Source organism: Eumetopias jubatus, unplaced genomic scaffold (genome assembly GCF_037043125.1).
Source record: "Eumetopias jubatus isolate StellerSeaLion01/CBP00866 unplaced genomic scaffold, mEumJub1_p1.0 scaffold_6, whole genome shotgun sequence".
NCBI classification, from domain to species: Eukaryota; Metazoa; Chordata; class Mammalia; order Carnivora; family Otariidae; genus Eumetopias; species Eumetopias jubatus.
Genome location: NW_028274812.1, coordinates 126,540,232 through 127,693,664, shown reverse-complemented (window position 1 = coordinate 127,693,664; position 1,153,433 = coordinate 126,540,232). Strand labels below are relative to the sequence as shown.

Sequence of the window (1,153,433 nt, the reverse complement as noted above, 5' to 3'; positions counted from 1 at the left end):
GTGGCTGGGTGATAGACATTGGGGAGGGTATGTGCTACAGTGAGTGCTGTGAATTGTGCAAGACTGTTGAATCACAGTTCTGTACTTCTGAAACAAATAACGCAACATATTTTAAGAAAAAAGAAAAAGAAGAAGATAACAGGAGAGGAAGAAAAGGGGAGTATGTCAGAGGGAGAGACGAACCATGAGAGATGATGGACTCTGAAAAACAAACTGAGGGTTCTAGAGGGGAGGGGGGTAGGGGGATGGGTTAGCCTGGTGATGGGTATTGAGGAGGGCACATTCTGCATGGAGCACTGGGTGTTATGAACAAACAATGAATCATGGAACACTGCACCAAAAACTAATGATGTAATATATGGTGATTAACATAACAATAAAAAAATTAAAAAAAAAATAGGCATAGAGATTATTAGAGAAAAAGAAAAGTAAAAATATCTTTATTCACATAAAAATATTGAGCAACCTAGAAGAAATGGATAGGGAAAAAGAAAGAAGTAAAAATATCTTTATTATTAGAGAAAAAGAAAGAAGTAAAAATATCTTTATTCATGACTTCTACCTACAAAATCCCAAGGTCGCTGCATAAAAACTACTAGATCTAATAAGTAAATATAACAAGGTCATGGGATACAAGGTCACCCCTAGATACTAGAAGCAAAAATTTGGAAAGTCAAATATTTTAAAATTCTATTTATAATCACATTTAAACATAAAGTAAATATAGATTTAATAAAATAGTGCAAGACTTCTACACTGAAAACTGAGAAAATTTTTAAAGACTCAAGGGAGAGATATACAGTGTTCATGTTTTAGAAGTCTCAACGTTAGCTTTGCGCAGTGGCAGTATCGTAGCCAATGAGGTTTATCCGAGGCACGATTATTGCTAATTAGAAGTCTCAACGTTGTGAAATATCAATTATCTTCAAATTGATCTATAGATTCAATCCAATTATAATAAAAATACCAGCAGTCATCATTGTATAAATTGAAAAGCTGATTCTAAAATTTATATGATAATGTGAAGAACCTAAAATATCCAAAACAACTTTGAAAGAGGAGAATAAAGTTGGAATATACATCTATGTACCTGAATTTTAAAGATTACAATGTAATTATAGTAAGTTATCGGTGTAAAGATAATAATATGGATAAATGGAATGAAATAAGAGAATCCGGAAATAGACTCACATTTACACGATAAATTGATTTTTGACCAAGGCACCAAAGCAATTCAATGAAGAAAGAAAATCTTTTCAACAAATGATGCTGGAATGACTGGATATCCACATGGGGGAAAAATGAACCTTGACTCATACCTCACAGCATATACAAAATTCATTTGGAATGCATCATTGACCTAAATGTGAAAGCTAAAACTGTAAAAGCTTCTAGGGGAAAAAACAGACTATCTGGAAATTCCTCTTAATGTTAAGCACATGTATATCCAGCGAACCAGCAATTCTATTTCTAGGTATTTATCCAAGAGAAATTTTAAAAATATGACCATAAAAAGAGTTGTACACAAATGTCAACACCAAAACTTATGGGTTGCAGCAAAAGCAGTTCTAAGAGGGAAGTTTATAGTGATAAATCCCTATGTTAAGGAAAAAGAAAGATTTCCAGTAAACAATCTAACTTTATACCTCAGAGAACTAGAAAAAGAACAAACTAAGCCTAAAGATAACAGAAGGAAGGAGGTAACAAAAGTCAGAACAGAAATGAATGAAGTAGAGAATAGAAAAGCAACAGAAAAGATCAACAAAACTAAGAATTGTTTTTGAAAAAAAATGGACAAACCTTTAGCTAGACTTACTAAGGAAAAAAGAGAAAGGACTCAAATAAATAAATTGTACATGAAAAAAATGTTATAACTGATACCACAGAAATAAAGGATCATAAAAGACTACTATAAGTAATTATATGCCAAAAATATTGAGCAACCTAGAAGAAATGGATAAATTCCTAGAAACATATAACCTACCAAGACTGAATCATGGAGTAATAGAAAATATCAATAGACCAATAACCAATAAAGATTGAATCAGTAATCAACCCCCCCCCAAAAAAAATTCCAGAACCAGATGGCTTCACTGGTGAGTTGTACAAAACATTTAAAAAATAACTGATACCAATTCTTTCCAAACTATTCTAAAAAATTGAAGAGGAGCACTCCCAAACTCATTTGACAAGACTAGCGTTACCCTAATACCAGAGTCAAATAAGGATACTATAAAAAAAGAGAACTACAGGTCAATATCCCCGATGAAGATAGATGCAAAAATCCTTAACAAAATGCTAGCAAATTTAACTCAACATCACATTAAAAGGATTATATACCACAAGCAAGTGGGATTTATGCCCAGGATGCAAAGGTAGTTCAGCATACACAAATCAATAAATGTGATACATCACATTAATACAATGAAAGATAAAAATCATATGGTTATCTCAGATGCAGAAAAAGCATTTGACAAAATTCAATGTCATTTCATGATGAAACTCTCAACAAAGTGTGTGTAGAAGGAGCATACCTCAACATAATAACAAAGGCCATGTATGACAAGCCCACAGCTAACATCATACTTAATGGTGAAAGGTTGAAAGCTATTCCTCTAAGATCAGGAACAATACAAAGGCACCTATTATCACCACTTGTATTCAACATAGTACTGGAACTCATAGCCAGAGCAATTAGGCAAGAAAAAGATATAAAATTTACTCAAATTAGAAAAGAAGTAAAATTGTTTCTGTTTGCATATGACATGATCTTGCATATAGTAAATCTTAAAGACTACACACACACACACACACACACACACACACCTTTTAATAATAAGTGAATTTGGTAAAGTTTCAGGTTACAAATCAACACACAGGGCGCCTGGGTGGCTCAGTTGGTTAAGCGACTGCCTTCGGCTCAGGTCATGATCCTGGAGTCCCGGGATCAAGTCCCACATTGGGCTCCCTGCTGAGCAGGAAGTCTGCTTCTCCCTTTGACCCTCCCCCCTCTCATGCTCTCTCTATCTCATTCTCTCTCTCAAATAAATAAATAAATAAAATATTAAAAAAAAAACCAAATCAACACACAAAAATCAGTTACATTTCTACATAATAACAATGAGCCATCTGAAAAGGAAGAAAATCCCATTTACAATAGCATCAAAAACAATAAAATGCTTAGGAATAAATTTAACCAAGAAAGTGAAAGATTTATACATTGAAAACTATAAAAGCTTTATGAAAGAAACTGAGGAAGACATAAATAAATAGAAAGACATTTCATGATATTCTGATTATGCATCAGAAGAGTTAATATTGTCAAAATGTCCATTTGACCCCAAACCATCTATAAATTCAGTGTAATCCCTATCAAAATTCCAATCGTCTTTTTCAAGAAAGAGAAAATACAATCTTAAAATTAATTTGGAACCACAAAAGACCCCAAGTACTAGTTCTTTTGAGAAAGAACAAAGCTAGAGGAATCAGGCTTCCTGATTTCAAACTTTATTATAAATCTACAGTAATCAAAACAAAATGGTACTGGAATTAAAAATAGACACATAGACCAATGGAACAAAATCAAGAACCCAGAAATAAAACCATGCATATGTGGTCAACTAATATTTGACAAGAAGGCCAAGAATACTTAATGGGAAAAGGATAGTCTCCTCAATAAATGGTACTGGGAAGACTGGATATTCACATGCAAAAGAATGAAATTGAACCCCTATCTTACACAATTCACAAAAATAATTTTTAAATAGAATAAGGACTTAAATGTAAGACCTAAAACCATAAAACACCTGGAAGAAAACATAGGGGAAAATTTCTTCAATATTAATCTTGACAATGACTTTGTGTATATGACACCAAAAGCACAAGCAATAATAGCAAAAATCATAAATGGGACTTCACCAAACTAAAAGGATTCTGAACAATAAGAGAAACCATCAACAAAATGAAAAAGATAAAGGAGAGAAGGGGAAGAGAAAGGGCCAGAGGGTAGGGTGAGTATTATGATTTTAGGTGGAATAGCTCAGTAAAGAGGTAACATTTGAGTAAATACATGAAGAAGTGTGTGAGCCAAGCACATCTCTTGGGTAAATGCTTTCCATGCAAAGGGAACAGCAAGAGCAAAGTTTTGAGGGAGGAGAGTACCTACCACAAAGAGCACTAAGGGAACCAGGTGGCTGGAGCAGAGTGAGTGAGCAGGAGAGTCTGGTACCTGAGGTCAAAAAGGGTGACTCTGGGCCTGATCACATAGGCCCTTAGCACCATACCAAGGACTTTTCTTTTACTCTGAAGTCAGAAGCTTGTCTGAGTGTGTTTGGGCTGCTGTAAGAAAATACCATAAACCACGTAGCTTATAAACAACAAATATTTATTTCTTACAGTCCTAGGGGCTGGAAGTCCAAGATCAGCATGATCCAGTGAAGGCTCTCTTCTAAGTCACAGACTTTTTGTTGCATCCTCACATGGCAAAGGGGGCACTAATCCCATCCATAAGCATTCTGCCTTATGACATAATCACCTCCCAAAGGCCTCACCTCCTAAAACCATCCACTGGGTATTAGGATTTCAACATCAGCATTTTGGGGGACACAAACATTCAGCCTACAGCAAAATGGTTGCAGGGTTTTGAGTAGAGAAGTCATATGGCCTGACTTCCAACTTTAACAGAGCAACATGCATGTTGCTCTGTTGCAAATGACTGAAGGAAGTCAAGGACAGAAGCAAGAAGACCAGTGGAGTCCACATCAAATGCAGTGAGGTAACGTGGTTTGACTAGAGATTTCTTTGCCTCACCTCTGACCCTTAAGTGTATACATGTAAAAAGTTGAGAAATTGTCAGAGAAAGGGAGCAACTAAAGAAAATTAAAGTAAGTCTATCTTGTTTCTTGGAAGCAAGTCATGCAAAAGTTGGGAGAAAAACTAGAGAAAGAAAGTATTAATTATTTCACCTTTCTTTCTCTTTTTAGCGAAGCACTGCACATTCACCTAAACTGGCGGCTCTTTTTTCTTTAGAAATGACTAATGTTTAAAAAAAAAAAAAGAGAGAGATGACTAATGTTTGAGGTGAAGGAATAATTCAGTGACTTGGAACTCCTGCTGCCTTCTATGAATCCATGAATTAAAAAAGAAAGAAAATTTTCCTAAAAAGAATCAAAGGGAGTCAAGAAAGGTGAGTTATAAATTGGGAGAGATGGTCCCAGAAAGGTGTAGGAGGGTGAAAGAAAATCTGATGGCTTGCTTCCATTGGGAAGCTGACCCTGGAATGATGGGCTTTGTGAGAAGCATTGACCCATTAGTTACAAGGGAGGGAAAATATAAAAATAATACATATTTTTATAAAAAAGTGGAAAGCATTCAATCTCACCATGTGACTATGAAGGTTCTTTAGGATTGGATGGAATCTTGGACCTTGGGGGATCAAAGCACAGAGGATACCCTCCTAGTTCCATCACTGTGATTCTATACAAAATTAATAAGGAGAAATGTGGGCAGAAGTCTCTAGGAGAGAAACAGTTCAATTATTGCAGATTACTTCAACTGCACAGGAGAAAGTGTCTTTACAGCGGTAAGATCATCACAATATTTCCTGCAACTGGTGTGGTGACTGCTCATTAAAAGAGCTCCTAAGAAGGTAGTCCCAGCTTTTATTACCTGTGGAGCACAAGTTTGTCACTGCTGGTGCTTGAGGCGGTTCAAAAATCTATCATGAGTGGATTATAAGAGCTGGCCAGAAATATAAAGTAGCATTAAGTGTGTTAGATACTGGTATAAGGCCATGAAGAAAATGCAGAAACACTCTCATCCCGCTTCATTGTTTCACACAGTGTGATCAGAGTTCAAGGGGGGAAAATACTCAAATTGGAAATAAAGAGGTTTCTTCTCTTTTCCTGGATTCCATCCAACTGCAGTGTCTTAGTGGTCATTTTAAGTGCCCCCCATGGACTGAATCTTGCAAAGTTGGTGTCTACCATCCAAGTTCCTCACACACACACTGGGGTGCTCATTGAACACTGCACATTGTTGGGAATTGTTTTAGGCATTTTTATGTTGAACAAAAGTCCTTTGACTCACAAATTGGCTCCAAATGTTATCAGACTCTCCAAGTCCTCCCTGTACTTCAATAAATCTAGAATCATTAACATTAATTTTGAAAAGTCACTGTTTCTCTGAAATACTCTAGGTTTATGTCTTTGGAAGATAGCATGATTTTATGGCAAAAAAAAAAAACAGACAGATATATTTTGAGGCTCTTTTCTTCCATGTGTCAACTTCTCTCATTTTTCTTTCAAAGTATTCATTGGTGTGCTTGAGGGTAATGACCCATATGCCCTAATGCAGTAAGGTAGTTCCTGTCCTGCTGTGGCCCCTCAAGAGGTCTCTCTATTCTGCCTCTCTTTGATTTTCTCTTGCCAAGAAAGGATGCTAAGGAATTAACCCTCAATTTTACTCTGGTTTTACTCCAATTCTCTCCCCTCCAAACACTGTAAGTTGACTTTTCCTCTTATAGATTTGCTATCTTAACCGCCTAAACATGAACGTTATTATCTGCAACCAAAAAGACACATTACAAAGAGCAAACTCATCACTCAAGGGTCTAGCCTGTGATGGTCTTGGTAGGTTGGCAGATCTTGTCCACACCACCTTCCTACCACAGTTGCACTGTTGTTGAGGGAAATCAGAGAATCATATTCTGATGGTGAATGGGCATACTGAGTTCTGTTAACTTCTCTCAAAAAACTCTAATAATTTATTTGATTGGGCCAGTTTTATAGTTTCTACAAATGTGGGGTCACTCAAAATGACCCATAGCCACTTACTTACTCACTGGATAGTCCAGGCAGGAGACACAATTTCTCCTCTTCTGACCAGCAAACTAGAAGGTCGTGAGAAGATAAACTATTTTTAGTTAGCCCAGAAATCTCCATAGAGGTTAGTGCTCTTCCCATGTTGACTAGTGTCGTAGCTACTGGAGGTAGATAGAAGTCTTATCACCATATCATTCAAAGGTTGAGAGGGTCTAGAGCAGCACTGTCCAATAGAAGTATACTGTAAGCCACATATGTAATTGTATATTTTCTAGTAGCTACATTAAAAACAAGTAAAAAGAGACAGGTGAAAATAACTTTATTAACATATCTTATTCAATCCAATCCAAAGGAATATATAAGTCAATAGATTTTTTTTCTATTGCAGCTATAACAAATTACCACAAATTTTGTGGACCAAAACAAGACAGATTTATTATCTGGAGATCAGAAATCTGAAATGGGTCTCACTGGGCAAAAATGTTGTGTTGACAAGGCTGTGTTTCTTTCTGGAGTCTCTAGAGAGGGATCTGTTTCCTTGCCTTTTGGATCTTACAGAGGTTGCTCACATTACTTGGCTAGTTGCTCCTCTTCCATTTTCAAAGCAAAGGCTGGTCAAGTCTTTCTGACACTGACTCTTCAGCTTCCCTCTTTCACATTTAAGGACCCTTGTAATTACTTTGTGATCACCTAGATGATTCAGGATAATCTATTTAAGGTTAGATCATTAGCAAGCTTAATTCCATCAGCAATCTTAATCCCCTTGCAGGTAACATAACATATTCTCAGGTTCTGGGGATTAGGACTCGGACACCTTGGGGGAGGGGTGCAAGTGAGGGAACATTATTCTGCTTGCCACAGTCAATATAAAAATTATTGATAGTATTTTACAGTCTTATTTTCATACCATCTTCAAAATCTTCATTGGTGTACTTGAGGATAATGACCCGTATGCCCTAATGCAGTAAGATAGCAAATCTCAATTCCAATTGGCCACATATCGAATACCACATGCAACTGGTGGCTACCGAACCGGACAGCAGAGGCATAAGCAATGGTTCTCAACTTGAGCTGCACATTAGAATCCCCTAAGGAGCTTTTAAAAATCCCAATTCTCCATGCAGACTTTGTTCCAAACAAATCAGAACCTAGGCTTCAGTACTTTTTAAAGCTCCTGAGGTAATTCCAACGTGTATCCAAGATGGAAATTCTCTCATGTGAGCAACAGTAACCTCATTCTTTCTATGTTGTTGAAATATTTCCTCAACCTCTCTCTCAAGAACCAGAGCTAGAGCATTCAAAATGGCAGACACCAAATCATTGTGTGTGTGTGTCTCTGATTGTGTGTGTGTGTGCGTGTGTGTGTCTCTGCATGTGTGTATATGTGCATACAAATACAATATGCGTGCACTTAGTTTTCAGCATTTAAAAATATAACACTCAGGGGCGCCTGGGTGGCTCAGATGGTTAAGCATCTGCCTTCGGCTCAGGTCATGATCCCAGGATCCTGGGATCGAGCCCCACATCGGGCTCCTGGCTCAGCGAGGAGTCTGCTTCTCCCTCTCCCTCTGCCTCTCTCCGGGCTCATGCTCTCTCTCTCTCTCTCTCTCTCTCTCTCTCTGTATCTCTGTGTCTCAGATGAATAAATAAAATCTTAAAAAAAAAGAAAATATAACACTCAGTTTAACTTCTGAATCCTCTGATCAGCTCTGAGAGCCATTCATACATGTTTCTTTGTTCACCAGATACTTACTAGATGTTTACTGCACACCAGGACTATGCCTTCATGCTGGCAACTTCTACTTATGCTTGGTAGGAGAAACTGCTATGGAAAAACTGTAAGGTCAAAATTTCCATCCCACAGTGCCTGTTGGCTCTTCTGAGGACACAGAACATACACATACACACAAATCCATAGTTTTGTTAACACAGCATCAGCAGTATTGCTGAGTTAGATCTGGGCAGTTAGATTCTATTCCTGGAAAAAATCTGCTCAGGATAAACTCATCAGAGAGAAACTATGAAACCTGGATGAAATGGTCCCTGACCCCTGAAACACAAAACTTCCTCAAAGTCTACTGTAAGCCTTCTCTCTCAACCTGTGTGCCTTCCTTTGTGCCTTTCGTTTCTCTCTCCTTTGTGTATTTCTGGGTTTCCCCTCTTTCTCAGGAAGATGGTCCACACAATCTGGGCTTCTTGACTTCTCTTCTGCATTCTTAGCTAACTAGATTATGTCTGTTCCCTCAGTTTCTAATTCTTCAATTGTCCTCTCCTACCATTTAGTATACATCACACCAAATGGTACTGGAATGCTCTTCCCAGATAGAAAGCTGTCCTTTCTCTCTTTCTCCTTTTCATACTTATAACATACAGAATAAAATCTAAACTCCTTCTCATCCTCCACTATTTGTCTCAATTACATTTGCACTTGCATCTCCCACTGCCCTCCTTCATGGACAGTCCTCCAGGCAACAACTCTGCTATTCCCTGAAGAGATCTTCCTCTTTGCTCAGATGTCTCTCTCCATTCACATCATGGTGGACCTCCCACCCACAGTTCATGGCTCTTCTCAACAAATCCCACATAACTATCCCTACGCTGTATTCCCAATGATGCAATCTACTTGGTGTGTTTTTGCAAATCTGTGTCTTAACCTCTGTATTAGTAAGGGTTTTCCAGAGAAACAGAACAGATAGGATGAATATATACAGAAAAGATATTTATTTTAAAGAATTGGCTCACGAGGTAATGGGGGCTAGCAAGTCCAAAATCTGCAGGATAGGTCAGCATGCTGGAGACACAGGGAAGAGCCAATGCCACAGGTAAAGTCCAAAGGCCATCTGCTCTAGAATTCCTTCTTGTTGGGGGGAAGTCAGTCTTTGGAACTATCTAGAACCTCAAATGATTGAATGATGCCCACCCACATTATGGAAGGCAGTTTGCTTTACCTAAGAGTCCACCAAGTTAAATGTTAATCTCCTCCAAAATACACCTTCACAGAACCATGACAGATAATGTTTGACTGTGTATCTAAACACCATGGCCCAGCAAAATTTATACACATAAAATTACCCACCAACAACCTCCTCGAGCACCTAGAAGGCAAAGATTGTGATATTTTCATCATGAAATCCACATCTCTCAGCCCCATCAAGGCATGCCATTAATGGCTTACCCTCGGCAAGCCATCAGTAAGCATGGGCTGAATTGAGTTCAACCAAAGCACACCTACAGGCCTTGATTCTGTCCAGTGGTGCATCAGCACCTGAAAACCTAGTCTGTCAGTCAGACTAGGTTTGTGAGGCTTTGTCCTTCCTTTGTTGTTTTCTTCTCTCTCCTCATGACACTTGCCTACCAGTAGTAAAAAATGGAGGAGAGTGCCCTCAAATCAAAGTAGTTAACATATATTATAAACCTCTCTGATACTAATGAAAATGTCAAAATCACAACTTGGGGGCACTAGAATAAGCAAATGAACCCTTGGCCAAGTCAGCCCAAAGATATTAAATAAAGAGTCACTTCAGTGAGATATGAGTGGCCAACCTGAGAATTTCTACAGGTTTGTAGAAATCATAGCCCTCTGAACTTTCCAACACAACAGGCCAAGGCCCAGGATGGTACACAAATGTATATTTGCACAGACTCACAGGACAGAGGTCGCATTAGTAAAGAATGGAATAAGAAAGTAGGGAACCCCTGCACTTACCACATTCCAGCATGCTGGGTCTGCAGGGCAATGCTGAATAAGCAGCTGGCCTGACAACTAGAAAGCTCTGGGGGATTGTAGCCAGTGAGAATCAGAAAAGCAAGCACTGCTAGATTTCCCCATCCATGGAATGTCTTACTGGAAGAGATGGAGCTCTGAGAAGTTCATTTCCTTTTTTCTCTTCCACTAAGACCCATATGGTTTTATAATGGCATTTTAAGCTAGCTGTTAATGTGGGTAATGTAGTTTGGGAAAAGCAAGAAGGCCCAATTATAAGAATCAATATATTGTGTGAAGGGAGAACAAAAGCCTCTATTAAATATGAAGCAGGGCTTCAATTCCAACTAGAAGTAGGCCAAACAAGGAAACCAAAACCATCATGTGAGATTGATGTGAAAGAGGAATGTTTCTCTGATCTCAGCTTGTTCATTCCTCCTGCCTGGTGGAAATGCCACAGCTTCACAGGGCAAATTCATGGTCCCAGGCCCAACCAGCACCTGCACAAAGCACACAATAGGTCCTTATATTTCATGAACAAGTGAATGAATAAAGTAGGTAATGAATAGCCCTGCCCTCCTTTGACCATTTATTTTAGGCCAATGCTTTCAAGTGTGGTCCTCTGACCAGCAGCATGGGTATCAGCTGGGAACTCATCCATGACAAGGCTACCTCCCCCAAACCTCAGCAGACCTGCAGAATCAGCAACTTGCTATGGGACCCAGCAATCTGTGTTTTACCAAGTCTTGCAGGCAGTTCTGATGTGTACTCCACAAGTGTGAGAACTTTGTTTCTTTAGGCAAAGCCCCAGGTTTCAATGAGGAGATCTATACCGTTCAAGAATCATACATTCTTAGCACTACAGGGGTAAAGATGAATTTGACAGGTTCCCTGTCCTCAAGGACCCTTTTGAAGCCATTTCTTGAGCAAGTGGCAATTCCAGGGTTCATTCATAAAACTTTTTTCCTCCTTCCCACTATTCCTTCAATGACAGCTCCAATCCAGCTGTGGGCTGGTGTTGTCCTGGGCCCTGGGTGAAATCACCTGCAGGACTCATCATTTCTCCAGGCCCTCTCAGACAACAGAAGGATTTTGTCTCATTTCAGTAATTCAAATACCTAGTTCAGTGTGAAATCACACAACACCATACTCTATTCTCTCCTTCCCTCCAACTCAGTCTTGCTTCACAGAGGAAGTGGGTAAGAAGCAGCAGGAATAGTCACCTCCTTTATTTGCCAGCCAGTTCTTCTGTCCCTCCCCCACTCACCAAATTGTCTGTGGTTCCTCCAGGTCAGGGATGTAGAGAGAGATGGGGAGGGAGGAGAAGCGAGGAATAAGAGAGATTTTACTTGACTCTGATAGAAGGAAGAGGCGCCCCCAGGGGAATCCTCCAACTTCAACCTCCTGTATATGGGCACTGCCTGGCAACTTGTGATTGTTCACCCAGCCTCAGGATCTGCTAACCCTAACCTTCTTTTGGGGTCATCCTCACCCCTACAGGTAGTTCTTGGGTGGAATGACAGAACTACCCCTAGACGGGCACCAGGCACTATTACTTTCCAAGCAAAGCAGTCACCTTTGGCCCAGCATCTCTGTGAATGATGTTCATATCCAAATGAGTCATCTTTCTTCATTCCCTAACCAGACAGGTGGAGTCCAGGACACATTTCACCTTCAGTGTCTGGGTCCTACATACTCCAGGAAACAAAGATCAGCTACTCTTGCCTTCTCCTGATGCCTCTCTTGTGTAGCTTCAGGGAAGGAAAATACTGCTTCCTTATTTATAACCTCTTTTCCTAAATTCTTAGCTTCCAGCTACATAACCTAGAAGGTGAGTGATGGGTGAACAGTGACAAATTGATTTTCAGAAATCTCCTTGGCCAAGTCCACATGGGTTTTTCTCATGTCTCACTTCTGAAATGTGTGCTTGATTGGCATCTAGGTCTTTGGAATCTCAGCAATTGAGACTCTATTTTGACATCCTTTTATACTACACATATAAATAACTAGTGTTTATCTGGTGTTTCCCGGTTAATAAAGTGCCCCCTGATGTGATAAGATATGTAATGGCTTTAGTGGAAACCCATAAGATCCATATGAAACAGAGATAGGATTAATTTAGAATCTTAAAAGGGAGAAAGATCACTTTCACTTAGGGGGTGGGAGGGGGAATCAGGTAGCCATTAACAGCTACTCATAACAATACAGGATTTGTTTGTGTTTATCAGGAAACAAGCTTCCCAAAACTACAACAAATAAGCCTTCAGGATGACTCACTCAGACAGCTCTGTGCCTGACACAGCATCCCAGCCTGACCCCCTGCCTCTCCCAGCTACTCTGATAACCCTGCTTCCACCACTTTACCTCCTTTTAATACTTCTCAAAACTTAGAATTTACCCAAGGTCCTGTGTGAGGCCCTCTTAAAACAGACACCAACTGCCAAACTATCCATTTGGTGGAGGGCTGTACTGATCGTTAAGCAGTAGTCTCTTCTGACTACATTTTAATGCTGCTATAGGCTGAGTTTTTACTGCAGAAAGTGGAGGAATTTGTTCCCAACTGGGAGCTGACCATACCCATTTAGGATGAATGCTCTCTGCCACACTCTGGCCTTCATGGCCTGATGGAACCTCAACCCAGCCAAATCCTACACATCTGCGCAACAGAAAACCCCTAGGTATTTAAATCTGGTCACCTCCTTTCTGGCCCATTCCAGAGAGCACAACTAATTGCCTCCTGTTGACTAAATTCAAAAGAAATCTCTGACTCACCTAGAATTCAAGAGAACTAGTTTCTTGACCTGGTTCTGGGGGCACTGAAAAAGTTCATCTGCCCATCCACATGTCAGGTGTCTCACCTGTAAACCAATCTCTAATGTGCCATGATTTTGATCTACTGTCAAGCAGACATCAGCAGAAACTAATGCAGAACTTCTATACTTAACCAGAGATTTCAAATATTGATAAAGCTTGCCCCTCGCTGCCCAGGCCCTGGCCAAAAACCATTAAGTATTTAGGAAAATGCATAAAGCTAATTGCGAAACAACACTCTAGAGCTGGGCTCTCCATAAGGGACCAGTAATGGAGCATGTAAATAATTTTACAGCACAAATCACACTGCCTGCAATTGTATAGTGTATGTTCTCTATAATGCTTATAAATGATCTAACCACACCTCCTTCCTTCCTTCTTCACCACTAGCTTGCTACTTCTCTGGAACTGTTCGAATGCCTGGGATAGCCAATGCTGAACTCTTAAGTCCAAAGATATTGATATTTTCCCAGGGCTTATGACCCTTTCTCACACTTACACCATGCCACTCCGCAGACACACTCTCTCTTGCCTAACTTGTCCCATCCCCCTTCTCTCACTCTCCCAGTCACCTAAATACCATTTTCTCCAAATTTCGGTTCTCAGCCATGATCTCTCCCCATCATGCCCCAGAACCCCTATTTTGGGAAACATCCCTTTTCAGAGCTACAATGCCAACCCAGCCTCTGCCCTGAACTCCAATCCAAACTTTCTAAGCCCCTGATCAGGACTTGTGCTTGAATGCTCTTTGGGCTGCCTAGCATATGACCCCTTTTCTACTTTGGAAGACTTCCAACAGCTAATGAGCTTTGGTGGGGGACAGAGGCTACATCCCACTAGAAAGCCAGACACTACTCTTCCAGCCAACCTTGCAGGCAGCCATGGCGTGAGGTCTGTGCCAATCTGCTGCACCTGTCCTGTACATCAGGAGCTTGTGATATAGGGAAGCAGGGACTGAATAGCCTAGCAGCACTGCTGACTGATTCAGTAGCCCAGAGGCTAAGGGAAGCAGAACCCAGTGTCAGGCAATCTGCAGTGCACGTTGCAGTGTCCAAGGCTCAGAGGCAGTGCTGGGGGGTGACTCGGTATGGGGTATTGTTCCTGGGTGGGTAGCTTTGAGCCCGATTCTACAGAGTCCCTGAAGATTCTGCAAACTACCCAAGTTCCTTTACAGAGTTCCTTTGCTGCTTAAATCAGAGTGGGTTTTGGTTGCTTCCAACTAGAATCCTAACTGATACAGTTTCTTATCCATCATCTTGAATCCAATAGGTCTAAAATTGAATTCCTTTTTTTCCCCTAAAATCTGTTATTTACTGTAACTTTCCCTTTCTTTCCAATGACATCATTCTCTCAGTCACCCAAACTGAAACTTCAGTTATCTTTAATGTTCCCATCCATTCAGTCATCAGGTGTTACTGATTTCTCTGTGACAATGTGTTTCTCATCCATCTCCTCTGGTTTTTGTATGGCCACAAACCTATACTTCTAATTTAATCTAACTTTATCTAGTGGTTGTACTAACGCAGAGAGCAGGGTTCTAACTGGTCTCCCAGCCTTTGAGCTTTCCCATGTTACATTTCTGGTACACATTCACTTGAAATGCCCATAAGGTTGTTTTCCTTGCATTGGCCCCTGCTCAAAAATTCACAGAAGCCTCCCTAATGGTAGAGTATGTTCTTAAGGTGTTCAGCATAACCCAGAAGCCAGCTGGCCCTTTCCCCCAGGTTCTTCCTTCCACACATGTGGTCCCTATTTTTGCTCTGTATCACAGATTACAGATTAAGAGCGTAGCCCTTCCTTGGGTTTCCCCAAACATTCCAAAGTGTTAGTGAACCATTCAGACCCTGGAGATTTCATAGGAAATATGGGACAGGAGTTCACCTTGCACACCTCTAAGCAAACATGCTAGAAATCTGTATATTAGGCATTTCTGTTTGCAAAGTGCTTTCTTAACCATGAACACAAAGACAGAAGTTGCTTCTCTTGTGCTCTGTTTACTTCCCTGCATGTTTGCTCATCTGCAAGGGGAGACTAGTAACAGAACCCATGTCACTAGGGTGGTTGTGAGGAATAAATGGGTGGATGGATAACATGAAGCCCTTAGCCTGCTGCCTGGCACTGCACATGTTTTTTATCATTGTCCCTGGATTTCCCTTGAGCCAAGCCTCCTACTTCACTGAGGCAAATTTGAGTTGGGTTCCTGTTCCCTTGCCATGAAAGATCATAAAAGACATAAAAGGCACAACCATACAAAGTAGGTTTTATTTTCCTCATTTTTATAAGGAGTTAGTGAAGCCAAGCAATATTCTTTAGCGCCTAGTATATTGGTGTTTGGCCTTTGGTGCCATTTTAACCATGGGAAATTGGAAAATGCCTATTTTATGGTTATCACAAATAGTTTGCAACTTAGATTTTCTGAAACCCCCAACCCCAAAAATAGCATAATTCCCTGAACATCTGGTTCACTTATTTTTCTCTTCAATAATTTTTAACTATAAAATATGCTAAGCATATAGGAAAGTACTAAAAATAACAGACATCTTGGGTTTACTTCTAAAATGCTTATAGTTTGTTTTTCATGATAGGTCTTTAACCCACGAGGAATTTGTTTTCTTGTATAGTAAAAGGTAGGGATTTAACTGCATCTTTTTTCCATATAAATAGTCCATTGTAGCTGCATCACTTACCAAAGAATCCATCCTTTCACCCATAATTTATAATACTATCTTTATCATTTAAGTCACCAGATATTTGTGAGCCAGTTTCTAGATTCTTTATTCGTCACGTTATTTGTCAGTCCTATGCCACTCCTTACATCGCCATTCATTGTAGTTATTAGAGCTGTGGATTGTCTTTATACCTCTTGTACCTCCCTTCTCCTTGCTCAGCTCCCATTGCTTCTGCTTGCATTTTTATCACTAACACTACTGCTCTTCAAAACATTTTTTACTGTTCTTAGCCCTTTACTGTTTCATATAAATTTTATGATAAGCATATTGAGTTCCATGAAAAATTTTATAAGAATGTTATTGTTGATGAGTGAGACTTTATTGGAATTGCATTGAGTTTATAAATTGTTTCGGGAGAATTAAAACCATTGGAATAGTGTCTTCTCATCCAGGAATGTGGTATGTTTCAACATTTATTTACATCTTCTGCTATGTCTTAGAGAAAGGTTTTTAGTTTTTTCCATGAAGGTGTCATATTTTTTTGTAGCTGTAGTACTGATAACCTTACAGCTTAGGATAATATTGTAAATGTTATCTTTTTTAAAATCACTTGGTCAGTCATTCAGTACTGCTGTTTGAGAATGCATTTGGTTTCTGTATATTGATCTGTATCTAACAACTTGGCTGATTGTTCTTATTAGTTCCCACAGTTTACCTGTAGAATTTCTTGAATTTTCCATATGGACATTCATGTCATTTGCAAAAAAAAAATAAGAGTTACTTCTTCTTTTCTAGCCTTTATATGTTGTGCTCTTGTATCTGGCCTTATTGCTCTGGTAAGGAATTTCAGCCAATATTCAGCTGACACAGTGATGACAGACATCCATATCCTGTCACCAGCTGATTCTAAGGAATCCTTTGAAGGAAACTGCCTTCTATGCTTAATCTACTAACGGTTTTTATCATGGATGGCTGTTGAATTTTAACAAATTTTTTCCTACATTTTTTGAGCTAACCATATAATTTCTTCTTTAATCTGTTCATGTGGTAAACTAAAATGACAGATTTATCGTGTTAGATCACTAATATTAGATGATTTGTCCATTCCTCAATTTGGAGTACTAATATTTTACTTAGAATTTTTCCTTTTATGTTGATGAGTGAGAATTGCATATAACATTCCTTGTTCATAGTTGGTCATTGCCCTTGACCAATTTTTGCAACAAGATAATACCAGCCTCACAAAAGGAATTAGAGAACTTTGCCCTTTCTTTTTTTTTAATTCTCTGGAACACATTGTGTAAAACAAGTATTATCAGTTCCTTGATATTTGTTAGAAATAACTGATGAAATAGTTTGGGCTGGTGTTTTTAGGGAAGTATATTTATTTTTACTATTCATTAAATTTTTTAAAAGTCCTAGGATGATTTAGATTTTCTCTGTCTCCTTGAATAAGTTTTGCAGAATTATATTTTCCTAGGAAATTGTCTATTTCCACTAAGTTTTCAATTCATTGGCATAGAACATCCTATGATTTTTTTAAAAGTCTATACAGTCATTATAGTTAAAGGTCCTTTTTATAAGATTTTCAAGATGGCACCAGAGTAGGAGAACCCTAGGTTCATCTTGTCCCATGAAGTAGATAACTATCAAATCATCCTAAATACCACAGAAATCAACCTGAAGGCTGACAGAACAAACTCCACAACTAAAGGAAGAGAATAGGCCACATAGAAGAAGGTAGGAAGTTCGTAGACATGGTTTAGAGGAGAAATGAATCATGGGTGCTGCATGGAGGGGAGGGAGCCATAGTCACAGAGAAGGATAAGAGAGAGAGAGGAGCACACAGAGGAATGCACAAGGAGAACATTTCCACAAAGCCACTGGCTTGGAAAATGAAGGGCTGAATTTGGTGAGTTCTTGCAAACAGCAGGATTTAAAGCCTAGAGTTTTAAAGGTCAGTGGACTTGGCTGGCATAGAGCCCAGGGGGCACTGTGCTGCTCCTGGAGAAAAGGCAGACAAACAACCCAGGGGCAGACAGCATGGAAACAGCAATCTGAAGAGCTCCTGGGCACATAGTGGGGAGATTATTTGTTCTTCTCAGAGCACATCTTTGAGAGGTAGTGTCCATGGAGATGCCTCTCCAGGAACAAAGAATTTAGCCAGTGCCATTTTCCTCCCCCACCCCTCAGCATAAACACAGAGCCACATGTGGGAAACAGCTCAGCAGGGACACTGGCTGCCTAACTTGCTTACACCAAATCCTACCTGCCCCCTGCACTCTGCTGGTACTGACCTTCTTAGGTCCTTCCCCCAGAAGACCGGCACAATCCTCTGCCTACATCACATCTCCCAATCGGAGAATTCTGCAGGGCCTTAGTTCTGGTGGATTCGGTGTCCAGTCTTATTTCACAAGCAGACCAGACAACAGCTAGTTAAAACTCAACACATTCAGGACAGGGACCAAACACTGCCCACAGCAGGCAAGCAGAGCCTCTGCAGATGACAGGCCTGAAGGATAAAACAGCCAAAACACAATAGCAAAGCACACACAACACACACCAGAGACACTCCCTAAAGCACCAGGCTTTGGATACTACATGGCTTCTCCTTCATAAGGCCATTACTTGCAGGAGCAGGAGACATAACTGGCCTTACGAACACAGAGAAGGCAGAGACTTAGACAAAATCCAAAGATGGAGGAATTTATCCCAAATAAAAGAACAAGATAAGGCCATGGCCAGAGTTCTAAGCAAACAGATATAAGTAGCATACCTGATAGAAAAGTTAAAGCAACAATCACAAAGATACTCACTGGGCTTGAAAAAAGAAGACATCAGTGAGGTCCTTAGCACAAAAATAAAGTTAAAAAAAAAGATTCAGATGAAGAATGCAATAAATGAGATTAGAAACAGGCTTGATGCAATGAACGGCAAGCTGGAAGGAGAATAAGAATGAATTAGTGACCTAAAAGACAAAATAATGGAAAATTTTGAAAATGAAAGAGAGAAAGAAGAATTACGCTACATGAGAACAGACTTAGGAAACTCAATGACTCCGTCAAATGTAATAACATTTGCATTATTGGAGTCCCAGAGGAAGAAGGGAGAGAAAAGGAGACAGAAAATTTATTTCAAGAAATAATAGCAGAAAAATTCCCTTATCTGGGAAGGACACACATCCAGATCCAGGAGGCACAGGGAACTCCCATCAAAATCAACAAAAGCAGGCCAACACCAAGATATTGTAATTTAATTTGCAAAATATAGTGATAAAGAAAAAAACCTTAAAAGCAGGAAGACAAAAGAAGTCCTTAACCTAAAATGAAGACCCATAAGTGTAGCTGGAGATTTCTCCACAGAAACTTGGCAAGCCAGAAGAGAGTGGCATGATATATTCAAAGTGCTAAATGGGAAAAGGCTGCAGCCAAGAATACTCTATCCAGCAAAGCTATCATTCAGAATAGAAGGAGAGATAGTTTCCCAGACAAACAACAACCAAAGGAGTTCATGATCTCCAAACCCTGCAAGAAATATTAAAGGGAACTCTTTTAGTGCCAAGGAGACACCAAAAGTGACAAAGACAGAAAGGATCAGGGAAAATATCCAGAAACAACAAAAAAGCAAGTAATAAAATGGCAATAAATACATATCCATCAAAATTAATTTGAATGCCAAATGGACAAAATGCTCCAATCAAAAGATACAGGGTGACAGAATAGATAAAAAATAATCTAGAAGCTGCCTACAAGAGACTTATTTTAGACCTAAAGACACCTGTAGATTGAAAGTAAGAGGGTGGAGAAACATTTATCATGCAAATAGATGTGAAAAGAAAGGTGGAGTAGCAATACTTATATTGGACAAACTAGACTTTAAAATAAAGACTGTAAAAAGAGACAAAGAAGGGCATTATATAACCATAAAGGGGAAAATCCAACAAGAAGATATAACAATTGTAAATATTTATGCACCCAACACGGGAACACCTAAGTATAAAAAACAAACAAACATAAAGGAACTAATTGATAATAACACAACAATAGGAGGGACCTTTAACACCCCACTTACATCAATGGACAGATCATTTCTACATAGAAAATAAACAAGGAAACAATGGCATTGAATACACTGGACGAGATGAACTTAACAAGTGTATTCAGAGCATTCCATCATAAAATAGCAGAATACACATTATTTTCAAGTTCACATGGAACATTCTCCAGAATAGATCACATACTAGGTCACAAAACAGGCCTCAACAAATACAAAAAGATTGAAATCATACCATTCAACTTTTCTGATCACAAAGCTCTGCAGTCAACCACAAGAAAACATTTGGATAGACCACAAATACACGGAAGCTAAACAACATGCTACTGAAAAATGAATGGATTAACCAGGAAATCAAGAAAGACATAAAAAAAATACATGGAGGTGGGGAGGAGCAAGGTGGCAGAGGAGGAGGAGACCTAAATTTCGTCTGGTCCCAGGAGTTCAGCTACAAAAGGATCAAACCATTCTGAACCCCTACGAACTCAACAGGAAATCGAAGAAAAGAGTAGCAGCAACTCTCTGAACAGAAAAGTGACCACTTTCTGGAAGGTTTTATCTGATTTGTTTAGTGTATATTTTTCTGGGGTCGTTGTTACCCTGTTAGCATTTTCTTCTCTCATTCATCTATTGTCCTCTGGACAAAATGACAAGACGGAAAAAATCACCTCAAAAAAAAAAGAACAGCAGGCAGTACCAACTGCCAGGGACCTAATCAATACGGATATTAGTAAGATGTCAGAACTAGAGTTCAGAATGACGATTTTAAAGATACTAGCTGGGCTTGAAAAAAGCATGGATGATATTAGAGAACCCTTTTCTAGAAAAATAAGAGAACTAAAATCTAACCAAGTCGAAATCAAAAAGGCTATTAATGAGGTGCAATCAAAAATGGAGGCTTTAACTGCTAGGATAAATGAGGCAGAAGAGAGAATTAGTGATATAGAAGACCAAATGGTGGGGAAAAAAAGAAGCTGAGAAAAAGAGAGATAAACAACTACTGGATCATGAAAGCAGAATTTGAGACATAAGTGATACCATAAAGTGAAACAACATTAAAATAATTGGGATCCCAGAAGAAGAAGAAAGAGAGAGAAGGGCAGAGGGTATATTGGAGCAAATTATAGCAGAGAACTTCCCTAATTTGGGGAAGGAAACAGGCATCAAAATCCAGGAGGCCCAGAGAACCCTCAAAATCAATAAAATAGGTGAACACCCCGACATCTAATAGTAAAACGTACAAGTCTCAGAGACAAAGAGAAAATCCTGAAAGCAGCTTGGGAGAAGAGATCTGTAACCTAAAATGGTAGAAATATTAGATTGGCAACAGACCCAACCACAGAGACCTGGCAGGCCAGAAAAGATTGGCATGATATATTTAGAGCACTAAATGAGAAAAATATGTGGTGAAGAATACTATATCCAGCTAGGCTGTCATTGAAAATAGAAGGAGAGATAAAAAGCTTCCAGGACAAACAAAAACTAAAGGACTTTGCAAACACAAAATCAGCCCTACAAAAAATATTGAAAGGGGTCCTCTAAGCAAAGAGAGCTTAAAAATAACATAGACCAGAAAGAAACACAGACAATACAGTAACAGTCACCTCAGACAATTAAATGGCACTAAATTCATATCTTTCAGTAGTTTCCCTGAATGTAAATGGGCTAAATGCCCCAATCAAAAGACACAGGCTATCAGATTGCATAAAAAACAAGACCCATGAATATGCTGTCTGCAAGAGACTCATTTTAGACCCAAAGACACCCCCAGATTGAAAGTGAGGAGGTGGAAAACAATTTACCATGCTAATGGACACCAAAAGAAAGCTGGGGTGGCAATCCTTATATCAAACAAATTAGATTTTAAACCAAAGACTATACTAAGAGATGAGGAAGGACACTATATCCTACTTAAGGGGTCTATCCAACAAGAAGATCTAACAATTGTAAATATCTATGCCCCGAACATGGGAGCAGCCAATTATATAGGCAATTCATAACAAAAGCAAAGAAACACATCAACAACAATACAATAATAGTGGGGGACTTTCACACCCCCCTGACTGAAATGGACAGATCATCCAAGTAAAAGATCAGCAAGGAAATAAAGACTTTAAATGACACACTGGACCAAATGGACTTCAAAAATATATTCAGAACATTCCATCCCAAAGCAACAGAATACACATTCTTTTCTAGTGCCCATGGAACATTCTCTGGAATAGATCACATCCTAGGTCACAAATCAGGTCTCAACCAGTACCAAAAGATTGGGATCACTCCCTGCATATTGTCAAACCACAATGTTTTGAAATTAGAACACAATCACAAGAGGAAAGTCGGAAAGAACTCAAATACATGGAGGCTAAAGAGCATCCTACTAAAGAATGAATGGGTCAACCAGGAAATTAAAGAAGAATTAAAAAAATTCATGGAAACCAATGAAAATGAAAACACAACTGTTCAAAATCTTTGGGATACAGCAAAGGCAGTCCTGAGAGGAAGTATATAGCAATAGAAGCCTTTCTCAAGAAACAAGAAAGGTCTCAAATACACAACCTAACCCTACACCTAAAGGAGCTGGAGAAAGAACAGCAAATAAAGCCTAAACCCAGCAGGAGAAGAGAAATCATAAAGATCAGAGCAGAAATCAATGAACTAGAAACCAAAAGAACAGTAGAACAGATCAACGAAACTAGGAGCTGGTTCTTTGAAAGAATTAACAAGATTGATAAACCCCTGGCCAGACTGATCAAAAAGAAAAGAGAAAGGACCCAAATAAATAAAATCATGAATGAAAGAGGAGAGATCACAACCATCACCAAAGAAATACAAACAATCATAAGAACATATTATGAGCAACTCTATGCCAGCAAATTAGATAACCTGGAAGAGATGGATGCATTCCTAGAGATGTATTAACTACCAAAACTGAACCAGGAAGAAATAGAAAACCTGAACAGAGCTATAACCACTAAGGAAATTAAAGCAGAAATCAAAAGTCTCCCAACATACAAGATCCCAGGGGCAGATGGCTTCCCAGTGGAATTCTAACAAACATTTCAAGAAGAATTAATATCTATTCTTCTGAAACTGTTCCAAAAAATACAAATGGAAGGAAAACTTCCAAACTCGTTTTATAAGGCCACCATTACCTTTATCCCCAAACCATACAAAGACCCCATCAAAAAGGAGAATTACAGACCAATATCCCTGATGAACATGGATGCATAAATTCTCACCAAAATATTAGCCAATTGGGTCCAACAGTACATTAAAAGGATTAGTCACCACGACCAAGTAGGATTTAAGGTTCAACATCCACAGATCAATCAGTGTGCTACAGTACCTTACTAAAAGGAAGAACAAAGCCATATGATCCTCTCAATAGATGCAGAAAAAGCATTTGACAAAGTAGAGCATCCTTTCTTGATTAAAACTCTTCACAGTGTAGGGTTGGAGGGTACATACCTCATTATCATAAAAGCCATCTATGAAAAACCCACAGCGAATATCATTCTCAGTGGGGAAATACTGAGAGCTTTCCCCCTAAGGTCAGGAACACGGCAGAGATGTCCACTATCACCACTGCTATGCAACATAGTATTAGAAGATCTAGCCACAGCAATCAGACAACAAAAGAAATAAAAGGCATCCAAAACAGCAAAGAAGAAGTTAAACTCTTACTCTTTGCAGATGATATGATATTTTATGTGGAAAACCCAATAGACTCTACCCCAAAACTGCTAGAACTCATACAGGAATTCAGTAAAGTGGCAAGATATAAAATTAATGCACAGAAATCAGTGGCATTCCTATACACAAACAACAACACAGAAGAAAGAGAAACTAAAGAGTCGATCCCATTTACAATTGCACCCAAAACCGTAAGATACCTAGGAATAAATCTAACCAAAGAGGCAAAGAATCTGTACTCAGAAAACTATAAAATACTCATGAAAGAAATTGAGGAAGACACAAAGAAATGGAAAAAAGGTTCCATGCTCATGGATTGGAAGAACAAATATTGTAAAGATGTCAATGCCACCTAGAACAATCTACACATTCAAAGCAATCCCTATCAAAATACTACCCACTTTTTTCAAAGAAATGGAACAAATAATCCTAAAATTTGTATGGAACCAGAAGAGACCCCGAATAGCCACAGGAATGATGAAAAAGAAAAGCAAAGTTGGTGGCAGCACAATTCCAGACTTCAAGCTCTACTACAAATCTGTAATCATCAAGACAGTATGGTATTGGCATAAAAACGGACACATAGATCAATGGAACAGAATAGAGAGCCCAGAAATGGACCCTCAACTCTATGGTCAACTAACCTTCAACAAAGCAGGAAAGAAAGTCCAATGGAAAAAAGACAGTCTTCTCAACAAATGGTGTTGGGAATATTGGACAGCCACATGCAGAAGAATGAAACTGGACCATTTCCTTACACCACACACAAATATAGACTTAAAATGGTTGAAAGACCTAAACGTGAGACAGGAGTCCATCAAAATCCTAAAGGAGAACACAGGCAACAACTTCTTCGACCTCAGTTGCAGCAACTTGTCCCTAGAAACATCGCCAAAGGCAAGGGAAGCCAGGGCAAAAATGAACTATTGGGATTTCAACAAGATAAAAAGCTTTTGCACAGCAAAAGAAACAGTCCACAAAACCAAAAGACAACTGACAGAATGGAAAAAGATATTTGCAAATGACATATCAGAGAAAGGGCTAGTATCCAAAATCAATAAAGAACTTATTAAACTCAACACCCAAAGAACAAATAATCCAATCAAGAAATGGGCAGAAGACATGAACAGACATTTTTCCAAAGAAGACATCCAAATGGCCAACAGACACATGAAAAAGTGCTCAACATCGCTCGGCATCAGGGAAATCCAGATCAAAACCTCAATGAGATACCACCTCACACCAGTCAGAATGGCTAAAAGTAACAAGTCAGGAAATGACAGATGTTGGCAGGGATGCAGAGAAAGGGGAACCCTCCTACACTGTTGGTGAAATGCAAGCTGGTGCATTCACTCTGGAAAACAGATGTAGGTTCCTCAAATAGTTGCAAATAGAGCTACCATACGATCCAGCAATTGCACTACTGGGTATTTACCCCAAAGATTCAAATGTAGGGATCCAAAGGGGTACGTGCACCCCGATGTTTATAGCAGCAATATCCACAATAGCCAAACTGTGGAAAGAGCCAAGATGTCCATCGACAGATGAATGGATAAAGAAGATGAGGTATATATAAATACAATGGAATATTACGCAGCCATTAAAACGAATGAAATCTTGCCATTTGCAGCAATGTGGGTGGAACTAGAGGGTGTTATGCTGAGTGAAATAAGTCAATCAGAGACAGACATGTATTATATGACCTCACTGATATGAGGAATTCTTAATCTCAGGAAACAAACTGAGTGTTGCTGGAGTGGTAGGGGGTGGGAGGGAAGGGGTGGCTGGGTGGTAGACATTGGGGAGGGTATGTGCTATGGTGAGCGCTGTGAATTGTGCAAGACTGTTGAATCACACATCTGTACCTCTGAAACAAATAATACATTATATGTTAAAATAAAAAGAAGAAGAAGAAGATAGCAGGAAGGGAAAAATGAAGGGGGGGGACTGGAGGGGGAGATGAACCATGAGAGAGGATGGACTCTGAGAAACAAACTGAGGGTTCTAGAGGGGAGGGGGGTGGGGGGATGGGTTAGCCTGGTGATGGGTATTAAAGAGGGCACGTGCTGAATGGAGCACTGGGTGTTGTTGTTTTTTTTAAGATTTTATTTGTTTCTTTGAGAGAGAGAGAATGAGAGACAGAGAACACGAGAGGGAAGAGGGTCAGAGGGAGAAGCAGACTCCCCGCTGAGCAGGGAGCCTGACGTGGGACTCGATCCTGGGACTCCAGGACCATGACCTGAGCCGAAGGCAGTCGCCCAACCAACTGAGCCACCCAGGCACCCCAGCACGGGGTGTTATATGCAAACAATGAATCATGGAACACTACATCAAAACTAATGACATAATGTATGGTGATTAACATTATATAATTAAAAAAACATAAAAAAAATACATGGAAACAAACGAAAATGAAAACACAACAGTCCAAAACTTTGGGATGCAGCAAAAGCAGACCTAAGAGGGAAGTATAGAGTAATACAGGCCTACTTCAAGAAGCAAGAAAAATCTCAAATATACAACCCAAACTTACACCTAAAGGAGCTAGAAAAGAACAACAAATAAAGCCTAAAGCCAGCAGAAAATGGGAAATGATAAAGATTAGAGCAGAAATGAATGATATAGAAACAAAAAAATGATAGAAGAGATCAACGAAACCAGGAACTGTTTCTTTAAAAAATTAATAAAATTGGTAAACCTCAAACCAGACTTATCAAAAAGAAAAGAAAAAGGGCCCAAATAAATAAAATCACAAATGAGAGAGGAGAAAAAACAACCAACACCACAGAAATACAAATCAATTATAAGAGAATATTATGAAAAAATATATGCCAACAAATTGGACAACCTGGAAGAAATGGATAAATTTCTAGAAACATATAAACTACCAAAACTGAAACAGGAAGAAGTAGAAAACTTGAATAGACTGATAACCAGCAAAGAAATTGAAGCAGTAATCAAAAAACTCCCAAGAAACTTTCAGGTCCAGATGACTTCACAGGAGAATTCTACCAAACATTTAAAGAAGAGTTAGTACCTATTCTTCTGAAACAATTCCAAAAAATAGAAAAGGAAGGAAAACTTCCAAATTCATTCTATGAGGCCAGCATTACCCTGATACCAAAACCAGATAAAGAATCCACTAAAAAAGAGAACAACAGGCCAATATCCCTGATGAACATGAATGCAAAAATTCTCAGTAAAATACTAGCTAACTGGACCCAACAATACATTTTAAAAAATCATTCACCATGATCAAGTGGGACTTATTCCTGGATTGCAAGCGTGGTTCAATATTCACAAATCAATCAAACCACATTAATAAAATAAAGGATAAGAATAATATGATCATTAGATGCAGAAAAAGCATTTGACAAAGTACAGCATCCATTCTTGATAAAAACCCTCAACAAAGTAGTTTTAAAGGGAACATACCTCAACATCATAAAGAAAAACCCACAGCTAATATCATCCTCAATGCAGAAAAATTGAGAGTTTTTCCTCTACGGTCAGGTGCAAGACAGGAATGTCCACTCTCACCAATATTATTTGACACGGTACTGGAGGTCCTATGCACATAATAATCAGACAACAAAAATAAATAAAAAGCATCCAAATTGACAAGAAAGAATTAAAACTGTCACTATTTGCAGATGACATGATACTCTATATAGAAAACCCAAAAGATTCCACCAAAAAACTGCTACAACTGATAAATAAATTCAGTAAAGTCATGGGATACAATACCAAAGTACAGAAATGTTGCATTCCTGTACAACAATAATGAAACAGCAGAAATTAAGGAATCAGTTCCTTGTACAATTGCAGCCAAAATAATAAGATACCTAAGAATAAACCTAACCAAAGCGGTCAAGGACCTGTACTTTGAAAACCGTAAAACACTTAAGAAAGAAGTTGAAGATGACACAACAAAATGGAAAAACATTCCATGCTCATGGATTGAAAGAGCAAATGTTGTAAAATGTCTATACAACCCAATGCTGTCTACACATTTAATGCAGTCCCTGTCAAAATACCAAAAGCATTTTTCATAGAGAGAGAACAAACAATCCTAAAATTTGTATGGAACTACAAAAGACCCCAAATAGCCATAGCAACCTTGAAAAAGAAAAGCAAAGCTGGAGGCATCAGAATTCTGGACTTCAAGTTATATTACAAAAATGTAGTGATCAAAACAGTATGGTACTGACACAGAAATAGATACATAGATCAATAGAACAGATTAGAAAACCCAGAAAAGAACTCACAACTGTATGGTCAATTAATCTTTGACAAAACAGGAAAGAATATCCAATGGGAAAGACAGTCTCTTCAACAAATGGTGTTGAGAAAACTGGACAACATGCAACAGAATGAAACTGGACCACCTTCTTACACCAAACAGAAAAATAAATTCAAATGGATTAAAGACCTAAGTGTGAGATATGAAATCCTAGAGAACACAGGCAGTAACCTCTTTGACATTGGCCATAGGAACTTCCTCCTAGATATGTCTCCTGAAGCAAGGGAAATAAATGCAAAAATAAACCATTAGGACTTCATCAAAATAAAAAGCTTCTGCACACTGAAGGAAACAATCAATAAAACTAGAAGGCAACTTATGGAATGGGAGAAGATATTTTCAATGGCATATCTGATAAAGGATTAGTATCCAAAATATATAAAGAACTTACACAACTCAATATCCAAAAGCTGAATAATCCAATTAAAAAATGGGCAGAAGACATGAACATTTTCCCAAAGATGACATACAGATGGCCAGCAGATACATGAAAAGATGCTCAACATCACCAATCATCAGGAAAATACAAATCGAAACTACAATGAGATGTCACCTCACACCTGTCAGAATGGCTAAAATCAACAACACAAGAAACAACAGGTGTTGATGAGAATGTGGAGAAAAGGGAACCCTCTTGCACTGTTGGTGGGAATGCAAGCTGGTGCAGCAACTCTGGAAAACAGTATGGAGGTTCCCTCCTAAAAAGTTAAAAATAGAACTACCTTACCATCCAGCAATTGCACTATTAGGTATTTACCCAAAGAATACAAAAACACTAACTCAGAGGAATACATGCACCCTGATATTTATAGCAGCATTATCTACAGTAGCCAAATTATGGAAATAGCCCAAGTGTCCTTCGACTGATGAATGGATGAAGAAGTGGTATATCTATACAATGGAATATTACTTTACCATAAAAAGGAACAAAATATTGCCATTCACAATGACGTGTATAGAGCTAGAGAGTATTATGCTAGTACTGTTATGTTTTTATTGTGGTGGTAGGGATGGTTTATATTTAACCCCATGTTTTCCAATTTCTTTATTCATCATTGCTCTTGTATACCACTCCTAATTTTTGAATGCAGTTTCCTCTCCCAAAATTAGTTCATTTTATTAATATCTGTGGGTTATAAATCTCCCAGTTTTTGTCTGAAAGCTATATATATTTTATTCACATGCTAAAGTGGTTGTTTCTCTGGGCATAAAATTTTAGTTTAACCCTTATTTTCCTTTGAGTCTTTGAATTTATTATTCAATTGACTTCAGACTTATATTTTTCCTCTTGAAAAATCAGTTGACAGCCTGCTATTGTTTTTTCGCAGATAACTTTTTCTGGTTGCTTTAAGATTTTTCTTTAGATTTTAGTACTATGGTATTTCACTCCAGTGTTTCTATATATGAGTTCATTTTTAGTTAGCCTGCATGAGACTGAATTTCTTAAATCTGAGGTTTATTGTTCCTCAATTCTGGTAAAATTTCTATCATTATTACATTGTATGTTTCATTCTAGTTATTCTTTTTTTCTTGAAATCCTATTAGACACACCATACCTCCTTATTTTATTCTCCATGTCGTCAACTTTTCCATCATGCCTTCCATCTTTTTGTCTCTTTTTTTGTATTCTGAGTAATTTTGTTTATTTTTTAAAATTTTATTTATTTAAAATCAATTAATTAACATAGAGTATATTATTAGTTTCAGAGGTAGAGTTTAGTGATTCATCATTGCATATAACACCCAATGCTCATTACTTCAAGTGCCCTCTATAATGCCCATCACCCAGTTACCCCATCCCCCCACCCACCTCTCCTCCAGCAACCCTCAGTTTGTTTCCTATAGTTAAGAGTCTCTTATGGTTTGTCTCCCTCTCTGATTTTGTCTTATTTTATTTTTCCTTCCCTTCCCCTATGTTCATTTGTTTTGTTTCTTAAATTCTACATATGAGTGAAATCATCTGCCATTTGTCTTTTTCTGATTGACTTATTTTGGTTACTATAATATCCTCTAGTTCCAGCCACATCATTGCAAATGATATTCTGAGTAATTTTTAAAATATTGTACATTTCATTAATTCTCCCCTCATAATTTTCATAATTGTTGTTAATCACATACAAAGAGTTCTATATTAAATGGCTATATCTTTCAATTCTAGAACTTGAATTGGTACATTTTCAAATCTGCCTGTTCTTTTCTCATTCTTATTCTTTTTTTAGGGCGCCAGTTGCTTTTTCATGTCTGTTATTTTAAACATATTTAATTTATATTTTCTCTCAGGTGATCTATTATCTTAAGTTCTTGAGAATTCTAAATCTGCTGTCTATGTCTACTGACTCTTGCCCATGGTGAATTATTTCATCAATTTTGTAATTTTTATGTGGATTCATTTTAATTTAGACTTCTTTTTCCTGTGGAATACCTTGCAGTCTGGGCTATGGATGCACCCTTCCAGAATGATTTGGGGTTTGGCTCTGACACAACCCTAGGGGTATCAGCATCCCAGGATAAATTTCATATTAATATTCCTTGGTTTGGCCCAAGGTTCTGACCACAGGAATAGTGAAATTGGAATCCCAAACTTGTGTGATGCTCAAGCTTGGGTTTTAGAAATCTCAGAGGAGACCTATTTTTTCCACTCAGAACCCATTAGATGCAAACAAGTTTTACTTCCTGTTCTGATTCACTTTTAATGGAAGATGCCGCCCTTCAGAAGTTTTAGCATTATATCGGGGCTCCTCAATTCCAAATGTCTGCCTTATACAGACCCAAAGCTTCGTCTTTTGTACCCAGACAATGACACCCAAGCACCTAGGTTAACAAAACCAATATACACTCCCCACCCTACCCCTAGGACATCACAGCGTCTATTCATACCATATCACTCTTAATTTTTAGTTTCCTCTCTTTTCTGGAACTGAGGCTTTCTTTTTCCTTTTTGAGATATTTAGAAGATTTTTTATTATATTTTTATCCACTTTTTGTAGGTGTTTATAGCAGAAACGCTTCAGGTTGCCTTAGTTTATCATATTACCAGAGACAGAAGTCCCTCATATGAATATCTTTTTAGTTGCAACCATCTATAATAACAATATTACAGAATAATTGAAATTAACCCAGAGAAGAGCTATGTTCCAAAACAAATTTTCTAAGGAATAAGTTAAATGAGCAAAAATCCCTTTGAGAAAAATAATTTTCTCATTACCAGATGTGAATTAGTGGTAGAGTAAACATCTAGGAGTCTGTTGCAATAATTTTAGTAATTGAAAGATACAGAAATCAGAGAGCATGGCATGTCACCATCATGAGAGATATTAGAGGTGACACCTAGTGATTTGGACAGAGAATTCTTGACTTTTCATGTTAAAATACATTCAGCAGGACCACATCTTTCTTTGCAATTCCCTAGGCATATACCAAAATAACAAGTTTTTCATAAGAAAAATCAAACAAGCAAAAGACTATTTCATCCCTCCTGTCAGACCATCTAAACTTTATTTCAGTGTTGAGAGAACCTCAAGGTGATGAGGGGCCTCTTAGGTCAGACCTGCATAAAGCCTCTTAACAGCACTGTCAATAGCAATCTAATTTGAGCTACACATGCAAGTTTGAGTTTTCTAGTACCCACATTAAAGGAACCAAGTGAAATTAATTTTAATGATGTATTTTATTTAATGTAATATGTCCAAAATATTAGCATTTCAACATCTAATCAATGTAAGAAGTATTAATGAGAAATTACACATTTATTTTCTGTATTAAGTCCTTGAATTACAGTCAATATTTTATACTAACAGCACATCTCAGTTTGCACAAGCCACATTTCAAGTGCTCACTAGTCTCATATGACTGATGGCTACCATATTGGACAGCACAACTCTAACCATCCATTTATAGATATACTTTTTTTCTACAAATATATTTTTTGCAAGTGCTCTGTTATTTTATTAGAATAACCTTTAGAAGTGAAATTTCTGGGCAAGGAGTATACCAATATCACATTTTAGCTTATTGCCAAATTGACCTCCAGAAATGTATGTTAATTTAAACTCCCACAGCAATGCCATTTCTCCGTGATAGTGTCATTTAATTGGGAAACAGAACAATATGCAACTGAAGTTACCATGGAAAACAAAGTTGGATAGTCAAGATATCTTACCTATATTTAAAAATTATGTTTTCCCTAATTAAAAAAATGAATGCTTTCTGTATTGAAAATATTAATAAAAAATAAATCATTTATAATCCAATAACCCAGGGGTACCTGCTACGAATGTTTAGGTTTCTCTTTACAGATTTATGTCTCATCCTTTACCTATATTTAAATAAAAATGTTGTCATACTGTAAAAAACACAAATTATAAAGAAGTAAAAACAAAACACAAGTATGAAAGAGATTTTTAAGCTATAATAGTACACAATATACAATTCTACATTTAAAAAATTGAATCATATCATAACAAAATAGACCATTTTATGCAAAAATAAAAGCTGCCAAAATGACTCATGAAGAAGGTGAAACCAAGAAGATTAATGACTTTGGAAATACTGGGAAAAAGAAATATCTCCCCAAAGGCTTCAGGTTTAGAATGTTTTATAAATAAGTTTCTCAAACTTCTAAGAAATGGTATTTCCAATCTTTATAAGCAGTTTTTTAGAGCCTAGAAAGGAAGGAGAGGAGAATCCAAATGGTTTCAAAAGCAAGAAACTATTGAAAACGTAAACTTTGAATGTAGACTGCTTCCTGATATATGTCCCCATGCTATTATTCTATACAAATTACTCATAAAAACATCATAGATTTATTATCTCATAATTCTATTTTGTCTATTAGGCTTGGAAATTTTTAACTCTTTTTAATAACCTGGCTCTCACTCTTTAGGACTGAGTACTCTCAGATATAAACTTTTCAACACGATTTTACTCTTTGCAGGCACATGACACACTGAAGAAAGAGATTGTTGAAATATGGCTTTCATTGAAGAACAAATTAGTTCAAATTTATACTCATTCCAAAAAAATTCTACGGCTTCTTTCTCATAATAGTAGAAATCCAGAAAGGTTTTTTTTTTTCTTTCTTATTTTCAGAAGTTCTGAGTATCTAGCTAAGGTATCCAGTTTTGTCTATTCAATATGATTAATCAAGTTTATTGAGTCTTTTCCCATTTCTTTCTCTTCTCTAAATCAGACTGTTTCATAAAATTCCCTATGCACTATGTAATAATTCACTTAGTTATATGACAGTTGCTTAGAGAACATAGATTGTGTCCTTCTACAATGTCATTCATCCAACTCAAAAATATTTACACCCAGCTGGTAAAATATGGCATCAAGACATCATAATACTAATAATCTTGAAATGCCCAGCTAAAGAAATAACCCTATTCCATTGCTGTAAAGTTGTTTGGGATGCCAGGCAAAATTAAAATCTTTTGTAAAAGGTACATTATCTCTGAGTATTATAAGGGAAAATATTGTAATGGATGAAATTAACTACCCTTGAAAAAATCCTAAAAGATTAGATTGCTTTTACTTCAAAAAGCATTTTATAAAGTTAATATTCTATTTTGAAATTTTAAAATAATCTTATCTTTTATACATATAATAAATATTTAGTCTATTAATGCTTCAATTTTGTGATAATATATGCTCTTTGAAATCTAGAGATGAAAGGCATCCAGTGGAGCAATTTATATTTTTTATTATTTTTTGGCATATACTGTTCCTGTTACTACTTCTGCTAAGAATGCTTTGAGACACCAAAAATAAAATTCAAAAATAAGAAGAGATAAAAAGCTCATTCTTCTTTGCTCCTTTCCACTTACCTATAAATCTTGGAGATCATCCTATGCAAATAGATACAGGTCTACATATATATATATATATATTTTAATTACTCAGTGTTCCTCCATAGCATGGAATGGTCATTAAAGAACACTTCCAATTTTTCACTATTACAAATCATACTACACTGAACAAAAGAATATGCATATGTTTTTACAAATGTAAGTATTTCTGACAAAGAAATTTCTAGAGGTAGAATTGCTGGTTCAAGGGACATATTGAAATTTTGTTTTGATACTGAAAAATGGGTTATAATAAGGACATATACTGCTAAAGAATATGAAAGCTCAGTAAAATATAAGAAACAGTAAATTCAATGCTGAGCTAGCCCACGCATGCACACACATGCAAGCAAAAGGTAAAGAATCTACAAAGGAAAAAAGTCAATGTGAAAGTGAGACTCTTAGATTAAAAGAACATTCAAACTGGCTTTTGTCCTAAAGTTGACCTTCAAATCCTGGTGATCTTGTGCTTTCATTGTGAGGGCTGTATGAATCATGGAAAATAGGCAATAAAACCCAGGATCCAATCAAAATAGGAATCAAATAGAAAAATCCCCACAAAAGCTAGGACTCCCAAAAGCCTAGAGCTTCACTGAATGGTGAAGAACCCTTTAAATCGTCAGACAGAAATTTCTCTTGACTCTGTACCAAATAGAAGGCAAAATAAATTGCCTTAAGAATTTGTAACAAGTTGGTCCTCACATACTTTGGGGGACCAAGTTCATACCACCTGCACAATCTAAAAAAGCTCCAAAAGATAATTTAATTTACTGTAATCTAGGATAATTAGTGCTTCAGGAACTAGGAGAAATAAATGCAAGTCCTCTATGAAGAAATGTGACTTCAGTGTAGACCTCAAAGAATTTTTAAAGATAAAATTCCAAGGAAATGAATTCATAGCTCAAAACCATTTCTCAAAAGTATACGTAAAGACTAAGCACTATCAGTGAGAGCCAGCAGAAAGAAAAGTAAATAGCAAACTCGGAGCCACTAATATTTCTGAATAGAAAATTAGTTTGATATGTATTATATTTTTAATATATAATAAGTAAAATTGAGGCTCAAAAATACAAGCTAAGAATATAAGATCTTAAAACAACCAAAGACTTAAAAAAGAATGCAGTAGAAAAATTTGAAATATAAAACTGAGGGATGACAACAAAAATATACACACAATTGAAAATAGAACTACAGAACTAGACAGGTCCAAAAAACCACTTCTAGAATGCACTCTAGGAAGACTGAGATTAAAAATATAATACAGGGGGGCGGAGCAAGATGGCGGAGGAGTAGGAGACCTAGATTTCGTCTGCTCTCAGGAATTCAGCTGAATAGGGATCAAACCATTCTGAACACCTACGAACTCAACAGGAGATCGAAGAGGAGAGTAGCAACAACTCTCTGAACAGAGAAGCGACCACTTTCTGGAAGGTAGGACGTGCGGAGAAGTGAATCCGAGGCGATATTCGGGAGGATAGACGGCGGGGGAGGGGACCTCCGTCGGCCGCTTCCGGCAAGTCATAGAGCCGCGGAGCACAAAATCGGAACTTTGAGAAGTCGGCTCTGCTAAGGGACGTCACTCCAGTGGCTAAGCGGGGGGTGGAACCCTCGCGGGACAGTGTGGTCTCAGGACCCTCGGGGTCACAGAAAGACTGGGGGTGCCTGAGTGCAGCAGAGCTCTGAGGTATCGGAGCGAGGAAGCCGGCTGCACAGACGGAGCCAAGGCGCGGGCTCTCAGCTTGGGGTGGCCATAAACTGTGATCCGCGGCCCAGTCGGGCCACTGCTCCTCCAGCAGGGACCCAACAAGCGGCAGATCCGGGGAGACTCCCCTGCCTCCCCCGGGAGGAGCGGCACGGGAATGCACCGCAGGGATCTGCTGGGTTTGGAGACTCCACACGGGGTCAGGTGCCACAGATAGCAACGCTCGGTCACAGGCCGGTGAGCACGGAGTGTGGCCGGAGACCGGGGAGACGGGAGTGACTGCTTTTCTCTGGGGGCGCACTGAGGAGCGGGGCCCCGAGTTCTCAGCTCCTCTGGGTGGAGATTGGGAGGCCACCATTTTCGCCCTGGTCCTCCAAAGCTGTACCGAGAGCTTGCAGGGAACAAAAGCTCCTGAGAGCAAACCCGAGCAGGTCCTTAGCCCAGACCAACAAGGGCGGGGCAATTCCGCCACCGGCAAAGACATTTAGGAACCATGGCAACAGGCCCCTCCCCCAGAAGATCAGCATGAACAGCCAGCAAGCCAAGACCAAGTTTACCGATCAAGGAGAATGGGAGAACTCCAGCGCTAGGGGAATACTGCACATAGAATTCATGGCTTTTTTTTACCATGATTCATTAGTTCATCAAAGTTAATTTTTTTTACCTGTTTTTTTTTAATTTTTATTTTTCCCTTTTTCAACCAACATCTTATCAATCCCATTTTTAAAAAAAACATTTTTATTTTTCATTTTCAGAGTCATATTTTATCCCTTCATAGTAGTTACCCTTATTTTTGGCATATATATCTAAGTTGTTCTCTCTTTAAAATTTTGAGATACAGTTTCTTCTAACAGATTAAAATATACCCTAAATCACTAGTGTATGGCTTTGTTCTAGTCTCCTGCCTGATCACATTCTCTCCCTTTTTTCTTTTTTTTTTTTAATCTTCTTTCTTTTTTCAAACAACTTATCAATTCCTTTTATAAAATCTTTTATACTTTTCATCTTTACAGTAATCTTCCATCCCTTCATTATACCAACCCTTATTTTGTACATATATGTCTTTCTTCCTTTAAAATTTTAGGAGGCACTTTTTTCTAACAGACCAAAATACACCCAAAATCTAGTGTGTGGCACTGATCTAGGCACTAGCCTGATCATATTTGATCATATTCTGCTTTTATTGTATTGTTCTGTTTTTGTTTTTATCTTGTTTTTTTCCTTTTTTTTCTCTCTCTTTCTTTTTTCTTTCTTTCCCTTTCTTTTCCCCTGGTTTCAGGTCTTTTCTGATTTGTATAATGTATATTTGCTGGGGACGTTGTTAACCTGTTAGCATTTTGTTCTCTCATTCATCTATTCTCCTCTGGAAAAAATGACAAGATGAAAAAATCACCTCAGCAAAAAGAACAAGAGATAGTACCGTCAGCCAGGGACATACTCAATACGGACATTAGTACGATGTCAGACCTAGAGTTCACAATCATGACTTTAAAGATAGTAGCTGGGCTTGAAAAAAGTGTGGAAGTTATTAGAGAAATGCTTTCTGGAGAAATAAAAGAACTAAAATCTAACCAAGTCGAAATCAAAAAGGCTATTGATGAGGTAAAATCAAAAATGGAGGCACTAACTGCTAGGATAAATGAGGCAGAAGAGAGAATCAGTGATATAGAAGTCCAGACGATGGAAAATAAAGAGGCTGAGAAAAAGAGAGAGAAACAACTACTGGATCACGAGGGCAGAATTCGAGAGATAAGTGATACGATAAGACAAAACAACATTAGAATAATTGGGATCCCAGAAGAAGAAGAAAGAGAGAGAGGGGCAGAAGGTATATTGGAGCAAATTATAGCAGAGAACTTCCCTAATGTGGGAAAGGAAACAGGCATCAAAATCCAGGAGGCACAGAGAACCCCTCTCAAAATCAATAAAAATAGGTCAACACCCCGACATCTAATAGTAAAACTTACGAGTCTCAGAGACAAAGAGAAAATCCTGAAAGCAGCTTGGGAGAAGAGATATGTAACCTAAAATGGTAGAAATATTAGATTGGCAACAGACCTATCCACAGAGACCTGGCAGGCCGGAAAGGACTGGCATGATATCTTCAGAGCACTAAACGAGAAAAATATGCAGCCAAGAATACTATATCCAGCTAGGCTGTCATTGAAAATAGAAGGAGAGATGAAAAGCTTCCAGGACAAACAAAAACTAAAGGAATTTGCAAATACGAAACCAGCCCTACAAGAAATATTGAAAGGGCTCCTCTAAGCAAAGAGAGAGCCTAAAAGCAGCATAGATCAGAAAGGAACACAGACAATATACAGTCACAGTCACCTTACAGGCAATACAATGGCACTAAATTCATATCTTTCAATAGTTACCCTGAATGTAAATGGGCTAAATGCCCCAATCAAAAGACACAGGCTATCAGATTGGATTAAAAAACAAGACCCATCAATATGCTGTCTGCAAGAGACTCATTTTAGACCCAAAGACACCCCCACATTGAAAGTGAGGGGGTGGAAAACCATTTACCATGCTAATGGACACCAAAAGAAAGCTGGGGTGGCAATCCTTATATCAGACAAATGAGATTTTAAAACAAAGATTGTAATAACAGATGAGGAAGGACACTATAGTCTACTTAAAGGGTCTATCCAACAAGAAGATCTAACAATTGTAAATATCTATGCCCCTAACATGGGAGCAGCCAATTATATAAGGCAATTAATAACAAAGGCAAAGAAACACATTGACAACAATACAATAATAGTGGGCGACTTTAACACCCCCCTCACTGAAATGGACAGATCATCTAAGCAAAAGATCAACAAGGAAATAAAGACTTTAAATGAAACACTGGACCAAAAGGACTTCACAGACATATTTAAAACATTCCATCCCAAAGCAATGGAATACACATTCTTCTCTAGTGTCCATGGAACATTCTCCAGAATTGATCACATCCTAGGTCACAAATCAGGTCTCCACCAGTACCAAAAGATTGGGATTATTCCCTGCATAATTTCAGACCACAATGCTTTGAAACTAGAACTCAATCACAAGAGGAAAGTCAGAAAGAACTCAAATACATGGAGGCTAAAGAGCATCCTACTAAAGAATGAATGGGTCAACCAGGAAATTAAAGAACAATTAAAAAAATTCATGGAAACCAATGGAAATGAAAACACAACTGTTCAAAATCTTTGGGATACAGCAAAGGCAGTCCTGAGAGGAAGTATATAGCAATAGAAGCCTTTCTCAAGAAACAAGAGAGGTCTCAAATACACAACCTAACCCTACACCTAAAGGAGCTGGAGAAAGAACAGCAAATAAAGCCTAAACCCAGCAGGAGAAGAGAAATCATAAAGATCAGAGCAGAAATCAATGAACTAGAAACCAAAAGAACAGAAGAACAGATCAACGAAACTAGGAGCTGGTTCTTTGAAAGAATTAACAAGATTGATAAACCCCTGGCCAGATTTATCCAAAAGAAAAGAGAAATGATCCAAATCAACAAAATCATGAATGAAAGAGGAGAGATCACAACCATCACCAAAGAAATACAAACAATCATAAGAACATATTATGAGCAACTCTATGCCAGCAAATTAGATAGCCTGGAAGAAATGGGTGCATTCCTAGAGATGTATCAACTACCAAAACTGAACCAGGAAGAAATAGAAAACCTGAACAGACCTATAGCCACTAAGGAAATTGAAGCAGTCATCCAAAATCTCCCAAGAAACAAAAGCCCAGGGCCAGATGGCTTCCCAGGGGAATTCCACCAAACATTTAAAGAAGAATTAATACCTATTCTCCTGAAACTGTTCCAAAAAATAGAAATGGAAGGAAAACTTCCAAACTCGTTTTATGAGGCCACCATTACCTTGATCCCAAAACCAGACAAAGACCCCATCAAAAAGGAGAATTACAGACCAATATCCTTGATGAACATGGATGCAATAATTCTCACCAGAATACTAGCCAATAGGATTCAACAGTACATTAAAAGGATTATTCACCATGACCAAGTGGGATTTATCCCTGGGCTGCAAGGATGGTTCAACATCTGCAAATCAATCAACGTGATACAATACATTAACAAAAGAAAGAACAAGAATCATATGATCCTCTCAATAGATGCAGAAAAAGCATTTGACAAAGTAGAGCATCCTTTCTTGATCAAAACTCTTCAGAGTATAGGGATAGAGGGTACATACCTCAATATCATAAAAGCCATCTATGAAAAACCTACAGCGAATATCATCCTCAATGGAATCAGCTTTTCCCCTAAGGTCAGGAACGCGGCAGGGATGTCCACTATCACCACTGCTATTCAACATAGTATTAGAAGTCCTAGCCACAGCAATCAGACAACAAAAAGAAATCAAAGGCCTCCAAATCGGCAAAGAGGAAGTCAAACTCTCACTCTTTGCAGATGATATGATACTGTTTTGGAAAACCCAAAAGACTCCACCCCAAAACTGCTAGAACTCATACAGGAATTCAGTCAAGTAGCAGGATATAAAATCAATGCACAGAAATCAGTGGCATTCCTATACACCAACAACAAGACAGAAGAGAGACAAATCAAGGAGTCGATCCCATTTACAATTGCACCCAAAACCATAAGATACCTAGGAATAAATTTAACCAAAGAGGCAAAGGATCTGTACTCAGAAAACTATAAAACACTCATGAAGGAAATTGAAGAAGACACAAAGAAATGGAAAAACGTTCCATGCTCATCGATTGGGAGAACCAACATTGTGAAGATGTCAATGCTACCTAGAGCAATCTACACATTCAATGCAATCCCCATCAAAATACCATCCACTTTTTTCAAAGAAATGGAACAAATAATCCTAAAATTTTATGGAACCAGAAGAGACCCCGAATAGCCACAGGTATATTGAAAAAGAAAAGCAATGCTGGCGGCATCACAATTCCTGACTTCCAGCTCTATTACAAAGCTGTCATCATCAAGACAGTATGGTACTGGCACAAAAACAGACACATCATTCAATGGAACAGAATACAGAGCCCAGAAATGGACCCTCAACTCTATGGTCAACTCATCTTTGACAAAGCAGGAAAGAATGTCCAATGGCAAAAAGACAGTCTCTTCAACAAATGGTGTTGGGAAAATTGGACAGCCACATGCAGAAGAATGAAACTGGACCATTTCCTTACACCACACACAAAAATAGACTCCAAATGGTTGAAAGGCCTAAACGTGAGACAGGAGTCCATCAAAATCCTAAAGGAGAACATAGGTAGCAACCTCTTCGACCTCAGCCACAGCAACTTCTTCCTAGAAACATCGCCAAAGGCAAGGGAGGCAAGGGCAAAAATGAACTATTGGGATTTCATCAAGATAAAAAGCTTTTGCACAGCAAAAGAAACAGTCCACAAAACCAAAAGACAACCAACAGAATGGGAGAAAATATTTGCAAATGACATATCAGATAAAGGGCTAGTATCCAAAATCTATAAAGAACTTCTCCAACTCAACATCCAAAGGACAAATAATCCAATCAAGAAATGGGCAGAAGACATGAACAGACATTTTTCCAAAGAAGACATCCAAATGGCCAACAGACACATGAAAAAGTGCTCAACATCGCTCGGCATCAGGGAAATCCAAATTAAAACCTCAATGTGATACCACCTCACACCAGTCAGAATGGCTAAAATTAACAAGTCAGGAAACGACAGATGTTGGCGGGGATGTGGAGAAAGGGGAACCCTCCTACACTGTTGGTGGGAATGCAAGCTGGTGCAACCACTCTGGAAAACAGTATGGAGTTTCCTCAAACAGTTGAAAATAGAGCTACCATACGATCCAGCAAATGCACTACTGGGTATTTACCATAAAGATACAAATGTAGGGATCCGAAAGGGTACATGCACTCCAATGTTTATAGCAGCAATGTCCACAATATGCAAACTGTGGAAAGAGCCAAGATGTCCATCGACAGATGAATGGATAAAGAAGAAGTGGTATATATACACAATGGAATATTATGCAGCCATCAAAAGGAATGAGATCTTGCCATTTGCAACAACGTGGATGGAACTGGAGGGTGTTATGCTGAGTGAAATAAGTCAATCAGAGAAAGACATGTATCATATGACCTCACTGATATGAGGAATTCTTAATCTCAGGAAATAAACTGAGTGTTGCTGGAGTGGTGGGGCATGGTAGGGATGGGGTGGCTGGGTGATAGACATTGGGGAAGGTATGTGCTATGGTGAGTGCTGTGAAATGTGCAAGACTGTTGAATCACACATCTATACTTCTGAAACAAAGAATGCAACATATTTTAAGGAAAAAGAAAAAGAAGAAGATAGTAGGAGGGGAAGAATGAAGGGGAGTATGTCAGAGGGGGAGATGAACCATGAGAGATGATGGACTCTGAAAAACAAACTGAGGGTTCTAGAGGGGAGGAGGGTAGGGGGATGGGTTAGCCTGGTGATGGGTATTAAAGAGGGCACGTTCCGCGTGGAGCACTGGGTGTTATGCACAAACAATGAATCATGGAACACTACATCAAAAACTAATGATGTAATATATGGTAATTAACATAACAATAAAAAATTCAAAAAAATATATAATACAGAGAATAGGAAACATGTAGGATAAAATGATAAGTTCTATCTTACATCTATTTGAGATTCCAGAAAGACAATAGAATGTTATCATTTGGAAAACTGATACATACAAAGATTATGACAGAATTTTCAGAACTGTTGAAAGATTCCAAGCCTCAGACCTATAATAATTAAATAATACCAAACATGATAAATAAAAAGGAATGGACACTTTAATCACATTTTCATGAATGTACAGGACACCAAAGACAACGGGAACACCTTTGAAGCAGCCAGAAAGACATTTTACCCAAAACGAAAGATGGTTAGATTAATGGATGATAGAATACTTTGGAAAAATATCTCCGATGAGTTAAAACCAAAATACAGAGTGCAAGCCTGGAAATATATTTGCAGTGAAACTATCTTCAAGAAGTGATATAAAGACATTTTTCAAATAAACAAAACTGAGAGAGTTTGCCACCGAGAGACCCTCACCAAAGGAAATCATATTTTTAAGAAAACCATGTTTTAAAAGAAAAGAACTATTGTCTAAGATACCATTTTAAACTAGTATTTTAAACTACTAAATAGAATGGATTATTCCTGAACTAGCACAAATAAGTTTACAAATGATTTAAGAATATTATTCAGCCATCAGAAAGGATGAATACCCACCATTTGCATTGACATGGATGGAACTGGAGGAGATTATGCTAAGTGAAGTAAGTAGAGAAAGACAATTATCATATGATTTCACTCATATGTGGAACATAAGGAATAATGTGGAGGACCACAGAGGAAGGGAGGGAAAACTGAATGGGAAGAAATCAGAGAGGAAGACAAACCATGAGAGACTCTGGACACTGGGAAACAAACTGAGGGTTACAGAAGGAAGGGGTGTGGGGAGATGGGGTAACTGGTGATGGGCATTAAGGAGGGCACATGTGGTGATGAGCACTGGGTGTTATATGCAACTAATGAATCATTGAACACTACATCGAAAACTAATGATGTACTATATGTTGGATAATTGAACATAATAAAAAATAAATAAATAAAATATGGGAAAAAGATAGATATTAAATTAAAAAAAGAATACTCAGACTTTAATCCACAAACTGAAATATTTCAGAAATATTTTTGTGATTTGGTTCATTTAAAGCTATAGAATGGAATCTCAATTTTAAATTTAAATTTATACTTTACTGAGTTAAAATTTGCTTGGTGCAGAAAAACTTTAGGTGTGTATGATCTACATTAAGTGTATATACGATTTTCAACATTTTATAAGTATTGGCTGCCCCATTTAACAATGGGATGGAAAGTCTAAGGTTTATCAAGATGCAACATGCCTAAGGAGCCTTTTTGTGTTACTCCAAAAAAAAAAAAAAAGTCTTTTATCCTGACAGTTTCATAAACCTGGCATTAAAATCCCTATCTTAAAGAGAATTCTGAAGCCTAAGTCCTTTCTCAGTATCCCTGTGTCCTTAGGCACATAGACAAATTAGACACATAGCTATATCCATTCTGTTATTTTTTTCTATTCACTATTCTTGTCTCCTAAACTTTAAGCCCACTGAAGACAAGAATCAGTCCTGATTGCTTTTTATATCCCAATTTAACATTTGTTCAATATTTGTTGAAGATAATGATAATTTTCAACTCTTTCTGTCCAAACCTTCTCAATACCCATAATAAGCCCATCTTTGTCCATGGAATTGTCCATGATGATCTATAAAAATAGCCCATATTTTGCTTCCATGGATCCTAACTGTCAAATCCCTTCTGCCATGTCAAATCCACTGGCCTTGCTGGTCCAACATAGAAGAAGTTTGGAAGTCATCATTCCTACCCTCACAACAACAACAAAAGCTGAACAAAATGAAAATCAACTATTTTTCTTAAATCCATCATACAGCTGAGGTCACAGAGCAAACTACTGCCCCCGTAACTGGAGAAACAGGTGAATACCAAGAATCACAACTTACTGGGAGCAGAAGCCACTGCTGGAGCCTGGTGGGAACACTTTAAAAAATAACTGACTATGATATATATATATATATATATATATGAAGCAAAAACAGAATATCAAAAGATACCTGCACTCCCATGTTCACTGCAGCATTGTTCATGATAGCCAAGATATGGAAACAACCAAAGTGTTCATCAATGGATGAATGGATAAAGAAGATGTGGGGTGTGTGTGTATATATCTCTCACACACACAGTGGAAAATTATTCAGCCATGAGACAGAATCCACTTGCTACCATGGATGGACCTTGAGGGCATTATGCTCAATGAAATAAGCCAGAGAGATAAAGACAAATACCATATGATTTCACTTATATGTGGAATCTAAAAAAAAGTCAAACTCAGAAATAGAATAGAAAAGTAGTTGCCAGAGTCTGGGTGGTAGGGGAAATAGGGAGAGGTTGGTTAAAGGGTATAAACTTTCAGCTATCAGATGAATAAGTTCTGAGGATCTAATGTATAATATGGTGACTATAATTAACACTGTACAGTTGACCCATGGGTTTGAACTGCGTGGGTCCACTTACATGAGGATTTTTTTCAATAAGTACTGTATTATACATGTATTTCCTCTTCCTTATAATTGTATTAATAACATTTTCTTTTCTCTAGCTTACTTTATTGTAAGAATACAGTCTATAATACATAGAACGTACAAAATATGTGTTAACTGTTTGGTGAGACTTCCAGTCAACAATAGGCTCTTAGTAGTTAAATTTGGGGGGGAGTCAAAAGTTATACATGGCTTTTGACTGCACAGGGAGTCAGCACCTCTAACCCCCACAGTGTTCAAGGATCAACTGTATTGTATAATTTTGCTGAGACAAAAAAGAAATTTGCCAAGGCAGTAAAATTTAAATGTTCTCACACATACACATAGATCACTGTGTATAGATATAGAGATGCATGTGTTAATTAACTAAAAAAAAAAAAATGACTGAATCCTGGAGAAGGAGCATAAACTCCCTTGAGAGTTAAAAACTCCTGGGTATGAAACCTAGAGAGACCCCCCACCCTTTTGTGAGGAGCTACCCAGCTTCTCCAGTTGAAAATCAGAGAAAAATCCCCTCATGCTTCAGGTAGGGGAGTGGAAAGATAAGCATTTTTAAACATTCCCAAAGCACTCTTTTCTCTTTAACAAAGGCCTCAAGGGAAACTATTTTACTAAAGCTTGAGTTTTACCAGAGTCTGATCAACCTGGAGGAAGGCAAATATCCAACCCCATCTCCCTCTAGCCTTCCTGTCTCACCTGAGGTGGGAAGAAAGCTGAGAAGTACTTGTGAAGGTCATAGCTAGAGGCACAGGCTTGCTAAAAATCTGGAGACCTAATCATAGGATTATAGTACACTTCCCCTCCCTCCACACCTTACCACCACATCAGTAAAGCTTTGTATATAACAGGGTATTCAGCTGAAAGAACTGTATTTGTCTTTGTTAACTCTACTTAAGAGGAAGTCTCTAGGGAAATTCAAAGACACCAGGGGATGCATGAAGGACAGTATCTCTGTAATATACAGGTAATCCACGTATCCATACATACCTGAGCTGAAATCAAGAATTGGACACTTAACCACCTGAGCCATCCAGGCACCCCTAGGAAATGCTAGAAATTTTAAAACTCCCTAACAGAAATGAAGACTGCCTTACTGGGCTCATGTGTGGATAGCATAAGCAAGAAAAGAGTCAGTGAGCTTGAAAATATGTCAATAGAACTTCCAAAACTGAAATGCAAAGAAGAAAAAAAACAGAGAGAACAGAATATCCAAGAGCTGTGGGACAATTACAAAAGGTGTAACATACATGTAATGGAAACACAAGGAGAAGAAAGAGAGAAAGGGACAGAAGAAATATTTGAAGTAATAATGCCTGCAATTTTCTAAAATTAATGAGATCAAACCACAGAAAACCAGAGACAGCGAAAATCTTCAAAGAAGCCAGAGGAAGAAACACCTTCCCTAGGGAGGAACGAGGATAAGCATTAAATCAGACTTTTCTTCAGAAACCAAGCAAACTAGAGAGTGGAATGAAACATTTAAAGGGTTGAAAGAAAAATAATAAAAAAAAAACTACCAACCTAGAATTTTATGTCTAATTGAAATTACCCTTCCAAAGTGAAGAACAATAAAGATGTTCTCAAACAGACCCACTGGCCTCGCCTGCTTCCTGGGCTCTGCCCTCTCTAAGCTTTGCCATGCCACCAGTTTTGACCGCCCCACCTGAGTCTCCACCATACTCTCTCCAGGGACAGTCTGGGTCTTGTTGATGCCACAACTTCATAGTTTTCTGTGAACTAAGCCACAAAAAAAAAAAAAAAAAAAAAAAAAAAACCTCTCCTTCTCAGCTGCTGAAGTTCCAGATTGGTACAGAGTAAGCAAGCAAGCATTTTGCATCATAGTGGCAGACTCATCCATCCCCGTGACAACACACACCACAGGTGCTTCTCTCTCAGTGGCTTCAATCTTTCCCTTCAACCTCATTTCCTCTGCTCTCAACCCACCTTGTTTAGCTGAAAAGTTTGTATATGCCTGAACCCCAAATGAAAATACCTTTAAAACTTCCATCCGCAAATAACCAAATGTAACGGATGGACCTTGTTTGGATCCTGACCTCTCCCTCCCAAATAATTCTTTTTTCCATTAAGAACAGTACTAAATGGTACCAAGAAAATACTAATTTTGTTAAGGGTGACAGTGACATTGTGAATATAAGATAGCATTTTTTAGAGATGCATACTGAAGTATGTAGGGATGAAGGGCATGATAAATGGGATTTTCCTGCAGATATTTCAGCAAAGAAAATGAAGCGATAGAAGCAAATGAAAAATGTTGATACTTTTGAATCTGGGGAATAGGTATATGGAAGTTTATTCTATTACCCTATTTTTGTGTGTATTTGAAGTTTTTCATAATTTTCCTTAATTCCATTTCCATTGCTCCTTCAGAAAATGTCTGTTTCCATTTAATCAGATGTTAACAGGTGCCAGTACAGGGCTTACTTATCTAGCTCAAGCTCTGTTCATTAACTAGACTAGATCTACCCCAGCCAAGACCCATTATAAAAATAACACTTCAAAACACTCCCTGGTACTTAAATCTTTGCCCGTGTTGCTTATTATGGTAAGTTTTATGAAGGGTAAGTTCCTGGGTCATACTGATTGTTTTGTTTTGTTTTGTTTTGTTTTGTTTTTTAAAGATTTTATTTATTTGTTTGAGAGAGAGAGCACATGAGAGGGGGGAGTGTCCGAGGGAGAAGCAGACTCCCCGCTGAGCAGGGAGCCCGATGCGGGACCCGATCCTGGGACTCCAGGATCATGACCCGAGCCGAAAGCAGTCGCCCAACCAACTGAGCCACCCAGGCGCCCCATACTGATTGTTTTGAGAGAAGTAAACCAGGTATATTCTGTTCAGTAGTGGACAGAGTGCCCTTCTCACCACACTTTTGCCAACACTGGGTTGTTTTTTAAAAAACCTTTTAAAAGTGCAGTGCAGAAAGACAGAATTTAACTTCCCCTAATCAAGAGGGAAGGACATTCAAGGCAGCAGAAACAGTTTCAACAAGGCAAAGTGGTGAGAAACGACCTGCTTCCTTTAGTTCTGTATTACCAGAATTCACTCATTTAGTAAATAATTATTTGCACAGAGCCTCTGTATTTAAATGAATATTAATGATGTCAGCTGTTAAAAATAGATTAGTAGCTAATTAAAGCTTTAGTCCTGATAAAGTAAGAAGAAATGAAGAAGAATCACTTCTTTTTAAAAGGTAGCAGCTTTTGGAGGTGTGGAAATTACCCTTGTGCAGACTTTCTGGAATATCTAGAATCTCATGGAGGTCAGCCTGCATCTTTCCTCTTTCTTTCCAGCCTTCCCCACACAGCAGTCTGGTAAAATAATGTATTTCTAAATATATTATCGAGACCAATGACATCGAACATTTTCTTTTATCGTTTACACTTTCAGGAAGTGTCATGGTTTAAAGCCCTTTCTGCCCCAGTAGCTTCCCTAATAGGAATTAGCGAAGTCTTCCAGAAAAATTAAGAGGCAAGCTCTCCTTTAATAAAGACAGACAAAGACACATTCGCTTTGCAATTGGGCCAAAATTCAGAAGACTTCAACAATGAAATCCCATTCTCTAGAAGTCCTAATGTTTACCATGAGGAGAGCAATGCCTGTTCAGGTTAATTGGAGAGAAAAGATGTTTCCCCTGGGTAGTCACTGCAGCTAAATTAGCCCTGCGCTGCAAAGCCTCATTGCTCTGTTTTACGTTTCAAAGCCGAAGTTCTCAGCTCTAACGAACTGCTTCTCTGTTTAATACTCTGGTTGCTTCAACTCCTCCTCAGCCAGCGCATTTGAACATGAATGATTGGAAACCAGGCACCGGGAGCGAGAATCACCGAGACAATGAGCGTGAGCAAGGGTGAGAAGTGTTCTTCCCGCTGCAATGCCTTATTATGATGTTTTCCAGGGGGCCCTTTGAAATAAATGGGTTACGTGGGGAAACTTAAGCAGGACCTCCTGGAGCAGGTTTCACCGCACTGCGCACAGACAGGCTCCCCGGGAGAAAAGCTGCAGCTTCGCGTCGCCCAGGAACCTCCCGCCCTTGAGCGGCAAGCTGACCTTCCTGGTCCACTCCAGATCGGGTCTTCTTAGTCAGGCACAACTGGGGAAAGAAAAAAAAAAAAAAAAAACTTAAAATCTACATTCTTTATTCTGGCGTTTTAGCTATCAAAGTCAAGTTCAAGAAATTAACACGCAACTCCCTGCAGAGGAAAAAAAATGCAGCAAACAAGAACAATGTTGCTAAATAGAAAGCCAGAATAAAGAACAATGTTGCTAAAAAGAAGGAAAGGAAAAGAAAAACCCCTATTTTTCTTACTCCACAAGTGCACTGGTATGGACTGGTAAATTACAATATAGTACGTGTTTTACATTTAAATGCTTTATATGTATGCTTCATCTACAAGCCATGTTTTCATATGTAAGTGATCTCTCATGCTTTAGAAAGCGAAGAAAAGATAAATTCTTAAAGAAGTGTTAAATATACATATATGCTCCATACTGTCTTATATTAGTATATTTTGTTGTAATATAGGGCATATTTAATAGTATATAATATACACATAAATATATACATAAGGACAGAGATACAGTGCCCTCTACTGGATCAAATTCAACTTGATTAACCTCTCCCTTGAAATAGTTAATTTAATTCTCCTTCAAGTGACTATCAACACCAGAATATAAACTTTCATGTTAAGTGATTCTTCATGTCTGGTGATTCCTCTCTGGCTTATATCAGCAAAAAGCAGAACCCCGTTGCACATGCTATATGTTTTAGTGATGCTTGCTTACTATGCCTTGTGTTGCAATCCTTCGTGTTCAAAGGATTATTCACGTTCACAGGTACACTTGTGTTACTTATCTGTGCTCTTTGGAAGGCAGTGGACAAAGCAAAGTAAAGGGAAATTTGACTGATTAATTTCTTTGAGCTATCTAAGCAATTAATCCAGACTCTGTAATTCCCAAACCAAAAATAAGCTTATTGATTGTGAGCTATTTGAACTAATCAGATTTAATTTTAAGAACCAGAAAGATATGGATTCAGGCACAGCGTCCATGTTCCAAAAGCTGGGAAATTCAAGACCTTGAGCAGATTGAAAAGTATTGGTTTAAAAGTAACCTGATATAGACAAATAATACAGAAATCATCATTGTGAATAATTTATTCTGGAGTAGTATGGAGATCCGGTGGAAAAGACACATCCGTTCTCAAATGAACTGGTGATAAAATCTTTGTTGTGGATTCTTGAAAATTGCGAAAAATAATGGATTTCGGGAATTCCCAAGAAATGAGTACAAATAATAGGAAAGGTTATTTTAAAATAAGAATAGTTTCAAAAACGCCCCACATACAATTTAACATGTACGCAACCCTGAGGGAGCTCTGGGAAGCAGACACTGAGGATACCATTGTGCCGCACGGTATTCTCTGCCGTGACACTGAAAATGTCGATGTTTCCTTTTCCTGAGGAGACCCCATCTTCCCTTTGTCCTGACCTGGATTTGTCTCCTGGCTACCAAGTGCAAAGACCCACAGAGTTTTAACCTTCCACAGATTTTCAGAAGCCTGGCAGAGCTAGTTATGGAAATTCATCACCTAGCCAAAGTAAGCCAGCTGGAAAATCAGATGCCTGTCTCCTTGATGCGGGAAATGTAGAGATGTCAGGCTGATTGCAGTCCCATCCCAACCTCTGCTGCAAAGAAACACAGGAGAGGAATTTTCTAGAGCCCTGCAGCCGTCCCTACCAGTAACATGGAGGAGAGCCTTTTGAGACCAGTCCCCCCCCAGAAAAGAACCATGCTTGGAGGTGTTTCCCAGGTAGGCTTGGGCAGCCATGTGGGGTAGTTTAGCTCTACAAGTCCACCATGACGTGAAAGTGTTGACTCCCCAAAGAAGCTTGCTCCTGTCCAAGGTCAAAGATGATGAGGAAAAGCCACAAACCCCATCTTGGGCAGTGGTTCTCACTCTGTAATGAATATGAAGACCCCTCTGGTGGGCCTGTGGCAAGTCTAGAGTCCATGGCTCCTTCTAGATAGAGACTCTGGTTCGTTGGGTCTGGAGAAAGGTCCAGAAATTCGCTTTTTAGCAAGTGCAGGGGACTCTTGTACAGTGGTCCTTGGACCATATGTTAGAAAGGCTGCCTGAGGAAGTGAAGAAACATATTTAGCCAAATGCATTGACATCTTCAGACCTTCTCTTCATGAGTATCCACCTTTTTTTTAAAAACACTTATTTATTTATTTGAAAGAGAGTGAGTGAGTGAAAGAGAGAGAAGGAGCAGGAGGGGGGCAGAGGGAGAGGGAGAAGCAGACTCCCTGCCAAGCAGGGAGCCCCATGTGGGACTCGATCCCAGGACTCCGGGATCATGATCGGAGCTGAAGGCAGACGCTTAACTGACTAAGCCACCCAGGCACCTGAGTATTCACCTGTTAATGAGATCTTCGTGGAATAAGTCCCTTGTACTCATTTTTGTCCTTATGGAAATTGCCTTATCATAAATGTGACTATTTCCTTGAGGTGGCACCACACGGCAGGATACATGACAGTGTAGACACCCCTGAGACACTTCATAGTCCTGAAGCTAGCACCCTGCCATGTTTTTCACTTCATGTACCAGCTGCAGCACTTGGGTTTTCTTCTCCCTTCTTAAACATGTCTTCACCTATTCTTCTGCCCTGTATTCTCCCCGCAGCGCCGTAGAATAAGCAATCTCATTGCTTTCCTCCCCTCTCATCCTGTCTCTGAAAGGCTGCACAAGACACTTTGGGTTTTTCTTGAAGGTTTGTTACAAGCAGCAAAGAGGAAAAGATAAGGGTAAAATAAACGTGGGCATAACATTAAAGAGAAATCTCACGGTTTCATATAAAAGTCACTCCCAAAATTCAGTTTTTCTTTTTAGCAGCTCTTGACTCTACAACAAAATACCTGTTTTCTCCCTTCCTTCCTCCCTTCCTCCTTGCCCCATTCCTTACTTTCTTCCCTTCTTTTTTCTCCCTCCTTCCTTCTCGCCCTTGCATGAACTTCGTCTGAGTGCCCACCATGTGTTAGGCACTCTGGGCTTAATGGCACAATCCTCACATACTCCACAAGTGCTCCAAAGTGCAATGAAAGCACCAAATAATGGCAGTTTGGGAGTAAGACTTCACTAAAGGCCAATATGAGAAGAGCCTGGAAGAAAAGAGAACTGACCTAGCAGATTGCAGAGAAAATTAATTCCCTTCAGCAGAGAGAACAGCCCCATACAAAGCCAAAGAAAATATAATATGTCATATTCTGAGAACTCTGTAGTTCAGTAGAGCTGGAACACAGGGCGAGTGTTGGAAATTGGACAGGAGTGGTAGGTGGGGTCAGCTCATGAAGATCACAATAGTGAAAAGGCAGTTTATCTTATAAATCATGTGTAAATGACCGTATCATGACTTTTGCAACCTACAAAGTTGGCAATTTTATAAATCTGATGATTTAAAGTCCAAACCAAGCGGGGGTAGAGGGAGGAAGAAAAGTCAGGTCTAGTAATTATTATACCAGGATAGCAGACATACACCTGTCCGGGGCAACCCCGATGGTCACTCTAACCATAGGGTGTCTTGGCTCAAGTGACAAAGTCCATTGACTCCTGTCTTCCTCCCCTTGATGAGAATGTCTTCATCTTAAGGGTTTTAGTATCTAAACACCATTAGTAGAACTACTTGGCGGCAAAACCCAGATGCACTCCTGCCTTCAAATTCTTCTCTCTTCACAAAGAAAATCTCCCCTAGGCATTTCCTCCATTTAAAAAACAGTGGCTTTTTTTTTTTTTTTCTTAAAAGAAGAAGATAGCAGGAGGGGAAGAATGAAGGGGGGGAAATCGGAGGAGGAGATGAACCATGAGTGACGATGGACTCTAAACAAACTGAGGTTCTAGAGGGGAGGGGGGTGGGGGAATGGGTTAGCCTCGTGATGGGTATTAAAGAGGGCACATTCTGCGTGGACCACAGGGTGTTATGCACAAACAATGAATCATGGAACACTACATCAAAAACTAATGATGTAATGTATGGTGATTAACATAACAATAAAAAATTAAAAATTAAAATAAATAAAAAACAGTGGCTTCTTAAAAGGAAGGATAGAATCTTTCAGTATATCGTTAGTGATGCTGACCACAATATGACTTACTGAATCAATCCTTCTTTTCCAATTCTTCAATAATAAACTATAAGGATTGAGTTACTACATGATCTAAGAGATACAAGGTATGTGATTTCCTAAGAACAATGAATTCCTTCTATGTTTTTTTAAAGGTTCTGCATTTTATATTAAATCAAAGGTTCTACCATATATTATCTTGGAGCTCTAATAGTTCTTACTGAATGTTATCAATGTCATCGTGAGAGCTAATGGGAAAGTCAGTTCTTAGATCTGCTGGTGGGTGAAGCTGCAGGGGCTGTGAGTCGTTCTTGGGCTGGAATGGCTCACGGGACCTTCCCGGTACCACGTGGGCTCAGTCGTTTTTTCTACTTATGAACAACAACAAAATAACAAATTCATCAAGTATTTGGTATCGCTCCGGGTTTCAGAGTAAAATATCTTTATCCAAGGACTAAAGAGTCTCAGTAGCAGACATATTGTGATGTTTCCCTTTTCAAGCTCTTAATCCTTTTTGCCAGCGAGGCCAGATGTATACTAAACGAACGACATTAGCCAGATTCCACTCAGGGTCATGTCAGGGAGGAGTTCAGCTCTGGTAATGAGAAAATACGACCTCCTCCAGCTCTCTCTACAAAGGTCACTTGGTCCTGCTTTGACAAATACTTTTTGTAAGGCTAATTATAAGAGGCACTCTAGAACAGTGATTCACAAACTGAGGATTGTGTTCATTTGCATTCATTAGGTCTGGGGTGGGACCTGAGAGTCTCTGTTGCTAGCAAGCTTCCAGGTGATGCCCATGCTGCCCGTCCACAGACCACACTGTCAGTACCAAGGTCTAGAACATATTCAGAAACTAAAATAGCAGTGTTTCTGAGATATTTCAATGGTGACAGAGATATCAAGCCAGAAAAATTAAGATGTTGAATCATTCCAGAATATCTGAGATGTGTGGTTATCTCCTTTGTGCCCAAGAGATCTTAGAACCATATGTGGATTACAATCATCAAAATTTCTTGCACAGTTGTTCAGGTGAATCTGATTTTGGATCCTCACCCATGCAAATGGATAACAAAAGGGGTTTATTTATGGTGTTGTACTTGCTCATGTTTGGTATGCTTTTTCCATTTCATGGTGCACATTCTCCTCCTTCATCATCTCTTCTCCCTGATCCCACCTCCCGAGTGGTAGTTGGGGTCAGCTCATGAAGGGTCACATAGATCGCAATAGTGAAAGGGGAGTTTATCTTATAAATCATGTGTAAATGACCATATCATGACTTTTGCAACCTACAAAGTTGGCAATTTTATAAATCCGATGATTTAAGTTCCAAAACAAACGGGGGTAGAGGGGGGAAAAAGAGGCAGGTCTAGTAATTATTATACCAGGATAGTAGACATACACCTGAATTAAGTACTCAATCCTGTTTCCTGATCCTCCGCCTGATGAAAACATTCATTCAGGAGGAAAATCTGACTCCCTCATCCACGCGTAAATAATGATAGCTTATTGAGGTGTTAACCTAAGCTAAAAGGGATGACTGTCCAGTATTAGAATTCCAAACACCACCCAGAGGGGAGGAGCATGAAGGCCTTTCCAGCAGTGGTCTGGGGCTGACCTGCAAGTCCATCCTGCATGCCTGAGTCCTCTTCTAGACCCTCCTGTAGCTTAGGATCCCTCACATCTACCCCAGGAGAAGCTTCCATCCCCAGAGTGGTCCTAGAAGCTGTCCTTGGGCAACCATAGTTTAAGCAGGTCCCTGGACAACACCTCAGAATTGGTTTTATGAAGGCATTTGATACACTGTTGGGTATTATATTCCTGTTCTTTAAGTCAGATTATCTAAAGGGGAGTTTTATCTCACCTTTAGTGACTTGTGTTTCCAGAGGCAATGGACGGAGTTAAAAAACCCCTCTAGGCAAAATCTAACTGCTCAACAATATCAGATTTTGCTATGACTAAAAGGTGAGCCCTCTATTTATTCTTCCTCTTTAGGTGCATTATGTTTGTCAGATGCCTTCAAATGGGGGGAAACAGGAATAAATGGCAAACCTCTGTTCCCTCACTTTCCTTCTCTCTGTGTGTCCTGAAGAACACCCTCAGTCTCAGCTCAGTGGAAAAGGACAATGATCCTTGTAGTGCGTGGGCTGGATTTTTCCTGGGTTAAATCACTGGGGCTGAGCCTCTGGGGGCCAAACTAAAGATGCTTGTTGCCATAGGTTGCCCAATCTGTCCACCATGTCATTTATGAAGTACAGAAAATATTGAATTAGGGGAGAAGAGGACTATGAATCCAGATGTCCAGCCGGTGGAAAGATGGGTAATGAGAAAACAGAGCTGACCTCTTTCAGCAAAGCTGGGAAATGGCAGGGGATTGTAAGAAGCAGCTGCTCACTTTTGGCAGCCGCCGTGAAGGGCAATGTTATGGAATGTCAGAAAACAGCATATTTCATTCTGGCTTCTCTGTTGCCCTTTAATGATTCAGGAGCAGAGCCATCTTTAATGACACTTGGCATGCTGTCTGCTTTAAAGGCAAATAAAATGTCCTCATTTCAGCCACCTTTCCGGAGAAGGAGAATTTGAAACTCCAACTGGAGAGAAAGAGAGAATGGTCAAAATGTGTCCTTCTCATGTACCACTTGGATATCAGTTTGTTACCTAGAAGGACCACTTTGCCTGTGAAATAATGTCCTCATTTGCTTTGAGAACATCGGTTAAGATATTTTTAGACCCCCATTCTACCATGGCATCTAAATACTCTAAATGACATGGATCCTAATTTGAGGATTTACTACCAAGTTAAAGCTGAGAGAATTGTCCTAGCCAATAGTCCTAACCAGGGCTTTCCTATTTGAACAATGAACAAACGTCGTTACTTTACCATCAGTTGTAATGGATTCATTTAAAATGAGCTCTATCCTTAATAGTTCCTCACCACAAAAGTCATTAGATGAGGCATATGAAGATGTTTCTTCATAGTTCAGCTCTGTGCACATAGCACAAATAAAGAAGGGGCCCTACGGGAGCCTGGGTGGCTCAGTCAGTTAAGCGGCTGCCTTCAGCTCAGGTCATGATCCCAGGGTCCTGGGATCGAGTCCCACATCAGGCTCTCTGCTCAGTGGGAATCTGCTTCTCGCTCTCCCTCTGCCCTTCCCCATGCTCACTCTCTGTCTCTCTCAAATAAATAAAATCTTTAAAAAAAAGAAGAAGAAGAAGAAGAGATCCTAGTGATTATCCAATTGGATCAAATTCAAAGAAAACCAACTAATGAGTTTTGTTATACAAGTTACAACTTTTGGTTACTGTTGACTGGACCCAGGTTCAACAGCAAAATATCAAAGGTTATTTCAACTGATGGCATTTATGTCATTATGACACAAAATATAAAACGTGTTGTGTGAAGTGCATTGTGATATATGAAATCATTGATTTCCACCCAAGATGCTGTGATTTTGAGACACCTGGCTTGTCAATATCAATTCTGAGGTGCATCACACATATTTGTGGTATTTAATTATGAAAGTACTTGGGCTTTCAAATAATTTGTATTTTATAGTGGCCACATTTGTAAATTGGTGTGTGTGTGTGTGTGTGTGTGTGTGTGTGTGTTGGAGCAGATTCAAGATGACCCCTAATATGCCATTATTCACATTCATATTCCTTCTGAATTGTTGGGGAGAGAGAGAAAGAAAAGGGTGATGTTAGAGAAATAACTGTTGAGAATCAAAACCAAGCGATTGTAAGCAACAATTGTAAATGCCATCAATAATGATGTTTTTAAATGGGTCCCTCTAATTGCCCATTTCATTCATGAGGGACTCTCCCGCCAGTCTGTTGCCAGCTGGTTCATCCCAAAGGAAAGCCAGCTGTGGAGTTGCTCTCACAGCCACCACATCTGAGGGAGAGTCAGACAGCAGGTTCCAGAAGCTTCCTGGGCACTGCTGAGCAGGTCGAGGGGAAAGAAGCCCATCAGGAAGCCAGACGGTCATTCATGTAATTATTGATGGGGACCACGCCATCTTCCAAAACTCACCAACCTAGATTTTAATTTTAAAAGCACAAACATAAAATATCTGAGTCATCAAAAACACTTGGCTCCCACCAATACTGAATTAAAGCAAAAAAAGACCGAACTTCTAAAATATTCCAGATTGGACCCTCAGTGAGATTTGATAAGTTTGGGAAGACAAAACAAGATCATCAGAGGAACAATATGAAAACAAGAAAAAACTCTTGGGACTACAAAATAAAAAAACAGATGGTATGCTTTTTCCACCTAGAAAAATCCATGAAGGCCAAAAGACCTTTTGAAGTCATACATTTTGGCAAGTTGTTAAATATAATTATAGCATTTTTTTAATCTCCCTGAATCCTCCTGCCACCATTAAAAATGGAAAAGAGAATTGCAAAACTAAAAAGCCACAGATAACATCTAGATCGAAACTAGACTATATGATATTCCCAGGAACCTCAAACAGGAGCGGGTGTGGACAAATAGAGCCACAAGATCAGTGTGGTGTTAGCAAGTGGGCAGGAAAGCAGAGGGAGACCGGAGGGTGTCTGTCAGCCTCAGAATAGAAGAGCCCCACAACCGCTGAGAGTTTTACATCAACCATACCGACCTACAAACATAAGCTGTTCTGAACAGGCAAGGAGAACTCAAAGAATGTTTTCTCAGGAGCCCTTCCTGGAATTCCACAGGCGAATGAGCTGCAATCCTTCAAGTGACTAGAGATACCCCAACGATGACAGCACTGGAAAGAATACAGGCAACAGAGGAACATAGTAAATGACACCACTGGATTCAAACAGAAAAAAAAAATCAGAACATGGTATTTCTATGCTATAGAAAAAAAACTTGAGGGGCGCCTGGGTGGCTCAGTCAGTGAAACATCTGCCTTCCGCTCAGGTCATGATCTCAGGGTCCTGGGATCAAGTCCCACATCCAGGTCCCTGTTCCCTGGGAAGCCTGCTTCTCCCTCTCCCTCTGCCCCTCCCCCTGCTCGTGCTCTCTTTCTCTCTCTGTCAAATAAAATAAATAAAATCTTTAAAAGGGAAAAAGAAAAAAGACTTGAATTTGTCAAAAACAACAACAACCTAAAAAAGGGATGGGGTAAACCTATAGGCTCAAAGACACTTATATGACATATCAAATAATTACAATGTGTTGGAACTGAGTTGTATCCTAATTTAAACAAACTTTTAAAATAATTTAAAGACAATAGGGAAAGGTAAACACTAAATATTTAATGATATTAAGGGATTGTTGTTCATCTTATCTTTAGAGCTATATTTCTCTGTAAAAAAGAGTCCATATCTTTGAGCAATGTATAATGAGATGTGATGTTTGGTAGCCACTTCCAAATAACCTGGAGTTGATGGGGAGTGTGCAGGTGCTTTAGAGGGAATGAGATTGGCTGGGTGACCACGACCACTGGGTCTGGGTGGGGGGAGCACAAGGATGTGTTGTATGTTGCCTTTAGTTCTGTGTATGTTTGGAATTTTCTATAAAAAAAGCCAAAGTAAATAAAAATAAATAAATTTATAAAAATCAGTGGCAAACTCTAAGCCACAAATCACCAGTTAGGTAATATAATGAGAGAGGGAGGCACCCTTCTCAATAGCAACACAAAATGCATAAAATACCTAGAAATTAGCTTATGAAATATAAAGACCTATAGAGAGAAAAGAGCAATTACAAAACTTGACTGAAAGACATAGAAGAGCTTAATCAGTAGACAGTTTATGCTCCAAATGGAAAGCCAACATTTAAAGATGTCTTTTTCCCACAAATTTATCTATAAATGTAATGCAACTCCAATCTTTCAACAAGATTTTTTTAACTTGACTAATTAGTTATAAAGTTCACCCAAATAACAAAACATAAGAAAGCAATGAGGACATCTTGGAGAAGAATTCAGAAGAGAGGATATTTGTCTTACCAGTTAACAAAACACACGGCAGTACTGGAGAAATTAAAACACTGCAATACTGTTGTGGCCCAGACAAATCAATCAGTGAAATGGAATAGAGATATTGGAAACAGACACAGGCATTTATAAGAATTTATTATAGGGTAAGATGGTATTTCAAATCAGTGGGGAAAGGATGGATTATTCAATAAACACCTGTTGATGGCAATTGACTCTTTCGGAAAAAAGAAATAAAGTTAAATTCAGAGCTCATGAAAATAATTTTTAGACTTTAAATATATAACTGTAAAAATTAAAACTATCAAAACATAAGCAATACGAGAAATTATTTTTCTAATTTTAAAAGATCGAAAGCCTTCCTTAATCAAGACATGACAGCTTTAAGAGAATGCTAAAGCGCTCTGTGTACAGATAAGGAAAGAGCTCCCAAAATGAACTGTTAAAAAAAAAAAAAGATACAGAATGGTGCATATACTTTTCTACCTTTTATACAGAAAAGGAGGAAAAATCGACATCTATATTGTATTTGCTTCTATACTCAAAAATAAACTCTGGAGAAATACACATGGCACTAATGATAGTACTGACTCTCACAGCCTCAGAGAAGGGGGACCCAATGGGGAGGAGGAGCCCACAAATGGGAAGAAGATTACTCACTTTACAACTTCGCTGTCTTTATTTTTAATTTTTGGATTATGTAAATGTCTCTATCACATATTTCAAAAGTGACAGAAATAAACATAATGAAAAACTAAGATGTTTTTCACAACAGACATTCTAAACAAATTAGATGGACAAATACAGAGGAGGAAATGTTTGTCCTCTGGATGACAAAGTATTAAAACTCCTTAATAGACATAAAGCTCTTTAAACTAAAGAAAGGGAAAAAAGAAACACCTGGAGGAAAAAAAACAAACAAACACACAAAAAAATAAACAATTGACTCCCCAAAAAGGCAACCCCCCAAAAATGCTCAAAGCCTTAAGAGAAATGCTGAGGAGAGGTATTTCTGCCTTTCAAATCAACTGGATTGGTGACACATAATGTTGGTGAGGATGTGAGTAAAACAATACTTGGCAACACTGGTGGTGATAGAATCCACTCCCCCCACAACCCCCCAGGAGTTGTGGTGATCCCTAGAGATAAAAAGGGGAGCAAAACCAAACCTGGTCCACAACCACAGGGAGCTTACCGTCTCCATATTTTCTCATGCCCTGGCTTCTCAGCAGCTGTCAGCTGCCTCCACCAGCCTTTAAACCCTAGAGTTTCTCTGAGACTAAGCCTTCTCTGTCTAGTGTCTCTGCTAGGGGGTCCACTTCCTCAGCCTCTAGCACCAGTTCAACCTCATACAGAAGCCTCCCACCGCTCTGCCCCATTCACAGGATTTGCTTTCTACAGTTTTAGTTACCCTAGGCAACTGCAGTCTGGAGGCAGATGATTTCCAAGTCATTGTGATATGCCAGAAGGTCAATACTAGCCTGACAACTATATCACAATGCCTACATCACTCCCACCACTTGACGTCATCACGTAGGCCTTTTATTATCTCATATCATCACAAGAAGGGTGAAAGCAGTACAATAAGATTTTTTGAGAGAGAGAGATCCCGTTCACATAACTTTTATCACGGTCTATTATAATTATTCTATTTTATTATTAGTTATTGTTGTTAATCTCTCTTGTGCCTAATAAATAATTTAAATTTTATCTTATGTATGTATATATGTATGTATAGGAGAAAAACATAGTATATATAAACTTCAGTTCTATCTGTGGTTCAGGCACCCACTGTTGGTCTTGGAAGATATGCCCCGTGGATAACAGGGGAATACTGTGTTCAAACCACTTCTCTGTATCCTGGATTCATAAATTTTCACTCGGATATTCCACAGGCATTGCAAATTTGACAATCAAAATGAACTCGTGATTTTACTGCCTCCTCCAATGTGATCTGCCAATATTCCCTCACTCAGCAAACAGAACTGCCTAAATTTAGCCCACCACACTTGCCAGAAACCTCCAAGACATTCTCCGTGGCTGCCTCTTCCTCAAACCCATGATTAGTCAAGAGTCGGGTGGTTCTACTCCACCTTGGGAATTGATCTTGAATCCATCCACCTCCTCCTCCACCATTGCCCTGGTCTAAGACACCTCATCTCCACGGTGGAAGGAGCAGTACCCTCGCTCCTTCCGAGATCTGTTCTTGTCTCCTTTCCACCCATTCTTCACACTGCAACCACAGTGGTCTTTTGGAAGGCAGATTTGATCACTTCACTCCTCCCATCACATTCCTCCAATGGTTTCTCATTGCTCTTAGGGTAAAATCCAGACTTAATACCAGGCTCTGCAGTAGCGGGCCCCTGCCTACCTCAGTGGCCTCCGCTCAACCTACTCTGCTCCGCAGGGATTGAAAGGATGTGGTAGCTCTGTTTGTATTGACAGGGAGACTTATCCTTTGTTGTTAATTAATTATGTCCACCATGGTGGGCATTGTATAATGTACAGAATTGTCAAATCACTATGGTGTACACCTGAAACTAATATAACACCCTGTCAACTATATTTCAATAATAAACACGTTTTTAAAAGTAGGTTACAAGCTGGGGCGCCTGGGTGGCTCTGTCAGTTGCTTAACTGCGGCTGCCTTTGGCTCCGGTCATGATCCCAGGGTCCTGGGATCAAGCCCCGCTTTGGACTCCTTGCTCGGTGGGAAGTCTGCTTCTTCTCCCTCTCCCTCTGCTGCTCCCCCTGCTTGTACTCTCTTGCTCGTCCCCTGTCTCTCAAATAAATAAATAAAACCTTTAAAAAAATAAAAAATAAAAATAAACAAATAAAAGTAGGTTACAGGCTGATCCTATTTTAGAAAATGTATATACAGGGGCACCTGGGTGGCTCAGTCGGTTAAGTGTCTGCCTTCGGCCCACATCATGATCCCAGAGTCCTGGGATCGAGGCCCACATTTTTGGGCTCCTTGCTCAGTGGGGAGCCTGCTTCTCCCTCTGCCTGCCACTCCCCCTGCTTGTGCTCTTGCTCTCACTCTGACAAATAAATAAATAAAATCTTTAAAAAATGAAAAAATAAAAAATGTGTACATATATAAATATATCTAAATATTATACACATCTATGTAAATATGTATCTATATAAAAATAAGTACTTAGAGACATATATACACACATATAAATCTAAAATGAGCATCTCCGAACTCTTAATAGTGTTTTATTTGTAGGGTGTGCTTATCTAGAGAAGTCAACTTTCTTCATTACACACTTTGTCTTTAGATTATGCAATATACATGTACTACTACATTTTATAATACAGACAAAACACGTAATTCCATTTAACAATTTCACAACATCAAAAACTAATGATGTACTGTATGGTGACTAACATAACATAATAAAATAAAATTTAAAAAAAATTTACTTTGGCACTCTACATTTTTGTAGCGCTTCTGAGTTGTGATTTTACAGTCAAATTGTTTGATTTTTCCGTTGACCTAACAAAGAATGCAGCAATGGGTAAAGAAACACGATGACACATACATACATCTAAATCTTCAGGGCACATGAGTGAGAGGGATGCCGTGACCATGTTGGGTCATCACATGCCAACAGTTTCTTTCTTTCTTTCTTTTTCTTTCTTTCTTTCTTTCTTTCTTTCTTTCTTTCTTTCTTTCTTTCTTTCTTTCTTTCTTTCTTTCTTTCTTTCTTTCTATTTGAGAGAGAGAGAGAGAGCGCAGCAGCAGGAGAGAGGCAGAGGGAGAGAGAGAAGCAGACTCCCCACTGAGCAGGGATCCCAATGCGGGGCTCAGTCCCAGGACCCCGAGATCATGACCTGAGCTAAAGGCAGACACTCGACTGACTGAGCCATCCAGGCGCCCGTGCCATCAATTATTTCAAAGTCAAAGATGGACAAAATGACTATACAGATGAAATTAGCAATAATATTATTCATAATAATAAGTAGGTTGAAAACTGATAAATCTGCATATTGTAGTTTTTGCGTGAAATAATTTTGTTCCTATTCCTTAACAGCGTGTACTTTCTAGCTTGTTAATATTACTTGCAGGGTGACAACCTAGAAGCATCAAGCCTCTTTTAAGAAGTTCAACTGCTTTTTCAAAATTAAGTAAGGCGTATTTTCTTTGTAAAAGCACAAGTTTTGAGATCTCAAAAAGGCTGATTCATTATTCACATGCTTATACAATATATTTTATGAATGCCATAAAAATTGTAACGTTATTTGCTTTACTTCTCTGCAACTTTTCCTGGGGATACATCAAAATCCAGAAATATGCGTGGCAATGCGTGGTGCCCATGAACCCCAGCAGTCACGTGAGCACAGCCTTACTAGCCATTCCATTGCTGACTTCTGGAAAGCCAAAATCTTACAGCTCCCTTAGCTCTATCAAAATATGGTTGTAATGCCAACATGGCTACATCAAAGCACTCACTTCAAAGATCCTCAAAAAGAAGACACGTCAGATAATTGCCTACAGAGAAGTAGGAGGCTTGTGCCCAGAGAGAGGGGGACCCTTAATCCAACCTTAGTTAGGAACCTGGTGGTGGAGCAGCTCCTTCTAGACAGAGGGGGAAAAGGCACGATAGACCACTCGTGCCGCAGATCCTGAGACCACTCACCCCCCTGTCGGAACACCTACAGTGATGACAGTGATTGTGCTGATGGCTGATTACCATAACTCTTTTTTTTTTTTTTAGATTTTATTTATTTATTTGACAGAGAAAGATACAACGAGAGAGGGAACACAAGCAGGGGGAGTGGGAGAGGGAGAAGCAGACTCCCCGCTGAGCTGGGAGCCCAATGTGGGGCTCGATCCCAGGACACTGGGATCATGACCTGAGCTGAAGGCAGACGCTTAGCCGACTGAGCCACCCAGGCACCCCTGATTACCATAAATCTTAAGTAATGTGACTTCAGAGCTTAGGAAGGGCACAGAGTCCTTTTTAAAAATCCCTGCCTACTAGTATTAAAAATAAGTTTATGAAATAAATATAAACATTAAGCATGTGTTTTCTCACAGCTGTCTGTGTCACTTCTCAGCTAATACTCCATCCCTCCTGAAAATGTCATGGGCAATTGTTTTGTTACCAACACAATCTATTTCCTACCTCTCCTCCAGCTGCTTGTAACTCCTGAGAGAGAACAGCACAGGGAGAATATATTTTGTTTACTTCTGTGTGTGTGGTTTTCAAAAATGAGGCCATTTCGAGCAGTAATGGTGGGAGATTTTGTTTGTTTTCTTGGCCGTTATTCATTTATTGGTTACTCTTGTGCCCTTTCTCTCTGCTCCCCTTCAACACATGTGAGGTGTACAAACAGCTCCCTGTGGCTTTCTCAAATCTAGTAAGATAGGGACTCCACTCAGCAGCACCCGGATAGCAAATAAGGGATCCCCAAAGTTAGGATTCAGTCTACACACAGATCCATTCTAGACTGCATTTTTATCTTCCTCAGTTTTCACCCTTTGCCTGGCTCAGCTCTCTTTTAATGATCTCTGAACACTCCAAAATATTTTGGTCATTGGGGTGGGCTGGGCACAAGCAGGTCCAAGGCAACATTGTGTGGTCTGTGGCACGTGCTGCGACACTCTAGACTCCGGGTTCTGCTCAGCAACCACCCACAGGGGCCTGTGATTCCCATCCAGTACCAGTTCCCCGCATCTTCAAGACAGTCTCTTCTCCATAAGGAGCCAACTCCAGATACTCAGTCTCCTTGCACGTAGACCCTTAAAAATCCAAATTTTGAACCTTTCCTGATCTCTGAAATATGTTAAGTTCCCCTGAGACAGAAAGGAGGGAAAATTCTACAATCAATATGCCTTTCCAGGGGTGTTCATGGCAACACCCCAAACACAAATCTCAGCCTTGTATGAGCTGTAATGGACTACGGTAAACCCCAGGATTGCCACAGTGATCGGGGTGTATCTAAAGCCAGCCTGAGTCACAGTTCACTTCCCCTCTTGTGTCTTTGGCCATGGCAACACAGAACAAGCTGTTCCCTTAAACTGCAGAAGATGGAAGGAAACATTCCCTCCACATCCCTCTTGCTGGTGCTGCCCACCCATTCATAGCCTCACTGGTGCAGGAGCACTTGGCAAGAGCTCCTTGCAACATTTCCATATCAAGGATATAGTGAAAGGAAATATTGTCTGGTTTAAAAAAGAAAAAAGTTTTGGCCACTCCATTTCCCAGTCTTCAGTTTCTTCATCTGCAAAATAAAATAGGTGAATTTGAATGAATGCTTTAATATTATTTCCAGCACCAACCATACAGGAAGTTCCTGGGTGGAGATACTGTGTGTGGTGACAGGACACATTTTGGGGAACTTGCTGGCCATCATTCAACCTGATCAAGTCAACTCAGTTTCTGCATTGACTCCAAGCTCTCTGTTGCTTTTTATTTTATTTTATTTATTGATTTGTCAGACACATAGAGAGAGAGAGAGCACCAGCAGGGGTAGTGGCAGGCAGAGGGGGAAGTAGGCTCCCTGCTGAGCAAGAAGCCCAATGCAGGGCCAATCCCAGGACCCTGGGATCATGACCTGAGTCAAAGGCAGATGCTTAACTGACTGAGCCACCCAGGCATCCCCAAGCTTTCTGTTTTAACACTTTGTAATAAGTAAACAACCTCTATTGTTAGATTTTTTTTTTTTGCTGCATGTCTTTAATGCTACCAGATGTTCATAATTTCCACCTTGAAGTTCTACAAAATCTTGATATCATCAGAGGGAAAATACACTCAGTATGGTTTTGATAAACTTGAATATAATCTTTGGAAAATCAGTTCTGTCATCTCTCCCTATCCCACCAGATTATCATATTCCAAGCATTCTGGAAAACAGATCATTTATGGCAAATAAGTTAAACCTAGACTTCTGTCAGTGATACAGTTAGAACATTCTGGCACTCTGGACTTAACAAAAAGTAGTTAATATTCTTTTCCTTTGCCAAATGTCAGGAATGATTAAACATTCATGAGAAACTCATTTTGATCCTTTCCTATAAACTGTTAAGTCTTGATAAGTCTAATAACCTTCAAATCTAAAATACTAAAATATGACCTGTCTTTTCCAAATATGAACAAAGTACAAAAAGCCGGGAGAGAAGACCTGCCAAAGGTTATAATGGGTCTGAAGACTCAAGTTGGATGGGGTCCTTATATGAAGAATCCTGCAGAGAAGCCTTTACTTTGTCCCATATGTGGGCATTGATTGAAGGCTGAGACAAACAACCCCACCACTGACAGCCTCATAATTGACCAGATCCACAATACTATCAATCTGATTTGGTTTTAGTATAGGTCTGGTTCCAAAGGGGCCAGGCTTTTTTATACCTGTATCTGTCTGTCATCAACTGCAGAAGTTATCTTGCAGGGAGGGCAAGTATAACCTCCCAACATATGTGGACAAGGGGTTTCTGTTAATGGAGGGGAAAGCTGCAGCTGTGTGCTGTTAGTAGACAACACAGGTTGGAGGCATCAACCCAAGGAAAGATGATGTGGGTAGAGCACCAAGAGTAACCACTCCGCAGATGTAGCCAACAACTACCTCTGGTGCTCAGGGAATAGAGGGACAGTTATTCCCAAAGCCAAATCAAACCTTGTATGCGGAGTCATCAGAGAGCCTGAATACTTCATTGTTTGGAATTTTTCGAGGGAATTTTCTGAATGTAGGGAGAGTCAGTAACAATAAATTGCCACTCTTGGAAACTGCCAAATTCTTCCATTGGTTTATTGATTTGGAAAATGTGTATTGAATGCTTAATATTTGCTAAGCTAGACTTCGGAGTTATATAGATGAATAAACCTTGCCTCTGCTCTTAAGTTGTTCACCATCTAGTGATGAGGACAGGCATTTGAACAGATGATGACAACTGACTTATGGGATGCATAATGGTAGAAATAGGGGATCGCCCACAAAGAAGAATTGCTGACTTATTTTGTGTGTTACTCTGTTTCAGGTGCTAGATATTATTGCCACAGCAACCCAGCAGATGAGCTTTTTTATTCCCTGAACCATAATGAGACAAATGAGGCCCAGAGAAAATTAGGTAACTTGCCCAAGTTCACACAGCTAGTAAGTGATAGGTCTGATTTTTCTGACTCGGGCTGGATTCCCAAGCCCCAGCTTCTGACTACACAAGTGCATTGCATATTAAGCTAGAAGGTAGAGAGAAGAAGTAGGAAAAGAATCTCCTAAATATTTAACCTATAAATCCTAAATTTGGAGAGTCAACTGGGAAGAGAAAATGGGATGATTTCTGGGACTGAGTACAGTGAACATCTTTTTTTTTTTTTTTTTTTTTACATTTTAAGCAATTGGTATATTTTACAAATAATCTTGAGAACTACTACACTATGGTTTTGAAGAAAAAGAAAAATAAGGTCATGTGCCAACCTGGTATTTCTTATCTGCTGAAGCAAGGTAAAACTCTTATGTATATTTTTTTTCTCTAAAATAAGAGAGATATATTACCACTGTGGCTATCAAAGTGTCTGAGAATACAGAAATGCTCATTATTTATATAGCAACATAAATGCGTACAGCAATTTACTATACATAGCACCCGCTGAACAAACAACTCCCTCCCCGAAAATGCTGAGAAGAGTACAATATAGAATAATACAATGCAGGAAAAACATAATCTAGACAAAAGAAAGTAGTTTGTGGTCTTTATGGCTAGAAAGCATCATAGAACAGATACTGTTCTCTGTTTAAATATTCAGTGATGAGATCCTATACATTGTACTTGTAAAATATGGATTTGCCTGATCAGATCTATCATTTCTATGTACCTCAGGAAACCAGTGAAACTGTATTTCAAAATAAGCTCATTGAGAATCAAAATTGAAGACAGGGCAGTGGTTTAGGAGATGTAGTTGAGGAGTGGATAGAAAAGACAAAATGTGCAAAAGCTAAAATAAACTAGTGGGACTACATCAAACCAAAGAGCTTCTGGATAGCAAAGGAAACCATCAACAAAACAAAAAGGCAACTTGCTGGTATTTGCCAAGTGTACATCTGATAAGGAGTTAGTATTCAAAATACATAAAGAACTGACACTTAACATCAAAAAAAAAATACAGATGGCCAACAGGTACAAGAAAAAGATGCTCCACATCACTCATCATCAGGAAAATGCAAATCAAAACCACAATGAGGTATCACCTCACCCCTGGCAGATTGGCTAGTATCAAAAAAAAATAATAATAATAAACAAATGTTGGCAAGGATGTAGCAAAAGGGGCACCCTCGTATACTATTGGTGGAAATGTAAATTGGTGCAGCCTCTCTGGAAAACAGTATGGAGGTTCCTCAAAAAGTTAAAAATAGAACTACTGTATCGTTCAGCTATTCCATTCCTGGGTGTTTATCTGAAGAAAACAAAAACACCAATTCAAAGAGATATCTGCACCCCTATGTTCATTGTATTATTTACAAGAGCCAGGACATGGAAGCAACCTAAGTGTCCATCAATAGATGAATGGATAATATATAAAATGGAATATTACTCATCCATTAAAAAGAATGAAATCTTGCCATTTGTGACAATATAGATGGAACTAGAAAGACAGAAAAAGACAAATACTGTATGATTTCACTTACACATGGAATCTAAAAAACAAAGCAAACAAACAGACTAATAATTACAGGAAACAAACTATTGGTTACCAAAGGGGGTATGGGGGTCAAAGAAATGGGTGAAGGGGATTAAGAGGTACAAACTTCCAATTTTAAAATAAATAAGCCATGGGGATATCATGTGCAGCATAGGGAATACAGTCAATAATATCATAATAATCTTGTATAATGACATGGTAACTAGACATCGTGGAAATCATTTCATAATGTATAAAAATATAGAATCACCATGATGTATACCTGAAACTAATAGGACATTGTGTATCAGTTATACTTCAGAAAAAGAATAATGTATCACTACTGCCTTAGTAATTGTGACAACTGAACCATACTGCTGAAAGATGTTAATAATAGGGAAAACTGGCCAAGAGTATGTAGCAACTTTCTGTACCATCTTCACAATTTTTCTGTAAATCTAAAACTATTCTAAAGTCAAAAGTTTATATTTAAAAAGAGAAAAGACAAAATGGGATGTAAAAGTTAATATCATGATTAATAGATGTGATTTAGAAACATTTTTCATAAAAGGTTAGAGAGGGTCTATTTGTCTCATAGCCATGTGTCTGTGGGTTGGGCAATGGATCAGAGTAAGGTTGATCTGGCTCGATGCAAGTTAGTTTTATCTGAGGCCACAGACTGAATCTCCATGTTCTACAAAAGCAAGTCACAAATGTGGGTTGTGGATCATAAGAGCAGGTGGCCCAAATTGTGGCTTGAGGGACAGAGGTCATTACTATTTTGGACAAGTTATTCAAATTAGCTATGGCAATGATGGTTATGAATTAAATCACCTATTATTGGAGAGTTATTTTAAACCTATAGCACTAAAGGTAGGTAATACATGTTATTTAAAATGGTGCAAATGTACCATCAAAATACCCATTGGCCAATTAATAACAGGGTGGTCATACAATTTATTGTCTAAGTCATTTTCGATGTGAAAAAGAGATACTACTAATAATCACCCCAGTACAAATGGGCAAACCATGATCGTTTCAGGCAAATCTGGACCCATGTACAAAATGAGGAAATGGCCAGGTTACCATGAAAAATCTGCTAATTTGAATCCTCTTTATTCATCTGCAGCCTTCAAGGAAATCAGTTACCCTCCAGGAAGTATGACAAATACAAGACTACATTCCGGAGAGCCTCCTGAATAGCAGCCAGAATTAGGTTGCAAACAAGTTCAAACAGTGAGTTTGTCCTTATCACCTACTGCATTTCTTAACCAGTTTTACCGACTTCAAAGGAGCTTTGAAGAAAAAAGAAGACATCTTCAAAATGTGTGTGAAAACCACAACATAAAGGGCACATTCAGCAGTATTTCTAGCTCATAGCTCAGGAAAATACTACCCAGTGAATGTGAGTCAACATTTACCCACCTAGCAACTCTCTCCACTCTTCAATAAAAGAAGTCGTTATTGGCCTTGTGAAATTATAGACCAAGATTTCTCAACCTTGCCACTATTAACATTTTGAGCCAGATAATTCTCTGTTGTTGGGGGGCTGACCTGTGCATTATAGGATGTTTAACAGCATTCTTGGCCTCTATTCTCTTGATGCCAATATCACTCTCCCTATAGTTTTGACAACTAAAATGCCTCCAGACATTGACATGTGTTCCCTAGGGGACAAAATCACCCATATTTGAGAACCACTGGTATAGGCCATGACCGTTTTTCTTTGCCATTACACCTGCTACCAAGTTGGCCCATGCTCTGAAGGTCTACAAATCCTCACAACTTTCAGGTGAAAAGGACCTCAGAGGAAATAATCCTCTCTTGCACATGTTTGTTAAAGCATCAGTAACATCCCTGACCCGTAATCACCCAGATTCTGCTTGGCTCACTTCCTCATGAGATAATCTATTTAATGCTTAGGCATTTTGAATATGAGGAAGTTTATTAATGCTGAGCCAAAATCAGCTTGCCTGTGATTACCTCTCTCACCCTAACTTTACCCAAAGGAGCTCCATAAAATGTGTCTCCTCCCTCTTCTACCACGCAGCCCTTCCTTTCTTCACAGACAAGTTTTTCTATTTCTTTCCACAATACTTCCCTTAAACAAGCCACCAGTTTATCTCTCTGCCTCAAGACTTTGCAAATAATCAAAACGATTTGAGGGTGAGGATGGAGGATGATAATGATGGTGTTGATGATGAGGATGATGATGGCAGCTAAGATGAGGTTGATGATGGTTGCAGTTATAGTGAAGATGATGATGGTAATGGTAATGTTGATGGTGGTAGTAGTGGCAGTGAGGGTGATGATGGTGATGGTGATGATGATGATGGGGATGGTGATGATGATGATGGGAATGATGATGATGGTAGTGATGAGGATGATGGGAATGATGATGATGATGATGATAGCAGTGATGAGGATGATGGGAATGATGGGGATGGTGATGATGAAGATGGTGATGATGTTGACAGATGAATGGATAAAGAAGATGTGGTATATATACACAATGGAATATTATGCAGCCATCAAAAGGAATGAGATCTTGCCATTTGCAACGACGTGGATGGAACTGGAGGGTGTTACGCTGAGTGAAATAAGTCAATCAGAGAAAGACATGTATCATATGACCTCACTGATATGAGGAATTCTTAATCTCAGGAAACAAACTGAGTGTTGCTGGAGTGGTGGGGGGTGGGAGGGATGGGGTGGCTGGGTGATAGACATTGGGTAGGGTATGTGCTATGGTGAGCGCTGTGAATTGTGCAAGACTGTTGAATCACAGATCTGTACTTCTGAAACAAATAATGCAACATATGTGAAGAAAAAAGAAAAAGAAGAAGCTAGCAGGAGGGGAAGAATGAAGGGGAGTAAGTCGGACGGGGAGATGAACCATGAGAAACGATGGACTCTGAAAAACAAACTGAGGGTTCTAGAGGGGAGGAGGGTAGGGGGATGGGTTAGCCTGGTGATGGGTATTAAAGAAGGCACGTTCCGCATGGAGCACTGGGTGTTATGCACAAACAATGAATCATGGATCACTACATCAAAAACTAATGATGTAATATATGGTGATTAACATAACAATAAAAAAGATGGTGATGATGATGATGGCAGTGAGGAGGATGATGGGGATGGTGATGATGATGATGATGGCAGTGATGAGGATGATGGGAATGATGATGATGATGATGGGGATGGTGATGATGAAGATGGTGATGATGATGATGGCAGTGAGGAGGATGATGGGAATGATGATAATGGGGATGATGATGGTGATGATGATGGGGATGGTGATGATGATGATGGCAGTAATGAAGATAATGATAGAGATGACAGTGACAATGGTGGTGCTAGTGGGAATTGTGGTGGTCATGATGGTGGTAACAGTGAGGATGATGGTGATAGTGGTGGTGATAATGATGATGGTGGTAATGGTGATGTTAGCCATAATTTATTGAGCTCCTTCTATGTACTATATGCTCTTTATCCATCACAATGCAACCAAAGGTACCAAACATACTAACTACCCAAAATGAAGTTAGCAGATTAATCTAAAATATAACTTCTACCAGGTGACTCCCTACTTCATGAACTTACCTTGGCTTTCTACTGCATAATCCTCTCCCAGACTTCCAGAGCTCTTCTTAAGCTGTCTCTACTTTTGGAAGCCTATAAAATTCTTCTCTTTTCTCCACTGAGAGGCTCCAATACCATCTCTCTAGTCTTTTCACATCCCACCACACATATATAAATCCACAACTACCCACACCTTGATTCCTATTTCTGTAGAATTTCCTCCTACCAGCTCTATACCTACTCAAATACTGTTCTTCCTTCAAGGCCAGGTAAAAATCCTCTTTAATTCACTTCCATTCATGCACATTTTTGAATACCTCTTGGTGCCAAGCACTGTGCTGCCCACTAAGATGCAGAACTCACAGCCTGACTCTCAGATACCCCATGACAGAGACAAGATTGAGCCATCAATGAGATTTTCCAGGCTTCCCTCCTCCCACTTCCCGCCCACTCGAGATAATTTTGTCTGGCCAGTTCAAATTCTTTCCCTCCATCACCCTCTGGAGAGAGTTCTATCTTCACCAGACTGGCATCAGCAGCCTTGTGAAGCAGAATTAAGGGATGGATAGACACCCCACCCCAAAAAAAATTTTTTAAAAAGCTAAGAGAAGCAAGAAGACAAAAATAAAAGGTGTGGGCTGGGTGTCAGGAAAGTTAAAAGTATTTTGTTTGAAAGGATTTAGAGCAGCTGATGCTATCAGGAGCACTTAGGAAAGAGAGGATATAGGCTTCTGAAGCGTGTCACTGAAGGTTATAACTTAGATCACCTTTCATGTTCTTCCTGAGATACAAGAAATATTTTTAATTATTTTGAGTTATGAGATTGTGCTTATTTGAATGCAAAAGCATAAAAAAGCCTGGGCTATGTGGTTCTTGATTTATATTTGAGTTATATTTATAATCTAAACTGTGACTTTGGGGAGTAAAAAGGGGAACTATTAATAATTATTCCAGAACAACAGACATAAATCAGGACCAAGCTGGGCAAACCAGGATCTCCAGTCACCCTAGTTAGAATCATTATAAAATGTGGCAAGTGAAGGGATGAGATGTACCCAGGACATCCCTTGAGCCCAGAGGATGAGTATCTTATGCACTTAGTGGAAAGAGAGAGGAGAAAAAAATCTTTCCAACGACCTGGGCCTATAGTGAAATTTTTCTTTTCTGAATTAAACCCATCCTTTGTCGCCTGAATTACATCCTGTCTCTTGTTATTTGCTAATTTTTTCTGTTCACAAGGAGTAAAAAAAAAATGGGAAACATCAATCTTTTATATCATCAAAGGGAGAAAAGAAAAGAACCTCATTCTTCTATATCTCTCACAATGCTGGGCAGTGTAGGAGATCCAAAGAAAAAAGAAGGGTCACGATAAATGCATGTTATTTGAACAACCTTATTCCCCTAGACTGGAGGCTGTGCACCCACTTTCTAATTATTTTGTAATGGCCTCTGAGCAAAATCAGTAGTGGGGCAGAAAGGATAATGTCAATATTTACAGCCAAGCAGGCAAACATTTCTATCTCTGATTAACAGAGAAGAAAGTGAACCAGAGTTTCATTTACCAAGCTTCCCCAACATCCCAAAACGTCACTTAAGAGTCCATCACATTTATACACCTACATTGCCAAGCAGAGGTAAACTTTATTTGTCTTAAGCTCTGAAAAAGAAAAATGTCATTACACTCACCACCACTTTCCTCCCTCCACCCCCATCTGCTGCTCCAACATTACACTAGTTGGCTTGAGTAAAAAATTTCAAATGCTCTTCTGCAACCAGTAGGCAGGGTTTAAGAAACAAATGGCTGATATCTCTTGTTCACTTAAATTCAGTCTGATGCAGAACACAAGACAGCAGGAAATCCACTGCCTTAGCAGCTCACTTGGAATATAAGCAACTTTCTGGCAGTGCAAGAGCATTTTGCTGCAAAGTCATCTCTTGGGACCCTCCCCAGTGCAGATGGCATGGAGGAAGTTGAAAAAAACTGATGAAGTGTGCTGTCATGAAGGCCTGGACTCAGACAGGAATGCCACAATCAGGGAAGGGAACCTATATTGACCAAAGTGTGTCTTTTGATTTAAATGCCAAGAGAACATGGACGTTTTGCTGATGAGTATAAATATGTTCTCACCTGCCTGACCCGAGGTGGGACCTTTACTGACTGGTCAGCTCCACTATAAAATTGTTTCTTGGACCCAATTTCATGACATATTACCTAAGACCATATTTCTAAGACACAACCAGTTTTCCTTGTGGCTAATACTTACTTACTCATTTATGCATAAAATAAAACTAAAACATCATAGGAAGGGAGGGAGGGTGGGAGGAAGGTTCGGGGGGAGGGATGGAAGGAAGATGTTTCCTCACCACCAAGGTCAGGCTGAAAGAGCATCGTCAACAATTCATTGGATGCCACAGAATGACAGAAACTTGTATAAACTACTGGTCAAATCATGTCATCCCCTTCTCTCTACTTTATTCCTTGAGAAACATAAGGCACTCCAATAGGACAGACCTATTTTCCAACACCAATATTATTAAGGAGATCTACTTTAAACCAATAAAATACATACATTAATAAAACCACCTTCCTAATTTTCCATTAAAATGCCATCACTACCATTATTTAACAGGGACTATAAATGTCCCTTCAACTTCAGGTTCAGTTCGAGGCAGATTGTAACTAGGCACAATCTGTCACAAGTTTTTGGTACATTTTATCCTGTTTTGTGACAAAACACCAAACAATTAGGCCACAAGGTACAGGGAGTAAAGCTCAAAAAAGTTCTAGGAGTCTAAAGAGTAGTCTGTCCTTTTATTTTGCTGTTAATAAATATTTTATTGTTGTTTGGAGAACACATAAGTGGAATTAGCAATTTCCTTTCTGTGACTATCCTAGAAATGGTAGTTACTTCTTGATGAGCAGAAACAAGACTTTCCTTTTAGGTGCTTGCTTATGAATAAAACTTCACTTAACTATGCAGCCAGTAAGCTCCTAGAAGACTGGGTAAGAGATTATTTCACTTTAGCTTTAGTCATACATCTAAAGAAATAAATATTAGACTGGGCAGCCTTTGTTAAGAAAACATTTGTTCCCATGGCTGAAGTTTTCTGCAATGTACAGTTCCTCATGATTTTGTAATTTAGAGATCAGTTCATGGGGAAAACATCCAAATCAATTTTCTAAGGCACTTATAATTACTGAAATGCCTTGTCCTTCCAACAATATGAGAAAATATAGTATTCTACAAAGATTAATTTCCCTGAAAATGGGGGTTGAACACAAGCTTTATTTTTTAGGATTTCATCATGTTTGTGAAAGTCCCTTTAAAAACTTATTATACATTTGCCTGCTATCTTAAGCAAAATATGATGTGCATAAACTACAGTCCTTGGTTTGAAATGTTGCCATGACTGACTTCAGATAACTCCAGGGGGAATGACTAAAATCAGAAGAAGAAGCAAGAGACCTATTGAAGTCGATACTTGAATCGTCATGTGTGCCTCACTCAGACCAACTTTTGAATTTGCCATAATCCTTCTGGCTCAAGTTTATAAGTCTTTGGAGAAGAAAACATCAAGCCTGAATCCCAAATACTCAAGGACCCACCCACCGCCACACAAGCTCACAAGGGAAATATGCAGAGGGGTCACTCATACTGGAATGACTCTGTTTATTATCATTAGGCAGAGGAAAAACTCAAGCCCCGTAAGGGCCAGGTAGATATTGTTAAATAAGAGAAGTACATTGGATGTAGAACTAAACACAGTTGTGGACCGAGAGAGTTGGAGAGCACACTGTCTAGAGCAGGATCTATTACTCAACTCCAATTCATTGAGCCAAACAAGATTATAGGCCCCACTGTTGCCAACTTTCTGGACTTCAAGAGCTGTTAGGGATCTAGATTTTTATGTGACTATGTAGCATGCACAAAAGCTGTATCATGTCAGATGTAACCTGAGAGTCATCTTTTGTCAACACCTAGTAAAAGGCATTGAATTAAAGCTTTATGTGAATACTACTTAATTCATATAAATTAAACTGCTGAGCTGAGTTAAACAATGTACAAAGGCCCTAGAAATTCACTTTGTGCCACTGGTCCAAGACCTATATTAGAAATCGGTCAATCCAAATCAGTCCTGTTGGTTCAGCCTCTTACTGTCTCAAGAATCCATCTACTTCTTTCCATATCCACAGCTACCACTGTCCTTTCTCATCTGCCACCTCAATAGCTTCCTGCATGGCCTCTTCGCCTCCTTTCTGGCCCCACTCAGTCCATGCCACATGGAGATTCTTTGCTGCATCCAGAGCAGATCAGATCATGTCTCTACCCTCCCATAGCACCACCTTCCTTTGGGACCCTTAAGTGGCATACAATTACCCTTAGAATAAAATCCAAACTCCTTAAGATGACCTGCAAAGCCCTGCCTGATCTGGCCCCTGCCACTGTCCAAACTCACCTTATACCACTGTCCCCTTCACTATAGTCCACCTTCACTGGCTGGGCTCTTTAAGACTCTTACACATGGCGGTGCCTGGGTGGCTCAGTCGATTAAGCGTCTGCCTTCAGCTCAGGTAATGATCCCAGGGTCCTGGGATAGAGCCCCACATTGGGCTCCTTGTTCAACGGGGAGTCTGCTTCTCCCTCTCCCTCTGCCCCTCCACCTGCTGGTGCTCCCTCTCTCTCTCTCCCCTAAATAAGTAAATAAAATCTTTAAGAAAAAAAAAAAAGACTCTCACACATGCAAGGTCCTTCCCTCAAGTAATAGAGACCTTAAGTTTACAGGTTTACTTTTTTCTTGAAATGGTCTTCCCTTGGTCTTGGCCCAGCTGTCTCATTTTTTTCTTTTAAGTTCCAACTTAAGTATCAACTCCTTGGAGAAAACATCCATGATCATCAGAGTGGGTTGAATTGTGTCCCCCAAAAGGGTATGTTGAACTCTTAACCCCAGATACCTGTGAATGGGAACTTATTTGGAAGTAGGGCCTTTCTAAACTTCTCAAACTCAACACCCAAAAAACAAATAATCAAGTCAAAAAATGGACAGAAGACATGAATAGATACTTCTCAAAAGAAACATACAAATGGCTAACAGACACATGAAAAAATGTTCATCATCATTAGCCATCAGGGAAATTCAAATCAAAACCACACTGAGATACCACCTTACACCAGTTAGAATGGAAAAAATTGACAAGGCAAGAAACAACAAATGCTGGAGTGGTTGTGGAGAAAGGGGAACTCTCTTACACTGTTGGTGGGAATGCAAGTTGGTATAGCCACTTTGGAAAGCAGTGTGGAGATTCCTCAAAAACTTAAAAATAGAACTACCTTATGACCCAGCAATTGCACTACTGGGTATTTACCCCAAAGACACAGGAGTAGTGAAAAGAAGGGCCATATGCACCCCAATGTTCATAGCAGCAATGTCCGCAAGAGCCAAACTGTGGAAAGAGCTGAGATGCCCTTCGACAGATGAATGCAATGGAATATTACTCAGCCATCAGAAAGGATGAATACCCAACTTTTACATCAACATGGATGGGACTGGAGGACATTATGCTAAGTGAAATAAGTCAAGCAGAGAAAGTCAATTATCATATGGTTTCACTTATTTGTGGAACATAAGGAACAGCATGGAGGACATTAGGAGAAGGAAGGGAAAAATGAAGGGGGGGAAATTGGAGGGCGAGATGGACCATGAGAGACTATGGGTTCTGAGAAACAAACTGAGGGTTTTAGAGGGGAGGGGGTTGGGGTAATGTGTTAGCCCAGTGATGGGTATTAAGGAGGGCACGTACTGCATGGAGTACTGAGTGTTGTACGAAAACAATGAATCATGGATCACCGCATCAAAAACTGGTTTGTATGGTGACTAACATAACATAATAAAATTAAATTTAAAAAAAGGAAGAACATGCATCATAAAAAAAAGAAAGAAAGAAAGAAAAAGAAATAGGGCCTTTCCAGATGTGATCAAGTGAAGATGAGGTCCTGGGGGTTAGGGTGGGCCCTAAATCCAATGCCTGGTACCATAAGGAGAGAGAGACTTGAAGACACAGACATACATGCAGAGGGAAGATGGCCATGTGAAGACAGGCTGGAACTGAAGACAACTACAAGCCCAAGAAGGCCAAGGATAGCCTGCAGTGACCAGCAGCTGGGAGACAGGCAAGGAAGGAGATTTCTCTAAAGCCATCAGAAGGAGCATGGCTTTATGACACCTTGATTTTAGGCTTCCAGCCTCCAGAACAGAGACAATATGTTTCTGTTTTTCTAAGCCACCAAGTTTGTGGTAATCTGTTACAGAAGCCCTAGGACACTAATATCATCACCCAATGTCACATAGGTTCCAGGTTCTTACACTTTGAGAAAGTGACAGCCCCTTTCACAGATCAGAACCATTCTTTGGTGTGTTTACCTGTGTCTCTCCAACTAGACCATAAGAGGCATGGGGTCAGAATCCAGGTGCATTTTGTTCATCTCCGTATACTGAGATCACACCTGTCTTATAGAAGATGCTCAATAAAGGCTTCTTTAGTTCTACGCTTGGCCCTTTAATACTTCACACTCTTTTGGGCTCTTGAGATGTGTGCAGTTGATTGTTGTAAAACTAAATAGTCCCACATTGCCAGGCCAATGCCTACTAGTCCCTCTGGTCTCCAGAATCATGGATTTGTAGTACTGGAAGGAATCTTCGGAATCAACCAACTCCCACCACCAGCAGCCTTCACTGACTTTTCAGATGTGGAAACTGCATTCTGTGGATGCCAACAGCTGTCACCTCTTGTAGCTGTCAGTCCATCAGCAGTCTATCTGTCAGCAGGCTTCTGAGCAGCAGCAGTAAATTGCCTATGACGGTCTCTCCTGATGGTCCAAAGGTGGTTTTCCCTCACCTGCAGAAGGAAGAATGTGGCTCGTGACAACCAGCCACTGCTCAGTGACATTTTTGTTTAGTTAGAATAATAGAAATTTAAGCCTGGAAGCATCCTCTTTACACATCATCTGAGCAACGCCATCCCCTCCTTTAATTGACTATGTCTCAGTTATATACACCTTAATGTAGCAAGGTTTATTGCTGTGAATTATCCAATTAACCACTCCCAAAGAGTTCTCCTAGCTATTTCTGAGCATCTCAAAGGGCTACCTCAAATGGGCCAGGACCATGGCCCTCAGATTTCCCTACTCACACACAGCTCAGGGGCTGGCTGAGCCTGCAGGGGCATCAGGACAGCCCTTGTGCCTCTTCTCTTGCCTTCTCTTGAGCCCCTGTCTCTTTCATCTTGAATATGGGGCATCATTTCTCACAATAGAGCAGATATGGCACTATAAAGCTTTAGTGAGATGTTTTTAAGGAAATAATGGGGTAGTGGAAGGGAAATGAAATATATAACCCATAAAACAATATGAAACCACAGCCCCAGCCCACAACTATAGAGGCTCTGCCTTGCTCCAGCCTGCCTTCCCATGGTAGGAGGAATGTGTGAGTTTCCAATACAAGTGGAAGCATTCAGGTTTCCCCATGCCTCAGAGCCTCGGTCCAGTGTCCCTCTGGCCACGAGGAAGGCAAGAAGCCCTTCCTTCAGCTCAGTTCACTGGCAGCCTCACTTCCTGATCAAAGACTGATTCCCTTTGGTGAAGCACCCCTCAGCAGTTGTCATCTGCCCCCTCGGACTGGTTCCGAAGGCTGCCATAACAAAGTGCCACAGACTGGGTGGCTTCAAAGACAGAAATTTGTTGTCTCAAGGTTCTGAAGGCTGTAAGTCTTAGATCAAGGTCTTAGCAGGATTGGTTCCTTCTGAGCGCTATGGGGGAGAATCTGTTCTAGGCGTCTGTCCTAGCTTCTGGTGGTTTGCTGGCAACCTTTTGTAACAGGGAGAAACTGAGCATGTCTGATTCCATCTTGCTTCTATTTCCCTTGATGCTGTGGGAAAAGTAGCTTAGAAATTTCTGCTTAGCCCTGCACATAGGCATGTTAATCATCAAAAGAATTTTGCTTACAGCTGAGACTTGCCCAAAACTGCTTTTTCACACAAAACTTACCTCACTCAAGGAGATAAGGAAGGAGATAAGGTTCTGAGCAGCATACACACATGCATACAAAACTGATGGAAAACAGGGAAAAGTTTCATTAATCTAGGCAAATACTTGGCAACTCATAGCAAACCTCTAATAAAAACTAGAGTAGCAAAGATGGCTGAATTTGAGGGCTAACTGGGCTTCCCTCTTCCCACTCCAAATTTAGACCTGGGGGCAATGTACCACACCCACCTGTCTCTAGAAGGAGGGATAAGCAGGCTACAGAACAGATTCCAAGTTCACATACACAGTCCAGAGGTGGACTACAGGCCAACACACCAGAGGGTCCTGGAAACAAAACAAAACAAAACAAAACAAAACAAAAAAGGACCATCACCCAGCATACGAACTGACCCAACAGCACAGTGGCTTGACCCGTACCGGAGAGGTGACTTGAAAAAATAAGGCTCTGAGGAACCAGGAATCAAGGCAGAGAGACCAAAGGTGTTGTACTAACGCTCCCCTGAGTGAGGAGGGTAAGAACACTCCATGGTCCAAAACTGAAGCCTGGAACACAGAGAAGGCTACCACCTTCCCTATTCCATGCTTTGTAGGGAGCTTTTAAAATATAACACCATGCTTGCCCTTCTTGACAACTCCCACATGGAAAATATCGTCATGCCCATTTTAGAGACGAGGAAACTGAAGTCAAGAGAAGTAAGTAACCGGACCGTGTTTTCACAGCAAATAACTTTAGGAAGGAAGCCAAAACTAAAATCTCACGTCAGTCTGTCTGACTCCAGGCTGTGACCTGGAATGTGCCCATTTCCATTCTGTGTTAATAAATGATTTATGATGATCAGGAATTTACTGGTTGTAATTGGTGAGGCTGGATTTACTGTTTGGCCAGGGCTTGATGGAGTGACTCCCCGAAGTGTATTACCAAGAGCCTTCTTATACCCACAAACAGAAAAGAAGTCTATGCAGAACATTTTCATAAAGATAGTCCTGGAGCCCACCCTCACACCAGGACAGAGATGGGAGAGAGGACACGGGTGTGGTAGCTGCTGAGCTGCTGGCCGGGCTCACGTCCCAGCATCCTCACAAAATAATTGGCAGCATTTGTGACTAGCCTGGCCTCCATATCGGGACTGGCTCAGCATCAGATCACCACATGTTCTTGAAGATATAATCACATTATTTCAAAATTATAGTTGGAAAAATATATATCTGACAAAACGACACTTCGAACAGATGCATCAGTTGAACTATTAAAACATGACAGAATATTTTAAGAGCAGGGAGACAACACCCCATGTCTTTGTTGGAAGAAGTAACTGCTCTTTCCTGTGTGGCCACAGGCGCCTGATGGGTAGGTGAAGTTTTCACTCTCCAGTGAAAACCACTTCACAAGTGTCACTTTTAACCCTTCTAGGTGTAAAAGAAAATGGTGGGATCAAACCATATTCCACTGAAATAAATAAGGAAGAGCTTCCAAAATGAATAAGTTCTCCCAAAACAGCGAGTCTGGTCCTGCAGCAGGTAAAGGAACTAGGGGAGGTGAAAGTTGACACCTCAGCCTCTCATCTCCACAAACGAGGGGGCTGCAGCATGGTGTGGGCTCAGGAACCCACAGTAGGATGGCCTGATGTGCTGAGCAGAGTAAGCCACAGTTACGGTTTATGAAGTTAAAGACTAACTACCCACCTGAAAAACAGCATATTTCAGTGGTCCCATAACAATGAAGCAAAAATAAAAAAACTTTAGTATCAGCATAACGTTTCATAATTTAACATTGGCCAAAAATTTAAGAAATCTTTGTACAGCCAGTTGAAAGTGAAAAGCCTCTAATTCTAAAGGCATCTAAAAGTAATCTGGAATACTTTCAACCCTCCAGAGGTAGTGCTGGGGAGTAGATGTCTAAGAAGTTAGATCTGAGTTTAAGAAGAGTCCACTCATTTGTCTTGTTATTTTTCTTTAAGTCTTATTCTAAATGCTATTTAAGTCGTATTCCAAAAAATAAAAGTAGATAATTCTCATTTAATGAATATTTACTTTATTAGTGCAATGCTTTGTTCTTAAAAAAAAAATCCTAGTTAAAAGATTGCACTGTGAGCTCAACCATATTTTAAATCTTCATGTTAGAAAGCTTGATTGCAGAGGCCAGGCCCCACCAGCAGATTGTATTGTGTGGATGGAGGCTTCTGTGATTTGTCCTATGTCACCAACCACCCCAAGCTGCCCAGATGCAGGCAGGCCAAAGAATGTTGTTTGTGAGACTCGTGCTGCATGAGTGACCTTGGGAGCCTGATTAGTTGACATTAGCCGGCATCCAGGTCAGAACTGGGCCTTCTGATCTGGACACCAAGAGCTACAAATCTTGCCTTATAACCCCTGTGGCTCCAGGCTGGGCTGGTCCCCCAGAATGGAATCCGGGAGGGGAAGCAAGCACACCTAGCCCAGGCTCCTTGAATATGTAAAGACATGACAACACAGGAATGCAGCTTGATCCAACTGCATATAGGCAAACATGTTTAACTTCAGATCCCCGTCATCTGTGCAATAGATACGGCCCTGATGGGGATGGTCAGTTGGAAGTCTCAGCTGAGCAGAGAACGCTTGCCCAGGCCTCTCAATCAGGACTCCAACCTGGCTGTCTCTACCTGGCTTCTCCAGCTAATGAGGTTGTATGTTGTAAACACCCGATTTGACGTAACTCGGTCTTATTCTCCTTTACTGCTTACTATTGCCCTCATCTATGTACTAATTTCCCTTGTCTTCTTTCTGTTTCTATTAGGCTTTTAAATATCAATAAAGTGTTTTTCCCCTTTGACCCTGAGAGTATGACTGCCATGAATCTTCTTCAGAACGCAGATCCATGATGCACTGAGGAGAAACTGTACAGTCCACGGTGAATGTGTCCTGTGAATCCATGATTATATCAGTGACATAAATGTCACATCTCCCTTTGGTCACTGAAATAAGCTGCTTATAATTTTCTTACAACATAAGCATATACTTATTTCTTCAAATGCAAAGAAGGTTGGATGGAAGAGAAAATGATATGCCCAGAGAATTTGAGATCTCAAGCCAGAGCTGACACAAGCTTACAGTCAGAACTCATGTTCCTGTGATGTCCAGAAACCCTCTAATACACAATTTACTTAAAAGTTGGGGCACCTAGAGTGCCTGGGTGGCTCAGTCGAGTAAGAATCTGCATCGGCTCAGGTCATGATCCCTGGGATCGAGCCCCATGTCAGGCTCCCTGCTCAGCGGGGAAGCCCCTTGTGATCTCTCTTTCTCTATCTCACTCTCTCTGTCTCAAATAAATAAATAAAATATTTAAAGAAAAAATTAAATAAAAGTTGGGGCACCTGACTGGCTCAGTTGGTGGAGCATGTAACTCTTGATCTCAGGGTTATGAGTTTGAACCCCATGTTGGGTGTGGAGCCTCCTTAAAATTAAAAAAAAAAAAGTGGTCCCAGATTGGTTGTGCCCCAACAGGATGGAAGAAATAAGACAAGTACATTCTGGATGAAGTCACCTTCCACACAGTGTTAAAGATTCTAAGCATACAAAAATTTAAGTATTAGAATATTAAACTATGCTCAAACAGTGTCATTTTTAGGTAAAATGTGTTTCTGGAGTGATTCATAAAACAAAAACCTGCCTCTATGAAGACTGTATGTGGACCAAACATGCTGTTATCTTCATTGTTCAGACATGATCAGAATCACTGGGGGAGACCATCAGATGATCAAGCTAAGATGGAGAGAAGTATAATATAGCCCACACTACATTGTGTGTCTTTATTAGTACATACATTAGTACATTAGTGTCTTTATTAGGACATACCGAAGGTATAGATCAGCAAAATGCAAAGCAGCAAAAAGGGAGAGATGCCTGTGCCTTCCATGGAATCAGGTCAACCTTGGAAAAGACAACCAAGATGAGAGTTTTGAATAAGTGGATAGAAGGATAAAAAGCTCCTGTGTGAGCATAGCTGTTATTAGTTATCATATAAGATACAAATCAATTTCCAATGCTAAAAAATTAATAGTTTCATAAGCTGTAGGTGGGGAGGTTATTTATAAGCGATACGAAATCCAAAAGCCAAACGTGAAGATATGGACAAATCTGAACACTTGAAAATTGTACACTTCCCCATAGCAGAAGACATCACAAAGTTAAGAAGAAAAGAAAAGAAAAGATATGGGGAAATATTTGAAACATGAACAGAAAAGACAAAATTTATATCTAAAGTGCATTTGCCTTAGTGAAGACCAGGTCTACTGGGCTCTCCTGGAGAATACAGTGAGGTGGTAGGGACTTTGGTCTCCTGTAATAAATCCCTTCTAATACACATACCTCCTTGAGCTTTCTGATTCTTTTTTTGCTGCTCTGCCAAGGCAGTTCTGGCATCTCCAACCAATCAATTAGACTAGCATTATGTGCAAGTTTCACAAAGCCACCCCCGTGCCTGTCAGCACTGGCTCTGGGACTCCTTGCTAAGATCTTAAATCCCTAGTTGCAGGAGTCCAATGGCAATAAAGTCACCCTCATCGACTTTATATTCCACCTCCCCCCCCCCGCCAATCCATCACTTTCCATATCCACTTCCACTTGTGTATTGTCAGTTCACACTGTTATATATTTGCCAAGTCTCGTAATTCCTTGGGTGTGTTTTGTTATTGCTTTTGGTTTTTGTTCTGAAGTAAACTGTATTCCCTACTGAGGTTGTACTGTACCTTGACCCTCGTTGATTGTTCCAAAGGCAGTGAAGTGAAGCAGGTCTATAGATTGAGAATAATACACCTGACTTGGATGAGGTTTTTGCAAAGTCTCTAAGGTTTTCAAAGGGAAGCTGCTCTCTTCCTGCATGGGGAAGGGAAATGCTTCTGCTGGCCTGGAGAGTTCAGGGTAATTTCAGATTAAATATTGGGCTCATCTACCCAAATGTCTCATCTCAGGTGTCAAGGCACCCTCTTTCCCTATCAAGGTCCTAACTTTCATAAAGGAGATTGTTCAAGCCTATGCATTCACTCTGGTAGCTCTGATACCCCTAAAATTAAATTCTGGGCTTCATTTTCAGCACATTCTGAAATAATGCTGCTGAATATAAAGTTCTATTTAGATATTCAACTGTTCAGTACAGTAGCCACTAGCCAGAAGTACCTAATGAGGACTTGAAATGTGTCTGTTCCAAACTGAGATAGGCTAGCAGTGTAAAATACATACTTGATTTTGAAACCTTAGTACAAAAAATGTAAAGTGGCTTATTTTATATTTATTACATGTTGAAATTACAATATTTTAGACATATTGGTTTAAATAAAATATATTATTGAAATTAATTTCACCTGTTTCTATTTTTTAATTTGTGGCTACTAAAAGATGTAAAATTACATATGTGGTTCACATTATGTTACTGTGGGACAGCACCGCCTTAAATGCTTCCATGGAGGCTCTCAGGATTTCACAGTGAGCTTTGAGTTGAGAATTAGCTAACTGAGCTTGTTTTCACAATAATTCTAAAGCTGCACAAAAGTCATTTGATTTCAATTTTTATTTGTCAAAATGCATAGAATCTTATAGCACAAAATGTGAGCCTGAATGTGTACAGATTTTTAAAAAATCATTTAGGAAGTTGAGGAATCCAAGATGGAATGCAGAATATGACAAAAAAGTCTAGTTGCATTACAAATCTATGAAATAACCTCACTGAAGGGAATGTTGCAAAAAGATGTTGACCTCAGTAACTGAACTGAATGGAGTCTGTAAGACTAAAAGCAACAGGAACTGTACATAAGCACTGTACTCAGGGTGATAAAGTTGCTTCCCATGGGAGTACAGATTGACAATTCTGAGACCACTGTACATGTATACTAGAACTGAACAATTAAGTAAATGGATTACAGATGGTGGGAGCCATCTTTCTCACTGTTGGAGTGGGAGGTTACAGAAAAGCAAAGGGAGGAGTTCAAAATGATCTATATGATAATGGGTTAGAGTTGGATACATTAGTATGAATTCACATTTGACTTAATATAGACACAGATGGTTACATAGCAAAATATTTATAGATCTGTGCATATATACATGTATTTTAGATGTATTTCCTTGCTAAATCAGATGAAAGAGCCCAGAAGCATTAACACCTCAATAGCAACAAGCACCCCTAGTGCTCAGATCTTGGTTTCTAATACCATTCTCCAATAAAAGGAACCAGAGCTCTTTGAAGAAATAGCTGATCCTAGGACTAGGGTGGAAAACAGATAAGACAAGCCCGGAGCAAATTATGTGCCAGAAAGCAAAGAAGTGCTCCAATAAAAGAAAAAGGTCAATAATTATGGGGTATGGTAAAGGAACACAGGACCCACTGAAAGAGTTCATAGTAGGCAAAGCTGGAACAATTTGAGCAATAAAATAAATAAAGTAGTATTTAACACTGTGAAATCATAAATGAAATTGAGCCCACACTGTTGTAAAAAAAAAAAAGAGTTTGAATAAGTAAATAAATGGAGAAGAAACAAATATCCCATGCAGAAGAATTCCAAAGAATTTATGTAGATACCCTCAAGGAAGTCAAGCATAATCCACACTCCTCAAGCGTGGTCTGTGTGTAATGGCTTCTTGCCAAAGAGGACAGTAGGGAAAGGGGGACAAAAGGAGTCACTTTATAGTGGAGAAACCTAAAAAGCACTACCACAGCCAGGTGACCAAGGTTAACACGAGCAGTGATAAGTCATTGTTTTAGTCAGTTCAGGCTGCCATAACAAAATACCATAGTCCAGTGGCTTAAACAACAGAAATTTGTTTCTCAAAGTTCTGGATGTTGGGAAGTCCAAGGTCAAGATTCCAGAAAGGTAGATTTCATTCTGAAGCCTTTTCTCTTACCATATAGGTGGCTACCTTCTTACTGAGTGCTCACGTGACCTCTTGTTTGTGCACATTTGAGGAAAAAGAAAGAGTAAGATCTCTGGTGTCTATTTTTATTAAGACAATAATCCTATCATGAAAGCCTCTCCCTCTTGACCTAATTATTTTCCAAAGGTCCCATCTCCAAATACTATCACACTGGGATCTTTGACATATAAATTTAAGGGGGACACAAACATTCAGTTCATTTCAGCCATGTTGATAGTATACGTTTGATATGATGTAATAAGAATGGCACTCTACCTCCCATGGTCTTATCCTCAAAACCTCTTAACTACAGACTAGTCATGAGGAAAACATAAGACAAATCTCAGTTGAAGAATACCTGAGCAGTACTCCTCAAAACGAAATACCTGAGCAGTACTCCTCAAAACTGTCAAGGTCATCAAAAACAAAGAGGAGCACCTGGGTGGCTCAGTTGTTTGAGTTTCAGCTCTTGAGTTCAGCTCAGGTCATGGTCTCAGGGTCGTGGTCTTGGGGTTGTGGGATTGAGCCCCGCATTGGGCTCTGCACTCAGCACAGAGTCTGCTTCTCCCTCTCTCTCTACTCCTCCCCCACTTGTTCTCTCTCTCAAATAAATAAAATCTTAAAAAAAAAAGAAAGTCTGAGAAACAGCCATAGCCATGAGGATCCAAAGAGACATAACAATTAAATGTAATGTGGTATGCTGGATGGATTCTGGAACAGCAAAAGAACATGAGGTAAAAACAAAGGAAATCTGAATAAAGTATGAATTTTTGTAATTATAACAAATACACCATATTTATATAAGATGTTAACAATAGGAGAAACTGGGTGTAGGTTATATGGGAACTCTCTGTATTACCTTCACAATTTTTCTATAAATCTGTTCAAAATTAAAGCTTTCTAAAAATAAAAGTTTATTAAAGGGAAGACTCTTCTAGAAATTCTTCTACAATTATCTTCAAGAACAATGATTGAAATGAAAAACTTACTGGATCAGCTTAAAACAGTATAGATACAGATACAGAGAGAATTTATGAAATGGAAAATAGAAGAAAATATAAAATGACACAAAATGGTAAAACAAAAGGAAGGAAAATATGAAAGGAGGAAAGACATATAGAAGACATAGGGAGGTCTAATACATGCATACTTGCGGGAAAAAAGCAATAATTGAAGAGATATTGGCATTGAAACAGATTCAAGAAGTCTTAAGGAGCCCAAGCAGAACAAACTATCTAAAAATTCACACTGAAATGCATCATGATAAAAAGCCAAAAAACAAAGACAAAGAAATGGCTAAAGCACCTGGAAAATAAAGACTAATTGTGTTCAAAAGAATAGCGATTGGGGGGGCGCCTGGGTGGCTCAGTTGGTTAGGCAACTGCCTTCGGCTCAGGTCATGATCCCAGGATCGAGTCCCGCATCGGGCTCCCTGCTCAGTGGGGAGTCTGCTTCTCCCTCTGACCATTCCCCCTCTCATGTGCTCTTTCTCGCTCTCTCAAATAAATAAATAAAATCTTTAAAAAAAAAAAAGAATAGCGATTAGGAATGATGACTTCCCAACAGAAACAACAAAAGTCAGCAGATAATGAGATATTTATAAAATTCTGAAAGAAACTGACAAGCCAGAATTGTATACCAGAGGAAAATATCTTTCAAGAATAAGAGTAAAATAAAGCCACTTTCAGACAAACAAAAGCTGAAGGAATTTTCATTTGAAGACTTGCACTAAACAAAAATTATCCCAGCTGGAAGGTCTGAAGTGCAGGAAAGAATGAAAAGTAATGAAAATGGTAAATATGTGGATAAATATGTAGACAAATATGAACAAATGCTGGATGTAAAAAACAACAATAGTGTCTCATTAAGTTTTGAACATAATGAGAATTAAAATGTACAAAAATGATGCTACATAAGTTGAGATAAGCAGCAACTGAGTTGAAGTTTCAAAATTTTTGTATTGTCAAAGAACAGCATAATTTATGAGAGACGGATAAATTTAACATGCATGTGGTCATTCCTAAGGGATTTAGAACCATAATAAATAGTATATAACCTTCAAGATAATAAAGGGAGGAGATGAAATAATGAAACATAATCAATCCAAAAGAAGACAATAGAGGAGATAAAAAGCAACATAGCACATATGAGATAAATAGAAAGTATGTAAGGAGATAGCAGATTTAAAACCAAATATATTGGTAGTTAGACTAAATGTAAATTAACTAAATGCTCCAATTCAATGGTAAAGATTGTCAGACTGGACCTCTTTAAAGAATGTGTTGTTTATAAGAGAAGTCTGAAATAGAAGGATACAAGTAATTTGAAAATACAAGGATAGAAAATGATATACGTGCAAACATTCTCCTAAAAAAAAAAAAAGATTACTATATCAGTATTATGAAAAGTAGGCTTTAGAGCAAAAAAAAATTAATAAAGATAGAAACTTAACTTAAAGAAATTTAAACTTAAACTTAAAAATGTTCAAATTACTAGTAAGATATTTAAAAAATCAAATTTGTAGGCATCTTATAGCATAGTCTTCTATAAAGCAAAAGTTGACTGAATTAAAAGGAAAATAAACTGAAAATCATCACTATTTATTTTCAACACACCTCTCTTGGTAACTCTTAAAATGAACACATAAAAAGTCAGTATGGATATGAAATATTTGAGTAACAAATCAGAAAACTTGGCCTAATGGACATTTATAAAATATTGAAACCAAAAATTATAGAATATATATATATACACATAGAGAAAATTTCTCAAAAAAACTATTGAAATTGTGCAACATAGTCTCTATATTGCAGTTCAGCTGTAAATCAATACTCAAAAGGTAACCAGAATATCCCAGGCCTGAGATGTTCAACAAGCAAGGCTGTTGGCCCCCAGGCCCAAGGTCAACCTTGAGGCAATTAGAGAAAAAACTCCAAGAAAACTTGAGGTGACAGGGGTTGTTCTGAACATGTGGTGATTGAGTGGTGGCTGTGACCAGGGAACCAGGAATCCGGACAAGGCTGAGGAAGAATGAAATTGGAAAGAAACTATTGGCATTCTAGTCTTGCTTCTCCCTTGTTCTTCCTAAAGGAACAAACATATCTTTCTTCTCACCTGTTGTGACTCAGACTTCTGGGCCAGGTGTTCACTGGAGCAAAGTAAAGGCAGTACAGAACCCTATACTAGTGAGGAGCTGGAAAAAGAGATTGGGACTAACTAACCAGGATATTCATTTTCCCATCCTTCCACCTCCAAATCCCCAAGGTTGGTAAGTTCAAATCTAAAAACAATCTCTTTAATATCCAGATAGTAAGAGTTCTAAAAAGAGAGAAATAGTTTAAAGGAGAGAAGAAAATGGAGATAAATTTTCTGGAATTAAAAAATTAGGAAAGAAAGACTTTGGACTGAAAAGGCCACAGGGTGCCAGAGAAGAAAAATAAGGAAAGTGCCCAACTAAACATATTTTAGTGAAATTTGAGAATATCAAGGACAAAGAAAAAAAATCTTAAAGTGTATACAGATTACAGCAGTTTATCTACAAAGGAACATGAGGTAGATAGACACTAGATTTTCCAACAGCAAAACTAGATACCAGCAGACAGTGGATTTACATTTTTAAAGTTTTGAAGGAAAAGCCACATTTTCATTCAAATACAAAAAAAATACTGAAATATATAAAGTATCAAAAGGTGTCACCAAGTTGCATAATGAAAACAGTCGTGGATGAATAATTTAAATAAAGAAAAAATAACTTAAATAATGCTCAAAACATAGGTAAGTTAAAGGTGATTAAATACCTTACTTGAGTTATTTTCAAGATTTTATTTATTTATTTCAGAGACAGAGAGTGCAAGCAGGGGGAGGGGCAGAGGGAGCGGGAGAGACCGAGGATCTCAAGCAGACTCCTCATGGAGCACACATGGATTCAATCTCACAACCTTGAGATCATGACCTGAGCTGAAACCGGGAGTCAGAAGTTCAAGCGACTGAGCCACCCAGGTGCCCCTTAATTGTGTTATTTTAAAACAAACTAACAAAAACAAATGCTAAGACTAAAGTAAAAAAAAATACATCCGTTATAATCAAAAATTAAAATTCTGTATTTTAAAAGCCTATATAATATCTAAACTGTAAAATTCTCGGAAAGAGCATAACGGAAATTCTTTGTGACCTAGAGTTCAGTGAAGAGTTCTTGGACATAATCCTTTTTTTTTCTTGGACATAATCCTTAAAACGTTATCCATAAAAGAAAAAAAAATGGATAAGTTGTATTTTATGAACATTAAAAACTTTCGTTTTGCAAAAGACTGTTCAGAGGATAAAAATCAAAGCCACCAACTGGGAAAAAAAAATGTTTGCAAATCACAAATTCAACAAAGGATTCATATCCAAAGAAATTCATATGCAAAGAAATCTCTAAAGTCAACAGTAAGAAAACAAACCATCCAATGAGTAATGGGAAAATGACTTGAACAGAAACTTCATCAAATAAGAAATAGGGATGGCAAAGAAACACATGACAGACATATTCACCATCACTAGACATTAGAATAATGCAAATGAAAACCTGATGACATATCACTACACATCTAGTAGAACAGCTAAATTAAAAGTACTGATGACACCAAATGTTGGTGAGGTTGCAAAAAAAACAGGATCTCTCACACATGCCAATGAGAATGTAAAATACTCTGGCCATTTGAAATCAGTCTATTTCTTTTAAAATCAGACACAGAGGGGCCCCTGGGTGGCTCAGTCGGTTGAGCATCCCACTCTTGATTTTGACTCAGGTCATGATCTCGGGGTCTTGGAATTGAGCCCCACGTGGGCCTCTGAGCTGTGTGGGGAGTCTGCTAGAGATTCTTTCTCTCCCTCTCCCTTTGCCCCTCCCCCCACTCACACTCTAAATAAATAAATAAATAAATAAATAAATAAATAAATAAATAAAATCATTATTAAAAAAATTCAGACACAGACTTGCCATATAGTCCAGCAATCACATGCCTGGGCATTTATCCTAGGGAAATGAGAGTTTATGCTTACATGAAAATCTGTACACAAATGTTCATACCAGCTTTATTTGTAAAAAAATTCCAAAAACTGGAAACAACCCAAATGTCCTTCAATATGTAACTAGTTAAACAAATTTTGGTGTCTCCGTAGCATGGAATACTATTCAGCAATTAAAAAAGAAAAATGAGCTATTAGTACAACCACTTGGTTGGCTCTTAAGAGGATTATACTGAATGAAAAAAGCCAATCCATTTATATAACATTCTGGAAATAAGAAAATTATAGAAATGGAAAACAGATAAGTGATTGCCAAAAGTTAGGGAAGAGGGTGGGGGTGTGACTATTTAAAAAAAAAAAAAAGGCAGCCCAAGTTTCCTTTGTGGTGATAGAACTCTGTCTGAATTTTGGTGGTGGTGATATACAAATCTGTACATGTCATAAAATGTCATAGATTATATACACATATACCTACAAAAAATGAGTGCATATAAAAACTGAAATCTGAGTAAGATATTTAGCTAGTTTTATCACATCAATTAATGTTCTGGTTTCGATAATGTGCTATATTATATAAGATGTCACCTCAGGGGAAACTGGGTGAGGTTGTATGAGAACTCTCTGTACTATTTCTGCAACTTCTTGTGAGTCTAAAATTATTTCAAAAATAAAATGTTGTTTAAAAATCTATATAATATCAATATAATAGTGTTAGGAGTAAGAAGAAACCAAGGGATAGGAGAATGGACTAAATGCCTTGCTTTATTGGGAGAATATGTCTCTGTTAGTTCAAAATATTAAAGAAATAATTAAAAAGAAATGTAACTTGAAAATGAGATAAACTGAAATATTAAAATAGTAGAAATAAGTCTAAAGATATCACTAATTACAATTAATGTAAATGGATTAAGCAAATCAGTTAAAAGATAAATATTGTCAAATTGGGCTTTAAAAAAAATCTATTTACATGGTACTTACAAGAGATACACCTAATGACCAGGAGGGAGGGGAGCGGAGGGATGGGTGAAATAGGTGATGGGAATTGAAGAGTGTACTTGTGATGAGCGCCAGGTGTTGTAGGGAAGTGTTGAATCACTATATTGTACACCTGAACCAAATATAACACTGTATGTTAACTAACTTGAATTCAAATAAAAACTTAAAAAGCCAAAAGAAGAGAGAGGGGGGAGAGAGATACACCTCAAGTATGAGGACAAGCCAAGATTAAAAGTAAAACATGAAGAAAACAAGACATATCAGGTGTCTAAAAACAAAATCTGGCCTAATTATATTGATATCATATAAAATAGGCTTCAAGCAGAAGGATTATCAGATATGGAGGGACTGTTATATAATAATAAAAACATTCAATTCATCAAAGGGAAATAATAATTCTAAATAAGTATCCACTTAATAAAATAAAATGGCCACGAAAAATCAAGATTCTTCAGGAAAAGAATGGCAGAAAGGAATGCTTGCCTATCCAATATCAGGACTTATTATGAAGGAATAGGAATTAAATAGTGTGGTGCAGACCTTGGAATAAACATATTGACCAATGAAAGAGTGCAGAACCAGATCCTCCCATGTGCAGAACTCAGGTGTGTGCAGAGACCATTTGTGATAGCACGGGGAGGGAATGGACTGGTCAAGAAGTGAGGCTGGTGGGAAATATAACTCACAATACGGAAAAAGATGAAATTGGATCCCTTCCTCAAGGCACATATAAAATCAACCCAGCCCATCTTCCTTTTGCTTTCCTTCCCAGCATGGAGAAATTATACAGTGGCGGAGAACATGGGGCAACAGAAGGACCTGAGGAGCCACATGGGCCCAGAGGATGAACACGTGGACCTATGCGCAGGTGGGGAAGCAAGGGGGGCTGAGGCATGCACCGACAGGGCTCGCAGCTGAGAACGTGGGCCAGTGAAGAGCAGTGGGGAACCACCCAGGACATGGGGCAACGGGAGACAACCAGTGTGGGTAAAGACTGGGTTAGGCTGAACAAATAAGTGAATTGTTTGAGCAACTAAATAATATGCTGAGGATAATGGGAGCCAGGATTCTCAGTACATTTATGCATATGTGAAACTGTGCCCCCATTGGATTAATGAGATTAAAACTCACCAGCAACACTGTCCTGATCTCCCTTCTTCATAGGAACGTTAATCTTATCTTTTAGAGGAAAACAACAGGAAGTGTTCCAGTGAGCCTAGACCAGTATGAGCTTGACCACCGTCTTTGCCTACACGGACGGACCATGGCGTGTCTGACAGTTATACCTCATTATAACATTAAGATCTCTGCCCAAGGAAGACAAACCTTGTTAACATAACATACAATGCATGGATAGGCACGTTTCCTAGTACACAGGCGCAACCTTATGCCCACTTCTACATGCAATGACAAAACTCCCTTTTCTGAATTTTCATCCTAGCCCTAAATAAAAGAAACCCACTCGTGCCCCCGCCCCCGACCAGGGAGTCATAGCTTTGGAAGTTATCCCCTGTGATCTCCTTACTTATTGTAAAGTTTCTTTTGTATGACAATTCTGCATGGTGTCATCTCTTTTGTAGTTCCCCAAGGAGTGAACTCACATTAGTTCAGTTACATATGGAAAGGGGGAAGGATAGAAAGACCCCTATATTATTAGACTGATATTGGAACTATCAATATAAACTCATAGTTTTATAATATGTTTATACAGACTATACAGATAAAGAAATAGAGATGTGTGTGCATGGACATGTATGTGTATCTATACGTACATACACACGCATTCATTTACCACTTCTATCTTCTGAGGAACTTAGAAGCAACTACACACTAGCAGCAATGAGCACTACCAGGGCCTAGATCTCCGTTTTGAAACTTAAAAAAGCAGAGCTTTTGGAAAAATGCCTGATTCCAGGGCTGGGTCAGGACACAGTGAGCCCAGAATATCTTTTTGTGTCAGAAAGTAAGAATTCTCGATGAATGATTAGGATACACTGAAAAGACACAAAAATCAGCTTGAAATGGTTCCCACCAGCTAAGTTTGGGCATTTAAAATAAGAAGAAGGGATTCTAGCACTATAAATAAAATAGGAATCCATGAGTTTATACTGATTTGAATGAATGAAGAAAGAAAAAGAAAGAAAGAAAGAAAGAAAGAAAGAAAGAAAGAAAGAAAGAAAGAAAGAAAGAAAGAAAGAAAGAAAGAAAGTTAGTAATTCCTTAGAGTAAAATGCCAAATAAATTTAGAAGAAATGAGAAAGAGAATCACCATTTGGCAACAACCATAGAGGTGAATGATTCAGACAGGAGGGCCGATGGATGCTAAGGCTGTTGTATGGAGATATGATGAGGACTAGGAAATCAACAGAATCTCAGAATACTTCCCTACAAAATACTAATCAGTTACAAAGGGGAACATGGAAATGGTAAATTTCAGGAACTGAAACCTGGCAGACACCAACATGACTAGGTAATCCAGATTAACATCAGCAGTGGTGGAACGGGTCAATGTAGTGTTACTCCTAATGAGGGGCATTGAGAAGAACCCAACTTGTTTCTGAGGTAGTTCTATGGTGATTGTACAGTGTGCATGTCATCATCAGAAACATGAGATTGACCACAGTGAGATCAGCCTATAATCTTTAAAACCCTCAGGACGTGAAAGACGTGGAGACACTGAGACTCTTAATGTTAAGCCAGTTTGCTTGCATTCCTGGAATAAATCACATATGCTTTCTCATCTATGAAACACCTCTTCATGTATTTTGCCCATTTTTATTTTAGGGAGAGAGAGAGAGAGAGTGTGTGTGTGTGTGTGTGTGTGTGTGTGTGTACACATAACACACTTTTAAAAATTTGGTGTGAGGGGCACCGGGGTGTCTCAGGTGGTTAAGCACCGACACTTGGTTTCAGCTCAGGTGATGATCTCAGGGTCATGGGATGGAGCCCTGGGTGGGGATCCATGCTCAGCGGAGAGTCTGCTTGAGATTCTCTCCCTCTCCCTCTGCCCCTCTCCCCTCTCCCCTCCCTAAAAGTAAATAAATAAATAAATAACACTAAAAATTGGTCTGAGTTCTTTAGCTCTTGATACTCATCTTTTGTGAGTTTCTAATTTACTCTTTTGTTTTATTTAAGGTGTTACTTTATGAATTAATTTTTTCATTTATTATGGTCAAATTCACCAATCTTTTCCAGTTCATGCTTTTTTGCTTATTTAAGGTTTAAAAATATCTACATATTTCACTCAGTATTTTAAAGCTTTGTTTTCAACATTTAAGTCCTCAACCCACCTAGAGTAGATTTTTTGTAAATAATTATTTTGAAATAACTGCAAACTTAAAGAAAAACTGTCAAAACAGTACAAAGAAATCCTGTACCCCTTCACCCAAAGATTCTCCAGTCATTAACATTTTACTGTGTTTGCTCCATTGATATTTATTTACCCCCACTATTGCCATTCCTTTTCTGAGGCTTTTGGAAACAAGCTGCAGATATGATGTCTCAACACCCCTAAACGTTTACTGCATGTATGCTCTCCCCTCTCAAAACAAAACAAAACAACAACAACAACAACAAAAAACAAGGACATCCTTCTCTATAATCAGCATACGAGTTTACAATCAGGTAATTAACATTAGTACAAACTAATGTCTAATTCACAGACCATACTGAAATTTTGCTAACTGTCCAACAATTCTCTGGCCTTTTCAATTTAGGATCTTATCTAGCAATAAAGGTTTCTTTTAGTTGGCATGTCTGTTCTGACTGTTTCAATGTGAGTGTGAACCATATAAATGTTCACTGTGTGATAAATCAATGGCCTGGGCACCTTAGTTTTGTGCATTGTTCTGTGTGTATATTTCTCAATAAAAACGTTAATTTTTAACGAAATGCTTAGTTTTTAAATAGAAAACTAATCACATCGATATACTGCAAACATAGTATTTGCTTCCAGAATCCAAATTTCTGCATAAATCCTTTCTTAGCCAGCCATATATGTAAAGCCCAGAAGTTTAAACTAATTTTGAAGCAGTGATTAAAAGAGTGAAAAATCACCTTACCAAGTAGCAGATGCCAAGAGAGAGCCAAACCTCCCAAAATGGATTTTTATTGGGACCCCTACCAACATATCCCTACAAAAAAATTCATTCCCCTCTTAATTTATATGGTCACTTAAATATGGAATAGTTGTTCTCATTCTAAATAAAGGAGCTATATACATTCATATTTTGATCAAAGGTTTTAGTTGAAGGTGTTAAAAAACAAAATTCAACTCAATAAATTTGAACATCTAATTGGCTTTAATTAAGCAATTCATGAACCAGGTAGCATCCCATCTAGCAAACTGAGAGATGCTCTAAGGAGTTGTATAAAATTGAAGATTTTTATAGGAAGGAGGTTGGGGCAAGAAGTTATTAGCAAAAGAAAAGAAAGAATTGTTTCTGGAAAAGTCTCTTTCCCTTCAGGGGGAAAGATAGAAGGTCTTAACCTGCAGATTATCTCATCTGCCTTTGGTGGTGTAGTTCCGGGAAAGGATGGAGAGGGCCCAAGTAACAGGTTACCTAATTGGGGCTGCCCAGAAAATTCCAGATTGATTTGCTTAAAATTCCACTCCTAGAAAGGTTGAAATTGTAATGAAGTCTTGGTTTGCTGTCCTGGGGGTTAGTGACTCCACCTTAGGTCTGTGGTTTTCTTTTTAACAAAGGTATAAAAAAATGACAGACTAAATTTATGAGATATATTGCTAGACTAATCCATTTTAATATAGCAGTGGATTTTTTTCTGACCAAAAAGACAGAGGTAGAATTTTTTAGTGGCCCTGACAGCTGCTTTTGCAGATCATTTCCAAGGGATGTTTTTTGAAATGCAGCTTCTGGAAAATCCACTTATGATGGACTGGCTCAATGATTTGCCTTGTTGCCAATGCCAGAACACGGAGCTAGGGTCTGGCCCATACCAGGTGCTCACGGGTGTGTGTGTTGGGGTGGGGGGAACATATGCATGCCCACTTGCTGAGACTGGGGCGGCAGCAAACCTGAACTGAGGAAGGAAGTTGATGCCAACCAGGCTTAAAATTAGACATGGTCTCTTTCTGGCAGTTTTAGGGATAAAAAGTTTTGTATCTTTATGCCTTAATTATGCAGACCTATTTTCACGGGTACCTTCGGCTCAATTTGATATGCAGACCCAGACAGCACCAAGGGCTTTTTCCCCCCTATCCTTAACTGTATGTTTCTTTAGCTTTAAGCGAAATTGCTTATCCAAAGGAAATATGCCCTTTGCAGAAAGTTGGCCTACAACAAGCACTCTTGCATGGACTTTATTCTTTGGGCTTCACATCCCCACTCCCAACCCCATCGACGGTATTCTAGAAAACCTCCAGTTCACAAAATGTCAAAGGTGAAAACCGTCTTGGAGATCACGTCATAGTCCCATCTCCGTTTTTTCAAGTCAGGAAACTGACCCCAGAGAAGCGTGGGTACCAATCACGGTAATGCCAATACTGACAACACGAGGCCCAGGACCTGGGGTTCCCCGCTCTCGTTCACTGCTCTCTCACCTCCAATATGCGGCGTGGACTTTTCGAATTAAAGAAAAAAAGGAGGAAATATTGTCCAATGCCACTTTCAACCATAGATATTGCCCCCAACGTTCCCAAATAGCGTGCGTTGGCAACCATGGATTTCATTACCCTTTAATTAAGGAACTAGAAAGAACCAAACTCGCAGGGAGCCCTAACTGCAGAACTACCTGTAATTTTTAAAGAATTTTAAAAGCAAAACAAAACAAAACAAAACGCCGTTAGCATCTGCCTTCAACCTTGTGTGTAGTACTAACTCCGCTCTCTCACTTCTTCACTTTCAAAACGACCCACGCCAACGAGGGAGGCTGGGACGCCAGGGGAGGAAAGTGAAGAGGGAAAGGCCAGTGGGGGTTCCTGGGGTGGCGCCCACCGAGGACTGGCCCGGGAGCCCCAACGCGGGCGGCTGTGCGCACGCGCGCGGGTCGGCGGGCGGCAGCTCCCCTGCACCCCGCTTCACTCTGCTTTATTTAGCCCTTTAGCTCAGCCTCCTCCCACACCCGCAACGCCCCAAGTTCAGGATGACAGCGGATGGGACGGGGGAAACCCCAAGGCATCCTCAGAAAACGAGGTTTTGGAAGATCCGGGGTTCGTAGTGAGCAGGAGGAAGGCAAGGAAGTTAAGGGCAAAAATCTTAAACCGCCCCCAGCTGGGTTTCCGCAAAAGTCTGAGACGCCGACGCAGCAGCTCTGGGCAGGCGGGAGGGCAGGAGACCGGGCAAGCTGAACTCGCGGGACTCCGAGAGGAGGGGCGGAGCTGGGGGCGGGGCCTGCTGCCCCTCCCTTGAGACCCCGCCCCTCGGACCAACCTTCCGCCTTGCCATTGGAGGGCTTCGGGGGCGGGTCCAAGGGACACCCCCCTCTCGCCACCGGCCCCCGCCCCGCCCCCTGCCCGCCTACGCCTTCGGCCCTTCCAGGAGCCTCCGAGCACCAGGAAAGGAAACACCCGGGCTGCCACAGAGCCCCTGGACGCTGGAAAGGCGGGCCCCCCAGCCATCCAACCCCGCCGGCCTGGTGTCGTCACCAGGGGTGGAGCTACGTGGCTCCGCCCCGGGGCCTGGACCAGTGCCCCCACCTCGGAGTCTGCGGCTCCCGCGGGACGCGGGGAAGCGGCCGCCCTGTGCAGAGGCTCCACGTCACAAAGTGCTGCAGTCAGTACCCCGCACTCCCCTTCAGCCCCTCACTCTCCACAGCATGTCCCACCCCTCTTTTTTTGCCCCTTTCTCTGACTTTGAATCTCCAAATGTCTGAGAGAGTGTGGGGACCCGGAGATGGGAGCGCAGATGGCACGCTGCCTGAAGAAGTAAATCCGATTCGATTATCTCCTTAATCCGTTTGCATTTCTACTGCCTATTTAATATCTCGATATTTTCTCGTTTGTTTTTGGAAGATTTGGGGGGGTTGTTTTTTTTTTTTTTTTTTTTGGTTTTTGTTTTTTGTTTTCTCTCTTCAGGGACTTAAAGTTGGCCGATGCCTTCTGTAGCTTTTGATTTTAAAAACTGGGATTTAGTCATCTTTTCGTGCAGAAGAGAAAGAAACCAAAGCCTAGCGGCCTTTAGAAAGGAAATAACCCTGTTTGTGTTTCATTCTTAACTCAAGCTGTCGTCGTTAGCACCTTGCACAGAGCACAGACGCAGCTGCAGAAGCACTCCGTTGCAGAGTAGGCTGCGTCTACGCCGGGTTTATGCCTGAGCATCAAAAGACAGTGCAGGTGTATGTGGATGTGGGTGTGCGTGTGCGTACGTGATGTACGTGTGTGCGTGTGTGTACGTGTGTGTGGCTCAACAAATAACCCCAAGAGGCGCATCAGGATCAGAAAGAGCCCCGCATACTATCAATGGCCTAGGAAATTTCCTAAAGCTTTGAGAGTTAGTAAATCTCTACTATCCGAAAATCATCTTTGCAGGGGCTCGTTTCTCCGTGCTCTCCTGTCCCCCCAAACAGGTGTCTCTGTGTCTCGTGAATCGGCCTCACGCCGGCTGGGGCGTCCAAAGTGGTGAAATTCACAGAGGGCACACGGTGTATATTTCAAGGGCCCCACGTGTGCGGACCAAACCCCTGGGGCCTGGGCGTGTGCGCGCGCTCCTGTGCAGTGTGAGCGAGAGGGCACGGGGGCGCTCGGCTTGCGGGCGTGCGCGAGTGTGTGCGTGAGTGTGTGCTCACGCGCTCTAGGCTGCGCCCAGAGCTCAGCTGCTGGGTTGGAGAGAAAGAGGGTAGGCAAGTGCAGAGGGCAGGAGGCTGAGGGGGGATGTCGAATTAATAGAGCTGCTTTTGCTGTTTTCCCTCTCGCGTTCTTGCTCGTTTAAACCCCACAGCAACGTAGGGATAGGGGGCTGGATTCTCTGTTGAGCTGATGGAGGAGGGGGGAGCAAGTTGAAACAACCGAGTGGGCGCGCCAGGACTCCCCGGCTCCAGGCGGGGAGGGCAGAGGGAGCCCCTGCTCCGCGCAGGGAGGAGGCGGGGTTCGGGGACCCCGGGAACAGAGAGGAGGCGGGGGTGGCCGCGGGGACGGGGAAGTGGTCACCTCCGGGAGGCGAGAATTCGTTTGAATAGCACATTAATTGGAGATATCTGATTAATTCCAGCTTCTGATGACTATAAATGGCGATTCTCTACCAAGGTGTCTTTATTTAAAAAAAAAAAAATCATTCCGTGTCATCCCCCACGTCAGGCCTGCTCGTGGGCGTGAGGCTGTACTTCCTCCGCCCCCTCCTAATGGAGTGAACCATTCCCAGCTCTTCCCCCCTCTCTCTCTCAGCCTCTCTCTCTCTCTCTCTTTCTCTCTCTCTCTTCCTCGCTCCCTCTCTTTCTCTCCTCCCTCTGCCTTCCCCGTGCATAAAGTCTCCGTCGCTCTTGGAACTTGTTGGCAATGCCTATTTTTCAGCTTTCCCCCGCGTTCTCTAAACTAACTATTTAAAGGTCTGCGGTCGCAAATGGTTTGACTAAACGTAGGATGGGACTTAAGTTGAACGGCAGATATATTTCACTGATCCTCGCGGTGCAAATAGGTAAGTGGCCGCCGGGCCGGGCTTGCGGATGGTGGCTGGCGGTAGCCGGCCAGGTCCGAGGCGCCGAGGGGGACCGGCTGGCCCGCGGCTGCCGGGGGGTGCGGAGAAGCCGGCAAACCCCCAAGGGTGGGGGCATCGGCTCCTAGGGACTCGCGCGTCCCGAGTTGGTTTTTCTTAAAAAAGAGAGAGAGAGAGACTCCAAACGTTCGCCAGGAAATGTATGCAGCTGGACGTTTCCAGGAGGGGGCTTTCCCCCCCTTTTTTCCCCCAAAGCGCACGTCCATTTTTGCTTCCCTTTCTCGGGTTAGACCAGGTTTTCTGCGCTCTGGGGCAATGCATTGGCCCCTGCGATACAGCAAGGTATTATTTTGAAGGGTCGAAAGGTGAATGCAGGAACAAGATGGCTAGGCAGCTAGAATGGAAAGTTTATGTGCAGAAAGCAAAGATATTTCGGGGCTCAGACTGCTGCATTTAGAACTTTGTCATTCTCCCGCCCCCTACCCCCCCATATCCTAGCTGCAGCGTTTGCACTGGGCACCGCAGACCCGGCTGGGGTGCAAATTGGGAATGATAGGGAACCCCAGAGTACATATTTAAATATGCTTATCATTGAGGAGGTTGAATTCAGCCAACTATACGTGGATATAATTTTCTATGAATATATGCCTGTTCCTTTCCACATAGGCATCCGAATTATTTATATAGAAGAGGGTTAAGAAGTGTTTGCAATATGTCACGTCCGGGGTTTGTTATTTTTGTTTGTTTGGGGTTAATTATGACGGATTTATTTAGTCCCCATTTTATGTTAAGGAATGTTGAGTCCTAGTTACACTGTTTTGGGGCTTTTAAAAGTTCACGTTTTTCCATACAGAATGAGGAAGACGTGATGAAAGGCAGCACTAGAAACCCCACTTCTTCGATGCAGGTTGGAGCATTAATTAACCTGACCTAAAAGTGAAAGTGAAGTAGATTATTAATAGAATGGACAAGAGAAAAAATAGAAACTCTTCAAAGGGGTTTTCTGGAGACCGGATGGAATTGTTGCCTCCTATCATTTCAGGTTGTAGCATTCTTTACAGACAAACCCTTGCAGTATTTGGATAGGAGGATGCTTTAGGGAATGGGGCAGCAGAAAATGCATAATATTTTTCTCCATGAGAAATGTGGAGGAAATAGGGTTTGGAGTTATCTGTACATTAAAATGGATTCTATGCAGTGTTGTTGGTGTTTTTTTTTTAATGCATTTGACATGATTTTGTGTATGTGATTTTTTTGCATGAACATTACGGGGATTTTAGACTGTGTGCAGGATGTTGGCGTTTTCCTTTAATTCTAAGAAATGACTTGATATTTTGAGTTTGGTTCTTTTGAATCTTTGACATTAGTGAAAAGAGATTCAATAAAATTAAAAAATTATAATTGCAGCAAATCCCTTAAATGTGGGAAGTAAGTGAATGTGGCATTTTGTAATTAGCCTGCAAATTTTTAGAGAGCAAGAGACAGCAGTTATTTTTGATATAGGGATTTTAAGTGGAGCAGGTCTGGGGTTCTGTTTTCCTGGAGGGAAATAACCTTACTTTGGAGGGGTTTTAAAAACCAGAGAAAGAGAGAGATTGTGCATGCCGGATAGCTTGGAACACATTAACCTCGACTGGAAAATGACCATTTGTTGGTTGTGGAATTGAAATTGAGCATGTTTGTTCCCGAATGTCTGCCCTTTCCCGCACGAGAGCCTCAATCTTTAATTCATAGCTGGGAGCTGTCCCAAATCATTGACATTTGGCAACAAAAGTGGGGGTTGGGAAGGGACGAGGATGGAGAGGGTGGTGAACGCAAATGAAGACACGCGGGAGGAAGTTTGAAATGAATGAGAGGTCGAACGAATGAATGAACGGATGGAAAAGGCACAAGACGCGGACACCGGAGAGGAGAGGGAAGGAGCCCAGGTCGCCCGCCCGAGCCTCGCTGAAGCCGGGTTCAGGAAGGACAGCGAGGGTCGCACGGGCTGTGACCTGCTCGGATGCATGAGCTTCAAAACACGTCCCGCGCGCAAGCTCCGGTCCTCCCACAGCGAACTAGAGACGAAGCAGTTATAGTTGCAAAAACAAAACAAAACAAAAACCTCAGAAATTTTCACGACTTCTTATTTTACACACGCATTCACTCACACATGCGCGGTGTGGAGGGTCTTCTCCTCCAGCAGCGCCAGCAAAGATAACGTGACAGGAGCGCTTCCCGCCCCCGGCAAGCCCCAATTCCTCCTTTTCCCCCTTTAAAATATTGTCAGTGAGTCTTAGGGACTACTTTTTCGCCACTGAGTTTTGGGGGTGGGGGTAAAGGGTAAGGAGAGACGCGGAGCTGGGTGGGGGAGGGGAAGAGGGACTGTATTTTATTACTTCGTTTTGGCGCTGCAAAGCTGCATTTGTGGCATGCATTATGGAGGAGGGTGTGTAGGGTTCATTTCATTGTGACCGCATTGTAGTATAACAAAGATTCGTTTATTCTACCTCAGTGTTCTATTTGATACTGTAGTCGCAAGGGCTTTTAATATTTCTCGGGGATGGGGGGGAGGGAGATTCATGAAGGTTTACGTATCTGCCCGAGCGGAGGTCGAAGTTAACCTTAGTCCCATCCCCGGCGCTTCCCGTTCCGGATTAGAAAGCGCAAGGCCCGCCTCGCTCTTCCTGCAGCAATTTGCAAACGGGGAGCTCTCTGAGGCTGCTGCAGGTTCGGTCACCTTCCCTCTTGTCTGCGTCTGGCCCGGCTCTCGGGGACCAGCGGCTGGGGGTGGTGGGGGCAGCGAGGTGTATGGTCCTCTTCGGAGACATTCACATACAAGCCCTGGAGGCCAGAACACGGCCCAGGAAGGAGCCAGCGCTCTGGGTCGCGGGTACTGGAGGCCGATTTCCATTCTGAGAAGATTCGCCCCTTCCCTCTGCTCCCCTAGCCCCAACCGCGCGGATCAAAGGTTCTTGCGCCCTTCCTGGCCCCACGGCGTGCTTTTGGCCGAGCGCCAGGGAACGTTTAGCCTGTTTCGTTGGCCTTGGGGTGGAGAGAAATGGCCTTGGCAACGGCAGTCCGGCGCCGTGGGGTTTGACCGCCCGAGGCCAGGAGAGAGGACTTCGGTGCAGCTTGGGTTACCTCCCTCCTCCCTTTCCGCTCCTCCCCTGGTCCCGGCGGCTATCCCGCCCCGCCTCGCCCCCTGGAGGGAACGCGGAGCTAGAGGCCTAGAGCCCAGGGCGACGGCCACCTGGGCCCTTCAGGGTTGGGGCCTGTAGAGAAAAGGTCCCACCCGCCGCAGGCGGATTGGTGGCTGGCTTTTCGGGGTGTGTGGGGAGCTGAGCCGCTGACAGAGTTTCACGGATTTGGCCCCCGCGGAGGTAACCCGGGGTCACCCGTGCCAACACAGCCGTGACTCTGCCCGGCCCTGAGTGCCCCGACCACCCGTCACCCCCGCCCAGTCTCGGACACCAAGGCTGCTCTTTCGCCAGTGGGGTGGGGAGGCTGCGTGCGAGGCTCGCGCTCGGAACACATACTCCACGGTAGGCAATCAGTTTCATAATGAAACAATCCATTTCGATGGCTGCTGCTGGCTTCCGGAGACTTTATTAATTTAGTCGTTCAGCAGTGTTTGCTGAGCACCCCGCCAAGCACCGGGAGCCGGCCCGAGGCTTTCTCGCACGACATGGCCTGAGGTTCAGCTGCGTGGCCCCTCGCTTTCCCGCCTCCTCACCCCTTCCTGGCCCCCGCACTCTGCTGTAGTTACTCCCTCTATCACCTCAGAAATGCAAGATCGCACTTCGAGAGCCAGCACGGACTTGCTGGGGAAGTGTTGGGAAACGAAGGAGGGAGTGAGGAGAAAGAGAGAAATAAAAGAGACGGGGGAGGTGAGAAGAGGGGGCGATGGAAACAGAAAAAGATGCAGAGCGAGATGCGGGAGGGGGCTGCAGGAAAGGAATGGACTCGCCTCCCCCTCCCGCACCGGCTCACACGCAGACGGTCGGCACAAGTCTGTAGTTGGGGGCGGGTCGGTCCCTCTTGGGCCACATCTTGCCTTCACCTTTAACACTGGGGGCCCGCGAGGCTGGGCGTCGCGTCCGGGGCTGGCGGGCTGCGGGGCTGCAGGGCAGGGTCGCGACGCTGCTGACCGGTGTCCCCTCCTCCCCGCAGCGTACCTGGTGCAGGCCGTGAGAGCAGCGGGCAAGTGCGATGCGGTCTTTAAGGGCTTTTCGGACTGTTTGCTCAAGCTGGGCGACAGCATGGCCAACTACCCGCAGGGCCTGGACGACAAGACGAACATCAAGACCGTGTGCACGTAAGTGTCCTCTTTGGCCTGCTGGGTTTCTGTTCTGGGGGGCGCTGCTGAGGTCGGTGAGGGCTTGCCTGCGGGCCTACACTCTGAATTCCTCGCCAGCGCGAATCAGTGCGTGCTGGGCTTTGTACCCTCGCCCTCAGGCCTCGGCCAGGGTCTGCACTGCCCAAGGGGATCCTGTGGCCTGAGATGGGCAGAGGAGGATCCTCCCACGCGGGAGCCAGGTCCAGTCCTGCGCATCCTCACCCGCACCCACGGAGGCGCGGGCACTCAGCGCGCTGGAACCAGGAGTGAGGGGCAGAGAGAACTGCTAGCAGTTCCTCGCTCTACTTTGAGGCAGTCTTCATCATTCTTTCTTCTTTTTTTTTTTTTTTCTGCGTGAATAAGTGGACTGCTGTGTACTCTCGGAAGAACAGTTGATTTTGGTTTGAGGAGCGTTTTAGGAAATATTAGGTTTGCATAAAGGAAAAGTCGAAGTCACTGGCTTGTTTTGTCCATTTACCCTGATAAAATCCCCTTGCACTACACACCAAGAACATTCAGGGGTAGGCAAGGGAACGCGGGTCCCTCTTTCTCTTTCTAAGAGAGAGGTTGAAAGAATATTTTGTTTTGTGCCAATGATTTTGCCCAAGAAAAATATGTCCTGGGCATCCACTGACCATCTCTGCTGAGTTTGTGTCAGATTAGAGGCTTGGGATAGCCACCCCCCTTCCCCCCCCTTCCTCTCTGCATTCTGGTTGGTATCCCTAGGCCATGGCAGCTAAGGGCTAGGAAGGAGTTCCTGGCCAGGTAGAGTGGCTTTTCCCAGAGCTTGGCTGAAAAGCACTGCTCCCACTAGCAAAGGAGGTAACTAGCAGAGAGCCCTACTGTAGTAGATCAGCGACATTTTAGCTGCTGCGGACCTTAGAAGTACCTCCATCCTCTGCAACACACACACACACACACACACACACACACACACACACACACACAGACTTCTTTTATTTTACTTCATTTTATTTTTCACAAAGAGCTGCAACTCCCACCACTCACCCAGTAATGGCCCTTACCAAAAAGCCAAGGCCAGAGGTGTTCCTTGTTCCCCATAGGTTGATGAAACCATATTCTGCACCATCCTTTGTATACAGTGGAGTCCTTGTTCTCTCCCTGATTCCTGGGGAGGGGGCGTTTATTTGTTTAAATAATGAGTAATTAAATGGGGGTCAATTTTGCCACACACTTTCCTAAATACCCCGGTGTCCACCAAAAGCCACAGCAGTAGGTAGCTGGTACCTTCCTATCAGAAAAGGGACAAAAGGCTAGATCTGGGTTGCATATCCACCTACTTTAATTCCAAATGTCTGATGATAGGTAAGAATGTATCTATATGAAGCTTGACAAAAGGTTAGATATTGATCGGCTCCCAAATCTTCTATTATTTGCCAGAATTCAGTTATTCCAAGTTTTTAAAATTTTTTTAGCAGGACTTGGTCCTGGAGGATAGAAGTGAGGAGGACCCCGTGCCGCCCCCCCCCCCCAGAGGCTGCAGGCCCCTGCTGGGTCTGGGCTCCCACTTCATTAATGGTACTGCTGCTCAACATCCTGCTGAAGCCCATCGCCTCTCAGTTCCATGTGGATATCTGTCCTTTTTCACCATATTCCTCTTCCGGGAGGGTCCTGTCCCCATCTGGGCATGCATAAAGAAGGAAGAGATTTAGATATCCTTTGGGAGGTGCAGGGACAGCAGAGAGCTGTCCCTCCACCTCTTAGTTTCTCTAAATCTTGCTATTTATTATGAAATGAGGAACCGGGAAGCCCTGTGCTGCAGGCTTCCCAGTCCTCATAAGTTAGAGACTCACAAAGGTCGTTAGAAAAAAGCCAGAACTCAAGGCAATCCAACAAGCATTTATATCTTTGCTATTAGCCAGAGGATGGGGTGGGAGTGGAAACAGGGATAAATCAAACATGGTGCTTGCCTTCAACGTACTTACAGTCCCGGCTAGCGAGCAGAAGGGAGAGGTAGGAGAAAATACAACCAGATTGCGTGGAGGGCGGTCGCTAGTGACCTGGAGCTAAAGGCCTGGGGGAAGTCGGAGCCAGCCCGGAGTTACCGAGACGCACAGATCGACCCAGCACCGAAAGGAGACAGCGCCCCAGGAATCGATCACGGGTTGGAATTATATTTAGTCTCGGGATCTATTTCGGGTTTTCGGAAGAAAGGGGGACAATAAAAAAGGACAGGTTGGTTGAAGGTTGTGGGGGCGGGGCTAGGAGCTGAGCCCAGGGGGAGGGAGTGGCTGAGGAAGAAGGCGCGGGGCTCCGGGAAGAGGCGAGGGAGCGAGGACTAGGAGCGGAGTCCCTGGAAGGCTGGCAGCGGTGGGCGCCGCGGTGGCACCGGAGTCCCGGCCTGGGGGGCTGCACACTACACCTGGAAGGCCGTGGGGAGGAGGCTTCATGGGTTCCAAGTCCACGAAGGACTCTGGAGGGAGAGAAGAGAAGGGACCGAGCGCGCAGGGCCGGGAGCACTGAGATTTGCAAAGCAGAAGGTGGCTACAGAGCTGGCCCCAGGGCACCGACACTCACCGACTCGGGGAGGAGAGAGGCAGGCAGGAGTCTCCGGACCGAATCTGAGCCGGGGGGGGGGGGGGGAGCTGTGAAGAGCGAGGCCAGGGGCCACGGAGGGCCGAAGAGGAGGGGGAGAGGAGGAGGAAGAGGAAGTGAGGAACCGAACAGAGGAAAACCGAGGGGAGGGAAAAGGAGGAAGACAAAGAAGGGAAGAGGAAAGGATGGGAAAATTGGAGGACGGGAAACAAAAGGAAGGGAGGAGGGAGAGTGCGGGCAAAGGCGAGAGAGTACCGCAGCGAGGAGGGGGGTGGGACACGGAAGGGACCAGGGGGAGGAGAAAGTGAGAAGCCAAGAGGGGAGGGCCGTGCTCTGAGCAAGTAACCCATCTTGCAAGCTAAGAGGCATTAATGGGCGGCAGCTTGCAAGGCTTAGCACTGTTTTCCTAGCTTTCCCCGAGGAGGACGAGCAATCTGTTTGCGCAGACCGAGGTGCCAGCGCCGCGCAGCGGGTGCGGCCCGGCTCCCGACTGCCGGGCCCCCGCCCTGGAGCGGGAAAGAGAAACCAGACGCCGCCGGGGGCGGCCTCTGCCCTCGGACGACGGCTTCCAGGGAGGGCCGAGGTCTGGCGAGGGCCAACCTAGCTGGACCCCCGCGCCAGGCGGGTGGAGAGGAGGTGGGGGTGGCTACCGGAGAGGTTTGCGAAGGCCGCGAGGGGGCGGGGGGAGGCGCAGGGGTGCAGGCCCGGATCCTCCCCGCGCTCAAAGTCAACCTGCTTCTTCCGTTTTGTTCTGTTCCTCGCCAGATACTGGGAGGATTTCCACAGCTGCACGGTCACAGCCCTTACGGATTGCCAGGAAGGGGCGAAAGATATGTGGGATAAACTGAGAAAAGAATCCAAAAACCTCAACATCCAAGGCAGCTTATTCGAACTCTGCGGCAGCGGCAACGGGGCGGCGGGGTCCCTGCTCCCGGCGCTCCCCGTGCTCCTGGTGTCTCTCTCGGCAGCTTTAGCGACTTGGCTTTCCTTCTGAGCGCGGGGCCGGCTCCCCCCGCGCGCCCACCCACACTCACTCCATGCTCCCGGAAATCGAGAGGAAGATCCATTCGTTCTTTGGGGACGTTGTGATTCTCTGTGATGCTGAAAACACTCATATAGGATTGTGGGAAATCCTGATTCTCCTTTTGATTTCGTTTGATTTCTTGTGTTTTATTTGCCAAATGTTACCAGTCAGTGAGCAAGCAAGCACAGCCAAAATCGGACCTCAGCTTTAGTCCGTCTTCACACAAAAATAAGAAAACGGCAAACCCACCCCATTTTTTTTATTTTTTATTTTTACTTTTGGCACAAGAATCTCAGGAACGGCCCTGGGCCACCTACTATATTAATCATGTTAATACATGACAAATGATGGGCTCCTCCTAATAAGAAAGAGAGGAGAAGGCCAGGGGAATGAATTCAAGAGAGATGTCCACGAGGAAAGCATATGGTGAATAACTCACGCTCACGTCTTTCTTCCACAGTATCTTGTTTTGATCATTTCCACTGCACATTTCTCCTCGAGGAAAGTGAAAGGACAGATTGTTGGCTTTGTGGTTTAAGGATAGGAGGGAGAGAGGGAAGGGATTGAGGAAATCTCGGGTGTCTAGGTAAAGGTTTCCAGAAGAATCGCTGCTAAAGTCACTGAGAGGTTAAGCTTTACCTGCTGTTGTCGATGCATCTTTCCAAGTCCACTGCCTTTATTTTCCCTCTTGTTTTAGCTGTTACACATACAGTAATACCTGAATATCCAACGGTATAGATCACAAGGGGGGGGTGTTAAATGTTAATCTAAAATATAGTTAAAAAAGATTTTGACATAAAAGAGCCTTGATTTTAAAAAAAAAAAGAGAGATGTAATTTAAAAAGTTTATTATAAATTAAATCAGCAAAAAAAGATTTGCTACAAAGTATAGAGAAGTATAAAATAAAAGTTATTGTTTGAAATGGGGGTGTCGTTTGTTTCCTGCCCCAAGCCTGCTTTCTTGGCCCAGTGCCCGGGTTACCCGTAGGGACATGTGATGCCAGAGGATACATGCACCTGTTCGCAAGCCAGTTGATAACCTACCAACTTCAAGCAGACCCTCTTCAACTAGGTCATTTTGCCACTTTTCCGAAATTCTGTTTACTTAAAGAAAGAGGAAGTTGTATTTTTAATAAATAAAAAGCAGAGATCTTTTCTAGGTGAGGTTTCCGGGAATTGGGGTTTCGCGAGAAAACACACGCAGACCCAAGGCCAGTGCCCAGCCTGAGGCCCCCGCCCCAGGCGGGTCGGAGCCCTAACCACGATCCGTGCAGGCCGACTCCTAACCACGATTCGCCTCTTCCTCTGCGGTGGCGGGAGGCAGCTTGCGAACGAACCGCCATTAAGGGCTCTAGCAGAGGGGCCAAGGAGAGGCTGTGGTCCCTGGCAGGGATCAGGTGAATCCTTTCATAATTAATAAGACAGCTCAGCTGAAATGGCTAGGAGACGGGGCCCCATTGATCTGGCAGTCAGCTGCTTCCACCTCTCCTATTTATAGGCTCCGCATGGTCTTACGGAGAAGTAAACATTCGAGAGCAAACACAAGCAGAGGAGACCGGGGTCCAAGGCCACAGGAATTGGAGCAGGCTTGGGGAGGGAGAACCGAGCGTCAGTCTCTGGGTTCAAGGAAATCGAAATCTGATTTCTAGGAGAAGGTGAGGGTGGGAGGGAGCTGCCGGAGGCGGGCGGTGTGGAGGACTGGTGGAGGGAAGCCCTGGAGGCTGCGGCGGGTTCCCGCGCCGGGGAGCGAGTGGGCCGCAGCCCGGAGGGTACGCTGGGGCTCTGAAATGCAATGTGTAAACAATCGCTAGAGTAACAGTTCATAAATCAAACCCAGTAGGTCGCAGCCCAATCTGCATTCCCCCCACGGATTGAATTCTAGCAACACATGAGTCCCTGCGCCCCGAGCGCTAGAAGCTGCCGGGATTCTTAATGGCAGCATATATTACTGCGGCCAGTTCACGCACGCGCCGCGCCTGGTCACTCCTGGGAATAGTTTCACCCGCCACCCCCCTACCCCGCCCCTCCTCCGTCGATCCCCTATTCTCAGCCAAAAGCAAAGGAGATCCTCCCTGCCTGCGCGGAGTGGTCACCCACAGGGAACGTTGGTTGTTTTAGAAAATAGCGTTTGGTTTTGATCATTTCGTTTCAGTGGTTATTTTCGGATCAAGTATAAGTAGGATGATTCTAACCCGAGCTCAATCCCTGGAATTCAAATTAAAATGTCTGAGCCTATTTTAAATACGAATCTATTTAATGAGGGGGAGGAGAACAGGGGAAAGAGGGAGGGTCTTCTATCATTTTTGCCCGGAGAGCTCGCCGCCTCCTGTTGGTATCTTTCCCAAGGAAACCTGGGGGCGAACCGGTGCACACAACTGGGCCCCTTGCTAGCCAAAGGAAAACGCACGCATCGCTCTCCCCAGGCTTTGGGGGAGGGAGACATCCGCGACAACGGAGGATGCCCCTCCCCTAGCAGCGCCGGTTTCCCACCTGGAAATCTGTCTCCTTCGAGATCTGGGAGGAGGCGAGGCTCAGGGAGGAGACCGAGGCGACGGGGCGGGGAGGATTGGGAACGCGGGCTCCTTTGCTCTCCCAACAAGGTTCTTCTCAAGGAACCCCGTCCTCCTGCGGCTCCAGCTGCCTCCCCAGAGGGAGGGCGCTCCACCGCCACGTCCCTCCACGGCCCCACTCCGCCCCGTCCCAGGTCGACCTGGGGGTGCCTCGAGAAAGCTTGGTACCCACCGTGTTGGGGGCTCCTTTGCCCTGTCCTAAGCCGGCACCACCAGCACGTGCGCTCGGGAGGAGCCCCAGGATTGGGAACGCGAGTCTCAGAAACACAGGCTGCGGCATCTGGCTCGTCAGAGAACATTTCTTCTTGTTGTGGTGATTGTTTAGATTATTATCCCGCCGTCTTCGACTATAATTTGCTGTTTAATCATGATGACATCTCCATATGTTGTTGTTTTTAAGCAGCAACGCAGTAAGCCCTGTTCCCAGCTCAGGGAGATATTAACCAGGGAGCGCACACCCCTCACCCAGATAGGGGTGGGGAACCGACTGGGTTTCGGGCGCCAAGGAAATGGTCATACCAACATCCACCTCTCCCAGCAGCATCCCTTGCTCTTGCACGGCCCATTGCCACGTGGCCCGCCAGCGCTGGCTCTGAGCCTCTGAGAACTTGTTGGGATTGCAGCCCTCCTTCACTCTACTCCCTGCCCAAGTAGATACAAGACACAGAAGTTCACTTGAGTGCAATATTTGGTTATCCTCGTGAAAATCTCAGAGAGGTCAGCTCCAGAGCCCTTGGGAAGGGGAAGTACAGGGAACAAGGAGGCGGCAAGAGAAGGAGGACCTGGAAAATGGGGATGCAGAAGAAGATGGGGAAAACATCCAGAAATAGAGTCAGCGGAGGGGAGAGAGGTGAGGCAAGCCTCTTAAACACAGAGATGATGGAAAGACTTCGAGCTGGAGATGGTAGAGTTGCGGAGGCATGAAGGATAGAATAGAAATTGGGACTGATTTTCGTTCAGGACTCTCAGAGAAGCAAATGCACACAAGGACCACCATGCAGATTCTCTTTATGTGGATCCAGAGATGGCTTCACTCCAGCTAGAGCTTCAAGGGTAGTGCCACAGTCATCACAGAGTCTCGAGCCTCTGGGCTAGGCAGGCCTGAGTGAGATGCGTGGCAGGCGAGAGCACCAGCCCCCTCCACACACCAGAGCGTGTCCCTGGAGAAATCAGATGGCTGAGAGGAGACGAAGCCTTTCCTCCTTTCCTCCTTTCCCCCTCTCCCCCTTCCCCACTTCCTGAAACTCCTTCAGATCCAGGCAGAGCTGCTTCTGGGAAGGTCTCCAAACGTTCTCTCCCTCTCCCACTCCCCTGCACACACAAGGCTCTGTGCACGACAGCTCCAGGCTGGGCGCCAGCGGTCCTGGAAGCATCCACTCTCTGGAACAGTCTACTGCCGGGTCCATGGGACCAGAGAAAAGGTCCACTTGTCTCACTGCTCCAAAGCATTGCTTCCCTCCTCCCTTGCCCCTCCTGGGAAAATAAAGTGGGGACGGCGTCCTGAGGATGCCGGTTGTATGGCTGGAGCAAGAACCATGGTTCTCCGCCTGGCATGCCCTGCCCCCCAAGTCACTGCTGGTGGGGCATCGGGGAACTTTGTAAGGCTATAGTTTATTCCCTCCTCCCCCAAGGAGAAGAACAGTGTCTCCCAGTGACCCTTCCTTGATGTTGGGGCCCCGAACCTCAGCCACAAACCCCAAAGCGGGAATGAAGAAACCCTGCCCAGCCCTGCCCACTTGAGCCCCATGGAGTGAAGAGGAAGGGTAACATTCCCATCCAGATTCTCACCCTGGAAGGACATGACCTTTAGAGTGAGGACTTCAGAGCCAAAAGACCTGTTACCAGCTGCATAATCTTGGGTGGGTTACTCAACCCCCATTTCCTCCTCTCTAAAATGGGGATAATCATACCTACCTCGTTGCTTGCATTTTGTTTCCGATGAGATAACATAGGTAAAGTGTTTTCCCACTACATGCCTCTTACCTAACGTTAGGTATTATTTTTGCTTTCTCCTGCCTCTATACCAGCTTAATCCGATAAGTCTTGCTGAATTCTTCAAAATAACCCCTAGTAGAAAGCCTCATTATGATCCGTAATACTTTGGGGAAGTTTTTCTTCATAGTTCTAGCAGCTTAAATTCCTCTTGCTTCAGGCTACTTAGCGCTCCACCCCACTCTGGCCTTCTCAGAGGATGCTCTAGTTAAGCTCCTTGAATTAAGTCAGCTGCTCCACACCCACTATGCCCTCAGACCCTCCAGCCACACCCCTCCAGCACTGGCTCTCACTGCCTGCCAACCCCCACCATGGAATCCGTACGTTCTCTGAGAACTGACCAAATTTACCATGGAGCTTCCTCGACAGTTTCCCTTCTTCCTCTTCTCTCTGCTATTTATATTATAATCACTTATTATAAATTAGTATTTATATTAAATTACTCTTCCCAAATGAAAACATAAAGTATTTATGTCACCATCAAAGCAATACATTGTTACATAGAATGAAAACAAAGTAACCCATCCTGCCCTGTTAATAGACAGATACATATCCTTCGATACTTTTCCCCATGCTCTGAAAACATTGACATGAACCCATTCACAGGGTGGAGAGGTTTCTTTCTTTTCCTTTCTTTTCCTTCTTTTTCTCTCTCTTTCTTTCTTTCTTTCTTTCTTCCTTCCTTCCTTCCTTCCTTCCTTCCTTCCTTCCTTCCTTCCTTCCTTTGAGAGAGAGCGAGCATGCACAAGTGCCAGTGAGGAGGAGCAGATAATCTTTTTTTTTTAAAGATTTTATTTATTTGAGAGAGAGAGCATGAGAGTGGGGTGAGGGGCAGAGGGAGAAGCAGACACGCCATTGAGCAGGGAGCCTGATGCGGGGCATGATCCTGGATGGGGATCATGACCCCAGTCATAGGCAGACAGCAGATGCTTAACTGACTGAGCCACCCAGGTGCCCCAGGGAAAGAGAATCTTCAGCAGGCTCTGTGCTCAGCACAGAGCCTGATGTGGGGCTCAATCTCAGGACCCTGAGATCATGACCTGAGCCAAAATCAAGAGTCAGACGCTTAATCAACTGAACCACCCAGGTGCCCCAAGTTTTTTTATCTTAACAAAATTATGATATATGTTTCTTTTGTACCAAATCCTTTCAGATCAATAACTAAACAAATAACTCCTTTTAAATAGTTACACAATATTTCTCAGATGGCCATACTACAATTTATTTAATTCTCTACCCATTGATGGACATTTAGGTTTCCCAGTTTTTTGTTGCCCTACAAATATTGTTATAATAATTATTCTTGTTCAAACAACCATATGTATCAGTATTTTTGTTTCTTCAATAGAATAGATTCTGCCAAAGTTGGATTGCTAGCCAGAAATATATGTATGTGTGTTTATTTTTTATTTTTAAAATGTATATATGCTTTTAATTGGAAAAAAATGCTGTTGGATTATTTTCCCAAAGTGTATAGAGTGCCCATTTCCCCGCATCATCATTAACACTGTATGTTAAGACTTTCGGTTTTGTCAGCCCAGTAGGTAACCTGGTAGCTTTCTGGAAGGCCAGCCTTTCTGAGCATTCACGTTGGGTTGTCTGGCCCCCTTTAGGGCCCTGATAGCCACCAGAGCTCTGTCCAGGAAGATAGCTAGACTTTGAGTCCTCCTCCCCTAGGCAGCCACATAACTCTGGAAGTAGGGACTTTCATGCAAAGTCAGGTGTAATTAGTCCTGAAAAATTCTGATTCTCTCAGGCTAATCTAATCCACAAGCCTTGGGAGCTAAGGACATAGGTACTACAGGGGCAGGTTCAGTGAGTGATTGTGGGCAGGTAGAGGTGGGGCTCATCTGTTGGTCCCCCCCCACACACACCTCCCACCCTGCTCCTGCTATTTCCATTAGGAGCTATTCTCACAGCCAAACCAGCTCTGTGGGTCAGTATCAAGTCTTTGACCCCCTGGCCTGTCTGCAGTGGAAGGTGAGAGAAGGAAAAAAGTAGCAAAGGAAAAGAAAATTGTAGCCCCCAGGCGGGGCAGCAAAGATGACAGCTGAACTTTTCCTTGCCCAGCGAGATGGTGAGGGTTCTACAGATGGGACCAACTCAGAGCAAGCAGGGAGGAGGACTGAACCATCAGTAGGGATTCGGCGTACAGACACCTACTTATATGCTGTCACTTCTCTGCCTGCATCCTGGCCTAAATTAAAAAAAAATTAATTTACTTTTATGGAGCACTTAGCACATGCTAGGCATTATGCTAAAGCTTTGCAAACAGTATCCCATTTCCTGCATTCATTTCTATAGGAGATCATGTTATGCCCATTTTACAGAGGAGAAACAGAGGCTTAGAAAAGAGGTTAGAAACTTGCCCAAATCAGCAGGTAATAAGAGGTCGCCTGAAAATTTGAGTAGTAATCTGTTTCAGAAACCTATTTTAAGATTTCACTTTTCTTTTTTTTTTAAGATTTATTTATTTATTTATTTATTTATTTATTTATTTGAGAGAGAGAATGAGACAGAGAGAGAGCATGAGAGGGGAGAGGGTCAGAGGGAGAAGCAGACTCCCTGCTGAGCAGGGAGCCTGATGTGGGACTTGATCCCGGGACTCCAGGATCATGACCTGAGCCGAAGGCAGTCGCTTAACCAACTGAGCCACCCAGGCGCCCCAAGACTTCACTTTTCTTATCTGTTACTATTTTGAGCCAAAAGAGAAATATCACCAGTTAAAAAAACAACCACCACAAAACTCAAGTCCTGTGATAGAATAATCTCCTGAAGATGCTGTGCCCTAATCCCTAGAACCTATGCATATGTTACTTAATGGCAAAGGGGAAGTAAGGCTGTAGGTGTAAGTAGGTGGCTAATGGGCTAACTTTAATAACATAGGGAGATTATCCCGGATCCGTCTGGGGGCCCAATGTAATCACAGGGGTCCTTAAAAGTGGAAGAGAGAAGCAGAAGAGGTCAGAGTAAGGGGATGTGAGGAGGACTGGACTCACCATTGTTGGCGTTGATGGAAGAAGGGGCCCAAAAGCTGAGGAATTTGGGCAGTCTCTAGAAGTTGGAAGAGGCAGGGAAAGGATTCTTGCCTACGGTCTCCAGAAAGGAATGCAGCCCAGTGATTTTAGCCCAGTGAAACCGTGTCAGACTTCTGACCTAAAGAACTAACTGTGAGAAAATAAATTTGCATTGTTGAAGCCACCAAGTTTGTGCTAATTTGTTTCAGTTGCAAATAGAGAAATAATACAAGTCCTAATTTGCATTGTGCTGATTTAGCTGATACATTTACACATATCCAGAGACCCTGGGTGTTCAGGTTGTATGTCTGTTGGGGTCTGCTCAGGGCCCTTCTTTGTCTGGGTGGAGTTTTTCAGTGTGGGGGTGGGGGAGGGGGAATGGCAGCTTCAATTCAGCCTAAGGCAACAATATGTGAGAGAAAGAAGATGTTAGGAAATAAACTTCAAAGGACAAACAAAAAATGATATTGATGTTTTCTAATGCGTTGGCATAAAATATTTTTCATTATTTTCTCCCCCTTTTTGTGCCCTCTTTTAGCTGCCAGAGCCCCCTATTTGCTTCCTTGTCTTCCAGTAATTTAATAGATGTGCAGGTGAGTTTCTTGATTCTGTACCAGTCACAGGCCTGCTCAGCTATGAAAAGTTCATTGTCACATTGATAGATGGTCTGGTGGTACATTCATGAAATGTATCACCAGGTAGTTATTCTCCTGATAAATCACAGCAGCTAATATTAACTGCAAACCTTATCACCTGGACAAATTGTGTGTTAGATTGATTTTTAATGGTGGTGGCATTTCTGATTTTGTTCATTATGCAAACAGAGAGAGCCCAGAAGGAAGTGGGTCCAGTATCCATGGAATGCCTGAAACGAATCCCTTGCTATAGGTGTTAGAGGAAGGGAGGTGGTAAGAGAAAAAGCAAAGCCAGATCTACTGCAGGTGGGCACTGCTTTCCACAAGGAGAGAAACTCCTTTCATCATCCAAACTCAGTAAAGAGGAGATGGGAGAAAGGACACACTTGTCCATCTGGATTAATCAAGTCACAAATTGCTTTGTTTACATTAAGACACCACGGTAGGAGTCTCTTCCTGATTAAGACAGAAGCAAGACCAAGCAAGCAAGCTAGCAGGTGGGGGCAGGCAGGGATAGTTAGCTTCAGCCTGACTCAGGGACTGAGCTGCGCTGATTCCTGAGCCTGGTTCAGAGCCCATCTTTTCATCGGCTCAGAGGGGTCTGCTGATCATTGGCGAGTCGCTGTGAAAAATGGCTCTGGGACCCTCAAAGTTCTCTGGTCACCTCCTCAGGCTTTTGCCTGAAACATATGGAGTGGTGCTATCCCTTAGGGAGAAAACTCCCAAGCAAAGTGGTTCATTTAACTCTGGCCAAACACAAATTCTTCAAAAGAGGCAACTTTGAAGGGGATAAAGAACATCAGGGCGTGTGGGAGGCACATCCATCAAAACCAAAACCAAAAACTTTTGTCTGGCACTGTTTCCTCCTCTTCTGAAAGGATTGGGAAGGTCAGGGGATGGGAAGGCAAACAGCATTTCCTCAATTGCTTTGTTTATAGGATGTGTTGTATATTTTTTCCTCTTTCTGAATAGCCCTTGATACTTTTATAGTTAGCAGGGGAAAATGGCTTTGCCCAAATCCTTTTCAGGAGTTGCTATATATTCAAATGCAAAATGTATTCATGCATACCCACTTACATAGATACTCATCATTACATACTCTCTATTTCATATATTTTCTATCTCATAGATATTCTCCCTTAGATACACACACACACACACACACACACACACACACACACATGCACGCGCGCGCACATGTGAGCACAGCACTTGGGACCTTGACCTTATTCCCTCTGATTTACTCTTAGATCTTGCCTCTTACCTACTAAATTGTCTTTGCTATCTTGTGTTTCATCATCCAAGTGTTCCATCCCCTCAGCTCACAAATACACTCAGAGCTCTTGTAGCCTGAAAGATAACCCCTTCCCTACTCCATTCTATTTGTCCCTGACCCATTTCTCCATCAAGCTCTTGCGGTAGTGCCCAGACCAAGGCAGAAACTCAGCAAATTTGGAAGAACATGTGAATGAAGTTTTCTCCTTCTCTTCTCTGCCAGCTTTGCCCACACTGCCCCAGCCCTGGCCTCCAGAGCCCCTGGAGACCCAGGCTCTTTCCTATCCACTGCAGACACTCCCTCTCATTGGCTTCCTCCATTCTCTCCACTTATAATTTCTATATTACCATACAAAAATTATTTTATGTATTTTATTTTAAAATTCACCAATAATCCACACTCTCTGTAGGAAAATTAGCAACTGCAGGTGACCTCAAAAGAGAAAAATTTGAATAGCCGTAATTTCTTCAGCCAGCAGTACACATTTTGGTCTTGTGTCTCTTGTATTAATCCTCTCCTTTCTACATGGGTGTGTGATAATATCATTTCCCTCTTCAAGAAGCTTCCCTTCCTTCCCATGGCTGAATCACGGCTGAGTGATTCAGGCTCCCTGAATGACACTGAAGTCTCACCAGGATCCGGGCCCTCTCATCTTACCAGATTCCCCATCCCCGGGTCCCCAGCCCTCCAGGCCCCACATACACTGCAGTCACACGTAATTCTGTGCCCCTCCTTGCACGGTCACATTCTCTCCCCTATTTTATATCTTTGCTCACTTAGCTCTTCTGGTCTAAAATATACTCTACTTCTTTCTATTCACTTCTGTCCACCTGGGGATACCCTACTCCCTCTTCAAGACTCAGGTTCAACCTTTCATGAATCCTTCTCTGAACCCCAAGTCAGAATTATTGGGTTGCCCCTTGTTGTTGTTAATTTTGTATTATAATTAGCTGTTTACTGGTCTGTTTTGTCTTAAAACTATAAGTTCCTTGAGGTCAGGGAATACATCTCATTAATCTCTGAATCTCCCACAATGCTTAGCACCGTGCCTGGCACAGATGTTTATGGAATAGAGAATGTTTCCAGCCCCTCTTGCTTCACACATGTGTCGTTGTTCATTCTAATTTTGAAAGGAAAGAGAGAAATATTGCTGATTTTAACCCTTCCCTGGGCTGCTTCTTGTTAATCCCTTTTCTCCCTCAGAAATTTCTCCCTGGCAACCTGCATGTTTATCCCTGGGAGACGGGTGGCATAAAATTGTTGGATGCATGCCATGGAGTATTGTACCTTCCAGTGGTTAGAAGCAAAAAAGAGATGTGCCCATAGCACTGTGGATAAAGGGAATTAATGAATAACGACCACAACAAGAGGGTGGAAAGAGAAAAGAAGCGACTCCTCCTTGGTACACCCTTTCCATGCCTCTCAGAACAAGATACTCAACATTTGATAGCTTGTTACATTTTTCATAGGCTACAGGGAAACATAGAAGACCCTTCATCCCCTCCTCTTATCTAAAGAACTCTTGAAATTGATAACTTTCCTGCTGTCTTGTTTGAAGATGAGAACTTTCCATGATTCATCTTCACTTGAATTATACACTCAGCCCCTCACATGTACCCAATGATTATGCATGCAGTAGTCAGCCTCCAAGGTGGCCTCCTGTCTATGTGCCTGTGTGTAGTTGCTTTACACAAAAAACCAGGATTGGCCCTGTGTGACCAACAGAATACAAATGAAGTAAGGATATGTGATTTTCAAAGCTAGGTTATAAAAGGTATTGCAGCTTCCCCTTTAATCTCTTAGAATACTTTTTTGGGGGGAAGCCAGTTTCCCAGCCATGAGGATGCTTTAGCAGCCCTGTGGAGAAGACCACATAGAAAGGGTCTGCATCCACATGCCAGTAGCTTGCACTGACTTGCCAGCCACATGAGCGAGCCACCTTGAAAAGTAGATCCTCTAGCTATAGCTGAAACTTTGGTTGACGGCAGCCCCAGTATCTGACTGTAACCACATGGAGACCCCATGCCAGGACCATGCAGTCAAGCTGCTCTAAATTCCTTGCACACAGAAAGCAGGAGAGATAACAGATGAGTATTGTTGTCAAGCCACTGTTTGAGGATGTACGATATGGCCAATAAAATGTATCTGGTACTTCCTTTTATTTTATTCCTCACTGTTTGCTCATTTGTCCATATGTCCAAATGAATTTTGAAAGATTTTTTTTTTTTGGTGGGACCCAAAAAAGAAAGGACTTTATTGAACTGTTGTATAGTGAATAGCAATATAGATTGAGGGAGGTTTTGAGTATCTAAATACTTAAAACAGTGATTCTTGTCACAGTGAATCTGGTACCATAAAGTGGTTTGGAAATGTATCGTAAGTGTCCAAACAGGAAAACAGAAAACAATCTAGGTATCTCAGAGGTAACTTAATAAAAGAGATTGCTTAAAAATGCATTAGAAAGGCTGAAAGAGTAAAAAGAAGTAATGTTACCCAAAGATTTAGTAGTAGGAAACTACCACAATACTTAGGTCTGAAGGAACAGAAGGGAAGATGGCATCACCCAGAGCCCATGGCCACTTCATCACTGAGGCTGCTGTTGCATAGCTGGAAACACTGCCCCAGAAGTTGGAAGGGAAAAGCTTGTTTCAATTTTCCTTACCACCCCCCCAATCTCCTACCAAAACCTCCCATTGGCGAAACAAAGAGGAAGCAGTAGGCAAAGGAGTCTGGGAAATGTAGTTTGCAAGCTTCCTGCACGGGCACTAGAGAAAAGATACAGATAGGGCAACTGAAGAGCAGGGAACCAATAGACATTACTTGTCACTGGGAACAATAACAGAGTTAATGGAAATAAAGGTGTGCATAGTTGATGAGGTTCTACTCAAAAATAGAATATCCAACATATGGTAGTCATTTGTGATTAGAGAAAGTCAGAGGAATTCAAATGTTCCCACATTCATCTTTTAAGACACATTTCAGTAGCAATAGGTTCAAAACTAAATTCTTCAAAAGAGCTGCCACACCAAAGCCCTTTTATTAATTGCAGAAAAACATAGCAAATAAGAAGAGCTAACACACTGAGCATACAATATGGACCAAGCACTACCGTAACTGCTTTTCAATTATTAACTCATTTATCTCTCACACATCTCCATGAAGTCAATCCTACTGGGATCCATTTTACAGGGCAGCAAACTCAATCCCAGAGTAATTAAGTCATATAGATGGTGACTAGCAGAGTCAGAGGCCCAATGTAGCAGCCTGGCTTCAGAGGCCATAGCCTCGACCACTCCGTTGTACTGCCCCTTGTGTTTTCCTCACCTCGCCTGAACTGGGGGAGCTAATCACTGGTTACACCTCTGCCCAAAATATTCCAAAGGATTAATAATATCCAAAGGAACAAAAGGTAAAGCATGAAGACACCCAATCCCTGAGCTATGAGGCTAACTTTTGACTCAGTTTGTCCAAATGTTGACTCTATTAGAATGTGACCTATGAATTCTTTTAGAATTAGAAAGGCCATGGTTATTGAATTATCTGGGGCTCTCTGAAAGAGACTTCTTAGTCTGGAAATATCAGACCCAAATATGGAAGAGGATTGATAACCAGCATCCAGGGAAGGCCTGTGAAAGGAAGAGCTGTGTTCTTGGGCAGTAATGAAACTCCACGCAGAACACTGCAAGTGGGTTGCTGCTTCCTGCCACCTGTACCCATGCAAAAAACCCAAAGATTGTCAGGCCAACAAGCTTGCCTCAACTCTTTCCTTTGACAGAGATAGAGAGGAGGAAGAGATTGGTTCTCCCAGCATCTATGATTTATCTTGTTTTTAAAGAGCTGGTAATTTGTATCATTTTGAAATAATCAGTGACATCCTCATCATGCCTTGAGAGAGACTAGGCTAAAGTGAAAGGAGATGGAGAAGGGGGCTAGGGGTATGGAACTCATTATGTAATAGCACCAACCCCCCTGCCAGCCGCCCTTATTTTCTGAAGATGCCATTTCTTTCTTAGAGACCACAGATGGGTCCTGCCTGTTAGGTTTTAAAAGGAGCAGAAGCACAGTATTGGAATAATTCCCAAATAATTTTAGATAGCAGACCCACAGTACCTAGTGCCAGTGAGTCTAATCCGGAAGTATTAATGCTTCTTCTGAAGTAATATGAATGACCTGTGGAGGGCAGAAGGGCAGGTTCCATGTGTCTCCAGGCCCTTTAGAGCATCCCTGTATGTTGGGCTGCATCATACAAGTTTAGCCAATGTGAACCCAATTCCTCACCTCCAGGTGGGGCTTCTAAAACAGAGAACATTGACATGGAAACTTACAAAGGATTCCACAGCTGTGACTATAATGCAAGAGATTGGTTTCCGTGCAATTTATGGAAAACAATGTTCATTGTTTTATAGTCATCCCATGTACAGACTCATATAATAAACCAATCAGGTTTCCCTTTGCCTTGCTCTTGGCCAGAGGAGAAAAACTGGATACCTCAAGTAAAAAGAAAAATGACCTGTTATCTTGATGGCCGTGTGACTGTGTGTGGTTATGAATGGAGTCATGAGAAAAGAATTAATACACAAAAGTTTTTCTCAAGATGAATGGCTTGTTTTAAAGAATGTGTGTTCCATGGAGTGCCTGGGGTGGCTCAGTCGGTTGAACTTCTGCCTTTGGCTCAGGTCATGATCCCAGAGTCCTGGGATTGAGCCCCGCATCAGGCTCCCTGCTCAGTGGGGAGTCTGCTTCTCCCTCTCCCCTGCCCTTCCCCCTGCTCATGCTCTCTCTCAAATAAATAAATACAATCTTTAAAAAAAGAATATGCATTTCTTTCTTTTCAAGGAAAGAGCTACCATAAAACCACCATCTCGGTCACTGCTTTGCACCCCAGTGGGGATGAGCCATCTTCCCTTGCTCAAAGTACATGCAAGATGTAAACTCTTCCCTCCAAGCATCCAACTCAAGGAGGTGGTAACTCCAAAGCTCACACTTACATACCCCAGAGTATCCTTTTTGGTTTTGTCCTTCTCTCTTTAGGGTCTTTTTATAACACAACTGTGAACATGAAAAAAAGAAAGTTGGCACTGAGCCAGGTAGCGCTTTGAGCTCACTGGTACAGATGATGGTTTCTGAGCAGGTGCCGCAACACTATGAAGAGGGGTGAAAAATATCAAGTCACAGATGTTTGTCTGCTACAGAGAAGGAAAGCAAAGAGATGGGGGGACCCATCAGGGTCTGGATCTTAATTTCTTGTTTCTATAGCATGCATGCCCCTACTTGACTCTATACCTGCCTTATTCTCTGACCTCACAACCTCCCAGCTCTTTCTCTGCCCTGGATGCCACAAACTTATCAGGCTTAATGCCTTTGTACTTGATATTTCCTCAGCCTCTCCCCAAAATCTTTGCATGGAAAGTTCCTTCTTGTCATTTAGTTTCAACCTCAGTATCACCTCTTCAGAGATACCTTCTCTGACCTTACACTGCAAGTGAGAACCACCCTCCCTTGAAACTTCTCTAGCAAACAGGCATGATCACATGGCTGGTTGTTTTACTTATAGCCACTATCACTTGTACCATTTAATAAATTCTTGCCTAACGTTGTAACATCTCCTAAGTTTTGATGCCCTGGGCAAAGCTGTGCCCTAGACTCAGGCAGATAGATACTCTGTGTAGGTCTCTCCCTCTTATAGATCCTGAGCTTCACCTCTGGGCCTCCCCTCTGCTCCCTTCCCTGCATTTGCATCTCTACAGTTCAACATCCAGATTTTATCTCCACTACTCAGCTCACAGTTTGGCTGTCTTAGTTTTAACTGCAAGCAAGTCTCAATATAACATGGATTAACACATGCTAGCCACTCTCCAGAGAGTCAGGTGTGGCCTCCCTGGGACCAGCACAGGTAGTAATTGGCAATGACAGGCTGGCCTGGTGTCTCCTGGGTGAGCTTGGTGGTGGGGGCAAAGGTGGGTGGGGGTCAACCAACTACACTCCAGCCGCAGTCAACACCCCTGGAAATCAATGTCTGATTATAGTAGAATTGTCCAGATGGTTCATGGCCCAAAGCCCCTGTCCAGCTGTCATCTGCATGAACACAGAGTGTGGAGGATAGGTGGTATTTATATATTAATATGCACTTTGTGGGAAACCATACTATCTTAAAAATAGCTCAAATGATTATGTTTTAACAAATGTCATTCCTCTGAGACATCTCTCTTTCTTTGTAGTATAAGATATTATATGTAACAAACTGCCACTTTCCTAAGTAAAACCAAACCCTGGCCCTTCAGAGTTGGCCATGGAGGGAGAATTTCCACATGAGGGAGACCTCATCCACCTGACTTCTGTTCCAGGAGATTCACTACTCCCTTGAGGATCTCTATGAAACTGCTTCTGCTACCACCAGGCTGGCCTCAGGGGGGCGCCACCACCTCCCCTTTGAGAATTTACCCTTTCCCTTCCTGGGTGGGGGGGGGGGTCTCAATCTTGGCTTGTACCTCCCAATCTCCTAGGGAATGTTTGGTTTGATTTTTCAAAATACAGATCATCCTGACCTGGGCCCTATCCCAGTCCTACAGCATACAAAGGCCAAATGGGAAACAGTGATGGTCATAGACTTAGCAAGTGATTCTGGCCAGAGCCAGGGGTGACATGCCCTAAATGTGGATGTACAGCCCTTAAACTCATCCTTTAATTTCCATTAAACAGCATGGACAAAACAAGATCATTTTTAAAAGATGTTAGGAAAGACTTGGGGAGAGAAAAATGAGCAGAGAGTAACATCCAAATAGATAAGCAGGATTACAGTTTTCCTTTCTGGAGTTCCCTAGAGCACCGGTTTCAAAGGAACAGTATTCTAGAAAGAAGCTACGTCAAAACTAAAACATGTGAGAAGTTTGCATAGTCAAATGAGTTTGTGACATGCTGCTTATTTGCTCCTAGTCTTGACAGTCACAATGTTACATTGCATTTTGAAATCTAAAAGTCCTACAGTAAAGAAACCCATTGGGTTCGTTCAACCCATAATTTCCTAAATGTATATTACTGCTGAAACCCAATAACCAAAGACATTGTGAAGCACTTCTAGATTCTTCCAAAGCCCATGACAAGCATCAAGGAGAATCTCAGATGGCTCCCACTTCTCCACTTGGCCCAGCTAGAGTTCCTGTTGCTTAAGGAGCCTCCTTCTGTTTGGGCTGATCATTCTCTTCTGAGAAAAACCAACCCCTAAACCCAGGTCCACTCCATATGTCACCATATCAGAATTCAATACAATAAAACCCTCTCTTCAAGAGATATGCACAGTAGAGTACCAAAGAGGTCTTTGTCTTAAAATATGGGATCAATGCAGCTAATTGTCCATCCAGAAGTGTAGAAAGTAAGCCCTCTTCATGGTCTGCTGTCAGCTCATCAACCCATGATTGCAGAGTAAATTCAGGGTTCTGTTTGGACTGTGGCTGATGGTCATCCAGATTCGTGGCAAAATGGAGCAGGAAGCAAAGTTTGTCTCTGAGCCAGCACCTCCCAGATCTCTCCTTCTCCTAAGACAGGACCTGCCCCATTGGAAAACACGTTCTCCTAAGTCCTCTTCTTGCTCTCTCCTCCAGAGAGCTGAGGGGAAGAAGAAAATGAAATCCCTGTTGCAGGACGAGATTAGAAAAAAAGAGAAAGTGAGAACAGACAGAAAAAGAAGCCCCCTGAGACTATTGGGTGAGGACACTGGGGAGATATGTGTGTCCACACAGAAGATATGTGTGTCCAGAGTCCCTTCTTGAAATTTGGAACACTTTTCCCCATTGATCAGCGGTTCTTAACGAGTGACAATTTAACTTCCAGATGACCTTTGGCAATGTCTGGAGACAGTTCTGATTGTCACATCTGGGTAAGGGGTGCTCCTGGGAGCTAGTGGGTAAAGGCCAGGGGTGCTGCTAAACATCCTACAATGCACAGAACAGCCCCCACAACAAAGAATTTTCTAGCCTCAAATTCCTAGAAAATAGTGACAAGGTTGGGACACTGCCATAGATCCATGATGTATTTGGTAATCTGGTTTAATAACTCAGGCATGGTGACTTAAATAGGTTTCCTTCACTGTCGAATATCTTGCTAAAAGTGTCTCCACGAGAAAATGTATGTTAAGCTCTACCTAGTCAAATAACATGATTACATGACTTACACACAGTAGGTTCATTTCCTTCATGAAGTGGAACAACATTTTGAACTTGCTTAATTGCTGACTATCCATCCCAACTGGGATATAAGCTTCTAGAACATTGCCTGGTCTAGAGTAGACATTCAATCAATATTTGCTGAATGAATGAATGAAGAATGAATTCAGACAGTTGAAAACTCCCATCTTGTGTATATGTTTTCACACCTACAGCACCTGACTCAGATCTTCGCATACAGAAGAGACTCAATCCTGACTGCTGAACGCATGAATCAATGAATATGAATAAATGAATGGGCAAACAGTATCAATATCTCTGTGTCACGCTGTGAAAAGTGAATAAGCATGTATGCTACTTTCAAGGATAGTTAGATACATGGTGATGGTAAGGGCTTTGCTGCTCTGTGCTCCAGGTTCTCATCGGAACATTCTCTCAGGGAGTCAGGTGAAAAGTGTAGACTTCTCATTAGAGACCGTTAGTTCTTAGAACTCCAAGTCCAAACCGAGAGAGTGATGATTCCTCTCCCTTCCGAACCACTTTCTAAGAATGTTTTGGCATTCTGCCATCAAAGGATGAATGCCTCATGTGCTATAAGTTAGTAATACAGGGAATCTAATGATTCAAATGTCTTAGAGTAGGAAAAAAAAGGAAAGAAAGGTGAAAAAAAGGCTTTGTGACCGTCTTCTCTTTCCTGTTCTTTTCTATGGATAGCATGTTGATTGTTAAGAGTTGTGAAGACTTTATAAACTTCTTTTCCTGGGTGCTATATGATGTCAAGCACTGTCATCATCCCGTGGTTCCCAATTTCCTCTCCTATGGGCACTACTTTAGCTTCATTTTTTTTCCTCTGATAAATCTTTGCATGATTAGCAAGTCTCTCATTGGGGATTATAGTCACCTTGGAGGTGCCAGCAAAGAAGAAGGCAACAACTTTAGATGAAGAGAGTAAAAACAAGAGAGAAGCCAGTTTGCAAATTGCCCCAATAATGTCCAAGCAGTGTTTCCCCAGAGCCAAATCCAATATGCGACCATGCATTGCATTTAGTTGTCATGTCTCCTTCCACTCCTCTAATCTCTAGACACGTGCACTCTCAAGGCACATGCTCTTGGTTAATTGGAAAACTTTTCATAATCATTTTTGTACATAAAATGAAGTTTCCAAAGTGGTCATTAGCAACCCAGTATTTTACTCTTGAAATAATGCTTATTTACACAGCACGTGACAATGGAATTTCAACATGCAAAGCACCATAAGAAGACTGGTTGCCCTAAGTTACATCCAGAATGCTTACCTCTATTTGACTATTCAGATACTAACACTATAACCCAATGGCGTTTAATCCATCTTATTTGTGTTGTGATGCTGATTACATGTGATAACCTAGGCACTCACATGCTTGCTGATGCACAAGGACAGGGATACCAGAAATGACATTCAACTTTGGCCTTCGAAAGGCCAACATGAAAGGCAAAGAACAGATTTTGGTAAAGAATGAAGTGGTAGCCAATTTTGTGCATCTACAAGATGCCTGTCAGAGGTGGATTTACTCTGAAGCTAAGAAAGTTTAAGCTGGGACCCTAGTGGGTGCTGCTTGGGAGCTACGTGGGAGAGCCTCTGGTAACTAACATGTTCTTATGTCCCCCTACCTCACATTCTCTCAGCCTATATTTTAGTCCAGCAATGCTGTAGCAATCACCTTCATGAAGGTGGAACTGGGTAGCACCATACACCTCTTTCTGCCTCAGGGCTTCTCTAACTCTAAAGTGAGGGATGTTTGGGAGGGTCCCACCTAGCACTCACACATATACAGTAAGAAAGTGTGAGAACGTTAACTTTCTATGAGTAGTTCTTGACCAGTAGAAGATGGAAAGCTGGTGAGTTAAATATTCCCCTCTTCCTTCCTTGGCTGAACAATTCTGATACACATTCTACACAGTTTCTCAAAACCTCCCAAAAACATTGAATACATCTACCCCAAAGGTGACCAAATTAGGAACACATCCTTGCAAGGATCCAGGAAGGGAGAACCCAGGAAGGGAGAACCAAAAAATCAGTCAAAAGAAAAATATGATAGAAAATTTAAAAGACATGGAGTCTTCACCCAGAAGCTCACATATTCATCTAATGAGCGTTGCAGAAAGAACAGAGAAAACAAAAATCATAAAAGAGAATTTCCCAAGCCAAAGAAAAGCATGAGTTGTAGATTGCAAGTCTTTCCAGTGACTTCTCCAAAGAGAAGAAAGCCACTTGCCTACAATGAAAAGAGAAACAAATTAGCACCACTCTTTACTTGGCCATGCCACACTTTAAATGGAAACACCAAGGCAACAAGAGAAGGTGGCAATATTTTCATTGTGTTGGAGGTGAAACCCTTTGGTAGTTCTCCCTCCTGGATAGAGCTGTCTTTCCCAACTTCCCTCCCTGATTGTTGTGGAGGTCTGGAGCTCTGCCAAGCTCTGCTTTCCTAACTTCTCAGGACTCTACAGAAAGAATCTTCTCCAGGACACTCTCCACTGAAGGCATTTTACTTTCTTCAGAGTGTGGTTCTGTTTTCAACCTAGAATCAAACACATGTTGGCTGCATAACCCAGGGGAGGTTTGGTTGCTAGACTGTTCTCTCCTTTCTGTTGTGGTGATTTATCAGTTGCTATAAAGACTGCCCCATGGCTCCTTCCTTCTCCTTCCATTTGTTCTTTCTAATCTTGGAATTTCTCTGGATTAGTTCTTCTCTTTATGGGTGCTGTGGACTGACTGCAGTTTTCTGTTCACACCTGTCAGCAACACAATTGCATCTATTTTCTATCTTCTTTCCAGAAATGTCTCAGCATTTCTGGTCTTTTCTTTTTTTAAGATTTTATTTATTTATTTGGCAGAGAGAGACAGCGAGAGAAGGAACACAAGCAGGGGGAGTGGGAGAAGGAGAAGCAGGTTTCCCGCTGAGCAGGGAGCCCAATGTGGGGCTCGATCCCAGGACCCTGGAATCACAACCTGAGCCAAGGCAGATGCTTAACAACTGAGCCACCCAGGCACCCTGCATTTCTGGCCTTTTGATGATGACTTCATTTTGTGTTTTCCCCAGTTGTTGTAAATTTATGCTTTTTAAAATATAGATTTTTTATTTTAATACATGCAGGATTGGAGGGAAAGTGAAAAGTTGTGTTCAGTTGCTCCACTATCATTTCTGTGTGAGTATTCTAATTCTTATAGATTATAGAAAAATTGTGTCATGAAATATATATATATATATATACTAAAAATCACATTATATGAGTTAACTTTGTGTTCTCTTTTTCACTTGGCATTATACTTTAAACATTTCCCTACAGAAAAACTCCAATGCATTTTTTTCTCATATGTAAATGAGAGACAACTCCATGGGTAAATTTAGTACATCACCAGAAATAGGAACTAATATTCAAGGTCTATTAATTAAAGAAATTGATAACTGTGAGATATATTATTTTTCTTCCTCAATGTCAGATCTTAAAACACCTGGATATTACACAACCAAAAATTGGTCAGCTTACCAATGTATTTGTTAATTTAGCTGTTTTGAAGCTCAGTTATTTCAGTTTCTTAATGGCTAAATTGTATCAACTATGCAAGGATTCAGTGACTGGAATGGGAAACATGTATTCTTGTTGGATATATTTTTTAAAAATCTATGGTTATACTCATAACCTGAAGTAAAGATATGAGGAAATTGCACAAGAGTTCTTTTTTAAAAATGTCCTTATGGAAAAATAAGGATGCAAGGACTGTATAAATATTTGAAAGCCAAGGGAAAGAAAGTAGGCGAATAAGAAAACTCTTCCCCCTCTCCTGGAGACTTCTTTTTTTTTCTGAAAAACATAGGGAAAATTTATGATGTGGGCCCTCTCCAAAAGACCCAACAGAAAGAAAATAAACGTATGCAACAAGGAAGCAAGTCACATTATAGTTGATGATGCTAAGAAGAAAAAGAATATGGAGAATAAAATCATGATATTGAGCCTCTGCATAAAGCTCAGTGGGGAGGGTAATAATGTTCTGTAAGAATTTACTAAAATATAAAGGAGTTTGCCAAAAAACAGCAATAGGGGAAGCTCTTAAATATCAGAAGTATGAGATTAGAGGCTTTACAATGTATCTTTTTATTTCACAGAGGATCTCACTCAAAGTTCCAAAGAAAATCTTTTAGGCACCCATCACACCTGCATCAAGTGAATATTTTTGAAGTAGGCAAAATAATGGCCCTCCCACACCCAAAGATGTCTACCTCCTATACCAGTATATGATACCTGGATTTTGCAGGTGGCCCCAATCTAATCCCACCCATCCTTAAAAGTGAATAACATTTCTCAGCAGCTGTCAAGGACACAAGAGGGAAGGAAAAGAGATTCAGAGCATAAGAGGGACTCGATATCATTGCAGATTTTGAAGATGAAAGAAGGGTGCCACAAGCCAAGGACTACTGTAGCTTCTAAAAGCTGGGAACAACCCTCAGCTGACAGCAAGGAAATGGGGACCTTTTTTTAAAACCATAAGGAACTGAATTCTGCTAACAACCTGAATGAGGAGGAAGTGGATTTCCCTTGGAGCCTTCAGAAAGGAATGCAGTCTGCCAACACCTTGGTTTGAGCCCAGTAAATTCTGCGCTATTCTTCTGACCTCCACAGAGCTGTGAGATAATACATTTGCAATCTGTGAGATACTAAATTTGCTGATGTCACTACGTTTGTGGTAATTTGTTGTGGGAGCAATAGAAAATGAATAAAACTTTTATCTCTACCAAGTAGGTCCAGATAAAATCATTCAAACTTGAAGTTTCCACATACACATATGGATGTCTTAAAAGAAAAGGCTCATTTAAAACTGGAGAAATTTAATTGTGGGTCAACCAACTCTATGCACCTTTCTAAGAGTCAAGACTCAAAGGCAGAATTTGAGGGTGATGGTGACCCCATGTTTGCCTCTGATGGGGCCATGAGCAAGGACTTCTCTGTGGGGCCCTGAACAATCTTGTGTCTGAATGTTCCTGCTTCAGACATCTCCACATCATCTGCCCACACAGAGGTTATATTCCACTTCTTTTTTTTGTGGGAAGACTAAATTTTTAAATGGAAGCTCTGCTGAAAATAGAATCCATTTGCTCAGAAGCTTGGATCTATGGCACTGCCTGAGTGCTACTCAACATTCTCCTGGGCTAAAATGTGTAACCACTTCATGCCTTGGTTGGATGAAAGGAAGAACACAGAGTCTAGAAAACATGTTTTTTTTTTTTTTTTTAGATTTTATTTATTTATTTGACAGAGAGATACACAGCAAGAGAGGGAACACAAGCAGGGGGAGTAGAAAAGGGAGAAGCAAGCTTCCCTCTGAGCAGGAAGCCCGATGTGGGGCTCGATCCCAGGACTCCGGGATCATGACCTGAGCTGAAAGCAGACGCTTAACAACTGAGCCACCCAGGCGCCCCTAGAAAACATGATTTTATTTGTTTTTCTCAACTTTTGATGTTTTTCTTTTGCCCTTGAGTGTTTAGCCTGGCCCAAACTGGGAGATATTAAGTTATTTAAGTTTACTGGTTGGTAGCTGTATTTGTAAATATTTTTATTAGCAAATCTGTTAGACATTGTCTGGATAAACTCAATCTCTAGATTATATGTTTCAATTTAAAAAACAAAAAACAAATCTATGCCTAAATTATACCCATGCTCTTTGTTAAAATTACATTCTGTAGACATTGGTGAATTGTGCATTGTGGCAACTCTAACTTAGACCATAGTTAAGGACACAAAGAAAAGTTTGGTATAACAAAACATTTCCATGTCCCACAAAGCTTAGTGGAGTAGGTGGACTTGGTTGAGAGAGTTACTTCTTCCCTCTTCCTTTTTTCTTTCCTTTATTCATAAAAAAATTTATTGAGTCCCCACTATGTTATATAGTATGTTAGTGCTAGAAATTAAATGACTAGCAAAACATGTATGTTGTTGTCCTAATGGGACTTAAAATTAAGAGGTCCTCCATGCATAAAATAACTGTGTCAATATACAGAAAGGCACTGATATAAAAGTGTTTAAGTAGAGTGTATAGTAGGAAGCTATTATGGATACATAAATGTGTCCCCTCAAAGTTCATATGTTAAAATCCCCACTGGGGATGGTATTGGGAGGCAGGGCCTTTGGGAGGGAATTAGGTCATGAGAGTAGAACCCTGATGAATGAGACTAGTGCCCTTTTAAAAAGAAACATGGGAGGGCACCTGGGTGGCTCAGTTGGTTAAGCGACTGCCTTTGGCTCAGGTCATCATCCTGGAGTCCTGGGATCGAGTCCCACATCGGGGTCCCTGCTCAGCGGGGCGTCTGCTTCTCCCTCTGACCCTCCCCCCTCTCATGTGCTCTCTCTCTCAAATGGATAAATAAAATCTTAAAAAAAAAAAAGAAACACGGGAGATGATTTCTTCTTCTCAACCATGTGAGGAGATGATGAGAAGACAGCCATCTGCAAACCAAGAAGAGGAGTCTCACCAGACACCAGATCTGTCAACACCTTGATCTTGGACTTCCAACCTCCAGACTATGAGAAATAACATTTTGTTATTTAAGCCCCCCAGTCTGTGGTGCTTTTTTACAGCAAACACCGACCCAGATGGGAGCCTAAAACTGCTCTGGGGGTCAGAGATAGCGCTCTAAGGAAGTAATGCTTAAGCTGCACTGTGAAGAATGGGTGGGAGCCAGCTAGGAAAGAACAGCTTGTGCTGGTCCCAGAGGGGGGTTAGCGGGGAGTGTAGAGTGCTCAGGACTAAGAGAATCCTGGTTAGCAGGGAGGGAGGGAAGGAGTGGCTGGAGGAAAGGCAAGGAGGTGAGTGGGCAGAACCCAAGTCTACATGCTCCGCAGGCCATCAAAGATTTCAGTCTTTACTTAAAAAGCACAGGGAAGGCATTGAGGGTTTTAAAGAGAGAAAAAAATAGTTATATTTTTGAATTTTAAAAGATCTTTGTGGCTACAGGAGATAGATTATGGAAGGACGGGGGAGACAAAAATGGATTTGGGGCAGAATGGTGGCCTGTTGCCATAGGATGAAGGGGAACATCAGGGCAGAATGAGTGTCAAGACCACTCCCAGCTCTGGAGGGCATTGGATGGTTTGTTGGACCATTCACCCTAGAGGACCAGATGTGAGAGAGACTACGAGAGGCCAAGTTGGACATAGTGACTTTGAGACCCCAGTGGAAATGTTGATGGGTCACTTAGATATGAGTCCCAAACTCAGAGATATGCTTGAGACCATAGCAAAGAATGTCAATTAAAGCTATGGATGCAGAGTAAGTCAACTGAAAAGCATAAAGTGCTTCAAGTCATCTTTGAAGAAAATCATAATTTAAAGGCTGGATGGAGGAGGATGCACTCTGACAGAGGAGGCTGAGGAGAAGCAGCCTGAGGAGGTAGGAGGACACCCAGGAGAGTGTGGAAGCCAAGGGCAAGAGTGTTTCCATGAGAAAGTAGTCCTTGATGGAAACACTGTTAAAGAGATCTAGTACTTCTAAGTATGAAATTGAACATTTAGTCAAAAATTGCTAAAGCTTCTAATTAGGATGATGACCTGAAAGTGCTTATTAGGACTAGCAACCTGAAGGTCCCTGGTGACCTTGCTAAGAGCCATTTTGTCTGGAGAAGTGAGATTGGAATGGCTCAGGACATGTGTTGCAAGTAAGGAAATGGGGATAGTGAATAGAATGTATCCTTGATTGTATCCCCACAATGCCAAACATGCAGTAGGTGCTGAGTAACTATCCTATAAAACCTTTATGTCAATAATATATATAATCCTATCAAATAATACTTATAGGATTCATGAATTTAGTTCACAAATATTTATTCAGTACCTACTATGTGCCTCACACTCTTCCATGTGGTTGAGATACATCACTGAACAAAAGAGATACAGATATTCTGACCTTTGTGGAGTTTACATTCTAGAAGGACTGGCAGGCAGTGGGGAAGAAAGATAATAAACAATAAATACATTGTATAGTGTATTAAAAGATAGCAGATTCTGTGCAGAGAAATGGAAACAGAGTGGGAAGAGTAGGAGGGGGCGTGCTAGAGCACAGGGTTGTAATTTTTGATAGGCTGAGCTGGATAGACCTTCTTAAAAAGATGATACTTGAGTAAATACTTGAAGGAGGTAAGGAAGTTAGTCTGGGGAGAGTTTCAGGCAGGGGGACATCCAGGCAAAGCCCACGGTGGGTGAGTGCCTGCTGTGTTTGGGAACCTGAAGGCCAGTATGGCCAGAGTGGTGGGATAAGGAGTGTGGAGCGACAGAGGGTGGGGATAAACTCCCAGTAGCCCACATAGAGACCCCTGTGGGTCATTGGCAGCAGGACCCTGGCGTTTACTGGGGGTGGAGGGTGGGAATGGGGAGCATTGGAAAGGAAGCACTTGGGACTGACTTAGGACTTAGGACTTATGTTCTAAAAGGCTCACTCTGACTGCTGTACTGAAATTAGGGTAGAAGCAGATAGACCAGTCTGCATCAAACTAGTAGGATGTCTTTTTGGCCAGGCCTAAAGGTGGCACATCTCTCTTCCCATCACCTTCCATTGGCTAGAACTCAGTCAAGTGGCCACACCTAACTGCAAGGATGGCTGAGGAATGCAGCCCAGATGTGTGCCTTGGAAGAAGAGGAAACAGATTCTGTGAACACCTGGCCCATCTATGCCACAAATGACTTACAATGACCTAGGCATGGGCTCCTGATGGCAAGAAGCAGAGTGTTAATAGTGGAAGTATTAGGAACTTGTCAAATTCTGGATATATTTTGATGGTAGAGCCAGACAGAATTTGTTGGAAGACTGGATGTGGATTGTGAAAGAAAGGAGTCCAGACTATGGAGCCTGAGCAACTGTACAGATGGAATAAGGATAAGGAATATGGATAAGAGAGTTTTATTAGACACTCAAGGGAGACAGTGAGTACGCAATACACAGTCTGGGGTTCAAGAGATCCAGGCTGGAGATGTGAAGTTGGGAGGATCAGTACATGAGTGGCTTAAAGTCAAGAAAACGTCTAGTCAGAGAAGATTGAGCCCCAGGGCACCCTGATATTAGATAGTTGGGGAGAGAGGAGGAACCAGCAGAGGAGGCTGGGAAAGAGCAACGAGGAAAGAATATATGGAGTCTTGGAAGCCAAGAGAAAAAGGTACTTCAAAGACGAGGGAATGGAGACAGGCAGTACACGTTGCTGGCAGGCCAGGTAGGTTGGGGCTGGGATTGTCCTTGGACAGGGAAGAAGGGAGCAGCAAAAATGGGATGGGAGCAGAATATGTTTAAGAAGTGGGAGGAAAACGAGCTATAGCAAGTGTAAGTAAGTCTTTCAGGGAGTATTTTTTATAAAAGAAAGCTAAGAAATTTGGTGGTTGTTGGTGAAAAAAATGGGTTCAAGGATAGGTGGGTCTTTTTTATTTTGAAGATAAGACTTTATTGCCCAGCAATTAAAAGTATTCAAACATATGTTTTTCTACATAACTTGTTGTGAGGTGATCAGTGTTAAATAAAATAATAATCTTCATCATCTGCTTCAGTTCATGTCTTCTTGACCAATCTTCATTTTTTCCTTCTAATTGCATGCTTTTGAGGAAAAGAAGACTTTATTTTTTTGAGAGAGAGGGAGGGAGGGGACAGGCAGAGGGAGAGGGAGAATCTCAAGCAGATTGTATGCTCAGCGTAAAGCCGACATGGGGCTCGATCTCACCACCCTGAGATCATGACCTGAGCCAAAATCAAGAGTTGGACGCTTAACCGACTGAGCCACCCAGGTGCTCCAACAATGAAGAATTTTTAACCACTATAGGTATAGACTTGAACTTTCCTCTTTAGTTCCCTATATGCTTGTTACATGAGCTGTGCTCTTAGTGATTCTATCACAGCCGTCCTCAGTGAGACATTTTTGGAAAACAGCAGGACGACCTTCATTCACCTTCACTTCACAGACTCTGTTGCACCTTGAAGAGCCCGGCGACTTGCCCACATAGCCAATGGTGGCAGCATCTGTCTTCCTCCTTCAGCAGCCACCCGGAAAGAAAAAGGGATAGGGGTTTTTAACGAGAGAAGTCACAAACACATTTTATGTTGATGTTAATGACCCCATAGAGAAGGGAAAATAATGATGTAGCGAAAGAATTTCTGGAGTAATGTCCTTGGGTTAGCCAGAGAGGATATCATTTGGTATGAAGTCATGGGATTAGCTTTAATAAGAGCTTGGTTAGGTAGTCCAAAGTCATGAATGTGAAGGCAGAGCTACACTCTGAGGTAGGACAGAGAAGAAAAAGAGTCAGAAGGCAGGAATTGGCGTTATTATTTCCCCAGCTGGGTAGCCTTCCAAAAGTAGTTAACCAATGAGTGGTATTTTCTTTTCTTTTCTTTTTTTTTTTTTTGGCTATTCTTTTATTCAAGATATATGAAATATGTATTTTATATCTTTATAATTTTATCAATAAGATTATTAACATTTCTCTTTTCCAGGTTTACTGAGATTGTCATATAGCACCGGGTAAGCTTAAGGTGTACAACACCATGATCTCTCTTGCACATACTGTGAAATGGTTACCATAATAAGTTTAGTCAACATCCAGCATTTCGTATTGATACTGAAGGAAAAAAAGAAAGGGAAAAATTTCTTTTCCTTGTGATGAGAGCTCTTAGGATCTACTCTCTTAACTTGCAAATATACCATCAGCGGTGTTAACTACAGTCATCATGTTGTATGTTACATTCCCAGTATGAGATGTCTTTTCTGGATTTTTTGTTTCGGTTTCTGTTTGCATGTATGTGTGAGGGCTATTGTTATGCACTCATGGATTTTTATGTTACTTGATGTGTTTCAATCCATGCCCAACTCTTACTCCTTTTTATTCATATTGTCCTGCCTTTAGGCACTGGGAGCCCTTCAAGTTCATGTCTGTGTCCTTGTGATATGACATCAGTCACCTGGTCTTTGTTTCTTTTCTTTCTGCCTTAATTTCCTGCCCTGGAAATGGCCACTTTTCTAAGGAGCCTGGTTGGTTTTGGTGGTAGAGGGTATATAGAGACCACACCCCCCACGCACTTGTAGTCTTGCAACCTATTTTCTAGGTCTGTTTGCCCCTTTGTGGGCCCACTGCAGGCCACCTTTCCAGATGCATCTCTCTGAAACCTCCTCCCTGTGTTAAATTCCCTTCAATGAACTTTGCCCCTGGGACACAGGCCATTCACTTGAGTCTGGAACTCAAGGCCTCTTGCATCATTTCCCCTCCTCTCATCTTTCCCCTTCTTTCCACAAACACTGGAACAGAGCTGAGCAGCCTGCTGGCTCCTGGAAAAGTTTGTGCCCATCCCCACGTCCGTGTCAGTGGTGGGCTGAGCCATGAGCAGTCAGAGGGGGCAATGGGAGGAGCCTGCTCTCAGGTGGATGCCGCATGGCTCCCACCATCTTCCAGGCACAGTCATTGGCTCCATCTCTGCATTTGCTAGCTGAATGATTCCAGCATGTCATCCTTCCTCACCGGCTGCTCATTCACAAAAAAGAGGCAACACCAGCCTCACGAGGTCCTTGTAAAGATGTAGTGAGAAGACCCACCTTAAGCACCTGGCTCAGGACACTTAACAGACAATAAATCACCATTACCTACCCTTCCCTGGATCACCTACCCTCTATTATATAATCAGATGGCTCAGAATTTAAAAATACTGAGTCTCTCTGAAAGTGCTACTGCTATTTTTACCTGTCCCTTCACAAAAGGTCACAGGTGTGTCCTGTTGTCGGGGAGAGGGCAGCCCTGAGTCACTTCCTCCTCCACTGCTGGGCCTGCTGGGGCACATTGGATGGGACCAGGCTGTTCACGGAGATTTGCCCAGGCCCCGAGGACTGCTGCTCATTGACATTCAGGAGGGTTTTCATCAAATCACGGTCCTTGCGGGAGACTGGGCTGACTTCCCACTTCCTGAATTGCTCATGCTTCTTTACCTTCCAGGCATCCTCTCCCTGAAATTGACCACTGCTATGGTCAAAGTTAGCAATGATTAGCAGAGAGTTGATATTAAAATTTGAGGCTGACGTTTTTGGACTTGAAGCAAGTGATAAGACTCCTTCCTTTAAAAGATGAGAATGAGCATACAGCTGTGGTCCACAACCATGACTGCAAATTGGAAGAGCCAGAGGAGCTTAAAAATACTGGCACCTTGGTCCCATACCAGAGACTCTAGATCATTGGTCTGAGGCATGGCCTGGGCATTGGACTATATTATAAACTCCCCAGGTGACTCTGCTATGCAGCAAAAGGTGAGAACTGACAGAAGGTAAATGCAGTTTCTCTGCCCCCATGCAGTTGTCTCTTTGGCTTGCCTTTCTCTGGCTTCCAGAACTCTCCAGTGTACTGTGACTCTAGATGAGGCAAGAATGAGGCACACACCAGATCATGGAAGGCTGGTGGGCCATGCTCAGGAGTCTGGGCTGGATCTTGCTAACCCCCTTGTTGAAACATTTTCAGCAGATTGGCAGCTAGGTCAGCTTTGCCTTGTAGAAAATATTGTCTGGAAGCATGGGGAGAGTGGATGAGTGTGGGGATGCCTGGAGGAGGCCAGGGCACCACTGAAGCCCCCGTGTGAGGTAACAAGAGCCTAAAACAAGGCAAGAATCATGGCAGATGGCAAAGGCATGGGAGGCAAGAAAGAGAGGCTTCACCTTCTCTTGTAGGTGCTGGCCCGGACACCTGCCCTCTCTGTGCCAAACCCACCCTACACATTGCCTCTTGGCTTGTTTGAACTTTTGTGTGGGCCTCAATGTCTTCACTGGGTTATTTCTTAATCAGCATGATGAGCCACATTTATTATGCTTTTGTTTGGAGGCCAGACATGTGGCTAAGAACTTCTCACTTTGCCATTAAGAAAACTGAGGCTTAGCAAGGTTAAATGACCTGCCCAAGGTCACACAGCCAGTAAGGAGTAGAGCTGGATGCATGCAGGTTTCTGACTTCACCCTTATACAGCTCCTGTCTCCCCTTCCTACCTGTGATGCTCAAGTGCTCCTCCCCCTGGCCACGGCCGTCTCGGTTTAAGTTAAGTCTCAGAACTGACCATTCCTACAGGCTTCATCTGATTTTCCATGCTGGTCATTCTCGGCCAGTCCAGTTTTGGAGTCTGGATGCCCATACCAAATGGACGATCCAATCTGTATTTACATTAGGTAAATTGGCCAACCTTTTAAAATAGTTCTAATTTAGGGGTGCCTGGGTGTCTTAGTCGCTTAAGCGTCTGCCTTTGGGTCAGGTCACGATCCCAGGGTCCTAGGATCGAGTCCCACATCAGGCTCCCCGCTGCAGGCTCCCTGCTCAGCGGGGAGCCTGCTTCTCCCTCTCCCTCTGCCTGCCTCCCTGCCTACTTGTGTGCACACTCTCTGTCAAATAAATAAATAAAATATTTTTAAAAAAATAGTTCTAATTTATAGGATTTCAACTTGTGCTACCTCATAACTGAAAATACCCCCTAATCTCTTAAGTTTTCCACATGCTAAAGCACTGAAGCCTCATAATTGCCTTTTCAGGAGGAAAAAATTAAAAATAGTATTGGTAATGAATTTAACCTTTGTGAACGGGCAAAAGTTTCTATATAAGATAGCACAGGTTCCCAGCACACCTGGAGAAATCTGGAAGGCAGGGGATTTACACTTTAAGAACTTTTATGTCAACACTGTTGGAAATGCCACCTGGAATGATGGCCACAATAATTGGAACTACCTTCTTAAGGCTCTGCCAGTGTCCAATAGAGATCATGTTTTTTTCTTTTAAAGATTTTATTTATTTATTTATTTATTTATTTATTTATTTATTATTTATTCATTTATTTTGAAAGAGATTGAGAGAGCAGGAGCACAAGCTGGGGGAGGGGTAGAAGAGGAGGGAGAGAATCTCCAGCGGACCCAGCGCTGAGCGTGGAACCAGAGGTGGGGCTCGATCCCACAACCCTGAGACCAGGAACAGAGCCGAAAACAAGAGCCAGGCGCCCAACTGACTGAGCCACCTAGGCACCCCAAATAGTCATTGTTTACTTCATCTTCTTTACATATTATGTGGTTGTGATTAGCATTTAGTGAGTACATAGTATATGGCAATGCTGGGCTAAGTATTTACATAAATTAGCTCTCATTCTGATATCCCTATTTTACAGATAAGGAAATTGAGGCTCAGAGAGGCTAACTTGTACAAGTTTCCAAGGTGGCGTGCAACAGAAACTACATTTGAAATTAAGTCTGTGTAACCTGAACACATGTTCATAACCATTAACTATATTGTTAGGATTCTTGATAATAACAATTATCGCCTAATATGTGTATTAATGCCTGCCACTTTACACACTGCACCTATTAGCAACATTTTCTCTGAACTTTGTTTTAAAAACTTGTATATTGCAGTGGTTTTCCCTATAGCAAGGATTGTACTATTTCTGTTGTGTGTAAAATGATATCAGTGGTGTGTTTCAAATACATTTGCAGTCAATCATGGTTAATATTCAAAGGGGTAATGATTGGGAAATCATTTCTTGTCAAGATCTTTGCACACCAGGTATGTCTCTGCTTGCTGTATGGTACCGTAGGGATGTCGGGATGTCAGTCACCTGGGCAGCCTGTGACAGGAGTCCACTTAGCCTTCAACTCGGTACTGGACACCAGGTAAGTGCTTTCCTTCTCTGGGTCTTGGTTCCTAAAATATAAGCTGTCTTACAGCTCCAACCTTCTGTGATTCTCTCTGGACAGCTGCTGCCAGACTATCTTTAGTGACTTTAGTGTCTTTAGTGACAATAATTGTCAGACTTACATTAAGGACTCTCTGAAGAGTCCTCTGGCTCTGTGATTTGACAGCATTATTGTTGGATATAATATTGTCCTTTTTAAAAAACAGGAACCTGTCTCTATTTTGCAGAACCTGTATCTCCCAGACTATGACACTAACTAATATCAACCTCTTGTTAAACAGTTGATTCAATAAGATGTTTCTTATAAAAGTAAAATCATCAGAACCCAGACATTTGCATCCTCTGAAGAGTAGGTTATCCAGTCACCTGACCACTGATCCCCCTGAAAAGCCAGGCAGTGTGCCACGAGGAATGGGGAGGGGGACACCCAAGAGCTTTTAGTCATGACCAAATGCATTTACAAATCTGTTCATCGTATGGCCTTGCCAGAGCCACCTGCTGACAGTATTGTTTTCTCTGTGTAGCTGAGTGTTGCGGAAATTATAACTTCAGCACCAGTTTAAAAAAGCTCTTTGGTGATTTTTGGGGGTGCCTGGGTGGCTCAGTCAATTAAGCTTCTGACTCTTGGTTTCAGCTCAGGTCATGATCTCAGGCTCCAGAGCATCAGGCTCCATGCTCAGCACAGACTCTGCTTGAGATTCTCTCCCTCTCCCCCACCCTCTGCTTCTCCCCATCTCATCTGCTCTCTCTCTAAAAGGAAAAAAAGGTGGGGGAGAAAGATTTATTAGGTGATTCTTTTGGGAAAGCTAAGAATTATTTGGTTATATGGATAATTTTCTCCAGCTCAATTCTGGGAGAGAAATTTTTGTGTGCTAGATGTTATTTAAGTATGGCCGTTCTGAGATTTTGGTACTGCAACTTGAGCTCCTCTACCAGACTGGGACCTCATGCTTAGGACCCGTACACAATCTCACCTGGCCCAGTGTAAATTCTCAAGGAGTGCTTGTTGAGTAAATGAGTACACGAAAGAATAGTTAAATTCCAGCATCTAAGAGGGCTCTAAATTCAAACTTCTTGACTGTTACTTTTTAAGAATCACCGAGTTTCCGTGAGGGCTATATCTAATTATCTGCTTTACATTACACACACTCTCTATATGTTATAGATTCTTCTAATATTGAAGAGGATGGGATAAGAGTAATGGTTTATGGTTCTTAAGCTTTCCAGTAGGCTTTACGATTAGAGCATATGGCTTTCTTTAGTATAAAATAATATGTGAACAGAGGCAAGAAACCACATAAGAGGAAAATAAATGCCAGAAGAATTTTCCTTCTTTATTTAGGTAGAACCGAATGAAGAATTTGCTCAGGTTTTACTATAAAGGGGAGTCTTGTAAAAACTTCAGTTTGGTATTCTATTGGGTTTAGTCGAAATAACATAATAAACCCAGTATATTTTTTAAAAAAAATACAGTATTCAACTAAAACAACATCTTAACTATATATATGATTCTTCAGTTTGGATAAATGGACCAACTGGTGTATCAAGTTCGAGAACTAACATTATCTGGATGATTTTCTTAAAAGTCACCTTCTATGGGGCACCTGGCTGGCTCATTTGGTGGAGCGTGCAACTCTTGATCTCAGGGTTGTGGGTTTGAGCCCCACTTTGGATATAAAGATTACTCAAAAATAAAAATCTTTATAAAATAAATAAATAGAAGTCACCCTCTGAAGGAAATTCTGACACAGGCTACATCATGGATGAACCTTGAGGAAATCATTCTCAGGGAAATAAGCCAGTCACAAAAAGGACAAATACTGTGTTATTCCATGTATATGGGGTACACCCTCTCGGGAGCCACCTGCTTTGGGGCTGCAGGCTGCTGGAGTCTGGGTAGCAGCCTCCGTGTGATTCCTGCTCTTTCAGATTCCCCAAAAGCAGACTTCCCCAGCCCAACTCAATAGTCATGAACTTCTTTGGATTAAATCTCTTTCTACTTGAAATACTTAGTGTCTCCTTTTCTCCTGAATGAATCCTGACTGTTAGACCACTTTTGCCTTAATGGACATGTTAGGGAAAAGGGAGATTTTCAGGTCTGTGTTGTCTGACCTCACTCCCGGGTGACCATGAGTTTCAGGGTTCTGGTAGTCTTGGACCAGAAGAGGGAGGAGCTGTCCAGCTGTTGGGGGTAAAGGAAAGTCCCACCTGGGCAAGCCCAAAGCATGGGGTCCCAGGGAGTGAGGGGAGTGCAGGAGGGGTAGTGTGTGTAGGTGGAACCCTGGCAGTTCATCAGGAATAGTGGTTAGTAGAAGGATCTTTTCAGACGGTCTGGGTGAGGAGGCTGGCTTGTGTGGCTGCTGAGTCAGGTTCCACAGATGCATTGCTCTGGCCATTAGAGGGCATGTATGAGGAAAGAGACCCAAAAGCTGAGTAAATATATTGTCTTTATAGGGGAATGATATCATGCACAGATTTAACTTGCGTTGACTGAACTGGAACCATGTCTTTTATATAAAATTTAAAATACTATAAGGACGCCTGGATGGCTCAGTCAGTTAAGTGTTCCACTCTCGGTTTCAGCTTAGGTCATGATCTCGAGTTCATGGGATCAAGCCCCGAGTCAGACTCCACACTCAGCGTGGAGTCTGCTTCAGATTCTCCCTCCCTCTCCCTCCCGCTCACTCTCAATCTCTCTCTCTCTCTCAAATAAATATATTAATTAATTAATTAATTAAATCTTAAAAAAACACTATACCTTAAGGATTTGTGGTAAAATTGGATTATTTATCCTATTTCTTCACTCCTCAGTTGTTGTGCTAGACAGCCACATTTGGCCATGGCCTCATGGCTGTGAGAAATATACTTCCCTGCTCCTTGATTTTGGGCTTGGGCATGTGATTTGCTTTGGCCAGTGGGATGTTAACAAATGTTGATGCAAGGAGAATAAACACACTTATGTGGTCAGGCTCATTCTCTCGTGCATCTGCCATCCCATGGGAAGAATGTACCCTAGCTGGCCAGTGTCACTCCAGCTGGAGCCCCAGAGTGAGGCAGGTGGGTTAGAGAGGCTACAGCCAACCCAGAGGCTGATGAGTGATACATATAATGCTTATTGTTGTTTTCCAGGGAGAGTTTGGGGTTGTTTGTCACCCAGCGAACTTGTGGCAATATCTACCTGTTGCATATATCACATCATGGATACTATTCTTTATGGAATCATCGACTTTTCAAAGATAGCTTTGAACACATTCCATTTTCACAATCAGTGCGCTGACTTTAGACTCAAACTCATGCCAAAAGGAGATTCCATCGCACCTTCAATGACAACTTTATTTCTCTTGTTTGATGAATAAAAATTGTTGCCGTTTGTCGTAGTTGACATCCTAGCTGGCCTCTATACCCTCTAGGTAGTGAAGAATAGGCCTAAAATTTATGTGGACCAAAAAAAAATCTGCATTTATAGGTCCACAGAAGCCTCTTTCTTCTTCTTGTCAGCATTTAAAAATGGTACTTTCAGATAATTTTATAATTATTTTCATTTTCCATTTTGCTTAGTGAAATTTACACAGCAGAGAAGTGTCTTTAAGAATGAACAAACTAAAAAAAAAAAGGCAGGAACAAACTGAGAAATATACACGATCATTCATTTGGCACTATCTTCTAAAATTTCACACTTTGGGGATAAGCAAAATTAGTATAATTTCCTTCTTAAATTGCTTACTAACACTGTAAGTGAGCCAGTGGAAGAGAAAGGAAATTATAGCTTTCAACGGGATATGACAAAGCAAGCCTTTGAGGGTTTTATTGAACAGAGTGATGCTGACAGATGCCAAACCTATTGACCTCAGCACTGATGGCTCCTGGAAGGAGCCCTGAACTGTCTGACCCCCGAGTCCCTCTTTGCTTATAACTCCAGACTCTGGGTGGTCAACGGGTCATATTTCAGTCACCAAATTTCTACACTGGCTTTTGCTACCTAAGTTGAAAGTCTGTGGTAAATTATTCTGGCAGTTATTTTTTAAGATAAAAATGTCATCTTTCTGGGGCACCTGGGTGGCTCAGTCAGGTAAGCATCTGCCTTCGGCTCAGGCAGGTCGTGATCCTAGGGTCTTGGGATTGAACCCCGCATTGAGCTCTTAGCTCAATGGGGAGTCTGCTTCTCCCTCTCCCTCTGCCCCTGCTCCTTCTCTCTCTCTCTCTCTCTCTCTCATGAACTCTAATAAATAAATTTTAAAAACCTTTTAAAAAATGTCTTCTTTTTAATAAGTAGAGATTAGGGTATATCATGGTTGCTATGGTTACTCAAACCTTGAGTTTGGAGAGTGCCACCTGGTAGCCAAGAGAACCAGGTTTACATGAGCCCCATACTCCAAACACTTGATCTGGGGAAGAAGCTGGGTTGAGAAGTTTCCCAGTCTTTTTCTTACTGTCTGGGTCAAGGACGAACAAGAGGTACCTCTGAAGTGGCTTGCTTAGGTACGCCTGCATTACCTGGCCCAGCTCAACCCCGCTCAGCTCTGCTTCCGGTTTTCTCTCCAAATCTCAGGTGGACAAAGGATAGTGTGGTGAAAATCACGGAACAGCCTGGGTCCGAGTCCCTGCCTCAACACTTCATTAGTTGAGTGAACATGGGCAGGTTAGTTAACTAATTTAGGCCTTACCATTTTGTCTGTAAAATGGAGGCAGGAATAGCACCCACCCTATAAGCCTATTGTGTGTGAATTAAATCACACAATCCTGAGGGCCTGGCCATACCTGGTATGCAGTGTTTTCTCAGTTAATGTTAGCTGCTGTAAGAGAAATAACAATTGCTCTTAGGAAGGCATCTTCTGCCATAAAGTAGGGCCCCTCCCAGGTGCGGGGGGCTTTAAACACAGTGACGGCGCAGCGATAGTCACGTGTCCACCACCTTACCCTTCTATCAGCTCCCAGAGGCTCCAGACAAGATGGCCCGACCTGGTATTTAAGGATGTGGCATTGGCATCACCAGGCTCCAGGGGACCCTTTCCACACTCGTTCGGGCTAGGGGGTCACAAGCCCCAGAGGTCTCTCCAGGCATCTCTGTGGTGGATGGAGGGGACTGCCGCAGGGATTCACATAGTACCAGCCATGACTGATTTCTGAGGGAGAGAATGGTGAGGTGGGACTACATCCCCAGCCTGCAGGGGCTGGTTTTGATGTCTTATTTCCGATCTGTTGAAGCTGCCCCAAGCTCCTCCAGGCTGCTCTCTGTCATGGTTTGACACACTCGTCTGTCACTGGGTACATGCTGTTTGGGGCTGCTGTGTGACAGGCAAGGCCATGTCATTCGTGAGCCACATGGTGACACTTACTCTGGAAAGCACCACATGGAAAAGCATGTGCACAGCCCGCCTTTCATTTCTTTGCTGTGTTCAGCACCTGCTGCCCCTTTCTTAGCTCCTGACATTGGAGTTTGGAAGAGACACATCTGTCCTTTCACTCTGCTCCAAAAGGCACTGTCTTCAGAGAGGTTTCTCAGCTCCTTTCAAAAACCCCCGAAAGAACCCCGGGTTATGTGGTAAGTGGAAAAATCTCTTTGAGCGCGGTGTGGGGGATCTCCCCCCACGAGTCCTGTTACACTTGGGAAGATGGGCTTCTACCTTCCCTGATTCTTACCTTCACTTTCTCAAACTGCATTGTAAGTTGTGTTCACTTGCCCCTTATTTGGCTCGGCTAGATATTGTGTGAAATGCTGGGGTACAAAGCCCTCCCCTGGAGAGCCTGACAATCTGCTGAAGGAGCCACCAGGAAATGACCAGCTGTAACGTGGCATGATAAACATCATGATACTTCCACCTTAGGGAGTCCCGTTTTATAGAAGAGGAGAGGGACTTAACAAGGAAGTGCCTGATTCTTCCTAGTGCACCTAATGCAGGTGGGTGTGGGGAGAGAGGGAGGTCAAGAAAAGACTACCCAGGAAACGACAAGTGAGAAGGTTCTTGAAAGAATTCCCCAGGTGGGGGGGGGGGGGAAGAGCAAGGTGGGGACAGGAGAAAAGATACTTCAACCTAAAAAAAAGGCATGAGAAAGCCTGGGGCAGGAAAGTCGGAGAATGGCAGACTCCAGCACATTCTCTGGAGTGCCTGAGATCTGAGATGTGAAGAAGGAATGATATTTTTAAAGGCTGGTAGGGCCAGCACAGTGAAGAAAAATACGTTTGTGGAACTTCTGTGAATTATTCTTCTGTATAGTATCCTCAGGACACACCTGTAAAACCAGTGAGTTGCCCCAATTTCATATGGTATTAGAAAGAAAAAAGAACAGGAGAAAAATAATGGAAATAATGGATATTTCTGCCTCTTATTCCATTTGTTCCATAATGTTATTCATGCCTGAAATGATGATTCACATTAACAGATGTAAAATAAATGGTTCAGTAATTGGTATATTCCACAGAATGTTATGTTTTACTTTTATCTCATGCCAAAATAAATTTCATTTAAAAATAATGGAAATACCCCTTTCTTTAAGATTAACCTTTTTTTTTTTCAGTAGATGAAGGTCAAAGTTAAATCAACCCAGAAATGATCTTTTTTTTTTTTTATTAAAAGCTCAACTGCTTCTTTTTATGGGAAGAAAAAGTGAACGAAGTCAGAAAAGTGAAATGTCTTGCTTAAGATATGAATATAAGATATCTAATTTCCAGCCCAACCCAACAAATTCATTTGTAAAATGTAGGAATAGACGATAAGTCACCTTAGGGAGTCCCATTTTAGAGCTGACGAAATTGAGGATCCTTCAAGAGGTGAAATGAGGGCATAGGGTCTTAAAGTTGCCAACAGGCAAAACTTAAATTGAGAACTCCAACTGCCTCAGCCGCTCCGTGTTGTCTGACTAAGGACACAAACTCCCTTACTCTTTATCACAGCAGGAGAAGCAGCTCACGTGCTCCTCGAAGGGGTTGGTGGCACCATTTTTGTTTGCAAAGGGTGGTGTCAGTCTACAGAAGCTCAGAGACAACCCCTCCCAAGCATTTATCGGAGACCTTGGCTAGAGAATTACGACCCTACAGGACTTTTCCAGCCTTCTGCCCAGTACATGGCAGTTCCATATTTATCGAGCACCTGTGTGCCACGTTCTCAGCCAGCCGAGGGTTAAGGACCCCCTACCAGCGGACCACCCCTCCTAAGGAGTAAGACAAACTCACGGAGTCATCTTCTGGATCCCAAGCTATCCACCTGGGATGTGTGAGTGGTTTGGAGGATGGAGACTTGAATCTTCCGAGCCAGGCACGGGCAGACGTTGTCACCTGCCTTACGTGACCCAGATTTCTTTTTTTTCCCTGCAACTGAATTTTTATCTCTATTTCCTCTTGTTCCTGTATGGGTTTGGCTCTCTGCTTTGGTCTCTCAGCTCCTTAGAAATGTGGCCTTAGTAACCGAGGGGGAACATTTGCTTTCACAGTGTGTATAAATGACACAATGGGGCAACGTAGCCTGATCACCAGCCCTGCAGAGGCATTTAACTCGCAAGCCCGCCACAAAAGGCCCCTTTGCAGTCCACAGTGGGATTACTAAGAACTGATGCTGGCCAAGCTCTCAAAGAGAAAATAATGACAGGGAAGAAAGCTTGAGAATAGCAAGGCAAAGAGAATTGAGAGATGTATATACAGAGGAGTAACAAATAGCACATATTGAATATCACTCTAGGAAAAATCAATCAAAGCATATATTCTATAAATGTGTATTGATAACCTACTACACGCCAACACTGTGCCCACTCACATGACTGACTGAACTAGGATTGCTGCCCCTTATCTGACTCATTCAAACTGAAATCCTATAATTGAGGGGAAAGACGATCTAAAAAGCCAAATTCCCCAAAAATGCCAAACCTGAGCTAATCTGACTGGCTGTCCACCTCAATCAATCTCTGCTCAGAGACGGGTCTTGTCACTTCGCTTTGGCTATGGGTATCCCAAGGTGCCTCACTTCCATCCCTATCAAGAGTAGATCATTTCACTGCACACTTCAAATGGAGAAGCAACCTCCAGAATTATTTTTTTTCAGGTTTTCAGAAAATTGCAAAGATAGCCCCTGTAGTTTCCATATACCTCTCATCCAGTTTCCCTGATGTTATTGTCTTAGATTACTGTCACTATTAACTAACTCCAGCCTTGAGGTCCTTGTTTTCCCACTACCCAGACCTTCTGTTTGTTCCAGAACCCTCTCCAGGATACCATACTGCATTTAGCAGAATTTTGTTTTGAGGCCCATGTGTTCATAGGGGAAATTACTGAAAGTAAAGGAGACCGTTGCTAAGTGTTTAGAATTAGGACTAATAATTCCAAAGGACTAGCTCACATATCCCCCATCTTATGTTTGTATGCACAGCCTAAAGAATTAACTGAGCAAACAGTCGTTTCTAAAAGAAGGTTTTAAGATTTTTGTTATTGTTGTAATTGCAAAATGCATTCTCTACTTCTGGATCCCCTTTGCCCAGAAAGAACAGCAACTTACTCTTCCCAGTGGACAACAGAGATTTCCCTTCAGGGTCAGAATTCCTGCTCCCTTGGAGTTCCATTAGTTTGGAGGAAGAGAGGGTTGTGTGCATGTTCCCTGAAGGACATGGTGGAAGTTTCTGTTCTCTAACTAAAGTGTAAGAAATGCGGCCTCCTAAAAACTCACACCATGGTTGTGGGCTAAAGATAAGCCAGATTCCCAGTTAAGACCCAGTCTGCACTTCAAAAAAAGTGTTGTTAGCATTTGTGTGGCAACTTTTCATGAAAAGATTCTGGAACTGGGGTTGGCCAGAGGCGAAGACCCACGTGCAAATTCAGAGATGGGCATATATACCCAGGGACTCCCATGCTGGGGTATTGAGTGTTCTGGAGTGCCTACCAGACCCCTCCTTGGAGCAGACTGGAGTGGAAATGGTCACACAGCTGTCATTTCTGATGAAATCTGCTAATCACCAAAGGATCGTGTTTCAGATGACTCATTTTTGCCAAATTCTGCTTTCCCCTCATTAACCAACATATTGGCTTATTTACCTCTTTAGCAGAGAGGACGATTTTGAGGGTGATGGCAGTGACAGTTGTCATTCATATTATTGCTCAAGTATTCAGTGTTTTGACAGACTGCATGCTTAGTAAAATGCTATTTAATCAAGAAAGGTAAATGAAACTTAAAAGATCACCAAATATAAGAGCTACTTTCGAGAATGGTTTGTGTCTTGTTGGCTGTGGGCAGGGTGTGGGAAAGGAAGCCAGTGGAGAGAAGGGGTGGAGAAGGAGAGCATTCATTTTGCAGGGATGTGTCTGGACACCTAGAATCTGGGCACATCTTTCTCTTTGCTTTGTGAAGCATTTTCCCCTGTACACTTTTATTTCTGATTTACAAATTATTTTCAGAGAAAAATTTAACCTCAAGAAATCTTCCCTTAGGGCCTCATTTTGTCTTTTTCCCCCTATAGGATAAGAAAAAAAAAAGTGATTTTAAACTAAAAAATCTTTTTCTAAATAACTAAGAGTGAATCATGTGATTTTAAATACAATCTTCAAAAAATTGTTTTTCCTCATTTAATAAACGATATTCTGTGCTTCATTCTTTAAATGAATTATGCAAATAACTACAAAATCATCTGCATTTTTTGATTGCATGTATATTAACATACATTGAAATTTAGCTATGGGTTATAACATTAAAATAGACAAAATGGGTTTATTTATGTAATTTTGTAACTTTGTTCCTTAATGATAAAAAGGGGAAAAAATTATAGATTACTATTTATAAGCTCCGCACCACAAATATTGCATTGCAGGGCACATAGTAGACATTTATATAAATGAAGATTGTGGTTCTTGGCTCATCGACTATTACATCATATAAAAACAACTGGATAGATTTTTGCCAAGTGTAGAGAATATGCTTGGGATAACATGACTTAAAAGAGAAGCTGTGTGACATAGACGAAATTCCATTTGGACACCTAAGATAGACTGACAGAGGGAGGCAGATATTCTCCTAAGTAGCAGAAACAGGTCAAATTAGACGAACTCTTGACCACCAGTCAGAAGTGACATCTATATGTTAAGATGAACTGAACTGGAAACATAGATAAGCAGTGATTTCATCTATGAGCCCCAAATTAAAAATCAATGGAACAGATGCACCCAGTTGCCAAAAGTTAATTTGCAACAGAGCTACTTCTCACCCTTGGGAACCCAGAACTGCTTTTGGGTGATCAGTGGCAGAGATTTATTTATTTCACAAATAATTCTTCTACACATTCTTGTAGAATATAATTCTTAGATAGACTCTTCTTTACAGTATGAGGAAGCCCAGCACCAGACCTCAATAAAAGAAAAACCAGATTGGAAAAGTTCATTGTTTAGATATTTTGTTTAATATTGGTATTTGAGGTCCTTAGAGACATCTTGATATGTTGTGAAGAATTTTGATCAAATGAATACCCAGTTTCTGACCCAGTGTAGGTTCTCTAGAGGCAAATTTTTGAAATATCATCTTTATACTCCTCGTTAAGTTGTTGAATTTCTCCATTAGTTTCCAATGCTTTCTGTCTAACCAGTGGTCCACTGTGATGAATAATTCAACAATATTTGACTAAAATTACAAAAAAGTGAAATCACACAATAGTCAAAAATTTCAAGGCTGCTACATGTTTGAGCTGAGCAACAAACCAAGTGCCAGAGTCACGAGCAGACGTCTCCTTACTGGCTACCACCTAGGATCAGTTGGTATGGCTTAGGCTCTCACATTGTTCACTAAAAATGTATTTATTTATTTGTGAATAAGGAGCACATTTTACATGTTCCAAATTGAAAAGTAAAAAGGGGGGCGGAGCAAGATGGCAGAGGAGTAGGAGACCTGGATTTCCTCTGGTCTCAAGAATTCAGCTGAATAGGGATCAAACCATTCTGAACGCCTATGAACTCAACAGGAGATGGAAGAAGAGAGTAGCAACAACTCTCTGAAGAGAGAAGCGACCACTTACTGGAAGGTAGGATGTGCGGAGAAGTGAATCCGAGGCGATATTTGGGAGGATAGATGGCGGGGGAGGGGGCCTCCGTTGGCCGCTTCCGGCAAGTGATAGAGCCTCGGAGCACAAAATTGGAACTTTTAGAAGTCGGCTCCGCTGAGGGACGTTGCTCCAGTGGCCAAGTGGGGGGTGGAACCCTCGCGGGACAGTGTGGTCTCAGGACCCTCGGGGTCACAGAAAGACCAGGGATGCCTGAGTGCAGCAGAGCTCCCAGGTATTGGAGCAGGGAAGCTGGCTGCAGAGACAGAGTGGCTCTCAGCTCGGGATTGCCATAAACTGTGATCCGCGGCCCAGTTGGGCCACTGCTCCTCCAGCAGGGACCCAACAAGCAGCAGAGCCGGGGAGACTCCCCTTCCTCCCCGGGGGAGGAGCGGCATGGGAGCGCACCGCAGGGATCTGCTGGGTTTAGAGACTCCACATGGGGTCGGGTGCCAGAGAGAGAAACTCTTGGTCACAGGCCGGGTGAGCACGAAGTGCGGCCAGAGACCGGGGAGACGGGAGTGACTGTTTTTCTCTGGGGGAACACTGAGGAGCGGGACCACAAGCTCTCAGCTCCTCCAGGCAGAGATTGGGAGGCCACCATTTTCATCCTGGTCCTCCAAAGCTGTGCCAGAGCTTGCAGGGAACAAAAGCTCCTGAGAGCAAACCGGAGCAGCTTGCTTAGCACGGACAGACAAGGGCGGGGCAATTCCGCCTCCGGCAAAGACATTTGGGAACCACGGCAACAGGCCCCTCCCCCAGAAGATCAGCATGAACAGCCAGCCAAGACCAAGTTTACCCATCAAGGAGAATTGGAGAACTCCAGTGCTAGGGGAATACTGCACATAGAATTCATGGCTTTTTTACGATGATTCATTAGTTTTTCAAAGTTATTTTTTTAACTGTTTTTTTTTTAATTTTTCTTTTTCCCTTTTTCAACCAACATCTTATCAATCCCTTTTTTAAAAAAACATTTTTTATTTTTCATTTTTAGAGTCATATTTTATCCCTTCATAGTAGTTACCCTTATTTTTGGCATATATATATAAGTTGTTCTCTCTTTAAAATTTTGAGATACAGTTTCTTCTAACACATCAAAATATACCCTATGGCTTTGTTCTAGTCTCCTGCCTGATCACATTCTCTCCCTTTTTTTTCCCTTTCTTTCTTTTTTTTAAAAAAATCTTTCTTTTTTCAAACAACTTCTTATCTATCAATTCCTTTTATAAAAACTTTTATAATTTCCATCTTTACAGTCATCTTCCATCCCTTCATTGTATCAACTCTTATTTTGAACATATATAAGTCTTTCTTCCTTTAAAATTTTAGGAGGCACTTTCTTCTAACAGACCAAAACACGCCCAAAATCTAGTGTGTGGCACTGATCTATGCACTAGCCTGATCATATTTAATCACATTCGGGTTTTTTTTTGTTTTATTCTGTTTTTGTTTGTTTTTATCTTTTTTTCTTTTTTTTTCTCTTTCTTTTTTCTTTCTTTCCCTTTCTTTTCCCCTGGTTTCAGGTCTTTTCTGATTTGCATAGAGTATATTTGCTGGGGACGTTGTTAACCTGTTAGCATTTTGTTCTCTCATTCATCTATTCTCCTCTGGACAAAATGACAAGACGAAAAAAATCACCTCAGAAAAAGAACAAGAGGTAGTACCATCTGACAGGGACCTACTCAATACAGACATTAGTACGATGTTGGACCTAGAGTTCAGAATCATGACTTTAAAGATAGTAGCTGGGCTTGAAAAAAGCATGAAAGTTATTAGAGAAATACTTTCTGGAGAAATAAAAGAACTAAAATCTAACCAAGTCGAAATCAAAAAGGCTATTAATGAGGTGCAATCAAAAATGGGGGCACTCACTGCTAGGATAAATGAGGCATAAGAGAATCATTGAAGACCAAATGATGGAAAATAAAGAGGCTGAGAAAAAGAGAAATAAACAACTACAGGATCACGAGGGCAGAATTTGAGAGATAAGCGATAGGATAAGATGAAACAACATTAGAATAATTGGGATCCCAGAAGAAGAAGAAAGAGAGAGAGGGGCAGAAGGTATATTGGAGCAAATTATAGCAGAGAACTTCCCTAATGTGGGAAAGGAAACAGGCATCAAAATCCAGGAGGCACAGAGAACCCTTCTCAAATTCAATAAAAATAGGTCAACACCCCGACATCTAATAGTAAAACTTACGGGTCTCAGAGACAAAGAGAAAGTCCTGAAAGCAGCTCGGGACAAGAGGTCTGTAACCTACAATGGTAGAAACATTAGATTAGCAACAGACCTATCCACAGAGATCTGGCAGGCCAGAAAGGACTGGCATGATATCTTCAGAGCAGTAAACGAGAAAAATATGCAGCCAGGAATACTATATCCAGCTAGGCTGTCATTGAAAATAAGAGAGATAAAAAGCTTCCAGGACAAACAAAAACTAAAGGAATTTGCAAACATGAAACCAGCCCTACAAGAAATATTGAAAGGGCTCCTCTAAGCAAAAAGGAGCCTAAAAGCAGCATAGATCAGAAAGGAACACAGACAATATACAGTCACAGTCACCTTACAGGCAATACAATGGCACTAAATTCATACCTTTCAATAGGTACCCTGAATGTAAATGGGCTAAATGCCTCAATCAAAAGACACAGGCTATCAGATTGGATTAAAAAATAAGACCCATCCATATGCTGTCTGCAAGAGACTCATTTTAGACCCAAAGACACCCCCAGATTGAAAGTGAGGGGGTGGGAAACCATTTACCATGCTAATGGACACCAAAAGAAAGCTGGGGTGGCAATTCTTATATCAGACAAATGAGATTTTAAAACAAAGACTGTAATAAGAGCTGAAGAAGGACACTATATCTTATTTAAGAGTCTATCCAACAAGAAGATCTAACAATTGTAAATATCTATGCCCCTAACATGGGAGCAGCCAATTATATAAGGCAATTAATAACAAAAGCAAAGAAACACATTGACAAAAATACAATAATAGTGGGGGACTTTAACACCCCCTTGACTGAAATGGACAGATCATCTAAGCAAAAGATCAACAAGGAAATAAAGACTTTAAATGACACACTGGACCCAATGGACTTCACAGACATATTCAGAACATTCCATCCCAAAGCAACGGAATACACATTCTTCTCTAGTGCCCATGGAACATTCTCCAGAACTGATCACATCCTAGGTCACAAATCAGGTCTCAACCGGTACCAAAAGATTGGGATTATTCCCTGCATATATTCAGACCACAGTGCTTTGAAACTAGAACTCAATCACAAGAGGAAAGTCGGAAAGAACTCAGATACATGGAGGCTAAAGAGCATCCACCTAAAGAATGAATGGGTCAACCAGGAAATTAAAGAAGAATTAAAAAAATTCATGGAAACCAATGAAAATGAAAATACAACTGTTCAAAATCTTTGGGATACAGCAAAGGCAGTCCTAAGAGGAAACTATATAGCAATACAAGCCTTTCTCAAGAAACAAGAAAGGTCTCAAATACACAACCTAACTCTACACCTAAAGGAGCTAGAGAAAAAACAGCAAATAAAGCCTAAACCCAGCAGAAGAAGAGAAATCATAAAGATCAGAGCAGAAATCAATGAAATAGAAACCAAAAGAACAGTAGAACAGATCAACGAAACTAGGAGCTGGTTCTTTGAAAGAATTAACAAGATTGATAAACCCCTGGCCAGACTGATCAAAAAGAAAAGAGAAATGACCCAAATCAACAAAATCATGAATGAAAGAGGAGAGATCACAACCAACACCAAAGAAATACAAACAATTCTAAGAACATATTATGAGCAACTCTATGCCAGCAAATTAGATAGCCTGGAAGAAATGCACGCATTCCTAGAGATGTATCAACTACCAAAATTGAACCAGGAAGAAACAGAAAACCTGAACAGACCTATAACCACTAAGGAAATTGAAGCAGTCATCAAAAATCTCCCAAGAAACAAAAGCCCAGGGCCAGATGGCTTCCCAGGGGAATTCTATCAAACATTTAAAGAAGAATTAATACCTATTCTCCCGAAACTGTTCCAAAAAATAGAAATGGAAGGAAAACTTCCAAACTCGTTTTATGAGGCCAGCATTACCTTGATCCCAAAACCAGACAAAGATCCCATCAAAAAGGAGAATTACAGACCAATATCCTTGATGAACATGGACGCAAAAATTCTCACCAAAATACTAGCCAACAGGATCCAACAGTACATTAAAAGGATTATTCACCACGACCAAGTGGGATTTATCCCTGGGTTGCAAGGATGGTTCAACATCCACAAATCAATCAACGTGATATAATACATTAACAAAAGAAAGAACAAGAACCATATGATCCTCTCAATAGATGCAGAAAAAGCATTTGACAAAGTACAGCGTCCTTTCTTGATCAAAACTCTTCAGAGTATAGGGATAGAGGGTACATACCTCAATATCATAAAAGCCATCTATGAAAAACCTACAGTGAATATCATCCTCAATGGAAATGGAAAAGCTCTCAGCTTTTCCCCTAAGGTCAGGAATGCGGCAGGGATGTCCACTATCACCACTGCTATTCAACATAGTATTAGAAGTCTTAGCCACAGCAATCAGACAACAAAAAGAAATCAAAGGCATCCAAATCGGCAAAGAGGAAGTCAAACTCTCACTCTTTGCAGATGATATGATACTGTATGTGGAAAACCCAAAAGATTCCACCCCAAAACTCCTGGAACTCATACAGGAATTAAGTAAAGTAGCAGGATATAAAATCAATGCACAGAAATCAGTGGCATTCCTATACACCAACAGCAAGACAGAAGACAGACAAATCAAGGAGTTGATCCCATTTACAATTGCACCCAAAACCATAAGATACCTAGGAATAAATTTAACCAAAGAGGCAAAGGATCTGTACTCCGAAAACTACAAAATACTCATGAAAGAAATTGAAGAAGACACAAAGAAATGGAAATATGTTCCATGCTCATGGATTGGAAGAACAAACATTGTGAAGATGTCAATGCTACCTAGAGCAATCTACACATTCAGTGCAAACCCCATCAAAAGACCATCCACTTTTTTCAAAGAAATGGAGCAAATAATCCTAAAATTTGTATGGAACCAGAAAAGACCCTGAATAGCCAGAGGAATCTTAAAAAAGAAAAGCAAAGCTGGCGGCATCACAATTCCGGACTTCCAGCTCTATTACAAAGCTGTCATCATCAAGACAGTATGGTACTGGCACAAAAACAGACACATAGATCAATGGAACAGAATAGAGAGCCCAGAAATGGACCCTCAACTCTATGGTCAACTCATCTTTGACAAAGCAGGAAAGAATGTCCAATGGAAAAAAGACAGTCTCTTCAACAAATGGTGTTGGGAAAATTGGACAGCCACATGCAGAAGAATGAAACTGGACCATTTCCTTACACCACACACAAAAATAGACTCCAAATGGTTGAAAGGCCTAAACGTGAGACAGGAGTCCATCAAAATCCTAAAGGAGAACACAGGTAGCAACTTCTTCGACCTCAGCCTCAGCAACTTCTTCCTAGAAACATCGCCAAAGGCAATGGAAGCAAAGGCAAAAATGAACTATTGGGATTTCATCAAGATAAAAAGCTTTTGCACAGCAAAAGAAACAGTCCACAAAACCAAAAGACAACCGACAGAATGGGAGAAAATATTTGCAAATGACATATCAGATAAAGGGCTAGTATCCAAAATCTATAAAGAACTTATCCAACTCAACACCCAAAGAACAAATAATCCAATCAAGAAATGGGCAGAAGACATGAACAGACATTTTTCCAAGGAAGACATCCAAATGGCCAACAGACACATGAAAAAGTGCTCAACATCGCTCGGCATCAGGGAAATCCAAATTAAAACCTCAATGAGATACCACCTCACACCAGTCAGAATGGCTAGAATTAACAAGTCAGGAAAGGACAGATGTTGGCGGGGATGTGGAGAAAGGGGAACCCTCCTACACTGTTGGTGGGAATGCAAGCTGGTGCAACCACTCTGGAAAACAGTATGGAAGTTCCTCAAACAGTTGAAAATAGAGCTACCATACAATCCAGCAATTGCACTACTGGGTATTTACCCCAAAGATACAAATGTAGGGATCCGAAGGGGTATGTGCACCCCAATGTTTATAGCAGCAATGTCCACAATAGCCAAACTGTGGAAAGAGCCAAGATGTCCATCGACAGATGAATGGATAAAGAAGTGGTATATATACACAATGGAATATTATGCAGCCATCAAAAGGAATGAGATCTTGCCATTTGCAACGACGTGGATGGAACTGGAGGGTGTTATGCTGAGTGAAATAAGTCAATCAGAGAAAGACAGGTATCATATGACCTCACTGATATGAGGAATTCTTAATCTCAGGAAACAAACTGAGGGTTGCTGGAGTGGTGGGGGGTGGGAGGGATGGGGTGCTGGGTGATAGACATTGGGGAGGGTATGTGCTATGGTGAGCGCTGTGAATTGTGCAAGACTGTTGAATCACAAATCTGTACTTCTGAAACAAATAATGCAATATATGTTAAGGGGGAAAAAAAGAAGAAGCTAGCAGGAGGGGAAGAATGAAGGGGAGTAAGTCAGAGGGGGAGACGAACCATGAGAGACGATAGGCCTTGAAAAACAAACTGAGGGTTCTAGAAGGGAGGGGAGTGGGGGGATGGGTTAGCCAGGTGATGGGTATTAAAGAGGGCATGTTCTGCGTGGAGCACTGGGTGTTATGCACAAACAATGAATCATGGAACACTACATCAAAAACTAATGAGGTAATGTATGGTGATTAACACAACAATAAAAAAATTTTTAAAAAAAGAAAGAAAAGTAAAAAAAAATGCTATAAAAACTTTCTTTCTGACCTATAGCTCAGTTCTTCTTCGCATAGATGACTCACAATTACTTGGTCTCTGCCAGAGATATATTATGACATGTAAGCAAATGTATATTATATATTTATTTAATTTAGCAATACATCTTGAAGTTCAGCCTATATCAGTACAAGAGATTGCCTCATTTCTCCTTAATGTTTGCAATTCAATTGTTTATATAAATGTAATTTATTTAAATTCTTTCCTCTTGAAGGACATGTAGTTTGTTTCCAATCTGTTGCCATCAAAAGCAATGCTCTAATAATGAATAACTTTGTACATTGATCACTTCTTACATTTCCAAGTATATACGTAGGATAAATTCCTAGAACTGGGAATTGCTGCTTCAAAGAGCTCACACACTGGACTTTTCATCAATATTGCCTTCGTTTTGAGATTGTACAAGTTTTAACACCAACCAGTTGTGCATAGTTTAGTTTTAAAGGCAAGATATATTTAAATAATTTAATTAGTTTATTTTCTAAAAATGAAAGGGTAACAGATGCCATGACCACTTTGGATATTATAAATCCGATTGAGGCAGCTCTGCTGAGTGCTCAACAGAGGTCCTTACAAGCCGACCTCAGCTCTACCACCAACTGCAATGTAACTTTGCAAGTCTCAGTTTCATCTGGGAATGGACACATCAGTGAGTTTCTGTGCCTTCTGGCTTCTAGTGATGATTAACCAGGAGGAGGCTTATCTGACACTCAGGTGTCAGACCTAGACTGGTAGTCAGGAGCTAAGAGAAAACAGATCAGGGCCAAGCATGGAAAGTAACTAAGTCCAGGGAGGCACCAACAATAATAATTGCTAACATGTATGTGATGCATTCTGTGAGCCAAGCCCTGATCCAAATGCATTTCTGGTGTCAATTCACTTAATCCCTACAATAACACTAAGAGATGGGTACTATTATTGTTGTCTTTTACAGATGAGGAAACTGAGGCTCAATGAGATTTCTCAAGCAGTGAGTGGCAGAGCTAGGATTTGAAGCTGAGAACTCTGACTCTAGGGTCTAACTCTCTGAGAAGATCAAAGAGACCAAAGGATAATGACAAAATATCCCAGGTCTGGAAAACATTTGATGTGCTATCTGCTTGCACAGGGACCGATCTCAGCATGTAGGCAGCTAGGAGGTGGGTGTCTCTGGCAGGATGAAGAAAAGAAGAGGCGGGTTGGTGGACAGATGAATTCAGATGCACGATTCCTTGGAGGCTTACATAAACCTGATCTTCAACCTGGACTCATGGTCTGGCAATTTGTAGTGGTATCATTCCTCTAGTGTGTGGAACCAAACACCAGAAAGTTGCTGTATCTTGTTTCATCTGCCAGCTTCTGAGAGAGGAAGAGCCAGAAGAGCCAGATGTTATTTCCCCAGCCAGGGATCTTGTTACTTAGGTGACTACTCATTTGTAGGGCTGTTTGAACACACTGTCCTAAATTCAGAGCCTTGGAGATTAGAAAGACTGCTAGACTTAGGACCCACCTACTCCAGGCCTTCTACAGAATGTTTGCAAACAGAGTAAACAATCCAAAATACTCATCCCTCTTAACTGAAATCAGGAAAACTTAAATCTGTGGGCAGGGAAGAAATAACCAATTTATTCTACAATTGCTCCTTCTTTTTAAATATTATCAGGGCAAATGTCTTACTAATCATTTGATTAGCAAGAGTTATATTACTATTATAAGCCAGTTTAGACAGGAGAGAAAATTTACTAGCAAACCATTTTTTCTTACCAGAATTTATCCCTCAATTTTTTTTTAAAAAAGATACTGTCTAGTTTTCTTTTATGCACAACTTCAGTAAAGTGGCTTAAATATTTGGATAAAATTATGGGTGCCCATCCAGGAAGGCAGCCCACTAGTGAGAAAGCCCCATCATCTACCCCCAGAAGCAATGGGGGGTTGTGAATTGAGGGACTTAGAAGAGGGGTCTAAAGGTGGACCTCATCAAGGAACTACATGGTAGGTATATTCCCTACAGGAGCCTCCAATAAATTCACACCATGGACCCCCCCAAATAATCAGCATTTGGTGTCAGGTATACTAAGGGCATTGGTTGTAATGTCATTTAAGTAAAAGACATTTGTCCCTTTCCTCTGGGAAAACCCAGAGACCCAGAGGAGAGGGGTAGGAAAGACATCTGAGTCAGACAACCTCCCTCACCCCCTCCATTCCAAAGTTACTGTAGGCTTCCCCATACTCCAAGATCTTTATTTCACAAACCCATTGTGAGTGTGAGAATTGCAGTGACAATAAAAGAGGAGGGAGTCATGAGAGCAGATATGTGAAGTCCCAGAGAGATGGTAGCATCTTTATGAAACTCCGCAGGGCTGAGGCTCAGAGGTCAGGATGTGAGGGTTGGGGTATATCCGGGAGCAGCTGGGGAGAGATATTAGCGAGGTAAGCAGGAACCAGATCTAAAAGGGCTTGGAAGCCATAATCAGGAAGCTGGTGTTATCCTAAAGAAAATGGGAAGCCTGGAAGTGCTTTAAAGCTGGTGGGGAGGCAGGAAACAAGATGAGACACAGATTGGGAGAAGGCAAAGTAGAGGCTGTTGTGCTAATCTACGTAAGAGATGATAATCAACTGGCCCAAGATTGCTGGCAATGAGAATGAAGAGCACTGCAGAAACTTGAGATATATGTAAGAAGTAGAATAAACAGAATATGTAGTGAATGGTTGGATGGTGGATAGTAGGATAGACGGAATTCAGGGTTAAGAAGAAGATGATAACCCAGATTGTACTTTACCCGATCTTTAATTGATGGTGGCAGGTGGAAATTCAGTATTCTTCCTGAAAATAGGCCCATTTCTTAACTGAATACTCTCCAGTTGTCCCAGTCCTTAAAATATCTACTACCCACATCCTGAATGGAATGCTTACATACCAGCTAGGCAAACCAACTGTAGGGGCCAACTAAAAGGCAAAAAGCCTAATGCAGTGTGAGAAGGATTGTATCAATTAGCTAGTGCTAGAATAATGCTGAATAACCTCCCCAAATTCATTTATTCTCCTGGAACTGTGAGTTGGCCAGCGCAGGTCATCTAGGCTGGACTACACTGTGTGTATTGTTTCAACTATCCATCTAGCTGCGTCTGGCTGGGGTGGCTCTGCTCCACGTGTTCATTCTGGACTAAAGAAGCAGTAGGTACCTAGAGAAAGCATGTCTCACAAAGATGGCAGGAACAAGAGAACAAGTCCAATCACACAAACGCTTTTCAAGCCTTTGATTACCTCATGTCTCTTCACACTGTATTGATTCTGACTAAAGCAAATCCCAAGGCCAAGCCAAAAGCCAAAGGTCAGGGAACTGTACTGTACTTTGCCCATGAAGGTGAAGGTGGGGCAGGAATGACTATTACTGGATGATATATATGATCCACTGTAAGGATAGAGTAGAAGTGTTTTCTTCTATTTAACTCTACAGGATACATGATTATAGGTTGTAAAAGCTAGATGGGGGAAATAAACGTACTACCTCAAGCAAGATTGCTGCACAATGAAACAATATCCAAACTCAGTAGGGGGTGGAAAAAAATTCCAATCCCACTAGGATTTCCCACCATTTTATGTTAGGGGTTGCAAGGCTTTCCCTAAAAGGACTTGTTATTCCTTTCTAGATGTTAGCCCCAAATTCTATTGAGTTGCCACCAGGTGAGCAGTGGTACCTGACTTATGTTCACATGGACCTGAGGGTTAAGCATTCAGATCACATAGAGACCAAACAGAAAACACAAAATTCAGCCATTCATGAATTTTCTACTGGAGTCTAACTTCTGATTCAAGTAACAGCATAAATATTAAACCTCTTGTTCAGCTTCGACTGTTATTAACCACTATTTAATATAACTGATTTTAACTTCCAGACCTGAGGTCAGAAATCTTCTGAGGTATATGCATTATTTTCAGTGCTTGGCTCCAACGTTGAGGCTTTTGAGTTTTCTCATAAAAACCCTTGCCAGTGACTTGCAATTTGCAATTTCCTCTGTCTTCTGTGTTAAAAACACTCTTCCCTCTTCTGCCTTAATGAAAGTTTCTTATATGTGACTGCCAAGTGTCAAATCTCACGGAAGCCCTCGGGACAATGTTTTAAAAAAGTTTTAAGCCTGTTGCCCACCTTTTAAAATAAGTGAGATTTCAAATCAAAACCCAGTTTTCTGGCTTTTCTCAAAATATTGGAAGATCTGGCTACTCCAGGTGCTGTGGTTGTAGGCTGTGAGAACTGGCCGGGGCTGGGCAGCGCTGCCCCCTGCAGGCTGGGCTTGCACCCTGCAGTTGGGCCCCTCCGCCTCTGTTTCCACAGCTGGTGTGGCCCCTGGAGGCCAGCATCCTCGCGCGGTCTTTGCATGAATGATGGCCTCTCTCTAATCCATGTGATTTTTTTCCCTCTGTGCACCACCTCCTCTCGGCGAAGAGAAGTGAAATTGATCTGTCTCTCCCACCTCCATCTTTTCTGCAATTCACCCCATATATCCTTCCTAGGTGAGAAGGCTGCTCTCCTCCATCAGCATAAAAGTTTGTGGTGGCTGCTTTTCAACCAGGAAAATATCTCCCTGGCCATCATCCAATCATCGCTCCCCACCCTGCTTTGTGGCCTATAAATCTCAGTGTGTTCTGAATTATTTTGCATAGAACACCCAAGTCTCCAAAGATTATCCTCTATCTTAGTGCCTCCAATTTACATCAAATGATTTCAAAAAGTGTCATGTTTTCTTTAGAAGACATTTGGAAAACCACAATTTTTAAGCAAAATTATATAATGATTTTTTCACACTGACTTCACAAGTTTTTTCCCCCTCTGAAAATGTCTAAAGTGTTCCCTACTGAATAAGGAAGGGCCTACGATCCCCCTTGGTGACACTTCGTGGTTTCTTCAAGCTATAAAAACCTTTACGTATTCTTTTAATTAATTTTCCAAAATGTTCCAACTCTCTACCCAAGGATCTCAAGGTGAATTCAAGAACGATGATAAATGTAAGCACAGCACATCTTAGCTACTAACTAAATTCTTTTTTAATCACAAAGTGAAAGACCAAATCAATATAATTTTAAGGAAGAGTAAAACAGATAGTGAAAGGTTAGCATCCTGTCTTGCTTAGAAATGGAGGCAGCTATTTTTCTTTTCTGCACTGCCTGTGAAGAAATGTGTATGTGACCTCAGTTTGCTCATTCCCGTGCCACGCATGGGAGCCCCGTGAGCAAACCAAAGGCAATTCCAGAAACCCACTGAATCACACTGACATGGAAACCCCCAGACTCCTCCCAGGCAGACGCACAGTTGAAGCAGAATAGGCTTAATCTAGCTGTTTAGACACATCCATGCTCCCGAAGAATCTATTTCTGGCTCTGGGCTTCATTATAAATGTCAGGACACCATATAGTTATGGTTAAAAAGCCACTTTCATTAGAAGTCCCTCTTCCCAGACATTCGCAGCTTTTTGAATAAATTACCCTTTGGGATGAAATTTCTTCTCAGCATAAAGGTAAATTAGTACGGAAAGCTTAACAAAACCCAGGTTCTCATCTCCTTTTGGTGGATGCAATACCAGTGGAAATGAACAATGGCTTCCATTAGAATCTGGAGGGCGTTCATTGCCAGAGTCCAGGGAGCATCACCTGTTTGGCCATTCTTAGTATTTGCAGACTCATTGTGGATTTTATTATCAGTCTAGCAGTGAGTTAAAAGCAGGGAGACTGTCAAAGATAGAGAAGGGAGAAGGGAAGAGAGGGACTGCCTCTGTTACCCTGGTATATACATAGTCATTGACCTTCTCCATTCTCCATTGAAGCTAAGGTCAAAGGTTGTTTTCTATAGGGTCAGACTTAAAGCAGGGAACCCTCTACCTTTATAAGTAGCAAGGCTTGTTGAGTGTTGAAGGGCTCCCTAGGCAAAAGTGTGTAGGAGGAAAAGCCAAAGTTCACATATCAACGTCAGGCAGACAGAAAAAGGATCAGAGTCAAGAGTTGAGTTTACCAGGGAATAAACTGAAACAAAACTGAGATTGGTAAGGTGCAAATGAGAAGGGGGGGTGCTGTCTTGGGCAGTCGCCTCAGCCGGCCTAGAGATAAAGAGTTTGATGAGGCTTTTCAAAAGGGTCACCAGGGCGCCTGGGTGGCTCAGTTGGTTAAGCGACTGCCTTCGGCTCAGGTCATGATCCTGGAGTCCCGGGATCGAGTCCCACATCAGGCTCCCTGCTCGGCAGGGAGTCTGCTTCTCCCTCTGACCTTCTTCCCTCTCATGCTCTCTGTCTCTCATTCTCTCTTTCTCAAATAAATAAATAAAATCTTTAAAAAAAAAAAAAACAAAAAAAACAAAAGGGTCACCAGCTGTGTGAGAGTGACGAAACTAGGACCAGTCCATGACCCCTCCTTGTTAGCTGGGAAATACAAATGCCCAGACATCGGTGTCATTGACATAACCTGAACATCTTGCCTGTCCCATGAGTCAAAACAGACTGAGTGTTTAGAGACAGGTGGCCTTTTGCATCATTGCCTAGATATTCAACTGCATTATATTTTTTGGTTTGGGATGGCAAACAATTAGTAACCATAATGGTTCCATATAAACCACAGTAAGTGCTTTGAATTAAGAAAGGTTTTTGTTGAGAACTTGAATGTGTCTGAAATACTGAAGGCTGTATCTCACTTGTCCCCAGTGCGTGGGTGTGGAGAGATGGGGGGCAGTAGCTCTCTGCTGACATCACCCCCAGCAGTGTATGAAGGGCTCCTTACTGCCAAAAGAGAAGACTTCCTCCTTCAACCCCGGAGGCTCTAACTTCTTCTATATTCTGTCTCCTGCCTTCCCTGCATGTGTGGGTGAACAGTAAGTGCCTTTGACACTTTTGAATAGGCCTGTGTTAGGAATGAATCTCTAAGGCTTTTAAAAACCACCTGCTGAACAAGTAAAAGTTGTCTTTCTCACCCTGATAGAGATTTTCCAACTTTTTAATAAGGTATCAAGGTAGAAAATGGTCTATACTTTGAGCCACCACACTAGCAATGAACAACCAAGGATTTTTCCTGGCACATTCATAGCCCAAGTAGACCTTTCTGATCCCCAAGCATTATATAAAAGTTGACCCACTGGATCTTTGCAATCTCTGCAATCCAGGACCGAGAGAAGTCAGCCCCCCCTGAGGCTCTGCCCCTCTGGGTCCAAACTACAGTTCAAAGATTCCACAGTTTAACTGAATGTGAACAATAACAACTGAGCATCTTGCCAGAAGAGCAAGGAAAGGGGTTAGTTAGCATATATTCCCATAATTGCAGTATAAGTCCTCTTTAAAATAGGGATCATCTGAGTCCTATTCTTGCGAGAAAGGAGGAGAGAATATAGATGAAAGCATTTAGATGCTGCTTACTTTAAAAGCCTATCTAGAACAATTCAAGGGAGACAATAATTTGTGATTCTTTTCTCCAAGTAAATGTATATTCCTTTCAATATCAAGTTGTTGAAAATTCTACAGCAGTGATGGCCTGCCCTGCTCTGATAGGAATATTTCTATCTTCACAAAATGCATATGTTGAAATCCTAACCCCCCGACCCCAAGGTAATGGTATTAGGAGGTAGGGCATTTGGGAAATGCTTAAATCATAAGAGGGGAGCTCTCATGAAGGACATGACTGCCTCATGAAAGAGACTCCCACAGAGATCCCTAACCCCTTCCTCCATGTAAGGATACAAATAGAAGTCTACAACCCAATAGGGGGCCCTCACTAGAACCCAACCCCATTGGCATCCTGATCTTGGACTGCTAACCTCCAGAATCTTGAGAAATAAATTTCTAAATTTCTGTTGTTTGTATCCACCCAGTCTGTGATATTTTGTCATAATAGCTTGCATGGAGTTAAGACATGTTCCTTGGAGGTTACTGGGGTTGCTGGGTCCTATTAATAAGGGTGTGTATGCTCATGAGTTTTTCCAGCTGTCAGCCAATGTTCAAACGACAAGGTGAATCTCATTCAGGGACCAAGGTTTTAGTCTTGCCAAGTGACTAAGTTCACACTGTCTAGGGAAGAGTCACATGAGGAGCCCCCTGTCCACCATGGCTACCAGCCCAGGAGCTGGGGAGTTGGAAGGAATGGCCTAGCCTTTCTCTATCCCTCACCATGTGGGAAAGGTTCAGACCTCTTTACAAGGGTCTCCCTTGGTTCCTGATTAGCACCAAGCCCTAATGCTTCCACTCCAAGGGGTGTTGACTCCCAGTGCTATTTTTTCTGATTCTTCACCATAGAACAGCTGTTCCTATCATCCTGGTTTTCTCACTGCTCCACACACCAGGCTCACTGACCTATAAGCCTTGGTCAAGCTTCTGGAATACTTCAGCTTTCTCTCAATACTGAATCAGATTCCTTCTTGAGGATTGAGCTCGTTCTCTGTCCTCAAGACCTTCCTGCCCTGACTCTGGTCCTCACTGCAGTCCCCCTCTTCTGTTAACTGTTGTTTCACCTTGCCTTGTTCATATGTTGGGAATGAATATTTACTGAATCTGAGCCACCCCAATGAAGTTTGTTCTTGCCAAGTATCTGAGCTGACACAGTCCAGGGAAGGGGTACATGAGGTGTCCCATGTCCACCATGGCTGTAAGCCCAGAGCTGGGGAACTGGAGAGATTGGCCCATCCATGGCCTTTCTCTATCCCTCACCATGTAGGAGGGACTTGGACCTCTTCACAGAGGTCCACCTTAGATCCTACATAGCACTCTAGTTCCCTTGATAAAATGGCCATGACCCCTGACCAGTCCTGAAAGGCTCTTAGAAAACAGACCCTGCTTAAGTCAAACCACAGAGGAAAAAAGCCCTTGTGTCTGCATTCATGTTGGCTTTATCTTTTACCTCATTTCAAAGAATATGGGCACCAAAGAAGCCAAAGGTCTTCAGTATTAATTTCATTCAACAAATTTGCTGAGCCTGTATATGTCAGAATCCATCCATCATTCGTACGTGGACACGAGTTGGGTGGGGAATGGATGGGAAGAAGGGGGATTCAAGAATGATGGCATCATGGTGGCTGCATTCATGGAGCCTAAAATGAGCTTGAGAAAAATCACACAAATAGCTGAGTGCAATATAAGTCCCATGAATATAGATATTATAATAAAATTGTCATTGGGTCACAGGGGTGGGAGAAATCCACCCCAATTGGGAGGACTACAGAAAGCTTCTTGATGAGATGTCATTTTCATTGAATGTTGAAAGATGAAGAGAATGTAATAGGTAGAGCTAGCAGTGAAGGGAATAATGTTACATGTAGGGCCAAAAAAGGGAAAGTCATTTGAGCACCAACAAGGTATCCTTGTGTCTGAGATCTTGGGCTGGAAAAGGAAGGGGATTAGTGAGAAACAAGGCTGGAAAGAAGGGATGGAATAGAAAAGTGGAGAATTGTGTTCAGAGACAGGGTCCTCTGGCTATAAACCAGCCACCCAGTCCTCATGCCCTGGGCCCATGGCCTAGGAACCCCCATCTCCCTGACACCTCCTCTCCTGTCTTATTGGAAAGTAAGAGTCTCATGCTCTTCCCTGCTTTCTCTCCAGCACTTTCAGGCAGACATGTTTAAAAACAATGGGCAAATGGGTTTATTTTCCCTTAAGTTATTCTGTTTGCAGCACTCTGTTTCTTTCTGTAGATCCAAATCTCTGTCTGGCATCACATTCTTTCTGCTGTAAGACTTCCTTTAACATTTCTTGTAGCTAAGTCTTCTGAAAATGATGTCTCTCAGTTTTTGTTTGGTCAAGGAAGTCTTTACTTTTGCTGCATTTTTGAAAGATATTTTCACCAGATATAGAATCCTTGTGTCATCCTGTCATCTCTGGCTTCCTGGTTTCTTTCTTTTTTTTTTTTTTAAGATTTTATTTATTTATTTGACAGAGAGAGACACAGTGAAAGAGGGAACACAAGCAGGAGGAGTGGGAGAGGGAGAAGCAGGCTTTCCATGGAGCAGGGAGCCCGATGCAGGGCTCAATCCCAGGACCCTGGGACCATGACCTGAGCCGAAGGCAGATGCTTAACGACTGAGCCATCCAGGCACCCCATCTGGCTTCCTGGTTTCTGTTGAGAAATCTGCCGTAATACTTATGTGTTTCTCTATTGGTAATGTGTCTTTTCTTCTCTGTCTGCCCTCAAGATTTTTCCTTTGTAATTTTGTTTCCAATAGTTTAAACATGGTGGTATGGTATTCCTAGATGTGTGGATGTTTTCTGAGCTTCGTGGGTTTCTGCAATGGTGTCTGTCATTAATATTGGAAAAATCTTGGTCATTATTCCCACACATTTCATGTTGGACCTCATCTTGGTGTCTCTTTTTGTCTATTCTATTGGACTATCTCTGGCTCCAGTGGCCTTAGGTAATTTGTTACCTCACCTACTTTCAGCATCTGGCAGATGTGGCCATTTTTCAGTGTGTATTGACCAGACCCTTCAAAAGGAAAACAAACACATGTTAAGTAGCTAGAACTTTACTTTGCTGGCAGTATGGGAACCACATACAATTTTTGAGTAGGAGAGAAGCTTGATCACAACTGTAGTTTGAGATGATATAATTCTGAATGCAGTAAAAAGAATTGTCTATAATTGGTAGAGACTGACAGCAGGGATCATAATTAAGAGGCTGGTGCAATGATCTTCTTAAGAAGAAAATCACAGAGGAAGTGGGTGATGGGCATTTCTGGGAGGGACATTCCAGCACTGTACTCCTAACAGAATTTTCCAAATTAGTAATGAACCATTATTATGTAGAACACTAACAGGAGTTCCAACAAATGTTCTATGGCTGAAAGTATTTGGAAAATTCTGTGTTGGATGAAGTTAAACAGGTTTCTAAATTGCAGACTTTCTCAGAGACTTTAATATGAGAATACACTCTGACCATCTGTAGAGGTGTTTATAATATGTAGTGTTTCCCAAACTAACTGACCAAAGAATGCTGTTCTCATCATGCCTCCAATAACATCTTCTGTGTTTCATGGAACGTTAGTTCTGGAAATACATTTCAACAAAACTATAAACATTTGAGTTCAGTATTAAGGAGTTAGGGAGAGGGGTGTAGGAGAGGGAGGAAGATGTTGACCACAGCTCTGAGGTTTAGCCTGACTAATTAACCAGAATGATGAGGACAAAGCTGAGCTAAGAACAGGAGAAGGGTAGCAGACTTGGAGGGAAAAAATGAAAAATTCACTTGGGGGCATGAAAACACATATGCTGAAAAGGAGACTGGTTCTTTGATATTTCCTACAAGAGTGATTCATCTCTGCATAGGAAATTTCCAACTGACTTAATAAAAAATAAACCTCGCATCCTCTAAGCCATTAACTAGAGCAAAAATCTATCCACAAGTGGAGAGCTGGATTCCAGAGACTTGGTTTTAGTCTCCTAAAATTCCCTTCCCCTGGGCCTCTCCATATTACTGCAACCACCACCATGATGACCTTGGAAAGGACCTTGCTCACCCTGTAAATAAAGCCTTGCCCAAATTAGGAAACATGACATTCCCATTAATACCCAACAGGATGGCTAAGATAGAGCTGGAATTTTACTAAAGGCTTTAGCTTAAGAAAATGAAAGGAGAATAGGAAATCACAAGCAACTGGCAATCTGGCCTATGAACTATTGCTTCCTCACCTTCCATTTGGAGGGTACTCAGTTTTCCCTCCTTCCTTCTCCTATGAAGGCCATCACTACCTCCCTCACTCAGGAGCAACCTGAAAAACAAGTCTACATCCAAGTCTAAATTCAAGAATGGGATGACCAATGTGTAACATAGTCCCTGACACATAGTAGGCCCTCAATAAATACTGTTCAATTAAGCCATGTTATGTTTAGAGAGAAGCAGAGTTCCTTTTCCTGCTACGAGAGGCTTGTCTTCTCCATTCTGGTTTCCTGGACAAGGACCAACATTGTCATCATGTGATTGACAGCATGATAACCACATCAGGATGCAAAGCACAACCAGCTCAGCTTTCACTAGACATGCCCAGTGATCACGTGTAGGCACAGGGTAGTTCTGTTGCCTGACATGTTTGCTTACTACAAGAAATGGCTTTAACCTTGAAGAGCATCACTCTTGTAAGTACAGGGTGAATGAGGTTTAAGAGAATCAGGAAAACAGTATGGAGTTTCCTCAAGACATTAAAAATAGAGCTACCGTACGACCCAGCAATTGCACTACTGGATATTTACCCCAAAGATACAAACATAGTGATAAGAAGGGGCACCTGCACCCCCGTGTTCTTAGCAGCAATGTCCACAATAGCCAAACTGTGGAAGGAGCTGAGATGTCCTTCAACAGATGAATGGATAAAGAAGATGTGGTCCATGTATACAATGGAATATTACTCAGCCATCAGAAAGGATGAATACCCAACTTTTACATCAACGTGGATGGGACTGGAGGAGATTATGCTAAGTGAAATAAGTCAAGCAGAGAAAGTCAATTATCATATGGTTTCACTTATTTGTGGAACGTAAGGAATAGCACAGAAGACCATAGGAGAAGGAAGGGAAACATGAATGGGAAGAAATCAGAGGGAGACAAACCGTGAGAGACTCTGGACTCCGGGAACCAAACTGAGGGTCACAGAAGGGAGGGGGGTGGTGGGGGTTGGGGTGACTGGGAAATGGGTTTTAAGGAGGGCATGTGTTGTGATGAGCACTGGGTGTTATACGCAACTAATGAATCATTGAACACTACAACAAAAACTAATGATGTATTATATGTTGGCTAACTGCACATACTAAGAAGAAGAAAATTAAAAATAACACTGTAGGAAGATAAAGGGGAAAGTAAAATGATATAAAGCAGTATTCATTAAAAACCGTGGCTTTCGTTAAAAAAAAAAGAGAGAGAATCAGGCATCAATCAGTGTGTCCTTCTGTGGCCCTGTGTGAATCTAAAACCCCGGAGGAGCAGCTGAAAGCAATATGCTAAGTTATCTGGCCTTCTTATGAGTGTTTCTTGGCCCCGCCTTTCAACCCAGAGGTTGCTGTCTTGAAGCCCACAGCTGAATTAAACCTTCAAAGAATTCCTTGGTGATTGGAAAGGTGTTTTGTTTCTATTTAAATTAGTTGTCAAACGTTAATTACCTGAAGGGTTCACACAAAGCTTCAGATTTCCAACTTCTCCTGAAAAACCAGAAGCTATAGCTACTCAGGGCCTGCAATCTGTTGTCAGCTGCCCTAGGAACAGCTGCTCCTGGAAGCCGGCCCATCAGTCTTCAGTCTATACCACAGCCTCTCCCCCAGCCCACTGCATGCATGTGACCTACCTGCCTGGTGGCTGGAAGCATCAGAGGCTGTGAGCCCTGGGTTACACAAGGGCTTTGTCATCTGCTGGGAGATGTGGACTAACATTCATGAAATCCACCAGTAGCGCTAAGCAGTTCATAAGGAATTCTGTGAGGATCCGGCTGTTTCTGGGACTTCCTCGCCTAGTATTTCTACAAAGCATGTCAGATACCCTCATGGCTTGCTTAATGCAAAGAAAGCTATTCTTGAGCTATAAGTTTTGTTTTATTTACTTCTGATTACCATCCAGGTAACTTCTATGCAAGGCAAGCATCTTTTGTGTGTGATTCCATTTGAGATTGCACCTATGCGCCAAGGCATTTGGCTGACATGTGGGTGGCTCCAGCGTGGTCCCCAGTGAATTTAGGAACACGATTTAATGACTCATTTTCAACCTCACTAGCAATGTGAATGAGAGTTGGCAGTGGAAGGCAAAGCCAAGCAAGACCATCAGGACTTTTAGACCAGGGCCATGGGAGCCCCTTTCCCATGGGCTTGGTGAGGCAGGATCTAGAGAGAGGAATATGAGTGGACTCAGAAGCAGTGGGAATGTGGGGGAGGGGGCAAGAGGTAGTGGGAGACCTCAAGGAGAAAAGCAGTCGGAGAGGGACCGTTGGGGAAGTCCTTTTGCAAAGATAGCAAAAGTTGCCAACTGGTTATCCCTGGACTGAACTTGGCCTACAGATGTGCTTTAGCTGGCGTGTGCAATGTTAATTTTACATTTGAGCTATTAAGAATATCGTGTAATTTTTTAAATCCAGTTTTTAGTTCTTGGGGACAAAAAAAAAAGAGTCCCAGGTGAGATGTTGCAACACAGTAAGTAGGCGTTCCAACACAGCACAAAGCCCCTGTGCTAAGCAAAGGCGGTGCCTTGTATCATGTGTGCTCTCCGGCGTGCTCTGCCCCAGGATGCACATGGCACAGGTGAATGTGCTCACACCTGGCTCCCTTCAGTCATTCCTGTCGCCTGCCTGCTCCAAGCAAGCATGTGGGTTGAGACTCTGCTTTCTAGTTTTGAAACTTGGAAAAACACCAGACATCAAGTCAACCCTGAATCTGATCCTGGCTGAGCCACCTTCTCCACTATAGCAGTGGCCAAGTCACCTTGACAAACCTGAGCTTCTGTTTTGTCATCTACTCAATGAAGAGGTTGTGTAGTGAAACTCAAGTCCTGCCCAGCTCTGACAATTAACAATCTGCACACCTGCATACAACCAGGCAGGGAAAAATTTATTTAATTCAGGCCTTTGAATTATTTAATTTGCCTTTGAAGGTGAAGGAAGGGTGTATCAGAGGGTAGCATGTGTCAGCATTCCCTTATCCCCCTGGCAGAGACTGGTGGAAGAGGGAAGGGGGAGCAAGAAAGGGTTTAGCCCATTACGTACATAAAGGAAGGCTTGGAGCCCAGCTGGGGTGTGCGAGCCAGAGAGAGCTGAGTTTTTCTCAGTAAGAAACTGGGAGAAGCTGAGCTTGCAGAAATGGCTGAGGTCTACAATAAGAAGTGTCCAATATTCGCTTCTTAGTTGCTAGCATGTTTGAGGTACCTTCAGCTCCCACACTTCCAGAAAGTCTTTATGGGAGTGTGGGTTTTGTGGGGCTCTCGGGGTCCTCATGGTGCCATGTGGTAGCTGCTCTCCCGGGTCGGGGAGCAACAGTAACCTGTAAACAGAACTAATTCAGGTGAGCAGGAGCAATGGCCAAGGTGGGGAGGAAAATGTGAGCCTCCCCTCTACCCCACCTTCCCCTCCGCCCTGGAGAGCTTGGGGAGGACACAGGGCTCCCTCTACAGGTGGCACGGGATTGGAGCCTACTCATTTAAAATCTCAGGGATGGGGGTCCTCCCTTGCAATCTGGAATACCACGCATGTGCATGTTACTCTGCTCCTTTCATGAACCTACATTTCCAAGACAGGGCTCACAGGACACACCTCAGAGTAACTTTTCTTCTCACATGCAAAATTGGAAAGCAATCCGATTCGCTGCTTCGTTTGCTTGGAGGCATCTCAGAGGAAAGACTCCCAGCAGCCAGAGCTGTAGGCTCACTGGAAACCTTCCTTCTCAGGTGTGCCTCAGAGCTGACAAGATGCTGGAAGCGTCCCCAGGTCCTGCCTGGTAAGCTGCACAGAGCTGCTGAGGAGCCTACGGCCGGGCGTTTGTCCAAGGGCCATTATGTGGAAAGTCCTGTCTGAGTCCTTCTTCCCTTTTCAGAACTCAAGCGCTCACCCACCGAAACACTGGCTGACGGTCCTTTGTAAGCATTTCTTTCCTCAAAGATCTTTCGAAGGGAAGAGGCTAGTGAAGGGGCATGCGCCTGTGTTTGCTTTAGTTTTGCCCCATTTTCACACTATCTCCTGCCACTTTCGGGGAGTGCCACTCTTAGGACCTAATTCCCAGGGGCAGGAATTATGTCATTTCCAGATACACTGTGAAAGTGCCCAGGGGGTGCAATGATGGGGTGTGCTGTGGGGCGTGGGTGCTCTGGTGCTGCGGAGTTATCAGTGCCCTTCACTGGGGATGAAGGAATTATCAGTGCCCTTCACTGGGGATGAAGACCTCACATGGCACAGCCTTGCTCCTCTCCCACCTGGGGTTCTAACCGGGCTCTGTGGCCATGTCATAGAGCATTTTAGGACAACTGTCTATTTCTAGGCCACCTAAAGGAAGCCAGAGCAGTCCTAATCAGACTCATTCGTTCTAACAACATATCCCTTGAGCAGCCTCTACATGCTAGCTTCTGGGCAAAAGCAGTTAACCTGAGGGAGGCCGTTCTTTCTCATATTGAGCTTACACTCTTGCAGACTTTAAATGACTAATTAGACAATTTACTATTTACAGCAGTCATTACTAGTGATATAAGGAGGTACCAGAACATGAGAGAGCATGTAAAAGGATGGGACCTGATTTTGGGGTGTCAGTGAAGGCAGCTCTTAGGAACTACCGTATCTCATTAAATCGAAGATGTCACCAGTTATAAGACACACCATTATTCTGTGTACACTAAGGAAGAAGAATAATGCTTCCAATTAAATAGGACAGAAGGCTTTTCTCATGACTTTTAATATTTATTTCATTTTTAATTTGACATAGACTTTTGTTACCTATCATTTTGTGCGTAGCTAGGAGAGAAAATGTAAGCAAAATCAGTTCTTAAGGAATTCTTACAATTTCTTTATGTTGGGTTCATTTCTTCCTAAATCACCTTCAACTCAAGAGTTGATGCCTCTGGTTTTCCACACATTCTCATCCTCTGTGCCATTAAGAGCCTCAGTGATATAATATTTCTTAAGGGAATCTATAGAAGAACTAAAAGCTATTGTTGCTGTGCTTTTAAGTCAAATTTGCAACAATGTAGAGTTAACACATTTTGACTCCTGCTTGGGAAATGTTGCTAAACAGGTGGGATCCACCATTTCCTTCTTCCCAGGCCACAGTCCTTTGATTCCTGCGGGTTTGGCGTGTTCCATGTTGTGTCCAGGATTGGTGCCAATCCCCTCATCCCATGCTGTAGGTTTTGATGCTGGTGCTGTCGATGCATGCATATGTACAGGGAGAGGACAGCCATGTCCCACTGCTGCCAACTGACAGCCAACCCACCCCAATTTTGGAGATGTTAAACTGTGGAATACATGCTTTCAAAGCAATGAAACATGGTAGTTTCTAAGATGAGATCTTATGGATGAGCAAGAATGAGCTAAGCAAAAAAGGGAGGGAGACAGGGGGTGTCCTGAAGGGAGAGAAAGCACAGGTAAATGCTCAGAACTGGGAAAAATGTGGTGCATCCCAAGAAATCAGAAATGTCAGTGTGGCTGACCCCAGGACAGGGGCAAGATGACAAGGGATAAAGTTAAGTGATAGGTAGGGCTTGTCCCTACCTGCATAAGTCCTTGCAAGCCATGTCAGAGACATGGAATTTTATCCTGAGAGCAATAGGAAGTCTTTGAAATGTTTTGGTCAAGAAGTGGTTACAGGGGGCTGAGAGGCAGATGCATTAGAGGGAATCTGTCCAAGATCTTCCCATTTGGAGTCTGGGAAGTGGACTGGGTGGGGCCCCAGTGGATGTAAAAGGCTAAGCATAGACCCTGGCAGGAGCCCCATGAAAAAACATGGTGGCTTTGTAATTGGAATTTGTGGCTGGATCCTGATTGACTGACTGGAAGGGAGGTGATGAGAGGAAGGGAGGGAAAGGCCCAAGACACTCCCAGGCACCTCTCATGAGTCAGCAAACGCTGCAGCAGGGCCAGGTGTGGGGGCGGAAATAACACTAGTTGATTTTGGCCAAGTTGCATCTGCAGAAGCTCTGAGACAGGCAAGTGGTGACATTCTATGGACAGTAGGATATATGGGTCTAGAGCTCATAGGTTGGATGTCTAGGCAGGAGAGGAGAATTCAAAAATCATCAGCATGTGCCTGGCAACTGCAGTACTGTGCATGGATGTGATTGCTCAGGGAGAGGGTGCAAAGTAGGACGTGGAAAAGGCCAAGGGCTGAATCTTGAGGAACTGCAACATATGGAGTTGGGGGGAGGAGGGTAAAGCTGTCAGAGGAGCCCAAGGAGGAAGAAGAGAAAGCAGGACAGTGTATGACAGAGGCCAAGGGACGAGCACTGGCCAGAGGTCACCTCTAGTGGCTCCTTAGAACTTGGGTGTCCACATACCTTCCTGCAGAGTGTGGCTTCCTCCATACTTGCCAGTGTCTTCAGCATTTGCCTCCTTTATAAAGTATCTTACTTTGAGCAAGCTCAACTTCATTTGCCTTGACATAGAATATACACCTACTCACAACCTCTCCATTGGGCAACTTCAGCCCAGGTCTCCAGCAAGCTCACTGGAAAACAGTTGAGCGCTCCCAAGAAGACAAAGGTTAGAGAAGGCAAAAGGAAGAAGCAAAGGAGAAAAAGAAAGCCAACGTTTATTGAGCACAACTCTGTACTGTCGTTATGCTTGTCAAATATCTGCAAAATGGTGCAAATGAGTATCACTATCCCCATTTTAAAGGCTCTAAGAGGTTAGATAATTTGGATAAAGTCACACCGACAGTATACTGTGTATACAGAGTCAAATCTCCAACTTACATGTATCTTCTTGGAAAATACTTTTTGAGGGGCAGTCCCTTGTAGGAAGCTCACATGTGTTTGTGAAGTGCCAAGCACATTAACTTTGAGGCCAAACTGCCATAGTTAAAGGGAAAACTCTGGTGTGAAAGGGAAGTGGTTATAGTTGATGACAGAATTCTAAACATGACCCTGATGGATGACCTCCGTGAATAAATTTGCTCCTTTTTCCTTGTTTAGTGATATTGGTAGGCTAGAGTTTAGTAGGAATATCTAGTGAGAGTGATAGATCTATTGGTGGCAATTACAAGTGAGAAGTCTCCTCCTCTGGGTCTATTTTAATGGGAACACCATTTGGGGGAGTTAGCGGTGACAAGCCAACTTATTTGTCCACTTCACTTATAAGCTCCTTTCAGCTCAGTAGGAAACCACAGTGTAATGTGGCCCAGAGTCCCTTCGGAATAGCTGGGGTCCTCATACTTCTCATTAAGGTGCCTCTGGGTAGAATCCGGGTGGAAGGAAGAAGGGCTGTTTGAGAGCACCAATGAGCTATAACCACCTGGAGGAGGTACTGCTTTGTGCTAAATAGTCTAGAAATTAACAAATAACAAATGTTCCTAAGTTTAGCCTAAGGGGGCCAACTCTGGTCTCTCCAGCCCACACCAGACAGGGTGGCAAAGTGTGAGAGGTGAAAGGGTTTGTGATCCATGAGGCGGCTTTCAAGGCAGGACGGGTAGCAGAGTTGGCCACGTGTGCAGGGCAGAGGGGAATGGCACGGTGGTGGTTGCTTCACCCTGTTGCTTATACATACATCTAGATAATCATTACTGGCAGTGTCGTCTTGACACACAAAGATAGCATCTGTGACAGGTAAGCCTAGTTCTGTAGGATCGTAGTGGATGAAGTTGCTGTCAGTCTCCAAAACCCAGGTTTGTTTGTGTGGGACCATGGCACCACGTAATTAAGGTGGCTGAAATGACAAACTGTGGCCTGTTCAGAGATTCTTGTGTCCACATTCAATAGAGCCTCTTTTGGATGAAACTTTTCAGGTGGGAGTGAGGGTGTAGAATAAGACGAGGCGGGAATCACATGAAAAGTATCCTATATCTGCCTGGCGGAGATGCAATTCAGATGGTTCTTCCCCCTCCGTTCCTCACCCCTCTCTCTCCAACAAACCCAGATGTGAACACCAAGAAACATAAATGAAGAGGAGGAGCTGCTGACCCAGTAGAGCTACAGCCAAATGATCCCAACTGGGTTTCCTTTTGGCAAACAACTTGAAAATCTGAAGAGAGTGCTGAAGTACAGCACTAAGTAGTTGCTAAACTGGCTCCTTCTTCCTGGGTTCACAGTTTTAGTATAATTCCCAGAACCCTGAGAGTTAGAGGGAGCCATGGGACATACTCTTGCCAATGGAGAGTGAGTAGAAGAGATGCACCTGCCAAACAGAGGCAGTTAGGAGCAGATGTGCCTTCTCAGTCTCTCTCTGCATTGGCCTTTGTCGACTGGTGAGTGGTCAGGGTTTCCTTGAGGCCACATGTTGAAGATGGCTGTGCCTCATCACAGAAGAAGTTTGGGTCCCTGAATGACTGTGTGGAGCAGAGCTCACAGACCACATTGAACAGTGACAAAAGCAAGCAATAAACTTTAATTGTACCAAATCACTGAGATTTTTGAGGATCATCTGTTACAGCAGTCAGCATTAACCAATACAGTTGCACAGCACAGGGTCATGGTCTTTGCAAAAAGTCCCCTTCTTCCTCTCCTCCCGAAGTCTTTCCCAGCTTTGCAAAAATCAGGGTTGGTTTTTGGTTCTTTGCTTCTTAGTTTTTAATGAATTTGTCAGGGACAAAGCATTTTGTGAAGGAATTATTAATGGGAAATCAATAAAAAGAGCTCAAACCAATGCAAGAACTTGGTAATCATTCAAGATGAAACATTAGCTTCAGGGCCCAATGTGCCATTCAAATAAAATTATGGAGGCTTACTTCAAAAAACTAGCTAAGATTTTAGGGAGAGAAGTACTTCTTCTTTTCTCTTCTGAGTCTGTTTTCAGCTCTTGAGCTGTCCAACATTCTGTACCAACTCTTTGGAATGTGTGTCTTATGTGTCCTTTTCTGATGAAATGTCATGAGCTGCCCTTTGACATTCAGCATTTCCCAAATTTGGCACCAAGAGGCTTTGCCTTTGTTCACTGTAACACAATTGTTGTCTTTTCCCTAAAGTGAGATTTCTGATTCTCTTCCTCTGAGCCCAGAAAAATGGACTTTCCTCACCACTTCTACCCTGAGTTTGAGTTGTGGCCTTGAAGATAATGTCATGGGAACCAACAAAAGAGTCAGAAATCAGAAAAGATGAAAATACAGAGACCCATCTCCAGTGAGTTCCTGCAACAGTGGCTTTACTCAGCTTTCCTCCTGTTCCCTGAGACTTCTTCGTCATTCTTCTCAGTATCTCTAAATCCTGCTAACGCTTCAAGATCTGGCTCACTGTGAGGTTTATAAGATTTCCCACATGGACCCTCACTAGGTTAAAATTTTGAAGAGCACAAGGAACATGCTTGGTTTTGTTCATTTCCCTAGCATCTAGCACCGTGACTGGAATGCTTCAGATGTTTTTAAAATATATGCTGAATGAATTGATGGCTTTGAATAAATGGATGAATTTATTACTTGAGTAACAAATTGGGTCCTTTGCCCTTCTCAAGTAACTGAATTACCGGGAAGAATGGCAAGGAAGAGAGATTCATTCTTCTCAAAACACACATGGTCTATACCACATAATTTAGCAATTAAGTGCATTTAATGCTCATTTTAACAGTACACAGAACCAGCAGCATTTACTTTATGTCACTTTGACATTTCTAACTTATTTCAGGGGGAACAATAATCACAAACAACAGTGTCCATGACAATCTCCACCCAAAACCATAAAGTGGATCAGTGTGTTCTTGCATGAATGAGCATTGAGATATAAGCTTTTCATTATCTTTCTCTTGCTTTATATTTTTTAATAGAAATATCCATTGATTTACATGGCCTTCTGTGAAGAACATGCAAGCTGGGTGTGATGGGTAGAATACTGCTCCCTTCCCCCAAAAATGTCCATGCCCTAATCCCCAGAACCTGTGAATAAGTTATGTTTCATGGCAAGGGAGAATTAAGGTTGCAGCTGGAATTAAGGTTGCTAATCAGCTGACTTTAAAATACAGGAGATAGAGGGGCACCTGGGTGGCTCTGTCAGTTAAGTGTCTGACTATTGATTTCAGCTCAGATCATCATCTCAGGGTGGTGGGATCAAGCCCCGCATCAGACACCTCACTCAATGAGAAGTCTGCTGGAGATTCTCTCTCTCCGTATCCCTCTGCCTTTCCCTCCCCTCTGCTCTCTCTTTCTCTCTAAAATCGATGAATAAATCCAGAAAGAATGTAGCCCTGCCAACACTGTGGTTTTAGCCCATCGGTACCCATTTTGGAACTCTGATCCTCAGAACCGTAAGACAATAGAGGCACACCTCGGAGATATTACAGGTTCAGTTCAGACTGTTGCAATAAAGTAATTATCGCAATAAAGTGAGTCAAATGAATTTTTTGGTTTCCTGGTGCATAAAAAGTTATGTTTACACCATACTGTAGTCTATTAAGTGTGCAAAAGACTAAAAAAACTATGTACATACCTGAATTTAAAAATACTTTATTGCTAAAAACTTGCTAACCATCATCTGAGCTTTCAGCGAGTCGTAATCACTCATCACAGATCACCATAACACCATGAAATGAATGAATAAGTTTGAAATATTGTGAGGATTGCCCAAATGTGACACAGAAACAGCAAATGCTGTTGGAAAAAAGGGTGCTGGTAGATTTGCTTGACGCAGGGTTGCCACAAAACTTCAATTTGTAAAAAATGCAGTATCCATGGAGCATAGTAAAACAAAGCACGATATAGCAAGCCACTAAGTTTGTGCTCTGTTACAGCAGCAAAAGAAAACTAATACACTGGGGGTTCTAAATAAAACAGGTGAGAAGGGGTACAGATGCGTTTTACAATTTACCAAAAAAGATACAATAAAAGCATTTATTTTTCTCATTTTGTCCATTTGAGTTTATATTTTCTCTCCAAATATTTCCCACCAGCAGAGATGGAGAATTTTTCAGTTTTCAACACAGGATTATACAACACAATAGAAGGTGGCGAGTAAACTAGAGGTTAAAAATACACAGTGGATAGCAAATATGTTTAGTTACTCAGAAACTGAACTAAACTGGTGTTTTTCCAGGAACTTTTTGGGTGATAAAGGGAAAGCCCACAATTGGAAATAACATGATAATATATATCATGCCCTCCTGGTCCCTAGAGGTTTAAAAGCACTAGATCTTGGAGGAAGCAGCCAGGTCTCCATGGCAAGAGGGAAAGGGCTAGGGTAGAAAATGCCCTTGACAGGGCATCCCATTAATTTCCAGCTCTTCACCCACCTGGTTTTTAGCAGAGCTGATAAGAGGTAACTGTGTCTGACAGATGTGAGTTTCTGTTCATCTCTTCTGTTTGCAGAGGACATGTCTAGGAACAGAGGACTATCAGAAGGTGGGCAGGGGAGGGAGAGGGAAAAGAGGTGATGAGCCTGGGCTATTTTAAACTCTGGTAATTGGTACCAGAATGGTCAAGAATAGGCATGAATTTTATATAATACCCACACCTAAAAGAGATTATTTTCCAAAGGGAGAAAGAGTTATTAGCAAACTCAGGGTTTCATGAAAACGTGGAAAAGTTTCACTTGTCTATTGCAAGCATTAGTTAATGAACCCAAGCCCTTTTTCTGAAAAGAAAGCTATATACAACTCAAACACACTTCTGGGCATTTATCTGTTAATAACTTGAATGTTAGCTGCCACCTGGGTTTGTTGGAAGGATTAGCTGAATTCATATTTTTAAGCTGTCTCAACAGTGCCAGGCACATGATAAGAACTGTGTAGGTGTTACTGACCATTACTGTTAAATCAAAGTAAACCTCCTTATTCAGAATGCAGAATCAAAAATAGAATGTGACTCTTTCCATCTGTGCAATGACATAACAGATCCTAAGGAATGTTTTGATGGTGGGTCCATGTCGAATTCATGCAGTTTCCCAGCCCGAGAAAGAAAAGGAGCTAAGTAAGCTGAGTTCTTCACAGAGGTGGGGCAGCACCAGGGGCAGAGGCAGTATGTGGCCATGGGACCAGAGAGCCTCACTGAGCTCCCGCACTAAAGATGTCACATCAGGAAGCCATGTGGCTGTGATGTGACTGCCCATGCATCTGTCTATACATTCTGCACATCCTATAAGGAGTCCAGCTCCAGTCCTGATAAATATCTGTTGACTGAGTTGGGCAGGTCACGCGCACACGCACACACGCACACACACACACACACACCCTGAGCCTCCATGCCCCATTCTGTAAAATAAAAAGAATGTATTTCAGTAACTTTTAGAGACCACCCCAGTGCCTCTTAATAAATTTTTTTAAAACATCAGTAATCTTAAAAAGGAAAGATTATTGAAAAATAGTAGGGGAATCTGTGCTACAAAACGAAAGCAAATTATAATAAAAGCACCAGCACCTGTTCCTCTCTCAATAGCCTTTTCCTTTAGCTCTCAGACTTTGGGGGAGAACATGTGACAATAAGTGATATATTAAAAAAATGGTTATAAGTGGGGTGCCTGGTTGGCTCAGTCGATAGAGCATGTGACTTTTGTCTCAGGGTCATGAGTTCAAGCCCTGCATAAGAGCTTACTTAATAAATAAATTTATTTTTTTTAAAACGGTTATAAAAATTTTAGGTTGGGTTCTCTGGAAACAGATCTGAGGTAGAGAAGTATTTTGTGGAGTGGTCTTGGGGTTAACACCCAAGAGGAGTAAAGAAAGCAGGGTTAGAGAGAGGGAGAGATTGAATGTCTTGCAATCACAACAGGAGCTTCAGTCAATCCCATGGTCAGCTCTGGCATGGTCCTTCAGCGCTGTCCCAGCTCAAGGCAAGCAGGCTGCGCCTTCACACTTCCCTGCCTCCCTGCCCCTTTGGCCAGTCATTGACCAGTCATTGGAGCTGGCTGCTCACGAGGAGAAAGGGGTGCACAGCTTTGGGGGAAGTGGCTATCTTCAGTTGCACATAGTTTCCCGAGAGGGACGCAGCTACCCATACTATGGGACCTGGGAGAGTGAGAGCCCCTGTTGCACAGAAACAAATCCCCTTGCTTAGTGTCTTAAAATAACACATATTTATTATCTTGTCATTTCCAGGGGTCAGGAGTCTGGGCATGGTTTAACTGGATCCTCTGGTCAGGTCCTATAGGTTGTAGTAAATGCATTGATTGGGTTGCATTTTCATCTGAAGCTCCACTGAGAAGCAATCCATTTCCAAGATCATTCAAATTGGTGGCAGAACTCATTTCCTTGTGGCTGTATGGCTGAGGGCCTGGCTTTTTGCTGGCTATTGCCTAGAGGCCACCCTCATACCCTGGAGGTTATCCACCTCCTTGCCACATGCAAAGGGCAACACAGCCAATTTACTTCATGAAGCCTTTAAGGAGAGTCTTTCACTTAAGACAGGGTCAGTGCCTATTTCAAGTGCATTTAGCTGATTAATTCGGGCTCACCCTTTTGATTAACTCAGAATCAACTGATTTGGGACCTTAATTGTATCTCAAAATCCCTTTACTTCTGCTACATTCTATGGGCTAGAAGCACATTACAGGGCCCATCACACTCCAGAGGAGAAGAGATTATATAGGACATGAACATCAGGGGGTAGGAATCATGGAGGCCACCTTGGGGTCTGTTTGCCATAGTCTTGAAGGGGAAATCCGAGTGGTATAGTGTATGTCCACTATAATAAATATAAAATCTGGTAAACAAGATTCTCCAAGCAAAAATGATTTTAGGTTGACCCATTTTGAAGGCAGCTTTAACTCTTTGGGGTTCTAACAGCCAACAGAGATAGTTCCAAGGTCTTCATGGTGGCAGGAGACAATATCACCTAAATTATAGCTCCCAGAGGGACTGTTGCAACTGGGTGGGTGTTAGCACAGCCCTGGGCACATAATAGGATTCCATAAATGCCTATTGCATGAAGTTTGGTGGGATGGACAGCAGTGTTTTATGCTGCAAGGGAGTTGTTAGTCACCCTGGTCTGAATCTTCTGCTGAATGTCTAAACACTCATAAATGGCCAGATTGTCAGGAAAAATAATGGCTAAGTTTGACTGCCTATAAAGTCAATAGGAAAGTGTTGCCTTTGTCAAGTGAAAATAGCAAGGGAAAAAAAATTTCTACACTATATAAATTCACTTTTATTAAAAAAATTTTGTATGTAGGTTGCATTTACAGGCTTTTATTTTTTAAATAGATACAGAGTAGAGGAAAAGATAAAAATTGATCTGAAGATGCAGGACAGATCGTGCAGGAATCCCCACCTACCAACAAGAGTTGTGGGCCCTGGCATTTTGGTGTGGGGACAATTCAAGCCATTGAAACCACGTGGCTGATGGACAGATCAAAATGGAGAAAATAAGTTTCAAGCAGAAAGGGAGCTATCTGCCTAATTCTTTACATATCTCATTGTCAGTTAATGCTTTAAGGTTGATACAACACCTACTCATCTTCATTTTACAGAAGAGGAAGCAGTCTTTGCCCTCATGTGGCTCAGAGTCTACTGTGGGAGCCAGATGTGGAGAGGCCATGATCTGGGAAGGAACATGCAGGGGCTACAGGGCAGAGGGAAGCACCTCAGCCTGGGCAGGGGAGTTTTCCCAACAAAAAAGTCTGAGCAGACAATGTGTCTTTCCTTCATGGGGCAGTGGGAGAAAAGAATGCAATATAGGATGGAAATGGCTTACCAAAAGGTAAGCCTGAGGCTTCTACTTTGCAGTGTGCCTGGAGCTGCATCACTGTGTCTTATGTGAAAGGGGATGACTTTGGGCTGGTTCAACTCACATATAGATAGATGGGAAGAGGCTAGATAGACTTAGACAGCTCATAAGAAGCCCTGCTTAGGAACACATTACCTTCTGTCCTTTCATTGAAGGTAATTTACCCTAAACATGGTTTCTAACAACTTAGATATCTTCTTTGATGAGTTTTGGAAGCTCAAGCCCAAGCCACCCAAAGATAAGGCTTTAATAGGTCCTCTTTCCCTTGCCTCTCCATCATATTACTCTTCCCAGTTAACTGTCTTTGTTCCCTTGTCTGGAAACATGGCCCCTCTTAGAGTTAAGAAGCCACACAATTAGAATTAGGGTGACCATACAATTTATCACTTAAAATGGGACACTTTAAAGAGTGAAAAGGAACATGAATAATAATTATTCCAGCACAATGGGCATAAACTGCAGCCATCCCAGGCAGACCATCAGGCTACCCATGAGGAACTCAGCCCAGTTTAATGTTAATTAGCTGCAGAGTAGAAACAGAACTTTCCCAGGATTCCCAGAAGCTCCCATATTTGGGTGACAAAGAAGAAGGTGACCTTGCTTCTTCTGCTTGAGTTACCGTGGAGTGTGCCGGGTTTTGTCTAAGAAGAATGTTGTCACCCAGCAGGACTTTAGATGCTCTGTGTTTAAGAAAAATCTGTTCTCTGAGAATGAGTGGAGCAGATAATAAACATTAGGATCATTAAGTGCCCATATTTTTATTTATTTTTTTAAAGATTTTATTTATTTGTCAGAGAAAGAGAGAGAAAGAGAGAGCATATGCAGGGGGAGTGGCAGGCAGAAGGAGAAGTTGGCTTCCTGCTGAGCAAGGAGCCCAATGTGGAATTCATTCCCAGGACACCGGAATCATGACCTGAGCTAAAGGCAGACCCTTAACCAACTGAGCCACCCAGGTGTCCCAAATGCCCAGATTTTTAAAAAATTTGGAAACATTTAATTTTAGAAAGCTCATTTTTACACGCACTAAACATTCTCCTGTTCCACCCAGGAGCAGAAAAGATTTTGTTGGGATTGACTCTGTTGTTGCTGATGTCGCCAGGTAAGGAATTAGACTGGAGAGCCCCCAGGTTTGCAGTGAAACTAGTGAAAACTGATGTGTAACGCATGAGTGCCACCCATCTGGAGGGGACACACAACCTAAACAGTGTACTGAGGAGGCCTAAGAAGCATTCTACCTAACTAGAAGACCAAGGGATAGTTGTTGCCTGCAACTGAACTGATGAAAAAGAAGGCTGTAGCCTAATCAATTCAGTTAACGTCTCTGAAGACAGTACTAACCAAACAAGACAGTCTGCCATATTGGGTCTAAGAGAATGGAATAACCATGCATGTAGTAGTACTCAGGTGCTCCTCCATCAAGGCCCAGGGGAGGGAGCATGGAATCTTTCAGATTGGAATACCATAGCTACACAAGTGGTTTTCTTTGTTAAGATGCAAGGGAAGGCTTCAGATTTTGACAAGGCTTGAGTGAAACCCCCTTCCCCCAAAAGATCCCTCAACAACCCATTTCCCCTTGTTCTGATTCTATATTTATCAAAACAACTTCTTTTTTTAACTTCTTAATTTAAATTCAATTAGCCAACATATAGTACATCATTAGAATCAAAACAACTTCTGAGTGACCCCCACATCTACACTGAGATTCTCTGAGTCTCTCAGAGACTCAGCTACTGACAGCTCATCACTGAGATCTAGTTTTCTTTTTTTTTATTATGTTATGTTAGTCATCATACAGTACATCATTAGTTTTTGATGTAGTGTTCCATGATTCATTGTTTGCGTAAGCACCCAGTCCTCCATGCAATATGTGCCCTCCTTAATACCTATCACCCGGTTAACCCATGCCGCCACCCCTCTCCCCTATAAAACCCTGTTTGTTTCTTGGAATCCATAGTCTCTCATGGTTCGTCTCCCCCTTCAATTCCCCCCCCTTCATTTTCCCTTCCTTCTCCTAATGTCCTCCATGCTGTTCCTTATGTTCCACAAGTAAGCGATACCATATGATAATTGACTTTCTCTGCTTGACTTACTTCACTTAGCATAATCTCTCCCAGTCCCATCCATGTTGATGCAAAAGTTGGGTATTCATCCTTTCTGAAGGCTGAGTAATATTCCATTGTATACATGGACCACATCTTCTTTATCCATTCATCTGTTGAAGGGCATCTCAGCTCTTTCCACAGTTTGGCTCTTGCGGACATTGCTGCTATGAACATTGGGGTGCATATGGCCCTTCTTTTCACTACATCTGTGTCTTTGGGGTAAATACCCAGTAGAGCAATTGCTGGGTCATAGGGTAACTCTATTTTTAATTTTTTGAGGCACCTCCACATTGTTTTCCAAAGTGGCTGTACCAACTTGCATTCCCACCAACAGTGTAAGAGGGTTCCCCTTTCTCCACAACCTCTCCAATATTTGTTGTTTCTTGCCTTGTCAATTTTTACCATTCTAACTGTTGTAAGGTTGTATCTCAATGTGGTTTTGATTTGAATTTCCCTGACGGCTAATGATGAGGAATATTTTTCCATGTGTCTGTTAGCCATTTGTATGTCTTCTTTTGAGAAGTATCCGTTCATGTCTTCTGCCCATTTTTTGACTTGATTATTTGTTTTTTGGGTGTTGAGTTTGAGAAGTTCTTTATAGATCTTGGATATCAGCCTTTTATCTGTAGTGTCATTTGCAAAAATCTTCTCCCATTCCATGGGTTGCCTCTTTGTTTTGTTGACTGTTTCCTTTGCTGTGCAGAGGCTTTTTATCTTGATGAAATCCCAAAAATTCATTTTCACTTTTGTTTCCCTTGCCTTTGGAGACATGTCTTGAAAGAATTTGCTGTGGCTGATGTCGAAGAGGTTATTGCCCATGTTCTCCTCTAGGATTTTGATGGATTCCTGTCTCATATTGAGGTCTTTCATCCATTTTGAGTTTATCTTCATGTATGGTGTAAGAGAATGGTCAAGTTTCATTCTTCTGTATATAGTCCAGTTTTCCCAGGACCATTTATTGAAGAAATTGTCTTTTTTCCATTGCATATTTTTTCCTGCTTTGTTGAAAATTATTTGACCACAGGGTTGAGGGTCCATATCTGGGCTCTCTATTCTGTTCCATTGGTCTATGTGTCTGTTTTTGTGCCAGTACCATGCTGTCTTGCTGATCACCACTTTGTAATAGGGCTTGAAATCAGGCAACATGATGCCCCCAGCTTTGTTTTTCTCTTTCAACATTTCCTTGGCGATTTGGGGTCTTTTCTGATTCCATACAAATTTTAAGATTGTTTGTTCCAGCACTTTGAAAAATGCCATTGGTATTTTGATCAGGATGGCGTTGAAAGTATAGATTGCTATTGGCAGCATAGACATTCTAACAATGTTTATTCTTCCAATCCATGAGCATGGAATGTTTTTCCATATTTTTGTGTCTTCTTCAATTTCTTTCATGAGTGTTCTCTAGTTCCTAGAGTATAGATCCTTTACATCTTTGGTTAGGTTTATTCCAAGGTATCTTATGGTTTTTGGTGCTATTGTAAATGGAATCTATTCTCTAATTTCTCTTTCTACAGTTACATTGTTAGTATATAAGAAAGCAACTGATTTCTGTGCATTGATTTTGTATTCTGCCACATTACTGAATTGCTGTATGAGTTCTAGTAATTTGGGGGTGGAGTCTTTTAGGTTTTCCACATAAAGTATGTCATCTACAAAGAAAGAGAGTTTGACTTCTTCTTTGCCAATTTAAACACCTTTTATTTCTTTTTGTTGTCTGATTGCTGTTGCTAGGAATTCTAGTACTATGTTGAACAATAGTGGTGAGAGTGGGCATCCTTGTATTCCTGATCTTAAGGGAAAGGCTATCAGCTTTTTCTCACTGAGAATGGTATTCACTGTGGGTTTTTCATAGATGGATTTTATGAAATTGAGGAATGTTCCCTCTATCCCTATACTCTGAAGAGTTTTAATCAGGAAAGGATGCTGAATTTTATCAGATGCTTTTTCTGCATCAATTGAGAGGACCACATGGTTCTTCTCTCTCTTTTATTAATGTGTTCTATCACATTGATTGATTTGCGAATGTTGAACCACCCTTGCATCCCAGGGATAAATCCTACTTGGTTGTGGTGAATGATTCTTTTAATGTACTGTTGGATCCTATTAGCTAGGATTTTTTTGAGAATTTGGCATCTTTACTCATCAGGGATATTGGCCTGAAATTCTCCTTTTTGATAGGGTCTTTGACTGGTTTGGGGATCAAGGTAATGCTGGCCTCAGAATGAGTCTGGAAGCTTTCCTTCTGTTTCTATTTTTTGAAACAGCTTCAGGAGAATAGTTATTATTTCTTCTTTGAATGTTTGGAAGAATTCCCCAGAGAATCCATCAGGCCCTGGACTCTTGTTTTTAGAGAGGTTTTTGATCACTGCTTCAATCTCATTACTGGTTATTTGTCTATTCAGGTTGTCAATTTCTTCCTGTTTCAGTCTTGGTAGTTTATAGGAAGTTTATAAGTTTTCTTCCAGGTTGCTTAATTTATTGGCATATAGTTGTTGATAATAATTTCTAATCATTGTTTCTATTTCCTTGGTGTTAGTCGGATCTCTCCCCTTTCATTCATAATTTTATTAATTTGGGTCCTTTCTCCTTTCTTTTGGATAAGTCTGGCCAGTTGCTTATCAATCTTATTAATTCTTTCAAAGAACCAGCTTCTAGTTTCATTGATCTGCCCCACTGTATTTCTGGTTTTTAATTCATTGATCTCTGCTCTATTCTTAATTATTTATCTTCTAATGCATGGCTTAGGCATCATTTGTTGTTTTTTTCTCCAGTTCTTTAAGGTGTAAAGTTAGTCGGTGAATTCGCAATTTTTCTATTTTTTTGAGTGAGGCTTGGATGGCGATGTATTTCCCCATTAGGACTGCCTTTGCAGTATCCCATAGGTTTTGGACAATGTGTTTTCATTGTCATTGGTTTCCATGAATTGTTTAAGTTCTTCTTTGATTTCCTGGTTGACCCAAACATTCTTGAGCAGAGTGGTCTTTAGCTTCCAAGTGTTTGAATTTTTTTCCAAATTTTTTCTTGTGATTGAGTTCCAGTTTCAAAGCATTATGGTCTGAGAATATGCAGGGAATGATCTCAATCTTTTGGTATCGGTTGAGACTTGATTTTTGACCCAGTATGTGGTCTCTTCTGGAGAAAGTGCCATGTGCATTCAAGAAGAATGAGTATTCTGTTGTTTTAGGGTGGAGTATTCTGTATATATCTATGAAGTCCATCTGGTCCAGTGTGTCATTCAAAGCTCTTGTTTCTTTGTTGATTTTCTGCTTAGATGATCTGTCTATTGCTGAGAGTGGAGTGTTGAGAGCTCCTACTAATCACATATTATTATCAACATGTCTCTTTATTTTGGTTAACAGTTGGCTTATGTAGTTGGCTGCTCCTATGTTGGGGACATAGATATTTACAATTGTCAGATCTTCTTGTAGGACAGACTCTTTAAGAATGATATAGTGTCCTTCTGTATCTCTAACTACAGTCTTTAGCTTAAAATCTAATTTGTCTGATATGAAAATTGCTACCCCAGCTTTCTTTTGAGGTCCTTTGCCATGAAAGGTGATTCTCCATCCCTTCACTTTCAGTCTGGATGTATCTTTAGGTTCCAAAATGAGTCTCTTGTAGACAGCATATGAATGGGTCCTGTCTTTTTATCCAATCTGCAACCCTGTGCCACTTTATGGGAGCATTTAGGCCATTCAATTTGAGAGTAATTATTGAAAGATATGATTTTATTGTCATCATGTTGTCTGTGAAGTCCTTGCTTCTATAGGTTATCTCTGTAAATTTCTGTTCTGTATCACTCTTGGGGTCTTTATCCTTTTATAGAACCCCCCTTAATAACTCTTGCTGGGCCGACTTAGTGGTCACATATTCTTTCAGTTTCTGCCAGTCCTGGAGGCTCTGTGTCTCTCCATCCATTCTAATGACAGCCTTGTCAGATAAAGAATTCTTGGCTGCATGTTCTTCTCATTTAGTACCCTGAATATGACTTGCCAGCCCTTTCTGGCTTTCCAGTTCTCTGTGGATAGGTCCGACGTTATTCTGATGTTCCTCCCTCTGTACGTAAGGAATCTCTTCCCCCTAAATGCCCTTAAGATGGTTTCCTTGGTTCTAAGATTTGCGAGCTTTACTATCACATGCCAGGGCATTAGTCTGTTATCCTTGGTCTTGGGAGAGGTCCTCTCTGCCTCTAGGACAGGAATGCTTGTTTCATTCCCCATATTAGGGAAGTTCTCAGCTATGATTTGCTCAAATATATCTTCTAGTCCTCTCTTCCTCTCCACCTTCTCAGGGGTCCCAATAATTCTGACATTGGAATGTTTCATGACATCACTTATTTCTCTAATTCAGTTTTCATGGATTTGAAGCTGTTTGTTCCAAGTCTCCTCCTGTTCCTTCTTTTCTATCAGTTTGTCTTCTAGATCACTAATTCATTCTTCTGCCTCATTTACCCTAGCTGTTAGAGTATCTAGATTAGACTGGATCTCATTGATAGCATTTTTAAGTTCAGCCTGATCAGCTCTCATTTCTGCCCTTAGAGAATCTATGTTGCCAGTAGTCATTTTCTCCCTCTTAGCTATTGTCTTCATAACTGTTACCCTGAAGTCTATTTCCGACATCTTGCTTATATCCATATCCACTTGTTCTGTGGCAGAGGTCACAGTCTCTGAGTCTTTCCTATTCTGGGGGTTCTTCCACTTAGTCATTCTGTTGAAGGGTGGTTGAGGGAATGTACAGAGTCCAAATTATTGACCATAACCCAAGCAGATGCACCTGTTTTATAGGGACCTTAGGGCTGTTGACCTCTTGTTCTTCCAGCCTGTTTTCTGTGGGAGGGGCCTGCTGCAGTTACTCAGGCAACGCTGTTTGGGCAGAGTTGCCTTGCCCACTGTGGGGGGAGATGGGCTCAGTGAAAACTGGTTTTGGGGGGCTTTTGTTCTCTGGCGGCTTTCCCTGGCAGCTTTCTGCATCTCTTCCAAGAGTCAGAGCAGAAGTGACTGTCTCCAAACCTCTGCCTCAGAACAGAGAGATCGAAATCTGAGCTCCTCAGGCCACACTGTCTCTGTTTCTGTCTGTGCTGCTAAAACCGCATGTCCTAGGCTGTGCACCCCACAGCAGCACTCCCAGCCTTCGCTTCCAGGTCCAGGCACGTCTCTGCCCTTTGTGCTTCTAAAACCACAAGCCACCCCCAGTTTCCACGCATGGCCCTGCAGCTCCAGGTTTCAGTCCTGGGGCCACCCTAAAGCCCTTTCCCTGCCACTACCAGTCTGCGAGTCTATGCCCAGTCCCCAGCGCAGGAGGCTTTCATGCTCCGGCGGTGCAGGATCCCAGAGGTTCCCTCCCTCTTCCATACCTTCCAATATCTGCCTGCAGAATCACAGCTCCTGCTTCATCCCTTAAAACCAACTGCCAGGGATACTCTGTTTGTAGACATCCAGATATATCTTCTTACATCTCAGGCTGATTTCGTGGGTGTTCAGAGTGGTCTGCTAGATATCCAGCTCAATTCAGGGGACCATTGAAATAGGGTCCCCTACTCCTCCACCATTTTTTCAGTCTCCAATGAGATCTAGTTGATGGACTTGTTCACTAATAGTCATATCCAGCATTTGGAATTCTTCTAAAATATTAAGAAGATTAAAGAATTTAAAAATCTAACAGTAAATATAAAGTTTCACAGAAAAATTCTCAAATTAATTGAAGTGAGTAGAATTCAAAGACAGTAGAAAGATAAATACTGAGAATGTAAGGTTATTGAACTTAAAATGTATGCCAGTTCAACCCAACTTCCTAGTCCTGTGGGAGAACCAATTGGTGTGACCTAAGTAAGCTTTCTTCACTCAGATCTCAGAGAAAAAAAAGTTGAATATGACAAAACCTTAAAACATAACACTGGAGACAAACTCTCCAACTGAATTTTATCAGCTGATCTACACTTTCCTCCTTGTCTATAAGGATAATATCAGGAAAATTTCCAAAGGATTTGTAAAAGTCAGATTCCCATGAACATAGCATTTCCACTCCTATCAATCCAAGCACTTTATTTATAAAAGAAAGAAATATTTATGTTCCTAGGTCACACTATTTCACTGTGAATACACTTTAATTCTTACCAATAGACATTTTCTTTTCTCAATTAATAGAGACTGAAGACATTAATAAATAACTTTCAATATGGTGGCTTGCTCTTTCAAAGGCTGCAGTGCTCATTTAGGGCATCAAGATTTTGGAAACATGATGATGACAATGATGAAGATAATGGTGGCAGTGATGGTGATGATTACAGCTAACATAGGTGGCATGCTCCCTAGATGCCAAACACTTCTAAGACGTATGAGTTTCCATGTCACTTTTTTTTTTTATCATGTCACTTTTGTACCTACATCTGGCTTGTGAATAATTATATCATTCATAGGGACTGGAAAAATAGGTGTTCTTTTTAGATAAACTGTATAGCTGCCAGACACTCTAATCATAAGTTTTACTTGGGATTGTATCTGAATTCTTTGTAGAAAGAAAAATAGGGTACTATAAAATCAAAACCAAAGAAAGCTTGTGCTTAAGTATCTGATTATTGTAGGTATAACAAGGCTTGAGAAGCCTGATCACTTTAATTTCAGTCACTATGTACTATGTCCTGAGATCATGTTATATCTCTGCACTTTTGCATTTCAGCTAACAAAACATGACAATTTTGAATAATTAAAACTAAAATCCAAAGTTCAATAAGCAAAATATTTCATTTCTTTATTTATGTAGATTTCTATTTCTATTTTTATTTATGTATTTTATATAGCTCTCTTCTGATTCTCAAGAAGACCTCTGGGTTAGTGATACATGGTAGAAGAAAGAAATATGCAATATAAAGAAATCATTATACAATGCCAAGAGAGAACAAGATATAATTGAATTTATACTGTTAAGTGGGACAGGGAAAAACAGAAGCTATATCATACTTTGAAGAGTGATAATAACAATTATGCAAATTTAATCATTTTATTAATAACAAAGCAAAAAAATAATAGAAATTTCTAAAATGTTGAAAATCAGCCTGGCTTAAGAATCTTTTGGTAACAATTTAAACAGCCATGGAAGGTGAAAAACTGTACTATATTAGAAGAGAAAAACAATAAAAAGCAAGATATTCCACTCACATGGGAGCATATAACCTTAGTTATAAGCAAGAGTCATTCTGCCTCACACTATAATGGTATTCCAGAATCAGATTGAGCAGTCAGTCCCAAAATGGGATTTTTTTAAAAAACAAATCAGATCTTGAAGGAAGTCTTGGTTGAAACATTCATTTACTTTGTTAAATCCAAGGAGTATTAAGTTGCAGCTATACAGACTAAACCAATTGTTACACAGGAAGCACTGGGCTATTTTTTGATATGTAACTTCAAAATAATGGAAACCATTAAGTCAGTCTGAACACAACCCAGAAGGTACTGAGAGAGAAGGGGAAGGTACTGAGAGGGAAGTGGTCAAAAGCATAAATGCTGTTAAGATGAAAAGGCTCTGCTTAGTTGATTTATTATCACACTGAAGAGAAGTTAGTAGTCATGTGACCTTGGATGAGTTTCACTTAGCATCTCTGAAACTCAGTTTCCTGTAAAAATAGCAATTAAAATAGCTGCCTTGGAGCATATGTGGAAAAAATATCTATTCCAATGTCTTGTATAGCATGCAGGATGCAAATTATAGTTTCTTCTGGTCACTTATATGTTATAATGATGACTATTACTTATTGAGCACTTACACCAAGGATAAGTACTATTTTATTATTTTATCAAATCCTTACAATTCTACTAGGAAAGTGCCTATTTTTCTCATTTTTGTGGATTGGGAAACAGGCAGAGAAGCTAAGGGAATTAGCCAAGATCCCCAGGTAAAAGGGAGCTGAGCCCAGACATGAAGTCCACCAGTGAGATGGCAGAAATCAAGGATGTGATCACCACACTATATATACATAGTATACATATGTATGTATGTATACAGATACACATAAATTAGCTTACAATAAACTAGAAATAAGAAACTGGAGTATCCTGACTGGGACACCAACTTCCCTAATTTCAGGCTGAATGGTCTTGAGCTCCTCTAAACCCATTTTCTTTTCTATTTTTCATTAAAAAACTATTTATTAATACTTTAATGTATTTTATAAACCCATAAATGGTGTTCTAGGAAAAATAAAATTTAAAAAATATGACACAGTCCCCATTCCAGACGACAGTCTATTCCACAGTGCACCATCCTCTGTCCAGTACTCTTCTGAGTGCTGAAGGTACATCAGACAGACCAAAACCTCTGCCCTCATGGCTTCCTTTTTATTTTAACATCTTTGTTGAGATATTATTTGCATACAATAAGATTTACCTAACTTTAAAGTGTATGATTCAATGACTTTTAGTATATTTAGAGTTGTGCAAGTTGTGCAAACATCACAGAGTTGATGTTTTGAAAATGTTCATCACTCCAAAAAGAAATGTCATCCTTATGAACACTCATTCTGACTCCCCGACCCCCAGCCACAGGCAACCATTAATCTACTTTTTGTTTCTATAGGATTCCTACTGCGAGCATATCTATACCTTAAATAAGTGGTCTTTTGTGACTGGCCTCTTTCACTCACATAATGTTCACAAGTCTCATCCATGTTATGGCATGTATCAATACTTCATTTTCAAAGCTTGAATAATATTCCATTGTAGGCATAGGCCACATTTTATCCTTTCATCAGTAGATGGAGATTTAGGTTATTTCCACTTTTTGGCTATTCTGTATGATACTCCTATGCATATTGTATACATTTGTTTACAAGTTTTTGTGTGGACATATGTTTTTGTTTCCTTAGAATGGAATGCCTAGCCTCAGAATCACTGGGTGATGTGATAACTCCATGTTTAATGGTGAGGAACTTCTAAACTCTTCTCCAAAGTGGGTGCATCATTTTGCATTCCCATCAGCAGTGTGTGAGCGTTCCAGTTTCTCTACATCCTTGCCAACACTCATTATCCAACGCTTGTCATTGTATGTCTTTTTGTTTACATGGTATGAAGTGGTATTCCATCGTGGTTTTGATGGCATGTCCCAAACAACCAATGATGTTTGGCTTCTTTTCATGTGCAATTGGCCATTTGTGTTTCTTCTTTGTATAAATGTCTATTCAAATCCTTTGTCCCCCTTTAAATTGGGTTATTTATCATTATTGAGCTGTAATTGTTCTATGTGCATCCTAGATACTTGTCCTTTGTTAGATATATGATTTGCAAATATTTTCTCCCATTCTAGGAGTTGTATTTTAACTTTTTTGGTAGTATTGTTTGAAGCACAAAAGTTTTAAATTGTTTCTTATTGATTTATTTATAAGTGTGGTAAAATATACAGGACCTAAAATTTATCGTTTTAACCACTGTAAGTGTATATTTCAATGGTATTAAGTACATTCACAATGCTGTGCAATTGTCACCACCATCCATCTGTAGAACTTTTTTCACCTTCCAAAACTGAAACTATAAACCTATTAAGGACTAGCTTCTCACTCTTCCCTTCCCCTCAGGCCCTGGCAACCACCATTCGTTCTGTCTCTATGAATTTAATTACTGTAGGGACCTCATATGAGTGGAATCATATAGTCCTTTTGTGACTGGTTTATTTCATTTAGCATAATGTCTTTAAAGTTCATCTATGCTGTTTCAAGTGACAGAGTCTCCTTCCTTTTTAAGGCTAAATAATATCCCATTGTATGTGTGTATCACATTTTGTTTACCCACTCATCCATTGATGGAAAATTTTTTTAATTTTGACAAATACCAATTTACCTATTTTTTTTATTGCTTGTGCTTTTGGTGTCATATTTAAGAAGTCATTGCCTAAGCACCAATCATGAAGATTTCCTCCTGAATTTTCTTCCAAGAGTTTTACCTCTCACATTTAGGTCTATGATCTATTTCGGGTTAATTTTTGTAGATAGTATGGCTATTCAGTTGTCCTTGTATCATTTGTTGAAAAAATTCTTTCCCCATTGAATTGTCTTGGCATCTTTGTTGAAAATCAGTTGACCATAAGTGTAAGATTTCATCTCAGGATTCTCAATGTTATTCTCATTTCCTTATCTTTAAGTGAGCAATTTGTTCTAGATTACAGTTACTCTAAATGTGCCTGATCAGAATCACCTCTAGTGTCTATAAAAAGTGAGATTCCCAGGTATTTTTCCTGGTGATTCTGATTCAATAGGCTTGGGGTAAGTCTGGAACCTGCCCTTCCTCCAATCTTCCATAACTCAGTTAACAGCATCACATTTCACCTGGTGGCTCAGACCATAAACTAAGAAGTAGCTGTGCTAGTTAGTAATCTATTATCTTAGAGAGAAAAAGATGGCTGAGGAGTAGGAGACCCTATTTCAACTGGTCCATTGAATTGAGCTGGATATCTACCAGACCATCCTGAACACCCATGAAATCAGCCTGAGAAGTAAGAAGATATATCTGCATCTCTACAAACAGAATATCTTTGGCAGTTGGTCTCGAAGTATGAAGCGGGAAGATATTGGAAGATAAATGGAAGGGGGAGGGAGCTGCCATAAGCACTTGAGCTGGGAAGGTGAAATAACACAGGATCCCAAAAGCCTCCTATGCTGGGGACCGGACACAGACTTGCAGACTGGTAGTGGCAGGGAAAAGACCTTAGGATGGCCCCCAGACTGAAACCTGGAGCTTCGGGGGGCACATGTGAACTGGGGGTGGCTTGCAGTTTTAGAAGCACAAAGAGCAGAGACGTGCCCAGACCTGGAGGTGAGGACTGGAGCCCTGCTGAGAGGCACACAACCCAAAACCCTGTGGTTTTTAGCAGCACAGACAGAAACGGAGATAGTGTGGCCTGCAGAGTTCACTGAAGAACAGACTGCAATCTCTCTGCTCTGAGACAGAGGTTTGGAAATGATCTCTTCTGCTCTGAGTCTCAGAAGAGATGCGGAAAGCTGCCAGGGAAAGCCACCAGAGAACAAAAGCCCCCCAAAACCAGTTTTCACTGAACCCATCTCCCCCCACAGTGGGCAGGGCAACTCTGCACAAACAGGGTTGCCTGAGTAACAGCGCAGCAGGCCCCTCCCACAGAAGACAGCCTGGAAGAACAAGAGGCCAACAACCCTAAGGTTGCAGGTGCATCTTGCTTGGGTTGTGGTCAATAATTTGGACTCTGTACATTCCCTCAACCACCCCTCAACAGAATCACTAAGAGGAGGAACACCCAACAAAGGAAAGATTCAGAGACTGTAGCCTATGCCACAGAACAAGTGGATATGGATATAACCAAGATGTCAGAAATTGACTTCAGAGTAACAATTATCAAGGCAATATATAAGCTTGAGAAAAATATTAACAACAGTATAGAATCTCTAAGGGCAGAAATGAGATCTAATCAGGCTGAACTTAAAAATGCTATGAATGAAATGCAGTCTAAACTGGACACCCTGACTACTAGGGTAAAGGAGGCAGAAGAACAAATTAGTGAGATAGAGGATAAGATGATGGAAATGAAGAAAATAGAGGCAGCATGGGAAAAACAAATTAAAACCCGAGGAATCAAACTGAGAGAAATTAGTGACTCAATGAAACATTCCAATATCAGAATTATTGGGATCCCTGAGGACGTAGAGAGAGAGAGAGAGGACTAGAAGACATATTTGAGCAAATTGTAGCTGAGAACTTCCTTAATCTGGGGAAGGAAACAAGTATTTCTGTCCTAGAGGCAGAGAGGACCCCTCCCAAGATCAATGAGAACAGCCCGACACCATGACATATAATAGTGCAATTTGCAAATTTTAGATCCAAGAAAAACAATTTTGAAAGCAGTGAGGGGGAAGAGATTTCTTATGTATAGAGATAGAAACATCAGAATAATGTCAGACCTGTCCACAGAGACCTGGCAAGCCAGAAAAGCCTGGCAAGACATATTCAGGGTACTAAATGAGAAGAACATGCAGCCAAGAACACTTTATCCAGGAAGGTGGTCATTCAGAATGGATGGAGACACAAGGAGTTTCCAAGACCAGCAGAAACTGAAAGAATATGTGACCACTAAGCCGGCCCAGCAAGAAATATTAAGGGGGGGGGTCTATAAAAGGAGAAAGACCCCAAGAGTGATATAGAACAGAAATTTACAGAGATAGCCTATAGAAACAAGGACTTCACAGGCAACATGATGACAATAAAATCACATCTTTCAGTAATCACTCTCAATGTGCATGTCATAAATGCTCCCATGAAATGGCACAGTGTTGCAGATTGGATAAAAAGACAGGACCCATCCATATGCTGTCTACCAGACACTCATTTTGAACCTAAAGATACATCCAGACTGAAAGTGAAGGGAGGGAGAACTATTTTTCATGCCAACAGACCTCAAAAGTAAGCTATTACCTCTTATTCCCAAACACATCTTTCTCTACTTGGTTCTGATGCTGGGGCTGGAGCTCTGGAAACACATCTCCTTGGAAGCTCCTTTATATTATATTCTGCTAATAAGGAGTGTGAGAGGGAGACTGAAAAAGTGGGGGAAGAAGGACGTGCCCCTCCCAGTTGGTTCCTGACTATGTGTGGTTCTGTGGGCATCATACCAGTAATACTTCTTCACCCCATGGCAGCAATTCCTTCCCATTACCAGCAATTACATCTATTTGGTAGGGTTTTTTTTGATATTTGCAGAAACAACTTTATTTAACTCCCAGTGAAGACACCAGCACCAACCAGTCAACACCGTCTTGTCAGAAATCTGGGTTCCATGCCCATAGGGCATTCCTCTGAGCTTAGATACCAACACCAACACCAAAGAAGCAGCATCTCCTCAGATGTCCAAGCTTTAGTTCCCCAAGGCTACTACTCTAAGTTTCTAAGTTTTAATATTTCCAATCTCTTCCCTTTGTTCTATTGGCCCTAGGGTTGGTAGCCGCTTTCTGGAGTTGCTTCCCCCATACTACTTTAGAGTGTGTGTTGCATCTCTCCAGTTACTTATATAACAACTAGTTAACTATATAAAGTTAACTTGAAATTCTCTCTTTTTTGACTTCCCCTACATGAAGGAGTACCTTGTTTGGGAATTGCTTATTGGACAATAAGCAGCCCCAGGACAGTGATCCCTTAGAAAAGAGAAAGAAACAAGAGGTTCTCTATCATTGTCTCAGCTTCCTACTTATAGGTAATCTCCACTCCACGGCTCAAAGAAGAGGAATCCAGGCAGAGTCTATTATTCTCACTGAATTGAGGAGACAAAGATGTTTGGAGATCCTGATGCAACTGGAATTTGCAGAGCAGACTACCAGGAAGGAGGGAGTTACACAGAGAAAGAACTCACACATCTTCACAATAGTCCTCTTTAGTCTTTGTTACTACTCTGGGCATGCATAGGGTGAAACACCATGAAGCCAGGCAAAGAACAACTCTCAGAGAGCTATAAAATGAAAAATTCTTGGTGCCAGAAGATATTTGAGTTCCAAGCAGCCTAAGTGAACTAGATGAATACTTGGGCCATTCCATAGAGGCCCCAGAAGGGTCACACTTTAATAACAGGGTTAAATTATCCCTAGAGTAAAAGCTACTCTAGATATACCCTAATAAAATTTGAAAACAATCTTTGAAATAACCAAATCTATCTGCAAGTAACTTTACTGCTTAAGCACTAAAACAAACTGTAGCACTCTTTAAAGGAAGACAATATATCAGAAGAAAAATTAATCAGTAGAAACCATGTTACTCTAGATTCTCTAAGAAGCTGACATCAAAGCAAGATTAAGTGTGCAAGGATATTATTAGGGGAAATATATATGTGCAGGAAAATGGGGGAAGAGCCAAATAAGGCTGGGAGAGGTGTCAAAACACAATGAAGTCAGACCCTGAGGGAAGAAACAAGAGAGAAACTGAAAAAAAGTGAACAAAACCTCTGTGACCCACAAGATAATATCAAGTGATCTAACACATGTATAATTGGAGCCTAGAAGAAGAGGAGGTAGACGAGGGGCCAGAACATACACCTGAAGAACTAATAGCTGAAAATTTTGCAAATTGGATGAAAACTAGGAAGCCACAGACCCAAGAAGCACAATAAATAGAGAGACAGAAGGAAAACCACATCAAAGCAGGTCAGTATCCAATTTCTGAAAAATAACGAAAAACAGACAATTGTAAAAGCAGCCAAAGAAAAAACACATATTTTATATAGAGAGTAACAAAGATAGGGATTAAAACAGATTTTTTTGTCAGATCCCAGGCAAATCAGAAGATAATGGAATGGCATCTTTAAAGTTCTGAAAGAAAAATCTGTCAAACTGGAATTCTATCTCTTGTGAAAATATTTTTCAACAATAAAGGCAGAGTAAAGATTTTTCAGACAAATGAGAGACTGTCACCAGTAGAACTTACTACAAAAAAAATATTAAAGGAAGTTTCACTGTTTCACTGCAAGATAAGGAAGTTTCTCAGAGTGAAGAAAAATGATAAGAGGTGAAAACTTGGATCTACACAAAGGAAAGATGAGTGCCAGAAAGGAAAATGTGGGTAAATATAAAAGGCTTTTCTGTTGTACTTAAGTCTCTTTGACTCTCTCTGTTCAAATAATGGGTGCAATCTCTGTCTCCTGGCTGAGTTCTGACCGATAACTGATAACTTATTTTTCTTCTCAAATCTGTCCCATCAGCCCAGAGGGCTCTGCAAATCACATCCTGTTGCTCCCCATTCATGGCTCCCCATTATTCTTAAGAACAAAAGAATACACTACAAAACAAAAAGAAATCACTTTCTATTGACTGCCTACCATAACCAAAGCACCGCTTTTCTCCCAGCATTTTCCTTAAAAATCCAATCTCTTCACCATCTCTGATCTGACCCCTGCAAGCTTCTCCAACTGCAGCTGCTATCCTTGGCATCTGTCACCATCACGCTATTATAGTATCATTGACTATATTTCCTATGCTGTGCCTTTTATTCCCATGACTTATTCATTCCATAACTGGAAGCCTGTATCTCCCACTCCCCTTCACCCATTTTGCCCCTCTCTCTTCCATCTTCTGTCTGGCAACAATTTCTTATCTGTATTTATAGGTCTGATTCTGCTTTTTGTTTGTTCATTCGTTTGTTTTTTTGTTTTTTGTTTTTTTTTAGATTCTGCATATGAGTGAAATCATGTGGTATTTGTTTTTTTCAGTCTGATTTATTTCACTTTGCACAATAACCTTGGGGTCCATACAGTGTGTTGCAAAAGGCATGATCTCATCCTTTCTCATGGCTGCATAATATTCCATTGTATATACATGCTATATTTTCCTTATCCATTTGTCTATCAGTGGATGGTTGGGTTGCTTCCATATTTTGATTATTATAAATAATGCTTCAATAAACATAGGGGTACATATATCTTTTTAATTAGTGTTTTTGTTTTCTTTGGGTTAATACCAGTAGTGAAATTACTGGATCATATGGTATTTCTATTTTTAACTTTTTAAGGAATGTCCATACTGTTTTCCACAGTGGCCATACCAAATTACATTCCCACCAATAGTGTACAAAGATTCTTTTTCTCCACATCCTCACCAATAATTATTATTTGTCTTTTTGATTTTACCCATTCTGATGAGTGTAAGGTGATATCTCATTGTATTTCCCTGATGATTAGTGACGTTGAGCATCTTTTCATGTGTCTGTTGGCCATCTGTACACTATCATTCGCTTTATTTTATTTTATTTTTTTATGTTGAAAATTCTAAACCTTTTTTTTAGTTTTATTTTATTATGTTATGTTAGTCACCATACAATACATCATTAGTTTTTGATGTAGTGATCCACGATTCATTGTTCTCATATAACACCCAGTGCTCCATACAATACATGCCCTTGTTAATACCCATTACCAGGCTAACCCATCCACCCATCTCCCTCCCCTTTAAAACCCTCAGTTTGTTTCTCAGAGTCCATAGTCTCTCATGGTTCATCTCTCCCTCCGATTTCCCCCCCTTCATTTTTCCCTTCCTTCTCCTAATGTCCTCCATGCTATACCTTATGTTCCACAAATAAGTGAAACCATATGATAATTGACTTTCTCTGCTTGACTTATTTCACTTACCATAATTTCCTCCAGTCCCAACCATCTTTAAGTAAAACTTGGGTATTCATCCTTTCTGATGGCTGAATAATATTCCATTGTATATATGGACCACATCTTCTTTATCCATTCATCTGTTGAAGGGCATCTCGGCTCTTTCCACAGTTTGGCTCTTGCAGACATTGCTGCTATGAACATTGGGGTGCATATGGCCCTTCTTTTCACTACATCTGTGTCTTTGGGGTAAATACCCAGTAGAGCAATTGCTGGGTCATAGGGTAGCTCTATTTTTAATTTTTTGAGGCACCTCCACATTGTTTTCCAAAGTGGCTGTACTGACTTGCATTCCCACCAACAGTGTAAGAGAGTTCCCCTTTCTCCACAACCTCTCCAACATTTGTTGTTTCTTGCCTTGTCAATTTTTGCCATTCTAACTGGTGTAAGGTGGTATCTCAGTGTGGTTTTGATTTGAATTTCCCTGATGGCTAATGATAATGAACATTTTTTCATGTGTCTGTTAGCCATTTGTATGTCTTCTTTGGAGAAGTGTCTGTTCTTGTCTTCTGCCCATTTCCTGACTTGATTATTTGTTTTTTGGGTGTTGAGTTTTAGAAGTTCCTTATAGATCTTGGATACCAGCCCGTTATCCACAGTATCATTTGTAAATATCTTCTCCCATTCTGTGGGTTGCCTCTTTGTTTTGTTGACTGTTTCCTTTGCTGTGCAGAAGTTTTTATCTTGATGAAGTCCCAAAAGTTCGTTTTCGCTTTTGTTTCACTAGCCTTTGGAGGTGTATCTTGAAAGAAGTTGCTGTAGCCTATGTCAAAGAGGTTACTGCCTATGTTCTCCTCTAGGATTTTGATGAATTCTTGTCTCACATTGAGATCTTTCATCCATTTTGAGTTTATCTTTGAGTATGGTGTTAGAGAATGGTACACTTACAGAAGGTGATGTGATAATGGAAGCAGAGGGGCAGAATAGGACATGTGATGTTGGAAGCAGGGGTTTGAGTGATGAGCTTTGGTGAAGGTTGAGGGAATAGCCATGAGCCAAAGAATGTAGATGGCTTCCAAAAAGCTGGAAATGACTCTCCTGGGGGCTCCAGAAGAATCAGTCTATACCTTGAATTTTGCCCAGAGCAACTTATTTTGAACTTCTGACTTCCTGAACCATAAGATAATAAATAGATTGTTTTAATCCGCTTGTTTTTTGATAAGTTGTTGCAGCAGCAATAACAATCTAATAAAGGTCCTTACTTTAGAACAACATAAGCTTCATGAAAAGGATCACATGATCTTTCTTTATCTTGTATCTTATATCTAATGACATCAAATTAATCACAACAGCTATCTCTTTGGAATAGATCCCAAATCCAACAACTTCTTGAGACCTCTGATACTAAGACCACAATCCAAGCTTCCAGTTTCTTTACGGGAGTACTGAAAGACCCTCAAATTGGTCTCCCTGCTTCTATTCTTAACTTCTGTCTATGGTCCACAGAGCATCCGAGGAATCTTCTTTTTTTTAAAACAAAAGCTTTTATTTCTTTATTTGAGAGAGAGAGTGAGTGAGAGAGAGCAGGCACAAGGGGAGGGATAGAGGAAGAGGGAGAAGCAGATTACCTGATGAGCAGGAGCCTGATGTGGGCCTCAATCCCAGGACTCCAGGATCGTGACCTGAGCCAAAGGCAGATGCTTAACTGACTGAGCCACCCAGGCGCCCCCAGAAGAATCTTCTTTAAATGTGAATCACATCACAGGGCCCTGTTGAAAACTCCAATGGCTTTTCTTATCATTCCCAGGAAATTCCTCAGTCCTCACTGGGGCCTCAGAGCTGCACATCATCTGGTCCTAAAATGGCTCTCTGACCTCATCCCGTTGTTCTACTTCTTGCTCCCCTAATAAGGCATGTAAGTGGTGCAAGCAGGATTTGGACCTAGAACCATGCTCCAAAATGACCTCAGCTGATTAGGCATTCCAGCCAGGTGCCAGTGAAAGCCTCTCTGTCTCAGGGTTCCACCTCATTAGGTCTCATGGGACCTAATGTAGATTGCTGGGCTGCTCTCCCAAAGATGTCAATTCAGTAGATCTGACATGAGGCCCAAGAATCTGCTTTGAAGATTTAGATGCACATTATGGTGTGAGAATCCCTACACTGCTCAATGAATAGAGTGTAATTCACCTATACAGGTAAAAACAACACCTTGTGGATAGGCATGAATGAACTTGACTTAGAAAAACCTAAGACCAGAAAGATGAATTTGTGTTTCCGTTATCAGTCTCAGTTGAGCAGCTCTGTAGGAGCCAGCTTAATTAACTGCATTATTATGGGGAAAGCCAAATAATTAAGGAAAAATTATCATAATATCCTTTATCTACCATGTTTATTATGAGGCACTAAAAGAAATTTTGGTTTTCCCAACCTCCTCAACCCCAGAGGCTGCGGTAGGGATAATGGCAAATGAATTTATCAGTGAGGTCAGGACAAGCACAGAGATGGCATCAATTGGTGTAAGCATTTTACTTGGATGATCTAGGCCAACCAGCCAGGATTTGGAAATCAAGAGCATAGCCTGTGAATTCAATTCTGCCTTCATGACCAACCAGCTGTATAACTTTAAGCAAATGATTGATGTTCTCCATCTCTTTTTCTCCATTTGTGGGATGAAGACCCTAATAGAACCTGTTTTGTGAGGTGGTTATGAGGATTAAATTTGAGAATGTCTTCAAAGTATGTATTTCTGGCATGCAAGAAGCACTCAACAAGTGTTTAGTTTGAATATCACAGTTATCTTAATTCTCTTCCTTGCCTCAAACACCTGCTAACTGCTTGTATAAAAAAACATCTTAGGGGGATTCTCCCCCATTGGGCTTTCCTGGAACACATTCCATATTCCATTCAGAACTATTCATGAGAAATGACCCTTGACCCTGGGGCCTGACCCAACAGCTGTAACTGCACAAAGCAGGTGGCTTGGCTGTTTATACTTCTACCACCGAAGAGCCCATGACCTCGTAGCATCAAAGACCTCACTCATCACTGTTTATATCCTCTACTTAAATATCCAGTGCACAGAGCATAGTATCTGCTCAAGAAACACTTGTTGAATGAATTCATAGATAGAACCCTGTATTTCCAGAATGACATAATACTGTGTGCCAGCTAGGAATCAATAGAGGTCCTGTGATTCAAGTCGGTTTCATTGTGACTTCATTGTCATCACTATACAGATAGTGATATTTAACATAGAGCAGGAGTCAGTTTTTTTCAGTGTAATGTCTGAACAAAATTGGGTTGTGGGTGAAATTTTTCAATAAATATTAAAAATGCTCTCCCTAACATTGAGGGTCTTATTCAGGTTCATAGGAGAAATTAGAGCGGATGGTTCTGTTAGCCTCTACTCACTGATCTTGGCTATTAGCCTGGGTGCTGTATTTTGCCTGGAGCTTGAGATTCTTGACAGTGAATTATTACCTGCCAGATGTCTCATAAAAATAAAAAAAAATTATTATATGAAGAAACCCAAGACCTTGTCAGCCTTTGTGAGCAGGCACCCACATGCTTTTAGACACTGCAGTCCTTCTAAGAGAGACTTTTGTAAGATGTGGCCCTCTGAGTGGCCCCAGTGTGGCACAGGGTTAAGAGTATGGGCTCTGAAATCCAGCTCTACTTTTCATTACCTATGTGAGTGTGAAGTTCACTTATCTCTCAGCATCTCAGTTCTGTCACCTGTACAATCTGTTGAGTGAATGTAACATGCTCAGAACTCTCCAGTCACAATCGTGTTTGTCTTTTTTACCTGGAGGAGTGATCCCTGTCTGTGTCAGTCGTGGTCCACTTCCAGGACTAGGAATTTACTGCAGCTATTTTTTTTTTATAACAACCATACTACTTTTATTTATTTATTTATTTATTTATTTATTTATATTATTATGTTATGTTAATCACCATACATTACATCATTAGTTTTTGATGTAGTGTTCCATGATTCATTGTTTGCATATAACACCCAGTGCTCCATGCAGAACGTGCCCTTCTTAATATCCATCATCAGGTTAACCCATCTTTCCACCCCCCTCCCGTCCATAGTCTCTTATGGTTCATCTCCCCCTCCAATTTCTCGTTCTTCATTCTTCCCCTCCTGCTATCTTCTTCCTTTTCTTTAACATATAATGTATTATATGTTTAGAGGTACAAGTCTGTGATTCAACAGGAATTCTTAATCTCAGGAAACAAACAGAGTTGCTGAAGTGGTGGGGGTGGGAGGGATGGGGTGGCTGGGTGATAGACATTAGGGAAGGTATGTGCTATGGTGAGTGCTGTGAATTGTGTAAGACTGTTGAATTGCAGCTATTTTTTTTAAAGATTTTGTTTATTTGAGAGAGAGAGAAAGAAAGTGCGTGAGTTGTGGGAGGGGCAGAGGGAGAGAGAGAGAGAGAGAATCCCAAGCAGGCTCCATGTTCAGTGGGGAGCCCAATGTGAGGCTTGATCTCACGACCCTGAGATCACGATCTGAGCTGAAATCAAGAGGCAGATGGCTTAACTGACTGAGCTACCAGGTGCAGCTATATTTAAGGAAAGAGAATGTAATGCATTAGAAGGGCTGGAGGAATGGCTGCCAGAGCATCCCCAGGAGACAGCCTTGGGAACTGGGTTCAAGAGCACGCAGCTGCTGAGCTGAAATGAAAGACCAGGAAGCTATGCTGCCACCACAAGGAAGCTGGGGGCTGGACAGTGCTGAGTTGGGCCACTGCAGCCACCAGAATGCCTTTCAATCCCCATGAAGATGAGGCTGGACATGTTGCAGCAAATCCCTCCCTATTACCTGATGGTTAGCAAAAGCTGCCATGTAAGCAAGAAAATGGCTTCCACTCCATTCCTGCCTTTTGGACCTCCTAGCCTGTGTCTGTGATAGCCAGCCTCCAAGATGGCCCCTAATGATCCCTGCCTCCTGGTGTTCACAACCTGGTGGAGTCCCTCCACCATTGTACCAGGGGCGGTCTGTGTGATTAATAGAGCCCAGGGCAAGTGATGGTGTGTCACTTACAAGACTGGGTTGTAGGAAACACTTTGACTTCTATCTCTTCTTCTCTTCCTCTCTCAGATCCCTTACTCTAGGGGAAAGCAGTTGCCTTGTCTTGAGGACATTCTTGCAACCTGGTAGTGAAGCTTTTTTTAGGATGAGGAACTGAGGCCTCTCACCAGCAACCACGTGAGTGAGCATGCAAGCAGCCCCTCCAGCTTCCGAGACAATCATCCTGGCGGACTTCTGAGCTTCATGAGAGACCCTGAGCCAGAACTGCCCAGCTAAGCTGCCCATGACTCCAGACCTTCAGCAGTAGGAGAGAGAATAAACGTTGTCTGTATTAAGCAGCAGGGTTTGGAGTCATTTGTCACTTAGCAATAGATATCTAAACAGCATCCAAGTGGGAAGACTCGATTCACCTCCCAAACCCTAGCTGCAGGGACAATGAAATGTAGTTTTAGCCTCTGGCCATGCAGTGCAGAGAAGCACAGGAGGAAGAGGCTAGGTGCTGACTGATCCAATCCACACACCACAGCACACCATTTCAATACCAAGGATGCCAGTGTGATCGTGTTTGTAAGCAGCAGGGCAGCAGACAACCAACATATTTTGGAAAACTCTGGCTTGCTGGAATCTTGTTCATCTTTATTCACCTTTCACAAATCAAATCCTTCTTTTGTTATGATCGTTGTCAACCACCAATAGTGATACTCCCTTCTTTGCTTCCATTACACAGAACAGAATTCTTTCTATATTGTGGAGAGCCTTTGCTAAGAATGTCTCAAGATTCTCCACTCAGTGGAACCCATCTCTCTCAGCGCTTATAATAAAGTGCAAATACCACAGTGACAAAATGAACCCACGCAAGTCAGCAGGTTAGGACATGAAGCTCTTTTGCGGACCCACTTTGGTTACAGTTGATCAGTTGATAAGCAAACCGTTTGAGCTACTCTCTGCCACCATGCCTGCCTCCTGACTGGTGAGAATGAGCAGCTCCAGGAGGTCTGTACTATAATGTTTAAAATGGAAGCTCTTTTCCTCGGTGACTCTCAAAAATGCCTCAAGGAATATGTCTGATGCTTTATAAAAAGCATTGTCTTTAACGGGACCCGCACCAAGAGGAAGTAACTGAGGTAGGAGATAATTGCAGCAACAGAGATGTTTGTGTCTTTGTTTTCCAGAAGTCACAAGGACCATTTAGCAGAAAAATGGTGTGATAAGGTGGGGACCTCTGCTTGGGAGACCAAAGAAGGCTCTGTGTAGAGGAAGTAGGACAGACAATTCTCCTAGGGTGGCAGCAAAGGTGCAGACCACTACCAGCTCTTTTTGGAGAAATAATAACAAGGCTTAAGCAGAAGGGGCAAGGGACAGTGCAAATGTCCCAGAGTAGACGGTGCTTGAGCGATAGACCTGTGCAACAGAGGATTTATGAAGTGGCATTTATGAGTTACACAGGGTGGCAGGCAGGCAAGAGCATTTAATTTGTACTTAGAGCTTATATATGTCTTTTAACGTAGAGCACCGTGAGAGGGATTTACTTTTTTATGAAGGAGGGTTTTCTTTTTCTTTTTTGAAAAGCAATAATATTACATAACAAATATTATATAAATTGCCTAACCCAAAACACACTGATGCAGGTATCAGTTTATCAAGAGGCCATTGCTCTCTGTCCCTAACCAGTCTGTGATCTAGTTTCATGTAATCCACACACACATCAACACTCTAAACAGCCTACAGGACTCAGAGTTTTTCATTTCTGCACGTCAGTAGTGAACAAACACTCTGAGATGCTAGATCTTGTGGTTCTGCGGGCTGTCCAACTTCAGAAGTACGGCATTCTTTAGGTAGTGGTGAGCTTTGGCTGGGGATGTAGGGGAGCAATTTGATTGTACTTGGACCCCATTCTGTTCTAAACCTGGTAGACTATGGAAAAATTCTAGTTGTTGGCTTCGCAAACTAATATATTTAGGGTAAAGGAAAAAAATTTTTACACAACACTAAAGTAATGAAGCCTAATCTTCAGTCAGATACCCATTGTGCTTAATCTGGTTGATTCTTTGTTCAGTTATGAAGGAAAAGAAGAATACTGGAGATTTTCATAGACTTTTCCCAATCATTTTACTTCTAAGATTTTATACCAAGGAAATAATCAAAGATGAACACAAAAATCTCCATGTAAGAATCTTCATCAGGAGGTTATTTATATTAGAAAAAGTATTTTAAAAAAAGAAAAAATATTCAAAAAGGAGACTAATTAAGTTTTGCTATATATATGTGCAGTAGAATATTCTTCAGGTATTAAAATGATGGTGTAGACAAATATGTAATATGTAGAAGGGATGCTCAGGATGTGAAGTGAGAAAAACAGATTTAAAATTATGGTGTCATAGGAAATATATTTGGTCTTTGGTCGCAGTTTCTGGCACAGAGCTCCTAAAACCCTTGGAATTTCCTCTATGATAGGACCATCTTTTGTTATTCATAAGGAGCCCCTTTTGGTTACACTTGAGTTTACTGGAAGGGATATGGCGTTAAAAATCGAGCTCTATAGAGACTCATGAACAATGAGATGCAGTAAGCTTCCAAATTGGCAAACACATCCATGTGCTGGGAGATTGGAACACCCCATCTCAACTGGGACAGAAGCTCCTGAGCTCAGGATCCTTCAGACCTCACCCTATGTATCCCTCATCTGGCTGTTCATTTGTATCCTTTATAATAAACTGCTGTAGGTAAAGTGTCGTCCTGTGTTTGGTGAGCCATTCTAACAAATTATCCAACCTGAAGAGGGGGTTGTGAGAACCCTTGTTTAATGGCCATTTGGTCTGAAGTTTGGGTGGCCTCCTTTGAGGTCAACACCTGGCCTCTGGAGTGGGGGTGGTCCTGTGGGCTGAGCCATTAAACCTGTGGAGTCTGATGTTGACTCTGAGGAGATAGGGTCAGAATTGTGTTGAATTGTAGGACACCCAGTTGGTGTCGGGAGAACTGGATATTGGTGTTAGAAAATATCCCCCAAATAGTAAAATGTAGAAAACATTCTCCAATTTTATTTATAAACACACAAATACAAAACCAAAGAGCTATGCAACAAAAATTTAATTGGTGTTATTTCTAAAGGGAGAGATGTGGATTCTTTTTCTAAAAATTTTTATTATGAATAGCCATTACTTTTATACCTGGAAACAATTTATCCTTGCAATTAATGTTTACAAAGAGTTTGTGATAATGCTCATATATAATGTTAAGTGAAAATGAGAATACAAAATTGAACATCGCACACAGTTACAACTGTGTTAAAAATATGGAGCTAAAAGATAAGAAACACATTTCAGGTTGGGAATGTCTATCTCTGAGTGGTGAGCCTACAGTTACATAACTCTGCTTTCTACTTGAACATATTTTGCTTGTTTTTCTAAAATGGGCATATGTTGATTTTAACCTTTTTTTGTTTTTTTGATTTAAGGAAACTTGAGGATCACAGAGATTAAGAGATCTATCCAAGACCACAGTTGTCAGCAGACAAGCTGGGACTGGGGGCTGGATATCTGACAAGGGTGCGGTGGACATTGCATTGTGCTGCCCAGATCCCTTTCAGGAACAACATTCCCCAGCTGCTGGAAGTATTACCACAGGACAGCCTGCTAAGATCAAGGTGCTTACGCTGGAAAGAGCCACCTTGCCCAAGGTCACCCACTCTTTCTAGGGCAGCTCACACCCAATGATGGAGGGGAGGGTCACAAAAGACTAGTTGGGGCAACTCTAAAGGGCCATTCTGCTCCAATGTCCCCCAAGGAGTCCCCTGAGGTCTTAGTTGGAACTGTATCACAGCCTGACACCTTCCTCTGCCCAGTCCTGCTTCCTTCCCTTCCCTTCCATGAATGTGGCTCATCAGACTTCTCCCTAACAAACATCCTGCACAATAATCTTTACTTCAGAGTTGGCTTCCCAGGGAACCCAGCCTGTGACAGTTGGTAGGTACCAGCAGTGGTTCAAGAAAGCAAACATTACCATGAGATATTGGAACAGGATCATCTGCCACCTATTGCTGATGGAGGTGGAATCAAGACCCCCTGGCATAAGATACACTTATGATTGCTAGAACTTTCACGAGGGGTGAAATGGGATGATGTATCAGTGGTAGGGGATGCATCAGGCATTTGAGAAATACGAGGGAAATCATTGCTATAAGGACAACAGAATTGTGTAGCTACTGCTGAAGTTGATTGACTTCTGGAAAAAGAGAAAGGAAAGCTGAGTGATAGATCAGCAATGAAATCCAAGTTTGAAAGCCAGAGGGCCTTCTTGGAAGCATAGAGAGAGGCTCTTATCTCTGCAGTGGGACACTGAAGACAAGGCAAGGAACGGAATCTGCGGGGCAGCAGAGTTTCAGAGAAGCTGCTCTTCTAAACAGGTCATGCCTGTCATGCCAAGGCCAGGACCCAGCTGGAAAATAATGGGACCCTGACACCTGAGGTGGGGACATGGGGGTTGCTGCTGCTGAGCATCTTGAAAGCCCCAATCCTGCTGACCCTTCTGAGCCTACAGAAGAGCCCCCCACCCCACTTCCTGGCCCCTTGCCTGAAGACGGTGCAGATGCCTCTCCCCCATAAAACATATGCTCCTCTCAGGATCCATCCACCCCCACTTCTGGCACGAGTCCCTATACTAAGGTTAAGGCACCACACACCCCAGCCAGGGTCATGCTGGGTTTGGGAGGAGGAGAGGGACTATCCTCAAAAGAGCAGCAGGACCCAGCCAGCTGGAGCAGCAGGATAGGCACATATGTGTGGGACGGGACTCTGAGTGTGCCGGAGTGAGAGGGGTGGAACAGGAAGTTCGGTAGTGGAAATGTCATCAGTCTGGGAGCACCCCTCAGGGATTCAGGATGGAGCACCCAGGGGAGGGCCCCAGGAGATGGTGCAGACATGCTCGTGGAGAAGTCGTAGCTACCAGCATTTCCATGGCATATGGCAAAGACTGTTCACAGGAACGCGTGTGCTCAAGTGGATACACTATGAGGCTGGAAAACTCAGCTGAGGAATGTGCTCCGAAGGGGTCCAGGTGATACCCAGTTTCCCAAGGCGCTAAGGAAGGTGCAGGTGAGACAGGCTCCAGCGTCCCTCAGGGGTTCAGCGGTGGCTCTACTGTGGATGCTGCCACAGAACTAGGCTCACTGACAGGAAAGGGGGTGAGAGGACTCTGGAACAACAGAGGCCACGTCACGTCAGGAGCCAGGAGGAGGCAGTTATCAGAGTGAGTGTCCAAGTCAGAGGGCTGCCAGGAGGCCTGACCCACAGGGAGTGAAGTCAATAGTTACTAAAACTTGGGGCCCCTAGGGGCAAAATAGATGGGCAGCCAGTAAGGACAGCATGCCATCGTGCAATCAAAGAAATCAAGAATGGATGAACTGGGTTTGCTCAGTTTCTAGACCTGACCCAGATTTTGGATCCAGAGGCCACACCCTGAAGGAGAGACTTCATCCTCAGAAAGAAGGAAGAGAGGGAGGGACTGAGGGAGAGAGGAAGGAAGGGAGGAAATGAAGAAGGAAGGAAGGAAGGAAGGAAGGGAGGGAGGAAGGAAGGAAGGAAGGGAGGGAGGGAGGGAGGGAGGAAGGAAGGAAGGAAGGGAGGGAGGGAGGGAGGAAGGAAGGAAGGAAGGGAGGGAGGGAGGAAGGAAGGAAAGAAGTAAATGGGGGGTGGTAAACTTTTTCTTTAAAGGGCTAGGTAATAAATATTTTAGGCTTGGGGAGCCTGGGTGTCTTAGTCAGTTGAGTCTCTGACTCTTGATTTCAGCTCAGATCATGATCTCAGGGTTGTGAAATCAAGTCCCACGTGGGGCTCCATGCTGGGCATGGAGCCTGCTTAAGGTTCTCTCTCTCTCTCCTCTGCCCCTTAAGATTCTCTCTCCCTGAAAGGGGAACACTTTTACAATGCTGGTGGGAATGCAGGCTGGTACAGCCACTCTGGAAAACAGTATGGAGTTTCTTCAAAAAGTTAAAAATAGACCTACCCTATGACCCAGCAATTGCACTATTGGGTATTTACCCCAAAGATACAAGTGTAATGATCCAACGGGGCACCTGCATCCCAATGTTTATAGCAGCAATGTCCACAATAGCCAAACTATGGAAAGAGCCTAGATGTCCATCAACAGATGAATGGATAAAGATGTGGTGTGTACACACACACACACACACACACACACACACACACACACACAAACACACACACACACACAATGGAATATTATGCAGCCATCAAAAAATGAAATCTTGCCATTTGCAATGACGTGGATGGAACTAGAGGGTATTATGCTAAGCAAAATAAGTCAATCAGAGAAAGACAATTATATGATTTCACTCATATATAGAATTTAAGAAACAGAACCGATGATCATAGGAGAAGGGAGGGAAAAATAAAATAAGACGAAATCAGAGAGGGGAGATAAACCATAAGAGACTCTTAACTCTAGGAAACAAACTGAGGGTTGTTGGAGGGGTGTGGTTGGGGGTTCGGGTCACTGGGTGATAGGCATTAAGGGGGCATGTGATGTAATGAGCACTGGGTGTTGTATGCAACTGATGAATCACTGAACTCTACTGCTGAAACTAGTAGTACACTATATGTTGATTAATTGAATTTAAATTAAGAAAAAGATTCTTTCTCCCTCTGCCCCTCCTCGACTTTCCCCACCTCTCCACCCTAGTCATGCAAGTGTGCGCAGGCTCTCTCTCAGACCAGGAAGCAATACCCTCAAATTCTTGAACAACTGTTCCCCCCACCTTAAAATGCAAATGTAGTCTTTTTTTTTTTACATTTTACACTTAAAAATGTAAAAAACCATTCTTAATTTTCAGGTTGTACAAAAAACAGACAGGGGCCTGGAGACACTATCGTATAGTTTCCATCACACTCACTAGTTTTAGAGCAAATGCAAGAGACCCCCCAGGATGCTTAGAGAAATACAGTTTTCCTTTGGTGACCCAAATAAAAAAAAAAATAATAGTCCCTAGGACAGTGGACTGTTGAATCTTGGACACATTGAAAGCTTATTTACTTTTCTCAAAACTAAGAAATTCATCCCCAGAAGAATAAACTTAGATCAGTATTTAGCCTGGGAGTCTAGTTCCTTCATTAAATTGCATACAAAGTTTTGCGTACACGTGTGTTTGTCTGCCAGAGCTTTCTCTGCATGTTCAAAGACTGGTGGTGGTGCCACGCCTCAGCACAGCCCAGACCCCTGACCCCATGGGATTGAGGGTGAAGGTTGCCCAGCTTCCCCACTGAGGACTCACCATCAACACAAGGCCTCTGTGCTGCCACCAGCTCCTGAGAGCTTTGGGCATCCAAGGGATGAAGGGGAGAAGCTGCCCCGGTCAATGGACCAAATGGTTCAATAACTCATTTTGCTGCCAAAGAGTAAAATAAATAAAGAAGAACCTTGCTGGAAGTAGAAACTGTCCATGTTCAGTGCTTCTCAGAGGCCAAGTTGATGGGCTTTAATAGCTTTGGTCGGCACAGGACACAGGCAGACTGTCCCAGCAGTGTGCCCTCTGTTTCCTAGGTAACCGAACTTGAAATAAGATGATGGCTGGAACTGGGTACCAAATCAATTTGTTGAGGTACAAACGTGGGAAAGGCAAACTCCACATAAAACCTTAGACTGAAGCACCCCACATTTATTTTCATTTCAGCCTGTGTGTATCTACCGCTCTATTACCTCCCACCCAGCTTAGCCAGCCCTTTCCTCCCAACCACAGAGCCCCACACCTCCCCAAAAAAGAAAATCACAAGTTCCAATTGTGCTGTCAGGATCAATAGGATGCTTCTTTCCATCAGATGAGAAGAGCCAGAGGCAGGTATGCATGGGGAAAGGTCTTTTGTGTTACAAGCCTTAATGGTGAGATTCTGCCTAAAGCAAGGATCTAGAAATTGCTATGTGATGTGGGTGTGAAGAGATCGTGTCACAGTTTCTCCACAGGGAAGAAAATTCCCACGTACTCTAGCTGGTGGATCTCTGATTCTTAGCCTTGGCCTGGCTTCAGTCTCAGGGAATTACCAGTTACCACTTTGGCTAGGTCAAGGGTGAGGTAGGAATAAGGAAGAACTCTCCCTGGGCAACTTGTACCATTCACATCCTAACACATATCACGCTGTATAGTAACTGCCTCATGACTTCTTTGGGCCAACTCTTCTGCTCATGGACTTAGTCAATGGCAACAGCTCACAATGTGTCTAATGAATGAATTTTAGTGGAAATAGTGGTGAGATATCTTTCAGTCTGTTGTAGTATCCTTGGGGTTTTTTACTCTCATCATAGCCTCCTTTCCACCATCAGTCCTTATTTCCCAAATTTACAAAGAAGGGGAACACATTTCCCCCACCCCTGAAGCCAGAGGGCCCCAAGGAGAAAGCATTCTCCCTCAGTCTGACGTATAATGGCACTTGATATATGCTTGCCAATTAAGTTGCACTGATTATCATGCAAAATAATCTAACATGATTTTAGAATCAATTTTGGGCTTCCACCTTTTATACTGTTGATTTAATTATTCAAAAAGCTTTCACTGAGTGTGTCAGTCAGGATACACAGGCATTAGCTAGCCTTGTCTCTAAGGGGCCAAATAGTAAATAGTTTCTGCTTTCCAGGCCATTCTGTCTCTGTCACAACTGTTCATCAGTGTTACTGCATCATGAAAGATCACTAAATTCTACCCCTGAAATTAGTAGTACAATATATGTTAACTAAATTAAATTTAAATAAAAAATAAAAAAATAATAATGAATGTATGTGAGTGGGTATAGTTGTGTTCTAATAAAACTTTATTTACAAACACAGATGGAGGGCCAGATTTGGCCCATGGCCAGTAGTTTGCCAACCCATAAGCTAGGCTAAGTTATAGTAGCAAACACCACCAAAATCTCAGAGGCTAAGCACACCAAAATGTTATATTTCCCTCATACTACATGTCTAAGATGGATGCTGCAGGGGGGTGGGGGCAGTTCTCTGTAAAGTTTACTTTACACCATCTTATGACACCACCACCTCTATGTGAGGCTTGTTCCCCACAAGAGAGGGGAGGGCCAATGAGTCAAGCTGGCAAATAAATGTCTTAGCTCAGAAGGGACACACCTCATTCCTATATTCATGTCTCAGTCTGGAACTCATCACTTGGCCATTCCTAAATTCAAAAGTGTGGAAACTATAATCTGAAATTAGAAGAAAACTGAATATTGGTGAACCATAGTACCATCCACCACACTGAGCATTAGTGTGTGCAAAGCCCTATTTGGGACTAAGACCAAGCCTCTGCCTGATACTGGATGAGACCCATGTGCCTACATAAAGAGTGGATGCAAAGCCATCATGATGAGTGAGTAGTGTCTTCAGTCCTTTAGCTGCAAACTCTGTAATTGGATCTAAGTGTGTTTGGCAAGGATATCAGAGCCACTGTTGTAGTGATTTACACACTCAATGGACAGTGCAAATTCAGATGACCTGTGGTCTGACAAAGGATTCCCCCTGCCCCATCGGTGCCCCCAGCCTACCTCTAGATTGAGGAATGTAGGTCTACAGGGGATGAGGTGAGAAGGAGCAGAAGAGAAGAAAGCAAACACAGCCATCCAGCAGGCAAAAGTCATCATGCACACTTCAAAAATAACAAAATCATTACCTGGAAAACTAGAAAGTTACCAAGGACAGACATTTAACCCAAGTGAATTTTACACTATGTCAGCAACTGATACCCCTGGGTTCTCCTTTTGAACATCCAAAGACTGGTCAAATTCATTTCCTAAGTAGGAAAAACGCTGGAATGGCAAAGCCTGGAGTGAGGCTGTCAGTGAAAGGAAAAGTAAAGAGACAAACACACATGGCGCACGGTGCCCTCGTCCACCCTTCCTCTGAGTGTTGGGGTGGCACAACGGTCCTGGGCCAGCCCCATGCGAGGGGAACCCAGGAAGTAGAAGTGACTCAGACCTTAGGGGATTGGTTTACCTGCTTAATGAAACAATCCATTTTGTCAGTTCTCAAGAATATTTACCTTCTCCCCAGAGACTTCCAAGAATTAATTAATACTAAATGCTTGTCAGGCCTTTGCCAAGGTGAAGGATTTATTTCATCTGAAAGGCTGGAGGAAGCACAAACAGGAGAGTTTGGCTTTATTTTATAAATACCTCCTCTGATGGCACATGAAAAATGACCTTGCCATGTGGAAAATGCCAGGAAAGAGTCCTTCTTATTTTAAAAAAGTGTCATTTCCACACCACACAGATTGCAGGTTACACACTTGCATGCACATAGCCAGATACTTTATATGTATGTGTGTGTGTATATTATATCCACATTATGATGATGTACGAACTATTAGGTGTACAGCTAAGGATAAGAACTTTATTATTTCTTCTAAGACCCATTTCTGGTATCTGCAATAAGTAACAACATGTGGCCATTTCTTGGGATTACAGTGAAACAACTGAAATAAAGAACAATTCAAGGTTGTCTGTTGTTTAGAGGAGGCTCAGAGGCAGAGGGGGTCTTACCTGGAGCTTGTCAAGTTGCAGAGTCTGAGGGAACAGTCCCCAAGGCTACCCTTGCTTCTGACATCACCTGTAAATTCAGGGGTTTTCTGAAACTACCTCCAGTTTCAATGGTTCACTGGAACGGCTTGCGGAAATCGCTGAAATGTGTTATACTTATGGCTATGGTTTATTAGAGGGAAAGGTAGAACCAGCCAAAAGAAGACACATGGGGACAGAGTCCAGGGGTTTCCAAACACAAGACTTCCATTGTCCTCAGGAGGTGACAGCCTCCCAACATCAATGTGTGACAATGCACATGGATTGCTGCCAACCAGGGAAACTCCCCCAAGCTTTGGTGTCCAGAGATTTTACTGGGGCTTCATTATATAGGCATGATTGATTGATTTTTGCCCGTATGGCTAACCTCAATTCCAGATCTTTCTCTAAGGAATTTTGGCTGTTATCACATGGCCTGAGGGGCTCATCATGAATTTCTCTATTAGCACAAACTATCAGGTGTGGTCCAAGGGGCTCACTATTCATAACAAAGACTGTCCTATCACTCAGGGAGATCCAAGGGTTTAGTGGACAACTTGCGGGAGCCAGGGACAAAAGTCAGATCTCTTGGGTGAGACCAAATTCCTTACTACCCAGGTCGCAAAGGAGACAAAGAAAAACACCTCCAACAGCTTTCCCTCAGAAGTTTGCTGGAGACAGAGAGATCTAAGCAGCAGCATCCAAATTTCAAGGGAAAATGATTATGTCCCCATGGGAATAATCAGTGGGTTATCTGTTTATTGCTCCTTGTGACTAAGTCCCTTCTGGATGGCATAGTTTCCCAGAATATGACTCCACACCCAGAATCTCTTCTCCTCTCTTTTGTCCACTTACAAATCTCACTTACCCCCAGCTCAAGATCCTTTTCAAGCTTCATATCTCTTGTGAAGTGTGACAGTTTTTAAAAAGGCTGCAAGCTGGTAAGAATGCAAAATGGTACAACCACTTTGAAAGATAGCTTGCTGGTTTCTTACAAAACTAAACATTATCTTACCATACAATCCAGCAATTGAGTTCTTCGATTTTACCCAAAGGTGTTGAAAACTTATGTCCACACAAAAACCTGCACACGAATGTTTATAACAGCATTATTCATAATTGCCAAAACTTGGAGGCAACCAAGATGTCCTCAAGTAGGTGAATGGATGAATAAACTTTGTTACATCCCGACAACATAATTTATTCAGCACTAAAAAGAAATGAACTACCAAGCCATGAAAACACATGCAGGAAACTTAAATGCATATCACTAAGTGAAAGAACCCAATCTGAAAAGTCTACATACTATAGGATTCCAACTCTAGGACATCCTGGAAAAGGCAAAATTATGGAGACAGTAAAAAGATCAGAGGTTGGCAGGAGTTAAGAGGAAGAGAGGGATGAATACATAGAACACAGAAGATTTGGGAGGCAGTAAAATTATTCTGCATGATACTATGATGGTGAATGCATGTCATTTTGTATTTGTCAAATCTACAGAATGTAAACACCAAGAGTCAACCCTAATATAGACTATAGACTCTGGGTGATGATGACATGTCAATGTAGATTCATTAATTGTAACAAATGTACCAGTCAGGTGGGGGATGTTGATAGTGGGGGAGGCTGTGCACATGTGGGGACAGGAGGTCTATGGGAACTTTCTGTACTTTCCATTCAACTTTGCTGTGAACCTAAAAGTGCTCTAAAAATAAAATCTATTACACACACACACACAGGCAGCAAATTCTTTGCCACTCCTCCCATGAAGAAGTAGGGAGTTTATATTTTCTCCTGTTAAACGTGGGTAGACTTGGACTCTGCCTGATGTCCAGGGCTAGGTCAGAAAAGGCTATGCCACTCCCACTTTATTTGCGGGGACACTCTCGCTTAGAGCCTTAAATAGCCATGTAAGAAGTGTGAGTACACTGAGGCCAGCACACTGTGTATAGGCCCAGGCCACCCAGAGAAACCAAATGTGGGTGTTCCAGCTGCAGCTTCAGCTGAGGTCCTCAGGGGAAAGACAGCTTCATCCTCTGAGTGTAGATACTTCCAGATGATTGAACCCCAGCCAAGCCTCCTCCCAGGTGAGGCCCCAGGTGTGGTGGAGCAGAGACAGCTGTCCCTATTGTGTTCTGTCCAAATCCCTGACCCACAGGATTCATGAGCATAATGAAATGGTTGCTTTGTGCTTAATTCTGGAGTGGTTTGTTACACAACCCTAATAACTTAAACATGAAGGTTGCAAAGAGTAGTTAGTAGTAGGGGATTCTAGAACCCATCTCTCTTACTACGACTCTCTACCCTTGCAACCTTGTGCAAATGATTTCATCTCTTTGTGCCTTGATTTTTCTATTTTAGAATGTAGATACTAGTAGTACGTACCCCATGAGGGTCACTGTAAGCATTCAGTAACTTTAAGAATACTTAGAACACTGTCTGGCATTACAGTAAACCCTCTGGAGATGTCAGCCACTTCTGTCCAAAGCCTTTTCTGACCATACCAGCCCATAGGACTCTCTTTCCTCATTCATCTGGCACTGCTCACTTCTTCCCAGGGACAACTCTGGAGTTATTTAAGCGTGTCTTCTCTCCCAGGCTGGGTTGTTGCCATCTCTGGGGCAGGGACCAGCATGCACTTGGCATCCCAACAGCACTGGGCACAGAACTTTGTACAAAATAGATGTTCTACAAGTATCTCTTTAAAAAAAAAGAAAAACAGTGCAGACAAACATCTGCATGGTTCTCATAATCTCAGTGTTGCCCAAAACAGCAGGGACAGTTGCACAGCTACATCCTCATGGGGTCAGCCCAAGACCATCCCTCTTCCTACCAATGCTCCCCTTCTTTTACCACTTCACTTACCCTCTAGAGATCCAGTCTTTTGAAGACTTTGGTTCAATGAGTTCCATTCCCCCCAGTGTCAAAGTATGTAAACCTCTTAATGTATTTCCTGAGAAGCTGTTGCTTGGATCAGGGAATACACACACGGAGACTTCCGGTACTACCCAGATTCCTGGGTGTGAGCAAATGGTTGCTGACTCAGACCACTGCTGATATAAGCATTCCTTGATGTACACATTTTGGAAAGTAAGTTGGCACTACATATTGGAAACTAAAAAATATATACCCAATTCTGAGAATTTGGTCTAAAGAAACTGTGTATGAGCAAAAGGGCTTAGTTTTGTGGATCAGAGCATGATCTATAATAGTAAAGGGAAATAGATACAACCAGATGCCCAACAATAGAGACTGCTTAAACATATCATGGTCCATATCCATATCCACAGGTGTTATGCTATTTCTTCATTCAGCAAATGTTTAGCACATGTCTACTCTGCACCAGGCATGACTCTATAGGTGAGAGAAATGCAGAACACAACACTAGACGGAAAGCCTGGCCTTGCAAAGCCTGCGTGCTGGGTTGGAGCAAGTGGGTAAAGGCAACAAACATAACACATTTTTCATAAAAGAACAATATTTGGTATGTTGGAGGGTGATACTGCCTGTGAAGAAAAGTCAAGCAGGGCAGGAGGATGAAGAGTGTGTGGGGGAAGGGTTTGGGTAGGAGCTAGAAAATATTAAAAAGCCTAGCCAGGGACGGTCTCATTGAGAAGATGACATCTAAGTAAAGTTGAAGGAGGCAACTGTGCTTGAAAAAGCTGTGCAGATATGGGGGTAGAGAATGTTCTAGAGTGTTCTAGAAAGAAAACAGAAAATGCATGGCCTTAAGACTGGAGCACATTCTAGAAACAGCAAGGAAGTCACTGTGGCTGAAGTGAAGTGGGCAGGAGAGAAGAGTTAGGTAAGGTGAGGCAGGACCTTACTGATCACAGTAAGAACTTTGAAGTTCAGTCTATGGAAGGAGAAGCCCATAGAGGGTTTGTGCAGAGGAGCAACATAATCTGACTTAGGTTTTCGAATAATCACTCTGGCTGTTGTGTTTAAGACAGACATAATGGAACAGGTCAAAAGGGGGAGATTTGTTGGGAAGATATCATAATATTCCAAGGGCACCTTGGACCAGGGTTGAAGCCGTAGCAAAATTCTGGATCTGTTGTGAAGATAGAGCCAACAGAATTTGGATCCAGGGTGTGACCAAAAGGCAGAAGTCAAAAATAGTCATTCTAAATCCTGTGCAGAAGGAAATGCAATGACAGAAAATGTTCAGGGTATATTTCTAATTGAAGAAAAATGTTACAAAACAATGTTGTTTGAAATGATTCTATTTTTGGAAAAGAAAATACATATGTGTATATAAGAACACAAAAAAGGCTTGAAGGATATCAACTGAACTTTGAGAAGTAGTTACCTCTGGAGTAGGATTACTGACAGCTTTTATTTTCTTCTTTTGCCTATTTTTAATTTCTACTCTCCCAACATGAGAACATATTGTTTTGTAACTCATAAAAATAGAATTAAGTCATTTTAACTTGCCCCTCCTCCACCCCCTCCTATATCTGGGTCTGTCAATACAGGATCCTCTTCTAGATAACTTCAGGGTTTCCTCTGTTTTCCTGATGGAATTATAGCCACTTAAGACCCTATAGCTCCAAAGAGAGAAGACAGTAAATATTTAGAAATCCTTGTATTATTTCCCAGAAGCAATCTCACGTGGGGGTGGGGGGCGTCTGGGCCTCATGAACTCAGTTAGCAGATGCTTGGGAAGTTTCAGTGGCAAAATACAGTATGGTAATGTTTGAGTTTTCAAGTCATATCAAATTATTTAACATAAAAAAGTGCCCAGAATGATATCAAGAATGATTGGAGACACCGACGGGAAGCATGACTGCCTCGCTGTTGAGGCTCTGTGTCTTGCTTTCTGAGGAGAAGCAAGATGCGCAGGGGTGGGAAAATGGGGGAAACATGGCACAGTTTAGCCGGTTAATATGACAGAGGGCTGAAGAGAAGATGAAAGAATGTGCTGGAACATTCAGGGACCTCTGCCTGGAGGTTGTGGAAGTGACCTCAGTTCCAAAGAAAGAGAAGGGAAGGGTAAGGGCAGGCACAAAGAACAAAGCTCAGATTAAGTAGAGGGTTTGTTATTTCTACAGCTACTCAGTAAATGACAGCTTCCCCGGAGAAAGCCCCTTAGCAGTGTTTGAATATCCTTTTCACTTTTTTTAAAAATTTTATTATGTTATGTTAGTCACCATACATTACATCATTAGTTTTTGATGTGGTGATCCACGATCCATTGTTTTCATATAACACCCTGTGTTCATATGAGGCCCTATTACTTCTCATACCTGTCCACCCAGTCGCTTTGTCCTTGGAAAGTTTTCCATTTCCCTAAAATGAAACTGTATTCGAGTTAGGATGATTTAACTGATCCTTCTCTTCTTTTAAATGAACAGTTAAAACAGAAACTTTTAAATGATGTGCTTGATGATATTTATGTGTTTAAGAAATGAATTCTTTAGCACAATACTTTTAACATTGCCAGACTCCCGGTTAATGACTTAATAAATGACTCTTACTTTTGGTTTGGGTAAATATTTCCCTCTCCATTATCATTTATTCCCTTATGGGAGTCATGGACTGCCTCATAAACTCAGCACAGAGAATTGTTCTAAGTTTATTTTATTTAATATCTAATTGAAACTACCTATAACATCCATTAGGGGAGATAATGGATTTCTTTCCTTTTCTAGAAAATCTGTACTCCTATGATAGTCATAGAATGAGCATTTTATACACTCTGGACCTGGGTCTACCCGAGCTCTCAAATTGTGCAGATTTGGAATCAGGCATGAAGGCAATTCTCTGCCATTCTGTAAATATCCAGCCTTTGTCACTGCCTTCACTGTAGAGAGAAAACTCCCCAGGAAGAGGGGAGTCAGTGTGGGTGCATTTGTCTGGGAAGGTTGGGGGAGGTCATGGAGAAGACGTGACCAGCAGCAGACCTGTGAGTTGGACCCAGGTGATCGGAGGCTCCTCACCCCCTTCCCTATATGGGGCCCTACGTGCTTTTCCTGCTCCCAGAGGCTGCTCCAAGGACATAGCCTTGAGATAATGATACGGTGTTGAGAGCATCTGCCTGGCCTATGGGACTGAACCCAATTAAAATCTCTACATAAACCTTTAACATGTGGTGGGCAGGTGCAGGGATCCACTCATCTTGCTGTGGCCCAAGATTAATCCCATAGGTAAGTTCCCTTTGCTTATAAAAATGCCACCTACCAACTTGCAGTGGCCTGTGTGTTTTCTTCAGTCTCTGCCTGTCTTCCCAGGACAGGAGCCAGTTTCTGATTTCACCCAGAAAACTCCTAAGGGGGTTATGAACCACCAGCAAGTCAGCTGGTAAACTGAGTCAGTGACGAGTGACCAGACATGTGTGACACAGGCTCACATGGCATTGGGTTCAGATGTTTTTCCCTCAATAGCAAAAGCATTATTATCAACCACAACAGATACAATCCACGGAGTGCCAAATCATGCCTGTCATGGACTGAGGAGGTGTGCTTGGCTGTGTGCTCCTTGAAAGCCAACACCAGTGTCAAGACTCCCATTGTGGGTAAATCCCTCCTCCTTTCCACCCCACCCCACACATCTCTCTAGCCCTCTTCCCTCCTCTGGGCTTTTCCCAAAGTACCTGTCACAACTTAACTTAGTAAATACTTACTTGTATTTACTAGTAAGCCTAGTAAATACTAGTAAGCCCCTGCTAAGGGGCTTTCTCTGGGGAAGCTGTCATTTACTGAATAGCTGTAGAAATAACAAACCCTCTACTTAATCAGGGGTTTGTTCTTTGTGCCTGAGTATCTTGCTCAGTGTGTGTCTCCCTCCCATACAATTCAATCTCTGTGACTGTTTCCCAATTACTAGTACAGTGTGTGTACTCAATAAATATTTAGAGAAGAATGAATGAATTGTCCCCCACCGCCTAGAACACAGTAGAATGCATGAGGGGATCCATGGGTTTACACATTTTATGTCATGTAATCCTGCATGATAGGTATTATTAGTCCCATTTGACAGACAAGAAAACTGAGACACAAAAAGATTCAGCGGTTTGTTCAGGGTTGTGAGAGTGGTTGACAGTGGAGAGAGGATGCAAACAGTTCTATCTAATGTCAAAGCTCCTATAATTATGCTAGACTGAACAGGGCTGTTTAATGTGGAATTTGGAAACAGATCCATTGAGAACACAGATTTACGGATGTATATGTGTACATTTCATTACAGCTTGTAAACACTAGTGGCTTAGAGACAAAAATCTAAGATCTGGCCCAACTTCTCTCTTTTTTTTTAATTGAGGTATAATTGGCCTGTAACATTATATGAGTGTCAGGTGTACAACACAATGATTTGATATTTGTATATATAGCAAAATGATCACAGTCTAGTTAACATCCACCACCAGAGGTAGTCAGAAAATGTTTTTCCTGTGATGAGAACTTTCAAGACCCACTTTGCTAATAATTTTTACATATACAATACAGAATTATTAACACTAGTCACCTTGCCATACATTACATTCTTCAGAACTTGTTTATGACTGGAAGTTTGTAACTTTTGACTCCCTTCACCCATTTCACCACCACTCCCCACCCTCACCTCTGGCAGCTACCAGTCTGTTCTCTGTATCTGTGAGCTTGGGGGCCTTTTTTTTTTTTCTTTTTTCCCTTAGATTCCACACGTAAGTGAGCTCACATGGTATTCGTCTTTCTCTGTCTGACTTCTTTCACAGCATAATGCCCTCAAGTTCCCTGCATAATGTTGCAAATGGCAAGATTTCCTTGTGTTTTTTTATGGCTGAATAATACTCCATTGTATATATACCACAATTTCTTTATCCTTTTATCCATCAATGGACACTTCAGTTGTTTCCATGTCTTGACTATTGTAAATAATGCTGCAGTGAACATAAGGCTGAAGATAAATTTTTTAGTTAGTGTTTTCATTTTCTTTGGATAAATATCAGGAAGTGGGATTGCTGGATCCTATAGTAGTTTGATTTTTAATTTTTTGAGGAACCTCTACACTGTTTTCCACAGCGGCTGCCCCAGTGTGTACTTCCCCTAACAGAGCACAAGGATTCCCTTTCCTCCACATCCCCATCAACACTTGTTATCTTTTGTCTTTTTGATAGTAGCCATTCTAACAGGTGTGAGGTGACATCTCACTGTGGTTTTGATTTGCATTTCCCTGATGATTAATGATGCTGAGTATCTTTTCATGTACCTGTTGGTTGCCTGTTGGTCTTCTTTGGAAAAATGTATATTCTGATCTTCTGCCATTTTTTAATCAGATTGCCTGTTTTTTTTTTTTCTTATTAGTTTGTATGAGTTCTTCATATATTTTGGACATTAATGTCTTCTCAGATATGATTTGCAAATATTTTCTTCCATTCAGTAGGTTTTCTTTTCATCCTACTCAAAAACTTCTCACAGCAAAAGAAACCATCAACACCCATTGAAAAAAAAGTTAAAATAGAACTACCATATGATCCAGCAATTCCACTTCTGGTTATTTATCCAAAGAAAATGAAAACACTAACTTGAAAATATATTACCATCTCTAGCAAAGAGGAACGGTCTGCTTTGCTAAAACATACCAAAGAAGGAGACCAGCGCAGAATTCCCTCTTAGGGTATTGCAGGGCTATGCCATTTTGCTACAAATGCAGATTGCCTTAATGCTTTCCCCCATCCTTCATATCCTAATCTATGGAAACAGTAAGAAATTGCCATCATTTTATGATATCCTTTTACATACCTCAAGGTAGCTAATAGTTTTTTATATTGGATAGGGCCCATGATTAATGGGAATTAAAGGATGCTGAAAATATATAAAGCAATTCTTATTTACAGTGAGTTGTTCATTACATTTGTATTTGCCGCCTTCAGTAGACATCTAGAACTGTGCTGCAATAATTTTTTCTCACACAAGGTTAAATTGCACCCCCCTAAAAAAGGATACGTTGAAGTCTTAACCTCCAGGACCTCTGAATGTGTCTTTATTTGACAATAGGGTCATTGCAGATGTAATTAGTTAAGATGAGGTCATACCGGAGTAGAGTGGGTCCTAATCCACTATGGTTGGTGTCGCTGTAATACAGCCACATGGAGACCACACGGGAGAAATCCATGTGATGACAAAGGCAGAGAATGATGTTATGCAGTCACACCCCATGGAAGGCCAAAGATTGCCAACAAAGCACCAGAAGCTAGAAGCAGCCAGGAAAGATTCCCCTATAGTTTTCCAGACAAGCATGGATCTGCTGACACTTTGCATTTGGACTTTTGGCCTCAAGAACTGTGAGATAATAAAGTTCTCTTGTTTTAAGCCCCCTGGTTTGTGGTGCTTGTTATGGCAACCTTAGGAAACTAATACAATTATATAAATTATATAAAACTAATACAATTATATATATAAATTATATATAAATGATTTCTTTTTGATCAACTATCTAACTTGTATTGATCTGGATGAAAGTGCCTCTCCACATTTTACCCATTTCCTCCCATTTTGAGAGACTTTGGAAGCTTCTGAATGAAGAGGCTATTTTCAGAAATAGTAATGAAAGTTTCAATTTTGGATGCATTTAATTATAATTTAAAAATGAGTAGCACTTCTTCCAAAAAGATCTATGGGTGGATTCATCTGGGATTCAAAGAGGTACTGAACTCAAACGACTCACTACTGCCACAGTCCTTAATAGATACCCAATTCTCTCTAAGAATAGCTGAGCATTATTCTAAAATTAAAATAATCACTAAAGCTGGGTGACAGAATGCCCTTATGTGTGCCTCTACAGGCCTGGCTATGCCAGATTTAATTAAGGAGTTTTATTTGCATCAATAAATTATTATCCAAGGTAAAATTAAAGTTATTCGATTTGTTCACATGCAATTTCGTTTAGGTGTACAATTAGTGGTTTAAGTCTATTGCAAAATAATTCAGCCAAGAAATCAATTTTAGCACCTACAAAAAGCCCAACCAAGCTATAATTACAAGCTTCCAAATGCTAATTGCATACAGTTTTGGATAAGAAATATACATATATATCATCTCACTGTTTACCACCAAAAAATTATGCTTGCATAAAACACGGGAAAATTGTCTTCATTATTTACAACCTTCTAAAGGCTAAGATGTTCCTTTTAGAACCCCTTTGAATGGGTCCACATTAGAAATTATTGTCTTCCTTGGCTGTATATGTACCATTTACTCTTCTTGTGCAGTCAGAAAGAAGCCAAAATGGGCTGAAGCAGAGAGCCCCATAGTAGGAGGCAGCAGGGACCAGAGATCAAAGCAGGAGCTGGGACCTCAGAGCAGAGCCTGGGTTTGGGGGGAACTTCTGTCGCCTGTAGTGTCAACGTTATTCTCATCTATAAGAGAAAAGGTCACAAGTTGGGGGATGGGCAGCTAATGGAATAACTGATGAAAATGATGTTCATTTCCAAATAGGAAATTAGATATATGCTCCAGACAGGCCAGAAGGTGACCATACTTGATGAAAAACAGTGAGAAGTAAGACGACATTCAGCAGATTGTTCTGAGAGTCTTAATGGCCTCTGGAGCCTTCTGTATCTAAAAATACTGGACGAATTATTTGGAGCAATGTAAGAATGCAAAGGTAGTACACATTTGAGTTGGATTTGTTATTTTGACACTATTCCCTTGCTATCTGCCAAAACCACACTCACAGTGACAATGATGCCGTGCATTTGCATAGCAAGTCACAGTTTACAAAGGTCCAACATGTGTATCTCTCCCTGGGAGGTCCATTTGCAAGTGATTATTACTGCCACATCTGTTTTTCAGTCAGAGAGGAAACCAAGTGAATTGAAGAAGAAACAGGACTGGAAAAAGTGGGTGATTCATCCAAGACCCACAGCCACTCTGGTACCACATTTTGACATTATACATATTGAACATTTACATTTCACAAGCAGTGGCAAATGCTACAACAAACAGAAATCCATTATTTTATTTATTGTAAAGAGTCACTCTGTGTATTATTCACGTGCTACACTTCTTTCCTGGGACTATGGGGAGAAATTCCTTAATATCTTAGCACCATAAAGAACTGTTCTCCTGAGCATTGGGGTAGTTACCTATCCCAGCGCATTGTCCCTCTGGAAAAATGGATGTACATTCTTCTGGACCACTTTCATTCATAATGACACTTAGGTATCTCTCCAAGGTGCCCAGGTTTTGAAAGGGAAAAGCAAGGATTGCTTCAGAGAATGAAAATGGGAAAAGCAGGGGAATAGGTAGAACTGAGGAGAACAGTAAGATGATAGTTTCCCTGACACTGACCACTGGTTGGCTCACTTGTGGAGAATTTCATGTGACTCTGGCACTAAGTTTGCGGGTAGATGGTGGCAAATGCAGTGCATTTAGGGAAAGAATGGTGAGCAGTTAAGAAAGATTTCTCATGAGGAGTTGCTGAAGGAACTGGAGGTGTTCAGTCTTGATTGGAGAAGTCTTGAGGAAACACCATACGTGCTTTCTATGATGTGGAAGACCAGCATATAGAAAGACAGGAGAAGTTTTTTGGTGAATGCTTAGGGCAGAGTAAGATCATTAGAAGAGAACACCAGGAAGGAAAGTTCTTTTCAATTTAAGAAAAAGCATTTTAACTGTTACAGCAGACAAACAATGGTCAGGGAGTCCTGTGGAACTTTCCATCCTTGGCTGAAAGTATCCAAGCAGTGACTGGAGAGCTGTCCCAAAGGGCACCATTTGGTTCAGCCAAATGGCCCTGGGGTCTCTTCTAGCTCTAAATGATGATGACCCTATGAATAAGTTCTGCTTGTCTCCCAGGTTTCGTTACTCCTTGGTGTTTGCTAGAGACCGCTCCATGGGGAGTAATCCTTTCCCCTTCTATTATCTCATGGCCACTTTAGAATATTATTTCTTTCCCCTAGCTCATTGGCTCTAAAGAGTGATGTTAAATTCTGAAGGAATCAGGAAGTTCTGATGGAAAATTTCTATTAATTGCTGATGTATTTCTTACCTTACTCAGTAGATTTTTATGCCCTCTCTGTACCTCACAGTTTGTACACATTTAATGAAGTTTTAATGGATGAATGAATGGGTGTAAATATTAGCTTGGCAGCTAATTATGAAAACAAAATTCCAGGCTTTAAGGAGAAAAGAAAAGGGGAGTAATCCAGAAAATTTTTCAATCTTTTAAAGCAGGTCTAAGTTAGAAATTGATTAGCAATAATTGTTCACAATTTTTAAAAATACTCTTAGCAAACTGGAAATAGAAAATTACCTAAAATGATTTTTTTTAAATAGGGTCTATGGCCAGAGTGAAGCCCAATGGGGGGCTTGAATTCATGACCCTGAGATCAAGACCTGAGCTGAGATCAAGAGTCAGACACTTAACTGACTGAGACACTCAGGCATCCCCCTAAAATGACTTAAAAAAAAACTATAAAAAAATATAGCATAATTCATGCTAAATGGTGAGATATTAAAAACATTTCCTTTAACATCAAGTAAGACAAGGATGCTTGCCATTGCCACCTCCAGTGAACATTTAATAAAGGTTCTACACTGTGTGATAAGACAAGAAAAATAAGGTATAAAGAATGCAGAATAAAGAACAAAATTGGTAAAGTTCCTAAATGATATGTTTACCCCTGAAGCTGATATAAAGTCAATATACAAAAGTCAACTGTCTATACACTAGCCATTAACAGCAAAAGAAAAAAATAAAAAAAGAACAATTTATGAAAGCAACCAAAAGTATAGGCATAAAGTACGTAAGAATAAATAGGGAACAGAGAAGCGACCACTTACTGGAAGGTAGGATGTGCGGAGAAGTGAATCCAAGGCGATATTCGGGAGGATAGACGGCGGGGGAGGGGGCCTCCGTTGGCCGCTTCTGGCAAGTGATAGAGCCTCGGAGCACAAAATCGGAACTTTTAGAAGTCGGCTCCGCTGAGGACGTCGCTCCAGTGGCCAAGCAGGGGGTGGAACCCTCGCGGGACAGTGTGGTCTCAGGACCCTCGGGGTCACAGAAAGACCAGGGGTGCCTGAGTGCAGCAGAGCTCCCAGGTATCGGAGCAGGGAAGCCGGCTGCAGAGACGGAGCGGCTCTCAGCTCGGGATTGCCATAAACTGTGATCCGCGGCCCAGTTGGGCCACTGCTCCTCCATCAGGGACCCAACAAGCGGCAGAGCGGGGAGACTCCCCTTCCTCCCCCGGGGAGGAGCGGCGCGGGAGCACACCGCAGGGATCTGCTGGGTTTGGAGACTCCACACGGGGTCAGAAGCCAGAGATAGAAATGCTCGGTCACAGGCCGGGTGAGCACGGAGTGTGGCCGGAGACCGGGGACATGGAAGTGACTGTTTTTCTCTGGGGGCGCACTGAGGAGCGGGGCTACGAGCTCTCAGCTCCTCCAGGCGGAGATTGGGAGGCCACCATTTTCACCCTGGTCCTCCAAAGCTGTGCCAGAGCTTGCAGGAAACAAAAGCTCCTGAGAGCAAACCCGAGCAGCTTGCTTAGTCCGGACCGACAAGGGCGGGGCAATTCCGCCTCCGGCAAAGACATTTGGGAACCACGGCAACAGGCCCCTCCCCCAGAAGATCAGCATGAACAGCCAGCCAAGACCAAGTTTACCGATCAAGGAGAAGGGGAGAACTCCAGTGCTAGGGGAATACTGCACATAGAATTCATGGCTTTTTAACCATGATTCATTAGTTTTTCAAAGTTAATTTTTTAACTGTTTTTTTTAATTTTTCTTTTTCCCTTTTTCAACCAACATCTTATCAATCCCTTTTTTAAAAAAACATTTTTTATTTTTCATTTTTAGAGTCATATTTTATCCCTTCGTAGTAGTTACCCTTATTTTTGGCATATATATATAAGTTGTTCTCTCTTTAAAATTTTGAGATACAGTTTCTTCTAACACATCAAAATATACCCTATGGCTTTGTTCTAGTCTCCTGCCTGATCACATTCTCTCCCTTTTTTTTTCTTTTCTTTCTTCTCTTTTTTTAAAAATCTTCTTTCTTTTTTCAAACAATTTCTTACCTATCAATTCCTTTTATAAAATCTTTTATAATTTTCATCTTTACAGTCATTTTCCATCCCTTCATTGTATCAACCCTTATTTTGTACGTATATAAGTCTTTCTTCCTTTAAAATTTTAGGAGACACTTTCTTCTAACAGACCAAAATACACCCAAAACCTAGTGTGTGGCACTGATCTATGCACTAGCCTGATCATATTTGATCATATTCTGGTGTTTTTGTTTTGTTCTGTTTTTGTTTGTTTTTATCTTTTTCTTTTTCTTTTTTTTCTCTTTCTTTTTTATTTCTTTCCCTTTCTTTTCCCCTGGTTTCAGGTCTTTTCTGATTTCTATAGAGTATATTTGCTGGGGACGTTGTTAACCTGTTAGCATTTTGTTCTCTCATTCATCTATTCTCCTCTGGACAAAATGACAAGACGAACAAAATCACCTCAGCAAAAAGAACAAGAGGTAGTACCGTCTGCCAGGGACCTACTCAATACGGACATTAGTACAATGTCGGACCTAGAGTTCAGAATCATGACTTTAAAGATAGTAGCTGGGCTTGAAAAAAGCATGGAAGTTATTAGAGAAACGCTTTCTGGAGAAATAAAAGAACTAAAATCTAACCAAGTCGAAATCAAATGGCTATTAATGAGGTGCAATCAAAAATGGGGGCACTAAATGCTAGGATAAATGAGGCAGAAGAGAGAATCAGCGATATAGAAGACCAAATGATGGAAAATAAAGAGGCTGAGAAAAAGAGATAAACAACTACAGGATCACGAGGGCAGAATTCGAGAGATAAGCGATACGATAAGACAAAACAACATTAGAATAATTGGGATCCCAGAAGAAGAAGAAAGAGAGAGGGGGGCAGAAGGTATATTGGAGCAAATTATAGCAGAGAACTTCCCTAATGTGGGGAAAGAAACAGGCATCAAAATCCAGGAGGCACAGAGAACCTCTCTCAAAATCAATAAGAATAGGTCAACACCCCGACATCTAATAGTAAAACTTAAAAGTCTCAGAGACAAAGAGAAAATCCTGAAAGCAGCTTGGGAGAAGAGATATGTAACCTACAATGGTAGAAACATTAGATTGGCAACAGATCTATCCCCAGAGACCTGGCAGGCCAGAAAGGACTGGCATGATATCTTCAGAGCACTAAACGAGAAAAATATGCAGCCCAGAATACTATATCCAGCTAGGCTGTCATTGAAAATCGAAGAAGAGGTAAAAAGCTTCCAGGACAAACAAAAACTAAAGGAATTTGCAAACACAAAACCAGCCCTAAAAGAAATATTGAAAGGGGTCCTCTAGGCAAAGAGAGAGCCTAAAAGCAGCATAGATCAGAAAGGAACACAGACAATATACAGTCACAGTCACCTTATGGGCAATACAATGGCACTAAATTCATATCTTTCAATAGTTACCCTGAATGTAAATGGGCTCAATGCCCCAATCAAAAGACACAGGCTATCAGATTGGATGAAAAAACAAGACCCATCCATACGCTGTCTGCAAGAGACTCATTTTAGACCCAAAGACACCCCCAGATTGAAAGTGAGGGGGTGGAAAACCATTTACCATGCTAATGGACACCAAAAGAAAGCTGGGGTGGCAATTCTTATATCAGACAAATGAGATTTTAAAACAAAGACTGTAATAAGAGATGAAGAAGGACACTATATCTTACTTAAAGGGTCTATTCAACAAGAAGATCTAACAATTTTAAATATCTATGCCCCTAACATGGGAGCAGCCAATTATATAAGGCAATTAATAACAAAAGCAAAGAAACACATTGACAACAATACAATAATAGTGGGGGACTTTAACACTCCCCTGACTGAAATGGACAGATCATCTAAGGAAAAGATCAACAAGGAAATAAAGACTTTAAATGAAACACTGGACCCAATGGACTTCACAGACATATTCAGAACATTCCATCCCAAAGCAACGGAATACACATTCTTCTCTAGTGCCCATGGAGCATTCTCCAGAATTGATCACATCCTAGGTCACTAATCAGGTCTCAACCAATACCAAAAGTTTGGGATTATCCCCTGCATATTTTCACACCACAATGCTTTGAAACTAGAACTCAATCATGAGAGGAAAGTCGGAAAGAACTCAAATACATGGAGGCTAAAGAGCATCCTACTAAAGAATGAATGGGTCAACCAGGAAATTAAGGAAGAATTTAAAAAATTCATGGAAACCAATGAAAACGAAAACACAACTGTTCAAAATCTTTGGGATACAGCAAAGGCAGTCCTAAGAGGAAAGTATATAACAATAGAAGTCTTTCTTAAGAAACAAGAAAGATCTCAAATACACAACCTAACCCTACACCTAAAGGAGCTATAGAAAGAACAGCAACTAAAGTCTAAACCCAGCAGGAGAAGAGAAATAATAAAGATCAAAGAAGAAATCAATGAAATAGAAACCAAAAGAACAGTAGAACAGATCAACGAAACTAGGAGCTGGTTCTTTGAAAGAATTAACAAGATTGATAAACCCCTGGCCAGACTTATCCAAAAGAAAAGAGAAATGACCCAAATCAACAAAATCATGAATGAAAGAGGAGAGATCACAACCAACACCCAAGAAATACAAACAATTATAAGAACATATTATGAGCAACTCTATGCCAGCAAATTAGATAACCTGGAAGAAATGGGTGCATTCCTAGAGATGTATCAACTACCAAAACTGAACCAGGAAGAAATAGAAAACCTGAACAGACCTATAACCACTAAGGAAATTGAAGCAGTCATCAAAAATCTCCCAAGAAACAAAAGCCCAGGGCCAGATGGCTTCCCAGGGGAATTCTATCAAACATTTAAAGAAGAATTAATACCTATTCTCCCGAAACTGTTCCAAAAAATAGAAATGGAAGGAAAACTTCCAAACTCGTTTTATGAGGCCAGCATTACCTTGATCCCAAAACCAGACAAAGACCCCATCAAAAAGGAGAATTACAGACCAATATCCTTGATGAACATGGACGCAAAAATTCTCACCAAAATACTAGCCAATAGGATCCAACAGTACATTAAAAGGATTATTCACCACGACCAAGTGGGATTTATCCCTGGGCTGCAAGGTTGGTTCAACACCTGCAAATCAATCAATGTGATACAATACATTAACAAAAGAAAAAACCATAGTCATATGATCCTCTCAATAGATGCAGAAAAAGCATTTGACAAAGTAGAGCATCCTTTCTTGATCAAAACTCTTCAGAGTATAGGGATAGAGGGTACATACCTCAATATCATAAAAGCCATCTATGAAAAACCTATAGCGAATGTCATCCTCAATGGGGAAAAGCTGAGAGCTTTTCCCCTAAGGTCAGGAACGCGGCAGGGATGTCCACTATCACCACTGCTATTCAACATAGTATTAGAAGTCCTAGCCACAGTAATCAGACAACAAAAAGAAGTCAAAGGCATCCAAATCGGCAAAGAAGAAGTCAAACTCTCACTCTTTGCAGATGATATGATACTTTATGTGGAAAACCCAAAGGACTCCACCCCAAAACTGCTAGAACTCATACAGGAATTCAGTCAAGTAGCAGGCTATAAAATCAATGCACAAAAATCAGTGGCATTCCTATACACCAACAACAAGACAGAAGAGAGACAAATCAAGGAGTCGATCCCATTTACAATTGCACCCAAAACTATAAGATACCTAGGAATAAATTCAACCAAAAAGGCAAAGGATCTGTCCTCAGAAAACTATAAAATACTCATAAAAGAAATTGAAGAAGACACAAAGAAATGGAAAAACGTTCCATGCTCATGGATTGGAAGAACAAACATTGTGAAGATGTCAATGCTACCTAGACCAATCTACACATTCAATGCAATCCCCATCAAAATACCATCCACTTTTTTCAAAGAAATGGAACAAATAATCCTAAAATTTGTATGGAACCAGAAGAGACCCCGAATAGCCAGAGGAATATTGAAAATGAAAAGCAAAGCTGGCAGCAGCACAATTCCTGACTTCCAGCTCTATTACAAAGCTGTCATCATCAAGACAGTATGGTACTGGCACAAAAACAGACACATAGATCAATGGAACAGAATAGAGAGCCCAGAAATGGACCCTCAACTCTATGGTCAACAAATCTTTGACAAAGCAGGAAAGAATGTCCAATGGAAAAAAGACAGTCTCTTCAACAAATGGTGTTGGGAAAATTGGACAGCCACATGCAGAAGAATGTAACTGGATCATTTCCTTATACCACACACAAAAATAGACTCCAAATGGTTGAAAGACCTGAACGTGAGACCTGAGTCCATCAAAATCCTAAAGGAGGACACAGGCAGCAACCTCTTTGACCTCAGCCGCAGCAACTTCTTCCTAGAAACATCGCCAAAGGCAAGGGAAGCAAGGGCAAAAGTGAACTATTGGGACTTCATCAAAATAAAAAGCTTTTGCACAGCAAAAGAAACAGTCCACAAAACCAAAAGACAACTGACAGAATGGGAGAAAATATTTGCAAATGACATATTAGATAAAGGGCTAGTATCCAAAATCTATAAAGAACTTATCCAACTCAACACCCAAAGAACAAATAATCCAATCAAGAAATGGGCAGAAGACATGAACAGACATTTTTCCAAGGAAGACATCCAAATGGCCAACAGACACATGAAAAAGTGCTCGACATCGCTCGGCATCAGGGAAATCCAAATCAAAACCTCAATGAGATACCACCTCACACCAGTCAGAATGGCTAGAATTAACAAGTCAGGAAATGACAGATGTTGGTGGGGATGTGGAGAAAGGGGAACCCTCCTACACTGTTGGTGGGAATGCAAGCTGGTGCAACCACTCTGGAAAACAGTATGGAGGTTCAAACAGTTGAAAATAGAGCTACCATACGATCCAGCAATTGCACTACTGGGTATTTACCCCAAAGATTCAAATGTAGCGATCCGAAGGGGTACGTGCACCCCAATGTTTATAGCAGCAATGTCCACAATAGCCAAACTGTGGAAAGAGCCAAGATGTCCATCGACAGATGAATGGATAAAGAAGAAGTGGTATATATACACAATGGAATATTATGCAGCCATAAAAAGGAACGAGATCTTGCCATTTGCAACGACATGGATAGAACTGGAGGGTGTTATGCTGAGTGAAATAAGTCAATCAGAGAAAGACATGTATCATATGACCTCGCTGATATGAGGAATTCTTAACCTCAGGAAACAAACTGAGGGTTGCTGGAGTGGTGGGGGGTGGGAGGGATGGGGTGGCTGGGTGATAGACATTGGGTAGGGTATGTGCTATGGTGAGCGCTGTGAATTGTGCAAGACTGTTGAATCACAGATCTGTACTTCTGAAACAAATAATGCAATATATGTTAAGAAAAAAAAAAGAAGAAGATAGCAGGAGTGGAAGAATGAAGGGGAGTAAGTCGGAGGGGGAGACGAACCATGAGAGACGAAGGACTCTGAAAAACAAACTGAGGTTTCTAGAGCGGAGGGGGGTGGGTGGATGGGTTAGCCTGGTGATGGGTATTAAAGAGGGCATGTTCTGCGTGGAGCACTGGGTGTTATGCACAAATAATGAATCATGGAACACTACATCAAAAACTAATGATGTAATGTATGGTGATTAACAATAATAAAAAAATTTAAAAAAAGAATAAATAGGTATAAAGTACCGATAAGAATATGACAAAAGATTAAAGTACTTTTAGGTAAATATTTTTTTGAATTTTTTACACATAACTGGTTGAACAAACATACCCAACAGAGCAGATTAATGAGCAAATGTCAGCCTCTAGTGAGATCTCAATTGGGTCTATCATCATCCCAGTCTTGTCAAGTGTTTTTATAAATGATTCAGATAAAAGAGGGCTACTATAACTGACCAAATGTATGTTACCATGAAACTGGGAATGATGATCAAGACGTTGAATAACAGAATTGGAATCCTAAAGCCCTCAGTGTTGCTCTGATCTGCCAGCCCAGTCAGTGGTGTGATGTGTCCAGATAGAGGGAGAAATGTACTCATCATGCCCAGTGCTGTACTTAGCACACCTGTGGCAGTCCTTCAGAGGCAACTCATTCTAAGAGGAACTTTAAAGTAGAACAGACTCTAGGCAAAGAGATCAGGAAAATGTGACTTGAAACCAGTGTAACTAAGGGCAGATGTGCAATCTAGCATAGAAGAGGTAGCCTATGATTTCATGAGATCCATTGCCATACCTTTAAGGGAATGCCTATGAAACAAAATAGGACTTTCAGCTTATTCTGTGGCATTCCACAAGGCTGAACTAAGATAAGATAGGGTTTGACTTTATAGGAAAGAAAAGGAATATTGAAGGGCACCTGGGTGGCTCAGTCTGCCTTCAGCTCAGGTCTTGATCCCACCAGGGTCACGGGATCGAGCCCCACATGGGGCTCCCTGCTCAGTGGGGAGTCTGCTTCTCCCTCTTCTTCTACCCCACCTCCCCCCTCTTGTGCACCCACTCTCTCTCTTAAATAAATAAAAAAAAAATCTTTTTTTTTAAAGTAAAGGAACATTGACTTAGTACCTATCTAGCGCCAGAAACTGTGCTTACCATTTCATAATAATTCTCTTATCAAAAAACTAAGATACTTATTATTTTTCCATTTTATGTGTTGTTCTGTTTATCTATTACTAAATAGCAAACTGTTACAAAACTTAGTAGCTTAAAATAACCACGTATTATTCTTCTATCTCACCCATCTGTAGGTCAGAATTTGGACAGGGCAGATCACAGAGAGCTTATCTCTGCTCCATGATGCCTGGGACCTCAGTTGGAATGTCTTGAATGGCTGGGGGTTGTTCATGCATCTCCCTCTGTCTCTCCATCCAGCTTCCAAGGGTGGGCTTCCTCACAATGTGGCGCCCTCTGGATGGGTGAACCTCTTAGGTAGGGCTCAGGGCTCCAAGAGGTGAGGCAGATGTTGCCCTTCCTCTTGGGCCTAGGGTAGAAGCCAGCCCCTGCACTGCATTGGTTGGGGGTGGTCCCAGGGCCAGCCCACATTCAGGGAGAGGGAGCTGGAGAGAGGGCATAAGGCTCCATGGCTGTCTATGACCCATCACACAGGGGAAGAAGCACAGGATCATAGGAACTGGCAGAACCAGGACTCAAACCAGATCTGATCATCCCACTCACTATTCTCAGGCCCTCGGGTGTCCTCCCAGATGTCCTCTAAATGTGTTTTCTGCCCCAGCCTTGCTTCTGAGCTCTAGACCTTTATCTCCAACTGTGAACTACACATCTATGTTTGAATTTCGTGGCAGCCCCTCAGACTCAGCAGGAGCAGGTATGGATCCTAAACTCAACACGGGTCCCCTCTCCATCCCAAACTAGGCAAACCGGCAGCCCCTAACACCCATCCAGGCTCGCTGGTTCAGCTCATTGTGGTGAATCTGCCCCTGCTCTCTCTCTCATTTCCTGGGTCCCAGTCAGTCACTAAGGCCTGTGGGTTCATGTGCACCACAGCCCACGAGGCTGCTCAAGGATCTGGCCCCACTGCCCCTCAAGAGACCCCTCTCCAAGTGCACCCCACCCCAGACACACTGCCCTGCTGCTCTTCCGCCCCCTCTCCCGCCTTCAAGTTTCTGCTCAGATACCATCTCTGAGAGGCCACGCCAGCAAAAATAGCACCATCCCTTAGCCCTTCCATCCCCTAAGCTCACTTTCTTCTTCACGGTATTTTTTGTTACCTGATATGGCACTATTTATTTGCTTATTTACTAATTGTCTCTGTCTCACTGGAACAGTGCTCTTCAGTAGAAATACGGCACAAGCCACGTTTGTAACTTTACATTTTATAGTAGCCACGTGTTAAAAGCCCAAAGGAAACAGGTGAAATTAATTTTAATAATATATGTTCTTTAGCCCAAGATATCCAGAATATTGTTATTTCAATACATAACCGATATTAAAAAAAAAAAGGGATTGATGGGATACGTTACACGTTTTGGTCTCAGTTTTGAGTTCTGGTGTGCACGCCCTCCTGGCATTTCTCACTGAGACTGGCCCCATTTTAAGGGCTCAGGGGACCCAGGAGCTGCAGTTGTGCTTGGACAGTCCTGTTCTAAAATATAAGCTCCAGGGGTCAGCATCATCGTCCGCCTTATTCACCTCTCTCTTCTCAGTGCCTGAAACAGTGCCTCGCACTGTTTGTGGATTGCATGAATACAATAAAGTATATGCATCCCTTGGGTTTGGGTCTCTCCCTCCCACACCAGCCTGGTTCCTCCTCAACTGGAGGTGAGGCAAGAGCTTGCTCCCTGTCTGCCCCTGAAGGTGTGGCTAGTAGCTACTCCTTTCCCACCTGGGGTACTCTCCCCTTGTCATCAGTTCTAGAAGCCACTGGAAAGAGGCTCTCTGAGGGAGCAGCTGGGGTGCTGCGTCTGTGCCTGCCTCCAGTGGCGGTAAGATTCAAGCTAGGGATGCTGTAGAATATGCCCGATCTGGGGGCCCCTGCCGACGGGTGCCTTGTCGGCTGCTTCTGCAACAGTGTGGTGCTAGCCCGCTGCCCCAGCTCTTGGCCTTGGCTGACAGTTCCAGTCATCTCATCCCTGGATGTCACATCTACATGTGGCCCAGAGCGGTCAGCTGGTTTTCAGTTCCTCTTCTACTGATTCTTCTTTGCTAATGGCTTTATAGAGTTATAATCCATGTACCATACAACTTTCCCCTTAAAGAGTACAATTCATAGTTACCCAAAGGATGCAAACATAGTGATCTGAAGGGGCACATGCACCCCAATGTTTATAGCAGCAATGTCCACAATTGCCAAACTGTGGAAAGAGCCCAGATGTCTATCAACAGATGAATGGATAAAGAAGATGTGGTATATATATATACACACACACACACACACACACACACACACACACACACACACACAATGGAATACTACTCAGCCACCAAAAAAAGAAATCTTACTATTTACAACAATGTGGATGGAACCAGAGGGTGTTATGCTAAGCAAAATAAGTTAAAGACAATTATCATATGATCTCACTCATATGTGGAATTTAAGAAACAAAACAAATGAACATAGGGGAAGGGAAGGAAAAGTAAAATTAGATAAAAATGGAGGGAAGCAAACCATAAGAGACTCGTAACTCCAGAAGACAAACTGAGGGTTGCTGGAGGGGAGCTGGGTGGGGGGAAGGGAAAATTGGGTGATGGGCATTAAGGAGGGCACGTGATGTAATGAGCACTGGGTGTTATATGCAATGGATGAATAACTGAACTCTACCTCTGAAACTAAAAAATATCTGTTAAATAATTTAATTTAAATATAATGAAAAAATTTTAAAAAGAATATGATTCAATGGATTTTGCTATATTTACAGACATGTGCAAATATCACCATGGTTCATTTTAGACATTTTTCGTTACCAGTAAAAGAGAAACCCCACACCCTCATTCTCCCCGACAGCCCTCGGGAACCAGTCATCAGAACTCTCTATCTCTATAAAGCTCCCTATATCCTGAACACTCCCTATGAATGGGATTACACAGTATATGGTCTTCTCTGACTGGCTTCTTTCACTTAGCATCACGTTTCCAAGTTTCCTCATGTAGCGTATCCCTTCCTCTTTATCGCTGAGTAATATCCCACTGTATGGACATGCCCATTCATCAGCTGATGGACATCTGGATTCTTTCCACCTTTCAGCTATTATGAATAATGCCATATGAACACTCAAGTACAATCCCCCACCAATTCTCCCTGTATCTTGCTGCCAGGTTAATCTTTGGCAAACATGGGAGAGCAGGTCAGTTTACTGTTCTGACACTTGCAGGGGCTTGCCAGTGGGGAAAATTCAATGTCTTGGCCCCTCATAGCTGGAGCTCCCTCCATTTCCCCACTGGCTACAGAGAAGCCATGGAGGGAGGGCCATGGTCAGGGCAAAGGCTTTGGAACCAGAGGTCACACAAACAGTGGTTAGTGGGCTAAGTCAGACACAAGGCCAGCCCAGTTTTGGGGTTTGGGGAGAAAGGGGATGGTTCTTCCACTATGATTTACTATCAACTAGGCAACAAGCAGATCAAAGATGCCATGGGCTGTGCTCCATAGGGCTACCCACTGCGTCCTACAGAGATGCCCAGGCTTAGGAGGCAGCCGGCCAGATTGAGCTAGCCCCCTCCAGAGGAGAGGACAGAGCCCAGCTTCTCAACAGCTGGAGAGGGACAGCACTCAGGGTCTTCCAGGTTAGCACCGCGGTCACACACATCATGTCCTACCTCTTCCTGCTTCATCGGGTACCACCGCAGCATCTCTTCTCACCTGTGAAAGGCAGTATTAATAGCACCAACCTCATAGGATTCTTGAGAATGCATGCATAACGTGCTCAAACCAGGCCAGACCAAGGAAAGCACTCAATGCATGTTAGCAATGACTTCTTCCCAAGGCAAATGCTTTGTTCTGGGGAGACTTATCTCCAACCTGTGCTCATCCCCTCTTCATCCCCAGCATCTTGATTCTCCTGTTAACCAAGTTCTGGCTATTTCTATTAGTTTCCTATTGCTGCTATAACAAATTACTACAAACTCAAATGCAATGTCTTAAAACACACAAATTTATTATCTCACCGTTCCGGGGGGCAGAAGGCCAAAATTGGCCAGAGCAGGCCAAAATCGAAGTGTTAGCAGGGCTGTGTTTCTTCTGGGGATGCGAGGGAAGAATTGTTCTCTGCCCTTTCCAGCTTCTCAAGGCCACCCACAGGCCTTGGCTCATGGCCCCTTCCTCCCGCTTGAAAACCAGCAGTGGCTGGTGGAGTCTTTTTTTTTGAAGATTTTATTTATTTATTTAATAGAGAGAAAGAAAGAGCACAAGTAGGCAGAGCGGCAGGCAGAGAGAGAGAGAGAAACAGGTTCTCCATTGAGCAGGGAGCCCGACGTGGGGCTTGGTCCCAGGACCCTGGGATCATGACCTGAGCCGAAGGTAGACGCTTAACCCACTGAGCCACCCAGGCACCCCAGGTGGAGTCTTTCTCAAACGATATCTCTCTACCTCTCTGAGTCTGTTGTCACATCCCCACTGACTCTCCTGTCTGCTTCCACCCTTGGGATCTCCTGGGCCCACCTGGATAATCCAGGCTAGTATCCCCATCTCGAGTCAGCTCATTAGCAACCTAATCCCCCCCTTACCACAAAACCGCTCATCATCGCATCTCCCAGCATCAGAGCACGGGTATCTCTGGGGAGCATTATTCTGCCTACCAAACTATTCTTTAATGTTCAATTCTGGTCTCCCCTTGCCACTCAGTCTTCCCCAAATGACCAGTCCTCTGCCTTCTTTCCTGAATGCCCAAAAAACTTGCCATCTGTAAGCTTCGTTTTGCATAGCTTTTGTGTCATCACGGACTGTTCCCTAAGTGAAATGTAATGTCCAGAAAGACATGGACCACGTCTCACCCCATGAGGGAGACAGCGTGGCAGAGCAGAAAGGCACAGAGCTGGGAGCCAAGAGCCCTTGCTTCCATTCCCGCTCCTGACTGGGAAACCCTCGGCAATTTTCTGAACATCTGTGATTCTCATTTTCCTCTCTGTAAAATGGGGCCCATCCATAACTCTAGCCCTAGCCATTGTAAGAATCAAACTAAAGCAACATGATAACAAAACAAACAACTCAATTTAAAAAATAGGCAAAGAACTTGAATAGACATTTCTCCAAAGGAGACATAAAAAAAGACCAACAAGCACGTGAAAAAGATGCTCAACATCACTCATCATTAGGAAAATGCAAATAAAAATCACAATGAGATATTACTTCATGTCTGATTAGGATGGCTATTATAAAAAAGACAGAAAATTACAAGTGCTGGCGAGGATGTGGAGACATTGGGACCTCTGTGCGCAGCTGGCAGGAATTTAAAATGGTGCAGCTGCTGTGGAAAACGGTATGAGGATTCTTCAAAAAAGTGAACATTGAATTACCATATGATCCAGCAATTCCACTTCTGGGTGTATGCCCAAAATAAGTGAAAGCAGGGAGTTGAACAGATATTTGCGCACCCATGTTCACAGCCACATTACTCACAATAGCCAAAAGGTAAAGCAACCCAAGTGTCCATCCACAGATGAAGGGATAAACAAAATGTGATGTATACAGATAATGGGATACTATTCAGTCTTAACAAGGAAGGAAATTCTGGAACATGCTACAAAGCGGATGAACCTTAAAGATACTGTGCTAAGTGAAATGAGCCAGTCACAAAAGATGAATATTTCATGATTCCACATATGAGGTTCCTCAAATAGTCGAGTTCATAGAGGCAGAAAGGAGAGAGGTGGTTGCCAGGGGCTAAAGGGTTGGACAGGAGTTAGTGCTTAATGGGGACAGAGTTTCTATCTGGGGAGATGGACAACTTCCAGGGGATGGATGGTGGTGATGGTTGCAGAACAATGTGAAGGTACTTAATGCCACAGAACCATGCACTTAAAATGGTTAACATGGTACATTTTATGTGATGCATAATTTACCACCACAACAAAAAATACAGCAGTAAAGTGTTTTGGCAGCTACAACATTTGTACAAGTTTAAGGTGACCGTATTCCTGATATTCCGTTGCCTCCTCACCATATTCCTGCGCATATTCCAGCTCCAAATAAATAGTTGCTAACTCAATGCAGAGAGGACTCCCCCAGGGAAATACGTCCTCCTCTCCTCTCCTTTCCCAGCCCATCTGCAGATGTGTATAGCTGACCAACTTACCTGACGATGCCTTTTAAACTAGAGCAGTCTGAACATTCTTAATGTGACAAAATGTGAAAGGGATGTAGAAAGCAAGGTAGAGAGATGTGCGTGCATTGTGCATTCATGGATTTGTGTTTATAATCCAATGATGCTATTTTTTTAAGTCTGCTAAAGCTGGTTCCACCTGCTGGTTCCTTTTGGTGACCTGAATATGTGTGTGCATTCTCCATATGCTTTGGAGTCAGCTCACATAAGCTGTGTTTGTCCCTTGCCTGACTTTACGCAGTGGAAACAGAATCCACAGCACGTAGCCCGGGGAGCCCGAGATCCCAAGCCATGCCGCATGCGGGGTAGGTAGGGACTGAGGGAAGCAATAAGACCTAATAACCTCACCCATTCTCCTAATTGCTTTCTTCTCACAAAGAACCACACCAGCAGCTCTGCTGGCCCTCAGGGAAATCTCTGCTTGTTATGAGGCCGGTGGGCAATCCTTCCATCACTGTGAAATGCTGGCAGTTTGTGTCAACAAATCCAATTTCAGTCAATCAATAGACACCCCGCCTCCCAGCTCTGTCCTCCCAGCCCCACGGAGCTGAGAGCTGGCTTCCCCTTCCTCCCAGCCCTGCACACGGGAGACCTGGCAGGGAGAGCTACTGGCTGGGGAGAGGATGTGCCCTCAGTGGGGTCAGGCTGGTTATGGCAGAGGGCCATGGACAGGGAGGGTCCCACTGCCCACCAGAAACACACTGCGGTGTGTAGGTTAGAAGCGCCAGCTTTGCACAGACAGACCCAGGTGGCTCTGCTACTTTGGGCTGTATGACCTTTGGCAGGTTCTTCACCCCTTTGAGCTCCAGGTTCCTTATTTCGAGGGCAGGGTGGTAATGGTGTCTACCTCCAGGATTGTAACAAGTGTTAGCAATGCATACAAAGCACTCAGCCCATCTCTGGCCCGCAGTAAGTATAAAGAGGGAGAGGCGTTTGTGATCTGCCAAGTCTTACAAGCCAAATAGGGCTGTACATGGGAGCTACTGGGGATTTTACAGCCACCATTAACACCATCATCATTACCACCGTCTTCTTGAGGATTGTGTGGAAAACAGCTCAGGCTTATACTAGGAGAGTGGGAACCATCCCATGTAGCCCTACCAATATAGAGGAGAACCTTTGACTGCTAGTTCATGAAGGTACACTAAGCAGAGATGCTCACTGGACGTCATCAATGTTTGCAAAAAGAAATATCCAAGTGGTAGTGTCCTCCTAGAAGCCTGGCACCTGGCCTCTGGAGGGTCATTTGCAGGTACATGTGCCTAAGGAGGTTTGTTCCACTGCACAGCATAACACCAAGTAGAGACAGCGTTTGTCCTCAGACACACCGGTCCAGAGAGCAGGGCAAAAGGATCCCACAGTGGCTCCCTGAGATTTCTTCATTTCTCCTGGGAAGCCAGAAAGAACAAAGCCCTCTCACCAAAAGAGCCCTCTCATACATAGGGGAGGGCACAGCTTCATAGATCTTTGGGTGCTAGAGGTCCCTGCTGGGCAATAGAGAGTTAACCCCACTCTACTTCTTGCTGGCTGGCCATCATGCCTAATAGACTGGGGGGGGGGGGGTGGTGAGACCTCCTCTGCATGAGCATGTGAACTCCCCAAAGGGTGGGCAGCAGCAAATCCCCTCAGAGCGGGATGCACAGGGGCAGGCAGCACAGGGTTCTATATAAGATCCAGGAGCACGGGATTTGTAACTAAGCGAGGATGCAAACATTCCTCCGACAGGAAATGGTTAGAAAGAAAGACCTTGGAGTGCATTTCGTGCCTGCTGTTGTTACTGTTTTGTCTAATTGGGAAGAGAAAGAGGGTAATTAGAGGTGAGGTTTCCAGATGCAGAATGCCCTAATATTTATGGACTTTCTACTCTGAGGCAGGCACTGTGAGAGACCCTTCCACATTTATTCTTTCATTTTATGCATCACAATAACCCTGCCTGGCCGGTATATTTACCTTGTTTTGTTAAATGAGGAAGCAGAGGCCCAGATGTAACCAGAAAGCTCAGGGACCTGGCACAGAACAGGTGCTTAGAAATGAGAGATTAAAAGACACTTGCCCAGGGTCATAGTCAGAAGGAAAGATTCAAATGCAGATCCTAAGGTCCAGGCCACTCCAGACCCCACTTTGCTCTCTCCCTACCTGCTTGCTCAGGGCAGGAGACTGGGAGGCCTTCATCAGGAATGGGTTTTGGCCCTTGGGAAAAACTTCCAGATGGAGGAAATAAAGCTGTTTCTAGGGGAATCTGCTTTTAGAAGAGCAGTCAGACCTCCATGCAGCCCAAGGGGAGATCCCTCCAAACACTTAAGGTAGTCTCAGATGTTTGGAGGAGACAGTCAAAGATTCTGAATTAAAAAGAAACAAAAGAGAGAAAGGCCCCAGGCCAGTAAAATGTGAGCTATATCTGCTATAAAATTGGGTTTTTCTCATGTGGCAGGGGGTCAGTGCCGGCTCCCTTTCTGGAATTTACCTTATTGTGATAAGAGTGAAAACAAAGAGAACAAATCCAGGTCGCCATGCATGTTTGGGAAATTTGGGATTGAGACATGTAAGCACGGTGGGAAGAGTCATGACTCTCAGAAATTTAATTGCTGGATAGAAATGACAGAAATCTGGATTTCTATCCCACCCTAACAGGCTCATATAAAACTCAACATGCCTAAAGTCAGTCAGCTGCCGCCCCACCATGCCCACCACCACCAAGGGGAACATAGCTGGCATTTTTCTACTTGGGTTGGTGGCATCATCCTCCACCCAACCTCTCAAACTAGACACTTGAGATGCACGCTAGGAACCCTGCCTCCCCACGGTCCAGCAGGCCACCTAGTGCCGAAGGCTCTCCTTAACACTGTCACTGCCCTGTGGCATCTTCTATTCTCATGCACCAACTTCTAGGCCGACCTCCCCAGTTACAGTCTTACCCTCCTCTGCCCCTCAGTGGCTCAACAGAGATCCCTCTAAAATTCTAATTTGACCATGGCACTCCTCTACTTACCACCTTCCATCACTCACCAGCACTGAAGAATCTAGAGCCCAATCTTCTTAGCATGCTCCAAAAACTTGCACGATCCCCAAAGATGGATGAATTGGGCCTGCCTCCAAAGTACCCCACTGTCTAGGTAAATAAGCACTGCTGAGAAGGTTCATTTTATGCGTCAACTTGCCTAGGTCAGATGTATTCGTCTGCTTGGGCTGCCATGCAAAATACCACAGACCGGGTGGCTTAAACAGTAGAAATGTATTTCCTTGCGGTTGTGGAGGCTGGAAGTCCAAGATCAAGGTGCAGCAGGATTGGCTTCTCCTGAGGCCTATCTCCTATCAGTCACCTTCTCCCTGTGTCACATGGTCAACCCTCTACATACGTGCACGCCTGGTGTTTCTCTGTGTGTCCCAATCTCCTCTTATAAGGACCTTGGTTGGAGTAGATAAAAGCTCACCCTAACAGGTTCATTTTAACTTAAACACCTCATCAAGTGTCCTGTCATATTAAATACAGTCATATTCCAAGGTACAGGAGGTTAGGACTTCAACATAGGGATTTGGAGGGGACATAATTAAGCCCATGAGAGCCATAGTTTCCAGTTTGGGTTCAAACACCAGTGTAGATGTTGCTGTGAAATTATTTTTTTTTTAGTTGTGATTGAAATTTAAATCAGTAGTCTTTGAGTAAAGCAGATTACCCTCCATAACATAGGTGGGGCTCATCCAATCAGTTGAAGGCCTTTAGGGAAAAGACTGAGGTTCCCCGAGGAAGAGGGAAGGCTGCCTTTGGACTTGAGCCACAATATTAGTTCATCTCTGGCTCTGCAGATTTCAGACTTGCCAGGCCCTACAATTGCGTGAGGCAATTCCTTAAACAAATCTCTCTTTATATATAGAGAGAGAGATATATACATACATGCATATATATATATATTTATACACACACACATCTTATTGGTTCTATTTCTCTGAAGAACCCTGACGAACCTTAATCACATATCCCAGAAGATACCGGATAACATATAAAAATGTATATATACGAGGGTAGGCAGTCAGGGGTTGGTATGGTGTTTTCAAAATCATCAGGGACCCAAGCTATGTCCATCCTGATACTCCACAATCCTTAGTGTGCTATCTCATGGTCCAAGCAGGCTGCTTGAGCTCCAGATATCATGTCTCCATTCTGGCTAACAGGAGAGGGGAAGGAACATGAAAGGGAACACCTCCTCCCTTTAGAGACACTTTCTGTAAATTGAACATGAACATCTCGTTGGCCAGAATTTAGTCACATTCAGGTGCAAGGGAATCGGGAGTGTAGTCTCTATCCCAGGATATGTGCACCCAGCTGAAATCAGAAGGTTTTACGTAACGGTAGAAAGGGGGGGCATGGATGTGGCAGTGCACCACAATACATTTACTACAAGTACCAGCTTAAGTGGGTGCCAAGAGGAATGAATTATTTAGAAATTAAGAGATTCATGCGGGCAGGGGCAGGCAGAGAAGGCTCTGTGGTGGAAAGAGGACCTGGGCTAATTTTGAAGGAAGGGTTAATTCGCTCAAGCAGGAGAACATCCCCACAAGCTTGTCCCAGGGTGAGCATAAACACTACTGTGATAACAGCATGACACGGTGGGGGCTCAACCCAGGATCGGGCTGAGTGTGAGGCCAGTGCTGGAAGGCAGGCTCTCTCCTCAACAGGCTTGCAGGCAACAACTGCCAGACGAGGATGGACAGGCTGACTGCTAGTGGGGCCCACGGCCAAGGGCATGGCGATTCTTCCAGCACCCCTTGAGTCCTCGATGAGGCTGAGGGTGGGGGAAAGCTGGGGGTGAGGGAGGGGTCGTGGGACTGTATCCATCTCCTCAGGGCAAGCCAGCCAATGGGCAGTCTCGCTGATGCTGTAATCCCCCAGCTCCGTGTTTCATTGGCCAGCCCTCTTTCTGGGGCTCAAACTATTTATTCTTTTTTTTTTTTCAGAAATTGCAAATAGGCATAAACAAAATACAGAGGAGAAGGACTGAGCCCAGATGGGAGGAAGAACACGCCCCTGAAGTGCAGTGTTGTCTGTGAGGACAGAAGCGGTGACAGCTCCCAAGCCCCTCACAGGCCCCGGGAAGGCCGGGCTCTCCTGCCCAGGCACCTGCTTCACTTCAGGGTCAGTGGAGAGATTTCTCCCCCTGTTATTCATTTTTATTTTCACAGTTTTACAATTCATGTTTCTTACTATAGGGTCGCTCAGAGCTTTTAACACACCACAGTGCACCGCGAAGCTTCGACAAGGATATGTCTGTAAGTAGCATTTCTTAAACCTAGATGATCTCAGAGCCTTTTACTCCCAGAGCATATTAAGGGTCCAGTGTTCCACAGGACACACTCTAGAAAATGCTCCTATAAGGAATAGGTCACTCTGGAATCCCCAGCTTGTCAGGAAATCATGCTCCCAGGGCCTCCTCACCGGGCTGTTGTTCTCTTGCCTTCACACCCACGTTGGAGGCTGCCCTTGCCAGGCTCTGCTTGATGGAGGGTTGTGGCTTAAGGCATGAGCAGTGGCCCATGGTCATCCATGCCCCCAACTCGGGGTGGGAGGTGGAAGTGAGAAGTCTGGGGTTGGGGTTGGGGGAGCTTTACGCTCCCTCCTATGTCCCCCTTTGCACCCAAGTGTGGATCCCAGGTGACCAGGATCTCAGCCAGCCAGCAATGACTGAGGTCCTTCTTAGCACCAGCATCCTCGGGTGCTGGAGACAGATCCTGCACTCAGGGTGCTCCCTGGAAGGACCTAAGACAGAGGACAAAGCAAGTCGCTGCAATACAGTGTGCTCAGTACAAGAGTGGAAGTCATACCAGGTATGGTGGTGACTCAAAAGAAGGGAGCGATCACTCTTTTGGAGGGGAAGGTGGGAGGGGCTGTGGCACCAGGGAGAAAGGGAATAGCAGAGGCTAAAGACAAAAGTCAGTGTTTGAGATGGTCGAATAAGACCTACGCGCAGTTCAGAGTCCTTGGAAGTGTTCTCATCCCAGGAAACCAGGTCTGAGAACCAGGCTCATCAGAAAGGGCTAGCCTCGCCAGTGTACTGGAAGTGAAATGAATACCCAGTGCCTGTGCAGAGAGGGTCAGCGAGCCTGGGCTGGTGTATGCTGTGGTCAAGCCCATTGCTGGTTTTCCTACTGCAGCTCTCAGATTCTGTTTGATGCCCCAGAGGGAGCTTTGGTCAGGTGATAGCCACATGGTTGGAGGCCAGCAAGCCTCTTAACCCCAAGTGGGGTCAAGCAAATTGCATGGCAGTAGGGCAGAGGAGTGGGAGTTGGTGGTGCAGCTGAGGCATGGGGCTGAAGTGGAAAGAAGAGGCTGAGGACAAGAAGGAGAGAAACAAGGTAAAAGGGGAAAGAGAGAGGAGGAAAAAGCGAGTGAGTCTTGATGCAGTGCCAGTGCCCTGGGGATTAGGAGCTTTGCATTCTGGCCCCAGCTCCTCTTCTTACTACTGCCTACGTGACCTTGGGCCAGGCGTTTCTGCTCTGGGCTAGTTCACTTTTCTATAAAAGGAGGTGGGAAGAGTAGCTGTGATCCTTAAAGCGCCCTCCTTCTCAAGTGTCATAACAACCTCTTTTCTGGAAGGTCCCTTACCAACTGCAGCTGTTACCACTGTGAACAGGAATGGGTGGATAGGTGCAGATTACACAGTGGTCCTGATGGGGGTAAGGCGGAGATGCTGCATCCTGGGCTGACTCAAAATGGTGCAGTGTGCAGCCCTCTCCCCCTCCATCTCTCTGCCTTCTACCTGCTGAGCCCCCCGGGACCCAGCGACTAATGTAATAGTCTCCTCCAATGCCCCTAATGATCCTGCAGCAACTTCTGCAGGCTCTGCCTCTCTCTGCTGGCAGCAGCCTGTGAGTTCAGAGGAAAAATGAGCTCCCAGCTCTTGGGGAGGTGAAGTCAGGCTCCAGTGTCAGCTTAGGACAGTAATAGAGCTGCAGTTTCCTCTGGACATGAGGCCTATGTGGGGCCCATATCTCATTCATTTGTCTGCCCCATAGAATCTAAATACAAAGAGAAGAATAAGCCTTTGCTCTTCATTTGATACAGAACCCTTTCCTGCAGTTGTTTTCAAATGATGTTTAACTAAAATCCTGTCTCTAAATGCAATCTTACACGAAAGTATAAACAACAATTAATGAATAATTATTTCTTGAATACATATGTGTTAAATGCAGTGTTAAGAACTTGCTACACACTGGGTACCCAACCAGACTTACCCCCTGCCTTCATAGAGCATGGTTTAGCGGGTGAAGCCACCCATAAACAAATAAACATTTGATGAACACTTGTGATCAATGCAATGAAGGAAAAGAATGTGGGGATATGTTTAGGTTGATTTGTCAGGATGGATTTCCTGAGAAGGGATGCTCCTGCCTCTAATGAGGACCTGCTCAGTGTGAAAGCTGAGGCCAGGCAGAGCCCTGAGTGGCTAACAACACCCAGAAAGAATGAGCAGTCCCCACATGCAGATGGGACAGTGAGACCCACCCTGCTTGGTGGGAGGTGCTGACCTTCTCCACAGCACAAGCCAACAGCTCCCACCCATGCCCCCAGTGGCCTGCCAAACACCAAGCTGTAGTTTAATAAAATGTACAAATACAGAGATTTTCACACAATCTATATATATTAAACATTTGAAGGTGACCAACCCTATAAAGAAAACATCAACAAATTCAATAAAAGAAAGAACTTAAAACTGAGGAAACTGAGCTACTAGTGTAATCAGGACAGAAATGTTTAAGTCCATATATTTAATATCTTCAGAGAGATAAGGGAAGGTATCTATGCATCACATATCAAATGAGAAAAGGTGGGTATGACTCAAGAGCTGGCAATTATGAAAAGAACTAATGAGAGATCTTAGAAATGAAAAATATCATTATTCAAAAATTATTCTGACTACTGTGGAGAACGAATGCAAGGAAGCAAGATGCCTATAATCCAGTAAGAGATGTCTGTGGCTTTGGCTAGGTTGGAGGCATAGGAGAAAGAGAAGAGTAGATGGATTCAAAATATATTTTAATGGAGAGTCTGCAGGACTTTCTAACTTGCTGAGGGTTTGAATGTGAGGATGAAGGAGAGGGAGCACTCAGGGATGATGTCTGGGATAAACACAGAACTGTTCCCTGCACAGACCATAAAAACCTCTTTACCCTCTGTGTGCATCAAGATGAGTTGCACAGCCCATTGTGCAATCTCTAAACTGCGCCTTTTCAGGTTTTCTCTTCTCCTTGCCCTTGACCCAGAGGGCTTGAAAACAAGGGGAGAGATCTGAGTCCAGCACTGAATGTGGCCATTACATTTGTCATCCTTGGTGCCTCAGGGTGAGTCATGGCTGTTGAGGGAGAGAAATGTGATGGTTGTAGATTGGGTGCTCTTGACAGCAGGCTCTGAGATTGAGTTTTTCACACAGAATGTTGATTAAGCAGCCAACACCTGTAAAAGGGAGGGGAAGGAAGGAGGATAAAGCAGAGAAAGAAATTGAACCAAACCCAATGACAGCCTTAGTCAACCTCAGGGGGGCCATGGGAGCTTGTATAGCTCTTCAGACTTTTTCCAAGTTGGGCTGGAGTGATCAGACCATTATGTACCTGCATCCCTCAGTCATTAGATTTGGGTAGCACTCTCCATTGCTGGAACAGCAAGTCCTTGTTGAAGGGACATGGGGGTGGCACTTTACAATGCTCAGCACAGTGATTAAGACCTCAGAAGCTCCTCTAGTGGTTCAAGGTGCAGCTTTGTGTATATCTCACTGTGCCTTGTGTGTACCTGCTCTGAGGTCATTACTAAATATATCTCCAATTTTTGGGGAAATCAGAAGTTCAGAGGCAGTCCTAATCAGAGCCAAGAACACCCCACTGGGGTAGGAGAGAAAGGAATGGCTTTATAGATGGTCAACATAAAGCTGAAATCGCCTCACTTATGGCAAACTGTATAATCTAAGCATGAACCTTGGGAAATTCATATTCTGTAATCCAGAGTCTACAAGTTCACAATATAATATCCTGTTGAGAAAAGCAAGTCTAACTCAATTGATAGAGACCCTCTCTGCTGATTTAAATTCTGTTTTCAGATGACCTGGCTGGCAGTGGGTTGAGCCCCATCTCTCAAAACCCTTTGAAGACCTAAATGTGGGCTGATGAGCTGCTACAGAACATCTTTGAGTCACTATATCATTCAGAGATTCTGTATCATATTAAAGTCTGCTTCTGTGATATTTTGACTTATGAATGTAAAAACTGAGGCAGGAGGCAAATAATGATGTACCTGAACATGCTCTCTGCTATTTGGTTCAATAGACCCTGGGATTTTTGAAATTCTGAAATAAAGTGGTTTACTGGGTAGTGTTCCCTGGAGGGAAGTGAGGAAGCAAGATAGGGAGAAGGAAGCCAAGCAATATGCAAAGTCAACAAAACCCCATGCTTGCAGGATGACTGGCTTATCTCCAGATGGGAAGTCTGGAGACCATGAGCCCCTCTACCCACCTGTCATTAGGTAGGGGCTATCTCAGAGGAATGAACATTCGCAGGCACTTCCTGTTCTCTGTCCACTCAGGCAAAACACCTTCCAGAACCATGTCTCTGATGAAGAATGGAGTAAAAGCAAACTGGGAGCTGAGGGGCATGGAAATGGGAAGGGAACCTGAGGAGACAGAGCAGAATGGACACCACATCTGCCAGGAGTAAGTTCCATGGTTACTGAGTCAGCACCTATTGTGTCCAAGACCATCTTGCATATTGTGGAGAAGACAGAAGTCACCAGACTTCATGATTCTCATCAGTAACAGACGTCTGGTCCCTTGACACCTCAAACCAACCTTAAGTTTCCTTATCTCTCAGAAATGGCTTCCTGGAATGATGGCAGTGAGCATCACTGAATATTAGGGACCATAGTTACATCTGGAAAATGACTGCCTTTTCAATGCACTGTATTCATAATGATAATAGCAGCAAAAATAATAACGTGCCTGAATTTAATTTAATGCTCACCACACCTATTTTCTCTTCCTGGAATACAGCATAATTTTCTATTCTAGCACCCTTGGATCTAGGTAGATTGGATCTAGCCCCCTTGGATCCATTCTCAATAATGTCATTGCTTTCAGGTTAAGGCAGTGAAAGCAGGCATGACTTTCCTTCAGAAACCTTAAAGTCTGCATGTAGAAGACAGTGATGCCACAAAATGGAATGGCAGAGTCCTTGAGTCCCTGGGTCACAGGAGAGCTCCCTGACCAGAATCACACATTGGATCCTGTGTTAGTGAGAAATAAACTTTTGCTAAGTCATGGAGATCTTCAAGCTCTGGGTAGTTAGCTTGCTCTATTACAGTTAACAGTAATAACCACAGAAACAAGTCAGGTAGTATCATGATTTTCATTTTGTAGGTGAGGTAATTGAGGCTCAAAATGGTTAAAAGGCTAGCAAATGGTAGAGATGGAATTCGAGTCTATCTTTTAATCCCTGTCCTGTGTTCACTGTCATGTAAAGCTTAGTGTGACTATGTTTGATGTTTTCCCACACATTGGCTTTGATGGGGTAGAGAGGAGAATATGGAAACCTTGGGTCTCTTGGATGGGATATAGAATGGGGAGGAAGGACACAGAAAAGAGAGGCTCCCCACATCAGAAGTCAAGCTTTGGGCACTCCACAATTTTGCTAAGGGCTTCCCCACCTGCTCACATATGGTCTGTTCCCAATATCCTCACTGTAATGAAGTTGTTTCTTCACGACAGTATGCTCATTTGTCTCATGTGATTCTAATCACTATTTGCTACTGATAACCGAAGGGTCAAACCCTGAATTCCCAAAGCTATGTCCCTCAACTCCAAGTGGAGAAAGCAGAGAACCTCTTGTTTCTTGTGGACATCTTGCTTGCCTTCTGTTCTGCCAACCACCTGTTTCCTTCTTACTAGAATCTGCCTTAGTTCATCCTCATGCAAGTTACCAAGTCCTTCAGGGAAGTCTAGGCCATTCCCCCAATCAGGTGTGAGAGTTCATGGCCTAAGCTAAATATGATGGAGTGATTGCTCTGCCAGATGATTAGTTTAGGCATGGGCGTGGGATACAATTTTGACCAATGGACCTAAGCAGAAAATCTGCTGGTGAGGTTTCTGGGAAGGCTCTTTTTAACAACAACAACAACAACAACAACAACAAAAGATAAAAATGTTTGCTTTTCTGCCTTTGGGCTTGAGTGTGTGTATTGTACCTGAAACCAAAACAATCGTCATGGGTCCATTAGGAGAACAGTCTATGAGGATGAGCCAAACATTTAGGATGGCAGAGTAGAAAGACAGAAATAACCTGGGTCTTTAAGACATTGGTGAACTGGTGAATTAACCAAACCTAGAACTGTCACCCCTTTGGACTTATTATGTGAGATAATAAACTGCTTAATTGTTCAAATCATGATGAATTGGGTTTCTATTACTTGCAACCGAATGCATCCCAGTGGATTCAACTGATATGTTGCCATATGCTCTATCAGGGAGAACACAGAAAAGAGCATCTAACTCCCACAACTCTTAGTGGCTCAGTTGGCTTTCTTGATAGGTTCTTAGCTTCCACCCACACCCCCCATCCTGACTGATTATAAATCCTTCCCCATTTCTCTTACTCATGATTCTGCTAATCTTAGCTTCACTGCTCATTAGAGGGAGCATCCACTGAATTACCGCACAACAAATCCTCAAATTTCCTACCCAGTTGCCCAGCTGCCCATTCTTATGGCTGCAAGCAGGAGAAAGATGTTGAAAACCACAAGTCCTGGCAATGCTTTGTAAAGAAATGGTGACCGTTTTGGGTTTCCTTAGGTGAGAAATCAGAAGGAAAAGAAAAGAAGCTCATTTTTTCTAACATTAATTAATTCACATAAGGTCACATTTTACATCATTTTAATTAACTTTCATTGAGTTCACGTTCAAAATGAGGAAAAACAAGTTCATTAAAATAAGTCATGAGGACCCTAGGTATAACAGCATGAGGTATTTAAACAGGATAGAAAATTGGAAATCTTTTCCTTCTGCTCTGATGCATGGTGGGGTTTTGTGAATTCCTAAATTTTCTCAAACATATCCTATTTGCAGAAGTGAGGAAGAAATAGACTTGAAAGTATTAACTCTTTCAGGAAGCCTTTTCCAAGACTTCTCACCCCGGCCTGTCCCCCTCCTCAACCACTGGCTAGGCCCCCTGCCCCACTAACACTTTGCAAACCCCTGTCTCACAACCACTACCTTATCCGACATTAATTGTTTAATTTTTTATTTCCTCCACAACATTGTGAGGTTCTTGAGGGCAAAACCTTGTGCTATTTCTTTATTTTCTGGCAGGATACTTGGCATACAGTAAATGCTCAGTATAAGTTTATTGAATGAACGAAAGCCAGGAAAATTTTTCCTGGGTCTCATTTTAATTTAACAAAGGACAAGTATATCTATGTAGCACTGTGTAAAATGAAAATTAAATGGGAAAGTCCTTTATGGTAGTATCAAAGGGCTGCAGAATCTGCTATATATGACAGGTTGGCTGGTGGCACACAGTTGGTGGCTAGGCCATTCTCTGAAATGTGGACTTAGGACAAGTGTGGGTCCTTGTGCATCACCCCTAGGAATTTACTAACAGAGTCTTAAAGCACACCCAGTGCCATATCTGCACTAATCTGGGGGGTAGATGCTGCCAGAAGTACTTTTGTTCTATGTTTTGGCTTTTCGGATTGTCCCCAAATTAAGCAAAAGCATTTTTCTTAGGTGAGTTGACGCTGATTGCCCAGATACCTGCCCTCCACCACTCATTTTCTCTTTCTTAACAAGCCCCTGTCAGATGAAGTTTCATCTGTCCATGAGTCCTTGCTGAGCATGGTGATGTGCCCAATTACATAGCAAGTCCAATTGCAGGACTACAAATCCTCCACAATGCCCCACTTGTGTCCTTACTCATTGCTCACCTCATTGTCCACCTCACTGTCCAGCCACTTCACCTACTGTCCTCCTTATTTGACTCCCCGTATGGAATAACCTGCCCATCCCCACTTGCCCAACCAGCATGAAATGGATGAGGAAAAGGCAACAGTCTTCTTATTTTTTAAATAGGTGCTTTGTAGCTGGGAAAGTTTGAGGCTGAATTTCCTCATGCTTGGATTTACCTCTCTCTTGAAATTTGTAAGTGCTTGAGCGACTTATTTTTTTTCCTTTTTTTTAAGATTTTATTTTTAAATAATCTCAATACCTAACACAGGGCTTGAACTTAAAACCGGAGATCAAGAGCCACAGGCTCTACTGACTGAGCCAGTCAGACACCCCCTTGTGTGACTTACTTCTGAGAAAGCCCAATATTTGGATTTCTAAATGTAGATGCAAACATTATTCATGCCGTGAAAGGATTCTCCCATCTTCAAAGGACTTGTCCTCAGAACTCCTACAGATCAATAAGAATAAGACAGTTAACCAAATTAAAAAAAAAAATTAACAAAATGCTTGAACAAGCATTTCCTTTAAGAATTTAGCTAAATAGCTGATAACATAGAAAATTTTGTTCAATTGCATTAATCAGGCAAATGCAAATTAAAACCATGATCTAATACCGATAGACACCCACCAGCATAGCTAAAATGAAAACCAGAAAATAATAAGTGTTGACAGGATGTGGAACAACTAGAAATCCTATATGCTACCAGCGAGAGAGGGAATTGGTATAATCACTATAGAAACATGTTTGACGATATTTATAAAACTGAATATACACATAAGCTCTGACTCAAAGATTCCACTCTTAGGTATATACCCAATGGAAATGCATATATATATATCCACCACACACAGGTAGTAGAATGTGCCTATCAGCACCATTTGTTGTAGAATATATCTGGTAATTATACAAATGCCAATCAATGGTAGAATGGATATAAAAAATTATGATATAGTCACATGACACAATATCTAGTGATGAGAATGGGCCCACGATGCATGCAACAATGTGGATGAAATTGATTAACACAAGGTTAAGCAAAAGAAGACAGACACACACAAAAATGTATTTGAATCCTTTTAAATAAAGTAAAACCTGGAAAAATTAACTTATGTTCTTAGAAATCAGAATAGTGTTTATCCTAAGGGGGTAAGTGACAGGAAGGGAGCACGGGGAGGGACCTCTGGAGTTTTGACACTTTTATTTCCTGATCCAGGTCCTGGTAACATAGATGTGTTCAATTTGTGATATCTGTGCTTTCCAGTATATGTGTATTAAATTTCAATTAAAAAAAAAAGGTTTTTAAAGTGTGATGAAATTTACAAATTTTTCAGGCCAAAATGGAACTTTCTAGAATTATATTTGCTATCCAGAATAAAGCACACTACTTATGTTCAGTTGGATTGAGTTTTTTCCCTCCCACCCTATCTTCACAAGTTCACTAATTCTGCAAGGATAGGGAATTGAGTTAGGATTGAGGGAGTGACTTCTACCTTCATGGCATTGGATCGTGTGTTTTCAGTATTCTCTAATTACTCTGTGTCCCTCCACTGCAATTGAGACCCAGAGGACAGAGACCATCTTCCATTCTCCTTTCTCTCCACCCCATCAATGTCTTCTTCAATGCCCAGTTGCCCTGAGGACTTGTCAGAGGACACCGTGCCAACCTGGAGAGGATTTCTTACCTCTCTAACTCCATCACTGAAACAAGCTCTGAGACAGGATGCCTGTTCTCTATGAAGCAAGCATTTATTATGTGCCTGGCATCACCTCACTTCACCCCCACACTCCCAAACCTATACCCATTTCACAGAGTAGAAAACTGAGAAGCATCACCCAAAAGGCCGCATCTTTCAGAAGTGATGGTCTGGCACCAGGATCCAGTTGGCTCCATGACCACACCATACTGCCTGGGGTTTTCTAGAGAAACCTTACTCTGCAATTTTAGTTTCCCAAAGTGGCTACCTTCTTTCTGCAAGCAACAACCTGGGCTGGCTGGTCATCATTGACTGGCCATCACCAGGGAGCTCTGATGTCAACTCTCCATCTCAGGGCCTGGAGACAATCTATCAGGACTCACCTCCTAGAGGCTTGGGCTCCTTGCGGATCCCAGTGGGACCCAAGACAGTGTCACCCGACCCTGAGCCTGCCTACTCTTTCTCTGCTGGAGAGGAAAGAAGCCCTAGAGTTTTGCTAGCTTCTCTGTGGCAGGCGGAGCGTGGAAGCTGTGCCTAATCTGTACCTGGGAAGGTCTGCTCTGGGTGCAGGGGCCCTGCCGATGCTGTCAGGGCTGCCCATTTATAAACAATGGCGGGCCGCCCAAATTTCCCCCAGGCAGCCTGACTGCATGCTTCACCTCATAGCCCGGCTGTGGGGAAGTCTCCATCTATATTGATCCCTCTAGCTCATCACTGCAGACATAAGCCGCTCTGTGATATGCTGGAGAAGGCACAGTACGACCCAGCATGGCGATTACAGCTCAGCTTGGGGAAGTGAGCCACTGGTCTTAAGCTCAGCCCAGGAGCCTTTTTTCTTCTGCCCCCGGTGGAATTTTCCCCAGGCCTGCTCGGCCCAGTCCCAGGGACAGCAAAGTGACCACTCCCCAGTGCTCCAGTGTTGTCCTGGAAATGAGCAAAGGCAGCCTCGAGGGCAGGGTCTAAACCAGCTCACTGTGGTGGAGAGCATGGACACCCATGATCTCTGTGCTCAGGGTCCCCAAATTCCAATCTTTGGCCAACCTCCAACGACCATTTTCTGCACTTCATGCCTCCCTCCCTCTCGGGAGACAAGCTGCTGCATGAGCCCAGCAAGAGTGATGGAGTTACAGTTTGGCCAGGACCTTAGAGGCCATCTGGTGCTTATTTTACCAATGAGGAAACAAGTCCAGAGAAGTTAAGTGACTTGCCCAAGGTCACACAGCTGTGGGGGTAGAAGAGGTATGAAGAGAATCCAGGCCTCCTGATTCGATGGACCCTCCCCTCACCACCCCCCCACAGCATTCCGGGCTGTTATTCCTTTTTTATTTAAGGGACTCCTCTAATTCCTGCACAATTTCAGGTGGCAGTTTCAGGAGTGTCCGGAGTTGATCTGTTTCCTTTGGGGATGCTAGAGACCCACCAGGGATGACTGCTCTAAAGGAGAGCATGCCCCAGTGCCCAGGGTGCTCGGAGAAAGTGGGCAGCAGGTCAGCTTTGTTTGGGCAGCAGCAGGAAACAGTAAGGGGGACTCGTGAATAGTAATGTCCCAAAGGGCTTCACTGCAGGCATCGGGACGTGCAAGGGTCTCCCGGGGAAGAGCAGAGGATGCCTGTTTCCCCTGGCAACACTGACACCTTGTCTGGGGACAGGGAATCCTGCGCTTTGCTCAATGCAGCCACTGGAATGGAAAATCCACCAACCCCCCAGGAGGGTGGACAGGTAGCGCGTCTGAGGCAGCAGCTTGGTGAGCGGCCTCTTTTAGTCCCTTCCAACGTAGTCAGAGATGGGCAGAGTAGGGCCTGGCACTGGCTCCGTGGCTGGTCCCGAGCTGGTAGCTTCTGCAGTTCTTTCTTCTCTTCCCATCCCCTCCTCTTCCTGTTCCCTGCCTTGGGCCAGCTTTTCCTCCTCTCCTTCTCCACCCCCTCCAGATTTGCCAGGCCTGTGCTCTGCTTTCTGAAGGGCCTGCCTGCCACGTAACTGGCTGGGGAGCTGGGCCGATGCATCAGGATGCCAGTGGCGGCTGGTGATTCTCAGTTGGCCCATCCTTGGATAACTTTCCAAACCTAAGCCAGGGTGCCAAGCCCGGGCCAGGCTCCTTGCCTCTTGGGGCCTCTGCTTCCACAGCTGAAGCTCTGGGTCTTTTCAAGCAAGAGCCACCATGTATCCCAGGAAGATGGTGCTATTCTTAAAATGTTCTTGTCTACTACATTTGTGCTCCAAATTCGGACAGAACAGACCTGAGCCCCGGCTTTGCCCTGTCTTCACAGCTGGACCTCCGGTCCTCAGTGTCCTTGTCTGTATTATGGGACTGCTAATGTCAACCTCAAGGCTCGTTTGAAGGATTGAGTGAGGTGATGCCTAGGAAGTGCTCAGCCCAGCATTACCCCAGTAAATGTAACCTTCCCTTGTTACATCTGGCAACGGGGGCCAGAACCACAGCCAAGTCCCCTCATCTGCCAACCTTGTCGGCAGTGCTGACGTCATCCCCACATTCTAGCTCTCAGGTTGCCAGGGTAGGACAGAGTGATCTAAGCATCCAGTTGGGTAGATGCTGCCGCAGAGGAGGACTCCTGAAGGAGCAGCTTCTGGGTGGGAATGGAGTTCATGTTCACAGACGTCTGACGTCCATCCCCATTCAAACCAGTCCCGAGCGCTCATTCCCAAGTCCTGGCCCCAGAGGGGAGGAAGGCAAGTGGTAGCAACCCGTGAGTGGGTTTTCCCCTTGGGACAAGACTCAAGGTTGGTTGACAATGTTGGGGGTACTTAGGGGTCTGACTCCAGTTTCTAGGAAGCAAACTCAAATATTTTCAGGCCTCAGGTGAAGCAAAGCATGTGTCTCTTCTCAGAGGAATTACCATAAGTTTAGGAATCCAGTTACTACCTTCAGACGGGCCCAGAACGCTCCCCCCAATATCCGCCCCCGTTCCAGTGCCTCCAACCACAGCCGTCCCCCTCACGGGACTGTGCCTCACACCCAGAACGAGCTCAAAAGTCGGTGCTGTTATCATGACCCCGCAGGGGGCCCCTGGCATCCCAGTGAGCCGACACCATGCAGGGGGGCGGGGGCTGTGACGGGTTCAAGGCCTCGCTACTGTGGCTGGGAAGACTGGGGATCTGGCTGGCCTGAGCAGAAGGACAGCGCAGGCCCATCTGTGTGTCCTGCGCTGCCCTGACCCTCCACTCTCTACTGGCGCTTGAGGATGGCTGGAGAGCCGGGCCTGGGGAGTCCCTCCTGACCAATGGGGCACCATGAAGCCTTGATGCTCAGGCTCCCGGGGCAACCCGAGAGCCCTGCAGCCCCCAGCCCACTGTCCTCAGCCGTTCCAGCAGATAGGCTATGCTCATTCCAGGTTTTTACGGTTATCCTCTCTCTCTCTCTCTCTTTTTTTTTTTTTTTGCTCCCTCTGAGAGGCAAATGTTCTAACAAAGATGTGATGCTGGAATGAGGCATTAATTTCAATAGTCACTTAAAAGCAATTGCCTGGGAAATACTCATTTTCCCATTAAACACTGCATAGCCCAAATCTCAGGTGATTCTCCCTCCTTAAGCTCCTTGGCCCCCCCACCCCTGCTTCCCCCATGCCTTAGCCCCCCTTCCCTGCTGCCAACAACTCACCACCTGCAGATCATTTCTGCATCCCGTCCTAAAATTACATCCTGAGTAGATAAATGATTCTGTCTGGCTAATAAGTAACCTCTAGACAGCAAATGCCCGACGGGCAAATTACTCTGAGGAAATCACACTGGAGGGGCATCCCCCACCAGACGGGGTGTCTTTCTAGGAGCACAGAGCAGGTGGCTAATCATGTTAGCAGCTTCACTGATACTCCGTTCTTGGGACGTGAGGACCGGCAGGCACATGGGGGCCGGAGGTTTGGGGGGCAGGCTGCCTTTGGAGGTCTCTCCTTGGTAATGAGACATGGCTGATGGAAAGACTCGCGTTTCCAGGTCTTCCCTGGCCCTCCACAAGACAAAGGTGCAGAAGAGGTGAGCCTTTCAAGGCCCTTATCAGGGGAAGCTGTGATCCAGGTGGGTCAGAACTTGACCGACACAGTGGGTGCCTTGAAATTGATTGTGTGTCTTTCACTCCAGTTGGGAGAGAAGTCCTGGCTGTCTCCCTTCATCTCCAGCTGAAGGCCCTGGGGTGTGCCTGAGGCAGAGCTAGAGGCTAGAAAAGGGGAGTCTTGGCCCGCCCCCCATCTCCCCCAGGCTCCCTCTGTTCCCTGACGCCCAACCCCTTCCTTGTCTTCCAGCTACAGGCTCTCCTGGTTGCATTACTGCGGGGCCCCACACTCAGATGTCATCTAATGTAAGCTCCCTCCACCAGACACTCACCAAACACGCTACCAAGCGCTGTCTGCTCTTTCGCAGAGATTCCAATTATTATTATTAAAAATAAGAGGTGACTGATTAATATGTGGCAGACATCCACAGGCTCAATTCCCTCTGCTCTTTTCATCCACTGTGTGAGGGGTCCACCACCAGCACCAGTGAACAGAAGAAGATCTGAGCCCCAGACAAGTTCAGTCCTGCCCCCTAAGGTCACACGGCCCAGCTCTGAGGATTTGAGCCCAGGTTCTCCCGGCTCTGGGGCCCGAAGGATGGCTGTACCATCCATCCAGCCTGCAGGACACAAGGAAATTCATCTCCAGTGAGGGATCTTCGAGTCCTGGCAAGGGGCAGGGACTGACCCCACAGCCTTCATATGGTTCACAGCTGGGGCACCTGCAGCCTCTTCACCCTGAGTAAGAGAGACCAGGAACCTCCAGCACGCATGGAAAACAGCATGGCGGGTCCTCAAAAAATTCACGATAGAGCTACCGAGTGATTCTTCAATCCCACTTCTAGGTCATACCCAAGGAAACCAAATCAAGATCTCAAGGAGATCTCCACACTCCCCTGTTCACTGCAGCATTATTTACAATAGCCAACATATGGGAACAACCTCAGCGCCCTCAGAGGGATGAATGGATAAAGAACATGTGGTCTATACGTACAACGGAACATTATCTAACCTTAAAAAAAAAAAAAAAAGGAAACCCTACCTTTTGCAAAAACAGATGAACCTGGAGGATACTATGCTAAGTGAAATAAGGCAGACACAGAAAGATAAATACTGCAGGATACTTTTAGGTATGTGGAATCTAAAATCATCACACTCATAGAAGCAGAGACTAGAATGGTGGTTGCCAAGGGTTGGTGGATAGAGGGAAATGGGAAGATGTTGGTCACAGCCAAACACCAAGTTTCAGTGACACAGGATGAAGAAGTTCTGGGGACCTAAAATACAACATGGTGACTCTAGTTGACAATCCGTATTATATACTTGAAATTTGCTACAAGGGTGGATCATAAGTGTTCTCACCACAAGAAAAGAAGAAAGAAAGGAATTGGTAATTATTTGAGGTGACAGATATGTTAATTAGTTTGATGGTGGTGATCATTTCACAACATATAAGTATATGAAAACATCAAACTATACCTTGAATGTATACAATTTTACAAATTTTATTTGTCAATTATATCCCAATAAATCTGGGGGTAAGGAGAGAGACCAGGAGCTGAGAGCTCTACATGCATTCTTTGTGAGTCTCACCTTCGTGAGTCTCACCTTCCTGAGTCCCACCTGAGGGGAGAGAAGCCGAAGCACAGAGGGGCTGAATCAAACAAGGCTACACAGAGGTAAGGCCTCTTCTCTTCTCTCGGCGATGGGCTTTAATGCTCCCTGTTCTTTGACGGCTCTGAGTCGCCCTTCTTGGGCTTGGGTGCCACCAAGCTCCTGCATTAGCCCTGATACCCGTGTGAACTTGGAGACGTGAACACTGTGGTTCCCTCAAGCCCATGCAGCCTATGTCAGGGCTGGGGTGTGAAACAGCAAGAGAAAGGGTCTTGGGGCTCTGCTCCAGCTGGCCACGCCTGCAGAAGGCCACAAGGGAAGGCTGGGCCACGGGACCGGGAGTGTGGCTAGAGTTAGCCACGCACACATAAGGAGCAGCTTTAGGAGCAGCCCTGCAGCGGTGGGGGGGTTGGGGGGGGGAGCCTGCGAAGCTGCTGGAAGCTGCTCTGGTCTGTCTGGGGTCAAGCCAGCCCAGATCCCATCTTTCCTTCAGAGCAGAAAATCAAAGCGCATTGAAGAAAGCCCTGAGAAGGCTGTCGTTTTCCTCCCGTGAGGGCCTGGGGTGGACTTCTGGCAGGGTGGGAGGGGGAGGCGCTTGGAGGACTGACTTTTGTAGTGAAATAATGTGTCTGGGATAAGTGATGGTTCTCTCTCTTCTGCTGGCTGGTCCGCTCCCGCCGGCCTCACCAGCGGAGTGGCAAGAAATAGTAATTTGAGTTCTGTGATCTAAGGGATCCCAAGCACCCCAAGGCAGCCAGAGAGCCACACCATTTGGAGAACCCAGTTGTATACTTTCCACAGCCTCCTACTGTTGGCACCGTGTTGTCTCAAGGAGGCTAACACTGCAGCAGCAGCCTTGGCCAGCCCAGGGCCAGGAAGCGTGGGGCCATGTAGTTGGTGTAGGAATGCGAGAGCATAGGCTGGGGAAGCAGAGAGACAGGGCTCCATCGCCATGCTCGGTATGACCCTGGGGAAGTCTCAGCCTCTCCAAGCCTCAGTTTCTTCACCTGAGCAGTGGGGACAATAGTGTCAACTTCGCAGCCCGCCAGTGTGACAATTAAACGAGAATCTTAATAGACGCCTAAAAATGTCAGCACCGTAATGATGGGAGTTTATTACTACCAACGACCCACATTTGCTCCACACCGACTGCAGACGGAGCTCTGTGCTGAGCATTTCATACTAATTGTCTCATTAATCATCCTAAAAATCAAATAAGGTACATATTATTATTACCCCCATTGTACAGATGAGAAAACTGAGACTCCAGAAGGCTAAGGTTTTCCAGAATCACCGCATAAGGGTATGCAGAGAGCAAGCCACAAGAAGCCGGAGCATTGGATATCCACCATTCTCCTCCTGCCTTTTTCCCCCGGATGCTCAGGTGATAGCTGTTCCTTTAATGGAACAAATGTGCCTCTTATTGTACAGTCTGCAGCCCCTCCCACATCCATACCTCACAGTCTTCTTTATGTGTGCCATGAAATAGGATACCTGTGCTTTTTTATTTTCAAAATGAAGAAAGCAAGATATTGCAAAGTTGTCACACACTGCTAGCAAGTGGCAGAGAGTGGAAGAAAACCAGCATTTACGCGTACCTACGACAGGGGGCTGTGATTATTTCAGGCTCCTGTTGTCACATGATCTGCAGGGGAGTTTCGGGAGATGTTGGAATTCCCTTGACTTCTCATAACTACCCAGGAAAGAAGGTCTGATTATTTATTATCTTATTTCACAGACAAGGAAACTGAAGTCCAGAGCATTAAATTAGACTCCGCAGCCTGTTAATGAGGAAGGAGAGGATCCCTTTCTGCTTTTCAAGGAATGTGTGGACAACTCTGAATCCCCCCTGAGGTTGAGATGGAGATAGGTTCTGTGTTCATCCCACATACCCGTGCCCGCACCCCAAATCCCACAGATCAGTCAGGGGGAGGAAAGCCCGCGGCACGGGCTTCCCGACAGAGCGAAGGCATGGGTCAAAAAGGGCTGCCACGTTTGTAGGTGGCCAGGCAGATCGAAACGCTGTGTTCCCCACTCACACTCCTGCATAACTGCAGGTGAAGGCTGAGGCCCATGGCAAGCCGTCCCTTCTGGCCCCTGTCATCATCTCTAACATCAGACCCCATCTTTTTGCTCACTTCCAATACTGGTAACATAATTTGGGGCACACATCCAGTACATGAATGTTTATTGATTTATACATTCTATTTATGTGCTACTGAGCTAACTGAAGCATCACAAAGCAGACACAAACATTGACATTTCAAGGGGCCATACTGACTAGAATTTCTGATGTTTTCTCTCTGCACACCAGACAGGTCCCCTCTGGTGTGGCCCTTCCAGGCTGGGGGCTGCTGCTTTTGGACCTCGATGGAGAGCCTGTTGGGGCCCTGGCCAGGGCCAGACCCTGGGCTGCAATTTCTGCCCTTCTCAGCAAGAGGCTGTCCAGTGAAGCATTTGGAAGCACAGGCTTTGTGGTCAGAGGGAGGGGGTTTGGAGCCTAGGAAGTGACTTTCCTCCTTGAAGCTTCTATTTGTTCACTGCTAACATGAGGTAGACAGCTCATGTGGAGTTGATAGGGCACCTGCAGGGCATGGCATGTGCGTGGCATGCAGTAGGTGCTCAACATATGCTCTGTCCCTACCTGCACTCAGGAGGTATGGATGTGGTGTGGGTACGTGGATATCAGTCCCAAGGACAAGGTCTGGATGAGGAGGGACTGACTGGTGGCACAGGAGAAAAGTCCAAGGACCCCCTGGCTCTGGAGCTCACCCCATCCCATCGGTGAGGTGCGCCTCCCCAGGGAAGCCAGGCTGGTTTCACTCCAGGTAGAACTCCACAAATGGAATCACACACATTCATAATTTCGGCTTAATCCTTCTTTTGGCACCCTCCCAGTTTTACTTGCAAAAGCTTGTACATCCCTTTGGCAACTTAGAAAGCAGAGTAAAACCAGAAAAATAATTCTGGAGAAGTAGAAATTTATTTTTGGCCTGGCATAGCCTCGTGATGTGAGACCTGCATTCTCTCTGTGTCAAGGCAGACCCCCTCCCACCCCCCCGCCCTGCCCCAGGCCATTTAGCATGACCCACACCACTCTCATGAGGCCACCAAAGAGATAGGACACCTCCTAAGCCACAAGCTGCTGCCTTGAGTGGGAAATGCCTGCACTCTCCCTCCTAGGAGGCAGCCTGCCTCCTCCTGAATGAGCGGCATGCCCTTTCTCCGTTGAGGTGTCAGAGCTGCTCATCAGCTGTAGCGGGATGCGTGAAGCCGCTGTCCCCCACTCTGACCATGCTCCAGAGCGTTCCAGCGAATAGCAATCCAGGGCCGGTCCATCCCGGTATGTCTCCCCTGGAAGAACTGCTTTCAAACTGCCACCAAATTAAACTTGCATTTCCGCAGGGGAGGGAAGTGGTGGGTAACGGTGGAAAAATGGGGGAGAATTGGCCACGGGCAGAGGGGGGCTGCACTGCTTTTTCTCAGAGGGTCTGGATGCTCTGGCTTCCCTAGGAACCATAGCACTGTCTCTGGTATATGCCTACCCCGGAGCCCTCATGTCTGAGCTTTACGAGCAGGTATCAGATTCCACTGTGGCTGCAGTGGGTGTTGATGGAGAATCCAGCTGGGCTGCAAGGACACATCTCTGGTGCAAGCCTGGATCACAAATATGGTGGCTAAGGGGGGGGAGGGGGGCGACCTGCATAGACCCCTCCCCCATGCTAATTACCCATACTCCTTAGTCCTTACCTTCAGTGCCTTTGGCCCTGCCTTCCTTGCCTCCCCCCTCAAAGTGAGGATGCTCACAACACCGACTACCATCCTTAGCACAAAGTTGCATAATCTTTAACTTTCCTTGGGCTCTGGTCTGCCGCTCTCCGCTCCAGCCACTGCGAGGACAGGATGAATTCATTTGCAAAGGACAAGCACAAACCTCTGGTGCAAAACAAATGCAATGTACCACAGTAAATGGGAGCAGCTCAGAAAAAAAAAAAAAAGGACCAAATCCATTGGGGACCCCGTTGCCATAGGAACTGGCGTTACAGCTTGCTTCCGATCATTAATGGAGGGTTTTGCTCTTACAGTATTCTTGAAAGTTCGCTGTCCCCTGTGCTGCACTGCAGAATGCAGCATCGTCTCCCCATTCATAAATATTTCATTACCACCGGCTGCCGCGTTTCATCACGGCGGATAACACTCGGCCTAATCCACCCCTCGCCGGCTGTCCTGTCAGAGAAGTAAGATTGGCTTCTCCCTCTTCCTTCCTCCAGCTCCGTTTACCTGGTGTGAAGTTCTCCAGGTTCCCAGGCCAGGACGGGCGCCTTCACTGTGGCTCCCATTTCAGATCCTGACATCTATTCGTGGTGCCTTGTCTTCCTTTTCCTCCGCGCCGAGGCACCTGTCCAGCTCAGGGCCCGGCGGCCCCCTGGTGCCCGCTTTGATGGAGTCCTGGGAGGACACGGGGCTTTAGACTTTGGTTCTGCAGTGCGCTGGCTGAGCTTCAGCTCCCTCGCGGGGGTCAGAGGGAGGTGAAGGAGACGCTGGGGCCCGTGGATGTGCTCAGATGGCGGGGCTGGGGGTGGAATGGGGTCTGCAGCTGCTCCAGCTCAGGCAGCAACACTGGGGGAGGATGACCGGAGGCTCAGAAGCCCAGGTGTTAGTGGAGAGTGAGCACTGGCCTGGGGGGTGACCTGGGGACATTGCCCCTGGGCTCTCAGCTTGTTGCCCTTTTGCCTCCCATGAGAATATAAGCACACCGGTCATTTGCCACCAGCACCATCCTGTACAGCCTTCCAGGCTCCAATCAGAGGGTGTTTGCCCTCTGTGATGACTCTGCACCCAGCCCGCTCTGGGTCACCATGGCACCCCCTCCCTAGGCCTTCCGCAGGCTGCAGGGAAAGTGGGGGCTGATGCCTGGAAAGACACTTGCTGCAAGCAGTCCTGAACGCTTATCGTCCCACAGTCTGCTTCTCTCCGTGTCCTCTTCGCAGGATACGGGGCCTAGGCAGATGCGTGTGGCCGACCCAGGGGCCAGAGTCGGGTGAGGTGGGGCCAAAGACAGGAAGAACCAGAGGGGCTCGATACTGGGAAGATCAAGTCGTGCCAAGAAGTCCCAGGAAAGAGTTCAGGGAAGACAGAAGACAAGGCCAAGATGCTCAGAAATGGTGGGATTTCCGCATAAAACGGGAATGGGAAGCCGAGAGCCAGGCCGGACTGAGCGCAGAAGGGTCCAGCCAGCAGGCAGGAACACTTGGACGCTCCATTGTAGAGGTCTCCATGGGGGGGCCCACGGGGGTCAAGCCAGCTAGACACGAGTGGGGGGTAAGGTCGGCTACTGTAATTGCATTTCTCTTACTGCTTTTAGCTCCTTCTCCAAACTCCACCCTCATGATAGATGCCGGCTTGATGGGTGCTGCTGAGTCCCAGAGCACTCTGCCCCACAACCTTCAGCCATGCCAGTGTAGACGGTGGGCCACCCATAGAGACACTCTCCCCTGCCCCTAAATTCCCCAAGCTGCCTCCATGGGTTCAGGACTCTCTTCGACAGAACTTCCAGCCTTCTATTCAGTCTGAGGGGAAAGCTGGTCTGAGACTCAGCGCTCACTCCAGAAGCCCCAGACGCCCTAAACTATCTAATATTCCTATCTATGTCCTTTGACTTCTAAGACCAGGGACCTAGGGTGTACCCTCACCTTTCTGGCCCTGGGGACACTTGCTGGAATCTGGCCTGCTCTGATTCTGTCAGGGCCAGTTCAAAGTGGGCTCATACCAGCCTCGAGGAGCCTGGACCTCCCCACACCTGTGCCCGCTCCTGGTGGGAGGAGCCTCTGCAGGACCTGCCCACAGTAGCGTTCTTCTGCCAGTTCTCTTTCTAGCCTCATCGGCTCCCGGACACAAATTTAACTCCCCTGCCCACACTCCTCATCACCTTCTCTGCCTATTTTTCTTTTTTTTTTTTTTAATTGTGGTAAAATACACATAACGTAAAAACTACCATCTTAATCATTTTAAAGTGTAGGTTCTGTGACATTAAGTATATTCACATTGTTCTGTGACCATCACCATCATCTGTGTCCAGAACTTTTTCGTTTCGCAAAACTGAAACTCTGTCCCCATTCAACACTAACCCCCTCTGGCCCCCCTGCCCCTGGCAACCAGCCTTCTACTGTCTGTCTCTAAGAATTGGGCTCCTCTAGGAACCTCATTAAGTGGGATTATATAGGATTTGTCCTTTTGTGGTTGGCTTAGCTGTTACTTCACTGGGCATAAAGTGTCCAAGTTCCCTCCGTGTTGCAGCACACGTCAGAATTTCTTTCCTTCCTAAGGCTGAGTAATATCCCATTGTACGTGGACACCACATTTTGCTTTGTCCACACATCCATCAATGGACACTGATGTTGCTTACACCTTTTGGCTGTGGTGCATAATGCTGCTATGTACGTGAGTGTACAAATATCTGTTTGAGTCCCTGCTTTTCCTTCTTTGGGATATATACCCAGAAGTGGAAATCCTGGATTGTATGGTAATTCTATGCTTAATTTTTTTTTGAGGAACCTGCATTCTGTTTTTTTTATGACCACTGCACCATTTTACACTCCCACCAGCTGTGCACAAAAGTTCCCATTTCTCCACATCCTTGCCAACACTTGTTATTTCCTGCTTGGGGTTTTTTGTTTTGTTTTGTTTTTTAATACTCGCCATCCTAATGGGTGTGAAATGGGCTCACTGTAGTTTAATTCACATTACCCTCCTGATTAGGGATGTTGAGCCTCTTTTCATGCACTTGTTGGCCATTGGAGAAACGTCTCTTCAAGTCCTTTGCCCATTTTTCAGTGTTTCAATAGAGTTTGCATGTTTATTGTTGAATTACAGGAGTTCAGCATGTTCTGGAGCTTTGGTGAGAGGCACCTTTGCTATGAATGAGCCCCAGTGACCTTGAGCCACACACCGTTAAGAGTCGTGGGAAGTCTGGTCTCCACAATCACATCTCCTTCATCAGGATCAACCCACCCGCCCTCCTGGGAGCCATCTTCAGTCTCCTTCTTTGCAGGGAGTGGTAAGAAGCACATGAGCATTTTCAGGTTCGGGTTCCCAGCGGTTCCCCTTAGGTGGGATGTGTGACGCATTACTTTTGTGACCTTCCCTTCCTGTGGGTGCCTAGGGCTTGCCTAGGCCTTGCTGACCCCAGGTCCCAGCAGCTCTTTCCACGGATGACTTTGGGGCACCATCCACAGCGTTCCCCTATCACATTTTTCCAGGCAGTGCCAAATATTTCATAATTACAGCTTCAGGGAAGCTTCAAGGGCAAGGAGAAAGGAAATGTGTACCAGAAGTCTTCTTTCTGTCCATTATTGCTACTGTGATAAATGTTCAAGTACTCACCTTCCAGACCCCATTGGCCAAAACACTGCTGCCTTTGTGGAGTATCTATTCTGAGCTGTGCGCCAGGCCCAGTGCTGGCCCCAAAGCCTTTCCTGACAGCTTCACCTTATTCCCCAGGAGGTTGCTACTTTCCATCTGCAGGGAGGCTCCCAGGAGCATCAGAGCAAGAGAAGGGAGAGAAGGCAGGGGAGAAAGAACAAAGACAGAGAAGGGTAGGAAGACTTTCCCTCTGTCCTCTGCTCCTACCCGGGGAAGGAGCCCCAACTCCACACCTACTGGCTTAGGAGAAATGCACCTGCTTTTCAGTCCAGTCTGAATGTGGTGAATTCAAGCTGCACTAAGGCAGAGGGAAGCCTGGGTGAGCCTGATGCTCAGATTCTGACTTTCAAGGAAGATGTTTTCCCCTAACATTGAGGAAATCTGACATATTTGAGGGTTGGCTCTGCCCTCCGAGGAGAAGACATGTGTCCTTCAGAACAAGCCCGGGGAGCTGGGTAGGGAGTGGGGGGTGGGGGAGGGCAGGGAGCAAAATACTGGAAAGAGAAACAATGGTGGGCAGGGTTAGGCTGTGGGGAAGGGGGAGAAAGCTTCAGGAACACCGCATGTCATTCAAAGAGCAGCTAGCAGAGCACCTGGTGTTAAAAGAATCCCCGTCTCATCAGCAACCAAGGCTGGCCCCACCAAGTCTTTGAAATGGAGGATTTCTACAGCAGCAACACCCCTCTTCTCTTGGGTTCCCACCCACCCATCTCTACCCTCATTCCTTCATGGAAAATAGAACCCTAGGTGTGGCCTTTGGGAAGCTCCAAGTTTCTCCAGGTTGTGGAGAAAAGGGGGCGCTCTGTGGGCGGGCAGAACTTCCAGCCCACCATCCTAGGAGGGTCCCTCAGCATTTGTCTGTTCAATATGTATCTGTTGAAGGAAGTCCCACTGCTTAGATATGAGGCGGGTAACCTCCTGGCCCGGAGACCCCTGAGGACCCCTCCACCTCAGACATCTCGTGGTCCCACATGGCCCCAGGCAGACAGTGACAGGTGTCCCCCTCCATCCCCGCTAGCCACGAGGAGCTGGCCAGGCATAAGGTGGCTGCAAGGAAGATGGAGTTGGCCAGCATCCCCTGTCCAGACAGCACAAGTCTTTGTCACACCAGGAACGGTCGGTTGCCCTTGGGAGAAGTTGGAATTGGTTGGCACCCGAAGGTGCCCAGGGATGCTGGAATTTGATAAAGTGAGACCTTCTGGGGCCTGGTGTCATTCTAAGGAAGTGAAAGGGGGACAGCTTTTCACCTCCCATGAGGGATTTTCTAGACAAATGAAACAGATTTTTGGTCAAATGGAGACCCTAAGTAGAACTACTTCACAAAACATAACCAGTAGCTAGCGACTTAATCATTTCCCTTTTGCGCTCAAAGCCCACATGTATACAGGTGGAGAGGCTGACTAGAAATCACAGAAACCCAAGAGTCTGGTGGTAGCCTCTGAATTAGGAAGTCTCAGCTCCAGCTGCACATCGTGATGACCTGATGTTTGAGCTCTGATGTTCAGGCCCCACCCTTGCCAAGTCTGATTTAAATGGCCTGGGTGGGGATGGGGGTGGGCATAGGGATTTTTTAAATGCTGACCAGGTGATCATGATGGGCAGCCAGGATTGAGGGCCACTGATCAAAACAACATCTGCATGACTTCCACCAATCTCATTCCTTGGTATTTACCCAAAGGAGCTGAAAACATGTCCCAACAAAACCCTGTGCGTGGATGTTTACAGCAGCTTTATTCGTATAAGCCAAAACTTGGAAGCAACCAGGATGGCCTTCAGTAGGAGAATGGATAAATAAATGCTGGTCCATCCAGACAATGGACTATTACCCTGCATTAAAAAGAAATGAGCCATCATGCCATGAAAGACACACAGAGGAATCTTAAATGCATATCACTAAACGAAAGAAGCAATCTGCACAGGCTACCTAATTCATGTCTCTAACTCTATGACATTCTAGAAAAAAGCAAAACAATTGTCCATTATCTGTGGAGACAGATAATGTGGGGTTGTCAGGGGTTGGAGGACCGAGGGATGAACAGGCACAGCAAAGAGGCGTTTTAGGGCAGTGAAACGACACTGTGTGATCCCATAATAATGGAGACATGTCCTTACACATTTGCCCAAACCTGCAACACCAGGAGTGAAACCTCATGTCAACTCCAGACTTCAAGTGATGGTGACGTGTCCATGCAGGTTCCTCAATTGTAACAACGGCCCACTCTGGGGGGATGTTGATGAGGGGGGAGGCTGTGCATGTGGGTGGCAGGGGACCTGTGGGAAATCTCTGCACTCTTCTTCACTCAACTTTGCTGTAAACCTAAAACTTCTCTAAAAAAAAAAAAGTTAAGTCTCTTTAAAAAGTTGCATAAATTAACACGGGCAAGAATCTTCTCACGTGATTCACTATATTGAACTTTCCATTAGTAAAACAGAAGAGTGATGCATTTTTGAAAGATTCGGGTCAGGTATGTGTTGACAGAAGTGAAATGTCTGTCACTGGTTCATGTGGCAGCAACAGCGTCTTTTGAGGGAAGCGCTGAGGTACACTTTCCCCCAGCGAATCCTCAAGACCAGGCTCATGGCCAGCCCTCAGCAGGGACTTCTGAGAAGAAAAGAGCTTCAAAGACAATGAGAGGGGTGCCTGGGTGGCTTAGTCGGTTCGGTGTCCGACTCTTGATGTCGGCTCAGGTCATGATTTCAGGGTCATGAGATCAAGCCCTGCATCAGGCTCCATGCTCAGCATGGAATCGGCTGGAGATTCTCTCCCTCTGTCCCTCCCCCCACTCGCTGGCTCTCCCTCACTCAGATAAATAAATAAATCTTTAAAAAAAAATTGAGAATACCCCAAATTAGCCACCCCCACGTCAGTGTTATCTAGAATTCTGCACCCAGATATTCACCCTCTCCTCCCAGGTTTTATGTGGCTGATGTTTCCGGGAGTGTCCATGTACAACATGTGAGTAGTTAGGAACCCATCACAGCTTTGTTATCCCTCTTCCTGCGAGCAGGATTTGACAGGAGAGAGTAGGCAAGGGGAAGAGTGAGGACCCCAGGGTTGAGACGGGGGCCCTTCGTCCTCTCCCGCTCCTGCCTGCCTGTTTCTAGGGGCAGCTCTGAAGCAGGGGCTTGCAGGAGGGATGGCCAGCAGTCTCCAGCCGGTGTGCACAAGGCTTGGGAGGTCCTCCCTATTCCAGCCAGACCTGACCCAGTGCCCACCTCCAGAAGAGAGGCTGGGCATGTGGACACCGAGGTGCCATGGCCATTCGTGGCAGCCCAGTGGCAGGGTCCGAGAAGGGAGTGGGCGCCCAGAGGCTGAGGATGATGTGCCCATATGAATTCCCTGCATGGCATGCTTCAGTCTAGGGCTCCACATACAGGGCACAGGGGACAAGCTCTGAGATGCTTCCCAGTCCAGTTGTCACCCAGGGCCTTTGAGATGCCAGCAGGGCACTGGGATGTGGGTCACACGGTGTGTGGAAGCAACGTTCACTCTTGAAGGAAACCTGGACTGTTTCCGACTGGGATGTGGTGGGAAAGAGCTTCAGGTCTGGAGTCAAGAGACCTTCCATTTACAACCCTGTGGTTTTATTTCCCTAGACCTCAATTTCCCCATCTCTAAGCCAGTGCGGATGTCTGCCATGCCTTCCATTCTAGAGAGTTGTACGGATCAGGTGGAGTGAAACCCTTTGAAATCTTATTGACCCTTCTAAATATAAGGGATCATTATCTGCCTGATCTGCCACTGGCTCTCTGGGGGAACATGGGGTCGGCATTTAACCAAATGCAACTTGCAGAGAAATCAAGATGCAATTGGTGATACAGGCCGTCTGTGCCCATCACCCGCGCCACAGAGGAAATCACTCTTTGGGGTTGCGTGATGCCTGTCTTAGTGGCTTCCAAAACAACTAATCCTTTGATGTTAAATTAAAAAAAAATTAATTTCTCATTAGAGTTCCCTGAGAAAGGGAACTTTGTTTTTTGGTGGGTGTTTCTTTTTGCAAAGGATTTTTATTAACAATAATTTTTAAACCCCTGGATCTGGAGTCCACCCCTTGTTCTAGAATCCTGTGGCGGTGCAGGCCCTAAGGAGTTGCCTGAGGCTGCTGCCCTTGGAAGGGAGCTGTGCTCCCTCCCAGCTCCCAGCTGGGCTGCCTCGACATCCCCTGGCCTGCCCAGGACACTGACTGCATCTGCAGGAGGAAAGAGGGGCCCGGAGGGCATGGCGCTCAGGGTCCCTGACGACCAGCCATCCCCACAGACAGCCCCCTTTGCTTCTGCCCTATGAACACCTCTTGGCTCCCCCAGGAGGCACGCGACAACAATGCCCTTATAAATAGGCTCCTCCGACTTGGGGAGCTGGCAGTTTCAAGAAATCTGGTAGAAGAAACAGCCAGTGTTGCAATCCCGGCAAGGTTCTTGGGCTTTTTCTTTTTCTCTCTTTCCTTCCCCGCCCCCCCCTTTCCCTGTTTTAACTGTTAAAATTCATCTCCGACATTGCACACAGGAATGAAATCAACAGTCTCTTATCAGATCCCAAATCCGTCAGCGATGTCTACCAGCTGCCTGGAGCCAAAAGCCTCTTAGCACATGTGTGACTTGAGCTGAAAAAGGGGCTGGGACAACAGCACAGGCAGTTTGGTTCTGACACCCTCGTTCCCAAACATTTGCTCATTTGGAGCACGGCAAGTAGCACTGCCTCCATCCTTGTCTATCTCAGTTGCGTGCGCTTCCAGACATGGCTCAAGCATCCCCTGGGGAACGCGTTAGTGTCCTCTCTCTGCAGGCACTGGGGACCAAGGTCACTGCTCTCCCCCTCACCCTGTCATGCAAGCCCACGTCTCCACAGGGTGGGAAGAGCTGAGGGTACTGCCCAGGAGGCACGGGTGCCTGACCGGGTTGGGCTGAGCCGGGCGAGAGGCAGAAGGCCAGTCATCCCTGGGGCAGGGTTCAGCCCTCACTCACCCTGGGCTGAGTGCTTTCAGAACTTGGGTGCTTTGTCTGGCCGGTCCTCGGGCAGCTGCTTTGCCTGGGCAGCTCCGGGATCACTGGAGTGACACACCTTTTCCCGTGACTTCTGCTGGAGAGAAACACAAGACTTAATGGAATGTCAGTTTCCTGAGAACAAGGGTGGGGTTAATCCATCTATGTATTTCTGGGTCTGGCATATAAGTGCCAGTATTAATAAGAACCACTCATGGGGCATCTACCAAATGCCAGGTACTTTATATAGATCTTCTTGTGGATATTAATCTATTTCTTAAGCACATGAGTGGAAAAAGCTAGAAAATTAAGGAAACTTTCTGAGGTAGCCAAAGTTGGCAAAGCCACTTTTCCCTTGACTTTTTTATTATAGCGATTGATGAATGGATACGTCAAATGGATGAATCAATGAATGCTGGAGTGAGTGAATGCATCGATCTCTGTTATCCCATCTAGTAATCAGTCTCTGTGTCTGTCTGAAGACAGAGAGAGAACATGACTGGAAGGAGGAACTTGGGTCTGCCTGGCAAACGTAGGGGACCCCAGGAGCTCAGGCCGGTGAAGACCCGGGTTTCTAGGTGGGGGAGTGGGTGAGCTCAGACTCATGGACAGTAGAAGCAGGAGCACCTCCTTCCTCTCCTCTTCAGCCTTCATGCCTGAACCCCAGTGCTATGGGGGTGCATGGCCGGAGTAGAGATGTTTTAGACTCTGCAACATCCAGGGGGAGACAAAGCAAGGATCTCTCTTTGCTGGTTGGAAAAGAGGCTATTTGCACTTGGTTATTCATACGACCAAGCAGAAGAGAGGGCACTTCTGATTCTGACCCCATCATGCCCTTCGGTAGTATGTTTGCCCCAACAAGAGTACCCTTCATGGCTGTCTTGATCTGATTTAACCTACATAAGATGAGGCAGAGGAAGTGGGGAGGAGCAGAGCCCAGGTGAGCACCTCTCCAGTGGGCCCATCTGGCTCCAAATCATCTCCCTACCACCCAGGTGGAGGGCATCACTCAGCAGCAGTTGAAAGGACAGAACCCAGATGTGTTGCCTTTGGAAATCTGAGCAGGAGAGTTTCCAAAGACAGTCTTCCTGCCCCTTCCTTGGGGTGTCCCCAGCCACCGATCACTCCTCAAACAGCCCTTCCCCTCCCCTTCCTGTGTCTCAGCCTTGTTCTCTGCTCACCCGTCACCCTCACTGTCTTCACCCTTAGCAAGGAGAGCCCTGACACTGACTCTGAGAGAGACAGCAACCTGGTGTGTTTGTTACTGCCGTTGCTGCTGGCATCCCACGTCACAGAGGGACACACAGACAGACCGCCAGAAGGACGGACCCAAGAGGAAGGCTTGGTGAACAGGACAGGAGAGCTTATTCAGCCACATTCTTGAGCTCTTACCATACATCCAGCCCTGCGTTAAGCTCTGAGGGGGTTTGAGAAGAGACAGGGGGATAAGTCAGATGTAGTCTCCTGCTGAACGGATGGACAATGAGCCTTTATCCCATGTTTCAAGGGGACCCAGGATTTGCTTTAATCGAGTGTGATTAGACACTCAGGCATGAAGATGACCGTCGTGAAGAAACAAGTCTGTGATACAGGAGGAACTGCACCCTACGCAGGGCCACATGGGAAGAACCAGGGCTGGTCAGAAAGCAGAACTAGGGGGAGAAAAACATGGGCCAGAATCTTTACTGTGGTTTCCTTGGGTTGGAACGGGCAAAGCAAGGTGGGCAGGCTTAGGATTGGCTATTTTAAATCAATCAGTGGGCTTCACTGTGTCTTTCTGCCCTGCGGGGACGCCTGGGTCTCCAGCTTTCCCCAATGGTCAGCTTCCTCTGGGCTTCTCCCCCTATCGCTTCTGCCTCTCATTTACCTCTTTTGACAATGCCCCTGCCTCCATCTTCTGGAAAGAGCCTTGTACAATCTGCAGTCGGCCCGGATTCCCATTCCCTGAAGGGATGTCTTCAGGTGACAGACCCTCTACTTCCACGGCCTTGGGAGGGACTGCGTGTGGGCTGGCTGGCTGGTGTTTACTCCCCTGGGATTTGACTATTCAGAGTTTAAATTTGATAAAGTGTAATTTTTTATGTGTTCTTTCTTTTTAATATATTTTTATATACTCATATATCATGTTTACATATTTTTATATATTCTTTCCTTTCTCCTGAAGTCTAAGGTATATGCTCAGCCCTATCTATCCTAGGATGGCATTCTCCTTTCTACCATGATTCTTACTGATTCTTCTTCTAAGACCAAAAGTTAATTCAGATAGTACTTCCCCTTATTGCTTCTTTTTGCTTTTCATTTCATGGCCAGTTCAAAATTTATTTGAAAAAACTGTGAAATATTTAAGATGTACACAACATCTATAGGATAATTGATGAACCTCTGTGCATCTGCCATCTGATTAGAGAAATAAAACGGTACCCGTACATTTGAAACTCTCGGAATACCAGTCCCTGGCTACATATTGTACCTGCACACAAACAGGAGCACACAACCATGAAGTCAGACCTTACCATCACCACGGTTTTCTTTACACTGTTACTACATATGTGTGCATTCCTACCTGTTACACAGTATTGTTTTTTCATGATTTACATTTATTGTAAATGCATCTCCATACACGTATCCTTTTTTTTTTATTATGTTCAGTCAGCCAGCATATAGTACGTCATTAGTTTTTGATGTAGTGTTCAATGACTCATTAGTTTCGTATAACACCCGGTGCTCATCACCACACGTGCCCTCCTTAATACCCATCACCTGGTTACCCTCTGTAACCCTCAGTTGTTTTCCCGGAGTCCAGAGTCTCTCATAGTTTGTCTCCTCTGATTTCTTCCCAGTGTTCCCTCCCTTCCCCTGTGGTCCTGCGAGCTATTGCTTATGTTCCACATATGAGTAAAACCATATGGTAATTGTCCTTCTCCGCTTGACTCAATATAATCCCCTCCAGTTCCATCCATGTCAATGTAAATGGTGGGTATTCATTTTCTCTGATAGCTGAGTAATATTGCATTATATATATGAACCACATCTTCTTTATCCATTCATCTATTGAAGGACATCTTGGCTCCTTCCACAGTTTGGCTATTGTGGACACTGCCGTTATGAACATTGGGGTGCAGGTGCCCCTTCTTTTCACTACATCTGTATCTTTAGGGTAAATACCTAGTAGTGCAATTGCTGGGTCATAGGGTAGCTCTATTTTTAACGTCTTGAGGAACCTCCATACTGTTTTCCAGAGTGGTTGTACCAGCTTGCATTTCCACCAACAGTGTAAGAGGGTTCCCCTTTCTCCACATGCTCGCCATCACTTGTTGTTTCCTGTCTTGTTAATTTTTGCCATTCTGACTGGTGTAAGGTGGTATCTCATTGTGGTTTTGATTTGTATTTCCCTGATACATGTATTCTTATGCAGCTTGCTTTTTTTACTCAACATTACATTTTTTAGCTTCATGAATGTTAACATACAGAACAATGGCTCATGCATTTTCACTGCAGCCTAGTACTTCCTTATATGAATACATCACAATTCACGTATCCGTTGTTCTAGTGATGAACATTTTAAATGACTCCAGTTTTGTTTTTTTTTTTTGCTTTTTAATTCAAAGACTGCTGCTATGAAGATTCTAGAACAAGTCTTCTCTCACATTTCGATGAGATGCATTATCTTCACAGGTTTTTTTTGTGTTAAACCATCTTTGGATTTTCGTAACCTGCTTACAATGTATTTTTATTTTTATAAATCACTGGGTTTGGTTTGAAACTTTAACATGGATGCCTGTGGTTACAGGTGACCGGTGGCTGTTCCCAGTGTCAGGATAATCCTTGAAAAGCCTGGCGTAATTTGGGGGTGGGGTAAGAGTATAACCAACTCCTTCCTGACTGTTCCAACCATACCGCCCATTGTGCACCCCTCCTCCTCAGAGACATGCTGCACCCCTGGCTCCAGGCCCTTCGATGTCGTTTGGGCACACAGTAATGGCAGCTGCTGCATCAGAGGTCCTTCTCCTCCCAGCTGGGTCCATTGCCAGGGAGCATGTCTGCCTCTCCTCCGCTCCAAGAGTCAAAATCCCACACGGTGTCCACGCTCACCCCGCCATCCCCAGGGTGGATGGAGAAAGTGTCACCTACACAGCCAGGTGCTGCTTGGCAGGTAGACGTTGCTAATACTGGACAACTCACTCGATTTGTGAGAGGGACACAGATCCCCTCTTATTGAGAGACGGTGGAACATGTGGATGTTCAGAAGTACGTCTTCTTCACAGGGACATACGGCTTTGCAAGGAGGCTAATGTAGAGTCTGTTTTGAGTTACTGGGGGAGGGCAAGGGAGAGGGGAGTGGTCTTCCAGGGTCTGCCTCTTCTACTCTCCCCACTTGGAGCAAACCAGCAGCTGCTGAGCTTAATGCTGTAGGAGAAGCGGGGGGTGGGGGCAGGGTCTACCACCAGAGTCACCCACCTCTGGCTTTTTCATTTTGTAGGAAACCATAATTACTTGGGGAAAGGGAATTCAGAGCACCTTGAAGAAACCTAAAGGAAGAATCACCCAGGCTTAAACGAAATGCCCCTGTCCCTTCTGCCACACGCAAACCCAGGCACGCCTCTCAGAAAGGAGAAGAGACCCCAGAAAGGAAAGAGCCACAGGGGGCGTCTAGCCCGATGGGCCCCCAGGCCGATGCACGGGGTCTCCCTGCCTCTGGCATGGCCCAGGACCACCAGCAGCCGGATGCTGTCCGCAGGCACATCAGCAGCACCTGGGCTTTCAGACCCCTGAGTGCCAGATAGACAACCCCTGGCCAATCAGACCTTTGTTAAAACCCCAGAGCCGGGGAGGGGAGAAACGCTGGGAACAAGCCCAGTTATACTCTCTATCTGCCGAGAGGGGAGGTTCAGAATGAGACGTGCATTATAGAAAATGTGGAGAAATATGTATTTTTGTCTGCTGGGTCTGTGGGCTACGAGTCACACTTGCCACACCTTGTTAAGAGGTGACTCCTGCTGTGTCTGTGTGTCGTTAGCCCCAAGCTGCAACTCAGGCTGCTGCTGGTTTGTAGCTGCAAGATGCAGCCAATGCACTTGGGAAGAAGCTGCAGCTCCCTGGATTCCTAGCTTGCAAACTCACACCCAAGGACCGGCGGTGACCCACCTAGTGATCCAGCTCTCAGGCTCGGCGAGGCTGGCTTTTCAGGCTGTGAGAAGCCAGTGGGGACATGGAAAATCCAGCGAGGAGCGGGGCGGGGGGGCGGTGGAGGCTTTAGAGCCTTCCATGAGCAGCTGGGAGCAATATGTTCTCAGGCCCTGAGAATCCCCACAATAACGGTTCTGGCAGCGATGGGATCTTGCTGGGAATCAGGCGTGTAAGTTTGAGACCCCTTGTTTTCTAGTTTCTCCATGACCATAATAGTCATCCTGTTATGCCTCAGTGCATTTCCCATCGGGGCCCCCGTGAGCTTGTGTGGCAGAGACATTTGACACTCCACAGGCTGTATGTAATTAGACGCCACGGAACACACTGGTGGTTCTATTTTATTAAAGAAAAATGGAAATAAATTCACCTCAGAGAAAAGATCAAACCATGAAGTCATACAGTAAAGGGAACGGACCAGAAGGTTCTCTGCGTTGTGCTTGGTGCTGATTCTTCGGGTGAGCAGTTAAATTGTCTTTTAAAGTCATTTTCTTTTTTCTCTCTTTTTTGAACTAATTCTATCCAACCATCCAGCCCAGACTCAGAACTGTTAACCTGGAAAAGAGGGGACATGTGGAGGTCGCCTTGGTAACTAGCACCTGTGTGGCTGGAGCTCCTGCCCCTGGCGGATCCAAGCAGAGCGAGTCTGAATTGCTCTTGCCGCTCAGCTCTTTCCATCTTTGCCTAGAGGCATCAAGAAAGGTTTAGAAAGATGAGCACCAAACACCCCCGTGTTCAGAGGACCATCTCTGCCTGGTGACACAGCCCCTGCTTCTCCCTCAGGTTTTCAAATTTGCTCATTAGTGTGGGTTGCAAATCTGCCTTTTTTCCCTACGTTATCCTCAAGTCTCTGTTTAGACCATCAGAATTTTTTTTTTTTTGGTATAAAATAGTACACTTTGACCCAGAACCTGGCTAAATGAACTAATCCACAAGATAGAAAAGACTTGTATGTCTGAAGATGTTCACTGCAGCATTTTTTATACTGGCGACAAATAGACAGCAACTTACATATAAATAGTAGGAGGGGGATTATGTAACTTGTAGTATATAGGAGAAATACACACTTTTGCAGTCAACTTATTATAACTGGCAACAGAGAAAAACACATCTCACAATCCTGAATTTTAAAAGAATACAATGTTATACATGTAGTAGGTAAAAAAAAAATACAGGCACAGGACAGAGGACTATAAGGGAATGCATAGAAGAGTATTTGTTATTGTCTTAGGTGGGTGGCTTTAAGCATGGAATGAATAAAATGAATAGCATCCTTAACTTCTCCAAATATAAAGCAATATCATAGTTGTTATTATTATTATTATTATTTTGAGAGAGAGAGAGCACGTGTGCACTTGTGCAGGAGGTCTGGGAGGAGAGGGAGAGGGAAAGAGAGAATCCTGGAGCCCGAGGCGGGGCTCAATCTCATGGCCCTGAGCCGAAATCGAGAGTCTAACGTTTAACCGACTGAGCCACCCAGGGACCCCAAATCATAGTTATTTTAAAAGGTCTCTTATCAGTGTTTTTTCTAATTAAACCTGTTAGGTATGGGGCCAAGTGAGTGGAGGAGGTTTAAAGTTTGAACTTTTTCAAATTTGCAGGATCTCTTTTCACCTGAGCAATAAATCTGCTCTTCTTATCCCTGTTTTGTTTATTTCTTTAGGCAAAATGCTTATTTTTCTTACCTAGTTGTTTTATTTAATGCTGTCTCTTATGCAATCTTTGGATCTCTAGGGAACTATTTTCCAATTGACCCTCTTATCCTTGTTGCATCAATCATGGTTCCTGTCTTCCCACTGCAGTCTCAAAACCATTGCGTGTTAGGACAGAAAGGATGTTACAGTCCCTCTCCCTAGTGTTTCTCAAACTGGGGTCAGTTGCAGGTGGGGCGATACAGGGCTTTGTTTTCATTTCTTCAATTTACTTTGGGTTGATCACTGTATAATAGCTATAAGCATGAAGCATTTGTATTTAGTTTTATAATTACACATACTTAAGTGTCGTTACAATAGAAATATTTTTAATCAACACAAGGGAAGCATGAGCATTTTCTTTATAAGGGGCCAGTCCTTACTAAGACTTCACCTGTCTTCAGTGATAAAGACCCTGGGTGCAAGGAAGGAGAATAACTGGGTCCTGCTCCCTCTGGGGTGGGGAGACCAGAACCTGTGCAGTGCGCTTAACTATCCCATGTAGGGTTGAGAAGTTCCAGCTGGGACTGGCCCATCAGACTTTACATCACAGATCTGAGAGCTCAGTGAGGGTTGTGCCTTCCCAATATCATCTTTATAGTGATGATCACATTTCCATAACCAGCCTAGACCTCTCCTCCGACCTCACGATTTACACACTTGACATCTCTTCTTGGATATCTTAAACTTGACACAGCCAAAACAGAACCCCTAGTCCTTCCCACTGACAAGGATCTCCTCCTTGACCAAACTGTAGTCAGTCTCCTCTGAACCTTCTTCTCAACTTCCTTGGCCTTGGCCTATTGTTCTTTGTGACCCCAGAATAGCAAGAAGCCTGCCAAACCATTTAGCAAGAATTCCCCCATCCTTGACACCTAATCAAGGTCCTCTTGGTAATTTTCCACAAGCTGACCCCCTCACCCTGCCTATTGGCTGTAAATCGCTGCTACCCTGTTGTATTGGAGTTGAATTTTTTCTTTTTTTTTATTATGTTATGTTAATCACCATACATTACATCATTAGTTTTTGATGTAGTGTTCCATGATTCATTGTTTGCATATAACACCCAGTGCTCCACGCAGTACGTGCCCTCTTTAATACCCGTCACCAGGCTAACCCATCCCCTTACCCCCCTCCCCTCTAAAACCCTCAGTTTGTTTCTCAGAGTCCATAGTCTCTCACGGTTCATCTCCCCCTCCAGTTTCCCCCTTCATTCTTCCCCTCCTGCTATCTTCTTCTTCTTCTTTTTAACATATATTGCATTATTTGTTTCAGAGGTACAGATCTGTGATTCAACAGTCTTACACAATTCACAGCGCTCACCATAGCACATACCCTCCCCAATGTCTATCACCCAGCCACCCCATCCCTCCCACCCCCAACCACTCCAGCAACCCTCGGTTTTGGAGTTGAATTTAACCTCTCTCCACTATTGCAATACTCTTGAATAAAGACTTCCTCACCTGTTTAAGTCTGTTCAGTGTAGTTTTTCTTGGGCACCTCCCACACACCCCAAATGAGTGCACTTTCAGTTTTCTCCACCAGTCCCCCAGGTGCTGGAGCCATGAAACCCAGGTACCATCCCTGATGCCAACCCTCCCGCTGTTCTTTGCATCCCAGCAATCCATCCGGAATGCCTTCTCCCTGCCTCTCTCCCCACCCTAGTGCCAGTCACCATGATCTCTAGCCTATGTGACTGCAACCTCCGGCTGGTCTCCCACTTCCACTTTGACCCCTTCCAATCCTTTCTACACAAGGCAGCAAGAGTGAAATTCTTATAGGATAAATGAGATCATGGCACTCTCCTGCTCAGGCCTTCTAAGGGCTTCCCATTTCTCTGAGATTAGAATCCAGACTCCTCACCTGACCAAAGCCCTGGAAGATTGGCTTAAGCCCTTCCCTTCAGCCTCATCTATTGTTACAGACTTATGTGTCTGTTTATCTATCTTTATGTTTCCTTCCCACTAGAATGTAAGCACCATGAGGGTAGGATCATGTCATTCTTGTTTGCTTTCATCTTTACATACCTATGGCTGTGACTGGCATGTGAATACTCTCAACCACAATTTGTTAAATGTGGTTAATTTAACCTTGTATTGAAATTGACTTTCAGACCTAAATGTGACACGGGAAACCATCAAAATCCTAGGGAGAAAACAGGCAGCAATCTTTTGGACTTCAGCTGCAGCATATTCTTACTAGACACAACTCCAGAGGCAAGGGAAACAAAAGCAAAAATGAACTATTGGGACTTCATCAAGATAAAAAGCTTCTGCACAGAGAGGGAAACAATCAACAAAACCAAAAGGCAGTTTATGGAATGGGAAAAGATATTTGCAAATGACATATCTGATGAAGGGCTAGTATCCAAAATCTATAATGAGTTTATCAAACTCAACACCCAAAAAACAAGCAATCCAGTTAAAAAATGGGCAGAAGACATGAATAGACACCTTTCCAAAGAAGACATCTAGATGGCTAATAGACACATGAAAAGATGCTCAGTATCACTCACCTCAAGGAAATATAAATCAAAACCATGATGAGATACCACCCCACACTTGTCAAAATGGCTAAAATTAGCAACACAAGAAACAGGTATTGGCGAGGATGTGGAGAAAAAGGAACCTTCTTGCACTGTTGGTAGGAATGCAAACTGGTGCAGCCACTTTAGAGAGCAGTATGGAGGTTCCTCAAAAAGTTAAAAATAGAACTACGCTAAGATCCAGCAATTATACTACTAGGTATTTACCCAAAGGATACAAAAATACAGATTTGAAGGGGCATATGCACCCTGATGTTTATAGCAGCATTATCAACAACAGACAAACTATGGAGAGAGCCCAAATGTCCATCAGCTGATGAATGGATAAAGAAGATGTGGTATATATACACAATGGACTATCACTCAGCCATCAAAAAGAATGAAATCTTGCCATTTGCAATGACATGGATGGAGCTAGAGTGGATTAAGCTAAGCGAAATACGTTATAGAAAGACATATACCATATAATTTCACTCGTATGTGGAATTTAAGAAAGAAAACAGATGAACATATGGGAAGGGGGAAAAAGGGAGAGAGGGAAACAAACCATAAGAGGGTTTTGGGGGATGTGGGTGGGAATGGGCTAGATGGGTGGTAGTTATTAAGGAGGGCACTGGTTGTGATGAGCACTGGGTGTTGTATGTAAGTGATGAATCACTGAATTCCACTCCAGAAACCAATATTGCATTGCATGTGAACTAACTAAAATTTAAAGAATAATAAAAAAAGAAATTAACTTTCAAATAAGCCCTCAGTCAGCTGTTCCACATGACCCCATATACAAAGCAAAGAGCCTAGTCTTCCTGGTGGGTTCCAGGATCTTGTCTGCTCCAAGCAGCTCCTGTATGTCCATCTCATCACAGCCAAATACAGGCTGGTTGGGAGCAGAGAAACACGTATCTTTTATGTTAGCTTGAAAGTAGGACTGAATGTCCTTACCTTCTGTGTCACAAAGTGGGGAAGGGGGTCAAATGACATTGACATTGTGTAGGCTGCAGGCAGATGAACTTGCTCCATAGCCCACTGTAACCATGAGTTCTGAGAAGTTGAAATGCACCCAAAGAGATATTTGGGAAATCTGATACCTCTTCAGTCCAACAGCAGAGAATTTTTATATTTTATTTCCCTTGAAAAAGTCACTAGGAATAAAATTAAGCATAAAAGGGTTTTTTTTTTTTCCAGCTTATAGCTAAAAGACTTTTTAGTTGGGCAATAGATTTTTGCTGCAAGTGGTTGTTTTATGTATGTCTGGTCTCTGGGATCCCCTGCTCAGTCTTCCTTAGCATCCCACACCGGAAGTGGGGAGAGAGATCCTCAGGAAACTCCCGTGGCTTCAAAGTACGGCCGGCCTTACCCTCCTCAAGTTAAACAGTTTCTGAATGTGATTACATTAGGCTTAGTAAACAGATGACAGGACAGATGGGACAAGGGCTGAGTGAAGTCCTGAATAAGTGAGAACGAAAACAGGCTTTCTTGGGAGACGTGTGTACACCGGTCTACACAACTGGTGGGGGTGTGGGCACCAACACGCATGGGGGGCAGACAGGGCAGTGGGAGCTTGAAGAGCTCTCTTCTGATTGCTTTTATATTCCAAGTGAATTGGGAACTGAGGTTAGCTCCTGAGTGTATGTAGGAGGAAGGGGGTGGTGGGGGCTTCAGGAGAGAGAAGGTGTGGAATGTTTGTCGAGAACAGGGAGAAGTGTGCTGACCGACAACATGTAGGAGCATCTAACAGTTCTGAGGGGCCACTGAGGTTTGTGGTCATGAATTTAGAGTGACGCCTGTCTGTGTTGGTTGGCCTTTTCCTCCAGGAACAGAAAGCCCTGTGGGCATGAGTGCAGAGTAGGTGGAGAGACACAGACAACCAGGGGAGTGGTTTTGCCAGGCAAGTGTGATGAAGACGGGAAGGGTGACTGAGTTATATATTTGCCTGGGACTGATTAAAATGGTAGTATGTGGGGTCTTTTCATCACAAGTCCTTTGTTTTTTAAGATTTTATTTATTTATTTGACACACACAGAGAGAGAGAGAGAGCACAAGCAGGGGGAGTAGCGGAGGCAGAGGGAGAAGCAGCCTCCCCACTTGAGCAGGGAGCCCGATTCGGGACTCAATCCCAGGACCCTGGCATCATGACCTGAACTGAAGGCAGACGTTTAACCGACTGAGCCACTCAGGCTCCCCATCACAAGTTCTTTTGTGCCATTTGATTACCAGATCCATAATTGCTAATGTTTTTAATTAGAAAAAAAGAGTAAAGTAGATATTGGTCAGATTAAGAATGAGCCAGTCCAGGGAGATATGTACTGAGGTGATCTCAAGTCCGGCCTCCACATCTGTCAGGTGCTGCTCCCATCTCTCTCCTCCTTGGGGTAAGGTATGACCAGGACACGGTGATTGAGGAGTCCACTCTAGAATCTCCTGGGCCTGGGAATGGGTTTCTTGTCAGAGTGCGCCTGGCTCTCTAGGGCCCCCACTCTCCTTAAGATCAAGTCCATTCCTCACTCTTTGTGAGGTAAAATATGTGTCAGTACACCAAAGGCAGGAGACTGAGGAGACTGTCCATCTGTTATGGGCTGAATTGTGTCTCCCCCACCCACAAATTCGTATGAGTCCTAACCTCCAGTACCTCAGCTGACCATATTTGGAGATAGGGTCTTTAAAGAGGTAAGTAAGGTCAAAAGAGGTCACTGAGATGGGCCCTAAAGCAATCTGACTGGTGTCCTCATAAGAAGTGGGGGATCAGGACACAGGCCATATAGCAGGAGGACTGTGTGAGGACCCAGGGAGAAGGTGGCATCTACAAGCCAAGGATGGAGGCCACAGAAGGAACCAATCCCACTGACACCCTGATCTTGGGCTTCTGGCCTCCAGAACTCTGAGAGAGAATATTTTTGTTATTTAAGCCACTCAGCCTGTGGTACTCTGTCATAGCAGCCTGAGAAAACCAATATACCATCCAAACTAGGCAGACTGTTTTCTAGAATATTAGTAAACTATGTCAAATATTTTAAGACTGTTTTATAAAATACAAGCTGAAATGTTTCAGCAATGCTTCCGCCTTTGCACATGTAGGTATAAGTGAATTACTGGTCAATGTATTCATAGGTTTAAGCATAAGGTATCTGGTTTATTTTGTATGTGTTTAGTTTTGCCTAACTGAATTCTTTTGCGATTTATATTAAGTCCCCAAATGACCTCTTCATGTAATGTTAAGGAAAGATTCAATAATTTCATCAGATAAGTAAATAAGTAAATCAGATGAAACCCAAATGAAATCGAAAGTCATCATGTTGGGGTCAAGTTTGTTCTATTTAGAGTGATAGTACACATTATAGAATGGGGCATAAACGAGATGTATTCTTAATTGTGTGTGTGTGTGTGTCTGTATGTGTGTGTGTCCATATTGATGTACAAACTCTGGACAGAACGTTTAAAAAAAACCCAACTATGTGAAGGTGCTAGAGAGTGGATATGAACAGCAGAAACCGGAAGGGCACTGGCTCTGGGTAGAATGGGTGTTTGGCTCTCACCTGGACACTCCCTGGTCGGCAGGTGGATCAGATGGAGCTGAGGTAGAAAATTCAGTCTTACTGCCTTGAGGGGTCAGAGCTGGGAGAGGGGCTGCCTGCAGGGCTGTAAAACAAAGGGGGAAATGACAGATAGGAGACAGCCAGCAAGGGGAGCCCTAACATCTGGATATAAACTGCCCCAGGGTCCACGGCTGGCCTCTGACTGCGCAGGCCTGGGAGAGAGTCCAGGGAACCTGGGAGGAGGAGGCTGTGGAGTGCTGAGGGGAGCAGCCATAAAAGAAGACGCAGGATGGTACAGCTGCTATAGAAAAAAGTATGGAGGTTCCTCAAAAAATTCAAAATAGAACTACCATGTGATCCAGTAATTGCACTACTGGGTATTTACCAAAAGAATATGAAAACACTAATTTGAAATGATATATGCATCCCCATGTTTATTGCAGCATTATCTACCCTAACCAAATTATGGAAACAGCCCAAGTGTCTATTAATAGATGAATGGATAAAGAAGATGTGTATGTGGTATACACACACTTACACACACACACACACGAATATATATATACACACAATGGAATGTTACTCAGTCATAGAAAAGAATGGAATCTTGCCATTTGCAAGGACATGGATGGAGCTAGAGAGTATTATGCTAAGTGAAATAAGTCAGAGAAAGACAAATGCCATATGATTTCACTCATACGTGGAATTTGAGAAACAAAACAAACGAACAAAGAGGAAAAAGAAGAGACAAACCAAGAAACAGACTCTTCACTCTACAGAACAAACAGATGGTTACCAGAGGGGAGGTGGGGGGAGGAATGGGCGGGATGGGAGAAAGGGATGAAGAGAACACTTCCATGATGAGCCCTGAGGGCTGTATGGAAGTGCTGAATCACTATATTGTATACATGAAACTAATACACCCTGTATGTTAACTATATCGGAATTAAAATTTTAAAAAAAAGAAGACGATGTAGGAAATGTCAAAAGGCTGAACTCTCGGGGGAGCATTTTCTCCTACCACAGTGGCATTAATCTAGAAACCAACACTTTGAGAATCCCCAGATAGCTTCAATGGACATTAGTGGCACAACTGATGAATTGTGAATATGGGCTGAGGATTAGGCAATAATATTTATCCATGTAAAATTTCCAGATTTGGACAATTATACTGTTGTTATATAAAAGACTGTCCCTGTTCTTAAGAAATATCTGCTGGGGTATTTGCAGCAAGATGGAGCAGTGTCGGGGAGGGAGAATGATAAACCCAATCAACATAAACAAGTGGTGAATCTGAGTAAAGGTATAGGGATTTTTGCAACTTCTATTTTTTGCAACTATTTTTGCAACTTCTCTGGAAGTTTAAAATTATATCAAATAGAAAAACACTTAAAAACCTAACTCTGATCCTATCTGTCTCTTTTGCTTCCAATTTCTTCTTGAAAAGTTTGTATTAGATATTTGAGGCAAGATTTTCCATTGCATGGGTTGAATCTCTCCCACCCGAGTGGGGAACGAAAAGGTTGGGACTGTGCCCAAACAGCAGGTACCCAGCATCTGGCTGTCCTCAGCTGGCCCCACTCCCAGGCACGGTCTCACTGTTAGGTGGCTTTTAAGTGGCCGGGCCCCTGTGTTAAACCACAAAGCGAATCACAGAAAGCCAGCGGCAAAGATTAGTGTCCACTAGATAAATGACCAGCAGCTATTGTCATCTTGTTCAAAGGGTAGAAACCTCTAGATAGGAAAGGTGAAGAACAATTGTCTCTGAATAATGAATTTGTGAGTGGTGGGGTGGTAGGGAGTGTTCAGAAAAGGATGAAGAGGGAAGGGAAAGGTCGCCTTACACCGCAAACCTTTTGAAGAGCAGTATTTGCTTTGTGACCTGCTTCTCTCCTGGCATCTCACATCCCCCCACACCCCAGGCTCTTTCTATCGGCTCTCTGTTGCCTCTGAAGTAGACATGAGCTCCGTGCACTTGTCCTTCTAACAACCTCTCACCTGCCTTCCCATGTCTGGGACAATGGCTCCCTTTGGTGTCTCGATGGCGCTGATTCCCACAAGACAAGGTAAAAATGCCAGAGACTACATGCCCCAGCCTGCCTTGCACGCCAAGAGGGCCGTGACTCTGCACCCCCAATCTGATGCACCAGCCCGGAGTCTCGGGGACCCGAGGTCAGAGTGGCTGCAGGAGACAGAGACCCTGGGCAGCGGGGCAGGGGGCAGTGTCTGTGTGGCTATGGCGGTGGTGTCCTCACGGTGAGGTAGAGGTATGGCTCCCAACCAGTCTGCGATTCACCCAGCACCTTCCCCCTACCCCATGCCCTGCCCCCAACACCTCTGCATGGACTTTTTTCTTATTGTGGTAAAATACGTACAATATAAAATTTACCACCCAAATCATTTTCAGTTGCACAATTCAGTGGCATCAAGCACTGTTGTGCAACCATCACCACCATCTAGTTCTAGAATTTATCACCTCACATGGAAACCCCATGCCCATTAAGCAATGACTTTCCACTCCTCCCCTGTCCACACCCCAGCCCTTGGCAACTGCTAATTTGCATTGGGCCTCTAAGGATCTGTCTATTCTGGAGGCGTCATATGAATGGAGTGATTATGTGGTCTTTTGTGCCTGGCTTCTGTCACTAAGCATAGTATTTTCAAGGTTCACCTGTGTTCTAGCATGTTACTGGAACTTCATTCCCTTTTATGGCTGAAGAATATTCCATTGTGTGGATGGACTACAGTTTGTTCATCCATTCATCCACTGATGGATGTTTGGGTTGTTTCCAACTTTTGGCTGTTTGTGAACAGAGCTGTTGTGAATAGTCTTGTACAAGTGTTTGTTTGAACACCTGTGCTCCGTTCTTTGGGGTATGTGCTGAGGAGTAGAATTGCTGGGTCATATGGTAATTCTATGTTTAACTTACAGAGGAGCAGCCCCACTTCTTTTCTTAGCTTCTTTTTAACACACTTTTTTTCCGCTTGATATGAGCAGAGTTTGTTTCTGTTGCTTGCGACTAAGGTCCCTGACTAATGCCTCATTCCCATCTTCCTGATGGAAAAACTGAGGCTCAGGAAGATTGAGTGGTCTGTCCAAGGCTCCTGGCTGGTAGGGGCTCGATCCAGGCCACAAACCCTTTTACAGTGTAGCGGCAGGACTCTGGGACAATGACATTCCCTCTGTGTCTTACTTCCTGTATGATGCGGTGCAGTGGTTCCCAAGAGGGGTCCCCGGAGGCCAGGGTCTCCATGATTCAGTGGTGGGGGTCCAGGAGCTGTTTTGAATATTTCACAAAGCTTAATGGAAAACCTCCACGTTCCCACAATGAGGCCAGTCAGGCTATCTAAAATGTCAAGTTTCTTTGCTTTTGGCAGGAATTAAATCAACCCAGGGTGGTAATAAGGGTTATCTCCTGCTGATCAGAGTCTCCGGCTGGCAGCTATGTCTATCTTTGATTAATTTAAAAAATGGGAAAATGAATAAATTATTACTTGATAAATGCAGTTGTTTGGTAGATGAAAATCTCTTAAAACATGGGGTCCTTGGGGGGAAAAAGTCACAAAGGAGTTTCTTGGTGGTTAAAAAAAAAAATCCATCAAAGCATTGGCCTAGTAGTTAAGTGTCCTAGGCCAGGCCTGGAGCTCTGCATCTGGCCTCCATTCTGCCACTGACAGCCAGGCCTCGTGGAAGTGACGGCTCCCATGAGGTCCTCAGTTTCTTCCTTTCTACCACGAGAGGCGGTACCTCGTTTCTGACCCTGACGAAGGAATGAGGCAGTGGAGAGAGAATTCATTTCTTCTAGATGCCACAGCAGTCTGGCCTCCCAGAGAAGCCAGACCCAAAGCCTGGCCTCCCCCAGGATCTCAGCATGGTCAGAGCCAAGAGATCCTGTGCTGAGAAAACCTGAAGGCAAAGGACACCCCTGCCTCTCTCCACACCGCTCCCCTGCCGTGTCGTCCATGTCCGTGGTGGATGCCGCCCTTCTCCTGTCGTTCTCAGCTCACCCGGTCAGCCCCAGGTCTTTGTCTCTCGTTTCCATCTCCCCTCTCTGTCAACCCTCTCCACCCCTCAGCCGTCTCCCACCGGGATCAGTGCCCAGCTCCTCCTGGCCATCCCCTCCTGCTTCCCTGGCCATCTTCCCAGATTATGGGTATGTTCTCCTGCTCTTGGCCGGTAGCCATGACACCCGCCCTCTCCAGGGTGTCTCTCACCATCTTTCTTAACACCAGGGCCCCACCACCAGGAGCCACATGCAGTCCCCTTGCCTGGGCCTGGCTGCTCCCTGCCTCCAAGACTTTGGGGCAACCACAATTGCTATCTTGACATTTAACTTAAGAAAGCACCCGAGGGCTTAGCAGTTTGATTTCTGGTGATACACACTGTCCCTGACCACAAATACAGGAAGCCCCCGTGAATCAAAACACCGGTTTCTGTGTGATTTTGAACCAGTCCCTCCACTTGTCTCGGTAGTGAATACTCTCATTGCTGGAAAGATTATTTGCCATCTGCCTAACCATGAGTTAAGGACATAAATAAATGAACACTTGTAAAGAGTTTAAAAACACTAGAAGAAAAGGCATGGGCCGTGAGTTAAACACACTTCATAAAGAGTCAACTCTGGAGGGCCATCTTTCATGTTGTGAACACCAGTGTCCGTGACTGATTAATCCACAAACGGATGTTGGTCACCCTCGTGGGCAGAAAGGTCTTGGGGGTGAGCTCCGTGGGAAGTGCGCCAAGGTCTCAGTGGCCTTAGCATCTAGCACAACCAGGCTGAGTCCCACAGCCTCACCCTGCCTGGCCTGGCCTCTAAACACACTCTGTTCAGAGTCTGGACCCCAAGTTTCAGCTTAACTAGTCCCCTGGCCTGGGACAAGTTGCCCCTCCCCCTGTTTTTCACCACACTCCATTTTTAAGGCTGCTCAGCAAAGAGGCAGCAAAATGCAGGAGAGATCTAGAAGTGACCCTGGGCCTGGCATCCAGACAAATGGGTTCCATTCTAGTTCCTGTGGTTTCTGGTTGCCAAGTAGCTGAATGACATTGGGCCAGTCCGGGAGACACTGTTGGTTTCCTATAAAAGAACATTCCCCGCTCCCCATACTTTCTCTGGTAGAAACTTTTTCCTACAATAGAGGCTGGAAATGCTAGATACTTCCTTTCCCGGTTGTCTTGAAGTTGGAGTGTGGGCATGTGAACCAATCCTGGCCAATGAGACTTGAAAGAAAGCTAAGAAATATGTTCCCTATGATAAAAAGAAATTTGTGAAGAGAAACTAAGACCCTTTCCGTTTTCATTCCTGCTTTTGGAGGCTGTATGGAGATATGTTGGTTGATGCTCTTGCAGCCCCATTGCAACCATGAGGGGAAGACATTGTCCTAACACTGCAGTTGGCAGAACACAAAGATGAGAAGAGCCTGGGGTCTCAGTAACAGCATCAGACTGCTAAATCAGCTGTGTCCTGCAGGTTTCTCGTTCTCTGAGATAATTGTGTAAGCCAGTCTAGATTGGGTATTCTGATACCTGACCATTGAAATCATCCAGATAATACAGCAAGTCATTTGACTTCTCTGCGCCTCAGCCAATTCATCTCTATAATGGGGCCACTGGACAAATGATTGCTAAGGTCCCTTTGCGTCTAGACCTTTGGGGACACCTCCAAGTGCCACATTTTTTCCAGTAACTTCCCAGACCTCACAATCCCCAAGTTGGGATTGCAGTCCTCTCTGAATCCACAACCAGATTTCCTTTCTTTCATTTTCTGTTCACTAGCTCCAGCGCTAGCTGGTTTCCCACACACTGTGTCACTTAATCCTTATTAACAGTCTAGCATCCCATCCTGCAGCCGTGGCTCCGTGAGGTTAAGAGGCATTGTGCTCAAGGACCTCACATTTCAACGTGCATCTGCCTGATTCTGAAGCCCAAGTTCCTGACCACTTTGGTGAACTGCCTGCGTTATCTTCCTTATCGTGAGAATGTGCTTTAGGCAACCCTACTAAACAGTATATTTCAAGCCCTGAGGCCCACACACAGCATAAGCTCCAGGAATGAACAGATTGTCCTGGTCTGAGTGGAGTCACCAGTGAATGCCATTCACAGCCTGCCAGAGGGGTTGGCCCAGAAAAGGCAGGTCCCCTGGGGGGCCTGGGCCCCGACTGGAACAGCACAGAGTGACCGCTTCAGAGCCAGCCAGCTGTGCGGCGTGAGGCAGGGAGGCCAGCGCTGCTCAGCTCCCCCTCCTCTGGGGTCCTGCTGGTGGCTCGTCGGTACAGGGATGAAGAAGCTCAGTGAGCTATTAAGAGACCCTGCTGCCTGTGCCCAGCCTGGATATGGAGCTGATTAATGCGCAGTGACAGGAGACTTATTGGCTGCCCTCACCAGGGAGCGGTGATTTGCTAGGCACTGTTTCCCTCATCAAAGGGGGTGAGCCGAGGCCAATGTACCTCCCTCTGGTGGGGGCCGCAGTTTCAGCCCTCCATCAGCCAGGGCTGAATTCATCCAGGCCAGAGCCGCCTTCTCTAGGTGGCCTGGGCAGGGGGTAGGTGGACGGAGGGGAGAGGAAGAGGGGAGGTGGGAGGGGGAGAAAGAAAAAGAAGGAAGAGAAGCAGGGATGGAGAGAGTTCCGTCCAGCCGCCTGAAGTGAAGGCTCTGCGGGGAAGGGCAAATGAAACCGGAGGAAAGATGGTACTTGGGATCCCTTGAGCTCCCTTGAAACAGGCAGGACTCCTGCCCAGGTGGACGTAGGGAAGCAGTCACTGGCTGGGGCCATGGTGAAAGTGGCCACCCGGAAGCACGCCCAGCCATCTGCCACCTGGACAGTGAGTCAGATCCTCAGTCAGAGTCTTGCTGCTCCCTTCCCAATGCAGGGCGGATTCTCGGAGGATCCAGAAGACTCACCTAGCATGTGAAGAGCATATGAAACTTGTTCTTCCTCTTGAAGGCCTGTCTCCACCTAAAGACAGCACAGCCCCCAGATTCCTAGCTCCTTCCCCAGGCAGAGTTGGGGGTCCAACTGTGAGGTGACCCTCCTCACAGCTCCAGAGACCAGAAGTCCAAATTCAAGGTGTTGGCAAGGCCATGTTGCCTCTGTAGTCATCCCTTGCCGGTTTCTGGTGGCTTGGTGGCCATCTTTGGGTTCCTTGGTTCGAGGCTACATAACTCCAATCTCTGCCTCTATTGTTGCATGTCACGTGGTGTTCTCCCTCTGTGTCTCTGTCCTCAGGTGGCTATCTTCCTATAGGGACACCAGGCCTCCTGGATGAGGGCCCGCTCTATCCCAGTAAATGACCTGATCTTAACGAGTTCTATTGCCAATAACCCTGTCTCCAAATGAGGTCACACTCTGCAGTAACTGGGGGCGGTCAGGGCTTCAACATCGCCTTTTTGGGTAGATACAATGCAACTCATAACAGGGGCCGTCAAGGATCTGAGAGGTGGAATTTTCTTCCTCGCTCCCTTTGCAGCCTGATTAAGCCCTAACGATGAGCAGTTCAACCTTCCACGCTCTGAAAGGAGCTCAATGCCCTAGCCCAAAGCTTCTGGATATCTAGCACACACACCGATCACCTGGGATCTTGTTAAATCTGATTGGATTCTGATTTGGCAGGTCTGGGGCAGCGGCCTGGGACCCTGCATTCCTAACCAGCTCCTGGGTGACGCTCATGCTTCAGGGGGCCCCTCGTGACCAAGTAAGGAGCTGGCCCCCTGAGGCTTCCTCAGGAGGTCAAAGGCTGCCTCTCCTGCCCTGGGGAGGGGCAGAAGGCTGCAAGGTCCACAGGCACGAGAAAATAGCAGCCCTGTTCCGGATGCCTGGTTGAATCGCCCCGGGCCTTGTGCTGGAGCTGCGGGTAGGACTCTGGGCGGCCAGATCCCGGGGAAGGAGCGGAAGACCGAGTGCTGCCAGCTCCAGAGAAGGCACAGCACTTCTACCCGTTTCCACATTAGCCTGAACTCAGTAAGATCCCTCCTTTTATTTCTCTCGGGAGATACTTGAAGGATGCAATCGCTGGGTCATACGGTAAATACATATTTACAACATTTTATTACTATTAGATGTCAACGTTCTTAACATTTAAAAAAAAATAACAGTTTGATTAAGATAGAATTCACATGCCATAAAAGTCACCCTTCCGAAGCATACACTGCAGTGGATTTTATTACGTCCACATAGTTAAGCAACCATCACCACCACCTAATTCCAGAACAGTTTTCCAACATGGGCTTAGGAAAAATATTAATACAGCTGTAATAGCTCACTGTGCTAAAAACTAAGAGCTTCCATGCCTTAGCTCCTTTAACCCCCATCACGGTCCCCTGAGTATGATTAGTATTCCCATTTGTAGAATGGGGAAACTGAGTCAGGAGGCTCGGGAACTCCTCAGGGTCACCCAGCTACTCAGTGGCAGAGCCACATTTCACCTCTGCTGCCTGAGGTGGGGGGCTTTACCCCTCAGCAAGGCCTTCGGCTCCTCCCAGGTTGTGACCCCTGGGGGGAGGGGGCTGGGGGCTGTGGTCAGGCCTGGTGGCCTGAGGGCGGGAGGGAGAGTGTCATTGGAGTCGGATTTCTCAACCGGCCCTCGCTCTGAGCCTCCCCCAAGTGGGAGACAGATATTCTGTGGATCTGGAAGCCACGGGCCAGCTGCCTGGCTTCCCTGTGACCCTGGGTGATTCCCACCGATAGAAGATGGACCCGGGACGTGCTTTGTTATAAGCTCCATGCCCAGGGGTGCAGCGTGGCTCATGTCACGGAGCTGCTCCACCCCCAAGGACTTTGGGGAGCAGCTACATGGCTAAACCAGAGGCTCTACCAGCAGCCCTCGGGTCCCCTCCTTTCCCTCCGCTCTGTGCCACTGAGTCTGCTGGCCAGTGCCCTGTGTGCACCCCCCGCTCCAAGGACAGCAGCGAGAGCCCCATCATTTCTCACCTGCGTCCTGTGCGGGCCTGGGCTTGCACCCTTGCTCCTCCACCTTTGCCCGGTCTCCCCTGCACGTGCTGCCACCCTCTTGCACAGAGCTAGCTGCACACCCAGGTGCACCGTGGACTCGGGTGATCTTGCCCCCAGAGTCCTTCTAAAGCCTTCTCTGCCCAACTCTTCCAGAATCTGAGGTTTTCTCTGCTTCTGAGCCGTAGCATTCACTTGGTCGTGAGATGCAGCACGATAGTTTGTCTCTTTGTTATTGTACATCCATAATTTACATACAGCGAAAGGCATAGATCTTCAAGTGGATGGTTTGATGAGTTTTGACAAATGCATTTGTCCGCGTCACTGCCCTCCTTTCAAGATATAGAACATTTCCATCACCTAAAAATGCCCTGTGTGCCCCTTTCAGTCAATCACTTCCCAGGCCCAGGCAGCCTCTAATCTATCTGCGTTTGCCACTGTAGATTAGTTCCGTCTGCTCCATAACTTCAGAAATGAGTTTCCTGACCAGCTGAAAGGGCTGAGCAACTTTTCATCTTCTTGGCCATTTATAAATCTTCTCTTCGTGAAGTGTTTGTTCAAGTCTTCACCCATTTTGTTCAAAGGTTTTTTTTTTTTAATTATTATTGAATTGTAGGAAATGTTTGTGTATTCTGGGTCTAAGTCCTTTGTGAAACATAGGTTGTAAATATTTTCTCCCAATCTGTGGTTTGCCTCTTCATTTTCTTAATGATGCGTTTCAAAGAGTGGAAGTTTTACATCGTGAAAAGGTCCAATTTGTCATTTTTTTCTTTAGTAGTCCCTTCTGTGTCCTTTCTAAGAAATCTTTGCCTGTTCAAGGTCACAGAGATAGTCCCTTATGTTTTCTTCCTAAAGCCTTACAAGTTCTGGATTTCATATTTAGGTCTATGCTCCATCTTGAATTATTTTTTGTGTTCAGTGTGAAGTAGGGGTGGAGACTCTTTTCTTTTTTTTTTTTAAGATTTTATTTATTTATTTGAGAGAGAGAGAGAATGAGAGATAGAGAGCATGAGAGGCAAGAGGTTCAGAGGGAGAAGCAGACTCCCTGCTCAGCAGGGAGCCCGATGTGGGACTCGATCCCGGGACTCCAGGATCATGACCTGAGCCGAAGGCAGTCACTTAACCAACTGAGCCACCCAGGCGCCCCTCTTTTCTTTTTTTCTTATGCGGATGACCAGCTATTATTGTTGAAAAGACTTCCCTTTCTCCTTGGAGTTGCTGGGGCACCCTAGTTATTTCTTATTACTAATAAAGTATAGATGAGTTCACATAATTCACTTTTGATAGGTTAGGGGATGTTAAAAATAGACTCTCAAGTTCCCTCTGTAAAATGTCAAGCTCACACACTTGCATTCTGAAATCCTTTCTTGGCCGGGAAAGATGAGGTGCCGCCGTCTCGCCGGTGAGCCATGATCTGTACACAGCCCCGGGTGCACCTGAGTCCTGCGCCAGACCCGCCAAGAGCTCAGGGTGTGGCAGGGATCTTGGGCTGGGAAGTGCTGCTTAGAGGTTAACACACTGATTTTCTTCCTGGATCCATCCTTGTCATGTAACCCATCTCAAGTGCCTTCCTTGATTTCTGCTATTAACTCAGTGTGGCCTGGCATCCCCTCCATTGTTTGATTCATGAGAACGCCAAGCCCTCTGTAAGGCTTGTATGCACCATAGGGGAACACACACACACACACACTGGCCTTCATTTGAGAGAGAAGGCTACGGAGGGCACTCCCCGTTTTATAGCTGCGGCTGCAGAGGGCAATGTGCTGTCTCAGTGTTCTCGTCTTTTCGGGGCTTGGCAGACACATGGCCCGGTGGAAGGGTCGTGTGCTTTCGTCTTATGGAAACATGGCCTTAAATTCCAGCTCTATTACCCACTGACTAGAGGACTCTGGTGCTGGCCTTGGGCTTGATGTTTTCAACTTCTTAGTAGACAGACCGTTGTCATGAGGCTAACAGGAAACACTTAAGAGTTTTACACCCGATTTTCTTACTGCTTGCTGAGCCATTCATTTCATACTCAGTCTGCAAGAAGAAGGGCAGGGACTGTCACCTCCATTTTAGCGCGGAGGAAAATAAGCCTTAGGGATGCTAGGTGACCCGTCTGGGGCAGAGCTGGGTTTAGACCTGGACCCCAGCCTCGGGCTTGGCCCCGTGCCCAGTGGGGCACCCCTGCGCTGCTCTCCTCCTAGGAACATCCTCAGGGCTCAGGGATGGGAGAGAAAAAGTACCAGAGCGGGGCGGTTGCGTCAACCTCACAGGAAATCTGCCTCGAACCCCCGGCCTTGAATAGGGCACTGGCTTTTTGGTTGCCGTTGATTGCTTTTAAAGCAATACGGCATTTCTGGGTATAGAAGCCACCCAGAAATCCCTGAGCCAATGAGACCTTGAGGTCGGAAATAACCACATTATCTCCTGCCCCACTGCCTCACCACCCCACCCCCGGTGCGAGGACTCCCTCTTGGGAGCATGGATTGTTCTTGCAGGGTCCTAGACTGTTCAGTTTTGGGTTCTCCTCTGTCACTCAGGAGCTGACCTTTTCAGCCCTGACAGTGACCTTGAATCTGACTTGCTGTCCAGAAGCAGCCATGGCCACAAGTGTAAATTCTACTGGAGGCTTTGAGCGTCAGGGGATCAAAAGGGTCTCCTAGCAGTTTTGACACAGATCCCATAACTGGTCCCAAGGGCCTACATCAAAGTCCCTAGCGCCTCATGGAGAGTTCCTGTGGCTTGTCTGTGCTGCTGTCACCATCCCGAAGCTTGAAGCCCCTGCTGCCAATGTCTCCTCAACAGCGGCCCGTTGCCTCTGCCACGGTCCGGAGGGAATTCCCAGCCCTGACTTAGCATTGTCCCAGGGCCTGGGCAGGTGCACAGGGAGGAGTGGGAGGCAGTGTTAAGAGCACAGGCCTGGGAGTCAGAAGGGCTTCCTCCAATGCTGGCAGTGCAACATCTCCCTGCACACAATTAATCTCGCCCTTGGAGATTAGATGATAATGGCACGAGCCTCGGGGGCTTGTGAGGATGGAATGAGAGGATGCATATAAACTCCATGAAGGCTGGACTTAGTCCCTCTTTCCCTGGCTCCATCTGTTGCACAGAACAGCGGCCCCCACTCTAAATGGCTGAATGAAGGTGGAGCATCGTGCCTGGAAGACCACGATGTTAGCCACGTCAACTCCACTGTCACTGTTACGTGCCCTCCCACTACCAGGAAAATACGTATCTGACCTGCAGATGGGGAGGGGTACATGGCCCCAGCTAGTAGCCCGGAAGTGCTGTTTGAGTGATGGTGGTCAGTGGGGAGACCGGCAGACTCCCGGCCTGAGAATGGAGGACATGATGTGTCCGCTGGAGTGTCTCGGTAGGCAGAGTCAGCGCGTGGGCATTTGGAGGCGGCCATGTATTCTTTCTTTATGAAAATAAAATAAAAAATAAAAGAACCTCCAGTGGCGAAGGGTTTCCTTTCTCATTTCTTGTCTGCCAGACCACCATCCAATGGCTGGGCACGTTGGGCCCGGGTGGCAGTGACTGGCTTATTCCAGGAATGACAAGCTCCAGGGGGACAGTGCAGGGGAATTGGGTCAGCAGGGGGTCACCCAGCAGGAAGACGGAAGAGCAGGGAGGGGACAAAGGGAGGAGTGGCTCCACCACAAGGCTCCACCCCGAGGCTGCAGGTGGTCACAGAATTTATCACCATGACCTTCAGAGTAGCCAGAGCCTGCTGACCTCTGTCCGGCTGGTATCTCGAGAGTCCTGCTCACACGGAGGGCTGGAAGGATACTTGGTGCTCAGCTCCAGGACACCGCTGCAACCGTAGCCTGAGCCTTCCTGACCCTTAACGAGCGTCAAGGCTTTCAGTGGGCCTTACACCTAAAGACATGCTCAAGATGTCGGATTCAGTGTGGTGGTGTGGAAAATGGCTCTGGGAAGCCTGGTTCTAGGCCTAGCTCTACAGTAATTAGCTGTGCCCTCGGGTAAGTCACCTTCCCTCTCTGGACTCCAGTGTCCTCACATATAGGCACTCATCTAGGACAGCTAGGGAGATATGGCGCTCTCCAGGATCATCTTCTTCTTTTTTTTTTTTTTTAAGATTTATTTGAGAGAGAGAGAGAGCGAGCAGGGGTGGGGCAGAGGGAGAGGGAAGGAATCCCAAGCAGAATTCCCACTGAGCGTGGAGCCCCATATGGGGCTCGATCCCATGACCCCGAGATCATGACCTGAGCTGAAACCAAGAGTCGAATGCCCAACTGACTGGGCCACCCAGGCGCCCCTCGCCAGAATCTGTTTGTGTTCTAATATTCCACAGTTCTACCTTTTCCCACCTGAATAATGGTCAGAGGAGGTATCATTTACTGCTGGCTCGTTAGGTTCCAGGTTCTATTCCAGGTATAGAGCAGGAGATGTCTCCTTTGGTCCTCATGAGCACCCTCTGTGGTAGGTGTTATTATTATTCCTATTACACAAAGGAGGGAACGGAGCATCCCAGAGGCTCATGGTGCTGGGGCTGGTGTTAGTCACCATGCTCGACTTTATACAGAGCCAGTCTGTCCTTAAGCTGCAAAGTGCTATTCATCTTATGGATTAAATTTCTTTTCTTATCATTTCCTTTCTTGTTACGTACTCTCCTGTGGGAAGCACATGAAAAGTCAAGAGCTGGATGCTCCCTGAGCTCTGAGGGGGCAGTTTGGCGCGAGTGCCAGCCCACTAGAGTGGAGCCCACACGGCTGGAGTTCTGTGAATGGAACAAAGGCCCAAGGAGCAGGAGGGAGGCACAGGTCCTACAACCAACCAGTGTCTGCTTAGATGGAAATTATTAATCTGGAGGCAGCAGGCTTGAGTGTGAGGCCAACCACCTCCTGGGTGTCGTTCCTGGTCAAGTCCTGTGACTTCTTTAGGCCTCAGTGCCTCATTTGTAAACTTTAGATAACAGATATAGTATATTGAGAGGAATGTTCAGAAAAGCCCTCTGTGAACCCTCCTGAATGTCACTCCTCCAGGCCTGAGTAGAGGGCTGGGCACAAGCACAGGATCTGAAAAATCTTTGCTCTGGTTGTGGGCCAGGCGGTGGCACCATGATTTTCCGGGTATTACCCACCTAACTTGTTTTACTGGAGAATATTAATCAATGCCTAACTCGTCTTGGGGATTAAAAGGACCTCTGCAAATGCAGCCCAAGGCCAGAGCAGAAATGGTCTGCTAGCAAACGCTACTGAAGAAGACATTAAGAATCATATTGTGCGTTCCCACTCAGACCTATCCACTTAAGGAACCGCACCCGGGGGGGCCCCAGGACCCTGGACAGCAGTGTGATTCCATGCCTGGGTGCAGGAATTGGGGCACTGCTTCCTTAATTCCCTGAAAACCCAAAGGAAAAGTACAAATGAATAACAAGGTGAAATGACATGAAAGCCCATTTCTTCCCTTTGAGAAAAGCTGCCCACCCCCCACGCCACTAGCTGATAATGGCCACCCCTCATCAAATATTTATCCCAGCCCTCACAGTCCTTCATCCGCCTCCAGCATCGTGCCAGGGATGGAATTTGATTATTAAAAATGGTCAGGAGTGAGGCCGGCAGACTACAAAGTGCCTGGGATGGAAGGGGGGGGTGGACATCAAAGCCCCATATTCTTCCTTAAAGGTCGTCTCTGGAAGCAGGGGCCTTCTGTTAGGCAATAAAACTTGCAGGGGTTCGAGGAGGGGGCCCCTGTGTGCCTCCCAGCCTCTGGGGCGGCGCTTGTTCTTTTCTTTCCTCGGCCGGTGGGCCAGAAGGGAGCTAAGCCCAAAGCCTTGGGGCCAGAGGCCTGGCTCCAAGCCATGGGTTTATGAAAAGCAGGAGATACCCTGCCCCACTCAGACATGTGACTATCTTCACTTTTAAGGCGGGGGGGGGGGGGGCTGGCATTTCATTAGTGCCCTGTTTGAAGCCTGCCCTTTGCAAAGCAGAAAATGAAGAGAAGAAAGCAAGCATGGAAGCGGATTTGAACAATCTTCTGGTGTCTGGAGTTTCTGAGGTCCCTTTGTGTGGCTTCACTCATTACAAGGGTGGAAGAGCCTGTTGGGCAAGAAACACGCCTGGTGTTTATAGTTTAATGGAACCCAGGGACCAATTAACCACACTAAGCGCCAACGGGCAAAGCATTTCTTAAAGGAAGAGGGAACTCTTATATTATTGCTTCCCCCCCCCCATTTCCCCAAATAAAAGACAAATGCTATGTCAACAGTTTCTCAAGAGCGATCCTTTATTTTCTGAAAGTCCTAACACTGACCCATTTATCACAACATGACGGATGCCCCAGTCTCCACAAAATATCCTTTTCTCTCTCGCAAATCCTTGGAGCCCCGAGAGGCTGCAGCCTGGTCCAGGCAGTGGCATCAAAACCTGCCCTCCACACCCAGCAGCTGCACCACGGCCTCCTGCACGGCCTGATGCACGCGCCCGACCTCTCTCTGGGACAGGGTTCGCTCCATGTGGCGGTAGGTGATGCGGTAGCAGTGGCTGGTCTTCTGCGTCCTGGAGAACAGAAGAGAAAGGCAGGTGAGTGAGGGACAGGCGTGCCCACTGCCTACAGGGGCCGTGCTGGTGGCTCCGACCTTCTCAACCCCAGTGGAGAGCTGAGGATGGGATCCAGTCGGTAGAGGGACATCGCTCGCACTAACGGCCTCTTACGGGCTTCGTGGGAGGTGGTGTTAGGGGAACTCTGACTTGAATAATCAGGACTGCGGCTTCCCACTGGCCCAGAGGCATTCAAGTCCCCTGGCAAGGGCATTTCTTATGCATCTGATTTTCCCGGGGCCAAGCTCTGGAGATCGTGGTCCAGCAGGTGGGATGTGGGTTCTGGGCTTTTGGGCTTTTTGTCGGCTCCCCAGGGGACTCTGATAAGCAGAGAGGTTTAGGAACCAAGGCCAGTATGCCTCCACCTTTCTCGCAGCACAGAAAACAATCACGGGTGGAAAGCACACTGGGGTCCCAAGGCTGGGACTGGCCCCGGGGGCTCTAGCCCGCTAGAAGGCTGAGAGGTATCACTCTCTTCGCATCCCTGTAGGCCATGGAAAGCATACAGACAATTGTGCCATATGGACATGCTTCCAAGGTCCAGGTAGTGGGGCCTTTTGCAGAACTGGGTCTTCACAGAGACATGTGACAAGCCCCAGCACTGCAGCGCCCAGGTCAGACGCTCCGAGCACATGCTTCAAGACGCTCTCTCCACCGGCGCACCTCTGTGCTGCAGATACACTGGACGGCCTCACGGTGCTGCTGGAAGGGCAAGGCCCACCCTGCTGGGGTCCTTAAGAAACTGTCCAGTGCAGAGGTACAGCCCACTGTGCCCTCCTGCACTGCGTCTCCCGTGGCTGCTGGAAGGCCCCACTTGGCCTCCCCCGGGACAGAAGACAGGCTTTTCTTTCAACTGGATGCCATCAAAATTGGATGCTGCAACATCCTGAGTTTCTGAGAGACGGAAGGTTCTGGAGGAGGAGAAATGAGTTAAGGAGGGAGGAAGAGGGCAGAGGAATTGTAGATGCCTGAAGGTGATGCAAACATTTACGAGAACAAGTGTGGCCTTGCGATCGGGGGGCCCAGGTTGTCAGTGACCTGGAGACGGTGCAAGGGTGTGATGGTTTCCTGTGTGTGTGTGTGCAGGGGGTGGGGGGGTGAGCACTGCCAGGTCAAGCTGCGTGCACTGCAGGGGACCGCCTCTGCCCGCCCTCCAAAGTCCCTGTCCGAGAGAGGGACACAGAGGCCCCTTAAGAGGTGCAGCAGACCAGGGTTCTAGCGCTGGCTCCTCCATCTCTGGGCCATGACACATCTTTCCTGGGTCTCCGTTCCTTCTCTGTTGAAAGAGCTAACAGCAGCGCCTACTCCCCCAGGCTTTCCAAACTGTTGCAGAGACCTACTTAGAAAGTGACAGGGCTCTGCAAATTATGAAATGCCACACAAGTGTGAGGCCAGAGTATCCCTGTGGCAACTGTTAGTACATTTTCTCGTTGGTTTCCTCTGGCATCTCTTACTTAGCTGAGGAGCTGGTAATATGGCCACTCGACAAGTTGAGATTTCCAACCCAAAATGAAAAATTTATCATCTTGTTTCTGTGTGCTTCAGAGAAGGCCCCAATTCAAACAGCTTTTATAAAACATTTCGATGAGTGAGGTGTAAATGAATCATAAACATATGGATTAATTTCATAAATTGAGAGAAATAAAATTGGCAGAATATTTGGTGATAATTCCATAGATTCAACTGAAAATCAACCAGCTTTGCCTTTTCCTACCATCACTGGTGCGAGAGAGAAGACTTACTTTTATTTGTTTTCTAGGAACTCCTTTTTTTTTTTTTAAGATTTAATTTATTTATTTGAGAGAGAGAGAGAGCGTGCACACATGCGAGCCGTGGGAGAAGCAGAGGGAGAGTGACAAGCAGACTCTATGCTGAGCGTGGAGCCTGATGTGGGGCTCGATTCCATGACCCTGAGATCATGACCTGAGCTGAAATCAAGAGTCAGATGTTCAACCGACTGAGCCGCCCAGGTGGCCCACTGTTTTCTAGGGACTTCTTTTTGGAGCTTTTAGTTGCTGGGACACACTCCTGTCCTCCTTTTGCTTGTTGGAGAACTGGAAGAAGTGGTGCTGCCGTTGGTCATGAGGCTCCTCGTCCTTGAGGAGCGGGCTCACCACAAGAACCACCGAGTCACAGAACTGAAGGATCTTGTGGCTTATCACTGAGTAGGTATGAAGATGGATTCCTCCAAAGGAAGGATGCCCTCAGTGCCCAGCTCCAAGTATGCAAATTAGAGCTCTTTTGATTCTTTTATACAACCCAATGTGGGCCTTTTTAGTCAAAAAGCTTCTCAATCTTGTATCTGCCATGACATTCACTGTCGCTCAATACACGAGCAGCAAACATTTCTGTAGTGAGTCCTGCACACCGGGCATCATTCGAAGCCCTTTGCAGGCGTTCACTCCTGTAAGCATCCAAACCCCATGGAGTACACAGCATTACTGTCCTGGTTATACAAATGAGGAAACTGAGGCAAGGAGCACAAAGTAACATGCCCAAGTTGAAACAGCTACTAAGTGGCAGGACTGGATTTGAAACCAGGCAATCTGATGGGAATGTAGATGGTGCAGCCACTGTGGATACAGTTTGGTGGGTCCTCAAAGAGTTAAACAGAGAATTACCCTATGACCCAGCCATTCCACTGCTAGGCATATATCCAAAAGAACTGAAAGCAGGTGCTCAAACAAACACTTACATGAGAATTTTCACAGTAGCTCCATTTACAACAGCCAAACAGGATATGGCCATCAGGGAGATGAAGGGATAAACAAAATATGGTATATCCACACCATGGAGTATTATTCAGTCATTAAAGGAATGAAATACTGACACCTGCTACAATGTGGATGAACCCCAAAAGCAGACTGAATGAAAGAAGCCAGACACAACAGATCATGTACCGCATCATTTCATCCACACGAAACATCCAGAAGAGGGCAATTCATACGGACAGAAAGCAGACTGGTGGTTTCCAGAGGGTGGGGGAAGGAGGTATGGGTAGAAACTGCTTAACCACGGACTCCAACAGAAGTGTCTGTTACAGACCCCACTGGAAGAGTCTCAACAGGAGAGTCATCAATTACAGTCCCCCACGGGGAAAGATGTACATCACATCTCCTTCAAGAGACCCACCACCCGTGAAACTCAGCCAGTGAGAAACCGTCATCACCCCGACTCTTGCTTCTCTCCAGTGGACTTCTGTCCAAAATGACCCCTCTCAACCTCCTCCATCTCCATAAAATAATATTCTTCTCTTTTGTTTGTGGGATTTGCCTATGGTTGTGCCATAGCTGGCTTGTTCCGGACTGTAATTCTCTGCTATTCCCAAATAAACACAGTTTGCTGGGAAGATCACTGGCCGTTTTAAGGTGAACAGTGGGTACAAGGTATTCTTCTGGGGTGAAGGAAATGCTCTGGAACTAGGTAGGTAGCATGGTTGCCTAACATTGAGAACGTACTAAATGCCACTGAACCGCCCACTTTAAAAATGGTTAATTTTCACCTCGTTACAGACACACACGGACGAGGCAGTTTGGTTTCAGAGCCCAAGTATTAAGGAGCAAGCCTCAGCACTCCAGCACGCTCTTCCTCCCTTCCTGTCCTACCTCCAGCCTCTTCCTTCCACCCCCAACTTCCCCTAAGAAGTGACAGGGCTTGCAAGCTACTGAGAAGGGTAATGTCTGTAATCCTCCTGCTCAAGGAGGAGATGGAGTAAGCCCATGTTCCTTTCTAGCTCAGCCCTGTGACTAACAGAGAGCACAAAGCCACACATGAGGTATAACTGTGACACGGAGTGAGAAGCTCTGGGACAGGGATGCTTTTTAATAAAGGCCTTTCCTACTTAAGGGGCCATTAAAAGGGCAGGCTGCGAAGCCAAGCAGCTGTGGGGAATAAGAGAGCTGTGCGGAGAGTATGGGATGGGGGTGTGTGTGTGTGCAGCTGCAGTTCTTGTTCCGCCCCCCTCCCCGGGCGGTGGTAAGCTGCCATAGCGCCCGCCCCCGCCAGACTCACAGGGGCACAACCTTCAGGACGAGAAACCTTCCCCGGAGGAGAGAAGAGACTACATTGACAATTGTGGTTTTCAAGGTAAACAAAAGTTCTCTCTTATGTACTTGATGGTTTCTATTCATCGGCAAAATAAATGAGAAGACTCATTACTGAGTTTGAGAGGGCAAATCTCACTACAGTGAGTTTGAAGAAAGAATCTAAACCTTTCTTTTGGTGTTGGCATTTCATTGCATTGGGATATTGGCTAAAACGAGTAGGTCACTGGCTGGAGCTTGAATTTTTAACAGAGATTTAGAACATTTGAGTTTCAAGCGTTTATCACTGGTCTACTCACAGATTCCTTTAGTCTTTCCACAAATAGCATGTTCCAGGCACTGAGCTGCACAGAGGTAAGCAAGTGAGGAGAACCCCGACCCAACCAGCTCACACCCGGGGACCAGTGGTCCGCCAGGGTCCTGCAGCCACCAGGGAGGAGCCTGAGCGGAGGACCGTTCCCTTCATGGCCGTGATGGGGCTGGTGCTGGCTGTGACATCAGCCACGCTGCACTCCCCCCACACATCCTCCTTCAGCAAGTGATTCTTCCCTCTGGTGCTTCCCTGTGAGCATCTCTGGGGTGAACACACAGGCGTGGGAGGCAGGAGGCCTAGTTCCCAGTCCAAGCCCCAGCAATGTCTGTGTGGCCTCCTCAGTGAGAGGGCCAGACTGAATGGGCCCAAAGCTCCTTCAGGCTCTAACATTCCAAGAGTTAGTGCAGAGGACAGATGAGTTTCTAGAGTAAATGCACATGTGGAGGAAATGAGCCAGCCAGCCAGCAGCATTTGCGAGCCTGCATGGAATGAAAGAGCAGGGGCCCTGATCTGGGGCAATTTCCAGACAGGCTAATGCATGGACATAAGATGCATTAGTGATATTAGTGATCAAAGCAAGAGGGAAGGGAGTTGGCTTAATGGGGATGGGTTACAGCTTGAGAGAGCCTACTGAGAAAGTCTTCCTGCAGAAGGCAGACCTCGAGTTGTAATAGACACTTTGGACACCTTTCAGCCTCTCTCCACAAACTACCCTCCCCCCCTGACCCACCCCCATACTCTCCAGAACCAAGAGGTTTGCCTTTCTCATTCTCAGAATGGTAGGTCCCTGGCAGGCCATTCGGAGCGGGGGCCTCCCCCTAGTTCCTAGCTAGCCAGCATCAGAGTTGCCTCTCACTGCTGCTTGCTGCTGTGGTTACGATTTCTTCCCAGAGGGATTTCTGTTCCTGGGAGTCAGTCACAAGAAACCAAACCAGATGGTTCCTCTGACAGTTACTGCCTTGGGAAAGACAACTCCAATCCAGGCCTTGATGGAGGGAGAGTCAGAGCCAGGAAAAAGGAACTTGCTGGGTGCAGCTTGAGTGGAGTTGCTTTCAAACTTGCCTTCCCCAACCCCCGCCCAGCTCCCAGTCATCTCGCGTGTTGGCAACTTAAGAGCTCCTCAGAGACACACATTTTGCAGGCAAGAAAAGCTTTTTCACATCAAACACTTGTCAGGTCCTCAGGGAAGTTTCAAAGCACCCCCAGGGTTTTATTCCCATCAATCCCTGTAACTTCTCCTGGTACTTCCCAATGAGTGTCTTATGCCAAGCTCCGCAGGAGGAAGAAGTTCACGCTCGTGCCTCCTGGGGAGTGGAGCCAATGTTCTTGGTTTCTACGTGCATGCATATACGAAAATAATTGCTTTGGGGAAATCACTGAATAAAATCTCTTATGGAAAGGCACAAGATAGAGACTAACCAGTGCCATGAGTTCTCCACTAGAGGATCTTGGAGCAGTTCTTAATCTCTGATCCAGGTTCTCATTCCAAGATACGGATAATGAACTTATAGGGTTTTTAAAAGAAACTGCATGAAAATAATACATGTTAAGTGTTTAGCATAGTTTAGGCTTATAGTTACCAATTAGTATTATTATTTATGTACCTAAGGATTATAGAGCCTCTACTTTGGGCCTCACGGAAAGATCTGAATGACCTAAGATGAATTATCGGAGCTTCAACTCCCCATTTGTAAAAATGGGTCCCTACTACGATACCTACAACATGGAGGAAACTTGAGGGCATCATATTAAGTGAAATGAGCCAGACACAAAAGGTCAAACATAGAATTCCACTTATATACGGTCCCTAGAGTTGTGAAACTCACAGAGACAGAAAGTGGAAGGGTGGTTGCCAGGGACTAGGGGAAGGGGAAGGGGAAGGAGGAGTTAAGTGTTGAATGGGGATAGAGAGTTTGGGTCTGGGAAGATGAAAAAGACCTGGAGATGGATGGTGGTGATGGTTGCACAACAGTGTGAATGTGCCTAATGCCACAGAACCATACACTTAAAAGTGGTGAAAAAGGTCAATTTTATGTATATTTTATTAAAATAAAATTTGAGGAGGTTGGCCCAAATAACCTAGTTGACTATTACTAGAAATGGAGGTTGGGAACTCACATAGATATTAAAAACAAATAAAAGGGCGCCTGGGTGGCTCAGTTGGTTAAGCGACTGCCTTCGGCTCAGGTCATGATCCTGGAGTCCTGGGATCGGGTCCCGCATCAGGCTCCCTGCTGGGCAGGGAGTCTGCTTCTCCCTCTGACCCTCTTCCCTCTTGTGCTCTCTGTCTCTCATTCTCTCTCTCTCAAATAAACAAATAAAATCTTAAAAAACAAAACAAAACAAATAAAAGACAGGAACAACCCCCCTCCACCCCCGCAATGGTTGCTATCCATGCGGCAGGACTGTTGGCAAGGGTATAACGTGGTTGGTCTCCATCCTCCCCAAATGGCTCATTCTGATTTCCTTAACCTAGCTACTAAGCTGCCCTGCATTTTACACAAATGAATTTTTATGATATCCTGCTCATAAAGCTATAACAAGGTTTGACCACATTTGAACAATTTGAACAATTCTCTTCAACTATTCCATGATTTTCCAAGCCATCCTCATACACTTCTAACAAACTTGGAGTAATGGCTCATTTTGCACAGATTTCCAAAGCTCTGTGCTTTTTGGTTGTGTGGAAAATTTGGAAGAGGTTTTATTTTTCTCCCGGGCTTAGTCTGCCAAGCCAAAGTCAACAGAGCTAACTTTAACTCTCTACTGTTACATGGCAGCTTCCCAAATGTGTTGACACTTTGGTGGATAAGTCAGGTTACAAAACAGAAGATTTGTGGTAGGTGAAGTGCTACATTTCCAACTCAATTAATTGATCAGCAATTATTTATCCTGTGCTGAGGCAGACATTGTGGGAGATACAAAATACGAATTGCTTGATCAATACATAAATATTCATGGAGTGGCTTTTCTGTGCACAACTCAGTGGCAGTGTTAGAGGGAAGAAGTATCCCAAAATAATACAAAAAGAAGGATTAGTCTAGATTACCATCTATTTGGGACTTAAGACATTTATACATGAAAAGATACCAATAGGACAAAGCTATTCATGCTAATGTTAAATGAATGACATGGACTGTAAATGACTTAGCAGTGAGAAAGATTGACAGGGGAGATGAGATTAGATTTAGATCTTAAAGTATGATTAGGATTATTGCAGGTGAAGGCCAAGGGGTACATCTAGCTGGCAAAATGACACAAGTACTGGCGGGAGGCCATTCATTATATCTTTTTCCTCTTCCATTTCAACGTGGAGTTGCTGAGTGTATGTTGCAGGGATAAATGGTCCAGTGGAGAGCTGTCCGGAGGATTCATCATCTGCTGGGAGAAGGCTGCAATCACAGCTGGAAACCAGCTTTGGTCACAGCATGTACAGGAAGTGATTGACCCTGTACGAGGGAAGGGTCATTTCTGCAAAGGCACAGACAGAAGCACGGACATGCATGGACAGATTGAGGAGAGGCGAGTACTTCAGAGTGGCTGGTCTGCGTCTACACTCTTCTACAGTACAGAACTGGTAGGGGGAGGAGGCTGCAGGGTGGGTGGGGATTATAGATGAGGGCCTTATGTTCCTGGTTCAGAAGCCTCAAAAGAAAATGCATCTTTAAGCAATCAACCAAAACAAGAGTCCAGGATCACGTCTCTACAATATCTTATGACTGCTCTGGGCAGTTTTATTGCCTCTAGAGTCTGGCCCTCAGTGAACTTCAGATCTCGCTCCCCCCAAACAATAGAGGATTACTCAGATATTACGGTTTACCATATCATTGATCTGATAGTAACAGCCACCCAACCAAGGGTATGCTATAGATCTATCCTCAATCCCATTATTGTAAGTAGAATTACCCATAACTGTGTTATGTTGTATAGCTTATATTTCTTTAGTGAGTAATGGATGAAATGTGCTAATTACTTTAAGAAAGACTCAGTGTCTAACTATGAAGGAAGTATTAGGAAAGAGAAACTTATATACATTTCCAATGACTTACAGTTATTTTACAAATGTTTTCGAGGAGGGACTCTCTGGGTCTAATTAATAGTACGATGTCTTGACAAATAGTGAGTGGGAGGTTGAGGGAGAGAGTGACAAAACAGAGACTTGGCTGTTAGGATGAGCTTCTTCTATCCATAGTATTCTAGGCTGGGATACAGCAGTGATATCTTGGTTAAGGATTCATCATACAAGAAACGTATTTTATGGAATTACAGAATCCAAGACATGGGACCGTAAAGATTTTCTGGACCATGCTTGAGCTCTTTCTACAAAGCCTTATGTTGGATTACTTCTGGGGCTGCCCATTTCCCCGCTGCAGTCTGAGAGGGAGATTCCCTTTACACTGAGCTGACTAGTGCTTCCTATGTTTCTCCTCATTGGTCTCAGATTCTGCCCCACGACAGCCCTGGCGGGGGACTCCCAGGACTACTGGCAGGCAGAGTTGGAGGCAGCACATATAATGCTGAACATCACTGTCTCTGAGATTAAATGTCCGTCTATGCGTCTGTCCATCCATCCATCCATTCATCCATGCATCCAACAGATGAAGTGAATATCCAATACACGTCATGTATTTTGCCAGGTATTAAGGACCTAATGGTGGAATAAAACAAAACAGAACAGACCTGACCTCATGAAGCTCACAGAGATATAGGCATTAATCAAAGAATTACAAAGAAATATAAACTGCAACTACCGTATTGGGCTTGAAGAAGAGGTACATGGAGCCATGAGGCTACATAAAGGGCCAATTAACTTAAAGGGGTAGGTCAGAGAAGGTGCCCTGTGCAAGTGTTAGTGAGTAACTCAGAAGTTGCCGGAATGTTTGTGTACTACTTTATAGTCATACCACAGTTATGGGCATTCCCCAGGGATTTATTTTTACCATCTAGAGGAGGACATGACCGTCCCAGACTATCTATTCCCCTGAAGAGCTAACAAGAGGAAACCACACCGACAGATACGTATCCTAGAACCTGTAAGACCTATATAAAAACTACGTTTAAATTCCAAATATTGATAAAATTAAAGAAAGCTCTGGGCTTTGCCATCAGACAGTCTTTGTAAAACTGAAGATACTTTGTTACTAAGAAAAGTAGCAACAATAAGAAAAATTAACAATTATAAAGTGATGCAGCTTCCAGAGCCTTGGACCCACATGGTCTTACTGCGTGAGACCCACACGGCCATCCTGAGAGGTGGACACTGTCACTACCTTCTGCAGAACCAGGCCCAGGCCCAGAGAGAAGCAGTGACTTAGTGAAGGCCACAGCTAGAATATGTGGGGACTCGCTTCCTTTTCATTCAAGTATGCTCATCCTTTTGTTGTAGGCACTCTCTGTTCAGCCTGTTAATGTCTGCTGCAGGCACCATTAACTTTATTTTTAAGATTTATTTATTTATTTGAGAGAGAGAGAAAGAAAGAGAGACACTGCACGAGTGGGGGGGAGGGGCAGAGGGAGAGGGACAGAGAGAATCTCAAACTGACTCTGCACTGAGTGTGGAGCCCAGCCCGATGCAGAGCTCAATCGCACAACCCTGAGATCAAGACTGAGCCGAAACCAACAGTCAGATGCTCAACTGACTGAGCCACCCAGGTGCTCCACCATTAACTACTTTTAACCAGGAATATCACAGTGATGATTATTATTTACCAATTAAATTATACGATGCTTTTAGAGATATGACTAGGACTTTATCACAAAACAGGGAAAGAATAAATTTATTAGTAAATACTACTTAGCGGAGAAAGTGTGGAAGTATAAAGAAAGAAAGGGTGAAAGAAGAAAGAAAAAACCATTTTATTTTATTAATATTTTATTTTATTTTATTATTTTATTTTATTTATTATTTTATTTCATTTCATTTTATTTTATTTTATTTTATTTTATTTTATTTATTTTATTTTTTTATTTATTTATTTTTAGAGAGAGAAAGCAGGGATGGGGTGGAGGGACAGAGAGAGAGGGAGAGAGAATCCTAAGCAGGTTCCCTGCTCAGCACAGAGCCGAACACAGGGCTCAATCTCACAGGCCTGAGATCACGACCTGGGCTGAAATCAAGAGTTGGGCGCTTAACCGACTGAGCCACCCCGGTGCCCCAAGAAAAAACATTTTAAAGGGAAGAATGATCTACTATGTACTCAGTGCTAGGCACTTTCATGTTTCATTTTATCCTCATCATAAATAGAAAATATGGGGGAGAAAAAGAAAAACAAACAAAGCCAGAATAAGGGAGAATATGAGATTGATGAAGACAAAGTCAAACATGGAGAGCACAGAACCCAGATCTGCAGGCTGCTTTTGAACTAGTGGAGATAATAAACTTGCTTCAGAACTGGCAAACAAAATGAAAAGAAAGCCTTATCAATTCCATGGTTTGTACTGCCTGAGAGGAGAGAAGACCATAATTCTTTAGGGAAGCAAAACTTACCTCAACATAACATTCTGAAAGAGATTTCTCAGGTGGGGCTTCCCACAAGGAACTTCTGATTAATAATGGCTATGTTTTATGGGTCACTTAGTTTGTCTACATGAATTATCCCATTTAATTCTTATCACAGTCCCACCATAATGGGAATTATTTCCCCTATTTTGCAGGTGAGAAAACTATAGCTCAGAGAGGTTAAAAGTGACTTGCCCAGCTCTCTCAAACAGTAGGTTAAGACACAGGATTACAATCGAAGTGTCCAAATATCTCCAAAGCTATGCTTTTTTTTTTTAATTTATTTATTTGAGAGAGAGAGAATGAGAGATAGAGAGAGCATGAGAGGGAAGAGGGTCAGAGGGAGAAGCAGACTCCCTGCTGAGCAGGGAGCCCGATGCGGGACTCGATTCCAGGACTCCAGAATCATGACCTGAGCCGAAGGCAGTCGCTTAACCAGCTGAGCCACCCAGGCCCCCTCCAAAGCTATGCTTTTAATCCTGGGCTGGGGATGCTGGCTGCTATTTAGTGGCCAATGTCTCAAGCCTATCACTATTTCAAGGCAGTAGTGAGTTTCCTAAGGCTATTCCTTTGATGAAACTTGAGGGGAGAGCCCTAAAATGTACTTCCATGAAAAAGCAATTTTGCTTCAGGCAAGGGAGGTGGGCCGGTTCAACATAGCTTTTTTGGTGGTCTAGATATCTTTGCTACTTGGATAAATCCAGTGACCTCTCCAGGTCTCAATAAAACGGAAGCAGTGCTATTTGTTCCTAACTAGTCCTTCAGTTAGGAAAAAACTGAAGTCATGTGAGCAAAGCATTGTCAGCAACTTTGAAGAAAGTACGAATAAAGTAAGTCAGAGTCAGTAAACCATTTCAAAATATTATTGAATTACAGTTATCCATTTTCAAACTCAGTGAAAACAAGTATTTTCTTACTTCAAAAATATAAAGATATCAAGCTTACATTTCTTACATACTCTTCTGAAGCTGAATCTGTCCTTTATGAATAATTAGGCAAGGTTTGATAAGAGTGCCCATGGGTTACTTTCAAAGGCAAAATATCAAGACACCTCAATTGGACTCACGGGGCAATGTGACACATTGTCATGCCTTGAAGAAACTACTAGTGTGGTCTAACATCTTTAGGTTCGCTCATTTCATATTTCATTATTTCATGCTGATTTTTTTTTTTTTTTTTGGCTGGGCAAAGGAATGAGTTGCCCAGTTGGGCAGTGTGTGTTTTGGACAGATTGCCAGAACAGTTGACCAAAGAGTATGTCTGTCTCTTTCATGTATGACAATTAGCTCAGAATAAGATAGCAGTGAGTTAGGAAGGTTCCAGAATGATGGCAGAACAAAATAAAGACCCTACTGCTATATACTTCCAGAGTATATATAAGCCAGGAACAGTGTGATGTGAGTGCTGCCCGCAGCACGTACTAGGTGCGATTTCTTTCTGGAAAGTTGCTGGATCTCTGTAAGCCTAATTTTTAACACTTTTACATGGGGCTAACACTACGTCTTGTGAAAATTCTAACACAGTGCCTGACACAAAAAAATACTTGATAAAAGATACCAGTTACTATAATTAGTATTAGCATCATAACCTTTGCTAATTAACTTGTTTTGTGAGCAGTACACACATTTACTTAGATTAATAAAAAAGTTATGTGTCCCCAGATTTACCGAAGAAGAGAAAAATAAAAAAGAGCATTAAGATTAACAGAAATTTATTGGGCCCCAGGTGCTAAGTACTATCTATACACTCACCATCACACTGTTCCTGGCCTTTGAGCCCCTCTGACTGCATGACATCTGAGTAGCTTCTCGTTAGCATCACCATGGTGCTGGGTGAATCTGGACTCCTGGTTTTCATTAAGACTATAGGGAAGTGGCTGGCGAGTCTCTCTCTGAAACACTGTGTGGACTGCTCTTGATTTGGAAGCTCTAGCCTGGTTGGTTTTGTTTTTGAAAACCAGGTTCTGGAGTTACCTCTGGCCACAGGAAAAATCAACATAGAGCAGAGAGAGGAGACAGATCTGCTGTTCTCTTTTCAACGGACAGGACAAAGCCATGAAATTTATAAGCATGTTAACATGGGTACAGGAGGGGAGGCATAAGAAACGCCTGGATGACTGATAGCCCTGTGCCACAGCCAGTCATTTTTAGAATTCATTAGAAGACGCTCATGTCCCTTAGTCTCTAGGTCTACATATAAGTCTGGGCCAATGGCAAAAACAGCAACTCCCAAAGCACAGACAAGTGTCCAGGGAGAAAAGGTGCAGAGGGACCTAATGTCCTGTTGGCAGACACTGGGTAGAACTCTACAGCCGGAATAGAGGGAGAGGTATAAATTCTGGGCCTTCCAGCAAAAATGCCAGACGGGGCACCCTTTCTCTTTGTTACCAACCAAATAAACTGACGTTCAAAGAAGAGCCCCCTCTGGCCACCTGCTTTTTTCAGGGCTTGCAGAAGTGACTTGGATTCACAATGTTTCCATGCAACACATGTACTTGCCCTCTCACTTCTCTCTTACCCTCCCTCTGTCTCAATGCCCCCAAATCAAGAGGGAAGGGAATTCTGGGGGCTGAATTGTTACTTTGTTTTGGGCACTTCTGTTTAAAAAGTACTAAGTACTTTTATAATATACTCTGAGTATACCATCTTACATACTTCTCAAAACTGTCTTAAATAGCTTTACTCCCATGGCAATAATAGAGAAACAGAGAGCCAGAGGGGTGGGTGACTTGCCCACCTCACCTGCTCTGCTAGTGGGGGCAGAGTCTGCAGGACCTCTCTGGGACACATTGCTACCCCTTTCCTAAGATGGGGCTCTGGGTGAGAGAAGTGGGGGTGGGGCCCCGGGAAACAGCAGCATGTGGGGTATCAACAAGTTTGGGTTCCCATGATGTTAGCCTTTCCCCTAACCACCCAGGTTATCCCGAGCAAGCACCTAACATCTCTGGGCCTTCACTCCTTCGTATGTACTAGATGGTCACTAGGATTTCTGGCCTCTTCACTCTGAGTCTCCAAGTGCTTATGTCTCCATCAAAGGTAAGGCTGGATGAAGAGCTGGGACCCAGGAGGAAGCACGTTTCTAACTCACCATGGCACCCAGTACCTGTTCTATTGCACCCTGGCCATGATGATTGATTACAAACAAGCAGATCGTTGGCTGGGAGATCTGGCGGTTTGAGATGTCTGAAGTCAGGCTTTACTACGGTGCTTTTGAGTAAGTAGCTACAAAACTGCTAATTGGATTTGGCAAGTTGCTGAGTCACCATCGGGTAAGATCAAGTTGCTCTGCCCAGACGCCGAGTCCCATCCTGTCAGCAGCTGAGAACATTTTCTTTGTGATTAAAAAGAACAGGAGCACGCAAAGACACTCAGTGGATTGGCTTTCACAATTTACGATGCATAATTAAACTCTAACAGACCACAGTTAGAAAGCATCTACCATAACCCTATTTTGCCATTTGTCTTTTAATTAAATGTGTCCCCTGATTTAGCTCTAACTTGACACAGATCTCTGATGGGGACAGGGGAGAGAACACACACAGAGCTCAGAGCCCTGATGGACTGGTTATGACATCTTCTTGGAGGAGGAGGATGGAGAGAAGAAGCTCAAGTGTTTCTTATAAATCACCGATCTTTCCTTTTTCGGGATCTTTGCACATCACAACAGAAAGATTAAATGAGCCTGGCCCTTCACAAAACCACCACTGGGCACACGATGGATTTGGGGAAACCCTGCAAAGAGGAGCCAGGGCAGACCTGGCGAAGGACTATTTTTTTATCCTCCAGAACTGATAGGGTGATAAGTGGGAGGAATTTACCATTATGCCACAGAAAAGAAACGTTTGTTAGGGCACTGGGGCACAATCCGGGGTGGGAGAAATAATTTTTAAATGGAAGAAATTCAAGAGAGAGTTCTTCCCTGTGATGTTAATGGCTTACCACAGATGAGCAGTAACTGTGTGTGGCATGTCTAAGGCCCCCGTGGGGGGGGGCCATCGAACAAGGGTGCTGGGAGTGGGGGTCCTGGGCTGTGAACTGTCTTCCTGAGTGCCGTCCAGGGTGGGGAGATGCTGCACGCCACCACAGGCTTCCACCAGGCTCACCCCTCGAGCCAGAAACAGGCAAGGGAGAAGCATTTATTCATCGGCTTTGTAATCTGGAGTGGGCATGAAGGGAAATACTCCACTTTAGAATCTTCAGAAGGATCCATGACTGGAATTAGATTTACTGACTCCCTTTTAAAGGATTTCTCACTGGAATGAATGCTGGGGAAGACAGAATTGAAGGCAGTTCACATAATGGATCATTCTTAAGCTTGCTTTGCTTAATAGGAAAAAGGTGTCAGTTGCATGCTGGGAACTGCTACATTTTTTTATTCATCCACCATCAAGCGTCCAGGACAGGAGCACCTGATCCCTGGGCTGGAAGATGCCATTTGCCTAATAAGCAAGAGACGGGAAGTCCAAGTGTATTGGCTGAAGTCACTTCATTGGCTACTCTTGGCTCTCCTCCCTACACCGACACACCAAAGAGGCTCAACTTCTTCTATGATTTCCCCAAATAGTTAAAAATCACTGAGAGGGGTAATGGGATCCTTTATGGAAAGTTGTGTTCCAAAATACCAATTGTAAGACAGTGAGTGTGTACCTAGAATGCATGCTCTAAACCCAGAAGCAAGGTTGCATAAGGTATCAGGATTCTAGCCTAGCCTCTCAAAGTCTGCCTAACTTATGCTTATGAAATTGACCTCAGCAGGAAAAGCGAAGCAAAGAGTTCTAGGTTGAGTTAATAGGGTGCCTAGCAAAGCAATATCCAACACGGTAGAGAAGACTTCGATCCTATGAGAATGGGTTAACCAAGAGAGATGCTTAGAGATCAGCTGGGAAGTTGAAAGAGAGCCTTTGAATAGTCATCTTTTAAGCGACCATGCCTTCCTTCCCAGGCAAAAAATAAGAAAGCCCCTCCATTCTCTGCCACCAGACCCACACCTCGCCAGCATCCACATCACTCTCTTCTCCTTCCGTACTGTCCCTCCCTCCCCTTAACCCCGGCACGGCCGTGGGCATTCTACTGCCTCCAAATTCTGGGGGGCCTTGTCTGACAACAGTGCTTTCTCTCTCCTGGATCTGTGACCCTCAGCTCTCCCTTCTCCTGCCCTCCCACCAGTATTTGGAAAAGCCTAAGTCCATCTTAAAGAAACTCTTTCGATGGGGCCTCATCTCTGCTTCTCTTTTATTTCCTGCCTCTCCATCAGAGCCAATGTCTGTGTAAATGCCTCCTGCCCTCTTGCTCGACTCACTTTCCAGAGCACTGCAGTCTTGTCTGATCGAGAGGGTTGAGGCGCGGAGGTCCGGCATGTACTGTGCTCCCCACGTGTGGGGCTGGGTCTGCAAGCGAAGTCACATGATCTTCTCATTTGTTCTTCGGGGCATGCCTCCCAGGGGAGCCCCCTGCTTGGGACCCTTCCCTCAGGGGAGGGATTAGTCTGAAGGGGAGGAGAGAAGGGGGACTGGGCCTGTGGGGCTCAGCCCGTGCGGGGCTCCCCTTTGCACACCAGCCCAACCTCGGGAAGTCTGCCCATCCACAGAGGTAGGGAGTGGATTTCAGGGAAGGTCACGTTGGGAGCCCGACTGTGGCTATACACTGAGCCATATCCTCACATTTCACCATGTCAATATTAACACTGCATTTTGATCTGCACCTGTCTGATTCCTGTATCTACTTCTTAATGATATCTCAGTTCAGTGAAGACGAGGGATGCCATTTATCAGTCCTCCTCAAAATGTCAACAAACCCAATCTGTTACTAATGTTTCAGCCTAACCATATGCAAGTCAAAAAGCAAAGTAGCAAGGATCCACAGTGCTCCCGCATAGGCAGCCCTGAATTTGTATTTGCCGAACGAGTGAACGAAAAGTACTCAATACTGGCAGGCAGTAGTCGAACCAACGTATTTTTAATTACTGTTCCAGGCTCTGTCGGTAACTAGCCGTGTGTCCAGTAACAAGTTGTTCAACCTCTCTGAGCCTCAGTCATATTATAAAGACAAAATGATATATTGTATGCAGTACACTTATTTGGCATACATGAATAATCAAGGCTGGTTCTTTTTATTTTCAGTTTTACTTTTTTTTTTTTTTCAGTTTTACTTTTAACCCCTGATTGTTGCCTGTGGCCATGATGCCTGGTGCTGGCCTCCAGCCTGGTGCTGGCCTCCATCTCGGTAGGGAAAAGGGTCAAGTTCTTACAGCACATTAGTCACGAGGGCTGTGATTCCCAAAGCTCTCAAGATGATTTTCTCTCTATATTTTCTGCATTTATCTGGCTGCGCCCTTTGTACCAAACATACTGTTCTTTTCACTAGAAATGAGTCCCTGAGATACACTTCTCTCTTTTGCTCAAAATAGGAGGGGTCGTTTTCTCCCTTGGTTAGCTGTGAGAAAAGCAGCTCCAGAACGCCAACGGGAAAGGTTTGAGGGAAAAAGGCAAAGCTCTGGGACGCATGGATTCTGGCGCCCATCCTGAGAAGACAGAGGCAGGGGTGGGTAGAGGGAAGGGGGGGGTGAGGGAGAGAGGGGTCAGAGTGGGAGTTTTCTTGAGGGGATGGAACTGGCTTAGGGGGCAGATTTTGAATGAAACGATTTGTTAAAGTCATTTCAGATAAACTCCTGATCTTAAGAAACAGTCCAGGATAAAGCCCAGAATAGTAAAGAAGGGGATGAGCTTGGAATTGGAGAAAATGGAAGGTGTAGCTATAGAATTTAAGAACAATCCATCTCTAAATTCAATAATTGAAAAAGAGATGCATCTTAGTAAGCTAAAATGGGCTGATAACTCAATATGTTTCAGTAATCAATAAGAAAAGGTTATTTAACAACAGAGTGAAGGCTGATAGTCTGACTCTCAAGATCATGTATGCAGTTTTGGCAAGTGACTTAACTCCTTGAGTCTCATCGCAGGGGACACTGGTGGTTGCCTCTCTAGCATCCATTCCACCTTCTCACAGTGTGGTATCCAGTCTAGAAGACCGTCCCCAATGATCCCTGCCACCTGTATTCACATCCCTGTCTAATACACTCTCACATCAGACCACACACACTCTACACAGACCTGTGTGACCAAGAGAACATGGCAGACATGACTGTACGTTACTTACTTTCACACCTCATGATAACTCCTAAGCAAATCCTACAGGCTGGAGCTTCAGAGCATACCCAGAACTGACCACTTCCCACCACCCCCACCATGACCATCCAAGTCAGCACCCTCTCTTGTCTGAAGTATTCCAATAGTCTAATTGGTCTCCCTGCTTCGCCCCTTGCCTCCCTAGAGCAGTCAGAATAACGCTGTTAAAACATTAAGTCACAACATGTCACCTCTGCTCAAAACCTTCTAAAATCTTCTCACTACATTCAGAGTTAAAGCCGGTGTTGTTCCATGGCCCACAAGAGCCTGTGTGACCTGACCCCCATTGTTATTTCTGATTTAGTCTCCTACGATGCCCATCACTCTCACCGTTCTAATTACCATGGCGTCTCTTGGTTGGTGCCCGTTGTGCCATCTATTTCTCAAACCTAAGGCATGCACCTGCCTTAGAACCTAGCTCTCTTCCCTGCTTTCATCTATAGCACTTGCCACAGTCTATTCAATACTGCCTATGTTTCTCACTTATTTTATTATCTGTCCTCACAGAATATAAACTATGTGTGGACGGTGCTTTCTCTTTAGTTTCATTTACCACTGCAGTCTCAGAGCCTGGCAAATATCAGGGGCTTAATACATATTAACAGACAGTGACACTGACTACTATTACGTGATATGCACTGTTTCAGGCACTGCAGGAACGAGGATGAATAAGACCGGACCCTGTCCTATAAAGACTTTAAATGACACACTGGACCAAAGGGACTTCACAGACATATTCAGAACATTCCATCCCAAAGCAACGGAATACACATTCTTCTCTAGTGCCCATGGAACATTCTCCAGAATTGATCACATCCTAGGTCACAAATCAGGTCTCAACCTATACCAAAAGATTGGGATCATTCCCTGCATATTTTCAGACCACAATGCTTTGAAACTAGAACTCAATCACAAGAGGAAAGTCGGAAAGAACTCAAATACATGGAGGCTAAAGAGCATCCTACTAAGGAATGAATGGGTCAACCAGGAAATTAAAGAAGAATTAAAAAAATTCATGGAAACCAATGAAAATGAAAACACAACTGTTCAAAATCTTTGGGATGCAGCAAAGGCAGTCCTAAGAGGAAAGTATATAGCAACACAAGCCTTTCTCAAGAAACAAGAAAGGTCTCAAATACACAACCTAACCGTACACCTAAAGGACCTAGAGAAAAAACAGGAAATAAAGCCTAAACCAAGCAGGAGAAGAGAAATAATAAAGATCAGAGCAGAAATCAATGAAATAGAAACCAAAAGAACAGTAGAACAGATCAACAAAACTAGGAGCTGGTTCTCTGAAAGAATTAACAAGATTGATAAACCCCTGGCCAGACTTATCAAAAAGAAAAGGGAAATGACCCAAATCAACAAAATCATGAATGAAAGAGGAGAGATCACAACCAACACCCAAGAAATACAAACAATTCTAAGAACATATTATGAGCAACTCTATGCCAGGAAATTAGATAATCTGGAAGACATGGATGCATTCCTAGAGATGTATCAACTACCAAAACTGAACCAGGAAGAAATAGAAAACCTGAACAGACCTATAACCACTAAGGAAATTGAAGCAGTCATCAAAAATCTCCCAACAAACAAAAGCCCAGGGCCAGATGGCTTCCCAGGGGAATTCCACCAAACCTTTAAAGAAGAATTAATACCTCTTCTCCTGAAACTGTTCCAAAAAATAGAAATGGAAGGAAAACTTCCAAACTCGTTTTATGAGGCCACCATTACCTTGATCCCCAAACCAGACAAAGACCCCATCAAAAAGGAGAACTACAGACCAATATCCTTGATGAACATGGATGCAAAAATTCTCACCAAAATACTAGCCAACAGGATCCAACAGTACATTAAAAGGATTATTCACCACGACCAAGTGGGATTTATCCCTGGGCCGCAAGGCTGGTTCAACATGTGCAAATCAATCAATGTGATACAATACATTAACAAAAGAAAGAACAAGAATCATATGATCCTCTCAATAGATGCAGAAAAAGCATTTGACAAAGGACAGCATCCTTTCTTGATCAAAACTCTTCAGAGTATAGGGATAGAGGGTACATACCTCAATATCATAAAAGCCATCTATGAAAAACCTACAGCGAATATCATTCTCAATGGGGAAAAGCTGAGAGCTTTCCCCCTGAGGTCAGGAACGCGGCAGGGATGTCCACTATCACCACTGCTATGCAACATAGTATTAGAAGTCCTAGCCACAGCAATCAGACAACAAAAAGAAATCAAAGGCATCCAAATCGGCAAAGAAGAAGTCAAACTCTCACTCTTTGCAGATGATATGATACTTTATGTGGAAAACCCAAAAGACTCCACCCCAAAACTGCTAGAACTCATACAGGAATTCAGTAAAGTGGCAGGATATAAAATCAATGCACAAATCAGTGGCATTCTAAGACAGAAGAGAGAGAAATTAAGGAGTCAATCCCATTTACAATTGCACCCAAAACCATAAGATACCTAGGAATAAATGTAACCAAAGAGGCAAAGGATCTGTACTCAGAAAACTATAAAATACTCATGAAAGAAATTGAGGAAGACACAAAGAAATGGAAAAACGTTCCATGCTGATGGATTGGAAGAACAAATATTGTGAAGATGTCAAAACTACCTAGAGCAATCTACACATTCAATGCAATCCCCATCAAAATACCATCAACCTTTTTCAAAGAAATGGAACAAATAATCCTAAAATTTGTATGGAACGAGAAAAGACCCCGAATAGCCAGAGGAATGTTGCAAAAGAAAAGCAAAGCTGGTGGCATCACAATTCCGGACTTCAAGCTCTATTACAAAGCTGTCATCATCAAGACAGTATGGTACTGGCACAAAAACAGACACATAGATCAACGGAACAGAATAGAGAGCCCAGAAATGGACCCTCAACTCTATGGTCAACTCATCTTTGACAAAGCAGGAAAGAATGTCCAATGGAAAAAAGACAGTCTCTTCAACAAATGGTGTTGGGAAAATTGGACAGCCACGTGCAGAAGAATGAAACTGGACCATTTCCTTACACCACACACAAAAATAGACTCAAAATGGTTGAAAGACCTCCATGTGAGACAGGAGTCCATCAAAATCCTAAAGGAGAGCACAGGCAGCAACCTCTTTGACCTCAGCCGCAGCAACTTCTTCCTAGAAACATCGCCAAAGGCAAGGGAAGCAAGGGCAAAAATGAACTATTGGGATTTCATCAAGATAAAAAGCTTCTGCACAGCAAAAGCAACAGTCAACAAAACCAAAAGACAACTGACGGAATGGGAGAAGTTATTTGCAAATGACATATTAGATAAAGGGCTAGTATCCAAAATCTATAAAGAACTTATCCAACTCAACACCCAAAGAACAAATAATCCAATCAAGAAATGGGCAGAAGACATGAACAGACATTTTTCCAAGGAAGACATCCAAATGGCCAACAGACACATGAAAAAGTGCTCAACATCGCTCGGCATCAGGGAAATCGAAATCAAAACCTCAATGAGATACCACCTCACACCAGTCAGAATGGCTAAAATTAACAAGTCTGGAAACAACAGATGTTGGCGGGGATGCAGAGAAAGGGGAACCCTCCTACACTGTTGGTGGGAATGCAAGCTGGTGCAACCACTCTGGAAAACAGTATGGAGGTTCCTCAAAAAGTTGAAAATAGAGCTACCATATGATCCAGCAATTGCACTACTGGGTATTTAACCCAAAGATACAAATGTAGCGATCCGAAGGGGTATGTGCACCCCGATGTTTATAGCAGCAATGTCCACAATAGCCAAACTGTGGAAAGAGCCAAGATGTCCATCGACAGATGAATGGATAAAGAAGAAGTGGTATATATACACAATGGAATATTATGCAGCCATCAAAAGGAATGAGATCTTGCCATTTGCAATGACGTGGATGGAACTGGAGGGTGTTATGCTGAGTGAAATAAGTCAATCAGAGAAAGACATGTATCATAGGACCTCACTGATATGAGGAATTCTCAATCTCAGGAAACAAACTGAGGGTTGCTGGTGTGGCTGGGGGGTGGGAGAGATGGGGTGGCTGGGTGATAGACACTGGGGAGGGTATGTGCTATGGTGAGCACTGTGAACTGTGCAAGACTGTTGAATCACAGATCTGTACCTCTGAAACAAATAATGCAATATATGTTAAGAAAATACAAAAAAGAAGAAGATAGCAGGAGGGGAAGAATGAAGGGGGGGAAATCGGAGGCAGAGATGAACCATGAGAGACGATGGACTCTGAAAAACAAACTGAGGGTTCTAGAGGGGAGGGGGGTGGGGGGATGGGTCAGCCTGGTGATGGGTATTAAAGAGGGCACATTCTGCGTGGAGCACTGGGTGTTATGCACAAACAATGAATCATGGAACACTACACCAAAAACTAATGATGTAATGTGGTGATTAACATAACAATAAAAAATTTAAAGGAAAAAAAAGAACAGATAAAGATCCCTCCCCTCTTGTGGTTATATTCTAGTGGGGAGACAGGAAGGAAAAAAAAAAAACCATAAATGAATAAACTAATTAATAATCAAAAAAGACCGGACCCTGTCCTAAGAATGCGCGCCCCTTTCCCCCTCCACACTCCAGCTCCCTGCCGACCAAGCCCCTTGTCTCCCCAGCTAAATCTGGCTGCTGCCTGGAGGCTGGCCCACTATCCACAGAAGCTCCAGGCCCGAGTAGGTGCTGTTTGCAAAGAACTTGGCTTTGAAAAAACTAGGAGCGCTCTGCCATCCTACTTGGCTGGGGGACTCGGAATGGCAGAAGCTCAATGACAAGGGGCCTAGAAAGCCACTGTCTGGATTACACTCAAAGTGCAAATGAATATATGGCAACCAGACAAGAATGTGCCACGCAGATCTTGTGTCAACACATACATCGAATACCAACTATGGAAGACAAACTGCGTGTGCGTTTGCACATGCGTGTGTATCTCCCTTCTGTGCACCATCTAAGGACCACTGTCTTTGTTTGCTAGGTTAGGCTTTGACTTCTAGAAGAAAGACTGCCCAGCTTTGGGCTGGTCTCAGCAGTGTACAAAATAATTATCTGCTGGCTGCCTGGGAAGGGATGGTATCAAATAGATTATTTTAGTAATTAAAATAATGAAAGGAGTTACCAGGGCTGGAAGATATTTTTTTGTCTTTTTAATTGAAGACTCTAAATAAGGGTGAAAATATGAATTGGAGAGGAATGTCCTGACAAATCTGTCTGATAATTACAGGGCATGCCAGTTGGGGGCTTGGCCCCACATCACAGGCTTTTGGGGTTCCTTTCAGCGGTGAGCTTTTCTCAGTGCTCTCCTCTGACTCTGTCCCGTACAGGGTCACAGAGGGCTCACTTTGGGATAAAAGGTGGTTGTTAAAGCCCATTGATTTATTTATTCTTTCATTTGCAGCAATGGACATTCTGTGCTTTCCTCAAACAGACCTTTTTATTCTACTGTCTTTGAAAAGAGCTAATAAAGAATCAATAACAAAAGATAACACACAAGCAGAAATTGGTATTTATCCATGCAGGGTATCTGCTGAAAAATAAAAAGATCATTAAACCACAGGCACACACAATGAAGTGTGTCTACTTAAGACTGCCCACCATGAACGCAAGTGTGCCCCGGCTCTCAAAAGAAAGACCTGTTCCTCACCAACAGGAGAAAAGGAGCCAAGGTTGAGGTCGTGGGGTGGGGGGGCAACTGCCCCCTCTTCCCGAGGGCCCTGGCCACCACTCCATACTCTGGGTTTCCAGGAAATCTCTTTAGAGGCCATTTTTCCCTGAGAATTTGGTGCTACAAAGAGCCAGAAAGTAGAACAGTCTAATAATAACTTCATTGCTGTTCCCATCCTTATTCAAAAACTCACTTTTATTTTTTTTAATAGCTCTTTTCTAGGAGCCATTAAACCATTTTGTGGATATATTTGTAGATGTTAATTTTGGCATAAACGTTACAGGTTATGGCATCAACACCACTTCTTTTCCTAAAGAGTGCCAAATGCTACAGATAAAGTTAATGATGTGACTAGGCTGGGGAGAATGACCGAGATGATCATCACTATTTCCTTTGCTACCAACACTTAATTGCCAAATCCAAATAGACCTTGACGGGGCTATTTTCTTTATGATTGTTCATTACATCGTATATTTATGTTTTATGGCACATTTCTGCATGTATGTTGTATTTGTCAATAAAAAGGTAAAACAGTTTAATGTGCTGCCTACCAAGAGGTTTCTGGGCTATGGCCTATGGTACTTTCCGTGCTTGAAATGCAGGACAGCTTCTGAGCCCTGAGATGCACTGCAGAAGTCACTGAGCACTTGCCCTATGCTCTGGACTTTATTCACGTTGGTTCTAAAGCAAAGAAATGGTGAGCTTCCTCCTGCTCACCCCCCTTCCTTACGAAAAGCTTACCAGGATATGGGGATGAATGGAGATTGGTGGGTAGGAGAGCACAGGTTTAGGAATCAGATAGAAGGAGGTTTGCATCACAGCTCTGCTACTCCCTAGCTGTGGGACCTGGGGAAGCGGCCCCCCAAAAACCTCTGCTTCCTTATCTTTAAACAGAGACCAACACAGTACCTATCTCAGAGAATGGCTGTAATGGGTAATTTGTGAACATACTGATTCAGTTTGGATCCCGATGGCTGTGGGTAACAAAACTCCCAATTCAAATAGGTTCAAAGAATGCAGAAAGGTGTTGGACTGAATTTGTCTTGTTAGGAATAGGGCAGGGGAGAGTATAGCAGTGGCTTTGGTTTGGTTTCTCTGCCTTTTACCCAGCTCTGCTCTCCCACATATGCCAACTTCATCCCCAGACTTGAGCCGACAGGGTCCGGGCTTCTCACCCACACGGGAAAACATCGTCCCAGAGGTTCTCTCTCAAGTGTGAGGAAATGCTCCTAGAAGCTGTCAGGTTATCTCACACCTTCCCCTCCCAAATCACTGGTCCCAGTTGGGTTAGGGCCCATTCCTAGGCCAATCCCTGTCATGGAGGAAGCACCATGCACTCACTGGCTGAGAACTAGGTGGAAGAAATGGAACGAACGCCATTACCTGAGATTAGTTAGGTAATGGGGCTGCCCTGGGGCTGGGGGATGGGCGGAGGGTCAGTGCTCCAAGCTGTAGGGCTGTCATATAATCTGTACGGTAGAAAGAGGTTGAGGAGAAATGCACAGTGAGTGTTACCCATACATAAAATGTTCCTAACATGCAATTGGCCCTCAATGAATGGAAACTATTATTGTGGTAGTTGTATAAATAAGACGTTTATTAAATGCCTGTTGATAATATATTTGTTTTCTATTTTCTCGAAGGAGAGCGAAACAGCTAACATTAAACTCAGCATGTTTCCGTGAGTATGCTTTCCCAGCCCCCATCCGTCCTCTCTTCCAACTCCTCCAGAGCATGGTATCTACCCACAGGGATCTCCCTTATGAAGCCACCCTCACGGGATAACAATTGCAGCGCATGCAAGAGCCTTCAACAATAGCATGAAAATCCCGGCTTTGTTCTGAGCCAGGCTTGTTACTGATGAAGCACTACCATGAAACTTTCATTAGGTTATTAGGGAGCAAGGCTTTCACCTTCTAATATTCAAGCTGTTTTGTACAGTTGCAAAGAGACAACAAAACTAGGGCCATTGATTAAGCGCTTCTGTAAATCAATATGAACACTGTAGCCTCTCAGCCGCTGTGAGAAAGGTAATGTATGATCTTGGCCTCATCTGTTGCCCAGATGTTTGTGGTCAAAGTCCCTGCAACAGGGACGGTTGCTGTGGAGTTCAGTCTTAGGGCTGGGCGGACAAAAGGAAGGCCCTGTGGTTTCCAGTGTGACAGATCAGTATGTGGGATGAAAGTCACCGATTTCAGACTGTCCCATCAAGGGAATTTTAGAGATGGGAAAAGCAAAAGTTTCAAAAGGGGATGCAAGGTACCACTTAACAAGATATTGGAATCCCTAAAAAACTTTTCGCAAGGTTCTCAAGAGGGCTGGATTATAGCCAGGAGAATCTTCAAAGCTCAAATAACGAGACAGAACCTCCAAGGCAGGACATTGATAATGTTATTGATCTTTTGGATAAATACCCTGCTCCTGCTCCATAATCCTTATATACACCACCAGCCCCACCCCCACACAAACACTTATGCACCCATACATGACTCATCGGCCATCAGCCAAAAGCATAGTTTCTCTCAGGAGTACTGGGACCCCACTTCTCAGCAGGGCTGTGGACTGCTTTTTTCCACATAGCCAATTCTTCCAAAGACAACGTATGACTTCTTTTTTTTCTATTTAAAGAAACCTTTGTGGGATAGGAAGTTTACTTGTTTAGAATACTATTACCAGATTCTTTTTCCTTATTTTTAATACCTGCACACATATCCTTTTCTTTGCAGACACTCAAGAAGCATGAGGCCAGTACAGAAGGGGAGGTGGTGGTGAGGGCCAAGGGAGGGTAAGAAAAAGCAACCAAACAAGCCACCAAACAAAACAACAAAAGAAAAATTCTGCCAGATTAAAAAGAGGAAACTTTGCACAAACAAAAAAGTTTCCAACTCTTCTAAAGGTTTTCCATAGCAAAGTTCTCATTGAAATTAATACTGAGAAGATTACATAGATAACAGGAAAATATAAAATGTGCTTAATAAAAAACAACCTACTAGAGTTCTTGAGAATTGTCATACTTCTCCCCATCCTTATCACTTAGACTAACTGACTTCGTTCTTTTGAGGAAACTATGTTTAGAATCAAAGGGATAAGAAACTTGGGAAGGGAAGCAATGCAGGAAGAAGGGCCAAAATAAGAGATGGGATGACGATGAAAAGCAACATTGTGGGAAGGTGAAAACTTGTGCCCCAAATTTAATCAGTGAAGAGTAAGGCACCAGCAAACGCCCCAGGTGCTGCCCTGCAGTGGGAGCATCTTGCTCACAAATAATAAGTGAAGATTTGGGAGCAAGCAAACCTGGAATTTCAAGTAGACTTCGGGAAAAAAAAGCTGGCTCCAAGATACTCATTAATCTTAGAATGAGAAGAGTCAAGCCTGTCTTTCCCCAGGCCAAACCTACCTACCCTGAAACTTTCGGTCACAAGCAGAATAAAAACATGGAGGCAGAGGCTGAGTGCAGACACAGGTACCTCAGAAACATCCCAGGACCCTGTTGAACATGGAGGCACCTATCACAGAAGAGAAGTCCCTCAGTGGGGCCAGGCCAGAAGCCATTCTGTTGCACCAGCTGGCTGCCTGTCTATGTATGGCCATGGTGGTTGTAAGCCAATGGCCAGAGGAGGAGGAGGTCACATGCAGGAGTGAGCAGGGGCTCTGGTGACATCCACTGGCGAGGGTGTCAGCAGTGGTTCAGGCAACACGGCCCAGAGCACTAGTCTTCAGGAGGGCCACTTCCCACAGCTTAGACACCAACCAGTCCTCCCCCTGCTCTCATTTCCCACATCATGGGTCTGTGTGCTTAATGGGGATAAAAGGCAAGCCTCCACGGGGGTTTCTCTCTGTCCAGGTGAGGCATGGCGATGTGGCTCTTTCTTACAGCAGGTAAGCGTTACGATCCGGGGAAACAGCATCTGCAAGTGTAGGGCCAATACTGGGCGGGGTCTGTGAATATGCTTAATGTCGTTGCTTAAACCAAGCCAAAGGATTTTGCTTTACCAGGAAAGTAAGTGGCAGAGAGTAGAGGAGAGAGATTAATTTTTTTCTTAATGCTTTGTTTCATACTGTTAGCCACCATTTAAAAAAAAAATTAATTAACATATAATATATTATTTGTTTCAGGGGTACAGGTCTGTGATTCATCAGTCTTACACAATTCACAGCACTCACCATGGCACATACCCTCCCCAAGGTCTATCACCCAGCCACCCCACCCCTCCCACCCCCCTCCACTCCAGCAACCCTCAGTTTGTTTCCTGAGATTAAGAGTCTCTTATGGTTTGTCTCCCTCTCTGGTTTCATCTTGTTTCATTTTTCCCTCCCTTCCCCTATGATCCTCTGTCTTGTTTCTCAAATTCCCCGTATCAGTGAGATCATGTGATACTTGTCTTTCTCTGATTGACTTATTTCGCTTAGTGTAATATCCTCCAGTTCCATCCACGTTGTTGCAAACGGCAAGATTTCATTTTTTTGATGGCTGCATAATATTCCATTGTATATAAATACCACATCTTCTTTATCCATTCATCTGTTGATGGACATCTAGGCTCTTTCCATCATTTGGCTATTGTGGACATTGCTGCTATAAACATTGGGGTGCAGGTGCCCCTTTGGATCCCTACATTTGTATCTTTGGGGTAAATACCCAGTAGTGCAATTGCTGGGTCATAAGGTAGCTCTATTTTCAACTGTTTGAGGAACCTCCATACTGTTTTCCAGAGTGGCTGTACTAGCTTGCATTCCCAAGCCACTAATTTTTAAAGGTATACACCAACTCATTTGGTACTTAGTTTTGATTCAAAATTAAAAAGCCTGGCACAGGTTTCTCCTTCTCCAGACTGAAAAAATCTCCATCCCTGACTTACTTCATTGGGAAAAACTAAAGTGGCCTCAAAGGTTCCAGGTGTTTTAAAACCCCCAAGTGAGACCCCCACGCTGAGAGCTCCCTCAGTCCTTAGTTTCCATTTAAAGAACCATTCGCACGTTCACACGTGTATCTCATCACACCTTAGATGAAGAGGTGTTGAAGGGCAGATGTCAAGGCTCTGGTGCCAATAGGTACATGTTATCTCCTAGTCTACACCTGGCAGATGCCAGTGTACGTGGGCTCTTTGGCCTGCTTCCCACTCTGGACTACAACAATTTGGTGGTTCAAAGCAAGGAGTCTGGGGTCCTTTAAACCCAGGTTCCAGTCCTGTATATTTACTTCTCTAGGCCTCAATGGCTTCATCTGGGAAATGGGGTCAGTAACAGCATCTATCTTGTAGAGCTGTTGAAAGGACTGAATAAAATACCGTAAGTGAGGGGCGCCTGGGTGGCTCAGCTGGTTAAGTGGCTGCCTTCGGCTCAGGTCATGATCCTGGAGTCCTGGGATTGAGTCCTGCATCGGGCTCCCTGCTCAGCGGGGAGTCTGCTTCTCCCTCTCCCGCTACCCCCCCCTTGTGTGCTCTCTCTCTCATTCTCTCTCTCAAATAAATAAAATCTTAAAAAAATAAATAAAATATTGTAAGTGATACATTAAGCAGAGTGGCTAATGGATTTACTCCAGAGGCTCCAAGGACTGAGGGAGATCTGGGTTGAGATCAAGCTCCTCTCCTTTCCTTGGCTCTAAAATGCCATGTGAACATGTGGCAGCATGGGGAACCCTCCTGGACAAGGATTCTAGAAGGAGGGCTAGAAGGTGGATTGTTTTTCACCAATATTCCAGAATTCCGCCGTAAGAAGTGAAGTGGTCAATATTAGCCTGGGAAGCACGTGTCGGTCTTGCAGATGTTTCACACTGAGTTAATCTACCTCCTATGCACAGGCTCTCAGGGACGAGGGCCTGAGGCCACAAATTCTCCTCCTAAGCAATTTTTAATTTGCTCTAAATGTAAAAAAAAACAACCCACTGTGTTGGTTTTAATCAGTGCCTCACAGGGAAGGGTGGGTCAAACAACAGGCCACGGTCCCAACTTGGCCAAAGTTGGAAATGGCTGAGTTAGAAGTTAGGATTCCTGTTTTCTTGATACATGCAACAACTTGTATGGATTTCAAGGGCATTAGGCTGAGTGAGACAACCAATCTCAAAAGGTCACACACTCCATGATTCCATTTATATAACATTCTTCAAATGACAACATTATAAAGATGGAAAACAGATTAGTGGCTGCTTAGCGGCTAGGGCTGGGGGAGGAGGAGGGAGGACACTCAAAGGGAGCACCAGGGAGATCTTTTTGCAACGGAATCATTCTGTGTCAGACGGCAGTGGCGGTCACACGAATCCACACACAGAGTGCAAGGACATAGCTGTGCATCCGCGTGTGCACACACGACCAACCCATTGCTTTGCTTTGCAGGGACTTATCACACAATTATCGTTCAAATAACAGGCCAGTGTCCTCTTTTTCAAAGTTGGAAATTACCAGAGCTAGAGGTCAGGATTGTTGTCTTGTCATTGTTGCTGTTTTTGGGTGGGGTCGAGGGAGGCCATCTTTAAAAAATCAAGGTACTGGCGTGTTTTAAAAACCACATTAAACCACTGCAGAGAGAGAAAGCACATGATCCAACTCATGTTTAGCATTCTGCCAATTCAATGGTGGCTAGATCGTAAATGATCACCAAACAGGGTCTGTATGATGGAATGTGTTTCAGCATCACACAGACACACACAGACACACAGACACACAGACACACACACACACACACACACACACACACGTACACGGTGTTCCCCCACGCCAAGGTCTCCCAAGGGCTGATGTCCTGAGACTTTGCACCCGTGGCTGGGTAGATGTCTGCCCTGCCAGGGCTCAGGCTGTACACAGGTGGTTAAATATTTTGAATACGACTCCTAGGTCTTACCAGACTTGATTTTATATCCTACAGAATAAAAACAACAAGAACAACAACAAAATGAAATAAATGCACAACCCTTTGATGAAAGTTTAATACTTTTAGGAGTCTTGAAACTTGCATTTTTTTTTTTTTTTCTAAATGTAGGGTCTGTGATAAGTATTTCGAATTTAACTGTTGGAAAGAAATCTGTGACTAGCTTCGTGACTTGTAACTAACTCTTCTTGCTGTTACCATATGGTGTTTCCTTTAATAAAAACATTTTGCAGAAATAATGATAAAAAATTACTTTAAGCTTTTATAAAAGTTAGATGTTTCTGGCAATAAAAACACTCCTTATAATGATGTAGATAACTTTGTATCTGGTAAACAGGAAAAACTCTGCTGACCTTGCCATTTTACTTCTAAGTGAAAATGATGCATTCCATTTGTGTCATTCATTCTTGGATACTTCCTGAATTGCTCATTCACTGACCTCTCCTTAGACTGCGGGGATGTACATTCAAGGTTCCTGTTCTGTTCGTGTTTCCTTTAGGATCCCGTTTCCTGTGACTGCAACAGAACATATTCTATATCGTCAGAGCTCCGAGCCACTCTGTGTGTCAGTTCTGATGAGTTTAGCTGCATGGAACAAAAAAGGCTGACCCGGCCAAAACACAGTAAAAAAAAACGTCTGGAGATGTTCAGACCAAAGCGGCTGTTCCGCCCTCGTTAGCAAGCAAGCTGCTGGCTCTGTGTGTGTTGCCTAACGGTTACAAGATGGCTGCCCCATCTCCGCTGCAGATAGACGGGAGAAGGGTCACAAGGTAAAAGGCCAAAAGGCTGTCCTAGGCGCAAAGCCTTTCAGGACACCTCATCCAGAAACTTCTGCTTATTCTTTGGCCAGGCCTGGGTTGCACAGCCACGTCTAAGCCCAGGATAAGAGAGTCATGGATGAGGTTAGGTCAGCCAACCCATACCATCTGCCGCCCACACGACTGCAGAGAGGGAGGAGGGGGTAGCCTGCCTTCCTATAGGATCCTCTTCTGAAGTGCCTTCTGTTCCCCCACCGCCTTTAAAGATCCCCATGACTGGTTTTGAGTGTATATATGTGAGGTTTTGGTTGCTCAACTTTACCTTTCTAAGAACTAACTGATCTTCCTTCTTGTGAGCTTGACTGTGTTGCTCATGTATGGGACCTATGAATTTTTATTTCATTTCCTCATGGGAGTTCACAGGGCAAAGTGAAAGTAGAGTAAGTTTAAATCAATGTCTTCACTCAAAATAATCTGGCTTAGGGTAGAAGGAGGGTACAAATGGGAATTGTAGGGGCAGAAAAGAGATGAGTCAGAGGGAGTGCAAAGTATTCCATATTACAGATGCTAAAGCAGTCAATTGGTTTGCTATGTATTTAGCCACCACTCTTACAGAACCCTCCCCGCAGGATTGGAAAAGAAGTGTTCTAGCACTTCTGATGGTTTCAAATTTGTAAGAGTCGAATTCACGCTGGTCTATATTTTAAAGTTCTGTGGCCATCTCTATAATAAATAGCCAAGGATACTTAGAGTTAAAAAAAAAAATCCTTTGAGGAAATAGGTTTCTCACTTTTGTTTCAAAACTAACATGATCATTGGGCTTTTTGCATTTTATTATAATCCACAAGATAATCAGCTGATGTGTCTTGGAATAAATGTCAACTGAGATTTCCTCTGAAAGGCTGTTTATTCCACTGGGTTGGGTTTTTTAGAGATAATGGTTGTAAAGATCACAATTCTCTCAGTTGTCCAGAGATGTGAATGTACCACCTATGGTAGCCACCCTCTGAGGGGAGCCCTGTGTGGTCCCCTCCCAGCTGGACCAGGGGTGGTAGTCTGTGTGGCCACACACCATGGCAGATGTGATGATGTGTTGCTTCCAAGGGTAGGCTATGAAACACATCATGGCTCCTGCCTTGCTCCTTCTGGTCACTTGCCCACAGAAGCCAGATGCCATGCCATTCTGCCCTGTGGAGAAGGCCACATGGCAAGGAGCTATGACTTCTGACCAATGTCCAGGGAGGAACCCAGGTCTCCTGGCACAGCCAAGACAGTGAGCCCCTATCAAGCCTTCAGATGATACAGCCTCCCTTGCCACGCCACCCCCCCACCAGCCTGACATCTTGACTACAATCTCAAAACAGACCCAGAGCCAGTATCACCCAGTCAAGACACCCACTCTCCAATTCCTGGCCACAAAAACTGTAAGATACTGAAACATCTGTTGTGTTCAGCCATGCTGTTCTGGGGGTAATTCATTATTGAGCAATAGATAACTAATCTACTAACCATCCCTCTTCTGAATGGTTCAAACAAGCTTTGCAATCATCTTGAGAACAGCCTCCTAAAAGGGGAACATCAATGGCCGCTGTGACACCCAACCTTCCTTACAGTTTTTGGAAGGTCAACATGATACACTACAGAGCGTGGTGTCACAGACAGGGCAAGTCCCACATGGTGTGTTCGACAGGCAGGGGGTAGACTCAACTTGCCAAACAGTGAATCTGGAGGTTTAGGACATTATCTTTACTGACTACGATCATTAATAGTAACAATATTCAGAGGTTTATAATGGCCTTTTAGACTTGGCACTGCTCTACTAGTAGGCAAAGAATTCCTGAGAGAACATAGCCAAGGGCATATGGCATACTATTAATTATAACCACAATTATCACTTACGCACTGATGCTTTACATCATTATTTCATCTAATCCTCACAACAACCCCAGGAGAAATGGAGGCCCAGAGAGGGTAAATTACTAGAGAGCACAAAGTGAGGGAACCAAAATTTGGGCCAGGAGCTTTCTTACTACAAAGACCCATTAGTTTAGTCACTAAACTTCCCACATTTTCCTTGGTTCAGCCACTGATGTGACCTGGTGAGCTACCCACATAAAGTTAGGGTAACGGGAGGAAGACATGGAAATGGCAGTTGACAGAATCAGAGAACTGGGAAGCAGATTACAGTTCTGCTACTTACTAGCTCAGTGACCTTGAGTAAGTTACTTAACCTCTGAGTCTTCCATGGAGAGATAATTCTATAATGAACAGCCAGGGGTACAAACAGTAAAAAAAAAAAAAAAAAAAAATCCCTTGAGGCTAAACTGCAAATATGTTTCTAGCTTTTATTTCAAAACTAATAACTAATCATCATTTTTTTGCATTTTAATATAACTTGTAAAATAACCAGGAGACATGTCTGGGCTTAATCTTTTGCAAAGCTGTTTACTTTATTGTGATGGTCATTTTGGAGGCCAACAGTTGTGAAAAAGAGGAAGAGAGGAATTGCCTATCTATAGAAAGATACAGTATCCTATCCATCTGTCCGTCCATCCGTCCATCCGTCCATCCACCCATCCATCCTTTTTATTTATAGAGGAACTCTCTAGGCTATAATTACATATCATCTTTTGGTCAATTTCGCTATGTAGAAAGTGAGCATAACATCAATACGTATATCAAAGGATTTTTATGAAGATTAAATAAGACAATTTATATAAGGCATTTAAAGTATTATCCGGCCATATTAAGTGCCGCACAAGTGCTCACCGTTCTCATTGTCGTCATCAGCATCATCACTATCATCTCCTTGCTCTCGCTCTAAGGAGAGGGCCCCCAATCTGATGGTCACATTCCAGGACCCCGCCTGAGTATAAGACTGCAGAGTGAGAATGGCACCCACAGAGGCATGGCTCTCCCTGATGCTCTCCTTGCTTTCTCTCACAGTGCAAAGAAGATCAGAGGCCCAGGGCCTACTCCTTAATTCCGTGTACGAAGAGTCCTAAAGAAGACCAGCTCTTTTGCCCTGGCTGGGAGAAGAGCTAGCCACATCGCCTTTTCTCGGGAGAACATGTATTCAGGACCTTACTCCCTTGTCCTCCAGGGGTACAACTCCGAGATCTGGGATCTGGGGGGTGAAACAGGTCTCTGAGGCGTCTAGGATAGGCCTCCTACTCCAGCCCAGCTTTCCAGAATTCCAAGAAGGATCTGTCTTGACTATACTCTCCATTTCTCACAGTGCTTACATCTGCCACTGGAACTTATGGCCACTGTCCACAACTGGTGTTGGTAATCCCAAATCCCTTAGCTGTAACACCAAGTTAGCACTCCTGAATCCCGTGGTTATTTCCAACAATACCAATGATGATGGTAATAGCTGGTATTTCTTGTGGACTAGACATTCCTATATCTATCAATTCATTTACTTCTTATAACTCTAATGAAGAGGCTATTACAATCTCTATTCTATACATGTAGGAAATGAAGCTCAGAGAGGGTACTGAGTTCACAGGTTACATGGCAAGCAACTAGGTTAGGAGTAGAAGCCGGGTCTCTGACTTCAGAACCAGCAGTCTCCTCTGCTCTGGGGGCCTATCAATGTGTAAGCAGCTACGATCTCTCAGGCTTGATTACACAAGACTGAGAAAAAAAATCATATCAAAGAGTACAGTGTAGACTCCAAGTCCAGCTCTGGGCTACTAATCTTATATGTTCTTGAGCAAAGATGGTTAGAACAAATGGGAGAATCAGCATGACTATGGAAATCAGGGTGTGGCAGTGGGGAGGAGGAGAAAGAAAACAGATCATGATCCCAAATGGGTCTCTGAAATGCTTTTGGTATTTTAGAAAGAGAGCCCACGGTTAGGATAGGGGAAAAAAAAAAAAAAAAAAAAAAACATCTTTTTTAGAGTAAAAATCTCCTTTTTTAGACTACGGTATTAGAAAGGTTAAAGAAAATGTGCCATGAGATTCCCTGCTACAATCTGAAATGATTCCGGACACACTTCACTTAGACTGGGAAATGAAAACCATGTGACCGACACAGCTTCAATTTCCTCTGTTGAAAACCAAATCCCATTTTCACTTGTGGGTATTTCATTCATCTTCGCTTTTTTGGTTTTTTAATTACATAGCAGAAAGTGCTACTGTAATTTCCTCCCTGCGTAACGACAGCATTATTCATCAAGAAGCTTTTAATTCTATACAGCAATTGCTTCTCTTCAAAAATCTGCTTTCAATCTCCGCAGAGGCAGAAGGGTGTGCTTTTTTGACCCTAGGGTTAATTGTCTGCAAATAAGTTAAAATCACACAAAACCTCAGCCTGCTTAAAGGGAATGTGAGTGAGACCCTCCCCTTTACCTGTCTTATTGGCGGAGGTGGGAGGGAATTCGGGGTGGGGAGGGGCAGCCCGGAGCCCGTGGCATTCGTGGTCTGTCCCGGTGGACCGAGCTCTGCGAGGGAGAATAGGACCATCTGGTCCACGGCTGTATTTTAGGGCCTCACATGGTATCTGGCTCACAGGAAGAAGTTGATAAATGACCACAAAACTGATCTGAATTGAAAGACGAGTGAACAGAAGAACAGGCTCTGAAGTATTCCTGACTTTTGTTTTTGTTTTTTTTCTTTTTTTGAAAGTTATGTGTACGAAAAGGTCCTATTTCTGGAGGGGAAAAAGGGACAAAGCAATGAGGAGACTGACTCACTAGGGGCCCTCAGAGGACTAGTGACCAGGACCGAGGAGTGAGGAGCGAGGCCGATCTGGGAGGAAAGTCTGATACGCCCATGGGATCCAGTCTCTTCTTCCCAGACTCTCCCCTCCTAACTGCACCACCAGTAACATCGGTCTTCTCTCCAGTGTCTCTAATTCCCTCCTGACGGGCCCAACACTCACTTCTTCATTAGTTTCATTGTGATTAAGAACCATTTCTGAATACCCCATGTGTGCCTTGATATTGGAACTTGGGGAAATGGGCTGGAAGGGAATGGATAAGAGTAATGACCACTAATGTGCGTGCGGTACCCACTATGCACCAGGCATGAACCTCTCACAGCCTTACTGCACCCCTACGGGGCTGAAGGCTAGGTGGTCCCTGCCCTCCAAGGGGGGCTCATATGCTCTATCACTATAGCACCCCACATGCACCTCTCATTATACTCGTGTCTTGTGTCCCTAGAGGTCTGTCACTTTTAAGGACCACTCATTCACTTTTGCGTCCCCAAGCACAGTGGCTGGGACATGACTGGTGCCGAGCTATGTTTGCTGTATTATTTAAGTGGCTTCTGATCCAAGGAGGAAGGATGCACATTAGGAAGCAAGGCAAAACTGGACACACGGTTCCAGGGGCAGCTCTGCAAGCCTGTCACAGCAATGGGGTCAGCAGGACCCCACGGGAGGACCGCAGAAGAGGAGGCAGAGAATGTGGGAAGACAGGTTGTGCTCGCATGGGCCACAATGGCAGGGCCACATTGTGGCCCAGATGACACATGATGGGATAAATCACTTTGGGCCACTGAGAAGAAAAAGGTTCCCAGCTGTGGCTAACAAATATTGAGCACCTGAGAAGGACCAAGGGGCCATATTTTTATGATCACTTCAATTTTTAATGAGAAAGGATGTCTGAGAAGATGGGGATCAAACAGTGTGCCCCAAAGTGACAGCCCCATAGGCTTGGGATGGAATTTCACTGCAAAGGAACTTTGAGCTCCAGTAGACAATACGGCCCAGCTTCTGCCCCCAGGACAGGACCCTAGGCATAGAAGAATGTGCAGGACATCAAAGGGTAGGACAGGGTAAAACTGCTCATTAGAAACTACACTCCTGCCCATGAAAAATGCCCCAACTCTGGGCCCCGCAGCTCCTAATCCACGCTGGGCAGGAGCCCATGGCGTGAGCGCACAAGGGGATGGCATTGGGGAGGATTTGGGGAGCAGGGTATTGAGCATCTGGGGTCCTACTCCCAGCAGAGAAAGAGGAGAGTTTTGTGGGCTGTACGGAGAGAGGAGGACGCACAATGAAGAAGAGGAAGGTAAAGGAGGAGGGGGAAGAAGAAGAAGGAAAGGAAAATGGGAAGAGAGGTATCTTCCTCTGTGTGGTGGTCCCTGGGGTCTGTTTCATTTCCCAGCTTTTTCAAGCATTTTTATTGATGATTTTTTTCTTCATGACTTTTTAAAAACCCCAATACCTTAATTCTCTTAAATGCCCAAGGTCTGTCACCTTTTAGATCAGCTGAATTTCCCAAGATAATGGGCTCGCCTGGGTGGTGGTGGTGGTCACACTCCCATCCAGGTCTCAGTGTTTCCTCTAGACAATGAGCATGTGGTCTTGCAGCCAGTGCTTTGTAGAGCCAGACTGCTCAGCTCTGGATTCCAGCTCTGCCCCTTAGTTGCTCTGTGACGTGGGGCAGATTATAACCTTGCTGTACGTCAGGTGCCTCATCTTTAAAGTACCTTATAGGGCTGAGTGACTCATTGAATTAACCCGTATGAAGCTCATGATAAAGTTACGAATCACAATGATTTGGGGAAGTAAAAATTATTGCTAATGAGAGGATCATTTAAATAAGAGTGACTAAGTGAAGACTTAGCTCATGACCTCTGAAAGATTGCCAACTCTTTGTATAATCTGTCCTTGGTGAAGGATATTTTTGTCAACTGTATATGAGCTCTTAGAAGGAGTCTTTAATTTCTCTCTCCTGGCCTTGTGCTCAGACATATTAACTGATGATAATGAATTACTTACCCTATGACATATCTTGGGAAAATAAATCCTAGGAGAACAGTTCTAGTTGGACAAAGATCCCTGTGACCCTAATCTTCCTTCCTTATGAAGCAATCTAGGCCTGGGGTTAGCTGAAGTCATCTTCCTCAGGACTGATTGATCTGTGCTCTCTTTTCCAGTCTCCCTTCCCCGTGGTCTCAAAAATGGAAGTATCTATATCCTCTTTCAAGTACCTTCCCCCAAACATTTAGTGCCTTTAATCTCATGCTGTTTCCTCATTAATCATCTTGTCTATCTTCAATCTCTCTTTCTCCCTGAAAAAGTCTCACATTTCTCTCAAAAAATTTTTTTTAAAGGAAACTCTCCTACATTGCTCATCTTTGCTGAACAACTTCTTGAAATGGAGTATTATACTTCTTGCCTCTACCCTTAATCCCTAAATTGGGGGGGGGCACTCCATTAACACCATTGTCCTGTAACTATGTATTTAAAAGTCTCTGGTAACCTTCAGTACCCACCAAAGCTCTATTACTCCATCTTCACTCATCTGGACCTTCTTGGGCATGTCACAGTCAACCCCATCTTCCTCTCTGAAACCTCCCTCAGCCTCTCATGACCTTGTGCTCCTGGAAAGCTTAGTAAGCTTCTTACTGCTTCTTCTTGGGCTCTAGATTTGCTCTCTCTTACAACCTCATCTGTTCCCATATATGGTCCACTTTACCTTGAGGAAGGTGCTCCCAAAGGACCTATCCTTGGCCCTTTTCTCTTCTGTGGTTATGCTCTTTGCTTTGTCCAAGTGCATTGTTCAAATGACCACCTCTATATAGAGAACCTGGGTGCTGACCTCTCCTGCAAGCCCATGCTTCCCAACACCTGCTTAGCACTTCTAGCTGACTGCATGTCCATGGGACTCAGACTCAACCTAGCTCAAACTAAGCCCCCCTTGCCTCCCATGCCTGCTCTTTTCCCTGGCTGCCATCACTCTGATCACAGTCCATCATTCTCCAAGGCACCTGGATACTCTTCAAAACCTTGGGATCATCTTAGACTCTTCACTTTCTCTGGCCTCCACTTCTGAATCTAGTCAATTCTGCAATCTCAGATGCACACCTCCTCCTCTCAGTGCTAACTAAACATGTCCCAATTCAGTCCCTCCCCACTAGCTTTCGGCCTTCGCCTTCCACTCAAAATCTCTGCCATCTGTCTTTACCCAACTCCAAAACATCATCATCTCCATGAAGCCCGGTCTAATCCCAGTCCTGCTTTGTATCTCATGAGTTGGGCACTGTTTTCTCCTCTCCTACAGATGAAGAGAGTGAGGTGCAGGGAAGTTAAATCTAAGGTTATACAGTCAGTAAGTAGCAGAGCCAAAACTTAAATTCAAGAATGTCTAGCTCCAAAGGCAGTACTATTCCATGGATGGATTGTTGGCTGGTTAGCTGGATGGACAGATGGATGGATCAATGGGTAAATAGGCAGGTGAATAAATGAAGAAATAATAAACAGAGTTTAATAACTAAGAACAACCCATCCCACCATGTGGACTGGCATATGTTTAAAATGGGAGGGCTGCCTTGGCATAATTCCTGTAGAGCAGTGGTTCTTAACTGGGGGAAATTTGGCAATATCTGGAGACATTTTTGGTTGTCACAACTGGTGTGTGTGGGGGGCATGTTGCTCGTGGCATATGGTGGGTAGAGGCCAGGGATGCTGTGAACATCCCACAAAGCACAGGGACAGCCCCCACAGCAAAGAATTACCCTGATCTAAAATGTCAACAGTGCCAACGTTGACAAACCCTGCTTAAGAGTGATTTAGGTCAATCCCTTGGGAAACAGGCAAGTTTTCTGAGGGTAAGTGGAGGGGTATGACGAGTAATTTTATACTTGAAAATCTGTGCTTCAAAAACAAGCAAATAGGAAACAAAAACAAAGCGAGGACAGCTCATGCTTAAAAGAACGAGGGCATAGGCACCTGTGAATGACTGACATGCCCATCCGTCCAGGGGAAAGACAGAGAGAGGCTCAGGACAGAGACAGAACTTGGAATGCAGAGGAATACAGAGCACTGGGCCACGTCCTAAACACCTGCAAGAGAAAAGTAAAATGAGCACATACCTCCCCTTTCAAAAACACACACAGGTGGATGCATGTTGCCTTTTCTGAACAACCTTCCCTGTGCAAAGACTCTGTGCCTACCACTGCTTCCTTGCCCCCAGCTCTTTGATATTCCTGGCTAGCCCACGCCCAGCCCCGGGGAGAGGGGGGCAGTCTCGAAGACTCCTGTGGCCACACTAGGGCTTCGGCTCAACCCAGGCTCAGGGTGCCCAGCCCTCCGTTCTGCCCTGGGGACAGCCCAGGACACTCGACAGGCCCCAGTGGGGCTAATGAATGAGGCTGACGGGGCTCTGGGTCCACCTCATTCATTAAGCACAAGCTATTCGTTTCAGTTACCTTGAGAGTATGTCGAGTCAACATAGGCTCAAAACCAACTCCAGGCACCAGCTGCAGGGAGCCTGGCTCCTTCCTGCAGCAGGAAGATTGATTCTGCCTGGGATGGACTAAATGCCCGCTTCCCTTACATGCCCTTTTCAGTGAAGTTGTGAAACATGGAACCCTGCCGATGCTGAGAGCCAGCGGAACCTACCACCAGCTTCCTGGGTACAGGCTGCAGGGCGGACCACTGTCAAAAGCACATTGCCCAGGGCTGGAGACAACGGGGACCCTCTTCAAAAGTCAATGAAAGAAAGAACTGACGAGCTCAGGAAGGGTTTCGGGTGGCTTCGGGGTGGACAGCTTCAACATGGCAGGGTCCCAGATTGAGGGCAGGGCGGCGGCAGAGAGCAGAAAATTTTACCAGAACGTACAGCTCACAGTGGGCAAGGACCTGGTTGTTGCTTGGAAAAGCCCAACCATGGGAGGCTCATGACTGGACCTGATATCTCTAGTATTCTAAAACAAGCCTCCATTTCCTTCCTGCAGCCAGGTTCTCCCGAAGCTCTGGGAGCTGTGCAAACGGAGGCTCTCCTTATGATTTAAGCCGACTGGCTGCCAGTGATAGCTCTCGGGGTGCACGATGTGTTTTCCCTGTCACTTACTGCAGGGAGAGAAGCATGTGAGTATGTTCTCAGTTTTGCCAACAGCAAAAATCATTTTGAAGAGGGCATTCTTCCTAGATGAATAGAATTATTATTCCCTATACCTCTTTGTCCCCTCCCCATCATGAATAAACAGTCGTTTCCGCATTAGCAAACCTGGCTTCAAAACCAGGCAAAGTTCTATTTTAAAATTTTTGAGGAACCCCCACACTGTTTTCCAAAGTGGCTGTACCAACTTGCATTCCCACCAACAGTGTAAGAGGGTTCCCCTTTCTCCACAACCTCTCCAACATGTGTTGTTTCTTTCCTTGTCCATTTTTGCCATTCTAACTGGTGTAAGGTGGCATGTCAATGTGGTTTTGATTTGAATTTCCCTGATGGCTAATGATGATGAACATTTTTTCATGTGTCTGTTAGCCATTTGTATGTCTTCTTCAGAGAAGTGTCTTTTCATATCTTCTGCCCACTTTTTGACTTGATTATTTGTTTTTTGGGTGTTGAGTTTGAGAAGTTCTTTATAGATCTTGGATACCAGCCCTTTGTCTGTAGTGTCATTTGCAAATATCTTCTCCCACTCTGTGGGTTGCCTCTTTGTTTTGTTGACTGTTTCCTTTGCTGTGCAGAAGCTTTTTATCTTGATGAAGTCCCAAAAGTTCATTTTAAAAATAGAGCTACCCTATGACCCAGCAATTGCACTACTGGGTATTTACCCCAAAGACACAGATGTAGTGAAAAGAAGGGCCATATGCACCCCAGGGTTCATAGCAGCAATGTCCGCAAGAGCCAAACTGTGGAAAGAGCCGAGATGCCCTTCAACAGATGAATGGATAAAGAAGATGTGGTCCATGTATACAATGGAATATTCCTCAGCCATCAGAAAGGATGAATACCCAACTTTTACATCAACATGGATGGGACTGGAGGAGATGATACTAAGTGAAATAAGTCAAGCAGAGAAAGTCAATTATCATATGGTTTCACTTATTTGTGGAACATAAGGAACAGCATGGAGGACATTAGGAGAAGGAAGGGAAAAATGAAGGGGGGAATCGGAGGGAGAGATGAACCATGAGAGACTATGGACTCTGAGAAACAATCTGAGGGTTTTAGAGGGGAGGGAGTTGGGTGGATGGGTTAGCCCAGTGAAGGGTATTAAGGAGGGCATGTACTGCATGGGGTACTGGATGTTATTTTAAAACAATGGATCCTGGATCACCACATCAAAAACTAATGATGTATTGTATGGTGACTAATATAACATAGTAAAATTAAAAAACAAAACAAAACAGGCGAAGCAAAATGGCAACAACAACAACACCCCAATGAAGATGCAATGCTCTAAACTCCATAACTGCCCTCCAAATGTCACAATGTGAAAGCACCCAAGTCCTTTCTAAGCCCATTAGTAAGGGACAGCGGGCCATTGCCAGCTATTAGACTACTTTGAAATAAACCCAAACGATGGGTAGAATTGCAGGCCAGGCACAATTCCTCTATTTCAGTTTCTCATGGAGCCGCATCCCTGTGATTGCAAACTCCTGCTACCATTCAGAATTAACAAAGGATGCAAACACTGTTGATGAAACATTAATGACCAATTTGCAAATGTTCTAGGACCCCCTTAGTTCATTGCAGGTTCATCAATGCAACATTCACCCATCTCTCACTTTATTCTTTCAATTATTTAGCATCCATTAGGCGCCCACAGTAGGCCAACCTCTGATGACCTTTCATCCACATTACCTCCCCACTAACAGCTTCATTCACCTGGTGGCCCCTCTAACAGCACAGGCGAATCGACCTCTGCCTTAAGGCAGGAAGCTCATTTAGAAATCATTCTCTACGGGCATCCCTTGCATTACATTTCCAAGTGCTGAGGACACAGGGCAATGCGCGGATGTAACTGGAAGCTCCAGGAACTTTTCCAGGTTGTCCCAGTGCACTGGAGGAAAATAGACCTGAAAATGAGATCCTCAATCTGTGAATTCTTCAGACCCACTTTGTCTGGCTAAACGAATTAATTCAGCCATTATTAAATGTGTACCGCGTGCCTACAATGTTGCAAGCACTGTCTCAGAGGGTGGTAGAGGTGGAAGATGAGAACAGGTCAGAACACCACAGCGATGGCCCAGCTGCTGTGGAGGGCTGGGCAGTGCTGTGGGTTCACGGGGCCACGTTCTGATCACACAGATATGGATGGGGCCACCCTCACATAAGGGGAGTTGGGGACCATGGAGGAAGAATGACTTGAGGGACACGGAAAGGTCCTCCTTGTTTCAAACGACTCCCCTTCACTGCCTGTTCTAGACTCAAATGCATCCTGAGTCACAAGACTGACACCGGAAGGTGCCCTGAATGCACTTTCTTCACAGTTACCTGAACCCCACTAGGGTAGCATTTCTGATCTTCAACACCAAGTTCCTGACCTGGCCTTTCCTTTGTTCTGGCCCCTCAGCACCGTGCTGCTACCTTTGAAAAGTGCTAAGGCGTACAAATGACACTGTTGCCACAGAGAAAGTGGCCAATGCTAGGGAACAGGTACAAATCCAATGTTCCAGGAGACCAGTGGAGACAGAGGGAGCTCCTGGCAGAGGAACGGGCTCTGAGCCCATGAAGGCAGTGGCATGCGAGCTAGCCATTGAATGATGGTTCTCTCCAATAAACTAATAATGATTCAGAACAACCCCTACCCGGCCCCCTGCCCCAAGCAGCTACAGCAACCAAGACTATTTACTGAGCAATTTCCTGGGTGCCAAGCACTGTATTCATGCTCTTCCTACTAGTAACAGCCCACTGCCAAAGATATTATTAATCCCATTTTACAGATGGCAAAAGGGAGGCTCCAAGAGGCTAAGATCACACCATTTGCACAGGATAGTGACAATGCTGGAATCTGAATCAAGTCTGTTTAACTGAGCCCATCACTGCGATGGTCTAAGGATGTGACACGTTCATTCCGTGTCACTCTGGAAGGGCCCTAGTCCCTGGGGAGTGTTGTCTGCACAGATGGGAGGGGCCCTCTGTTACTGACAATGGGTGTGGGGGCCACTGGCTAGGAATTTCCAAAAGTAGAGAAGATGAGTGAATTCTGGAGCTAAAGGGGGCAGAACAGACCTCGGCTCTGGGCACCATGGTCCCACTAACTACTGATGCCCTCCAACCTTCCTTAGCCTCCGTTCTCTGCTACAACAATGGCTGCTCCCCAGTAAGGGTCTCTTAGGCACGGGGGGGTGGGGGGGTGGGGGGCGTGGCTCGTGGTCCCTCCTTTTTTCGACTTTTTTATATATTGTTAAACAATCGCAGAAACACTAAAGGAAAAGCAATTAATGTGTTCATGCACTTCCCATCTTAACACAAATGTTGTCACGGGTCTGCATTTCTTTATGGTCCTTGCCAATATGGATCCATGTTTTCACATAGTTATGTGATGTATGCACAATTTTAGGTTTTGTTTCATGTTGTCTAAATATTTTCCTATTTGCTACAGTCTTCGTAATTATCATCTCGATGGCGCTCCAGACATCACATTTGCATCCCCCGCACAGGGGCCTGCTGGCTCGGGAGGGAGGTGCTTGAAATTTACTCCCCAAATCTACTGGTGGGAAATGTAGCCCTACATGTGCACACATCCATTACATACTCCGGTGAAGCGGTTCCAGAGTGTGATTAACCCAAGTGAGGATCAGAAAGAAAAGCTTTTAAAGAGAAAAAAAGAGCAAGGTTTCTCTTTTTGTTTCAACTGCAGGGGTGGGAGAAGAGGGAAGAGCCCAGAGCAGGTGCCATGGGAGGGGTGGGGTAGCACATCCAGTCTTTTAAAGTCAGGCCTTGCAAGGCTGGTGTGCTTCACTATGCAGTCACTTAACGGCCAAAATTCACCCACCTTCCTCCCAATTAAAGTTCCTAAAATAATGACAATGACAACGCTGATAAGCATAATACAAGATAACACTCTTACAGCAGTTTTTCACATGCCACGCACTATTCCAAGAGCTTCACGTGTATCCGCTCATTCAGTCTGGACAAGTACCTACTATTATTCCTGTTTTTTTTTTTTTTTTTTTTTTAAGATTTTACTTATTTATTTGACAGAGACACAGCGAGAGAGGGAACACAAGCAGGGGGAGTGGAGAGGGAGAAGCAGGCTTCCAGCTGAGCCCTGATGCGGGGCTCGATCCCAGGACCCTGGGATCATGACCTAAGCCGAAGGCAGATGCTTAATGACTGAGCCACCCAGGCACCCCTAGTATTCCCGTCTTGCAGGTGTGGAAACTGAGGCACCAAGAGGGACAGGTAGCTCTTTCCATAGCTGGTGGCCAGGATTTGAACCCAGGCAGCCCGGCTAGAGAGGCCATGCTTGGAACCATTTTATAACAACTGCCTCAAAACTCAGATCTCATTTCCTTCACTGCTCAAAATTCTTTTCTCATCTCCCCACTGATTATCAAGTTCAGTTCCAATCCATTAGGCTGGCACTCAAGGCCCCACACAATCTGCTTCGAGTCCCTTTCTAGCTCCCTCTCATAAATCCCCTTGCTGCTCCGTTCCATGCATGAGGTACAAAGCATGAGCATGGGGTGCAAAGTATTACTGTTCTTGGCTAGTAATCCTTAGTCCCTCTTCCCTGTCCTTGGCCTAGAATGTCCTCTGTTTCTGCATGTGCACATCTTACTCATTTTTCTGCTCAAGGAGCTTTCTCTTCCCAAACCACTCAGCTCTCCCTTCTCTGAGCTCCAGAAACCATGGACTGTGAGATCTCCTTCCAACCCCTTGACACTGAGATTCATGCAGGGGAGGAGAAGAAGACTATAAGGTACAGCACACAGCTGCACATGCCTCCTCTTTTCATTAGTCCCTTTGTTCCCACCCCACTGCCCCCCACCTCACATCGTCCCCTCTCTTCAAGTTGAAGCTCATCCCATATTTCTGACTGACTTTCAAAGTCCGGGAAGAAAAGTGTGTTGACTGAGCACTTCTTCTCTTGGGTATAGTTTGTTGGAAATTGTCCTTCCAACCAGAATCATAACAAACAGTGCCTATTTCTACTTCCCTTAGGGCTGGTCAGGCCTTATTTATTATTAAGCCTACCCCAGCTCTTGGGCTAGCATGTCAGCCAACCTGCAACACTGAGAACCAATCAGGAACCAACTCTGATCCACTGCACAGCTCTCAGAAGGGAGCTGAGCACACCTCTGAGTAGGGACAGGAAAACTACCTGTCTCCTTCTCAACCCCACCCAGGGCTGACCCCAAGGGACTATGGCATAACCCATACTTTTTACCTAGTGTTATTCTCATTTGGGAAAATATCTTATGTTTCCTACATGAACCTAAGTTTTTTAGAGGTAAGCTATTTTTCTCTGTATCCCATATAGTGCCATGTTGAAAACCTGACACTTGATAGTCAAGAAATGTTTGGTGAATGAATGAATAACTTTTTCCAAGAGGACCAATATGATAAATTCAGAAAAATAAATTAATAATAAATAATAATAAACATCATATTAGAGAGCCTAGTCAGTGAAAGAAGGCAAGAAAAAGAAATAAAGGCACGCATCAAAAGGAATGAGATCTTGCCATTTGCAATGACGTGGATGGAACTGGAGGGTGTTATGCTGAGTGAAATAAGTCAATCAGAGAAAGACATGTATCATATGACCTCACTGATATGAGGAATTCTTAATCTCAGGAAACAAACTGAGGGTTGCTGGAGTGCTGGGGGTGTGGGAGGGATGGGGTGGCTGGGTGATAGACATTGGGGAGGGTATGTGCTATGGTGTGCAAGACTGTTGAATCACAGATCTGTACCTCTAAAACAAATAATGCAATATATGTTAAGAAAAAAAAAGAAGAAGAAGATAGCAGGAGGGGAAGAATGAAGGGGAGTAAGTCGGAGGGGAGATGAACCATGAGAGACGATGGACTCTGAAAAACAAACTGAGGGTTCTAGAGGGGAGGGGGGTGGGGGGATGGGTTAGCCTGGTGATGGGTATTAAAGAGGGCACGTTCTGTGTGAAGCACTGGGTTTTATGCACAAACAATGAATCATGGAACACTACATCAAAACCTAATGATGTAATGTATGGTGATTAACATAACAATAAAAAAATAAAAAAAAAGAAATAAAGGCATGGGTTGGACAGGAAGGATTAAAATTTCTTATTTACAAACGTCATGATTTGGCCACAAAGATAACTCAAAAGAATCTATTTTTAAAAAAAAGCTACTAGAACTTAGTAAGGTCACAAAACACAAAATCAGTATGAAAAAAAAAATCTATCTTTCTATAAACTACCAATGAACAACTGAAAACCAAAATATAATAAAAACAGTGCCATTTGCAATAGCATGAAAAAAAAACATGATATGTTAAGAGTAAATCTTAGAAAATAAGTGCCAGATATGTGTGATGAAAAATACAAACACTGATGAAATAAATCAAAGAAGATCTAAAATGATGAGATATACCATGATCATGGATTGAAAGACAGTAATACTTTGATGTCAATTCTTCCCAGATCATACAGATTCCACATTAATTCCAATCAAATTCTGAGCAGAAGTTTTTGTAGAAATCAACAAGCTGATTTTAAATTTTATATGGAAAAAGCAAAGGAAAAGACCAAGCAATTTTGTAAAAAAATAAAACTGGAAGACTTGCACTACTTGATTTCAAGATTTCCTATAAAAGCAATAGTATGGGACACCTGGGTGGCTCAGTTGGTTAAGCATCTGCCTTCGGCTCAGGTGATGATCCCAGGGTCCTGGGATTGAGCCCCGCATTAGGCTCCTTGCTCAGCGAGGAGCCTGATTCTCCCTCTGCCTGCCACTCCCCCTGCTTGTGTGCTCTCTCTCTGACAAATAAATAAATAAAATCTTTAAAAGCAATAGTAATCAAGCTGCTGTCTGGACAGACAGACAGAAAAAAAAATGAATAGAACAGAAAACCCCAAATAGACCTATACATATATGGTCGATTGATTTCTTAAACAGGAGAAAATGCATTTCAGTGGAGAAAGGAGAGTCTATTCGACATGTTGCTAAAACTAATGGATGTCTATAAGCAAAAAAAGCAAAAAAGAAACCCCAACTTCTGTTCACATTCACACCTGCATGTGAATGTTTAGGGCAGCTTTATTTATATTTGCCCTAAACTAGAAGCAATCTAAATGTCTCTCCTCTGGAAAATGGAGAAACAAACTGTGGTTCATTCATACAGTGGAATACTACTTGGCAATAAAAAGGGAAAAAACTACTCATATACAACAACACGGGCGTGTCTCAAAGGCATCGTGCTAAATGAAAGAAATCAGATTCAGGAAGTTACATACCGCATGATTCCATCCCTATGACATTCTGGCAAAGGCAAAAGCATAGGGTCAGAAAACAGATCAGTGGATGCCAGTGGCTGAGAGTGGGAGGCAGGGTCAGCTACAGGGTGTCAGGTCTGGCAGATTCCAAACCCCTGTAATACGGAACTGAAATCATGCAGTTGAGGGAAAGGTGGGCTGACATTTACACTTGCCTGGCTTGGTCTCCCGCGTATCCCATGGGGTGGCCCTTCCTTTCTGATCCAACACACTCTTTTCCTCCTGCAGGTCCCTGCGCAGGGGCAGCCCAGTGAGCGCGCGGCTGGGTGTTTCCCCGGTCCTGGGGGAGTGTGCCTGTCACCAGCGGGCCCCTCACAACTGAGACAGCCTGCTGCGGCTGCTTCTAAAATTCACTTCAAGCCACATTTTGGCTTAAAGCCCTGAAGCCTCTTTTCAGGAAGAAAGCATTGAGCCTTCCTGTTTTTTTTTTTTTTTTTACTGCTTGTTCAAAGAACAATCATATAAGATAAAAATATCCTCCTCGGGCAAGAGAATTTAATTCAAACATTCTTAAGAGTAGATTCAACAACCTTTTTCTCACAAACAAAACAAAAAACAAACCTGCTCCTTTTTTGGTTTCCCCCGGTTACATAAAGAAAGAGAAAATAGAAAGAAGCAGGGAGTATTTACAGGAACGAGAATTTTCACCCCACCCCCTGCAAACATAACTGAGAAATTTTATAACAAGCACTTTATGGGCATGATCCTCTTACGTCTTCCCAACAACTCATAGAGAGGAATTCTGCTATTATCCCACCTTCCAGATGAAGACACTGAGGCTGGAGGGATTGGTACTGTGTCCAGGTTGCACCGTTGGTAGGGCATGAGGCAAGGATGTGAATCCAAGAGCACTTTTAGCCTGAAGCCCAAGTTCTTCACCAGATGCTATGGTTGATACTTGCACAGCTATGGTTAGAATGGGCTACCAAGTTGCCTTTTGGTTTGTGAAGAAATGAAAACGGTATTAGATTTCTATCTTTTCCACACATACTTTCTTTTTATATTAAACCCTGGTGCTCACACTCAGGTTAGTCATTATCTGTGGCTCCCGATGGACTCCTATGACTGGCCCATTCATGGCCTGTCTGCTTTCACTCATTCACCTGTTCTTGATAAGGTAAGATAATAACCACCCACAGAGCCAGCACTCAACATCAGAATTGGAACTTTAACAAGGACCTAAATCCCTCTGTGTGGTCTTCCCTGACCTGGTCCTCCCGACTCCCTTCCCTGAGGTCATCACTGTTCTGAATTCCTGTTTATTGTCCCCTTGGTTTCTTTTTTACATAGCCTTCTCATGACTATAATATTTTTAGAATTTATTTTTATTGTATAAAGAGAGTATTGTGCTATACGTCATCTTTCGGGACTTTTCCCCTCACATTCACAACTTTACAACCAGCAGTTAGAATTTCAAAGTGAGATGAAGTCATCTGCGAAGAAAGGAGGTGGAAGAGGGGAAGATGCACTCCCTGGGGGCAGTACAAGGTGACCGTCACCTTTCACTTGGCTCAACCCCCTCCAAGTCTTCATCAAACTTAGTATAAATGCCGGCTCCTTACCTTGGTTTCTAAGGCCCAATCCAATGTGGACCCTGACTGCCTCACTGACCTCCCCTCACACCACGTCCCCCTCACTCACTATGCTTAGCAACATGGTCTTCCTCCTGTTCCTCAGCCATTCTTGCTGCAGAGCCTGAGCTAGCTGTCCTGTTCTACCTACTCTTAAGTTTCACCTTCCATGTTACCTTCTCTGAGGAGCCTTTAACGACCACCCAACCTCAAATAGCCTGCTGACACACACCCCTGCTTTATTTTGGTTATAGCATCTTATGCATTAAAAAAAAATTTCTCTCCTTGCCCTTCTACAGGAAGAAAGTCTTGTATAGGTCAAGCTGAATATCTAGTGTAGACCTCTGGGGGCCCCTAAGACCCTTTCAGGGGTTCATGAAGTCAAAACAGTATCATAAGAATAAGGCTTTATTTGCACTTTTCACTGTGTTGACATTTGTAATTTTGACAAAGAAAGCAAAGGTGGATAAAATGCATGGTACCTCGACACAGATCACGGTAATAGCACCAACCTGTTACTCATGGCCACTGAATGTTTTAGCACCTCACACTTGCAGGGAAAAACAACAATCTGGTTTCACTTAAGAATGTCCTTGAAAGAGCAGTAAAAATGGTCACCTTTATTATATCTTAGCCCTTGAGTACATGACTTTTTGATATTCTGTGTGATTAAATGGGATGCCCGTCTGGTACACACTGAAATATGGGGTTTGAAAAGCACTTCTGTGATCATCTGAATTATGAGATGAGCTAGCAACTTTCTTCACGGAACCCCCTGAACTACTGACAGATGATGGCAGGAGATCTTTCTCAAAAACAAATGAAGTGAGGCTTCCGCAACCGAGAGCAACTTTTGCCAAGGATAAAAATCAAGCTTTCAAATGAAAATCTGAATTTTGGAAAACTTGTATCTGCCAATGCTTCCCAATATTTAGGACATTTCTGATAAGAATGGTGGTGATATTAAGAAATGTGATTTTTTGATCATGGGGAATGAAATGTGTCAACATTTCAAAGAGCCACATAACTCACTCAACCAATAGTCTTAATTGACTAATGCAAGATATCACAAAACAATGCATTTGTGAAAGATTCATTCAAGTTGCAAGACAGACTAACAGATTTTAGTGTAACTAATAAAAAGTTCATTGATATTGTTTCAGAATTCTCAGTGCAACTAACTTTTAAGAAACTACTACTTGCTGAATTTTGGTGTAATATCAAAAAAGAGGATCCACAATTTTCTCAAAAGGGTACAGTCAGTGCCCTTGTATCTGGACATTCTCTTGGGCTTCAATACAAAGAAGAACTTTATGTAGACCTTTGGTAGAAGTTCCAGGTTATATGGCCAGCCAAGACACTCTCTCTTTTGCAGCAACATATGGCAAGGTTGGATTTTCTTCCTATGCTTCAACCAAAACAACTTAGAACACCAGATTGAATGTAGGAGCAGGTATATGAAGCCAGCTGTTTTCTATTAAGCTGGACATTAAACAGATTTGAAAACACGTAAATCAATGCCACTCTTTTCATTATGATTTTTTCCCCTAAAAATATGTTAACATGCAACGGCTTCCTTATTATCTCTATGTGAACTAGTAAAGTATTTTTAAGAATCACATTTAAAAATTTCAATATGGTCAACATCAAGAAATATAACCCCCACATAAACAAAAGCTCTCTGGGCCCTCAATATTTTTTTGAGTGTAAAGGGGGTCTTGAGACTAAAAAGTTTGAGAATTGTTGATCTAGTGGCTGAAAAATGCTGCTTAATGAATATACTACAGACACATTCTCTTTACTTTGTATCTGCCCTCCCTGCTCTCTTTCAGAATGTTCCATAAAGCTTTTGCAATGGCTCAGATGTATTAGAGTAAGGTTAGTGACTCAAAGTCCCACTGACAGGACCACTCCTAAGTCTCCCTCAGAATCACCATATGTGTCTCCAAATATTTTTTCATCCTTTCCTTTTTCTTAAGTGCCTACATCAGATAAAGATTTTAAGACGAGTTCTAAACGTGTTAAATATAATTGCTTTAATTTTAACTACTGGTATTGCTGCCATGTTTAAGGTTTTCTCCTTTTTTTTTTTTTTTAACTGTTGCACATTGAACATGTGGGTGACCTCGCTACACTGCAGGTTAACGAGGAGCCTAACTACCACTGAAACATCACTTTTTAATAGGAAAGCTCATGACATGTTTTAAAATGATTCTCTGGCTTCTGGGAGACAAATGACATCGTGGCTATGGCAATTTCTGTGGTACGCCAGAGAGAGTTCCCAGACGGTTGGCATCACACTAAAAGGAAGTCACATTTGGAAGCCATCTCAAGTAAAAGGAAACACACCGTGCTACAACTTCTTACACAAGCCACATGATGTTGCAGAACCTGAACTTAGAGTTATCTTAGAAAGATGTACGCTCTTGTTTCTTGGTGTCACATCACTGACAAACTAGTGACGGCCACAGCTCTTGGCTGGCCATATAACCTGGAACTTCTACCAAAAGTTCTACATAAAGTTCTTCTTTGTGTTGAAGCCCAAGAGAACGTCCACATTCAAGGGCACCGACTGTACCCTCCCAGCTGTTGGATTTTCCAAAATAATGGTCTTCTGCTTTCAAAATCTCAGGTTAGCATCCAAGTGTTTTGCTTCCAACAAGTATAACTGAGTCATAGGTAGAAAGGGAGATGGGAGACAAATCTCAGATCCTGACTATGTTGCAAACAATGTGCTCTGCACCTGTGGTAAGCAGTAAGGTTCTGAGTGGGATTGGAAACACTCCTGCCATCTTCTGTGGGAAGACTGGAGGGACACATACTGGTTTAGAAGAACCAAAGATTCAATATTAACAGGAAGATTCCAAACAAAATGTCCCTGTTCTTGCAACACACCTAACGTGACTCTAGTAAACCAGAATTTAATACAAACATTTTATTTTCCAATCCAAAAAAAGGAGCCACATTGTTCTGGGCTGACAGATTTCGAAGGCTCAGTAGGAACAGGCTCAACCATTCACCAGCTATTCAGTTATAAGAGAAATGGGGCCACAAAATAGGGGAGAAAAAAACCACATAGTTTTTTGGTTCAGTTAGATAAAAGAGGTTTCGGTTAAAGAGAAAAAAAAAATCAGCTTGCATTCTGATTGGTCATCCTTGAATTTGATCTTCTAAATGTCTCCCATTGTACACCCAGAGCTACAGCCTGTTTCACCTACTTCACTGTTCAACAGTGGCATCATCTGAAAACTGGGAAGCCACTAAACACCTACCAGCAAACATGTGGTCGACCCTGGTCATCACAGGAAATCTTCAGAAGAGGGTATACAGTAGGGAGCACATGCTATTCACTCACTCACTCAACAGTAAGCTCTTTCCATGGGCCTGGTTTAGGGGAGGTGGGCATTGAGGACCCAGCGGTAAACAAGACAGTTCTTGCCCTCAGGAAGTCTGGCACAGAAGAGTTGAGTAAATTTGTACACAACTAATATAAAAAGCAAAATATCCCCTTAATTACTGATACCTCCCCATTTCCATACTTTTGTAATATAAAGGAATTAGGGTATGGTAAAAAGAGTACTGTTGCCTTCTTGGGAGGCATTTGACGAGTGTGATTAGGGAGGCAAGTTTCCCTGATGAATAATGGATCTGAGCAATGCTTACCAATGGCTGCTAAAAGCATTCAGTAAAAAGCTGATGGGAGAACTTTATCATAGATATACTAAGCTGACAATACCTGAATCCACTGCTCAATCTTAATAGTACAAAAAGAGAGACATATGGAAATACAGAACACTACCCATGAAGCAGTCTTGCCTCTCCACAAAACAATCAAACTTAAATCTGGTAAAGTCTCTAGATTCAACTACCAGTTTCTAGGAAATACAGAGGACAGAAGAACCTGTTAAATGACACTACATGGAGGCAACTGACAAACTGTTAGAATGTGGGAAACCACACAGGACACACAGCCCAAGTTCTTCAACAACAAAAATTACCAAAAAAAGAGGAAGAGAGGAAATATCCACTAAAGGAGACCTAAGGGATGTATCAGGCAAATGCAAGCATGGGCCTTGTTTAGATCTGAATTCAACCAACCACTGAAAGAAGAAAGTATGAAACAAACAGGGAAAATAGGAAAATTTTAATACTGACTGTTTGATAATTATTTTTTAAGGTAACGATAAAAATATTGTGGCTATGGTTTTTGAAAAGTGTTTTTGTTTGTTTTGTTATAGGTACATACATGGGCATTTATGGATGACATGGGATTAGCTTCAGAAGAATACGTGGAGAAATTAGTACATGAAAAGATGCTCAACATTTATTAGTCCTATCATTATTATCATCATTCAGCAATAAAAAGAAACAAAAGTACTGACACCTGCTACAACATGGATCAATCTTGAAAGCATTACGCTAAGTGAAAGAAGGCAGTCACAAGGGACCACACATTACATGATTCCATGTATATGAAATGCCCAGAATAGGCAAATCTATAGAAATAAGAAGCAGTTCAATGGTTGCTTAGGGCTGGGGGTGAGGAGGGTTACAATATTGGGTGTGTGTGTGTGTGTGTGTGTGTGATGGATTTCTTTTCGGGGTAATGAAAATATTCTAAAATTGATAGATGCACAAGTCTGTGAACACGCTAAGGGCCACTGAATTGGACACTTAAAAAAAAGAATCCCTGTTGGGAGGGAGTGGGTAAGCATACAGGTGATAACAGGTCATGTGTTGTAAATTTTTTAAATGTGTAGGCTCTATTGTCGAACCCTCTGGGTCAGATCCTGGCTCTGCCAATTACTAGCTGCATGACCTTGGGCAAGATATTTAACTTCTTTGAATCTCAGTTTCCTAGTGTAAAATGGGGGTAACAGAGGTGTGTATGGGCTAAATGAGGTTGATACATTTAAAGCAGGTGGAGCAGTGTTTGGCATAAATGAAATACTCAGTAAACAGATAACTACTACTATTCTCAACCATTTTTTTTCCCTCTTATCAGCTCCTTCAGGAGCATCCATTTCTTTAGGATCTCCCTCAGAAACCACAGTAATTACGGATAGGTAGTAGAGGCTCAGAAAAGGCTTCCTGACTCTTCCTGATGTCTCATTGGCTTTGGATTTCTGAATTTTTATGATTCTCCTTCACAAGGTATTATCCTTCAAAAGGTTTGAGTGCGTGAGTTTTCTTTTTGGTTTCAGTCTACTGATGCGGGTTTGGGAGCAGTGAGATCTAAGGAGACCAAATGTAGCCCCAGCAATCAGCTCTGTGCCAGATGGTCTGGCTGACCCACCCAATGGCTACAAATGCTGGAACCACGAAGGACAAAGCCCACAGATGATCCTTCCAGACCCCCTTCCTTTGGTGGTGCCTTGGGAATAAGATTGGCTCAACCCAGAGATCGCTGAATTTTGTTGCTAATGTTCACGGGACTGCCAATTTTCCCTCTGGATTTGAACGCAGTCATCTGTGGTTCTCACTCTTATACCCCCACATAGCCTCCTAAATTAGCAAAGTGCTTTGGCTCCTTTTCAATAACAAAGGCTCTACATGAACCTAAATCAGTAAAACTATGATAAATATTTTATAAATGGCACTCTGAAAGCACAGCTCAGACAGACACAGACACACACAGACACACACAGACACACAGACACACACACACACACTGGGATTTACATGCGCACATATGCTCTCCACACAGAACTACAGCATCTTCCCCCATTCAAGTTTGCTCCAAAACATTTTTTTATTTTTATTTTGTTGCACTGTACATATCAACTGCACAAGGCAATCAGCCAAGGAGAGATTTAAACATATGGACTAAATGTCATGGCTTTGAAAAACATGGTAGAGCAAGACAGGACTATGCTCTTCTCTGTGCTCTGGCCTGCCATTTTGCTGGGTGGGAGCCATGCCATGCTTGCACCAGATTCCCCATGAGGCTATGGGGTCAAGGTGCCTCTCCCACCTCTACAGTGTCCTGTCCAAACATGCAAAGGCTCCTGTGAAAGCTGTCTTAGAGCTGTGTTGCTCAGCACTCTCTCCATTTGAAAACTGCTCATTGACATGCAAGGTCTTCCCCACTGGCCCACTAAGGACCAGCAAGACAACCAGAAGTGCTGAATGGGTGTGGACATTTAATAGGTTACGGATGTGTGAGATGGTCATGCATTACGTAAAATAAATGTGGTATTTCAATTTATTTTCCAATACATTTTTCAATAAATTGAAATATCATATTTTTTTCCTAAGTATCGATTTTTCCAGACCTCCATTCCACTTGTAAGGTGAGCAAGTATGTCCTACAAAAGAATGAGCTGAAAATAAATTTTATTGTTATAATATCTAGGATTTACAAATTTTTAACATTTGCTAAAATGAGTAGTGTTCTTCCAATTTAGTTACATAATCTCTTTGGCTTCTTCTGGCTTGGTAACTGAAACAGACATGTGTTGATGTGTTATAACAAAAACACCGCTACCTCTGCAAACACAGAGTATCCTCACCTACGGTGGACACACCTTGCCTTCTTCCTTGTCAGTTTTATCCATTCCCAGGTAAAGGTTAAGAGAATATGTGGAAACCAACAACCAACCAACCAACCAACCAACCAACCTTTTCTCTTCCTTCCAGAAAGCTTACTGGAATGGAAGCATCACGATGGTGACAGAGTTCTAGAGGTACATTTTTTGCATGCTCCATTTTAGGGGGAGGTACTGGAATTGGTACTGGCATGTGTATCCACGGCGTGAGCTTCGGGACCAAGCATGATTAGTCACAGCGTCCTCAGTGCAGGCTGGACAGGGTGCCTACGGAGCAGCCATTTGGCTGAAGGGGTGCGGGAGCTCTCCCCAGCCTTGGCGGCTGGCTCAGGATTACAAAGCAAGGAGAGGACAGATGGCAGGGAGTTGCAGCGAGAAGACTATGGCCTTTATGGGCAGATATCCCTTAGTTTGGACTGTGGCTCTGCTACTTTCTAGCTGTATGACTGCAAGAGGGAATTCTGTGCCTTTTTTTTTTTTAACAATTCCTTCTTTTCTGGCACTACAGGATACTTCGGGCTCATCTTACGTATTTCCTGCCCCAGTCTGAGAATCTGTCATCTCTCCAAGGAGCCTGTAGGCTTGCTTTTGAGCTTTGGTGGTCAGGACCAGGGCAGCCTTTCATCTGGGGCTCCTTTTTCCCCAACACTGATGGATTACCCTCCTGACTACCGTCCCCAAGATCTTCCTACTTTGGCTGGTGGGAACACAAATTACTCCCTGCCCTGTAGGACCTCTGAGATTGCTCGGTCTGTTCCTGTCCTGTGGTTCTTTCCTCAGCTGTTGGTAGCTTCCTTACACCAAGTGCTAAGCAGTACCCACCCGAGGACTGAAGGGAAATCCTCTGCAGAACCCCCAGAGCTGGCTCTCCCTCCGCGACTCTGCCTAGTGAACTCCAGCTGCCTCGGCCTCTGATTCCCTGACTTTGTCTCTTCAGCTTGGAGACTCCGGGGCTCTGCCTGGGTGGGTCCCCTACCCTGTGCCACGGCCTGGGACTCCTCTCCAGCAGTGAGCTGGGAGGACTGTAGGGCCTGCCTTGATTGTTTCCCCTCTCAGGCACTCCGTCCTACCCTGCCTTGTGTCCAATGTCTGCACACCATTGTTTCCTATATTCTGCCTAGATTTTTAGTCGTCTGAGGTGGGAAGGTCAATTCACTCCCTGTTCCTCCATGTTGGCTGGAGCAGTTCTGAAGGTCACTGTATGTAAAGGGTCCCATTTAGAACCATTTGTGATAGACTTTCCCGGGATACTCAGTAGTCTTGTGCTAGTGATTTGTGGTGAGTCATCTCCTTCCCAAGTGAGGGATGCAGCTCCGGCCACCCGGCATCATACGAGCAGGATGAATCTGTCTATACCACATATGAGGTCACTGGAGGTGTAAAACCTAACTAGTCTGGAACTGGGAGGCTCTGAAAGCCAAATGCCTTCCTGCTCAGCTCCAGGATGACGAGACAGCAGCTGGGGAGAGGGCCGCCTCACGAGGTAGGTACCCCGGCTCTTCTCAGGAGACAAGGGCCTCGCTGGCCAGTGATGGCTAAGCCTACCTGAGTGATATGCACATCTCAAATCAGCCCGAACAGCCCACAGGAGAATGGCTGATTTAATAGGATTTCTCCCTCAATCCGGGCGAGCTGAGAAGTGCTGGTTAATATGAGTGCTCACCAAGAGCTGAGAAACTCCCTCAGTTCACAAGGGCAGAAGGTGGAAAATCATGGCTGAACATGTCGCCCTGAGGCTCTACTCAGAGCTTTCCTTACATCTCAACTATCTCAGCGGGAGTGACAGAGCGCATGCGCGCGCGCACACATGCACGCAATACGCCTCCTTATGAAACATAAATAGGAAACCGTCATTTTTCTTATGGGTCTGAATTCCATTGCCTTCAGGCCTTAGCAGCCTTACTCCCAAAGCCATGACACAGGCCTTTAACAATTTGCAAACACCTTTTTAAAATCCAGGAAACTTAAACCCAAGGAAAGAATCCTTTTCAGACGTCAGTGTCTCACTCACTGTCAGAGATACTGTAAAGGGACTTTTCCTTTCAATGTGCACACCAGGCTCCCCCAAATGGTAGAGTCACCTGTAGTTTGCAACACAAAACCAGGGCATCATTTCTACGCCAGCTAAAGCGACCACACTTTGTCCTCCTTCAACCACAGGTGGGGGCGGTAGCAACGGGGGTAGAAAAGCTGCCAACGGGCAGCACCCTGGGCTCAGCCTCGGCAACTGTCTGTCCAGAACTTTTGCATTCGGTGGGCACGCCACAGATCTCTGAGGCACTTCTAATGACCGTCCCTCTTTTCACCCTACTCCCTTCAGGATAACTGCCCGGGGTCCTACCTGTTAATTCCACACCCTAGGGAGACCATGGGACAAGCAGAAGCTAACTGACCGCGTAGAGACCTCCTGAGAAATGACCATGGCTGGCCAGTGACATAGCCCCCTTGATCTCAAATCCTGATAGAGCGAAATTAGGCCAAAAAAAGAAGGACAGAATCAGTCCAAATATAGATATATAGATTTAGGCTTGAACCATTAAAAACTTAAAACAAAGCAAAAAGATTCCTGGACTGGTCTAAGGAACGGAAGTTTCTAGCAAAAATATGGTGTTATTTTCTACAATGACTCCTCGTTACTCAGAAGACAATGTACAAAACCTTTCTGCTTGGGCATTTTGCCACCACACCAGGCTGTTCGCTGCTTGGCAAACACACTGTAAACTTCCAGGCCCGTGAGTTTTCATTCGACCCACAACATCATCCCCACGTGTTCCACCTGGTGAATTCTTGCTCATTATTTACGGTTTAACTCAAACGTTGCCTTCCCTGTTAGGCAACCCCCTAATATCCCAACAGTAAGGAATTGATAACCAATGTCTTCCTTCCCTGGGCTCCACAATGCTTAATGCATCCCTTAATTAGAGCAGGTAGCCTTGGCACCCCAACAACCTGTTTCATGTTTGCCTTCTGCCTTGGAATGGGAGGCGCTTGAGGGCAGGGATAGTGCTTAGTTCATCTCCGGGACCCCTGAGCCTAAGGAAGTGCCTGGGACATGGAAGGGGGGGCTGTGTGAGACGTGCACTGGGAGGATGGGTGCGTGGAAGGAAGAGAATCAGCTCCCCTAGAGGAGGAGTGTAGTGCTTCAGGATCTTCAAGGGAGATTTACACCTGCGCCCCCATTTGTCCCTCTCTACCTCGGGAAGTGGGGGAGGTGTTACGATCTGCTCTTAAGAAGACATCTGTGTTTGGAAAGGTTCAAAGAGCAGGAAAGGCCTAGACTCGACCTAAGGAGACTGAGGTTCTGGTCTCGACTGTCCTGCAAAGTGTTCTGCGTGACTTTGAGCAAGTGTGCAGGCATGGGCCGGAGGAAATGATCTCAATCGTCTGTAATGCGATGGTAAGCGGCTACAGATCCTCTAAGCTCCTGTGTCTGTGGGTGGGGAAACTGGTACTGGCATCAAGGTTTTCCACGGCTTAGCAGGTTGTGAGAGGTCCTGGCGCTGTGTTAAAGCTCACTTCTTACTTCATGCTCCGATGCTGAATTTGTTTTTCAGATTCACGTACTACCGGCACAATGGCTGCCCCCCCCCCCGCTGCTAAGGAGAAGCTGCTTGTGTGAGTGCAACCCACATAGCCAGCCCCTTGTGGGGTGCTGCTCACTGCAGACGCGGGCCCACAGGAGACCCCGTGGACACATTCGTTTCTTTCAGTGAATATGGCAACAGGGTAATGATATCAAGCAGGTCCCTAATAAAAGAAAGCAGGAAAAGGGCATACAAAGGAATGAAAGTAAGAACAAGCACTTAACAAGGTCCTGGGCTGATTGTGCCTTTGTTAAAACAAAGCAAAACGTTTTGGTTCATCAAGGCACTGGGAGAAGGCGAGGCTGTGTCCGCTGAGCCTTTTATTACAGCTTTGCTGACTGCGAGGTGGAAACCATGGGAGCTTTGTAAATGGATGGAAGACAGCGATTTCCCCCACTGCCTCAACGTCTCACAAAAACTTTGCCTAGCTGCTGTCCCGATCATCTCGCCCAGCAACATTCGGCACATCTCAAGGCTGAACTGACAGTGAGAGAATTAGTAGCGGAAGAGGGATGGGGAGGAGTATCCTGAATGCGGTCTGCAGTCTTAAACAACAGGGAACGAGATGGAAAGGTAAAAGGTGGTCAGTATTAGCAGACGGCTGGCTTACTACGAAAGTGCTCTCGTTCAAGGGCAAGTTAAATACAGTCCTCCTTGTTGGAAACCCAACAGTTTACGTAGCCCTGGGTTTATAAGAACCTCGCTGGCTACTCTCCAAGCTCATTCATGGCAGGTAAGTAGTGTAAGCTGCCAGCCATGCCCAGTGACCCTTAGACATCAGCATCACCACAGTGGGACAGGGGGAATCTGAAGTAATGGGGACAGCACTGGCCACGTTTAAAAACTATTGACCACTGGCCTACCATGTGTGAGGGATACAATGGTGACCCAGACCCAACCCCTGCCGTCACAGAGCTTGCCATCTAATGAAGGGAGGAAGGCCATCATGTTGATCGTCCACAAGGAATAAATTGCAAAGGATGACTGAGGTTCAGAGGAGGGACAGAGCACAAGAGACTGGGAAAGAAACAGTGGCATTCGAAATGGGCAGGGAAAGATAGGTGAGAGCTCCAAAGGCAGAGATGGGGAGATGCAGGGGCACAGTCACGAGCAACAGATGAGGTGCACGCTGCTGTTTAAGAAGCAGGAACAAGGGGCGCCTGGGTGGCTCAGTCGTTGAGCATTTGCCTTTGGCTCAGGTCACGATCCCAGGGTCCTGGGATCGAGCCCCGCATCGGGCTCCCTGCTCCGCGGGAAGCCTGCTTCTCCCTCTCCCACTCCCCCTGCTTGTGTTCCCTCTCTCGCTGTGTCTCTCTCTGTCAAATAAATAAATAAAATCTTTAAAAAAAAAATAAGCAGGAACATTCCAAGTGGATGGAGCAAAGACTATGTAAGTAGGACAACAAAAGGAATTAACACTGAGACTATGATGGTGCTATGCTTTGAATGTTTGTGTCATATGTTGAAATCCTAACCCCAATGGGATGGTATTTGGAGGTGAGGACTTTGGGAGGTTAGATTAGGGTTAATGAGGTCATGAGGGTGGAGCCCCCTCGATCCCATGATGGGATTAGTGCCCCTATAACGAAATAAAGGGACCAGGACTAACTGACCTCTCTCTCTCTCTCTCTCTCTCTCCTGCCATGTGAGGAAACCAGGAGTAGGGCTCTCACCAGAACCCGGCCATGCTGGCACTCTGATCTTGGACTTTGAACTTCTAGAACTGTGAGCAATAAATGTTTGTTGTTTCAGCCCCGAGTCTAGTTTTCTTGTCATAGCAGTGCAAACTAAGATAGGTGGGCTCCAAAGGGCCCTGAGCATTAGAATAAGCCACTTGGGTTTTGGTAGCGAGACCGGAGAACCACCATGCATTTCTCACCAGGGAGGTTTCTAGATCGTTCTTCTAGGAATATTAGTTGCACAGCAATGTTGAGGATGAGTTCGGATGGAGGCCAGGAAACTGGCAAAGGGAAGCTGGTTGGAGACTGAGTAAGTAGTAGCATTAACAGAAGTAATGATAACATGCCCTGGGCTGACAATCCAGGCGGAAGGGGAAATAGGCAGACGAACATGAGCAGGGAAGGATGGGAGGTGGGAGTGGGGCGGGGAGGATGAGGTCCCATGCCCAGGTGACCCAGAAAGGCCGAAGCCATTTAGAAAGATAAGAGGTCAGAAGGACAAAATGAGCGCCACTGATGCATATCTAACCCACAGTGTAGGCAGGTTATCCAGGCCTGGGTCTTGGGCAGGCAGCCGGAGATGGGGGTCTGAGGTTGTGCAGACAAGTCAGCTGCGGGAGCAGGGCCAGGAGCCATCAGAAGAGGGTGCCGGTTCCGCTACAGAAGTGGGTAAGGCGGGGGGACAGGCGCCTCACATTCAGTCAGTCAGAAACCGGCGAGGCGGGACGCCACAGAGTGCTGCGTGAGTCTGGCCGGCAACCCAGACAGGCGGCAGAGGGGCTTGTGAGAGGGGCTCCCTCAAACGCAAGTCCCCGTCCTCATCCCAAGTGATGCCTTTGGCCTTTGTGTAGTGAGGTTATATGAAAACAGGGACACCACAAGGAGAGTTGAAGAGGGGGAGCAGGTTCCCCAGTTCTTCAAGGCCCCCTTAGCCCTTCAATTTTCTTGGAGGGAACTAGCTCCCACTCTTACCACTTGCCAGGCGCAGCTAAATCAACTCTTAACTTCTTAGGCTAGACCAGTGTTTCTTGGCATCCAAGGACCACTTTAGGGCCATTGGATCACACATGTGGACAGGTATTATGTAGTGATATTTTTAAAAGTTGGAAGAAACACTGGCTCACAAATTGAAACTTTTTTTTTTTTTTGAGAGAGAGAGAGAGAGAGAGAAGGCATGCATGGGAGTGGGGGGAGAGGGGGCAGAGGGAGAGAGAGAAAATCTTCAAGCGGACTCTCAGCTGAGTGTGGAGCCCAATGTGGGGCTAGATCTCACAACCCTGAAGTCATGACCTGAGCCGAAATCAAGAGTCGAACACTTATCCAACTGAACTACCCAGGTGCCCCCCAAAATGAAACTATTTTTAAAGGAAGTATTATTTTTGGCTGCTATCAGTAAGAACCCTTTAAGCAAGGTACCTGCTCAGTTCAGGGATGGGGTGAGCTCCTATCATGGCCCCCTTTCTGGTTTCTTATTCACACAGGGGGAATGACACAGCCACAAGCCCTGCAGTCCCTGGCACAGTGCATGCCATGGCTCTGTCGTCCTGGTCACTAAGCTCTCTGTCCCTCCATTCCCTCAATGTATATGCTGGGGACAGCAATCTGACCCACAGGGACCGTTACAGGAAGTGAGGCTCTGAGAAAGTATCTGCCACAGAGTGAGTCTCAGAAATGTTAACTATAACCATTATCCCGACTCTGTTTCTCCTAGAATAAAAATTCTAAAAAGCAATTACTGTCGTTTGGCCCAAGGGCAAGTGTTTGGTGGCTCTGTTAGACAGTGGTAGGCGTGGGGATCAACCCACAGGTCACAGTGGATGTCCTCATTGGAAACTACCTCCGGAATCAGTCAGATCTTAAATCCATGAGCAGAAGGCACTCAAGAACTAGAAGGTTAAATGTGTCTAATTCAGGAGGAAGAAAGCAGTGGGTGGATTCCTAATCTACTCTTTATCTTTCTTTCTACAAAGTATTTCCTCATATCTTATAGTAGCATTTGGATGTAGTTAGCAACTCTGACCTTCAAAGCTTCCTGATTTCCTTTTCCCTTGAATGAAGAGAAAGAAACACAGGGAAAGATGCAAACTTTCAGAAATCAAGCCGTTTGCAGTGCAGTTCAGTTTTGATTTTTTTTTTTTTTTTGTGATGAAATTCTATTCTCTTACCCTCAGAGTTAAAAAGTATAATATTTCAGTGATAGGTTCAGTCTATTCAAAAATGCTGACTATGTCTCCATGATTGTGTTAAGTGCTTGAAACCACGGAGAAGCTCTCTGACAGCATGGTCCCTGTCACCAGGAAATACTTCTACCTTCACCCTTACTTCAAAACTCAAGGAGCAAATGAACAAAATTCTATTTATATGAAGTGCAAAAAGCAGGAAAAACTCATCTATGGTGGTAGAAGTCAGGGAGTGGTTGTCTTGGAAGGGTGGGGTGAGGAGTGAGGGGGGTATAAGACACAAGAAGCATCTGGCCGATGATGCCCCAGGAATTGCCAGTGTGTAGTCTGGCATCTGGAGGGCAGTCTCTTTCTTGGATAGAAGCCTCTCCTTTCTGATCAGGTAGTGGTGCAATCAGTAATGATCCTAATGGACTCTTTCCAACCTGCAGCATGCCCGGGATAACCATTAACTAAATGATGGCGGTCGCTGCATGGCTTGGGTTTGAGGGGATAGATACAAGAGAAAGTCACCCAGCACTGCATCCACCTGCGCCCCGGCCCCGCCCCGGCCCCGCCCCGGCCCCGCCCCGGCCCCGCCCTCGTGTACGGAAGTACACTCAAGGGCTCCAGCAGAATGCAAAGCAGAGTGTCTGCGGACACACTCACGGAGCAGAACTGTTCTTCACAGTGTAGACAACCCCGAGCGTGTGGCTGCCCGCCCTGTTACTTAGCGGAGGAATCGTGTCAGCAGCTCACTTTGCTTTTTCCTCTGAGCATGTTAAGTTGAACCATATAGATTTCCTAATATTTAATGTTGCAGACTTAAAAAAAAATGACAATTTCATGTTTTGAACATTTCACGCTTTTGACATATTTGCTATTTACTTTATGGTTTATTTGGCCAGACTGTAACTTGCATAAACTTGTGCAACTCTTGAGTGAGAACTGCTCCAGTTCTGGTCACTTCTCCATCTTTAATGACAGCATTTATCATTGTGTGCCAAAAGCACTAGTATTTTCATTTGTTCTGAAAAACTCAATAAGCTTAAAAGAGATCCCTGGACCTTATGTTAATAATATTGGCAATAACTGTCATAACACAAGCAGCACATAAGTGTGTACGTAAGCATTCTACATACATTAACTCTTGTATTCCTTACAACAACTCTGTCATAAGTTCCGTTATCATCTGTTGTTTACAGAGAAGGCAACTATTTACCAGGATTCTGTAACAGCTACCAACGCAGGGGCTGAATGGCTCCCCAGTGCGAATAAATTCAAAATTTTAGATATTCATTATCATACTTCCTGTTTCCAGGTTTCTTTTTTGGCTGCTTTTGAGAAATCACCCCACTTGCAGATTGACATTTCAAAGTCACATTAGAAACCTGTTAACGACTACCAGTTGCATGCTGATTTGAGTTCTAGGATTTACATTATTTTCCCTTTTTTTGGACTTCAAGGAGTCATTTTGAACCACTGATCCAACCACTAATTGAAAAGGGCAAATTTAGTATATGTAAAGATTAACTTGTAAATGAGACAAAAATATCTGTAGATAATTACACCCTTTGGATAGCTGAGAAGTAACTAAGTCCTTGTAGCATGCGCTAAATATTTAATACTCCTTATCACTATGATGTATTAAGAAAAACATCTGACCAGTGTTAAAAGTTTTTTAAAAACTCTGATCATCTTTATCAGTCACAGAAAGGAGAACCCAGCATTGTGTTTCTTTTTTTTTTTTTTAAGATTTTATTTATTTATTTGAGAGAGAGAATGAGACAGAGAGAGAGCATGAGAGGGGAGGGTCAGAGGGAGAAGCAGACTCCCTGCTGAGCAGGGAGCCCGATGCAGGACTCGATCCCGGGACTCCAGGATCATGACCTGAGCCGAGGGCAGTCGCTTAACCAAGTGAACCACCCAGGCGCGCCGCCCCCCCCACTCCCAGCATTGTGTTTCTAAAGTCCACTGAAGGGAGGTGACTCAGGATTTCCCAGGGAAGGTGGGGGGGGTGGGGGGGTGGGAGGGAGGCGGCTGGGTTTGAGGCAGATCAGGGGGCACAAAGCATGAAAGCATAGAGGGTGTGGAGGGTCCTGAGAGAGGGGGAAGCCAGGAGTCCACACCTACACAGTATCTCCCAGCGGTGGGAGGACCTCTGGGAGAGCTCAGGGGTACAGGGTGGACTGAACATCTGAAAGCTGAAGTTCCTGGAGCCCTGGTGAAAGGCTCTCACGCCCAGCTCTGCACAGAAGCAGAGAACCTGTGTGTCTTCAAGGGACTCCAGGCTTGGACACAGAGCATATCACAGCTGTGGCCAGTGTGGTCTGGCTGAAGTGTTCTTTCCCATTTTGAAAGGCCTTCAGGCAATATGGTGTATGCGTGTGGCAGAGGGAGGCAGGGGATGGGGGGATGGAGGGTGGGGGTAGGAGTATGAGACAGATAAAATCAAATTTGGACAAATGAAGGAAGGTTCCACTTTTCATAGCCAGAGTGGCAGGAAAAAATGCGTATCTGCTATAAACCCATTTTTCTTTTTATTTTAGAGAGAGAGAGCGGGGGGAGGGCACAAAGAGGAGAGAGACTCTCAGGCAGACTCCCTGCTGAGTGCAGAGCCCCATGCAGGGCTGGATCCCACAACCCTGAGATCATGACCTGAGCTGAATCCAAGAGTCGGATGCCCAACTCACTGCACCACCCAGGCGCCCCATAGACCCATTATGAAAAATACAAGGGGATATCTACAAAAATCTCAATTTGTAGTTCACATTTCCTCTGTAACTGTTAACTGCCAACAGACCCACTAGTTTGCTCACCAGAGACCACCAGGGCTCCATGAACCTTATTTTACAAAATGGTGTACTCAATCTTGAGCAACATGAGAGTGGGCACCTTTCAGCAGCTAGCAGACAGTGAGCATACAACAAAAACGGGTTGAACTGAGCTGCTGTTGTTTGAGTATAGGTAAGTGTATGCCTTCCGAATCATAACACAGTATAAAAACCTTCCATCGCAGGGCCTCCCAGAGGTCCATCGTTCTTTGGAACCATGACACATAATCCATAAGACCTGGCAGCTACATTTGTTTTTAACAATCGTCTGAATTTTATTAAATGAGAATTTAAGGAAAATAGTTTATTCCTCTGTAATTTCTTTTCCTTCCTTCCTTCCTTCCTTCCTTCCTTCCTTCCTTCCTTCCTTCCTTCCTTCCTCCCTCCCTCTCTCCCTCCCTCCCTCCCTCCCTTTCTTTAAATTTTGCCTGTGGAAGTTTTCACGCTTGAGCAGATCTCATTTCACTTTGAAGCAAAAGGATCTCAAGAATCTTAAAAAGCCAATACCATAAAACCAAACCAGTACACATAAAAGTTCTGCCAAAATCCCTCTACGTAAAATTATCTGGTGTTCCCAAGGGGCAACAGTGAGGACAGTGACAGCCCAGAGGGCACACAAGAGAGAAGCCCAGCTGGGCCTTCCAGAACCCCCAGTCCATGGCAAGACTCTCCACAGGAGACCCCTGGCTTAGGCCTCCCACCTCTCAGTATCTTAATTCCCCAGTGTCTGGGGAACATGGTACTGCATAAAAGGGAAGAGAAAACCAAAATGTTCATCAAAAGTCTTGATTAATTAAAATCCAAGTGACCAGAATCCTCAGACAAGTTTTATTTTACTCTCATTTCACTTTTAGAAGATGGCAGACTGAGCATTTGTTTTGAAACAAATAAAGACGTCCAACCTTAGCCCCAAACTCCTAAACTTCCTAAGTTTTACAACAAAAACTGGCCTAAACTAATTAATGAAATCAGTGAATTACCTTTCCATAAGTTTTAGAAGTATCTGTGATCATAGCCCATTAGAAAAACATTTCAATTATCAAAGAAAGATTAAAGCTAAATTTTATCTACTTAGTAAGGCAGAAATACACACATCACTATAGAAAGATAAATAATAGGGATAGAAACGAAAGTTTTCTGTATTAATTTTCATTACTAAAAATACTGAACTAATCAAAACATGCACTTTACAGAACATTCCAATGAACTGAGTTTGAACAAAATAGATGTCATTACTTCTGCAGGCACTGTCTCCCCAAAAAGTTTGCTATTTTTTGTCAACATTAAAGAAAAATACTACTGGAAATCTTTGCTAAAGGGACACTTTAAAATATTGCTGATATCCCAATTAAAAAATATAAAAATAGAAAACACAATTTCCAACAGGGAGAAAAGTGTTAAAGTTCTTTAGTTGTTTCTGTGCTTCCTCTGAATGAAACACTTAAAAGGGATCTACACCTTTGGCTTTCAAAAGTTCCAGATGTTTTGATACATTTCATAACTTATAGCAAAATCCCAATTTGGGGGATGTCAAGAACAACAATATAATAAAACAAAAGTCAGAAAAAGGCTAGACTAGGGTAAAAAGTAGCCAATATGAATTTAAAAATGGAGTAGGAACACACATATTGCTTTATTTTGTATTTGACAAGTCACACATCTATTTCTCACCTCATTATTGCTCCCAGGATCTATTTTAATATTTATTGTGTGTGTTAATAAAAATGAGTAATGAAGAGAACTGCACTCAACCATATGCCATGAGTAACCACTAAAGCATAAAATAAGTTAATAATAAAAAGTTCTTGTTAGAACACACCAAGAATTTCAATTAGCTGTTTTATTTACCAACATTATCTTAAAGAAGTTGACATAAAGTTAACTGCTCCCTGCTTTTAATTTATTTCATTTAATGACTATTTCTTCTTCATTTCTATTCTTCTTTTAGGGATGAAGCCGGAGGAAAAGCAAAGGAAAGGTATTGCCAGCATCATGACCGTCGATTCTTGGTACCAGCCTTGAAAACAGCTGAGAGAGAATTTGACATTCTGGTTTCTGAAGTGTCATAAGAATCCTCTACTCTGTACCTCTCCAGAGTTGTGGTGCGGGATGTCCCTGGTCCCAGTAAGAGCCAATACAAGGCCTGAGCACATGCCCTCCTATTCACAGTCATGCTTTTTATTCCTAATGAGATAATGGGACTCTTCATCTACGTGTTTCCGCAACTGACACGTGCCCCCCCCCCCCCCCCCCCCCCCCCCCCCCGGCCCGCAAGGCTCCGCAGAGCCCAGCCCACAGAGCGCTGTGCTCAGAGGCAGCGGTGACTTACGGCGCTCAGGCGGACCCCGCTAATGCCAGGATTCCACGTGTGCCACCAGTGGCGTTTCCAGAAAGAGGCACACGCGGGCCTCTAACTCTCCAAGGGCTGCTAGGAGCAGAGCCCAGGTAATCCCGATGAATTAGAGGATCCCGTGCCTCCCCGTCGCCAGGGCACATCGTGACTGCAAGCTCGTCCCAGACTGGCAGTCCATTTGTCTGCCACAGCCCAGCAAATCCCACAGATCCTCTGAGCCTCCAAGGGAGGCTTTTCAGACCCTGAATCTTATTTAATGTTCACACGGAAAAAGTAACTGCTGCTTGCTGTGCCCATAAAATTCTTGGTGAAAATTAACACCTTGCTCATATAAAAGCGGAAAGGAAAGTACTTATCTCTTTGGGGGTCATTTGGGAAAGAAAACAATCTACCCAGAAGCAAGATTCTGTCAGGCACTGCGGTGACAGGGGTCTGAAGTGTTTCCTAAGCTCCCGAAGGTTTCCTTGTAAGAAAGATGGTTCTGAAATAAGTACTCCTGGCCATGGTGTGTTTTTCTCTCTTCCCTTGTTCCCCCATTTCACGGGGAGCAAGAATCAGACATTATCATTTGGTTTTCACCTCTGCTCTCTATTTCAGTCCAACTCTCTCAAAGCCAGTTTTCTACATCCAGAGTTTTAACTAAAGAGCATGACACAAATCTATTTTTAAGATTCAAATTATATTGGAGATGATTTTTTTAATTAAAAAAATAACTACTGCTTTTAAGTTGAAGATTTAGCTCGATATTCTTTTCAGACCTCTCACCTCACACCAAACCAAAGACAGTTCAGAGGGCTCTAATATCACTCAGCTAAACCTCACCCTGAAATTAGATATTTGAAGTCTGCAAATGAATGTAAAACAGGTTGTGTGTGAGCACAATATTAAAATAATGACCTAGAACCACTTCAAAGGCGAATCACCAACTTTAGTGGTAGCTCATGATTTTGTCTTTGTTTACTGAAAGTCATACTTATTGCTCAAGTGGATAATGAGCAACGTCCTTGGAAAATATTCTTGCATCAGACAGTTATCAGGAGGAGCATGGCATTGGGGACTCAAGATAAATATTTTTAAATTACTGAATAAACTGGACCCATATTTCTCATTTGGACAATGGAGTTAGGTATCTTTTCATCTCCATAGTTTTCTGGCATGCTCGTTTAGGATTCCCTTCAGTGGGGGATGTGAGACTGTCTTGGCTGGGAATATGAAGTTTTCAAAGAAGGCTTTTAGTTTTTCTCTCAAAGTCTCAGATAGCCTTTCATTCCCCATGCATCAGTCTGTTTCCTTTACCTCTCACATAATGCAATTTAAAAGAAATTTCTAAACTCATTCTAATCCATCAGTTCAGCCATTCATTTGTTTTTGTTTTGTTTTTTTTTTTGCTGAAACATAATCTTGTAATTGTCATCTGTGTCTACATTTACAGCCCATTAAAAATAAAGCCCATGTAAAATCTTAATTTTTTTGTCTTTGAGCTTATTCATGTTTTCCAAATTCTGACAATGGATGTGTTACTTTGGTAAATAGGAGAAAAGGCATTAAAATATATGAAATTGGAAACTGTCCTGCCCCCAGAACTATCTTTTCCTATTTCTGCTAGACTGAAAAACCCACCTAGCTGGAGAAACTTGTTCCCAAGAGATTCTTGTCAGTTTTGCTAAAATTTTTATTACCTTTATTGTTTATTAAATCATTGATATTTGTTCTCTATGGTTGGGTAAGTTCTGTCAACATGGGATGATCCACTTATATAGCCTGCATCTTGCAAATAGGGCCTAATAAATGAATGTCTTCCACACTGGATTTTTAAAAAATTATTATTTTATCATAAAAATAATATATGCTAATAGTAAAAATTCTGAATTATACAAAAGGGGGTATGAACTAAAGAGAAAAAGATACCCCCAATTCTAGTCCCCTGCTGTAGAGATTTCCTTTGCATCTTTTTAGATACTATCTATGTACAAAAACACATACATGTTTATAAAAACAGAGAATGAAATCATCTATAGAATGCTCTTTCAATATACCTTGTTCATCTTTTCTTATTGTTGGATATAATTGTTTATGACTACTAGTATTCTGTAGTATAAACATTCTAAAATTTATTTACTCAGTCTTGAATTGAAGAACAGTTTGGGGCATTATATCAAATGGTGAAATGAACATACAGGCAGGTACCTAATTTAAATACCTGTATAAAGATATTTATGGGATATGTAAATTCTGGGTCAAAGTATGCATATTTTCATATATTTGGTATTTATAATGAAAACTGCCTTCCAGAGAATTGTACCCATCGGTATTTTGCAAATCATGTAGATGGATAAGCACCTGTTATCCTATACATTTGACAGCACTGAGTATTATCAACTTTTAGGATATCTGTCAATCCAACAACTGAAAAAGTGTAAGTCACAGTTATTAATTTATATTTCCCTTAATCATGAATGAGGCTGAACACACTTTCTGATGTTTATTAGCAGTCTGTATTTCCCACTCACACTGACTTGTAAGAGCTCTTTCTTATATTAAGAAAATTGGTCTTTTATCATGGGATGGCGATTCCAGCCCTCCTCCCCCTCACCTTGTTTGTTATATGTTCCTTGATCCAATTTTTGGGTACATTTTGTTGAGCTGAAGTTTTACATTTTTATGTGGATAAATTCATCCCTCTTTTCCTTGATGGCTTCTGAGTTTTCTAGTAGGTTTACTGTCCAAGAAAGGAAGAACTGCTTCTCATTTAACCTCTGAAATAACCACCGAAAGTAGCTGAAGAGGCTGGTTCCATTACTTACATACAGTGTGACCTTCTGCAAATTACTCATTTTCCTAGAATCTCAGTCTCCTCATCTGTAAAATTAGGATAATAAAAACTACCTTGCAAGATTATTGTGAAGACCAAATAAAATAATGTAAGTGGTGACTCAGTGCATAGGAAATAGGGAGTGTTCAATAAATGGTAGCCTTGATTTTAGCCAGCATCATCACTTAGCTCTAGGTGGTGAGCGCGATACCTGTGGTGAATTCACAGTTCCCTGGGAGGCACAGGGAGGACTGGGGGTCACAGCACAGCACCCAGGGGCCCAGCACCTGGCTTGCTGGGGTGCTGCTATGCTGTGTAATTTCCCACGAAACACCAGAAATTCTTAGCACGTTTCTTAGAGCACCTTGGGATCTAAAAGTTTTTGATCATTTCATCTGGTGATCTGCGCTCACCAAAACAGCTCAGGACAAACACCAATGAGGACACATGGGCATACTGCTTTTGGGTAAGAGTGACGTCTTTATACCTTAATTTTCATGAGAACGAAGGGAAGAAACTGCTCCAGAGCAAGGTACAGAACTGAAACAAGAAATCAGAAGTATAAAAACTTGCATGGTGTTTCACATCATGCTCTTACATTAAGTAAGAATTCATAAGCACCATACAAGTTGACAATCCCCTTTATAATAATAAGAAGAACACATATGTACGTCTAATTGAAGGTATTTGCTACACATTCACGTTCCGTCTCCTATCTGATTTTATTTCTACAGCTACATAGATCAAGAAAACCAAAAATTTCTTCAAAGAACTCAATTATTTAATATGCTTCTTACTTTAAGGAATATCGAATCCTAAGCAATTTTTATAAGAAGGAATTTATTTTTCCTCTACACTCTGAGCACGGTAACATCATGATTATTTAAGCAAAAAGCGAGCCTAGATCTAAGGTATCATGGCCTAATTGTTCAGAGTGGCAATTGCTCTTTGGGTTCAATTTTAATTTTTAAGTACCTAGAAAATACTTGGGTCAATTATCTACTGTTAACTCAGCACTCAGATCTATCACTCCGGCGCCAGGCCTACCAACCCTGATCTTAGTATCTGCCAGGAAAACTACAAGATTAGTCATATTCTACAAACACATTGGCAGATGTGTTTTAGCCAGAGAACGCAACTCATTCATCTCCTACAGAAATCTGTGCACGGAGGGCGGCGCACTCATTTCCTCAAGTGGCAGCAATGACGTCTTCCATCCTCCACGTGCTTCTTCCAATGTGACCTTGAAGGTTCTTTCTTAGCGAGATGCAGGCTATGTCCTCCCCTCCTGAAACCCGATGGCTTCTATGACCGCTTCCGCCAACAGAAGGTAGCAGGAGTGATGCGATGTGACTTCTGAGACAAGGTCACAAAAACAGTGCGGCCTCCCAGTGCTCCCTGCCATAGCTGCTCTTAGAGCCACGCCCCCATCTATAAGGAGCTCAGATCCAGAGGCGACTGTGCTGAGAAAGCTCCCGCCCTGTGCTCTCCAGCCCAAATGCCACCAAGTCCTCGCCAGTGCCCACTGCCAGCCTCACTCCACCCCGCGTCCGGCCGCTCGCTGTCTTCGAGGCTTCTCAGACAAGGCAGGCCCCGGCACACAGAGCAGTGACAAGGATCTGTGCGCCTAATACAGTCAGCGCTTTGTGTCACAAAGTTTAGGGGCAGTTTGTTACCCGGCAATAAATAACAGATTTTCATCCGAGGTTTACTTAAAAGCAGGCTATCTTGCAACTGCTGAGGATAAATGATTCCCCAAAGCGCTGCAAAACTTCTGCAGGAACAATGTGAACAGATTAGCCACCTTGCCCATTAATATCCTGCTAAACAGCCACATGTTGGGAAGCAGCCAGCCGTTCAGCTGTGACTCTCAACGTAAATGCCAAACGATGGATTCCCCATAAATCGTCAGGCTGCTCAAAGATTAGTGGGGAAGGGGCAAATCTGGCGAGGGTTTTCCAAAAAGAAAATAAAATATTTAGACCATCTTGTCAGTTGCTCTTCAGACGCCGCATTTTTCTCTGTCACCGGTTCCAGCTGATTTGACAGATGCTTCTGTGGCTCTTTAAGCTGAAAACCATTTATCCTGAGAACACAGAGACAAATGCCAGACTGGATCTAATCTATGGAAAAGTAAACTCATAGGATGGTACCGTGTCCAAAGAGTATAATGCTAACTTAGTATTATTGTTGTTTTTTAATTTTTTAATTTATTTTAATTATTTTTAAAGATTTTATTTATTTATTTGACACAGAGAGAGAGAGAGAGAGAGCACACAAGCCGGGGTAGGGGCAGAGGCAGAGGGAGAAGCAGGCTTCCCGCTGAGCAGGGAGCCCGATGTGGGGCTCCTCAATTAGGTCATGACACCTGGGATCATGACCTGAGCCAAAGGGAGACACTTAACCAACTGAGCCACCCAGGCGTCCCACTATTATTGTTAATACTTATTTTGCAAAACAGATGAGATACACATTCTCTGACACAGAGTATAAAATAAAACTCTGGATGGAAAACAGGAAATACAGTATTGATTAACCTGAATTTATAAGGATCCTCACTTCTGGTGGCACAGAAGGGGAGAGCGTAGAATAAAGAGCTTCAACCCCACGAAGCCTGGGGCAGTAGCGATCTGGTAGGACTGGTGACAGTACCACGGAGTTGGTCTTTATGACATGTTTAAACATCTGGACCAGCATATGAGGCATGAATGCAAAATAGCCATACACATGTCATATTCCACGTATTCATGTGGCATTAACTCAATATATTGGGATATATACATTTTCACGTCAGGATCTATTATAGTAGATTTTGGGGGTACATTATAAAAATGATTTATTTAGCATTCCCCTGCCTCATTAGCAGTAAACAGATTAAGCTTTCTAGCCATTACGCATTACATTTTTTAAGCCTACTAGCTTTGCATGTATATTTTATTTCCATCTAAGGTTTAGAAAAACCTCCTTATCAAAGTAAATTCTGAACAAAACTTCAATGACTGCCCTTCTCAGGGTATGGTGCAGAGTGCTTAGCCAATAGCTTTCGATGGACAGAAGAAGAAACTTGAGGCCAAAAAGTTTACACGGCTTGCCAAGGGATACACTGATGCCTAGTTGTTATTTTTAAAAGATGAATGGAGATCAGTTTTCAATAGCATGAAAGGTTCATGGAGACAAGCCTGTTATCACCAACAATATGAAATCTGCCTGACTTCCACAGACATCTTCTGAGCACCCACTATGGCCCAGGCCCTGGGCTCGGTGACTCAGGAAAAACAGAATCACCTCTCACCTCCCCCCGTTCATCCCCATCTTCCTTAGGCAGGCTTCCAGATGCTATAAATTCAGCTCAGGTTCATTTTCACCATTTTACATGGGAATCCCGAGCTCGCAGAAAGTGATCTATCTACTGAGTGGTGCCATGGGAAGTATATTCTAAAGTTCTTCATTCTAATTAATAGCCTCTGTTCTATCTGGCTAGGAAGGTTTTCTCACCTGAAAATATGGGGAAATATTGTCAAGGCAACTAGATCTGAACGGGATGTAAGAGATCCACTATCAACCTTGTCTGGGAAGCCTCTGTACGTGACCTCACGACAGTCCTGGGCACGGCCTGGAGAGGCCAGTCCAAAGGCGGGTACAGTGTGCTCCTCTTAGCCTCATGTGCCCTGTAACCAAAGCCTCAGATGCTTTATTCACTACAGGCAGAATCTAAAATGCCTTTCCCAGTCCAGAGAGTCTCTCTAGCTTAAACTGCTCCCCAAACTAAGTTCTCCCTACTTTCTCTATGGCAGAGTCAGGCAGGCTACTGGAAATGTCATTCTTTACACAGTACTCACACCTCAAGGTCACTTAGTTCTGGATTAAAGCTACCCTACTACAATACTTGGAGGATGTTACAAAGAGGCCGACCGTTTACCTCAATTGTTACGATCTGGGCTGGTTGGAAGGGTTGGACAGAGTTCTGAAGCCGGGGCCGTTGGGTCTGCGGCAGAGACAGAGAGAGGCTTACAGAAGCTGAGGGGGAACCTCAGCTCCTGTACCTGGCTCACAAATAATGAATCTTTTATGCAAAAGCAATTATATATATGAGGAAGAAAGCTTTCCCTGAAATGGCAGAAGTGAAAAAAAGCTATTGATTGCTTTTGTCCCCAAACAATAGGACCACTTCCCTTTAGCTCTCAGCCTGCATTCTGGATGGCTCTGCCCCTGCTCTTGGCTGTGAAATGCCTCCTGAGCTAGCCCACTCCCAGCCTCCGTGGGCTGTCCCCCACGTTTCTGCGCACACTTAATGTCACTTGAGTTCACCTGCTTCTCACCATCATCAGTCTCCATGAGCCCCATAGTGTTTTGGGTGAAGGATTCTGAGTTTCCTCACTTTGAGAAGAGAAATCATAAAAGAAAATTGTTCTCTGGCTCCACTTACTTTTTTTTATTTGCTTACATTTTCTCCTAGCTGGTGAGCGGGCCATTCGAATGACTTCAGAAGTTTAAACAGATCCCTAGGAGTCAAAGAAACCTGTCTTAATAGACTCTTTAAGAGATACAATAGAATTAGGCTCCTGTTAGCAAGAAAAACATCTAATCCTTCAGATTAGCTCCCTCAATTGTCCTTTCAACACCCATTCCACCTCTCCATTCACCATAGTATATGTCCTCTTTAGGTGACAGGTGCCGGGACTCCTCAAGATGGTATTTAAAAGGGAGAAAGTAAAGAAGTTTGCTGATTAGGCCCATTAAGCAGTGCTCGGAGGGGAGAAGTCAGCTTCTTGTTGTGTCTTCTCATTTATATGGCTGGCTTAATCTAGGGTAAGGCTGATGGAAACGGCCCCTGGAAACAAACACAGGAGGGCAGGGATAATGAAAACCAACCAACCACCTCCGCTGGCAAGAGTCCTCAGAGAACGAAACGCAAATTTAATTTTTTAGATACTCAGGGATACATCAGAATATGCCTTTGTTTCGCTCTTGAAGGGGATCTTGCTAAGCCATTTGTTTTGAGGACTGGTGCAGTGTTTGGCTCGTGATGGGTGTGCAGCAGGTGGGGGGCAGCGGGCCAGGGGTGAATCGGGGGGCTGGATGAAGACAGCCGGCATATCAGAGGCAATCCTCTGTTGACTTGTGCTTTCACACATGCTCCAGCTCACGATTCTAAACAGGAATGCTCATTATACGGGAGTGCAGGTAACAATACTGACACCATTATGTGTCTGTGTTGAACTTTAAACAGCTTACAAATCTCTGAAAGCTCTGGAGACCAGGCAGATATACAGGAAACTGTAATTCTGAGAGGTGACATGATGTGTCCCTTGCAGCAGAGGCAGACCAGACTCAGGTTTCTGGGCTCCTAAGCTGGAGGGCTCTCCACTATCCCGTGAAACCCTTTTCCTACTACGAAGATACAGCCACGGGATTCTGGGAATTAGCAGCGGCTTCCAGACTGACCGAGATCAGATCTAGGTAATTTTTTCACTAAGAAATAATAGAACCTATTCCTTCTCTGTCCTAGCAAATGTCCTCACCATTTACCTGGTGACTCAATCCCGAGCTTAGGAGCGATCCTTGTCTCCCGACTGGTCCTCGTGCCCATGTCAGCACGTCAGACATGCTGTGCCTTCAGAACAGGCCCTTGCTCCACGCCTGTGCCAGCCTCTGAGGCCAAGCCCCCTTGACCTCTCATCTGGACGGCTGAACCCCTAGCTGGTCCTCTGCTCCTCCTCTGCCTGACAGTCCGCTCTCTACCGAGAAGAGGTAAGTGTGTTCACATTCCTTAAACCCGCCATCGTAGGGGCGCCTAGGTGGCTCCGTCAGTTGAGCATCTGACTCCTGGTTTTGGCTCAGGTCATGATCTCAGGATTGTGGGATCGAGCCCCACATCAGGCTCTGCGCTCAGCGCAGAGGCTGCTTAAAATTCTCTCTCCCCCACCCTCTGCCCCTCCCCCCAGACTCTCTCTTTCTCTCTCAAAAAAATAAACAAATCTTTAAAAAAACCAACAACCCGCCATCACACTTAGAAAAGTTCCCATGCTGTAGCCCAGAGTTCCCAGCCTCACTGGCTTCTCTGAACTCATTTGTCTCACAGACATACCAGACTTGTTCCTGCCTCAGTGCCTTGGTGTACCCTCCTCCGGGCTTTGCATGGTTGCCCCTTTACTTCCCTGTTTTCCCAGCAGGATCCTTCCTGACCCTCCTGAAAAGAACCTACTATTTTCCACTTCAGTGTCTCTGTACCCTACACTTGGCCTTTACTGCTGGTATCGCTACGTGAAATCACACTGCTGGTGACCTTGTTTACCGTCCTTCCCCAGGGCCTGGAAGCCCTGTGAGGACCCAGCCTTGTCGTCGTGTGTTGCCCACACCTGAAGAGAACCTGGCACACATCCACTGAGCGCAGGTGTGAAAGAAGAAGGCGCAGCAGAGGGGAGAAAAGCTGCATCTGGCCCACTGAGGACTAAACAGGTATCAGAGTCCAGCAGGGTAAGTTCTACCTGGATCCAGTGTGGAAAAGAAAGCTATGTTAAGGGTCCCCTTTAGATATGGTCAACACTGCCCACCGTAACATCTACAACGATGAATTCCACCACCCTCCCTGACATTTCTTTAGCGTCTCACATATTATAGAACCACATTTTAAAAAGAGACAGGCCCGGCATGGCGTCAGGCATATTGCAGATGTCCAGGCAACATTCACAGCTGAATTTTAAAAATTTCTGTCATCCGCCATCAAATTAATTATTTTCATTTCCCCATGTTTCCTCTATTCCTTCCAAAATACAAGTATCTATTTTTACACTGTCGTAACCATATATAGACACTGATTCGTTTCCTATCTTACTTTTTTTTTTTAACACTTTTTGATGTTGCAACCCAGTCTCTGTAATTTTTAGCGACTCTGTAATATTCCTCCAAGGTGATGCACATACTGTATAATTTACCTAGCCTCTTCGGGGCATGTGGCTCCTGGAAGTTCACTGAAAGTAAAGATGCCACACAAATTGAGGTGGTATCAGCAGTGTTCTTTCAGCAGAACCCAAACCACATTCTGACCAGGGCTGACAACTGCATGATGTTCAGCACGGAGCAGCCCCAATTCTGACTCTTTATCGCATTAGTTTATTGGAGCAAACTTGAGATTGTTGTCAGAAAGCTCCAAATCACTGCGTGAATTATTTATGAACGAATGACTTCAACCACTGGCCAAATGCAGCCAGCCTCAGGAAAAGGCACCAAAGGAGGGAGGGAGGGAGGAAGGAAGCCAGAGGAGGAAGCCAGAGGAGAAGAGGTGGCTGCTGTAAGGGAGCTCTGGAAAGACTTTAATAAAGGCGCCAGTCAGAGCCTGTTTTATTTCCCTGCTCCCTTGCGAAAACAGTCAGCAGTTTGTTGGGGGGATGAATCAGCCAAAGTCAGAGAGGGAAGAAAGGGCTTGCATATCCTGAGGACTTTCCCGTCTTGCATTGTTAAAATGCTTGATAAGCTGCTGTAAAGGTGTGTGGTTTTCTTCTTTTTCCTCCTTAAGTAACTCTTCCCCGCTCTTGGTTTACAAGGGAAATAATCACGGGCAGTAATTTGGGAAGTAGGGGAAAGGAGAGAGAAGAAAGTACAAATCGCCCATCGTCCTGTGAGCCAGGGCTGGCCAGGACACCTGCGCTTCTCCCGCTCTCCCTGGTGGAGGCCTAAATCTTCCTCAAGGAAGATTTTACAACACATGTTCTAGTCTTTACCCTTTAAACCTATCATATTGTGAACCTCTGTTCGAGGTCTGCAACAATTCTTTAAGATAACATGGAGTTGAATATGTGCAAAATAGTTCTTTGTCCAGATGAGGAAAGCACAATTGATTTGTTTCTCTGTGGGGAACATACAGGTTGTTTCCAAATTTTCTTGTAAATAATCATGCAGAACTCTTTGAATTCTTCTCAAATGAATTCCTTAGGGCAGTTTTTTTGTTATTTGTTTTTTTTAAACTGAAGTATAGTTAACACACAATGTTACACTAGTTTCAGGTGGATCTAGGAGTACCTGTTGAATTTTCTAGAAGCATAATAAAAAGGTAACAATAAATCATCTCCACATAAGCTGCCTGTGGTGATGATAGCAGAAAGACCAGACAGGGCAGTGAACCCGAGAGTAGCTGTGCGGGAAATACAGGGAGGACCGCTTTGCTCTTTAACTCTGGTTTACCGTAATTCTCATTTAACAGTTTTGTTTGGTCCACCTTGCTATCATTGATAGGGATACCTACCCGAAATCCTTTTCACTGTGACCTTGCGGATAAAAAATGGTGGGGGATATCTGGACAAGCTAGTGGTTCAGATGACTACATAACCCATGGCCACTTTGACCATCAGATTTATAGTTTTATTTTCCTGGTTACAAGTCTCCCTGTTAGGAAGGGCACCTTTGCTCAAGGTTGTGGATTAAGATACAACTTGGCCTACATTTACACAATGTCCAGGCCCATGCAAGTGCTCTGACGTCACTGAGTCTCAGCACCTGAGCTACACTAATGGCAGCCACCAGAGTTCGTTGAAATCAAAATTTCATTCTGGAGCAGAAAGATACAATTCCTGTTAACTTACACCTAGATGCAGCTGTTTCCACATTGGGTTTGAGGATAAAATTCTCTTTAGAGAGAGAAGAATTCTGTAGTGTGGGGAAACATTTTAATCAACTTATTATTGTTACCATGAACAGGGAAGTTGAAACAGAGGAAGCTGAACCACTCTACACAGTTAAGTAATTAAGGATATCCCCATCAGGGACTGTAATGAAAGAAACTGATTTGTGGGGGTGTCCTTGGGTCAGGCCAAAGAGACGGGAGTTTAGGGAAGACCAGGCACCAGGGGAAGCCAGGAAATGATAAATTTCCTCTAAAGAGACAGCTGCTTCCTGGCGTTCGTCTAGAAACAAGACAAGAGATGGCCAGTAAGTGATTCACTGTGGTGACAAATCACTGATGCACTGTTACAACTGCGATGCAGAAATCCAGTTCTAATTTCTTCTCCATTATTTCCAATCTCTTGCAAGTCACTGCACCACTTAGGGCATCCGAAGGAATAAAGGGGGGTGGGGGTGCAGCGATCAGTGTAATGAAGTCAACAACCTGTGGACTGTTGCCAAGACGGCAGGGGTGATGGAGAAAAGGTCCAGAAAGAAGAGCTAGAGGAGGACGTAAATATACTCCCATGAGATCTGGAGAAACTCAACCCTGCACGTTGGTTACGTGGGGCTGAATATGTTTGTTTGGATTTTAAAGGCAAGGGTAAGAGAAGGCTTGCAACCTGAGGGCATATTTGGTTATAACTTTATTCCAGAGGCTGGTGATCACTCATTTTGAGGACCCAGTTTTAATGTCTGGCAGATATGGTCTCTAAGGATATAGAGGGTATCATCCCTAAAAAGGCATAGCCTGAAGGAAGTATTAGAAAGTAAAAGGCTTGCTTTCTCCTCTCTGTTTTCTGGCCTTCCACAGAAGGTCAGTTGCAGCATGTCATCCTTCACCAGCAAGAAAATCTGAGACGATTTCCTAAGGACAGGCCGCCGGCAGGATGTTCCTAGAGCTTGGCTTACTATTCCAACCACAGATCAATGTATTTCAGACACTCCTTCTGATCCAAGGGGCGCCACTCTTGGGTCAAGACAAGACTGCAGCCTAATTCATTAGGATATCCAATAGACAATGGACAAAACTCAAGAAAACACATAGCAGATATCTTTGCATCCTTGTCCTCTGCTAGAACTTTCAGGGGAGTCCTTGGGAAATTTAGAGAGCTCACTCCAAAACTTTGAGGAATGAGGGGCTGAAAATTGAAAATGAATTGTTAACAATATCCTCTTCATAATTCACAGAGTTTAGCATGCACATATCAGGCTCCTTTCCTCCTAGCTTACCTATCACCCAGCTAAGGAGGCCCTTCTTTGGCATTTTTAAAGGATGTAGGAGTGAGACGTGTTTGTGGCTCCACAGACAGTAGAAACAGCGCCCAAGCAGCCTTCCCAAAGGGTGGCTGGGTGTGACATGAGGTGACTCTCCTCCTTCTAACATTATTTATTTAGATATTAAGAGGCTATCTCCAGTGGTAGCTCAGGGCACACAATTTATAACAAAGACTGTAAGTATAAGATCTTCTCTGATGTGGATTTAGTACCTCTAAGGGATGCCAAGTCCCGAGGGGCTGACCCTTGCCAGCAGTTACCCCCCCATAGGATGGGCTTCCACTGGGTTGCAAGAATTTTCTCAAGGCACCAGTCTTAGGTTTTCTAGATCCTTCCCCTCCTACCCTCCTCCCAAGTCTACAGAGGATGGTGACCTTCAAGAATTGATGGAAATATTCTTTAAACCATGTACATCTGCTACGACTACAAAATAGTTTTTTTCTGCTGGAAAGTAATTTATCTGAAATTAGATCTTCAGGAAATTGGGTTGGGTGTGGTAAGGGAAGATGTCAGAGGCATATTTAAAGGCTGTTTCTTTGAGAAAAAGATTTTTGACACCCAGTTGGTCAACTTTATTCAATTTGTCTAAAAGCATATTTGCCAACCTCACTCATGAAATTTCTCTTGTTGAGTTCCCCATTTCATCCATTGCCCCTCATGTTCTCCCTTTTGTTCAGCTCAAAACCCTGGAGGCATTGACCCCAAGGTACCTCTCTTAATTTTCTCTTAGTTCTACCTCAATGTATTTCACACCCAGCCACTATTTGTAATTTTCATTATCATCATTTCATTATGATCATATCATCACCATACTCTCATTGGTGTCACTTGAATGAACTGATTGCCTGACAGACTGATTCCTTCACTCATTCATTCTACACCCATTTTCTACGTGCCTCCTTTCTGCCGGGCACAAGATAGAATTCTGGCCTTTAGGAACTTTACCATCAAGTGCACAAAACAGACACATCAACAAACATTTCAAGTGAGCGCAAAGCAAAACTAGAAGCATAAGAAACGTATATACACTCGTATACAAGCACATGGGGGGAAGGAACGATGACTCTGGCCTTTGGAAACGGCCATTTCTTTGTCCCTCTGCCTGGGGTGGGTGCTCACTCCTCTCTGTCCTGCTCACTGGAGCCAGGTTAATTTCCCAAAGCAGTGCTGCAAGGCCAATGTTACTAACAGGGATTCACCTAGCACCTGCAGGACTTCCTCACACACAGGTGGACTGATTAACAAAGGCACCTGCCTGTGTCTTTTTGCTCTGGCTCTAATAATTAGGAAGTGTTCAGAACAGATCACCCAAATACTCTGTTGCTGGAAAAGTCTGGCTAACAAAATTTTATTATGTTGGCTCATTGCCAAGTTCTTAGTAGATAATATGGTGTAAAGGGGCAAAGGTGGGAAGAGAGAATTTGTTGAAAGGGAGTTAGAAGAAGGAAATGAAAGAAAGTTCAGCACAAATGTTACCCACTCTACATCTCTCTTATGGACCAGTCCTTTTAAATTACAGTTGCTTCGATTCTCAGCATTTACACCATGTTCATTAAAAAAAAAAAAAAGACACATGGTTTGATAAGAATTTCTTTTGATTCACAAATTTATATAAAATTGATCATCTTTGGTTATGCATTTCAAATGTTTTTAATTAAAAGAATAACAGTTCATGAAACTAATGAAGAACAATCTCAATATGTGGGCACTTTAAATATACATATGCCTCTGAATTTAAGATAGATTTTTAAAGAACTATTTTGGTCACTCTTAAAGTAAAGCAGGGCAAAGTGATTTTGTCCAACAGTAATAACCATCTCTTGGTTGTTCCAGGAATGACTATACTCTGTGGTTTTCTCAAATGGAATTTTCTTTGTACTAGGTAAATATTGAGACAACATTTAGGTTGGCTCGAGTCTGTCTATATTGACTTCAGGAAGCAGCAAATATCATGGGACGATACAAGAGTGAGAGAGGGAATCTTACAGTCATTATCACTAAGGCAAGATGGGGCATACATTCATATAAGGTTGACTATAATGATTTTCTCTTCCTAAGATAGAGTAAAAGCACAAAGTCCTATGAAGTTTGGGAGAATTTAATGGATAATTAAACAAAATGAGACTTTCACATTCAGAAATATGGCTCCATATAGAATTTTCTAAACTGCTTTGATCTTTTTCTATATAAAATCCTATTTGAATCGTTTAATGTATTATTACAAGGCACGTGGCATACATCCTACCTTAATGTGACATTGTAAATGTCCTTATGGCTAGCTCTGCTCCCTGCAACAGTTTTATGAGGATGTTATTGAGAATTTAAGCAGATCCTAAACTAGGACACCAGATTCATGTGCAATAAAGTATACTGTTCGTCTCATGATTTAAAAATGGAAGATTATATAAATGCGTATTTCTGGATATATAGCCGGCCTAATGTGTATGATACTGTTTGTATTTAACAAAGGCAAAATCCAATCAAAAGAATGAGGGCCTAATATGAGAATGAAGGAGAGAAAAAGAAGAATCAAATAAATGAACTCATCAATAGTAGATGAGTATGGAAACACCCCATTCATGTAATGTTCCATTCAAGTGAGTTTCCTTGATTAGTGAGACTAACAGCTTTAAGTATCATGAAGAAAATCTTCCCGCAAACTTCAATGTAGTGTGTTAATTAAACTTTTCTGTAGCAAACTTGAGTCAGGTGGTTTGGACTGCTATTTTATTATTTTTTATAGGAGCCTAACCAAATTTAATAGTAGTTATCTTTATTTTAATTTGTACTTTAAATGCCTCCTTTCTTCAATAAAAAAGTGAAATATCCCTTAGGTGGGAGAAAAATAATGATTTTCACCATAGTTTCAATGCAGCATATGCCACAATTATGATCAAGATGTTGTTCAATATGTAGAGAAGGTGATTAAGAAAACACATTCTGTGATACGAAAAGGAAATGAAATTTAAGTTCCTGCCGGATATGTTAACCAATGGAAAACAATGTTCCCTTCTGTAGGGGATTTATGAATGTGTCCAGGTTTGTTTTCTTTATCTCTGCACTTTTCACTCCGTTTTGGTGACGATCAGCCCTTCTTTTAATGTTTTCTAAGTTAGTCTTGCAAAAATAAAAGAGACTTGGAAACACAAATCCAAAACAAGGATATACTATTTAATTACTGGGTGATGCTCTTACTACCCTTCCTCTAGGATTTATCCTAACCTGACAGATCTCTTTAACACTACAGGGGGTGCAACGTGGAATGGCAGGTGACATATTTCATGACTGAACAAAGAGTTACTGTAGACAATGCGGATTTCAAAACACACGCACACAGGTGTGTATGGCTTCCTGACTTCAGCGATCCTGCTAGGGTTTCACTGAAAAGGAGTATTTTTTCTCTGTCTCTTAAACTCTCTTGCCATTCCTCTCCAGAGTTTCTTCCTTTGAAGAGAGCCATGGAGACTGGGGGACACATGATAACCAAATCCTTCCGCTGACTGGGAACACACATGCCATTACCCACGACTTATTAATTAATAATAGTTACTAGTACTTATAATACTTATTAGTAAGTAGCTGGTGATGGCATGTGTGCTCCCAGTCATCTACCTGTTCTACCAATCTATGTATTTGTGCCTGCGAATGTGCTATATTTTTTTATTGACTCAATAGGTGAATATATGCAAGCTTATCAATACCTTCTTCACCAAATGTTGTGCTATGTTGTGCCAGGCACTGTGCTTTTTATTTCTTTTCTCCCTAAAAAATGCAGATTCGAAAATACTACTTTAAGTACCCACAATAATTGGGAAATCTTAAGTAAAAAGTACAGGACAGAAGCGGTAAAAAGAGAACTAGGCTCTGGCCACAGGCCTGCCACTAATCACTCTTTGGGACTTAGGGCATTTCCCTCTGACTGTGTTGGTCTCAACTTTTTCATTTGTATAATGAAGGACCAGGACCAGACAATCTCTTAAAAATCCCTCTGCATACAAAATGTCACAGTTCCAAACAGGGAAGTATTTTATAACATTGAAAACAGGTGAAAATCAACAATGATATTGATCTTATTTAGGTTCCAGGCATTCCATTGTGAGAAAAAGGAAAATATCATGCCCTGTGCCTCCTGCTTAAGAATCTGAGCCCAGGCAAAAAGATATTAGGCGTTCACAGAACTGTTCTGGAACAACCATAGACATTTTATCAATGTAACATGCCATAAAATGTAAAAGTCATCAAATCATCACCCCATGCCTATAGCTGCTGGGGAAGGGGAGGATGAGGCTAGAAACAAGATCTCCCGGCCTGTCTATTGGCTTCAGTGTGTTTCCACACGCTCCAGGGGCAAGCATCCGTGTCCCCTATAGTTGGGCCAATTGGAACTAACATCTGACCAACAGGTTTTTCTCTTAATATAGCCATCAGACATAACAGGAAGTTGACTTTATGAGACTTTTTACAAATGGAGAAAGTTTGGGCTATTACCAATTTGGGGCCAGTAGATGCGAAGAAAATAAATGGTGTGAATGCGTCAACGTGCAACAATTTCTCTGATTTGTGACATCTGCTTTCCCATTTCTTTCTCTTTCTTTTTTTTTCTGAAGAGCATGCACCAGCTGAAAATAGTCATTTTAAAACTGATAAAAAAAAAAACAAACAAAAACCAAAAGAGGACAAATGGTTTCTACGTCAGTGTTGGAATATAACACATACGTAACACCACCGAACCTTGGTTAAGTCTGAATTCAACATTTTGGTTAGGTTTTGGTTGACTTAAAAAGTTATATGATTAACGCATATAAATTATATACAAATGAAGGCAAATATGTAAAAAAATTAAAAGATACCATAATCCTACCATCCAGACATAAGCAGTTAACATTGTTCTTGTATATTCTTCTAGTCTTCTGCAAAGTATGTATGCATTATACATATGTCTCTATTTATATTCATCAGTGAAATCCATTCCATACGTCAGGCATATCAAGGTGTCCAAAGAGCTCCGGAGATATTTCTGTTGGCACAACTATGTGTGTAATCTGTACACTAAGGCAACCCTATTTGGGAAGCTCTGCTCTACATTTCCCGTAAGTCTGAGTTGATCTGAAACGAGCATCATCAGCATTACAGAGCAGCTTTATTTCTTGGAAAGTACCCACGATTCTTATATCTGCCCCTCACTTCAAAGAGCTGGCACAAGTCCAGCTAGCACAAATTTGGCTAAGTTCAACACAAATGTTGGGGAGCACAGAATTCTTTACGGTCAAAGTCCCTTTTTTAAAATAAAACCACTGTGACTGCACCCTTACTGACATGTATCTCCTTTCCCTTCTCCAGACACCTGCACCAAGCCCGGGGGGATGGACCCAAACTTGGGCCCTGAGAAGGTGTGCCGACTGAGTCCTGGACACAGAGGGAGGCCAGCAGGGGCTGCGGGCACCACCCGTTCACTCAGTTCCGCAATCATGGCTGACTTCCGGAAGCCGTGCCAGGCACAGTGCAGGAGCACACGATGGGGCTTTTGCCTTCAATGTACAAGCGGGTTTGAAGCAGACACACAGATTGTTAGACTCATCATGGGAAGTAAGGGCTGCTGCTGTCACTGGTTGATGTTTCCTCAAGCTCCTTTAGGGTAGGAACCACATCTCTTCTGTGTTCTGTTTCTCCTCAGCGGGAAGCACAGTTTGGGGCACACAGAAGGTGCTGGAACCCTTAGCTGGTAGATTGACTTGATGTGAAGCTGCAATGGCAGAAGTGATAAACTTCCTGCACAACTACGGTCTCCATAGGTCTTTGGTTATGCTAATCGCCCTTGCTGTCCCCTAATGAATGGCTAGGGATTCTGTGTGTCATAGCGGGAGGGCCCGGAGGGAACATTCACTGCAGTGGCTCATCTCATCCTATTACTATCACTATGCAAAGGTGTTGCTACTCCAAAGGCAAAATATGGTGCGGCCAAACTCCAAAAACAGAAAGGAACACATGTTGTCAGTGGCGACCAAACTTGGTTTCCGTCATGAATCACTGTGGCCTCATTTTGACGGGTCCAGTTGTGACCTAGCCCTGGATCACACCAAGCAGTGACTCAGCTACACTGAGACTTCAGATGCTATTTCTAAGGGGGATGGGGGGGTGGTGGGGGAGGTACAGAGAAGCTGCATTATGTTTTCCTGAATTTTAACAGCCTAAACGAAATCTTCACTTTGACACCAAAATTCTGGAAAAGTTAACTGCCCCTGAAATTATGTAACCTATAGTTTACTTTTTATATCACAGCTCGCCCATTAGAGTTGCAAACCATTCCCCAGGCTGAAAGGTGTCTGATCAAAATGGAAAAGAGGAGTTTTCAGAAGGGTCTGGGTCCAAGGGAAACAACCGTGGTGCAGTGGAAAGAACATCAGCCTGAGAGTCAGAAAGCTCAGCCGTTGTATGCTGAGTGACCCTGGGGATGACCAGGGTTAGTGGGGGGATGGCGGGGACGTGACAGGGCTTCAGGAGGCTGGGCTGGTTATGCCCAGTGGAGGCTCAGGGGCTGTGGGTGCGGGTAGGTGCGCCTATGCCGCTGGCTTTGCACTTTAGATGTGGTGAAGGACACCGTACCGACCCCCGTGAGCCGGCATTAGATTCCACATACTTCAGTGCTATCTTCGTCCTCCTGCCTTCCCACTGAAGGGGCTCTGCTGTTTCTAACTCTCACACAGCCACCTACTGACTCCTGTCTCCAACCACTCATCCTCCTCTGGAGCTTCTCCAACTGCCACCTTCTCTTGAGTGATTAGAATGGCACACATGTTGCCAAAGTAGATACATGATATTTTTGTTAAAAAGTAGGACAGTGTTTTCCTCAAATCCCCATTCCTCACGATGATTGGAGTTTTGTTTCCTCTCCTGGCCCTGTTTCTGTCTTCAGGGGAACAGTCCACCATCTACAGTGATTCTTAACTTTTTGTTCTTGGACAAAAATGAAAGGCTCCTAAGTGTTCACCTCTGTACACTGCTGTGGTTTCTCCTGTGCGTGTCCCCTCAGCGTCTTTGGGAGACTAAGCCATCTAGCTCAGGAGAACTCTCACGAGACAGATGCTACTCTAAAAAGTGTTCCTTCAGCAGAAACATCTTTAAGCAGTAAATGACCCTCTGTAAACATGTTTTTGGTTCTTTGAAGAAGTCCTTCTTATTACATTTTTTTTTTCTAGAGTAAACACTCTTTCAGACTGGAAGGCCAAGAAATTAACACCCGAGCTGACCCTATGATTTCGAGACGCAGCAGGGCATAAAAGGAGGGAGCCTAATAATCCGCAGAGAAATCTGTCTGTATCCCCATGACCCTGGACAGAAGGGTTCTTTCTGGGACTTCAGGAAGTTCCGAATTGAAACACAACTGAATAGAACCGCAGTTTAATGCTAAGATTTCCTCTTGCTACGCCACATAATTCAATGCCTGAATAGCTCATTAGCCAACCACTTTGAGCAACAAAGCCGTCCAACTCTGGGGACAGGAAGAGCGGAGACAGAGTGGGAGTAGCTCTTACGTCATGTTCTGAAAGCTTAGTCGTGGAGCCTCATTTTTCTTTCCGAGGAACTCATGGACGCTGAAACTTCCTCCTCCTCAGCTGTTGGCCAGCAACAGGCCCAAAATTAGTTAAATTTAACTATAATAAACATGCTGCAAATGAATTATATTTAACTATAACAGCCACCTCAGGGTTTGTCTCGAGATGGAATAATTTTAGCTCATGCTACCATACATCCCCTAACTAAGGCAGAAAGTAATTACCTAAGGATTTACCATAATGAGTTCACTGACACTCATTATTTATTACAGTGCGTGAACATTCAAATTTTTTATACAGTCAGGCATAGACTGTGGGCTGCTGAATGTATAGTCTTGGATGGGCACAATTGGACACTAAAAATAAAAATGTTTCAGGCAAATATAAATTCAGTAAAACCACCTGATTTCATCTTCATTAAGAATTAGTAATAATTGTGAAGAGCCCCAGTTGAAACTTTATACTGTCAGTAGAACAGGGCCTACTAGGAAAATGAACACTGTCAATCAGATGATAAGCTTTTTGAGAGAAAGAGCTTCATGGAAACACTTAAAAATTGTGTTTATTTAAAAAAAAACCCACGAAATTGGGCTTCAGTGCTATGCATACTAATGAGAAATCATGTTTATCTATCCATTAAAGCAGAATCTTACTCAGTAGCATTTGGTTAGGGGAACAGTCTGTGTTTCTGAAAGTACCTACAAGTAATAACAAGTTGTTCAAACTGCCATTCCTTATAAAATATTCTGACATTCTACACTTCATTTATTCTGAATATTCTCCCCATTTAAAGAATTCTCACTTATCCACTCATCCCTTCTGCATTTATTATGCATCAGTTGTGGGCTGAGTGCTGTAAATATAAGGAACAATAAGACATGGTCTCTGCTTTCCAGAAGCTAAAAGCTGAGGAGATTCAGCCCTGTAAATAGAGGACTTCCTGCAGGACAATATCTCCAATGATTAGTGAGCTGCACTGCCTGTTCAATACCAGTTAATTTGCTTGCTATTGATTTATGTGACTCAAGAAGGAGGACCTAAATATGACTTGACCAATAACCAAACTGTGGCCGGCCCTGGCCACGGAATGCCCTGCCTACACGTGTGCATTTGGGGCACTATCACCCCTATTTAAGTGTGTACACTATTAACACGCTATATTTAATTGGTATATGTGATCTGTGAAGCTTTGTGTTTTTATATCTTGCCTTATTCTACAAAGGATTTAAAGAGGCTTACAAAATATGTAATAAAAAATGTTTGGATATGAATGAAAATGAGGACTGAATACGAGGGGTGGGATGTTGCTGACACTTTTTCAAGCCAGCCTCACTTCTGCCCACCCTTGCCCCATTTCCCCTCAAAGGCCATGAACCGTGGGGGCGGATCGAGAGCCCTGCAGGTGTGGGTTGAGAATGAGACAGAAGTGTGCTTTGGCCAACTCAGAGCCTCTTTCCTTCACCATCTCTGGCCTGGGGGGCTGGGGGCTCCTGCAGCTAATGAAGATGGCAGCCCCTCTGCTATGTTTTGCTCTCTGCTGACTCTCAGGAGCCCGAGTGGGGTCGGATTTGGCAACTCCAGAATTGTGGCTGGAAGACCATCTACCAGCACCGCAACCTCTCTCCTCACACAGAACAATACGGGGAGGGGAAATTTTAGTAAGATAGGCCTGCGGAGATCAGGAAGGAGGCAATGCAAACAGCAAGTTGTGAAGGCTTCTGCCTGGAACCAGGTGAGCTCCAGGTCTGGCTTAGAGCCTCTCCCGGGCCAGAGTGAAAGGGAAGAGGGGACTAACAAAATTCTTAAGATTAAATTTACCTGTACCTTAACGCAAGCTAAGTTTCTCTTGGTGGTTAACTCTTAACACACGTCTCATGAAAGGTTTTAGGGAGGGGGTGCTGAGGGATAGAATGGGCAAGATCCTCAACAATCTTCCTTTGGACATGCTGTAACGTATTTCATAGAGCTGCTTCTTACAGACCCTAATGATGGACGCTGAGCACAAGCTGCTCGGGTATCTGTGAGTGAAGACCAGAAGGATGCGGTCTACATGCCATCCTAAAATGACTCCCATTTTATGGGATTACTTTTCTTAAGCAGGTTGGGAATTAACATTTGTTTGTTTGTTTCAGGTACTGCGCTAGGTACTTTATATTTAATATTTAAACATGACTCTCTTAAAAACACTTCGCAGTAAGTTTTACGATCCCCATTTTTACAAGTGAAAACACTAAAGCCCAGAGAAGTTGAGTAACTTGGTCAAGGCATATAGTACCTAACTAAGGCAAAACCAGGATTTGGGCTTGGATATGTCTCCAAAGCCATACATTTTTGCTTCAGCTCTTTATAAATAAAGAATAAAAGATGAAATGTTTTACCGACAGAATGGGAGAAGATATTTGCAAATGACAGATAAAGGGCTAGTATCCAAAAACTATAAAGAACTTATCAAACTCAACACCCAAAGAACAAATAATCCAATCAAAAAATGGGCAGAAGACATGAACAGACATTTTTCTAAAGAAGACATCCAAATGGCCAACAGACACATGAAAAATTGCTCAACATTACTCGGCATCAGGGAAATCGAAATCAAAACCTCAATGAGATACCACCTCACACCCATCAGAATGGCTAAGATTAACAAGTCCAGAAACGACAGATGTTGGCGGGGATGTGGAGAAAGGGGAACCCTCCTACACTGTTGTTGGGAATGCAAGCTGGTCCAACCACTCTGGAAAAGTATGGAGGTTCCTCAAACAGTTGAAAATAGAGCTACCATACGATCCAGCAGTTGCACTACTGGGTATTTACCCCAAAGATACAAATGTAGGGATCCGAAGGGGTACGTGCATCCCGATGTTTATAGCAGCAATGTCCACAATAGCCAAACTGTGGAAAGAGCCAAGATGTCCATTGACAGATGAATGGATAAAGAAGATGTGGTATATATATACAATGGAATATTATGCAACCATCAAAAGGAATGAGATCTTGCCATTTGCAACGATGTGGATGGAACTGGAGGGTGTTATGCTGAGCGAAATAAGTCAATCAGAGAAAGACATGTATCATATGACCTCACTGATATGAGGAATTCTTAATCTCAGGAAACAAACTGAGGGTTGCTGGAGTTGGGGGAGTGGGAGGGATGGGGTGGCTGGGTGATAGACATTGGGGAGGGTATGTGCTATGGTGAGCGCTGTGAATTGTGCAAGACTGTTGAATAACAGATCTCTACCTCTGAAACAAATAATGCAATATATGTTAAGAAAAAAAAAGAAGAAGATAGCAGGAGGGGAAGAATGAAGGGGGGAAATTGGAGGGGGAGCTAACCATGAGAGACGATGGACTCTGGAAAACAAACTGAGGGTTCTAAAGGGGAGGGGGGTGGGAGGATGGGTTAGCCTGGTGATGGGTATTAAAGAGGGCACGTTCCGCGTGGGGCACCGGGTGTTATGCACAAACAATGAATCATGGAACACTACATCAAAAACTAATGACGTAATGTATGGTGATTAACATAACAATAAAAAATTAAAAAAAAAGATGAAATGTTTTGCCAAAATCAAGCCATAAAAACTACCTAAAACACTAATTTGTTTAGTTAAGTTTTGGGGGTTCTTTTCCTGCTGATTTCTCTGACTATCTGCCCAAAACAATCGACTGGCTACTTCAGTATATAATACAGACATTTGGATAAGTCATCCCCAGGCTGAAGCTGGCGTGGTATCATTTATATTAGCTGCCACTGTCCAACAGTACGAGAGTGAACATAAATTAAATATTTGTTAATGTGGCTGCATATAAAATACAAATAAAACAGAAAATAAAATCTATATCATATACAAGAAGTCATCACCATTTATAAGTAAAATTCAACAGAACTGAAGCTCCTGAGCCCTACATCATCCCTTGGGGGAAAAAGCCAAATTTAAAAACCTCTCATCTGTTTTCAGACCAACTATTTTTTGTCAGTGCACGGAGACTTCTGAAGGAGTTGAGCTGAGGAACAGTCAAGAGAAACTCTCTGATGATGGGCATGAAAGCAGCATATGCCAGGAAACAATAAAGCAGGGGACTGGAGACAAAGCTCAGGAACTTAGGAAACTCACAGACCACACGCATAATTCCTCATCAATGTCAGAAAGTGCCTCTCCTGCTGTAAGAGGTGGTCACCAGCAGCCAACAGAGTTTCAGAAGAGAGCTCATCTGTCTTCATCAACCCATTAAAGTTAAGGTGCATTTACCTACTGTAAACACAGACAGAAACAGAAACTAAACGTGGCTGATGTCTTTACATCTCCTTGCTGGGTCTCCGTTTCCCCATTTGTCAAATAACAGATTTGAACAGATCTAAGGGCTCATCTGGTTCTGACATTCTATAATTCTATGGATTCGGCTGCTGGCTCTGTGACTGGTACTGATTTTTTTTGAGGGGCTATCTTTAATATCAAATGATCCGTCCTTCTCCCCATATTTTGGTTTTGTTGGTCATGACCGTAATCACATTTTGATTATTTTGTTCGTCTGTTTTTGTATCTTCAGTGTCTAGCACTGCATATGTAAGATACATGGCAAATCTGCATCATGAACTAAATATTAAATTTTTGTCTCTCCTTTCAACTGGCAAGCATCCTGGAGCTCCCGGTACTGTACAGGAGAAGACTCAGTACTGTTCTTGCACAATTAGGCTGGCTGCTCTCTCGTTATGAAGAGTCACTCATGGAGCATCTAGATTGGCACCTCTTCCAACTCAAAGCACATTCCAGGACCTGCAGTGGCCGTTAATCAGCAAGTGTTCATTGAGCACATTCATGTGCTCTGCTCTTTCTCTCTCTATAAAAAATTGGTGCCCCTTCAGATGAATATTTTAAGTTAGTTGAGGGAGCTACTGGATTCTTCACTATATACCTCGCCATTCCTATTTCAGAGCATTACACATGGGAGGTACCCGGGATTTGGGGGTTAACTGAGTTCAGTGATTCAATCAACACCATAGCCTTTTCAAGTACAGCACCCTAGACCTTCTATGGCTATGAACCCTCCTTCTGGGTCCTACCATGGGGCCAGACGCACTTCTCCTTTTTGGGTCTCTTCAATGTCAATGCCTCTACAATTGCAGCCACCTCTTTCCAAATCCCTCGTGACATTCTGCCATGTCACCAGCTCCTTTTAGTCAGAAGGGTGGAATTGCCATAGGAAGAAAGCAGGAATCTCTCACCTTCTGCTGAGTTGTCACCCTGTAGTTCGCTAGTGACTAGCTTTTCCTTTACCCACTTCAATTCTGCCAGGGCCTGTCTTGTGAAAGAATTAAAAAGGCAATACTATATGGTTAAACTTCAAAGGAAATAGCTAAGAGAAGGAAGCACAATTTCCATTATCTTTCCAAATGGCTAAACGCATTTTAGTCCCTTATGTTTCCAGAACTCTTTATAAAGTACTTTTCTCTATTTTAGGTCACTAAAAGGCCTGCCCTGGGCTGCATGTTTCTGGTTCACACATCCTAATAGGAGGGGAAAATGAATACAATAGAAACATAAAGCTTAAAGCCTTATTATCAAGCAGACAGAAACCACGTCGTACACACACACCCATGCCTCTGTGTCTCCTTGACATGCTCATCTCAGATCCCTCCGGAGTGTGTGAGTACCAAGTCCCCAAGAAATTCTTTCCGCCTTGAAGACCAGCTGCATTATGGTCCCAGCATGCCTGCCCAGTCAGTGTTCTCTGTGCATTCTCGAAGCTGTGCCCCATCGGCTCAAGCAACATGGTGGACTACCAGCCCTTACTTGCCCCTTGAGAGGGCCTAAGGAACATGGCCTCCTATCCCCCTGCACCATCTTCTCCACTGCCATCTGTCAGCTGAGGTTCCAGATAGTAAGGCTGAGAGGGTCCCCAAGGTAAGCCATCAGTCAGCACCTTAGCCAGCTGAATCTCAGGGTGAGCACTGTCAGGATAATAGTCTTATGTGACCACCCAGCTTTTGCTTAAGCACAGTCTTGCTCCTTCACAAATAGCTCCCATCGTTAGACAGCTCTTTGTATGGAGCCTGAGATCAATCTCTTACACTTTTCTCCTACTGGTCTTAGTCCTGCTCCCGAAACCACAAGTGTACTTCCTTTTCATCATGGATTGTCTCTTTAAAACAACATAAATAAAACAAAAAGCCAGTATCATCATATACAAAGGGATACAGAAAATTAAGTGAAGAGAACTGGCAGGATCAAACTGATAGAGAAGCGTCTGTGGGAAGCCAGTTAAAAAGCAGTGAAAATGGGACCCTTCCAATCTCTTTGTCCAACTGCCCTTTAACGACAAGGGGACAGACCCTTAGGAATCTCGAGAGATCATACTTATAAAATTCAACAAGCGTATAATAAGTGCCTGCTCTGAGGAAGGTCCCACGTTAGTGCTAAAGGTCCAGAGGTGAGGTTCCCGTCCTCAAAATCTCATGTTCTACCAAGAGAAACAGACACATCCAGAGTTAAACATAATACAGTGTCCATTATTCAAAGAACTTATGGTCATGGAATTATGTGTTACTTTGTGATTTTCAGATGATGCTTTTTATGACTTAATTGTTCATTTAAAACAGAAGGGAAGGAAATCAAGGGAAGTCAATCTGGGGCTGTGGATATACCAGGGAAATCACTGGTGGAAGAGCAAGGAGACACATGCAGACTCTCCTGCTCACGAATCCATGCCCGGGGCTTGGGAGCTGGTTTCCTGGGGGAGAGGTAATGCCCTGGGCCCCCCTAATGTGGCCCTCAGCACAATGCTGGCAGTCTCGAGGGCCAGGTCAGCCCAGAGGACCTTTTCTAAGTGGGACTGAGTTGAAGAGCCTACTTGGCTCTTAGCCACCCGATATCTTTGATTTCTGGCCCTTTCTCTCATCTTCCAGTGCAGAAGAGTTTCTATTTTCAGTATGAAATTAGCATAGAGATGAAGCCATTTCAGGGGACATACAGTGAACTGACATAGCAGACATTACGTTTTTCATTGCTAAAATGAAAAAGTTTCCCTTTTTCTTTAAAAATCCCCAAACTGCCACTTAATTTGTGTTCAGTCTGCACTTCCACTGTTGAGCTGTCAGCAGTGGAGTCGCGCTGAGGAAGGCTGAAGAAGGTGGAGGAAGACGGCAGCTCTGGGTGGTGAACAAAGCCGTGTGCCCCTGGGGCCATGTAAGCACCTGCAGGGCATGTGGCGGCTGGGCAGCATGCGGACAGCCCATCCTGTGCGCCTTCAGCACACACACTGACATGGCCCGGGAGCAAACAATAGTAGTGCTGGGTTCATCTTTTCTCGAGATCTATAGGGCAGGACCTGGTCCAGATTCACTCCATGTCTGTCTCTGGCTTCCCTCACATCATTTCCAAGACATCTTCACTGTCCTTTAGGACAGGATTTCTCATCACCCCTCCTCCCACTGGAACAAAGATTCTGAGTAGTTGGGTTGGGACGAATGACAAATTTGCCACGAACTAGCCCCACCCTTTCTTCCATACTCACTTTTGTCTTTTTTTAGGTTTTCTCACATCCCTCTTCTCTGCTCTTTTAAGCTCTTAAGTTCTCTCCACTTTTTCGTTAGTGGGCTGCTTCTGATCTCATCGGAAAACATTCTCTGAATCATTAACAATATAAGACGCTAGAAAGCTGCCTGCTGGTGGCCCCAAAGGCAATCTCTCTTCAATGTCAATGTCAGAGCTTTTCAATTAAGGGAGCACAGAGTGGCCCTGAATAACACTGGATCTTTACAGCAAATGATTCCACCCAAACAGACTTAGGAAGAATGTTTTCTGGAAAGTTCAATCATCTGATTCCTTTGCTAAATAGTTTAAAAGAGCTGAAAAAGAATGTTTCTTATCTGTACCAGGCTGGCTGGAGCTATTCCCTGTCCCTGAGAGCCACATAGTGCCCCCGGGAAGGTGTTTTTAATACAAAGGGAATAAATACTGCTGATTGCATATATGGGGGATGATAAATTAAGATTCATAATATAAAAAATCTTATTACTATAGGTCATATTAATTGATACATTGTGAAAAATTGGGCATACAATAACCTACTTTTAAAGTTGCATGTGATGAAAATGGAGTGTCTCCTAAATAGAACTGCTGACAAGAGGAGGCGGTAGAAGATAAGAGACTTCTGAAGCACATTCTAGTATCTACAATAATAGCTAGACTCGATTTTTTTAAAGACTTTATTTATTTATTCGAGAGAAGAGAGAGTGCGTGAGCATGAGTGTGGGGGGGGAACAGAGGGAGGAGGGAGGGGTAGAGGAGAGGGAGAGGCAGACTCCCCACTGAGCAGGGAGCCTGACTCAGGGCTGGATTCCAGGACTCTGAGATCATGACCCGAGCTGAAGACAGATGCTTAACGGACTGAGCCACCCAGGCGCCCCCATAGCCAGACTCTATTAAGTGCTTATGATGTGTTAGGTGTTGTTCTAAGAGTTTTATGTGAATTAACTCTTTCAATCCTTGTAATAATCACATGAGATGAGTCATAGTAGGTCTATTTTATACAGAAGCAGAAAGCGAGCACAAAGAAGTTATAACCCGCCCAGGGCCACACGCGGCCAACATTCACACTCAGCTAGTCTCACCTGAGCATCTTCCCTTTTGACCACTGCCATGCCAATTATACCTTGCTAGCTTCTCATGAAAGAACCTGAAAATAACCAGTTAGCATCCCTTTCTTAGATAATTATAATTTTGACTAATAACTAAAAGTAGAAATTGTGTGTCTTTACACACATTTTCATTAATCTCGATACACTTGTTCCTGAATTAGTTCAGACAGTAAATGCTAGAAATGAATGGCGTCAGTAGACAATACCTCTCTCTATGGCTCCACCCTGAGAGGACTCCAGGGAGACTCCTTCTGAACACAAGGGGCAACACAAAGCTCTGGAAGCTGGCAGTGTGGGTAACCACTTCCCCATTGCTGCTGGAGTGAGTTTAACACGTAGCACAGAGGTGTTACAACAATGATTGTCATATTTCATAAATTACATTCTGCAGGGAAGTCCTTGCAAAACTGAAGTAGTAATATGCATACAGAACAGCAGGAACAATATTGTAAGGAATGCACTGTAAGGATGGGGACATATAACGAATGAAAAATACGGTCTGTAATAAAAGAACCGAGAGAAGAAAAGAATATTGAAAAAAAAATGTTGTGAATTTAAAAACATGTTGAGGCAGAATAACCCATGGTAAGAAGTTAATAAAAAATTACGGTGGCCTGGATCCATGTCAAAGATAAGCCGAACTAGGAAATCTAAGAAAAACAATAAGAACATTTTTCTTCTTTTTTCATTCAATGTGAAAAAGCTTTCTGTCCAGTTGAACACACTAACTTCAAGAGATCAGTTCAATAAGAAGCTTCCCAATGAAGGAAGAGGTTGGCATGCATCAGCAATGTGAGACCCATAGGAAGGATCTGGGAACGGGCTCACCCCCATCCACAGCCCAGTGCACACAGGCCGGGCTTCTCTGCTCAGCCTGCTTCTCCACTCTGCTACACTATTTCAAATGTTCTCCATTATCCTCAAACCACCCTGACCTGACCTCTCCCTCATTCATCTTCAAGAAAGCCCTCCCACTTACTTCAGAGAGCAAAGAGAAGCCACTCAGGTGGGAACTCCATCAATTTCCAGTCGCTGAACTGAGAAGCCTGTGGTATCTGTCTCTCCTTCCCAAGGTCAACTCTGTTCACCTCCTTCATTCAGCTTTGGGTACCATGTTCTGCCTTCTCTCAAGAACACTGCACCATCAGGTATCCCCTCTCTCTTCCTCCCGCATATAATCAATCTCTCCTTCTCTACTGGATCCTTCTATTGACTTTTTAATAGACTTTATTTCTTAGAGGAGTTTTGGGTTCACAATAAAATGGAGAGGTAGGCATAGATATTCCCTGTTCCCCACACATGCACAGTCTGCCCCACAATCAGCGTCCCCTGACAGAGGGCTACATTTGTTACAGTGGATCAGCCTACACTGACACATCCTTATCACCTAAGTCCATACTTTATATTGGGGTTCATTCTTGGTGTATTTCTATTGACTTTAAAACACAACTGAAGTTTACTACTTTCTTATAGAACTTTCCTTGACCTGCGCATCCCCTCCAACTACCACCTTGTCTTTCTGCTTTCCTTGAGCTGTCTCTATTCACTGTCTCCATTTCCTCCCATCTTACCTTTTTCTCAATCCACTTTAACCTTGCCTCTTCCTCCTCAGAATGCTCGTTTTCACTAAGGTCACCAATGACTCTTGTGTAAGCCTAAATACAATGACTTTTTGTTAGTCATTAGCAAAGTCATTAGTCTTCTGATGTGTTGCAGGACGTTGGCTACCCTCATGACCTTGAAATGTACACATCCCTTGGCTTCCATAACTCACATGCCCTGGCTCTCTCTCACTTGCCCAGCTCTGCCTATTCCCCTCAGGTTTGTTAACATATACCTGGTCATCAAATGCCTGAGTTCCTCTCAGATTCACCCAAAGTCCCTTGTTACTCTCATTCCATTCTTCTAGTCAATCTTCTCCATACCCTCAGTTTCAAATATATCCTAAATGAAGATTACCCAGAAATGTATATTCTAGTCCCCATGTCTCCAGGCCCAGACTATTTCAAACTGCCTGTGCAACATGTTTACCTCAGCATCTCAGGTAAACCTCAAGGTCAATATGTTCAAACCTAAATCTTGACTGCCCATGTCCATTTTATCAACAAATGGCAGCACTGTCCATCCAGTTCCACAAGTCAGACACTTGGTGTCATCCATTGTGTGTCCTCATAGTCAATTAAGTAGCAAACTCTGGAAGCTGTAGTATTCATGTTGGGATCTGTTCACTTCCCTCACCCCCTTGGCCATAATCTCCGTCCCAGCTACCATCATCTCTAGTGTAGCTCTGGCAAGAGCTCCCTCTTGGCCCTGCAGCGCCACTTTCCCCTTCCAATCTATTCTCCACAGAGCGGCCAGAAAAAGTCTTTTTGCAAGCCAAATCAAATCATGTAAGATGCTTTGTTTAAAACATCTCGGGGGCTTCTTGTTGCTCTTGATAAAGTGAGACATCTTTACACAGCTGATAAGGCTCAGCACGGTCTGGCTCTATCAACCTCTTCAGCCTCATTACCACATTCTCCCTTTTGTCCAGTTACACTGGCCTTCTTACCGGGTCCATGATGCATTCTGTTTTTCCTGCCAGACCCTTGCCTATGCTGCTCCTCAGCTTTGAATGTTCTTCTCTCTCCCACCTCACACTCAACATTGATCCCATTGTTTAGCTGTTCTGAAAACACCATGTTGATAACACTTATCCCAGTTGTCATTTCACATTTATATGTAATTTTATAATTTAGTTTCTCCATCTAGTCTACACTCAAAGCTCTTCACAAATATCAGCCATGTCTGTCTTTGCTTTCCATTCTAACTACAGTGCCTGGCACACAGCAGACATTTAGCTGAATGAACAAATGAATGAACGGACCACTGAATGAAGGTGGTAATGAGATTGTGACAGAGAGAGTACAGGATTGGCAAATGGCATTCTCTTTCTGGAGTGGGGTAAAGAAGGAAGGTGGCTGCTCCATTCTGGAGCAAGAGCAAGGTCTACCAGCAAGACCTCTTTCAGAAATGGCACATTCTGGACATGTTCCTCAACCTGAGAGGAAGGAAAGGGAAAGAGGGAAGAGGAGAGAAGATAGAAAAGCAAGACTTCCAACCTATTTTAAAATGTTGGTGGGAATGCAAATTGGTACAGCCACTTTGGAAAACAATGTGGAGGTGCCTCAAAAAATTAAAAACAGAGCTACCCTATGACCCAGCAATTGCACTACTGGGTATTTACCCCAAAGACACAGATGTAGTGAAAAGAAGGGCCATATGCACCCCAATGTTCATAGCAGCAATGTCCTCAATAGCCAAACTGTGGAAAGAGCCAAGATGCCCTTCAACAGATGAATGGATAAAGAAGATGTGGTCCATATATACAATGGAATATTACTCAGCCATCAGAAAGGATGAATACCCAACTTTTATATCAACATGGATGGGACTGGAGGAGATTATGGTAAGTGAAATAAGTCAAGCAGAGAAAGTCAATTATCATATGGTTTCACTTATTTGTGGAACGTAAGGAACAGCATGGAGGACATTAGGAGAAGGAAGGGAAAATGAAGGGGGGGAAATCGGAGGGAGAGATGAACCATGAGAGACAATGGACTCTGAGAAACAAACTGAGGGTTCTAGAGGGGAGGGGGTTGGGGTGATGGGTTAGCCTGGTGATGGGTGTTAAAGAGGGCACATATTGCATGGAGCACCGAGTGTTATACGAAAACAATGAATCGTGGATCACTACATCAAAAATTAATGATATATTGTATGGTAACTAACATAACATAATAAAATAAAATTAAAAAAAAATTAAATGTAAATGCCCCCGAGAAGGTACATTTTAAAGTTCATTCCATTAACTAACACATGAAATATCTGTGAAAGCCTTAGGAGGATTTAGCAGGACTGAAATGGTCTTCAATGCACCTTGTCATAGTTGTATCATAGTTCTTTTAACACATCTTTGTACGTTATTCTTTATATGCCTATCTCCTTCAACTGGACTAGAAATCACTTGAAGCCAAGGACCATGATTTTCTTTCCCTAGTATATAGCACTGAAGTGACCCTGGTGTCCGGGCTTGGGCACTCATGAGTGTGTGTGTATTTTCTTTAAGATTTTATTTATTTATTATTGAGAGAGAGAGAGAGAGCGAGAGAGCAGGGGGAAGGGCAGAGGGAGAGAATCTCAAGCAGACTCTGTGCTAAGCATAGAGTCCGATGCGGGGTTTGATCTCAGGACCCTGAGATCATGACCTGAGCCAATCAAGAGCTGCATGCTCAACCAACTGAGCCACCCAGGTGCCTCTCATGGTGTTTTCTGTTGAAGGATTCATAGATAGAAAAATAAGGAATTGGATAAATGTAAAGATAGGTGTCAAAAACAAAGCTGCCTAGTTTACAACTGTGTAGATGGACTAAAACTGTATCTACCAAATAATCACATCACCCTGACACACGGCACTCCAGTGTAGGGGAATGAGCAATGGGCTGGAAATCAGAAGACAATTCTGCAATTATCTATTCACCTGACTGTCACCTCTCTAAATTGTGAGTTCGGCAAGAGATGGCGGGCCTTTTGGTCTTTGTGTAATAGAGTAAATGTGATTCTCTTCTCAATCCCCTTACTTTAGTTACCAGATGAATCAAAATCTAGTCGTAACTTTCAAACTAACTAGCAGATTAGTCTTGGCTAGAAAAGTCTTGTCTCTCTGGGTTTAGGAATCTTCACGGTAAAATGACATAGCAGGAGAATACGCTCTCCAAGATCTTTCTCTCGGGTCTCACGTTTGATGAATATATAATTAAACACCCAAATAAGCAGAGAAAGGCTGGGGACAGCCAAGGACTAAGCAATCGTACTAATTACAATAAGTCACATGTGACTATGAGAAATCCCCCATAATGCTAATCCTAACAGGTATTGCTAACAAGGAGCATGGTAAAGGAGCAACTGTAGTCCAATATTGAAAATCTGCATAAAAATCTCTCAATATATTGCAAAATATTATAGGGAACAATTGTAAAACAGGGGAGAACATCAGTGCCAAGTAACCTGGTAGCTCAGGAGGCAGTAACTCAAATAAAAAATAACCCAAATCTGAAATAGGATATGAGCACATATAAACTCTTTTTACAAGCAGCATCTATAAAAAAGATGATTAAGCAATCTGACATGCAGTCAAAATTATCTAATAACTTGGTTTTATCTTGGAGAAGAAAATGCTTAATTTCTCCTAAAATGCATCTTCCTAAAAATTTCTGACAAACATCCCAGTCATAGATTTTGCTAACAATGTATCTATCTCACTCTGGAAAAATTTAGTTCACTAATGGAAAATTCTTGGCACCATCCCTCCAGTTTCCACAATGTAAATGCCACCATAGCTATGACAATAAAGTGCTGGGCAATACATATTTCTTAAAGAAGCAAGTGTACAAAGAGATAATTACTGTAGATAAATGGAGTTAAATGACGGTCTCAGACCCCAGAAGGATACATCTGCATAGCTCAGTGTTCACTTCCTTGAAGTATTTACATGTTATATTTGGTTGTAACTACTGGGGATGAAAATGTTGTAAAAATGTGTTCATGCTTCCAATCTCTGCAGAGTAATAACAATAATAACTTCGTAATAACCACCAATGTTTACTGAGTACTTACTTTGGGCCAGACATTCCTAAGTGCCTTTATACATTCATTTATATAATCTTCACAGCAACCCTGAGGAAGGCACCATTTCTTATTATTCCCCATCTTGCAGATGTGGAAATTGAGGCACAGTTAAGTAACTTGCCTAGGGCAACATAGCGAGTAAGTGGTGAAGCCAAGATCTGAACCCAGGCAGCCTGCCTCCAAGCCCACGCTCTTAACCACAATGTGGTTACTGGGCCTTTACTAACTACTGACCATAACAGAACGTTGACTTTTATTGAAAACAGAGTTACAATTTTGAACATCAATTTCTGAATATGACTCTGTGTTCCCTTTCAGTATTCTCTTTTAAAAACCATTAATGCAATTCAGGCTTCATGGAGCTAAATGCATATAAATCCCAAGGGAGCACTAACAGCCAAAACCCCTTCGAAGCCAGAACCTCATTTACATGGGCAGAGGACTCTAGAACAACACACCTCCAGAACCAGTGTTACTGTTGCCACCTTCTCGCATCTTACTGGTAAAAACCTCAGTGTCCCACATGAAGTGGACTTCAGTGGTCTAACAGGAGGGCAAATATTTAAGTGATTTCCCACATCTGATCTTCCATGTCATTTCCTCTCCTAAGCTTGATTGAGCAGTCTGATCAGTGCAGCAGAGTGGAAAAGACACCTTCACTGCACCAAGTGATCCTTCATCTGGGTTCAGCCAGAAAGATTTAAGCTCTTTGGCCCCCATTTAGATAAAGTCTTCTCCCTAAAAAGATATAGGAATCAGTCTTCTAAGCTGAGGGGGAGCTGGTAGCTGAACAATAATAAAGGGCACTCCTATTATTTATTTATTTATTTTTTGGAAATATATACCCACAAAAGGAGGACTAGGGGATAACAGCTGAAAAGAATTTCCAAGGTTTTTATATATTTTTATATATATTTTAAACATTATTATATACATATCATACAAAATAACTGTATGCATACATATACATATAATGCATCTAAAATACATAAACATACAATGTATAATGTGTACACATTATATATATTGTGTACATTACAGAACAACATGTGAAATGTGTAATATTTTAGTGTCTGTAATGTATCTATATAACATTAAAGTATCTGTCAAAAGCCAGTCAGGTGACACTCGCTGGATGACCAATGATTACAACATGGGTAACCATTCACAAGCTTTCCATTCTCACTGGGAAACACCACACAGATGTTTAAAACAGCTACATCAGAGAACAAGCTCAAGGAGAAACATGCTTGCTGTTGGTCTAGGGTTTGTTTGAAAGTGTCACTGCTCTGGCAGGTGGGCAAGAATGAAATGAAAGACAAAACAGATTGCTCAAGCATGTTATTCTCTCAGTCTATTTCCTTTTATTCAGGGGTAGGCAAAAGAATGGCCCCCGACAGATGTCTGCATCCTAATCTCTGGAACCTGTGAATATGTTCACTTACACAGCAGAGAGGACTCTGCAACTGTGATTAAATTGAGGATCGTGAGATGGGGAGATGTGAATGATTGGGATGGGCTCAGTGTGATCACAAGGAATCCTAATAGAGGGAGGCAGGAGGGTCAGAGTCAGAGGAGATGAGATGCAAGAGGCAGAAGTCAGGGTGATGTGAGGAAGGGGCCATGAGCCAAGGAAGGCAGGTGGCCTCTGGAAGCCAGGAGAGGCAGGGGATTTTCCTGTCAGCGCCTCCAGAAGGAACCAGCCCTGCTGACATCCTGACCTCAGCCCCCAGTTAGACTGGTTTCACACCTTGACCTCCACAGTTGTAAGGCAATAAATCTGTACTGTCTTAAGCCACTAAGTTTGTGGCAATTTGTTATAGCAGTAACAGGAAACGAATACAGCTACCACGGAATGAAAGGCGGGATTCTGGGCACAAAAACAAATGAAAAAAAAATTAAGTTGAAAGGAGTATCACTCAAATGGTAAGGAAAGAGGGCTTTCTCAGATCATACAGTGGAAACTCAAGCTTTGTAAGTTTAAGGAAGGCAAAATTTGGTTAGAAAGACACAGTGAGAGAAAAGCATATAATTAGAAGGACAGGTGCCGGAGGGTACCCACTGCCTGGATGCAAGCACAATGGAGTAGGAGGTTTCTGACATACTGAGTCCTCTAGGGAATACATAAATCTGTTCTGCACAGTCTTTACAATGGCTGGGTTCCACCCTCATGAGTTTCAGGTCTTTAGGTCTTAAAAGCTTTTTGGTCTTATGATTCTCCTTACCAAACCTTCCGTTAATCCTAAGGGGAAAGGCACTCCCCCAATCCTAGGGGCAACTAATGCAGCCCAAGCTATTATTCACAAAGGATGGATCAGTCTGGCAACATCTTTCTTTGAAGGATAAATATTTTAAACAGCAACTCCAGAAAAACATTTTTGAAATTCTGATTTAATCTTCCTGAAATGATCAGCTAACACTGAAGAGAAGGATTGGGAAAGGGTGGGCTGACGTAGGATCTGCCAAGAGGAAACACACGGATGTGGGGGAGGTTCAGGAAAGGCTGTGATGACCCATCAAAGATCCCTCCTCTTCCATGACCCAGCTGGGCTGGGGCAGCCCTGCTTTACTCAGTTCGCCTGCTCCCGCCTCTCCCAGGAGTCCTAAGGGCCCTAACTGGACGCTGATTCCACGGCCACAGGGCCATCTGATGGGCACTGCTCATTCTATTAGTGATGTCATGGATGCTACCTACCGAAGAACCCAGGGTACCATTGGCACCGTATTTACATACAGCACCCATGTCAGTCAAAGCCCGAGACCACCAAGAACTGCCCAGCCCTGCTGAAGGCTAATGTCACATGCATATCACACAGGAAACTTCTGAATGGTCATAGAATACAAATAAGAGTCAGAACAGAGGAGATGGAACCTCTCCTTTTCAAACTTTTGCCTAAGCAGCTGCTGTGATGGAAGATGTTCTAGCTGGGCTACGTACTCTCTGAAGGGGCTTTGTTTTGTTCACTGATGGCATCCTCAGTGCCCAGAGAGCCATCTGACACATGGGAGGCACTCACTTTTGTGGAATGAGGAAGGGAATGACTGAAAGGAGGCTGGAATGTATTTGTTTTATAATTACAATATGGCAAATCTTTAAGACAACTCATTGGAACTCTTCCTGGTCCCTGAAATGAGATCTTTGTCCTCTGAGCCCCCCAAAGAGGGCCTTTTTAGTCCTCTCACATGCTATTCTCTTCAGACTTGGGCTGCTGTTACTTAGTTCTTATGAGTTTCCTCTCCAAAACAAACTAAAAAAGGCTAAGGGTTGAGCCTGCCTTATCCGTCATTGTGTCTGCGGCAGCCAGTCCAATGTCTTCTGTGAAGTAGGTGCTCAATAAATACTAATAGATTTGAATCGGTAAAGTATCTTTTCTTCAATTTTTCTGGAGAGGTGGGGTAACTTGGATCATGGTAGTAGATCATAGTAAATCAATATACTCTTTCTATTCAAACTCATAATTACCCTATACAAGAACTATTGTAAAATAAGAAGTGATCCTCCAACAGAAAGAAGGATTCTTCAATATCCTAGTGATAAATCAATATCCTAGGTTTTGCCAGAAGTGAAAAGCATTTTTAGGTCAATTTTTATTTTATTTTATTTTATTTTATTTATTAAGTCACTTTTAAGTCAATTTTGAATTTTTAAGTCAATTCTAAATTTTTAAGTCAATTTATCAATACAGAAGCCTTGATATTAATATAGATATATATGCATATATATACATAGGACTAGGCTTACTAATAGGCGTTCCCTATCTTTCAAGTCAGAAGAGATAAAAATAAAATACAGATTGCACTGAACAAATAGCATATGGTATGCTTTATAAATATATACATTTTTATCTCTCTCTCCCTCACACACACAAACCCCAAACTCTGTCTTTCAAGATACTGGCCCCTTGCCCTACTTTGAGGTGCCTAAACAGAAACCTTTGGGATCTCTGACACTATCATTTCCTTACAGACTATCTGGAGGGAAGCCTGTCCATTACCACCAGTCAGGAAATGCACTGGATGCTCATTGCTCAGAACACAGTGAGATGCTTTTATTGCCCCTTCCCACCAAAGCTGGAGGTTTCTCTCTGCACATTAGCTACACCTTAGATCTGGCCATTTGCTGTGCCTCAATCCAGGGGCCCAACAGAGGCTGGTAATGCTAACAAGCACTGATCAGACGTCTCTGTCAATAGAATTCCCTACTTTTCTCTTCTTCATTGAGCGTTAGTGACTGAGAAATGAAAGGGCCGAAGGGGTAGCCACGAGATGGAAAGTGGGCAGGCAGCAGAGCCATGTGCCAGTCTTTTGATTTCTGCATGTGCTAGGAACTTGGTGCCTTGAAAGAAAAAGGGAGGAAAATTAACATTTACTGAGTTTGTAGGAAGATCAAACAAATTTATTTTTTAACAGTCCTGCCTGCCAGGTATTGCTTTCTAAAATTTAGTTTTCATTTTTATCAAAGTTATATTTGCACATATTTGAAGAGCCAAGTAATTCTAAGGGCTTATTCCCAAACACGGCAAGCCCCGGCCCAATCCTGCCACAGTCGGCTCCGCAGAGGCAACCTGTGCTCACCTCTTCTAGTGGATTCGCTTGCTATTTCTCTCTGTATCTTTAAATAAGATACTTATATGGCTAGGCCTTGGAGTTCTGTTTGTTTTTTTTTTTTTTTTTTCATTTTAGGCATCATATATTAACTCTGCACTACAGAAGAAAAGCACTCAGCTCTTTCACACCCCATTCCTCCCACACAACCATCCTGCGCAGGCATATGGCCCACCGTTGTCCCAGTAAAGGTACATTGAGACATTCACTGGCTCACATTATTATGTGTGAACGCAGAGACTATGATTACTTTTCTTTTCCTGTGCAACTTTTTGTTTTCCCTGGCTTCAATAGCTGTGTTGACTTTTCATCTGTGTTGTTTCTACAAACGTGTGCATTTCCACACTCTTCTCCTGTTGTGAGGGAGGTGGAGGGCGTGGGGCAGTGGTTATGAGTGTGTACTGCCTGGGTCCAAATCTCAGCTTCATCACTTACTGGCTGTGTGACTTTAGACTAATTATTTAAGCACCAGGTGCCTCAATTCCTCACTTGTATAAGGAAGATAATAACGCTCATCTGTCTAATGGCTACCCTTAGGATTTAATTGTGAATACCTGTCTGCTTAGAAATGTATCTGATACATGCTGGCTTTGCAATAAATGTAAGTGATCATGATGGCTCTTGTTAAGTATTCAATTATTATACCCTGCTAAAGTCTCCCCTGGAGCCTTCTGATCTGCTCCAATCTGGATGGATCCGCTTCTGGAAGACTGCAGCACAGCTGGGGCTTTGGGATGGTCATTCTCTGGCATCCTGGGGACACACTTTGCCTCTCTTGGACGTTGGGTCTCCTGCCTCACCTCCTACCTTGTCTTGGCTTACTTCTCATTTTGGTGGCTTGTCCTCTAGTAGTCGGAAAGCATCGTTCTTCTACCCTGAGGTTTGATGGATGGTATGGCCAAACATTGGATTCTAGGTTGAAAATTATTTTTGTTCAAGCTTTTGAAGGCATTGCTCTTCTGGTTTCTAGCGCTACTGCCAAAATATATGATGTCATTCTAACTCCTGATTCATACTGTTCAGCTTTGAGGATCTTCTCTTGTCTCCATCTCTCTGTCAGGCCCTGAGAGTCTTGGTATGACTCCAATTTTGTTCATTGCCCTGGGTACTTAGTGAGTCTTTGCAATGTGGAAATGCACATTTTCTTATGTTTTTCTCTAAATTTTTCTTGCTCTTTTTAGGAGGACTCAACTTCTACATTTCTGCTATCACATTTCTAATTTTTAAGAGCTCCTTTTGTTCTCTGAGTATTCCATTTTTAAACGAGTCTTTGTTTTTGTTCCAAAAGCATTAGCATCTTTTACTTCTCTAAGTATGTTAGAGGCAAGTTCTTTTTTTCATGTTTTCTTCTTCCTCCACATCCTAAGGTTCCTTCGAGCTGCATTTATTGTTTTTGTTTTTGCTTTGGTCTTACTTTGCAAATGCCTGGTACTTCTTGGATGTGTGTTGGTAGTTCAGGAAGAGCTGCCGGGAGCCCTGTGTCTTTGTACATGCGCCTTGTGGAAGGGTAGGGCTTTACTTTACTGTCACTCTAAACTGTGCTGTTAGTGTAATACCATTTTGACAGGTAACTGAGGTTAATGCTTGTTAATAGGCCACCTTTAATCAAAAGTCTATTAACTCTACTTCTTAGGTAAGGTAACTGAGATACCAGGAGAGGGGTTCACTGAAGAATGACTTGTGTGCTCTGTTTCTTGGGGAACCCTGTCGGTCTATTCAGCTCTTTCCTCATAGGCTAGTAAGATCCCCAGAGTGGCTATTCCCATCATCCTGCAAGGATGGGGGTGGTAACTCAAGTGGCTAGGATTCAGGGAGGCAAGTCGACAAAGAAGGTGGAGGTCTCAGTACCCAGCTAGTAAGCTTTCACTTCATACCCAAAACTAGAGATCCTCCATTTTATCCTCTTGAGAGAGAAATCTTTAGCCTTCTCTCAAGATGAAGACTTGTCAGGTACTGGGCTGTAGCAATATATGCTACATAGAACTGGGGAGAAAATCTGGAGTTCTGCTTCCTGTCTTAACCGCCCACCCCCCACCTGCCACTCCAAAGGGAACTGGTACAACTAAGGCCCAAATACTGTAGTTTAGGTTGGGCTGCTTCTTGGCTTTCCCCACTGTCAACTTGGATTTCGGCTTTCTGGGGTCTGTTTAAAGTAGCTACCATTTCCCCAACTGCTTCTCGGCTTCCAAATGTTATGTCTCCTCTCTCATTCATTTAGTCCTTAATTAATATGTGCCACAATAAATAAACAAACACAACTTTACCATGGCTATAATGGCATCTTGACAGGTGACTGAGATTAATGCTTGTGTTCAATCTGCCATCTTTAATCAGAAGTCTATTCACCTTACTTCTTAGGCGAGATAATGTGAAGTACCAGGGCAAGGTGTGTAATGTGTTGACACTCGCAAAACCAGTAAGAAATGAAATCAGAACCTGAACTCGGGTCTGCCTGATCCTAAAGTCCCACCGTCTTCCCGAGAGCACACGCCTCTCCAAAGGAGTGCGGGGCCTCTTCCAACAGGGGCCATCTATTAGAATGCATTCCACTTTAGAATCAGTGCCAGGATAAATACCATTAGCCCTTGAAGATTCAGGTGACCCTTCTCAGCCTACTGTGGCCACCACACCCCATTCTACCCCTTGTTCCAAATGTCTCACTTTTGCTCCATGAATTCTACCCAAAGCTCTGGCTCAGCCCTCTGACCTTAGTTTGAAAGAGTTCCTGACTGGAAAGGGAATGGCTCCAACAGAGGGGTCCTTTGTCCAGTAACATGAATGCCAACTGTCACCTTTTCCAGCAACCAAAATACTCCCGGGAAATAAAAAAAATGAAAACAAAAAACCCTTCTCAGAAAATGTCTGCGGTCTTTTGACCAAAAAGTCAAAGAGAGGGATATTTTTAGGGCTCTCTCACCAACAGTCATGGCTTTCTCCTCATGACTAACCCTACAGCCCACGTGACAAACCTCTCCTGTGGACCCCCACCAGCCTCACTCAGTCTCTGCTGCGTGGCTAGCGGATCAGAGCACAGGCTCCAGACACACAGGCTTGGGTGTGAACCCAGCTTTGTCACTTACTACGTGTGCGCACTTTGGGAAAGCCACACAAGTTCTCTAAGCCTTGATTTTCTCTTCTGTAAGTGACAAGGGTCACAGCAGTCACGTTATCGAGCTATCAGTTTCAGTGATGTTAAGCATTAAGCATAATAGCTAGTAGTACATAGTTAATAAATGCTAAGTGATATTTTCTTTTTCTTTTTAATTGAGATACAGTTGACATTCAAGAAATGTTGATGCACACACAAAAAAGAACTTTGTCACTGCATGCTGATGAATGTGAACCAGACTTAATTGTGGTGATCATTTTGCAACATATACAAGTATCAAATCATTACGTTGTACACTTGAAACTAGTATCATGTTACGTGTCAACTGTATCTCAATTAAAAAGAAGAAATGTTCACATGACAAATTCATGGGAGATTTATTAAAATATCTACCATGTTCAAAGAGTTGGGTTATACTTGGTGGAGGACAGAAAATGAACAGAGATCAGCTCTACCTGTAAAGGGCTTGTGGTCTGGCGCCAGGCGGGGTGAACACCGCAGGTACCCTGCAGGATGTTGCTGGGAACGGACTACCTGGCAGGCAGTGCGCACAGCTCCGGGCCCTGTAACAAGCCTCAGGGCTCATTAGGAGCTCACCTCAGTGTCTCTAGGGTTGCTCCCAGCCACTCAGATGTATTCTGGGGATAGAAACTTCGGTTATGTAAAAGTTTAAAAAAGTGAAATGATGCAAGCTACTTGAAGGATACCGGAGATAAACGATCTATTTATATTTTTATGGTGAAGACATAAATAGAAAAAAACACAGCATCAGAGAAGTATTCCTTAAAATATACGTACAGAATGGATGAGAGATATACGCACAGCATAAACAGATGCTAACTATATACCTTTTCACATCAGCCATAATTCTGCAAGACTCATCAAGGAGATTTACCAACCACCACTGTAGTTACAGAAATTAACCTTCTGACAAACTGGGGCGTGGTGTGCTTTGGTGATATTTTTTTTAAGACATTTTGTAATGAGACTGTCAAAACAATAATGAGGAGCTCCTAAATCTCATCCTTGGCTATTAGCCCACAGACATTATACACACAGAGGACAATGTTGTTTTATATAGCATTTATTCATTCAACAATTAACTGAGTACCTACTAAGTGCTGGGGATTGTCTGGGACCTGATGATAGCACGAGCAGTACAAAGTTCTTGTCTCCACGGGGGTGTGTTTGGTGGCAGACACTAACATACTAATAGATAATATTTTTATAGCACTAAAAAAATCTATAAAGAAAATTTAAAAAGGGTAGTGGACTTGAATGATATACTTCAAATAAAGAGAGTTGGGTTAAAAAAAACACAACTAGCTTTAGGATTTGAATTCTTTGAAGGGTAGAGAAAGACAGGGAACAAAACAAAACAAAACAGGAGAAGGCAAAGATTACAAAAGCAAGCATTAGAAAGGAGGGTAAGGAGTTCGGGAGCTTATAAAATAGAATCCAAAGGACATTCACCAGAAATCCTGGTTCTAAAAAACCCTTGTTTCTTCCCTCTCTCCCTCCAACCGACTGCGAGTGGGTCCCTGGGAGCAGGGAGAGGGAGACACACAGGGCCTGACAGGTAGCTCCCAGGCAGGGAGAACAGGCTGCCCTGCACGTGGGACTAGAAGCTCAGACTGACACACAGACGGCCCGGAGATCTGGGGACAGCTCATGTTCTTGCCGGTGAGGGAGAGCCCCAAGGGAGCCGGTCTCATTTCTGAAGCTGGAATGAGGCACAGACATTAGTGAGCTGGCAAAAGAGCCTGCTGAGAAATGTTAGGTTTGGCCTTGAACTTAATGAATCTACCCCAGTTCAGCATCATGAGTTTTACCAAGGAGCACTTCTCTGAAATTATCCTATGTCTCTCAAGACTACTTAAAACCAAACAACGGTATACTCGTTTTCAGTGAGAAATAGAGCTGTCACTGAGACCAGAAGGTGGTGTGCCTGGCACTTTACACACATGAATTCAGTTCTTACAACACTCTGAATGTAGCTGGGATTAGTATTACCTCCATTTTACAGATCAGGAAACTGAGGCAGGATGCTTGAAATGACAACCAGTGAGTGAAGACCTGTAATTCAAACCCAGGCAGCCCGACTCCAGATTTCCATGCTGTTAACCTTTAGCTTATAAGCCAATGGCAGGAGTTGCAAAAAGAGGGAGAGTCTAGAAGGTTCTTTGGGTTACCGGATGTGTGGCAGTATCATTCATTGACTGTTGTGTGGAAGTTAAAGCACATGACTGTATTTTACCTGCTTTTAAATTCTAGTCATTTCTCCATCTGACTCTTCCCTAGGAGATGTCCTGCTTTATTTTGAACCTGTTTTTGTTCGACTGTTTTCAAGGTGTGGTGCTTGAAGTAGAAGGGATGAGCTGTTCTAGCTTTCTGAATGAAGAAAGCAGTGATTGGAGTACGTTTGATAGAGCAAGTTATACATTTTTCAAGATGGTATAGAAATCAGAGGTGATTGATCCATCTCCAAAATATTTTAGGTAACTCTAGCCCACATTTATTCCAGTACAGGTTGGCAAATGTGTGCACGCTCTATCTTTCCTTGTAATGTTCATTCCATTTTATTTTAAGGACATGGTTGGTTATATTCAATTCCAAGTATTCTTTCTCATGTTCTTGGTCTACTTTTTGAACCCAGGCAGTCAACAAATACATTTTGATTATCTGTTATGTGCCAAAGACTATGCTCAGGGTACGAAAATAAGTAAGATGTGGGTGCCTACCGGGAGGGGAGGGAAGGAGGAGGTGGGGGAAGGGAGGCAGGCCCAAAGTCAAGCTCCCTGCTTGGGATGGGATGAAGTGGTAAATGAGCAGCAACAGAGAAGAGCCATACCCTTCCTAACTGTGAAGGAGGAACGCTGCAAACAAAACCAAGCCAAAGATGCATCTGGGCCACTGTTGTCATTCTCCTGCTCCTAAATCTCAAGCTCCTCAGTACTAATAACAAGTAAAGGAGATGTGATGGGTTTCATCTCCACTGCCTAGTATTCTCTGATAAAAATACTTATAAGGAGCTAGGGAAACCATAACGGTTTTAAAGATTGCTAATCCAAACCCCATTAGGCATTTTTTGAAAACCTTTCTCTTCTGCAGAGCAGACCAGAACCCTAGGCCACAAGACGCAGACCACAGATGGGCAACGCTGGAATGGACAGAGAGATGGCGTGACCCCACTCCCTCATCTCACAAGTGGGAAGTGGGTTCTCGGAGACGAGTGATTTGTCCAAGGTCACACAACTAGTTAGTGGCCACTAACCAGTTAGAGCCACTGCAGCTTGGTTATATGCTTCCCTAACCTAATTCTCAGGGCAGTCCTGTAGCCTTGATATTAAGCACAGCACTGGATATACCCTGAAAACAGCGAGAGCCCATGGGAATAAGAACAATGTTAAAAAGTCATGATTAAGAGGGAAGAGTAACCCCCGAGAAAACCTCAACATTGTCCTCTGTGTTTCCCCACTGCTCCCTCTCTGTCCTCAGTTCCAACTGCCTAATCTACTCGAAAACTCATCACCCTCTCAATCTGCCAAAGCACGAAAGACTTCTATTTAAAAATACCACTTGGATCCTGAAAACAGGATGGCCTCCTTGGCATCATCCTATTCCCGTACCTCGGTTAAACCGTGAGTAAAAAACATGTAAAAAATGCCTCCCTCTTTGAATGAAGTGTGAGACAACCAATCGCTACACGGCGCTAAAGACGGTGCAGCCGAGGAAGCTCATGGTTTATTTATCCTATAGCCTCAGGAAACGCGAGGCCTGTGCAATTAATTTTAATATTTCTCATGCGCCGATTTTTTGAAGCACCACATCAGTTGAATGCAGCTGACCGCGCCAGACAACACAAATGCCAAGACAAAGGCACAATTCAACTGGGCCAAATGCCCCCCTTTCTCAGAAGCCCCCTTCAACGTGAAAGCTTCCCCACGTGCCAGTTTTATGTTTGCTGTGGTTCACACACACGGAGGAAATTTCGGAGGACAGTAAAGCAGGAAAAGTACTATGTGGCATCGAACAAAAGGCACGTCTGCTCTTCTGCTTTGATTCTGGTCCTTCGTAAATGAGTCTGTAACACCCGGCCTGAGTGTGGGGACAGAAGGAGGAGCCTGGCAGGCTTCTTCCCTAGTCCCTTAGGGTTTGTTAATCTCTTTACACTCTCTTCCAAGGTAATATTCAAATCAGCTACACAGCTCAATTTACTTCGCTTGGGACTCTAATTGAATAAATCTAAAATAACAACAGACACACTGGCCCAGAGCCTTGGCCAAATTTTTCCTTGGATACTTAAGGCACATTCTGGCTGTTTTACTTCTGCCTGCAAGCAGGGAAAGGCACTCTGGTCCAGTCCCCAGTTCCAGACCAGTGGGAGGATGACTGCCCTTTGCTGTTTCAGAGGTGGCTAGTAGTTACTGCAGGGTGAATGGTTTCCAGGATAACCTAGGGAGAGCTCAAGCATCCTTGAAGGTGGAAAGGATGTCTTACCCAAGTCGACTAGTAAGTTTTTAAAGCAACGATATTTGGTAAGGTCCCATTCTGTGAGTACATGTCACTTTCTTCAGAGATCATAAGATCTGGGTCAACTATGGGAGTTCACGTGCTCTATTTTCTCAGTTAACATTTGCGGTGAGCCCTTGGTCATCCTGTATTTGTAGCTATTTCCGTTTGTAAACATATTCAGAGAAGGACACTGTAGCCAACCTGCCATTCATTCGAGCTTCTCTCAATTCTTTTGCAAAGGATAAGAATTTAAAAAACTATATTATTATCTACTGGGACGAGGAATTCAGGGTGAAGCCTTAGGAACATCGTAAGATAAAATGAACCACTGATAATGAGTTTAAAACTGGTAGATCAAACCGTGGCCCTCCAAGCTTTTCTCTGGGGAGAGAATCACCTAGCAAGGATGCTTTTAAAGAAATCACATGCTAAGCACACTGAGAGGCTTTTAAAGATCACATGTGTAGAAATGCTGACGTTCTTTCAGCTATCTGAAGACAAGGGTTAAAAGGAATCAGTGCACACAACTGGCACCTCTCAAGGAAAGGAAGGAGCAGGCCCAAGGGTGGCTGTGTTGTGGCTAAATGGTGATCTCGTTGCAGAGGGAGCCTCTGTCTTACTGACAAATGTGGGGAACCTTCTCCACCTGAGCACTGCCCTATGGCAGGATGGTCATCAGAGTGAACGTTCCTGCTTCTCGGTGTGTGGGTATTTTCATTATATGTTCACCATATAGTCATAAGAGTTCGGAAACTCTCATGGGTTCAGTAAATGCCCAGCAAACACTTTGGGCCAAAGACCTCTTCTCTCCTTAACAGACCAATGGGTCTTCAGCTTCTCAATACTACCACGCACTTGACCCTAGCCTCTTCTTAAGTTTTTCTTTCACTGGTAGAATTATTCCAAGTGTATGATTCCCTTTTCCAGGTCCCTGCCTCGCACATTGGACTAATAAAGCCCAGGTTCCATGACTGCTCAGGCTGGTGACTGTGCCAACCAGACCATGCTGAAAACTGGCTCCTAACCAATGGGAAATGTGCAGGTGCAGGTGCAGGAGCCCAAATCCTGTAGCAGAATACCTGGGAACTAAAGCTCATACTTCAGTGGGAGCCAGCTGGTTGCCTTGTCTTTGTAGATGAGGGCAGCATGTGCTAAGGTATCTCAACAGCCTGATGCTATCCTCAGCGTAGCGGGGAAACGTCACCCGATAGAAAGAATGAATGTGGGCATCACTACCTGGAGCAAGACTCCATGCGTCTTAAATATCCCACAGCCTGTGCATTTCAGCTCCTATCTGAGATTTTCCCTTCCTATATTCGTCTTATGCCCCTCTGATCTCACATCTTGTTTCTAATCACAGCTCAGAGTGAAACACATGTAAGGTAATTACTCCTTGGTGCTCTGTGGTAGCACTCATTGATTAGAAATTATTTTCAGAGGGAACACTATAACAAGGAGCTTTGATCAAAGCTGGATTATTATTTCAGCTCCTCGTTTCACCCACATACATTTGCTCCCTCTTCAAGGAAGAAAATTTTTGTGCATATGTGTGTTATGTGTGTGAAGCTAGATCATAAGGGAGGTAAGAGTTTTTCTTAGAGTGGAACTATTTATTTCCTTCATCTAAAAGAACCATTTCTTTAAAAAGCTGCCAATCAAGCGTCTTCCTGAATCTCATGTTCCAAGTTCTTCATTTCCTTCAGTCCCATCTCTCCGGGACGGGGCCATGTTTATGGTGTGAAGGTGAGCGCTGCAGGGTTGGGCCCAGCCAGGGCCAGGGGAACTGTGCTCATTCTCAGAGGCCGTGGAACTGGAGTTTCAGGAGCACGCAAGGGATCCCTGAAAGCCAACACTGGGCTGTGGAGGGTTTGCTGCACCCCGTGAGTTCCCTCACAGGCCCCATCCTTCTGTGCTTGCCCTACTGCCCCACTGGACTCCAATCATGAGTGCCGACACAGCACGGAGCCTTTCAAATCTGCCCTTCTTTTCAGTTGTTTACAGCTGTGCAAATTACTTTCTTATCTAATCCTAGAAAGCAGGCAACCGAGGTCTGCCACAGAAGCTGGAGTGAGATGCACAGGAGGAAGTTCTATTTTTATTTTTTAACATTTAAAAAAATCCTCTTCCATTCTTCTTCCTGAGGTGCTGGGTTAGATTCTACACGCAGGGCAGAGACAGGATACGCCAGAATATCAACTCTCAATTACTGTTTCAAAAGGGGAAAGAATAACTTGAGATATTCCAGAAGGTTTTAAAATTAAGAGTTTTATTTTTTTCAGAGTAAGTTCTATCTCGGAGTAAACCATCATTAGCCCTTAATCCAAACAATCAGAAAGCTTAAACAATGGTCAAGTGACTTAAAGAAAAAGACACATCTGGGATTTAGAGTATTCCGAAGAGCAGTATAGATGGATTGTCCTGGATCAGCATAGCTCATGCTTAAGCCTCTACTGTTCTGCATTTATAGGTCTCCGCAGTAATGAACTTGTCCCCTGAAAATGAGAAGCTACTGGTGTCTAAAATATGTATTATATATGCGTAGACACGTATCTGTAGGGACGTGTTATAGTCCATACACACATACACATGTCCACATATGTAGACACATATGTATATTAGCATGGCGCGCGGTCGTCCCCGCGCCTTGTCGGCAGTTTTGCTCTCCATGGTTCCAGTTACCCCTGGTCAACTGCGATTGGAAGCAGACAGTCCTCCTGATGTATCCCCGGCAGGTCAATAGAAGCCTAACGCTACATCATAGCGCCCGTGTCACTCACCGCACTTCATTTCATCGTGTAAGCATTCTGTCACGCCACATCACAAGAAGGGTGAGTGCAGTACAGTAAGGGGTTTTGAGAGACAAAGACATAACTTTTATTATAGCATATTATAATTATTCTACTTGATTATTGTTGTTAATCTCATTTTGTGCCTCATTTCCAAATTAAGCTTTATCACAGATGTGTACATACAGGAAAACCAGAGTATATATGGGGTTCAGTACTATCCGTGGTTTCAGGCATCCCCTGAGGGTCCTGGAACATTTCCCCTGTGGATAAGTGGGGATGTAAGTCTGCAAGTCCATGGCTAAGAAGATTTTATTCATTTAGTGACTATTTACTAATTGTCCAATCATTAGGGTAAGTACTGAGGAAAATCGATCAAAATTCCTACCCTCCAGTTTACAGTCTAGCAGGAGACACATGAAAACATGAAGCACAATAAAACGTTAGTGGCCTTTCGATGGACGTACATGTAGGTAGAGTGGCCACCAATATGAACAGCTCTCCCTGGAGGACGGGGGTATTGTGAGAGGTTTCCTACGGAAGGGAGTCTTTGAGTTGTATTGTTAAGGTTGCCTGGTGGCCTCTGGACTCGAACTCTTTGATACCTGGTAACCCACGCTTGGTACGTGTAGTCACTCACGGATCACCATTTTGGATAAGCAAGCATCTTCGGAATGAGTTCCCCAGGCTAAAATTGATCGAGTTTCATTACCTGCACTTGGCATCCAGGGAATACAGCCTGGGAGTGTGCTGTCCTTAGAACTGTTGACACATAAAATACAATGGACAGTTCAGTGGACGAGGTGCCTGCTGAACAGAATCAGCTGGTGTGCCTCCCCTCTCTGTGATTCGGTGATGACACACCACTGTGAGTAAGAAAAGCCCCAAGGGAAATGAATGGTGTTTTGAAAATATCGACGATCTTCCAAAACAGCTGTTCACTCCCCTCCTAGCGCTCCTCCCCACAGGAAGAAAAGCTGGCCTGTCTCCAGCCTGCACTGGGAGCAGGTCAGCGGGGGCTGTGTCATAAAACCTGGGCCGTTAGCAACCTCGACACAAAACCTCTGCTGTTCGTTATGTGAGCAGGTCAGGCCTCGAGTCTGCAACACTGACCTGGAAAGGTAAAACTCTGGTGCTCCAAGTAGGAGGGACGGTCCACTCCCGGATTTCATTTGGCTGTTCTGCATAGGAAGCAGAGTCTGAGCTGCTGCGTCCCCTTTAAGACCTGCCATGACTATGGAATAGCTGGGCGAGCTCAGGCCAGTGAATCAGACTCTCCGAGCCTCAGGCCTCCCACTGTTTCAGTACATAACATAGTCCCTCATACAGAACTAGTGCACGACAGCACACGCATGCACACATACACACACACCCTGAGAAAAGTACCCACAGGGCGCCTGGGTGGCTCTGTCGGTTAAGCCACAGTCATGATCCCAGAGTCCCAGGATCGAGTCCTGCATGGGGCTCCTTCTCAGCGGGGAGTCTGCTTCTTCCTCTGCTCCTTACCCTGCATGTGCTCTCTCTCTCTCTCTCTCTCTTTCTCTTGCTCTCTCTATCAAATAAATAAATAAAAATCTTTAAAAAAGAAAGAAAAGTACCCATAGAGGCTTACAGGACAGAGAGACCTCAAAGGCACATCCTCACAAAAAAGTTAAACATTATTTAAGGACACAACATTTAGAGTCCTAGAGTGAAGCAGATAATTAGCAAAATGGAGCATGATTAAAAAAAAAATGATTCAGAAACCCACCACTTGAGTTGAGGGTTGATTAAAGAGACAGTTTACCTTGGGAAAGTATGGGACCCAGGGGCACTAGCTCTGAAGCAAGGGGAGGAAAGCAGGTGACCCTTCAAAGAACCCCATGTGCTAGCCAGCCGCCCAGGACCTGAAGCAGCAAACGGGCAGCAGACACCCCCATGAAGGGGTAGAGGCCACATCTCTGATGGGGAGTCACTGGTTCTGACGGGGCCCTTAACTGCCAGTCAGTGAAATGCTCCAAGGACACCATGTAGCTTCCTAAGGCCCTCCACCTCCAGGGCCCTCACCGGCATTTGCAAAGAAAGAGCCAAACGCTGATTAAAGAAGAGAGGAAGAGGGGTTTGACCCCCCAGTTCACAAAATGTGGCCTTTCCCAGGCACCAGGGTTCCCCACAGGCTACTTATGCAAATGGCCCGCTCAAGTGGGAACCTTCCTTAAGCAAGGAGCAGCTAGTTCTCATTCCTGAAAATTCCCCCAAATACTCTGAATATGTCTGACATGATTCCCGGATGAGCGCAAATCTTCAGAAGTTCTTTAAGGGCAGGGAATAAACATTATACATTTCATGTGCAAATTTCAAATAATCACTGAGACCAATATGGCTTCTGGTGAAATAAGTCCCACGACAGGATGGGTGGTACAAAGGTACAGTAACAGGCACGGGAATACATCGGCAGTCAGACAGAAGGCTGAAGAAGCACATGTTAAAATTAAAAATTCAATCACCTTGCTTTAAAATATTTGGATGTACTTTTAAGAACTTCACCTCATTTTAGACTTAGAATGCTGCTTTTAAGGTAGGGTTATTACATCAGTTTTTTAGATGAAGAAACCAGTCGCTCAAAGAGGTTAAGTGACCTGTCCAAACAGAGAAGCTGGCCTTAGAATGCAGGTCTCTTTCTCCTACATCAATCGACCTAATTGCACATGCTCTTAAGAAGCAGATTTTATTTTGCTGTGGGGTTGGTATATAAGCTGTCTGCCAGTTATGTGTGCCGCAATGGGAGGCCTCGAATGCCTATTGCGCTTGCTGTCCCTGTTAAGTCTCTGTGCTGGGGCTACATGCCCCATCCGCAGGCCTCTGAAGACTGGACCAAGGATGGGGGTTGGCCATGCAGCAACGAGTGGCTTGAGCTCTAGGCCTCCCCAACCATCACCCCCCGCCATTATGGCAAGGACTCTATGGACCAATCAGATCCTCTCTCCTAAGAAAGCTGGACACGCCACAAGAGAAAGAGAATCATGAGGAGCCAGTGAAGGAGGCACCATTCGGTACCCAGGCACCATCATGGTCTAGCCCTGTGCAGAGAACACATAACAGAGGCATGAAACAAGCTTCCTGGGGGTCAGCTAGTAAGGTACTCTATCCTGAGAGAGGTCAGTTCTCAGGGAGGCCTGCTCTGGGAAGACTGCATTGGTGTTATGTCTCCCTTACCAGTGGTATATTCTTGCAGCAAGCCTCAGTCCCTGACCTAACTCTTTTCACTGTAACCCTCAAAAGCAAAGCATATGATTCTCTTCCAGTCCTGTGTTCGAATATGGCATTGGAAGAGTGACCACACAGTACCATCTCCCCAGGCAGAAGCTGCCGCTCCAAAAGGGCACTCCTTGTTTTCACTGCCCACCTTAGGTATCAGACTGGGACTGAAATCAAGAGCAAGCCATAAAATTCCTATAAGGAGCTGTTGTGAGCTGAATTTGTCTCCCAAAATTCATATGTTGAAGTCCTAACTCCCAGTAACCTCAGAATATGACCTTATTTGGAGATGGGGTCTTTATGGAGGTAATTAAGGTAAAATGAGGTCATGGGGTGGGCGCCCATCTGACTGGTGCCATTATAAGAGGAGATTAGGACCCAGACACACAGAAGGAAGACCCTGTGAGGACAAAGGGAGAAGGTAGCATCTATAAGCCAAGGTGAGGCCACAGAAGGAGTCAACCCTGCTGACACCTTATCTCGAACTTCTAGCCTCCAGAGCTGTGAAGGAATAAAATTCTGTTATTTAAGCCACCCAGTCTGTGGTATTTATTAGGGCAGTCCTAGCAAAGTAATGTGGAAGCCTTCACGTTGGGTCTCTAGAAAGACACCAAAGAGGCTGGCAAGCGATTTAGAGCCATATGCTGGAAGCAATATAGTAGTTTGGTAGGAACATGTCCTGGGCTCAGACTCCTGGGGTCGAACGCTGGCTCTGCCCCTTAGAGGCTGTGTCTTGTTGGGTGAGATGCTTTACCTCCACTGCCTGGTGTCTGAGTCTGAAAGGGAGCCCGCAACACTGCCCGTCTCAAGGCGGGCGGGGAAGGTGTGATGAGGTCAGACAAGTAAAGACTTAGTGCTGGGCTGGGGCCATAGGACACCGCCCTCAACCAAAGTTTGTTTTCAGACACCATCGGATACAAGTGAGTGGATGGGATATATTGAGCATGGGGACTCTGAGACCCTGGTACTCCTCACCAGGAATGGCTTAGTCCGACCCAGCCATCCGATGTTCCTCCTTCTGCTCTGAATTCTTCTCCTTCCTCTGTGAGTTTGCCACACTCTTGGGAGTGTCTTGTGCCACTGTGTGCTGGGATGGATGGTTGTGTGTGTCTATCTGTCTCCCTGTACACTTGACTGAAGCTCCCTTTAACTGAGAGTGTTTACGGAAAGTATTAATAAAGAAGCTTCACTTCTTATCAATATGTTCTATGAAATTCTCCTTGCCATTGGTGCCTGGCGTGGCTCTTCTTGATTTGGGAGGCACTCTCTGCCCACTCCCTGGGCTCTCTGACATGGGAGCTGCATGTGCCAATGCAGTGGGTCAGAAAGTGTAACTCATGGATTGAAGTAGACACTTAGGCAGCAAAGTTCCTAAGTGCCAGACAAAGTACTCAGGCACTTAGGCCAACAAAGAGGCTCTCAGGGGACAGAAACAGGATACTGCTGGACTTCCCGGGTACCTCTGTTGGACTCTGGGGGCAAGTAAAGGAAATCTACTCCTTGAGTCCTGCTGGCTCCACAGGGAAGGGGAATTTGTTTCAGGAGCTAGCCGGCCAGGGAGAGGCAGACCTTCCAGCCCCTTGAAAGCACAGGAATAAGGGACCTGATTGCCCTCTGGACTCCATCTTGGCCTCCTGTCTCCACTTCTGTCTGTATATCTGCTTGGCTCTCTTCTCTGTAGATTGCCATTCTGTGCCTCTCTGCTTCTCAAGGCAAACAGACAAAGTGGAAGATACTTCTGTCCAAAGAATGACTGAATCCCTGTCATCCCCAATTGTAAATTCTTGTTGTGGGTCAAGCATCTGTCTGGGTCCCATCAGCTGAGCCTGGGGACTAGGGATAGGGTGGTGTAGAGAGGAAGCCCCCCTGTACAACATGGCTGCCAGGGCCCACTGCTCTGGATTGGGAGAGAGGAGAGGTTCACAGACATTTTTACATCTATTTATTTATTTATATTATTTTTAAAATTATTATTTCTTTTTTCTTTTCTTTTTTTTTTTTTTTTTTGAGAGAGCGGGTGGCTGGGGGAGGAGAGAGGCAAAGGGAGAGGGGGAGAGAAAGAGTCCCAAGCAAGCTCCACACCCAGTGCACAGTGAGACACGGGGCTTGATCTCACGACCCTGAGATCGTGACCTGATAAAGAGTTGGATGCTCCACTGACTGAGCCACCCCGGTGCCCCAGAATGGTATAGTTTAGATATTTACATTTCTTTGTAGTTAATGATAGGCATGCTAAAGTACATAGAGCATGCGAAGTACATATATTCATGTGATATAGTTAATGATATGCACACTGAGGTATTTTGAGAGAAGTGCATTGATGTCTGCAACTTTGTTTTGTTTTTGTTTTTTAATTTTTAAGTAGGTTCCATGCCCAGTGCAGAGCCCAAGGCAGGGCTCAATCTCACGACCCTGATGCGGGGTTCAATCTCACAATCTTGAGATCATGACCTGAGCTGAAACCAAGAGTTAGACGCTTAGCTGTCTGAACCACCAGGCACCCCAGAGATTTTCACTTTTAGTCTTCCATACAAGTGTTGCCATTTTCGTAGCTACATCCAGTATAATTTCATATATGATTTTGAATTTTGGAATGCTCATTAGAAATCTCCAAACAAATGCGGATTAAAACAAACAAAAAAACCCCACAAAACACCCAGACAAACCTATCACATGTCTTTAAAACTCAAAAAGAAATGCAATTGCTTTTCATAAGTTAATATAGCTACTCTATTTAAAAATTGATGTCTAGTAGTTGATGTTCTTTGGAAATTATTTTACCATGAAATACATTTAGAAACACCAATAGATGATGGCAAAATGGTGATTTATCTCCTAAAAATGACTGATATCCCTTGTTTCATGAACACTGACAGTCACTAGTTGTGACATCATCGACTGAACTGCTCGCTGAATTCCAAATCAGAATACAAAGTGCCGTCTGTCTTGGGCTGGAACCCTGTGGTATTTAGACTCTGTGGTGTAGACTTCAGGACTGAGTTAAAACCCTGAGACCCCAAGACGCAGGGCCTGTCCAGAATGGAAGTCTGTCTCATCAAATCCCACTCTGCAAACAGATGTGCTGGCTGCAGAGCCCAATTCTGTCGTTTCCGACCACGGGGCATCCTCATTTCCTCTCTTGTACTTTTCTCCCAGCGAGGATGTGCTACCTATGTCCTACAGCGCTTACCCTGCCCCCCATATGTTACATCTTAACCCCCTCATGCTTTTCTTCCCTTGTCATATCTTCAAACTTCTTGTTCCCTCTTCATAGCCAGAACTATTAAGACCTTGAGAAAGCAACTTTATTGTTTGGAATAAATTTTCGCTGAGCAACTGGATGCTTATTTTGAGTATGAGCTTAACTACAGTAAATACAACGCACAAAGCTTTTTAACTGAGATGCTTTGCTGTTCTTGGAGTGTATTTAATGCTTGCATTTAATTACCGTTAGTTTCTCCCAGAAGAAATTCACCGCTAGGACATTATCACCACCATCAACAACACTTATTGTATACTTATGCACCAGGCACTGCAAAATAACCTTTTAAAGTAGTTCCCATTTTAAAGATAAAGAAACTGAGGTTTAGAAAGATAAAGCAAGTTGCTCAAAGTCCTACAGGCCAACAAGTGACAAAGAAAGGAGCTACACTCAGGGCAAACTCCAAAGCCCTTGCTATAGCCACTCCCCCACAAAGGTTTCCCAGCCCTGAGCAATGACATTCTATTCCCTCCAGACATAAGATGGAATAAGACAATGTGGCAACCACTACATTGTGTAGCCACTGCAGGTCAACTGAACCCCAGAAACCACGGCCCAATCTCAGGAACATCATCAATCTGTCATATAAGCATTTGCCCGGGACAATGGGTTGCCACGTGGCTACTCTGGTCTGACATGAGACTGTGGCTACTTGTTTAGTAAGAATAGGAATACATGTAAACCAAGGCACAGATGACCCAGTTCATATACAAGCCAGTGTTTAAGTGTCTTTTAAAAAAATGAGTAAAACAATTGGTTTCATGACTTTGGTAACAGATTCATTTATCGCAAATTACTAATCTCATAAATGGTATCGGGAAAGATGGTTAGCTGTCTAGGAAAATGAAAGTGTGACCCTCTCATCTCACAACGCCACAATAAGTTCCAGACGGAGCCAGGAATACAATTTAAATAAAAAACAACTTAAGAGAAAAAGTGAGCAAATATTTATATAATCCTTTATAGGACAGACAAGGACTTTTTACATGGAAAAACAATCAAAGGAATCAATGAAAAAAATGTTAGACATGACAATATGAAAGAAGATAAAATATCACTATGTCCCAAACGCTACACAGAATAATAAAAGGCAAATAATAACCTGAAAAAAGCTTCATAACAACAAAGAGAGAAAATGGACTAGTATTCTGGGTATATAAATAGCTTATACCAAGTTGATCTGAGATGTTTTATTGTTTATAAAACCCCAAGAGAAAAAGTGGACAAAGCACTTGAACACTTAAGCAAGGTATTCAAAATGATTAACGAATTCATGGAAAGATTCTATTTCACTTGGCATTAAAACAACAAAGTGCTCTGATAATTATATGAAAATAAATATACCTTCTCCACATAAAAAAAGCGTTAAAAATTAATAGTACACAACAAAATCAGAATTTTCTAAATATATATGTATGCATGCTTATCCTACATATTTAAAAAAAGGAATAGAAAAAGGGTATAAAAATGAAAACAGTGCTTATCCGTGGGTTGTTGAATTACAAGGAATTTAAATTATCTTCCTTATACCTTTCTTTTCTTAAAGAGCCATTATATCTAATACCCAAAATTAATATTTTCAGTATGTAAGAAAGAAAAGAATAAAGCAGGAGGAAGAAAGGAAAGAAGGAAGGAGAAAGAAGGAAATAATTTTTAACTTTCAAGAGGTTAAGAGGCAACAAAAAGTTTGGTGTAATGTGTCCAGTATCCAGAACACATAAAGAACTCTTATGACTCCAAAAAAAGGGAGAAACAACCCAATTAAAAAAGATGGCAAAGGACTTGAATAGACATTTCTCCTAACGTCTACAGATGGCCAACAAGCATATGAAAAGACCATTCAGTCTTTAAGGAAATATAAATTGAAACCAAATGGATGGATGGATGGATGGATGGATGGATGGATGAAGGGAGGGAGGGAGGGAGAGAGGGAGGAAGGAAGGATGGATGGATGGATGAAGGGATGGAGGGAGGGAGGAAGGATGGATGGATGGATGGAAGAATGGATGGATGAAGGGAGGGAGGGAGGGGGATGGATGGATGGATGGATGGAAGGATAGATGGATGAAGGGAGGGAGAGAGGGAGGAAGGAAGGATGGATGGATGGAAGGATGGATGGATGGATGAAGGGATGGAGGGGGGAGGAAGGAAGGATGGATGGATGGAAGAATGGATGGATGAAGGGAGGGAGGAAGGGAAGGAAGGGAAGGAAGGAAGGAAGGATGGATGGATGGATGGATGGATGGATGGATGGAAGGATGGATGGATGAAGGGAGGGAGGGAGAGAGAAACAAGTGTTGGAGAGGATGCAAACTGAACCCGTGTACATGGCTGGTAGGAATGTAAAGTGATTTAGCCACCAGAGAAAACAGTCTAGCAGTTCCTCAAAAAGTTAAACAGAATTACCAAATGACTCAGCAACTCTACTCCTAGGTATATTCCCAAAAGAATGGAGAACAGGGACTCAAATAAATACTTCTGCACACACCTCATACCAGCATTATTCACAGTAACCAAAATACAGAAACAACCCAAATGTCCACTGAGAGAGGAATGGATAAACAAATTGTAATTTATATGTAGAATGGAAAATTATTCAACCATAAAAAGAATGAAGTATTGCTACACTCTAAAAGGTAGATGAGCCTCAAAAACACGCTAAGTGAAAGAAGCCAGACAGACACAAAGGATCATACACCATATGAGTTCATTTTATATGACGTAGACAGAATGCAGATGGGTAGTAGCCAGGGGCTGGGGGATGGAAGGAGTGGGGGAAATGGGAAGCAGCACTATAATGGGTGTGGGGTTTCTTTGGGGTGATGAAAATGTCTTGGATCTAGATAACCAGATAGACGTGGTGGTTACACAATACTGTGAATGTGCTAAATGCCACTGAATTGCTTACTCAAACATGGCTAATTTTGTCATGTGAATTTCACCTCATTAAAAAAAAAAAGCCAACAGAAAAATAAGTTTAGAGTAGCCCTTCCATGGGGACACCATCTACATGGACACCAATTTAAAACAGATTTGTTAGGCATCCTTGAATCTGAGACTTTGGGTTCAGGGGTAAAGTGCAATAGAGGAGATCTCCTCACATCTGCTATGGATTGTATGGATCTATTTTCCACAGCATACACCCAGTGGATATTTTAACAGAATTTCTTTATTTTTCTTGGGGGGGGGGTGGGAAACTGGTTTTAAAAACATAATGCAAAGGCCCAACTGATACACAAATATAAAGTTTTGTGAAATTACTGCTACTGTTTTTTTCTAACTTTATTTTTCATGTTTACCGATAAGGAACTAAAACCACCATCTAACTAAAATTATTAGCCACTCAAGGCAGCATACCAACAGATCATAATAGCTATTTTTCACAGTTGCTTGAAAGCATGTCAGAACGAATGAATGTAATTTTAATTAAACAAACTTGCAGTTAGGACTACAATAACTGCGTCGCCAGTTTCCTATTGCAGCATGAGCTAGAAGAACAAAAATCCTCCTGGTAGTACCCTAAGCAGGAAACCTAAGCTAAAGTATTATTTAAAGTAATTAAACGATGTAAATATGATGTATAAGTTTGGTCATATGTTATAGGCTCCAATTTCAATCTCCACCTGGTCCAGCCATTGGCTGAGCAAAGCTGTCTGAGGGGCAGGACAGGCAGGACGTGAGACGTTAGATGATTTAAAGAACGAAGGAAGGAAGGAGGGGAGACACCCCAAAAAAGGACGTGAAGATGTGGAGGGACCCCTGGCCAAAATCTCTAAGACACATTTGTTTTCTGAGAAGCACCTGAAGCAGCTCTGCTCTGAAGGTTGCAGGGACCTTGAGTTTTGGTTTTCTATTAACTATTAGGATTTTTCCATCTTGAATATCTGTGTGGATCTCTTTACTGTAACTATGCTAAGAATAGCTTCAATTCAGACTAGTCCTCCCAAGAATTTGATCTGTTTAATATTGCCAGATATATTTCTGTATCAGATGTGATATCACATTATTTGGGATTCATATTTAAATAGACTTTCTGGCAGGAGGAATCCTGAAACAAAGAAGTTCAATGTACAGGTATTCCTTGATTCAATCTAGGTTAAAAAAAAAAATAGCATTCTAAATATAATCAAAATCAACTCCAGTTTTCCTTGCGATGATGTGCCCCACACCTTCTTTTCCTAGCTTTCTTTCTCTCATTTTGGGGAGGATGTTTTTGCCTTGAAAGCTGCATGGAGGTCAAGTCTAATTTCCGGAGTTGTGTGTACTCTGTATTGTGTTGCACTTCTGTCCGCCAGGGGTGGCTTCATCTTTTGGAGCACGCGGCTCCACACAGCAGGTGACCAAAGGGAAGTATAAGCAAGCTTTTAAGGAGTCTTCATTTTAAGAAGTGCTGATCAAAGTATTGTTCAAATTCCAACTTCCATGCATATTTTCAGGTCTTAATTGGCATGCCATGTCCTTTCTTAAGTTAAATACACTGGCTATCCCCTATAAAGTGCATTTAATGAGGCCTGTCTTAAGTGGGCCACCCCAGTGCTGGGGACTAATCTCTAAGTGTCATTCCTGTATAATTCCTGCTTCTCAGAGAGGGCTCATGAAGATGCTTCACCTGCCCTATCCATCCTTTAAATGAGCTATAGGGGAAGGGAACATATAAACAGGTAAGTGACTGAAGGGTGAAACTTCCCCACAACATTATTCCAAACAAAAATCACCAAACACATAGCCACGAAGACCCAGGTCTAGGTGCCAGAGTTAGGACATTTTGTTTGCTTGCTAACACATCAACGCCCTGCATATATCCATCAAATCAAGTATTCTCTAATTACTAACATTTGTGGAATAAATATTTGTGAAGGCACAAGAGGGGGGAAAGGAGAAGAAATATGATTCACCAAAGTATTTCCTATCCTTGAACCTACTACTGAAGGCTTTGTACTGGCCAAATCCATGTGGTCTTGGCAGGTCACCTGACTACACTCTCTAATCTCACTCCTGCAAGACGGACCTTCCATGCTTTCATCCCCCCGCCTCTGTTCCTCTACCTGGACCTCCTGGGTCACCCTTCTTAATTCCTTCACTCACTTTTTCCTTCTTCCATCCCTTTAAGCCTTCCCTGGAGTTCATTCTTTCTTCATCTTCCCCTTCTGTTCCAGACCTGACTGGAGCTCCAACTGTCAACTGTTTACTCTAATCCTGGCCTCTCTCTCATGAGCTCTTAGGCCGGCATTTCCAGACAGCCTACCTAAAACTCAGGAAGACCAAAAGTAACCAAATAACCTCCACCAAAGCCCTGCTCCCCCTACTTAACCTCTACCTCAAGGTCAGTTCTCAGTCACACCACTCAGGACTGGGAAGTTATATTTGGTTCCTTCATCTCCATGCTCGCTCCCTCAAATGGCTCCACCTTTCCTGTGGATTTTAAATATCCTTTCCATCAGTCAGCTTTTCCCACAAGGCCCTGGCCACTGTCTCAGCTCAGACTCATCTCCTCCATTCAGATAAGCTATTCAGATGCGCTTCTCCATCTTTCCCTACCTCTAGCTTTACCCAGGGCCAACATAGTCTCAAGACAGATAATCACTTACAAATTTGAAAACAGCTGAATTAGCTCAATGACTCCCTACATGTTCTACCAGAAAAGTCCACATGAGTATAAGGAAATGCAAGGCCTTTAAGATCTGGCCCCTCCCAAACTCTCCAGTTTCATTTCCCCCCACTCCGCCATGTTTCCTGTATGCTGGGCACACTAAATTATTTTCATCTCGGTCTCTTCCTGTCTTTGTGCATGCGATCTACTCTGCTTGGAATTTCTTGGCCCATTCCACAGCTAACTCTTATTTGTCAGCTGAACCATGATCTGTAAACATTTCTTGATCATTTACGGCAAAGAGAGGTGCTACTCTTCTTTGAAACTGTGGTGGTGCCATCTGTCATCTAAGACACTTTTCATATTAAATTATGTGCACCGACCTCCTATCAGACTGTGAGCTCCTTGAGAACAAGAGCTCACTTAAAAAGTCATTTTTATATCTCCTGACCATAAGTGTCACAGATAGCATAGTGCTTCACCCATAGTAAGTGTTCACAAACATGTTCACTAGAATGAAGGAGTCACAACTTGAGATACATTAAGTTTTAGCTACTCTAGCTAAAAGGAAAAGGACTATTCAAAAGCATACTGAAGAAAAACATCTGCAGCTCAAGGGCCCACTGCAGCCTCAACTCTGTGGTGCTCCAGAGTTCTCTGGAAAAGAAGCTAATGACTTTGGCCTGTCACCTTCTTCCTTCCTGCCCTCTTCCAGTGCCGTAAGTCTGTAATTACATGTCTTCGAACTCATTTGATCTCAAATAATGGAAACCCACGTGAAACCAACTTAAACAACAGGGGAGTTACACTTGCTTAGGGAATCTGAGCAAGGACTGGACAACTGAACTGTGGGAAGGGTGGGGAGCAGCCGGGTCCCAGAACACAATGGAACTGAGGACTCAAACCACACCAGTTCTTCTCTCCATGTCACATCTCTCTTCTGCTGCTTCCTTCTCCCTCTCTGCTCACCACATTCTCCCCACATGGGAAACGTGGCCAGAGATGGCTCCTAGGTATGTATGTCACTCACAGCTTAAGCTCTCTTTGGTCTCCCATCCAAACATTATGGAGAGAAGGCCTATTGGCCCAGCTTTATGAGGTGCCCGCCCCTGTAGCAATCACTTAGGCCCCGGGACAGAGACCCACTGGACCAGTGTGGACATGGTCCTATGAACCCAGCACATGGGGGAAGAAGATGCTTCTAGAAAAGGATGTTGGCATCCATGTCAGGGATCCACTACTCCTATGACTCTCAGTGGGATGGCTTAGGTATGTAGTGGTTTGGAAAGCCCACATTCAAGAGAGCTAAGGCTTCTCTGCCCTCCCTGCACAGATAGCTTTTCTCTTCCTTTCTAACCTTCAGAATTTTCCCTTGTTCCTCATCTGTGGCAAACAAACATACACAACAAGCACGTTATAATTTGACTCCTTGAATTTCCATTCAACCTTGTGATTTCCCCTCTTCCAATCAGGAAAGGGTTTCTTAGGTAATCATGAATAATTTGCATACTTCCAACACTTTTCTGATCCTGGGAGCTCAGAGTATTAAAATGTATTTTACAAAGGATACAATCAATCTTCTTCAAAGGTACTTTTTTTCCTTTTTACTTTCTTCCTTTTCTCTATGTGAACACTAATCTCAAAAACGCTATTTTTAAACCAGCAGTTTACTCAGAATCCAACTTGCTATAATCCAATTCCTGTTCCAATTCCTCACCCCCCACTCTGTTTCTCCTCAGTCAGAAACCAGCATGACTGAGAGTAAAGGGTTCTGGTTACCCATCTGGAAAATGTTACCAAATGGGGTCTCTTTTTGGCCTACAGAGAAAGGGATGTCGGTTATATCTGGAGCAAACATGATGTCAGTATGTTGTTGCTGGGTTTTCTTTCTTTTTATCATTCATTCATCATATGTTTATTGAGTAGTTGCTATGTTTTATACCTCAAATAGAGCAGAAAGTTAAAGACCCAGTGCCTGGCAGTAACTCACAGTGCAGTGGTGGAAAGTGTATAAATACAAGACAACATGGCAATTGCCAAAACAGAACGTTAGAAATGCTTATCCCACCATCACCGATACCATGTGTGTTGCTGGACAGACGACCAGCTAGGAGAAATTACCATATTTAACAAATGCTGGCATAAGATAAGCGATTATTCCAGTAAAATTCTGAGTAAGTGTGTAGACCACAGCTGTCATCTCTTGTACAAATATTTCACCTGCTTCATTTTCACTGCTGGTTTCCTCTTTTCTCATCTTACTATCATCACTTTCTTTCAGGAGGAAGTGGAGGCTAAGAAAAGTGGCCAGATCTGTCAAATATAGAATCTAAAAACTTTCGTGGGGTATTCTTTCTCCTCTGAGAAATATTAAGTAAGACATCTTGCAAAATAGTTCTGTTCACAAAAGAGGAGAAGGTGACCAGCGTTTTGTTGATTTTGTCCTCATTTCCGAGGTCTGAAAGATTCTGGTCTGAACTGAGAAGGAGTCAGGTGTGCGCTGGAATCCCTGAGGCTTTCTTTGCAGGGGTTTGCCTGGAGGGGAAAGCCTGGGGGAGGGGCTCTGCAAGGTAGGAAAGGAGATGGGGCTCAGAGCAGAGCTGCTTGAGTCCCCAATGACAGGTGTGACACCAGCAAGGGAAGGCACAGCTCTGTCCAAATCTGAAATAGCACAGGACACTGTGAAGAACCCCCCCAAAGTCTCATGGGTGTGTGCCAGCTGGGGCAGCAGCAGGGCTGCTAATATCCAGGAGGAAACCGGGGGTCCCCATGAATCCCGGCATGTTCAGGGGAAGTTTGTTTGTAAGCAAATGTGGGACATCCTTGGAGACCTCCAGAAATACTTGAGGGGAACTGTGCAGGAGGCTGAGGTCTCCGTGAGCAGGTGGTGGTGACAGGCTGGGGAGATCCGAATGTAAGTTCCTCAATTCATTTCCTAAGCGTCTGAATTTCCTAAGCCTCTGCCTAACTAGCCCCCTCTATGCCACAGCATCCCCACTGGAACGGGACACCCTGATGGGCACTACATTGCCTTGAGGTGTCCTCCTCTTCCTCATGTAAATCTTACGGAACATTCTACCTTGCTCTGTCCTCACCAGACACCTGATTAAATTCTGGTCATAGTCATACTTTCTCGGGCTCCAAATGACACTTGAATAAGTAGATCCCCCAGTGGAGCTATAGGCTGTGAAAACAAAACAAAACAAACCACCAAAAAACAAAAACAAAAACAAAAAAACCCACAAATCGAAGTTCCTATTGGTCGCCTGGATTTTCTAACTTAACCACCCCTGACCCCCCACCCCCACGTGTGGACTCCAGATCCAATCCCACCTCTACGGTGGGGACAGTCAGGAGCCCTGGGGTGGCAGCTAACCAGTGGAGCTCCCAGGCAGACGGCGGCCCTTAAGCCTGGCTTCTCTGTGACTGCTCATCGGCTCTGCCACCCGCTTCCACCGGGCTCACTACTGCGTGGAGCCCTAGATCTTGGGTGCCATTTGGACCAACTGTATACACCACTGGTCCCCTCCCCTGGAGTTGACCTCCCATCCCTAGAGGTCCCTGCCTGCTTTTGTACACCAACAGCTTAAGTCTCAGTTATGACCAAGCTAAGGAGAGTAACTAGCCCGAGAGACACTCGGACACCCCCCCCCCCCGCCCCTGCCCTGCCCCGGCCCGTGCACTGTGCATTGTAGCCCCAACCTGGCTGGTGCTGGAGCCAGAGAGATCAGCAAGTCTGGGGAGCCCGTCTCTGCTGCTCAGAAATTCAAATAGGTCTCAGAAACTTTCTTACAAATCTTATCTTTAGAGACTCAACTCCAAGATCTAGCATCAGGATAAGTGTTTGGTTATCCTATGTATGATTCTGAGGCTGTACAATGTCAGGCTGTATTTGGATTCAAACATCTCTTGGTTACTAAGACATTATCATTAACTGTGAGGGTCGTGGTACATTCAAGGCCAAGCCTCTGTGGGGTGTGAAGGACAAGATCACTGACCCAGTATGGACGGTGCAGGTGGGAGTGGGAGGCAGGCTCCCACTGCAGCTCTGGGCATCGCATTTGGGTGGTAGCTAGTTGAAAGAAGTGACCTTGTGACCTGGGATAACAGATTAAAGATCCAAAATGGTTTCGGGCATGACTCATAATTGCCCAAAATGATGCGGTGGGGCTGCCCCTCCCTATCGCATTTCTGCCAGCAATTCTGTGACTGAGAGACCCCTAACATGTTGTCCTTGGTGTGCATTTTAACTTGTTTTCATCTGATCGATGGGGGTGGGACAGGGACAGGGAAACATCAAGGGAGGTGGGTTACTTCTGCCTTGCATCTTGGAAAGAGAGCATTCAATCTCCATGCTGCAAAAAGGTGCACGGGGTGCCAAGTGGAAATAATTTCCAAAGAATTCCCTGAAAACTGCTAATTGAAAGTTAAAGAGGGAAGAGCGGCTTCATGGTTAATTTTCACGAAGGTGTGCATGCACACAGCAGATCACTGAAGATCCAGCTCATTAAGCGCCTGGCCTCTCTCCTTGCCTGGCGGTCATTGAGCGGTCTCTCTGCTCCTTCTCTGCTCTGTGCCTAGATGCTGCTCCCAGGGCCCTGCCAGGTCAGTGCTGAAGGTAATCCCAAAGAATCCTTCAGCAAACGGTGAAGTGCTGGGGGACAAGGCAGAACAAGGTGTTCAGGGACTGAACTAATTGTGTTTTAATTTGTCTACTGCTGGTGGCAAACAGAGCTGCTATGTGACAGCAAGAAAATGCACCCCTTGTGAGCTGCTTTAAAAAGAAGGCTTTGGGGAAGGAGGTAAAGGGAGGAAGGTAGGGAAAAACAAATATCCAGGCTAAAAATAGTGTTCTTAGAATTTCTGGGCTGTCTGAACCACAACAATAAAAGTTCTTAGACTCACACCACCAGCATTGCAATAAAAGCGAAGAAAGGCAAAGAAGCCAGGAGCGTTCCAAAGCAGGCCTGGCCGCCCCGAGCCAGCTCCCTGGTACTGCATGCTGTCAATTTCAAGGGGACGCAACTTCTGACAAGCTCTCTCAAGATTAGCTGTCGCTGGCTTTTCATCGCTGGCCAGGCTTTAAGTTCAGATAATAACTGCATTTCTTTGGCTCTGTCACAAGAACCAGGACCAGGGAGTGATTTGTAAACCAGAGATGTCATCCCACCCATCACCAGCCATGGCATTTTTCCCAACATAGAATATGAAGTCCCACTCTGCTTCCTGCGATGACCAGAACTTCCTAGTCATATGTATTTGGCTGCCAAGTCCAAGACGCCTGGCTGGGCTGAGGTTATTCTTTAATAAGCAAGATGGGCTGATGGTGACAGTTACTGGTTTTTACTGTGATAGCTATTTAAAAAAAATAAAACAACTCTGTGCTGTTTTCAAAGCATTTCACATCTATAGGCTCATCTAATTTTTGCAGTTGCCATTTTGGGATGATGTTAGCACCCTGGGTTGGCAGATGAGGAACTGAGGCCAGAGAGTCCCTTTATGAGACTTCTAAGATGTGAAGGGCCAAGACTCTGCTAATGGCCTCTGACTCTGAATTCTGAGCTCTTTCCACTGGCCTACATTGCCTCTGAAGTATGCAGCCATGTAACAAAAGCTCCTCTAAGCTATGAAGAAGGATCAATGAGCCATCCACCAAGTGTCACGCAGGGAGCCAGCCTCCTTCCACTAATATAAACATGGTGGGAAGATGGCAGTGAGAGACTATGCCATAGTGCCCTATGGAGTTTCCACCAAGTGGAATAGTCTAGAAAAATTTAAATGCAAATAAGGAACACAAGAGATGAATGAGCCAACATTAGGAGCAGTTACATAGAGTTCTATGCGAGGAGCAGACTGGTGGGGGATGAGGGAAGGAGGTCAGTACTTGGGGGCTTATTCTGAAAAAATGCCCCATGAACCCTTCTGGTTGTAAATGTTCAGACTGTGGCTATGTGTTCTGGAAAGTGGGCTGAGCTGTTTTATGAGTGGTCCCTGGCTAAGAGGTGCAAGCAGAGGGATAGAACCGGGGACACCCAGTTGCAAAAGATCTCTAGCCCTTAGACCTGCCTTGGTTCCAAACAGGTTTCCTGTTCTGATTCAGGTATATCCTTAAATAAATCCTGTTTGCCTTAAAGTGGCCACCCTGAGTGAATCTGCCCTAGCAACAAAAGAAGATAACAACCCAGAGTTCTTTTTACAGGAACTGAAGGTTTCTACTCAAAGGTACTTACTGACATTAATTAGAATCAGAGCTGTGTACACATCATTCACAAGGTGGCAGAAGGGAGATAGACATGCAGCATTTACTATCCTGTGTCCTGGGAAATCTCCCCAGACCAAGGGCCATCCTGCTCTGAATCTATAGCCCTATACATTGCCCCTCAGACAGTGAAGGTCTACGGGGCATCAGAAACTGTGCAGGCCACTTACTAGGCTTAACTCACCTTACTATTACCTTCTACTTTTTATTGCTAGTTCAATTTTCCTGCATTATTTGGCCCCATAAAAACTGGGCTCTTGCCTTAATACCCTTGTGGGCCCAGTGAACCCACTGTCTCCTGTAACACAGGAACTCGAGAAGCAACTGGCTAACATCCTTACAACATGCCTCTTTGCATGAAGTTCAAGGAAGTCTGAAAATGGCAGTGCCTCCATCAGAAGCTACTGAGTTCTGGCTAAAGAGAAAACAAAGAAAGATCTGTATAGACAGTAAACCTACCAACACATAAAACGAGGTCAGAGGTCTGTCCACTTGACTCGTGTGGCTAATTAGAGTGAGGGCAGGCACGTGATTCGAGGAGAACCTGTCCTTCAGCTGGTCAGTGACCTCTGACTTGACCAGAAAATCTCGGGCCAGCAAGATTCCTTTGTCGAGAGTGTCAGAATTGGGCAAAGTGGTAGCTGAGTGGTAGCTGAGTCAGTGAGTCAGCTGAGCGCTGACACCTAAAGGTCGGGGGCTGGGCAGGGCATTCTGAACTCTGCAAGATACAGAGAGAGCACAAGCTATATGGTGGAAAGCAGGGGAGACCTAGAGTGAGCGTGAGGAAAGAGAATGCAACAGAGAAGCAGAAACTGGTAGACAAACCCCAGAAAGAGCGACAGAGACAGAAAGTTCAGACCCTGCCCTAGCTCCTGTTCTTTCCGAAGCCTAGCTGGGGTGCCCAGCTTTAGCCATGTTTTGTCAAGTGTGTTTCTTGGAACCACAAGAACCCCCAGTGGAACACCTCCCTCTTGTGAGGTCCTTCTGTCCCTTCTCCCTGCTGGTCAGAACAGAAAAGTGAAGCATGGTTCTAAGAAATAATATTTTTTCAGAAGAAATAATAAATTCTCCCCTAAATGATATCCCAGTGGTTCTCGACTGGGGGCAATTTTGCCTGACAGGGGGCATTTGGCAATATCTGGAGGCATTTTTGGTCATCATAAGGTGCTGGGAGGGGCTGAGAGTGGTCAGAGGTACTGCTCACATCTTATGGTGCACAGAACAGCCTCCCCCCCACCCCCCCGACAAAGAATTATCTGGCCCCAAATATCAGTAGTGCGGAGGCTGAAGAACCCCACTCTAGATCAGAAGGTTGGTAATACAAAGCATGTATCATTCAAGGATCAAATGTCATCTGATGCATACATATGAAAAAAGTTAAGACAGGGAAAATGTAACAATATGAAGAACTGTGGTGTTAGGGTGTGAGATGATGGGTGAATCTCTACCTTTTTATTTTTAAACTTTTATGTTTTTATTGGATGCAATTTGCCAAAGCAAAATCAAACACCCACCCCCCCAAAAAGAGAGAGAGAGAGAGAGAGAGAGAGAGAGAAGGGAGGGAAAGACGAGAGGAAGGGAAGAAGGAAGGAGAAGTCATCCGAACTGCCTCATCCACTGGGGCTCCCGCCACCTTGCTGTGGCCAGTTAGGAGCAGGTAATGCCTGTGACTCATACCCACCGAGAAGGGGGGCCAGCGACATTGAGAAAGTGCCTCTCTTCATGAAGCCCCCCTTCAGCTGTTAAAAAATACTGACAAGTGCTCCGGTATAACGACCTGTGCCAAATTTGTTCCAACTGCAAGTGGTCAGTCATAAAGAACAGAACTATTAACTGGATCAAGGAGAGCTGAACAGAGCTGGGACTCGCCTTTGGTGCCCATGGCTCAGGATGCTTACCTCTAGCATCTCGGCCCCAACTAGACCCTGACTGTGGGTTCACAGATCCAGGAAAGCGTGTCCACGACTGTCTGAGCCGACTGTCTGAGCAGGATGCACAAAGCAAGCAGCAGCCCCAGGAACAGGGGGGAGGCCTGTGAGAAGCACTGGTTTGGGGACACGGCCAAGCAGGGCCTGCAGCAGATACCTGGCACATCTTCCCCACCACCCCTTCCTTGTAGTCCAGTCAAGTCTTTTAAATCCCCTAATTCTAACTTCCAAAAACCTCTACCTTGGGCTCAACACAAATCTGTCCCATCTGAGCCCACTTTATAGTCCATTTCCACAGCTCACAAATAATTGGTGGCATCCCCACATGAGGTGCTTGTGGCTGAAGACAATGGTTAAGTTTCTTTCAGCTCTTCTTTGTTCTCTCTCCTATCCGGGGCTAGGAAATGTTTTAGGTGGTTGTGCTACAGGAGAAAATAAACACTGTACCCCATAATTCCTTCAGGTTCACGGACATAGAGACTAAAATGACCACTGTACTCATAAATGCGTCAAACATCAGATATCCAGGTTTGTATGCTGACATGCATAACTTATTTCCTTAAGTCTTCTCATGACTCAGTGCACTATGCATATAGTAAAATGTTGCAAAGGCATCAAAGCACATCCAGGGACCGCAGATCTCCTCTTCAGAAGTTATCACTACTCTATTTTTTGTTACGTGCAATTTGGAACTAGAAGAATGCCTCTGCACAATGAGTGGCCTATAGATTAAGTGGCAAAGATGCTCTGGGGGAAGGTTCCGAACGACAGACTAGAACAAAAAGTCATCTTCTTCTAACCTGAACAGCTGTTATCTGTAACCCTTCAGGGCACAAACTGTTACCTGTAACCCAGAAAAAATGTGCCCATTTGTCTAACATTATGAAATTAGGTTCATATTCAGCAGTTCATGTCTCCCTGAAACATCTTGGGATCTGCTCTTGTTCGCAAAATGACACCTAATTTGTTACAAAAAAAAAAAAATTAACACACAATTTGTTCAACTACTTGTTTATTTCAGAGAGTCTTTCACTTGCCACTAGCATTTCTCAGTTCTTGATGGTAGGCAAAGAAAGGGTCAGAACTCTTTGGACTGCTTAGCAATATTTAATTTACATGTTTAGAAAATGAAGTTAAGTCCTGAGCTCCAGATATGCATTGATGAGTACAAGGTCAGGTGACCCTTCACTTGCCACCACCCAAGTCAGGAACTCTTAATGAGAGGAGAATGGGAAGGTGCAGGGTGCCCAAGGAAAAAAGACCTCTGAGAGGAGGATTTTAGAATATGTGAGTGGTGGTCAGTTAAAAAATTATATGTGGCTCCCTCCTGTATATCTGCAGTCAACGAACTATGGGCCAAATCTAGCCCATCACCTGTTTTTGTAATTAAGGCTTTGCTGGAACACAGCCATGTTTGTTTGGTTTCATTTTGTCCATGACTGCTTTTAAAATAGCAGAGGGGGGCACAGATGTTGCACAGACCCTATGGCCCACAAAGTCAAAATTATTTACTATCTGGCCCTCAACAGGTATTTCCTGAGGATCTTTACTCAGTGAGACACTGTTACTAAATATTGTGTCCTTTTCTGCAAGTCTGTCTTTTTCCTCAGGACTATAATAGCAAAGTTTACCTTTGGTTGCCAGTAACAAAGATCTAAAAACAATGGCTTCAACAAGACACTTGTCTCTCACATAAAAGTCCAGGGATGAAATGACACTCCGGTGCCAGAGACCCAGGCTGTACTTGACACAACTTCCATTGTCAAGGGCACACCATGGTCCAAAATGGGTGCCAGAGTACCAGCCATTACGTTCACATCCAAGTAGCAGGAAGGAAAAAGGACAGCCTCAACCTAACTTTTCAGGGAAACTTTTGGAAATACCTAAACACTTCCACTTATAAATCATTAGCTAGACTTGGCCACATAGATACACCTAGTTATAGTGCTGCTTAGATAAAAAAATCAAAGTTACATTATTTTTTTAAATGAGGGATTGGATATTAAGAGATAATTAGCAATCTCTGCCACAGGAACCTTACTCCAACCACCAAGTCCCTTATTAAGATAGGTGCACACTCTGGGCAGGCTAATCATTTGGCATAGCTCCAGAATAATTGGCCTTAAGTACTGGTTTAACATTTATTTAAAAGATGGTAAGATCAGTGCCAATAAAAAGTATTTTTTTGGTTGGTTGGCTGTTTTCAAATTTCCAAGCAAAAGTACTGTCTCCTCTGGAAGCAACTGGACAAATCCAACTTTCTTAAGTTAGTATGTGGTTGTGTGTATAGATCTGCATCAATAGAGCATTCCTATACAGTCCAGTGATTTTTTTTTTAAATGGAATATCTGCCTGCCTGGTGTGTTTGTGGTCAAAGGACACCAACACTACCTCATTCTCACAGAATTTCTCCAATTAGCATGCCCATTCAGCATTTACTCTCACCACTGCAAATCACCTCCAAGTCAGATAAAAACGATATTTACCCCGCCCCCAAACCACACTTACTCCCATATCCAGGCACTAACATCTCCCTCTAACATTTAAGATCTGATCATCTCCAACCAGAAAAGGCTACTCCTCTAACTTTTGACACTGATGATATGAGAGTAGAGGTAGGGCTAAGGCAATGGCAAGAAGCAAAAGCTTGAGAAGTATAAAATTAGGAATGGATTCTGAATCCTTGATTCCCATGGGTTTTCTACATATTAAACAACAATGGGGAAAAAATAACAAGTCATGTCCTTTTGGTATCTCAGTTAATATTGAACAATCAGTCTTAGTCCTACACTTTCCCTCTTCTTCAAAAGTAAGTACTGGAATTTCACTATCAACATGGAAATTCCTGGAAATTTCTCTCTCACAGAATAGTCCTGGGCTGAATGGGTATTCCATCATGTCAAAAACCCAGGCTGCTCCATATATACTGTTTCTGTAAAGTTAGGGCACAGATATCATCTGCAAACTCCAAAATAATTTAAAGGCTGCCAAAAGCAGCTCAAAACAAGTAGAAGCTAATGAGAAGATGTGAAGGAAAGAAACACAAACAGTGGCATTTCTCAGAAAACACTAGCAAAGGTAACATCTCTCAGAGCTCTGAAGTTCAAAATCTTTATCACTGATAAGTATTGAAACTGAAGTAAACAAAGGCGAATCTTTTGTTTGTAAGAAGAGAAGATTTGGGGTGGGATGCAGAACTATACAAGGAATCAATGAGATGAATGAGCCATATTCAAAGAAAGACTTATTTCTTGGCACTGGAGAAGATAAAAGCCTTAGGGTGGTGAAAACAACTAGCCGAATGATCACCCTAGCCCCTCCCTGCCATGTCAACCCCACCCTCACACCTCGACTTTGTGCACATAGCTGGTTCAGAAAATCCAATGCCATTCAAATACAAGTAACAAAAAGGCAAATCATATGCATACCACAGGTACATCAATTTAAAAACTGGGGGAAAAATAAGGAAGATGAAAGAAAAACTTTTTAACAAAGAAGTCATAGGGAAAAAAATGTTGCCCCTGGATCATAAGAAATTGCTGGGCAAATATCTTGCAATAGATTTTTAAAACCAAATGAAGCAATTCGTCTATGAAGTAAAACTACAAAGCACAAATAATTCAGAGAGTAGAAGGCAAGAAAACAGGAGGAACTGAAATGTGAGCTCTCAGAACTCATAAAGGGGGGAAAACAAAGTAATCGAAGATGGAAATGGAATGTGAGCAAGGAAGAAGAGACTGCAGAAAACAGTAAGGGACAGAGAAGGTAGCAATGAGAAAAGCATTCAAAATGAAGTGTAAATAAAGAGTTTTAAAACATTAGAGAGAAAGTAATAGGTAGAGAAGTCACATAAAGGAGAGCCTACTCATGCAGAACTGGAATTCCGGAAGAATGAAACAGAAGAATGGATCAGAACAAATCCTTAACGATATAACTCAAGAAAACTTTTCTAAAACCAAAGTAGAGTCAAATCTGATTAGTGTAAGACTACAGCATACACACACACACACACACACACACACACACACACACACACACACACCCCAGGAAGACAGGCCAACACTGAGATGGATCCTGATAAAGTTATTAAACTTTATCCTAGGACCTAATACAGCTTTTGGCATGTGGCAAGTGCTTAATAAATATTCACTGAGAGACTGACAAAACAGCTTTTTCTCCACAAACCCGTTTCTGCCACATCTCCTCTGTTCCTGGGATGTGATATGGTAAGAAATCACTTCTAAAAACAATACTGAAAAACTCTAAGATCTTTAAAACATTCTGTCTCACCTATTTACTAAGATAGGAAAGATTAAAACTGCATTTTAGAAAGATTTTTAGAAAGGACTGATATAAAAATCTTTTCTGATTATATATTCACTATAAATTCTGGAAATATTCTGTCTCATATGCATTGAGTTTCAGCAAAATTTTATTATATATTTCCATAAGCCATTTGTCACACAGAGACAAAAAAAGGATAAAATCAGAAAGTTTTTTACTTACTTTGGATGTTCAAACTTGTCTATCAGATCAACTTTTTCCACCAGGTCTCCTCCAATTGTTCGTACTAAATCATAGAAATCGTTTTCTGTGTAACTCTCAGAGGGCAACCAGAATGAGATGTCATTTATCACAGCAGGGTATTTGCTAAGAGGCTAACAAAACAAAAGAAGAAAAGATAGATTGATTTGTTAGTTGGATGAGAGAATGTTTAAATTTTTCATGGAAAGTTACACTTGGCTAATTAGAAAATGCTGGTAAAACATTATTTCAGCACTTGAATTTTCAGGAACAAAATGAACTTAAAAGATAAGCCAATATTCAAAATTAGCAAATTCCATTATGAATGTTACAGATTCTTATCACATTCATGTGTAACACTACCATATATTATATTTATATAACCATTAATGTACAATTTAGTATAAAGCAATTTGGATATATCATACTTCAGTTTTTTCATTTGAATACTAGAGGAGAAAAAGTTCAAATTTAATTAACAAGCGATTCATTAACTTCCTGTGATATTTTCAGGAAGTCATTTTAATAGAGAAGTAAGTAAAGGCTTGTCAAAATTGGTATTTTTCAATTAGTAATGTCATTATTTGTTAGTATTTCTAATTATTAAAACAAAGGACTGGGATGATAAGTAGCCACTTAGGGAGTTATTTTTCAAATTATGGCTCTAAGGATGGACAAACACAAATGTAGCCAATTCCCCCACTTTATCCCATTTTCCCCAGTTTATTCGAGCTTATCATTATATTGGATAGACACTTAAAATTAGATACTTTAAAAAGTTACTGCCTTTGTTTACGTGGCTTATATACATATAAATATATATATATAATAAATGTTTGTCTGTAAGTTACTGCCACAGTAAAAAATGTTTCATTATATAACTATGAAGTCCTCAGGGGACATGTGCTAAAGTATAAATAAATCTGGCAGAAGAGCAAATTTATAAACTGGTTTACACCAAACCTGATATCACTATAAACCCTTTGGTGAATCACTGATAAGAAAAAGTGTAACTTTTCAAATGACAAAACCTCCGAAGAACCAAATACACAAAAAATGATTATTCAACTTGAAATATCAATAAAGTTGTCAGACAAATGCATCGGTTCAAAACACACATTTCAAATGAACATAATAAAGCTACCATCTAAAGTGCTTCTGACAAAATACCATGGCTCCTGAAAAATATCTTTGGTTTTCTCTCCTACAGTAAAGTCAAGATCCTGTGATAAATCATTCATGGGTTAATATAACAACACATACGGGAGTACGGTGGTTACACCAGTTGCTTTTCCCTTGGACAACATCCTTTCGCCACTTCAGGAACATGGAAATTTAGGGAGATTGGATAAAAGGCTGGGATTGCAAAGAATTCGCATGTAATGCCGTCTTTAGGTGACCCAAGCTGAGATACCACTGAGCTCTGATGACAGACATGGGAGGTGCCCAACTGAGCATTTGTGTCCGCAACCCACTGACAACAGTAAACACGGTAATAACAAAATAATGCTGTCAGCCAGAATAGAGGTCCCCAAGACATTAAAAAATGAATTTTACAGTAAATTACAGTTTTAAAAACCAGGGAGAAAAGCCCAGACTGTTGCATTGCGAACTAGTTCAAGCTAACAAATTATATATAACAAGTTTAAAGTAATGGTTTATCTAAAGGAAGCATTCACTATACTAACTGGTATGTGTCAGATATAGGATACCTACTAGAGACTTCCGCTTTTTTGAGGGGGAAAATAAAGGTTTGTTTTGAAAGGATAACTACAGATCTATAGCTACTGGAATGTAGGCTTTCTGATGCTTAGCCAGAGGTGGTATTAAAAACTATCCAGTGGCTTCCCATTGATCTTAGGGTAAGTCCCCAATTCTTGAAAAGTTCTAGCTCTTTCTGTTGTCCAGGCTCACACCGCCTGGCTATTTGGTTTCTTGAACACACTTCGCTGCTTCCTCCAGATACTGTTTTCTGCCCTCCCTACCCTACCTCTGCTCCTCAGCTACCACGTTCACCTCTAACCCTCACAGACTCCAGTAGTCCCTTGTTATGGCAGCCTATACTTCTCTTTCATAATACCTTTCATTATTGTAATTGTTTGTGTAATTACTTACTTAATGTCTGTCTTTCCAGTATATTTCAATTTTTGAGGGTGGGGTGTGTATCTTTTTTTTTTTAACCTCCAAATCTCTATTACCCTGCACAGTCCCCATGACATTGTAGGCATTCATCAAGAGCGCATGACAACGCTACCTTGTGTGAGCAATGGCTTTGTTACAGTGAATCAATTTAGCTGTTCTTTCTTCTCTAACCAGACCAGCTAATGGACATGGCAGGTAAATAAGGCATAGAGACTTGCCTCCATCCCTGGCTATGCTGTTATAGGGAGATAGTGAGCACGTGGAATGACAAAAAAGAGGCGCACAGGCAAAGTGATTTGGTAGGGACTTGATAATCCACAATCACAGAACAAGATAATTTTAGAATTAGAAAAAAAACCTGTTAACCTAAATAAAGAGGTAAACTGAGGCAAGCTCGAATTATCAGAAACTAAGTTTATTCACGAAAAGCAGAGGAAATGCAATTCGGAAAATGCATGCTGCAGGCAAGTCCGTTGAGGGCTTGGGGCAGCTGTATTAATGGGAACGAGTGCCCAGAGAAGGCAGGCCAGCCAGAGTTCAAGCAGTGAGTTCACTGGCTGGAGGATGGTGAAAGATTCTTAGCAGATGTTCATTGGTCAGGAGATGAGTCTCAGCCCACTGTAAATCAGGCATTTATAGGGAATCAGTCTCTCCATTTTCAAGTTCCATTATTCTGAGGGAGCATGCGGGAGATTCTCTGTTTCATATCTTCCAGTTCCATTTTCGACTGAAATCCCTTCACAGCCCTTAAATAGCATTTGGTATTATTTGTGTTTTCTCATTTCTTTTCTTGATCTAGATGAGCAATGTCTATTTTATTAGTTTTAGCAAATAACCATGAATTGATTTGTTCTTTTGAGATCATCTCTATAATTCTCGTGGTGGTTTTTTTTTTTTTTTTTTTAGAATTGAAGAGGTGATCAAAACTACAGTTATAGTAGAGAATTTAAAAGTCAAAATATATATGAACAATTTAGTAACAATGAGTTTGAAAATTTGGATTAAATGATAATTTTCACTTAAGACAAAATTTAAACTGATTGACACTGTACCAAATTGAATTATCAGTCAAATCTCACACCAAAAGTGTTAGACTCAGATAGTTCATAGTATAACTTTTATCAAATATTTCAGGTGAAGCAGTATCTTTAACACACTATTTCATGAAACAGAAAAGGAGAGAAAAATCAACAAATTTTGTGAGTTTATAAACTTTAAGCCAGAGCTGGATAATCACAGAATAATTAAAAAAAAATTGTAGACCAATTTCACCTTACAACCTACATAAAAATCCTAAATGTAACTTCGGCAAATACAATTCAACAGCATATTAACGTAAGAACACAAAATGACCAAGTAGGGTTTATCCCAGAATAACGGGAATGCTTTGAAACCAAAAGCAATCTACTAATCAACATATAAAGAAAAAAAATCATGTTTTTTTCAGAGACAGGAAGTATTTGATAAATATAATACTTATTCATTATAAGAAAAAAGAGTTTTTTTGGCCAACTATAAATAGAAGGCAGCATCCTTCCTTCCAAGATATTTATTGAAAACCTATAGCAAACATACTAAAGTTAAAATTTTTTAGAAGTATTCGAAATAAAGTCAAGAACAACATAAGGATACCCTCTCTCACCCTTGCTCTGTCACATTATAAATCCTAACCCAAGGCAGGAAATAGGAAAAGCTATTGGAATGGAATAAGGCAAAATTTGTGATCCTCATGTGAATCTTCCTTACTAACTATATGACTTGGACCAACTGCTTAATCTCTGTTTTCAGTTTCCTCATCTGAAAAATGGAGGATTATTAGTATTTACCTCATATAATAATTGCTATTTCATATATATCATTATACACACAATATACAAGAGTTAACGTGAACGAATTAGAGGTACATATACCACTATGGCTGAAATACAAAAAAGTGTATGTTGAGTTTTTAAAAAAATATAAGTTGTACTAAGATGTATTCACTATACAAAGTTTAAAAACAGGTATGGCAATAATACATATGTATAAATAAGTTGTATTGAAACAGATGTGGGAAGGCTATACTGGACTTCAAAACAATGATTAACTCTGGGGAAGGAAGGAAAATATTCAAGAAGGAATTTTGCCTTTATCTTTAAGATGCAAAAGAGTTAAGGTTCAACCGTGAATTCTGCAGCAAATGCACTGAGTGAGCTCTGCATGGCTTGGGGTGTAGGCGGGTGGCACACCCCAGTTAAGCGAGGTCAGCCCAACTCAGACTTTATTCCCTTCATGAACACTGATGCTAAACACCCTTGTAATCCCCACTTATCAGAGAGTCGCAAAAAATGCCACCCGCAAACATGTCACTTTGGTATAAGGTTTACTTTGAGCTCAAAGCAACTGAAAAGAAGCTGAGACAAGAAAAGCTCTCAGCTCCGGGGCCAACACAACACAGGCACACAGTTTGCCTAAGAGCAGGACAAAAAACTTGCAAAGGTGCCTCATCTCCCCTCTCCAATCACTGGAGTCAAGCTGGACCCTTATCAGCCCAGAGATTACACCAGAAGGATCTACTTATCGAACTTGACTAACGGCCCCATATAACTTCCTTTAGTTTCCCATGTATTTATTTACCTTTCCACAATTGGCCCAGAACCAGACTCGAGATCCTTTTTCTTTGCCTTGTTACTTCTCTAAAAATTTATTGCTCTTTTGCTAAGCTGCTATATAAGCCCAATTACCAACCAAGCCTTTGAGTTACTCCTCTCTTATAATCTGTGTGTTTCATGCATGATGCACAAGTTAATAAGGTTGTTTGCTCTAATCTGTCTTTTGCGGCAGAGCACCAGATGACACCTAGAAGGGTAGAAAGAAAAATATCTTTTCCTTCCCCTGCAGTATCCTTACATTTGTTGCATTTTGGCTACCTCTAATGGGGTTGGAATAATATCCTTACTTTATTAGGTTGAGCTAATCCTGGGAATCCATAAATGTTTTTCACAGTTTGCCCTTTTGAAAACCTCTTATTTCTGCCAATTATTGACAATTCCAACCCAAGAATTGTTTTTATGTCCTGTTTGGGGTTGAGGAACAGAACAATCATGGAGTTATGTGCCACCCTAACTCCAAGTCCTCTGACTGTATTGAGTGCCCCTCATAGGTTCATGTCCCTGTCATTATGTCCTTCAGGATCGGGATTAATGTCTGGTTTACCTGTGTAGCCCAGCAGCCCTACAGTAACCGGCTAAATAAATGTCGGTCAAACTCATGTTGAACTGACTTAGCTTAATTTCTTAATTTCCCAAATTTTCCAGGATAGTTTGGATTTTTAAAATAATAATTATGATTCCAAAAAGGACAATTCTCCATGCCATCTGGGTCACATGAATTTGGTTTCTAAAGCTGTTTTCTTCTCTTTTTCTTTTCTTTGAAATAGTTTTGCTTGTTAAATTTTACACCCATGTCCCTTTACTCTCCCCAGTGCCCCCACTTCCCTTTAAAAGGTGCACTCATGTCTTCGGACCCAAGTCTCCAGACTTGCAGGTGAGAACGTTGGCAGCTGAAGTGCCAGAGTCCAGGTAATTAACAAGAGACAGATGAAAGTGGGGTGCATTTCTCCCCTGTTCCAATTAATTTCTTTTATCTTCATTATCTTTCTTCTTGCTTATTTGGTTTTATTCTGTTCTTTCCCCAGCTTACTTAAGTGAAAAAAATAACTCATGTATTTTGGGGCTTTCTTAGTTTTGAGTAAAAGCCTTTAAGGCTATTAATGTTCCTCTAAATACCTCTTTAGATATATCCCACAAACTATGTCTTTCCCTATATTTTCTCCTTTCTTGTATTCTATTGGATTGGTTAATTTTTAAAAATATCCTAATATTTTTCCTTCTTCTTTAAAAAGCTGTAAATTGTATGTCTATTCTCTCTCTTTTTTTAAAGATTTTATTTATTTATTTGAGGAGGGAGCATGAGCAAGGGGTAGGGGCAGAGGGAGAGGGAGGAACAGACTCCTGGCTGGACAGAGAGTCCAACATGGAGCTCAATCCCAGGACCCTGGGAACATGACCTCAGCTGAAGGCAGACACTTAACTGACTGAACCACCCAGGTGCCCCTGTATGTCTATTCTTTAATACACATACACACATATCCTTTAATAAACTGATCTAAAGCCTAAATTTATTTAGGATCTCTATTCTGTCTTAAATCAGACAGAAACCTTAGTTTTTTTTAAAAGGCTCTTCTCCCCAACTATTAGATTTTTATCCTTTGAAAAGCACACACAAAATAATAAGTTATTTAAGACAATGATTAATTTAAGCTAAAAAAATGTTTTTAATTTTATATTTGTCCTCTTTGTTGGGAGACAATTGTCCATGGAATTTCCACACAACCTGTAACTGCTTGTGTCAACAAACACACTTGGAAGACAGAGGTAGTTTCTCCCTTGGGGGCAAGAGCAGATTTGGTTTTTTTTTCACCAGGATAATAAAAATAATGTCTTCCTCAGGGGCATAGGTACGGTAGGCTGGCTCACAGCCTCTCCGAAGGAATGGAAGGAAAGCGAGCCAACAAACATAATCCAAGAACGAAAAGATTGCAGAGCTGCACAGCTCGGTGGTTTTCAGCTGTGCTCTAAGGCCAGTGTGGGAGTAGAAGCCGCCTGAGTGGCTCGGCATCGCCCCTCTGGGGCTTAGGGGTTTTAGGAGAAGCGATGTGAACAGGAAGCCCATGCTGCCTCTGTGCTGTCACAGTCCTTCGTCTCTGACCCAGGACTCTCTCCAGCAGCCATGAGACTGGCAGACACCTTGTGACCTTGCAAGCAGGGGGAAATCATAGGCCTTTCATAGTTTTTGACAGCCTTCCTTCCTGCTCACTTTTGTTCTTACACATGAACATCCTTTAATCGTCTCTTCCGAGAAAGGCGGTGGGAGGCAAACTCTCAGTATTTACATGTCTGAAACCCTTCATACAAATAATTTAGCAGGGCACAGGATTGTAGGTTTATAATTGTCTCTACTTGGCACTTTGAAAATATTTCTCTAGACTTATTATGCTGATGACAAGTCTGCTGTCAGTCAGTGCTGTTTCTTCCTAAGGAATCTGTCTTTTCTTCCTGGCAGATGTGAAGAGTTTTATCTTTATCCTAGAGGCTCTGCAGTTCGATTCCAATCAGGCCTGGTCTGCTTTTATCTCCATTTATTCTGCTCAGTACTCAGAGTGTGCCTGCAATCGGAGGGCTCGTGTTTTGTGCCACTTCGGAAAAATTCTGGCCACTCCTGTGCCATTCTTTTCATTCTCTTCTGGAACTGCAATAACACATACTGTGGAGCTTCTTTATCTTCTCTTAACTCAATTCAGGTTTTTAATCTTTATGTACTCGTGCTCGGTGAGTTCTTTAGTAATAGCTTAATTTCTTAATTCTCTTCTCAACGCAGTCTAGTCTTATCTGTTTTTTTCTTCTTTATTTCAATGAATCTTTTACTCATTTCTGATATTTCTAATTGTTTCTTTTTCATATCGATTTACACTCTATTTCTGCCTGGTTTTGCCCCTTATTCAGAATTTCCTGTTCTTCTTCTTTTGTATTTTTTTAATGGGTATTATCCTCCATTGACCTCTCTAAGGATATTAGGCAGTCTTTTTTTTAAAGAACACTTTTTGATTTTACTTTACTCTCCAGTGAATTCAGATTCTAGTTGTTGATTTGGTTGGCTGACACTCTGAGGTCAGAGTTCTTTATGTGGTTTGGAATTTGTGTGTGCAGACCCATCTTGTACGGGAGACAATCACTAATGTCCTCTCTCTAAACCCCTCGTAGTTAGAGATTTTTATGGTTCCTGTACTTGTATTCCTAGCCCAGAATCAAATTGGTAGTGCTGTCTGGGTTCCCACCCAAAAGTGAGATTGCTGATGAAGCCATAGGGGGGGAACTTATCTCAGTTCCTGATAAAGAGGCCATGTCTCAAAATAGACACCTGGATCAATGGAACAGAACATAAAGCCCAGAAGCAATCCCATGATTATATGGTCAATTAATTTTTGGTAAAGGAGGCAAGAATATACAATGGGAAAAAGACGGTCTCCTCAAAAAATGGTGATGGAAAACTGGACAGCTACATGCAAAATAATGAAACTGCACCACTGTCTTACAACAAACACAAAAATAAACTCAAAATGGATTAAGGATCTTGGAGACCTAAAACCATAAAAATCCTAAAAGAGAGCACAGGCAGTAATTTCTCTGACATCAGCCATTGCAACATCTTTCTAGATAAGTCTCCTAAGGCAAGGGAAACAAAATCAAAAATAATCTATTGGAAGTATAACAAAATAAAAAGCTTCTGCATAGCAAAGGAAACAATCAACAAAAGTAAAAGACAACCTACTGCATGAAAGAAGATATTTGCAAATGACATATCTGATAAAGGGTTAGTATCTAAAATATATAAAGAACTTGTATAACTCAACACCCCAAAACCAAATAATCCAATTTAAAAATGGGCAGAAACTGATGGCTAACAGACACAGGAAAAGATGCTCAACACCACTCATCATCAGGGAAATGCAAATCAAAGGCACAATGAGATACCACCTCACACTTATCAGAATGGCTAAAATAAAAAATTCAAGAAACAACAGCTGTTGGTGAGGATGTGGAGAAAAAAAAGAGTCCTCATACACTGTTGGTGGGAATGCTGGTGCAGCCGCTATGGAAAACAGTATGGAGATTCCTCAAAAAATTAAAAATAGAATTATCATATGATCCAGTAATTGTACTACTTGATATTTGCCCAAAGAATAAGAAAACACTAATTCAAAACGATATATTCACCCCTATGTTTACTGCAGCATTATTTACAATAGCCAAATATGGAAGGAACCCCGTCCATCAATTGATGAATGAACAAAGAAGTGGTATATATACAGTGAAATATTACTCAGCCACAAAAAGTCTGAAATCTCGCCATTTGCAACAGCATGGATGGATCTAGAGGGTATAATGCGAAGTGAAATAAGTCAAAGAAAGACTAAGATCATATGATTTCACTCATATGTGGAATTTAAGAAACAAACAAACAAAAACAAACAAAAGAAGATACAGAAACCCAGACTCTTAACTCTAGAGAACAAACTGCTGGTTCCCAGAGGGGAGGTGGGTACAGGGATGGGTCAAGTAGGTGATGGGGATTAAGAGCACACTTATCATGATGAGCACTGAGTCATGTATAGAATTGTTGAATCTGTGTCTTATACACCTGAAACTAACATAACACTGCATGTTAAGTACACTGGAATTAAAAATTAAAATAAAAGAGGCCATGTCTCTGTCCTGCTCTCCTCTCCCTAGGATCAAAGCTTCACTTAAGCTACAGGGCTACAGGTCATGGCGGCGGCAATTTGCAGCACTGATAATTGCCTCCTTTCTAGAGTAGGAGAGCACAACCGCCGCCTGACCCTATTTTCTTCCAGCAGAGTGTACACTCTGGCCCAGCACATTATGCACAGCTCTTTCAGTCCTGATGCTCTGCCAGAGCCAAACCACTGGTTTCCCGTCCTTGCTTGTGAACCTGGAGTGCACAGCGTCTTCATTCTCACTTTCCACTTTGTGTTTGTCTCTTGTCCACAGACATATATCTTTTGTAGGGGGAAAAGGCAAAGGCATGGTCCTGCCTTTTTCATGTTCTCTTTTTAGATTGTTATCTATCACGGCTGTGTGTGTGACGCAGGTAAAGAGCAGTCCACAAAGCAACACCAGGTTGACTCTGCATTTCCTTACACAATGGTTCTTCACTCTGTATAGGAGAGGACACAGACCTCTCGGAGAATATGAAGATGCAAATTTTTGTTCCCGGAACATATTTTCACAAACGCAGATTTTTGCATAGGCTTCTAGGGTTCACAAACCCAGTAAAAGTCCTTCAAGGTGTCAGATAAGGATCCCATCTTTGACCCATACTCAAAATCGTGTCATGAGTCCAAATACAGACAACTGAAATTACTGTATGAAGAGAAGTGAAAAATACCAAATACATACCAAAATATCACATGGTAATAACTACCATATGATGTATATACACATAAGTATGTATAGTTTGCATTCCTATACATTGTAAGGAACGTATACTTTATGATAATAAAGACACATATGAGGTCATCATTGTCTTGTAGTAGCTACTAGGAATGTAGACATATTTATAGAAATAAAAAAGTCTGCTTTTTACAGGCTGGACAAAGAAACTCCTTACTGAAACTCAGCACAACTCTGAAGGGCCATCCTCATTCCAGAGCTGCCTACGGGTGGGCTGAGGCCTTTGCTGTCAATACGTCACAGCCCTCGTGATGTCCTTCTTCCCTTGGCCAGTCCTGCTTCCGTCCCTTCCCTTCCACAGGGGTCGATCCTCACAGAACCTAATAAAAAGCTTCCAGCTTGCTGACTTCTGTCTTAGAGGATGCCTTCTGGGGGACCCTGACTCGTGACTCCTAGACATCAACAAAACCAGGTGACAAAAGAATTTGGTGAGTCTAGGGGGACAGCAAGCGTCAAGGAACATACACTCAGAGTGAGGCAGATCTGGATTGGAATTTGGGTCCCTACTACCCCGTGGAAGTGCCCTGACAAACCTGAGTGTTAGGCACACAGACAAAGACGTGAAGCACAGCCCCAGGTGCATCTTGGCAGGGTGCTTCGTGATCCTCCCAGAGAGGATCGCCAGGAGGCTGTCTCCTATTCACCCTTTCATCCCCCTGGAGGCTATCAGGAGGCAGCTTCTCATTACCACTCCGGTTCTGAAGAGGTATGAGGCTTCCTGCCTTTGCTTTCCTCATGAGAGGCACAGGATATACAACCTCTTAGCTGGAGTCTAGAACTGGCTCCTCAGAACGGGGTCCTTCACAACTTGTGTTATAATCATCCACTCGTTACAGACTGAATTAGGTTGGAGTCCTAAACCCAAATAGCTCAGAATGCAACCTTACTTGGAGACAGAGGAGTCTTTACAGAGATAATCAAGTTAAAATGAGGTCATTAGGGCGGGCCCTAATCCAGTATGACTGGTGTCCTTATATAAAGGGGAACTGGGGCACAGTGACAGACTACAGGGGGATCACCATGTGAGGATGACTCCAGAGAGAGGGGTGCTGCTTCGACGAGACAAGGAATGACCAAGATGGCCAGCAAACCGCAGAAGCTAGGGGGGAGGCTGGAACAGATTCTTCCTCACAGTCCTCAGAAGGAACCGACCCTTCTGGCACCTTAATTTCAGATTTCCAGGCTCCAGGACTGTGAGACAACAGAAGCCCCCCAGTCTGTGGCACCTTGTCATAGCAGCTCCAGGACACCAATACAACCCCTTTAGTATCCATGTCATCCTTTTTTGGTGTGTGGGAGAGGGACCACAGGGAGCTGGCTACAGTCTATGTGAGTAACAAACCATCTAAAATCTAGAGGTGGCTCCCTGCCGCTAACCAGCCAAATCAGCAGGCCTGGGCCTCGCCTGGTGTGTTCACAGGCCTGAGAAAACTTACATCACAGTTTCTCCATCTATAGAATGGAGACAGCACCTACCTCAGCAAACTGTAGTGCAAATGACATGACATTCACAAAGCACCCACTTAAGTCATTTTCAAGCCAAAACAATGACTTGGATAGTTCAACAGATGCACAGTTTTGACCGCTGTCCGTGACACCTGGTTATAAATCATACACTTGCCAAAGTGACTGGAGTGGGGGCGGGGGTCTAAAAACTGAGTTTGGGTTTCACATTACTACTCCATCCTCACTGGCCCCTTGTTCCAGGCTCACCTCCATATTTAAAATCCAAATGTCCCCATGTACCTTCCAAGGTTAAGATCCTTAAAGGCTCCCTTCTTACCATCCCATGATAAAATCAAAGTTCTTTAGGCCCTCTGTCCCTGTTCATAAATGTTCTCAAGGAAGATAATCTTAACTTCCAGTTGGTAACACAACATGATACTTTGATTCCAGTTTGCTGTGTTTCTACCTCAGAATCTTCCTCTTAACTGCTCTTCTCCCGTTCAGTGATACTAAAGCAGGATAACAGATCATCGTTCCCCACTACGCACGTTTTCTATACTCGTCTATCATTATTAACTCAACCCCTGTCTTCTTCCCTCTAGGCAAAGCTATGACATTTCCTTTTTCTTTTTCTGGTTTAGTAATTATTTTGACAGTCCCTCGAACGGGGGAGGGTCTGTTTCTTCGAGAGTTCTGGAACTGTCAAGGTGACATGTAGTCCACTTTTAACCAGGCTGACTTTAGGCAAAGGATTACTTTGCAGTTCTTCCAGGCAGTGTTTCTCTTTCTAGATCAGAACACACAGTCCCTTGGTTTTTACCATAATTATATTATTAACGGCTACCATTGGTGGGGTGCTGTGTGCCAAAGACTGTGCTGGGCACTTTCTGTGCATCCGCTCGTTAGCGCACGGCACAGTCCTGTGGGATGGACCCTACTCCTCTTCCCACCATGTCCATGTGGGTGGCTTGCAAACCGTGGCTTGCAGACTTTGGCTCATTTGCCCAAGGTCAAACAGTGGGAAGCGGCAGAGCCAAGATCAAATGCAGGGCAGGTGGTGCTCCTAACACCTATGCTTTAAGGCCTCCCATTTAAATCTATGGGCTCACCGAAAATGGCTCCGTTTCTAGTACTGTTTCCACAAGTAGCCCATGCAGCCTAATTAATAATTATGTAAATAAGAACAAGTCTAACATTTATCCCTATGGTGCCTTCCATGACATTTCCTTTTCGAATGATTCATTGAGCTTTCAGATTAATTATCTTGATTTATAAGTACTTCTAGACTGTTTACAGCCCGTGTGATTGTGTTCTTATCTAAATTAACTTAAAAATCAGTCTTACCTATAAAAACAGTGCGCACTATCAATTACTTTGTTTTTGCATTCCACTGTTTCACAGCCCCTGCTTTAATTCCCTCTATTCATTTTGTAATAAAAAAAAAAACCTGTTTATCAAATCTGGCTGGCAGGTGTGGCACTTCACAAATTCAGGTTGTTCTAACTCATGATTCCATGCTGCCTTGATGTTTACAGATTTTTTCACTTTGTTCCAATATTCTGTTTTTATTCTTACTTAATTTCTGAGTGCCGGGAGCATAGCGTGTCGGTCAGAGGTAAGCACAACTCCTACTCAGGCAACTTTTATCCTGTGACTTCACCCAGAAACTATATGAGAACCAGCAAGTTCAAAGTATTCTTTCAAACTTTCAGTTTCTCATATCTGTTCTTAATTTTTTTTAAAGATTTTATTTATTTATTTGACACAGAGAGGGAGCAGCAGAGGAAGAGGGAGAGGCAGGCTCTCCACTGAGCAGGGAGCCTGACGTGGGACTCGATCCCAGGACCCCGGGATCATGATCTGAGCTGAAGGCAGATGCTTAACTGACTGAGCCACCCAGGCACCCTTTGTTTTTAATTTGTTTTTATTTGTGCCTTTGTGATTTTATAAAATTTAAAAAATGCCAATAGTAAACTGCATTGCTGTGTAATCATGAAAATACAAGGGTTTTTTGTTTGTTTTGTTTTGAAAATACAAGGTATTTTAAATGGCAAAAAAAAAAAAAAGAATTTCAGGTCTGGTTGAAGATTCACAGAAAACAAAGAATTTCCATAATGAAATCATGGGGACCACTCATTTTAGGGCAACCTTCTACTGAATTAATGTCCCATGTTTCTACACCATGGTCCCCCTCAACTATCTACTGGACTCCTTCAGAGCAGAAACAAAATTTCGAATCCTTTTGAATCCTCTCAAATTTACTTTAGAGTTCTAGACGTCTTAATTATTTAAAACAAATCGTGTGCATGTGAAAAACAAAGATGAGTTTGCTACTGCTGTTAAGCCGGGTTGGGGAATGGAGAGCTGGGGCCCCACATTCTGTGTGGGGCCCTAAGGATCCCAAGCAAGGTCTCAGGGCCCTGCCGGAATGTAATGGCTTCTAACTTAAGAAACAAAAGAAAAAGGTAAGCCTCAGAAATCTCTATTTAAATAAAATATCATAGGAGCTTCTAGTGAAAAAAGGAATTGCAGGGGAGTGGGAGCCTGCAGCCCAGGCCACCAGCTTAGAGTCCTGGCGGAGAACCACACACACAGAATACAAATGGGAAGATGTTCCAAAATTGATTGTGGAGAGGGTCGCGCATCTCTGCGAATATGCTAACGACCACGATCACACAACTTAAATGGGTGAATTGTGCGGTATGTGGACCATATCTCAATAGAGGTATGAAAACAGTAAGTGACTAAATAAACTTAACTGATCAAAGAAATAAGCGTTCTAGAAATGGAGAGCTTCTATTTTGTATTTAGTCTCTTCACCTCATCTTCAGAACTTATCAAAGACTTCATCTCTGCACTCATATTTTCAGGTGAGATAATTAAACCATTCTTTTTTTTTTTAAGATTTTATTTATTTGTCAGAGAGAGAGAGAGAGCGAGTACAGGCAGGGAGAGAGGCAGAGGGAGAAGCAGGCTCCCCACCGAGCAGAGAGCCCAACACGGGACTCGATCCCAGGACCCTGGGATCATGACCTGAGCCGAAGGCAGACGCTTAACTGACTGAGCCACCCAGGCATCCCAAGATAATTAAACCTTTCTGAAGCAAGCATTACTTCTGTACTCTGGGCTTTCCTCTCCAGGGTAAAATGTTTGTCAAAGTTTTGCCCAATTGTTTAAATCTCCCAATAAATGCCTGGTCTGGATCTTCACAGCTTTGTACAATCACTATAGTTTAAGTGAGGTCACACCTAGCTTTTTGATCATTTTTCCCAGTAAATCATGTTTACTGAGAGACAGATATTTCCCTTCCTTAAGCCTCAAGTAAGTGAACAGGGGCCCCATTTTATCCCACCTCATTCTCCTGCCTCCTGGGAAAAATAAAAAATGGGAAACTGGGTTTGTTCATCTCCGACCCCAAATGTAACCTCAATTAGAACACGGACTCTGTGAGGGCAATCGCAGTTTCTTCTTCATTTTATGTCACCTCAATCTGTACCAGACCCCCCACTCTGCCAGGGATTGCACACACTGGGAGGTAAACCCCAGGGCCAGCTAGAAAAAGTAACTTGAACTTGCCGGACGTGGACCATATCTCACAGAGCTGGCCTTCTGACTATTTCCAAGGGAAAACAGGCAAAACAAAAATTAACCTCAAGAACTTTAGACGTTTGATTTCAATGGCTCGTTCAAAACTGGAGTAAAGACCAACCTTGAGACTCTCACCGACAAAAGGCCTTTTATAGAGCAGACTCTCTTGGATTTGACCTTCTTCCTTGCTTTCTCACCCCACTTTCTTCCCCCACAACCCTGTCTACAGGTCCTTTTAGGCCAGATCCTTTTAGGTGTTTTAGGCCATCAAGATGCCTTGATACTATGTCTTAATATTTCTTCCTGACTCCCATAATGCCCCCAAATTAACACTGTCTCAACTGTTTTACAGCAACAGACCCCAGCGAACAGATAGCCATCCCTGTGTCTCAAGTTGTGTTCTCCCCCCTTTTGGTAACAGAAATGTCTAGGGGAGGTGGGTTAGGCTAATTACTTCTGAAAAAACATTTACTGATTTGTTATTTCTAGAATAGAATCTAACACCAACTCTCTGCCATAGGGTAGAAATGGATAGGGGAACAAAAAGTTGTAACCATCGAAATTCTTAAAACATCGTAGCTGCTCTGGGCAAGGACAGGGGTGGCCGGGGGATGGAATGAAACGGGGAGGAAAACATGAGATGCAAGGTGCTGGTGACATTCACTACGGTGGGGTGCTGACTCCATCGGTACCCACGGTACTCTCCTACTTCACAACTTAAACACATTATTTTTCAAATATCCAAATACTAGATTTAAAAAATTAAAGGAAAAAAGGATATCAATGCTTAGTCATTTACCTACAGAAATTATGTAATGGAAGGAAACATTGGCCACAGATTATGCATTCATATGTGAAAAAGAAATAGTTTTTTCCATATTTAAAAATAAAATTCCAGCTGTTAGTATTGGACTCTATTTCAACAAAGAAAACAACGAGTTCAGCTTCCCCACATGAGAGACAAATGTGAAGCATTATTTTCTTTTGTACCAAATCCGAACGAGTCTAGCAGAGTCCACAACAAAAGTTCACAGAGGGCAGATGTGATACGTTAGTTGAAAGTACATGGAATGTGAGTATGGGGTTCCCATCAAGAGACCCCCCTCACTCAGGTAAGAGCCAAAGAATTTACATGTAATCGGGGACAGAGAACAAGACAACTTCACCAGGCTGCTCAGACACTGTCCCCGCCACCAAGGAGCTCCCAGGCAATACGGGAAGAAGGCCATCAGAAGTGGGACAAGCAAAATGTGGTTTGTGTGGTGGAGCAGACGGAAAACTCCCTTGTGGTGCCGGAGACGCAGCCATCTTTGTAAATATGCTCAAAAGCCTGAATGGGGGTCATTAGAATACTTCTCTCTCTTCCTGAGAGAAAAACACCTCTTCCATCCATTAAGTGAAAGTCTCGGTAAGATAAGTTCATTAAAATACTAAACCAGGGAGTGCATCTGAAGAAGTTTTGGGCCATCTGTCGTGTCAAAAGCCCACGCTGACAGGGAGAGAAAGGTGATGAGTAACGACTTTCTGGAGAAGATGCTGCCAGAACAGGCACACACAGCCCAGGGGCAGCAAGACCAGACTTCCGCTTCTCTCTGACCGTGGACAAACTGCCAAGCTCTCTGGGCCCAAATTTCCTCATCTGCCAAAGAATGCACTCAGCGCTCCCCACCCTGAGGTCTATCAAGACTGTCCCACAGGATGTCACAAGAGGTACCCCAAAGAACCTGGGCCATTGTCAAGTGCCTCTGAGAAATGCTGGGAAAACCCACCCTTCCTCCTCTTCAGAGGCCTACGTCTTCTGAAACTGTAAATCCGAAGGAGCAAGTGAGCCCAGATTTTCGAGTCCACAAATCATGCGTGCCACGCCACCCTGCCAGAAGAGAAAGGGCAGGGGCATTCGCCAAACGTATCCGTGTCCTCGCTTCCGGGATGGCTCCGTGGTGCCTCCACCCACATCACAATCCCTGCCGCTCAAAATGACCCTGGCTTGCTTGCCACTTTAAACAAAACTTTAGAGTTGGAAAATAAGCTTTTCAGACTTGCATCAAATAAACCTTATGCCATGTCACAGAGGCTACAAGCAAGCAACATTGTCACTCAAAGAGGTAATATTCCAAGCGCATTAATGATTAAATTTCCCCATTGCAAAATGAACCAGAATGTTTCTGTACACAGGGTAGGACACGAAGGCAATTTTTGCGATTTCTCCTTTTCTCCAAAATGATCACATCTGCTGGTTACCTGTACGTGACCCAAGGTTTTCACTTCCAGGTACCCATCCTCACAGTGAGGTAAGGCACGGGGTTGTCCAGGTTGTACAGATGGGGAAATGGGAGAGCAGAGACTGCTGTGCTCAAGGGTGCACAGGTAATGAGTGGAGAGGGGGGTCTGAACACAGGTGCACAGGGCCCCCAAATCGCCAATTCATCCGTGATATCACACCACAGCCAGCGAAGGGCCCCTCCTCCTGAAGGCCTCCCTGAATGTGGAGGACAACGGTCACATTGCCTCTGCTCCTCTCCTCATCCTTTTTGAGCTCCAGCACATCCTTCAGCCCCAGGAGACTCCTTGGTAAAACAGGAATGATATCCTTACCTCACTGAATGATTATGAAGATTAAATGGGTTAATATATATTAAAAACCCTTATAAATTACAAAACCCCATATAAGGTAAGGTATGATTAACTATCCCTTTGTTTTTGTTTTATAAGTTTAAAAAAAAAAAAAACCCATCAGATTCACCACATAATAATGGCTACCGTTTAGTTGGCGCCTACCATATACCAGGCACTGTTACCTTACTTCATCTTCAAACAGAGCCTGGAGGGAGGTCGCTCAGCCGGTACAACTCTGCTCTTCCACTTACTGGTTTTTGTGACGTTGGGCAGTTCCTTTATCTTTCCATCTGCAAAACAAGGATCCTGCCCGTAGCCCCTCATCTGGTTGCTTCCAGGATCCGAGGCATCAGTATACGTAAAGCACATACTAACCACTAGATGTTTAGTGCCTCATTTCTTGTCCGTTTGTACATGGCCGAACCATGCCTGAACTCAGATCCCGCCGTTTCTACTACCTCTTCACGCTGTGGCACTTCCCATGCTCTGTAATCCGGGAAGGGTTTACATATCTCTCTGCGTTACTGGATTAAAAGGGTCTCAAAGGGCAGGGGCCACATTTGCTCCCTCTTCACCTGAAGCATGGTGCCTGGCCCACAATGGAAATAACTAACATGTATGGGGCTGAATTAGAAAGCCTGGCCGCTCTTCCCCGGGGTTACGGGTTTCACCAACCTTGATCTGCTGTGGCCCCAGGACATGTGGCTCTTGGGGAGGGGAAGTAGGAAAAGGGGGAGAAGGGTCCTGTGAGAAACGCTGACAGAGAAAAGGACAAACGATCGGGAGGTGGGGCTGAGACAGCACTTCCCCTCAGGTACATGCATCAAAGATCAGGGGGTAGACCCCTTTTGGTGGAGGCATAAGGGGATTATGAACTGAAAACCCCAAAGTACAGGGGCCCCTTTAGACTTTTGTTCTGGAGAGCTAAAGGGTCAAAAGTGGAGCGGCCAGGAGCAAGCAAGAACAGGACCCTCAAGACTTTTGAGTTTAATTAAGGCTCAGAGTGATGAGGGAGAAAGACCCCCTTAGGCTAACAAAGCAGCTCACCTACCTCCCAGGCCAGTTACTAAAGCTCCTACCTCCCAGCTCCAAACCCACTGCCCCACTCTGCTGTGTGAGGATGGGCTGGGCTCTGCATACCGCGACTCTGGAGGGAGGTGGAAGGGAGGAGGGAGGAGGGCCTGGCTTCTCCTGCTGGCCCCCTACTTTCAGGGCCCCAGCAACACCGCTCGGGCACCCCCAGGAAGCCACTTTTGACCATATAGCAGCCAAACCCACTGTGCAGCCTTTCCAACTCCTGCAGAACCAGCTTCATTGGACCCTCCTCAGAGGTGGGTCCTAGCCCCTCCTCTGGACTCAGAGACGGCTGCTCTTCTTCCTCCTCAGAGGTCCAGGTCTTAGCTTTCAGGGACCACGTTTTTAAATTTTATTAATTCCAACTTCTTTTGTTTTCTCAGCCTTAGAGGGGGTAGCTGCTCCCTGTGATTGCTATCTCTGTGAAACTTTAGTGTTCTCCTTTTGACTTTTAGTTATCTCCCTCAAAGGCTAATGTTTCTTTAGATTATTTACAATAAAAAAAAAAACAAAACAAAAAACCAGACTGGTGTGGTTTCTGTCTCCTGCCTAAACCCTGACTGATAATGCCAAGTAAGGAAGGGAGAAAGAGATTTACCACGAGTCTGTGGTCCCTGATATCGCGCCAGATTCTAATCAACTACAAAAATAAGATCCAGAATAACCATTCGCAACATAAGTCTAAACAAAGAAATGAAAACCAAAAAGGTACTGAAAGTAGCTCAGAGAACAACAAAGTTGCTTCTTGAAGCACAGATCTTCTGCTCATCTGGGGACACATCAAAGGTACCAACTAGATCCTCTTTTCTAATAATCCACAAAGAACCACTTGCCATGTACTACACCCCGGACTCAAGTACCTCCATCCCTGCAAAGAAAAAAGATCACCAGACTTATGATCCTTCAAGTTTCTTCTCATTCCTTTATCAAATATAACTCAGTCATGTCAGACGAGAACCAAGCAAGAAGCATGGGGGGCGGGGGGGACAGTCCGTGAGAAGAAGCATCCAGAAGGGTTAAGGCCTCCAGGCTGATGGAACAGGGCTGGGGGGATATATGCCACTGCAGTCTGGCATGGGGCAATGACTCCTTTCCAGAATCATCAGTCAGGGGTTTAGCCACAGCTTGTCCAGCCACCTACTACCCATCAGTAACGGTGTTTCCTTCAAATGGTTTACAACGCTTTCCTGTTGCCCTCACTTGACAGGTGATATGGAGACAGTCTTTGTTCCTACAGAAAGTGCGAAGAACCTGAATCTGACAAACCAGATAGGAGGTAATTTCTCCTTGGCAGGGTTTTTCAAGGTTCTGAATTTCTTTATCTGTTTATTTTTTAGAAAGAAAGGCTGAGAAAGGTGGGGGTAAGTGAAGAATCCTGCCTCCTCGGTTCAGTCGGAAGGCTGTATCGTCCCTGAAATGTGAGAATGACTATATGGTTGGGCACGAGGAGCTCCCTGGGTCTGGCAGGGTGTGGGCAGAGGCCGGGGAGGGCCGGAGGTGCGGCTCCCGCACGGGGTGCTATAGCAGTGAACCGTCCAAGAGAAAGAGCAGAAGAGTGAGCTGTAAAACCTTGAACTTCCTTTGAGCTGATACACTTGTGACTTGCTCACTGTCAGGGGGGATTCCGTCTGTGCTGTCTGCCCCTCCTCGCTGGTTGTCTGTGTGCTGCTAATGAACCAGAACCATGTCAGTGTTCAGGAAGGCTTTGGTCGGCTCACCCTTTCTCTGATTGTGACAAGGAGGTAAGGCAGACAGCAGAGGCGGGAGGAGGGAAAGCGCTGGCCGGAGGATTTGGGGGCTGAGGCAGACTGGGGAAGAGTGTGTCATCACTAAAGAGGCTGGGCCACGAGCAGTGCCGTGAGCAGGAGCACCGCCCTGCGCGGGTGTCACAGACCGGCCCTCAAGCTGTCTGCCCCTGTACCTGCCTCGGCTCCTGTCTGGGCCCCTCCCACCTCCGGGCCCGGTGCTGGCAGGCAGGGAGTGAAGGACACAAAGCAGGATACGCTGACATCGGGGACATTCTTTTTGGCTACTGATTGTGGGTGGCTGAAACATGGGATCCCTTCAGGTGACTGACAAGACGCCCTCTGAGCTCTGCGGCAGAGGCACTAGATCAACCCAATAAACGAAGCGTCTGTGTGGAGGCCGAGTGTATTTTAGGGCAGGCAGGTTGGTGGATTTTCCACTGTTAGATCTCACCACTGTTGTCAACCATTTGAGAAATCTTACAAGTGATAGTAGAGGTTGGATCTCTTAAAGATTCGAGCCAATCAAAACAGAAATGGCACGTTTCGGAAAGGCTAAGGAAGGGACACAAGAATATACGCAAACAATGAATCATAGAACACTACATCAAAACCTAATGATGTAATGTATGGTGATTAACATAACATAATAAAAATAAATAAATAAAAGCTATTCGATATTAAAAAAAAAAGAACATGAATGTCTCCAAAATGCATTGTCTGCAGACACTTGGGCATTGAGCAACCTACCGTTGTCAATCTTTCTTTTTTTTCTTCATTCACTCACTCAACAAATATTTACTGAACACTATGTGCAAAGAAACATGAAAGGCACACAACAGACATTAAGGTGAGGAAAATATTTTTTTCTCAAGACATCTGCAAGCTGATAGGGGTGGTCAGTATGGGTTACTAGAAATATTTAATTTAAATCTCAGGTAGGTGAGTTTCAGGACTGGGGTACAAACACATGGGAAGCCAATAAGCCATCATTCTCTGCTGGGATGTTCATGAAGGGAGGGGCTGTCTGAGCCCGAGGGGTGGGCAATGGCACAAGTGGGAGAGAGCAGGGGGTCTTCAGGGCACGAGAAAAACGTCTTCAGCAAAGACATCCTGTTAGCGACATCCAGGAGATAATATCTGAAGTTCTGTGGAGTTCCAAAGGCTGAGAAAGAGCTGAAGTACATTTGGTGTGTTGAACCTGACTCTCCCTCAGGACATGCCCGTGGACAAGGCTAGCAGGCCATGCGACTGCCTGTCACGAGGAAGAGTGGAGGCTTCACGGAAGCAGAAGGCATATCTCGGGTGTCTGTGGTCTTCCCCCCCACCCAGTTCCTAACTGAGGAGTTGCTCAGAGAAGTTGATGTAACTTGTAGCTGTAACATACGGTTTCTTGTCATGTGCTACCACTCCCTAATGCAAGACATTGACCACACAGTCTAGGGTCACTCAGTCCCTGTGCTTCACTCCTTCCTACTGCTGTGTGGCCATAGCTCTTTCTCTGACTCTTAGCTATCTATATTTCATTTAAGAAGGGTATTTTCCTTGAAATTCCAGGAAATTAATGTATAGTTTAGTTTAAATGGGTAAGAAGGTGAAGTTTTCTTTATCTGAGTTTCACTGGCACCAACACCAGGGTTTCCCTGTCTGTTCCCAAAGTTTCACTGAGCAGAAATCCAGCTCTGTTGTGAAATTGTAACATTACATTTGTACTTGTTCTCTTAGATCTATATACTTTTTTAATATGTGGCTGATTTGGATAATTTAATGACCCCAGAATAAATTTTCCAAAGCTGATCTTGATGACTGGTTACTGATTTCTCATGGCTACTCCAATTCCCCAGGCATTTCACTCAATGCCTACAATACACAAGACAGCTGTTAAGAAATTTAAAATGAGTTAAGACATAGACACTCTTCACAGGATCTTAAAATTTAGTGAAAGAGAAAGGTCTAGAAATGTTCATAACAGATATTCTAGGCTATGTACAAAAGTGAAGCAAAACCTCTCCCCCCACCCTCAAAAAATCAAAGTGCTGACCAGGTCGGTACAACTTACAAAGCTATACTTCTACTGACTAATCTGTCAGAACAGGTGCTACACATATGGGGCTTAGGGGTAAAAAAGGAATGTGAGTGGTGTGTCAGTTTCCTCTCCAATGTAAATTTCTATCAGCAGATTGCATGCTGGGAATATCATCTCAGAGGTGGGGATGGAGCTGATGAAGACTGGCACTCCCAGCCTGTCCCTTATCAACCAATGCACATTTCTGTGCTGGATGACACTGGGGTACGATCCGTGGCGAGGACTGCCCAGGCGGACGCTGGCCATGACATCATGACCCATGGAGCACATGCTCTGGCCCAGCTGCCTGAGCCCCTAACCAACAGAATCTACACTTCTCAGGGGAGGCCTGACTTGGGTCTCTTCCAGGAGCTCTCCGGAGGGTTCCGATGAAACAGAGTAGCCCATTCACGGCCTCTCGCACTCTGTGGAAGGACACTGGTCACACATGCACTACTCTCCACTATCCCATCTGCCCACACTGAGACCCGATTCAGTAGCTCTGTCAACCGTAAATATATGTACATCCGAGCACTTACTATGTGTCAGCATAGGCACTGAGCTGAGGACCTTTCATACATTTTGACATTTAATCTTCAAAAACAAACTTATGAGGTAATTACTATTGGTTTCCCAGTTTACAGATGGAGAAACTGTGACTTACAGAAGTTAAGTGACCTGTGGAAAGTCAGAGGGCTATTTAGGGCGGAGTCGGCTCTTGAATCTGATCGGCTTGGCATCAAAGTTTGTGCATCTAGCCACTAAGACACAGCAGCTCATTTATATGCATGAGCTACTCAGTTTTTAGAATGTGTTCTGCATCTACGTACAAAAGGCTATTTGATACATATTCATCCATAAAATGGAGAAAAAATATCTACTTGAAGTGATTTACTGAAAGGATATATATTCAGCATCTATGTTCATAAAAGACTCCTGCTGATGCTGTGTGCCCAGGCTCAGTGTCTGGAATCTTAAGAGGATACCACTAGTGTTCCCAGGGATGGCATGCTCCATCGTGCTTCGTCGGACCCCTCAGGAGCCACCGCAGGAGCACGGCTGCAGTCCAGCCCATCCGCGGAGGTGACCGCATGCAGCCCACCAATTGAGCCGACTTGAGTGAAGCGACAGGACTTCCTGTTTTCAAAACAAAGGACGATTCTTACATTGCTCTGGAAAAGACTACTGCCAAAGCCAAACTAGTCTCGTGAGTTCATTCCTCTGATCAGCATGTATTGCACTCTTGCCAGATGAATAGTAATCCCACTATTAATAAGAGTCAATATTTCTGGAGTTCTGACTATGTGCCAGACACTGGCCCTGGTGGTTTCCATGAGTCCTCACACCAAGTCCTCATTATGATGAGAAGGCTGAAGCGCACAGAGGCTAAGAAGCTTGCCCAGGATTACAGTTATAGAACTAGTATGTGATTCTACATGATCTAGAACTATCTAACTAGAGTTAGTGAGCCAGGCAAGCTGGCTTCACCTCTTGGGCTCATTACCACCCTCTTACTATTTATCAGGCACTGTGACAGGCACAGATTATAAAGGTGTATAAGATACAGCACCTCTGGAAATGGAGAAACACGCCAGTCAAACAGAGATAAGCCAGTAAGAGCCAGTTTTCCAGGTAGGTTTAAAGGACTAACATTTTGAAGATTAACCTAAAACTGTCAAGAGAAACTATCTAGAAAGGTTCAATCTGATAAGAGTATTAACTCCTAGAAAACGGTCCCCTTAGGAGTTGCTCAGCCCTGCCGAAGGTGTGAATATGGAGAAAGGCAGAGGGCTAAGAGGCCGATGCGACTCTGACTCTGACCCGGGAAGGTTTTCACAGGCTGCTGCAGGGCTCACAGTGCAGGGTCTCCCGGAGGAATTATGTGGAAATGAACCTACCGAGCCTGGAATCTAGTGGGCAATCATGAATGAATGGTGATACTGGGCAGAGAGGACTCAGAGGAAAGATGGTCCCATGACAACGAGAGAACCAGTAGGCAGGACCAAGGGGACCCATTAGCTTAACTAAAAAAAAGGTTTCCCTCCTCTAGGAGAAGGGCAGATGTCAGGCCCAAGGTACAAGGTGGGAAAGATGGCAGGGGAGGGAGGAGGCAGCACCTGCAAGTTTGCTTTTAAGGCAGAGGTTGCAAAACCGGCAACTCAAGGACCAAACATATGTTGTTTTGTATTTTTGATCTGAATACTTTGTCTACGTTAAAAAAAAAAATCAGGAAATTTTACATCATCTGGATTTCTAACTTATCTCTTACAAATTAGAAGATGTGGCAACACGAGGCTTGGACCCCCTTTTGAAGAGGCTGGCAAGCCCTGCCACCTGCCCCTTACCTTGTGCCCGTCCCCACCTAGCCCCATGCGCACATGCAAGCTGCTGACAGGCAGTTCGGATAGTAAGACCAGGCGGTAACAAGACCGTCCTGGGAAGAATTCAGGGTCACACTTCACAGTAAGGGGAGAACTTAATCATGAAGAGACCTGGCAGTTGTCTCGATGGGGGAATAAAAGACTGGAGAGGACCACTGGTCAATAAGTGCTTCCAGCCCATCCCCCACCCCACCCCCGCCCTGGACCTACCATCTCCAAAAGCAGAGTTTTACACGCCTCTAACCGTGTTCGTACATAATTCACACGCACTACCTCATCTAACAATATCTATTAAAAACATATGTTATCTCATTTAAAAACCCTATGAGATAAATACTATTGCCCCTTTTTAAAAAATGAGAGTATCAAGTAATTAGCTCAAGGTCACATAACTGAGGTTTGAACATGGGCAGTCCGCCTACAAAGCTCATGAACTTGAAGGACTCCGGGCGTTAGAAGAATACTAATAGGTGCTTTCCTTAAAAGGGTTCCATGGTCAAAAGAGCTTGGGAAATGATAGCTTTAGGTTTCTTACTGTAAGACTTCCCAGAACTCTTAAAACAATACTGGGCTTTGTGAACCTCCAAGTAAGGGAAGCCATGTTTAGTTATAAAATAATCTGTTCGCAAAGAACATGGTCTGGGTTATGTTGTAGTGGACACGACATGTTCTAGAGCCACATGAGTGAAACTTCATAATAATGTCTCACCTTTTCCTCACTAACCTGAAATCTCCTCAATTGAGAATACATCTTGTTGCTTTTATTCTATTAATCTGCACTCTATTAAAAACCATTCTAACACATCTATAACGGGAAGACAATAAAAAATAACCTTACACATACAGGATATTTTGACACTTACTGTTTTACTTCAGTTCTGCCTTTGTGGAATAGAAACCACTGTACTCCCATTGATTTATTTATTTTTGAGAGAGAGAGAGAGAGAGAGAGTGAGCATGGCGGGGAGGGGCAGAAGGAGGAGGAGAGAAGCAGACTCCTCACTGACTGGGGAGTCCCCTGCAGGGTTGGATCTCATGACCCTGAGATCATGATCTGAGCCAAAATCTAGAGTCAGACACTTAACCGACTGAGCCACCCAGGCACCCCCAATGCATTCCCATTTAAAAGATGATGAAAATGAAGCCCAAAGAGGACAAGTGAATTGACAACAGTCAAAAGGGTTATCAAGAAAGTGCCTGTTACCCCGTTCTTCCACTGAAGCACATCAGAAAGTACTGCCAGATGTTAATGGCCTCATTAAATATTGCGTTTTTATACTAAATGCATTTTGTTTTCTTATTTATCAGTCATTTTCACATTAGTTATCTAGTTAAGTCATACAGCTCCCAGTTAGCCACACATTTTGATTAACCCCATTCCTCACCGTGGTGGTTTACAGAGAATATATTATAACAAGGCCTCTAAATAACGTGGCTTAGTCATATTATGACTACTAGGACTTTAATATATCAAGGAGCCAATCCTAAAGACCAGTTGCCTTTAAAAATGAAATATGGAAGGTTATTTTTATTCTACAAAAAAGTAAATATTTATTTCCCCCACAAATCTAAAAATCTCTACACCAATGTTTTGCTATGAAAAAGAATAAGAGAAGAAGGGTATTACAATAATAAAAATAATGCGTTTTTCTTCTCTCTGCTGTCTCTTGTCATTTGTTTCCATGTAACCTAATTCTTATTCTGATCAGAGAAGAAGGAACTGGAAACCAGGATTTTATTAACACCATCGATATCTACCCACGCTCAGGCACATGCACAAACACACTCCTCTGGTTTCTAATTATGCATTTACAGATGAGCTGCTCTCCCCACAGATGATGAATAAAGTAGCTTTTGTTTTTAGAGATTTATTTCAAAGACCTCTTCATTAAATGCTATTTGGGGGCAGATACATAGCTATGGAAGGTTTGAAAAAAAACATGCTGATAAAATAACCATCAAGGAAATGTGTGACAGAACCTAAAACAGTCTTTCTCCAAAGGACACACTTAAAATACTACACACACACACACACACACACACACACACACACACACACACACACACACACACACACACACACACCAGGGAGGAAGAAGTTTATTACAAAAAGGCCTTTAAAGCCTCTTTGAAAATATCCGAAATTCCTATGCAGAGAGTAATAAGCACTTAGAGATATGGCTGGAAAATGGATGGCTGCTCGTTTTCTTGTTTGTTTGGATAGTTAGAGGAGGCGGGAGGAGACAATGATGTTGCAAAAATTGCCCCATTTTTTCGGAGAGTCTGGTGAATCCTGCTATTTCTGTCCTATAGCCTGGATGAATGGGTTTATGAAAAGTACAAGGAAAGGAGAAAGCAGAACTCTGATAAGGGGTGCCATCCACAGCCAGAGAGGACAGCCTGATCCCGCCTCTCACTTCTCACCTGGTCCGGCAGAACCTTAGGGCTGCCCCAGCACCCTCCCTGCACACTCAAGGTGGGTGGGGGGAGGGGAAGCCCCAGGGGAGGGGGACAACACCTGGCGGCTCTTCCAAAACAGAAATGGAGATGTCTCCTGGAAAAATCCATCTTGCTGTTTTTGAAGATTTTATCTATTTATTCACGAGAGAGAGAGAGAGAGAGAGAGAGAGAACGCACAAGCAGAGGGAGAGGCAGAGGGAGAAGCAGGTTCCCCTCTGAGCAGGGAGCCCGATGCGGACTCGATCCCAGGACCCTGGGATCATGACCTGAGCCGAAGGCAGATGCTTAACCAACTGAGCCACCCAGGTGCCCCTAAATCCATCTTGCTGCTTTTGAATTCCACCACAGATTGGATGAAAAAGCCATTTAACCCTGAGGCAGCAGCAGTAACTTCCTCAAAATGCCTCACATTTAGGGACACAAAAGAGAACCCATCAGACACAGGCCTCCCAAGTGAAAAGGACTACTTGCCTGTGCTAGGGACAGAGCAAACTGGGTCATCACATGCACTCATGAAGCGTCTGAACCAGACCGCCTGCACTCACACCTGGCTCCATTACTTCCTATCAGAGGGTGTGGCTGTGGCCCTGTTATAGGACCTTTCCGGGTCTCAGTTTCTTCATCTGTAAAATGGGGATACTGATAGTATCTATTTAATAGATGCAAATGTAAGGTGCCTAGAATAGCTTCTGGAAGTATGATATAAGGGTCTGTTAAGCAAATAACTAACCCTAACTGTAAATACAGGAGACAGTGAGTGAGCTGGTTTCTGTTACTGATCAGTTAGACTTATTAATTTAAATGACATCCATGTTTCACTGGAAGAGTTTAAGTTGTCATACAAATGAAATCCCCTGGAGATAGAACCATCTTCATTCATTTTACAAGTGGGGAAACTGAGGCACTAAGTGGGCATACTTACATATGTATAATTCTTCTCCAAGTCCTGCCAAGTGCTTCTCATCTGGCTGTACCCACAGCGGGTGCTCGCTCAATACTGGCGGCCTGAACGGAAATCTCCTGAGGTCTGAGACCTAACTGGAAATGTAACCGAGCTAGAAATATTCTTTATTCTAATTTCATTCCGTTTACAGATTTTAATTGTTGAGGAAGAACAGTGATATATTTGGCATGCTGAACCACTTCATTTTTATGAGGACTTTTTTTTTAAGCATGGGAATGATGTATCAGGTGTGGGGAACATTCATTCATTGGTAAGATGTTTGTGTAAGGAGTGTCACTGGTCTAATGATGAATGAGGGAGGGCTGGAAACACCAGACATGCAGCACATTTATTTCCTAAACCCCATCAGGCCTCGGCCGAGCACTCTTTTAATATGCCTCAAACATCTCTATGTGAGCTTCACTGGGCACCCCGCTTTGAAAAAACTCAAGCCACTGGAAAAGAATCTGCAAGGCTGAATGAACACTCTTATGTCAGCAATGACATCATAAACTTCATTATTCTGTGACTCACATTTTTAACAGAAAGGACCATCCTTTTTGCTGAAAGATAGTGAGAACATTTTTTTTACTGTAACTTGGGTAAAGGTCCTTTTTGTCAATGGATGAAATCTGATTAAAAGCACGGCTGTGGGGTTCTCCATCAGTATATATGCCCACACTCAGAGCTATCCGGCAGCAAAGGCACAGATGATCATGTTGAGCCTGGTGAAAGGCTAATGATTGACTGTCTTCACTCCCCCAAAAGCAATTTCATACAGTTCAATCTGAGAGTTGTGTTTCTTAGGACAGATTTCTACATTCTGGAAATGTCAGTTTCCTCATCTGTAAAATGGGGATACTCTTAGTACTTTCTTTAAGGTGCTTTCATAAAGATGATAGAAAATACATGAAAAGTACTTAGCATCATCAAAGTGGGCACATTAGTGTTTCCTAAAGGTTATTCATTATTCGTAGTAATAATATTAGCATCTGGTTCTGACACAGCCTTCCTGGGGTCGGTCTGAACTGGAAGTACCTTACGGAATCATGGTCAAGTGCATTGGGATGTGAGCCCCCGGCTCCTTCGGGAGGACCCCAAACCCCCTGCATGCCCCCAGGTGCACAGGCAGGACTCCTAACCATGCCCTTCTTTCTTCTCTGTCCCTCGCCCACATTAACAGCAGTGCATTAACAGCACAAAGCCCCTGTCAGCTTCAGGAAGGTTCCAGAACTCAGAGCAAATAAGCAGGCCCAACCTCTGGCACACCCCTGGCTGGGCACCGGCCTGTGCACATGCTGAGAAATGGCACCCCCTGCGGGGCCCACTCAGCAACAGAACTGGCTGGGGTTTTGGGGGCAGTGCGGGCAGGCTGGGCGGATGACTGGCATCCTCGGGGTTTCTACTCGAAAGCCAAATATAACCCATATACAGCCTTTCTGAGAGCCACCTTTCTGCCCACTACGGCCTACCCTAATTCCTCCTTGTTGTTTGTTTGTTTGTTGGAACTTCCTTCTGCATTCTTAAGAGAGTGCTCACTTGTTTCTGAAATTGTTTCTCATGCCTTGGTTTTCTCTCCCCAGCTACACTGGGCGCTTTTTAAAGCAGGAGCCACCCCCACTGCTGGGCACCCACCAGGCTCTCAACAGATCGCTGGTGAATAATCAATGCTGCAAATCCAGCAGTGAAAACGGTTCCTCCCCTCTGTTGTTCTGCACACTTTCTGGCTGCATACCTTCAAACAAAACCCATATTGGTGTGTGGCTTCCTATCAACTCCACCATGCTGCTTGACTTGACTTGATAATCTTATGCACGCTGAGAGACACCTTTCCAGAACCAGTGAAGAGACAACTTTCCCAGTGGTTCCGTTCATCCTTCAAACTAAACAAATGTGGGTTTTGGCAACCTCTGTTCCACACTAAGTGCTCATATTGACATACTTAATATGTCAACCAGGCCTCTATTTGGAAATGAAGAGGACTACCTGGAACCCTAAGGGTGAAGTCCTTGGTGTTTTCACATCATGCAGAATGGTCTCCAGAAGCTAGTGATAATTTACATCTTTACAGCACTCCCCAGTACTATCCCTGTACACAAAGGGATCTCACATGCAAGGTCTCAGTTACTCCCATCATGCGAGGGGAGGGGGATATTATGCCCATTTCACAGAAGAAACTGAGGTTTAGAAAGCCTATGTATGTATGGGGGAGCCTGGGTGGCACAGCCGGTTAAGCGTCTGACTCTTGGTTTCGGCTCAGGTCGTGATCTCAGGGTCATGAGATGGAGCTCCAAACTCAGCGTGGAGTCTGCTTAAGTTTCTCTCTCCCTCTTCCTCTGCTTCTTCCCCACCCTACTTTCTCCCTCTCTCTCTCTCAAATAAATAAATCTTAAAAAAAAAGAAGAAAAAGAAAGAAAGCTTGTGTGTGAAGCTGCAGAGCCACATTGTGAACAATGCTGCTAGCCATTGGGGTACCCCTGCTTTAGATGGGCGGAGCTCTTAGGACGGCCAGTGAGTTTCTGTGTGGTTGTCCTTTTGGACCACAACAGAGTAGTTACGTCTTGCAGCCTCAGTTTTGTCAAATGAAAAATGGGGATAACACGATCCAGAAAACCAAACTTTCTTAAACTGAAATTCCACCCTTTCTTCCTTACGGTCCTATGTTCTGGCAAAGAAAAAATAGACGAAACCAAGGGCCAGGCTTGGGGGTGGGGAAGGGGAGACAAAGAAAGATAGGATGAGTGAGTACTTGATCTCAAACGGGAGAGCAATATTTTTTTAAAATGCCATTTTGTTTTAAAGTAGATTTGCAGGTATACAGAAGGCTTACTTTCAATTTTAGTATATGTGCTGCCAAAGCGAGCACCAGAAGGCTCACTTTCATTAGCAGTGAGGGACGGTGCTGTCACGGTGATTACGTATCTGTTTCCAGAAAAGAAATAATCACAGAGAGCTTGTCAGTGATTCAACAAGACGCGCGGTGCCATTCACAGGCTATAGAAGGGGCACACACCCTCTCCACACAGGATGTGAAGAATGTTTGGGCCAAAGTGAACATTGGCTTAGGGGAAAAACAACTTGGTCCTTCTGCTGAACCAAGAGAAAAAGCATTAAAATCTCATTATTTTTCCTTTTTGTGGGTAAAGTCATTCTGGTAAAAAGGAAGAGCTCTCAAAAATATTTTTTTGATACAGTTACTCTTACCTTAAAGTGGATACAGTAACTCCTAACAGAGGCGGAGCAGAAGGATTTGTACATAAGCACTTAATAAATTCATTTAAATATGTTATTTAATATACTAACATCGTCATTTACAGCTATAATATTTAAGATTAATGTAACACTTACTATATGTCAGGTACTATGCTAAGATAGTATATTAAACTGATTGATCCTCACAACATTACCCTATAGGTAGAAATTGATATTATTCCCATTTTACAGTGAGAGAACAAATCCAGAGAAATCTTTTTTTTTTTTTTAATACCTACTAGTAAGTAGTAGAACTGGGACTTATTTGGCTCCAGAAGTCATGTCTTCCTATTATTTTGTTTACTTTGTATCTCTCTTCTAAATAATTTTTTTTTAAAGATTTTTTTATTTATTTATTTGAGAGAGAGCACAAGAGAGGGGGTTGGGTCAGAGGGAGAAGCAGGCTCCCCGCTGAGTAGGGAGCCCGATGTGGGACTCGATCCCGGAACTCCAGGATCATGACCTGAGCCGAAGGCAGTTGCTTAACCAACTGAGCCACCCAGGCGCCCTCTTCTAAATAATTTTTAAATTTTTTTAAAAGATTTATTTATTTTATTTATTTGAGAGAGAGAGAGGAAGAAAGACAGCATGGGGGGAAGGGGCAGAGGGAGAGTGAAACTCAAGCAAACTGCACTGAGCGGGAAGCCCGACTCGGGACTTGATCTCATGACCCTGAGATCACGACCTGAGCCAAAACCAAGAGTCAGATGCTTAACTGACTGGGTCACCCAGGCACCCCCAAAATAACGTTTTTTTTTTTTTTAAGATTTATTTATTTTAGAGAGAAATAAAGAATGGGCAGGAAAGGCAGAGGGAGAAGGAGAGACAATCTCAAGCAGACTCCCTGCCAGGCACGGAGTCTGACGCAGGGCTCCATCTCATGACCCTGAGATCATGACCTGAACCAAAACCAAAAGTCAGAGGCTTAACCAACTGAGCCACCCAGGCACCCCCTAAATAACTTTTTTTTTTTTTAACAGAAAAGGTAATGAAATTACTTCCTCCCACCCTGTGCGTTCAGGCTTCTTTATGTCCATCTGCACATGGAGTGAAAGGCAGGAGTTTCAGCACAATCTCACCACAGTCCAGAGTTGCCTCCCCAGGGTGGTGGACCCCCTGCCCAGGGAGAATGGGCCATTGCCTGGGCTGTCATTGGTAGGCTGGGGAGTAGGGGTACTGGGGCGCTGGCTGAATACCTGCTCCTGGACATTGGCAGCAAACATGCTGAGGAAGAAGATGCTGGCCACCAGAGGACTTAACCACTATTTATGTCTATAAATGCAACGGAAGTGTTATCAGATTTCAGGAAACAGTAACCAAGATTCATAGCTGCAAGAGGACACTATGAAAGATACAGTGCAATCGAATTTTTTTTTTCCCAAAGCTATTGCTAGATCCTAGTGGATTCTGCTTTCTGGGTTTATGCTTAACAAAAGCTCCATTGTCTTGCTTTCCTATAGATTTAGGAAGCAGTTAAACAGAAAAAGTGAATGTAATCCAATCCTTCAGAAATGATTGTGAAGAAAAAAATATATAATGAAATCACATCAAGTTCAATGACATATTCCAGGCTCATCTCATATTCTTCCTGCTCTGACCATAGATTCAGTTTTTTTCTACAAAGAACCTTGTTTCCTTTTAGGGGACAATTTAGAAACGAAAATCTGGGGCATCTTGGTGGCTCAGTCCATTAAGTGTCTGCCTTTGGCTCAGGTCATGATCTCAGGGTCCTGGGACTGAGCCCTGCATCGGGCTCCCTGCTCAGTGGGGAGCCTGCTTCTCCCTCTTCTCCCGGCTCCTGCTCTCTCTTGTGATCTCTGTCTCTCTCAAATAAATAAGTAAAAAATCTTAAAAAATAATAAATAAATAAATAAATAAATAAATAAATAAATAAATAAAATAAAATCTGGTCAGCAGGTCTGTTCAGTGCTACTGTTGTATTACTATTTCTAGGACCTCAAAGTAGGCAGAGCTAGAGATGGGAAACACACACACGCACACACACGATTTATATTAACTATCTAAAAAACCATCAGTACCTCTAATTCGAATCTAGCAACCAGGGTTCACTGTTGCCTTTCCTTTCCTCTTATCTATTCTTCCTTTCTTCCACAGTGAGAAACCTGGCACTCATTATCCTCAGTGTTACTGACTCATTTGCTTAAATTAGAATATTACTCATCCATACCATTATATATATTAAAAAAAGACCATACTGACTAGAGTTCAACAATTTTTCATTTTTTTTTTGTAAAATATACATATAGCGAAATGCACAAATTGTAAAAGTACATTCTTAGCACCCAGCTGTCAAGATCTAGGACACTTCCAATCACCCCAGGTAACATAAAAGTTGTCTAAGAATAATAGAGACACATCAAAAGGACATAGGAGGCAGCTTGAAAGGCCAAATCTGGGAAAACTAGAGGTTCAAAATTTAAAAAAAAAAATGAGTAAAGGATGGCTCATTGAATGAAATAATAAGCCACAAGTCCTTTTTATATGAATAACTGAATGAATGAATAAATAAATAAATAAATGGGTGACATTTTGATGAGACACAAGAGATTCAGAGTATCACCCCATAAATAGATTACTTACTACTTACAAAGGGAAAAAGTGTAACTTTCTGGTAGAGAAACATGGCGGGCATTACCTTAACCTAGTGATCAAAACTATCACCATTAATGTGAGAGCAAATGGACATCATGCTCCTCCCGATACCACACATCGAGAAGGACAAAACATCACTTCTGTGGTATTCCTGTGAAAAACGCACAATCTGAAACCAACCATGAGGAACCTTTAGACAATTCAAACTGAAGCCCATTACTATACAACTTGTTTGTACTGTTCAAAGAATGTCAAGGTCAAGAAACATAAATCAAGGCTCAGACGTTATTCCTGACTAAAGGTGACCAAAGAGATAGAACAACTAAATACAAATATCAATTGTATTGGGTCCTGGGCAGGGAAGAAAATAGAAATAGAAAACATTATTGGGAAGGTTCACAAAATTTGAATATGGGCTGTGGGTTAGATGTTGAATCAACATGAACTTTTCTGATTTTATTAACTGTACTGTGGTTATGTAAGAAAAAGTGTTTGTTCTTAGAAAATACAGGAGGAAAATTAATTTTCTTAGAAAATTTAAGAGGAAAGGGCATGTGTGGGTCACTTGATCTCAAATTAGAGGGTGTGTGTGTGTGTGTGTGTGTGTGTGTGTGTATAAATATATATATATGTGTGTGTGTGTACACATTTGTATACACATAAATAGTATCTTTTTGTGTCTCATAAAAGATACAATATAAAAAAGATACTACATATATTATAGTATGTATAAAAATGTATTATAATGTGTGTGTGTGTGTGTGTGTGTGTGTCCCATCATCATTATTTAGGTTCTGTATTTACCCCCAAATCAATACTTGTAGCATATTCACAGTCATTTGCAGACATGAGTACAGTGGTGAAAAATTAGAGTTGCCCAATGCACACGTTCCCAGCTGAGGCTGAACAGAGCCACAGTGCTGCCTTATTTCAGCTCTCATGCTGTAAAGAAGTGTCCTTTTCCAAGTCTATTTAGTGCCACGTTTTTTGCTATTTTTGTGCTTTTTGTTGGTTTCGCTGTTTAAAACGGCCCCCAAGTGCAGGGCTAAAATGTTTTCTAGTGTTCCTAAGTGCAAGAAGGCTGTGATGTGCCTTATCAAGAAAATACACGTGTTAGCTAAGCCTTGTTCAGACACGAGGACAGCGCTGTTATCATGAGTTCAATGTTAACAAATCAACTATATATTAAATAAGATGTTTTAAGCAGAAACGCACATAAAACAAGGTTATGCACTGATTGGTTAATGACAGTGTTGTAACCAGAGGCTGGTAGGAATCTAATCCTGTATCTCCCAAGAGGTGTGGTTTGGTATTCAGTGTTCAAGGCAAGTTTATAGAACATAACTACCACAAATAATGAGGATCAACTGTATTTACCACATATGATTGGTGTTCATACATGGTATTTGAGTGTTCCTTGCACTATTATTACAACTCTTCCTTAAATTTGAATTCATATGACAATTAAAAGTTGCCAAAAAAATTGGGGTACCTGGGTGGCTCAGTTGGTTAAGCATCTGCCTTCGGCTCAGGTTGTGATCCCAGGGTCCTGGAATCGAACCCCGCATCGGGCTCCTTGCTCAGTGGGGAACCTGCTTCTCCCTCTGCCTGCCCCTCCCCCTTCTTGTGCTCTCTCTGTCTGTCAAATAGAGAGCACAAGCAGGGGGAGCGGCAGAAGGAGAGGGAGAAGCAGCCCCCCACTTAGCAAGGAGCCTGACATAGGGCTCGATCCCAGGACCCTGGGATCACAACCTGAGCCAAAGGCAGATGCTTAACCAACTGAGCCACCCAGGCGCCCCTAAATAAATAAAATCTTTTTTTTTAAAAAAAGTTACTAAAAAATCACATCAAGTATAAAACAGTCAAAAATGTAATACATGCACATAGCAAATAAGTCAAATGTTATAGAAGGGTATTTAATAAAAATGATGTCTTCCTCTTAACCTAGAACTTTGGCTGCCTCCTCTCCCCAAATGGAACCATTCCTAAGAGTTTATATATTCCTCCAGGGGTTTTCTGTGAATCCTCACATGGTGTATATTTTTGTTATTTTTGAAACTCAAGCGGGAACATGCTATAGCTTCTGTTTTGCATTTTTATACAGAAAGCTACATCATTCTTTTTCATGGCGCCATAGGATTTCTTTTACAAGCCTTTCACAATTTATGTCAACGGTCTCTTCTAGATGGAGGTGTAGGTTGTTCTCAGCCTTCTGTTATTACAAATATTATTGCTCCATACATTACACCTATTTTTTGGAAGACACTGTCCTAATGATTTTAATAAGGTAGCTGAGAAGTACATGCAATTAGCAGATGCACTACTGAGATACAATGCAGCTGCTGAAGTGTTCCTGGGAAAAGTTTGTCAGCCTTTACCGTGTAACACTCTTCCTACTGTCACCATGATTTTCGCTGGCAGATATTTTTAGGCACAGACTACGGAAAGCACGCTTTAACTGAAAATGCTCTGCTTCCCTTATATCATTCACTGAACATTACTGAGTGCTGCTGTTGGCCCACAGACTGTGCTAGTATCACTGAGAAAACCAGCACCCAGTACTGAAGATGAAAGGAGTAAGATGTGACCCACAGCACCTAAGGGTCTCCTGAGCCTAGAGCACAGAAAAGACAGGACCAACGATGGCAAAAGTGGAAAGTGCTATAATGAAGCCCAGTATGGAGAAGGCACTTAAATTTTGTTGAATGGTTACTGAATAAACAAAGTATTTGGTGGAAAACTAAAGTGAAGGAAGGGAGGAAAGATGTGGGGATGGGAGGACGACAGAGTGGGTGTCACGTCTGATCATGGCCCGGAGGGTGAGCCGCAGAGCACAGAGAAGGCAAGTTCAAGCTCTAGAGTCAGAAGGTGAGGGAGCCAAATCCAGAGTCCACCTATATCAGCTCAAAGATTCTCTCAACGTCAAATGCCTTTATGGCAATATGGCGATATCGAGATAACAGTACCTACGCCATATGGCTGGGGTTAAATAAAATTATACCTATAGAGAGATGGATATACAAACACACACAGGTATATATATGAGAAAGGGGGGAAAGAAGGAGGGCTGGCTAAAGCACACTGTTTAGCCCATGGTTAGCACTCAATAAAAGTTACCTATTGTTTCTAGCAAGAGAAATGGGGAGGGCAGAGACCAAGAAGCAATAGAGCAAAGCATGACTGTAACTTCAGGGCAGGGACTATGTCTCGGTCAGAAACCCAATGGCTGAAATGCAGAGCATGATCATGACAGACTCAACAAGTTGTGGAATCAATGGAACAAAAAATGATTGACTTCACAGAACAGAAGTCCTATGTAGTCACAAAAGTCAGAAAGTCAGAAAGAGGGCATAAGGGAGTCAGGGGAAGGAGACAGGATAGGAAGGGACAATTAGTGAACAAACGGCTTGGACATCCTGCTAAAAGAGTTCAAGATCCATTCTCTAAGCAATGGGAACTACTCAAAGTGTTAAAACAAGATAGGAACATCATGATACGTAGGATAATGGCTGGAAAGGGGAAGAACCCAGAGTCATGGGAACCAGTGTGGTGGTTATTATGACAATGTTGGTTAGAGGTCCTCACAGGGTAAAGCACATAAGAATCACCGGGAGGATGTTAAGAAGCAGATTTCTAGATTCCGTCCCAAAAGATTCTGACCAAGTGGATCTAGGATGGATAAAGGGCTGTGAAAAAAAAAACCACAAGTGGAGAAGAGGGAAGATGAGGGATCCCATGAGAGATGGCCTTGCTTTTTTCCGGTGATAAAATGAGATTATTTGTTAAAGGCTGGGGGTGGGGGAGTCTGTGGCATGAATCGAGGACTCCCGATTTTTTGCAGAGGGGTCAATCAGTTCTGCTCTGCTATTGTTTTGTAAGGCACATTCAACATGAAAAAGACACGTTCAAACAGGAAAAAGGGAAACCTGGGGGTTAACATAGGCTAGGGGGCTGCCTATATAGGCTGGCAGAAATGGGAAGGTGCTGGTGGGAGGACAGTAGGCTCAGTCTGGGTGTGGTCGAGCCAGAAGTGAGGCCTGGGGGACGCAGGCCGACTGGCAGACTGGCAAGAGAAGCAGGGTAAAGAGGAGAACAGAGGGAGCGTTTGATGCAAATGTAGGAGCCGAGGGGCACTTGGGTGGCGCAGTCGGTTGAGCATTTGACTCTAGGTTTCAGCTCAGGTCATGATCTCAGGGTTCTGAGATCGAGCCCCCCTTCAGAAATCCATGCTCAGCGGGGAGTCTGCTAGAGGGTTCTCCTCCTCTACTCCTCCCCCAACATGCGCAAGTGTGTGCACACGCTCTCTCTCATAAATAAATAAATCTTAAAAAAAAAAAAAAGAAATGTAGCAGTTGGAAGGACAGAAGGACAGAGGACTGTGTGGTATGAGAGGGGTATGCAGCAAAAGACCAGGGCTTGGATGATCCGGATGTGGCTGTGAAGTAAATCCATGAGGTGGAAATGCTTTTTGGGTGATTCACAGAAGGCCAAATGACCGCGGCATTGCTCCCAGGATGGCGGAGAGAAAAAGCCAGCTGGGTGTCCGAGCTGCTCGTTGACCAGGAGGGTGGTTGGATGATAGTGAGGGGAGCGGGAAAGGTGCTATGACCCGAGGACTCCAGATCCAGTCATCTCTGAAAATGCCAAACAGGGGATTCGAACAAGGTCTCACAGTGCCCTCTCGTTAACTTCTGTTCCTTTGAGGGTGGGATTCTCTACATGCTTCTGTGAGACTTCCTTTTTCATAGGATTCAACAATCTTTTCCATTACATTATCTATTATTATTTAATAGCTATGTAAGCATCTAAACCCCCATGTCACAAAACAGGCATGAATTAAGTCAGACCAAAATGAAATGGACATGTGTTTACTTTAATGCAGGCCTCCCACCCACAGTTCTACGCACTCCTATAGGCTCTCCTCTGATTACAATAAAACTAATTAGTCAATAAATAATGTTTGAGGCTCTACCTCATTTGTTCAGTGTCCAAGTTCAATTTACATACTAATGGCTGCATATTTGCCTTTAATAGATACAGTATGTGCAAGTAAGTATAATAAATGAATAACCATTTAGGTATAAAGTTACCACATCTTCATGAGAAATCTGAAAATGAAACAGCCAGTGAATCTATTTATTTCTTCTGTACTATGAAATGAAGCTAATCACTAAATGTGATGATAAATGAGAATTATTTCAGAGTGGCATAATGATGAAGGTGTCTCTTCCATAAAGAAATGGGTAGAAACTGATGGAAAGAAGAGTTTATTCATCGGGCTTGATTTCTGTGGATTGGAACAGGAAAGGCCCAGCTGCAAGTTACAGTGCAGACGTTCTCCCTGATTCCAGGGACCTGTCAATGTCCTTTCTTGTTCTGGTTCTAGAATCTATTAAATAAGCAGGTTCTCCCCTTCAGCAAGCATGTCGAGGCTCCATACCCAGAGGCCACTTTCTTTGAAGCTGAATTAGCCAATTAACAAAGTGTATTTTCCACTCTATCTTTTCTCTTTCAAAAGGTTAAATGGCACAATACAATTTTCTGTGCAGCAGGTGTGCAGCTAACAAGGTGATAATTGGGAAATTGGGTGAGAAGGAAAAAAAAAACCCTCTAAAACTAGAAATCTGCAGTATCTGGGAAGAGGGCAACTGAATTACCTTTAAAATATGCAAAAGTTATGGTAATATGATGCTAAAAAAGCAAGCTGAAGTCCACAAAAGTAAAAAAAGGAGATGTTATGGTTTTAATCATTCCACTGGAATTCAGAGGGCATACCATGATATTCAGGATCACTGAAGCTTTAAACAAATAACGCAAGCCAACTTTCGATATCCTCTCTTCCTATTTCCTCACATTTCCAACAAAATAAACACATGAGGAAGATCTTCCAAATACTCAAATGTGGATGGCATTTACTAGACTATTTGATTCTTTTTTTTTTCCTTTCAGTTTTCAGTCTTTCGTCAAGAGAAGAATATTTTCTGCTTACCATACAGAAACATTCCAGAAGAAATCTCCAAAAGCTTAAAACAACCGTGATTTTTGTCATGTGTCATAATGTAATGTTGGCCTTCCATGATGATTAGCATTTCTGGAACTGTCCTTAAGCAAAGGTTCCTGCGCCTGCAGCAGGCACCACTGGAGAGCTGTACATCTGACCCGGCGGTCCCTCTTCTATCCCCACCCCGCCTCTGTTAATGTGTCCTCTTGCCTGGAGGGAGCTTCACCTATATCACACTTAGTTGGTCTTCGCACTCTGTCCTTCGAGCGGCCATTCCCCAGCGCCAATGCCGGTGCTGGCTCACCAAATTCATCTCACTTGGTAATGATGTGCACCCCCACCGTCACCTGCCTCACTTCTCTCAGAAGAACTCAGCTCTGACTCACCTAGACTGACTGCTAATTTCTACCTCGGCCCAGGGGTCCCTTGGGCACGGTCCCCCAGATCCTGCTATCTAAAGCAACCGTACATGAACTGAGGACTTGCCTGTAACAATCAAAACAACAACAACGACAAAGATAACCACAACAAAAAGCAGGGTATGCAGGGGCGCCTGGGTGGCTCAGTTGGTTAAGCACTGCCTTCGGCTCAGGTCATGATCCTGGAGTCCCGGGATCGAGTCCCACATCGGGCTCCCTGCTCAGCAGGGAGTCTGCTTCTCCCTCTGACCCTCTTCCCTCTCGTGCTCTCTATCTCTCATTCTCTCTCTCTCAAATAAATAAATAAAATCTTTAAAAAAAAAAAAAGCAGGGTATGCAAAGGTGATACCAACAAATCCTAAGCTTAAATTTTTTCCACTCATGTAAATTCTCCAAATCTGTTTTTTCTCGTTTCCCACCCAAGCCGGAAACCTGGCTTCTCGCGTCTTTCCCCACAGTGTTTCAACACCCAGTTTGCCCAGATCAGTACCAGTTTGCCTGTGTGGCTGCAGCACAGTTACCAACAGAGCACCCTGTCACTCTCAAAGGGAGCCGAATCTCAACTCAGATGATGAAGCGTACGGTCAGGGCACTCTGCTCACACCAGGCCCCAAGACCTTTCAACTATGTCTCTGAAAATGTCGTGAGCTGAAACCCTAGCTTCTAGTCTCTCTCCTACTGCCCCCCCTCAGCCTCCCATCAGTTCCTCCCTAGTCCCTGGGCTAGACCCGGGCAGGATTTCTGGCCTTGTGCCCCAGCCCACCCTTATATTATCAGAACTCTGATCTGTCTAAAATGGAAATTTGATCACCACATTTGTTGTCTTGCTAACTGCCTTCCAGAGAAAGTGCAAACCCTAACTTTCATGTCCTTAAAATTTGCCCTTGTCCACATTTCCCCTCTATCTCAGCACACTCCCCCATAAATAACCTAAACAGAATGAGAGACCATGGCCCCGAATGGTGCCTCCAGGCCTTTGTCCTCAGTCCCCTTTTCCCCCATTATTGGCCTAACTGCCTCCCACTGGTCCGGACTCCCTTGGTCGACCTTTATCAAGCATGTATCCATATTAATGTCTTCTCCACTAGTGCATGAGCTCAGGGGCAAGGGACTAGACTCTCTCCACAACCCCCCCGAGTCAGGCACAGTCCCTGGCACAAGAGCTGATGCTCAAAAAGTTTTCTGAATGAATAATTGATAAGGTTCTTAGGTTTGGGATAAATCCTGTCATATTTCATAAACATCAGCTATGGTCTCAATAAATAGCAGGGAAGTAATTCCTTTTGGGTTTCATGCAGCCTAGGACCTATGTTGACAACCTTACTTGGATCAGAACCACATATTAAAAGAGTGACAAGAGAGTAAGAGAAAGTGTCACCTGGAAAAAGACAGCGAGAGGAACAGAGACGGAGAAATGGAAGGACAGAGACAGACAAAAGACAGAAGGAATGAAAAAGGCAGAGAGACAGGCTTATGTTCTGCAGTGTTAGCACAAATAACCAGAAACCAACAGAGGAGGGATTCTTCAATACCCACAATGTTTACTGATGGCCAGGGATGCCATTGAGGGGACAGCAGCCACTGCAAGGGCCCAGGGTGAAAAGCTCTCTCTACTTTCATGCCTGCATAAGGTTGCCACAGGGAGGAGGGCCACAATGTTGGGGCGCCCTTGAGGCTCCTCCATAAATAGTGGTTCTGGAGGAAATGATTTAAAAAAGACAAAGATTTGGTTCTTCTTCCCTAATTCCATGTTACCATCTTCTTTTTGCTTTTTTGGATCTTAGAATCCAAAATCAGTTTGGAGGTATTTCCACCATCTGGGAAGACTTTTCTGAGGGATGGAGGCCAAGGCACAGTCATAATATCTTTCTATAACCAAGTTTTGTTTTGTTTTGTTTTTTTAGCTGGTAAAATTAAGTAAAATGAATGTGAGGAGGAGCAATGTAATCTGAGGTAGGCAGGAGAGGAGACAAGGAGATCCTTCTCACCTGCAGAGCATCACAAACTATGGAATGACCTTGGAGATTATCTGACTGGACTTACTCCACCAGGGCAGAGACTTAGTGATATTTTATATATTATACAGTAGTTATATATAACATATACTATATAGATACATACTCCAACTAAAGTGGAGGTTATCACTTGCATAAAAGCATGCTCTGGCTGTTTGGGAGAAGAAAAGGTGGAGTTACTAATAGCTCAGAGGCCTGGGTACATCTCTAGAAATGGGCTGTGCGAAAGGATTGTCAGGGAGAAGAAAAGGCTGATTGTTACAAACACACACACACCATATAACTTGGTTTCTGGTGAACAAGGAGAGAATCAACCAAAACCTAAATGTTATATAGATACCCCATGTTTATTGAGCATTATTTATAACAGCCAAGATAATGGAAGCAACCAAAGTGCCTATCAATAGATGAATGGATAAAGAAGATGTGACACATATATATGTCACCTCTCTCTCTCTCTCTCTCTCTCTCTCTCTCACACACACACACACACACACACACACACACACGAATAGTACACAGCTGTAAAGAAGGATGAGATCTTGCCATTTCTAACAATATGGACCTAGCGTATTATGTTAAACGAAATAAATCGGAGGATAGAGAAAGACAAATACCGTATGATTTCACTTACAGGGGGAATCTCAAAAACAAAGTGAAAAAACAAACAAAAAGCAGAATCAGACCTATAAATACAGAGAATAAACGGATGGTTGCAGGGGCGGGGAAGAGGAATGGACAAAATGGTTGAAGGGGAGTGGGAGGTACAGGCTTCCAGTTATGGAATGAATAAGTCACAAATTAAAAGGCACAGCATTGGGAATACAGCCAATGGTATTGTCATAGCGTTGTATGGTGACAGATGGGAGCTACACTGGTGGTGAGCACAACATAGTGTATGAGATACTGAATCACTATGTTGTACACTGAAATTAATGTAACACTGTATGTCAACTATACTCAAATAAAAAAAAATTAATTAAAAAAAACCCTGGGGGCGTCTGGGTGGCTCAGATGGCTAAGGATCTGCCTTCAGCTCAGGTCATGCATGATCCCAGAGTCCTTGGATGGAGCTCCACATTGGGCTCCTGGCTCAGCGGGGAGCTTGCTTCTCCCTCTCCCTCTGCCTCTCCTTCTGCTCATGCTCTCTCTCTCTCTCTGCCTCTATCTCTGTGTCTCAAATGAATAAATAAAATTTTTTTAAAAAAATAAAAAAACCCTGAATGTTAAATAATTGTCCCATGGTCTCATTTCAACCTCCTGTCATGCTACCATTCTGAGTTAATGCTTTGAATCTCCTTCTCAATAGGAAACTGTGGGCCTAGGCAAAAAAAAAGAAGCAGATACAGTCTCTTGAACTTGGTGACTACATTATAATCAAGAGGTGGGTACTCTAAAATGCCATTATAAGACCAGTTGTCAACTGGGGCACATTGGGACCAAGTCTAGACCATAAAGGTCAGTAGACAAGGAGGGATGAGTAGAGTGTTTGTGATTTTTTTTTTTAAAAAAAGAAGAAAAAATGAACAGGCATATAAAATGAGTTGGCAAAGCCAGATTTTTGAAACACTGAAAAACAAACACAACCAACTAAATCAACAACCAGAGCATGAACTCACTTTAGGTAAAACTAATATTATAGAATAGCTAGAGCCTTTAAAATAAGCATAATGAAGGTATTCAAATTGCTAAACAAAGTAAAAACCATTTTAAAAAGCAAGGATTAGAAAATTAAACCAGGGGAATGACCACTCTTTTATGCCCCACTACATTATTATTCAAGAATGAGGGCAACAGGAAGACATTTTCAGATATACAGAGACCAAAAGAGTTTACCACTTTCATTCCCTCAGAGAAAAAACATTCAAAGGATATACTTCATTAAAAAGAAAAGCAAAATCTAAGAAAAGCCTCAGTATGGAAAAAAAAAAGATGAGTACTGAATTTGATAAAATGTTCATAAACGTGCATAACTACTGATTAATTAAAAATAGTTTTTCTTAACAATTTTATTTATTTGAGAGAGTGAGAGAGAGCCTGTGAGCACAAGTCGGGGAGAGTAGCGAGCAGCAGAGGCAGAGGGAGAAGCAGACTCCCTGCCCAGCGGGGAGCCAGCCTCCCTGTGGGGCTCGATCCCAGGACCCCAGGATCATGACCTGAGCCAAAGGCAGAAGCTTAACCGACTGAGCCCCACCCAGGCACCCCAATTAAAAATATTTTTTTTAAAGTCAGGATAATAAGAAAATATTACAAACAACTTTATGCCAATATATTATTTGAAAGTTAGATGAAACAAACTCCTAGAAAAAAATACAATTTATCAAAACTGACCCAAAGAAAACAAAATTTGAATAGCCTAATAACTGTTAAAAAAATTTAACCTGTGGTTAAAAACTCCTCACAAAGAAAATGCCAGGCCCCGATGATTTCACTGGTAAATTGGATCAGACAGTTTAAGAAAGAAAGAATGTTGATCTTCAAAATATTGTCTCATAGAAAAAAAGAAAGATACTTCCAAATTAGTTTTATGAGGATAGCATAATTTTAACTTCACAACCTGATAAGAATATAAGAAACAGAAAACTGCAGATCTATTTCACCCGTGAACACAAATTTAGAAATCCTAGACAAATATTTGCAAATCAAATCCAGAAATATATAAAAAGACCATATATTCCAACCATATTTATTTCAAGAATAGAAGGCTTTAACATGCAAAAAATAATCACTATATGTCACTATATTAACAGCAAAAAGCCAAAACCTTATGAGAGTGCTTCTAAATATATGGACAAAATATATACTTACATATGTATTTAAAATATATAAATATCAAATTTATTGACAAATTTTTAGTCATTTATGATAAAAGCTCTTAGCAAACTAGAAATGGAAGGAAACATCTCTTACAAAAAAACTTAGAGCGATGACTTTAAATAAATATGCATTTCAAAACTTTTAAGATCAGACATCAAATTAGGTTTTAGTTTTATATTACCATAGTTCATTTAACTCAATCCCCCCAATTCAATTTACTCCAATAAGAATCAAAGAATCACTCCTGGTAAAATGGCTCTTTCAAAGTTAGTAGCTAACAAATTGCTTTTTGCATTGAGATTTACAAATCCCCTGAAATTCATTTTCGAATAATTAGGAACCTGGGGTCAAGTTCCATTTTTTCCATATGGACACTCAATTTTCCCTGCTCCACTTGCACAAAAGGCTCCTTCTGTCCGTCTGTCCCACAGTGCAGGAGTGGTCATAGGTCTAGGGTAGTACAGAGACGTGTTTCTGGGCTCCTCATTGCATCCTGCCGGCCCCTCTGTCCACGTAGCTTTTCAAAAAGGACTTGACATCAGATTAAGCAAATCCTTTTATATTGGTTATTTGGCCATTCCGGGCCCTCTGTATTTCTACGTGCATTTTAGACTCCACTCAATTCTCTCATAAAATCCGTCTGAATTTCTATCTTTTAACTATTTTGGTCACTTAATATGCATTTTGAAGAAATCTTATAAACTGTTTTTGAATATCTATAAATAACGTGAGAATGATCAACAACAAATTGAAGTCAGGGGTCACCTCTGGGGAGGATAGCAGGAAGGAGACGATTACATGGGTCAACTGCACCTCTGATGCTTTCAGTCTCTAGAAGAATCTGTGGTAAAACCCTAGCGTATTTGAGAGAGGTAACGGCTTAGCTGGGAAGAAGAGACACAGTCCTATGTTATTAGCAAATCAAATCAAGAAATATACGCTTACATGTTTAGAATATTTATCATTTTAAAAACAAATAAAAATAAATATAAAATAGTTATTTGGCTCTCAGACAGCAGTTAACCTGGAGTTCAAAATCTGCCAAATGGACTCTACGAGGGTCATGTATTTCTCATTCACTATCTTTGGTAGTGAATTATGGTCTATAATTGTCATTTATGAAACTCACTGGGAGGCCCTTCAGAAAATAAATTCTTCCCTCATATTGAAAGAAAACATTTGATTCATTACTCAGCTAAGTGATAGAAAGAATAATTAAGCTATCTACTATATAAATTACTGCTTACTTTAACCATTCTTCATTTTCAAGATCACAAGATTACAGATACAGAATACCAACATAAAGGCACAAAGTGTGAAAAGCTGTGCAATAATGTGATCACAAAGTAGTTCTCATTTCTCTATCTAAACACAAGCTGACTTTAAGTCCTAACATTTCAGATGAACCCAAATGCTCCTCCTTATCCTATGACTGAAGGAGCAGAGCCCACCTCTAATTGCAACAGTGAAGAGACTTGTTTTTCCTATTGCGCAGGATGAGATAAATTAAAAAAACGGAACAACCACACTTATCTTTCTTGACTAAGAATTTAGTGAGGTAAATTACTTGGCTTCAATTTGGTCCCCAGAACATTAACATAAAGCTAGAATTTTCCATTTGAATTGGTTCCAATCAACACTTGTTATGTCTTTGACAACTCCCAGGATCTCAATCCTAGGTTGGATGGCTTTGAGGTTAGTATTTCAGCCCTTTTCCCCTTTGGCCAAGATAGTTAACATAGTTGGATATGCCATGGTGACTCTGATTTCTGTACTCAATTTGATATAGAGAAAAAAAATGTCCCACAGTCACATATGTCTGTGAATCCAATCCAATTGTCCTAGGGCAGTAGGCACAGCATATTCTATGCAAAAGGAATATTTCACATTTGATGAGGGGGTCAAACTGTAAGGGATTATTTCAAGCACTAGCCAGCAGAAGGTAGGTTTTAGGCTGGAATAGCTTTTGTAGCAGCCTCAACATCCCATTTCATAAGTGACTGTTTATTCATAAAAATGGCTGTGGTAATAAGAGACAGCATTGCCACAGGGCCTAATTGTAAGCATCTAGCATTGCTGGTAGTGAAATAATGCAGAAGAATAAGCCTTATTGACATGAGCTCAGTATAAATATCAGAAAACAGTAAGCTACCTTCACAGACCATTCCAGCTACCTTGAAAATGAGGTGAACAGACTGCTGAAGACTTCTGGAAAGCTTTCCCTCACACTTAAAAAAGGAAACAAAGGTGTTCTGCTTTCTGCTTCTGGATCTTGTTGTATGAGGTGATGCTCGATGCTCCTGCCGCCATCTTTCAACCCTGAGGGGGAAAAACGCCCAAGGTTCTAGAGCCCTGGCATCACTGAGGGATGCTTGGTATTGTTCTTATTTAAACTATTTTGAGTTGGCTTTTTCTTGGTTGAAGCCAAAAGCATCCCCTATTGCAATCCTGTAACAACAACTTCCCATATTCATATCTGGGGAGAAAACCCACTGACCTACTCATCCTTGTTTAATTGACATGTTCTTTCTTCCTATGACAATTCCTTCAAAATTGTATTTGTTTCTGGTCTCTATTCTGATGACTTCCTTTTAAAACTCTAACTTTTTCTCTCCAGCTTTATGAAGGTAAAATTGACAAATCAAAATTGTATATATTTTTAAGGTGTGCAATGTGATGGTTTGAAACACATATACATTATGAAATATTTTCTAAAACTGTAACTTTTAACTTTATGATCTATCAACTATTAGTATCCAGTTTAGATGATTCTATACAGTATTAAGGTATCCCCCTGGTTCCAGGGACAGAAATACCAGAACCTCCTCAGGGTGCCTGGGTGGCTCAGCTGGTAATGGGTCTGACTCTTGCTTTCAGCTCAGGTCATTATCTCAGGGTCGTGGGATCGGGCCCCACACTGGGATTCATGCTCAGCGCACAGTCTGCTTGGGATTCTCTCTCTCCCTCTCCATCTGCCCCCTCCACTACCCTCCACCCCTGTGCACACTCTCTTTATCTCTCTCTCTAAAATAAATACATAAAAATTTTTTTTTTTAAAATACCAAAACCTCCTCTAGTCAGATAGATAATTTCTAAAATATACTGGACATAATTTGTTGGCAAGATTTGAAGTTTAATGTGTTGTCTATAAATAAGAAGTTCTTGTATATCTCCAAGGTTAATAGCCAATGTAATATGGATATTGAATGTGTGTACATATAAAGGTCATGTAACACACATCCTTCTAATCTACACTACGAGAGAGCTGTAGAAGAAGACACTGGAAGATCTCATTCTTATTTTTTTTAAAGTGCCTTAAACAAAAAAGAAATTTGTGGTAACAGTTTTTGAAATGTATAAATGTATCACAAGATCCCCTGCCTTAACAAAAACAAATGAAAAAAGTAGTCATAAATCCACAGGGCTCTGAGGATAGAGGCTCCAATACAAACATGGGGCCATAGTCCAGAGGACTCCATAGACTGCAGGTCAATGAAATGTCCTAACATCATAAGAGTGGGGTTACATAACACCAATGTTGGCAAAGCAAGCTAAAGATGGAAATTATGGGCAGGATGGGCCAGGAATCATGAGGACTGTAGCTGCTGCGCTCAGAAGAGTTATATTTTGTAGTAGTTGTGGTGGTGGTGATAGTAATAGTCGTGGTGGTGGTAAAAATATGAATACTAGTTAACCTGGATGAGACACTTACTAGGTGATAGGTTCTAATATAATGCTTTGCATATAAGCATTATAATAATTCCTAATACAAACTTGTCCATTCTCTTGCTCATTGCATCTCTCTTCTTTGCAGTCAACAATGATTACAGAGCACATAAAAAAGGTTCTATAGACAGTCATCTTGCCCACATCTTCCTCTACTTCTTCCTATTACAGGTTCATAATAAAGCAAATATCACAATACAGCAAGTCAAATGAATTTTTTGGCTCCCCAGTGCATAAAAAAGTTATATTTATACTATACTGAAGTCTATTAAATATGCAATAGCATTATGTCTTAAAAAGCAATGTATATACCTTAATTTAAAAATACTTTATTGCTAACCATCATCTGAGCTTTCAGTGAGTTGTACTCTTTTTGGTGGTGGAGGATCTTGCCTTCATGTCAATGACTACTGATTGAACAGGGTGGTGGTTGCTGAAGGCTGGGGTGGCTGTGGGAATTTCTTAAAATAAGACATCAGTGAAGTCTGCCACAGTGATTGACTCTTCCTTTCACAAATGATTTCTCTGTAGCATGCGATGCTGTTTGATAGCATTTTACCCACAATAGAAAGTCTTTCAAAATTGGAGTCAATCCTCTTACCCCCTACTAGGCTGCTTGATCAACTAAGCTTATGTCACATTCTAAATCCTCTGTTGTCATCCCAACAGTCTTCACGGTATCTTCCCCGGGAGTAGCTGCCATGTCAGGAAACCACTGTCTTTGCTCATCCATTCAAGTTTGATCATGAGATGGCAGCAGTTCAGTCAGAACTCCAGGCTCCACTTCTAATTCTAGTTCTCTTGCTGTTTCCACCATATCTGCAGTTCCTTCCTCCACTGGAGTCCTGAATGCTTCAAAGTCAACCATGAGGATGGGAATCAACTTCTTTCAAACTCCTGTTCGTGTTGATATTTTGACCATTTCCCATGGATCATATATGTTCTTAATGGCATCCAGGATGGTGAGTCCTTTCCAGAATGTTTTCAATTCAGTTTGCCCAGATCCATCAGAGGAATCACTATCTATGGCAGCTACAGTCTCATGAAATGTATTTCTTAAATACTAAGACATGAAAGTTAAAATCACTCCTTGACCCATGAGGTGCAGAATGGATACTGTGTTAGCAGGCATGAAGACAACATTCATCTCGTTGTACATCTCTATTAGAGCTGTTGGGTGACCAGGTGCACTGTCAATGAGCAGTCATATTTTGAAAAGGATCTTCCTGAGCAGTAAGTCTTGAGAGAGCTTAAAATATTCAGTAAGCCATGATATAAACAAATGTGCTGTCATCCAGGCTTTGTTGTTCCATTTATAGAGCACAGGCAGAGTAGGTTTAGCATAATTCTTAAAGGCCCTAAGATTTTTGGAATAGTAAATGACCATCGGCTTCAACTTCAAGTCACGAGCTGCATCAGCCCCTGACAAGAGAGTCAGCCTGTGCTTTGAAGGCAGGCATTGACTTTTCCTCTCTAGCTATGGAAGTCCTAGATGGCTTTTTTGAATAGAAGGCTGTTTTGTCTACATTGAAAATATGTTGTTTAGTGCACCCACCTTCATTAGTGACCTTAGCTAGATCTTCTGGATGGTTTGCTGCAGCTTCTCCATCAGCACCTGCTGCTTCACCTTACACTTCAATGTCATGGAGATGGCTTCTTGCCTTAAACCTCATGAACCAACCTCTGCTGGCTTCAGACTTTCCTTCTGTAGCTTCCTCACCTCTCTCAGCCTTCACAGAATGGAAGAGAATTGGGATCATTACTTGGATTAGGCTTTGGCTTAAGGAAATGTTATGGCTGGTTGTCTTTCATTTGGATCACTAAAACTTTCTCCATATCAGCAATCAGGCTGTTTTGCTTTCTTATCATTCATATGTTCACTGGAGTAACACTTTTAATTTCCTTCAAGAACTTTTCTTTGCATTCACAACTTAGCTAACTGTTTGGGGCAAGGGGGCGTAGCTTTTGGCCTGTCTCAGCATTCGACATGCCTTCCTCACTAAGCTTAATCATTTCTAACTTTTGATTTAGAGTGAGAGAAAATGCAACTCTTCCTTTCACTTGAACACTTGGAGGCCATATAGGGTTAGCAACTGGTCTGATTTCAATATTGTTGTGTCTCGGAGAACAGGGGAACCTGAGGAGAGGGGTAGAGATGGGGGGACTGGCTGGTTGGTAGAGCGGCTAGGACACATACAACATTTTTCACTTAAGTTCAGTGTCTTATATGGGCTTGGTTTGTGGTGCCCCAAATAATTGAACTAGTAACATCAAAGATCACTGACCACAGATCACCTCACAAATACAGTGATAATGAAAAAGCTTGAGGTATTGCAAGAAGTACCAAAATGTGACAGAGAAACACAAAGCAACAAATGATACTGCAAAAATGGAGCCAACAGATTTGCTGGACACAGGGTTGCCACAGACCTTAATTTGGTAAAAAATGCAATGTCTGTGCAAAGCAATAAAACGAAGCACACTAAAATGAGGTATACCTGCAGTTTCTGGGGATAAACACTGCTTTCTAGAAAAAGAAAAATACTTATTTGTTTTCTGTGTATATGTGATTTGGAAAAAAACGCACATGGAAATAGTGAAAAAATTGGAGATCCACTCATATCATTGCAACACAATGAAGCTGATGGGATCCTCACAGCTGGATTTGGGAATAGAATGAAGAAACTCTGCATAATCCTGCAGTAAGTCTCTATCAGACAACATTTATAATGACAGCAGAACTAGATCTAGGAGCTATTCCAAGCCATGGAGATTAGCAAGTAATCACAGGCTCAAGTCCTAATACAATTCTGGAGAGACATGGAGGGATTTCGAGAATTAAACTAGCAAAAAGGGATTAAAAAAAAAAAAAAGGAAGAACACAATTTTGACCTCCACATGCATTGGTCTGTGTCGCAAAATTCTACACGTAACTATATAGCTCCGTTATTTACTTTATTTTATTTTATAATTGTCTCTTGATAAAGCTGTCTCTTCTTCCAGATTGGAAACAATGTGATGTCAGGAACTGTTAATTTTATCTTCCTGATTCCAGAACAGTGTTTCAGTCTAGGCACAACAGTTTACTAGTTCACCATCAGGAGCACTCTGCAGTCAGCTGAAGACAAAATTCTAGCTATGTCACTTACCACTACAGTTGTGGCTGAGTTACTGGTGGTTCCTGGCCTCAGCTGCATCACCAATAAAATCAGTTGATAGTACCCACCCCATTAGATCATGATAAATGAAAGCTATAAGATCGGCAAAGTATTTAGTCCAGTGGCCTGCACACAGCACTCAACAAATGGCAAGTATTATAAGGTATTAAACAAATTAACGTGCAATATATGGGCCACTGAACTAGGATTGCTGGAAGATAACAATAAGGGAAAATGGCAAACCCTGGCCTCTAGAAACTCCCAGTCTTCATATAACCAAGCACCCCCACTGATGCTTCATACTGTAGGGAGAGCGAGGCGAAACTGACACACTTTCCCGCAGGAGTCTATCCATCATTGACCTCAGAGATGACTTTCACAGTCACCGTCCTACTGAGGCCTGCACCACATCCCATGCGCATCCAGACTCATCCTTCACATCTCTAGTTCTGGTTTTTTTCTAAATTAAGTACTACTGTTTTCTCTTCATAAATAAAGCACACAAAAAAATCTCTGACTTAAGCATAATGTTTTAAATATGCATTTACAGTGTATGAGTTTATTCACACAGTCCCCTTACATTGACAAATACAAAAGAATGAATGAATAAACGAACGAACGAGAGAGGAGGAGAGACAGAGAAAGGAAGAAAGGAAGGAAGGAGGGAGGAAGGTCAGAAGGGAAAGGAAGAGGAAAAGAAGGAAAGGAAGAAAAAAGGAAGACCTTCGGCAGGTCATAAAAACAAAAGTGTTACAGAATTGCAACTGAAATTCACAGGGCAAGAAGAAAGAAGAATTTCAAGATTAGTTTGAAGGAATCATAATTCATAGATCTACTTATTGTAATAGCTATGATGTAGGAAAGATGTTAGTGTCGAAGCCGAAGGCCAAGAAAGAATTCTTGAGATGTCTTCGGTGCCAAAAGGTGGTTTTATTAAAGCAAAGGGACAGGCCCCGTGGGCAGAAAGGGCAGCACCGGGGCCATAACGAGTGGCCATGACGCCCATTATATACTTTCAAGTTGGGAGGGGGTTAGGGATAGCTTAAGCCTCCCAGATATTTTGGGAAAAAAGTTTCCAGGATCCTGAGCGGGGCTAGCTATTGTTAGGAAAAGGTCATTTATTACTGTTTAGTAAATCCTTAGTCTGAGACCCTTCAGATATATAATATCAGTGGGTCTTATGCTTGGGGGATGATTGTCAACATGCATCTTTGGGGGTAGAGATAAAGGAAGTTTCCAAAGGAATTTTTGTATGTTAATGAGGACTTACAGGAGCCTGGGGGTCGGGCTAAGATTGCCTTTTGCCCTTAGCAAAGTGTCAATATCAAGGCAGCTGACTTCCTAGAGGAATGTCACTCTGCCTGTTTCAAGGATTTGTCAATGGACTTCAAGTAGTAAGGAAATTTAATAATTTTTCTTCTGCCTTTGTTTTCCACATCAGTTCTACTAAACCGAAATCTAGAATGCACCAGAGGAAGAAGCGAGTTTAATCACCTGGTCAGACTATCTCACTTTATCATCCCATTTTACAGATGAGGTAGCTGAGGCTCTGACAAGTAAGATGAGTTTGTCCATCCTTCTGTAGCTTCAGAGTGTGGTCCATGGACCAAGAACGTCAGCATTGTCTGGGAGTTTTTAGAAACACAGACTCAGGCTCCGTGTCAGCCATACTAAATCAGAATCTTCATATTAACAAGATCCTCCGGTGACTCATCTCCACGCTGAAGTGTGAGAAGCATTAACACACACAGCTTGTTACCACTAAGTTAATAAAATGGGTAATTTCACTCCATGCCTTATTTTTCTAGAAACTGTACACCAATCTTTGGAAGTGTTAGAAAAATTTAATCCTGATTCCAGGGTCCTGGGATCAAGTCCTGCATCGGGCTCCTTGCTCAGCGAGCAGCCTGCTTCTCCCTCTGCCTTTCTTATGCTCTCACTCTCGACCATTTCCCCAACTATAAAGTGCAAAGAATAATCATACCTAAACTTAGAGGGTTATTAAGAAGACTACCTTAAGGCATGTAAGGTCTTTAGAATACTGAACACAGAGTGAGGCCTAAATGAGTGTTAACCACTAAATGTGACTGTTATTATGATGCTCTTGTACAGGGTGTGGCAGGAGAGGCCTGTGGGCTACCACCCGTCTGTGCTCACCTACTTCTGTTGCAGTGACAAGTATTTGGAGTAACATTCAGGATTAGGGACAAATACAGCCTGTGCCCACAGAAGAGAGCCAATAAAACTCCTTAACTGGGAGAAAAGAGAACAACCAACAACCAGCATTATTTCATCAAATAGGGACTGACCTCGTGAGCAACTATGGACACATGTGGAAGTCACAATATTAAAGTAAAATTTGTAAATAAAATATACAATGGTGATTAATGAATGATTTTCAATAACAAGAATTACTCTGTATAGGACTAAATAATGAATTCACGATTTAGGACTGTTAACACTTCAAAGATGAACAAAACTTGGATTGTTGAAGATTCAACTCAGTGCGTGGAAAGAGTGAATGGCATCTAGGGGAGCTGGCAGATGTACACACAACAAGGGCCCAAAGGCCAGAATGTAAGCCCAGCCAGGGGACCTAGAGTGTGGGACAAAGATCTCTTGTGCAGAATAAGAAGACACTTGGATGATGAAACCACCAGTTTGTTCATTCATGTATCAGGCACTGATCAAGGTTGGGCAAAGAGAGCCACAACAAAGCGCTGAACTCAAAGAATGTAAAACAGACACCAAAAATCAAAATCACATCATAACGTGAGTTTCCTACTTACTAGATGCACATGATGGTTTGAAGGTATTTGGGCAAGAGTGGCATAGATGGGGCCCTGGGGTGAGACAAATCAGATTGCTGCTAGCCCCTGGAAGAGAGCCAGCCGTCCATCCGAGATGGACGGATGGATTTAGAAGACCGTGGAGACTGTGCAGGGGAAGATGCCAGAGAAGCCGAGAGCCTAAAACATAATCTTGGATGGCCTGAAAGGAGATAGAAGAAAAGAAATTTCTGCCTCCTGCCAGCCCTGCACAATACAATTCCCAAATGGCTCTCAGAATTTCCCAGCTAGAGAAGCCACAAACACACAGCTGTTAGCAGTCCTCCCCTCACGTGTCCTCCCTTCTGCTCTGGAGAAGACCCTCGTATAGTAGAACGATCCTGTTAAATAGTCTTAAGACAGGCCAACAACATTGACACAATGAGTCTCACTCTTCTCATATATGTGTATCCATGAGCACTCCACACAAATAGGTAAAAATTGCTAACACTCTAGTACGGTCTGCATTACTTATATCTAACCACAAAATCTGCTCTCTCTTACCTGCCAGCAGGAAAAGGGAATATATAAAGGTATATGTGATAAGCTGAATAACGGCCCCCCAAAGATGCCCATGTCCTAATGCCTGGAAGCCATGAACAAGTTACTTTCCATTCAGAAAGAACTTTACAGGTGTGATTAAGAAAACGATCTTGGTGGCTTCCCAGGGGAATTCTACCGAACATTTAAAGAAGAATTAATACCTATTCGTCTGAAACTGTTCCAAAAAATAGAAATGGAAGGAAAACTTCCAAACTTGTTTTATGAGGCCACCATTACCTTGATCCCCAAACCAGACAAAGACCCCATCAGAAAGGAGAATTACAGACCAATATCCTTGATGAACATGGATGCAAAAATTCTCACCAAAATACTAGCCAACAGGATCCAACAGTACATTAAAAGGATTATTCACCACGACCAAGTGGGATTTATCCCTGGGCTGCAAGGTTGGTTCAACAACCGCAAATCAATCAATGTGATACAATACATTAATAAAAGAAAGAACAAGAACCATATGATCCTCTCAATAGATGCAGAAAAAGCATCTGACAAAGTACAGCATCCTTTCTTGATCAAAACTCTTCAGAGCATAGGGAGAGAGGGTACCTATCTCAATATCATAAAAGCCATCTATGAAAAACCCACAGCAAATATCATTCTCAATGGGGAAAAACTGAGAGCTTTCCCCCTAAGGTCAGGGACACGGCAGGGATGTCCACTATCACCACTGCTATCCAACACAGTATTAGAAGTCCTGGCCACAGCAATCAGATGGCAAAGAAGTCAAACTCTCACTCTCTGCAGATGATATGATACTTTATGTGGAAAACCCAAAAGACTCCACCCCAAAACTGCTAGAACTCATACAGGAATTCAGTAAAGTGGCAGCATATAAAATCAATGCACAGAAATCAGTGGCATTCCTATACACCAAGACAGAAGAAAGAGAAACTAAGGAGTCGATCCCATTTACAGTTTCACCCAAAACCATAAGATACCTAGGAATAAATCTAACCAAAGAGGCAAAGAATCTGTAAACTAAAAAAATACTCACGAAAGAAATTGAGGAAGACACAAAGAAATGGAAAAACGTTCCATGCTCATGGATTGGAAGAACAAATATTGTGAAGATGTCAATGCTACCTAGAGCAATCTACACATTCAATGCAATCCCTATCAAAAGACCATCCACTTTTTTCAAAGAAATGGAACAAATAATCCTAAAATTTGTAGGGAACCAGAAAAGACCCCAAATAGCCAGAGGAACGTTGAAAAAGAAAAGCAAAGCTGGCAGCATCCCAATTCCGGACTTCAAGCTCTATTACAAAGCTGTCATCATCAAGACAGTATGGTACTGGCACAAAAACAGACACATAGATCAATGGAACAGAATCAAGAGCCCAGAAATGGACCCTCAACTCTATGGTCAACTCATCTTCGAGAAAGCAGGAAAGAATGTCCAATGGAAAAAAGACAGTCTCTTCAACAAATGGTGTTGGGAAAATTGGACAGCCACATGCAGAAGAATGAAACGGGATCATTTCCTTACACCACACACAAAAATAGACTCAAAATGGTTGAAAGACCTCAATGTGAGATAGGAGTCCATCAAAATCCTAAAGGAGAACACAGGCAGCAACCTCTTCGACCTCAGCTGCAGCAACTTCCTCCTAGAAACATCGCCGAAGGTAAGGGAAGCAAGGGCAAAAATGAACTATTGGGACTTGATCAAAATAAAAAGCTTCTGCACAGCGAAGGAAACAGTCAACAAAACCAAAAGACAACCGACAGAATGGGAGAAGATATTTGCAAATGACATATCAGATAAAGGGCTAGTATCCAAAATCTATAAATAACATCAAACTCAACACCCAAAGAACAAATGATCCAATCAAGAAATGGGCAGAAGATTTGGAACGACGTGGATGGAACTGGAGGCTGTTATGCTGAGTGAAATAAGTCAGTCAGAGAAAGACATGTATCATATGACCTCACTGATATGAGGAATTCTTAAACTCAGGAAACAAACTGAGTGTTGCTGGAGTGGTGGGGGGTGGGAGGGATGGGGTGGCTGGGTGATAGACATTGCGGAGGGTATGTGCTATGGTGAGCGCTGTGAATTGTGCAAGACTGTTGAATCACAGATTTGTACTTCTGAAACAAATAATGCAACATATGTTAAGAAAAAAGGAAAAGAAGAAGATAGCAGGAGGGGAAGAATGAAGGGGAGTAAGTTGGAGGGGGAGATGAACCATGAGAGATGATGGACTCTGAAAAACAAACTGAGGGTTCTAGAGGGGAGGCGGGTGGGGGGATGGGTTAGCCTGGTGATGGGTATTAAAGAGGGCACATTCTGCGTGGAGCACTGGGTGTTATGCACAAACAATGAATCATGGAACACTACATCAAAAACTAATGATGTAGTGTATGGTGATTAACATAACAATAAAAAATTTAAAAAAAAAAAGAAATGGGCAGAAGACATGAACAGACATTTTTCCAAAGAAGACATCCAAATGGCCAACAGACATGTGAAAAAGTGCTCAACATCACTCGGCATCAGGGAAATCCAAATCAAAACCTCAATGAGATATCACCTCACACCAGTCAGAATGGCTAAAATTAACAAGTCAGGAAATGACAGATGTTGGCGGGGATGTGGAGAAAGGGGAACCCTCCTACACTGTTGGTGGGAATGCAAGCTGGTGCAGCCACTCTGGAAAACAGTATGGAGGTTCCTCAAAAAGTTGAAAATAGAGCTACCATACAATCCAGCAATTGCACTACTGGGTATTTACCACAAAGATACAAATGTAGGGATCCGAAGGGGTACGTGCACCCCGATGTTTATAGCAGCTATGTCCACAATAGCCAAACTGTGGAAAGAGCCAAGATGTCCATCGACAGATGAATGGATAAAGAAGATGTGGTACATATATACGATGGAATATTATGCAGCCATCAAAAGGAATGAAATCTTGCCATTTGCAATAACATGGATGGAACTGGAGGGCATTATGCTGAGCGAAATAAGTCAATCAGAGAAAGACATGTATCATATGACCTCACTGATATGAGGAATTCTTAATCTCAGGAAACAAACTGAGGGTTGCTGGAGTGGTCGGGGGTGGGAGGGATGGGGTGGCTGGGTGATAGACATTGGGCAGGGTATGTGCTATGGTGAGCACTGTGAATTGTGTAAGACTGTTGAATCACAGATCTGTACTTCTGAAACAAATAATATATTATATATATATAAAAAAAGAAGAAGATAGCAGGAGGGGAAGAATGAAGGGGGGGAAATCAGAGGGGGAGACGAAACATGGGAGACGATGGACTCTGAAAACCAAACTGAGGGTTCTAGAGGGGAGGGGGGTGGGGGGATGGGTTAGCCTGGTGACGGGTATCAAAGAGGGCATGTTTTGCATGGAGCACTGGATGTTATATGCAAACAATGAATCAGGGAACACTACATGAAAAACTAATGATGTAATGTATGGTGATTAACATAACATAATAATAAAAAAATTTTTAAAAAAAAGAAAAGAAAAGGATCTTGGGATGTGGAGATTATCTTGAATCATCTTCGTGGGTTCACGTCATCACAAGGGTCCTTTTCTTGTGAGAGGGAGACAAAAATTCAGAGTAGGCGAGGTGATCACAGAGGGAAGGAGAGGGGAAAAGGCAGTGTGAGGGGAAGCCATGATCTGAGAATGAGAACAGCCCGACAAAAGCTCACAGGCAAGAAAACGGATTCTCCCCTTGAGCCACCAGAAGGAATCAGCCCCGCTGCCACCTTTGCTTTAGCCCAGACTGATTTTATAGTTCTGACCTCTGAACTATAAAATAATAAAGGATGTTGTAAGCCACTAGGTTTGTGGTAACTTGCTATGCCAGCAATAGGGAGCTAACGTAGAATATAATCAATAAATACTAAATATGGGTGAATAATTGGAAAACAGCTCTCTGTGATCTGTCATTTACAAAGAATTTTATAGACAGATATTTTTTCAGTGATCAAATACTAACTGCTCCATCAGAAGTTAAGTTTATTATACAAAGAGAGCCATTTAAATTACATTATAGTATAAGTATGCATGCACTGATTTTGAAATTGGAAGGCAGAAGAAATGACAAAAAATGACATGTCTTTCTTCCTGGGGATCTTTGTGTTTCCTAAGAGGTGACAGTTACAGTGCACTTAAGATTGGACTTGAGCCACTGACTTGTGGCAGTAACTGTGTCAGTCATCTGTGAATGTCCCGCCAGCATTGAGCGCCCTGCTCTGTACAATGTTGGTTGGTGTTCCATCAGTGTTTGCCAATTAAATAAATGACTGAACAAAATGAAAAGGTGAATGAGAAAGACTTACATCCTTAGTCAGGTTTTTACAGTTGATCATTTAGATGGAGCTTTATTCTAAATTAACCTAGAAGGACCTGGTGCTAGAACAAAAATAAACATTTTACTTGAAAAAAAAAAAAAAGGATTTTTTTTAAAGGCCACTAAAGGTGAAACTAAAAATGTGAATAAGTTGTAAGAGATTTTTCCACTTTTGGTTAGAACACAAAAAGTCACAGAAAACCACTGGTCCCACTGCAATGATGAGAACACAATAAATTTAGAAATCTTATTTGTCGTGCAAGACACCGAGGAGATCTGGACATAATCCTAATCGAGCAGAATTTCAGAGGGAGATGAGACCCCAGCCATGAGTAGGCAGAAGAGCTAGCCTGCTCTTGGCGCAGAAACCTGGCTGCAATAAGGAGACAGGAGCCCAACTTTGATCAGCCAAACATCAGCTAGTACGGCAGACTGGGAGGTGGAGAAACGGCGAGCCCCCATGGCCAGTCAGTGCTCCTTCATCATGCTTTTGCCTGGCAAGCAAGCATTGGTGGTGAAGATGCTTGGCAACTGGGTGGAAAGGAGAGAGATGTAATCTCACATGCAGAGATCCCAGACTCTGATGTGGGCCAGATCTCACCACCAACGGGAAATCAGATATGAAATCCAGTTCGACTCCTGATTAGAACAAAGAGATCTTGCCTAGTCACCTTAGCTGCCTGACAGGGCAAAGGACAAGGCTTTCTGAGGACAGATATTACCTACTACAGTTTCTTTGTTCTTTTATATATAATATAAAAGTGAGGTAAGTGGAAAAGCAGGAAAAACGTGACCCATAATAAAGAAGAAAAAAAGAATAAAAGGAGAATAGATAACAAAATGGTTGGAATTTACAGACAGGACTTAAAAACAACTATTATGAAGATGCTAAAGAATTTAAGGGAGAATGTACAAAATGGGCGAAAAGATGAAGAATTCACCAGAGTAATAAAAACTCTAAAAAGGAAGCAAATAGAAATTGTAGAACTGATAAGTACAATACAAATTCATTGGAGGGGCTTAATAGTTCAATGGACAAAATAGAAAAGGTTAGTAAACCCAAAGATAAGAGAACAAAAAATATCCAAAATAAAGCACTGAGCTAAAAAAAAAAAAACAGTAATAAAACACACACCCTGAGAATCAGAATACTATGGCATAATTTCAAATGGTCTGACATACATGCAGTTACGGCCGGAAAAGAAAAGAAAGAATAGAGTAGAATTGTTGGAAGAGATATTAGATGAGGGTTTCAAGGGTGGTTGAAGGACATTAATCCAACCCAGTGAAAGCCCAAGCAGGAAAATAGAAAATCACATATAGGTCAAACCACTGAAAACCAGAGTACAAAGATAAAGGCAATGGAATGACATGTTTCAAGAGCTGAAAGGAACGCACACATTCATTCACACAAATATACACACACACATGCACACACACCCACAGGCGCCCATACATACGAGCACACGTGTACACAAACTGGCAACCTAGATACCTATATTTGTAGAAAATACTCCTAAAAAGGGTGAAAAAAAGGCATTTCCAGACAAGCAAACTGCGAACATTCATGCTGCACTACAGGAAAATATTAAAGGAAGTTCTCCAGACCCAAGGGAAATGATCACAGAGAAAAACCAAGATTGGCAGAAAGGAATGATGATCAGTGGGGTAAATACCAAGGGAGATATAAAACAACATAGCTTTAAGTATCTTTAAAAAGACAACTGGCTACTTGAAGCAAAAAGAGTGATATACTATGGGATTATAATACACAGAGAAATAAAATAACAACAGTAATACTAAATTCAAGAGGAGTAAACAAAACTACACTGCTGAAGGATGTTAAATGTCTCAGGAAGTTGTGTAACAGTCACCACGGTAAAGGGTGAGGGGTTAATTACACATGCTGTAATCTAGGATAGCTACTTAAAAATACAAAATGGAGAGGTGCCTAGGCGGCTCAGTCGGTTGAGTGACCGACTTTTGATTTCAGCTCAGGGTCCGGAGAGCTCATGTTCTCTCTCTCTCTAAAATAACAAATAAATAATTCTTTAAAAAAAATACAAAATAGTGAGACTGAACAGGAACAGGGGTAATAAAATGGAATAAAAGAACAAACAAACCAAAAACACATAACCTCAGTTTCCAAATGAAGAATGAACAAAGAGAAGGGGGAAATGGGGAAGAAATAAAAAATGACAGAATTAAGCCCAAGAATCTCCCAGGTAATTATAGTAACTGTAAGAAGTATTCAACACTCCAGTGAAATCCGGACTTAAATAAAAAGACCCAACTCCATGCAGTTACAAGCGGCACACTTAATATAAGGACCTAGAGTGAAAATAAAATGAGGAAAAGGACACACACTGCAAACGCTAATCATAAGAAAGCCAGAGTGTCTGCATTAGTACCAGAAAAACTAAACTTTAAAAGTATTATCGGTGATTAAGATGCCTATTTCATAATGATAAAATGGTCATTAACAAAGCCCAAAGTTAGTTCTTTGCTCAGACTAAAAGCTTGATAAATCTCTTATTTTTCTGCATACAATTTCTGATGGTTTATGAACTCCTGTGTCTTTATGGGCCTCTACTTAAAACCTCTTTCCAAGGAATGCCTGGGTGGCTCAGTCAGTTAAACGTCTGCCTTCAGTTCAGGTCATGATCCCGGGGTCCTGGGACAGAGCCCCGCATCGGGCTCCCTGCTCAGCGGGGAGCCTGCTTCTTCCTCTCCCTTGATCCCTACCCGCTGGTCATGTTCTCTCCTGTTCTCTTGCTCATGCTCTCTCTCTCAAATAAATACAAAAATCTTAAAAAAAAAAAAAGCTTCTTTCAAATACACATTATATTTAAATTCCACAAGTTTCTTTTCAAGTATATGACCCTTCAATTCTTAAAAACCATTATTATTATTATTATTATCATTATTATTGTTATTTGATTCTTCAAGTCCTTTTACCTGAAATTTCACGTTCTGGTTGATATCTGACACGCGGAACTGCTTCAGGAAACGCTCATCCTCACTCCAGAAGAGGCGGATGTCAGGGATGTCATAGAGGATCATGGCCAGTCTTTCCAATCCTAGGCCAAAGGCCCAACCGATCCGATCTTGAGCACCAGCTACAATTAGGAAAACAAAACTGATTTACAAAATATAAAGACTTCACAGGTGAATGCTACTTGCTGATAAGTAACCAGTACTACTGGTTGAGCGCCTACTAGTGGTGAGGCACTGGGGGGGGCGTGGGGAGCTGTGGAGACATCCATGAGGGTCCCTGTCTTAACGTTTCTCACGCTTCCCACATTCCTCACTCACTTCCTTCACTGAAGCAGTGAATTATATTCATTTATATAATTATAAATGAAAGGCAATATTAGAGACAGAGTCACACTGTCTCTAATATTGCCTTTCATTTATAATTATATTCCAGGCTCTTTAAAGCCCTGGTCCCTGCCTCTGAGTAAACCTTGTTTGCCCTGATTCAAACATTTAGCCTACTATGTGCAGGTTACAGAGGAGAGAGAAAAGATTGTCTCTTGTCCCCACATGGCTTACTAGACAGGCAGGTGTGTTCAAAACATGCCAGAGTGGACTGTTAATATTCAGAAAGAACCCTCAATTTCATTAAAACAACCTTCACCCTTAGTAAGAGTTACCTCAATAAAACACAGAGAGCAAGAAAGCCAAGGTAAAATGCTTATCTACTACCATTCACTCCAAAGGTAAGCTGTGTTGTTGACATTATGGCAACATCATGAACTTGAAGGGTTTATTTCACCTACCTGAAGCAGAGTAAGACCAAAGACATAAAGCCCTGTGTGAAGAAGGCAAGGGAGCAACGCATACTACTGAAAAAGCTTACAGAAAGGGCTCATGAAAGGAATATAATTTTTCCTAAAGATAATTAGGATCCTGGGCAGGCTGCAAAGGGCCTCAAGATTTTAGTCCCGACATGCATGCCCTGTGTAAATCCCTCCCTTTGAGTGTAGGTGGCTCCAGGAATGGGATGGGATTTCACCCCTGTGATTTGGTTACTTTATATGTAGGTCCATCTGAGCAAACCAGCTCACAGAAATGAGAAGGCCATGTGGCTAGGACCTGAGGGAGGCCTTTAGAAGGTCCAGGACCTGGGGGAGGTCCTGGAGGTCAGCAAGAAATGGAACCCTCACTCCTACAACCTTAAGGAAATGAATCCTCCCAACAGTGTGAATGAGCTTAGAAGAGGACCCTGAACTCCAGAAGAGCACATCGCCCTGCTGACCCCTTGATCTCCACCTATGAAGACCCTGAGCAGGGGATCCAGCCAATCTGCGCCTGGACTTCTGATGCAAGGAAAATGTGACATAATAAATTTAGGTTGTTTTAATCCATTAGGTATGAGGCTAATTTGTTACCCAGCAAAAGAAAACTAACACAAATCCAAAATGTGAAGGTAAAAGAAAATTCCAGACTCAAGGAACGTCTTCAATAACAAAGGGGTGACAGTGCAGCATGGAATGGTTGGGAGTAGATTCTGGAAACAGATGGTTCGAGGTTGAGGCAGGTAAGAGAGGAGAGGATCCATTTCTGCCCAGGTGCTCCTACTACAATTGTTTATAAATAAAACAACAAGGATAAATGTATAACAGAAGCCATGCAGAAGTATGAGCCTCTGGAAATGATGCGTTTAAAAGCTGAATGAATTAAAATAGTCAAAAAGAGATCAGAGAGAGAGAGAATGGCTCAGTAGCAGGAGGGAAGGTGTATGTATAAGAAAAGCAGGTGGTTGGCTGAGTGCACCCATAAGAATGAACTGAGTAAGAATGAACATTCAGGTGAAGAGGAGGGAAGAGGGGTATTTAACCTCACAGACAGTGGGGTCAGGAAGAAGTGTCCACAACCCCTCACCCTGTGATCAGGTGCCTAAGAGAGTTGAAGTGTGAGGCAAAATATTTTAGAATAATTCATACTGATGCATGAGGCCTTAAAAAAAGCCTGGTGACTAGTTAAAGACATGAAATTTAATATAACCATGATAGATTTTTAAATCTACTTAAAGAAGAATTTTTTTTTTCTTTAATTGAAAACTGACAGTCCTGGTGATGTGGTTCCAGCACATTCTGCATGTGTGGTTCTAGCGTCCTCATTCACTGCTGGTTACACTATGCATTTTTACAACTTGGAAACAACATGGCAACACATATAAAGATCCTTAAAAATGTTCATACTCTTTATTCTTGTAACTCTACCCAGGAATTGAACCTAAGGAAATAATTCAACAAAATAAAAACATAAATGAAAGAAGATACTCAGCAGTATAACTTTAAGAGTAAAAACATGGAAACAACCTGAGTAGCCCAATTAGGGACTGGCTTAAAAATTATAGGACATTTTTTTTTGATGGAGTCATTAAAAAATACATATTTATTAAGTGACAGACTATAAGAACTTATGAAGAATATCTATGATAACATGAATATGTCCTGTGATACTACTATTTAATATAGGTACAAATGAGGATTTACTGTGAAAAAATAAAAACAAAATGTGATGTTCAAGAATTATAATGGATAATAGTTTTAAAACAGCTTTAAAACATTTTCCTGAAATTATTATAGTCTTCTCTTTTTAAAAAAAGATTTTTTTATTTCTTTATCAGAGAGAGAGAGAGCATGCACAAGCAGGGGGAGCAGCAGAGGGAGAGGGAGAAGCAGGCTCCCCACTGAGCAAGGAGCCCGATGCGGGACTCGATCCCAGGACCCTAGGATCATGACTTTCAGCCGAAGGCAGACACTTAACCAACTGAGCCACCCAGGCATCCTGCTACAGTCTTTTCAATAAGAAAGTAATAAAGATAGGTAGGAATGTTAATGTTGCTTTGTGATTTAGGCTTTTTCCTTAATCTTTTAGATTTTATGATCAATTTTTTAGATATAAAAAACCACCTGAGCCTAATATCCGTAACTGAATGAGCAATAGATTAAGGGTAAGATCTTATTGAATATCTAGTATCTTGATTGTTTTTGGTATCTTAGCTTTTACTCCTTTCATCTATCCCCAGTTAGTCCCCATCCCCCAAAACATTTTCTAAAGCAAAAACAAGAATAACAAAGAGCCCCTAAAAGTAGGTAAGAAAAAAAGCAACAATCCAATTATGTGAGAGAGGGAGAGAGAGAGAGAGCGAGCGGGGGGAGGGGCAGAGGGACAGAGAGAACCTCCAGCAGACTCCGCACTGAGCGTGGAGCCCAACACGGGGCTCAATCCCATGACCCTGAGATCATGACCTGAGCCTGAGCCGAAATCAAGAGCCAGATGCTCAATCGACTGAGCCGCCCAGGTGCCCCAACAAGCTAAATTTTTAAATGGACAAAGAATATGAAGACATGCATAGAAACGGAAAGAAAAATTAGCGTCAAGCAAACAAAAGCTTAGTTAAGGAAAATGCAAGAAAAAAATGCATAAGTTACCATATTTTACTTATCAGATTAACTAAATAAACACATCTGATACCATACTTGATAGCAAAGCCAAGGGAAAACAAGCACTCTCCACACAGCTGGTAGGTTCACAATTGGGTTTTTAACCCATTGACCTAAGGAGCAGAATATAGCAGTAGCTATCAAAATTACAGATGCCTATACCACCTTGTTACTTTAGCTACTAGAATGCATCCTACTTATGGGAAATTATGAATGTGTAAGGCCACTTGCTGGAGTATTGTTTATAAAAGCAAAAGACCTTAAACAACCCAATGTCCATCACTAGGGAACTGATTAAACAAACTAGGCTACGTCCATACACGGCATATTATTACAAAAAAATCTCTGAAAGATTTCAAAATCTCAACACAGCAGCTGTCTGACTTTGTTTTGTTTTGTTTTTAATTTGGGGGTGAGTGGGAAAGAACTGGGAAACTGGGGGACAAATATGGGGAGACTTCACACTACATGCCTTTTTAAATAAAGAGTGACAAGAAATATTTCAGACAATAGAGATTTTTGTTACTAGATAAAATACAACAATTTCTTTTCTGTTTATTTTCAAGAGGTTATAAGAACAAAGTATTCGTCTTATGTCACACTGGGGCCAAACTTTCAGGATAATCATGATTAGTAAAAATGAATTTCTATGTCCTCCTTTTATAGCCAGGATTGGTTTCCTTCGTTCTCTAAGACCCAATACATTTCCAAACCAGTCCCACTATGTGTTGTCCAAATTTGTGACCAGAGAATAATAAAATGGTGGCTCTCTTACGCCATTAAGTTTGGAGTGGTTCGTTATTCAACAAGGGCTAACCAGACATTGTTAAATCATCTGGGTTTTGCCTTTTATTGTAAACATTTCTCATTATGGAAATGCAAATAAAGACTAGATAGGGTTTCACTTAGGAGAGATCAGGAATTAAGCTTAAAATAAGATCAATCGCCTATTATAGCACCCTGTATACGCCATAGTATCAATTATGTCATAATATCACATCTATCCAAAGGCCATGCCACCCCACATTATTTATCGCATTGCTCATCCCATGTATACAGCAGACAGTCCTAAGCCAAAGCTATGTAATACTCCTTCTCCCAACCAACTACTGCTTTTCATCTGATTTTTCTACCTATGATGAGTGGGATCATCTTCCGTCTAGTTATTCAAGGCAGAAACCTAAGAGTAAATTTTAACTCCAATACTACCTCATTTCAGATATAGACCTTTAAATTATATCTCAAAATTTCTCTCAAAACTATCCCTTCATTCTAGTCTAATTGTCGCTACAGATTTGCACCTTCAACAAACTTCTCTCACCTGGGCTCTTCCAAGAAACACCCAAGTAGTCACCACGTCTGTCTCTCTATTTGGTCCATCTGTGCTAGTGCCACCAATTCTCTTTCTAAAACATAAATTTGGACACGGTCACCACTAGATATGTATAAGGGTAAAACAATGAATGACTCATCTCCAAGAGTCGTGTTTGTTCTTATTTTTATTTTGCATTTATTTTCCTTCTAAAACACAAAAAGAAGCTTAAAATCGTTCCAGAGATCCCCATTCAGTCTAGCTGAACTTGACTTCTCATGGAGCCTCAAGAATCGATGTGCAAGGTCCAGTTGGAAAAATGCTTCATTGTAAGTTAAATACTAGCATCTCTGTTTATCACTTGGCATCAAGGCAATCATAAAGACAAATGGAAACACAAATATTCAGCTATGTTACAGACAGATTGAGAAGCACTGGTCTGAAAAAATTTGAAGAACTTTCAAAAAAGTTTCCAATACACTACAGGTTGTTAATTTTGTCACATATAAAATTATGGACATGACACTGCTCAGCAACAGAATTCACATTCTTTTCAAGTGCAGATGGGTCATCTGCCAACACAGACGATTTTCTGAAACACAAAACAAATCTCAAAATGTTTACAAGGAACGACTCATGCCCAATGTGAAAATAAATCAGAAGTCAACAGTATAAAAATATCTGGAAAAACTCCCAAATATAGGGAAATTAATCAATATACTTTTAAATAACTCAAGATTCAAAGAAAAAAAATCACAAGAGAAATTAGGAAATGCATTGAAATGAATACAAATTAAGAGGCAACACGTAACAATGGATGGAGTGCCTCTAGAGCTATGATTCAAAAGAAACCTATAGCATTAAATGCTTATGTCAGAGAAGAAGAAAGGTGTCAAATCAATAATCTACTCCCTTACAAAACTAGAAAAAGAAAAGAAAATTAAGAACTCAGCAAAACAAGGAAAAAATACAGATAACAATATTAAGTGATAAGATAAAAAACAGAAAAACAATAGAGAAAATTGATGACACCAATCGCTGGTTTAAAAGAATTTTTTAAAACCGAAGCATAGTTGATGCACATGTTACATTAGTTTCAGATGTACAACATAGTGATTCCACAACTCCATTATACTGTGGTATGCTCACCACAAGTGTAGCTGCCATCTGTCACAAAAGAGCATGATTACAGTATCACCGACTATGTTCCCTATGCTGTGTCTTTAACCCCGTGACTTCTTCCATAACTGGAAGCCTGCATCTCCCACTCCTCTTCACATGTTTTGCCCACCCTCTCACCACCTTCCCCTCTGGCACCCATTAGTTTGTTCTTGGTATTTATGGATCTGTTTCTGCTATTTGTTTATCTCTTTGTTTTGTTTTCTAGATTCCACATTTCAGTGTAATCATATGGTGCTTGCTAGAATCGAAATGACAAGTGCTGGTGAGGATGTGGGAAAAAAGGAAGCCTCATGTGCTGTTGGTGGGAATGTAAATTGGTGCAGCCTCTGTGGGAAACAGTATAGTATGGAGGGTCCTCAAAAAATGAAAAATAGAAATACCATAGAATCTAGTAATTCCACCACTGGGTATTTACCCCCCCCCAAAAAAATGAAAACACTAATTCAAAAAGATATATGCACCTCTATGCTTATTGCCGCATTATTTACAGCAGTCAACATATGGAAGCAACCCAAGTGTCCATCGATAGATGAATGGACAAAGAACAGGTGGTACGTATATACAATGGAACATTACTTAGTCATAAAAAAGAAAAAAGCTCTCTCTACTTGACTTATTTCACCTCTGGGTCCATCCATGTTGCCACAGATGGCAAGGTCTTATTCTTTTTTATGACTGAGTAATGTTCCATTGTTTATGTACACCAAAAGCTGTTTTAAAAAAATCAATAAAATTGATAAACTGCTAGCTAGACTAATACGGAGAAAAAAGAGAAAAACAGAAGATACAAATTACCAATGTCAGGAACAAAGATAGGACCTCACTAAAGACAGACCCTGGAGACATTAAAAGGATAATGAGGGAATAGAGGGAATATTATGAATAACCTTATGCAAGTGAATTCAACAACTAATCAATAATCAATACAAAATGGAGAAATTCCTCAATAAACCCCAACTACCAAAGCCCATTAAGAAGAACAGATAACCTATATCAATTAAAAATACTGACTATGTAATGAAAAACCTTCCCTCAAAGAAAACTCGAGGACCAGATGGCTTTTCCTATGAATTCTATCATAATGTGAAAAAATAAATACTACTAAGTCTATAAAACTCTTCCAGAAAGTAGAGAATAATGAAATTTTATGAGGCCAGGATTACCCTTATACCAAAACCAGACAAAGACATTCCAAAAAAAGAAAACTTTAAACCAATATGCATCATGACAGAGAAAACCAACAAACCACCTTTAACAAAATACTAACAAACTGAATCCAGCAATGCATGAAAAGGACATGACGTCAGGAAGGGATTTATCCCAGGAATGCAAGGTTAGCTCAATATATGACCATTAATCAATGTAATTCATCAAATAAGCAGATTAAAAAAGAAAACACATGATCATTCAGGAGCAACTGAAAAAATTTAACATCACTTATTATAAAAATTATCAGCAAAGGAGGAACACCCGGCATTTCTTTAATCTGATAAAAGACACAATAAAAAAACAAAAGCTAATATAAAACTCAATGGTGAAAGACCAGTTGCTTTGCCCTCGGGATCAGCTTGAAGACAAGTATGTCCATCTCTCTATTTCTATTTCTACTAACCTGAGTTCCAAGCCGGGGTGGGCAAGCGGGGGAGGAAAGCAAAAATAAAAACAAAAACAGATCAACAGATTGGAAAGAAAAAAGTAAAACTGTCTTTATCTGTAGATGGCATGTCTGACTACATAAAAATTCCTCAGGAAAAACATTTCAAAGGTTTTCATGTGAGTTTAGGAAGATCATGATCTACAAAAACCCACAGTGTGCATGATTTGGGGTTTTTTATTTCACCTGGCTGTCAGTGGGGACGAGCTCAGAACCTCTTCTGAAGATAGAAGAAGGCTGGCTCTCCCAGGACAGCCCAATGCTAGGACCAGTGAGGGAGGCATCACGTCAAGCACCTGGAATCCTAACCACCTTGGTTAAGGACGAGATCTTCCTCAGGAGCAGGGCGCAGCTGGCCTCCAGCTTCCTTCCACCACACGCTGAGTCTCACAATTATTCTTACAGAGAAGCCTACATGTGACAGTCAATTACGGTGGAGGGTTGCAAGAAAGGATGTGATCTGTTTGCTGAGTTGTACCAAATACTGCCTTTGAAACACTTTGTTTTGGTCCCACCTAGAACAGCTTCTTCTGAATTGCGCCCTGCACTGTACTCTCCAGCTAGGACATTAGTAAGACACCAGGCACTCCTGTCCACGATGCTGATCACTGTAGCACATAGTCTTCCCTATGAGATGTCATTATATAATGACATCTGAGATAAAAGATCTCAGATCTAAGAAGATGGAAGAAGTTTCTTTCCCCTGAACAACTGGATTGTTTTTCATCTTAACGATACCATGAGTTACATAATTGATCATAATTCTCTCCTTACTTTGGCCCCATGGAAACTTAGAGCCAACCTTCCAGGTCACCTACAACTGTACAAGTGTTCAGGGTACATTTCTCTCTGTGACTCTTGGCCCAGTTTTATTTTCTTATCCTTATTTCCTCTTTGTCCTGATTATCTCAACTATTTATTTTATCCTCTTGTACATACTTTTACATGGCACTTCAAATTCTTTATGGAAGAAAGTGAGCCATAAATAACTAGACACTTAAAGATACTGTCAGCCAAGGCAGGTCTAATTTTCAGGTCTTTGGCCCTCCTCAGCTGTAATTTGTTGCCAGGTGCTCAAGGGCTGACAGGGTTTTAAGGCAGAATATTTTTTCCCTATTCCAATCCTAGAGGGTTCCAGTAAACTAGAGTCTCCAAAGCAGAAAGCTGACTACAGAGAAGCATCCTCAATTAAACAGAATATTCAGGATGGGAAGCAATTAGGTATTCTGATTAACACAGCTTTGTGCTGAATGGAGCAACCCACACAGGAAAAACTGTTTTTGTTGTTGGTGCTGAAAATCATTCTAAGAAGGTCAGCCTATATATAGAAGCAAAATAATGTGAGATAAGAGCTCAGAGATGGGAAAATGCAAAAGAAGAGAAAGAAAAAGAAGAGGAGGAGGAGAAGGAGGAGAGGTGAATGGTAACCGAAAAGAGGACAGTAAGAAGTCTTCAGCGTGAAAGTGGAGATACTCAGTGGGTCTTAGAGCCCCAAGCCAACCAATCCCACGAATTGTCCCTTCCAGAGCAGATGGCCCTCCAGGCTCTGCCTCAACAGCTGCAGAAAGAGAAACACTGGCAAGAGAGAGACCAAAGCACTGCACAAGGCTTGCACACAGCCTCTGGCCTGGCCCTTCCAAGCAGAGACCCTGTGAGCCAGAGGCATCTCAGAGAGACAACGTTTAGCTAGCCATGCATCAGGATGGGGAACAAGGAGCCCCGAGAGAAGACTAAAACTGGCCGCTACTGCTCAACCCCATGCCTCTGAAGGCAACGGACCTCTGCGCTCTCGGTGGGAGGCACTGGGTGTGGTGCGGGGGGGAGATACTTCTCAAACCTGCATTCTAAAGTCCTAGAAAAACCACTGTGCCATGCAGAAGAGGTCATATCACCAACCTGAGAAAAGGCTGAAAAAGAACAGTTGTTGACTTGGAAACAGAACTACACACAATCACACAGTATTTAAGCTGTACCAAGACAAGTGAAGCCTCTGTGCCTTCATCTCTAGTAAGTGATGATCTTGAGCCACAGAGAGGTGGTTATATGATATAATTATATTTTTGTCAGACAATGCGAGAAGATGAGGAATTTGGGAGAATTTGGTGGGGGGGCAAGAAGCAGAGAGAATTTTTAGGGCAGTGAAAATACTCTACATGATAGTATAACGATGGACAATGTAATTATATATTTGTCCAAACCCATTGAATGTACAACCCCAAGAGTGAACCCTAAGGTAACAATGAATTTTTGGGTGATAGTGACGTGTCAATATAGGTTCATCAATTGTAAAAACTGTAGCATTCTGGTAGGGGATTTTGATAACTGGGGAGCTAACCATGTATGGGGACAGAGTAAGGTACAGAGGGTATATGAGAACTCTGTATGTTACTCTCACTTTTGCTATGAACCTAAAACTGCTCTAAAAGGTTTAAAGTCTTCATTAAAAAAAGAGAGGGGAGAGTGGAAAGACAACACACAAAATGGCAGAAAGGATGTGCAAATTATATATCTGTTAAGGGTTTACTATTCAGGATATATAAAGAACTCCTACAACTCAACAACAAACAGACAAACAACCCAATTTAAAAACGGGCAAAAGATTTCCATAGACATTTCTCCAAAGAAGTTCTACAAACAGCCAACAGGCACATGAAAAGATGCTTCACATCCTTAGTCATTAGGGAAATGTAAACCCAAACCACAGTGAGGTACTACTTCACACACATATAGGCTGGCTATAATACAAAACAAACCAACCAACAAACAAAAAACTGAGAAAACAACTGCCAACAAGGACAGGAACAAATTGGAACCCTTGTGCATTGCTGCTGGGAATGTAACATGGCACAGCTGCCGCAGGAAACAGTCTGGTGGTTCTTCAGAAAGTTAAACACAGAATTACCATATGTGGTACCATAATTACCAGCCATTCTTCTCTCTCTCCCTCCCCCTCAATAGACTGATCTATCTATCTTTATCTGTATGCATGTGTGTGAGTGTACATATATGTATACACAAAATACAGTGATAGACATATATAGATCTATAGATGGATATACATATCTCCAAAAAACTGAAAAAAGGCACTCAAGAGAACTGTATACCAATGTTCACAGCAGCATTATTCACAGTAGATGAAAGGTAAAAAAACAACTCAGGGTTGGAGAATGAATAAACAAAATGTGGTACATGTATAAAATGGAATATTATTCCAAAAAGGAAATGAAGTTCTAATATATGCTATCACATGAGTGAACCCTGAAAAAGATATGTTAAATGAAAGAACCCAGACACAAAATGATACCTATTGTATGACTTCACATATGGGAAATATCTAGAATAAGTAAATTCATGGAGACAGCAAGATGAGAGGTTACTAGAGGGGCCAGAGGGAGGGGAAAATGGGGAGTTACTGTTTAATGAATTTAATGAATACAGAGTTTCTGCTTGAGGTGATGACAGTTTTGGAAATTGATGGTGCTGATGGTTGAACAACATTGTGAATGTAATCAATATCAGTGAATTGTATAATTAAAAAGGGTTAAAATGGAAAATTTTATATTGTATACATTTTACCATATAAAAATAAAATTTTATGGAGCTAAACATTTACAAACTTTGAAGAAAATCTTTGCATGTTCTTCACTTTCTATAAATATTTCCTTTTTCTCATTACCACAGCCATCTCTGAAAACACTGAGATTTACCAATTGAGCCACTATGCAGCCAATTATTTCAGAGGACCTGAGTTGTTTCTCCCATAAAATGAAAGAACAGCAATAATACAGCATCTCAAGTTCCTTCCAGCTCTTAACAGTCTAGGATGTGGCTTAGTTTAGAAGTAGTTAACTAAATAAGGTCTACTCTAAAGAAGCTTCCAATGAAATACAAAGTACTGCAAAATAATTTTGTTAAATATTGAACAGCATAACAAAGGTTATCTGCCAACCACCCTCTCCTCTGGCCATGTGATCTCTTTCTACCCCTCAGACACGCAGGTACACTCAACTTCGCACCCCCTGCTTGGACAGCTGTGTCCACTGGGAATGGTCTTTCCCCCAACCTGTTTCGGGTCTCTGTTTGAATGTCACCTTCTCCCTGACCATCCACTTTAAAACTATATATCTCTCCACCAATCTACCCTTCCAATCCCCCTTATTCTGCCCTGTTTTCTTCAGAGAGTAGCATCTTCTAAAATACTACAACCTTTCATCTTTCTTTATTTATTTATTGTTTACCGTTGGACTGCTGCTAGTCTGTAATCCACGAGGGCAGGATCTTTGCTGGCTTTCATCACTAATACATCTCCAGTGGCTAGAACAGTGTGTGGTACAAAGCAAGTGCTTGGATATTTGCAAAGTGAATGAATGGTATGGAAGGAAAGGTGTTGAGATTTTTCTACTTTTTAAATTACTTGTTTCATTTAAATGGTAGTATTATAAAGAATTGTAGACTTTAAATGAAGTGACTGTCTCTAATGTAAGTCTCTAATGTGACGGTAACCTGTGAGAGATCTTATCTATAATATGAAGTGATATTTTATTTATTTTTATTTTATTTTATTGTGTTATGTTAGTCACTACACATAATTAGTTTCTGATGTAATGACCCATGATTCATTGTATTTTAACAGTGGTGATATCAGAAACACCATTCCTGAAAAAAGACATCTCAGAAAGGAGAGAACTGAAGCACAAAAAGGAACAATAGGAAAAGATGAATATTTTAACCATTCATCCCAACCTGCATCACTATTCATTGAGCTTACTTTATATAGCGCAGTTGGCGCTGGGTCACAAGCTCCTTGAAGCCTAGTACCTTAACACTGCTTCTGTTTCAATATTTTGTCGATTTTATTTTATTCCTCAGTGAGTGAACTGCTGAAATGTAAACAGCCCCTGCATCCTGAGGTTCCCTCTCAAAATGTTTTGTTGCAAACCCAAGGACCAAATTAAAACTTCAAACTACCACATTGAAAAACATTTTTTAAGTTATATTAAGTATATTTTTCCTTCTTTGTCAATAGGGGCTAATTTCTAGGAATTCTTTGACTTCATGAATTGACACTTTCCCAAAATAACTGCCAGTCTAGGGTCACATACTGCATTTACGCACCAAGTCTCTTTCGTGAGACAGCTTTAATCTGGAGAAGCTACTTGGCCTTTCTTGGTCCTGAAAGACACTGACATTTTGGAGAGCCCTGACCAATTATCTTATAGAATGTTCCTCAATTTGAGATTATTTGACTAATGTTTCTTTATGATTAGTTTCAGATTCTGGAACCAAGCTGGAATACTCCAAAAGTGTTATGGTGCCCTTCTCTCCTTCTCTAGGCATTCCATCTGGAGATACAGGGCACCCATCTACCCCTCTATCAGGGGTTCCCAAGACCAACCCTATGTCATTTATTTTTTGCTGCAAAAACTTAGTAAAGAAAACTATTCATTTAGCTCAATTCTGGTTGGCACTTTGGGCTCAGAAAGGTTTTTCTTTTTTTTTTTTTTTAAGATTTTATTTATTTATTTGACAGAGAGAGACACAGCGAGAGAGGAAACACAAGCAGGGGGAGTGGGAGAGGGAGAAGCAGGCTCCCCACTGAGCAGGGAGCCTGATGCGGGGCTCGATCCCACGACCCTGGGATCATGACCTGAGCCGAAGGCAGATGTTTAATGACTGAGCCAGCCAGGCACCCCCAGAAAGAGGTTTTTCTCTTCTTAACTGGGTTTAGCATGCACATGTCTGGTGCTGGCTGCCTGTCGGCTAGGACACCTTGGTTCTTTCTCATCATCCAACAAACTAGCTCAGGCTTATGTACATGGTGGCTTGCAGGGACCCACTCGCAGTAAGAGGGCAAGTCCCAATGTGCCAACACTTTACAAGCTTCTTCCTGCATCAAGTTTGCTACTATCCCTATAGGTCAAAGCAAATGACACGGCCAAGTTACATTTTAAGGAGTAGAGGAACAATTAATGAGAAGGGGAGAATTTGTGGCCATTTTTTAACCTACTGTAGTAAGGAGTCTGGTTGCCCAGAGCTACTTTCCAAAAACTTCTCTCCCCACCTATACTGTGATTATTAGGTGAATTCCTTCTCCCGTTTACTCAGCTGTTAACAAGTCTATGGGAAGCCACTCTAGTAGCCTGTCTTGCAAAGTCTGCTCAACTGCTTTAATTCAGTCATCAGATATTTATTGTGGCTTATATTTGTACAAAAACATTCAGTACATGCTTTCTGAAAAACAATATTATATGAAGGAAGGAGCCAAAAGAAGATTATCTGCTTACCATGTGTCAGAAAATACTATCTGTTTTAATCCTCACATCTACTCTGTTAGGACACTATTAGCTCCATCTTTATGAGAAAACCAAAGTTTAGAGAGTTTAACTAATTTGTGCCAGATTACATAGCTATCCAGAAAAGTTTCTGGAAGCAAGCCACAAAAGATCTTATTACAAGTGGTCCAAATAATAAATATTTCAGTCTTATAACTAGGATTCTAGTGGTAGGCATTTCCAGGTTCTATACAGCAGCTCAAGGATATCAAGGAGGCTTGCTCTTTCTGTCTTTTTGCTCCACCATCTTTGGTTTGGTTTTCATCCTTATTATGTGCTCTCATGACTGCAAAATGGCTTTTCCATTTGTAGTCATCATATTCTAGGCAAGAAGAAAGTAGGGGGCTCAGTCGGTGGAGCATGTGAATCTTGATCTCGGGGTTGTGAGTTGGAGCCCCACATTGGATATAGAGATTGCTTAAAAATAAAATCGTAACAAAAAAGGAGAAGAAGGAGAATAAGAAGAAGAAAGAGGAGGAAGAAGAAGAAGAGGAGGAGGAAAAGAAGAAGAAGAAGTGGGGAGGGGGAGGTGTTGGCAGCAAGGGGCAGCTCTAGTGGGTATGACTGTTAGGCCTATTGCTTTACAGGGAAGCAAAACCTATCTCAAAAGGCCCCTAAACTTCTCCTTACATTTCATTGCCCAGAACTGTGTCACTTAGCCACCACCACATGTAATGGATGCCAGGAGAATATTTGGTTTCTTAAACTCTAAACTGGGATGTGGCCAAGGAAAAATGGGGCTGGGAATGACATTGGGTTAGCCAAACAATAAGTAAGTGCTAGATCTAGAATTCGAGGCCAGGCATGTGTAATTCATAGTTTATGTTCTCCGCGATGTATACTTTCAAATCAAAGAGAGGAAAAATCTATGAACACAAAAGTGACAGGTCCCATGAGTATCAGAAGCTACGTTCTTTGGAATCACAGAGAAAGGCAGGGGTCTACTTTAAGGTTGGCTAAACAAGAATGTTTTGGAAGGATTAGATGAGTATGGTTTTAAATGACATGTAGGGTTTAAAACAATAAAGATGTTCCAGTAAGGGGTAAAGAGAAAATCAAACGTATGGAGGCAGAAACATGAAATGAAGTTAAGTTGGCTAAACTGACAACAGTACAAAGCAATTCAGAATCAACTGAAAATGTAAAGGGAATAGTCATACCTTGCTTAGTGTTTATTAAGAGTTAAAAGCTAACCTGGGGTTCCTGGGTGGCTCAGTTGGTTAAGCGACTGCCTTCGGCTCAGGTCATGATCCTAGGGTCCTGGGATCGAGCCCCACGTTGGGCTCCCTGCTCAGTGGAGAGTCTGCTTCTCCCTCTATCCCTCCACCTGTTCTTGCAAGCTCTCTCTCACAAATAAATAAACATTTTTAAAAAGAGTTAGAAGCCAAATATGTTGACTCCAATATAATGAATCAAGGATTCACATCCCACCTCTGTATCACCCTTTGAGTAGCTGCCAAAATAGAGTATTTATATTATCTTTCACCCCTTTCCCTCACATTTCAATCTAAGATCCTAGAACTCAAGAGAATTAAGTACTACCACATAGGACATAGCAAAAGTTTCATTCGTGGGGCTCCTAGAAGGCTCACTCAGTTGAGTGACTCGACCTCACCTCAGGTCTTGATCTCAGGATGGTGAGTTCAAGACCCACACTGGGCTCCACGCTGGGGGTGGAGCCTATTTAAAACAACAACAACAACAACAATAACAAAGTTTCATTCAGCAAAAGCTAGCCTTCCTAACACTTTACTAGTCTTCAACATTTTCCATTTTTGATATAGAAGTTGCTTTTGTTTGATTGTTGTGTTTTGTCTATAATTGCTTAAGTTGCATACAGAGCTTCAGGTAACAATGTATTCCCCAAATTTACAGGTGATACTTTTTAAAAAACTGAATCACATTTTTAGTCCACTAAGATGGTCATTAATTAATCACTTTCAGCTAAATGTGGATTCTTTATACATCAAGTTTTATAAGGTGAGTCCCGACTATAATAGGTATTTGAGGGAACATCATCAAATACCACACAGAGTTGTTAGTTGAGATATGTTTTTACTTCAAATATATCAAGTTTCCTTATTAATAAGAGTTATCAAAACTGGAGCCACAAGCAAAAACGCTAAGTAGAATTAAGAAGTCTTTCAGGAGGAAAGGTACAGAAATGGAAAGTGATTCTGTAAATCCCCTGAGCCAAAATGACAGAAGCACTGTGATTCTAGAGGACAGGCCTTTGGATGGCAGGGTCAACAAAGTCCTTCCAACAGATACCAGTGGCCCTTTCTTGTTCTGATTCCATTTGCCACGAAACAGACTTTTAAGTGTCAGCTCCAACTTGACAGAGTAATTTGGCCCAGGCCCTTGAAGCCAAAAGGGAAAGCACCTTTGCTACAGTATTTACATAAGCACCATAGGAGAATGCTTTCTTCTTTTCTTAGTGGGGAGAACATGAAAACCCGCTGATATACCCCACTGTTTACCCCACTGTTAAAATTCCTGAAGTTTTAAGTTAAATGTACTTATCTATATCTCCCTGTTATAGAACCAAGGGATAATACCTGTCTGCCTTGCAGTCTGAAAAAGTGTGCTTTCATATCTGTATTAGAAAAATTGCTTTCCAAAATATAAGTTAATAATGCTCTATTTCTTGTCACACTGTTATAATTTTTTAGCCATGAAAGGAACTTAGAGTAAGTAATGCCACTGTCACTTAAATATATGAATGATAAAAGAAATGTCAGCTGTTCTAATTCCATAATTCCCAAGTAATGACAATTAATGAAACACTCTTTACTAGTGGGAGTTGTTTTAAGCAATAGATAAAGGAGCCACTGAGCCTTTTAAGATTTACTCTCATAACCAAATTGCATCTCTCTTCATCATTATCCAAAATATAATTAAAAGATGACATTTAAAAGAAACAAAAACTCAAACTGCATCCCATTCCCAAAGGAAAGGCAACTGAGAAACACCTCTAAATCTCCTCTGAGAATTGACACAAGTTTCCAGATAAACTCTTAGCTCTAACTTCTACCTTTTATGCTGTATCTGTCAACCTGGAACATCACTCTCCCTTGTCAATACACGAAAAGCTGGATAATATTATATTGAGTGTTATTGGATAGACATTAATTGGGTTGTTTCACTGCTGTGGAAATATTCCTTGACCTTTCCAAAAAGAAAACAAATCAATAGAAGTATCTTATAAAGGCTTCTGTTTTCTTCCCTGGTTTGTTCCAATAGTCTTAAGTTTATTAAGGTACATATCTGTGGTCTTTACTGTTTTAGGCCATCTACTTTAACAACTCTCTACACTCAGAGAAAAGACATCCTTTAATGTTAGCCCAAACACACAAGCTATGTAACCTCTTGGCTGAAGCCAAGTTAATTACCATACACAAGAGAACATTTCTGAGCAAAAGCTGAACAGCTTGATTCAATCTCTCCCCAAATATCTTAAAGACAAATGAACAAAAACTTTCTTGGCAAGCTCTTTGAACCACTTTTTCCTTCTTATTTTTAAATCTTAACTCCCCACTCTCCAACCCCCTCTAGCACTCCCACAGTTTTCCTTATATGACGATGGCGATGACGATGTAACCCCCTAGTCTAACAGAGTATTTGCGACTAGAGGGCACACTCCTTATGAAGCCAACGTAATCAGGGATCGATTGGAGACGCGGGACTAACGTCCACACTAGAATTCTTCAGGGCCTGACCCTCCCAGGTGTGTGAAACCAATTATTACAAAATCTGAGAAAACATGGGTCACGTCCTAATACCTTCTTGCAGAGGCACTGTGCGTTCACACTGTGAGGAAATGTATCCACAGCTGGGAGTGTTAACAAAATGTCACCTACTGGTTTGGCAGGGATGTAAGAGTAACTCAACTGTCATGATAATAAGCCTCCAAAAGTATGAAAAATACACTAGATGAATTTTTTTTCACGTCAATCCAGAAGTTTTTGGTCTATGGATATGGTAATAAAATGAGATAAAGTTAAAGGAACCACTAAAAGGCCAATCTGTCTATGACCCAAGAGGTCAAAAGCGAGTATACCAGATGTCCTTCAGCAGGTGAATGGTGAAATGAGTTGTGGGACATCCACACACCATGTAATGCTAATCCATGTGATACAAAGGAATGGACTACTGACAGAGGTAACAGCCTGGATGGATCTACAGAGAATTATACCCTGTGAAAAGTGCCAATCCCCAAAGGCGCTTCTCCATTTTAGAAATGGAGAACAGATTAATGATTACTAGGGGTTAGGGACAGCAGATAGACGTGGGGGGAGGGGGCGTACACTCAGTAAAAGGACAACATGAAAGATCGCTGTGGTGATGGAACTATTTTGTACCTTCATTTTCATGGTGAATATTCAAATCTACACATGATAAAACTGTATAGAACTGAATATACACACAAACAAATGAATTTAGAGAAAACTGGAAAAATCTGCCTAAGATCAGTGGATTGGGTCAATGTCAATAACCAAGTGTAAAACCATGCTATAGTTTGGCAAAATGCTACCACTGGTGGAAATGGGATAAAGTGTACATAAGATCTGTTTTTACAACTGCATATGAATCTATAATCTACAATTATCCCCCAAAAATCAATTAAAAAAAAAAAGGCAAGTGCAAGAGCACGTGTGGAAAGCAAAATCCTGACCTCCCCCTCCATGGTCGTCTGGTAAAACTCTTCCTAACAAAGTCATGTACAATTCTTACAAGTCGTCCAAATATGATAAATAGTATTGATTGGATCCCTGAATGAAGATATTTTCATGCCCTTTTTCCCAATGTAAATCTGAACTCCCTTGGGGAATCTGCTCTTGCCCCCTCCCCTTTCTTTTTCTGGACATTTCTAGAATCTGAGAAAATGACAGGGAAGAAGGGACAGGCAGGGAACAGACCTATTTCCTGGGACAGGACAGCATCTGTATACAAATAGGCAAGAAGTTCTCTTGTTGGGGGTGGATTCTGCTTGCTGGGAATAATACAGAACTTGAACGGAGATAAATCTCTCAGTAAGGAAAGGCCAGGAGTTCCTTTTCTAAAAATTCCCCATGAGAGAGTGTGCCCACAGGATGGATGGCTGGCCTCTGTATTCGACAAAGGCTTGTTGATCGGCCATCCCCTGCTCAGAGACTCTCCAGCCCCACTCAGAAGCAGCCCCCACTCCTTGGTAGTGCATAGAGATCCCAGGCCAGTGGAAGAAAACAGCTGTCAACTAACAGGGGCTTGCTTTCTTCCTCCGAGGAAAACTGGACTCTAAGTAAGTTGCAATCTTCTCCTGTGCAGTTAGCCCAATCACATACTGTTAATCTAAACAGACAGGCTGAGAGCATGGACTCTGGATCCAGACTCATCCTGGCTGGAGGACTAGTTTAAACAGACTCACTTACAAGCCAGGTAATCTTGGGCAAGTTATTTAACCTCTCTCTGACTCAACTTTCCCATCTGTAAAGTGAGCACAATTAATAGCATCCACGTCACGGAGCCACTCTGAGGCTTAAATAGGTTAGTGAGGTAAAGGGGTCAGAGGAGGGCCCGGAACACAGGAAGGGCTGTGAGAGCTTGTCATGATCATCACACAGTTCCGTGGAGAGGAGCAATGAATACGCTCCACTTGGAATTTGTGATTTGCACTAACCCTTCGCCATGACCAAGCCGTTCATATCAGATAGGAGTACATCCTCTCATGTTCTCATGGGTATCATGGCTGTTTCACTAGCTGTGAATATGAAATAGGTTAAGTGGAATCTCTCCTGTTGTCAGTGGGGGTCCCAAAGGCTAAGAAAGACAGATGCTCCATATGTTCTGAGAGAGTAGGATAAGCTTGCTCATCGCCCACATCCAGGAAACGTTAGTAAAAGCTAAGCATTCACCGTGTTACTGGAGAAACGCCCTCTTTGGAGAGTTACCACTGGATAGCTGCCTTTCTCTCCTTCCTAGGGGAAACAGGGAATAAGTCCCCTGTTTTTAGGGAACCATCTAGAGAACTTGGCCTGTGTCTACCTGGATTTGGGGGACCCAGAGACTCCCCCTCACCCACGCCTGAAAAGCTCTGAAGGCTGAATGGAAAAGGCTGTAGAAGTGGAGCAGAAAACCAAGCGTGAGCTTGACAACAGGAAGAGAACTGAGTTTTCTGTAGCCCGGATGGGCACTCAAGCCCAAAGGAGCTGGCTATACACAGCCTTGAAAAGCACCCAATCCATGGGTATAGCCTGTAGTGGATGAGTTGACCTCAGCAGACACAGCCTATAAATATACCACTAAACACAGTGACCCTGGGGTGGGACCCAGCCATCAGCCAGATAGGACATCACCTATACTTGAGGCCTTCAGTCAAAAGTCACTAGTAGGAATCTCTGAGGATTCCACCCCCATGAGAAGAAGTTATTAGCATCCTGATAGTGGTCACGCCCAGAAGTCACCAATGCCAGATTCCAAATCTAACACTAAAAGGTCCTTTGTTGCCTCTCGCCTCGCTTCTGTCCTCCCTACCCACTTCTCTTCACCCCTGCTCCCTGCTCCCTGCTCCATTACCACTCTTCAAGCTTCCCCACCTGTGCCCCTGTTCAGAGCTGAGGGAGGAGAAAAGACTTTAAAGTAGATGGAAGTGGAAACTTTGCTTAGACTGGACTGCACTTGAAAATGACCAAGAAAGCTATGGGATCTGCTTGAAACTTCACTCCGAATGAGGAAGAATGGTTAGAACTTGTTGAGGGCCACGGTGTGAAAAATAAAACTATTTTAGAAGTTTACCTCTAGTGAGTCCAGCTCATTGAATGCAATGTTATAAATATATTTTACTTTAACCTTCCCTCACCCCTCCGCTCCTCCTAAACGGTCTCATTCAGCTCTCTCTTCCTTTGTGCCCCCCACTGTCTCATACCTGCTCTTGCCTCCCTATGCCTCTGGGTTAACAAATACATACTTGAAACACTTAAATATTTTATTCCTGACCCAAATTAGAATAGCATAAAATGTTAAACTGAGTAGAAATGATGGGGAATAGAAAAAGGAAATAGAAGAATATGGATTAAATGTAACTGATTTTTTCATTCTTATTCCTAAATCTTGCCCCAAATTCATCCATTTAGTCAAGAAAATTGCTCACTCTTCCCAAGCAAACTCAATGCATTTTTTAGCCATGACTATGGAATATAAGAGATAAAACAGATGGAGGGGAACTTAAAAGGACATGGGAACAGACTTGGATAAAAATAAGATATCGGTTGGCAAAGCTAAAAACACAATTCCACAGGTCTAAGCACATGAAACTTTTGCACCATAATGTGTTAATCAGACAGACCAAATTGGCAGAGTTTATCTTGGAACAATGGTACAGATTGTCCCTTTCATCAGCAAACTCTGTCAATTCACATCTAGGCCAGTAAGAATAATCTATGTGGGAGAAAATGCTATGTGAAAACCAAAACCCTGCTTCATTCTCATCTTTGTGGAAAGGAAGGCAAGTATGTGTCCCGATCCTCCTTTTGAGAAACTGAAGGTCCTATGATTATGCTCTTGCCAACAGAATCTAGGCAGATAGGGTGTGGACCCCTTCTCAGTCTGGCCCTTGGAGACCCTCCAGCTCTCTCTTCCCCTGCTGCGGGGACCATGGCAGTCACATGTTCTGATGCCATCAATGTGGATGGAGGACTCCACATTGGTCAATGTCACATTCACTGTCTGTGAGCCTTGGACTTTCAGCTGATTAAGCCACTGAGACTTCAGGGGATTTCTCTGTCAGTACAGCCTGACCTAGCCTATCCTGACTATGAATCAGCCCTGACAGTCTGACCTGTTGGAGGAATCTGGACTCACTGAAGGGTTGCATAACCTGGTTGGTACCATTCTTAGAATCAATACCACTTTTCCTTGTCCTGTGAAAATAATTTTGCTAACTCAGTATAACAGTATAAACATTTCATATAAGCTCTGGAGGAGATTTGGAGAGTCAACCACTTACACACTGTAATTAAGAAAATGATGTTCGGGCGCCTGGGTGGCTCAGTTGGTTAAGCGGCTGCCTTCAGCTCAGGTCATGATCCCAGGGTTCTGGGATCGAGTCCCACATTGGGCTCCTTGCTCAGCAGGGAGTCGGCTTCTCCCTCTCCCTCTGCCTGCCTCTCTGCCTACTTGTGCTCTCTCTCTCTATCTCTGTCAAAATAAATAAATAAAATCTTTAAAAAAAAAGAAGAAAAGAAAATGATGTTCTTCTACCATGCAAAGATTTTGGCTAAAAGGTAAGAAAAGGAGCTTTTGAATGTCTAAGGAACTAAGCACTAAAATGTCTAAGGAACTAAGCACTAAAACAGGTCCCCCAGAGAGGCTGTGCAATCATGAAGTCTCTATAATTAAGACTGACAATCACCTAGTCGCCTGTGTCAAAACTTTAATTTCTTGCCTTGCTAGAGCTTCAGGTCAAAATATCCAGAAGGGCTTTTCCAGCTTTATAAATTTTGTTCGGGATGGGGCATTCTATTCCAGAAAGAAACTAAAGAAAACTCTGGTGTGCATTCATCTAATGACTATTTAGTAGGTACTGCCCGGGTGCCTACCAACACTGCACCAAGCACAAGGAAGTACAAGGGATGGAGGGGGAGTAGAAGAAAGCCCACCTCTCCCTTCATAAAGTCATCATCCAGCAGCTTGATACGATATCCCCACATATTTCTGGTAGGACGAGATCAACATCATATGTCAAACACTGCTTCTCAACTTCAGTGTCAACTGTCAACTGTTAACATATTACTGTCAACATATTACTCTGAATACCGAAGGTTACTATATGTCAATGCACAGAAAATTCCCCACTGCCCATCATCACCAAAACCCAAACCTTAGATAAAAGCTGAAAAGAAATCATCAGGATCTTCTTCAAGCCTCCAGGATCCAGTCATTTCAGAAGTTTTTATGTTCAAAGTAAAAAAAAAGAGAGAGAGAGAAGCAAACAAAATAGAAAAACAAAAATAATTACAAAAGGAAAAGAAAGATTTCTAAGAACTCCTAAGAGCATATAAAAGAAAAAGCTTCTAATAACCAGAGCTCATGGTTGGTATCATGTTATCAGGAAAGAACAGGTATATGACTCTCACAATTCATATCATAAATAATACCTTGTCAAAAGAAAGCCTACCCTGGTTCCCTTGGGGAAAGCAGCCAAATCCATCATTCAATGACCAAAGTCCAAAAGAATATTCTGATTCACTAATGTACATATATGTCAATATTTTCTCATTTTCAATTTTAATAAATTTATCATGAATTTTTAATCAATATTTTACTTCCTTTGGGGCTGTATTTCTCTGAAAACTTCTCCTCCATGTGTTATCTATTCTCAGAAACTCCAAGGATAATTTGAAAAATATGGCTTCATCGTTTTTCACTCATCAAATTGGCAAACATTTCGGTCTGACGATGAAAAATGCTGGCCAAAGGGTGGACAAACAAGACTCATACACTGCTGCTGGGGGCAAGGCGAGGTGCAATATTTGTAATGTTTTCTTTCATGAGCTGTTGATTTGAACAGAGTATTATATTATTCTCCATACTTTGGGGAATGCTTGGAATTTTTCTTAGCAATAATTTTTAGAATGTGTCCCGAGGGAGCAGGGACAGAAGAGGTCAATTCTTTCACCCACTGCCCAATACAAAGAAATAACTATGCAAGTTTAGTCTAAGGAAGCAAGAGACACAGACTCTAACTGGGCAGTTTTGAACTGGATGAGGCTACTCCCAGCAAGAGCCAGAACCAAGACAGGAAATGGGAATACATGGACACCAGCGGCAATCACAGTTTCTTCTTAAAGACCTGCATTCAGCCCTCACAAACCTAGGAATAAAAACATTCTTTAAAAACAACAACAACCAACCCAACATGATGCTTCATCTTTGAACAAAATTCGTGACCCTCAGGTTTTGCTCAGCCTAGGGTACAGCAGCGTCCTCTGGCGCATTTCTGTTTTTAGTCAAGAGGAAGTACCGCTCTCCACCTCCCCTGAAATCTGCTAATGGCTTGGCATTGTGGGGCATTAATTGGTCAAGACTGTTTGGCAGGAAGAACCCAATCTTAGTCACTCTACTTGACAGGAAACAAACTGAATTTTAAGGAAGTCACCTAACCTCATAGCTAAGACTTCTATGCTTGAATTATCACTTCTAATCTCATTTGCTGACTCAAAGCAACACAATAAAATTATGAATAGATAAATCATGCACTTTCTCAACATAGCTCAACAACATTAAGGCCACACAGGGATCTATCCACTGAGACATAAAGGCAAAAACACTGTGATGGTACTGATAACCAGACAACTAAGTCTGATAACACAACGGGACCCTTATTTTATTTCATTATGTTTTAAAGTTACATAGGGAACTGGGCTCACAGACTCATATTGTTGTTAAGAGTATAGTGGGGAAAAAATGGACACTTGGAGTACAGGGTGGTTCTTTTATTAGATCTCCTTCTTTGGCCATATGGGAGGTGCAAGATTGATGGAGAAATTAATAGCATTATTTTCATTCCACACCCAAGCGTCACCCAGCAAACAGTGTCCAAAATCATGACCCCTTTCTCCAACCAATCGACATGTTTAAAATTCTCCCATCAAAACCCTCCATGAACTGCTTCTACCTTGTTTTACTTCTTTTATTTGACTTCCCTTCTGGACAAACTTCTTGAGAGGGTAGTCTACACCTACTGTATCCACTTTCTCAACTCCCATTTACTCTCCGGTGCAATCAAGGTTAACTGCGATCTGGTTTCTACCACACTATTCCATTAAGATTACTTTCACAAACGTTGACAAGAGCCTCTGTGCCAAATTTAAAGCTCCTTCCTAGAGCCGACTGCCTTAGTTCAGGCTGCTAAAGCAAAAATACTGTTCACTGGGTGGTTTATAAACAACAAAAATTAATCTCTCACCGTTCTGGAAGCTGGGCAACCCAAGACCGAGCACCAGCAAATTCAATATCTGGTGTGGGCCCGCCTCCTGCTTCACGGGCTGTCTTCTCCCCCCCACCCCCCTCCAGTGTGGACTTGCATAGCAGAAGGGGCAAGGGAAGTTCTCTGGGGTCTTTTTGATTAGGGCCTTAATGCCATTCAGTAGAACTGAGCCCAATCACTTCTCAAAGGTTACACCTCCTAATACCATCACACTGGGGATTAGGATTTCAACATATGAATTTGGGGGATACAGACATTCATTCAATTTTGCTATGTAACATCCTTCTTTTTGAAGTGCTGCACCTTCATCCCTCACAATAGGCGCTTTCTGAGGTTTTGTACAGACAAGTCGGCTCATACATCCAACGTGAATGTGCCAGCAAACATCTTGCTTATTCAAGGCTAGAGGCTGGTCACTATTCACAGCTTCTGGACAAATTTCCCCACGATGCTTTTCATCTGCTACCAAATTCTGTATGTTATGCACTATATGCAGCAGGGTTATGACATCAACAATTTATGGGTAATATTGTACCTTAAAGTAATCATTATTATTTTGTGCAAAAAGGCTCCTTAATACATTCCAAGGATTATATCAATTCATATTAATCTGAAAATCTCCTAAACATCCAACAAAACTGCAAGCGCTGATATTGTAACCACTACAAAGCTCTTGTTTCAAAATTCACAGATTAGGAACTCATTTTATTTGTAATATTAATAAAATTAAGGGGCGCCTGGGTGGCTCAGTCGGTTGAGCATCTGCCTTTGGCTCAGGTCATAATCCCAGGGTCCTGGGATGGAGCCCCGCATCGGGCTCCCTGCTCCGTGGGGAGCCTGCTTCTCCCTCTCCCACTCCCCCTGCTTGTGTTCCCTCTCTCGCTGTGTCTCTCTCTGTCAAATAAATAAAATCTCTAAAAAAATAAATTAAAACTAATTTTATTAGGAATTATTAGTTAAAGATATTACAGAATTGTAAAATTATCAAATAATCATCAAAATATGTATTTCCTACATGATGCCAACACTGATACTACTATTAATAGAAAGACCACATTTGAACATTAATTATAATAAAATTGGTTATCCTTTTTGAAATCGATTATGAGCATATATCTTCATATATGATAGAATCAATTAGAGTCCTGTCTATTCCCATATTTTCCTCTGGTCCATGCTTACACGTTGGTGTTTCTCAGGGAACCATTTCTGCCTCCTACGCTTCTCAGTCTATATTCACTCTAGGTAATTATATAGAATTCCATTGTTTATCCACCGCCTGATCACTCTCAAATCTATTTCTCTAGCCCTGCCTTTCTTCCGGAGTTCAGATTCATCTACCCAAACACCTTGTGAATGAGCCACAATCAAGTCACATCAGCATTTCCAAAGCTGAACTCACTATTACCCGGCCCCCCGCCCGATGCACAATATTAGTTTGTGACACAGCTGCCCATCAGTCACCCACACCGGAAATCCAAGAGTCACCCTTGATCCTTCACTCTGAAACACCGATTCCTGATCTCCATAGTTAACTGCCACTGCCCTTATGCAACCCTCATATCTGTCCCCTCTGGACTGTGTGACAGCCTTCTGGCCAGTATCCCAGCCTCCACTCTAGAGCCTAGCACACCATCATCCATATAGCTCAGAGCTCACTAACATGCAAACGTGACCTTGTGACTCTACTGTTTATAAACTTTTCCAGTTTAAGTAATTAAGAGGTAAGCTGCTTAGAGAACAGCACCCAAGACTCTCCACACCCTGAGTCCTGCCACCCTCTGCATCACCAACTCCTGCCACATCTTCCTTTACAAGTTATGCCCTAGAATAGCCCCATCCAACAGAAATACAACGCAAGCCATATATGTAGTATTAAATTTTCTAGTAGCCACATTATAAAAGGAAAAACGGGTAAAATTAATTATATTAATATATTTTATTTAATCTAGTACATCTAAATTGTTCATTTCACCATGTAATCAATATTTATTTATTTATTTATTTATTTATTTATGTTCAGCTAGCCAACATATAGTACGGGTGTTATACACAACCATGTAATCAATATTTTAAAATATACCTAATGAGACAGTCTACATTTCTTTTTTGAATTAAGTATCTGAAACCCGATGTATATTTTACTGTTAAAGTAAATCCGAATTTGAACTAGCCACATCTTGAGTGCTCAATAGCCACATATGGCCAGTGACTACCATATTGGACAGAACAGCTCTAGCACTAACAAGATGCTTGATACATGTCCCTATTTACTATGCTTTTTTTATGCCTTTGTTCTCCTTTTTCCAAACTTTCTCATATTCAGTTTTTGAGATTCAGCTCAGCCAGCCCTTCCTACCTCCTACGCTGTACCAAGTACAGACTCATATTTCATGAATTCTTGCACACACCACCATCACAATGCTTCCCAAAGCACACTGAATTCATCTATCTGCATGTCTGTCTCCAATGCTAGAATACTGATTCCTCCAGACAAAATCCTACCAGATCTATTCATTTATATCTTAAGCACATTACAAAATGATTGTACATAGTAGCAGACAATTAAATCTTCATTGAATTAAAAGATTCAGAGTTGTGTGTGCACTAATTCAGAGTTATAAACTTAAATTCTGGTTCCTAAGTGAATATTTTACAGTTGACCTTTGAACGATGTGGGGGTGAGAACCACATATAACTTTGACTCTCCAAAAACTTAGCTACTAGTAGCCTATGATTGACCAGAAACCTTACCAATAACATAATCAATGAACACATGTTTTGTATGTTACATATCTTATATACTGTATTCTTACAATAAAGTAACCTAGAGAAAACAACATGTTATTATATAAGTCGTAAGGAAGAGAAAATAGATTTAAAGTACAGCACTGTATCGGAGAAAATCTGCATAGAAGTGGACCCGTGTAGTACAAACTCTTGCTGTCCAAGGGTCAAGTGCATATTCTTGGTTAACAAAAAATTGCAAAGATATATTGCAGACACACACAACCGCTGCAGAAGTTCTCTTTCCAGGCAGAGCTGACTTATAGAAACAGTGTATCTGTGGTATAGCTTGGGTAAAATGCGGAAATTTAAAATTAGAAGTTATAAGAGATGTGAGATACGACCTAGGTATCTCACAAATGAAGAGAAAATAGGTGCAAGGGCTACAGTGACAAACTGAAACGTATAAAACTAGCTAATGCAGAACTAGCACCATAACCACGTGCCCAGGTCCCTGTAATTTTCCATTACACCAACCTGCACGTGTGGTTGTGTCAACGATTCACATGAAGCAAATAAAATTCGTACTTAAAATCCACTTAAAAATAGAATGTGTACAACTGAAAATCTACTTGCTATTATTGCTGTCAATTCCTTTCAAGATGGCATGGCAGGGCGCCTGGGTGGCCCAGTTGGTTAAGCAACTGCCTTCGGCTCAGGTCATGATCCTGGAGTCCCGGGATCGAGTACCGCATCGGGCTCCCTGCTCGGCAGGGAGTCTGCTTCTCCCTCTGACCCTCTTCCCTCTCGTGCTCTCTATCTCTCATTCTCTCTCTCTCAAATAAATAAATAAAATCTTAAAAAAAAAAGAAGGCATGGCAGATAATATACTTTCAACAAATATTCTGTTCCTTCTGGTTCTGCTACAGTTCCATGGGGCCACGTGACACATTCTAGCCAATGAAACATGCAGAAGTGGCGCCCGTCACTCCTAGGGTTGAGGCCTTTAAGAGCTGGTGTGCCACCTCTGAATTCCTCTCCCCTGACCCTAGACCCAGAGCTGCAAAGTTAGTTACCAAAGGCAGGCGTCAGCCCCCATCAGAGCAAGGAATAAACTTCAGTTGTGCTAAATTGTTGGGATTTTTGAGGTTATTTTTCAGTGGCAGCAGCTCATCCTTCATTACCCTGAATAATAACTGATGGGAAACTAAATTACGTTTCTAAGGACGTGTATTTTGAAATTGAATATTGTGGCAAATGTAATTAATATTACACTAAATTACTAAATACAAATCCACTTTATTGATTTTATTTATTTTTTTTAAGTAGTGGGCGTGGAGCCCAATACAGGGTTTGAACTCATGACCCTGAGATCAAGACCTGAGCTGAGATCAAGAGTTGGATGCTTAACCAACTGAGCCACCCAGGCGCCCCAATACAAATTCACTTTAAAATAGTTTCTGCTTCTTTTATTTTAAAATGGCATAATAAACTATACATTAAATTTAAGATGTATCAGATATAAAATCTGGTTAAAGATTTATGAAATCATCAATGTTGAAAACACACAGACAAAATGAAATGCTGAACAGAATTTTAGCACCAGTAAGTTTTCTAAAACTGGCAGTATCCTCATGCAATGGCTATTGTCAGTGAAGGTCACTGTGAGTCTAGGACCTACAGTTTTCTTTTTACATGGGCTATCATTCCATAAGGAATTCCTAATGACAAAATCATCATGGAACTTCAAGCAGGCTTCATTCCTCATCCATGAGTAGTATCACTGACATCACTTTATTTCTGAAACTACCTAAAAAAACTTTTTATTATTGTCAGATGTACCTCCTTAAATTTTACCGGTTCCGATTACTTCCATACCTACACAGGTATTACACTATATCCTTAATTAAAAGCCACGGATGCCACTTGAGGGAGGATTAATGATGTACAATTTGAATCTCCTGACTGTACATATAGGGATGTCAGTATAAGACTGTATTGGAACATTTGGAAAGAGTTCGAGTTGGCATCAACTGTAGAGAAGATACTCTTTGCCAGGCAGAGTGGCTCACAGCAATAGTTATTTTGCAAACTGAAAGCATGATTACCTTGTGTTTCAGCCAATTGTAGGGTGAATTCCCTGAATGTCTGAATTTTAAATTCATACTGAAAAACTTTTAGACATTTAGAACAGATTTCATAGATGCTTATACTTTTAAATGTTGCCAAGCCTTTCTAAATAATGAATTAAACTAGGTAATTCCCAATTACTACTATAGAATAACTATGCAAGGCAAGGCTTACCCACATTTTTGAGAGGATAAAGATTTTTTGTCTTTTTCCGAATAAACATTGTTAAGACCGATGCCAAGGAGCTTACTGCCTATGTTTTCTTCTACGAGTTTTATGGTTTCAGGTCTCACACTCAAGTGTTTCATTCATTTCAAGTTAGTCTTTGTGGATGGTGTAAGAAGTGGTCCAGTTTTATTCTTTTGCATGCAGCTGTCTAGTTTTCCCACCAGCATTTACCGAAGACACTATCCTTTCCCCTTGTATATGGTTGCCTCCTTTGTCAAATTAAAAATTAATAATAATTAATTGATTGACCATTTTTGCATGGGTTTATTTCTGGTGTCTGTATGCCAATACCATACTGTTTGATTACTATAGCTTTGTGAGGGAGTTTGAAATCAGGAAGCCTGATACCTCTGGCTTTGTTCTTTCTCAAGATTGCTTTGGCTATTCAGGATCTTTGTGATTCCATACAAATCTTAGGGTTATTTGTCATAATGGCTTCCATAAAAAAGAAAAGAAATATTAAGAGTTGGTGAGAACATGGAGAAAAGGGAACCCAAGCGTACTGATGGTGGGAATGCAAATTCATGTAAACACCTTGGAAAACAATATGGAGGTTTCTCAAAAGAAGTAAAAATAGAACTATCATACAATCCAGCAATTCCACTTCTAGATATCTATCCAAAGAAAATGAAAACACTAATTCAAAAAGATATATGTGCTCCTGTGTTCATTATAACGTTATTTACAATAGCTAAGATATGGAAATGACATAAGTGTTCATCAATAGATGAAGAAGAGGTAATATACACACACACAGTGGGCTACTACTCAGCCATAAATAAGAATGAAATCCTAAGAGAGGGGACACCTAGGTGGCTCAGTCGGTTAAGTGTCCAACTCCTGATTTCAGCTCAGGTCATGATCTCATGGGTCATGAGATCGAGCCCCACATGGGGCCCCATGCTGGGCATGAAGCCTACTTAAGATTCTCTCTCTCCCTCTCCCTCTGCCCTACCCACCCCATGCATGCACTCTCTCTCTCAAAAAAAAAAAAAAAAAGAATGAAATCCTGCCATTGCAATAACAAGGATGGACCTAGAGGGTGGTATGCTAAGTGAAATAATTCAGAGTAAAACAATACCACCTGACTTCACTGAAAACAAATCTAAAAAACAAAACAAACAAACAAAACAAAACCCAAATGCAGAGATACAGAGAACAGAGCAGTGGTTGCCAGAGGTGAGGGAGGTCGGGGGGGCTGGAAATGGGTGAAGGGAACCAAGAGGTACAAACTTCCAGGTATAAAATAAAAAAGTCAGAGGGATGTAAAGTACAGCCTGGGGAATACAGTCGGTAATATTGCATTAACATTATACAGTGACAGATGGTAACTAGACTTACTGTGATCAGTTCGCAATGTATACAAATGTCAAATTACTATATTGTACACATAAAACCAAAATAATATTGTATTTCAGTTATACTTCAATAAAAAAAGAGTCACTGTACCCTTAAAAACAGTGAAAAAAAGATTTCTTTTTAATTTTGGTCTGAAGTACATTCCCTTACATTAAAAATGTGTACTTGGTTGGAAGGAATTTCATTATAATTCACACAACTTGTTTTAACTAGATGGTTGGCAGATTACTTGTGCTTCATTTAAGAGTTTGGCTGAATACTCGTGAATCTGCAATACACAGACTTTTCTTAAAATCAAAACACATCTGGGATATTCCTAGATTCACTTTATCTTATATTTTTCCTTATTCCTCACTTTTAATTTTTTCTTTTTTTCCTACTTGATGACTGCATTGTGTGTTTTCCTGTAAGCAGCCTCATACCTCTATGCAACATGGGCAAACATAGAAAACCAAATAAAGAGACAGAATATCACATCCAACCTATCAATGGAGTTTTTAAAACTATAAAAATGTACCTCATAGAACCATGTTTTCTTGACTCTCAGAATTTGTAATGGTTTATAAAGTCTTCCCCATCCTAGGAACCGGACTGGGGCTTAAGTGACCAGTTACATAGTGACAAGATCTAAGGACTCTGTGTTCATGTTCTAGGCTGAGGGCTGCTGACACAGACTGGGACAACAAAACTGCTACATGAACAGTAGTTACTAGGGCAAGCATTATCATTCTTCTCACCCTGGCCAACCGAGCAGCAACCTAAACAGATGGAAGAGGCTAACAGGCAAAGCCAGGAATGGAGAAAGAACTAAAGCAGCACCCAGAACAAAAAGACAGGCAAGCCCTAGACGGAATTTCAGAGCCATGTACAAATGTGTTACAAAGCTCTACTCCCACTTCCCTGGCTAACTCCCATCCATTCTTCAGTCTCAGGCTGAGTATCATTTCTTCGGGGGGGGGGGGGCGCTCCAAATGACCCTCTGGATGAGGATAAATCCCCTTTCCAGTACTTCCGTAAAACTTTGTATTGTCCTTTCTGTTATATCCAGGTATTCACTTCAAAAAATATTTACTGGATCCTTACCATGTGCCAGGCACTGTTCTGTAAGACAAACACACCGTGAACAAAATTCTGCTCCTTTTCCCAGAGTTCCAATCTCTTAATGAGCTCACCATTCACCCAGATGCCCAGAATCTGTCTTGACTCTGTTCCTTCCCTCCTCCCCACATTACCTGAGTCACTAAGGCCTGCTGGGTTTGACCTCTGGATTCTCTCTTGAATCTAGCTTCTTTCTACCCCAACCACCGCTGCCTAGCACAGCTATCTGTCCTCTCCCCTGGGAACTATCCCCAGAGCCTCCAGTCCCTACCCTCTCCAACCCAACCTACATGCCTACAACTGGAGCCCCTAGAATGCAAATCGATCAGGATGCTCTCTTATGTCACACCTGGCTAGGGTTTCTCCAGTGTGTCTGGTGATTTGACACCGGGAATTTCCCTTGGCTGTCGGATCTTCTATCATGTACCCTGTACTTCTGCCATCTTGAACTATTTGTATTTTCCCACACACATTCTACTCTTTTATGCCCACCAGTGACATCTAAAATGGTTCCTGTCACCTATTACATGCTAAAATGGTTCCTGGCATCTACTGATTAAAAGAATGAACAAATGAAGGTATTCGTGTTTATACACTTACTAGACCTTCTGCATGAATTGTCCTCTGTCTCCAGTCGTCAATGTCTTCATCACATCTGCATCCCAAATGCCTAGCACAGTATTTGTAACCTAGTAAATGCTAAATAATGCTTGCAGAATAAATGGAGGGACAAATGACTGCTGGACAAATCATCTACCTTAGCCTAGGACACAAAGTGAAATATAAGCAAGGAGAGAGCAATGATTTTCTCCTTCCCAAAGAAGCCCAAAAGTCCTTGCTACTTTCCTTCAGGAACATGAACTATGCAGGTCTTGAGAGGGAAAATCAGAATAACCTATCAGAGTGACCCCAGGGAGGACACATGCCCTTCTTGTTTCATTTTTCTTTTAATTCAGCGGATATCGATTGAAGGACCATAAAGGGAGCACCGTGTAATGGAAACAGAATTGCCCTGGGAGTTGGAGGGCCTGAAGTAAATTTGAACACTTGCTCTACCTCTAATTAGCTGTGTGACCTGGATCCAGCTGTATCAGAAGCCAGCCCACCCCATGGACCTCCTACTTATGTAAGAATCTGAAATCCCTTTTTTCTGCTTTAGTTGGATTTCTGACTCTTGAAACTAACAGTGCTAATACCCCACTCTCATTGTCTCTTGTGGTTGCATCAAAAAATGACATAGATGAAGCATGCCCGGATTATAGCAAAGCACTTGGCTAAAGTCTCTTAAAACATTCTCGCAAAAGAGAAAAGAGGGTTCAACTGTTCACTTAAATGGATGTGAAACCTGTTGAACCAATATAAGCAAAATGTTCTGATTAACCAGCGTGCATGGAAAGAGTTTGCCCGTGTCCTTTTGCAGGGCCTGAACCTGCCCCTATTCTATTTAGGGTTCTCAGCAGGCACTTAGAGGAGTGAAAAGCATGCTTATCAGATTTCTAGGTCTCTTAAAGCTGAAAGAAATAGTTAATATAGTAGACATATGAGTCGAGATTCAATAGCCTAAAGAGGCCCAGGAGAATGAGTTTAATAAGGAAAACAGGGAAAAGGCCCATTTAGGGCCATAGATCTCTGAAATAACCCTTATCTTCAGTTTTTCCCCAAATACATTTGGAGAATTTACCTAGCCTAGGAAATGAGACTCTGTTTTTCTTTTTGGTTGTAATGGCTTGTAATTAAGTTTCTTGTCTATTTGTGCATTTTTATTCTACTTCCACAGATAGGGCATCATTTCTTAATTGTGACTGTTCTTAGATTTATTCGGGAAAGTTGCCCATTTATGATTAATTAGCTTTTCGATTATTTTGTGTTTAAGAGCCTTGAGGCCTTTAGGCACATGCACCTGAAAATTAAAATGTATTAACATTAACATAATGAAATCAAAATGATTTTATGCTACTTCATGACTTATATTGATTTGGAATGTTATTTAAGTGTAATTCACAGATTATTTCTCACCAGCACAATGGCTTTTATTCCCCTCATTTTCATCTGCAAGAAAGTCTCAAGATTTCTCAAATCCCTTCTCATGTAAAAAACTATTCATCTTGGCTTCTATTATTCTTTCTTGTTATGGCTTCCATCCTTCTAGGTCTTCTCTTATTTACGGTTTTGGCCAGCAAGCACAGCCGGTCTTTCTGCAGCTAGAAAGTACATCACTTTCCCCTCCAGGCCTCGTGCCCAATGTGTCTTTAGAGTGAAGGGACCTTCTCTGAGCTCAGGGGAGGGTGCAGGGAACAAACTCTGGCTCAGATTCATGTCCTCACTGGACCTGATGAGGGGAACTCATACCAGAATCCAAACGCAAACATGCGTATTAGAAAAGGCCTGCAGAGGTGCTGGGCGGGAGGCAAGTGGGGGAGGGGGGGACAGTTCCTGGGCATTTGTCTAGACATTAATAAAACAGTAGTTCATTTTTCTTATGGATACTATTTTCGTGAGTTTGGCTCCTCTGGCGGTGAATCCCCCAAGACGACGCGAGGATGGTGGCAGGGCCCAGGAACAAAGCTCAGAACCCATTCTACGAAAAATGTGATATGGTTACACTTTGTGTCACTTTGTTTCATCATCCACGCATTCCATGACTCATTCAGCAAACACTGATCCATCTGCTAAGCTCTCTACTAGGCACTGGGATTATCAAGGTGAATAAGACACAGTCTCTGCACTCAAACCGCTAAAGTTCCTCCCATTCATCCAACAAACATTAGGTGCCTATGAAGTGCAAGGCTCCACCCAGCACACATCACTCTGGGGGCCCTCAGGAGCTTAAAGACTAGGAGAAAAGACAGGCTCTGCTGTGGTCAAAGAAAAGTTTAGAGAAAGTGCCCTCTGAAGTCTGAACAAGAAAAACTGCTTTAGCGGAGAAAGTTTAGAGAGGGTTTAAGGAAAGGAAGCCAGACAAGACGGTATCCCACAGGGAGAAGGCAAAAGGACCAACTGGAATCTCCCCTAAGTGATCACATACACATCTGCCACCCCTGAAAACAGGAGTGTTTCACTTTTTAGATAACTACAGAATGGTTGAATTGGGGGGGGGGGGACGGGAAGAAAACGAAATGAGGCAAAATCTTTGTTTTAAAAAAACAAAACAAGAAAAAGACCCAAACAACCTATCCTTTCCTCCCCTGTCAAACCTGCGGTTCCTCTTCTTCCCTGCCATCTATCCAGAAGACAATGTCTGTAATCTCCAACCCCGCACTGGCAGGCCTCACAAAATGTAAGGCTAAAATTATAGTTAACACCACCAGACAGAGCTCCACATTAAAGTAGAAAATAAAATTGGGAGACATAATGTATTTTGAGTAAAAGGAAAATAAAGCAGAAACAATGTGTATATATAAACACATCAAGGAGTATACATATGTTATGTGTTGGTATATATAGATGTTGTATTGTGGATAATGCTCTTCCCACTAACCTGTTTTTTAAAAACCAGTGCACTACAGCAGGTATCCACATAAAGAAACCGCCCACATTCTGAGAACAGTCCTGATGCTCTGCCCACCCTCCTTCTGCCCCACCGCTCTCCAGCTCCAGCATCGGGCTTGACTTCTTACCCTCTTGACATCCTTTTCTTGCTTATCATCTACTGTCTGGAAAAGTCAGTCACTTAGAAGTCACAAGGACGCCCTGCCTTATCCTCAAGAACCCACCACCTTCCCCGTACCTGCACTCTTCGAGATTGTCCCTCATTTTCTGAGCTGAATTGTAAAAATCTGGGCCAGTTTTGTTCTACTACAATCAGCTCATTTCGCCAATATGCTCACTGAAATTTCTCTGTGACATTTCATCAGCTACAGAATGTAAGCAATGAACCATTTACCGGACAGAGGTACAGCCAAAGCAGTGGGTCATCCTGGAGTTCTAGGCTACATAAGGTTGAAGTGGGTAGAGGTGGGAAATACTGGATGCTTAGGATCTCAGGAAAAAAGTGTTCATAACAATTTTGGTTCAGAGAAACGGGAAATCTTGGTCACAAGATTACCAGTCTACACAGACACATTTCTATTCTATGGTACAAATTTTTTTCCCCCATCCATTATATGAAAGGGTTGGCAAGCCATGGCTGTTGGGCCAAATGTAGCCATGCCCATTTATGTATATATTGTCTGGAGACCAGCCCACACACATGAAAATATTTATTCTCCAGACCACTACCTAAAGGTTTGCTGATTCCTACCTGAGATTTATCACCAGATTTCACCTCCTAATATCACTGAATACCACTGCCATTTCTTCTTCCAAAAGACTTTTCTATTTAATAACGCCCTCATTTCTAATGATCATATACTATGACTCACACTCTCTCCACTTCATGGTTTGGGGTATCTTCCCTCTCCCACACCCATCCTCAACATTGCTGCCAGGCTGATCTTCCAGTCACTTACTGAATCCTCTTGACCCATGCCCAAAAACTTATATGCTCTTAATTGCCACCAAAGCCAATTTCCTAAGCACCCCCAAGTCTCACCTCTGCCCTCTGCCCTGTTTGGCTGGTGCTCTCCCCGCTGCTTGCACACTTCAAGCTCTCCTCTCCTACTGCTCGGGCTTCTAGTGCCTCCGCTGCCCAGCCCAGACCCAGCGTTGCTCCCATCTCCTCCAGCAGATCTTTTCCTGAGGGTCCACTGATGCCCCACTGGACACTCCACATTCTGCTCTTTTGTTTAATTCATGCTGCCAAGTATTCACTCACTCCCTGTTCATTTCCTGCTGAATTATCTGCTCACCTTATAGATTCCGATGGCTAAAAAAAATAAATTAAAACACAGACAACAAGAGAGATTCTGCTGAGAGGAATTCATCTGGGGGAAGATCCTCTCTTGGATGTGGCTTCCAAAACTACCAGATCTCAACATGCAGGCCACCTACGCCCAAGTACATTATACTTAGGATTTATGTCACATACTTGACTGTTTTCAAGGTATTTCACATTTTTGCCTTTTATCTCCTAGAAGAGATTGGAGTATGGGATATAGACTTCAGTGCTAGGTAGTAAGTAGAGGAACTAAAAAACTATATCCAGCTTTAAAACCTCCAAGACTTATTTTCCCTATTTTCATATGAAAAGCCAAAACTCTTAATCACTTGCTTACCAGATATAGCGAATTTGGGAAGAAAAGGAAACTCCTCCGGCAGGGCATATGCTCTGGTCTCAGATACTCATTTGAATTGTCAGGTCTTTAAGAGGCTGAATGTTTATAAATATACTGTTCTGGGAACTCCTGTACTTTCATCAAAATAATATAACCTTGCTATAAAATCCCTAAGAGAGGATGGGAATTTTCCTCCCCTGCTTTCTGCTTTTCCTTTGTTCCTCGCTCTCCCCTTAGCCCTCTCTCCACTGCCACCATGATGCTCCAGCATCACCCTCAGTATCTGACCCATTAGCCTAGAGGTCACCGACTGCCGAGGTGGGCCACTGGAAAATGACCTTAATGTACAATGTTAGCTCAAATGACAATTCCTGCCTCTCTTAAAAGCTATTTTCATTATTCTCTTAAAATCACTGCAAACCCCCAATCTTCTACCCCAGCCCACCAATTACTAACTGTTGTCTGGGAACTTTCAATTCTAACTGCTTTTTCAAACATAAATGAAAGAACTAAAAATTAACAGCTGAAAGAAGAGATGAAAAGCAATATGCTTCAAACTCATTTTTAGCCATTACAGGTCAAAAGGAGCTAAATGTCAGCCTTAAAAAAAAAAAAAAGAGCTTCCTTCTTATGAATTGGTACAGTATATATAGGAGATGATACCTCAAACCCCAAATGGGTTTTGAACACAAACATTTAAGTTGGGTGCTAGTTTCTAAGTCAACATTAGCCAGCGGGACCACACTAAACAATGGGAAAGCTGGTCGGGCAGGGCAGGGGTAAGTAACCGTTACTGTTAATTACATAGCTAATTTGTTAGGTGCCATCAATTTTTTGCTGCCCAATTCTGAAACCTTTCTCTTTGAAAGGCTGTGAGCCACTGCATTCACAGAGAAGGTAGGTGGCAGAAAGGGGTTGGAAAGGTTAGGTGTCTGTGTGAATCAGTTTTTAGAAAGATCTGAAATCTGAAACAGCAGTGTGCATGCACTCGAATGTGCAAAACTGGAAGAAAGTAATCCTGGGTTGAAAAATCAAAGCCATGTACAGTAGACACACATCCAGGAAAGGGGGGCAGTCTTTAAATAATATAGTTAGCCTTTTAGCTGGTCTCTGTGGAAAACTCTGGATTGCCAGAGAAACTATCAGATTTATCTTATCAGATGCTATCTTATTGTTTATGAACTTTCAGAGTGATTTTATATCTAGCTGTTTTCACAAAAGCCTAAATGATCAACTACTTCAGCAGATGGCTTTTCTCACCCATAGTCTCATCTATTAGCTAAATCTGCTCTGCTCCCCACAAAGCAGATCCTTCCCAGGTCCAAGGCATCACTAGTAACGTTGTCCACAAGTACTGACAATTCTGGCCTGCCATTTGCAAATGCTGGTCTTCAGTAGACTGACACATATTGGGAATCTTCAGGCAATGGTGGGAGGGGCTGGAGCCCAGCTAAGAAAGCCTATGCACTGCTCCCACCAAGGAGGGCGCTTGCAGAGTCGTAAACAGAAAACAACATGGCTGTTAAGACAGCTGGAACACTACAGACTGCCTGGTTATCTGTCCTGCCGCCATACCCCAGGCCCACAGACTCGAGCTGACCATATGAATACTGCTGTTCATTAATCTTGAGAGTTTAGGTTCAGGTTTTGGTTCAGTCTTGTGGTGGGGTACGCTCCTTTCTGCTGGTCTTGAGTTTCCATGTGTAGAGAAATTTCCAGTAGAGCAACTGTTCTGACCTCTCCCTCTGCCTGTTACTGGGTCCCTGTTGAAGAAGTAAGTTACCTGATCGGTCCGTCTTTCTGAATGGGGTGGACCTGATCTATTAGAAGACCTCAAACAGTGGGAATTTGCTTTTTTCCTATGCTTCTACCTCAGCTAGCTGAGAGACTAAGCCAGTTACATCAAGTCCACCATCCCCTGAGGTGGGCTGGAGAGAGGGAGGAGGTGGTGGGAAGGAAGTGATTGGTGGGCCCCTTGGATGGAAAACCAGGTTGTCCAACCAGCTTGGGAAAAATCGAGTTGACATTCTGTTTCCTCTACCTGCTTAGATGTCTTATTCTTAATTTGCTTTAAACTTAGGAGAGGAAGAAATGACTCTTCTGGTTGCAACTGACAGCAATTAAAGTTGAATTTACAATAGCAAAAGGTTAATTTATTATAAAAATGTTCAGGTGACTGGTGAAACCTAAGGGGAGCCTCAGGAAAAATTCCACCTGGGAAATTAAAAATTATCCCGCCTCTATTCTGTATCTGCTTTCTTCTTTTTCTGTCTGCTGACTCTCAAATCCGAAGTATGAGACACACGGCCATCCCATCAAATGTTCCCCAGCTTAACAGCTGCAAACTTCAGGCACTGAAGAGATATTGTATTATTTGTTGCCTTAAATCCACAATTCCTGGGCTAAAATTGTGATCGCCCCAGCCTAGGTCAGGGGCCCACTCCTGCCAACCGTCTAGATGGAGCAGAGCTAATAATTAAGGAAAGGGGTATGGTAAAGCAAAACAGCTAAAGTCCCACTAGACTTTTGACTACTGAGCTGCACAGGTGAAGAAACTCCCAAGGGAATGAGTCTCCAGGGCAGCAAACCCTTCACAACTTGATCTGAACGTTCTTAATTCTGCCACGTTTTAATCCTAAAGATTCATCGAAGCTATTATGAATAAAATGACCACATAATTTATTATTCAAACCAACACATTTTTGAGAGTAAAAATGAATGTGGCAAATAATTAAAATTATATTATTTTTGAAGCATATACTTGTTAACAAACTCGTTTCCTTACACTGATGGATCTACAGAATCACTTTATTCAGAAACTATTTCCAAGAACAAATTTTTTCTAGAACAAATATGTTCATATATATTAAAGCAAAATAAAAAACTTCTTTATATTAATTTTATGAACATTTAAAAGCAGTATAAACAATAATTGGTTTTCATATATTTACAAACCTTGATGACTTTCATAACCATACCTCTTAAATTCTATCCCTGGTATTTTTCTAAAAATACAGGTTTCCAATATGACCTTGGTATTTTAAACTTTTGTCATGAAATTGCCTGCAATCTTCTCTGAAGTTCCATTTTGTGCAAGTTGAGACTGCTGACACCTTCAACGGACTCTTCTGTGAGGACCACCCTATTTTGATTTTTGAAAACACCCTCTGAGGGTGTGTGATATGCTCAGAACAAGTCCTACCAAATGGAGAATGTTCTTGATTCTATTTTTTATTGGAGCATAATATTTCAGCCATAATACTTTCAAAGGAAATGCCTTATCTGCTTCCATTCAGAGTATATGGGTCCTTAACAACTACATTAACAAGAACAAGCTCTTCATATAGATTGTCTCTACTTATGATTCTGTTGAATGTTTTGCCAAATTTAAATGATGCTACATTACATCATCTCAATTTCATTCCATTGTGCTACAGCATAAAAATTTATCTAATTAAATACAGAAGTTACATTAAAAAATCCTTCCCATAGTATAGTAATACTAAATCAGCATTACAGATATTTAAAATTAAGTTTTGTGCATCACTGGGCCCTTGTCATGTGCTGTTTCAGTCCCTGCTATCCTTTTGTGAGGCTGTATTACAGTACCTTGCAGTTTTTAGGCCTTGTTTTTAATAACTGCAATTCTCTAAAAGCTTCAAAATGCTAATGTTTCTGGTGTTCTATTATTTGAATGCTTTAAGATTTCCAATCGATTTTGGGGAAAGAAATATAGCCAAGATGTAAAGGATTCATATATTCAATAACATTTAGAATAGTGAGGGGAGATACAAATTAGTTTTTCAAGGGCTGAGCCATTGCTAAAATTTGACTGACAACAGGCAGCAAAGACAGCAAGTATGACAGTTCTTGCCAAACCGAGGTGTTTTTTGTATTTAACTTCAGCTTTGTGGCAAAAATTTTATAGTGATATATATACATGTGTATATGTATATGTATATGTACATATGTATACATATATCTCACAATCAATTCCAAGTATATTTCTGATCCACTTTTCTAAATTTAGTAAGCTGTTTTTACTAAAACACTGCATTCTAGAAAATTTTAATATGCTATCATTGCAAAACTAAATAATTTGTCCATAAATGTTGAACCTTGGGACTGGATTAGCAATCATAAGTGCAATAATGTCAGATGTGTTTCCATGGATAGAATGAACTTCCAAAAACTTTCCTTTGATCTCCTGAATTGGATGAAAAAAAAAAAACCGAAAATTTACTGGAATTAATTTAACTAATTTTCTACTTGAAGTATCTGATAAGATGACCCTGATAGAAAATTGGCATGATCATCAACATCACTGATCATCAGGGAAATGCAAATCAAAACCACAATGAGGTATTACCTCACACCTGTCAGAATGGCTGTTATCAAAAAGACAAGAAATAAGTGTTGGTGAGGATGTGAAGAACAAAGAACCCTTGTGTGCTGTTGGTGGAAATATAAATTGGTGCAGCTACTATGGGAAATAGTATAGAGGTTCCTCAGAAAATTACAAATAGAACTACCATATGATCCAATAATTGCACTACTGGGTATTTATCCAAAGGAAACGAGAACACTAATTTGAAAAGCTAAATGCACCCCCATGTTCACTGCAGCATTACTTACAACACCCAAGTTACGGAAGCAACCTAAGCACCATTAATGGATAACGGATAAAGAAGATGTCACACACATAGACACACACATAGTAGAATATTACTCAGTTACAAAAAGAATGAGATCTTACCATTTGCAACAACATGGATGGACCTAGAGGGTATTAATGCTAAGTGAAATAAGTCAGAGAAAGACAAATACTGTATGGTCTCACTTATATGTGGAACCCAAAAAACAAAACAAATCATAAATACAAAAAACAAACTGGTAGTTGCCAGAGGGGAGGAGGGGGAATGGGCAAAACAGGTGAAGGGGATTAGGAGGTATAAACTTCCAGTTATAAAATAAGCAAGTCATGAGGATGAAAAGTACAGCATAGGGATTATAGTCAATAATACTATAATAATGTTGTGTGGTGACAGATGGTGACCACATCTACTGTGGTGAGCTACAAGTAATGTACAGAATTGTTGACTCACTATGTGTACACCCGAAACCAATACAACACTGTATGTAAAAAAAAAAAAAAATTCACACGGTCATGTAACTGTCTGCAAAGTTCTTTTGCTAGTGGAGCCAAGATATTAACAGCTACAACTATACTTTTAATGCGCGTGGAAGAAAACTGGAACACCAAAATGAGTGAAATTAACTTAGAACAACAGTTCTTTGATCTCGGTGAAAAGCTATTTTTCCAAAATAATATGCAAAAACGCTGCATGTGTTAAACTCTCACCTTTGGAATTTTTAGGTTAGATACGAATGCTTCTTCAACAGATTGATTTCTTTGGGTTTTCTCCTGGTCAGTGATATTGTTATGGCCCTTATGTGAATGGTACATATCCAAGAGGTTACACATTCAATATCAACTTCCTTGAAAAATGGAAACCTGGTCATTCATTTTCCCTTTTAAAAGGGTACCTTCTGGGGACGGGGAGGAATAACTGCTACTAAAAGGACAGAAAGATAAAAAAAAAAAAAACACTAAGAAAAAGTGAAATAAATGAATAGCTTCAGATGTGACAATGTGACAATCCCCTGTAGCAAGAGTGCGCAGACTCTCCTCTAGACCTAGAGGCTCTACTGCAGAGCTGCTCGGCCTCCTTCCCCCTCATATTTCAACCCAATTTGTTACAATTCTCCCAGTGCAAGCTGACTGAGGGCCTGCCCAGTGCCTCCTGGAAGCTACGGAAAGGGACCTGGCACGGCTGGCTGAAGACCACAGGGCTGGCAGGGGTGGCAGTGCCCAGGGCTTCTCCCACCACCACTCCTGGACTGGGGGGAGCCACCTGTCCCAGCCCAGCACCTGCCTCAGTGCACTGTTTCACAGAGAGCTCCCTGCATACCATCCGTAAAGGGCGGTGTTGTCTAAGCTGCGTCTGAAAGGCTTGGGAAAAGGGAGGAAGGTTATTGCTGGTGAGACTCAGATTTCACTGAGAACCCTGTTCACTGTATATGCGCCTCACTCCTGGAGGAACGGCGGGGCAGGGCTGGAAGGGCAAAGCAAAGGTCTATCAAGCCCATCCTGGTTTACTTTATTTTATTTTTTAAAAGATGTATTTACTTATTTTAGAGAAAGAAAGAGTAAGCACAAGCAGGGGGAGGGGCAGAGGGAGAGAATCCCAAGCAGACTCTCCACTGAGCGTGGAGCCCAACTCAGGGCTCAATCCCAGGACCCTGAGATCATGGCCTGAGCCGAAATCAAGAGTCGGACACTTAACTGACTGAGCCAGCCAGGCGCTCCCTAGCCCATCCTGGTTTATTTCAATGCAACCAGTAATAATGACGGTTTATTTTAAACATGAGGAATCCGAGACAATGCTAATTTGAAAGGTATAAAGGCAAAAACTGAGCAAACTGAGATGTGTTTGCGTCACCCCTTCAACTAATGACTTTGCTGAGAAAATACAATGAATAGAGCTAAACATCATTAAGTACTTACACAAGGCACATGCAAAGAGCTTTACAAGTATTACCTTTTTTAATGTCCCAGTGAGCACATCTATATATATAAATAGGTATTATTTCTTCAGCAGACTTCCTTCCTTCAGTTTTCTTAGTACAGAGCTGAGGTACTTGAGGCACTGCCGGAGTCTGAAGTTTTACCCAAGATTCAGAGAGTAACACACTGAGTGGCAGGACTCACTTACATGATAGACAGACATTTGTTGGTTTAGTTTGCAGAACAACCCTAACTGCTTCTTTTAAAAAGATTACCCAATTTTCTTTGGGTGAGCCAACTTTGTCTATGTTAATCACTATGGTGCTCTACCCACCCACTCCCCCCAAAAAAGTACAAGGCAGGACCCATCATTTGTTTCTTAAGGATTTGGATCTTTTAAGATTTTATTTATTTATTTGAGACAGACAGAAAGCGCACGAGAGTGGGGTGAGGGGCAGAGGGAGAAACAGGTTCCCCACTGAGCAGGGAGCCGCCCGCAGGGCTCTCTCCCACTGGGATCATGACCTGAGCCGAAGGCAGACAGACGCTCAACCGACTGAGCCACCCAGGTGCCCCTTAGGATTTGGATCTTGAATGAAAAGTCACAAGGACAGAAACGTTTTATTTCAAGTCATTCCAGTGACACCACCTTGGAGGAGCTGTCCTACATACCAGAGCTACCTTTGTGCCTCCCCTTTTTGAGGGTTCACTGTTTGAGGCCTCACCAGTTCTGTGAATGACTCAGTGTCCTTTGAATACATTCTAACCCTTCCCCTCCCTTTTAAATTTAAGTTAGACAGAACTGGTTTCTAGAGCTTACAACCAAAGCACCTTGCCCCTCAAAAATGAAATCCAGGTCTGTCTGACTCTAGAGTCTGTGCTCTTTGCCCCAGTGGCCTCGGATCTTCCTCAGCCAACACCTGGTGCCAGACGGGCCTGCCCTTGGCTGTGCTACAGTGGGAACACACTGGAAGGAAACAGCACAGACCTCTCCTTGGGAAGCTTCTACCTGTAGCACCTGGCCCTGGTCCACTCCTGGCTGCTTCGGCTGGCCTTCATTTCCCCAGGGTTGTCTGCGAGAGATGCTTTTTAATGCGCTACCTTCCTCCTTAGATCTTATTTAGTCTGCATTCTGCTTCTACAGAGTCCCAGGCAGCTGTTAGCAGCCTTGTGAAAAGCAGCATTTCTATGAATACTTTCCAGCCTCCACATCAGCCTCTTTGGCAAGATGCTCAAGAAAAGGCGGTCCCCAAGTGGCCAGAACTTCTCAGTGTACCACACACATTTTTCCAAGCTGGAGTACAGGAGGGAGGAAAGGGGCAGCAGAGGTGGAGAACAGAGAACTGGATCAGATACTCAATAGGCTTTTTAAACAATGTCAAGTGGGCAAAACTGCTGATGCGAAGAATCGTGTAAAAAGTGTATCTTCATAAAACAACGCATTTGCAAAGGACACTGCCCCCAGAACTGCTACCTCAGCTTGGTACAACTGGCATTTGCTTCTGCCAAGATTCCGGAGGCCCCTTCCGATCATTTCTGTGGAGGGAAGAGAGAAAGCACTGAGAAGGATGCAATCACACAGGGAAGCAGGAAACCGACACGGAATGAAAAGAAAATATAGGCCACTGCTACACCCAGCGTTTAAGTAGTTAGTGACTACTATTTGAGTCAGAATTGGTTTCTCCAAGCAAAAGAGCAAAATATGATCTCATTGAAGATATTCTGGTGCACAGAACTGGAGAAATGGCTTTGTGCCAGTTTGCTATTTCTGCACACAATGACATCACCAAGCCAAAGGGAAGCAAACTGGGAGAAAATGATCCCAAACTTTAAGTTCCAGCACACATGGAGAACTCTACGGGGAGCTTCAAAGAACAGTAGCCATTAGCTTCCATCCATTTCACTCACTCAGCTTATGGATGAGCACGTTGAGGCCCAGAGAGAGTAAAGGACTTGGTCCAAGGTCACAGACCCCATTAGTGACAGATTTGAGATTAGAAATCAAGTCTTCTAATTCCATTCTTCAACACTTGCTCCTCTTCCCCATGTTGCCTTGGTTCACGCGAGTCAGGTCGGAAGGACTCAAGTGCAGTTTTCCTCTCCCGAAGGAAAGACCCAGACTGACCCTCCGAAGAAAACCGCCGGGGAAGTACCACACGGTCTGCTTCACCTCTTCGTCCTCCCCAAATACTTCACTCTGAAAACACGTGTTTGCTCCAACCTCTCAGGTTCCCTGGGGTTCACCCTGGCCAGAGCTGCCAGTGCCGAGCTAGGTGCAGCCAGAATCGATGCACGCCTCCCACAGGACCCCTTCTTCAATGACAGAAAAGCACCCCTCGCCTCCCACATGTAAGCTTCTAGCTTCCTGGTTCATTGACGTTCCAGGTCCCCAGGGTAAATGAGATGTTGCTCGGCTTAACGCAGCAATCTGAACCTCATCTTCACACTGCTATCCCCCTGTGAAGGGACAGGGGTTCACCCTGAAAAGGGACCCAAGTGCTGCTGGGAGCTGCTCTCAGGACAGCTGCTCTCAGGAGGGCTGCACAAGTGAGGTGTAGGCAAGACAAAGCCAACTGAAGAAGGAATTCTTCCCAGAAAGTGAAAACAACAACAACAAAGTCTACACAGATCTTAGATCTACTTCAAGGATCAACTCAGACAAGGTCTGCTAAGTGCCTGGCGGGGTACATGTCACTCTGCTGTTAGACACACGGGAAGAGCAGATTGCTCCCCCAACAAATACTAAAACCTAGAGGAGAAACACGACAGTCAAAAGATTTCAACACCTTCAGCTTTATGAGAAAATCGGACTTCTTATTGTCAAATAGTTAATTTGGCCCATCTGATTTCCATCTTGGCATTTCTTTTCTCTCATTGGTGCTCTTGAGTAATGACTCTGAGAAATGACATAGCCAAAAGCCCAGTGACAAGGACAAGAAGAAAAAAGTAGAGCCTGAAATCTATACCACCCCAAAAATACATCTACTAAGATAACCTAGAACCGACTTATTATCAGAGGAAGACGGATTTCCAATTTAGAACTATGAAATATGAAAAAAAAATTTTAAATCATTTCTTATCCTGTTAAGATTTGTCCTAGATTCCATTCTGTGAAACTGCTAGTAGCATCAAATTGCCCAACGCAACAAATATTTAAGTCCTAAACACCCCCAGGGAGGCTCCCTTACCCCCAGGAGTCCCCAGTACAGGCTGCTAAAGCATATGTGTTTGGAAGAGATTTTTATCCCTCTCAAAACTGGCTTCAGAGCTGTATAATTAGATATCTGATCCCTAAATTGTAGCAATTTGAGGAAAAGAGGACAGAAAATTATTTGTTTAATTCACAATGAAAGATAATGTAAAACACTTCATTGGCTTCAAATGCTCCAGCTCCTATTACAATGAGAGGTTAATGGATTAACCTTTTGGGGTAAAGGGCAATAAAGGGATTACATTTTTAAAGCAGACAATTTCTAAAATTCTACTTAAAATGAAACTAAGACTAACAAAATCACCTACATCTATGGCTCTTAATCAGAACAACACTGAGGAAAATATTTAAAATATATTTAGAAAACTGTAAAGCGTTTGAAGGACACTACTGGTGTTCACTGTCAACATGGTATACCCTATTTACCACAGTAATAGTACAGGCTCTTAACTGAAGGGGTGAAATAACGTTTGGTAAAACATTTTGATTTCTATTATTAAGGAAGGAACACAATGTTCCTTTTACTCATTTTTTTTTCCTGACATTTAATCCATGACAGTCAATTATTTCAGATACTGTTTAGTTTGTCCTTCATCTGACATTAAGAATTTCATTCTCAACAGGCCTAGCAAAAAGATCCACTCTTTATAACTGCTCAAAACTGAGCAGAGTTGCAATGATGCAGACTGCCTGTCACTGTCCCCAGATGTTGATTTCCTCTTCTGCTTGTACTAGTTTCTCTGTCACTCTGGGAAATGTAACATAAATTCAAACTCTTTCGTTTCTCATGTGGATTCAAATGACGTTTCCAATAACATTACCATTTTATATTATAGTAATCATTATATTTACTGTCATCTGTTATTTAACAATGGGAATGACACTACCATTTTTATTAGTGAGGATTTGGAGTTTTCAAAATTTTCACACACAAGATTTCATTTAATTCTCGGTACCATCCTATAAGGGAGTTATTCTTAGTCTCGTATTTCCATTCAATACTATTCAGTCAAGGGGCGCCTGGGTGACTCAGTCGTTAAGTCTGCCTTCGGCTCAGGTAGCGATCCCAGGGTCCTGGGATCGAGCCCCACATCGGGCTCCCTGCTCAGTGGGAAGCCTGCTTCTCCCTCTCCCACTCTCCCTTCTTGTGTTCCCTCTCTCACTGTGTCTCTCTCTGTCAAATAACTACATAAAATATTTTTTAAAAAATACTATTCAGTCAGGGATTAGAGTTTATTCACCCCCTGCAATGGAGATTGTGCAATCTCCCCCATTCATATGTTAAAGTCCTAACCCCCAATACCTCAGAATGTGACTGTCTTTGCAGGAAGGGTCTTTAAAGAGATTAGGTAAAATGAGGTCACTGAGGTAGACCCAAATCCAATAGGACTGGCGTCCCTATAAGAAGATATTAGGACACAGGCAGGCACAGATGGAAGACCATGGGAGAAGGCAGCATCTATAAGCTAAGTTTCTTCTCTGAAGAAACCAACCCTGTAACACCTTGATCTTGGATTTCCAGTCTCCAGAACTGTGAGGAAACACATTTCTGTTTAAGCCACGCTTTGTGGGTCTTTGTTACAGCAGGCCTGGCAAACCACTACACCTCCTATCCACTTTATGCTACACACAGATCTCCAGCTTTTAGGTAGAGCAAATACACTAAGTTCACAAAACTCTTCCTTTGCTGGAAAATATTCTGAATACCAAACAACTCATAAGGCTTCACTTTTAATAATCTTTGACTCCTATAATACCAACACCAAAGTCAACATCTAAAAACATCTAAGCGACGAATGAGCCACTTGAGCAATATGCTCTGCTACACAGCAACCAGAAAACATGTAACATATTCAAAACTGAATATTAAAAAGAATGAAATTAATGATTCCCGCTCCCCCCTCAAAAGAGAGAGAGAGAGAGAGAGAGAGAGGAAAAGAAATATATAGTTTTATGTGGTGTGGCCAAAGTCACTGGGAAGAAAGTCAACAGAGGAATTAGCTGGTGGGAGCGGGGGATTGGCACTGGGATAGTCCTTTGGGAAGTAAGGGACAGTGATGATCGTAAGAAGTTGAGTTTTCTCCCATGTGCAGACGGCAGTGGAAGGAACTGAACATTAGGCCAAAAAGTGCCTTCATTTAAGAACAATGTCTTTGTTCTTGCAGGAAAGACATGACCTTGAGAGAAACACAGAAGACTTGATGCTCTGTATCACTGTGCTGAGCGAAACAAATAAAGGACATGGTGTCAGTGAAAGAGTTAACTCTTCTGGAAGCTTCCCAACATGTCACAGGAAGTCCTGTGGACAAACTCCCTCTTCACATGTATTTTCACATAATTCCAGTTGACATTTCATGAAAAAAAAAACTTTCTTTTTTCCTTTGCTGTATTTTTGAGGCTGTTTTCCTATTCTATCATAGCTACTTAAAAGTAGGCAGGAGATCAAAAAGGTGAAACTATAGATGAAACATGAAAGCTAGAAGACTTGAGATATCCTATCTTCCAACCGTTTATCTGAAAATCTACTAGCAATTCTTTTAATTTAAACAAAGCTCCTGAAGAATGAGCAAGAGGTGGATGCTCACAGATCTATATCATCTCTTCATGCTATCCCTGGCTCCTCCTCGCTTAGGTTAAGTGTCCCATGGTTTTCATATTAAATCAATTTTATGTCCAGCCTATTTCCATATAGAGGTACACCAAGTATCTAACTTTAGAACTTGCAGAGTAAAGTCAAAACAATAAAACTGGAATGCTTCAAATGTTCTCATTTCATTCATTCACTCATCAAACACCTCTTGAGTCTTTATAGCGGGTCAGGCACAGATCCAGGTGATAGAGACGCAACGGTGAAAAGACAGACATGCTCCCTGGACTTGCAGAGCTTAAAGTCTCCTCGGTGTGCAATACAGTAGTGTCGGAGTTTAAGGAAAAGTGCTATCACAGTGAAGGGCTGGGGGAGCTGCTCAGACAGGGCCTAACAATGCTGCAGCATTTCAATGGGCTCTCCAGTCTAGTCTGTGTGCAGTTCCCAGCCCCGCACTCTGGGATACCAGTCACATAGGGCTGATACAAGAGGTGTGCTCTATTTACTGTTCTTGCTTAGAGCATGAAAACTTGAATAAAAATCTCTCTTGGTTCCAAATAGTTCTATGTAGGTTTCCGCTCTCGATTACTTCACCTGGCAAGATAATTCATGTGGCTCAAGCCAATCAGGAAGAGCACGAGCCACCACCTCATTACTACAGGTTTAATTTTGGATAAAACCTAACAGATGATCTTCTGACCCAAATAACAGAGCAAATTTAGAATAGAAAACCGAAAAGCTTAAGGGTTTCTGTTCCATTAGGAGCCTTTTAACCTGGATAGCCTGCTTCCATTTTCTCCTTCTACCTCCAGATTCTTTTTTTACACCTTTTTGTGTTTCTATTAGATGAGACCCCAGCAGCAACAGCAGAACAGAGGCAGTGTTCACATTTCCAATTCACTTTTAATTATAGAGAACAGTTGGCAAAATATCAAAACCCCATGTACAATTTCTTCTGGTTCCACTGGGAGCAGAGGGGTTTACCAAGGGGAAAGAACAGAGAGAAACAATGAAGTTAGAGAATTATGACAGTGCAGAAAAGGAAAGAGAAGACAAAACACAGGCAGAAAATGATGACAAATCTACATCTTCCAGCTGGCACGCTACCTGGGATCAAAAGCTTAAAATGTATGTTCTAATTTAAGATGGGTACAATTTTCACTGGGCTGAACCTGAGTCACATCTTTGACCTCTACAGTTTCTATAGTTGGAAAAAAAAAAAAAAAGGTGTATTATTTGAGAGGGGAGAACAAAGGCCATGGAGGAAAACAACGAGGTTCATTCCTGCCAACCTTTGTCACCAAGGATGTATAACCTCGCACAGTTAGTCATTTTAGGAAGCGTGTTCCCAAGAGAAGAGCAATTACCCCTTAAATGGGCCAACACGTTCATTTGTTTAAAAGGGTCAAAAAGAAGAAAAAGATTAATCTGAATGAGAAGGCAGCATCTAATAGAGTTCTTTTCCATTGCTCTTTCTTCACCTGGTTTTCTTTTGACATTTTAGACCATTAGGAAACCTCAAACACTTGAGCTCTAGGGGAAAAGGAGAGGGGGAGAGAAAAAGGAAAAGAACATAACCTCTCAGCGTACAGTATGTTTGAAATTTCAGTCATCAAACATGTGAACTCAGGCAGGCAATATGGCAAAGGAGATACTGGAAAAGTAAGGAAGAATAAAATGTAAAAGATGCAACCGAGGAGAATACCCCAAATCCAAAGGACAGGTAGTGGGAAGAGAGAGAAGATTAGGAAGCATGCACCTACTCAACGGTGTGCCCATCTACTAGAGGACCACCCTCCCCAAACATATGAAGTAAGTCTCTACAGTGCAAACCAAACTACTTCGCTCACACTAGTAACTGGAAGACACAAAGGGCATGAGAACATGCCAAGGACACCAAAATCGAGCAGAGGAGTCAATGTGTAACGCTTACTTAAAAGCAAAGGTGGTGTAGAGCACCAGAAAACACAGACAGGATTCCAGTCCTGTGGCTGTGCAATCTCAAGCAGGCTTCTGGAACTTTCTGAGCCTCGTCTGTGAGATTAAGAATGGCTCAGCTGTACAACCACCAAGGTGTCTTCATTTAAAAACACTATAGTTCTAAAACCTAGAATTTTACTTTTTAAAACAATGTACTTTTTACTTTTTACTTTTTAAAACAATGTACTTTACTTTTTACTTTTTAAAACAACCAAATTTGACTCAAACAATAGTCACTAACTACTGAGACTTTCAGTATATACCCAAGACTTTAAATTATCCCCACAAAGGCTACTTATACCATAGAAAAAAGGGGGGGTGCAGGGGAGTGTGGGAATGGGACAGAAAACAAGACCTAGGGAAAATAAGCAATGGGGGGAGGACTGAGGTGCCCCCAACAATGGACCAAGATCAACATTTGACATGAGTCCCCACAATTGCCCCCTGTGCCTAGGCCTTTCAGACAGCGTCACTGTTAAAGATGGATACGCCCACCGTATCTTCAAGTGAAAACAGTACTTTCATAATGTAGACAGGTAGGTCACGGATGCCGTAGACAAAATAAAAGCAAGTAACAGTAAAATAGTGGCATAATGTTGTACTTTATAAAGTAATTTAATGACCACTACATCTCTAGTGCCCTACAACAAAAACATTGTAAATAATGCTTTAGCTGTCACGTGGGACGCATCCCAATTTCTGTGCCTTATTTCTGTTAATCCTCAAAATGACACCATGAATAAGTAATATTCTTGCCCACACTTCATGGCTGGGGAAACCAAAGCTGAGAGACGTGAAGTGACGTGCCTGATGCTGCAGAACCCACTAGCGGTGCAGCAAGGAGTCAGACGCCCACGTCCTGGTGTGGCTAGCCGCTGGAGACATAGCACCATCCCTGGAGAAGATGATCTTGCCTATTCATCCCCTCAAAGGTCAATCTAATTCAGTCGTGATCTAGCCACATTGACAAAAGCCACATTGACAAAAGCCATTCATTCTATTAACATTTCATCAGACCCTTCTTTCATTTAAAAAAGTAGTTCTTAAATACTGTTCGGTACCAAGCACTGTGCTAAAAGATATGCTCATTCCCTACATTCAAGAATATGAAAATCTTACTGGAGAAATGAGGAACAAATGAAGCAAATGAGAATTAAAAGCAACCATCCAATAATTAAATAACAAGAGAGCAAAAGAATGCAGTAGGTGGCTCATTTCTAAATGAGACGTATATAGAATATAGGTCCACAGGAGAAAAAGGCCAACAAAAGGAATTTATAGGTGGTTTTGTGAACCACTGAAAACTACCCGAAAGAAAGATGAGAGGCAAACACCAGGCTTATTCCACAAAGGCACAGTTTTTAAAGCTGAAACCCTTAAACTGGTAGGGACAGGACAGGAGTGTGATTTGCTGAGTCTAATGCAATGCCACCAGGGTACAGTCACTAAGCAAATTACATAAGCAAAAAGTTGCAGGGAGAAACAACAAATTGGTTCAGCATTACAGAATTGATCACGTTAGAAGAAAGTATCTTTTTAGGCTACATTAATGTGGGCTCCAATTATACAACAAACACACTGAAATAATCAAATTACATAGCCTCAAATGCATTTAATAATCACCAAAAAAAAAAGAAGAGGAAGATGCAAATGCACTCATAAAGTTAATATAAATAACTCAGGTCAATGCTGAGAGAAAGGAAAGAACAGTGAGTCACAAAAATAAAACAGAGTAATATCAGATACAATCCTGTCCCTCGAAAACCTTGTCATTTTTAATGCAAACAGCACCCTGCCTTCCACAGTAAGGACGGAAGAACATACAGAAATGTTTTGTACTCTAGTTCTCAAAGACACTGTCTGTGTATTGCCTTACCCTGCTCAGCCCAGAACATCCTTTCCTGACTCTTGCATTTGGTGAACTCCTCCTAGCCCTTCAAAATTAAGCCCCAAGGTGACTGGTCAGGAAGTCTCTCTGGCATTCTCAGGAACAACTGACCTCACACTCCTGGGGAGCTGCCTCAGTGCTTTGTGTAGGCATTTCCTGCTGCATGCAACGTTACCTCATGGGCACCACTTGCCTCCATGTCTGCTTCTCTCAGAGCTCCTGGGCTATAAGATTCTTGGCCTATTCATTTTCATCTATCTACTACCTAACACTGTTTAACACTGTGCCCAGAACATGGGCTTAATAAATACTTGTTGAATAGAAAATAAATTAAAATTCATAGAAAATATGCCAAGTGCCATTTGGCATTTACAGACCTAGTACGATGCTTAACACACTGCAGATAGATATTCAATAAATATTTGCTGATATGATTCTATTGCTGGTAGAATTTAAAATCTCTGCTTAACATGAAGCTGTGAGGAAATGCCCATTTAAACAAAGCTAGCTGTAAATAGTAATACTATATTAATGTTTATAGGATGCATTTTACTTTCTTAGAGTCTATCCTTTAACTCATCTCTTAAGTTAGAAAAGTCAAGATATACACTATCTTATTAAATCTTTACAGCAACTTCATGAGGTGGATGTTAATAAAAGGCTGCTAATCTGCCGGAAGACCACCCTACTAGCATTCCCTGTTATTTATACTTACTTTGAAGGTGTCAGAAGAATAAGATCAGTCTCGTGACATCTGGAAAGTACAAAAGCAGTGAGTGTTTAAGGGAGTAGTGGAAAAGGTGAGCTCATGGTAGAAACAAAAATTAGGGACGACTGTAACATGTGAATCAGGTAAGAAAATGCTGAATGTTGCACATGTGTATGGAATGAAGCAGATGCTAGGAGAAACAATTCTAAGGGCAGAGGGGGCATCATGCGACACAGGAAAAGCTCTGTGTTTACACAACTCTCAATAACTGGCAAGAGACAAGAAGAAGTGATTTTAGGATATGGAAAAGGTTTTGAGTGGTGGCTACAGAATTTGCTCCAATGGTGCAGGATTATTAACCCAATGTGACTCCAGGAAAAGGCAAAGAGATTGACAGCTTAAGGCTGAGTATGGTCAAAATGCTGCTAAGAAATGCTATTGCAAGGCCCACTTAATTCTACTCAGTAACAATTACAGAAGCCATGACTGGAAAGGAATCTTATCTCCTGTGGAGATGATACAACAGATTTTCAGGGTAGAGTAAAAAAAAAAAAAAAAAAAAAAAAAAAATACAAGCCAATTTAAAAAAATGGGCAAAAGTAGGACCAGACACCTCACAGAAGATTCTTAAATGGCAGTTTAAAACATGGATAGATATTAAACATAACTAGTCATGCGAAAAATGTCGATTAAAAACACAATGATTCTACCACACATGTACTAGAATCACTAAAGTTAAAAAGACTGACAATGTCAAATATTGTTGAGGATGTAGAGAAACTAGAACTCTAATTGTTTCTGTTATCCATTGCTGTGTAACAAATTATTAAAAACTTAGCAGCCTGAAACATCAAACATTGATTCTCTCACAGGGTTTCTAATTCTAATGGTCAGGAATCTAAGAGCAGCTCAGCTGAGTGGTTCTGACTCTGGAGTCTCCCATGAGGTTGTGATCATGATGTCCCCCAAGGCTGTAGGCATCTGGAGGTACAACTGGGCTGGAGTATCTGCTTCCAAGATCACTCACAGAACTATTAGTAGGAGGTATCAGTTTCTAATAGTCTGTTGGCCAAAGGCCTCAGTTTCTCACAATGTGGGTCTCTGCATAGGGCTGCTTGCAATATGGCAACTGGCATCTCCCAAGGTGAGGGATTCAGAAGAGAGTAAGCAACCAATCAAGATGACAGTTGCAGTTTATTTTATAACCTAAGCTCAGGAGTAACATACCATCATTTCTGCTATATTCTATGATCACACAAACCAATCCTGATGCAATGGGGGAGACATTACACAGCTATGAACCTCAGAAAGCAGGGAGCGCTGGGGATCATCTTACAGGCTGGCTACCACAGTCATACAGTGTTGGTGGGAATACAAAATGGTAAATCACCTTGGAAATATAACCATATCTTATACAGTTAAACAGTTACCAAATGACCCTTCTTTCACTTCCAGTCCTGTTTACTCAAATGAAACCAACACAAGTATCCACACAAAGATGTGTACTTGGGTGTTCATACAGTGGCATTATATATGATACTCCCGAACAGAAGGCAATCCAAATGTCCATCTGCTGATGAATGGATAAGCAAAGTGTGATATATCCACTCTTTGAAATACTACTCAGCAATTATAAAGAATAAAATACTAATATATTCAACATGGATGAATCTCAAACACTTTGTAAGTGAAAGAAAGCAAACACAAAAGTCTATGCACTGTATGAGTCCATTTCCATATGAAATTCTAAACAATCAAACCATGACAGAAAACGTATCCGTGATGGCTTACAGCTAGAGTGGCGAGGGAGAACAATTGCAAAGGACCATGAGGAAGCCTTTTAAGGTGAGGGAACTTTCTATATCTTGACTGTGGTAGTTACACAAGTGTATATATTTACCAAAATTCATCCAACTGCACACTTGAAATGGATGTTTTATTTCATGTAAATACCTTAATAAGATTATTATGTGCATGACATTATTGTCTGCTTCTCAACTCTGAAGATATGTTACTATACATAAAATGCAAAAATGGTTTTCTATGCCAACGATGACTAATCAGAAAATCAAATTTAAAAGAGACCAGTGACTGGTGGGCTTATCTGGAAAGTAACACAACTGTGCAGGAGAGGAGGGGAAAGCCCTGAGCTAAAAGCGGTGGTGTCGTGAATAGCAAAAAGGAAAGAGAGGGAAGCCATATTGCTCAGGTTGAACTGATTCAATTTGTCAAATGATTGGAGATAAAGGAAAATCAAAGGAGACATTCAAATATTGGGAATTGGGAGGATCATGATACCATTAAAATGTCAAATGCCCCCTTCACAGTGAGGCACCTGCTGACTGTCCTATTTTAAACTGAAATACTCTCACCCACCCCTCTAATCTAAACTTCTTTCCTCCTTCCCAGCTTCATTTTTCACTACATCATTTATGATCTTAGGACAACAGATAATGTATTTGGCTCATTCACCTTGTTGTTTATCTACTCCCACCAGACTATAAGCTCCAGAAAGGTATAGTTTTGTCCTGGTCTGTTCACTGCTATATATCCAGTGTCCAGAAAGGTACCTGCCACATAAAAGCTCAATAAATATTTGCTGAATGAATTGAATGAAAACATTAAAAGAGATTTTTAGAATCAGGAAAATTAATGGGTGTGTATGTATTGTGTTTGAGGAGATCAGGAAGAATTGATGGATGTGGATTTGGATATGCAGAATGTGAGGTATTTAATAGCTAAAGAAGGACCAGAACCTGCTGAGGGAGAAGTCGGGGTTGGTTATTTTCCCAAAAATAATGGCTGAAGCTCTGCAAAAATATGAGATCTCTAAGAGGCACCGCAAATTCAACAGGTCCACAACTAACTCTTATGTGCCATTAAACTTGCTCTCTTTCAACAACAGGATCTAAGGCACACAGACAAACGTCTAAAATATTTTCTTACACATGGTACTCCACTGTGCTGTAAAAGCATTTCTCTGCCTGTGAACATAATGCACACTTTGTAATGGTGACTGTGCATCATCAGATATCACTAACAGAAGAATTCCGTCCATGGAATCAAATGGAAGCACATAAGGTCAGTAGAAATATTTAGGCACTGCAATCGTAGACATCAACCCTACTAACTCTTTTAGCCCTGAGAGACCAGTAGAAGTCTAAGTACTTCATATAAACAAAACCAGTGAAAAGGTTTTTCATAAGAAACAGAATCACAGCCCGACCAAATTGAGTATCATCACAAACGTACGGCTGCACTTTTGTACTTGAATTTTGAGCCTTTCAACCACCATTGTTTTGGGCAAGGTTGAGTGAAGATGGGGACAGGATTCAGAGAAACAGTTAAAGAAACAGCCAGGGCCTAACACAAAAGCTAACAATTAATTCCAGTGATAGGAAAAAACACGTCTGTCCCATGACGCAGCTGACCCTAACACCTAGTACCCAATGAAGAAGAAAGTCCCGAAGAAATTATCCCCATGCATGACAGACACTGCCTCAAGGAAAGAATATTCTCCAGAATCAGTACTGCCCCCGGAGGCCAGCTCCCATGTCCCTTCCAACACGGAATAATAAGAGTTTAACTCGCTGATTCAGTGTCTACTGAGCCTTATCATGTGCCAGACAAAGAGTGCATGTGCTGTCAGGCAACTCAACTCTTGTAAACAAGTGAAGGCGCCAAGGGAAGACTGGTCACTCCAGGACTGAAAACAATCACGTGACCCAGGAACTAATGGAGAAGACACTGGCCTCCTAAAACCACCACAGACTGTCAATAACTGCAGGGACATTAGATCAGTCTAGTCAAATCAGTCATTCTCCAGATGAGGAGATAAGGCCCAGAGAGGTAGAGCCACATGCTTGCGCAGGCATGGTCAGTACCACTTGGGGTTGAATCCAGTGCTCCACAGATTAACACATGTGACTTGGGGCAAGTTACCTTCTCTAAGGCCCCACTTGGTCAGCAGTGAGAGGGAATAGCAACCACGGTGCCAAATATATAGGGCTGTTGTAAATATTAAAGGAGAAAACTGGGGTACGTTTCTACCCTGGTACCTAGAACAGAGCTGCTGAACGTTCAGTCAATGTTAGCAACTACCGTGCTGCCTGGTACTGTTACTACTCTGATTGTTTGAGCCAATGAGCATTTGAGATTGGTTCTTACAAATTCTGTTCCAAGATTCAGAGTCACTCAGTTACTGTGTTTACCTCACTTCACGAGCCTGTTGGTCTTGATACCTTATTTCTAAAATGTCAGCATCCCACCTAAGTGCCAGTCCCTAACCTCTCAAGCGCCTTGTATCAGAGGCCCCATTTCTGGCTCTCACTGGTCAGTGATCAGCACTCCTCCACACTATGCTCACAAGGCAGAGTATACCACCTGCCCCCTGAGGCCAGGACTGTCCCAGTGGGGCTCCTCTCAGTCGTGGCAGCAGCGTGCTCATCATGAAAAGGAATCCAACCAGGCAGGGAACGCAGAGGCCCAGGCACACAAATAGGACTGCACATCCCAGAGGCGAAACCACAAATGTCTTGATGTGCAAATTGAAAAACAAATAACCAAGATGAGTTCTCTGTATAAGCATGGTCATTTCAGTGGAGTATTGTCTTATTCTACATACCTCACTTTGTAACTTCTTTGTAATAATCACCAATACCCAGGACATGAGAGACCAATATCCAATCACCCTCATTTCTGTCAGGGATGGGATCCTTCTAGGATTCTAACAGTATGATGTATACAGAACACAAAAACAACGACTGAGTCTATAAATCACACAATTCAATTGATCAAAGTTTCATTGGGATTACTAATAATGTTACCACTATCAGCTGGATAATATTAGCATGTAAAGATCATGATCCCTCTTCAGCAAGGATAGAGGTAGATCACCTTGCACAGAAAGGCAAATGAGTCAGCTCTTAGTGGCCTGTTCATACATTCACATGATGTAAATATGGCTGCCCACAGGGGAATGAAAGAAAGCAATGCCAGGCTTAAGAAGCCCATGACCCTAAAAGCTGCCCTCCTAACATCACATTTGGCTCATTATAACATATAAAAGAAGTCTTGTTGCTCAGCATTGAAGGAGAAACTAATCAAAAAATGTTGGCTAGAACTCTTTCATAAGCAAAAGTAAAACAATAAATTACTCTGAAATTCTGATTGCAGAATATTCTCCCCTGTGAACTAACCTTTATGTCTACCACACCACTAAGCTGAACAAATATTTATCATGGATTTTTTTTCACAAAATTACTATAGGGTGAGTACTAACCTGAATCAAAGGTTAAATTAAAAACAAGTCATAGAAATGACAGACAAGAAGGCATCTGTTAGGGAATATGGTCAATAATATTGTAATACACTTAAGAGTGGTAAGCATTTTGTAATGTATGTAACTGTTAAATCACTATGTTGTACACCTGAAACTAATTTAATTTTATATGTCAACTATACTTGGCACCGGTGCTCTGTGATAACATGGTTTAGGACTTAGAGAAGCATTGTTTTTCTTTGGGCAAGTACTAAAACCAAAACGAACGTAATCTTGTACTTTACAAATGTCCTGTAAAAAGGAATGATAATCCCTTTTTCCAAATATAACATTTTGAAAAGTTAAGCTTTATTAAAATTACCAGTGACAGAAATGTCTCTACTTTTATAATTTTAATAGTTTACATTTACTGAGTGTGGACAGGCCCTGTGCTAAGTACTTCATTTTCATTCATTATATTCATTAAATCGTTACCACATCCTTGAGAGAGGTAATGTTATAATTTCTAACTTATAGGTGTGCAAACAGAATCTCAGAAAGGATAAATAACTAGTCTAAGTCCATGAGGCTAGTTAGTAGCAAAGTTAGGATCCCACCTCACCGCCCAGTAGAACCGTGTGCTAGAAATGCTCTATCTGTGCTGCCCAATTCAGAGCCACCAGCCACATGTGGCTTCTAGACACTTGAAATGTGGCCAGTGTAACTGAGGAATTCAATTTCCCATTACTTTAAATGTATAAAGAGCCATAATACAAGACTGGCTAGTGGCTATAACGCTGGACTGGACAGCATAGCTCTAGAGCCTGTGGTCCTCGAACTCCAGGCTGTAAACCAAACCTGGCCCCCAGCCCGTGTTAGCATGACCAAGAGCTGAGAATGTGTTTTATGTCTTTAAAAGTTTTAGAAAAGCAGCAGCAGCTCCAGAGACAAAATATGGCCCACAAAGCCTAAAATATTTACTATCTGGTATTTTACGGAAAAAGCCCAAGGGTGCCTGGGTGGCTCAGTCGGTTAAGCATCTACCTTGGGCTTGGGTCATGATGTCGGGGTCCTGGGATCGAGCCCCACATTGGGCTCCCTGCTCGGCGGGGAGCCTGCTTCTCCCGCTCCCTCTGCCGCTCCCCCTGCTTGTGCTCTCTCTCTCTCGCAAATAAATAAACAAAATCTTAAAAAAAAAAAAGGTCCACAGCCACCTGCCCTACAGCTGTCCTCTTACCCCACCCAGTGATTACCAAAATCACTGCCCCTGGGAAAAGAGATTTCAAATCCAGTCTCCCAGTTTAAATCTTAACTGTTTAAGGATGACATCAAATGTCATGCCATGTGAGCATTTTCATATTTCCCATGATAGTATTTAAGTGATCCAAGCCTGAACAAAGGCAAAAAAATGCTGGCTAAGATATGCCCTAATGGGTTCTGTACCATCCGCCAAAAAATACCACTTCACATTTACAAACTGCTTTTGCATTCATCATCTCATGTTTTATTTAAAACCACTTCATGTGCCGGATACCCATTTCACAAAGGAGAAAACTGAGACACATGGGGCTCAAAGCTACACTGAAGTGGCAACTCCAAGTCCACCGGCTTCCCTATGAAACAAGAGTTCTGTAGAAGCTGAAGAAAACGGCACTAGAGTATGAGCATCCCGCACCTTCAACTGATTCAGGCAGAACAGCTCAGGCCACAGGCTTTCTTCCTCTGCGGGAGAAAGAATCTCTTCCACCAGATAAGTGGGTGCAGAGGGAGAGGTCAGGCTGGGCTCCTCCGGGGCTGTGTCCAGTTTATTGAACAGAAGCAGCGTCTGAAGGATAGACTGGCTTTTCTGCAGGGGGCCAGGGGGGGTGCTAAAAACCAACAGGAGCTCTCAAGAGTCAGGGCCCCTCAAAAGTCAGAGCAGCTTTGGCCTCTTCTATCTGGCCATCAGGCGAGCACACACATGAAGAAAGACACCATCTTTTAGCAACAACTGAGATACTTGGAAACTCATCAAGCCCTTGGAAATAGCCAGCAGGTCTTCTCTCTGACATCCTGCACGGCCCTTCTGTGCTTCCTGGGACCTGAGGTGCCTCTGGAACTTATGGTGTGTGGCAAACTAGACTTTTTTGTCCTAGGCCCACTGATAGGCCTCAGATTTTCCTGAATGTTACATATGAGTCTTTGGTATTTTGATCCTTTTCTTCCGCTCTACATAGCACTGTCCAATAAGACCCAATAGCTACATGTGGCTATTTCAATTTAAGCTAATTAAAACTAAATGATATTAAAAAAATCTAGTTCCTCAGTTGCATTCATGTGCAGCTCAAACTCAATAGCCACATGTGGTTAGTGGCTAACACCCAGAACGTGGCCATCATCACTAAACATTATACTAGACTGTGCTGCATTCCAAAACCTAATATTCACACAGGTATCATTAGAGACAAATACATGACAAGAGAGATCATGCTTTTGTTCTAACTTCTGATTAGTAGACACCTATGCCACACAACCATTACCAAATTATTTCTAGTAATTACTAATAAAAACCCTTCACAGCACCATAAATTCAACTCATGCATGATCATTTCTGAACACTTGCTTCCACACCCCCCACCCCCGCCCTGGGCTTTGCGCATCTGACAATTACATCATTAATTAATGTTTGCCTGGAAGTTTTACTTGGTGATTTAAATTTCCAAATCTCCTTTCTCAACTGGGGGATTCTGGCATTGATGATGTGCACCAAACCGGCTGAGATTGTATATTATTGTATAAATCACTCAAGGCTTAGAAGGATGTGTGGAGATTTACCTTCTATCTGGTTAGTTCTTGGTTGCCTCTGTCCAATAGCCTTCCTTGACTTACTCACCCTCTTCTCCATCTCTTGGGCTCCTTTGTCAGTCAGTTTTACAGTATATTATCAATGTTCTCAGTGCAACCTTTAAGTAATTACTCTAGAAATAATTTCAGCCGTCAATCAGTTTGGGTTGCTCCAAAAGTAGAGCCTGAAGCAAGGACTTTCTTGTCGGTGGGTTTGGTGGGGGGAGTTGATCCCATGAAGCTGGAGCGAGGGTGCAGAGTAGCAGATGAAAGAAGAAAAGCTCAAACAACGGTGTGCTACAAAGTTAGCTCGTAGAATCTCGTAGAAGCCGCCGCACAGGAGACTTGGTGGAACTGTTAGCCTGGGGCATCTATCTATCCACTAGCTCCCAGACCCTCAGCTGAGTTCTGCATGTCGAGGAAGCTCTTGGACAGGGGCCTAGTGAGCGCCTGCAGCACTGGAGGCAGAAGGTAGAAACGTGGGCCATGGCAGCAGAGGTGAGTCTCAGCTCGTGTGATTTCACCGCAGCTGTGACTGAACCCCAGGCTGGGCCAGGAGGTGGTGAGGCAGCTTCTCTGAACACGAGAAGTATGAGTATTTCCCCGAATGTAATTTCATAAAATGCCAACTGTGAACTTCCCTGAGTAATTTCTTCCTTAAAGCTCTTGCTGGTCTGCCCAGCCCCAACTGAGCTGGATGCTTTTTCTCTGGGCTCCCCCAGCACCCCACTGCACTCATCACAGTCCCTTGTAAGTGTGTGTTCTCTCTCTCTCTCTCTCTCTCTCTCCACTAGACTCTGAACGCTCCCAGGGCAAAAACTGTCCTTCACCTCTAGGAATGCTGTTCCTAGCATACTGCTAGGCAGTCCGGTGCTCAATATCTGTCCATACGTGTGGTGAATGGAAGGAAGGAAAGGGGGAATGAGCACACCTAGATATCAAATAGGAAGTGAGGAGTCCAAATCTCTATACATCTTTATGCTCTCCTTTAATGAAGCACTAGATAAAGGGCTCAGTCCCAAAGAAATTAAATAGGCATTTGTAGAACTCTGTACTCCCCATGTTACTTCATTTAATCCAGCAACAGCCCTGGTCAGTTAAACTATATTTCATCAGACCTGAGACATCATTGATTAGAAGATATTACATTATTTGATTTACCATTAGGAAAGAAAAAATACTGCCAAAATAAATGAAAGATGGTACTGATTTTAAGATAAGTACTGACCTCAGAAATACAAAAAATGTAGGAGAAAGAAGCTTTGTACTTTCTAGAATTTTTGAAATGTGGTATTTATTTATTTCCCATCCGATTCCAACAAAGACCTAAGTTGGCAATCCTGAGAGACAGATATTATTATTTGCATTTTATCAATAAAAATAGATATCTGAGGACTCTAAGGAAGACAGTCCATGTTTCCTTGGTATTCTTCTCTATCCATTTCATGAGGACCACCCACTCCACACTCTGGCAAGACCTCTGCTCGAGAAACCCTTTGATGAACTCACTTGTGCTGAGAAGGAGCTTACAAGGATAGTCTTCCAGAGACAATCCATGGATATTTGTACTTCTTACACTTGAAACAGAGGAGCAAAAAACCGTGATTGAGAGCTACACCCCAAAGTGAAAGCAAACCTAAGCATCCCTGTCAGAATACATATCGACACAGAAATTCCGAATTCCTAGGTAAAAAAGACTGCACCATGGAATTAAGTGAGAAATGTAAAAGAAAGGTCTTGTGCGTGGCTACAAACAAACAGCCAATAAGACTGTGAGTCTGAGAGGCGGTGGAACTGGTGGTAGGAAATGACATCACTGTTCTGTTTTCCTTTGAAGAGTCAAGTGAATGGGTACAGCTCCTGGGCTACTGATGACCAATAGCCAGTCACCTTCCCCACGCCCCAAACCTAAGAATAATGACCATAGGGGGCCCAAGAAGAGGAAGAAGGAAAAAGAAACTGTGGTAGTAATTATAATTCACCCTCTGTGTCCAACTGATGGCTTGCAATATGCCCCATGCCTTTTATCCTCCCTTCCTAATGCAGCAGGCAGCCTTAACCAGCTAATGAAAAGGTGACAGTGGCTCAGTGCTTTGTAATGAGCCAGCACTTCCCCTCCCCCTCACGGGCTCTCCCCCTCTCCCCAGCCTATTAGCAAGTAGGCCTGGCACAGTGTCCACGTTACCATGTGGTGTGCCTGGGCAGGAACACACGGAGGGCTCCCCTGGGCTCTGGAGGCAGGTGGTACCCGTTCTAAACAGAGATGACGAAAAGATGCTTGTGCCAGAATATTTTTCTTTCCAGGGTGAAGAGATGGGAATTGAAAGGGAGGTGTAAGACGTGCATAAAGGACTGCCTGTCTTTTCCTACTGCCCATAAACACTATGCTGCAGGCTAACTGCAAAAGGGAATTTTTTTAAAGAGGGCTTTCATTTTTAATTTTGCAAAATGTATTCAACCAACAGACTAGCATGTGTGTGCATGCAATGCTGTTTTCATTTTTAAAGCCCTCCATAGAGCCTGCAGAAGCCTGTTTTAGAGAGAGAACCATTAAAACACCTCAAATTCACCATACAGTGAAACACAGGCAAGGTGGGGTGGGGGCCATAAACATTTCAGTCACTAAAGAAGACACCTATTGGGTATCTCTGGTTTTAATTTTGGGTGGGAGAGGGTTGGCAGAGAGTCAGGAAGGAGAGAGCAAAGGGGAGGGCCTTCTCTAGATTTTTAACATTTCCCAAGATGGGTTTTGAAATAGTCATTTCTCTGTGTCAAATAGTTTATCCAGGAGTTAGATATATATATCTATATATAGATACAGATATATAGAGAGATATATCTATATCTTGGCAATTAAATCTTTTCACTTAAGTCATGAACATGAAAATGGACATATCGTTTGGTAATATTTGAATTCTAGTGTATCTCAGGTAGGGAGGGATTATTCAAAACAATAACGCAGATGTGGTCTGCTCAACATTAATATTTCCCTTGGACTGCACTCTGTGCTTCTATAACATCATCCACATGTTTCAAGTGCCTTATCATAGGTTAACTAAGACTGATTTTGTGACAAATTACATCCTCCACTTCTCCCCACCCTGGAGTTGTGTAATTAATTTTTTAAACCTAATTTAAAAGACTTTATATATTTATCTTTACTATTTTTTACCCAGTTATTTCTGGCGCATCATTTTAGATTATCAAGATTTTCTTGACTCAAGATCAAGTCACTAGTCATATTAGCTGTCCCTCCCAGCCTTGTGTCAACTGCCAATTTGATAAACGTGTCTTCATCACAGTCATTGATAGAAATTAAAAGCGAGACAAGTCTGAAAGCAAAGAGTCCTGCAGGTTAATATTAAATTGATAATCCACCCTCTGGAAAGGTCTGTCCAAACAGATACAAATGCATTATTCTCCTGTCCCGCACACATTTCTCGCACGAGGGCCTCTGGGGATATTTTTTCTCAAATGCTTCGTGGATATCCAGACATACAATATACTATGGGGTCTCGGTCTGCTATTAGATAAATTTAGGTACTGAGTTCAGTGGAAAGAGAGATGGGAGGAAGGCGAAAGAGGAGGTTTGAGGCAAGTCTTGGCTGCACTATGGCCATAACAACCTAGTCACAACTGCACAGGCACCCCCCAGTCCCAAGGAAGCAGTTAATAAACATAACTTTCTTTCTACCCAGAACTTTATCATCACATTAGGGAATACTAATCTGATGGCTTATATGTTCCATTTACCAGAGGTCTGCATGTTGCTGGGTTAAAAACCTGAGATTTCATCATCGGGAAAAAGACAAATTGAAGGCAAAACCTGAAATTAATTTTTAAAAAGAAATCTACCTCAAACAGTGAAAGCATAACATTCAAGCCCTTGGCAATGTCTTTTTCCCCAGGTGCCTGAGATGCTGCTCAGGGAGGGGCCCTGAGCTGGGTCTCAGAAGACACAGCCCCAGAGCGGCTAGCAGATGCTCTGTCCCCAGTTCTGTCATTTGTCCTCTGGAATTTCTGTCACCTTATCTGTAAATAGAGGCAGCTGAGCTTCAAGTCTCCCCGATATCAGTGTGAATTGTGTAAGACTGATGAATCACAGACCTGTACCTCTGAAACAAATAATATATTATATGTTAAAAAAAAGAAGATAGTAGGAAGGGAAAAATGAAGGGGGGGAAATTGGAGGGGGAGACGAACCATGAGAGACGATGGACTCTGAAAAACAAACTGAGGGTTCTAGAGGGGAGGGGGGTGGGGGGATGGGTTAGCCTGGTGATGGGTATTAAAGAGGGCACGTATTGAATGGAGCACTGGGTGTTATATGCAAACAATGAATCATGGAACACTGCATCAAAAACTAATGATGTAATGTATGGTGATTAACATAACATAATAAAATTAAATTAAAAAAAAAAGCGACTGCCTTCTGCTCATCATGACCTCAGGGTCCTGCGATGGAGCCCCGTGTCAGGCTCGCTGCTTAGTGGAGAGTCTGCTTGTCCCTCTGCCCCTCCCCATTCGTGTTCTCTCTCTCTCTCTCTCTCTCTCTCTCTCTCAAAAAAATTAAAATTAAATTAAATTAAATTAAATTAAGTTTTAAAAAGATGGCTAGCTGATATCTGCCTGAGACTGGTATACTTGGGTGTGGCTGTGTAGGTTTTGGCTTAACTGCCTTAAAGCTGTTAGCTAACCTTTGAAATTAAGTTGTAAGGTGGTCAGTGCTATTAGTTCAAATCAGAATGTTCTTTTTAAAACTATTCTGGAATTTTATATATACAATACCACCTAAACTGGGTCATTGCACAGGGCTGTGGAAATTGTTTTATTATGCAGCAATCTGAGCTGTAGCAGCATTTGTTCCAAGATGCTATAACTTTTATAGATATATTATGCAAAAGGAGAAGTTGGGAATCAGAAAGATGAATAAAATTTAAAAGATAAACAACTGCATATTAGAAATGGTTTTATGCTGCGGGGAGACAAACCTAGATGAATATGTGGAGACCTTCCCGTTCCTGGGTTTTCAAGAAGAGACTGTCCAGGGGTAACGCTTCATGACACCAGAGGACGGAATAACTCAATCCCTGGTCCAGACTCCTAAAACATTTCCTACGTCATGTTGCCTCTCTGATGGTGGTCCCCACTGGAATAGAAGATAACTGATTTTGAACAGAATGAGTCAAATAGAGGTCTACCAACGAGAAAGAGCAGACAAGCCTACCACATTTTGTAGGCAACACTCAAACTACTGCAGCACGTTGGACTACAATAAGGACTTCTGGACAAAGGTTATCACAAGTGAAAATATCTGCATAGAGGAGCCCAACATAAGCCAGCAGGATAGACTTCTGGGTAAGATGCCTCCCCAGGGGTGTCCAGGAAACACAGAGTCACAGGTTAAGAACACCAGAATTTTTAAAAGCCACCATATATGACACATAATATTCAGTGCTTCTATATACTAAAGTAAGTATGAGTATAGGATGGTGATGATAATATCTGTATATTTTATAGTCAAGAAAAGACAGGAGGCTTCCAAAAATATTTACTCTTGGAATAAGCATTGGGACTCTGACTCACCGGTGGGACCGAGTGAGTCTCTCCTCTGCTGAGAATGGGGACAATCCTGGGAAGCAATGCCACATGGCCACCAAAAGCAAATGATCAAACTGCAATCACCTGGCCATTCACAGGTGCTGAGAGTAGGTCAAGAGACAGCCCAAAGTAGCAGCAATTTAGGGCAAAGGTAGAAAACCTACACTAGACGAGCTAATTTACTTGCCACCCAAACCAACCATTTTAGTGGTGGTGGTGTTTGTTTTCCATGTGTAAGTTGGGAGCCCTCAGTCAACGTGAGAGAACTATGGAGGCCTGAACACGTTTATCTAGCCTAGGCTTCTGGGTATTTATTCTACTTGGCATTGGTAGCACAGACGGATTAACAGATGAGCAGCTCCAGCCAGAGGCTAGGAAACAGAAGGCTCAGGCTCTACTCATGCTTCAGCTGTTCATTACTAGGACATTTAACCACGGCTTCTTTCCTCATAAAATAGCAATGATATTCCCCGCATCTTCCCCAAATAGACCGAGATCAGAGAATAAGAAAATAATCTGGAAAGCACCATACAAGTGAAAGATATATTATCCTCAGCTAGAAAATTATTTCTCTCACATTTTAGAATTTTAAATACAATAGGAAAAAACTACCAATGGATAGACAGGTTAAACAGCCTCCAGTCACAGAACAGATCATGAAATTATCTGAAGCTTCTGTTGCTACCACAATAATCTGTGTTCCTGCAACTAGAGTCCACACATACTATTTTTTATGTTTCTTTTTTACTTTTCTTTCCTTTTTTCTTCCCCCATTTAATGTGGTATAATTGACAAATAAAAATGATACATATGTAAGGTATATAATATGTTCTGATACATATCTATGTGAAATGATCACAACAAAGCTAATGAACATATCCATCCTCTCATATAGTTACTGTTTTGTGTGTGTGTGTGAGAGAGAGAGAGAGAGAGAGATGAGAACACTTAAGATTTACCCTCTTAGCAAATTTCAAGTATACAATATATATTGTTGACGACAGTCACCATGCTGTATATTAGATCCCCTGAAATTATTCATCTTGCCTAACTGAAACTTTGTGCTCCTTGACCAACATCTCCCCATTTCCCCTCTCCCCTTAGCCCCTGGCAAACACTTGTTCTATTCTCTACTTCTAGGAGTTTGAGTATTTTGAATTCTAAATATAAATGAAAACAGGCAGTATTTGTCTTTCTGTGTCTGACTTATTTCACTTAGCATGTTTGCCCCAAATGTCAGGATTTCTTTCTTTTTAAAGGCTGAATACTAGTACTTATACGTTCCACATTTGTACTTATACGTTCCACATTTTATCAATTCATTGACCAATGGACACCTAGATTGTTTCCGTATTTCAGCTCCTGTGAATAATGCTGCAATGAACATGGGGATAATGATTTCACTTCCTTTGGATATACACCCAGAAGTGGAAATGCTGGATCCCATGGTAGTTTGATTTTTAATTTTCTGAGGAACCTCCATACTGTTTCCCACAGTGGCTACACCAATTTACATTCCCACCAAAAGTGCATGAGGGTTCCCTTTTCTCTGCATTCTCACCAACCTTTACCTTCTCTTCTTTTCTTGGATACTAGCCATTCTAATAAGTATGAGGAGAGATCTCACTGTGGTTTTGATTTGCATTCCCCTGATGATCAACAATGTTGAGTAGTCTTCCACACACTTGCTGGCCACTGTATGTCTTCTTTTGAGAAATGTCTATTCAAGTCCTTTGTCCATTTTTAATCCTTTTTTGTTGTTGTTATTGAGTTGTAGGAGTTCCTTATATGCTTTGAGTATTAATCCCTTATCAGAAATGTGGTTTGCAAACATTTCCTCCCATTCCATAGGGTGCCTTTTCACTCTTTCATTTCCTTTGCTGTACAGAAGCTTTTTATTTTGATGTAGCTCCAAGTGTCTACTTTTGCTTTCATTACGTGTGCATTTGGTGTCATACCCAAAAAAGTCATTTTCCAGAACAATGTCAAGGAGCTTTTTCCCTATGTCTTCTTCTCATAATTTTACAGTTTCGGGGGTTATGTTTAAGTCTTTGATCCATTTTGGGTTGATTGTATATCGTGTGAGATGAAGGTCCAAGTTCATTTTCTGCATGTGGATATCTACTTCTCCCAACACCATTTAATAAGGAGACTATCCCTTCCACACTGTGTGTTCTTGACCCTTGTCAAAGATCAGTCAGCTGCAGATAAACGGATTTCTGGGCTCTCTAATCTGTTCCATTGGTCTCTTTTTTTGTTTGTTTTTATGCCAGTATCATACTGTTTTAATTACTGTAGCACTGTAATAAAGTTTGAAATCAGGAAGTGTGACGCCTCCAGCTTTGTTCTTCTTGCTCAGAACTGTTGTGACCATTTAGGGTCTTTGTGGTTCATTTAAATTTGAGAACTTTTTTTTTTCCTATTTCTGTAAAGAACACCAATGGATTTTGATAGGGATTGCATTGAATCAATAGTTCACTTTGGGTCATATAGACATTTTAACAATATTAATTATTTCAAACCATGAACAAAGAATGTCTTTCCATTTATCTGTGTCTTCCTTAATTTTATTCATCATTTTTTAAATAGCTTTCAGGATACAAGTCTTTCACATCTTTGGTTAAGATTATTCTTAAGTGCTATCTATGTCAGTCCAGTATTAACCTGGCATGCAAAGGCGCTCTTTAGGGTTTTCTAAATATATGACCATGTCTCCTACAAAATAGAGCTAATTTTACTTCTTCCTCTGCGAACTGGATACCTTCTATTTCTTTTTCTTGTCTGACTGCTCTAGCAATCAATACTATGTTGAATACAAGTGGCAAGAGTGGGCATCCTTGCCTTATACTGTATCTTAGAGGGAAAGCATTCAGGTTTTCCCCATTGATGATGTTAGCTGTGTCTTCTAAGACACAGTACATGTGTGTAATATGTAAATTGTGGGTATATATGTAAATTGTATGTGTAATTTATATATAATATGTGTAATTACACATGTAATATGTAATACACACATAAAAATTAATTTACACTACTTAGTAAGGCTTAGAGAGGTTAAGGAATCAGCCCAAGGTCACCCAGCTAGTAAGACAGGGCTCAAGCTTGGGCAGCCTGAATCCAGAACCTATGTTCCTAACTGTTGTTATATGTCCTGAAGATGCTGCAGTGAGAATTGTTCTTGTGAGTCAAACAAAGGGTTTTTCAGGAAATTGGGAAGTGTTAAGAAGAAACTAGTGCAATGGGATCGAGAGTGTCTCAAGGAGGTCTGCTTATGGGCTATGACTCTGCTTTGAAACCAGTTCCTGTGCATCTCAGACCATCAAACTAATCTTAGGACTAGTTCTGCTTAGTCCTGTTAGAACCAAGCATAGTCAAAGCTTTCATTTGTTTTTGTTTTTGTCTCAAGGAATTATATACAAAGTATTGTGATAAGCACACACCCCGGGGGTTTGGACATAAAAAGTTGGGTTGGACATGGACCCTGCTTTTCAGTCACGCATTTTAACTAGGAATGAAAAGAGTCAATTGCCAAGCCTAATTATCTTTAGAAACAAAGAGATATTTTCTTCTGATTATAAATAGTCTCTCTCCATTCCTGATTTTCAACTACTAGCTAGAGAGAGCTTCATGCTGATGCCTAACTGGCACTTAATCTTCTGTATTTCTGATTTTCACCTACCTGTTTTCCTGCACCTGCTCTATCTCCTACCTCCCCTGTTCCTCCCAATAACCCTGAGTACTAGTCTCAGGAGAAAATCCCACCCCTCAGTCAATTGCCAAGTCCTGTCTGGTCCGCCGTATCCTTCTTATCTGGCCCTGCCTCCAGGGGGCAGGAGCTCTCACTGCCTCCTTTCTAGAACTTCTCTACAATAGCAACAGCAATAGGTTTCCACCAGCTGACTCTAACCCTTCTCCATGATTCTTCATACAAGGCTACATTAACCTCCCTCCCTTACTCCACTCATTCAGCCAGTAAGTATTTACTGATCACCCACTATCCCACCTCACTCTGTTCTAGGAGTTATGGAGTCAATAGTCATAAGACAGATAAGTACATGCCCAAAAGAAGCTTAAATTCTGGTAAGGAAGACAGATAACAAACATGTAAATAAATAGTGATAAATGCCATGAAGAAAATAACACTGGGAATATAAAAGACAGCATATCAATTAGAATGCCTTTCACTCGGGTAACAGAAAACCCAATTCAAGGGGCTTTGAAAAAGGAATACATCTCAGGAAACAAGAATTCTAAAGTGGAGTCGTTCTGGGCATGTTCCACCAGGATTTTGCCTCTTTGCGGTTCTGGCGCTGCCTTCCTTTGGGTTTTGGTTTTATCCGTAGGCAGCAGACCTCTATACTGTCATCGGATATTTAACTTCCAGGGGACGAAGAGGAGACCACCTGTTCCCGTGACACTTTCTCAGCAGCGAGAGCAGTTTTCCCAGGAGCCCCTCGGATCTCATTCGTCCAGCCCTGAGTCACGTGCCCATGATGAAACCAGTCACCAATAAGAGAACTACAATGAAGAAGATGAGCCTAATCAGGGTCTACCATTGGGGAAGGGAGAGAAGCACCTTCCCCTAAATTACCAAGGGTCAAATGGCTACGTGAACAAAACCGGGGGCAGGGGGCAACTGCCAGTGTCCACTACGGTGAGCTCCTTGGTGTTAGGGTGTAGAGAGGGGAACTGTGGGCTGGGAAATAGGCAAACAGTGAAAGAGGGACTCTCCAGGCTGCGACCTGAATGATGAGAAAGAAGTAGCCATGGCAAGGCTGGGGGAATGGGTATTTCAGATAAAAACTCAGTAGGGAACAGAGATTCAGACAAAGGCAAGGTCAGCCTATTCAGACAATAGAAACCAGTGTGACCACAGTAGAGAGGGGGAACAAGAAAGTGTCTGATGAAGCCAGAGCAATGGGCAGGGGCTAGACATACAGGACCTCCAAGGTTTCACTGGAAGCTTTCAGGATGTAGTCAGGACCTGGTTTGAAACGCATGTGCTTCATGAAATGCCTTCTCGTCCTCTTTGACGATGACTCAATTCACCGGCTATAAAATATGAAGCACAAACTCCTTGGCTGGGCATTTAAGGTCCTCTATGATCTGGATGCAACAGTTTCCACATCATACACTCAAATCACATTCTGTTTCCTTGTTAAAGCCTAAGTAGTACTACACACACATTCTTGCACATACCTCTTCAATCCTACACACCCATCTCCACACTTTTAAGAAACTGTCCAAGAAATCTAGTCTTTTGACCACTGGCTATGAGTGCAATGGGAACCTCTTCAAAGACCAAGTCAAATGCCACAAAGCCTTCTAACATCCCAGGAAAAGTCATCTCTCCCATCTGCAAACAAGCACATCTCATGTGAGCAACTGTCAATTTTTACCTTGCATATGGTTCTTTTTGTATATATCTCATCTTTACAACACCCATCAGCAGAGAGTATGTGTTAGTGAGTCTCCCCATCTTCTACCTTCATCCCCACTTCAAGTATCTAGGATATGCCTGGAATTGACTGGTATAGGTCACTTGCTGGGTAAATAATAAATATATGAATTGTTAAATTAACAAACAAATGAACATACAGTGCTCACTGGTCCTGATCATTAGAGCTACACAGGTAGACAGTGGCATGTGCCATTAGAGAATAAAGATATGAGTTACTGGCTCAAGAAGTAGTCTGTTACTTTTGGTGGGTATGAAGGCTAGTTCATGTATGAAGAGTTTTCCTACCTTCACGTAAATTCCTGGCAGAACTGAAGGGCTGGTACTGGGAAGTTGACATAGAAAGCACAAATTTGGCAAGAGGGGGTAATCGTGAAGTTCCCAAATCATCCACAGCAAGACTGGGTGTCTTGGTTGGTTGGTGCTCTAAAATATGGTGATATTAGCAATTAGAGACGCAGGTCTCTAGGGGTATCTAAGAGGGCAGCATCTGTGCTGTGTTACCAATACAGTAAGATCTTTGCTTGTGCTGATTACCTGCTGTTACTACTATGTTGAAAGACACTGCTGCCCACATCACAGATCTTCTATCTTTATATGCCTATGTAGATCAGGCAAAAATGCAAGTAATAAAGATAACTCACTTTAATGTGCATATTAAAAACAAAACAAAACCAAACTGAGCCTTCTTCCAAATTTACTTTAAACAAGAGCAATGGAATAAACCTAAGGAAAACTGAAAGAAGGAAAAGCATGTATTTATATGTAATTCAGTGTTTTCTAAAGCATTAGATGCCCTTTCCTGAATTAGGAATGGGGTATTCTTAACTCACAACATGCATACAAAGCTCATGAATTACAAAGCATGAGGCTTTGCTTATGCTGGTTTATGTCACCACCTCCTTGGCATATTTAATGGCAGTGTTTTGTATAAAAATATGAATAACATCAACAATAACATGTAACATGTATTCAAAATAAGAAAGGTACATACTGGTTAAAATAATCCCACATATCAACATATCTGTGGGCTACAAATACCCTTTTATGCTATGAATATTTATGTGCAGACAGTTCATCCAAATATTAACACTGTTTATTCTTGTGCACAAAATGTTATGTGATATATACTGCATTTGCGCTCCTCTTATTTAACAAAGTTGTATGTGTGTGTCTTATTTCCTCTACCCAAATAAACAAGCAGACTGACATCACAAGGCTTCTTTTTTGCTTAGGCAGAATATTGAGCAAACAAATATTTATTCTGGGTTACTCAGCTGTGATACATAAGGGGATTCGTGACGTGCTGTGTCTGGCGCCCGCTTAGCTTTTACTAGATAATTGCACTTTGGATCACCTAGAACATCACATTAAATGGAGAGACCTGGTTTTAAAATTTTAAAAAACATGGAATGGTCAGAATTTAATCAGTAATGCCTCCATAGATTAAGGGAGCTATAAATAAATGGGCACTAGAAAGGTGCAATAAAACCGGGATTAATCAAACTGTGATTAATTCAGGATCAGATTAAAACCAATAGTACCAGCTGAATCAGATCCATTCTGCAGCGTTGTTCTCTCCTGCTCCTTTTTTTGTTACCCTTTTTTCCTCCTTCTCATTCCCCTCTGCTCTCACCCCCAGGGCACTCTCCTTGGTGGATAAACCTGAAGCACAGTTAATTGTCACATACATGGATTTAATCACATTGTCCATCACATTCGGGGGCCCTGCCTTTAGCGATCCGTGACTAATTGTTGTGGTAATTTTTCAATCATTAACACCAGCGCATATGCTGCAGACAAATCCCAAGGTGCCTACTAAACCCCAGTGACAAGCGGCACATGGGCTCCAGAAGGGCCAGCACGTGCCTCGCGGGCCGCCACCCCCAATCTTATTAGTCATGCACCATCATTAATATACATCTCTTCCAAGGATATGCCAGGCTGTGATGAGGTCGGAGGGGACTGAGCATTCTTTAGAACACAGCCTTGCTTTCAATCTACTCTTTGAAAAAGGAAAAGGAAGAGGAAAGGAAAGGAAATTAAAACTCCGTGTGGGACAACTAGCTGAGGGCCTATTCTAAATTCCGCTTGTTTCTCATTCATTTTCAGGCAGGCTCCTGAGCTGCGGCAAGTGCCCTTTCTTTGAGTTTCAGCAGTATTAGTGATCTCCATGGCAACCACTGGTGCTCATCTGCTGCACCACACTGCAGCTTCCCTGGGCTCAATTCTCAAGTCCCCGTGGTGTCAGACGGGGCACGCCATGTGCACTGGTGGGACAAGACCTTGCCTTGGGGAATCCTCCAGCTGATTGAAGCCCTGCTCTAATCACCACATAATAGGAGCGAACAAGATCACACGGAATATGATCTGCGTGCACAGATTCCAGGAATGCCATTTATTTTTCATTTTCCATGTTTTAAGGGTCTTTGTTGGCCAAAAGCAAAGAGCCACTAGAATAACCATCTTAACAAAAAGGATTAATTTTGAATCCCTGGTGGTACAGTGTTGTGACTAACTGATTTATTTAATGCATGCATCTCACATATCTTGCATTAAAGGCAATACTCAAGAGAAAATTAAAACTCCTGGGTTTTCCCTTTGGCTCTTCCTAAATGAAGGAACATTTGGGATACTGGCCACAGGACGGAAAAGCAAGAGAAAGATTCCCGGATCGTTAGTGAAATTCTGACTCTTCCTCCGGAATCTTAGGAAATTCCCTCTTATACCTAGTTTCCCCAAGATTAAAATAAGATCTACTTATTTTAGGCACTTAGCACTGGATCACTGAACAAGGTCTCCGCAAGACTTAATTAATATGTGCAATTCATTTTTAGCTCCTCAAATGAAAGATGTTTGGTGCAGGCTCCATTATTATGAAATGAGGGGCCGAGCGCCCTCTACTGCTGCTTCTAGGTCAGTCTCTCAGTGTCTGAAATCCTGTCACTGGGGTTCACTTATTGTTAAGTATTCCTATACTTTGGCTTAGAAGCCATTTACTGATAAGAAAGAGCAGGAAGAAAGGTGCAAGGGAGGAGGAAGAGAAACAGATAACAATAGGCTGGCTGTTATAAATGGAATAGCCTTACCCCAAGATGACTCAAAGGCACCTAAGTTTATTTACAGCAGAGTGAGAAAGGTCCAGAAAAATTCACGGTGCTCAACTTTGCATCATGAGCAAACATTAAAAGGATAAGAAAAGGGATATCTTACTTTCTGCTCACACTCTTCCAGGACAAGAAGGGAAAAAAGCAGGGTATCAATAGGATCTTAATGAATTGCTCTGTTTTCTAGATAAGTCAGATGAAAAAGAAAGCCTTTTTTTTTCCTTGGAATTTTTAACATTCACAGCATTAGTTAGTTTCCAACTTCATTTCTGAGGTTAGTTTGAATAAACCCAGACCCATCCTCCTTAACACTGTACAGAACAAATCTACTCTTAAGCCTAGATTTACTTATTAGTTATCACAATAAACTAAAAATTATACAGATGAGAAAGGAAAAGTTTCATCCTTTTCTCCATTATGTAAATGACCCTTAAACAACTACAAATACAAGTTCAGCTGAGAGCTGAAATTGGAAAGCATTCTGAAGAGATCTTGCTTCTTTATTCAAAGAATAAAGAACCTTCCGGAAAAGTGTTGGTAATAATAATAGTAAATAATAATATATTAAAATCTAATATTCATTGAACTGTTTTTCTGTGGCAGCAACTGTTCTCAGTGCTCTCCCTGTAACATTCATTAATTTTTAGAACTCCTCAGGGTCAGTACCAATATTATTCCCATTTCTGAGATGAGGAGAATGATACCGAGAATGGGTACCTTGTGTGAGGTCATACAACTGCCAAGTAACAAAACCAGATTTCAAATCCAAGCCATCTGAATCCTAAACCCCCAAAATTAACCCTGAGGCTATAGTGATGAACACTGGGTAGAATCTAATTCTGAGAAGACTGGACTCCGACTCAAAAAAAGCTGTTTGATCATGGAATCTAGGGCCTTTAAAGAAAAATCAAAATTATTGGGCGCCTGGGTGGCTCAGTTGGTTAAGCGACTGCCTTCGGCTCAGGTCATGATCCTGGAGTCCTGGGATCGAGTCCCACATCGGGCTCCCTGCTCAGCAGGGAGTCTGCTTCTCCCCCTGACCCTCTTCCCTCTCGTGCTCTCTATCTCTCATTCTCTCTCTCTCAAATAAAAAAATAAAAAAATCTTTAAAAAAAAAAAAGAAAAATCAAAATTATGAAAGCTATGTTTATCTTAAGTATTTCCACCTCCAAACCCAAGCCTCATCTTTTTAGAACCAAAGACCACAAATTTTTCCATCACCCTTGATTTTTAATGGAACATCATCAGTTTACCCTTGAATTGAGTCAGTGTCACTGACAGAAACCCTGCTCCAGTAAGGAACACCAGGGCCAAATTCCAGAGCCGGCAGATGGTCTGTGAGTTGCTACAGAGGCAATTAACAGTGAGCTGCTAGATTCTGACATGCTGGAGCGGGGTAAGGGGTTTTCTCAGCCCTGTGCAGCTGTCTAGGGAGAAGGACAAGAAAGTATCCAGCGGCAAGATTAGCTACTCATCACCCCCGCCCCTGAGTCTCTTCAGCTGATGCCAGGAGGGACGCAGAGCACAGGAGGAGTTTGAAGTGTGCGTGAGGATCAGAGAGGTAAGGAGGAGGAGCGGTTGGGCTGGGAGCTGGTGTGGACAGAGTGGGCTCTGACAGAACACAGCTCTGCACAGGAAGGAGCTTCAGTGGGCCAGTGGGTGGTGATGGCCCCGGGTAGGAAAGCCACACAGCTGCTGGGTGGGTGGCTGACCATGGGGCTGCTCCCGAGTGCCCCCCAGAAATGGTCAGAGTGGAAGGAGCAAATGGCTAAAGATGGGTTTCTGTCATGACATTTGTGTAAGGGATTCACACGGCTCTCTGGCCCTTTTCAAGGACAAGAGTCCTATCAGACTTGAAATGACCAGAATGCAGCAAAGTGAGATTGTCAGGAAGAGATTATTTTCAAATTTTTCCTGGCATACAATAGCTGGAAGATACAGAAATCCTTCACTTTCATCATTCTGAACCAGGGATGGGCTACAAAAGTCATCTCTCACACATTACCCTCTACAGACGAATGAAATTATCTTTTCATTCTTATCTCAGGATTTCTCTCCAATCCATTCGTATAAGAACAGGAACTGACTGTAGCATCTCAGGCATACCATTCTTCTGTAAAGTGTGAATAATTTGCTAATTGTTAGGAAATGAAATGGTTTACAGATTATGCAGGGAATCTATAATCTATTCTGCTGACCTAGGAAAAAGATCAAAGATCAAACACTAGTGCTCAAAGTAACATCATTCAATTTCATGAATGAAATGGCCCCCTTTGACATAGATTTAAAGATTTCTGGTCAAACTATATTTTAGAAAATGAATTTCTTTCTATAATGTTATGGATTATCCTTAAATAGTTCTCCCTTTAAATATGAAATGCTTGATGAGAATATGAAAGGAATTCAGTTTTTATAATAAGATACAACATTACTTCACCATCACACAAATTCTCCTTTCATTATATAGCTAAAAAAATTTTTTTTCTATTACCAGCCAGAGGAAAAAAAAAGATCTAATTGGCATGCTCTGAAATATTAATCTAACTTTGGAAACAGATGTACAGTCTTTCAGAGCTTAAGAATATTATCCTTCAATGCATTGCAGGATGAGAAATACCACTTAAGAAATCACTGGCTTTGATGTTGCTGACACTAAGGGTTACAGCTCTTAAAGGAGTTTATTTTGATGTGTACCAACCCAGAAATCCTGGGTTGACAACATCACAGACTTTCTGCAGAGGATGGACGCGATGCTCCCTCAGGTCCCTTTCAGCCCTAATATTGGGTGATTGTAGGTTTTTACTACTGGCCTCAGTCTCTCAATAAGGAAAGTGGATGAAAAACATTGTATCAGTATATATTCTATTTAAGGGAATTCTGAAGTAAATCACAATATTAAGAAAACAAGTGTTTTGAAACATGGCTTATTATTACCTTTTGATAACTTTCTTAAGGGAATGAACGCTTATAACCATCAAAACGTATATCTAAAATCATAGAAAAAAGCATAAGAAATCTTAGAAATAATCTTTTAGTGCAATCCCATTTATTTCACGAATGAGGAAATGGAGAAGTCTGGAGAAAAACACTAATAATAACAATAACACTACTACTAATATTATTATCATTTTCAAACTAACATTTACCATAAGGTAGTTGTGCCCACAACTACTCTGTTTTCCACATATAATCTTTTTAAGAATCCTAAGAGATGACCATTAATATTACCATGCTGAGTTTACCAAATAAGGACATTGAGGCGCAAAGAGGCTATCTCGGGGTCTAAGTTTTCCCCATGGCCAGGACAGAGCAAGATGAGGACCGAGCAGGTTGACTCTACAGCCCTGTTCTTTAACCATGAAACCGTGAAAAACCACAGCTTCCCAAATAAACTGACCAAATTCTTAGAAACTTCACAGAATTAACTAAGGTCAGACTAACCGTATATTTCAGGATTACCAGGCCCATATATTTAGGACCCTCCCTGTGCCAGGTGCCAGGGGTACCTAGAGGATGAAGACACTGCCCTCTGAACGAGGAGCTAAGATGAAACCCACCCAAGGATGTGAGAGTCCGGAGAAAGATGCAGACGGTAAGTGCAATAAGTACAGATGCCAACTCCACACTGAGAAGCAGACTCCAAAAACCAGACACGATCTTGAAAACAGAACTGCCCATGACCATTTGGGCCTCAAAAGCCACTGTGGTTATAAAGCAACTCACATAGGGCAATCAGGAGACATGTGCTTACTAGCAGGCAGGCAGGGAGAAAAGTTGAAAGTGATATTTACTTAATGATAGCTACTATCTTCGATGCAGTGAGGTTACTTTTTTCCTTCTGGTATATTCTATCTCATTGGAAGAGCCCAGAACACCATGTGAAGATTCACAGCCTCCAAACTAAAAGAAGATCGCCAACCTCACTCTCATCATCTGAAAATGAGAAAGCTTGGCCAGGAGGTGGTTATGAGGTGGTTAAGTGATGTGCTAGGTGCCGCCAGAGGCGAGACTGGAAGCTACTGGAAAAGATTAGGTTGCTCAACTACAGCATGCAGCATGTGGCGGGACAATAATACTGTCAATACCAGAAACTTACGTTTGGATGAACTGGTGAAAGAAGTGAATCTAGCAAAGAAGATTAAGAAAAGAGATCACCGAAGAATACTTGATTACCATCTCAGATCAACTGTATCTTCAGCATCTAAAAACCCTCTTAGATAAATGTTATTAGCTCACAAGCAGGTAGGGGTGATTTCAAGGACTCTCCAGCATTATAATAAGAAACGACTTGTGCAATGATCACAAAGAATTTCTCAGAAATGGAAGGGCCCCTAAATTAGGGCTTCTGAAGGTTCAAAACTAACTTTTCCAATGCAGTAAAATTTTTACACCCATCTTAAAGTATCCATTTAAGGATTAGTTAATAATAGGTAACCACCTGGGGAAAAGAGTCATTATTAAATTTATACAGTCAAAAACTTAAGCCACAGAAGAGGAGGTGCAAGATGGCGGAGGAGTAGGAGAACTAAATCTGGAACACATACGAACTCAACAGGAGATCAAAGAAAAGAATAGCAACAACTCTCAAGAGAAAAGCGACCACTTTCTGGAAGGTAGGACGTGCGGAGAAGTGAATCCGAGGTGATATTCGGGAGGACAGAGGGCGGGGGAGGGGGCCTCCGTTGGCCCCTACTGGCAAGTGATAGAGCCGCAGAGCACAAAATCGGAATTTTTAGAAGTCGGCTCCGCTGAGGGACATCGCTCCAGTGGCTAAGGGGGGGGTGGAACCCTCGCGAGACAGTGGGGTCTCAGGACCCTCGGGGTCACAGAGAGACCGGGGGTGCCTGAGTGTGACAGAGCTCCCAGGTATCAAAGCGGGGAAGCTGGCTGCAGAGACGGAGCCGAGGCGCGGGCTCTCAGCTCCGGGTTGCCATAAACCATGATCCACGGCACAGTCGGGCCACTGCTCCTCCAGCAGGGACCCAACAAGTGGCAGATCCAGGGAGACTCCCCTTCCTCCCCTGGGAGGAGCGGCGCGGGAGCGCACTGCAGGGATCTGCTGGGTTTGGAGACTTCACATGGGGTCAGGTGCCAGAGATAGAAACGCTCGGTCACAGGCCAGGTGAGCACAGAGTACCGCCACAGACTTGGGAGACAGGAGTGATTGACTGCTTTCCTCTGGGGGCTCACTGAGGAGTGGGGCCCCGAGTTCTCGAATACTCCGGGTGGAGATTGGGAGGCCGCCATTTTCACTCTCCTCCTCCAAAGCTGTACCAAAAGCTTACAGGGAACAAAAGCTCCCAAGAGCAAATCCGAGCAGAATACATAGCCCAGACCGACAAAGATGGGGCAATTTCACCTCTGGTAAGACATGTGGGAACCAAGGCAACAGGCCCCTCCCCCAGAAGATCCACAAGAACAGCCCCCAAGACCAAGTTTACCGATCAATGAGAACGGTAGAACTCCAGCGCTAGGGAAATACTGCACAAAGAATTCATGTCTTTTTACCATGATTCCTTAGTCTTTCAAAGCCTTTTTTTATTTTTCACTTTCGTTTTTTTTTTTTAATTTTTCTTTTTCCCTTTTTCAACCAACATCTTATCAATCTTTTTAAAAAATCTTTTTTATCTTTCATTTTTAGAGTCATATTCTATCCCTTCATAATAGTTAACATATTTTTGTTATATATATATATATATATAAGTTGTTCTCTCTTTAAAATTTTGGGATATAGTTTCTTCTAACAGAACAAAATATACCCTAAATTTCTAGTGTATGGCTTTGTTCTAGTCTCCTGCCTGATCACATTCTCTCTCTTTTTTTTTTTTAAATCCTCTTCTTTCTTTTTTCAACCAAGTTCTTATCAATTCCTTTTATAAAATCTTTTATAATTTTCATCTTTACATTCATATTCCATCACTTCATCATATTAACCCTTATTTTGTACATATAGAAGTTTTACTTCCTTTAAAATTTGGGGAGGCACTTTCTTCTAACAGACCAAAATATGCCCAATATCTACTCTGCGGCACTGATCTATGCACCAGCCTGATCATATTTGATGATACTCTGTTTTTTTTTGTTTATGTTTGTTTGTTTTTATCTTTTTCTCTTTTTTTTCTTTTCTCTTCCTTTCCCTTTCTTTTCCCCTGGTTTCCGGTCTCTTCTGATTTGTTTAGTGTATATTTTCTGGGGATGTTGTTACCTTGTTAGCATTTTGTTCTCTCATTCATCTACTCTCCTCTGGACAAAATGACAAGATGGAAAAAATTACCTCAAAAAAAAAAGAACAAAACGCAGTACTGACTGCCAGGGACATAATCAATAAGGACATTAGTAAGATGTTGAAACTAGAGTTCAGAATGATGATTTTAAGGATACTAGCTGGGCTTGAAAAAAGCATGGGAGACATCAGAGAAACCCTTTCTGGAGAAATAAAAGAACTAAAATCTAACCAAGTTGAAATCACAAAGGCTATTAATGAGGTGCAATAAAAAATGGAGGCTCTAACTGCTAGGATAAATGAGGCACAAGAGAGAATTAGTGATATAGAAGACCAAATGATGGAAAATAAAGAACTTGAGAAAAAGAGATAAAAACTACTGGATCACAAGGGGAGAATTCGAGAGATAAGAGATACCATAAGATGAAACAATATAGAATAATTGGGATCCCAGAAGAAGAAGAAAGACAGAGAGGGGCAGAAGATATATTGGAGCAAATTATAGCAGAGAACTTCTCTAATTTGGGGAAGGGAACAGGCATCAAAATCCAGGAGGCACAGAGAACCCCCATCAAAATCAATAAAAATAGGTCAACACCCCAACATCTAATAGTAAAACCTACAAGTCTCAGCAACAAAGAGAAAATCTTGAAAGCAGCTCAGGAGAAGAGATCTGTAACTTACAATGGTAGAAACATTAGATCAGAAACAGACCTATCCACAGAGACCTGGCAGGCCAGAAAGGACTGGCATGATATATTCAGAGCACTAAATGAGAAAAATATGCAGCCAAGAACAAACAAAAATAAAGGAATTTGCAAACACAAAACCAGCCCTACAAGAAATATTGAAAGGGGTCCTCTAAGCAAAGAGAGCCTAAAAGTAACATAGACCAGAAAGAAACACAGACAATATACAGTAACAGTCACCTTACAGGCAATACAATGGCACTAAATTCATATCTTTCAATAGTTTCCCTGAAAGTAAATGGGCTAAATGCCCCAATCAAAAGACACAGGCTATCAGATTGAATAACAAATCAAGACCCATCGATATGCTATCTGCAAGATAAAACTCATTTTAGACCCAAAGACACCCCCAGATTGAAAGTGAGGGGGTGGAAAACAATTTACCATGCTAATGGATACCAAAAGAAAGCTGGGGTGGAAATACTTATATCAGACAAATTAGATTTTAAACCAAAGACTATAATAAGAGATGAGGAAGGACACTATATCCTACATAAAGGGTCTATCCAACAGAAGATCTAACAATTGTAAATATCTATGCCCCTAACATGGGAGCAGCCAATTATATGAGCCAATTAATAACAAAAGCAAAGAAACACATTGACAACAATACAATAATAGTGGGGGACTTTAACACCCCCCTCACTGAAATGGACAGATCATCGAAGCAAAAGATCAACAAGGAAATAAAGACTTTAAATGACACACTGGATGAAAGGGACTTCACAGATATATTCAGAACATTCCATCCCAAAGCAACAGAATACACATTCTTCTCTAGTGCCCATGGAACATTATCCAGAATAGATCACATCCTAGGTCACAAATCAGGTCTCAGCCAGTACCAAAAGACTGGGATCATTCCCTGCATATTTTCAGACCACAATACTTTGAAACTGGAACTCAATCACAAGAGGAGAGTCAGAAAGAACTCAAATACATGGAGGCTAAAGAGCATCCTACTAAAGAATGAATGGGTCAACCAGGAAATTAAAGAAGAATTTAAAAAATTCATGGAAACAAATGAAAATGAAAACACAACTGTTCAAAATCTTTGGGATGCAGCAAAAGCAGTCCTAAGTATAGCAATACAAGCCTTTCTCAAGAAACAAGAAAGGTCTCAAATACACAATCTAACCCTACACCTAAAGGAACTGGAGAAAAAAACAGCAAATAAAGCCTAAACCCAGCAGGAGAAGAGAAATAATAAAGATCAGAGCAGAAATCAATGAACTAGAAACCAAAAGAACAGTAGAACAGATCAACGAAACTAGGAGTTGGTTCTTTGAAAGAATTAACAAGATTGATAAACCCGTGGCCAGACCTATCAAAAAGAAAAGAGAAATGACTCAAATGAATAAAATAATGAATGAAGGAGGAGAGATTACAACCAACACCAAAGAAATATAAACAATTTTAAGAACATATTATGAGCAACTATATGCCAGCAAATTAGATAATCTGGAAGAAATGGATGCATTCCTAGAGCTGTATCAACTACCAAAACTGAACCAGGAAGAAATAAAAAACCTGAACAGACCTATAACCACTATGGAAATTGAAGCAGTCATCAAAAATTTCCCAACAAACAAAAGCCGAGGGCCAGATGGCTTCCCACGGGAATTCTACCAAACATTTAAAGAATTAATACCTATTCTTCTGAAACTGTTCCAAAAAATAGAAATGGAAGGAAAACTTCCAAACTCATTTTATGAGGCCACCATTACCTTGATCCCAAAACCAGACAAAGACCCCATCAAAAAGGAGAATTACAGACCAATATCCTTGATCAACATGGATGCAAAAATTCTCACCAAAATACTAGCCAATAGGATCCAACAGTACATTAAAAGGATTATTCACCAGGACCAAGTGGGATTTATCCCTGGGCTGCAAGATTGGTTCAACATCCATCCACAAATCAATCAATGTGATACAATACATTAATGAAAGAAAAAACAAGAACTATACGATCCTCTCGACAGATGCAGAAAAAGCATTTGACAAAGTACAGCATCCTTTCTTGATCAAAACCCTTCAGAGTATAGGGATAGAGGGTACGTACCTCAATATCATAAAAGCCATCTATGAAAAACCTACAGCGAATATCATTCTCAATGGGGAAAAAAGCTGAAAGCTTTCCCCCTGAGGTCAGGAACATGGCAGGGATGTCCACTATCACCACTGCTATTCAACACAGTATTAGAAGTCCTAGCCACAGCAATCAGACAACAAAAAGAAATCAATGGCATCCAAATCGGAAAAGAAGTCAAACTCTCACTCTTTGCAGATGATATGATACTTTATGTGGAAAACCCAAAAGACTCTACCCCAAAACTGCTAGAATTCATACAGGAATTCAGTAAAGTGGCAGCATATAAAATCAATGCACAGAAATCAGTGGCATTCCTATACACCAACAATAAGACAGAAGAATGAGAAATTAAGGAGTCGATCCTACTTACAATTTCACCCAAAACCATAAGATACCTAGGGATAAATCTAACCAAAGAGGCAAAGAATCTGTACTCAGAAAACTATAAAATACTCATGAAAGAAATTATGGAAGACACAAGGAAATGGAAAAACTTTCCATGCTCATGGATTGGAAGAACAAATATTGTGAAGATGTCAATGCTACCTAGAGCAATCTACACATTCAATGCAATCCCTATCAAAAGACCATCCACTTTTTTCAAAGAAATGGAACAAATAATCCTAAAATTTGTATGGAACCAGAAAAGACCCCAAATAGTCAGAGGGATGTTGAAAAAGAAAAGCAAAGCTGGTGGGATCCCAGTTCCGGACTTCCAGCTCTATTACAGAGCTGTCATCATCAAGACCGTATGGTACTGGCACAAAAACAGACACATAGATCAATGGAACAGAATCAAGAGCCCAGAAATGGACCCTCAACTCTATGGTCAACTCATCTTTGACAAAGCAGGAAAGAATGTCCAACGGAAAAAAGACAGTCTCTTCAACAAATGGTGTTGGGAAAATTGGACAGCCATGTGCCGAAGAATGAAACTGGACCATTTCCTTACACCACACACAAAAATAGACTCAAAATGGTTGAAAGACCTCAATGTGAGACAGGAGTCCATCAAAATCCTAAAGGAGAACACAGGCAGCAACCTCTTCGACCTCAGCCGCAGCAACTTCTTCCTAGAAACATCGCCAAAGGCAAGGGAAGCAAGGGCAAAAATGAACTACTGGGATTTCATCAAGATAAAAAGCTTTTGCACAGCAAAAGAAACAGTGAACAAAACCAAGACACCCGACAGAATGGGAGAAGATATTTGCAAATGACCTATCAGATAAAAGGCTAGTACCCAAAATCTATAAAGAACTTCTTAAACTCAACACCCACAGAACAAATGATCCAATCAAGAAATGGGCAGAAGACATGAACAGACATTTCTGCAAAGAAGACATTCAAATGGCCAACAGACACATGAAAAAGTGCTCAACATCGCTTGGCATCAGGGAAATCCAAATCAAAACCTCAATGAGATACCACCTCATACCAGTCAGAATGGCTAAAATTAACAAGTCAGGAAACGACAGATGTTGGCCGGTATGTGGAGAAAGGGGAACCTTCCTACACTGTTGGTGGGAATGCAAGCTGGTGCAGTCACTCTGGAAAACAGTATGCAGCTTCCTCAAAAAGTTGAAAATAGAGCTACCATACGATACAGCAATTGCACTACTGGATATTTACCCCAAAGATACAAATGCAGGCATCCAAAGGGGTACGTGCACCCCAATGTTTATAGCAGCTATGTCCACAATAGCCAAACTGTGGAAATAGCTAAGATGTCCATCGACAGATGAATGAATAAAGAAGATGTGGTATATATATTCGATGGAATATTATGCAGCCATCAGAAGGAATGAAATCTTGCCATTTGCAACGACGTGGATGGAACTGGAGGGTATTATGCTGAGCGAAATAAGTCAATCAGAGAAAGACATGTATCATATAACCTCGCTGATATGAAGAATTCTTAAGCTCAGGAAACAAACAGGGTTGCTGGAGTGGTGGGGGGTGGGAGGGATGGGGTGGCTGGGTGATAGACATTGGGGAGGGTATGTGCTGTGGTGAGCGCTGTGAATTGTGTAAGACTGTTGAATCACAGACCTGTACCTCTGAAACAAATAATACATAATGTTAAAAAAAAAAAAAAGAAGAAGAAGAATATAGCAGGAAGGGAAGAATGAAGTGGGGGAATCGGAGGGGTTGAGGAACCATGAAAGACGATGGACTCTGAGAAACAAACTGAGGGTTCTAGAGGGGAGGGGGTGGGGGGATGCGTTAGCCTGGTGACGGGTATTAAAGAGGGCACGTACTGCATGGAGCACTAGGTGTTATACGCAAACAATGAATCATGGAACACTACATTAAAAAAAAAAAAAAGAAAAGAAAAAGAAAAAGACCAGAGAATATTCCCTCCCACTTGGGTTTCAGTTTTCTAACCAGCCAGCATTGTGGTACAGAGGGTGTGAAATAAAGGTGGCCGGGGGTGGAGGGTGGGGGGACTTAAGCCACGTACAGAAACATCTTATTTCATGTAAACAAACTAATTCTTAAGAACATATATCTTTTTTTTCTTTTAAGGACATATATCTTAACCACTAATAAATTAGGGAATGACTATTTAATTTATAAAAGAATTCATTACTGGTATCCTGTCTTCCTTTTATAAAACTTTCATTTGTATTCAACTTTTCAGGGACACTTCTGTTGCATGAACTGAGGAATGTGTGCCTCTGACCAAGAAGTTTACAGGCCATGTCCCTGAGGACAGAAGCCACTGAAGAGCTCTCGCCGGATAGGTGGACATCCTCAGGGCCGTTATTAAGGCTCACATCCTCTGGGTTGATCCGAAAAGGAAATAAAACCTCTGAAAAGGAATACAGCACACTACCTTACTTTCTTCCACCAAACATTTGTTGATTATGTTTTCAGAGGTAAGCCTGCAGGTACAAAGTTGACTGAGACAGTTCTTGTCTTTAAGGAACTCAAAATCTAGTGGGGGATATAGAAAAGAAACTCAGCAAGCATGGGAGTATGGCAGCAGCCTTGGAGAGAGGTACACAGGGCGTTTTAGAAATACAAAGAGAGGCCCCATCTTGGCTGGGGGAGGAGTCAGAAATGAAATGAAGGAGCAGACACAGGATCTGTGAAGACTTTGCAAATGTGGAGTTAAATGAGGGACTAAAGTTATATCTTGAAGGACAAGCAGAAATCAGAGGGAGAAAATGGGAAAGGGGAAGGAGACTAATGGAAGAAGAAATGGCATGTGTAAAGTTACAGAGGCAAACAGAAGGAGCGCGTTCAGGGGGCCACACGTCATCCATTACTTTTGAAAGCAAAGAAGTATGTAGGAGTTGTGCATAAGAAATGAGCCTTCTGGGGGCGCCTGGGTGGCTCAGTTGGTTAAGCATCTTGATTTCAGCTCAGGTCATCTCAGGGTCATGAGATTGTCCCACATCAGGCTCCGCACTCAGTGGTGAGTCTGCTGGAGCTTCTCTCTCTCCTCCTCCCTCTGCCCCTCCCTCCACCCCACTCATGGGCACGCAGATGAGCGCACGCGCTCTCTCTGGCTCGCTAAAAGAAATGAAAAACAAAAAAAAAAAATGAAATGAAAATAAATACCTTAAAAAGAATACAAGAAATGAGCCTTCTGAAGTATGCAGGGGATGGAAAAAAAAAGAGGCAGGGATATCCTGCTAACAGTTACTTACCACAAGGTTAATGACATATGGTTAAATTAAGGATAGGATTGATTCTCTTACAATGGAAGCATAGACCCGCCTTGGGAAGATCAATGTTTGTTTGTTTTTAAAAAGAATATGGCTATGAAAAGGTCTTTATGACATTTAAGTTAAAACTGAAAAAATAAAAAAATGCTAATGATGCTTACACTATAAAACTTCCAATATAAGAGAAAAAAAGGGAGGATGTTTCCTGGTGCTTGTCAAGAGCTCTTCAATAAACATAAAAGACTGAAGGACTGGTTTTCACGTGCATGCTCATGCTGAAATGAGAGTGGACTGAGAATCAGAGCTGTGTCCATCCAGGCAGAGTTAATGGGGATGAAACACATAAATGGAAAGACTTAGCAGGGGTCTTTGAAAATTCGTAAGAACAGAAAATCAATTGAGGATGTAGCCTGAAGCCAGTACAATAGCTCTGCTACAGAAGCAAGGTGGTGAGCTGGTTTGGTTTTGGTTAGAAGTGAACGAGCAAAATTATAAATAAACTATAACCCACAGATAAGACCAGAAGGTTGCCCAGACTAAGTTAACTTTAAATGAATGATAGTTAACATAAAATGAAGAACTATACAAACAAATAACAGACACACTCACATACACACACACAACAACCATCTTTCTAATAACTGCTCTCTCTCAGAAATGCTTCTCGTTGCTTCCACTTTTTCAAAAGACAAGAGGCCTGAAATAGTCACTGAAGACGTAGAACATATCAATTTCCATCCTAACACAACTACAAAACATCTAGTTAAATCCTGATATTTTTCCCCTCTTTTTGCTTTTATAAAAATAGACTTGAGAGACACTTGGGGTTAGAGTTGTCTCTTCAGAAGATGTTCCAAAAATCTATTCCTCTCAGGAGGGCTATATTTAAAATGCCCCCAGAAAGAGAAAATCTACCCACTAAGTCAAAAAGTTATATATCCCCTTAGTAACTTAGTTCAATTTTTACCAATCTCCATGCGCTAGAGCTTTACATAGACAGTAGTCTCCCCTTATTTGCAGGAGAGACATTCCAAGACCCTCAATGGAGCCCTGAAACCGTGGATAGTATTTAACCCTACATATACTATGTTTTTGTATGTCCTATATATACAGGCCTATGATAAACTTTAATTTATAAATGAGGTACAGTAAGAGAGTGACTACAATAACTAATAATAAAATAGAAAATTATAACATATGCTGTGATAAAAGTTATGTGACTGTGGTCTCTCTCTCTCAAAATATCTTCTTTTACTGTACTCACCCTTCTCTTTTGTAATGATGTGAGATGATAAAATGCCTATGTGACGAGATGAAGTGAGGTGAGTGACACAGGCACTGTGATGTAGCGTTAAGCTACTACTGACCTGCTGACCATGTGTCAGAAGGAGGATCATCTGTCTGAAGACCCTAGTTAACCTCAGGGAGCTGTAACCAGAGAAAGCAAAACTGTGACAAGGGGGGAGTACTGTATCTAACGTAAAGCCTTCATACTCAGGTTTGCGTGATTCCTCTAGGTGTACCTTCAAGAATTCTAGAAAAGATATTTCATCATCTTAATAGAAAAAATGGCCATTTTGTTATTTTCAGTTTGTTCACGCTGAATCACGTAAACACATGATTAATCACTGACCTCTCTGAAAATAAGTTGTATTTTTGTTGTTGTTTGTTTTGTTTTTATTTATTTGTTCTGAGTCTACAAAAGAGGTACTTTTCTGTGGTTTGGGGTTGCTGTGCATTTTGACCATTTTCAAGCACTGTGAAAAGCTAAAGGATGCTGCTATTTCACAGTTACTTGAAAATACCACATACGGTCCCAGTATTACAAGAGCTTGTGAAGCAAAGAGGAAAATGGACATCTAATAGGTGGGGAAAAAAGCTGAACACTACAAAGGAATGTTCTCATCATTGGCAATTAAATAAAGTGGGGCAGAGATGTTTGAAACGGAAAAGGGACAAAGTGACAAAGCAAAATGGCAGGTTCAGCAGAGCTAGAGAGAGGAGGCTCTTTCCACCACAATATATCCATCCCTAAGGAGGAAGATTTGGGGGTAAACTGGAAGATGGTCCAGGACTCCCAATGACTCCACCCAGACTACCCTTGGACTTGGAAGACCTAGGCCTGAGAAACAGTCAAGGTCATGCCTATCAGTCTGCTGGAGTGAGGGACGCTACATATGGTGGAACCAGCTGCTGAACACCCAGCTGCTCTGCTGAGTCACAGCCCATTTCTCAAGGTTGGTAGAATGGCGATATTAAGAAACTATTCCTATCTTATCCCAAACGGAAGCCTAACCCCTTAAGAGAGCTAACTTTTCTTTGTGTTAGGAAGTAACACATAGCAGGTGCTCGGTAAGTGTTGCTAAATAAATTAATAAAGTGGTTAATAAATTAATGAATGGACAAATGAACAACAATTGCTAAAGTTAGCCTCCAAGAGACATACACAGCTGGATTTACTATCACACCCCTTCACATTAGATGGGGAACAGCCACCAGGGTATGTATGCTTCAGGTCAGAGGCTGAATCTTAGACCGTCCCACAGTGCCCAGCCTGAATTCCCTACACTAGGACACCTTACAAAACCCCCTTTATATATTAACATGGTTGCATGAACTTATTACCCTTATTAAAGTCTTCTCTATTCCTTCCCTTCAAAAAGGCCTTTCCTAATTTGATATTATTACAGGGAATGGAAGAAGGACGTCAGTAATGTAAACTGAAAGAAAAATGAAAGCAATCTAGGGTTGAAACATGCTGTTAGGGGACTCTACCACGCAGAATCAGGAAAGCAGTTTTCGTGTACAGAAGCAACAGAAAAATGGCATGTGCGATATGCTTTAATCCAGATTTCTTTTAGAAAACAAATCTGCTCATAAATAGCACATACCTAAGCAACCATACTTTGCAAATGCTATTTGTGTATTTATGCCATAGGCACAAGAAATGAATCTACAGATAATCTGTGTTATTAAAGTTTTATCACGTCTATTATTGCTGTAAATTTTCCTATGATATTTTCAGCAGAGACATAATAACATAACTGTGCTCTTTTATATTTCCTTACAAAGATAAGCAACAAATAAATGCTCTAAACTCTAGAAAGGAATTCCTGTTAGTTTTCTTATAGATGACGGGAAAGGCAGCTCAACACAAGGGATGTAAGTGGATCCAGCCCAAGGTACAGAATGTGAAATTTCACAACATGGGGCCAAAAAGAGGTTCCTAAAAAGTCCTATGAATCCACAGAACCTTCTAGAATCAATAAACCAGTTTAGCAAGGTTAAAGAATACAAGATCAATACAGAAAAACCAATCAGATTTCTATTTACTAGCAATATATAATCTGAGAATGAAATTAAGAAAGCAATTCCATTCACAATACCATTAAAAATAAGATATATAGAAATAAACTTCATAAAATAAGTACACGACTGTCCACTGAAAACTACAAAACACTGCTGAGAAGTGTGAGAGAAATTAAACATGATCAAGTGAGAGATCCACAACCTCCGGCCAGTAGTCCAGCCTCCTGTTTTTGTATATAAGGTGTTACAGGGGCACAGCCAGCTCACTGTCCCTACGAATCTCCCACTACAATGGCAGAGTTGAGCAGATGTGGCAGAGACTGAATGGCCCACAAGAATAAACTGCTTCCTACCTGCTCCTTTAAGAAAGGGTTTGGCGATCTCTGACCCAAATAAATGGAGAGACACGCCATGAAGTTCTCTTCAAGATGATGTATGTACAGATTGAATGCAATTCCTATCAAAATCGCGCCAGACATTTTTTGTGTAAAATTGACAAGCTTATTCTAAAATTTACATTGAAATACAAAAGAGTTAAAGTGGTGAAAATAATTTTGAAAAAAAGAACAAAGTTTGAGAACTTATACTACCCAATTTCAAACATGCTATTCAACCACAATAATCAAGACTGCATGGTACCGAATTTGTTTTTTAACAGAGATATGAAGGCAATAGAGTAAAGAAGGAACAGTGTTCTCAATAAATAGTTCCGGACAAATGGCTAGTCACATTCAAAGAAATGAATTTAGAATCTTCATATATAAAATTTACATCAAAAGAGATCATCACACACCTAGATGAAAGAAATAAAACAATAAACTTCTAGAAGAAAATATGAGAGAAAATCTTCATGACCTGAATTAATCAAAGAGCTTTTAGGTACAAAGAGTTTTAGGAACACCAAAAGCATGATCCACAGAAGAAAAAAAAAATGACAAACTGGATTTTACTAAAATTAAAAACTATTCCACTTCAAAAGATATCACTAAGAAAATAAAAAGACAAGCCACAGACTAGGAAAAAAACATATGCAAGTCATATATAAGATAAAGATCTTATATTCAGACTATATAAAGAACTTTAACAACCTAATAATAAGACAAACAACCCAATTAAAAATGGGCAAAATATTAGAATAAACATTTCACTGCAGAAGATTTATAAATGGCTAATACACACTATTAAAGGATGCTAAATGTCATTATTCATGAGAAAAATATAAATTAAATCTATAGTGAGATCCCTTTCCACATCCACTGAAACAGCTATTATCAAAAAGACAGACAGTACAAAATGTTGGTGAGGATGTAGAAAAACTGGAATCCTCAGACATTGTTGGTGGAGACATAAAGTGACATCGTCACTTCTGGAAACCAGCAGGCAGTTTCGTCAAAAGTAAATCATGCACCACGTGTTGTATGCAACTGATGAATTGCTAAATCCTATCTCTGAAACTAATAATACAGTATACAGTAATTAAGTTGAATTTTTTTTAAAAAGGTAAATCATGAGCTCACATACAACCCAGCAATTCTACTCCGGGGTATCTACAGAAAAGAAATGAAATAATCTGTCCCCACAAAAACTTGTACATGAAAGTTCACAGAAGCTTTATTCATAACAGTCCCCAATTGAAAATAATCTAAATGTCCACCAACTGGTAAGTGGATAAATAAAACACACACAATACTAATCAACAACACTAAGGAACAAACTACTGAGACATGCTAACAGGATGAACTGCAAAACACATGGAGTGAAAGACATCCCATGCAAAAGGCTACATGATTCTATTTATATGAGATGTCTAGAAAAAACAAATTCTATAGAGACAGAAAGTAGAAAGTAGAACACTGGTTGCCTCGGGCTGTGGGGGAAGGGATGATGGCTGGCTGCAAATAGGCGTGAGGAAACTTCTGGGGATGATGGAAATGTGCTAAAAGCTGATGATAGTGATGGTTGCAAAACTCTATAAATTGAACAAACCAACCCTCGAATTGTATATTTGCAGTGGGTAAGTTTATGTCATGGAAATTATTCCTCAATAAAACTTTTTAAAAAAAATCTAAGTCCCAGGGAGGAAACAAAAATGGTGGCAAATAAATGATCAGGAATTAAAATGTCTTCAGAATTCTAAACAGAACACTAGAACCTGTAAGACATGCTTTATCATTCTAAAAGACTTTCACAGAAGTTATACCTTGACACGAATGATGGCAAACATGAGGACAGAGTAAATGACTTTCAGACATGTAAGGACTCAGGGCAACTGCTTCCCATGCTCCTTCTTGGAAGGGCACTGGAGAAAACAAGAGAACACACACACACAAACATACACACACACACAGCCCCAGTGTGGTGTTTACTGTGCAATGGCAGTCAGCAGTCCTATCTACTTGTATGTATTTTTTTGTACACCAGAGGCTGGAAAGCTACACTTCCTGGCTTCCCACACCACTGGGTTCTTTGAGAATTAGGTTCCTCCAATTAGGTGCACTCCAGTAAGATGGGACATGGAAGTGGAGGTGATCTTTCTGCGGCTTGGCTCTCTCTACTGCCATCATGGCTGGGGGACTAGTGGGTTTTCCTGCAAGTGTTCCAATGTATCGCTGTCTTCAGCTTCAAGGATATTAAGAGACAGTAGCTGTGACAGGTTCTGATCTTTGGACTGAGGCTACAGCAGAAGATTCTTAAAGTGCACAGTCCCAGGGGTGGCCTCCCAACTCCTTCCCACCCCAGTGTCACAGATGATGCAGTACCCTTTGCAGGTCAGAGCAGCTGTGTGGTTCTGGGACATTCCTGGAGGCCCAGCCGCAAGCCTACTCCTCTGGTACTTCCAATAGATTGGAAGGCACCTAATCTCTATTTTTGTTTAATTGGCTAGTGTGGTTTCTGTCTCTTCCAACTGAACCTTTGAATAATATAATACCCAGGAGGATACAGGAAGCAGTATATCCCATACAAAAGAGAGGTATAGGGCATTTCTGAGAGGATGGCAAAGACAGACAGCAAGACGCCTGTACAGATGGGGAAACACCCTAAGTGCCCATCGACTGACGAATGGATAAGGAAATTACAGTACAAGTTACACACACACACACACACACAGGAATATTATTCATCTGTAAAAAAAGAATGAAATCTTGTCATTTGTGACAAAATGAATGGACCTTTAGGGCATTATGCTAAATGAAATGAGTCAGACAGAGAAAGACAAATACCATATGATCTCTCTTATATGTGGGATCAAAAAAACCAAAACCCAAAAAAACAAGCTCATAGATATGACGAACAGAGAACAACTGGTGGTTGCCCAAGGCAAAGGACTGGGAGGGAAGAAATAGGTGGAAAGTTTTTTGTTGTTTTTTTTTTTTTTTTAAAGATAATCATAGTTTACTATTTCACCTCTGGATAGCATTTAGATAATCAAAATAACCTAACACAGTACTGATGTAGTCTAAATTATATTCTAACTACAGACAAGTTTGGAAGATGCAAAGGGCACCTGTTTTAGTGTGAGGGTGGCTGTTGCATAGTTAAAAGAGAATGTTTAAAATGAAAAGAAATCAACAAGCAGCAGCGTGAGCGTGTTACCTACAGACAGAGAGTAATGTCAGAGAATCAGCTCTAAGAGTTGAAACATGGCCTCTAGAGAAGGGGAAATGGGAACGCAGGGAGAGAAGGGGTAGGAAGAGGAAATGCACAAGAGGATGGCTGGGCTTTATACTAAAACTTGTAGAACTATTTTGACTCTTTATTAACTGTGGAGTTAATAAACTTTAGTAAAAAGGGAAAAAAATCTTCAAAAAAACAAAAAAGAGTAAAGGAAGTGGCAAGGATCCTCCCTATCATCCAGAGGCCAAGGCCCTTCGGGTACAGGTGGATGTCCTTCCTGGGCCCTGTGAACAGTATGTTCTGGGCACGCCCCCATGGGTAGCATGCAATTGGGTATTACCCACTCTCATCTGGAAAGGTGCCTGGGTCACCGTGTGCCAGGAGTACAGAAGAGAAAAGAAGCTTGAATAAAACTAGAGCTAAGGTGATAGATCAGCTACAAAAGCAACATCTTGGTATACTGGGAATCAAATAAAAGATCATAAATTGGTTTTCAGAGATGAAGTATCTTGAAGTAAGTTTGAGGCAACCCCTAGCAACTGTCTCAATCTTAAAGAGTTGTTGAAATACCAACATTTTGAGCTAAAGGTTAATTAGATTGCCTAAATTCAAATTTGCTTCTGAAGTATCCAAGAGGCATGATTTCCAGGAATATTTAAAACTAATTCATTTCTTTTTCTTGGAAGTAGTGTGGGGCGATGAAACAGCCCATTGACTGACTATTCTCAGAGGACTCCTATTATCCTCAAAGCTGCCCACACGGACCAGGTTCCACGAGTTCTGTGAAACAATATGGGTGGTAAGTCAATGCAAAAGTTTTACAGAACAACACATCCAGCTGAAAGAGCCCATGTAACCAAATTAATATATTTCATTCTCTAATGTTTAAACTACTGCATCTGAGAGAACCAAAGAAGAATAACAACCACTACCACCATCTCTGTTAAAATTTATCTTCGGGATAGAATTGTACCATTTATACAGGCAGGGCCCTTCTCACCACAACAGATAAATTTGCACTTGCCTAAGCAAAATTTCATTCTTCCTGCAATCAAATTGCTACCAGCATGTTTGTGAACACTATAAATCTGCCCATGTTGATTCTTGAAATGAAAAGTATCAAGGGAAATAAATAATTTTTACTCCCTGCCATTCTTAGGAATAGGAAACAACAGACATTTTGACAAGGTAGAAGAAACAATAAAAATGTCCTCACTTGGCAGGCTTCTGGTCGGAAGTGCCAGCCTCACCATTATCCATGAATACTGGGTGGGTTATACAACTGCCCGGGGCTCATGGGTCTGATCTCCACATGGAAAGCAAAATCCTGATTTTATGATATTAATTCACTATTATTAGCCATTATTTGGGAGCGTAGTGGGGGGGGGGCAGTGTGTGAAGGGATACCCCGTTCATCTCTAGGTCTTTCCACTGGTGGATTCACATCATATTCTAGACTACAGAGGGCCTTGGGCTGGCTGGCCAAAGAGCTGGAGAGTGCTCCCCTTTCCAGAAAATAGGGCTTCATGGCCCTGGGCAGGAAGGCCAGCTTTGCCAGCCAGCCTGGGCTTCTCACAACCCCAGCCATGACAGGGTCTCAGGTATGTTAAACGCCATGCAGCCAATTCTTGCCCAAACCCATTTCCCACCAAGCCAGTACCGCATTTCCATCCCTGGGCGGCTCACGCTCTAAATGATTGCAAGGGACTAAATGTAGACAGACCCGAGGAGCAGAAGGCAGAGTCGGGCCAGCCAGAGCCAAGGGGAAGGCAGCCAGGGGCATTGGCAGCAGAAGCAGACGCACAAGCTGCACCCTGGAGCTGATCATGGCTCACACAGCAGAGCCACGGGCGGAGGATCCATGAGAACCACGAGCAAGCCGTGCCAGAATGATCCAGGTCTCATCTCCACCTTAAATCGGGGACTTTGCTGATGCCAGAGCCAATCCACTCAGTAGCTGGAGGCTTTTGCAGCAAACAAAGCATAATGTGTACAACAGATCTGAGGGTGAAAAGTAGGAAACACTTCTAAAGAGAGAGATTTGGAAGCTTTTAAAATTATAATGCTCTTTTACTGCTTAATTTCTTATCTCAGCTATACTCCCCCCCACCCCAATTTTTAGCCTTGGCTGAGACATCAACTCATAAGTTATTTATTCTTCTTTGACTCAGTTTCCCCCCAGAGAAACAGGAAAGGAAACCATATGCTCATTTCCAACTCTCAAATTCAACTAACCTTCTAAGAATTCAATTCTGTTTATTTCAGGTCATTAAATATTCAGTGAGTCCAGGAACCAGGTGCTTCAGGGGATTAAAAAATAAATAAATAAAACAAACACAGGCCCTGCTGTCAAGAAGCTCATATCTAGAAAGTTAAAAAACAAAAAATTCCTTAAATAACCATACCAAAAGGTAAACTATGGTAAATATTGCAGGAGAACATGCCCACAGACAGCTCAACAAACAGCTTCTTGTACCTGGTATGTGCCGGCCTTGCGTTAGGCACAGAAGGAAGATGATCAATACCAGTGAGCCGGAGAGCACGCACCTCAGTGCTGGGGACACTGAGCGCCCATCCGTCCACTGCCAAGGGCACAGGTAAGGGAAGGTGAGGAGGGTGGTTCGAAGCCTCCTTGGAAAAGCAAGTGTTTATGGTTTGTCTTGCAGACAGTAGAGGATCACTGAGCTTTTGGAGTGTCACAACTGGAATTGAAGTCAAACAGTGGGAAAGCCTCACACCAAGGCCCAGGCCAAGGCTGGTAGGCTACCATCAGCCTCCCTTTCCTCGCCATTGTATGGTAGTACTCTTGCCAGGAAATGGGGGTAAACAGGGGCAGGGACTAAGAACATCCTGTCCTCCCTGCTGACCCTTCCTTCAAGCACTCTGAGAAATGCCTGGGGTCGGGGGGGCAGATGGGTAGATTTCCACAAGCCAAAGTAGGATGAAGCTGACTTTTCAATCTTTGCCTGGCCAGTGACTCTGCCCTCTCTTCACTGACTATATCCTCTCATCACACAGAACCATAATAAGCTGGTACTAGCTAAATGGTATTAAACCCTCCAAACGCCCCTAGAACACAAGCACCAGCAGGGCGAGATTTGTTTGCTTGCGCTCTGCTGTGTCTCAAGCACCTAGAGGAGTAGTGGGCACAGAGGAGGCATGCAAAGAATATTTGTTAAATGAACAAAATCTGATGCATGTAGGTAAGTGTAAATGGAGACTACAATCTTACATGTCATCTTTAATCTCTTCCTTTAAATAGATGAGGAAACAGAGACATGGAGGTGTCAAAGGATCCCCTCCATTCACACAGTCGGCCACGGAGTTAATCAGTCACCTAAAAAACCACAACGATTCTCCAGGTCTCCTGATGCTGAGGCTAAGGCTCTTTCCATGGTCCCACATTACCCCTGGTTTTTGCATTTTCAATGCCCTATAATTAAGAGCAATGAAATTAGAAAGCAGCAATTTTTACATCTCTTTAGAATTTTATTCTAAAAATGTTTAGAACCTCCATGACACAGAATATTAAGGTAATAAAAACCAACTGGGAGCAGGATGGGAGAAACATTCTGATTTCAGGTCAATGACATAAAAGCAACATTCTCTCCATGCTTTTACAACTCTTGGCTGCTTAGAATTTCTGAGATTACCCCCATTACTCTGCTTTGAAACTGCTCCATAAACTACATCAGACATTACTCGACTAACACTCTCACATAATCTGCCCTTCTCCACTGGCTCCCCAGAGACCAACACGCACCCAAGCTTCAAAAATCATCCCCTGGCACTAAAAGTGTGTCTATTTTGAAGAGCAACAAATAGTGGCTTGTGTCATCTTTGGAGTAGCTTTTTGGAATCTTCTGTAGAGATTTAAAATCAAAAAACTGCTTGGTACCCAACCACAGGGTCAGAAACAAATAACAAGCGAGGGAAACCCAAGACAGTTTTGAATGAAGACCAGAGAAGGGAACCTCACAATGACACCATGGTTCAAAACTAAGGATCTGTGATCACTAGCTCTGAAGCACGCACCGCACAATGCCGCGAATCAGTGGTAAACGATCCATCAACAGGGTCCTTGTCCTCAAGGTACTTATAGTGCTGGGAGGGGGCTAGAATCAGACACATTTAATAAAGACATAATCACAATCATTTCATTGCAATGGCAATGCTCACCACAGAGGGGTGAGCAGGTGCTACAGTGTTCCACAGGGTCCTCTGCCGGGCCAGGGCAGCCCCAGCACAAAGAAGGACATGTGCATGCCTGAGCAGGAAGGATGATCTGAAAGGCCAGCAGGAAGGACGATCTGAGCAGGAAGGACATGTGCATTCCTGGGCAGGAATGCCTGGTGCCAGGGGGATGGGAACTTGTTACAGCTAGAGAGGTGGTCAGAACCAGACCCACAGTAGGCACGAGGCCAAAGAGCACAGCAACTAAGGGTTTTGAATTTTACCCTCAGAGCTTTGGGAATGCAAGGATTATAAAGAGATTACAACAACGAGGACCTGACTGTTAAAAGATCACCCCTTGAAAAGTAAGTGTTTATGTTTTCAGAACCACAGAAACCATGTGAAATAAAATAATGTAGGGTTAGTACATAAGTATTCTGAGTTCTGCATATAGGAGCAACAGCAGAAAAGCATGGATCCACGGAATGAAGGGCATGGTTAGTAAGCCACAATGGTACTGATAAAAATCATAGGCATACTTCATGGGGGAAAAAAAAAAAAGGAAAAAAGGAAAACAAAAATTAGGGGGGGGACATGATGTTTCTAAAGACTATACTAAAATTCAAGGTTTGTTAAAAGAATAAACTAAAGACTAAGTTTCCAATTTAGTGTATAAACTAAGTAATAAAAATACTGAGGCTCTCATTTAAAAAAAAAGAAAAGGAAAGGAAAGGTCATTCCTCCTTCTCAAAGCTCCCTCGGCCCCTCCAGCCTGCATCTTCATTCACAGACATCATCTGATGTTGCACCTTGCATACAGCAGTGGATCAGGTACTGCTTTGCTAGATGCCCTGGCTGGTTACCTTCTTAGCCAACTCTTACATTTAATACACTCTGCCTGTGTTGATGCCAAGAGTGCCCACAGGGACTGTGAACTCCTTCAGAATGTCCTACACACTTTGGTACCATCCAGGGCACCTGGCACACGAGAGAGGGAGGTACTGACTCATCAAGTGAGCAATTAGCCAAAGACAGAAAATGGGGTTTGGAAATAATCTGTGGATTTGAGTTGTAGAGATCTTTCACAATTAACTTCATTATATGTTAAACAGAACAAATCAAATCCTCTCCCAGTGGTTAGAAAAGACTAAGGAATGTAAAAAAGAACATTATGAAATTCAATTGTTTTAAAGACACAGTACCTCGTGGATGAGGGGGGATTTTCCTCTCAACTTTCTGTGTCAAGAACATTGTGCTTTCCCTGCAAAAGTGGGCATGTTTTTATCTTATAGACACTGTAGGATAATGTTCATTAATTATGTTTCCCTCTTTCCTTTTTACCATTAGGCAGCTAGGGCCAAATCTATGTCTTCTTATAGCAACTGAGATAGATGTGTACTTCTTTGTTGCAACCTTAACTCAGCTTTATATTTTCTTATACTTATTTTCCTTTTATCTTCTGCCCCTAGATTTTTGTTGTATCCAGATACATCTATTATCTATAGGTGTCACTACCTCATAGCCTTTGCAGAAATGTGTGATGAATAAATCTAAATAAATTATTAAGCAAAGGATGCTTTAGTGCTCCACAATTCACTCTGTTATGCATCCTTCAAGGAAAAGAGTTTTTCAAACCAAGGCAATTAATCCTCGGTTAAGCGGATTTCCAACGAGACCTACCCAGGATAGCTCCCTTATCCCCCAGCAAAACATCTAAGGGAGTGACAAGATCAGGTGCACGTCAGGGGCCTGTCTTGAACTTCTGCTACCCTCGGCTCTTCACAGCACCCATTTTATCTGTTGATCACTGGGGCCTGTCAGGTCTACTTCCTCAGGTCTCCAGAATCTATTTCCTCCCTTGCATTCCTACCGCCACAAATAGAATTCAAGCTCTCAACATTTCTCTCCCAGGCTACTGTATGATGCTCCAAGCCACTCTCACTACCTCCCATCTCTGCTCCGTCCAATCTATCTTTCAGTCCAGAAGTGGAGGTTTGGTGCCAAAATTCATTCACCCATCCACGACTTTGATAAGTACCTACTGAGTACCTAGTAAAGGTTAGGCATGTGTGAGGCACTGGTGACAAAGAAATGAAGAAAGCTGATCTCTCTTCAATAGCTCGTGAGTAGAGCACAGGCCGGGCAACAAACAAACAACACTGCAGGTATGAGAAGTGAGTGTGAGGAATGCCTCGCATCCCGCGGTAAATACTGAACAGAGTTACACATCCAAGAGCTCCTCCGAGCATGGAGTATATATAGGCAAGAGTGGAAGAGGGGGAGGCAAAGGCCAGGTCAGGTCAGAAAGGACTGACATGCTATGCTGATCTCAATACATGATTTCCATTTAGAAACTTCCAGTGGTTCCCCATTCCCAGCTTCACGTAGAGCCCCAATCTACCTTTCTGATCTATTCTCAACTCCTAGTCCTGTGTCACAGCCAACAACACCTCACTCCTCCAGGACTCCAAGCAGGTAGGCCCTTGGCCTGACTCCAGTCATTGGCTAGGGCCACAGTAAGCCCCATCCCACCTTATCCGTCTCTGCCTGCTGAAAACCCTACTCACCATCTCCTCACTAGCAACTATGAATTAAGTATGGTTTCTACCCTCAAGGAGGTTAGAGTCTTGTGGAAGAAGATGGTAAGCTGAGTAACTCTATTCATAGAGGCTCCAAATAGATTCTATGTATAAGAGATTCCAAAATAAAACATTGATCATGCACAGTGTTATCCTTAACTTTACTTCTCTTATTCTAAGAAAAACCTAGCAAGAAGAGTTGCTCATATTAGCTCTATACCACTGGGACAGATGCTGCCCATATCCCCAAATATAGGGTCAGGCCTGTAGTGATAAAGTCTCCACTAACCATTTCTCCATGAATCATAAAAATGAGCGGTGAGCCCAAAATCTCAAATTCTTATGACAGTTCAAGAGCCATAATACTGACTTACTTGAGCATTAAATACTAAGCAGAACATGTTTCCTGGAGACAGGAATAATTGAATTTTCATGAAACGTAATGCAATGTTTGTTCATTCTATGTAAACATATACAGATTGCAAGTAAGCCTAGATTAATTCCTTCAAAGCACACTAGATTTCCACAAACATAATGAAGCTGTCTGTAGTAATAAAGTCTTAGAAGTCAACATTTGAAGACTTTTTCATTTATTTCCCTATACCTGAAGTGGCAGGATAAAAATGAGATGAAAATATAGGACTTTTATATGTAAATTAATCCAAAGGTAACTTTTCCAGAAAATATGCAAAAAGCTCAGAATGAAAGCAAACTCTGTATGCATCTACAGGAATGAGCAGTGACCTAGAAAGCCCTGGAATGTTTACAGCACTTCCAATCATACCTAAAATACTACATAACTGTCAGTGGAGCAAAAATTTTTCCCAAATTCTTCCAGAAGGGACATTCAGGCAAACAAAGCAGACAATGAGGGGATGATCTTAATCATCTTCGTTGCAAATCACTGCAAGTTTTTCAGAAAAGCAGAGAAACAATGAAAGAGGTGTCCAAGAGGATCTCTCGGGTGACAGCATGTGGGGTAGACCAGAGGAACGAGACCCAGGGTGCAAGGAGGCCAGCTGAGAAAAGGACGCTACAGAAGCCCCCACGTGCTTTCCTTTGCCTCTCAACCTCTGAACAGGCTGCCGCACTAGCCTAGAACAGAAGTCAGCATACTACAGCCTGCAGACCAAAGCTGGTCCCCGCACCCTCTGTCTTATGCATGGCCTGCAGGCTAAGGATGAATTTTACATTTTAAATGGTCGAGAAATAGCAAAAGAAGAATACTTTTTCATGCCATGTGAAAATCAGAAGGGACTGTCAGTGTCCACAAATAAAGTTCTCCTGGAACACAGCCACACTTGTTGGTTTCCCTACGACTGTGGCAGCTCTCACACGTCTCACACACCAGACGCCGCCTCCTTTTGTTCCCATAAGTAGCAATGTGCATGCCCCTCCTCACAACAGGCATCACGCCAGAATGCAAACTCATGTTTACCTGGCCGCGTTCGCCACCTAACTAAGTGCCATGAGGGCAGGGACCATCGCCACCTTTATGTTCTATCCCTACGTGGTGTTCAGTAAACGCTGAATGAATGATGAACAAATCAAGACCTGAACCACATGAAAACTGTCTCCTATGCCAGTGAATTCATCTAGCGAATTCAAAAGATAAAGGAACCCCAGATAATGTTTATTTTTCTGCCATCTTCTATCTCTTGGCCTTTCTCTATGATGATTTTCTTACATTATCTTAATTTCACAACTTTTTACAACACTGATGACGCCAAATCCCTTAAGAGGCTCACTTGCACTTTCCGATCTGTCAGGTCCAACTACCTCCTAGATATTTCCACCTGGATGTCTTCCAGGCACCTCAGACTTAGGAGGTCCAAAGTTTGGGTGCACTCTATACCCTTCTCAGTTTCAGCTTGTGAAATGGCATTAGGAGTCACAGAGGCTAAACCTGGGATCACCCTCAACATCTCCCTTCTGCTCACCCCCTTCTAATCCACATACTAGATATGGCTGCTTCACCCCAGAAATATCCTTGAAATCCACCTTCTCTTCTTTTTCTCTATTGTCACCACTGAAATGCAGGCCACCATTTTCTTAGATGGATTAACAGCTTCTATCTAGTCTTCCTAGCACCAATTTTCATGGTTCTGGAATTCTCTCACCAAAAAACAAACAAACAAACAAAAAAACAAACTAGCCCAAATCTTATCACATGATCTCATCACTCTAAAAATCCTCTAGTGGGAAAAAAAAATGAGCAACAGATATAAGGACTGTTCATAAAAAATAAAATATCTCATATATATATATATGTTAAGATGCTTAGCCCTTACTCATAAGAAATACAAATTAAAATGACCTTGAGACACAGTTTTCATGTGTCAGGTTAGCAAACATTCCAATACTTGATCACACACATGTCGGCAGGGGTGTGCGGAAGTAAGTACTCTCACACATCACAGGTAAGAAGAGAAACAGGCAGCCTGATATGGTTATCTATCAAGTATACTTGAGAGGCATGAGCTCTATAAAAATTATAAATGCTGTGGGGATGGGTGAAATAGGTGATGGGGATTAAGAGTACTCTTATCTTGATGAGCACTGAGTAATATATGAAATTGTTGAATCACTATATGTACCCCTGAAACTATGTATAACATTGTATGTTAACTATACTAAAATTAAAATTAAATATATATGTATATATTTTAAAATGATAATTTTTTTATACTGCACATACCGTTTGACCTAGCAATTCCACTTCAAGGAACAAATCCCATAGAGATATTGCAGATGAAATGTGACATGTGTACAAAGTAATTCACTGAAACACTGTTTTTAATAGTAAAAGATTGGAAACCATACAAAACGCCCACCAACTCAGCACTAGTTAAAAACATTATGGCTCATACACGCAATGGAAAACCAGGCAGCTGTGAATATAAATGAGTTGCTTTCTAACATACAAAGATCTCTAAAGTATACTGTAAGTGAAAAAAAAAAAGATGTAATAGTACACTATTTGTTTTCAAGAAGAAAAAAAGAATATATATTTGCGTTGCATTTCAAAACTACAAGGATACAAAATGAAGAAAAATCAGAAGCAAATGCAGTGGAAGGGAGAATACACACACACAAACACACACACACACATCCTCCAAACATACCACAACCCAAGTGAATGTGGTACCTAAAAAGTAAAATTACACAGTAAATGGACAGGACTCCTTCTTCTATTCTGCTATCCTCTCACCCTCCCAAATAAATCCCATCTGGCTGCAATAACCATAGTTACCAAGCCCACACTACTTAATTTTGCCAAAAAGTCAGTCATACTATAGGCCCCTTGGATCTGTTCCCCAACACATACTACTCCAATCACATCAAAAGTCTCTGTCCTCATAAATTCCAAATCCTTTAGAAGTCTGTATCTTTGAACATGCCACCCCATCTGCCTAGAACCTACATTTCCTCTTGCTCTGGGGCAAGATCCTATGTTCTTCAAGATCAAGGTGAAAGAAAACCTCTTCAGAGTAACTCTTCTGGGACAACTTCCCTGAACTCTCCTTACCACCTGGCATGATGACTTTTTCTCTGGGACTACGTATGTAATTTTACCCTTGCTCCTTGCAGACAGGAGCTCCACTCTATTCATCTCTTGCCAAGCATCTACCCTTCCATCAAATGCTACCTGCCTTCCTCACCCTTTCCTTAATAAACATCGGATGAATGTTTTGCCTGTCTGGGTAACAAACACCTTCAAATAACAAACTGCACTTGTCTGAATAAGGCAGAAAGTATTACTAGTCAGAAATTGTTTGGCGCCCCTCAAAATCGTACCTGCATTTGGTTCTCTATCACACATACCTAACAATTGCCCCAATAAGCAATTCTAATTCCTCATATGCAAAATAACGGTACTTAGACTAGATCAGTGGTTCTTATTTTTTAAAGCCACATAACCTTTTGACAATCTAATGAAAACTATACTTACTCTCTCTCACCACCCCCCACCCTACATGTCCCTTCACAAACAGATGCAAAAGTTGGCATATACTTCCAGGAGATTCAGAGTTAATGAAATCTGAAGCTTCCAACTTTTACTCCCCAAAGGATGGAAGGGTTAAAGTGAGGACAGAGAAAGGATCTAACGCTTTTTGATGCACCAAATACTCCATTAAACACATTATATGCATTAATTCACCTATTCTTCAACCCAAACCAAAGAGGGGCACATTTTCATTCTCATTTTATAGATGAGGTACTGGAATTCAGAGATGTGAAGTAATAAATGTGTTTGTCAATGAAAGTATACTTTTCTGGTCTAAACCCCCTGATATTTTCTGTAGACACAAGCATATCGACCCTATGACAGTTGAGGAAACGAGTCAGCAGTAGCCAGTAAGTATCAGAATAAACAAGTCCTATGAGATGCTGTCCTTTCATGTTACCAGCTTCTCCCCATGTCTACTATTCCATGCATCACCAAGATACTGACAAAGAATCTAAGTGCAAGTAATCAGGAGCCCCGATGGCCAGGACCCTCAATGGCTAACAGAGAAATAGCCAGCCATGGACAAGGAAAAATTGACTTAGTTAAACAAATCAACTTAAAAGTCCCAAAGCCACTCCCCCCCCCAAAAAAAAATCCCATACCCAAAGAAAGGGAGTTATTTAGGTCTGCTCAGGTAGAGACATAGTCTCTGTGCCAGCCAACCAGTATAGACTACTCATCAACCAGTTACTCTCCAGGAGGGAAATACACTTGGACTCAGAGTAGATACAGAGAGAGCCTGTCCAAAAAGAGTCAGAATAATCTTCTAGAAGACCTAAGAGCCAACTCCTCACATGCATTTGATCCAGGAGTGAAGACAGGTTTTACAGGGCTCGAAGCCTACCCAATTCAGAAGAGCTCTCTTCAAAACAGGAAGAAAATATTGCTTCTTTAACTTCAGAGGAGATCTGCCTCCGACTGCCTCCTCTTTCTTAAAAAATGCCTCCATGCTGAGAAAGAAGTTATGCTAGTTACTTATAGCTCAGGTAACTGATCATATAGAAGGTAGGGGGTAGGGGCGATGGAATCCACTTATTATTCTCTGGAGGGCATACAGTGGCAAAGCATGCCCAAAGGTTCTGTGTATCACTTATGCCTATGAAAGGTACACCCAGGACTGCCTGATCCCTAAGTCCATGACCTCTTCCTCACTCTAAGAATGTGGCCTCGGGGCACACAAAGCCTATTAATAACTCCTAAATCCACTCCTATCTGGTCCCCTTCTCTCTCTCCTGCCACTGCTTCAGCTACCGCTCTCATCATTTAGAGTCTAAACTATTCACCTGGCCCCCCTGACTTTGAACCTGCATTTCTTCAACTCACTCTCCACAGTAATGCCAGTTTCTAAAACACAAACCTAATCACATCTTTCTCCCCCTTCAAAATCTCAGTCACTTGCTACTAACACAGGGACAAGATGTAAGGTCTTTTATTTTTCCTCCAAACCCTTCCAGAGCGACTACAACCAAGGAGGTTTTCTGCCTCCTCTACTTAGTTCCCATGTCTTTGGTTTTACCAGTACTCCCTACTAACCAGTTTTCCCAGAATACACGGTGCTACCTCCCACTCTACACGTCTCTGCGCAAGCTACTCTCTCTGCTTGGAAAAGATCTCCCCGTTCTACTACTATCATCTAACCTGCTCACCTTTCCCTCAAGGAATGGTTTCTTCCTTCAGTTGTTATCACAGCACTATGCACAGAGTAGATGACCTCAGTCCCCCCCACTGGACTGTAAGTCCCCCGAAGGCAGAAAAGATCTCTGTATCTGCAGCACCTACCATGGTGCCTGCCACTCAGATACTTAATATAATGTTTGTTGAAGGAATGGACAGAGAGAAGGAAGGCCAATTCTAATGAATGGAAGTACCAAATAATGGATTTCGAGAGCTTTTCCTTCCTAATGCCTTCCAAGCCCCAAACCCCTCAATTCCCAGGGCTCCACTGACAAAGAGTGTAAAACGCCAAATGAATGTTCTAAATTTTTTTTTAAAGGTTTTATTTATTTATTTGACAGAGAAAGACACAGCGAGAGAGGGAACACAAGCAGGGGGAGCAGGAGAGGGAGAAGCAGGCTTCCCACTGAGCAGGGAGCCCAATGCGGGGCTCGATCCCAGGACCCTGGGATCATGACCTGAGCCAAAGGCAGACGCTTAACAACTGAGCCACCCAGACGCCCTTCAATGTTCTAAATTATGTACGTTAACATCAGCTGCTTTCCTTCATATTGAAGACACTCCTCAAGGTAAAATTTTAAAAGAATATCTTACTATACTTTGTCATTACCTCCCCCCAACACACTTTAATCAGCCTCCGAGTTTGCTGTCAACCCCAATCAATCAATGGACAAGCATTTCCTTTAAGTGTCCTTCTTGGAACACACTCCATAAAAGGGTTCCTTTCATCAAGAGATTCTGTGATCAATTAAGTTTGGAAATGTTGCTCGTTCTATCCTTGCAAGGAGCTAGTTCTTCCTAGCTCAGAGATGCTCTCTGCTAAAGAGGGCTACAGGACTTTGTCAACTCGTTAATTTCCACACTTTAGTTGAATATCAGATCTTTTCTTGTGTGAAACACCTAAGAGTACCAAGTGTTCTATGTCATACACTTTGAGAAATGTTACATTTAATGAAACCCTGAATTATGACAATATAAAAAAAACAATTTGAAAATATGGTATAAATTTTGCCTAATGACATGACTTTATTTTATCCGTGGACATTACAGTGCTCTTTTATGAAGATACTGCTTCCGACCTAAACTACAGAAATGAACCTTAAAAAAAAGTGATACAAGAAAAATAACTTAGCAGATTGTGTTTATCCCCACAGTACCATAAATAATTCTTAAACTTCTAAATTGCCTTTTTGCAAGGGAGGAAATAAAACTGAGCCATTGAGGAGCACATTGCTACCTGCCTGCAAAGCTGCAGTGATCCCATGAAGCAAGAGTTTCATAAATAGTTTAAATAAAATTCAATTATATGAGCATTCTTTTTTTTTTTTTTAACTCTGAGAGTTTCTTTAAGGGGGTGTGGAGAAGAAACCTGATTAACCAACCATATACACCAAAGTCCTGCTGTTATGCAATTTTCCATGTGGTGCTATAAAACAAAGCACAATCCCCTGTGGGTTTTATTAATATTAAAAATATCTGGCTTCTTTAAGAGGCCAAATCATAGGATCTGAGAGCTAAAAAGAAATCTAAGGAGTTTATATCATCTGTTTCTTCATCAGTTTATAGATGAAGAAACTGAGACCCTCAGGACCTGCCCAAAATGTCTAGAGCAACAAGTAGCCGGGACTGACTGTAGGCAGATCTTCCCTCTGAAGCCCTGCACTTCCCACTGTATCTTTCTGTTAATCCAGGGACTAGACTGAGCAGCTGAGAGTAGACAGGCCAGGAGCTGGGCTGGGAAAATAGGGCCGTTTCCCTCCACACTTTATTGTTTTTTTTTTTAAAGATTTTATTTATTTATTTATTTGAGAGACAGAGAATGAGAGATAGAGAGCACGAGAGGGAAGCGGGTCAGAGGGAGAAGCAGACTCCCTGCTGAGCAGGGAGCCCGATGTGGGACTCGATCCCAGGACTCCAGGATCATGACCTGAGCCGAAGGCAGTCGCTTAACCAACTGAGCCACCCAGGCGCCCTCACGCTTTATTGTTTCAATAAGCCTGGAGAAAGGAGAAAGCACAGTTAACATCAAGATACCCACCGTTAATTTTGTAATATGTATAGTGAGTGCCTACCATGTGCTAGGCATTGTTCTAGGAACTGGGAATACAATGGCGGTCAAAACCAAAAAATTCCTTGCTATCATGAAGTTTACATTCTAGTGATTTCAGACTCTTCTACCTGAGACTGACTGAAGTCAGATACCTAGCACTAAAACTTTAAAAAGGTTATAATGAGAATGTCTACATATACACAGGTGTGCACACACGTACACGTGCACATGCACACACACAATCATCCATATGTCAGTAGTATTTTTTAAAAATCCCATGGGGAGAACTTTCCAGATAAATCCCACCCCCAATCGCTGTCTGGTTTAGGGAACCAACACAACATACACTAAAATACTAGGAAACAATTTCAATAGCTTCTTGAGGGCAAGGAGATGGGTAGAAAGACTCAAGCTTTTTCAACCGTCTTTCTCACTAAGTTAAAAAGGGAGGTGGTAAGGAAAACTTGAAAGAAATAAGTCAGTCCTGTGAAATGTACTGGAGGAATCTTAAGTACCTATGAGCCCTGCATAAACTGAGAAAAAAATACACAGCACAACCACAATGCACGTTTTATCAGCCAGCTACTGGGGATGGACAAACCACTACACAATCTCAGTGGTGTACAACCACAACCACATATCTATACGGCCGGGGCTTGACTGGGCCTCAGGGAGTCCAGAATGGGCTGGGCTTCAGCTCCAGGTTGACTTAGGTCCATTCCACGTGCTTCTTACTGCTCTAGAAGCAGCAGGCTATGCAGGTTCATCTCATCAAAAAAGGGGGAAGCAAAAAAGGGCAAAACCAACTGTCGAGTACATTTCAAGCTTCTTTTCATATCACATCTGCTAATATCCCCTTAGCCAAAGGAGCCACATGGCCAAGCCAAAAAATCAACAGGGCTGAAAAATCTACTCCTCCCACAGTGGGAAGTGCTTCAAAGTCATGGGGGCAGAGTGTATGGATACGGGGCGGGGGCGGGGGGAACAAACTGGGAACAATAATGGAGTTTAATGAAAGAAATGACCATTTGCAACAATCTAAACTTGCCAAATTTCCATTTCTTTCTAATCCAAATCCCTTATCTGGAAACTCTAAACTATTCCAGCATGAATTGTCTTATGGTGGTTACTGTTTCAGGAATGGGAGAAAACAACAGAAAAAAGAAAAAAAGTTTGAAAAAAAAAGAAAAATGGTTGAAAATGGAAAAATTAAGTCCACATTGAGGGGAAAAGTGCTGGGGAAATTAAATGACAAGTGCTTTATCTCTGCCAAACACAGAAGCCCTTACACACTGAAAATACTGCACAAGGCAGATTCTCTACTATCCAGAAGTCTCCTACATATAAAAATTATGCCCCCCCAAACAGAAACAAAAACAACAAAATGGGGCCTCTGGGTGGCTGAGTTGGTTAGGCATCTGACTCTTGATTTTGGCTCAGGTCATGATCTCAGGGTCAGGGGATCAAACCCCACATCGGGCTCTATGCTGGTCATGAAGCCTGCTTAAGATTTTCTCTCTCCCTCTCCTTCTGCCTCTGCCTCTCTCTCTTTCCCTCTCCCTCTCTAAACAATAAAAAAAGAAAAGAAAAAGAAGAGAAAAAAAGAAAAAGAAATTATGCCACAGAGAGTACGTAGTACTCTGCAAAAACATTAGAAATGTACACATACCACAACTTGAATCAAGTTACCAAAACCTTTATTTTCACTGCAATAACAAATATTGAAGGGGGTGACATAGATTCTAAGCAGGGCTAGAGAAAACTAAAAAATATACCAGGATAGAAGTCAAATTCTATACAGAGAGTATAAATGGAGCCCGCAAGCAAGCTCCAAGCTACATTCCCTAGTCAAATGGGTGCATCCTAGAGTATACCTTCCCAGCCAGAGGAACTGTCACAGGGGGTGGGACCAAATCTGACAGAACATTAGGAGAGAGAAGGTAGATGTTTAAAAGTCATTAAACATTTAGAATCCCCATGCTGAAAATATGAATGATATAGCAATAACATCAGAGACTTGAAACCACCAGAATCAACCATGACAAGCAGAAGGGTTACCTTTATGGAACCTGTCAACTTACACCCACTCACAATCCCTGATGAAGTGATTTTTTTGTAGAATGATGTTATATAAAGAAACCTAAAGTTACTCAAGAAATACATATATCCCATTTACGAAAGAGCAACTGAAAAATAAAAAAGAAAGAAAAGCCACCTAGAGAATACAATTGTTTAATACATTAAAATAACAAATGATTAGCATTCAAAATAAAGAATTCCTACCAATCAAAAAAAAAAAAAAAAACAGAAAAATGAGCCCCAACCCAAAATGAAAAGAAAAACTTTAAGTGTCAAATAAATATATAAAAATGTGTTCGACCTTAACCAGGTAAGTGCAAACAAAATGATAATGAGATACTATCTTAAACCCACTAGACCAGCAAAATAACATGAGTGAGGTCAAGTGTTGAAGAGGATACAGAACAACAAGAACTTTCACACAAAGGCCCAAGGCAGTATAAATTGGCCCAACTGCTCTGGGAAACAATCGTGTGATGGCCAATAAAGCCTAAGATGTCCGTAAGTACTAACTTAGTAAATCCACTGCTAAATAAAATATACCTTAGAGAAGCTCTTACACCTAGACACATAGGATGCACAAGAATGTTCAGCCATAGCATTTGTGATAGCAAAAAAGACTTGGAAATAATCAAATGTCCATTAAATAGATGAATAAACCATGGCATGTTCATCCAACAGAATTTAAGTAGTGAAAAAAATGACTAAACTAAAACTCTACATATGACAACACAGATGAACTTCACAAAGCTACATGAAAAAGTAAAGTCATAAAAGGATGGCATGATTCCTTTTGAAAATAATAAAAACCAGTGAAAGTTAACCTGTTTTTACAATGTATATAATAAATCTATAATGAAAATCAAGGTAATAACACAAAATTCAAAATAGTGATTGCTCACAAGAGGGAGGGAAAGAGGGAAGATACTAACAAAAAGGGATACACAGGGGGTTCAACCATATAATGTCCTCTATCTCTTAAGCAAGGTGGTGGCTAGTGGACTGATAGATAAAACAGAGGACTGGAATACAGATAGATATAGACAGAGAAATGAGCAGACAAAGTATAAGGATAAAATATGTCAATGAAAAAATATTAAGAAAAAAATAACCTTTTTAAAAAAATTAGACTTCTGTATGTTCACAGTAAAGAGTAAAGAATGAATAGAGGAAGAACTAAATTGGAAGACTTAACACTTTTCAATTCTAAAACTTACCACAAAGCTACAGGACTCAAAACACTGTTGTACTGGGATGAGGACAGAAACACAGAACAACAGAACAGAACTGAGAGTTCGGAAATAAACCAACACATCTATTGTCTACTGATTTTTTGACAGAGCTGCCAAGAGCTTTTAATGGGGAAGGAATAGTTTCTTCAACAAATGGTGCCGGACCAATTGGATGTCCACATGCAAAAGGATAAAGTTGGGCCTCTACCTCACATCATATACAAAAATTAACATAAAATGGATCAATGGACTAAATAGAAGAGCCCAAACCACAAAACTCTTAGAAGAAAATATAAGGGTAAATCCTTTTGACCTTAGATTTGACAATAGAGTCTTAGTTATAACACCAAAAGCAGGTGCAAAAGAAAAGAACAGATAAATTGGACTTCATTAGAATCTAAAAATTTTGTGCTTCAAAGGATATTATCAAGAAACAAAAAGACAACCTACAGAATTGGAGAAAATATTTACAAATCATACACCTGATAAAGGTCTTCTATCCAGAATATATAAAGACCTCTTATAACTCAGCAACAAAAAGACAATTCAATTTTTAAAATTAGCAAAGAACTTAAATAGACACTTTTCTTTCTTTTTTAAAGATTTTCTTTATTTGACAGAGAGACACAGTGAGAGAGGGAACACAAGCACAGGGAGTGGGAGAGGGAGAAGCAGGCTTCCTGCCTAGCAGGGAGCCTGATGCAGGGCTCCATCCCAGGACCCTGGGATCATGACGTGAGCCGAAGGCAGACACTTAACGACTGAGCCACCCAGGTGCCCCAAAAAGACACTTTTCTAAAGAAGATATACAAACAGTATATGAAAATATGTTTAATATTATTGGCCATTAGGGAAATAAAAATCAAAACCACAATGAGGTACTGCTTCTTATCTACTACAATGGCTATAAAACAATATGAGGCAAACAGAAAATAAAAACAAGCAATGGCAAGGAAGTGGAAAAATAGAATCCTCATATATTGCTGGTGGGAATGTAAAATGGTTTAGCCACTGTGGGAAACAACTTGGTACTTCCTCAACAAGTTAAACATAGAATTATTATATGACCCAGCAATTCCTCTCCTAGTTATATACCCAAATAAGATAAAAACAATGACTCAAACAAATACATGTACGTGCATGTTCATAGCAGCATTGTACACAATAGCCAAAATATGGAAATAGCCCAATGCCCATCAACAGATGAATGCATAAAAAAATGATAGTATATGAACCCAATGGAAATATTATCACCCATAAAAAGGACTGCAGTACTGATATCTGGTACACTGTGGATGTATCTCCAAGACATTGTACTAAGTAAAAGAAGTCAGTCACAAAAAGTCACATATTTTAAGAACCATTTATATGAAATCATAATAAATAAATCCAGACACAGAACAATGATTGTGGTTGTTAGGGGCTGCGGGTGGGGGGGAGAAACTGCTTAGCAGGTAAGAGGAGTGGAGTAATGGAAATCCCAGAGAATGAGATAGAGGTAGTGACTGGACAACACTGTATATGTACTAAATGTCACTGAATTGTTCACCTTAAAATATTAATCTGGTGCTATGTGAATTTCACCTCAATAAATTAAACAAATTTTTATTTTTTATTTTTTTTAAAGATTTTATTTATTTATTTGTCAGAGAGAGAACAAGCAGAGGGAGCGGCGGGCAGAGGGAGAAGCAGGCTCCCCACTGAGTAAGGAACCCAATTCGGGACTCGATCCCAGGACCCTGGGATCATGACCTGAGCCGAAGGCAGCCGCTTAATCGACTGAGCCACCCAGGCATCCCTACACAAACAAATTTTTAAAAATGAATGACTAGAAAAGATGTAGCAAGAAAACAGGACAAGTGATGCAGTCGGATTCTAAGGGACTGTGGGCACAGAACCCAGAGCCAATGCTGCCCAGCCTTGGCAAAGAGGAGAAACTGAGAGTTCACTTAAGGTGGCTTAAATGTTCTCAGTAAAACAGAAAGTGTCTGTATTAAGAACACAATGATGTGAATAAAGGTACATTTTGAGGTGGGAGAATAAAAAGGATGCAGTATATGTCCTAGCATCCTTTCAAGTGCCGTTAGAAAACAGACTGAGCCCGTAACTTCTGGAAACACCCTAAACCACTCTCATAACCAGAGAAAAGGAAATTTAAACAACACCAGCACAACATTTTCCCCTCTTATGTGCAAAGAGTAAAGATACTGGTAGTATTCGATGGTGGTAAGGGTGTGGGAACAGAGGTACTCTCAAATACTGCAGGTGCTTTTTTCCACTGTGTATCTGGCAATACACATCATAAACCTCGGAGGGGAAAAAGCCAGTAATTCCTGTTCCACAGACTTATCCCAGAGAAATACTAAGGCAAGTATGCAAGGACATGTACATAAAGACTGTTTATTGTCAACAACCTATCGAATACATAAATGGCCAAAAGACTCATCCACAATAGCCATGCAACCATTAACAATGACGATGTAGGTAGGTATTTGGCAATTCGAAAAAACACTCATGTCAGACTTGTTGTGAAAAAGCACAATACAAAAAGAAAACTCAAAAGATGGTTCTATTTTTCTAAAATACATAGGATGTTTACATATGGGTATAGTTAATAATTATATATATATGCATTTTTCAAAGTTTTACCTGGGTAACAATGGAATTGCTTTCATTTTCATTTTTTCAATGATTACAGATTGCTTTTATATCAGGAAAAAAATCTCACCATCTTATACATTTTGAAAAGGGAAATAGGACAAAGGCTAAGTAAATATTTGAACAGACATCTCTATTCTGACAGCTTGAAAATATGTCACTAGGAGGAACTACAAGGCAGCACATACACACGGGGCTGATACATATTTGTTTGCTTTTCTGAAAGGGCACTAACAGAGCCAAGACTGACTTAAAAGAAGGGAGGCAAGTTAGGAGGGTAAAGGAAGGAAGGAAGAGAGGGAGAGAGAAGGACTGGGGAGGGAGAGAGGAAGGAAGGGAAGGAGTCAGAGTTTGCCAGATCTTACACAGTCTTGGTTGTTTTACTTCAAAAATTCACTATGCTTAATTTTGATTAACAAAGTTGATGGATTAGGGGCACCTGGGTGGCTCAGTTAGTTTAAGTGACTGACTCTTGGTTTCAGCTCAGGTCATGATCTCAGGGTCGTGAGATCGAGCCCTACACTGGGCTCCATGCTCAGTGCGGAGTCTGCCTGAGATTCTTTCCATTTCCCTCTCCCTTTGCCCCTCCCCCTGCTGACGTGCAGGCGCATGTGCATTCTCTCTCTCTCGTTCTCAAATATATAAATAAATAAAGTATTTTTTTAAAAAAGTAAATAAAGTCAATGGATTAAATATACAAGTGGAGCCAACCCACCCACACTTGTCCGGCACCACATGGTTATGTCATACAATTACCCTTGTACCAAGGGTGTCTTCACAATCCAACCTAGAGTTTGGTCCCACTATGGGGGTATGACCCCTCTATGACTCACTCTCATTACAACTTAAATTCCTGGACAAGTACAAACACACAAAAAAGAAATAGGGCACTATGAAAAGTAAATAGACCAATTTTGATATAAAGTCAAAACTTGGAAAAATGTCCTACATAGGATGAATTTCATGTTTGTTTGTTTCTCCCATGTTTTTGCCCCAAAGGTGGGCCCCAGTTGCAGAGCTGCACAGCATCATGGGCAGCTGAGACTCGAGAAACCTGTCCTTCTGTATGCAGAGAAAGGCTTCTGTGAGCTGGAGTGAAGAGAGCATAGAAGGGGATGCCCTCATTCTACCTACACAAGCATCAGCCTAACCCCTGAGCTACACATGCACAGCACAGACCGAAGCCAGCATGGCAAAAGCTAAGAAAATTGAACTAAGATTTGAACCATTCACACAAGTTGCAGACTAACTGCTGAAGCACACGTGTGTGGGAAGGACACAGATCAGCAGAGCTAAGACTTATACTGAGATCTGAATCACTGCCCATGGGAAGCAAGTCAGAACTAAGGCTAAACCTCACCAGGTGACCATCTACTAAAATAAACTATCAATAGTTATCACAGGATTAAAACAGGACAGAGTACACACAATTGACCATTCACACGGTCCAGCATCCAATCCAGAGTTATTTGACAAAGAATGAGGAAAATGTGATCAATTCTAAAGAGAATTCATTCTTGATGTGACCCAGATGTTGAAACTATCAGACAGATATTTTAAAGCAATTATTATAACTATGTTCCATGAGGTAAAGCAAAACACAATTGATAGGAATGAAAATATAGGAATTCTCAGCAGAGAAATAGGAACCAATAAATAAATTTAAAAAACAAAAATTTTAAAACTAAATAATAATAATCTGAAATAAAAAAATATATTTTGATGCCCAAGGTAGATGAGTGGAAGTGATACAGGAACATGAACATGGGTCAATAGAAATTATCTGGTATGAAAAACAGCAAAAGATAGAAAAAAGTGAGCAGAGTCTTAGGATCTTCTGGGATAAAATCAAAAGATCTAACATGGGTATAATTTGAGTTCTAGAAGGGTCAGAGGAAGAGACTGATGCAGAAAAGTTATCTGAAGAAATAATGACCAGAAACTTCACAAAATAGGTAAAAAGCATAAAGTCACAGATTCAAGCTCAGTGAAACTGAAAACACATAAACTCCAAGGAAACCACACCTAGATGCCTCAAAATCAAACTGCTGAAAACCAAAGTTAACAAAAAAAAAAAAATCCTAAAGTAGCTAAAGAAAGATAATACATTATATACAGGTGAATACTGACTGAATTCTGCATTTCTCTACAGAAGGCAGAAGACAATGGAACAACATCTTTAAACTGCTGAGGAAAAAGATATGTCAATCCAGAATTCTATTCTCAATAAAAATATCCTTCAGGGTAAAGGGTAAATAAAGACCTTCTCAGATAAAGGAGCACTAAGAAATTCATCACCAACACACATGTTCTATAAGACATGCTAAGGGAAGTTTTCCATACCAAAGGGAAAAAATACCAGAAGGAAACTTGCATCCTCAGGAATGAAGGAAGAGCAAGACAAATTGCAAATAGCTAGGTAAATAGAACAGAAAACTATAATCTCTTACATTCTTTCAAATGCATATGACTTTTGAGGCGCCTGGGTGGCTCACTTGGTTGAGACTGCCTTCAGCTCAGGTCACAATCCTGGAGTCCCGGGATCGAGTCCCACATCAGGCTACCTGCTTGGCAAGGAGTCTGCTTCTCCCTCTGACCCTCCCCCCTCTCATGCTCTCTCTTTCTCTCTCATTCTCTCTCTCTCTCAAATAAATAACATCTTTTAAAAAAATAAAAAATAAAATAAAATGCATATGACTTTTTAAAGCAAAAAAATCTAACACTGGTGAGGTGTTCAATGTAGGTAGACATAATACATGTACCATAACAACATGAAGGTGACTGAGAGCAGAGGGTAAGGCTAGAATGCATATTTTAACATAAATAAAACATACTTCAAGAAAAAGAGAAGTACCAGAGATAAAGATGATATTTCATAATGATAAAAGGGGCAATTCGTGCAGAAGACATAAAAGTTATAAAAGCATATATGTCTAATGACATAGCTTCAAAACACATGAAGAGAAATTGATAGAATAAAAGAGCAAATAGACAAGTCCATAATCATGGTAGAAAATGTTAACATGCTTTTCTGGGAAACTGATAGAACACTAAGACCAAAAAAAAAAAAAAATCAGTAAACATAAAAGAGCTGAACACTATTCAATTACATTGATCTATTTGACATTTATAGAACATTCCAGTCATAGGTTTCTTCTCAAAGGAAATGGAAACATATAGGCACACCAAGACTCTTATACAAATATTCATCATAGCAGCTTTATTTGTAATAGTCAAAAGTGGGAACAACCTAAATGTCCATCAACAAGTGAATGGATAATCAGATTGGGGTATGTCTATACAATAAAACAATACTCAAAACAAAAAGGAATGAACAATGCATACAATGTTGATCAATACACACAACAACATGGATTAATCTCAAAATCATTATGCTCAGGGAAAGAAGCAAAATATAAAGAATACATACAGTATGATTCCACTTACATAAAATTCTGGAATATCCAAACTAATCTATAATGACAGAGGTAGATCAGTGGTTGCCCAGTGACAGGTTGGAGGGAAGGATAAATTACCAAAAGAGCACAAGGCAACTTTGGTTGGTGATGGAAATGTTTATTATCCTGATGGTGGCGATGGTATCATGGGTAAATACATATGTCAAGAATGGATCAAACTGTATAGTTTAAATATTCATAGTTCGTTATACTTCTATTATACCTCAGTAAAATTGGGAAAAATATTCAACTTAAAGACAGGGTTTTCAAAGCAAGGTCTGATCATTCACAAGAATTATCTAGGGTATTTGTTTAAAATGCACATCTCAGTCCCCATTCCAGACCTACAGAACCTGATGCGAACAGACATTTTAAGTAGACTCTCTAGGTGATTACCAGGCATATACTGAGAACCATTGCTTAAGGCCCAGTTCAAATACTACCTCCTCTGTGACACCTGTACTGATGGAACTGATGACACAACTCCCAGAACCCCATCTCACGAATGGCACCTACGTCACCATGCTCTAATTATATTGTCTCATCTTCCCTACTACACTCGACATTTTATAGGGAAATGTCACATCTTATGGTTTTGGGGTCTTCCTCTTTGGCTAGCACAGTGCCTTACACATAAAAGTTGCTCAGCAGCTGAATGGCAAGTTGGCTTGTATATAATAATATGCCTGGTATTGGCTGATGATCTTGGTTGATGCCATCTCAAAGTTCACCAACTTAAGATTAATAACAGTGAATGTCACAAGTGTGTGTAGAGCCTGCAGAGATCGGCCACCAATGAGAGTAACAGCCTGGAAATAGATTTTCACTCACATAGGAAAAATAGCATTAGGTATGCCACCCAGACATCCAAGCAAAGTGCAGAAAGTACACAACTCCTTGCAAAGAGGAACCTAACTTATCCGGGACATACATTTCAAATACCCGTATTTCCAGCATTCCATCCTGAATGTAGTAACCAGAACAAGGCCTTGGTAAAATCTTCTCCAAACTCTCCATCCTCCCCATTCTGCCCGCTGTACCTCTGCTAAAAATACTTACCACACGGTATTGTACTCACTTATCTGCATGTCTTTGTATACTGTGCTAGTCCCAAAGGCAAAGACAAGGCTTATTTCGCTTTTCTATAGCCTTACAAAGAATTCAAGAAAAATGTGACAGACAAATCAACAACAACAACAAAGAATGACTGTTAAAACTGGAAACTGTTCATGTACATATTTACAAGGTTTTTCCCAAAAGAGTCCACTTTTAAATTTGCACAAAAGGTAAGGAAAGAGATTCCATTTTTTTAAAAGTTATTTTCCACTACAGGGCTTTTTCTATCCCCTGGCCTATGTGCAATCTTCTAAATTTCACAGGGGCTCAATAAATGGTAAATTCCTTTCTGGCACGATCATGGCCTACTGTCACCCCTGGTGATGGTTTGAGATGTTTGTGCTCCATATATTACCTGAAAAGACATTAGCAGCCTGAGTCAGCCCACCGGGAAATAAGAGTGTAGTGTTCGGGGACGTGACTCAGTCCTGCCCTCAAAACATCTCCTCCAGGAAAAAAAATCAAATCATCCTGACAACAGTCACCACCCACATCACAATTACTAAATCTAAGAAGTCTGAAAGGAAGGGTGAAGACACTATAAATTAAAGAAGAAGAAATAAAGTAAAATTCTATAAGCCATGTGGAAGAGCCTTATCTTATTCCAGGAAAAAAAAAACAAAAAGACTATATCAATGCCATAGTCAACTTAAATGTGTAATAAAATGTTTTCGCTGACTACTCATATTAGCAATCTTATTTCACTCTTTTAATTAAATGCCCTCTGGGGCACCTGGGTGGCTCAGTCGTTAAGCATCTGCCTTCGGCTCAGGTCATGATCTCCAGGTCCTGGGATCAAGCCCCGCATCAGGCTCCCTGCTCAGTGGGAAGCCTGCTTCTCCCTCTCCCACTCCCCCTGCTTGTGTTCCGTCTCTCGCTGTGTCTCTCTCTGTCAAATAAATAAATAAAATCTTTTCTAAAAAAAATTAAATGCCTTCTATCACAGGTGACAACACACATGATGGCTGGGCCCTTCTATAGGCGTAACGAATAAAACAGAACAAAGAGAGCTCTATTTGCTGTCGTTTGTTTCATTTGGTTTCATTTCTTCATTCTGTGTTAGACACAATCATTTAATTGAAATGGGTTTCTAGCCACTTCAAAATCACACAATTTACTATCTGGGTACAGCACAGCATGGTACCTTTCTCGGGCTCTGTAAATGGGGATGACACCAGCATCTACCTCAGAGCCTTGTTCTCAAAGCTAAATGGAAGAAAGCTTCTAGAGCCTTCAATGAGGTGATGGCCCACAGGAAGGGCTCAAGTGTGGCAGCTAGTATCATGGTCCCATCACGGCTTCTTTGGTTTCCAGTTACCTCAGCACTTACCTGCACCTCTATGAGACCTTTAAAGAAGGAGATCTACAGCCACCAATTTCAGTGTTTCTTGGAGGTTCTAATTTTCTTTTTTTTTTTTTTTTAAGTAGGCTCCATGCCCAGCGTGGAGCCCAACGCGGGGCTTTAACTCAAGACCCTGAGATCAAGACCTGAGCTGAGATCAAGAGTCAGATGCTTAACCCACTGAACCACCCAGGGGCCCCTGGAAGTTGCATTTTACCAGGCAGGGGAGGGGAGGGGGAGACGGGAGGGAAGGAAATGTCGGAGAAGAGATGGAAGGAATGACAAAACAGAACTAGAGGGATGAGGTGTGCACAGTCTGCCTTTCTCAAGGCCACAGGAACTCAGAAAACAGAAAATTAGCTGTTCTTACAAATAATGCCTGTGCTTAGTGATTGCCAGGCACACATTTAAAAAATTTTTAACTCCAGATGTCAAAACACATCCGAGTCTGAGAACACAGAGCAGAACTCTGTCACAATAACTTCAAGTTCAAATAGCTAAGCCCACACAGAATTTCTTTTACAAAATCATCTCTTCCTCCTTTTCTTGTCTCCCTCTCTTGCAAGATATTTAATTTAAATTTTATCTGTCCAATTTCCCACCAACTTAAAGCACATTCTATCACGAGTATGAACCTCTCGAACATATCTGTATCTTAGATGCCGTAGTTTGGTTTTGTTTAATTTTTTTTTCTTTCACTTTGTCATTTCCTTCAAGAATACTTGACATGGCTAACTGTATAACAGCAGTCTCATTAATGAGCAATAATGACTTGGAAACCTTTTTCAGATAACTGTATTTGGCCAATTACTGTATGAATAAACACCATAAAAACCCATCAAGGATACTGGAAAAGATACAAGGAAGCACAATTCCCAGTGACAACTGATATGTAAGCTGATCATCCTGACCAGCTTGCTCAATTCTGGCCCCTGACAACACACACTCCTGGAGGGACACCTGGCATTCCTTGAACTCTTCTAAGAAACAAAACAAAACAAACAAAAACACCACAGAAGTATTTGGAACTAGCTCCTACTCAGGAAGAGATTAAATCTTACATGATTGCTTCCAATATTTTGTGTTTTCTACTAGGATGTATATACGCCTATTAGGCTGATTGTCTTGTTGTCTCTTACCATTCTTAATTTTCTTTTTCCTTCTAAAATCACTCAAACCAGAATCATAGATACTAAGATGACTAAGATCAAAGAGGTAATCGAGTTCCAGTTAGTTAGAAATCATTCCTGTGATAGGCAGGACAGCCTCTGTTTAAATATTTTCTTTTTAAGAGGACTCTCTGTTGATAAATGGTTCTAACCATTGGGAAAAAAAATTAAAAACAACATCAGCAATTAATTTTAGTCCAGATTTACTATGTGCCAGACCCTGTGCTAATAGGCATGTTACATGTATCACCTCAATTAATCCTCATAATGGAACTTTGAGGGAGGTATCATTGAGTCCATTTTAACTATGAGAAAGACTCACAGGGGTTACGCCACTTGCCCAAAGACACACAGCTGTCAACTGACAGAAAACCTAAGATAGATACCCAGGCCCAAGCCTCACAACTTTTTTTCACAGTCCCTAATAATGTGACCTCTCTGTCCCTCTTCTCTAGGTCAGATCTTCAAATATGTGAAAACCATCCAAGAAGCATCTGGAAAGCGCTACGCTTTCCCCCAGGCTTCCTTGGCAGAATGGAGAGGAATCTGTGAGCTGAGTCCAGGCTCCTGCAGACAGAGGTTACCTATGAGGAAGAAGGGAAAGCCAGGCCTCTGGTCTCACAAATCTTGCACTTCCCTGCACCTCATCTCTTCTGTCTCACTCCATCCTTAATCTCCAATCCCATGACCCTACCCACAGTCTCTCCACATTTCTTAGTCACCCAGAGGGCCTGCTCTTCTCCATTCTGCTGCACGAGGCCCTGTGACCAACCCTGAACCAGAGCCACTGCCCTCCAAGGCCAGAGAGCAAATGTCCTACTATGGGAAGTGGGGAGGGACGCAGGGCAATCCACATCAGCTCTCCTCCCTTTACGCAGTGAGTTTCTGCTCAAATACCCAATCCTGACCGCCTTCCCAGGGAGAATTTATACTCTGAAAGAATATTTTTTTAATTACATTCAGATAGTGATTTAAAAAAAAAGACAGCTCTGAAATTAAGTTCAGAAATACTCATTTTTATTAAGCAATGGTCCTGCAGAGAAGAGCTGTAAAGATCTTTCTCAAGTACCTGCAGATACAGGTAGGATTTAATGAGAGGCCTCATTTTCCCACTTAACCTCAGTCAGGTGGCACTGCCAACACCGAGGGCAGCAAACAACACAACTTTATAGGTCTGAGTATTTTTATATTGTATTTTGTTGTATTTTCAGAAATATCTTGAATTTGGGGCACTATTATAATGAAATAACAACAAAAAAGGATTATACATTGGCCTTGTTCTTAAATAGTTTGGAAGACAAACTGCACTCGGGTGATATGCATCAAGTGCCTATGGGCAATTGCAAAGCAACATATCAACAAATTTGAAATTAGGAAGTACAAGTCCAACACTTAAATGTTAACAAGGAAGATCTTCAAACACAAGAAGTCTTTATAAAATTAGATGTGAGAAATTAAGTTCTTCCAGAGTTAAGTGTCAGAGATAAATCTGGAGGGCAATAGGAGGAAAGAAAGATGGTGAGGCAATCCCCACACGGGTATGTAAATGCATATGAAAATGAGTATGCAAACGAAGTTAAAGGAGAAGAAAGTCTTTTTTAAGAGAGCCTATAAATAAAACGTTGGATTCTTTTCTACCTGAATTTACCAGTTGCTGTTCCATCACCCCGCAGCCAAGCACTTCTAGCCATTCTCCATGGAAGTTGATCTCCATCTCAAAGGAAGGATGAGTAAAAGGAAAGTAGCAGTCTACCCATCTAATGTCCAGTCCTGAAAAGATGCCAAATAAAAACAGATAGTGTTAAAAGGCAGTCTATCCTTCCTTATGATCAAGCTTGCCCTTCCGCTAATGACAACAATTACCACATTCTGAGTAAAATAAATAGCAAACAAACTCATTTGCAACACGTTAGGGGGAGGCAATAAATCTTAAAACTTGTGAAAAACTGGGCATGTCTTTTTCAATATGAAAAACACTTTGTGCAGCTCCAGGACCCTCTAAAACCAAATCAATCACTTGTCAAATCCCTGCAAACACCTGGCAGAAGGAAAAAATTAGGTCAAGATCATGGGAAAGCAGGTGATTCTATTAGTTCTATAAGTGAAAATGATAATTTTTCAGAGTTAAAGAAAAAGGAGTTTTACTACATATGCTGCAAACTTACTTATCAACAATATGACCAATATAGGACACACTACCCAACTTTTACTTCCATAAATATATATTTTTTAATTAAGTTTATAAGAACAAATAAAAAACTAAATAAGATCAGCTAAATGTAAGCAAAACATCTAGAAAGTCAATTTTTTTTTCTACAGAGGAATGACAAATATTCACACATCTAAACAAACAAGTAAATGCTAGAATGAATTTCTCAATAAGCGATCTTGAACATGGCACTCATAAACAATATTATTATTAATTAACAAAGGAAAAGACTAATGAATTAAAAACAATTAAAGCCTGCAAAGAGCAAACGTTACTAACAGCAGAAAAAGCAGATGCGAAGGTCACATGGCAGCTAGATACCCACCATGAGGAACACAGAAAAGTGGGAGCTGACGAATCACCTACGGTCTCCTGCCCTGGTTCCCTTCACTTTGTGTAATGATCTTTCTCTTCTTTAAGCAATGCTCCTGATTCCACTTCTCCATGGGAACATGACCTCCTACGAATTGAAAATACTGTCTTTTCTCACCCAAGACTATCTGTATTTTAAACCTTGTGGGAATCAGAATGTGAAATGAAAAAAATAATAATAACAAAAATTACTTCCATTTATTGAGGACTCTGTCAGCCCATTTCATAGGTACGGTAAAAGAGGAAGAAATAGGTCAAGTGTCTTGCTCAGAGGCTCAGAGCCAGCAGATGACTAGGCCAAACCCAGGTCAGCCTGACTCCAAAACTCCCTCTCTTGACAATTAAAATATAATTCCTGCCCATCAAAGAAGATATTTCAAGAATCAAAAAGCACATGAGAATGGAGGTGCCTGGGTGGCTCAGTTGTTAAGCGTCTGCCTTCGGCTCAGGTCATGATCCCAGAGTCCTGGGATCGAGCCCCACGTCCAGCTCCCTGCTCAGTGGGAAGCCTGCTTCTCCATCTCCCACTCCCCCTGCTTGTGTTCCCTCTCTCGCTGTCTCTCTCTCTGTCAAAAAATAAATAAAATCTTTAAAAAAAAAAAAAAAGCACATGAGAACAGAATTATGAAACATAGGGACCTTCTCTATGCCCCAGATGACAAAGGACAAGGCAGGCTTTTCTTTCATTGTTCTAAGAACATTTTAGTTGCCTTATTTTCCTACTTACCTGCTGTCTATAGCAAGTGACAACTGAGTTCTGTTACATCAGTAATACCATATTTCCCCCTCTTGTTATACATGGGCTGTAACAGACAAATTTTACACTGAACATAAATACTGTGCACAATGTGACAAACTTAACATGTATACATCCATGAAACTGTCACCACGATCAATATAATGAACATATGCATCAACCCCAAAAGTTTCCAAGTGCCCTTTTGTAACCCTACCCACCTGCCTGTTGCCCCCACCTCTTCTCCTCACCCCCACATCCCCAGGCAACTGCAGATCTCCTTTCTGTCCCTACAAAGGAGTTTGCATTTTCTAGAATTTTATAACAATGCAATCATACAGCATGTACTTTTTTTTTGGTATGGCTTCTTTCACTCAGCAGAATGATTTTAAGATTCACCCATGATTCACATATCATTAGTGTCTTTTTTTTTTAAGATTTTATTTATTTATTTAAGAGAGAGCGCTTGCGCTCAAGAGAGAGCTCGAGCAGGGGGAGGGGGAGTGTGGGCAGAGGGAGAGGAAGAAGCAGGCTCCCCGCTAATAGGGAGCCCCATGTGGGGCTCGGTTCCAGGACCCTGAGATCATGACCTGAGCCAAAGGCAGATGCTTAACCGACTGAGTCACCCAGGCTCCCCTAGTTCCTTCCTTCTTATTACTGAATAGATTTCGCCAACAGCTCTTCTAATGGCAGGGGAAAAAGCTGGTCCTGTTGCAGGCCATTGGAGAATTGTCTTAGGTCCCCTGAGTAGTTCTGACTTTTCTGTACGGAAGCCACTATGTGCAGAGCAGGTGCTTATTCGCCACTATGTTCTGAGAAGAAGGTATCAGTACACCTGTGTGTTTGTCCATCTTTGGGACCAACAATCCCCTACCATATTTTTATTAAAAAGCTGCAGAGGCAGTCCTGCTGGCAAACAGAAACATGTGAAGCACTGGGATATACAACTGAGTGCTGATGGACTGGCAGGTAAACCATTTTTATCATTCTTTTTTGTAACTCCTGCCAGATAAGCACAAATCACCTAGCGAAAACAATTTAGAAAAACCAATTTTGTTTACATGGCTTGGATTAAATTCTACCAAAAGCAAGATTAGTATTCAGGGTTAACAGGATGATTCCATCATGACATAATTAAACATCACCTGGAACAGAGTTTGGTGAGGTCTACACAATTTAATTTTTCTTGCATATCCTTATTTTATTCCTTTGGACAAGCTAAGTGCATACAATTTAGGGTTGTTTTTTTTTTTTAAGATTTTATTTATTTATTTGAGAGAGAGACAGATAGAGATAGCAAAAGAGATAATGAGAGAGAGCACAAGCAGGGAGGAGACAGAGAAGCAGGCTCCCCGCTGAGCAGGGAGACTGATCCCAGAACTGAGATCATGACCTGAGCCGAAGGCAGATGCTTAACCAACTGAGCCACCCAGGCGCCCCACATAGAATTTAGTTCATATAGCTTTATATCTCACACCTGTAAAACCTTAAGTCCTTACCCCAAGGAGAAAGAGTATTTCAGATATTACTAAGCCCTGAAAATAATCACATGTGTTGATTAAAGTAATTCTATTATCAATTTGTATTAAGCTCAAACTAAATCCCTACCGCGTTAAGTCTATGGGAAGTGAAGCCTGCACACAGACAGGACTCTCTCTCCACACACCAATCTGCGCTGTCGGTGTGATGGTGTCAAGAGAGCACAAGGATTGAATTGAAAAGTGATGTAAGGATCTCACACCTTCTCTGGGAACCTTTTTTTACCAAAGGGTTTTGGCCACTTCTAGAAGTAGGAAAAATGATAACTTTGGAATAACATGTTTTTAATGTTGCATAAATTCTTAAGATCAAATGTCCATATATTGGTTGCATCAACCCTTGCTCTTTTTTGGTTTCAGACCTCAGTCACCCTGGCCCTGGGCTGCTTCTTGCTCAAGTGCCCCCACAGGCATCTGTCAGGAACAAGTAAAGTAATTGCTCCACACTGAAAACTCCACCTGCAGAGTGTGGAAAGGCAGGGAAGTTAACCAAAGTTCTTCAGAATACGTGAAGATGATTAGTATTACTTGTGGAGCAGAACCCATTAATAATAATGTCACAGAAACTAAGAAAACACAGATTGGCAAAAGTTACATCCAATGCATCTAGAACATTTGTAATCCTCTTCACCTCCTTGGATCCTTTGTTAAAAGTTTCCTTTTTAGGGCGCCTGGGTGGCTCAGTCCTTAAGCGACTGCCTTCGACTCAGGTCCTGATCCCAAGGTCCTGGGATCAAGCCCCGCATCGGGCTCCCTGCTCCGCGGGAAGCCTGCTTCTCCCTCTCCCACTCCCCCTGCTTGTGTTCCCTCTCTCGCTGTGTCTCTGTCAAAGAAAGAAATAAAATCTTTAAAAAAAAAAAAAGTTTCCTTTTTAAATCTACATGACCTTGCAAAGAATGCAAAGTCCATACACCATTTGTTCTCTTTGTTCCACTTCTTGAAAAACTTCAGTTCTTCAATTCTGCTTCCTTCACAACAACAGGCAAGAGCCAAAATCTATGAAACCCCAGTTTAGGGAAGCCTGTAGCTCTACTTCAAACACAAATGGTCCTTACTTGAAAGTAAATTTTATTAGTTAATGTGTAATTTTTGCCAAAACACCATATTTTCTATATTTTCTAACAATTTAAATTCCAGTTACATTGACACATTAACAGTAATTTTTTTAAATCACTAGTAGCGGAATCATTTACTGAATACTATTTTTTAAGATTTTATTTATTTATTTGTCAGAGAGAGAGCACAAGCAGGGGGAGTGACAGGCAGAGGGAGAGGGAGACTCACTGCTGAGCAAGGAGCTTGATGGGGACTTGATCCTAGGACCCTGGGATTGTGACCTGCTGAAGGCAGATGCTTAACCGACTGAACCACCCAGGCATCCCTTGTTGAATAATTTTATGTAACACCCAAAATATGCTTTCCTCATGTTTTGTCCCCATAACCTCAAAATTATAGTAAGGATTAATATATTGGGTTGAAAAAGCAACTTGACATACAGCTTATATTAAAAGATGTGATACTGAGGGGCGCCTGGGTGGCTCAGATGGTTAAGCGTCTGCCTTCGGCTCGGGTCATGATCCCAGGGTCCTGGGATCGAGCCCCGCATCGGGCTCCTGGCTCAGCAAGGAGGCTGCTTCTCCCTCTCCCTCTGCCTCTCGCCCTGCTCATGCTTTCTCTCTCTCTCTCTCTCTCTCTCTATATATATATATATATATATATATCTGTGTCTCAAATGAATAAATAAAATCTTTAAAAATAAATAAAAAATAAATTAAAAAATTTTAAAAAGATGTGATACTGAATAGCCAGCTAAAAACTTAGTATGGCTTAATTCACATGCCATGTATCAGGAGTCAGTAACAAAATCCACTAAAAACTATATATTTTGTGTTACATATTAATAGAGGAAAATTTTTTGAAAACATGTCCAAATCATATAGATTCATTATGCATTAGACCAATCTCATATTGGGATGATAGAGGGAAATTAACTGCACAGGTGTTATATATCTAATGGAAAATAATGCCAAAGTTTTTTCTTTACTTCACTGGTTGGTTGGTTGGTTGGTTTGCACGTAATGATTTACTAAACCATATTTATAAAGGAAGCTCAGAGCTTTTTAAAAATTGCCTTAGAACTCTGTGAGACTATAGCAACTATCAAAAATTATACACCTTAATTTTTAGCTGAGAGCAAAGTAGAAGAAAGAACACCTGAGAGTAAACCAAACCTGATTCACGTCTCAGATTTCTACCTTTTTCCTGTGAAACAGTGGCCAGGTTAATTAACCGCTCTGAGACTGATGCTTCTCCCTGCTGTGCACAATGCCGGCTCACCAGGGTCTGGACTAAAGAACCTAGGGGTGGAGGCCAGGTTTCTCAAAGGCAGAGATCCTCTTTGGCAATGTGGGCACTCACTTCTGCTTTCTCTCCTAAATGAGGATGCTGATTTTGTCCAAGAATGAAGAGAGCACAAGGTCAACTGGGACCTCAGATATGATTAGTGAAAATTCTTTCAGCATAGTGCTGTGAGCTCAAATGGGAGAGGGGTTGCTAGAAGTCTAATTCTCTCAACTCTGGTGACGTATTACCTGCCCCTACTGGCCGCAGGGAACCAGGGGCATGCGAAAGGCAGCACTGCATCTCGCATCTCATCTGCTTTGTACACCAGCCTCACAACTGCTCGATCCTTGGAAAACCAATGGGGCACACAATGAAGGCGGGCTGTGTGGGAGTCTCCTCCCACAAATCCCTGTCTCCTATGTGATGTTGCAGTGCTTAACCACCCTGACATACTGTAAACATTAAACAGGTGTCATTCCTTCTCACCCCCCCAACCCACCTTCATCACAGATCTCATAGAATACATTTAATTGTCCTGACTTATTGGCTCACTAAGGGATTCTTCCTCTGTCTCTCATACCCCTTATATTTAAAGATGAGACTTTGCTATCAGAACCACCTCCCAGAGGTGTGAGAATATAGATTTTAAAAGGTTGATGGCCCAAACTAGAACACGTACCAGTGATTTTATATATCCTACCGAAGTTTCCCTCCACTGAAGAAGATAATTTTTTAAATTGACTATACAAATATGCAATTAATAGGTGCTATTGGGCATTAATTTTTCAACAAGTTTTTCATTGGTTGGTAGCAGAGAAATAGAATGTAGCGCTCTGATACAGGGCTGCTCCTCACGCTTTCTGCACAGGATTTAGCATGCATCCAAGGAAGGAAAGCAAGGTGGGGAGAAAAAGAAAGGGAGGCTAAAAATAAATTCTTAGAAAAACTAAGATCATCCTAGATGACTACAGTCTCACTAGGGAAATTACTCGGCCATCACTGTCAAAGTTACCTGACAATTCCATCTTTTCTGCTTCTGTTTAATTGAATTAAGACCCACAGCCCTTTAAACTGAAAATACAACAAGCAGCATACAGGCATTTTTTTTTTCCAGATTTCTCAATATCTCTCTATTCTAAAGGCTTTCTTTAAAAAAATTATTTTGGGGCACCTGGTGGCTCAGTCAGTTAAGCATCTGACTCTTGATTTCAGCTCAGGTCATGATCTCAGGGTCGTGAGATCAAGTCCCGAGTCAGGCTCCCGAGGTGGGGGTGGCACCTGCTTAGGATTCTCTCTCTCCCTCTTCCTATGCCCCTCACCACTCCTTCTCCAAAAAAAAAAAAAAAAAAAAATGTAATAGGTATTGTGTTCACAGGGTTCAAAATCGAAATACTGTAAGAGGATACATTTTACTATATAATAGAGCATCAGTGACATCACAAGGAACAAAACTTTTGTGACCATGTGAGGTGGTGGATGCTAAATTTATTGTGATCATTTCATAATATATACACATGCAAGGTCATTATGTTATATCCCTTAGACTAATAAAACTTGTATGTGAGTTATATCTCAATAAAACTGGGGTAAAATAGGGCATCAATTAAAGTGTCACTGCATCCCTGTCCCTGTCCTACCGCCTCCTCTTGGACCCTCCTCTTGGACCCATGCTAGGGTTACCTTCTTATCACCAGATGTAAGCAAATACAACATGTACGTCTATTTTTCCTCCTTTCTTATAGAAAAGACAGCATTCTTGCACATTATTCTAGACCATGCTTTTTTTTCACTTAATGATATGTTCTGCAGGCATCTCCACCTGAATACACACAGCATGTACCGCCTCATTCCTTTCCTTACTCCTGCACAGTGTTCCAGCAAGTGGCTCTGCCACATTTATGTAAGAAGACCCTTATACTTGAATTATATCCATTATTCTGCTATGAGCAACAGTGCTCCAACAAACTACCCTTCTGGTCAAAGAGGAAATGCTTGTATAGTTCTAATATTGTCCTCTGTAGGAGTTGTACCATTTTGCACTCCCATCAGCTCAATATTTTTCAAGGGGGCCAAGGCCACACAACTAGTTAGTAAAAGAGTCAAACCCGAGCTCAGGTCCTGGCTGAACATTCAGGGTATCTGCTGGGTGCTGAGACAAGACCACCCAGGTTGACCTCCCTGTGCAGCTCCCATGTAGCCAATGCAGAAGCTGAGCACCATGGATAAGACCCCCAGGTTCCTGCTGAGTCCCTCGCCCTTGCTGTCTGTTTGCACCTCCTGTCTCTCCCCCGGCAAACGAGAAAAGTATCCTCTGGACTGAGAAACCACATGGCTGGCAGTAATGAGGGAGAGGAAGCACAGGTAAGGCTTGAGGCAGCCATGTGGTAATACGAATGCTGATTCCATTTCCAAAGCCCACCCCACAAGCAGCATGAAGTCATTCACAACTTACAGTGAATTCCCCATGTAGGGCCTTAGAAACCTGGCAATGCCATCACAGTGACTCTTTAGCACACCAATCCTATGTGTCTACACAGCCACATACCCTTGAGTCCAGGACCACAGACTGCTAAGTGGAATAAAATTATTCCAACTACACAATTAATGTGAAACATTACCTTTTCCCTCTCAGAGAGGGAAAGAGGGTAATAAAATTCTCTGGTGTGGGACCTCCACAGCACACAGCACACGGCAGAAGCTATTAGCACTATTTCAGCCACAATGACTCCCTCTGCTAAGATATTCCCAAAGTAATAGCGGAAAACAAGAAAACTAGCATTTTCTATCACCAACAGTGATAGTGTAACTGATCACACAGCTATTATCACAGTCTTCTACTTGGTGGAAAGACCTGTGTGGTGAAGTGTTGTTCCAGGCTCCTGCCCTGGACAAGGGACATGGGAATCCTTTTGATTAGGGCTTAGATCTGGAAATGATATTATCATCTCTCCACCTCACAGTGGGTTGAAAATGGAGTATAGCACAATTTAATGTGCCCTCCTTCCAAACCTGGGCATGGGGTCAGAGGCACAAGGATAAATGACTGTTCTCTGGCTGTGTAGGGAGCAGAGGGGACAGCTTAACAGCAACCTGGCCTGGGGTGAGCCACAGCCACAGGCCCTTTGGTCCTCGATCTTCCTCGCTAACCATTCCCAAAGGATAGTACACAGACAAACCTTCTAGAAAGAAGGCTCACACCCCACCCTCTACAAATCTGATCAAAGAGACATGGGTAGATGGGTCATAGTGTATGGAAAGAGCGATCCTAGATCTAGGATCAAATCCCAGCTCCACCATTTTAGCCAAGCAAGTTCCTTACCCTCCTTCACTGCCTCCATTTTGCTTAAAATAAGAATACTTAACTCACAGAGTTTTGGTGACAATTCAGTAAGGAAAAGTATGCAAAGAACCTAAATGCCAAATGGGTGATTTTTGAATTGAATGTCACTGAAAGTCAGGCCATAATCTAAAATATCTTTCACCTTTTTATAAAAATATGAAAAAAAATAAGCGTTTCTAAATTGCATTCCTAAGGTAATCAACATGTGCTGTTCATTTCCTGTGATGCTGTGCTGAATCCCTTGCATGTCTTCTCTAATCTTTACACTGGTATAAGGCTGGCATAAACACTGCTCAGGAACCACCATTATTCTCATTTTATAGAAGAAAGAATGGTGGTCACAACAGCTTACATACCTAAGTTTACACAGTAAATGCCATGATCAGAATTCAAATCCAGGTGTCAGACAATAAGCCCTATGCTGCCCTCCACTGGAGCAGACAACAAAAACTACACTAACTTGGTTTTCCATGCAAAGTGGCCTTACAAGACCAAGATGACACCATCAGACTCCTTGTTTTTGCAACACATTAACGACAGGTATGATCAAAAGGAAAAAACCAAAAAGGTATAATCTACATTCAATACTTCCATAGGCTAGAAACAGAACAGAAATGCAAAACCGTGAGAGAGGAGAAAGCACAGTGCTGCTGGGCTCGGGGTCCACACTCAGGAAAGGAGCCAGGAGCCTGCCTTCAGAAGGATAATGCACTATTGGCTCAGGATCTGAGGGAGGCTAAAAGCTTAGAGTCAGATGCTGGAATGGAATAAGCTTCATGCTCGTAAAAGAAGAGTGACAAAAACTCGCCAAATACAGCCTGGAGCAGGAGCTCTGAAGAGCTGTAGGCTCAGAGATCCAAGCCATAGGTGTTGGATCTGCCATCCCCTAAATCAGAGCTAGTTAGTACATCTGACAGATCTTTCTAAGTCCATTCTGGATTTCAGGCTGAGAGAGCTACATGGAACCAACTGCAAAGTCACATAAGGGAGAAATAAGCAAATCAGGAGAGGACAAGAGGGAGGAAAAAGAGAAAAGAAGAAAAACAAAAGCAAAAATCCTCCACTGAACAGGAACCTGCAAACCAAAATTCCAAAGTCCATGAATAAATCTAATGCTAAGTAAGCCAGCCAACAAAACCAACCATCAAACATGAATTCACTCCAGATGAGATTAATTTTCTAAAACAACCAGATATTTTAGGGGTGCCTGGGTGGCTCAGCCTGTTGAGTATCCGACTCTCGGTTTTGGCTCAAGCCTCATGATCTCAGGGTCCTGAGACTGAGCCCCATGGTGGGCTCTGTGCTCAGCAGGGAGTCTGCTTAGAATTCCCTCTGCCCTTTCCCCCACCCCGAAATAAACAAATCTTTAAAAAATAAAAAAAAACTGATATTTTAAAATAAGTATGTTTCCAATATCCCAAGAGATAAAGCACAATTCACTGATTTTTCCTAAAAAAAATAAAATAAAAATCATAAGGCAATCTTTTTGTAAACCAGATCTAAAACAATGCAACTTTAAGATTTTAGCCATCTCCCTATCAAACTCTGCTTTGAGAAGGAAAACCCCAGCCCCCAGTTTCAAAGAATTCCTGTTACAAACATTAAGCATCATCAAAAAAGAAGCCAAAGAAAAATAAAAAGAATAAGTGATAAGAGGTGTAAGAAAAATAAGAAAAGGTATATTTCTTTTTTTCTTATTTTATAGCCCTCTACTTACTATTTTTCGACTTTACAATGGAGTGAAAGTGATACGCATTCAGTAGAAACCACACTTCTAATTTTGAATTTTGATCTTTTCCCAGGCTCTTGTGCTGCAGCAAGCCGCTACTCCCAGTCAGCCACGCAATCACAAGGGTAACAACTGATACACTTCCAACCATTCTATACGTATACCATTCTGTTTTTCACTTTCAGTGTAGTATTCAACAAATTACATGAGATACTCAAGACTTTTTTATTATCACGTAGGTTTTGTGCTAGATGATTTTGCCCAACTGCAGGCTAATGTAAGTGTTCTGAGCACATGTAAGGTAGGCTAGGCTAAACTATGATGTTTGGCAGGTTAGGTGTATTAAATGCATATTCTACTTAGGATATCTTCAACTTACAATGGGTTTATCAGGACGTAACCCCATCATAAGTCGAGGAAGATCTACATCTAAAAAAAGGAGTAGTCAAAGTGTCAAATGAAAAAGAAAGACTTCCATGTTTGGACAATGTGGGAAAATGAACCAGTTTTACCCTTCCATGTGAAAAACTAAAACAAAAAAATGCCACATGAGACATTGGACGTCAGGTAACCAAGGGCACTGATCCCTGGGAGGTAAGCCCTAACACTGCCCCAACAGAGAACACAGAAAGAGCCCAGAAGTCTTCCCAAGTTGAAGAGACAGAGCTGGGAGTCTGGACAAGTCAGGGTTAACTAGAATTCGTAGGACAGAGTGAAGGAGAGAAGAGGACTGTATAGACAGAGAACCCTGAAGATCTGCCAAAAAAAAAAAAAAAATTCCACAAAAAACCCTTTAGTATTCAATTGAATACTGTCAGTGCTTGAACTTACCCAAGGCCAGAGAACAAACAACACAAAAAAGATTAGAGGGAATAATGTTGGGAGCTCACAAGGACCAAGAATATTGCCAGTTCCCAAAAGCCAAGCTGAAAACCTAATAATCAATGGGTTATCAGTTACAGTACTAAAACAGGTCTTACATTGGTTGTGGACTGAAACCCTATGCTATCCTGTCTAACAAGACTTAAAAAAGAAGGGCCAAAAGGATTAAGGTATTTCTAAGTAATCCTGGAAAAAACCCCAGGAATATTATGACGAATACAAAAATACTGATAATATTACAAGGTAAAATTAACACTGCTTGGCATTCCACAGAAAAATTATCATGCAAAGAAGAAAAAAACAAAGTAGAGAAAAATAAGTAACAATTCATCAACAAATGACACAGACAATAGAAGTACTAGAAAAAAGACATTAAAATATGTATCATGATAGTACTCAATACGTTGAAAAAGTTAAAGGAAAAAAAATGTTATGTAGAGACACAGAAGATATAAAAAAGACCCTAACTGAAACAAATGAATGGGGTGAATAAGAAAGGAACACTGGCTGGAATTAACAGATTAGACATTGCAAAAAATAACTGGTAAACTTGAAGATACAGCAATGGAAACTATCCAAAAGGAAACACAGAAGGAGAAAAAAAGAAACAACACTGAAAGAAAAGTGAATAGAACACCAATGAATTGTGAAAAAGTTTCAAATAGCCAAATATAGATGTAGTTGGAGTCCCCAAAGGAATGAATAGAGAAAATATATGAAGAAAAAATTTACCAAAATTTCTCAAATTTGATGAAAAATATAAACCCATCAATCCCAGCTCAATCAATGTCAGGCACACACACACAAAAAATCTAAACAAAACTACACCTATACAAATTATAACTAAATTGCTTAAATTCAATGACAAAAAAATTTCAAAAACAGTCAAAGAGAAAAGACACATTATGTACAGAAGAACAAAGGCAAAAGCAAGAATGACAGCAGATTTCTAAAGAGAAACAATGTAAATGAAAAGAGACAGAAACAATATTTTTAAAGAACTAAAACAAAAAACCTGTCAATCTTGAATCCTTCACCCAATGAAAATAACACAAAAATAAAGACCATTGGACATGATAACTAGTTGGGTAAATATAAGACTTTTTTCTTATTATTTAAATATCTTTAAAAGCTAATCAACTGTTCAAAACAAAAATAACCACAATGTATTTAGCAGCTGATAACACATATAAAAGTAAAATTCATAACACCAATAGCATGAAGTCCAAAAAGGGAGAGATCAAAGTCTATTGCTGCAAGGTTCTTATACTGTACACGAGTAGTATATTATCACTTGAAGACAGACGATGATAACTTAAAGATATATACTACCAACCATAAAGAAATTGCTAGAATAACACAAAAAGTTATAGCTACTAAGCCAAACTAAGCAGATAAAATGAAATAGTAAAAACTCGACAATTAATCCAAAGGAAGCAAAGTTGAAAAACAAAAAAAAAAGAGAGAAAGAACCAAGAACAAATATGACAAACAAAACAAATAGCAAAATGATCATTTAAACTCAACCACAGTTCAGTTAGCATAATAAATAAATAAATAAATAAAGTTCATTTTAATTAAAAAAACTCAACCACATCAACATCCAAATAAACGCAGATCACTCATTAAAACAACTTTGAACAAGAACAAAGTTGGAAGACTTTAACTGACTTCAAGACCTATTATGAAACTACTGTAATGAAAACAGTGCAATATTGCATCAAGATAGACAAATAATAGATGAATGGAACAGAATAGAGAGTCCAGAAATAGACCCAAATATATATAGTTAGTTGATTTTAGACAATGGTAGAAAGGCAAGTAAGTCACTTCAACAAACTGTGCTAGAACAACTGGATATCCATATGCAAAAAAAACTATAATTCGTAGCTCATAGCATATATAAATTTTCTCAAAATAATCACAAACCTAAAAATAAAACTGAAAAGTATAAAACTTCTAGAAGAAAACAGAGTAGAAAAATCTTTATGACCTTGGGTTACAAAAGATTTCTTAGACACTATAACAAAAACATACTCCATAAAAGAAAAAGTGAATTAATTATATCTCATCAAAATTAAGAACCTCTGCTCTTTGAGGGACACTGTTAAGGGAATGAAAAGATAAGGCACAGAATGGGGGTAAATATCTGCAAATCACATATCTGATAAAAGACTTGTCTCCAGATTACATAAAGAAGTTTTGAAAATCAATTTAAAAAATTTTAATGGGCAAAAGATTTGGTTGCTACACCCAAGAATAGGTATATGGATGGCAAATAAATATATGCTACTCAGCACCATTAGCCATTAAGGAAATGCAAATTAAAATCACAATCAGATACAACTATACACTTATTAGAATGGCTGAAATTAAAATGACTGACCATACCTAGTATTGCCAAAGATGGGGAGCAACTTCTACTATTATACACTACTAATAGAAACGTAAAGTGGATCAACCACTTTGAAAAACAGTTTGTTTCTTATAAACTTAAACATACAACTCCTATTCAGCCATTCCATTCCTACCTATTTATGCAGGAGAAATAAAAACATATGCCCATACAAAGACCTGAACACAAATATTTATAGCAGCTTTATCTGTAATTGCCAAAACCTAGAAACAACCCAAATGCCTATCCACCTGGATGGATAAATATATTGTAAGCTGTCCATATAATATAATACAACTCAGCAGTAAAAGGAATGAAGTATTAATACACACTACAACATGGAAGCATCTCAAAATAATTATGCTCAGTGAAAAAAAAATCCAGGCAAGAAAAGACTATATACTGTAGGATTCTGTTTATAACAATCTAGAAAAGGCAAACTAATCTAAAGTGACAGAAAGCAGATCACTCTAGTTACCTAAGGCATGGTGTGGTAAGGGAGCATGGGCAGAAAAGGCGGTAAGGAGAGATAACAAAGGGCACAAAGAAATTTTGGGGTGTAATGGTATGTCTGTTACTTTGATTGTGGTAATGACTTCATGTGTGTATAAATATGTCAAAACTTATTAAATTGTATGCTTTAAAATATTTATTTCATTGGAAGCCAATTATAATTCAATAAAGCTGTTTTGAAAAATTAGGCAGAAAATTTCCTCAATCTGTTGGATTTTATAATTTGGAAGTCAACTGTGACCTGAACAGAAAGAGAATGAACACAGCCTCGGTGGAGAAGCAAAGGTAGGTACACGTCATAAAGCATGGCTGAAAAGAAAGGGAGGTAAGTTTCCAAAGAAGGATGGAAGGGGAAATAACGGCATTATTTTGTTTCTTTCATCTTGGGATGACACAGTCTGGAACATATTTTAAGCTGATAATTAAGGAACCAAGGTTCTAGAGAAAATGATGGAACGGGAATCAAAGAATGAGACCAAGAGGCTGAATATGCATGAAGTTCACACCTAGTCACCTGATCATTCTTAGTGCAACAGACAAGATTATCCTCCGACTGGAAGGAAAGGTGAGATGGTAGGCTCTGGAATATCTGAGAAAGATATCTGTGCAGTGAGCTGACCGGGGAGAAGCAGAAAGAGTTGATTTGGGAATCATGGAACACTACATCAAAAACTAATGACGTAATGTATGGTGATTAACATAACAATAAAAAATTTTTTAAAAAGAGTTGATTTGGATATCAATTCAAGGTTAGTTCTTTATCAAGAAAGTAGAGCGGGTGCAAAGAAATTAGAGTGGTTGATAACAGAGTTTAGATAACTAGACTTGTGCTGATTATCTATTTCTTGACAGAGCTAGAGCTACAAGAGAGGCCAGAGGAGAAGTGAAAGAAATGAAGCAAAAATTTGAGCTTTCTAAGAACCTAAAAAAGTAGAGAAGAAACATTCCCTCTCCCATAAATCTTAATGTTTTCCAGGTTGCCTGTATATCAACCACCTGCAAGCAAAAACGCTAAGAAATAGGTCAGTTCCTGGCACATTAGTCATCTTGATTACAGTATCCCTAAAATTATAAGTACTTTTTTCACTGTACCTCAAGGCCCAATAATTTTACTTTGTTTACATAAAACACTAAACAATTTCAATTTCCTATTTCTCTAGAGTAGGGAACCTGTTCCCTAGCCCCTGCCCAATTGTCACACAAGTGTGGACGTTTTTAGGCTCCTTACAAATATTCCAGCTCAGTTCAATTATGGCTATCTCAAACTTTCTCCCAAGAGGTTTCCTTGTACCAGTTCCTTCAGCCAAAAATGTCAACTCTAATACAAATTTTCTCCATTTACCAGACATCTAAAAAAAACTCTTAGGTCTCTCTCCACCTAATTCCTAGGTGATGTCGTATTTCCCCTGAACACTCCTAGTGGATACAATGCAACGTATTTCATATCCCCATTTCATAGCTAGTGATCCCAAGGCTCATAGAAGTTGACCATGCCAGCCAGTTTTTATAAGTGCAGCCTGCCTGGACAACATCCAAGCCACAATGAGCACAGGAAACTCAACACTGGCCGAAGGCAACAGGAACCTTGCTACTTCACTTCCTAGGAGTACTCTGAAAAAGACAACCCTCTGCAAATCAGATACCAGACAGCCCGAACAAGCTGATTTAAAAATCATTAAAGTAACATGCTTAAACTTTTTTAATTTGATTCAATTTTAGGAACAAAGTAGAACTAACAACTATAAACCTAATTATTATTCTCAATTACTTTCACTTAATTTATATTAACAAGTATTGGTAGATAGAAAAAAAATGTGAAAAAGATATGGAAGATAATGAGATCTTCAATACCATTACCAACTGACTTTACTCTTGACCAGGACAACATTCACAATACAGAGCCCTAGAATGTTTCAGTTGGATGGGACCATATATAGGCTGGATTGACAAGCAGGTTATTTTGGGGGTATCAACACCTATGGAGGAAGAAGGTGACAACAAGTTGGGGCAGAAAGAGAAGTCAATGAGCTGCAATCAGGCCTAACAAAGCCTTAACCTCATCACAGCTCTGGAACTTAGCCAATCAAAACTGCCCCATACTGGGGTTGTGGCATGGTGGCCTGGTGGCGTGGTGGCAAGGTAGAGTGGTGGGTCAAAATGCTGGGCCTTTATATTTCTGCCACAACCAGTCTTTAGATGTGGGCAGCCCTGGGAAAGGCATGTCCTTGAGCAAGGAGGCAGCCCCCAGTTGAGGCAATTCTCAAAGGAACTGACAGCTGGAGGCCATCTGTACTCCCATCAGCCAGGGTCCTTGGAGAGGATCCTGGGACATGCACCTCAATGACCATCACAAGTCTTTTTTATTTGAAACAAAGGTAAGAGACATGACTTGCCCACGGCAACATATCTAGTCAACAGCAGAGGGTCACAGTCCATTTCTCCATCAGACTAGTTCATCTAAACTGTGCTATGAGGTCAATGCTTTCTAAATGGAAAGTCCAATGTTTAGCAAGACTGCCAAAGAAGGGCTATAAATCCTGAAGGACAGAAAGTGAAACTAAAACGTTAGAAATCCTAAACCCCCACCTTAGTTGCTCTGAAAGAAACGATCAGCCAAATATGATACAAAATATTGGGGAAACAATTTAGAAATGTTAAAAATGACAGCAAATGCCACAAGCATGAAAACAGTCTAAAGCATTATTTTATTTCTTTCTATTTCTGAACTGGTAACCTCTCTCAGCCTTAGGATGCTGGTGCAATTGAAATGTTAGCAGAAAATAATAAAACTGCTTTGGAGAAGCAGGGGAAAAAAAACCCCGACACTAAAGCAGCTGTAATAACAACAAATTGCCACAAGGAAATAGTGTGTTCTGATTTTTAATTTTGCTTTTCAAGAACAAAGGAAGATGATACTAATAACAACAACATCAAAAAAGTGGAAAGCAGGCTTAGACCATAAAAACAAATATAAAAAGAATCATTGGATAATTCTGAGCCCTGCTGAGGCAGTTACTGCTCATCAACTAAGTAAAGAAAGACTGAATCTGAAGTTTTAAATGATCTTTGGTATTTAAAATGTAACTGCGTATGATGTAGCAAATAGGGCTCTACCCTGAGCTAGCTATAGGAGTCAGAGTATGGGGAGAGTCACAAGGGAATGCCTAGGGAGAAGCCCAGGTTTTTTGTTTTTGTTTTTTTTTACATTATGGCTTTTGTAGACCTCACAGTCTCTGAAATATTATTGCAATGATTACTTTCTATCTTTTCAAAAGAGCTAACCTCTAACCTGGGCTCAGAAGTCAGACTGATGGGCTAAAACCGGGGCTCAAACACTTCCCGGCTGTGTGATCTTCACAATACTGCAATTCTGTGTAGCTTCCACAAAAAATAGAGATTATAATCATAGATGCAGGTCGCAACAAAAAGATCCACGTGCAGACTTTGACACTGTTAATTATTATCTCTAGCACTGTCATTACCATAATTAAAGCTATTATTAATCTAAATGACACCCAGATTGTTTGTACCTGGACAGGTTTACCAAGGAATTTTTCAGAAATTAGCACCCCCGCCCCCCAAAAAAAGAGTTAAATGATCCTCTGAAATGCCTGAAGAACATGGCACTTCTGTTCACAGTGCAGAAGAAACAGCCAAGAGTCTTGAGGGAGTTGTTAAGATTCAGCGTGAACCGTAGGAGAGCGCACAGCACCTGTTTCTTAGGATACATACCTCCTCGCCCTTGTAGTTCGTAAGATGGACCTGGGTTTGACTCACCTTCCCACCCTGCTTAGCATCCAACCCAAGAAGCATCTTAGCAGATGTTCTATACATGCAAACACACCTGGGGACAAGCTCACACACCCCTCCCGGCGACAGCTCCCTTGGCAATACATAGGGCAAAGATATGCCGGGGTTAGGCGAAGATGTGTCTTTAAGGATTTTCAGGGTAATTGGCTACTGTGTGAATGGGGTTAAAAATAATCTCGTGGCTGGAAGGAAAGAAAAAATAAAAGGCTTTTCTCACAGATAGACTTTAGTGCACTGAACAACATGTATTCTCCAAACTAGTTGGTTTTTTACTTCAATGCCATATTCCACAATTCTGCCAACTCAGTCTTACAAACAAAATGTGAATTTGAAGATTTATAAAATAGCGACTCTCATCTGTAATGAAACCTGAAACCTAAAAGTCTAGGCTAATAGCATTTCAAAAATAAAGCAAATGTTTGTCTGAAATAGAGAGGCTGCAACTTCACTGCTCTTTCAAAAGTTAAGATTCTCAATTCTTGGCCATGAACATGCCCATCATGTAAGATAGGCACCACAGTCAGAGAAATCATACACTGCAGAAATGTTTTCTTATAAGGAAAATTGCTACTGGGAAACTTTCACCTCAATGCATGATTTTGAATGCTATTCGAATACAAATATTAAAAATAATAACATAAAGGAAATCCAGCACCAGATTCAGAGAAATAATCCCCTAGGCCCCTGGGAAAGTTTTATAATCTATACAAGGTCTAGAACATTGTTTTCTTTTTAAAATATTTGCTGGCGCTCAGAGAGGACATGAAGCTACCATTGACACCCATTTGACTGCTGTGCTAGTCTGGTAGAAAGCCATATCTCATTTCATGAGACAAAATAAAGACAAATCAACTATAACTATTGTTCTTTGTACTGTATTTCTTCATAAGCTCCTTGTTTTTATTGCCATGTCCTAATTTTTCTTCCCTTTATTTTTTTCATATTTACACATTTATTTACTATTTTCTCCTTACAAGGTACCTTTCACATATATTACCTCATTTTATTCTCAGGGGAAAGAAGTATTACTGCCTTGGCTTTTTAAAAGTTCGAAGAAAACCGAGGCCTAAAGCACTAATTGACCTGTTAAAGATTTCAAAGTGGAGGAAAGAGAACTTAAATTTAATTTTTCTGATTGCACACTACCATCTCTCAGTGGACATGAGATTTTTTTTCTGTTAACCATTTTTCTTCCTTTCTCTTCCATTCTTCATTCCTTAATGCTGTAGCGCTGTGTGCTTATTCTCAATGACTAGTGTCAGCTCTGATGTCCTCCAAATGGGAACCTGTCCTGGCGCACATGCCAAATCTCAGAGGAGGTGCCTCTCCTACATGCTCCCATAACACTTCTGTTTCCCAGTGAGAGGAGTCAAGCTTCATGGCTCCTTGAAAACAAGCGATTATGTCTCACTTATTCAATATTGTGATGGCTGCAATGTGCCAGAAATCCAATGGTGATTCCTGCTCCGAAAAATAAAAACCCACCCCCAAAGAGAGCTTAGATGAGCACATAGAAGAGGCAGCGCCTCTGGGACTCAGCATGAGCACCAGGAAAGGTTCCTGGTTAGTGGACATCTGAATTGACACTAGAGGATAAATAAGAATTCTCCAGTTGGGAAAAAAAATAATAAGAAAGAATTATCCGGTTGAAGGGTAAAGGGGCTGGGAGGACTAAACCAGGAGACAGGGGAAGAAAATAATGAAAACTAACCAAGTAGGAGAAACACAAATACTTAGCATTTAAGAAAGGAGGCTACCTGCCTATTCAGAACCACTCAGTAATCTAACGAGGTGGCAGTTCCTAAACCTCATCAATAGCAAATCATTTGATGATACAAATGTGTTACAAGGCATAAATAAAGAGGGCTCTAAAAACAATTCTTTCCATGGTTTGACAATGGGAAAATTCAAATGGTCCTCAATCTCTTTGTAAAGCTACTGGAGAAGGAATGCTCTCTCTCCCTCCAATACTACCATCCCTCCTACCCTAACTTGCCTTGAAAATGGCCTGAACAACACAATCCAGCTCCCTGCGTTCCAGTGTTAAATAGCTAGTAGTACTGCTAGAAATATGACAAATCCTTTCTTTTATCATGAAGGTAAAGGGAAACTGGTTATAAGAGGATTTTCCTATCAGCAATCTCTATCTGAAACCTGTTTCACTATTACATTACATCATTTTAATACAAAATATTTCATACCAAGAGACAGAAATAGAAAATAGCAAACATCCATGCACCCAGCATTCAGTTTTATGAAATCGTAACATTTTGTCATATTTAACTTCATATCTTTTTTATTTTAATAAAACACTGTGAACATACTTGGAAGCCTGATTTGTACCTCCTCCCTAATACCGTTTTCTGCCTCCTGGAAATAGACAGCAGCAGGAAGTTGACGTACTCTTTTTAAAAGGACAGGGATAGAAAGAATACACGGGATTATTTAGTGGTTTCTTAAATATCACATTAACTATTCATTTCACAATACAGCAGTGGAGATGCTCTAATAAACCTTGCTAAAACAGAGCAGCAGAGGCTTCATGAATTAGAACAAGAACCTTTGTAAATACAATTTGAATTCACACATAAGTAGGGAGGCCTGGAGGTACAAAAAAATAGACAGAAATTAATAGTAGGTGAACACTCAACTTCCAGCTTGGGGAATGATAACTGAGACTCGTACTCAGGGCCAACGCTGTGTTTCATCCTATTTTTCCTTTATCTTTGTCAACACTTACAAATGTTAGGCATGCAGGTTTTCACATATGAAAAAATGACAATCAGTAACTCACAGTGGTTTTCATTTGCTTTTCCCTTGTTACTAATAAGGGTGAACATCTTTTCCTATGTTCATTAGTCATTCTAGTTACACCATTTGTCACCTTCACCAAATGTCTACCCATTTCTCTCTTAGGTTGATTTTTTGCTTGTTTATTTGGAGGCGTTCTTTATATACGCTGAATGCTTCTTTGACATACCGCTATACTCCTATTAGAACGTCTAAAATTAAAATGATTGACCAGGGGCGCCTGGGTGACTCAGTCAATTATGTGTCTGACTCTTGTTTTCAGCTCAAGTCATGGACTCAGGGTCATGAGATCAAGTCCTACCTCAGACTCCACACTGAGCATGGAGCCTGCTTAAGATTCTCTCTCCCTCTCCCTCTGCCCCTACTCACCTCTCTCTCCCCTCCCCTAAAAATAAATAAATAAATAAAAAGAAAATGATTGAACATACTAAGTGTTGTTGAAGACATAGAGCAACTGGAATTTTCATATACTATTGAAAGGAATGTAAAATGGCACAACAACATCAGCTAATAGTTCAGTGGCTTCTTAGAAGGTTAAAATACAACTATCATATGGTGTAGCCATTCCACTCTTAGGTATTCACCAAAGCAAAATAAAAGCATGTGTTCTTACAAGGACTTGTGCATGAATGTGCATAGCTTTACTTGTAATAGTGAAACACTGGAAATGATCCAAATGTCTATCAATGGGTAGACGAATAAACACATATGAATGTATAGATGAATAAATAAACTATGGAATGGAATACCACTGAGCAATAAAAAGAAATGAACTACTGATGTACACTACAATATGGATGGATCTTAAAATAATTATAGTAAGCCTCACCCCCCACAAAAATAGAGATCATACTATAGGATTCCACTTATAAAAATCTAGAAGGTATAAGCTAATCAATAGCAACAGAAGGTAGATCACTGATGCCCTGGGATAAGGAAATGTAAGGAAGAGCAGGAAGCAGAGATTACCAAGGAACAGAAGGAAACTTTTTTGGGTGATAGACATGTTCATTATCCTTATTCTGCTGGTGGTTTCATAGGTGCATACACAGGTCAAAACTCATAAAAGTGTGTACATATGTTCAGTTTACTGAATGTCAGCTTAGCAGCTTATACATTTTAAATATGTATCGCTTATTTTGGATCAATTATAACTCAATAAAGCTGTTCCTTAAAAAATTTTGTAAGAATAGTAGAAGAATAAAAGAGAATCCTAACCATGCTAGGCTTCTGTCTTCTAAACATCCTTTAAAAAATAGGTCACGATTGGGGCACCTGGATGGCTCAGTCTGTTAAGCGTCTGCCTTCAGAACATATCACGATCCCAGGGTCTTGGGATCGAACCCCACATCAGGCTCCTTGCTCGGCCGGGAGCCTGCTTCTCCCTCTCCCTCTGCCTGCCGCTTCCCCTGATTGTGCTCTCTCTCTCTCTCTCTCTGTCAGATAAGTAAATAAAATCTTTAAAAAATAAAATAAATTAAAAAATAAAATACAGGTCACAATTAAAAAAAAATCCCCTAACCTTCTCTTTACATGTTTCTAAAAATAAGTAAAGTACTATCTCAAGTAAATTAGAAATAGTGAAGGGGGTGGGGGGCATTACAGACAAAAAATTATCCTGGAGATAAAAGGGAGAGTAAATGACTAAAGTGAGAATCCACGTCTTAAAAAGATTGTTCTGCCTCCAGGAAATTCATTGTTAATATGTTTGCTATTGATAACAGTAATCAGTTTGCCAACATACAAAATTTTCCACTGGGCCAACTCACATGGTTGAGAATCTTGCCCCATCAATCCAAGTACTGTATTAATGATAATGTAGTAATAAAATAATACTAATCAGCCAGTAGACTTTCTCTCCACTGATCCTAATCCATTATCATTCTTATCAAAGGTTGTAATCATTTTCTTTCTCAAGCTAATTCCATTTTCATGTCCTCCTGCTCCTCAAGTGAAATGAACCAGCAAATCCCTAAGTTCTACCTCACAGAGGATGAAAACCACTAAGCCACAACTTTGACTAAAAAAATCTAGGCACATCTAGACTTAATGACTTCAAGAAAGATGGTATTTGTTAAATATTTAATCCCCCAAAGAAAGACAAAGGCATTTGATACCTACCGTCTCCAAAAATATGTGTCACAAGTTTGGTAAGTGTTTGCTTAAGGTCAAACTCAATGAGCTTCATGGCCTCCATGGTATGTGTCTCTTGTTTATAGGCAGAGCGAGAACTCTGTTCAAAGAGCTGTAGGCTTTCTCCATCCTTCATGCCAGCAAATAACTGTAAACCAAGAGGAATAACATGCATAAATAAAAATAGTATCCTGGCCAGGCTACATGAAAAAATATAGTGTGGGAATAAAATCCGTTAAGTCTTCTAGTCAATGAACATACTGAAAGTAACATTCATTTACTACCGACTTTGAACAAAGCACTGTGCTACATGTAATGGAGAGTCTTTAGGGAATTAAAAGACACTGTTCTGATCTTTTCTCATCTCTTCATTTTACTTTGGCTTAACTTATAGTCATTTCCTCAAAAGAGACATTATCTCAATGCTAGTGCAAATATCAGTGAATCAGGCTTTCAGACTCTAAAATTATATTCCTGACCAGCCTACAGAGTCCTTACAGTGTGACCTGAAACTATGTAAGAAAGTATAATCCAAGAATTAAATTCTGTAAAGTCCATGAAGGCAGGAAGCATGTTGGACTTTGCTTAACCTTGTTATCTCCAAAGCCCAGGACAGGACCTGAGACATATTTTTGCCATTTACTATCTGGGTGAACAAGGCCAAGTATTACGGTAGATAAGTTTCAGGTAATGATTTGTAAAGTAGAAATAATAACACTAAATTAAGAGACTTTGTGATAATTAAATAAAATAATATATGAAAAGCATAGCACATTGCAATGGCTAAATAATTTTGATTTTCATCACAATCATCATTATTAATCACATCTGTTATTAGTCATAAGCTGTTTTACCACTAAAATAAAGTGTCCCCATCTTTAATAACAAAGTAGATCTTCACCTTCTAGGAGAGGACTCAAGACGGAGAACTGAGCAAATGAATCTATCATTCTTTCCACCTAATGTCCAAAGAAATAAAATTTTTTAAAAGTTTTAACAAAAAAAAGTCAACTGCTGTTTCCAGTAATATTGGGCTGAATAATTAGAACCTCATAAATCTACTAGAATATACAAAAATTCTTAAAAGCATAGAACACAATAGAGACAAATAACTTAAAACTGTACAAGAAAGCACAAAACCAGAAAAAAAAACCCAGCATAAGCCAGAGAGAAACACTGAAAATATTTGCATATCCAATGTATCAACTGAAAAGCTGAATGTTGGTTATGACAGCTTACCATGGCAAATGAGGCTCAAGTGTAAGTCCACATACCTGACCAAGTTGGGCTATCGAATAAATAGTCCTAAAGGACTTACTTATCCCATGATAAGGATGAATACAATATACTTGTACAGACTTGCAGTTAGCGGTCACATTACCTGGGCAAGAGAGAGAACCTCGGGCTGTGAACATGGACTAAGGCAATCACAGACTGGTAGTTCCTCTAAGTGCCCAGCAAATCAAACCAAAATCTTCTCAGAAAAAAATTCTACCATCCTAGAACTCAAATTAGTCCTATGAGAGCTGAAGACAATGCAGCTGCCAAAGTCTATGCCTTTTAACACCTATTCTAAAAGTAACTGAGAACAAAAAGAGCAAATAAAACTATTAACCACCATGCCCTCAAGTGAAACAGACAATGCCCACATTTTAAAATGATTGCACGTAAAAAGGAAGGAAGGAAGGAAAGAAGGCAGGCAAGTTAAATAAATCCCACAGAAAAGGAGCTATTATATTCCCATCCCATTTATTACCTTTGAGATAAGCCAGGGCAAGCTGAGAAAAACAGAGGGGAAGAGAGAAAAGGGGAACTAGTGAGGTATTAAAGTTGATCTAAAATCACCACCAGAAAGAGTAAGTGCCATAAGTGTGAAAGTACTACAAATATTCTAGGAGATGTGACTACGGACAAGGAAGGGACAGCATGACCAATTAAAAGTGACAGTCAGTCCTCAAAAGGCATGGTTATAAGGAAAGAGAAAAAGATGAAAATTACAAAAGACATCCTTTGGCAATTGGGTGGGGAGGAGTAAAAAATAGCAGAAGAGAAAACTTAGAGCTCCATAAAATAAAGCAAACCTAAACACTTAGAGGATTTATAAAATCATTCCCTTCCCCACCTCGCCAAAAAAAAAAAAAAAAAAAAAAATCCAAAAAACACAAAAAATTTCACTGAAAACTCTGCACTTTGCTGCACTAACAGAAGAGGGCACCAAGACAACCTACAAATTCTTCTGAACAAGCAAAAACCCACAAAAAGTAACAGAAAAAAATGAAATAAAGTTATAGAGAATTATTGCTGCCCCCCACAATATCAGGAAACCATTCAATACAGTCGAACAGATGAAAATCTAACCCTTTTCCCCTTTTCCTCAAAAAGAAAGTCAAGAAGCAGCAGCAGAAGAAGGTTAACATAATACTTCAAGACTAAATTAAATACATTAAACAAGAATTTGGGGGTATAAATAACTGCTTGAGTCAGAAACTCAAAAATTATGACAAAAATGTATGGAAAACAGGAAGAAATGAAAACAGAGCTGACTGAACTAAGGAAAGAGAAGAAATTTATCTCACAATGGAAGTCTAAATTACGAAGTACACAGGAAAGAAAAGCCGCGTTGAAGATTTAATCAGGGCATTGAAGAAAAGCAGGAAGACAACCAAGATAAGAACAATGAGGTGAAGAAAGAAGAGTCAGAGAGAAAGTGGTGGAAACGGAAGCCATGCAAAGAAGAAATAACATGTGTATAATTGCAAGTCCCTGAAAGAGGAGAAACAGAACACAAGTGCAGAACTATTGTGCACTAGATAAAATGAGGATTTGAGAAAATACACCTGGGAGGACAAAACACAAGACATATGTTGGTAAACACTACCAGACCTAAAAGATGAAGAGGAAAAAAATCCCCTAGGTCTCCAGGCAAAATGATCAAATTAATTAGAAGGGCAAAGAAATTGGACTAGCATCAGACTCTTCAAAACAACATACAAAATGGGGCAATAATGGAGCTATATTTTCAAATAATTCAATAATAATAAAATTGAAAAAAAACAAAGAAAAAGTTATGAACCAAGAATTTTATACCCAGCAACACTGGCTTTTGCATATAAGGTCTATAGAAAAAGCTGTAAACATACAAGAACATGGGGAATTTCACATTAAAGAGCTCTTTTTAAAGGATTCACCAAAGCATAAACTTTATTCAAGCAAAAGATAACTGGGAAATATTCAATCAAAAAAACCCACCACAAATTAATGATGAATAACACATTAATGTATAAAATTATAGATCTGAGACTAAAAGAAAGCAGAAATAATGGAACAAGAAATGGAAAGAGAGGGAGTAGAAGTGACAAGTGAAATACACATATTGGTTACTGTATACAAGATAGGTAATAGTTAAAGACCACCTTTCAAACAAACTAGTAAGTTAAACAAGAAAACAGTGAAATGAGAGCTTTAAAAAGATGTAAATACAAAAGTTACCATTAAAACAAAACTATGAACCTTTCTGAAAGGCAGAAAAATAATTTAAAAGCAAAAAACAAAATAGGGGGAAGGAGCAAGATGGCAGAGGAGTAGGAGACCTAAATTTCGTCTGGTCCCAGGAATTCAGCTAGATAGGGATCAAACCATTCTGAACACCAACGAACTCAAGAGGAGATTGAAGATAAGAATAGCAGCAACTCTCTGAACAGAAAACCGACCACATTCTGGAAGGTAGGACATACAGAGAAGTGAATCCAAGGCCATATTCAGGAAGATAGACTACTGGCAACTGATAGAGCAGCGGAGCAAAAAATCGGATTTTTAGAAGTCGGCTCCACTGAGGGACGTCGCTCCAGTGGCTAAGCAGGGGGTGGAACCCTCGCGGGACAGTGTGGTCTCAGGACCCTCGGGGTCACAGAAAGACCGGGAGTGCCTGAGTGACGCAAAGCTCCCAGGTATTGGAGCTGGGAAGGCGGCTGCAGAGACGGAGCCGAGGCGCAGGCTCTCAGCTCGGGGTTGCCATAAACCATGATCCGCAGCACAGTCGGGCCACTGCTCCTCCAGCAGGGACCCAACAAGCGGCAGATCCAGGGGAGACTCCCCTTCCTCCCCCAGGAGGAGCGGCGCGGGAGGGCACCACAGGGATCTGCTGGGTTTGGAGACTCCACATGGGGTCGTGCGCCAGAGATAGAAATGCTCAGTCACAGGCGAGGTGAGCACAGAGTGCAGATGGAGACCAGGGAGATGGGAGTGACTGACTGCTTTTCTCTGGGGCTCACTGAGGAGTGGGGCCCCGAGGTCTGGGCTCCTCTGGGGTGGAGATTGGGAAGCGCCACTTTCACTCTCGTCCTACAAAGCTGTACGGAAAGCTTGCAGGGAACAAAAGCTCCCGAGAAAAGCGGAGCAGAATACTTAACCCGGACCTGGCAAGGGCGGGGCAATTCTGCCTCCAGCAAAGACATTTGGGAACCACGACAACAGGCCCCTCCCCCAAAAGATCAGCAAGAAGAGCCAGCGAAGACCAAGTTTACCAATCAATGAGAACAGCAGAACTCCAGCACTAGAGGGATACTGCACATAGAATTCATGGCTTTTTTCCCAGGATTCTTGTCTTTCACAGTTAATTTTTTTTAACTTTCATTTTCTTTTTCTTTTGTTTTTGAATTTTTCTTTTTCCCTTTTTCAACCAACATCTTATCAATCCCACTTTTAAAAAATCTTTTTTATTTTTCATTTTTAGAGTCATAATCTATCCCTTCATAGTAGTTAACCTTATTTTTGATATATATACATATATACATGTATGTATATGTATGTGTATATATATATATATATATATATATATACACATAAAGTTGTTCTCTCTTTAAAATTTTGGGATACAGTTTCTTCTAACAGCCCAAAATATACCCTAAATCTCTAGTGCATGCCTTTGTTCTAGTCTCTTGCCTGATCACATTCTCTCCCTTTTTTTTTTAAATCCTCTCCTTTCTTTTTTCAACCAACTTCTTATCAATTCCTTTTATAAAATCTTCTATAACTTTCATCATTACAGTCATATTCCATCCCTTCATCATACTAACCCTTATTTTTGTACATATATAAGTTTTTCTTTCTTTAAAATTTTGGGAGGCACTTTCTTCTAAAAGACCAAAATATGCCCAAAATCTAGTGTGTGGCACTGATCTATGCACCAGCCTGATCATATTTGATCATATTGGTTTTTTTTTTTGTCTGTTTTTATCTTTTTTTTTCTTTCTTCCCCTTTCTTTTCCCCCACTTTCAGGTCTCTTCTGATTTGTTTAGTGTATATTTTTCGGGGGACGTTGTTACCCTGTTAGCATTTTGTTCTCTCATTCATCTATTCTCCTGTGGACAAAATGACAAGACGGAAAAAATCACCTCATAAAAAAAAAAACAAGAGGCAGTACCAACTGCCAGGAACCTAATCAATACGGATATCGGAACTAGAGTTCAGAATGATGATTTTAAAGATACAAGCTGGGCTTGAAAAAAGCATGGAAGATATAAGAGACACCCTTCCTGGAGAAATAAAAGAAGTAAAATCTAACCAAGTCGAAATCAAAAAGGCTATTAATGAGGTACAATCAAAAATGGAGGCTCTAACTGCTAGGATAAATGAGGCAGAAGAGAGAATTAGTGATCTAGAAGACCAAATGATGGAAAATAAAGAACCTGAGAAAAAGAGAGATAAACAACTTGTTCACGAGGGACGAATTCGAGAGGTAAGTGATACCATAAGATGAAACAATATTAGAATAATGGGATTCCAGAAGAAGAAGAAAGAGAGAGAGGGGTAGAAGGTATACTGGAGCAAATTATAGCAGAGAACTTCCCTAATTTGGGACGGAAACAGGCATCAAAATCCAGGAGGCACGGAGAACCCCCATCAAAATCAATAAAAATAGGTCAACACCCTGACATCTAATAGTAAAACTTAGGAGTCTCAGAGACAAAAAGAAAATCCTGAAAGCAGCTTGGGAGAAGAGATATGTAACCTACAATGGTAAAAACATTAGATTGGCAACAGACCTATCCACAGAGACCTGGCAGGCCAGAAAGGACTGGCATGATACATTCAGAGCACTAAAAGAGAAAAATATGCAGCCAAGAATACTATATCCAGCTAGGCTGTCATTGAAAATAGAAGGAGAGATAAAAAGCTTCCAGGACAAACAAAAACTAAAGGAATTTGCAAACACGAAACCAGCCCTACAAGAAATATTGAAAGGGGTCCTCTAAGCAAAGAGAGAGCCTAAAAGTAACATAGACCAGAAAGGAACACAGACAATATACAGTAACAGTCACCTTACAGGCAGTACAATGGCACTAAATTCATATCTTTCAATAGTTACCCTGAATGTAAATGGGCTGAATGCCCCAATCAAAAGACACAGGCTATCAGACTGGATAAAAAAAACAAGACCCAACAATATGCTGTCTGCAAGAGACTCATTTTAGACGCAAAGACACCCCGAGATTGAAAGTGAACAGGTGGAAAACTATTTACTGTGCTAATGGACACCAAAAGAAAGCTGGGGTGGCAATCCTTATATCAGACAAATTAGATTTTAAACCAAAGACTATAATAAGAGATGAGGAAGGACACTATATCCTACTTAAAGTGTCTGTCCAACAAGAAGCTCTAATAATTGTAATTATCTATGCCCCTAACATGGGAGCAGCCAATTATATGAGCCAATTAATAACAAAAGCAAAGCAACACATCGACAACAATACAATAATAGTGGGGGGACTTTAACACCCCCCTCACTGAAATGGACAGATCATCTAAGCAAAAGATCAACAAGGAAATAAAGACTTTAAATGAAACACTGGACCAAATGGACTTCACAGATATATTCAGAACATTCCATCCAAAGCAACAGAATATACATTCTTCTCTAGTGCCCATGGAACATTCCAGAATAGATCACATCCTAGGTCAAAAATCAGGTCTCAACCGGTACCAAAAGACTGGGATCATTCCCTGCATATTTTCAGACCACAATACTTCGAAACTGGAACTCAATCACAAGAGGAAAGTCGGAAAAATCTCAAATACATGGAGGCTAAAGAGCATCCTACTAAAGAATGAATGAATCAACCAGGAAATTAAAGAAGAATTAAAAAAATTCATGGAAACAAATGAAAATGAAAACACAACTGTTCAAAATCTTTGGGATGCAGCAAAAGTAGTCCTAAGTATAGCAATACAAGCCTTTCTCAAGAAACAAGAAAGGTCTCAAATACACAACCTAATCCTACATCTAAAGGAGCTGGAGAAAGAACACCAAATAAAGCTAAGTCCAGCAGGAGAAGAGAAATGATAAAAATCAGAGCAGAAATCAATGAAATAGAAACCAAAAGAACAGTAGAACAGATCAACGAAACTAGGAGCTGGTTCTTTGAAAGAATTAACAAGATTGATAAACCCCTGGCCAGACCTATCAAAAAGAAAAGAGAAATGATCCAAATCAACAAAATCATGAATGAAAGAGGAGAGATCAGAAAAGGTAAAATTCAAGCAAAAAACAAAAACAAAAACCACTACACATGAAAAAGAAGACATTGTAAAATTTTCAAATCACGGGGCACCAGCGGCTCAGTCAGTTTAGCATCTGACTTCGGCTCAGGTCATGATCCCAGGGTCCTGGGATCGAGCCCCACAACAGGCTCACTGTTCAACGGGAAACCTGCATCTCCCTTCTCCTGCTACCCCTGCTTGTGCTCACTCGCTCTCTTTCTCTCTCTCTCTGTCAAATAAATAAATAAAATCTTTAAAAATAAATAAATAAAATATGATTTTCAAATCATAATGAATACACAGTACTTATCAATATTTACAAATCAAATAAGACAGTAACCACATTATTTAGAAAAATCCTTAGGAGATGCAAAAGACACACTTAGACACACTAATACTGGGAGAATTTAATACACCATTCTTAGTATAAAATCAAGTACACAAAATCAACTAAGAAGACAGAAGGCCTAAAAAACATAACTAATAAAGGGAATGATATATATCTTGCTCCCCTAATGTTATAAAGTGCACTTTCATCTCAAGGACCCAGACAACATGAACAAAAATTTATCATACATCAGACTGCAATAAAAATAAAAGTATGTTCCATTAGGAAGAAATACGAAGTATGTCCCATAATAAGAAATAACAAGCTACATTCTGACTGTAATACTACAAAATAAAAGCCATTAACAAAAAAGAAGAAAACATACAGGCCCTTCTACATGGAAATTAAAAAAAAAGAAAAAGAAAGAAAAAATTTTCCAGGCAACAATAGGACAAAGGGCAATATCCAAATAAATAAGGAACTTTTAAAGAGTTGACAAAACGTCACTAGAAAAATGGGAAAAATACATGAATACACAATTCACCAAAAAAAAGATAAGAAAATGACCCTTAATATGTGAAAGATATTCAAGAGAAATGCAAATTAAAACAACACTGGTATATTATTTCTAATCTATGACATTAGTAGAAATTAAAAAGCAAAACACGTTCTTCTGGTGGGGCTTGGGAAAACTTGTACTCACATAGATTGTTGACAGAAATATAGACACTGGTAGAACCCTTTTGAAGGCAAATTTGGCAATATCTAATGAAACTACATATGTGCTCACCTCCTGACCCAATCCTTCCACTTCTATTTACCCTGAAGATAAACCTCCAGAACTAATACCTATGTTCAAGGTTTTCATTGTAGCATTGTTTGTAACTACAACATACTGGAAACAAAGAAATGTCCAAAAATAACAGAGAAGTTAAACTATGATCTATCCATACAATGGAGTACTTTGAAGATACAACAAAGGATGAAGATCTCTCTGAACTGATATGCAATGATTCCCAAGGTACAATGTTAAGTGAAAAAAGCAAAGTGCAAAAAGAGCACATATCATATGCTACTTTAAAAAAAATCAATTATGCGGGGCACCTGGGTGGCTCAGTCAGTTAAGCACCTACGTTCAGCTCAGGTCATGATCCCAGGGCCCTGGGATCAAGCCCCACATCGGGATCCCTGCTCAGTGGGGAGTCTACTTCTCTCTCTGTGTTCTCTCTCTCTCTCAAATAAATAAATAAAATATTTTTAAAAAGTCAATTATGTTGCTTTTCATGTAAAAAAGGGGAAAATAATAAAATGTACGCAAATCTGTTCATTTGTATAAAACAAAAATGAAAAAAAGCATAGAAAAGATGAACCACAAACTAAGAGACTAATTTTGTAAAGGAGAGTAGGTGGTAACACACTGCAGACAGAAAAGACTCTGTGAGTGGAAACAGAGTAAAAAGAAGTAGGTGGTGGGAGTGGGGATGAGACGAGAGTAACTTTCCTAAGTAAACTTTTTGTATAGTTCTGACTTTTAGAATCATGGTAATATTTTATCTACTCAAAAAATTAAAAATAATAATTAAAATCCACCCAGACATGTTGAGAACTCAAAATGGAATACCATCAGTAACAACAGAGCTAATTCTATTCTTAATAAATAACACTGCCACACTGAAGAGAGTAGAAAAGAACTGACCAAAGTAAATTTGAAAAGTTATCTTAACTATTTTCTTAAACACAAAATAATAGCAAATACTGTATGCCAGCATGTAAAATTTTTTTCCACAGAAGTGTATGTTAACATTTCTGAAACTACCCAATGTTTATTCTAGAACTGATCAAGTAAGCAAATATATTGTGGGTAGGGAGAACCAGGTTATTAACTCTGTCCAAAAACAAAAACATAGGAGGGCTAGAAAGACTCATGATTCATAATGAGATGGAATGGAGGTATCCATATAAATTCATATTTTTTACACATAGATTTATAAATAAATAAAAGTACATGTACATCTATTTCCTAGTTCTGGCCATTGACAGAAGCAATGGACATCCCAATAGCAATAATATAATCAAGCCTGGGTTTCTGAACACCATTTTTTAATGAAAAAGCAGGGCTCCTTAAAAAAATGAATGATTCCAGGGCTGGGGCAGGGAAAGCACACCATGAACCTGAGATACGATGTGGGGCCAAAAAATGACATAAACGTGTCAAAAGAAACAGGAGACTACTTGAAGGGGCTCCCAATGGCCAAACAGGGGTCAAAATAAATAATTTTAGTAAGGAACAATAACCCACAAAATAAATATCCACAAAGTCGTACTGATATAATTAATTGAATAAATATATACGAGAGAAGGTAAAGGCCTTCCTAATAATAAAATTCTAAACAACAACTTAAGAAGAAATGATGGACAAAGAAAATGACCATTTGGCAAACACCGAAGTAGTAATCATTTCAGGCAATAATTATCAATGGATTCTAAAGTTAGTAGGGCTAAATATAATGAGAAAGAGGGTATTTACATAGCTTCAGTTCTTCCTATTTTTAATTGATTTTTTTTAATTGACTCTTATGGAGTCTTTATATATTTTGGGTACTAACCCAAATTAATATTTCTCTTTTTGGCAGTTTATTACTAGTGTATAGAGACATAACAGATTTTTGTATATTGATTTTTCATCCTGCAACTTCACTGAATTTATTAATTAGTTCTAGCAGTTTTTTGGCTGCATCTTTATGGATTGCTATAAATAATATCATGTCATCTGCAAATAAAGATAGTTTTACTTCTTGCTTTCCAATTTGGATACCTTTTTTGGATCTAACTGCTGTGGATAGTAATTGTTCCAGTAATTCCATTCCAGTAATATGTTAAATAAAAGTGACAAGAAGAGTCATCCTTGTCTAGTTCCTGATCTTAGAAAAAAACAAAACAAAACAAAAAAAAGCTTTCAGTTTTTCATCATTGAGTATGATGTTAGTTGTGGGTTTGTCATATATGGCCTTTATTATATGGAGGTACATACACTCTATACACATTTTGTTGAGAGTTTTTACCATAAACAGATGTTGAATTTTGTCAAATGCTTTTTCTACATCTATTGAGATCATATGATTTTATCCTTCATTATAGCGATATAGTGTCTCACATTGATTTACAGATGTTGAACCATCCCTGAAACCCTAGAATAAATCCCATTTGGCCACAGTGTATGATCCCTTTAATGTACTGTTGAATTCAGTTTGCTAGTATTTGTTGGGGATTTCTGCATCTACGCTCAACAGGGATAACAACCTGTACTATAGTCATACCTCATTTTTTGTGCTTCATTTTCTTACACTTCACAGAAATTGCATTTTTTACAAATTGAAGGTTCGAGACTTCATTGGAGAAGTAATGTGTGGTGAAATAGCAAGAGAACTAGAATTAGAAGTGGAGCCTGAAGATGGGGCTGAACTGCTGCCATCTCACGATAAACTTGAACAGATGAGGAATTGCTTCTTACAGATGAGCAAAGAAAGTGGTTTCCTGACATGGCATCTACTCCAGGGAAGATACCCGTGAAGACTGTTGAGATGGCAACAGAGGACTTAAAATATGACATAACTTAGTGATAAGGCACTGGCAGGGGGTGAGAAAATGGACTCCAATTTTAAAAGAAGTTCAACTATGGGTAAAATGCTATCAAACAGCATTGCATGTTACAGAGAAATCAATTGTGAAAGGAAGAGTCAATTGATGCTGCAAACTTCATCACTGTCTTATTTTAAGAAATTGTCACAGCCACCCCAACTTTCAGCAACCACCAGCCTAAACGGTCAGCAGCTAGCAACACTGAGACAAGACCATCCACCAGCAAAAAGATTACAACTCATTGAAAGCTCAGATGATGCTTAGCATTTTTTAGCAATAAAAAATTTTTAATTAGGGTATGTACATTGGGGTTTTTTTTAGACATAATGCTATTGCACACTTAATAGACTACAGTATACCACAAACATAAATTTTATATGCACTAGGAATCCAAAAAAATCATTTGACTCACTTTATTGTGATATTCACTTAATTATGGTGGTCTGGAACTGAACTTGAAATATCTCTAAAGAACAACTGTAGGGGCGCCTGGGTGGCTCAGTCGGTTGGGCATCTGCCTTCGGCTCAGGTCATGATCCCAGGGTCCTGGAATCGAGTCCCACATTGGGCTCCTTGCTCAGGGGGGAGTCTGCTTCTCCCTCTGCCTGCCGCTCTCCCCCTGCTTGTGCTCTCTCTCTCTGTCAAATAAATAAATTAAATCTTTAAAAAAAAAAAAAAACGACTGTAATTTTCTTTCACTGTATTGTCTTTGTCTGGTTTTGGCAGCAGGGTAATGCTGACCTTGTAAAATGAGTTTAAAAGTGCTCCCTCCTGTTTTTGGAAAAATTTGAGAAGGATTGGTATTAATTCTTTAAATGTTTGGAGGAATTCACCAGTGAAGCAATCTGGTCCTGGACTTTTGTTTATTAGGAGGTTTGTGATTACTGCTTCAATCTCCTTATTCATTAATGGTCTGTTCAGATTTTTTTTTAATTTTTAAGGAGACTCCACACCCAGCATGGAGCCCAACGCAGGGCTTGAACTGAAAACACTGAGATCAAGACCTGGGCTGAAATCAAGAGTTGGGACACTTAACCAACTGAGCCACCCAGGCGCCCCACGTCTGTTCAGATTTTCTATTTCTTCATAATTCAGTGTTAGTAGATTGTATGTTTCTAGGAAATTGTCTACTTGTGCTAAGTTGTCTAATTTGTTGGCATGCAATTGTTCATAGTAGTCCTATAATTTATATTTCTAAAATATAGTTGTAACAGCCCATCTTTCATTTCTGACTTTATTTATATTGAGTCTTCTCACTTTTTTTCTTGGTAGGTCTATCTAAAGATGTGTCTATTCTGTTTCTCTTTCAAAAACAAAAAAACAAAAAAAACCCCAACTCTTAGGTTCATTGTTCTTTTCTATTTACTTTTCAGCCTCTATTTCACTTATTTCCACTGTGACCCTAGTTATTTCCTTCCTTCTATTAACTTTGGGCTTCATTTATTTTTCTTTTTCTAGTTCCTCGCATTGTAAACTTAGGTTGTATGAAATATTTTTTAGTTCTGAATTTTAGATGTTTATCCCTATGAACTTCCCTCTTAGAACTGCTTTTCCTGCATCTCATAAGTTCTAGTATGCTGTATTTCCATTTTCATTTGTCTCAAGATATTTTTTGATTTCTCTTTTGATTTCTTCTCTGACTTACTGGCTATTCAGTAGCATGTTGTTTAATCTCCATGTTTATGAATTTTCCAGTTTTCATCTCTTATCGATTTCTAGTTTCATATGATTGTGAGCCGAAAAGATGCCTGATATAATTTCAATCTTCTTACCTTTATTAAGATTTCTTCTGTGGCCTAACATATGACTTATCTTGGGGAAAGTTCATCAGTGCTTGAGAGGAACATGTATTGTAGTGGATGGAAAGTTCTGCAAATGTCTAGTAAGACCATCCAGTCTAAAGTATAGTTATAAGTCCTATGTTTCCTTATTGGTTTTCTGTCTGCATGATCTACCCACTAATGAGAGTGGGTACTGAAGTCCACCACTATTATTGTGTAGTTGTCTATTTCTCCCTTTAGGTGGGTTAATATTTGTTTTACATACTTAGGTTCTCCTATGTTGGGTGATGTTGAGTGATCTCCTTTTCCATTATATAATGACCTTCTTTGTCTCTTATTACAGTCTTTTCTTAAAGTCTATTCTGTCTGATGTTAAGTATAGTTACCCCAGCGTTTGCTGGGTTTCTATGTGCATGGAATATCTTTTCCCATTCCTTTACTTTTAGTCTGTGTGTGTCCTTAACCCTGAAATGAGTCTCTTAAAAGCATCATATGTTGAGTCTTGTTTTCTTTTATCCACTTAGCCACTCTATGTCTTTTGATTGGAAGATTTACATTTACATTTAAAATAATTATTGATAGGTATGGACTTAATACCCTTTTGTTGGTGGTTCTGTAATTCCTTTGCCCCTTTCTTTTACTCTTGCTCTCTTCCTTTGTGATTTGATGATTTCCTCTAGTGGTACGCTTAGATTCCTTTATCTTCATCTTTTGTGTATCTACTACAGGTTTTTGTTGTGTGGTCACCCAGAGGCTTACATAAAATGCAGTAAGGTTGTAACAATTTATTTTAAGTTCTACATTTTTACTCCCCCATTTATGTTTCTAATGTCACAATTTATATCTTTTTATCTTGTGTATCCATTAACAAATTACTGTAGTTATAGTTATTACTACTTTTGTCTTTTAACCTTCATACTAGACTTGTAAGTGATTAACCCACCAACACTACAATATTATATTACTCTGAAATTAACTACATAATTAACTTTATCAGTGAGATTTATATTTTTTTATGTTTCCCTATTACTAATTAACACCTTTGTATTTCAGCTTAAGAAAGTTCCTTTAACATTTATTTTAAAGCCAGTCTAGAGGAACTCCTTCAGCTTTTTCTTATCTTTTCTTCAATTCTGAAGGACAGCTTTTTGCTCCTCCAACTGGATGAATTCCACTGCCCTGTGTTTAAGTTCACTAAAGCTCACTAATCCCTTCTTCTGCTTCATCTAGTCTGCTGTTGAACCTTCTGTTGAATTTTTGTGCACAGTTACTTTATTCTTCAGTTCTGCGATTTCTGTTAGGTACTTTCTCATATTTTCTATCTCTTTATTGAAATTCTCACTTCATTTATGCATTGTTCTCCTAAACTTGTGAGCATCTTTATGACCATTACTTTGAACTCTTTCTCAGGTAAATCATTTATCTCTTGTTTCATTAAGGTCTTTTTCTGAGGTTTTATCTTGTTTTTTTCATTTAGAACATATTTCTCTGTTTCTTCATTTTCCTAACTGTCTGTGTTGGCTTCTGTGCATTAGATAAAACAACCGCCTCTCCCACTGTTTATGGAGTGGTCTTGTGTAGGACGTGAACCTTATCATTCAACCCTGCCCCAGCTCTAGGTTGTTTCTCAAACCTTTGTGATTGTCCAAGCAGCCTTCTTTGTTCTTAGTGACTCCCAGTAGTTGAAGATGTTGCAAGACCTGTCAGTGACCCAAAGGAGAGGATCTCAGTCAGCACCTAGATGTAAGCTGATTTCAGAAGCCAGACTGTAAGGTTGTGACTTTCAAAGCATGCAAATATATTTCTTTCAAGGAAAGACTGGGAGGTAGGAGGACAGCCAGTTAAGAATTGTTTCTTTCTTTGCTACCGTCCTGTTAAACCCATGAACACAAGCCCCACTGGCCACAACAATCAAACGATTGTTCTCTGGGTGAGAGCCACAAAACCAAGGGCACCAGATGAAGATCACCATTTCCAGAAGATGTAATATGGCTCCTGTACCACTCCAAATATCAAAATGAGTGCCATGTAAAAAATTAATGAGCACTACAAGAAAGAATCCTTTTATACCACCGTTATTTAAGGACAATGAATGTATAAAATAATTTTTTTAAAACTGGCTTTTGGAGGCACCTGGGTGGCTCAGTCATTAAGCGGCTGCCTCTGGCTCAGGTCATGATCCCAGGGTCCTGGGATCAAGCCCCAAGTTGGGCTCTCTGCTCGGCGGGGAGTCGGCTTCTCTCTCTCTCTCCCCCTCTGCCTGCCTCTCTGACTACTTATGCTTGCTCTCTCACTCTGTGAAATAAATAAAATCTTTAAAAAATAAAAATAAATAAAAACTGACTTTTGTATTAACAATATGGGTATTTCAAAGTGACACTTGGAGGTAAAAACAAATGGCCCCTGCTTCATGTCACTTACAAAAGGTACAAGAAAAACAGCATATGTCTCATCAAATGCCATCCAATTAGATATTTCTTAATTGGATATTTAGGTTCTGTGTGAACAATAATATCCATATGGTTTTATTGTAATATTATGTATATACATATATATGTATTAAATTGGCTTTATGTTCCCCTCATTCTGGGACACCAATGTCATTACATTGTTACCAGGAACAAATGGAATCCTTTCTCAAATTCCCACTCACACAAACAAGAAATACTTGATCATTTAGGAATTCAGAGCCTAAAGTCAGAGATTTAGTCCAATGTAGTAATTTTCCTGGGGTATTCATGGGTCAAAACTAAGGGAAACAAAAGCTAAAGTAAATATTCTCTCAACCTAATAGAACACAAAGCTCAAGGATGTCTTATCAATCCTGGTCCTTCCATAACACACACTAAACAAATACGCTGTTGAACAGGTGAAAGATGAGCACCATGACTGTTCTCTGGTCTTACGCAAGATGACAGCCCTACTGTGTGTGCTCACAAAGGAGGAGAGTGTCCTTCTCCAGCTGTCATGTTCTTGCTGGTAATATTAATCATACTTCATACTTGTAAGGTGTATTATTATTTTTTAAAGAGCAGTTTCTTGACCCATTCATTATCCTTTTCCATCTATCATAAGAACCTCCCCACCATCACCCACAAATCCTCCCACTCCTGCTATGAACATTTTACACAAGTGGAATATAAATCCCTCAGAGTGTCTTGCCCAAGCTTTCACAGTTAGCATATCATAATTCTGGGAGTCCATTTGTGCACTACAGGTTTCAATTATTCATTGTGGCCAATCTAGTTTTAATAGATCAATCAGAACACTGGCACGTCCATGCAGGTTCAGAAAACAAACAAACAAACAAAAAGCTAGGGGAGGACAGGGATGGTTGACGTAATAAACCCAAAACCCACTAATGTTTCCCCAAAAGCAGCATATATTCTTTTAAGATTTAGGGAGGTATACAAGTAAATATATTAATAGTTATGTATTAGTTTAACTGTGTACTAGAAAAATATGTCACTCCCATATCAAACCCATAACTTCAGAGATAATAGAGCTTAGGACAATGCTAAGTAAAAGAATCCAGTCACTTTAAGACTATTTTTTAAAAATTATTAATATCTAACAGTATATACAGTATAGAGGAATAACCAAAAAATACTTGTAACATACACTAATGACTCAAGTTTGGAAAATTCTCAAAGAAAGAAAAGCAGTAATTTGTAAGGTCATCTGCACAATACAACACAAAAGAATAAAACCATGTGAACAAATCAGCTATTATTTCTAGAGCAAATATAATATTGGAACTGGATGAGACTTTACAGATCAACAAAACCAACTCCAAGTAAGAACATGAAATCCAGAGAGGGTAAGATCCACAGAAGCTAAGATTACTGAGCCAATCAGCCACCACGCTGGGACTAGAACACGCAGCTTACCCGATTCCAGGGACCTTTAAGTGGCTGCCTCTCTCTTAGCTTTATGTTTGAGAGACATCCACTGTTGAAGAAATTAAACCTGATTTCCATTAACTGCACACAATAGGCTATGTCATTTGTTTTTCTACTAGGATTTCTTATTTCTCTGACATTTTCTTAAGTGTCCTCGCACAAACGCAAATGACCCAGAATACAAATTCCACCACTACCGCAACTGCTTACAAAAGCCAGGGCAAGCAGTTCACGGATGAGAAAAGAATGAATATGAGAAATTAATTCCAATCAGGCTCAAAACTTAAAATGGATTGCAAAAGCCAATTAAATTTAAAATTTAGAGAGTCAAAGGGATTTTTCAAAATGGCCCACATTTTTAAACACACATTTAAAAAGCAAATAAAAAAGCAAATGGTCAGAAGAATAATACACATCTATGCGAAATCGTAAGTGGCCAAGTGTAAAGGGGGCTTGGATGATAGCAGGATGGAGTTATGCAGGACTGGTCTGTGGTTGGTAAAGCAGTAGTTTTTCTATTCAGCCATTTAAAGATATCCATTGGGGAAGCCTGGGTGGCTCAGTTGGTTAAGCGTCTGCCTTCGGCTCAGGTCATGATCCCAGCATCCTGGGATCGAGCCCCAAGTCGGGCTCCCTGCTCAGCAGGGAGTCTGCTTCTCCCACTCCGTCTCCCTCTGTGCTCACGCTCTCATTCTCTCTCTCTCTCAAATAAACAATAAAATCTTTAAAAAAATAAAAATAAATAAAGATACCCATTGATCATTGGTATAATCTATGTAGTCTGCCTTTCATAGTAATGCTAAATACCCACCATGCCTCTAGTTCCCCTGAAAGACATAACGACCCTACAACAAATTTTGCTGCTGCCACGGCTGCTTGCACTACCTACCACTGGTTAACAATTCTGGGTCATTTACTGTATTTGCTGCCTTACTGAGTGCTTACCTTACTTACTCTATGTCTCCATTGAATCCTCACAATCCTTATTATTTTCCCATTTCTCAGATAAGAAACCTGAGGCTTAGAGAAGTTAAGTCACTTGCCACTCACATGGTAAGTGGTGGAATCTGAATTCAAACCAAAATCTGACTCACGGACCCATCTTACAGTTTCTGTGGTAATTTCCACGACGGCATGTATATTATCATCTCTTTGTCTTCTGTGTAGCAAGAATCCATAGAGTCGCAAGGATGGGGTTAGGAAGTGAATATAAAACGTGAACAGGGGTGAGCTGCCATAATTTCATGCACCAATACTGCTTTAGGCGCCCTATATAAAATAGTGCCGGTTTATCCTAATTAAATCATTAGTGCACGAGGTGCAATAAATCTCTCAAAAAATAATTAAGTTTGCCTTTCAAATGCATGAATATGTGTAAGGGCATCCGTGCGGACAGTTGTTTGGGGAGCGCTACTTTAAAACCAAACAGAGGCTGCATGATGCTTTGCCTCATCGACAGGAAGGCAATGAATGGCAGAGGCCACACATACTTCCAAAGACAAAATGGAGCGCAAGGAGGCGGGTATTCCTGAGGCCCCTATTATATGACACCCATGCTTGATGCAGGTTACCTCAACCCTTTCCTTCTTCACTAAAGGAAAGAACAGAACCAAATGAAAAGAGCAGTAGAAATGTGGAATTGAAGTGCTTCAGCGTTGAACAAATAAATGATCCTCACAGAGGTGAGAAAGCAGAAGAAATAGTGCTCAGCTCCAAAAGTGGTTCAGAAGAAACCGTCCAGAAAGAAAAGACATGGATTTATGACATTGTTGTTCACTGTATCACACTCTGAAAGATGAAACAGCATAGCAAATAATCAAAATAAAACCTTCATTCAAGGAGCCCCTGAGGTGACTGGGGGCTGCTAAAGGCAAGGTCCCTCAAAGACATCCAGTGAGGACACGTTAAGCATGTGGGTTGCACAAGAGCCCATGTTCACTTGCTTTTTAATTTCCTCTTTATGCTGCTGAAGTAACTCCACCTTTCCTGCCTGAAGTGTCACGCCGAGCCTGACCTCATGGTGAAGGAAAAAATTAGGCTCGCTCTCTGAATAACCCAAACAAGCTAAGAAAGTACTGGAACAAGAAGGCAACATTCAGAAAAATACATCTGAAACAGATATAATATTTTCGAGTTACAAAGCATTTCGGCATTTAGAACACTGAAACGAGTATGGTAAGGTCACTTCAACAGCATTTGAAGTTCTGACCAGCTGGTACACCAGTCAGCCACCCAGTTCAGCTCATTCTAGGTTCTGAAGTCAGTCTTTGCCTAAGGTAATAGAGCAGAAGTCTAAAGCCCTGTGGGACAGCACTCTTGCTCTGCCCAGTAGCAAATGCAAGCACAAGAGTAGTGAACATATAATCCAAGATCATGTTAATGGGAAAGTATTGCCAAGCGACACAGCCAAATGAAACAGCTTCGGTAGAAAGGCTGAGAACAAGAGAGAAATGAGGTGATAACTATGAATTCAGGCTATGCAGACCAGCATTTTAATAAAGAGGAAGAGGGAGGAAGTGAAAGGAGAAGGGGAAGGAGAAAGAAGACAAAGGAGGGCAGAGATGGAAGAGAAGGAAGAGGAAAGGAGGAAGACCTTTCAAAGCTCAACAATGGTGCCTCAGTAACACTTCGGTCTGCCGATGTGGTGTTTCAGAATGAAGCTTATGCCTACAAGTCACAAAATATTTCAGCAAGCTGACATTTTTTAAACTGTTTCATTTAGCTGTATGACTCTATTGGAAAGGATGTGACTCAAAAGATTACCAGCTTAATTAGATGGCAAAAAAGTAAAAACAATAATAGTCTTTGAGTAACAAGTAAAGAGAATTCTTTGGCAGTTGGGGGGGAGGGGGGAGCAATAAGAAGGGGGTAAAGTGAAAACCCAAAGGTGCCAACGGAATATGAGACACTTATTAAATAGCTCTGCATGACAAAGCTTCTTTCTGATGGATTTTGAAATTTCCTGGAGCTGGGAACAGGATGCCAGAGAACTAAGTTCTACACAGAGGAACGGCTCAGAACAACACCTCCCCACTGACAACAGAAAAAGGGACCAGAGAGGAGACAGTTTCATTCAGAAATTTTCCAGAATGACTGCACTGCAGATTACATGAAACAAATCCTCTCCTCCTTCTTACTCACGAAATTATCAGCAAATTCCCTATCGGTCATAATGACTTTGTTATGACGGGCCTCTTACAGGAACTAAGAGAGGTTCCCACTTACGTGTTCTGCTGAGCAGTAGGTGAAAACAGAGGGTACATCAGTGAACACGGACATAACGTGGACCAGAGAGACTTTTTTATTCTAAATTGTATAGCTTCAAAACTACAGGCCAGTATAAAATCAGTGCCATCTAGAGGCAAAGAGGATAGGGAACTGCTACCACTGACGATGGTGCACAATCTCTTCAACAACAACAAAAACCACTCTTTGCTAGTCCTCATGAACCCATTTTTTAAAAGATTTTTGTCTAGGGGCGCCTGGGTGGCTCAGTCGGTTAAGCGTCTGCTTCAGCTCAGGTCATGATCTCGGGGTCCTGGGATCGAGCCCCAGCAGGGAGCCTGCCTCTCCCTCTCCTTCTCCCTGCCGCTCCCCCTGCTTGTTCTCTCTCTCTCTCTCTGTCAAATAAATCAATAAAATCTTTCAAATAAATACATACATACATACATAAATACATTTACTGGATAGTAATACTTTATAAATTAGAGACACATAACTGATACCAGTTGATACTTATTTTTCTTTGTAGACTTCTTCACCCCTTTAATTGTATGACTTTCAAAGAGATGAAAAGTAGGGTTTTGGGGTTTTTAATTTTATTTTAGGGAGAAAGAGAGCAAGCATGGGGGGAAGGGCAGAGGGAGAAAGAGTCTTAAGCAGACTCCACACCGAGCGCGGAGCCCCATGCAGGGTTGGATCTCACGACCCTAAGATCACGACCTGAGCCAAAACCAAGAGTCAGATGCTTAACCGACAATGACACTCAGGCGCCTCAGAAGGAGGGTTTAAGATAAAACAATCCCAAAGACACAAGAGAGAGAACATTAAAATTGCTTGTTCAACTCAAGTTTCTGAATTATCAGTAGACAAGTATTCCTCTCCCTGCCAAAGGTAATTGAAAAGGCCACAGCAAGAAGGCTTGGAAATAAATAAATAAAAATAAATATAGATAATAATATATAAAAATTGGTTCACTAATTGTGACAAATATGCAATACTAATATAAGATGTCAATAACAGAGGAAACTGGGTGTGGGATACACAGAACTCTGTATCGTCTCTGCAATTTTTCTGTAAAACCTAGAAAGATTCTAAAATAAAAAGCTTATTACAAAATTGAATATAGGGACTACAGACTCCTTTGACGTCAGCTGCTAAAGAGAGATTAATGCCCAAAGAGCAATATTCCGAACTCTTAATGTGAAGGAAGACAGGCTACCATGATTTGTAATCAACCGAGGAGCAACAGGAAAGACCCCATAACTTCAAGAATTAATACCACCATCACAATGCCTTGAACATAGCAGATCCTTAATGCATGGCTTCTTAACTACCTGATGAATTTAGAACTGCCTCCATAGGCATGTGCTGAGTCAAGAACCAAACCTTGGAGAAAGTACTAGCTGTTCTGTCTAGTCAGAGACTAGACAGAGTCTTCAGAGACTTCAGAGACTAATCAGGTATGTCACTCCTTAAAGGTGTCTGTCTCACCTACATTACTTCTGCCAAGAAAAAAAAAAAAATGACCTTTCCTTCTTACTGAAAAAGAGAAATCATCAGATAGGAAACCCCTTCCATTCCCAGTTATTAAGCATTTGCCTTGCAGTCATCCTTCAGTCCTTCATGTCCACCTTAATTTAAAATTTAAAAAAAGAGAGAAAAGAAAAGAGCCCCTTCCTCTGGTCAGGCGCCAGGCCTTCCAGTGACAAGAATATACCTTCTCCCCATCACTCTCTGTCTCCTCCGAAGTTCTTACTTAGAAATCATCCCACATCTCTTCTTCTTTTATTCTCTTTTCTGGCTCTTTCTCCTCAGGACAAATATTTAACTCTTCCCTTTCAACAGTCCACAAAAGACACAAAGCTCCCTGTCATCCCATGTCATGCTACTACCACCCGCTCTCCTCTGCCCAAATAAGTTGGCTGCTCTTTCTTGGTCGTATTCACAGCTTCCGTTTCCTTCCTTTCCTGTCACAAAATATTTGTATTCCACAGGCCTCATTTTCAGCTTTGTTCACTTCTGATTCTGCTTACACTCCCCTAGATGACTATAGCCAAACTTTTAGCTGCAACTCTGGCCATTGACCGTAAATCTCTACCTCCATCCTAGGCAACCGTGCCAGGGCCCAGACACATCCAAGTGCCTGCCTACTGAACAAGGCCACCTGCAAATCCTCCATCGAGACGTATCCCAAACTCAACTAGCTCTCCTGACCCCAACCCCAGAACCTACTTCTCCTCCTGTCATCCCAAACTCGAGGAATGGGACCAAGAAAGCAGATCAAATACTTTCCCCTTTCCCTCACTTCCCTACGTGCAGCCACCAAATCCTACCTTTTTAACATCTTTCAAGTCCATTCTTTCTTACCTGCGATCCCTGTTGTTTCTTTGGCTTGGCCTGCATTGGCTTTCTCTCAGATGATTATAAATAATCTTCTAACCAGTCTCCTCATGTCCAATGCTAACTACACTGCTCCATTCCATGGGCTAACCTAACAGAATTATTTTTCTAAAATGCCAATCTGACTTGCATCATTCTCATAACTTAAAAATTATTAAAGACTCCTTAGTATTTTTAAACTAAAGCTCAAATTCCAAAGTTACATAGAAGACCCTTCATGAAGCAGTTTATACTTCTCTCTAACTTCATCTTCTATTATTTCCCCTTGCTCCAGCCACCCCACAACACATGTTTCCTCATGCCTTCAAATATGCTACTACCACAACCTGGAACAGAACTCCCCTTCTCTGCCAGGACAACTTCAAATTTCTCTCGAAGATTCTCCGGTAAGCCTCCTACTATTACCCCAGGGATAAACATTTCCTTCTGCACCTTGGCCATATCTCTTTCACTGTACTGACTGTTGAGTTTCTAGTATATTTATCTGTCTCCTTCATCAGGCCATAAACAACAGGAACAGCACTTAGTCAAGACCTTAGTTTACAACTATCCTGTTTCTGCTGTGGTTCCTAAGAACACATGGCATCCAAACACAAAGGCGATCTATATCCAACTCAGCTCAACAAAAACCTGTCACTAAGCAGATCGCCTCTGAGCCCCAGGGACTAGCCAGTCACCTGGAGAGTGACAGATAAAGCCTGTAATTCTGATGAAAACAGCCCCATATATTTGGCAGGCTCACTGCTTATTAATTCTTGGTTCACAGGCAGGGAAATAAGAATCACTTCTAAAAAGAAGCACTTTCACATATCTTACCATAGGAACTCCCAAGCCCTCATTCCCCCTGAATACAAAAAGCAAATTCAACTACGTTATTCAAATCCAACTAAAGCATTTCAGCAAATATTAAGTATTCAAATCACTTTGGAGAAAGGACCAGGATGTCTTAGTGAGATGAATAGACAGACATATTAAAGGCATAGCAGACTCATCCAAGTGGATTTCAGCTGCTAATTTCCACAGTTTTTAATTTCTTTAAACAATTGGGCCCTAAGTGAAATCTTCTACTGCTCATCATTTGGGAAGACTTGTGTTTGAAAGGGCCCAGTTAAATACAACTCTGTCCTGAGGTCTCTGTGGGAAGTCCACTACTGTTCTAGCTAATTGATACTGAAGCAGTTTTGTCATTCCCTGGATTTTCTGTAACGTACCACATGCCAATTAATCAAGTTACAGAGATTAGCAGAGGGGAGGGAATGCATTAAAGCTCTGCACTGCAAAAGTAGACTTTATTTTCTCTCCCTACTGCTTATCTCATTTCCTCTCCTTGCTACGGAACTTTGTGCCAGTGGAGTAATGGGAAGAGATTTGAAACAGTCAGTGTTCTGCGGTGAAAGATGCTACAAAAATACACTGATAGTTGAAAAGCAACTTCTGCCAGGCAGTTGAACAAAATATTGGCTGTCAAGGGGGCTCTACAAAATGAGAAGCTCGAGTTTCAAACGCTTTCTCAGGGAACCCCCCATACTAGACCTTCATTTGCAAACTCAAACAGGTCCCCATTGAACAACACAATCTTTCCAAATCTCCCCTAACTGATGCCTCCATAAAAGAAAACTCAAGTTAAATATATCATAGAGGCTATTCACTTCCTTGTTTAGTGACAAATCACATGTTCTGAAGAAGCCAGCGTCAGGAAATCCTCAAAACAGCAAGTCGGCGCCCACCTGACTCCACACAGCTGTTTTCCCCGCACGCACAGAGGCTGTGCTCTGCAAGAATGTCAGGGGAGCGTCATCAGTGACTCCTGGCTCCCCTCCCCAGAGATACTGCCAAAGGCTTCTGGCTAGTTCGGAAATCTGGTCAGCTTTTTTGCCTGCCTTTATTAACTCTAGCATATCATGACAAGTTTATTTTTCAGCACTTTTCTTCTCTTAGGGGTTCTCCTAGGGGTACCAATGGGAAAAGGAAGTAGATTAATATTCTGCCAAGCTCTAGCCTATAGAGAGAAAACATCAGAAACTTCAGTCCATCAAAGCAAGGAAATTACGTGAAGCTGTACACAAACTAAATGAGAGATTAAATGTTTGGGCGTGTGGAGGCAAAAAGCAACAATGGCAACAATAAAAAACAGGCGGCCCTGGCAAGAACCAGTTCTCATGACAACCCCCTTTTAAAGGGGAAGAAAACGTCATCCATTCTGCTGTCACCTTTCAAATGGTGATCTCTCGTCACCCTCTTCCTAGGTCATAATGACAGATAAAACAGAGAGAAAGAGATTCCATTTTCTTCTTCGGGTGGCTAAACAGCTCATTCACGATGCCAGTGGGTGAAATATAACAGGACCACGGCCCCATCTAAATTCTATCACCACTCTAAAGGGAAGATGACAGAAGACATATTACTAATCAGTCAACAGAAAAGATAGCAGTGGCTTTAAGTGAAAGGAAGGAAGGAAGGAAGGAAGGAAGGAAGGAAAGAAAGAGAAAGAAAGAAAGAAAGAAAGAAAGAAAGAAAGAAAGAAAGAAAGAAAGAAAGAAAGAAAGAAAGAAAGAGAAAGAAAGAAAGAAAGAAAGAAAGAAAGAAAGAAAGAAAGAAAGAAAGAAAGAAAGAAAGACAAAGAAAGAAAGAAGGAAGGAAGGAAGGAAAGAAAAGTAAAGTAAAAGTAAAAGTAGATCAGATCTAAAAAGCAGGACCCAAAAGGTACCTGACTCATGTTGATACACAGCTGGATCTATACTTAACCAACACAAAAACGGCAGACATCTATTTTTATGTTAATATAAGGGGATGGCTGGAAAGTGAACATTTGCCAGGCACCTCCCACTTGTCAGGAATCATGCTAAGTTCTTTAACCACAACTCAGGAATTGTACTTGTTTTAATTAAGGAAACCAAGATTCAAAGTGGGTAAGTCATTTATCTAAGGTCACCAGAGAGTAAGTAAGTTGCAGAGCCTGGATTTGACTCCCCTCACACCAGCTCAAAAGTGGGTGATATTTCCAGAGTAACAGGCACTGCTACCAGAAACATTTTCCATCTATGAGGCCAAGACCCACAGATGGGCTCAAACAACCCAAAAATTCAAGTCTTCTATTCAATCCCAAAGGGTGAAAAATGCAAAATTTCATACTTTCACACTTTCATGTGCAAATAAAGGTAACTTACTAGTAACTGACTACGTTGTCTACTAGGAGTTACTTCAAATGTGGCATTCACAGAACAAAATTAAGGACTTAGGAGAATTGACTAGGGACTTCCAGCATGCCACTACAAACTCTGGCTGCCCAAGAAGAGTGTGATGGTTAATTTTATGTGTCCATTTGACTGGGTCAGAGAGTGCCCATATATTTGGTTGACCATGATTTCCGGATATGTCTATGACAACGTTTCTAGATGAGATTAACAGAATCTGTAGGTTGAGTAAAGCAGATTGCACTCTCCAGTGCGACTGGGCCTCATCCAATCTGTAGAAGGCCAGAATAAAATAAAAGGCTGAGTAACAATTTTTTTCCCTGTGCCTGACTGTCTTTGAGGCAGAATGACAGTCTTCTCCTGTCTTTGGACCTGTGGATTTCAGCTGGAACTTATACCATGAGAAGCATGGCTTTGGACTCAGACTAGAACTCTATCACTGGCTCTCTGTGGTCTGACTTCTCAGCCTCCATAATCATGTAAGCCACTTCCTTACAATAAATCACTTTATATAAATCACACACACACACACACACACACACACACACCCTCTAGGGTTCTGTTTCCAAAGAATCCTGGCTAACACAAAAAGACAACACCAAGAAGCTCTTATAGCCCTGGAGCACACTGAAAAGTCAGAATCTCCACAATTCACTAGGAGGAGACTATCAGTTAATCTTCAGTGGTATCCTAGGTTGGTTGTAGATGTCAAATGCTGGTAGAGCTTTTGAACAATAAATCACTGTTAGTCCTATCACTGTGGATATATTTATTGTGGATTATTTGACAAATGCTATAGTATATATTGATGCATGATGGAATCAACATCTAACAACTAGATTTTAAAATTATATTTGATACTTTGGTTCAAATAAGAATCATTTATACCACTGTTATCAAAGCAGATAGATATATATTCTACATGGTCCCACCATCAAATTCCCTAAGAAATGACACATCATTGTTATCCCAAGTTTTTGCATGGAAAAGATAACAGAGTTGGGGCAACTGAACTGAGGGTCCTTCACCTCACTAAGAGTCAATCTCCTTAAAATATTGAGAAACGTCACCTGGATGATAAGGTGATCCCAAATCCCTCTGAAACTGCCTCTCACTCATAATCTTATAGTGAGAAAGTTATTCTTTCCATTTGTCTCATGTAAACCCTTCTCTGTTTTGATTTAAGCCTAGGTCATTAACCTTAAATGAAACATACCATGAATTATCTAAACCCCAATACATGCCAGGCCTCCAAGAGTCACCTTTTACTGGATGTGTGCTAAGATATGATCCCCACAAGACCCATACAACCCAACTCTGTACCTGAGTCCAATCTCAAGGTAGCTCTCTACCTTACAAGCTTCCAAACATTGAACAAATATTTCCATTTCTTCGATCTGGAATGGTCACTACATAGGAATGTCCTGTGCCCCAAGATATAGGCTCTCAGATTTAGGCAGAAATTGTTCCCCTGACTTCCCCAAACACATTCAAGTCACCCACCTATTCCTAGACAGCCTCTGACTCTTAGCTCTTGACTTCAACCTTGATCCTCCAATCACCCCAACAGCCAACATCTGGTCATTCCCAAGTCAGGCAGCATTCTCTGTCTTCCTATGGCTAACACTCACCTCTGCTGCTGTTCATGTAATCCACCATCAAACATAATCCCAGCCTGGATCCCAATGCGATCTAAGAGAGGTATTATAAGAAACAGTAGAAGTGGGAAGAGAGAAATGCTAAGAGAATAGGAACAACACTTCTTCCGGTTTACTACAGATGTACAGGCTGGGAATTATCAACATGGAGACTGAACTATCTCCTTGACAGTGACTTCTAATCCAGGAATATATCATACCCCTTAAACTACATACAAAATCGTGTGTGTGTGTGTGTGTGTGTGTGTGTGTGTGTGTGTGTGTGTGTGTGTGTGTGTGTGTGTGTGTGTAGTATCCAAATCTCTCAGCAGATTCCCAAATAGTAAAAGAAAAAGGCTAGAAATCATTGCAATGATGAAATGCTATCAATCATATAAACAACATTTAGAAAGTCTCCATATAGGTGAAAAATAGCGTTGTCTTTAAATGATATATCTAGTTTAAGAAAATTGTTTTATCTTTCAAATTCATTCCTATTAACTAGTTTATAATTTCAGAGACCTACTGCAGGATGAATGTGGGGGATGACATTAGACAGAAGATTTGAGGACAAAGTTTCAGAAAGAAGACACCTAAAGTGCCAGTCAAATAGCAGGAGCATCATCTTTTCCATCTAAGAGCAGACTCAGGTATCTGAACTGACAATTCAAGAAGATGTGCATATCACGGGTTACTAGCTGGTTCTGAGGCTGGCTGGTACAGCAAACTCCTTCTCATTACCTTCCCACCCATACCTACCAAACTGAAAATGTGAAATTACACCACCCCTTCCATAGAAAGTAGGTTTCTGTAATGTGCACCACACAAAGAAATGCAGTCTCCAGCAAGGTGTGAAGTCTACTGTGAAAGAGCATAATATCACTGTGAAAATATTTTTGCTACTTTCACACATCACTTCAGCTAGTACAAAAAATACTGCTACTGTAATTATGTGGATTCAGTAAAACCTAATGAGGCCCTCTTGGCCTCCAACAGCAAATGCAGAATGTAAATGATAATGATTTTCCTGAGATCTTCAAGGATTGAGATGTGGAGGATATTCATCTGTTTTTCTCCAGATCCTATACTGGTTCCAGCTTTTACCCTTCAGAATATCCTCTGTCCTTTATGCACCCATGTACTAAGAACAAGCAACTAGACAGCTTGTCCACAGCCTAAATTATAATCAGAAATTTTAAATTAGAATCAAGGACAAAAGTCTGTGCCTCCCTAAATGTGACTTGCCCTAGCAACCTATTTATTGGGTGAATAACAGCCTAACTTCCTAAAGACTTCTAGATATTCGGGAAAAGGAGCAAGTTGGCTGTGCTAGTTATCAATGTATTGCCTCTCAGACACAAATCAATCCACCATTGACTGCTCTTGAAAACTGAGTTGGGCCCTTCAAATATTTTTCCTTTGCCAGCAGCACCGTCAGTAGAGGTCCCCAAAAAGGCCCACATTACAAAGGAATTCCTGCTGGATCCCAGGTGTCCTGTAGCGTAAGCAGGAGCACTAAGCTCCCCAGGAGCTCCCACAGTGGACAGCTGCTTCCGCCACGGCCCTTCCTAGGCAATTTTATAGCAGAGTGCTTCCTACAAGACACCACCCTCAAGTAGCTTTCCTCGGCCCCTCAAAAAGCAGATTTCCAACAAGTTCCAGAATGCAGATATCCAGCAATTTCACCAGCATGAAACCACTACCACCTCTGTGCCATTCAGTGAGCCACAGTTGGGGGATGGGGGCGGAGGACTCTTCCTTAGGGGTTCAGTGTCAGTCTTAGGGGTAGCAGCTGCTCATTTATCTGCAAGTCCTATGCTCTCTAGAGTTCTCTTTACTTCTTACTAGCCAATCCCTCATTGCCCCAATTTTCTATGTTATAGTTAATAATTCTTTAAATTGAGCTTTCCCTGATCCATTACTATGTGGTTTCTGTCCTGCAATCCAGCCCTGAATGATATACCTGCTCCTCTGGAAGGCTGGAACATGAGAAATAGCTCTAAGAATGTCCAGCTAGAAAAGCTGACAGGTGAACTGCCATGCACTTAACTACATTAGCTGCCATTCTTTGCAGACTGGAGGCTGGCAGACCAGAACGAAGGAGACATCCAAACACCACATTTACCAACTTCTACTCTGTGCAGGATCCTGGGCTGAACAGGAGACACCCTTAAGGAAGTGACCAACCAGTTGGAGAAACCAGACATATACAAAGTAAAAGTTCAAGGCGGGATGTACTGAAAGCTCAGTGAGGGTCATAATGCTATAGGTAAGTGACATGGTCTCAGGCTAAGAGGCTATGAGTTTCTATTTTGTCATAGCAAGAACAAATTATCTGCAAAAGCCTTGTGCCAGAGAAAACAGACTGGTCTCTCTTTAAATGGTTCTCCAACCCCCCCTTTGTCCTCCAATAACGGGGTATTACTCAAATCCAATATATTGTGGACTCCTGGCTGTGACCAGTTGCCTTCTGCTTCACTGTCAAGAGACATACCTAAGTAAACACTCGAGTGGAGAAAAGGAATATAAAAAAAGAAAAGCCATTTCAATTTAAGTGTGTCTTTGACAGAAGGAGTCCTTCCTAAAAGAGTTTAAAGAGGAGATTAGGGAAACATGGTGACTATAATCTATCAAGGCCAAATAAAAGTGCCTTCAATAAAGCCCCTCCACATGAGGCTATTAAGGAAACCCAATAACCACATGGTGGAGAATAAAACCTTGTCATTCACTGAATGATAGAAAAGTGATTCAGGGTAGAAAGCAGGAATAAAGAGACTACCTTTGGCTCACCACAAGAGTAACAGTGGGGAAGCTCAGGAAAAGAAGCCCAAGAACAGGAGGGTTCTAATGAACCATCTGGAAGGTGGGAGAGAATATCAAAGGGAGCAAAAATGAAATTTTCTGATGATAAATGAGAGTGGTTTTCTAACAAGGATGAACCACAAAGGATGCCAAAGGGGTTGTTTGAAATGAAGGATATCTACTCCACTTGGATTGAATAATTACAGGCAAGGAGCACAATCCATGGAGGGAACCCCTTAACCACACTCCTACAGGAAGAAATGGGGAATGCCAGTGATTATTTTTAAAGAATAGGCAACTGAGATGGGATGGAATATGAACTGGACCTCTGAATGAAGTAGTATTTCAGTAATGTGTTGTGGTCCAAATTATAACAAAGCTTACTTCTCTGTATACCTTTACTTACCTCTTCTATATAAACATTCCCCTTTGTTTCTGTGTGAATATGCATGAATCACTATTAATTATAGAACGTTTACAACTTCTCAATAACATAACTATGTCTTCATTTATCAAGACATACGTGTATTTACTTAGAAATATAAGACTTTACTTTGTATTTCATAGGCTGGTAAAAATTTCAAAGAATTCTAGAACTAAGATAAATTTGGCAATGCTTTATTTTGGAAATACAGGCATATTTTTAAAATACCACCACCATCACTTCATAAAAGAATATTTAAGTAAGTAGCAAGGAAATCATCTCGGGAAAAGGAAGAGTCCTTTGAAGTGAACAAATATACATTTATAAAACTTGCTACATTCCTCTTATATCAGTAATTTTCCTGTAAGATCCACAAAAACTTGGTCATGGACCAGGACTTAAGACACTCAAGTTCAAAAACTACCAGCCAAGAAAACAAAGACAAGAGAGATACACAAATTCTTAAAATTAAAAGAAAAAGAAGCAGTGAGAAATTTTTTTTTATACTACTGAAGACAGAAATAGGAAGAAGGGAAGGCTGATCATGAATAATCTTAAATTCAGGAGGAAGTGTGGCTTGCATATATGTGTACGTGATAAAACTGACCCAGAGGAAGTCATCAAAGGGGAATGGAGACAATGAAGACACACTGAGGAAACAAAGAGTCTGCAGCCCAGAGTGAAGAATAAATTGCATAGCATCCTACCTCCTCCACGGCCCCTCGGTGCACTCACTGTGCTCAGAGTGCATTCCCAGGAATCGTACACAGGGCACAGCTGGCGAAACAGGACAAGGCATCTCCAGGGACAAAAGGAAAATATAGCTTCTCTGAACACGGTCCAGGTATGTACTTATTAATTTTTTTTAAATCAGATTAAATAGATACAGGATTTGGATGGGCTCCCTCTGGTGGGTCTGTCAAACACATGAGATTTGCTATTCTTTGCAAAATGAATGCCTCACATGTTTGGTAAAAATTTAGTTTGAAGCAACCGAACAGTGGTGCTCAAACTTTTTAGTCTCAAAATTCCTTCCAGCCTCCAAAAAAACTCATAATATTTGGCATTATTTGCAAACAATAATGGTGCCTACTATCACTCACCTTCCCTTTACCTGCCAGGTAATCAGTGTCTTGAGTTTGATTTTTATCATTCCCATATATTTTTTCACACCTACCTACATATTTATCTAACAAAAAAAAACAAAACACTGTATGTGAAATGGCGGGGGAACGGGTGTGAAAGAGAGAAGGAAGGAGAGCTAGAGCAAGTGAAAGAGACAAAGCATGAGCAAGTACACAATGAGAACACTTGTTATTTGGGCATATTCTAAAATATCTATTAAAGGGTGCTTGGGGTGCTCACTTCGGCAGCACATATACTAAAATTGGAATGATACGGAGAAGATTAGCATAGCCCCTGTGCAAGAATCACACACAAATTCGTGAAGCATTCTATATTCTTTTGAAGAAGGATAAAATATTAAAGTGCTTTCTAGATCTCAAAAATTAATTAATTAATTAAAAATAAAAATAAAGGGCACCTGGGTGGCTGAGTCAGTTGAGTGTCTGCCTTCAGCTCAGGTCATGATCCCGGGGTCCTGGGATCAAGTCCAGCATCAGGCTCCCTGCTCAGCGGGGAGTCTGCTTCTCCTTCTCCCCCTTCCCCCAGCTCATGTGGGCTCACTCACTCTCTCTCAAAAATAAATAAATAAAATCTTTTAAAAGAGAGAGAGAGAGATCATGGGCACCTGGGTGGCTCAGTCGGTTAAGCATCTACCTTCAGCTCAGGTCATGATCCCAGGGTCCTGGGATGGAGCCCCACATCAGGCTTCCTGCTCAGCGGGGAGTCTGCTTCTCCCTCTACCCCATACCCTGCTCAAGATCTCTCCCTCACACTCTCTCTCAAATAATTTAATTAATTCATTAATTTAAAAGATATAGTCAAGGGGCACCTGGGTGCTCAGTTGGCTAAGCGTCTGACTCTTGATTTCAGCTCAGGTTACAATCTCAGGATACTGAGATCGATCCCTGAGTCAGGCTCTGCAGGAGCAGGGAGTCTGCCTGAGATTCTCTCTCTCCCTCTCCCTCTGCCCCTTTCTCCCACCAAAGTCGTGCATACATGCACACTCTCTCACACTCTCTCTCCCACTAAAAAAAAAAAAAAAAAATGGATATCATAGTTTGGTATCACTCATAACTTATTGATTCCCTGAATATTGTATTAAAACCTCATCCATGTTAACATAGATGTTCTATGTTAGCTGCAATAAAGTACTCAATGTACAAATAGAGCCAATTGTCCTTTATTCTTTACATTTAAAGAAAAAAACACCAGATTACAGAGTATACAATCAAAAAAAAAAAGACCAAGTAACTCTACAAAGTGGTGGCAACTATATACACTCCCAAAAAAAGGATGTAAGATTTGTGGTTCCTCTAGATTCTTGCTATTGTCGAGGTTATTAATTTTTACTAATCTAATGGGTTTGGAACAATATCTGGTTCTTACATATTTTGACTTTGCATTTGTTATTTACTGATAAGACCGGTCATTGCTTGTTGGCCAATCACATCTATTGATAGGCTGTTAATGCTGATGAGTTATTAATTTTTTTAAAATTCCACAATAAACTATTCATACAAAGAGCGTACAGTATATTGTTTTTGAAGAATAATAAAAGCACATACATGTGTGCTCACCACCCATATCCATTTTCAGAAAAGAAAACAGTACCAAAAACTTTGAAGCCCCCTTCATGCCCCTACCTGATCACAATCCCTTTGCCATTCCTAACAGAGGTAACAACTAAATTTTTTCATTATTCCTTTCCATCCCTTAATTTTTCCACACATGCATGAACCCCTGAGTAACATATTGATTAATTTTACCCATTTTTAAAACTCTACCTAAATGCAATCATACAATGTTAGCTTCTGTAACTTTCTTTCTTTGCCTAATATAACTTTGCAAATTCATTCATGTCAACGCATATAGTTGTGATTTACTCATTTTCACAGATATGACTCACATACCATCGGATAAATATGCCACAATTTACTTACCTGTTCTACTCTAGGTAGAAATATGGGTTGTTTCAGGTTTGGGCTAATACTAAGAGGGCTGTGAACATTCTCATCTATCTGCTAATAGGAGCACTCAAGAACACATCTAAATATATACGTGGCAGTGAGATTTCAGGCCTGTGTTTTTATACTCCCCCAGAGCACTCCCATGGCTCGATGTATTGACCACACTTGGTACTGTCAGACTTTCCCTACTGGATTCTTTTTTTTCAAACTAAAACATTTTAATTTGATCAACATTAATCTTTTAGCTGTATACACACAGATATCTCCACCCTGCCTGTTGCCTGCCTTTTAACTTCATTTATGAAAGGCTTTGGTTAGGCAGAAATTTTATTTTAATGTATTCACTCTTTAACAATTTTTTCCATTCAGGATTTTTCTTTTTAGGGAGTCTGAGTTTAAGATATTATATTCTATCCCTAAGGTGATAATGATAATTTCTCATATTTTCTTCTTTAAGTTTTAAAGACCTCTTCACAAATGGATTGTGAATCCATCCAGAACTGAATTTTCCATTTGGTGTGAGATAAAGAGCACAAATGTGGATAGGAAAAGATACTTTTTTCCTATACAGATAATTGTCTCAGAGCAATTCATGTAGAATCCATCACCTCCCCATTTACGTAACATCATTTCCACTTTATAATAAGATAATACACTTACAAATATGAGGAGAGCTACTTCAAAGTTCTTTATTTGACTAAACTTGTGCCAATAATAAGCCTCTTAATAACAGAGCATTTAAGTCTTGATGTCTGATAAGGCATACCCCTTATACGGGTGCTTGTAAAAAATTGTTCTGGCTATGCACAAACCTGTTCTTCCCATGAATTTGAAGATTAGTCCTTCAACTTCTCCAAAATACCCAGTGGATATTTTGATTAGATTTACACTGAATTTATACATTGATTTTGGAGAACTGCCATCTTCATGATATTGTTTTCCTAGCTATGAATCTATGATTATGGTATATTTCTCCTTTTTCTCTTCTTTTATGTCTTTTAATAATATCTAATAATATTATCCATAAATATCTTGAGCATCTTCGGCAACAACTATACCTGGGCACGTCAAAGTTTTAGTTGATACTATGAATGAAATCTTTATTCCATTATATTTTCTAACTGGCTATTACTTCTGGATTAGAAACATATTTTTTTTTTACATTGTACCCATCAACTTTACTCAACTGTCTTATTAGTTCTAATAATTGACCTGAATATTCTATTCAATTTTCTAAGTAAACAATCATATCATCTAAAATTAAGCAACTTTAATCTCAAGTTTTCCAGTGCTTATACCTTCCATTTCTCTTTCTGGCTCACTACATAAAGTAGAACATCCCACACAATGATGAATAGAAGCAGTGATGGTAAGTAATCCTGAATTGTTGCTAATTGTGATAGAAATGTTTATAATGACTCACCAATTATGATATTTGCTATGACTGCTTGACAAATATCATTTAAGAAAGTTCCCTCCTAGGGGAGCCCGGGTGGCTCAGTTGGTTAAGCATCTGCCTTCAGCTCAGGTCATGATCTCAGGGTCCTGGGATCAAGTCCTGCATTAGGCTCCCTGCTCAGCGGGGAGTCTGCTTCTCCCTCTCCCTGTGCCTCTTCCCCTGGCTTGTGCTCTCTCTCTCACTCTCTCTCTCTCTCAAATAAATAAATAAAATCTTTCAAAAAAAAGTTCCCTTCTATTCCTAGTCTGCTAAAAGTTTTTATCATGAGTCATTAATGTCATCAAATGTTTTTTTATGTCATAAAACATTAAATTCCATCAAATTATTTTTCTACATCTATTGAGGTGATCACATGCTTCTTCTCCTTACATCAGTTAATATAATATAATAGAATAAATGTATAATAATAACGTGGCAGGACACAATATACCAGTGAATTAAATTTGCAAATATTTCATTTAATAATTCTGTAACTGTTCATTAAAAAAGAATCACCTATGTTCATAAAGATGAAACTTCTATAATTTTCTTTTTCATCTAGTTTGTATATTAACATGTCTAACCTCATAAAATGAGCTTGATAAGTCTATTTTCTGAAACAGACCATACAAGTCTTTCACTTGGTAAAAATGTGTAAAATCATCTCAGAATGATGGAAGAGAGGCTATTAATCCTAGATTTAATTGGTTTCAGTCTTCATTGTATGCAATGTAATCTTCTATGATTAATATCTTCTGTCTCCTGTTTTTTAATCTTAACAGTTATCTTCCACATGAAACCAGGGAGCATCTCATGATTGTCTGATACCTTCTTACAGACCTGAACCCCAGTTTGTGTTCAACAAATGTTTTTCTGATTGACTGACCAACCCCACTGTTCTTCCTTCAGTCTTTTCCTTTAACCTTATATCGGAAAAATTTCAAACACACATGAAAGTAGAAAGGATAATGATCCCTCATGTATCCAAAACCCAGCTTCAATAATTAACAATTCATGACCAATCCCCCTCCATTCATTCCCACATGCCTATCCCCAGATTATTCTGAAGAAAACCAGACATCTGATCATTTCACTCACAGGTATTTCAATATGTAAATCTAAAGGAAAATGACTTTCTAAATATAATACCACTATCATACCTTAAAAAATAAAAATAAAAAACTCCTTAAGTTCAGACATTCAGTTAACATTCAAATTCCTAATGACCTCAAATGATTTTTTCCTTAAAGATGTTTTCTCCTGATAGGGTCTAAGCATTATGATTTCTTGATTTTTCTTTTAATCTATAGGTGTATTTCCCTTTTATTTTTCTTGCAGTTTACTTGACAAAACTGAATCATTTGTCCTATACAGCAGTGCTTCTCAAGTTGCCTATATTGAAGGGACAGTTTAAGATTTCCCATCAGTCTCAGACTGACACATGGTCTTAATGTGCATGACTACCACACAGACTGAGCACATGCAACTCACCAGGAGCATGAAAGAACACTAGAACCAGTTTATATGATATTCCACAAAGGGATTCCACTGATAACATGCTTGAATATGATGGCTTAAACATTTCTAAACACTGCTGCTTAAACATGTCTAAGGTCTTCCTTTTGATTTTTCTGTTTATTTCATTATGCACATCACATCTTTTTTTTTTTTTAAGATTTTTTATTTATTTGACAGAGAGAGAGACAGCGAGAAAGGGAATACAAGCAGGGGAAGTGGGAGAGGGAGAAGCAGGCTTCCTGCGGATCAGGGAGCCCGATGTGGGGCTCGATCCCAGGACCCTGGGATCATGACCTGAGCCGAAGGCAGATGCTCAATGACTGAGCCACCCAGGCGACCCTTAGCATTGCTGTAGCATTTCCCACAGGTTGGATTTTGCTTATTAATTCTCCATGGCATAGTTTAGCATGTTTCTCTGTCCTCTGTACTACCTGTCAATTTGGAGCTGGATCTAGAGATCTGATCAGAGTCAGGTCCAAATTTTTTGGCAAGACTTTAGAGCTGCCACTGTATTCTTCCATCAGGAGACCTGAAAGTCTGGCCCTGGCCCCTCTCTTTGTAATGTTGGTGGTCACTGGTGAGCAATGTTATTACTAGCACTAAATGTCAAAGGCCCGCGAGTAAATTGGGTTGTCTGAAGTTTGTTCTCTGAGAGTCTCAGAAGCTCTCCTCCCCTCAGCCCTCACTGGTTCCCTTTACGGCCTCGGTTTTGGACACAGTGCAGAGCTTGCAGCTGGCAGTTTTCAGTTCCCACCATTTGTGCAGATCTTAGGGAGACCTCGTCACCCAGCTGTGTCGGAGATGGGCTTTGCTATTCCAGTTGCTGTATCTGTTTTGTAGATTTGGGACTATTACAAACTATACAACCCACCTCCCTTCTACATTTTTAGAACAATGTTGTTTGCTTTAGCATCTTAAAATGACACTTAATTCATTGATTTTTCAGGGTTTTACAATTTTCCTAAATATATTTAAACTAAATGTACTACAAGTACCTCTTTAGCTCCAACCCACACATTTTGCTTTATTAATGTTAACTGTGATCACACAATTTAAGTGGGGTCTACCAAGTTTCTACAAAATAAAGTGACTATTTTCCCACATATCTGAGCAGTTTGAAGACAGTATTTTCCTTGCTGGTTAACAAGTAATTTGCAATTTACTATAAAATTTCTTTTTTTTTAAAGATTTTTATTTAGTTATTTGGCAGAGAAAGACACTGCAAGAGAGGGAACACAAGCAGGGGGAGTGGGAGAGGGAGAAGCAGGCTTCCCGTGGAGCAGGGAGCCCGATGCGGGGCTCGATCCTAGGACCCCAGGATCATGACCTGAGCCGAAGGCAGACGCTTAACAACTGAGCCACCCAGGCGCCCCTGTAATATTTCTCTTTATCCCATGAATCTATGACTGTGAATTTTTAAATGTCTGAGGACATGAAAAGTTTTTATCATCCTTTCTTCCTGCTTTCTACATAAACCACATTGTAGTCAAGCACAGTTCTATTATGTTATTGATTCTCTGACATCTGTTTAGACTTCAACTGTCAACTGGTACATGGACAACTTATTTTAAGTATCCCATGTGACTACATACCTCCAACTGTGAGTATGGAATTTCTGTGTGGATCTGTATAGTTACAGAATTTTATTTTATTTTAGTTATGGAATTTTAAAAATAACCATAACTCAAGCCCATTATCTGTATCTTTACTCACTTTGTCTTCTTAACCCACTGGCTTTTGATTGAAGTCATTTAAAATCTTCTACTATGATTATGAATTTGTCAAATTAAACTTTTATTTCTTCAGTTTGGGTTTATGTATTATGGCTATGATGTTGGGCACATTAAAATTCCTGATTCATAAAGCATTCTAGTTGATATATTATCCCTCTTTATTCGTATTTATCAATTTTTGCCACAAGTTCTATTTTGTCTAATATTAATATTGCTGTACCAGCTTTCTTCCAGCAAGTATTTGCTTGATATATCTTTTTCCTGCCCTTTATTTTCAACCTCTGGTATGGTTTTGTTTCAGGTCTCTCTCACTGAAAAATGTCCACTCTGGTAATGTATGTCTTTAATTGGTAAGTTTAACCCATTTAGATTTGTGAGTACTGATACATTTAACCTTTTTTCGAAATACAAACCGGGTTTTCTTCACAATTAATAGTTAAAATATATATTGTCATAATTCAGCCATTTCTAGGCTTATCCCTGTTTCTTTTACCCAGACCTCTGTATTTACTTTTCTGCTGTAGAAATGCACATTATAGTGATTGAAACAATAATTACAAAGATTACTAAATAACCGAACTTTAAAAGATAACAATATAATTTTTAAATTACATAGGTAACATGATTAAAATTACTGAAAAATCATGTTCTAGGGGAATAAACTGAAAGAAGGAAAAAACATTTTTTTGATGGTTAAGATTAGGTCAAACTTAGTGCCAACACTTTAGTTGAGACCAGGCTTTAAAAAGAAATAAACAAAATCAACAACAACAACAAAAAAAACCTCTCTCTCCCCAACACCATTCTTAAAACTAACGCTCTACCTGGGTCATAAGCAGGTCCCACTTACAAAGCAGCTACCTAGAAAACAACAGAATACTGCAGAATGGGCAATGGACTCAGAAGACCTGAGTTCAAGTTTCAGCCCTGCCACCAACTGGGTGGATAACCTTGGGCAACCTCCGGGGACTTCAGATTCCTCCTGGTTGAAGTGGAAACAATTGATCTCACAAGGGTTTTAGTAAGAGGAATAAATGAAACAATGGACATGGAATTCCTCATCAAACTATATTATTAGTTATGTGTGTGTGTGTGTGTATAATTTTTTAATGATAAGGCAGAATATACAGTAACATTATCAGTCCAGATTAGCCACGTCTGCTAACGACTAAACTGGACTGGACCCCAAACAAATATGAAACAAGATAAAGATGACTTTCCTATCCCTCTTCCTATTTTCCACCTTCTAAGGTAGCCTGGATTTTTCCTCCATTATAATTCCAGTGTAAGTCTCAAAGCTTTCACAGCCACTTTCATGGCACGGAGGCTTACAAATCAGTGAGCACTTTCCTTTCTCATTTTTTTAATGAGGTGAGCCAGGCCGAGCGCCTGCCGGCTGCCGTGACCTGGCCACCATCCCGCTAGTATACATCTCCTCCAGTTTATTAATTATAGGTGACATTCTATCGCTTGGTCATATTTCCTAGACTTTGACCTATGTTCATTTCCTTTTCACTTCCTAATAAACCCATACCCTTATTAATAGTGTTAATCCTAATTTAGAAAAGAGTCAGCTATTCCAAGGAGTAAGAATGCTCATTTAAGCAGCTATACGATTAAGCGTGGATGGTCTTTGCGTGTAAAGCTCACCTACTGCTGTAGGATCACTGACTCACAGAAAAACAGCACATCCTGAGGCAAACAGTTGTCTCATACGACATGGCTCACTTAATACAACAAAACAATGGTTCCTTCTTGGCCTAGGGATCACATACTATTCCCTTCCATGTCCAACAACCCATGAAGCTTCTGTTCACAGGAGGGAACTGTTCTTCCTGTTTTGATGAACATGTATGGAAGAAGTGTGAAAGGGGTAAAGTGAAGTATTTCCCATGCCTCATTTTATTCCATTTGTTTCTTACATAAAAACAGAGACTTAAAAATATATGAATGAAAGACAAGTGGTATTGCAGGTTTTTAGGAAAAAGACTCAAGCTTTTAGGGATTTTCATAATTTGCCAAAGAGAAAAAATTAGGAAATCAGTATATTATGATATCAGCTAACAAACACGCCAGGTGGCCTTTGAGAACAACCAGAATATCAGATTCCCTGATCAAAAACCTCTAAGCTCCAAACATATACTTCAGGAATAGCAACAACTAAGACATCTCACAAAGAAAAAAATGTAAAACACCTACAAATGTAGAGGAGGGGATGGTAAGGGAAGAGCTTGGGACCAGAACAGTTTCCAATCTAAGCCAATAAACTGCCAGTCCCCTCTACTGTAGAAGAAATTCATTAACCTCTAAAAGCACAAAAACCTAATTCACTTTTACTAACTGAGAACTGGGATAACCTGACCATAGGTTTCCGCATTGTATCTTAACCATCCTGGACTGAGGATAAATTTGAGCCACTGACCATTCATATGAAGAAATCTAGAGAAAGGCAGGTCAGTATTGAAAGACTAAGGCCAGATGAGGCAAAACAAAGGCCCACTCATTTCTGTAGGTACGAACACAACAAATCAATAAAAAAATATTGAGGCTCAGCCTGTACTGATGTACAATTCACAAATGCAAAAGGAGATCAAGGACAACTGCTTTCATTGAGATAAACTTTAGTGACCTCAACAAGAATGTCCATGCTGTGTATCAATGATAAGAACGGTCTCAGGACTCACCTCGTGTTTAGAGAAGAGTCGGACGCCCTCCAACTGGTGGAACACTGGGTAGTGCTGGGAGTCGACCTGGTCGCGCCGATAGACATCCCCCACTACCAGGAAGGCATCCAGCCCAGCGTGCAGCAGGTCCCATTGGTGTGCGGACGTGTGCGCTCGCAGCATGTGAGTCCCATTCAGGTAATAGTTGTCTCCCTTCTTTCGGCTGGGGTGGTCAGCTGGGATGAGCAGGCTGTCAAAGTTCTGCCAGGTGGTGACCACTGGAGAAAGGTCCTCATAGACCGAGAACAGTGGAGTCCTAAAGCGGCCCACATACTGCTTGTAGAAGTGCTCCTTCACCCTCTCCTTGATCAGCCAGAGAGGGTGATGCTGCTGGTTGTGCAGATTCCTGCCAACCCTGGAGAGGACTTTCTGGGAGAGGTTGCTGTAGTCGTCCTGAGGGTAGGATTTGCCCAGCAACTCCACCACACCCCCTGGAGCTCCTCGGGCAGCAAACTCTGAAGCAGCAGGTCTCGAGCCCAAGGCCTGCCGATGATGGCCTTTGGAGACACTACTGGCCTTCCTCACCAGGTAAACATGCAGGTGGGCAACTCTCCTGAGAGCTGAGCAAACCATTGTAGAAACTCCTTTCACAGATTCTGCAAAGAGCACACATGCAAAGCATAAGTCCAGCTTCCCTCTCTAAAACAGTAAACATGTCCTCTGTTGTCTCCAACCAGCATCCGATTGTCCTACTGACATCTGTTTCCCTCACTGCCTCCTCCAAACAGACAGAAGATCCCACTAAGGAAATCTGCTGACAGAGGCTTACTAGGTACTGCTCTAAATCAAAAGAACTTTGAACATCACTTTTAGATCCCTATTCTCTAGCTGTCCTTCTGTGGGTTTGAAGAAAACTTCCTTCATCAGGTCATGTCATGTCCTGAATCCCTCAGGTTGAATAAAACTTTAAATGTGACAATTTGCTTTTATTTGGACTATATTCTAGAAACAAAAAGTTTAGAGGGATTGCCTAAAGGACAGGGCTTGGTTGACCCTAACAATGTCTCATTAATTAAAGGAAGCACATGACTACATATAGCAGAAGAGAGGATATTTGAAACAGCCATGCTGCACGTTTCTGCCTGTCATCTTAACTAAGTTCTGCTTATCTTTGACAGACATGACTTCTGCATTCCACTATATTATAAAATGTTATTACATAATGTTACAAAACTGTTACTACATTAACTTTTTTTGATGTTTCAAATAAAATACACCACTTTGGATGATGGTTATTTTTATTTAATATTTATAAAAATAAAAATGAAAAAAATGAAAAACCCAGGTGAGGTGGCTCAGTAGGTTAAGCAACTGCCTTCTACTCACGTCATGATCCTGGGGTCCTGGGATCTAGCTGCATTGGGCTCCGTGCTCAGTGGGGAGCCTGCTTCTTCCTCTCCCCTGCCCCTCCCCCACTGGTGCTCGCTCTCTCTCTCTCTCTCTAATAAATAAAAATCTTAAAATAAAAAAATTAAAAATAAATTTTTAAAATGAACAACTTAAGGAAACATTACACAAAGTGGTAGACTATACCAATGGACATCTGAAGTTATTTTTATAAAATATGAATCTTTTCTATCCTCACATCTGGTCATGTCATTTTAAATACCAATGCAGCATCCTACTGTTATATTTTTGTTTCATAAAAGAACAAGTTTCTACTATGCACCTACAGTAAACCAGGAACAGGACTACACTTACTCGGGAAGGGATACAGAGCAGCCAGAAGACAGAGTACAGACCAGATCTTTTTTAAAAACCTGCCTAGAATTTGGGGCGCCTGGGTGGCTCAGTCAGTTAAGCATCTGCCTTTGGCTCAGGTCATAATCCTGGGATCCTGGGAGCCTGGGATCAGCCCGGTGTAGGGCTCCCTGCAGGGAGCCTGCTTCTCCCTCTCCCTCCACGCCCACCCTCCGCCCCCCACCCCCAATTCATGCTCTCTCTCTCACTCTCTCCCAAATAAATACAATCTTTTTAAAAAATGTCTACAATTTAATTTAAGAAGAGCAGCACATTAATTAATTTAAGAAGAGCATCAAATTGCATAGTGGTAAGTCCCTTCGGCAGTCACCCGATACAGGCTGTTCGTGTCACCAATCAGGTATAGCTGACTGAACTCTATAAAGCACTGGAAGAGATAAGACAACTACTGGACCACTAATGTAGTGTTCATTCCCCATGGTCACAGAAACAAGTTTTAAACTGACTCAGGGGTCTCAGTAATGGAAATCTTCAGCTGTTTTATCCCTATGTTGGCAAAAAAAATTATTATGAACTTAAATCACCCAAATCATCTTCAAAATTTTGGAATTTTTTATCTATTGGGCTACTTTAAAACATACAACCATGTGGTTATTTTACGTTGAGGGTCCTATAATCATACTAAGAAAATACCTACCTTCGTGATAGTAAGCTGCATTAGAAGTGAATTGTATTGTTCCAAGTGACATCAAAAGCATACTGAGTATGTACCCAGGCAGCACAGTGCCCCTGATTCAAAAGTGTAACTGAAAATATCTAGCTACAAGTTATCGTGTGTGTGTGTGTGACTGCTTATTAGCTGCCTGTGCACAGCATCTTTGCAGGAGACTGCCATCATAAGAGAAGATACCCAGGAACTCCCTGGATTTAATTCATTTATGGCACTACTTTGTCAGTTGTTTCAAAAAGTGTTTTTGGCTGAACTTCAGCGGAAATCTGTCTTCCCATCTACAATGTTCAGTGGCTTGTCAATGCAATAGATATGAATTTTAAATATGCATGTGCCACCTTCTCCATCTTAGCGTGAAGTCACACTGTTAGGTTGTTAGCTACCCAGCTGAGCTACCCAGCTCAGCACCCTTGGCAAGACACAAGAAAGCATCTCTTCCCTCCAAAGGCTATGCTGTGATGCAAAGTTCAGAATTCTTCTGGGGATGGGGCTATTGGTGCAATTGTTCATGGGTTGCTGACTACGTTTTCCCTCTCAGTTCCCAGCCCTTCACACATCCAAACCCTCTTCTAGGTCCTGTTCCCACATATGTGCCCCATCCTCATGCCCTTTCTTTGTTCTCCTCACCCCACTCTCAGCTTACTGAGAAAAGTTTCATTTTCTTGTCTTCCTTTCCAGACTTTTTATCTGCTCAGCACTGACATATATTCCCCACTACCATTTCTCCCCACCCAAAACAATTATTTGGGGGTTTTTTTTTCTATTGTCATCTATTACAGAGAGAGAATAATGATTATGATCGCTTTCCCACTTCCATCTGAGGAGATTCCATTCTTTTTGTCTCTTAAATTTCTCTGTAAGAAACAGTTCCGGGCACCTGGGTGGCTCAGTCAGCGTCTGCCTTTGGCTCAGGTTATCCTGGAGCCCTGGGATCGAGCCCCGCATCGGGCTCCCTGCTCAGGAGGAAGTCTGCTTCTCCCTCTGCCTCTGCCACTCGCCCCTACTTGTGCTCTCTTTCTCTCTCTCTCAAATAAATAAAATCTTTAATAAACAAAAAAGAAACAGTTCATGTGGAAAACACAAGAGACCAAGGAAAATGACACTGCTGATGGCAGTCATAGCTCTATTGATATGGTGGGCTTCCATCTCACACTTTCAACAACGCTGTGAGGTAAGCGTTATTCCTACCATTTACAAAGAAACTAAGACTCAGAGAGATCATGCATTTGAGCAAACTCATAAACCTCCCCATGGACAAAGTTCAGAACTCTGACCAACTTAAGTGCTTCTCAATCAATAGCTCCCAACTGTTAAATTCAAATTATACCTCTTTAATTACTCTTTTAACTTCTCTCTTACCTGAGCAATTTAGATTAGACATAAATGCATTTTAAATGCACAAGTGAAGAAATGAAACACTATGTAACCAAGAACTGGTAGGCCAAACCTGCCCATGTCCTGTTTTTGTAAATAACGTTTTGGTGGAATGCAGCAATTCCCATTCATTTATATATTGTCTGTGGCAGCTTCTCTACCGAAGGCAAAGCTAAATAGTTGCCACAGAGACTATATAGCTCACAAAGACCTAAAACACTTGTTATCTTATTCTTTACAGAAAAAGTTTGCTGAGCCGTTTTAGCTTAATTCACTGAAAAGTTCTTCCACACAAGAATATCTTCTTAGTCACAAAAACATGTAGATTATAGAGCCACTAAAAGAAAAGTATAAATGTGGATACTAAATGTGCTAATATTGGTACAGAAGACACAGTGAGACCAACTGTGAGAGGAGTCAATACAATACAAAGGGCAAAAGACCACACTTTGCAGAGACACCCACATGGGTGTGACCCTAAGTCAGCCACTCAGGCGCTGTGTATTACTCTTGGACACACAGGTTGACCTTTCTGATTCTCAAGTTTTTCATGTGTAAAAATGTAGAAAACAGTATCTACCTCATAGTAAAAGAATTAAACTAGATCCTGTTCATAATATACTTAACTCAATACCCAATATGTAAAAAATAAGATGAGTTGAATCTAGAGTTAAAAATGACACAGAGAATTCTAGAGACCAGGTAACAGAGAAAACAGTAAAGTTATTCAGTGAGACAGGAAACACAGGATGAATTTTGTTTGTTTGTTCAAATGATTTTCATAGGTGCATTTGTGGTTGGAGAGGGAAACAGCTTTGGACAGGTTAAAGTTAAATATGCCTGAAGATAGTCATGTTTTAATTTCTAGGAATCAGTCTGAGGTATGGGTTTGAAAACGAAGTGAGAGATTAATGCTAGAAATGTAGGCCTTGGAAATTAGGTGTATAGAGGTAAGAGTTAATATTATAAAGGTATCTGACAATCCATGGGCAGGTAAGAGCAAAAATAAAAATGGGCAAAAGACCAAATTCTTGGAAGTTACCCTATTTAAGGGAAGGGTATATAGAGTAAGCCAGAAGAGAACCAAAGGGTACAATATCACAAAGCTAGGAGCAGAGAGTTTCTAGATGGAAACCAAGGTCTTTTCTGAACCTAAATGCCACTGTATGTGCAATCCTTAGCATGCTGTACTGTTACTATTTGTTTGTTGTTAGACTGTGTGGTTCTTGAGAGTAGAACATATACTCCCTTCTCTCTCTCACGTAAATCTTCATTTACCCAGAGTCTAGCACTTCACCTGATACTGGATGAAAGACGAGGGAAGAAGTGAAAGAGGAAAAACAGGAAAGGATGGGGAAAAAATTGCTCAACATGATAAAACATAACAAAGAGGTTTAAGCAGGGGGCAAAGTAAAGAACTATTTGACAAGACGACCATCAACAACGCAATTTCAATGGCTGAGTGAGGACAGAAATCAGATTATAATGGGTTAAGAAATGAATGGAAGATGTAAAAATGAAGGAGGACACCAAAGAGGGAATAAATAAAAGTATTTAAAACTTCTGAAACTAAAGGAAGGGAAGCTGAGGGAACTTTTAATAGATGGTCCTAATCTCCCAAGGAAAGCTTTAGATTTATAAAGAATAATATTGTGTATGATCTCAACATTCACCAAGTAAATGTGGTTTTTTTTTTTCTAAGAGGAATGCTATAGTTTAGGATGAAAGTTATGAATATTAGATAGTAGGGTCAGGGGAGGGCACTATGCATGAAATTAAGAGGAATCCATTTAAGAGTTACTATAGAAAATAAAAATTCAGAGAAACATGAGAAATTTGAAAAGGAAAGGAAACTGATTTAGAGAAAGTGTAAGTTCAGAATGTGTAGGGAAACTCTAGAGGAAAAAGGATGATTGACTTGGTTACTGGAAAGTAAGGAGTCAGCCAAAAAAAGTATGTTAATTGGTGACCTGTTATCCAGGAACAACCTCACAGAAGAGAGCAGTCACTAGAAGATTTTTCTAGATAGACTCAAAGGTTATCGATTTAAAAAAATAAGTAAAAATTAATACACATTCTGTACGAATCCAAGAAGGTCACCAACCAAGGGTTCTGGTGGCTAGTGGAGGTAAGTATATTGATCTGAATACTACTTAGCACCAGATAATCTATCTTCCTGGCACACCCTCAATTTTAACCTACTTCACTCCAATTTCTTGGGCCCCCAGAGCCTTCTTAACTGAACGTTAGGCCTACCTTTAGATCAGCCAATCATGTTAAAGTCAGAATCACCTATATGAGCAATAATACAGCTCCTTATCAAGAAGTCAATATTAGCTTTTGAAAAGTATACATAATAACAAGAGTGCTTTACATTTTATAAAAATAATTTCACATGCATCTTATTACCGATTCCAATAACACCTTGGTGGTACACACAATTATTAGTCACAATTCACAGAAAAAGAACTACTGGTTCATAAATGACATAACTCTATTCCCATGGATAAAAGTAACAAAGAGGGGCCTCGAATCCTTATCTCTAACTTTAAAATCCCATGATCTTTCCACTTTACTCTAAGCCACTGAAAAAGAGAAGATGGAGGCAAAAAGGGCACAAAAACAAAGGTGTAAATAAGAGTTTCTTTAGCCAGTGTACAAATTTTTAGTTGTATAAAATGAATATAAAAATGTCATGCATTAAATATATAAAGAACTCTATGTACCTCCTACCCTATCATGACTTAAAAATAATATGCTAGAGAAGTCAACACTACTAAAAAATGCAATGAACTTTTTTTTCTTTATTACTTACAAAGACATTTTGAGATGTCTGCAATGGGCCAAGACTCTTTTTAAAAGGCTATTTGGGTAAGTTCGTGCTGACTTTCTTTTGATACATTTCCCCATAAAAGTCAGAAGGAGTCAAAATCACTCTGCCGGCTTTAGAGTGAGTGCCTCAGAGCCCTATAAAAAGAGCTCACTGCTATTGTTTGTTGATGATGGTACGTGTGAAGATAAGGGGGTAGTTTCTCCCACTGTACGGTATGGGCTAATTCACTCCACCATATTTTCCTTCCTTCTTTGGTCATCCCAAGTTATGCAAATATACAGTATTTTAAGATACTTTGACTAATCAAAGATCAGAGGACATAAAAAATTATTAGGTCATGCCAGAGAACATTTACTTATAGCTATTATATATAACTTTGTAAGAAAAAATAAACAATTACAAATACTTAACCCAAATCAGATAAAGAAATGAAAAATCTCAATGGAGTCTGCCTGCTCTTTCTTATGTTCTTGGTTATTGGTAGTTGTAGGAATTACCTAACACCAGAAGAGCCCTTTTTCTCTTACTTTCTGGTCCTCTATTTACATAGTCCAGAAATGTGGATTATTTAGAAAACAGACTTCTGGCTTGATGTTGATATGACCATGAGTAACTGTGCTGCACCACCCAAATCTACCCTCAAGAATGGAGGACTCATCCACTCAGATGCTCCAAAGGTTTCAGACTTTTTTAAAGATACCCTCACCTAGGGGCGCCTGGCTGGCTCAGTTGGAAGAGCATGGGATTCACAGTCTCGGGGTCATGAGTTCAAGCCCCATGTTGGGTGGAGAGATTACTTAAATAAATAAATAAAAACTTTAGAGATAGCCTCACCTAAAAAAAGAGTCTTGCCCAAAATCACACATCCTTCTAGGGACAGCCTGCATCCATTACGGTGGGGGGGTATGTTTCAGGACACAGCTAGCTGGCAGGCCCCCATACAGGTGGCTGAGATCTTCATTGGGATTCGACTTCCCCTCTGCCTAATTCTGCTTCTTGCCGGTCCCCCACAGGTGTGGATGCCAAGAGCAACATCACATAATTAATAAGTATCCTGCATTGCTAATCTTAATCTCAGAATTTCCTTCCTGGCAAACCCAGCCTGGGACAGATGTGACAGAATTAAACTCTTCCTCCTGAAGCAGAAATACAATATACTCACAACTTTATTTTGATACTACCCAGATGCTCATTTTCCTTCTAATCAGAGCAAATTGGTTTTTGTGCAGTTAACATACACATAACATAAAGTTTGTCATTTTTAAGTGCACAGTTCAGTGGCATTTGGTACATTCACATTGTGCAACATCACCACCATCTATCCCTGGACCATTTTTATCATCCCAAACTGAAACTCTGTAAAAACAATTATTTTTTTTTAAAGATTTTATTTATGTATTTGACAGAGAGAGAACAAGCAGGGGGAGTGGGAGAGGGAGAAGCAGACTCCCCACCGAGCAGGGAGCCCGACGTGGGGCTCGATCCCAGGACCCCGGGACCATGACCCAAGCAAAAAAAAAAAAAACAATTATTTTTAAAGCAAAATTATATAGTGACATTTTAACACCTTTAACACTGTAAAATCCTTAGGGAAGTGAGGCTAAAGTTCATTTTCTTCAAGTGTCAAAATCAATGTACTTAGTTCTATGTTCCAACTAGGACAGAGAAGATTTCATGAAAAATTGACATTGGAACTAAAGGAGGGTAAAAAGAAGCCCCAGCGGACCCTAAGCAGTACACCTTAAACAGATAGTGGATCCCTTTTCCCAGCCCTTTTTGATACAAATGTTATCCTTATCTACTAAAACAGAGCTTATTCTGACCAAAAAACAATGGTCCATGTCATCCAACAGAACTTTCTGCAATGACAGCAACATCCTATATCCACACTGTCAAATATGGTAGACACCAGCCACATATGGTTACTGAGCATGGGAAATGTGGAGAGTGCAATTGAGGGATTTCATTTTTCATTTTATTTAACTTAATTCGAATTTAAATTGGCCACATACAACTAGTAGATACCATATTGGACAGGGCAGATCTAGACCCTCATATAAGAAAAATGAGAATTCCATACCCAAAACAATCAAAATTAATTCCCAAGATTGTATTTTAGTATACAAACTAAGCTTCTAAAATAGTATATGGACTTCAGCTTATAAAAAGAGATAATATTCAATCTTCAGAAAAATTTAAACATTTTGAAAACTAGAAAGGACCACAGAAATCATTAAGTCCAACAGTCATATTTTGTGGATAAAGAAGCCAAGTCACAGATTAGCTTTATTCCCAAGAATGTGCAGCCAATCAGTCAGAGGTGATAACTCAGCAGCCTAATTCCCAGATAGATGTTTGTTCTACTCTTAAGCCCAGTTAAGATCTCACCTATCATGTGGAATCTAAAAGAATCAAGTACACAGGAGCATAAAGAGTAGAAAGGTGGTTCCCAGGAACGCAGAGGAGGGGGAAATGGAAAGATATTGGTCAAAAGGTACAAAGTTGCAGTCTGTAAGATGAATAAGTCTAGAGATCTAATGTAAGGCATGACAACAACTACAGTTTATAATACTGTACTGAACATTGGAAATTCACTAAAGAGTAGCTTTCAGACACTTCTCATTAGACACAAAAAAAATGGTAACTATGTGAGGAGATGATTGTGAATTAGACTGTAGAAATCATCTCATATATATGTATGTGTCAAATCATTATACTATATAACCTTAAGTATATATAATTTTTACTTTAAAAATTAAATTAAGTTAAATTAATAAATAAAAATAAAATGGTACTTAAGATATCCTGTTACATGGTCACAGATTATATTTGGATTCTTTTGGTTGTTCAACAGGCCACATGAGAACACTGTAAGCTTTCTTTACTACCATAAATCTAGCTCAAGTGACTAGAACTAGCAAAATATCAAGTAAATGTTTGTTGTTAAAATGAATGAATTTTATAATGGTTTAAACAGTCTTTCCTTTCAATCTCCCTTGGTCTTGTATGTAAGAGAAACTAAGCAGTGCATTAAGTCTGCTGGACTGGTAATTTCTACAAAGCACAATTTGCTTACCAGAAAGGGCCATGGTAATAAGCAAACATGACATATGGTCATAACCATATGAAAAAGATCAGGCACACTCCATTAACCTTCGGATGCAATACTTAAACAGTTTCTACCAAGAAATATGAAATGTGGCTCAGTCAACACACAGTTTGTACATTTTACTCCACTAAAATAATGGTGGGGAAATGGCCAACTTCTATTAACTTTTACTCATGAAAGGGCAAGGCAAAGAGTGTGCTTATATTCCTGCTGGGTAGTATGAATACAAAAAAAGTCTCTAAAAAGGCAGCTGTCTGTGTTACTAGTGAGAGTGTTATTGGTGCAACCTTTCTAGAAAGGAGTTCAGCACTACCAGGAGATTTAAAACTGCTCATACCCTCTGACAGGGTAATTACCCTTCTAGGAATTTATCACAATGAAATAATGTAAATGAAGACAGAAGTTAAACACAAAGGAGTTTCATTACAAAAAAATTAGAAACAACATAAACATCCCCCCAACAAGGGAGTGACTGAGTAAATTATAGAACCATACAATAAAATATTATGCACTCATAAAGTACAACGGTTTCAAAGAGTTTTAATGATATAACCATATACTTATAAAGTGATAAATAGGATATAAAATTGTATGTATGATATAATCTTAACTATGCAAATATATTATCTACCTATAAATATGTGCATACTATATTTAGGAACTAAACAAAATTTAATAAGTATAATACCTGGTCCTTATTTTCTATTTTGTATTTTTATATTTCTAAACTTTCTAAACAGACATCTATTACATTTTAAATTAAACTTTCTTATTTGGAGGGGCGCCTGGGTGGCTCACTCAGTTAAGCGTCTGCCTTCGGCTCAGGTCATGATCCCAGGACCCTGGGATCAAGCCCCACATCAGGCCCCCTGCTCAGTGGGTAGCCTTCCTTCTCCTTCTGCCTGCAACTCCCCCTGCTTGTTTTTTTCTCTCTTAAATAAATAAAATCTTTTTAAAAAAATCTTTAAAGAAAAATAAACTTTCTTATTTTGAAAGAGTTGAATCATTATTATAAGAAGAAGTTGTTTTAAAAGTACCTGCTGAGTTGAGCTCTAGCCATCTTAAAGGCCTGTGTTAAACCCATTTATATCAAGAAGAAACGCCAGGATAAATGTAACATGGCCATAGACAGTTTAACTAATTGTGTTCAGTGACCAGCTAAGCAATTATTTTTTATAACAATGCAGGTGGAATGCTTAGCATGTAAGAACTTCTCTGCCTTTCCGATTTCCTCTCCCTAAGTATAAATCAACTGTCACAGTCACAATGCCAATTACTAAGATATTCAGATTTTCTGGGAAACTGATGCCAGATCCTATACCAAACAAATGCTTTTCCATTATACGCATTAATGAAGTCTTTAATACATGTTAAAGCTAGAGTGTTACATTATATTTTAGTAAAAAAAATATTTCTAAGGAAAATTTTCACTAAAACTTTGTTCAAACTAACCTAGTATCTATGCTTCAGGTCATTGTATGGGACGGTCAGAGGATCTCAGAAAAGTATGGGAGTATTACTACCCTCAAGGCAATCACCAGCCTCAATCCAGCCATGCGCCAGCCCTGACACATGGAAGTTAAAAAGGCTTGTTTCAGTCTCCTGTCTGTCTAACATGGGTTTCTGTCCTAGCGGGCTCTCCTCAATTGAGTTCCCCCTTGCTTGCTGTTACCACTCACTGCTCCAAGGCCAGGAATTAACTCATGACACAGCTTTCACCACAGCGCTCATGGGGTTTTTCACCTGCTGTGATGTGTGTTCTCCAACACCACCAATCACTTCTCCAATTCTCCGCAGACACTAGCTCGGTGTCCTATAACTTACTGAATTCTGACGCTCTCTACCAGGAGACAGAAGTGAGTAGCATGGGTTAAGAGCTCAGCGCCACAAGACTGCCCTCCTGCCCCACTTTAAATGCCAATCACTAGTCCAGGTGATGACCAGCCATATATCAGAGATTTAATTAATTTGCTAGAGCGGAACTCAGGAAAACAGTTTACTTATGATATCACTGGCTTACTATAAAAATATATAACTCAGAAACAGCCAGATGGAAGAGATGCTGAGGACAAGGTATGCAGGAAGGAGGGTAGAGCTTCCATGCCCTCTCTGGGTACACCACCATCCACATGATCAGCAACCCTGAAGCCATCTCAACCACATTCTTTGGGGGTTTTATGGAGGATTCATTCCATAGGCCTGGCTGATTAAATCAACTGTCATGGTGACTGAGCTCCATTTCCAGCCCTTCTCCCCCTCCTCAAAGGTCTAGTTGGTTCCCTGGGCAATAAGCCCCCATCCTCAGATCACCTAGGGGCTTGCTGAAAATCACTTTATTCACATAAACTCAGCTGTGCTAGAAAAGGGTTTGCTATATGAGTAACAAAAGATACCCACTTCACCTTATGGCCCTGGAGCTTTTTCTGGCATTGGCAACAAAACTAAATACTATAACAAAAAAGATGCTCCTATGGGTTACAATTACAACTAGAAATTACAAGGGTTTTAGGAGCTATGTGTGGGGAACATGGACTAAACCAAATATGTATTTCTTATTATCAATCACATTAGCACATCTGGTTCTTGATGTCACCATCAGCAGCACTATGGCCTGAATTCCAGCAATTTCCTCACCACTCAAGGAATGTATAAGAGGTACAACATTATCAAATTCAGCATTTATTCAACTTATTACTCTTCTGGATGATCAGCTTCTGGCATAAGAAGAGAAGTGTGACATAATCTGCATTAGCACCATGGTTTCCTTCAATGTCGTCTTTGCAAGTTCAGTTTCAAACATCACTGTAGTCCCAAGTCAGGACCAAGCATTTGTAGTGTTGATGCATCGACCTCATTTCAAGCATCAGCAATTGCATAAATAGCATTTTTAAGGCTGAGTTCTTGTACTGTACAGTTCTTGTGCTGAAAGCCATGGAATCTGAGGAATCTATTAACTACAGCAAGCATGCATGTTTTGTTCTATTTTCTTTTTTTAATGTGTTTAATAACGGGAAACTCACTTAAACAAAGTCGAGAGGTTTCAGCAGGGGAGCCCTACCACTCTTCAACTGCAGACCCAATGAGAGACTTGACCTTGCACTTGAAAAGAAGCTGAAGGAAGAGACCCTTTCCTCATCCCCTAGGCAACAGCTCAACCAATGAGAAGCCACCATATTTAGAACTCTGTTTATTCTAATGGACTTTTCCTTCATAACTGCCTCTCATTTGTTCCCCAGACCTGCCCGCGGTTTGGGCGCAGCTTGTTTGTGCTGGGATTGCAATTCTCTTTTACATCCAAGTAAACCCATCTTTTGCTGGAAAAATAACCAGCAGTTTTTACCTTTAAGGTTAACAAAGGCATAAAAGTCTTTGGTCACCAGGCTCCATTAAAGATGTCCCATTGTTGGGCTAGGCAAAAGTAACGTCAAAAACATTACTTTTCACAATAAGCTGAAAAGTTAGGTTGTGTGAAGAGTTAACTAGAAACAACAAAATTTCATTTTTCTGCCATCCAGTTTATCATTAGTGAGCTTGTACTTCTGCTATAAGTAGAAATAAACAGTTCAGAAAGTACTTCTCTGGTTACCCTTGCTGTCTTATATAAATAATCATTCCTACGTAAAATGTATATATGCTAGTCCCCCCTTACTCATGGAAGATATGTTCCAAGACACCCAGTGGATGACTAAAACCACAGAGAGTAACGAACCCTATATATGCTGTTTTTTCCTATGCATACATACTTGTGATAAAGTTTACCTTATTAAATGAGGCCCAAGAAGAGGTGAACAAAGGCAACTGATAATAAAATAGAACAATTATAACAATATGCTCTCATAAAAGTTACGTGTGTGTGGCCCCTCTCTCTCTCAAAATTGTCATAGAAGCCAAGAACACAGTTGAAACTTGGTCAAACAGGACAAAGGTCTTACAAATTAAACTGCACACACCAAGATGCTGGTCACCCTAGCCAGAGTTCTTTCCTCCTGAGAGTAAGACTATCATGAAAAGACCACACCCAAATGAAGTCAGTCATCAGAAAAAAGGCCACACTACCTACATAGCGCTACCTTACAGAATAACTAGGAAGGTTATTCCAGGAGGGATTCTGTGCAACACACAAAGAATAACAAAACCAAGAGTCCAGCTTGGATGTGCAGAAGAGCAGAAGATACAGTATCCATAAATTCTGGAAATAACTGGGCACCAGGAAAATATATCTCCTGCTGGCTGAGCTGAAGTGAATATAAATAACCTGGATGTTTAAAATAGAAATATTCACAGTTCTCATGCCAAAGGAACCTAGTAGCAATTATCTGTGGACATGTACATCTCTCCCACTGGAAAACAGCCAATACAGGCTCTAATGGACACTGTGTATTTGCAATCATTAATTTGCAATAAAATGAAATGCCTAGGAGAACACTTTAACACAGTTGTACTGAGAGCATCCCATACTCTTTCCTTGACTTTTGTCCATTTAGACACAATTATTTATTTTGCACAGCATCCAGTGTGCCTAATTCCTGGAAATGACTGTAGGCACTGATAACAACAACATTGCTTTTCTACCTTGGGCACTTTAATAGTGCTGAAGAGAATAAAGTGAACAATCTCTTTTCTCTAAGGATTCACCAAAATGTGTTTTTCTGATGGATTCTGGAGCATGTAAGTAACCAAAGGAAAGCCTCCAAGGCAGGAAGCTGTCGTGCCAACCTACAAGAGGGTCTACAGCCCAGAAACACCAGCGGCCCCTTACCTTTCAAAAATGCTCTTATCTTGCCTGGATAAATGAAAAGTACTTCTTACCTTAAGTGACTATTTATTTATCCAGCATTGTAAGGCATGGATTAAAGCCACCAGCAAGAAACTGGCACTGGACGTGTCTGCCTGGGGCACATGGCTTCCACAAACTGGCTAAGGCCCAACTGCAATATTAACGAGTATACCATTTGTCAAGACAATTATGCAAGAAGACTTGGCAGTTGCACATAGAGGGCAAGTCTGATGAGAGATGGTGCCAGGGCACACGGATCAGAGAGCCCAGGAAATCCCTTGACACTTCAGTCTCCTTTTGTAATAGTCACCTTTTGTGTAGATAATGACTTTTATTACAATTAAGACAGGGGGTGGGGGGGGAGAAGGAGCAGGAAAAGCAGTTTTAAAACAGTCATTATCTGAATATACAATGTTCCCATTCAGAAGAGAGGTCTTTTCATCACTATAAATTCAGTTGAGAAATGACTATCAATACCATTCTTTGCTAATAAATGCCATATTTTCAAGAACGAGAGATGTGAAAATGTTCTGTCACACTGGAGGCTTCTTAATTATTCAAGTATAGAGGGGTACTCAAGAGAAAAGTATCTTGTGATGGACACAAAAACAAATGGAAAAATACAGCACTCGGTTCCAAGAGAAATGAGTTTTGTTGTCCTAAGTCAAAAGGTTAAAATCTGTAATTAAACAAATGCATGGGGGAATGACTGCAGACCAAAGACGCTGCAAAATTAATTTGAAGATTGGTTAATAAGTGTCTAAAGATATCACCATATTTGGAATTGCAGAGAGATTCCCAACCACTCTTGTACTAGTTTTCACTTAGGAAAAGTATCATCAGTTAAAATTAAGATCACATAACCAGTATCCATTAGTATGAATGAACCTTTCCTCAAAATGCCAGGGAAAAAGTTCCTCTCAATGCATGTAAAATACAAAACACAAACACAGTATTAAACAAATGTACCAAACTCATTCTTTATCCTCCCCAGCATCTCATCAAGCTCAAGTGAAACATCAAAACTGCTAGTTACTCTCAACTTGAACCAACCTACTAGTTATTTTTTAGTTTTGTTTTTAATGAGAGGTATATACTGTGGTTCTCCATATTCCATATTTGGAGAATGACAGAATAATTATCCACTAACTTCCTCATTTAAGATAACTGTATAATAATCTTACTAAGATACACATACACAACAGTTTTAAAATTAAAAAGTACTCAGCTAATGAAAAAGAATAAAGTTTTCACCCAGAAATAATTTAGCAAGTGGAATGGCTATGGCAAGTAAAATTAAAACCCGTTTTAAATCAACTCACTAGACTGCATATTAAAAACTATTTTCAGCAATTAGAAATATTACTGCTACATAGAAGAAACAGCCTCCAGGTTAAAAATTATTTTCTCCTAAATATTCTAAATAAACTGATTTTATCTAAGATTCTCTAAATAAAGTCCTGGAGTCTGCTATAGTGGAGAAAGGAGTAAACTTTAGCACACGAAGGCTCTGCTGGCCCTCAGTTCCACAGTTATTAAGTAGATGCTATCAGCCTTGAAATATGTCTCCACCTGCAAATGGTGACATAACATCACCTCCTCTCTGATGGGTTTTCTTTCTTCTTTTTATTATTTCTTTCATTTCATCCTCAGGACAACACTACAGAAAAAAAAAAAAAAAAAACTGATTTGTCCAAAGTCACGCGTACTAACTGAAAACTGAAAGTGCTAAACAGCATCAGGACTGAAACCCAGGCCTTCTGACTCTTCCAGGTCCCAGTCGGCCCCTGCCACTTCCATTATCAGCCATCTCCTGAGAAATACCAGCCTTCCTTGCTTTTTCCAACAGACAGTCCTGATGAGTTCCTTGGCAATTTTCTTTTCAAACTAAAACACACCTTCCCATTGACATGCTTCATAATTCCAGAGATGTTATCTCTGTGAAACCATGTCTTATCCTACATACTTCCCCAAACCCAACTGAGCCACTTCTCCTCTCTTCCCCATGTGCACATAAGACACTCACTGAACGCATCCGAGAACTGCTAGTCCATCTACTAGATCTTAAGTGACTGGAGGACAGGGACGATGTTTCTGTCCTTTAAAAAAAGGAATGTTTTTCCAAGTCAAAAGGAGTGAACCGCATTAGGAATATCCATGCTATAGATTTCTCTATCACTGTTCTGCTGAGAAAAGACACTATTCATTAACTCACAGTGACATTTCCATGGTGTCACCCTCTCCCCACAACACATGTAACGATAAACTAGCTAAAAGCAAAGTACAGCACTAACGTTCATTTAGCAAGCCATTTAAAAGGACGGAAATCAAACAACATTCTTTCTAACTTCAGAGCAGGCTGTTATGTGCATGCTAAATCATATTCTGAATATAGTGACAAGATGGCAGAAGAGTGAAATTTAGGCCCCCTTATGAGGGTTCCATCAGCCCCCAATCAGCCCCAATCAGTCCAAATTATATTGTCCTCTCCACTAACACTGCCCTGTAAAAAATATAGTTCTGCATTTCTCTATATGCCTCATAACTTGTAAAGATTAGCTAGTGCATGGAAGCAATTAATTGAAATTGCAAAATACATATGAAATAGAAATAATGAAAATAATATATACATAGTCCATTCCCATTATTCACAGTAGTTATGATCTATAACATCTCTGAGAACACTAGATTAGTGAATACTGAACCACTGCTCCTAGGGGAAATACAGAGTTAGTTTCCTGTGAGCCTCTGTTCACATTTTTGTCCACTAATCAATATACAATCTTGTTTTGTGTGCGTTTCTGTTAAAAGATACTCTATTTAATATATACTGTTGATTCACTAACATTGAACTCACAACCAACAGCACTATAACTCAGGGCTGAATGAACCTATCTAACACAGGTGTTTTTCTCCATTAGGCACATCACAGCCTTCTTGAGCTTGGAAGCATGAGACAGACCTTCAGCACTACTCTTGGGGACCATTTTAAATAGCAAAATCATCCACAACAAACACAAAAATGTGAAAAACATGGCACTAAATAGATGGCAAAAAGGATACGTGTTTACAGCAAGGGCTGAAATAAGAAGGCAGAGCATTGCCTTGTTGGACCTCAGGAGGAAACATGGATGCCTCAAAGTTTTAATACTCGGTGTGTGTCCTCAAATGACCGAGAAAGCCCCACAAGTGTTGATTTTGAGGTTAGAAACAAATGGTAGCAATTAGGTAAATTCACAAATACAGAATCCATGAATAATCCATGAATAATAAGGACTGCATGAATGTTAAGATATTGACAAGAGCAGATGCCTCCAAGAAAGAGAACTGGGTGGCTGGGAAACAGAAGAAGGGAGAAAAACTTACTTTTGTACCAAAGTGTTATAACCTCTTGAATTTTGGTGTGTGTGTGACAGAGAGAGACAGAATTTTATGACCTGTGCTCAGATAAAATAGCATTAAACATATTAATAATGTGAAAAAAGTAAAAGTAAGTTTTGGGTCCCAGTTGTAAAAAGACAAGCAAATAAAATTAAGAACAAGGAAGAATGAAAGTAGAAACAAATGAAATCAAATATGGAAAATCACAAATATTTGGAGTTTCTCTACCTTGAGGAACTGACAACAGACTCTCACAAGAGAGAACAGCACAGAGGGAAGAAAAAAAAATCCTATACCTTAAGCTCTCCAAGGAGGGAGCCACAGGAGGTAGGATACAAAATGAAGATATTTTAGAAATAATTATATAGTAAGGAATGAGCTTTATACTTAAGTTAATTTTTCCAGGAAATTTAAACTTATTATTTTAAACAACATTTAAAATGCTTTTGCATAAGACAGTGGCTCTCACAGTGTGGTCCCAGGACCAGCAACATCAATATCAATAAAGAAACTGTGAGTAATAGATTCTCAGGCCCTGCCCCTGACCCAAGAAATAGAGACTCTGGGGCAGGACCAGCAGTCTACACCTTAACAAGGCTTCTGGGTGATTCTATGTCAGCAAAACCTGGAGAACCACTGGTACAGAAATACTCTGAAATGTTACTATACTCTTTAACAAAGGCTATACATAAAATTTAAACTTTTCTCAATGACAACCCTCATCCTTTAGGAAAAGCCACTGCTATTCTTTGCAATCATGCAGTTTTTTTAGTGTTTTAAATTTTTTTGCCTCTTTGATTTCAGTTGGCCAGCAGAACCTCTACCACTGTTCTAATAGTACTAATAGCCCTGCCAACCTCTCTGAGTTTGAGGCTTTCACTCTGTTGTAAGCTATCAGAGAAGCAAAATAATTAAGCTCATTAGAATCAAATGCAAGTATCCATAAGATTGGGTGCAGACTTAAGGAATAAAGTGCCTGGTTTTAGTGCAGGAAGATTGAAATGGCCAGTTTTTTATTCCTATAGGCTTTTAATTCCCAGACCTTGGCTATGCACCAAAAGAATGACATGGGTAGAAAATTAATCTCTGGATATAATGGAGATGTTAATATACTAAGATTTGGAAATATTTTTCACTTAGGATAGAATATATGTCTGTGTCTATTGTTCTAAGAACTCACTTCGCAAAGTACAAAGTTGCAAAGAGGAGGAGCTCAGAAGCCTGGTTTCCCATTTTACCTTGGGATTCATTCTTCCACAGCATTTCCAACATTTGAAAGGATGGTTCTCTCTGTGGCTGGTTAAGCAAGTATTGACATTTGGAAAGAAACCTAAAAACTTAAAGTCAGAGGGAACTTAAAGATGAGCCAGACCAAGTATGGCATTTAACAGATGTGAAAACTGAGGCCCAGAGACATCTCCCCTGCAGACACCAGGTGAACTACAGACCAGGCTTTCTATTCTCCTTTACTTGTCACCTAGTGCTCTTTCCATAATCTGACCTGTTTTTCCTTCACACAAAGAAAGTACAACCACCCACAGAGTAGTAAGCAAATACTTGAACAGAGTGGGCATTACATACTTAAATTATTTTAGATTTTAGAATAGCCAAAACAATCTTGAAGAAGAAAAACAAAGCTGGAAGAATCACACTTCCAGATTTGAAGTTATACTACAAAGCTGTAGTAATCAAGACAGTATGGCACTGGCACAAAAATAGACACACAGATCAATGGAACAGGACAGAAAACCCAGAAACAAACTCACAATTTTATGGTCAATTAATCTTCAACAAAGCAGGAAAGAATACGCAATGGGAAAAAGAGTCTCTTCAATAAATGGTTTTGGGAAAATTGGAGAGCTTCATGAAAAAGAATAAAACTGGACCATTTTCTTACATCATACACAAAAGTAAACTCAAAATGGATTAAAGACCTAAACATGAGACCTGACAACATAAAAATTCTTAGGAGACAGTACAGGCAGTAATTTCTTTTGACATCAGCCATAGCAACATCTTCCTAGATGAGTCTCCTGAGGCAAGGGAAACAAAATCAAAAATAAACTATTGGGACTACATCAAAATAAAAAGCTTCTGCACAGCAAAGGAAAGAATCAGCAAAACTAAAAGACAACCTATTGAATGGGAGATGACATATCTGATAAAGGGTTAGTACCCAGAATATATAAAGAACTGATATGACTCAACATCCCAAAAAAAAAAAAAAATCCAATTTAAAAAAAGGCAGAAGACAGAAACAGACATTTATCCAAAGAAGACATCCAGATGGCCAAACAGATACATGAAAAGATGCTCAACATCACTCATCATCAGGGAACTGCAAATCAAAATGACAATGAGGTATTGCCTTACACCTGTCAGAATGGCTGAAATCAAAAACACAAGAAACAACAAGTCTTGGCAAGGATGTGGAGAAACAAGAACCCTCTTGCACTGCTGGTGGGAATGCAAACTGGTGCAGCCACTGTGGAAAACAGTAGGTAGGTTCCTCAAAAACTTAGAAACAACTTTACAATCTAGTAATTGAACTAGGGGGTATTTACCCAAATAAAACAAGAACACTAATTCAAAAGGATACATGCACCCCTATGTTTATTGCAGCATTATTTACAATAGCCAAATTATGGAAACATCCCAAGTGTCCATCAATAGATAAATGGACACACACACACACACACACACACACACACACACACACACACTAGAATATTATGCAGCCATAAAAAAGAATGAAATCTTACCATCTGCAACAACATGGATAGAGCTAGAGTACAATGCTAAGCAAAATAAGTCAGAGAAAGACAAATACCAGATGATTTCACTCATACGTGAAATTAAGAAACAAAACAAATGAAGAACAAAAGAAAGAAGAGAGAGAGAGAGAGAGGCAGAGAAGCAAACCAAGAGCCAGACTCTTAACTATAGAGAACAAAGTGATGGTTCCCAGAGGGGAGGTGGGGGGGGGATGAGTGAAATAGGTAAAGGGGGCTAAAAGGACACCCCCGTGATGAGCCGAGTAATGTACAGAACAGTTAAATCACTATATTGTACACCTGAAACTAAAATAACACTGTATGTAACTATACGGAATTAAAATAAAAAACCTTAATAAAATCAAGAGAAAAATCAATGTTAATCTCCTAAAAGAGGAGCATTATTTTTAAGGTTTCCTCCCAGAAATTAAAGTTACCGTCAAAAAAAAACATCATGGCAGTAGATGACCTACCTCATAAATGTGGAAAAAACAAAAGCTGTTTTCAAATATATACTGCCAGAGATTTAGTCTGTTAGACACAGTGTCCTTGTCTTTTTATAGCGATGGCAAAAGTGCACTGCCTCTAAATGACTGAAGAGGGCAAAACAAGAAACCGAGTATTCCCACTTGGAAAAAGCTTGTGTCCAACTCTAAGGAGCTGGTGAAATAAAGTATGGTACTGCTAAATTAATTTTAAAAAGAGGCCATTAGACCGAGGTGGCTGTAACACCATGGCGGCCTACAAAAGCAAACCAAAGTCTAAGCCCACAAATGCTTCAAGGTTACAAAATCAAAACTTAAGAACCACCTATCACAAACAGCCAACTAGGTGGTAAGCTATAGCCAATCAATAATTTCCTTATTTTGTTTCCACCTTTTCTCTATAAAAGTCTCTCCCCAAGCTCCTGTCCATGAAGTGCTCCTAACCATTTTTGGTTTGGCATTGCCCAATTCGAATCTATAGTTGCTCAAATAAATGCTTAAAATGGTTAATGTGCATCTGATTATCTTTTAACAGTACAAATGATGTGAGAGAAAACAGTAATTAAAAATATTTTTGACATTGGGCAATGATCACAAAATAAAGCAGCTAAAAAATTATACGTATAACACGATCTTTATTTTTTATATGTGTTTCTTTTTTTTAAAAAGATTTTATTTATTTGAGAGAGAGAGAATGAGAGATAGAGAGCACGAGAGGGAAGAGAGTCAGAGGGAGAAGCAGACTCCCTGCTGAGCAGGGAGCCTAATGTGGGACTCGATCCCGGGACTCCAGGATCATGACCTGAGCCGAAGGCAGTCGCCCAACCAACTGAGCCACCCAGGCGCCCTATATGTGTGTGTTTCTTATCATAGTAAAACTATCATAAGAGCATAGCAAGAAATTAACTCCATCTGATTTCCCCTGCCCTGCTTTTACACACGGAGCTTCTGTAATAGGGGAAGGGGAGAAATGTAGTTTATTGCAGAGGATCAGTTAATCACTGTCAATATTCTGTCAAGGTACTCCTGAAAATCCTCCATGAGCTATTACAAGGAATATATCAGAAATGTGTTTTTTGGAGATGTAGACTTTCCTCGGTTTGCTAAATTTCGAGTCCACCAATCAGTAGCTGTTCATCGACCTGTAAAAAGATACACTCCCACAATCTAAAAAAATTAAATTTGCATCTCCCTATCCAATTCTTTTCTTTGGTCATAAAGCTTATTGCCCTCATAAAAACTAAAGCATTTGTAGGGAAAGAAAAAGCTTTCCTCGACCCTCTTAGGGTCTATGGCAGGGTTTGAAAATTAAAGTAACAAAGATTAATAGGAGAAAAACATGCAAATTTTATTAAATGTTCACAATGTACATGGGAGCCTTCACAGGAGAATCAAGGCCCAAAGCAGGACCAGAGCAGGAAGCTTGTATATCCTGTAGACAGAGAAACAATCAATTTGTGAAGGGTGAGGGGTAGTAAATGATGAAGTAACTAAGAAGGTAAGGGTTAGTTTAACAAGGTTTGTACAGATTTCTCGGCCCCAAATTCCCTCCCTGGTGATAATAATGCATTCTTTCTTCCTAGTACAGGGAGGGTACCTTTCATATGGGAGATTTACCTCCTGCTTTCAAAGAAGGTGGTGAGAAGCAGAGTGACCTTCTTACTTGTGTCATTTTTTCAAATTCCTTCAGCTTAAGATTTTTAATATGCCAAGGTGCCATATTTTGAGGTAAGCTTATCCTGAACCCCATCATATTCGTGCAGTCAATCAAGCATCCAGCATATTTGCATTAATGCATCATATATCCCAGCTACAAAGGCAAGTACTGGGAATATAAAGCTGAATAAATGATGGTCCTCTACTCAAACACAGTCTGGAATTTAACACAATAGAGTGAAATAAGTATGGCCCTGAAGCTCTCTGAAGCTACAATATCCTCCCTGGGTAGTATCCCACCACCTAGACACATCTGAATCCCAAATATTTATATCCAAACTTGTCTTTACTTTCTGTATGTTCAGAAACTAGCAGTGAATTTGGTAAAAAGTAGGAACTTACTAAATGAGTAAATGACTGTCAAATATAACAAGGGCTAAAAGACAACCCAGCTCTCTAGAGGAATTAGATTTCAAGGGGATTTTTAAAATTAAACTTTTAATTTTGAGATAATTATAGATTTACAAACAGTTATAATAAATACTATAGAAAGAACCCATGGACTCTTTGCCCAATTTCCCCCAATGATAACATTTGGCAAAACTACAGCACCAAGATCACAACCAGGATACTGACACCGATACGTTCAAAACACAGAACATTCCAACCTCAAGCTGCCCTTTGACAAACCATGCTCATCTCTCCCCCAACGAGATCCGTCACCCATGGTAACCAGTAAGTCTGTGCTCCACTCCCGTAATTTTAGAATTTCAAGAATACATACAATATGGGACCCCTTAGGATTGCATATTTTCTTTTTTTTTTAAGATTTTATTTATTTGACAGAGAAAGAGAGAGAAAAAGAGAGAGCATGAGCACAAGCAGGGAAAGCAGCAGGCAGAGGGAGAGGGAGAAGCATGCTCCCCACTGAGCAGGGAGCCCGATGCGGGGCTCGATCCCAGGACCCTGGGATCATGACCTGAGTCGAAGGAAGACACTTAACTGAGCCACCCAGGCACCCCAGGACTGCATATTTTCTTTCAGCTTAATTCTCTAGAGAGTCATCCAGGTTGCTGTATCAAGACTTTGTTCCATTTTATTGCTAACTAGTACCCATGTGTGAGATCATAGAATGAATATTCATTCTATGGTCATATATAGTCTCTAACCCTGGCTTCCGGCAAAGAGCTCCTAAAACTCTCATAAATTCCTAAGTGATAAGAAGAGTAGGAGCATCTCTTGTTCTAATATTTGGTCTTTGGCCCCATTCCTGACACAGGGCTTCTAAAATCCTTGTACATTCCTACATGGTAAGAGCACTAGGAGCAACTTTTGTTCTAATGAGGCAACCCTGGGTGAACTCCTAGATGGAGGCCGGTCATCAGAAAGACCAAGCCCTGAGTAGAAGCTTGGAATATTCAGCCCTACCCCCAACGCCCAAGGAGGGGAGAGGGCCTAGAAATGGAATTAATAATTGATCATGCCTATGCGAAGAAGCCTCCGTAAAATCCTAATAATGCAAGGTTCAGAGAACTTCCAGGTTGAACACACCCACACTAGGAGGGTATTGCACCCCAACTGCACAGAGATAGAAGCAACTGCACTCAGGAAGGACCACACCTTGTGTATCTCTTCATCTAGCTCTTCATCTATACCCTTTATCATATCCTTTAATAAACTGGTAAACATAAATGTTTCCCTGAGTTTTGTGAGTTCTATTCTCCAGCAAATTAATAAAAACTGAGGAGGGGTTGAAGGAACCTCTAACTTATAGGCAGGTGCTCAGAAGCACAGATGACACTTGCAAAGGGCATCCGAAGTGTTTGTGTGTGTTATGAGACTGAGCCCTTAACCTGTGGGATCTGACATTATCTCTAGGTAGAGAGTGATAGAATTGGTTAAATTGTGGGACACCTAGCTGATGTCTGAGAATTGCTTATTGATGCATCTCCAAATATTCAGTGACCCAAAGCGTCAGAAGTGAAGCATTCTCCGTAAAGGTAAAAAAGACAGACACACAGGAGGACATACGCCATAGGGGAGAACTGGGCTTTTCCCTACACAGGAAGGTGGAAAACAGAGTGTTTCTGCTTTATACCATAGTATGACTGTCCTACATTTTAACAAGTCACCCTTTGAAGGATATCTGGGTTGTTTCTGTGTTTTGGCTATTATAAAGGGGAAAAAATGCTGCTATGAACATTCATGTACAGATTTTTATGTAAACACATGTTTTCATGTCTCTGGGATAAATGCCCAAGGGTGTAATTGCTGGGTCACATGGGAGTTGTGGGTTTAGTTTTATAAGAAACTGCCAAACTGTTTTCCAGAGTTGTTGTACATTTTACTTCCTACCAACAATGTATGAGTGATGCCGGTTCTCTACACGCTCACCAACCATTTGGAGTTGTTACATTCCTTTTCATTTTTGCCATTCTGATTGGTATGTAGTGATATCGCATTGTGGTTTAAATTTGCATTTCCCTAACGGGTAATGATGATGAACATCTTTTTTGTATGCTTATTTGCCATCTGTAAATCTTCTTAAGTAAAATGTCCATTTTCTAATTGTACTATTTTTTTGTTTCTGTTTGATTGTTGAATTCTGAAGTTCTGTATAAGCTGAATGCTGGTCCTTTACCAAACATGTAGCTTGAAAATATTTTCTCCCAGCCTTGAAATTTATATTTTCATTCTCTTAACAGGGTCTTTAGCAAAGTAAAAATCCAATTTTGATGAGATCCAATTCATCGATTTTTTTTCTCTTATGAATCATGGTTTGAGTGTCAAGTCTTGGAATTACTTGTCAAGCCCTAGAACCCCATGTTTTTTCTAAAAGAATTATACTTTTGCATTTTACAGTTAAGTTCATGACCCATTTTGAGTTCATTTTTATATAAGGTGTGAGGATTAAGCCACGGTTTGTTGTGCCAGTGGATGTCCAATTGCTCCAGCACCATTTTGTGAAAAGGTTATCCTTCTTCAGTTTTTGTTTTTGTTTTTTTTTAAGATTTTATCTATTTATTTTGACAGAGAGAGAGAGAGAGACAGTGAGAGTGGGAACACAAGCAGGGCAAGTGGGAAAGGGAGAAGCAGGTTTCCCGCTGAGCAGAGAGCCCAACGTGGGGCTCGATCCCAGGACCCTGGGATCATGACCTGAACCGAAGGCAGATGCTTAACGACTGAGCCACCCAGGCGCCCCTCCTTCTTCCATTAAATTGCTTTTTTCTAGATTCTCTATTCTGTGTCTATCCCTCCACCAATACCATATGCCTTACTCTACTAGCTATAGTAAAGTTTTAAAAATAGGTTTTAAAAATAGGTAGAGAGATCCCACTGACCTTATTCTTTTTCAGGATGATTTTTAACTATTCTAGGACCTGTGTCTTTTCCTATAAATTTTAGAAGAAGCTTATATATAAAAAATCTTGCTGGTTTCAAAGAGTACACTAAAAGGGCACCGGGGTGGCTCAGTAGGTTAAGTGTCTGCCTTTGGCTCAGGTCATGATCCCAGGGTCCTGGGATCGAGCCCCACGTCAGGCTCCCTGAACAGCGGGAGCCTGCTTCTCCCTCTCCCTCTGTCTCTCCCCCTCCTGGTGCTCTCTCTCTCTCTCTCATGCTCCTTCTCTCTCTCAAATGGATAAATAAAGTCTTAAAAAAAAATTTATTGGTTTAAAACAAACAAAGAGTACAGTAGAGAAGGGAATGGGGGTGTCGCTTTACAAAGGAGAAGGCTGACAAACACCACCTCAGCCAGATGATTAAGGACAACATTGACAGTGATAAGTTACACTGATAGTATGAACCCATGATATGATGTGATGAAAATGGCCACTACCATTGTGGTTGTTCTCCCAAAAAACCACATCATCCTAGTCTAATCATGAGGAAAACATCACACAAATCCCAACTGAGAAACATTCTAAAAGTATCCCACAGATACTCCTTGAAACTGTCAAGGTCATCAAAATCAAGGAAAGTTTAACAAACTGTCCAGCTCAAGACAAAGATGACTACATATAATGTCATACCCTGGATGGGATTCTGGAACAGAAAGAGGATATTATGTAAAAAATAAGGAAATCTGAATAAAGTAGGGATTTTAGTTTATAACAATGTATCAATACTGGTTCATTAATTGTACCAAATGTAGCATACTAATGTAAAGCGTTAACAAGAGGGAAAACCGGGTATGGGATACATGGAAATTCTTTACCTTCCCAATTTTTCTGTAAATCTAAAACTGTTCTAAAATAAAAACTTTTATATACATTTCTAAGAAGAGAAGTGTTCAAAGATTAAAATTTAGTAGGATTAATAATTTTTACTGCTTCATCAAGGAGGTCTTTAAGTGAAAACAAAAAAAGCTTTGCTGGGGAGTTTTCATAATAATTGCATTGAACAACTGAGGGAGAACTGACATCGTCACTATTTTGAGTCTTCCAATCTGTGAACACAGTATGTCTCTGCATTTATTTAGATCTCTGACTTCTTTCAACAGCATTTTATAATCTTCAGCATATAGATCCAAGACAGGTTTCATTAAATATATTCCTAAGTATTTCATTTTCTGAAGAGTGACTATAATTAGTTTTGTGTTTGTAATTTTAGTTCCCACATGTTCTTTGCCAGTGTATTGAAATGTGATGGATTTTTATTTGTTGGTATTATATGCTGTGACTTTGCAGAAATCATTTAGTTTTAGGAGGGTGTTGTTTTATTTTGCTCTGTTTTTGGCAGATTCTTTGGGATAGTCCTCAGACAGTCACATCATCTGTAAATAGGGATAGTTTTGTTTCTTCTTTTCCAATCTGAATGCCTTTGACTTCTTGTTCTTGCCTTACTGCAGTTGCTAGAACTTCCAATACAACGTTGAACAGAGTGTTAAGAGAAGACATCCTTGCCTTGTTCCCAGACTGAGAGAGAAACCATTCAGTCTTTTAGCATTAAATAGGATGTTAACTGGAGAATTTTTATAAGTGTCCTTTATCAAGTTGAGAAAGTTCCCCTTTATTCCTAGTCTGCTGAGTTTTTATCTTGAATGAGTCCTGGATTTTGTCCATTGCTTTTTCTATATCAATTGATATGGCCACATGATTTTCTTTAGTCTGTTGATATGGTGGATTACAATGACTGGCTTTCAAATACTCAAGGTGAATTTTAAGGGATAAATAAGACTTCACCAGACATAAATATAAAAGTGTTTGTGTTTATTTGCTTAGTATGTATTTGTCCTTCCTAGACTACCAGCTGCACAGTGGCCTGGATTATTTATATTTTGTTCAACAGTATATACCCAATACTAAGCCTAGCAACCAGCACATTATAAACACTCAATACATATTTATGGAAGAGAGTGAGAAAGAATAGAATGCGCAAGTACACAGCCATGAGTGTATATACATTAGAAGAATAACCACTCAGCCAGGGTACCGGAAGCCAGAGATTATGCTGGGGAGTGGCAAAAAGGCAGAGCCACTACCTTGGAGCATATACATAAATTAATTCAAGATACATCAAAGACCTAAAACATAAAAACTAATTAACTAAACGTGAAAGACAATGTATGAGGGTGCCTAGGTGGCTCAGTCAGTTAAGCGGCTGCCTTCGGCTCAGGTCATGATCCTAGGGTCCTGGGATCGAGTCCCACATTGGGCTCCCTGCTCAGTAGGGGGTCTGCTTCTCTCTCCCCCTGCTCTTGTGCTCTCAATCTCTCCCTCTCCCTCTCAAATAAATAAAATCTTAAAAAAAAAGAAGAAGAAGACAATGTATGAGACTATTTTAATAACTTGGAGTAGAACAAGGTTTCTTGGAAAATAGAAAGCAAGAATCATGAAAGAACGTATTGCTAAGATGAATTTTTTGAAAATTGGGGTGCCTGGGTGGCTCAGTCGGTTAAACATCTGCCTTCGGCTCAGGTCATGATCCCAGGGTCCTGGGATCGAGCCCTGCATCAGGCTCCCTGCTCGCGGGAAGCCTGCTTCTCCCTCTCCCACTGCCCCTGCTTGTGTTCCCTCTCTGTCAAATAAATAAATAAAATCTTTAAAAAAAAAAATTAAAATTTTCTGTTCTTCAAAAGACATTTTTAAGAAAATGAATAGGGAAGCCAAAGACTGGGAGAAAATATTTGCAAAACATGAATATGGAAGCTGTAATATATAAAGAGTCCCTATAATTCAAGAGTAAAAAGACAAACAGTCCAGTTAAAAACAAATGAAGAATTTCAACACACTTCAAAGAAGATATATGAATGGCTGATAAGCACGTATAAAAGTGCCTGACATCAGTAGTCAGCAAGAAAATGCAAATAAAGCCTAATGAAATACCACTACTAGTTATTGCCACTAATATCACTAATTATTATTATACCAGTATAATAACTAAAATTTAAAAGACAGACAACACTGGGATGCCTGGGTGGCTCAGTCGTTAAGTGTCTGCCTTCGGCTCAGGTCATGATCCCAGGGTCCTGGGATCGAGTCCTGCATCAGGCTCCTTGCTCAGCAGGACTTGCTGCTCTGCCTGCCACTCCCCCGCTTGTGCTCTCTCTCTGACAAATAAATAAAAATTTAAATTTAAAAAAATAATTAATAATTAAAAATATTAAAAACACCACCAACTGTTGGAGAAGAGGAGCAACCAAAACTCGCATATATTTGTTAGGGATGGAGTAAAATGATACCCCCTCTTCAGAGCAATGTTTTATAGAATTAAACATACACCTATCCTATGACCCAACAATTCTAATCCGAGATATTTAACTAAGAGAAAATGTCTACAAAAAGACCTACATGAGAACATTCATTGTAACTTCACCGGTAACAGCTCCAAAACAGAAACAGCCCAGATGTTCATCAATACAAGAAAGGATAAACAAACAATGGTATCCTACAGTGGAGAACCATTACATACATACATACATATAACAATATGGATGAGTCTCAGAAACATGATGATGAGTAAGAGAAACCAGTCACCAAAGACTACCTTTATGTAAGGTAACATAACCTTCCTTTGGACAGTGGGAGTGGAAATTAATCTTCAAAGGGGGCATGAGGAGACTTCTTAGGGTAAATAATGTAAGTCATGTTTTGTATCTTGATAAGGGGCTCGAATTACACATGAACATACATTTAGCAGAACTCAATCTATGCATTTCACTGTACGTAAATTTTGCCTTCAGAAACTAGAATTATACTTTTATATGCATTTGGAGAAAGTCTGCAACTTACTTTGAAATTTATTTTCAAAAAAAGATGGACTGAATTGGTGGACAGAGGAACAGACAGATATGTGTGGTAAAATGAGCACAGTAACATGTTAATTAAAAGAATAATAATAAAGGAAACCAGGTGGTGGCTTTACAGAGGTTCATTGTAAAAGTTTTTGAATCCGGGACCCTGGGATCGAGCCCCGCAGCGGGCTCCCTGCTCAGTGGGAAGCCTGCTTCTCCCTCTCCCACTCCTTCCGCTTGTGTTCCCTCTCTTGCTATCTCTCTTGCTGTCAAATAAATAAATAAAATCTTTTAAAAAAAAAAAAAGAAATTATACTGTATGCTTGAAAATTTTCATAACAAAATGAAAAAGTGGGCAAAAGTAAAAATGGGATTAGACCAAGCACACAGTGGTGCACTCAAGAGTATGCATCTCACCCTGTAATGTCTAGTTTTCGAACCCTAGGGTTCTATGGAAGTGGCTCAGGGCATGAAAATTAGACAGGAGGACCCTGGCCCTCATCACACCACAGTGGCTCTACTTTTATATACTTGATAATCTGGAATTTCATGCAAATAGCTTTAGGGCTCCAACAATGCAAAGAAACACACACATGCACACACAGATGAAAAATCACTGCTGGAGGAGATGACAAGTTTCATCTAGACTAGTAGCATGGGCCTCCATGAGGAACAAAACACCCATGTTTTTCAGGAATGGTTGGGTAAAATATGAAAAGTGGTGCTTCATGTTTCCTCATGGAAATGGAATACTGAAAGACACTGAAGATCACTGGTTTACTATCTTGAGTTTCCAGATGAGAAACCTGGGTCAGCTAGGAAAGAGAATTCCAAGTGACAGGTCATCCCCAGAAGTCCATGTGAGGCAGACCGGGCCCAGGCTCGTGAGGTGCCACCAGGCCCCTGCTCCTTCTTCTGTAACTCCGCATCCTGCCATGATCCCCAGCACCCCTGAGGAGTATTTAATGAGATTTTCTAGTTATATTGGTGACAAGGTATTTGAAAAATAAGGTCTGTGCTTCATAGGACAAAATGCTTCAAAAACAGAAAGTCCATTTTCTTCATAGCTGCCTGTGAAAGATTATAGGCCTATTTTCTGATTTTGGCATTTATTTGAAATTCAGATTCTATTGTATAACCTAATATGAGCTATGGAGATAATTAATATAAATGTGAATATCTCCGGGTGAAGTGGGAGAATGAAGGAAAAGGAACGTTTTTAAAGTTCAAGCCACTTTCCTGTGCCACTTTACAGCATTTAATTGCCTGCTATTCTCAAACACAAAATTCAAACACTAAACTGAAATTACTCTCCTCTCTAAATCTCCATTACCTGTTCTGCAGAAAGAGTGTGTGGACCTCTTTTATATATGTGTGTCTGAGAAGCTGTGGGTAAACTGCTATCTAATGGAGCTCTGGAGTTGATCTTTCTGTATGATCAAGATGCCTCTCAATTTAAGTTACCTGGGGGTGAGGTGATACCCCCGTCAAGCTACCAACTTTATAATCTAGGCAGCCTTGGGTCTTTCTGATATTTTTCAAAATATGAAAATAGCAGCTTGCCTTTAAGATTTTTTCACCCTTATGGCAGAATCAAAGACCACCATCTCTAAAAGCTACCTATCTTTTTACTAACATTTCTTATTAAAGGTCTGGTAGAAGAACAAATAATTAAAATAATAATAATGGCATTATTATTATTTGTTGAGTCACTAACTGGGCACTTCACATATATTATCTCATTCAGTCATCGTCACAAAATATTTTGTATTAAAGGAAAATGAGGCTCCAGTTAACACATACAAAAAAGGGTACTGGTAAGAATCAGAAGCCCAGCTCTAACTCCAAAGCCCACAGTTTTTCCACTGAGTTGGATAATGCGGATGAATCTTCAGTGGTCCTGATCAAGACCCCTCACTTGCAGCGCACTGGGTCTGGGGGGTTAAGCAGAATCTACTCTCTGGCGCCACGTGTCCTCTAACACAGAGGGAGGATTCAAGGAGGGGCACTTGCTCGCTCCTCTTATACGCTGCCTCCTCCCTAAACCACCGGCTCAACAGCCAATAGCTGGCCTCTCGGTGGAGCAGAACAGGGAGGCGGAGTGCATCTAGGACACCGTAGGTTGCGTGAGACATAAGGGGAAGGCCCAGGCGGCTGCCCTGCCCCGTTACCTACCTGAGGGCCCCCCTTCAAGTCAGCTGGCTCTGTTACAAGTCCCTGTGGCCCTCCTATAGCACTCACTGCGTCATCTACACGTCCCCTCTCCTGTGCAGCGATGACACCGGCCAGCAAATGCTCCCCGCCGAGAACCAGGTCCTTGCCACGACAGCCAGTCTCTCCACAGGCAGCAGCCACAGTGGCCTTTCTGAATCACGATTTCAGACACAGAGAAACAGGACTTGAAGGCCACTCGCCTTGAGGTCATCACATGAAAAAACACAATGGCTTCTGTGACGTTTGGTGAACTAAAATCTAGGCTGACATCCATGTCGGTGACCACATGCCCAGAATGGACCAGCAAGAGCTCGGAAAACGTGGCACAGAAGGGCAGAGAGCTTCTAGCAAAGGAGGCAGAGGGCGCTCCAGAACAGGGCAAGGCTCAGTCTCAGCCACCATCAGACCCACAGACCACTGCCACAGACACAGACCACTGCCACATTTTAGTTGATTACAGCTAATAAACTGTTTCTCTTCTTTTAAAGGGCCTGGGGAGGTAAATTTCATTTTGAAACCCTTAAGGGGTAACACTGATGCCACAGTCCTAAGAGGAGAGAAATGAGAGTCTGTAGGGTGCACAACTGAAGAGACAAAGGCCCAGCCCCTGGATAATCCCCTGCAGGGTCCTGGCACCACTCCCTGGTAGTCGGGCTCACCCCTTCCCTGTCAGGGAGACTGTCTCTCTGCCTGTTGACACCCCTGGGCATCCTACAGATCGTAACCATTAGCATATTTGTCATCTTTTTGTATGGTTCTTTCCACTTCTGTTTCCACTTCCCTATGTGGTCCTCTTTATTTTTATACTGTATCATAAATTCATATCCTTGTTATAAGCTGCCCTCAATTATTTTAGTTAAGAGAAAGGTAAAAAATTTAAAAAATTGTTTAAAAAGAGATAAAGGTAAAAAATAAATCATAATAATTCCCACTCTGTTCTCTGTGCCAGACTGAACAAAAAGAAAATAAATAAACTTGTTCAAGTTTGATCTAAATAAAAATACTCTGTTTCTGTGTAAGGATCTGAAAGTTTAAGTAAAATCACATTGATCACATTGGAGAGAATCTTAAAGACCATAAAGACCAACTTGGTCATCTTACAGAAGAGAAAACAGCCCCAGAAGACAATCAACAAGGATCACAATGTTATTTGTGGGCACACCACAACTTTACAGTGTGATGTCCATGCTATCAGTGCTTTCAAATGTTAAAAGGGGATAATATTCCAACCACCTCTCCTGAGCCACATATCAGCTGCTGGACACACACATCCCACTACTTCATCACAGTAAAGCACAGTTAACCAACAGTTCTAATTTGCCAAGCAACATTTATTTATACAATTATTTAAAAACTGTGTCACATTTACATATTCTCTGAAAATGAGCGGAAACGGAAAAATACAAGTGCTGATACTAATAGTACAACTGAAATGAAGATGGACATAATGAAGGGTATAAAAGTGATGGCTCACCATCAGCCGGCCAGCTAGAAGATGTAAGCTGTTCAATTCAGTGGGCAAGGGTAATAGGGAAAAAGGTCAGATATCCCCAGCACCAAGACCACGTCTAAAGACAGTCCAAGCAAAATGAAGGTCAGTGATAGAACGTGTTAAAAAGAGGACAAAAATACTAAATGAAAACTAGCATCAGAATAACAGTCCAGTAACTCAAAATGGGGGGGGGGGGCGGTTCATGGGCCTGTTTGCCAGGTATATACCTGACTGCTACAAGAATCAGTGTAACTAGTACCTTGTTAAAAAGAAAAAAGGACAAGACAGCATCAAACTCAAGTCACTAGTTTCTGCTCTACCCCATACAAAACTACCACTGATAACTCCTTACTTCTAACAGTATTAACAGTTTATTTCACAGATTAAAGACAGGACCATTACTGACAGAAGCAAAATATGAGCTACAAAATTACTGCTTTGTAAAATTGTCAACATTTCAGTTTAACCTAAGTTTAATATTCTAGAAATATATGCACATTGCATAACAGTTGGACATAAAAATATACATTTATCTTTTGGTTCTTTGGGAATATAAATCCACATGTTTAACTTCTGTATACTGAAGTTTTAAAACCTTTTTCAGGAGTAAATTGTGAATGAAAGTGGATGGCAGCCTGTAGTGGCAGAGAGACTGGAACTCACTCTCCTCGGCAGTGCATCTTTTATATTTCTTTTGGTAGGCTTCTCTCCTATGAGTAGACTGCACTGACTTGGTGACATCTACTCTGGCTACTCACAAGCTATTGGTAATTGCTCATGTTATTGGCAGAGAATTCCAAGATACATAGGATAGATATAGATGAAACACTGATCAGTTGGATGCTCCTCCACTCCCTTCTAAATCCAAGAAAAAATGTGGTCAGACAATTCACATTTACTTTCAGCTACTTTTTTTTTAAAGATTTTATTTATTTATTTGAGAGAGAGAGTGAGAGAGAGCATGAGAGGGGAGACGGTCAGAGGAAGAAGCAGACTCCCTGCCAAGCAGGGAGCCCAATGTGGGACTCGATCCCAGGACTCCGGGATCATGACCTGAGCCAAAGGCAGTCACTTAACCAACTGAGCTACCCAGGCGCCCTTCCAGCTACTTTTTTAAAATAAAGTACATCCAAGGAAATCAGTACTGAATCATAAGCAAAAATTCATCGATTAGAGAAGTAAATAAACCAAACCACAAAAACGACTGCAACTCTTAACCGCATTTATAAGCTCCTCACTGCAAGACAGGAGGCAAAGAAGTAGGAAGATGGAATTGTTCCTCCAAGAAAAAACACTCAGGATTACCAGGATCTGCAAAGTAGCCAGAGAATGACTATCTAGATTTCCATTCATATGTAATTATTTGGTTAAATAAATAAAATAAAAACAATAACATCACAGAGAGTCATAATAAGACTAACAAGTAGAAGGTAAAAATAAAAAATTTCAGTGCCCTCTTCTTCGTCTTTTGGTGGCCTGGGAACTTAGACTTTTCTACTGTTTTCTTCTAATAAACTATTTAGGCCTTATTCACCTAGTCCTACAAATTGCTATATGTTCCATCTTTTAAGAAGCCCCTTTCTTGATCCCATCTTCCTCTCCAGCTACTACCCTATTAATCTCTACTCCTGCACCACAAAACATCTCCAAAGTGTTACATGTTGATGTCTCTAATTACTCTGCTCCATTTTCTCAGACTCAGCCCCATGAGGCATTTGACCACAACAATAGCTCCAGTCTAGATCATCAATAACCTCCACATTTAGTAATCCCAATGGCAGGTGCTCGGTGTCCATCTTTCTCGAACAATCATCAGCATTTGACAAAGTTGCTCCCTTCTTTTTCTTGAAACACATTCTTCTCTTAGCTCTCAGCTCAGCACCTGACTTCTCTTCTCTCACTAGCTCTTCCTTACTGGTCATGAGCTTATTCCTGCTCATCAACCACCTCTAAACACTGAAGTGCCCGGGGACTCAGTCCTCAAGCCACTCCTCTTGTACTACACTCACTCCCTAGGTGATCTGATCCATCTCACAATTTTAAATATCATCCATAAACTGAAACAGTCTGATTATATCCCTAACTAAAGCATCTTTCTCTACACTCCAAACCTACTAGCCTACTGCCTACTCAGCATCTCTACCTGGATTGTCTAGTAGTCATTTCAAACCTATTACATCGTCACTAAGCTCTTGATTTTACATTGCCCCCTCCAATGTGCTCTTACCCACTTCATCCTTCTAGTGGATCAAGTCAGAAACCTTGGAATCATCTGTGATTTCTCTGTTACTAATGCTTCAAAATGAATCCATAAGCAACTTTTTTCTTAGCTCTAACTTTAAAACATATGTTGATTTAGGGGCGCCTGGTAAGCATCTGACTCGGTTTCAGCTCAGGTCATGATCTCAGAGTCCTGAGATCGAGCCCCGCATCAGACTCCACACTCAGCACAGAGTCTGCCTGAGATTCTTTCCCCTTCACTCTCCCCCTACCCTCTGTTCCTCTACCTGCTCACGTGCTCTCTCTAAAATAAATAAATGGGGGTGCCTGGGTGGCTCAATCGTTAAGCGTCTGCCTTCGGCTCAGGTCATGATCCTAGGGTCCTGGGATCGAGCCCCGCATCGGGCTCCCTGCTCAGTGGGAAGCCTGCTTCTCCCTCTCCCTCTGCCCCTGCTTGTGTTCCCTCTCTCGCTGTGTCTCTCTCTGTCAAATAAATAAATAAAATCTTTTTAAAAAATAAAATAAAATAGGGCGCCTGGGTGGCTCAGTTAGTTAAGCGACTGCCTTCGGCTCAGGTCATGATCCTGGAGTCCCGGGATCGAGTTCTGCATTGGGCTCCCTGCTCAGCAGGGAGTCTGCTTCTCCCTCTGACCCTCTTCCCCTCTCATGCTCTCTATCTCTCATTCTCTCTCTCTCTCAAATAAATAAATAAAATCTTTTTTAAAAAATAAAATAAATAAATGAAATCTTTAAAACACATGTTGATTCCAACTTTTTTTTTTACCTATCTCCACTGTTACCACCCCAGTCTAAGCCACCAATAGCTCTCACTTGATATTTTACAATTGATTCCTAACTGGGCTCCCTGTTTCCATCCTTACTCCCCTATAGCCTACTTTTCACACAGTTGCAAGAGTGATCCTTTAAAAACTTAGCATATCCTCAGCTCCAAAATCTCTGCCCAACATAAGATGACCCCCAATGACCCACATCCTTGTATAATCCTTTTCCCTTGACTATGAGCAGGATTTACAAATATGAAGGCTATCAGTTCCATGATTATGTTATGTTATATGGCAAAGGTGAAAGGATTTTACAGATTCAGTTATGGTCCCTAATCAGTTGACTGTGAGTTCATCAAAAGGGTGATTATCCTGAATGGGTCCAACCCAACCAAGGGAGACCTTTCAAAAAGGGCTTTGAGTCTTCCCTGGGCACAGAGACTGGAAGCAGCAAAGATTTTCCTACTGGCCTTAAAATATCAAAGAGCTACAATGTGAATTATCTACAAAGGGAGCTATGTGGGAGGGTACCATGGGAGGCCTCTAGAAGCTAAGGGCCTCTATACAACAGTTGCAAAGAACTGAATTCTGCCAACAACCATATGAGTTTGGGTGAAGACTCCACATTCCAGATGAAAATGTAGCCCAATAACACCTTAATTTCAGTCTTGAAAGACTGTGAAGAAAAAACCCACCTGAGCTGTGGCTAGATTTCTCACCTCCAGAAACTGAGACAATAAATGGGTATTGAATTAAGCCACTAAGTTTGTGTTAAGTATTATGTACCAAGAGAGTGTATATTCAATAAACACTGTTGAGCAAATGGTTTCTCATTCATTTAGATGCTCTGAATCATAAAAGCTACATAAATCAAGCTTCTCAATACAACTGAAATTTCTGATTGTCTGACTAGACGCTATTTTATCATCAATTCACAGGGTTTGATATCCTAAAAAATTAGACAGTGGAAAGGAGGCACATCATTTCAATCAAATAGTATATGATAGTAAAAATCAAATTCCAGAAGAAAATAAAAAAGAATCAGGGGCTCCTTCATTTTCTTTTTCTATTGTATTCTTAGTGCTCTAAATAAACAATTGCATCACAAATGCTCTAAGCATTGATTTAAAAAAGGAAACAGAAAAATAACAGCATAGAGAATTTTGCGAGTCTGAAGATGTGATGTGATGCTAAGTAATAGGGGAAAACTTCCCTGATGTATTTTTAGAATTTTTTAAATAGACTGCCTTTGTTCAAATAATTCTTTTACTTTAGAGTATCTAAAATATAATTCTGGGTAGGGGCGCCTGGGTGGCTCAGATGGTTAAAATATAATTCTGGGTAGAAGTTACATGTTTGAAGACAAAAATAAAATCCACCAAAAAATAAAAATGATTTTTTAGATGTCAGTGTAGAAGATACTCAAGGCAGGAATATGAAAATAAAAAGTGACGCCATCACAATCCCATTAGGGCTGTGGGAATACCACACTAGCAGACAGCCAAACTCCACCCACCATCTCCCTGGAAAATTCTCACAGCCTCCCTTAAAACTTCTCTTATGGGACATACAATCTGTATGCATGACCAGACAGCAGGCAAATGAAACTGGGATGTGCACATAGGAAATTCACTCCATAAAAGCATTTCTCCCTCCATTTTGTCTCCTCTTTTCCTCTTCAGCTGCCATGCAGATAGCTCTTCCTCCTCCGATGTCCAATTAATTTAGAGCCTCGGCAGCCTCTAGACAAGGACAGAAGATGGCACAGCCTTGACTCAAAAGGACAGGCAGCTTCCGGGAAATGACCCCAATGCACACCACAAGACAGGCTTCAGGCAGCCACCCCCAAGACCCACTTCCATCTGTCCTTTAAGGAAATGGTACTTCTGGTTATCTAGTAATTTTTAATGTTAGGAAATATATGCGAAAAGTGAATTTTTAAAATGCTAAATTCCTGGCTTTGATTTTTAAGGAAAAGACTTTCAAATTAAATGGATTCATTTATTTACATAGCAGTCATGAGGATCAGAGGAGAAAAGTGAGAATTCCTGTAAAGCATTCGGAGACCTTAGGAATAAAACACACACACACACACACACACACACACACACACACACACACACACACACACACACACGTAGTAGGATTAACTTTTACCCAAAGCAGACCTTAATGAGAATTTGCTCCTTGGTCTAATAAAAAATAATCAATGAGTTTGGAATATTTCTAGGATACACACAGTCATCCTGGGACACATGCCACCACCCCAAATCAAACAAAACCTTTCTCTGGACATTTGATAGAAGCAAGGTCATATGTAAAGACATCTAGGTGACTGACTAGTTTGATCAGGGCAAGATAATTTATCACAGAGTGAGGCCTCATTAATAAATAGCAACACAGACTCAACATCGACCCCAGCTTATTGTGATGATTAAATGTGAAAGGCACAGAGAAGGAGCTCATTAAGTATTTAGTGGTTATTAATATTATTATTAATCTAATTAACCATGATTAAAAATATATTATAGTTATCTTTGATTGAGCTGGTTAGGAACATTTTATAGGCAAAATTAAGTGACTTGTTACCGAGATGAAACTTTCCCAACTAAGTGACAGATTTTAAGTAGTTACACAGTGGCTGTGGAGTACATTTTTCACAAGAGGATATAAAATAATGACAGAGAACAAACTGAGGGTTGCTGGAGTGGGGGTGGGGTGGGAGGGATGGGGTGGCTGGGTGATAGACATTGGGGAGGGTGTGTGCTATGGTGAGCACTGTGAATTATGCAAGACTGTTCAATCACAGACCTGTACCTCTGAAACAAATAATGCAATATATGTTAAGAAAAAAAAAAGGTGGGGGGCGCCTGGGTGGCTCAGTTGGTTAAGCGACTGCCTTCGGCTCAGGTCATGATCCTGGAGTCCATGGATCGAGTCCCACATCGGGCTCCCTGCTTAGCAGGGAGTCTGCTTCTCCCTCTGACCCCCTTCCCTCTCGTGCTATCTCTCATTCTCTCCCTCTCATATAAATAAATAAAATCTTTAAAAAAAAAAGAAAAAAAAAGGAGGAGGAGAAGATAGCAGGAGGGGAAGAATGAAGGGAGAGAAATTGGAGGGGGAGAGGAACCATGAGAGATGATGGACTCTGAAAAACAAACTGAGGGTTCTAGAAGGGAGGAGGGTGGGGGGATAGGTCAGCCTGGTGATGGGTATTAAAGAGGGCACATTCTGCCTGGAGCACTGGGTGTTATGCACAAACAATGAATCATGGAACACTGCACCAAAAACTAATGATGTAATGTATGGTGATTAACATAACAAAAAAAAATTTGAAGGAAAAAAAATAATGACAGAGAAGTACAGTCGTACCACTCATCACAAAGTCATGACTTTGGCCACATTGGTATTTTTGCCATCTTGCATTTTTCATGTCTTTTTGGTATGTTTCCAGAGCAATATTTTTTTTTAATTTTAATGGAAAAGCCGTTAAAAAAATATTTAGTTGCCACTCATTTTTAATAGCAACATATGAAGCCCAGAAAACAACTATGTATTATAACTTATGTGTCATGATCATTGTGAAAATAATATATTTGAGAAAAAATATATATTCAGGAAAGAATAGTAACAAGCATGCATCATGATCATTATTAAGATAGTATTTTTGAGAAAAAGAATATACAGAAAAGGCTAGTGAATCTGGGAAGCATGTAGGAGAATTATAAGAAGCATGTTCCAGAGCACTGAGCACCAAAATACAGACAGTCTCCCACTCATTCATTCAAAACACAGCAGCAGTGCCAAGCACTGGGGATTTGTGGGAAATGTGCCCCACCCACGAAACACTGTGGCAAACTATAAACATGTCTCAAACACACAGAAAGCATAAAGCACCTTGCGACTCCAGGAACTACTGGCAGAGATGATCAGTGAAAGCCCCCTCATTGAGGTGAACTTCTGAGAAATCTTGCCAGGAGACAGGTTTGGTAACGGAGTGGATAAAGAAAAGGCAGGCATCTTAAACACAGGGAAAGGCAAGTCACTGCTGCAGAAGCTTCCAGAGAAAGCTCCCATTAGTTCTATGTAGATTCTACTCAGCACCTTAGGACAAGTGACAAGCTACACAAAAGACTGCTGAGGAGAAAAGAAGGAAGGCACCTGCATACAGGTAAATGTACCCACGGTGGGAAGTAAACACACCAAAGCAGTTCGAGCCGGTGGTTTCAGCCTTCTGGGAGTGGAAACAATTCATGAGCTAGATAACAGCACACCACAAAAGCAAGTTAAATTAGTAAAAACTGTTACCTGCATACTAAAGGAAAGATAATTCTGCTGAGTCTAATGAAAAAAAATGGAAACTATTTTGTTTTTTTAATATAGTCAATATCCATTATAACAATTATCCATAAAAGTTGGATTTTACTTTAGAACCACTGAACTCATTTTCTTTTTTAAAAAAGATTTATTTATTTGAGAGAGAGAGAGAGAGTGAATGTGTGTGTGTGTGTGTGTGTGTGTGTGTGTGTGTGTGTGTACGAGCAAGGGGAGGGGCAGAGGGAGAGAATCTCAACCCCCACTGAGATTATGACCTGAGCCAAAACCAAGAGTCAGACACCCAACCGACTAAGCTACCCAGGCACCCCACTCATATTTTCTAACTCTGAATTTCTCTTTCCCAATATCACCAAGTTTCCACCTAGAAATATGAAAAGGAAAAAATATAATAATCTATTTAAAAATCTGCTTTCAATAAGTTTTCAAAGCAACTATTTTAACAAGTTTTCTCTACAATTGTTCTTCCAAAAAAAAATGAGCAGATTTCACTGATGCATTACCAAGGAAATGTGACAATTTCGCAAAAACCTTTCTTCATGGGGGAAAGTAACCTGCAGTCTCTAGGTAAGTTATAAAATCATTCCTAACAGAGTAAATACTTTACAACCAATCATTGTTTTAAATTTTAGGACTTAGCCAATATAAGAACATAACACAGGAAGTAATGGAACAGGGTTCCTGGAAGAAAGAAACCAAAGTATTATTGGCCACAACATAACTGTCTATCTAGGAAGCTCAAATGAATCGACTGATAAACTATTAAAACAAATAACAGTTTGGTCAAGGGAATGAAGTTAAAATTCCTAAAAATCAATAGCATTTTTCAATCCCAGTAATAACCAACAGGAAATAAAGTTATAATGAAAAAAATCATTTATAATAACAATGACTAAGTAGTCCCCCCTTATCCACAGTTTCACTTCCCACTGTTCAGTTACCCACAGTCAACAGGGCGCAGGAGATGATCCTCCTTCTGACGTACTGTCAGCAGGACAGTAGAAGCCGAACACCACGTTACAGTGCCTGTGTTTTCTCCTCGCTTCACTCCCTCACATGGGCATTTTATCATCTCACATTATCACAAGATGGATGAGTACAGTACAATAAGATATTTTGAGACAGAAACCACGTTCACATAACTTCTATCACACTATACTGTTGTAATTGTTCTATTTTTATTAGTTAATTGTTAATCTGTTACTGTGCCTCACTTACAAACTTTATCATAGATATGTACATATAGGAAAAAACCTAGGATATACAGAGATCTATACTGTCTGTGGTTTCAGGTACCTGCTATGGGTATTAGAACAGATTCCTTGTAAATAAGGGGGGGGAGACTACTGGGTCTAAAGAGGTCAATTTGAAGCAAATTACAAAAATTTACAAAGAACCATGAAGGATCAGAATAAATAGAGATATACATTGAATGGGGAGACTGAATAGTATAAAATGCCAGCTCTATCCAAATTATTTTAATGTAACTCCCAATAGAAATTTCTATGGGGGTGGTTAGGAGGACTTTAATACCCAGCTTCATTTGAAAAACTAAATAAGTGACAGAAGCTAGGAATTTGTTGAAAAATAACAAGAAAAAAGCAACAAAGAAAACTCGTAAAAGAACTGACACAGCAAATAGATTCTATTTTTAAATTTAATATATATCCTCATAAACCAGTGTAGAAATAAATTATATAAGGAATAGTGTTAAGAATCTAACTATTTGGGAGAAAATGAACTCATCTCCACTTCATGTCATATGCCTAAACACTGTGGAGAGTTCTATAGACAGTTCTGTTATATGTTTAAAAACAAAAGAAAAACAAAAACAGAAGAAATATTGGTAATTCTTTTCTGAACTGATCAGGGGTTAGGAATGACTGTTTTACAAAAGAAGCATATGAAATAAATGGAAGACACGTAAATTTGACCACATGAAAATTTAAGACTTTTGATGTTTATAAACATCAAAAAACTTGAAACTTTAAAAAAAAAAAAATTGGGGAAAATCTCTGCAGTGAATGACATAGCCAGCCACTGTTTACTTGAGCTCTGGGACAAGAGTATCAGCTCTTTGAAATGCTGATGGCCTTTTCAACATTCTACTCCATATAAATAGCTCTTTGCATCATTTTAAATACAGATCTGGAAAACATACACTTTATTTTATTTCAAAAACAAATCTGGGCTTTTGAAAATAGTTTATTAGCCCATAGATTTATGAGATCCCACATATGTGAAGAAATATCTTTGATCTTAGAAACAGTTTGAAAAGACTCAGAGCTTTCAGTTACATGGGTATGAAATAAAGTCTCTGAGATTTTTAAAAACCAATAGACTGCCATGTCTTTGTTCTTCCAGAGAAAAAGCTATCTTATTTTATAACTCTAGAAAGATATATTTAGAACTAAGATTTTTTTCCTCTACTCTGAGCTTTCTTATAAAAAAGCAGCCTTACCTTTTAGTTTGTTTTAATCCCAAAGGAGATAGTATCTGAAAAATAAAAATAAAACAATAGGAAAAAACACTTGAAAATTAATGGCTCAAATACGTTTATGCCTCTGTGATTTTTCATATTAAGTCTTACAACAGCTCTGAAGAAACAGGTCCACTGTTTCTCTAGAAAGACATTAAGCAAGTGGGGGCAGCACCTCTAAGGTTCAGCACAGTGTGAACAATAAAATCTCCTGTCTCTCTCTTCTCTGTAAAAGGCCAAATATCTGCCCAAAGGTATAAAAAGAATAGAGGCAAATGCATAGATATCCACTATCTACTATGCTTGTTGTACATATAAGTACTAAAGCTTATTATTTAACAGTACAACTAAATAAAAATGAGGTCAATGTTTGCATGTCAAACGTTAAAGTTTGGTTTGTTTTACTTTCTACTTTGATAAATATTATATATTCTTTGATTATTGGTCACATAATTTCTCCAAAACTTAACCTCTAGAAGTAATAGTGAAAAACTCCTTCATGACACTTCTACACACTGAATCACTTGATGTAATTTTACATCACCTAATAGCATTGCTAATGTATTTAAAAGGGGGGGGGGTTACATTACAATTACTAATTGTTCATAACACGTTAATTTTCAACTAAAAATATTTGGTCAGAAGAAACAGTTTGAGATCGTTTTTATCTGAATGATATCTGTGCATTTAATTAAATCAATTCTAAATTTCAATATTGGTCAAAAAATAACATCAGTATGTAAGTACAAGACACAAATTTAAAAAAACACATCTATTTATAGTTTCACAGATACAGTCCATCAAACCAAAAAGCCTCAACACTCTTAAGAAGAAACATCAACACAAAGCACCTGCACATGGTTACCCTGCTGGTTAACTACAGATCTTTCCCGGGCATTTACTGGCTTATCATTTCTACCTGCCCTCTCTACAGTTTCCCTTTCCGGCCTAGGTCATAATGAAGGATCAGATGGGGGCAGAATTGAAAGGAACATGGAATTTGCAAATGTATGAGTCACTTAAAGCAGTAAAAACCCCTGAAGCGAGGACACTGATTTGGAAGTAGCCGTTTTGGATCACTACACGGTAGGAGAGTATGGTCACATATGCCAGGGAACCAACGGTCTCACAGGTCAAATGACAACAAACAGATGGTCACAGGACTTAGAAACCAAATTTAGTTCCACCAACTTCAGAGAAATCACTACGTCATCACAGAAATCATCAAAGGGCAATATCAGATCCTAACCATAATTGGTAGATAGAAAGCCTTGCTTCTCAAAGTAGGGCTTATATACACCTGGAGTCAGGTGGCAAAAGACAAGGGTTCCACATTACCACAAGACAAGCATGGCTCATCTGCCAAGACTGCAAATTTTGACTGAATCATTTCTTTTCCCCTGGGGAGATACATGAGTTTTTCGAATTATTTCCCTGATAGTAAGTGATTCACAATTATTTCATGTTTAAAGAAAAAAAAATAGGGAAATATTATAGAAGAGAACAAAGAAAAAAAATCATTAATGTTAAGCCAAAGCACCAAACTATAAAATATTCCACACTTGAGACCCCTCTTTAAGACTGCTTAGATCTCCAGGTGAGGGTAAGATACTGAGATGGAACATTCAATCTGCCCTGACATTATATCTTCAAGGTCAAGCTCTGACATCATCATTACAACTCTACCACCATCTCCGCCATGACCACCACTCATAAAATTTACTAAATATTCATTATTACATCTGAAACCATACTAAGTTCTTTATACACATTATCTCATCTACTGTTGCTAAGTCAATAGACTTGGGAATTTTAAATCTGTACTATCAGACTTTTTAAAAACTAATATTATTAATTGATAAATCATGTATATGGTAATAAATTCAAATGTTAAAAAAGGGTAAACAGTGAAAAGTAAACTTCGACTGCCTCCTCTACCTCCCTATAAACATTTTATATGTGTTATACAATTGTATGGGTGTATGTACACACATATACATATAAACCCCTTTCCCACAGACTTAATTTTTACACAAATGTTAGCATACTGTTCTGTATCATATTCTTACCAGTTAAGAATCTGCACTGATAATACTCCACAGAAGTCAAGTAGTACACATTCTTTATAATGGTGCAGAGTATTCCATATTCCATCACATGAAAGCCCCACCATGTATGTATTCAGCCACTTCCCCACTGATGAACATTTAAACTTTTTCCAATATTTTGTTAAAATGAATAAATCTATTTAAAAAATACCCTTGTACAAATATGTTTGCATACACATTCTAGCATTTTTAGGATAAACTCCTAAAAGTTGAATTGCAGGGTCAAATGGTTTATGTATTTTAAATTTCAACGGATACAGTCAAATGGATCTCCCAAGTGGCAATGCACTAGTTACAAGTCCCACCAATGAGCCCCACCACCAATTATGAGTGCCACATTCCCTGTACCCTTTGTAGAACCATAACTGATCAAACCGTTTCATCTCTATACTGCAAAAGAGTTTTACTAAAATAAAGTTACACTAAATAATTTTCAAGATTTTTTTTTTAAGTCGACTTTTGTGCAAAGGACTGTTGCTTAAACCACCATCCATGAAATCAAAGAGTTTAAAATGTAGGAAGCTGGAGCACCATGGTATTCACAGTGAAACGTAGAAATACATTTATAAAAGAACATATGATTAACAAGAGAACAGCATAAGGTCCCCAGAGGTACAGGAGGAGGAAGAGCAAATACAAACAACGACGGGGAATGCATTCATGGAAGTCAAGTCTGGACAGCCTGAAAAGTACAAGGAAGAGACAGCAGATGGTGTACAAACAAGGTGAGTGAAGGCAGACTTCAAAGTCAAACCAAATACTTATGCTGGATGCTACTGGTCTAATACTTGGGGTCTAATACTTGGCTAGGGGTTGCTCAAAATGCAAGTAGTCCAGTCAGACAAGAAAAGTAAAAAAAGCCAAATAATACAGTTTCACAAGAAACAGTGGCCAAAAAGAATTTCTACAAATCAACTCTAAATGGAAACCAGCAATTCAGAAAGGTTCTAGGTGACTATATCCTTTACACAAGGTTCAAAACCCTAGTAGGGCAGGACTATCTTTACACATTTTATAGATGCACTATAGGACTCTCTTAAAAACATCTACTTAATATGATCATATTGCTCAAAATAAAAGCAAATAAAAAATGATGCTACAACTTCGTGTTTTATCTTGCCGATAACTGCAATTCAGTCATTTCAAACCCAAGACAATAGCAAACTCCAGCAAAAACAAGGGTTTTGAAGGAAAAAGCCCTGGTTTCAAATCTAGCAAGTCATTGGGGCGCCTGGGTGGCTCAGTTGGTTGGGCAGCTGCCTTCCACTCAGGTCATGATCCCAGGGTCCTGGGATCGAGCCCCGCATCGGGCTCCCTGCTCAGCGGAAAGCCTGCTTCTCCCTCTCCCACTCCCCCTGCTTGTGTTCCCTCTCTCACTGTGTCTCTCTCTGTCAAATAAACAAATAAAATCTTTAAAAAAAAAAATCTGGCAAGTCATTTAATCTTCGAAACTTCATCTGCAAAATGGTTACAAATGCTATGCAAATGAAATTACATAGATATAAGAAAGAATGATTGATTGATAGATGGTATTTAAATCTAGAGAAAGAGAGAATCTACATATAGAATCTAGTTGGGTCCCTGACACACAATGAGCTCTACACACAACTTTTCTCTTTCCCCTTCCAGCCTACTTCAAGTAAAACCAAAATATATAGTACCACTTAAATACTGACTGCTCCCAAGCACATCTTTTAGCTTTCTCTAATTTCACTGACATAATTCCATCAAAGCATTAAAAAAAAAAAAAGTACTCAGTGATAAAGAATGCCTAGACAATTCAAAAAGAAGAATGGTACATTTTAGAAGTTAACAATATAAACAAACAAAAAGCATTTTGAATTAAAGAGGTCATATAAAAAACCCTATATTAATATAACATTCTTGATTTGATCTATAAACCTAAGAATTATTCATTTTGCTGAGTAAAAGGAAATTCCTAATATCTGCTCTTCTATATTCCTTAATACTGAACCACTATGTTTTTAATATAGCTCATCTGTTGTATAATTCTAGTCATCTTTGCATGAGCATTTACCCCATTTCCCCTTCCCATATTCTCACCAGTTGTGCTGGCACAATATCATGGGCAATATATTGACAAACAGTGTTGAAACCATGTAATATTGACCTTGTTTTCTTCATTTCCTCTCCTGACTCTAAAATAGCTTATCCCCAACATAACACAGGTATATATCTCCGGGAACATTAAAAGTAAGATTCTCTGAGAGAGCACGGTTTTAAATAAAGCAACTTAAGTTAATCTGAGTAGCTCAGCTACTTTAGGTATATCATCAATCATCAAAACCAGCCAGAAACTGCTAGAGTAGCATCTTCCAAACTTCACATAAATAAATCTGTGAGTTTCTTCACATGCCATGCTTTCAATTAGTCTTTTGATGGCTCTGCTCATTTTTTTTTTATAACCATATACTTCTTCCTATTGATTCTTAACACTTCATATATTGGCAGGAAACGACTGCCAACCTAATATAATGCCATGCATTTATGCAGCACTTTTAATTAAGTCATTTTGGAATCTCCTTAGCATTTTGATGAAGACGCGTTGTCTTCCTTGAAGTGAGGGCAGTTGAATTTGTCCTTGCATTTCCAGTACCTGGCCCAGTGCCTGCTATATGGTGCTCAGTATCTATCACGAGTTGCCAGAGTGACAAAGTCCTGGGTTTGAATCCCAGCTCCGGTACTTTCCAGATTTAACCTGGAACGTGAGCAAATCATGTGACCTCCCAGGCCTTTAGTTTCTTGTCTGAAAAATGGGGATGAATATCTGTTTCATAGAGTTTCTGTGAAAACTAAATGAAATAATGTATTTAAAATCATTTCCAGGTTAGCTGATACATAAGGGCTGAAGAAATTGTAGATGATTTTCACTAAACCACACATACATCCTCACTCAAATTCTGAGGTCATGTATTACATAGTTAATGTCAGACAATGGTTCAGTAAGTAATACCCCCCCACCCCCGCCTTTAAGGCCAGTAACTATAGAGAGGTGGGTACTAGGCCCTAAGAAGCAGCAAATGTTCTCTGGAAATCGCCTTGACCATTTTAGAATATTACCTACACCCTGTTTCATGGTCCAATTCTGTCAAAATTGATTTCACACTTCCTTTAGACTCAACCCTTCTATGACCCATTAACAACTATAATCTGAGTCTGAGGCCAGGTAAGCCCCAGTCCTCCCTGTGTCTACTATGTCCTTCCTTATTATCTAACCCTTGATATTCCATGACTGATCCTAACATTTCAGAGAAACACAGATGAATTTCACTAAAGCTAAGCTTCAGGGCCAGAGAAGAGGAAATCCCAGCCACAAAGAGAACACTATATTTTGAACCCTTCTGTGTGCCCAAGGAATCCGAAGAGGTATAACAAATACAGTATAACAGGCTGGACATGGGAGAAGCAGTGACATTTGAATGTGAAACATGGCTCTGGTTAATCTCTCATTATCAATATCTAAATACAAAGCATTTTAAAACTACAACTCATTAGTCTATAAACACACCTTGAAAGAGGCAACATTAAAATGAGGAAGACCATGACTAATTCAGCCAAGCAAAATAAGAGAGAAAATGAGATCTTTTATCTGAAGACTATCTTAAGTACAAAAACCTCAGAGTCCATAAGAAATGACAGTCCAAAAAACAGTTGGGTTAAGACTATAAATCAACAAGTATTAACGTAATGTCTACTACAATAATGCAAACATTTGCACAGTCTTTTAGAAGTTACAAAGTATGGCTCAGATCATGATCTCCCAGTCCTGAGATTGAGCCCCATGTCAGGCTCTGTGCTCAGTGGAGAGTCTACTTCAGATTCTCTCTCTCTCTCTCTCTCTCTCTCTCTACCTCTGCCCCTCCCCCCACCGTGTGTGTGCACGTGCACTCTTCTCTCAATAAATAACAAATCTTTAAAAATCTTTATAAGTTACAAAGTATATTCCAGCTACTAGTCAAATCTAACTACCCATCAGAATAGTAGGAATGGTTATATCTCTAGGGGCAGCTGGAGGCATATCCAAAGGGGTCTGTTAATGAACATGAAATTTCTTTGATGCTACATTTCTGATTTTTCCCTATTACATAATACCCCTATATTTGTTGTGATCATACATACATAATAAAACATCCATTAAAAAAATCCCTCAACATGGGGCGCCTAGGTGGCTCAGTTGGTTAAGCGTCTGCCTTCGGCTCAGGTCCTGATCCCAGGGTCCTGGAATGGAGCTCCGCATCGGGGCTACCTGCTCAGCGAGGAGTCTGCTTCTCCCTCTCCCTCTGCTTGTGCTCTCTCTCATTCTCAAATAAATAAAATCTTGAAAAAAAAAACCCTCAACAATGGGGTTCAGAAAACATTCAAGGTTAGTGAACACACTTAGGTGTTGGAAGGTGGCACGCCCAGAAATGCACTGCTGAATTCACTGTACCATCCCCACACACTCTCCTATGCTTCTCTTCCATTGAGCTGTTCCTGTTTTATAATAAAGCAGTAATTTTAAGTAAAGCACTTTCCTGGGTTCTGTAAGCCAATCTAGCAAATGATTGAATCTCAGGAGGGGGTTAAAGGGAACCTAAGATTTATAGCTGATTGGTGAGAGGTACAGGTGGCAAGCTGGGATGATGACTAGCTTCTGAAGGGGCTGGAAGGGAAGAGGGAATTTGCTGGAACCGAGCCCTTTACCTGAAGGGTCTAAGCTAAATCTAACTAAAGGGTAGTTAGTGCAGAACCAAATTTAATAGTAGAATACCCAGTTAGTATCTGGAGAGTTGGAAAATTGGTTAGTATGGGGGGGAAAAAAAAGGATGCATTTGCTATCAAAAATTTTATGAGTAAAGATAGCTCACAGGCATTTCAAACGTGGCAAGACAATTAAGAGACATGGTGAGTTCATTCCAGATTTCACTCACATTCTTTTTTTTTTTCCACTCACATTCCTGATTTTGAACCATCACTCTAATGCTTGGAGAAACTGAATAAGGAAAAGCACATGAATGACTGTGCAAATCCATATGCTATAGAATTTTTAAAATACTGCACCAGGTGGCTGACTTGAAATTACAAAAGAATTACATTCTATCCATTTCATTATGAGTTGAAGCAGCCCCCCATGCTTTAGAGCAAAAGGTTTATTAGAGTGATTGAAAATGCATGAAGCCAAGGTGGAGCTGAAACACAGCACTCTTACCACCCTCGAACCCACCCACCACATAAAGCAGGACCATTTCAGAAAGGTGTGCTCTGATCCTGCAGCTCAGATGGAAACAGCACTAGAGATGTTCCCTCCCTCTATCTACTCAGTTCAAGGCCAAGAATGGTGAACTTCACCATGGCTGCCCTCCACAGCAAGAGTTGGTTGGTGAAGGTTTGTAAGGTGTTATCAAGAAACAGTAGTGGGGAAAGAAGAGCTGTTTAAAACACAGAACTAGGCTCATCTGCAGAAAATAAACTTCTGTTTACATAAACCACTGTTGACAATGAGGTTCACAGAACACAGAACAACGTTCTAGGCCTTTGGAGGTGCAGTGTAAGGTGCTCACAACTAAAATGGCTCAGAAGCTACTCTTACTACAACTAAGAACTTACTACGGAGTTGTTCTTATTACAAAAGAATTCCTAACAGAATACATGTCATATCTTAAAAGCCAAAAGGAATAAAATAGGAGGCACCACAACATCTAAAATACACCGCATCACTCTTACTTCAAAATGAAAAAGTCAGAGTAATAAAAAGCTGAGACAGAGGTGTGACTGACCAGAGGACTGGCTTAGGAAACTGAGGCAGACATTCCCCCACGGGTCTATGGGGGTTCCTGAGAGCAGAGTTCAGCCAGAAACTCGGTCTCCCGAATTTCAAGTTGTTAATGTTTCATAACATGATATTAATCAAGTGGCTAACACAGGAACCTAATGAAAAAAAGGGGGGCATCCTACATTCACACCATTCATGCTCAAAACTAACAGAACAACAGGACTGCTCTGAAAGACCACACTATTATTCTCTAGACCACATTCTCAAATAACCATGCCCACAGTGGATTGAGGGTAGAAGAGGTCAGTGAGAAAGACTAAGCACTCTCCTGCTATAATTAAAACAACTTCCTACATAATGATAGACTCTTCCCAATTTATTTTCTTACAACATGGGGAGAAGAGGGTATTTAATTCTGGCCCGTCCTGAAGTCTAGTACAAATGGATGTCTGATTTAACAGGAACAAAAATAAAGGGTATACATTTAGTTATTTTAAGATCTAAAACTACTAAGATCAGTATTTTTAGGTGACCTACAAAGAGCAGCATGAATTGGAAGGACTTTTTACTCTTTAAGAACAGATTCCTTCTATCCCCTGCCTGATCTCTGAAGGGGGTAAAATTTCCCAATCTGCTACTAGAAGTCAGCTGGACAAACCAGGAGTCAGTATGTTGTTTCAGCAATCAATACCAACACCCAGTGGAACCCACAAAGTGGGAATCAACACAAGGCAAGGGGCAGTGCAGGTGTACCTGTCTGCCTGCCCATCCCCCCAACTTTCCATTCTTAAGTGAGGCAGTCTGTGGTCTAGTCACTCCAGGATTAAGGCTGAGAAAGGAGAAAAGGAGGAAAAGTTCATCTCAGAGCTGAATGGTGTGCAAGGACGCAGGTTGGACACTGAAAACCCTACGGGCAATCTTCGCCATCTATAACATCACCTTTTCTGTGTTCTCTTCACCAACTTCACAAACTAGATGTCACGTCAAATAACAGAAAGAGTGTGAAATAAAAACTGGTAGCATTAGTGCCAATTTAAATTGAGAGACTATAAATAAATTTATTTAAGTAAAAGATAAATGTTTCTTTATTTCTTCTTAAGTAAAAGAGAAATAAAATTTCTTTCTCTTTCTTGTTTTTCCAGGGTGGGGGTTAACTCAGCTGAGTGCTTGAAAGGCACGATCTCCCTCACGAGTGTTAAATGCGCTATCACCCCAGCATAAGGAATCAGGCTAAGGAGCAGGTGCATCCATGAGGAGCCTGGGCAGATTTACCATGCTCATGATTATGTTTTCACAGATCTTTTCAGTTTTTCTTGTGTGTAATGCCCTTAACTGTGGTCTGGCTACCACAGTGGTTAGCTGTACTATTAGTTGAAATTCATGGAAGGGTATTTAGGGCTAGTTATCAGAGGCTGGTATGTAAATTAATGCAAAGTATATGTAAATAGGTCTCAAATTCAAAATGTTGCCTCTTGGGAAAGAACAGTCCACACCCCAATGGCGTGCTCCCCACACTCACTACTCCAAGCATCTGAGAGAGCGCTGATGGGAGGGCTCACTCGGGGTCTCACATGTGGCTGGTACACTCCGGGCCCAGGTTTCAGAAGGAGCAGAGTGACAAGGCCATTGTCCTGAGAACACAAAGCCTTCACAAAGGTGGCAGAGGAGTGAGAAAAAGGAGGAGTCTGGCTATTTGCTCAGCAGCCCCAAGCCCAGCCAATCTCCAGTCCCTGCTGGTGCCAGTGAGTTGGGGAGAAACCTGACCTGTCCTTGATAAAGACCTCCAGGAGGACTTCAAAGCAGCCACTGGAGCCATGGGGACATCAGCCACGTGGGCAAGGCTTCCTCCCCAGACTTGCCAGGATGGACCTGTGCCTGATGTTAATGATTTCATTGAGAGGAATGAAAAGTGTTGCTCCTGACAACATGTCAGGGTCCCTGCTCTAGAATCGTGTGATCACTCTGTCTAGAATAAATATCCCTTCAGTTAGCAGCCTAACTTGTGCTTACCCTGGGGCTCAGCGTAAGCCCTGAGTCCAGGGAGTTACAGAGCAGAGTGAAGAAGTAGGGGCAGAGTTAACTCTCCACTGATGGTCACTTGACATAAAGCCAAGCTAAACCATCCTGGATCAAGCACCTTTGGAGCTGCTCCAAGTCATATAAGGATGAGATAGGAGGTAATTTTTCAGAGCAAATAATGTGGATGCACATTCTGCATTGTAAAAACACACAGACACACAGCTTAACAAAAACACTGTACCTGTGAATGATCTCAGTAGTAGCTGAGAAGGCACCTCAACACTTCCTCCCTGACATTTGGTATTGAGTGTTATTTCAAATCTGCCAATTAATCCTTCAGAATGTATCCTTTTATACTCATTTCTTTTATTATTAGTAGTGTTTAAAAGGTTTCCATACATTTTTATTAAACTATTGTACTTTTTTTAAATTGACAATGTTTGACATTTTTAATACCAAAGCGATGATTGTTTTATAACCATTTTGTTCATCACACATATTGCAAATATGAGAAATATTTGGTCATTTCCATCTCGTCCTTTTTTATGGTGCTTGATAAAAAAAAGTAATCATTTGAAAAATCTGATCACTAAGCATAAATCATACTACCTTCCTAAACAAGTAGAAAATTTTTTTCATGGCTAGACTGAAAATACATGCAGAATACTTCTGATAGTTTGTTTTAGGAACCTGTTATTTGAGCTGTTAAGATTATGCTACATGACATAAACCACCAGAAACGCTTGTGGCCCCTGCTCTTCAGCAACTGAGTGATCCCTTGCACTCCTGATGCTTAGAGGAAGCTGGACACTGCTGTAACAGGCCCCTGACAGGAAGGCAGACAAAACAGGTGGGATCATTCCAGTCCCACCTGCAACTGGAAGGCAGAGCGGGCAGCACTCAGCATACCCATTAGGAAGAAAAATTAATAATGCACCACTCTGGCAATTTCTTTAGCTGCTGTATTCGAGCTGGAAATAGATTTGCTTCAAGTGCTCTGGCACGCAGTATGTCAGCAATTCCTCTCCCCTTTGACAAAGGAAAAACAAAAACAACACAGACTTTAAAATGTCCCCCAGAGCTTCCATCTTACAAGGGGATGAGATATCCAAGAGGAACTGATATGCTATATATCTATAGAATAGACAAGCAACATACACATATTCTTTTTAACATAGAAAGACTCAACAAAATTAAAAGGAGCATGTTTAAAAGTAAAAGCCATTTTTGAAAAATGCTCAGATTTCTCAGGCTCTGCACCCAGGACGTGCATGGGAAGTACAGGGAGCCAGATGTTTGCAGGTGCTTGCTAACAACCCCTTCCCTGCAGCAAGATGGCATTTCTCCCCACGTGACAATCTAAGGAGGCAGGGAAGTGACAAAGGAAGTATGTGGTCGGTTCTCAGTGGAAAGCGAGCGTGACTCCCCTTCAACTGAACACGTCTTCCCGGAAGCAGGACTACAGCTCAGGGGCTGTGAGCCAAGCCGGGAAGGCAGAGGAAAGGCTCAAAATGGCTCAACTGCTCCTTCACCAGTATGTTCAAAACACATGCAAGTCGCAGACCAAGAGCTGAGAAAGGGGAGGGATGATGGCTGAGAGCTGGGAGGGTCCACACGCTCACAGAACAGTGCGGGCAACTGCAGCAAACACCTTGGTGGAAAATCGTCATCTCCTCCCTGCAGTTATCCCTGAGAAGAGTAGTGACTGGTAGGCAGGGGAAGAGAAAGTAGAATAGATGATAAATTAATTCGTATGGAGAGCAAATCCCAGAGGCTGCCTATTAGTTTCAAGCAGGTAAGCTGGATACGCATTATCCCGGCTCTTTTCTGAGTAATTTCCCGCCCGGTGCACCGGGAGCTGCTATCACGGCAGAACCAGGGCCAGCCGTGCAAAATCCTCGGTGAGGGCAGCTTCCTGCCTGCCGTTCCCTAAGGCCCAGCGGTACTGAGCCCTCCACCAGCCTGGTCACTCCTCTCTGGCCTCCAGGTGGCTGGCAGGGAATCTTGGTTAGAGTCTGGGTGGCCGCTGCTCTCCATCCTAGATCATCGTATCGTAACAGAAACTCCTGATGAAAAGTCTGTGAGACTTAAAAGCCTAACTCACTACTTATGTGATTTGGGGTGTAAGGAAAACAGTAGGAGGTCTTTCGAGCATCCCTTAGAACATTACAGAAAAATAACCCCACCTTCGTAAGACCAAGCCTTGGTACCTGTACCGCACAAAGCAGGATAAGTCCAAGATGGCATGAAAGGTTGTAATACACACTATCTTGTCCATCATAACGATGTCACTTTACATGACCCCGTGGGTGTTTAAAATAAGCATTAGAACATAAAGAAAAACTTTCTTGTCAACAAAACCAAAAGACAACCGACAGAATGGGAGAAGATATTTGCAAATGACATATCAGATAAAGGGCTAGTATCCAAAATCTATAAAGAACTTATCAAACTCAACACCCAAAGAACAAATAATCCAATCAAGAAATGGGCAGAAGACATGAACAGACATTTCTGCAAAGAAGACATCCAAATGGCCAACAGACACAGGAAAAAGTGCTCAACACTGCTCAGCATCAGGGAAATCCAAATCAAAACCTCAATGAGATACCACCTCACACCAGTCTGAATGGCTAAAATTAACATGTCAGGAAACGACAGATGTTGGCGGGGATGTGGAGAAAGGAGAACCCTCCTACACTGTTGGTGGGAATGCAAGCTGGTGCAACCCCTCTGGAAAACAGTATGGAGGTTCCTCAAACAGTTGAAAATAGAGCTACCATATGATCCAGCAACTGCACTACTGGGTATTTAACCCAAAGATACAAATGTAGGGATTTGAAAGGGTACGTGCACCCCGATGTTTATAGCAGCAATGTCCACAATAGCCAAACTGTGGCAAGAGCCAAGATGTCCATTGACAGATGAATGGATAAAGAAGATGTGGTCTATAGATATACAATGGAATATTATGCAGCCATCAAAAGGAATGAAGTCTTGCCATTTGCAACAATGTGGAGGGAACTGGAGAGTGTTATGCTGAGCGAAATAAGTCAATCAGAGAAAGACAAGTATCATATGACCTCACTGATATGAGGAATTCTTAATCTCAGGAAACAAACTGAGGGTTGCTGGAGTGGTGGGGGGTGGGAGGGATGGGGTGGCTGGATGATAGACATTGGGGAGGGTATGTGCTATGGTGAGCGCTGTGAATTGTGCAAGACTGTTGAATCACAGATCTGTACCTCTGAATCAAATAATTCTTTATATGTTAAAAAAAAAGAAGAAGAAAAAGATAGCAGGAGGGGAAGATAAAAAAAAAGAAAAGAAAATCTTCCTTTACAAGGAAAATATTACAGTTTAGAGGAAAAATTTCTAGAATTTTTACATCTATGATAATGAAATTATATGCTTTATTGTACTCCTGTAGGTATATCATCAGCACCTCCATAGTAAACGTTTATTTTTCAGCTCTAAAAACACAGATGCTTTAAAAAACAAAATAAAGCAAGACAAAAAAACCCATCTAGAAACACAGACTTACTGTTGTCTTAAGCTAATAAAAGTAGTAATGCTCCAGTGTCCTTTAAGGAAAAAGCTTTCAGGGGCGCCTGGGTGGCTCAGTAGGTTAAGCGTCTGCCTTTGGCTCAGGTCATGATCCCAGAGTCCTGGGATCTAGTCCTGAGTTGGGCTCCCTGCTCAGCAGGGAGCCTGCTTCTCCCCTGCTTGTACTCCCTCTCTCTCACTCTCAAGTAAATAAAATCTTAAAAAAAAATAAAAAGGAAAAACATTCAAACAAAATAAGAACTTTTGGTAGGGATTAGAGAAGATGGGAACTTTCACATATAAAAGAATAGAACCCACAGTAATCAAGATTTTGATTAATTGCACAGGAGCTTTATTCAGTTGAACAGGAATACTCACTTGGAAATCAAACTCCCATATCATCCCCGGGGGGAGCATTTTTGGAAATTTCCCTCTGGACACAAGTTTTTATCTTCCAATATAGACAAAATGCAAAACAAACCAGGACCCACTGCAGACAGCAGAAGAGGAGTCCCGGCTGGGACAGCACTGAGAGGGCCTGGATGTCACATTTCCAGGAGCCCCACTGGATGAGGGCTTCCACCAGAACCCTCCGCCCACTCAACAAGAGCTCTCAGGGGCAGTTTGCTTACTTCCCCACCCCATCAAAACCAAAACAAAACAACCAAGAAAAAAACATACCTTAAGGCTTTAGTTTCCCATTTAAAGCAGGCAAATCATCCAATTGTAAATTCTAACAATGGAAAAACAAATCTACTTGCTAGCTGGCAAAACCAGTACTCTTTAATGAGAACATGCTCTATGCTCCACAATCTCATCAGGAATACCCATTGTTCAATGTGCTATATAATCAACTTCCCTATGCACAGGCAAACATGCATTGTTTTTATAAAAGAGAGATTATACTCTACACTTTTATTATGTTTTTAAATACCCAATGTTACTGCAACCATTCTACAAGTTCGTTGAAACATTCCAATGGCTACATAATATTAAATCAAAAGAACATATTATCATTTATTTCATCATTTTCCTATAGGGCATCGAGATCGTGTCCCATGTAATTTTGTATCTATATGATCATTTGATGAACATTTGACTCAACAGATTGCAAACATTTCTGTTTGTATTTCGTGACCATTATATTCTCATTACATACCCATACCTGAAATATGCTAGGTAGACTATAGCATCAGATGAATAAATGAATGAACCTAGCCTTTGATCCTTGCTTCATATGAGCCTCATTCAGAAAACATTCCTGATCCATCTCAGCTACACACAGCATTCCACCTCTCTTCTGAAATGCCCTGTAGTTCTTTTTTTGTAACAACATTGCAGAGAAAAGAGAAAGAAATACTATTTGGTGAGCACTGTTACAGACACTGCAATAATCACATTCAAGAAGAAAGTCTGTGCCAAAAAAGGTTGCACCTCTGGCAAAGGACACGCCAAAAACCTACCAATAAATTTTCCAGAACTTTTCAGTGGCCTCACCAAGCAGTCTGACTGGAAAAAGCTCAGGTCCCACCCTAAAAGAGATCTCTGAGCCCTACACCTGGGGACAGTCTGAGAGGACAATAGCCAGGAGCACTCTACAGCTCAAGAGGATCTGCCATTGCGGCTGAAGCAGGGCCAGGGAGGTGTAAGCTCAACTTTCTAGCTCCTCTATGAATTTAGGCACATGGTAGCCGCCCAATAAATATAGTTGTTTGACAAATACTTATCATACATATTATTATAGCTTCTAACATCCCCTCAGGAGTCAAAACATTAACTACTTGGATACATTTATTGGTACATTAATAGAAAAGGATTGGGCTAGGGAGAGAGGCTCTTCCAACTCAACAAGTAAACTTTAAATATACAAAAGATGTTCAGCCTAAAGTCATCAGTCCACATTTGCTCTCTAACTCAGAAGGATTTGATGTGAGGCAGGAGAAGACCAGGTTTAGAACTGGAAGACGCTCCTCCAAAAGCTGTAACATCAAGGCAGCCAACTTGCATGCCAAAGGGCCTACAAGACACCATCCCTCCTGTAAATAGGAGTCCATACACCCTTAGTGTTTCCAGCACCGGACAGCTTCATTTTTCTTTCACATTTTCAAGGCAATATTTGTACTCAGGACCATATCCTGCTGCGAAGATTGGAGACAAATTAATTCACAAGGAGCTCTGAAAAGCGCTATACAAAGTGGCTGGTTGTCTCATCTCTCATATGACTGAATTATCCATTTAAGACACAGTATAACCAACTTCAAAAGAATGGCAAATCCGGGACCCTGGCACCCCCAGATCTGAGCCACGGGAGCCATAGAGTACTTGGTAGAGAGCACTAGCTAGGATAGGAGCTCTGCCACTTGCCCTCTCCGTGCTATCAACAAGCTGCTTACCCTTCCTCAGCATTCACTTCCCAATCTGCTAAATGGATATCTGTGGCTAAAATGAATTAGGAAGGCAGAGAAAGTCTTTGGACAACATACAGTAAATGCTGTTACTTGTCAGTATAATATCATTACAGTACAATCTGCTCAAGGCAGTGACAACCCTATATTATCTAAGACAAACACACATGAGACCCATTCAAATCAGTAATCACCTCCTACAGTCCATCATCAAAAGCAACTCAGAAAGTAAGATATTAAGTGCTTACCCATTAATATTTGTGTTTCTTTCTACAGAACCATCTCCCCTCACCACAAACATAGCAGAAGGGAGGGAGAGGACCAGGGGAAGAGAGAAAGGCTCCAAGTACAGGTAATCTCTGAAGTTTCACCAGGTATAGGTAGAGGGGCTGGCCTCTCCACTCCCCAGAGGGCCCCTGGCCATCCCATCAACTTAACCATCACAGTTATTTTGTCCTCAATGCTTCTGAATGCCATGGGAGTGCCAGATAGCTTTAAGGCCACAGCACTTTGCACACCTCCATCCTCTATTGGACAAAGTCCTCTGAGCTGGCCAGGCCATATACACACAGCTGGGAAAAGGTGATTCAGCCTAAGACTCCACGACCATTGCTGGTATTGGGGGGTGGGGGGATCAGGAGACCACAGGGAAAAAGTGGGAGAGTTATGTTCAGGTGGTAGTCTTGATCTCCTGACTAGGCAGAGACTTACAGTCACTTTGGCTATTCTGCTGGCTTCCACCCAGACTCCTGGAACTCATGCAACTGATTTTCTGTCTTAGAGAACAAAATAAAGGTGGGAATGACAATACTCTGCTGTTTGGGTTGACAGAGACGCTAGCCTCTACCTCAAAGGATGGAGAAGGACAACACTGTTGGTGGGATCAGCTATAGGCAGGGACTTCATTATGACAGAATGCCCTCCAGCACCTGGGGTGTCTTAGTAGCCCAAAGCCAGCAGATGGTCATTAATTCTTGATGCTTCAGGCCCATCACTGAGTCGTGGATCTCTTCCTACTTGTAGCCCATGGACAGCATTAACTCAGGCTGCCGGGGATCATTGTAGTCAGGGAGAGCTCAATGTATAGCAGCTTCAGTTCCTCTTCAGGGCCCATGTTTATCCACGGGTCTCTCATGATTTCCTCTAAAATGCCTCTGTCACTGTGGCTGTGGATCAGGAATTTCTTAAGCAGATTTTCAGTGTCTATGGACATGAAGAAAGAAAAGTCGTGTATTTCACACAATACCCATTCCCACAGTCTTTGAATTCTAATCCCTCAAAAGGCAGGAAACTGATGACCATCATAAAAAAGGATGACTTCAATGCTCTACACATCCACTGAAGTGGCATAATAATTATGGCTCCATAAGAATTCCAGGGAATAAGGGAGTGTCTGCCACAGAAGGTATTCAGCTTATTGACGATGGTGAACACGTCATACCAAAGTCAATCTGCAACCTGGACATCAAAAAAGCAGGATCTCGGGCTCTAGGTCCCTGTGGACAATACACTTCTGGTGGAAGCAGCACTGTACAGTGGACACTCTCCAGAAAAATTTGCTACAAGCCTCTTTCTCATGTGGCCATGGTCCAATAGATAATCAAACATCCGCTAGCATATATCCTGACCAGATAGAATGTTCGTGGGTCAAGATCATCTCAAACGGTTTCACATTATTAGGGTAATTAAAGACCTTCATGCTTTGGAATTCAAGGAATAGTCTCTGGAGGCTGTAAAATCTCTGCTAACTCCTACTAATGACCTTCACAGCCACTTTTGTCCCATAATGTGCCAAGTCAACATGACCTTGATGAAGCTGCCCTGCCTAATGGTCTTAAGGAGCTGGTAATTGTTGACATGTATGTCCGCATCAGTATGGGTTGCTACAAAGCCCTGCAGCATGGTAACTTGCTAACTACACCAACAATACTAGCTAACAATATCAACTAAAAAAAAAAAAAAAAAAAGAATAAAAAAGAAAAAATTGGAAAAATATAAAAAAGAAAATAAGAGAATTGAAAAAATAAGGAAAATTTTTAAAAAATAAGGACAAAAGAAAGTAAAAGAATTTTAAAAAGGGAAATACTTTATAAAGAATTACAGAATAAGAAAAAAAGAGAGAGAGAGAGAGAGAGAAAGAACAAATAAAATAGACAAAAGCCAAAAAGGCAAAAAGCTAACTGGTCAACGTCCCTAAGGTCACCAAAAATCAGCTTCTTCGGTAAAAGAACCAAAGCCTTTGGCAGAGCCACGGACTCCTGCAGGTACTTAGAGTTCACTAACAATGGTTCCTTATGCCATCATAGCAAGAAATGCACCAATCATGAATGGGGATAATCCACAGTGCTTTCTTTCTCACATTTGTCTCAAGACTGCCCCCTGGGAGGGGGGGGTTCCCCGAAAGATGTTTTTGTTTATCTAGTTGATAGTCATCAATATTAACTTTATGAAAATTTAAAACAAATAATATGCTTCAGTGGCCCTTTCAGTTCCAGTTTGAAAAGCTATAATAATGTTTGGCTTTTAAAGAGCTCATATGTCTACACTTAATATATTCAATTCTTTTTTTTTTTAAGCTCTGAGTGATCTCAAAATGATGCCACAATAACCGCAGGATGATACACTAATGAAAATTTCTGTGACATAAGACATAATAAGGTACATTATTAATATACATAAAGTCAAAGAGAAAAAGACTTTCGCTATATTTTCATTTGTTATGTCCATTTCAGTAATCTTTAAATGCAGAGGTTGCAGCTGTGGGTTGAGAAAGTTACTCGCTTTTCTAAGCCAACAAGCCAAAAAACTCCATGTCTGTATTATTCAGCATGGGTGCAGGCATGGCTGCTGGGTGCTGGGCACGGCACCAGTGCCTCAGGGGAGGGAAGTGAGAAGCCCCTTCATTTATTCCTTCTCTGTCCTCCTCCAATCATTCTGTACATCCAAGTTTCTGACCTGTATCATTTTCCTTCTCTCTGAAGAACTTTTAACACTTCTTGACAGGCATATTTACTAGTGGAGAGTTCCTTCAATTTTTATTTGTCTGTGAAATTCTTTCTTTCTACTTCACTTTTGCGGGGTAATTTTAATAGATAAAGGCATGCCTTGAAGATATTGTGAGTTCAGTTCCAGACAACCACAATAAAGTGAAACTGTAATAATATGAGTCAAAAGGATTTCTGGGTTTCCCACTGCATAAAAAAGCTATCTTTACATTATATTGTAGTCTCTTAAGTGTGTAATAGATTATGTCTGAAAAACAATGTGCATGACCTATTTAAAAAAGACTTTATTGCTGGAGGCGGAGCAAGATGGCAGAGGAGTAGGAGACCTGGATTTCCTCCGGTCTCAGGAATTCAGCTGGATAGGGATCAAACCATTCTGAACACCTACGAACTCAACAGGAGATCGAAGAAAAGAATAGCAGCAACTCTCTGAACAGAAAAGCGACCACTTACTGGAACAGAACAGACGGAAAAGTGAATCCGAGGCGATATTTGGGAGGATGGATGGCGGGGGAGGGGGCCTCCATCGGCCACTTCTGGCAAGTGCTAGAGCCGCGGAGCACAAAATCGGAACTTTTAGAAGTCAGCTCCACTGAGGGACGTCGCTCCAGTGGCTAAGCGGGGGAGGAACCCTCGCGGGACAGTGTGGTCTCAGGACCCTCGGGGTCACAGAAAGACCGGGGGTGCCTGAGTGCGGCAGAGCTCCCAGGTGTTGGGAGCAGGGAAGCCGGCTGCAGAGACGGAGCCATGGCACGAGATCTCAGCTCAGGGTGGCCATAAACTGTGATCCGTGGCCCAGTCGGGCCACTGCTCCTCCAGCAGGGACCCAACAAGCGGCAGATCCGGAGAGACTCCCCTTCCTGCCCCGGGAGGAGCGGCGCGGGAACGCATCGCAGGGATCTGCGGGTTTGGAGACTCCACACCGAGTCGGGTGCCAGAGATAGAAACGCTCGGTCACAGGCCAGGTGAGCACGGAGTGCGGCCGGAGACCTGGGACATGGGAGTGACTGACTACTTTTATCTGGGGGCGCACTGAGGAGTGGGGCCCGGAGTTCTCAGCTCCTCCAGGCGGAGATTGGGAGGCCACCAATTTCACTCTCGTCCTCCAAAGCTGTCCCGAGAACTTGCAGGGTAAAAAAGCTCCAGAGAGCAAACCCCAGCAGATTGCTTAGCCCAGACTCACAAGGGCGGGGCAATTCCGCCTCCGGCAAAGACACTGGGGAACCACGACAACAGGCCCCTCCCCCAGAAGATCAGCAGGAACAGCCAGCAAGCCAAGACAAAGCTTACCCATCAAGGAGAATGGGAGAACTCCAGCACTAGGGGAATACTGCACATAGAATTCATGGCTTTTTTTGCCACAATTTTATTGGTTTTTCAAAGTTAATTTTTTTTAACTTTTTTCTTTGAATTTTTCTTTTTCCCCTTTTCAACCAAAATCTTATCAATCCCTTTTTGAAAAAAAAATTTTTTTATTTTTCATTTTTAGACTCATATTCTATCCCTTCATAGTAGATGCCCTTATTTTTGGCATATATATATAAGTTGTTCTCTCTTTAAAATCTTGAGATACAATTTCTTCTAACAGATCAAAAGATCAAAATATACCCTAAATCACTAGTGTATGGCTTTGTTCTAGTCTCCTGCCTGATCACATTCTCTCCCTTTCTTCTTTTTTTTTTAAATCTTCTTTCTTTTTTCAAACAGCTTATCTTATCAATTCCTTCTATAAAATCTTTTATAATTTTCATCTTTACACTCATCTTCCATCCCTTCATTTTATCAACCCTTATTTTGTACATATATAAGTCTTTCTTTAAAATTGCAGGAGGCACTTTCTTCTAACAGACTAAAATACACCCAAAATCTAGTGCGTGGCACTGATCTATTAACTAGCCTGATCATATCTGATCCGATTCTGTGTTTTTTGTTTTATTTTGCTCTGTTTTTGTTTGTTTTTATCTTATTCTTTTTTTCTCTCTCTTTTTTCTTTCTTACTCTTTCTTTTCCCCTGGTTTCAGGTCTTTCTGACTTGTTTAGAGTATATTTGCTGCGGACGTTGTTAACCTGTTAGCATTTTGTTCTCTCATTCGTCTATTCTCCTCTGGACAAAATCACAAGAAGAAAAAAATCACCTCAGCAAAAAGAACAACTGGTAGTACCATCTGCCAGGGACCTACTCAATACAGACATTAGTACGATGTCAGACCTAGAGTTCAGAATCATGACTTTAAAGATACTAGCTGGGCTTGAAAAAAGCATGGAAGTTATTAGAGAAACCCTTCCTGGAGAAATAAAAGAACTAAAATCTAACCAAGTCGAAATCAAAAAGGCTATTAATGAGGTGCAATCAAAAATGGGGGCACTAACTGCTAAGATAAATGAAGCAGAAGAGAGAATCAGCAATATAGAAGACCAAATGATGGAAAATAAAAAAGCTGAGAAAAAGAGAGATAAATAACTACTGGATCACGAGGGCAGAATTCGAGAGATAAGCGATATGATAAGATGAAACGACATTAGAATAATTGGGATCACAGAAGAAGAAAGAGAGAGAGGGGCAGAAGGTATATTGGAGCAAATTATAGCAGAGAACTTCCCTAATATGGGTAAGGAAACAGGCATCAAAATCCAGGAGGCACAGAAAATCCCTCTCAAAATCAATAAAAATAGGTCAACACCCCAACATCTAATAGTAAAACTTACGAGTCTCAGAGACAAAGAGACAATCTTGAAAGCAGCTCGGGAGAAGAGATATGTAACCTATAATGGTAGAAACATTAGATTGGCAACAGACCTATCCACAGAGACCTGGCAGGCCAGAAAGGACTGGCATGATATCTTCAGAGAACTAAATGAGAAAAATATGCAGCCAAGAACACTATATCCAGCTAGGCTGTCAGTGAAAATTGAAGGAGAGATAAAAAGGTTCCAGGACAAACAAAAACTAAAGGAATTTGCAAACACGAAACCAGCCCTACAAGAAATATTGAAAGGAGTCCTCTAAGCAAAGAGAGAGCCTAAAAGCAGCATAGACCAGAAAGGAATACAGACAATATACCGTAACAGTCACCTTACAGGCAATACAATGGCACTAAATTCGTATCTTTCAATAGTTACCCTGACTGTAAATGGGCTAAATGCCCCAATCAAAAGAAACAGGCTATCACATTGGATAAAAAATCAAGACCGATCAATATGCTATCTGCAGGACATTCATTTTAGACCCAAAGACACCCCCAGATCGAAAGTGAGGGGTTGGAAAACAATTTACCATGCTAATGGACACCAGAAGAAAGCTGGGATGGCAATCCTTATAACAGACAAATTAGATTTTAAAACAAAGACTGTAATAAGAGATGAGGAAGGACACTATATCCTACTTAAAGGGTCTATCCAACAAGAAGATCTAACAATTGTAAATGTCTATGCCCCTAACATGGGAGAAGCCAATTATATAAGGCAATTAATAACAAAAGCAAAGAAACACATTGACAACAATAAAATAATACTGGGAGACTTTAACACCCCCCTCACTGAAATGGACAGATCATCTAAGCAAAAGATCAACAAGGAAATAAAGACTTTAAATGACACACTGGACAAAATGCACTTCACAGATATATTCAGAACATTCCATCCCAAAGCAACAGAATACACATTGTTCTCTAGTGCCCATGGAACATTTTCCAGAATTGATCACATCCTAGGTCACAAATCAGGTCTCAACCGGTACCAAAAGATTGGGATCATTCCCTGCACATTTTCAGACCACAGTGCTTTGAAACTAGAACTCAATCACAAGAGGAAAGTCAGAAAGAACTCAAATACATAGAGGCTAAATAGCATCCTACGAAAGAATGAATGGGTCAACCAGGAAATTAAAAAAGAATTTAAAAAATTCATGGAAACCAATGAAAATGAAAACACAGCAGTTCAAAATCTTTGGGATACAGCAAACGCAGTCCTAAGAGGAAAGTATATAGCAATAGAAGCCTTTCTCAAGAAACAAGAAAGGTCTCAAATACACAACCTAACCCTACACCTAAAGGAGCTAGAGAAGAAATGAAGCCTAAACCCACCAGGAGAAGAGAAATAATAAAGATCAGAGCAGAAATCAATGAACTAGAAACCAAAAGAACAGTAGAACAGATCAACAAAAGTAGGAACTGGTTCTTTGAAAGAATTAAGATTGATAAACCCATGGCCAGACTTATCAAAAAGAAAAGAGAAATGACCCAAATCAACAAAATCATGAATGAAAGAGGAGAGATCACAACCAACACCAAAGAAATACAAACAATTATAAGAACATATTATGAGCAACTATAGGCCAGCAAATTAGATCATCTGGAAGAAATGGATGCATTCCTAGGGATGTATCAACTACCAAAATTGAACCAGGAAGAAATAGAAAACCTGAACAGACCTATAACCACTATGGAAATTGAAGTAGTCATCAAAAATCTCCCAACAAACAAAAGCCCAGGGCCAGATGGCTTCCCACGGGAATTCTACCAAACATTTAAAGAATTAATACCTATTCTCCTGAAACTGTTCCAAAAAATAGAATTGGAAGGAAAACTTCCAAACTCATTTTATGAGGCCACCATTACCTTGATCCCAAAACCAAAGACCCCATCAAAAAGGAGAATTACAGACCAATATCCTTGATGAACATGGATGCAAAAATTCTCACCAAAATACTAGCCAATAGGATCCAACAGTATATTAAAAGGATTATTCACCACGACGAAGTGGGATTTATCCCTGGGCCGCAAGGCTGGTTCAACATCCGCAAATCAATCAACGTGATACAATATACTAACAAAAGAAATATCAAGAATCATATGATCCTCTCAATAGACGCAGAAAAAGCATTTGACAAAGTACAGCATCCTTTCTTGATCAAAACTCTTCAGAGTATAGGGATAGAGGGCACATACTTCAATATCGTAAAAGCCATCTATGAAAAACCTACAGCGAATATCATTCTCAATGGGGAAAAACTGAGAGCTTTCCCCCTAAGGTCAGGAACACGGCAGGGATGTCCACTCTCACCACTGCTATTCAACATAGTATTAGAAGTCCTAGCCACAGCAATCAGACAACAAAAAGAAATCAAAGGCATCCAAATCGGCAAAGAGGAAGTCAAACTCTCACTCTTTGCAGATGATATGATATTTTATGTGGAAAACCCAAAGGACTCCACCCCAAAACTGCTAGAACTCATACAGGAATTCAGTCAAGTGGCAGGATATAAAATCAATGCACAGAAATCAGTGGCATTCCTATACACCAACAACAAGACAGAAGAGAGACAAATTAAGGAGTCGATCCCATTTACAATTGCACCCAAAACCATAAGATACCTAGGAATAAATCTAACCAAAGAGGCAAAGGATCTGTACTCAGAAAACTATAAAATACTCATGAAAGAAATTGAGGAAGACACAAAGAAATGGAAAAACGTTCCACGCTCATGGACTGGAAGAACAAACATTGTGAAGATGTCAATGCTACCTAGAACAATCTACACATTCAATGCAATCCCCATCAAAATACGAACCACTTTTTTCAAGGAAATGGAAGAAATAATCCTAAAATTTGTATGGGACCAGAAGAGACCCCGAATAGCCAGAGGAATGTTGAAAAAGCAAAGCAACGCTGGCAGCATCACAATTCCAGACTTCCAGCTCTATTACAGAGCTGTCATCATCAAGACAGTATGGTACTGGCACAAAAACAGACACAGAGATCAATGGAACAGAATCGAGAGCCCAGAAATGGACCCTCAACTCTATGGTCAACTCATCTTTGACAAAGCAGGAAAGAATGTCCAATGGAAAAAAGACAGTCTGTTCAACAAATGGTGTTGGGAAAATTGGACAGCCACGTGCAGAAGAATGAAACTGGACCATTTCCTTACACCACACACAAAAACAGACTCAAAATGGTTGAAAGACCTCAATGTGAGACAGGAGTCCATCAAAATCCTAAAGGAGAACACAGGCAGCAACCTCTTCGACCACATCTGCAGCAACGTCTTCCTAGAAACATCGCCAAAGGCAAGGGAAGCAAGGGCAAAAATGAACTATTGGGATTTCATCAAGATAAAAAGCTTTCGCACAGCAAAAGAGACAGTCCACAAAACCAAAAGACAACCAACAGAAAGGGAGAAGATATTTATAAATGACATATCAGATAAAGGGCTAGTATCCAAAATCTATAAAGAACTTATCAAACTCAACACCCAAAGAACAAATGATCCAATCAAGAAATGGGCAGAAGACATGAACAGACATTTCTGCAAAGAAGACATCCAAATGGCCAACAGACACAGGAAAAAGTGCTCAACATCGCTCAGCATAAGGGAAATCCAAATCAAAACCTCAAGGAGATACCACCTCACACCAGGCAGAATGGCTAAAACTAACAAGTCAGGAAACGACATATGTTGGCAAGGATGTGGAGAAAAGGGAACCCTCCTACACTGTTGGTGGGAATGTAAGCTGTTGCAACCACTCTGGAAAACAGTATGGAGGTTCCTCAAAAAGTTGAAAATAGAGCTACCATACGATCCAGCAATTGCACTACTGGGTATTTACCACAAAGATACAAATGTAGGGATCCGAAGGGGTACATGCACCCCAATGTATATAGCAGCAATGTCCACAATAGCCAAACTGTGGAAAGAGCCAAGATGTCCATCGACAGATGAATGGATAAAGATGTGGTATATACACACAATGGAATATTATGCAGCCATCAAAAGGAATGAGATCTTGCCATTTGCAATGACATGGATGGAACTGGTGTTATGCTGAGTGAAATAAGTCAATCAGAGAAAGACATGTATCATATGACCTCACTGATATGAGGAATTCTTAATCTCAGGAAACAAACTGAGGGTTGCTGGAGTGGTGGGGGAGTGGGAGAGATGGGGTGGCTGGGTGATAAACATTGGGGAGGGTATGTGCTATGGTGAGTGCTGTGAATTGTGCAGGACTGTTGAATCACAGATCTGTACCTCTGAAACAAATAATGCAATGTATGTTAAGAAAAAAAAAAAGAAGATAGCAGGAGGGGAAGAATGAAGGGGGGGTATATCGGAGGGGGAGACGAACCATGAGAGACAATGGACTCTGAGAAACGGATCAGGGGTTCTAGAGGGGAGGGGGGTGGGGGATGGGTTAGCCTGGTGATGGGTATTAAGGAGGGCACATTCTGCGTGGAGCAGTGGGTGTTATGCACAAACAATGAATCAGGGAACACTACATCAAAAACTAATGATGTAATATATGGTGATTAACATAACAATAAAAAATTTTTTAAAAAGACTTTATTGCTAAAACAAAACAAAACAAAACAAAACAAAAAAAACGCTGACCTTCATCTGATCTTTCAGCAAGTCCTAATCTCTTTGCTGGTGGAGGTCCTTATCTCCATGTTGATGGCTGCTGACTGTTCAGGGGGGTGGTTGCTGAAGGTGAGGTGACTGGCAATTTCTGAAATAGGACATCGATGAAATCAGCCGCACCTATTGACTCTTCCTTTCCAGAACAATTTCTCCGTAGCTTGTGATGCTGTTTGATAGCATTTTACCTACAGTAGAACTTCCTTCAAATTGGAGTCCATTCTCTCACCCCCTGCCGGTGCTTGATCAACTAAGTTACGTCATATTCTAAATCCTCTGTTGCAATCTCAACAGTCTTCACGGTATCTTCCCTGGAGTAGATGCCATGTCAGGAAACCACTTTCTTTGCTCATCTGTAAGAAGCAATTCCTCATCCGTTCAAGTTTATCGTGAGATGGCAGCAGTTCAGCCCCATCTTCAGGCTCCACTTCTAATTCTAGTTTTCTTGCTGTTTCCGCATCTGCAGTTCCTTCCTCCACTGGAGTCCTGAGTCCTCAAAGTCAGCCATGAAGGTGGGAATCACCTTCTTTCAAACTCCTAGTCCTGTGGATATTTTGACCTCTTCCCATGAATCACCAGTGTCCTGAATCTAGAAAGGTGAATCGTTTCCAGAAAGTTTTCAGTTGACTTTGCCCAGCTCCATCAGAGGAATCACAACCTGGCAGCTCTAACCTTATGAAACATATTTCTTAAATAATAAGATTTGAAAGTTGAAATGACTCCTTGATTCATCAGCCACAGAATGGATGCTGTGTTAGCAGGCATGAAGATAACATTCATTTCATTGGACATCTCCATCAGAGGTCCTGGGTGACCAGGTGCATTGTCAATGAGCAGGAATATTTTGAAGGCAATCTTTTTTTTTTTTTTTTTCTGAACAGTAGTTCTCAACAGTGGGCTTTAAATATTCAGTAAACCATGTTGTCAACAGATGTGCTACCATCCAGGTTTTGTTGTTCCATTTAGAGCACAGGCAGAATAGTTTAGCATAATTCTTAAGAGCCCGGGATTCTGAAATGGTAAATGAGTACTGGCTTCAACTTCAAGTCACCAGCTGCATTAGCCCCTAACAAGAGTCAGCCTATCCTTTGAAGCACTGAAGGCAGGAGCTGACTTCTCTCTAGCTCTGAAAGTCCTAGATGGCATCTTCTTCCAATAGAAGGCTGTTTTGCCTACACTGAAAACCTGCTGTTTGGTGCAGCCACCTTCATTAATTACCTTAGCTAGATCTTCCAGATAACCTACTACAATTTCTACCTTAGCCCTGCTACTTCACCTTGCACTTTGATATTACAGATATGGATTCTATCCTTAAACTTCACGAACCAACATCTGCTAACTTCAAACTTTTCTCCAGCAAATTCCTTACCTCTCTCAGCCTTCAGAGAATTGAATAGAGTTAGGACCTTGGTCTGGATTAGCCTTTGGCTTACGGGAATGTTGTGGCTGGCTTCATCTTCTATCCAGACCGGTAAAACTTTCCCCATATCAGTAATCAGGCTGTTTTTGCTTTCTTATTCATGTGTTCACCTGAGTAGCACTTTTAATTTCTTTTAAGAACCTTTCCTTTGCATTCACAACTTGGCTAACTGTTTGGTGCAAGTGGCCCAGCTTTTGGCCTATCTCAGCATTCGACATGCCTTCATCACTAAGCTTAATCATTTCTAGCTTTTGATTTAAGGTGAGGGATGTGCCACCTTTCCTTTCAGTTCAACACTTAGAAGCCATGATAGGGTGACTGGCCTACTTTCAATATTGTTGTGTCTCAGGGAATAGAGAGGTCAAAGGAGAGGGGAGAGCAGCTGGTCAGTGGAGCAACCAGAATATATACCGTATTTATCAATTCAGTTCACCTTCTTACATAGGCACAGTTTGGGGTGCCTCAAAATAATTACAAGAATAACTTCAAAGATCACTGGTCACAGATCACCATAACAAATACAATAATCATGGAAAAGTTTGAAATATTATGAAGATTAGAAAATGTGACAGAGAAACATGAAGAGAAAATGCTGCTAGAAAAATGGCACTGAGAGACTTGTTTGATGCAGGATTGCCACAAACCTAAAATTTGCAAAACATACAACAATCTGCAAAATTCAGTAAAGCAAAGCACAATGAAGCGAGATATGCTTGTACAGACTTTTAGGTTGGTTGTTTTTATTATTTTTTTTACATGGATCCTGAATAAAATCTGATGTAATTCTTATCCTTGAGCTTATATGGGTAAGGTGTTTACCTCCCCCGGCTTTACTCAAGATTTTCTCTTTGTCTTTAGTTTTCTGCAGTTTTAATATGATATATATAAGTGCAGATTTTTTGCAATTTGCCTGCATAGTGTTATCTGAGCTTCCTGAATTTGTGGTTTGATGTCTATCGTCCACTTGGGAAAATTTCTCAGCCATTATCTCTTCAAAAATTTCTTTTTTTCCTCTTTCTTCTCCTTTTGGTATTACCAGTACCCATATTTTATATGTTAATTGTCCTACTGTTCTTAAACATTCTGTCCTGGTATTTTTTATTCTTTTTTCCTTTTGTTTTCTCTTGACGAATCTACAAATTCATTGACTGTTTCCTTGGCCCAGTCCAGCCTACCGATGAACCAAAAGCCATTTTTCCTTTCTGTTACAGCGTTTCTCATTTCTAGCATTAATTGTGATTCTTCCCAGAGTTTCCATCTCTCTGCTTACATCTATCTGTTCTTGAATTTTGTCCACTTTTTCTATTAGAACCCTTAGTGTATTATACTTATTTTAATGCTCAGTCTGACCATTCAAAAATCTCTTCCCTATCTGACTGTGGTTCTGATGCTTCATTTGTCTCTTTAAACTGTTCTGCCTTTTAGCATGCCTTGTAATTTTTTGTTGAAAGCCAGGCGTGATATATTGTGTTAAAGGAACTGAGGCCTTTAGTGTGAGGTTTTATGTGTGTCTGGCTAGGAGGTAGGCTATGTTTACTGTTAGTTTTAGGTGTCAAGAGGCTAAAAATTCTTCTACTGTCCCTATTTTAGTCTTCCCTGTTGCCTTTGGCTTTCTCTTACATAGGGTCTGAGTCTTGCTGTTGATAATCCCTTGTTTATTATCCAGGTCCATGACTGATGTGGTGGTAAGGTGTTGGAGGAGGGAAGCCCTCTATAGTGCTTTGATTAGGTCTCAGTCTTTTAGGGAGACTGTGCCCCTGGACTGTGACTTCCAAGTGTGACTCACCTTTCTTTTTCCCCCCTCAAGTGAGATCAAAAGTACAGAACAGGCTGGAATTGGGTACTTCCCATCCCCCAAGTCAGTTAGTTACATTCTGGTAAACTCCAGGTCTGTTAAGCTTTAGTGAAACAGTTCCTTTCAGGGCAGGCTTTTGTTAAGAAGATCAGAATGCTCTGGATATATTTCAAAATGGTTTCTTTTCCCCTCCCACTGCCAGAAACAGGAGAGGATTTTTTTGAGACTCTGGTGGGGCTCCTGGAAGTAAAATTCATGAAAGCATAAAGCCCTCCCCCCCCCCCACCCCAGTACAGGGTCCTAGTTGTTTTAACTCTCAGGCTTGTGCACATCAAGCCTGTAGCAATTCACCTGTTACAGTTTAACTGTTCCTACCAGTCCTGGTGGGGGAAGGGGAAGAAGGGCGAGACAGGGAAGGAGGGCTCTCCTCCAGGACTTCTGCTTCTGGTAAACCGTGATTCTTGGTATGCACTCTTCTCTCCATGTCTTGGGGCAGCAGTTTGCCCCTTTAACCTTGATTCCCTTATGGATCTGAGAAGAATCGTTGATTTTCAGGTTGCTGAGCTTATTTTCTCATTGTCAGGTCAGGAATGTGGACATCTAAGGTCTTTACATGTTGTCCCATTAATTTTTTAGTTTATTAATGTGTCATTTTGGTGATACTGTAGTCCTATTTACAGTGTTCAAAACTACAGAAATCTATGTTTATTTCAAGTATTTTGCTTATAACATGCTACATGGAAATACCATTTGCACACAGGAAAAACACCCTCAGCACATACGAGTGTTCAGAAAAGTAGCTAATCCTTCTGAAGGTGCCACTCACCCTAGATGAATCTTGCACAGTACATCTGACATTTAAAAATCTCTCTGTTTGGATTACAACGATCTTTTCTGTATAAATAACTTCTAAAACCAGATGTCAGCCAACAAGAATACAGCTCCATTAGTCAGTGAAGGCTGCCAGTTAAGTGTCTGGATAGCCACCAGCATCCCTCTCCATAATGAAGCCCTAGCAGATGACAGAATGTGCACCAGCACTATATGCTGCTTTCCATCTTGTGCACAGCTCATTTGTTGATGCCGTACAAGGTGGCAGGAGGCAAGTGACTTCATTTCATATGAAGCAGGTTCCTATATGGTTGTTTATCATGGTCATTTGCCTCTGAACATGCATTTATAACCAGCCCATCACAAATGTGTTAGGTATTCGGGTGCCCTCTGTTCCCCTCTTCTCTAAAAATCATTCTACTCTTTAGAAACAAAACAAATTCTTTTCAGAATAATACGCTGCCAACAATATATCTTGATGCTTTGGAAAACACATGTTTTGTTACTGGTATATCATTCTTTCTTTGAAAGATGGGGAGAGCTATTACTTCGCCACAAATACTTAATGTTAAGGTCTTACTATTTTTCAAATTGTGGATTATTTTTTCCAGATTATATTTTCATAATTTCTCTTAGCTCCATCTTCTCACCAGGAAATGAATTTCCCATCTAACTCTATAATTTCTGGCTTGAAAACTTATTTACCTAGGTAAATCTATAATGGGTATCATTATATGTAATTTATGACTTTAGAATCACATTCATGTCAACAGACCAAAATGTCACACACAGGGTTTGATTTCACTATGGGGTTCTGCAGGTGCTGCATGCATGGAAAGAGATGAGACAACTATTCACAAAAGCTACGGTAATGGGGAAAGGCCAGACAGCGCATGTATATAAACGAATACTCACCTTGTCTGACACTGTCCAGCATTATGTAGGGGTCTTAACCCTTATTAATGCTTTACCAGGATTCTCATAACAATATTAGTTAATTCTCTAATATCCAGGCAGGCTGTTTCTTATCCCAAAATATTATTCCTAAAATCCAAGTCATTTAAATGAACATAGAAACCCTACATTATGAAAGATTCCTAAAGCGCCTCTTTTCAAAGCCAAGAACCCATTAGCAAACTTATCAACCACCAATTATCTCCACCCACAATTTGCCAGCTTTGTCATTTCAGATTTCTGTATATCAGATTTTCTTGAAATACAGCACAACTGAACTTCTGTTACATAGATTATACTTCTTTCTCAAAGAAATCCAGATTGCTATATAAAATTTGCCTCAAAAATTCTCCAAAAACGTTTTGGATAAAAGTAATATAAATTCCATGGGGTGGCTGGGTGGCTCAGTCGTTAAGCGTCTGCCTTTGGCTCTCAGGTCATGATCCCAGAGTCCTGGGATCCAGCCCCGCCTCAGGCTCCCTGCTCCCTCTCTCCCCTGCTCGTGCTCTATCTCTATCTCTCTCTCTCAAATAAATAAATAAAATCTTTTAAAAAAAACTAATATAATCCCCAATTCAATTATATGAAAGAGTAATGAAATTTATATTTACCCAACTAAGAAAACCGAAGCTCTTTAGATGCCACTGAGCCATGGTGGCCACCAGGACTCCCATGGATCACAAGTATGGGGAGAATCCCCCTTACTAGATCTCTTAATGTATAAGAGGATATGCAAGATCATTAATCATTAGAAAAAAGACATCCAAAACTGAGGGTTGCTGGAGTGGTGGGGGGTGGGAGGGATGGGGTGGCTGGGTGATAGACATTGGGGAGGGTATGTGCTATGGTGAGCGCTGTGAATTGCGCAAGACCGTTGAATCACAGATCTGTACTTCTGAAACAAATAATGCAACATATGTTAAGAAAAAAGAAAAAGAAGAAGATAGCAGGAGGGGAAGAATGAAGGGGAGTAAGTCGGAGGGGGAGACGAACCATGAGAGATGATGGACTCTGAAAAACAAACTGAGGGTTCTAGAGGGGAGGAGGGGGGGGATGGGTTAGCCTGGTGATGGGTATTAAAGAGGGCACATTCTGCGTGGAGCACTGGGTATTATGCACAAACAATGAATCATGGAACACTATTATCAAAAACTAATGATGTAATGTATGGTGATTAACACAACAATAAAAAAAAAGAAAAAAGACATCCACTCAAACTGCAGAGGAAGAAGATACAAGCTCTACCTGAGGAGAAATCAGACCAGAGGCAGTTGATCGAATGTGGTCGGTGCTTAGCAAAGAACTCATGGACTTCCTCAGCTATTCCTTGGAGGGAGAAACCAGCAGTGCTGGTGAACCCTGCTGAAATATGGAGAAATGATCCACCCCATTCCACACATTATCCCTGCTCTCCCTGCTCCCACCTGCCTCAGTCAATTGATCACTCCCCTCTGCCCCACACACCCCATCTCACCCACCCAATATCTCAGGGATCCATCTGCCTCCTTCCATCACTACTGTCACTCCTTCCATCAGGCCACCTTTATTTATCTAAGGGACCCCTTGGCTGGTTTCCCTGTCTCCAGTCCCAGCTTTCTTAAACTATTTTCCCCAAAACAACCAGCAAGATCTTCCAAACTACAGGTCTGATCAAGTCACTCTACTGGTAAAATCATTCAGCAGCTCCTCCATGCCAAAAATGTCTCGGCGGATAAAATCCTTATGACTTAGCATGATTAATCTGACCTTCAGAAACTGGCTTGGATGTTCCCAAATCTTGCTACACTTGGAAATCTGGGAAGCTTTATAATTTCCAATGCCTCGGCACACCCCATCCCAATTAAGTCACAATGCCAGGAGGTGGGAGCCAGTTACCCCAGTATTTTTTAATTCCCAGGTGATTCCAAAATCAGCAAAGTTTTGGGAACCAACACTTTCCTCTCCAGATTCACCTCTTAAGATTCTCTAACTCCCACCCACAAACTAGCCTCCCTGAACCATTTTCTGTTTTTCAATACCTTCTCATACTTACCTGTATCCAAGGCTTTGCCGAAGCTATTTCCTGTGAACACTCCACCCTCATTAAGGCTTATACAAATCTACTTCCCAGAAGAGTTCCCTGTACTTACAATAGAGTCCTTAAAAAATTCTCTATCAGAAATTATCTTCTGGGGAAGCCTGGGTGGCTCAGTCAGTTAAGCATCCAACTCTTGCTTTTGACTCAGGTGGTGATCTCAGGGTCATGGGATCAAGCCCCAAGAGGAGCTCCGCACTCAGTGGGGAGTCTGCTTGAGATTCTCTTCCTCTCTCTCTCTCACTCTCTCTTCCTCCCTCCCTCCCTCGCTTCTTCCCCTCCTCACCCGGAATCCTCAAATCTGGGTTAAAGACCATGTCCTCTGGCAACTTGTGCTTCCGCTATTATAACACTGAATACAAGGTGTCGGGTCTGCCTATTGATCAGACAGCAACCCCATTAAACACCAAGTTCTCTGGGAGCCAGGGGCATGTCCTCCTTGGTAACCACAGATCCCCGAAAGGAAGCATCAAACGGAAGCTCCTAAGGAAAGGGACTGTGCCTTCACTGTTGAACACTTGTCTCCAGCACATCCAGCATTGGCACATATCAGGCACTCCATTTTGACTCAAGACCAGGTTGGATCCCTTAAAAATAAGAAATCAATAGTTGGCACTGTGGTCTTGAAATTTTGAGAGATGGCTCTTTAGGAAATAATAGCCCAGAACAGGGGAGGGGCAAGAAAAAAAGTGCCCCACGCTTTCTAGCACATCCTGGGAACTACCCTACTTTTCAAAACCCTCCTCGATGAGCACATTCTCAGCAACTACAGAAATGAGTCAAATCTTTATGCCTTGGTTCTTTCTGCTGTGGTACTATAACATTGTTCACCATCATTAACGACTTTTCTAGGTTGGCAATATTGCCCTCCAATGTCAAACACTAAAAACACTAAGTCCTCAAGTGATAAAGACAATGCCCAGGGCTGTTAGGAAGCATAAGTGAGAATGTAAAAAAAAGTCTCTAAACATAAAAAAAATACCATACAAATATAAGTTATGAGACTTACAGATTAATAGCAAGCAAAGCCCAAAATAAATTCTTATTAAAATTTTTATACTTTAATTTCTGGGGATACATGAATGCCTTGAATGAAACTGCATCACTCTGAATTGAAGGCACATTCACAAGGACTGCAGCTTCATTCATAATCTGAATTGCTTCCAGAAGATGGTCCCAAGCCATTTGCTTTTTTCTAAATTATCTATAAGTCTCAGACATCGCACACATCTAAAAAGCTCATTAGTAGTACAAGAACTTTATGTACCTAAATTTGGTTTGTGGATGAATATGTTTACTGCATAAAACCCATTAACACTCAGAAGATCCTATGCACAGAAAGTTATTTAAACTAACTTTTAGCCCCAAAGAAATCTATAGTAGGTAAATTTACATGGGGCCACAGTGGAGATATTATATCATTATGGATCAGAAATGTATTACAGTTATGAAAGAAAGCAGTCTGTGGATGGCTTTTTTCTCTTTGTGACAGCGAGATCCAATCAGGAGCCCCTAGTCCCCATCACTTACAAACCTTAGTTTCTTACCCACTCTCCATGCCCATGCTTCAAAAAGAGGCTCATGGTCCTCTTCTCAGCTAATTAAACCACCAAGATCAAAAAATGAAAAGGTCTTGGGGCGCCTGGGTGGCTCAGTTGTTAAGCGTCCGCCTTCGGCTCAGGGCATGATCCCAGGGTCCTGGGATCGAGCCCCGCATCGGGCTCCCTGCTCGGTGGGAAGCCTGCTTCTCCCTCTCCCACTCCCCCTGCTTGTGTTCCCTCTCTCGCTGTGTCTCTCTCTGTCAAATAAATAAAATCTTAAAAAAAAAAAACTGAAAAGGTTTCAATTTTAAGAGAGTTTCATATATCTGAAGAGAACAGGATAAACAAAGTAAGTTGATCTCAGTCTAATACCATGATCTATGAATAAAGAAAATGTTATAGGATTTTTTTTCTAAGTAACATTTATTAGGGAGTGTAGATGCGTGTGTGTTTTAGAGAAAGAAAGCCCTATAATCTCATACTCAGATAATCCCTGTTGAGTTAAAAATAAAACAGACCACACACACACACACACACACACACACACAATTCAAATGGGATCCCTCCTCAATCTCCACTTCAGTTACTTTGTCACTTTTCCCACAACTGTTAATGTTTCCTATGATCCTTTTTGGAAGACTGGGGGATTTATTTAATCTATCTATAAAACATATTCTTTCTGATTATTTCTACAAACAGGGTCACAGACCACACCTTGCTTTTCATCTAATAGCAACATACACTGGAATGTTTTCTCTGTCAGCAAATGATGCATCCTCCTCACTCTCTGGACAGCCATTTAGGGGTGCCAGGATTTACCTGACCAATGCCACACTGAGGCGCTCTGTCCCCAGGTTTCTGCTATAGCAAATGATGCTGGAATAAGTATCCTTGCCCACATATCTTAGCCAGTAACTGTAAGTTCAGATGGAAGATAATTTTTTAAAGGTGAGATTTCTAGGGAAAAGGGCATATGCATTTTATTTTGATATTGTCTGTGGATCTCATGTTTTTATGGTGAAAGTTTCCATTTGCCCAAACTCTCGTGAGCACTCAGAATTTTATTTTTTTGCCAAATTGTCCAAATATAGTACCTCATTAACATACCTTCTAATAATTATTATCTGCAAGGCTGCACATCTCATTTGCTTTTTTAGCAGCATTTGTATATTTTTTCTTAAACTACCAATTCATATTGGTAAACAGACCACACACACACATACACACACAACCTATTGGATTAATAGTCTTTTTATTAGTTGCATCTATGAATTCTTTTAAAATTAAGATTGTTAACTTTCTTGTCTTTCTATCAACTGTTTCCTTGGCTATGTGTGCTGCAAATGTATGGCTTAGGGAAAGGTCTTCACCATTCTGAAATTAAAAATAAATCCACCATTTTCTTAGAGTTGTACTGTTTCACATTTTCATGCTTAAATCTTTGATCTATATCTGGAATTCCCCAACCCAGGAGAGAGTGAAAGAGGAAAACTGCATTTTGTTTAATTTCATTTCCCTGAACATTTAAATCATTGGACAAATCTATTTTCTACAGCGATCTGAAAATCATCATTGTCATCATCTAATTTCACGTCCAGTTCAGGTTTACTTCTGGATACTATTTTGTTCCATTGATCTGTTTATCTATTCCTTCTTCCACAGCAAGAAGTTTAAATTATTTAATTTCCAGTTCCAGCGTTTAAGTAATTATAGCTTCATGACGTACCTTAACATCCAGGTCTAGTTGCTGCTCATTACCTTTTTCAGAATTTCCCATGTTTTTCCTCACATTCCACATACAGAGGAATTCTGTATCATTTCATTAACTCCCACCCTGAACAACAAAAATCCTACTGCTCTTTTGAATTGGGAAAGCACTAATTTTACAAATTTCCAGAGAAATGACCACTTTCAATATCAAGCCTTCCTTTCTATCATAGTCTTCCTTTTAACCCTTCTATCATATCCCTTTGGTTTAAAGTTTTCATCTATAAGTCTTCATATTTCTTATTTCAAGTTTATTCATAGCTGTTGTAAAAAAAAAAACCTATTTTTAAACATATCTTGTTGGGATAGATAATATGCACAAACACTACAAAATTCCAAAGATACAAACAGACATACATTGAAAAGTAAGGCTCCCTCCCACCCCTGTCCCCAGCCATCCAGATTTCTTCCCTGGAGATTCATTTCAAATCAGCAGGATGTAAATCATTTTGTTGTTAAGAAATTAGGATGTCCTCTCTTTAAAATATAAAATACGCTCAAGGCTAAAAAGAATCTGCACACTCCAGGTCTGAAAGGTAACTCCTGCTCCTGCCGGTCAGCCTGGAGTCCTCCTCCTTCCCTCTTCCACATCCGACCCACTAGTCGGTCCTGTTGTGTCTCCCCCAGCTTCATCCACTCCTGTCCTAATTCAGCGAGACTACAGAAGCTGAGAAGGCAGAGGCCTGACTTCATGTCTCACTGTTTCTCATGCACATAGCACAGTGACTAGCAGAGAATGTTAACGATGCACCACTGCCCCGTGCACAGAAAGTGCTCGATGTAGGGCTGGATGTTAGAGTAGCAGTCACAGCTGGGGCTAATGAAGGGTACTCTGCAGATGCCTGGGGCCAGCCCCTGGTAAGGTAAGGACAGAAAGGGAGAGGAACCACACAAATCCTTTTGTAACAATGAGGCATTGTTGTCACATTCTTCCAGTAATTCATGTTTCTCATAATTTACAAACATACCCATCAACAACAGATTAGAAATAAAAAGTTATGGGTCCTTTGCCACAGATGGTTTAAGACACAGGGGGGCATGTAAGCCCCTATCATCCCGTGCCTAGCCTACCCTGGCAGGCACCCAAGGGGAGTCACCGATCTCCCCTGCCCCCCTCCAATCCACTTCTACAGAACCACATACCTGGCAGCTCAAACCCTTCAGCACTTGCCCTCAGCACTCTCCAGGACCTACAAATATCTGCATCCCTGGGCTCCTTCCTGCTTCTGTGACTTCACCCAGATCTTTCTTGTCACCATCCAGGGGCCCTGTCTCTCTGTCTGCCTTCCCAGGACACAGGGCTCTCTTTCTGCCTTGGGGCCATTGTGTGGGGTGCTCTCTCAGTTAGGAATACCTGGCCTAGGAGACAATAAACTCAGGAAATAATTAATGGAAGAACAATTTTGTAGACGGCTATTTTTAAAAAGTGAAAAAATTCTCACAACCATGCTCCATTTTTTTGATAAAAATAAAAATCTCACATTCTCCCTTTACTTCAATCCTTTTTTTTAAAGATTTTCTTTATTTTTAAGTACTCTCTACACCCAACGTGGGGCTCAATCCCACAACCCCAAGACCAAGACTCACACACTCTACCAACTAAGCTGGCCAGCCCTCCACCCTTTCCTTCAGTGTTAAAAGATTCTCATCTCTTGAAGCAAAGTGGGAGGGTGAGTGCTTGCCTGCCACTAGGGTAAGGCAGAAGCTAAAACACAAAGTAGGGTCCTGCCAAGATCAAGCCTGCAGGGCAATTCTGTGGTCCTAACCATACTTACCCCACCAAGATTCCCCACAGGCACCACCCTCCCCTACTCACCACAACACTAAGCTAAGCTGAGGTAATTCATAAAACAGGAAATCAACCAGTTAACAAATATACGCCAAAATGCTCAAACTCACTGCTGAGCAAAGAATTAAAAACTCAATGCTATTTCTTACATATCAAGTTAACAAAGCTTAAACAGCAGTAATACCCAATGTTAATGTGTAGCCTGTGGTTAGTTTGGCATTGCTAGTATCAACTTGTTGAAAATAATATATAAAATATACAACATAAAACTGTGTGTGTGTGTGTGTGTGTGTGTAACATCAAAATGTTTAATCTTTTTTGACCAGCAATCAGCTCTAGGAAAATACCCTAAAGAACTAATCCTAGGGGTGCCTGGGTGGCTCAGTCAGTTAAGGTCTGCCTTCGGCTCGGGTCATAATCCCGGGGTCCTGGGATCGAGCCCCACATGGGGCTCCCTGCTCAGCGGAGAGCCTGCTTCTCCCTCTCCCTGTGTTCTCTCTCTCTCTCAAGTAAATAAATACAATCTTAAAAAAAAAAACTAATACTAAATACATACCAAACTTCATGCACAAAAAGTTCACTAGATGATAATCTGCAATTGGGAAAATATCGGAGCTGTGCCAATCAATGATTCTCAAAGGAAAGAGGGAGCCAGTCACTACTGACTGAAAATATAAACCACTCAGGTCTGTGTCCATGACTGAGGGGCAGCACAAAACCCCACTGATGAAAAAGGGCTGAGCCTCTGATCCAGAAACTGACAAAATAAACAATTATTTCAATAAATGCCTCTCAAAAAATTAGGTTTTTGTAAAAGAAATTATATAACAAAGAAAAACATATGTATTCAATAGAAAGAAAAAAAATGTTTTCAAAAATAGCCTAATTATTGGGGTACCTGGGTGGCACGACCAGTTAAGCGTCTGACTCTTAGTTTTGGCTCAGGCCATGATCTCAGGGTCATGGGATCAAGCCCCATGATGGGCTCCATGCTCAGCGCAGAGTCAGCTTAAGACTCTCTCTCTCTCTGCCCTTCCTCCCTGCATTCTTTTTCTCTAAAACAAAAAGCAAAACGAAAAAACACCAGCCTAATTATAACCACATAAAAATTATATATAGAACGGGAATGAAAGAAAATTTTGAAATGTTATATGTGGCTTACATTCAAGTGGAAGGAACTTGGGTTAATTTTCTCTCTTTCAGTTTTTCTTTATTTTCTAAATTTTTGAGAACAAGCTTAATAGTTCCTATCATGGAAAAAAAAAGTTAATCCCTTTGAGACCAAATAAAGTAAAAAAAATGCCTACCTCAGCAAGCTGTAGCAAAATGTTTATCAACAGCGGTCAGTAAGACTCTCCTAACTTCTTTTTACTGTGTAACCATATTACTGGTTACTGCACAGAAGGCAGTATGGAGCTAGTTTAGTGGGATGCAGACAAAAATCATCCTTTCCACTAGCCACAGATACGATTAACGAAATTATCTTTGTGCTCTCCCAGGGAGAAAGTGGTTTACACACTGAGACAGTTTGAAACCCTGGCACCATACATAAAATAAGCTATTCAGTCATACCAAGGACACATATTTCTACTCCAAAGTTATAGAAACATAGTCAAAGCCCTCCGAAATGTAAATACCCATAAATTCCAAACCCGATTACCCAGTAGCTATAACTACTGACAGCTGATGTGGTTAACATCCATTTCCAGAGGCCTCGAGCCACCTCGGACTGGGCAGGCTGTAGTCATTCACAAATCATTCAAATCCCAGGGCAGACATCACAGGGCTGTTAAAAGGACTGGGAGACTGTTCATTCTCCCTCTTGCTTTTGTCTGCTCAGTCCTTCCGTTTGACATTCACCACGGGCACTTGCCTCACTATTAAAGCCTTTAGCTTCAGAACTTCAACTGCAAACAAATGTGCTTGTCATATTCAGGGGAAGAGGTTACGGAAAGGAAGAAGAAAAACCACCACACAGATGAGGGAACACTGAGGTTTAGATTTCAGTCACACAAGAGAAATCAAGAAACTCAAAATTAATGCTCCCTTGACAACCTTAAATCTCTACTCTGCGCATATGGATCAAAGTGAGAGTTTTATTAGGATCACGGTTGTGGCAAATACACACTCCAATCATGTAACACTGAACATTCTTCCTCTGAAATAACAAGTTTATAATTCAAATTCAGAGATAATAATGCAAAGCCATAATTTTGTACGAAACTGAATTTTGATCCCGCACTATCTCTGGGCTCTCAATACAAATCTCTAAGCCCCTATGGCTCTGGACCCGACCTAACTATTGCATCAAGGTCACAATCTCTATAAACACATTTCTATGCAGTTATAAGAGAAGAGAAATGTGGACATATGGGGGGAAAAAAATCCAAATATAGATCTGGTGAGGGCAAGGGAGGATGGGGGTAGCGAAACAAGTGCCCCAAGTTCTGTCCACAGGGTGTAGTGGAAAGAACACTACAGCAGGACCCAAGGGACCAGCTCTGAGTTCCCAGTCATCTTCCACTATCTGTGTGACCTTGAGGAAGCCACTTGGCCTTCCTGGGCTCAGTTTCTTCATCTGTCAAACAAGGAGGTCCCGTTAGATGATGTGGGAGGTAATACACAAGAGTCAGAGATCTTTTCCGGGGCGCCTGGGTGGCTCAGTCAGTTAAGTGTCCAACTCTTGATTTCAGCTCAGGTCATGATCTTCGGGTCCTGGGATCGAGCCCCACGTCTGGCTCCATGTTCGGTGGGGAGTCTGCTTGAGGATTCTCTCTCTCTCCTCCCTCTGCCCCTCCCCCTTCTCTCTCTCTCGCTCTCTCTCAAATAAATAAATACATAAATCTTCAGGGGGAAAAAAAGAGATCTTTTCCAGCATCACCTTTCTTAGGTAATTTCTCCACCAAAGTTTCTTCTTCCTTTACCCCTGTGAGGTCAGCTGTGGATTTTACAGACACACTCACTCTTATGAGCACAAAACCTGGGCAATCCCATTACTTAACCACAGGGCTTTTGTAGAACTCCTAGGACCACCGGATACAGCATTCATTTCCCTCAGTCAGTCCGTCAGTCAGTCAGTCAGTCAAAAGACACAAAGCCACCACAACACACATAAGATACAAAACAATGTGCTAGACAATCCAGGGGACAGGTATAAAAATTAATGATTTTAAAAGGTACAGTCTCTACTGTAAGGTACTTAGTGTTTACAGTCCAATGGGAAATAAAGAACTGGAGAAAATTGTAATGGCAAAGATCTAGAACAAATTACTAATTAATCAAAATAACTTCCCCACTTAGCCCTAGATGTGACCTCAAAACCCCTCTCAGGGCGCCTGGGTGGCTAAGTAGGTTAAGCGTCTGCCTTCAGCTTGGGTCATAATCTCAGGGTCCTGGGATCGAGTCCTGCGTCAGGCTCCCCGCTCAGCTGAGAGCCTGCTTCTCCCTCCCCCTCGGCCTGCCGCTCTGCCTACTACTTCTGCTCTCTCTCTATCTCGCTGTCAAATAAATAAATAAAAAATCTTTAAAAAACAAAACAAACAAACAAACCAAAAAAAAAACCCTCTCAACATAAGCACTCCATTCCACATCTGAAAGACTGCAGTTACCAGGTGAGGGTATCTTTGCTACCCGGGTTAGGCAAGCTACTGAGCTTTTGAGGTACTTCCAAAGCCCTCCCCTCTGTCTGTCCTACTAACCTTCAAATTCCACCTTTCACCTCTAAATGATTCTCAAAAAAGGGGGGGCCACTAAGAACCTCGTTCCAGTGGCTGAATGTTATTATCCTTTGCCAATCTTTTTTTTAATTTTCAAAATTCCAGAAACAGGAAATATATATATAACTTGCTTTATTCCTTGTCTAACACACTGTGATATAAAACACTGAACTGGACGATTATTATATTGGCATTAGACACCTAGTATCTTCCTATTAACAAGAACGATGCATAATGTCATCGCAGTTTAAATCAATACACACATGAATCAGTGAGTTTTGTGAGTGCACACACACACACACCCTCCTGTCCTACTGTGAGAGGATGCAACCGCACACACCCTCACACACACCCTCACACACACACCCTCACGCACACACACCCTCACACACACCCACACACCCCCTCACACACACCCACACCCTCACACACACTCTCACGCACACACACCCTCTCACACACACACCCTCACGCACACCCACACACACCCTCACACACACACACCCTCACGCACGCACACACCCTCACACACACCCACACACACCCTCACACACACACACACACCCCTGTCCTACTGTGGGAGGCTGCAGCCCTACCCCTGGCAGCCCCCCTGGGAAACAAATGACATGTGACAGCACTGTAAATTGGCTCCACTCCTCTCGAAAGCAATCTGGCAATATGTTTTCGGAGCCATAAAATTGTTCATACTCTTTGACCTAGTAATGCCACACCTGGGACTCTCTCATAAGAATCTAATTCAAAATATGGAAATAACCACCTGCACAAAGATATACCTGACAGTGTTATTAATAATTGTGAAAAGCTGGAAGCGATGTACTTGTCAACAAGAGAGCTAAATCATTAATGGTACACAACAGAATATTATGCACCCATTAAAATGGTAATGATGGAGATTACATAGCACTAATGGGGAATGCAGATAGAAAACAGATACAAATGTAAAAATCATTGCAGAAAATGATAATCACTGTTTTACGATGGTGAATGGGGCTGTTTTTCCCCTATTTCTTAGCTTTTTGTAATATAGTTCTGATGCTTCTATCATTAAAAGAGAATCTTTTTTAAAAAGTGGAGGGGCACCTGGGTGGCTCAGGCAGTTAAGTGTCCAACTCTCGATTTTGGCTCAGGTCATGATCACAGGGTCATGAGATTGAGCCCCATGTCAGGCTCTACACTGGGCACGGAGCCTGCTTGAGATTCTCTCGCTCCCTCTCCCTCTGCCCCTGCCCCCTCCATTCTCCCGTTCCCTCTCTCTCTCTCTCTCTCCCAAAAATAAATAAATTTAATTAAAATTTTAAAAAATAAAACAATAAAAAATGGAATGCGAGCCCCTGATCATAAGGATAAAGAGGAGAGGGGCCACACCAGAGAGCAAAGCCTGCCCTCTTACCCCGGGAGGAAGGGGGCCAGAGGCACTTCTCATTGCAAGACAGGCAGGGAGCCGTGTGCGGAGAACAACTTCATGGAGAACTACCTGGAAGTGTCCCATATTGTCAGTGATCGCCAAGAAATGGGCAGTGCCTACCAGCTAACCCCAGTCAATTCCCTCCATTACGAGCATCCTGAGGCAGAGAATTCCCCAGGCACACCACACCCGTTGTCAGGTTAGTTCTCTGTTAAAGAGACTTATATGGGGTCACATGAGACTGTAAAATCATTTATTAAAGTAAGTAAGCATGGATTTTCACATTTGGAGCAATGAGGATTGTCTGTGGCAAGAAAGGCAATAATCAGAAAGATGGCGGGGAGAAAGCAGAAACACCTGTCACTTGTGGTTGAGACAGAGGAGGTGGCCACCAGGGGTATGTGTCTCAGAGACAGGAGTCAATGTGAGGGCAGGACTGGCCTTTCCTGGGCTTACTCGGGGACGAAGGACACAGGTCAGGAAGAGTGTTCAGTCGCAACACACTATTAATCACCAGATGGAAACTGATTTAAACTTGGAGCCACTTAATCCCATATGCAGTTTCAGACCTGTGTCCAACCTGGGGACCAGCCCCACACACAGAGATCTTAGGGAACTCTAGTCCAATTTTAAACGGCCAACATTGAGTGAGATTCGTAGGTTCCCTGCCTTGCAGCTCTTGTGTTCTTACCCTCATCCCTTAGCCAAGCCCGTCTTTTATGATGCAGTGTCAACAACCAAATGCTTACCTCCCCTCTATATCTTAATTTCGCTCCAAGGCCCTGCCCCAGGAGGCTGCAGAGCAACTGACTTAAAATTCAAATTATGTCACCCTCCTCTCTGTCAACCTTGGGAAAATTACCTAATCTCTCCAAACCTCAGTTCCCTTATCTTTAAAATCTATACCTATGCCATAAGGTCATTATAAGGTTCACAAGAAATAATGAATGTAGGGGCACCTGGGTGGCTCAGTCAGTTAAGCATCTGACTTTGGCTCAGGTCATGATCTTGGGGTCCTGGGATCAGGCCCCGAGGCGGGCACGGTGCTCAGCGCTGAGACTGCTTGTCCCTCTGCCCCTCCTCCCATGAGCCCCTCTTTCAACTGAATAAATAAAACCTTTTATTTTTAAGAAAAAAGAATGAACATAAACCACAGTATCTGATACAACAGAACGCTAAAATAAAAGCTTGCTACACATGCCCTTCTGTTCCTCAGCTACTAGCATCATGCCTGTCTCACCTTCATCCACTAATCCTGTCCATTAAACATGACAGCATGGCCCACCCTCTCCTGCTAAATCCTCCTTATCCCAACCACACACCTGTACTCAGCCTGCCTTCTGGAACCACCATACTATCCAAACTGAGAGACTCTCATTTCTGAGCCAAGATCTGACTCCATTTCCCTACAAATGTTAACACCTCAGATACAGAGGAAGCACACAGCAATCCTTTCAAAGCTGGGGTACTGAGTCCACACTGCCTGCATTCAAAGCCCTGTTCTTTCACTTGTTAGTTAATGTGACCTTGGTCAAGTTACTTAAACCCTCCGTGCCTCAATTTCCCCATCTATAAAATAGATGTATAACAGTGCCTACCTTGCTAAGCCTGCTGTGAGGACCAAGTATATGAATAAAACTCTGAGAGCTCTGTCTAGCACCTAGTAAACAGGTACTTTTTTAACTTTGACTCCCCATGAGAATATTTAGGCCAGAGGTATTTGGCTAGGTACATATGCTATCCCATGTTAGCAGACAAGTCAAACATCTTTGCTCCTCTTAAGCATTAGGGGAGATTTAAGTAGGCTTTCTAGAGCAAAGCCTTGCTATCCCCAGTGTGGTCCACAGACCAGCATCAGCATCATGTGGGAGCTCATCAGAAATGCAGATTCTCAGGCCCCACTTAGTCTGACTGAAATGGAACCTGCATATAGTGGCCCCTCCCCATATCACCATAATATAATATTTGATTCTACACTCCCTATATGAAGATACCACAAACTATCATTGATGGAAGGCAACCATTTCTGAACTGTTCCTCTTAGAAATGATGCTGGCTTTGAAAGACCCAGAAGTGGCACTGGGCTGGGCTGGAGCTAGGAAGGGCTGGCAGAACCTCCTCCACAAAACAACCAGCTATGTTTTTAAAGAGAATTTGCTGGTACCTTGTTGCCTTTCCATTTCAAACATCCAACATGTTAAAAACTAAGGCAACAGAAAAGTAAGTGCTGCATTGTTATAACCCTTGACCTTTTCCTAGCGACATGTGTAACTAATCAGTCCCTGGAGGTCAACAACCAAGGAATAATTACAGGGAAGGGGATAGGGAAAACAAATGAGAGTACAGAGCAGAAAAATCATTCCAACTGATCCAAGAGCCCCTTCAAGTCCTTCCGAGGGGAAGGGGGGGAAGCACAGCCTTCATTTTCTAAGACATCAGAAATGACCAGATGCCCTTGACTTTGATCTAAGCAATCAGGTTCCTTCCTCCATCAGTGCCCTCATTCCACCTCCACACACACCTGTCACCAAGGTAATTAAGAGGAGAAATCCACACAAATGTGAGAAGCCACCTCCCCAGTCCACCCCCCATAACTATTATGAAATATCTAAATGTGAAAACCAGATCAAACCCAAATGTGCCTCTCTTTGAAAAAAACAAAGAGGATATATGGCAGATGTCCCAAGAGAATTTCCTCGTGTCACTCTGAATTAGCAACTATATATGATTATAAATAAATATAACATTATTTAAGCATGTACTATGTATATTCATAAGTACATACACATATACATGTACAAACTTCTCTGCTCTGCCTATATCTGAAAGGTTTTAGAGTGGGTCAGGAAGTCCTTGTCCTCAACTACTGGAGTAACTCAAACATTTTCTACCCTTAAGTGGGGTCTCTAAGAGATACACAGCAGGAAAACAGCCATGGATCATACATCATTTCTTTCTGTTTCAACTGCTGACAGAGCTCTCATAAACACACAGAATACAAACAATGACAAAGTTAGAAAATTCTACATCTAAATGCTCATTTTTAAAACCAAACTAAAGCAAAGAGAATACTTGCTTCCCCAAACTCCAAATCTCATCTCTGAACTTTGATGAAGTTTCAACCAAACAATCTTAAAGCCACAGTCCAACACAGGAAAGATGATGCCAGATCCATCACTGCCCTTTTAAACATACTCAAGGGGCGCCTGGGTGGCTCAGTCATTGGGCGTCTGCCTTTGGCTCAGGTCATGATCCCAGGGTCCTGGGATCGAGCCCCGCATCAGGCTCCCTGCTCGGCAGGAGGCCTGCTTCTCCCTCTCCCACTCTCCCTGCTTGTGTTCCCTCTCTCGCTGTGTCTCTCTCTGTCAAATAAATAAATAAAAAATCTTAAAAAAAAAAAATACTCAAACGACCCAGGAGGGGCTCGGACAAAGCATTCCTCTAAACCAAATGCCCTCAGATTGACTATGTGGCTTACTCAAACATACAGTCAGATTTCCCAAAGTAGTGATATGGCTGAGGGTTTAAATGCACAGGAGGGCAGGCGCTATAGGTAGTGAGGGTCTAAATGAGAAGCCTTCCAGAACTGCAGAAATGTCAGCTCCAACATGATCGCAGTCTTCACTTTATAAAATTAAACGGCCATCAGAACACAGTGACCTGGAGCTTGCATTGAAATCTTGGAGAACAGTTGTCTTTCCTCTATATTCCTAAACTTAAGGTTCGGAAGGGTAAATACGATCTGCCCTCCACAGCAACCAGCATTGTGTGAATATAAAGACATACTTCATAAAGATATGGAAATAATTTTCAACCACAGATAAACAAAATAGAAGAGATTCCCACTGTATGTGAGAAATATATTCCAGCAATCCCCGCTGATAAGGACAACCAGAGAAAAGACTTCCTATATCCTCTGCGGTGGCAAAAATCTTAATGAGAGCTCAAAGAACCAGGTAGTCAAGAGAAATTAGAGCAACAATCTTACACCCTGACCGTACCTTAGAATTATCCATGAAGTTTTTTACAAATCCCAATGGCCAGGCCACCCACCAGACCAGTTACATCACAATCTCTGGAGGCGGGCTTCAGGCATCATTACATTTTCAAGCTCCCTAGGTGGAGTGCAGTGTACTGAATGCGAGATTATTCTAAAGATACCTTCCAGATCAGAAAGGTCATCCTTGTTGATTGTTGGCCCCTGATACAATTGGACCAGGAGTCTTTGTCTAAAACCCACACCCAGCTGGGGAGGCACTTGAGGCCATGCACACCCAGCCCCCCAGCCTTAAAGTGCAGCACAAAAGTCACCCGCCCAGAGGGCCTGCCTGGATGAGCAGGGTCAAAGAGGCCCCTGGGTCTGTATTTTCACAGGGTGCTTCCCTGGCAGCGGTATGAGAGGCCCTGGAGACAGGCTGCGACATGAGCCAACACACGGGCCGAGCTGAGCCAGCCTCACGGAGGAATGGCGCTTTTTTCAGAATGCCACAAAGCCCCCTGGTGACTACTCTCTGAGGGAGAATGCACACCCTCTTAACAAAACACACACGGGGATGAAAAAAATAAGTACATTTCCTAGCTATTGCTACTCTGTTAATAAAGCTGGAAAACTCACTCTATCTGAATAAAAAAAAGTCCTCAGTGTTTACCACTGATACTCTCCAAGTTTCCCCCAATTTAAATCCAGCTTGAGATCATTTTGCTTGGGTTTTATTTGAATGCAAACTTCTGGCAGGAGTAGGTAGAGTGGAGATGTATAAAAAATTCTACCAGAGTCAATTCATACTTATTCAAAATACTTAAAGGCAAATTTTACCCAAGAAATCTGAATAAAGAGAAAATCGAACATATTGCCTACATTTCCTAGAATAATATTTTAAATAACAGAACAGTTTAAAGCATAAATTTAGAATGGCAGGAAAAAACCATATAGAGATATTCAAAAATTAATTCTTTTTACAAAATGTGGATTTTTTTTAAAAAACATTTTTATCAAAAAAAGAAAAGAAAAACCAACCACTAAATCTAAGAGTGCTTAACAATATGAACTCTGCAGGCAAGCTGCCTGGGTCTGAATCCAGGCTCCAATACTACATTAGGCATAGTGCCCTTAATCATGTCTCTGAGCCTCTCTGGGCCTCATCTTCCCTGGATATCAAAGGTTCTGAGTTGGACTGTAGGGTTCAAATTCAGATCTGTACATGTTAGCTGTGTGAACCCATTTAATCTCTCTGCACCTCTCTTCCTCCTCTGTAATACTAACGCAAGAACAGTACCTACCTCCTATCTGAAGAAATTGGAACCCTGGTGCACTGCTGACAGAAATGTAAAATGGTGAAGCCGCTGTAGAAAACAGTATGGCGGTTCCTACAAATATTAAACAGAATTACCACATGAGCCAGCAATTCCACTTCGGGGTCTATACTCAAAAGAATTGAAAGCAAGATCTCAAACATACTTTGCTGTTCGTAGCAGCGTATTTACAATAGCCAAAAGGGGAAAGCAATCCAAGAGTACACTGACATACAGTTGGACAAAATGTGGTACACTCACACAATGGACTGTAGTTCAGCCTTAATAAAGAAGGAACTTTTGACACGTTACAACATGAATGAAACTTGATTACATTACTCTGAGTGAAATAAGCCAGTCACAAAATGAAATGACACACGCTGTATGATTCCACTTATATGCGATCCTTAGAGTAGTCAAATTGACAGAGACCCAAAGCAGAACAAGGGTGGTTGCCAGGGGCTTGGGATGGGGGGGGGGGGGGGGAGACGGGAGGGCATGGGAGGAATAGGGAGTTAGGGTTTAATGGGTGCTGAGTTTCAGTCTGGAGAGATGAAAAAGTTCTGAGATGGATGGTGGTGATGGTTTACACAACAGTGTGGATGTACTTAATGCCCCTGACCTGTACACTTAAAAAATGGTTAAGACAGTCATTTTTATGTCTTATATATTTTGCCACAAAAAAATAAATAAATAAGAAAGAATAGTCCCTACCTTCTAGAGATGTTAAGGATTAAAACATACGTGAAGTGTTTAAAGAGTGCCCAGCACAGAGTAAGCCCTCCATAAATATTAGCTACTATCTTATTTTCCTGCCTTTGTAATGCCCTCCAGTCCCTATTACTGTGTTCTACAGAAATAGATGCTCACTGACGAGATTCCAATCCTCCCCCTTGGAGCTGCATACCTTCCTCAATGAGACAGTTCCAGCCCAGGCCTTCCTTCTAGAATAAATGTTCCTTCTTTGGGACAAAACTTCCACTGCAATTGGATAAAGAATCCACCTAATTTCTGCAGTCTTCACACATAAAACTGAGATGACCACATTAAAAAAAGTAATAATAATTTTATTGTCTTCATTTCCTAAATGGTTTGTTAGAAATTTTGCCTCAAAAATGGGTTCATAGGTGGGGTGCCAGGGTGGCTCAGTCAGTTAAGCATCTGCGTTCAGCTCAGGTCATGTTCCCAGGCTCCTGGGATTGAGTCCCACTTCAGGCTCCCTGCTCAGCGGGGAGTCCGCTTCTCCCTTTCCCCACTTCTGCTCTCCCTCTATCTCTCTCTTTCAAATAAATAAATAAAATCTTGAAAAAAAAATGGGTTCATAGGCTAATACTATCATATATGTCTGATAGAAGAAAAAAGAAGGAAATTCTCCCTGCTATTCATAAATATTCTTTCACTTTTTATCACAACCAAGACTATTTTACTTCTTTGCTTGATCATTTAAAAAACCTATTAGAATGAAAATTTCCAAGCATATACAAAAGCAGAGAGTTCAACTAGCTCCCATATAACCAGCTTAATAACTAACATTAACCTTTTTGACTCTGCCAAAGACTACATTCTCTCCCCAAAATATCAGAATAAAAGTGCCACAACCAGCTACACTGAAGCAATGTTCAACTATAACAATCACCACCACCATCATCATCATCACTATTTTTCTTTACTTTTAAAAAGTTCTTTTCTGGGGGGCACCTGGGTGACTCAGTCAGTTAAGCAAACGACTCTTGGTTTCGGCTCAGGTCAGGATCTCAGGGTCATGAGATCAAGCCCCGCACCAGAATCCGCTCAGCACAGTCTGCTTGAGATTCTCTCCCTCTCCCTCTGCCTCTCCCCACTCGCGTGTGTTCTCTCTCCCTCTCTCAAATAAATAAACAAATAAAATCTTTTAAAACTTTTCTTGTATCTTCTTAACTCCTTTCATTTTTTCCTTTGAAACTACAAATAATTTCAATACCTACCTTGCCAGGATTATTGTGAGGATGTAATATACATGAAAATGCACAGCCTGGTGTCTGACACGAATTAGTTTCCTGAGAAAAATTAATGCTCCAAAACCACCATCTCACCCTACTCCAAGACAAAAGACACCCACACATATCTTTCTCCATTTTTCATCCCTTCCTTTGCCCTTCCCTTCCTAACACTGGTCCTTGCTTCCTTCCTACACCCCTGCCTCCTTCTAAACCAGGGATCCCAAACACACACAACTAATCACAAATCCAATAATCTAGAAGACCCCAAATATAAAAGCGAATACAGAAAATAAATAAATTGAACTGATAAGTGTATTTAACATTTAGGGTATGAGTCCCTAAATTAAAAATAAAAAATATACCCAATTTAGTGCCTGTATATGATTTATTTTTTTTTAAAGATTTTATTTATTTATTTGAGAGAGAGAGAATGAGAGATAGAGAGCACGAGAGGGAAGAGGGTCAGAGAGAGAAGCAGACTCCCTGCTGAGCAGGGAGCCCGATGCGGGACCCGATCCCGGGACTCCAGGATCATGACCTGAGCCGAAGGCAGTCGCTTAACCAACTGAGCCACCCAGGCGCCCCGTGCCTGTATATGATTTAATGGAAAAATAAGGCTAGACACTACATTGTAAAGTATCACACATGGGAATTCCTAATGCAAGTCATTCCTCTGTTTGGTGTGTGTGTGTCTATATTTTAAACATTAACTCTTTTTTGATGATCCAAGAACTTTTAAATGCTGATGAGATTTATTTCCTTGCAGTACTTTTTGCCCATGGCAAACCTGCCATCTCTAATTTGTTTTAAAAGGAATTGTAATCACCCAATCAATCACAGTCTTGAACTTCAGCCTTCACAGTCACTTTACTGTGGTCAAAACTGGCTCTAAAAATTCATGTTTTAACAGTTCTATTGTCCTCAAGCTCCAAAATGCCAATGACAGGAATATAATTTGAGGAAACCCTCTGGTAGACGAATAAACAGCACATGGAGTTTCCAATTTGTCTTCTACCAGGATTCTTTAAATAAAAGTGAATGTCTATGAAATTATTAAGTAATAACTTTTCCCCCACTAGGATTTAAAGACTTATAAATCACCCAAGTTTCTATGCAGTGAAACTAGTTTCTTCATCATAAAAATCACATGGCTCACTCTTAGTTTTAAATAACGTATCTTTCTTTATGGGGAGGTATAGAATGACCAAATAATCATTCTTCCAGTTCTAACCTCCTCCCCTGCTGGCATACACTTAATCTTCACTTCATTGGCATCCATCTTTCTCACTTGTATCCTACTTCAACAGAAAAGGGAGCTTTCTTCTCACCTAGGCCAAAGCATTGTGGTGTATTCACTTCAGCGTACAAAATGCTCGAATTCCTACAAGCACCCACAACCCCCTCAGCTACAGTCCCCTCTATCCTTGTCTCATCTCTTTATTACTCAGGAAGGCACAGAGGCTTAAGCATTAAACCCGTCTTGTCTTCATTTTCTCAACCCAATGAACTCTAGGTTCTCTGTGCACTGGAACTATTTTCAGTAGGGTCACCAATGGCCTCCCATTTACTCAATCCAATGGCCACTTTTCAGTGCTTATCTTATTTAAGTCTCTGTAGCATTTGACACTGTTGGTCACCTCCTCTTCCAAAGTGTGTGCCTTCCCTCAGTTTTTCCACCCTTCTGACCTTCCTCCCACCTCTTTGAACACTCCTACTCAGTGTCCTACAAGGACTCACGTCCTCCAATCGTCCCTTAGCAGTCAGTGACCCCATCTTTGGCCCTGTTTTCTTCCCTTTCTACTACATACCCTTCCTTGGTCCCATCTACTTTTGAATATCACTGACCTCAGTTACCAATGATATGCCAAGGTCTGTCAGATCTCTATATTTCCACCCCCAGTCTCCCTCATGAGCTCCAGTTTACACATGCAGGACCTCACCTGGGCATTGCCCAGGCACCTTAAACTCAATACATCCAAAATCTAATACTAGCTTATGCATTTCTATATGGGGGAATGCTACCAACCACCACCTGATTACTCAATCCAGAAAACCAGAAGACATCCTTTAGTCCTTTCCCTTTATTCCTGATATCCAAGTAATTGCTAGGTCCTATTGCATCTAAACCACAAATCTCTAGGATTTGTGCCACTCTCCCTCCCCCATCTCCTCCACTACTGCTAGTTCAGGCATTCCTCATTCCTCACCTACATTACCAAAATACACAAAAGCAGTGCTTTACCTCCCATCAACACATGTGGCTCTGACCAGCTCTCCAGGCTCCTGTCAAAATGATCAAAAATACAAGTCTTATAAGGTCACTCTTCTACTTAAAACTTATCAAAAAAAAACCTGAAGTCTTTTATCTTCGTAATTTATTTTCTGAATATCCGACCTACCCCCCATGTTGCCATCAACTACCTTTCCCCGAACATCAACCTCATATAATAAGCACGTGTCCATGCAAACGTAGCTCCCTCACCCAAGGGAAGCCCTTCCACTCCCTGCCTGGTTAACTCCTGCACATTCTGACAACCCCCTGAGAAAACCTGACTCCACTTTTCCAGGTTAAGTAACCCTCCACTCTGCTCCCACAGCACTGTATGCCTATCCAGCACTGATAATCCAGATCACCCTTTTTTGTTATAGTTGTTGACTTGGCCTCTTCCACTAAACTACACAGTCTCCGTAGGAAGGAAATGCATCTTACTAGATTTTGCATGTTCCATTACCACACATTTGCAAAATTAATGAATGAATATTCATAAGGAAGGCTCACTTTTCACCAAATACATTCAAAGTTTAATTCTAACAATAAAATAGACAAATCACTCACGAAATTTCAGTACAACAGAAGAAATGTTATTTTTTTATGAGAGACCTTGTACTTCATTTTCTTAGAAATTATAAAACTCAAAGGGTTTTTTCCCCCCAAAACTGAATGGTTTGGGGAGTTGGAATCACCATTGGTCTCTTTAGCCTCTTCACTGACTACCCGCCCAAACCTGCAGCACACTGCCTTCAGAGAAGTACTTTAAGCAGCGCTGTTTTTTGGAACAAAGATTAGAACATGTTCAACTTATTCGAAAGCAGCATCCTACTAAAATTCCAAAGATAGGGGCGCCTGGGTGGCTCAGTCTTTAAGCATCTGCCTTCGGCTCAGGTCATGGTCCCAGGGTCCTGGGATGGAGCCCAGCATCGGGCTCCATGCTCAGCTGGGAGCCTGCTTCTCCCTCTCCCACTCCCCCTGCTTGTGTTCCCTCTCTCACCGTCTCTCCCTCTCTGTCAAATAAATAAATAAAATCTTTAAAAAAACAAAATTCCAAAGATAAAAGAAAGAATCAAGGTTAAGCAGTAGTGTCTTAGGCTAGATAAAATGAAGTTATCAGATCACATTAACAAGAATGAACTTATCAAAACAACTAGACATCTGGCAGGTAAATACTAATCAAGCTCTTTTCCCAGTGAACACACACCACACCATGAAGGTTTCTACACCCGTTTCTGAAGTGTATAAAAGCGAGAAGGCTACAAATAGATCCTTTTATATTGTATATGCTCTTGAGGAGACATCTGGAAAGAAATGTTCCATAAGACTAGCATAGTACTTCTGTTCCCGAATTGTTTTAATCCACCTGTAGGGGGGTGAAAGGGAATATTACCAACTAAGTTGGATCTCATTAACCAATCACAGTCCACCAAAACAAGACTATGCCAACCTAGAGTTTTCGTAGTTCAAGTAGAAAAACTGAACTACATTCTACATGAGCACATTCTGCTTGAAAAACTCCTATTTCATTTAATCTGGGCTGTCTTGTTTTCAAACTTTAAAATTTTAGAAGTAAATACACTGCATTTTAAGTAGCCAATAAAATTGACATTCAAATGACTTTGATGCTCTTTTCTCCAAAGGAATTTGCAATGCCAGTGGAGACTTAATGACAATCAGTGGGATAATACATCTTACGTCCACAGAACACACCAACTTTGTACAGAAAGTCTTCTACTTAACTAGAGAAACCTCTGTACAAGAAAGCATAATTTATGGAGTATTACCGCCCCACTCTGTCCCACACCAAGTCATTTGACATAATTTTGGTGCAAAGTAGGTAAAAGAGGGTTAAAAAATCTGTTGGCAGTCCCAGATATCTAAGCATGATACAGATATACCAAAAGTCAACTTTCCTGTAGTTTTAGGAAATGTAATCTGCAGTAAGCTATTTCCAACTATTTTCAAAACAATTTCATACATTAAAAACACCATTACAGTTGACCCTTGAATAACACCAGGGTTAGGGGATCACCCCCCGCACAGTCAAAAATCCATATATAACTTTTTTTTTAAGATTTTATTTATTTCTTTGACAGAGAGAGAGAGAGAAAGAGAGCACAAGCAGGGGGAGTGGCAAGCAGAGGCAGAGGGAGAAGCAGGCTCCCTGCTGAGCAGGGAGCCCGATGCCGGGCTCAATTCCAGGACCCTGGGATCAGGACCTGAGTTACTTAACCAACTGAGCCACCCAGGTGCCCCGAAAATCCACATATAACTTCTGATTCCCCCAAAACTTAACTACTAATAGCCTGTTATTGATTGGAAGCCTTACCAATAACACAGTCAATTAGCACATATTTTGTCCATTATATATACTATATACTGTATTCTTACAATAAAGTAAGCTAAAGAAAAAATGCTAAGAAAATCATAAGAAAAAACACATTTACAGTACTATAAGAAATCTACGTATAAGTGGACCTGTGCCCTTCAAATCCATATTGTTCAAGGATCAACTCTATTTAACAAAGATCTTGAAAACTTTAGAACTTCTGACTAGCTTTTAAAAAGGAGCCAAGCACAAAGGAACGCATTTTGTCCATTTTGGATTTTCCCCGATGTAAGAATTCAAACCCATGCCTGGTTTGGTAACTACACAAGCAGTCTATCATTCCCAGTCTTTAAGGCATTGGTAGAAACTATGGAATACTCAAACTTCTAAGGATTAAAATTCAAACATAATCCCTTCTCCTTCAACTTAAATCTGGAATTTGGTTCATGTAATATGTCAAATATGTCATCAAAATATTTTATTAAAATTTTCTTACATTTTTAAGAATAACTCAGTTATTGCTGTTAAAATGAATGAACCATCAAAATTCTGCAGCTCTAAGTGCATGTCAATTGTGAAGAAATGTCGCAAATGGGGTAAATATACTGTATAATAGTAATACTGAAAGTTAAACATCTTAGGACTTCAACCTAGAATAAATGACTTCGACACTTTTGCGACCTGCATGGGATATAATAATGATGACTTTCCTGTGACTGTCAGTTATATATTTTAGGCTATGTATTACATATACTGTCAAAATTTCTCCTTGCGTGTTTAAATGTCAGTACAATGCCTGTATCTATTAGTAAAAGTTATTTATTATAATGTGGGGGGAAACAAACACTATTATTACACAGACACCATATATAGAGATAAGTAAAACTGTACAACTTTCTCAATAGTTTTTTTTTACATTTTCTTTTTTTATTTTATTATGTTATGTTCATCACCATACATTACATCATTAGTTGTAGTTTTATTTACTGTGGAAGAGAACAAATACACATATCAGAGGTTTATATACATCTATAATAACAGTAACCCTGAATTCATCTGAATGCTTCCTACAAGTAGTTCAAAGAATTTTAAGTATATATTGGTCTTACGACTTGCCTAAGATTAGTACCATCTTGACGGAAGAGCAAACAGACTCAATAACTGTGTTGCTTAAAATCAGAGGCAGTGAAGCAACGGCACAGACTGACCAGGGTTATCTTCTCTCACCTGTGAATTAAAAACCAAGAGAGTGGAATTTTTCTTCCTCTGTCTTTTAAGAGTACGTTCTAAAATGCCATGGAGGAGAACATAAGTTGTACAAGAGCAGGGACTTTTGTCTACCCCACCCCCATGCCTACATATGGCCAGCACCTGCAACAGCACCCACACCAACATCACAAATGGGAGAATAGGCTACATATATTCAAAACCACAGGTCACGCTGCGTTTTCAAATGGCTGTCATCAAATTCTGTAGTGTCAGCAAGCGTCATTGGTGAGGAGAGTTCAGAGCACAATACAGGAGGTCAACATGGCCCTCAATAAGCCAACAATAAGACACCGTAAGTGGCTTCAAACTATTGACTAGAAACACCAAAAGAAGATAGCGAAAACTCAGGACAGATGGTTGGACAAGATAAGACAATCAGTGGGCTCAGCACAGATGGAAAAGCAAAACTCGGAGGAGAAAATGTTTGTCACCCAGTCAAAACTATGACATTGCCAACGAGCAAGGAGAAAGAACATCTTGGATGTGGTGATACTCCCTGATAAATACAAGGAGGGCTCTGAGAACAAGGCCGTGTGGGTGGAAGAAAGAAAACAAGAAAAGACTAGGAAGAAAGAAAATATTTTAGGAGAACCAGACAGATACCCACAACTGGGTCACATATTAGAAGTCACATATTCTAATAAGCGAAGGGCTCTGTGGGCCACATTGCTACTCATCCCTATCCCCTGCCTTCAGAAGAGTAAACAGCTTTACAATTTCCAAAAGCGTGGCCATAAAGCACCTACTGAGAAAGGGGACTGGAACCACATGAACTGGGGTAAGCTCCTTGTCTTGAAGAATTCCCCATCTGTACTAATGGTGTTTTCTGGAAAAGGTTTCCATCTAAATGTTCATATAAAAAGAGCCTTTTCTGATACAGAATTGGTGGCATACTATAAAAGTCCTTCGAAGAAGGAAATGGCATTGACCAAGTATAGGTCCACTCTAGAAGATTCTTTGCCTAGGAGGAAGGATGGCTAGGAGGTGGGAAAGCACAGAGGAACAGAAAACTGAATGTCCCCATCCGTCAGCTTACATCATGCCCAGGGCAGGCTGATTTCAGAGACAGAATTTGTCAGGTTCTTTATGTAAAGATACCTCCCTGCCAGAGCTTACCAGGCAGCTCTCCACAGAGACAAGGTACAAAATCAGACCCAGAGACCACAAGCACAGCCTTTCTTCCCCATTAGGTCCGACAAGATTCAGCTTTCCCTACTCAGGGATTTACAGGGGTAAATAGGACCCAAGAGGGGTCTGAAAAATTCTGACTCTGAAAGAGTCTCAAGCAGTACCAGAATTAATCTGGCAATTATTTAACATGTGAAACTATTCTTTCTCTCTCTCTCTCTCACTCTCGCTCTCTCACACACACACACAAACATGTATGCTTTATACATAATTATATAGTTTATGGACTATATACTTACAAGGACTATATACTTACACAATTTATGGACTATATAATTTTGTATGTTATATACTATAAACATAATTATATATACTACATTCTTACATACTTTTGTACACATACTATTACGCTATACGTGTGTATGTATATAATATGTACACATAGACATCCTCATACACATACACTTAGTTTCTATATACAGAGTGACAGTGGGCAGGACCACAGGTAGGGAAAAAGCACTTTATATTCTGAATAGAACTAAACTTCTGAATATCTTCATGAAAAGCACTGTATATAAGTGAACATAGACAGTAAATCAGATTATAATTCTATTTATAAGCAAAAGGAAAGGTAGTAATGTACCCTCATCGGAAATAATTAACCCAATGTTCTCCTTTAAAATGTACTAATGCAAGCCTACAGAAATTACAGGCTATCTAGGAGAATATAAAGTGCCTAGAAATCAAGTATTTAGTGGAAAAGGAACAACAAACAACAAATTACCCTGGAGAAGAAGAGACACAAGGCTAGCTACCATAGTACTTGAAATGCTATCATGCAAAAGGAGGGATAGATGTGGCTGAGGCAGGTGGATGAGAGCAGGAACCGAGAGGAGAGAGGGAAACGTAAGAACCATATTCCCCGTATGTGAACTTTTTTTTTTTTTAAGATTTTATTTATTCATCTGAGATGCAGAGATACAGAGAGAGAGAGAGAGAGAGAGAGAAAGAGCATGAGCCGGGAGAGAGGCAGAGGGAGAGGGAGAAGCAGGATCCTCGCTGAGCCAGGAGCCCGATGTGGGGCTCGATCCCAGGACCCTGGGATCATGACCTGAGCCGAAGGCAGACGCTTAACCATCTGAGCCACCCAGGCGCCCCCCCGTATGTGAACTTTTTTAACAATCAGGGCAAACAACTGGAGTGAAAAAGCCCATGAAAAGGAGCAGCACTCTGAGACTGTGAGGACTTCTGCAGAAGGCTGGGGGCAGGACGGCCTCCATCAGGAGGGCTGGGGGAGCTGCTCACAGGGGTGCACAGTGGCTCACTGCCCCCCCCACACACACAGCTACTATCGTTAAGAGAGAGATGCTCACATGGCCTAAATGCTTTGAGCGGCATTGGGAGACATTAATTCCTTCTCTACCTGTCCCAACGCTCCTGATAACCAAACTGCTAAAAGAGAGAACAAAAGAGTAGTCTTTCCTGAACGACAACAAAAAAATGTACTTTCAGATGGAGCCTTAAATTCAAGGACTAACTGTGAGCAGCTACGACATGCTAAGATGAGCCCTTGATGGTCCTCCATGCCCTCTACAGACTTCAACAGTCTATCGAACGTGGCCAAAAGCCGGATCGTGCTAATACAGACAGACACGTTAAGAAAACTGTTCAGAGAACTTAAAATGTCTGTTCTCTTCAAGAACAAAATGCCACCTTTTTCATTAACCCAGGCCTCATGTTCTTGCACCCGACGTTTCTCCTCTCAGAGTCTCTCTGGATCTTTCCATCTTTCTCTTCTTCTGTTGACTGATTCCATCAGTTACCTCCTAGGCAATGCTCCCATTAGCCTCTTTGATTCTTGCATCCCATGCTTCTCACCTTTCACTACTTCCTCACCTCAAACAAATCAGGCTTCCCTTAACTTCTTTACCCCTTCCTCTTTTCAAACAATGTCTTTTCCTCCATTACACCAAGTTTCTAGAAAAAGGAATCTACAGTTGAGCCCGCCTTCCTTGTCCCCGCTTTCTCTCCTAGCTACTCAGCTTCTCAGGGCCTGGCATACAGCAGGTGCTCAGTACATGCCAGAGCCAGGATCGTTATGAGAATGGTAGATGTTACAATGAACAGAAGCAAGTGTATCAAGTGGAGCAGCTGATTTGGGGTGAGAGCGAGGAATGAGCTTCTGACACACCCTGTGTTTGTAGTGATGGTGAGACATGCAGATGAGCATGCCATGTGATGTATGAGAGATCGGTCCACATTGGTGCTGATGTCAGGCTTGAAAGGTCAAGGAGGGAGACTCTGGGCAGACAGATTCTCCTCTGAGGAGAATTCATCAGGGAGTGGAGGGCTCAGCTCCTAGTATCACAGAAGCTAAGAAAGGAGAGCATTTTAAGGAGATGAGGTAAGGGTGTGAAATGCCACCACCAAGGTGAACAAGATTAATGACTGTACAAGAGATGAGGGGTAATTGAACCCGAAGGAGCTGATCAGTGATCTCTGAAAAGCTATTTCAGTGATGAATAAGATACCTATGGATTGTACGCAAAACTACCAAATAATACATGAACAAACAGAACCCAGAAACCACTAAAATACTATTCCATGGCCAAAAGGGGTGGTGGGTGCCTGTCATGCCCAGGATGCAAGCAAGGATAAATCAAAATAGAAAATCTGTCCTCCAATTTACCCTATCACCAAAAAATCAGCCTCCCAGATGCTCAAAAGGCATTTCAAAAATTTTAACATTGACTCTTCATTAAAAGAAACTTTTAAAAAATGGGAATAAACACCTATTGCCTTAATATCATCCCCAAAAATATACCAAAACCCCAGAATTATTATTTATGAGAAACCACTATAAGCATTCCATGAAAGCCCAAGTTCTGAATAGAGAAATGGGAATCAGCTAGTGACAGAAAGTTTCCCAAAAAGGAATTATAAATGCCTCTGAAAGTTATAAAAAGATGCTCAATCTCACTCAGAAAGAAATGCAAATTAAAGTGACAATTAGATTCTTCTAAATCTACAAATTGGGAAAGATTATACTGTTTGATATCACACTATCATGAGGGTCTAAGAAACAAGCAGTGCTGACAAAAACTCTATGGAAAACAACTGCAATATCATCAACACTTAAAATGCACATCTCCTTTCATTCAGCAATGCCACTTGCAGTAATTTCAATCTACAGATATACTTGTTGGCATGTGCGCAAAATAATGCATGAACAAAGATATTCACTAAACAATTTGTAAGAGCCAAAAACAGGAGGGGCGCCTGGGTGGCTCAGTTGGTTAAGCGACTGCCTTCAGCTCAGGTCATGATCCTGGAGTCCCAGGATCGAGTCCCACATCGGGCTTCCTGCTCAGCAGGGAGTCTGCTTCTCCCTCTGACCCTCTTCCCTCTCGTGCTTTCTATCTCTCATTCTCTCTCTCTCTCAAATAAATAAATAAAATCTTTAAAAAAAAAAAAAAAAGAGCCAAAGACAGGAAATACATTTCTATTAATTGGGGACTAGCTAAATAAATTAATAATAAGGCAGCTCTTTGCAAAATCTTGCCATTTGCAATGACGTGGATGGAACTAGAGGGTATTATGCTGAGCGAAATAAGTCAATCAGAGAAAGACATGTATCATGTGATCTCACTGATATGAGGAATTCTTAATCTCAGGAAACAAACTGAGGGTTGCTGGAGTGGCGGGGGTGGGAGGGATGGGGTGGCTGGGTGATGGACATTGGGGAGGGTATGTGCTATGGTGAGTGCTGTGAATTGTGTAGGACTGTTGAATCACAGACTTATACTTCTGAAAGAAATAATACATTATATGTTAAAAAAAAAAAAGATAGTAGGAAGGGAAAAATGAAGGGGGGGGGAGAATAAGGCAGCTCTACCTGTACTGACATAAGATATCTCCAAGAAATATTGTTAAATGATAAAAACAAGGCATTGATTACCATACAGGGTAATTTTTAACACATTTTAACAGAAATATAAACATAGCTTATGTATATACACACATATATAAGAAAGTATATAAGAGGTTATAAGAGCTGAGGGACAGATAGAGGAGAGAGGCTTACTTTTCTAATACATGCATACATACTTTTGAATTTTATTTGATATGCATTACAACCTAGGGACTTAATGATCACTCTTGACCTTCCTACTCTGCTTCATTTAATCTGATAAGGCCTGTGAATTCTATCCTCACAACATTTCTGCCATTTTGGCCCTCTTATCCACTCCCACCAGAACCGACATAATTTAGAGACCCTCATCATCTTCCTCCAAAATAATTAAACAACCTTTAACCACCTTCCACCTAAAATGATTACCTTCTATGATACAGTTTATGCACTATGCTTGCACTTACCTTTCTAAAGCACAACTTCATTAGGCTTCAAAAGACCTGGACTCTACTTGGCCTATCCCAGTACTGCCCACAAGCCCAAACCCCTTCCCTCCCAGGGACTGCACCCCACACCTCAGCTGACAGAAACTGCTCACAAGGACTAGAACTAGAGCTGTTTTCACTACCCATCAACCTAAATTCTGGCGGTCTCCTCCACCAGGAATGGCCCATCTTTTGTCTCTCCTCCCCACCTGCACCAGCTAAGATGGTCTAGGGCCTTCAGCATCCACTGTAAAGGCCACGGACCTCAGGAAATGTTCCCTAATGCACATTCAGGATATGACAGCAGAACTGTGTGTTTAAGGTGGCCCTTACATGCCCATTCCACTGATTTCTTCTAAGCACATATGCCAGTGGTAAGCCTCTCCTTGGGGCTGCATCTCCTGCTTTGTTCCTTGGTCTTCTGAATACGGTGATGTACCCACAGCAATAAGGAGCAAGGCATTTGGTAAAGGTAACACATCCCTTCAAATTCCCCAAACTCTTACTGCTCATTAAAAGACTAAAAAGCCACCTTGAATCCCTAAGTTCATATGTGCTTATCTGCACAGTTCCCCAGTGTTCACAACAATATTATTATATGTTAGAAGTTATTAAAAATTTTATATAACTGATCCCTGCTTCTTTTTGCCTTTCTCAATGGAGACTGGTGAAAAGTTTGGAAAACCAAGCACACGACAACACATATGCAAAAATGTCAATTTTACCACTGTCACTTAAAAGTAATTTTCCAGAGTTATTGTTTTTATAAATGAGAAAAATGATCTTTTTCAGGACAAGCTAAGGTTAGTGATGGCTAGGAGCAGTGACTAAATTGGATGGATTCAGGTTTTTAGCAAGAAGCGTCTACCATTTCCCAATATATGACAATTATGCATTTAGTTAGGTCAAGGTCGTTTGAAAAGAGGTGATCCCCATAGATATCAGTATTATATATTGGTTTGGACAATGACTTTGGACAAGAATTTAAAAAATCCATCATCAAATTCATATAGCAAGGGTAGAATAATGGCTATCAGAGGCCAGAGGGAGGGAAGAATGGGGAGTAATTATTCAATGGGGATAGTGTTTGAGAGATGAAAAAGGTCCAGAGAACGGATAGTTGTGATGGTTACACAACAATATAAATGTACTAATGCCCCTGAATTGTATATTTAAAATCATTAAAATGATAAATTTTTATATATACACACACATAACTATAATTTTTAAAAATCTATCATGAAACACGACTTTTAAACATTTTCCCTATTTTTACACAGTAAAAGATGTAACTGCGGGTTCTTTCTATTTCTAATTTCAAGACCTGAATAAGAAAATAATTGAAGTGGGATCAAGATGATGGAGTAGAAAGATCCTGAGCTCACCTCCTCCAACAGACACAGCAAAATCTACAACTACATATAAAACAACCATCTCTGCAAACAAACTGAAAACTAGCAGAACAGATCATAATTGGGAAATCAAAGGACATATATAAGGATAAAAAGATATCAAGAAAAAGCCACATCGAGAGGGGTAGAAGAGGCAGAGACACCATTTAGTCAGAACCAGCACATCTCATGTGGCACCCGTCAAGAGGGAGGGATATCACAACCATAGAGCCCCTCCATGAGGAATGAGATATATTGGGATCCAAATGAGATATACCGGGATCCAAAGGCCAGGGGTCATACGCCAGGAAGACAAGCACCAATGATGTCTGGCTTTGAAAACTAATGGGGTTTATGTCCAGGAGAGCTGGAGGGCAATACAAAGGTGTTCTTCAAGGGCACCCATACAGTCTCACTCATTCCAAGTCCCAGTGCAGACACAATAGTTTGAAAAGTTCCTAGGTTACACATGGAGGTAATCCACTAACTAATTTTACAGCATGTGCCAGAAGGGCAGGGACCTGTTAGAACGTTCTCTGGGAATGGTAGTGCTGGCAGATGCCATCTTTCTTACCCTTCTACCATCTCTAGCTGGCCTGCTACTGGCAAGCGCCATTTCTGACACTTGCCATCTACAGTGCTTAGACCACTCACTCTGTTCCAGTGTTTGCCTGCAGACTGGCCCTGTCCAAACCAACCACCAAGCTAGACCCCTTCCAAGCGGCCCTACAACCAAGCACTCCAAATGGGCACCCTTAGCCAGCACCAGAGCCCCCTCCAAGTAGTCCTTGCCCCATCTCACCTGACATATAGCATTCACTGGCACTGAAGTCTCTCCAAAGCTCCCCCACCCCAGGGGGCCAGCCCCAGACACTAGAATGCTGACAACAGTCACACCTGGTCCTTACAGTTAAGGTCACAGGAGACCTGCTCTATCTGTCAACACACAGCTGGGACTCACTGCCAGATGGGCTGAAAGCCAACCCCACTTACTAGCAGGCAACAGCATTCCTAGCCAGACCTCAACAGCCCTGCACACCTGCAAGTCCATACCAGTTGCAACACAGCCACGATAGGAAGGTGCATGCAGCCCACACAGGGGACACTCCTGTGGCACCTGGCTCATTTGACCAAGGGGGTTTGCTACTGCTGGGTCCTTTAGGTCACATTCTGTATAATGGCACTCCTTCAAGAGTAGGAGATATAATTGATTAATCAGAGAATCAGGCAAAAGAGGTATAGGAGGAACATGTTGCAGACAAAAGAGCAAGATAAAAACTCAGAAAAAGAACAAAATGAAATGGAGATAAGCAATCTACCAGATAAAAAGTTCAAAGTAATGGTCATAAAGATGGTCACCGAACTTGGGAGAAGAATGGAAAAACATAGTGAGAACTTCAACAATGAGATAAAAATATATATATATAAAAGAATCAATCAGAGCTGAAGAACACAATCACTGAAATGAAAAAGACACAGGAAGAAAACAACAGCAGATCAGATGAAGCAGATGAACAGATCAGTGATCTGGAAGACAGGGTAGTGGGAATCACACAATCGGAGAAGCAGAAAGAAAAAAGAATTTTTTTAAAAAAATGAGAGTAGTTTAAGGGACCTCTGGACAACATTGAGCATACTAACATTTGCATTACAGGGATCCCAGAAGGAGAAGAGAAAAAGAAAAGGACAGAAAACCTATGTGAAGTAATAAACCTGAAAATTTCCCTAAGCTGGCAAAGGAAACAAACATTCAAGTCCACGAGGCACAGAGAGTTCCAAACAAGATGAACGCAAACAGACCCACACCAAGACATATTACAATCAAAGTGTCAATGGTTAAGACAATCTTAAAAGCAGCGAGAAAAAAAACAACTAGTTATATATAAGGGAACCCCCATAGACTATCAGCTGATTTTTCACAGAAACTTTACAGGCCAAAAAGGAGTGTCACACTGTAAAGAAAGTGCTGAAATGAAAAAACTTAGAACCAAGAATATTCTACGCAACAATGTTATCATTCAGTATTAAAGTAAAGATAAGGATTTTCCCAGACAAGCAGAAGCTAAAGGAGTTCATCAACACCATCTAGTCTTTCAAAAAATGTTTATAAGGGACTTCTTTAAATTGAAAAACAAAAAAAGGCCATAACTAGAAATAAGGAAATTATGAAAGAAAAATCTCACTGGTAAAGGTAAAAACATAGTAAAGGTAGTGGATCAACCACCTACATACATAGCTACTAGGAAAATTAAAAGACAAAAGCAGTAAAATCATCTAGACTTAAAATAATTCGTCAAGGGCTATTCAAAATAAGATGTAATGATGAGAAAAACAAAGCATGGGGTTTAGGGTGATAATGAAAATGTAGTGCTTTTAGAACACACTTGAACTTAAGTAACCATCAACTTAAAATAGACTGCTATATATGTAGAAAATATTATGTATAAACCCCATGGTAACCACAAACCAAATCTATAATGAGAAAGGAATATAAATATAAACAGAACACTAAGGAAAGTCACCAAATGACAAGGGAAAAGAGCAAGAGAAGAAATAATTATTTTAAATGTAAATGGACTAAGTGCTCCAATCAAAAGATAAAGGGTGACAAAATGGATAAGAAAGGAAGACCCACTTACACGCTGCCTACAAGAGACTCACTTCAGAGACACACCCCGCCTCAAAGTGATGGGAAGTGAAAAGATATCCCATGCAAACAGAAATGAAAAGAAATCTGGGGTAGTAACATATCACACAAAAGAAACTTTAAAACAAAGACTGCGATAAGAGATAAAGATGGGCATTCCATAATGATAAAGGGATCAATCCAACAAGAGGATAAAAATATTTGTAAATATCTATGCATTCAACATAGGGACACCTAAATACATAAAGCATAATGAGAGAAGCTGACCGTAAGAGAAAGTAATAGACATTAAGAGACAAGTTGACAGTAATACAATAATATTAGGGGACTCTAACATCCCACTTAAATCAGTAGATAGACCATTCAGTCAGAAAAATCACTAACAACAGTGGCCTTATACGGCAGTTAGACCAGATGGACTTAATAGATATATACAGAGTACTCCATCTAAAAGCAGCAGAATACAAAGTTTTTCAAGTGTACATGAGACATTCTCCAGGACAGATCATATGTTAAGGCACAAAACAATAAATTTAAGAAACTGAAATCATACCAAGATCTTTTCAGATCACAATGATATGAAACTAAAAGACAATTACAAGAAGAAAACTGGAAAAAACACATAGTGGGTGGGCAACATGATACTAAAAAACCAAAGGGTCAATGAAGAATTCAAACAGGAAGTCAAAAAATACCTTAAGGCATATGAAAATGGAAACACAACAGTTCCAAAGTCTATGGCATGCAACCAAAGCAATACTAAAAGGAAACTTTATAGCACTACAGGCCCACCTCAAGAAACAAAAATCTCAAGTGAACAATCTAATTTTACTCTTAAAGGAACTGGAAAAAAAGAACAAACAAAGCCCAAAGTTAGCAGAAGAAATAACAGAGATCAGAGTGGAAACAAATGAACTAGAGACTTAAAAAAATATTAAAACAATAGAAAAGATCAATGAATCTAAGAGCTGGTTATTTGAAAAAATAAAACTGATAAGCCTTGGCAGACCCATCAAGAAAAATAGAGGGCCCAAATCGATACAATCAGAAATGAAAGAGGGGTGCCTGGATGTCTCAGTCAGTTAGGTTCCTGCCTTCAGCTCAGGTCATGATCCCAGGGTCCTGGGATCCAGCACCACATTGGGCTTCCTGCTCAGCAGGGAGCCTGCTTCTCCCTCTCCCTCTGCCTCTGCCTGCTTTTTCCCCTGCTTGTGCTCTCCCCCCACCCCGTCAAATGAATAAATACAATCTTTTTTAAAAAAATCTTAAAAAATTTTTAAAAATAATAAAAAAGGAAATGAAATGAAAAAGAAGTTACAACTGATATCACAGAAATACAAAGGATCATGAGACTACGACAAACAACTATATGCTAGGGGCGCCTGGGGGGCTCATTCAAGCTACGTGTCAGACTCTTGATTTCAGCACAGGTCATGATCTCAGGGTCATGAAATTGAGCCCCACTTTGGCTCCACGCTGGGTGAGGAAACTGCTTCAAATGCTCTCTCTCCCTCTCCCTATGCCCCCTTTCCCCCCACTCATGCGTGTGTGTGCGCGCTCTCTCTCTCAAAAAACAAAACTAAAACTAAAACAATTATATACTAACAAATAGGACGACCTAGAATAAACGGATAAATTACTAGAAACCCAGAGTCTTCCAAGACTGAATCAAGAAGGAAAAGAAAATCTGAACAAATTACTAGTAATGAAATTGAATCACTAATCAAAACATTCCCAACAAATAAAAGTCCAGGACCAGATAGCTTCACAGGTGAATTCTACCAAACATTTAAAGAAGAGTTAATATCTATCCATCTCAAACTATCACAAAAAATTGAAGAAGGAACACCCAAACTCATTCCATGAAGAGGCCATCATTATCCTCATATGAAAACCAGGCAAAGACACCACAAAAAAGGAAAATCACAGACCAATATCCTTAATGGACACTGCCATAAAAATCCTCAAAAAAGGGGCACCTGGGTGGCTCAGTTGGTTAAGTGACTGCCTTCGGCTCAGGTCATGATCCTGGAGTCCCGGGATGGAGTCCCACATTGGGCTCCCTGCTCGGCGGGGAGTCTGCTTCTCCCTCTGAGCCTCCCCCCCACCCATGCTCTGTCTGTCTCTCTTTCATTCTCTCTCTCTCTCAAATAAATAAAATCTTAAAAAAAAATCCTCCAAAAAATATTAGTAAACCAAATTCAACAATACATTAAAAGAATCATACTCCACGATCAAGTGGGATTTATTCCAGGGGTGCAAAAAACAGGTTCAATACCTACAAATCAATCAACATGATATACCACATTAAAAAAAAATAAAATCATATGATCATCTCAGCAGATGCAGAAAAAGCATACGATAAAATTCAACATCCACTTATGAAAAAAAACTCTCAACAAAGTGAGTAGAGAGGGAACATACCTCAACATAATAAAGACCATATATGACAAACCCACAGCTAACATCATACTCAATAGTGAAAAGCTTAAAACTTTTCTTCTAAGGTCAAGAACAAAACAAGGATGCCCACTCTCACCGCTTTCATTCAATATAGTATTGGAAGTCCTAGCCACAGCAAACAGACAAAAAGAAGATATAAAGCCATCCAAATTGGAAAAGAAAAGTTAAACTGTCACTATTTGTAGACGACATGACACTATATATAAAAATCCTTAAAGACTCCACCAAATAACAATTAGGATAAATGAATTTACTAAAGTTGTAGAATACAAAATTAATATACAAAAATCTTTTACATTTCTATACACTAATAATGAACTATCAGAAAGAGGAAATTTTTTAAAAATCCCATTTACAATTGAATCAAAAAGAATTTAAAACCCTAGAAATTATTAAACAAGTAGGTGAAAGACCTGTACTACAAAACCTATAAAACACTGATGCAAGAAATTGAAGAAGACACAAATAAATGGAAAGATATACCATGCTCATGAATTGGAAGAATTAATGTTGTTAAATGTCCATATAACCCAAAGCAATCTACAGATTCAATGCAATCCTTATCAAACTGCCAACAGCATTTTTCACTGAACTAGAACAAAGAATCCTAAAATTTATATGAAACTACAAAAGACCCCCAAAACCAAAGCAATCCTGGGAAAGAGGAGCAAAGCCAGAGGTATCACACTCCTTGATTTTGAACTGTACTACAAGACTTTATTAATCAAAACAGTGTGCTTTTGACACATAGACCAACAGAACAGAGTCCAGAAATAAACCCATATGGTCTAATCTATGACAAAGGAAGCAAGAACATACAATAGGGAAACGACAAACTAATCAATAAATGGTGATGGGAAACAGGTCAGCTACATGCAAAAGAATGATATTGGACCACTTTCTAACACCCCACACAAAAAATAAACTCAAAATGGGTTAAAGACTTAAACATAAGACCAGAAACCATAAAACGTCTAGAAGAAAACATAGGCAGTAAGCTTTTGAACATCAGTCTGATCAATACTTTCTGGATCTGTCTCCTCAGTCAAGGACAACACAAACAAAAATAAATTGCTGGACCACATCATAGTAAAAAGCTTTGGGATAGTAAAGGAAACCATCAACAAAATGAAAAAGCAACCTACTGAATAGGAGAAGATACTTGCCAATGATATTCTAATGAGGGATTACTATCTAAAATTTACAAAGAACTTACACAACGCAGTATCAAAAAAAAAAAAATCCAATTAAAAAAAAAGCCTGAATAAACATTCCTCCAAAGAAGACATACTGATGGCCAACACACATGAAAAGATGCTTAATATCACTAATTGTCAGGGAAATGCAAATCAAAGCCACAGTGAAAAGTCACCTTACACCCCTCAGGATGGCAATTATCAAAAAGATAAGAAATAACAAGTATTGATGAGGACGTCGAGAATAATATCCCTCATGTACTACTGGTGGGAAAGCAAAATGGTACAGTCATTATGGAAAACAGTATGGAGGATCCTCAAAAAATTAAAAGTAGAACTATAATACAATCCAGCAATTCCACTTCTAGGTATTTACCCAAAGAAAATGAAAACATTAATTCAGAAAAAAAAAGAAAAGAAAAGAAAACACTAATTTGAAAAGATATATGCACCCCTATGTTCACTGCAGCATTATTTACAATAATCAAGTTATGGAAGCAAGTGTCTGTCGATCGTGAATGGACCTAACATTGATAGATAAATGGATAAAGACTGTAGTTTGAAATATTAGCCATAAAAAAGAATGAAATCTTGCCATTTGTGACAGCATGGATGAACCGAAAGGGTATTATGCTAAGTGAAATAAGTCAGACAAAGAAAGACAAATACGATGTAACTTCACTTAACACATGGAATCTAGAAAACAAAACTAAAGAACAAACAAAACTAAACAGATCCATAGAAACAGAGAGAACAATGTGGTGGTTGCCAAAGGGGACGGTGGGGGAATGGGCAAAGTAGGGGTAGGGAATTAAAAGATACAAACTTCCAGTTATAAAATATATAAGGCACGAGGATACAATGTACACCATGGGTGATATAGTTAATAATATGTAACAACTTTGGTGACAGATGGTAGCTAGATTTATTGTGGTGATCAATTCATAATGCATATAATGTTGAATCACTATGCTACACACCTGAAACTAACATTGTATGTCAAAAAGACAATCTAAGGAAAACATCAGTAGTTTACTGATCAGGAGTTTAAATCTGATGCTTTAAATATAGTAATCGTGAACTTTATCCTGATAATTCTTTTTCTAATCCTACCTTCATTTGGAAAGTACTAATGTATCACTTACATTTAATCTGCTAATTCTTCTTCTTTTTAATCCTACTCTTCACTTGAAAAGCTTTAACCTCCAAGACAGATAAGGCAGCTGTTGTGTAAACAGGTGCCGACAATAGATAGCCTGGCACAGGAACCTACAGCAGGCTTGAATGCAAAAACCGGAACCCTCATTCCCTGATGAGTCCTCCCTCAAACTAAAGCCCAGGAAAGCTACAGCCAATTGATATAATGCAATTAAAATAATAAAAAATTATAAGAAGAAAAATGTAATGTTAATATTAAATCACAGAACCTCACTAAGGACATAAGATCTTCCTCTACATCTAAAGTAAACCATAAAACATACCCATTATGTTTTGTAAAATGAACTGTGCACATGGTACTGCTTTTAGAAGGCCTTTTCAGCTTCAGAAACTACCTGTTTAATGGGACAGTATTAAATATTAATATTTTTAAATGTCAAAGGCTAGGGGTGCCTGGGTGGCTCAGTTGGTTAAGAGTGCCTTAGGCGCAGGTCTGATCCTAGCATCCTGGGATCAGCCCCGCCACCAGACTCCCTGCTCAGTGCATGCATGTGCATGCACTCACGTTCTCTCTCTCTCTCCCTTTCTAATAAATAAAATTTTTAAAAATAAGTAAATAAATATCGAAGGCTGATAAAAGCACATCCTCTAGATCTGTGCTAATACAGTAGCCACTAATCACATGTGGCTACTTATATTTAAATTAATTAAGTTAAAAATTTACTTCCTCAGTTGTACTGGCCACATTTCAGGTGTTCAAGAGAGCCAGAGGCGGGTGGTGGCTGTGATACTCCACAGTGCAGATATAAAACACTTCCATCATCACAGAAAGTCTACTGAATAGAGCTCTAGATAATAAGTGCCTTTTTCTGAAGCAATCACAGCATTTTCATTCATTCATTCACTCAACATGTTTGCTGCTGAGCTCCTACTATGGGACCGGCACTGTGCTGGTTATTAGGTAGGGCGGTAAGTGAAACTAATCATTTAAGTAGGAGATAAATAGAAACCTAAAAAACAGAGGAGGAGAGACCTTATTTTTAGATAAAGAAGAGCAGCCAGGGAAGTCCTGTCTGAGGAAGTAATGTTTAACCCAAGATTAGAAAGATAAGCCATTCAGAAAGAGAGAAACAGTTTCCGAATAGAGGGAACTGAAGCACCAAAGTGTCCAGGTGGGATGGGCTTAGCATGTGCTAGAAACTGATTTCAGCGCATTTTTGCAGCAGTCTCATTAAACTTGAAACACCAAGCAAAGCATTTAACTGACACCCAAATCTATTCCAATGGGGGAAGTTAGACAACGGTCCATATATTATCCTAGGCAGTTCTCCTTCTCCCTCTAAATCACCTGCCTTTTTGTCATTTCATTTCTTGAAGCACCAACTTCTGAGTGGGCAGCAACAGAAAGAGCAATTAATTTTGTTACGTCTTAGCAGAGGAAGAATGGGCTTAAACGAGGTTTCTGAATTACAGTGAATTTTTTTTTAAGATTTTTTTATTTATTTATTTGACAGAGGGAGACAGCGAGAGAGGGAACACAAGCAGGAGGAGTGGGAGAGGGAGAAGCAGGCCTCCCGCTGAGCAGGGAGCCCGATGCGGGGCTCGATCCCAGGACCCTGGGATCACAACCCGAGCCGAAGGCGGACGCCCAACGACTGAGCCACCCAGGTGCCCCCATTACGGTGAATTTTAACTAGCTGTGTTCTTCCAGGCCACTATTCACATGGGTAATCAAGATACTGTCATACAAGCGCAGCCGCTTCCACTTGAGGGTAGGAGGTCATTATTCCTGCCGAGGACACACAAGCCACACAGACCTGGAGCAGCAACACCCAGCTGCTGGTCTGAGCGCTACCTGGGAGATGAGCCTCTTCCCAGGAGATGCAGCTGGTGCCGTGCAGTGGGCACCACAGCACTGTCACTGTCCCACTAACAGCTCTCAGGTGGGGCACTGCAAATACCCCAGCTGTCAAAAGACAGGACTGAGGGGAACTCCAACCAGGGAAGCCCTCAGGGCCTCTGTAGCTGAGGTGCTCGGGACACCTCTGCCTGGCACCACATTCACCCATTTATTTATACACACTTTGTCATCCGAGTGTCTTCTTAGTCTTCTTCATCACCTTTTCAACCCAAGTGGCTCTCTACTAGCAGGTCTTAGGGTGCTTTTGTTGTGGCCCAAATTCCCTTCCAAGGAGCTACACGAAGCGCCCATAGGACGCACCCAACACCTCTGAGCCGAGCTGAGGCAGGAGGGCCGTGAACGGGCACTGAAGCCACTGTCCTCTGGTGCACACAAGGCCTCCTACGGGTGGCTGGAAGGCACCATCTATCCTCCTCCGTACGTAATGGGAGCCAAACTGTCAGGGCAATTCCCTTCCCAGCCCATTTCTTTCAGAGAGAGAAAAATAGAACCTCTACTGCTGGAAAGAACTTAAGTGCTTGGCATTAGAAAAAAAAAAAAAAGAAGGGCTGCATTCTCATACCAAATTAATTAAGAGTCAAATATGGAAATCATGCTTCTGACATCAGGTTTTGAATTTTAGCCTTAATGAAGAAAAGCCCAATGCCAACTAAACTGAAAAACCCAGTGAGGTTGAAGTTATAGAAGATCAGGCTAAAGAACATATTTTAAATCCACACGTCAAAACATTTGTTGCAGAACGACATTTCTGCCCACTTTTCAGTAATTAAAATTAAGCTTCTTTCAAATAAAGTATGCCACTATCATTTTTAGTAAAAGACCTTGTAAAAACACTTCATTTTACTATATTTTGAAGAAAGCATAAGCTTCAAATGTTACAATGCCATGTGAATTTATACAAAAAAAAGGAACAACAAAAAACTAAAACCTGCGCTCCTGCCAGACCTAGTTCACCAAGTTCTTTGGGCAGTGAAACCAACCCTCCCTGCACACCCTCTTTTTTTGTGGAAAACCGAAGCAGAATGTTCTTAATTGAAGCTACTATAACAAAATACCATAGACCTGGTGGCTTATGAACAACAAACATTTATTCCCCACAGTTCCAGAGGCTAGGAAGTCCCAGGTCAAGGTCCTGCAGGTTTGGAGCCACATGAGAGCCCACTGCCTGGTTCAGACAGCAGTCTTTCCACTGTGTCTTCACACCATAGAAGGGGCAGAGCTCTCTGGGGACCCTTTTATTGGGCACTAATCCCAATCATGAAGGCTCCACCCTCATGACCCAATCACCTCCCAAAGGCCCCACCTCCAAATACCATCACATTGGGAGTTAGGATTTCAACATGTGAACCGGGCAAAGAGGGGCACAAATACTCAGTTTATGGAACAAAATAATGAGAATACATTCCTAAACTCTACAAAATGTCCCCAGAGGTAGGGAGAGAACAGATGATTTTAGTTCCATTTTGGACTGAAGAGAGTTAACTAGGAAAAGGTAACCTGATCACAGATCACACAGCTGGGGCAGAGCATCGCTGAACACAGACCCTCCAGCTCTACGTTCAGTACTTCATCCACTTCAGGATCATACTGTAAGAGTTGGAAAATGTCAGCAGATGGCGGCTTTACTTTAAATTATAATTTATATTAGTTACAGATAAAGAATAACTTTAAGAAAAAAATAACTTTTAAAAAGATTAGGGTTCTAGGGGCACCTGGGTGGCTCAGTTGTTGCTCATCTGCCTTCGGCTCGGGGCATGATCCCAGGGTCCTGGGATAGAGCCCCGCATCGGGCTCCCTGCTCAGCGGCAAGCCTGCTTCTCCCCTCTCCCACTCCCCCTGCTTGTGTTCCCTCTCTCTCTGTCTCTCTCTCTGTCAAATAAATAAAATCTAAAAAAAAAAAAAAATTAGGGTTCTAGTCTAAACAAGCAGGATACAAGATACCAACCCACAAGTACCTACTCTGTTCAAAACTCCCCTCGTTTATTACATGGAGATATCCACAATGGGCTGGACACAAGGATATTCCTTAAAATGAGGGTCTAGGGGTAAAAACTGACAACGTGATACCAGGATTTTACTGAAAGAAATACTGAAATAATGCTAAGCAAGGAAAAAACACCAGTGTTCCTCCATATTATGAATAAATTGCAATACACAGAGATTTAGTAAAAAAGTCCATGCATATCTTTCATATCTTAAATACATTCACTTCTAAACATGGTATCTCTGATAACGTGCTACTACATAACAACAACTACATAGCTTCAATATGGCTAGCACCTTTTATACTCTACAGAGATTACTTGGAAAATAATCTGACTTTAAGTACAAATGTATAAGGCATTTGGAAATCAGAATTCCTTAACTTAACAAGTTTTATCACATTTTTTTTGCTTTCCAGTTTGTACCTTTCTGGTAAAGAAAAGATTTTTGTTGTAGCTAAAAAAAAAAAAAATTATCTATAACCACCCATTTGGAATTGGTATCTATATCCTTCTCCTCAAAAATGTAACTGATGAGCACTGATGAATTATTAAATCATTAGACCGTATTATGTAAAACTAATATAACACTGTATATCAATTACACTTCATAAATAAATAAATAATTTTTAAGAGACAAGGGAAATGTAACTGAAAAGTACAGTCATTCTAAAACCCCCTGGGTCAATTCAGCTTGTTTTAAAAACAAACCACTTTGCAATTCTAACTACAACTTTATTTAATGTTTTCATTTAGGTCTTTCAAAAAAAGTCAAATATCTACATGTGACAGATACCAATTAATCTAAAGAAAATATTGTGAGCCAGCCCTTGTCTACAAATGCAAAAAGCTTTGCCTAACATTAAACTAAATCCACTACCTGTGTATTTATCCCGCTTTGCAGCCACCATCTGATCAACGAATAACAAAAAGGTGAAGTTAATTACAGAGTAGCTTCTCTACCTATTAGGCTTAAACATCACAAGAGGATAAATGCTTTCTCATTACTCACGGTATTCTAAAGTTGATTCAGGAATATACTGAGAATGCATTTGAGAAGCACAGATTTTATTTGAAAATATAACATGTACTTGGTTCCTGTGCTGCCCGTTTTAGAGACAGAAAGAGACAGATCAGAGAGATCCTTCAGGCTTCTCCCAAAGCCATGGGGAGTTTCTGGATAGACAGACATTTCTTGATCAGGAAGGAAGGAAGTCACTCCCACTACACTAGGCCTTCATGACCTCCCTGCTTTAAATCTAAAATCTCCCAGTTTTGTTTTTGGGTGTTTTGTTTTATTTTGGGTTTTTTTTTTTTTTTGGTGTGTGTGGGGGGAGGGGGAGGTGTCTTCATTTTAATATTTGTGCACACAGGGCTGTGCTTATCTGGGGGAAATAATCAGTTTTATCCAAAGGACAACTTGAAATCTGGAATACTTTAAAAGAAATAAAACTAATTTACAAATATTTACTGTGCCCTTAGAAAAGGTGCTAGGAAACAGAATAAGAAAAAGTCTGCCCTCAAACATTTCAGAAGGCCAGCCTCACAAAATTCCAAAATCGGTGACGGACAATGACTGTGTCTTCATCAGTTGCACGTATCGGTGGCAGCGCTAAGGGCCAGTGGTTCTCAGTCTTGACTGAGTTACCTAGAAAGCTGCTAAGAAAGATGTGTGTCAAGGCACCATCATGAGATTTTTATTTGATTGCTGTGGGAGGAGCCCCGACATTAATAGTTTCACAAGCTCCTGGGGATTGTAATGTGCAAGCCAAGACCAAGGGCCACTGCTCCAGACTGAGAGTTCACAAACCGCACAGCTGCTAAGGCCAACAGTTCTCAAACAGGTTCTCAAATTGTCAAGGGTTGTTTAACTCAGCCTTGGACTGCATGAAATACCTAGCATCCAACCTACATATTTCCTTTTTTTTTTTTTGCTTTAGGTTCCAGAAGACGATTTGTGTCATCTTAACTTCAACTAGCATATAGCTCTGGGAAGACTATAAGCACTTGAAGATAATCATTTTTAAAATTACCTAGATTTCCCCATAAAAATCACTTTTATTACAAATATCTCTTCATATGAAAATTTCATTTTTAATTAATTGCTGAGATCAGTAAAGATGGCATTTAATAAAAGTATTTTGCCAAAAAGTAAGAAGCAATACTGGCCACTTTCAGAAGACTCCTGAAATTATCTTCACATCTTTCACATCTTTTACAGAAAGTTTTGCTAAGACCAGTTCAACAACAGGATGATAAGATATAAATTCGGGCCTTTGTATATGCAAAACTAGATTTTGCCTTATTGATTTGCTGTTGGGGTTTTAAAGAATAAGGCACATATATCACAAGAAGACTGGTTAAATGGGGCAGCAAGAAGTCCTGGTGTAATGTTAACTGTCATGTATTTCAAGATTATGGACAGGATCAATTCTAAAATCTGCTTAAGGGAGGAAAACTCCAAGTACAAGATTTATTTTCTCTTAAAACTAGGTTCTCCCTCTTGTAAAGGGGGCTTACCAAAGGAAACTTTGAACACACCTAGCCTAGTCATGTGAGCACTGGGATGTGAGGATGTATCTACATCATCCTACTAAATTCAGGGCTTCCCCACCACAGCGCTGGTAAGAGATGGCAATGCCACAGCTGCACGGGGGCAATAAACATGGATGGGTACCATCTGCTCTTTCACACAGCTGTCTGACTTGTGCCTGATGAAGTGGTCCTCCATCCTGGCGGCACATTAGAAGCCCCTGACACTTTTTAAATATGTTATTACTGGGCCCCATGCCTAGGGTTTATGATGGACTTGATGTAAGTGGAAGAGAATACTGGTAGTTTGTAAAGGTTCTCAGATGTGTAATATGAGGCCAGAGAACCAGTGGATTAATGAAACCAAGAGGTTATCCATCTGTCAGGTAATATGATCTGGGAACAACTAAAGGGGGACAAGTTCAGATAAAGACAGATCTGACCCCTGAGCTTGCTTAGATGACTCAAATCCTGGTCTCTCTCCTAGAAAGGATGAGGGGGAGGCAGCTCATGTGAGAGGAGAGCTTGAGCTTACTCACAGGTGGGCAAGAGTTCCAATTCCCAGTCCACTGTTAACTAGCTGTATAGCCCTGGCCCATTGAGGAGACTCCTTCAGCCTATTTTCCCAGATGTTAACTGGCATTCACTCCATCTCATTGGGAATCTACCAAGATTACTATGAATTACATGTAAAACAAGGAGTACAGCAGGTATTCGAAAATGAGAGCTATATCAACCGCTGAACAATCCAAGTGGGCCTTGGGCAATAAAGACAGGCATCCTATAGCTCATCTCTTCACACACAAGACACATTCAATAAATTATTTCCCACAGTTTCACAACCACAGTACAATCTCCATATTTTCCTGAAGCCAATAACAAAGATCTCTCATGGCCAACTTCTGGAGAAGGATCATAGCTTACTTGTTACACAAAATTGTCAGTGATGCCTAATTATAAAAAAAGACAGAATTGATGGATCTGAATGTCAGAGCAAAGAACAGTACAACTGCTTCAGCGCTATTCCCAGAGAAGAACAGAATACTAGCTGAGGGGCAAAGAAGGAATCCAAATCCTAGAACAAACAGACCCCTGTGGCTTTAGGGTCCTATGGCCTTAGGTTCAAATTTTAGCTTCAATGCTGCAGTAAATCACACACTCTGTATGCTTTAATTTATTTATCTATTAGATGGGAATAGTGCCCTCAGGGTCAGAGTTCTCATAAAACTCAAAGTGCAAATGCAAATGTAGGTAAAGGGCTTAGCACAAAGTGGATGTTCAGTAAATCAGGTTTTATTTCCCTTGCCCTACCTATGTTTTGATCTCTAGTCATGAAGTTTCTGATAAATTATGCCTCTGAAATATTTCCTCTTCATGAATCAGACAATTCTCAAACCCTGAGAGCAAAAATTCACAGACAAGCCAATCAAAAAACATTAGAAAGGTATCTTTTGGATAGTGGTTCCCTTTGGGGGATGGGGAAACTAGACAGAGAAGAAGAGGGAAAGATATAGAATATTTTTGCTGAATACTGATTTCATGTCCTATGCAACATTCCCAATGTCTAAACCTTAAAACTAATGGAAATACATTGAGGAAAACAGTAAGAATGATAATAGCATAGGCTTATTTCTTACTCTTTCATGTATTATGAACTGTAATTGACCAGGTCGCAAAGGGGACTCTGATTGATTACTAAGCAGCAAATCGTGCTAAATTAGGAGACTGATACAGGAAATCTGGATCAAACACTTTTACTACTAAATGATAGGAAAGCTGAGATGTATAATCAATTTACAAACAATTGTAATTGATTGACAGGAAAAAAAACTCAACCAGATTTCCGCTTGATTTATAGACCTACTAAATCTAGCAACGTCTAGACAGTTTTATACAATTATTATCATGACCAAAATAAGAATTATGAGAAAGAGAGGCATATAAGAAAATAACATATAAACATCAATTTATAAATAATTGTAGTTAAAAGGAAAAAAATCTCATCCAGTTTTCCACTTGATTTATACACCTGTTAAATCCAGCAACTAACAGGCCATTTTGTACAATTATTATCATGACTAAAATAAAAAGCATGAGAAATAAAGGTATATCAGAAAATAACACACAAACATCGTCGACTTATTTTTTTCATTAGAGACAATAGGTCTACAAAGATCCATCTACATGCTCCCATCTGAAACATTACAGCCAATATCACTGATACACTGACTATTGGCTATTTAAAGGCTTATTGGATATCTGCCACTGTAACTAAGAATTGGTCATACCCCTCGAGGAGCTCACATACTACCAGAAAGCTATAGTGAGAAATATATAAGTTCCCAGCCAGAACTTAAGACTAAATGGTTACTGGAGGGCAGTGGAAGACGTGACTAACTCTACACAGAGGAAAAGCAGAAAAGATTTCACAAAGAGTGAATTTTCAGTGGTTGACAGCTAACATCAGCAGAGACTGGGCACATCTCTTCTCAATTCTGCATTTGGTGGCTTTTTGACAGTGGCCTGAAATGGTGTATAAATACACCAACCACAGCCAAACACGATTACAGGCACTCCTCCCATAAACATTGTTTATTAAACATCGACCAGCACACCAGTGACCTTGATGGCAAATTTCTACACAGTGGAGAGACCACAAGTGCATAGGACCTGAGGCATAAGAGTATGAAGACCCTGAAAGAGCTGGTAGCTCAGGATGAGGAGTTGCGGGCACCAAAGGAGGGAGTAGTAATGAATAAGAGAAAGGGAATTCCGGGCCACACTCTGAGGAGCTAAGAGTCCTGATCTTTATCCTACAGGAAAATTAGGCCAGTATTATTAGTGGAGCAGTAGAATGACACATGTATGTGTTATAAACATTACCCTGGAACTCAGCGGGAAATGGAGCTGAAGGAGAAGGAACAGTAAGACACACACCATCTTTAATGTCAAGAACCTACCTGTGAGTCACTGCCATGGTGAGGTAGGAGTAAGATGAAGAGAAACAAACAAACCAGCAGTCACCACATTACAAAATACAGAGATTTTAACACAAAGCACACTGTCCAGAACATCCAAAACTGAAGTGCCCTCAGACAAGGAAATAGCCAACCCTGAACTGAAGCCACAGAGCGGCTGTTCTTTGGCAGAGAGACACTGCCTTGACCCAGAGATGAGTAATTATCAGAAAAGAAACAAACCAGAAACTATCCATAGAAACTACTGAATGAAAACAAAATTAAAAATATAAAGCAAAAAAAAAAAAAGTTCACCAAAGAGAAATTGCTCTAAGAAACAAAGAAAGAGTTCAGACCAAATTGTTTCCCAAATTCAAAGGAATTACAAATAAACTTAAAAAAATAAAAAGATAAAAATTGGTCTTGGGGAGGGTCAAAGAAGATATACAAAAGATAAAAAAAAAAAGGTTATAAAACAACAGAAGATAAAAAATGAGTTGGTACAGCTCAAGAAATAGGAGAGAAAAATGAAATGCATACAAAGTGAATGTCATATTAGAGGTAACAAGATGTTAAATAAACACGAATAAAACCCCCCAGGTCTGAGAAGCCTTACAAATGGAAACATAAATGAATAAAAATACAAAAATGACCGGAAAGAAAATGCTAGACACATAAGACAAAAGATCTACTTCACATTATTGGTGCTCCTGAAGAACAAGACAACAACAAAACAAACAAAAATATCTAAAGATGTCACAGAGAAAGCTCTCTCCTAGAATTAAGACGTATTTGAATCTGCAAATCAAGAGCAGACCATGCTCCAGGAAAAATTACATTGCAATGATCAACAATAATAGCTGGGTGAAATTACCAGATCAGGAGAGAAGGATACCTAGAGCAGAAGGAAAAAGCCACACACACGCGCAGCACCGCCTTTTCCCATCACGGGGGTCTTTGCAGGAGTGGGTGAGGGAAGAAGTAAGTTTTCATCCAGAAGCAGGGGATGATGAGCCCACTGAACACAATCTTAAAGAAGTATGGGGGGTAGGGGGGTGAATGTGTTTGACCTACATCCCATCGGTCATGCTAGTTCAACATACTGGTTACAGATGCAGGATCACTGAATCACAGGCAAAAATACCCAGTGGGAAGCCAGGTGTACAGATGCTCACCTTCTTTCTTCCCTATACTGTTAGTCAATTCCACTAATGGAAGGACATCAACAAAGCAGAGTAGGGAAGTCGTTAGGACTAAGAACCAGACTAGTCTGAAGCAGAACAATCAGATGATATTAAGCAGTGAACAAGAAGTCTGGGCTGGATAAGGAGGGAAGAAGTAAGGATATGAGACAGATGTGGCACCATAAAAAAGTGGAAAGTCCAGTAGATTCCAAGTCCTGGTGGGAATAAAGAATTGTGCAGCCCTGGTAGCAAAGGGAATAAGCTAGAAGGTAGGAACAGCAGAGTTAGAGAAACACTTAAAACTGAGAGTCTGGGGGCAGTTCAGTCAATAAATGTGTTTAACTGTGAATCCCAGCCGGGCCACTTACTATATATGTTTCCTCGTTCTATAGGATTGTGATGAGTACTAGATAAGGTAACCCATAAAACAACCAGCCCAGGGGCGCCTGGGTGGCTCTGCCTTCGGCTCAGGTCATGATCCCAGGGTCCTGGGATCGAGCCCCACGTCAGGCTCCCAGCTCCACGGAGATCTGCTTCTCCTTCTCCCACTTCCCCTGCTTGGGTTCCCTCTCTTGCTGTCCTCTCTCTCTGTCAAATAAATAAAATATCTTTAAAAAAAAAAAAAAAAGCCAGCCCAATAAATACTCCAAGAGTAGTTAGTCCCTTCAGTGCCCATTGGAGCTGATGAGCCAAGAACCAGGAACCAGCAGGGTGGAGGGAGAAGCCTGAGCCCTCAGAACTGAGCCATCCACATCTTAAAATTCACATACTTAGCTTCAAACACAAGCATCCTGCAGCAGGAAAGAAACCCAATTTTGAGGGAAAAGAAGTAAGAAAACCAAGGGACAGGAGTAAATTATGAAACTACAGCCCTAGTAGAAAACTCCATTGAATCACTGACCAGTCTACTGGCAAATATTTATTGAATGCTACGCAAAGTACAATCTAATAATTTATTTTCACATCTATCTGCTAATAATATATTGTCCAGCACATAGACAAAATTAGAGGGCAATTAGAGGTAAAATAGGTGGAACTGACCGATTGCTTCTATTTACAGGGAGGAGCGGAAGCCCAGGCTGGCCTGACCTAGGACAGTGAAACGTCTGCTGAGTGATGAGAGGACATGCTTCTGCCACACGCAGGGCTTGGGAATGTGCTCTGCAGCCATGCAAGAGATGGAACCATAATGGTTAACACTGCAGACAAATTCTGGCATTACCACCACCTGACCAAGGGTTCCCAACCTATTTCAGTCTAAGAATAAATTTTAACTTTGAAAAATCATCTAATCTCCACAAGATCAGACATATACTTTTTTTTTTAAGATTGATGTTTAATGAATGAATGGCTACCCAATGATAAAGGATGGTTAGTTCCTAAGGAAAATCTATACTTCAGAGTGCCTAATCACGCCAGGCTCTCCACCCCAAAATCAATAACAACAGCTAATCTTCTACAGCATTTTCTATGAATCCAGCACTATTTTAAACACTTTGTATGTATTAATTTCTTTAATGATAACAACAGCCTGGGATATAGTATTTTGTTTTTTTTTTTATTGAGGTATAATTGACATATAACTTTATATTAGTTTTAGGTACAACATAATGATTCAATATTGCAAAACGATCATCATACTAAGTCTAGTTAGTTAACATCCATCTTCATACCCAATTACAAAAGAACTTTTTCTTGTGATGAGACCTTTCAAGATCTACTCTCTCAGCAACATACTCTTTTAATGTCCACCATATAATTTAAAATTACTTTAAAGCATTAATAAATCACAGCAACTTTTTATCACTGCATATTTTTCCAATCATTATACTACGTGCATGTGTTTGAAAAATGAGAGGACAAGCACATTAGAAACATAGGGACTCATAAGCCTTTTCTTTCTGTGGCTCCCACAATTTGTCTAGCATGTGGGCTGGAAACCACTGCTCTGAGTTACCTGACAGGACCATGAATCTTTTACAATTCATATTCCTCATCCTAAAATTGCAGAACCTGCAGTACAGCATTTCTAGGAAGAAAAAAAAAAAACTGATATTGCAGTTGAAAAAACAGGTTCAGAGAGAGTCTAGCAAAATACAAAACCAAAGCACAAATTCTCTCAAATTACTGATCAAGTAGCAATACTCACTGAATACATTTTGTATGCAAAGTAATGATCAATCACTCCAACCATATTTATTTAAGCATGTACACACTAATTGTACTTTTCAAGTACAGAACCAAACAGAAAGCTAAATAACCCAACCCTGGGGCAACTAGAGCTTGAAAACGAGAGCTCACACAGAGGTAAATAAAACACTGTAGAGGATGCTAATCACAGAAAATAAGAATCTATGTAAATTATTTGCTAGTTTCTCAAGGCTGCTCTTATACCACCGAATCAATATGGCATGATACAATCTGGAAAATACAAGCATTTTGGAAACAAACAGTTCAAATATCAAATCTGTCATGTGAACTGGGGCCACTTATTTTAAGTTCTCTAAGCCTCAGAGGTTTTGGTAAAATTGGGGTAACAATGTCTAGTTCATTCAATTAGTAGGAGAACCAAGTAAGAAAGTTATGTCAGATGTCTTTGGCGGGGCCTAAAAATGGAGTAGAAAATGGCTGGAGAGGAAGAGAACTGTTAAGTATAGTCTGTGACCCTCTGGAAAATCTGTGCCAGAAGGCCCCAGACCACATCACACTGGCATTTGATCTTTCTTCCTTCTCGTGCGGACAGACTGAGTTACAGACTAGGACTGTCTTAACCCAGGTACAACTGGGCTATGTCCCCTTCCAAAGGACAGACTGCAGAGCCGCAACAGGGAAAACAACCCCAAAAGGGTGCACAAATCTCCTGTTCTGAAATGCCTGATTGCTTTTTTTTTTTTTTTAAGATTTTATTTATCTATTTGACAGAGAGAGACACAGCGAGAGAGGGAACACAAGCAGGGGGAGTGGGAGAGGGAGAAGCAGGAGCAGGGAGCCCGATGCGGGGCTCGGTCATGGAGCCCCATGACCCTGGGATCATGACCTAAGACGAAGAAAGATGGTTAACAACTGAGCCACCCAGGCGCCCCGCGTGATTGCTTTTTTATGTTCCTATTAATATTTAGGAGCTTTCTTCTAGAAGTCCAAACAACATAAAATAAGACTATGATTAAATATAACCATGAACCCACAGTTTGTCTATTAAGTGAAACAGTAAAAGAAGAAGTCGAACACTTCCCTTATTTCCACACCTTAGTATAGCCCACTAGTCAGGCATCGACTCAACCCTAAAGTAGAAAAAACTCTCATTGCACCAAACCCCTACCCCCAATCTCCTATTGCTGATGAAACCACAGCAAACTGGGGATCCAGGACAATCCAGACAATGGAAAAATCCCATCTCCGAGCGGAGGGCAGGGAGGATGCAGGGATCCTGCAGGGAACAAAAGGGCAATGAAGGCTTTGATGAGTTTCAGAATCTTGGTTCTTGCAATTCCTATCTCTTTGCAAACAAACAATCTTATGGCCTTGTCAGGAGAAGGAAGGCCTCCCTTATTTCGGAAGGTATTAAGACACCAGGATGTGCAGGTTAACATTGTCATCATAGTCATCATGGACCACGGTACCAAATAGGGTGACCACACATCTTGGTATCCCCAAGGCAGTTCAGCTTTATGACTCTTGTCCCAGCATCACTATTAACAGCACCCACTTTCATCGATCTCAACAGTGTCCTGATTTAGGAAATGGATATAAATGATCACCCAAATGTTAAATTAAGTGACTGACCTAAAATGATATGGAAAAGCTCTGTGACAGCTGTGAAATGTAACCAAATCAACAAGATCCTACTCAAGTTTTCTCCCCTCCTATCACTCACATACATAGTGTTTCCAATAATTTTAAAAGTTCACAGTCACTCTCCCTAGAAACAATAAAACTATTACCGACAGTCTAGGATTATAGCATGCTGAAACTCAAAAATTTTATTTAAAAGCATCTCCACTGTAAGTCAATAGCTTGTGTCAATAATTCACATGGCCTCTCCTGAGACTACACTTTCAGAAAGAAGATACAGAGATTCTAAATGACTAGTAGCCAAGCACAATAACCTGCTAAAATGAGAATCATTTCCATGCTTCCAGGGTGTTCTAAAACATAAAATAAAAACATTCGCTACCAGAGGCTCTTCAAGTCAAATTAGAAAAATAGTGCCAATAAAGTCTGTTTTAAGATAATGCAAAATTCGGGGAGAATAAGTCCTAAGACAAGAGAAAGTGTCCAAAATAGGTATTACTCTTCTAAAGAAACTGACAAGAAACTTGCTCGGTTAGTACACTAAGTGACTACACCACTTGCCTTATAAAATCTAAAAGGAAACTCTGACCAACGAGGAACAACATCCTCTAAACAAGCGTAAACAGAACCTGTGCTGTAGCTGAACATCTCACATTACCAAAAATTGTTGGTGGTTATGGGGCAGGAAGCTGGAAGATGCAGAAATTTAAGGATTTCAGTCTTCTTTTCTTTCACCCAGTCATCTGACAAATGTTTACAGAGCACTTACTATGCACATTGCCTACAGTGACAAAACAAAACAGACAGTCCCTGCCTTCATGGAATTGACCTCTGATGGGAGGAATCAACATTAAACCAGTGTCTCAGAATTACACAGCAACATAATTTTATATTATAAAAAGTTAAGGTAAAGAGTAAGACGCTTTAAGACAGAATAATAAAAATCAAGATGGTATAATTTAAACTGTGGCCAGGGAACAGCCTGCTGAAGATGGAACATGTAATCTATGCAGTCACTCGTCAAAAGAAGAGTATGGGAGGAGACAGATTATTCCAGAGACACCCTGATGTACAAAATTCCCGAGGTGAAAAAAGAAAAAGAAAAGAAAAAAAAGCTTAGCCTGTATATGCACATAACAGATTTATATAAAGAAACTACACGAAAAAATCCCAAAGCTTCACAAATAGCAGAGAAATTACCTTAAATTAACAAATGCAATAAATTCCAAATAAAAAGTTTTGGCAAGGCTGAAACAATGAAACTCTATTTTTGGCACTACTATATCAAGATGCGTTGAGCTGTAAGAAAGCCCAAACAGTTAATAAGAAACACACTTAGTGTCTACTCATCATGAAGTCTGAAGGTACCCAGTTCCAGGCTTCACTCAACAGCTCAGAAAAGTCAAGGCGGTAAGTTGGAATCTCTTGTATTCTCTCGTCCTTTCTCACAGGCTTTTTTCTTCAAGGTTGCAAGATGGCTGCTAAGCTTCAAGAATTAGTCCTCACCTTAGCATCCCAAGCAGGAAAGAGACAGCATAAGCAAACTTTCCTTTGTGAATACCTATCTTTTAACAGGAAGCAAAATCTTTTCCAGAAAACTTCCAGCCAACATCCTCTTGTCTCATTAACCAGATCCGTGTCTTGTGGCTACCTCTGGCTGTAAGAAAGGCTGGAAAACCAAGAATCTGGCCAAAAGGGAATGGAATCACCTTGACTACATTAGACCATTATGATTCATTTCCAGGAACTAGGCACACGGCCACTCAAAACAAAATTATTGTTCTGTTGGCCAAGAAGAAGCATGGCTGTTGCACAGATAACTAACACTATCTGAAGTCACCCAATAATCTTTACAGGTAAGTTATTTAGAGCTTATGCAACTGATTCATTCATTCAACTGTTTTATTAATCATCAAGCATATGCAAAGCTAGACACAAAGCGTTGAGGAAACAATTGTAATAAAAAACAGACATGGTCCCTGTCCTCACGGAATATACAACCTGATAAGAGAGAAAAATATTAATCAAATAATCACACAAAAAGAGATATAGAACTCTGGCAAGACTGCTGTAATGAACTTTGTTGCCTTTTACCAAAAATCAGTCCCTGTTCTCTTGGTAACTACTTCAATTTCACTGTATGTACCCCCACATGCCTACCTACCCATCACCAGCTTTCACAGCCTATATACCTTGGGGGCAGCTGCCCCCGTTCTTGCCTCTAGGATTTAGGCGGTGGCTCAAATCTAAACTACTGTAATCCTATGCCCTAACCACAGTTATTGGTTAAGAGATGGATGAGCACACAACCCAATCAGGGCCAAAGAGGTGAACAGAGAGAACTGTAGGGCACTTCTGATCCAGAAGCTCTCTCTTCTGACATTCTGGAAACAAGTGCCCCAGAATTGTTGGTGTCCTTCCACAACCAAGAAAGAATGCCAGCCTGAGGATAAAGTTGACATTGTATAAGACAGAGTGGAAAAAAGGACAAAAGTAGGTCTTTGACAACATCACTCCAATAAACCAATCCTAAAGCCCATCTGACGTCGGAATTTTCAAGATCCATGAAACAGTAAGGCCATTATCTTGGTTCAAATCTATTAGACTTGGGTTTTCTGCTACTTGCAACTGCAGTCACTCTCAGTTAAAAAATACACTCACAACATTAAGAGGGCTTCAAAGAGGAAGATGTGCTTAAAGTTTGAGAAGGTGTCTTTGAGTATCTCTTAAACTCATACCAGGCAAATTAGGAAAGCTGGAAAGAATATTCCAAGCAGTTGGATCAGCATTTGCAATGGCCCCTCAGGGTCATATTGACTGTGTTAGTGAGTTTACATAAACTTTTTTAGACTTTATTCTAAAAATGATGTGGGGGTGGTATGGGAGAAGGGGGGAAGGGTGCCTAGCTGGCTCAGTTGGAAGACCATGCAACTCTCCATCTCAGGGTTGTGAGTTCAAGCCCCAGGTTGGGTGCAGAGACTACTAAAATAAATAAACTTTAAAAAAAATTTTTTAATAATAAAACAAAAATGAAGCAGAGGGGTTTTCTGGGGAGAAGGAAGATTAGCATAAATTACTGTCACATTAATCTATACTGAACACTTTATTTTCAAATAGTTGTCAAGACCACAGAAAAGGATTTTCAGAAAACAGTGTTAACTTAGCACCCATGGACTCTCCTTTAACAGAAGGACATTCCAACTCAGATTGAACATTCTGGTGAAACTGACCTTATTGTTAGGAAATGTATTAATCCGGGACAGTTTACCCAGAGGCTTTAAAAAGTAGGGAGTATAGGCGATTTTTGGAAGACCAGGGCTCTACAAATGAAAGCGGCCCCGTAACTACCATCACAACCAGATCTCAGAAGGCTGGAGGGGCTCTCACTGCATCTAGAAGCCAAGGTGTGAATGGGATTTCTAACAGAGCTTCACATCATCAAAGCTTGGGCACATGCACTTATTTCAAAGTACTCAAAGACTTGAAATAGATAACACTGTCCATACCTGGAAATGTCAAGGAGGGAAGAGTATGCCTGATAAGCTTTGTTCTATTTCATGATTTCTCCATTTTCACTCTTCCTGCAGTCCAGAATTCCAGAAATCGTTATAAAGATATTTCTCCCAATAAACCAATCCTTATTAAATGAAGCTAACTCTGTATCACTGTCTGCCAATATTACTGTAATCCATTTCACACAAGCCAGGCTTTTATACTCTTAACTATTATTAGTTAACTCCAGCTCACAATTACACAATATACAGGACACAGGTTTTCCAAGCTGAATTGCTTTAGCTGTGCTCAGCAAATAAATTTTTAAATTAGAAAGCTATGAAATATTAAATCATATAAAAGCATTCACTATAATGGCAAAGAAATCATGAATTCTGTTTAGCTTCTACTGGTAATAACATTCTCCAGCGTAATACTGCAATTAACTGTATGTATATGTCCTCCCAAAATTCGTATTAAAATCCTAAGTTAAAAACCAAGGTGATAGTATAAGGAGGTAGGGCCTTTGGGTGATTAGATCATGAGGATTCCTAAGGAATGGAATCAGTGCCCTTATAATAGAAGCCCCAGAGAGATCCCTTGTGCCTTCCATGTGAGAACACAGCAAAAAGACAGCTAATCTGCAAACCAGTAAGCTTTCACCAGACACCGAATTTACTAGCACCTTGGTCTTGAACTTCCCTGCCTCCAGACCTGTGAGAAATAAGTTTCTATTGCTTATAAACTACGCAGTTTATAGTATTTTGTTAGAGTAGACCAAACAGACTAAGACAAGTATCAAAGTTTGTGAGATAATAGAAAATATATATATTGGTCTCTGCCCCCAGTTCCTGTCTCCTAAAACCCTTGTAATTTTCCAAATGGTAGGAATACTAGAAGCATCTCTTGTTCTAAAATGTGGTCTTTGACCCCAGCCATGACACAGGGATCCTAAAACCCTTGAAAATTCCTAAGTGATAAGAGCACTAGGAGCATCATTTGTTCTAAAGAAGTGACTCTGGGTGAGCTCCTGTAAGGGTCCTGAAGGGAGCTGGTCACCAGAAAGACTAAGCCATGATTAGGCACTTGGGATTTTTGGCCCCATTCCCCCATCCCTACTTCTCTAGAGAACAGAGGGGCTGGAAATGTTGCTACTAATTGATCATGCCTACAGGAGGAAGCTTCCAACAAATCTCAATAGTATGGGGTTTGCAAAGCTTCCAGGTGGGGGTGAACACATCTACACAGGAAGGGTGATGCACCCGAACTCCATAGGGATAGAAGGTCAGGCACTCAGGGCCCTCCCAGACTTCACCCTAGGTATTTCTTCACCTGGCTGTTCATCTGTTTTCTTTATCATAGCCTTTAATAAACTGGTATGTGTGTTTCCTTGAGCTTTGTGAGCCTCTCCAGTAAATTACTCAAACCTAAGGAGGGGTCATGGAAACCTCCAATTTGCAGCCTAATCGGACAGGTGTGGGTAAACTGGGGAACTACTAGTTGCAAGTGGCATGTGAAGTAGGAGAGTAGGGGGGTCAGTCTTGCAGGAATGTGGAATCTGAGGCTACCTTCAGGTAGTGTCAGAATTGAGCTGAACTGTAGGACACTCAGCTGGTGTTGCAGAGAATTGCTCTGGTGTCAGTAAAAACCCCCAAACATCTGGTGACCATAGGTGAAATGTTCTGTTTGCGTAGTTAAGGAGACACACAGGAAAGAAACACACAACAGGAAAGAACTGTGGGATTTTCCTTTACAAAGATATATCGTCCTGGGGCACATGGGTGGCTCAGATTGTTAAGGTCTGCCTTCGGCTCAGGTCATGATCCTTCAGTCCTGGGATCGAGCCCCACGTTGGGCTCCCTGCTCATTGGAGCCTGCTTCTCCCTCTCCCTCTGCTGTTCCCCCTGCTTGTGTTCTTTCTCTCTCTCTCTCTCAAATAAATAAAATCTTAAAAAAAAAAAAAGATATATTGTTCTTCCAAGATAACAGTCAATATCACAGGACTTGGTACTGTATATCAGGAGACACTGACCTGGTCTTTCATCATGGATTAGCAAAACATAGGCTGTATTTTTCTTCTCAGCACAGTCAACAGTGCAGATCCTAAGTGTTTTCTGTAAACAACCAACTAATCTGGACAAACAAGAGATGGCAGTTACTACTCCCCACTCAAAGGAGTCCATCAGAGCTTCAAATTTGTCTTTATAAGAATTACTGACATGAAATGTTTGTAAACTGCCTGGAAACGCTCCTGGAAGAGAAAATACACTTTGAATAAATAATAGCTGTCATTACCATCACATGTAGCTGGTTGATTAACAAATCATTCGAAAACATACAAACAAGAAAACATCATTCCTTCAAGTTATCCCTCATAACTAGCAGGAAAAAGAATGAAGGTGATCTATAGCAGAATACTGCCATAAATCACACTGGAAAATAATTCCCATGTTGGTGGAGGCTTGTATTAGGAAAAGATGGTTTCTTTCCTCTAGAAGGCAAAGAATTTGTTAAAAAAAAAAAATTCTCTAGAAGTGACATTTGATACACTTCACACAAAATCAATTGTCAGTTTTATTATTGCTGCCCACAAGTAGGGGAACCCTTAGCCTCCAATCAATGAAGTTAGATTGTCTAGCTGCTTTCTAACTTTCTCAAAGAACAGATTTTTCTTAGGTATATTTGAAAAGAGCTTCTTCTACAGAAAGGTGAGTCTCAGAAATCCCTCATGAGGTAATGTCTGTGGCACACAAGAACAGACAACCTAAAAAAGGTATTCAAGTCTTTTCTAAGACATGGTAAAAGAAAAAAAAATGTAAATTTATCTTAAAAGACTAAAAAGCTAGTATAAAAATCTACATTTGAGATTTTCTGAATATTTGTTAGGAGCTAACCAGTTAGCTTTTACAAATAAGTGAATATCCAACTAAGTCAAAATTCAAATATGTCTGAAATTTACCCATATTATCCAAGAAAAATTAATACACTTCCAACTCCTAAAGCTTCCACTGAAGACCGTCTGTGAGGCAGTGTAGCATCGTGGCTAGACAGATCACATCTTGGACCAAGGCCCACCCTCCCCGCTTCCTAGCTGCTTAACTGCAGCTCAGTAATCTAACCTCTCAGCTTCCCTGTCCTGAAATGCAGTTAACAGCCTTCTTTCCCAGGGGGTCTCCAGAGGATCAACTGAGGTCCTAAAGGACTCAGCCTGGTGTCCACCCTGATGGCCTTTCCAGCTGCATCTCCTGCACTCACCTTCAAGCACTCTCCTACTCCCTCCCTCATGTTCCATAGGCTGTGATCACCTTTCCCTAAACCTCACTCACTCTCTCCTTTACCCTTTCTAAGGGTAAACCTTCATCCTGCAGTAACCATCTTACTGCCACACCCACACACCCAAATCCTTTAATTCCTTTCAAGGCTCAGCTCAAACCTAAATTCTCTCAAGGCCAACATGAACACTACCTCCTCCAAAAAGCCCCCTAATTCCCACAGATCAGTGTTTCTCTACCAGGCTGCAACCAATCTCCTGGGTAATATTAAAAAAAAAAAAAAAATTTTTTTCCTAAAGCCTGGAAATCAGCCATGTTCACTTTGTCCATCTGAGGTGTGGCCCAGGCACCACCCATGGAAGTGACTGCTCATGCTGAGACCCCACAGCGTTTCCCCAGTACTTCCCCTGCAGCACTTTGTACTATCTTAATTACATACAGATTGTATTTAAACTGTAAACTTTTGGAAAAAGGGATCAGTATTTGATATATAGCCCTCAAATATCCACAAGAACAGTGGCTTGAACTACCAGGCTGGTCAACTATCCATTGTTAAATGCAGAGGTAAACAGAATTTCAGTATTCCTAGAATACAGGATCAAAAATATAGTTTAAAACAAAAGCCGAGCAACACCTGAAAAACCAACCTATATTTCAATAGTTCAGATGTTAAGTTCTACTTGGGTGAACTAGCCAACGTCAAAAAAAAAATAATTTATCCCCAAAACAGACGGAACATCATCATAATAAATCAGGTACGGGCTAATCATGTCTGGTTTCACAGACGGTCCCTCCCATCCCCTCTCCCAGAGTTCCCTGAATGGGTCATGCTCCCTCATGCCTCCTGCTTTGAATATACACTACAAGCTCTTACCACATTCTTCATCTGGCTGTCACTAGTTCATTGTGGAAACACCTTCCATGATGGAAAGTCTTTCCTTAGGTCGAAGTCCTAGTTGAACAGCCCTCTTCTGTACTCCCCAGACACTTGGTAATATTACCCCATCATAGCACCTGTCAAAACAAACTAATACTTTGCTTATCTAGTTCCCTGTCCATTTCTGGGGAGAAAGATTCTCTTCATGGTAACTCCATCATCTTGGATAATATATGGCACTTAGGAAGCGTTCAATAAATGCTGAATAAATGAATGAATGAGAAAGAGGCCTTCAGTCTGTTCATCTATAAAAAGGACTTGATATCCAAGGTCTCTTCCAGCTTCATATTCTATTAGAATGAGGGTCAATAAAAACAAATGACAATTACATAAAATAAAGATTTAGATCCATGTTTAGAGTGGAATAATTTCTAAATCATAATGTCACAAGTTGCTCACTTATACAAGATTTTCTTTACACATCATTTTAATATTTAAGCCTAAGGCAATATACTTCTGTCCTATTACTTATTATGTTTGGAGAAATTTCTCTTCAAAAAGCATTAAGTGCTCATTAGCAATCCAGCAATCCTAATTTTAATACAAGGTAATACAGCGTTTTACATAGGTAAAGAACTATTAGTATTTCTTAACTATGGATAGGTGAATACTAAGGCAATTTTTACATTTTGAGGCCTAGATGGTAGTAGGTGGGTACCACTAGCTTATAGTCAGTACCTAATACAATATTCAGCCCAGAATAGATGCATATTAAAGGACATATAAGTAAGTAAGTAATCCTCAGGTACTGGCCCAATTCCAGTTCCAACCTCAGATAGAGCTATTATTGAAAACAGTCATCTCTGCAATAAAGATGTACAAAAATAGAGATTTAGCTTTGCAATGTAGTTTTTTTTTTATTAAGTGTTCAAGGCAATGATACCCAAGATACTGGTATATTATTTTAAATACAATAAAAGTATTTTTGTGAGGACTTAGCTTAGAATCTACTGGGACACTATCACTTTCCTAATCTCAACTACTCTTTGTACTAACAGATGACTAGGCTACCCAAACAAACTAAACTTTATATATTTATTTGAAAAGCTTTATTTGATTATAACAAAGTTAAGGTCATTTAGATACATTAATTATACACATTAATGATTAAATTGCGCGATAATTAGACATAAACAATTGTATACAATAATCATTACTCCAACTTCATTTTGTAGATGATAGCAAAATATAATAATGCAAGCCCTACTATTTTTATTTTTTTTAAGTTTGTTTATTTAAGTAATCTCTACAGCCAACCTGAGATCTAGAATTCACCAACCTGAGATCAAGAGTTGCATGCTCTATGACTGAGCCAGCCAGGCACCCCACTTTTTAAACAAACCAATGTAACTTTCATGTTTTTTTCTTTTACCTTGATAGCTTTCTTTATTTTTAACTTGCATGAATACTGTAGTTTTCCTAGGTGCTGCATTTTATATCATTAGCACTCATGTAAAATATTAAAAGAAAATGGCTCTAGATCTTACTCTGTAATAATGTGCAATTCCCTTGGTCTTGAACCTTTAATGCCAAGGAAAACTCAAAATATTAAAATCTCTTTCAATAATCCTGAGGTAAGACTTGCCCAATGACCTGATCAACCTGCAAGAGTGCAGAAGTTCAAATACCCTGGAGAAAACTGTTTTGATACTCATAGATGTAGGAGACCTTTTTTTTTTAAAAAAAAAAAAAGGAAGCTTAAAAAGATTTTAATGAAAGTATGTTCTCTTGGGGCGCCTGGGTGGCTAAGTGGGTTAAGCATCTGCCTTCAGCTCAGGTCATGATCTCGGGATCCTGGGTTCCAGCAGGGAGTGGGGCTCTCGGCTCAACAATGAGCCGGGCTGTCCGCTCAGCAGCGAGTCTGCTTCTTTCTCCCTCTGTGATCTCGCTCGCTCTCGCCTTCTCCAAATAAATAAATAAAATCTTATTTTAAAAAAGGATGTTCTCTTCCATGCATTTTTTTTAAATGAGACTGCGTTATAACGAGTAATATTAACAAGTATATCCGGGTGCAAGGACACCACGTCGCAAGCACACTAAAGTGCAGCAAGATCAGAAAAGTGTTTCCTGCCCCTAAAGTTCCAGAAAATACGAGATTTTGATATAAAGCAAGTGTCATTTTAAAGCCAGGTAAACTTAAAGATATGAAATACAACCACAACTCAGTGGTTGAAGAAAGATGGATGTTGAGGCAAACTTGTTTTTTACGTCTAAAGTTACTCCTAGCTGTGTTTTGAGCAAGAAAATTGTGGCTCTTCCTAAAGTTGACTATAGACAGAAAGAGTCCCAAAACGATAGAAAGAGTCCCAAAACGAGGCAGATGCTTTGCAAACACAGTAAGGAGAACTAGCTCAGGCTTCTCTACGCCCAGTCCTGCGTTCAGGGACCACAACGACCAACTTTATTCACCACTGTAACAAGGTGATTCTGAAAAGCTGACGTCTTCAGAGAAAGACCAAGAGAGAAAACTTAGCCATGAAGATCTTCAAGAGAAAACTTGCTTAACTTCTTGCTTTGGGTCTGAAAGAGCCCAAGAGAGTCCTTAAATCCCTGAGGTTTATCCCAATTAATTACCCACGCCACCCCACCTTTTGTATACATTAGATGACAAAACTCTTTGGGTCTGAAAACTCAAAAGTAAAACCTCGAGAGCTCAAAGAACACCCGAAAGGGGGGAAATCCCGTGGCCAAGTAACTCCCCACCACCAGCACTGACCGCCCACGTCGCACCCCACGCCGCAGCGAGGCCGGCACTTACCCACCGCTTGCCCAGGAGACCCAAACCGCGGTGTTTCAAATCTGAAGTGCGGCACGCTGCCTACTCTCCTGGGGAAGGCTCTTATCTCCCGCCCCCCCTCCCTTAAAGATACCCCCACAGCACGCTGGGCGCTGCCATTTTGACAAGAAAGGGGTCCTTGCTCCCGAGGCCCTTAGCCGGTCGCCCCGAGCAGAGCCGGAGCACCAGGGAGTCCCTCACCCACCGCCTCTGCGCCCCCCGCATCCAGTCCCTGCGCTCCAGAAAGCGCCCTGCACTGGGGGCCCACAGACAGAGCGCGGTAAAGTAAAGGCCCCCTGCAAACCCCGCTCGGCCTCTCAGGCAGCGCGGAGGGCGGCCCGGCGCAAGGGGCGGGTCATCTGCGGCCAGGGGCGGAGCGTCGACCTGCGGCGCGCTCGGTCACCCTGGCAACGCGACCTCGGACCTCGCGGAGATGCGACTAGGCGCTGCGGTGTGACACTACATATCCCCGCCACGACCCTAGGCCGTTCGCGAAGGCGCTCCTAGACTGGCTGCACGCACTCCGTGCTTCAGCCTCCGGCCTGCGTCCCTCCACAGGCTCAGCCCTTTCCCTGCGGCCGTTTCCCGTTCCCGCCTCAGCCCGCTGGTAGGGCTGCTGTACGCCGGAGCCTCGAGGCGCCGGCAGGGGACGGGAACGCCTCCGTGTCGGCGCCTCCCCCTTAAGCTGCCCGAAGCCTGCCTGCGCCCGCCTGCGCCCGCCTCCGAAGCGGCGCGCGACGCCCAGCGCCCCGAGGCGCGGGCCGGTGCTCACCCAGGCCTAGGCCCGGGCCGCTAGCAAGACCGAGCCCCACCGCATTTTATTTTATTTCGTTCGTGGTTTTGCACAGACTGAAGTTTCGTGAGTTAGGTTAAACTCGGGACCTTCTCGAAGAGGACCCATTTTTTTTTTTTCTTTCCAAAATGGCAGCCTCCAGCCGCGCACAAGTGTTAGATCTGTACCGGGCGATGCTGAGAGAGAGCAAGTATTTCAGCGCCTACAATTACAGGTGACCCGGCGGGCGGCGGGGGCCGGGAGGTCCGGGGTGCAGGGAGCTCCTGTCCCGCGCCGGCAGCTTCGGGACGGGGATGCAAAGGCTCCGCCGCGGAAAAGCGTGCCCCTGCGGACCAGCGTGGCTCTCTGAAACCTCGGGGGAAAAGCAAGGTTGGGCTTGCCCTTCGTTGTATCGAAGAGGTTCAAGTCTTGTGATGTTTTCCCCCAAGTCGAATACCGTGGTTCTCTGGGCGCGTGGTTACTGGTGTGTTTCTGCCATGAGAAGAGTGGACGTGGAAGCTGCAGGTGGTCAAGCTAGGACCCGTTTGTCGCACACCTAGAACTTCCCCTGGGATTGCAAGAGTCGATAGTGGAAGTGAGCAGCCAGTAACACATGTCCAAAAGCTGAAGCCTCGCTCTAGCCACTCTAATGTCCTAGGTGCCTTAACTACCTCTTTTGGTTGCAAGAATCAAATCCTTTCTACTTAGGGCACTGGCTTTGAGGAGGGCATGAGGCAAGGACAGGGTTTATAAGGAGATTCGAGGAGCTGTAAAGGAAAAAAACTCTCACAAACTTCTGGGATACGAAACGTTTATCTTGGCCTCATCAGATAGGGATACAGCTTAAAGCATCTTTGCAGCAGGAGAATGAGAGTCTAAAGTTGCATCCCTCAATGTAGCACACAACTTTCTCCATGCCTGCCCCTTTCTCATATTTGCTCCTGAGTCCCTTATTCACTTCATGTGTCTTTCATCTACCTCACAGCCTCTGCTTTCTTTTTTGCTTCCTTATAACTTCTGACCCATCGTTACTGTATATATCTTAATGATTTTCTCTCTGCATCCTTTCAGATTTGGTGTTTCCTACTAACTACCTGATCATCTCAGAGTTCGAGCCATATTTATGCCAGGTCTCACTTTGGGTGACTGGCCAGCCTAAGAGTGTCCTAGGAGACAGTCTGGTCAGATAGGCGCCACCCTCCCAGTGGGTATATGAGTTGGCAGGCCCTATGATAAGTAGACCCATTACAACATTGGTTATGGGAAGAATACCAAACCTCTCAAGCAGTGACTATCTAATTTTTAGTAGAAAAGGTATTCATCCTGTAAATTTGAGAACAACATCTGGGTCCTACCAATGAGACCAGTCAAATGGTTTAAAGAACCATTTCATGGGAGAGCATGATTTTATTTAATGACTTTGGAAGGTAAAGTTTGTAAACATTAGGGATACTGGTGGAATTTTAACAAAAAATTAGCCAAGTACTTAGCACCAAGAACTTCACCAAGTCTGTTGAAGAAAGCTACAAAATATGCAAGTGAATAAGTGGAAACCAGTTATTTGCAGTCTGGAAGAAGGTATTTTGTCATTTATATTTACTGAGAATGAACAAGAACTGGGAATCAGCACACAGGTCATACACTGAAGGGAGGGATAGGGTAGATATGAAAGCACATCACAGAAAAGTCAAGGAGGAGTCCTCAGAGAATATGTCATCTTCAACAAGTCACTCAATTTTCTTGCTTACAAAAATAGCTTGTTGGACTAGGTAATCTCTGAGGACTCTTACATTACTAAAAATCCATTTGGAAATGATTTGTGAGCCAGGTGGTGAAATCCACATTTGAGGCAAAACTTTTATCAAGTGGATAAATGCCAAGTCAACAGGGGTAAACTGCAGGAAAACCATTCGAATTGTACCTGGTGAGCAGAAAATTGGAAATGAGTTTCTGTGTGAGCCACTGTAAGGTAATATACATTTAGAAAAATAATTGTTCAAATTATACTTTGAGTAATGCTTTTGAACTGAATTTATTATACATGTGTAAATGTATTAACTATAGGAATCTAATAATCATTTTACACTTTCTTGAAATCATGGACCTAAAACCTGAGACTTCCACTGGTATGATCTCTAAGATATTAAACTTGTTAAAAAATAATGTCCTTCTGTATTAAGGCTATGTCTTGTGAATTTCAAAGACAGCCCCTTCCCCCTTGTGAAGTTCTCTCTATTGGGCAATGCCCTTTAAACACTCTTGTCTTGAGTTCATCCTCTTTTGAGATTCAGTTCAATCATGACCTTCTCAGGACAAAGGTTTTCCTAACTCTCCTCATTCACAACCCCAACCTCCATCCAAGCAGGTCTTAAGTGTCATTTTACTTCAGTGCTTCCAAAAACATGTCTGAAGACTAATTTGCCCTGTGTCGTACCAAAACCTGGAGATAGAAAGATAAGAGCTTTGGGTTCAGCAAAGCACCTACTATCAATGGCTTTTTTAACCTCTGTGGGACAGTTATAGAAACCATTTTCACAAACTGTGTTAAGTGCTGTGATGGGCATGCACAGGGGTGAAATCAAGAATACTTCCCAGAAGATGACATTGGGTCAAAGGCATGAAGCAGCATAGTACACTCCAATAACAACAAACAGTAGAAGATTATTTAATTGCTGGAGAGTTAAGTGTGATTCAAGGGTGACAGGATGAGACTGAGGGTGAAAAAGACCACATACTCAGGGGCCTAGGCACCATGCTAAGGAACTTGGACTTTATTCTTAGCTGACAGGCAGCCAGTAAAGCCATTACATACTAACATAAATAACATTTTTATGAAAAGTAACCATTAAATTAGTGACAAGAGTGACATTGTTCGACATTTTTGCAAATCTCTTTAATGTTTGACTTAATGAAAGAAGGGTAGATTCTTGTATTTGTGTCTGCCTACGGCCTGTTGCTATATCACATGTCATTTAGCCTCTGGGAAATTCCACTGTACACGCATAAGAAAATGAGAGTAACAGGCAAATGTCTTCTTGGTATTGTGAAAACAGTTTTCCTGATGGATCCCCTGAAAGGTCTCAGATCCCCCACTGGCCCCTGGCCCACACTTGGATAACACCATAGTGTCTAAAAACGAAAAGAGAACAAGCAATGAGAGTAGTGTCACAGAAGTCCAGATTGTCCCGTGTTTTGGGAAAGTGGTTGTGGTCAGGGGCACTTGCTTTAGCGAGGTCCAATAAATTAAGATGGAAATGTGGTCCCTGGTGTCAGCAGTACGGAGATCTCTAGGGACATTTACCAGAGCAGTGTTAGTGCGGTGGTTAAGGCAAAACCTGGATTGTGGGGGTTGAGAAGTGAATCAGAAAGAAGTAAACAGCCACAGTTAGTGTAAACCAACCCATCACCCCAGGAACTCTGGTTAACATAATAGGGGTGTTTGGATAACTGCTAGAGCAAGACCCCACAAGAGGTGAGAAGTGCTGTGTCTGAGAGCACAGCTGGTCTTGGGACAGGAGAAGGGACACTTTTTCATCAGTGGGTGAAGGAGGTGAAGTTGGGAAAGGATGGGAAGTTGAGGTGATTCATGTCATGCCTGACAGCCAGTTTCTGGATGAAGTGGAAAGTAAGTGGATGTTGAGGAAGCACTGTGCTCTCAGATTTATTATTACACGTATCAAACACTATTGTCATTGTAGGTTTACTTGTGTCTGCCATTCATTCCTTGAAAGCAGAAATTCTGTTTTTTGATCTATCCCTAGTGCTTAGCACAGTAACTATGCAGTATATGTTTATAATTATTTGTTAAAAAGTAAAAGGAAATTGTATTCAGAAGTAATTTTTATCAGCCATTTCTCCTCTTATAGGTTAAAAATAATGTAAAATATGAGAAAAAGCAAAAATAATGCCCAAATGCTTACCAAATTGAGTATCAGAACTCCTTTCTTCATTAAATATTTTGAGTATTACACTTCTTGTACACTAAGCATTGAGGTGAGAGCTGCAAATCAAAATGAGCCTCCCATTAATGGTAGAGAGTGGTAACTGACCATTGACCTTAAAAAACAAAAGAGCCCATTATTTCACCAGCCAAATGAGTCTCTTTGGGAACAGAGGAATTGCAATTCAGGACAGGCAGGCTGTGGCAAACCATAAGCCAATCTGGAGAACAAAGGAGAGGGGCTGCTTGGAACAAAAGACTGTTGGAGGAAAGTGAAGAGTTGAGGGTGTTGGTGGTTCCTCCTTGGCTGAGGTTGTGGCAGTTTCTCCTTGGCTGGGTGGGTGCTGGGCAAGGAGATAACCTTCTTTCTGCTGGGATAGTAATGTGAACTTCTTCCGGTCCATTAGTGTGGGGTAAGCTAGATGGAAAGTTCGTGAGTGACAGGTCCCCCTACAGGGCTCGCCAACTACATTTCAAATGAGACTTCCCTTTATTAATTTTCATAGTATCATCAGAAGTTTATCAGTAAAGTTCATGGGGCATCTGGGTGGCTCATTCGGTTAAGCGTCTGCTTTCAGCTCAGGTCGTAATCCTGGGGTCCTGGGATCCTGGGATGGAGCCCAGCGCTGGGCTCCTTGCTCATCAGGGAGCCTGCTTCTCCCTCTTCCCCTCCACCTCCCCCCGACTCGTGCTCTCTCTCTCTATCTCTCTCGCTTTCTCAAATTAATAAAATCTTTAAAAAAAAAAAACTACCAGTAAAGTTCAAAGGAGGAAAAGGTGTATAGGGGAGCTGTCCTCATAAGCACCACCTTAAAAATAGATTATCAATAGGAATGCTTTTGAGTGCAAGTAATAGAAAACCTTTACACAGTATATAAGGCGTTTATTCTCACATAGAGAAGGTCTAGAGGTAGGTAGCTGGTCGAACTGATTTAGCCACTAGATGATGTCAAGGTGTCTGAGTGTTCGTTTTCCTCTCATGCTTATGCCTGGTGGTTGCAAACAGCTATTGAAGTTCCAAATATATCCTTATTCAAGGCAAGAAGCAGAAAAAAAGGGTGCCCCAACCAGGAAATAGTAAGCTTTGTCTCATAAGGAAAGGGTAAACTTGGAACCGTTCTAGTGGACTTCTGGTTATAGCACTGACCAGAACTCTGTTACATTCTGCTCACTAGCTGGGCTTGGGGCTGCAAAATGAGGGTGTAGCTATTCCAGCCTCTGTGGTGGAAGGCAGCAAAGAGAAAAGGATTGGGAATGACTGCTGGGCCAGCCACCAGTTAGTGTGTGTGCAACTAGGGACACGTAGACATGGGTGGAGGAGCACTCCAGGCACAGACAATGGGGTGTCGTGCCGGGGAAGTAAAACACAAGGGGCACCTCGAGGCCAGAAGCACTGGATTGGAGTTCCAGCATAGATGACTTTGAGTGCTGGTCGAAATAGTCAGCAAGTAATCAAATGGGTCTAAGACAAAGGTGAGGATAGAAAGGATAAACAGCTTGACTAAAGTCGGCAACTGGTAAAGATAGAATGGGAACTAGAATGCCTCCCAGCCCCCAGGGCACTGCTTTTTCCAGGACTCCACCCTCCTCAGTGGAAACTTCCTACAACCCCATGCATCCTCTGACTTGGCCTTCAAAAGTGTTAGAAACATCAATCTAAAGATAGATATTTTCACAATTTATTTTTCCAGCTGCAGTAGCTAAACAGGTTCTCCCTAGTTTTGTGACTGGTAAATTACTAACCGTTGGTAATGACAGGTCTCAGTTACTACCTGCTACACCACTGAACGCAACATGATTGAAGCCTGATTGAAGTCTTGATGGACTAAATAATGGTTCCTATTTAGTAGTCTGTTCTCTTTGAACTAGAAGCTGAGGACGTGGAACCTTGAGCTCCTGGACACAGCAGGAACCAGGCAGATGGTTTCCTCCACAAGTTCTGTACTTACTGTTACAGAACTTTAGACATTGACTAACTGTTTTGCCCCATGTGCCACTGATTGATCAAGAATGCCAAGGTGAGTAATACTAATTCTAATGTGAATAGCATCAACACCAAGCACCTTTCCCTTTCTAAAACAGGACAGCTGCACTAAAGACCTCACTGCCGAATATTCTTTGGCTTTGGAACAAATGAACAAATCCAGTTTTGTCTGTTCCTAACAGTTCTTGAAAGCTCATATATATTATTGCACTAGAGCCTTGGAGATAGAATACAAACACAGGATGGTTCAGCAGCTTTTTGGCATTCTTAACAAGATTATTAGGATTTTTCCCCCAGTAAAGAAGTTTTCTGTTTTTTTTAAGTCTTGAAATGGATGTGTATATTATGAGCAATCAAAGAAACCACAGAATTCTGTCATAAGCAGCTAAAGTAGAGTTTTGCTCACTATAAAATGTGGACAAAGCATATCTCTCTGAAAATTTTTTTAACTTTATGTCACAGGCTATGCAAGAACACAGAAAAGGAGGAGAGGAATAAAAGAGAAAAAGACAACTCTTAAATTTTCTAAGTTCTTCCCAAATTTACTCTTAAATTTGTTCCAAGTATCTACCATTGAACTCATGGAATAGCCTGTGGCACTTTATTAGAACCATTGTTAACTGATCCCTTCTTTCTACAAATCCCCACAACAACTAGAGACAGTTCATTTGTACTGAAGAAAAACAGCTTCTTAGACTCTTCAAAGAAGGATTATTCATTAACCATTAAATATGCTTGACATTTCAAAAAATTTTTTTTCTTTTGTGGTTGCTAAGTTCTGCCATGGCATATAGCAGGAAAATAAGTAAAATTGTACAATTAACTTTGAGAAGAAAATATTTAACATAGCCTGAATTGGGGGGGAAAATAACATTTTTTCTCTTGACAGTAGAGCAAAGTGTTAAAAAATTATTAGATCTATGTGTCATTGTTGACTTACTGAGTTTAGTTTATAAAAGTTTCCAGATTCTATTATTCTATTTATGCTTTATCTTGGCCCCTAAATATTTAAAAAATTTATAAGAATACATACAATAAGATGAAATAATTGTCATAATTAAAAAATAATAAATGAGAGATTCAGGGTAAAGAGAAAATAGAGAATGTTGTTAAGACAGTAAAGGAGTAAAGCTAGACCACAAAATGCAAAAAGTAAATGGGATTTCCGTAAAGTATCTTTAAATTATTCTGTGTTAAGGGTATTGCTTTTTTTTTTTTTTAACACAAGTATACTTACAAAACTTTGTTTGAGAACTGCTGTAATGAACATCATAGAAAATTGCCTGCCTCTTAACAACTTGCATCAATAGCCATATGACTGCTTTGTCGTGGGTGAAAGGTACTTCATTCTCTATTTCTTCTCTTCTATGACCCCTTTCCTGACACTGAATCCCATTTCATCAGGTAATGGATTTTTACATATGTCTTAGCATTTATTTTCTCAATTAACTGGTACTTGGCCAATTTAGGAAAATTCTACAGAAACCAAATTAATAAAACTAGATCAGTGACATGAGCCAAGCTGTGAATTTCTGGATTTAGCAAGAGTGAGCTGAATTAAGTTGGGTCCTCCTGGCTTTTGTTTGTGTTAGTAATAGGAATGCCTTGAATAGGGTTCCTTCAGTTGATCTCTACCCTCCCATTTTAAGAAGCAAATTTAGAATTTCCAAAGTTATGACATAGTAATGTATCACTGTGACATCTTGGTTATCTGTGTGGCTTCATAGCCACTCATTACTGGAATTGTCTTTTAAAGTATAGCAGTTTTTTTTAACTCAAATATTTTGAGATTTAAACCAAAAAAAAAAAAAAGCTCACAGAAAAGTCTTTCATGACAAATAAAAGAGAAATGAAAGTTGCAATGACTTGATGCTAGAACTTCTCTCTTCTTTTCTTTTACACCGTATTTCTTCCTCTAATATTATCATTCCTCAACTAATTTGCTTTAAATATTGTTTTCAGTATTATGAGTGAGAATCATGAGCAAGGCAGTCTTGACTTAGAAAGATTCCTGGCCTTTGAATCAAGAAAACTTGCTTCGGGGGCACCTAGGGGTTCAGCTGGTAGAACATACCACTCTTTTTTAAAGATTTATTTGTTTGTTTATTTGGGGTGGCAGGTGGGGGAGCAGAGGGAAAGAGAGAATCTCAAGGAGACTCCCCACTGAGTGTGAAGCCCAATACGGAGCTCGATCCCAGGACCCTGAGATCATGACCTGAGCTGAAATCAAGTCAGATGCTCAACCACCTGAGCCACCCAGTCACCCCAAAGCATAGCACTCTTGATCTCAGGGTTGTGAATTCAAGTCCCATGTTAGTAGGTGTGCAGATTACTTAAAAGAAAAACATTTCAAATTTAAGGTCAATGAGCTCTGTTACCTTGGTAAAAATCATTTACTCCCCAGTATGACATCTATAAAATGAGAGTACTAAAGTTGCCAAACTTTCTGGCAGAGTGTTTGGCATACAGCAGGTACTCCAAAGTCACCCCTATATTTCAGCAGATACAGGTAAATTAGCTACTACATAGTTATCTTTTACACTGGCAGTCCAGCTGCCAAATCATTGAAATTTGTAGTAGCCAACAGTGATTTAACCAGCTCAAGTTAAACTTTTGGAGTCATTCTGTGCCAGGTATTTATTCGTATTTGCCAGGTATTTATTCTCAGTCCAGAAAACTCTTATCACTGGAATACATAGTTTCAATATGGTGAGATTGGCTTGAGCCTTCATTCAGCTAACCTTCTTTGGATACCTGCCATGTGCCAGACCCTTTGCTCCCTGCTAAGGTACAGAGATAAACAGAACATGATCTTTGCCTGAGGAGCTTTGCAGTTCAGTGCCCACAGTAATACATTCACTGCAAATTTTATAACAGTGTGGTGGCAGTGTACTGATGGAGAATTGAGCATCGTGTGGTGGAAGCAGACAGGCAATGCAACATAGCCTGTCCAGAAGGGGAGTGAGGTTTAGAAAGCAATGGTAGCTGGCCCGAGCTGTAAAGATTCAGTAGGGATTTGCTGGTGAAGAAAGGCAGAAGCAGAGGGGACAGATGTAAAAAAAAAAAAGGTGTAATTGATATTGGGTGTGAGGGACTGCCAGCAGTTTGGGCCACTGATGGCAGACAGAGGGCGAAGATGAGAGTAGACAGATCACGGAAGTGAGACCACAGATGACAGAGCCCCAAGTGCCCTGCCAGACTGCTGGGATGTGTTTCTAGGCAGTGGGAAGCCATTAGGTATTTTAAGCAGACTACAGGTACGCCTTTAGCTGGACCCCAGACGTGAAGGGGATTGAAGACAGAGGCCAGTTAGGAGGTAACGGCATTAGTTCTATTGAGTCCTGATGGTAAAGGCCAAACTGGAGCAGTGGTGATGAATGAAGAGAAGAGACTGGTTTTGAGATACACTGAGAAGTAGAATTAGCTGGTCTTCGTGATTGGTTGAATATGTTGGATTAGAGGGGATGACTCGAACTTCAGTGAGCAGAATATAATTGGAAGGAGGAAGACCATTCAAAATGAAACATCACACATATCAGGGACAGTGCCTCTGTGGTACAAGGAAAACATTTCCCATGAGTACCTTTGTGTGCAGTGATACAGCTTCAGGAGAGTATCTGGATGTTTCAGACAGGATTTTTTTTTTCTAAGATTTTATTTATTTATTTGAGAGGGAGAAAGAGCCCAGAGGGAGAGGGAGAAGCAGACTCCCCACTGAGGAGGGAGCGCGATGCGGGGCTTGATCCTAGGATGCTGGGATCATGACGTGAGCCAAAGACAGATGCTTAACTGACTGAGCCACCCAGGTGTCCCTCAGGCACAATTTTTTTTTAAGATTTTTTATTTATTCATAGAGAGAGCATGAGCAAGAGGAAAGTCAGACGGAGAGGGACAAACAGACTCCCCACCACGTGGGGAGCCCAGCGTGGGACTCAATCCCGAACCCCAGGATCATGACCTGAGCCAAAGGCTGATGCTTAACTAACTGAGCCACCCAGGTGCCCCTTCAGACACAATTTTAAAGCATCTCTTTGGCCCTAGATGTTAACTTAATCTGCAACACTGTATAAGCTTAGCTCACTTTTGTTTCTCCAATTATGTAGCTTTCATACATTAATTTTATTTGCCAGTTAATATTCATCAGTGTTCAGTTAGTTCATTTTATTTGTTCTCAGGGTAATTATTTGTTTTATTTATCACATGGCTCATTAGATGTCATTAGTGCCTCTATTAACCTTATATTCTTTTGTTTCTGGGGTAATTTTTGAGTGGATTTAGTACACCCCCTTTTGCCTAGTTTAAAATTACTTATGTGATCAATTCATTACAATTATATATATTATTCTATAGCATATTTATTCACTTAATGCCCTCATCCTTTCTTTTTGTGCATCCACAGTTTGAGAATAAATACAAATATTTTCCCTATACAATTATCCCTCCCTGGCATCTGATCCCTAACAGTGAGGTTGTCTTAACCAGAAGTCATTTCTATAGGCAGAAGCATCTCATCTAAAATCTCCTTTGCCCTTTACTAAGCAGAATGCTAAATTAATTGAGAAACTAGTTCCTTGCAGCCACACTGGAGCCAGAACAAGCCATTGATCCTCTCTCCTGGTCCAGTGGTCTCTTACTCATTCAACAGTTCTTTATTGAGGATTCACATTGTACTCGAGTTCAGTGTTCTGTTTCTTCCCTTCTCAGACCAAGGATGAAAAGATTTCAGGACTGTGACAGACCTCTAAACTCATGGAGACAAGAAATAGTAAGCACAGCTTTTAGTGGCAAACCTAATGCCACTAAACCCCAAACTTGAAACTCTAAAGGAAGGCAATCCCGGGAGGTGTTGAGTAAATTAGGGCAGATCCTGCTGGGCAGCCTCCTGGAAGGGATGTTGCTTACAGGCTCTGCCCCCTGCAGGCCCCAGAATCCTGACTAGAACATTCAGTCTCAAAAAAAAAAAAAAAAAAAAAAAATTCAGTGTCATCACCTAGTTTCAGCACCTCTCCTTCCTCATGTCTGAAGGACTGGCTTCCCGTGAGACTCTGATATACCCAAAGGTCTGTTCATTCCCAGGTTCCTGTGCTTGGTTCTTCTGCTTTTCCCTCTTTGTACCTTCCCTTTAATTTTATCACAATCTGTAGTTTCATTTGCCACCTTGATTTGGTGTTTACTCCCAAGTCTGTTTCCAGCTCAAGCACCAGATGGAATAGGCAACTCACACACATCCAGACCTGCCCAGCTAAGCTGGGGATTGGGCATTCGTCCAAGATACCTTCCCTTTACCTGGCTTCCTGTTCTTCCACATTCTACCTGGACACCACTCAGGCCCATCCCCTCCTCTTCATCCCTGCTAGCTTAGCTCATCGTTACTCTTCATCTCGGTGGCTGCACCCCTGTTCTACTGTCAGTCCGCTCTGTAACCCCTCTAAATGCAGGTAGCTAACTTGCTGAGCAAGGTGCTGGGCACCAGTAGGTGGATGATTTCTTTGAGGAAGGAGTACCATGGTTTATCCAACTGAAGGACCTTATAAGGACCAGAGTCAAAATTTGAACCCAAAACTTTGGCTCTAAGATATGCTTGCTCCCACCCAGCCACCCTACTCCCCCTGTTTAAATGCACCAGAGGCTAGACGTGGCTTTTGGAGTAAAATTCATTCTTAGCTTCACATGCCCCTCTTTGTGTTCTGCCTCCTCTCTTTCTGTCTCTTTTCACTTCAGCCAGATCAAACTTCTCCCATTTTCGTAATGGTGCCACGTGGCTTTAGGCCTTCATGTGATCACATACTGGTTCCCTCCCTTAGTACAGCAAAACCTAATCATCCTTCAGAATTCAGCTAATAGGCTGACTCTTGATAAGCTCTCTGAAACCTCCCAACCCCACTCTATTTCCTTATTAAACAAAATTTTTTTTTTTTAAAGGAAACGGGTGCCTGGGTGGTTCAGTCAGTTAAGTGTCTGCCTTTGGCTCAGGTCATGATCCCAGGGTCCTGGGAGCAAGCCCTGCATCAGGCTCCCTGATCAGCGGGAAGTCTGCTTCTCCCTCTCCCTCTCCCTCTCCCTCTCCCTCTGCCCCTGCCCCCAACTCATGCTCTTTCTCTCTCTCAAATAAATAAATAAAATCTTTTAAAAAATAACAACTAAAGGAAAAATTAAAAAACTTTAGTTGCTTCTCATTGCCCTTGATAAAGTTCACAATCCTTACCATGGCCTACATTTGCCATAGGGTCAGTTTCCCTGCCTCTCTGGCCCTATATCACCTTCCCTTTTGGGGGATGCTCTCCTCACATTGCCCTTTTCTCAACTTTCTGAAATACTATGCTGCCCTGAACTCATGTTGTTCCTCTGTCTCAAAGGTCTTTCTCTGTCCGTATAGGTCACCCCTCCCTGCTCACTCAGCTGGACCCCAGCAAAGGCACATGCCTGTGCTGTAAGCTCTCACAGCCCCATGACTGCTCTGTCATGACACTTCCACCAGGTGTAATTCTATGTGGACTTTGTAATCACCTCCGTAACGTCTGCCCCACTAGTCTGCCCTCAGGCTGCAGGAAGTCAAGGACTGTGTGTGGTTTTGCTCACCACTATCCCTGCAGCATCCAAGCCAGGCACGAATGGATTGTATTTATGGTGGCTCCTTCCTTGTCTTCCAGACACTTTGTGCAAAATCCTGCCATGTTAATTCCCCCATCACTCTTGTCCTTGTTCACTATACTGTCCCCGGGACGTAAGGACTGTGTTTGAGTCAACTTCACTTTCTCAGTGATAACACACTGGAAAAGCAAAAGAAATGTGTGAGTGAAAGCCATGTGTACGGGTAACTGCTTATTAACAAGGATAAGTGAAAAGATTAACTACCGGGGTGATCATGTTTAGGGCACAGATGGTCACATAATTTTCTTTAACTTCCTTCTTCACATATCTGAATACAGAGGCATCTCAGAGAATTTTAAGATAAGATTTGGTTTCCCCAACCAAATTTATATCCAGCCTTTTTTCCCCCAGAAATTCACCTATAATATTTAAAAAGGCCTTCCTGCAAATGAAACCAGCTTGATTTCTTTCTCTTTGGGACCACTGTAAGGTGTATGTAGGCAAGCCCATTACTAACAAGTGATCACACAGTACTAGGGTAGTTTTTCAAGCTGCCTCCCCAAGCTGAAGGAACCCCAGTAGGCGGTGTAAGCTACAGCAGGAGCCCCGAGGAAGGGCCTCCCAGCCTCCCCTCCCTCCCCCACGGGCGGCGGAGGCTGGCTGGCTGTCTGCTGTTAGGAATGCTCACGTGTGCGCGCTACACCCAGCCTGCCCATCCACATCCATGTTGCCACGGTTGCTGAGGCCTCTCAGAGGCTTGAGCTAGGTGAGTGTAGAGAGAACAGGTCCCAACTTCTATCCCAAGCTAGGGCAGAACTGCTTCTCTCCATAGAGTGAGGATCTCAGGTTTGGGACCGTTTCTTCCTACATTTTGGCTAAACACACGAGCTACATCAGACAGGATTCTCTCTTCTCCCTTTCCAGCACTCCTGCTCTTGCATCCTCAGCCAGATACTCTCCATGCCCTAAGACCTTCAGACGTGGTCTGAAGGACGAGCAGGGATGGGGGAAGGGGCTCTATCACAGGGATGTCCTGTCAGCAGCATTGTTAAGAGGTAGACTCGATTCAGAAAGCAAGATGTGTGGGCCATATGGTTTCTTAAAAGCCACTTCCATTTTCCTTCTAAAAAAATAAAAACACAAGGAAAAATTCTCCCAAAACTCTGAGTCATCTCAGGTGATGAACAAATGAGACATCTCAGGCGAGGAACAAAACTTGGTATGGGAAGAAAAAAAGTCCATGTTGTCAGAACTGTCTGTCACTGGTAGTGATTGTGGACACATTGTTTTCTTAAGATGCCACCATCTGTTTCACTGAGAAGAATTTTCAAAGGTCAGAAGAACCAGTGCAAGATGGTAAAGAGAAAACAAGCTTCTTTGTTTTAATTAATTAAAAATAACCAAAATGCCAAAAACTACTTCTTCTTTCATAACCTCTACTACTAACCTAGGCAGTCGTTTCCTGGCAATAATGTTATTTCCACAATGATTAACTTTAGTCCACAATCACCTGGAAAACCTCATGTATTTCAGGCATACAATTATCACAGAGGATTGTCTCTGGCATCCTTCTAACCCTGAGGAATAAGAGGGAATCCAGTGTTTATTTTTACTATATCTTCCATTTTTTTTCTTCTTCTTTAAGGATGGAGGAAAGAGTTATTACCTTTCAGCACAGCCTGTTTTCATTTTGCAATTCCTTTATATTTTCATTTGCGAGCCTGAAGACAAATGTGTTCAGAATATTAGAACCTAAGAAAAGAGAATCTGGTTGATTTCTTTTCTATTCTCGAAGTCTTTAACATGTGCAAGAGAATGGGAGCTATGGACAGCAGGGCTCAAAACCCACATTTTGTGCTCCCAGGGTCTTAAATCTCTCTGGAGTCCTGAGTATCTGCCTCCGTGATGGAGGTAAAACACCTGGGTCAAGTGTGGATAGAGCAGACGGATGAAATTAACAGAATTTGCCCTTGAAGGATTTGCTGGTTCCTGCTGTATTTTGAGTCCTTGAAGAGCAGAAATCTTGTCATACTTATATTGTGTTTTATTTTTAAACCTCCCCCTCCCTGACTTTGCCTATCGTAGGGACTCTCCTAAAAAGTGCAAGCAGGCCAGCAAATTATTAAATGAGAATTTATGTGTGAGGGCTTCATAATCTATGAAGCACTTTCAAATTAAGGTAGCGATAATATGGTTGGGAGTGTTTGAGTTTGTCTTACTTAGGTTGAAATAATTGTATTTTATGACATCACTAAGGATGAAGGACTCTGTTAGAATCCCAGGATTCCTGAGTCAGACCAGTGCCATGTATCATTATTTTATGGCACTTCAGTTGTCCACCACCAACACCACAGTTGCCTTTAGGCCTCCCATGTCTATTTTCCTCTCCATGATCCTTGTGAACGGTAACTTTTTTTTTTTATTTTTTTTTTAAGATTTTCTTTATTTGCAAGAGAGAGAATGAGAGACAGAGAGCATGAGAGGGAGGAGGGTCAGAGGGAGAAGCAGACTCCCCGCTGAGCAGGGAGCCCGATGCGGGACTTGATCCCGGGACTCCAGGATCATGACCTGAGCCGAAGGCAGTTGCTTAACCAACTGAGCCACCCAGGCGCCCAATCCTTGTGGACGGTAACTTTTTGACAAAGGCACTGACATATCACATATCTCTGGGAGCCATACTCACTCAGTTAACAAATATTTATTGAACTTCCACTGTATAGCAGGCGTTCTGCTGGGCACCAGAGATAGAGCAGAAAATAAAACTTATCGGAGTCCTGCGTTCCTAGAGTTTTCATTCTAGTAAGATTGTGTTGTAACAGGAGCCTTCCAACACTTTGATAACTAGATCCACTGTAGGTAGTAGTCTCACACACGTATTTACCAAATTCAGGCTTAGTTACAGTTTCATTCCAGGGGTTAAAAGCATTAGGAGGACTGATTTTATTCAAATTCTGATTAAAATCATGTTAATAAAATCAGCCCTTGCCACTGAGGCTGTTTACTGCCTGAGGGATATCTGTTCCATATTCACACAGATTCCCCCAGTGTTTGGGGGGAAAAAAGAAGACAGGGGGACTCCAAAGTGAATTAACATTGATGGATCACATGCTGTGTATCAAGCACCATATATCATGTACTTCAGTATGCATTGTCTTATTCAGTGTAGATTCACTATGAAATAGGTATTATTACTCCATTTTACAAGTACAATCATAATAATAGCTTTGTTATACTTAAACATTTCTCATGGGCCAGACACGTTAGGCCCTTCCTTGCATTATCTCATTTAACCATCATAAAAAGTCCACGAAGCAGATCCTTTTTTTTTTTTTTTTAAAGATTTTATTTGTTTATCCGACAGAGACACAGCGAGAGCAGGAACACAAGCAGGGGGAGTGGGAGAGGGAGAAGCAGGCTTCCTGCCGAGCAGGAGCCCCATGTGGGGCTTGATCCCAGGACCCCGGGATCATGACCTGAGCCAAAGGCAGACGCCTAATGACTGAGCCACCCAGGCGCCCCGCAGATCCTTCTAATTTCCCCCAATTTGCAAGTAAGGAAACTGCAGCTCAGAGCAATAAAGTAGCAAACCTAAAATGATATAGCTGATTGGGAACTAAGTTAACACCTGAGTCCTCCAATTCCAACACTTTTCCCCATGTTTCTTGTGGACGCAGGTTAGGAAGCCTTCTCGACCACCACCTGTCTCTGCAGGAAGATGCTGCTCTTTTTTCTTTGGGTGGGCTTCTTTTCATAAGAGATAGACTCATGTGTCCTGGTGTCTTGCCAGATAGGTGCAGGTAAATTCTCCGTGAAAACACCTACTGGGGAGCTATTACCAACATCACTGTGGATCTCTTTCTGTTCTTACTACCCCTTGACTTCAAAGTACAGGTCAGAGTTTGGACTCTATAATTTTAATTTCCCTAAATAATTTCAGCAGTAGAAAACAGGTGAGGCTAGCTTTGGCAGAGCTAGATTGACGACCTAATGTCAATCTTCCCAAGGAGAATCTGTGGTGCTATGAGTCCCATTTGGTGCAAGACCACATAGCCACATTTACCCTAAGGGAAGGAAATATTTCTGGACCACAGGCCCAGTTCCTTCCTGATTGGTGCCAAACCAGAGCTGTGGAGATGTGAGCATCCAGCTGCCATCATTGCCTTCCCTCCCATGCTTCTGTCTGCTCATGCTCTTGTCTTGCCCCATGACTGCATCTGTTCCTTTATGGTGGCTGAGAGCCTCTGCCAAAAGGAACCTTAAAAAACAGACAACCAGCCTCTATAGGAAAACATTACTCTAAAAGAGCCAATAGCAAACCCTGTAGAAAAAAGACCAGTGTGGTTTGTGCTCTTTGGAGTATAGACGATCCCTTGATAGATAGCCTGCTCATGGTAGGAATGGTCTACACATGATTTCCACTGTCCCCTTCAGCTTACTCCTCACTCCACTACAGTCTGGCTTGTCAAATTCCTTTTGTTATTCTTTTGTCTTCAGCCCATTTGCTACCAGGATCACCATCTTTCCCCCCCCCCCCACCATGCAGGACACCACTGTCTTCCTGGTCTCCTCCCTGTTTGGGACACTCTTCCTCCTCTACTTCTCTTCCTTCAATATGGGATCTCCTTTCTATTGCACCTTAACCTTCTCACAACCTCCCTACATGTGCCTCAACCCAGGGTGGCTTCATGTTGTGGCTTCAACCCAGGGTGCTCTGATGATTCACCCTTGGTTTATCCTTTCCCCTAACCTGCAAACCCTTCTCTCCAAAGCCTTCCTTCAGCTTCTGGGTATGCTACCAAATTGAGTGTGTCTACACAAAATTCTGCATCCATCCCAGCAAACATGGCCCTCCTGCGTTCCTTCTCATTGTCTGGATGTTCAGCTCTCAAGCCAGAAATCACTTTACTTTCTCTCCTTATTTTATCCGTAGTCCATCTTCTTGCCCAGTGGATTGTCTCTCCCATATTTCTCTTACCAGCAGAAATTTTGCATCCCCACAGTGACTGTCTTAGTTGGCCCTCAGCAGTTTCTGTCTGGATTTTATAACAGCCTTCTACGAATCTCTGTGTCTTCAGGTCTTAATGCCACCAAGGCATCCTTCATCTTGCCACTTTAGATCCACTCCAATTCAAAGCACACCAGTTCTAAATCCAAATCCCATGGTGCCACTCTCTGAAGTCATGCATTTAAAAGTAGCACCAAGGGTTAATAGAAGCAGAATTCTTCCCTTAGAAGCCAAGATTTGTCAAGAAAATTTGATTAGGTAGACTTCAAATGCATAAATGCTGAATGAGAGCCCAGTAAATATAAGCCATCGTCTAGACCTATGAATAACTATGTCTAAGACATTATTATGTTTATCTATATGAAATATGTCAAATTTGTAAAATTCAGGTATTCAAATAGATTTCATTTTCTGCTGCTAGAAAATTAAGAATTGACCCTGAGTCAAAATTTGCATTTGTGTCCTATCATGAAGAAGCATAAGCAAAATAAATAGGATCATAAAATTAACATTTTTTTGTTCTTCAAAGATCTGTATTCACTTCACTACCCTGACTGAGTTAAATTACCTTTAGTTATTTGTTTGTATAAGGGAAAAAGAGCAAGTCAACTTGACTGAATAAAATGTGGATTATTTATAAGGCCCTTAGACTTTCTGTTACTTAAATGCTTATGAATTTCTTAGCTGACTTAACTTATGTATCTTGTGCCTATATGAGTTTGGGTAATCAGTGATGTATCTTTACACACAAATTCTCTAATAAGAAAAATTTCTTTTTTAACATGAATATAGAATTACCCTGCAGAACTTGTCTTGAATGACAGTAGCTTTTCTTAATACTACATCTTGCCATGTTGTGGTTAAATTAAATTCCTTTGGGCTAGCGTGAGAACCTGACCATCTTTTAACATTGTTCCAAATTTTCAATTAACAAATAAGAAATTTTGCAACCTCATCTTTTCTCAAATGAACTGAAAACAAGCTGCATTAAATTTTATCCCTAACTTGTTTCAATATTTTTTTTAAGATTTTATTTACTTATTTGACAGAGACACAGTGAGAGAGGGAACACAAGCAGGGAGAGTGGAAGAGGGGGAAGCAGGCTTCCCGCTGAGCCCTGATGCGGGGCTCGATCCCAGGACCCTGGGATCATGACCTAAGCCAAAGGCAGATGTTTAAGACTGAGCCACCCAGGAGCCCCTCAATATGTTTTAACTAGTGAATCAGGATTGTATGTGTGTTGCAAGTGAGAATCAGGAAAATAAGGGTAGGAAAACCAAAATGAGACCTGGAATGAGGTTAACAAGCAAAATGGGCGCTGAGAAGACGGGACACTTGGCAGCCGGGAGCAACCTCCGGTCTGGCTCCAAGCTTCCCAGTAGCCTATGCGAAGAGAAGATCGTGAAGGTTACGGGAGTCACAGTGTCCGTGATATACAAGCAGCCAGGTGCTTAGAAATACAACTCTGCAGGCATGAAAACTCAAGAGATTTCTCTCATGAAGTGCAACATCCTTAACATAAATACAGTCAGTTTCAAAGGATAGTTTCTTCTGGCATCTCGTAATGTGGGCTAATGGCACCAGAGCACAGGGAATAAGGTAGCTTCACTAGAGACCCAAGATTCTAGGTCCCTGGCGCCACCCACAGATAGAGTTGAGTATCCAGTGGAATAGATAGAGAGGGCTTGTCTTTCAGTCATTCCTACAGAGATAGATCTTAACTTCAGTCAGACACTTGATGTGTTTTGCGCAGCAGTGAGTGAAATTATACTCCCAGGCAAAATCTAAACTGAGTAGAAAGGGAAAGCTTTACTTTTACCTTGAGGGAATTGCCGTGGACAGAACCAGAGGCCTCTAAGAACTTTAGATCCACTCCAATTCAAAGCACGCCAGTTCTAGACCTTCACGGTTTTTGTAAGAGGCTGTTATGGTAGACCATCTTTCTTAAAATAACTTTCAGATGAGACACTCAAATCAATCGGTGATAAAATGAACCCCCATATAACTAAAATGGTTTATCCTACAGGGTTATTTTGAGCTATAAGCCACTTAACATGTACCAAAAGTTAAGGCTTTGACTTCAGAAATTTTATCTAAGGCTGAGTTTTTAGAATAATATTTTGAGCTCAAAACCATTGTCTCTTAAGACCACTCTGCATGTTTGTCAAAACCTCTTTACCTGCATGCAGGTATACCTTTTCCTCTATGCTCAGAGAGGGCAATATTTTAGTTCCCCTTATCTGTGGTCGGGGCCAGGGGCGGGGGGGAGGACACACACACGTTTCAGTACCTCCAGTGGTTGCCTGAAGCCACAGATGGTACAGAACCCTATGGTATACCCGAAGTTTTTTTCCTATACTTAGATATGTTTGATAAAGTTTAATACATTAGGCACAGTACGAGTGTAACAACAATAACCAGTAATAAAATAGAACTATGACAATATGCCATAAGGAAAGGTATGTGAATGTGGTATCCCTCTCTCTCAGAATACTGTTCTGTACTCGCTGTTTTTTTCTTTCTTTTTTTAAGATTTTTTTTATGTATTTGCGTGAGAATGAGAGAGAGTACATGAGGGGGGGAGGGTTAGAGGGAGAAGCAGGCTCCTCACTGAGCAGGGAGCCTGATGCGGGACTCAATCCCAGGACTCCAGGATCATGACCTGAGCCGAAGGCAGATTAACCAACTGAGCCACCCAGGCATCCACTCACTGTTTATTTCTGTGGTGGTGTGAGCTGATGAAATGCCCACATGAGATGCAATGAGATGCATGACATAGGCACTATGACATAGTGTTACAGGCAACTGTTGATCTTCCGTGGATACGTCAGAAGGAGGATCATGTGCTTCAGGACTGTGGTTAACCAAATGTGACTGAAAACTCAGAAAGCAAAACCGCAGATGGGGTGGGGGTGACTACTGTACTTTGTTCTTTTCGAGTGGTCGTAGTTTTGTGGGCATAGTTGCCCTCCGAAGGGTAGAGTTTGGCGTTTAGCACAGTGATGACATTTTTTTCTGGTTCTAAGCCAAATGAATTCTGTATTAAATATAAATTAAATAAATTAATATGTATTAATCTTAAACTAGGGAGAACATTTTAAATTTTCAAATTTTTTCAGTGGCAGTCAATCAATAAATACATTGTTTTCCAGTGAAACTACTTTGTAACCAAGTAAAACTTGGACACAGATAAAAGAACAGGCCATAAACTACATACTTAAGACTAACACAAGAAGATTATTTTTCTGTCTAAAGTATTCTAAAGTAACTTAACTCCACATATTTGATGTTGCAGGAATAGAATTGTGATGATGTGTTCAAATTATGCTTAATATGGGAAATGTTAAAGTATAATGTGCAGTAGGTGGAGATAGATGTAAGTTATTTCCAGAACTGTCTAACATTGGTAATTCACTATAATAATTATTAAATGATAGTGAAGAAAAGATATAAACGTGTAGTTAGTAGGTGAAATAAAAAATAATTTCTAAAATTGCTTGTTAGGTTAAAAAATACTAATGAGTATCAGTTTATTGCTGTATATAATTCTGGCTAAATAGCATTGAATTTTTATTCCTGTTGGGTTAGAAATCTTACGTGTACCATTGGGTCACAGATTTTTATGATAGTTTTTGGTATTTTGTTTTCTAATTAAATAAAATTTTTTAATTCAACAGTAGTTGTAGAGCACCTACTATGAGCAAAGCATACTATGGCCCATGGGAAAATAAAGATGAACAGGGTCAGGGTGCCTGTCTTGAAGAGATGGAGAACCTGGTGGGGTAGACACACTGGCCGTAAACCCTAGGGGACAAGGCAGTGTAATGGGGGTACACAGTAGGACCAGAAACAAAGTGCTAGAGGCTGAGAGGTGGCCTGGGAGTGGGACTGCCATGAAGCCGTGGCGTACGGGAGTTGGATGTGCTCACTAGTGGGAACTAAACTTTGCTTTCGAGCTATAATACTAAAACTACAACTTTATTGTGAAAGTACTCTCCTTCTCCCTTAATCTAGCAACTAAATATTACCAGAGAATTCCATCCCATGCTCAGAGACTCATGTTTAAAAAAGATAGTCTTTCTCTTTCCCTCTCTCCTTCCTCCAAAACTCTCTGTTCCTTCTTCCATATTTTCCTCTTGGATTTTCCATACGTTTCCCAGTCATATGGAAATGTGGAATTTTGAATTCTAAGTTCATTATTGGCCTCCCTTTGCAGAACGGCTGCTGTACTCTGACAAAATTCTGTTCCTCTTTCAAAGAGCTCAGCCTCTCAGAAGGACTTCCCAAACCCCCAGGCCAAGCTATTCCCTCCCTCCTCTCTGTTCTCAGAGCACTGCGTATATAGTCTTGTGATAGTAATGTAGAGTGTGTCCCTGACACCATGAGCTTTGTAAAGCCTTGGCCTATTTCCCCTCGAACCTTCAGTACCTAACCCCGTACCTGCTGCTAAATGGATGAGTGATGAGTGAGCAAACACATGGGCTAGTGACGCTCCTTTCACTAATAATTGCATCTCCCAAAGTGCCATCCTCTCTAATTCAGGGATATTGGTTACATACGAAATAAATATTTTTAAATAATGGTAAAGATTCCCCCAAAACTAATACTTCAGATATAAAGTGGTGCTAAATTTAGTCATCTTAAATAACAATGAGAGTTTTTACTTTCTTCTTAATATCATGATAGAAGGATACATAGTATAGGCCATTTTAAGAAATAGGGGTTGAAATTGGAGTTGATTTTTTTACTACTCTCTTTAAGCAAAGCAAGGTGGTTAGTTTCAGTGGAGGAGTAGTGAAGGGACAAGCTGGGGAAAGAGCTGTAGAATCGCAACCTGATCAGAGATACTCAGGCAAGACCAGGTACCACATCTACAGACTGATCAGCATCTTCTCAAGCCAGAACTGCCCATGGTCCTGAGCAATCCCACAGGCCACTGTAGCAGAGGAAGAACATAAGACAGTCCTTATGTTCTGTGCCTGGAACCTGCAAATTAAACTGAAAAGATTAACAGGAGACAAAGCATACAAATTCTGTTTTGTGTTAATATTTTTATAGGGCATGCGGATAGCTACATAGAAAAATGAAGCCCCACAAAAAGCAATTAGACTTGGGGGCTATTATTCCATTTTTTACAAAGGGTGATAAACTGTGGAGAAGTGACTAGGCACAGAAAAGGATTGTGGCTTTGGGGGGGGTAGTATATTACAGGAAAGTAGGAAATATATGGGGAAACTAATGGGATATAAGGGGTGTTTTATTTTTATTTTTTATTTTTAATTTTCATTCATTTGAAAGAGTGAGAGAGAGACAGAGAGAATGAGCAGGGAGAGGGTCAGAAGGAGAGGGAGAAGCAGGCTTCCCGCCGAGCAGGAGCCCGATGTGGGGCTCAATCCCAGGACCCCGGGATCATGACTTAAGCCAAAGGCAGACACTTAACCAACTGAGCCACCCAGGCGTCCCGTAAGGGTTGTTTTAGTGTGGCTTGTTTGTGCAGACTCATCTTGGTGTAGTCTCCCCATCTCCAGTGATAAGAATGTTCTCTCTTTCCTGGTACTGGGAGGACACCTTTCTCATGGGAAATTTATGCCCTGCTTTTTGGGCAGAAAGGACAGACAGCCCTTCCTGCATCTGCTGTTTCTCAATTGCCTGATGTTTAAAATAACCAAATACCAGAGTGACATATTTGGGGGCAGAATGTTCTGATCCCCTTTACTACTGTGATCTGACTTGGGACTGGCTGTGGAATCTGTATGGTAGGTGACTTTGGGGGAGAAGGGGCTGGGGATCTCTGTTGAGGATCTCTGCTGTAATTAATGGAGTTCACACACCTAAGAGCAGCGGATGTCCTTCTTAGGCTGTGTTGCTAGAGGGTTAAAGGAGATACAAGTAAAGTAACAAGGCTGTGCCTGGTGTGTAGTCAGTGTGCTAGACCAGTTAGCTGTTGTTGTGAGAGAAGGGTTTGATGACTGAGCAGGACTTGCACAGGGCCTGGGACCTGCCCATTCAGTCTCCAGCTCTTGAACCTGAAAGAAGCAGGCTCGGTAGAAGGTCTGTCCAGATCAGCATTTCCCAAAATGTAATGGGTATTATCGGGCATGGGAAGAGGTTCTGTGAATGAATCTGGGTGCCTAACTTTGTCTTCCCATGTTTCCAGGTTTCTTTACCGCTTTAATATGCAAATATCTTTGTAACTCTTCCCAAGGGGATACTAGTTTTTTTTTTTTTCACATAACACATGTTGGAAAACGCTGTCAGATCTGATTTTCACCTGCTTTAGGCTCTTGAAAGCACAACTAGGCAATTAGAAGGTAGGTCCTCTCCTAATCTGCCAGATCACCCGTTTTCTGCCTGCTGTGGTTGATCATACCCTTAAGAGCTCCTTATTTCTAGGAAACACGTTTTGCCAAAGAATGGCAGCGAGGAAAGCTTCCCAACTGAACCTCAGTGTATTGAACACGGGCCGAGAGTTTGGCCTTTTTCTGTTCATCCATTGATGATGGTTCTAGGTAATTACAGTTTATCACACTCGTGTGGCTTTTAATGCAGGGTGGACAGTTTTAAAATTTTAGGACGTAGTTAAAGAAGATGGAACTCATTTAAGTTTGTACTCCCTGCATTAAACTGATTGCTCGGTATCTACTGTGAATGTGCTGTTTGTTGTTACGGACCGGGCTTAATGGATCATGGAATTACAGACAGTACTGAGGCCAAATGCCTTCATGCTCTGAGCATTTATGTATATTGAAAAGTCGACCTTAGATCGAGGCCAAGTAATAAAAGTTTCATGCAACTCAAAATCAAAGTGTGTTGCAGATTTCTCATCCCTGAGTTTTCAGTACTAAAATATAAGTGACGGGGTGGAAAGCCCTTCATATTTTACCAGTTAGACCTGCGGTCAGTAGCCAAAGAGCAGCAGTTGCTAACACCTTGGATTTAAGCAGTTAGAAGAAGAATATCAGATTTCAAAGGAAAAGGCCCAGTGACATGCAGTGAAGGGTTTTATTAGCCACACTGTACATTCCTCTGCTGCACTGCTTCACACTTCTGTAAAGCATCTTGGCTCCTGTCAGTGTAATGACATTTAATTACCTGTCTTTAGAATGCCATGTCCTCCTAACCAAGGCATGCACCTAAAGTGTCCAGAAAGTGTCACCACCTTTGAGAATCATCTGTATCCCAAGAGAGTTGTCAAGACTTGATTTTGGACGGGAGCTGTAAGTAGTAAGCAGGACATGCAAGTTTAGAGGGACAGCCTGTGGCCAGCTTCCTTCTGCCACCGCGTGCCCTGAAGGGAGAGACGTAGTATGCCCACGACTAAAGAGGCCTGTCGCTGCCAGTCCTATGGCAGAATGAGGAGACTTAGGTTTATATTAATCGTCAGAGTTTGAGACTGCATTTGTGGTTTGACCTACCATGTGTACTTTATTGTCATTTTGGCAGATAAATGGCAAGTGTCATTCTAATATTCTTTAGTCAGTATTAATGTGAAAAAGCAGTATGATAAACAGCAACCAAATTTGTAAATGCAAACGTTTGCTGGATTTTCTTCAGTCTTAAAGTCTTTAAATTCTTTAAAATAAAATTAAATCCTAACACACAAACACCTACTAGATGATTCACAAAGATGTTATGGAAATAAATTATGTAATACGTGGAAATATTTTGACCTACTTGGAAGAAAGATACAGTAACAAGCTATTTGTTAGATGGCCAAGCAAACAAACTTTGTTTCAAGGCAATATAGCACCTAGACCAAAATAACCATTCCTTTATTATAGTGCATGATAATCCATGCCTCATGCTGCTTATGACATCCCAGGAGACATAGAGGTTAATTGCATTTTTAAATTCATAGAATTTTTAGACTAGACAAGACTTTAGAGATGCCTCTTCTCCATGAAAAGCAAAATTAAAGCTCTCCAAACGGAGGAAAGGCTACCAGATTTTGTCAGTAAATCTCGGGCTGTGATTAATGTTTTCATTTGCATAAATTTACATATAGTGTTCAGAACCCTTTAACTCCAAGTAAGCAAAATAAAGTTAGCTAATCGCCTCCCATGCCCTGGATTCAATCCAGTGTTCAGGGATTGAGGGAACTGAGACCCAACTTGTCTATTGCTGTCCTTTCCAAAGCCAGGATACTCAGGGGAAGCTCACCAGGATTTTGACTGTACTTTGCAATCATGATTCCAGGACCTGACACCTTTTTTATTTTATCTCCTGGTTTTTGCTTTTCTTATGGATGGGTATGGGTACTGTATACCTGGAATATTTTTATGTAGGTTTTTCTTTCCTTCTGAATAACCCAGCAAATATTCTACTGTTTCACACATTGTAAGAAGGGGGAGGGAGAATCATTCTGCATTTTTTTTTTGTATGTGAATTATCCTTAATAATACATTGAGCACAAGCTAGATGACTTATCTGTTCCCTCTTGTCTTTCCTTCTTTGCTCATTTATTGTTGCTGGTGAGTGATGGCAGGAGGAAAGAATAAAACAAAAGGCATTTTATTTGGCTCCTTTTTAGCAGCACTGATAGGAAATTTTAATGACATTTGAGTTTAATGACCAGGAGGAATTTCCATCATTCCTGCTTTACACCACCCCCCCTCCAATGGAAAATCCAGAAGTAATTAATTGAATATTCTTCCTGTGGATAGTTATTCGCCATACATTTTAAATCATCTAAAGGTCATGTCTTAACACTGGCTAGTTCACACTATAATTTAAAAGAAAAAAAAGTTTAGTATATTATTTATTTATTTGACTGAGAGAGACACAGTGAGAGAGGGAACACAAGCAGGAGGAGTGTGAGAGGGAGAAGCAGGCTTCCCAATGAGCAAGGAGCCCGATGTGGGACCCAGCACCCTGGGATCACGACCCAAGCCGAAGGCAGATGCCTAACAACTGAGCCACCCAGGCGCCTTAAAAGAAAATTTTTAAAATTGTATTTTGTAGCCTGACTTTTATCTCTTATTACATAATGAAAACCTAAACTTGCTTTTGTGGTGCTAGGTCAAGCTCATTTCTGGTAAATGCAGGAGGAACAGAGCCAGAAAACCGTATCCCTGAACACAGAGCCTTTATGCCACAGGGATAGCTTGTAAAAGACAGAGCCAGTTCCGTAAGATTTGTGAATGTGAGGACAATTAATAACTTGAGTGTTTATCTTGTGTTTCCCCTAATGAGAGTGGTTTCAGGACTCCACAGATGAAGGACATGCTCATCTTTCAGGCCAGGAATATGTGAAGAATGGACTAAGGGTCTGAGCCTGCATGGTCTAAACGGCCATGTCTGAAACCAAATAAAAGAGAAGCCTGGACCTCCCCACTACTTGATCTGTATGCCTTATTGCAGAAAGCCAGACCAGTTTTATAGGTGGCCTTTACTTTGATAAATTGGTTTACATTTTGAAAAATCTTGTTTGCAACAAAATGTCAGTGGCTGTGAGGAAGGATCCAAGTGATAATTACAAGTTCAATTTTGATGAATTATAGGTTAAAGATATTAAATATTTTTAAGCACCAAAAAGGAAACCCAGACAGAATGCTTATAAACTTTTCCTCCAGGGCCTTAGGTTCAGAATACACTACAGGATGGTGGCACCTTTCCTTCTCTCTGTTGTTTTATTAAGCTTTTTTTTTTTTTTAAAGAGACTATTACTTTATTTATTTTTTTAGGTTTATTTTTTTATTAATTTGAAAGAGAGAGAGAGAGAGAGCACAAGCAGGGGGGAGGGGCAGAGGGAGAGGGAGAAGCAGACTCCCCACTGAGCAGGGAGCCCAATGTGGGGCTCGATCCCAGGACCCTGAGATCATGACCTGAGCCAAAGGCAGACGCTTAACCGACTAAGCCACCCAGGCGCCCAAAAGAGACTATTTAAAAAATTTTCCAGGGGCACCTAGAAAATCAGCAGTTCATGCAGGGGAAGAAATTCCTACCACCACCTCCTTTGAGCCCTGGAACATTTTTCTGTCTTCACTCTCTGTCTTGCCCTTCTGTTACTCTCATCTGTCAAATCTGCAAGTATGGATTCCTCAAACATCTGTCTTTCCCATAACTAGACCTGGGCAACCAACCACAACTGGAGAAAAAGAAGAATCACTGTGTTTTGGCAAGTTGGTACCACTGTTCTGGCTGTTTCCAACCTCAGCTGGCCCCTTCTCATTGTTTGGCAAGTTCTGGAGTCTGCACATGCTCTCATTTGCTGAAATGATTCTTTTAAATCCCTCTTCTCAAACTTCCAATCCTCCTTACTCTCTTTTTTCCTCATAATTTTGTTTTCTGATGTATATCCCAGAAACCATAATGTGAAAGAATAAACTCTGTTGTCTTAGCTAATTGCACTGATTTTTTTTTTCATTTTTAATTTGTTTGACACATTTTAACAATACCTTGTTTCTTCCTATTTTCTCATGGGATACTGTCTTGCCTTTCTAAAATGTTAAGAAAGGGGCACCTGGGTTGCTCAGTCTGTTAAGCATCTAACTCTTGATTCTGGCTCAAGTCATGATCTCAGGGTCGTGAGATTGAGCCCCGTGTTGGGCTCTATGCTCAGCGCAGTCGGCTTGAGATTCTTTCTCTCCCTCTCCCTCCACCCCTCCCTTTGCATCCTCACACAGGTGCACTCTCTCTCTCTCTCTCAAATATATAAAATCTTTCTTAAAATATTAGGAAATATTGTTAATTTATTAAACTCTGCTTTTATTTTATTACTAAGGCTGTATAAGCCATTAATTTTCTTTTTTTTTAAGATTTTATTTATTTATTTGAGAGAGAGAATGAGAGATAGAGAGCACGAGAGGGAAGAGGGTCAGAGGGAGAAGCAGACTCCCCACTGAGCAGGGAGCCCGATGTGGGACTCAATCCCGGGACTCCAGGATCATGACCTGAGCCGAAGGCAGTCACTTAACCAACTGAGCCACCCAGGCACCCTAAGCCATTAATTTTCATCTAAGTATGGCTTTGACATCATTCCAAAGATTTTATGCATAATCTTTTTCATTATTCTAAAAATATTCTCTTATTGTATAATGAAATTTTTCTAGGCTCGGTTATTTATGAGTGTATTTCCAAGAATTTAGGGTTTTTTTTTCCTTCTATACGTTTACTACATTGTAGTCCATAAATATATGCTGTTGTTGTTCTTGCTAAAGTTACTAATAACATCCTAACTACAAACTTCATTGGAGCCCTTTTCAGCTTTTGTCTTAACCTTTGTAGGACTGTGACAATCTTATTTACTCTCTACGTGTAAAGTATGTCTTCTTGTCTCCTCTCTCTGTTGCCTCTACTCTCATCCCCTCTGCCTGCTCTTAAATATTTACTCTGTCTCCAGAGCTGGCTTCTCTTCCCATCCTACTGCTTTCTTCTGAACAACCGCATCTGCTCCCCTGGTTGTGCCTCACTCTTCTTCATCAGTGAGTTTCAAGTTTATTGCCAGCCTGGACGTTCTCACCAGAGACTCAAAACCCAATCTCTGCTCCCACAAAGTGAGCCTTCTCTATTGCTGACTCTTCTTTATTTTGAAGTATATTACTGATTTTATGATGTCACTAGGAACTGAAACATTATGAGGAAATTATGGGTATTGTAATAATTTAGAAAGCATAAACCCCAGTAACTGAAAGCAATTATTTTACCATGCCATTGTATTTCCTTCTAGTTTTTCTGTACCTATATATTCCACAATTGAGGTCATTCTGAGTATATAGTTATATCCTTCATTTTAAGATACTTACCTTAGAAGCTAAAGTTAGATTCGTATTCAACACCTTCCACTAAAATAAATTCCAGAAAGAGTGAAACAAAAAATTAATCCATGAAGATTCTCAAGAATACATGGGTGAATATTTTCTTGTGATCTCACAGTAGAGAGGGCTTTTGTACATGTGGTAATTAACCCAGAAGCCACAAAATAAAAATTGATACACTTGACTCTGTGAAAACTAAACATCTCTACATGACAAAAACACACAGATATCATAAAGCCAAATGACAAACTGGGTAGATCATTTCAGCTTCTCACAACAGATCTTACAATGAATCAAAAAGACAAATCATTCAATTCAAAAAAGGTAGAGGATATAAACAAATATAAATGGCTTTAAACTTGTGAAAAGGTGGTCAGCTTCATTGCCCCAAAATGAGCAGAGGATCTTAACAGACATTTTTCCAAAGAAGACATACAGATGGCCAATAGACACATGAAAAGATGCTCAACATCAGGGAAATATAAAGCAAAGCCGCAGTGAGATATCACCTCACACTTGTCAGAATGACTATTCTCTAAAAGGAAAAAAAATATGAAGAAAAGGGGGACCATCATCATGTACTGTTAGTGGGAATATAATTGGTGTAGCCACTGTGGAAAACAATATGGAGGTTCCTCAAAAAATTAAAAATAGAAATGCCATATGAGCCAGCAGTTTTACTTCTGGGAATATGTCTGAAGAAAGTAAAAGCACTAATTCAGATAGACATATGCACCCACCTGTGTTCGTTGCAGCATTATAATAGCAAAGGTAGGGAAACAACCTAAGTGTCCATCAGTGGAGGAATGGACAAAGATGGGGGGGTGTATATACATACACTCACATAAAATGGAATGCTACTCAACTATAAAAAAGAATAAAATCTTACCTTTTATGACAACATGGCCAAACCTTGAGGGAATTATGCTAAGGGAAATAAGTCAGACAGAGAAAAAAAAATACCATATGATTTTACTTACATGTGGAATCTAAAAAAACCAAGTGACTAAACAAAACATGACCAAAATCATAGATACAGCGAACAGAATGGTGGTTGCCAAAGGGGAAAGGGTTGGGGAGTAGGTAAAAGGGGTGAAGTGTGTCAAGAGACCCAAACTTCCGGTTATAACTTAGGTCATGGGGAAGTAATATACAGCATGCTGACTATGGTCAATTATATAGAGCGTACTTCAAAGCTGCCAAGAGAGTAAGTCCTTAAAGTGCATTTGGTATGGTGACAGATGTCAACTAGACTTATTGTGGTGATCACTTCACTATGTATTTGGGTATCAAATTATGTTGTACACCTGAAACCAATATAATGTTACATGTTATAACTCAAAAAAATGTTTTTAAATGAGATACTGTTTCCACCTGTTAGATGAGCAAAGATCAGGAATTTAGATAACATTGTTTTGGCAAAGGTGTTAGGAAACAGTCACACTTATACATTTCTGGTAGAACCTCTACACAGAATTTGGACAGAATTTTATTAAAACCATAAATACACATGTCCTTTGCCTTATAAGTTCCATTTTTCAGAATTGATCTCACAGATACACATACATGATGCTACAGTAAACAAGGATATTGCTTAATTGCAGCATTGTTTATAAGAGCAAGATTGTATATAACTAAATATCCATTAATAAAAGCCTGGCCAGATGAATCCTAATTCATCCATACAGTGGAATATGACACAACCATTTATGAGTCAGCTCCATTTGTATTGATATGAAATGCTTACTGATACATTTTAATTGAAGAATTAAAAGTACGCAGTATGCTTAGAGTGCTGCCACTTGTGGAAAAAAATACAGGGGTTTTAGCAAGAATCCACTCTCTGAGAGGCGAATAAGAAACTGCTGTGGTTGCATCTAGAGAGAAGAACTGGGAGGGAGACTGATACATTTTTTAATACCTTTGACTTTTGCACCTGGGACTTTAAGTTTTTTGAAACATTGATTTTAAAAGCATAATCTCATAAATTATGTAGCCACTTCTCCATTGTTGAACATTTAGGGTTGTTTTTATTTTTAATGCTTACAAATAGTGCTGTAATGAACATCTTTCAATATATATCTTCATGCATATTTCAGGTTATTTCTGTAGGATTACTTTAAGTAGAATTACTGGATAAACAATTACGAACTTTATTACACATTACTATGCTATTTTCCCCCACAGGAAGTACAGTTCATACTCCTACCAGCAGAATGTAAAGACCCTTTGTTTTTTTTAAAAAAATTCTGCTAATTTGATGGCAGAAAATCGTACCTTATTTGCATTTCTCTCATTATGACTGAGGCTGAACATTCATGTATCTCTGTCCATTTATCTCTCTAAATTTAGTCCCTCTTTGTGCTCTCTTGTGAATTATTGTTTCTGGATTCTTATTTATTTACTTTCTCTGGGCCTAATGTCTTTTCCACTCGATTTATATGTGCTATTTATATGCTAAGGATATTAATCTTTTGTCATATTTGTTTCTAACTGGGTTAGGTCTTTAAGGAGGAGTAGGAGTTAGCCAAGGAATCAAGCTGGGGGAGGACACTCCCCATATGGAGGACCAGCAGGCTAAAGGAGAGAGGACTGGGGACACTGTAAGTCTTCCCATATGGCTGGAGTTGGTGGACCATGCTGGAAGGGGTGCTTGATAGAGTGGGAGAGATGAACAGGAGTATACTGACCCTTCTCCCGAAGATAATGGAAAGCCGCTAGGGGATTTTAACAGAAAAGTATGTAGTAGGTTTTATTTACAGCTGCCCTGAGACTAAAAAGCCTTGGCCTCCCAAGTAGGTTTTCTGATAGTAACTTCACCTCCTCACTCCACAGCTCTTCTTATTGATCACTGTCCACCTTTTTAAAACAATTAATCTCGATTATTTCACTCACTCTTGCTGCTTCCATCAATAGTTCTTTCCCTCGTTATGCCGTCAGCTACTTGTCTTTTCATAAGACATTGTTGGTGCTTGAACTATTTGTAGGAACACTTGAAGCAGCGTTGAGAGACCAAATGATCTTTTTAAGCTTTGTGAAGCAAGAGACAATTTTTTTTTAATGCCTTTTCAAATGATTAACAACTTGGCTTATACCAAGTATTTATCAAAATTTGGATAGAGTTTATCAACCTCTGGAGGAGGCACAGCTTAGAGTTGAAAATCAAAGACTAGTCAACTGGGTACGGGATCCAACTCTGCCACTTACTAGGCATGTAATATTGGCCTAAGTGTTCTGAATCTCTCCGAGCCATAGTTTGTGAGGATTAAATGAGGTCATGTATATCCAGTACTTAGCGCAGTGTCCTGAGCATGGTACTTGTGCCATCAATCATAGATACTATTTTCTTCCCCCTTTTGGGCCCTCAAGACAACAAATGACTGTGGAGAGCCGCCTTTTTCTTTGCAGTTTTGAGAACGGAAGTCTGAGGATATACTTATCTATATTCCATTCTCTATTACCTACTTCAAGGTTTTTCTTTATCCTTTCTTATTGTTTCTTTTTTTTTTTCCTTTTTTTTTAAAGATTTTATTTATGTATTTGACAGAGAGAGACACAGTGAGAGAGGGAACACAAGCAGGGGGAGTGGGAGAGGGAGAAGCAGGCTTCCCGCCAAGCAGGGAGCCCGATGCGGGGCTTGATCCTGGGACCCTGGTATCATGACCTGAGCGGAAGGCGGACGCTTAACAACTGAGCCACGCAGGCGCCCCTCTTATTTTTTCTTTGACCTTGGACTTCAGGGTTTTATAAGTAAATATCTTGGCATTGTACTCTGGTTGTTAAATCCAGTGAGTCTTCTCAATTTTTATATAATCACTCCTGGGACATTTTCTTCTATTATAACTTTAATCACCTACCCAGTTCGGTTTGTTCACACTTATTATTCATAGATTATGTACTTTTACCCTGTTCTGAAGCTTAATTTTTTTTCTTACATATTTCTCATCAACTTACATAATTTTTCTGTTTCAGATTTGACTTTCCATCCTGGTTTCTGTAATACAGCATTAATTTCTACTTCAGCCATGTACATAATCATTTTCTAGCACTGCAGTCTTTGGTGGTATCTTTTTGGCTTTCTTAAAAGTGGGCAAATGTGATATAACTCCAATACTATTTATTTTTTCAATTTTCCTTAAAAGTCACCCAAGTGAAGAGGGGCACCTGGGTCTCGCTCAATCAGTTAAGTGTCTGCCTTCAGCTCAGGTCATGATCTCAGGGTCCTGGGATTGAGCCCCGCATTGGGCTCCCTGCTCAGTGGAGAGTCTGCTTCTCCCTCTCCCTCTGCTCCCCACCCCCTCTTGCTCATGCTTACTCTGTCTCTCTCTCTTTCTCTCTCAAGTAAATAAAATCTTTAAAAAAAAATTCACCCTAGTGAGAAATAATTTACCTATAATAAAATGCATCTGTTTTAAGTGTACAGTTTCAATGTTTTGTCAAATGTAGAAGTTGTGAAAACACTACTCTGGACAAGCTAAGAACTGTTCCATTGACCCCCAAAACTCTCCTTAGCCTTTCTGTGTTCACTTTAAATGACTTCTACCTCCTCTTTCATCTCTGTGTAGATTTCCTAGCTAGTCCCTGAGTCCAAAACCTTGTTGCTCTCCTCTGTAGCCCTAGTATCGTACTTATATAATAGGCATTCAGTACATATTTCTTTAGTGAATTCTCAGTGCACATTTTGTAACCACTACCTTTCAGAGGTTATTTCAGTCTTTGTGCTGCAAACCCTTTTCATTCTATTTCCTTTTCAGTTTCATATTCTTTGTTGTGTTTTCCTTATTGATTATTGGCCTTTTTCCTAAAGATCTTTTTATTATTGCCTCTGATAAGAAGTTTATTCATTCCCTGAGTGTTTATTGAGTACAGTCTCTGAGCCAGGCACTTTAGTTGCAGTGGTAAACAAAAAAGAGAAAAGTCCCTATTGCATGGGGCTTATATTCTAGTGGGAACTTATGTTCATAAGAAGGATGCTTTCTGATCTGTCCCTCACCCTGTTATCCACCCAGAGTACTCATGACCTTCAAATGGTCTTTGAGCTTTCTCTCTCTTGTTGTTAGTATCCATTTTATTGTACATCACACATGCCACAATCCCAAGGCTCTTGCATTAGTGTGAGAGATAAGAGCCTGAACCAAGATTAGAGCTGAAGGTTTGGAGAAGTGGAAGGTGATTCAGAAGAGATGTAAAAGGTTGAAACAATGAAATATTGTGCTTGATTGAATATAAGGAGTTAAGGGAAAGGAGGGAATTTAGGATGAATCCCCAAATGTCTGACTTAGTTAGCTTTATGAAAATGCACCTACCTGCAAAGGGAATACTGGCCACTGGGGCTAGGGAGGAAAGAGGATGGTGACTTCAGTTTGAAAGTGTTCAGTACAAGAAGCTGTAGGAGGAATAGTGGGTGTCTTTTTTTTTTTTTAAGATTTTATTTATTTATTTTGACAGAGAGAGACAGAAAGGGAACACAAGCAGGGGGAGTGGGAGATGGAGAAGCAGGCTTCCCGCTAAGCAGGGAGCCCAATGCAGGGCTTGATCCCAGGACCCTGGGATCATGACCTGAGCTGAAGGCAGACGCTTAACGACTGAGCCACCCAGGCGCCCCGGAATAGTGGGTGTCTTGTGTTAGCAAGTCCAAGAGGCAATTGGGTTATATGGATTTGGGACTAGAGAACGACTTGGTAGCCAGTGGCATATATATGATAGTATAAAACCTTAGGCACAGATTCAGTTAGTGGAGGAGATTTTATTTAGAAGAAAAGAGATCCAGTAGAGAACCCTAGAGAATACAACATAGAAGAGGCAGCAGAATAAGATGAGCTCACAGAGTAGCCTAGGAACAAATAACTAGTAGATCTAGAGAGCAGGACCAGACACCAACTTGCTGTGGAACTCTCCATCAGTAAAGCAAATGTAGATAACTCAGTAAAAAATGGCAAACACTGTCATCGATCTCATTATAAAAATTATTGACTTCAAAGGATCTTATTTTTATTAAAAATTATGATGATTTTTTTAAGTTTAAGTTTAATTTTTTAAGTGGCCTGCGTATGCACTGAGTGCCATTTGGATACTAAGCCTTGATGAATCTTGAGACTTGACATCAAGAAGTCAGCAGATAACAGTGTCGGGGCATACAGCATGGTTTCATTAGAAAGCTTGGCCTCGAAGATGTGTTAAGGGTGAACCAATGACCCATAAGCAGGGGTAAGATCCCAGAACACAATGGCACTCTCCTCTCAGTCCCTTGGAATCTGAAGGCATGGCAAAATTAAGCAGCTTTCTCTTCATGGCTCTAAAGGAATTTGAGTTAAGGCAAGTTGATGGACCACTTGTCCTTCCAAGCAATTGAAGGAGTTTGCCCCAGAAAGGCTAAAAGAAGGGTCAAGTTGTTTTGGTATTGAGATACTTGGGGTTGGGGAAAGAAAGAAAAAGCACCAGTGTTTTTACAGGATAAATAAGCAGAGAAACCAGATTGTGGGGTGGGGTGGTGATGAAGGTTGACGCAAATGAGGGGTATTATATCAGCTTGTTTCCCAATCACACCTTTTGGATGCTACAACCAATGTGAGCCTCCAAGTACTGTGATTATTGGGGCCTGCATTGGAAGGGGAGAAAGTAAAGCAAGACCTCGGGCACCACAGTGCTTTCATTACTGTCTGCTATTTATTTTGCAGCTGGGAAATTACAGTGGGTGGAAGAATCTCATAAAGGAGTTGGATCCTTGCAATGCTGAAAGGATAGTCAGTAGAACCCATATACACTCGGAGATCTCACGGCAGACCAAAGGGCAAAGGCTGGGATGGAGAGGGAAAGCCAAATGGAAATCTGCACAAAGAAGCATGAAGAAACTCCGCAGAGCTTCAGGAGCGTAGAGGGAGAGTGACTGTATGAGCAGCATAGCCTTACTGTTTCTGTGGATGTGGTCTGCTTTCCCAGAGTTGGTAGCTCTTACTGTTGTGTAGCCTTTTATTTGTTAATTTTTCATGCTTTATTTCAAACAGCATCTGACTCATACTAGGATCATCCCATGTGCGGCAGCTGCACATTTTTCTTCGAAATGTTCTTGCTCAGTAATAGGGTCAGGAGGCCAATAGCCAGAATGTGTTCAAGGATAAATGGTTTTCCTTGTAGTGGTGGAAAAAATGCAAAGGATAAAAACCACGTGGGGGCAGAACTGAAACAACGGGTGGTTAGCCCTCTCCTATGAAATTTGAAGGTTCGGGCAGATTTGTGATTACCTTCACGAAGTTATGATCATTTGAAATAATCCCTACAACTGGGGCATCTGGGTGGCTCAGTCAGTTAAGCATCCAGCTCTTGATTTCAGCTCAGGTCATGATCTCAGGGTGGTGAGATCGAGCCCCACGACAGGCTCTGCGCTGGGCTTGGAGTCTGCTTAAGATTCTCTCTCCCTCTCCCACTGCCCCTCCCCCCCAAAAAATTAAAAATCTATTTAATAAAAAAGAAATAATGCATAGAACTGAAAAATTGTTCATGCAGTAGTAATTACATGGTTCTGAGCCAGTGCAATGACTTCTCCTGGGGCAAAGGAAAACACTATATGTGTTAGACGGTCGAGGAGGACGAGGAACAAGAAAGAGAAGAGAGAGCCATCACCACATCATTCATGTTAGAGGTGCATTCATATTTGGAACGACAACTCTTGATTGCTTTAGACACATTTAATTCAGACATCTAGAACTTTGTTCCTTTAAGTGTGGACTTTGGAGATCTGGGGAGACCACAAGAATGCACAGCCAACTGTAAAAGGCTGTACCTTGAGCTCAACTGATAGAAATCTTTGAGTGCCGTTAAGTTATTTTCTGATTTCCTTAAACTTTAGAAGAACTTCAAACTTCATGTTCCAAGTTATACTCCCTTTTTTGCTGGCTATTCTGGGCTAGTCACTAGCTTCTAGAAAAATGAATTTAGTAATGACTACTATTGACCATTTCATTTTTCCAAAAATCCCGTGCAGCATCCTGAGTGAAGAACTAAAACAACAGATGACTCTTCGGGTAAATTCCTGTTCTAAAACCAGTCCTACGTGTGGAACAAAATCCTAGAATTAAATTATGGTGTCCACTCTGCTCCCATCACCACCAACAAAGAAACTGTTTTGAGGAATGTGTTGGTGTGAGGAAGGACAGTGGTATTGTGTTATGTTAATAACCATCATGCTGTGTAAGAAAGTACCCCAGAAATTGCTTTTAGCTTTCCTAGATAGTCTGAACTCTTGTTAGATTAGCAGCTATATAGGAGAATATCTGATAGAGTTAACGAGTCAAAATTCTTTCCAAGACTTCATAATGAAGGAGCCCCTGTTGTTACATAGTATCTGCTACTTTAGGGATTCCATTTCTGGTCACGGTTGTCCCAAGATTGATCCTGAACACCCAGGAGCGCCTCTGCAGATACTCCCATTGGTTCACCAAGGCTTCAGATGAACATCTGTCCAGTGGCTTACGTCCTAAAAGTGTCTGCCTTTCTCCGTCACGATTCTTAACGGCACAAGATTTCATTTTACTTTTGCTTTTAAACAGAAAGGACCCGCCATTTGGATTTTTAATTTAGAATTTCTTTTTACTTTAGGAAAGTTGATCTAAAACAAAAGTAGTCTTCTCTAAAACAAGTTTTTCCCCAGTAAATGATATCCATCTCCCCGAACATACTCCCAAACTCCCAAAGAAGTTATATTCCCCTTCTCTCATCTCTTTGCCTCTGTGTGCAATGTTATTAACAGGTTCACATGGATTCTTTAGCTGGTGTTTAAAGTTAAAAGCAGAGCCATGTGAGATCATAAAAGGACTGGAGAAAATGGTGTTTGCTGTGACTGACTTGGACTCCTCCCCCTTCATCTCTTGTGTTCAGTCTTGCGTACATGGGAAGGGCATGGGTTAAGGCCATGACTGCGTAGGGGACACATCAGGTTAAGGACTCTTGATTATCCAGACCATTTTGCCCTTTGTCCACACACCGTGGTGTGACCCTGAGGATGCGGGATGAAGGTGAGACTGTAACATCAAGAGAGAGGGGTACTAATGCATTAAGGTATTAAGAAGAAGAGCTTTTGTTGATTGGGTTAGAGGATAAAGCTGAATCCTCCCAGCAGCCCTGAGAGGTAGGTGGTATTATGCCCATTTGACAGATGGGGAAACATGGTCTTATGTTAAGAATCTTGCCCAAGTTCACACAAACAGTGGGAGCTTGGAGCAAAGCCGAGCTTATCTGATTTGAAACCGTGCTCTTGAACTGCTGTCCTGTGCTGCATGTAATTTATATTGGTGGGGAGAGGGTGTTTGTATGTGCACATATGTGCATATGTATACACTTTAAAGATGGAGGAAGGCAGGGGTGCCTGGGTGGCTCAGTTGGTTAAGCATCCAACTTTTGGTTTCGGCCCCAGGCCGTGATCTCGTGGGTTGTGGGATTGAGCACCGTGTCCGGCTCCCCGTTCAGGGAGATTCTCCTGCTGTCCCTCCCCCTATTCGTGCTCTTTCTCTGTCTTCCTCTCTCTCTCAAATCTAAAAAAAAAAAAAAAAAAAGATGGAGGAAAGCATTTTGGTATAATCTCCACTCTCCACTGTGGTAGGATCCCAACACGGATCCTTATATGTTATATCCCACAAGAGGAATAAACAGCTAAAAGATAGGACAAGATTGGAGAGTTGACCCGACTCAGGCATAGATCACTGTCTGGGTGCATGAATATGTGGCGCATCATTTCACCTCTTTTAATTCTTGCTTTGTCTCTGTACATCAAAGGTTCAATTATCCATGTTAATGGAGAGAACTCAGATGTGAATAACTAAAGAACCAGGAATCTAAGGAGCAATTCAGTAGCAGTTTGCCATTTATATGTGGATTGTTTGTGCTAGATTTATTTCCCTAATCTGTTTGCTTAGTCATCCCAGAATAGTAATAGATGGGCCTGTCCCAAGAGCAAAGATCTAAGTGGATTATCCACAGGGGAATACAGACAGTTAATTCGTAAGGAAAGGCTTTTGATTTCACTTAAAAGCATAGCTTCAGACTGCTGACATTTTTTCTTTTTTTCTCCTGAATTCATTTAGAACTTACGCTGTCAGGAGGATAAGAGATGCCTTCAGAGAAAATAAGAATGTAAAGGATCCTGTAGAAATTCAAGCCCTAGTGAATAAAGCCAGAAGAGACCTTGGAATAATTCGTCGACAAGTAAGATGGTTTGATGATGTACTGTCTTTAATTAAGAGCTGTAAACTTTGACATATCCCCCTTAATTGGACATCTCTGCTTTTGGTGTTTATGATTTATACCACAGGGTCATGAAACTGCTCCTTTTATTCATATAGACACAGAAAGATGACCTATCATATTACTGAACTCAAGGAGAACATAAAGGAAAATATCAGCTTTCCAGAATCTCAGGGAATGCATCCTTCTGGGGAGCTGCATTCTCATCGTTCACTAAAGGTTGATCTTTAAATATGAGAAACTTTTAAAAAAATGTTGCCCCTTTCTAAGATATATTTACACATTTATGCATTGACATATGTCAAAGAACATAAATATATTCTACTTTTCCTAGTATTTTCAAATCATAATTCAAGGTGATGTTGCCCTTTTCTTGGAGACATGATCGTTGGTGAGGAAGCTGAATTGTGTTGCCACATGGAAGGTGTATCTGCAGGTGCAAATGATGTAAGGCACAGCTGCTTAGCTACTGACCCCAGAATGGACCCTGGAAGGTGTGTTTGTCTTTGTCTTGTAGAAGTGCCAGGGATCACCTTGATTTGTGCTTGCTGTTCTCTTTCTCCAGAACATCTGCAGCAGCATGGTCTCCTGGGTAGTGTGATATGTCCCTCTTTCTGCAAAATTAATTAGAGAGTCAGAGGCCAAGTAGCCTGCTCTCGGTTGGTTTTCTCACGCTCTAAAAAAAATCATCCTTTTCACTGTTTTTCTTTGATTTAGCAACAACCACACCATAAGCTCCATTTCTGCTTCCATTCGTTTCTCTTACTTGCAGTAAATTTGTTTATAAAATATGGAAGGCAAGTCCCTTATGATTTCCCTCAGTTCTGCCTAGTGGTTTTGGAAAGGGCTTGTTCAGCATCATCAGGAGATACCAGCTCAGCTGACAGCATATCATATCATACTATATGACGTATATATGCATATATATGTATATATGTATACATACATCCCTAACCCTTCTTCATGCTTGACTCTAAACAATTCAGAAAAAGAAGCAATATTAAATACTGTAGTTTTCTCTTTATGTCAAATTCAGAAGTCTTGCAATGTAATGAAACAGTCCCTCCTAGAATAACTTTCGGATTCCGATAACCCTCGTTGAGTTCTCCAGTTATCTATCTAGCAACAGAATAACTTTGCCACATTCAGACAAGCCTAGGAAATGATCTTTAAGGAAGGCCATGAAAAGATAATAGGATAATCAGGAAAAGAAACCAGTCTGCATATTTGCGTGTACTTTGATAGTGGCAGGTAAATGAGTTGTCATTTTGAAAACTCTAGGACGATGGCATTTTCCAGGCATCAGTGGTTGAATTTTATGGGCTCCTTTAGCACTGGAACTTGGAAAAAAACAAGCAGCCTGAGTCCTTATTTCGCATAAACTCAGATTCAGTTCTTTGGCACTTTCTGATGTAGACGTTGGCAAGCATCTCCCAGACTGGTTTTATCCTTTAGCATAAAGTTGCACAGAGTAGAAAACTGCTTAGAAAAGGTGTCTGTAAGTACTCTGTGCCACCATTTCTTCTGTTATGTAATTGTCTGTGTCACCTCCCAGTTTGAAATGCTAAACCGCCCTTTCAAAAACAAAAAGATTAGACCGGCTCTCTTCAGACATCCCCAGTGAATCCACACTCAAAACAGACTCAAACCTACAGACTCAAACCTGCAGCCTCTGGACCTGTGGGGGCCAGGGCGCGCTCCCCAGGACAGCCTGGCAAGTGCACCTTCCTTGCCAGTTGGGGAACAGGTGGGCCTACTTTCAGGCCCAGGGCCCTTCGCCAGGAGAGCAGCAGATGATTATGTTGGCCCTGAAGACTCTGCTCAGAAAGGTTCTGACAAATGAAAACATTCCCATTCCATCAGAGAACTCAGCCAATTACAGGTCAACACCTGGGCAGTTCCTGCTCACTTCCCTTTCTTGTTAAGACTTCCTGAATCCAGGTGTCACACTTACCCTAGTTAGCTTATGAGATGTTAGGGACTCCTCAAGCTGCCTTGCTCTACACTGGCATGAGCTGACCTTGGCCTGAAGGCCTGAAATAAAGCAGTGTCTCTATTTTCTTCTCACTGGCTGCTCCCATAGCCTTCTAACATGCCTCCCTGATTTCCCCTGCCTGCATGATCTATTCTCCACATACTGCCAGAGTGGTCTTTTCTTAAAAGGAAAATTAGAGCAAGTTTTGCCCCTGCTCAGAACCCTCCAAAGGCTTCATAGCACCATGGCAATAAAATCTGAAATCCTTAAGAAGTCCTCAAAGGCTGTCCATTGCTCATGGCTCCCTCACACTTTCAGATGCCTTCTTGATGTCCGTGATATACCCCCAGCTTGTTTCCATCATGGAGGCTTTGTACCCTCTGCCTGGAATACTCTCTCCCCAGACCTTCCCGTCACTCAATTCCCTTTTTCCCCTCAGACTTTTATTCCAATTTCACCTCCCCGCAGAGGGCTGTCCTGACCACACTGTCTAAAATAGCCTTCCTCTTGTCACTCTATCCCATACCCTGCTTTGGTTTGCTTTACAGCATTTATCAGTCCAGAAAATAACATCACGTATTGCCTTGTCTGTTTTATCCTCCTCCGTGAGGTGAGGGATCTCCCCTGTCATGGTCACCGTGCCTGACTGGCCAGAGCATGGGCTCTGGGCCATCCTGCCTGTGTTCGCATCCTGACTCAGGCTACTAACTATGTGATCTTGAGCCAGATATTTAACCTCTTGGTGCCTAATATAAAATGCAGATGAGAACAGGCCCAGCCTCATGGGTTATGGTGAGCATCAAGTCAATTAGTAACCTGTGAAGCCCTTCGAAGGATGCTAGCACATAGTAAATACTTGCTATTATTGTCATCAGGAGTATCTACAAAAGCCCCACCTACAGTGGGCTCTTAATAATCCTCTGTGGACTAAAGGAATATATGAAGATATATTTGGCCCCTGGGATCATACATCTCAGGCAGGGGGTCTGAGCCACCAAATCATGGTATCTCTGGGCAGCAAAGAAGTACTAAGTACTTCCTACCTCAGATAGTAAACAAGGCCCCTTGGGTGTTTAGTATCAAAAAGAAGAGCAGAAAGGTCAACCATGCTTTCATCTTGGTTCTTTCTTCCATTTTGCTGTTCTGAAGGTACTCCTTTTGACTCCTATTTATAAGGCATGAATTAGAATAGCTCTCAGGTAATCACCCCCACTCAGTATAGTTTGTCTTGCTCCTGTGGATTTTAAACAACCAGAGCCTGCCTTGTTTGGTATCACTACTTCTGTGCTCTATACCCTTGCTACTTGAGGTGATCTCTATAAAGACCCGCACCATTGCCCTCACCCAAGGGGCCCTTTCTCCCTGTGTAGTTCACAGAGATTTTGTGTTCTTCAAAGTGAAAGTATTTTCTAAGCATTTTGAAGTAGAGTGGTCACCTTTGTTACATACCTAGCTAAATAGCCACATGTCTGTGAGAGAAGAAATAGAAGAGACAGCTGAGGGCAGGAAACTCTGGCTACAGTGGGGAGGCATTACCAGACCCATCTTTCTGTACTTTGACAGAATTTCCCTGAATATGCCAATTAAGATTGTGATTTTAGGAATACTCAGCTACAGCCTAAATGTGTAGCAGCTTTTTCTAGAAACCTGGTGAAAACTCACATATCTGTGCTGAGTTTGGGTTTATTTCCAGCTACATGATGCTCTCCGTGTTCATCAGAGTGCAACCTGTGAAGGCCGTGCTGCCATCCTGGGTTCTCAGGTAGCAGCACAACTGGGTAGCAGAAGGAGTGTGTGTGTGTGTGTGTGTGTGTGTGTGTGTGTGTGTGTGTGTACGTACATGCACACAACGCTTGTGTGCACATGTGTTATGGACCCTTTCCTTAGACAGTTAACTGAGTAAAACCATAATCTCTAGGAGAGGAACAGCTACTCCCTATTGAAAGGTTCCCAACCACCAGCTTAAGTAGGCTAGCAGATTTAGCTCTAAATTTCCATCTAAATAATGTTTGGTTCCCCTACCAGGGATGGGCTGTACATGTACTGAAGTAAGGAAGGCATCCCACAAAAGGAGGTTCATGTGTAACTTCAGGATTTGGGTGAGGATACTTGATGCTGTAGTATGTGATTGTACATGCTGGGTAACAACAAGGTTTTGGAGTCATACTGGTCTTGCCAGCAGCTTTTCAGTGATGACGATTTTATACCACATAGGTTGTTCTTAAGCCAGTGTGGGGTGTTTTGGGGGTTTTTTGGGTTTTTTCTTTTTCTTGTTTTGGCCGGGGGTGGTGCAGGGAGTTAGGAGTTTTCTTTATTTTGCTTTGTTTTGTTTTGGACAAACAAACTTCTTTGCATGTATTTTTTTCCTTCACATCAGGTTACACAAAAGTTGCTGTCATTTTAGAATCATTGATTACATCTTTTTTTATTAGAAAAAAAATCTTTACCTGAATATCTATGTAACTTCATTGCTGTTTATTACAACAAAAAAGTTTTAATTTGTAGATTCCATCCGGTAACATATGAGATTGAAATCCGTCTCTCAAGAAGATACAGTTATGGCTGAATGTATTTGGTGTTCAGAGTACAGCACGAATAAGAAAAATCCTTGCATGTCATGTGGTTCTTGGTGCAGTCATCGCGTTCATCTCTCAGAAAGCAAAAGAATCCATTTGATGTTTCAATAAATATCAAAGTAGGGGCGCCTGGGTGGCTCGGTCAGTTAAGCGTCTGCCGTCAGCTCAGGTCATGATCCTGGGGTCCTGGGATCGAGCCCCGCATCAGACTCCCTGCTCGGGGGGGAGACTGCTTTTCCCTCTCCCACTCCCCCTGCTTGTGTTCCCTCTCTAGCTGGCTGTCTCTGTGTCAAATAAATAAATAAAATCTTTAAAAAAAAAAAAAGATAAATATTAAAGTAGTTGTCTTCAAAAAAACAGCTTCCACAGAGAGAGACCCGAGAAGGAGCAGTTTCAGTGAATGATTCCTAGAATCAGGTGAGTCCTCCTTTAATCCGATGAGGAGATGAGGAGATGATGTCAGGAATGAAGCTTCCACTGCTGGTGATGACCCCGGTGTCACTCTGCTGCTGGATGAACTAACATGAGGACTGCTTTCCTGGGGGCTGGTCATGGTGACAGGCATAGTCGTGCTGTTAAGGGTGAGGTGAAACTCTCCAAAACCAGAAGAGGACGGTCCTAGGGATCAAGTGGAACAGAGGAGGAGAATGCGAGCCTGGCAGAGCTGAGGACGAGCGTCGTGTTGGCCTTTGGCCTGCGGTGGAATGGTGCCGAGCAGCCTGTTAGTGAAGGTGAACAGCAGCAGGACCAAGCAAAGTCACACGGGGCACCCATACAGAAGACGGCTAACACTCCTTTGGTTAGACTGCTTTGTGTTTCAGACCACAAATACATTTCCTATTGGCAAGAGGGTCTTCCTCTTCCTGGGAAGAGCTTTCTAGTGTTAGGTCAGTAACATCTACTTTTTTCTTGCCTCATTGGCTACAGTCACTGAAGAAGGCTTTTGAAGACACTTGAAATGTTCATTTTTGTATGTGATTGCTGGATACTTTCATACTTTCTTCTGTCTCATTGGACACCAAGAACCATCTTCTTGAAATGTGATCTCATACACATCAGAACGGTCATTGAGAATTTCTGTAAAAAGCCCATGTAAAGTTAGACTTTTCATGGGCAGCTTTTTTTGTCACAGGACAAATCCAAGCAGGCTTCTCATTCATTTGCAGATAAAGGGCAGCATCAAAACACTATAGATGTGTGTAAGTAAAGGGCACATCAAGGATACCTGAAGGAATTTCACTATCAGGAGCTGTAGTAAGTTTTTCTTTAATTAATTTTCTGGTTGATTAAGGTTTCTAATACCTTTCATTTTTAGTCTCTGTAATGACATGGCTGATGTGAGCTTTCATACAAGATATGCAGACATGGAGTAATTCTTTCCAATTTCTGATGCCCAAGAAATGGAAATCTGATTTGGCACAGCTGAAGATAACCCAACCAAAGATGTATTTATATTCAATCCCATTTTTTGGTGGTAATGCATCACCAGGCAAAGAAAATGGCTTCACATTTACTTTACATTTACTTCCCATTTACTTTTATACATAGACTGTTGGGATAGTTTTGTTCTTGAGAGCAACTTGTCTCTGCCAGGCAAAGTCCCAGCTGAACTTGGACCATATATCTCCTACCACCTGGCAAAAAAAAAAAAAAAAAAAAAACTAGATATGCGGCTCTCTCTAACTTGTTAAGGTGTCGGAACAAAAATAAAAACTTCTCTTGAAATTGTTGACTACTGCTTTCAGCTAAACTCGTGGGCTTGATGAGAACATCAGGGACATCATAAAAGGGCAAGTTTTTAAACTGCCCATCAGGATAGACAAGGGGAATTGGGGGAGATGGTTGCTGCATCTCAGACATGGGCTGAGTATCTTGAAGTAGCAAGAACCAACAGGAGGGGAATCATGAGTGAGATATCCCTGAGGTGGAAGACAACGTGGATTCCAGCCATGGCCAAGTCAGGTTCTTCAGGTGATGAGCTACCATCCAAACTGAAACCGATGAGCGGTGCCTGGGTGGCTCAGTCGGTTGAGCTTCCCAGCTCTTGGTTTCCACTGGGGTCATGATCTCAGGGTTGTGGGATCAGAACCTCACTACGGCTCTGCTTCTCCTCTCCCTCTCCTGCCCCCTCCATGCATATGTACGCTCTCTCTCTCTCAAATAAATAAATCTTAAAAAACAAACAAACCAATGATTTGATGATGGATAAACCAGAAAGCTCTTCAAGAGTCCATGGGTATCCAGTGATAACACTGAATGCAGGTGAGGATGCAGAGAAACTAGATCACTGCATATGTTGCTGGTAGGGAAGGAAAATGGTACACCACTCCTGAGCTCCTGGAAATCTGCAGGCACTGCCACCACAGCACCGCTCCCACCGCCAGCCATGACGCCTCCAGCACCGTCCTGCGCTGGGCACGGCTGGCCATAGGGCTGCGCAGCCCCGCCCGCCACGTGACCGGCACGGGAGCCCCCCCCCCCACCAAGCTAGGCTTTTTTATAATGAAACAGTTCAAATAATGGATGTATCAGACTCAGGGTTATCAAACTGCAGTTGTGAGCAATTAAGAGCAGACTCCATGCAGCCATTAAAAAATAGTAGGAAAGGGGTTGATGTTACAGGTAGCCTGCATTTTTGTTACGTGACTGTGCCTCTGTGTGAGCATTTTCAGCGTTTCTTGGCTCGTACTTAATTACTTTATTTGTAGGTCACTAAAAGCAAAGTAATTTGCCCAGTTTATTGGCATTTTGGATGGTGATAGATGAGAGTCTCTGATACCATTTTTTTTTTTTACTTTTGTTTGCTATTTTATGGATTAGTCTTTAAATGGCCATTCAAGAGAAATGTCCAATAACTTTTTTAGTGTGTCGGTTGTGAAATGAGAAGCTTGTGAGTGATGTCTGTCTTTTCTCACTGTCAGCCACTGCAACATCCGTTCCAATGCCCCAAATCGTGGGTGAAACTTTAATTAAAAGTGATACCTTGCCCACAGTTCTCATCCTTTAATTTAAAGCAGCCTGTGAAAAGGTAGCATGGTTTTAGATCCTTTGGAGGAAAATTAATAGCACACTGTCTCTCTTTGTGTATACTTTTGGCCTAAGTACCATTTTGATAGTTTGGGGGAAATCTCTAAAATTTACATGGCGGTTGTTTTGATGGAGTAAAGAAAAGTCAACTCCTACATTAGGGGCATTGAAAATATTTGAAAAGAATTATACACCATTCATAATAGCCAAGAGGTGGAAGCAACGCAAATTCCTACCCGTGGATCAACAAGTAAACAAAATGCGGTATATACATACAATGGAATATTAGCTTTAAAAAGGATGCAACTTCTGACACATGCTACAGCATGGATGAACTTCCAGGACATTATACAAATGAAATAAGCTGGTCACAAAAGGACAGATTGTAGGTGGTGGTTGCCAGGAGCTGAAGGAAGCTGGGTGCCTGGAGTTACTGCTAAATGGGTACGGAGTTGCAGTTGTGCAACTTGAAAGAATTCTGAAGATAGGTTTCACAACAGTGTGAATGTACTTAGCAATACTGAACTGTACATCTTAAAAATAGTTAAGATGGTTAATTTTAAGGTGCTTTTTTTCCACAAGAAAAAATATCTGCCCCTGACCCCCAAAAAAGGAATTATAGCTGGTCATCAGTTTTTTCCTTAATTGGGAAAAATAAAATTAAATGCTTTAGACATTGGTATTTAAGAGTGGGAGGCTTAAGTTGTTTGAAGCTTGAACAAGTGGATTTATATCTGTGAACCTTCAGTTTCTTATGTGTAAAATCAAAGGATTATACCACGATTTCTAAGGCTACTTCCAGTTCTAAAATCCCATGGTTTAACATTTCACATAAATATCTGTCCCCTTCTTTATTGGCAGAAACCTACCTGATACGTTTTTTTTGTAGTAAACTACTCTGTGCTGAGCTTTCCTTGGCCAATTTTTACTAAGATCTTAACAGAGTTTAGGCTATAGATAAGCAAAGTTGTAAGCCAGCTATGTATTCATACCATCGTAAATTTCAGAAACTTCTCTTGGTCTAACCTGTCTGCTACAAGAAGTCAGAAAATTGAATTATTTTATTAATCTTGCCAGCACCTCTGCTGTTAAGCCTTCCTTTCTGATAGAAGATATGTCACCAGTACTACAGCATATCTCTGAGCTAAACATTTTCTTTCAAAGAAAATTAAATAGCAACTCAAGAGCAATAATACATTAACTTGATAGGCCAGAAAAAGATTAAAATGCTTTCCTCAAGCCCCACCTTAATGTTAATACTAGTTTCTTCTTGATTTGACTTCTCCCTGCTCCCTGGCTGGCTTCTCAGCTGCGTGAAACACTATCTGTTAGATAGATCAAATGACACTGTGTATTTTGTAATTCCATGCCCACAGTTTCTTTTCCTAGATATTTATCAAGCACCTACTCTATACCACCTAATTATGAATTGACTTTATAAGTTCTTTGGAGGCAGAGTTGGGATTGGAATTTTGAGGTCCATCAGAACCTTGTAGATGGTCTTTCTCATTTTGACTCTTGGGAGACAAACCTTTCCTCTTCATTCTAGATCACACCTATTTGTTCACTTAATAGAACAGAAATATATGGACTCTAATAGGGTACCCCAGCAATACTTTCCCCTGTGCCTATATAGATCAACTAAGATTGGATCAAAAGATCAATCTACATATTTAAAAACTAATAAAGCAGTCAGAAGTAAAGGAGATTTAAACACTCTGTCTTGGACTTCAATAAAAATCCTCAGGAAATCAACATGAATTTATATACAGTGACTGGAATTGCCCCCTGAGTGAACTTTGTATCTTTTGGATATCTGAATTCTTTCAATATGAATGAAAGATTCCCCAAACCCCTGTCAAATGAGAAAGGTTGATTACTTTTATAGCTTGGCCTATGTATGACATTCATTTTTTTTCAGTCTGTTCAATATGTAGTTTCTCTGCAGCTATAAAAAAGACTTCTTCAAACAAGAATTTAAACTAATTTCCTCCCTCCCTGCATTTTCTAGAAATTCCAGTAAATCCGCGAGTCTGGGGCAATACTATCCCCACCGTTGGCATTCCTATAGAAAAAAATACCTCTCAGTTAGAGATTGTGCCTTGAATTTGATTGAGTCCTCCGAGGCTGACATGTACAAAATAAGGTTCCGTTTTCTTTCTAGAAGAAGCCTATCCCACCTCTGCATTTTTCACATACAATAAGAGTTCTTTTTCATACTTGCATGTTCAGAAGAGCTCATGAGGAAGGAAACAGTAATGCTATTTATAGAAAGCTTTGCATGGGGTTTCATTTGGGAACTTTTATTATCCTTCTCCCATCTAGCCTACTAGAGCTTTTCACTCTTGAATTCCTTGAAGACCCATTTTTGTTGCTGAAGCATCTAAAGTGGAAGTAGATACCATCAACTCTGGAGCAGAACGTACACTGATCCATAGCAAGGAGAGGAAGTTGTAATCCCAGCTCTGTTAGGACCATACTGTGTGATCTTGGGGTCATTTAGTTGCCTAATTTACCACATGTGTAAAGAGATTATTTTATTGATAAATATTGATGATGGTGATGCTGCTGCTGCTGCTGCTGCTGGTGATGATGTATGCTTGCTGTCAGTGTTGGCTCATCGTGTCCTCTTTACCCGCGGACACTGCAAAGCACTTTGAACATGTTGTCTCAGTTGCTAACAGCAGCCTTGTGAGAAAGATACTGTTTTCCTCAGGTGTTAGATGAGGAAATGCAGACTTTGCGTGTTTGAATAACTCCCCAAGGACACACAATTAGGAGAATGGTGGGCCACATCTATTCTCACTTTTTAGCCGGTTCTTAGAAGAGATATCAAACTGTGGGTGGTAAATAAGACATTGGAGATGGGAGAAGAAGGCAAGAAGTAGGTTTCCTTTTCTAATTGCTCATTTAGAATTCGTATTAAAAGGTAACAGCTTACCTTCTGTGGACTCATGAGTAGTTTATCCCTAGGCACTGATCCCTTTAGCATCTCTCAAAAAAACTCTCTCTGCCTTCAAAAGAAAAAAAAAACAGAAACCACAGTCTGAAAATGTTAAAGTTCAGCCACCTTATTTAAGAAGTGTTTGCTCAGAATTTCCCCATAGATCTGAAGGTTGCAGCTCCAATTGTGCTTTTCCTGACAAGCTATCACTGAAGTGCCCTTCACTGGAAACCTTTTGATGCCTTGCTGCTTGGCTTGTCCTTTCAAGTAATCAAAGTTAATTTCAGTCATGCTTATGCAGAAGATCTTCTTCTAAGATGACAAAGGAACAATGTCACACCTTCTAGGCAGAGCAGTGGAAGGGGCATGCCCCATTTGTGTTTATTTGTGTTTCTATACCACATCCCCTGAAGTGGCAGGGAACCAGTGATCCCGCATGCCCAGGGCATGTGTGAGAAAATACACTTGTTTCCTGAGCATTTGCTATCTGCAGTTGGACTTTTTCAAACTTGATGTGTTTCATATATATAGGATAGATTCATTGGTGCTGTTGGAAAGATACCTCCTAATTATACATCTATGAGTCCAAAAAACTGTTGTTTTATGCAGAGACATAATAGGAGTGATAGCCAAGAGACAAGAAAAGGTTTGGAGCCAGATACACCGCACTTGAAATCCTAACACTTTTTCAGTAGCTCTCTGGCCTTGGTCTTGTTATTTAATTTCTCTTAAAATATTATCATCATTCAATTTTTCTACTCAAGGCAAAGGAATACCATTCTGAAGTTAATGTTAGTTTTGTCCTTGCTCTGTTTTTGAAATAACAAAGCCAAACATTGTATCAGAAATGTTCTCTCTTCCCCAATCTGGTAATTAAGGCTGTCATGTCATGAAATGGTCCATTATAAATAATCAAAGGGCTCTAAAAATTCTCTAAGATACGGCACTGTAGTAATCTTAGTTTTATTCAATTAATGCTAGTGTACAATTAAGTCAGTATTTTAAATATTTTCCTTTTCCTCAAACATTTCCACTTCCACTTGGCCTAAATTTCACTTCTCCCCACCCATCTCGACTCCAGAATATAGTGAAAATAGCCCCAACCCAGAGGCCACGTGGCTTTCCCCGAGTCTGTCAGAAGTTAGCAGAAGCATCACCACTAAGTCCATGACCCTTTAGGCCTCATCTGTAAAAAGTACGGACTCGAGTACAATGGTTTCCTGGATCTCCAGGGGCACAAGAATTTGTGTCTGAATCTGTCTTGTTGAGATCCAACTTGGGGTTTCTTTCAACAGGTTATTCCATCTCACTAGTAAGTGAGTGCATTCCAGAACTGCTTAAACAGAAATGGACAAGCCTTTGGAGCCCAATAAAAACCCAGGCGCTCAGTCATTAAGCATCTGCCTTCGGCTCAGGTCATGATCCCAGGGTCTTGGGATCGAGCCCCGCGTCAGGCTCCTTGCTTAGCAGGGAAGCCTGCTTCTCTCTCTCCCACTCCCCCTGCTTGTGTTCCCTCTCTCGCTGTGTCTCTCTCTGTCAAATAAATAAATAAAATCTTAAAAAAAAAAAAAAACCAAATGCAGGCGCTGACTGCTGGGAGGCCCGGGAGCTGGCAACCCTGGAGTCTGCGCCCAGCCCCTGCCCATGGACAGGCAGTCCTCTTCTGCCAGCTTCCTCCTGGGGCTTGGGAGGGTTCTGCTCCATGATGCTCCGAGGTCTCCCTCACACCGGACGTTTTCTGATTTGGAAAATAATTGGTCACAATTGTTAGGTCCCAGAAACACACCTGGCAACGTTGGATTTTGACCAAGGGCGAGTGATGTCACCGACCTCCTCTCTTTACTGAATTGAGTTTAAAAAGCAAACTGAGCTGCCCTGAGCTCACAGACGGCATGTTTTGTTGAGCGTGGGGGAGGAACCGGGTTATGTAATGTTCGTTCTTGGGTGCCAGCCTCAGCAGCGGGGCTGATTAGAGAAAACCCTTTGGCTATACTTTGTAAAGGCTTTTAAAAGCAGCCATGGCGGGACTGCTACCCGAATCCTGGTGAGGTCAGGGGGCCTGTGAACTCCGCACAGGGGCTGCCCTTTTGGACAGCTGACAGATTGTAAATACCTCACTTGACTGAAGAGGTTTTCTTCACTGGGCCTCGACAGGCCTCTCAGAAGGAGTGGGATGGGGAAGGAGAGACTGGGAAAAAGAGCAAAACCGAACGTGCCTCCCACGGACAGCCCTGCTTTATGTCCTGCCCCGAGCAGCACTGCCCTTGCATCCCGACCGGAAGCAGCTGAGTCTCTCCTCAGCCAGGTGGGAGGCTCCTTGAGGGCTGGGCCTGCTGTGTCCAGTGGACCAGCGCAGCACAAGACACACGGTACATGCCCAGCAGACACCTTTTCTGCGTTCACCGGCTCCCCGCGGGAAGGCCTCAAAGGCCCTTCCTCCTCCTTTCTTGCCTGCCAAAATCGTGTCCGCCGGGCCACCAAAGCACTGCAGGTGACTCTACAGCATTCATTAACATGGCATTGCAGTGCTGTGTTCATAAGGCATGTCTGCCCTTAGCCCCTGACCTTCCAGAGAGGCAGGGCTGTTTCCTTGTTCACCGTGGTACTCCCAGTGCCTTGTAGGTACAGTGAGCTCTCCGTTAATCCTTCAGAGTCGTCATAGCTTGGTCGGAAGATATGGAAGGAAGAGTTTAAAACTGAAACTCAGAAGGACTTGTAGCCCACGCTGTGCCCCTGACCCAGGGCAAGAGCAGCAGACTTGGCCTTTCTGACCAGAAGTCTTCCTAGGATCTTTGTGAACGCAAAAGGGCATAAAGTGCGCTGACACCCTCTGCCATCAGCAAAGCCGCTCACCAGTGAGTAGAGTTAACAACCTTCAGTCCCCAGCACTGGGCCCTCAAACTAAATATCCTGCTTTGCCTGAGGATGTGGCTACCACCCAGGTACCAAAAAGGAAGCCAGGAACTCCTTCTGGAAATTAGTGTATTGGCCAGAATAAGCCGAAAACAAAAGTCAGTCTGGTGAGGTGAATTCCAACAGTAGGAAACAAGGCTCAGTTCCGATTTTCCCACCCCGCTAGGAGGCACGAAGGGCACGGGATCCAGGAGTAGGGAGTGGTTTCAAATCCTGGTCATCACTCCCTAGTTTTCTGAACTTAGGAAAAATGACTTCCTGTGGAACTCCTTCTCCTGCTCCCACCTTGTTGGGAGGTGAGAAGACAGAGAAATGTGTCTGTAAAGCATGCAGCCCAGCGCTTGGCCCCTGGTGAATGTTCAGTAAATGAAAGATGGTTGCAGCCGTGTCCGTGCATCAGCTTGTTTTTCTCCATACTTCTTTTAAAATCTCAAGCGCTGAAATGACGGAGCTGTGTCACAGTTTCGTTTCAGATCTCTAAATGTGCAGAAAGGGAGCCGCCACTGGTCCCCCTCTCTCCGGCGGCTCTGTTCTCCAATCTCCTCCATGGCGACTCCAGAGGCTTTGCTAATCTGCAGGCTCTTGGCATATGGTACTTGTTGTAATATAGGTCTGACTTTCCAAAATGCTTTTCAGTGGTTTCAGTGAAGCTGCAAAGACTAGATTCCAAGTGACAGTTTCTGTATGAAATATTTATCACATGCTGATAAAAGCATATCCACCGAATGGAACCAGGAGGGCAAAAGGGAAATGCAGTCCACATATTTTTACTTTCTTCTTTTAGATGTTCCTGTCACATTGTGGACTGCCAGGCAATGAAATGAAGGAAAGACTACAGGAAAATAAAAAGAGCAGGTAGAGCGAGTTGGTGTTTGGAAGTGAAAACTGGTGGTGCCTTAATTTGAATAAATAAAGGTGTCCTCAAATTCAGAAGACGGGAAGGCAGAACCAGGAGCCCTTAATGGGCCTAGCAGAAGAACACACTATACAGGTAGAAAGATTTGGTTCCACCATTGTCTTTTCATCAACGCTCATACACAGAGAGCAGTGCCTGATCAACAAGGTATGTCTTCGCAGAGCTTGGGGGAAGTTTTCCTTAGATTTCTATAATGTTCATCTCAGACAATCCATATTTATTCCTAAGCATTTTGGAGTGTCTGCAGGAATGAGCTACCAAAGTAGGGGCAGAGAGGGCTAAGAATGGTCAGTATTTGAGGAACTTGTTTTGTGATGACCAATGAATGACATATTTCACATTGGAAGACATGCCTTCATAGCGGTAGACAAGTCATGAGAGCTGTATATGTGGCTTCTTCATTTAATAGGGGTTTTGATCCTTGTTTCCTTGAGGGCAGGCACTGTGTCTGTCCCCACACTTAACCACAGTATCTTACACACTGATAATGCTTAGAAAATATTGCTAAATGAATTATATGCTTTGGGGCACCTGGGTGGCTCAGTCAGTTAAGCATCTGACTCTTGATTTTGTCTCTGGTCATGATCTCAGGATCCTGGGATCGAGCCCCACGTCAGGCTCCAAGCCAGGCATGGAGCCTTCTTAAAATTCTCTCTCTCCCTCTTCTTTTGCCCCTCCCATGCTTGCTCGCTCACTCACTCTCAAATAAATAAATAAATAAAATATGCTTTAATTCCAAAGGACTAAATTATATATGCTTGAATATCTTAGTAGTGGCTCAGTGTCATTCATTCTATTTATGGAATAACCTTTATCAACAAAGTAAAAAGCCGTACCTGAGCTAGCAAAGTTTTGATCCATAAACCATAACCTTTAGAACCATAACCAATTATAATAGCTCTCTCTTTGAGACAGATAGCGGTCCTGCCATACATACAAACTTAGGACATCTATTTATATTTTGGGGGGAGGAATGGGAGAAATAAAGCGAGTGAGGGTTACCATAGCTGCTTTGGAGAGGCGTATTAGAGCCAGTCACTCTTATCCAAATATCTGAATGAAAAAGACTGGTGAGTTGGTCTGCATGCTTCTTCCATTGCCTGCATCTTCCTTTGGTAGCCTCTTGGGATGGCATTAGGTTCATGTACCTTCTGTGTATATGTAAGAAGATTGGAAGGTGGGAAATGAGCCTGTCCATGATAGGTGGGGGATCAAAGGCAAGGCCAGGGAGCCGGGCTGCCCTTTGCCCCTCTGGTCAGTTCTCCAGAGCTTTCTGGAATACAGGTGTTATAAACACAGAGGTCCTCAATATATTATGACTTACTCACCTTTACACTTTGGGACAACTCTTTTCATGTGAATTCAGACATGCCCAGAAATGTAGGAAGGTCGAAAGCAGTCATGTTCTTGCCAGGATTTATTGGTTAAACAAATCCATTATGAAAATTCAGCTTACCAGGCCGCCTGGGTGGCTCAGTAGGTGAGTGAAGCGTCCGACTCTTGGTTTCAGCTCAGGTCAGGATCTCAGCATCCTGGGATTGAGCCCCATGTCCAGCTCTGTGCTCAGCAGGGAGTCTGCTTGAGGATTCTCTCCCTCTGCCCCTCCTCCTGCCCCTCCACCTGCTCACGCACTCTCACTCACTCTCTCTAAGTAAGTGAATAAATAAATAAATCTTAAAAAAAAAAAGAAAGAAAATTTAGATTACCAAGGAAATGTAACTAGAGGTTGACTGAACACTTACACAAATTAATTCTGGTTATGGTATTCAATGACTACAGAGACTACAGGGGTTAACATTTTTATCTCTTCTTCTATGCTACATGCTGCAGGCATGGATTATTTCATTTACAACTACTCTGCAGCATGTCATTTTATAGGTGAGGAAACCAAGGCACAGAGAGAGGGATTAAGGAGAGGGAGACTCCTTAGCCGTAGTGGTTGAAGGCATGATTTTTGAGCTGAGGTCTCTTACCACCATTCCTTGTTGCCTGACAGTAGGATCTTTCATTGCATTTTAGTAAAATGAATTTTACAAAAATCTGATTAAGATACACTTCTGTAGCCTTGAAAGCCCCCCTTTTTTTAATGACGTAACTTTTTTTTTTTTAAGATTTTATTTATTTATTTGACAGCACAAACAGGTGCAGCAGCAGGCAGAAGGAGAGGGAGAAGCAGGTTGCCCGCTGAGCAGAGAGCCTGACGTGGGGCTCCATCCCAGGACCCCGGGATCATGACCTGAGCCAAAGGCAGACGCTTAACCGACTGAGCCACCCCACCGAGGTGCCCCTGAAAACCCCTTTCAACTAAAAACCAGTGGGTGCTCAAAATCAAGGAGTGGGTTTCTGGGGAAGGGACCCATAGCACTCTGACTCTTGGATCTCCATGCCCTTGTCCTTGGGTGCACACTGAGAGAATGAGGTGCAGCGCCCCCCGAGCCCTCAGAGCTCTTCGGGCCTTACTGCTGGCGGGATCTGAAAGACAGATTGTTCCCTCTGGAGGCAGCAAGCATTAGCTCAAGGGGTGAGCCAGAGACCTGACCCAGAGCTGAGTGGAATGCAGAGAAGGGAATTAAGTCTGACCAGTGAAATGACTCACTCAAAGAAAAGGGATAGTTTGTGGCATGAGCAAATTAAACTCCCTCCCACCTCCCCCACCAGACCAGGGCCATTTGAGGCTTTGGTATATTTCCAGGCCATTTCAGGGATCTAAAGTTTTTGTCTCATCAAGAAGGAGGGCATATGCCTGTCCATACAGGCATACATTTTAGGCATACATCACTAAGGTCTGTATTACATTGCCTGTAGCCCCTCCTTGATAATAAAAGAAAACTAAACGAAAAACTAGCGCATTCCATCTCCAATACCTGTTATTTACTCACCTCAAATACTTGCAACCATACACAAGTGAAGTTTTCCATTATCTAAGCATTTTGTAATGTTTGGAAAGAAAAACTATAATCAATCTCAAAACAACCATACATTTCCCCCAAGAAGAAGGAAGTTTTCATCTTTAACACGTCTTGTGCCTATATGTTGCAGTACACTTGAGATTTAGGTCAACTCAGCTTTAATTTTAAACTGTATTACTGGGGAAACCAAAGGCTACCTGATCTTTAGTGGGATCTTCAAAGACAGGACTTTGCACTTTCTGCTCATGGTTCTCAATCTTGATTGTACACTGAAACCACCTGGGTGCTTTCACAAATCCCTAGGACCGGGCCACTCCAGGCCAATGGAATTAGAGACTCTGAGGGTAGGACTCAGGCATCAGTAGTGTTAAAACTCCCCAGGTGACTTCAACATGCAACCAAGGTTGAGAACCAGGAGTTGAAACTGAGCCCCTGAACGGGTCCCCCCGAACCTGTCACCCTGCACTGAGTACCTGTTCTCCAGAAGGCCAGCAAGTTGTCTTTGATTTTTGTAATTACTGATCTCTGGATCTCTAAATTAACCTTTGCCCCAGGGATAATTTTTATTCTGTTGCACTTACACAGAGATTCAAACTCTTAAGTTCTCTTATATATTGAACAATGCAACTCTCTCTTATTACAACTGGAAATCTCATGTGTTCCCATAGTGTGCATACTCCTGATGAAGCTCTTTGGGTTTTGGCTGATAGAGCAAGACAATATTCTTAACAACCAAGTAGAATAACACAGCTTAATGTCAAAAGAATGGCAGAGACGTCTTCTCAAGAATGCAGTCTTCATCTCAGGGAGAAGTTATTTAACAGTCTTTGGGGGATATTTTTTAGTGCAACTGAGGGTTTGCTGCTCATATAAATTGTAGCTCATCCATCCTGCATTTCTGCTTGTCACATAAACCCTGGCGATAATATCTGCAGAGTCTTGTATCTTCATAGCAGCCATAGTCCGAGTGCAGGTAAAATTATTCAGGAAGTCATGCACCTTCTCTCCTTTCAGGGGGAATAGATGGGAAGAAAAGAAGATTAATAGACTATAGACCAAGAAAGATACTTGTAAGATTTGTTCAGCCTTTCAGGATAGTTGATAGGAGTGTGCTCCTTACTTTGGTCTGTTTTGAAACTCCACAGCCATCAGATGCACAAGTTGTCCTCTGCATCTCCTGTCAGATAGATCACCATGGGAACAGCAAGGAGACCAGTGGAAGCATAATAGGGCAGCAGCTTTTGGGAGCCAGCCCAGTGACAAATGGACCGGGCCAAATGCATGGGGCCAAACGTTCTAGCACTCAAAGGAACTAGATTAACAGGGCTTAAATTGGGGTGGGTTGGCCTGCTGGTATACCAAATTTTTCCAGATTTTTCTGGAAATTTCCTAGTCTGATTTTTCTCAACTCCAGAACCAATCAAGATTCAGCCCATTGATGAAACTTTCTCATGAAATCTGGCAGTTCAATCTGTTCTTCCCTAGCGAAGGCCAATATTGTGTAGATTTCACTAGATCATGTGTTCCTTAACTTGCTAGAACATTCAGTGTATGCCTTTCCTTTTTTCTTTAAATGACAGCCTTATTGACTCTCTCTCTCTCTCTCTCTCTCTCTCTCTCTCTCTCTCAAATAAATAAATAAATAAAATATTTTTTGGAAAGGGGGAGGGCACATAGGTGGCTCAGTCAGTTAAACATCCAACTCTTGATTTTGGCTCAGGTCATGATCTCAGCATCTGAGATCAAACCCCTCGTCAGGCTCCACAATCAGCAGGGAGTCTGCTTGAGATTCTCTTTCTTCCTCTCCCTCTGCCCCTCCCCCTGCATGCTATCTCTCTCTCTCTCCCCATCTCCTTCTGTTCCTCCCCCCACCCCATGAGCTCACACCCTCTCTCTAAAATAAATAAATCTTAAAAAAAATAAATAACAACTTTATTGAGACATAATTCACATATCATAAAATTCACCCATTTAAACTGTACAATTCAATGGCTTTTAGTATATTCACAGAGTTGTGTAACCCATCACCACAGTCATTTTAGAACATTTTCATCATCCCAAAAAGAAACGCCATACACATCATCAGTGACCCCATTTCTCCCCAACCCACTCTCCCCCAGCACTTGGAAACCATAAATCTCCTTTATGTCTCTATGGATATACCTACTCTGGACATTCATATAAATGGAATTTATTTTTATGACTGGCTTCTTTCCTTTAACGGCAAGGTTCAGCCATTCATAGTATGTATTGATAACTTCATTCCTTTCTAATAGCATTGTATGACTATATCACATTTTATCTGTCCATTTATCAGTTGATAAACATTTGGGCCATTTCCACTTTTTTGCTGTTATCAGTGATGCTGCTATGAATACTAGTGTACAAATTTTGGTGTAGACATATGTTTTCATTTGTCTTGGGTATATATACCTAGGAGTGGAATTGCTGGGTCACATGGTAACTGTTTAACTTTTTGAGGAATGCCAGCCTGTTTTCCAAAGTAAGTGCTCCTTTGTACATTACCATCAGCAATGTGTAAGTCTTCTAATTTTGCCACATTCTTGCAAATACTTACAGCCATTCCAGTGGCTAGGAAGTGGTATAGTGTATACCATTTATACATAAAACAACCAGATTTAGATTGGAAAGCTAATGTTGACCTAGTTGCTCTTGGAACATGCAAGGGAAGGTTAAGATTATTTTTAATTTTTATATATTTATTTTGTCCACATGAATCTCTAGGCCAGTCCTTCTCTAGACCTAGACCCCAGTTCTCTGTGAGAACCAGTTTAAGCCCTCATTGATATTACCTTTTGCCTTTCCTTTTTTCTTTAAATGACAGCCTTATTGACTCTCTCTCTCTCTCTCATAAAGGTATAAGAGTTCCGGTATGGCTTGGAAGTGTGCATTGGGCAGCCAGGGTTGATTGAGATAATCTGAAGCTCTGGTTGAGGGTGCTGTCTTTCACTGTTCCCTGAGGCCCTCCCTGAGCTTGGATTGGAGAGATGAACTTCCCAGATGATCGGGGTAATGTGCTTTTTTGCCTTGCATAGTGCCTCATAGAATTCTTTCACACAGTAGGTGTTGGTTGATTTTTTTAAACTCTACCTTCTTCCCTACAAAAATTAAGCTACTGTCTCAGACGCATAGACCTCCTTACCACTAAGTCAGTCAGTCTTTTTTATATCCTTTTTCTTTACAGATCTGATGTTGTTTACTCCTTGAAACTTCATATCTGGTCCTCTCTTCCATGTAAACTGTTAGCCTCGGTTTAGTAGATCTTTGCACTTGGGTGTTTTATCAGCACTTGAAAGCCCTCATGACCAAAACTTAATGAGTTATATTGCCTTCCCTTAAACTAATTTTCCTTTGCAAATTGCCAGTCCTTCCATTCTCTTGGTAATGCAGGCTCAACTCCTTCCTTGCCCCTATGCACGGAGAATGGAGCCTTGATTGTTTCCATCCTCCATTTAAAATAAATCTAAGCCTCTTTTCAGGTCCTCTAAAATAGGGTACCTGGGAATATTCAAATATGTTCTGAGGTACCACCCTGAAAGCTATCTTTTTCTTCAGGTTCAGGCTTGGGTGTATGCTATTCACTTCTGTAGTCAGGTCTAACCAACTCAGGTACTTGGCCCAGCCTTTAGCTAAGTCAGTGTGTGTCCGGATCTTTGACTCCTCTTGAGTACTTTACTTGCCTACCAGTAAGCATTCTGTTTTTTCTGTAGGACTTTACTTGAGGTTCTGTTAGATATTCCTGTTGACTAGATGATCATCTGTTTAAATAATCTCACTGTTAATGTGAAAGCACCCTTTGTTTGCTGACAGCCTGATTTCCCTGGGCATTTATAGTGCTTAGATGTGTATTGATGGACATTACTCTGTAACTGTTTGTGTGCAAGCACTCTGGGAGGCTCATCAGTCTTGTGCTTTTTTTAATTGACATCAATATTGTGTTTGCATTTATCAATATTTCCTAATTGCCAAGTTATAGCAGTGGAACTTCTGTAATAAATCATGCCCACAGATATCTTCAGATGTTAAGGTTTAAGGTTTCTGTCAATATGTTGATGTCTTATAAATTGTTTTTATGAGGATTTTTTTTCCTATGAGAAAGGAAGAACCGTGTAGCAAGAGACAGAGAGAATTGAGTCAGTGTCACCATGTAAAATTAAGTTAAAGGGCCAAATCATTCCAGTGAAAAGAGAAGAAAGCTATTTCCCAGGCCAGTACAATACGTTCCCATAAACTTCAGCATTACTGTCCAAATGAATGCTAATGTGTCTCCCTTGCGAGTGATGTACTGTGCCAAGCCTCTTCCTGGGAGAGAAATTTAGACAAAAGGACAGTTTGCCCTCTTGCAAAGAAGGAACTATTATCAATTCATTTTTCGGGAGAGGAAACTGAGGCGTTGTAAGCTGAAGTTATTTGCAGAGAGTCAAATAGTGACTTTGCAATGCTGGGACTCATACGCAGGGCTCCTCAGAGTCCATGGCTGGATTCTTTACCCTTCAGGGACAGACTTGACCAAACCCCCAAAGGAGAGGGAGACCCATAGGTGTCAAAGGACTGAATCCACATCATCTGTTAGGCATTTGAACACTCTAGAATGTTCAGCTCAGAAAAAAGATGAATGTGAAAGGCTCAGGAGGTCTGTCCTCGTGTACCTGAAGACCGTTCCCTTGAGGGACAGTAGACCTTGTCTTCTCTGCATGCAGGCATCGGCAGTGGGGCCAGCCCTCTGACCTGCTGAGAGGTGGTGATGTGCCGTAGTTAAAAGTATGGACCCAGGAGTCACACTGGCCCCGGCAAATCCCGGCTCAGCCACTCACCAGCCCTCACCCTTGGTCAAGCCACTTGACCGCTTTCTGTCCCACTTTCTTCAGCTAAGATGAGCATTTTGACAGTATCTACATTATAAGGTAGTTGTGAGGACTCAGTGAGTTAATATGTGAAAAGTGCTTTTGATAAAGGTGCTTGGCACATAGTAAGTGTGAAAAGTGCCACTCTTACTCTTATTACATTATAAAGCCAGACTAGGTGTGAGGAAGAGTTCTCTAAAAAAAAAAACCACTCACTATTTATACATTAATTCTGCAAATCTTTATGTATGAGACTTCTAGACAGTGGAACACAACAGTAAATAAGACAGATCCAGTCCCTGCCCCTATCCTCATGCTGCTCACATTCTGTATTAGGGAGAAAGGAAATTACTGTGAATCAATAAAGCGCCATTCAACCCCTGAATGAACCATTCCTGACATTGTGACCCCCGCCCTTTCCCTGATAATCGCTGAAGATGTCCAGGCACAGGCTGACCGAGGTCACCATGAGAGGGGTTTGCTACTGTGGGATTTTATAATGTTCTAACATCCCTCTGTAAAGTAAGGTTAATTTAATACAACCAGTGAATAAAACATCAATTACAGAATTGCTTTACTTTAAAACTGTCTGTCATCCTCTGGATCTTCGAGGTGAGGTGGGGAGATTAGGCAGGACAATCCTGTGAGGTACAAGAAAGAAATATAGGACTTCTGCTTATAATTTTTATCTCATCTTTTTAAATGTGTATTATTGTGTGTATCTTATGTACATAATTTAATAGCACAGGAGCATATGTGGATAACATCTAAATAAATATAAACATACATTAAAGTTGCATGCATAAATATATTTTGCTAATAAGGTAAATGATTTAAAAAGCTTAACGTCTGCTGCTGTAAGTTTTAAAATGACTGAGCTTTCTCAAGTCAAAAGCTATTGTAATAATGAAACAGTGTTTCTGTGTTTTCCGTATTTCTGATGTGGTCATTTATGGATAATTTTCAACTTTAAAGGTAATAGTTTTCCACATGATGGAAAATGAAGACATACTTTGACCTCTACTGAAGAGCTTAAAAATCAATCATGATAGTCCTTAATGTTTTTGTAGGAGTTAACGGTTTTATTGCATTTAATCCTCCTTTGAGCCCATGAGATAGGTCTTAAACCCACTTTGGAGATGAGGGAACAGAGCATTTTAGAGGTTATACCCAGAACTTTTGGCAACTGATCATTTTGCCAGAGAACAGAAATTTTAAAATTAAGTACTGTAAAGTGTACCAGGGAGTACCTGTTAGTACGGGTCAGGGTGAATGCTGACTAGTCTCTCTTGTTGCTAGGAGAAGGACTGTGGCTATTTTTCTTACTATTGCGATCCTGTGTTCTTACCTCAAAGGCAAAACCCTATCAAGTAAAGTATCATTCAACAAGATTTATTCGGAATCTGCGATGAGCCAGGCCTTCAAGGCGCTTTCAGTTTACCAGAGGAGGTAACAACTTCTTTTCTAATCCCCAAATCGGGAGCATGAAGTTGACTTTTAATTAGAGGCAAATTTCAGTTTGGAAGATAGTCTCCACGTTCTCTCCCTCCCCATCCCCATATTATCAGCAGTCAGAATCCCTACTTGCAGTCAGCAAAAAGCAACTCTGGCTAATTTCAGCACAAAGAAGATAGTTAAATATGTGTTCAATTAATGAACAGTGAATTCCTGTCTGGGTTCCTTACTCCCATTAATGGATAAGGTTTTAGGGGAAAGGGGACAGAGAGAAAGTTTAGAAGCTTGGAAAGGAAAGTTGGGCAGTATGTTCTAAAAGAATGCCTAGAAACTAGTTCTCTGCTAACTGTGGGTTGACAGAGATTTATGTGGATCTGTTGGATTTCATCTAGTAAGATTATTCTATAGCATGAAAAACCAATTACTTGGAGTTCAGAGACCTACATTTTCTACTATTGGGCTGTGTGATCTTGAATAGGTTACATAACTTTTAGGTCTTGGTCCTTTCTGCTGTGAAATGGATGAAATGATAGATTAATCTGTAAGTCTTCCTGTGAACTGTCTCTGCTGATAGAAATGTTGCATGTCTGCCCTGCCTAACACAGTAGCCACTAGCCACTTGTGGCTGTTGATTCAGCACTCGAAATGTGGCTGTTTTGACTAAGGAACTGAATTTTTGGGTAGTGAGTGAAAAAACCCATATATAATATGTGACACCTAGTGTTACTTCATAACTTCTTAGTTCCTGATTGGTGTTCTTTTATTTCCTTTCCTTGTCTTACTGCATTAACTGGGACTTCTAGTGCAATGTTGAAAGAGTGGTGAGGGGAATATCCTTGCCTTGTTCCTGATCTTAGTGGGAAAGTTCCTAGTTTCTCACTATTAAGTATGATTTTAGCTCTAGGTTTCTTGTAGATACTCTTTATCATGTTGAGGAAGTTTCCCTCTCTTCCTACTTTACTGAGAATTTTTATCTTATTTCATAATTTTAGATTTATTATTTTAGCCCTTACAGCTAGTTTGTTTGTTTATTATTTCCTTCCTTAGAAGCATTCCTTGGGATCTGATTTAATACTCCTAAGTGATAAAATTACTTCTTTTTAGGTCCCAAAGATAGGGTTTTGTGATGGTTAATTTTATGTGTCAACTTGGCTGGGCCAAGGTGCCCAAATATTTGGTCAAACATTATTCTAGATATTTCTGTAAAGGTATTCTTTGGATAAGATTAACATTTAAATTGGTGGACTTTGAGTAAAGTAGATTACCGTCTATGATATGAGTGGGCCTCATCCACTCACAGGTCTGAGTAGAACAAAAAGCTGATACCTCCCCACCCCTACCCTCACTGAGCAAGGAGTTCTGCCAGCAGATGGCCTTTGGACTCAAACTGCAACTCTTCTCTCTGAGTCTCCAGTCTGGCGGCCTACCGCCTACTTGCTAATAAGCCTTTATAATCACATGAGCCTGTTCTTTAAAATAAATCTCTTTCTATATATATATATATCTACGTATACTACACATACCTATACATATGACACACATTCTGTTGGTTTTCATGCCCTGCTTAACATACTTTTAAACTATCAGATCGTATTCCTGTTAAAGCTGCTGAAATTAAACATAAACCATTAATTTCAATTATTTTTGCCTAATGTCAGTTACAAGTACCTTGGTGCTATATGTCCATTTTCTGTTTCCTTACCTTTGTCCTCTACCTCCTAACCAAACTGTATACGCAGAATTTGATTAGTAGGCTCCTTTTAAGGCACCTGTAATCCTATAATCAGACTTTCCAAGGGCCTTTCCTAATTGACTGCCAGTTTTGGCTAGGGGATTGTCAGGGTCTCTGGTCTTCTTTCCTTGTCTGCTCCTGTCTGTCTCAGCCATAGACAAGGTCTCTTGTTACTTCGATTGTTAGGTAATTTAGAGAACAACTTCAATTTGCCTTTTTAGCATTTTAGCTGGGAAACTCTACTCTATTTCCCCTTCCCCCATTTCTCTTAAGATTCCCAGTGCCTCTTTTTCAAAGACCAAAATGGGGGAAGAACAGAAGCACTACATACAGAATCTGTCTGCTAATGTTACCAAATCTCCTGGCTATTTTTCTCTACTCTCTGTAAGATCACATGCTTTACAAAGAGTCAAAGAGCCCTGCCCTTCCATCACGTGTTTCTTCAGTTGGAGTGGCTAATGACCTACAACTTGATAGTCTTAATTAAGCTATCAAGACATTCTTGTTTTTTTTTTTATATATTTTATTTATTTATTTGAGAGAGAGAGAGAGCACAATCCGGGGGAGAGGCAGAAGGAGAGAGAGAAGCAGCAGACTCCTCACTGAGCAGGGAGCTTGATGAAGGGCGGGATCCCAGGACCCTGGGATCATGACCTGAGCTGACGGCAGACACTTAACCAACTGAGCCACACAGGTGCCCCTAAGACATTCTTTAAATGTATTTTATGGAGAAATAATCACATGTAGTATATGGAGATGCTAAAATAGAACTTATTGCTCAGCAGGAGGACAAAGTGTATTGTCACTCAGAGTTTCTTTTGTAATATCAGCCCCTTCACTTTCTTGTTCAAGGATCTTGCATTTTAGGCTTTTCCTGTAGAACGCCATGCTTTTTATTATTGTGTCTACCAAACTACAAATGGGGATTAAGCTTTTATGCCTAGACACACTTTGGATACATTATGGGTATAGCTTGTGGATTTGATGTCTTTTAATTGCACCAATTGAGAAGAGTTGATCTGATCGCAGGAGAGAGCAGCAGTGCCCCTCCCACAGAGCACTTTCCCCATGACAAGCCCCCCACAAGCAGTATGTTCTGCTCTAACAAGAGGGGGATGCATGAGGCACAAAGGTCTCATTGTCCCAATAGTCTAGTAATGATTAGGACCTCAGAATTTTTTTTAATGTTTGCATTAACTTTTTTTTTCTAATAGACCCTTGCTACGTGTCACATTTGGAAGAGTGTGTGAGGCGTGCTTTTTTAGAACACATCTAGGGCGTGTTCAGGGAGGTGAGAACAGAGTGCCCATGGTCTGTACTTTTCTAACCCTGCTCGCCTGGTAAGGGAATCTTGGTATGACAGGGCCAAACCCTGCCCTTGGGACCCTCCTTCCTGGTCCTAGCAGCTCTCTCTACCCAACTCCCCCTCCGCTCCCTCACCCCTGGTCATCCTCAGTTAGAAGTGACAGCATGTTAAAAGTCATTCACAAGGTCCTATAGAGAGTATACTACTCAGCAAGAAAATAGACTGTGTCTTTGAAGAAGTGGATTATAGACTCGTTCATTGCTTTTTCTAAACCTCAGGCTTTCATTACCTCTGTATTTTGAGTGGAAGTGATTTCTTAGTTTATTAATGTTGGGGTGGGGTGCACCAGCATTTTGTTGTATGATAAAAATCTCATCTTAATTTTATAATACCTGTGATATTTACTGATAACATATATGGGAGTTTTGCAAATTTAACTTTGAAAAAGTTTATGATTCACTCTTCCAAATGTGTGCTCTACTCAGTACACATTGCCCCAGTACCTGTGGTAGGAATGTAGGATAGTTTATGGGCGGACTATTAAAACTAGCATCTCAAACATGTTTCTTTGGAATGGAAAGGAGCATATTGTTCTTCTCTGGATAGTTTTCTTCTTAGTAATAATTTAATAATAATAATAATTTTTTAATTATTATTTTACTTGGACTTAAACAGTTTATGTAAAAGAATGAATATTTTACCCTTTACTGAATTCCACCAGTGTTAGCATTTTTTTTGCAATGTTTGCTTTATCTCCTATTTCTTCTTTTATTTTATTGAACTATTTGAAAACAGGTTACAAGCATAATACTACTTCTATATGCTTCAGTGTATATCTTAGAACAAGGGCATTCTTCTATATTATCACAACACTATTTTCACACCTCAGAATTGAATGCCAGTACATATTGTGGAATATAGTCCATTTTCAAATTTTCCGATTGTTCTATGTAACCTTCTATAATTTTTTTTTCCCTGATCCAGAATCCATTTAAGGATCAAGCATTGCATTTTGCAGTCACATTTCTTATGTCTCCTTTAACAAAAAAGAGTTCCTCTGCCTTTTTCTGTTAAAGGAGATACAAGAAAAGAGGTCCTTTGCCCTTTCTGTTAAAGGAGACATAAGAAACGTTCCCTAATACGAATGTGTGAGATTCTTTCTCTGTTATTATAGAGTAATCACTTTGGCAGGAGCACTGCTTTGGTACTATGACGTTCTCCCTTTGCATTGTATCAGGAGGCCCCTAATGCTGGTTGTCCTATTATTTGTTTCTGCTAAGTCTGATCATTTGTTAGAGTGGAGTTGACCAGATATTTACATTGTAAGCATCCTGTTTCTCTTTGTAATTAATAAATAACCTGTGCCCCATCAACCTTTCACCTTTCGCCAGTGGTTTGCCGACCCATTAACGTACCTTGCCTGAATCAATTATTTACTGAGTGGTTACAAATTATTGATTTTTCTTATTCCCTTGTCACCTAGTTTGCATCTACATATCACTGTGGCGGGGGGGGGCATTTTTAATGAGGATAAAACCTAAGTTACATTCAGGTACATTTCTCACTTGTCTGTCTTAATTCTCCCAGTTTAACAAACTCCTTACTCTAGCCCAATTCTCAATGGGGATACTTCCTACTAACCCATTCTGAGGTTTTATCTGGGAGTTCTATTCTTCCCAGAGGCACATGGCTCTACTCTTTACACTCAGAGGCTTGGGTTCAGTCTGGTTTCGGACTTCACATCATTCCTTGAATTGCCTGTGACAATCATTCAACCTACATGGACCACTGGCATGAACAAAAATGGAGGCCAGGTTTGCCTTTCTAGCTCTTCTGGGGATCATAGCTGCACACTGGGCTTATAACCTCTTTTTTTTTTTTTAAGTTTTTTTTATTTATCTATTTGACAGAGAGATAGCAAGAGCAGGAACACAAGCAGGGGGAGTGGGAGAGGGCGAAGCAGGCTTCCCAGCAAGCAGGGAGCCCGATGCAAAGTTCGATCCCAGGACCCTGGGACCATGACCCAAGCTGAAGGCAGACGCTTAACAACTGAGCCACCCAGGCGCCCCTATAACCTCTTTTTACATAAGGTATGGTGAACAGTTCTCGTGTGGATCAGTTCTCTTTCGCCTCATGATTTTTTTATGGCTTCCAGTATTCCATTTTATGTCTTACCATGATTTGTTTATTCTATCCCCCCAATGTGGAAAATTTACTTGTTTCTTTTTATTTTTCCCCTATTACAGACAATATGGCCATAAATATCTTTATGTACATCCCTGTTTTTTTATATATATATTTTTAAAGATTTTATTTATTTATTTGACACAGAGAGAGAGAGAGCACAAGCAGGGGGAGCAGCAGGCAGAGGGAGAAGCAGACTCCCCGCTGAGCAGGGAGCCTGATGCAGGGCTCGATCCCAGGACCCTGGGATCAAGACCTGAGCCGAAGGCAGACGCTTAACCAACTGAGCCACCCAGGTGCCCCAATGTACATCCCTGTTTTCTTAAGGCAAATTCCTAGAATTAAAATCAGTGGTTTTTAAAGTATTGAGGCAGTTTTTAATTATTATTTTTTTATTTTAATTCCAGTATAGTTAACATAGAGTATTAAATTAGTTTTGAGCATACAATATAGTGATTCAACAATTCTACACATTACTCAGTGCTCATCATAATAAGTGTACTCTTTCTTCCCCTTCACATGTTTCACCCACCCCACACCCACTAAGCATCAGTTTGTTCTCTGTAGTTAAGAGCCTGGGTTTTTTGGTTTGTCTTATTTTTTTCTTCATTTGTTTTGTTTCTTACATTCCACATAAGAGTGAAATCATATGGTATTTGTCTTTCTCTGACTGACTTCTTTCACTTAGCATAATACTCTGTTGCAAATGGCAAAAGATTTCATTCCTTTTATGGCTGAATAATATTCCATTGCATATATATGCCATATCGTCTTCATCCGTTCATCTGTCGATGGACATTGCCATAATTTGGCTATTGTAAATAATGCTGCTATAAACATAGGGATGCTTGTATCCTTTTGAATTAGCGTTTTTGTATTCTTTGGGTAAATATCCACTAGTGCAATCACTAGATCATAGGATAGCTCTATTTTTAATTTTTTGTGGAACCTCCATACTGTTTTCACAGTGGCTGCACCGTTTGCATTCCCACCAACAGTGCATCTGAGGGTTCCTTTTTCTCAACATCCTCACTAACATTTGTTGTTTCTTGTCTTTTTGATTTTAGCCATTCTAACAGGTGTGAGGTGATACTGTAGTTTTGATTGCATTTCTCTAATGAGTGACGTTGAGCGTCTTTTCATGTGCCTGTTGGCCATCTCTATGTCTTCTTTGGAGAAGTGTCTGTTCACATCTTCTGCCCATTTTTAATTGGATTATATGTTTCAGGGATGCTGAGTCAAAGTTCTTTATATATTTTGAATACTAAACCATTATCACATATGTCATTTGCAAAATATCTTCTCCCATTCACCAAGTTGTCTTCTGGTTTCATTGTTTCTCTGCCATGCAGAAGTTTTTGGTTTGATATAGTCCCAGTAGTTCATTTTCACTTTTGTTTCCATGGCCTCAGGAGACATATCTAGAAAAATGTTGCTGCGGCCAATGTCAGAGAAATTACTGCCTGTGCTTTCTTCAAGGATTTTGTTTGTTTGTTTGTTTCAGACCTCACATTTAGGTCCTTATCCATTTTGAGTTTATTTTTTGTGTGTGGTGTAAGAAAGTGGTCCAGTTTCATTACTTTCTGGCAGCTGACCAGTTTTCCCAACACCATTTGTTGAAGAGACTATCTTTTTCCCATTGCATATTCTCGGCCCCTTTGTCAAAGATTAATTGATCATATAATCATAGGTTTATTTCTGGGCTTTCTGTTCTGTTCCATTGATGTGTGTGTGTCTTTTTGTGCCAGTACAATACTGTTTTGATTACAACAGCTTTGTGGTATAACTTGAAATCTGGAATTGTGATACCCCCAGCTTTGCTTTGCTTTTTCAAGATTGCTTTGGCTATTTGGAGTCTTTTGTAGTTCCATACAAATTTCAGGATTGTTTGTTTTAGTTCTATGAAAAATACTGTTAATATTTTGATAGGAATTGTATTAAATCTGTAGATTGCTTTGGGTAGTTATGGACATTTTAAAAATATTTATTTTTCCAATCTGTGAGCATGGAATATGTTTCCATTTCTTTGTGTCATCTTCAGTTTCTTTCATCAGTGATTTATAGTTTTCAGAATACAGGTCTTTTACCTCCTTGGTTAAGTTTATTCCTAGGTATTTTATTATTTTTGGTGTCATTGTAAATGTGATTATTTTCTTAATTTTTCTTTCTGCTGCTTCATTTTTAGTGTACAGAAATGCAGATTTCTGTATATTATTTTTTATTCTTATGGAATTCCTTTATCATTCTGGTAGTTTTATGGTGGAGTCTTTAGGGTATCATGTCATCTGTAAATAGTGAGAGTTTTACTTGTTCCTTACCAGTTTGGATGCCTTTTATTCCTTTTTCTTGTCTGATTGCTGTGGCTAGGACTGCTAGTACTGTGTTGAATAAATTTGGTAAGAGTGGACATTCTTGTCCTCTTCTTGACCCTAGGGAAAAAGCTCTCAGTTTTTCAACTATTGAGTATGATGTTAGCTATGTGTTTTTCATATATGGCCTTTGTTATGTTGAAGTCTGTTCCCTCTAAACCAACTTTGTTGAGGATTTTTATCATGAATGGATGTTGTACTTTGTCAAATGCTTTTTCTGCATCTCTTGAAATAAACATATGGTTTTTATTCTTTCTCTTGTTAATGTGATGTATCTGTCACTTTGATTGATTTGCAAATACTAAACCACTCTTGCATCCCAGGAATATGTCCCACTTGATTGTGGTGAATGATTTTTTTAATGTATTGTTGATTCAGTTTGCTAATATTTTGTAGAGGATTTTTGCATTTATGTTCATCAGAGACATTGGCCTATAGTTTTCTTTTTTAGTGGAATCCTTGTCTGGTTTTGGTATCGGTAATGCTGCCCTCCATAGATTGAATTTGGAAGTTTTCCTTCCTCTTCTATTTTTTGGAATAGTTCGAGAAGATTAGGTATTAACTCTTCTTTAAATGTTTGGTAGAATTCACCTGTGAAGCCATCTGGTCCTAGGCTTTTGAGTACCGATTCAATTTTGTTGCAAGTAATCTGTTCAAATTTTCTATTTCTTCCTGCTTCAGTTTTGGGAGGTTATGTTTCTAGGAATTTATCCATTTCTTCTAGGTTGTCCAATTTGTTGGCATCTAATTATTCACAATATTCTCTTAAAATCGGGGCACCTAAGTGCCTCAGTTATTAAGAGTCTGCCTTCTTTCTGCTGGTGGAGGGTCTTATCTCCATGTTGATGGCTGTCTTATTTTATGTTGTTTGGACTTCAGAAGAAAGCTCCTAAATATTAATAGGAACATAAAAAAGCAATTAGGCAGGGGCACCTGGGTGGCTCAGTCATTAAGCGTCTGCCTTAGGCTCAGGTCATGATCCCAGAGTCCTGGGATCGAGCCCCACATCAGGCTCCCTGCTCGGCGGGAAGCCTGCTTCTCCCTCTCCCACTCTCCCTGCTTGTGTTCCCTCTCTCACCGTCTCTCTCTGTCAAATAAATAAATAAAATTTTAGGAAAAAAATTCTCTTACAATCTTTTGTATTTCTGTGATGCCACTTGTTCAAATTTCTACTCTTTCATTTCTAATTTTGTTTGAGTCCCTCTCTTTTTTAGGTTTTGGTTTTTGTTTTTGTTTTGGGATGAGTCTGGCTAATCAATTTTGTTGATCTTTTCAAGAACCAGCTCCTGGTGTTATTGATATGTTCTATTGTTTTTTTAATTTTCTATTTCATTTATCTCTAATCTTTATTATTTCCTTCCTTTTGGGGGGTTTTGTTTCTTTTTCTTTTTCTAGCTCCTTTAGGTATAAGGTTACGTTGAGTGTTTAGTCCATTTACATTCAAAGTAACTATTGATATGTATGTTATTTTTTTATTTAGTTATTTTGGTTTGTGTTTGTTTTTGTAGATCTTCTCTGTTCCTTTCTTCTCTTGCTCTCTTCTCTCACCATAAGTTGACCTTCTTTCAGTGATATACTTGGATTCCTTTCTCTTTATATTTTGTGTATCTGTTACTGGTTTTTGATTTGTGGTTACCGTTACGTTTGCATATTACATCTTTTGCTTGTAGCAGTCTGTGTTGATGGTCACTTAAGTTTGAACCCATTCTTTACTCCTCTCTAAGCCATGTTTTAGGTTTATGGTGTCATACTTTACATTCTTTCATTTTTTGAGTCTCTTGACTGATTTTTATAGATATACTTATTTTTACTGCTTTTGTGCTTCCTACTTTTCTTACTCTTACTTATGATCTTTTCTTCCCACTCAGAGAATCCCCTTTAACAATTTTTGTAGGGCTGGTTTAGTGGTCCTGAATTCCTTTAACTTTTGTCAGGGAAACTCTTACTTTCCTTCTATTCTGAATCATAGCCTTGCTGGATAGTTTTCTTAGCTGCAGAATTTTGCCTTTCAGCACTTTGAATATACCCTGCCACTTTCTTCTGGCCTGCAAAGTTTCTCCTGAAAAATCAGCTGATAGCTTTATGGAGTTTTCCTTGTATGTAACTATTTTCTTTTCTATCGCTGCTTTTAAAATATTCTGTCACTACTTTTTGCCATTTTAATTACTGTGTGTCTTGATGTTGCTCTGCTTGGCTTGATTTTGTTGGGAGATATCTGTGCCTATTGGATATGGATTTCTGTTCCTTCTCCAGATTCAGGAAGTTTTCAGCTATTATTTCTTAAAATATTCTGCCCCCTTTTCTCGCTCTTCTCCTGGAATCCCTATAATGCATATATTATGGTACTTGATGATGTTACTAAGTTCCCTAAATCTCTTCTCATTTTGTATAATTTTTTCTCTCACCTCCTCAGTTTGATTACTTTCCATTACTCCACCCTCCTGGTCACTGAGTCATTCTTCTTGCTTCCTCTAGTCTACTATTTATTCCATCTAGCCAATTTTTTTATTTATTATGTTCTCCATCTCTGATTGGTTCTTTTTTATCTCTTTGTTAAGTGTCTCACTGATGTCCTCCACTCTTTACTCAAGTCCAGTGAGTATCTTTATGATCATTATTTTAAATTCTCTATCAGACATATGACTTACCCATTTTGCTTACATCTCTTCCCATGATTCTGTTCCATTCTTTGGCACATATTCCAGTGTCTTCTGATGTTGTCTGTCTCTTTCTGTTTCTTTGTGTTAGGATAGTCAGCCACATCTCCTGCTCTTGAAAGTAGTGGCCTTATGAAGAAGAGGTCCTGTAGTGACCTGCAGTGCAATGTCCCCTCTTCATGGGAACCTGGCGTTTCAGGGGTGACTCCTATATGTGTTGTGTGTGCCCTGCTATTGTAGCTGTGCTGCTTTTTCCCTCAGTCCAGTCATCTTCAGTGGTTCTCTTTACCTGTTGTGGGCAGTGCTTGGTTTCCGTTGGTATTAGTGGGCCAGTCTGTGGCTTTCTGGGTCTTGAGTTGAGTGAGACCAGACACTTGTGAAAGATCAGAGCACCAAACTGCAGGGTGCTTTCCCTTTGTTGTCCCCTGAGAAATTTCCATTGGTGAGTGGGCCTGCAGTCAGACTAGTTGTCTACCCCCAGCCCACTCCTGGGGCCACAGTCTGACTGGTGTGTGGGGTTATCTTTCCCTCTCTCTGGGGCAGGAGTGTCTTTGGAGTGGTGCTGACCCCTATTGGGGCTGCTTGCACACTGCAAGGCTTGGGTCACTGCTTTGGAAGGACTCAGGCCAAGAGCGTATTAGAGGAGGCAGATCTGCAACATGTCGGGGCTGGATGAACAGTGTTAGCAAGGTTTGCTCACAGGCCTTCTGAGGGCACAGACATGCAGCACAGCTACTGAGGCAGGCCTGGCTGGAGGGGTCAGATCCACTGAAGTACAGTGGTGGGGGGAGGGGCAGTGGTAGCAAGTTTGGTAGCTGGTTCCTGCAGGTGCCTGTGTGTCTTGCTAGGGAGCAGGGGAAGGAAATAGCACCTGCTAGCTCTTTGTTCCTGGAGGAGTCCCCCAGGAATCTCTGTCCCTCCAGAACAGCTCTGAGATGAGTAAACAGCTCTCCCTCCTATAGACCTCAGCTGGGTTTTCAAACTGCTGTTTCTATGCTCTATCTCTGTGGCCTATTTGTTGTGTTATCTCTTTAAGGGCAGGGACTCATTCCGCCTCCCTGCTTTCCCAGAGGTAAGCCAGCTGATTTTTAAAATTCAAGGTTTTAAGTCCCCCTGGTTGTAAGAACTCATGATACTCAGCCTCTCTGGTTTTCAAAGCTAAATGTTACAGGGATTTACCTTCCCAGTGCAGGGCTTCCCAGTGTGGGGGTCTGTTTCTCTCCCTTTTTTGTACCTGGGGGTCCCTCCCTCACCAAAAGCCCTGCAGATGCGTCTGCTCCCGCCATAGTCTTTTCAGTGTGGCCTCTTCTCTACGTTTAGTTGTGGAGTTTGTTCTGCCAGTCTTCAGGTTGTTTTCTGGGTTACTTACACTGATATGAGTGTTATCTAGTTGTATCCCTGAGAGGAGGCAAGCTTAGGGTCCTCCTGTTCTGCCATCTTCCCAGCAATCTGGTATTGGGGCAGGTTTTAAACACAGTGCCTTATATCTGATGAAAGCTCTTTACCCTTTCCCCAGAAATATATATACCTATACATACATACAAAGTTTTGCATAAGGTATATCAATTTCTTGAAGCTGTGGGCTCAGGTTCAGAAACGAGTTTGCAAGACTGAAGTATGAAAATTATCCAAGACCACATTCTCCAAGAAGCTCTCTTGGGCCTACTCTGATCATACCATTTCATGATTCCAAACACTAGCTTTAATTCTAATAAGTAGTTGTGAGACTGTTAGGAGCTTTTCCATTATTTGTTGATAAGAAATATGTATGATCACATCTGAGATTCTCACTTCTTGAGAGTAGAGTTGGGATATTTTACATTCATAATCAGTTCCTCCAGCTTCTCTTATAATCCTCAGTACCATGAACACTTAACCTCTCATAATCAATAACTCACATTTGTTCTCCATAACTAAACACTAGTAACTCTAGTTATGGAAGTTTTGGGGATGGCACTTTGGGTTTGAATTTCCCTGATCAGTTATATCAATTCAGTTGATCTAACTTAATGTATTTATACTATGGAAGACTAATTTGAGAACCTAGACTGATCAATCCACAGCTCTGATATATCTTTTTCACTTAAGATCTTAGAGTATATCATGATAAAGGACCCTTGATTTTGACTGTGGGACTTTAAACCAGGAACATCCCACAGTGGGAGTTGCAACCTAGATGTTTTTTAATCTTTCTTTCAGTTGGGATGGAAATGCCAGTAAATTTACTGGGGAAAAGATTGGGATTTTGAGGTCACTTAAATCAATAGTTGTCCTTCCACCTCACCATTAAAACACAGGAATTTTAACTCCACTGTATGCTTCCTTCCCTCCAAGTACTCAATTTTGGGTAGCTGAGACATGGCCCAGAGATTTCTAACTGCATCATGTTGCAAGAAAGAGTCTGGCCCAAAATGCTTCCAAAGATGTCAGAGAAAGAGGACTGATTTAAATGATGTTTTCTGGGGCACCTGGGTGGTCCAGTTGGTTGAGTGTGTGATTCTTGGTTTTAGCTTGGGTCATGATCTCAGGGTTGTGGGGTCCAGCCCCACATTGGACTCCACAGTCAAGGTGGAATCTTTTTGGGGATTCTCTCTCTCCTTCTCGCTCTGCTCCTCCCCACACTCTCTCTCTCTCTCTCTCTCTCTCTCTCTCTCTCTCTCACACACACACATTCTTTCTCTAAAATAAATAAATCTTTGGAAAAAAATTTTAAAAACAGATGATGTTTCCTGGATTAGAGTTTTCAGTCACATCAGAGGTGGTCAATTATACTGTGATTGCAGGCATGTATGTGTTTGGGGGGGGTGGTGATTTCAATTAAATAACATTAAATTAATTTTCAATGTGCAGCCTATTAGAGACATCATATTTCATTGATTCCTCGTTAGAATCGTTCAGAACAGAGATGGTGCTACTACAGAATACCAAATGAATTTCCTTCTAAGTAGATTTTTCCTAAGCAGTTACATTGTGCTAAAATATGTTTATACATAAGGAGAGCATTTAGAAGTCACAGCTATTAAAAAAAAAAATGTGCATTCTCAGTTTGAGCCAAACTGTTTTAAAAAAATAATAAAACAAAACTCAAGGCAATCAATTATTTTGAGTCTATTAAGGAATTTACGGAGACTCCAGTACTGTCTACTCTGTGTGCTTAGTGTAATACTTTATTATTCCAAAGTAAACTCAGAACTGATTCCAGGAAAATCCTATGAAAAAATTAAAGCAGGGAAGAGTGTGATCTCGGTGTGTGGTATTTGAGGCAAATTAGAAAGCAAGCGACTGAACTCAAAGTTTCTGCCCTTAAATCACTGAAGGACCTTGGGAAAATTGTATAAATTCTCTTTGTCTTGTCTACTAAATGAAGATACTAATATCAGCCTACTTTTCTAGTTCAGGGAAAAAAAACATTCCTTGGGTCAGATCAACTTCTATAAAGAATTATATAAAGAATTATTGAACATGGTAGACTCTAATGAAAATGCCTAGATTTGGGACAACAGTGATCCAGATTCATAGAGTAAATGAAGCATGTATTGATTTTTTTGGACAGGTGATTTAGCCATCTTTGTGAGGTTTTTTTTTTTCTTTTTGTGCTATCATTGCCAGCCATGTAAACAGATTTATTTAAGTCTTTTTGAGGAAAGTTGTACATATCAAAATTGAGTTGTAAGTAGCACTTTGGTTTCCTCTGTCCAAAGTACCATATGAAGTAATAAAGAGCTTCATGGCCCCTAATGCCTAGGATTTTATAATCAACATTAATTCATGTCAAAATATAGGAGCTGTGGGCTTGTTGGTCAACAGACAGCTATGATCAAGAGGGAGAAAATTCTTGAAGTCGGAAGATATGCTTTTAAACCCTAGGTTGTGATCTTAGGCTAATCACTTAATTTCTCTGAAACTCAGTAAAGGGCTGTTGTAAAATGAAGATAGGATAATGTTTTATAATCTGAAAAGCAAGAGTCAAGTAAGAACTATTTATAAAAGGACAATGGCAAACTGTAAGATGGAAGAGTTTTATTAATAATGATAATAGATCACATTTATGGAGCACTTACTTCGTATGCTCAATGATTTACATGCACAGTCTCATTTAATCTTTCAGCCAGTACTATGAGATGAGGAAACTGAGGTTTAGAGCAGTTAATTATGTACCCACTGTCATTAATAAGTAAGGGATCCAGGATTCACACAGACTGAGAGCCCTAGCTCCAAAGGATCTCCTTGACAGTGGTGATCATTATCAAATGTTAGAATGAAGCAGAATAGAACACAACCAATAACCCCTGTGATTTGCAAGTTGAGTAACTTGATCTTTCAGAGATTTACATCTCTTTACTTAAATTTTTAAATCAAAATATTACATTTTCAAGATAACTTAAAAGGCAAAAGAAAGTTGCTCTCACCCTCTTCTCTTGACTCTTAATCTTACTTCCCACATTAAGATTCTTACTTAGCCTTCCAGAAATTTCCTGTGCATTTAGAGGTAGTATGTGTGTTTGCTTATGTGTGTACTCTTCTGTTTAAAACAGATGACATTACACTAAAAATAGTCTTTTACAGCTTCTTGTTTCCCCACTGAACATAATATATTCTCCCATATCAGAACATACAACCTGTTTTCCCTTTTTAATGGCTGGATAGTATTCCACAGTATGGATATGTGGTAATTTAACTAAGTGGGCCCTTAGTGATGGACATTTACACTGACCTTAGCTGTTTACCATCATGAGCAGTGCGGCCTCAAACATCCCTGTACCTGTCTTCATGTCGAATAAAGGCCTAGAGGGGAAAGAGCTGAGTCAAAGGTGTGGGCACTGAAAACACACACCAACATTCCCACACTGCCCAGCAGGCTACCATCCCAGCAACCCTGTCTTCACCTGACTCGCTAGCCCCGAGAGCATCAAACATTGTCCTCTACCAATCCAACTTGTAAAAGTTGGTATCTCTTTAGTTATGGTTCAAGTTAAAGATAGTTTATGTATGTTAGCCAGCTCTCTTTTCTGTGTTAATTTATTCACTGTTTTATTGTTTCCTGTCATTTATCACAAATATATTTTCCCCATTTGTCATTATTTGGCCTTCCTTACTACATTTTTTAATACAGAAGATTTTAATTTGTATGTAGTTACTTTTTACTTTATTGCCTTTAAATTTTGCATCATGCCAAATTCACACTCCCAAGACTCCAGAATTCTTGTATTTCGCTCTGGTACTGTTATAGGTACTTTTTCATGTCTAATTTTTGATGCATCTAGAATTTATTTTAGTGTAAGAATGGAGGTATGGGTTCAGCTTAACTTTATCCAAAATGATATCCCCTTGTCCTAATACCATTTATCAAATAAGTAGGCATTTTTGTCCTAATCAAACTTACGGGGCCAGAAAATCCTCAGTCGCCTCCATTTTTACCTCATAAAAATGCACCCATTATTTTTACCCAAGTTAGCAGTTCTCCTTTGCTGTCAGTTACCACAGTTCCTGTCTCTGAAATCGCACTAATTTTCAGTTGCGCGCCCTCCTAAGACCTCCCTTCTCCCTCTGCTGGCTCCACAGCTCCCTCCTTAAAGCACATTCCTGTTTCCCACACGCACAACTACACTTTGGCTTCTTTGCTTCCGTGTCAAGCTCCTGCCCTACTTCTTTCCCTTTTGCTTCTACGGGGCCATTGGCACTCACGAGCTCCGCTTCCTCAACTTCCTTTCACACCTCAACCCCTGTCATCCCAACAATAGGTCAGCTTTTGCAGAAGTAACCAGGTTCCTAATGGCCACAAATGCTGTGTGTGCCCTCGTCCAAGTAGGCATCCTAGCAGTGCCTGACCACTCCAAAGGGCCACTCTGGAGGTCCTCTGCATTGCTGGCATTCTTGGTCCTCACTCCCACCTCCCCCCCTCCATGCCTGTCCCAGTCTCTTCAGCTGGCCTTCTCTTTCCCTGTGATCACATTCACTGCCATGACATGTCTGTCCCTTACCAGCCATGTGATCCTTAGGGAGCCACTTACTTACTTACTTAAGTCGGTCTGTCTCTTCTACTGGACGCTGGGTTTTATATGGGCAGAGACTCAATAGTGTTATATTTTGTATTGTATTCTAGATAAGAGTAGATATTGCTGTATTGAGGGCCCACTCTGTGTCAGGTATCATACTGTGGACTTTATACAGCTCACCTTTGACAGAGTAGGTGCGTGTTTGTGTTCACTTTGTATTTCAACCCAGGGCTGTTTGAAGCCAAAACCCATCTCTTCCCATTACCTGTTAGTCTGTCTCCAGGAGCTTAGAGTCCCATCAGAAAGACAAGCTGCGTTCTAGGAAAATCCCCGTTGCGGACACTTTAGCTGCTGGTGCTCTCTCCCTCCACCATGCCATCTCCCTGCCGCAGCCAGCCTTCTGTCCCCCCAGCACAGGGCCAGCGTTCTGTCACCGACGGACATGACTTCCCTCAGTCATTCATTCATCTGCTCGTTCATCAAACAGATACCTGTCCTTCGTGCCATACTCCCCCGGGCATTAGGACTACAGTGGTGCTAAGACAGACTCAGCCCTCAAAGCACTGGTGTGTAGGACACTAGTGTAATGAGGTGAGGTACGTACAAGGACCACAGAACACGTGGGATGGGAGGTAGGGAGAGAGGGTCCAGTTTGAGGGGAGGCTTCCAGAAGCACTAGCCAAGGAGCAAGTAGGAGTTAGCCAGGGGAAGGCCAGGGCACTAGTGAAGAGAGGCTTAGGAAAGCTGCAGAGAAAAGCAAGAGCCAGAGATCTGGGCTTTATCCGGAGGGAGGGGCCCTTCACGATTTACTGGGAGGTGCGACACCATCACATTTGTTCTTTCATTCTTCCGCACAGCTCCCTGTCACTCTGCTGGTATCTACACGGATCATCTGTTTATTTATTGCCCTTTGGAAGTGCCTTAAGAGCAAACTGTTTCTTTAACATGACAACCTAGAATAGTGCCTGATCCACAGTTGGCGCCCAGCAGGGTTGGTGGGGGAATGAGCAAATGCTAATGCAGGGTATATGATCAAGAGTCTCCTTTTCTTTAAAAAAAAGGCATGAACTCCAGAGTTATTTATATCTTGTTTATTTTCTTTGGAGAACCAGACCCATTTTCTAAACACCAGATGGCTTAAATCAGTTTATTAAAATGTTAATATGGTTGATCTTTATAAAATATAAGCAAGTCCTTTTTGTTTTTGTAGATTCTAACATCTCCTCAGAGTAAAATCAAGCCCTTAATAGAAGTGTGAACACTAGGTTGTTTAATATCTATTGCCTTCTATAGGAGGAAAGAAAAGTATGGCTTTTTTTTTTTCTTTTATTTATTTATTTTTTCCTTTAAAGAGACAGTTCTTTTGAGGAAGGAGAGGAGACTCTCCCAGGGATGTTATAATTCTGAACCTTCTTATTGTGAAATTCCACACCACTTGCCATTTGTATCCTGCTTTAGCTTTTTGGAATTCGCCTATTTATTTTATACACAGGACCTATAATGTAGACATTAAAAATATATATGAAAAATCATTTGTGGTCAATGAAGGCAAGTCTGAAGACAGTAAAACGGACCAGATTTACTCCTTAGTCCCTTCCATAAAAGCTTTTGATACACAGGGAGAGAAAATAAGACTTGATTTTTATTATTCTTAACATCTCAAGCAGAGCTTTAAATAAGATCCGGTCTTTCTTATTTTGTGGGCAGATTCTTTTCCCTGCCTATTTTGTTTATTTCTACTCATGTAACCAAAAGATGAGAAATGACCCCTTTTGTACCACATACTTGATTCAGTGGATCAGAAGTGGGGGAAGGTAGGGTGTGGAATAAAGAGAAATGAGGTCTGATGTGAAACTCAAATAGATTATATACGCTTAGCAGAATGTGACTCAATAGTAGGTTCATTCTCCGGACATTTCTCAACAACTGGGATCTCATAGGATTATTCTGTCGGTACATGTTAATCGTTTTGGATGGAAAACCTTTGCTTCGCTAAATAATAGTACCAAATATAATGATGATAATAGTAAGAGTAATAATAGTCATAATAATAATGGCAGCTACTGTTCATTTGTTTCTTATACGCCAGACACTATATAACATATTTTCACTAAGGCTGAAAAGGAACAATGCATGCCACTCAAAGCTGCAAAATCCCACATTTCAGTATTTAAGATTACTGCCCCAACAGCAGATGAGGAATGCTGTGCGGGTATAGAAAGTACAAGGAGCCTTTCACTTATACATCACAGGAGAGGGCAGAAATTACAAAGCAGCATATTTTATTTTCTCTCTTTCCTGTAGCCATTAGTCCATAAGCTCTGGATTAGCCAGCAAGAGACCCTGTTCCCAAATGCCTTTCTAAATAAATGCACACTGGCTGTAGGTTAACATTTCTCTACGTGGAAACTAAGTCAGAGGGGGCAAGGCAGAAAGGCAGAAAAGCCTTTAGTAATGAAATAATATGTGTGTGCCAGGTACTCACTTAAAATCAAAGATTTACACTTTCATTATAGTTTCTACAACTTTATGTGGCAAACGCTAGATTATAAAAATAAAACACAAACATGCAGACTAAATCTTTTCATAATAAGAAATCTCTCCATAACATAACATTCCCCACTTTTAGGTTATGGCCTCTTTGAAAACTGATGCATTTAAGCTAAAGAATATGGTCCATCTCTATCAAGCAAAATGTGATTTTAGTGACTAGTAATTTAACTACTTACTGTATTCTATCTACCATGCTGATTAAAGGAAGAATCTAAACAGTGATTCTTAAACAGGGTCACATCTCAGACCACCTCTTTAAAATACACATGCCCAAGCTTGTAGGTTCTAAGTACCTGACTCTCCTAGATAAAGCTATGGCTCTCAACCACTTTTAAGACAAAAGGAGACATGCATGACATACCTCTAAAGTATCGATTGCCTTTTAATATACAGGGGGCTTATGGCCATGGAAGTTTATTCTCAATTTAATGATCAGTTTATTAATCTTATATATCCAATAATTGAAACTTTAAAGTGGATCTTCAGGGCACCTGGGTGGCTCAGATGGTTAAGCGTCTGCCTTCAGCTCAGGTCATGATCCCAGGGTCCTGGAATCGAGTCCCGCATCGGGCTCCCTGCTCCTTGGGAGCCTGCTTCTCCCTCTGCCTCTCTCTCTTTCTCTCTTTCTGTCTCTCATGAATAAATAAATAAAAAAATCTTAAAAAAAAATAAAAGTGGATCTTCACTAAACATTTATGCATTGATTAAAAGCTAAATTTTATTTTCTTAACCAATTTTAAAAACAGTTACTAATCTAATAGAGCTGCTGCTTTTAAACTCTCCAAACTTTTTTTTTTTTTTTTTAAAGTAGGCTCCAATGCCTAGCAGGGAGCCCACTGTGGGGCTTGAACTCATGACCCTGAGATCATGACCTGAGCCAAAAATCAAGAGTGACACTTAACTGACTGAGCTACCCAAGTGCCCCCAAACTAGCCAAACATCTTAAAGAGTAGCTGTAACAACACAAAAGTACTCATTATAAAACCAGTTACTCTACTTACTCCTAAACCTATTCCAGAATATTAACACTCTTGGTTTAGTTCAAGTCTCTTATTTCTACACAACATCCTCGGGTTTCAGAAATGTCACATTGATTAATACCTATCTCAGTCTTATTAACAAAGGAAAAAGAATACTTGAGGTTGCAGGACCTGAAGTAGATACCACCTGATTCCTGTCGGGGCACTGAGCACCAATCCAAGCTGCCCTTTTATGGGTAAAGTTCATTTGTTAAATCAGTGCAATTGTATGTGCCTGTGTGCATCTGTGCTTTATTTGTTTCTTTGTTGAACAGGACTACTGTGAGCAGTAGGGAACAGAGGACCCATGGGAAGGAAGGAAATGTTCTCTTGGAGTCATACCGAGTCAGACATGCCAGCATTATACCATCTAGGTATGTCCAGCCAACAGCGAAAATGCAGACCTAGAGGTCAGAGGCCCCTTACGGCAGGAGACCTAAGTTTGGAAGTCATCCGAGAAGAGGCAAAACCCCAACACTGGGCCGTGTTGCTGAGAGGGAGCAGTCAGAGAGAGAAGAGCATTCAGAACAGAGTTTCCAAGCATGATGTTTGCTGTGTCCGTTACTTAGAACTCATCAGGAAGCTGTCTGCGAAGAGGCGGTTGGGACGCCATATTATTTCTGAGAGCTGCTTAATGGGAGAGAACAGGATCAGCAGGGCAAGTTGGTAGCAAAGAGCCGGAGAGAACTGAGAACTGTTTGAGAAGTGGGTGGAGTAGGTAGTTGGGTCCATCTGGGATTTCAGGGGGTTTTTTTTTTTTGTTTTTTTTCAGGGTGCAAAGATTTTATTATGTTTGTAGACTAAGAGAAAGGAACCAGTGCAAAATAAATCATTGAAGACACAATAAAGAGTTGAAAAAAATTAATGGAGCAAGGCCCCAGAGCAGCCAGGGGAAAGTGGTTTTCCTAAAGAATTCTCAAGTACCATTAGAGAAGGGAAAGAAAGAGAGCAGAACAGATAAAAAGACAGGTAAGACACATCTGAGGCAAAGAAGGAGCAGTTGAAGAAGCACACATTTTCCTGCTTTGTCATTCATCTTTCAAGCTGGTTTGTGTTTGGGACTATAAAAAACTTGTGATATGGCATCAAACATATCCACAGTTTCTTTTATACTTCTATTTTTCTTGGCATGAAAATTCATCCATCTTACATGCTCTCAACTCTTTCAAAAAATTAGAGAGCAGACCTGTACAAAGTTCAGGTTGTAGCATTGAGATGCATCACCGTGAAAAGGGAGAGGTGAAGAGGCTTGCTAGAGTTGATGTAAAGAGAGCGAAGGGAGGCCATTAACAATGCGTACAACGATCATTGTGCAACCGAGGTGACAGAGGGAAAGTCAAACACGCACTTTAGCAGTGAGATCAATCAGCCTGGTTTTGCAACATTTGGAGCAGATAGAGAGGTTAGTGCCATCTGCCAGGCTGGGATTGGCAGGGAGAATGCAGCGGTAGAAGTCAGATGAAGCAAGGGCACCCACTCAAGCGTCACTGCAGTGACCGGTCCCCAGGCCCCAGCTGGGCAGCACAGCTGTGGGGCTGGAAGGGGCAGGTGGGCTATGAGAATGGGAGAGACCAGTCAACTAGAGGCCACACTGAGGAGAAGGAGCAAGCTCGGGGCAACAGATTGAGAAAAGCAGAAGGATGGGAGATTGAGTCAAGGTCTGGGGCTTGGCTATGTCAGTGAGGTCCATATCCAAGGGTAGGTGACATTAGGGAGATAGCATCACTGGACTTGAGGATGATAGATACAGGGCAGGGTATCTCCTATTAGCGTAGATGCTGATAAACCTAAGAATGCAGGCAAAGGAATGAGCGGACAGGAAAATTGAGCTAGGGATCGAAGTTGTCAGAGAAAGGATAACAGCTACAAATTTGGGAAGAGAGGACAGCCTCAGTGTACATGATAGCCCCAGAGAAGGTATAGAACTTCAGAAAATGTAAACTTCAGAACAATCCAGAGGCTCTATAGGGATTATAGGCTCTTCAGATTTCGTCAGTGACCATCTCCTGGAAGATGCTAGAATTCTCAGGTTAGCCCGGTAAACAAATCTACTTACTTAGCTGAATCACCATTTGTGGTTTTGTATTGAGATTTAGTTTTTTTCTACCTAAGAAACTGTGATGTGTGGCTAGAAGTAAAGGAAACTGATTAGCCTGTGTGACTGGCATAATAAGACTCCATCTGATACAGTCACATCTTTTGTGATTAAGCACAGTAAGGAATTAATGGTAAGAAGCCATAGCCAAAAGTGTATTATAAGCATGATGGAGCAGATAATACAAAACTCGCCTTGAATGGCTGTTCCTCAAAAAAAAAATAATCATAGAGTTATCATATGATCCAGCAATTCCACTTCTGGGTATATTGAAGGCAGAGTCTCAAAGAGATATTTTAACCCATGTTCACAGCAACATGATCCCTAATAGCCATAAGGTGGAAACAACGCAAATGTCCTTTGATGGATAAAGGGATAAACAAAATGTGGTCTATATGTACAGTGAAATAAGCCAGTCACAAAAGGACATATCATTCCACTTACAGAGGTATTTAGTATAACCAAATTCATAGACACAAAAAAGTAGAGTGATGGTTGCCAGGGGAATGGTGAGTCAGTGTTTAATGTGTTCAGAGTTTCAGTTTGGGAAGTTGAAAAGGTTATGGAAGTTGACGATGGTGATGGTTGCACAACAATAAGAATGTATTTAATGCTACAGAACTGTACACTTCAGAATGGTTTAAGTGATAAATTTTGCATATAATTCACCACAGTTTTATAAAAAGGTATGAATACAGTTTTCTAAATAAGTGGTTTAAGTGATAAATTTTATGTTTTATATGTTTTTTCACAACTATAAATAATCCCAGCTTGGACCCTGACTTGGAATTGTTGAGGGGTGTTTGCTCCCCATTTTTTTCAGGTGTGTATCTCTCAGTGAGAAGGTCAGTAAGAGCATGTCCTTAATGATGAAAATGTATCCTTTTCTAATCTACAAGGGTGTATAACCATGCATACACACGCGCACATGCACGCATGCAAAACCATGCTTTACTCAGCTTTGAGACAGCAAATCTGGACTGCCAGTAAGCCCTCTTCCTTGAAAAGAACTCACTTTATTTTAACCCTCTGGGGCAGGGAAGTGGGCTCACATTCAGTCCCCTCTGTAACCCGTCTGCTCCTCTGCTAGAGTCTTGGCTGCATTGCCTGGATGACTACAGTGTGTGTTGTTATTGTGTGTTTCACTAAGCATTCCCAAGGAAAGATGAGGGATGAGTAGTTGTTGGTGTAAATTTCAGCTAAATCTTCGCTTGGTTCAAGTGTTAGCCTCCTCGAGCCATTACCGACTCTTCTGTAAGTGAGACTCCCAGAGATTAGTAAGATCTCACACATTCATAACTGACCTCATGTTTCGGGATGTGTGGAGTAAGTGTTGGGAAGTGTGTGTGCGTTGTAAGAAAGGGGACAATGACCTGCCAGGTCTGCTCTCAGAAGCAGTGAGCCCACGTAGACACAAGGACAAGTCTTCACATGTATACACATGTCCTAACTGAGAGTGTTCTGGTGCCTCTGTGTTTCCAAGGGGATTACGTAAGCATCATCAGCAGGAGCCTATGAAGCAGGATGGAGAAATACAGGTGTTCAGGAAGCATTAGCCTGGCAGAGCCCTAAAAAGTAAAATGATGAAAAGGTGGCTCCAGCAGATGGTTGAAGTAGAATTAGCTGAGCATACATCAGCATATCTGTAGCCACTTTGGTGCTGTTAGACACTGGCCTGGATTACCAACCGTCTTCATGGTAGTTACAAAAGGGTTCTCCGTGTGGGTAGGGTCTGAATGATTGCACACCCCCCAAAATCATACGTGGAAACCCTACCCCCTAATGGGATGATATTAGAAGGCAGGGTCTTTGGGAGGTACTTAGGAGTAGATGAGGTCATTAGGATGGAGCCCTTGGGAACGGGATCAGTGCCCTGATTGGAGTCCCGATAGAGTGTGCTTCCTCCCACCCTCCACCAAGTGAAGACACAGGAGAAATCAGCAGTCTGCCACCCGGGAAAGGGCCCTCACTAGCACCCGACTGCGCTCACACCTAATCTCAGACTCCCAGCCTCCAGAACCATGAGAAGTTAGTGTCTATTGTTTTAGAAGCCACCCAGCCACCCTCGGGGTGTTAAAGCAGCCTGAGTGGACCAAGACCGTGACCGTGACAGTTAAGAGGCAAAGGCAGACGAGGTGACCAAGTGGGCTGTGAAGTTCACCTTCAGGACCAGCTTGCTTTGCGGTGCTCAGTGTCAGTTCTCTGGCCTATCATTTCACAGGAAATACATAAAATCTCTTTTCTATGTAACCTTTTTTAAAAAAACTTTTTTTTTCTGATTTCCAACTTCTTTGGACTGTGTTAAAAATAATGTTGGAGATTAAATTTGTTTAGGTTTTTCTTCTTATTCTCGAAATGATCATTATTAATGCTAAAAGTGAACGTATTCATTTTTCCCTTTTAGAAGTTGCCAGAGAAGGGAATTACTTGCTTGTAGCCATAACAAAGATAGTTTGATTCATTAATGATGTAAATGCTTCACTGTATGTAAGTTATACATTGGGTTTTTTGTTTTCTTTTTTAAGAAGAAATTCTAGGTAGATCAGCTTTGCAAAACATCCATTTGGATTCAAAGTTGGCATTTATAGCAATTGAATAAAGAATGGTGGGTAGAGAGGAAGCCTGAGCTTCATCCCTGAGTCAAGGTTAACGCTATCATGTCGGGCCAAGGCTGTCTGCTTCCGGCTAACTTACAGTGATGCTCACCCTCAGCATATCTCACTCCCAACCTTATGTTGACATTACTCATTCCTGAGTTGACCCGGTTGTCTTTTCACTCCATCCCCATTTTTGCATTTCTCCACAGTTCTGCACACCACAGGCATTAGGGGGAAGATGTTCACACCAGTGCACAATCACTGCCACAGATATGAGCCAGACCACCACAGATGTGAGCCAGAGAAAACACAGGGTTGTCTCTTTCCAGTTCCTGTCTATACTGCTGCTTTGCTTCGGGCTGAGATGTAGAGAAATGGGAAGGAAATGGAACAGCAGGCCAAGATGGAAAGGCTAAGTGTATTTTTGGTCCCTTTTACACTAACACAGATCGCCAGAATCTGAAGTCTGTTCATATTTACGTGTCCGTTTAAGAAACACGGATGCAAATGATTTTTGTATTTTTCATTTACACACACACACACACACACACACACACACACGTCTGCAGAAAACAAGGGGTCCACTTTTAGAAGCTTTTTTTTTTTTTTTTGAAAAAGTTATGCTTAAGAATCCTGAACAATGATTCTTAAGAAACACAGGAGAATTTCTGCATCCAAGTGTGACTCTTTAAATTATTTGCCTCGAGGGCCTGCCTGTTTACTTCAATAAACATCCTTTTCAGAATTGCCATCAGTTTTAGTTTCCAGTGCACATAAGAAAATTGAGTTGTATCATGGCCTCTTTCTTCAGACTTGACTCTGCATCACTTTTGACTATTTCCGAAAGGTAAATCTACCCTCAAGGGACGAAACTTTGACAACACAGACACTATTCAAAAGAATGTATGAGTTATTCATTCAATAAATATTGAATACCTACTATGTTGCCAAGTGTTTTGTGGGACAACAGGCAACAGACCAAATGAACAGACCATTTCAGTCCTTACTCCTCAGCTGCTGACAGTCTTAGGGGAAGACAGACATTCTCAAACAATTAAACATATAGTGAAAAGTGGTGGCACATGTGGGTACAGCAGGGGCCCAGGGCAAGGAGAGGCTTTCAGAAATGTTTTGAACAAAGACACCATCCCTGGAATACATTATCATCTCTGAAAATGACAGTCTTAAGAAAGGTGTGAGGTCTCGTATGTTTCTTGAAGACTGTCTTCATTTCCTAATTGCAATAAATAATAATAAATAGTAAATGCATTTGGCCTGACTTGTTTAGAATAAGAGAAAACAGACACTGTAATGGAATAACTTGTTCTTTAGCCCCTCAGACTATTCAAAGAACGTAAGTTAGAGCATCTGACGACTCTAGTTGGATTTTATATTTTTGTAAGTCATTGAAATAACCTGGCACCATAAGGATATATTTGATAAGCATAGCTAAAATGATTGAAGAAAACATTTAAATAAAATATCCCTCAAGCCAGAGCAGCAGGACAGAAACATGTCATAACAAGACAACATGGGAGTGTGGCTTGCGAGGTAAATGAGACAAGCATCCTTCACGTGGATGATACTTGTGTTGGCACCAGAGAGCTTGTGTATCACTGAATTAAACTCTTAAAGAAGCAGATTTCTTAAAAAGAAATTACCCTGGAGAACAGGGGTAGGGTTTTCTGGTCTGGAGAGTTCATTCCAAGCAAGGACGTGATTATTCCTGACTGTCATTGCATTACTAGGAAAACTTCTTTCTGAGATCCTTAAGAATACATCAACTATGCCATTTAAGGAAAGCCTTAAGAAGATACATTAACTAGCAGTGAAACATAGGGTCGAGATATTTCTAAAATCATCTGTGATTTTTTTGTGTGTGTGCGCCAAATTTTACATTTCGGCAATGGTTGCAGCTGTCAAGAGCACAGCTCCCTTAAACATACAGCGAAATGGGAGACCTTGGTAGTCCTCCTTCAATTTTTTTTTTTAAAGATTTTATTTATTTATTTGACAGAGACACAGCGAGAGAGGGAACACAAGCAGGTGCAGTGGGAGAGGGAGAAGCAGGCTTCCCGCGGAGCAGGGAGCCCAGTGCAGGGCTCAAACCCAGGACCCTGGGATCATGACCTGAGCCGAAGGCAGACGCTTAACGACTGAGTCACCCAGGTACCCCCCTTCCTTCAATTATTAATGATGCAGCTGTATTAGCATGCTTCCATATTTCCCCTTCATATTGCCGTTCTCAAGTATGACACACATTTATGACATTTAAACAGGATTTTTTAGGTATTTTCAAAGAGCCAACAACCCAAAACAAAATGAAACATGTCATGTAGAGCATCAATGAAGCATATTCCTCAGTACAACCATGCTTATGTGTAATTAAGTGATGAGATACTTGGGAAAACATACAGGAAGTTTTGGAAGTAATACCTCTGTCGCCATGCCAGTGGAGATCAAATAATATTCTCTTACTTTGGGAACTCTGAGATTCATATTCACCCAAACTTGGAAAGACTGTTAAATAGGTAATCAGCTGACATTATCCTTGATTTCAAGACAAAGATGAAAACTTCATTTTCAAAGACAAGTCTGGATCCAGTAATTCCACGGCTGGGTATTTACCCAAAGGGAAAGTAAAACACTAATTTGGAAAGATATATGCACCCCTGTGTTTATTGCAGCGTTATTTACCATAGCCAAGATATGGAAGTAATTTAAGTATCTATTGGTAGATGAATGGATAAAGAAGAGGTTGTGTGTGTGTGTGTATACATATATATATATATGTATATATACACACACACAATGGAATACTACTCAGCCATCAAAAAGAATGAAATCTTGCTATTTGCAACAACGTGGATGGACCCGGAGGGCATTATGCTAAGTGAAATAAGTCAGACAGAGAAAGAAAAATGCCATATGATTTCACTCATATTTGGACTCTAAAAGACAAAACAAAACAGAAACGGACTCATAAATACAGAGAACTGGTGGTACACAGTGAGAATATTTGTCTCTGATGCATGATGTCAGCCTTAATTGGGAACACTAAATTGCTGCGGATAACTCAGTCAGCTAGGAGTTGGAATCATCTGGCGGTTTCTTCACACAGGTCTGGTGCCTAGGCTGGGACCCACTACGACTGTTGAGCTGAATGTCTACAAGAACTGCAGGGGAGTGTATTCTAGAGGATAAGACACAGCTACATGGCTTTTATGACCTAGTCTTGAAAGACACATTGCATCACTTCTGCCATATCCTGTTGGTCATAGCAGTCCCAAGTTCAGATTCAAGAGATGGGGATATAGGACCCCCCAATTCTCAATGGTTAGGAGTGTCACAAAATTTGTGGCCATGTTTTAAAACAACCACAGGCCCCTTTTCCTTAATATTGCAACAGCCCATTGTCCTGAAATTCTCAGAAGAATTATAATTCTTACATTATATTACATTAGAGTTATATGCTGTTACTCCCCTACCCCCCCACACCACCACCATCCAGTTCAAGAATAAGCGCCTAGGAGCTCCACCCCTATCCCATTACCTCTTAAATCCCTAGGTCAGGCAGGAAAGAAAAGGTTGAATAAGCACACATAAAAAAATCAAGTGGAGGAAAACTGGAAAGCTTTCATCCATTTTAAAGGGACAGCTATTAGTTCTAAATGAAGGTAAGAATGAAGTCTTTGTATTTCCACATCTTTCCATTGTACTGTGAAATTGGATTTTTGAATTGGCTCACATTGTTTTAAAAACATGCTGTGGGCCAGCCAAACACATTTGCTGGCTGCACGTAGCCCAAGGACCACCAGTTTTTGACCTCTGGACCTTCTTGTGATCTGGATCTATAATATTTATCTATGCACGGGCTCTGAACCCCTCTTATAAAGGTCCAAAACTCATAAAGCAAAGCAATATTTAATATCGCACACTTATATTTATTCACAAAAATCTGCGCCCTGGGGTCTAGGTGTCCCTCATTTTAATACTGCTTATTTTAAGTAATATTTGCAGAACCTCTGTTCAAGAATCTAGGTTCTCACTAAGTGAAAGGCATCCTTCCTCCCATCTACAATTAGCATAGAAATGGTAACATTTTAGTGCATTAATTATGTGTGATGTCTCTAAGCCCGATTAGCTAAGGAAAGACCTTTAATGACTAGCTGTATAAAATCGAAGAAAGATTGGCTTATATTTCATATCCTCAACTCTTCTCAGTATTGGTTAGAATTTAAACTTATCCATGGAGCGCCTGGGTGGCTCAGTCGTTAAGCGTCTGCCTTCGGCTTGGCTCAGGTCATAATCCCGCGGTGGTCCTGGGATCGAGCCCTGCTTCGGGCTCCCTGCTCTGCAGGAAGCCTGCTCCTCCCTCTCCCACTCCCCCTGCTTGTGTTCCCTCTCTTGCTGTGTCTCTCTCTGTTAAATAAATAAATAAAATCTTTAAAAAAAATAAAAAAACTTACCCTGAGCATGGTATCTGTTTAAAATAGAAGGAAAACGTATATTTTTATATATATACCACAATTTAGTATTCAGGACTTAACAATTACCAACTATAAGTGTAAAGACAAAATAAAAGTAGAAGAAAATAGACCAAGAGATTTAAGAAATCTGAAGCTAAAGCTTTATTTTTCTTCCTGCCCTCCTTGAACTAATCATTAGCTAAATATATTTATAAATAACCCCCTCCCTCTAAGAAGAAATGTCATAGTAACACCAAACAGGATGAGCACAGTGAATGTGCTCATTTTCCTTTTTATAACTTGAGTCTTTGTGAAAACATCCCTCGGGCTCTATTCATTATCACCTCTGGGTGAAGCAACCAGTGGGGAAAGATGGATATATTCCTCCTTTTAACCACAGTAATTGATTTTAAAGGTGACTCTATCCTTAGGAACATGGCTTTTGCCCTGGCAGGGTGAAATTGGTTGTTTTTCTCTTGGTGAAGGTGAAATTTTAATGATTTTTCAATAGTCTCTAGAACATTCCCTGCTCTTTGTAAAAAAAAAAAAAAAAATGCGTTGTGAGATCTAAACACAGGCAGCTGCTTGTGGGAAACTGTTTATTCCTCCTTTACCCTAACATGGGGTGGGGTGGGGGAGCGGAAGCAGCGGGACATCTTTGCTGAGCACGCAGTATGGAAAACCTCAGGTCTGGTGAAAGAGGAGGGGCTTTCTGCAGTCTGCGTACTGGGTCACGGTTCTCTCATCACAGAACCCTGGAGCTCGGGACCAGAAGTGACGTTAACAGTCCCCAGGACCTTTTCCCCAAGGCATGGGTCCTTCAGTAGCTTCCAGTATCCCTTCAAAGCCTCCTTTTTCCACAGCAAGAGGTGCCGCAGGAACCTGCCCCTCATCCCTAGGACATCTCGCTGGTGAAAGCAACTCGCAGAGCAGGTTACTGTCATTTGAAAGCTGGGTCATTACTTTAAGACCTGGTTCTTTGTAAAGTGAATTTCTCTTCTGCATAGTACTTAAGCCTGAGCCCTGTCTGTGCTCAGAACACTTGACCATCAGAGGTGTCTAGCTCATAATAGGCACTCAGTAAATAGTTTGTAAATGAAGAAAGCTTAACATTCTATGAGACAATGTATTCTTGATCACTCATACTCGTTAAGTGCTCTCTTCAATAACATAAATAGTGGTGTTTCAAATATGTTAATATAGGTTATCCTCAATTTCAAAAAAAAAGGACTGCAATTATTATATTTAACTCAATGTGGCATCTTTAATGCAGCTGGTTGTTCTTGTTCTGGGACTGATTAGCTCATGATTCGTTAGCTCTGCACATCTTGGGTACATATGTGAATGTGCTGCTTTGCAATAGGTTAGAACCCTGCCCAGCTCAAGGAGTGGCCTAAAGGAATCTTGCAAACAGAAGGTTCCAGTTCCTCGAGCAGTGCCCAGAGCATAGCTCCATGTACAGCATGTGTGACGGTGTGACTCTGTCTAATTGGTGTGTTGGTATTAACGAACGTGTAATGGCACAAAGCACAGGAAATTTCACTACATCTCTGGCAAATTCATATTGAGAAAGGACAGATGGTTGAAAACAGCCACAAAATATTTTATTACATGTCTGCAAAAATCATTAGTAGTTAAAGAGATGTGTTAATGGGTCAGATTCACTTAGGGAGTCCTGTTTCTATAATGCACATTAAAGCAATGACACTTCTGGTATTTTTAATGTAATCAGGGTCAAAGACAAACATGTCTTTGCATGTAATTAGAAAATGGATTTATTGACCGTAAAGCTGCTGTGAAACTTGGCTCCACATCACTAGGGAGGTATTGTTCTTATCTTCTTACATTTAAGGAGTGAAACACTAATCAGGTGCTAGCCCTGTAGGTTATTGAAATAATACCATATCGTTTCATTGGTATAATCTGGGGGGATGGAGAAGGGGTAGAGTTATTATTTCTGGAAGTCATCAAAAACCTGTTTTTAAAAAGCCACGAAGAACTGACCAGTTTGTGAACTTTGAATGACCACTTTTAATCACCCAAGTTCTTTAACAAATCCCTTTAAAATTAATAGGAACGTCAGTTATTTGGACTTCCTGAGCATGAAAATGATTTCAGTGGATTTTTGTAAGTTTTGTTTCATTCTGTTGTGATCTCTACATGGGGGGCTCGAATTCATGACCTGAAGACCAAGAGTTGCTCGCTCTTGCAACTGAGCCAGCCAGGCATCCTGATTTCAGTGGATGTTTCAGGTGTGTGTATCTGGGAGATGGAGGAGGTGTGTTAGGCCAGGTGCAGTGACTTCGCACAGTCCCTCCGTGCTCAGCGGAACTTTCCACGCTCCAGGTCAGAATGTCAGAATCCTGAGGTGGCCAGTGCTTGGGGAGAGGGGCTTTCTGCAAAACAGGATCTGGGCAGTTCTGTGAATCTAGCACGGAAGCCAGAGGAATGGGGGTGTTCCTGGACCTGTGGTCATTGTTCTTGGGCTCTCTCGCTCGCTCAGAGCATTTGGAAATGCTCTTTCCCCAGCTTTTTCTTTTTCTGGGCTTTCTGAAAATTGCTGCTCTTCGGACTGTGTGCTCTTCCACGCCATGGCAGCCTGTGTTTCTGCATGCTTTCCCAGCCTGTTAGAATGCATGGGTCTATAGCACATGTTTTCACTTGTTACCTTTTAGATCCGCTGCCAACTTTTGGCTTCCAGGCAGGCCTGTAATCACATAGTTAGTCCATCTCCAGAGCCCCTTTTGGACATGGGCTAGAGTTCCTAATGCAGCCAGTTAGCTCACAGTGCTTTTCCTGAAGTCCACGACCTGGAGTTACAAACAGATAGCGGTCCTGTTGCCATCCTCTCATGGCCATGTGGGTGTTAGAGTGAGGTTTATGGACTCTGTTCCAATGGAGCACTAATTTATAGCGCTCTCTTCTAGAAACTGATTACCTCTGAGTCAGTTTCCCCTGATTCATAGCTGTTTCCTTATCCCATCAACCTAAAAATAATAATAAACAATTAAATATCCTGTGTAAATCTGTCATGTTTGATAAAAGCGTGGCGAGGCGGGGCGGGTGGAAATCTCATCACCTACCGTGACGATGGCATAAAATCCCCGCATTTTGCTCCGGCAGAGTTTTCACCACCGAGAAAGGTTGCTTTGTCATCACTTTGGACTCTTAAAATGTTTTTTTTTTCCTTCCCCGCCCCTCCCCTTGCCCTCCTTCCTGGACTTCCAAAATGTTTATATGGTTGGTTAACAAGCATCAGCAAAATGATAACAACTGCTATTGATTGCTATATTACGGCTGTGGAAAGCTTAAACTTGCAGAATTATTCCTGATTATAAAATAAGTCTTGGCTCTCTGTTAGCATTCATTGTCTCCTCCACCCCACCCATTGTTCATTTTTGTGTGACACTGATATCTTTCTCGGTAAGAGGTGTCAACTGCGAACCGTAAGAAGCCCTCTGAGTACGAGATGCCGGATGGCGTTTGTGATTCATACTTGCACATGGAGGCATTGAAAGGATGGAGGGCTCTCAAGAAGTAGTGTTTTCCTAATGAGAGAGGGTAGGAGCTGCAGACAGATATGATGTTGATGAATGATCAGTGGGTTTGTTGCCATTGGGAAGGTTGGTTCAAGGGAAGTATTGCATTTTTATTACATGGATAATCCAGAGTTACTGTAATAATGTGTGAGGAGAGGAAGAAAAATTATTCATAATTCTTCTGTCCTGAAACACTATTGTATTCATGCATATCCTTCCAGAATGTTACTTCTGCAGATAGATAACATATGAAGGTATGTTTTTTCATTAAATGGAATCCTACTAATCATGTATAATGTTGTGATTTCCTAATTAAAATTAACAGTTTTCAAGTCATTGAAAATATGCATACATCATCATTTTTAAGTGGACACATCGGGTTCCACCGAGTGCACTAAGCTCATTCATTTTGCTAACCCACCCCTGTTGTTAGACCTGTAGGAGGTGTGTGCCACTTTAAACAATGCCCTGGCAAACATACTTGTGAATGACGTATCTTTTTTCACTTATCTAGCTCTTCATTTAGGATAGATAACTGGAAATAGACTTGAGATAGGTCAAAATTTGTGCCCAATATATGGAGATTTTATATACGCCCAATTTGGGAGGAGAAGGTGTTTGTTTTTAATGCTCTACTACTGTGTCGCTCCTGTTCTGAGATTAGGTGAACTCTTGCCATTCATATGGCCACATTTAAAGGAACAAAGTGAGAAAAGCTGTTTCACATTTAATTACTTCTTGGGTCACAAAACCTTTGTGAATCTGACAAAGCTTTGGATGCTCCGCTAGAAAAATGCACATATATATACAATGCCAAGGGTCCATCTGCTCCTGAGTGTGGTTCAGTCTTTGACTTACAGGTACTTCCTAGCTTTTTGTCTTTAATTATTACCACGTTCATACCAGTTAAGAATGAAGTTAATTTCTTGTTTCTGCTCCAATCTAATAAATATTTTATGTTCTTCCATGTATAGTCTGTTTTATATTGGACTGTTACAAATAGTACTGAAACCAAGAATGAAATCATTCTGAAGAAGGATAAGACTGCCCCTACTACTCTAGATATACATTTAGTAGAGGGTTATCAAAGATTTATTTGAGGCATTTGAGTGAGACCATTTTAAACGTATAGGATGTGATGTTCACACGCTTCACTTTACCCCATCTGTTCATGCATTTTTCCTGCTTGCAGGATTTATCCAGTTGACTATCTCACTGTCCCATTTGGCATGACCAAAGCAGACTCATCATTTCTTTCTCAAAATGTGCTCCACCTCCTTGCATCCAAATTTCTGTTAATTATACCGCTCTTCTTCCAGTCACTCATGGGGGAAACTTTAGATTCAGCTTGAGCTTTTCCTTGCCCAAAGTATTAATCAGGGATTTCCACAGAAACAGAACCAAGAGGATATTTAGTGTATAGAAAGAGAGAGGGAGAGGGAGAAAGGGAGAGAGATTTGTTACAAGGAATTGGCTCACAATTATGGAGGCTGGCAAGTCCCAAGATCAGCAGGGTGAGTCGGCTGGAGACCCCGTGTTCCAGTCCAAAGTGCCAGTAGGTTCAAGACCCAGGAAGAGCCTTTTTGTCAGTATGACTCCAAAAGGAGAATAAAACCTGATACTCCTTTTTAGACCATCAGGCAGGAAGCATTCTCTCTTACTTGGGAGAGGGTCAGCCTTTTGGTTCTTTTTAGGCCTTCAACTGACTGGATAAGGCCCACCAACATCACAGAAGGCAGTCTGTTTTGTCGGTGTTGGTTCACAAACTGGCCCCCATACACGAAGGGCAGGGAAAGACCAAAGAAAGAGGCACAGCACTCCAGATTGGCAGGTCGTGTGTTTAATAAGCAAGGGAGTGTACTTAACAGGGCTTATCTTGAGTGGCCACAGAGAAATAGATCTTTATACCTGCCTGCTGGAATCTTAAAAGTTTATATAGAGGCCAGAACTGGATTCAGTCACATAGCATCTAGATAGTCTCAAAAATACCTTATTCTCTCCAGGTGATGTCCTTGAAATCAGCTCCCACTGTGGAAACGGTGGGCAAAACACACATTTCAAGGACAGGGGAGGAGGTGAGGTGCCTCTGATTGCCAGGGTCCAGCTCACAGGTCAACTGGCAGCCACGTCTTCTTGATGACCTCCTCCAGCACTCAGTCTACTGATTTGAATGTTAGTATCATCCAGAAGCATCACACTGGTCATCTCTTCTTCCTGCAGACCTAGTAGAAGTCACACAACAGATGCAGAGTGCAGAGTGACAGGATAAAATAGCACTGGCTTTTTCGTACGGGACTTACAGAATCCTGAGAGACACAGTTGGGAAAAGACAAGCAAATAAATCAGCATCGCAACCCTAGACAGGAAGCACTTTCAAGGTTGCAAAAGAGGTTTTAACCTTCAGGGAGAATATGTGTGGTGTGTGGGAATGAAAGTAGGTATATGTTTCTCATACAGTTGATCCTCATTATTTGCAGACTGCGTATTTGAGAATTCACCTACTTGATACCCACAGCACCTTCACCAGTGATTGGTTATCTGCTCTGTTCCACTTACCTAGTTATGCTGTTGGCCATGCTATTAACAGTGCCATTGTTAACTCTTGTTTTTAAAAGAGGTACCTGGGGCACCTGGGTGGCTCGGATGGTTAAAGCGACTGCCTTCGGCTCAGGTCATGATCCTGGAGTCCCGGGATCAAGTCCCACATCCGGATCCCTGCTCAGCAGGGAGTCTGCTTCTCCCTCTGACCCTCTTCCCTCTCGTGCTCTCTATTTCTCATTCTCTCTCTCAAATAAATAAATAAAATCTTTAAAAAATAAAATAAAAATAAAAGAGGTACCTTCTGGAAGACACTGTCATGGGCCCCGACAAGCTTTGCTCGCACCTTTTTTGGTGTGTCCATTGGCTCCTTGTGCTCTTTTAAAAAACTAACCACTTTAATCTCTGCTTTGATTCCCAAATTGATCAGACCTGACTGCTGTCATCTAAGTGGTAAGATTTGTTGCTCAAGCAAGCAAGAGTCAAAAATACGTTGGTCTGGTTTTCTTCCTGTTTATGTTGAAATTCTTCAAAAATACAAAGAAAAAAATTTTTTTAAGATTTTATTTATTCATGAGACACACAGAGAGAGAGAGAGAGAGAGGCAGGCTCCCCATGGAGCAGGGAGCCCGACACAGGACTAGATACCAGGACCATGACCTGAGCCGAAGGCAGACGCTTAACAGACTAAGCCACCCAGGTGCCCTTTTTTTTAAAATAATACAAAACCCATATACCCTTCGCCCCGGTTGACCAGTTGCAAGCATTAGCCACATTTGCTCACTCTCACCGATTTGCCCACCCTCTTGTTCTCCTCCCTCTGTCCCTGTCACCATCTTGGTCATTCTTTCTGTATGCTTTCCTGAGCCACGTGAAAGTAACTCACACACATAATGACACTCTCCTAAATTTTTCAGCATGTGTCTCCTAAGAACAAGCATATTCTACATAGCCAAGAGACCAATATCACACCCAGGACAGTTATCAGTGATGCAATAGCATTATCCATTAGCGTAAAATACAATCCAGTACAAATTTCTCCATTCTCCCCCGACATACTTTTCCCTCTCCCGCTCCCATCGGGATCCAATAAAGGGTCCACCCCTGGCCGCCATGTTTCTTTTGTCTCCTTAAACCTGGACCACCAGCACCTCTCCTCACCCCCTCCTCGCCCTTTTTTGTGTCTTCTGTGAGATTTCAGTTTTGAAGAGTCGAGGCCAGTTGTCTTGGATAATGTCCTGCCATCCGTACTTCATCTCATTGTCCTTAGATTCAGGTAAAATATTCTGACACGAATACTACATGAATGATGTGTGGTTCTCATTTTGTCGCATCAGGAGGCACCCCGTGTATTGGGGATGCTCAGTTTGCTCATTTGCTTGAGATCTCCCTTTCTCCCTATAATTAGTAAGTGATATTTAAGGCCTAGTGAATATCCTGTTCTGCAGCAACTTTTCATCCAGGTTTTAGCATTCATTGGTGATAACCCTTGCCTGAATTATTACATGAGTGCTTGCAAAAGGTGATTTTCCAGCTTGCTCGCACTCTATACAAAAGAGCTCTCTCTTTCCGCCCTAACTCTTCTTCCCCTATTTTTTTGAGTATCACTAGAAATTTATTGTTTGTTCAAAGTGTAGTCCATTACCATCATTGTTCCTTTGATGCTCACACTGTTCCACATTTGCCAGTGGGAGCTTTTTCTATCCAGTTCCTGTGTCCCTTTGACATGTCCTGGTTAGTCTTTGAGCACCTCCTTATTTTCTGACACAAAGTGGTTTTTTTTCGCTTTGTTTCTTCCCAGTAAGATGATACAAGAAGCAATTATCTTTTATTTTCTATCCATAGCTATATTTTATCAGAGCAGCCAACTATTTTAAATAAGCAAACAAAATGTATACCCCATTCATAGCTAAAAATAAAGTGCAATGTATTTCTCCAGAAATGGATTTCTGGATCAGAGCCTAGCTACTAATAACCCAAATAAACAGACGCTTCCTCTCAGCAAAGAGTAGGCCATTAAGAAATATCTGATTGGCATTGTTTGTGTGTGAAAAGCCTCTTCCGTGACAGCAGAAAAAGGAAGGTGAATTGTACTTACAATTCAGAATGTAAAGTCATTCATTGGACAGGTGTTTTTATAATTTACGTCATGTGCCCCGCACCATCCTAAGTGCTATTATAGATATGTAAGGATATATTATTAAAAAGGCAAAAGGAGGTAAAGCAAGTTGGAAAATAGAAACAGGTCAATACGTGACAGTGTACTTACTAATGTTATAGGAATTAATAGGGGAAGAGATAACATGGAGCAGAATGTGGGGTAACTAGTCTGTGAAGGAGCTCAAAGCAAAAGTGAACTTTGATTCAGTGGTTGTGTTTCTGTGTGTTTGTGTAGTCATGGTACAAGACTTTTTCTGACATAAGAAGCTGTTAGCAGTGATTATCTTTGGGGAAGGGGCCAGAGGGACAAGAAAGAAGGAAGCAACCCTTCTGTGCATATATTACTCTTATAACAACAAAGACAAATTAAAGATTTTGGATGGGAAGAGGGGTCTATGCCAACTGAATAAAAGAGTTGAAGCCCAGGCATGGGCTGGGCTGGGGCATGAGAGCAAAGTTAGAATTGATCTTTCAGACTGTGGGGGAATGCCAAAAGGTTGTGACAAAAGTAGGCGTGCCTTGGGGGGCGTCTAATGTAGCAAAACAATAATTTGCACACACACGGAAGGCTTCTTTGCCTTGATTCAGAAAAGAGTCACTATGTGGTTTTTAAAATCAAGCTTAATTGCTTCTAGTTTATTTAAAATATACTTTGATTTATATTTTTGAAAACAGAGTCATTGGGCTATGTCTTTTGAGTAAGTCAAGGCATACCTGTGTATATTTATGACGTCTTTGAACAATTTGTTTTGGTCCACCGTTTCTGAAATGACACTCCTCAAAAACCGCTTCTCTGGCTTTGTCAAGATCTTTTTTTTTTTTTTATTACCACAAAGGTTTAGATGCCAGTGATCATGTATCTGCCTATGGTACCATCTTTGAAATAATCGTGTCCCCAGGGTAGACAGTGCTCCTTGTCACATTCTAATGATGCAGCATTTGGGGACAGGATGCCACAGTAAAATGATTTTGTGGGTTAATCAGTTTTGTACTTACATACTGGGCTGCTTTCAGCTGTGGATTCCACTAATTCCTCACGCTTCACTGTGATGATGTATGCACAGGTAAGAATGAGGGGAATGTGTATGTACAAGGCACTCTGAAAATGGATGACCCTTCCCTTTCTCCTCGTAAAGCCAACTGTTAACAACTACAGGGTTTTGTGCTTGGCTTAGTTTGGATGTTTGGCGGGGAGTAGGGTGGGGGTGGCTAGAGGTTTTTTGGTTTTGCCTCCATTGAATATAACAAATTGTATCCAAGGAAAATTCTCAGACTCTCAAAATAAATTCAATTTGTATTTACTCAAGTCCAAATGGTCCCAATTCTCAACAATTCATTCATCCAAGTGAGCTTCTAAGAACTGGTATGTTACTCCTCCTCATTCTAAGCCACTTATTTATTACTTTCCTCATAAGTCCAAAAATAAGCATAAGAAGCTCAAGACAATTTTGTTTTACCTGTGCCTAAGTCTCATCTGTTTGGTGGCGATGGGGTGTTCATCCTGATATGGGTCTCTTATGGGGTCAAAGGACTAGTTTTTCTCCCTTCTACTCTCTGACAGATATCCTGGAACAGATTAGGGACAAGTGGGAAATGGCTCAGGTATAACACTATTCTCTACTCCACTTCCTAGCTCATCCCCCAAAATCAACAGAGGCAATATGAACACCTTGGGAAAAAATGAAGAATATCTGCATGATAACATTCATCATAGAAACTGGGCCCCAAAGTCACATGGTGTGGCTTTTTAAAACAGCTATCACCATCTCAGCTCCACACTGTTTAGATGATGATGTTGGGGAGCTTCTAAGTTTTTGAAACGAAAACTTTCAATATTTAACGTAGTTAAAAAAAAGTTTCTCCAAAGACAGCTTTCAGCATTACCACAAATCTCTGTGTGGTGGTGGTTATTGTAGTGTACCCCTTAAAAATTCTATTTTTTTAATGTATTACCAGTGCTGGGGTAGATACAAACATAGAACAAAATATTCTTCAAACAGCTCTTTCATAGCACTTGCTGTTCAATAGTGAATGAGATTTTTTTCTTCTCACTATAATCATTTTTGGTATTTTTGTTAAAACTTGAATTATAATTGTATTATATTTATAATTTAAAAAAAAAATTGTCCTCCTAGCCTTTCACTTTACTGGTTTTGTTAAACAGTCTCAGCTTTGTAATTCTCAGTTTCACTCTACACTTTTCATTTAGTGGATTATAGAAATGTAAGGCTCAATCTCAGTAACCTCTTTTCTAGAAACAGACTAGAAGAAAGTAAGCTAGCATTCATTGCCAATTTGGGGGGAAATTATGTTGTGTCGTATCTAAAAAATGAATTTCCTGGGATTCTGAAATTGCATCCACTGATTAGTTTAGTATCCACACAAAACTAGAGAAAAACAAATTAGGACAACTGGATGTTAGCATAACAAATCTACAAAAAGATGGGAAAAGGGACCATTAAAGAGGCTGCTCATGGAAAAATAAACACAGACATACACCTGTGTCCATGCTGAAGCTATTGCTAAATCAGTCTAAAGGGAGGGAATCATAAGTAATGATTTGAATGAGGAATTAAGACAAACTCATTAAAACTAGCAGTGTCTTCCATCCTTTATTTCTCCATTTTCTCATCTAAAAAAAAGGTAAAGAAAATGCTTCTAATTAGATGCTCACAAAGAGTTCAACATGCTTGGTTGAATGATAGAATACCCAAAAGCACACTGCGTTTAAACTAATTTCCAACTGGGGAAGCTCCTGTGGGGCATAGTTCCCCCCCCCCTTTTTTTTTTGTTCTGGTTTTGTTTGTTTTGTTTTTAAGAATAAAAAAAAAATTCTCTTTAGGTTATTGGTTATATAAATGCCCTAGGAAGGGGGCGGGACAGACGGGGAGAGGCAATTGTTTAAAAGTGAATCGGTTTTTCAATGGAAAACCCGATTATGAATTCCTTTAAAAACACTTTGTTAAAATATATGAACAGTGCAGTGTCATAAGAGTATAGCTTTTTGTAAATTGAAGATACCATGTACTCAGAACCCAAATCAATAAAGAGAACATTATCAACACTCCACAAGCCTTTGTATTTCCTCATCACTGTACCCCACCAAGGATAACCACTGTTGGGATTTATCCCATAGATTGGGTTTCCTGTTGTTCTTTCTAAAATGGAACTGGGCTACTTCTCAAGATTGTTGGAGATTCGTCCATATTATTGCATGCTGGTGTGGATGGTTTGTCTTCAGGGCTTTATGTTTTTTCATTGTGTGAATACACCGCAAAATTTATGTATCCTTTCTACTACTGATGGGTATTTGGGTAGTTTCCAGTTCCAGGCTGAATAGTGCCTATATATATTGGTACTTATCTTTCAGTGAATGGTCATTCTAGGAATGGAATTGCTAGGTCATAGGTTTTGCATCTATTCATGTTTGGAAGATACTGCCAAGCAGTTTTCCAAAATAGATGCCACAAATTGCAATCCCATGAGCAATATATATTCCAGTTACTCTGCATCATTTCTAAAACTTGGTATTTTCTGTCTTTTTTCATTTTAACCATGCTAGGGGATATATGGTGGTTTTAATTTTAATTTTTCTAATAACTCATGCAGATGAGCCCCTTTTCATGTATTTGTTCATAGAGGAATATTTCATGTTCAGAGATTGGAATACCCATTATAAAGTTGTCAATGTTCCCCAGGTTGATGTATAGATATAATACAATCCCAGTCAAATTACTAGCAATCTTCTTTTGCAGAAACCAAGAAGCTCATTAAAAAACTCACATGGAGGGGGTGTGTAGGTGGCTCAGTCAGTTAAGCATCTGCCTTCAGCTCAGGTCATGATCCCAGGGTCCTGGGATCGAGTCCTGCATCGGGCTCCCTGCTCCATGGGGAGCCGGCTTCTCCCTCTGCCTTTGCCTGCCGCTCCCCCTGCTTGTTCTCTCTCTCTCTGTTTTTTCAAAAAAATAAAATCTTTAAAAAAAAATTCACATGGATATACAAAGGACCAAGGCTAGCCAAGGAATTCTTAAATAAGAAAGCTAAAATACTCCCACTTGTACATAAAACCTATTTGAAAGTTTTGGTAACTAAGACTGCATTACTGGTGCAAGGCTAGGCTAACTGATCAATGGAACAAATACAATCCAAAAAGAGACCCACTTATATACTGTCACCTGATTTATGGCAAAGATGACACTACAGTGCAATGGGAAAGGGATAGTCTTTTCAATAAATGGTGCTCAGCCAATTAGATAGCTGTTGGGAAGGAAAAGAATCTTAACCTCTTCCTCATTTCATGCATAAAAGTGGATCGTAGATTTAAGTGGGAAAAGTAAGTGTGTGTGTGTGTGTGTGTGTGTGTATTATTTTAGAGGAAAACAAAAGAAAACTTTATTACCTTAGAGTACACAAAGGTTTCTTAAACAGGACACAAGTATGAACCATAAAAGAAAAAAATTAATACATTGGGCCATGTTAAAATTGTGATGGCAAGAACACCATCATTAAGAGAATAAAAAAGCAAAATGGGTGAAAATGTCTGAAAAAAGATCCACATCCAGAATATATTTTTTAAAACTCCTACAAATCAATTTTTTTTTAAAGAGTGAAACCAGCTTTTATAAAATGGGTAAAAAATACGAACATTCACAAAAGGTGATACCCAGATAGCCAGTTAATGGGGGGGGGGTCCTTTGTTTTTTTTTCCTTTTCTCCTTACTTTTAATAAGAGAATATATGTGTCATGTACATATTCAGCTACTTCTTTACTACTGACACTCTAAAATAGCATGCCTATGAAACATCAATAATGTGAGTAATTACAATAAAACGTGATATCCTTTAAATATTACTGTTTTAGGTTCATGATGTTTTGATGCCATGGACATATAAACATGTGAAATCTAAAGGATGCAACAGCAGGAAACACCAGATGGTTTCACACATACTTATAACCCTAAAAAAAATTAGCTTTTCCATTACCATGAAATGTGAGCAAACAGATCTCCCCTGCTGCCTGCTTCACCCTCCACCACCTCTCTCCCTCCCTCCTCTCTCTCTCTCTCTCTTACACACACACACACACACACACACACAGTCTAATCTTTGAGCTATGGACAGCTCATCCCTGACCCAGAGCCACATCAAGTTCACTATTGCGGATGACTAGTATCTTTAGGGAAATAATGAAGGGACACCTAATTGGCAGGGATAGGTGAAGGTGCAGAAGCCTGTTGTGTTCTCTGCTTGGAAACTGTTCAAAGCTGAAGGTTTAAATTTTTTTTTTTTTTTTTTTTTTAGGTAAATGAAGTAGGTGTGAACTTGACCAGGTCAAAATGTTCTGCTCCCATACATATTAATTAGAATCATCTGGAGGGCTCTGAAAACTTGCTGACACCTGGGGTTCTGGTTTCAGTCTGGACCCTGGGAGTTTTAAAAGCTCCCTAGGTGATTCTGATGTGCTGGTAAGGTCATGACCCCTGCTGGTGCTTGAGTCGGGGGGCACAGTTAAAACTGAAATACTCCTTTGATTGCCCCAAAGAGCAACTGTGTTAGACTGCATCATTTGTGTTTTGGCTCGACTGAGGAGGAGGGAGACCTTTTCAGAGTTCTTCTCCAGGGATTATGAGTCCTGGAGATACCTAACAGGAAGTGTAAAAATCTTTTCAAGAAGATGCTCAGATTTTCTACAGAGATTTCCCTCCCTTCCTAATTACCCCATGAGCACCTCACTGAAGATGACGTGCACACAGAACTAGCTCAGCAGAAGAGGCTTCTGCAGATGAGAAAGGCCTAGATTGCTGGTACATCCGGCCCTCCTTCCTCTTTCCTCCTCCTCGGCCCCACCACACTGATTAAGAATTCATGATTGTAACTCAAGTATTTCAGGACTGTGAAAGCACAAAGCCCTGGCAGCTCCTTCCAAAGAGAAACATGGTGGTAGTGGCTGTTTAAATTTTTATTTTTTAAATGCCATTGTGAATACAGTTTTACTATAATGAAAATACATCACTAGAATTTTTACATTATTCATACAGCCTTTTGTAGCTGCTTTCTTCCATGATTAATATCTTATTTACTTTCCTCTTCAGTAAGCAAAAATAATTGATGCACTATATTTTAATATTTTGTGTTTGTACTACTTTAATTGATTTCATAAGTTATTCCAAATGCTGACCACAAAGGTTATTTTATACTCATCTGATAAACTATTTAAGGTTGTGATATGTGGGGGGAAAATAGGTTATATACAACAGTTTGAAGAAATGCAGTAAAAGAGTCTAAATAAAGGTGAATAAAGGAAAACTTTTAAAGGTTAATCCTACTAATTTATTATTTAGCTAGTAGTTTTTTTCATATCTTATAGTTCTTCTGTTGCTTTACCCATGTCTTCTACCAACCAAAGGGCAAACAGGAGATAAAATTTTAATCTACAACCCTTATTCTGATCCTTACTAGATCAGAATATTGTTATGTAATAAAAGATCTAAATTTGTATACTATGAACCATAATTTGGAATATTTTGGTTACTCAATAATTCAGCAATTTCTTGTAGTTTTACACATATCATATATATTATCCCATGCAGAGTCTCAGCATTTTCAGTAGGTTAACAGGACCAGTAGTGTTATATTCTTCATTTGTCTGAGAAAAGGAAAGCCAAAGTCCAGAGAAGTTAGACTGTGACTCTGTATTATGAATACAGGATGCATCCAATACTAGAATTCCATTTTTCTGATCTAAATCCTTTGTTCCCTATTTGTTTGGGGAGCATTTTCATCTCTGTTAATTTATGGCCCAGTTGACTAGGAGGCAGAGGAAGGAAAGGAAAAAGGGAAGGAGTCTATCTGCTCATCAGTGATTTCCACTGACCTCAGGCATGGAGCAGGATGCCACTCACACCTGACTTGGACGAGAACCACACCCCTGCAAAGTCAGCGTCTTGACCTCTATTCTTCAGTTGAGGAAATGGAGATTCAAGGAGTCTACTCACCAGTCCATGAGGGTGGGACCCAGATCTGTCAAGGTGCTGAAATGCCTAGTTTGCTACTTCTCCAGGAGCTCAGATCCAGTTGGGAGGGAGGGGAAATAACATACATAAGTCGACACACCTGAAATTAAATACCGTTTACTCTTCTGAGTTGCAGAAAGAGTAGTCATTCAGCTAAAGCATTCCAGAGAAACAAAAGATCATTTCTGAATGGATGCTCAGCAGAACAACTTCTTCATAGTAACGATCAGCCATGGCTGAAGTTTAAGAGAGGGGATTTCAGGGGGCCCCTGGGTGGCTCCTGTTAACTGGCAGTCAGTTAAGCATCCGACTCTTGATTTCGGCTCAGGTCATGATCCCAGGGTCGTGAAATCGAGCCCCGGGTCAGGCTCCGGCTCGGCAGGAAGTCTGCTTGATATTCTCTCTCTCCCTCTGCCTCTGCCTACCCCCCACTCCCGCATGTGCATGCTCGCTGGCGCTCTCTCTCTCTCTTTCTCTCAAAAAAAGAGGGGGAGATTTTGGCCGACAAAAAAAACACAAAAAAGAAAGAAAAGAGAGGAAAAAAACATTCCAGGGAAAGATGATGGCTTAGAAGAAGAAAGCCAAAGAAAAGGGGAAAATGGGGATGTGGGGAAATAGATGAGCAACAGGAAAAGCAGATTCTGAGACACATGCTGAATGAGCATGGCTAGGTTAACATATTCCCCCTGTCAAATATTAAGACAAATCCTTTTAGGTTGTAAAGGAAATAGCAAGAACTTTTGAACCGAAGTGGTCCCATAAAACTTCACAGCAGAGGTGTGATTTGATGTGGATAAGATAGGTATGAAATTTAAGGAAAATTCTTGAATAAAATATCATGTTGGGAAGACCTAAGACCTGAGGTATGATTGTCAGTTAGAGACCCGAGGGACAGCTTTGCTTTGAGAGAGAGAAACCTTGAGGTGGGTTAGTAGGCAGTGAAGAACCACTGAAAGCAGTTTAGCCCCAGTGCTGCCTTCACCAGCCTCTTTGTTGTAAATACAATGAATAAAATATAATAAAATAATAATTTTCATCCTTTATTTTCCATGATCTCTCTTGACTTCCAACCATGTGGTGACCTGTTTCTCTTAAAAACTCTCTTGCCCTGATTTTCGAAATGCCCCCACTTCCCTGCCTTCGCTCACACCATTATGCAGTCCCCTCTGTGGGCTCCTTTCTTCACCCATTTCTTTGTCTCCGCATTACCCTGGACTGCCCTCTGCCCGCCTCCATTCACCTTCATCCTCTTCAGGGGCGACCTGAGCAGCGGCGACACCTAACTATGTGTCTCCAGCCCCCACGTCCCTCCAGCCCACACACTGACCTGCCTACTTGACATTTCACCCGGGGTGAGTAGGACACCTGCTATCAGCCTTGCTCTCTCCAGCACAACTCTTGCCTGGACACAGACCTGTTGAAAACTCCTGGGACTCTCCCATGCAGTGGCCCAGTGTGGCCCTGCTGAGTGTCACATTCTGAACCTGCCTACACAATGAGGGTACCAAGGCCTTCTTCCCACCCACATTCCACTATAATTATGGACCTTTAAAAAAATTCCCACTCAAACACATGGGCATGATGCCTCTAGAAATCTTTGTTTCTTCCAGCTTTGACCCTCTTCCAACCTAGCAAAGGCAACAGTAATGATTATTTGGATTTCTTAGCAACCAGCATAACCTCAAGAGCTGGAGACCAGAGGAAAGAACCCTCCAGAGAGCCAATTTGTCTCACTCTGTGGCAGGTGCTTTGGAAAAGAATATTGTTATTAAAGGTGGCTTAGGACATTATGTTCAGGGTCAATTTTCATTGCCAAGAGTACCGGCCAAAGGGTTTTCTGCCCGTATTTGCTTGTGCTTGAAATACTTTGAAATACTGATAAGTTACTCCTACTCTATATAAATACTTACGTATATAACTATGTACATACATAAATATATCTGTGCATACACATGTATATACATGTAAAATGTGCACATGCATGCATACACACATAAACACAATCACGTTCCCATACACATCCAACATACATATATATAAAACTTTTGGGGACTGGGGACCATTTTTCTTCCTTCTTTGTTTCCCTTCTCTCTGATTCTGTCCCAGTAGTCAACAGAGCAGGCTGTGCTTTGTGGTGGTGTTGCCTTGGAGTTTAGTGCTGACCCTCCTGTTCAAAGGCCCGTATTCCCTTTTCCTCCGATGCCACGGACAGCAGCAGGGGCCGCTGACTAAGCTGAAGCCCCCAGTGCTTTTACTGCAGTCTCAGCCCACAGGCTTGCTTGAAATCCAACTCACGTTACAGCACTCAGGCTCAGGCACTGTTACAACTGAGGGCTACATTCAATTTTAAGCAAGAACAAACTAAATCTGCCTTGCAGAGAAAAGTAGGAACAGCCTCCTGTGGTATTTCTTTAAATGGATTAATATGTTGATCTGGGAGAAATCAGGAGCCATCCTTCATGTTTTCATTATTAGGCCAGGTGAAATGAAAACCAAATCTCACTGCTAAATGCCACCTCTGGGAATTGTGCTGTGTTGTTTCTGTTTTAAAGCAACCTGCAGGATTTCTCCTTTAGTTAAAACATAATGTTGAAAATATAAAATTTCAGTACTCCTTTTTTATTTTTTAACTTTAGACACCATTTAGTTGCTTTCTATTTGCAGAGCTCATACCAGGAACGTTTTATAATGTTAACTGGCTGTGACTATCTAATAATGTGAGAAACAGTTGCTGTGTATCTACCTTCACATGTTAGAGAAATTGCAGCCTGAGTCTGGTAATAAAGTACTAATTACCAGCGTACTGCGTCATAGTCCTTAGCAGATACCTACGTCTTTATTCACTTAAATGTTTGTTTTGTTTTAAAGGTTTTATTTATTTATCAGAGAGAGAGAGAGAGAGAGAGAGAGCACAGCCTGGGGGGGGCGCAGCAGAAGGACGGGGAGAAGCAGGCTCCCCGCTGAGCAGGGAGCCTTGGGACTCGATCCCAGGACCCTGAGATCATGACCTGAACTGAAGGCAGACGCTTAGCCAACTGAGCTACCCAGGTGTCCCTAAGTGTTTTTAAGTGAAGTTACCAGTCATAAAATAAAGAGTAGGGATTAAATGGTAGTTTTTGCCATGCTAGGGTATTCTCGGTGATTTAGGGTAAAATACTTCATGTTGTGGGCTTTCACTCAGTATCTGTTTACAAATGAGTAGATATCCATATGATTTTCAGAGAATTAAAGAATACTTTCCTCTGTTTTGTTTGAGTCACAAACGCTGAACTTGAACTTGCCATTCTGTGCTGCCTATCTGAGCTCAAGGGGAAAGTTCTAGAAGAAGACTGAGCATTGCTTTACTGTTATTCACAAGACAAAGTGCAAACTGCTGGAAGGGTGTTTCTTTTTCTTCAAGAAGATGGAATTAGGCTGTAGTGGTAGGTTAGGGTCTTGTGATACTACCGCGATGTTTGTTGTGATTTGAAACCCTTAGAGGTTTGCGAGCAGTGGCCGCGCTACTTCTGGGAAGTCAGGACTGCCTTGCAGCAGTCAAGATTTCTCTCCCTAAGGGGACCCAGAACACCTCCTTGTGTTAAGCTTTTTCTGTTTGTACAAAACAGATAATAGGAAGTTCAGAAGTTCCGGTTGCACAGAACAGATCTGAGATGGGGGTTTATTCTAATAACACCTGGAGAAATGGGGCAGCTCAGCAAAGATCCCCAGCAGTTCACCTTTCCTGTTGCTTTGCTTCCCCTTCTTCACTTCCCCACTCCCCATCCCCGCTGCTTACTCTTTCTGCCACCAGCTGCAGGCTGGCTGACTCTGTTTCAAACAGTTGCTTCAATTCCTTCAGTTTGGAGCTCCCCACCTGCCAGGGGCAGAGTTCCTGTGGTCTGGGCGAGTAACTGTGGTCCACGCACCTTCGCCACTCTACAGAGGAGGGACCGTGAGCCCCGGCTCATTTCATCTGGAGCTTAGGCTATGTCTCTGCCGCACGCTCTTCCTCTTCAGAGGAGCAATGGAGCTTTGTTGTCTTGGATCTGATACGGGATTATTCATTTCTTACCTTTGCCTCCTGTTTTGGCAAACACTCTAGAAGACAGATGATCCAGTCCTATTGGAGAATTCACTGTGGAATGGCTAAGATTATAAATCTGTTTGGTTACCTCTGGAGAACTCCGTGTGAAATGAGAACGTCTGGTTTGTCCCACCTCCCTCCAAAGATCTCTGAAGACTTGACTCTGCCCGTTTTTCTTAGCTATATGCACCAACCGATACTTATTTCACAGGGAACATGTATGATGCTTTGGAACACATGCAAACTGTAACATACAATAATAGATATAGATATATAGTGTGAACACAAGCTATAACATACCAAAACTCTCTGCTTTGCTTTGTTTAATGCTTTAGACTTTTCTAAGTGCTCTCCCATTCATTATCATTTTAATCTTCAAAGTAACTAGGAGAGGCCATTATCCACCTTTTGCTGCTGAGAAAACAGGCCTATCACAACAGACAGAACCAGTATTAGAATCCCAGTTTTCTGATAGGTTCCCCAACATCTTGATAACAAAGTGCACGTCATTAAATGATATGTGTATGCATGGCTCCCCCACACACACCAAGCACACATACACACAGCTGTTGAGACTCAGGTATTGAAAAATGAGAGAATTTACCAGCTTCAATAACTTCCATTCAGTATATGATCTCGGTAGCTGAGAAATTATTAGCCTAGTAAAGTCAGAGTCTGAAAACCTATCCTGTGTTTCTGCAGTATTGTTAGCCATCAGTCTAACAGTAGGCAGTGCAGGCAAGTTAGTGATTCTGTATAGAAAAGAATCCGTGTTTCCATATCACTCTTCTTCCTAACATGTATCCATTCAACCAGCCATCCTGTTAGAGTGACATCATTTGTACAAAGTCCCAGACCTGGGGGAAAGGGACCTGAATTCTGATGCCCCCCAATATTAAGTATGTAATTTGGGTTAAGTTACTATACATTTTTTAATCTGATTTTTTTTAATCTGTAACACGAGGTTTTGGGGATTTTGTTTAATGATGTTTCATCTTTGTGCAGCATGGTCTTAGGTCCCACACACTGCTATCTACTACATTATCCCCCTTTGTAACCTCCTTTCCCACCCACTCCAGGGCTGAGAGACTTGAGAAGGTTAGTATCACTGATATATTAAAAATCTTCCTTAGATAGGCCCAATTTCCGGGTATTGTACAGAATTCACTCTGCTGTTTAATTCCACTGAATTATATTTTTTATGTTAACTTAATAATAGGCTAATATTTTTTGAACTTGTAAGATTGGATGTATGGAGTGAAATCAATATTTCTGATAATGACTTGGTGGGGGTGGGCAGGTTCAGTAGAAAGTCATTTAAAACTCACAGACTAATATTGATTAACATTATTGGCTTAAAGATGGAGAATATCTAATTTATAAGGGGCTTTTTCTTGGTTTGTTGTATAACTTGTGTAAAAACTGTAGCCCCAGCACTTACGATAACATTTAGCAAGTCATTTTCTTTACCAGATTTAGGGAAGAACCAGTAATTTGGAATCAGAGCATTCTGTGTATCCCTGTATAGGGTATTCTCAGGCTTTATTCCTGCAAGTTAGCATTCTTATGTGGGATTTCTGCTTCTAAGGGACAAGCAGTTTTCTCCTTTGGAATTATTAGAATCTTTCTTTTACATCTTTCAGTATTCACAGAATATGTGATCATTTCATTCAAGTGTTCAGGAATGACTAGAGATATCGGTAGTTCCTCACATTTGTCAAGTACAATGGTACAGTGGTTCCCAATTCTGGCTTTACCTCAGAATATGTTTTTTTAAGATCACACAGATGATTTTGGTGATCATCCCTATTGAAAACCACAGATTTACGCAGAGTGTCAGGTTATAATTCACATGGTTTTATGTCCCTTTCACTCATCACAAGAAAGATAACGCAAGTGTTATTGATGACCCCCTCTTTCACAGAGAAGGAAACTGAGGCTCTCAGGTTAAATGAGCTGCCCAAGGTAACACTTCATCCACTTATTTTCCCAGTGTCCAACTTCTCCACCAACCCACTGTGTTGTAATCTGAGGTCATAGCCGTGTTTCAGATTATCAAAGTTTCAGCGGAAACAAAACTGAAAAACACAGTATATTGTAACAATCATGGGACCACTGAGAGGCAAAGTTAGGTGAATAATCGTCTCATTTAAGGAACCTGAAAGCCCAGAGGTCTTAAGTATCCTTTAAGGACATGCCATACCACTGTTGTTACATGTATAACCTATAGGTAAATAAAACACTAAATATTCTTATTGTTTTAATCAGCCCTTTATAGCATCCTCCACCCACCAGCAAGTTCACCATTAGAAGGCAGGGGGTAAAGCATCAGCCCAGCCACACACTTACATTAGCCTTCTGGTCTAGCCTGAAAACCCTACCCAGCCATTAGTAGAGTAGACCCCTTAGGAGGACTTTCTGCAGAAGGACACAGCTCATATCTTATTATCTGGGAACAGTTCCCATTGCCATGTTCATTTTAGCTGGGTTATGAGATTAGCTAGTAGTCAGCTCAGGCAGTGAGGAAACAGCCTTCTGGAGGGAGGGACTATAGGAGGAAGGGTGCAGGAGGTGGACAGCCCGGGGAAGGAGGGGCAGCGTGGGGGTGCAAGTTAGAGGGAGGGAGCTGGACACTGTCTCCTATTCCCCGCTCACCTCCACCATCCATGCCTTCTGACGGCACATTCGTTCCAAAGAAGATACACTGAGATATACTTTTTTCCCCAGATTAGAAGGCTGAAAGATGACTAAAAGCCAGCCCTGTTTCCTTGTTTAATCTACTGTGTCGTGGCAGGCACTGAGATACTACAGATATGTTGTCAGATTACAAGTTGTTTATCTCCTGTGGATGTTTCCCCAAGTGGCATAAGTTATATGGGTGGTAAGATTTTCCCAAGAAATGCTTTTGGCATCACCTGCTGCCTCCCTGATCTGGGAGGCAAGGTGGTGGAGCAGAAGAAGCCAGAGCTGAGAGTCTCCCACTGTGTACGTGCATGCCAACCAGAGGCAAGTCATTTAACTTCTCTGGGTTCTATAGTTTCTGCATCTATAAAATGAAATTGAGTTAGTGATTTATTTCTTTCCAATTCTCTTACCCAGTGATTCCAGTGACTCATGTTGGCAAGAATATTATAATCCTACTGTCATTCATTCACAAAATCTGTGTGTATCACCTTCTATGTCTCGGGGGTTATGCTGGATGCTGTGGGGAATGCAACAAGGAGTCCCACAAAGACCTGCCCTCCTGCAGCCTACCACCCAGCCAGGGAGAGGAATAATTCTCCCAGAAAGTGGGGGCACCTCGGTGGCTCAGTCGGTTAAGCATCTGCCTTCAGTTCGGGTTATGATCCCAGCGTCCTGGGATCGAGCCCCATGTCAGGGGTCCCTGCTCAGCGGGGAGGCTGCTTCTCCCTCTTCTGCTCCCCCTGCTTGTGCTCTCTCTCTTTCTCTCTCTCTGTCAAATAAATAAATAAAATCTTAAAAAAATTCTCCCAGAAAGTGAAAGGAAAAATATCAGTTGAGAAAGCCATGGAAAAATAAACTTACATTTATTAAGCCTCTCTCTGTGCCCTAGGACCTCTTCTTGATACTTTATATACATTTAATTTAATTATCGTGATAATTCTGTGAGGTAGATATTATTACCCATTTTATAGATAAGGGAGCAAACATTCAGAGAATAAGTAATCTTTTTTTTTTTTTTGAGAATAAGTAATCTGTCCCTAGTTGTGCAGCTAGTATGTTGAGCCACAATTCAGAAACAAGCCCTTCTGATTTCAAAACTCAGGCTTTTTCTGTTGGATCATGTTGCCTCCTGATAAAATGCTACGAGAGTCAATGGTTGGATACTTTGGGGGGCAGGATAAGCCCTTTCTGATAGAGGAACCATTTGCTCAAGGACTTAAAAATGGTGGAACTGGCATATGTGAGCTGGGGAGTCTATTTCCAGCAGGGACACTGGAGGGAGAAGGCAGTGGGCAGGGAGGAACCCCTGCGCGTGCCCTCTGCCACGTGAGCAGCACCTGTGAGGGGCTGGCAGCAGAGCGGGGAAGGGCGAAGGCAGGTCTCGAAGGCAGATTTGAGAGTTACTGCAAAGGCATTTTGGCGCTACTCCAACTTTAGGTGAGAGGTCACATCTAGCTATGTCTCGTGAGTACTCATGTGAACAGGAATGAGATTGCACTGGCTGGGAGCTCTGCAAGAATTCAGGGCTGAGCTGATGGGGTGAGATTGAAGGTCAGAAGTGGGGAAGGGAGAGGAGACACTGAAGCATACTGTGGCCTTCTCGTGAAGGTGCTGTCCTTGGGAAACCACACCCAAGAGCAGGAGCAGACTGGAGAGGCATGATGCGGACTCCAGTTTCAGTGAGCCTGAGATGCACGCGATTTCTTCAGCTCTAGAACTCGAGAAAGCGGTCGGAGCCAGAGCACACGGGCCATCACACTTTTGTAGGGGAAATGGAGGCTGGGAGTCCATGTGAGTTGTCACTCACCTGTTTACAAAGCATGTGTACAGTTGGTATCTCGTGTGCTTTGTGTGGTGGCTGAAGAGAGCCACAGAGAAAGAATAGCCATGCTGATAGCTAACAATTAGTAACTGCCTGCTGTATACCAGGCACTGTGCTCGGCGTTGTACATACCTCCGTCCTCAACATCCCTTTGAGATGGGTATCATTGTTCATAGCAAGGAGCTAAGACAAGGGTTAAACAAATTAGCCAGCTAGTAAATGGCAAAACTGGGGTTAGGGACCAAGTCTGATGGCCTTTAAGTCCCTGGACTCGGTTAAACAGAGAGAAGGAAAAGAGGTGCTAGAATCAGGGAAAGTGGGACTCCCAAAAAAAAAGAATTGCAAGAGGGCAGAGACACAGCTGATTCCTGTTTATCAGTTTTCCTCTGGATCCTTGGGGAGTAAAGGTGGGGACTGGAGTGACTTTGCAGGACAGGTGCTGGTTCACCACCATTAACATTCACCCGCCTTGCACAAAGCCTGCATATTGAGCTCTTAACTGATGTGCGAGGATTTTCCATCCGCGCAGTAGAACAGATGGGCTGTGGTACCTTACTGCCTCTCACTACCCCGTATCGCTGCAGCCTGCAAGGAGAGCAAATGTCTGAAAGTCAGCAAGGACTCTGGGACACCAGAGGCATGCTGCTGTGCTCAGCTACTCCAGAGCGTAAAGGTTTGACGGGTAACCTTTGCCCTTCTTTACATTCATCCTACATTATTTTAAGTAACGAATGTTTTACTTGCAGGAGTAACAAACTTAGTACAATGATGAGCTAGTAAGTTGACATATCCTGGAATGATTTACATGCCACGTGTGTGTTTGTGTGCATGCACACACACGTATGATTTGCAATGGAATTGTATATCTGATGCTTACGTGTCTAAACATTTAAATTTAGGGGAACATTGGCTGCAAGTGTTCCATTTTCTCATAGTTTTTCCAATCATGGCTCAGTGGGGAAGGCTTCTTTGAAGCCTGACCACTCACCTAAATTTAAGGTATAAGAAGCCCTGTGATGGCCTGATCTCCACAGCAATGAAAAACGTCAGGGATACATTTTTTTTTCCATAAGACCTACCAAGATTTTTAGTCTACTTTTCCCACCAACCTTAGTATGTCTCTTATTATCCTGAGATATTTAATAACCAAATAGATCAGGTAAATCGGGCTGTGAGGGTCTCTTGGCAGTCTCTGGTCCTTTCCACCCTGCCCCCACAAAGAACACTCGGAAACTGTCTGAAGGAGCAGGAAGGACCAACCAGTGGTTTGAGCTGTGACTTTCTAGGAAGGCTTGGACCCCAGCTCTATGACTCACTGTATGATCTTGATTAATCCCCCAACCACCATCCTGGCCTCCACTTCAGAGTCCAAGATAATGAGCCAGTCGCCATCCTTGATACCTGTGTCCTCGAGACCTGGGAGAATTAATCAGCTAATGACCATAAAATACTAAAAGAGTCTTGGATTGAAGGACGTCTCAGAGGAAGACCTCCTGTTGCATTGTTCTCCGTTGGCAGGCTTTTCCCACATGGCATACTTCCTGTCAGGTCCTGATCATATCATTATCCTCATTTTATACATACCTATGATATTACCTCTTTCACTTAGGGTTTTTGAAAACCTGAAAATATCACACATCGTGATGAAGTTTCACTGAATTATTAATGATCACTCAGGACCATACATCCAAAGCTAAATTGGCTAAATTTTTACTCACCCAGTCATTTATCTGAAACATGGTGTCATCCTACAATCCTAAAAAATGTAACAATGAATACAAAATCTCAGACTTAAAGGACAGTTTTATAATATCAAACAAGCATCTTGTCAGAAAATGAAATTTTGGTAAAGGAGCTATTCTAGATAAATCAGAAATGAAACTTGAGTTCTGAAGGAAATCTAGAACTTATATTTAATTTTATATTTGGAAGTACATTAGAAATGACAAAGTAATCTTTCCATGTATATTTATTGGTTTAATTAGCAGTTACTTCATTTTGTATCTTTCATATAAAATGGAAAGTGATTCCAAATGAGAGGCTGTCATTTTCAGTAATTGTTGGCATGGTTTTAGAAGAGTTGATTTCTTGGTTGCTGTAAGGTGTGTGCACGTGTGCGTGTGTGTGTCCGTGTCTCCATATCCACTGAGTAAAGGTTATCACCTATAAACTAGTCTGAAAATGTTTCTTTCATTAAAAAACAAAAAAAACTCTTTATCATGACTAATCAGTTTTCGCGCTTTTCCATCCATGTTTTGTACTTGAGACCGTTCAGAAGGCACAGTGACTTATCCAGGACCACAGTTCAATGGACACACAGAGCAGGACTTGAGTTCGGAGTCCTCCCGCCGTTACACTGCAAGTCTGAGAGCCTGGGGCTGGTGGAGGCCTCCATCTCTTCTTCGTGGTTTCATGTTTCCGATAAATGCCCACTCTGTACAGTGTGGGGCTCCATGGGGTAAACAGCACATCCAGACAACAGACATTAAATAAGCACACAGGTGGATCTGTCACAAGGAGGGCTACAACCCCGAGGGGGTGACCAGGGACATCAGTCGAGGGTGTCTTCTCGGAGCAAGTGACATTTGGTCTGGGCCCTGGCAACAAGGAGAGGTGCATTAAGGGGAGGGTGGAGAAACGGTGCAGGCACGTTCCAGGAACTGTACGAAGACAGGGGTTGTTTCTCACATTTAGACTCCGAGTCGGTGAAAAGCCCCTTGCCCTGGCTTCCCCACTGCAGGCCGCTCTGTCTGCAAGAGAGGGAGGCTGTGCCGCCTCAGCCGAGCAGCTGTTTGGCGAAAGAAAGACAGGCAGTCATCTCTTCATCAGCGCTGCTCATTTATGAGACCCGGGGCTTCCAGAGCTTGCGGGAGAAGCTGCTTCAGCAGCAGCACAAGAGAAAGGAGAGGTGGAACAGCACATATTTTGTGTGTCCCGTTCTCCCCCCACCATCCCGCCAGGTTCACTGGTGACTAACTTCACTTGCTAACACAAGGAATTTAGGCAGTGGGGAGAGAAAGTGAGGAAGTCCTGTTTCTCTGCATTAAAGGCTTTTGTGACTATATGAAATTTTGTATCTCTCTTTACCATCTTCCTTCAAACAAAGATTAAAAGGGATCTGTTTAGGGATGCCTGGGTGGCTCAGTCGGTTAAGCGTCTGACTCTTGGTTTCGGCTCGGGTCATGATCTCTCAGCTGTGGGATCGGGCCCCGCGTCCGGCTCTATGCTCAGTGCAGAGTCTGCTTCAGATTCTCTCGCCCTCTCACTCACTTTCCCTCAAATAAATAAAATCTTTCAAAAGGGGGGGTGATCCATTTATAAAACAAACAGCCAAATATATTTATTTACAGTTATATATTAATATAACAAATTTATGTAGTCACATGAACATATATAAAATTTGGTTAAGCAGATCCAAGGACTTTTTTTTACTTAACCTGGGACAGTATATTTTCTGTCTGAAAACCCACTATGTAAACCATAACCTCACAATAAACCCCAGTTCTCAGGGAAAGGAACACTTACCTGCTTCTGCTCACTGGCATTTTAGGTGAAACCTGAAGTGATTGTTCATTGGTAGCCTAACCAAGCACTTTAATTATCATCTTTACTTAACGCCAGATCCAGGTTAAAACGTTAGGACGTCAGCTAGACTATGACTGCGTATGTTTGCTTCCTGGTTAAAGAAAAGGAAATCCCACATATCCTTGTTCTGTTAAGATAATAAAAAGAGTTCACATAACATAATAAAATAAAGTTAAAAAAAGTTCACATTGAACATAAATTAACATTTAAGTTGCTAAAAAAAAAAAAAAACTGTTTGCCTCAAACGCAGACATCACAGCAAAGTTTACCTGTCACCCAATTAGGAACATCATTAAAAATATAAACCTCAAACCCACACAGTAATACTTGGTCATGGCTTCTTGAAGGGTTCGTCTCGTGCTCTGGAAGGAGAAGTGAGTGGGGGCAAGGTTATTCCATCATCTCTGCACTGTCCTCTCACAAGCTATTCCATTTTTCAGTGAAAGTCCAAAATGACTCTTTGGTGGTCTCGGTCTACAAATCCCTGACATGAGAATGTGTTAGGACTGTTTCTTATAACAACAAATCCTGGGTTGGTTAATTCAGTGGGCCCATAAACCTCCTGGCTTTAGCTTGACAATGTCCCACAGTAAAAAAATAGAAAATCCCTGGCGCCTTGTCTTCTCCTAAGAGCAGGGACACCTTTTCCACAAGGCCTCAGCCATCCTCCTTTCTAGTCACATTGACCAGAGTTGTGTTACATGGTTGTCCTCCAACCGTTCACCCGTCAGGTAGATTGAGACCACAGTGATTGGCTTAGATCAGTCAAGGTGGACACCATGGGACTGGAGAGAGACCGGCCTCCCCTGAGGCTCACAGGGGACTGAACAAGTTGGGGCTTTGTTGGGAGGGAAGGAGGCAAAGAAGGGGCAGCTGTGGATGGGCAAGCAGTGGTCTCATCCACGGTGGGTTTAACACGTGGGGCCTGGGCACCTGCATCTGACAAGCGCTCCGGGTATTGCCTAAGAGTACTGATTGGGCAAGCACTTAGGTTTGACTCCTGCTCTCCCTTTGCCAGTTCTGTGACCCGGCGCAGTCTTCCCATTAATAATAACAGCGTCCACCTCAGAAGATGACATGGGAGGAAAGATGAATGCACGGGCCTGCTTTTCCTTCCCAGTCAGGTCTAAGCTCTTTAAGGACAAGGTGTCAATCAGGGATCCCTACTTCACAGAGATTTGTTTATTCAATGCGGGGAAGATGCTACGAAACAGCCGCCGAGCTTACAGGCTAGCCTCACATGGGGGAAGAAGACATACCCCATGTTGGAGCTTCTCACAGCCTAATGAGGCGGGCGGGTAGGAATGCAGTGTGAGAAGCCCCATATGCAGTGAGAGCATATTAGAATATTTTAAGCAGTGAAGTGGTTGTATCAAATTTACGTGCTGGAGGGATTGCAGTAATGAAAAATAGTAATTGTAGTGTTGAGAATGGAGGCAGAATGTCCAGGTAGAGCTAAGCTAAGCAGGAGAGAATTTCGGAGCTGAGGGAGGGGAGTGACTCTTAGAATGGAGAAGGATGGGTGAACTCTAGAGGTAAACTGAAGACTCTGCTGGGTCAGGGGCTCAGGAGAGAGGGCTGGTCTAGCAACAGAGACTTAACAGGCAGTACTCTCAGCACATCAGAGCCGTGGGTATAAATGAGGGTCCATGTGGTGAGTATTTATTAAAGACCTATTGGTGGTCTTACTGACATTTTGTAATCAATATGCATGAGCAGTGAGGACATGTAATGTTCTTTTCTGCTCCTCGGCAGCATGTCTCCTGAGATTTTTTTTTCCCCCTCATAAGGACTAGAATCACACCGCTTTCCCTTCGGATGAAGCTTGTTTTTACTTCGTGGGCAGGAGGGCCTGAGCTGTTATAAAGAAATGTCACACCCATAGCGCTCACCATCACTGTGATGAGGAGCGCTGACTTTCTTGTCAGACGGGCTTTGGGTTTCAGTCCTGGCTCCCCACCACAGGAGATGTGTGAAATTGAGCACATTTCTTAATCTTTATAAATCTCATTTTCCTCTCCTGCAAAATGAGAATAATATTATCTCCACTTATCCTAACTGCATTTCCTTTCCTTTGTTCAAATAGAGAAACAAAAGAAGAGGCAAATAAGAGAAGGAGCGGGAAAAGCTTGCTTCAGACTTCAGCTAATATGATGTATTAGTGGGTGAAGCCACAGTGCCAGCGTGCTGGTCGTGTACTTGAAATGGTAGGTTGGCACTGACCACAGGCATTGGCCCGCGCCACTGCGCTTTCTGCGGAACCCTGTCCCAGCTCCAAGCCCGGTGACAGAGGCCGCCTCTCTGCCTCTCAGACACATTCCCAGCGAGAAGTATTTCCTTCTCAGGGGGCCACGCCATCAGGGCGAAAGACACCTTGGGTTTATGCTAGCAGGTCTGTGGCTCGTACCCACTTACAGTGGCACATCAAAACGTCCCAGCACATCAGACCTCAGAGGCCTGAGAAGTCAGGCAGCACAGCCCTGGCCGAGAAGCCACAGGGGAAGGGATTGCAGAGGCATGGCCAGGGAGCCTTCGGAGCAAGCACTCCACGCCTGCCATTTCCACACAGTTCTAGCTCAGGGTTGTTTGGGATGCTGAAGACATTTCCCAGCTCCCAAAGCTGTGGGTAGCTGGGACTCTCTGGAAAAGACAGGAAGAAAAACCCATGACTTAATACCCTATATGAGAATTTCACTTTCTTTTAGGTACTTGACATATTTCTGACAAATAAGCCATTTCTCTTCCTTGTCCGTGCTGAGGCTAGTCCCCCTCTTGTCCGAGCCTGTCAATTCAGTGGTGCTGAGCACAGCAGAACAAGGGGGAGGAAATCCAGGGAATGGCAGTGGGAGCTCAGGGAAACCCTGGACAGCTTTGCCTTGAGGACACCATCTGACAGACATTTGCTTTTCCTAACACATGCTTGCTAAGCCATTCTGATGATGTGGTCACATCAGATTTCTCTCAGCTCTCCCTAAGCATTTCTTTTTCTGGGTTATGGAGCGGCTATTCTGGAAGGAAAGCAATTTGATGTCAGGGGCTCCTTTGAGCCTTGGGAATTAGGACTCAGAAGCTTGGAACTGGAGCTCAGCTGCTGGTGGGAAATACACTGTGAATGTTTTATTCAGTAATGCATATATAACATTGAGCAGAATCCAAATACATAAATCACTTATACAATAGCCGTTAAAAGCTACCTTCCAGCATTTCAGAACTCAGCAGCCAGAATTGCTCACAAAGTCCTCTATTGCCACCTGCTGGTCGAATGTGTTATTACGCTGTGAAATCTGATTCCTATTTTCAGTTCCCTTCAGCCTCTTCATAGTCCTTTGGCACTCGGGTTTTTCCCCTGGGGAAAATTTGCCCCCACCCAAACTGAAATGCCTTATGTTTTTAAGGATTGCAAAAGAGAACGGTAGTAATCTTCAGAACTCAGGCAGGACAGAGAGAACAGGATGGAGAGAGACCTTGGGTTCTGTTGGGAGGCCCCCAGCGAGCCTACATCTCAAGGGCAAGGACTTAGTACTCCATTTATCTTTAGATTGGGCCATATTATCATTGCAGCTGTCTACCCCTCGATGTCTGTATGTCACAGTCACCAATATGTTCCATCAAAGGAGTAGGAATTATTAGTATTAGCGGTAAAACTTGCCCATAAATCAGCATGAGCTCACATGATTCCCAGTACAGAAACCTTACCCCAAAGGTTGTCATGAGACCCCAGAGCCAGGAGGTAAATTTGGTCACCTGTGCAAGACATAGTCGAATAATTATTGTGTAACTTTTTGACATCACTTCAAAATGATCATCATATCCTGTGTGACAGTGGTGTGCCAACCAGGCATCAGACTCTAGTCCAAAGTGAAGGCCTCCAATGTAGCCATGGGTCTCAGAATGCTAACAGATGTCACTTGAGCATTCTCAAGTGACTTATTAGCATTATACAGCTGAGTTACAGCCATGAGCCCTTCTGAACTTGACATGGTGTCATTGATGTCTTCGCAGCTCAGAAACAATACTTTGGCATCTCGGCTCCTGGAAGTTTCATGAAAGGCTGGATGGAGAATATCCAAACTGTAGCCACATGGTGATTCAGGGTAGGGCCGGGGTACAGAAGTGCCAACTGGACCATGGGACGCTGATGCATCCATGACGCAGGTGTTCTCTGAGAACCTGTGACAGACAAGCAAGCTGAGGAGCCATGCCCAGAGATGACAGTGCTCTTTTTAGGCAAAGGCGTTCTGAAAACTGAAATTAAGAAGCAGATTTACTAAAGCATACTGGGCTCTTCAAATCTGGGCATGGGTATAGCCCCAAAAAGGATGTTGTCAGGTAACTATCTCCTAATACAAAGGCTAAGTTAAAGGGGGGAGGGTCATGTTTCAAATTTAGGGGGAAATTAAAAAGCGGATGGCTTTTCACTTTCACTCTGAACTATGGAAAGCCATGTAATAAGAGATGAGCATCGAGAAATCTAATGAAGGCTATAAACTCTAGAACTGGACATACTGCTTATCTCTTGCTGCATACTAAGTTATCAAAATTGAGCAGCTTAAAGCAGCAGTCTCCATTTATTACCAATCCCAGCTTCTGTGTGAGATTTTTCAGATACTCAGACAGCACGTGTCTTATGGAGAATGTTCTGCAGTGACTCGACTTCAGGCAGAGGACTCAAAAGCAGGGGCCTGGAATCATTTCATTCACTTACTTGTCTGGTGGTTGGCACCAGCTGTCAAAGCAGAGCTGCTCACCAGAACATGCACCCATGGCCTTGCCATGTACACTGGGCTTCCTCACAACATGGCGGCTGGATTCCAAGGGCAAGGGACCCAAAGGAGAGAGCCAGGCAGAAGATAGATTGCCTTTATGACTTAGCCTCAGAAGCCATGCTGTGTCGCTGCCACTAACCCAGGTGTATCAGTCAAGGTGGTCAGAGAACTTGCCCAGGTTCGAGGAGAGGGAACTGAAATCAAGTCATGTATTTGGAAACTACATCAGCCATACCTGTCTCCTTCATTGTAACTCCATCCTTACACGTGTACAGCAACAGAGTACGGCGTGTTGTGGGCCCTCAGGGAACACCAGACAGGTATGCCATGGACAAATGGGTGGGTCAGCGGGTTGGTTTTAGCTCTGGTTCTCTCTCCGACTTGTGGTTTGACCTGGTCTTAGTCTCTCTGGGTCTCAGTTTCCTGTCCTGAAGAACAAAAACACTGAGCTCTGAGTCAGTGATTATTCCATTTTTTAGTAGCCTGATATGCATGCTTCAGTGGTAGTGGGGTTTGCTACAGCAGTAACTCTGAGTGAGAGGGTGATGATAAAAGTTTGCAAAAGCCCCCTCCCCCGAAAACCCTATTTCCCCTCCCCACCTTGAGAATCCCGAGTTAAATGACCTCTAATAAAACTTCTGCCAGCTCTGATCATGAGCCTTGAAACCTTGGACGTGTTGCTTGGCCTCTTTGGGTTTTAGTTTCCTGCTCCAGGAGCGCCTGGGTGGCTCAGTGGGTGAAGCGTCCGTCTCTTGATTTCTGCTCAGGTCATGATCTCAGTGTCATGAAATGGATCCAGCCATGTGTGGGGCTCTGCTAGGCGTGGAGTCTGCTTAAGATTCTCTCTCTCCCCCTGCCCCTCTCCCCCACCCCGTGTGCGCACGCTCTCTGTCTCTAAAAAAAGTTTCCTGCTCTGTAAAATAAAAGGCCTATTAAATATCAGTTAAACTTTTTCAGCTTTCAAATGCGTGATTTTACTATTTATTTTGACATGAGGTTCCTTTATCCACATTGATTCTGCTTTGCTGTATGGACATTTGAGTCTGTAGGATTCCTATGTTTATAAGTTCCCCCTGAGGCCCTTTGAAATGTTTTCCTTTGTGTGGAACAATAGGATCACAGAGTGGCTTTGTGATTGGACTTGGAAATCATCAAACTCTCCATTTTACAACTGAAAAAACTGAGGCACAGAGAGGCCAAGCGATGTTCCTGAGGACAGAGGGTATGTTAGTCAGGGTTCAACAGAGGAACAAACTCACCGGATATAAAAGGAGATTTACTTTGTGGATTTGACTGACATCATTACGGAGGCTGAGCAGGAGACCCGAGAAAGCTGGCCATGTAATTCAGTCCGAGTCTGAAGGCCTGAGAACAGGAGAGGGTGAAATGAGATCCCATCCCCAGCTCAAACAGTTAGGGAACGGGGGTGAATTCTTCCTGGGGAGCACAAACCTAATTACTGGGAGGGCATTCTCATTACTGAGCCCACCAATTCCAATGCTCCTCTCATCTGGAAATACCATCACAGACATACCCAAAAATAGTGCTTAACGTGGGCATCCCTTGGCTCATTCCAAATGACATAAAATTAACCCTCACAAGAGGCAGGGTTGGAGACGATGCAGGCTAAACTCCTTGCACCTGAGGCAGTGTACCTTACTGTTCATGTGACATCATCCTGTTGATCAAAAATACGTAAATGTGTGCACCCTAGGTGACGGTGCCATCTTCTTTTTAATTCCACAGATGTGACAAATGTTCAATCCCTTTTCATAAAAGCACAGATTTTTTAGACATGAAAACTCCACATCAAAAACCTGGAAGGCCAAAATAATTTTAACAAGAGGTAATCAGGATCACACATGGAGGTTCTTGGTATGATGTCTGTGGGGACCAACAAGGTTTTTTGTTTGTTTTTTTAAAGATTTTATTTATTTATTTGGCAGAGAGAGAGAGAGACAGCAAGAGAGGGAACACAAGCAGGGGGAGCTGCAGAGGGAGAGGGAGAAGCAGATTCCCCGCTGAGCAGGGAGCCCGATGTAGGGCTCCGTCCCAGGATCCTGGGATCATAACCTGAGCCAAAGGCAGACACTTAAGGACTGAGCCACCAAGGCGCCCCTATATATTGACCTTTTTGAATGCTAAAGCCATACATTGTTTGGATGTACTCGTCATCTACTTAATAAATTCTCCTTCCTCCCACCATTTTTTAAAATTTTGTCAAGTTTTAGTTACATTTTACGTTTTTAAAAATATCTTGCGTAATACTAAACACAGTTACATCAAAAGTGTCAAAAGCCAGCAAGCCACTACTGTTTTAAAACCAAACATTTATTTTTATATAACACTCTTCAATCTACTCCGGTTTGTATTTTTTGTAGAGTGTGTGACCTGTGTCGTGAATTGAACTTGATATTCTGTTGCCTAACTTTGAAGTATATCCTCAAAGTTCTCGTTATGATGCCTTCGCTGTGTTTATAGAGGCACAGGGACGAGATGGTTTGAACTTTGACCCTCTTTCTCCGTGGGCATCCGGCCAACCTGGCTAAGTTACCACTCTGCAGCTCACCAGCCTTTCCTGGCCTCTGTCTTCTCGTCTCTACAACAGAGATTTTAATACCAGTTTTCTAAGAATTTAATAACAAGGATGACATTCAGTTCCATTAAGTGCTTGGAACTTAGTAGGTGCTCAAAGAATATTAATATTCTTCTTTTGGGATTAAACTCTGGGGCTTTATCTGTAGCAACCACTTTGAAGTCTTTCTTTGGTTGTCAAAAGACTATTTCTTTAAGATTTTAGAATATTAGCATGATTGTGGAGAGCAGCATTTCTTTGTCTAAAGGCTTAATCTCATTTGTAGCTCTTAACTTTTCTTAAGTATCTCTAGCACTTGCTTCTATTCAAAAATCCCAAAGAACTGTTCCTTTCTTGTAATTCTAGTTCTTACCTTTCTCATATTTTTGTCTCTTTTACCCTCTGTCTTAAGTCCAAAGTCACATCTGTCACTGGGTTTGTTTTCTGTTGCATATTGGGGTTATTTTCCTGGGTTTTGAGTTTGGGATGTGTGTAATATACAAATGTCAAAATATAGAAGCCTTTTTGTGACATAGTCTGGAAATCGCTCATAAGAATACTCATTCTCACTGGCTACTGACTCAAATTCTTTAACTGAGGAAAAGTATTTAACATCATTTTTTTCTACATAAAAAATTGTGGCAGGCATTTTTCTTTTGTCTTCATGGAATTTACTTTCATGATACCTTCTCAGAGCCCCTTATCTATTAATCTTTTTTAGAATCCTTGTTCATCTCCTAGAAGACAGCAGACTTGTTTTTCCTCCTTGTAACTTGTGGAACCACTACCATACCAAAGGCAAAATTAAGTCTGTACCACCTCAAATATGTGAGTAACACAGATGACAGAGGTCAGATTTTATACAGAGGAGGTGACTGTTTTTCTGCAGCTAATGTGAATTTGGAGCCTCTCATAGAAGTTGCTGCTAGAGGGGCACCTGGGTGGCTCAGATGGTTAAGCTTCTGCCTTTGGCTCAGGTCATGATCCCAGGATCCTGGGATCGAGCCCCACCTCTGGCTCCTGGCTCAGCGGGGAGCCTGCTTCTCCCTCTCCCTCTGCCTCTCCCCCTGCTCATGCTCGCTCTCTCTATCTCTATGTCTCAAATAAATAAATTTTTAAAAAAAAATCTTAAAAAAAAATGTTGCTGCTAGAAAGAGAAGCAGAATAGAAGTTGGAATTTGCAAACCTGCAGGAGGAATATTCCGTATCTTCCTTCAAAAATGTATTCTGATGGAATGGCTAGTATCAAAGAGACAAGAAATAACAGGTATTGATTGATGAGCATGTGGAGAAAAAGGCCCCTCATGCAGTGTTAGTGGGAATACAAATTAGTACAGCCACTGTGGTAAACAGTATGGAGGGTCCTCAAAAAAAAAACTACCATATGATCGAGTAATTTCACTACTGAGTATTTACCCAAAGGAAACAAAAACACTAATTCGAAAAGATATATGCACCTTTATATTTATTGCAGCATTATTTACAATAGCCAAGATATGGAAGCAACCTGAGTATTCACTGATAGATAAAGATGTGTATATACAATGGAATATTACTCATCTATAAAAAAGAAATGAGATCTTGCCATTTGCGAGGACATTGTTAGGCCTAGAGGTCTACCCTAGAGGGTATCATGCTAAGTGAAATAAGATAAAGACAAATACCATATGATTACATTTATTTAAAAATTTTAATGGAACGCAAACAACGAATCATGAAATGCTACATCAAAAACTAATGATGTAATGTATGGTGACTAACATAATAAAATAAAATTTAAGAAAATAAAAATAAATATTTTAATGGAATTTAAAAAACAAAACAGACCAAAAAAACAGAAATAGATCCATAAATACAGAAAACAAACTGGTGATTGCCAGAGGGGAGGGGAGCAAAATGGGTAAAGGGGAGTGGGAGGTACAGGCTTCTGGTTGTGGAATGAATAAGTCACAGAGATGAAAGATACCACATAGGAGGGGCGCCTGGGTGGGTCAGTCAGTTAAGCATCTGCCTTTGGCCCAGGTCATGGTCCCAGGGTCCTGGGATCAAGTCCCACATCGGGCTCCCTGCTCAGCGGGAGTCTGCTTCTCCCTCTGCCTCTCCCCTGCTCATGCTCTTTCTTGCTTTCTCTCTCTGTCTCAAATAAATAAATGAAATCTTAAAAAAAAAGATACCACATAGGGAACATAGTCACTAGTGTTATAATAGCATTGTATGGGGACAGTTAGCTGAGCATAGCATAATATATAGAGTTGTCAAATCACTGTACTATATACCTGAAACTAATGTAACATTATATGTCAACTATACTTCAATTTTTAAAAAAAAATTTTTGCATTAAAAACTACGTTCTGATGAAGAGAATTTGGTTGGTGCTCCTCAGGCAACTAGCAAGGACAAAGCCTATCAACTCTTACTCCAGTTGGTGACTAGAATGGAGAGAGATAACCAGAGAGAGCAGGAATTCTGTCTTTTCTGAGAGGAGGTCAACAAACAATTGAGTAGTTCTAATTAGACAGATAGAATAACAGGACATTGGATGCAGAATATTAAAATGCGCATCATCCAAGGAAGCTGATTTTAAATAGAGGTGGGCATACAGAGAACTATCACCAGCCAGGTCACAAAGTCAACAATAAAGCTCACTAGAGTCCATATAAGAAGGAACTCAAAGAAGATACATCCACACAGCAAGATTACAAACTGCAAACTTGAACAGCTTTTCAAGGCTGTCACGGAGTGGAGCCATCCCCAGGCATTTGGTTTCTGCTGGTCTGGTTCTCTCCCGACAGATCCTGGCAGCAACAGTTCTACTTTGGCCTTATAAAGAAGAAGCACTGTGCTACAGCAATCCCACCCCTAGCTCTGTGCTCCAGAGAACTGAGAACATGTGTCCACACAAAAAGGCATACCAAGAATGTGCACAGCAGCGCTATTCACGATAGCCAAAAAGTGGCAACAGACCCAGTGCTCATCAACTGATGAATGGATAAACAAAACATGGTATATCCATACAATGGAGAATATTCAGCCATAAAAAGTAATGAAGTACTGATACATGCCAGGCACAAAAGGATATATACTGTGTGATTTCATTTTTATGAAATAGCCAGAATAGGCAAATCCATAGAGTCAGAGAGTAGATAAGTAGATTCCAGGAGCTGGGAAGGATGGGAGGTTTGGGGGGTGACTACTCCTAGGTATAATTTCTTTTGTGGGTAATGAAAATTGATTGTAATGATGGGTGCCCAGCTGTCAATATACTAAAAACCACTGCATTGTATATTTTGAAATATTTTACGGTATGTGAATTATGTTAAGCTGTTAAGAAGAGGCACCAGGAAGAGATCAGGTCTTTCTGTGCATAGTTCTCTACAACAAGAAATGAAGAGTCTAACCAGTCCTCCTACAGGTGTCATTACCCCCAGGGCAGTTTAGCAAGCCAGTAGAAGAGGCTGTGGTTAGAACCTGTGGGACTCACCTTGATGCAGGTGCCTCTTGCCTAGCCAACACCTGGGAAGCTGAAGTGGAAGTAATCTAATTAATAGAATCCATCCACTGAATGCTATGGGCCAAGCATTGTGCTAAAACATTATAAATACTAATGATAGAAGGTCGACGTTATCAGTATGTGCTATGGTGAGCGCTGTGAATTGTGCAAGACTGTTGAATCACAGATCTGTACCTCTGAAACAAATAATGCGATATATGTTAAGAAAAAAAAGAAGAAGATAGCAGGAGGGGAAGAATGAAGGGGGGTAAATCGGAGGGGGAGATGAACCATGAGAGACGATGGACTCTGAAAAACAAACTGAGGGTTCTAGAGGGGAGGGGGGTGGGGGGGATGGGTTAGCCTGGTGATGGGTATTAAAGAGGGCACGTTCTGCGTGGAGCACTGGGTGTTATGCATAAACAATGAATCATGGAACACTACATCACCAACTAATGATGTATGGTGATTAATATAACATGGGCGCGTGGGTGGCTCAGTTCATTAAGCGACTGCCTTCGGCTCAGGGCATGATCCTGGAGTCCCGGGATCGAGTCCCGCATCGAGCTCCTTGCTCAGCAGGGGGTCTGCTTCTCCCTCTGACCCTTTTCCCTCGTTTTTCAGAGTGTGCAGGCGTAGGGGAGGGCCAGGGAAAGGAGAGAAAGAATTTCAAGCAGACTCCATGCTGAGCACCGGGCCCAACGCGGGGCTGGATTCTAGGACACTGAGATTATGATCTGAGCCGAAATCAAGAGTCAGACACTTAGTGTCTGAGTCAGACACTGGGTGACTGAGCCACCCAGGCCCCCCTATCTCTCATTCTCTCTCTCTCAAATAAATAAATAAAATCTTAAAAAAAAATAAAAAATAAAAAAAATTTTAAGTTAAAAAAAAAAGATCAGTGTTATCTTACTCTGCAGGTAAGGAAACTGAGGCTCCAGGGCTAAGTAATATAACCAGGGTTTCAGAGCTAGTGATTGGCAGAGCGAAGATGGAAACCAGGTTTGTTTCATGACAAAGCCCAGGCTCTTCAACATGGATTATCTCTCCTGCCTTCCCACGTCTCCACCCCCAGTCCAGCCCATTCTAATAGGTAGCAGGAAATTGTGGACAAGTTATTATATAGAAGAATATTGGCTTAGTTTGTTTTTTTTTTCTTAAAGATTTTATTTATTTTAGAGACAGAGCATGCGCACAAGCAGGGAGAAGGGCAGAAGTCAGGGAGAGGGTCTCAAGCAGACTCCACGATGAGCAGGAAACCCAAACCAGGACTCCATCCCAGGACCCTGAGATCATGACCTGAGCCAAAATCAAGGGTAGGATGCTTAACTGACTTAGCCACCCAGGCGCCCCGAATACTGACTTAGTTTTAAAAGTATTGAATAGAGTAACCAAGTGATCTAGCAATTCCACTTCTGGGTATATGCCCAAAAAGAATTGAAAGCTGGGACTTCAAACAGATATTTGTATACCAGTGTTCACAGCACTATTCGTAATCCCCCAAAAGTTTCGGAAGCAACCCAAGTGTCCATCAGCAGATGAATAGATGAACAAAATCGTCTGTGCATACAATGGAATATTTTTCCACCTTAAGAAGGAAGGCGCTTCTGACACAGGCTGTGACATGGATGCACCTTGAAGACATGCTCAGTGAAATAACGCAGGCTAAAAAGGACAAATATTGTATGATTCCACTTTACATGAGGTCCTTACAGAAAGTAGAAGGGTAGCTGCTAAGGCAAAGGGGACGGGACGTTAGAGTTTAATGGGTACAGAGTTTCAGTCTGGGAAGATGGAAAAGTTAAGATGGATGATGGCCACGTTTGTACAACATTGTGAATGTGCTTAATGCCACTAAAATGTACACTTCAGAATGGCAAGAAGCAAATTTTATGTTATGTGTGTTTTACCACAATAAAAAACAGTATTGGGTTTGCTTCAAATTCTAGGGCAGGAAAGCTTTTTTGAATGGGTTCACCTGGAAAATGTAAAAAACAATCCTTGCCTGGGAAGAAGACAAGGCCTGAGGCGTCCAGTGTGAACCCCACCAAAGGAGCTAATCCTGTGACCGGAAGAGCCACACCTGGAGTGGATCTGCACTCCGTTCACAGCCCCAAGCAATGTGGTCGGCTGGAGAGGAGAGTAAGTAGGGATGAGGTTTCTTTTCTTTTTTTTTTAAGATTTTTATTTATTTATGTGACACAGAGAGACACAGCAAGAGAGGAAACACAAGCAGGGGGAGTGGGAGAGGGAGAAGCTCTTAAACAAACTGACATTGGGTTACATTCTTTCCTGTATATTCCGTTTGCAATGGCTGGCACTTTCTCTTTGTTTCTTTACTACCCCTCCCCCACCCCCGGCTATTGAGGTTTGATGGACAAATAAAAATTGTATGTATATAAGTGTATAACATATTTTGATACCCATATAAATTGGGACGTGATGACCACAGTCATACTCATTGAAATATCCATCATCGTAGTACCCTTTCGTGTGTGTGTGTGTGTGTGTGTGTGTGTGTGTGTGTGTGTGTGTGGTGAGAACACTTGAGATCTACCCTCTTTAGCAAATTCTATTGTTATTAACTATAGTCACCATACTGTACATTAGGTTTGTACCCTTTGATCATTATCTGCACCCCCCTTCCTCCACCCTTTCCCCAGCCTTTGGTCACTACCATTCTCTCTGTTACTATGAATTTGATTTTTATTAGTGGGATCATGCAGTATTTGTCTTTTTTGTCTGGCTTGTTTCATTTAGCATAAGGTCCTCCAGGTTCATCCATGTTTTTGAAAATGGCAGAAATTCCTTCTTTTTGTGGCTGAATAATACTCTGTTGTGTGTGTGTGTGTGTGTGTGTGTGTGTGTATTCATTTATATACACACTTTCTTTATCCCATCACCTGCTCTGGACACGTGACTGTTTCCATTATCTTGGTTGTTAGAATAATGCCACAATGAACATGGAAGTACAGATATCTCTGGGATACTGATTTTATTTCCTTTGGGTATAGACCCAGCAGTGGGATTGCTGAATCGTATGGTAGTTCTATTTTTAGTATTTTAAGGAAGTTCCATACTGGTATTCCATAATGGCTATATGAACTTATTTTTTAAATTTTTATTATGGAAAAATATGAATGTATACAAAATATACAGAATAGCATAATGAGCTCCATGTATTGATCACCTTTAATGATTTTATACTCATGGCCAATGGTATTTTATCTTTATGCCCTCCCATATTATTATGAGAAGATTTATATCTCATATATAAATTTATTTTTTATTTTAGTACAAATCCAAAAAGTTTTTTAACATAACTATAATACCATTATCATTCCTAACAAATTAACAGTAATTCCTAAATATCATCAAATATACAGTATCTAAATTTTGAACTGTCTCATAAAAACAATCTTTTAAACTTTATGTGTTTGAATTAAGATCCAGATCAGCTACTGGATGATATATCTCTTAAATTTTCTTTAACGTAGAGGTTCTGCCCATATCCTTTTTTTCCTCACTCTTGTTTTTCCTTATAATTCATGTGTTGAAGGAGTTAAGTTCTTATGTCTGGATTTTGCTGATTTCTTCGCTGTTCTGTTACTTACCTTGTATAAAAACTGGTAGTTGAATCTTAACCCACTAGATTCTTAACCTTGGCTAGATGTTAGACTCACCTAGGTAGCTTAAAAAAAAAAAAAAAAAAACCCTGACGTGTGGAAATAGTTTGGCAGTTCCTAAAGAAGTTAAACATAAAGTTATCGTATGACCCAGCAAAATTATTGAAACAGGTGTTCAAAGAAAAACTTTTACACAAATGTAGCAGTATTCTTCACAATAGGCAGAAGGTGGGAACAACCCAACTGTCCTTCAGGGGAGGAATGGATAAACAAAATATGGTGTACCCATACAATGGAACCCTTACTGTTAATGGAAAATTAATGAAATTAATTCATTAATTGAAGCACTGTTACATGCTTCAATCGGATGAGCCTTGAAAACACGTTAAGCGGAAGGAGTCTGACACAAGGGCCATAATGATCTTACGGTTCCATGTGTATGAACTGTCCAGACTAGGGAAGTCCACAGAAACATCAGGTAGGTTAGTGGTGGCCAGGGTGAGCGGAGGGGAGGGGAAAAGGCAAGGGACTACTTAATGAGTTTGGGGGGGGCGATGGAAGAGTTCCAGGCTCAATAATGGTCATGGTTGTACAACACTGTAAATGTTAACATACACTTTAACCTGGCTTAAATTGGAAGTTTTCTGTTTTGTATTTGACCACAATTTTGAAAAAATCTGACATGTAAATCATCATCTCTTAAGTGTTAACCAAACATCAGAATATTCTAATGCACTCCAAGGGATGCCAGTGCACAGCCAAGGCTTGGAATCCTTGATAAAAGCTGGGTTTCAAGCTTTCTTCGTCGGTGGTAGTGGAGGTGTGATATATTTAAGTTTGTGCCAGTCTGTTCACTTGTTCTTGGGAATAGCTATGTCTTTTCAGCTCCTAGAGTCAGCAGATGCTGTCATAAATTGCTGCTTAGAGTCATGCAAAATGTTGTCTCTTTTTTTAGAAAAATAAATTCTGGAAAACCAGAGAAGAAAACGATCATCTTGCATTGACCTACGTGAGGTTTTTGTTTTCTTTTATTTTTAAAGATTTTATTTATCTGAGAGAGAGCACAAAAGCTGGGGAAGGGGCAGAGGCAGAGGGAGAAGCAGGCTTCCCACAGAGCAGGGAGCCCGATATGGGGCTCAATCCCAGGACCCTGGGATCATGACCTGAGCCGAAGGCAGACGCTTAACGACTGAGCCACCCAGGCGCCCCTGAGTGGGGTTTTTTTAAACTTGGATTATTGAAGTATAGTTGATACACAATGCTACAGGTATACAAAACAGTGATTCAACCTTGTTTTTTTAATATAGGGTTTTTTAATATGAGAGGACCTCCATTTCTAACTGCCACTGAGATATGTAAAGCAGCCAGCGTGGCCCGTGAGGGTGGGAGCACCGCGACAGTGGCCCCCATCCCCCGGCACACACCCTGCCAAAGCGGGTGCTGTCCTGGCCACTTCTTGAGCAAACCTCGGGGCCAGAGGCCAAAGAACCCAAACGGACGCCTCCGGGAGGGCAGTGAACGTTGTCTTGTCATCTTTCTAATCCAGGGATGGCTCATGCTGCCATCCATCCTATCGAATCTCAGCAGGGCTTGCTTCCCTACCTCAGGAAGGAAAATGCCATTTCCTTCGCTTCCCGTGAGCTCGTATCAGGCCGCAGCTGCTGCCGGCTCTGCGGCTTTGGCAGGGCTGCAAATAGGCTAAATGTAGACCGGGAGTTCTCGTTCTCCTCTGCCTCAGCCAGCTTCCTTTTCTGGCAAAATCTGAATAAACTCACAAACACTGGGCAAGTGGCATGTTGCTCCCCATGGAGCTTCACAAAGTTCAGTTCTTTAAGAAATCCAAGAGCTGCATGGCTGGTGCTGTTCTGTGCTCGGCGTTACTCCATGAACATCCGAAACTCCCGTTTCTGAAAACCCTGTGGCTGAGATGTGCCCCTAAAGAAGTACAAATTAAACTGGGAAATGAAATCTCCATCTGTCTCAGCCTTTTGTAGCCCAGCCTAAGTGACCGAAGGACTCTTCTCTTTGAATAACATGGGGTTTCCATTTAAAATATTAATTAGAGGGACGCCTGGGTGGCTCAGTCGGTTAAGCGCCTGTCTTTGGCTCAGGTCATGATCTCGGGGTCCTGGGACCGTGGGCTCCCCACTCAGCAGGGAGTCTGCTTCTCCCTCTCCCTCTGCTGGGCTCCCTCTCTCTCTGTCAAATAAATAAAATCTTTTAAAAAATAAAATATTAAATAGAAAGAACAGAAGACACTTATTCCAAGAACATGTGTTGTAAAAGGTCATAGATTTGGCTCCGAATCAGATTCCCCTCACCAACAACCTTTCTAGGTTCATCTCCAGCCCAGAGCAGGCCCTGCTTCTTCCCTTCCATGCCTTGACCTTTGATATGTTTGTTCAGCTCTAATAAAGTAATAAAGGTTGGTTGTGAATATTAAAAAAAAAAAAAAAAAAACATAGATTTTGGAGTCAGAAGACCTGGAATGGAATATGGCAGCTCTCTAGAATTCATTTACCAGTTGTGAAAATGTAGACTGGCTAATAAATTTCTCTGATTCTATACACTCATCCATAAGATGTATGTGGGTGTTATATATTGTATAGGATATTTGTAAACCCTGAAGTGAGCACCTAATTCATCTAAGCCTCGTGCATGCCCAGTAAATGTTACTTTCCTAAATATGTATTGCTAAGTAGGTGAAACACGTGATCTTCAAACTTAATCCCTGAAGCCAGGGGTTTAAGGGACAAGCTGCAGAAATGCCTTCTCTCTTTCCTGTGGCAGTGTCCTGAGAACCACAAGAGTTGGGTACAATCATGGAAGCTTGCTTGGAATTAAACTAGGTTACAATTTAGGATCTGCTGATAAATCCTGATCTATCAATTTGGGATCCATGACTATTTAAAGATAAAGATTTAAGTTAGGGATAAAGTTATGAGGCCAAGGCATATAATGACTGCCTTTCAGTTATGATTCATACCAGCTTTTTTTCCCTTTCAAATATAATTTCCAGGTCATGAAATATTCTTCTATAATGTCATTTTTAATGATTACATATTGGGGATGCCATAAGAGAAAAAGCTGTGGGCAACTCTGTGGCAGCTAATTTGAAAATCTAATGAAAAGTAATTTAACCTGAGAAGTGGAAAACTTTTTAAGATTTTTCTTTGGCCAAGTCCTTGATCAATGTTTGTAAATGCCATGGTTGTAAATATGTATTGGACACTTTTTTTAAAATACATTCTTTGAGGCACGAGTATGTGTATTTGGTTTGCTCACTGTATGATTCAAATCCTGTATGTCATTACCTTTTGAAATGTACTGGCTTTCTCCAGTTTTGAAAGAATATCAAAGTCCTCCACTATAATTTTATTTGATTTTGATAATGACTTTATCAGTTTCTCCTTTCATTTCTGCTGGTTTAGGTTTTGTATACTTAGCGACCGTCTTACGTACTGTGCCGAGTTAATGACTACATCTTTTTTGTAAATGTTGCTCATTATTCATTTAGTAGTTTCACATTCAACTCCGCCTTGTCTAATGTTCACATAAACTAGTATTTCGTCCCCAAAGTTTGCCTAGTGTACCTCAGTTCGCTCCTTGGTTTTCAGTCTTTATCACTCTTGTTTTGTCATCTATCCCAGTGAGTCCGTTCACGTCTCCATAGTGGCTGACAGGGTTGATTGTCTTCCTTCCACTCCATTCTATTATTTACTGTAGTTTGTTTTCTCTTCTTCCCTTCTTTATTTTTGTGGTTTATCAAGTAGCAATTCTTTCATTTTTTCCCCCTCTTCTATTTGGGAATTCTACTTCTCCTTCTGAAGCCTGATGCTTATAATTAGAAGCATACATTTGTTACTATTACTTGAAAAAGAATACCTGTTTTTCCCTTCAAGACATCCATTTCCCTACACAGATAAGTTTCATACATTTGTACCTTACTTACTAGTTGTTTCTTCCTAAATCTAAGTGCTTTTACTATTTACCACTTGTTGTCCACCTCTCCAAGCTGGTGTATGTTACAGTCAACAGTTTGGGTCTGTTTTCTTCTCTCTAGCCCCTAGATTCCCTGAGTGTACTTTTTCTTTTCTTTTCTTTTCTTTTTTATTTTGTCATCTCACTGAGGTTCAGGTCTGGCTGCTAGACTGCCTCCTATGGCTACAGTTCCACAGTGATAAAAGGGAAGGGTTCTGCCTGCTTCCTATTCCCAGGTCCCCTTGGACAGTCCCAGCCTCAGGAACAGGGAGTGCCAGCCTTGACTTCCCCTTCCTCCTTGAGTGATAAAGCTCCCTTACGAGAGGCAGATGTCGGCCAGAACCCCGGGCCCGCAGACCTCCTCCCAGAATGCCCAGCACTGGTCTCCAGACCCTGTGTGGTCTCCAGGAAGAATGCCCCCATGAACTCCCTGAACACCGCACTCCTGTGGCCGGGACCCCGCTCATACCAGCTGCTCTACGTGCTTCAGCACCTGTCTGCCTGTCTCACAGTCAGAGATTGGATGGGACACCAGAGGGAGGCGTAGCGCATTCAGGCCTCCCAAGTTCTCAGAATCCCACTCTCTGGTACTGCTTGCTAGAGAGATTTCAGAGTCAGTCAGTTTTGTAGTGAGAGCAGGGAACCTAACCAACATTTAGAACATAATCTATAAGAAAAGCATATTTCAAGAACTTAGCTGACAGAAATAAAGACCTTTTAGAGCACAACCTCCCTCCCCCTCCATGGCCCACACCCGACCCCCGCCTTGCTGTCTCCCTGGTTCTCCATCTCTCTGACTTGGCCTTTTGGGGGTTGCCTTGTGTTCTCACTTCTCCCTCCCTTCAGTGTGTCTGGTAAAGTAAAGATGGACCTAGAGCTATATTTCACGTTTTCTACAATAAGATATGTTGAAGTTTAAAATTTTTGTTTTCAACAAAACCATGAAGTAAGGAATGGGAGGCTCAAAAATGGCCCTCAAAGATGTCCACATCCTAATCCCTGGAACCTGTCAATATTACCTTTTGTGGGAAAAGGGACTTTGCAGATGTAATCAAGTTACTGATTTAAGAGGAGGAGACCATCCTGGATTTTTCACATGGGCCCTAATTGTAATCACTAGTGTCTCCGTAAGAGAAAGGCAAAGGGAGACTTGATTACAGAAGCAGAGGTTGGAGTGATGTGTTTTAAAGACAAAGGATGGGGCCACAAGCCAAGGAATTCAGGCAGCCACCGGAAGCTGGAAAAGACAAGACAAGGAAACGAATTCTCCCCTAGAACCTCCAGAAGGACCCAGTCCTCCTGACACCTGGACTTTAGCCCAGTGAAACTAACTGACCTCTGGCCTCCAGAATGGGTGTTGTTTTAAGCCACCCAGTTTGCAGTGATTTGTTACAGCAGTAATTCATACATAGGTAATCCTTTGGAGAGCCATGAGACCAATCTACTAGCTCCTGTGTCCCCGGTCCCCAGGAGGGAATGAGATAGACAGTCTTGAGACACACCTCGTACATACACTGTGACCGTTGAGGTCCTGGGAGCATGGCTGGGGTGAGGATGGATGAAGCTGCTTGGTCCCTATAAGCCCTTAAAGACGGTGCCCATGTGGACATATCTTCCACTAGTGCCCAAGAGAAGTCCTGTGGGGGGAATGAGGTCTTCTTTGAGCGAGTGCATATTTGAGCTGGACGTCAGGGGCTCTGGGGAGGCAAAGCCAAGCTTTCAAAGGAGTGCAGGCCTCAGTGTGGCATGGGCTCTCTGAGAGAATCCCAGGCACCTTCTCTGGGGAAGCATCTGAACCTTGTCACACAGGAGAGATGGCCTCCCTCAGTCATGTAAGTAAAAAGCAGGATGGATGACCCTGGTCCTCCCCCACGTAGTAGTTCACATCCAAAGCTGTGTCAGAACATCAAGTGTAGACAGAGGGAGGAAAAAAGAAAATAGAGGGCCCATAAGACAAAGTCACAAAACGATTGTGGGGGGGGAAGGGGGCATGGTCTCCAAACACGCTTATTTGTGACAGTCAGTCTGTGAAAAGTGGCCTCTGAAATCTTCAGGTATGATTTCCTTCCCTGAAAAGGGAAAGATAAGAGTGGCTCCTTTTTATCTGCTGTCAATCTGCTGGGCAGCCTTGCAACTTTGACTTTCCCCAAGGAAGTATGCTCAGCCACGATCAAGCCTGACAACTTAATTTAGCCCTTTGTGATTGGTGAGCTTAAGAAGTGACTTGTACCTAGAAGGCCACAAGGTGCCCTTATGTTGCAATTTAGTGACTGTGCAGGGGGCCACCCCCACCCTCAGCTAGGAGCAGGGGAAGCATGGCAGTAGGCACCCTGTGCCCCGAATATGAATGTAACCATTGGTCCTCTTCACGTTGACAGGTTCTATAAAATATTTCTGTGCAGACAGCAAGAAATCTAAATTTAAACTTCCACTTAATTTTTTTATTCCAACAGGAGTAGTGTTTACTTCATAGAGGATCAAAAACCTTAGGATACCATTTCTTTTTTTTTTTTTAAGATATTATTTATTTATTTGAGAGAGAGAGAGAGAGTGCACAAGTGGGGGGAGCAGCAGAGGGAGAGGGAGAAGCAGGTTCCCCACTGAGCAGGGAGCCCGATGTGGGGCTCGATCCCCGGACCTCCGGATCATGACCTGAGCCGAAGGCAGACGCTTAACCAACTGAGCCACCCAAGTGACCCCCATTTCTTTTTTTTTAAGATTTTTTTTTATTTATTTATTCATTTGAGAGAGTGAGCAAGAGCACAAAAAACGGGGAGAGTCAGAGAGAGAGGGAGAGACATACTCCCCACTGAGCAGGGAGCCTGACGTGGGCCTCGAGTCCAGGACCCCGGGATCACAACCTGAGCCGAAAGCAGATGCTTAACGGACTGAGCCACCCAGGTGCCCCTAAGATACCATTTCTTGTTATATACCTAGATTTCTCCTCACCAAGGGTTGATCAGTCTTAAACACCAAAAAAATGTAATGGAAGGTGTCAGTGTCAGTTTCCTGATTTTCATATTGTGCTATAGTTTAGCAAAAAGCTACCTTCGGGAGAAATAGGGTGAAGAGTACACAGGACCTCTCTGTACTACTTTTTTCTGCTTCTTGGGACTATATGTTTATTTCAAAATAAAAAGGGTTAAAGTGATACATTTTAACACAACCTAATTTATTTTAATATGTTACTTATATGTAAAATATAATATTTTACCACAATTTTTAAGCCCACTAAAAATAAGTAAATAAATAAGTAGAACTTTTTTTAAAGGATGATATAGACCAGCAAATGCAAGCCACATGTGTAATTTTAAATTTTCTAGTAGCCACATTCATAAGGTTAAGAACCTGGCAAAATTAATTTAATAATATATTTTCTTGGGCGCCTGGGTGGCTCAGTTGTTGGGTGTCTGCCTTCGGCTCAGGTCATGATCCTGGAGTCCCAGGATCGAGCCCCGCATCGGGCTCCCTGCTCCGCGGGGAGCCTGCTTCTCCCTCTCCCACTCCCCCTGCTTGTGTTCCCTCTCTCGCTGTCTCTCTCTCTCTGCCAAATAAATAAATCTTTAAAAAATAATAATATGTTTTCTTTAACATGGTGTGTCTAGAATATTATCATTTCAACGTGCAGTACAGAAAAAATGTTAATTTTTGCATTCTTTTTTCCTTATTAAGTCTTTGAAAGCCAGGGTGTATTTTATACTTCCAGAATATCTCAGTTTGGACTGGCCATATTTCAGGTGCTAAACGGCCACGAGACCAATAGTTTAGCACAAGTATAGACAGTGTTTTTAATGTATCTTCACGTATGTCCTTTTCAATACCTTTTAACATTTATTGAGTTTTATGTGCCATTTGAAGTATATAATTCAGTGGTTTTTAGTACAGGCAGCGTTATATGATTATCCATCACCATAATCACTTTTAGAACATTGCAGCACCCCAAAAAGAAACCCCATACCCGTTGGGAGTCACCCCACATTCTCTCCTACTCACCCGCTTGACAACCACTGATCTACTTTCTATCTCTATGGATTTCCCTCTTTTGGACATTTCATATACATGGAGTCAGATAATGTGTGGTTTTATGTATCCAACTTCTTTCACTCAGCATAATGTTTTCAACAGTCGTCCATGTTGTAGCATGTATCAATGCTTCACCCATTTTTATGGCTAGATAATAATCCATTACATGGATCCACTCTTTGGATATACGACATTTTGTCTATCCCTTCATGGACACTGGGTTGTTTCTACCTTTTCACAATTGTGAATAATACTGCTGTACACATTCTCGTACACCTTTCCATGTGGACATTTGTTCTCATTTTTTGTAAACATATACCCAGGAGTGGCATTGCTGCATAAAATCTTTTTCACACAATGCTTTAATTTTTAGTAAGTATTTATTTATTTGAGAGAGAGTGCACAGGCGTAGGGGAGAGCCAGGGAAAGGAGAGAAAGAATTTCAAGCAGACTCCATGCTGAGCACCGGGCCCGACGCGGGGTGGGATCCTAGGACACTGAGATTATGATCTGAGCCGAAATCAAGAGTCAGACACTTAACTGACTGAGCCACCCAGGCCCCCCTATGCTTTAATTTTTTATATGTTTTCCTTGGCCGTATCTGCCTGTTGTTTACATTCTTCAAATAACTGAGCATTTATAGCAGCGACACTGCTCATCTCCTTGTGGCCTCAGAGGATTGGTCTCCATTCCCCTGAACATTATAGTGCTGGTGGCCCGGCTCTGTCAACACCACCAAATGGCTAAGGACCTAAACAGCTTTTATCAATAAACAGCTTTTCTTCTTTGTGTTCTCACAGCCCTGGGTGATCTTTTCATTGTGCATTACAAGAGTGTGGGATATTTCTGTCAAAAAAATAAAGGAAATCTAGGAGGGTTAAATTTGTGGTAAACTCTATAGTTTCCTGTAGTAGACTCCCAGCGCTAAGTGCCAGGAACACGTCACTCTAACTAAGACACTGGGTGGAAAGGAAAGGAGAAAGTTGAGCAAACTACGCTAAAAGAGGGGCTTGTTGGGGCGCGTGGGTGGCTTAGTCGGTTAAGCATCTGACTCCGGATTTTAGCTGCAGTCATGATCTCAGCATCCTGGGGTTGAGCCCATGTCAGGCTCCGCACTCAGTGGGGAGTCTGCTTGGGATTCTCTGCCTTTCCGTCTCCCTCTGCCCCTCCTCTCTAAAATAAATAAATAAATCTATAAACAAACAAACAGTAAATAAAAGAGGGGCTTGTCCCACTGATTGGACCATGTCCTCAGGGCTGACTCCAGTGTGAGGGTCCCTTCACCTTGATGACAGAAATGGAGCATCCACCTTACTTGAACCAAAAAGCAAATCAGGTCAGTCCCAAGGAAAGCTACTTATAGCAGGTCAAGTTTGGGGCTCGGGGGTCAAAATGAACATCCAGAGCGCAGCTTTTAACACTGGACCATCCTCAAAGGCTTCAAGGTTCACTCTTACTAGAAAACAGCTGACTGCCTCAGATGATGAAGTTTCTGTCGTTCAGATGAATAGAACTAGAATGTCTTATTCCTGAACAAAGCGAGGAATAGTCCCAAGAGGGGCTGCCTGCGGAGGAAGCCTTCTGCGGGGCTTGGCTCCTATGGCTAGTTTCTTCCTCCTCCTCTGACAGGCCTTGCCCTGAGACCTTGCACAAGCACCTCCTGCTCCTGGGGCTCATTCGTCCGTTCAGCAGAGATTGCTGAGCACTAGGGATGGCTCATGGGCATGCCGGCACCCAGACTGGTTCATGGGCTCAGACCCTGCCTGCGTAGACCAGGGGTTCCATGTTCAGGCAACAGAATCAAGTGTTTGGCTCCACCCACTTGCTCTGAAGGGGGAGAAGAGTTGGTGGAGGTCCTAGAGCTCAGCCAGGGGTTGAAGATTCAGTACGAGTAAAGAACACCAGGTTTCGGGCGCCTGGGTGGCTCAGTTGGTTAAGCGATTCCGTTTGGCTCAGGTCATGATCCCAGAGTCCCAGGATCGAGTCCTGCATCGGGCTCCCTGCTCAGCAGGGAGAGTGCTCCTCCCTATGACCCCACCCCCTCTTGTGCTCTCTCTCAAATAAATAAAAAATAAAATCTTTAAAAAAAAAGAGAGAAAAGAAACCACACGTTTCTATGCCAAGAACCTTCATAGGCTCAGAGAGAGGATTCTAGCAGCTGTGTGCCGCGGACTGAGATGGGGCAAGGGTCCCACCCTTTCTCCTCCCGTAGCTATGCCCGAGGACGTGAAAGGTATCCCACGGGCCATGTGATGAGGACTAGTTTCCAGGCTCTTCTGAGACTGCGGCTTCATCCGGGGATGGGAAGAAAGCTAACTGGGCAGGATGGGGTGTAAGGGACATGAAACAGACGCAGCCCCTGACTTCAAGTAGCTCCCAGCCTCTGTCAGAGACAAACACATAAACTGCATAAAATATAAAGTCAGGACGGTGTGTCTGGTGCTGCAACAGAACAGAAGGCCCCGAGTCCACAGAGCACTTTTCCAAACATGGTCCGAGGCCTCATCCCAGATCTGCTAAGTCGGTCTCTGGGAGTTGGCAAAGAGCCCTTTGGCAAACTCACACACACTGGAGTTAGAGAAGCTCTGGCTGAGCAGGAGGCAGTATGCCTGCCCAGCGGGGTGGGGAGGCCGGGTCTGGGCCAGGGAAGACGCCCCCCACTCGCTCCCCGCCGCCCCAGCAGAGGAAACCCAACCTCTAGGCAACGTGTATTCTTCCCTAAATGGCTGCCTTCGGGCAGTCGTGGTTATTTAAAGTGTATCCCCATTTCCCTGAACTGAGAGAATTCTCTCAGAGATCCCATCCATGAGGGACACACATTTCTGAAGTCATACTTGTAGCCCAGTCAGACACACGGGGGCAGGGGCGGAGGGGAGGAAAGAGTAGACAAAAGAGGCAAAAGACACATGACTCATCGAAGTAATAATATGTTTTCTAGGAAAAAAGTCTTCTTTCCAAAATGTTTAAAAAGGAGGGAGGGGGTAGTTAACCATATCGGAGAATCGATCGTGTTTTCAGCTGAGCTCCTAGAAGTGAGGCTGACAAAAGATCTGTTGAAATGCACTGTTTACAAAACATATTTGTGAAGGCTGTGTAGAAACAGGAGTGCTGGGGGGTGCTGTCAGGATTCTCCGTCAGTCCCGCCACATGGTACGTGCGTGACAGTGTGCAAACAGCAACTTTGAATGTTTTGTGTGTCAACAGGACAAAAGGAGTTTGCAGAAATAAAAATAAAGGTGATTTTGAGGTGGTGGGATAGGGTTTTTTTTTTTTTAATTTCTTTTAATACTGTTTTTAAAAAAAAAAAAACACACTGTACTCACAGAATACACTGAGATTTAAAGGAATAGAATTTAGAACTTTGCTAAAACTCAGGGTCATATGTATTGACCCTGTGATGTTGGATAAATTAAGTTTACCCCTTAGACCCTAGGTCTCTTTAAAACAGAGAGGATGACGGGCGCCTGGGTGGCTCAGTCAGTTAAGCGTCTGCCTTCGGCTCAGGTCAGGATCCCAGGGTCCTGGGATCGAGGCCGGGGTCAGGCTCCCTGCTCGGCGGGGAGTCTGCTGCTCCCTCTCCCGCTGCCTGCCCCTCTGTCTGCCGCTCTGCCCACTTGTGCGTGCTCTATCAAATAAATAAATAAAATCTTTAAAAAAATAAAACAGAGAGGATGTCTGCTCTACATACAAGGATCAGACGAGCCAATAAAGTGTACAGATAACTGTAATGTGCTAGACAGCTATTAGTTGTTGCTATAATTATTACACACAGAGTATGAGGATGTCACAATCTGCATAAAATGGCTGTAGTATGATTTCACTGAAGCAAGTGAAAGTAAAAAGGCTGAATTGCAGTTGCCCTGACAGGAGAGAATGATCACAGACTCTTTAAGATCAGCCATGGCAAAAAGTTGGAGCAGGCCAGTTAATTTCCTTGCACTTTCCGCTTAGCAGCTGACGATGAGCACATTTCAAGGAAGTCCCTGTCGTTAAGAGAAAAGCTACTGTTTATTTGCATGCACGGTGCCTTCCCCTGCGGCCGCCTGCTCAGGGCGGGTGGAAGGAGGCTGCTCCGAGGCTGCAGGGAGCTGGTTGTCTCCTTCCCAGGGAAACCGGGAGGGCACCGAAATGGGGGTCCACCCAAATAATCCGGCCTGCTGCAGCCTGCCCTGCCCTGTGGCAAGTGAAAGCAGAACGTGGGCAGGAGAGCCATGTGTCCTGGCCATGGCTGAATGCTGGCAGGGTGTCTGCAGCTCGCCATTCAAAGGCCGGGTTCTCTCTCCCTGCCGGGGAGACAAAAACTGCAGTTCACTTCTTGACTGCTGATTCCCTCAGCAGGTTCTTTAGGGACTGGTTATTTCCTCCACCAGCCCAGCATCCCTCTGTGACAAGTCTCAGAAATCTGGACTGTCTGTCACATGGTGGAGAGCAGTAGTGGACACAGCCATGGGAGAAAAGATGCCCATCTTTCCTGTTGGCGTTTTCGATGATGCAGTGTTGGCGTGGATGCTTCTGTCTAAGAGTTGGTAGAGCACTTCTGGGGTTAGTTCTTGGCTTCCCCGGCTTTTAGTTGGAAGGCATGTCCAGTGTCTGGGCTTTGGGGACAGTGCGGAGGCGGTGTAAGCTGATGGCAAGTTCCCCGTGTCCTGCTAGAGCCCCAGGGATCTGGGAGGTGGGCTTGCTAAGACAGAAAGCTCCCCCCGCCCTCTCCTTGATCTTGGGAGTGCTAAGGAATACCAAGGAGCCACCACACTGGGCTGGCACCAAAAGACAACCTCCAGGCCCCCATCTCCTCAGACCCATGGTGTCATTTCAGGCTCTGGGCTTCCCTTTCTCCTTCATCCACAGTAACTTCCAGGAGCAGAATACAGGCCATTCTGCGCAGCTGTCTTCACATCTCCCTACAGCATGTGCTAGAAAGAAACAAGAAAATGTGAGCCTTGTGATCAGTAGCCTGGGCATACTATGCATACTGTACTTTCCAGGAATAGCCCAAATTTATTCTCTGAAGCCCCTACCCTGTAGGTCATGTTCCATGTTTAACCAGCAGTGTGGCACAGGCCTTGACCCCTCAGAATGAAAGCTGGCCAAGCTCGAGGAGGACGACAACCCACCAAGCCAGACGAGGACCCTGAGTGTGAGGTCCAGGCATCCTGCCCTGGAGGTGGCAGGAGGGAGGGAGGACTCTAAGTGTGAGGTGCAGACATCATGGACCCTCAGGGAGGGAAGGTCCCCAAGCAGCAGCCATTGACCCGCAGTCTGGCGGTCGTGCCCCATTTTAGCAAGTCTGGTACATACCGGCTGAATATCAGCTTTGCCGTCTCCCCCGGCCAACGAAGACCCTGTGTTTTCTAGTGGTTCCCTTCCCCTAGACATTTCTGAGAATGCCCAGAGGTCCTTACACATATACTTAAGTGTCCCCTAGACCCTGCCAATTTGGGGGTCCTATGGAAGATGGTGGGTTCAGGATTAGGATATTATTGGGGTGAGCCCACGTTAAGCAGAGGTGCCATCCACTGACTGCCCACCACTGCTGACGTCCACTGTCCCAATCCCCGCCCCCCGCCCCAAGTGCTGGGTGGGAGGCTGGGCAAGCATAGCTCCTTAGTGCATCTGGACCCAGTGCTCCCTCTAAGGCCCTGCCAGGCTTTCAGTTTACGTGGGTGTTCTTCTCTCCTGTCCATTTTGGTGCTCTTTTCACCCTGACTTCTGGATGGGGAGAGACAGAAGAGAGACACTTAATCAAACGTGTTGATGTATGTCTGACGCCAATGTTGTTTAAGGTTTAATATCCTTCCCAGAAGGTTCCCAAGCCCTGGGAAAGTAAGGATGTTGCTGACCATGTGTTCTAATGTCCCTGGATATGACGTAGCGGGTCCCCGCGGAGATGGACGCAAAGGAATGCAAGGCAGCTGGTTGAAAGGAAGATCTATGTCCTGCCATGTAAAGATACTGAGCTTGACAAAGGGCAAGTTGGAGGAAAGGGGGTGGAGTTTGACTTCTTGTTTGTTTCTGTTGTTTCACACCATTTCTTGCATGAGCCAGGCTCCGGCCCCTGAGGTGGAGGTAGGGCGGCTGCCAATGGCCATGGTATCCGTCAGAAGCTGCTTGCAGAGAACCTGTTCCAGCAAACCTGGGTCTGTGAGAGGTGTGAGCACAGCAGGGGAGGGGATGCTCGTTGCTCATCTGGGGACACTTGGTCACTCCTGACAGGTGCCTCAGTGCTCTCCCCGAAACTGGAAGCCCACAAAGTGAAGAACTTGTCCAATCAAACAGAGTAGTGTAAGTGACCATGCTCTGTACCATCTGACCACCTGTGGCCAGAGCCAAACCAAATGAAATACAGTCGATCTGCGAGTCTCTAGAAACCACTGTCTAAAGTGATGGGTAATCATCGAACTCTGTATTTCTTTCTCTCTCTCTCTCTCTCTCTCTCTTTTTTTTTTCCACCCTAACCTTTTCAGTTATATTGGCTTAAAGCAAATGTAAAATCAGAGTTGAGGGGCACCTGGGTGGCTCAGTCAGTTAGGCATCTGACTCTTGATTTCAGCTCAAGTCAGGATCTCAGGGTTGTGGATCAAGCCCCACATCAGGCTCCGCCTTGGGCGTGGAGTCTGCTTAAGATTCTTTCTCTCCCTCTGCCCCTCCCCTCCCTCTCTCCCTCTCTCTCTCCAAGAAAAAAAAAAAATGTAAAATCAGAATTGAATCAAGCTGATCCTGAAAAAAGGTGTCCCTGAAGGGATAAAATAGCACCTGCTTGTCCCAGAAACTTTGCCAAGGATCTTCCTCAAGCAAGTTGATAAGCATATAGTCGGGAGCTTGCTGGTCCCAGCACCATGCCAGGAATCGCCCGCCTAGGCAGTTGCATCACCTTGTCACTAATTATAGCGGTGCTGGGATTCTGGTCATGCTGCTGTGCTTTTGGTGACCCAGAGCACTGAGTTCAGGGGCTGAGGTGCAGCCAAGCGCAATGCAGGAAGGCCGGCATCTCTGGCGCTTTGCCTGGGCTCTTCTTGTCACCATCCCAGGGAAGAGCCAGGTTTCACTCTGACGTGATGTTTGGGTCCTGAGTTCTGCCCAGTTCCAAGAAGGGCTCGGTGACTGAGTCGTAGGACTAACTTGCATGTTTGCCATTGGATGCTTTCATCTCCCAGAGCCTTAGTTATGCAATGCTTCAGCCCCGACCCAGGAGGCTCCTGCTAGGGGGCTGGCAGACTGTTTGTATCCAGTGTCCCCACGTGGTCACCTCTGCCTCCGGGGCAGGGGAAGGAAACTATCTGGATAGGGTAGGAAGACAGCTAGTGGCTGTTTCCTGTTTTATAACTGTCTGCCCACCCCGAGCAGTGGTCCAGACTAGCAGGTAGAAATCATCCACAGACACCCAGTAACTCTAAAGGACAGGTGTAGGAGGACCCCCTGGCCTTCATTAAGAGTGTGGCATCCTAGAGCAACACTGAGGTACAAAGACACCTCCCTCCCCCAACCTGGTCTTGTAGTCCACGGCTGTACCTTCTAGAAGGGCTATGCCCATAGAGCACCGAGTGGGTAAATACCAACCGTAGCTTTTTGTTTGTTTTTTTTGGAAAAATATTCACCCACTGGGAAAAAAAAACTGATCATTTTTAAATACTAATAATAAATGCTGAGCCTGAATGCCCTTATATTTATGCTCATTCTACACTCGGGTGCCAATCAGATGCAAGAGAATGGTGATATGCATGGACCCCCTCCCCCACCTCCCTAATGAGAACCTCACTGAGTGAGGCCTGGCCATGTGTATCCTTGAAAGCTGACCCTGTGGTTCTGAGGCTTGTCTGGTTAGGACCCACTGCCTTACATGTATATTTGTTCAAAAAGGGACTCATTCCTGCAGAGGAGACAGTATGCTGATGGAATGGGAACCCCTGCTGGCTTCCCATGGCTTCAGGCTCTTTGAGGCCACAGTTTTCTGAGACCCATTACAATGGTTTGATTTCCTTTACTCTGGTGGCCTGGAATTCAAAAGAAAGAGGCCATCTCTTGGTGGGCTTTTTAAAAAAATTTTCAACTGAACATCAGACATGCAGAAAAACAACAGAATGGCCTAGAAATCTGACAATGGTGGGTGAGAGATAGGGCGACCATATAATTCATCATCACAAAGGGGGACCCCTGAGAGTGAAAGAAGGCTCTATTAATAATCACGCTGGGACAATGGTAAGCCGGGTGCCTGGTCACACTGATGAGAGGACACAGTCCTGCATCTGGGGTGTCTCTTGTCCTTACCAGTGAGGAGGAAACACAGTAAATATTAATTGCGACATGGGGTTTAGAGAAGAGATAGGGATTTGTTCACTGCGCTGCCAGGAATATCACAGAGAAAATAAGAAGTCAGCTCCTCACCACCACCCTCCACATTAGGAATGTCCAGTATCTAAAATTCAAGGCTAACAGAGTTGAATGGAGATGGAGCATGTGTGGAGAGAGGAAACACAAGATTCATCTCTAGATTCTTTGGACTGGCCTTCTTTCTCTGCCGTCCGTCTAATTGTGGACTGCTCAAAGATCTACTTTGGCCATTTCAGGCATTCTTCTATTTCATAAAATGACGGCAAATTCCAAAGCAATAATACTATGTTACTATACGTAGACATTTCGTAAAACAACTTAGACTACCAGACTCTAGAAAGAAAAAGAGCATATGCATCAAGAGCTATTTTTAGAGAAGACCATGTGACCTATATTCATAAGTTTGGGTTTTACCTCTTATTGCTAAACAGAAAAGATTGAAAAAATTATATATAATTTCATGTATCCCTGTATCAGTTAGCTTCTTTAAAAACTTATTAGGAAACCAAGTATGATAAAAATGGTCTCTTTGAAAAATGGTTGTTATAGCAGGTTCTCTACTATGGTAAGGCTGTGACAGTGACGCTGCACACTGGGATATCACTGGGAGAATCGTGGAGCAAGCTGCAGGCAGGATGGAAAACTGTCTGACATCATTATAGGTCAGAGGAGGGGCACAAATGTCCTGCCCTCCTTCATGGCACAAGCAGACAGGTGGCAGTCAGCAGAACATGTGGTCTGACAAGAGGCCAAAAGCTGAAATTCTGCTATCGAAGGATTCACTTATATTGGTGGTTCATAGGTTTTGTGGGGGGACTTTCCAAAGCCCCTATCAAGTGTAACTACCTTAGGAAATTAAAAAGATACCTCTCAACTGGGTGTGTCGGGAGGCACTCAGGCACAGGCTAAATAAAGTGCATCTTCTCAAAGGGCCAGAGTTACTTGACAGTTTGGGAAAACATTTTTATAAAGTGAGTATAAATTTATTATGGAACAGAATACACCATTTATTTGAAGATCAGTAGGGCACTTCAAAGAAATGTTCTAGTTACCACGTCCCCTTCAAGCTAAGCCCCAAATCCCCATGAGTACGATTTTATGTATTAACTACCTCTGTTCGGTAGGGTCTGGTTTCTAACTCTTACTCTGCTTATTTCTCTCTCTTTGGGCCAGTGCCAATTGTTTCAATTGTATCTCAAAAATGCTTTAATATCTTCCTCATCAAAATATTCTTTCTTATTCTTGACTTTGTATTCATTCAAATAAGCATGAAAGTTGTTTCCTCAGATATCTCAAAAAACCCCACTGGGATTTTCATTATCATGTTAAAGCATAAATTAATTTGGCAAAAGATTGACATTTTTGTATGATTCAGTCCTTCCATGAACATGATATATCTTATTTCATCCAAACTCATTTTACATTTTTAAGTTTTACCATTTTTCTCTCTTAAAGCCTTACACGTTCTTTTTAGGGTTATGTCTAGGTGTGTTGTTTTGTTGTTGTTGTGACTGTTTTTACTGTCTTTTCTCATATTTTCAGTGGGATCCACTGAGATGCTGGCTTCTTATATGTGAAATGGAAGGGCATACCCATCTGAGCAATTACACTCCTTCCAGATGTGGAAATCAAATACCAAAGATGGGGTTTGCCTGTAGAAAGCCTGCAAATTGATGATGATAATGGTATCTTCCTCATAAAGTTGTTGTGAGGTAGGAAGAATTAAATACTTCTAATTAATTGATTTAATTAATTAAATGCTTAGAACAGTACCTGGCACACAGTCATTACTCATTAAATGTGACTATTGTCTTTCATCATCATCATCATCATCATCATCGGTAGCAGTGGTATAATCACTACAATGCCAGGGGCAGGGTTTGTCACTCTCCCCCGTCGGACAGGGAACCATCCCTGCCCGGGTGGTTTTAACATCCTCAGAGAGGGCAGCGAGCAGGGACAGTCCCTCCCTAGGCTTCTCCAGCAGAGCCAGCTATCAGCCTCTCTCCCATAACTTTTCAGTGCCCAGAGCGACCTCCTGACACCAGACCACTCTTACGACCAGCCAGAAGCATCGTGGGCCTACTGGACAGGAGGCTGGGGCCCAGAGCAGAGATGAGGAGAGTCTGTCAGTCCTCAGGTCCAGCCAGGGAAGCTCAAGTTTAAAAACAGGAGGTGGTATCAGACATCCCTGACACCTTCTCCACAGTGTGGGTATATTTAACAATTACAGAATCATAGACTCTTACAGCCAGAGAGTGAGGAGGCTTCGAGATCTATGAGATCAGGAGCTAACACCTGGTGGTACTCCTCTCCACAGCAGATGGCTGGTGCACAAGGCCATGCACATCAGTAACATTTAACAAGCCCTGACTACATGCCCACTACTGTTCTTAGTTAATCCTCTCAACAACGTGAAGACAGTGAACATAATGGAGCCCTAGGAAGTATCTGGGGCAGTTGGTACATCAAGTCTCCTATTGCATTTGATTCTCATAACAATGGTGTGAAATAGGCAGGAAGTAGTTGAGGCCCCAGTGCAGCCTCCCCACCGCCCCCACCCCTGGTGATGGAGCCCAGCTCCTCCGAGTCCAAATCAGATTGAAATGTGTCGCACAGGGGACAGCACATTGCTGCAGATGAGTGAGCAATGAAGACCTGAAATGTTGTACTAAATTTTCTTCTCTCGGATCCTCCTCCTTCCTCCCCAGCAGGTTATTTGCCTAATGAGTCTCCGAGCTCATAAGTGTTTCTAGGCCAGCCAGCCAGCCCATCTACTTGCGGTTGAGTAAGCTGTGTATTTTTCTAATGGACTCTAATGCCAGCTCCTGAAGTTTATAGAATAAAAGTGTGATCAGCTTTAATGACCAATTTATGCATGGTAATAGTCGGATGTGGCTGGCTAAGCCCATTGGGGCTTCTGGAAGGGCTGTAAATTGAAGCTGGTAACTGTACTCCCTCACTTCATTGACCGGTTCCTCTCACCTCCAGCTCAGAAGTGACGTGCTCCGTCATTAGCACCGGTGGCATCTGTCCCTGGCTGCCCCCCCCACCATGTGTGCTGACACATTTTATAGCCAAAATAAATGCAACAGAACTGTTATGCAAACATTTATTGCCTTGCTTCTGTAGCTCTCATTGAAATAACTTTTTAATATTTCCTCCCTGTATGAACTGAATATTTCTCTTCCATCTTCTGTAATTGCTCTGGGTTAATCCCTTATAGCCCTGGATTACAGCTTTAAATTTTCTGCTGGGCCAAATTTAAATCATTTGATTTTCCTTAACAGCGAGTGAGCATTCTTGTTACGATAAAATGGTCCTATTGCTACTTTTATTGACTTGCCTTGATCGGTTCCGTAATCCCACTAGTAACTCACCACCAAAGCACTGCATAATTACTTACAGATCCAGGTTTTAGAACTAGTGGACATAGAGCCTTGGTTATGACCAGGGATGCTAGACACTGGTATTTTTAGTTACCGAGTACTTAACTGAGCACTTTCTATGTGCCTAGCACTGTCCTGTGAAAGCAGCTAAGTCAGACAAGTGGTACGTGAGCCCCTCCTTTCTCCCCAGAGTCACTGAGGCTCATGCAGAGGAACTGGTCCAGGCACAGAGACACATGCACTAAGTGCTCCCAGGAGAGAGGGAGAGAGCCCCTTCTGCACAGGGGCCCCAGGGAAGCTTCAACCATTCACTCAAAGGGTGGGTAGGCTTTTGTGTGGTGGACATGGAATGAACCTTTCTTGGCAGAGGAACCTGAGCAAAGACAGAAGCTGGAAGACCCAGAGTGTCATGGTAGTCAGGGAGAAGTTCTGTGGTTCGTAGGAGGGTGAGCAGCCACCCAAGGATGGTGACTATCAGACCAAGGGGCCTAGACAGAGATTAATTGGTGTGCTCTCCTAACATCATTAACAGTAAGATCTGATTTCATTCCTTATTTTCCCCCAAAAGCCATAAAAGTGTTGTATTTGAATGGAATTTCTAAAATCTAATTCATATGTCTGTCAAAATGGGCTGCAAACTTGAAGGGTTTTTGTTTTTTGGTGTTTTTTGGTTCATTTTTTTTATTTATTTTAAATTTTTTATTTAAATTCAATTTAATCAACATATAGTGTATTACTAGTTGCAGAGGTAGAATTTAGAGATTCATCAGTTGCATATAACACCCAGTGCTCATCACATCACGTGCCCTCCTTAATGCCCATCACCCAGTTACCCCATCCTCCCACCCCCTCCCCTCCAGCAACCCTCAGTTTGTTTCCTAGAGTTCAGCACCTCTTGTGGTTTGTCTCCCTCTCTGTTTCCATCTTATTTTATTTTTCTGAAGGTTTGTTTTGATTGAAGTTCCCTACAACCTAAGCTCTTTGGAATCTCCCCTTGCTCTTTGTTCTTCAGTTTTCTTTGGAGCCTTCTACGTGGAGCTGCCTGCAACTAGGTCACCCCGTATCACATCTGCATTTCTTTCAAGAGAGCACCCCTCCCCCAAAGGTTCCATCCTTTAGATTGGTGGACAAGGAGAACCACTACTATGTTCACCACATCCCTGGAGGTTTAGGAGCACAGGAGAAAAAGGCCACACGACAGGAGAACCCCCGTGTCCTTCTTGTAGCCCATCCATCAAGAAGGTGGCTGTTAACACAGTGTCCACAAAGTGAGTTGTGTGGGAGGAGATGTGTTTATTCGGCGGTGTGATAAATATGCTGCTGGACCTTCAAACAGTCCATCAAGGAGACCCCCTTTTTTTCCAGGGTATCAGAATACATGGCTCAACTCTGAGCCACTTGGGGGCCACCCAGCTGCTCTGAGAGGTGTCTGAGATGGGTCCTGGTGACTCAACAAGTTGTCACAGAGGCTGAGAGGTGGAAGGAGCCCATCTGGTCCCACCTCTGTCCAGCATATAAATTCCTTCTCCATCCTCACCTTCTCCTCCTTAACAGAGTATTGACAGCTTCCCGAGGCAGCCGATTCCATTTTTCGACAACTGTGTGAAAGAGTTCTTCCTTAGGCCATATCATAACTTCTGCCTGCCACTAGAGCCCTGAAAAAACACTGATAAACTCAGCCAAGCACTCATGGAACATGGTATTGTCAACACTTCTAAGAGGGGTTCCTGCTAAACTCTCCCAAGATCAATGAAATATAAACCAAGTTCCCAGCTAAATGAATCATTTGAGCTGTTATATAAAATTACTTTTATTAACCTAGACATCCCCCCAAAAGATAACGATTCTTTTTTGTCCTTTTAAAATAATTGGTGTTTTAGCCTTCTTTTTTTTCCCCAATATGGTAGTTCTATTATTTATATATTTATTTTAATTTTATTATATTATGTTATGTTATGTTAATCACCGTACATTACATTGTTAGTTTTTGATGTAGTGTTCCATGATTCATTGTTTGCATATAACACCTAGTGCTCCATGCAGAACATGCCCTCTTTAATACCCATCACCAGGCTAACTCATCCCCCCACCCCCCTGCCCTCGAGAACCCTCAGTTTGTTTCTCAGAGTCCATAGTCTCTCATGGTTCGTCTCCCCCTCCGATTTCTCCCCCTTCATTTTTCCCTTCCTACTATCTTCTTTTTTTTTTTTAACATATAATGTATTATTTGTTTCAGAGGTACAGGTCTGTGATTCATCAGTCTTACACAATTCACAGCGCTCACCATAGCACATACCCTCCCCAATGTCTATCACCCAGCCACCCCAGCCCTCCCACCCCAGCCCCACTCCAGCAACCCTCAGTTTGTTTCCTGAGATTAAGAATTCCTCATATCACTCAGGAAAGAAACTGAGTGTTACTGGAGTGGTTGGGGGTGGGAGGGATGGGGTGGCTGGGTGATAGACATTGGGGAGGGTATGTGCTACGGTGAGCGCTGTGAATTGTGCAAGACTGTTGAATCACAGATCTGTACTTCTGAAACAAATAATGCAACATATTTTAAGAAAAAAGAAAAAGAAGAAGATAACAGGAGAGGAAGAAAAGGGGAGTATGTCAGAGGGGGAGACGAACCATGAGAGATGATGGGCTCTGAAAAACAAACTGAGGGTTCTGGAGGGGAGGGGGGTGGGGGGATGGGTTAGCCTGGTGATGGGTATTGAGGAGGGCACGTTCTGCATGGAGCACTGGGTGTTATGAACAAACAATGAATCATGGAACACTGCACCAAAAACTAATGATGTAATATATGGTGATTAACATAACAATAAAAAATTAAAAAAAAAGAATTCCTCATATCAGTGAGGTCACATGATACATGTCTTTTTCTGACTGACTTATTTCGCATAACACCCTCTAGTTCCATCCACGTCATTGCAAATGGCAAGATTTCATTCCTTCTGATGGCTGCATAATATTCCACTGTGTATATATACCACATCTTCTTTATCCATTCATCTGTCGATGGACATCTTGGCTCTTTCCACAGTTTGGCTATTGTGGACATTGCTGCTATAAACATTGGGGTGCACGTACCCCTTCGAATCCCTACATTTGTATCTTTGGGGTAAATACCCAGTAGTGCAATTGCTGGGTCATAGGGTAGCTCTATTTTCAACTGTTTGAGGAACCTCCATACTGTTCTCCACAGTGGCTGCACCAGCTTGCATTCCCACCAACAGTGTAGGAGGGTTCTGCTTTCTCTGCATCCCCACCAACGTCTGTCATTTCCTGACTTGTTAATTTTAGCCATTCTGATGGGTGTGAGGTGGTATCTCATTGAGGTTTTGATTTGGATTTCCCTGACTAGACTTTCATCTAAAAAACGTTGATAGTGGGCCCATTTGTCTGTTGAGGTTAGCATCTGAAAATCGTATAGTATCCGGCGTGGTGAACACTGCTTCTCGGCCTCCTCTCTGGAGAAGGGTGCTCATGGCTCCCGCTCACCCCGCAGCTATTCTGGGTCATCCAGAAGGGAGGCCAGGACAAGCCTCTGTGCTCCACTCGTCATGACTCTCCATCCAGCTAATCTCAACCCTCAAAATGGTTTATGACTACGTTATGCAGAGTGTGGTCCACGGAACCCCAGGCCCGCCCTTCCCGCTTGCATCTGAAGCCGTATGTGTTCTTTATATTGACAAGAGGAAGGGAGACTGAAGACACTGACTTCTGTTGGGAACGGTACAGAGCACTCATTCCCCACCATCGCCACCCCCTTTCTCTTTTATCAAATTAAGGTATTCACTTGCAGTGAAAATATCTACACGGTCGTCCTCATCCCCCTGAATCTCCACTCTGTACTTTGTCCTTCTTTTTCAATAATTCGGTGGCTCTGACCTCTTCCTTCACTTTCCCCTGGCACCGCGATGCTTGTGAGTTACTAGTGCTCGCGGGCCATCAGGACACCTCTGTGCAAGTGTGCGCCCGAAGACATAACCAGTGGCATGGGAGAATGGGAATGTTCAGATGGTCTCTCGGGGTGTCATTGGTGAGAGAGCACCACTGTACCTTAGTAGTGTCAAAATCTCCCCCTTTCTCGGGCCATCATTTTAAAATAGAGTATTAGCCATAAAAAAGGATGAGATCTTACCATTGGCAACAACATGGATGGACCTAGGGGGTGTTATGCTAAGTGAAATAAGTCAAACTGAGAAGGACAAATACCAAATGACTTCACTCATGTGGAACTTCAAAAACAAAACAAATGAATAAACAAACAAAAAACATAATCAGAGGTATAAATACAAACTGATGGTTGCTGGTCACGGGAGGGGGTAGGCAGAATGGGGGAAGGAGGGTGGGAGATACAGGCTTCCAGTGATGGAGTGAATAAGTTAGGTGGATAAAAGGCACAGCACAGGGAATATAATGTTGTAATAGAGCGTTGTATGCCAACAGCTACACTCGGGGCGAGCATAGCATAATACATAGAGAAGTTGAATAATTATGTTGTACACCTGCAGCAGTGTAACATGATGTCTCCACTATATGCGAATAAAAAAAGTAAAATAGATGGGGCACCTGGATGGCCCCGTGGGTTAAGTGTCCTGACTCTGGATTTTGGCTCAGGTAATGACCTTGAATCCTGGGATCGAGCCCCCACATCAGAATTCAAGCTCCTGCTTGCGTGCACTCTCTCTCTCAAATAAATAAATCTTTTTTTTTAAATAGAATAGACTGTTAAAGCAAGTTGGGAAAACCACAGGAGGGTCTTGATTCTGACCCCTGGCTGCTTTGGGTAGCCACTATAGCCATTGAGAGGCTCCCTCATTTATTGAAAGAGCAAAGACCCCAAATTACCCATAGGTAGTGACCGACTGCTCTGAAATCCTTTCTGCAGTTGTACCCAGTTCTAAGAAAGTATCACTTAGGGAATGCTTTTGGAGAAAACTCGTGAAGACCCTTTGTTCCAAAGGAAGGACCAGTCACCTGCTGTGGCCCCAGGTTATGGCGGCAGCACCCACCTGGGACAGTGGGAACCTCTGGGCACTAGCAGAAACACTCAGTGTAAGAGGACACCTGGAAAGGAAGGGGCAGGAGGTGAAAGAACCCAGACCACGGTCCTTGGCCCCACCTGGGACAGACAGGCAGCCGTATTGCAACCCGTGTTCTAGCCCAACATAGGCAGGACACATTTCTGCTTTATGGTGAAGCCTTTCCAAATGGGAGAGCCGGTTCTGAAGGAAGGGGGTCGTGTTCGGTGAGGAGCTGCTGTGCGCACGTCCGGATGGCTCTCTCTCCAGCCACCAGCCAGGGAACCTGGTGGATGGTCTCAGCCGGCTCAGGACAGCCCGAGGAACCAAGGCCGCAGCTGCTGGTGCCATTTCAAAGACCAGAAACGAAGGAGTGTGGATCTCTAACTTGTTCTCACAGTGAGGGAAGTGGGAATTGGAGGGTGTGGAATTAGCAAAGGCCAACCCAGTGACTACACTTGGCCCCACGATGCAGTTCCCCGCCAGGAACAGCCCTGGGATGGCAGACCTTGGCATTTAAATGTTAGAAATGCTCTTTCTGACCTTTCACAGCTAATGGAGCCTGTGTCTTTCTTTGCCTTCAGGTGCACATCGGCCAAATGTATTCGACTGACAAGCTTATCATTGAGAATCAAGAGAAGCCTAGGACCTAGGGGGCCGGGACCAGCCACCACCAGCTTCAGCATCCATTCTGCGCTTGGGGTGGGGGCTCCCCCCAGGCCACAAGTGGCCTCTTCCATCAGCTTAGAATAGCCTCTTGCTCAGCCTGCCCTGTAGGAGCTGATAAACTGAGTCCGGTTTCCATTCTTCTGCAGCCTTAGTGGAAAAGGGTGGCTGGCTCTCCTTGATTCAAGTGTCAGAGTGAAGAGCTGGAGCTGGTTCAGAATAATGCTGTGTATTATTGTGTCTCCTCTCAACCCCACTCCTCTTTTGTATCTCACCACCACTTGTATAGAGCCCCTCCACCCTCTGTTTCTCCGTTGACAATAAACAGAATTGTCTCCCGAAGCCTTCCTATGCCAGATACGCTCCTGACTATGAATGCACTTTCATTCCCTGCAGAGGCAGGGCCTGCAGAGGGCTGTGGGGACCCAGAGGGAGGGCCCAAACCCGAGCTGAGCCCTCCCTTTGTGGAGGCAAGTCTAGGCCCCCAAGATTTGGAGGGCAGCATGGAGTAGGGCAAGGCCAAAGGGGTAGAAGGTGCATCCCACAATTTATAGCTGGGCCCAGTGCAACCACAGAGGGGCTCGCCTCTGGCTCCCCACCTAGAGACAGGAGACTGGTGGCCCTACTACTCTGAGTGTGGTCTGAGGATGGGCACCAGCAGCCCCGCCTGGGAGCTGGTTGGAAATGCAGAGTCTCAGGCCGCACCCCAAATGCTTTGAATCCTAACCTTGAGTCTAACACATCCAGGTGCCCCCAGCCCACGCTGATGTTGGGAAAGGGCCACTCAGCTCTGCCTCCCAAAGCTGGCTTCCCCAAGCTCCCTTCACAGAGCCATAAGCATCTGCAGAATTGGAGAGTTTTTTTAAGAGGAATTTCTTGGCGCTTCCCTCCCCTCGGATTCTGACTTAGTAAGTGAGAGGTGAGGCATGGTCATTTATATCTACATTTTTAAAGGTCCCCTAGTGTTTATACGTCTAGTCAGTTCTGAAAACTCTGCTTTTTGAAGATATCGCAGGTAATAAAGACATTGGTATGCATTTAGCCTTGGAAACACATCAGCTAAAAACATAAAAAGAAGGTATTAAATAACTTACTTGATTTCTGGGGATTTTATGGGGGACCCAGATACTATCTGAGTGACTTGTTTACCTTTGTAAAAGGCACTAAGTGAATTCATGACTTAAGGTGTTGAGGTTTGGAACAGCCTCATATGAATATTTCCAGATTCTAAAATGACCATGTCGCTGAACCTGCCCCTGACCCACGACCCCTGTCATTCTAATTCTTATAGTCCTGTGAGTCAAGCGAGAACGGTCTGGGCCCTCATGCTCTCCCATGTGAAAAGATCACGTCTGCCCTCCTCACCCCCAGATCGTGGAGTTTGCTGTGCGTTCAGAATAGATTACAAGGGTACTCCTGGTTGGCAGTACAACTTAAGACTTCAGAAGGCTTTTGCCCATGGATACTCTTGTACACCGGCACCTTGGTAGGTCTTGGACCTGACCCCCACCCCGCAAACAATGTTAGTGCTACAGTGCGGAACAGACAGGGAGTGTAGGTGACGTGGGAAATGTGCTCTCCCCCTTCGGCTGACTCTCATGGGACAGAGTCACCCACCCTGGGATGTGCGGCTCTGGGTCACTTTTTCCACTCTGCGTCAGTAGGATATGGTCCAAGGACTAGCTAATGGATGTCACCTCTGATTTATACTTAATGAATTAAAGCAGCTGCTACTTGGAAACCTAAGTCCAGGGTTGAACCTCTCCCCTTGAAGTGTCAAGTTACTAGCATGTATCCGCTCCAGAGGAGACCTCCCCCCCCCAGATTGGAGTCACAGAGGCATTGGACCAAGCAAACTTAGCTCGTTCTGCAGGACATAACAGCAGGTCACTTTTATGTTAATTAAAGCCCACGGGGGCACCTGGGTGGCTCAGTTGGTTGGACGGCTGCCGTCAGCTCAGGTCATGATCCTGGAGTCCTAGGATCAAGTCCCACATCGGGCTCCCTGTTCAGCAGGGAGCCTGCTTCTCCCTCTGACCCTCCCCCCTCTCATGCTCTCTCTCTCCCTCTCTCTCAAATAAATAAAATCTTCAAAAAGATAAATAAATAAATAAATATAGCCCATGAATGGGCTTGAACAGGCCCAAAGCCTTAAACAGCTTAATTTTTATGACTCGGATAAGAATAACTCTGCGTTAGGAATATATAGAAAGACATGAAAGAATCCTGTCCCATAAAATCCACAGTCTAGAGCCTGTCTTCCAGGCGCAGGTGAGGCAGGCAGAGCCTTGCACTGGGCACTCCTCAACTCAGAGGACCCAAGGTGGACTCTAGAGCTTTGAATAAAGTGACGTGTCCATGGGAGTGTCTGTTTCTATAGTTAAGTGTTCCCTGTCCTCCACTGGAGCCCCACATCACACTCAGCCTCGCAGACCTCTCTAGTGTGCTGGGCTGTTCTGAAGGAGTGATTCGGGCTGGAGTCTGGAGACCACTTTGCGGTGTCAGCATTTAGCAAGTGAGAAATGCCACTACGAGTTAACCTCTGAGACAAAACCATTGGCCAAGCACAGCTATTCTCTAGAGCTCCGGAGGCGACACTTGGTTGGTCTGGCTGTCATGCTTTGATACCCGGGAAGCCTTCCTTAAGCACAGGCCTGGCTATGTTGTTCTGATGGCGGTTGTTCTCTGGACTCTGGAGCTGAAAGATGATCATGGATCTGACGTAGCTAGCTTCGCATCTACTCTGCCCTGCCACCAACCCCAGTTACTTTTAACTCCCTTCATCCATAGCTTCATCCAACATCTCCAGCTCCTGAATACCACCAACAGCGCCACCCGGCATTCAGGAGCAAAGGGGACAGTTAGGGGGACATCTGCAGATAGGACAATATGGCAGAGCTGCCTGGCATTAGAGTCCACCTGATCCAACCCCCACATCGGCAGGTGTGAAAACCAAGATCCTGAGCATCCCGGGTCATCTGCAGACCTTTCCCTGCCACCCCTTTTGCTGGTCTTTTCGTTCATTCAGCACTGACTGTGAGCCAGCTGGTGCAGGCACCAGGGAGAGACCAGTGAACAAGGCAGCCCCTGCCTTCACAGAACTTGCAGTCCAGGAGGGGAACTGGATGAGAAAGGACACGTCTGAGGAGTGTTACAAAGGCCGAAATAAAGGCCCTCTAGGAGCTGACGGGGAGTGTCTAGAAAGCCCTCCCTGAGAGAAGCGTGATTTAAACTGAAGATTAAATGAGGAGTTGGCCGGACAAAGGGTAGGGAGAGGAGCTCTCTAGGCAGGAGGAACAGCATATGCAAAGACCTGAATGGGGGGGTGCTGGGGTAGGAGGAGAGCACCGTGCAAGGAACTACCTACAGGCAGCCCAGGATGGCTGGCAAGCAAGGATGAGTCAAAAGGCAGGGAACACACTGCAGAAGGCCCAGGGAGCCTTGGCCTGTGGCTGTAAGAAGGTATTGAAGTTTTTCAGCAGGATGAAGTTTGTATAGGGGGAATCGATTGGGAGAGATGCAGGGAGACCACCTTTTATGGGCTGCGGGAGGAGGGTTAGATTGAACACTAATCCAGGTAAGAGATGGTAGTGACTTCACCTAGGACGGTGACAGTTGCAAGGTAGAGTCAACATCACCCTGAGAAGAGCTTGCTTTGACGCAGCTGCTCTCCCAAGGTGAGTGAGAGACACGTGGAGCAGAGGCGCTCAGCTGAGCCTCCCAGCCAAGTCTCGCTGAGGTCAGTCCACTGCAGCCAAGCCCGAGGGGGCCTATGATACAGAACAAATTACTGTTTAAGGCACTAAGTTTGTGGGTGGCTATGGAGCAATGACAAGCTCATACAGAGAGCTAGTATGATAATGTATCTCTTTTTCAGGGCCACCTAGCAAACCAAAGAGTAGGTAGGCAAACTTGATAAAACTGTGGGACTCCTGTGTAGAGCCCTTTCCACAAGCACCCACAGAGTACAGGTGTCACATGTCTTACAGACGAAAGGGCTTGCCAACTACTGGCCCCCATTAGTGTGTGCCTAGCACAAAAGAGGACCAAAAAAAGAAAGAAAACTGAGTCAACAGGACTTGATCATTGATTGGATGTGAAGTGAAAGGAGGGTGTCACGGGAGTCCAGGAGGGGTCCCAGGTTTGGGGCCTGGGTGACTTAGCAGAGGTTGGGCCACCAGCTAAGACAAGACGGCAGTGGGCATTGTCTGAAGCTTTGTCCACCTGCCAGGTTCAAATAACCTTAAGTTCAAACAGGAAGACTAGCGTCTACAAATGTATCTCTTACTTCCAAAGGTTGAAAATATTATTTCTGGTTTTTCCAAACAAAGAAAAAAATCCACTGGAAGAAAATTTAAAAGACCCTTATAAAGAGATTTTACCCAGAGCTCTCTGTAGAACAAATATACTCTTTCTACAAGTAAGGCCTACAGATATGTATTCTCTCTGGGGACAGGAGGAGTCGGGGGAAATTTTTCTGTATTTTGCAAAAAGTATAAGATGTTTAAAAAGGCGAAGGAAGGTTAGTCTACATATTCTAAGAGTATGGTTTTAAGAACGCAACTAAAATGCACAGTAAAGGGGCGCCTAGGTGGCTCAGTCATTAAACGTCTGCCTTCAGCCCAGGTCGTGATCCCAGAGTCCTGGGATGGAGTCCTGCATCGGGCTCCCTGCTCGGCGGGAAGCCTGCTTCTCCCTCTCCCACTCCCCCTGCTTGTGTTCCCTCTCTCACTGTCTCTCTCTCTGTCCAATAAATAAATAAAATCTTTACAAAAAATAAAAAATAAAAAAATGCACAGTAAAATATCAACAAGTATACAGAAAATGCACCAATATGTTTTATAACAGAATGAGCTGCTTAGGTTTGTTCGGTAGCTTTCCAGACTGAAGGATATCACAGGTACTGAGGCCAGGCTACAAATATAGCTGCAGCGGAAGAAATGATAAGCACTCAAAACACAGAAGGAGAAAGCATTTCCTACGCCAAGAATGATGTTCTCTGAGTTGGGAACTCTTCTTCTGGACCTCCCCACAATCACGAACAGGAAGTTCTTTTCCTTGGTAAATATGGCCGGAACCCAGATGACCAATTCTTTTTTTTTTTTTTTTAAGAGAGAGAGAGTGGGAGGCGGGGCAGAAGGGGAAGAGAGAGAGAATCCCAAGCTGACTCTGCTGAGCGCGGAGCCGGACGCGGGCCTCAATCTCAGGACCCTGAGATCATGACCTGAGCCAAAGACCAAGAGTCGGTCACTCAACCGAGTGCGCCACCTACGAGCCCCTAGATGACCCATTCTTGACTAAAGACAATCATATGAACCGAAGAACCTTTTTAATAGTTCAATGCGTTAAACTCTGCCGGTGGCTTCATGACAGCAACCCAGGGTGTGATTCAGAAGCCACGAGAAGCGGCCACGTTTTCTAGATCTTTGGAACAGACATCTGGTGAGGTCACGCCAGTGAGGGTGGGGAAGCCCATGCGGATGTTCATTATTATGAACAAAATAAACCGTCCACAGAAACTTGTGCTTCGCACATCCCGGGTTGGCAGATGCCTCATCGCTAATCAGGTATTGGCCAGTTGTTACAGAAGGATCTGGAAGAAAGCTGGAACTTGGTAGGGAAAGCAATGATTTGTGTATGATCCAGCAGGCTTTTCCTGTGACCGTTTGCCCATCCCCTCTATGGACAGCAGTTCCCCTCACCTCTGAGAACAAACAAGATCTTTATTTTCAATCTTTCTGCAGCCCTTATCAGTACCTCAGGGAGCCATTCGTGAAAATTGCTTCTCATGTTGAGATCCATGTGAGAAATAAGATAGATAATCTTGCTTTTGCTCCAGGGCCAAGTTTTTTGTTTGTTTATTTGTTTTGTTTAGTTTTTAAAGATTTTATTTATTCATTTGAGAGAGAGAGAGAGAGAGAGCACAAGCAGGGGGAGCAGCAGAGGGAGAGGGAGAAGCAGGCTCCCCGCTGAGCTGGGAGCCTGATACAGGGCTCGATCCCAGGACCTGGAGATCGTGACCTGAGCCGAAGGCAGACGCGTAACCATCTGAGCCACCCAGGCGCCCTCCAGGGCCAAGTTTTAAGTGCAAAGAAGAACTGGCAGAAATGAATCTGACTGTGATCTTGACCTAAGGGGACCACTGACACCACAATGGCAACAGCAAACACAGTCTATGTCTTGCCATCTTGAAATGGGACCACTCGCAAATGTTGACACCAAGAAAGCTGCAGTGGCGCTTGTTGGGGTCTTTCCCAAACCAGCTGGCCGAAGTCTCGGCATGCCTGTGCTGACCATTGTGGCCGTGTCCATCACGCAACATTCAGGCTGCCCCTCCCAGAGAAGCTGGACCTCTGGGGATCAGCTAGCAGCTTCTTAAAGATGATCTCTTCCTACTGCGGTGATATGTGTTCTTAGAACGTTTGATGGATGGTACTAAACCCTTTTTTTTTCATTAGCCCCAAAATTACTTTATTTTCTTTGTTTAAGAGTATCACTTAAGTGGCTGTCACTTAATTTCTAAAACATTTCGATAAAACTTCTCATCAGGGGGCAGTTGAGTGGCTCAGTTGGTTAAGTGTCTGACTCCTTATTTCGGCTCAGGTCATGATCTCCAGGTCCTGGGATGGAGCCCCAAGTCGGATTCCTCGCTCAACGGGGAGTCTGCTTCTCCCACTCCATCTGCCGCTCCCCTTTCCTTGTGTTCTGTCTCTCAAATAAACAAATAAAATCTTTAAGGAAAAAAAAAAACCCAATCAGTTACTAAATGAATTCATGTGACTTCATCTGCCTTGAATACAGAGACAGTTTAATAACAGTGTAATTGGTTCTGGGTTTTTTTTTTTTTTTAAGATTTATTTATTTATTTGAGAGAGCGAGAATGAGAGAGAGAGAGTACATGAGAGGGGGGAGGATCAGAGGGAGAAGCAGGCTCCTCACTGAGCAGGGAGCCCGATGTGGGACTCGATCCCGGGACTCCAGGATCATGACCTGAGCCGAAGGCAGTCGCTTAACCAACTGAGCCACCCAGGCGCCCCGTTCTGGGTTTTTAAAGGAATATTTCACTGAGGTGCAGAGAGGTGACGTACACCGCACACGCACGATATAGGATCAAGGGCTGCAATATTAATGTCAAGTATCTGTCTTGTCAGGATTTGCCATAGTTACTCTTCCACTCATGCTTCAAACATGTAACATATTTAAGATGACTAAGTGGCCATATTTTAGCATGTATTTTCACTTTAAAAGCAATGAGTCTTTGTGGGACTCGGTAAATAGAAGTTTGTTCAAAGGGGGGAAAGGATGTATCAGTAACTCAGACTGCAAAAAAAAAATTCCTTTTTCTAAAAAAAAAAAAAAAAAAATTGGAAGACAGGACTATGGAGCAATGGGATGAATGAGGATGGTAGAAACGAACTAGTCACTGGGGCCAGATGCCTGAGTCCTGGGGCTGCTACCTGGACAAGGGGCTCTAACTCCGGCTGGGCCATTATTGGACTTTGTGACGTTGCCTAAGTCCTGCATCCGGGGCCTTTGCTCCTTCCAGGCAATGTGGGATGGTCACATCCCACCCCTACCAAACTTTCTAGCTGTAAAAGCTTGCAATTCCAGTGAAATCAAAAGGAAAGAACCCATTCTGGAGACCCTTTGAATGTCTGTTTTTGGGATAATTAGCAGGAAATCTTCAGGACCTGTCCCCTGAGTAGTACGGGGGTTCGGTGCTATTTGGGTGAGCCATCGTGTTCAGCCCAGCCCATGGTCCATGAGAATGTGGATTTGGGGTTAAACTGGGCCCTGCAGCCAACTGGGCTCTCTGCAAGGCACAAGGAGGTCCCAGAGGCAGACCTTGGCCCCTCAGAATCCTCCCCAGCCTCCAGGCCAGTGTCTGACCGAACAAGTGGGTTTCTCATTTTTTTCTGAACTGAAAACTTTTTCTTGGGGGTGCCTGGCTGGCTCATTCAGTAGAGCATTCGACTCTTGATCTCCGGGTTGTGAGTTCAAGCCCCACACTGGGTGTGGAGCCTACTTTTAAAAAATAAAAATAAATATAAATAAAAAAATGAAAACTTTTTCTCCCTGGCTTCTACTGGCTGCTGAGATTCCTAAAGCAACGTTAGGAGCCTGCTAAAAAGGAACAGGGACATCCATCTCTTGCTTACTCTTATTGCACCGGCAATAACTTTCGCTTTGCATGTTTTCCCACCAGGCATGTGGTTAAAAAAATGTTCTGAATGTACTCAAGGAAGAGTGAGCACTTTGGGGTAGAGGCAGGTTGTGGGCCACCATGAGCCAAGGGTTCCTGCCCCTGAGAATTATTTGGGGGGCACAACTAAACACATGTAGAACAACAAGGAAATGACCAAAGGCTAGCCTGGCTGTGAGAGCTAGAGAACAGCGTGGACCGGAGAGAACTCGAGAGATCCTGGGGCATGAATAAGCCTCAGAGTGGGAGTGCAGTGTCGGGACCAGGACGCTGGGGAGCATTCCCATGGGCAAGGCAGACATACCGAGTGCATGATGGAGAAGAGAGCAAATCCTGGCTCCTGGGTCCTGGGGGCTTGGGATTGACAAGGACAGGACCACAAGGTGGCCCCAGGCTGCAGACATCCCAGACAGTCCTTCATTCTTTTCATCTTCCAGCTCTGTCTCTTCCTGGCTGTGAGATCCCGAGTAAGCAGCTTCTCAAAACTTCTATGTCCCCGTCTCAGAAATGGATCTAACTGCCTACCTACCTTACAGGTTTGCTGTTAAGATTGCAAATGCATAATGCACATAAAGTTCTTCTACCATATTTGATATAGAATGAGCAGGCAAACTTCAGGTGTTTTATCATTCGTTTAGAGACTATATCAGATGCCTCAGGAGATGTAGAAATGAACCAGATGTGGATTGTTCCCTTAATATACTTAATGGCAGCACATTTTGCACCGTACTTAAGACATGCAAGTACCTTTGTGAAGTCTAAAGTGATAAATTACCTAGGAGGGCCCTACTTTTAGGGCCAGAAGCAGGAAGAGAGGTAAGATCAAGAGGAGAAACTACTTCTGCCCGAGCTGTAAATTCTAGGCTAAGGAGTCTGAGTTTTATTTGGTGGGGAACAGAGCCATTAAGAAGGGAATGGCAGTACATAGCAGATTAACTGCATAGTGACATACAGAATGTCCCTGAGGGGAGGCAGCCAGGAAATTGCTGTAGTAATTTAGATGCACGGAGTCTAAGGCCTGGATGGGGTTAGCAGTGGTGTGGATTGGATAGAGAGGAAAAAATGAGTCCAAAAGGTATTTCCAAATGTCAGATTTGAGGAGAGATTGGATACATAAAGAATGGGAATGAAGCAAAGATAACTTGAATGCTGGGTCCTGAAAGATTGGCCGGGTGGGTTGCCTCTCCCTGAAATAAGATGCAAGGCAACGACACATCTCCCTTAAGGCAAACTCACGTCCATACACATACACCTCACTGCACTGCTGTATGTCTACAGTTCACATTACTGTGGGTTGTATTTGCAGTAGAGACACTTTGGGGTGTCCGCCCATCTCCTGAGACCCCAACAGGAGTCCGGAGCTCTTGACAACCGTTTCGCATCATAATCCAACCCCACTTCCAGCATTCCCCATTGACAACAGGGCTGCATACCCTGGTTGACCCAAAGGGGGCCAAATTTTTTCTCCTAGAAACTCAGAATTAGGAGTGAGAGTTCCATTTCTATCTGGGCTATTTGCTGGAACTCAAGAGGAACAGACTTGGGAGGTACACCAGCCACCTTCCATCTATCATGTAGACAGAGAAGAGGAAATCTCTAGTCTGTAGGGAGAGATGAATGCAGCAGAATGGAGCGAGATGAGGCAGACAGTGTCCCTCCTGACTCTGGAAGCTCCAGCCCCTGGCTGCCTTCAGATGCCACGTGATAGCCCGATATCCATCAAACCAACTCCCCTGTTTGCTCAAGCTGGCTTGAGTTAGTTTCTATAACTTGCAGTTTGGAACATTGACTCATGGTGTTTATTGAACTATGGGGCCATGTTGAAGACTACAAGAAGTTAACATTTTTCGGTAGGTAAGTTCTCAAATGAAAAGGGGGACCGACCTAGTCCCTGTGCCAGTCCCCCAGAAGAAGTAGGTAACTGAAACTTTGATGACAAGAAGTAGGAAGAAGAGGGAGGTCGACCTCTTGTCCTGATAAGAGGTCTAGATGTCTAGGGCTGCACCCAGCAGGTCACTGTGGGCAGCAGTGAGGAGGGCGCAAGAGCCCATCGGTGAGGGAGACCAGGCATGGAGACACAGTGTTTCCCCTCCCCAGCCCCCAGCCGCTAGTTGTGAGGATGGAGTGAACTAATCCTGGCACGTGGCCTCACATCCCATGGGAATCTAACCAAATCAAAATCGGCCATTCTCTTCAGCAAGAGAGAGACACAGTTGACAGGTTAGGACACCACTGACAAGTTCTGCCCACAACTGCCCTCGAGGGGTGCATATCTCAGGGAGATGTGGGATGGGACGTGGGCACCTGTAAACTTCTCGCTTGTTCCACCCACCCTGCTTCAGACGGCCGTGAAGATCTCCACGTGCTGGCCATGACTGCCATGTGCATTGTTCGCAGGTTTTACTACTACCAACAACGCTGCTATTAACTTTCTTGGACGTGCCTCTTGGTGCCCGTATGTATACATTTCTGTACATCTGTGGAACTTCCAGTCGGGGGGTTTTGTGTGTATTCCACTTTAGTAGATACAGCCAAACAGGTTTGCAATGGGACAGGCCCACTCCTGGGATGTCTAGACATACATGCATCATATGGGAACAGGAGTGACGTAAAGGGGCTGAGACGCAGCTGTCTGTGGTGGGAGGCAGCAGCTTTTGTCCAAAGCCCTCGGCCATGAGGAAGGATCGTCTGAGGGAAGAAGAGACAGAGCCACCAAGGCCTACCAGCCCTCCCCTACCAGACCCTCTTGCAATACCAACTCCAGGGATTCTGAGGGTCAGATTTTTTTGAGGAAAACATTTCTTCATGTGTGTGGAGCCGGCTAGGGTTTGTAGAAGAAAGGAAGATGAGAGCATGAGTGCAGAGAATGTGCCTGTAGACGTAGATTTAGAGTTGTCCACAAAAAGGCCTCACTGTCCTGAATGCAAGCTCCCTGAGAGCCATGTCCCCTGTGTGTCCCCACGTCTCCCAATGCCACGGCTCTGCCAGCCACATGGGAAGTGCTCCATCGCCTCTTCCTGAAAGAATGGATAGATTTCTGATGAGGTGACTGAGGGAAGGGTGTGGCCACTGCAGGAGGCACCTGGCTGGCTCAGTCGGTAGGGCATGCAACTCTTGATCTCTGGGTCGTGAGTTCAGGTCCCATGCTGGGTGAGGAGCCTACTTAAAAAAAAAAAAAAAGAATCATACATAGTCTTCTCCCTGTGGAATTTACAACATCTTTATAAGAGAAAAAAGAGTTACAGGTGGATTTCTGGAGGACTGTGTGGCAGACAGAAGGAAAATCAGTCCCAGAGGGACTGACAAGGAACAGCTTGGAGGGAAAGGAGGCAAATCAGAAGTGGGTGGTCACAGAAATCAAAACGGGTCCCAAAGAATAGATTTTCAACAATATCAAACAGTACTCAACAAACAGGAAGCCCTCCAAAAGTAGTTTCTTAACATAGGGCAGATAATCTTTGAAGAAACTGTCTCAAGGAAATGCAAAGATCTAAGTCAGATGAATGTAGGTACATTGTGTATGTTCTAACAACATACATACACAATACACATCCCATCGTGTGAATACCAGGAAACAAATGGCATGTTCGGTTAGTACAGTAACAAGAACAGTTTGGTTAGTGCCTTGGCGGCCACTGATATGTCCCCCAAGTTGGAAGTTTCATTTATTCTTCCTATATTCGGATGAAGAGAGACAACATCTATCGTCAGAGTGAAATCCGTTGAAACCACCTGGCTGAGATCAAAGGGAAAAGAGAAAGTTGTTGAGAACCAGCTGTCTGCTTGGTACGTCATAAATAATTTCCCTTTGTGCTCACAACAACCTAGTTAGGCAGGAGTTCCTACCCCTATTTTGCAAACGTGCAAACTCACGCTCACAGGTTAAGGGACCCATTGGAAAGCACACAGAGAGCTGAGCTGGGGTCAGCTGCAGGCCTGGCTCACTTGGGGCCTGTATGTCTTCCCCACATCACACCTCCAACCCTGACATCTAAGTGTGCTCCACTAGCATAGCACCTAACAATGCTTTATATTTTTTTAATGTCTTATTTATTTATTCATGAGAGTCAGAGAGAGAGAGAGAGAGAGAGAGGCAGAGGCAGAGGGAGAGGGAGAAGCAGGCTCCCCACTGAGCAGGGAGCCCGATGCGGGACTCGGTCCCAGGACCCTGGGATCATGACCTGAGCCGAAGGCAGACGCTTAACCCACTAAGCCACCCAGGCGCCCCTGACAATGCTTTATACCCTTCTCAATGATAGGGATTTTTTTGAAGCTTTCATTTAATTTTCTTATTATTACTAGTACAACTTTTCTTTTTGGAAGTGGTTTAAAACTCCCAAGGAAGTGCAGAAATAGTACAGAGAATTCTCATCTATCTTTTGCACAGCTTTCCCTGATAATAATATCTTCCATAATCATAGTACATTGTCAAAACCAGGAAGTCACTATTGGTACAATACTAATAACTCTGAGTTTTTCTTTTTTTTTAAGATTTTATTTATTTGTTTATTTATTTATTTATCTGAGAGAGAGAGAAAGCACACAACCGGGGGGAGGGGCAGAGGGAAAAGCAGATTCCTCACTGAACAGGAAGCCCCATCCCAGGACCTGAGGCGAAGGCAGACACTTAACTGACTGAGCCACCCAGGCACCCCAAACTCAGAGTTTTCCAACCTCTGCAGTGAGGGTTTAGGCCAGACAATTATTGCGGGGGGTGGGGTCGCTGTGCCTTGTAGGATGTTCAGCAGCACCACAGCCAGCAGCATCCCCCGCCCCAGTTGTGACCACCAAAAATGTTCCCAGACTTGGTGATGGCTTCTAAAGTACCAAATTGCTTTACGTTCTTTATTCAAAATACGACTTCGGGTTTGGCCTTTTTTAGACGTAACGCATATAGAAAAATAACCACAGCAAACAAAGTTTTGTTTTTTTTTTGTAAATCCTCAGAATTTCAAAGACATTTTCAAACCACAAAAATAGAACTATCCTTTAAAAAAATCTTGGAGAAAGATGAAGGCTGCGTTTTGACTACATCTTCTCTGTTTAAATAAACACTAACAAAAATCACATTCACAGAAACCTGTTACTCATCCCAAACATCCCACTGGGCACATTTCTCAAGCAAATCTTAAAACAGAGACTGATGAGGTTATTTCCTCTCACATTATTAGAAAGAACTGTAAAAAAAAAAAAAATTCTATGGAATCACGTAACAATCTCCTGTCTGAAATAGTGGTCCATTCTTGCGGCTGCCGCCTGGCTAATAAGAAAACATTTGGCCCCATCTGGCTTCAGCTAAGGAGGGCAGACCCTGGCCAATCAAAGTTGATGGTTGTTTTTGCTCCAGCTCTGAGAACCACCCCCTGCTCCCAGTCAGGGTTGGGAATCTCACCAACTTCCTTTGGGAGGTCAGAGCCCTCCACAGGCAGTATCCCTAGAAAGCTCGGGGCCTCCGGACACACACCTAGTTAGGCTCTGTTGCATTTTAGGCTCTGGAGAAATGACTGGGGTGGGTCAGCGACATCCCAGTGGCAGTCAGCCTTAACAACATCTGGCTCTGGGCTGACACACGAAAACCCAAGTCCAGCTTTACTCATGGAGGGAGCCTTTACACACCAATCTCTGCAATCACATAATGGATCACATACTACAGGCCTCTGCCATTGCCTCTTACGTATAAGCCTGCAGAGAATGTTGCTGAATCATTTTAGAAACCCTTGGCTGCCACATAATGATCTGGATAGTGAAGACTCCATTTGTAAGATCTTCTGAACCAGGTGGAGGTGGGAGAGTCAAAAGCCAAGATTCAAAAATCTATGCCTTCCACCTCGCAGTGGCCATCAGCTCACTTCTGCCCGAGCCAGAGCCTGCAGGGGCTGGGAGAGGATGAGCCGTGATCCAAGCCCAAGACCCAAGATGGGAGCCTCATCCCTTCGGCCTTCTCTCGGCTCTAGGCAGTGCTAGGTAGTGCCGGGCAGGACAGCCCCGAGCCGCAGAACTCAATGCTTTTACAACCCTTTTTTTTTTTTAAAGATTTTATTCATTTGACAGAGAGAGAGGGAACACAAGCAGGGGGAGTGGAGGGAGAAGAGGGAGAAGCAGACTCCCCGCTGAGCAGGGAGCCCAGCGCGGGGCTCGATCCCAGGACCCCGGGATCATGACCTGAGCTGAAGGCAGACGCTTAACCAACGGAGCCACCCAGGCCCCCCTTTTATAACCCATTCTGAAGCTGTTGTTTCCTCTGCCAGAAAACTAGTGCCTCCGGGCATGTTGCACCAATACATAAATTCATTTTTAATGACTTTATGGTAAATAGCAAAGTCCAAAATAACACAGGATCTAGGAACAGAAGCAACCTGTAGTTCAGATTTGGGGAAATGGGGGACAATGGGGTTACTCACAAACCTTTCTGAAGAGGTACTCTTATTACTGTTATTTATTTATTTATTTTTGCAAGAGAACATGTTAGGTATTTCACTGTTAAGCACTTGTTTGCGACTTAACATCCATTTATTTCCACAATTATCCATTTAATATCAATATATGGATATCTCAGGGACCTTCAACCTCAATTTGATGTATAGACTTATGATCCTAAAACAACAGACCTCGCTAATCTTGGGGTCTGCACTTAATTGTGATATGGGTGACACTTCGTCTTTGGGATTTCTGACCTCAAAAGCAACACGCCTGGGGCACCTGAGAGGCTCAGTTGACTAAGCGTCTGCCTTTGGCTCAGATCATGATTTTGGGGTACTGAGATCGGGCCCTGCCTTGGAGGCTCAGCAACATGCCTGAAATCTGTGCCTAAAAACACAATTGCTCCTTAAGCAGACAGGAATATGCAAATGGAATGCTCTGGACTATTTCAAGTCTTTCTGAATATAAACTCACATTTCTTTTTAAATAATGTAAAATTAGGGAAAAAAACCTGACTCTCTCCAAGAACTCATAACCTGTTTCACTACACCAGAACAGCCTCCTGACAAGGATGTTTTGCCGAAAGATGTCGAGGAAAGAGCAGAAAGGACATGTCCTCTAGAGAGCACTGCAAGGTGTCCCCTCGAAAGACTATGAGTTCCCCGCGACCATAAACTCCTCGTCTGCTGGAGTGGATGCTTCCTCAGCATTACATGCGTGTAGCTATTTACAGAAAAGCCATCTGTAGGATGTGCTCATGAATTTTTCAACTTGCAGATTAAATGTTTCAAGCTTAGTTCTCAAAATCTACCTGTTTTCAATCTTTACTCAATTCAGATTTTCAGACAGACTTTCCCATTTCAGAATACATTAGGATGCTGCTGACTCTCCTCGGGAAATGACCTCAGGTAACACGTTTCAAAGGACCTGAGCAATGCCAACAATAAGAATGGGATGAGTAAATACAATCATGGAGAAATTACACTGGTCTAATCTCTCTAAATGTCTGTAAGGGAGTCTAAAATACCTTTGCTTTACCAGAGATGTTTGTAGATATGTAGATTTCCCATTTGAACCAGCTCTGAACTCACGACTTAAACTCTTCTATTAGATTCACTAGCAAATCTCAGCAGCACATCTTAAAAGTAAGCCCTTGATCTTTGCCATCTCAAAAACCGATATTCAGCTGAAACGTGACTCTGTTCTCTCCTTGCCAAAATTTGTCCCCGAAGAGACGGCCGAGGTCAAAGAACTAGACTCCACAAAATGCAAATACAAAGTCTATCCAAAAGATTAAAAAAAAAAAAAAATGTAAATCCTAATGAGCCTGAAGTTATGTAGCACTCCAACAACCAGCCCTTGGAGGATTTGAGGACCATTTAGGGCTGCCTTCTGGTAGTCTCCCTGATTCGCTAAAGGGAGTCCAGAGAGGAACATGAAAACACAGCAGGTCACCTGATGGAATGTGTTTATTATGTAGTCAGGAAGAGAAACCTGGGTTGGCCTCTCCCAGCAGGTTTCAGGCTCTGCCTGCTTATCTACAGGATAGCCGGGACTGCTCATCAGAGGGAAAGCCGGGGTCACTGGGCCGAACCAGGGCTGTCAGTTTCCACCCTGCTCCCAGCCCTTTGCCCCTGTGGCCACACCGAGCACATCCCCGATCTGAAGACCGTCCTAGGTCCTGGTTTCATGGGGATTGGCTGGGCAAAGGCTGGGCTGCAAACAGCTCGCTGTTTGTCCGGGTTGCTTATTAAGTTCCCACACGTCATGGGGCTGTCTTTAACCTACAAACCTGTACTCCATTGCGTGAATCAAAAATACACATTCGATTCAGTTCCATGATGCCACAAAAAAAGTAAAGCATCCCATTTCCTCTCGAAGGCTGTTCCTTGCACTCCTGACAAAGCGCATGTGATGCAGATCACAATACTCCAAGTGGCTCCAAGCCACACGCTCCTAAGAAACACGACTGAGTCGGAGAATGGAAAAACTTGGCCTACTAAAATATGCACACCTGCTGTGCTAGAAAGCAGCAATATGGGGAACTCGTGAAATAACGTACAGAGTCCAACACGACAACTCCCCAAAATGAAATGAGCAGAAGGCTCTGCTTTGCTATGAGCTGACAGGTGAACAGGCTTCAGAACCATAATGTCACCAGGGAAGACCTCAGTCCGGGTCAGGGCAGAAGGAAGGACACAGCAGATGAGGCCATGGTCAGCTTGAAAGCCCTCTGAGCACCTGACCCAGGAGAAAGTTCCCCCGCCCCTGCAGCTAAGGTTCTCAGATGACAACTGCCCCACCCCCATGCGCTGCAGGAAACCTGCCCGGGAACAGAGGTGCCTCAGCGTCTCCCAGAGCTCAGTGGGCTCCCAGCCCCCAGCGCCCACTTCCTGGAGCAGGATCCTGGCCTCCCTAAGTGAAGTCTTCATAAACCTGGGGATTGTAAGGGGGAAACTCTGTTCCGTACAGACTGTCATGTTTCCAGCCACTGTTTCTGAAACTCTTCAGATAAGGACACACACTTCATTCAGCATTCCCTGACCCAGTGACCCAGGGACTCACTTGCCCATAAAGAAGAAGCTGGAATCTCTCTGGTGGAGGTCAGCATCACTAAATGAGCTGAGCAGAAGTGAGTTTTGATCATTAGAGCTGGGCAAGGTATTTCAGCGATTACTTTTCAACCAGACTGACCCCTGCTTCCTCAAGTTGAGGTAAATATTCCCACCAAAAAACAACAACTGAATTTGGGGATTTTGCTTTGGGGGATGAGCGTGTGAGTTTTCATTCCAGTCAGGAAATATGTTCTTAAATACTTCCTTAGTCTGGTCAGTATTGCCCCTTCTCTGAAACCGCCTTTTCAAAAACAAAACCTACTTAACTTCCCTAAGTTTCTTCACAACATGTTCGTTATCAGTCTAGGATGAAAAGATGGCACTTTATAAAATAAAATTGGCATTTAGAAGATTGCCCAGTACTTCGAAAGGCTATAACCACATTTACACAGACTGGGCTGTTCCAAATCTTTCACAAAATTCTGAACCTTAGAAAAGCTATTCTCCATGATTTGGGAGACAGCAAAGCTAGATTGATTTCCTTACCTAAAAGCCAGGTTTGACATTCGTTATATTATGAAATAAGTACTTGTAAAATTAGTTGCTTGAATTCCAAAATATACTTTTGAAAGTCAATAATGGTTTTTTTTTTTTTAAGAATAGAAAATTTGCTCTTCATACCTCTTTAGAACCCATTTATTTTATTCCAGATTTGAAGGGTTACCATTTTAAAGAATGCCAGACAAGGGGATCTCTATTTTAATCTTGATATTGGGCTCCTAATTTCATCCTTGTGTAATTCTTAAAAATCCCAAACAATCCAAAATAATGCATAATTATCATAGGAACTGGCATTTCAAACTGGACTGTAGGCTATATATACATCAATACTTTTCTTTTTTTTTAAAGATTTTATTTATTTATTTCAGAGAGAGAATGAGAGATAGAGAGCACGAGAGGGGAGAGGGTCAGAGGGAGAAGCAGACTCCCCGCTGAGCAGGAAGCCCGATGCGGGACTCAATCCCGGGACTCCAGGATCATGACCTGAGCCGAAGGCAGCCGCTTAACCAACTGAGCCACCCAGGCGCCCTACATCAATACTTTTCAAATAAAACGTGTTCCTAAACACATAAGAAAAATACAAAAGATATTTATCTAAGTGTTATTACGCAATAATGCACTTTTTAAAAAGAAATAGTATACCAGATCCAAAAAGGGACATTGCTTATTTTTGTAACAGAAAAGTGATGTAATTCTTTTTTTTTTTTTAAAGATTTTATTTATTTATTTGAGAGAGAGAGAATGAGAGATAGAGAGCACGAGAGAGAAGAGGGTCAGAGGGAGAAGCAGACTCCCCGCTGAGCAGGGAGCCCGATGTGGGACTCGATCCCGGGACTCCAGGATCATGACCTGAGCCGAAGGCAGTCGCTTAACCAACTGAGCCACCCAGGCGCCCAAAAGTGATGTAATTCTAATGATTGCTTATTTTTATTGTTATAAAGTTTTTTTTATAACTAGATGTGAATTAGGGTTATTATTTCATAGACGTGGCTATTTTTTAGTCTGCTTTACTCCATGTATAAATTATAATTTATTAGCTTCTGATGGCTTTCCACTAATAATTATTTAAACATTTTTCCCAGGATCAATAAATTACCTCTGGCAAACACTGTTATAGTCAAAAGGGATGTCTCCAAACCAGAAGCTAAATTAAATATTGCTATGGCTTCTCATGTTGAAGCATGGAAGTATCTGGCAGGTTTTGCAGCTTGATGTCAATTCAGATGGATGCTATATTTCAGCTGTACTGATTTATTATTATTTCTTAGATGAAAGAGGACAAGTAGATTCCCCTGTGTAGTAATAATTGTACATTTGGTGTCTTAGTGTTTATTCTAACCAAGATTACTGAAAGTAACGTAAACAGTATTACCCCTAAATAAAGAGGTTACTTTCAAGTGGCAAACCTTACTAAAAGTTTTACTGCTTTATTAAGTGTAACTCTCAGCATATAGTGTTAAAAAATAGTTCTCTAGAACAGGAGTTGGCAAACTTTCTCTAAAGGACCAGATAGTAAATAGTTTAGCTTTTGCCATATGGTCTTTGTTGCATCTACTCAACTTTGCTCTTGTTGCAGGAAAGCAGTCAGAGATTATATGTAAATGAGTGTGCATGGCTTGCGTTCCAATAAAACTTTATTTCTGGACACTGGAATTTGAATTTCATACAATTCTAATGTGTTGCAAAACAGCATTCTTCTCTTGAGTTTGTCCAACTGTTTAAAAATGTAAGAATCATTCTCAGCTCTCAGGGCCTGTAAGAACAGATTTCAGGCTGAATTAGGCCCATGGGCTGTGGTATGCCTACCCTAGTTCCCATAAAGCTACAGTAGAAACCATCCTTCCTTAAAGATTACCATTGCAAAATGAACTGATTGTACTAGTCATGTGCTGGAAAATATAAAAACCGAAAGAAAGACAAATTACCAAAGGATAAGCAAGGTGTGGCTAAAAATCAGGCCCTCACCCAGGATGCTCACCTGTCCTGCTCATGCAAGGCCACTTCATCCTGGCATCCACGGCCATCAGCAGGTGAGTGAAGAAGGCCAGCCTGCAGAGCACCCATCTGGTTCTGAGCAGCACATACTTGCTGGGCATGCTTCATCCTCTGTCAGATCATCACTACCCACTGTGGCTCTGAGGGGGGACAAAAAGACACCTGTCCATCCCTCCTCCGCCCCATCACCCAGCCCCTGAGATTCAAGCTTCTCTGACTGCTAAAGACTCAGAGAAGTCTAGCGGTTAGGCTATTCTCTGCTCTGCCTACACAAAGGGGGTTGAGGGTCAGCGACCCTGCAGCTTACAGCAAACCGACCAGACTACTCTGGTGTTTCAGTTCACCAAGCACCTTATTTTGGCAGGGAACAGAAGCCTTCTACAAAATGTTTCAAAGAACATTTTTGCCCAGAATGGGAAATCTGGGCCTTTCCACCTCAGAGAGGGAAGGCCGAAGAAAGGAAACTTGGAAATACTGTTGTTTAATTATTGTTAAAGGGCCAACATGATCAGCTGAGGAAGAAGATCCCCCGACTATCAAGACCTCCCAAACTCCCCAGGAGCTGAAATGGAAAGTACAGCGTGAAAGGGTGTGCAAGTGGCCTTTATTTTTTTTAAAAGACGTGTGTACACAAAGGGCCAAGTAAATAACGTCCAGTCTGTGCAAACATCTCCCAGATCCCAGTTAAGAGAAAAGGACAGCCCAGCCAAGGCCCCACCCGGTTTTCACCGAGAAACGGGCCGCTGTGTGAAGGCTCCGGCGCACACCCACGGTCAGGCGCCTTCTCTCCGCAGGATGTGGCGGGATGCCTGTCCTTTCCCTGAGACCCGAGGCGTCTGCAGCAAGCTGCAAAGGCTAAAACACGATGTCTACAGTTGAAAACAAATCCCAAGGTCTTACAGCTGTGCACAGGGGTTAGGGCCTTTTCCTTGAAGGCAGCTACGGCTCGGAGTCAAGAATTTTTTCGCATTCTGGCGCAGGGCGAGAATTCTAGAGGCAGCCTAGGGAGGCCTAAGCGAGGAGAAAACGGGCCGGGCAGGTTCGGTGCTTTCCCCGGGCTCACGATGCTTGCTCGAAGGATCCGTCCTGGTGGGAGTTTACAGCTGAACGGCTCCTTCCTTTCCTTCCCCGGTGGACGGTGCTCAGGAAGACGTCCCCGCAGGTCACCCGGCAGCTGTGAGGCGGCGCGGGGCCTGGGGCAGGGCCTCGGGCTCAGAGCGCGTCGGAAGGGCGCACGTAGCGCAGCGTGTAGTTGGCCCCCGCGTTGTTGTCCCAGTACTCGCCCTGCGCGCAGCGGTAGCAGACGGCGAAGTGGACCGCGGCGCCGGGCGCGTCCGCGTCTTCCCCCTCCTGGGGCTGCAGACTCGGCGGCAGGCACAGCGAGAAGTGGAAGCGCTCGGCGCCCGGCTCCCCCTCGGCGTCCCCGGGCCCCCCGGACGACGCCTCTGGCGGCTGTGGCTCCGCCGGCTCGGGCTGCAGCTCGGCCGCCACGTCCAGGAAGGAGCGCCACTCGGTGAAGGTGTAGCGCACCGCAACGGCTCTCGGCCCGGGGCAGCCCAGCACCCGGCCGGAGCCCGTCACCTCTGCGCCCGAGGGCACCGAGCACTGCACGCGCTCCAAGCACACGCGCTGCCGCCGCAGTCGCTCGGCGGCGGCGCTCGGCCCGGGAAGCTGGAAAAGAGGCCGAAGCCGGGGAGGTGGCGCGGAGAGGGGCGCGGCCGCTGCCGCCGCGGCCAAGAGGCCGGGAAGCTGCTCTAGGTCTTGGGCGCGCAGGGGGAAGCTGCGGAGGCGCGAGAGCACGGCGGGAGGCACCTGCGGCTCCTCGGCCTCGCTGAAGTGCTTCACGCTGGCCAGGCTCAGCCCCAGCGCGTCCGCGAACTGCACCCGCTTCTTGCACTTGGCGCAGCAGCCGCCGGGGCTGTGCGGCGCGCCCTCGGCCCGCTCGCCGCCCTCCGGGCCCAGCCCCAGGCCAAGCTGCTGTCGCTGCTGCAGCAACTTGGCCGCCTCCAAGATCGGGTCCGCGGGCAGGGAGAAGGAACGCGGGAGGCGGCGGCGGCACTCCCACGCCTCCTCCTGCTCAGGGGGAGCAGCCTTTTCCTCCGGCGGCAAGGGCTCAGCGTCGGGGCTTGGGGCCTCCGATGTGCCGCCGCCGTCCCCGCCACTCTCCATGCGGAGGACCCCCGGGGCGGGCAGCCCCTCGTTTGGCGGGGGCTCTCCAAAGAGGGCGGGTCCCTGCTTCTCCGAACTTAGCGTCCCCTGGGGCTCCATGACCCCGCCGGGTCCCGGATCGCGTCCCCCTACCCCCGGCTCAGGGCTCCCCTGGAGACTTAACACCTTGGGTCTTTGTAGGAGCGCTCAGAGCCCGCCCCGGACCCGAGAGGAGAAGGCAGTTCCACCGGGGAGCCTCGGGTTTTAGCGGCGGCGGCCCGGGACGGAGTGGGAGGAGGATGCGGGCGTGGGGCCGGCTCCGGGGATTGAACCTGCCCGAAGCGGGGGGGAGGGCCCGGGGCGGGGAGGCGCGGGCCGTGGGAACACCTGGAAGCGGGGCGGCGCGGGCCAGAGCGACTGGGCGGGCTTGCCGAAGGTGAGAGACGGCTTTTTGGAAGTCGGGGCCTCCCCCTTCCCGCCCGCCCACCCCGGCGGGGCCCGCTCTGTCCTGCCTCCGGAGCTCCTGGGGTGAACTGGCGCTCAGCTCTCGTGGACACAGGCGCGAACTGCCTTCTGCGCGTAAAGTCAGCCCCCAGGTCCTGGCGGGTCCGCCCTCCGGCGGGTCGCAGAGCGGTCTCCTCCCGGCTGTCGCATCGGCCCAGGAAGTCCGCGGGGCAGGCGCGCAATTAAGGAAGCTCGCCTGCGGGAGAGCCGGGAGGCGGCGGGCCGCGGAGTGCGAGCGCCGAGCGCCTCCTTCGCTTTCTCTTCTTTCCTTCCCAAACTTCAGGGCGCCCGGGCTCCAGTCCCGCTCTCCAGCCGGCCCCGGCCCGGCGCGCTCGCCTCGGCGCTCCGGCAGTGGCGGCGCCCAGGGGGCTGGGGCCAAGTCCGGGGCGGGGACGGTGCCGGGCGGCGCGGAGCGGACGCGGCCCCGCGCCGACCGCTGCCGGAGGCCATTAGCGCGGGACTCGGGAGCACGTCCCCACTCCTCTTCCCCCCCCCCCGCCCCCGCCCGATCCCGCCCGCCGCGCTCGGGGCCTGAGGACTGGGGGCCACGCGGGACAGACGCCGCGCCCCGCACTCCGCCGCTCCCCGCCGCCGCGAGGGGCCCTGGCGCGCGCTGGGGCTGCTTTGCTAGGCGGCCGACCTGCGGCTCTGCGGACGGAGCGCGGGGCCCTGGGCGCCCGGGGGACTTTCGATAGTGGGTTTTTGTGGTTGATTTTGTCTGGTTTTGATGATCTCATGATCTTTTTCAGGCCGACTTTGCCTCGGCCAGAGTTAGTGGTTCTCAAACATGAGCGCGCGTCAGTGTCACCTGGAGGGGTTGTGAAACCGGTCCTGGGCCCCATGCTGGTTCGGTATTTCTAACAAGGGCGTACTGATGCTGGGCTCTAGGGTCTGTATTTTGGGAACTACGTATAAACCTGTGTGGACGTGTGGAGTTACTTGTGTAAAAAGCTAGGGATTCTAGCTTTTTTAGACATAGATCCAGTATTTAAGCATACATCCAGTATTTCAGGAAAGAAAAAAAAAAAGAAAGTAAGAAAAGAAAAGCCAAATTACCCAGTAAGGTCATTTAGGCATTGTAACTAAAATACCTTATGGTCTGGCAGAATTTAAAGGGGAATTAAAAGGGGCCAGTGCCTTAGGCATTCCGGTGAGGGGGCAAGCAGAAGGTGCTGAGTAGAGTCATATTAATAGCTCATATTCATGGAGCACCCAGCCATCAACAGTGCTGGTTTGAACTGACTCCTCTTGCATGATCCTATTCTCAGACCGTTTCTACTCTACAAATGGGACATAAAGGCGTAGAAAGATTGTTCACTACCCAGGCCTCACAACTAGGTGTGGTGGATTTGGACCCAGGTGATTAAGAGGGAAGATTTCTCCCATTGGTAGGAAGCCTGGGCTGGGGATGGTGTTCAGGAGGTAGGGGCTCTGCTATCCTCTTGCTGGTATGGTGGGTCCTACTGTACCCAATATAGAATACTAGAATTACATGTCAACTTGGGAGCTTACAAGAAGAACCAGATACTTCTGGTGTTCCTTCTGGAACAACTCCAAGATTTGCGGACAAAGACATTATTTTTACATTTAGGTAAACATTTATATATCAGGGAGTTAAACACAAATTTTGCAAACTATTTGGAAGATAAAATAAGATTTCAAAGAGATTTTGAGGTTGTGCGGATCCTCTCAGGGCATGTGCCCACTGCAGGACTGGGACTGGAGAAGGTGAGAAACCGAAGGATTTGGACTTAAGGAGGCATCATTCTCAGGGTTGTGCAGGGCCCTGGGTCCAGCCCTGTTACCTACTCTTCTCTTTGGTGAAAATGTTAGAGGACTCCACCCTCACGGAGCTCTCGATATATTGGAGGAGACCGGCATTAACCAAAAATCCACGTAAGCAAATACAGACTCAGCCATTCTAGCAGATGCTATGAAGGATGCAGCCTGGCCAGGGAGACCTCCAGGAGGAAGGTGAGTGGGCCTACAAAGAACAATTCAGCCCATTCAAGGCCCCACATGGGAAGGAGTATGGGTCACAGGGAGAGACTGAAAGAAGCCTGTGTAGCCCAAGGGCCGGGGGCTGAGGATGCAGGGGTAGGAAGGGGCCAGCCACTCAGGGCCTTAAGCAATGAGAAACCACTGGAGTATTTTTTTTTTGTTTTGTTTTGTTTAAAATTTTATTTATTTATATGACAGAGACACAGCGAGAGAGGGAACACAAGCAGGGGGAATGAGAGAGGGAGAAGCAGGCTTCCCGCGGAGCAGGCAGCCCGATGCGGGACTCGATCCCAGGACCCCGGGACCATGACCCGAGCCGAAGGCAGACGCCTAATGACTGAGCCACCCAGGCGCCCCGCCCCCCATTGGAGTATTTTGAATCCTACGTGTGACTAACCAGATTTAAGGTTTGGAAGCTCCTTCTGGAAGCAGGATGAAGAGCAGATTGTGGGGGATAGAGGCAATGTGGGTGAATCTGTTAGGAAACTATCACTGTCTTTCAGGTGAAAGGTGATCACACCTAGGTCAAGAGTAGTGGCAATGGTGGTGGGGTGGACATATCCGAGAGCTCTTTAGGAGTGAAACCAGCATGACGTGCTTATGGGCCATAGAGGGGAAGGCGGGGAGGGCTGGAGGTGCCTTGAGGATTTGGACATGAGCGGTTCCTAGAGGCAGTCACACTCCCTGGGGGGCAGGGACCATCAAGAAGAAGAATGGAGGGAGGGCAAGACCATGGATCCCATTTTGGGCATTTTGAGCTTAGTAGACTCTCTGTTCTTTCTGACACCAATTCTCTGACACCATCTGGGTATCCAGCTATTGAAGTCTGATTGTAACTACCTGGAGGTAGTATCGGATCTTGCAGGGTAAAGGGCTCATTCCTGTGAGAGAGCCCCCTTTCGGATGCCAGCCGTACATGGGGTGCCCAGGCCACCACACTTTGGGCCAGCCAAGTACACGTTTGGGGGGTTCCCACAATCCCCCCTTTCAGGTTCGGTAATCCACCGGAATGGTTCACAGAACTCAGGTCAAGGGGATAAGAACGTGCTATCGCAAGTATGCCACTTCGTCATAAAGATTATTTTGAGAAAGCAATTAAAGACAGCCAGCTCAAGGTCTTTGTCCTCCCACTTTCTGCCTAAAAGCGGGGCCTGATTTTCCCTTTGCAAAAGTAACATAATTACTATCCACTTCTAAGTGTGTTTCCCTCTCTTAATCGCCAGAAATGACCCTGGAGATGATGCTGACTTTAGTCTGCATAAACTTACTAAACCTTATAACCTACATAAACCTGACTAAATGACCTTTATCTTCCATTCGTTTCCCCCTTATATCTACCTTCCCACTATTACTGCCCCTAGAAGCCCAAGCACCTTTTCTTCTGTCACTTTTCCACAATTTATCACCCTTTGCTAAGGTGGAATATAAGCTCCTTGGCCTAGCAGCTTTTAGGGGTTTTCACTTCTCTCTAGTGAAGTGCCCATGTGCATATGAGATAAACCTTTTTCACTCCTAATCTGTCTTTGTCAGTTTAACTTTGCAGCTCTGTTACCCTTCTCTTTGGTGAAAATGTTAGAGGACTCCACCCTCATAGAGCCCTCGATACACTGGAGACCAACATTAACCAAAAAGCATACATCTAGTATTTAAGCATACATCTAGTATTTCAGGGGAAAAAAAAAAAAGTAAGAAAAGGAAAGCCAAATTACCCAGTAAGGTCTTTTAACTGAATCTAAGAGGATAGAGGAAAAGTGTTTCCTCCCAAACACAAGAAAACACTTTACTTGCATTTACCAGTTTATCCAGCTGTATAAAGGATACAACTCAGGAACAATGAAATGAAAAAGATGTGAGGAGAGGAGTTCAGAGCTTCCAAGCCCTCTGCAGGTACGCCACCCTCCCAGCACGTCAATGTGTTCACCAACCAGGAAGCTCTCTGAAGCTCATTGTTCAAGAGCTTTCATAGAGTTCAGTCTGCAGCTCTCTCCTCCTCCCTGGGCTACCCTGAGGCCATCTGGGGGCCCTACCCTAAATCATCTCACTAACATAAATAGGTGTGATTGAAAGGGGCTTATAACTTAAGGCACTCCCATCACTCAGGACATTTCCGGCGCTGTAGGCCTTCCGTGCCAGGACTGGGGACAAAGGCTAAGTTAAGTACATATTTTTATTACACCACAGGAGGATATACAGGTCTAGAGCTGAGAAAAGGGCAAGGGCCCAGGACTGAGCTCTTAGCAACTCGGGCGTTGAAAGGCCGGGAGGGAAAGGATGAGCCTGCAGAGGGATAGAGAATGAGCAGGGCTGGAGGAATGAGGAGAGTTCTGGTCCTCAGAAGCCAGGGGACGACTTCAGAAGCAGGAGAGGTAAGCATTCCACTTGGGGCTCACAGTGGCTTTGGGGTCCTCTTCCGTGTCTCCTGAAAGAGGTGGACCCAGTGGGTGGCCTCTGGCCCCAGACTCCCTTTCCCCTCAGCTTCCACCCAGGACAGGGTCTTCCCTACATGGGGATCTGGATGCCTGAAGTCAGTCATTAAATGATGCAGCATGCAAAATACCTTCAAAATGTCATCCACCCCACCGAAATGTATTTAGTCCAACTTCAAACATCATGTGCCTCAGCTGCTAAAATGTTTACTCCAGGCATTCAGAGGCTCCTAGCTTTACCATCATTTCTGGTTACCTACTGCTGCATAGCAAACCACCCCCAGATGTAATTGCTTATTAAAATAACCACAGCATTTATTTTCTGCATGAATCTGCAAGGTGGGCGGGGCTCCGGTTGTGGCCGCTTGAAGGCTGGGGCTGGGATCCTGTGATGCTTGGGCTGGAAGATCGGACCGCCGGGCTATCCACTGGCAGTCCTCAGGCATCTCTGTGTGATCTCAAGCACAGTGGCTTCAGGGCTGGTCTGGTAACCTGTTTGCTTAGAGAGAGAGAGAGAGAGACGGAGATGCTGCGTGACTTTATGGTCTAGTCTCAGAAGGCTCCTGGTGTCTCTTCTGCTACACTGTCTTCCTCAGAAGTGAGTCACGAATGCCAACATGTTCGAAGAGACAGGAATTAGATTCCCTTTGATGGAAGAGTGTCCAAGAAATTGCAGGTGTGTCTTAAAACCATCAAACTATCATAGAGGAGGACAAATTAGAAAGGACTCAAGAATTTAGCTAGCTTAAAAGTCTCATTTTTCGGATGAGCAAGCTGACACTCAAAGAGGGAGGGTGGTTCAAACTTTTCACTCAAGGCAAGAATTGAGCTGGAATAAGAACAGTCTTTTGATTCGTAGTCTTTGAGACCATGCCTCAGAATCACATCTTTTTTTCCTTAGATAACACCATTCCTTGATTACCATTGGTTTTCTTTTTTGATGGTTAGACAGTTGGATAAATAAGCTGATATTATTTACTTAACATGAAACTATGAAGGCGATCAGAACATACCACCCCAAAATATGCTACCTTGGCATTGTCTTGGTCTGTTTGGGATGGTATAATGAAAAAAACGTAAGACTGGATGGCTTATGAGCAGTGAACTACTTCCCACAGTTCCAGAGGCTAGGAAGTCCAAGATCAAGGCAGATTTGGTGTCTGGTGAGAGCCTGCTTCCCAGACAGCTGTCTTTTCACGATGTGAAAAGGGGCCAAGGGGGCTTTCTTGAGTCCCTTTCATAAGGGCGCTAATCCCATTCCTAAGGGCCCCACCTTCATGGTCCAATGATCCCCCAAGCCCCCACCTCCTAATACCTTCACACTGCAGTTTAGATTTCAACATATGAACTTTGAGGGGACACAAGCATGCAGACCATAGCAGGTACATTGATTATTTTGAAGTGAGGACAACTGAGAGACAGCAGATACAGGAAGGGCTCTCTGCCCTCCTCCTTTCTACCTAAAAGCAGCGCATCGTTTCCTGCACCAGGAAAAGGAAAATATTCTTATCATCTGAGACAGAGTTGACACCAAGATGAATCTGGACAAACAAACCTACTAAACTAACTCTTAGCTTCCATTAGCTTCCCCCGTGTATTTCTGGGTCACTTTCCCAGTTTATTACCCTTAGCCCAGACCCCTGTTTCCTCTGTCTTGCCACGTCCCCCCATTCCCCCTCCCCCCACTGATTATCATTCTTTGTTAAAGTGGTACATAAGCTCTCAGACCTGTTTCTTCCAGTCTTCATTTCTTACATGTGAAGGCCTCCACGTACACACAAAACTGCTAACGTGAAATAAACTTTTTATGCTTTTCTTTTGTAAATTTGTCTTTTGTCAGTTTAATTCTTAGGCCCAAACACAGAATCTAAGCGGATAGAGACACCATATATAATATGTTAAAGTATTTCAAAAATACTAACTTTTTAAAGTATTTTAAAAGAGCAGAAGCATTTTAGAAACATTTCCCCTAACTCTTCTTTAGCTTTTCTGAAGGAGATTGGGTTGATTAAGGTAAAGTCACAGTAATTTTTTAGCCATGGAACTTCATAGAAAAATGCAGTCATGGAAACTTCAATGCAGCCATGGAAACTTCATAGAAAAATGCCCTCTAGCTTGAGAGGATCAAATTTTGTAGTGCCTTAGGCTACTTTTGTCAGCACAACTGAAATATGGCGATGGAATGAACCTGTAATAAATTTGAAAAAAACATTACCCTGCTCACCTGGTTCATTTTTCTTTCTATGTGGGCCTTTTAACAAAGAGAGTCAAGGAACTCTAAGAGGTCTTAGTATACAACTGACTTGCTTCAAAAGTGGAGAAAATAAAGCCAAGCGAGATCCTAATGATTTGCTTAACCAAAGCCATTCAGCCACCCAGAAGACCGAGGGCTGGAATGATCTCTAATACAGCTAGTCCTTGCTCATCACTGTGTGTTAAAAACTCCTAGCGTCACGTATCCTCACACTGCTCACGGGGTTGGTTACCGTTACACCAAGTATGGAGTCATGGGGACCTACAAAGTTTTAATGAATCACTCTAGTTATCTAGAGTGGAATCTGCCAAGCCAAGATTTGGACTACCATGGGCATGGCACAGGCCCCTGTCTGAACCCCACTGCAGCCCTCTCTGGGATCCCGCTGGAGACAAGTCATGTTGCTTTTGGTTCAGACAAATAAATAAAAAAACAAAAATCACCAAGTCAGAAGGGGCCTTCCCACATTCCTACAACCAAGGGATGAGGAATTAACAAGAAAGCCTTAAGGATGGATTTTTCTATTTTTATTCTTAATTTCTTTGGTTTCTGTCTTTCAATGAGTTTTATTCATGTTTTCTGATCATCGAGATTTTAACATGGTTTGCATAATATGTTCTAAGTGTAATTTGTGAGTTTCCTAGAGCTGACTAGCCTAATACCCAACCAATTTTTTTCTGAAATTAACGGTCATTTAAATATTACATTTTTAAGATTTTATTTTTATTTATCTGAGAGAGAGAGAGAGAGAGAGCAAATGAAAGGGCACAAGTTGGGGGGAGAAGCAGACTCCCTGCTGAGCAGGGAGCCCAACTTGGGGCTCGATCCCAGGACCTTGGGAGCATGACCTGTCCTGGGATCATGACCCGAGCTGAAGGCAGATGCTTTAGTGACTGAGCCATCCAGGCTTCCCTAAACATTACATTTTAAAGAGCCCATTAGAATTACGTTGACTTCCTACTATTAACACTTCAAGTTTCAGTTAACTTTTTATTCTCATATCAATGTTCTGTCACGTTTAAGTCATTTTACTTATATTTAGTGACTTTTCTCACTTGACTTTGGATGACTGTAAATACCAGTCTGATCACAAGCATAAACAAATGTGTAAAAACTTAAAGTTCTTGGTATATGTGACACAACTCTGAGTAAACCTACGAAACTAGGAATGCAAGACTGATACCAATCTACTACTTTTGCATGGCTCCACAGAGCCTCTGTCAGCTTCTAGAAGGAGGCCCTTCATTTGCCCTCTCAACCTTTTTGTCCAGAGCCTGCCTGCTTTCCCCCACTCTGTGTGTGAGGCAGAACTGAAAGTTTTGGGAAACAACTGGGTTTGACATCTTTCTTTGAAGAGAGGAGGGATGGAACCCACATGTCTTGCCTTCTCACTACATGACAGAGATTTGGTCTCCTAATAGGGTCCATGACAGCCTGTGAGGGAGTGTAGTGGGCATGTGGCTGGCGAGCTCCACACACACCCCTCTTCCTCCTTTCTAGCAGAAATCCCACACACGTCTTTCCCCTACTCCCCTCCACAGTAGCATTTGTCTGATCTCAGAGGAACCCCCATCCTGACCATGACTGGTTCAGAAATGAGCAAGTGATCCCGGGCAGTAAGTTGTGAGGAGGAAGTCTGAAAGGAAGCTTCCAAGGGATGTTTCCTTTTTCCTAAGAGAGAGCAAGAAATGATGCCATCTCACTTAATCCCCTGGGCCTACAATAGTCATAACTACCTCGCTACAGTCAGAGGTGAGGTGCTGAGCATGGGAAATGGAAAGTTGACATGAGCTGCTAGATTGATGCTTCTCAACGGGAAGGCTATTGGCTTTGTGAGTAGGGCAAGTCTTTGCTGTGACCACCTGTAGCAAACATTTTAAGATCTTTAACATCCACGAGCCCTACCCTCAAAATGCACTGGCAGCCTCAGGAGTGTGACATCCGTAAAATCCATACTCTTCTTTCCAAACCTCCCTCCCCCATTGAGAATCATGATACTCTGTCTTTGGACCTTCTATCATACAGCCTTTTGATTTAAACCAATTTAACTGAGCTTTCTGCCGGTTGCAGCCTAGGGTCTCCTAACAGGAAGGAATTATTATAGTAATTTTGAAAGAATAAATGAGCCTCAAAGAGGTCAATGAATGTGCCCAAGGATATCAACAAGCAGGTGGCAGAGCCAGCATTTGACTCTAGATCTAACTTCAAAGCTTGGCTACTTCCTCCCTATTTGCTTTCTCTCCAGGCACATGGAAGTTACTCTGAACCTTACTATTCTGTTTTCTCTTTCCCATCAGTTTCCTCCAAAAGAACAAATGTTGTTAGTTTGTTCAGTGGAAAAATATGAACAAACAAAAACAAACAAGCAAAAAAAAAAAATGAAGGACAGAAGTTTTATGTGGAAAAGTTAATATATGCACAACACATATCTGTTTGTTTATGCATGGTGTATTTCTGGAAAAATCCTGTTATAGGGGTTGCCTCTAGGGAGTAGAGCTGAGAGACTGGGGCTATGAGGTGGGAAGAAAACTTACTTTCATTGTAGATCCTTTCTACTGTTTGAATCCTTTGTCTTGCGCAAGTATCTTTTCATTTTATTAAATAGCAAAAATTTTAAAGCACTTGTAGATAAATTTTATATTACATGTATTTTGCCATATCTTCAAAATATTTTTAAAAAGCATTCATAGGATTCAATATTTAAAAACTGAACTTGGGGTGCCTGTGTGGCTCAGTCAGTTAAGCATCTGCCTTCGGCTCAGGTCATGATCCTGGAGTCCTAGGATCGAGTCCCACTTCAGGCTCCCTGCTCAGTGGGGAGTCAGCTTCTCTCTTGCCCTCTGCCGCTCCCCCTGCTTGTGCTCTCTCTCTCTGACAAATAAATAAATAAAATCTATAAAAATTGGGTTCATTATAGCACTTGACTCTTCCCTCTCACTGGCTACCTTTGGCTGCTTGGTCTTATTCCTCTGCCCATTCTTCCTTTTGTTATAATGAGGCCATCTTTTCCTTTTCCATATCACTGTTACTCACCTAGCATGACCTCCACCAGTCCTTTGGCACAGCCCTGATGGAGGAATCTTACCTGACCTTTGCTTTGACACCATCCATACACATCTCCCAAGTATGGTCCAAACTCCTTGCCTGGAAATAATCTGACTCCAACCACTTTTCCATCCCCTCTTCTCTATTCACCTGAAGAAGTTATTTTCTGCAAAATTCTTCTAGGAGCCCCCTGGGCTGATGTGAGCTGAGACAACAGAGCCCTAGGCCCTCTGCTCCAAATCTAGCTGAGAAACTGTACTTTTACCTGTGTTACATATTGGGATTCCCCACCATATTGTTTGAGCAAAGAACTCCACAGTAAAACAATGTCATCATCATCACCATCATCTCCACATCATCACAACCATCATCACCATCATAATCATCATCACCATCATCATCACCATCATCATCACCATCACTATCATCACCATCATCATCACCATCATTATTACTATGACCATCATCACCATCACCATCATCATCACCATCACACCATCACCATGACCATCATCACCATCATCATCACGATCACCATCACCATCATCACCCTTACCATCACCGTGATCATCACCATGATCAACATCACAATCATCATCACCATTATCATTACCATCATATTTTAAGAGCTCTAGAGAAAACTTTTCTACAACTTCTTCCCTTAAAAGTGCTTTTGCTCTTCTCATTGCCTGGACTATCCTGCCCCTACCTCTACTTTTTGACCTGGTCTTTAAGGCAATTTCCAAATTTTACCTCCTTTATGACATTTTTTTGGATCAACCTAGTCAGTAATGGTGACTTTTGCTCTGAGGCAGATTTACACTGAAACTCCTGAAGCTTAAGTGTTCTTTGACCCCTTCTGATGTATTCACAGTCATGCTTTTGTAAAATTTGCAGGAGTACGGTGTTTTAACCACAATTAGTTAAGACCACTTGTGTGAGGTGGTTTTGGAGTGTCCTGCATCACTTTGGGATCCAGATGAGAGACAAATGAGTTGGGGACACATCTTTCAATTTAATGGAGTATGTTTAGGTGGTGCACAATGACCTGCATTTGTCTATCTAAGGTATTATTAGATGTCTAGTGTCAGAATGGCTTCTAGCATGTTACTGTGGCCCACTCTGTCTACTCGGCCGGTGATGTGACAGGAAGGTACAAGACCAGCATCAACAACACCTCATGAAGGTGTCCTGTGGTGCTGTGATGGACGGCTCCCACGTAGTTCCCAGGGATCTTCCCTCCTGATGTTTAGGCTACAGGGAGAAGAAGAAAACTTTTCTTCTAAACTAGGTTCTGGGGCACCTTGGGTGGCTCAGTCTGTTAAGCAGCTGCCTTCAGTTTCAGGTCATGATCCTGGGGTCCGGGGATGGAGCCTTGAGTCCGGGCTCCCTGCTTTGCGGGGAGTCTGCTTCTCTCTTTCCCCTTGCCCCTCCCCACTGCTTGTGCCCTCTCTCTGTCTCCCAAATAAATAAATAAAAAGTCTTTAAACTCCTAGGTCCCGGAGACCCTGAAAATTAAGCTGACAAAAGACAGATTAACAGGAGAAAAGAAAACAGTTTATTTACATGTGCAGCACTCATTCACAGGGGAGACCCTCAGTGATAAGTAACTCAGACGGGTGGTTAGTGGTTAGAACTTGGGCTTAAACATCATCTTAACAAAGAACAATAAATTTGTAGAGAAGTGCAAGACAAAGGAAAAGGGATAAATCCTTTTGGAGGTGGCAAACCTGAGAAGGCAAATGTGTAGGGAAAATTAACAAGATAGTTTTGTTTTAGTAAGTTTCCTCCAGTGCTGCCTGAGCTGATGTGAATCAAGAGTCTTTAAGAGCTGTCCTCTTTCGGATAAAGCAAGGAAAACATTTTACAAATGGAAATTTATGTTGTGCTTCTAGCCAGATAAGGGGAGGGCAGAGAGCTTTTTTCTTTGTCTATTGTTTCTTAATTTTCTTTAGCTCAAAATAATCCTCATGCCAAAGTGGGCATATTTTGGGATGGCATATTCCAATGCCCTCCATTTTGTGTAATCTCTTTTCCTTGAGTGTGGGTAGAGCCAAAGTGGGCATATTTTGGGATGGCATATTCCAATGCCCTCCATTTTGTGTAATCTCTTTTCCTTGAGTGTGGGTAGAGCCAAAGTGGGCATATTTTGGGATGGCATATTCCAATGCCCTCCATTTTGTGTAATCTCTTTTCCTTGAGTGTGGGTAGAGCCCAAGGCTTCCTTCCTACTGAATAGTGATAGATGTCACTCCCATGTTAGGTCTTCTGTTGACACTCTCTGGCTCTCTCCGTCTTAACTGACATTCTGAAGAAGCCAGATGCCATGTTGTGAGATGTTCTGAAGGAAGAGGCTCATGTGGAAAGGAAGATTTTTCTTTTATGGTAATTATGTGAAATAGAATTTATTAGCTTCCTGCACTTGTAAGCACAAACCTATAATACATCTTTTAGAGCTGCTATGTGAAAGAAACTTGATGGGGGTTTTCCAAAATTTTCCCTATCTGCCACCCTATAATGAAGGATAATTTGAAGAAAGGCAAGCAGGGACAAGATGCCCCGTCCTAAGAGGAAACCATCCTTACAAGGATTTTATACCACCCTGGAAGGAGCCCTCCACCCTTTCCCATGTGATAGGTGGATGACAAAAGCCTGGTTGGATGACAGGCTCATGGAGGGTTAGTCAGATTAAAACAGCCCACCAACAAGCCCATAAAAAACCCTAGATTTAAAAACTCTGGTGGTAACCCTCTCGGGTCCCCTCCCTCTTGGGGAGCTTTGTACTATCACTTTGCTATCGCTTGATAAACTTTGCTCTGTTGCCCACCACTCTGTCTGGTCTACCTCTTTATTCTTCGAAGCAGTATGACCAAGAACCATGGGCACTAAAGGAAAAATCCTGTAACACCCTAATTATATGTTTCAGCCCCATGTAACCCGGATCTGTCCCCCCACCTTTTTACTGGTTCTGTCTTTATTGAACATTTTGATGTTTTGTTTTTCATGAATTTCTTGTATGATTTTTATTTTTGAAATATTGAGTTAAAATATTATTTTTCTTGATTGCTGAGTTTTTTTGGTGCCACTTTAACTTTTGTGCCCAAAACAAGTGCCTATCTCACCTCACCTTGAGTCCTGACCCTGCTTGTTGGAGGTGGTTGGAAAGTCACACAAGATACATTTCTTTCCTCAGCGGCACTTCCTGACTCCTTAGGTTAAGGTTAAATTTAATATGGTTTTGAAAAAAATCTTCAATATATATTTTATATAGCATATTTTTATATATTTTATATATATATATGTATATACATGGATATTGAAAAAATTTTTTCTCAAAACCGTATTAAATTAAACCTTCACCATAAATATATTGCCATATATCTGCATACACAGAGTATCATTGAAAAGTTATCCAAGGGGCACCTGGGTGCCTCAGTTGGTTAAGCGTCTGCCTTCAGCCTAGATCATGATCTCAAGGTCCTGGGATCGAGTCCCTCATCGGGCTCCCTGCTCAACAGGGAGTCTGCTTCTTCCTCGGCCTGCCGCTCCCCCTGCTTGTGTGCTCTCTCTCACTCATTCACCCTCTCTCTCAAATAAATAAGTAAAAATCTTTAAAAAAAGTTATCCAAAAAACCAGTAATAGAGCATGCTACAGAGGGAAATTTGCCTTAGAAAATGTGTCTTTCAATTTTTTTTTTTTTTTTGAGAGAGAGAGCATGAGTAGGGGGAGGGGCAGAGGGAGAGAATCCCAAGCAGGCTCCACACCCAGCTCCGAGCAAAATGCAGGGCTCCATCTCACAACCCTGAAACCATGACCTTAGCCAAAATCCAAAATCAGACACTTAACCTACTAAGCCACCCAGGTGCCCTGTGGTTTTCAATTTTTAAGGCAAAATTTCCCAAGATAAATGTATTGTTTTCCTTAATACAGAAAGCAATACTTATTCACTAGGGAAAAATTAGAAAATAGAGAAAAAGTAGGAAAAAGAAAGTATGAACATTCATAATTTCATCCAGCAATAATCCTGTTAGTATCTTAGCATTTATTTTTTCTATCTGCCCCCGTTCCACTCCCTCAGACCCAGAGTTTATTGCCTGCTTCTCTGGTATACTTCTTACCATTTACCACCCTGGTTGGGTCTGACTTGTTTCCAAATCTTTTCTCCAATGAGCACATCTCTGCTTGGAGAACAGGGATTGTGTGTTGTCGGTCTTTGTAATTTTCCCGGAGTGTGAGATAGGAGGCTTGGTCTGCATAAGGACCCGGGAGACCATTTCTGCAAATTATGTGATCTCCCTGAGCCGTTCCCTCACCTGTAAAATGGAATAATGTTAGTGCCTACTTAAAGAAGATAATCCATGCAAATTGCTTTTAATTATTGTTTTCTAATATGACCTATTATTAGCATAGTGCATTCATTCACTCAGCACACATTTATTGCATGCCGATTATGTGCCAGACATTCTTCTAGGTGCCAGGGACACAGTGGTCAACAAAACAGTCACAAAACCCTGCCTTTAGGGAGCTCCCATCCTACTGTCTGGCTGGGAGTGGAGACCATATACAAAATATACAGCATATCCGATAATGACAGGTGTTATGGGAGACAAAGTTTTACAATAGGTGCTCATTATATGTGTTTATTGAGTCATTTACTATTCCCTAGCCTACTCTCCCGCACTTTCTCTCTGTCCCAAATCCTGCTTTCCCATGGGATTAAATAATGCACGCGGGGCTTAACCTTTCCAGACCTGCAGCGTATCGTGGGCATATGACTGATGAGGGCTGCAGTGTGGAAAAACCAGGCCAGAAGTCATGCAACATTTGTACCTATGCCATCCGGAGACACCAATACGTGTTTTTACGTGGGTTTTCTTCCATATGAGCACACGGTTGTACTCTGCAGTTTGCACTCAGTTGTGATCAATAGTTGCTGCTCTGTGAAAGTCAGGACAGTAAACAGCAACTCTGGCACTGTGCGGGGTGGGGGTTGAGAGGTGCTGGCTTGGAGCGTGTTTGACCCCTTGTGTTACCAACCAGAGGCTCCTGTCCTGTTTCAAAACCCCCTAGAGCCGGAACTTGAACCTCACAAAATGGGTGGGCTAATAGACGACACTATTGTAAGGCAAACATCTCTTTGTAAATAAGCAAAGGCCAAATCTATGAGCCCAAGCCTAAAATAAATCAGAGTGGGAGGAACTGTGATTTTTTTTTTTTTAAGGGAAAAAATAAAACTTAGAGCATATCCAACACTGAGATAAATGTAGGGTGTTCTTGTTAGAAGATTTTAAATATGTGGAAGTTAATTTATTACTACAATATACCTATATCCAAGCATTAACTAGTGTTCATGCAAATTTTAAATCTTCATATTGTGTATTCATATTTAGTAATTTTATTATTCCATTATTATGATGGTGAAAATTCCACCACACAAATTGCTACAAACTGGCATTGGATTTGGTTTTTTAAAGGATGGTTTATTTATTTATTTATTTTTAAAGATTTTATTTATTTATTTGAGAGAGAGAGAGCACCGGGGTGGGGGGACAGAGGGAGAAGCAGGTTCCATGCTGAGCAAGGAGCCCAATATGGGGCTCCCTCCCAGGACCCTGGCATCATGACCTGAGCCGAAGGCAGACGCTTAACCCACTGAGCCACCCAGGCGCCCTGCGGATTTAATACTGCTTATTTTATATGGGTAAAGCCTAAATTGATTAAAATCTGTAATTTTTCCTTTTGCCAAATATAAAGTTTCCCACAAAAGTCACAAAACAAATCCATGAATTGCCCAATGATCCTGGCCTCCTGGTATTTAACGTCCCACCCCCTCCATTGCCCGTCCCCCACCTGCGGAACTGTGTAACCAGCAGGAGCCTGTGGAGGTGACTGTGCACGCCTTCCCAGCTGGGTTACAAAAGCCACTGAGGATTCTCCTTGCTGTCCTTTAGGAAAGCATTAGGAAAGTCAGCCACCATGTGGTGAGAGCACTCAAGCAGCCCCGTGAACAGCCAATATCCATCTGCCGGTCCTCTGGGCAAGCAAGCCTCCTAGGAAGCTGATCTAAGCCTTCAGACCGCTGTAGCCTTGGCTCATATCTTCAGTGCAACCACAAGAGAAACTGAGTCAGAACCACCCAACTAAACCACTCCCAAATTCCTAGCACTCAAAACCTGTAAAACATGTTTATTCTTTTATGCTCCTAAATTGGAGGTAATTTTGTTACACAGCAATAGATAGTTAATGTAGTCTAGGTACATAAGTGTCTATAAAAGCATAAGAAATGTCTAGAAAGATGCATATGGCAATGTGTTAAACGTGGAGGAGGGGGCACCTGGGTGGCTCAGTCCTTAAGTGTCTGCCTTCGGCTCAGGTCATGGTCCCGGGGTCCTGGGATCGAGCCCCGCATCGGGCTCCCTGCTGAGCAGGGAGTCTGCTTCTCCCTCCCCCTCTGCCTTCTGCTTCCCCTGATTGTACACTCTCTTTGTCCCTCTGTCAAAAATAAATAAAATCTAGGGGTGCCTGGGTGGCTCAGTCGTTAAGCGTCTGCCTTCGGCTCAGGTCATGATCCCAGGGTCCTGGGATCAAGCCCTGCATCGGGCTCCCTGTTCAGCCGGATGCCTGCTTCTCCCTCTCCCACTCCCCCTGCTTGTGTTCCCTCTCTTGCTGTGTCTCTCTCTGTCAAATAAATAACTAAAATCTTAAAAAAAATTAAACATGGAGGAGGTACAGTAATAACAAGGAAATTAATGTTTATCTGTATTGCTTTAATGTTTTCTTCAGATGAATATATATAAGTTTCAATTATATAATTAGAAATAAATTTAAAGGCAAAACTTTAAAGCAATCAAGATGTCCTTTATAGGTGAATGGAAAACTGTGGTATATCTATACAATGCAATGGAATATTATTCAGGAATTTTGAAAAATGAGCTATCAAGCCACAAAAGGACATGAAGGAAACTTAAATGCTAGATGAAAGAAGCCAATTTGAAAAGGCTACATACTGTATGATTCTGCCTATATGACATTATGGGAAGAGGCAAAACTATGGAGACAGTAAAGAGATCACTGATTGCCACTGATTGTCAGGTTATTCCCAGAATAAGGCGCATACAGAGGATTTTTAGGGCGGTGAAACTATTCTGTACGATACTATAAGAGCAGCGACATGTCATTATGCATCTGTCCAACCCCATACAATGTACAACAACAAGAGCGAACCTTAATACCAACTATGGCCTTGAAATAATAATAGTGGCCTAATACTGTCTTCCCAATTATCACCAATGTGCGACACTCGGGCATGATGTTAATAATATGGGAAACGGTGGGGTGAGGGACTATATGGGAATATTATATGAGAACTAACTATGCTTTCCACTCAGTAGATCTATAAACCTAAAACTGATCTAAAAAATAAAGTCTCGGGGTGTCTGGGTGGCCCAGTTGGTTAGGCGTCTGCCTTGGCTCGGGTCATGATCTCAGGGTCCTGGGATGGAGCCCGCATCCACCTCCCTGCTCAGCTCGGCGGGGAGCCTGCTTCTGCCCCGCCCCCCCTCCTGCTCTGTCTCTTGCTCTCTCTCAAATAAGTAAATAAAATCTTTTTGAAAAATAAAGTCTATTAATTATTTAAAAAATACAGTAAATTTTAAAAGATGAATAAAGACAAATATACAAATACGGATATCACATCTAATTTGCCAGAGAACCAGTCAGGGCCAGTTGGAATATCAACTTCTGTGAGCAAGGTGGAAAGAATGATTCATCTGTCACCCTTATTTCTATCAATGTTTTTTTTTTCTTTTCTCCAGCCAGCAGACAGAAGTTCAAAAATTTTGACTTTGGAATGGAGACTATTCCAAAACCCGGGTCCCTTATAGGTATATATTGTTAAAACATGCCCCCCAAAGCTAACAGCCAATTGAGAATGGACTCCTGTAATGTTCCAGGAGATTCTGGGCCAGGGAGAGTCCACCAGATCTGAAAGAATGTGGCTATAAGCCTCACTGCAGAGCTTCAGACCACTAGGCAGGCAGCTCCCACTGGACCACTGCCTCCGCTGAGCAGGTCACATTCCTTTTCTGGGAGGCAAAGTGTGGCCAGCCAGTTTCTGGGAAGCAGATGACAGTTCCTGGGTCAGGTTACCAACGTGCTGATGTGAACAGAGATGAAGAGGATTGTTCAGGGTCTGGGGAAAGGATACCAGGGGATGAGTTGCCTAGATGAGCTGAGCAATCATTAAAAGGAGTGATCTAGCCTCGGGAGATGGCTCCCCCATCCCGGTCCACAGTGGTACCCAACGTGAGATCTGGCATGGTAACAGCACACGGTCGGGAGTATTCTTGCTCATTCACCGAATAGATAGCACAGTGCTGGTGCTGGGGTGCAGAGGTGAGCCAGCCCAAAGTCCTGGGATTGTTGGGGATTCTATTCTAGAGGGGCTCAGATCATGTTCACGTGAGTGTGAATGATGATACTCATTAAAAACAAAGTAAGGGGGAGGGGTAAGGAAGATAGGATGAGCGGAAGGTGCCGTGATGGGTAAGGGGGTCAGGGAAGGCATGGGCACTGGAAACGGAAGTTTGGTGAATGTGGCTGCAGGGAGGGACCTGGCTCTCCCCGGGGGGTACAGTGGACCCATAAAGCCCAGCCTCAGCCAGACGTGCTGCTGCATCATGGGACCAAGGCTTTGGTAGATGAAACAGGCCTCCCTGCCTTCTTAGATTACACCATTGTAAAAACAGTCTAAGCATGCTGCCCACCTCATCCCATTTAACCATGTTACTCAGGACAGCTTTGTATCGAAGGGGAAATGCCCACAGAGATCCCCCTGTGCCTCTTGAGAAGGAAGCCGAGAGATGGAAATGCCTTTGTTGGAGGGCTGGTTTGTGAGCTTGCAGTTCCAGAGGCCTGGCGGAGGACTGGCCACGCCACCCACCTCCAGGGGCCCCTTGACCATGGGGACATCAGTTCACATGGGTCCTACCAAGGTCTGCCATGTGACTGCCTTCTTCCCTTCCCCTCCTGGTTGCGGTGGGGCTCTGGTTTACCCCGAGTCCAGCAGTTACATACTCGTGAGGAATCACAGACTCTAAACTGTGCAGTGTCTCCATTAGCACACGACTCCAAAAATCATCTGACAGAGCCAGGAACTCCTGTCCATTAGCACAGAGACCTAAGTTTTGTCCTGAGTGTCACCTGGGACCAGGGAGGTGGCGAATGCAGGTTTTTGTTTGTTTTGTTATGTTTTTAAAGAACCATCCTTAAAAAGGATGAACTTTCAAAAGAAAAGGATGGGCAGCTCAGAATAAAGAAGGCTTCTAATCCTTCCTTTGGTACTGCCTCCTGCCTCAGGCCATACTTACCTCAGGCCTTTCTGAAAAAGAGATTATAAATTAAACTGTGATGGGAGAAGAAAAGCACAGAGAGGTTCTGAGATTGAGGAGAACGAAGTATTATCAGGAAATTAGAATAATAGCATTTTAAACCAGGAGAATAGGAAAAAAAAAGCAATATATCAGTATTAACTCTTACTTTTATACAAAAGTACCAGAGTGAATTATCCAACAGTTGAGCAATACACATGTATAAAAGACCTCCATTTACAGAACTACAAATATTACAACGTCCTCAATGATGGGGTAAATATTCAGTTTCTGGGTGTTACAGCTCCACATTATGCTTATATCTCCCAATGGTTTGTAAGACTTTGTAAGCAACTCATTTTCATGGTTTTCTGTGGGAGTTCTGTGAGCCCTTGGTGGTGAAAATGTTGGCACAATCCAGAAGAGTATGAAGTTTCTTTCTGCAAGCACTTCTGGAGGCTTCAATGGTCACAGGTCTGATTTTGTATTATTTTCTCAGGCTTCAGTTCTTGGGCCATGCAGGTGTTGGGTTCAGACCCCACCCACCTCAAGCCCACCTAGGGCCCAGACCTGTCACTGTTCCCCTACCAGTGACACTGAGGAAAGCGGGCACACTTTCTCAGCACGTCCGATGGATGCGCCGAGCACCACATCTCTGAAATCCTGCCCCTCATGCTGGTATCCAGCCCATACTCCCACAACAGCTGCTTCCTACCACTTGCATTCTGTTTTCTCTCTCTATTTCTGATACCAAGGGTTTACATTTCATTCTTTCAAACTTGGTTTGAAAGGGAGTTATGTGGGTTTTTTTTCTCCAACTTAAAACAATCAACTTTATGAGTATAAAGTATATAATTTCCTGGGGATATGTGTGTATTTTATCCAGGCTCACTCCATGTGTTTGTAGGAGGAGAGGAGTGATAGACATCATCCTGGTCTGCCATGTTGCTGGAACCCAAGTGTCCATGAACAGGTGACTAGACAAACAAAATGTGGTATCTACGTACAATGGGATATTGTTAGGGCATAGAAAGTTCTGACACATGCTATAACTTGGATGAACCTTGAAAATATGCTAAATGAAAGAAGCCAAACACAAAAGACCACAAATTCTAAGATTCCATGTATGTGAAATATCCCAAGTAGGGAACTCCATGGAGACAAAAAGTAGTTTCGTTGTTGTTTAGGATTGGGAGACTGGAGAGGCAGGGAATGATAGCTAAAGGGCATAAGGTTTCCTTTTAAGATGGTGAAACATTCTTACACTGACTGTGATGATGATCGCATGTATCTGTGAATATACTGAACACCTTTGAATCGTATACAATGAGTGAATTGTATGATATGTAAATTATATCTAAATGAAGCTTTTTTTTTTTTTTAAAGTGATGCTTCCCTTAAATCTGGTTCTTTCAGCTTACTCAGAGAGCCAAATGCGCAAAAACAAGAGATGGATTTAGTTGGGGTAAATCTGCACAGACTGAGCAGGGGATTTTGATGGTATCCTATCAACTTTCTTATCTTCTCTTTGAAACTTTTTTGTATCCCTATCAGTAGTTTTTTTAAGCCTATTAAACCCTGTTAAGAAAAACTCTCTTTACATTTGGATCAAAAGAATTTTTTATGACAATTGTCATCCCAAAATGTTCAAGTTCTCTCCATTTCCTATATGCCTACCCCAGGTTTATGGATATAATCTTTGATGTTCTTTTCCCCCACATTTTTAACAGCCTCTTTCATTTGCTTTTACTGTTTTGAAAATATCTTTACTGAAGTATAATTCACATATCATGCAATTCACCCGTTTGAAGTGTAAAAACCAATGTGTTTTTTTAAGCTTTTTTTAATGTGTTTTTGTAGTGTATTCACAGATACATGCAACCATCACCACAGCCAGTTTTAGAATATTCTCATCACCTCACACACATACACACACACAAACAAACCCCTTACCTACCCTTCAGCCATTTCTAATGAGCACACGTTCAACCTATGTAAGCCTAGTAAGCTAAAAGTTTGGGGCACAATATCTTTATCTCATTTGTATTACAAACAAAATCAACCCTTTTTATTTTAGAGTTGTTCATTCTTTTATATTAAAAAAGGGTAAAAATGAAATAAAATATTCACGTAGTTGGGAAATTACTGCTCTACAGGCAGAGGTGGCAATTCAGCCAGAACTGAATTGTTGACTGAAAGTCAGGCCCATCTGGAAGACAGAGATGCTTGTTCATTGTCATACATGAATGGTGGTTTGTGCGTGTTAGTGAACATTGAGAAAGTATACATTAGGTAATAGCTGGTACATGAAACAGAAAACTGCTTATCGATCATGTTTGGAATAAAGGAGACAAAAAGCTAAAGCCTGAGAAATAAGTTTAAATCACAAAAATAGAAGGATTGAAGGATTAAGAATGAATTAAATATTAAAGAGTTAAAAGTAAAATAATACCCTCCAAATAAAGATACTTAATTTTGTTTTAAATAATGAAACTAAAAACTTAAGGCAAGGAGGACATATCCCATTTAATAAAAGCTATAAGAATTATAAAATATCTGCAGATAAACTTAGTAAGAAATATATAGGCTTAAATCTGTACATTGAAGGGTGCCTGGGTGGCTCAGTTGGTTAAGCGACTGCCTTCAGCTCAGGTCATGATCCTGGAGTCCTGGGATCGAGTCCCGCATCGGGCTCCCTGCTCGGCAGGGAGTCTGCTTCTCCCTCTGACCCTCTTCCCTCTCGTGCTCTCTGTCTCTCATTCTCTCTCTCTCAAATAAATAAATAAAATCTTTAAAAAAAATCTGTACATTGAAGAAAACTATATTTCTATTGAGAGACACAAAAGAATACATAAATAAATGAAAAGAGGGGCCCTGTACTTGAATAGGAAGAAACAATAGTAGAGAGGTGTTCATTCTTCCTAAGAGAATCCACAAATTTACTGGGAACCCCAAAAATAAAAATATGTTGGAGAGCTATATACTAAAATTCATATGAATATAGCCAGGAAAAGTCTGAGAAGAAAAAAAGAATGAGGAGGAGGTTGGTCCTAACACATATTAAAGCATATTTTAAAGCTATTTACTTAACACATGTGACTAAGAAGACAGATCACTAAAACAGAACAGAGAACCTAGAAACAACAATAGGAACTATGTGATGAAGGTGATATTTAGCATCAGTGGAGAAAAGATGAATTATTTAATAACTACTACTGTTGGGGCGCCTGGATGGCATAGTCAGTTGGGCTTCCTGCTCTTGGTTTCGTCTCAGGTGCTGGTCTTGGGGGCCCTGGGATCAAACCCCACATTGGGCTCTGTGCTTGGCATGGAGTCTGCTTGGGATTCTCACTCTTCTTACCCTCTGCCCCTTCCCCCCAACTCTCTCTCTAAAATGAATAAATAAATCTTTTAAAAAAATGTATAAAAAAATTACTACTGGTGAAACCAGTTGACCATTTGGGAAGAAATAAAGCTCTTCCTTGATTCTAATTCTCAAAATAAATTCCAGAAAGACTGGAAATTTTAATGTCAAAATTGAAAGCAAAAGAGACTAGAAAAAAGCACAGTACAGGGAAAAAAAATCTTAGATAGGAGAAGACCTGAATTAAGGAAGAAACACAGATCAAAAGCCATGCATGAATTTACCTACAAAGCATAAAAAATAATTTACTTGCATAAAAACCCATCATTTCTTCATGACAAAAAAAAATATATATATATATGATAAACAAAATCTAAAGAAAACATACAGGGAACAATACTTCCAACACCTACGATACCTATGACCTATGCATTGGAGGGCAATGTGATAATATCTACCAACATTTTCAAAGCAAATAGTTTTGACATAAGAACTGTACTTCTAGAACTTTTTCCATAATCTCATGTGTATGTACATATTTTACTGAAGTACTATTTGTAACAGGAAGAGATCAGAAACAACTTATGTGTTCTATAAAAAGGGGACAGATTCAATATATTATGTACATCCGGGCGCCTGGGTGGCTCAGTTGGTTAAGTGACTGCCTTCGGCTCAGGTCATGATCCTGGAGTCCCGGGATCGAGTCCCACATCGGGCTCCCTGCTCAGCAGGGAGTCTGCTTCTCCCTCTGACCCTCTTCCCTCTCGTGCTCTCTATCTCTCAGTCTCTCTCAAATAAATAAATAAAATCTTTAAAAAAAAATAAAAAAAAATATATTATGTACATCCATAATTTGTGTTATTGGTGCAACCCTTACAAATATTGGGGTAGGTCTTTGCATGCTGATATAAAACAATCTCCAAGATACAAGGTTAAAAAGAAAACCAAAGGTCCAGACTGTGTGAAAAGCAAGCTTCTATTGGTTCAATAAAGGGGGAGGAGTATGCTTATTATATACCTAGACCGTTTCTGGAAGAAAACACCAGATGCTGGTAACACTGTTGCCTCTGGAGACAAGGATTAGCAGACCAGCCCTCTTGCTTGCTTTTCATTGTTTACCCTTTTATCATTTTCCATTTCATCACGTGCTTTTATTACTTTTCCAATTAAAAATAGTTAATAGAAAATCCAGGAAAACAAGTTGGAAGCAGGACATTTTTACCTTAAAAAAATAAAGGAAATTAAAGCAGAAAGATAAAATGAAAAACAGCAGACTTTAAGGCAATTTTATATACTTGAATATATATACAGAGCCGTAAAATCAAATACGCCATTGATAAAACAGGAAAAATAATAGGGGACTATGAAAGAAGAAGGGAAAAGATAACCTCTGGAGGCAGAGAAAGCCAAGAGTCCTCAGTGCAGGCTATAGGTTGGAAATGGGTACCCACTGAGTACCCTCCAAGGATGCCTGAAGCTGAGCCAACCACACAGGGTCTAGGCAAGACCCAGAAGCAGAAAAGGGCAAGAAGGACAGAGGGCGTGCAGGCTGTGGGGGGTAGGACCTGGGTGTGGCAGGGACACTCCTCCAGGTCCACTCTCTTTTGAGCACAGATGCGGTGGTTTGGAGAATGATGGCTGAGGATGGGGTGTGAAGTAAAGGCTGTGCCTTTGGAGCATCCTATTCCCATGGAGATGGTGGGCTTGGGCAGGTTGTTAGGGAAGTGGGTCTGGGCAGACAGCATCTGGACAGAACTTGTTTCCATTAGTGATCGCATGTGACAAAGACAAGCGGTGGCCCAAGTTGTCTCATTGGGCTCCAGCCATCTCCTCTCTCTAGGCAGAGAGAGCCCCATTTGAACTCTTCAGGGAGGTGAAATCCTTAAGAAGCAGACACTGGGTCTTTGGTAATTAACAATAAAGGAGACGTAACTGTATTTGGAACCTGACAAGGAGGAATGGGTCATATAAATAACTGAATGAAGAAAAGGAAGGAAGGATATTGTCTAGAATGAGAGAACTTTAAGCTCTAAAGCTAAGGTCCCTTTGGGTCTTCCATTCTGGCCCTTTTGGTTCCAAAGTTGGGATGGAGGGTAGACAGGGGAGGAGAGGAAGGGAAAGAGATCAGTAGGTCTTGAGCTCCCCCTCTAGGTTAGAGCGCACGCCATGCTTTAACATTTGTTACAGGGTAGGACCCGGGTGATTAATGAAAGGTCTCCAGGGGTTCCAAGACTCCGGGGGAGGGTTGGGAGGGTTGGGGATTCGTGAAGTCAAAACTATTTTTAGAACAACATTAAGACATTGTTTGCCTTTATTCACTTTGAGGATATTTGCACTGGTGGTGCAGAAGCAATGGTGGGTAAAACCATGCCAGTAACATTTAAGAATATCCAAGATAAATCAATCAAAATCATTGATTATATTAAATCTCAACCTTTGAGTACATGGCTTTTGATAGTCTGTGTGACGAAAAGGGGAGGAATTATAAAGTGCTCTTACTGCCAAGTGTGATGGCTGCCTTAAGGGAAAGTATTTTAGTGATAGTGGACTTGGGAGTTGAAGTAGCTGCTTTTTCACAACACCTTTTTTACTTAAAAGAATGACTAATAAACTATGAACATACACAGGGGCATTTGGTAGACATTTTCTTGAGAACCATTGAAATGAACCTCTGACTTCAAACATCAGAAAGAATGTGATGCCAGTTTTAAAACCTGAACGTTGGAAGAAACACTAATCTTGGAGCGCTTGTATCTACCATGAGTTTGACAGCTTTCTAATGTTTGAGGACTTCTCTGATGAGATCAGCAGTGAAACAAATTTTTAACAGTGGATATAATGAAAGGTATGAACATTTGAAAGATCTGCATATCTCAGTGAAATCTTATTTTTCAAACAACCATGAGTGATGTTACAAAATCACATGTGGATAAAAGATCCTTGCAAAATGCAAGATAAACCAAATTGTAATGTAGCAGAGTACGAAAAGTTCCTTGACAAGGTTTCAGATTCTACACTGTAACCACATGAAAGAAACTACATCTAGTTGAGTTTTGGTGTAGTATCAAAGAAGAGTGTTTAACTCATCTGAAGAGGCTATTAAAAACATTTCCTTCCTTCCTTCCTACCTCTTTCTTTCTTCTTTCTTTCTTTCTTTCTTTCTTCCTTTCTTTCTTCCTTCCTTCCTTCCTTCCTTCCTTCCTTCCTTCCTTCCTTCCTTCCTTCCTTCTTTTCTTTTTTCTTTCTTTCTTTCTTTCTTTCTTTCTTTCTTTCTTTCTTTCTTTCTTTCTTTCTTTCTTTCTTTCTTTCTTTCTTCCCTCCTTCCTTCTTCCTTTCTTTCTCTTCCTTCTTTCTTTCTCTTTCTTTCTTTCTTTCTTCTTCCTTTCTTTCTCTTCCTTCCTTCCTTCCTTCTTTCTTCCTCTTTCTTTCTTCTTTCTTTCTTTCTTCCTCCCTTTCTTTCTTTCTTTCTTTCTTTCTTTCTTTCTTTCTTTCTGTCTTTCTTTCTTTCCTTCTTCTTTTTCTTCTTAATTTAAATTCAATTAGCCAAGGTATAGTATCCTCTTTCAACTATATAAAGTTGAGGCTGGATTTTCTTCCTATGCTTCAAGCAGAATACATATCACAACTGATTGAGTGCAGAAGTAGGTAAGTGAATCCACTGTCCTCTTTTAAGCCAACCACTAAAAAGATGTGCAAAATGTATAAAACATTGCTGCCTTTCTAATTTTCTTTTGTCTTGGAAAACAGGGTTTTTTCATAAAAGAAGGTTTTTTATGTTAACATACAATTTTTTTTAATCAATCAATATTTTAGATTTTTCTGTTTTAATTTCTATTATGGCAAATATGGTATAACCCACATAAACAAAAGCTTCTTCACGGTCTTCAAAAACAACAATGATGACAACAACAATAGTTACAATAAAGAGTTCCCAGGACCAAAAAATTGAACTACTGATTTGGGAGTAACACCAGTAGGTCCATCTGGGAGGATGTGCATGGCTTACAACTCTTCTGAGGTTACCTTTTAGTAGGTCCCCTTTGGCTCTCTCCCTCAAGCCCCTGAATTGAAGCCACAATCTCAACCTCTGAGTAGATTCTGGCATGGTGACCAGAGACCTACTTAGCTCAGGATCCATTCCTCCTACTTTGAAGATCTCTGCCTGCGTGGGAGGTAGAGGGATGCAAGGTAGAATATATTCAGTCCTGAGATGGCAGTTGGGTAAATAAAACCCATTTAACTGAACCAAGGGGATTAAAAAGTGGGGTAGAAAGTGGAGACGGCACAGGATGGGTCAGGTAGCATTTGGGTCAAATCTTGAAGGACATGTATTTGGCCTTGCAATGTAACATACAGAGATCTGAAACAATCTTAGATACCCTGATTTCATCATGGTAAAAGCAAGTCAGTTCTTGTCTCCTGCCTACTCTTGTTTCTATCTCTACATCTCCTCCTATAACTAGGCATCATTCCTCCATCTTCTTGGCATGCCTTATAATAAGAATTATCAGAAGTGTGTTTAGAAATACTCTGGCTGACTTGACACTGATAGTAAGCTCAAGATTGGGTGATGGCAGGGGTGCCTGGGTGGCTCAGTCATTAAGCATCTGCCTTCGGCTCAGGTCATGATCCCGGCGGCCTGCGATTGAGCCCCGCATAGGGCTCTCTGCTCAGCGGGAAGCCAGCTTCTCCTTCTCCCTCACCCACTCCCCTGCTTGTATTCCCTCTCTTGCTGTGTGTGTCTCTCTCTCTGTCAAATAAATAAATAAAACCTTAAAAAAAAAAAGATTAGGTGATGGCATAAGCCTGTGAAAAGACCAGAGGCATTGGAGTAGGGCAGAACTCATTTGGAATTTTGGCTTTCCCATGTCTTTACTCTGGGATCTTGAGCAAATTATTCAATTCTTTAATCCTCAGTTTCCCCATCTGGAAAATGGACACAGTAGCACCAGCCTCTCAGAATTAAGGCAATTAATCATAAACATATGTGGAAGCATAGTGCCTGGGACAAGGCACTCATGTAATGATGGTTAACTTCTTTCCTTGTGTTCCCACCTCCTTCCACCCGTGTAGAGACACTCAGATGAGGATTCCAGTTATGACCAGGTAAACTTTGTGAGGATAGAGCCATCCCCACATTAGTTCTTGGGTGAAGGTAAGAGGTTAACTAGACTAAAAAACACAATGTGTGTCATATGTAAGTAGCTGTTTCAGTGATTTTCTGTTAATGGCAAGTCAGTGAAATTGTTATCAGAATTTGAGGTATATTAACCAGACCATATTACCTCTGGTTAAGACACATTCTGGGAGCAGGGCTGTTTATCTGTTCTTGCCCACATTGGGTTTTAGAATTTTTTTGCTGTAATGGTTAGGCAGAACACACTCACTGCTATATATGCAAGGTCCTTACCTTGGGACTTCATGAAAACAACAAAGGGTTTCATTGAAAATGGCTGACATTCTTTCAAACAGAACAAGAGCTATATGCAATTTTCTCTACGGTTAACATGGAAACAATATTAAAAATATTATAGGGTCTCAGTGAACGCTGGGCTATATCACCAGACAGCTGTTTTCTTCTCAAGCCGAGCCAGGCCCACACAGAAGCAACCATGTCTGAGGGACCTGCAGTTGGCATTGACCTTGGCACCACCTACTCTTGTGTGGGTGTCTTCCAGCATGGGAAAGTGGAAATAATTGCCAGTGATCAGGGAAACTGAACCACCCCAAGTTATGTCACCTTCACTGACACCAAACGATTGATCGGTGATGCTGCAAAGAATCAAGTTGCGATGAACCCCACCAACACAGTTTTTGATGCCAAACACCTGATTGGACGTAGACTTGATGATGTTGTTGTCCAGTCTGATATGAAGCATTGGCCTTTCATGGTGGTGAATGATGCTGGCAGGCCCAAGGTCCAAGTAGAATACAAGGGAGAGACAAAAAGTTTCTATCCAGAGGAGGTGTCCTCTATGGTTTTGATGAAGATGAAGGAAATTGCAGAGGCCTACTTTGGGAAGACTGTTACCAATGCAGTTGTCACAGTACTGCATACTTCAATGACTCTCAGCATCAGGCTACCAAAGATGCTGGAACTATTGCTGGTCTCAGTGTACTTTGAATCATCAACGAGCCAACTGCTGCTGCTATTGCTTATGGCTTAGACAAAAAGGTTGGTGCTGAAAGAAATGTGCTGATCTTTGACTTAGGAGGTGGCACTTTTGTTGCGTCAATCCTTACTATTGAAGATGGGATCTTTGAGGTCAAATCCACAGCTGGAGACACCCACTTGGATGGAGAAGACTTTGACAACAGAATGGTCAACCATTTTATTGCAGAGTTCAAGTGCAAACATAAGAAGGACATCAGTGAAAACAAGAGGGCAGTTTGTCGTCTCCATACTGCTTGTGAACGTGCTAAGTGCACACTTTCTTCCAGCACGCAGGTCAGTATTGAGATTGATTCTCTATATGAAGGAATCGACTTCTATACCTCTATTACTCATGCCCGGTTTGAAGAATTAAATGCTGATCTGTTCCGTGGCACCCTGGAACCTGTAGAGAAAGCCCTCCGGGATGCCAAGCTAGACAAGTCTCAGATCCATAATATTGTCCTGGTGGGTGGTCCTGGTGGGTGTATTCCGAAGATTCAGAAACTTCTACAAGATTTCTTCAGTGGAAAAGAACTGAATAAGAGCATCAGCCCTGATGAGGTTGTTGCTTACGGTTGCAGCTCTCCAGGCAGCCATCCTTTCTGGAGACAAATCTGAAAATGTTCAAGATTTGCTGCTGTTGGATGTCACTCCACTTTCTCTTGGCACTGAAACTGCTGGAGGAGTCATGACTATTCTCATCAAGCGTAATAATACCATTCCTACCAAACAGACACAAACTTTCACTACCTGCTCTGACAACCAGACTGGTGTGCTTATTCAGGTGTATGAAGGTGAGCGTGCCATGACCAAGGATAACAACCTACTTGGCAAGTTCGAACTCACAGGCATCCCTCCTGCCCCTTGTGGCATTCCTCAGATTGAAGTCACTTTTGATATTGATGCTAATGGTATCCTCAATGTCTCTGCTGTGGATAAAAGCGCAGGAAAAGAGAACAAGATTACCATCACTAATGACAAGGGCCACTTGAGCAAGGAAGACATTGAGCGCATGGTCCCAGAAGCTGAGAAGTACAAAGCTGAAGATGAGAAACAGCGGGACAAGGTGTCTTCCAAGAATTCACTTGAGTCTTATGCATTCAACATGAAAGCAACTGTGAAGATGAAAAACTTCAGGGCAAGATCAATAATGAGGACAAACAGAAGATTCTTGACAAGTGCAATGAAATCATCAATTGGCTTGATAAGAACCAGACTGCAGAGAAGGAAGAATTTGAACACCAGCAGAAAGAGCTGGAGAAAGTCTGCAATCCCATCATTACCAACTGTACCAGAGTGCAGGGGGGCATGCCAGGAGGAATGCCTGAAGGCTTCTCTGGTGGTGGAGCTCCCCACTCTGGTGGTGCCTCCTCTGGACCCACCATCAAAGAGGTTGATTAAGCCAACCTGAGAATAGGTCTAACGTTGTTCCACACAAAATATTTGAAGGACCCAAATTTGTAGCAAATTCCATGGCAGTTTTAATGTTGAGCTGCTATAGTAAATAAACTGGGCATTCTTGATACTTGAGTATGGAATATGTGCACAGGGAAAGGAAATAAACATTGTGCTTTATAAGCACTGTATTTTTTTTAAATTTTTTATTGTTATGTTAATCACCATATATTACATCATTTGTTTTGGTGTACTGTTCCATGATTCATTGTTTGTTCATAACACCCAGTGCTCCATGCAGAATGTGCCCTCTTTAATACCCATCACCAGGCTAACCCATCCCCCTACCCTCCTCCCCTCTAGAACCCTCAGTTTGTTTTTCAGAGTCCATCATCTCTCCTGGTTCGTCTCCCCCTCTGACTTACTCCCCTTCATTCTTCCTCTCCTGCTATCTTCTTTTTCTTTTTTCTTAAAATATGTTGCGTTATTTGTTTCAGAAGTACAGATCTGTGATTCAACAGTCTTACACAATTCACAGCGCTCACCATAGCACATACCCTCCCCAATGTCTATCACCCAGCCACCCCATCCCTCCCACCCCCCACCAATCCAGCAACCCTCAGTTTGTTCCTGAGATTAAGAATTCCTCATATCAGTGAGGTCATATGATACATGTCTTTCTCTGACTGACTTATTTCACTCAGCATAACACCCTCCAGTTCCATCCACATCGTTGCAAATGGCAAGATCTCATTCCTTTTGATGGCTGCATAATATTCCATTGTGTATATATACCACACCTTCTTTATCCATTCATCTGTCGATGGACATCTTGGCTCTTTCCACAGTTTGGCTATTGTGGACATTGCTGCTATAAACATTGGGGTGCACGTACCCCTTCGGGTCCCTACATTTGTATCTTTGTGGTAAATACCCAGTAGTGCAATTGCTGGATCGAATGGTAGCTCTAATTTCAACTGTTTGAGGAACCTCCATACTGTTTTCCAGAGGGGTTGCACCAGCTTGCATTCCCACCAACGGTGTAGGAGGGTTCCCCTTTCTCCACATCCCCGCCAACATCTGTCGTTCCCTGACTTGTTAATTTTAGCCATTCTGACGGGTGTGAGGTGGTATCTCATTGAGGTTTTGATTTGGATTTCCCTGATGCCGAGCGATGTTGAGCACTTTTTCATGTGCCTGTTGGCCATTTGGATGTCTTCTTTGGAAAAATGTCTGTTCATGTCTTCTGCCCATTTCTTGATTGGATTATTTGTTCTTTGGGTGTTGAGTTTGATAAGTTCTTTATAGATTTTGGATACTAGCCCTTTATCTGATATGTCATTGGCAAATATTTTCTCCCATTCTGTCGGTTGTCTTTTGGTTTTGTGGACTGTTTCTTTTGCTGTGCAAAAGCTTTTTATCTTGATGAAATCCCAATAGTTCATTTTTGCCCTGGCTTCCTGTGCCTTTGGTGATGTTTCTAGGAAGAAGTTGCTGTGGCTGAGGTCGAAGAGGTTGCTACCTGTGTTCTCCTTTAGTATTTTGTTGGACTCCTGTCTCACATTGAGGTCTTTCAACCATTTGGAGTCTATTTTTGTGTGTGGTGTAAGGAAATGGTCCAGTTTCATTCTTCTACATGTGGCTGTCCAATTTTCCCAACACCATTTGTTGAAGAGACTGTCTTTTTTCCATTGAACATTCTTTCCTGCTTTGTCAAAGATAAGTTGACCATAGAGTTGAGGGTCCATTTCTGGGCTCTCGATTCTGTTCCATTGATCTATGTGTCTGTTTTTGTGCCAGTACCATACTGTCTTGATGATGACAGCTTTGTAATAGAGCTGGAAGTCCGGAATTGTGATGCCGCCAGCTTTGCTTTTCTTTTTCAATATTCCTCTGGCTATTCGGGGTCTCTTCTGGTTCCATACAAATTTTAGGATTATTTGTTCCATTTCTTTGAAAAAAGTGGATGGTATTTTGATGGGGATTGCATTGAATGTGTAGATTGCTCTAGGTAGCATTGACATCTTCACAATGTTGCTTCTTCCAATCCATGAGCATGGAACGTTTTTCCATTTCTTTGTGTCTTCTTCAATTTCTTTCCTGAGTATTTTATAGTTTTTTGAGTACAGATCCTTTGCCTCTTTGGTTAAATTTATTCCTAGGTATCTTATGGTTTTGGGTGCAATTGTGAATGGGATCGACTCCTTGATTTGTCTCTCTTCTGTCTTGTTGTTGGTGTATAGGAATGCCCCTGATTTCTGTGCATTGATTTTATAGCCTGCTACTTGACTGAATTCCTGTATGAGTTCTAGCAGTTTTGGGGTGGAGTCTTTTGGGTTTTCCACATAAAGTATCATATCATCTGCAAAGAGTGAGAGTTTGACTTCCTCTTTGCCGATTTGGATGCCTTTGATTTCTTTTTGTTGTCTGATTGCTGTGGCTAGGACTTCTAATACTATGTTGAATAGCAGTGGTGAGAGTGGACATCCCTGCCGCGTTCCTGACCTTAGGGGAAAAGCTCTCAGCTTTTCCCCATTGAGAATGATATTCGCTGTAGGTTTTTCGTAGATGGCTTTTATGATATTGAGGTATGTACCCTCTAGCCCTATACTCTGAAGAGTTTTGATCAAGAAAGGATGCTGTACTTTATCAAATGCTTTTTCTGCATCTATTGAGAGGATCCTATGATTCTTGTTCTTTCTTTTGTTAATGTATTGTATCACGTTGATACAACATTGCGGATGTTGAACCAGCCTTGCAGCCCAGGGATAAATCCCACTTGGTCGTGGTAAATAATCCTTTTAATGTACTGTTGGATCCTATTGGCTAGTATTTTGGTGAGAATTTTTGCATCCATGTTCATCAAGGATATTGGTCTGTAATTCTCCTTTTTGATGGGATCTTTGTCTGGTTTTGGGATCAAGGTAATGGTGGCCTCATAAAATGAGTTTGGAAGTTTTCCTTCCATTTCTATTTTTTGGAACAGTTTCAGGAGAATAGGTATTAATTCTTCTTTAAATGTCTGATAGAATTCCCCTGGGAAGCCATCTGGCCCTGGGCTTTTGTTTCTTGGGAGATTTTTGATGACTGCTTCAATTTCCTTAGTGGTTATAGGTCTGTTTAAGCACTGTATTGTTAAGTGGAAAATGCAATGTCTTAAATAAAACTGTATTTAAAATTGGCACCATAAAAATATTATAAATAATTGCCCAGAGATTCTGGTTTCAATGTCCAATTTTTAAATGAATGTTGCTTTATTGTGTCAGAGCACTTATTACTATTTACAGTAAGCTCCCAGAGTTGACTGCTCCACATTTGAGAACAGAGTCCTTTACCCATGGTATTCTAGAGAAATCTGTTTCTTCTATTTCTGACAAAAGTCTGTTGCTACTTATTTCCCAGTGAGTGACATCCTTCTTCTCTCTTTCTGTCTCTCTTGTCCCTCCCTCTCTCTTCCTCTCTCTCCTTTCCACCCCCCTCTCTTTCTCTCTCCCCTCAAGCCCCTCCTCTGCATTACTGGCTCCATGGCCAAAGTCAGAGACTTTACTCTACAGCCAGCCATTCCTATTTCCTTAGTTCTGGGCTCTGTGGAACTGTTAGTGAACTGGGGTGGAGGAAAGGGTTTATCCAGGCCCTGGTAACCAACACTCTACTCTCTGTTTATCTGAATTTGACTTTTTTAGATTTCATATATAAGTGATATCATACAGCATTTGTCTTTCTCTGTCTGACTTATTTCATGTCCTCAAGGTTCATCAAAGTTGTCAAAATGGCAATATTTTCTTCTTTCTCATGGCTGAATAATATTCCATTATATATACACCGTGTCTTTTTTGTCCATGAATCCATTGATGGACATGTAGATCGTTTCTATATCTTGGCTTTTGTGAATAATGCTGCAATGAACATGAGGGTGCAGATATCTCTTTGAGATCCTGTTTTCATTTCTGTTGGATGTATATCCAGAAGTGGAATTGCAGGATCATATGGCAGTTCTATTTTTAATTTTTTTTTTAGATACCTCCATACTGTTTTCCATAGTGGCTGCACCAATTTACATTCCAAACAACAGTGCACAAGGATTCCCTTTTCTCCACATCCTCACCAACACTTGTTATTTCTTGTCTTTTTGATGGTATCCATCCTAACAGGTGTGAGGTGATATCTCATTGAGATTCTAGGTTGCATTTTCCTGCTGGTTAGTGATGATGAGCATCTTTTCATATACCTCTTGGCTATTTGTATATCTTCTTTGGAAAAATGTCTATTTGGTTCCTCTGCCCATTTTAAAATCAGGCTGTTTGTTTTTTGCTATTGAATTACATTAATTCTTCATAGGATTTGGATATTAATCCTTTAACAGATATATGATTTGCAAATATTTTCTCCCATTCCATATGTTGCTTTTTTGTTGTTGTTGATTGTTTCTTTTGCTGTGCAGAAGTCTTTTAATTTGATGTAGTCCCACTCATTTCTTTTTGTTTTAGTTGCTTGTGCATTTGTTGTCATATCTAGGATATTCCTGCCAAAACTAATGTCAAGAAATTTGTCCCCATGGAATCTACTAGTAGTTTTATGGTTTCAGGTCTTTTGATTAAGTCTTTAATCCATTTCAAGTTCATTTTTTGTGAATGGTGTAAGAGAGGGGTCTGATTTTATTCCTCTACATCTGGTTATCCAATTTTCCCAATACCATTTATTGAAGATACTATCCTTTTCCCATTGAGTATTCTTGGCTTCCATGTCAAATATTAGTTGGCTGTACGGTTGACCCTTGAACGACACAGGTTTGTACTGTGTGGATCCACTTATATGTGGACTTATTTTTTGATAAATACGGCATAGTACCATAAATGTATTTTCCCTTCCTTAGATTTTCTTAAAACTTTTTTCCCTTTAGCTTACTTTATTGTAAGGACAAAGTATATAATACATATAACATACAAATGCATATTAATCAACTGTTTATGTTATTGGTAAGGTGTCCAGTCAACAGTAGGCTGTTAGTAGTTAAGTTTGGGGAGTCAAAGTTATACACAAATTTTCAACTGCCCAGGCAGGGGGTTGGGGGCACCCTTTACCCTTGCATTGTTCAAAGATCAACTGTATATGCAATAATTTATTTCTGGGCTCTTGATTCTGTTCCTTTGGTCTATTTTTTTCCAGTACCATACTGTTTTGATTTCTATAACTTTGTGGTCTGGTTTGAAATCAGGAAATGTGATACCTCCACCTTTGTTCTTCTTTCTTAGGATTGCTTTGACTATGTGGTTCTTTTGTAGATCTATACAAATTATAGTATTGTTTTTTCTATTTCTATGAAAAATGCCATTGGAATTTTGATAGGGGTTGCACTGAATCTATAGATGGCTATTGATAATATGGACATTCAAACAATACTAATTCTTCTAATACATGAACATGGGATATCATTCCATTTGTGTCTTCTTCAATTTCTTTCATCAAAGTCTTGTAGTTTTCAGGGTATAGATTTTTTACCTCCTCAGTTAAATTTTTTCCTATGAATGAATGAGATTGTTTTCTTTATTTCTTTCCCATATGATTTGTTGTTAGTGTATAGAAATGCAACTTAAAAATTTTTTTTTGCTATCACAAGCTACAGATTTGTACAATCTCACTTTATTTTTTTTAATTTTTATTTGATTTTATTTAAATTCAATTAATTAACATATAGTGTATTATTCGTTTCAGAGGTAGGGTTCAGTTATTCACCAGTTGCATATAAGAAATTCAACTGTTTTTAGTATATTGATTATTTATTTATTTATATTTATTTAATTTTTTAAAAAGATTTTATTTATTTATTTGACAGAGAGAGAGATAGCAAGAGCAGGAACACAAGCAGGGGGAGTGGGAGAGGGAGAAGCAGACTCCCTGCTGAGCAGGGAGCCCAACTTGGGGCTTGATCCCAGGACGCTGGGATCATGACCTGAGCTGGAGGCAGATGCTTAATGACTGAGGCACCCAGGCACCCCAGTATGTTGATTTTTTATACTGAGACTTTACTGAATTTATTGATTCATTTTAGCAGTTTTTTTTTGTGGTGTCTTTAGGATTTTCTCTATGTAATATCATAGCATTTGCAACAAAGATAATTTTATCTCTTTCTTTCCTGTTTAGATGGCTTTTATTTCTTTTTCTTGCCTGATTGCTCTGGCTAGGACTTCCAGTACTATGTTGAATAAAAGTGGTAAGAGTAAACATCCTTGTCTCATTTCTTTTTTTTTTTTTTTAAGATTTTATTTATTTATTTGACAGAGAGAGACAGAGAGGGAACACGAGCAGGGGGAGTGGGAGAGGGAGAAGCAGGCTTCCAGCCGAGCAGGGAGCCTGATGCAGGGCTTGATCCCAGGACTCTGGGATCATGACCTGAGCCAAAGGCAGACGCTTAACGACTGAGCCACCCAGGCGCCCCGTCTCATTTCTTATCTTGAGGAAAAGCTTTCAGATGTTCCCCATCGAGGATGCTATCATCTGTGGGCTTGTCATAGATAGCCGTTCTTGTGTTGAGGTGTGTACGGACATTGCATTCTTCAGCTCCAACATTTGATTCTTTTTAATGTTTTCTATCTCTTTGTTGAACTTCTTATTTTGTTCTTGTTTTGCCTTCCTGATATTGTTAAATCATTTATCTATGTTTTCTTTTCTTTTAAGTTTTATTTTATTTTATTTTTTTTTAAAGATTTTACTTATTTGACAGAGATTTTATTTATTTATTTATTTGAAAGAGAGAGAGAGAGAGACAGTGAGAGAGGGAACACAAGCAGGGGGAGTGGGAGAGGGAGAAGCAGGCCTCCTGCTGAGCAGGGAGCCGGATGCAGGGCTCGATCCCAGAACCCTGGGACCATGACTTGAGCCGAAGGCAGATGCTTAATGGCTGAGCCACCCAGGTGCCCCATTATCTATGTTTTCTTGTAGTTCTCTGAGCATCAAGAGATTTTTTTGAATTCTTTTTTCAGCAATTCCTACATCTCCATTTCTTTGGTGACAATTAATGGAAGTTTACTGTATTCCTTTGGTGGAGACATGTTCCTCGATTCTTCATGATCCCTGTAGCCTTGTGTAGGTGTCTGAAGCAGTCACCTCTTCTAGACTTTATAGATTGATTTCAGGAAGAGAAGCTTTTACCGTGGATGGGGGCATGCTGGACTGCGCTGTGACCCTGGGTCTAATGGTGTATGGTGGACACAAGGCAGCATTGGGTCCGAGGGGGCATGATGTCTCTTTGGCTCAGGTCAATGGGGTCCACAACATTAACAACTGTATGGTGTTTGGTGAGAACTTCAAAGGGTCTGCTGTGGCTACAAGAGCTTTTGGAGTCTTCAGCAGCACTTCTGGGTACCAGGAACCTCAGCAGGCAGTGGTGGTGGCCAGAACCATAAGTGTGCACACACTCAGCTGTGGGGGTCAGCTGCAGGTGCCTATGTAGTGGCAGGGGTGTTACAGACACACACATAGTGATGGGGCCAAGGCAGATACCAAGGGTTGGGGCCAACTATGAGCTTGCCAGAAACTGGCCCTGATTATCAGGCTGCTCTCCTGTGGCTGCATATCCTCCTCCCAGGCATGCACACTGTAGTGGAGGTCAGTGACAGGAATCACCCAAGGGTCATGCAGGTACACAGTGGAAGGGGCTAGCTGCTGGGCATAGTGCTGCTGGCCAGTGACAGAAGGCAGGGCCTGATCCAGGCCCACAAGCAATTGGATGGGGGGAGGACTCTGGCTGTTGGCATGCTCACCTGTGGCTTTATCCTCTCCCCCCATTCCTACCCCCAGGGCATGCATACTCTTGTGGAGGCAGATGATAGGCCTCAGCCTGGTGGTATGTAGATACACACTTAGAGGGGCTAACCTCCATGGGCACAGAAGGGCGCAGGAGGGGGTTCAGCAGGGAGAGGGTTCTAGGCTAGGGTCTTGTGCTCATGCAGCTGCAGAGGCCCAAGGGGGCTGCAGGCATGGCTCCAGGGCCCTGGCAGAGGCGAGGAGGGATTCAGGCGACTGGTATCTTACACTTGCACAGCTGCAGTCACGGAGACCTTGGATGGCTGTCAGACGGCTGTCTCTGGCAGGGGCAGGGTGGGAGAAAATGAGGAGGAAATTAAGCAACTAGTGTCAGTGAACAAATATGTTTACCTATGGGGTAAAATCTGGCAAAATCTGCAGGGTGTCTGTGGCAACTGTGCTGGTCATTGACTTTGTCAGTAGCAAAGTTTGCTGAGTTTGTCTGCAGATCAGATCTCTGTAAACTGCGTCTGCTCTCACTGCATGTCTGCTAATCAAGCCACTGCCTTTCTTCCTTGTTTCCAGCTAGCTCTGTGTGTTTCAGGTTTGCTAGTCTGGTTGGGGTGGTACTGAAGCAGGTCACTTGCGCAGTGCCCCAAGAGGCTGGGAAAACTTGTTGCTCATCCTGCTCTTCTTTCCTGGTGAGAGGAACTCTTTCTAGCTGGCAAGTTCCTTCTTGATGCTGCACAATGCCAGTTTGGGGGATGGGATGATACAAGCAAATGCAATTCTTGATTATTCTCAATTGTTTTTGTTATACTGTGTTGCTAAACTTTCTAAGTGGACTCTAGAGGTCTCCCAGAGATGTTTTTGTTTGTAGATAGCTGTCCAATCACTCGTGGGATAATGGGGAAGCTGTGTTCTCCATCACCATTTTTTCTGCAACTACTGATCCATAGTATGTGATGAGTCACTTCTCTCTTGCTACTTTCAAGATTCTCTCATCCTTGTACAGGGGCCATGTTAATCCTGTCTGCATTGTTCCTATTTTAGTATATGTGCTGCTGAAGCAAGCTCTCAGGATTGTCTGTCTTGATGGTTTGATTATAAAGTCTCTTGGTGTGGGTTTCTTTGAGTTTATCCTACTGAGGTTCATTGAGCCTCTTGGATGTTTATTTCCATGGCTTTAATCGAATTTGAGAAGTTTTCAACCATTGTTTCTTCAAATAATCTCTTTGCCGTCTTCTCTCCTCCTTCTGAGACTCCTACAACATGTATGCTGGTCCACTTGATTGCATCTCACATGTCCTATAGTCTCAGTTGACTTTTCTTTAGCCTTTTTTTCTTTTTGTTTCTTGGACTTGAGAATGTTGATGATCCTGTCCTCAAGTTCACCACTTCTTCCACCTACTTAAAGCGGTTCTGATTCCCTTTCATGAATTTTTCATTTCAGTTTTTGTAGTTTTCAGCTTGTGATCTCTTTTTTATGTTTTCTTTTTATTGACATTTACATCTTGTTCATACATCATTTTTCTGTCTAAATCTTCTTTTAGCTCTTTGACCATCTTCAAAACAGTTGTTTTAAGGTCTTTGTCTAATAAATCTGCCATCTGGTCTTTCTCAGGGATGGTGTCTGTTCCCTATTTTTTTCCTTTTGAATGTGTCATAGTTTCCTGTTTCTTTATATGACTTGTGATTCTTTTTGTTGAACACTGGACATTTGAATCTTATCATGTGTTAAGTGTGGAATGCAGATTCTCCCCTTGCTGGTTTTTGGTTTTGTTTTTATAGAAATCAGCCTGAGTTGTAAACTAAAGTCTTCTCAAGCCTTTTCTGAGCCTGTGCCTTTCCCTGGGTACACACTGTGATGTTCTAAATTCATGTGTGCAAATGTATATGTATTCATATTTTAAATGTGTATGTGGTTGCTTTTGAATGTCCTAGTCCTTAAATGTCTAGCCCCTGAAAGGAAAAAAGGGGAGCATGAAGGGAAAGAAGTCTCCCAAAACACGGGCCAGCTGTTTAAATCCCCCTGAAAGCACTTTGGAGAAGTCAGGGTTTATAAAAATGGTAATGAAAACTATAACAATGTTGCCCATCTCTGTGTCTGTATCTCTGCAATCAGAAGCAGCAATCAGTGATCAAAGACAGATCCCTGTTATTTAGAGGACAAGGTCCTTCTCACCCAACCTAGCTCTTGCAAACTGTGTGCAAGCTGCTTCAGGAACATATGCATGGCTGCCTGCCAGGGGCCTAGTGTGTGGGGAATGCTATTGTGTTAAGAGTTGAAGGTGACCAAAATTAACTACAACTTACTATGTAAGCCTTCTTCTCGATGTTGCAAGCCTTCAGTAGAGTCCCTGGGTATAAAATAGTTATATCAGAGAGATTTCTGTCACTGCAATTTTTGTCTACATGGAGAGAGGGACTCTGGATGCTTCCTACTTCACCATCTTCCTTACATCCAAACTTTTCTTTTCGAAAAGAGATCTCAAACTATTCTACCCAGACTTTCCTTTTGAGGGATGCCTGGGTGGCTCAGTCAGTTAAGCATCTGCCTTCAGCTCAGGTCATGATCCCAGAATCCTGGGATCGAGTCCCACATCAGGCTCCCTGCTCAGCGGGGAGCCTGCTTCTCCCCCTGCCTGCTGCTCTCCCTGCTTGTGCTCTCTCTCTCTGATAAAAAAAAAAAATCTAAAAACAAAACAAACCCAAAACTTTTCTTTTGAAAAAGATCCAAATTAGGTTCTCAATCAAAGAGGCCATGTACTACTATAATGAGCTATTATTATTCCCATGTTAAAGATGAGGAAACAGAGTTAGAACAGCTAATACCTTACCTGTTGAAGGTTCTAGCAGTTGTTAAGTGTTAGGCTCTACAAATTCCAAAACTGCTTATCTCAGCTGCTGTGTTCTTTTGGCAGGGGGTAGTTCTGTGGGGGTAACAGGATGCAAGGGACTCTCAGGCACAGTACATAGTGTACATTAGCTATGTTTGGGCTCCTGTGGATTGGGTCTTCTGAAGACAAACCCCTTACTTGCCAATGCCTTCAGGCCTGAAAGAAGAGCCCATCATCAGATTCGCAGCATGGGTAGTAGTGGCAGGGGCTCCATGTTGTGTGTGCAGAGGAGGATGCAGGTTCCCACTTCAGGAACACAAGAGTCCTCTGGGGCCAGAGGTGGTGGTGAAGGTCTGGTACTCCTGACAAACATCAGGCCTGTCTCACAGTGATGATATCCACGAGATCTTCATCACCTCACTGCTCTTCTTTCCAATGCTGGCTCTTCTTCAAAGCTTCCTCTGCAGTGAGCCCGCTCACATCTTCCTCACCCTGTAATTGAAACCTTTGTCCTCAGCTCTCTTCACAACTTCCTCTCTGAAGGTTGTTCTATCTCCTTGCTCCCCCTGAGGGAACTGCTTCCCTTGCAGCCCTCTGGAGCAAGTTCTGCTAATTCTTCTATACTTATTCCCCAGTTCCATGAGCTCAGAGGGACTACCAGCTTTCTGTCCCTTCTCATTGTCCCCTTCAGGCCAATACTTACCTTCCTTTAGGCACTGGTTTCCTCCCTTGAGGTACACACCACACCGCTATCCTACCCACCCTCCTCCTTAGGCTGCCACCCTCCTTCTTGCATCACTGAACTTTTTTGTGTAAAAAATCAAAGGTGAAGTAGGGGTCCCTGATGGACAGCACAGAGTGCAGTGTCAAAATAGAGCCTGTCTTTAAATGTGATGTTGCCATTCTGCTGAGCCCAGATAGCCATGAAAGAGAGTTGATCATATGGGAAAGTTCTTACAGAATCATGAAGAGCTGTCTATCACCAAAATTACCACCTATATTCTATACAAATCTTAGGATACAGATGCTCATAACTTTAATGGAAAATGAAATATTTAGTAGACAATGACTCTGAGAAATTGAGCTTAACAAGGCCATTTAATCACCCAGAATTTATTAATCACATATACTGTAGAAAACTATTGAAAGAGAGCAATGCTGACTGATTTTTAAGGAGACTTCTGACTCTAACAAAGACCTCAAGCTGGAGGGAACAGAGGTGGATACCCTCTTTACTACCTTCATCAGGGCACAGAACCACTCAACAGAACCCCATGGTACCCAGAACTCACCCATAACTCTTTCCACTTTGTGATATTTAATGCTATTATAATAAGGATAAAATGAGCAATATGTTAGTGTTTATAATATACATAAAACTTGAATTGCTTTTTAAATATGACATCTTTACTGAGAATGGGTCATGTGAACTTCTAGGCTTATATGAGTTATATTTTTTAAGGCTTACCATATGAGATTTTTGGATCTAAGATATGGTGCTCAGCTATATCTGGGATTAAAATAATCACTGTAGGCCCAATCCAAGAATGTGTCTTCACTGCCATATTAATTGGATTTATAGCACTCTAGACACAAGTGGATCAGATACACACCATTACAGATTGGGACAACCACCAGAAAGACAAAGGCATACGTGGAGACTTCACCAGAGTTGGAATCACTATTTTAAGGCAAATATATGGTTTGGAAAGTCTGCTTTTAGCATTAGGTAAGTTCATGAAGTTGAGGATGTGTAAAAGTCAGATGACCAACTACCCTGGTTTTCCCAGTCCTAGGGTACTGTACTTTCAGTGCTAAAACCAGGAGAGGTCCAGGAAAATGCACCGATGATAGAAACACAGAATATACTCACAAATAAGTGTTGGTCACCAATCAGAAGATGCCTTTATGAAATTAGCAGCTTAAAGTTGACTTTTAACCTGATCTCAAAGAACATATAATTTTGTAAGAAATTAAGAAGTTTTTCTAGAATGGCAAAGGAAGTTGGGTAAAATAAAAAGGCAAGACTGCTTCATCTTTGGACAGGCTGCTAACATGTTCCCTCCACCAGGACGATGCAAGAGTCTAGCTTGGAAAATCAGAAGTGACTGGGTCAGGTCAGTCCAGGAGAATTAAGCACTGAGAATGGCTAATCAATCCTGGATTTCATCACAAACCAAATGGGCTAAGTTCTCATGTTTGTCAGTTAATCTGGGCTGAGGAAGGGGAAGAAGAGAGGAAAGAAAGAAAGAAAGGAAAGAAAGAGAGAAGAAAGAAAGAAAGAAAGAAAGAAAGAAAGAAAGAAAGAAAGAGAAAGAAGAAAGAAGGAAGGAAGGAAGGAAGGAAGGAAGGAAGGAAGGAAGAAAGAAAAAGAAAGAAAGAAAGAAAGAAGAAAGAAAGAAAGAAAGAAAGAAAGAAAGAAAGAAGAAAGAAAGAAAGAAAGAAAGAAAGAAAGAAAGAAAGAAAGAAAGAAAGAAAAGAAAGAAAGGAAAGAAAGAAAAAAGAAAGAAAAAAAGAAAGAAGAAAGAAAAAGAAAGGAAAGAAAGAAAAAGAATGAACGAACGAAAGAAAGAAAAACCATGGCCACCTTCCTGGAAAAATCCAATAGCAGTCAGAGCTAGGCACTAGGGTGCACATGGAAATCTTGAAATAAAGCAGGTAAGCCTCACCCTCTTGAAGTTGAACCCCTGACATTTAGGGGGATAAGAGGTTTCCTAGCTGTTTAAAAAAAAAGTGTATTAATAGAAAATTTGAGGTATATTAAAGCCAACAGATTAGGAGACACTGCCCTTTGAAAAGATGGTTTACTACTCACAGTTCCCAAGAGGAGGGGGCACGACACACCCCGGGGTGGGGAGCACCAGGGTCGATCTGGAGGCAGAGGGAGAGGGAGTAGCTGTGGGCAAGAGCCTTTGTTGTGGTTTCTGTGGGAAGGAATGGTTGAGGTGGGTCCCAGGATGGTGATACCAATCCAGTGACACCCCTAGCCTTCTCAGACTTTCAGGGGTTGGAACTGTCCTCCGTCCACTCTGGTTGTGGCAGCATGGGTCATTTAGTGGTCAGAGGCCCCTGGAAAGAAGTACAACTTCCCCTCATCTTGCTAGACACAGGGATTAAGCCCCTAAGCCAGGATCTTTGTTCCCTGGTCTGCAAAGAGAAATGTTGGAAACCCTCAGAAAGTGAGTGTCTTCAGAAGTCCTGGTCAGGAATCCTGATCAACTGGAAGGAGGAAAAACAGCTATGGGATTAGGGATGAGGCAAAGCCCCTCTGGGAGATACAGTAACTATGCTTTCCTGCCTGGCTAGGCTCACAAAGATCCAACAAAGGAAGAGCACAAAATTGCATATATATACCTTAAACCTTTCCTCTGCCTGCCACCTCCCACTTTCTTACTAGATCAATTCCTGGTTCTTTGGGGCTATTTTGAACAGAATCCAGGTGCTAAGTAAATCATAGAATCCAGAAAGGCACAGTGGTTGGATAGAGTGAAGAGACCGGCAGAAAGGAAGGAGGGGAAAGGGGGAGGGGCCGCGTGGGGTCCGTGGGAAGCTCTGATGGAAGGCCTGGGCGCCAGGGGAGAGAAAGATGAAGAAATAGAACCTTTTGTAGATGTTGTGCTGTGTCTAAAAACTGTTTCCTCTTTCACGTTCCCTCAAGAGACTAAATACAGATTTGGACTCCTCTCAACCCTACTTTTGTAATGTCAGGCTTGTTATTTCTTGGAAGGCAACACCATGCCAGGACTGGGCCATACTGGGATCCTGTGTTTATATGGATTACATTGTACTAAGCTGTGTTTTCATAAATGACAGTCTGTGATGATTTTGCTGCTGTCCAACTTCCATAGAAAAGCAGAAAAAATATTTTTGGCGTTCATGGTTTGGGAAAGAGAGAAGTCTGGCTATCACTCCTAAGGACAGTGAACGCTCCAATTTCATTTCCTTTCCCAACTCTGCAAGCCCAGACCTTTCTATTCTGATTCTCAAACTTGGAGGTGAATAGGAGCTTTTTATTTTTTTTCTGAAGAAACATCTACACAATGCCAGAGAAATTGGAGGCAGAATAAAACCTTCACAGCCAATAGTTTGGTCTACGGATCACAAAATGACCAAAGGGGATGGTTTGGCCCACTTTCTCTGTTATATTTCACAGCTTTTCACTCAACTGTCTTAAGAGTGACTGTTTCAGGTTTAAGACGAACACAGAGTCTTTGTGACTTTTCTCAGCCAAGAGATTTGTGCTGCTTTGTTTTGAATGGCCGTATTGTCCCGTCAAATGGAACTTACTTCTGGCTAACTGATGAATTCAGGACCCGAAGCCTCCTGAAGGAGACGGTGCAAATGGAAAGGGGATGTGCGGGGCCTCTATACCAACAGTTAAGCCAAGCAGGGACACCGCTCTCTGGCATCTCTGATGGAAAACCTCTGCTGAAAAATAGTCACCCTCCTGCAGCAGTTTAAAGTCAAAAGACTAGCTGCTTGCTACTTCTTATTTTTAACTCTGAGGGGAATCAATTAGAGCCTTCAGATGTCATCCCCAAAGGTCCCGGTCTGAGCCTGCTGACTCAGAAGAGGCCCACAGCATGCTCTCCTGGGGCCATGGCGCTTCTCCTTAATTGGTTTGAAAAATTGCAGCTGGATCCCACAGCCTCTGCCATCAGGCTGGGTCTGGGAGCCCCGAGGGCCAAGGGACGGGGTCGGGGGGGGGGGGGGGGATGACAGCTCGGCTTCCTGCCTCGCAAAGCCCCTCCACTTCCTTGCCCGCATCATCCTTCCCTTCCCTCCCCTAAGTCTGTGTCTGGGAGCTCTCCGCCAAAGTTTCTTGAAAGCCTGGTCAGCCTCTTCTCGTCTGTGATGATATTTCTGGAGACAGCACTTTCTCTGTGTGCTTGTGCCGGCCGGCAGGCGAGTCATCAACAAGAGGATTCCTCTTCCTGGACCTCTGCCCCAGGCCCCAGCTCGCGCACACCCGCTTCTATTATTACCTTTGATTTAAAGCTCATTGTCAGCTTTTCCCGCCAGCATTTATCCTTCTGTTCTTCAGCTGCTCCCTTTCCTCCTTCAGGGGGCCTGAAGTCGCTGCCAGCCTTTTGGCCTCGCCAGGCCTCCCCCAGGAGGCAGGACCACCTGCCGCTCCGCGATGCTCAGAGGGGGGCAGCGAGGTTGGCTTGCAGAAGCAAGAGCTCTGTTGGCTGTAGCTTTGGTTTCCTTGTCTGTAAATGAAGAGGGTTACAGAAGAACTCCAGCTAACACATGGAAAAGGAGTAATAGAATTAGAACGTCCCCGATTTGCAATTCCTGATGGGCCATGGACTTGGCAATGAGCTTTAATGGCTGCTAACATCACCAGAAAGTCCACCAGACTGCGGATCTTCCCAGTAGGAGGAAACACCACCGTCTGTGAAGTTGCTCTGTCCCCCAGTGCCATCACAAACACAAAACAGATCCTGAATCTCCTCAAACCTCTGGCTCTAATGAAGAATTTACAGGAGACAAACAGGCAGGAGGAACGTGTTAAAAAAAAACCAACAACAACAAAAACAAATGAAGATACAAACTGAGGCTCTGGGAATCTCTACAATACAAATGACCCACATATCAACAAAATATACATGGCGGGGGGAAAAGAGATGGAGGTTTAGCCTATACATGAGATAAAAGAGACATATCAACCAATCAACATGGATAAAAAAATAAATCTGTTCTCAAGTCTCTTTTTGCTTTCAGCTGATAAAAATTTTCCTCAAACAAAACCACATGCTGCGGAGCCCTGCCCACTTGGTCTCATGTCCTCCACCCTCACACCTGGGGTGCTCCCTGAGCACAGCCCACAAGTCACCGGACTGGAAGCTCCCAAGGCTCCTTGAAGCTCTAGCAGTCTGAGATCTTGAGACTTGGATTCTCAGGAATGGCCCGAGGGGAGGAAAGAGAAGCTGCAGTAGGGCAGGCTTGTCTGCCCCGTCCCCATTGTCTAAGCACCCCAGGCAGAAAACTGGGGGGGACAAGAAAGTAGCAAACTGATACTACCACCAATGACAACTGCTCCTTGGTGGCCCTCCCTGTAGCCTCAGTTTACCTGAACGTGAGTTGGTGGAAACGGGCCAGTCGCCCTGGGGCCCATCATCACCCTGGGGACAAGGTTGAAGAGGTAGGTCACACTGAGGTTTTTGGGTTTTGTTTTTTTCTTCTGTGCAATAGAAAGTTATTGAAAGCTTTTAAAAACTGGCTCAGAATGATCTGATTTACACACATAGAAGACTTGCGTGTTTAAAAGACTCTAGGGGCACCTGGATGGCTCAGTCGTTAAGCGTCTGCCTTCGGCTCAGGTCATGATCCCAGGGTGCTGGAATTGAGCCCCGCATCGGGCTCCCTGCTCGGCTGGAGGCCTGCTTCTCCCTCTCCCACTCCCCCTGCTTGTGTTCCCTCTCTCGCTGTCTCTGTCAAGTAAATAAATAAAATCTTAAAAAAATAATAAAAGACTTTAATGTTGGTTTGGAGAATGAAGTGAGAGGATAAGCCTGGAGGCAGGGAAAACTGCAAGGTTTATCCACTAATGTTATTTAGAAATGATGGGGTACCCAAGAGGATTGAAACCTCGTGTCCACACAGAAACTTGTACAGCATCCGTCATAACAGCACTATTCATAATAGCCTCAAAGTGGAACCGACCCTAACGTACACTAACTGAGGATGGAACAACAGAATATGAGATGGCCATTAAAAAGAAATAAGGTACTGGTACTGACAGGTGCTACAGGAAAGATGGAGCTTGAAAACATTATGCTAAGTTAAAGAAGCCAGTCACACAAGATCACATAATGTGTGATTCCATTATATGAAATGTCTGCCACAGGCAAATCTCTAGAGACATGAAGTAGACTAGCAGGTGTCAGGGAGAGGCCAGCAGGGCAAAGGGGGGGTTAACTGCTGATGGCTGTAGGACTTCTTTTTGGGGAGGTGAAATGTTCTGGAATTGGACATTGGTGATGGTCGTACAACTTTGTGAATATACTAAAAACTAATGAATGTCACACTTTAAAATAATTGAAATTAAATTAAAATAATTTTTAAAAAAGATGATGAGAACTAGAACAAAGATGGTAAGGGGGATGGAGTAGGTTCTAGAACTTTTAAAGAAAAGAAATGGAATTTGGTGAGTGGTTGGGCACGGGCACGTGAGAGAAAGCGAAAGAGAGAGGAGGCTGGTTCTCAGGCCCCCAGAAGCCCCCTGACAGGCTGTGGATCATGGAAGGTACAGAGCCTGGGCAGCGAGTGAATGGCAGCCATTGCATGGGAGGGGGTCCATTGTCTTAATTATTTGGAATTGTTTTTCTGCCTCTGACACCAGTTTTTAAGCTACAGTGGCAGTAACACCCTTGGCGTTCCAAGCTTGGACCTACCGCTGGGGTTATATGTGGGAGAAAGAGCTCAGGAGTGGAATTAACTGGTTGGGTTTTCAGTTCTTGGCTCTGCCACAAGCTTGCTATTTCTCTTAGCTGGATTATTACTCTTTTTTCTTTTTCTTTTTTTTTTTTAGAAATCTCTACACCTAACGTGGGGTGCAAGCTCACTACCGGGAGATCAAGAGTTGCAAGCTCTTCTATCTGAGCCAGCCAAGCATCCTTTTTAGCTGGATTTTTTTTAAAAGATTTTATTTATTTATTTGAAGAGAGAGAGTGAGAGAGAGAGAACACGAGAGTGGGGTGAGAGGCAGAGGGAGAAGCAGACTCCCCACTGAGCAGGGAGCCCGATGCGGGACTCATCCCAGGACTCCAGGATCATGACCTGAGCCAAAGGCAGATGCTCAACCAACTGAGCCCCCTAGGCGCCCCAGCTGGATTATTTTTTTACAACTTCTAGGACTTAGTTACTCATCTATAAAATCTAAAAAAGGCCTGTGACCTAGGCACTCTCTGAAACAGTGCCCCCTGCAAGAATTTCCATGGTGACAGAAATGATCCATGTCTACACTGTCCAATATGGCAGCCATCAGCCACCTGTAGCAACTAGGACCTTGGAATGTGGCAGGTGTTGACTGTTGGGAGCTCAGCTCTAAGACTTCTCCCAGCTTTTTTTTTTTTTTTAAAGATTTTTTATTTATTTATTTGAGAGAGAGAGAATGAGAGATAGAGAGCATGAGAGGGAAGAGGGTCAGAGGGAGAAGCAGACTCCCTGCTGAGCAGGAAGCCTGATGCGGGACTCGATCCCGGGACTCCAGGATCATGACCTGAGCCGAAGGCAGTCGCTTAACCAACTGAGCCACCCAGGCGCCCGACTTCTCCCAGCTTTAACATATCACTTTCTTTATGCGTTTCTACACATTCTTTCCTCTAGTCTTGTTTTCAAGTTGTAATGTATGAAGATAGAAAACTCAAAGATCTTTTTGATTTTTGTTTGTCTGGACAAAATGTCAACATGTTTGTGACAGAATTAATGATAAAGGAAACTTTTTAGATAAGGATTTTGGATAACTGAGGAAAAACCAAAAGGATGCCCTAGCTGCAGAGTGTAGGGAGGTGAGGCATGAGCCCTGGGATGACCTGGGCAGTGCTGTGAGCAGACAAGACTTGCCTATAACTCCAGCTCACTCAAGGTGCCATGCAAGCAGGCCCTGTTTTGCCCCTCCTTGTGTTCCCTCTCTCAGTGTCTCTCTCCCTCTCTGTCAAATAAATAACAAAAATTTTAAAAAAAATCTTAAAAAAAACCTCATTCAGTTTTGAGTCAATTTTAAAGACCTTATTAGTTTTATTCAACAGTTCATAAATCGGGCAGCATCCAATCTAGCAGATAGAAAGGAGCTCTGAGGAGCTGTACAAAATGAAAGACTTTTATAGGCAGGAGGGAGCAGGAACAAGGAAGTTATATGAGGTGAAAAAGCAGTTGGTTACTGCAAGATCACTTTCCTTTAGGGGATGGCAGGGGTCTGTCAGGCAGCTTACCTAAGTAGTGCTGATCAGGCAATTCCTGTTTGGTTTAAGGTTCCATTTCTGGGAAAGCTAAAACTGTAATTACATCTTAGTTTGGTGATATGGGGCTTAGCATAAGCAACTCCTTTTTGGACCTGTTGTCTTATCTTCAACATGAGTTATGACTCCTGCCATTTTTAAACTTTTAAGTTTTCTTTCCAGTTTTATTGAGCAATAATTGACAGACATCACTGTGTAAGTTAAGGTGTACAACATGATCATTTGATTTATATATATTGTGAAATGATCACCATAACAGGTTTAGCTACCATTCATCTTCTCATCTAGATACAGTAAAAAGAAAAGAAAAAGGATAAAGGAAAAAAATTTTTTCTCCTGTGATGAAAACTTTTAGAGTGGGAGAGGGAGAAGCAGGCTTCCCGCTGAGTAGGGAGCCCGACGTGGGGCTCGATCCCAGGACCCTGGGATCATGACCTGAGCTGAAGGCAGATGCTTAATAACTGAGCCACCCAGGTGCCCCAAAACTGAATGAGTTTTTAACACTCAACAAACTCTACATTTTAGTTTTAATATATGTAAAGTATACCATAATAAAACTTAGTTTTAAAAACAGAGCAAATAGGTTAGACATTTAAACCAAAAAGTAATTATTTTCTAAGTTAATTTGTATACAAGGACCTAAGGAATAGGAATATTTAAATATTTGGAACTTAGCAATTGCACTACTGGGTATTTACCCCAAAGATACAAATGTAGGGATCCGAAGGGGTATGTGCACCCCAATGTTTATAGCAGCAATGTCCACAATAACCAAACTGTGGAAAGAGCCAAGATGTCCATCGATGGATGAATGGATAAAGAAGATGTGGTATATATATATATACGATGGAATATTATGCACCCATCAAAAGGAATGAAATCTTGCCATTTGCAACGATGTGGATGGAACTGGAGAGTGTTATGCTGAGTGAAATAAGTCAATCAGAGAAAGACATGTATCATATGACCTCACTGATATGAGGAATTCTTAATCTCAGGAAACAAAGTGAGGGTTGCTGGGGTGGTGGGGGGTGGGAGGGATGGGGTGGCTGGGTGATAGACATTGGGGAGGGTATGTGCTATGGTGAGCGCTGTGAATTGTGCAAGACTGTTGGATCACAGATCTCTTCATCAGAAGAGATAAGGGGATTAGATTAAAAGATTTTCAGGGGTGCCTGGGTGGCTCAGTTGGTTAAGCATCTGCCTTCGGCTCAGGGCATGATCTCAGGGTCCTGGGATCAAGGCCCGCATCGGGTTCCTTGCTCAGCGGGGAGTCTGCTTCTCCCTCTCCCTCTACTGTTTCCCCCACTTGTCTCTCTAACCCTTTCTCTATCTCTCTCTGTGTCAAATAAGTAAATAAAATCTTTAAAAAATAATAAAAAATTTCTCAGTCCCTTCCAGCTCAAAAGTTCTATGACTTTAGGTTTATGCTTTCAGAACACTAATAGAGCTCACTCCCTGCTGGAAACTCTCCTTCCCTGCCCTCCATTATCCCACACTCTCCTGGTTTTCCTCCTGGTTTCCTCTCCTGCTGCTCGTTCTTGAGCTCCTTTTCAGCCTCTTCCTCTGTGCTGGAATTCCTCAGGCTTGGTCTTGTAGACCTCTGATGCTGGAACTACCCATCCTTTGTGGTTGTTGCAGCCACCTGCCTGCTTATCACTTCCAAGTCTGTATGTCTCTCCCCAGCTTCTCTGCTCCTGGCCTCTTGAGAACATATCAAATAGCTTTTGAACATGGATGCCCACAGGCACGTCCAACTTATGTGTCCAGTGGGACTCTTTTCCTTCTCCCCCTAACCCCACATGCTGCTGCTTTTCCTGTTTTCCTTATATAAGTGAAAACACCAGCACTTATTTCAATCTCAAAATAACTCTGAGCATTATATAGAATCTGTATATAAAGAAGAAAACAGCGAAACTCAAAGAAGTGAAGGAGAATGTCTATTGGCTACACAGCTAGTGAGTTGCTGGAATTTGGAATATTTTTAAAGATTTTTATCTATTTATTTGTCAGAGAGAGAAAGAGCACAAGCAGAAAGAGTGACAGGCAGAGCAGGCAGAGGGAGAAACAGACTCCTGCTGAGCAAGAAGCCCGATGTGGGACTCGATCCCAGGACCCTGGGATTATGACCTGAGCTGAGGGCAGAATCTTAACCAACTGAGCCACCCAGGTGTCCCTGGAATTTGGATTTAAACTCAAGCATCTCTGACTCGGAGACTAGAGCTCTCACCCATGGCCCTACCCCACTCATTTACCCAAGCCCGAACCCTGGGAGTTGTCCTCAATTCCTCCCTCACCACGCACACCCAACCCAACGCTGACACCAGGATTCTAATGGCTCTCAGACTAGCTCCCCAAACCCCTGCCCTGACTGAGTTCATTCACTCTCACCCTCCCCCAGCACAGCCATCCCCGACCCGTCTCCAGGCTTCCCCTCTTCAAACCACACTTTACATTTAGAGAAAAGTGCTTTTTCTACAGCAAAGATCATGTCACTCTCTGTTTAAAACCCTTCGGTGGCAGTGCATGGCGTTCAGACAAGAGCAAGCCTCCCCACTTACAGCAGCCTCCGTCCATTTTGCTAGCAGTGCAGCCCATCTGCTTTATTTGCGGATTCCGTATTTGTCAGTTGCCTACTCCCTACAATGTATTTGTAATTCCAAAATCAATACTCCTGGCACTTTTGCAATTATTCACAGATGTGCAGAGAGGGGGAAAAATTGACTCATTCAATGTGCACATTCCTAGCTGAGGTTGAACCAGATGACACTCTGCTTTTCATTTCAGCTCGTACTGTAAACAAGTGTCCTTTTCATGGCCTATTTAGTGTCACATTTTTCATATTTTTGTGCTTCCTGTTGGTGATTTCACTGTTTAAAATGGACCCCAAGCATAGACTGAAGTGATATCTGGGGTTCCTAAGTGCAAGGAGGCTGGATGTGCTATATTTATAGAGAAAGTAATGTGTTAGATGAACTTCATTCAGATGAGCTACAGGACCATCAGCCATGAGTTCAATGTTAATGAATTAGTGATACAATACCTCCAGAAAAAGAAAGAAGAAATGACCAATTTGTATGCGAGGTCATTCCAGAAAGCGCTAAAGTAACATCTTTAGTGGGTGATGAAGCTATGAAAAAGCTGAAAAAGCAGCTACACCTGTGGATTCATGAGATGGCAGTTGGTTAAAATAAAAAAAAGCATAATGGGCAGTGTTGTGAGCAAAACCAAAGAAATTTATGGCCAGGGAAATGTTAAACCCTTCTCAGCTAGGGCTGGCTCACTTGCCTGTTTCAAAGGTGATGTGGTGTGAGAAGCATTAAACTTGCATGGGAGGCAAGGGAGGCAGATCAGGAGGCTCTGGAAGACTCTGTTTTAAAGACTTATTAATTTATTACAGAGAGAGAGTTAGTGTGTGTGAGTGCAAGCAGGAGGGGCAGAGGGAGAGGGAGAGAGAGTCCTCAAGCAGACTCCCCACTGAGTGCAGAGCCCAACATGGGGCTTGATTCCAGGACCCTGAAATCCTGACCTGAACTGAAATCAAGAGTTGGATGCTTAACCAACTGAGCCACCCAGGTGCCCTGGGAAGAATTTTCAAAACACCTGCTACACATTATGCAGGAAAGGTGTTATGTGGAAGAGCAGGTTTTCCATACTGATGAAACAGGCTTCTTTTTGCAAGGATGTTGACACATGAACCTATATAGCACAAATGGGGTTTTGATTGACAAAACTGTGCCTAGAGGCTCCCAGGAACCTAACCCTGTGTTTCCCTAGGAGCAGTGTTCCGCTGTTCACTAATTCAGTATTTGCACTCAGTTCACACAACACAACTACCGTGGATGGTGAGAACTGACTGTCCTTCCCGCTCTGCCTGCCATGTGGCTCCACTGTTTGTCATTACCTGAGGTGCCTTCTTTTCTCTCTCCATCTGGTCACCCGATCCATCCTCAAACCTCCTTACCAGCTGTCCCCAGGAAGTCTCTCTGGACCCCAGCCCTTGGGTGACGGAGATGCCCCTCTTCTGTGCTAACATACTGTGTTTATCTGTCTCGGCGATGCAATGGCTCATACATTTCTCTGTCTCCCTCACTGGTCTCTAAGCTGCTTGAGGGCAAGCTTCTCCCTTCCTTCCTTCCCTCCATCCTTCCTCCTCCTCCCTCCCTCCCTCCTTCCTATCCCTTCATCCATCCATCCATCTATCCATCCACACGCACACACACACACACACATATATATTTGTATATGTGTATACATATAGATATATATTTTGTGGGTGGCAAAAACCAACACTGAGATATTTCTTATGTTGATCTTTTATTTTATTTTATAAAAATTAACGCACAGTACTATGCCATATTTGATTGATTCTCTGTTTCTGTGTTCTGATGCTTAGCATAGAGCCTGGCTTAGAGAGAGAATCAGTAAATATTTGTTGAAAAAAAGAAGCAGAAATGTTAACAATACTTATTCATTCTATCTAAGTGAAGTTCCTTGGGTCATACATTTTAAAAAATATTTTATTTATTTATTTGAGAGAGAGAGAGAGCGTGCACATGCACGCACAGTTTGGGGGAGGGGCAGAGGGAGAGGGACAAGCAGACTCCCCACTGAGGGCAGAGCCTAATGTGGGGCTCAATCCCAGGACCCTGGGACCATGACCTGAGCTGAAGGCAGATGCTTAACTGACTGAGCCAACCAGGCACCCCAGGTCATACGTTTTAAATAAATAAAGTAGTTTTAAATTAACATATTAAACTAGTAGCTTGTTCTCTGAAATATTTTAAATAATTCTTCTGCCCTCTCTTTAATTTGAGCTATCTGTAAGAAAATTTTGCTGAGCAAAATAAGCTTCGTCCAAAAGGAATAATTAGAAGCTTGGAACATGTGGGCTGCATTAATGAGTTCTTACTGTGCTCAGTGTAATTCTAGAATTTTAGAACCAGGGAGTTCTTATTTATATGCGTGTTGATTAGGCTTTTCCAGTTTAGCTGAGGCAACAGGAGGGGAAAGAACAGAGACTGCCCTCCGTATGGGGCTCTGGGGCCTGGCAGGAAGGTAATCGGTGGACAGATCTGCCCCGGCCCTTGGGCAGCCGCCAGGGGACTCCACCACCTGCTGTCTTTTCGAGACTGAACCTTAGCTCCTTCTGGAGCTGGGGCTGCTATTAGGAAGACTCAGCTGCTCCAGACAATGCTTGGTCGTGGCTTTTCCAGACTCATCCCTTCTGCCACTTTTCTCTCTGCCTGCCTTAGGCTTCTGCCCAGATCAGCAAGTTCTGATGGTCTCTACAGGGTCTCAAATTCACATCCCCACAAAGAAAGAATCCGATTGCTTAAGATAGTGATTCTTCTTCCTGCTGGGCAGAGATCTCATGCCAGTCCACGTCCTATGATGGAGACCACCCATAAATTAGCAGCCCTTGGGGCCACACCTCCTCCTTGAACCGGGCTGGCGAGAAGCCACTTTCTCAGAAGGCCTGTGGGTATGCGATGCATTCAAGTTGTACCAATGGGACTGCGCCTGGCTCTGGGGTCCCGAACAGACCAGATTTGGCCACTCGCTACTGACAAAATCCACAGGTAGAGAGACGAGGGGTGATGGAGCAAGAAAGGAATTTATTTCCATAAGTCCAACACCGGGAGGACAGCAGACTAGCGTCTCAAACGCTGTCTCCAAAGTGCTGCAAATCCTTCTAGGTTTACGTAAGGAGAATGCGGGACAGAGGTCGGTGGGTACATGCCGGTGGGTGGTGAAGGTCAGGTCATTATTGTCTTGCGGTCCCTCCTGGGGGTCCTGCTGGCTCAGGACAGTCCTTGTTGCTGGAGTCCTAGTTTCAGCTCCCACAGGGGCCGCTATGCCCACAGTGTCTTCCACCTGAGATCAGAGAGAAGCTGGAAAGAAGCACTTAATCAATTAGAAAGCATGGACTGAGGTCAAAATGCAGGTAGCTGAGGTCTGTTTCAGGAGCTCCTCTGAGTCAACAGAGGCAGATGCTAAAGCCTGGGAAGTCAGGTGGGTCGTTCCGAGGAGGGTCCTTTCAAAGTCCACTGGGATCTAGGTCTCTGAAGGACATCATCTCCCAGATTTTGAGAAGACTTGACTTTGGCTAATTTCTATTGACCTGCTCTTAATGTTTGGGTTAAGCCCACAAGGCTGATTAAACATCTCGTTTATGGATTGTCTAAAGTACTGCCAGCACATCATTTATCAGAATTACTTCTGGGTGAAAATGAAGGATGTCTGATATGACCGGAACACAAAATGAGTGGGCCGACAAAGTGCTTATTTTCATTTGTTTTCCTTAATCTAAATAAAGGGGTTGCTGCCTTTTTTTTTTTTTAAGATTTATTTATTTATTTGAGAGAGACAGCATGCAGGTGGTGGGAGGGGCAGAGGGAGAGAGAGAATCCCAAGCAAGGTCCACACCCAGCTCGGAGCACAATGCAGGGCTCCATCTCACGACCCTGAGATCATGACCTGAGCCAAAATCAAGAGACGAACGCTTAACCGACTGAGCCACCCAGGCTCCCCAAGTTGCTGTGCTTTAAAAATAAATGTGTAATGCTGCAAAGGAAACTGGCATGAAGCTTACTGCTGTGAAATGTTGGGGTCTGGGAGTGAATGGTCAAGAAAGAATTCTTGAAGGGTGCCTCAAGAATCCTTGATTTGTCTTTGGTGCAAAAAAGAGTGATTTTATTAAAGCACGGGGACAGACCCATGGGCAGAAAGGGCCGCCCTGGGGTCGTAAGGATGGCTGAATATATACTTTCAAGTTGGGAGGGGGTTAGGGAGAGCATAAGTCTCAAGGAGTTTGGAAGCAAGTTTCCAGGACCTTGAGGGGTCTCGCTATTGTTGGGAAAAGGTCATTTATTACTATCTAGTAAACCCTTAGTCATGAGACCCTTCAGGTGTATATCAGGGGGCCATACGCTTGGAGGATGATTGTTAACATATTATCTGTGGGAGTAGAGATAAAGGATGTTTCGAAAGGTGTTTTTATATGTTAAAGAAGACTTACAAGATCCTGGGGGTTGGGCTAAGGTCAAGCTAAGTTTGCCTTTTGCTCTTAGCAAAGTATTCACATGGAGGGAGTTGAGGCTGAGAGAGGTCGCTCTGCCTGTCTCAAGTACTTGTCAATGGGCTGTAAGTTATAAGGAAGTTTAATTTTTTTCTATATTTCTTTTGCCTTAGTTCTCCACATCACTTACCCATCACTTACTAGAAGTTGCTGTAACTTAGAAGCTATTAGTATTATTTCAGAAGTTTGAAGCAGAGCAGTATGGAAAGTAGTATTTAGCTCATTGATATTTACTGAGAACCAACTACGGGCCAGACATTGTACTGAGCCCCAGGAATACAGCAGTGAACACGACACACGTATTCCCTGCTCTCATGGAACATAAATAGTATATATTCAACCAAACTGTTTTCCATTTTTTTTAGAACAGTGGAGAGTAGGGTAAGGGGTGGGGGGAAGGTCAAAATAAGTCCTAAAGTCCTGCACCATAGTTTTCTAATTAAAGCATTTATGAAAGAACCTAAGCAACCAAATGAGCAATTTTAACATGAAAACAGCAATTAAACTCCAAGCTTAAGCAAGCTGTGAGTCAGAATAATGCCACAAGGATACTGTTAATCATCGGTGGGCTTGTCGCCCATTGGGGTTTCTTCCTTTTCCTCCTCTCCCACTCTCATTTCCTCTGACTAAAAGGAAAAAAAAAAAACTCAACAAATAATTAGCAGTAGACATGTTAATTATTGGACTGATTATAGATGTCTATAAACCCAGTGATGTTTGATGAGACCCTCAGGCAGTCACCAGTTTCCATCATGGAAGACTCATTCCTGGCTCAGCCGGTGTCCATCTGAGTTACTCTGCCCCAGGCCAGCATGGAAGGCCCTGTCCTACTTCCAGCCCTGATTTACTTGATCTGCAGCAGATTCATCACTGCTCACCAAGGAGTTCCCTTAAAACAGATCCATTAGAACCCCCAAAACACAGACCTGTGAATGGGGCACTCTTTTCTATTGTTATTCTCTGCACCAGGAAGGGCTCGCTTACTCCTGCCTGTGGAGTCTTAGCTGCAGATTTCTGGAAAGCATGTCGAATATAGCTTGACATCTACAGCTCATCCCCTAGAACTGATAAAGGCCTACATTCTTGTGGGGGGGACCCTTTTGCCCAGAGCATCGAACCCCTGATCAGGGCCAATAGATGACGACCTCATCATTCCCCAAGACAAATGATATTGAGCCCAAAAGTCAAACCTTGCCATGTGCCTGAACATTTTCCTCACACTTTTCATATCACTTTATTTAAAATGGGACGTGGATTTACACCTTTGAGCTGAACAAACATGCCACTGTGCTTCTGTATTTGAAACAGTCTGTATACTCTGCTTGCTCAACCAAAGGCTCTCCCTGCCCTTGACCCCTGGATCATTTCTGTACATAATGAGTAGATACACCCCCTCCTCAGTCCCATCATAGCAGCCCCCAATTTAGACAGTACTATAAACCCCAACAGCAAAGGTAAATACCCCAGGATATTGAACCACAGGGCAGTTTTACTGTAGAAAGATGTGCCTGACCCCCCGTGCCTCTGAGAAATGAGCCAGCAGTCAGATTCACCTGGAAGCCACTCTTACATTCAAATGCCTGATGGATAGTCCAACTTTGGACACTGACTGACTCACATATAGAGTGAAGTGTCTGGGCGGCTTCATGCTTGCTCTGGTAGGTAGGTTGCTGGAGTCAGTCTTAGGACAACACATTTATCATCAATGAAATTAAAATATTTGTCACACTAGTCAATTTATAAAACTGGAATAGATTCTCCTGAAAGCATATTCACTATTATTGTGGTAATCTACCCTCATATGAAAAAAAAAATCCCTAATAAGTCAATTATTATTAAAGTCTAATGAGTTACTCTACACCAGACTGATGTACAAAACACAGAGCAACTTAAAACCCTCATCCAGTAGTTATTTCATGTCAGTGGTGTGAAGTGAGGCTTATAGGTTTTTGGTGAATCTGTAACACTTGATATGGAAACATAAAGAAATTTAACATATCACTCTCTGGTTTTCTTTATTGTAATTTTTGGCATAGAAATTACACAACTTGGTTATAAAAATAAAGGTCATCCAAAATATCCAGAGTATTCTTATGTCAATTTTTTAAGATTACCATCTAAAGATATTTTTGAGAAATCTGAGCTCATGGATAGTATGTCCATAGACCCCTGGGAGTTTAAGAACCCTGCCATAGTTTGTTTCTGTGGAAACAATCAAGAGTTCCATTTGTCCCTCTTGGGATTTGGAGATTCCCATTACATGCCAGATCAACCAACCAATCTTGATTGAATGTTTATGCTAACAAATCTGCATGAACACCCAGTTATAAACTTTAATTAAAAGGGGTTTCTTCTTGCAGGATAAGTTTTAGATTTAAAAGATTATATAACATACTGTCCCTGCTTTCTAATAGTTAGCAATTCTCCTATCATCACCTACAAAACATCATAATTATAACAGGAAAAATCAGAAACAAAAAGACCATTGTGAAAATAAATAATATCCAACTAAAAATTAATTACTAAGTAAATTAAAATCCCAGCAGTGTTTTAAAAATGGAAATTTATAGTCTCATTCTAAAATTTAAATGAGATGCTAAGGGCCAAGAGATCCAAAATATAATTAAAGAACTAAGAAAGAGAAACTACTCCATAGATACAAAGACTTAATACAAATCTATAGGAATTAAGGCAGTAATATAGAAACAAGGAAAAAAACTAGATAAATGGAAGAGATCAGAGCCCCCAGACAAACCCACATGCATGTGGACATGTGATCTATAACAAAGCAAGTACAGTTGGCCCTTGAATATCATGGGGGTTAGGGGCACCAACACCCCATGCAGTCGAAAATCCATGTATAACCTTTGGCTTTCCCAAAACTTAATTACTAGTATCCTACTGTTGACTGGGAGCTTTACCAATAACATAAAAAGTTGATTAATACATATTTTGAATGTTATATGTACAATATATACTGTATTCTTACAATAAAGTAAGCTGGAGCAAAGAAAATGTTATTAATAAAATTACAAGGAAGAAAAAATATATTTACAGTAGTACACTATAAAAAATTCACATATAAATAGACCTAAGCAGTTCCAACTGTGTTGTTCAAGGGTCAATTGTCCTATAGATCAGTGATAAAAATATATTTTAAAAAATTAATGGTGCTTGGTCATTTGAATAGTAGGATGTAAAAAGGAAAATCTTGAAACCTATCTTATACCATATACAACAATCAATTCCAGAGAGAAAGTAGCTTCAAATAGGAATGTTAAAAAATAAACTTTCATAAGAGGGGCACCCAGGTGGCTCAATCGGTTGGTGTTCGGCTCTTGGTTTTGGCTCAGGTTGTGATCTTGGGGTTGTGAGATCAAGCCCCATGTTGGGCTCCGCACTCAGCAGGGAATTTGCTCGAGACTTTCTCTCTCCCTCTCCCTCTGCCCATCACCCCCCCAAAATGAATAAGTAAATCTTTAAAAAAAAAACTTTCATAAGATAAATTATTTTTATGACCTTGAGGTAGATAAAGATTCCTTAAAAAAACCACAAAAAACATCTGCTATATGAGAAGAGATTGATAAATTGGACTACATTTAAATTAAGAATTTCTGGGGCATCTGGACGGCTCAGTTGGTTGAGTGGCTGCCTTTGGCTCAGGTCATGATCCTGGGGTCCTGGGATTGAGCCCCCCGTAGGGGCAGGGGTCCCTGCTCAGTGGGGAGCCTGCTTCTCCCTTTCCCTCTTGCCCACCCCTGCGTGTGTTCTCACTCTCTCTTTCTCTCTCACAAATAAATAAATAAAATCTTTAAAAAACATGAGAATTTCTGTTTATTAAAAGATATCATTAAGATAGTGAAGAAGTGATTCACAGAGTGGGAGTAGATCTATGTGATTAACAAAAGGCTCACGTCCAGATAGGAAATGAACTCTTCTAAATTAATCAGTGAAAGGTGCAGTTTAATAGAAAAATGGGCTGAAGACCTGAATACATAATTTACAAAACAAGATATCCAGATGGTCTTCAACTTCCTTAATAATTATGTAAACTCAAAATCACAATGATATTTTACACACATCCTCCAGAACAGCTAAAATTATAAAGACTAACAATACCAAGTGTTGGTGAAGATATGGAACAATAAGTCTCATTTACAGCTAGAGGGAGTACATTGTGTTTGGCATTGTATAGTAGACCTAAAAATTAGCACATCCTGGGACCCAGATATTTCACTCCTGGGGTAACAGAAATGCGTGTACATGTGCATCAAAAAACATGTATAAGAATGTGTGTAGCATCATTCTTTATTGTAGGAAAAAAACTTAAAAAAGAAAAACAAAACGAGACTTCTGATTTTCAGTTAGAATTGTCACTCTGGTCCTTACAACAGGATAAAAACCGAGCAAATTGAAAATCAGCCATTTTTCTTAGATTCATCAGAGAAGTAAAGTCCAGGGCAAACTGCTCTCCCCAAAATTGGAGAGATTGGTGAATAATTTTTTTAAAGATTTTATTTATTTATTTTGACAGAGAGAGACAGCGAGAGAGGGAACACAAGCAGGGGGAGTGGGAGAGGGAGAAGCAGGCTCCCCGTCAAGCAGGGAGCCCGATGCAGGGCTCGATCCCAGGACCCTGGGATCATGACCTGAGCCAAAAGCAGACGCTTAACGACTGAGCCACCCAGGTGCCCCAAGATTGGTGAATACTGAAGTTCGTTACTTACTAGGAACAGAAGCTGCCACTGGAGCCAGTACAGAGGTAGAAAAACTTTAGTTGACAAATTGCTGGAGGCCCAGTGTGCACAGACTTGGGAATTAGAAATTAAACGGGGTCCTGTTCTGTCTTACTTATGGGACCCCGCACTTTTGTGAGCCTATGTCTAGGAGGTAGGAGCCCTACCAGGTGTTCAGAGTGGAAATCAGAGAAAAACTCCCTCCTGTCTTCTACAGGGGAGGGGAGAAGTAGCCATTTTGAAATATGCACAGAACCAGAGCATTCTGTTCTTGCTAACAAAAGCCTGCCCTCGAGGAACACTATTTTGCTAGAGCCTAACCACATTGGGATTTACCAGAGTTTAACAGACCTGAGGCATGGGAAATACCAAACTGCAGCCCCCCAAAGCTCCCCTGTCTTACCTAAGGGCAGGGGAGTGTGGTGGTTGCCTGAGAGGCACTTTGTGATGGTCATAGCCTAGGGCACAGGCTCATTAAAAACTGAGATCTAATCACTAGTTCTGAGAACACTCCTCCTCCCTCCACACCTTCCCCCCAACAGCAGCAAGGCTCCTGCACAATAACAGATAATAATGGAAAGGACTACAAGCCTCAGATCTTACTGAAAAAGTCTCTAGGAAAACCCAGAGACAACAGAGGAGAAAAAACCAAGGACACAGGGGAAATTTTACCCTCTAACACCTACAGCTATAGCAAAGAGTAAACACAGATAAACTCCTAGCCAGATAAACAAAACCTCACACTAAAGACTTATTTACCTCAGGTCTTCTTATCAAGTACATTGTGTCCAGTTTTCTAATAAATAACAAAGCATGCTAAAAGGGAAAAAAACACAGCTTGAAGAAACAGAGCAAGCATCAGAACCAGACTCAGATATGGCAGAGTTTTTGGAATTATCAGACCAGGAATTTAAAATAACTATGATTAATATGCTAAGGGTCATAATAGAAAAAGTAGACAACATGCAAGAACAGATGGGTAATGTAAGCAGAGAGATGGAAACTAAGAAAGAATCAAAAGGAAATGCTAGAATCAAAAATACTGTAACAAATGAAGAATGCCTTTGATGGGCTCATCGGTGGCCTGGACATGACAGGAAAAATGTCAGTGCACTTGAAGACATACATCAGTAGAAACTTCCCAAACTAGAAAGCAAAGACAACAAAGAATGAAAAAGAAGAAGAAGGAGGAGAAGGAGAAGAGGAAGAAGGAGCAGGAGGAGGAGGAGGAAGGAGGAGGAGGAGGAGGAGGAGGAGGAGAAGAAGAAGAAGAAGAAGAAGAAGAAGAAGAAGAAGAAGAAGAAGAAGAAGAAGAAGAAGAAGGAGAAGAAGAAGGAGAAAGAAGAAGGAGAAGGAGAAGGAGAAGAAGAAGAAGGAAGAAGGGGGCACCTGGGTGGCTCAGTCGGTTAAGCGACTGCCTTCGGCTCAAGTCATGATCCTGGAGTCCCAGGATCGAGTCCCACATCGGGCTCCCTGCTTGGCGGGGAGTCTGCTTCTCCCTCTGACCTTCTTCCCTCTCATGCTCTCTCTCTACCATTCTCTCTCTCTCTCTCTCTCTCTCTCTCAATAAATAAATAAAAATCTTTAAAAAAAAAAGAAGAAGGAAGAAGAAGAAGAAGGGGAGGGGGAGGGGGAGAGGGAAACATCCAAGAACGGCAGGACAATTTAAGAAGGTGTAATGCATACATAATGGAAATACAAAAAGAGAGGAAAGAGACTAAGGCATAGAAGAAATATTTGAAGTAATAGTAGCTGAGAATTTTTCAAAATTTATGACAAACAACAAGCAAGAGATCCAGGAAGCTCAGAGAATATTGTGCAGAAAAATATCAAAAAACTGCACTAAGATGTATCATATTCAAACTGCAGAAAAATAAAAGACAAAGAGAAAATCTTGAAGAGAGCCAGAGGAAATAAATACCTTACCTATAGAGGGACAAGGATAAAGATGCCATCAGACTTCTTACAAATTATGCAAGCAAGAAAACCCTACCAACCTAGAATTCTGTATCCAGTGAAATTATCCTTCAAAAGTGGAGGAGAAATAGACTTTCTCAGACAGACAAAATTGAGGGAATTTGCCAGTAGGTCTTCCTGGCAAGAAGTGTTAGAAGAAGTTCTTCAGCGAGAAGGGAAATGATACAGGTCAGAAACTTGAATCTACATATAGAAAGGAGGAGTGTTAGGGGAAGAATAGAGGAAGGGGCTTCTCACCTCCTTCCCCTGAGGCACGGGTGCTATGCCCATACCCATGCTGAATAATACAGACACAGAATTTTCTGGCTTGTTGGCTTAAAAAAAGAGAGTAACTTTCTCAACCCACAGCTGCAACCTCTACACTTACAGGTTACTGAACTGCACATAGAAGATAGGAATTTCCAAAGACTCTGGGCAAAACTGCAAATAACAAGTGAAAATATAGCGAAAGCCTTGTTCCCTTCGGCTTTATGTATATTAATAATGCACCTTATCGTGTCTTATGCAACAGAACATTTTTGTTATATCATCATCCTGTCAGTTAAGTCGTGGCATCATTTTGAGACCAATCACTCAGAGCTTAAAGAAAAAGGAATTGAATATACTAAGTGTCAACATTATGAGCTTTTTTAAAACCCAAAGATTATTACAGGTTTTCCAACTAGAAAAAGCCACCGAAGCAGCCTACAGATTTTAATTTCTAATAAGTTAATATTGATTGCTATCAACCACATAAACAAAAAGCCCTTTGGGGTCCACCCCCCTTTTTTTCTTTAAAAGTAAAGTGTTCTTTTTTTTTTAGATTTTATTTATTTGAGAGAGAGAAAGAGAGATAGAGAGCACAAGGGTTGGGGGGGTCAGAGGGAGAAGCAGACTCCCTGCTGAGCAGGAAGCCCAATGCACGACTCAATCCCGGGACTCCAGGATCATGACCTGAGCTGAAGGCAGTCACCCAACCAACTGAGCCACCCAAGTGCCCCTAAAAGTAAAGTGCTCTTGAGAGCAACAAGTGAGAAAAGCACTGTGGATCATCCTCAGTTGTAACTATGCTATGACCTCATAGGAACCACTATTCAGGAACCCCAATACCCGCGGGAGTCCGTGCTGGGCGGAAGGCTTTTGGTCCTTTTACCTGGGAAGCAGATTTTTGGTGACTTGAGGGACGTGGACCACAGTTAGCTTTTTTCTCTTTGACTTTTTGTTTATTTTGTTATTTTTTTCCTCCTCTGCTTTTTTTCTTTTTTCTTTTAAAGTTTTCGATATTTTCTTTTTAATTCCTCATTTTTCTTTTTTCTCATTTTCTTTATTCCTTTATTTTTATGATCTCATTTTTCTTTGTGTTTTCCTGGTTCATACTCTTATTTTTTTCTTTGAGTCTTTTTTTTTTTAAGATTTTGTTTTATTTGGGTGCCTGGGTGGCTCAGTTGGTTAAGTGACTGCCTTCGGCTCAGGTCATGATCCTGGAGTCCCGGGATCGAGTCCTGCGTCCGGCTCCCTGCTCGGCAAGGAGCCTGCTTCTCCCTCTGACCCTCTCCCGTCTCATGTACTCTCTCTCTCTCAAATAAATAAATCTTTTAAAAAAAAGATTTTGTTTTATTTTTAACTTTAATTTTTTTTATTTTTATTTATTTGTCAGAGAGAGAGAGAGCACAAGCAGGGGGCGTGGCAGACAGAGGGAGAAGCAGGCTCCCCGCTGAGCAGAGAGACCGATGCAGGACTCCATCCCAGGACTCTGGGATCATGACCTGAGCTGAAGACAGATGCCTAACTGACTGAGCCAGCCAGGAGGCATCCCATCTTTGCATCATTTTTTATTTTCCTTTTTCTTTTTGTCATTTTTAACATTTTTCTCATCTATTTTTAAAATTTGTTTGTTAGTGTTGTTTCTTACTATGATTACCATTGCAGGGCCTCTCAGCCACCTTTGCTGATGAGGAAACCCATGTTGACAATGACCATCTCCTCTAGACCATCAGCCAGGTGGCTTTGCTGAGGTGCAGTTGATCTGGCGCATCCTGTCTTGGACAGTAGCCATGAAAGTCATTCACCAGATCGGCTCCTCCAGCCTCCAGATTCCTCAAAGGTCAAAGCGTGAAGGCCTTGAGTCACCCCAAAATCCTGAAGCTATCTGAGGTGATTGGGACCCAGGAAACACTCCATCTGGCCATCGAATGTGCTAGTGAAGGAAAGGTGGTTGATTACCCACTGCACCACAGCCACATGAAAGGGAAAGAGGCTTGTGGACGGGGTGCCTGGGTGGCTCAGTCAGTTGAACGTCTGCCTTCCGCTCAGGTCATGATCCCAGGGTCCTGGGATCGAGCCCTGTGTCGTGCTCTCTGCTCAGTGGGGAGCCTACTTTTCCCTCTGCCCCTACCCCCTGCTTGTGTGCTCTCTCTCTCTCTTTCTCTCAAATAAATAAAATCTTTAAAAAAAACTAGATGGAGGACTCTTTTCGCAATGTATAATGTAGCAAATTATCACAATGTACACTTTCAAGAACTTAACAATTTCATATGTCAATTATACTTCAATAAAGCTGAAGCTTTAAAAAATTTAATAATTCCTGATCCTCAGTCCCAGTGACAGAGGTATTTTACAAGAAATCATGAAGGATCCATCAGTAAACATGAGCCCTGAAGAGGACCTGAAGCCAGATACAACCAGCCACTCCCTGACTATAAGGACACCCTGCAGATGGAGTCGATGCTGCCCATGGGCTACAAGTAGAGAGAGACCCAGGACTCACTGATGGGCCTGAAGCATGACAAAATGATGACCACCTGTCACCTCCTGGGCTATAAGACACCCCAGCCTGAGGGCTACACCATCACCATGAAGCCCTTGCTTCAGCGGATCCCACCATAGGGGAGTCCCTCCCCGTCCCGTGAGGTAGAGCCTAGGGTCTCTGTTACCTCAAGGCTCCAGAGTTTCAGGAACCTGCCATTCTCACTTTTACTTTGTTCTCTAACACGGAAAATAAGTGCCACGAGGACCAGGAGTCAGGTGGAAGGCCAGCAGAACAGCCCTAGGCTTGCCAGTCCCCTACCTGGCCTGGAGACCACCACCTGCTGCCCAGCCTCCCAGCGTGGCCCCATGACCTCGTCCTCCACCCACAGCACCAGCAGCTGTGGGAGAGCCCCGGAAAGAACCAACTGCCCCATGGTGTGTCCCCGAAAGGAAACTCCCTCCACACTGGGCAGCGTGGTCAGGACCCGCAGAATTTGCCTGAAGGGATGACCCCAGCCTCTCCCTCTGGCAAGAGCCAGGGCCAGCAGGGGGCCACTGGGAGTTTCCTCACCTTCACAGACACCTGTGTTTCAGGTCAGCTGGAAGGACCCAGCCTGCAGCTCAAGACAGAGTGGAGCCCATCAAACTTCCCGTGGTGGATGACAGAGGTGATAAAGAATGTCAGGTTGGGCTGTGCTCCCTGCACTTTACAGGGAACAAGAAGATCCTGAGTTCCATGCCCCAAAGATGTGGCACAGGACATGGCCAGGTGCTGCACAAACAGCTGCAGGTGTGGGCTGTGCAACGTGTACGTACTGCTGTGTGTGCCCGGAGTGCCTGGCGTACCCAGATGGCAGGACTTTGTCCAGTGTGCGAACTGCTGAGGTGTGCCAACTGCTGTGCGGGGTCTCGCCATGGCGTTCACATGAAGAAGCTATGTGGCACCCCCACAGCATTCAGAATTGCTGTGGCCACAATAACCCAAGCTTAAGTTGATGGCATTGTCAGGAGCCTCTGGGGGATACGAGCAGAGGCCAGCCCCTTTTCTGCATCTGCCGAAACATCAGAGATCGGACTGTTCCTGGAGCATTTCTCCCCCGCCCTGCTCTTCCTTCTCTTTGCTCCTGAGTTTGTGGGGAGGAGAGATGGTTCTCTAGAAATAAACTAAGACAACAAAAATAAATTCTGATGGGTAAGCATCTAATATCTTACTTTCTGAGTTGCTTTGGATGATGGACTGTGGAAGGTGATTACTGATTTGAATGGGTCTTGTGTGTTTGTCTTGGAGAATATAAGGTTGTCACTGCCTTGAGCAGATTATAAATGATGATACTAACACCGACAAGTAACGGTAGCATTTACTGTCATCGCAAGACTTTCTCTGCCTTCCTGATTCATTTTACCCACAGATGTCCATTTAGCAGATTGGGAAGTGAATGCTGAGGGAGGGTAAGCAGCTTGTTGATGGCACGGAGGGGGCGAGTGGCAGAGCTCCTATCCTAGCTAGTGCTCTCTACCCAGTACTCTGTGGCTCCCGTGGCTCAGATCTGGGGGTGCCAGGGTCCCGGATTTGCCATTCTTTTGAAGTTGGTTATACTGTGTCTTAAATGGATAATTCAGTCATATGAGAGATGAGACAACCAGCCACTTTGCATAGCGCTTTTCAGAGCTCCTTGTGAATTAATTTTCTCTTTTCTTTTTTGTTAAATTTTAGCTCCGGTTTAGTTAACATGCAGTGTTATATTAATTTCAGGTTTATAAAATAGTGATTCAGCCATTCCGTGTATTACTCCATCTTCCTCATAAGTGTCCCCTTAGTCCCCTTCACCCTTCTCACCCATCCCTGTCTGCTCCTCCCCTCTGGGAACCATCTGTTTCTTCTCTACAGTTACCAGTCTGTTTTTTGGTTTGTCTCTCTTTTTTTCCTCCTTTGTGCATTTGGTTTGTCTCTTAAATTCCACATGAGTGAGATCATATGGTATTTGTCTTTCTCTGACTTCACTTAGCATTATACTCTCTAGATCCATCCATGTTGTTGCAAATGGCAAGATCTCATTCTTTTTGTGGCTGAATAATATTCCATTGTCTATAGATACCACATCTTGTTTGTCCATTCATCTATGGATGGACACATAGCACACTGAACAGTGCTTATCCCTGCTGGTAAGATTGTGGAGCATAGAGCCTGTTCTCATTAAAGAGTACTGGTTTTGCCAGCTAGCAAGGAGATTTGTTTTTCCATTGTTTGAATTTACAATTGGATGATTTACACGAGGAACAAAAACTTTAACAGGTATTCTTTCTTGGTTGTTTTGTGTTGGTTTTGATGGGGTGGGGAAGTAAGTTAACTGTCCCTGAGGGCTCTTGTTAAGTGCGGGGACGGTTCTGGTGGAAGCCCTCATCCACTGGGGCTCCTGGAAATGTGACATCCGGGCACCAAGTCTCTTTCAGTGCTGTCCCAGCCAGGGCTCCTCTTCCCCTGTCTGCTGTGGTCCTGGTTTGCTTTGGGTTTTGTCTATACTGGAAGATAAAAACTTGTGTCCAGAGGGAAAGTTCCAGAAATGCTCCTGGGGATGATGATGGGAGTTTGATTTCCAAGTGAGTATTCCTGTTCAACTGAATAAGCTCCTGTGTAATTAATCAAAATCTTGATTACTGTGGGTTAGTTCTATTATTTTATATGTGAAAGCTCCCATCTTCTCTAATCCCTGCCAAGAATTCTTATTTTGTTTGAAAGCTATTTCCTTAACGGATACTGGGGCATTACTACTTTTATGAGCTTAAGACAACAAAAATTCTGTGTTTCTAGGTGAGATTTTTTTCTTTTGCTTTGTTTTGTTTTTTAAAGCATCTGTGTTTTTCGAGCTGAAAATCAAAAGTATTTATTATGGAGGTGCTGATGATATACCCACAGGAATACAATATAGCATATAATTTAATTATCATAAAATGTAAAAATTCTAGAAATTTTTCCTCTGATCTGTAATATTTTCCTTGTGAAGAAAGTTTTTATGTTCTAATGCTTATTTTAAACACCCACGGGGTCATGTAAAGTGACATCGTTATGATGGACAAGATAGTGTGTATTACAACCTTTCATGCCATCTTGGACTTATCCTGCTTTGTGCGGTACAGGTACCAAGGCTTGGTCTTACGAAGGTGGGGTTATTTTTCTGTAATGTTCTAAGGGATGCTCGAAAGACCTCCCGCTGTTTTCCTTACACCCCAAATCACATAAGTAGTGAGTTAGGCTTTTAAGTCTCACAGACTTTTCATCAGGAGTTTCTGTTACGATACGATGATCTAGGATGGAGAGCAGCGGCCACCCAGACTCTAACCAAGATTCCCTGCCAGCCACCTGGAGGCCAGAGAGGAGTGACCAGGCTGGTGGAGGGCTCAGTACCGCTGGGCCTTAGGGAACGGCAGGCAGGAAGCTGCCCTCACCGAGGATTTTGCACGGCTGGCCCTGGTTCTGCCGTGATAGCAGCTCCCGGTGCACCGGGCGGGAAATTACTCAGAAAAGAGCCGGGATAATGCGTATCCAGCTTACCTGCTTGAAACTAATAGGCAGCCTCTGGGATTTGCTCTCCATACCAATTAATTTATCATCTATTCTACTTTCTCTTCCCCTGCCTGCCAGTCACTACTCTTCTCAGGGATAACTGCAGGGAGGAGATGACGATTTTCCACCAACGTGTTTGCTGCAGTTGCCCGCACTGTTCTGTGAGCGTGTGGACCCTCCCAGCTCTCAGCCATCATCCCTCCCCTTTCTCAGCTCTTGGTCTGCGACTTGCACGTGTTTTGAACATACTGGTGAAGGAGCAGTTGAGCCATTTTGAGCCTTTCCTCTGCCTTCCCGGCTTGGCTCGCAGCCCCTGAGCTGCAGTCCTGCTTCCGGGAAGACGTGCTCAGTTGAAGGGGAGTCACGCTCGCTTTCCACTGAGAACCGACCACATACTTCCTTTGTCACTTCCCTGCCTCCTTAGATTGTCACGTGGGGAGACCTGCCATCTTGCTGCCGGGAGGGGGTTGTTAGCAAGCACCTGCAAACATCTGGCTCCCTGTACTTCCCATGCACGTCCTGGGTGCAGAGCCCGAGAAATCTGAGCATTTCTCAGATATTCCTTTATAATTTGGTTAGTCTTTTTAGGTTAAAAAAATGTGTCTGAACAAATGTTGAATTTTATCAAATGGTTTCCTATATCAGTTGAAGTGCTCACTTGTTTGTTCTATCTTACTCTGTATAGAAAATTACCTTGATCTGTTGAATTATTCTTGCATCCCTGGTATTAATACTTACATAAAAGGAGACAGCCAATAACAGGAACAGTTTGTTCAAGATAAAATTTGTTGTTTTTTGAGCTTTTAAATAAAAATATTTGTAAAACTCAAAAAGAACCCCACAAAAGAATGTGTCTATGTTGCTTGTCTATTCCATAGATACATGGCATATCAGTTCCTTTGGATATCTCATGCCCTTGTAAGCTGGCAGCTCTGGGAGATGTTTTAAAATCTGTTTTGTTTGGTTTTTTTTTCTCAGTAAAAAGGGAGAAGAATTGCAGACATACTGTGCGCCAGAGCACTTGAAGCAAATCTATTTCTAAATGAATATCGCAACTGAGGGACTTGCCAGAGTGACGCATTATTATTTTCTCCTCCCTGATGCTAAGTACACTAATGGGTATGCTGAGTGCTGCCCCCTCTGCCATCCGGTTGCAGGCGGGACTGGCATGATCCCACCTGCTTTGCCTGCCTCCCTGCGCAGGGACCCTGTTGCAGCAGTGTCCGGCTTCCTCCAAGCGTCGGGAGTACAAAGGATCACTCAGTTGCTGAAAAGCAGGGGCCACAAGTGTTTCTGGTGGTTTATCGTCGGGTGTGTTATCTTCTACAGCTAAAGCAACAGGTTCCTAAGAACAAGCGTCAGAAATAGTTTGCATGTATTTTCAGTCGAGCCATAAAAAAGTTATTCACTCGTTTAGAAAGATGCCATGATTTATGCTTAGTGATAAAATTGTTTAAATGATTATTTTTCTTTTCTTTCTTTTTCTTTTTTTAAGGGGTGGAGGCTGAGAGAGAATCTTAAGCAGGCATACACAGAGCATGGAGCCTGAAGAGGGGCTCGATCTCACGACCCTGAGATCATGACCTGAGCTGAAATTAAGAGTTAGGTACTTAACCAACTGAGCGACCCAGGCAACCCAAATGATTACTTTAAAAAAAATATTTGATTTACTAATTTGTGAGAGAGAGAGAAAGCATGAGTGGGGTGGAGGGGGCATGGAGAGCAGAGGGAGCCCAACGCGGGGCTTGATTCCAGGACCTGGGATCATGACCCGAGCCGAAGGCAGACGTAAAAGCACACATTTTTAAGCATCAGAGTGGCAGAGATGAAATAAACCCAAAATACTTGGTGTCAGAGAGGAGCTGCAAATGTGCCTTCTCACCTGCTCTCGGTGGGAGATTCACAGGTACTATGTCTTTGTAAGGGTGTTTGCCAATATATCATGCAATTTAGAAGGTGCATGCACACCTTTTGACATGGAGGTTACCTTCGTCCAGGACGGTTCAGTACAGCACTTTTTATTTCATGTGACCATCTGTGGAGAGCTTATTCTGCCCCTCCTCCCCTGCCCCCTTCCCTCTGATGTGTAAGTCACTGGACTCAGGACTTCCGCTTGGTCTCAGTGTAAGCCCACTTTGCTGGGCTGGTGACTGAAAGGACATCTCTCTTACCCTGGGCAGAGTGATCACAGATTCTAGAGCAGAGACCCTGACATGTCAGGAGAAACACTTTTCTTTTTTCTTTTTTTTTAAATTTTTTATTGTTATGTTAATCACCATACATTACATCATTAGTTCTTGATGTAGTGTTCCATGATTCATTGTTTGTGCAAAACACCCAGTGCCCCATGCAGAATGTGCCCTCTTTAATACCCATCACCAGACTAACCCATCCCCCCACCCCCTCCCCTCTAGAACCCTCAGTTTGTTTTTCAGAGTCCATCATCTCTCATGGTTCGTCTTCCCCTCTGACTTACTCCCCTTCATTCTTCCCCTCCTGCTATCTTCTTCTTTTTCTTTTTTGTTAACATATGTTGCATTATTCGTTTCAGAAGTACAGATCCGTGATTCAACAGTCTTGCACAATTCACAGCGCTCACCATAGCACATACCCTCCCCAATGTCTATCACCCAGCCACCCCATCCCTCCCACCCCCCGCCACTCCAGCAACCCTCAGTTTGTTTCCTGAGATTAAGAATTTCTCATGTCAGTGAGGTCATATGATACATGTCTTTCTCTGATTGACTTATTTCACTCAGCATAACACCCTCCAGTTCCATCCACGTCATTGCAAATGGCAAGATCTCATTCCTTTTGATGGCTGCATAATATTCCATTGTGCATATATACCACATCTTCTTTATCCATTCATCTGTCGATGGACATCTTGGCTCTTTCCACAGTTTGGCTATTGTGGACATTGCTGCTATAAACATTGGGGTGCACGTACCCCTTTGGATCCCTACATTTGTATCTTTGTGGTAAATACCCAGTAGAGCAATTGCTGGATCGTATGGTAGCTCTATTTTCAACTGTTTGAGGAACCTCCATACTGTTTTCCAGAGGGGTTGAGGAGAAACACTTTTCATTTCCCTCAATCATTAGCCTCCGGCACAGGTTCATCCTGGCAAGTCTGTGGTGGAAGACTTGCACACATGGCTGATGTCCAGTGGCTCCAGTGGCCACTGTGAGATCCTCCTGGAGGTCCTTGTCCGGGACAGGTCAGGCTTCTCCCCCTCTAGCTGGCACCAGCAGGGGCTAGAGATTGGCTCGGCCCGGGGCTCCTTTTTCTCACTCCTCTGCCACCTTTGTGAAGGCTTTGTGTTCTGGGGACAATGGTCTTGTCACTCTGTTCCCTCTGAAACCTGGGCCCGGAGCGTACCAGCCACATGGGAGACCCCGAGTGAGCCCTCCCAGCAGCGCTGTCTCTGTCAGATGCTCGGAGTAATGAGTATGGGGAGCACGCCATTCGGGTGTGGACTGTTCTTTCCCAAGAGGGAGCATTTTGAATTCAAGACCTATTTACATATACTTTGCATTAATTTACATACCAGCCTCTGCTAACTAGCCTTAAATACCCTTCCATGAATTTCAACTAATAGTACAGCTAACCACTGTGGTAGCCAGACCTGATATTAAGGGCATTACACAATGAAAAACAGAAAAGATCTGTGAAAACATAATCATGAGCATGGTAAATCTGCCCAGGCCCCTCACGGATGCACCTGCCCCTTAGCCTGATCCTTATGCTGGGGTGATAGCGCATTTAACACTCGTGAGGGAGATCGTGCCTTTCGAGCACTCAGCTGAGTTAACCCCCGCCCTGGAAAAACAAGGAAGGGAAAGAAACATTGACCATTTTTCACTTAAATTTATTTGCAATCTTTCATTTAAATTGGCACTAATGCTACCAGTTATTTCATATTTTTCTGTTATTTGACATGAAATCTGCATAGTTTGTGAGGTTGGTTGGTGATGAGAACACAAAAAGGTGATGTTGTAGATGGCGAAGATTGCCCGTAGAGTTTGCAGTGTCCAACCTGCAACCTTGCATGCCTTTCAGCTCTGAGATGAACTTTTTCCTCCTTTTTCTCCTTTCTCAGCCTTCATCGTGGAGTGAATGGACTGCAATCTGCCTCACTTGAGAATGGAAAGTTGGGGGGATGGGCAGGGGGACAGGTACACCTGCACAGCCCCCTGCCTTGTGTTGATTCCCACTTTGTGGGTTCCACTGGGTGTTGACATTATTCTGGGCTTTACCGAAACAATGTACTAACTCCTGGTCTGTACAGCTGACTTTTAATAGCATTTTGGGAAATTTTACCTCCTTCAGAGATTAGACAAGGAAGAAGAGGGATCTGTTCTCAAACAATGAAGGAGTCCTTGAAATTCATGCTACCTTTTGCAGGTCCCCTTAAAATCCTGATCTCCTTTAGGGCTTCCAGACCCAATTCCAATGTGTGGGTGAATCCCCTCCCATACCACCAGTGCTGCTATCAGGGCTGCGATGTCAGAATATAATTTTCCAAATGGTCCTGTTCTATGTGGTGGATAAGTCAGGGGTATTAGGGAACTATATTTTAATTACACTGTGGCCTTATCTGCTTATGTGGCTTGACTGATTTCCAAATACTCTGCTGTGCATTGTTTCTATTTAAAAAGTATGGCTAAGCTCAAACTATGGAAAGAGTCCAGATGTCCACTGACGGATGAATGGATAAAGAAGATGTGGTATATATACAATGGAATAGTACTCGGCCATCAAAAAGTATGAAATCTTGACATTTGCAATGACATAGATGGAACTAGAGGGTATTATGCTAAGCGAAATCAGTCAGAGGAAGACAAATATATGATTTTACTCATATGTGGAATTTAAGAAACAAAACACATGAACATAGGGGAAGGGAAGGAAAAATAAGATGAAAACAAAGAGGGAGACAAGCCATAAGAGACTCTTAACTCTAGGAAACAAACTGAGGGTTGCTGGAGGGAAGGTGGTAGGCAGGATGGGGTAACTGAGTGATGGGCATTAAGGAGGGCACTTGATGGAATGAGCAGTGGGTGTTATATGCAACAGATGAATCACTAAATTCTACCTCTGAAACTATTAATATACTATATGTTAATTAAATTGAATTTAAATTAAAAAAAAGTGTGGCTAACCAACTCAAACAAGTTGATAGAAGGTAATTCTATTGTAATCTGGATGGAAAACCTTGTGAAATATTTTAGTTACTGTAGCATACCAATTTTTAAAATAAGTCATGTGACTTACCTGAGTTCAATTTCTCCCAACATCAGAGTTAGGGTAGAAAAGTATGAATGTGAGTAAAACTAGAATGAATGCACCAGTACCTCTGAATTGACTATATTCATTACCCTGCCATGATGAAGGTACCGTTGTTTCCTCTACTAAATCTTACCCATCCATTAAGATCTCAATTTCCTCCTTCTGTGATTTTCCCTTCCTTGAACATCTCTAAGACCCACTTGATTAGGCGCCACCTTGCCCTATAGATTTTTTTTCCAGTTTCGTATCCCAAAATAGTTTTTAATTTCCATGAGGGCAGGAGATGTTATCTTATGCTACTTCTGCACTGGCAGCACCATTCAGCTCCGTGTTTCGCATCCAAGTAAGAGGTTCTGTTTCTCAAGCTGGTTACAGTGATATCACAGTGATAACTTCTGCAAGAAGACATAACAATCCTCAGTGTATACACACCTAATAACAAAGTGTCAAAACATGCAAAGTAAGAACTGATAGAACTACAATGAGAAATAGATGAACCCACGATTATAGTGAGAGACTTCAGCAACATTCTATTGGTAATTGACAAACCGAGCAAGCAGAATGTCAGCAAGGCCTGATGGAACAGCATAATCAATTACTGGATCTAAGTGACTACTTCAAGTGAAGCAGATCTTGTAGACTACCTCATCCAACAGCAAGACAATATAACATATCTACATTAGGTACATAACAACAAACCATCAAAATATATGAAACAAAAATTGACAGAATTAAAGGGGGAAATATAGAATTCTTCAAAAATAATTGAAGACCTTAATACCACACTCTCAGTAATAAAGAGAATAACCAGACAGAAGATAAGCAAGAAAATAGAGGACTTGAACAACATGATTTCCCAACTAGGGGTAATAGACATATATAGAACATTCTACTCAACAGTAACAGAATACACATTCTTCTCAAGTATATTTGGGACATTCTGGAGGATAAGCCACAAATGTTAATACACAGATAAGTCTTAATATATTTAACCAGATAACTATGATATATAATAACTTCTCTGACCACAACAGGATAAAGTTAGAAATTAATACAGAAGAAAAACTAGAAAGTTAACAAATTTGTAGAAATTTACACACTCTTTTTTATTTAACGAGTTATTTATGTATTGGAGAAAGAGAGAATGCATACAAAGAGGGGGAGGGACAGAGGGAATCTCAAGCAGACTGTGCTGAATGTGGAGCCCGATGCAGGGCTCAGTCCCATGACCTATGAGATCATAACCTAAGCTGAAACCTAGAGTCAGACCCTCAACCAATTGAGCCAACCAAGCACCCCTAAACAACAAACTCTTAAACAACAAATGGGTCAAATAAAAAATCACAAGGGAAATTAGAAAATACTTAGAGATGCATGAAAACAAACACCACACCCCAAAACTTAGGGGACCCAGCAAAACCAGTGCTAAGGGAGAAATTTATACCTCTACATTTTTATATCAAAAAGGAAGCTCTCAAATCAATAACCTAACATTACAATTTAAGGAATTAGGAAAAGAAGAATATGTTAAACTCAAATCTAGTAGAGGAAAGGAAATAAAGATTAGAGCAGAGATAAATAAGAGAATAGAAAATCAATGAAACAAAAAGTTGGCTATTTGAAAAGATCAACAAAATTGACAAATTTTTAGCTAGATTAATTTAGGAAGATAGAAGATTCAAATTACTAAAATTAGAAATTACACCATATACAATATTTAACTCAAAATGGATCAAACATCTAAATTTAAGAGCTGAAACTATAAAACTCTTCAAAGAAAACACAGGGGGAAACCTTCATGATATTAGATTTCACATTTACTTCTTGGATATGATACCACAGGCAACAAAAGAAAAATAAACAAATTAGACTTCATCAAAATGAAAAAAATTTGTGCATCAAAGGACACTATTAACAGAGTAAAGAGGCAACCCACAGAATGGGAGAACATATTTGCAAATCAAATTTATAGTGAAGTATTAATATCCAGAATTCAACAATACCAAAAACTTGATTAAAAAATAGGCAAAGGACTTGAATAGGTGTTTCTCCAAAGAAAATATACAAATGACCAAGAAGCACATGAAAAGATACTCAGTATCACTTATCATTAGGGAAATATAAACCAAAACCATAATGAGGTACCACCCGACACCCAAAGGATGACTACTATTTAAAACAAACAAACAAGCAAACAAAAAATAAAAGATATGTTAGTTAGGATGTGGAGAAATTGGAACACTTGTGCACTGCTGGTGAGAATGTAAAGAGATGCATCCACTATGGAAAACATATGGCAGGGCGCCTGAATGGCTCAGTTGTTAAGTGTCTGCTTTCGGCTCAGGTCATAATCCCAGGATCCTGGGATCAAGTCCTGAATCGGGCTTCTTGCTCAGCAGGGAACTTGCTTCTCCCTCTGCCTGCTACTCCCCCTGCTTGTGTTCCCTCTCTCTTTCTCTCTCTGTCTCTCTGAAAAATAAATAAATAACATACTTTTAAAAAAGCATATGGCAATTCCTTAAAAAATTAAAAATATGATTACCATATGATCTAGTAATTCCAATTCTGGGCATTTACCCAAAAGAATTGAAATCAAGGACACTAAGACACTATACTTACACACATTGTTTATAGCAGCATTATTCTCAATAGCCAAAAAGGGGAAGAAACCCAAGTGTCCATCAATGGATGAATTGGAAAAAATGCAGTAATACATACAATGGAATATTATCCAGCCTTAAAAAGAGATGAAATTTCAGACATGTGCTACAATAAATTAGGTAGCCAGAAAAAAACAAATACTGTATGATTCCACTCATATGAGGTACCTAGAATCATCAAATTCACAGAGACAGAAAGTAGAATTGTGATCACCAGGGGCTGAGGGGAAATGGGAAAGGGAAGTTATTGTTTAATGGGTACAGAGTTTCAGTTTTACAAGATGAAAAAAAATTCTACGGTTGGGTGGAGGTGATGATTGCACAAACCTTGAGTGTACTTAATACTACTGAACAGTACATTTTTAAAAAATGCTTAAAGTGGAAAATTTCACAATTTTAAAAAATAAATGATATTTTAAAAGATGAACAAACTATGGCTATATACAATGCATGGTGAATATCACCATCATAATGGTGCAGGAAAGAAATCAGATGCAAAAGTTTACAAACTATATAATTCCATTTATATATCTTAAAACAAATGGAAAAATGAAACTGAGGTCTGGCTTCCAGTAATGATGAAGTGGCCTGTGAACTAACACTCTCACAGATAACAATGATAAAATCTGGACAAAATATTATATATAGTTATATAGAAATATGTACCTATACATAATACACATGATGTATGTGTATATATTTCCAATAAAACAAGCAGAAGAGGAGGGAAGTCTACCCTTGAATGATGGGAACTGCAACAGCAAGTATTTGCAAGCTTGAGTCTTTTTGCCTCAATGCACTTCACAATCTGTGCATGGCCCATGTAGGCGGAAAACCACAGTCTTACTGGTGGTGTCAGAGAGGACATACTTGGGGTTAGCAAAGTAGGTAGAAACTTAGGGGAGAACTTTTGGAAGGGAGAGAGCCACGAAAGGGTAATTTCCAAAATACATATGTAAGTTCCCCTAAATAAGGGCTAGATCTTTAAACTACATATGTGCAGAGCATCCTTTAGGGGGCCCAGCCTGAAAGAGGATTTCAGCTGTGCCCACTGTAGGTGAGGTTTTGAGTCTAGCCAAGTTAACTCTGTGCTAGGAAAATAACACTCTTCAAAGGAGTAAAACAGAATCCAGGGTCTCTATAACTATCGCTGATAATGTCTAGTATGCAATTTTAAAAAATCATGAGATGTGTGAGGAAGCAGGAAAGTGTATTCTATATACAAGACAAAAAGCAGGCCGTGGAAACTATCCCTAAGATATCTACGATGTTGCAGTTAGCAGACAAGGATTTGAAATCAGTCATTATAAATATGTTCCTGAGGGTAAAGGAAAATAGTCTTATAATTAATGAATAGATGTGGAAACTAAGCAGAGAAATGGAAATTATAAAAAAAAAGTTAGAAAGATGACAAAAGGAAAAGGAATTAACTTTTGAGCCTGTCAAAATTTTAAAATCCAACATTTGGTAGAAAACCTAAATTTTTAGGTCCAAGAAGTTTTTTATTATTTTTTTTAATTCTTTTTTTCCCTAAATTTTATTTATTTATTTATTTGAGAGAGCGAGAATGAAAGATGGAGAGAGAGCACATGAGAGGGGGGAGGGTCAGAGGGAGAAGCAGACTCCCCGCTGAGCAGGGAGCCTGATGCAGGACTGGATCCCAGGACTCCAGGATCATGACCTGAGCTGAAGGCAGTCGCTTAACCAACTGAGCCACCCAGGAGCCCCCAAGAAGTTTTTTAAAAAACTCAAAAGAAAATACAAATAAAACTAAACCTAAGCACATCATAGTCAAACTGCAAAAATCCAAACATGATAAGAAAATCTTGAAAGCAGCCAGGGACGGACACCACACTATGTAGAGGGGATAATAATATGAATGATGGATGATATATCATTCAAGAACAAGAGACAAATCAACAATGAAATGATATCTTTAAAGTGCAGGGGAAAATGTCAATATGAACACAGGATTCCACATTCCCTCAGCAAAAATCTCCTTCAAAATGAAGCAGAAGCCACAGTGGGATGCCACACACCTATTAGAAATGGCTAAAATAAAAATAAAATTGCAAATAGCAAGTACTTTTGAGGCTCTGGAATGACTAGAACTGGAAATGCAAAATGGTACAGTGTTTGGAAAATAATTGAGCAGTTTTTTGTAAAGTTAAACATTAGATGACCTAGATATTCCACTCCTAGTATTTAATGAAGTAAATTGAAAACTAATGTTAAAAACTTGTGTGTGAATATTTATAGCCACTTTAGTCATAACTGCCAGAAGCTGGAAATAAACCAGGTGTTCTTTAACTGGTGAGCAAATAAGTACACTATGATGCATCCATACAGTAGGATACTCCTTGGCAACAAAAGGAGCAAACTTGATTCACACAAGGACAGGGATGTATCTTAAATCCATTTCTCTAAGTGAAGGTAGTCAGACCCCAAAAGCTACATATTACATGATTCTATTTACATGACATTCTAGTAAAGGAAAAATTATAGGGGTGAAAAACGATCAGTGGTTGCCAAGGATGAGGTGGGGGAGGAGCTGACTACAAAGCGGCAGCACAAGAGACTTTCTGGAGAGATCTTTATTGAATCTACAGTGTTAGCCATTTAGGACATCAGTTACCTTTGTGACGGAGGGAAGGAGAAAGTGATTGTCAGGGAGAGTGAGCAAAGCTGGTTCAAGCTCTTGGTCACACAGATGTATTCAATCTGTAATAATTCACTGAGCTTTACATGAAGAGTTTCTGCATCTATTTCAGGATGCAGTTTATATGTCAATTAAAAAATTTTAAGATTTATTTGAGAGAGAGAGAGCGCGCGCAAGTGCTCACACATGAGCTGGGGGGAAGGGGCAGAGGGAGAAGCAGACTCCCCCCACCGAGCAGGGAGCCTGACCCCACTTGGGCTCCATCCCAGGACCCTGGGATCAGGACCTGAGCAGAAGGCAGCCTCTTAACATCCCTGAGCCACCCAAGCGCGCCTATGTCAATTAAAATTTAAATACTACATATTTGCATAAAAATCCTAACTCAGTGTCTCAGAATAACAGCAGCCTTTTGTTGTGTTTTGTGTTTATGTAAAACACGTTTGCTCATGGCATCATCAGATGGATTTTAATATTCCAAAGTATTACCGTTTGCTCATGGATCATCAGTTGGATTATATTCCAAAGTATTACCGTCCTAAACCTTGGGTGAGCTCCTAGGGTCTTTCCATTTTTGCTTCAGTTTGGTAAGTCACGTGGTTTTGATTTTTTTATGATGCAGTGTTTTTCCAGAGAAGTCCTCCCTTCCTAAGATGTGTACCAACACCAGGACACCTAGCACGGTTCCTTGCACATTGTATACACAATACTTGGGGCACTGTGTTGACAGGAACAAATCCAGTAGGAGAAGCTTGTTTGTGCACAGGCTAGTGAGCAGGTGATGGCAGATATGACTGAAAAGCTACACTCGGCAGCAAATGTTTTCATACTTTATTTGATCAACTATTTGCAACTAGTTCAGCCAATGATAATTGGTTTAACGAAGTGGTTTTCAGCCTTGGCCACACACTGTGATCACCTGAAGAGCTATTACCTGATGCCCAGGCTCTGCTCCAGGGATTTGGATGTAATTGATCTGTCGTAATTTGGGCTCTGGGAATTTCAAAAGCCCCCCCCAGGTGATTTCATATGGAGCCCCGGGTGAGGACCACAGATTTGGGGCCAGGGATGCATCAGCTGTAAGTGATTTCCATGTGTGCTCCAGGGTTTTAGAAAACAGTTCTGCCCTGTTAAAATCAAAGGGCTACTTTGGATTACTCAGCTATCTGTCTAAACTGCAACAGGAGGAAATATCTTCTTAGCAGATCCATCTTTATGTCACTTGCTTTCAGAATAAGGGGTTGCTTCGGGCACAGCAGTTTGATTTCGTCTGTGTTGAAAATCATTAATAGCCGGGACGCCTAGGTGGCTCAGTCGGTTAAGCGTCTGCCTTCGGCTCAGGTCATGATCTCAGGGTCCTGGGATCGAGTCCCACATCGGGCTGCCTGCTCAGCGAGGAGCCTGCTTCTCCCTCTGCCTGCCACTCCCCCTGCTTGTGCTTCCTCTCTCTCTCCCTACTAAATAAGTAAAATCTTTAAAAATAAAAAAAGAAAATCATTAATAGCCTACAGATACCAAAAAGGGATGAAAAGAATTTGCAAACATGTGGAGCACATTATACATGTTTTCAAATTTCTCCTATGATTAGAAAGGAAAGCTACATTGCTGAAGACTTGATTTCCTAAACAGCCCTCAGCCATTTCCCTAAATTATTTCAAGTGTTTCCAAGATACTCAGTGTTCTCTGAAGGGGATTATTCCCAGGGTGAAGGGTACGAGATGGATGCCGATCTCAAAGGAATTCTGCTTCTACTGCAGAAGCCTCACTAGCAGAACCTCTGATGACGAGGGAAGCTGCAGGGGCAGCATGATCCTCGTGGAGGCGGGGGAGTGCTTTAGTCAGGTGGAGTCGAGACAGGGTCCCAGCCCAGCCATTTAGTTACCGTGGGGCTTTGGACAAGTTTCTTGACTTGGATGACAGTTACGTAAACCTCTTGCAGGAAAAGGCCTAATACTGACTGCAAAAACACCAGCGATTCTTCATTCCTCCTTGTGGCCCACGCCCTCCTCTGCAATGTGATTTTACCGCTGCTCGCATTCAGAGGCTGACTGTCTTCCTCTGGTCTTACTCGCTCTGGCCAATAACAACGCAGTGGGTATGATGACTGTGCCAGTTTGGGGCGTGGGCCCAAAAGGTCTTAGATGCTTCTGCTTTTTCTTTCAGAATACAGCTGTCTCCAAGCCCATGTGAGCCCGCTGGAGGATGAGATACAATGAGGAAGAGAGCCAAGGTGCCCACTTGACAGCCAGCTCGCCCCCAGAAGCAGAGCCCCCTAGTCAACGAGCAGCTAACCACACACGCATGAAGGAGCCCAGCAGAGACCAGACTGGTCCTGCGGAACCCAGCCTAAACTGCTGACCAGCTCAGTCATGAGCTAGGTAAGTACTGGGGTGGTTTGTTACACAATAGCTAACTAGTACATACACCAATCGCAGACACGATGTCAAGATTCAATGATCTATTAATTACAGGTTACTTGGCAAACAGTAGGCAACCTATAGGTGCTGATTTCCTTCTTCCTTTATTGAAAGTTGCATCTCTCAAGTTAAACAGAAATACATGCAGACGTGTATGTATGTGAATGGTGCTTAAGCTCACACAGCTCCCCACACTGCAAGAGGAAGTGGGCGACCAGAGTCTGACTGCGAGGGCCCAGGGCCAGACGGCGAAATAAGTTTGCCTTTTCTCCCTCCGAATCTAAACTCTGGAGGTCAAGGCTGTGGACAGATCTAAAGACATGGAGTTCCCTCCTTTGGGGGCTCCATCTTCCTTCTATTGCTGTCTGACCTCTGGGAAGGGGGAATGGACCCACCCCAAGACGCAGTTTGTTGGGAAGCCATGGTCTACTTTAGGAAACTTCCTCTTGGGGCACCGTCTCTTCTCACCTTGGGCTGAGGGGAGGTTGGTGGGGAAGGGGTGATGCCTCTGGAAGGGAAGGGGATGTTTTCAGGCACTTCACTTCCCCAAGGTCAAGAGGAGTCACCTCCCCAAGGTCAAGAGGAACCCTGAGTGCTGCATTTCCAATGTGACAGCCTCTCAACACATGTGAGTGCTCAGCACCTAGAATGTGGCTGGTCCAAGTTATGATGCGCTGAAAGTGCAAAATAGAGTGAATTTCAAAGATCTAATACAAAAAGGTGAAAAATTTCATTAATAATTTTATATTGCTTACACATTAAAATAATATCTTAGATATATGAGGTTAAATAAATTCATAGTAATACCATCAATTTCACCTGTTTGTTTTTATTTTCTCTAATGTGAGTGTTGAGATTTAAAACTACAGACGTGACTCACTTCCTGCTTCTACCGGACATTGCTCTCTTCAAGGACCGCCTCCTTTTCAAAGCGCGGGCTGCCTCCTCAGAAGAGCAGAGGACAGGAAGATTAGGAAATCTGAAATTTTGAAAGAACTTGGCATTTTACTGGTTCCACTTGTGAATAAGGGATTTAATAAGGCTTTAAATTTAAGATTTAATATTAAAAATAAAACGCATCATTTCAACTTCGTGTTAGGAATTGGTATCGTTTTGCACGAGGGTTGCAGAAGCAATGCGAAGACATGGTTCTTGGCTCCAGACCTTTACTACTTAGCCTCTCACAGATTGGCTCCAGGTCCTGATATTTCCATTTTACATTAGATCCCCTTCCTCCAGGGTGATTAAGGAATAAGGCTGAAATGAAGTTTGAAGCTCTCACAAACCAAAGGATTTTTCTTTCTGTGGCTTTACCAGCATTTTTAGTTTCTAATATTAGAAATACAAATTGCAGGCCACAGCTGGGAAAAAGAGTGTAATGAATTGAGTCTAGAATCACACTACAGCTAATTTTCATAGGCATGTGCATTACCAAAAAGGGACATTACTTCCAACAATTCCAATACGTTCCCAGGACTTAGTCCACACCAAGCATGAGACTGAAAGTCCTCAGTGCCGTCACTGGTATAGAAATGGGACCATGCGCTGCATCCAGACAGGGCTGGGATGCTGTGAAGAGAGCAAATCTTCACAAAAACACTAAATAATAACACTCTCTAGTGAAAGCATGATGGTCGTTAGTTGATGCAAGGCAACTTTCTTTTTCTTTTCTAATAAACAACATCTTCAAGGAGAGAAGCCCAGCCTCCATGCAATGCTTCCGTGGCTACTCAGGGATATGACCGAATTCAAGAGCAATAAAGGAGATGAAAGCCACATTTTAAATGTAAACAGATGGGTCACTGAAAAATTTTCAGATCCATAAATCCATGTATATGTTAATCATCACAGTATTGTGAGATGCAGGGAAACGATAAAGCATGTGCTGCTTATTATATATTCCCCCCACCTTTCTCAAGTTCCTAAGTGCAGATACTCTATGAGAAAAAACAATTCCAATTGACATCAATGTGAACATTTAGTATTATAAAATTAGTTTTTTTCATTTTGTTTAACTTTAAAGCCAAAGATACATACTTCTACCTCTAACATACTGCATTTTCATAAAAACTCTGAATGTGAAAAGCTTCCTTTCTTCGATTACTAACAATAATTGCAAAATTGCCCATTCTACGAAGAACACTCTTCTAGGAACTGTGGGGAAATGGAAAAGAAATAACCAATATTGTTCCCATGACCTGGCAAGTCCCTCAAAGCTGGGGCAGAGAGATCGTTTCTCCGGGGCTTAGCACAGTGTCTGGCAAACAGTAGAAGCTTAATTAAGAGCTTGTTGATTGAATAAATGAATACTTCCAATGCACACGGAGGCCAAATACAGGTAAGTTCCACACCTGGTGCTGTGGACGGATGTGCGGAAGCACACTGACCGCCACCTGTATACCCATTCCTTGCTGGGATTTAGCCACGCCCTGCTCCCCAGCCCCAGGGCAACGTTTCCAGCTGTGGGAGAACTTGGGGATTTCTCTCTCCCAAAGTTCTTACCTCATCGCCATCTCCCTTCCCTCTGTCCCAACTGTCCTCCCACCTTTTATTCTGCCTTCCTCTGCTCAGAGCTCTGTTCCTTCTACGTGGAGCAGTTCCCGCCACTACACTTCCCTCCCAGCCCCTTCCCTTTCCTTCCCTCCCCGCCCCTCCTGCTGTACCTCTTCCAGCAGTTCTTGTCTGCTTTTCCTCATAAAATAACTCTTCTTCCACTCTCTGCCTCATTCGCATTCACTGGGGGAATCAAACATTCACCCCACAGTTTAGTATTCCACAGATTTGGAAAAAAAGGAAGTCATATTGTGGAACAAGAACCAGTGCCATCCACTTCTACAGATGCCGGAAGTAGTTTAAGAGCCGTTAGAATCGGCAGAGAAATCTTCATCGTTCTCATTTCCTTCTAATTAAGTTATTTTTCTCCAAGCACCAGCAGTCAAGACAAATTTTTATTGTGCCAGATATAGGAAGGAATGAAGTACCCACCCTGCTGCAACTTGGACGAACCTGGAGAACATTATGCTGAGGGAAAGAAGCCAGTCGCAAGAGTCTAAATATTATAGGATTCCATTTGTATGAACTGTCCAGAAAAGACAAATCTAGAGGGATGGATGAATGGATGCCTAGAGCCAGGGTAGTCAGGTGGGAGCCTAGCAGCTACAGGGAGTTTCTTTTTGATGTGATGAAAAGGATCCAAAATTGACTCGTGCCAGTTACACACATCTGTGCATAGACTAAAAACCATTAAATTATACACTTTAAATGAATGAATTATACAGGACATGAATTGTATCTCAAGAAAGCGGTTTAAAATTTTTACAAATGATGAATTGTTTTACACATACAAAATTATATGGTATACAAATAGACATTCTGTATCTGTCACCTGCTTAATAAAATTTTACCACTACCTTTGATGCCCTCTGCATGGCCCTTCCCAAATACAACTCTTTGCCTCCCCTCCTAGAGAGTCATTCATCTGAAATTTTAAACAATTATTATTCCACTTTCATTATAATTTTGCCACATATGTATCTAAATAGTATAATGTTTAGCTTTGCAAGTTTCGACTTTCTACAGATGTATGTGCCAAATATACTTGTCCCTTCCCTTTCTCTTTCCGCGTTGTATTTTTTGAGAGTCTTTCACATTTTAAAGTTCCTTATTCAGGGGTGCCTGGGTGGCTCAGTTGTTGAGCATCTGCCCTGGGCTCAGGTCATGATCCCCGGGTCCTGGGATGGAGCCCTGCATCCGGCTCCCTGCTCGGCAGGAAGCCTGCTTCTCCCTCTCCCACTCCCCCTGTTTGTGTTCCCTCTCTCGCTGTGTCTCTCTCTGTCAAATAAGTAAATAAAATCTTTAAAAAAAATAAAAATAAAGTTTCTTATTCAATTCTATGCATTGTTTACTAATTAGCCTCTAAGTTTAAGATACTAAAACTTACCTCAGAGAGGATTCTTGTGAGATAATTAATATAAAGTGCTTGGAGGGGCGCCTGGGTGGCTCAGTCGTTAAGCGTCTGCCTTCGGCTCAGGTCATGATCTCAGGGTCCTGGGATCGAGCCCCACATCGGGCTCCCTGCTCAGCGGGAAGCCTGCTTCTCCCTCTCCTTCTCCCGCTGCTTCTGTTCCCTCTCTCTCTGTCCAATAAATAAATAAAATCTTTTAAAAAAAAATAAATAAATAAAGTGCTTGGAGTAGTGCCTGATTCATTATAGGTGTTCAATATTGTATACGTAATATATACATTATTACATAATTATTGATAATTATATATAAAATTATAGTGATTACTCCTTTCTCTGTTAATGTATATTATTTCATCAACTGAATTATGGATTAATAGTTTTCACATTATAGCAAAATCCAAGGTACACAGAAATGCCTCATTTTAGACATCTGAAGTCCCTGAATAGCTAAGATTTACATTTTTTACATCCCAATTTACTTCTAAACATATGTTTTTTCCCTTTAAACAAAATAAAAGAATGGGCTTTATAAAAAATGTCAACCATTTCCAAATTCTCTTCCAAAATTGTTATTTGAACATATGTGACAGAGCTTTAGTCAGACGGTGTGACTGTTCTGTGTTTTTTCCCCCAGCTTTCTTGAGATATAATTGACATATGACATTGTGTTCTGTTTTTAAAGTACGCCTTCATTTGTACACTTCATTTGTACACTTCCACCGTACACTTGAACACAGTCCACGTAGTTGCCATTGTTAATATGTGCACGTGCTCCACCAAATTCCAACCAGCCAAAGGGAGAGGACAGGAGGCATTCTGGCTCTGAGCCCTTCCCAGAATGCCAGGGATTCAAGTCCTCGCTTGGGGGGTGGCTCACATACCCTTCTTGGGGGCCACTGATGTTTTCCGCTGTGGCTGCTGGATCCAGTTCCCCGGCTGCCTTGTATACACCAACACCCATCCATTTGTGGCAGATGCCTGGAGCCCTGGGCTGGAAAGGACTGTGAGGTCAAGTTTAGGCTTGGCAGGAGGGGAGGCCTCTGATTTACTACCGGTGTCTTCAACAGCTACAGTTCTCAGCACCATCTTCCCTGCCACTCCCACCTGTAATGGGGTGATGTTAGGTGATTTCAGGTTAGCACGCGTACCGAAGAACAAACATATCCAGGAGCTTCAGAGTTGGAGAGTTCTCTCCTTTCACCAATATAGATCCAATATATTTGCATGTACCGTTGAATAATACAGGGTTTGAAGTCTGCGGGTCCACTTATCTGTGGATTTTTTACAGTACAGTACTGTAAATGTATTTTCCTTCATTATTTTAACGTTTTTTCCCTAGTTTCCTTTATTGTAAGAATACAGTATATAATACACATACACAAAATGTGTTAATTTATTGTTTATGTTCTCAGTAAGGCTTCTAGTCAACAGTAGGCTATTAGTAATTAAGTTTGGAGGGGGAGTCAAAAGTTAGATATGGGGCGCCTGGGTGGCTCAGTTGGTTAAGCGACTGCCTTCGGCTCAGGTCATGATCCTGGAGTCCCAGGATCGAGTCCCACATGGGGCTCCCTGCTCAGCGGGGGGTCTGCTTTTCCCTCTGACCTTCTTCCCTCTCATGCTCTCTGTCTCTCATTCTCTCTCTCTCAAATAAATAAATAAAATCTTAAAAAAAAAACAAAAGTTAGATATGGATTTCTGATTGCATGGAGTGGGGGGGGTGTCAGCATCCTAACTTCTGCGTTGTTCAAGGGTCAACTGTATATTTACAGGTACTGTATTTGTGTTTTGAATTTGTACACTGACCCAGGCATTAATTTATGTAAAATAATATTCTAACATTTTCACAGAGTTGAGCATTTTTAAATTCTGTTTCTGTACTTCTAATTTTATTGCATTGTAGCCCCAAAATGCGATCTAAAATTGTCCTTGTAGATTTACTAAGTATATTTTTGTGTTGTTAGAATATAATCAAAGGTATTTTTTTTGCAAAAAAAGAATATTTTTATTTATTTTTTGTTGGCTTGGTTTTTTTAAAAGTTATTTTGCTACTATATTCTTTTGGGTGTATATATATATATATATATATATATATATATATACACAAATCAGTTATGTTTCATTTCCTGTGCTTTTCTTTCTTACTTATTTATTTTTGCCATTTCTGGCCCATCATTCTTAGACTTTTGCTATGCTCTCGAATCTATGATCTAGTATCTGTTGGTCAATTAAGATTTCTTTCAGCTCTAGATACCAGAAATTCAGAAAATTATTGTATGAACAAGCAAGGGTAGGAGATGAGGCTGTAAAGGGAGGCAGGGGCCAGGTAATCTATAAGCTTTTATTCTACTGCCGTGAAAAGCCAGTTTAAAGCCAGGCAGGGTTTAAATAGGGGGTGGGTAGCATATGCAGGCCTACCTCTGAGATATTGCGGGTTTGATTCCAGCCAACCACATAAAGTGAGTCAAATAAATTTCCTGGTTTCCCAGTGCATATAAAAGTTATGCTTAGGGGCGCCTGAGTGGCTCAGTTGGTTAAGTGTCTGACTCTTGGTTTCAGCCCAAGTCATGATCTCAGGGTTGGGAGATCGAGCCCCATGTTGGGCTCCACACTCGGTATGTAGTCTGTTTGAGATTCTTTTCTACTCTCTCTCTCCCCCTCTGCTCTTCCCCCTGCTCACTCTCTCTAAAATAATAAATTAAATCTGTAAAAAAAAAAAAGTCATGCTTACATTATACTGTAATCTATTAAGTGCATAACAGCATTATGTCTAAAAAAGTAAATACCTTGATTGAAAGACTGTTTATTGCCCAAAAAATGCTAATCATCGCCTGAGCTTTCAGAATTGTGATCATTGATCACAGATCACTGTAACAAATATGATAATGAAAAAGTTAGAAATATTCTAAGAATTACCAAAATATGACAGTTACACAAAGGAAGCAGAAGCTCTTGGAAAAATAGCACCATCAGACTTCGTCGACACAGGGTTGCCACAAAACTTCAATTTCTTAAAAACACTGTATCTGCAAAGCGCAGTAAAGTAACGTGCATTAAAATGAACCGTGTCTGTATCACATTGTTCAGGTTTTTGAGAAATCAGCCTGGCTGCTGAGTGGAGAACAGACTGTAGGAGGGCAACAGACAGGAAGCAGGGAGGTGGTTAGGAGCCTGTGTTTGGCAGCAGACCAAGAGAGGGCAAGGTGGCTGAAACTGGTTTAGAAGTGGTGACAGAAGAGGCTGTAACCAGGATGCCTGTTGCAGGCAGAGCCAACAAGCCACAGACTTGCAGTGGGATCATGTATGGGGGGGAGAAGGTTAGAGGAGTCAGGAATGATGCCTGGGTGCCCCCCTCCCCCCACCCCAGGGATGAGGACCCAGGCCTGGTAGTTCTCAGTGGACAGATGGTCCTGAAAGCTGAGAGACCACGTGGGATCACGGGGGGGGGGGGGGATGGGTGGGGAGGAAGGGCAGGAAAGAGAATGGGGGAGGGTAAGGATCACTAGAGACCTAGAGGAGGTGAAGCAGGAGGGAGGTAGAATGAGATGGGAGGGAGCCCAGGAGCAGGGAGGTTCTCAAAACTCCAGAGGGAACTGTTTCAAGAAGTGTTTTCAAATGTACCCACAGATTTGTTCTAACAGGTATGGCAAGCATGCACAGAAATGACTGTCCTAAAGGAAGAAGTTTTTACTCACAGTTCCCTAGAATCAGGAGGAATGACAGGTCATGCAGAGCCACCACTGCAAGCCAAGCACATCTGGGTTGGCAGGGGGAGTGAGGGGAGAGCAACCCTTAGTGCTTTTATTATGGGAAGGAATGAGTGAGGCAGGGTAACCCGACCAAGTAGGTTTAGGATTGGCTAGTTTGAAGAGTGTCCATGGGCGCTGGAGTGTAGGGACTGTCCCCAGTTATCTAGAATCCAGCCCTGGGGTTATTAGGGCAGGGGAAAAGGAGTCTGGAGTGTAACAGTTTACAGAAGAGGTGTTTCAGGGTGTCAACTCCAGATTAGTAGGTCTGCAAATGAAAGGCATGCTCATTGCTCAAGTTATTTGCTATCTTTAGGAATTAGCTAACCTGGGAGGGGTCAGGCCCACCCTGGTCAGTGAGACCCCAGATGCCAGAGCATCAGAGAATAAGAATACAGAAAATAAGAAAATATAGCTAATACAAAGTGCTCAACTGTATCATCTGTATCAAGTGCATCTAAAAGACTGAGATAAGAACAGAAACTTGGCCTTGAATTTGCCAAAATGGAAATCATTGGTGACCTTGATAAAAGCCAAGTCAGTGAGGTAGTCTGGAGGAAAGCTAGAATGGAATGGGGTCAGGAGACAATGTACGGAGAGGAAGCTCTGATGGAGCAGAGAAACACAATGGTGAGAATGCAGAGGAATGCACAACATTAAGGCACGTGTGTATGCTGATAGAAATGACCCAGCAGGCAGGGAGAAATGAATGAATCATTACAGACAGAACTCCAGAACACCGTGGAGGTAGGCTTAAAGGATTCTTCCGTCCCAAATTTACTTAAAGTTACAGCTTTAGTCTTTAAAATAAACGAGATTTTTGCCTTTTATTTCATACACAGGCACACCCCACCCCAGAACATACCCTCAAGTACTGTTTCCCTGGAAGAACACTTGAGTTATGAATACCCAAACTGCATAGTGGCTGTTCATATGTATATTTTCAGCTGATATAATTTATATTGAGTTTTCAAAACTTAATAAAACGCTTTTTAAAAAAGATTTTATTTATTTATTTGACAGAAAGAGAGAGGGCACAAGCAGGCGGAGCGGCAGGCACAGGGAGAGGGAGAAGGTGGCTCCGGGCTGAGCAGAGAGCCTGACGTGGGGGCTTGATCCCAGGACCCTGGGATCATGACCTGAGCTGAAGGCAGACGCTTAACGGACTGAGCCACCCAGGCGCCCCATAATAAAACATTTTAAACTAAATGGCTTGCAAGAAAACCTTCACGTTGGTTAGTAGACCATAAAATCACACCAGTCACTTTGCAAATTTTGGAGTATCAGCAAAGGTATATACGTCGGATAGTTGGTCTCAGAGAGGCCACTGCTACTTAAATGTGAGGTGACCAAGAAGTAGTGTTTTTTTTTTTAAAGATTTTATTTATTTATTCATGAGAGACAGAGGGAGAGAAAGAGAGAGAAGCAGAGGGAGAAGCAGGCTCCCAAGGAGCAGGGAGCCCGATGCGGGACTCGATCCCAGGACCCCGGGATCATGACCTGAGCCGAAGGCAGATGCTTAACCATCTGAGCCACCCAGGCGCCCAAGAAGTAGTGTTTTAAGCATTTTATATCCTAATATGACAGTTGTAACATATCTGGGTGCCATACTGTGATTCAGAAAATTGGCAGAATTTTGCAATTGACCTATTTCTGATCATCTTTCCTGTTTAAAATAATGGGAAATATGTTTTTCTTAGTTTCCTCAGAGACAGGCTGACATTTCAGGCTCAGGTTACTGACATTAACTGGCAGAAGATCTTCCTCCAGCCTTGTCTCAGTTGAAAATTTTTAAATACTTACCTTGTAAATTACTTAACTTCGGTTGTTCCGAATCTTATAGCAAAATTGCTGCTCCAGAATGTTGTACCACAGTCTGCTGTTTTGCATCCTTTCTGCACAGAATTGGGGCTGTACATAACTCCAGTTTGAGAGACATATACTAATGCAGAACCTGATCAGAAAAATTATGGAAAAATGAATTCTCACTGCAACCCCCAACAACCGCTCAGACGGGATTTTTAAGAAGGGATCTTAAAGTGGTTCCGAAGGAGTCGTATTGTAGGGCCAACAGAAACTGTGCATTCTATTCCCGCACAAAGTTACTTAACCTTTTGGGAAGGACCAGAGAGAGGCTTTACGGGCAAGAGACAGCAGCAAGGGAGGGACGGAGGGCAAGTCAAGAAAGATGGGTTTGAAAAGGCAGGTTCTAGGTTTCCAGGTGCCAGGTATTTCCATGTTAGGTAATGAATTTGCGGTTTCAGTAACGCACGGCAAACCTCTGCTAAAGTTACTACACGGAGCCCGGGCCCCGCGCAACTGGCTCGGCGCTTCCGTACTGCGCATGCCCAAGGGGCGGGGCGGGGCGAAGAGGAGGGGCGGGGCGCGCCGGGCTGGCCCGGGGCCGAAGCCAGGGAGAGCATGGCCACCCTGCGTCGGCTGCGGGAGTTTCCCCGGCACTTGCTGGTCTGCGAGAAATCCAACTTCGGCCACGACAAGTCGCGCCACCGGCATCTTGTGGAGACGCACTATCACAACTACAGGGTGAGTTCGGCCGCCGTTGGCCTCTCGGGCATCGCTTCATCCCCAGGAGCTGGGGAGGTCTGGGCAAAATCGCATTCAGCTTTGAGTGGCGGGTCCGCCCTCGACTCGCAGAGGGGCGGGGCCCCTCGCCAGGCATGTTGGGAATTGTAATCTCTTCACTGCTCCTTACTGCTCGCTTGCGGAACTGCAGGACTACCACTCCCAGGATGCTCCGGGGGCGGGGGCAGTGTCCTCTTCTCTCGGGGGGGAGGGGAGGGGCGGGGCGGCGTGCCCCCTGCCGACTCCAAAGCGCGCTTGCTTCTTTGGTCCCGCCCCTGGTGGGGTGCTTTCCCGGGAGGGACGTGAGAGTGGGGGCCGAGCCTGGGAAGTTAAAGAGCGAGGGATGGGTGCGACGTGGAGCCGCGGGTCGGTGGAAAATCGGGGCCGGACTCGGCGCTCCTCTCCACGTCTTGATTCTTTCTCCCTCGTGGGAGCGTCTTGCCGAGTCCGGACCCAGGAAACACGTGCTTTTCTAAACTATGGGAGCTAGGTTTAGATCTGAGAACATTCCCACTTTGCCTGCTGTCTTCTGTGGTCTCCAGCCAAAGCGCTCCAGTTCGGCACCTTTGTGTAGAAATGCGCCGTGGTGGCCCTGCTTGCGAGCACAACTTAAGAGCTTTACAGGGGTGCTAACATGGGTGTTGCTTCGTGAAAATGTGATCACTCGTGGGGGTGCTTTGTGTAAGTTGAGGCCTTAGTGAGGTTAATTATCTAGCATCCGGCAAGAGAAGAGAATAACCCCAATGCCAGTCAAGTGTCCAATGGCTCGGTTTCACCAACCCATGTAAGTGGCGAGGTCTCCAAAAACTCAACCTGAAAATGGTTTTAGCCCTTTACACTTTAAATTCATCAGCCTCATCTCCACCCAGACCTGACTGTCATGGCAGTTTCTCAAAGACACAGGTGGTGAGGCCGGTCCCTTAGGAATAGACTGGTGTTTGAGCTTTGGGAGAGTGCTTTTCAAGGTGGGGAGCACTTTGGGCAACATTTGAAACCGTTTAGGTTTAACATCTCTGCTTTAGACAAAAGCTCATCACGGGCAGCAATCGGGGTGTGTATCTTATCTTTTCCAGGCTGATCTGTAGAATTTTTCTGTCTAGAAAATAGAAACAGCCTGGACCACTTCTGCTTTCATGGAGCCTCTTAATGATTGATGTCCCTAATTTCCTTATGCCCTAAGGGACAGTCCTTTTGATTCCAGCCTGGTACCAGGTTAAACAAATTTAGGGATATTCCACTGTACCATATTGCCTTAAAAATTAATTAGAGCAGTGGACAGGGTATAAAACATATTGTTTATTTGCAAAAGCTTGCCATTAAATTTTTTTTTTTGCTTCTTTAACTTCAATGTTTGGATACGGAAATGACAAACGTGAATTGTCAAATTTCTCTTTTCCTGAGACTAGTAAATTAATGTAAGAGTTTTATAGAAACCCGTGGGGGAATAGTTAGCAGCCCTCATAAGTTACAGCACTCTTAAAAAGCTGGAGGCTGATCTACATGAAAGTAAGACTGGTTTATGTTACACATTCCAATAGGTTTCATTTCTGATTCCTGAATGTGGGGTTCTGTCAAAAGAGCTGAAAAACCTAGTCATGGAAACTGGACCCTATTACTTTGTGAAGAACTTACCTCTTCATGAGTTAATTACACACGAATTCATCAACACCTTTGTGAAGAAAGGTAAGAAAAATCTTGTCGTGTCTGTGAATGTGGCAAGATGAGGAAGTATAGTTAGATCACATCACGATACCACGGCTCTTCTCGTGTCTTAAATAGGGCCTGTGGCGGTAGTCTGTGTGGTCAAGTGCGTGCATCACTCCCCCTCCCTCAGTATGCTCACCCTACTTTTTCTCCTGCTCTCTTTAGGTGGTGGTTTCTGATGACACTCGTCCACGAGTGTGGCAAGGGGATGTTGTAATGTAAAGCTATCCCTCATCTTAAAACAAGGATTCAGGGAGAGGAGAGAGCCTTGGGATCTGTGTGTTCAGATACACTGCTGTCGGTGCGTGGCCACAAAGACCACTGTGTTCCTAGCAGTCCCCACTCAGCCGTCTCGAAAGGTTCATCTCCTGATGCCACCCAGCTGTTCACTGGGTGGTGTGCTCATTATGGTTCAGTGTCTTCTGCTTCGAGTTTGTGGCTCTGACCCTCTCTGCTCACCCCACCCCATTTCCACTGATGTCTGCCTGGTTGGCGGCTTTGTTCTAGTTGTTTCCTAGGGAGCACTTGTTTGAAACCATATTTCAGACTGTCGTTAGGGATTCCCCCCTCACCACGTAAGTCACTGTACTTAGAAGTAAGCAAGCCCCTTCTCTTGCTGTAGGCTCCGTGTTCGTTGTCTGCAGGGAGCCCTGAAGAGTCCAGTGACTTGCAGTTCCTCTCATTCGGGTGCTGCTGGCCCTGTTTGCAAAGCTGGCCGTGCGTGTTGTCTTTGGTCCCGTCAACTTGAGTCCTTTCATCCATTTTGAAGTTTGGTGCTACTTTGTTAATAGTGTGGCCACTGGCTGTAACAGCACTTTTACATAACCAGGTTGAACTCTTGCAACAGCTCTGTGAGTTAGGCCTCTGATCCCCATTTTACAGGTGAGGAAAACTGAGGTTCACAGAGACTGAGTGGCTTTCCTAACCTCACACAAGGTCCTGGAACATTTTGAATCTTTACCTGGAACTCTTCCTCTCAGGAGCGTGCACTGACCTAGTATTCTACTTTGTGCCTCTCGGCCAGCACCCTCAGCGGTACACACCACACCCGGAGTCCATTTCCTGCTTGATGGTAGTCACCTGGCACAAATAGGCCCTGGGTGGGGGCGTGAACTAGCTGTTGTGTGGCATCTGTGTCCTCGAGCTCACCCTTGGCAGGTTTTAGGGTTATTTATTTATAGATTGTATTTATTCATTTGAGACAGAGAACACGAGTGGGGAGAGGGAGAAGCAGACTCCCCGCTGAGCAGGGAGCCCGACGCGGGGCTCGAACCCTGAGCCAAAGGCAGACACTTAACCATCTGAGCCACCCAGGCGCCCCAGGTTTTAGGTTTATTGAGGGAGCTGGAGCTGTGGTGGATACTGACCCTTACTCACCTGGCAGATATGTTATCATGTGAAGAGAATCCACTAACTTCTTGCAGGTGTGATTTTTTTTTTTTTTAATTTCTCATCTGGACTTCTTACAGGTTCGTGCTGTGCACTAACATACAATACAAATATCGATGAAGATAATACTGTGGCCCTGCTGCCAGACGGTAACAACACTCACTTTTTCTTTAATTTTAAAAGAAGTACTGTAAAAAAAAAAAAAGTCAAATCTCCAGATTCAGTCCCCTTCTTAGAATGAACTGTTTTTAACAGGTTGGTTTTTATTCTTCTTGACATTTTCTATGAATTTATAAACACACATAAAGCTTGTTTTTTGTTTTTTTTTTAACATAAATCACATTGTACCACATTGTTTCTCAATTTTCTTTTATCTCAATATGTCATAGACATCTTTCCATATCAGGGCATATGGTTCTGACTTACTGTTTTTAATATTTTGAAGGTATTCTAGTGAAGAGGTAACCATGATTTGTTTAACTATTCCATCTTTAATAGAAGTTTAGATAATTTGTTTCACTGTCATAAATAATATCCTTGTATGTATAATAGGTTAAAATATTCTTGTACATAAATAGGATGTATGTATAAATAATATCCTTGTATCATAAAGAAGATCCTTGTATGCAGTTTATTACCCTCATATTTAACTGCTCGATGGGCTGTGCTTTCTTTTAATCAGAGAACATGTCATATTTTTAACATCTCTTTTATGGGAACTATTTGACTTATAGGGAAATTAATTTTATCACTGGATAAAGATACTTACGAAGAAACTGGTCTTCAAGGTCGTCCATCTCAGTATTCTGGCAGAAAAATCATGAAGTTTAGTAAGTATTACGCTCTCATCAGTTTCTAACAAGTCAGTAATCTTCCTGTAGCAATTTCAATGTAAATGTTTGAATTGCCACTGTTCTCTTTGTTCAGAAGGAGTATGGCTTTTTTTTTTTTTTTTTTTAAGATTTTATTTATTTATTTGACAGAGAGAGATAGCGAGAGCAGGAACACAGGCAGGGGGAGTGGCAGAGGGAGAAGCAGGTTTCCCGCTTAGCAGGGAGCCCGATGCAGGGCTTGATCCCAGGACCCTGGGATCATGACCTGAGCCGAAGGGAGACGCTTAACGACTGAGCCACCCAGGCGCCCAGGAGTATGGCTTTTTCTTGTCTTTAAAACTTCTGACCCACGAGGCTCTAGGTTGAGCTTTGGAGAGACTAAGTTTGCTGTTCTGTTTCTTTTCGGCTGTGGGCTGCATCTTATAAGGATCACAGAATTGGAATGGTCCATTAAATATATGTTTTGGGTCAAAAATCAAAGTAATGAACCCAAGATAAGAGTCTACAGCTTGTTCTTAATAAAGAATTTCCTTTACTTTCCCCAGGTTTTTTATGATTACTAGTAGAGACACCCCCACCCCCATGACTGAAGAGATACGGTTCTGCCGATATTGTCCGGCTTGAACATGAATGACAGGCTGTCACATCCTTGGGTAGATTAGGATTGACCTCCCAAACCTCTGCCCTTGGGCTTTGACCTCGGAAAAGTATGAATTTAAAACATTTGTTGTTACTGTCAATGCTAGAAATGCCCATGAAAGGCAGAGTTTTGATTTGGTAAACCAAAGGAGTGCAAGAACAAAATAATTTTTGCTAGTCATAAAACTTCCAAAAATTCTGATGCTTTTTAATACAGCACTTTTTCCACAGGGTAGGCTGTGTGTATATGAATGAACTGTTTATTCCTCTTTCCATTTTTTTAGTTGTTTCCATTGATTTGATGGATTTATCCTTTAACCTGAATTCTAAGAAGTATGAAAGAATATCTTGGTCCTTCAAAGAAAAGAAGCCATTGAAATTTGATTTTCTTTTGGCTTGGCATCATACAGGTATGGAAAATATGTAACCGTACAGTGATTTGGAAATCTAGTCATTAATTAAAGGGGAGTAATGGAGTATTGAATTGTGATTCATCCCTGTGGTCTAGGATATTGTGTACATATGTGCATAAACATTATTCGGGAATCTGCTTCGGGCCCCCTGCCATTCCCGGGAGCCATAGTTTGGGATGATGTAGGCATGCGGCCATCTGCCTCCACCTCCTTGGGTTATGTGTCAATCCAGAGATCTTGAGAGTGGCTTCAGAGCAGTTAACTTTTATATGTCTCTCCCCTTCCTTCCTACACCTTACCTCAAACAGCCTTGGCGGTATGTTTTAAAATAACACAAATTATAAACACAAACTGTTGATTATTTCAGGGTCCAAATCAGGCATGCCATTAAATGTCAGACGAAATTTGTTGTAACTTGGAATTTATTAGAACGTGAAATTTAGTGGGGTGTTTGGTCACCAAACGTGGTGACGTGCCGACAACTTCCATGCACCTTGCTCCTTTTAGAGTGTAGCTTTGGTCCATCACAAGATTGTAACGAGTCAGATCATCACAGTTGTGATGGTGTCATATTCATTTTTGGAGGATAGGGAGGCACATAGGTCCATTTTGGAAATATGCCTATGCATCTGCTCTGTGTGGGACGTTTCTGGTCACAGGGTGCTCCAGGCTGCCCCTATGAGTCTTTAGTCTGTAATGCTTTAGTGCTTCTCCTTAGGGTAGAGATACAGGAGGGCAGGCAGACTGACAGACAGTTGCATGAAGTCTTCATTGAGGACCATGTGTGCTTTTGGTTCTGGAGAGCTCTGTGTTCCTAAGGCTCCTAATTATTCTAAGGGCTTGTCAAGAACTGGAGAAAGTCCAAGATTTTCCTCACTTGTACGCCAAGTAGTTAGCCAGCACAGTCTCATGGATGCTGGCAGAAGACACAAGACTTGGGATTGAATTACTCACAGTAGTGGCCGTAGTGCAGCAGGTCCCACTACCTACAGGGTGACACACAGTGGGCCAGGGGATACGACATGTGCCATGGGCTGCATTACAGGAGAGGAATCCTGAGCTGCAGGAACTCCAGTCTTACATCCTGGCTAGTAAGCCTGCGGGCCTTTGCTCTGGGGCGGAGGGTTGGGGCTGGGGGAAGGGAGCAGATTATTTCTATTACACTGGACGTGAAGCAAGCCTGACTTTTGCTCCCAAGGGGGCCACTATTTCTGTCTTCCAAGGCTGTTGGAAAATCCTTGAAGATAAGTTGGATTTTACTGGGTTTTTAAAGACAAGCTTAAATGAGATTCTGCCATCATTCAGTTCCTCTTGTGTTTCCTTTACAGAGATTATGCAAATAAACTCCTCTCTGTAGAGTTCACTAATTTTATTTAGCCACGAGTAGCACTTTTTTGTATTCAGTAACTCAAAATTTTCTTACTAGAGCAAATGCTGAAACTAATATGGGGTTGCATCTGAAAGGATTATGCTTTTCCAGGAAAAAGGAAAGGAAATGAATGTTTAGGGAACTTTGGCACAAGGAGCCGAAAGCAACTTAAATGATTTTAATTTGAATACAGCTTTGCACCACTCCCTTTTGCATTACTTCATCTCACCTGCTCCCCAGAAATCTCACATGGGAATGGGGCGGTTTCAGGGATTCACTGTACTTGCTCTCAGGAGTCAGATGACCTTGTATGGTGTGTTTTTAAGGTGCGGAAGAATCCCCAATGATGTCATACTTTTCCAATTACCGAATTCAGGAGCATCAGCCAAAAATAGCCCTGAGCACCGTGACGGAGCTGCCGTGCCCCGTGCTGCGAAGCAGCGCCCTCCGGGGGGCGCCAGAGACGGCCTGCAGCGCTCCAGAGCTTCTGGACTGGCTTGGCGCTGTCTTCAGCCACGCAGAACTGTGCGTAGCAGCTCCTGGGCTATGGGCTTAGGCTCTTGCTGACTTCTTGTTCTTCATAGGGGTTTATACTTTGAAAATGAATCATGCGGGAAATGTAAATATGTTTTCTTTCTTTCTTTCTTTCTTTTGTGTGTGTGTGACAGAAATAATGAGCCTAGTAACTTCATATCAACCTATTGCTGTCCTCAGCCAAGCACAGTGGTGGCCAAAGCTTATCTGTGTACAATCACTGGTTTCATACTTCCAGAGAAGATCTGTCTCCTCTTGGAACAGCTGTGGTGAGAACGCTTTTTGCCTTTTATATCTTGCTTGTCTGTACCCACATGACATTTTAGGGGCAGCGCTACTGTTCCAGATTGCAGCGTACTCTCACACATGTTTCCACTTTTTTCCTTGCTTGGGCTCACAGTGTGGTAATATTATCATCTTAAATGATTTAACTGTCCTTGGTGATAGGAAAATTGTATTGCCAAATACTTGTCCTTATGAAAAGACAAAGAGCAGGGTTTAACTAAGCTTCTTGAAAACAAATTACTCATTTTTCTTGTGCTCCGGAAGTTGTACTATCACTTAAGAAAACAGCAGTACTCTGTGGGACACACTATGATCTGTTTTAAATGTTCGAGTTCTGCAGATGTTTTATTTTGAAAACAAGTTGACCACTTTTGAATCCAAATCATGTCTAAGATCTCTTCTGGCCCTGACATCCTGTGAAGCCCTAGGCGTCATTAACATGCCAAGGATTGGACAAGGCAGTATGGGGTTTTTCATTTGAGAAGGTACTCTATAAATAAGACGCTACATTTTATCTACTGTCAGGAAACTCTGATTCCATATTGAAAAGACCATGAAGCAAACATAATGCCTTCTCAGTCTTCACTTTTTATTTTTTTTTAAATAAGCTTAATGCCAGGCTTGAACTTATGACCCTAAGATCAAGACGTGAGGTCGGATTAAGAATTGGATGCTTAACCAAGGCACCCATCAATCTTCACTTTTTAAATGTCTTAAGATTTAAATCTTGAGGGTTTTCTTTTTTAAGCCCAATACCCTTTTTCATATATTAGTTTAGTACTTTCATTTTCCTCAATAAGAAGGTTGGATTTTTTTTTTTTAAGATTTTTATTTATTTGAGAGAGAGTGAGAGAGTGAACACAAGCAGGAAGAGTGGGGGAGGGAGAAGCAGGCTTCCCGCGGAGCAGGGAGCCCGATGTGGGGCTTGATCCCAGGACCTCGGGATCATGACCTGAGCCAAAGGCAGACATGTAACCGACTGAGCCACCCAGGCACCCCAAGAAGACTGGATTTTTTTAAATTTAATTTAATTTAATTTTTTTTTTATTTTTTTAAAGATTTTTATTTATTGAGAGAGAGAGAGAATGGTAGAGAGAGAGCATGAGAGGGAAGAAGGTCAGAGGGAGAGGCGGAGCCCGATGCGGGACTCGATCGTGGGACTCCATGACCTGAGCCGAAGGCAGTCGCCTAACCAGCTGAGCCACCCGGGCATCCTGGATTATTTTTTAAATCCAGTAAATTATTCTGCAGTGTTTCAGTTAACAGACTGAACAGCACTGTTAAATGGAGGGAAACTATTCCTGTACACTTTTTGTTTTGTTTTCGCATCTTAAATGATGTTCCACAGTAAGCGTAGGTACTGCTGAAGTTGGTTTTGGGCATTCTGTAATTGGTTAACATTTACTGAATACACCACATAGGATCAGGAATGTAATTTGCATCTCTTAATCCTTATAAATAAAAGCTAAGGCCTAAGCTTCATTGGAACATCAGAAATATCACTTATCCTGAATAAGTAAAAAAATGTGAACATTCCTAGCCCTCCCTGTTTGTTAAGATTTATCTTTCTTTTTCAGTCACTACTTTGATGAGCCCAAGTTAGCTCCTTGGATTACGTTGTCAGTACAAGGCTTTGCAGACAGTCCTGTTTCGTGGAGAGAAAATGAACATGGTTTTCGAAAAGGAGGAGAACATTTATACAACTTCGTGATTTTTAATAATCAGGACTATTGGCTTCAGATGGCTGTTGGGGCGAATGATGACTGTCCACCGTAAAAAATACAAAATTTAAAATCATGTTTGTTTATGTTCGTGCTTTCTTTCAGATTTTGTTAATGGTAAAGGACTGTGTGTTCACTCAGGTTTGTATGATGATGGCATTTTTTAGATCAGCATCCATTAGCATTCTTAGGGCCCATCCTGTGAGTGTAGCTGGGACTGACATCCAGTGAATAGCTCATAGTTGATTACCCCTGGTCAGTGCCAGTGTAAGTACAGAGGTGTGGGTTACTGCGTGGTAGAGTGGACTAGGGTGCCCAGGGAACAGGTGTTCTTAGACCATTGGGTAAGATGTGTGCTGTTACTCGGGTGTATGATTACAACTTTTTCACATAATAAAAATAAGTCCTTATATCATACTTCTCAGAGCCAGCCCTGCTTTAAGTACTGATTGTATTTTACCTCATTTATTATTTGTTTAAAAAAGATTTTATTTATTTATTTAATTGACAGAGAGAGACAGCACGAGGGGGAACATAAGTAGGGGGAGTGGGAGAGGGAGAAACAGGCTTCCGGCTGAGCAGGGAGCCTGATGTGGGGCTCAATCCCAGGACCCCAGGATCATGACCTGAGCCGAAGGCAGACGCTTAACCAACTGAGCCACCCAGGCGCCCCTACCTCATTTATTTCTTGCATCAACAGCACAGAGTATAAATGAGCTACCAAGGTCACACTGCTTGTGAGTCTGAGACCTGACCTCAGGCCAGCTGGTTCCTAAGTGTGTGTTCTCACTCTTGCCTCTGGATCAAGAGAGGGGTATTTGGATACTGGATATTGTAAAGAACAAGTTGAAAGAATTTTTTCCCCTAGCACTATGGATGATAAAGACCAGCTGAGAACAACTAAAACTTCTGGAATATATATCAAGAACCATTTTTAAAAATGGATCAGTGAGCTATAAGTCTCAAAAAATTTTAAATGGAAGTAGAAGCACAAAGAGGTAATTAGGACACTGGGGCCACTTTTTGCCCTTAGGGACATTTGCCAAATACCTAATTAAACTTTGTTTTTCATCATCTGGAGTGGGAAAGGGGCAGTAGCATAGGAGACAAAGCTTAGGGCCTGCCCAAAGTGGGAGGGATAATAGGAGATCTCATGAAGTTGAGACCCCAAAAAGATAGACTTACTAAGGGTGAACTATGAACAAATCTGCCTGCCTCCTCCCTCTCCAATCTCCCCTTGTCCTCCCCCACTCCCCCCAGATAGCAAGGAAGATTGCCTATCCTGAGAGAATACATCTCCATCTTCCCTGAGAAGGAATGTGTGTGTGTGTGTGTGTGTGTGTGTGTGTGTGTGTGTGACCAGAAATTTAAAGTGATACCAGGTTTTTAGTGCCCTCCAGGTGACTGACAGAAGCAAAACTTTGTGTCTTTGGAGGAACTCAGAAACAGTTTCAAGGATATAAGTTCACAATCAAAAATCACAAACATAAGATAGACAAGAGCTAGCAGAAATGATGGACAGAAGAAGCAGGCCGACAAAGACTTAAGCTCTTAAGATTCACCAGACATAATATAAAATATATTTTATATTTAAAGAAATAGGGGAGATTAAAGAACATAATTGTAAAAATGGTCAAGTAGATTGGGAAAAGTACCAAGTGGAAATCTAGGAATAAGGAATACCATAATTGAGAGTTCAGCGGATTGACTAACATAACAGCTGACTAGGTACCACTGAGAAAAGAATAAAGGAAGAAGTAAGGATGTTTTCAGACTTGCAAAAGACTATCACCAGCAGATAACACATTACAAGAAAAATTACAGGGTGTTCTTCAGGCAGAAGGAAAATGATACCAGATGGAAATCTAGATCTACACAAAGGGTTGGAGAGCACTGGGAATGACCTATCCATAGGTCATTTAACCATATGGTCAACCTATCCATATCAATAGTCCTATTAAATGTAAACAGTCTAAATGCTCCAATTAAAAGGCAGAGATTATCAGATTGGATTTAAAAAAACGCTGCCTTCAAGAAATGTACTTTAAAGATACAAGTAGGTTAAAAGTAAAAGGATAGAAAAAGATACCCCATGCTAACACTAGTCAAAAGAAAGCTGGAATGTGTATATTAACAAAAAAAGATTTTAGAGCAAGGAATATTAACAGGGATTAAAGCTTATGTCATACTGATAATGGGTCTGTTAATGTAACTGACAGCAATCCTAAATGATAGCAAAAGCGGATCACACTGCAAGGAAAAAATGGACAAATACACAATTATCAACGATTTTAGTATCCACTTTCTAAAACCGATGGAGCAAGTTGGCAGAACAAAAATGTAGTCTATTTGAACAATGATAACAGCCAATTTGACCTGGTTGATATTTATAGGACATTCCACCTACCACAGCAGAACATGAGAGTGTACATGGAATATTTATGAAGATAGACCACATTAGGGCCCATTAAAAAAGTCTCAAATTTGAAAGTATCATACTAAGTATATTCTTTGGCCACAGAGGAATTATGTTAGAAATCAGTAACAGAAAGATCCTTGACAATCTCAAATATTTGGAAACTAACAAGTCAAAGAGACCTAAAGAGAAATTGGAAAGTAATTTGAAGTGAATAAGAAATTATGGGTTACCACTAAAGCAGTACTTAGAGGGAAACTTACAGTATTAAATACCTGTATTAGGGAGGAAGAAAGGTCTCAAATCAGTGACCTGAGTTTCCACTTTAAGAAACTAGAAAAAGAAAAGCAAATTAAATACAAGGTAAGCAAAAGGAGAGGAATAATAAAGATCAAAGAGGCAATCAATGAAATAAAAGACAAAAACAATAGAGAACAATCAATGAATCCAAAGTTTGTTCTTTGGGAAAAAAAGACCAATAAAATTGATAAACCTCCAACCAGATTGGTGAGGGGAAAAAAACGCAAATGACCAAGGAATATATATAAGGAACGAGAGAAGTAACATCAGTACAGATCCTACAGATATTAAAAGGAATATTAGGAGCAACTTTATGCCCCTAATTCAACATCATTGATGAAATTGACAAATTCCTTGAAAGGAATATGAAATTGACAAATTCCTTGAAAGATACAAATTACCAGCGTACACTAAAAAATAAATAGATACCCTGAATAGCCCTACAAAAGAAATTGCAGGGGTGCCTGGGTGACTCAATTGGTTAAGCATGTGCCTTCAGCACAGGTCATGATCCCAGGGTCCTGGGATAGAGACCCACTTTGGGCTCCCTGCTCAGCGGGGAGCCTGCTTCTCCCTCTCTTTCTGCCCCTCCCCCTGCTTGTGCATTCTCTCTTGCTCTCTTTCTCAAATAAATGAAATCTTCATTTAAAAAAATTGAAATTGGAGTTTTAAAACCTTCCTTTAACAAAAATCCAGGCCCAGGTGGCTTTAGTGATGAGTTTTACGAAAAACTTCAGAAGAAATAATACCAATTCTACACAAACTTCCAAAAAATCAAAGTGGCATAATTTCCAATTCATTCTGTGAGGCCAGCATAACTCTGGGACCAAAATTATTAGCCAGACAAACAAAACAAGAAAAGCTACAAAGCCATATTCCACATAAACATAGGTACAACAATTCTAAGGAAAAGTTTAGTAAATTGAATCCTATGATATAATAAAAAGATAATATATCATAGTCATGGGATTTATCCTGGGAATGCAGGGTTGATTTAGCATTCGCATAATCATCTCAAAACAGAAAAATCATTTGACAAAATTGACCATCTATTTCTGAGAAAAACTCAGGCAAACTAGGAATAAAGGGAGCTTCCCCAATTTGATAAAGGGCATCTACAAAAACCCTAGAGCTAACATTATACTTAATTGTAAAAGGTTGAATACTTTCCCCCTAACATCAGGAACAAATAGGGAGGTCTCTAGCCAATGTTGTACAGGAGATTCTAGACTACACAACTGGGCAAGAAAGAAATGACATCCAGATTGGAAAGAAAAAATTGCCTTTATTCACAGGTGACATTATCTTCAGACATGTAGAAAATGTACAATGGAAAAAAATGTACAATGGAGTCTACCAAGTATGTATTAGAACTAATAAGTAGACCTCTTAATGGGGCCAGTGAATAACACTGCTGGCATTTTATATGCAGTAGTGACTGAGTGAAGGACTATAATCATAGCTCACTACTTGCTATTGTTTTTGTTTTAATATTCAACTATAGCAGTGTTTTAAATGCATAATAAACTCAAATATAAAAGCTCAAAAAAAAAGAACTAATAAGTGACTTTATCAAAGTTGGAAGATACAAAGCAACATACAAAAATCATGTTTGTATATGTGGCAACAATTAGAAATTGAAATTAAAAATCCACACTTATAACAGCTTAAAAAATGTACTTAGGAATAAATCTGACAAAAAATATGAAAGACCTGTACTTTGAAAACTACAAAATATTGTGATAAAGAAGACCTAAATAAACAATAATATATACCTTGTTCGTGGCTCAAGAGATTCAGGATTGTTAAAATGTCATATTCCCAAAATACAGATTCAATATAGATTCAATACAATCCCAGTCCAAATCCCAACAGGTTATTTTTTTATGTGTCTATATAAATTGACGAGCTGATTCTAAAATCTCTGTAGAACTGCAGTGGGCCTAGAACAGCCTCCAGGGCTGCTTTACAACTTGGCGATATTAACACTAAAAGCTTCCAACCGCTCCATTGTCTGCCTCAACACAATGTAAACCATCAGCCCAAGCCGGAAGTCAGAAGGTGTTTTTGTTTCAGTATGTCCCTCTGATTATCTGTATGAGTGCATGCCAACTGAGAGGAGGTACTGTAATAAGGAACCTAATTTAGGAGGTGTCAGTTGAAGTTGGAAATAAGATTTACTGCTGTTCATTCTTTGGAATAATCTGGGGTTGATTAGTGTTTTCAAACTATATCTGCCAGTTAATACGATGTTCAACTATTTTCTATATAAGATGAAAAATAAAAATCTGATATAAAAGGATTTTTTAAAGACTGAGTTGATGAATTTATATGCATAGGAAAATAGACTTGTAGATCTTCAAGGAGCAAGTGTCGAAAGGTTTCCAGAAAAAAGAAAGGAGAGAAGGAAAGGAGCTAGAAATTACCAAGGCTGTTTTCTTAAGTTTAGAGCAGTGAAATGGTAACATAGCAACTGGCAAAAAACAAACAAAAAAAAACCCCTATGCCAGAAGCATCCCTTTTAAGGAGCTAAGATTGTGCTCAAATTCTTTTGATGTTATTCGCTGGGACTTGGGGACCAGAGGGACCGCTAAAAGCATATTCTTCAGAATCCAGATTAGGGGAAGAGGTTACACCTAGGATGCAAAGTTACTGCTGTATTCATCTTAATAAATCAAATTAAATTACTTGGCAGAAAGCCAAGTGTGATCCACCCATTTCTGAGGAAATGACCAGAGGTCAAAGATGATTATTTTCATCTCTTATAATTGAAGAAATATTTGTCCCGTTTTCCTATTGCCCAAGGTTGGTGTTTTCTTCCTCCTTCTGGCATGTTGCCTCTAAAGCTATGTGCCATTTTCACCAAAGTTCCCTGGATTCTTCTGAGACATGGAACCAATAGAATATATATTTATAAAGTGAAAATATTTTTATATATTATAAATATGTATTATGATGAATTGGCTCTCACAGTTATGGAGGCTGAGTAGTCCCACAATATCTGCTGGAAACCCAGCAGAGCTGGTGGTGTAGTTCACTCCAGCCCAAACCCTTGAGGATTAGGAGAGTCAGTGGTGTAAGTCCCAGTCCAGCAGGGGAAGCCCGGGTGTCTTAGCCCAGGAATCAGGCCTAGAGAGTGCAGATTCTCCCTTTCACCATTTTGTTCTACTCAGGCCCTCAAGGGATTGGATGAGGACCACCCATATTGAGGAGGGCTCTCTGCTTTACAGAGTCCACCGATTCAAATGCTAATCTCATTCAGAGACACATACCCAGAAAGAATGTTTAGCCAAATACCTGGATATTGAAATGATCCAGTCAAGCTGACACGGAACTAACCATGATACTCCCTCACGAATTACTTCAGTCTGTTGTAGTGTTGATTAAGCATCTAATTTACGCTCAGTAGTTACTGTTACCGTGAGAACAGAACAAATTGTTTGACATGACTTCTCCTTTTGAGGAAAAGCTACTCAGGAGGACTGCTGTCTCTACCTTGACCTCATTAGCTCTTGACTCAAGCTAATGTGGTAGACTATTACATGAAGTAGCTGAGTGAACATTCTGGAAAGGATGGAATTTCAGTTCACCTAGGACTCTTCCCCTGGGGAAGAAAGCCACTTGGGAGCTTCCTGGTCTTGGAGCTATTCTTTCAACCACCCCACCCCCACCCCTTGGGCCCAAACTTAACAGTTTGAGAATACATTGCTCAACAGGACACCAGCTCTCTTTGGCTAGAGCTTGGTTGGAGCCATTTTCCCCTAATGATGATGGAAAACTTTTCTTAGGAGAATGCATTAATTTATAGAAACAACCATTTTCCTAAATATAGCCTGGTGCCCCATTTATGGGCTAGCTATTCATGCATTGCTTTTACAGAGTGACTATCCTTATTTTAGGACAGGGAAGACTCATGGAAAAGGCAATTGGGCCTGGGGTAGGATTGATTTTTTTCATTCTCTTTTAATATCCATATTAGGGGGGTCAGGGTAGAAGGTTGCAGCAGCCAACCAAGTGTGAAGGAACTGCCGAAATCCATCACAATCACTTGAGCACCACTAGCAGGGAAAACCTCAGTGAGAAAGGTGCAAATGGAAAGAAATTCAGGGACTGGAAATCTGGGCTATCACTCTATTAGCATCCACGAGCTCTCTCTGAGGGAAAAAGGGGCACACACACAAAAGTATATTCCTGCAGACTTTCTTTGTTTCCCTCAACTAACGATGTAAGTTGGAGCCCTTTCATTTATGAAGAACTCACATCTGGCTCTTATTTCAGATAATAATTGGCAGCTTCAAGGCAGTACGTTCTGTAAATCTTAGTAAGTCTCTTGGCTTTTAGGCCATGCTGCCTGATACTCTTCTGGGTGAGAGACCCAGATAAGATTTGGAGGGCTTGAGAATGTAGGGCAGTCTCTTGGGTCTGTAAGCAGACAGAATTTGTGATGTTTCTTGTAGGCCTGTAACAGGCCTCAATGTCTTTGTTCCTGAGGGAAAAAGTTATGGGCAGATAATGCCTTCTGAACTTCTAAAGCTTGTCTCTATTTCTCACCTGGTAAACTTTGCCCCTGTTTCATTTTGGATCCGTTCTGAACTTCTCAGAATAAAAGTACCAGCCAGTATATTTGATTTCATAATAATAGATGACATTTACTGAGCACGTACTGTGTGTTCGGGCCGGCTAAGCATTTTAGACACATTCCATCGGTAAATGCCCACTAAAGGCACTTAAAGCAGAAGTGAAATTAGGTTAGAGAAATTAAGTAATCTTCCCCAGGCTACATGGCTAAGTTAAGCAGTAAAACCAAAATTACAAATTAAGCTTGATTCCATAGCTGGAGATTTCATTTTATTTATTTATCTTTAAAGATTTTATTTATTTATTTGAGAGAGAGAGAATGAGAGATAGCACGAGAGGGAAGAGGGTCAGAGGGAGAAGCAGACTCCCTGCTGAGCAGGGAGCCCGATGTGGGACTCGATCCCAGGACTCCAGGACCATGACCTGAGCCGAAGGCAGTCGCTTAACCAACTGAGCCACCCAGGCGTCCCATAGCTGGAGATTTTAAACATGAAGACATGCTCTCTCTTACAAATTCCCTTATTCCTGTGTGATTACCAAAATGAGATTGGGAAGGAGAAAAGGAATTGTTTCAACCATCCATTCTTAGGTAACAAATCAGCCCTATGACTTAATGGCTTAAAATAATCCGTTACTTCTCACGACACTGCCTGTTGACCAGGAGGCCTTCTGCTTTACCTGATGGTGGTTTTCCTGGACAGTCCAAAATGGCCTCCTTCTCATGGGCCCCTCTGTGTGACTGCTTGGGATTCCTCACAGCATGGTGACTGCTCTCTAAGAAGGAACATTCCAAGAAGACAAGCCCCGTTGTGAGAGTGCTAATCAAGGCTCTATTTTTAATATACTTGCTAATGGCCCACTGACCAAAGTTAGTCTCTTGGCCAAGCCCTGAGTCAATGTGGTAGACTATACAAGGGCATGAATCTTAGAAGGTGTGGTTCATTGGGGGCCACCAAAGTAACAGTAACAGGCATCATGTGGTAATATTTTATTTACCTGAGAAGCATCCTTCTCTTCTTCTCAGACTAATAGCAGAGTTTACCAGTTAGAATTTCAAATTACACATACAGCTTGCATATAAATGGTGATATTTTGAATGGTGGTGTTCAAGCTGTTAAATGAATCAATAATTGGCAAGTTCATTTATTAATTTAAATTCTCTGTTGTCAAGGAGAGTTAGCTTGTCAACACACTCATTACCTTGTTTAATATTCACAAAACCCCAATTATATTATGATCTCTACAGATGAGAAGTGGAAGTAACTTGGCCCAGGTCACATGGCTGGTTCTCAGCAGATCTAGTTTTGAGGTATTGCTGGACTCCAAAGCCATGCTCCTTCCTCCTTCCCAACCTACCTCTGGTGCTATATGCAGATTTGGGAGCTGAGGAGTAAGCAACACAGGACACTTAAAGGTTTGTAAGGAAGGTGAAGTTGTTTTGTTTTGTTTTGCTTTTAAGTAAGCTCTACATCTGACACAGAGCTTGAACTCATGATCCTGAGATCGGGATGCATGCTCTCCCTACTGAGCCAGTCAGGCACACTGGGTGATTTTTTAAAAGCAACTGCAATCAAGTGGAGGAGGAAGCTCACAGGGGCAAAAAGCCTGGAGCCTTTGGTTCATTTTGGGCTAATGTGTTAAACTAGTGGACCTGGTCTCTCAATCTTTCTCTCTCTCTCTTTTTTTTTTTCAAGATTTTATTTATTTTAGAGATGGAGAGAGAACAGGGGGAGGGGTAGAGGGAGAGAGAATCTCATGCAGACTCTGTGCTGAACTCAGAGCCTGACGTGGGGCTTGATCCCACAACCCTGAGATCATGACCTGAGCCAAAATCAAGAGTCAGATGCTGAACTGACTGAGCCACCCAGGCGCCCCTAGTGGGCCTGGTCTTAAATTTTCATCCTCTCTAACACTTTTTTAAAAAAAATGTGGTCAAGTATACATAAGATGAAATTTACCATCTTATCCATATTGACGTTTAAAAGTTTAGTGGCATTGAGTCCCACACTCACGTTATTGTGTGACCATCACTACCGTCCATCTCCAGACCTAGAAGAATTATTGGCAACTTTTGAAACTTTGAATGGAAGAGAAGTGCTGGGTACATGGCCTTTATGCAGGCACTCTGGTCTGGTCAGGACTGGGCGCCTCAACGTCCCTTTGGGTCACCTTTGGGAATTTTCCTAAAATTAAGGTTACCACTGGGGTATAAGGTCAATGAAAAGGAAGTCACTATTGGGGTCATCAGGAGGTTGCTGGAGGGAACTGGTTGTTATGGGCTGAGTTATGTCTTCCAAAATTCATATGCTGAAGTCCTAAACTGTACCCACCCCCCACCCCATATCAGAAGGTGAATATATTTAGAAATGAGACCTTTAAAGAAGTAAATAAGGTAAAAGGAAATTATATAAGTGGGTCCTAAGCCAATATAACTGGTGTTTTTATTAAAAAAGGAAATTAGGACACAGACACACAGGGGAGACCAAGAAGGTGGCATCTGCCAGCCAAGGAGAGAGGTCCCAGAGGAAACCAACACTGGTGACGCCTTGATCTTGGACTTCCAGTCTCCAGAACCGCGACTGAATGAGTTTCTGTTGTTTAAACCACCCAGTCTGAGGTATTTCTTATTGTGACCCTATCAGACTAACCCTGGTGAAGGGCCCTGAGGCTCAGGGCCTGGAAAGCTGTGGGGCCTCAGTTCTAAGATGGGCCAAGTGAGGAAAGCTCCGGGTGGTCACTAGGTGAGCAGTAGTGTCAAGAAAAGAGAGAGGTTGTTTACGAAATGTCCCTACCATGGAGTACATTTGCCTTCAGTCAGCATGCTGGGATGTGGTTTCAAAACCTCAGTGCAGACCCGGTGGGCTGTGGGTTTCTGAGAGGGGCCTACTCTGGGAGCTGCAGTCTCATGGACAAGGGATAGAAAGATGGAGCCGTGACCATCAGCACTGATTCCACATGCTGGGCAGCAGCCCCCTCAGGATTTTGTTTTTGTTTTTTTAATAATTTTGAATTGTGACGAAAACCAGGTACAGGCATACTCAGAGTCGTCGCGGGCTCGGTTCCAGACCACCGCAATAAAGTGGGTATTGCAATAAAGCAAGTCAAATGAATTTTTTGGTTTCCCAGGGCATATAAAAGTTATGTTTATATTGTAGTCTATTAATTGTGTGATAGGGTTACGTTAAAAAAACCACTGTACGGGGAGCCTGGGTGGCTTAGTCGGTTACGGAGTCTGTTTATTCCTCTCCCTCTGCTCCTCCCCCAGCACACTCTCTGGTATAAGTAAGTCAGTAAGCAAATAAAATCTTTAAAAAAACCCAATGTACATACTTTTTTTTTTTAAGATTTTATTTATTTATTTGACAGAGAGAGACACAGCGAGAGAGGGAACACAAGGAGGGGGAGTGGGAGAGGGAGAAGCAGGCCTCCTGCCGAGCAGGGAGCCCGATGCGGGGCTTGATCCCAGGACCCTGGGACCATGACCTGAGCCGAAGGCAGGCGCTTAACGACTGAGCCACCCAGGTGCCCCCCAATGTACGTACCTTAATTAAAAAGACCTTATTGCCAAAAAATGCTAACCATCATCTGAGCTTTCAGTTAATAATCTTTGTGCTGGTGGAGGGTCTTGTCTCCATGTTGATAGCTGCTGACTGTTCAGGGTGGTGGTTGCTGAAGGTGGGGTGACTGTGACTATTTCTTAAAATAAGATGACAATGGGGGCGCCTGGGTGGCTCAGTTGTTAAGCGTCTGGCTTCAGCTCAGGTCATGATCCCAGGGTCCTGGGATCGAGCCCCGCGTCGGGCTCCCTGCTCCGCGGGAAGCCTGCTTCTCCCTCTCCCACTGCCCCTGCTTGTGTTCCCTCTCTCGCTGTGTCTCTCGCTGTCAAATTAAATAAAATCTTTGGAAAAAAAATAATAAAGTGAAAGACATGTGATTTTTCCTTTCACTTGAAAACTTAGAGGCCATTGTAGGGTTATTCATTGGCCTGCTTTCAATATTGTTGTGTCTCAGAGCAGGGAGGCCCAAGGAGAGGGAGGGAGATGGGGCAGCCAGAACATACACAATATTTATTAAGTTTGCATCTTATATGGCCATGATTCGTGGTACCCCCAAATAATTACAGTAGTAACATCACAGATCACTGGTCACAGATCACCAAATAAAGTCATCATGAAAAAGTTTAAAATATTGTAAGAATTACCAAAATGTGACACCGAGAGGTGAAGTGAGCAAATTCTGTTGAAAAAAATGGTGCCAACAGTCTTGCTTGACACAAACCTTTAATTTGTAAAAAAAAAAAAAAAAGCAATATCTGCAAAGCACAATCCAATGACGTGCAATAAAATGAGATCTGCCTGTAACATAAAATGTACCATCTTAACCATTTTTAAGTGTACAGTTCCGTAACATTAACTATGTTCACATTGCTGTGTGACAGATCTCCAGAACTTTTTCTTGCAAAACTGAAACTCTACACCCATTGAACCATAGCTCTCATTTCCCCCTCCCCATCAGATTTCAAAGGGAGAACCTGGTGACCTCAGAATTCACCCAGCTGGCTCTAGGAGGCTGAGCAACTTCTTGGATTTTTCTTCTGTACCTTGTACAGATCCACATGTGATACTTCTGACCAATGTCCACAGTACAAGGAGATTAAAATAACAGTACACACTGTGCCAGGCAGTTGCAAGCACCTGCAGGCATTGCCCATGTGGTTCTCCCAGTGACCCTGTGAGGTAAGCTCATGAATGGTGTCCCCTTCCGGCAAGTCTGTGCATTGAGCTTCTCTTTAGCTTTTTTATGCTCATGGCCAGAGGTTTAAGTCATTCCTCCTCCCTGAGGCGGTGGGTGTCCTTGGTACACTGGGCCCCTCTAGTCTGGAATATTGCTCCAAGGAGCCTGACTCAGTGTCTGATGTTTGAGTGGGCTGTGCTGAGGCAGACACTTCACTCTCCACATAAGTAGTGCTTGGTCCTTCCCTGATGGCAAGTATGAACACTGAGCAGTTGACGCTCCAATGGCAGAGCCTACATAAAGGGGACACTGGGCTTGGGTATTCTTCTACATCCAATGAATGAAACAAAAAAAAAAACAAAGTAGGAAGTAGGAAAATTTGACTCCTGCCAGACTGCACAATGTGCGGGAAGATGGAAGGAGAAAGGAGTGTGTTGGGGGTCAGAGTTCCTGAATTAGAGGCTCTTTTTTTTTTTTTTAATTTTTTAAGATTTTATTTATTTATTTGACATAGCGAGAAAGAGCACAAGCAGGAAGAGCAGCAGAGGGAGAAGCAGGCTCCCTGCTGAGCAAGGAGCCCGATGCGGGACTCGATCCCAGGACCTTGGGATCATGACCTGAGCCAAAGGCAGATGCTTAACCGACTGAGCCACCCAGGCATCCCTGAATTAGAGGCTCTTGAGAAGCTGGCAGGCTGGGTCCCACTTGAGGGAGGCTCCAGCCCCTCAGCAGGGCAACAGAGGAGCATCCTGGGTAAGGGCAGGGCGGGAGCACTCACCCCCTCCTGGATCCCACCCCTGAAGGAAAATACCCACCCGCTCTTTCCAAGAGCTGCAGCAGACTCTGGCTCTGGGGTTCTTTGGATTCCTTGGGAGCGAGGTTACCACATACCTAGCCTTTCTGGAAGCATGTTTCCCTCAGCCCCTCGTGTTCCCCGTGTCAACAGCAACCGGCCAGTGTGGAGACTCACAGTCCAGGTCCAGATCCCAGCTCCCAGAGCAAGTTGTGGAGAAGGCAACTTCGCATTTCTTGAGTCTCTCTCTCTCTATACATACATATATATATATATATATATATATATAGTGGAGGCAGGAAGGGGAGCCATTTGAAATATCTAGAATTATCTGAGGTAGATGTATGGGTAAGAATTTCTTTCACAAAATGCTGTTTTTCAAAGGAAAGCACGATATTTGTTTTCACCAAGATGGATATTTTACAGCACTTTGGGATGTTCATAAACACCGTTTGCTTTCTTTCAGCCCAGGAAACTGAAAAAGAGACAGATGTGAATGAATTTGTCTTACTTCTTTCCTAAAAGATAGCAGACAGCAAGTCGCCGCTTGGCATAAACCCAAGGCCTCTGTGATTAAACAATATATAACCATGTGGAGGCAACAGGCAAATTAATTGGTTTTCTGACAAGTACATTTTCAGCAAGGCGGGTTAGCTGAGGGGACCCGCTCCCTTCTCTCTGGGGAGACCAGTCGCCTCAGAGCTTTCAAATGCAGCCACTGTCTGCCTCAAGCATGGTCCAGAAGGAAAATGCATATTTATGGAGCCTGAATTTTATGTAAAAAACGAGTCGACAGGACCAGTTGGAAGGGCCCTGCCAGAGAGGGAAAACATCAATTTAAATATTTGATTTGCATCCAAAATTCATTCCATCAAAGACCTGGCATCCACAACAGTCTGCTGACCCACTGGAGAAATAACACAGGCATTTCTGGTGAGCCTGGAAAGTACTCTTGGCTCCCCAGGACCCCAGAGCCAAAAGCCTTAACTGGCTCAGAGTATTGGACATCGGAGGACCCGGATCCCAGGATAATAACACATATTCCGAAGCCCCAGACGTTGGAGCCACCCTCAGCCGCTGCTTTATGCAGACTTCGGGGCCTGACCGTCCTGCGTCTCAGCCAACTAGGGCCTGAGGTTGTGTGGGGACGGGCTGGGGGCCAGCTGCTAGGCCAGTGCTTCCCCGGCCCTCCTCTGCTGCCTTTGGATCCTCCAGCAGCCGATTTTCGAGTTCTCCTGCCAACACCCGAGACAGCCACTGAATAATCAGCTGCAATTTGTAAATCCATTCCATTTTGCAACTGCTGTTTTCATTCAGAATTTCCTGGAATTCCAGTGGCCAGCCACAGCAGGTTGTTCTTTTTTTTTTTTTTTTTATCTTCAGACTTGCAAGGCGCTTGGCCCTCTGCGTCAGGGACCTGGGAGGAACTCTGATCTGCTTCCCAGGTTGGAAGGAGACCCCAGACACAAAGGGGACCTGCGGGGAGGGCCAGGGGGAGCATTCCTGGCATCTTCAGGGGAAGGGCCTGTGTATCAGAGGGTCGGGTGCCGCCCAAGTCGTGTCACTCCCTGACACCCCACTGTCGGCCCATCACACACGATGTCATTCGTGACAAAGCAAAGCATGAAAAAGTTCAAGTAATACAAACACGTGATAGGTGCGCAATAAATGGCAGTTGGCTTGAACTGCTAGTAGAAAAGGTTTTGTTGATATATGAACTCCTTAACCCGCCTTTCATGCTTTGGAAAGGCTGGTACTTGTTCCTGGTAAACTTAGTGTCCAGCAAGCCTCCTGCCCGATGATGCTTTTGGGGGAAAAAAAAACAAACAAACAAACCCCAAACCAAAAAGCCAACATTTTGCTAATCAAGAGCATTAGAGACATTTTGTCTCCAACATTTAAATATCCACATCAAGGAAAAAAACTCTATTATAGAAAACTTTTAAAAAAATCCTTTTCATTTCTTTAAACTGTGGTAAGATACGCATCACATAAAACTCACCATCTTAACCATTTTTGAGTGTTCAGTCGATGGGATTAAGTGCATTCACAGTGTTCTGTGACCACCACCACCAACTGTGTCCAGAAGGTTTTCCTCTTCCCAGACTGGAACTCTGTCCCCCTTAACCACTGACTCTTCCCTCCCCCCCTCCCCCAGCCGCTAGCAGCCCCCATTCTGCTTTCTGTCTCTCTGATTTTGATGGCTCCAGCAATCTCGTGGAAGTGGCAAGAAAATTTTCTTAAATTTTATTGTTCTAAATTTTAATTCCAGGAGCGTCAACTTACTGTGTTATATTAGTCTCGGATATACAACATAGTGATTCGACAATTCTATACATTACTCAGTGCTCATCATGAGAAGTGCGCACGAAACAATTTTTTTAATTTAGAAAATATCTTGAGACTAAGGAGAAAATAATCTCTTCAGTCACAAAATCAAAGTTTCTGTGCTGTAAAATCGCTGGGACAAAGTCTCCTGGTGCTGTCCCCGGGTTGACCGGCTTTTCCTTCGATCCTCTGGGACAAGTCACCATTCCGGAGGGGGCTGGAGTCAAGAGGAATCTGGGTTCGAAAGTCTGAGTGGGCCCCTCCTTTCAAGAGGATGTGACTCGGGTGCTCACCGTGGGCCACCCTGGCCCTGAGGTGGACGCGCGTTCTGCAGCCAGAGTGCTCCCGCCGCTCCACACACAGTGAGGGGCCCTGTGACCCTGACCTTCCATTCCCTCCCCTGCTCTGTGGACGTTGCCCCTCAGGCTTTCCCACGTGCTCCTGCTGAGCCTCCACCCTGGCTTTGGCCCCTTTGGCCCCAGGCTGCCCCATTCCCTGCCTCTCACTGCACCCGGTCTCTGCAGCCCGACCTCCTCCAACCTTCCAGGGCTCTTGGGAGCTCATCCAGGGCTTCCTCTTGCCACCGCAACAGGCCTGTTATGGGCTGAACTGTGTCCCCTCCAAGTTCATATGTTGAAGTCCTAACCCCCGTACGTCAGAACATGACTGGAGGAGATACAACCTTGACGACGTCACTGAGATAAAACGAGTGGTGGGCCCTGGCCCAGTGTGCTGGTGTCTGTCTGAGAAGGGGGCATCAGGCCCCAGACGCACACAGAGGGACGTGAGGACACAGGGAGGACACGGGGAGAGGTGGTAGCTGCAAACCGACGAGAGAGGCCTCCGGAGGCACCCGTGCTGCTGTCACCTTGATCTCGGACTTCCAGCCTCTGGAACCGTGAGAAATAAATGTCTGTTCTTTAAGCCCCAAGTCTGTGGTACGTGTTACGGCAGCCTGAGTGGATGATCCTGGGCCCTTTCTGGTCCTTATCTTAATGTGCCTTCTGCCGGACTCCACACTCTGCTGGGCCCCCAGGCCCATCTTCCCTCCTGAAGCCCCAGTGCGGCCCAGCCCCCTCTGCTTGGCCTCAGGAGACCGTCGCCGTCCGTCCATGTGCGTTCCCTGGACATCTCACTCATCACCCTGGCGCCACCTCCCACCTGCCCGCTCACGTCTCTCCAGTGTCCCCGAGCCTCAGCTGGGCACACCGAACTGCACGCTGGGCACGGGTCACAGACCGCTCTGCAGGTAACTCAGACCCCACCTGTCTGAGACACCTCGCACATCCCTCCTCCCGCCGTGCCTGGTGTTCCTCCTCCCTCCTCCATTCCCAGGGGCCTCCTCTTTCGCCTCAGACGTAACCTATCAAACATCAAGTCCTGCTCTTTTACTTGGAAGGTATTTTTTTTTTTTTTTAATCCTTTCCATGGTTCCCTGCCACTCCCGGGATGAAATGGCAGCTCACCAGCTTGGTACACAAGGCCCTCCAAGGCCCAGCTCCAGACTCTTCTCCTGCATGGAGTCCTCCACCCTCCAGCTCGTCCTCCAAAGCTGCAGGCTTCCCACGCTCACCCAGCCAGCTCATGGTTCTGAGACGTTCCTGTCCCTCCTGTCTGCCCGCCATTCTCCTTTCCCTCCGTTTCCTCCCAAACCATCCATCCTTTAAGATCTTCCCCAGAAAGGCATCCCTGAGTTCCCAGGCTGGGTCTTAATGCTTCCCTCACCTCCTGGGTGGCCTCATCCCATCATTATGACCACGGTCTGGTCACCATCATCACAGACGGAGCAAAGTCATGCACTGAGCCCGTACCGGGCATGTCAGGCACCTGGCTGACTGGTTTCCACGCTTGATCTCACTTCATCCTTACAGCAACCCTGTGACGTGGGTACTATCTTTATCCCCCAGTTCACAGATAAGGAAACTGAGGCTCAGAGGGGTTAAGCAACTTGTCCAGGGTCATAATCTATGGCTGGTGTAATTCATAACGTTCGTATCATCACCTTGAATTGTAATCCGCTTTATATAACTTCCTGCTCTTGAGAATAGGAATCATATCTTTTTTTTTTTTAAAGATTTTATTTATTTACTTGACAGAGAGAGACACAGCGAGAGAGGGAACACAAGCAAGGGGAGTGGGGGAGGGAGAAGCAGGCTTCCTGCCAAACAGGGAGCCCGACGCGGGGCTCGATCCCAGGACCCTGGGATCATGACCTGAGCCGAAGGCAGGCGCTTAACGACTGAGCCACCCAGGTGCCCCAGAATAGAAATCATATCTAATTTATTTTTGGGTCACTAAGGCTTAGCATAACTTGTGATAAGTAGTAGTTGTTATGTGGAACTGAGGGGAATAAAACAGAATGTCTCACTAGGTCGACAGGCCCAGCAAAGGCAAGCTGCCTCAAGATGCTTGGCTCGAATTTGGCCCTTGCTTTGCCCGAGACTGGCTTTGGGGTATGCTCAGTATGTGGGTCCATATGGGATCAGTTCTGGCTCTAAGAAAGCAGCCCTCCCTCACTAAAAATTATCTTTTTTATCTTCTCTACCAAGTTTCTAATTAACTAAATGAAGACCTTCATTCCATGAGTATAAGTAAAGATTCCAAAGAAAATACAGCCAGTCCCAGTTTTCTGTTCAGCATTTCCCAATTTTACCCGTTGTTCAGTTTGTTGATTTAGAGATCGACCCTTCCCCTTTATCCATTAATTCCAGAATCCATAGTGCTCTTTTTTTTAATAGTCACAAAGAATATATGCATAAACACAGTACATGGCAGCCAGTCTACTAAAAGCCTTCTGGCTTTTTATTATTTTATATGGGGTAGGAAGATCAAGTGAGGATGATAATTAGGAGAGTTTGTTTTAAAGAAAATATAATGCTTCTTTATCAGTAGGAGCTTTATAAAATAAACTTTAAAAAATGGAAGTATAATATACATAGAGAAAAGCCACCAATCCTCAGAATATAGCTCGGTGAATTATCACAAAGTGAATACATCGGGATCACCGGCCCCCAGATGAAGAGACAGAATATTACCAGAGTCACCTTCCCTGCAAGCACCCCCCCTCTAAGCATTAATGTAATCGGTATACTGACTTCTAACACCATAGGTTAGTTTTACCTGCTTTTGAACTTCATATAAATGGACTCATACGGGATGCATTCTTTGGCATCTGGCTTCTTTTGCTCAACATCGTGTTGGTGAGATTCATCAACTATGCATAGCAACCCACTTGCTAATCCATTTTCACTTCTGTAAGAATTCCTTTTATAGATATATTACCATGTATCTATACATTCTCCTGTTTTTGGCCACTTGGTGCTATTATGAATATTGCTGCTATAAACATTCGAGTGCACATCACTCATGACAGTGTGTACCCATTTCTTTGGAGTCAATGTCTAGGAGTGGAATTTCTGGATAACAGGGTATGCTCAGCTTTAGTGGATCCTCCCAAAGAGTTTCTCAAATTGGTTGCGCTCTTTTATATTTCCACTGTGGAATGAGTGGGAATGAGTGGTTGAGTGTTTTGGTTGCTCCTATTCTCCCCAATAATTGGGATTAACAGTCTTTTCAATGTTAGCTATTCTGGTAGGTGTATGCTGGTTTCTTACTGTGGGTTAAGTTTGTCATATAGCTTATGAGGTTGAGTCTTCTTTATATGCCTTTTGAACATTTGGCTATCCTTCCCTTTTTTTTTTTTTTTTGGTGAGGCATCTGTTCATTTCTTTATTAGACTACTTTTTATTATGATGATTCATATATAACATTTACCATTTTCCAGCATCCAATTCCCATGGTATCAGGACGTTCACACTGTTGTGCAACCACCACCATCCACTTCTAGGTTGTTCATCTCTTATGCTCTTTTTTTCAATCGGGTTATCAGCCATTTTTCTTAATTTGGAGGAACTCGTTACATATTCTGGATATGACTACTGTGTCTGTTATATATATATTATGAATATATTTCTCCATCTGTGGCCTTTTCACTTTCTTATTGATGAAAAGACAATTTTTTTTTATTTTTCTAACTAAGAAGATTCTGCACAGAAAAACAATCAAAATGAAAAGGAAACCTATGGAATGTGAGAAAATATTTACAAACCACACATCTGGTAAGCATTTAATATCCAAAATATATAAGGAACTCATGCAGCTCAGCAGCAAATAATAATAAGAAAGCAATGATAATAATAATAAGCCAGTTTGAAAATGATCAAAAGGCCTGAATAGACATTTTTCCAAAGAAGACATCCAAATGGCAACAGGTACATGAAAAAGTGCTCAATACCACTCATCATCAGGAACTACAAATCCAAACCGCAATGAGATAGCACCTCACACCTGTTAAAATGGCTATGATCAAAAAGACAAGAGAGAATGACTGTTGGTGAGGATGTGGAGAAAAAGGGTCCTTTGTGCACTGCTGGTAGGAATGTAAATTGGTACAGCCAACTGTGGAAAACAGGATGGAGGTTACTTAAAAAATTAAACATAGAACTTCCCTATGATCCAGCAATTCCACTTCTGGGTATATATCTGAAAGAAATAAAATCACTTTCTGGAAGAGCTATCTGTACCTCATGTTCATTACAGTGTTGCTTATAAGAGCTAAGACATGGAAACAAGCTAATGTCCATCAATGGATGACTGGATAAAGAAAATGGATATATGGGCGCCTGGGTGGCTCAGTTGGTTAAGCGACTGCCTTCGGCTCAGGTCATGATCCTGGAGTCCCGGGATCGAGTCTTACATCGGGCTCCCTGCTCAGCAGGAAGTCTGCTTCTCCCTCTGACCCTTTCCCCTCTCATGCTCTCTCTCTATCTCATTCTCTCTCTCAAATAAATAAATAAAATCTTAAAAAAAAAGAAAATGGATATAGGTGTCTACATATATATATGCATAGGGATATATGAATATATAATATATATGAAATATATATATGAAATCATATGAATATTATTCAGCCATAAAATAGAAGGTAATCCTGCCATTTGTGACAGTGTGGATGAAACTGGAGGGCATTGTGCTAAGAGAAATAAATCAGAGAAAAACAAATATTGTATGTCCTCACTCCTATGTGGACTCTAAAAAAATTGAACTCACAGAAACAGATGGGAGGTTGCCAGAGGCAGGGAGTGGGGGTTGGGAAATGGGTGCAGGGCGTCAAAAGCTACAAGCTTCCATTTGTAAGTAACGTGTAGCATGGTGACTATAGTTAACATGGCTATATTGCATATTTAAAAGTTGCTAAGAGAGTAAATCTTGAAAGTTCTCATCACAAGAAAACAACACGTCACTATGTGAGATGACGGATGTTAACTTAATGTGGTGGTCATTTCACAATATATGCATGTATCAAATCATTATGTTGTATGCCTCAAACTTAGTGTTATATGCCAATGATATATCAAAACTGGGGGGAGGCGAAAGGGATTCTTCAATTTACTATTGTCCAATGTCTCCATCTTTCTGAGGGGGGGGCTCATCCTTTTTGTGTCCGGTTGAAGAAATTTGTACCTGTCTCCTAAGGAGATTTTATCATCGACCCATGGCTACTTAGCCCTACCTCTCCGATGCCTGTTTCTATCAGAAATGAACTAGGCACTTTCATAGATGTCATCACCTATTTTGTGGGAAAGCACTATCTTCATCGTCATTCACCCAAAGCAGGACACAGTATGTATGTGGGACAATTTCCATGGTTACCCCTCGTCCGAACATTCTTGCCGCCCTGGAAGAGGCTGGGCAGCAGTGTGGGGGCAGGCCGGCACAGGTTCCCAGCCCCCTGGCATCTCCCAGGCGCAGGGCCCCCCGGGGGTTGGGGGGGGAAAGGTGTGCGGTCCTGTGGGCAGAGCCCAGTCCGAGATGTAGTTCCTCATGCAGACTGAGGTGGAGAGACACTGTGACATTGACCTAGGGCTTTGGGGGCCGAGGGGACTGGGAACAGAGCAGATGGAGGAAAGATCTAGTATGTGGAGGAGCAGAGCAGTAAGGGTGAAGCTCCCAGAAAGGAGAGAGAAGGGGAGTACTTCTTAGGTGGCGGCTAGGTCGTCCAGGGATGAGATGTGAGGTGGCAACGACTGGTCTCAAATGTTCTATTGCTGGTACTCTTTGCTTTGGTGCCAGGACTGGCCAGGAGTCCCACACTGTCCCGAGCCTGCCAGAAAAGACAGTGAGCCTTGTCACCAAGATGGTAGGGGCTGCTTGGGGCTGTCCTGCGGGCAGGGGCTCCAGGGCACGTGAGCCAAGCTGAGGCTACAGTTACCCCAGGAGGTGCCCCACACCAGCCTTTTGTGGGTCTCTGTTGCTCTCATTCTCTGGGAATTGAGACTTTTATTTTATCTATTTATTTTTTAAAAAGATTTTATTTATTTATTTGACAGAGAGAGAGGTAGAGAGAGCACAAGCAGGGGATGAAGCAGGCAGAGGGAAAGGGAGAAGCAGACTCCCCACTGAGCAGGGAGCTCGATTCGGGACTCGATCCCAGGACCCTGGGATTATGACCTGAGCCGAAGGCAGATGCTTAACCGACTGAGCCACCCAGGTGCCCAGAACTGAGAATTTTAAACACACAATAAAAAGTTCACCTCCAAAAACAAAGTATTTGCCTGCTGGGCTCAGAACTAGTATTATAAGTAGTTACAAAACTACTTACTTGTGACAAAAAGCAAATCAGGGGCTGCTTGTGGAGAGGTAGGGTGGGGAGGGGCTGGAGGAAGAGATACAAAGAGAGGCAAGGAAACTGGGGTGAGGGATGTTTGCTGTCTTGATTATGGAAACGAGGTCACAGGTGTATACGTATGTCAAAACTTAGCACGTTGTACACTTTAAACATGTGCCCTTCATTGTATGCAAATTATCCCTCAATGAAGCTGTTAAGAAAGCATCCTCCCAACACACACGCATGCACATGTTTGCACACACTCGTTTGTGCACAGAAGTAGCTTGCAGTGAAGTGTTTCGAGTGATACTTTAATCAACTCACCTACGAGCATCTCTCTCTCCAAACCTACCCACTTTGCGGGAGCCATGGTTCTTCCAACGATCCTGGTCACGAGAAAGACCAACGCACGGAGGACTGGTTCTGGAGCTTCAGTGTGGCTGCTAACACCTCTTTCAGCATTCCAGGATTCCGTGAAAGTCCGACCTGAAGGGAGGACTTGCCAGAGGCACAAGGAAGGAAAACCTCTTAGGTCTGTGTCTACCTCATTCCCACGACTATTATGCAACAGTCATTGAAGCTTTTGACTTGAACTTCAGAATCTGCAGGGCCCATGACAGGAGCCTCCTTCTCAGTGCCAATGGGATATTCTTCTGTCCTGCTATGGTCTGGGAATGAGGCCCAGCTAAGAGTTCCCGTAGCGGAGCTGAGGACTGGCGCTGGTGTGATGATCACCCATCTTTAGAGAACAAGAGTTACAGGTCATTCTCTTCTCTCCAAACTATGTGTTTATGTAATAGTTTCTCACTGCAGGAAGATTTAAAGCTCCAGATAGGAAAACTTTCTAGTAATAAAGGGAAACAAAAACCTCAGTGTTAAACTGTCACAAGGACCAGATTGCTACCAGCAAAAATTTACAGCAAGGTGTAAAAATCAACAGATTGTTTTTCCTTTTATTAAAATGATGCCTCTGGTCGAGGGAGGGGTGCTCCCGAAGGTTGCGGATGCGTTGCCCTGCTCCTTGAGGGGCTGTGCAGCCTTCTCCAGGAGTCCCGAGGTGGTTCCGGTCCCTTCCAGCTGCTCTCTTGGTCATTCTTGCTCATTCTCTCATTTCTCATAAGCAACTAAGAACCAGACTTGATTTTATCTAGAAATATAAGCGAATGTGACATTTATGGCCTCTTGAATTTTAGAAGCAATTTGTATTCTTGTTACACATAAGCCATTATTAGGTATCCTTGCTACTCAAACTTTCACTATGGAGCTTAAGATTAAGAGTCAAATAAGGTCAGATGACTTTTTTTACACTTGAATTTTATGGTTCAGTTTTTTTGTTTTTTTTAAAGTAAGTTCTACACCCAACTTGGGTCTTGAACTCATGACCCTGAGATCAAGAGTCACATGCTCTACTGACTGAAGCAGCCAGGCGCCCCCAACGAAAGTCAGATGACTTTTATATAAATTCTTTGTTATATAAACTCTTGCTCTTCACTGTCTTAAACTAAGGAACCAAATTCATTTGAAATATGTACTATCCCTTCTGACTCAAGCTCAGTGTCTGACTTTCATTATCCAAATCAAGAAGCAAATAGATTTGGGTGGTGAGAGACAGTTACACATGCACAGAAAATACATCAAACTTTGATTTGACTCTCACTGGTTATCTCTAGTGCCAATTTACTTTTCAAATAAATTGGTGTACTGTTTTGATTTTTACAAGCATGTTAACATAACTGTTATAAAATACACCAGTTAGTGGAACACTCCTTTGTCTCTATCTCAGGAACCATAATCCAGATTCCCAAAGGGGGCATTGCCCAAATATATTTGCCCAGGCGTCCCTGGTTTTTTTTTTTTATGATTTTATTTTTTTAAGGAATCTCTACACCCAATGTAGGGCTTGAACCCACAAACAAGAGTCACATGCTATGGGGCGCCTGGGTGACTCAGTTGGTTAAGCATCTGCCTTCGGCTCAGGTCATGATCCTAGGGTCCTGGGATCAAGTCCCGCATCGGGCTCCCTGCTCAGTGGGGAGTCTGCTTCTCCCTCTCCCTCTGCCTGCTTCATCCCCTGCTTGTGCTCTCTCTCCCTCTCTCTCTCTCTGTCAAATAAATAAGTAAAATCTTAAAAAAAAAGTTGTATGCTCCACCAACTGAGCCAGCCAGTTTACCCCGAGAAAGCTGTTCTTATGTAGTTTGGTTGCTGTCAAACACCGGCCCCAACACTTATTATGTGATGACTTTAGGGAAATTATATAACCTTCCTAAAACTCAGTATTCTCATCTGAAAAATGGAGTGGATTATAATTCTAATACAATTAGAGATCATTAATAATTACTACTCTAAGAGATTAATAAATATCGTATGAATATTTTCTACTACTACTACATCATCATCAATATCACATTCATTTTAAGGGTTGCATAGAATTCCATTGTATGAGCATAAAAACATTTATGTATCCAATCCCTCATAAAAGGATATTTAAATGCGAAGAATAAACAGGATGTTAAAATGAAAATTTTGTCTAAGATCCTACCTATCCTATCTCTATATTTATATGTAGATATATATTTCTTATGTATATATTTATCAGATGCCAAAGTAAGCTGTGAGACTGATCATCCCGAGTGTACTAATTATCTTCCGTTGCATAACAAATTACTCCAAAACTTAGTGGCTTAAAATACCAGTGTTTAGTATCTCATAGTTTCTGGAACACAAATCCAGGTATGGCTTAGCTGGGTCTTCCGGCGAGGGGTCTCTTAACTGGCTGCAGTCAAAATGTTGGCGAAGGGCACCTGGGTGGCTCAGGCATTAAGTGTCTGCCTTCGGCTCGGGTCATGATCCCAGGGTCCTGGGATCGAGTCCCGCATCGGGCTTCCTGCTCGGCGGGAAGCCTGCTTCTCCAACTCCCCCTGCTCGTGTTCCCTCTCTCGCTGTCTCTCCCTCTGTTGAAAAATA

The 1,153,433-nt window shown here is 42.1% G+C and overlaps 5 protein-coding genes, 1 long non-coding RNA gene, 2 other non-coding genes and 3 pseudogenes across 18 annotated transcripts; 7 read left to right on the top strand and 4 right to left on the bottom strand.

Annotated features, from left to right (window-relative positions):
- The first annotated feature begins 829 nt into the window (after positions 1–829).
- Positions 830–944, top strand: LOC114223928 (U4 spliceosomal RNA; annotated as a pseudogene).
- A 100,575-nt stretch (positions 945–101,519) lies between these two features.
- On the top strand, positions 101,520–109,460 carry NRN1 (neuritin 1). Of its 2 annotated transcripts, none has more exons than XM_028122925.2 (3): positions 101,520–101,574; positions 105,745–105,889; positions 109,232–109,460. In XM_028122925.2, the coding sequence occupies exons 1-3, from the start codon at positions 101,520–101,522 to the stop codon at positions 109,458–109,460; spliced, it is 429 nt and encodes a 142-aa protein (XP_027978726.1). The 2 variants fall into 2 exon arrangements, with proteins under 2 accessions (XP_027978726.1, XP_087880511.1); XM_088024385.1 differs by lacking the exon at positions 101,520–101,574 and adding an exon at positions 104,154–104,301.
- A 197,868-nt stretch (positions 109,461–307,328) lies between these two features.
- Positions 307,329–844,375, bottom strand: FARS2 (phenylalanyl-tRNA synthetase 2, mitochondrial). 8 transcript variants are annotated; one of them, XM_088024111.1, is made up of 9 exons: positions 844,286–844,369; positions 797,217–797,303; positions 748,333–748,367; positions 704,736–705,370; positions 663,390–663,549; positions 640,229–640,360; positions 514,551–514,711; positions 451,327–451,478; positions 307,329–307,618 (listed from the first exon to the last, which is right to left on the bottom strand). In XM_088024111.1, exons 4-9 carry the CDS (start codon positions 705,345–705,347, stop codon positions 307,480–307,482), a joined length of 1,356 nt encoding a protein of 451 aa, XP_087880237.1. In that variant the 5' UTR covers positions 705,348–705,370; positions 748,333–748,367; positions 797,217–797,303; positions 844,286–844,369; the 3' UTR covers positions 307,329–307,479. The 8 variants fall into 8 exon arrangements, with proteins under 8 accessions (XP_087880237.1, XP_087880238.1, XP_027978723.1 ...); XM_088024112.1 differs by having other exon boundaries at positions 844,290–844,369; XM_028122922.2 differs by lacking the exon at positions 797,217–797,303 and having other exon boundaries at positions 844,286–844,375.
- Positions 695,628–695,734, top strand: LOC114223922 (U6 spliceosomal RNA). Its single transcript, XR_003612265.1, has one exon. It is a non-coding gene; the product is annotated as a U6 spliceosomal RNA (small nuclear RNA).
- Positions 844,376–844,977: 602 nt separating the features above from the next.
- On the top strand, positions 844,978–1,004,774 carry LYRM4 (LYR motif containing 4). 3 transcript variants are annotated; one of them, XM_088024384.1, is made up of 4 exons: positions 844,978–845,310; positions 884,428–884,548; positions 934,693–934,844; positions 1,004,342–1,004,424. In XM_088024384.1, exons 1-3 carry the CDS (start codon positions 845,225–845,227, stop codon positions 934,807–934,809), a joined length of 324 nt encoding a protein of 107 aa, XP_087880510.1. In that variant the 5' UTR covers positions 844,978–845,224; the 3' UTR covers positions 934,810–934,844; positions 1,004,342–1,004,424. The 3 variants fall into 3 exon arrangements, 2 of the variants coding, with proteins under 2 accessions (XP_087880510.1, XP_027978649.1); XR_003612261.2 differs by lacking the exon at positions 934,693–934,844 and adding an exon at positions 977,330–977,522 and having other exon boundaries at positions 844,981–845,310; positions 1,004,342–1,004,774; XM_028122848.2 differs by lacking the exon at positions 934,693–934,844 and having other exon boundaries at positions 844,992–845,310; positions 1,004,342–1,004,774.
- Positions 889,552–891,567, bottom strand: LOC114223865 (E3 SUMO-protein ligase PIAS2 pseudogene; annotated as a pseudogene).
- Positions 1,004,775–1,024,782: 20,008 nt separating the features above from the next.
- Positions 1,024,783–1,026,762, bottom strand: PPP1R3G (protein phosphatase 1 regulatory subunit 3G). The gene has a single exon (XM_028122902.2). It carries the CDS (start codon positions 1,026,423–1,026,425, stop codon positions 1,025,370–1,025,372), a length of 1,056 nt encoding a protein of 351 aa, XP_027978703.2. The 5' UTR covers positions 1,026,426–1,026,762; the 3' UTR covers positions 1,024,783–1,025,369.
- A 28,118-nt stretch (positions 1,026,763–1,054,880) lies between these two features.
- LOC114223874 (heat shock cognate 71 kDa protein pseudogene) lies at positions 1,054,881–1,056,823 on the top strand (annotated as a pseudogene).
- Positions 1,056,824–1,065,530: 8,707 nt separating this feature from the next.
- LOC114223924 (U6 spliceosomal RNA) lies at positions 1,065,531–1,065,637 on the bottom strand. Its single transcript, XR_003612267.2, has one exon. It is a non-coding gene; the product is annotated as a U6 spliceosomal RNA (small nuclear RNA).
- A 43,564-nt stretch (positions 1,065,638–1,109,201) lies between these two features.
- On the top strand, positions 1,109,202–1,110,563 carry LOC114223853 (uncharacterized). Its single transcript, XR_003612260.2, has 3 exons — positions 1,109,202–1,109,436; positions 1,110,027–1,110,195; positions 1,110,324–1,110,563. It is a non-coding gene; the product is annotated as an uncharacterized LOC114223853 (long non-coding RNA).
- A 9,012-nt stretch (positions 1,110,564–1,119,575) lies between these two features.
- RPP40 (ribonuclease P/MRP subunit p40) lies at positions 1,119,576–1,128,728 on the top strand. Its single transcript, XM_028122932.2, has 8 exons — positions 1,119,576–1,119,726; positions 1,121,304–1,121,448; positions 1,122,939–1,123,007; positions 1,123,593–1,123,688; positions 1,124,615–1,124,740; positions 1,126,439–1,126,637; positions 1,126,781–1,126,915; positions 1,128,509–1,128,728. The coding sequence occupies exons 1-8, from the start codon at positions 1,119,604–1,119,606 to the stop codon at positions 1,128,705–1,128,707; spliced, it is 1,092 nt and encodes a 363-aa protein (XP_027978733.1). The 5' UTR covers positions 1,119,576–1,119,603; the 3' UTR covers positions 1,128,708–1,128,728.
- Positions 1,128,729–1,153,433: the final 24,705 nt, after the last annotated feature.

Excerpts from the sequence above, each read along its gene's own strand:
- NRN1 (XM_088024385.1), top strand. The coding sequence starts at position 104,154 with ATGAAGGTTTACGTATCTGCCCGAGCGGAGGTCGAAGTTAACCTTAGT. Across the intron at positions 104,302-105,744 it reads GCTCTCTGAGGCTGCTGCAG|CGTACCTGGTGCAGGCCGTG; the intron begins GTTCGGTCACCT and ends TCCTCCCCGCAG. Across the intron at positions 105,890-109,231 it reads AACATCAAGACCGTGTGCAC|ATACTGGGAGGATTTCCACA; the intron begins GTAAGTGTCCTC and ends GTTCCTCGCCAG.
- FARS2 (XM_028122922.2), bottom strand. The coding sequence starts at position 705,347 with ATGGTTTGCTCAGCTCTCAGGAGAGTTGCCCACCTGCATGTTTACCTG. Across the intron at positions 663,550-704,735 it reads GACTCTTCTCTAAACACGAG|TTATTTGCTGGCATGAAGGA; the intron begins GTGAGTCCTGAG and ends CTTGGTTTACAG. Across the intron at positions 451,479-514,550 it reads ACCAGAACGTGAAATTTCAG|CCTCTTAGCAAATACCCTGC; the intron begins GTAAAAGGACTT and ends TTGTTTTGTTAG.
- LYRM4 (XM_088024384.1), top strand. The coding sequence starts at position 845,225 with ATGGCAGCCTCCAGCCGCGCACAAGTGTTAGATCTGTACCGGGCGATG. Across the intron at positions 845,311-884,427 it reads TTCAGCGCCTACAATTACAG|AACTTACGCTGTCAGGAGGA; the intron begins GTGACCCGGCGG and ends GAATTCATTTAG. Across the intron at positions 884,549-934,692 it reads TTGGAATAATTCGTCGACAA|AGACACAGCGAGAGAGGGAA; the intron begins GTAAGATGGTTT and ends TTTATTTGACAG.
- PPP1R3G (XM_028122902.2), bottom strand. The coding sequence starts at position 1,026,425 with ATGGAGCCCCAGGGGACGCTAAGTTCGGAGAAGCAGGGACCCGCCCTC.
- RPP40 (XM_028122932.2), top strand. The coding sequence starts at position 1,119,604 with ATGGCCACCCTGCGTCGGCTGCGGGAGTTTCCCCGGCACTTGCTGGTC. Across the intron at positions 1,119,727-1,121,303 it reads CGCACTATCACAACTACAGG|GTTTCATTTCTGATTCCTGA; the intron begins GTGAGTTCGGCC and ends ACATTCCAATAG. Across the intron at positions 1,121,449-1,122,938 it reads CAACACCTTTGTGAAGAAAG|GTTCGTGCTGTGCACTAACA; the intron begins GTAAGAAAAATC and ends GACTTCTTACAG.